This window comes from Coturnix japonica, chromosome 6 (genome assembly GCF_054131305.1).
Source record: "Coturnix japonica strain WE chromosome 6, WE-NBRP24, whole genome shotgun sequence".
NCBI lineage: Eukaryota > Metazoa > Chordata > Aves > Galliformes > Phasianidae > Coturnix > Coturnix japonica.
Genome location: NC_140668.1, coordinates 23,078,025 through 24,122,771, shown reverse-complemented (window position 1 = coordinate 24,122,771; position 1,044,747 = coordinate 23,078,025). Strand labels below are relative to the sequence as shown.

At 51.8% G+C, this 1,044,747-nt stretch overlaps 68 protein-coding genes, 8 long non-coding RNA genes, 10 other non-coding genes and 1 pseudogene across 256 annotated transcripts; 34 read left to right on the top strand and 53 right to left on the bottom strand.

Moving 5' to 3' along the window:
• The first annotated feature begins 2,252 nt into the window (after positions 1 to 2,252).
• Positions 2,253 to 23,974, top strand: PSKH1 (protein serine kinase H1). The gene is made up of 4 exons (XM_015873743.3): positions 2,253 to 2,299; positions 3,733 to 3,841; positions 4,816 to 5,847; positions 19,852 to 23,974. The coding sequence occupies exons 3-4, from the start codon at positions 4,903 to 4,905 to the stop codon at positions 20,167 to 20,169; spliced, it is 1,263 nt and encodes a 420-aa protein (XP_015729229.1). The 5' UTR covers positions 2,253 to 2,299; positions 3,733 to 3,841; positions 4,816 to 4,902; the 3' UTR covers positions 20,170 to 23,974.
• Positions 23,975 to 24,691: 717 nt separating this feature from the next.
• CTRL (chymotrypsin like) lies at positions 24,692 to 26,345 on the bottom strand. The gene is made up of 7 exons (XM_015873790.3): positions 26,294 to 26,345; positions 26,049 to 26,152; positions 25,883 to 25,962; positions 25,635 to 25,716; positions 25,375 to 25,555; positions 25,094 to 25,227; positions 24,692 to 24,933 (listed from the first exon to the last, which is right to left on the bottom strand). The coding sequence occupies exons 1-7, from the start codon at positions 26,343 to 26,345 to the stop codon at positions 24,772 to 24,774; spliced, it is 795 nt and encodes a 264-aa protein (XP_015729276.1). The 3' UTR covers positions 24,692 to 24,771.
• A 712-nt stretch (positions 26,346 to 27,057) lies between these two features.
• Positions 27,058 to 35,659, bottom strand: EXOC3L1 (exocyst complex component 3 like 1). The gene is made up of 13 exons (XM_015873665.3): positions 34,925 to 35,659; positions 33,972 to 34,132; positions 32,939 to 33,158; positions 32,015 to 32,675; positions 31,764 to 31,881; positions 31,454 to 31,579; positions 31,154 to 31,254; positions 30,702 to 30,812; positions 30,455 to 30,584; positions 29,333 to 29,455; positions 29,006 to 29,161; positions 28,687 to 28,811; positions 27,058 to 28,228 (listed from the first exon to the last, which is right to left on the bottom strand). Exons 1-13 carry the CDS (start codon positions 34,965 to 34,967, stop codon positions 28,042 to 28,044), a joined length of 2,262 nt encoding a protein of 753 aa, XP_015729151.2. The 5' UTR covers positions 34,968 to 35,659; the 3' UTR covers positions 27,058 to 28,041.
• Positions 35,660 to 35,724: 65 nt separating this feature from the next.
• E2F4 (E2F transcription factor 4) lies at positions 35,725 to 45,268 on the top strand. 2 transcript variants are annotated; one of them, XM_015873747.2, is made up of 10 exons: positions 35,726 to 35,935; positions 37,038 to 37,147; positions 37,568 to 37,729; positions 37,995 to 38,038; positions 39,874 to 39,935; positions 40,157 to 40,442; positions 40,636 to 40,827; positions 41,591 to 41,638; positions 42,976 to 43,020; positions 43,310 to 45,268. In XM_015873747.2, the coding sequence occupies exons 1-10, from the start codon at positions 35,780 to 35,782 to the stop codon at positions 43,423 to 43,425; spliced, it is 1,221 nt and encodes a 406-aa protein (XP_015729233.1). In that variant the 5' UTR covers positions 35,726 to 35,779; the 3' UTR covers positions 43,426 to 45,268. The 2 variants fall into 2 exon arrangements, with proteins under 2 accessions (XP_085407083.1, XP_015729233.1); XM_085550957.1 differs by lacking the exons at positions 39,874 to 39,935; positions 40,157 to 40,442; positions 40,636 to 40,827; ... (1 more) ...; positions 42,976 to 43,020; positions 43,310 to 45,268 and adding an exon at positions 39,404 to 39,769 and having other exon boundaries at positions 35,725 to 35,935.
• Positions 45,269 to 45,649: 381 nt separating this feature from the next.
• ELMO3 (engulfment and cell motility 3) lies at positions 45,650 to 53,074 on the top strand. The gene is made up of 20 exons (XM_015873672.3): positions 45,650 to 45,766; positions 45,852 to 45,892; positions 46,506 to 46,578; positions 46,653 to 46,703; positions 46,934 to 47,103; positions 47,646 to 47,745; positions 47,827 to 47,978; positions 48,224 to 48,302; positions 48,481 to 48,531; positions 48,712 to 48,834; positions 48,997 to 49,128; positions 49,245 to 49,349; positions 49,549 to 49,657; positions 49,795 to 49,931; positions 50,009 to 50,172; positions 50,265 to 50,377; positions 50,462 to 50,566; positions 50,839 to 50,921; positions 51,160 to 51,240; positions 51,723 to 53,074. The coding sequence occupies exons 1-20, from the start codon at positions 45,689 to 45,691 to the stop codon at positions 51,933 to 51,935; spliced, it is 2,160 nt and encodes a 719-aa protein (XP_015729158.1). The 5' UTR covers positions 45,650 to 45,688; the 3' UTR covers positions 51,936 to 53,074.
• Positions 53,075 to 53,466: 392 nt separating this feature from the next.
• Positions 53,467 to 56,426, top strand: TMEM208 (transmembrane protein 208). The gene is made up of 6 exons (XM_015873772.3): positions 53,467 to 53,501; positions 53,591 to 53,686; positions 53,771 to 53,830; positions 53,912 to 54,048; positions 54,798 to 54,882; positions 55,973 to 56,426. Exons 1-6 carry the CDS (start codon positions 53,496 to 53,498, stop codon positions 56,108 to 56,110), a joined length of 522 nt encoding a protein of 173 aa, XP_015729258.1. The 5' UTR covers positions 53,467 to 53,495; the 3' UTR covers positions 56,111 to 56,426.
• Positions 56,427 to 57,046: 620 nt separating this feature from the next.
• MATCAP1 (microtubule associated tyrosine carboxypeptidase 1) lies at positions 57,047 to 72,116 on the bottom strand. Of its 9 annotated transcripts, XR_014947453.1 has the most exons (7): positions 71,661 to 72,116; positions 67,192 to 67,335; positions 59,360 to 59,492; positions 59,094 to 59,195; positions 58,890 to 58,977; positions 58,182 to 58,279; positions 57,047 to 57,844 (listed from the first exon to the last, which is right to left on the bottom strand). XR_014947453.1 is itself a non-coding variant. In XM_015873742.3 (6 exons), exons 1-6 carry the CDS (start codon positions 72,090 to 72,092, stop codon positions 57,680 to 57,682), a joined length of 1,278 nt encoding a protein of 425 aa, XP_015729228.2. In that variant the 5' UTR covers positions 72,093 to 72,116; the 3' UTR covers positions 57,047 to 57,679. The 9 variants fall into 9 exon arrangements, 8 of the variants coding, with proteins under 8 accessions (XP_015729228.2, XP_085407077.1, XP_085407081.1 ...); XM_015873742.3 differs by having other exon boundaries at positions 58,890 to 59,195; XM_085550951.1 differs by lacking the exon at positions 71,661 to 72,116 and adding an exon at positions 70,615 to 70,806 and having other exon boundaries at positions 58,890 to 59,195.
• A 392-nt stretch (positions 72,117 to 72,508) lies between these two features.
• Positions 72,509 to 78,497, bottom strand: LCAT (lecithin-cholesterol acyltransferase). 2 transcript variants are annotated; one of them, XM_085550949.1, is made up of 6 exons: positions 78,323 to 78,497; positions 75,752 to 75,930; positions 75,370 to 75,485; positions 74,932 to 75,027; positions 74,448 to 74,672; positions 72,509 to 73,668 (listed from the first exon to the last, which is right to left on the bottom strand). In XM_085550949.1, the coding sequence occupies exons 2-6, from the start codon at positions 75,916 to 75,918 to the stop codon at positions 73,034 to 73,036; spliced, it is 1,239 nt and encodes a 412-aa protein (XP_085407075.1). In that variant the 5' UTR covers positions 75,919 to 75,930; positions 78,323 to 78,497; the 3' UTR covers positions 72,509 to 73,033. The 2 variants fall into 2 exon arrangements, with proteins under 2 accessions (XP_085407075.1, XP_015729220.1); XM_015873734.3 differs by having other exon boundaries at positions 75,752 to 75,908.
• Positions 78,498 to 79,039: 542 nt separating this feature from the next.
• On the top strand, positions 79,040 to 79,112 carry TRNAK-UUU (transfer RNA lysine (anticodon UUU)). The gene has a single exon. It is a non-coding gene; the product is annotated as a tRNA-Lys (tRNA).
• Positions 79,113 to 80,066: 954 nt separating this feature from the next.
• LOC107319146 (uncharacterized) lies at positions 80,067 to 82,419 on the bottom strand. The gene is made up of 6 exons (XM_085550961.1): positions 82,240 to 82,419; positions 81,885 to 81,936; positions 81,528 to 81,715; positions 80,697 to 80,855; positions 80,432 to 80,551; positions 80,067 to 80,298 (listed from the first exon to the last, which is right to left on the bottom strand). Exons 1-6 carry the CDS (start codon positions 82,384 to 82,386, stop codon positions 80,185 to 80,187), a joined length of 780 nt encoding a protein of 259 aa, XP_085407087.1. The 5' UTR covers positions 82,387 to 82,419; the 3' UTR covers positions 80,067 to 80,184.
• Positions 82,420 to 86,153: 3,734 nt separating this feature from the next.
• LOC146760527 (uncharacterized) lies at positions 86,154 to 88,530 on the bottom strand. The gene is made up of 6 exons (XM_085550963.1): positions 88,354 to 88,530; positions 87,999 to 88,050; positions 87,642 to 87,829; positions 86,811 to 86,969; positions 86,546 to 86,665; positions 86,154 to 86,366 (listed from the first exon to the last, which is right to left on the bottom strand). Exons 1-6 carry the CDS (start codon positions 88,498 to 88,500, stop codon positions 86,253 to 86,255), a joined length of 780 nt encoding a protein of 259 aa, XP_085407089.1. The 5' UTR covers positions 88,501 to 88,530; the 3' UTR covers positions 86,154 to 86,252.
• A 1,652-nt stretch (positions 88,531 to 90,182) lies between these two features.
• On the bottom strand, positions 90,183 to 92,562 carry LOC146760526 (uncharacterized). The gene is made up of 6 exons (XM_085550958.1): positions 92,383 to 92,562; positions 92,028 to 92,079; positions 91,671 to 91,858; positions 90,840 to 90,998; positions 90,575 to 90,694; positions 90,183 to 90,395 (listed from the first exon to the last, which is right to left on the bottom strand). The coding sequence occupies exons 1-6, from the start codon at positions 92,527 to 92,529 to the stop codon at positions 90,282 to 90,284; spliced, it is 780 nt and encodes a 259-aa protein (XP_085407084.1). The 5' UTR covers positions 92,530 to 92,562; the 3' UTR covers positions 90,183 to 90,281.
• A 1,950-nt stretch (positions 92,563 to 94,512) lies between these two features.
• LOC146760525 (uncharacterized) lies at positions 94,513 to 96,999 on the bottom strand. Its single transcript, XM_085550964.1, has 6 exons — positions 96,821 to 96,999; positions 96,475 to 96,526; positions 96,118 to 96,305; positions 95,309 to 95,467; positions 95,045 to 95,164; positions 94,513 to 94,725 (listed from the first exon to the last, which is right to left on the bottom strand). The coding sequence occupies exons 1-6, from the start codon at positions 96,965 to 96,967 to the stop codon at positions 94,612 to 94,614; spliced, it is 780 nt and encodes a 259-aa protein (XP_085407090.1). The 5' UTR covers positions 96,968 to 96,999; the 3' UTR covers positions 94,513 to 94,611.
• Positions 97,000 to 99,571: 2,572 nt separating this feature from the next.
• On the bottom strand, positions 99,572 to 101,925 carry LOC107319010 (uncharacterized). Of its 2 annotated transcripts, none has more exons than XM_085550960.1 (6): positions 101,746 to 101,925; positions 101,283 to 101,446; positions 100,926 to 101,113; positions 100,403 to 100,561; positions 100,104 to 100,223; positions 99,572 to 99,784 (listed from the first exon to the last, which is right to left on the bottom strand). In XM_085550960.1, exons 3-6 carry the CDS (start codon positions 100,974 to 100,976, stop codon positions 99,671 to 99,673), a joined length of 444 nt encoding a protein of 147 aa, XP_085407086.1. In that variant the 5' UTR covers positions 100,977 to 101,113; positions 101,283 to 101,446; positions 101,746 to 101,925; the 3' UTR covers positions 99,572 to 99,670. The 2 variants fall into 2 exon arrangements, with proteins under 2 accessions (XP_085407086.1, XP_085407085.1); XM_085550959.1 differs by having other exon boundaries at positions 101,283 to 101,334.
• Positions 101,926 to 104,640: 2,715 nt separating this feature from the next.
• LOC107319130 (uncharacterized) lies at positions 104,641 to 107,395 on the top strand. 2 transcript variants are annotated; one of them, XM_015873765.3, is made up of 6 exons: positions 104,641 to 104,823; positions 105,258 to 105,309; positions 105,879 to 106,066; positions 106,252 to 106,410; positions 106,508 to 106,618; positions 107,121 to 107,395. In XM_015873765.3, the coding sequence occupies exons 1-6, from the start codon at positions 104,677 to 104,679 to the stop codon at positions 107,232 to 107,234; spliced, it is 771 nt and encodes a 256-aa protein (XP_015729251.1). In that variant the 5' UTR covers positions 104,641 to 104,676; the 3' UTR covers positions 107,235 to 107,395. The 2 variants fall into 2 exon arrangements, with proteins under 2 accessions (XP_015729251.1, XP_032303071.1); XM_032447180.2 differs by lacking the exon at positions 106,508 to 106,618.
• Positions 107,396 to 108,098: 703 nt separating this feature from the next.
• Positions 108,099 to 130,164, top strand: RIPOR1 (RHO family interacting cell polarization regulator 1). 12 transcript variants are annotated; one of them, XM_085550914.1, is made up of 23 exons: positions 108,099 to 108,582; positions 118,662 to 118,788; positions 120,649 to 120,801; positions 120,891 to 120,969; positions 121,198 to 121,221; positions 121,463 to 121,516; positions 121,718 to 121,870; positions 121,953 to 122,016; positions 122,091 to 122,134; positions 122,479 to 122,604; positions 122,856 to 123,004; positions 123,222 to 123,351; positions 124,246 to 125,058; positions 125,801 to 125,940; positions 126,076 to 126,250; positions 126,569 to 126,704; positions 126,780 to 126,941; positions 127,031 to 127,189; positions 127,454 to 127,650; positions 127,732 to 127,815; positions 128,187 to 128,277; positions 128,488 to 128,551; positions 129,240 to 130,164. In XM_085550914.1, exons 2-22 carry the CDS (start codon positions 118,688 to 118,690, stop codon positions 128,508 to 128,510), a joined length of 3,057 nt encoding a protein of 1,018 aa, XP_085407040.1. In that variant the 5' UTR covers positions 108,099 to 108,582; positions 118,662 to 118,687; the 3' UTR covers positions 128,511 to 128,551; positions 129,240 to 130,164. The 12 variants fall into 12 exon arrangements, with proteins under 12 accessions (XP_085407040.1, XP_015729139.2, XP_085407038.1 ...); XM_085550910.1 differs by lacking the exon at positions 108,099 to 108,582 and adding an exon at positions 112,467 to 112,604; XM_015873650.3 differs by lacking the exon at positions 108,099 to 108,582 and adding an exon at positions 114,841 to 114,985.
• Positions 129,999 to 133,298, bottom strand: LOC107319149 (uncharacterized). Its single transcript, XM_085550947.1, has 3 exons — positions 132,550 to 133,298; positions 131,543 to 131,783; positions 129,999 to 130,402 (listed from the first exon to the last, which is right to left on the bottom strand). The coding sequence occupies exons 1-2, from the start codon at positions 132,938 to 132,940 to the stop codon at positions 131,746 to 131,748; spliced, it is 429 nt and encodes a 142-aa protein (XP_085407073.1). The 5' UTR covers positions 132,941 to 133,298; the 3' UTR covers positions 129,999 to 130,402; positions 131,543 to 131,745.
• On the top strand, positions 133,119 to 158,728 carry CTCF (CCCTC-binding factor). 6 transcript variants are annotated; one of them, XM_085550918.1, is made up of 12 exons: positions 139,233 to 140,107; positions 141,249 to 141,330; positions 144,874 to 145,663; positions 146,313 to 146,483; positions 147,307 to 147,440; positions 148,514 to 148,634; positions 150,214 to 150,363; positions 152,538 to 152,698; positions 153,112 to 153,294; positions 153,705 to 153,840; positions 155,580 to 155,747; positions 156,759 to 158,728. In XM_085550918.1, exons 3-12 carry the CDS (start codon positions 144,883 to 144,885, stop codon positions 156,938 to 156,940), a joined length of 2,187 nt encoding a protein of 728 aa, XP_085407044.1. In that variant the 5' UTR covers positions 139,233 to 140,107; positions 141,249 to 141,330; positions 144,874 to 144,882; the 3' UTR covers positions 156,941 to 158,728. The 6 variants fall into 6 exon arrangements, 5 of the variants coding, with proteins under 5 accessions (XP_085407042.1, XP_085407043.1, XP_085407045.1 ...); XM_085550916.1 differs by lacking the exons at positions 139,233 to 140,107; positions 141,249 to 141,330 and adding an exon at positions 133,119 to 133,251; XM_085550917.1 differs by lacking the exons at positions 139,233 to 140,107; positions 141,249 to 141,330 and adding an exon at positions 133,121 to 133,251 and having other exon boundaries at positions 144,871 to 145,663.
• A 1,396-nt stretch (positions 158,729 to 160,124) lies between these two features.
• On the top strand, positions 160,125 to 176,945 carry CARMIL2 (capping protein regulator and myosin 1 linker 2). Of its 3 annotated transcripts, none has more exons than XM_085550905.1 (40): positions 160,125 to 160,297; positions 161,199 to 161,290; positions 161,450 to 161,500; positions 161,636 to 161,695; positions 162,582 to 162,703; positions 162,839 to 162,936; positions 163,134 to 163,204; positions 163,688 to 163,761; positions 164,151 to 164,226; positions 164,295 to 164,383; positions 164,686 to 164,780; positions 165,112 to 165,198; positions 165,308 to 165,417; positions 165,545 to 165,622; positions 165,762 to 165,838; positions 165,913 to 166,017; positions 166,179 to 166,248; positions 166,377 to 166,458; positions 166,677 to 166,773; positions 166,987 to 167,044; positions 167,519 to 167,691; positions 168,156 to 168,224; positions 168,477 to 168,570; positions 168,639 to 168,734; positions 168,855 to 168,983; positions 169,486 to 169,599; positions 169,762 to 169,937; positions 170,149 to 170,236; positions 170,600 to 170,719; positions 171,487 to 171,553; positions 172,338 to 172,543; positions 173,774 to 173,877; positions 174,171 to 174,564; positions 174,804 to 174,923; positions 175,125 to 175,161; positions 175,263 to 175,331; positions 175,456 to 175,701; positions 175,789 to 175,890; positions 175,974 to 176,066; positions 176,143 to 176,945. In XM_085550905.1, the coding sequence occupies exons 1-40, from the start codon at positions 160,258 to 160,260 to the stop codon at positions 176,304 to 176,306; spliced, it is 4,293 nt and encodes a 1,430-aa protein (XP_085407031.1). In that variant the 5' UTR covers positions 160,125 to 160,257; the 3' UTR covers positions 176,307 to 176,945. The 3 variants fall into 3 exon arrangements, with proteins under 3 accessions (XP_085407031.1, XP_015729272.2, XP_085407032.1); XM_015873786.3 differs by having other exon boundaries at positions 160,126 to 160,297; positions 174,168 to 174,564; XM_085550906.1 differs by lacking the exons at positions 160,125 to 160,297; positions 161,199 to 161,290; positions 161,450 to 161,500; ... (15 more) ...; positions 166,677 to 166,773; positions 166,987 to 167,044 and having other exon boundaries at positions 167,552 to 167,691; positions 168,068 to 168,224; positions 174,168 to 174,564.
• Positions 161,197 to 162,593, bottom strand: LOC116653985 (uncharacterized). 2 transcript variants are annotated; one of them, XR_004308721.2, is made up of 3 exons: positions 162,476 to 162,580; positions 162,096 to 162,169; positions 161,197 to 161,320 (listed from the first exon to the last, which is right to left on the bottom strand). It is a non-coding gene; the product is annotated as an uncharacterized LOC116653985 (long non-coding RNA). The 2 variants fall into 2 exon arrangements; XR_004308720.2 differs by lacking the exon at positions 161,197 to 161,320 and having other exon boundaries at positions 161,902 to 162,169; positions 162,476 to 162,593.
• ACD (ACD shelterin complex subunit and telomerase recruitment factor) lies at positions 176,908 to 183,680 on the bottom strand. 2 transcript variants are annotated; one of them, XM_015873664.3, is made up of 14 exons: positions 183,615 to 183,680; positions 183,379 to 183,505; positions 182,680 to 182,804; positions 182,116 to 182,232; positions 181,452 to 181,531; positions 181,124 to 181,168; positions 180,859 to 180,893; positions 180,522 to 180,685; positions 180,262 to 180,349; positions 179,994 to 180,074; positions 179,226 to 179,324; positions 178,157 to 178,968; positions 177,636 to 177,712; positions 176,908 to 177,424 (listed from the first exon to the last, which is right to left on the bottom strand). In XM_015873664.3, exons 4-14 carry the CDS (start codon positions 182,230 to 182,232, stop codon positions 177,361 to 177,363), a joined length of 1,662 nt encoding a protein of 553 aa, XP_015729150.2. In that variant the 5' UTR covers positions 182,680 to 182,804; positions 183,379 to 183,505; positions 183,615 to 183,680; the 3' UTR covers positions 176,908 to 177,360. The 2 variants fall into 2 exon arrangements, with proteins under 2 accessions (XP_015729150.2, XP_015729148.2); XM_015873662.3 differs by having other exon boundaries at positions 182,116 to 182,206.
• Positions 183,681 to 184,673: 993 nt separating this feature from the next.
• LOC107319129 (uncharacterized) lies at positions 184,674 to 186,658 on the top strand. The gene is made up of 6 exons (XM_015873764.3): positions 184,674 to 184,858; positions 185,162 to 185,213; positions 185,383 to 185,570; positions 185,867 to 186,025; positions 186,147 to 186,266; positions 186,446 to 186,658. The coding sequence occupies exons 1-6, from the start codon at positions 184,712 to 184,714 to the stop codon at positions 186,557 to 186,559; spliced, it is 780 nt and encodes a 259-aa protein (XP_015729250.2). The 5' UTR covers positions 184,674 to 184,711; the 3' UTR covers positions 186,560 to 186,658.
• A 290-nt stretch (positions 186,659 to 186,948) lies between these two features.
• Positions 186,949 to 189,614, bottom strand: LOC107319148 (uncharacterized). The gene is made up of 6 exons (XM_032447181.2): positions 189,461 to 189,614; positions 189,098 to 189,149; positions 187,898 to 188,085; positions 187,621 to 187,779; positions 187,375 to 187,485; positions 186,949 to 187,182 (listed from the first exon to the last, which is right to left on the bottom strand). The coding sequence occupies exons 1-6, from the start codon at positions 189,602 to 189,604 to the stop codon at positions 187,069 to 187,071; spliced, it is 768 nt and encodes a 255-aa protein (XP_032303072.2). The 5' UTR covers positions 189,605 to 189,614; the 3' UTR covers positions 186,949 to 187,068.
• A 1,264-nt stretch (positions 189,615 to 190,878) lies between these two features.
• Positions 190,879 to 201,203, top strand: AARS1 (alanyl-tRNA synthetase 1). The gene is made up of 21 exons (XM_015873655.3): positions 190,879 to 190,919; positions 191,151 to 191,339; positions 192,295 to 192,483; positions 193,141 to 193,286; positions 194,043 to 194,234; positions 194,437 to 194,581; positions 194,869 to 195,014; positions 195,314 to 195,422; positions 195,499 to 195,649; positions 195,989 to 196,113; positions 196,350 to 196,494; positions 196,850 to 197,028; positions 197,477 to 197,590; positions 198,102 to 198,308; positions 198,710 to 198,894; positions 199,207 to 199,315; positions 199,566 to 199,679; positions 200,018 to 200,137; positions 200,270 to 200,356; positions 200,631 to 200,744; positions 200,940 to 201,203. The coding sequence occupies exons 2-21, from the start codon at positions 191,196 to 191,198 to the stop codon at positions 201,123 to 201,125; spliced, it is 2,907 nt and encodes a 968-aa protein (XP_015729141.1). The 5' UTR covers positions 190,879 to 190,919; positions 191,151 to 191,195; the 3' UTR covers positions 201,126 to 201,203.
• A 56-nt stretch (positions 201,204 to 201,259) lies between these two features.
• On the top strand, positions 201,260 to 202,590 carry EXOSC6 (exosome component 6). The gene has a single exon (XM_015873759.2). It carries the CDS (start codon positions 201,260 to 201,262, stop codon positions 202,220 to 202,222), a length of 963 nt encoding a protein of 320 aa, XP_015729245.2. The 3' UTR covers positions 202,223 to 202,590.
• Positions 202,591 to 202,697: 107 nt separating this feature from the next.
• On the bottom strand, positions 202,698 to 206,042 carry LOC107319135 (RNA-binding Raly-like protein). Of its 3 annotated transcripts, none has more exons than XM_015873774.3 (7): positions 205,980 to 206,042; positions 205,013 to 205,258; positions 204,212 to 204,262; positions 203,963 to 204,111; positions 203,767 to 203,880; positions 203,516 to 203,658; positions 202,698 to 203,431 (listed from the first exon to the last, which is right to left on the bottom strand). In XM_015873774.3, exons 2-7 carry the CDS (start codon positions 205,027 to 205,029, stop codon positions 203,393 to 203,395), a joined length of 513 nt encoding a protein of 170 aa, XP_015729260.1. In that variant the 5' UTR covers positions 205,030 to 205,258; positions 205,980 to 206,042; the 3' UTR covers positions 202,698 to 203,392. The 3 variants fall into 3 exon arrangements, with proteins under 3 accessions (XP_015729260.1, XP_015729259.1, XP_085407071.1); XM_015873773.3 differs by having other exon boundaries at positions 205,180 to 205,258; XM_085550945.1 differs by lacking the exon at positions 204,212 to 204,262 and having other exon boundaries at positions 205,180 to 205,258.
• A 262-nt stretch (positions 206,043 to 206,304) lies between these two features.
• Positions 206,305 to 210,648, bottom strand: LOC107319104 (C-type lectin domain family 18 member A-like). Of its 22 annotated transcripts, none has more exons than XM_015873708.3 (12): positions 210,513 to 210,642; positions 209,977 to 210,068; positions 208,706 to 208,930; positions 208,535 to 208,632; positions 208,326 to 208,447; positions 208,138 to 208,245; positions 207,549 to 207,641; positions 207,370 to 207,476; positions 207,132 to 207,261; positions 206,826 to 206,922; positions 206,655 to 206,746; positions 206,305 to 206,584 (listed from the first exon to the last, which is right to left on the bottom strand). In XM_015873708.3, the coding sequence occupies exons 1-12, from the start codon at positions 210,619 to 210,621 to the stop codon at positions 206,547 to 206,549; spliced, it is 1,311 nt and encodes a 436-aa protein (XP_015729194.2). In that variant the 5' UTR covers positions 210,622 to 210,642; the 3' UTR covers positions 206,305 to 206,546. The 22 variants fall into 22 exon arrangements, 21 of the variants coding, with proteins under 21 accessions (XP_015729194.2, XP_085407062.1, XP_085407057.1 ...); XM_085550936.1 differs by having other exon boundaries at positions 210,499 to 210,636; XR_014947449.1 differs by having other exon boundaries at positions 208,029 to 208,245; positions 208,706 to 210,068; positions 210,513 to 210,648.
• A 9-nt stretch (positions 210,649 to 210,657) lies between these two features.
• On the top strand, positions 210,658 to 215,302 carry LOC107319114 (fibulin-7-like). Of its 4 annotated transcripts, none has more exons than XM_085550943.1 (9): positions 210,658 to 210,768; positions 211,992 to 212,071; positions 212,372 to 212,528; positions 212,633 to 212,803; positions 212,927 to 213,052; positions 213,196 to 213,318; positions 213,398 to 213,535; positions 213,609 to 213,747; positions 214,619 to 215,302. In XM_085550943.1, the coding sequence occupies exons 2-9, from the start codon at positions 212,006 to 212,008 to the stop codon at positions 214,977 to 214,979; spliced, it is 1,281 nt and encodes a 426-aa protein (XP_085407069.1). In that variant the 5' UTR covers positions 210,658 to 210,768; positions 211,992 to 212,005; the 3' UTR covers positions 214,980 to 215,302. The 4 variants fall into 4 exon arrangements, with proteins under 4 accessions (XP_085407069.1, XP_085407068.1, XP_015729227.2 ...); XM_085550942.1 differs by lacking the exon at positions 210,658 to 210,768 and adding an exon at positions 211,557 to 211,804; XM_015873741.2 differs by lacking the exon at positions 210,658 to 210,768 and adding an exon at positions 211,606 to 211,812.
• Positions 215,303 to 215,663: 361 nt separating this feature from the next.
• Positions 215,664 to 229,532, top strand: ZDHHC1 (zDHHC palmitoyltransferase 1). 7 transcript variants are annotated; one of them, XM_015873690.3, is made up of 11 exons: positions 215,664 to 215,828; positions 216,490 to 216,702; positions 217,910 to 218,085; positions 218,692 to 218,793; positions 219,540 to 219,664; positions 219,980 to 220,138; positions 222,772 to 222,884; positions 226,141 to 226,226; positions 226,907 to 227,000; positions 227,619 to 227,727; positions 228,336 to 229,532. In XM_015873690.3, exons 2-11 carry the CDS (start codon positions 216,490 to 216,492, stop codon positions 228,842 to 228,844), a joined length of 1,686 nt encoding a protein of 561 aa, XP_015729176.2. In that variant the 5' UTR covers positions 215,664 to 215,828; the 3' UTR covers positions 228,845 to 229,532. The 7 variants fall into 7 exon arrangements, 4 of the variants coding, with proteins under 4 accessions (XP_015729176.2, XP_085407066.1, XP_015729178.2 ...); XM_085550940.1 differs by having other exon boundaries at positions 215,681 to 215,828; positions 227,812 to 229,532; XM_015873692.3 differs by having other exon boundaries at positions 215,701 to 215,981.
• A 1,649-nt stretch (positions 229,533 to 231,181) lies between these two features.
• TPPP3 (tubulin polymerization promoting protein family member 3) lies at positions 231,182 to 233,387 on the top strand. Of its 2 annotated transcripts, none has more exons than XM_015873777.3 (4): positions 231,182 to 231,245; positions 231,518 to 231,806; positions 232,452 to 232,605; positions 232,744 to 233,387. In XM_015873777.3, exons 2-4 carry the CDS (start codon positions 231,619 to 231,621, stop codon positions 232,930 to 232,932), a joined length of 531 nt encoding a protein of 176 aa, XP_015729263.1. In that variant the 5' UTR covers positions 231,182 to 231,245; positions 231,518 to 231,618; the 3' UTR covers positions 232,933 to 233,387. The 2 variants fall into 2 exon arrangements, with proteins under 2 accessions (XP_015729263.1, XP_015729264.1); XM_015873778.3 differs by having other exon boundaries at positions 231,227 to 231,435.
• Positions 233,388 to 235,046: 1,659 nt separating this feature from the next.
• On the bottom strand, positions 235,047 to 238,560 carry LOC146760524 (uncharacterized). The gene is made up of 3 exons (XR_014947738.1): positions 238,479 to 238,560; positions 235,543 to 235,610; positions 235,047 to 235,447 (listed from the first exon to the last, which is right to left on the bottom strand). It is a non-coding gene; the product is annotated as an uncharacterized LOC146760524 (long non-coding RNA).
• A 77-nt stretch (positions 238,561 to 238,637) lies between these two features.
• Positions 238,638 to 247,528, top strand: KCTD19 (potassium channel tetramerization domain containing 19). Its single transcript, XM_015873807.3, has 16 exons — positions 238,638 to 238,928; positions 239,459 to 239,603; positions 239,942 to 240,133; positions 240,748 to 240,870; positions 241,628 to 241,820; positions 242,491 to 242,651; positions 242,792 to 242,895; positions 243,181 to 243,323; positions 244,527 to 244,610; positions 244,736 to 244,832; positions 245,110 to 245,743; positions 245,885 to 245,947; positions 246,289 to 246,492; positions 246,736 to 246,890; positions 247,000 to 247,101; positions 247,395 to 247,528. Exons 2-16 carry the CDS (start codon positions 239,525 to 239,527, stop codon positions 247,491 to 247,493), a joined length of 2,433 nt encoding a protein of 810 aa, XP_015729293.2. The 5' UTR covers positions 238,638 to 238,928; positions 239,459 to 239,524; the 3' UTR covers positions 247,494 to 247,528.
• A 158-nt stretch (positions 247,529 to 247,686) lies between these two features.
• On the bottom strand, positions 247,687 to 316,047 carry PLEKHG4 (pleckstrin homology and RhoGEF domain containing G4). 10 transcript variants are annotated; one of them, XM_085551694.1, is made up of 24 exons: positions 315,152 to 316,047; positions 305,067 to 305,264; positions 298,671 to 300,813; positions 294,100 to 294,315; positions 290,815 to 290,938; positions 290,462 to 290,555; positions 285,929 to 286,015; positions 284,057 to 284,173; positions 281,892 to 281,990; positions 281,141 to 281,289; positions 270,946 to 271,084; positions 268,683 to 268,805; positions 268,041 to 268,232; positions 255,945 to 256,831; positions 254,275 to 254,524; positions 253,838 to 253,927; positions 253,326 to 253,550; positions 252,534 to 252,704; positions 252,142 to 252,355; positions 251,448 to 251,564; positions 251,101 to 251,364; positions 250,587 to 250,783; positions 249,982 to 250,065; positions 247,687 to 248,988 (listed from the first exon to the last, which is right to left on the bottom strand). In XM_085551694.1, the coding sequence occupies exons 1-23, from the start codon at positions 315,152 to 315,154 to the stop codon at positions 250,024 to 250,026; spliced, it is 6,141 nt and encodes a 2,046-aa protein (XP_085407820.1). In that variant the 5' UTR covers positions 315,155 to 316,047; the 3' UTR covers positions 247,687 to 248,988; positions 249,982 to 250,023. The 10 variants fall into 10 exon arrangements, with proteins under 10 accessions (XP_085407820.1, XP_085407821.1, XP_085407822.1 ...); XM_085551695.1 differs by having other exon boundaries at positions 252,178 to 252,355; positions 315,152 to 315,880; XM_085551696.1 differs by lacking the exon at positions 249,982 to 250,065 and having other exon boundaries at positions 315,152 to 315,880.
• An 8,377-nt stretch (positions 316,048 to 324,424) lies between these two features.
• Positions 324,425 to 334,797, bottom strand: SLC9A5 (solute carrier family 9 member A5). Of its 3 annotated transcripts, none has more exons than XR_014947737.1 (16): positions 334,586 to 334,797; positions 331,243 to 331,545; positions 330,621 to 330,784; positions 329,857 to 329,935; positions 329,488 to 329,665; positions 329,192 to 329,412; positions 328,861 to 329,063; positions 328,537 to 328,626; positions 328,382 to 328,452; positions 327,666 to 327,795; positions 327,501 to 327,589; positions 327,271 to 327,397; positions 327,007 to 327,140; positions 326,804 to 326,873; positions 326,489 to 326,620; positions 324,425 to 326,271 (listed from the first exon to the last, which is right to left on the bottom strand). XR_014947737.1 is itself a non-coding variant. In XM_015873891.3 (16 exons), the coding sequence occupies exons 1-16, from the start codon at positions 334,734 to 334,736 to the stop codon at positions 325,805 to 325,807; spliced, it is 2,646 nt and encodes an 881-aa protein (XP_015729377.2). In that variant the 5' UTR covers positions 334,737 to 334,797; the 3' UTR covers positions 324,425 to 325,804. The 3 variants fall into 3 exon arrangements, 2 of the variants coding, with proteins under 2 accessions (XP_015729377.2, XP_032302997.1); XM_015873891.3 differs by having other exon boundaries at positions 327,007 to 327,177; XM_032447106.2 differs by having other exon boundaries at positions 327,007 to 327,177; positions 329,861 to 329,935; positions 334,586 to 334,789.
• A 1,078-nt stretch (positions 334,798 to 335,875) lies between these two features.
• Positions 335,876 to 349,735, top strand: FHOD1 (formin homology 2 domain containing 1). 6 transcript variants are annotated; one of them, XM_085551683.1, is made up of 24 exons: positions 335,876 to 336,075; positions 340,686 to 340,792; positions 340,871 to 340,935; positions 341,637 to 341,704; positions 341,792 to 341,897; positions 341,982 to 342,076; positions 342,413 to 342,524; positions 342,755 to 342,849; positions 342,929 to 343,072; positions 343,149 to 343,366; positions 343,454 to 343,561; positions 343,812 to 343,835; positions 344,171 to 344,224; positions 344,803 to 344,966; positions 345,347 to 346,251; positions 346,476 to 346,628; positions 346,826 to 347,008; positions 347,215 to 347,334; positions 347,513 to 347,674; positions 347,752 to 347,942; positions 348,024 to 348,216; positions 348,539 to 348,695; positions 348,782 to 348,958; positions 349,395 to 349,735. In XM_085551683.1, exons 1-24 carry the CDS (start codon positions 335,905 to 335,907, stop codon positions 349,475 to 349,477), a joined length of 3,855 nt encoding a protein of 1,284 aa, XP_085407809.1. In that variant the 5' UTR covers positions 335,876 to 335,904; the 3' UTR covers positions 349,478 to 349,735. The 6 variants fall into 6 exon arrangements, 4 of the variants coding, with proteins under 4 accessions (XP_085407809.1, XP_085407811.1, XP_032302898.2 ...); XM_085551685.1 differs by lacking the exon at positions 344,171 to 344,224; XM_032447007.2 differs by lacking the exons at positions 343,812 to 343,835; positions 344,171 to 344,224.
• Positions 349,736 to 353,234: 3,499 nt separating this feature from the next.
• On the top strand, positions 353,235 to 362,244 carry HSD11B2 (hydroxysteroid 11-beta dehydrogenase 2). 2 transcript variants are annotated; one of them, XM_015873812.3, is made up of 5 exons: positions 353,235 to 353,579; positions 359,811 to 360,023; positions 360,624 to 360,809; positions 361,006 to 361,143; positions 361,439 to 362,244. In XM_015873812.3, the coding sequence occupies exons 1-5, from the start codon at positions 353,312 to 353,314 to the stop codon at positions 361,792 to 361,794; spliced, it is 1,161 nt and encodes a 386-aa protein (XP_015729298.1). In that variant the 5' UTR covers positions 353,235 to 353,311; the 3' UTR covers positions 361,795 to 362,244. The 2 variants fall into 2 exon arrangements, with proteins under 2 accessions (XP_015729298.1, XP_085407814.1); XM_085551688.1 differs by lacking the exon at positions 353,235 to 353,579 and adding an exon at positions 358,399 to 358,539.
• Positions 362,245 to 362,334: 90 nt separating this feature from the next.
• On the bottom strand, positions 362,335 to 385,429 carry ATP6V0D1 (ATPase H+ transporting V0 subunit d1). 4 transcript variants are annotated; one of them, XM_015873813.3, is made up of 8 exons: positions 385,256 to 385,429; positions 380,155 to 380,326; positions 370,104 to 370,282; positions 367,783 to 367,862; positions 364,938 to 365,015; positions 364,239 to 364,415; positions 363,861 to 363,938; positions 362,335 to 363,429 (listed from the first exon to the last, which is right to left on the bottom strand). In XM_015873813.3, exons 1-8 carry the CDS (start codon positions 385,386 to 385,388, stop codon positions 363,268 to 363,270), a joined length of 1,059 nt encoding a protein of 352 aa, XP_015729299.1. In that variant the 5' UTR covers positions 385,389 to 385,429; the 3' UTR covers positions 362,335 to 363,267. The 4 variants fall into 4 exon arrangements, 3 of the variants coding, with proteins under 3 accessions (XP_015729299.1, XP_085407815.1, XP_085407816.1); XR_014947735.1 differs by lacking the exon at positions 367,783 to 367,862; XM_085551689.1 differs by lacking the exons at positions 380,155 to 380,326; positions 385,256 to 385,429 and adding an exon at positions 376,715 to 376,824.
• A 1,191-nt stretch (positions 385,430 to 386,620) lies between these two features.
• Positions 386,621 to 389,518, bottom strand: AGRP (agouti related neuropeptide). The gene is made up of 4 exons (XM_015873898.3): positions 388,299 to 389,518; positions 387,901 to 388,082; positions 387,720 to 387,808; positions 386,621 to 386,893 (listed from the first exon to the last, which is right to left on the bottom strand). Exons 2-4 carry the CDS (start codon positions 388,076 to 388,078, stop codon positions 386,699 to 386,701), a joined length of 462 nt encoding a protein of 153 aa, XP_015729384.2. The 5' UTR covers positions 388,079 to 388,082; positions 388,299 to 389,518; the 3' UTR covers positions 386,621 to 386,698.
• Positions 389,512 to 393,120, top strand: LOC107319009 (SNF-related serine/threonine-protein kinase-like; annotated as a pseudogene). Its single transcript, XR_014947734.1, has 6 exons — positions 389,512 to 389,587; positions 390,082 to 390,680; positions 391,343 to 391,484; positions 391,585 to 391,797; positions 391,888 to 392,013; positions 392,085 to 393,120. The product of XR_014947734.1 is annotated as an SNF-related serine/threonine-protein kinase-like (transcript).
• A 137-nt stretch (positions 393,121 to 393,257) lies between these two features.
• SETD6 (SET domain containing 6, protein lysine methyltransferase) lies at positions 393,258 to 397,347 on the top strand. Of its 2 annotated transcripts, XM_015873590.3 has the most exons (8): positions 393,538 to 393,667; positions 393,742 to 393,886; positions 394,063 to 394,204; positions 394,290 to 394,484; positions 394,627 to 394,750; positions 394,878 to 395,058; positions 395,255 to 395,397; positions 395,568 to 396,414. In XM_015873590.3, exons 1-8 carry the CDS (start codon positions 393,569 to 393,571, stop codon positions 395,874 to 395,876), a joined length of 1,338 nt encoding a protein of 445 aa, XP_015729076.1. In that variant the 5' UTR covers positions 393,538 to 393,568; the 3' UTR covers positions 395,877 to 396,414. The 2 variants fall into 2 exon arrangements, with proteins under 2 accessions (XP_085407813.1, XP_015729076.1); XM_085551687.1 differs by having other exon boundaries at positions 393,258 to 393,886; positions 395,568 to 397,347.
• TRNAK-UUU (transfer RNA lysine (anticodon UUU)) lies at positions 393,357 to 393,429 on the bottom strand. Its single transcript has one exon. It is a non-coding gene; the product is annotated as a tRNA-Lys (tRNA).
• LOC146760523 (uncharacterized) lies at positions 396,480 to 397,481 on the bottom strand. The gene is made up of 3 exons (XR_014947736.1): positions 397,343 to 397,481; positions 396,786 to 396,893; positions 396,480 to 396,617 (listed from the first exon to the last, which is right to left on the bottom strand). It is a non-coding gene; the product is annotated as an uncharacterized LOC146760523 (long non-coding RNA).
• Positions 397,482 to 397,642: 161 nt separating this feature from the next.
• Positions 397,643 to 445,422, bottom strand: CNOT1 (CCR4-NOT transcription complex subunit 1). 14 transcript variants are annotated; one of them, XM_015873577.3, is made up of 49 exons: positions 445,342 to 445,422; positions 441,764 to 442,035; positions 438,351 to 438,458; positions 437,251 to 437,349; positions 436,679 to 436,747; positions 436,524 to 436,578; positions 435,899 to 436,102; positions 434,504 to 434,672; positions 433,225 to 433,351; positions 432,844 to 432,954; positions 432,222 to 432,392; positions 431,772 to 431,899; positions 430,760 to 431,000; positions 429,596 to 429,715; positions 428,764 to 428,886; positions 428,388 to 428,539; positions 424,604 to 424,754; positions 423,529 to 423,730; positions 422,997 to 423,143; positions 421,799 to 421,923; positions 421,326 to 421,612; positions 420,348 to 420,426; positions 419,450 to 419,680; positions 418,511 to 418,651; positions 417,904 to 418,083; positions 416,809 to 416,925; positions 416,411 to 416,521; positions 415,705 to 415,782; positions 415,221 to 415,398; positions 414,619 to 414,749; positions 413,785 to 414,081; positions 411,505 to 411,645; positions 411,306 to 411,410; positions 410,643 to 410,762; positions 409,921 to 410,115; positions 408,474 to 408,616; positions 407,853 to 407,961; positions 407,566 to 407,735; positions 406,704 to 406,956; positions 404,517 to 404,765; positions 404,113 to 404,276; positions 403,721 to 403,838; positions 403,159 to 403,260; positions 402,696 to 402,869; positions 401,850 to 401,999; positions 400,418 to 400,598; positions 399,971 to 400,103; positions 399,732 to 399,866; positions 397,643 to 398,770 (listed from the first exon to the last, which is right to left on the bottom strand). In XM_015873577.3, exons 2-49 carry the CDS (start codon positions 441,863 to 441,865, stop codon positions 398,692 to 398,694), a joined length of 7,155 nt encoding a protein of 2,384 aa, XP_015729063.1. In that variant the 5' UTR covers positions 441,866 to 442,035; positions 445,342 to 445,422; the 3' UTR covers positions 397,643 to 398,691. The 14 variants fall into 14 exon arrangements, 13 of the variants coding, with proteins under 13 accessions (XP_015729063.1, XP_015729068.1, XP_015729064.1 ...); XM_015873582.3 differs by having other exon boundaries at positions 406,725 to 406,956; XM_015873578.3 differs by having other exon boundaries at positions 409,921 to 410,112.
• Positions 403,197 to 403,776, top strand: LOC107319066 (uncharacterized). Its single transcript, XR_001557635.3, has 2 exons — positions 403,197 to 403,285; positions 403,595 to 403,776. It is a non-coding gene; the product is annotated as an uncharacterized LOC107319066 (long non-coding RNA).
• On the bottom strand, positions 417,315 to 417,450 carry LOC116653990 (small nucleolar RNA SNORA46). The gene has a single exon (XR_004308726.1). It is a non-coding gene; the product is annotated as a small nucleolar RNA SNORA46 (small nucleolar RNA).
• LOC116653991 (small nucleolar RNA SNORA50) lies at positions 424,252 to 424,387 on the bottom strand. The gene has a single exon (XR_004308727.1). It is a non-coding gene; the product is annotated as a small nucleolar RNA SNORA50 (small nucleolar RNA).
• Positions 445,423 to 446,237: 815 nt separating the features above from the next.
• SLC38A7 (solute carrier family 38 member 7) lies at positions 446,238 to 453,004 on the bottom strand. Of its 2 annotated transcripts, XM_015873588.3 has the most exons (12): positions 452,921 to 453,004; positions 452,528 to 452,640; positions 452,015 to 452,429; positions 451,596 to 451,794; positions 451,309 to 451,453; positions 451,026 to 451,124; positions 450,566 to 450,623; positions 450,357 to 450,471; positions 450,075 to 450,222; positions 449,789 to 449,988; positions 449,314 to 449,368; positions 446,238 to 449,225 (listed from the first exon to the last, which is right to left on the bottom strand). In XM_015873588.3, the coding sequence occupies exons 3-12, from the start codon at positions 452,279 to 452,281 to the stop codon at positions 449,123 to 449,125; spliced, it is 1,389 nt and encodes a 462-aa protein (XP_015729074.2). In that variant the 5' UTR covers positions 452,282 to 452,429; positions 452,528 to 452,640; positions 452,921 to 453,004; the 3' UTR covers positions 446,238 to 449,122. The 2 variants fall into 2 exon arrangements, 1 of the variants encoding a protein (XP_015729074.2); XR_014947447.1 differs by lacking the exons at positions 446,238 to 449,225; positions 449,314 to 449,368; positions 449,789 to 449,988; positions 450,075 to 450,222 and having other exon boundaries at positions 450,401 to 450,471; positions 450,902 to 451,124.
• Positions 453,005 to 453,374: 370 nt separating this feature from the next.
• On the bottom strand, positions 453,375 to 462,556 carry GOT2 (glutamic-oxaloacetic transaminase 2). Its single transcript, XM_015873587.2, has 10 exons — positions 462,447 to 462,556; positions 458,745 to 458,901; positions 457,630 to 457,758; positions 457,230 to 457,289; positions 456,953 to 457,114; positions 456,628 to 456,732; positions 456,153 to 456,303; positions 455,752 to 455,917; positions 454,673 to 454,823; positions 453,375 to 454,235 (listed from the first exon to the last, which is right to left on the bottom strand). The coding sequence occupies exons 1-10, from the start codon at positions 462,512 to 462,514 to the stop codon at positions 454,113 to 454,115; spliced, it is 1,272 nt and encodes a 423-aa protein (XP_015729073.1). The 5' UTR covers positions 462,515 to 462,556; the 3' UTR covers positions 453,375 to 454,112.
• Positions 462,557 to 463,932: 1,376 nt separating this feature from the next.
• On the bottom strand, positions 463,933 to 468,383 carry CALB2 (calbindin 2). Its single transcript, XM_015873592.3, has 11 exons — positions 468,280 to 468,383; positions 467,648 to 467,724; positions 466,889 to 466,978; positions 466,696 to 466,776; positions 466,171 to 466,227; positions 466,015 to 466,092; positions 465,831 to 465,886; positions 465,378 to 465,417; positions 465,242 to 465,295; positions 464,498 to 464,569; positions 463,933 to 464,412 (listed from the first exon to the last, which is right to left on the bottom strand). The coding sequence occupies exons 1-11, from the start codon at positions 468,365 to 468,367 to the stop codon at positions 464,296 to 464,298; spliced, it is 810 nt and encodes a 269-aa protein (XP_015729078.1). The 5' UTR covers positions 468,368 to 468,383; the 3' UTR covers positions 463,933 to 464,295.
• A 1,143-nt stretch (positions 468,384 to 469,526) lies between these two features.
• LOC107319189 (purine nucleoside phosphorylase) lies at positions 469,527 to 478,013 on the bottom strand. Its single transcript, XM_015873861.3, has 6 exons — positions 477,693 to 478,013; positions 475,073 to 475,242; positions 474,285 to 474,388; positions 473,093 to 473,268; positions 471,329 to 471,519; positions 469,527 to 470,793 (listed from the first exon to the last, which is right to left on the bottom strand). Exons 1-6 carry the CDS (start codon positions 477,947 to 477,949, stop codon positions 470,582 to 470,584), a joined length of 1,110 nt encoding a protein of 369 aa, XP_015729347.1. The 5' UTR covers positions 477,950 to 478,013; the 3' UTR covers positions 469,527 to 470,581.
• A 3,313-nt stretch (positions 478,014 to 481,326) lies between these two features.
• CMTR2 (cap methyltransferase 2) lies at positions 481,327 to 490,102 on the top strand. 2 transcript variants are annotated; one of them, XM_015873860.3, is made up of 2 exons: positions 481,327 to 481,457; positions 483,582 to 490,102. In XM_015873860.3, the coding sequence occupies exon 2, from the start codon at positions 483,601 to 483,603 to the stop codon at positions 485,890 to 485,892; it is 2,292 nt and encodes a 763-aa protein (XP_015729346.2). In that variant the 5' UTR covers positions 481,327 to 481,457; positions 483,582 to 483,600; the 3' UTR covers positions 485,893 to 490,102. The 2 variants fall into 2 exon arrangements, with proteins under 2 accessions (XP_015729346.2, XP_085407029.1); XM_085550903.1 differs by lacking the exon at positions 481,327 to 481,457 and adding an exon at positions 482,927 to 483,042.
• A 5,072-nt stretch (positions 490,103 to 495,174) lies between these two features.
• On the top strand, positions 495,175 to 603,391 carry HYDIN (HYDIN axonemal central pair apparatus protein). 8 transcript variants are annotated; one of them, XM_032447003.2, is made up of 85 exons: positions 495,175 to 495,283; positions 509,692 to 509,823; positions 510,786 to 510,911; positions 511,665 to 511,784; positions 514,226 to 514,360; positions 519,163 to 519,362; positions 524,209 to 524,333; positions 530,736 to 530,937; positions 534,072 to 534,255; positions 538,161 to 538,260; positions 540,938 to 541,056; positions 542,173 to 542,396; positions 544,851 to 544,918; positions 546,835 to 547,070; positions 548,392 to 548,492; positions 549,683 to 549,818; positions 550,681 to 550,845; positions 553,445 to 553,597; positions 557,243 to 557,481; positions 558,968 to 559,205; positions 560,630 to 560,773; positions 561,880 to 562,023; positions 562,491 to 562,804; positions 567,184 to 567,376; positions 569,147 to 569,263; positions 569,924 to 570,133; positions 570,515 to 570,640; positions 570,991 to 571,168; positions 571,574 to 571,704; positions 572,018 to 572,151; positions 572,779 to 572,915; positions 573,616 to 573,743; positions 573,828 to 574,019; positions 574,457 to 574,606; positions 575,049 to 575,288; positions 575,440 to 575,611; positions 575,900 to 576,061; positions 576,289 to 576,459; positions 576,877 to 577,050; positions 578,164 to 578,357; positions 578,496 to 578,648; positions 579,120 to 579,303; positions 579,956 to 580,094; positions 581,081 to 581,246; positions 581,341 to 581,934; positions 582,258 to 582,461; positions 582,811 to 583,010; positions 583,152 to 583,334; positions 583,575 to 583,694; positions 584,568 to 584,727; positions 584,814 to 584,986; positions 585,470 to 585,668; positions 585,975 to 586,074; positions 586,781 to 586,880; positions 587,140 to 587,308; positions 587,573 to 587,811; positions 588,071 to 588,179; positions 588,338 to 588,542; positions 588,737 to 588,972; positions 589,162 to 589,310; positions 589,713 to 589,905; positions 590,235 to 590,343; positions 590,745 to 591,005; positions 591,363 to 591,505; positions 591,747 to 591,965; positions 593,086 to 593,246; positions 593,442 to 593,551; positions 594,032 to 594,266; positions 594,731 to 594,943; positions 595,581 to 595,719; positions 596,010 to 596,175; positions 596,516 to 596,663; positions 597,021 to 597,228; positions 597,386 to 597,607; positions 597,718 to 597,887; positions 598,218 to 598,416; positions 598,544 to 598,702; positions 598,811 to 599,091; positions 599,378 to 599,597; positions 599,689 to 599,901; positions 600,352 to 600,515; positions 600,808 to 600,958; positions 601,132 to 601,362; positions 601,771 to 601,995; positions 602,801 to 603,391. In XM_032447003.2, the coding sequence occupies exons 2-85, from the start codon at positions 509,704 to 509,706 to the stop codon at positions 603,287 to 603,289; spliced, it is 15,213 nt and encodes a 5,070-aa protein (XP_032302894.2). In that variant the 5' UTR covers positions 495,175 to 495,283; positions 509,692 to 509,703; the 3' UTR covers positions 603,290 to 603,391. The 8 variants fall into 8 exon arrangements, with proteins under 8 accessions (XP_032302894.2, XP_085407008.1, XP_015729351.2 ...); XM_085550882.1 differs by lacking the exon at positions 495,175 to 495,283 and adding an exon at positions 505,878 to 505,931 and having other exon boundaries at positions 576,292 to 576,459; XM_015873865.3 differs by lacking the exon at positions 495,175 to 495,283 and adding an exon at positions 505,878 to 505,931.
• LOC107319193 (uncharacterized) lies at positions 579,027 to 580,363 on the bottom strand. The gene is made up of 2 exons (XR_001557659.3): positions 580,185 to 580,363; positions 579,027 to 579,285 (listed from the first exon to the last, which is right to left on the bottom strand). It is a non-coding gene; the product is annotated as an uncharacterized LOC107319193 (long non-coding RNA).
• A 318-nt stretch (positions 603,392 to 603,709) lies between the features above and the next one.
• Positions 603,710 to 653,369, top strand: VAC14 (VAC14 component of PIKFYVE complex). 3 transcript variants are annotated; one of them, XR_014947443.1, is made up of 19 exons: positions 603,710 to 603,861; positions 606,475 to 606,625; positions 608,729 to 608,896; positions 609,513 to 609,575; positions 610,660 to 610,767; positions 611,602 to 611,711; positions 612,818 to 612,924; positions 613,651 to 613,785; positions 613,983 to 614,135; positions 615,888 to 615,948; positions 622,284 to 622,428; positions 622,957 to 623,022; positions 631,061 to 631,211; positions 638,120 to 638,252; positions 648,312 to 648,486; positions 649,102 to 649,220; positions 650,454 to 650,562; positions 651,356 to 651,506; positions 652,740 to 653,369. XR_014947443.1 is itself a non-coding variant. In XM_015873853.2 (19 exons), exons 1-19 carry the CDS (start codon positions 603,758 to 603,760, stop codon positions 652,900 to 652,902), a joined length of 2,343 nt encoding a protein of 780 aa, XP_015729339.2. In that variant the 5' UTR covers positions 603,710 to 603,757; the 3' UTR covers positions 652,903 to 653,369. The 3 variants fall into 3 exon arrangements, 2 of the variants coding, with proteins under 2 accessions (XP_015729339.2, XP_032302916.2); XM_015873853.2 differs by having other exon boundaries at positions 650,454 to 650,533; XM_032447025.2 differs by lacking the exons at positions 603,710 to 603,861; positions 606,475 to 606,625; positions 608,729 to 608,896 and adding an exon at positions 609,033 to 609,109 and having other exon boundaries at positions 650,454 to 650,533.
• TRNAG-GCC (transfer RNA glycine (anticodon GCC)) lies at positions 606,056 to 606,126 on the bottom strand. Its single transcript has one exon. It is a non-coding gene; the product is annotated as a tRNA-Gly (tRNA).
• TRNAG-GCC (transfer RNA glycine (anticodon GCC)) lies at positions 614,860 to 614,930 on the top strand. The gene has a single exon. It is a non-coding gene; the product is annotated as a tRNA-Gly (tRNA).
• LOC146760522 (uncharacterized) lies at positions 647,581 to 653,807 on the bottom strand. Its single transcript, XR_014947445.1, has 2 exons — positions 653,710 to 653,807; positions 647,581 to 647,870 (listed from the first exon to the last, which is right to left on the bottom strand). It is a non-coding gene; the product is annotated as an uncharacterized LOC146760522 (long non-coding RNA).
• Positions 653,808 to 654,775: 968 nt separating this feature from the next.
• MTSS2 (MTSS I-BAR domain containing 2) lies at positions 654,776 to 666,361 on the top strand. 6 transcript variants are annotated; one of them, XM_015873885.3, is made up of 14 exons: positions 654,776 to 655,106; positions 657,645 to 657,706; positions 657,804 to 657,877; positions 658,792 to 658,876; positions 658,978 to 659,069; positions 660,093 to 660,167; positions 660,566 to 660,723; positions 660,806 to 660,913; positions 660,987 to 661,084; positions 661,559 to 661,685; positions 662,006 to 662,080; positions 662,298 to 662,474; positions 662,546 to 662,711; positions 664,027 to 666,361. In XM_015873885.3, exons 1-14 carry the CDS (start codon positions 655,038 to 655,040, stop codon positions 664,779 to 664,781), a joined length of 2,121 nt encoding a protein of 706 aa, XP_015729371.2. In that variant the 5' UTR covers positions 654,776 to 655,037; the 3' UTR covers positions 664,782 to 666,361. The 6 variants fall into 6 exon arrangements, with proteins under 6 accessions (XP_015729371.2, XP_032302914.2, XP_015729369.2 ...); XM_032447023.2 differs by having other exon boundaries at positions 661,478 to 661,685; XM_015873883.3 differs by having other exon boundaries at positions 661,475 to 661,685.
• Positions 666,362 to 666,470: 109 nt separating this feature from the next.
• LOC107319216 (uncharacterized) lies at positions 666,471 to 669,008 on the top strand. Its single transcript, XM_032447112.2, has 6 exons — positions 666,471 to 666,739; positions 667,143 to 667,194; positions 667,334 to 667,521; positions 667,594 to 667,752; positions 667,850 to 667,960; positions 668,840 to 669,008. The coding sequence occupies exons 1-6, from the start codon at positions 666,563 to 666,565 to the stop codon at positions 668,951 to 668,953; spliced, it is 801 nt and encodes a 266-aa protein (XP_032303003.1). The 5' UTR covers positions 666,471 to 666,562; the 3' UTR covers positions 668,954 to 669,008.
• Positions 669,009 to 669,665: 657 nt separating this feature from the next.
• Positions 669,666 to 673,724, bottom strand: IL34 (interleukin 34). Of its 2 annotated transcripts, none has more exons than XM_015873895.2 (7): positions 673,688 to 673,724; positions 672,481 to 672,671; positions 672,289 to 672,392; positions 671,640 to 671,717; positions 671,341 to 671,526; positions 670,206 to 670,338; positions 669,666 to 670,126 (listed from the first exon to the last, which is right to left on the bottom strand). In XM_015873895.2, the coding sequence occupies exons 2-7, from the start codon at positions 672,506 to 672,508 to the stop codon at positions 670,107 to 670,109; spliced, it is 549 nt and encodes a 182-aa protein (XP_015729381.1). In that variant the 5' UTR covers positions 672,509 to 672,671; positions 673,688 to 673,724; the 3' UTR covers positions 669,666 to 670,106. The 2 variants fall into 2 exon arrangements, with proteins under 2 accessions (XP_015729381.1, XP_015729382.1); XM_015873896.2 differs by having other exon boundaries at positions 671,353 to 671,526.
• On the bottom strand, positions 670,754 to 670,824 carry TRNAG-GCC (transfer RNA glycine (anticodon GCC)). Its single transcript has one exon. It is a non-coding gene; the product is annotated as a tRNA-Gly (tRNA).
• Positions 671,139 to 671,209, bottom strand: TRNAG-GCC (transfer RNA glycine (anticodon GCC)). The gene has a single exon. It is a non-coding gene; the product is annotated as a tRNA-Gly (tRNA).
• Positions 673,725 to 674,635: 911 nt separating the features above from the next.
• On the bottom strand, positions 674,636 to 702,044 carry SF3B3 (splicing factor 3b subunit 3). Of its 5 annotated transcripts, none has more exons than XM_085550887.1 (26): positions 701,906 to 702,044; positions 701,116 to 701,385; positions 700,469 to 700,795; positions 699,419 to 699,591; positions 698,424 to 698,565; positions 697,307 to 697,419; positions 696,463 to 696,600; positions 695,996 to 696,099; positions 694,674 to 694,839; positions 694,321 to 694,416; positions 693,714 to 693,786; positions 688,341 to 688,492; positions 687,782 to 687,937; positions 687,260 to 687,415; positions 686,555 to 686,698; positions 685,554 to 685,676; positions 683,994 to 684,148; positions 682,799 to 682,973; positions 682,010 to 682,215; positions 680,955 to 681,111; positions 679,469 to 679,594; positions 678,043 to 678,255; positions 677,038 to 677,136; positions 676,447 to 676,590; positions 676,078 to 676,182; positions 674,636 to 675,539 (listed from the first exon to the last, which is right to left on the bottom strand). In XM_085550887.1, the coding sequence occupies exons 2-26, from the start codon at positions 701,183 to 701,185 to the stop codon at positions 675,399 to 675,401; spliced, it is 3,654 nt and encodes a 1,217-aa protein (XP_085407013.1). In that variant the 5' UTR covers positions 701,186 to 701,385; positions 701,906 to 702,044; the 3' UTR covers positions 674,636 to 675,398. The 5 variants fall into 5 exon arrangements, with proteins under 5 accessions (XP_085407013.1, XP_085407012.1, XP_015729079.1 ...); XM_085550886.1 differs by having other exon boundaries at positions 701,961 to 702,044; XM_015873593.2 differs by having other exon boundaries at positions 701,116 to 701,382; positions 701,961 to 702,044.
• Positions 697,055 to 697,134, bottom strand: LOC116653988 (small nucleolar RNA SNORD111). Its single transcript, XR_004308724.1, has one exon. It is a non-coding gene; the product is annotated as a small nucleolar RNA SNORD111 (small nucleolar RNA).
• Positions 700,081 to 700,162, bottom strand: LOC116653987 (small nucleolar RNA SNORD111). Its single transcript, XR_004308723.2, has one exon. It is a non-coding gene; the product is annotated as a small nucleolar RNA SNORD111 (small nucleolar RNA).
• Positions 702,045 to 702,294: 250 nt separating the features above from the next.
• COG4 (component of oligomeric golgi complex 4) lies at positions 702,295 to 716,646 on the top strand. The gene is made up of 19 exons (XM_015873599.3): positions 702,295 to 702,437; positions 702,683 to 702,765; positions 703,366 to 703,480; positions 704,066 to 704,240; positions 704,845 to 705,038; positions 705,457 to 705,562; positions 706,824 to 706,981; positions 707,275 to 707,330; positions 708,927 to 709,060; positions 709,506 to 709,624; positions 710,372 to 710,538; positions 711,163 to 711,328; positions 711,975 to 712,037; positions 712,485 to 712,601; positions 714,189 to 714,281; positions 714,537 to 714,620; positions 714,938 to 715,039; positions 715,185 to 715,313; positions 715,881 to 716,646. Exons 1-19 carry the CDS (start codon positions 702,321 to 702,323, stop codon positions 716,013 to 716,015), a joined length of 2,313 nt encoding a protein of 770 aa, XP_015729085.1. The 5' UTR covers positions 702,295 to 702,320; the 3' UTR covers positions 716,016 to 716,646.
• Positions 716,647 to 716,932: 286 nt separating this feature from the next.
• Positions 716,933 to 724,592, bottom strand: FCSK (fucose kinase). 7 transcript variants are annotated; one of them, XM_015873597.3, is made up of 23 exons: positions 724,442 to 724,591; positions 724,177 to 724,331; positions 724,023 to 724,073; positions 723,826 to 723,951; positions 723,668 to 723,740; positions 723,206 to 723,303; positions 722,927 to 723,007; positions 722,701 to 722,820; positions 722,385 to 722,526; positions 721,881 to 722,008; positions 721,700 to 721,801; positions 721,321 to 721,491; positions 721,181 to 721,248; positions 720,645 to 721,012; positions 720,258 to 720,468; positions 719,996 to 720,162; positions 719,653 to 719,880; positions 719,332 to 719,475; positions 719,114 to 719,233; positions 718,855 to 719,042; positions 718,602 to 718,701; positions 717,863 to 718,086; positions 716,933 to 717,670 (listed from the first exon to the last, which is right to left on the bottom strand). In XM_015873597.3, exons 1-23 carry the CDS (start codon positions 724,515 to 724,517, stop codon positions 717,554 to 717,556), a joined length of 3,258 nt encoding a protein of 1,085 aa, XP_015729083.2. In that variant the 5' UTR covers positions 724,518 to 724,591; the 3' UTR covers positions 716,933 to 717,553. The 7 variants fall into 7 exon arrangements, with proteins under 7 accessions (XP_015729083.2, XP_085407017.1, XP_085407019.1 ...); XM_085550891.1 differs by lacking the exon at positions 724,442 to 724,591 and having other exon boundaries at positions 724,177 to 724,435; XM_085550893.1 differs by lacking the exons at positions 723,826 to 723,951; positions 724,023 to 724,073; positions 724,177 to 724,331; positions 724,442 to 724,591 and having other exon boundaries at positions 720,645 to 721,067.
• Positions 724,593 to 724,836: 244 nt separating this feature from the next.
• Positions 724,837 to 730,994, top strand: ST3GAL2 (ST3 beta-galactoside alpha-2,3-sialyltransferase 2). Of its 4 annotated transcripts, none has more exons than XM_085550900.1 (8): positions 724,837 to 724,912; positions 727,059 to 727,227; positions 727,485 to 727,731; positions 727,901 to 728,094; positions 728,376 to 728,555; positions 728,722 to 728,767; positions 728,890 to 729,009; positions 729,100 to 730,994. In XM_085550900.1, the coding sequence occupies exons 1-8, from the start codon at positions 724,852 to 724,854 to the stop codon at positions 729,271 to 729,273; spliced, it is 1,191 nt and encodes a 396-aa protein (XP_085407026.1). In that variant the 5' UTR covers positions 724,837 to 724,851; the 3' UTR covers positions 729,274 to 730,994. The 4 variants fall into 4 exon arrangements, with proteins under 4 accessions (XP_085407026.1, XP_085407028.1, XP_085407027.1 ...); XM_085550902.1 differs by having other exon boundaries at positions 724,853 to 724,912; positions 727,324 to 727,731; XM_085550901.1 differs by lacking the exon at positions 724,837 to 724,912 and adding an exon at positions 724,953 to 724,971.
• Positions 730,995 to 731,158: 164 nt separating this feature from the next.
• Positions 731,159 to 750,628, bottom strand: PDPR (pyruvate dehydrogenase phosphatase regulatory subunit). Its single transcript, XM_015873598.3, has 18 exons — positions 750,549 to 750,628; positions 749,940 to 750,209; positions 747,222 to 747,355; positions 746,262 to 746,343; positions 746,007 to 746,170; positions 745,325 to 745,446; positions 744,830 to 744,947; positions 743,404 to 743,553; positions 741,095 to 741,287; positions 739,511 to 739,635; positions 738,487 to 738,642; positions 738,251 to 738,384; positions 737,910 to 738,058; positions 736,509 to 736,621; positions 736,064 to 736,158; positions 735,368 to 735,457; positions 734,936 to 735,118; positions 731,159 to 734,606 (listed from the first exon to the last, which is right to left on the bottom strand). The coding sequence occupies exons 2-18, from the start codon at positions 750,161 to 750,163 to the stop codon at positions 734,202 to 734,204; spliced, it is 2,637 nt and encodes an 878-aa protein (XP_015729084.2). The 5' UTR covers positions 750,164 to 750,209; positions 750,549 to 750,628; the 3' UTR covers positions 731,159 to 734,201.
• Positions 750,629 to 750,785: 157 nt separating this feature from the next.
• On the bottom strand, positions 750,786 to 801,638 carry GLG1 (golgi glycoprotein 1). The gene is made up of 26 exons (XM_015873811.2): positions 801,234 to 801,638; positions 782,769 to 782,801; positions 780,600 to 780,686; positions 778,626 to 778,841; positions 774,254 to 774,457; positions 773,668 to 773,739; positions 771,827 to 772,010; positions 770,327 to 770,541; positions 768,834 to 768,955; positions 768,026 to 768,127; positions 765,970 to 766,123; positions 764,525 to 764,662; positions 763,685 to 763,771; positions 762,810 to 762,872; positions 762,062 to 762,175; positions 761,599 to 761,687; positions 760,704 to 760,821; positions 759,777 to 759,869; positions 759,085 to 759,222; positions 758,222 to 758,345; positions 757,740 to 757,882; positions 757,428 to 757,529; positions 756,886 to 756,993; positions 756,391 to 756,511; positions 755,135 to 755,241; positions 750,786 to 754,865 (listed from the first exon to the last, which is right to left on the bottom strand). Exons 1-26 carry the CDS (start codon positions 801,627 to 801,629, stop codon positions 754,698 to 754,700), a joined length of 3,498 nt encoding a protein of 1,165 aa, XP_015729297.1. The 5' UTR covers positions 801,630 to 801,638; the 3' UTR covers positions 750,786 to 754,697.
• A 2,319-nt stretch (positions 801,639 to 803,957) lies between these two features.
• Positions 803,958 to 825,782, bottom strand: RFWD3 (ring finger and WD repeat domain 3). 7 transcript variants are annotated; one of them, XR_014947724.1, is made up of 15 exons: positions 825,615 to 825,670; positions 824,998 to 825,256; positions 823,441 to 823,825; positions 821,854 to 822,086; positions 820,011 to 820,111; positions 819,726 to 819,926; positions 817,565 to 817,656; positions 815,591 to 815,705; positions 814,890 to 815,132; positions 811,092 to 811,320; positions 809,815 to 809,965; positions 808,099 to 808,275; positions 806,973 to 807,187; positions 806,485 to 806,702; positions 803,958 to 805,333 (listed from the first exon to the last, which is right to left on the bottom strand). XR_014947724.1 is itself a non-coding variant. In XM_085551673.1 (14 exons), the coding sequence occupies exons 1-14, from the start codon at positions 825,747 to 825,749 to the stop codon at positions 805,190 to 805,192; spliced, it is 2,499 nt and encodes an 832-aa protein (XP_085407799.1). In that variant the 5' UTR covers positions 825,750 to 825,782; the 3' UTR covers positions 803,958 to 805,189. The 7 variants fall into 7 exon arrangements, 4 of the variants coding, with proteins under 4 accessions (XP_085407799.1, XP_015729093.3, XP_015729095.2 ...); XM_085551673.1 differs by lacking the exon at positions 814,890 to 815,132 and having other exon boundaries at positions 823,441 to 823,712; positions 825,041 to 825,256; positions 825,615 to 825,782; XM_015873607.3 differs by lacking the exon at positions 814,890 to 815,132.
• A 67-nt stretch (positions 825,783 to 825,849) lies between these two features.
• Positions 825,850 to 831,028, top strand: LOC146760521 (uncharacterized). 2 transcript variants are annotated; one of them, XR_014947729.1, is made up of 2 exons: positions 825,850 to 825,958; positions 826,532 to 831,028. It is a non-coding gene; the product is annotated as an uncharacterized LOC146760521 (long non-coding RNA). The 2 variants fall into 2 exon arrangements; XR_014947728.1 differs by lacking the exon at positions 825,850 to 825,958 and adding an exon at positions 826,089 to 826,226 and having other exon boundaries at positions 826,532 to 828,597.
• On the bottom strand, positions 826,086 to 831,027 carry MLKL (mixed lineage kinase domain like pseudokinase). 4 transcript variants are annotated; one of them, XM_032447123.2, is made up of 10 exons: positions 829,332 to 829,788; positions 829,041 to 829,154; positions 828,703 to 828,877; positions 828,178 to 828,275; positions 827,696 to 827,831; positions 827,495 to 827,579; positions 827,166 to 827,317; positions 826,931 to 826,980; positions 826,463 to 826,603; positions 826,086 to 826,217 (listed from the first exon to the last, which is right to left on the bottom strand). In XM_032447123.2, the coding sequence occupies exons 1-10, from the start codon at positions 829,786 to 829,788 to the stop codon at positions 826,165 to 826,167; spliced, it is 1,461 nt and encodes a 486-aa protein (XP_032303014.2). In that variant the 3' UTR covers positions 826,086 to 826,164. The 4 variants fall into 4 exon arrangements, 3 of the variants coding, with proteins under 3 accessions (XP_032303014.2, XP_032303013.2, XP_085407800.1); XR_014947727.1 differs by lacking the exon at positions 826,931 to 826,980; XM_032447122.2 differs by having other exon boundaries at positions 826,213 to 826,603.
• On the bottom strand, positions 830,957 to 838,510 carry FA2H (fatty acid 2-hydroxylase). The gene is made up of 7 exons (XM_015873616.3): positions 838,203 to 838,510; positions 835,407 to 835,487; positions 834,475 to 834,617; positions 834,290 to 834,396; positions 833,035 to 833,207; positions 832,429 to 832,681; positions 830,957 to 831,861 (listed from the first exon to the last, which is right to left on the bottom strand). Exons 1-7 carry the CDS (start codon positions 838,455 to 838,457, stop codon positions 831,782 to 831,784), a joined length of 1,092 nt encoding a protein of 363 aa, XP_015729102.1. The 5' UTR covers positions 838,458 to 838,510; the 3' UTR covers positions 830,957 to 831,781.
• A 1,687-nt stretch (positions 838,511 to 840,197) lies between these two features.
• Positions 840,198 to 886,680, bottom strand: WDR59 (WD repeat domain 59). 11 transcript variants are annotated; one of them, XM_032447120.2, is made up of 28 exons: positions 886,614 to 886,680; positions 886,194 to 886,297; positions 882,810 to 882,859; positions 880,784 to 880,919; positions 877,702 to 877,787; positions 876,775 to 876,855; positions 874,818 to 874,855; positions 872,695 to 872,783; positions 871,678 to 871,794; positions 870,649 to 870,726; positions 869,529 to 869,685; positions 867,523 to 867,602; positions 865,325 to 865,457; positions 862,252 to 862,400; positions 861,248 to 861,412; positions 859,878 to 859,973; positions 858,547 to 858,703; positions 857,904 to 857,973; positions 857,495 to 857,648; positions 854,256 to 854,312; positions 849,149 to 849,282; positions 848,121 to 848,202; positions 846,232 to 846,344; positions 845,080 to 845,227; positions 844,918 to 844,990; positions 842,718 to 842,844; positions 842,320 to 842,462; positions 840,198 to 841,535 (listed from the first exon to the last, which is right to left on the bottom strand). In XM_032447120.2, exons 3-28 carry the CDS (start codon positions 882,848 to 882,850, stop codon positions 841,300 to 841,302), a joined length of 2,940 nt encoding a protein of 979 aa, XP_032303011.2. In that variant the 5' UTR covers positions 882,851 to 882,859; positions 886,194 to 886,297; positions 886,614 to 886,680; the 3' UTR covers positions 840,198 to 841,299. The 11 variants fall into 11 exon arrangements, 10 of the variants coding, with proteins under 10 accessions (XP_032303011.2, XP_085407791.1, XP_085407792.1 ...); XM_085551665.1 differs by having other exon boundaries at positions 862,252 to 862,376; XM_085551666.1 differs by lacking the exon at positions 854,256 to 854,312 and having other exon boundaries at positions 862,252 to 862,376.
• A 761-nt stretch (positions 886,681 to 887,441) lies between these two features.
• Positions 887,442 to 899,552, top strand: ZNRF1 (zinc and ring finger 1). The gene is made up of 5 exons (XM_015873618.3): positions 887,442 to 887,861; positions 897,477 to 897,572; positions 897,885 to 897,990; positions 898,071 to 898,161; positions 898,268 to 899,552. Exons 1-4 carry the CDS (start codon positions 887,444 to 887,446, stop codon positions 898,126 to 898,128), a joined length of 678 nt encoding a protein of 225 aa, XP_015729104.1. The 5' UTR covers positions 887,442 to 887,443; the 3' UTR covers positions 898,129 to 898,161; positions 898,268 to 899,552.
• LDHD (lactate dehydrogenase D) lies at positions 899,526 to 902,602 on the bottom strand. Of its 5 annotated transcripts, none has more exons than XM_015873613.3 (11): positions 902,466 to 902,602; positions 902,276 to 902,388; positions 902,061 to 902,202; positions 901,848 to 901,989; positions 901,073 to 901,232; positions 900,807 to 901,006; positions 900,545 to 900,676; positions 900,275 to 900,402; positions 900,101 to 900,191; positions 899,920 to 900,031; positions 899,526 to 899,839 (listed from the first exon to the last, which is right to left on the bottom strand). In XM_015873613.3, exons 1-11 carry the CDS (start codon positions 902,526 to 902,528, stop codon positions 899,674 to 899,676), a joined length of 1,449 nt encoding a protein of 482 aa, XP_015729099.1. In that variant the 5' UTR covers positions 902,529 to 902,602; the 3' UTR covers positions 899,526 to 899,673. The 5 variants fall into 5 exon arrangements, with proteins under 5 accessions (XP_015729099.1, XP_015729101.1, XP_085407801.1 ...); XM_015873615.3 differs by having other exon boundaries at positions 900,545 to 900,673; XM_085551675.1 differs by having other exon boundaries at positions 900,545 to 900,673; positions 900,807 to 901,232.
• Positions 902,603 to 902,884: 282 nt separating this feature from the next.
• LOC107319077 (chymotrypsinogen A-like) lies at positions 902,885 to 904,618 on the bottom strand. The gene is made up of 7 exons (XM_015873617.3): positions 904,477 to 904,618; positions 904,276 to 904,379; positions 904,098 to 904,177; positions 903,940 to 904,018; positions 903,396 to 903,576; positions 903,175 to 903,308; positions 902,885 to 903,074 (listed from the first exon to the last, which is right to left on the bottom strand). Exons 1-7 carry the CDS (start codon positions 904,538 to 904,540, stop codon positions 902,913 to 902,915), a joined length of 804 nt encoding a protein of 267 aa, XP_015729103.2. The 5' UTR covers positions 904,541 to 904,618; the 3' UTR covers positions 902,885 to 902,912.
• Positions 904,619 to 906,972: 2,354 nt separating this feature from the next.
• On the top strand, positions 906,973 to 908,687 carry LOC107319196 (chymotrypsinogen A-like). The gene is made up of 7 exons (XM_015873871.3): positions 906,973 to 907,092; positions 907,190 to 907,293; positions 907,392 to 907,471; positions 907,551 to 907,629; positions 907,996 to 908,176; positions 908,264 to 908,397; positions 908,498 to 908,687. The coding sequence occupies exons 1-7, from the start codon at positions 907,029 to 907,031 to the stop codon at positions 908,657 to 908,659; spliced, it is 804 nt and encodes a 267-aa protein (XP_015729357.1). The 5' UTR covers positions 906,973 to 907,028; the 3' UTR covers positions 908,660 to 908,687.
• A 1,201-nt stretch (positions 908,688 to 909,888) lies between these two features.
• BCAR1 (BCAR1 scaffold protein, Cas family member) lies at positions 909,889 to 915,355 on the bottom strand. 4 transcript variants are annotated; one of them, XM_015873870.2, is made up of 7 exons: positions 915,173 to 915,355; positions 913,769 to 914,449; positions 913,086 to 913,235; positions 912,832 to 912,939; positions 911,490 to 912,638; positions 911,215 to 911,304; positions 909,889 to 910,978 (listed from the first exon to the last, which is right to left on the bottom strand). In XM_015873870.2, exons 1-7 carry the CDS (start codon positions 915,182 to 915,184, stop codon positions 910,463 to 910,465), a joined length of 2,706 nt encoding a protein of 901 aa, XP_015729356.1. In that variant the 5' UTR covers positions 915,185 to 915,355; the 3' UTR covers positions 909,889 to 910,462. The 4 variants fall into 4 exon arrangements, with proteins under 4 accessions (XP_015729356.1, XP_085407782.1, XP_032302982.2 ...); XM_085551656.1 differs by having other exon boundaries at positions 912,832 to 912,936; XM_032447091.2 differs by lacking the exon at positions 915,173 to 915,355 and having other exon boundaries at positions 913,769 to 914,758.
• Positions 915,356 to 917,648: 2,293 nt separating this feature from the next.
• On the bottom strand, positions 917,649 to 967,339 carry CFDP1 (chromatin remodeling protein CFDP1). 4 transcript variants are annotated; one of them, XR_014947719.1, is made up of 8 exons: positions 967,233 to 967,339; positions 967,010 to 967,121; positions 966,585 to 966,798; positions 965,032 to 965,150; positions 964,453 to 964,678; positions 949,732 to 949,836; positions 920,849 to 921,007; positions 917,649 to 918,301 (listed from the first exon to the last, which is right to left on the bottom strand). XR_014947719.1 is itself a non-coding variant. In XM_015873826.3 (7 exons), the coding sequence occupies exons 1-7, from the start codon at positions 967,300 to 967,302 to the stop codon at positions 918,211 to 918,213; spliced, it is 870 nt and encodes a 289-aa protein (XP_015729312.1). In that variant the 5' UTR covers positions 967,303 to 967,339; the 3' UTR covers positions 917,649 to 918,210. The 4 variants fall into 4 exon arrangements, 1 of the variants encoding a protein (XP_015729312.1); XM_015873826.3 differs by lacking the exon at positions 964,453 to 964,678; XR_014947720.1 differs by lacking the exons at positions 917,649 to 918,301; positions 920,849 to 921,007 and having other exon boundaries at positions 949,764 to 949,836; positions 964,453 to 964,542.
• Positions 967,340 to 967,624: 285 nt separating this feature from the next.
• On the top strand, positions 967,625 to 971,646 carry TMEM170A (transmembrane protein 170A). The gene is made up of 3 exons (XM_015873824.2): positions 967,625 to 967,755; positions 967,853 to 968,023; positions 968,995 to 971,646. Exons 1-3 carry the CDS (start codon positions 967,635 to 967,637, stop codon positions 969,123 to 969,125), a joined length of 423 nt encoding a protein of 140 aa, XP_015729310.2. The 5' UTR covers positions 967,625 to 967,634; the 3' UTR covers positions 969,126 to 971,646.
• Positions 971,647 to 972,112: 466 nt separating this feature from the next.
• On the bottom strand, positions 972,113 to 978,861 carry SLC12A3 (solute carrier family 12 member 3). Of its 3 annotated transcripts, none has more exons than XM_085551657.1 (26): positions 978,500 to 978,861; positions 978,281 to 978,421; positions 977,703 to 977,778; positions 977,519 to 977,614; positions 977,297 to 977,436; positions 976,992 to 977,102; positions 976,810 to 976,921; positions 976,529 to 976,659; positions 976,305 to 976,389; positions 976,033 to 976,187; positions 975,724 to 975,831; positions 975,510 to 975,633; positions 975,332 to 975,433; positions 975,100 to 975,255; positions 974,922 to 975,021; positions 974,616 to 974,727; positions 974,177 to 974,317; positions 973,969 to 974,075; positions 973,749 to 973,831; positions 973,575 to 973,652; positions 973,297 to 973,380; positions 973,102 to 973,213; positions 972,931 to 973,017; positions 972,641 to 972,776; positions 972,482 to 972,549; positions 972,113 to 972,279 (listed from the first exon to the last, which is right to left on the bottom strand). In XM_085551657.1, the coding sequence occupies exons 1-26, from the start codon at positions 978,749 to 978,751 to the stop codon at positions 972,138 to 972,140; spliced, it is 3,039 nt and encodes a 1,012-aa protein (XP_085407783.1). In that variant the 5' UTR covers positions 978,752 to 978,861; the 3' UTR covers positions 972,113 to 972,137. The 3 variants fall into 3 exon arrangements, with proteins under 3 accessions (XP_085407783.1, XP_032302945.2, XP_085407785.1); XM_032447054.2 differs by having other exon boundaries at positions 973,297 to 973,383; positions 978,500 to 978,860; XM_085551659.1 differs by lacking the exon at positions 978,500 to 978,861 and having other exon boundaries at positions 973,297 to 973,383; positions 976,992 to 977,187.
• Positions 978,862 to 982,037: 3,176 nt separating this feature from the next.
• Positions 982,038 to 1,037,586, bottom strand: NUP93 (nucleoporin 93). 9 transcript variants are annotated; one of them, XM_085551660.1, is made up of 24 exons: positions 1,037,528 to 1,037,586; positions 1,036,242 to 1,036,385; positions 1,035,446 to 1,035,712; positions 1,033,567 to 1,033,780; positions 1,032,911 to 1,033,028; positions 1,006,295 to 1,006,357; positions 1,005,434 to 1,005,562; positions 1,000,107 to 1,000,181; positions 998,018 to 998,107; positions 996,593 to 996,732; positions 993,409 to 993,541; positions 992,665 to 992,822; positions 990,740 to 990,905; positions 989,889 to 989,982; positions 989,602 to 989,793; positions 989,254 to 989,380; positions 989,085 to 989,157; positions 988,824 to 988,868; positions 987,993 to 988,109; positions 986,880 to 986,998; positions 985,345 to 985,462; positions 984,897 to 984,980; positions 984,010 to 984,138; positions 982,038 to 982,267 (listed from the first exon to the last, which is right to left on the bottom strand). In XM_085551660.1, exons 4-24 carry the CDS (start codon positions 1,033,743 to 1,033,745, stop codon positions 982,157 to 982,159), a joined length of 2,460 nt encoding a protein of 819 aa, XP_085407786.1. In that variant the 5' UTR covers positions 1,033,746 to 1,033,780; positions 1,035,446 to 1,035,712; positions 1,036,242 to 1,036,385; positions 1,037,528 to 1,037,586; the 3' UTR covers positions 982,038 to 982,156. The 9 variants fall into 9 exon arrangements, with proteins under 9 accessions (XP_085407786.1, XP_015729322.1, XP_015729321.1 ...); XM_015873836.3 differs by having other exon boundaries at positions 1,036,338 to 1,036,385; XM_015873835.3 differs by having other exon boundaries at positions 1,035,485 to 1,035,712; positions 1,036,338 to 1,036,385.
• LOC146760520 (uncharacterized) lies at positions 1,002,002 to 1,003,626 on the top strand. The gene is made up of 2 exons (XR_014947722.1): positions 1,002,002 to 1,002,287; positions 1,003,362 to 1,003,626. It is a non-coding gene; the product is annotated as an uncharacterized LOC146760520 (long non-coding RNA).
• Positions 1,037,587 to 1,038,686: 1,100 nt separating the features above from the next.
• LOC146760519 (metallothionein) lies at positions 1,038,687 to 1,040,209 on the bottom strand. Its single transcript, XM_085551655.1, has 3 exons — positions 1,040,110 to 1,040,209; positions 1,039,967 to 1,040,032; positions 1,038,687 to 1,038,929 (listed from the first exon to the last, which is right to left on the bottom strand). Exons 1-3 carry the CDS (start codon positions 1,040,138 to 1,040,140, stop codon positions 1,038,835 to 1,038,837), a joined length of 192 nt encoding a protein of 63 aa, XP_085407781.1. The 5' UTR covers positions 1,040,141 to 1,040,209; the 3' UTR covers positions 1,038,687 to 1,038,834.
• A 1,815-nt stretch (positions 1,040,210 to 1,042,024) lies between these two features.
• Positions 1,042,025 to 1,043,061, bottom strand: LOC107319226 (metallothionein-1). The gene is made up of 3 exons (XM_032447116.2): positions 1,042,990 to 1,043,061; positions 1,042,766 to 1,042,831; positions 1,042,025 to 1,042,265 (listed from the first exon to the last, which is right to left on the bottom strand). The coding sequence occupies exons 1-3, from the start codon at positions 1,043,018 to 1,043,020 to the stop codon at positions 1,042,171 to 1,042,173; spliced, it is 192 nt and encodes a 63-aa protein (XP_032303007.1). The 5' UTR covers positions 1,043,021 to 1,043,061; the 3' UTR covers positions 1,042,025 to 1,042,170.
• Positions 1,043,062 to 1,044,747: the final 1,686 nt, after the last annotated feature.

Sequence of the window (1,044,747 nt, the reverse complement as noted above, 5' to 3'; positions counted from 1 at the left end):
TCTGACAATCCTGTGTTTAAGGCTGAATTAGTGCCGGGATGGCTAAGAGGATCAGCGCTGGGCAGGCGGCTGCCACCTCCAGGGGGCGGATGGAGGAGGCTGAGGGCTGGAGGAACACCGAGGTGATGCTGGTGATGCTTGTTCCCTTCTTTGGACACCCTCTAATAGCTTTATGTCCTTCTCGTGCTGTGATGCTCAACAACTACCTGTTGGTGAGGTTGTACACACATATTTGGCCAGCTCATAGGTTGATGTGTGGCACAGTGGGGCTATGGGGTGGCTTTAGGAACGGGGCTTTGCTGGCCACAGAGATTGCATTTAGGAGGGGCTCAGGGCTTGCTCCTTCAGCTGTGTCCAATGGCAGGAGGGGCACACAATCGTAGAATCATAGCGTGGCCTGGGTTGAAAAGGACCACAATGACCAGCTGGTTCCAACCCGCTGCTGTGTGCAGGGTCACCAACCAGCAGCCCAGGCTGCCCAGAGCCACAGATGCCTGCAGGGATGGGGCATCCACAGCCTCCTTGGGCAACCTGTTCCAGTGCGTCACCACCCTCCTTCCTGCCCCCTGCAATTCACAGCCACTCACTTCTTGTCCTTCAAGTGACTGCATGAAGCCAAGACCACACAGTTAGGCTTCATCCCAAGCTGTTTACCTTGGGAGAGCTCTGCTCAGGTGCAGGACAAATTTCCCCCATAAAGCAGAGAACACACAGCATGGTCAGCTCATCCCCAGCACCACGTCCCCATCCCCTCCATCCCATCCTTCCCTTTTGCCCTTAAGCCCCAAACACAACCCAAAGGTCCCCAGCAGGTGTGTTCCTGCAGCAGTGCCACCAGTGCTCTCCAGGCACCTCCGAGTGTGGTGAAAACCCATCGCTCCGGTTATGAAACTCCGCTGACCTACTTTGCACTCCCTGCTTTTGTTCTTAATTCCCAGATATGGCCGCTCTCCAGATTTTGCCCATCAAGGCAAATTAATTGGAGTCGATCCTAATTTGCTCTCTGCTATTCTTTGGGCAGAAGATTAAATGCTCGGCAGACATTATCTCCATCTCCCCTTTCTAAGATATGAACCTGAATGATTATAATATATGTATGTGTTTTTAAAGAAGGGGATAAGGGAAAGCAGAGCACAAACTCACTTCTTTTTGCAGTCACAGAGTGGGATGGAGAGGCTCCTGCATCCCTGGGCAGGCAGAACTGGATGGTGACAGTGTTCTGGGCAGCTGTGGGATGGCAACTTAAGGGTTAGTGTTCTGTCCAGGCTGCCTGCTGCCTCCACCACACCTTGGTCTGCTCCTCCTTTCCTTTGCCAAAGGAAATCCCTGCAGGCAGAGGCACAAGGGGACACTGTGCCACCCTTCTCCTTTGCGCTGATGCTTCTTTGCTTCTCTCCTCCATGCCCGTTGGACTCAGGGCTGATGGATGCTGGAGGACACGGTGCTGTATGGCTGCCCTCCAGCCAAAGGTCGACCTTTCCCTCGGGGCACAGAGCAGCGCCCTCAATCCCCATGGACAGAACAGCTGAGCTGGAGTCACCTCTGTGCTCAGCCCCCAGCCTGGCAGCCCCTCAGTGCTCAGCTTTGGGGCTTTTTTTGGGGGGGGGATTTCTTTCCCTAAGCAGATTTAATTGAACATCCTCCTGCTCCGACCTCTGCTCGGCCCCGCTGGGACAACCTTGAGCTTGTTGCCAAATGGATCCGGGCACAACCTGCCCCTTGGTTGGTGTCCTTTGAGGCTGAGCCCCTGCATGTGGCAATGAGGGACCACGGGGTGAGCTCTGCACCCTCATCCTTGTCCCCACATTGACTCAGGAGCGGATCGAGGTGAGTCCAGGGAAGGGAGCGGAGCTGTGATGGGTGTGAATGCGGCCCTATGGGGGCGGCTGAGGGAACGGGGTGGGTGGAGGAGCTGGTGGCTCTGCAGCCCCTGGTTGTGGGGAGGGGGTCAGCCTATGTTCCAACGGGGTGAGAGTGATGGCTTCACACTGAGCCTCAGGTTGGGTATTGGGTACAGTGTCACAGCTGCCCACACACCCTCTTGGGTCTCCATAGCACAAATAATCCGATAAATCCTCGTTCAATGGGGGTCGTCCGCATCCCGGCGCTGCGACCCGACGGCTCAATGCAATGCACGCCGGTTCCGGAGGCCGCCGACAGGGGGCGCCAGAGCGCGGGGCGGTGCCACAGTGCACGCGTTGCCCTTCCCACCGCAGACTCTCTACCAATCAGCCTCGCTTCCGGCGCACGGTGATGACGTCAGGAGGCGGTGCCGGGCTGCGGGTTGGAGCGGGTTGAGGTGAGTGCGGGGCTGGGCCGCAGTGCGGGACATGGCGGTGTCCCCTCAGCTCCTCCGGGGCCCGCAGCCTTTGGGCCGGTTGGAGGCCCCGAGCAGCCCGTTGTTCTGACCGCATCGCCCGGTGCCGCCCTGTGTGCGCTCAGAGGGCGCTCGGGGCGCGGTTTGGGCCGGAGCTGCTCGCGGTGCGGGGCTGTGTTGGCTCTGGTGGGCCTCGGTGCGGGTGTGGGGCGGGAGGGGGGTGGGAGATGGGCTGTGTGTCACGGAGTGTATCGGGGATGGGGGGGGCTTTAAACTGAATAGAGGGACGGTGTGTGTTAGATGGAAGAAAGCAATCTCTCCTTGTGAATACCTTATATCTGGAGGTGCTCAGGGCTGGGCTGGATGGGGCTGTGTGTGCATTGCCCCTGTATGGGGTGGTGGCTTTAAGGCTTTAATGCCCCTTCCAGCTCAAGCCCTTCTGCAGCCCCACGATGCTGCTCGTATTGGTGGTGAAGCTGTCAGGCCTCAGCTTTGCAGGTCAAGCAGCTGCCACCCACCCAGTTCCTGGCTGTATTACTAAGCCATAAGGCCTTGACTTTGCCCAGCGGGTGGCTGGGTGCCTGTCTGCCAGCTGGAGCTGTGGCACTGCCCTGATGGTCATCTGATGAATGGATCTCTTTGGTACCAAGGCTTTCAGCCAGCTCTTCCTCTCACCCATTACAGTTGTAACAAAAGCACACTGACACCTTTTGGGTGGTTTGGAGCCTTCTGAGTGTGTGGTTTCCTATTCAGAGAAGGGGCTCATTTCTATAACACATTCACCTCCCAATTTCTCAGTGTTTTCATGTATTTCCCCCCATACCCCTCATGCTGGCACCATTCTGGGTGTGCCCACAAGGCACTGGCTGATACCTGATCTTTGCTGTTAGGAGCAGGATTCATACATAGCCATTCCAAGCTTTGTGTTGGAGTCTTCCCATTGCTTTTGTTTATTGCTGGGTTGCCTTACACAAGTGCTTCTTGAGGTGTGGAGTGTGTGTAACAATCTTGTTTGTGGATATTCTCATTCTATTTCTCTATTAACTTAATATATTTTAAGGTGCAATGATGATTTATTTATTTTGTTTTTTGGCAGGGGTGAAGCTGCTCGTGTGAGTTATGATTCAGAAGTAGCTGTGATATTTCATACATTCCTTGTCACAGTGCTGTAATCTGAATGAGCGCCCAGCTGTAGGACAGCCCTCTGTCAATTCAAATCTCAATTAAGCCACCTGTGAAATTGCTTTTCATTTCAGCTGCAGACCTGTTGGTGTCTGACCTTGTGGTCCTACCAGGAGGTTTTATGTGAGAAGATACTATGCTGATGTCTCATTTTAATGTGGGATCTTAACTAAAGCCTTGCTTTCTTCCCAGAGAAAATGTAGAGCATAAACTTCTTCCTGTTGTCCTTTTAGATCACCTATTTTTCCCCACGTATTTCTGATGGAAGACCAGCTGGAGTTCCTGCAGCACTGAATAGTTGCTTGGAGAAGTGGTGAATGAATGAAGATACGGTCGGTGATGGTAAGGGGGATGATTACATCTCGAGGCTAACAGCTTTTCTGTAGACTTCTATGAATGCTGTAGCACTGTAACGATGGGCTCTGAGCCAAAGCAGAAACTTAAAACTGCTCGGCTAATTGCCTGAATGCATGCAGGCAGTTTCTTTACCTCCAGATTGTTTTAATCAGGACCTAAAGTAAAGACTTGCTGAAGCAAAGCTGATTTGGCTCTGTCAGAATAGAGCAAGAGCTCTGTTTGCTCCAATGGAGAACAACTGGCTGAAATTCTCCTTACTGCAGCAAAATGCAGCTCCCTTTGGGAAAACAGAAGCTCTGCTTGGTATCTGGAAACATAAAAGAAGGCAAAGCTGAGTTAAGCATTAGGAAACATCAAAGCCCACCTTGGTTTCTTAGGGCTTGGAGGACAAGGGAATTGTCAGCTAAAAGCTGCCCTTGTTAAATAAGGCCTGGCATTCTGCAGGACGTGCAGTGATTAAATTAATAACACACATGGTAAGAAATAGCCTGCTGCTGTCTGTGTATTCCTTGCCTTCTGTACAGCTGTGCTGGTCCTTGGGAGCAAAGTAATTACAGGTTTAAAGCAGCAGCACAAGTTAAATGCAAAGATGTTAGGATTTATACAGTGAATATGTTGCTGAGGTAGTCTGAGGAGTTTCTAATGGGAAAATAAGGTTCAGGATGGTGAGTGCCTTGTAAAGTTTAGGAGGTGAAACTAAACTAAGGGGGATGCTTAATGCTTCCCTTTTTACTAAGCTGCTGTTGCTGGACGGGATGAGCTGCAAAGATCCCTTCCAGCCTCAGCCATTCAGTGCTTCAGTGTTTAGCTGGGAGGCATAGGCAAACTGTGCTTAATAACAAGTGAGAGTCCTCAGCTCTCAGTTTGTGGTAGCGTGGCACCGTTGAGGCGTGAACCACCTGCATGCTTTTCCTGCCTTTGATTGCCATTTATCTGTTTCTCCTCTTTCTTTCTGGAAGGTTCAGACGTGGGAGCTGCTGCAGATGTGGTTGCTGCTGGCGCTGCCCTGGGAAGATGCCTTGATAGGGAATTAACACCTGTTAGTGATGGGCTGTGGGACAAGCAAAGTGCTTCCCGAGCCCCCCAAAGATGTGCAGCTGGATCTGGTTAAAAAAGTAGAACCTTACACAGGCCACAGTGACATCTACAAGCATTTCATCAAAGATGATGGTGGGACTGTCATCAAAGCTGGCTCTCCCTCACCCCCGCGTCACACAAACCCATTTCCTGTTAACCCCCTGCCTGCCCACGCAGCCCAGCCTGAGCCCCGCAAGAACAAAGTGGCCAAATACCGTGCCAAATTTGACCCCCGAGTGACAGCCAAATACGACATCAAAGCCCTGATTGGAAGGGGCAGCTTCAGCCGCGTTGTGAGGGTGGAGCACAAGGCCACCAAGCAGCCCTATGCCATCAAGATGATAGAGACCAAATACCGGGAGGGGAGGGAGGTGTGTGAGTCAGAGCTTAGCGTGCTCAGGAGGGTTCGCCACACCAATATCATCCAGCTCATAGAGGTGTTTGAGACCCAGGATCGCGTGTACATGGTGATGGAGCTGGCTACTGGGGGAGAACTGTTTGACAGAATCATCGCCAAAGGTTCCTTCACGGAGAGGGACGCCACGCGCGTGCTGCAGATGGTACTTGATGGTGTGAGGTACCTGCATACATTGGGTATCACACACAGGGACTTAAAACCAGAGAACCTGCTCTATTACCATCCTGGAACTGATTCCAAAATCATGATTACGGACTTTGGTTTGGCCAGTGCTCGGAAGAAAGGTGATGACTGCCTGATGAAAACCACCTGTGGGACACCGGAGTACATCGCTCCCGAGATCCTGGTCAGGAAACCCTACACCAACTCTGTGGACATGTGGGCTCTGGGTGTCATCTCCTACATTCTCCTGAGTGGGACGATGCCCTTTGAGGATGACAACCGTACCCGTTTGTACAGGCAGATCCTGAAGGGAAAGTACAGCTACTCAGGCGAGGTGAGTATGGTGGGGTTAGGATAAGGGGAAGCCCAGCAAGAAAGCTCTCTGTTAATGGAGCTGTGTGGTCTGGTTGTCTTATGTGGGGCAGTGTTAAAAGCTTGCGATTCTGGCCCTGAAAATCCTTTCTCTCTCCTTTGCCAAACTGCTTCTATTGCAGCACAATGAGCTTCATGAGGAAATGTGTCTATAGAAAGATCTTGCTTCCTCCAGAGCAGAACTGGAGGGACTGATGGAGCTGAGATACTTGTAGTCAAATAGCTGGGATGCTACTGAGACTCGTGCCAGGGTGTTTGAGATGTGGGAGGAAATCAAGCTAGGGATGTGCAGATACAAATCCTAGTCTGAAAGCTGAAACATGAAGCTGTGGCAGACAAAGGCCTAAAGAGCGTTTCTGAAATGGGTCTGTGCTGCCTCCTGAGCTGAGCACGTAATAAAACTGAGGCTAGAAGGATGGCTTTGTTTTGCTTCAAGTGTCTCCTTGGGTTCGAGCCACTGGATTCTTGTAGGCTGTAAGAACAGTGGTGGCACGTGTGCTGCAGCAAGAGCACTAGGCTGTGCATGCTTTGGTTGTGACAGCATGTTGAGCCTTCTGCTTGTTATCCCCCTAAATGGCAAATGTGAGGCTGTTACAGGTACTGTGCCTGGCATGAGTGGTTTTGGAGAGCTGTAGATGTTTTACTGCCTTTGGAGTAAGGTGCGCATCAGCCAATGGCACCTTATTGTTTGCTCAAGTGCTTTCTGTTCTTCCAGAGAGAGTCAGGGAAAATGAATGCATTCATTTGCTGGTGTAATTAATCCTGTGCCTGACTGGAGCTGTGCACTGACAAAGCTGCCAGCTTTCTTGTTCATAGTCTGGGCTTTTAAAAGCTTCCAAATGTCTGATAAGCACAGAAATCTGTGTTTTGGTGTGTGTGATGCTGGTAAGAAGTCTGGAAGACATCAGAAACGAACCCACTGATGTGTTTGTAAGGCTAATGAGGACAGCAGGAGCCACGAGTCCTGATTCATTTGGAACAAGGTTGGGCAGAACACCGTACCGTGTCGCAGAGCTGCATGTCTGGGGTAGGTGCAGGATCAGACGTTTCACAGGAGCAGCTTGTTTTCCTTTCTCTCTTTGAAGATGTGAAGTGGGCTCCTTCTGAGATGCAGGGGCTGCCATGCAGTGGTGTGCATTCCCGTTCCAAATCACTCAGGTTTGTGACCTGTTTCAAACAGAGCTTTGAAGGTTGTCTGTAGAATTAGTCTAGTCAACTTGAGGCCATCCTTAGGGAAATGAGCTGGAGAGCAACGTGCTTGTTGTAACTCATGGTAGTAGTAGATACATTGGTAAATGTGGTGATGAAGTTTGTGACTTTATTGAACGAAGCTGAGCATTGCAAATCTATGCATCCCCCTATATGGGAGTCAGCAGCCATGTAGAGAGGTGATTTGCTTGTTCAGCTTGTTTGGGTTTTACAGTTGGGGTTAATGAAGCTTCTTACCTATGGCTCTTGCAGCTGCAATGCAATCATGGCCTTGGTGTGGACATGATTTGCTGAAGAGGAGAAGCAGCTGGTTCCATGGTGAGGGCACAGGCCCTTATGGTGAGGAGGAGTTGTGTCCTTCCCAAAAGGGATGGGAGAAGTTGCTGTAGGCAGCGGTAGTGCTGGGTTGCTCTGGGTCCAGATGGGGGCTGGGGAAACTTCCTTTCTTCTGGGGGCCCCAAAAGTTCCCCTGAATTCAGAGAGCACCTGCATGGAATGGAAATCAATGGGGGGAATAACAGCTGTGGATAAGGAGGCACCACGAATGTGTAGGGCTTGGGAATTTGGGGTGGTGGCAGTTGTTAATGCTGACTGCTTCCTTCAGCTCCCCCTTTGTATCTACAGCCATCTGATTGATGCTGGAGGCACCAGACTGGACTAGTTCAAGTTTTGCTCTTACATCCTTAACTTCGGGGTTTGTTTGTGGTGCTGCTTTCCTCCTCTTGTCTCAGTGCTCAGGGCTTTGTCCTGCCCCAAGAGCTGCAGAGTGAAGGGCAGCCTGCAGGGCAGCTCAGTGTGATTGTGTGCTGGGTCAGCTGTGCCCACTGATGTACCAGGAGCATTTGTCCTGTCTGACGTCAGTGGAGCAGGTACTGATGTCTGACGTGATCCTGGCTCATGGCTTGGGGGCAGCACTGTGCCAGCTGAGCTTGAAATGAGTCCCAAGGCTTCCCAACTCCCACGGGCTGATTGAGCTCACAGCGTGATACTCCTTTGGTAAGGCTTAGAAACGTAGAAAGTAAGGGGGGTAAACTTTCCCTGTTCATGTTCTTAAACTCTTTAATTATGTGTTGCTGTGTACGTGGGTGAAGAAGCAGACTTACTCCCTTTCTACTGCAGAAGCATTTTTTTCCTCAGGAGGAAAGAGTCTGCCTTGATGATTTTATAGATAAAGGAAAATGTCTGGGTTGTATTCTGTGTGTGACTGCTCTTGGTTGTGGTTGTAGTGTTAGCGCAGAACCTATCCTGTTGTCCCATCTCACTTCCTTTTGCGATGGCTGTTTGACAGCTCCCTTTGCCCCTTGGTTTTGCTGTTCAGGATTTTCATTGCACCCCTGAGGGGCTGGGTCAGCTCTGAGACACCATCTTCTATCACTACCCCTGTCGTTTCCTTCTCTATCTGACACCATGTGCTGGTGTGAATGGAGGTATTGCCACTATTTGTGTTGGAGGAGGGTTTGGTGGTACATTCATAAAGTCATTCAGCCCATCAAGTCCCAGCTGTCAGCACATCACTGCATCTCTCAGTGCCACATCTCCATGGACAGTGGCACCTCCACCTCCTTGGGCAGCTGTGCCACTGCCTCTTAGATGAAATTTCTCCTAATACCCAGCCTGAAATGACAGTGGGGAGAAGGGGAGAGCAGGACAGCAGGATCATGAGTGGAGGATGATGCCCATATTGCTTCTTTTGGTAACCTGAAGAATTTGAGTTTATCTTGGTGGAGGTCCAGCTGACTCTTTTTGCCCTCAAATGTGTTGTTCTTATAGACACTGTTTGTGTTCATTTGTCTCTAACCTTTGCTTCCGAAGTCTCTAGAACCTTCTCTTTCAGCTGCAGAGATGGGTGTTTAGTGGATCACGTTCTCGAGGCCCTTCCTTCTCCAAAGGGAGCAATACAGTTGTCCACCATTGCATTGCTTCTGAGACTTCTTGTACTCTGCAGCTAAAAACAAGCAGAAGGAAACTCTACAATCCCTAAACTGTCATTACTGTCAGCTCCTGGCCTTTGTCAGGCACTCCTGATGAATGGGAGCTACAAGTTCCCAGCAATATTTCTCCTTCAAAAGGTCTGAAAGCAGCCTTCTGATGTCTTCCCTGTCCATCTGCTGCTGATGGCTCATGAGTCATAGTGCCAGCTATGTTTAGCTTCATCACCGTGCTTTGCAGGTGGTAAATTACAGCTTGCTTTTCTTGGTCTCTGGCTGCTGGAGGGCAGTCTTGGTGATCTGCTAGACCTGAAGGAGGTGTACTCAAAGTAACACAGGAGGAGGAAGCTCTTAAAGAAAACCACGATGCTGCCCTTTGTACTGTGTTACATTTGGGAAGGTTTATCAGATGTTGGCAGTGTGATTTGTGATTGTGGAGGTTTGAATTACAAACTACTGCATACTGATGCTGGCCTGAACAATGAAAACATATTCGATATTGACTTCAGTAATATCCAGGTAAGGCTTGCTGCCTACCAGCATTCCCTTAGGTGGATCCACCTCTCATCCCCATCAGCATGGCTCTCCTTTCCCCTGCAGTAACAGGAGCCAGCCCCCAGGACTGGGCTGCTGGTTGTGTTGTACCAGTGGGTGATGTATTCCAGTGTGGAGTCAGGGCTCGGATGTGCTTGGCAATGTCTTGCTGGATGGGAAGAGCAGCAGCTTGTGTCAGCTCAGTGTCATTGTTGAGCAGTGGTTTGCCCTGGGATCTCTGCTGTGTAAAGGATTCAGGTTTGACAAAGCAACAGCAACAGAACCTGGCCCGGAGTGAGCTGCGGTACCAGCTTAAGTGCAGACATTAAGTAAACTCTCCAGGTATGTCTATGGATAGATTCGGGCTTGAAGAATGCAACTGATAACATGGTATCCAGGTTACCTTAGTAATAGGTGTATAGGTATACCTTAGTGATAGGTGAATAACTCAGTTCTGTGCAATTAAGAATTCTTGGCACTGCCATAGTAATATGTGGTACTGCCATAGTAACATGTGGTACTGCCCTCTTGAGCCATGCCAGACCCATGGGAAGCTTTTGTAAGGCACAGTCGTGGTCTGTTTTTCTCTTGATATTCCTCCACATAAGGAAGAGCTGCTCTTTGTATAAATCTGAGTTGTTTTTTTGCCTAGAAGAAGGAAGAAAAAAGATCAGTTTCCAGAAGAATGTGCTATTGCATTTCATGTAGCTGTGAGACAGCAGCGTAGAGCGACGAGAGCGGTGGTGAGATGCAGTGTGGGGTGGATCTGATGAAAAGAACACCGTGCTCTGCTTTGAAGAGCTGAGGCACTCGAGCAGGATGAAAGTGAACCTCTCCCAGCAGGCACAATGCACAGTGCTTGGGCACGTGGATGTGCTCCTTGGAGCATTCCTGGCTCTGTACTGCTCCTGCTTGATGGGTGGGAGTAGGAGGTGGGGTTGTGTTGCTGCGTATGTTGTGTGGCTGAAGTGTTTGTCCAGCTCTCCTCAGCTGCACAGCAGGTATCTTAAGCTTTCTGCAATGCTCCCAGCTCACATAAAACCTGGGAAACCCCAGTGTATGCATTTAAAAACTGAGTCCTTTTCTGCTTTGGCTGCTTATTGAGGCTCTGAAGATTGTTTCCCCTGCTGTTGGTGTGTTGCAAAGACCTTATCAGGATGATTCCTGCCATCTTTATATGATGTGCCCCTCATCCCATAGCATAGCACCTGCAGGTTGGTGGTCATAGAAGGCTTTGGTGTTTAGATGGAAGGCTGTATGTGGGGCTATGGCACGGTGTGTAGCTGAGGATGGAGGAAGGCGGGAGCTGCATCTCAGGGAGAAGGACTTGTAATCATGCAGCACTTCTGTGAGCTGGCTTCATTTCTGCATCTCTGGGCCCCATAAAATGCTGTTGCTTGTGGCGAGTTAGGGGTGTAGGGATAAAGGAACATTGGTAAGGGAGAAAAAGGCTATTAAAGTCACACCAACAGCAGCACATCTGGAAGCTGGGGCAGATTTTGGTGCTCTGGAGCACGAGCTTCATGGCTGGCTCCTCTGCTTCTTGCTTCTTTGCTCTTGTCAGCTCCTGCTTTGCCCTCCTGCTGCCCAGAGACTGCTAAGACAGAAATCCCAGGCACGTTTTCTGTTTCATTTGTTACTGAAGTGGCTGCTTTTATGGATTTTTCCTGAGAAATGGGCTTTTGCTAATGCACCTGATTAGTGTTGCTTGGTGAGATGGGAACCACACAGGCAAGTCTCAGAGGAGACAACCTCTGTCAGTGCCGTATTCACTACTGAGCTGGTGTGTGGATGTGTGCTTGGCTGCATGCCTGTCAGCTGTGAGCTCCCATCAGCATCACAGCACCCAGAGTTTGGAGCCATCAGCCAATAAAGGTGATTTCCTACCCAGTTCAAGGTGGAATTCTGCTGAGGAGAAAGGTGTTCCTATCATAGGATCACTCTGGTTGGAAAAGACCACCAGGATCATCTAGTCCAACCATAGGCTTGCTTCCTGGGTCATCCCTTTCTATCCGGAGAACGATTATAAGGGATTCTTGCATTTGTGTAGAGCTCTGACACACTGCATTGACACACAGGTTTCTTGTTATAGCCGGGATGACTCAGAGTTGTTGATCCATATCATCACATCAGATGCTGATGGGAAGGTCCGGATTTAGTTTCTTATCTCTTTCTGCATTTTTCTCATTGTTTTTTCCCAATTTGTTTTAAGCTTCACAAGCTTGGGGAATTCTTAGTGCCACTCTTAAGCTGCCTTTTTGCTTGCAGGGCTGGTTTTGACAACCTAAAGCTCTTGGATGAGCACCTGAAAACTCTTTATGGAATATAGTCCAGGCTTGGATATGGACTATACCATATCCAATGGTATGTTGTTCCCATACCTCCAGTGGTTGTCCAAGGGACTCAGCAAGGATCAATCTGCCATTAGGGGGCTTTTCTTTTTCCCCCCAGCTGTTTCATAAAAGCATTTTGTAGCCTCTGTGGGAGGGCGGAGGAAATAAATCACGGTTTGGAAATGCACTGGAACACTTGCTTTTTAAAGCAAGACAACCAGTACCTTGCATTGCACAATGTGCTTGATGTATATTGATTATATGGATAGAACATGCGAGCAAGTGCAATGGGGTGGTGAATTGAGCATGTCTGGAGGTGAGGGAGAGGTAGGGCAGGAGGTATGGGGTCATCTCCTTGTCTGTCTTTGGGCATGTATCCTCTTCCCTGGCTAATCCCAGAGGTCCCGTGGGTGTTTAGGGCTTTATCAGCTAACTTGGACGAGGGAGAAGAGGATGTATTCATTATATCTACAGGTGCCATTGTATTGGAGGAGCCACACGGTGTATTTGGGTTCCTGATGGCCTTAATGGATTGGAGCAGCTCAGTAGCAGACACCAATTGTTAGAAATAGGGATAAGTTGATGTGCAGAAATGGGTGAGGAATGGAAGATTGGAGGTGTTGGCTTATTGGGAGAGGATGTGCAAACAGATCACAGGCTGCTATGAGAGACAGTGGTGTCACACTGTTAGGAAAAGACAAATGCACTGGGATGTATGACCAGAAAGGGGCATAAGCCCTTTGCATCATGGGGTGCGTCAGGCTGAAGATATGACACTTCTGGGCATTGCACAGCCCCAAAAGCCCAACACAGTGTACAAAAACCAACTCTTCAGATCAGTAATACCAAAAAAACAAAAAAAAAACAAAGTAAAAAAGAAGCCTTCAAGTCAAGTGGAGGGAGTTAACAGGAGGTCAACAAACACTACTGGGTATTGCAAAAGGAATCATTGGAAAACTGAAAAGTAATTGGCTGCTTAGTGTAAAGAAGATGTTGTTGGAGTTTGCAAATACACCAAGGGTGCTTCAGATTGGAGAAGGAATCATCTGTTTTCCAGGTTATAATCAAAAAGAGCCTTAAACTGCTTCTAGAAGGATTTAGGCTGGATGCTTTAAAACACTTCAGCAGCATCTCCCGCTCACAAGAGAATATATATATGCACAAAAAAAGCCCTGAAGCATTACAAGGGGGACTGCTGAGGCTGTCTTGTAGAACAAGTTAGGCTGTCAACTGTCAGGAGCGATGCATCAGCTGTGGGTCCTTTGGGGATGGTGGGAGGGAGTAGATGGTCCATGGGCATCCATTGCAGCACTGTTTTTGTGCAGCTGTGCTATCTGTCTTTCACTTTCCTCTAATTTCTTAAGTTTTAAGGTAGATTTCAGCCTGATCCCATGAAGTTTGCAGGATGGGCAGTGCTGTGTGAGGTGTGCCCATAGAAGAGTGCTGGTACAGGGAGGAGAAGCATGTATGGGGGCACAGAGAGTCACACAAACCTCAGTAATCATAGAATATCCCAAGTTGGAAGGGATCCATAAGGATATTGGAGTCCAGCTCCTGGCTGTACACAGGAACATGGGAGACCTCTGGATGTGTGTGATGCTATTCAGTCTGAGGTGGGTTGGCTGTGACTGTCTTCTTCCCTGCTTCCCTTCTCACCTTTCCAGGGCTGCACCACCTTCTTTTTCCCTGCTCTTTACTCATATTGGCTTTCCAAGGTACAGCTTCTTCCTGTGCCTCTTGTTACAACGATAACAGCCATGCAGCTATTTGCAAGTAGCTCTAACCTGCTGCTGGGGCAGCAGTGTAATAACATCCCTTGTATGCTGAGCATCCCTTTACCCTCCCCCAGCCTGCAATCCACATCAACCAGAGTGAGTGATTAGTTCATGGTGCTCATTATCACCCAAACCAATGGCTATCGGCCCACTCTTAGCATGCCAGATATTTCTGTAGGCAGTGTAACCACGTTGCAGTTGGAGGATCCATCCCTAGCTGTAGAAAAAAGCTTTGTGTGTGTTGCTTTTGTAGCTGCTGTAGTTCTGCTGCGTGATTGTAGCTTGCATGGGGGGGAAGCGGCTGGCTGCTTCCATTTGGAAAGCTGGGTTATAGAAGTTCACAGCACCAGATGGCCACGCATACTTATAATGCTGTGGATTATTAAAGGGTCGTCGTTTTTGCCTCTTTCATCCTTCCTTTATTCCTCTTCCCCATATCAACAAATTAATGTAGAATACTTGGGAATCTGTTGTGCATGCAGACGTTAGCACAGAGATGTGTTGTGCTAGCATCTTTTAATCAGAAGCTTGTTGTTCCAGTCCTTTAGAACCGCACGGTTTTGAGCACATCATTGCAACTGTTTGTAGGCTGGGCATTGCCTTGGGCTGGGCAATCTTTTCTGTGCTGGAGCCTCAATACTGACCATGGCACGGCTGCCCAGAGCCCCATCCATGGCCTTAAGCACCTCCAGGGATGTGGTACCCTCAGCTCTCTGGGCAGCTGTGCCAGGGCCTCACCACCTTCATTGAGAAGAATTCCTTCCCAGTATCTAAATTCTATTGGCACTCTCAGTTTAAAGCCATCATTCCTTGTCCTGTCACTATCAGACTCTGTGAGAAGTTGCTCTGCATCTCTTTTATAAAGCCCCCTTTAAGTACAATAAGGCTGCAGTGAGTTCTCCCTGGAGCATTCTCTTCTCCAAGCTGAACGTGCCCAAATCCCTCAGCCTTATTTCATAGGAGAGTTGCTCCAGCCCTCTGAGCATCCTTGTGGCCTTCTCTGGACCTGCTCCAATAGCTCCATGTCTCTTCTTTTCCTGGTTACCTCCCAAATGACACAAAACAGCTCCAAAACGTGACCTCTCCAAAACCCACCAGCCTCTGGGTAGTACTGCCATCCAAATCTGGATGGTGACACCTGAACTGATTCCTTGCCTAGTCCCCTGCTGTACCTGTTTTGCTGAGCTCGTACATGATTCAGCTGCCTGAACTTCACTTGTATGGAAGTCATCATCCAAAGAATACCTGGGCACCTTGGGCTCTTTGCAGAGCCGGATGAGAAGCAGCACCTATATGAGTGTTGCTAATAGAGGTCAGCATCCTGTTCTAGGTGCAGGTGCTGGGAGCTCTGCTAGTCATGCTCTGGTTTCCTGCTTGCTTTGTTTGGAAGAGGGAGAGGTGGGCTGACTGCTTGACCCCTGAGCTGTGCACTTTTGTTCCCTGTGTGCCAGTGCAGGACTGTGCTTCAATAGCTTTTGTGCTGACGTGAATAACAAGCGGCAGCATAGATGGATTCTAATCACAGAGGCCCAGCTCTGCGTGCATTCACCCAGCCTAAGTGACACTCCTGCTTTCCCTCCTCCTCCTCATACAGCCTCGGAGCCCGAGTTGAATAAAGTCGAGCACACTTGAGAGCTCTTTAAGGCATTGTATGTGAGGCTGCTTTTCCCCTGAGTTTATTATCCAGCGGTGTGGAAGCTGCGGATCAGAGCTGCATCCCATGTTTTATGCAGCTTAGAAGCTTAAAAGATGCTTTTGTCATAAATGTCGCTGCATCTTGAAAGCAGCAGCTGTCATCCCTGAGTGGCAAGAGCTGCAAATCTCCACGGCAGGAGTTTCTCCCCCTCTCTCATCAATGCTGTAAGCAAGGCTGGTGTCTTCACATGTGTCTGAAGTGCTGCTCCTTGTGCCACCTGCCTGCTTGGGCTGATGTTGGTGCCTCCATAGCTCACCTGTGAGTCACTGCAAGGAAAAGTGGCAGAAAACCCCAACAAAACAGTGGTGGATGCTCCCAGCTCTGGCTCATTTTGTTTGCACAAACATCCGTGCTGGCACAGCAGAGGGTGCAGTGTCAAAACAGGAGTGAGCTGTGGAAATACCTGGTGGTGAAGCACGCTGCCAGCTGCTTGGTTGGTCGACAGCCTCTACCTCCTCTATGGTATTAATTGTTCTGTTGGTCTGAGTGGGCTTTTTCTCCCTTCTCTGCTGTCCTGCTGAGGGTTTTCCCTTATCACGATGGTCTCGTTTTGCCCTTGTAGACACCTAAAATGAGGCTGGGGGGTGCTCTGAGCATTGATGGAGATGTAGCCGTCCCTATTCATTGCAGGGAGTGGGACCAGATGGCCTTTAAGATCCCTTCCAACCCAAACGATTCTATGATTCTATCTGTTGGGTCAGCCTCGTGCCTGATAAAATCTTCTGCATCTTGTAAAACTTTAAATAGCCATCTGTTTTCTTTAGGTGGAGCTGCAGGGCTCCTCTGTCTCCCTGGTTCTTTGAGGTTTCTCCAGCTCTTGATCAAACTCTTCCTATGAATCAGTGAGGCTGGCGGCGGCGCCTCTGACTGAACTAGAGCAACCTTTTGAAGCTGTGATAACGTGCTTTGTGCTTCAGCTTTTTGTAAGAACCAGCTGGCAAAGGAGATTCGAGGCTGTCACAGTTGTGTGTCCCTCACCTTCCATGAAACATCGTCTGGAGAGCTCACATCACTTCTGCTGACAACACCACGCGACTCGTTTTGGAATCAGGCAATTGAATGTGCATCTCTTCCTTCAGCATGTACTGCCAAGGTTGGAAGTGGGGCAGCTTGTTTTGTGTTTGCCCAGGTCTGAGCAGAAGATTGCTCTCCTGCTTGGGGAAAATGTCAAGGAGCTCTTTGTGTGTGTGTTGTGTTGAGCACTGTGCTGGCAGAGCTGGGGAGAGCTCTCAGCCTTCCAAAGAGGGACAGGCATCAGCTCGGATGGTCAGACAGGTCACTTGAGCTCTTGTTCTTTGATATATGGTGTCAATATTTGTGTTTGCAGCACATCTTTCTCCTTTCAGTATCTAAAGGGCTTGTTAAGAAAGAAGGGGGCAATGACTCTTTAACAGGGTCTGTTGCAATGGGATGAGGGGAAATGCCTTCAAACTAGGGGAGGTTTAAATTGGTTGTAATGTTTTTTACCACAAGGGTAGCGAAGCAGTGACACAGGTTGTCCAGAAAGGTGGTGGGTACCCTGTCCATGGGGACCTGTATGTGTCCCCATTGGTGATAGAGGAGTTGGATAGATGGCCTTCAGGAGACCCTTCCAGCTCAAACGATGCTATGATTCCTCCCCATCTTCCTGGGAGGCCTCTTTCCTCTTGGTCTTGGTTGTCAAAAAGGAAAATACAGTGCAGAAAATCAAAGTGGGCGATGGGTGGTTGCACAGCTCGTCTCAGAGACAGGGAGTTACTTCTTAATGGTTGCTTTTCTGCTTCAGATACACTCCAAGGGGAAAGCCAGCAGCCTTTCCCACCTTCTGGGGAATCTCCAGGTGCTTGCAGGTTTGTGCAAGTTAGTAGCCTTAATTTAAGGCTCCTTTACAGCTTATGGAGGCATCTGATCTCTTCTGATCCCAGAAGCCCAGCAGTCTGGGTCCTGCCTGGTGAGCAGAAGGCAGAGCACTGTAGAGCAGTGCAAGGTTTCTGGAAAGTGGGTGTGTTTTCCCCAGGGGATGGGCTTGAGAACTGCACAGTTCGTTCCGCTCAGAGCTTCAGTAGAATGAAACCTTCCCTATTTTTAAACAGAAAGCTTTGGTGAAATAAAAGCTAAGACGTGCATGGTGCAGCAAATGAAACCTCTGCTTGCATAAACAGATCGATAAACTGATTTGTGTTTGCTGACCAAAAGAAAAAGCTAATTGCAAGTACTCCGTATTCAACATCTGCAGCGAAACTGGAATAATTGGAGTAATGAGAAATCCAATTTGCTTTTGCTTGGAGCTCGTTCTTCCCTAGGCTTCATTTAGCTGGACTGGTGCGTGCATCGCCTGGTTGTTGCGGGCTGATGTGTTCTTTATGGAGTTCTTCAAGTTCTAAATCACCAAGTTTGCCATCTGGCTTTGGGTACCTGCAGGGATGGGGTGCCATATAGCCATAGCCATAATAATGCTTTCCTATGTGCTTTTCCTGAAAATATAGCTCTGAGAAAAGTCTTCTTGCGTGTCAGTCCTCAGGTGTTCATTGATCTGAATTCATCTTTTATGTCTCTTTGGATCAAAGTAGAAAAGAGAGGATGGAGATCCTGGGATGACTGCGATACAGGCAATATTCAGAAGGGTAAGAGTGAAGAAGTTGCCCAGGAAAAACAGCAGGGTTGGAGTCATGCAAATCCTACCTTTGTTTTTGCAATTGGAGCGGGACAGGAGCTGTTTCAAGCTGTCCAAGTCATCTCACTTGCTGCTACCCGTAGTGCAGATGGTAACGAAGGCTGAGGAAGATGCTTCCCTTTGCTATTCATTGAACAGAAGAAGCACCCAATGCTGAAGTATGGTAGGAAGTCAATGGGCTTGTTGTGTGATTGATATCTGCACATCAGAGTCAGGTTGAGCTCTTTGATCCTCTTGTTGCAAGTAGCATAAGGACTGTGTGCTTCAGGACATACATGGCTCTGTAAAACAACCAGTGTGTTCAGCTACAGCCTTCATTGTGCCTTTTTCCCCCACGTTCAAAAAGGCCTTTGAAAAGGGCTGAGATGATTTTCACTTTCTACACTCACTGCACTCAAGGATGCTGAGTTTTGTTCATTCTCCAGTATTTCCTTTCTGTCCCATATTTTGTGCCATTTTCTCTCTTGTGTAGTTAGCAGCAGCGCTCATGTGTCCCTTTGGAACACGAGAGCTAAGGTAAGTAAGTAGGCTGTTTCAGTCACCTCTTGTGAATGTGAATGCATGGACCTTCTGTACCCCAGTAGCTGAGCAGCACATCCTGAGTGTCGACCCGACATACAGGGCAGCATTGGCTGTAGGCAGGCAGAGCAGAGCAGCTCTGAGAGCATCCTGCCCTTTCAGTGTCAAGTTCTCCTGTGGATTAGCTCTCTTGCAGGTGGCTTTCAGCTTCTTGAAAGGGGAAGATTGCTTATGGTGAATGGCAAACCTCAAAAGAAATCAGGACGTGTCTCTTCTTTGGACCTTTTGTGAGAAGAAAAGGGCATTCTATCTGGCTTCCCCATTGGTAGGTGCTGAAAGATAGAATCTTGTTATAGACTTAGCCACGTTCTTTTCTTTCACACCAAAAGAATGAAAGACATGGAGCAGCAGCCTGCTTTTTTAATACACGTGCTGTTCTCACTTGGTTACACATGTGTGACCTCAAGTCTTGTGTCAGAACCTTTACTTAAGCTGTTCAGCTGTTGTTAAAGCCACTTGGAAGGGGCCTCCATGCACTGCGATATTGGTGTTTGTCAGTTTTTATGGCTGTATTTGGTGCATTAAGGGGTTATAGGAGCAATCAATTATTTTCCGGTCTGGCTTTGTTACTTTAAAACAAGAATTCCTTCCTGTTTTGTTGTGATGTGTTCATTAAAATTCCTTATCTAGAATCACCTGCTGCATCTCAAACATTCTGTGGGCTTCCTCCCATTGAGGCTGTTTTAGTATTGGCCATTGAGACCAATTGGAGAGGGGAGGATGACTTCCCATTAGGATGGGAAATGGCAGGGATGTGGCATTATGGGTGACCCCATCCCCATGGTCCCAGTGTGAAGCTGTGGGGCTGAATCCATGGCAGTGGTTTTCATGAGCACCTTTAGGACCACAGTGGATCTGCCCAAGATTGTGGGGGTCCAGGTGACTTGGGGGAAGAACTGATGTTAGAAAATAGAGGAATAAAAGGAACAAGAAAGGCTGGTTGCTTGTAATGGAGTGACAGGTTGTTGTGTTGGTGAATGCATGTGCCAGTCGCAGTGTGTGTCTGTGTGTTTGTGTCTGCCAGCTGGGAAAACAAATGTGGACATGAGGTGTGGAGCTGAGGCAGCCTTGTCTCTGATGAGCTGCTGGATTCCCTCTTTTCTCACAGGCTCTCAAAGTAATTGCGTCTTATTCTTCTTCTGCTGGAAGATTTGAGGATGGAAGAGGAAGAGGTGGAATGCCCTGTGACACCTTTAAGGGACAGGAGGAATGAATGAGTGAATCAGCATTTTGTTCTAATTCCCTCTTTTGTCTTTCAGCCCTGGCCCAGCGTGTCCAACCTGGCCAAGGATTTCATCGACCGCCTGCTCACGGTGGACCCCAGCGACAGGATGACGGCCCTGCAGGCCCTGAAGCACCCCTGGGTGGTCAGCATGGCGGCCTCCTCCTCCATGAAGAACCTGCACCGTTCCATCTCCCAGAACCTTCTCAAGAGAGCCTCCTCCCGCTGCCAGAGCACCAAGTCAGCACAGTCCACACGCTCCAGCCGCTCCACCAAATCCAACAAGTCCCGGAGGGTTCGGGAACGGGAGCTTCGAGAGCTCAACCTGCGTTACCAGCAGCAATACACTGGCTGAGCACCGGGCTGGGACCTGCCCGAAGTCTTTCCAGATGTCTTCTCTACAGTGTAGGTGTGCAGCACCCTTTGCTGCAGGTTCCTCCCTCCCTTCTTTCAGGTGTTCCCTCCCCCACAGTGCGGAGGAAAAAGGAACCTTGTGGTGGCACTATGGGCCAGTTGTGCTGCAGGGTCTCACGCAGGGAACGGAGCAGTTCGTTGGCTCAGAGCTCAGAGCCTCGAGGAACACACAAATTAAGGAGCCACAAACGGGGAGGAGCTCTTTCTGTAGCCCAGGAGCCTGGTTGTTCATAGTTATTTATTAATTCCACTCACATATGGAAACAAAATCACTTTGTATGTGCACACGTAGCACATACACACCTGTGGGTGTGTGTGTATTTGTAAAAAATTCATATATACACACATTCCAAGCTGGTTTTGTCACACTCTGAGGTGCCTTTGCAGTGAAGCTGGTATGAGTCACATGCAGTCAGAACCAAGATAGCACTGACTCACAGCGTGCTGCCCACCAGCTCCTCGTCCCAGTGCAATGCCACCCAAGATGCCAGACAGCAGTTGTGTGCGTGACGGCCGTGAAGCTGTAAGAATCCCCAAAGGGTTGCCTGCCATCATTGTACTGACATCAGTGGTTTGCTCACATCATGCAGATTGGCAGCTGGACCAAAACACTGCCACCTTGGAGCTGGAGTCCCTTCCCTTTCATCCTGTGACTGCGTGGTTGCTCCCCAGTGAGGGGCAGTGAGAGAAGAATCGTCCTGCAGGACCTTTGTGCTCCACAGAGATGAAGGCAGTTCTTAGAGGTTCCCCTCTTTGTAGTAGGAGCAGTGCCTACCATGCAGGGCTTGGTTTTGTTGCTGTGGTCTGGCTTACTGTTACCAACTGTTTCCAATGCTATGGTTGCTCTGGGGTGTTCCCTGACCCCTCCTGTTGCCATCAGTTCTCTGGGGGCAGGGAAGTGGTGGTGGGAGCTGGCAGGGTGGCCACAAGGGGCTCCACAGGGGTAGAGTAGGGGCTTGGCTAGTAGAAACCAGCAGTGAAAGATGTGCAGAAACCACCAAGCTGTTAGATACAGCTTAAAACCACCAGGAAAAAGTGGGCTTTCAGTCCTACTGAGCTGAAAAAAGGACATTTCTAGGGATGTGCTTTCAACCCCAGTGCTAAGAACCCAACCTCACCACACACCTTTTGTTCCCAAGCTCACGGTGAGAATGACAGAGGATACCTAAGGACGATGATTGCAGACCCTTTCCATGGGTTGCATTGGAAGCTCTGCATCCCTTGCAAGCTGCTCTGTCCCCAGTGTCCATCCTTCCATCAGCACTAACTGCTGTTGCAGAATTGCTGGCTGTTTTTACTTCAGCTCTGTGGGCTGCAGAGAGGAGAAAAAAGGAAGGTTTCTTCAGCTTCTTTTCCTTTTGGTTGTAGTCTTTCCTGGTTCATTACCAGGAGTGACAAACTAGACACAGTTTCTGAGAAAACAGGCAGCTTGCCACCTGCTTCATTAGCAGCTGGGTGCTCCTTGTATTCCTGCAAACAGCTCTTCAGAAGCAGCAAGTACTTCAAGGCGGGTATTAACTGGAAAAGTGCTCTTCCCCTTCTTTACGTGAAGAGCCAGTCGGATGCTTTCTCAGAGAGCTTCTGGTTATGAGCCATTACTTGAAGGAGTCTTCTGCTTGTTCGGAGCATCGCAGCCGGGCACTGTGATCTTTATATCCACTTTGGTGCTTTTATAGCCCTCCCCAGATTATCTTGCATGCTTACCCATAAAGCAGGTCTCCCATCAGTCAAACTGATGGACTGAGCCAAGACCCCTGGAATCTGAGACTCTTTCCTTTAACCACTGGCTCATCAATGTGCCCAGATTTGTTTGTATCTACCTTGTCCCTGTGTGCTTCATGTGGATGCAAGAGGAGGGCAGGAGGCTGAGTCTGACCAAGCTCGCGTCTCCTTCACACAGCAGAGCACCAATCTAATCTATGGCTTAAACAATTCCTTGGTGCTTCCAATCTTGCAGCTGTGGCATGTCTTCAGCGAGGGGACAGGCGATGTGCCATCAGTTGAGGTGCCTTCACAGCCTGTCCTTGAGGAGCTTTCACTGTGAATGATCTTGCTCACCTTCATCTGTGTTCTGCAGGGGCGTCTCAGCTCTCCATTCATCTGATATCTCAGGACTTTCCCCTTTCCAGAAGTGCCTTTGCCTTTGGGGATGTTAGAAGTTAAAATCTATGATGCTTTATTGGTTTGTTTTTCTTTTTTAACCCCTTATTTCCTTCTTTGGCTCTTAATGTTGATTCCATTGCTGTGTCCTCGGGGTGTGCAGACCTTAGCGGAGGAATGGTGTTGTTGTCTGTACTTGGTTAATAGGGTGAAAATGAAGCTGGAAGGACACCTAGTGGCAAACTGCACCGTGTCCTCATCCAGATGGAGCTGTAGGGGGTCAAGGAAACGTTGTACATTTGTCTTTTGGAACTTAGCACTACTGTGTAAAGCAACCCTATCGTTCTGCCTTGGATGTTTGCCTGCTCTGCTGGGGAGGTGGATGCGGCCTCAGAGGACGTTGCTGGCTGATTCCTTGGTATTGTGGGGGGGAACTGAATGTGAAAAAGGTCTTCCAGACTAAACGTTGATAGTCTACAGACTGTTCAGCTTTGTGTCCAGCTTTCTGAGCGTGTGATGTATTTTCCTGTGTGCTTTGCTAAAAATCAGTTGCTTGTCCAGCTGCGATTCACTTCTTACTCTTTCAAGGCTATTGCAGACTTAACGCAGCAGCCCAGGGGTAGCAGATTCCCTCATTCCTTTGGTCCAGCAGCAGTCGTGGAGCAATGTAGCAGCCAACATGTGGTGCTTTGTGGGTGGGAGAAGAGCACTCCCATTGAGATCCATGGTGTGTGGGGCCAACATTGGCTTTCACCTTGGGTTATGCCAGTTCTCTGTGGGCAGAGTAAAGCAGAGGCTGGCTATTTGGAGATGGCACCGGAGGATTCCCAAAGCGTTCCCTATCTGTAAAAGAATCCAGGTCAGCCCATGGCTTTGGGCAGCTGTTTTCCAGCCTTCTTCATCCCAGAAAACAACGTGCTGTGCCTGTTCCTCTCAGACACCGAACCCCAGGCTGCCCTTGTTGCTCTCAGGAGCATTTTGGTGCTTCTCCTGACCACTCAGTCTCCTCTTCCAGCCTGGATTCAAAATGCAGCCCTCAGGTGCCAGGTGAGCATCACCGAGCGGTGAATTAGCCAGAAAATGTGAAGCAGCAGAGATGCTTTGTGGTATCAGCATCACAGAGCGTGGCACCTTCCCCCCCTTGGTGTCCCCATGGCGCAGAGAGCTGGTGTCCCCCCCCCCCTTGGTGACACCGTGTCCTCCTCCTGCTGTCCCCCCATTGCTAACACTGTACATCCCGTGTGTGTGACCGCTGAGCCACTCACTGCTGTTGCCTGGATGTTGCTCTGCTGTTACTGAATGTGGAGCAAATCCTGGCCCAAACCAGAAACGAGAACCTATCAGCTGCTGGGGAGCTTTCCTTGATGCCTTTCACTGCGGAAAGACACCTCCTGGGGAAGCTGTGGGACCGGAGGCCTTCCAGCGCTGCCTGTTATTTTCGGTCACTGAATTTCCTGTGCACAGCACTCATGTCCTGTTTGCTCCTAATGAAATTCTGTGCCTTGCCCTTGGGCCTTGTCTTTACAGACTGTCTCATAGAATGAGGTCTGAAGCGTTGTAATTAGTCTGTCACGTTCCGGTTAGGGTGTACAGAGCTATTTATTTTGTGTACTCGGTCTGTTAAACACGGCAATGTATCCTGTGTATCCCATCGCTGCCGTGTGGTTCCTTCTGGCTTGTGGCTGCTGCTCTGGGGGTGTTGAGGGTGGCTGGGCAGGGTGCTGGGAGCCGCTCACCCCTCTGGAGGGACGGTGGGATGGGTGGGTTGGGCACCCAAATCACTTTGGGGCCACTTCTTTTATTGTTACCTGGCTATGAGGGTCAGAGAACTGCCCTGCTTTGCTCACAGCTCTCTGGTTTCTCGCTTTTTAGGACCAATAGGAAAACCCATATCAGAGTGAACCACGTCCTGCTGGAAAGGCGAGGGCAGCAGCAGGGGTGAAGGTGAGCTGAGCACTCAGCAGACGACCACAGAAAGTGGTTTCTCCTGCCCGCTCCCCACATCCCTAACTACCTTTAGAGCCACATGCAATCCAGCTAAAGCCAAGAAGGTGCATGCTTGTTCCGTGCTGTTCCTATGGGCCCTGCTGCCACGTGCCCTGGGGCTTTGGGACACCATGATCTTCCTCCTCTCCGCCATGTCCCTATACCCATCTCTATTTCCAGCTGCCAGGAGCCAGCCCTTCATTCCCAGAATGCAGCCCTTTGCTCCCACACCTCACAGGACTCAAACTGGGATGCCTCCTGTTGTTTGCATTCCCAGACTGTTGTACCGCCTGGGCTGAGACCTTTTTCAAACCCCATGCACCTCCTGCACCACACCATGAGAGGGAAGGAGCAGGGCTGGCTACAAGCACATGCTTTATTACTCTGCAACAGAGTGAGCCTCGCTTTGTGCTCAGCCCCATGCTGGCACTGCTGGAGCAAAGCGATCCCCACAGCTCTACCCCTGGGCCACAGTTTGGTCGATCCAGCTTCGGAAGTGGCTGACGCGGGTGTAGACAGCGGGTATGCGGATGTTGCAGTTTGTGCTTCCCCAGGAGACGATGCCAATCAGGGTCCAGACGTTCCCATTCTTGTACACGAGGGGACCCCCGGAGTCGCCCTGCGGGGACGAGAGCTGCAGTTTAGGGATGCCCCCATCCCTACCTTGCTCCAAGTGGGTCCCTGCTACCCTGGTCCCTCAGCTGCTTGAGCTCACGGTCCCCAAATGCAATGCCCCACGCATTGCAGGCATTTGGTCTGTGGGGAACTCAACTCCTTACCTGGCAAGAAGAGGCTCCAGCCCCCCCGGCGCACAGCATGGAGCTGGTGATGCGGTTGCCCCAGTACTGCTGGCACTGGCTCTGTGAGATCAGGGGCAGGGAGACCTGCTGCAGGCGCGTTGCCGGAGCGTTGGCTTTGGTGGGGGGTAAAAAAGCAGTGTTACTCAACCATACGCCTCCCCACGTGCATGTCAATGGCTGCAGCCATGCGCTGTCACCCCCCAGTGCAATGAGAGCCCTCCCAGAGCCATGGGGTACCTACAGGTGGTGCTGGTACCTACAGATAGTGCTGGTCCGTCCCCAGCCGGTGGTGACACACTCCGTGGAGGTGGACAGAGCCAGGTTGGCAGGAGCCAGGCAGACGGGGGACACGCGGGAGTTCAGCTGGGCGGGCGAGGAGAGCTTGAGCAGCGTGATGTCGTTGTTGAGGGTGTTGGAGTTCCAGTTGGGGTGTGTGATTACCTGCCGAGGGCACAAGAACTTCGTCCCGGCCATAGGGCAGAGCTCAGTGCCCTCCCGGCGCCGCAGCCACCCCACTCACCTTCGACACGGTCTTCACCTGGACGGACTCAGTCTGGGAGGCGAGGTTGTATTCCCCAAGGACAACGACGTGGGAATATGGGCTGCAAGAGAGAAGGGCTGGAGGTCCTGCGGCACCATCGGGAGGGAATGGGGGGCTGCTTGGTGCCCTTAGGGCTGTGCTTTGGGGCTGCACCCAGTGTGCCTTGACCCCATGCCCATCCAGTGTCCCCAGTGCAATGTGGGGTGCAGAGAGCATTGGCTCCTCACCTGAACTCACAGTGGGCAGCTGTGACCACCCAGTTCTCGTTGATCAGAGAACCTCCACAGAAATGGGATCCCGAGCGGCTCTGTGAGGAGAGGGAGAGGAGGTGCTGGGGGTGGGCAGGGGGAACCAACACCACAGCCCGTGCATGGGATGGGGATGGGGACATACCTGCAGGGACACCTGCCAGGGCCAGGAGCCGGACACTGCGTTCTGCCCATTGATGATCCTCTCGTTGTACTGCACCGAGGGGGTGATCATGGGCACCCCGCAGCCTGTGGGGGGCACAGGAGGGGCTCAGGGCTCGTGCCCTGCAGGCTGCTCACACTCCTGCTCTGTGCTGCCGGCCTCCTGCACCCCAGCACCGTGGGACATGGAGCAGAGGGACACGGGCACCTGCTGGGCATTGGGCTTACCTGAAACGGTGCTGGCCAGGGCCAGGCAGGTGACTGCCCACAGGAACGCCATCCTGAGAATACATGGCCGAGCCCCAGAGCTGCTGGCTTTATAGCAGCTGGGAGCTGTGTGGCTCGTGGCCAGGCAGAGCAAGGTCTTGTCCTGTCCCAGCTGTGGGCAGTGGTGCCATGCCAAGCCCAGCACCCATCCTGCCCTGAGTGGTGATAGCGGCTGCAGGACTGTGCTGCAGAAAGCACCTGCAGTGCTTGGGCTGCTGCTGAAAGGAGTTGTGTGGGTCCTCTGCCATGGCTTCCATAGCTGAGCTCAGGTGGGATGCAGGCAGGGCTGGGGTGGGTGTCAGTGCCTGGGCTGTGGGAGAGCCATTCTTCCCCCACGCAGTGGTGATACGGTGGCCTGACAAGGCATGTGTCCCACCTGGATGTTCCCAGAGCCCAGGGCCACCCTGATCACACCCCTGTGCAGGTGAGCACATCCCAGGGCCAGGTGGGACAGGCAGAACACTTCCCAGGCAGTCAGGAGCCATGGAGAGCAGGCAGTGAGCTCCAGTGGACCTCACCACCTCTGAGCCCCCTGCAGGTGCCCGATCCCTCTGCCCCCCAGGGCTGTGTGCTAGGGAGTAGCTTGGTTCCCCCCAATCCCCCATCACAATCCTGGGCTCACTTGAGTGCCAGGAGCCATAATGCTGAGCATAGCGATGTGTTCCCTGCTCTGTGCCTCCCCCATGCCCTGCTCCCCTGAGGCACATAGCCTGGACGCTGGTAAGTGATTGCACAGCTCAGGTCTTTATTTTTGGCATTGGTGCCATACAACGACAGCAGGATCAGGCCTATCATATGGCAGAAAGAGTGGCAGTGCATAGAATTCAGCCCTCTCACTACCCAAGGTGCCTGCAGGGCTGGCACATGTGTACAGGCCAAGCAGGAGGAGGTGGCAAAAGAGCACGGCTCCAAGGAAGCAGAGCACAGAGACATGCTCTGCTCCTCACCTTCCCCTGGCAAGTGGGGAGAAGAGGACCGAGAGATGGAGAGCTGCAGAGGATGATTGTGCCCTGGGAGGTGCTGCCCATCATGGAGGAAGCTGGGACTCCATTCACATTCTCCCAGGTACTGAAGTCTTGGACTTTGATGCTGTTGTGAATGTTGACAGGGCAGCTCGGGCCAGGAGGCAGATCACTACAACTCAGAGCTCTTCCTTCATGCCAGCAGGGAGAGGGTTGGTGACACTACTCAGGGTGGCAAGAGCTCCGTGTGCTCCTTCTCCCCTCTGGCCATTAGCCACAGTGAGCTGGCTGGGATCCATGCAGGACCCAATCTGGTTCTGTCAGACCATGTAAGCCTGAGTCTAGCAGTGCTCCAGTTTTGGAGCTGCGGTGAGTAAAGAACCGATGCATGGGCCACTCTGGCTGCATGGATGTACTGGGAATTGCTGCAGCCCCACAGAGACTTGGCCTCACCCCAGCTGTAGTCCCCCATCCTTTGCTCTGTTGCTCCTCTTTCTCCCCCAGGCAGTAAGCCACACCTAAGCAGCCTTGATTTTCTCCTGACCCAGGTCTGCTTGGAGGGGTAACAGCTCAGCATGGCAAGCTCAGAGCAGGATGGCATGTATCCAGGCTGTCCCAACACAGGGCAAGGTGTAGGGATGCTGTGCATCATCTCCATTCTCCCCATGCACAGCTTTGGAGCCGTCCCATTCGGTCCATACGTCGGTGGGGCAGTGGGAAGCAGGGCTGTTGCAGGCAGTGGGTGGCTCAGGCACACTTGGCCTTGCGCAGGCAGAAGGGCAGCTCAGGTGCAGGGACCAGGATGGTGCTGAAGATGGGCCGGTAGCCCTCGGGCAGGGGCTGGGGGTTCTGTGCCATCATTTCCAGCACCACGTGTCGCACGTCCTTGGAGACGTCACCCCGGAGCTCCAGCAAGGTGGAGATGTGCTCGTCACTGGGCACAGAGCAGGAGGTGAGATGGGAGCAGCTGGATCACAGCACCATCCACTGCAGCCCTGCTCGTGTCCCCCAAACCTGGAGCAGCTGAGCTGATGCTGGGGAGAGCTGGAACTCTAAACCAGCTGATTTCTTTAATTGGCTTGAAAGTAACCCCATAAAACAAGTTTTCATCTTGGCATTTCATGGGTTTGGGTCAATTCTGACATTTCCAACTTGGTGATTGGTGATTTCTCACCCTTTGGATGACTAAATATGGACGGGTGAGCAGCACAGAACTGCTTTTCCCTTTACATCTTTGTCATTGGGTTCCTGCGGGAATCCCTCTTATCTGGGCCATGGCAAAAGGGAGCCTCACAAAGAAGGGAGCCCAGGTTTCTGCATGCTCTCCAGCCCAAGCCCAGCTCCCCATAGCAGCTGTGCCCAGTCACAGGTGAGCAGAGCTGGGCTTCCTACCTGACATCGGGGTACTTGGTGATGAAGCCCAGCACCTCCAGGCTGAGCAGCGCTGGGTCTTTGAGGCCGATCAGCTCCCGCAGAGCAAACACGGCCTCCAGGCTCTGCTGCCTCCTGTCCAGGCCCTGAGAAGGGGAGTGTGACGTGGGTGAACTCACAGCCAGTTCCTCCCATCTTGGCCTCACAAGTGTAACAGCTGTTCATGGGCTGATGCAATTCTCTATCACAGCACCTTGCACTCATCTCGATATGGGGCTTGTGCAACACCCCTCTATCACAGCCCAGCCCCAGCTCCCCACCACATTCAGACATCCCTCACCAGGCTGCAGAAGAGCTCCCGGAGCTGCGTGGCATCCTGCAGCAGGCGCTCACAGAACTGGCCCCGTTCCTCCTTGCTCTTGCACACCATCTTCTTCTGCATCAGTGCCCGCAGGTACTGGCTCGCCACTAGGAGCTCGCTCTCCATCAGCAGGAGCTGAGCAGCAGGGCAGAAGAAAGCTGTTATCTATGGGGGGATATTGCCCCCCAGCAGAGCACTATTCCCCTCCCAACACCTTCTGGGCTGTGTCCTGAGCCCTTGCATCACAACCAACTGCACAACACCCTCATGCTGCAGACCAGGGGACATACGGTACAGTAACTGTACCGTGAAGGCAGGTTTCCTGACGTGGGAGAAGTCCTTTGTGTATCTGTCGATCACTTCACACATGCTGTTGACCAGCTGGGAGCCAGAGAGCCACTTGCGGGATGGCAGCTGCATGTAGAGGGGCTGAAACAAGCACAGGAGGAGCATAAGGTGCCCTGCGCTGCATTGCTCGTGTAGCAGCTCCCAGCTGAAGAGAGGCACAGCATCCCATAGCACTGGCCTATTGCCCACCCAAGACTATTGCTAACAGAAGGCCCTGCCTGGCAAAAGCCAACATAAAACAGTGATCTCCATCAGGAAATGGATGGAAAACACAGGGTCTGCCATGCTCGGGTCCTTCTGATGCCCACAGGTCAGTGTTTTGGGGCTTCACCTGGACCACAGAGCTTCAGTAGCACTGCTGGGCACTGCAGCACAGTGCAAACACAGCTCTTCACCTGCTTGCTTTGGGCCTGCCCTGATACAGTTTTAATCTATGCTCCTTTTCCTGCGTAGACATAACATGTTTTTGGCCGGGGGCTTTGACCTCTTCCTCCCCTGCTGTCCCTGTAGGCAGCACCTTCCTGCCTTAAGGCACAGTCTCTCTGCTGTGTGTCAGTCTCCAGCTGCCTGTGAGTGCTTCACCCTTCAGCAGCTCCTTTGTTTCCATGGCATTCACCTTCCAGCCCTAAATAGCAATGCTATTTGCTTTTCCACATTTGCTCCAGGCTCCAGGAAAAGCTAAATTTGACTCTGATGGCAGGAAACAGACTCGGGTAGTCACACATGGCCTTGTATCCTGTGCACAGATATGCTCCCTCCTTGGTTTTGTGCCATGAAAGAGCCACAAAGAAGGAGTGCAAGGGAGCCCGGTTGGGCTGTGGCTCCCCAGCCCTGTCAGTTGGTGGGTTTGGGGCCATATGCCATGGAGATACTGGGTGGTGCTGGCAGGCTGCTGGTCGATTATCGAGGTCTGGGAGATGTGTTTGAGGGATGATAGCTGGCTGAATGCTGCTCGCTAACAAGGAGCAAGTGGCCCATAAGCCAGGCAGGAATAGACAGGGTAGCAATAGTGCTGTTCTTGCTGGGGAAGGGTCTTTGTATCCCCAGCAGCCTTGGGGATAACCCTAATCCTAAACATACCTGTAGGTCAAGGAGCAGCTCCTCCAGCAGCAGCTGGCAGGCTTTCTTCTGCATCTTATCCAGAGCAGCCTGAAGAGACGCAGGGACTTCTCTGCAGGCAGCACTGGGATGCAGAGAGGGGATAGAGGAGCTAGAAGAGAGAGAATAGAGGGGACAGTTAGCCCAGGAAGTGCAGGAGGATGGAGGACTCGTGGCTGCCTTGTGGCCGTGGGGTCGCTCTGAGAGGCAGCCACTAAGAGTGTGTTACCTGAGAGCCAGGTTGTTGTTGAGCATGGCCAGCAGGTAGGGGACGTAGTGCTTGGGTACGGTCCGATCCTTCTGGTGCTCCTTCCCACACTGCACGAGGACTTCCCTCAGGCTGCAACACAGCCAGTGATCCGTGATAGGCAGGCAGAGCTCCTGCCATAAATACCCTGAGCTGGGATGCTGCTGTAGCACCTGGGGGCATGTGGACCTCCCATAGCCCTCCCAGCTCACTGCTGCCAAGCTGGCAGTGTCCTGTTCTTGGGCAGCATAGGGCAGTAGGACCCACTCTGGAGCCCTCAGGGGCTCAGCACCACCATAGAGGTGCTTGGGGCAACAAGCTCTGGGACCTGGTGGTCTTCTGGAGCTGGGACACAGCCCCATGGGTAGAAAGGCTGTGCTGTGGGGACCCAGGGTCTGCAAGGATTGGGCAGGGGTGGCAGGGGCTCCACTGACCGTCCCAGAAATGCCTCGAGCTCCTCCAGGGCCATGTTGTAGACCTTCTGCTGCAGAGAGTCTGTGATCAAGGAGGCTACCTGGATATTCTCACTCAGCATCTGTGCAAGGAGAGGAGAGCGGAGGTGAGTCAGAGGCCATGGCCCCTTTTGGGGTGCTCTCAGCACTGCAGGGAGCAATGCACGCAAGGGAAGAGGAGAACCCAACCACGTCTTGGAACCATAATGAGCACAGCATGGAGCTGGACAAGCTACCAAAGCAGCAGGGGCAAAAGAGCCCACAAGGCTGCAGGGCACCCACCTGCATGACAATGACGGGCAGGGCAGACTGGAAGAAGCCCTGATGGTCCATCTCAGGTTCCTCTTCTCTGAACCACTCCTTAAACTCCACCTCCAGGGTCCTCTGCATCCACTCAAGCACGCTCGCCTGCGGGATGGACACCCACCACAGCCAGCCCCAAAGTCAGCTACCAACACCCCCCAGACCCAACACACAGTCCAGCACTGAGCCCTGAGCCCCATGCCATGGGCTCCTGCCACTGTCAGAGCAGATGCCTGCATGGTAGCCATGGCTTGGACCCTACGCCCATCATGCTGTCCTGCTTGCTCACCTTGACTTTCTCCACGTATTTCCTCTCTGTCTGATCCACAAGCTCAGGGGAGATCAGGGGGCCCAGAGAAGAAACATCCACTTCTGGGATGAGGTCAGGGTGGCCCATCACCTCGGGGCTGGAGGGCAGAGGTGGGTCAGGGCTGTGTTTGCCTGCAATTCCTACATCTGCCCTCCCCACGGTCACCTTCAGCAAACAGAGGCTGCGTGTTGGTGACAGACTGGTTCCCTGCCCATGAGGCAGGTGCTGACCTGGGGTACATGCGAAGCACCCACTCGAGGAGGAGGAAGAGTGACTGTTTGTCCAGGTCCTCTCGGAGGATGTCCTGGAGGTGGCTACCGAGGGCCCGGTGGTACGTGGCAGTGCAGACACTGAGGATGTTGTAGTGTGCTGGGACACACTGGACCATCAGGTCCTTCACCACTCGCAGCTCAGACACGATGGCCTTCTGCAGTGCAGCGAGGTGCTTGGCCAGCCCCGGGCCTTCAGCATCCATCCGGACGGCATTAAAGTGAGCTGCTGTGATGGTCTCCTGAAGGACATGGTAAAACTTCTGCCTCCAGCCCTTTGGGCGGCCAGGGGGCAGGAAAGTGGCATCCAAGAGGAGGGTGTCATCTATTTTCTCCTCCCGTTCAATGATCCTGATGGCGGTGACAAATAGAACCGGGTCCTCCCGGACCAGCTTGAGGCTGCTGCCCACGATGCCCCACAGCTGCTTGGCCAGGCTCTCATTGAGCTCCTGCAGACCACTGAAGTAAGACAGCACCGTTGCCTGGGCACTGGAGAGCCCACGAAGGTGCAGCTGGGAAAGGATGTCATCTCGGAGGTGTTCCATCATCATGAGCTCTGCGTGGGCCTCCAGGAGCTGCTGCCCATGGAGCAGCTGCAGGGTATGGGAAAAGACCTCGTGGACTGTGAGAGAGGGAGGAGAGATGCTGGGATTGAGAACAGGGTGTAAAGGGGGTGTGGGCACAGGTTAGCAAGGAGATCACAAGGGGAAGGTGCCCCTGGGAGGACAGTGCTGTTAGGGAGGGGCATCTCCATCCACAGACTTCCCAAACCCAAATGGCAAAGCCTGCACAGCCTGCTCCGACTTTACCACCAGCCCCGTTGGACTGGAATAACTCCAAATGAACTTTCAGCCTAACTCCATATGGATCAGGCCAGTGCCCTACCTGAGAAGAGCTGGGGCAGCACCTGGACCACCGAGGCCAACTGCACGTGCTCTGCCATCAGTGCCCGCATCTGCTGGAGGTCCTGGAAGCGATCTGCGCAGTCCAGCAGGGCCCACCTGGCTGCCCCCATGTCCTGGCACACGCTCTGCACCTCCTGCACCGCCAACCGCAGCTGCTCCAGCCCAGTGCTCACTCCCTCCAGGTAAGACTGCACAGTTGACTGGGGAGCAGAAGAGGACAGAGGGGCAGCAGAGAAGCTCTTGAAGGTTTGCACTGTTTGCCCTGTCAGGGCACTCTTGCATGCCCTCTCCCAGCCCCAGAAGCTCAGACCTGCCTCTGTCACCACGCTGTCCCCACTCACCATGACCCCAAGTATACACGGCATCTAGAGGAATGGCCCATTTCAGCCCTTCTGAATGCACTGCATCACACTTTACCGTGACTGTTTGCAGGCTTTGGGGTGTCCAATGGCTACTATGTGTGAGGTGAGAGAAGGGCACCCCTTTGGGGTTACCAAGGCAGCAGGGTGAGCAGTAACCAGGCGTCTCCTTTCACTTTTAAAGCCATTTCCAAAATCAGAATAGTAAGACTGCTCAGGTGGATTGTTAGAAAGGGTTCACAGTGTCACCCTGACCAAGGAGCTGTGTGCATCCCCTATCTGTGTGTGCAGAAATATTGCTTCTCCTGTGTGGGTCCTGCAGGCAGGGATGGGGCTGCCTCCTCCCAGCCATAGGGGAGGGGATGGGGCCACAATGGGGAGCAGTGTCCCACACATAGGATGTATTGAATGCCCTTAGTGTGTTGTAGGACAGATAGAGGCAGGGGAGGCTCATTTTGAGTAGGGGTGGTCACCAAATCCTAAAGGACTAAACCTAAACAGCTGCATTTCTCCCACCAAGTGCCAGCCGAAGGACGAGATCTTTCCCAGAAGTGGAAAAAGTGACGATTGCACACAGAAGAACCTGCCTGGGATCCGTGCTGGGGAGGTGAGAAGCTGTGGGCACCCATTGGGTGGGAGATGACAAACACCCACCTTCAGCCGGGACTGGATGGAGCTGTTCCTCTGCGTCTCCCTGTTTCGGTAGTGCCCGAGCCCCTCCAGTTTCTCAGGTCGGTAGAACACCCCTGAAGCCCATTTCAGAGCAGCTCCTCTCGCTAACTTCTCAGCCTTTTCCACCTCTGGCCACTCCTCATCTAGGGAAGAAGCCAGGGGTTAATGAGCAAAACGAAGCCTCTCCTTAAGGGGCAGGAAAGGCCCCTGAGGCCAGAAACCATTGGGAGCGGATGTTCAAGCACACCCAGATGTGGGAAACTGGACAGCAGGGCAGCAAGGAGACATCCTGGGAGGGCTCCCTGACACCCCATTACCACGGATGGGGCCATGCAGTGAACAGGCTGCCCCGAGGAGCTGTTATCCAACCCACCAGCTCAGGGTGCCAACCTGAGGTGACCCAGCATGACAAGGACACGTTGCCCATGGGGGTCTCGTGCCACCTGGGAAGGCAGCGAGTCAGAAGGTGGCACAAAGAGCTGCTGGTCCGTGTGCCACTCCTGGAGGCTCTGCCTGAGGGAGCCACGCTGGTACAAGCACACCCAGGCTGCCGGCCTCGTTGGTGTCCCAATGGGCTGCATGGGGCTGTCTTCAGAGTCCAAATAGAAGTGTCCAAAGCCAAGCCAAGGGCTGACGGCTGAGACACAGCACATCTCCAGGGCTCATTGTTTCCCCCCTTCCGAGAACTGGGGCTCCCTGCACCCCCCCGGGAGATGCCACCTTGCCCCCACCTGAGCTCCCCCACAAGGACACCGCTCGGGCTCGGGGCTCCCAAAGAAGAGCAGCGCATCCCTGGAAGGCGGGGAGCTCAGAGGGAAGGGCTGCAGCGAGGGGAGACGGTGGCAAAGCAGGAGATGGGGGAGCGTGAGCAGCACGGAGCGGCAGCCCTCCTCCCCTGCCCGGCACCGCGGGGGCTGCAGCATCGTCCCCGTTACCTGTAGGGCTCGCGCAGCGCTCGTCCTTCGCCGACATGCCCATGGTCTCAACGCCGCTGTGCACATACGAGCGGGGCTGGGCCGAACGGAGGAAGCCGACGGTCGTTTCCTCCGGCACACGGCGATCCTCAGGGGCTCATTGTGTTCCCGAGGACGCGCTCAGGATGTCGGGGCCGGAGGGGGAGCAGGGGAAGGAGGAAGGACATAAAGAGCGGCCACACGGTGCGGGGCTCCCTATGGGGCAGGGTGACCATGGGTGCCCCCTATGGCTGTTGGGTGCCCCCCATGGTTGTTGGGTGCCCCCCATGGCCGCTGGGTGCCCCCCATGGCTGTTGGGTGCCCCCTATAGCCGCTGGGTGCCCCCCATGGCCGCTGGGTGCCCCGGGGCTCTGCTACGTGCAGGATCTGAGCTGCCCTGTCGCTTTGTCTGAGCTGTGGGCACCCCGTTGGATGCCCAGCGGGGGTTCGGTGCGTTCATTCATTACGGGAAGGGGGCGGTGATGGCTCGCAATGCTCGGGGACACGGGTTGGCCATGAATGCTTTGGTTAACGGGGAATGGGACATCCCGGGGCCACCGGGTAACCTCCATAGGGTTACGGTGAGGCAATAGGGCATTGCCCGTCCAGAGCAGCGGTGGGCTCAGGCTCGGGCTCAGGCTCAGGCTCAGGCTCGGGCTCAGGCTCAGCCCCGCAGCCCTGTGAGCAGCCCACCATGGGGCTGGGACCCCCGGCCCCGACCCCCGCCCGTCCTCGCCCCCCCACGTGGTTTCCACGCCCGCCCCACAACGGAAGCTCCCGTCATACCCCCCGAATCGGAAGCGGAAGCGCGGCGGGCCTGGAGCCGGCGGCGGGCAGATGGCGGAGAGCGGGCAGCAACCGGCCGGGGCTGCGGGAGGAGGGAGCGGGGGAGCCGGGGCGCCCAGCCGGCACGAGAAGAGCCTGGGGCTGCTCACCACCAAGTTCGTGTCGCTGCTGCAGGAGGCCAAGGACGGAGTGCTGGACCTGAAGCTGGTGCGGGGCCCGTGGGAGGATGGGGAGGCCCGGCCGGGGGCATCGATGTGTGAGGGGGGGGAGCGTGGGGACGGCGGGTCGAACGATATGGATGCTCTGCTGCTGCTGTACGGCCTGCACGCTGTGCCCCTCGGTGTCCCTCCGTGTCCCTCCGTGTCCCTCCGTGCCCCTCCGTGCCCCTCCGTGTCCCTCCGTGCCCCTCTGCTTGTGCGACCCTCCAGTTCTGTTCCCATCAGACAGAGCAGCATCCTGCTCCGTGCCCTGCAAGCAGAATGAAGGCAGCCCTGGGTTATGAAGCTGTGCTGGAAGTACAAGGCTGGGGTGGTCCCCTGGCTATGCTGTCCTCTCCTATGGCAAACTGCTGTCTACTTGGATTAGGGCAGAAGGACGATGTTCCCTAAGCTGTCAGTTCAATGGGGGTTATGTTTGTTAGTGTGGTTTGTGCGTGGTCACTGAATTCCTGCAGTGTGAGAGGGGAAAGTCATTTGTGCATTGCCCTCTGTGTGACACCACTGTGTGACTGGCAGCAGTTAAAGTCTTGTTACTTCTGCATTGCCATCTGGTTGGGAAGCAATATCGGTGCCTCCTGAATGTGAGGGGAGGGTCCTTCAAAGGGTCAGGATCACGGGGTCATTGGGGTTGGAGGGGGCTGCTGGAGTTTATGCAGCCCAGCCCCATTGCTGAAGCAAGTCCCTGGATTAGAATGCACAGGAAAGCATCCAGGTGGGTTCTGATACCTACAGAGAAGGAAACAGCACAGCCTGTTCCAGTACTCTGTCCTCCTTGTATCCATTTCCAGAGGACTCATGACCTCGTGTCCATTCTCTATCAGCTGGCATCAGGTTTTAGGCATAAAAAGCCTTTTGAGTGTCAGCTTTGCTGAACTGTTGTCGTTCAGGCAGCCCTCTACCTTCAGATTCTCATCTCTCTTTACACTCGAGAAGCACTGAATGTTTAGGCTGCCAGGCTTGTAGCCCTGCCCTGCTGCTGAGGAGCTGTATGGGATGGTGAGCAGATAGATTGGTCAGAAGTTAATCTGATAGGCAAGAAGGAGAGAAACATGACTGAGAGTTTGGAGTTAAGTGTCTGACTTCTATTGCAGGCTGCAGACACCTTGGCTGTGCGACAGAAACGACGGATCTATGATATCACGAATGTTCTGGAAGGGATTGGGCTGATTGAGAAGAAATCAAAGAACAGCATCCAATGGAAGTGAGTGATGGAGTTGAAGTCATTCATGGGTCCCTTCTAATCCAAGGTCCTGTCTTCTGGGTGCCTTTCTGCTGGTTTTTCAGTGGCCTGTGCTGAGCTGTGCTGATGGTAGTAATGAGGAATGTTAAAGTATGTATGGCACATTGCTTTTATAGCAGAGCTGGTATTTTGGTGCAAACTATTTCCATGTCTCGAGTTAGAAAAGACACCTTTCATGGTGCTGGAGGTGGGGGATGGAGGAGGATGCACTGCATGGTGCTGTGCTGGAGGATGGTGTGAGGCTGCAGGGCGGGTACAGGTGAGATTCTCTGGCCTTGATGTGTGATAGAGGGGGAAGGAAGGAAGGTGGCAGCTCTCAAAAGCCGGGTGTTTTGGTTGCTCTGTTAGCTGATGCATGTCACTGCTGTTTGCTCTGCGCAGAGGGGTGGGTCCTGGCTGCAACACGCGTGAGATTGCTCACAAACTCATCGAGCTGAAGGCAGACATAGAGGACCTGGAGCAGCAGGAACAGGAGCTGGAGAAGCAGAAGATGTGGGTTCAGCAGAGCATCAAAAACGTCACAGAAGACGTGCAGAACAACTGATATCCTTTTGTCAGCCGGCCGTTCCTCAGGGCTGAAAGGCAGGAGCTGGGGCTGGGCTGGCAGTGCTCTGCTGGGGGCACCTCATGTTGCTGCTCTGAGAGGATAAGGAGGTCATCCCCCCCTTGGAAGCAGATGAGCACTGCCCAGTATAGACAATAGCTTCCTTTGCAGCGTTTCTTGTGCTCAGAAAGGAAGGAAACTCCAGGTGCCCTTTGAGTTCCGTCTTCACAGGAAACTGCAGCTGTTGTCCTTAACCTTCCAAACGCTAGCTTATGTGACACACGAAGATATCTGCAAGTGCTTCACAGGTGAGGAAATGGTGCTGCATCATAGAGATATAATGCTGCAGTACTGTCAGCCTATGCCAGCTGCTTTCCTCTTTCCAGGAAAGAGGAGGCAGCACATCTTGGCTTAGGGCTGAGCATGGGCTGCCCTCAGCTGCATCATGCCTTGTACCAGGAGGAGAGCAAAGAGGAGGGAGTGAAGAGCAGGACAGAAGGGAATGTGCTTCTTGTTGTGACTTCACATCCCTGAGGGGCAGAAGTGGCAAAAAAGCTGCAGGAGTCTGTTTCCTCTCTGTTGGCAATTGCAGTGATAGCTGCAGGGCCAGAAATACCCCAGTGCAGTGTGGCAGCCTTCTCAGCTGTAGCAGTGTGGATTCAGAGCTGCTTTCTGCTTCAGTGAATGCCTGCCCTCTCCTGACCCTCTGCAACCTACATCTGCTTGCTTGCCTCAGAGAGTTCAATGGGGAAGCTGCTATTCCTGCCCACCCCAGCTGTGCATAATCTCACCCTCATCTGACTGCTCACCTCTTCCAAGCTGTCTTATCATCAGCTCTTCCGTTTCTCATTTTTCCTTTCTTGCACTGTCCTCCTTGTTCACCAGACTTTATCCTGCTCGAGTTCCTGCTTTACTGTTTCTTCTGGTTTAAGGTCAGGCTTCTTGGGGACGGGGGTTGTGTTTTCAGTTTGACAGTGCTTGGGGCCAGATAGTTTGTAACAGCCTGTAGGAGCTTCCTGGAGACCAGCAGACAGATTATTGCTTGGTTCATTGAGCAGTTTGCATTTTATTGCACCTGTTTTTCTTCCTAAAAGAGTTTGCTTCTGAACTCAGACCACACCAAAAACCTTAGTTGTTAGTGACCAAAAGGAAGTGGAAACACACTGTGCACCGACTGTCTTGTGAAAACATTTGGGACTCGGCTATCAAGAGAGATAGAAAGGCAGTGCCTGTGATGTTGAGGCTGTTGGGTCTCTAAGCTTGAGCTTTCTTTGGGCTTTATTATGCCTTTTTAACATAATTTAACAATATTTTCCTTAAGTGTAGATTTGTTAAAGGACTCCCATCTCCTCCACAAATCTTGTGGTGCTTCTAATCCCTGCACTTTTGCTGAGCTGACCTTTGGTTGCCTGTCTGTAATAGAAGGATGTGCTGTTCTGCTGTCTGCTCTGTGGATTGTAGGGAAGATGATCAGTCCTTCACGCAGGATGTTGGTGAAGCGTGGACACAAACCACACTAAAGTTTAAATATTCAAACTGAAAGCTGCTAACTGCTCGGTCTTTATATGCCTGCTTTTACAGCACTGGTATTTCCCCCATTCATGTTTCTCGTGTTAAATATAAACCTGGATGCAGATTGGGAGCAGCTCATCTGGGTTTGTTGTGTTCTGCAGGACTTGGAAAGGAGATGGTGCTGTCAGCCTGGCTCTCTGTGTCTCTGTGCAGGGGCCAACACAGCCAGCACCAGGCAGCTCTTGCTGATAGAGGCAAGGGAACATTGGCTTCAGGTGTTGGTCCACGTGAGGCTGCTATGCTGTCTCTGCTGGCAGGGCAGCTCTTCCAGCTGTGTGTCATCCTATTCACAATTCAGATTGGGGAAGATGAATGAGTTCTGTGGAGGAATCCGCTGGAAAAATGCTTGACTTTCTCGGTAGGGTTGCTTGGAAAGAAGTTTTGCAGGTTCTTTATGCCCTCAGGGTTGGTACGTTCAGAGCTCCACAATCTGCTTAACAGCTTGAGTGGGTGTAAATGGCAGTCCTCCAAAAGAGGGAAAGCTGTGTGGACTTTGAGAAGTGCCAGGGGCTCTTTGTCAGCATTGGAACAGCCTGTGCCCTGTGAGTGCCGACCTGCTCTGTTTTCACAGGAGACACCCTCCTTGCAATTCGAGCCCCTTCAGGCACACGCTTAGAGGTTCCCATCCCTGAGGTGAGTGATAAGTGCGTGGATAGAGAGCAGCTGTGTGCTATGGGGGAGTGCTGCTGCACTGAGCAGGCTGGGAGTTGGGAAGGAGTTGGTGGTTGTGGTTTTGATGGAGTTGGAGGAACTTGGAACTCAAGGAAGGCTCTGACTGTTAAATAGTTGCCAAGATGATCTGTTTGGAAAGAGCTCTTAATGTACATCTGTGTTTTGCTTCTGACTTTTCTCAGGGCCCGAGTAGGCAGAAGAAATATCAGATCCATCTGAAGAGCACCAGTGGGCCAATTGATGTTCTCTTAGTAAACAAGGATGCTTGGAGCTCTCCTCCAGTGGTGCTACCCGTCCCACCCCCTGAAGACCTCATCCAGTGCCAGGCAGTTGCACCCTCAAAACCACAGATCCCTCCGCTTGCCCACTTCCAGGAGGCATCTGTTCCCAGCAGCACCCAGCCCTCAACGCCAACACCTTCCAGCACTCAGGATCACAGCCCTCCTGAGCAGAAACACACGAACACAGGTGAGAGGGAGGTTGCAGAGAGCAGAAATGGGATGGTTGCCGACCAATAGGGCAGTACAAACCTGGTCATACAGCACTGTCAGCTCCTGGCAAAGGGAGCACCTCTGTGCTTGCTGCACCGAGCCTTTGCTTTCATCTTAGTGGGACTGGATGTGCTAATGGAAATACTGTGTGTGTCTGTGGCTCCTTCCAGAATGCAGCATCTCAGTGCTGGAGTCCAAGAGCAGCAGTGACCTCGATCCCCTCAGCAATGTGTCTGCACCCAGTAGCCATACAGCCAGGCTGGACACACAGCTGCTGCAGTCCTCTGCCTCACTGGACAGCAGCTCTGTCCTACCCAGCCCCTCTGCCTCCTTTGAGCCAATCAAACCTGATCCTGAAGGAAGTGAGTATGCACCCTTGGTTTGTTTGTCTCTCCAGATTGTGCCACTGGGAGCGAGGGAGGGGCTGCTGGCTCCAGGGGGACGAGCTGAACTCTGTCAGCCAGACCACATGAGCAGTGAACAGGCATTTCTTTGGGGGGAGAAACCACAGAGTGTGTGGGTGCTGGGGAACCTGGTGTGGAGATGGCAGTGTCACATCTAGTGCCGTGTCACTGCCTGTGATGCTAGGCTCAGAAAAGCCACAAGGGATGCTCACGTGATGCATCTGTGCTGTTCTAGGTAGGATTATTCTCTTTCAGCCCCTTTTGTAGTGCTAGGTCTGAGTTTTGAGACTGTGAAGCCTTCACTGACATCACTCTTGTAACTTGTTCGGTTATTAGGAGAGCTCTACTCTCTGTTTTTCTCCTTTACTCAGAAGTACTTCTTCTATCTGTAGCAATCTTGTGGTCTTATTGTCTTCCAGTATGTGTCTGGGAAGCTTCCTGCTGTGCTTGTTGAGGTGCAATGGGCTTTAAATGAGGAAGTGTTAGCTTCAGACTGGGAAATGGCAGGCTGGTCCACAGACAGAAGAGCATCCTCTGGATAAGACACTGTGCTTTAATGCTTCGAAGCTTACCTTCCATGCAGAAGTACTTAAAGTTAATGTGTTAGAAGGGGATGGTGCATAAGGACTGAGAGGATAGCAGGGCAGCGGCTGATGAAGCTGTATAGTATTTCAGATGCTGCATTTAACAAAGTCAATCATTTGGTTTGTTATATTCACAGTGCTGGAGCTTCCCAAAGAGCTGTCAGAGATGTTTGATCCAACGAGAGGTACGTTCACACCCTGATCACAGATGAGAGCTTTTCAGGCCCCGTGCCAGCACTAATCTGTGTTCTGCATTCCCACACTCCTCTTCCAACTTGCCTGCATCATCTAGAGCCACCAGCAAAACCCCTGTTAGTCTTGTTTCAACTGTAGTGTGCCACTGTGGTTTTCTCTCTGCAGTAATGCATGCTGTTTTATGGACTATTCCTCCTGCTTTGGAGGGGTGAAGTTCAGATCCAGGAGTGAAAGCTGTGAAGGATTTTGCTTGTTTTACCCTCATCTACTGAAGAAGGTCTAAAAATATAGGTTCTGTATTTTACTGCTATTTATTTTAGCTCATATTATTCCTCTCTGGTTACCTCTAGTTGAAATCCTCTCATCTCACAGCATGGAACTAGGCAGGGTACATTCCTGTTCTTTAGGAAATGGCCTGCAGTGCATCAGCATCTTGAAGACGGGCTCATCTGAGTTAGTTCTGTGGAAGATCACTTCACTTGTGGGTGATGAGGGCCTGGCCAGGCTGATTGAGATCATCACTGTTTAACTTGGTGAAGTGAGAGAGGGAATCAGAAGGTTGTTTCCAAACACTTCGCTTCTAAAAGGGGAAAGATCCACTTGCACACGCTTGGCCTGGCTGCTTGCCTGCCAACCTTCAAGTGCTTCGTGGTCCTGCTAGCCAAGATCAACATCACTGGAGGAAGGAACGTTTCAGAGATAATTTCTGCTTGTAGCCTTGTGTGGGCAGTGGAGCAGAGAGCAGTTAATGGCCCATTAGGGAAAGATATATAGAGCTCAGATGTTTGCTGGTGGGCAGCTGGCCAACCTCCCATGGCATATCACAGCTGTGGAGTGAAGGGATCCAATGAGGAGGGACGAAGAGGACAAATATGAATGAAACTGGAGACTGATTAGTTCTGCTGCTCCTGGAACAGCTTGTTTCTCTTTCTCCTCCCCGCTCTAAAGTGAGTGTGTGTAACTGAGGAGTGCATCTGGCTTTACCACCTCAGTTTCAGATGCATGTGGGGGAGTTTCCTTTGGGACTGCAGCTAACACAGCACTGCAGGGATAAGGCATCACCCTTCATGTGAGAGCACTGGGCTTGTGGCTGGGCTGAGCAGGAAGGAACCTCCTGCAGAATGGTTTGGTGCTGCCTGAATGGCCCAACACATGTGGCTCCCTCTGCCCAGGGCAGGAGGCTGAGCTTCCTGCTGCCACTGCCTGCACCCACCTTGCCTTAACCCAAAAAGGGGGGAACAAGAAAAACTGGGAAGGTTGGGAAACTACACACAAACACAGAGCAGAAGTCAGAGTGCATTGCTTACTGTGTTTGTCTCTTCCCTAGAATGTATGAACTCTGAGCTGCTGGAGGAGCTGATGTCATCTGAAGGTGAGTCTCAAGAGTTTTCCCCTCGTGGTGTGGCCTTTCTGGGGGAGAAGACTGGTCCTGTGTGGCAGCCTTGCATTTGCAGCCTTGCCCTCATTGTTCTGGGCTCAGGGCATAGTTCTCACTGTTGTGCCGGGCTGTGAGTGATGCACGAGGAGCAGATGAGCCTCTTCAGTGCTTCAAGGCTGATGAAAAGCAATCTCAAGGATCTCAGGCTACGAGGCCCCACGGCTCAGCTCCCGGCTGTGGGAGTGCTGAGCCTTGGAACCAACTGCTGGCTTTTCTCTTCTAGTGTTTGCTCCCTTGCTCCGCCTCTCCCCCCCTCCTGGAGATCACGACTACATCTACAACCTGGATGAGAGCGAAGGTGTCTGTGACCTCTTTGATGTGCCTGTCCTTAACCTCTGACTCCTCGGCGTGGCTGTGAGCCTCGCACACACAGACCCTTTTGTAACTCTTTGGAAAGTGTCTATTTTTGGATTCCTTTTGTGCTAGAGCTCGAATCAGAGAAACTCTCACATGAACTCAGAAGCAAGAGATGTGGACTCGGAGGCCGGGAGCCTCCCCGTCACTTCTTTCTCCTCCCGTCTTGCACGTGCAAGGACTGACCTCGCCTTGCTGCATCTCTCTCTTCACTGGATTCTGGGCATGGCTTCAGTGGGTCTGTGATTTGTTGAGTTTGCCCAGGTGCCTCTCCAGGCTTCCTCAAATCTGCATGCCTTGGTTTTCCTGCACTCCTAGAGGCACTTTGCACCTCCTAGGTACCAGCTGCTACACGGAGCCCTGACAGCATGGCCAGTTTCAATGTGGGTGCTTATATCCCAGAGTGACATCAACAAAAAGCAAAAACCAATGGCACCAGAGGGTCCATTTGTTCCAGTGACTCCAATCCAAGCCAGTACGTTTTACAAGACAAAGCACTTTTCTCTGTTGGCTGCCCCTCCCAATAGGACCCGGGAGCTGAGCAGGAATGCTGGTTGTCCCCTGGTGTTGGCCCACCTGACGCACAGCCCAACACTGCTGTTCCTACAGGGCTGAAGAAGGGTGCCAGTATTAATGTTTTCTTACTAATGAGTTGCTTGAAAAGGTTAAGACTGCTCCAGCTGATGCCTTGAAGGTATTCAAGTACATCAGACACCTTGTGTTAGCATCTAGCTGTTCTCCAGCGTTGCACTTGAGCCTTCAACTGTTGTAAAGGCCACCAAGCAGGAATGGTGCAGTAGTGCTTTGCCACGATGAGTTCCACAGGTGTTGTCAAAATAGTGTTTTGTTCCCCCCCTCTAACCCTCCCACTTCTGTTCCTCCTTAGCATGTGCTCAGGGTCGGCCTTCCTACAGAGATGGATGTTCATGCTGTGCTCCCTGATCCCATGGCAGGTTGCTGCACGATGCGATGCCTTTCTGCATCTTTCTTGTCCCAGCGTTGCTTTTTAGCAGGTGTGTTGAGGTGGCTTTGCAGTGTTTTTTTGTCTTTCTTTTGGATGAGCAGCCAATGGAGCCCATGCATTTCTTTTCTTTGCTCGTGTTGGAGAAAAAACCCTCCTGGATTTATTGTACTTTGCAAACCGTCCCCCCAACGTTGCTTTTGGGTCTGATTTGCCTATCAGTTTTGCACATCTTCCTGCCAACCCAGCCGTCCCATGGAGCCTTTCCTGCCTTGCAAACTGCCAGAGCTGCAACTCACAGCCAGCACCAGCCTCCTTCCTACACTTCAGAGAGATGTACCCAACTCTCAGCACCTGCAGAGGTGAGAAGGCCACATGCTTGAGTCCCTTCTTTCCAAAGCATCTCCCCGGTGCTTTTTTATCCTTTGTGGGACTCCTCCAGCAGACCTGCTCCTTTCTGCCTCCTGGGGACACAGCAGCACCCTGTAGGATAGGAAAAACACAATGAATTCAATAGGAATGGACAGCCTCCAGCCTCCAACCCTTTCTAGCTGAAGGCAGTGGGTGGGATGGAGACGTGTGAGTGCTCCAGCAGCCCTTCCTTCCTCTGCCACCCCTCACCTTCATCCCCCCCCCCCCCCCCCCAGCACATTAATGTTTGCCACAGCTCTGGAGAGATATAAAAAAACAAAGAAAAAGGAGGAAAAAAAAAAAAAAGCTGTAGAGAAGATGAACTGATGAACTTTGATTCCTATATAAAGATTATTTTTATACTTTGGGGTTGTTTTGTTTTTATTTGCAAAGGAAATGAAAATTGCCTGTAATATTTGTACAGTTGTTGAGTGAATAAAAGAACCCTTTCCAGAGGCTGTGCTGTTCATAGGGATGGGATGGGAATAGGTGGGATGAGATGGATGGGATGGGAATGCATGGGATGGGATGGGAAAGGGCAGGAATGGATGGAATAGGAATGGATGGGATGGGACAGGGGAGGGGGGATGGATGGAATAGGAATGGATGGGATGGGACAGGGTGGAGCAGGTACGATGGGACGCGATGGGACCGGGGGAACGGATGGGACTGGATGGACGGGGCGGGATGGGACGGGACGGGATGGAGCCGCCCCACCTGCGTCAGCTCAGGTGAGGAGGACGGCCGTGCCCGCCCCGCTCCGGCCCCACTCGGGGCTCCCTCCCCGACGGCCTCTCGGCCCGGCCCGGCCCTCCCAGGGGCGGGGAGGTGGCGGCTGAGACCCGGAACTGCGGCGCGGTGCGGCGGGGAGCCACCATGCCGCCTCCCAAGGACGTGGTGAAGATCGCCATCCAGATGGTGGGAGCCATCCCGCAGCTGATCGAGCTGCAGCAGGTACCGCCCGCCCCCCGCCTCCCCCCGCAGCCCCCCGCCCCGCTGCCGCCGTCCGCTCACGGCTCGCCCCTTCCCTCGCTCGCAGAGCAAACCGCTGGCCGCTGTGCTCAAGGACGTCTGCGATGCGTGAGTACCTGGGCACCGGGAGTGGGCTGCGGGGATGGAGTGGCCGGTCTGTGGTTGCACCATTGGGTTGTGACAGAGGGTGGCCATCCTTTGGTGGCCTATCGGGTCATGCAATGAGCAGTGGCCATCCTTTGATGTCCCATTGGGTCTCAATAAGCAGTGACCATCCTTTGATGTCCCATTGGGTCTCAATAAGCAGTGACCATCCTTTGATGTCCCATTGGGTCTCAATAAGCAGTGACCATCCTTTGATGTCCCATTGGGTCTCAATGAGCAGTGACCATCCTTTGATGTCCCATTGGGTCTCAGTGAGCAGTGACCAGCCTGTCATGACTCCTTGGATGGTGACAGGTGTTGGCCGACCTATGGTGGCCCATCATGTCGTGGCAGATGATGATAAGTCTATGGTGAGCCATCAGATTGTCACAGATGGTCACCAGCCTGTGGTGGCCCATTGAGAAGGATAAGTCTGTGGTGGCCCATCAGGTCACAACAGCCGGCGTGTGTCACAGGTTGGGTTGTCACAGGCCACAGCTATGGGGCACAGCTGGGACGCTGGGCTGTGGTGGCCCGGACCAGCCCTCCTCCATGACCTGCTGCATTGTCACTGCAGGTGGAGCCTGCCCAACGCCGAGCGCTATGCCCTGCAGTACGCCGACGGGCGCCAGACGTACATCACTGAGTTGGTGAGCCATCACCCACCTTCTTCCCGGCCCTGGTGGCTCCGTGTGCCCCTCACCCCTTCACTTTCTCTTCACAGAACCGTGGGGAGATTAAGAATGGGAGCATCTTGCGACTGACCACTTCTCCGGTACATCCCCTGTCTCCTTCTCCGAAGGCGGGTGCTGGGGTCAGCCTGCTGCTGCCTGCCATGGGGCGATGTGGCCCTCCTTCCTCAGTTCTGCTGGTTTCTGCTCTGATTGCTCTCTTTCAGACCCCTCCTCGCCTCCTTCCTACACTTCAGCTCCTCCAGCCTCTGCCTCCAGGTCTCTTGCTGCCTTTCCATGAGCCCCTGTGGCTTGATTCTTTCCTTCCTGGTAGGACCAAGAAGCAGAGAGGTTGTACAGCGGGATCCAGAGCAACAACGTGGATGTGAAGACTGAGTCACTGAAGAAGCTTGCGAGCCTCTCCCAGGACGTTACCTTTGCCCGGGAGTTTATCAACAGGAATGGCTTGAAGCAAATCTTCTATATTGTGGAGGAAGGGAACGAGTGAGTATCAGGAGGGGAATTCCTTTGCAGATCTCGCCTTCTCCCTTGCTAATGCTGTACGAGCTCTAAGCTGGGCTTCACTAGTGGCCTCTTTTGGCCTTGATAATCCCTCTGAAGGTTTTGGCTGTGAGAGATCTGCAGGCAGCTCGAGAAACCCCTGGGTGCCACAGCAGTGCTGCCCAATGCCTTCCTCTCAGTATGCAATGGGGAATCTCTGGGTGCTGAACCCCACAGTCACACAGCGCAGTGCATGTTTCTTGAAGCAGTGGGTGGGATCTGAGGTGGTTTTGGTTTCCCAATGGAAAAGAAGCTTGTACTTCCCCTCCCATGGCTTCTAGGATGACCAAGCCAAGGTCTGCTTTCTTACCCAGTAGCATTCTCTGTCATTCTTTGCATTCTCTTCCATTTGCTTTTCTGGTTGGTTCTGTTGTACCCCACAGTGGGCACAATGGATGGCTGCGCATCGATGGGTCCTGTCTTACTGTGCTCACTGCACATTGTCTGGATCCATCCTTGCTCAGTTTGCTCTCCCATTACTCCAGTACAGGGGAGATCCTCGCTCACACCCTGAAGGCCTTCATGGAGCTGATGGAGCACGATTTTGTCTCCTGGGAGACTCTTAGTGCAGCCTTCATCAAAAAAGTACACAACTCCTGTGCCATGGGCTGCCCTGCTGTCACCCAGGCTTGACCCGCCTTGTACTGATGGGTTCTGTTATTGCAGATCGTGAGTTACGTCAACATGAACGCCATGGATGCCTCTGTCCAGCAGCTCTCCATGTCAATCCTGGAGAACATGGTGCCCAGCAGCCGCGTCCTCTTTGAGCTCGTCAAAAAAGAAGTGACGGTGGATCGTCTCCTCACCCACCTGCAGGTGTAAGTGGGGAGCCAGTGGGAACATGGGCCTGCAGGGGATTTCTGGGGGGGGTCTTGCTGGCGATCCCTGGCACCGTGTTGTGTTGTCCCTTGTTGGTGAGCACTCAGCATCTGTTGCCCTATTGCTGAGGGTTAGAGTGTGTTGAACAGAGCTTGTATTGGGGTTTGACAGTGAAGAGGGGAGAGGACTGTGTCTTAGAGCTGTCTTTGCACCTGTGGTAATGCTTTCCTTCCTCCTTCCCCAGGACGAATGTCCAGCTGCAGCTGAAGGCCACGGCCCTGTTGATTGCACTGCTGCTGGCTGCCACCGATGCTGAACGGCGGGTATGGGGCAGTGGGCAGCACTGGGGAGCTGCAGGGTGGTGGGCACTGGGGGTCCCAACACAACGGTGTGCCCATTGCTGGGATCCTCTGCCAAGAGCCCAGAGTTAGGGACAGCGGTACTGTAAGGGAGCACTTGCACTTGGGTTGGGGGATGTCTGACAGCCTCTTTCCCCTCTAGGATATGATGGAGTACCTGAGAGAGAAGAACATCAGGCAGTTCATCCACAAGGTGGGGAGCAGGGTTCTTACAGAGCTCTGTGCTTCTTCCTGTCCTTCCCTCCTTCTGTGTGCTGCCCACAGAGACCAGCCCTGGGGTGCCGTCCTCTTCCCTTTGGGCTGTGGGGCTTTGGCTGTTGGTCCCTGGGTCTGGAGCACGCAGGGGTCCCTTCTCACTCGGAGTCTCTTGTAGAACATCATCCACAGCTCCGAGCCGCTGGGGGATGAGATGGCCCATTACCTGTACGTGCTGCAGTCACTCAGCCTCAACCTGCACGAGCACCGCATGAGGACCTCGATGGACCCCTACTCCCAGGTCTGGGAGCTCTCTCCTTGCTGTGCTTCCACCTTTGGAAGTGCAGGCGGGTGAAGGTTTGCCTTTGGGGTGTGTTCCTTACCCAGCACGGTGGCTTTCACCATTGGTTTTAGACCATGGTACACAGGGCTCACAGTGTCCTTCCCCCCTCTCTCCCTCCAGGAGCAGAGGGATCTCCTCCAGTCACTGCGCCAGGCTGCCTTTGAATCAGAGAATGATGCTCCTGCTGGCACCTTCAGCACCGAGCGCCGGCGGTCGCTGTGTGCCAAGGAGTTCCGCAAGCTGGGCTTCATGGTACAGCCCCAACCATCCATGTTCAGGCCTCAGTGGGACCTTGGCATCTCCCCTAGACCTGCTGTCCCGCTGCTGCTTGGAGAAGTGCTCAGTTGTGTTCTTTTGTGTCTTGCCAGAACAATAGCAACCCAGCAGAGGACCTGCGCCGTGCGCCGCCGGGGCTCCTTGCCCTCGACAACATGGTGTACTTCTCCAGGCACACCCCCAGTGCCTACAGCCGGGTGCGTGCTGCTGCTTGGGGAGTCTCCCAGCAGAAAGGACCTCCAGCTTCTCATCCCTTCTTTCTTGGGTCTGAGAGCTGGGTGCTGCTGTTTGGAACAGCTCAGCTCTTTGGGGGGCAGCTGAGCAGGATGGTCAAGTGGAGCATGGGGAGCACTGATCCCGACGTGTGTAACATGAGGTGATGTTCTTCTCCTCCAGTTCATCCTTGAGAACAGCAGCCGCGAGGACAAACACGAGTGCCCATTTGCTCGGAGCAGCATCCAGCTCACCCTGATCCTCTGTGAGATCCTGCACATCGGGGAGCAGTGTACGTGTGTGCCCAGCCCTGCACCATCCCAATGCTGAGGGTGCCACAGCTGACAGCTGGGGAAGGGCTGTGCTCCTGGATACTGCAGTTGTACGGCAAAACAGGAGTGTGGCATCATCTTGTCCTTCTCACCACAGGCTCGGAGACAGCTCAGGCCTTTTACCCAATGTTCTTCGGGCAGGATCATTTCTTTGAAGAGCTCTTCTGCATCTGCATCCAGCTGGTGAACAAGACGTGGAAGGAGATGAGAGCCACCCAGGAGGACTTTGATAAGGTGATAACGGGACCCCGGGGCTGTGCATGTACCTCTGGAGCATCACCGGACTGGGGATGCTGTCTGTGCCCCCCCAGGTGCTGCAGGTGGTGCGGGAGCAGATCACCAGGACCCTGACTCTCAAACCCACCTCCCTGGAGCTGTTTAAGACCAGAGTGAATGCGTTGAACTACAGCGAGATCCTGAAGCTGCGGCAGACGGAGCGGCTGCACCAGGAGGAGACGCTGGCCGTGCCCGTGCTGTGAGTGGGCTGTGGGCAGGGGGTGACCCCATAAGGGTCAGTGGATGAACGCTGAAGGGTCTGTGCTCCTTATCTCCTGGCTGGCATCCCAGGGAGCTGCGGGAGAGGCTGAAGCCGGAGCTCCTGGAGCTGATCCGCCAGCAGCGCCTGCTGCGCCTCTGCGAGGGAACCCTGTTCCGTAAGATCAGCAGCCGCCGGCGCCAGGGTGAGTGCACAGGGAGGGTGGAATGGACTGCAGCTCATTAGTAGAGGTGCTAACGGGGTCTCAGCTGGGGCCTTTCTGCTGCAGATAAGCTCTGGTACTGCCGCTTGTCACCCAATCACAAAGTGCTGCACTACGGGGATGTGGAGGAAGGGGTGCACTCACCCCCCATCGAGAGCCTGACGGAGAAAAGTAGGTGATGGGGACAAAGAAAGGGAGGGGGAAGGGAGCACTCTGCCCACCTCTGTTACTGCGTGCTCAGATGGGAACTGCCCTATTGTCAGGGTGCCATGTGTCTGGCCCTGGCAGTGCAGTGGGTTGGGGCAGATCTGGCACTGGGGTTCCTTTCTTCATGTGAAGCAGTGACCTAAATCCTGGCTGCTCACATTGCTGCCCAAATGGTGGGCCGTGGTTCTGGGGTGAGGACCAGGAAAGTGGGAACACACAGCTTTCCTGCTCCCCAGTTCCTGTGGCAGACATGAAGGCGCTGCTCGTTGGGAAGGAGTGTCCACACACGAAGGAGAAGAGCTCTGGGAAGCAGAACAAGGTCAGCACCTCCACCCCACCTTGCATCCTCCCCTCCCTCCTTGTGCTCTGTCACTGTGTGTCCCCAGCTGTGTCACAGGGCACAGCCAGCACAGGGTGTCCCCATCCCTGGAGGTGTCCCAGAGCCGTGGGGATGTGGCACTGAGGGCAGTGGGCATTGGAGGTGCTGGGGTTGGACTTGGGGATCTGAGATGTTCTTTCTAACCTTCATGGTTCTGTGATTCTATGATTCCCCATAGGACGTCCTGGAGCTCGCCTTCTCCATAGTGTATGATGTGGAGGAATACTGCCTGAACTTCGTTGCCCCCACGCGTTACGAGGTGAGCTGCAGGGACTGCAGGAGGGCACATCTTTGCCAAGGGAGGCTGAGCAAGGGAGGACCCCTCTCTGCTCTCCCAGATCTGGAATTGGACACTAAAGGGTGATTTGTGACACTGCTCCCACCCTCCCCTATGTAGCCTGGAGGAGCTGGGCTTCCCTGGCCTGCAGCCAGTGTGCTGGGCTAGCACTGAAAGGACAAACATGCCTTTGTGCATCCATGGCTGAGGGCCTGGAGGAATGTGAGCACTGCAGCTCTCTATTTGGCTGCGAGGTTTGGGGATGAACAAAGACCCAGTCTGGCTGGGAAGGTCAGACGTGGAGCTGGGGACTGAGCTGCCCTGTGCTGGGTGAAGGCGTGGGGTGAGCATGGCAGGAGGGAGGTGAATTGGATACAGCTGCTTTGCCCTGGAGTTGAGAGCCACAGGTGGGACAGGGGTTCTGTGGCTGCCCAGAGCTCCCCTGAGCTGCTTTGCTCCTCCAGTTTTGCCTGTGGACAGACGGGCTGAACGTGCTTCTGGGCAAGGAGATGACGAGCGAGCGAACGCAGACGGACCTCGACATCCTGCTGTCAATGGAACTCAAACTGCGGCTCCTGGACCTGGAGAACATCAGCATCCCCGACAACCCCCCTCCTGTCCCAAAGCCCCCCAGCAACCTCAACTTCTGCTATGACTTCAGCCATGCAGAGCAGTGAGTTCCTGCATCCCGCCCTGTGCCCAGTCCCTGTGCCCCCTCCTTCTTTCTGCAGGCTGCCCCATTCAGCTCTGAGATGTTTGGAGCTGGAAACATTCTGTTGCCTGCCAACAGCAAAACTCTTCCTCCAGGCTCTGTCCCCAAAGGGATGAGCCCAGGTGCTTGGATGGGGCTTGGGTGTGCGCTGCCTGTCCCCTTCCCATGCTGGTGGCTGTGAGCAGGGCATCCTGTCCCCTTTCCCACACCTCTATTTGCCCAGACAGAACTCACCAGCATCCCAGGGCAAACCACCTTCCCTTCACTGTCTGCATCAGGGCTGAGCCACTGAGCTTTGGGCTCCTGCTCTGTTAGAGTGAAGGGACCTCTCTGCTCTGCTACAGGCAGCAGAGACAAAATACTTCTCAACAGGTGAACCCCTCCATGCTGATGTCCCCTTTGCTGCAGTCACACTGTGGGCAGAGGGCAAGGACAGCAGGAGGAGGGATTGTACAGACACTGCTGTCACATTGGGGAGGGGGGGGTCAGCATTACAACGGTACAGCCACATACCCTGCCCAGCACAGCACAGCTGCTCAGCGTGGAGAATCCCCTCTGGGTGCAAAAGGAGTTAGGAAAGGCTGAAGTCCTCCCACTGCTTGGTTTGCTGAGCAGACAGCGCTTTGCAGCAGGGTCAGCGTTGCAGAGGGACAGACAGGCTCTTAATGCACTGATTTCTTTCCTGCTCTCCTCCCTCTCCCTGCTGGGAGTGCTCCCAGCCTGCAGGGCAGCAGGTTGTGCCCACAGGTTGTTCAGGGTACGTAATCCTCTTCCCTTACCCCAATATAAGACGGGCACAAACTCAATGCCCGGAGCCCAACCCCAGCGGAGCACTGAGCTGCTCACACGAACCTTGGTGCCTTCCCTGCCGTGGCGGATATTGCACACTCCAGTCACACTGCTGCACTACTGCATTACGACGAGCTACCTCCTCCGTGCCCCAAACACCCCCCCAAACCCCGGTGTTTTGCACCTCCTTTTGCCTATGGCTTCTCCATGGGGTGCTGTAGTAACTCAGCCTGTCTGAGCACTGGAGCTGCACGCTGCAGGGTGGGCAGAGCCCCCACCTCCTGCAGATATGGGCAATAAACACTTGTGAACTCAGCGCTGTGTCCTTTGTAAAGGTTTTTTTGGGGGGTGAGGGCTAAAGAGCATGAAAGGGGGCAATGCAGAGCTGGGTGTGCATTACCCTGCTGATGTGTGCCTGGGGTTGGAAGGGACCTGGAGGATCATGAAGCTGTGCTGTATGCAGGGCCACCAACCTGCGCATTGAATACCAGCACAGGCTGCCCCACCTGGCCTTGACCACCTCCAGGGATGGATGGAGCATCCACAGCCTGTCTGGCAGCTGCGCTACGGGAACCGGCACAACAGGAAGGGCATCATGGAAGGGCAAAGTGCTGAGAGCTGCGGGTGCCCAAGGGCCGTGCCGCTGTGCCCGCCCCCGGCAGCTCCTCCCCGCACTGACGGCCCCAATCCCCGAGTGAGGGCGGAGCAGGAAGGGGCAGCGCGGAACCGAGCGGCCATGGCGGTGAGCGGCGGGGCCGGGAGGGGATGGGACGGGAGGGCGGGGAGGAGCAGCGCGGTGCGGGTCGCTGACCGGCTGTGTCGGCCCCGCAGCCCAAAGGGAAGGCGGGCACCAAGGGCAAGAAGCAGATCTTCGAGGAGAACCGGGACACGCTGCGCTTTTACCTCCGCATCATCCTCGGGGCCTCCGTGAGTGCAGCGGGGCGGACGCGGGGCCCGGTTAACGGGGCCGGGTTAACGGGGCCGGGCTAACGGGGCCGTGGTGTCCCGCAGGCCGTGTACGCCGTGGTCAACCTGGTCGTGTTCTACCCCGCCGCCTCCGCATGGACGTGGGTGAGTGTCGGGGGCTGACGTGGCTCCCAGCCGGGCCTTGGGGCGGCCGCTCGGCTCCTCACGGCCCCGCTGTGGTGGCAGCTGGCGTTCGCCTTCAGCTCGGCGGTGTACGGCGCCAGTTACCGCTCCATGAGCTCCATGGCCCGGCCGGCATTCGCGGATGACGGCAGCCTGGCAGACGGCGGGATCGACCTGAACATGGAGCAGGGGATGGCAGAGTGAGTGTCCTCACCCACACGAGCCCAGGTGAGCGGGGCCTGCAGCCCCAGCCCGGAGCGTGCCCCACTTCTCCTTGTCCGAGCAGGGCTCCAGTGCTAAGCCGGTTGTTTGCAGGCTATAAACCTCTGCAGCTCTCTGCTTTGGCCCTTCCTGCAGTTGTGCACAGCGCCTGTTCGGCCTTCCTGGTCCTGCCATTGTGTACACTCATAAAGAGTTGAGTCCCCTCCTGTCTATAGGCGCCCTTTAGGTACTGGAAGGCTGCACTGAGGTCACCCCGCAGCCTTCTTCAATTTGAATTCATTTGTTATTGCCTGTTACTTTGATTTTTAACACTGGGCCCAGTAGCCAGTTGTGCCCCACCAGTGCTGAGCAGAGAGGAAGGATCACCTCCCTACACCTGCTGGCAACAATCCTAATGAGGATCAGGACCCCATTCACCTTTGCCCCAAGGATCTGTGACTGGCTTATCTTTAACTTGGCTCTTCTTGCTGGTCAGGTGTAGCAGACACCCACTATAGCGTCACCTGTACCTGTCTTCTCTTTAATCCTAACCCATAAACTCTTGTTTAGCTCTTCATCTATCACCAGGCACAGCTCTGTGTCCTCCAGCTGTGCTCCCATAAAGGACAGCTCTCCCTCCTCTTCTCACACAGTCCTTCATCCCTCCATTGCAACACTGGCCGAGGAGCTGGTGGCTTTGGTGTGGGGCTGGAATGGGGAGGTTCATGTATTGCTTTCTTTCCCTCAGGCACCTCAAAGATGTGATCCTGCTGACAGCAATGGTCCAGGTTCTGAGCTGCTTCTCGCTCTATGTCTGGTACTTCTGGCTCTTGGTAAGCCTTGCACTTGTTCTTGTTGCTCTGAGTTGTCTGTCTTTTCCCCATCTTCAGAACGGAGGCCAGTTCAGGCTGAAACTCTTTCTTGATTGTTATGATTATTTTATCTCATAAAACCTTCTAAAAATATAAGAAAAAGAAATCCTGATCCTTCTGGGTCAGTCTCATGGTAAACTGCAAAAACTAGCTTGGCCTTGACCTTTCCCTCCTGGTCCTATGAGACAGCAACGGGAACCACAGAGCAGATGAAAGCTGCCTTTGTGCATAAGAGCTGTTTTCTTTGCCTTTTTGTGGCTGTGACAAACAGGCTGTTTCTTCTTGTTTGGATTCCTCGGTCATTCACCAGGCTGGGAACTGCAGGACCCCATGGCACCGAGTAGAATAAACTTCAGGCTTTCATCCCCCTTAACACCAGGTGCTTTCTACTCCTGAAGTGTTTCTTATGCTTCTCCAGCTAGAGCTGCTTTTACATAGGGATGAAAAGCCCAAATCTCCAGGCAATTACAATAATACTACACCAGAGTTGCCTGGAGTGTATCCCATGAAGGCAGTCTTGGAACAGCAGAAAGGTATCATGCTTTAATCCTTACCCACGTTAGCTGGGTGGATGGTTGGACTGGGTGATCTTGTGGTTCTTTTCCAACCTTGGTGATTCTATGACTCTAAGTTAGTTCCTATCTGGTTCTGGCAGGGGGCAGCCTCTGCTCTGGCTTCCCTGCACGCCATATGGATGGTGGTTTTGTATTCCCTCAGAGCAATGTGTTTTTGTTTCTGAAGGAGGGACAGGCAGAGCAGCCAGGAAGTCAAGATCTTTCTGGGTAATTCAGAACCGATGCTGCCATTCCCGTGTATGAAGCCTTGAGTGCTGTGTTCCCAGAAATGTATGCAGGCTCCTGAATTCTATGAAATCAGGCCATTTATTTTGGGTGCCTGCCACTGCCTTTGATTTCAGTGGATCTCGTGATATCCCTGACCCAGCCTGTAGATGTTTTCCAGCTCCTTTGCTTTCCTCTGTGGGACCAGCCCATTCTAACCTGCTAAAATCACATCCAGAACGACTGACTTTGCTTCTATGTGTGTTTTGTAGGCTCCTGGCCGTGCTCTCTACCTCCTGTGGGTGAACATCCTGGGGCCCTGGTTTACAGCTGAATCTTCAGCCCCCAGTCAGGAGCCAAACGAGAGGAAGCAGCGCCGCCAGGAACGCCGCCAGATGAAGCGCTTCTAGCCCTGGCTTAAGAGATAGGTTAATGCTGTCTCTCATGTCCATGCTGTTATCTCATCAGGGATGCGACTGAAGCCAATCAGAAAGCATCGCAGTATCTATGTTGCCCTCTGTCATCGCTGCCATTCCACGATGAAGGCTGCAAGAGACTTGCCTTGGTTGGTTCTTAGTGCCAGTTGAGGCCTTGCTCCTCGTGATGACAAGCAGGGGGTTATGCTGGGATGTGTGTAAATACCTTTCTAAAGCAGTGCTGTATCGCATTCAAAGGTGGGGATTGCAATGCTGGAGGAGATATATTAAAGAGCAGAGTTTAATTGGCCATGCTGGCATTGTGTTCATAGAGGGGTTCTCTTGGAGGGTGGTGGTGAAAAACACCAGCATGTTTGTGGAAGCCTGGGTTAGATGGAAGCTAAAACCCCAGGCTGAGTTGTCTCATCCCCTTCCCTAGCTTGCTCTTTGATGCCTGCTGCAGCACCCAGCCTGCAGAGGCTTCAGCTGCTCTGTGAGCTCTACTGGGCCTGCAGCAGCTGGAGGAGCTACAGTCTGCGCGTGCAGCCCAACGTGGAGCAGTTGGGATTGAGCCTGGGCTCTCTGAGCACACAAATTGGTCTGTGCTACCTTCAGGGGAGCAAAAGGTAAAAACCTAATGAGTTTTGTAAAGCTCCCCATGGACAGCATAGCTGAGATGCTGTGCATGGGGCAGAGGTTCCACATTAGGAACCATACACAGCTGAGGGCAACACCTGCTGCTGTTGTCTGCTTTGATTTGTTCTTTCTGCTCCTGCTCATTAGGTAGTTTTGCACACTGCTGACCCCTTCCTGCTCCTGACGCACCAGCTCAGCAGCTTTGCCCATGTGAGTGAGCTGTGTGATTAGTGCCAGTGGTACCAGCCTGGCTTTTGCACTTGATGCTGTCCATAAGGTTTGGTCCACACTCAGTTTCCATTACATGGGTTTTATTACACCTTTTTTTTTTGTAACATCAAGCCAGATCCCTACCGCGAGTCCTTTGTGCCTTGATGCCAGGCAGAGCATGTATTTGGGGTACAGTCATGGTTACTTGTAGGTCTGCAATGACAGGGCAGGTATCTAGAAGCAGGGAGAGCAGAGGTGGTTATGTGGGAGGACTGGAGTCCTTCCTGCCCCTCAGGGAGGGCATGAGGAGAACACCACTTGGAACCTGGAGGGTCCTGCCCTGCTTTCCCCATTACAACCAGCCCAATGCAGCCTCTTGCACCAGTGCAAGACTGGTGCAGCTCCTAGGCTCTGCCCTTGCTCCCTCCAAACTCTCATTTCCCCAAAACCATGCGGAGTAGCACAGTGTTCCTCAAAATGCACGGACCTGGGCAGGGGGGACCAACAACAACCACACCGACCATCTCAGCTGCACTACCCTGCACAGCAGTACATGCACATCAGCCTCCCGGGCAAAAGCCCAAGCTGTGCCATCTCCTTGAGGCAAAAACTGGCCCGACAGCCCCAATAAATACTGAATAAATAGAGCCAGCATCAGCCGGGTGCTGGCAGGCTGCACTGAGGCACACGGGGTGGCCGTGGGGTGCACAGTGCTGCTCACTCAGGCAGCAGCTCCTCCAGCTCCTGCTCATCCAGCTGGTTGGTGGTGACAATGTGGTCGAGCTGCTTCATGTATCGCTCCAGGTCCTGCATGAAATGGGGGATGCGAGCCTTCTCCAGGACGCCGAATTTCTTCAGGCGGTTCACATCTTCATAGGAGACCTGGTGGGAAGCAAGAGGATGGATCAGTAAGTGCAAATGAAAGGGTTCTATGCCCCTGTGACCCTCTTTGGCTGCCTGGCTAGGTTTTCTACCTTCACATTGCCCAAATGAAACCATAGACTGCCAAGGGATGGAAGTGAAGGCTTGAGTTAAGTTTTAAAAGAAAGACATGGGAGATTAAAGCATCTGCAGAGGCAAAAATGCCTGCAGAGCAAGTACTTGGCTGAGCCAGGTCTCAGCACTGGGAAAACAGGAGAAGCTGGTGATCCCTGCACCTGAGCTGTGGGACAGGGCAGCATGGGTACACCAAAGGGAGCCAGAGAGCCCAGGCTGTTACCTTTCCAAGAGCAGCCAGCAATGGGAAGTCGATTGTCTGCCGATGTCGCAGGATGCGGAGAATCCCATCCAGGTACACCTGGTCCTTACTGAAGCAGCCTGGAAAAGAGAGAGAACCTGGGAAACACTGGGAGATGACTCCAGGAAAAACCTTTATCTTCCCAAATGTGTTGGGGCTGGCAGGATGGAAAAGACTCAATGGATGAGCAGAGGCAGCACTGGGGTCCCACACCAGGGAGAAGCCTGGGCAGCAGAGTGCAAGTGAGCCCAGACCTTAGGAAAAGGGGACAGGCACTGGAATCCATCACCCTTTTCACCATGCTTTGTGATTGCTTTTTTCATATGCTACAATCTAAATGCATCCTCAAAATGCTTATCTTTTCTCTCCTTCAGCTCCTTGACAGGTTGTGCAAGGAAGGGCTGAGATCCATCAGACTGGGATGACTTCACGGGGCTCCCCAGGATGCCTCATCCATCCCTGCCTGATGGACAGCAGCCAGAGAGGTGATGGGGCTGCTGGGTGTTGAAAAATATACCATAAATGGAAGTGTAAATCTAGATGAGAGCAGAGCTGGGAATGAGGAGGATGAGAAGGCAGCAGAGCCATTGCTTGGAAGGACTCTCTGGCTGGTGATGGCAAAGCCACCCAGCACCAGAATGCATCCATTGAAATACAAAACTCTCTGCCAAAACACTGAAGGCTTTGTACCTGGCTGTGAGGTGTCAGTCTGGCCCCGCTTGGCCCGCACGCAGTACTCCCACCGGATGCCAGCATCCTGGACGTACTGCTCCAGGTCCTGGAAGAGCGCGGAGAAGGAGAGGCGGCTGGCCCGCTCAATGGTGTAGTAGAGCAAGGCTGCACGCCACAGGAAGGGCTGCTTGCGGAAGAGGACGCTGTGCAGGCTGGCCAAACCTTCCTCTGTGGGGTTGGCAGGCTTCAGGCTGTACTGCTTGCGGCCCTCTGAGCTGTGCCAGGGCTGGCGGGTGTTGTTCACCCCGCGGATGTAGTGGGTACCTGAGGAGACAACAGCAAACATCGTCAGCTGAACACAACTTGGTGAGCCTCAAGAATCTCAACCCTACTGTATCCATCCTGCCTGCTATCCCCATGACAAAGGCCACTGAGGATGCTCAGCATCCCCCCTGCCCTGCCCATGGCCCCCCCATTGCCCTACTAACCTATCTCATGGCGCAGCATGCCCTCCAGCCAGTACTGCCGGGCTCCAGACAGGTTGATGGCCAATGTTGGCCGGCTGTCCTCCACCATCATCACGGCCTGTGACAGGAGATCATCAGTGAGCTGCACCACTACCTGCGGAGGAGAGAGAAGGAGGCAAGCAGCCACGTTAGTGATCTTCCACTGGCTTAGAACCAGCAGGTGATACTTGGGGCAACTCTTCATAACGTCTAAAGGAATCACACTACCACTGTTCTAATCCAGAAAGGAAATATAACAAAACTAGAGATACCAGGAGGCTTCCTGGAACTGATGAAATGGACAACCTGCTGTAGGTAGGTGCTTGAGTAGGGGGTTGGACCCAATGGCCTCCAAGATACCTCTGAACCTCAAGCATCCTATTTTTCAGAGATTCTGTGAAGTGCTTGCCCTAACACGTTTGGTAGTATTCCTGCATGCTGGGAAAGCCAAACCACATCCACTCCATGGGCTTGCAGAAAGTGAACACATGGTTACATGGCTGAGCAGGGTTGGGTGGGCACTGCCCCCTGAGATGTAGCAGGGTGGGCCTGGAGCCCAACATGAAGAAGCTCCTTTCTGCTAATTGCAATCACAAAACCTGAACAGGCTGTGAGGAAGCTGGCTGCCCTGCATAGCCCACCCCCAGCTTCTCCCCAGCTGCACTTTGCTCCAACAGAGCCTTCCCACCCGTTCCTTGAGCACCACGAGCACAATGCAAATGTTTCTCATAGGGCTTTAATTGTTTTGTTATGTGTTCTACTTACAGGGCACCTGCCAAAAATACCTTATGAGGGAACCTAGCTCCCTTTTCATATCTTTATCTCCCTTTTCTTGTTGCTTTTTACACTCCAAGAGCAACAAGAACAGATCTGTCCAAGACACTTGCAGCAAGAGCTGCCAGCCACACACATATAGCCACGCTTCCTACCTGGGCATCTGTCAGCTGTGATTAACAGCACAACTAGTGAACACCTTTACAAAGAAAGAAACAGCTCACATCAGCATGACTGATCCCTGGAGGTGGATCCTGCGCCTCTCCTGCGACACAAAGAACCAAACTACATACAGCCATGCACACAGGAGGCGTTTGCACGGGCACATACCTCAAAAATCCCTCTGCAACATATGTGTGAACAGTAAAAACCATCTGCTTCATAGCTGAAACTTTCCAGGTTGAAAAGCAGAAACCTGATAACATTCTATTCCTGAGCAAGAGATCGCCTTCCTTTAAGCTTCTGAGGTTCCACTGCAGAACTGCTAGCACAGCCCAAACTGAAGCACAGATTTACTGCTGCATTATAGCTTTTATCTCTTCTTTAAAAAAAAAAAAGAGAGGAGACTAAATCAATTTGTTTTAAACCCAGATTTATTATTGTGCAAAGCAGTTCATTAAAGCCAGAAGTGCAACATAACAGAGCAACACCGACTACTGAGCAAATGAACTGCATAAAAAGACTTACACAGCAATGTTTTAACTGGATCGTATATATGAAAGACACAGAGAAAAGACTTGCCACTTTACTTTTAATGTGCACATCCCTTCAACTTTACTTCTGTTCCAGAAAGCAATTCAAAACCCTCCCCACATCCAGCCAGCACTCAGAGCTCACTGCTCCAACCTCAGCCTAAGGCACAAGTCCTGACCTGGCACCCCGGTGAGCTGAGTCCTGCAGATTTTAGGGGAAGTGACTGAAAACTGGAGACAGTTTCACAGTGAGCAGAAAGGAGCCAAACTTTGGTATTCATTTAACTAATTCCTATCCATTATATCAACTCGGTGTGACACGAACACAAGCATTGCAATCCCAGATGAAAACAGCTGAGGCTGAAATCTTGGAACCTGGGAGGGGAAGGGAAGATAAAAGAGACAGAACTTAAAGGTAAGAATGCATTTCACGGTCACTCTTCATGCTCCTTCGAAGCCACTGCTGTGTTCTTCAGCACAGAACCAGTGCCTGAACTCCTATGACAGTCCTTTGCTTTTTGACCTAGAGCTCCTCCAGGGTTCACACCATTTGATGCTCTGTGTCAGCTGGTGGGGCTCAGCTGCAAGGACACCACCCGACACACAGTGCTTGGCTGGCTGGGACAACATCTTGCTGTCTTGTCACTCTTAGTTGCCCCTATAGGAAGAAAAGCAACAACAAACAAACCACAAAGAGGTTGGAATTCAAGATACCAGATTGAGAGTAGTTGCAGAAAAGATCACCTCTTCCCTAGGATAAACGTTCTCACTTATACCTGCTTTCCATCAGCCTGTTTAAAAAGTAAATAATGAGAAAAATACACTACCCAGTTGTCCATGCTATGGCAAATTCCTCAAGGACAATGACTTGTATTCAGTGGTTTTCTATGTCCCCTCTAATGTCTGTTCCAGTGGGAACCGCTTCATTGGGGTTATCCCAGCTGGCAGCTTTTGGGAGGGTGTTGCTCACTTGGCATCCCATGAACAGCTCAAGTTTCAGTATTTGAAAAGCTGACTGTGAAAACAACACTGTAAGAGCACCCACGCAAGTGAGAGAGATATTGCATAACCCCAAGAGTTCAACTACATGAATCAAATGACTGAGGTCAATGCACCATGTAGACCAACTCCGCTGCTCTGATGACTTCCAGCTCTCCCTTCCTGTCTGTACCTTCATCCCCGCCACCAAAGAAAACCAGCCAGGCTTATGATAACCTGATCTGTCCGTGGCTTTTTCCTCTGCAGTAAGGGGAATGTCTTGTTCAAGAACGCAAGTCTTCTTCCATCTGCAGCACAAGTTGCTCCTTACTTGATAGGAATGGATTTGCTGGAAGTTCAGACATTTTTCTCCCACTGCTGGCCACAGGAGTGACACAGAGCCTATGGATTCTCTCCTCTTGTTTTTCACCCAAAGGCAAAAAGCAGATCAGCTGTAAATTAGATTGCTTCTCCATCCAGCCCTGGTTTCTAAATTTACATTCATTCTGATGCACTCTAACAGTGGGAAGAAGGCATTTTGAACACTAGGGTTCTGCTCAGTGCTGAAGAAGCTGCATGCTAGCTAAGGAAGTGAGTACTCTATGCTCTAGCAGGACTTTGCTGGATGGGGGTGGTACTCACCCCTGCTGCCATGTGGATGTGCTGCCAGAGCCAAGCTTGGTCAAGGAGGTCCCTTTTTGCACAAGATCCTTCTTCAAGAGACCCACAGAGAGAGATGCCTCAGCTTTAATTTGCCATAAATAACACCTATGACAGAGTGCTCTGTGTTTAAAAGGTTGAGAGCTGAATTATTTTCTCTGGATTTATAATGCAGCACAAGTAAATTGTCACTGGGCTCAGCAACCCCATCAGACCACTGTACAAGGGGTCCTGGGGTAATCCTTCATGTGTAGGCAACAAGGTAACCACCAGGCACAGAAGGTACTTGCTTATTTTTTCCTCTCTTGTGGTAAAGAAAAGGAAAAGACAACACTGAACCCAACTACATGAAACAGAATCTATTTTTTTCCCTATAGAAGAGCTAGATGACATCAAGAGAAGTCACTAGAAAGCAGATTCAGGACAAGAAGCATCACTGAACTGTGCAACCTGTGGTGAGAGGTTCACAATGGCTCAAATCTGTTAGACAAATGAATGGAAAGGATTCTGCACACAGAAAAGACAGAGGCTCCAAGACCTGCTCCATGCAGTTGGTGCAATGTTCCATGCTCTGGGTGCAATTCTGTGTATCTCCAGGGAAGACTGCAGCTCGAATGCTTGCATTGCACTGCCCACAGCACGTTTCTGGATTCAGCAGCTGGCACTGAAACCTGATGCTTTCACTGGAAAGCACAGATCCTTGCAAGGTCAGCACAACTCCCAGCACCGTTTCTTCACAGCGTGCTGAGCTCAGCCTTCAATATCTTCACCACAGAACCCTGTACACTTTCCAAGACCCAGTTGCAAAGCAGAACAACATATTGTAGAACCCAAGAGAGAAGAAAAAGGGCTTGTTCTAAGGCTGGCCTTTTGCTGAGTACTCAAGTCAACTGCACAGCAACTGCAGCCTGACCTACAGTATCAGTTCCCAGGACTCTCCAGTTTTGCCCAGGTACAGATGCTGTGAGAGCAGAAGATTAAAACTGTAACCAAAGCCTTATTCCTAGAGCAGCAAGGCCAGCTCTCCAGATCAATGGTTTCTCTTGTGATCAGCCTTCACAGGTTGGGCTCAAATTTTAAGCACAAACTCCAGCACATCCAGTCTGCCCAGTTTATGGGTATAATGACAGAGCTCCCTAAGAACTGTGGGAAGAAGCAGAGGACGCTGATGGGACCAAAGCCTCTCCCCAGCACTGACAATAGTGTGTGCATCTGCTCTGTCCTGGCAGGGTGTGGTGGGATGGGGCAGGAGCAGCACAACTGCCAGGACCTGAGGACACGCTAGCCAGCATTATTTAAGAACATTTCACAATGCCTGGATTACTACATAGCACTTACCAGCGGTCAGGGGTTTCTTTAGTGCAAACTGTGAGCAGCTGGGAAATCCATGAAATGCCTGAATTGGTAAGCAGACGTCTGAATTCCAGCAACATCATCTCAGCCCTGAGCCAGAACAGAACCAGAACAGCCTCAGAACCTGCAGCTTGGACTACAACAAAGAAACTCTTGAATAGCCAAAGTTCACTGCAGTGCAAATACTTACCCATAAACATGCTCCCTGGGGTTCTGGAAACTGGCATCCTGCCTTCATCACAGCTCAGACCATCCCTCCACACCTCAAGTGCCAGGGATGGGGGCACAAAAGGAGCACTCTGCACTGACACCTCCTTGGCAGCCAGTGCCACCAGCCCTGCCCATTTGCAGGCAGCTCAGATCGCTGATGCACTGAAGTGACTTTCCTTTCCTACTACATTCCCAAATAACCATCTTCTTGGCAAGTTTTGGGAAGACTCATCTAGATGCTGCACAAGTATTTGTCCTGGGACTTCACTTGGGTTTTGCATTCCCTAAAGTGCTGTTTGCTTGCTGATTAGCTGGAAAAAAAGCAGCACAAGTTTTGATTTTGTGTTTCTGGTTGCTGCAGGGGTTGTAGCTGAAGGTCTGCAGTCACCTTGCAGCCCGGCCAGGCAGAGAAAGCAGCAGCCATGCTTGTACACCCACAGCCCCTCGCAAACATTTTGGCCACATCAGAGACAGGCTTTTGACTATGTTTTTCTCAGCTGCATCCCCAGCCCACAAATAAGCAACACCGTGAGGTTTCTGGGCTGCTCCCAGTGGCTAGAAGTCTTCAGCATAGGTCAAACAGGCCTGGGAGCTGTTTGGAGTTGCAGCAGTATGGCACAGCCCAGCTCTGTGCTCTTCTAGGTCTGATGGAGATATTACTGCAGGGCTGAGAACTGTGTCAGGAAAATCCATGCTCACCCCTCTGGATCATGGTGCGTCCAGCACCCTGTCAAAGCAACACTGCAGCAAAGGTGACGGGAGAACCAGAGGGTGCTTGCAGCGACGCAGTGCCTGGCAGCTCAGAAACCTGTGTGGGCCCCATGAGATAGAGTTTCTTCTTGTGAGAAACCCATCGTGATTAGTGCACAACAGAAAAGCAGCAACAGAAAAGCAAACAGCAGTGCAGAACAGACAGGATACAGCAGAGAGAAGACAGCAAACGGAGATACACAGGCAGCAGGGAGGGAAGGGGGGGGGAGGTTGCTCTGTGAAGCTGCTCTGTTCCTCTGCAGGGTGGAGAAATGGCAGCAAGCTTTTGTCCAGTACCAGAAGCAAAGTTTGACAGTGTTTGCTATGCAAAGCACAGGTGAAACAATTCCCTTTTTCCTTCCCCAGAGAAACTCAACACAGTCTGTAGTGGCTGCTAATTCATGAACTGATGCTTAAATGGTCTTAAAAGCACTTATCAAAAGTTTCAGGAAAAAAAACCACAAGCCATGTATCTTGCATTCCAGTGTACAAACAATTATTGAACCCTTAGATCCCTTGAACAAAGGAAAAAATACACAGGGCTGGCAGAAAGAAAATAAACCTTTCTGCCCAGGTAGAGCTCATTATGTTTTAGATTAACAAAGAAGAATACAACAGCTGAATTCAATCCATTAATAAAATTAAGAGAGAGAACACCATCGGTCCAGAATTACTTCTCACCACTTAGACCTGGGGCCATGGAAGTGTTTGACACATACACTGTGGACAGGAATAGGAGAAAGCCCCTTATACAAAGCCATGGGGCATCCCTCTTCCCTGTGAGCATCCAGCTGCCAGGAATCACTCTTGTAACACGGATAAATCCTCAAACTCCTCACCCTGCTTTACAGTCCCAGTGAGTTCTGTTGTGCAGAAGGAGAGCAGCTTTCCAACCAAGCAGCTGTGACAGTGGCATCAGCAGTACAGCGCAGCAGGCAGAGACCACAGATATGTTTTGTTTCCACCTTTTCCCCGTGACTTTGAGATGAGAGAGAAAGGCACAGTGCTCCTGACAGGCAGCAACCAAGAGGTAAACAACAAGAAAGGAAGGAATGCATTTTTATATTGCTTATTTAAGATTTTTGGCTCAGTTCCTTGCAATTCCACTGTTACAGAGCAGCTGGGAGTTCAGAGTTGTTTGGAAGGGAGGGATGTTTGGTTAAATTCAGGAAACCAGCTGACAATCCCTCCTGTTTCACCAGACCCAGACTTGCACCCAATGGAAGCACCTTCAGAAAGCAGCTCAGGTCGTGCAGCAACAAGTGGTAAGAGATGCTAAGAGCTTTCCACCCTCCATCCCACACAGCTGACTTACCACTAGTGACATTTTAACATTTTTCTAATCTTAAAACCTCAGGGTGGAGTTTGAAAGCACCAGAACCCAGCATGTGCCAAAGAAAAGACGGAAATCTCTCCCCCACCTCTGCCTTTGAACACACGAATGAACCCAGCTGCCACAGATTTCTGCCATACCACTGCTAGCAGAAATAGGTTATTCATCCCAGCGGTAATTGATACCTCATGGACACAGCAAAATAGCCCCGACCCTGTGTGCCTGTCTACGTGGACAAGCAGTAGCTCTTCTCCTTAAGCTTAGCTCCCTTAGCTTAAAAGGGAGATATTCCTGGAATGAGAAATCCAGGTAAATCAGTGGGGCACTTGGACCTGCTTCCTAAAGCAAGCCAGGAGCTGTGCCAGAGATAGAAGGAAGCCACAGTTCAGAGCAGAAAAGCAGAGCTTCTTACTGCAAAGCAAAAGAGAAGGGCAGACCTGCTTCACTTTGTTCTTTTCTGCTCCAAGCCCTGCTGTTCTGTGCAAGCCAGATTCAGGAGCATGCAGGGCAGCTGCTGGTGCAGCCCTCTCTGCTGCCTCTTTGCATGGGGCTCTGTGCAAAGAGGTGCTGCTCCTGCTCTCAGCTTTCCAAAAGCTGCACAAAACACCCTGGCCCTGAGCGTGCACCAGGCAATGGCCAGTTCAAAAAGAAACCCTGTAGTTGTACCAAGTTCGCCCAACCCATACCCAGGCTCTTACACTGTGCTGGCCTCTTCTGGGAGTCACAAATGGCCTGAAGAAGAGGCTCAGAATGAGCTCAGCGTCTGTAAGAGCAACACAGCAATGCAGAAGATTGCTGAATTCCTTTGCGAAATACTTTTGCAAACAAAACTGCCACCAAGTTTGTTTACAGAAGCCTCAACCGCAAACCCAGGTCTCAGACACTGCTTTAACTCCTGCCCTGAGACATGAGCTTCTTTCCCTCAGCAAGTATGTTTCTCCTTTGTATCCAAAACACTTCTTAATTGGACTCTGTTATCAGAACTGACACTTTGCTGAACAGGAGCAAAGCTGAATAATATTTATTTCAGGAAAGATTAAAAAAACACCAAGGACAGTGATTACCTCCCCTGCGCAGCCTTCCTTCTGCATGTACTTTCGGATAACAGACCAGATCTGGCACTTGCTCAGCAGTCTCCCACCAGTGGCAACTTCGAAGCTCTCATAGGTCCCGTACTTCTCCAGGACAGCATGAATGATCCTAATGGCCTGTTACACACAAAGAAACAAAGCATCAGTCATAATACCTTCTCCACTCTCAAGTGCCATCTTCCATAGCACCAAAACTATCAGGTGCTTCAGAACCCAGCTGAGGAAATCCCTCATAAGAGGTTCAAATAACTATTTTAGTGTCATGTGAGGTGAGATGTTCCTGTGCAAGAGAAATGGAATGCCTTGTTAGCAGGTGGGTACCAGGACAGATCAATACATAACACAGTGAGCACAGCCCGTGGCACACTCTGTCTCCATCTTATTGTCCTGTTAATCCTCACAAGGGTTTATTTGGCCAAACCAGAAGTGAAACAGCCTCACTGTACGTAGATGCTAGAGCCATGATTGTTTTCATCTTTTCTGCTTTCACTTCTTCTTTCCAACTTAAGCATTTGCAAATCTTATCAACTTGCTTATTAGTTTCTTATTGCAACACTGGATTGGTTTCAGGAACTCACAGCCCAGACAGCAGTTGATACAGCACAGCTCCCGGCACAGGACATCTTCTGGCCTGGCACGAAAGTAGCAAGTATGAAAATAAGAATGGGTTCACAACTGGTCATTCTGGAGCTACAGAAGAGATCCTTTGTTGTGCTCTGATAGCTCAGGACAACAGAATTAGTATGAATCAGCTGCAGAGAATTTTAAGAAGAGGTGAGGAAGTTGTTAAAACCACCATGAGGCTCAAGATGTTGTTTCTTCACTGGCCAAAACATCTGCTCTGGAGAATTTCTGGAGAAACAATGATTTCAACAGAGCTCTCAGGACGTGAAAGAGTCAGGAGTGCAAATGTGCTCCCTCCCAGCACACGAGTATGCCCTGCAGTAAAGCTCCCACAGAGAGTGTTTCCTCAGGCAGCAGTGCTGCTGCTTTCAGGGTCTCAACACAACTGTGGTACTACAATAACAGCATGTGAATAAAAGCAGCACATGCTATTTTATCAGAGTTAAAGTTACGGTACCATCTACATCAGCACTTATTAGCACGTTTCTTTCCCTAAAGTGAGTTTGCATCGAAGTCATTTGCAAGCAATTACCCTCTCTGGTCTGTTTGTTAACACACATCCCAAACTGGATGACTACAACCACTCCTTTGTAGTTGTTTTGGAGCCTTTCAGCAGTTTTAATGCACATGTAAGCCTGCCTGCAAGATACCTGCTCATCTGCTGCTGCAGGACAAAGCGCTACTGCTGAGCTGTGTGCACTTTACCTGCTCCTCCTGAGCTCTGTCATCCTCTTTCTCATCCAACTGATGCTGTTTCAGCAAGGTCAGTCCCTGAGGGAACCCCTGCATTATCTGAAGCCTCCTCCACCTGCACACCCGTCAGGCAGCACTGGAAGCTGCAACAAAGCCCTCTGAGCCCAGCAGTGGTTTTGCTCCTTCTCCTACCACAATAAAGCCTTGCTAACTGCCAAAGCTACCAGCTGGAGCCCTGCAGAGGTTACATTCCTTCTTCCTCCCTACTGAAGCTCACTTGCTTCTAACATCTGACACCTGTTCTCCCCTTGCTCTGCTTTTGCCTCTCACAGGAGCTAATGACCATGTTCACCTCAGCAAGTGCTCTTGCAGCAGCTCAGTCCCCTTCCCCAGCCACCAGATGGGCACCGAGCTGAACCTGAGAGAGCCACCAAGGCCCCTCCTGCTGGCTTGCAGAAGAAAAGGACCATTCCTTCTTATCACCTTTGTTTATCTACTGCGAAACTTTGTCCCCCATCCCCTAAGACAGCAAGCAAAGAGGAACTCGGTGCAGATGGTGCACAAAGCTGACAAAAGGGGAGTGTACTACAGCAACTTCTAGAGAAGTCACAGACAGCAACATTCCTAAGATAGCACATTTGCTCTCTGAGAAGCTGCTGAGCCCACATCAGCCCTTCCTGTCCGGTCAGTGGCCTGTCTGGGCTGGGAGCAGGAGTCTGTCACCAGCTCAGCCCATGTGTCAAAGGATAACAAACACTCAAGCTGTGCTCCAAGCCCTGTGTTGGTGGTGTTGGTGCTGTGTTGGTGCTGATCTTATGCCTCCAAGGAACTGGGCTGCCAACAGTCTTCTTGATCCCTTATAGCATAAGCCATAGAGGGGCCAGAAGGATCCTGATAGGAAAAAGGAAACAAAACAAACCAACAAACTCCTCTGCAAACAAAAGCAAAGAAAAACAAAACGCTCTCCCAAAAACATCAAAATCCCCCAAACAACCCAGCAAACAAAACCAGCCCCCAGCTAAAATAGCAAGAATCCAAACCCAAACCAAGATAACCCACAACCCCCACCAAAACAAAGCAACTAAAAACCACCAGAAAACAAACCCCCAAATACTCCACGGTGAAGAAGAGCTGATTCAGCAGAACTGAAGGGGTCATCGATCTCAAAACACAGAGAATAAGGACAGGGAACTGATTCTGGTTTGTCTGCTCTTGCATCAAGATGTTAAATCAGTACAAGGCGCTGAGCACAGGGTGCCAGCAATGGATCACTGCCACCATTGCTGATGGGTTCCTGCCCATCTCCCCTTCACCTGAGCACTCACCTCAATACAAAGTGCCTCTCCACAGCCCTCACCCCTGACTGCTACATGCTGTGCTTCACTGAGAAGGCAGAAGAACCCCTGTTCTCCCAGGATACATGACACAGATAGAGAACTTGTAAAGATAGGTAGAAATATTTAACACTAATATCTCTTGCGGTGGGTGTAGGAACAAGATGAGAGCACTCGCACTGTTTATGAACAGTTAATTGCATTGCAAGTAATGCACAGAGACAAATAACTTCAATTATTCCCATTTGAGAACACTGTAATCCAACTGTATCAGAAGAGGAGCGGGGAAGTATCTCTGAGCAATTCAATTTACTGCATTAGTCAGAGACTCAAACACACAGGAAGCAGTGAAAGAAAAGACACTGAGGTCATTACAGCAATCCAACCATCTCCTCTGAAACAGCATTGCTGGCACCAGTTTATCTGGGGCAGAGTATACCTTATATACTCAGAGTATACCAGGAACAGCACTGGAAATGCCTGACTGCTTGGAAAGCTGTTTACAGACAGAGGCCAAACAGTCTGGGTAACAGAGCTCTAGAGAAGTAGGAAGCAAGAGGTGACGTGGCTGCTGTGTACAGGCAGAGCATCGTGAAGCCCCACTCTTTTTGCCTTGCTTATAAGCAACTGAAGTGATGAGGCAAAGACACACACAAAAGGAACCTACAACCTATCTGCCATCCACTGTGTTTGCTGATAATTCTGGGTTAAGGGTGCTGCCACGCAGGACAACCTTTACACCTACCAGAAAACAAACCAGGCTCAGCCAGCAGGTTGTGTGCTGAGGGCTGCTTTGCATGAAGCACATGTTCCAGTTCTTGGTCTGTCAGTTTTAAAGCAACAGTGCAAGGGTTCCCTGCCAGCTCCCAGCCATGGCTGCATGTCTGTAGGCAGCTTGAGTGTGATCCAGCCCCAGGAGTCACTCTTTTATCAGCTATAGAAGGCGTATGTTGAATGTGTAATTAAAGGAGAGCTTAGACAAGCAAAACAAAACAAAGCAATAAATAGCCTGGAAGATGACAAGCAAAGCAAGGTCACACAGCAGCAGACATAACAAGGAGCAGGCCAGAGAGGTGTCTCTGTGTATGGCACACGCTGTGGCTCCAGCCTGGATGGCCAGCAACACCTTAGTTGGTGTTGCTGATCTCAGAGGCAAGATAATGGATCATAGATCAAACCTTATCATAGACAGTTGGGTGGGAAGAGACATGAAAGCCCACTCAGCCCCAACTCCTGCCACAGGGGTGACCATTCCCATCCATCAGGCTTCCTAGGGCCCCATCCAGCCTAGCCCTGACACCTCCATGGATGGAGCATCCATAGCATCTATAGGCAGAATGCACCAAGGCCCCGTTGCCTTCAGAGTAAAATTCTTCCTAACATTTAAATCTCTACTTTAGAACTGTATCCCCTTGTAGTATCACCACACTTCATGACAATGAGTCCTTCCCTTACCCTCCCATAGGCCCCACTACCCCATATTGGTCCCACAGACCTCATACAGGCCCCACAACCCCATATGGGCACCATAGACCCCATACAGGCTCCACAATCTCATATGGGCCTTAGAGACCCCAAACAGACCCCACAATCCCATAAGGTCCCTATAGACCCCATAAGGTCCCTATAGACCCCATAAGGTCCCTATAGACCCCATAAGGTCCCTATAGACCCCATACTGGCCCCATGCAAAGGCCTCTAATCAACTACCCCCATCCCTCACTGCACATTAACACCCCCGAGCATCCTCCCGGCCCCTCAGGTCCCTCATGCCCGTCGTCCCGCTCTCACCTGTGCCACGAAGCGATCCGACGCGTCTCGGTACTTGTCCAGCACAGCCTCGGGCACGGGCTCGGCGTATTCGAACTGCGGGTCGTACGCGAACCGCTCCCTGAAGAACCGCTCCCGTTCTGCCTCCACGTTCCGCGGCCGCAGCGCTACGAGCAGGCAGGGGCTGCGCCTCCCGGCCCCGCCGCCCTCCTCGCCCCTGGCCCTCGCGATGTGAGGCAACGAGGCGGCGGCCCGAATCCTCCCGCCGCTCCGCCGCATCCCGGCGCCCGTTTCCGACAAACGCCGGGTCCCCCGCGGGCAACGGGGCGAAGCGGACCCCGCCTGGCGAGGCGGCGGAGAGGGACACGAGCACAGCCGAGATCCATCGCGGTCCGGCAGCGCGCCCAGCCCGGCACGGCCCTGCCCGCCCGCCGCCCCCGGGTCCAGCACCATCGCCTCCAGCGCGGCCAACGCTCCGGCCCCGCTGCCCTCTCACGCCCGCCGCGCCCGCCGGCCGCCTCACGCAGCCAATCCGCGCCGCGCATTGCGGCCTCACAGCCAATGGGAGTGGAGCGTGGAAAGAGGCCCCGCCCACCGCCCCTCCAGGCCGAGCCCAGCCCTGTGTGAGGCGGCGGCAAGATGGCGGCTGTCCGTGGGTGGGAGCAGCCGTGGGTGGGGGCACAGCGCCGGGTCCCAGCCCTCAGCACGGCTCTGGTTGTACCAGGGCTCCTGGGGCGCCTCACCGCCCTCCCAGTGGAGCATCTTCCCCTGATACCTGCACTAAATCTCCCTTTAGCTTTCCATTGCACATTGCTTATCAGCCAGCCACGCTCGTGTAGGAAGACGCTGCACAAAGGAGGCTGGAGGTGTAGAAGCCAAGTACGTTTATTAGGCAGATCTGCTGGTTGTGAGGCAGTCTTGCAGCAGGGGCTCAGCTTGTTGCCTGTGTGACGGGGGCCCTTCTGCAAGCTGTGCCCATATCCTCCTGTCATTACCCACCTTGGCTGCCCCGGCACTACGAGCTCTATCTTGCTTACATGGAGGCTGGCCTGTATAAAAAGAGGCTATGGCACCACGGCCTGAAAGTGTCTAAAGATAGCTTGCTATTGCTTACATGCCATAATCCACGAGCGTGGTGTTAATGAGCTGGCAGTGTGGTTAATTATCCATCCGCTAGTGGGAAGTGACAAGCCTCTGAAGTGTAATTAATCACTGCTCCCAAAACAACAACAAAAAAACCCCAGACAATCAGAATGGCAGAGGGTGCCAGCCCATCCACCTGAGCTGTTGTTCTTGCTCCTTCTCATTGATACCCAGCTCCGAGTCCTTTACTCCCCCCTTCATGCCAGCTTCTGGTGGATACAAGCACGGAGGGAAGCTGGCCATCACCTCCTTCAGTTCTTTCTGGGCTCCTTAAAGACTTTGTGCCCTTTCCTCCCTACCTCCGGGCTGGATCTCAGAGCACCCGTCTGCTCAGGCTCTCCTTTCTCCTTGGTGCCAGCCCCAACCTTGGTGCTCCCCAGCAGTATTTCATTGATGGAGGTCAGCGTCAGGTTGCTGAAGACCATGTTGAGGTGGTCGATGCCTCGCAGCTCCTGGACATGCACTTTCTGCTTTTGCTGGTTGCGCCATCGCTTGCACAGCTCTGAACTGCGTTTGTTGACAGTGTCGTCCCCATCACCATAAATCATGTCCACGGGGTCCTCGTAAGGGAAATGCTCATCGTATATGTAAGTCTCCACTGTGGGATAGCCTGTGCCATAAAGGCAATATGTGTCCACGCCAGGAGGGGGTAATCCCTTCAGCAAGTCCTTCATGTCCTCCCACATGTACCAACCATCCTCCAAGTTGACATCGGTGAAGAACCGCTGGTAGTCCCGGTAGGTGTAATTATAGGAGGGTGTGGAGATGAAAACATGGTCCTCTGGCCAGGCCAAGCTCGTTGGGAACATCCAGGGGCTGGTGGTGGTCATACGCTGCTCTTCACGCAGCTTGATGTTGGACATAAGTGGGATGCCCTGATTATCACCTGCAGGACAGACCAAAATACACCCTTGGGCAGCTGAGATCGGACACTTATCCTTGCACTTATCCTGCAAGCCTGGGTGTTTTTAGTGTGTCTGGAGTCCTAAGACCATGCAACAATGAAGTTACCTTAAAAACAATGTCTCTGGCCCATGTGATAACAGAGAAAAACTGATGACTAAGCGTGATGCAAGGGGTCAGATGTTAAAATCTGCAAGCATGTGTTTTTAAATGAATCCCATGCATTTTGGAGGCTCAGCTTGTGACCTGTAGATACTTGGGCTGTCAGCATTAGGCTTTCTGGACTGAAAAGAGGCTAAAGAGAAACTAGGTGAAGGAAGTTAGAAGCCTGAACAATAAAAGCTTATGGGGGATGGGCTCTGAGATACAGGCAGATGCAAGCAAGTGATATAGAACAGTGTGTGTGCCCCTACAGGGACCTCCATGTCCTCAGCTGTGTAAGGGCTGTACTGCTTAGGGCAAAAGTCCATCTAGCTCACAGCTACTGGAGGTAGTGCAGCTGTCTGGGGAGGCAGTGAGAAGAGAGTGAGCACGGCCCAATCTGCCTTCCTAGCCCCATGATGTGTGGCTGGGGCATTACTTTTGCCCAGGATGGGCAGTTCTGATTTCAAGGAGCATCCCTAGCCCTCAGCTGTCCGTCCCCCAGCTCTTCTACCACAGTGTCTGGTCTCTGCTCACTGCCACTCTTCCATTTCTGCAGGAGAGACAGAAAATGAAGAAGCCTCTGCCCACAGGGAATCTCTCACCACTCTCATCACTCACCTGATGCCAGGACACGCAACGGCTTGACAGACCCTCCCCAAGGGGCACCCAGTGAGATGAAGCCCCCGATATACTGATCTTTCCAGGCTTGTTTCTGCTGGAGCAGGAAGTAGAGGACATTGAGGTTGCCCATGCTGTGCCCAATGAGGAAGACACGCTGCTGGTACTCATCGTGCATCTCCTCTATCAGTGCCTTCAGGTTCTGGAAGTATTCAGGCTGCTCCTCTGAGGACAAGAGAGACACCAGCTGTTGGTCAGCTTCACATAGCCCCAGGATGACACTAAGAGCCTCAACCAGAGAGATGTGTGGGCACAGATGCCAGAAGTGCCACTGCATACATTCACATGTGAGTGCTACTCACAGCCACAGACAGCCATCCCTGTCCAAGGGATGACAAACCACACTGAACCACCACACCTGCTCACTGGGAACCATCCTGCCTCCCTCCCTGCACATGTGATATGGCCACAACCCCAGACTTACGGGGACCAACCCTCCAGTCATAGGGGGCTGCCCGGACTGTTTGGTCCCTCACGTAACCATTGTTCACCAGGTTCTGAACCAGGGTGTGCAGGTAACCTGCAGAGAGAGAACAGATGGGATTTATGTCTTTGGTCTTCTGTTATCCTTTTTCTGTTCTTATCTTGATCACAGGCTGGAATTTCATCTGCTGAGCTCCGTATCTTGACTGCTCTGGTCAGAGATTGCAATTCTGTGCATCCTGGAGGCATAACACAGCACTTGGGGCTGGGAAGGAATTGTCCTGGGGCCAACATCCTTCGCACACAAGTGACCTGGGCTCCATCAGCTCTGCAGGACTGAGATGGGGTGAAGCCCACGGACACAGGGACTCCTTTCTGTTAAGCAATGAACGACAGCCCTGGATACCCCGTGCCTCTCCACAAAGCTGGCTCCTCTCACCTGCCAGTTTACTCTGATCCAGGTACTCCACAGAATAGGTTTTGCCAAAGCCAGGCACACGGATGTGCACCCCGGGGGCATTGGTCATTTTCCGAGCGGTTCGGTTGTACACAACCCTACGGAGGGAACAAGACAGAAGGCAGCAGCTGTGTCATATCCTGACCCCGCTACCCCAGGGAAGGCTGGCAGCATCGGCAGGAGGTGCTGAGGACAGGCAAAAGGGGAAGGTGTTCAGAAAGGGCTGATGAGAGCTGTGTTCACATCACAGAGTCCAGGAAGGACAGTAAGTGTGCAGGGTCAGGGCCACAGAGGGAGGACAGGGGAGGGAGATCCCTGCTAGGTCATTAACCTGGGGAGCTCCTGGGATGGGGGTGAGTGGTACCTGGTGTTATCGATCCAACAGTCAACTCCCACTGGCAGGAATGTGTTGAGGTTAAGCCAGATGGTGAAATAGTCCTCGGTTTTGCGGTAGCACATCCAGTTCACTACATCCGGCTTGTCCAGTTTGGCTTCCAGCTGGTTCCCAAGGCACCCGGGCACTGGGGGCATCACAGAAGGAAACTACAGCCAGGTAGACCTCGGTTTGTGGAGCTGCCTGGCCTCGTGCTTCCTTGACCCACAGACTTCCCTGGGGCTGCCTGGCTAGGGACACCCAGGAACCTTGCTGTTGGTTGCTGCTGGATGTCACTGGAACAGCACTCATGGAGAACAGCCTGCCAATGCCTTGGTTCTCACCAAGCACAGCACATCTTTGGGCACTTGGAGACGCAGGTTGGGCATAGAACCATTGGAATAGTGCTAAAAGTGCATCCTGTGGGACCACCAAGCTGCTGCCCTCACCCAGCGCTGGTCCAAGAGAATGGAGATAACCAGCATGGAGCATCCCAGTGTTTCTCCCTAAGCTTGGCTGGGTTTCTCTGCTCCTGTTATCAGCCACAGGGATGGGGTTGGTGCTCCCACCCCCACCGTATGCCATGCTCTACCCATCACACCCATGAGTTCATCCAGGGGTAGCAGAGGCACCCCTGTCCGGGGTGAAAATAGTCTGTGTGCTGCTGCCCAACACCCACACATTGTTTTCCTGAACTTTAAACCCTCTGAGTAGATTGAACAAAGTCTCTGAAATGATTCCGACCTGTTCCCTGTGGGAATTAGCTGCAAATATCATACAGTAAACACAACACCATTTTAACCAAGTTCATGGCCTGCCTTGTGACCGGGGCTCTGCTTCTGGGAGCTGCCCTGTGGTTCCCTGGCAAGGACAGTGGACACTCACTGCTGTCATTGCTCCCAGCCAGTGCAAAGGGTCCGAGGTGTGTCCCAAAGGGCTGGACAAGGATAAGAAGCAAAGAGACCTCAGTGCCTGCAAGGCTGATGGGGTGGGAGCACTGGGTATGAACTGAACCCAGCAGCCACCACTGTGCCAAGGGCAGCCCCAGCAGTGTCCCTGCAGCAGGATGCAAGGGTAGCCTGGTCTGGAGATGCTCTAGTGGATCCCGCCTGCCACAGCTACAGCTCCATGGTGTGGCAGAGCATTTGCAGGGGTGCAGAAGCATTGTAGCACATGAGAGCGGAATGGGGTATGTGGGGTATGCTGGCTGCCTTGCTCAGCCTGCTCCACAGCTCCCTCAGACCTGTGCATATGGGTAAGTTCTAATCCTTCTTTCAACACAGGGTGATGATCAGCACATCCTTACCCACCCATGAGAGGATGCTGGCACAGGAGAGCCCGGGCTTCAGTTGGGGAGCTGGAGCAAGCAGAGTAGGTGGCAGTTCCTGGGACAGCAGGTAACCCTGTGTGCCATGGGGCAGCCCCGTGGGAGGTTGCATCCCAAGGGTGCCAGGGGTGGCTGGGTGCCCTCCTCCTGCCTCACTATTCCCCCTGGTACAGCCAGCACCCCAGTGCTTAGTTCTGATCTCTGCCTCACCTCAGAGAGGACACTAGGTAATTATTAAGGGAGTTCCTGTGGGGGCAGAGGGGTTATCATTGGTCCTAAGGGCACTGGGGGTTTCTGGGATACCAGACCCAGGGGGATGGGCTTCACACAAATGCTGTCTCGACCACCCTGACACCCCACTCTGGGTGCTGGGCATGGGGCAGGGGTTGAGGCTGGTATGGGGGCACGAGGCAGAGGCAGGAATGGGGAGAAAAAGAGGTCCCGGGGGGTGCTTGGAATGAGGCTTCCTGAGGGTCTGAACAAGCTGCAGGCTCACAGAAGGGCAGTGGAGATGCTCCTGCTGTCACACGCCATCCTGAGAAGTGGCACAAAGTCACTTGTGCTGTGCCATCCCCTGCCTGGTATAGTGACAGCCTCCTGGCCACCAAGGCTGCAGCCACTGCCAATCCAACCGCACAGTGCCAGAGGATGCGGGCATGGCTGCCTCTGCCAAGCTGTATGCCAGGCTGCCCTGTGCATCGAGAACTGCATGGGGAAGGGAGTTCATAGGGTCATTCTTTGGATGTTCTGCTTTTTCTCTTCTCTTTTTAAAAGGGAAAGTCCTTCTGAGTCAGGAAAAGGGTGAAAAATAACCCCCCTGCTAAGGGCAGGTCTGGCAAAATCCTATGCCAGTGTTGGCACAGGGAGGCAGATTGCAGCCACACGCTGACAGCTTGCAAACAACCCCAGCCAGGCTGCAGAACTCCCCATCCCCACCTCCCCAGCTGATGCCCCAACCTCTCAGTGCACCACTGATGCAAGGAGAAGCTGCACACCAGCTCACTATAGCCCAGGCAAGGTTGTCTGCTGTGGGTCAGACACCCTGCAACAGCAAAGGATGAATTAACTGCAAAAAGCACAGGGCAAACTGCAGGGGAGCAAGAGTTGGTAGTCTCCATCCCACTGGAACAGAACCAGCAGCAGCACGGAGCTGCAATCCAAAGGCTGCTGCAGCCCCTACCCCTCCATCAGCAGAGCCCCCCGAGCAGGGCAAAGTGCCCCAGCTGTCACCTTACCGAGCACCACGGGCGGCGTGCTGTTGGTCGGGGGTGCTTCTGGGGTGGTGGTGGGTGGAAAGAGCACGTTGAAGAGCCAGAACTGGGACGTGGGCTGCAGGAGCAGCACTAGAAGCAGCGTCAGCAGCGTGAGCCCGGCTCCCGTCCTCCCCATGGCCAGCTCGGCTGGGCTCCCTCCAGCAAGGGGAGCAAACGGGCTTTTATATCTTAGGCAGGTCCAGGAGCTCGGGCTGCAGGGGAGGGGAGAGCTGCAAGGGGCTGGCCGGGATGGGGAGGAGGGACTGGGAGGGACGAAGGCCCGGCCTTGCAAATGTACCGTCCCCTGTTGAACACTGCGGTGGCCGGAGACACTTTGTACCCTCAGAGACCTGCCCACGGGTGGCTAAATCCATTGGTGTCCCTGAGCGGCGTGTGGGCAGTGCCCACAGCACGCCTGCAGCGGGTGACACCGGAGGGGGACACTTCAGGCTCTCTGCAAACCCGCTGCTGTGCTTTGGGTTGGAACTGAGGTTGATGCAGGGAAGTGACCCTGGAATGATCACTGCCGGCCCTCTCCTTGGGTTGTGTTCCCCTCGTGTTCCCCAGGACCTCGTGGCAGGGCTGGAGCTCTGAGTTCAGTCTGTGTGAGCACAGCAATGCCCATATTACCCTTCTGGTAGTGGTGATGTGGGGTCCCCAATGGGCCGTTTGGAGCATCACCCAAATGCCCAATCGTGAGCCTGGATAGCTCAGTTGGGAGAGCATCAGACTTTTAATCTGAGGGTCCAGGGTTCAAGCCCCTGTTCAGGCGAAGCTTTTATCCTTTAAGTGTGAACGAGGGGAGCTGGAGCAACGCTACAGTGCCCAGTGCAGCGTGCAGCCTGTCCCAGGCTCTGCCTCCTATTTTCCCTCTCGTGCACCCTCAAATAGGAAGAGCCGGTGGGCAGAGGCAGAGAAGCGTCCTGCTGCCCCCTATCTGCATCGCTGCGCCTGTTCACTAATGAGTTCGCTTAAAAGTTGTCCTCAAACAAGATTTCTCTCTGCTTGTTCGCTTCCCGTCCTCAGCCAGGATGGAGCTCAGCAGACCATAAACACCCCAACAGTCTGACTGGAAAAGGTTTGGCTCCCTGTACATGTGTCTGTGGGTTGGAAGCGGGGGGGATTCCCGCAGCACGGCTGGTTTAAGGATGGAGAACAACTCAGGGAGCTGATGGAGCTGAGGTCCTGAACCTACTGGGGCAGCCCAAGGTGACAGCAGGGAACTGGACATCTGGTGACTCGGTCTGTGTTGTTACCTGTGGAGGTCTCAGACTCGAGACCTTTAATTTCTCTTCTGAAAGCTGCTGTCCGCTGTGAGCTCTGCACAGCTGTCGGGAGAGGGCACTAAGACAAAGCAGACTCTGTGTTTCAATGGGCTGAAGGCTTGTATAGAATAAAAGGCACTTCCTCAAAGTGGAGACCCCCTGGTGCAGCGCAGAGCTCTCCGTGTGCCTTCTGTTGTTTAAATTCCTGCCTCTGCTCTAAGGATATGGCACTCGTATCCCTGATGGCATCCCTTCAGGACACATGGGAATATAGGGACTACTAGGGATTTTGTCCTCTGTGCGCAGGGACAAAGCTGTACCAGGATGACAGCCAGGCCCTTACTCAAAAGCTGGCCGTTCATCCAACATAGCTCAGTCATGTGCAAAATAACCCAGCCATTCCCTCAAAGCATTGGGGAAGACTGTGATAATTGTAGCTAAAACAAAAGCAAGAAGGCAGCTCACGCACTGCACGTATACTGCAATCATTGCTTACAGTCACAGCTTCTTTAAGACACAGGCACAACTCGATGCAGCAACAAAGAGATGACTATTAAAATCTGAGGCTTGGCAAGCATCTCACCAGGCCATAACTTTCCCTTCCCAGTCCAGGAAGGAGCCGCTGTCCTTGTCGGAGAGGTTGGAGAGCACCTTCAGCATCCCTCCTACGCTCTCATCCACTGTCACGCGGGTCTGCAGGGGCAGAAGGAGAAAGATGGCTATGTGTGTCCAAGGGCCCAGCCTGCCCAGGAGCCTTCAATACACAGGAAGCTCCACATTCCCACAGTAAGGGATTCTTCCAAACCTTGGCCAGAAACTCTCTTACCTTATCTTCAAAATCGCCTCCCATGTCTGTTTTGACCCATCCGGGATGGAAAGCGATGCAGAGGATGCCGTGTTCCCGGTAGCCCATGGACTGGCACCTGGTGAGCATGTTGAGAGCAGCCTGTGGGAGACAGCACAGGGATCAGGTGGGGATCAGGGCCATGTGCTGTTAGAGAGGTTCAGGGCCTCTCAGAGATGATACTGGAGAATTCATGAAGTCATGGGCAAATTGGAGAAGGTTGGCTTTGTCTCAACACAGCACATACCTTACTGCAGCGATAACAGACAGCATGTATGGCTTCCCATACATACATTTCTTTCATTGAACCTGCAATGCTGGAGATGTTGACGATGGCTGCCTTGTTGCAGCTCAACCCTGATCCTGGGCTCCCCTGGGCTGCCTTCTTCAGCAGGGGCAGGAACACCTGTGGGAGAGGTAGGAGAAGCATGCACAGAGGAGGCTCATTGGAAGGGCATGCTTCCGTCCATTGCAGGTCATAGCAGAAGGAGATATCAGAGAAGTAGAGAATCAGAGGACAGTTGTTGCTGGCAGAGGTCTCCGTAGATCATTTCTTGCAACCTCTCCTACCCAACCAGAGTCATGAAGAGCCCATTGCCCAAGACCATGTCCACATGTCTCTTGAGCATCTCCAAGGAGGGACACTGGACAATCTCAGTGATCAGCTTGGAGACGCAATTGGCCACCCACCAGTGCTCAGCACAAAGTCAGAGTGCAGATTATTGTTCCCCTCATTCATGTCATGATCCTCTGCACCCCGGTATGGGCTCGTACCTCTGCACTCTCATCTCATCTTATGGCCCCAGGCTTCAAAGTGCCAATTTCTTATGCCTGTCACCAGGTCCCAACCAGGAAAGGGCATTGTGTGCTCAGCCTTTCCAGGACTAATTTCAGCACCTACTTCTGACAGCAAGAGACCTGACTGGGACTTGAATTGTAAAGAACCCAACACCAGGGCAAGAAGACAGCAGGCAGAGAGTAGAGGAGGGCACTGTACCATGGGCCCCATTTTTCTCCCATTAAGGACCTCAGGAATGCAGCAAAGGGATGTTCAAGGAGCTGTGGGTGACAGCATTACCTGGCTCAGCAGGAGAGGCGCGATGGTGTTGGTCATGTACACTTCAGACATGTCCTTCAAGGTTTCATTGTCCATTTTGCTCGTCCTTGCGATTCCAGCGTTGTTGATGAGGAGGTTGAGCCCCGAGCCCTTGAGGCGCTCCCCGACGCTGGCTGCGGCCGCCTTGATGCTGGCGGGATCGGTGACTTCTGCAGAGGCGAGGTGGGGAGGTGAGTGCCCGCTGCCCTCGGTGTCTGCCAGCAGGCACAGTGCTGGGACAGAGCCCCTGCAGCAGGGCTGTGGGAGGATGCAGAGCCCATAGAGCGGGGAGCCCAGGTGAGGGACCTTCAGCCTTTGGGCTGCGGCTGTGGCACGTACCGAGCGGGACGATGACCAGGTTGGGGTGCTTGGAGGCCAATTGCTGCAGCTCCTGTCAAAGACAGCTGATGTGAGCCACATGTCACGCTCTTTTCAGCACGGCTGACACTTTGCCCCCTGCCCTGTGGTACACAGTGCCAGATAAAGGCAGAAGCAGTAGAAGCAGCTCCCTGCCCAACCCCAAGGAGCCCTGGGCACTGTGCACAGCTTGTCCTGTTGCCATCCCTCCCCAGCTCTCATGTGCCTGATGTCCGGGGCTGCAGCTCCTTCATCCATCTCATGATCCTTCACACCTCCCCTCTCCTGCACCAGCCCTGCTGTCCCCCACCTCAGCTCCAGCCCAGCCCAGCCTCACCTGTGCTCGCTGTCCCTTGGGGTCCCGGCAGCCTGCAAAGACCCACTCAGGTGGGTTTGGCAGTGCCAGCAGGTGCCGGACAAAGCCCAGGCCGATGCCCCTGTTGGCCCCAGTCACCAGAACGGAGCGGACACGCAGCTCTCCCATTTTGCTTCTCCTGCCTCTGCTCCAGCTCTCGTTGTTTGCTCCGTGCTCCAAGGCTTCTTATCACATGCTGAACTTCCACCACACCCACACAGGGCTTGCACAAAACCCAGATTCTGGGTACAATCTCACCTGCCCTAATCTTTCCAGCATTATGCTCCTGGCTGGTCGCCAGCCTTACTGTAGGGCAGAAGTCACATTGCCTTATATTTACTAACTTGCTGTTCAGTAATGCCTGAGCCCTAAATCGATTAACAGCAGCAGAAGTCCTGCAGAAGCTGTGCTGGGTGAGGAGATGGGAAGCAGAAGGTGGGAAGGAGACACGATGCCCCGTGGGTCTGCTGGACTTTCACTGTGCTGTTCCCCGTTTTGCTTCTCCTGCTTCTGCTCCAGCTCTCGTTGTTTGCTCAGTGCTCCAAAGCTTCTTATAGCATGCTGAACTTCCACCCCACCCACACCCACACAGGGCTTGCGCAAACCCTTGGCTGTGGGTGCAATTTCTCCTGCTCTTTGAACTGTCCAAAACGATGCTCCCAGCCAGTAGCCAGCCTTACTGAAGGGTAGAAGTCACAATGCCCCAAGAGACTGTGCCAATGGAGCTGGTGCAGTTGCTGGCCAGGGCAGTCACACACTTTCTGACCTACGTTGGAAACAGAGCGGCCAACAGGAGCAGGGAATTGACTGTCCCCTTGTACATGGCACTGCTGAGACTGCATCTCCAAGACTGGGCTCGGTTTTGGGCCCCTCACTGCCAGAAGGATCCTGGGTTGCTCAAGCGAGTGCAGAGCAGGGCAGTGAAGCTGATATTAAGGAGGTGTGATGATGTGGCTCTTGGGCACCAAGTTTAGTGATGGGATTGGGTGAATCAGGTCGGAGTTGTGAACTTGAGGGTATTCTCCAACTTCACCAATTCCTATATCCGCTATCGTGAATCAAACCTCCTCCTTATCTCTGATTCTTAGGCAGCGGAGGACAGAGGGACACAGGAGCTGTGCTGCAGAAGCCAGCATCATCAGTGTGACTGCCAAAGTGTTCTCCATTGGGTGGTGCCATGGAGTGCTGGGAGCCCCCATGTTCCCATACTGTGGCAGCGAGGTGAGGGGGTAGAGGAGGATTTGATGATGCTTGTCCATGGAGGGTGGTCCAAGGGACCTTCCACCTGCCCTAGGACACGTATCTTGTACATGGTACTTGAAGTGCAAGCACTCAGATGGCCTTCATAGGCATCCAGCAGCCCCGGCCCACTCATGGATACAGGCAGCATCTTCTTCCTGTACCCCACCCTATGCATGATGATGGAGAGCTCTTCACCCCATCTCTGTCTTACTCAAGTTCTCACCACCTGTTCCCCCATGTGGAGCCCTTCCTTGAAACATCCTGTACACCAACCTCACTCGTGCTTCCCCCAGCCCTGGGCAGCCCACCTCACTTGGGGGGACATTTGTCAGTAGTTCTGGTTGGGAGCAGTCTGTTCTGAAACAGATGAGGAGTGGAACCACCCTGGGAACGGGCTGCCCTCCATGGGCTCGCAGTGTGCATCAGAACCTGTTGTGTTCAGAGGCAGAGCCAAGAGCATTGCTGTTGTCAGAGCTGGTTTTATTGAGGGGGAAGCAGAGGGGAGGATGCAATTGCTGCAGCTCTTGTCAAAGACAGCTGATGTGAGCCACATGTCACGCTCTTTTCAGCACGGCTGACACTTTGCCCCCTGCCCTGTGGTACACAGTGCCAGATAAAGGCAGAAGCAGTATAAAAAGCTCCATACCCAACCCCAAGGAGCCCTGGGCACTGTGCACAGCTTGTCCTGTTGCCATCCCTCCCCAGCTCTCATCTGCCTGCTGTCCAGGGCTGCAGCTCCTTCATCCATCTCATGATCCTTCACACCTCCCCTCTCCTGCACCAGCCCTGCTGTCCCCCACCTCAGCTCCAGCCCAGCCCAGCCTCACCTGTGCTCGCTGTCCCTTGGGGTCCCGGCAGCCTGCAAAGACCCACTCAGGTGGGTTTGGCAGTGCCAGCAGGTGCCGGACAAAGCCCAGGCCGATGCCCCTGTTGGCCCCAGTCACCAGAACGGAGCGGACACGCAGCTCTCCCATTTTGCTTCTCCTGCCTCTGCTCCAGCTCTCGTTGTTTGCTCGGTGCCCCAGTGCTTCTTATAGCATGCTGAACTTCCACCACACCCACACAGGGCTTGCGCAAACCCTTGGCTATGGGTAAAATTTCTCCTGCTCTTTGAGCTGTCCAGGACGATGCTACCAGCCGGTACCCAGCCTTACTGTAGGGCAGAAGTCACATTGCCTTATATTTACTAACTTGCTTTCTTGTGAAACCTGAGCCCTAAATCGATTACTAGCTGCAGCCCTGTCCTGCAGAAGCTGTGCTGGGTGAGGAGACTGGATGCAGAATGTGGGAAGGAGACACGATGCCCTGTGGGTCTGCTGGACTTCCACTGAGCTGCTCCACCAGCATCACAATCCAGATGGGCTTTGCACACCGTACCCGTGCATAAAGTTCTCTGGGCTGATCTCGTCCCCATTTCCCTGTCTGTCTCAGTCAGATTGTGCCACAAGCTGCTGTTTTCTGCTCCCCTTTCTTGCTAGCAAATGCTGCATCACCAACATTTCCCTCGGCACACTCGTGCTTTGCAGCACTGAGTCCAAAGCCACGGGCACTGGCTGATGGGCAGAAGAGCAGCGCTGAAGTCACAGACAGTGCAGACGTGTTGGCTTCTCCTGGTGCATTGTCTTGGCAGTAGAGTCCAGCAGAGCATCTTTCCCCCATCCATGCTGCCAGTCCCTGTTGCTGTTCCCCATGTCTCGGTCTTGGGGCCAGTTTTGTTTGACATTTCAGCCTGTGATCTCAATGAGGGGATGGAGAGATCCCTCAGGAAGCGGGAAGACAGCACCAAGTTGGGCAGCAACATCAAAGTGCTTGAGGGTAGGAAGGCTCTGCAGAGGGATGTGGATGGCCTGGATCAACAGCCCAAGTCCAATTGCATGCCGTTCCATGAGGAGGAGCACCACATCCTGCACTTGGGTCGTAACAACCCCATGCAGTGTTACCTGCTTGGGGAAGAGGGGCCGGAAGGAGCATGGTGGAAAAGAAGCCAGATGTGTTGATTGACAGCTGTCTGAAGGTGAGGCTGATGAACCTGCAGCGCAGTTGGACCCCTCATCTCTCCCTGCCCACCCTTGGCTGTGTGTCATATTGGCCCTGGTCCCCTTCAGCAGACACACATGATGGTGCAGTGCAGTGTGCAGGACGTCCCTGTGGCTCTGGGCAGCCTCTTGTGGGAGATGCCTGCAAGAGACCTGGCATGTTCCTCCACTGGGAAGGCAACTGCTTGCCCGGCTGACACCAGCTCAGCCCCCACATCACCACTACACCCATGGATGTATGCAGAATTCCTCATGGCCAACCCCGGCATGCAGCACCCTGCTTCCCTACTGTGCCTGCACTGACTGCTCTCTGCTTTGTGTCCCTGACCTCCTGGGCCCAGATGAGGAGGCTGTGTTGGACAGGTCCTGCCCCTTCCAGCCCCAGGGATCACAGCTCCTTGGAGACAGGATCAGATCCCAATTCTATTCACTCCTGGAAGGGGCACTTCCAGAAGTGACATGTGTCTCCTATGGGGATACCTTGCAGTAGATGTGGTTGTGAGCAGAGGGTGCTGATGCACTCGGATGAGGAGCAGAACCGCACTGGGAAGGGGCTGCCCTCCATGGGCTCTCAGTGTGTATCAGAACCTGTTGTGGTCAGAGGCAGAGCCAAGAGCATTGCTGTTGTCAGAGCTGGGTTTATTGAGGGGGAAGCAGAGGGGAGGCAGCAGCAGAGGGGCCCCTGTCAGGATGCAGGCAGGAGGCCGGGCCAGCACGTCACCAGGCCACAACGTTCCCTTCCCAGTCCAGGAAGGAGCCGCTGTCCTTGTCGGAGAGGTTGGAGAGCACCTTCAGCATCCCTCCTATGCTGGCATCCACAGTCAGCGGGGGCTGCAGGGCAGAGGGAGAAACACAGGCGTGTGTGCCCAAGGTCCCAGGGCAGGGAGAGCTGCCATGGTGCTGATGGAGCAGGGCCCCTGGGGGGTATTGGTGCAGGGCTCCTGGAGACAGCAGCCTCCCATGGGAAACAGCACAGGCTGTGGATGGACCCAATATGGGGAGGCTCCTACCGTGTGTCCGGCTGCGCTCCCCATGTCTGTTTGTACCCATCCAGGATGGAAAGCGACGCAGAGGATGCCGTGTTCCTGGTAGCCCATGGACTGGCACCTGGTGAGCATGTTGAGAGCAGCCTGTGGGAGACAGCACATGGATCAGGTGGGGATCAGGGCCATGTGCTGTTAGAGAGGTTCAGGGCCTCTCAGAGATGATACTGGAGAATTCATGAAGTCATGGGCAAATTGGAGAAGGTTGGCTTTGTCTCAACACAGCACATACCTTACTGCAGCGATAACAGACAGCATGTATGGCTTCCCATACATACATTTCTTTCATTGAACCTGCAATGCTGGAGATGTTGACGATGGCTGCCTTGTTGCAGCTCAACCCTGAGCCTGGGCTCCCCTGGGCTGCCTTCTTCAGCAGGGGCAGGAACGCCTGTGGGAGAGGTAGGAGAAGCATGCACAGAGGAGGCTCATTGGAAGGGCATGCTTCCGTCCATTGCAGGTCATAGCAGAAGGAGATATCAGAGAAGTAGAGAATCAGAGGACAGTTGTTGCTGGCAGAGGTCTCCGTAGATCATTTCTTGCAACCTCTCCTACCCAACCAGAGTCATGAAGAGCCCATTGCCCAAGACCATGTCCACATGTCTCTTGAGCATCTCCAAGGAGGGACACTGGACAATCTCAGTGATCAGCTTGGAGACGCAATTGGCCACCCACCAGTGCTCAGCACAAAGTCAGAGTGCAGATTATTGTTCCCCTCATTCATGTCATGATCCTCTGCACCCCGGTATGGGCTCGTACCTCTGCACTCTCATCTCATCTTATGGCCCCAGGCTTCAAAGTGCCAATTTCTTATACCTGTCACCTGGTCCCAACCAGGAAAGGGCATTGTGTGCTCAGCCTTTCCAGGACTGATTTCAGCACCTACTTCTGACAGCAAGAGACCTGACTGGGACTTGAATTGTAAAGAACCCAACACCAGGGCAAGAAGACAGCAGGCAGAGAGTAGAGGAGGGCACTGTACCATGGGCCCCATTTTTCTCCCATTAAGGACCTCAGGGATGCAGCAAAGGGATGTTCAAGGAGCTGCAGGTAACAGCATTACCTGGCTCAGCAGGAGAGGCGCGATGGTGTTGGTCATGTACACTTCAGACATGTCCTTCAGGTTTTCACTGTCAATTGTGTTTACCCTTACGATTCCAGCGTTGTTGATGAGGAGGTTGAGCCCCGAGCCCTTGAGGCGCTCCCCGACGCTGGCTGCGGCCGCCTTGATGCTGGCGGGATCGGTGACTTCTGCAGAGGCGAGGTGGGGAGGTGAGTGCCCGCTGCCCTCGGTGTCTGCCAGCAGGCACAGTGCTGGGACAGAGCCCCTGCAGCAGGGCTGTGGGAGGATGCAGAGCCCAGAGAGCGGGGAGCCCAGGTGAGGGACCTTCAGCCTTTGGGCTGCGGCTGTGGCACGTACCGAGCGGGACGATGACCAGGTTGGGGTGCTTGGAGGCCAATTGCTGCAGCTCCTGTCAAAGACAGCTGATGTGAGCCACATGTCACGCTCTTTTCAGCACGGCTGACACTTTGCCCCCTGCCCTGTGGTACACAGTGCCAGATAAAGGCAGAAGCAGTAGAAGCAGCTCCCTGCCCAACCCCAAGGAGCCCTGGGCACTGTGCACAGCTTGTCCTGTTTCCATCCCTCCCCAACTCTCCTGTACCTGATGTCCAGAGCTGCAGCTCCTTCATCCATCTCATGATCCTTCACACCTCCCCTCTCCTGCACCAGCCCTGCTGTCCCCCACCTCAGCTCCAGCCCAGCCCAGCCTCACCTGTGCTCGCTGTCCCTTGGGGTCCCGACAAGTTGCAAAGACCCACTCAGGTGGGTTTGGCAGTGCCAGCAGGTGCCGGACAAAGCCCAGGCCGATGCCCCTGTTGGCCCCAGTCACCAGAATGGAGCGGACACGCAGCTCTCCCATTTTGCTTCTCCTGCCTCTGCTCCAGCTCTCGTTGTTTGCTCGGTGCCCCAGTGCTTCTTATAGCATGCTGAACTTCCACCACACCCACACAGGGCTTGCGCAAACCCTTGGCTATGGGTAAAATTTCTCCTGCTCTTTGAGCTGTCCAGGACGATGCTACCAGCTGGTAGCCAGCATTACTGTAGGACAAAAGTCACATTGCCTTATATTTACTAACTTGCTTTCTGGTGACACCTGAGCCCTAGATCGATTACTAGCTGCAGCCCTGTACTGCAGAAGCTGTGCTGGGTGAGGAGACTGGATGCAGCAAGTGGGAAGGAGACACAATGCCCTGTGGGTCTGCTGGACTTCCACTGAGCTTCTCCACCAGCATCACAATCCAGATGGGCTTTGCACATCATACCCGTGCATAAAGTTCTCTGGGCTGATCTCGTCCCCATTTCCCTGTCTGTCTCAGTCAGATTGTGCCATAAGCTGCTGTTTTCTGCTCCCCTTTCTTGCTAGCAAATGCTGCATCACCAACATTTCCCTCGGCACACTCGTGCTTTGCAGCACTGAGTCCAAAGCCACGGGCACTGGCTGATGGGCAGAAGAGCAGCGCTGAAGTCACAGACAGTGCAGACGTGTTGGCTTCTCCTGGTGCATTGTCTTGGCAGTAGAGTCCAGCAGAGCATCTTTCCCCCATCCATGCTGCCAGTCCCTGTTGCTGTTCCCCATGTCTCGGTCTTGGGGCCAGTTTTGTTTGACATTTCAGCCTGTGATCTCAATGAGGGGATGGAGAGATCCCTCAGGAAGCGGGAAGACAGCACCAAGTTGGGCAGCAGCATCAAAGTGCTTGAGGGTAGGAAGGCTCAGCAGAGGGATGTGGATGGCCTGGATCAACAGCCCAAGTCCAATTGCATGCCGTTCCATGAGGAGGAGCACCAGATCCTGCACTTGGGTCATAACAACCCCATGCAGTGTTACCTGCTTGGGGAAGAGGGGCCGGAAGGAGCATGGTGGAAAAGAAGCCAGATGTGTTGATTGACAGCTGTCTGAAGGTGAGGCTGATGAAGCTGCAGCCCAGTTGGACCCCTCATCTCTCCCTGCCCACCCTTGGCTGTGTGTCGTATTGGCCCTGGTCCCCTTCAGCAGACACCCATGATGGTGCAGTGCAGTGTGCAGGACGTCCCTGTGGCTTTGGGTAGCCTCTTGTGGGAGATGCCTGCAAGAGACCTGGCATGTTCCTCCACTGGGAAGGCAACTGCTTGCCCGGCTGACACCAGCTCAGCCCCCACATCACCACTACCCACCCATGGATGTATGCAGAATTCCTCATGGCCAACCCCGGCATGCAGCACCCTGCTTCCCTACTGTGCCTGCACTGACTGCTCTCTGCTTTGTGTCCCTGACCTCCTGGGCCCAGATGAGGAGGCTGTGTTGGACAGGTCCTGCCCCTTCCAGCCCCAGGGATCACAGCTCCTTGGAGACAGGATCAGATCCCAACTCTATTCACTCCTGGAAGGGGCACTTCCAGAAGTGACATGTGTCTCCTATGGGGATACCTTGCAGTAGATTTGGTTGTGAGCAGAGGGTGCTGATGCACTCGGATGAGGAGCAGAACCGCACTGGGAAGGGGCTGCCCTCCATGGGCTCTCAGTGTGTATCAGAACCTGTTGTGGTCAGAGGCAGAGCCAAGAGCATTGCTGTTGTCAGAGCTGGGTTTATTGAGGGGGAAGCAGAGGGGAGGCAGCAGCAGAGGGGCCACTGTCAGGATGCAGGCAGGAGGCCGGGCCAGCATGTCACCAGGCCACAACGTTCCCTTCCCAGTCCAGGAAGGAGCCGCTGTCCTTGTCGGAGAGGTTGGAGAGCACCTTCAGCATCCCTCCTATGCTGGCATCCACAGTCAGCGGGGGCTGCAGGGCAGAGGGAGAAACACAGGCGTGTGTGCCCAAGGTCCCAGGGCAGGGAGAGCTGCCATGGTGCTGATGGAGCAGGGCCCCTGGGGGGTATTGGTGCAGGGCTCCTGGAGACAGCAGCCTCCCATGGGAAACAGCACAGGCTGTGGATGGACCCAATATGGGGAGGCTCCTACCGTGTGTCCGGCTACGCTCCCCATGTCTGTTTGTACCCATCCAGGATGGAAAGCGACGCAGAGGATGCCGTGTTCCTGGTAGCCCATGGACTGGCACCTGGTGAGCATGTTGAGAGCAGCCTGTGGGAGACAGCACAGGGATCAGGTGGGGATCAGGGCCATGTGCTGTTAGAGAGGTTCAGGGCCTCTCAGAGATGATACTGGAGAATTCATGAAGTCATGGGCAAATTGGAGAAGGTTGGCTTTGTCTCAACACAGCACATACCTTACTGCAGCGATAACAGACAGCATGTATGGCTTCCCATACATACATTTCTTTCATTGAACCTGCAATGCTGGAGATGTTGACGATGGCTGCCTTGTTGCAGCTCAACCCTGATCCTGGGCTCCCCTGGGCTGCCTTCTTCAGCAGGGGCAGGAACACCTGTGGGAGAGGTAGGAGAAGCATGCACAGAGGAGGCTCATTGGAAGGGCATGCTTCCGTCCATTGCAGGTCATAGCAGAAGGAGATATCAGAGAAGTAGAGAATCAGAGGACAGTTGTTGCTGGCAGAGGTCTCCGTAGATCATTTCTTGCAACCTCTCCTACCCAACCAGAGTCATGAAGAGCCCATTGCCCAAGACCATGTCCACATGTCTCTTGAGCATCTCCAAGGAGGGACACTGGACAATCTCAGTGATCAGCTTGGAGACGCAATTGGCCACCCACCAGTGCTCAGCACAAAGTCAGAGTGCAGATTATTGTTCCCCTCATTCATGTCATGATCCTCTGCACCCCGGTATGGGCTCGTACCTCTGCACTCTCATCTCATCTTATGGCCCCAGGCTTCAAAGTGCCAATTTCTTATACCTGTCACCAGGTCCCAACCAGGAAAGGGCATTGTGTGCTCAGCCTTTCCAGGACTGATTTCAGCACCTACTTCTGACAGCAAGAGACCTGACTGGGACTTGAATTGTAAAGAACCCAACACCAGGGCAAGAAGACAGCAGGCAGAGAGTAGAGGAGGGCACTGTACCATGGGCCCCATTTTTCTCCCATTAAGGACCTCAGGGATGCAGCAAAGGGATGTTCAAGGAGCTGCAGGTAACAGCATTACCTGGCTCAGCAGGAGAGGCGCGATGGTGTTGGTCATGTACACTTCAGACATGTCCTTCAGGGTTTCACTGTCAATTGTGTTTACCCTTACGATTCCAGCGTTGTTGATGAGGAGGTTGAGCCCCGAGCCCTTGAGGCGCTCCCCGACGCTGGCTGCGGCCGCCTTGATGCTGGCGGGATCGGTGACTTCTGCAGAGGCGAGGTGGGGAGGTGAGTGCCCGCTGCCCTCGGTGTCTGCCAGCAGGCACAGTGCTGGGACAGAGCCCCTGCAGCAGGGCTGTGGGAGGATGCAGAGCCCATAGAGCGGGGAGCCCAGGTGAGGGACCTTCAGCCTTTGGGCTGCGGCTGTGGCACGTACCGAGCGGGACGATGACCAGGTTGGGGTGCTTGGAGGCCAATTGCTGCAGCTCCTGTCAAAGACAGCTGATGTGAGCCACATGTCACGCTCTTTTCAGCACGGCTGACACTTTGCCCCCTGCCCTGTGGTACACAGTGCCAGATAAAGGCAGAAGCAGTATAAAAAGCTCCATACCCAACCCCAAGGAGCCCTGGGCACTGTGCACAGCTTGTCCTGTTGCCATCCCTCCCCAGCTCTCATCTGCCTGCTGTCCAGGGCTGCAGCTCCTTCATCCATCTCATGATCCTTCACACCTCCCCTCTCCTGCACCAGCCCTGCTGTCCCCCACCTCAGCTCCAGCCCAGCCCAGCCTCACCTGTGCTCGCTGTCCCTTGGGGTCCCGGCAGCCTGCAAAGACCCACTCAGGTGGGTTTGGCAGTGCCAGCAGGTGCCGGACAAAGCCCAGGCCGATGCCCCTGTTGGCCCCAGTCACCAGAACGGAGCGGACACGCAGCTCTCCCATTTTGCTTCTCCTGCCTCTGCTCCAGCTCTCGTTGTTTGCTCGGTGCCCCAGTGCTTCTTATAGCATGCTGAACTTCCACCACACCCACACAGGGCTTGCGCAAACCCTTGGCTATGGGTAAAATTTCTCCTGCTCTTTGAGCTGTCCAGGACGATGCTCCCAGCCGGTAGCCAGCATTACTGTAGGACAAAAGTCACATTGCCTTATATTTACTAACTTGCTTTCTTGTGAAACCTGAGCCCTAAATCGATTACTAGCTGCAGCCCTGTCCTGCAGAAGCTGTGCTGGGTGAGGAGACTGGATGCAGCAAGTGGGAAGGAGACACGATGCCCTGTGGGTCTGCTGGACTTCCACTGAGCTGCTCCACCAGCATCACAATCCAGATGGGCTTTGCACATCATACCCGTGCATAAAGTTCTCTGGGCTGATCTCGTCCCCATTTCCCTGTCTGTCTCAGTCAGATTGTGCCATAAGCTGCTGTTTTCTGCTCCCCTTTCTTGCTAGCAAATGCTGCATCACCAACATTTCCCTCGGCACACTCGTGCTTTGCAGCACTGAGTCCAAAGCCACGGGCACTGGCTGATGGGCAGAAGAGCAGCGCTGAAGTCACAGACAGTGCAGACGTGTTGGCTTCTCCTGGTGCATTGTCTTGGCAGTAGAGTCCAGCAGAGCATCTTTCCCCCATCCATGCTGCCAGTCCCTGTTGCTGTTCCCCATGTCTCGGTCTTGGGGCCAGTTTTGTTTGACATTTCAGCCTGTGATCTCAATGAGGGGATGGAGAGATCCCTCAGGAAGCGGGAAGACAGCACCAAGTTGGGCAGCAACATCAAAGTGCTTGAGGGTAGGAAGGCTCAGCAGAGGGATGTGGATGGCCTGGATCAACAGCCCAAGTCCAATTGCATGCCGTTCCATGAGGAGGAGCACCACATCCTGCACTTGGGTCATAACAACCCCATGCAGTGTTACCTGCTTGGGGAAGAGGGGCCGGAAGGAGCATGGTGGAAAAGAAGCCAGATGTGTTGATTGACAGCTGGCTGAAGGAGAGGCTGATGTATTGGCATGAAGGCCAACAACATCCTGACCTACGCTGGAAACAGAGCAGCCAACAGGAGCAGGGAAGTGACTGTCCCCTTGTACATGGCACTGCTGAGACTGCATCTCCAAGACTGGGCTCAGTTTTGGGCCCCTCACTGCCAGAAGGATCTTGGGTTGCTCATGCGAGTGCAGGGCAGGGCAGTGAAGGAGATATTAAGGAGATGTGATGATGTGGCTCTTGGGCACCAAGTTTAGTGATGGGATTGGGTGAATATGGTGAGAACTGTGAACTTGAAGGTCCTGCCATACCCTGAGTCAAACCTGCAGCCCAGTTGGACCCCTCATCTCTCCCTGCCCACCCTTGGCTGTGTGTCATATTGGCCCTGGTCCCCTTCAGCAGACAGCCATGATGGTGCAGTGCAGTGTGCAGGACGTCCCTGTGGCTCTGGGCAGCCTCTTGTGGGAGATGCCTGCAAGAGACCTGGCATGTTCCTCCACTGGGAAGGCAACTGCTTGCCCGGCTGACACCAGCTCAGCCCCCACATCACCACTACCCACCCATGGATGTATGCAGAATTCCTCATGGCCAACCCCGGCATGCAGCACCCTGCTTCCCTACTGTGCCTGCACTGACTGCTCTCTGCTTTGTGTCCCTGACCTCCTGGGCCCAGATGAGGAGGCTGTGTTGGACAGGTCCTGCCCCTTCCAGCCCCAGGGATCACAGCTCCTTGGAGACAGGATCAGATCCCAATTTTATTCACTCCCGGAAGGGGCACTTCCAGAAGTGACATGTGTCTCCTATGGGGATACCTTGCAGTAGATGTGGTTGTGAGCAGAGGGTGCTGATGCACTCGGATGAGGAGCAGAACCGCACTGGGAAGGGGCTGCCCTCCATGGGCTCTCAGTGTGTATCAGAACCTGTTGTGGTCAAAGGCAGAGCCAAGAGCATTGCTGTTGTCAGAGCTGGGTTTATTGAGGGGGAAGCAGAGGGGAGGCAGCAGCAGAGGGGCCCCTGTCAGGATGCAGGCAGGAGGCCGGGCCAGCACATCACCAGGCCACAACGTTCCCTTCCCAGTCCAGGAAGGAGCCGCTGTCCTTGTCGGAGAGGTTGGAGAGCACCTTCAGCATCCCTCCTACGCTGGCGTCCACAGTCAGCGGGGGCTGCAGGGCAGAGGGAGAAACACAGGCGTGTGTGCCCAAGGGCTGCCCAGGCTGTGCCCTGGAGCCTGGCTGCAGGAAGGCAGCGGCTCCGCCGAGGGGGAAGCAGAGCCCTGGGAAGAGGTGAGAGCTGGGAAGCCGGGTGTGGGGGCTGCCAGGAGCCAGGGCTGACGCCGCACAGGGGTCCCAGGGCAGGGAGAGCTGCCATGGTGCTGATGGAGCAGGGCCCCTGGGGGGTGTTGGTGCAGGGCTCCGGGAGACAGCAGCCTCCCATGGGAAACAGCACAGGCTGTGGATGGACTCAACCTAGGGAGGCTCTTACCTTGCCACCTCCTTCATAGCCCAAGTCTGTTTGCACCCATCCAGGATGGAAAGCTACAGTGAAGATGCCGTGTTCCCGGTAGCCCATGGACTGGCACCTGGTGAGCATGTTGAGAGCAGCCTGTGGGAGACAGCACAGATGTCAGGTATTGGTTGGGATGTGAGCTGCAAAAGAGGTACACGGATTATCAGAGATGATACTGGAGGGCTCATGAAGTCCCTGGCAGATTGAAGAAGGTTGGCTCTGGCTCAACACAGCACATACCTTGCTGCAGCGATAACAGGCAGCTTGTATGCCTTCCCATAAATAGACTTCTTTGATCGAACCCCCATTGCTGGAGATGTTGACGATGGCTGCCTTGTTGCAGCTCAACCCTGAGCCTGGGCTCCCCTGGGCTGCCTTCTTCAGCAGGGGCAGGAACGCCTGTGGGAGAGGTAGGAGAAGCATGCACAGAGGAGGCTCATTGGAAGGGCACGTTTCCTTCCATAGCAGGTCACATCAGAGTAAGAGAATCAGAGAACAGTTTTTGGGAGAGACCTCTATAGATCATCTTGTGCAACCTCCCCTACCCAACCAGAGTCATGAAGAGCCCATTGCCCAAGACCATGTCCACGTGTCTCTTGAGCATCTCCAAGGAGGAACACTGGACAATCTGAAGCGATCAGCCACAGAAATCAGTCAGCCACCCACCATTACTAAGGACAAAGTCAGAGGGCAGATTATTGCTCTCATGGCTGAGGTCATGGTACTCTGATCTCTCGCATGTGCCTGTATGCCTGCACTCTCATCATGTCAGAGTGAAAGACCTCAGAGACCAAAGTGCCATATTCTTCAACCTAATGACATGTATCAACCATGAAAGGGCATCGTATGCTCAGCCTTTCCAGGACTGATTTCAGCACCTACTTCTGACAGCAAGAGACCTTGAAGTGTGAAGGACCCAACACCAGGGCAAGAAGACAGCAGGCAGAGAGTAGAGGAAGATGCTGTCCCACAGGCCCCATCATTCCTCCATTAAGGACCTCAGGGATGCAGCACAGGGACGTTCCTGGTGCTGTGGGTGACAGCATTACCTGGCCCAGCAGGAGAGGCGCGATGGTGTTGGTTGTGTACACATCAGACATGTCCTTCAGGGTTTCATTGTCCAGCTTGTTCGCCCTTACGATTCCAGCGTTGTTGATGAGGAGGTTGAGCCCCGAGCCCTTGAGGCGCTCCCCGACGCTGGCTGCGGCCGCCTTGATGCTGGCGGGATCGGTGACTTCTGCAGAGGCGAGGTGGGGAGGTGAGTGCCCGCTGCCCTCGGTGTCTGCCAGCAGGCACAGTGCTGGGACAGAGCCCCTGCAGCAGGGCTGTGGGAGGATGCAGAGCCCATAGAGCGGGGAGCCCAGGTGAGGGACCTTCAGCCTTTGGGCTGCGGCTGTGGCACGTACCGAGCGGGACGATGACCAGGTTGGGGTGCTTGGAGGCCAATTGCTGCAGCTCCTGTCAAACACAGCTGATGTGAGCCACATGTCACGCTCTGATCCGCACAGCCATCACCAGCCCTTTGCCTCCAGCCCTGGGGCACACGGGACCAGGACGAAGGAGCAGCTCCCTGCCTGACTCAAGGAGCCCTGGGCACCCTATGCAAAGCATGTTCCATGGCCATCCCTCCCCAGTTCTCCTGTACCTGATATGCTCCAGGACTGCAGCTCCCTGGTTGAGACCTTCACACCTCCCCTCTCCTGCACCAGCCCTGCTGTCCCCCACCTCAGCTCCAGCCCAGCCCAGCCTCACCTGTGCTCGCTGTCCCTTGGGGTCCCGGCAGCCTGCAAAGACCCACTCAGGTGGGTTTGGCAGTGCCAGCAGGTGCCGGACAAACCCCAGGCCGATGCCCCTGTTGGCCCCAGTCACCAGAGCAGAGCGGACACGCAGCTCTCCCATTTTGCTTCACCTGCCTCTGCTCCAGCTCACGTTTGTTCAGTGCCCAGATGCTTCTTATAGCATGCTGAATTTACACCACACCCACACAGGCATTGTGCAAAACCCTGATTCCGGGTACAATCTCACCTGCCCTAAACTTTCCCAGATTATGCTCCTGGCTGGAAGCCAGCCTTACTGTAGGGCAGAAGTCACATTGCCTTATATTTACTAACTTGATTTCTGGTGACACTTGAGCCCTAAATCGATTAACAGCAGCAGAAGTCCTGCAGAAGCTGTGCTGGGTGAGGAGATGGGAAGCAGAAGGTGGGAAAGAGACACGATGCCCTGTGGGTCTGCTGGACTTTCACTGTGCTGCTCCACCAGCATCACAATCCAGATGGGCTTTGCACATCGTACCTGTGCATAAAGTTCTCTGGGCTGATCTCATTCCCCTTTCCCTGTCTGTCTCAATCAGATTGTGCCATAAGCTGCTGTTTTCGGCTCTCCTTTCTAGCAAGCACATGCCCCATCACATTGTGGCCCTACACGACTTCCTGCGCCAGCACGCTATGATCTGTGCTACTCAACTAAGGCCATGCTTTTGTCTTCTTGGTGCAGCATTGCCTTGTGCTCATCACCACTCTGAGCCTCCCAGTCTTTCAGCTGTCCCTCCCATGAGTTCTGCCTGAGGCTGATCTCTCATTGAGCACTGTTCATTCTCTCTGCCCCATCCCACCTCCCAACTTGCAGACCTGCCTTTCTATCCTCTGATGGTTCTTTTCCATGGCCTTCTCTCTATCCTCACTATCTTTCTGTGCCCACAGACCAGCACTAGCAGATATACGCTGCTTGCAGAACAATGCACTGCCCTTTCACAGCCTTCCATGCTTTTCCTTTCCTGCATCACCACCCACAGTGTAATAGAAAAGTTCAGGGTGCCTCAGAACCAGATAAAACCAAAACCTGCTCTTTCATCTCCTCACTTTCTGCTGTGTCATGTTGGTTTTGAACCTTTCTGTTGTTTTAGAGCCGTAATGGTATATTGTTTACTTTGCACTGGGGCCTTATGCTAGATTATTGCCCATAAAATCCTAAGCAAGCATTCCCTTGGCAGGGGTCATAGTCCAGCCTGGCATGAACACATCCAAAGAGAAGAGTCAGCCTTGCTGGGGTGGCAGTGGAGTCTTGGCCCAAGTGCTGCTGTCCCCAGTGCCCGGCTGTGGAAGGCTGAGCCATTCTTGCACAGTCTGATCTTTCAGATGAACAAAAACAGTATTTGTCACGGTGCTGAAGGGCCCATGGCTGTATCCCATCCCATCCACCCTCTGACAACCACGTTTCTCCTATGGATGCTTTCTATCTTAGCGCCCTGCTGGCAGATGGGGCATGATTGAACCTTCCAAGCTCTCAGTGGCTGCAAGCTCAGTGTTAGCACTCATCCAGGTATTCGCACAAAGGGCAATTCCAAAGTCACTGCAGAAGTGTTGGGAAATAGCCTGCTGTTTGTTGGGCTGAAGAACAGGGGAACGGCACTATTATCTTTATTATGCTTGATCTACCGTGCAAGCAGTGGTAAAGGAGCTGCCTTCCAACAAGGCTACTGGCTTTACAATGCACATCAGTGTCCAGCTCCATCTCCCCTGAGCCTGGATCCCAGCTGGCAATGAGCCTGATGTGCTTCATGCCTTTTCTGCATCATCCATTATGAGAAAGCTGTGAGGGTACTGAGGGCCCTGCGCTGTCAGGTAGTGACAGGGAGTGAGATGCAGCCCCTGGGTTCCAATGGGATTCTGAAGTGACCTCCTACATGTTTTGACTACTTGTGAGTCTGCGTGGCCTAAGAGATTGTGCCAATGGAGCTGGTGGAATCACAAGTCATCATCGTGCTCTTGGAAGCAGGGAATGTAATGGAACAGACCATCCTGAGCGCCAATACGTGGCCCAGAGGGGACTCTCTGGTGATGAGAAAGCAGCCAGGCTGGCCATGCTGAAAGTATCCTAATGAACGGGGTTTGACCCAGCTGGCTGCCAGTCACCGCTGCTGTTTCCCATGGCTGAGTCTCGGGGCCTGTTTTGTTTGACATTTCAGCCTGTGATCTCAGTGAGGGGTGGAGAGATCTCTCAGGAAGCGGCAAGACAGCACCAAGTTGGGCAGCAACGTCAAAGTGCTTGAGGGTAGGAAGGCTCTGCAGAGGGATGTGCATAGTCTGGATCAGCAGGGTCAAACCTGCAGCTCAGTTGGACCCCTCAGAATTCCTCATGGCCAACCCCAGCATGCAGCACCCTGCTTCCCTACTGTGCCTGCACTGACTGCTCTCTGCTTTGTGTCCCTGACCTCCTGGGCCCAGATGAGGAGGCTGTGTTGGACAGGTCCTGCCCCTTCCAGCCCCAGGGATCACAGCTCCTTGGAGACAGGATCAGATCCCAATTCTATTCACTCCCGGAAGGGGCACTTCCAGAAGTGACATGTGTCTCCTATGGGGATACCTTGCAGTAGATGTGGTTGTGAGCAGAGGGTGCTGATGCACTCGGATGAGGAGCAGAACCGCACTGGGAAGGGGCTGCCCTCCATGGGCTCTCAGTGTGTAACAGAACCTGTTGTGGTCAAAGGCAGAGCCAAGAGCATTGCTGTTGTCAGAGCTGGGTTTATTGAGGGGGAAGCAGAGGGGAGGCAGCAGCAGAGGGGCCCCTGTCAGGATGCAGGCAGGAGGCCGGGCCAGCACATCACCAGGCCACAACGTTCCCTTCCCAGTCCAGGAAGGAGCCGCTGTCCTTGTCGGAGAGGTTGGAGAGCACCTTCAGCATCCCTCCTATGCTGGCATCCACAGTCAGCGGGGGCTGCAGGGCAGAGGGAGAAACACAGGCGTGTGTGCCCAAGGGCTGCCCAGGCTGTGCCCTGGAGCCTGGCTGCAGGAAGGCAGCGGCTCCGCCGAGGGGGAAGCAGAGCCCTGGGAAGAGGTGAGAGCTGGGAAGCCGGGTGTGGGGGCTGCCAGGAGCCAGGGCTGGCGCTGCACAGGGGTCCCAGGGCAGGGAGAGCTGCCATGGTGCTGATGGAGCAGGGCCCCTGGGGGGTGTTGGTGCAGGGCTCCTGGAGACAGCAGCCTCCCATGGGAAACAGCACAGGCTGTGGATGGACACAACCTATGGAGGCTCCTACCATGTCCCCAACTTTGTTTCCCATGTCTGTTTGTACCCATCCAGGATGGAAAGACACGCAGAGGATGCCGTGTTCCCGGTAGCCCATGGACTGGCACCTGGTGAGCATGTTGAGAGCAGCCTGTGGGAGACAGCACAGGGATCAGGTGGGGATCGGGGCCATGTGCTGTGAAAGAAGAAGTGTGTGGCAGGAGCTCAATTACAGTAGAGAGAGGTGCAGAGACAGTCAGAGATGACACCAGAGGGCTCCTGCAGTCATTTGCAGAATAAAGAATGTTTGGCTAATAGTACATCACAGACCTTGCTGCAGCGATAAGAGAGGCACTGTTCGGATTCCCATAGAAGGATTTCTTTGATTGAACCCGCAGTGCTGGAGATGTTGACGATGGCTGCCTTGCTGCATCTCATCCCCGAGCCTGGGCTCCCCTGGGCTGCCTTCTTCAGCAGGGGCAGGAACGCCTGTGGGGAGGGGAAGGAGAAGCATGCACAGAGGAGGCTCATTGGAAGGGCACCTTTCCTTCCATAGTAGGTCATATGAGAACCACAGAGCGACAGGACAGTTGTGGTTGGTAGATATCACTGGAAATCACCTGGTGCAACCTGCACTGCTCAGGCAGAGCTACCAAGCACCCGATGCCAGAACTGTGTGCAGGTGACTTTGGAGGATTTCCAAGGAGGGACACCAACAACTGCTGTGCTCAGTCCCTGCCAGCACTCAACCACCCATCAGGGTGCCCTGTCCCACCATCTCCTTCCCTCCTCCATAGAAGGCATCAGATTCACAGAACAGGGACGTTCCTGGTGCCGTGGGTGAGCACAATACCTGGCCCAGCAGCAGGGGTGCGATGGTGTTGGTGGTGTACACGTCAGACATGTCCTTCAGTGTCTCAGTGTCAAGTGAGTTGGTCTTCAGAACAGCAGCGTTGTTGATGAGGAGGTTGAGCCCCGAGCCCTTGAGGCGCTCCCCGACGCTGGCTGCGGCCGCCTTGATGCTGGCGGGATCGGTGACTTCTGCAGAGGCGAGGTGGGGAGGTGAGTGCCCGCTGCCCTCGGTGTCTGCCAGCAGGCACAGTGCTGGGACAGAGCCCCTGCAGCAGGGCTGTGGGAGGATGCAGAGCCCATAGAGCGGGGAGCCCAGGTGAGGGACCTTCAGCCTTTGGGCTGCGGCTGTGGCACGTACCGAGCGGGACGATGACCAGGTTGGGGTGCTTGGAGGCCAATTGCTGCAGCTCCTGTGGGAGAAGGGACTAAATGGGCACAGACCAGCAGGTCCAAGTGCACATTCTCTTGCCCTTCTCCTGGCATCCTCTCTTGCTGAGTGCCCTGCTTGGGCTGTCCCACTCCCTGCAAACATGTCTCTGTACATCCAGTATTCTTCACAACGGCACACATCACACTCTTCCCATCAAGGCAGGCACCATCCCTTTGCCTCCAGCCCCAGGACACGCAGTGCCAGGCAGAGGGAGCAGCTTCCGACACCAAGGAACCCTGGGCACCCCTTTGCTTGCTTATGGCCATCCCTCCCCAGTTCTCCTGTGCCTGTTGCCTGGGGCTGCAGCTCCCTGGTTGAGACCTTCACACCTCCCCTCTCCTGCACCAGCCCTGCTGTCCCCCACCTCAGCTCCAGCCCAGCCCAGCCTCACCTGTGCTCGCTGTCCCTTGGGGTCCCGACAGCCTGCAAAGACCCACTCAGGTGGGTTTGGCAGTGCCAGCAGGTGCCGGACAAAGCCCAGGCCGATGCCCCTGTTGGCCCCAGTCACCAGAACGGAGCGGACACGCAGCTCTCCCATTTTGCTTCTCCTGCCTCTGCTCCAGCTCTCGTTGTTTGCTCAGTGCCCCAGTGCTTCTTATCACATGCTGAGCAGACAGCCCACCCTCCAAGGGCTTGCACAAACCCTTGTCTCTGTTTGCGGTCTCTCCTGCTCTTTGAACTTTTTCGGACACGGCTCCTGCCTGAGAGCTAACATTGCAAAGGGCAAAAATCAATTCTATTTTTAAAGGCAAATTTGGCTTTAAGTTGTGTGGAAGTTGAGTGTGTGCTCCTACAGGGGTTTCTGGTCGAGGTACTTTTCCAGTGCCACATAATTATGAAGAAAGAGAGGCAGCCATGAAGAATGCGCAGGGACACAAACTGGACCTAAAAAGGAGGAGAGACGTGTTTGTGTGAACCCAACCAGGTCTTATACTCCTGAGTGAGGGTATGCATGAGTGAGATAGTTTGTTCCATCAAGGGTTCCTCAGAGGGCAGCTTGAAAATGGCAAGCTGAGGCCAAATGGAGGAGTCAGAACACAAATATGTCAAGAGACTGATTGGAGAAAGCAACCATGGAGACAACGACATGGAGACAGCTGGCTATAGAGTCTTGACACAAGCTCTGCCCTCCCAGGTCTCACACAGTCAGTCTTTGCCTTGTCATGCTGCAAGAAGTCAGGACATGACTTCACCTTCCACATTACCCACAGCTGAAAGCTCACTCCTGTTCACACCCATCCATCTGTTTGCACAAAGGGCAATTACAAATGCACTACACCAACCTTGGGAAATATAGTGTTGTTATCTTCACTGTGTTTAATCCACCATGTAAGCAGCAGTAAAAGCGCTGCCTTTGGTCGAGATTCATGGCTTTACAATGTGTTCAGGGCTAAACAGGCTCATGTCTTCACTTATCAATCAGTTACTAAAGAACAGAAAGGCAGCAGTGAATGAGCAGCTAAGCAAGGGGTGGCTTAGGGCTTGCTCCTGCCACTGCCTGAATGGTGAAGCTGGGCAAGTCATATCAGCTCCGTGTGACTCATTGCCTCTTCTGATTGAGGAGTACTACTGGCACCACACTGTGAAGGGTTTGAGCAGGGATCCAGAGTGACACTAAAAGGACATGGCTCCTTTTGAAGCTCATAGTGGATTTTCAGGTTCAGAAGTCTCTGTGCCAACGGTAAGCAAAGCATCTATGAAGGTCTCAAACTGTCTCACTGGACAAAGCAGACACAGAGGTCTTGATGGAGCCACATTGGATGGGAGCTGATGGGATCCAACCAGAAGGCCAAGCAAGGCTCAAAATGCACTGCCTTGCATTCAAAGGGGCACAACCACCTCCTGATGGAATGAAGCTTGAGTAGATGGCTGGGAGAAGTGCCTGGGTCCTGGAATGCAACATGGTGCAGATGCTGTAACTGCTACGCCATTCTCACTGCCATTTCAAATCAGTCTGTGGGCCCTAAAGCTCCTGATACAGCTCCCACGGCTTTATTTGCAACACTCCTCTCTTTGATTGCTTTACAAGCTTTCCCACACCTTGACCGTGCCAGGAGCTGTAATCATACCCACTATCACCACGTGCACACTCACAACACTGACCTCATAGAGGGGAAAAGTTACAGATAAAAACATGGCATTTGTAAACATACCCATATTACTACACTCAAGCACCCCAAAGTTTGGTAATAGAATAATCATGTTGCACCAGGCCTCAGAAAAATAACAAGGCTTTTCCTTCTTTTCTCTTCTTTTTATTTTTTTTCTCTTTATTTCTCTTTTTTTCCCCTCTTTATTTCTCTTCTCTCTTCTCTTCTCTTCTCTTCTCTTCTCTTCTCTTCTCTTCTCTTCTCTTCTCTTCTCTTCTCTTCTCTTCTCTTCTCTTCTCTTCTCTTCTCTTCTCTTCTCTTCTCTTCTCTTCTCTTCTCTTCTCTTCTCTTCTCTTCTCTTCTCCCCTCCCCTCCCCTCCCCTCCCCTCCCCTCCCCTCCCCTCCCCTCCCCTCCTGTCCCCCTTCCTCCCTTCCTCCCTCCCTCCCTCCCTCCCTCCCTCCCTCCCTCCCTCCCTCCCTCCCTCCCTCCCTCCCTCCCTCCCTCCCTCCCTCCCTCCCTCCCTCCCTCCCTCCCTCCCTCCCTCCCTCCCTCCCTCCCTCCCTCCCTCCCTCCCTCCCTTCCTTCCTTCCTTCCTTCCTTCCTTCCTTCCTTCCTTCCTTCCTTCCTTCCTTCCTTCCTTCCTTCCTTCCTTCCTTCCTTCCTTCCTTCCTTCCTTCCTTCCTTCCTTCCTTCCTTCCTTCCTTCCTTCCTTCCTTCCTTCCTTCCTTCCTTCCTTCCTTCCTTCCTTCCTTCCTTCCTTCCTTCCTTCCTTCCTTCCTTCCTTCCTTCCTTCCCTTTATCCTCTTTTCCCTTTCACCCCCTTTTTTGTACCCTTCCTTTATTCTTCCTCTCCTTCCTTTTCTCTTTCTCCCTCTCTGTTTCCTTTCTCCTTTCAGTCTCATGGAACACTCCCAACATTCAGCCAACAGAACTGCTCAGAATCACTCGTGTTTCAAAGCCCAGAATGGAGCAGAACAACACACACCCCGTAGGCCGTTCAACAAGAGCTGCTTGGGCTGACACTTTTCTCAGGGCTCTTTTTACTACTCAGGATTGATTTTCTGGTCTATTTACATGTGCCGGCAGCGTTTCATCTCAGTGTCTGTGCAAAAAAGGAATGTAAACCAGCCCCACAACAGCACCCTCTGCGCACACAGGGCTGAAGCATTGCGCTGGGCCCCAGGAGGGAGGTGCCAGGCTGGGCCCTCCCCAGGGCAGCGGGCAGGGGGGCATGGCGGCTCTGCGGGCACATTGCGTGCTGCTCACCGGCTCCAACCGCGGCATCGGGCTGGAGCTGGTCAGGCAGCTCCTTGGGGGGCCTCACCCACCCACACACATCTTTGCGACCTGCCGGGACCCCGAGGGGCCGCGGGGGAAGGTCAGCGTTGGGTGGGGGCTGAGGGGTGGTGGGGGTGAGGGCGGCAGGAAGGCCGCAGTGTGTTGGTGGTGAGGGCTGAGCTGTGCTGAGGGCAAGGCTGGCAGCCTGCTGGTGTCTGAGTGTGGCCATTGTACAGTGCTGGGTTGGCCAAGAGGTGGAGCAGACATGAACTGTGGAGAGGAACCACATTAATGCTGTCACTCCTCGTTGCCCTTCAGGTGTTGGGGTGAGAGGTGGCTGGGGGAGAGCTGGGCAGCAGGGGGGGAAATGCCCCCTGGTCATCACAGGGTGCTGACAAGTGTTTGCCAGCATTCCCCATGCCCAGCTATGGCCCCATGCCCAGCCCAGACTTCAGAAGGGATGACTATGGCCCTGGCGTTGCTCTTGGCATCACAGCCACCTCCTGCTGATGGTGTCTGTGTTTCTTTTCACAGGAGCTGAGAGATCTGGCATCCAAACACCCAAACCTGGTGCTGGTGAAGCTGGGTAGGTGTGCCCTCCCTGTTGGCTGATACCTTCGTGCCACCAACCACGCTGGTCCCATTTCTCCTCCCATCCCTGGCTGCTGCGTTTGGCTCCACATCCCAACACTTACCTACAAGTGCTGCTACCACCCAAAGCCCAATTCCTTCACCCCACCTCACCCCACACCTCCCATAGCCACAGCATCCCACTGCCCTGTGGCCACAGGATGGGGGTCTATAGGAGACCAACCATGGGCTGTCTCAATGGGGGCTGACTCCCCGACCCCCTCCCCACCGGGCTTGTCGCAGCAGCGCTTTGCCACCATAGGGCTGTCTGCAGGGCACCCCGAACATTGCACAGATTTTGGGTGCCAGGGCGCTCTGAGCTGGTTGCACAGCACCCTCTGGTGCCCATAATGGGATGAGACAAGCACACATCGGGACGCCCAGCTGCTCTCTGTGCTTTAACCCATACCTTCCCCCCAACACCCTCGGGTGGACCCCAGCCTCGGGGATTATAAGGATGTTCAGCGTTGAGGAACAAATGTAAGCAGGGAAATGGGGCCGAAGCTCATTCTCTGCCACTTGCAGATGTTGCAGATCCCTCAGCGATTGTCAGCGCAGCAAAGATTGTGGAGAGGAAACTGAACGGCGCGGGGCTGAACCTGCTGATAAACAACGCTGGCATCTTTACCCCGGTGTCACTGGAGACGGTGGACTCGGAGGAGATGATACGGGCATACAAGACCAATGCGGTGGGACCGCTGCTGATGGCCCAGGTAACTCTGCATTCTGCTCCTTGTGGCTTCAGCTGTGTCACTGTGAAGGTCCCATAAGGCTTTTGGAAGCTTTCTGAGGATGTGAGAAGGAGAGGATGGTGCTGGCTGGTGCTCACACACTCTCTTAGGCAGCAGCAGGTGGGCCAGCTTGGGACATGGGCACCCACCATGCTGCTTGTTCCCAGGCATTCCTGCCTCTCTTGAAGAAAGCTGCCCAGGACAGCAAGGAAAAAGGACTGAGTTGCAACAAGGCAGCCATCATCAACATCTCCACTGTCTTGGGGTCCATTGAGAGAACTCCCGAGTCCTACTTCAAGCCGGTCATCTCCTACCGCTGCAGCAAGGTAAGGAGATGGGTCTCAGGAGCTGGCTGGGAGTTAGAGCTGGACCTTGTCAGTCCTGGTCTTAGGGCAGCACTCTAATGCTTCCTCCCTCCCCCAGGCTGCCCTCAACATGCTCACCAGGTGCCAGGCTCTGACCTATGGCGAGGCTGGGATCCTGTGCGTGGCACTTCACCCCGGCTGGGTGAAAACTGACATGGGCACCCAGGAGGTGGGTGCAGGCTGAGCTTCTGCAGGACATGGGCCTCTCTGCACGGTGCGCCTTGGAACACTGGCACATGCCCTGTACCAGAACCTCCACCCCAGGCTGGAGGAGGCTGGTTAGAGGGGAAAAGGCTTTGGGTTGTCCCAAAGATGTGCTGCGATGAGACCTCCATCTCATAGGACTCATCCTGTAAGGGGTTATTCACACTGCAGGATCCCTCTCTTGGGGTGGGGGACGGAGTCCTTGTAACCATGAGGAGTTGATAAAACTGCACATAGCCTCCCACTTGCAGCAGGACCTTCTACATGGCTCAGCTCTGTGTGTCCGGTTCCTGGAGCTGCCCTTAAACCTGCATCTTAGCCCAGACCATGCAGATACCCAAATGTTCTCCCATCCCATCTCCTGTGGATCTCCCCATTCTGGGGGCAGGGAGCTTTGCTGGGATGGGAGTGAGCTGGGATGGGTGCTGGTGGGTCTCAGCCCTGCTCCTCACTGATGCCCTTTGCAGGCTGACCTGACAGTGGACACGAGTGTGCAAGGGCTGCTGTCAGTGCTGCCCATCCTCTCTGAGAAGCACAGCGGGATGCTGCTCAACTGGGAAGGCAAAGCAATTCCATGGTGAGCCCCTGTGAGGGACCACACAGTGCCAGAGGTACCCTGAGTCCCCAGGATGCTCATCACAGTGTGGCATGCAAGTAACCTACCCAGGACTCTGCCACTGGCTGTGCAGGGCAAACTGTGGTCCCTGCATCTGAATGGTTAATAAATACAATAGTCAATTAATGCTTTTCCCAGCTGCCATGAATCTCTTGGTGGGACTTTGTGCTGGGTGCAGTGTCTGTGTGAGCAGCACTGGGGCTGAGATGTCCAGCAGTGCCACAGCCCATTTGGTGACCCCAAGCCATTCCCAATTTTGAGCAGTAACCGGGCACAGTACCCTTGGGAATGGGAAATCCAGCCCCTGAAGCCCCCCATTTCCCAACCAGTCTCCCTTGACCAGGCTCCCTTCTGCAATCTGGCTGAGCACTGGGATAGATGGCCTTGCTGGGACCATGGCTTGGTCCTGCTGTGCTTTAGAGACCTCCAACCAGCCCTGACCCCAGCAGCCCACTGAGTCACATCAGTGAGTATTTTCAGCTCCGGGTGCTCTCAAGCCAGTGACATTTAGCAGCCCAGACTTTGGAGAGGGCAGGAAAAGGTACAGCAGGGAGCACCTGTGTCCCAGCCTGGGTCAGCTTCCCATGGCTGCGGGTCGGAGAGCTGCCAGGGCTTGTGAGCTTATCCATCCTTCTTGGGGTCCCCAGGCAGGCTGAGAAGACAAACAAGCTGCCCCTATAAAGCTGAGGGGTGCTGGGAGTATCCCTGGGTGTAAAGGGAGACCCTCAGTACTGCATGCTCAGGAAGGCTGGGTGAGGGGTGAGGTCTCCCCACTCCAATGCTTTTGCCAAGCGGTGCCGGCTCTTCCTTTGCACAAGTTCCGGGTGTTTGTGCTCACGCAGCTGATTATCTCCACGCTTCCTCCCCAGCCCGATGTTTCCTGCCTTGCTCACTCCCTTTCGCTGCCTTTGCCCTTTGTGTCAGCCTTATCTCCCAGCTCTGGGCAGTGTCAGAGCCCCCCCCACTCCCCCTGCTCGCTGTGACGGTGCAGGGTGGCACCCATTGCCTCTCTGCTCACACGGGAACAGCTGATTGCTGGGATGGGGACCTGAGGGAAGGTTCTGCATCAGGTGGGGCCAAAAGCCCCATGGATGACGATGCTGCTCCAGGAGAGGAGTGAAAGAAGGGAGTGGGGGTGGCATGGGGCTGCTCCACGGTGTGACCTGCCGGCCTCAGCGCTGGGAGGTGGAGCGGCAGCAGGAGGAGGGTCAGAAAGCAGCTGGTGAGGACACGGACAGCACGGCCGGTGTGGGAGCTCCAGAGCATCGCTGGAGCGATAAGCAAGAAGTGCTGGGACCTCAGACGGGACCTGAGTGAGTCCGCATCTCCCTCCTCTCCCATGGGACAGAGCAGCAGGGCGCTCACCGCGGGGACACCCGTGACACTGCGGTCCCAGTGGCTGCTCCCAGCCCTGCCACATGGGGATCTGCCATAGAGGAGGGTGCTGGCTGTGGGAGAAACACAGCTGGGCAGGAAGCACACACTGGCCCAGGCAGATAATGAGCCAAGGCTTCCTCCCATACACCGCAGCCATGGGGCTGGGGCTACTGGCTGCTATCTGGTCCCCCAGTCCCACCAGCATCCCCCTCCTTTGTGTTATTGTTAGCCCCACTGCTTCCTGCCCTGCTGCTCCCTGCCCTGTCAGCCTGTGCTGAGAGCTCAGTGCTGCCTTTGCCCTCCTGGGGACCAGCATCTTCCCCAGCCATGCTGTGCCCCAAGGGTTCCTTCCTGGCACGTCCCCATGGTGACAGAGGATGCTGGGCTTGTTGTGCTTTGGAGGTATCCATGGTTCCCTCCTTGCTGTCTCTGCTCACTGTAAGTTGGACTGATCCTGCCCGGAGCTGCCTCTCAAAGCACCCCACCATGCCTACAGACCACAGCCCTCAGTGCCACATCTCCATGGTCCTTGGACACCTCTGGGCATGGGGACTCCCCTGTTTCCCTGGGAAGGAGTCTCCCCAGTATGTTGGGCAGGGAGAAACTTAGGCAGGTCCCATTGGCTTTATGGGGGACACACTTAGGCTTGGGCACGTGGCAGGTTAGATCTTCCAACTGGAGGTGCCCCATCCATGTACTGGGGGTTGTGGGGATGGTGGAGGAGATCCAGCCACCCAGAGCTGGGGCGTGCTGTGTTCAGCCCTGCAGCAGGGCTGGAGGGGTCGTTCCCACTGAGCATCCCCTGCCGCATCCTTGGCCCCGCCAGAAGCAAACTTTGGCAGCTCAGATCAGCTTTCTCTTCACTGTCCCCCTCCTTGGAGCCAAGGAAGCGGTGCTGGGGAGGAGCTTGGCTCCTCCTGTTTGTTATTACAGGATAAAGTTACTCTTTAAAGCAAAGCCAGCACTGTCGGGGCCGCATGCCATGCAGGAACATCGCTTGTTCCCAACGGCTCCGACGTGCTGGTTGGTGTTGTGTCTCAGCCCCAGGCATGGAGAGGAGGGCTCAGATGGGGGGGACTCAAGGAGGTGCTTGGAGGCTTCTCCTCCTGACTGGGGTCATGGAGAATGAGGGGACAAAGGCTTCTTCCAAGCAGGAGGGGGATACATAGGGAAGCAAAAGCTGAGGGCAGCGGGAGGGCAGAGCATGACTACAAGCTCCAACCTCTGTCCCCATACTTTGGTGTGCCAAGGTGAGGTGGGCAGCTCTGCCCTGACTCCAGCAGAAGGAACTGGCATCCTCCCCACCATCACCCCACCTGATGCCTGTCCCCACTGCATGCTGGGGTCCCTAAGAGACCTCCTTGCTCCACGGTACCCTCTCATGCACATCAAAACAATAGGAAACAGCATTTGTATATGCCTTGCTGCGGGTGGAGCGCCAGTCCAGCAGGGACAGGAGATGGTTACAGCTGCTTCCTATTGCCCTGCAGCTTGCTCACCCTTTCTCATTTCCTTGACCCATGTCCCAGTGCTTTTGTTGTTATTCCATCTGGAGGGCAGTGATTATTTGCTGTAGGAGGGAGCTTTGACCCATCCCTGGGGGCCACCTCGGTCATGCCCGGGGTCTGCCCAGTGCCATGAGTTGAACCTATTGGTGCCAGCCCCGCTCTGAGCCACGTGCAGCTTGGCCATGAGCTCAGCCTTCCTGCCGCGTGGGACAGGCCCGCAGGGGCTGCAGGAATCCTGTGAATCACAAATACTTTTGGAGTGATTACTGCGGGGCGTGAGATGTTTCCTACGGTGTGGGGTTGACGACACAGACCCAGCATTGCATCCATCCCCTTCATCCAGGCTGGGGATGCTTCTTGCCATCCTCGTGGGGCAGAGAAATGGGAGAGGGGAGGGCAGCTCTGCTGCAGAGCCGTGCCATGGGTGCCAGCTTGCAGTCTGCCTGAGCTGGCCAGGTTTCCAGCAGAGCTCAGAGCTGTGAGTCAACCTCCGTCCTCCGTTAACTCCTTCCCAGGTCCTTCTCCTCTGCTTTGCAACCTGGGGTCCTGGGAAAGCTGCAGCAGTGTGTGGCATTGTGCTGTGGGACACTGAGGGTGAAGTCGTGGCTGTGAGGTTTGGGGGGCTGGAGGCTCCGTCCTGCATCGCTCCAGAAGGGAGCAGGAATGCCGACAATGCAGCGCTGCAGGGTGTACATGGAGGGAGGCATGGAGCCAAGCCTTGGCCTCGTGCCTTCTGCTGCAAGGGGAGAGGACGTGGCTTGAGACCTGACATCCAGGGCATCCAGAGAAGGGGAAGGAGCAGTGAGGGGTCTGAGCACAGTGCTGTGGGAGTAGCTGAGGGAATGGTGTGGGTCAGTGTGGAGAAGAGGAGCTGAGGGGAGAGCTCATGGCTCTGCGACCCCTGATAGGAGGTGATGGCTTTGAGTTGCTCCAGAGGATGCTCAGGTTGGGTATTGGAAATAATTTCTTCTCCAACGAGCAGTGAGGCACTGGCACAGCTGCCCAGGGAAGTGAAGCAGTCACCATCCCTAGAGGTGTCCAAGAACAGTGGAGATATGGCACCATGGGATGTGATCCATGGGCATAGTTGGAGCTGGGGATCTCCTGCACTGGGGTGAGCTGTGCTGTTTGTTATCCAGACTTGGGTCAGTTGCTGCTCCACAGCCTAGAGACATGGGGACAACTGGACACAGACCATCCACCCATCCTACTAACCGTCCATACACCCCACTGACCATCCATTCACCCCACTGACCATCCATACACCCCATTGACCATCCATACACCCCACTGACCATGCATACACCCCATTGACCATCCATACAACCCACTGACCATCCATTCACCCCACTGACCATCCATACACCCCACTGACCATCCATACACCCCACTGACCATCCATTCACCCCATTGACCATCCATACAACCCACTGACCATCGACATACCCCACTGACCATCCCTGGGCTGATTGATCCCCATGCTGCTCTCCAGTTCCCTCCATGCCTGCCCATAGGTTTGCCTTCTCCCTGCTACCCAAGGGACCTGCTGTCCTCTCCTCTATGTTCACCTCCAGGTAACAGGGCCGGGCATAGCACTGGGACACCCAGCTCCTCGCAGGGTGTCCTTGGCACAGCACTTTCCTTGTCACTGATATTGCCCTGCTCTGCTTAGATACAAGGTGTGCCAATCAGCTAATTAGGGTTATTACATCTCTGAAGCTCTGTGCCGTCTTGTCCTTGCAGTGCTGCTGTCTCTCCGGGGCCAGAAAGCCATCAGTCCCAATTAAAACTGGGTCAGTTCAGTGTGATCTAGGACAGGGGGGAGAGCAACAAGAAAGAGTTAAGGTTGGGGTTGGGGTTAGGGTTAGGGTTGGTTAGGGTTAGTGGTAGGGTTGGGACTTAGGGTTAGGGTTGATTAGGGTTAGTGGTAGGGTTGGCACTTAGGGTTAGGGTTAGGGCTGGTTGGGGTTTGGGTCTCCCACTTGTTATTCCTGGCACTGAACATGGGCAATGTCCTCCCTAACACCCCCAGAGCTCCACATATGGGACAGCATACAGGGCACGGGGTGTCACCCAGTGGGCGCTGGAGTCTTTGGGTCTGCACCACCGACCAAGCTCAGCCACGGCCCTTCGCCTCCCTTCTATTGCCCAGCACGGGGCCGGGCGGTGTGATGTGATGTCGGTGTGATGTCGGTGTGACTGTCGCTGTGTCGGTGTCGGTTCCCGAGGGATGTCCGGAGGGGAGGCGCTTGCCGGCTCCGCCATTGGCGCCGGCCGTGCCGTGGTTTCCTGCCTAAATCACATGGCTCTCTGGTTTCCATGGAGAGTGGCCGGGGTGGGCGCTGCCAAGCGGCTCTGAGCCGTCCCTGCCTGCTCCCCGTCCATGGGAGAGGAACAAAGGCGATGCTCCCAGCCAGGCCCGCTCCCGTCGCCCGCCGCTCCCGGGACATGTGAGTGCCGCCGGGCTCGGCCGCTGTCACCGCGGCGGGGGCTCCGCGCTGGGGTCACCCTTTGGGGTGCGGCCGGGGGCGACGTTGGGGCTCTTTATCCCTTTATCCGGACTGAGGGGGGGTGGGGGGGTGGGGGGGGACGCCTCGGGGACGCGGCGACCCCCGGTGACAGCGGAGCTCAAGCGAAGGGGGCCGAGATCCCGTCGTGCCCCGTGGGGACGGGAGGGGACGGCCATGTCTGGGGGCTGCCGCCTCGTCCTCCTCCTCGCTGCGGAGGGAGGAATGCTCGGAGGAATTAATGAGACAGATCTGGCTTTGTTGCCGGCCCCATCCTCCTGTCTCCCGGCCCTGCCAAGGAATCCTTTGGGAAGCGGAGTGCCGTTAACCCCTTCCCCACTGCGCCCTGGCCCTGATCCGGATCCATTTAGGGCACCCCCAAGCGGAGCGGGCGGCTTCACCCCATATCCCGGCCATAGTGACCGGATCGGGGCTCTGCCGTGTCCCCGCATGGGGCCGGCGGGGCCGAGCGGGGCCGGGGGTGACGCGTGGAGCTGGGCTGCTTTAGGGTGCCCCCAGGGACCCCCATGTAGGGCGGGGGCTGTGATGGCACTGGCTGTGGGTTGGGGGCTGCGGGGCCTCTGCTTTGCGGGGCTGTAGGGCCGCTCCCACCGGCCGGCCCCAGGCCCTGCTCTTAGGGCTATTTATAGGGCCGCCGCTTATATCTGTGCTATTTCTGCCCCGCGTGGGGACGGCGCAAGGAAGTGACGAGAGGGCTCCGGCCCAACCCGACGGGGACGACTTTGTCACCCGCACTGTCACCTCCAGCCCCCTCCCAGGTGCCCCCTGTGCCCGCCCCTTCGGGTGCCATGGGATCCTGCCCAGCCCCTTCCCTGGGGCTGCCCGGGGGGGCTGAAATAGCTCCTCCATCGCCTTTGTCTGATTGGTGCCGCTGTCACCAGGGGCAGGTGGACATGGAGATGGCGGCCTTGGAGGTGGCCTCTATGTAGTGGCACTGGGGACAGCAGTGCTGGGACATCTCCAGTGCTCAGCGCCTCTGGGATGTGGGATCTGTAGGGTGTTCATCCTGCATCCAGCTCCAACCAGTCCATCCCCACTGGGACGCACTGGGAGGCTCAGACCCAGCAGAGAAGCAGATGATGGGGACACCAGCCATATAAGATGGGACATCACCTGGATGGGATGCCATACCCGCATCCCTTTGGGCATCCTCCCATTGCACAATGCCCTCACTGCCCAGCAGCAGGCAGCCCTCGTTAAGCTTTAATGAGGACAAACGAGCTGGCATGGGCCAGGGCTGCCGGCGCATTGCCTGGGCGTGTGCCGGGCACCAGCTTGGGGCGGCAGCCAGCGGGATGTCAGCACTGCAGTGCCAGCAGTGGGAGCTCAGCAGTTCCATTGGGGATGAAGGAAAAGGGCTGTGTCAATGTGCTGGGCAGCTGGCTCTGCTCCCTGCTGGTGTCACCAGTGCACTGAGCAGCAGGACGCTGTGCCCAGGTTGGTGCTGGGGGTGCCCAGTGCCACCTCCTTATGGCACAGTGTGGTGCTGGCTGGGTGCACCGATGGCATCTCGGGGTTGTAACAGCTCTGCCCTGCTGCTCTTCATCCTGAACCTTGCCTGACCTCCCTGTAAAAGCAGCAGCAAACAGGAAGGGAGCCGGGAGGGAGGCGTCTCTTCCTGCGGCGCTGACGGCAGCCCTTCCCAGCCGGGATGGGGCCGTGCTGCTCCAGCCTCCTCCTTGGGAGCCATGGCTATGGTCAGACAAAGGGCAGGACCCAGAGCTCACATCTGTGCTGCAGATGGGCCGTGGGGTCCCGTGGCTCTGCAGGGACTGGGCCGTGGGTTCACGCTGCCCTTATGTTGCTTTGCAAAGGGTTTTTCCCTGTCCTTGTACCTCGTCCGGCCCCTCGGGATGTGGAAACACGTGGGTTACCCTCACGCCCCGCTGGTTTTAATGACAGATTCCCATGGGGCGTGAGGAACGCGGTGCTGTTCCAGGTGCCAGCACCGTGCCCTTGGGTTCCCATTGGGAATGGCACCCAGCACCCTGCACAGAACCACAGCACAGGCTGGGAAACTCAGCCCAGGCAGGGTTCAAAACTCAACTGAACTAAAAAGCCTCCTAGAAGAGAAACAGCAGAGACGTGAGCTCTGTGCTGTGCTTATCAAAGGGGCCCCTTCCCTGCACAGGGGGTGGACAGTTGGACAGACAGACAGACGGATGTCCTCCCTCCCCTGGCCCATGAGTGCCGTCAGCCCATGGGCAGGGGAAGTGTGGGAGGGGACAGCCAGCACCGAGCCCTCCCCAGCATGAGAGCCTGCTGGGCTGCTCCGCTCCCCGCCATGAACGAGAAGCAGAAAGGTACCGAGCCCAGCAGGGACCCCACAGCCATAAAGTCACTGTTGGGAGGCTCCCCGACACCAAACACAGCCACGGTTTGGGGTTTGGGTTGTGGGGTTGTGGGGTGCTCTGTTCCCCAGAGCAGAATCCCCTTGGTGAGCTCAGTGATGCCGTGCTGGATGCATGTGTTCTTAATGTGGGGAACCCCGGGTGGTGAGGTGGGGGATGAGGGAACCCTGAGGATGGTGGGGCACTGCGGTTGGTCTTTTTGGGGTGTTTTGGGGGTGAGGGATTTCACTCTCTTTGCCATAAGGGAGGAAAGCCAGGGGCACGGGGCAGGGGGTCTGACACCCAAGGGATGGCAGAGATGTGGGGCTGTGATGGGTATCTGGGGGTCAAGTGTTGGCTCTTCCTGTCTGCAGCTCTCCAGCAGGGTTTGGGGCTGAGCTGCCTGGGGATGAACATCCTGGGAGAGAAGATGGCATCTGGGACCTTTGTGAGGTTCTGCCACCCCCACTGGGCAATAGGCTCTGGGGAAGAGGGTGTCCCCCCCCACCCAAACAGGTGGGGATCCCAGTGGGTTCCCCCACTCTGGGGCCCTGTCCTCCTCCAGGGGACCCATCCCGCTGGGTGCGGCACCTCCACGGCCACATCCCAAGAGATGCCCTAGAAAACAGGTCGTGCTTGAACCACCCTTTAAGGCAGCCTCCTCCCTGGGTGCCACCTCGGGGCTGCCATCATCCCCCCTCTGAGATCCACCGGGTGCCCCGGGACGTGCTCCGTCCCCGTCCCCCTATGTGTCCAGCCCAGCCCTGCCCTTCCTCGGGGACGCTCCAAGGGGTAAATAAGCGCTTCCTCCAATTCTTCCCATTAGCAGCTCCTTCCCTTTCCTGCCGCCCTCCCACTTTGGTGCAAGGAGCCGACTCCAGGACAGGAGGGTGGGTACCGGCACCATGGGTGCCATGGCCCAGTGTGGGGTCCCGGCACCCAGCATGGGGTCCACATCTCCGTGACCCCAAACACGAATGGCTTTGGCTTCTCCCCAGCTGGAGAGCTGTGATGTTCACACTAACTGACTCATCCCACTCCCAACATCCACATCCCAATCCCCTGCTCGCGGTGGGTGGGGGGTGCAGGGGAAGGGGCCGTAATGCAGAGGAGGTCAGGGTGGAGGCGGCTCCCAGGCCCTGCACTGATCCCCGGATGCCCCCATCTCTGAAGCGGGGCAGGAAGGAGGATTGAACACGGCCAAGCGCTGTCCTGGGCCGGAAAGGGGCTGGCGGGGGGCCGGGGCGTGCAGCGGGGATGCAGCTGTGCAAACAAGGACACAGCGGCTCGGGCGGAGGGAATGGTGCCAAGCGCCTGTGTTTGTAGGATCCAAAGGTTCTCCCTCGTGGTTTGCCCTCCTAACAAGGGCGAGTTCTCCCAATGGGGGGATCCAGGTGCACCCCATTGTGCCAGGGGACACCCAGCGGGCGTTGCTTGCTGGACGTTGGGTGCGATGTGTCTGGCTGCATCTGGGGGCTCACAAGGAGCCGGTTTGTGTTCGGGTTCTTGGGGTGTCTCAGCCTCCCGCCGTGTTGATAAACCCGAAAGAGCGACCTGAGGCTGCTGTCTGAGTGTCAGGAACAGAAACCAGCCGGGACCAACCCAGCCGGTCGGACTGCCCCCTCCATGCGCCCAAGGAAGCTGCTAGCAGCATTCCTGGGATTGGAATCATCTGCGGAGCACCGGGCACGGGGACACGAGCGGCCGCCGGGTCTGAGAGCCCAGGGGAGGGACGGGGTGTCCCCACTGCACTGCCTGCAGCTGCTGGACCGAGCGGTGGGGATGGACGGACGGACGGACAGGCTGTAGGACTGGGAGAGCTGCGGGTGCTCCGCAATCGAAGGGCGGTGAGGTGCATAGCTTTGTCGGAAGGCGGCTTGGTTAGCACTGTAATTAGGGGCAGGGGCTGTGGTTCCATGGGGCTGTGGCTCTGTGGGGCTGTGGGACTGGACCTTCGGGCTGCTTGGAGACCTGTGAGACCTCCACCCACGAGGAGCAGGAGGGATGTGCCGTGGGCTCGGGGGGTGGCGGGGACACAGACATGTGGGTGACCCACCCAGTGCTGGCTGCCCCATGGTGAGGGGCTCCAGAGCCCCACGGGTGAGGAGCTGTGGCCATTATCCCTTCTAAGCGTGCCCCGGGCTTGGTGCTGTGGTGTACCAGGTACTCTTATCTCGGTAATGTCAGGAATGCACCATGCTGGGGCTTCTCTTCCGCCAGCAGAGCGTGCCAGGAACAGACCCTGCTGCCACTCAGTGCCCGTGTGTGCCAAGCTTGAGCACCCCAAGCAGCCCTGCAGGCTGTGAGCGGGATGGGGTTCACAGGGCATTCCCCTCCTCAGTGAGCTGCTGGCCCTGGGGACACGGCAACACGAGGCTGGAGCTGATAAGTGCACCGTCACGGTGCTTTGGGTTGGGATGAAGCCACAGTCCCCAGGATATCCATGAGATATGGAGCTGGCCGTGCCGTGCCATCGCTCCTGGCAGAGCTCGCCATGATGCTCAACGTCAGATGCATGTCCCAGTGTGAGGGACCCCCTGAGGGATTGGGGGATACACTGAGCATCACTCCATCCTGCCACTGCTCCACCTCAGCATCTTCCACCCGTGTGCTCCCTGCTGCTGAAGGAGAGCCTGGAATCCCCCCATGCCCTTGGGGTTGGGAAGGATGGGCTCCATGTGTGCCAAGCACTGCTGGGTGCTTTCTCTGTAGTTCAGCCCACCCGTGCCACAGGCCTCACTCGCTCAGTGGGGAGCAGATTAAACTGCCCTGCAGAGGGTAATCTGCCCAGGGCCTGCAGGGATTACAGCTCCTCCTAATGAGCTTAATTGGGGCAGGGTTGTCCTGGTGACTGAAGGGACCAAGGCAACACTGAGACCCACAGAGCTGCTTGGCTCGGACCGAGCACAGAGTGTGGGACGTGGACCTGCTGCATCCCAGCCCTGTTTGCACAGAGCCATTGGTGGTGGCAGCTGCTGGCTCCTGGTGGCTTTAGTGCAGTGTCTGCGGGCAATGAGGACACGGGGCATTGCACGGTGCTGAGGATGGCTTTGTGTTGGCTGGGCAGGTGCGTGCTGCGTGGGGACGGCTGGGGTGGGCTCAGGGCTCCGTCTCACCCTGGGGAGCCCACCCAGGAGGAGCCACAGACCCTCTGCTTCTGCATCCAGGGGTGGCTGGAGATGTGGCGATGCTCTCCAAGTGGCAGCTGGGGCTTTGGCACTCAGGGATTGGCTCTACCATGCACGGGACATGTGGATGCCGTTGCCATGAGGACATGTAGTGTTTTCAAGGCTCCTGCAGTGGCCACGGGGACTTCTTGAGGACTGGGAATAGCTCTTCCTTTCCCTTCCTGACAGCAGAGCTCCTGGCAAAGGCCGGGGACTTTCCAAAGTGCTTTGTTGTCTGCGGGTTTCTGTCCTGCTCACAGGGCTGGGCAGCAGGGTCCTGCCCCACACCATTCGTGTGCCTGCAGCGGGTGGCAGGGGGACAACGGGACACGTGTGGGGACAAACAGGGCTCCGGGGGCTTTAACATGGCCACGTCCTGGAGGAACCATGGTGGGCATCGGGCTTCAGCCTCTTCCCATGGGCCATGTGGTGATGTACCCATGCCTTGCTGGTGGTGACCCCGTTGTCGTGTGTCCCCGCAGGGAGGCCCTCCAGGTCACACTCAACAATGTCGCTGTCTGCGCGGCCGCAGCGCCGAGTCCTCGTCGCCAAGATCAATAGGAGCCAGTCGTTCGCCGGGGTGAACTCGACAGCAGAGCGGCCCTTCAGGTAGGAGATGGGTGCTGGGGATGGACACTGTGGTATTAGCCAGGGCGCCATCCCTTCTCCCCATGGGGGCATTGTTGGTACCCATAGATGTGGCACTGGGGATGCTGAGCCCATCCTATGTCACCCTGACACGTGGTTGTCCCCATCCCAGGGCAGGCTGGTCCTCAGGAAGTTCCTCAGGGCTGCCCTGTGACCACCCCAGTACATTTAGTGGCTGAACAAATGTGGTCTTGAAGCTTTGTGTCTCAGCCCCTCCATGTCCCATGGCTGCAAGTTTCTCCCTCAGTGCTGATGTGAGTCAGGGCTTCCTTTGGGCCGTCCTAAACCTGCTGCTGGGAGGTTTATTTGGCTGCCCATGAGCTCTGCTGTGAGGATCAGCAAACAGCCGGTCCTTGCTCATCCTCTCCACTGCTGGCGACTTGGTGGCACCCATCACATCCTCCCTCCTCCTGTGCCAAACTTACATCAAGGAGAACCACCCTGTGCCTTCCTCTGCTCCATTCCCAGCTCTTTGGGTGGTGCTTGAGACACAGACATGCTGTAGGTTTGGACTGTGCCATTTTAATGCTTTGGAGCCCTTTTTGGTTCTCCTTACCTTTAAGTCCCAGCAAGGAATAGTTGGGAAGTGGTGGTATGAATGAGCTCCAAGTGGGCGCCTCCATGGCATGGGCACATGCCCACATAGAGCCTCCCCATGCCTGGGAGCAGCTCCCCAGCCCCACTCAGCTCTTCCTGGTAGTGCCCAAAGCTTTGGCAGATGAGGAGGGGGAAGGGATGGATGTGCAAAACAAGCACTCGCCCATCATGTTGGCTTGGGTTGAGGCCAGGACATTCACTTTCCCGTACTGATGCTGCGGGGAAGTCTTCTGGCCGCTCTCCGAGGAGTCACGTAGGATGGGAGGTCCAGGCCAGGACGAGTGACGTGGCCACGTTAGAGGGCAGAAGGGAAGGGCTGTTCTGCCTGGGGCATTGCCTCTGGGGCCGGGCTGGGCTCACATTGCACAAGGCAGGAGGGGTAGTGATAGGATGCGCGGTGCTCCTGGGTGTTGGAGGCATCTGCATGCTGTGTGCTGCTGTGCTGATGGGGGTTCACAGGCACATGTCCCCATGCTGCTCCTGTGATGACACCTGAGGTGTCCCCCTCTGTCCTCAGGGATAAACGATTGCCAACCAAAGCACTGGGGGTGGAGCAGAGCGTGGTTACTCTCTAGAGAATGTTTTGGGCTGGAGATGCCCCCGTGGTCACTTCAGGAGAGCAGCTTGGCTCAGGAGGGTGCAGGTTTGCCTTTGCCCCTCCTAAAAGGAGCTGAGGATCCCATGGAGGCATCCCCAGAGCCAGCACCTCGGGGCCCTCTGAGATGGGGTTGACTCCCTGCTCTTCTCCACCAAGAGCTTAGTGGCTTATAGCCTTGCTATAGAATCAGGAATCATAGAATGTCTGGGGTTGGAGGGGACCTCAAAGCCCATCCAGTTCCAACCCCCTGCTGTGGGATGGGTGCTGCTCCCCAGCTCAGGCTGCCATCCATGGCCTTGGGCATCTCCAGGGACGGTACACTCACAACTTCTCAGGGCAGCCTTTCTTCCCTGTCCACTCTGGGGCAGCCACATTCACCTGGGGACACAGGCACGTGGGGCAGGCAGCATTTCCCAGCCCTGCAGTCGTACATGGCCTCGTCCCACCTGGCTCCGCTGGCCGGTTTGACTGGGTGCCGGGGAGCTGTGGGAGAGGCAGGCAGGTTGGGACGGAGCTCTTGGGACTTGGCCTCCTTTCTGGAGTTCCCTGTTGTGAGACAGGCACCCAGGAGGACCCCATTGCTCTGGGCTCACCATGGCCATGTCGGCTTCACTCCCTTCTCTCAGCAGGAACCTCTCGCCCTTCACGCCCACTGTGTCCCGCAAGACTGGCTCCAGGGTCAGTAGGATGTTCTCAATGTCCCACAAATCCCCACCACCCAAGGTGCCTCAGCCCAACCGCCTGGATGAGGTGTACGAAGCGCTCAAGAAGGGTCTGACGTAAGTGCTGGGTCTGTGAGGGGTTGGGATCGGGGTTGGGTGGTATGGGCTGAGGTTCCTGTCTGAGCCTGTGGTGCTGCTGTCCGCAGGGCCTACCTGGAGGTCCACCAGTTGGAACTGGAGAAGCTCAGCACCCAGATCCGTGAGTCCAAGAGGAATTCGCGCCTGGTGAGTGGTGCTGGGGAGCATCTGTAGGGAGAGGAGCTTTGTGCAGATGCTCGAGGTCCTGCTCATGGTTGGGGCAGCTCACGGTCCAGCTATGTCCTATGGAGATGTCAGGGGACAGCCCATGGTGCACGGGGTCCTGTCCTCCTGCCATGCTATGGGTGGTGGGTGCTCCCTGGGTGAGCAGAGCTGGCTTTGTGCTGCATCTTATCCCTCTCCTCTCTCCTCCAGGGCTTTCTCTACGATCTGGATAAGGTAAGCAGGAGCAGTGCCCCATCCCCTCACCTCCCCACATCCCCTCCACACCCACCTTCCCTTGTGCGGCTGGGGTTGGGACTCTGCACTCAGGGTGGCAGAGGACAAAGCAGATACCGGCAGTGGCTTGTCGCCTGCTTCTTGGGACACATCCTATCCCACAGCAGGAGTGTGGGGCAGGGCCATATCCTGGCCCACAGCCCATCTCAGGGAGCCTCTCACACCATCTCTGCTTTTCCAGCAAGTGAAGTCAATCGAGCGCTTCCTGCGTCGCCTGGAGTTTCATGCTAGCAAGGTAGGAGCTGGGGATTGGGTACTTCTGTGGGTTTCTGGCCTCTATTCAGCCTTGGGACCACAGCGCTCTTCCCCACCTGGATCCCAGGCTCTGGTGATGCCAAGCCAAACCCACAGTGCCCTGAAACCACTTTGAGAAGCCACTACCCCTGTTGCCATTTGTCCCCCCGCCCCTCACTGTGCCCCTGTCCTGTCCTTGCAGATCGATGAGCTGTATGAAGCCTACTGCATCCAACGGCGGCTCCGCGATGGGGCACACAACATGGTCAAAGCCTACAGCACGGGCTCACCGGGCAGCCGAGAGGCACGGGAGAGCCTGGCTGAAGCCAGCAAGGGCTACAAGGAGTACACGGAGGTGAGGCACATGGTGCTAGGAGGGCTGGGAGGTGTTGACCCTGTAGGCTGTGAGTGATGGGTGCTCTGTTCTGTGCCCCCAGAACATGTGCCTGCTGGAGAGCGAGCTGGAGAGCCAGCTGGGAGAGTTCCATGTCCGGATGAAAGGTAACATATCCCATCCCAGCCCTGGAGCAGCACTAGCCTGCTGTGTCCTATCATCCCTCTGCTTTCTCTTACAGGGCTGGCAGGTTTCGCCCGGCTCTGCGCTGGTGATCAGTATGAGGTTGGTGGAGCCTTGGGTGTATGGATGGGGATCTGTTCTCCTCCCTCCTGCAGTCTATGCTGAGCCTGAGGGATGCGGGTGGGCCTTGTCTGTGGGTGCTGGTGTCAAGCAGGAATGTATGTTGTGGATCTGTTGTGAGTGGCTCCGGGTTGCAGGGAAAACTCCCAGCCCTATGAATGATGGAATGGTTTGAGTTGGAAGGGACCCTTAAAGGCCATTTGGTCCCACTCCCTGCAAAAAAAAGGGACACCTACAGCTCCATCGATGCCCTGTGCAGCCTGACCTTGGCTGTCTGACCACCAGCTCTCTGGGCAGCCCTTTCCATGCCTCTGCTCTTCCCCCAGATCTTCATGAAGTACGGGCGGCAGCGGTGGAAGCTGCGGGGACGCATCGAGGTGAACAGCAAGCAGGTGTGGGACAGCGAGGAGATGGTTTTCTTGCCTCTCATCACCGAGTTCCTCTCCATCAAGGTAGGGAGCCCTGCAGTCAGAGCACGAGTGGGACAGGGATGCTGTGGGCCAGTGGGCTCCTTCCTGGCAGGAGCTGCATTAGGGCAACACCTGCAGTGGTTGTGCTGGGGACACACAAGGCAGTGAGGGAACTGGGCCTCACTCAAACCCCCTCTTTGCTGGGATAGAGGATACTATCCCATGGTGTTGGCATCCTTGCAGCAGCCTGACTGACGATGTCTTGGTCTCATCCTCTCCTCCTCCTTCCCCAGGTGACGGAGTTAAAGAGCCTGGCCAACCACGTGGTGGTGGGCAACGTGTCCTGTGAGACCAAGGATCTCTTTGCAGCTCTCCCCCAGGTGGTGGCGGTGGATATCAACGACTTGGGCACCCTCAAACTCAGCCTGGAGGTGACGTGGAAGTGAGTATCTCAACAGGATTTGCCAGTAGAGTCTGGCAGGAATGGGGACCAACAACTGACCTCTCCTGAGCTTTCACCCATCCCAAAATTGGCCTTCAGTTCTGGAAAGCCAGAGATGGATTGAAGAGCACCTTGAAGTGCTGTCCAACACCCTCCAGCTCTCTGCTATGGACTCTGGCTTAGGATACTTGCCTCACCTGTCCACTCTCCCCTGCAGCCCCTTCGACAAGGATGACCAGCCCTCAGCAGCCAGCACCGTCAACAAGGCCTCCACGGTGAACAAACGCTTCTCCACCTATAACCAGAGCCCACCTGACACGCCATCCCTGCGGGAGCAGGCATTCTATGTAAGTATGGAGCTGGGCAACCATGCTTGGGTTGAAGTGCCCACGGTGGGCTTTGCTTTATTGACTTGAGTGTGCCAGGGGAAGTCCCAATGGGTGGCAGAGCTCCATCCATCCGGCCACGGCTCCTGGTGCCGGCCCTCCTGCCCTCACAGCTCCTCTTCTCTCTGCCCAAGAGCCCAATGCGGGCAGCCGACAAGCACGGTTGGTCCTTGTTAGACATCTTTCGGGAGACACTCTTGGAGAAGCTGTCTCGGAGCTGCTCTTGCGGCGACGTCTCCTCGGTCGAGCTTGGGAGATGGCCGCAGCCGGGCCGTGTAAGTGTGATGGCTGGAGCCGGCCTGTAGTGTAGCCCAGCGGCCTGGCCATCCTGCTGTAGTGTAGCTGCTCCACTCCTGCTCAACAGCAAGTAGAAGGCCTGGCCTTGTCCTTGCACTGGTGGCCGTGCCGTGGCACTGGCGTGATGGCCAACACGGTGCTAATGTGGCGGGGTGCTGCGTGACTCTAGCTTGACATGTGCTGGTGTGGCATCGGGATGACAGCAGTGTGATGCTGGGGTGACACTGATGTCACACCAGTGTGGCATCGGCATGACGTTGGTGCAGTGGCGTGGCGTGGTGGTGTGGTGTGGTGCTAAGCCAGCATTGGTGATAGGGATACAATGGTGGTGTTGGTGTGGCACTGATGTGACACTGCTGCTGCCCTCTGCAGGCTGGTGGTGGGTCTGTTGCTCTCTTGCTGCTGTAGACCCCATCTCCTCATGCTGGCAGAGCCATTGGCACCATGGCTGGGTCCCCGCAGCTGGAAGGGGCAGCGGCACAGCAAGCAGAGCCCAATCCTGCCCCAGAGATCACAGCAGCTTCAGTGCTTCCTGACATGTCATTGTGCCTTCCCTAGAACATGCTGCGACGTCAGGAGGAGCTGGAGAATGGCACAGCTTGGTCCATCTCCTCGGAGTCGTCGGATGACTCCTCCAGCCCCCAGCTGTCCAGCAGCACCCGTCACGCCGCCCACAAGCCCATCGTGCAGCCCGAGGTGCAGGCCTCAGCCCCTGCCATCGAGATCTCCTTCTCACAGCAGCAGGAGGAGACTGGGGCTGGCTGTGGCATCCCCACTGGGACAGAGCTGCCTGAGCCCTCAGAGGAGCAGGATGGCCATAAGAAGGATGCGGTGGCCAATGGGCACGTGCCATACACCCGGACTCTGAGCCACATCAGTGAAGCCAGCGTGGATGGCAGCATGGAGGCCAAAGCTACGGAGAGCCCATGGGAGCCCTCTCCCAGCCTGGAGGAAGACGATGCGGGCAAGCTGGACAATGACTTCCTCCCTGGTGCCTCGAATTCGGTGCCAGAGACCTGTGCAGGGAAGGACAGTGGCCCTGAGGCCAAGCCACGTGCCATGGTGGCATGGGCTGAAACCTGTGAGGTGGAGGCTGAGCCAGCAGCAAGCCCAGCACCAGTGCAGGACAGCTGTGGAAGTGAAGCCCCCACGCCGGCCGTTGTGTTGGCACAGGCACCCACAGAGGAGGGGCCCGTCCCAGCCCCACACCTGGCCACCAGCCCCGCTGCGGTCCCACGGGTGAAGGCCGTGGACTCGGGGCTGGAGGAGGCCATCAGCCTCCTGGCCTCCGCCCTGGATGACTATAGGGGACAGTTCCCAGAGCTGCAGCCCCTGGAACGGGAGCTCAAACACCTGGAGGAGATCCTGCTGGTGAGGGGGGTCGGGGGGAGTCCACAGCAGAGAACAGTGACAAGAGCGATGGCACTGCCCAGGGCACAAGGGTGGGGGGGCCATCCCTGATGGCAGTGAGCAGCTGTGAGGGTGGTGGGGGCATCCCTGATGACAGAGACCAAGGTGGTGCAGCCATCCCAGATAGTAGTGATCAGAGATGAGGGTGCTGGGGCCATCCCTTATGGCAGTGCTCAAGGGACAAGGTTGCTGGGGCCATCCCTGATGGCAGTGAGCAGGGATGAGGGTGGTGGGCCCATCCACATTGGTACCATTCAGTGACAACAGCTGTATGGTAACTGTTGAACCATGGCCTGAAGCACTGATTGAGCACCTGGGGAAAGGACCTGGTCAGCAATGGGAGCACAGGGGAAGGCAGTTCAGATGTATGATCTGAAGGGGTGGAGCCTGGCTGCACCTCTCTTAGACCCCATTTAAAGGCTGACTGCCCCTGGGGAAGCTTTCCCCTGGGAACCTGGAATATTCTATTATGGGTAAGCTCTTCCCCTTCTTTTATAGCACCTTTCTATTGTGCTGATCCTTTGTTACACCTCTGGTGAAACACCTTTTTGATTGAATATTGAATTGTTACAGCAGTGTTGGGGACATCCCTCATGACAAGGATTGTAGCAGTGGGGCCATCCTTGATGGCAGTGCTCAGGGATGAGGGTAACGAGGCCCCTTAGAGTGGCTTGCTAAGATCTGACCATTCTATCCTATGCAGCACAAGCAGGGTGTGTTCCTCAGCCGTGCCTCCAGCATCAGCCTCACAGTGGAGCATGCTTTGGAGAGCTTCAGCTTCCTCAACACCTCTGACATGGAGGACTCGGAGGGCTCCGAGGAGGAGGCTCTGCAGGATGAGAGGTGTGTGGAATGTTATGGTGTCTCCTGGAGGAGGCACAGGGCAGCTGGGGTTGGGGTGCTGAGCTCTGGTGGGGAAGGAAGGGCTGGATCCAGGTGCCCTGTGCTGATCCAGCTGGGTCTCTTGCTTGTTTGCAGGAGGGCCAGTAGGGCGCGGCGTGGAAGCCGGGATCCCAGCACTGGGGAGGTGGGAGCAGATGATACTGGAACATGCAGTGGCTCCGAGGGCAGCACAGACCCCATGAGCACTGGCAATGAGTTCCTGGATAAAGCCCTGGTGCTTCACCTCCACAACTGCAACCACATGCTGCTGGTGAGGCTGGGGGCTGGGACGTGATGGTGGGACACGTCTTGGGCTTGGCCAAGGCTCCCTGCAGGGAGTGGGACACGATGGTGTGGTGCATGGTTGGCTATGGCTCCTCACAGGAAGGAGGATGTGATGGTGGGATGCATCCTGGGGTTGGCCATGGCTCCTTACAGGGAGTAGGACATGACGGTGGGACACATCATAGGGTTGGCTGTGACTCCTTGCAGTTTCTGGCCCCCCTAAGCCCCTCTGAGATGCTGTGGCTGTGCTGGGGTCTGGGTGCTGTGTTGTCCTTAAGGTCACTGGCCTACATGTGCCTTACAGAACCTGGGCACCTTTGGGCCTCTGAGGTGCCGGGAGATGTTTGCCCTGGACAGGCTGCTGCGAGAGGCACAAGTGCTGGAGATCGTGTGCCAACTGATGGAGGAGAGGTCGGAAGCAGCGGGTTCTGCTGCCGGAGGTAAGGGCAGCAAGGGGCTGCACAGGAGGGATGTGCCAGCTGGATGTGCACCTTGACACCCACCTGTTCCTGCAGTGGTGCAGTTCTCAACGCGGAAAGAAGGGGTGCTGCCCCTTTGGGACCACTGCGTGGAGCTGCCCAACATCTACACGTGCCCCGTGGAGCGGTTCCTGCAGGTGCTCAGTGCACAGTACGCAGCATCCATCAGTGAGCGGCACCCGGGACTGGCTGATGCAGGTGAGCCTGTGGGTGTGCAGGAAGGGGATCTCCGACCCTATGAGGAAGGGGATCTCTAACCCTACCCTGACCTCATTATTTTCCCCCAGTGTGTGTGAAACTGGTGGAAGATGTGCTGAACCGGCGGCTGCCGCGGCGACCCGGTGGCACCCAGGGTGAGCAGGTCACCATCTTCCAGTACTGGAGCCACTTTGAGTCCCTTGGTGCCCTGGTGCTCGACACCTACGTGATGGAGCTGGCTGAGGAAGGTGGGTGCCCTTCCTTCCTGCCCTGAGCTGGAGGCCAGAGAGGGTGTACATCACTGTACACCCACCCTGACCCCGCTGCTGGTGCTCAGCCCCTTCCTATACTCCCATCCTGGGCACCCTTTGGACCTCGCATTCTGCAGGTCCCCAGTTGAGGTGTCCCAGTAGCGGGGCAGTGCCCCCAGCATCCTAGTGGGGTCCCTTTGCCTGCTGTGAGTGGAGGCTGAGCTCCCCGCAGACCCTCAGCTCACCGGGCTGTCCTCGCAGTGCTGCTGGCACAGAACCTCAACTCAGATGACCAGGACGTGGTGCTGCGGGCACTGAAGCGTGTGCCCGAAGGCCGCCTGAAGAAGGAAGGGCTGAAGGCACTCAGCTTGCTGCTGGTGGAAGGGAACAGCAAAGTGGTGAGTGCTGTGTCGGCGCAGCTCCGCAGCCTGGCAGAAAACCCTCGCTTCCGCCAACGGGTACGTCATGGGCAGCAGGGGATGAGGTGGGCTCTGGGTTGCTGCTTGGAGGGGTGGCACTGAGCCCTCGCTCTACCCCAGGCCCTCGTGTGCTTCCTGGGACAGCTGGAGGATGAGGAGGTGCAGACACGCGTGGCCGGCTGCGTGGCGCTGGGCTGCCTCAAGGTGAGATGGGTGCATGATGAAGCCCATGGGGTATTTGATTCCTGGCTGAGCTGGCTGCGGGGTGGATGGAAAGGAGCCGATGCTGCCTGTTGCTGTCTCTATGCAGCCTCCAGCTCCTAGGGGTGTCCCAGATGGAAGGGAAAGCGGGCACTGCCAAGGGACTTTTGGGGTTGTAACTGGATGATCTTGAAGGTCCATCCCAAGCCATTCTGTGGCTCTATGACTTTTTCTGCCCAGGGCTGGTCTGGAGGTTGAGCTCCAAAGGGGGCTTGGGGGTCTGCCCTGCCTGCTACCTTGCACAGGGCTGCAGGAACCTTGCTGCCTTCCCCTGTGGGTCACATCCATGCTCAGCCCTCTCCCCTCTCCTGCAGGCCAAGGAGAGCATTGAGCAGCTGGTTTACCTGTGCCAAACCGACAAGGAGCCTGTGCGGGAGGCAGCAAAGCAGAGCCTGATGCTGTGTGGTGAGTGTCCTGCATCACCCCTGCTCACAGCTCCCGGAGGGGCATCACCCCACGATACACTGCCCAAGGGAGAAAGGGACCTGGGCCGATCCCTGCCTGCCCCATGCACCAGCTCATGGTGCCTGAACTCTATGGGGTGAGAGCGGTGGTGGGCAGCGAGGATTCCTGCAAGCACAGCCCTAAGCACGGGTGTTATTTATTATTTGCTAGATGGCACTGAGAGAACCATCTGAGTGGGTTTCTAGGCCTCCAGATCGCGGCAGCTGCTGCACAGGTTGGGACATGTGAGCTGTCCTCGTCCCTCAGCCCCACTCCTGCTGCTTTGCTCACAAATGTCTCTGTCTTAGAGCCTGTCAGCCACGTCACTTCTTGGAGTCTATGTGTCTTGGTTGTTTGTAGCCCCACGGCAATGCTGTGCACACACGTGTCCTGCGTCCCGTGTCACCAGCTCTGCTGGGGATGGCTGCTGTGTGCAGATCTGTGTGCAGGGCTGCTGGGCAGAGATCTCAGCATGGAGTGTGCAGCCCTGTGTGTACGTGGGGGTGTTGGGAAGCTCTCAGGGTCGCCATGTAGGTGCATGCAGAAGTGCACAGCTGGTTGGGGTGTCACAACATCATCCCCAAGCCTGGCCCACTTGCTTCATCTCCTGGACTGGGAGCTCTGTGGGCTCTTAGAGATGGGATCTGTCCAAGGGTGCACTAAGGAGAACACAAGAATCAGATCCCCATGTCCAGCCCCACCCTGCCCACTGACCTCCCTCCCAGTGCCACATCTCCATGGTTCTTGAACTCCTCCACAGCCAGGCGCTCCCCCACCTCCCCAGGCAGCTGTGCCAACACATTACCAACAGCTCTGTGGCTCAGCACTGTCAGGCATTAGCATCATTTTTGCTGTGAGGCCAGGGATGGGCAGGGAACAGAGCTTCTGCCCTTTGCTTCACTGACTATGGCAATTGCTTGCAGGGGAAGATGGCAAATCAGCACACCGGCGACTGGAGGAGACCCTGGACAGCCTCCCCCGGATCTTTGCACCAGCCAGCATGGCCAGCACAGCTTTCTGAGATGCCGCACGGAGCCACCCGCTATCCCTTGAGGACAAAGGCACTGCTGGGCTGCACATGGGCTCACAGACTGGGCCCAGCCACCGGCCCTGCTCACAGCAGCACCGCAGCATCACGCTCGCCGCGGCCGCACACTGCCTTATGGAGCACCGCTTCCCCTGCCCCAAGCACCAGCCACAAGGGGTGCCACACATACACCCCTGTGCGAGGAGGGGCTCGCTGCACACCCCAACCCTTCGACTGCTATTGAAAACACACAGGGAACCCACCCTTCGTGCTACAGCTGCTGGAATCGGAGCGGCAGGGAGACGCACTGGATTCCTCCGCCTCTTGCCTTCCAGTTGCTTGGGGACACGTGCCCTGTCCTGGAAGGACCAACACATTGGAAGCGATGCTGTTTCTTTCCAGAAGTCGCCTGAGCTGGGAAGGAACTGCTGCCCCTTTTGCCACACCTGGAAGTCCACAGGACTTAAATAAAATGAGATATGAGATAATATTAATATATTCTGCTGGCGTTTCTTCTTTCCAGCTCCGCATGCTCCTGTCCCTCCCCATGTTGGAGCACAGTGAGGCACAGCCCCAGCCCAGAGCCCTTCCCCTCTGCTGGGGAGGGCAGGGGCAGGAGGAGCGACAGAGGGACGGACAGATGGACACTGCCACCTTTTCCTTGTTGGTTTATTTTTTATTTACTGTTTTTTTTGTTTGCAGGAGGAAAGCAACAAATTCTTTTTCTATAATGTCTCTATAAATCTATATATATAATGTAATTACAGAGAATGACTAATTTTGATTTTAAAAGCAGAAATAAAAGCAAACCTTTAAAAGAGCGTTGGTGTTGCGTGGGTGCCGAGGGGCAGGGAGCTGGATTGACCAAGTTGGATGTTTCTCAGGTGAGGATCAACCTTCTGCTTTTACCAACAGTACAGCAGGCATCTCTCGTAGCAGTGAAAGGAGTTCTTGCTTCCCCTGAGCTCTCTGAGTTATCAAGACGCTGCAGAGCATAAGAAGGTGCCATGCTGCAATGGGCAGAGCAGGGTCACATACTCAGCACAGGGAAGTCCTGACCTGCCCCAGAGGAAGGAGGCAATGGCTGGAAGTGAGAGCAGTAGGACTGTGTATGTCTCATCACAGTGATACTGAGCCACAGCGGATCAAGGAATTATGGAGTTGAGCTGGGAAGGGACCTCTGAACACAGTGAACACAGCCTTCCATTCCCCCCTGCTCAATATGGTGTTAGCTTGAGCAGGCTGCTCAGGGCCACGTCGTGTTGGGTTTTGACTGTTTCTGAGGATGGAGATGACAGAACGCTGCTATACCACCTGTTTCAGTATTCAGCCACCCTCACAGGAAAAAAGCATTTCTTTAGTTTAAATGGAAATCCTGCATTTTATTATCACTATGGCTCTCATTCTGTCACTGGGTGCCACTAAGGAGAATCTGCCTGTCTTCTTTACCCACCACTAAGTGTTGAGAGACGTGGATAAGAACCACTCCAAGCCTTCATTCTTCCAGCCTGTTTTTTATATGGCAGATGCTCCAATCTCTTAATCACCTTAGCAGCCCTCACAGTTCTGAGTAGGATAAAGCAGCAAAATGCCCCATCAGCCAGCAGAAGCAAGGACCCCTGGGGCCAGCAGCATCTCAATGGGTTTCTTAGCAAAGCCCAACAGCTCGCAGCCTCCAGGACCTCTGTCCTTACTAAAGGTCCTTTGTCAGGCTGCCTCCGACTCCATGTTCTTATCCTGCTGGCTCTGCCTGCCTGCACTGCCCTCACAGGGGACCCAGATGTCCCAAAGAGCTCAGGCTCTTGGGTTGTTGTTTTGGTAGGGGGCTGCAAGTGGTGGTGCATTGTAAGAGCATGCAAAAGGGATGACAGCATACCATGGCACACAGGGTGCCCCAGATGGGACATCTGCTTCCTTGTAAGGAGATAGGAAGCACCATGTCAGCAACAAGGGTACCCAGGCATCTCTCATTACTGGGGTGTGCTTTAGTACCATAAGCCTGCGAGGCCAGGAGGCCACTCAGGGCAGCTCTTTTCAGCTCTCTGCCACCCAGGTCTGTGCTGGGTACCTGGGACCCAGAGTGAGGATAGGGGTCTTGGCTGGCACATGTTGGGTAACAGCTGTGGACAGGAATACCCTGCGGGTAATAAGTGGCCCAGACTTCTATGTTTGGCGTTCTTTCTTTTTCCCTTGACTAACCTCTGGAAATAAGAACAGCTCAGTGCTCCAGCAGTTTATGTGGGTGTTCTTGCTCTGCCAAAGCCTGGCCCCATCCCTGCAGCAGAATACCATCTTCCAGGATAAGCTGTACCTTGGCTGCAGAGACTGGAGCAGGGAAGCAGCCTTCTGTCAGGGCAGGCAGGGTGCTGCACGTCAGGACAAAATGACTCTGCTCCTGGAACTCATAGGAATAACCTCATTTGTGTGGCTTTAACATCATCTAGGGGAAAAAAAACAAACACATATACATATATGAGTCAATTTAGGAATGCAGTGCCCAGCCCCTTGTTCTGAATGAGCTTGCAATAGCATCACCAAGGATGCACTGGTGATGGGAAAGGGAGGACTGAACTTTTCCCTCCAGCCCTTATGCAGGAATATGCACTGTGCAGCAGCATTCTTGCTGTTTCAAAGGAGACGGTGCTCCAGCACCACGTCTGTCAGCCCAATCTGTGTCAGCACTTCAAACCCCTCTCACGGATGTGCTGCTCAGCAGCACCAATGACTGTTGCAGCCACTTGCTTTTTTGCAGGAGCTGCAGCCCGTGGGAAGGTGTCTGTGTCATGGTTACATTACTCACATGCTCTGAGAAGCTTTTTCCTTCACCCCATTTACTGCTGTTTCCCTTGTAAATAAAGGAGTGCACAGCCTTTTTGTACCAGCAAATAACAACCAGCCAACACATCCTCTCTTTGGGGAGCATTAGGGCTGGCAAAGCTCAGGACATCACATTCAGTGACCCCAAGAACACCAAGCAGAACAACCCCAAGGAGCCGCTGCCTCTTTGGGGCATCACAAGCTGTGATCTGAGTCTCAAGCCTGAGAAATGAGCCAGATTTTGATGCCTGAGCAACATCTGCCTCTGGGTGTGTAACGTGGAGGGTGATGTTCAGGATGCTGAATGCATTGCAAAGGCCTGGATCCCATGCGAATCAGCTCCAAAGCGCCTGTGATGGAGGGACCCGAGGCCCAGGGTTCAGCCGTACCCAGCACACAGCGGTGGATGCTTTCAGGCATCTCTGCCAAGCAAAGGCCAGGAGAACGTGTCTCTGCTTCCTCACACAAAGGACATGCAGCACTTGCCATAGGACAGCTCCCAGCAAGAGGCAGATGGAACATGAGCAGCCAGTTACTCCCGACGTGGTGTGTGTAAGTACTTAGAGCCCTTGCAGGGCAGGGCCGTGCTGGGTCCCAACCCATCTCGCTCTGTGGAGAACTCCGCACTCCCTCAGGGCGGGGCGGGGCGCGGCCTCCCCTCAGCGCGACGTGACCCCGCCCCCACGTGACGTACGCACGCACGCACGCGAGGTGACGCCGCGGCCGCAGCCCCGCGTTTGAAGTTGGCGCGCGCCCCGCCCCGCCCCTCCCTCCCATCATGCCCCGCGCGCTGCCGCTTCCCCGCGCGCGCCGTCCCCTCCCCCCCCCTTTCCTCTCCCTCCCCCCCCCGCTCCAGCCGGCGGTCCGCGGCAGCCGCGCTCGCGCATGCGCACTCCGCCCCGCCCGCCGCCATTTTGTGTCCGAAGCGACTGTGGAGCGATTAAACCTCGAGCTGGTGCTGGGCGCGAGCGGCCGGGCCGCGGCGGGGCGCGAGGGGAAAGGCGGCTCGGCGGGGCCCGGGCCGGGCTGCGGGGCGGCGTGCGGCGGGGCCTCGGCGCCGGGAGCGGAGCCCGGCGGGGGCGCGGGCGCAGGTAAGCGGTGAGCGGGGGGTTTGCAGTCGCTTTCTCCGGCCTCTAGGTGTCACGATGGGGCTCCGCGCCGGCTGGGGCCCCGCAGCGGCCGCCGCCGGGGAAGCAGGGGGCTTTGTCTCCCTCTATCGTCCCCAGCGCGGCCCGCGCCTGCCCGCTGCCACCGCCGCCGTTCCCCACAGCGCGGCGCTGGGCCGCGGCCCGCCCGGCCCCTGGCGGCCGCCTCCATTTTCCTCCCTTTGTCTCCCCGCCGCCCCACCGGGGCCCGCCGGCCGCCCCCCTCCCCGCCACGCGAACCGCCGCCCTCCCCCTCCCCCCCCTTCCCTCCTTTCTCCTTCCCTTTCCCTCCCTCCTCCCCTCCCTCCCCGCCCCGCCGTTCCGCGCCCGGCCCGCTCCCCCCGTTCGGCCGCTCTTCGCTTTCCCCCCCCATGCCCCCCCCCATTCCCTCCTCCCCATCTCCCACCTCCTCGGGGCTCTCTCTTTTCTCCCTCCTCCAGCTCCTCGTGGGGTTTCGGAGCCGGAGCGGAGCGTTGCGGCGGTTCTGTTGGCCCGGCCCGGCCCGCAGCCCCTTCCTGCCGCCACCTCGCTGCGCTGCCGCCGTGTGCGCTGCGGAGGGAGAGGCGCTGCGAGGCGCAGAGCGGGACTCGAGCTCCCTCTGCAAGGCAGGCTGAGCAGCGCCATGCAGCGCCGGCCCTGGCACGGCTGGGGGGCGCCCGCTCTCGCCTCGCTGCCCTCCCGCTTCCCCCCACCCCCCCCCTCCTTGCAGGCCTCGGCTCCGAGCTAGAAAACATACTGCAAAATGTGATCCTCCACCCCCCCCAACCCGTGGATATCGCTGCTTTGAATCGTACAAAAGGGGCGATAGCACACAATTCTGCGCCCTGCATCAACTTGATGTTTCCTGCCGTGCTTAGAGCTCCAGATGCCATCAGTCTGCCTTCATTTTGTTCCTTGTGGCCGTCCCCAGGACTCAGCCCTTAGCACTGCTGCTGAGAGCACACCCGCTTTCCTGTTGCTGACTTCCTATTTTTTACCCGGTCTTTTGCTCCCCCCCCCCATCCACTCCCTGTTTGCAGCCAGTTGCTAATGAACCCCAGAGGTGTTGTTAACAGTGCCTGAGCTCCTCCGTGTGTACAGCCTTGAGATTTGGTTCCGTGCAGGAAGTGTTTAAGTGCTTTCTCAGGTCCCACGCTTTGCTCGTGCTGAGCCTGTTGAACTGGTGGCTGTCTTTTGGGCATGAGGAGTGGCTCTGAGTTCTTCCTTCAGTCCCATTTTACCTTCTATGTTAGTGCAGGAGAAACCATGAGGACCAAAGAAGGTCTTGAGCATATGAACCAAGCAATGCTTTCTTTTTTTTTCCATAGGATGGTCGTTTTTCTTACTTTCATTTTGCTTTTCTCTTTGGACTGCATTTTGCAAGTCCTTTAAGGGCTGCACTCCTGTTTTGGAGAGCTCCTTGAATGCCTTTGGATGGGGGCTGTCACCCCAATGGCAGGTATGGCAGCACCTCCAAACTATCAGACACCATAATGTAAGAAGGACTCTGTCTCTATGTCCCCTTGCTGCCCTACGCAATTTCAGTTGGATACAGTTATTCTCTTATTAGCGGCACAGCTGTCCAGGGAGGTGGTGGAGCCCCCAACCTTAAGGTGGTCCAGAACCACGGGGATATGGCACTGAGGGACGTGATGCTGTCAGTGTGGATGGATTGAGGTTGGACGTGGTGATCTTAGTGGTCTTTTTGAACCTTAATGATTCTATGTTTCTAACTCAGTATTAATATCTTCTGTATTTATAAGGAAGACGCAGCGAATGATTTCCTTAACGCTCATGAAGCTCCTCGCGGGATATTTTTGAGGCACGACGTCAGAGTCAAAAGGTGCAGAATTGCACTTGCTCTACTCCCCGGTGGCCCTGCAGCTGAACTGACACGGCTCAGGGAGTTTGCTGAGCTGTCACTCCAGTGCTGAGCCTGCTGCAGCTCCTGCCCACGCCGTCAGCAAGGGAAAGAGCTAATCCAGGCACAGCTCCTGGTGCTGGCAGCCTGTGCCTTGGCTGTGAGCTGGGATGTGTGTTGCTACCAGGCTTTGTGGCTGCGGGTCAGTAGCTACCTGATACTTCAGTCTGTAAAGGCCAGAAGCTGACCTGTGTTGTTTGTATACTATTAATCACTTAAGAATTTCTTCCCTGTAGTGCTTAATATCCTGCTTTTCTCCTGATGGTTTTGGAAGGGAGGTGGGGAGTGTTGCTGGGCTGTTTGCTCTTTGAAGAGCCAGCGTGTTCCTTGCCCTTATGCTCTGTACCTGGGCAGATTGATCACTGCTTGTGGGATCGAGTTGTGCTCAGCTCTTCCTGCTCTGTCCTGCCAGGTTTTGGTTTGTTGGTTATTTCTGAGGGGAAAAGAAAAAAACCAAAAGCACACAGAGCCATAACCTGTAATTTAGGCAGGGAGAGAACAAGGCCAAAGTTACTGTTGCTGTGCAAATGAATGAGGGGCATCACAAGTACTGGAGAAACCAGCACTGAACCATTGTACAAAGGAAGAAAAAGCAAATTCCTTCCATGCTGCTGCTTTCTCCTCTGTGTGTCTGCAAGGGGGGTTGTTCCCTGGCCTTGGATCTGGGAGTGGTGTAGCTGAGAGCCCACCAACAAAACATGCATTGAGGTTCAGGGCTTCTCCTGCCCTTATTATAGTCCTAAAAGCTTTGCACACAAATTGATTCTACCTTTGGCTACTTTTGCTTCTCTTACGTAGTGTTTAGTAGAGATTGAATGCTCGAGAGAGCAGCAGAGCATTGGGATCATTGTGTGCTCTATAAATCCTTAACCATGAGGAGCAGCCACAACCACAGCAGCATGTGGTGTCTCAGCTGCTGGGCTTCTGCTTTTGCTGTGGAGCTGGAAGCAAGCACAGTAGTTGTGTTAATGTACCAACCTGTGCTCAGCTGCAGGCCCTGTTGGTTGCTCTGGAAGGTTTGGATGCCTTGCACAGCCTGTTGGACCAACCCTTGGTGCTTCAGTACAGCTTCTACCTAATGCTGCATGAGCTCTGCACATAGATATGTGAATATCCCTTTTTATATTGGTCAAAATTATATTTACTGCTCATGTAAATGGCTCAGATCACTGCTCTTGTGGCTCGTTTTTTGGGGCTGAAACTTAGAACCCTTCCTATATGGACTGTAACTCAAGATGTTGCTTTCTTTTTGTACTGAAGAATGCTCTGGTTTCAGTTAAAGCACTGCTGCTCCTCCTCCTCCTCTCCAATGATCTGTCACTCTTCAGCAGTTGTATGGCATGTGCTTATTCTAGGCATGCTTAATAAGTAAACCAAATAGCTGCTGGGCTCAGTGATCTCAGTATTTTTTTGGTTAACAGAAATAACCTTGGAAAGGAGAGTAGAGTACACACGAGGTGGGTGGGGAGTTGTATTTTTCAGCTCGTGTTAATGTTCAGGTACACTGAACAATCCAATCTCGATGTCTAATGCAAACAGAAGTCTTCTTTCACTATAAAGACTTGGGAGAGATCAAATCTTAATGTCTTTCCAATATGGTTGTTAGCGGGTGAAAGCACAGAAATAGCACAGAGGCTGTTCTCAAGAAATGTGCCATTAACATGCTTCACTCGGGAGACGTGTGATAGAAAAGGATCTTGAAGAGCTGTTCTTCAGCTGTCCCTATAGAGGACTGTGTATAACGCTGTCTCTTGGCTGTGTGGTGCTGCACTCTTTACATACAGGTCTGGTTTTAGGGACCCTCCCAGGTTTTACTCCTTTAGGATATGTTTGCTGCCCTGGGAGTGCAGGGACTGCAGTGCAGCTGGGTGCTGCCCTTGCTGCCCACATACATCCTGTTTTGTCACTGAGTTGTCCCAATCCCCTTCATTCCCTGCTGCAAAAACAAACCCCTAACATTTCTAAAGCCACTCAAGTGTAAAGGCCACATAAAGAGGCTGTGAACCAAGCTCAGTTGACACTTAAAGTCTTATTTTACCTCTTCTTTTCTTCCCAGAATATAGAAATTTATGTTGAGTACATCAGATTCTAACAAAATGGAAGCCAAAGCACAGCATGAAATATGCCTTTGTCTGTATTAATATGTATAAAGATTAGAAGCTTGTATGTCTCTGAAACATCGGCAGGTAAAGCAGCTCTGTGAGCCAGAGGAGAAGTAACATCTGTTATATAACTGGACCGAGTTACTTTACCTTAATTGGGAAGTCACAGCTATGCTTATTATCCCTAGAGGTATTTAGAAATAGGTTGCTGTTCTGAAAGCTTCTATCTTAAAAAGCGGAGGGATTTTAGATGTATGTTGGGATGGGGATGGCCAGCACATTCCTTCCCACTTGGATCACTGGAGCATCCCTGGTGGTAGCAATGAAGGGCTACTGGGTAGGTGAAGCACTTTGGAATAGCAGAGAAAGTGCAGGAAATTGGAGGAAATGCTGATGTGTTGGTATAAAAGGAGGCAAACTTAACCAAAGCTTGGTAAGTTTGCCGTTCAACTTTGGTAAACCTGTCTTGAGAACCTCACAGAATGAAAACCAGTGCATAAAATTAGTGACTGCTGTCCAGTTTGGGTTAGTTGAGGAATAGTCCTTGTCACTGCTTTCCATTACTGATTCTTGTTAGTACAGAATGTCCGGTTTGAAACCTATGTGTGATAAAATGGTGATTGATGGTGTGGCAGCCAGCGATAAGGCAGCGAGGCAGAGCTGAAACATTCCAAGTGTGTGTCAAAGCTGCAGCGTGTAAAACTGCACGTCTGGGAGCGTGGCAATGCGGTGAGTTTGAATTGAGACCAATGGCATCCTAGAACACTGTGTCGGAGCTGTGTTTTGGGAGTCAAGTGAATAAACAGCTTAAATGTGGATTTCCAAGGTGATGCTGCAGCAGAGAAGCTAATGTCGTTGTCAGGTGCTTTAATGGAGTGAGCAGAGCTGGCGTGCTTACCTGTGAGGTGAAGTCACTACCAAGACACTGAGCATAGCTCTGCTGTCAGCACTTAGAGCAAAAATAAGGGAACAAATACTGAACTGCAAGGGGAAATAGACTCCCAGGGAGCTGGGAAATGGTGCTGTGCAGTGGAATGGTGCTTCACTGTGCAAAACCCAGAGGTGGTTTGATCAGTCCTCTGATATCCCTGCTACTGTCCTGCCAAGGAGACCAGCCAGCTGCTTTACTCTTGTTGGCACGTTCAACAACAAGAATTTGTAGGCAGATGGATTCAATGCACGTGATGTAAGTTGTTTTCATAGAGGACACGATGAACCTTTGGGCTGTGTGATGGAGAAATGCACCACTGTTCTTCCTATTTCTTAACGTCTTTGCATTGAGATTGGCAACAACTGGAAATTAGTTCAGACACAACAACAGGTAATTTCAATTTATGATGATGCCCAGAGATGGGAGTATTTGACTCTCTGAGCTCTCCTGTGTCATGATCAGCCCATGACAGCAGGCTGAGCTGTGAAGATGGCTGTCATCTCAAAGTGCTTTCCCTGTCTTACATGCATTAAAAAGATGGGAATGGGGAAGAGTTAGCTTGAATCATTTCAGCTGCAGAGCAAACTTGAATATAACCCGTGTGGTCTTCTGGCTGGTAGCTTCAGTGCTTCTCAAGCTCGAGATTCTCCTGGCTGTTTGTATGAGGCCAAGCAGGGTAATTCAAGAAAACAAGTGCTTTGCAGTTTTGTGGTTTGTTGGTGGTTTTTTTTCCCTTCAGGATTCCAGGCTGTGTGCAGTGGTAGCTATTCTGCAGTGTGGTTTCTAGCACTGAGGCCAGGCCTGCTTTTTAGGTGGACACAGTGAGTCCTGTGGTGAGCCCGCGGTTGGTAGGAGAAGGAAACAGAGGAAATACATCCCAGCTGATAGAGATTTTGGAGACAGTGGGTCAGGATTCAAAATTGCCCCTGAATTGGGTTGTACCTGCTTGTCTTAGAAGTGATGTGTTTTAAACTGGTAGCTTTCTTTTATGTGCTAGGCTGTTTGCATTGGGGATGCCTGCTGAGTGTATAACTTAGTGCAATTTCTCATCTTTAAGGAGGAATCTATTGATTCTTGTGCTTATATTGAATGCACCAAAGGTGCACACTGGTTCCTTGATCCCTGCCTGACTTCCATGTTAATGTGCTCCTTCCTGCTCAGTGGTGACTGTTGTTAACTCTTACCTGCTCTGCTAACCCTTGTGGCTGTTGGAGTGTTGTGTGAGCCCACAGTAGTTGATACTTGGTTCCTGATGTGTGTATTGAAACTGTTCTGTCCTCCTGAAGCAGCTCCAAGCGAGGAGATGGCACTGGGTCTTTGTGCTGCTCTGTTCACAGTCTGCCTCCCACTGGTTCATCTCTCCATCAGTATAGTTGTAACTGCATACGTGGAAAAAGAACTCATTATATTTGAAGTTTAGATTTGTTCATCCTTAATCTTACGTGTCCTCCTGCTGGAAAATGACAGAACAGTTTAGGTTGGAAGGGATCTCTTGAGGTACAACCCCTGGCTCAAAGCAGGGCTAACTATCAAATTAAATGGGGCTCTTTAGGGATGTATCTAGCAAATATTTTCAGTATCCGGAAGATAAGTCTTCTGTATCTCTGAGCAGCCTGTTCCAGTGCTTGGCCTCCAAGCATGTGGTTCTGTCTCCCTGCCCTCTGTTAAGGCAGCAGTACGACCTCTCCTTTGCCTTCCCACAGCTGCATTGGTGTGCACACTCAGTGTCCTGCCCCCAGACTGTCCCAGTGCTCCTGCAGGGCTAAGGGAGCTCAAAAATGGGCCTGTGGAGCAGTGACGTTTCCAGCTTATCCTGTTTTCCTTCGAGCTTACCATGCCTTACCTACATGCCAGAGATCTGATTGGAAGGTAAGTCCACGCAAGGTGTTTTATGCCAGAAAACGTGCTGGTTCCTTTGCCAGTAAACAAGTGCAGAAGTGGCTTTTCTGCCCTCTGACATCACCATGGAGTGGATCTGAACAAGTATGCCTTCCTTTTTATAACATGTGCACTTGTGCAGCTGGAACACCTTGCTCCTTGGGCTGTGTGTTGGTAACGTCATGTTTCTTGAGTGGTGTCTGAAGGAGTTTCCTTAAGGAGAGTCTGTGCCTTTTGGAAGGAAAAGGGCGGTGATCTTGCTTTCATTTACCAACTATTGTTATTTCATAATTCAAATATCGCAGAAAGCAAAGCTGGAATAGAAGAATAGAGGTAGATAAAAAGGATGCTTCTGTTCTGTTCTGTGGGGAGATATCCCTCTTTCCCTGTGGTCCCTCCAAGCATCCCCTTTTCTGGTCAGTGTCTGAAGCTTAGGAGATTTTAATTGAGTGTTGACTGAAAGGATATCAGTGTTGAATACTTTGGAAGCTCACTGTCACCAAACATTGACAGCTCTCCCCAGCTTTATCAGCAGTGGGCTGAACAGGGTTACTGATAAAGAGAAATGTGCTGGCCTGTAGATGTTTTAGTTCTGTAAAAGTGAGTATTTTAAACTCTTAATTGATGAGGGTGCTGGAGCTTCACAGCTCCAACAAGCTGAGGCTGTTCTGCAGAGTAGTGAGGTTAGAAGTGTGTTAAAGCTGGCTCTGTTACTTTATTAATAGTGTTACTTGCTACATTGACTGTGTAACAGGTTATACTTGGTGTAATTTACACCCCAGTGACAATAACAATTATTTTTATGCTGTTATTTGGTATTCCACAGGGCAGGACAACGTGGACATGACCAGATAAAAGATGTCATACAGCATTCTTAGCTTGATGCTAGATCCACACAGTTCTTGCTTGTAAGGATTTTAAATGTTGAAGAGTTTGAGAAGAGGTGGAGAGAGGAGGGTGTAAGAGGTCCCTCTTCCTGGTAAAAACACAAAAGTTTTTTTGTTGTTAGTGGTAGGGAACTGCATGTTGCACGTTTAAAAAGCATTAAACGTTCAAATAGTGCTATTTTCTTCCTCTCCTCCCTTTCTCTTCTATGTAGTTGTACTGTTCCTACTCATTTATTCTGTTCCAGAGAGCATTCTGACATCAAGTTGCATGAAGAATAGCCAGCATGAAGAGATCAGCCCAGTCAGAAGTACAGAAGCATCAGGAAGGTGAATGTGAATTAAAGGGTTTCAATGTGTGTTCTGCATTCCATGCTGGGGCTCTGGCTTCCTGAGCACTCCAAGGTAGCACTGTAAGGAAGAATCCCTCTAGCTGTGGTTTGCCAGTGTTTGGTCACACCAGAGACCTGATGTGCATGGAAATAAGCATCTTTTTGGCTACATGAGCTCTGGCCTCATTTCCTGACCAGTCTTGGAAGTCCTTGCACTGGCACAAGGAATAGTTGAGGTGACGTGAGTGGGAATGAGTGGGCAGTTAAGGCAGGGATGGCTTTGGCAGCATTAACCTGAATGCTCAGAAAATGAGACTTTAGTTGCGATGGCATTTTTTTGTTCTGTTTTTGTTTTCCCCTCCAAAGTTGAGTGCCATTATGGAATTTTCATCTGCTTCAGAATCTGTTTGCAATGACGTTCCTAGGGTTTGGTCCTTAAGAATGTTTTGAGCTTGAGTCCAGATGGATTAAACAGCTTAGAACTTCATCGTGAGGGCCATTGCCTCGGGTTATTGTGGGTTTGGTTCTGTTTGTGTCTGTTCCAACACTTAGTAATGCAGAATAACTTTCCTGAGATCTGTGATTCAAGAGTAAGGATGACTTAATGTAGTCTTGTCCACCGCCCTCATGCCATAGGTGTTTCCAGAACTCCTGGAATTTCCTGTCTCTGCTGTAAGGATGGTAAACTGCACCTTTCCAGCTGACAGCCTAACATTAAACCAGCTGGCACTGACCTTGCTTTTCCTTAATGCATCAGGGTGTAATTTGTGAGGTGATTAACAGGTACAGCATGCAGAGCTGCGCATGGGGCAGGAACCACGGGACCATCCCAGGGATGAGCACTGCCTGCTGTGATTTGAAACCCAAATTCCCTCCTATGGGTAGGGCATCACAACTTAGTGTTTGTGCACAGATGAAAGCAAGCCAGAGCTGGTGCCCAAAAGCTTGTTCATGGGTGGTACTTCATCTAGATAAAGCCCTGGAGGAAAACAAAATCTAAACACTTGTGCCCGATTATAATGGCAGTCTGGAGCCTTCAAATTTGTTGCACTGGTCTCTTCCCGGTCTAGCAGTACCTGGAGTTGCTGTTCTGATGCCATGCAATGCAGCATCCCATGGCCTGCTGTGGTCAAATTGGTTTTTAAACACCTTTATTTGCTTTTTGCAGTTTATTAGTATCCTGAATGAAGGCCAGAATCGATTTGTGAAGGGCTAAATGACCACAAGTACGTGTTGAATAAAACCATTACCGCTTTCAAAATCTGCCTGCAGACTTAGGGCTTTCCCTTTTGTGACACTGGATGGTCGTGGGCAGTTTGGATTTGAAGGTAACACATTGAGAGCAATGGCAAAGTATTTCAGGTAATAAAGTTCACAGTTGGCAACTGGTTGTGTGAGGGAGAGTGTGGTTTTAGTCCCAGCTGAATGCTATTGATCTCAATGAGGAAGGTGCCCACAAACTGGCTGTGACGTGGGATTGCATGATGATTGAGAGGAAGCAGTTTCACTGTTAAGCTCACTCCATGGACAGCAGAATGGCACAAAGTGGAAGGCCACAGCTCAGTGCAGCCACCTGGCTTCAGAGACACAAGGCTCCTGCTGCTTGGAGTGGTGCCGGTGCTGTTCACCTACCTTTGTGTCTGCCCAAGCATTAGTGTGGGGGATCACATCAGGAACTGAGTGTGTTCTAATGTAATTAACCATTTCTTCCTCTATTGGTTTTCAGCTGGAGTGAGTTAGCATTATGCAGGTGGGTGAATTGTTCTGTCAATGCAAAGGAAGGGAATGGTGAAGGAAGAAAGAGGTGAGAGTAGGTTATTCAGCAGCAGTATGGTGTTCTCCTTCTTGAAGTGATTGTGAAATGATTGTGCAAGTTTAGACTCTTGTCTCCTGCTTGGTTAAGGGCAGTAAAGGTGGTTTCCTCTAGGTGGTAATTTGGCAGAGCCATCCACTTACATGCTTTGAGTCGTACCCTGGAATAATGTGCTCTTCTCCCTGCCCTGTTAGGGTGGCCAGCCTTCAGCACAGATAGCTTGGCTGGGTAACAGCTCATGGGATTGCAGGCACCATCAGAGCTGTCTGCTCACACCCCGTCCCTTTGTGGGTCAGTACTTAAGGAAACCATCCTTCCATAGCTTTACATTGATAGCCCTTTACTTCAGCTGTGGCTCCTAATGCATTTCATGGCTTTCTCAAAATTTCTTATACACAGAAAAGGGTTGAGCTCTGATTGAGCTCTCAGCTCTTCAAGCCACTTTCCTTGTTGTATGAGGATTTCTTGGGTTCTAGTGCCACACTGTGGAGAGCAGGAATTGGCACATAGAAATTGACAGCGTGAGGCTTTGGGAGGAGGTAGCATTACACCCAGTTTGTACTCTGGATTTGCTGCCTGTGTCTTTCTGCTTTCCCAGTTTTTCATCCAGCGAGTTGGGTTATGGCAGCACAGCTCTTTGGTTGGTGGTTCTGCATCTCAATTAGAGTCTGTTGCGAGGGACGTGTGTGTCAAGAGCTTTATGGTGTGAGGTCAGGGAGCAGAGCTCTGTTCCTGTGGCTGCTGCCTGGTGTTCAGCACTCACAGCATCAGCCGTGGGCTGGTATGGCTGAATGCTGATGGGTGGTGGTGATGATGGGTGGTGAAGGAGAGGCAGTATCCCTGCAGGGAGGCACACAGGGCCATAAGACAGCACTTGTGGGTGGCTGGTGCCCCCTGCAGACCACTGCTGCCCCTGGGAAGTGAGAAGAGCAGCAAGACCATGAGGTTATGGGTGTCACAGCACTGTTCTGGTACCTCTGCTCCAACCACCATCCTTCACACCGAGGTGAAGTTAGAGCTGGGCGTGCTGTGCTCATCCTGCCCAAGGGGGGCACTGTGCTCTCCGCCAAGGATGGGAGCAGGAAGGGAGCCCCGCATCGCTCACAGCAAACAGGCCTTGCTACCTGGATCCATTTTACTTCTTTAACAAGCATGATAAGACAAACTTAAGCATATAGGAAACAAGTAAGAATATAATTGGAGTAATTTCTAAGCATAAGAACTGAAGTCTTCATTCTTAGTCCTTTTTCTTCCTGAGAAAGCATTGCAGTTCTCCAGCTTTTAATGCTTCATGTCAGCTCTTTTTCTGTGACACTATGTTACTTTTGTGGCTTTAACATGTATAACCAAAGAGGGACTCTGATAGTACTAATCTAAATGAAGTGAAATTCAATAGCAGCTCAGTAGAGAGTGAAATTATGGTAGATTTTGCCTGTGGGATTTGCAGTTCTTAAGAATTGGGACTGTGCATCTTGCTTAATGCTTCTCTTTGCTTTCTGAGTAGCTGGTGGGGGTGTCTCACTGCAGGCAGCATCCTGTGGTTGCCTTGGTTTATGGTGGCTGGTAAGGAAAAATCCTTTCAGTTCTCAGTTGGTCTGCTGGATATAAGAGCCCTGCAGTGCCTTGATGTCATGGTCACTTGGTCAGGCCATATGCTTTTCAGGAGGTTTTGAGCAGCTGTGTAAAGAGATGATTCCCAATGCTTACAGTTTTCTTTTGTCCCAGCAGGAAGGTGAAATGGAAGGTGAAGCAGTTGAAGCCATTGTGGAGGAATCTGAAACTTTTATTAAGGGGAAGGAGCGAAAAACCTATCAGAGACGCCGCGAGGGAGGGCAGGAGGACGAGGCTTGTCATATAGCACCAAACCAGGCAGACGGAGGGGAAGTGGTGCAGGATGTCAACAGCGGTGTACAGATGGTGATGATGGAGCAGCTGGATCCAACTCTGCTTCAGATGAAGACTGAAGTAATGGAAGGTGCCGTGCCTCAGGAAACGGAGGCTACGGTGGATGACACACAGATCATAACACTTCAGGTTGTTAATATGGAAGAGCAGCCTATAAACCTTGGTGAGCTTCAGCTGGTCCAAGTACCCGTTCCAGTGACTGTACCCGTTGCCACCACATCTGTGGAAGAACTTCAGGGAGCTTATGAAAATGAGGTTTCCAAAGGAGGCCTGCAGGAGGGAGAGCCCATGATCTGTCACACCCTGCCTTTACCAGAAGGCTTCCAGGTCGTGAAGGTGGGCGCTAACGGTGAGGTGGAGACACTGGAACAAGGGGAACTTCAGCCACAAGAAGATCCCAATTGGCAAAAAGATCCAGACTATCAACCACCAGCCAAAAAAACAAAGAAAAACAAAAAGAGTAAGCTCCGCTACACCGAGGAGGGCAAAGACGTGGATGTCTCTGTGTATGACTTCGAGGAGGAGCAGCAGGAGGGTTTGTTGTCTGAGGTCAATGCAGAAAAGGTGGTGGGTAACATGAAGCCACCTAAACCAACGAAAATTAAAAAGAAAGGTAAGTATCCAGTGCATTTTGAGAATGCATTTGTTGGGGGGGGGGGGAACCTTGCAGTGTAGTTGACTGCATTGACTTGGTAGGCACAGGCAGGAGTAAAGCAGGCATGCCAGTGTCCCTTGCTGCTTCATTTAATAGCACTCAGCTCTGATGTTGGGCACAGTCTGTAAAGAAGTTGGTTTGCTTCGGTGTGATGCTGTGATATCAGTATTCCCATATAAGTGCAATTGAAAAGATTCTGCTTCCTGCTCTAATACATACTAAAGAGTTTCCATGTGCTTTTTACATTAGGAACCAACAGTGTAATTAGGTTTGTGATTTACTATATTTTTTTAAACAAATTGCTGGATAGGGTAAATGATGTAAAATACAGCAGTATGTACTTTCCTTTCGGGAAATGTAAACCTGTAAATTAAGGAACCCTTTTCAGTGTGGAGCAGGAACATTGAGTGCTGGCATACGAATGGAGAATTCAAGCCAAACTAGTCACTGCCTGTGTTCCTAAGGATGTACAATGGGATGTAATGGTACAAGATGGTTCCTCACATTAGCTAAACCTCCACAGTGTTTCCTTCTCCCTGCTGACCTATTATATGTTATGCAGTAGACCACAGTACTCTCGAGTAAAGATGGTTTCCTTCATGGCTAGGTGTAAAGAAGACATTCCAGTGTGAACTGTGCAGTTACACTTGTCCACGCCGTTCCAACTTGGACCGCCACATGAAAAGCCACACTGATGAAAGACCACACAAGTGCCATCTCTGTGGCAGGGCTTTTCGGACAGTCACGTTACTGAGGAACCATCTCAACACTCACACAGGTACCGCTTTTGCCTGCTTTGTTTGTTTAGGATTTGCTTTGCCTTCAGAACAAAAGCGAGGTGATCTTTCTGAATCCAGTTACGAAACAAGCTAAAGAAGAATCTGTGCAATACTACTGCCCTATTCTCATATGAATGCAGGTGTTCTCTGCCTGGCCAGGTCAGGTGCAAACCTCATCCATCCTATACATAGATTTAATAAAGCCAGCCCTGGGCTTGGCCTGAAATTAGCTTAAGCTTAAAAATAAAAGTCCAGCCAGTTGTGTTGGATGTTAGTCGTTCTCTTCTAAGCCTTGTGTGGCTACTGCTTGCAGACAAGTAAAATGAAGAAAGAAGCTGGAGCTAAGAATGAGGGAATTGAAAGCAGAAGGGAGGGAGAGAGATAGAAAAGGCTTACAAACTACATCGGTATAACTTACTGGTAGGATCTGTATAATACTTTATTGCTCTTGCTTAAATTCTCATGTACAAAGGTAATTAAACAGCGATGAAACTTAAATAATCCTCTTGTGTCACTTCTGCAGGAGAGTAGAAAAAGCAACAGTTCACATCCCTCGTTCTCTGCCTACCTGTGCCCACATCATGTCTAGCTGAGCAGTGTGAGGTTTGTGAGTTACTGAGTGATGTGGGAATAAGGGAGCTTCATTTCCTGTAGAAATGATGGTCAGTCCCTAAGAAGATCTTCAGCCCAGTATTTATACAAAAGTCAGATTTATGTTCCAATCAGCGCTCTAATCTTTCATAACAAGCAAAAGATGGTGCTGTATTTTCTTCTGTTACTCAACCTGAATGCCTCCTTCCTTTTTTTGCTGCCCATGCTCAGGTACTCGCCCTCACAAGTGCCCAGACTGCGACATGGCCTTTGTGACCAGCGGAGAGTTGGTTCGGCATCGCCGTTACAAACACACCCACGAGAAGCCGTTCAAATGCTCGATGTGTGACTATGCCAGCGTGGAGGTACGTGAGCTCAATGTTGCTGTGGTGGTGTTTCCCTAAATGAATCTGTCTTTAAGAAGATGAGAGGAATCGTAGTGTGCTCCGTGTGGAAGGAGACAGCCCTCTCCTGTGCAGGCCGTGCATTTAGACCACAGGTGCCCTGCAGTTCTAGGGCTGTGCTTTGCTTATATCAGATGATTCTGATTGACTCCAGAACACGCAGCTTTGCTTGTATGCTCTGTCTTGTGCAGGACTGTTACTAATGCTTCAGGACAGCTTTTATATTGTAGCAGAAATTACACAGCATGGTAGGGAAAAGAGATGTGAGCTAGATGAGAGATGAGATATAAAAAATGCAATGTCTGCAGTGTGGAAGGTCAGTGGGTAATGTTGAGTAGGGAGGTCAGTCTTTATCTCCGTGCTGTGGCTGCAGTGCTGTGGTTTGAATGTCAAACTTGCAGTGATGTTCATAGTATGAATTAGGACCAAATTTGTCTTAACACGAGCTCATGGTCCCTTGTGCAGACAACAGGTCTCTGTTTATGCAGCATGCTCCTACTCGAGCAGAAAATGACTTGGTTCGTGTCTTCTGAATAAAAGCAAAAGGAGATGAAGAAATGTTCACCTTGTTAATTGTAGATTTAGAATTGTTTTTACAAGTTGATTATCTCTCTCAAAGTAACTGGAGAGAAAGATCTCTCTGGGGCAAAATAAATGGTGTGGAGGACACTGCGCTGCCTATTGTCCCCTCCTCCAAAGTACTTTAGGTGCTTGCTCTCCCAGAACACTTACCTTGTGCCTCTCCAAGGTAACTTCAAATTTTAGCAAGTCCTCAAATTGATTTCAGTGAGGTGAGAATGAGGCTGTAGATGAGTCTGCATTGAATGTGGGAACAAGCATCAGGCAAGGCTAAGAGCATCACTGTGTAGTACAGTGGGAGGGAGAGGTTATGTGCAGCACAAGAATGGAATTGAAATGTGCTTGGCTCGTGCTTGCTTTATTGGCAAGGTAAAACAAAAATCATTGACCTTAACTTCTTGACTGACTTGTGCTTTCAGGAGTCAGATCAGCTCATCTGTATCTTGTTCTTTCAGGTTAGCAAATTGAAACGCCACATTCGTTCTCACACTGGAGAGCGTCCGTTCCAGTGCAGCTTGTGCAGCTACGCCAGCAGGGATACTTACAAACTGAAGAGGCACATGAGGACCCACTCTGGTATTGTTGACATGTGTTTTTGTTTTGGTGGCTTCCATGTTTTGATGTCAGAGTACTGAAACTGCGTAATATATGCTGGCACTCTTAAGTGGCAAAATACTTCTTTTATTTCACGTAAAACCTCTGTCACGGTTTGTAGCTGGAAAATATACACTTTCTGATCGCCGAAGTCACCTGATTTGGAGCCGTCCCAGACCGATCAGCAGCGGCTGACCGCGTGGTCAAGGGGGATCTCGGGCGGTTCCTTCAAGCAGGGAACCCCCGGGTAGAGGAGAAGCTCTCAGGGAGCAGCTGACGCAGCCGCAGCCGCTGACGCAGCGTGTGGGCGTTCCCTGCCTACGGAGGGAGATTTAAACGGGCACAAGGAGGGCAGCGACTAGTTGCTGCCCACCAGAAACGGTCAGGAGGAGGCGGGGCTCGTGCACCTCTTGACTTCCTGTTTCAGCTCTGGGAAGTATTCTGCCCCGACATGGGTGCTCCCCGGCGAAAGGCTGCTGCCAGAAATACTGAGGAGGCCAAGACAAGGGTCCCGATCTCACAGAAACGGGAGGCAGCAACCAAGAAGACTGCAGAGACCCAGACTGACGTCCTGCACATGCCTTATAGGAAGGCTGCTGCCAAAATGTCTGAGGAAACTCAGACTGAGCCCCCAACCCAAGATGCTGGTGTGCAGGTCTCTGGCTGTACTGAGTGCCAGAGCCTGGCCCTTGCAGTGCTGGGTGAGGGAGGCAGTGATTGTGTTCACTGCGACCAGGTGAACTACTTGCTCAGCCTCGTGGTTGACCTGAAGGAGGAAGTGGAGAGGCTGAGGACTATAAAAGAGTGTGAGAGGGAGATTGACTGGTGGTGTCAGTCCCTCTCAGCCTCAAGTTCTCAGCTTGAGGTTGGAACTACATGATCCCTTCCAACCCAGGTAATTCTGTGATTCTGTGATACACCATAATTTATAAGCACCAGTAAATACATAAGCCATCGGGAATTGCTACCCTGAGAAGTGAGCTTGGAGGATTCCAATTTCACTGTGAGGTAATAAAATACAGCCAATTGTAGTGAGCTGAGGAGAAATGTCTTCCCTTATTAGTGCTCCAGTTGAAGATGAGCCATTTTCAGTCTCGTGCTCAGCATAGCTGCAAAAGCATCTCATGCATGTAGGGCATAAAGACCCTCAATTTTTTCTTTGATGGAAATAGCAGCTGTGTTTAGCACAGAGTGTTTGCTGAAATGCTGGGTTGATTATATGGCTAAAATTGAACCGGGGGGAAAACCTCACCTGTAATTTGAGTGTTCAGAAGCCCCCCAGAAAATCTGCCTCTGCTTGCTGTCTTCTGGCAGCCTGCAGGTATGTCCTCCCTGCAGTTCCTCCCAGTAAGGATATTAATTTAACTGCTGTGCTTGAAGAGTAGACTTGAGTTTCTTTGTAGAAAGATGCACACAAGAACAAAAAGTTCTAGAGAAAGAGACACTGAGTTACTATTTCTACCTTCTGTCTGTTGCAAGTTACTGAGAGCTCGGGGCTTCTTGGTTAGATTTTCTTTCACTGAAAGTACTTGTGCTATTTCTTTTCCTTCTGTTTCTGTAGGAGAGAAGCCATATGAATGTTACATCTGCCATGCTCGCTTCACTCAAAGTGGTACCATGAAGATGCACATTCTGCAGAAGCACACAGAGAACGTGGCCAAATTTCACTGTCCTCACTGTGATACTGTTATAGCGAGAAAGAGCGACTTGGGTACGTAGCTCAGAAATGTGCTCATTTATTGGGAGTGCCATGGAAGCCTTTTCCCTGAATTAGAGTTCATTTGACCCAACTGCTGTCTGCTTTTTAACCTAACTGTTCTGGTAACTAGAAAATGAAGCACAGGCTTAGACGTGGGGCTTGTAATATGTGCTTAGCTTCCCATAATTGCTGCAGACTGAGATTGTTCTGTTTCTTTTAATTATTTGAAAGTGTAGGATGTGTTCCAAGCATACAAGGCAAGTTACTATTTTCAGGCCCATAGGTGGGAACTGAAAACACCTCTTAGACACAAGGCATTTACTCAGGCTAGCATGTGGATTAGGTCTGAGAAACTAAAGGTCAATTGACTTGACCTCCTGTGTATTGGAGGCTGTTATGTTTATCCACATGCATCTTCACCCAGCTAACGGGCTTGAATGTGAACAAATACTTTCATTTTCCAGGAAGTGGAGCTGTGTGCTACAGACAGAATAGGAGAGACAGAATTGCCACAAAAACCCTGAGTCCTTGCAGTAAGAAAGTGTTATCTAGTGAGCAGTACCCAGTGATTCCAGCAGGCAAGCTCTCTGATGTACAAGAAGGTGAAAAATAATGTCAGCCCAGAGCAGCTGAGAAGGAAGAAGCCACCATTTGGCAGAACTTTCAGTCTGTAAGCAAAATACCAACCACGTAATGGAAAGGCAGGCTGTCTTCCAATTAAAAATGAATGTGGAGTGCTACAATGAGGGGAGGCAGCCAACTGATGTCAGGTGTCTACCAGAGCAGTCGGAACCGATTTACAACAGAGGGGAAAAAACTTTGATGTTAGCTATGAAGAATTCTTCTTCTGATAACCTTTTAGTCTACAACAGGCTGCTTTGTGCTATGCTCTCAGTTTGAGCGTTTTGAAGAAACCACTAAAACCTCTGTTGGGGATTATCTGCTGGTATCCCGATTGCCTTCCAGCCCTGTCACTCCGACTTCTAATCCTGCAGAAAATCCTGTTTCTGAATGTTATTACCTGGCTTCTGGCTGAATTCGGGCAATTCACAGTAGAGGATTCTTAAGTGGCTTATGAACTGTTTTACTTCTATAATCTTTGTGTGTTGCATAAGCATTGCTAGCAAAAAATCACATTGTACTGTCCTCCAAGAGAGTCCTTGTGGATGTATGCTGACAGAAGCAGACCTGGTGTCACAGAGTCAGAATGACAGAATGACCCGGGTTGGAAGGGACCTCAAGGATCATGTAGTTCCAACCCCCCTGCCTAGCAGGGCCACCAAACATACGCCTTTACTAGATCAGGTTGCCCAGGGCCCCATCCAACCTGGTCTTGAACACCTCCAAGGACGGGGCATCCACAACCTCACTGGCCAGCCTGTTCCAGGACCTAACCACCCTTCTAGTAAAGAACTTTCCCCTAACATCCAACCTAAATCTTCCCTCCTTCAACTTAAAACCATTTCCCCTAGTCCTGCTATTATCAGCCCTTCCGAAGAGTTTACTCCCCTCCTGGGAGTAAGTTCCCTTCAGGTACTGAAAGGCTGCAATGAGGTCACCTCGCAACCTTCTCTTCTCCAGGCTGAACAAACCCAACTCCCTCAGCCTGTCCTCATAGGGGAGGTGCTCCAGCCCCCTGATCATCTTTGTGGCCCTCCTCTGGACCCTTTCCAAAATCTCCATATCTTTTTTGTACTGAGGGCTCCACACCTGGACACAGTACTCCAGATGGGGCCTCACAAGAGCAGAGTAGAGAGGGACGATCACCTCCCTATCCCTGCTGACCACCCCTATGTTGTGTCCCTGTTGTCTGCTCTGTTCTGAAGCTAGCATACACTGTTTGAAATATCCATTTAAGGAGCTGCCTTTTTGCATATTATTTGTTAAATGATGTGATACAACATCAAACCCTTTATCTCTTGGAAGCATGCTGTACCAACAGGTTGCTACCAACTACTAAGTCTAGAATCTTGTGACTAAACATGACCTTTCTGTCTATAAATTGTTCTGGCTGCTTTTATTTGTGAGTTTTAATTCTTTAGTACAATTCTGAATTAATGGTTCACTCTCCTGACTTGAACCCAAGAGTATGTGGAAGGGGGAGTAGTGCTAAGGGACTGCAGGCTAAACCTTTCTGTGCTTGGAAATCCATGGTGATGAAAGCTTCTGATTCTTTTTGCTCCTAGGTGTTCATTTGCGAAAGCAGCATTCCTACATTGAACAGGGCAAGAAGTGTCGCTACTGTGATGCTGTATTTCATGAGCGCTATGCCCTCATACAGCATCAAAAGTCTCACAAGAACGAGAAGCGCTTCAAGTGTGACCAGTGTGATTATGCATGCAGACAGGTAAGTTGTGCTGCTGGCACTCCTTGTGAGCTTCAGCTCACAAAACATGAGGGAGGAATCTTAGCTGCGAAGTTGGTCTGGCTGTCAACATCAAATTGGCTCTCCCTTTCTGAAGGGAGGGGGTGAAGGAAAGTTCAGTCTCTTGGTGTGGTGCTCACCTATAGGGAGCCCCTTCTAAAGGGGGTAAGGCACAACGCTGATGTATCTGTTGATAAAGAGCTGGTGGGAGTCCGTTTGGAATGGGAATAGCTAGGATTGAATGTGCTGTCAGTTAAGATTCCTGATTCCTGAAGAATCATCTTTTTCTGATAGCGCTCTTAACCCAAAGTTTTGGGCTCTTCTTGGCCAAAAATGAGCTCTTCTGTGTCTGCATGAGTTCTCAGGTTACTTTTTATGTCTTTCTTGTCCCTCAGGAGCGGCACATGGTCATGCATAAACGGACCCATACTGGAGAAAAGCCTTATGCCTGTAGCCATTGTGATAAAACCTTCCGTCAGAAACAGCTCCTTGATATGCACTTCAAACGATACCACGATCCCAACTTTGTCCCTGCTGCCTTTGTCTGTTCCAAGTGTGGTAAAACATTCACTCGCAGGGTAAGGGAATGCACTGTTCTGAATTAAGGTTGTTTTGTTTTGGAGTGGAATGAAAGCTGGTGGGGAGGGAGGGGGTGGAACATGAAGGATGACATGCTTCCCCACAGGGAAGGGTGCTTGAGGTACAGGGACTGTACTGACATTTTAAATAGAGCACTTGCTTCTTTCTGAGTGGACGCCTGATGTATTTCAGAACGAATACTGTCATTGTTTAGCACTGGGATCAAAATCAGTGTGAAAGTTCAACTTCATTCATAAAAGTTAAGAAAAAAAACCCACACACACACACAAAAAAACCCCACAACTACTAAGTTATTAAAAATATGTTTAAAAACATGGGGCTACAGTGCTTGATCTTGATTTCAATGCATGCTTTGTTTTCTTTTGCTTTCTCTTCTTCCATGGAGTAGAACACGATGGCCAGACATGCTGATAACTGTTCTGGCTTAGATGGTGGGGAAGGAGAGAATGGAGGAGAGACAAAGAAGGGCAAACGTGGCCGAAAGAGGAAGATGCGCTCTAAGAAAGAAGATTCCTCTGATAGTGGTAAGGAACAGAGCAGTACGTGCTGAGAGCTACAGATGTGGGATTCACTACTAGTTGTTGGTTTGCCATTTTGTTGGTTAATTCTGGTAACTGAAAGCTGTTTATATGGTTAGTAAGTAAAGAACAAAAGTAATAATATATGTTCAAGTGCAGAGATGACTCCCTGTAGGGGATAGCACAGATTCTGCCATCCTGTCCTCTTCTAAAGGCTGAGTAGCTGGGAAGGAACAGAAAAACCTACTTCTGTTGCCCCTTGCCTTGGCTGCACAGCCCCTGTTCTTCCTGCTTCTGTGTGTGTTTGCAGTGTCCCAAAAGAAGCGGCGTGTTTCTCTGCTGTGAAATGTCCTGTGCTCCTACTTCTCTGCTGCAGGAAAGCATGTGGCATGTCTGAACAACCAACCCCAGTGCTGAAAGGCTTGGCTGCTTCTGTTAGGAAAGGATGGGAACATCCAAGAGAATGATAGAGAGTGCTGGAAAATTCATAGGCTGTTGTGAAAGACCTGCTGAGCCAATTAAAGGGTCCAGGGGGCTGTTGGTGTCTTCCACCTGATGTGTTTTTGACATACACTGGTGCTGGAAAGATGGCTATTGAGGGGCACCTGACTTGATGAAGGAAAGGCTCATAGTCTTTCCTCTGCTGAAGGACAAAGCATCATATCTTCAGCAAGAAAATCCAGCTAGTGTGTAATGACCAAGCAGATCAAGGATGATTCTCCTAAAGCAGTATTGCAAAGTAGCCTTTCATCTGAAGTCCCTTACGTAATTAATGAGGGGATGTAGGTAGAGAATGTGTATCTGAAGATCTTAAGTGAGGGACAGGTTTGACAGGAAATTGGACAAGTGTGGTCAAACTGGTGGTTGTGTAAACCTTGCCAGTAGAAACTCTAATAACAAGTCATTTCTTAAACTCATGTTTGTGCAGGTATTTGGGAACAGCGTGTTATAGTCCACTGGATAAATTGTGGGTAACTAGTAGTTCATGTAAGACACTGCAGGATTTAGGGGACGAGGTGAAATAATAAGTGATTCTGGAATGCCTGCTTTTAACATCTGGTTTGTAGGCTTCCAGTGAACTTAGTTGATACAGTGGGTGTAGGTTTCAAACCAGCTTGTGGGGAAGCTGGTCACAAGTCATGCTTGTTAGCTGAGCTGATGGGTGTTGTGTGGTTGTGGCTCAGACTCCCTGGCTGACACAGCACCTTCAGCCTTAGATGCACTGCCAAGTTTGGGCTGACTTCCACAGGAGTCATCTGTTGGAGAAGCAATTCACCAGCATGAGCTGAACAGCAGTAAGAAAAAGGTTCTAACTGCATTTGGTTTTAGCATTCGGTGTTTTTATCTCTCGATCTGCAGCTTCATGAGTTTCTGTAACTTCCATGTTTTCTAGAAAATGGTGAGCAAAGCTGTGACAAAACAGGCCCTTGTGATGAATCACCTTGCTCATGCAGTGTAGCAGCCTGTGACATGGGCTCCCCATCCTGCCGTTGCCTCTGCGAGCTCCTTCAGAGGGGCTCTTATTGCATAGCCTAACATAGAAATAAACTTGTCTAAATGGCAATTCCTTGCCTCTAAGGTGAGGTGACAGACTGACACCCGCACCACCAGCTTCTTGGCAGAGAAAGCTTGTGTTTTGTTCTAACCAGACTCCTTACGGCTGAGGATTTGGTGGTTCTTCTCCGTAGGTGGGTATTTTCATGTTGCTTGAACTGAAGTCTGACTTGATCCAATGCTTCTTTTAGAGGAAAATGCTGAACCAGATTTGGACGATAATGAAGATGAGGAGGAGACAGCAGTAGAAATTGAGGCTGAACCAGAAGTTGAGCCAGAGGCTCCTGCACCACCTCCCAGTAAGAAGAGGAGAGGAAGACCACCAGGCAAAGCTGCCACCCAGACAAAACAATCCCAGCGTAAGTCACTTGTTATGCTGCTTGAACTGCTTTTGTTCTTTGATTGGGCCGTTCTTAGAAGAGAACTGCTGCTCTCAAGGGAGCTTATTTAAAACAAATACATAAATTGCTCTTGTCTGTGCTTTGCATTGGCTTGAAATGAATTGGGAGTGTTTTCTGGTCATGATGAGGAAGCATGGTTGCTCCAGACTATGCAAAAAAGGAGAGGATGTTTTTTCTTCAGTATTATTCCAACTCACAGATGTGCAAACTGCACATTTCTTTGTGTTATTGTACAGTTACTGCTTTCATAAACTTGTACAATCACTGTGGCTTTCTTAGCACAGACGAGCATGTTTCAGGGTTGCATTTCAGAGCGTGCAAACATAGCTTCAGCTCCATAAAGTTCTCTCCTTAAGAACAGAAATCAATGAGTGTGCAAAGCCTGCTTTGTTCCCAGTATTTTTAACTCAGAAAGGGCAAATCCTGTCCTGCAGAGGGTGATAGCTCCCCAGGGGCTGGGCTGTCTGCTCAGTGCCACAGGTGTGGCCTTCGTCCTTCCTGCATAACAGCCTGTAGAAGCTTCTTATGCTGACACTGGTGGAAGTGTGACTGGGCTTCCCTCAGCTTGAAGCTTTGCTTTTCACCATGAGTGAAGAGAGGTCATTCATTGGCTGCTATGCAAGATGCATTGCTTGAATATGGTCTTAAAGTTGCAGCATGCCTACGTTTGTACTGGTAGCACATCTTCATGCAGGGGTGAGGAAATTCTTTACTGTATGAGAGTGGTGAGATGCAGGCACAGCTGCCCAGAGGAGCTGTGGATGCCCCATCCATCCCTGGAGGTGTTCAAGGCCAGGTTGGATGGGACCCTGAGCAGCCTGGGCTGGTATTAAATGTGGAGGTTGGTGGTCCTGCCTGTGGCAGGGGGTGTTGGAGTATGTACTGAGAAGTCATCTGATGAGAGCAGCTCTGGAACTGGCTAAAAAGCTGTTGTTTTTCTCTCTCCCCCTTTGCTTTCTGCCCCTCCAGCTGCAGCAATCATTCAGGTTGAAGACCAGAACACTGGTGAAATCGAAAACATTATAGTCGAAGTCAAGAAAGAACCTGATGCAGAAACAGTAGAGGAAGAAGAGGAAGCTCAGCCTGCTGTAGTGGAAGCTCCAAATGGAGACCTCACTCCTGAGATGATCCTCAGCATGATGGACCGGTGATGGAGGACGACCATGCCGGATAACTGAACTGGCCTGGGCTGTGTTTAAACGGCTCAAATCTATTTTTCCTTTTACCTTTTATTTTTATTTTTTTTTTCTTGGCTTTGGGAAATGCATCATTTTAGACCATTTTACCAAACATACTGGGAAATAAAACTTCAAAAATGATGTTAGAATGTGATTTAACTAGAACTTGCTGTTTTATGTTAGCATTACAGGATCATGGAACATTAGGAAACACTTCGGAGTCCATGAGGGTTTCCCCGTGAGGTGCTGTATTGGCAGTAACTATACTGGTACTAACAAGAATGGCAATTACAAGGAAAATGGTGGAAATACAGAAGGTATAAGGAAAAGGGAACTCACCAGAGCTGAGGCGATCCTCCCTGGCAAGCGATCTCCAAGAGATGCTGCCTCAGTGAGGGTCAGCCCTTAAATGAGGTCTCAGAGGAGGTGGAGTCGAACTCCACCCCTCCAGGGAGCACAGCTACATTACTTTCACCTGTGCTCCCACAGCTGACCCCACACTTGCCTCAGCTGATTAATCAGAGGTTCACACTGTGATTACCAATCTCCCATACAGGTGCTTTGATCAGTTTTGTTCTGAACTGCATTGTAAACAGTGTCCTCAGATGGCCAGCAACGAGTTTGATGAGACAGAAGTGGAAGCCTTGACTAGAATATGTGGTAAACCACTCCGGACTTTACCCTTCTGGTTCCCAGAGTCCTTGAGCCTCCTTCTCTCAGTAGTGTTTTTAACTGTAAATGCAGACTTGGGAGGGTTCTAGACTTTTTAAATGTTTTTTGCTCTCCCCCTCCCCCACTGCCTAGCTCTGGTTCTCCAAGTCGGCTGCACACGGTAGTTTTTGGCATGCTCCAACTTGGTTTCTGTCCTTAATATGCTTTGCTTTCTGCAAAGCATTTCTGTAATGGTCAAGCTTTGTAAATAACTTTTTGTTTTTGGGGTTTTTTGTTGGTTTTTTTTTTTTTACATTTTAATCTTTTTCCATTAATTAAGAGGTATGCAAAGAGATACAGTTGAAATCAACCCCCGCTGTTTGATTTCCTAAGCGATAAAGAGGATCAATAGTTGTAAATGTTGGACAAGCTGTTGGTAACCGATCACGCATTGAAGTGCAACCCCCCCCCTCAGTGCTATCACTTGTGGAACAGCAGGAACCTGCAGGTGAAAGCTGGCTTTGAAGCACACAAAACCAGCGTTGGAAACGCGTAAGGAACCTCCTTTTTGAGTTATAACCTCACGGCAACGTTTTCTTTGCTCTTTGTAGTTGTATTTTGTGTTGATGAATCCTTTGTTAAGACAGAAGTGGTGATTATTTTTTGAAGCGGGGTCACTTGCAGCCCTCGAAAACCTGGGCCAGGAAATTCTAACAGGTCAGTAATTACACACGAGTTTGGGATCTCTAATAAAGACAAAAGGAATAATGTGAAATACAAACGATGCCTGTATATGAAACTGTCACATGGTTAAAAAGAAATATGTAAGCTTTTTATAGAGCCTCAGTCTTGCTGATTTCAAACCGATTTTTCTTCTATGTATCGCTTTTAAGAGAGCTCTCAGTTTAGCTATCAGACTCTAGGTTGATGCATTTTTGTACTTAGCTGTACTGTGTGATATTTTTCATTATTTTAGGAAGCCAACATGGGGAAAAACATAAAAAACAGGAAAAAAAATAAAAAAAATACTGTTATAAAATATGTAATGGGGTTTGAAAGCTGGGAAGGAGAAATATACTGCTGTACAGCTAATAAATAATAATGGATTAACGCGTGTGCTGGCTGCCTGCTTTCTTTGGGCTGCACAGCCCCTCGTGGCAGGATGCTGCAGGACAATGGGAGCAGCTGCTGCTGTGATGCTGGCTCCGCTCTGGTTGTGGCTGTTCCTCCCCCTCACCCAGCCCTGAGTGCAGGCTGGTGGGATGAAGTCATGATGTGCTGGCAGCTGTGGGTGGTAGCGTGCAGATAGCTGTGCTGGTTGTGTAGGCTGTGTGCTCCTTACCTTACAGCTCTGATGGGTGCCAGCAGTGAGGGCGGCCAAGGGGAGACTTGAAAGGTGCTGGACTGGCTGCTCACTGATTCGATGGCTCTGGGGTTGACCATACAGCAGGTGTAGTGTGGATGGGAGCAGTACCTGTGAGCAGCCTCCTTCACCCACCCATCACCTCATGCTTCACTGGCTGACCTGGTTTCTGTGTCTGTGTGTGTGTGCTCACTAACCGTGTCTTAGTTTTACATTCAGCTTGAGTTGGGTCTCATGCTTTGGGCACCTGATCTCAACTGCTGGGAGCTCCCAGGTTCAAAGGGGCTGATTTCCCCCCCATGTTACAGCTGAGGGTGTCAGACTGAGGTGTTGTAAGTAGTGTCAGCCATGGCTTTCTCTTGCTTCTGTGGGGGAAAATCAAATGATTTCTTCTACCCATCCTCATAAGACCTGGAACAGGAAGAGCTGCAGCTAAGGAGGCCAGACTGCTGCTTAACAGAGCAGGACATGGAAAGCATGGAACAGAGATCAAGGTATTCAGTGATGCTCTTACCATCTTGCTGCCCAAACCTAATGGCAGCCTGAAGGGCACATCTGAGGCTGCTGAGGAAACCATTGTGAGTCCATGGTCCATCAGCTTTGAAACCTGGTGACCTGAGGAGCTTTGTGACACCTGGAAGACCCTGCCTGCCTTCAGGAAGGATGAGAAGGGAGATGTGGGGATCTGCAGTCAGATCACACTCAGTTTAGTTCCTGAGAGCCAATAAGCCTGTCCTGGAATAGCTGTAGATCCAAACAGGAGCACCCTGGGCTGGGTATGGAAAGCACAGCGCCTGTTGCATTGCTCTGAAGACACAGTCCTGCTTTTTGGGGCACTGATCTACATCAACAGTCCCTCCAGGTGCCCAACACCAGCAGAAGGAGCTGGGTGACTTCTCCATGTTGGGAGCAGCTCTTCTTACTCTCGCCATCCACTAAAGCAGAAATATGTTCCCAAACCCAGTCTCTGTAGGACAAGAGGACACCAACGAGCCTCTGAGCTGGAAGATGCTGCTCATGGCCTCCTTGGAAAGCTCGAAGATGCTCTCAGGGTCTCGCGGGTGCTGCGTGGGCTGCAGGCTCCGTCACTCTCATCTCTCATCTCTTGCTGGCTGGGTAAATCTTGCCTGACGGGGCAGGAAGAGGCACCGAGTGCAGCGAGGGGGAGGAGGTGCTGCCGGTTGGTAACCTCAGTGCTTCCTCCCGGCACACAGCAGGGCTGTGCTGGAGGATGCTGTGCTGGAGGATGCTGCCCTGACCCCGCTGTGAGCCCACCATGGCCGTGTCCCCCGGGGGGATCCCCGCCGAGCTGCAAGGTAAGCAGAGCTGTGCTGTGTGGGTGCCTGGTGGTGCAGGGTCTCCTCGAGGCCGTGGCTACTCTGGGGCTGGCTGAGCTGCTCTGAGCTCCTCGTGGCCTTAGCACCTTAGGGAGCTCTGAGCAGGTTTGCTCACCAAGCCCACTTGTTGAGGATGCTGCTGAGGCCAAAAGTATCCCCTAAAAGCCAGGCTGGAGCCTCAAGGATGTTTCTGTGCAGCTCCTGCTGACCATTGGGGTTTGCTGGTGGTGGGCTATGCAGGCTGCAGAAGGGATGGTGCAATGGGGGCCTGTATGCTCTGCTCTCAACCTCCTTGGGTACCAACTGAAACTGCACACAAATAGAAACCCACCCCGACAGGCTGGGTGTGCAGAGATGGGGCTGAGTGAAACCATGCAGCGCAGGGATGCGGAAATCCAAGCGAGAGCTTTGACAGAGGAGCTCTGGGTGCAGGAGCTCTGCCAGCAGCAGGGCTCAGCATCACCACCGCAGCTCCGGCTGCTTTGCATGGGGCAGGTGGAGGAGCTTGCAGTGCTGCCATCCTCCTCTGAGCAATGGAGGTGAAGATTGCAAACACAACGGGGTCAGCACGTGTGGCGGCTCATGCACGTCGTGATCAAGGGGGTTTCCAAAGGAATGCATGGGCAGATCTCAATCCTGGGTGTCCCATAGGGAGGGCTGGGCAGGATCAGTGTAGGACAGTATGGTGCTGATCGGGGTGGTTTCTTGGGGTTATGGCCCCTCTGGAAGGATGCAGTGGGGTTGGTGCTGTGGGTTGGAGGAGCTGGATGCCAATGGTGTGTGCGCCCTCAGGGCTGCCTCCTGACATGGGAGGGGGAAAGGATTCCTATGGGCATGCAGGGCTCAGCCATATGAGTGACCCCAATACTGATCCTTACAGAGGGCATCACCGCCTCCCTGGGGGCAAAGCAGATCCTCCTGCTCAAGAGCGTGCAGCTGCCGGTGAAATCCAAGTACGACGACTTCATTTTGGTAGGTGTGCAATGTCCCTCTGCATTAAGCCTGGAACAGCAAAATCCACCTGGGGGGACCCCAGCATGGCACCCCACTCTGCCCTGGCCCTACTGCAGATTGCATTAATAGCATTCAGTGTCCACCCCACTCCCATCACACCGATCTCCCCCTTTCTAGGTGCTGACACCTTGGCGAGCCTATGTGCTGCTGGCTGTGCTGCCGGTCAGGGTGAGTTCTGGGCTCGGTTAGGAGAGCCCCCGGGCTGCAAAATGGGGTGGGATGGGGGTAATGGGGGGCTGGCGTGGGGCAGAGGATGGGTCCCATCCATCCAGGTTGTGCTGCTCCAATGCTCCCCTCCCACAGGTGCACAGCAGCTTCAGCTTCCTGGAGGTGAGGGACATCACGGTGCGAGAGCCCAGCGTGGTGAGTGGGACCCCCATGGCACACATAGGGCTGGGGACAAGCATGGCTGCAGCTCTGGCCATAGCAGCTGCTCCTGCTCGGTGGGGACAAGGTGATAAACTGCAGCTGGCTTAACCCAGGCGAGTCCAAATTTAGCCAGAGAGTGTGTTAAACCCCACTAATCCTCTTAGAGCAGGGCAGCAATGCAGCAGGGATGGAGCAGGAAGAAGAGTGGGATGCCCTCAATGGGACATCTCAGCCCAGTGCGGGGCTGTGGTCCCTAATGGCATCCAATCTTCATTTTGCTCATTAAAGCATTGTCAGAATGAAGCATTCCAGCTTTAAGTGGGGCTCCTGCCTGGGCCTTAGCAGCAGGTCTGAGCTCATGGGGAGGGGGGGCAGGGAGCTGAAACCCCATCACCTGTGCTTGGCTTTGGAGCAGCCCGCAGGCGGTCCCAGCAGATCTTTGTGTCTTCCTCCTGCGGCTCAGCCAGCCTGTAATTAAATCATGGAGAGCGTTGCTATGGGATCCAGGAGGAGCTGCAAGCTAAAAAAAGGCCTCGAAAACCCAATTAGAGAAATTCAGGGAGGAAACCTTCATTGGGGGCCGCTTGGTGCAGTGAGAGGGCAGGGGGTGTCCTTCCAGGTGGGCACTAAAGCAGCAGCATCCTGCAGGTTAAGCACTCTCCCCTCCGTTTTGGGCTGCTTTTACACTGCATGTGGGGGACTGATGCCTTATTCTGGTGCATCGCATAATCTTTAATGCAGCTCATCCCATCTACCCAGTGCTTTCAGCCCTACCTGGTGTGGATGATGAGCAGGTTGAGTGCCTGGTGCTGCTGTGCTTGTGGGCTCCGTGACACTGCCAGCGTTCCCAGGCATCTCCCATCCTTTGGATACACTGCAGGTTGTCATAGAAACAGATACGTCCTCGTACTCCTTCCGGCTCATGTCCTTCGATGACTTGGAGCAAGTTGTTGTCCATGTCACCATGTCACTTAAGAAGGTCTTTCCTGACTCCTCCCCTGGGTAAGGCTCCTCTGCTGTTGTCATGTAGGCACCTGGGGGGCTGTGTCTCCTGCTTGCTCAGGAAGACCTAAAATAATCGGCTGGTGGGGATGTCCTGCCAGCCCCCCATCATGCCCCCCTCTGGCTCTTGCCCAGGACGCTGCTCAAGAACTCGCCCCCCAACCTGTATGAGAGGATCCGGATGGTCACGGACTCGCTGGAGGAGATGCTGCAGAGCAACCAAGGGCCCTGTGGTAAGCACATAGCATGTCCCATGGGGTAGGGCACACAAGGATGGACAGCCAGGGTGCCACCCTCCCCATCAACACAGCTGTGGACCAGGCAGGATGCTCTGTCCCCATTGAAGAGGGGCAGGAGAGCCCTGCCTTCCTTCTCCTGCCTTCTGCCCTTCTCAGGGTCCATTGCTTGCAGTGCTGCCTTCTCTTTGCAGGTGGCTTTTCGGAGACCTACGCCGCCTTATGTGATTACAATGGCTTTGCCTTCCGAGAGGAGATCCAGTGGGTGAGCTGCTCCACAGCACAGAGCATCCCAATGTGCCACTGGGAGGGCAGGGGAGTGGGATGGGATGGGATGGGATGGGATGGGATGCTCCTGGGCCCCTTGCAGGGCTTGGTTACATCCCAGCATCCCCGTGGAGGGCAATCCATGGGACAGCTCTGCAGGGACCCATGCAGGTCAATAGGATGCCCATATACCCACAAGGTGGATGCCCCATCCTTGGAGATGGTTGAGGTCTGACCCATGGTCGGGCTGTTCTCTCATCCTGGAGCACAATGACGGCTCCAAGTCCCCATTTCCAGCACAATGGTCCCTATTTCCCTCTGGCTTCTGACTGATTTCCAGGACCGGGGAACCACCAAGCAGTGAAGGTTCCCATCCATTTGGGACACGTGCCTTGAGGCTCAGTGGGTATCTGTATCTCTGGGGCACTGAAGGTGCAGGAGGTGGCGCTGAGCCCTGTCTGTCCGTCTGTCCCCTGAGCAGGACGTGGACAACATCTACCATGGCCAAGACTGCCGGGAGTTCAACCTGCTGGACTTCAGCCACCTGGAGAGCCGGTGAGTCCCTGTGCAGCGCTGCCTGGTCCCCAACCTCACTGCCCACGGCAGGGCTCACTGGTGTCAGGTCACAGCTCAAAGCTCTGCGCTTCAAGGAGGATACATCTGCAACCTCTGCTTGCTTCCTCTGAGCCCATTCAGCCAGCAGCCCTGTCCCATGGGGCATGAAGCTGGGCAGCCTTCACTTCTGAGCCCTGACATGAGCCCTGTGCAGAGCTGAGAGCTCTCACCAGTCAGGCGTTCCCCCATGCAAAGCAGCCAGCTCTGCTCCCAGATGTGAAGCTGTGCATGAGCTCTGCCACCTGCCCCTGTTTCTGCTCTCACGTGGGTTGGAGCCACGTGCTTTTGGGGATGGACGTGGGGGGCTGCAACACTCTGTCACCCCACAGGGACGTGGCGCTGAGCGTGGCCGCCTTGTCCTTCAACCTGTGGTTCACGAAGCTCTCCTGCAAGGACTTCAGGCTGGTGAGTGTCTGCACGGGGAGCTGATCTGCCCTCAGGGCTGGGAGCTGAGCAGCTTCGTGCCCCTGCAGAACCAGGAGATCACCGAGCAGCTGCTCTACATGCTGAGCAAGTCAGTGATGCTGGAGGAGCTGGTGCTGGAGAACAGCGGGCTGAGGGGGTAAGGAGAGTCCTCACCTCTGCAGTGTAACCTGGGCACTTCAGGGCAAGGACATAAAGCTGTTAGCATCCAGAGGAGGGTTGTGAGCTGGGGAGGGGGTTTAGGGCACAGTGTTCAAGGAGAGCTGATGGCTTCAGGCCTGTTTGGCACAGAGCAGAGGTCTCATAGTGACCTACAGCCACATACAGCAATTGGATGCCCCATCCCCTGCAGCCTGCCCTCAGAAGGCTCTGTTACTGATTGGAGCTAGCAATGTGGTACATCCATGTAATTCTATGGGGTGGGTGTCCTCCTCCCCACAGTGACTTTGCTCAGAGGATGGCCCAGGCACTCAGCAGACATCCCGAGTCCATCCTGCACACCATCAACCTCGCTGGCAACCAGCTGGAAGACAGAGGTACTCCATGGGATGGATCCAAGCCCAGGAGAGCTGTGGTTTGATCCCACATCCCAGCCTGTCATAGAATCATAGAATGATTTGAGCTGGAAGTGACCCTTAAGGGTTATCTGGTCCCACTCCCTGCACTGAACAGGGACACCCACAGCTCCATCAGTGCTCAGAGCTCCTCCAGCCTGACCTTGGCTGTGTGCAGGGATGGGGCAGCACCAGCTCTCTGTGCATCCTTTGGTCCCTTTGCCCATGTTGGTGCCCACGCTGCCCAGCTCCTGCATGCTGTGGGTGCTTGCTTGTGCTGGCAGATATTGAGGGCTTGTTCTGCTCTCCCCAGGGATTACTGCTCTCAGCCGGCTCTTTGAGGAGCGACCCAGGGGCCTGCAGAGCCTCAACTTGGCCAGGACGATGCTCACTGCTAAAGGTACGGCCAAGCAGAGCTCCTGGAGGGGGTGTGAGGACCCTTGTGAGGATGTGATGCTGAGGGATGCCATGTCCTGCTGCCCAAACACAACCTCCCTCCACCCAAGCAGGGATGAGCTCACTGTGCCAGGCACTCGCAGCCAACGAAGCCATCAGCTCCTCTCTCCGGCACTTGGACCTCTCAGGGAACCCTGGCAGCCTGGCCATGGAGGACACCAGTGTGAGCATGGAATGGTGGGATGGGAGATGCCAGCAGGAGCAAGGATGCAACTGGGGCACCATCAGAGCTGGGGTTGTTGGGGTGGGAAGCGTGGTCCTGGGTGAGATGCTGACCCTCTCTCCTGCAGAGCCTACAGAGCCTCCTGGGCCGGTGCAGCTCACTCACACACCTCAGCCTGGCTGCCACTGACTGCTCCCTGGACACCGTGAGTCCAAATCCCATGCTGTGGCTTCATGGGGAAGCTTGGAGCTGGTTGTGTCCATGCGGGTTCATCCCCACTCCTCCCTTTCTGGTCCATTTTGGGGCTGTGCTCTGGCTGAGTTCTCCTTGGTGCCACTCCACAGCTCTTTGGGGCACTGGTCCATGGGTGCTGTGCCAGTCTGGTCCATCTGGATGTCTCCAAAAACATCTACTCACACCGGTGAGCCCCAGGCTGAGGGCAGAGCGGGCAGCCAGCTATGGCAAATGATGCCATTCTGTGCCCTTCCTTTCCAGAAGGGTGAAAACCATCTCTCCCAGCGTCAAGGAGTTCTTCAGTCAGGCCCGTGCACTCAGGCACATCTCCATGGCAGGGACCAAGCTGCCTCCAGATGCTGTCAGGTATGGGGTGGGATTGGAATTGGATCTGCTGGGGGGGCAGGGCTTGGGGTAGATATTGGTCCTGATGGTTTCACTTGGAGTTTTCCAGGGATGCTGGGTGGGCTGTGAGGGGCAGAGCTCATGTTGCTCATATCAATGGGTGGATCTGGTAACTTTTCCAGGGCTCTGCTGCAAGGGCTGGCGTACAACAGCCACATCAGCGACCTGCACCTGGATCTTAGTAGCTGCGAGGTGAGGGCGAGCACCCATGGGTGTCATAGGTCTGTGCCCTGCTCACAGTGGGGCCAAGTGACCGTCCCGACGGCAGCCTCTCATTCGCAGGGCTCCCCTTGTACTGACGTCTTGCTGTTTGTTCCAAGCTGAGGTCGGCAGGAGCTCAGGTCATCCAGGACCTCATCCCCGACGCTGGTGCCATCAGTGACCTGGATCTGTCTGACAATGGTGGGTTGCCCTTTCCTCAACCAGGGGAGGTTGTCCTGCCTTGAGCTGTTCCTCAGCTCATAGAAGACGGGTAGGGGTCCCAGCAGGCACCTCTCCCCCGTAGCTGCACTGATATTCCAAAGGCTCGTTGCCCTCCCAAACACTCCAGCTAACCTTTGCCTTAATGTCTTTATGGGCTCTATGAAGCCGTGTATCCCTCTGGCTCTCTGTGCCCACAGGCTTTGACTCTGATATGGTGACACTGGTGCTGTCCATTGGCAGAAGCAAGTCCATCCAGCACGTCTCTTTGGGAAAAAACTTTAACATCAAATCCAAGTGAGTCCCCAGGCTGAGATCCCCTCTGTCACCATGTGCCCATCTCAAGTCCCCATCTGAGCCCTGGGATGGTTGGGAATGTCAATCATCCCCTACCCACCTCTTGGAAACACAGCAGTGAGCCCAGTCCCTGTAGGATCACATCTTCACCCAGTGTGGGCTCTGCTGACTGACCCAGCACTCAGCATGGGTTACCTCCTGCCTCCCCCACAGGGATGGGCTGGTGGATGTCCTGCATCGCATCGTCCAGCTGACCCAGGAGGACGACTGTGTGAGTACAGCGTGTCCCAGCCACCTCCAAGCAACATCCATCCCGGGTGCTCCCAGCGTGGTGCCTGGGCTCCATCCGGCATGGGGTGGGAGCAACGATCCCTCTCCTCCGCCAACATCTGAGCACGCTGCTCTTCTCTTCCTCCATCCAAAGCTCAGATGGAGAAGCAAGAGCTTCTGTTTGGAAGGTGGGAGAGGGAAGCAGGAGAGCCTGTGCCTGTCTGAAGGCGCAGAGGAAGTGCATGGTGTGACCTGGCTGTCATCCAGCTTCCCACAGCCACCTCTTTTCTTTCCTCCTCCCTGCCAGGCATTTGAGCTCAATCCTCAGTGCTTCCTGAGCTCTCGTTGCCCTTGGGTGTTGGCGTGTGCTTTTTGGATGCTGGTGTAATGCACGTCCCCACCATATGGCAGGGATGATCACCCAGGTGTGCTGTGACCCTGACAGCCACATCTCCCTTCCTGTTCCCCCATTCAGCCCCTCCAGTCCCTGTCTGTGGCTGAGTCACGCCTCAAGCTGGGCACCAACGTCCTGCTGAGCGCCCTGGGCAGCAACACCAGCCTGACCATGCTGGACATCAGCGGCAACGCCATGGGGGACACCGGTGCCAAGATGTTGGCCAAGGCTCTGCAGATCAATACGAAGCTCAGGTAGCAGCAGGGCTGTGCATAGCTCCTCCTGTGGTCTGCTTTGCATGGTGATGGCTACGTGATGGCTGTGGTTGGGATGCCAAAGCCACCAGAGGATGTTCTTTGTGACCACAGACCTGGCCCTGCGCAATTCCTGGCTGGTGGTCAAGAGCTGTGGCCAGATCTTTGTTTTGTACCAGCAGTGCTGGTGACAAATATGGTGACACACGAAGGGCAGCTGAACAGCAGTCCCTATATGGTGACCCTGCACCATCATGTGCCAGTTTTGCTTCTGCACAGCCCAGCAGGCTACAGCTGGACTCACGCAGCTACTGCCCCACTCTACTCTGTCATTCAGTTCCTAAAATGCCACTTTTGGCCTAAATTCTGCGTGCAGAGGGACAGCAGCTGCAAGGGAGAGGTGATGTGCAAGTCTGGTGTCCTGCTTGGTAGGCAGACATGGCTCATTCCTGTCCTCTTCTCAGGACTGTGGTGTGGGACAGGAACAACACCACTGCTCTTGGACTCCTGGAGGTGGCTCAGGCTTTGGAGAGGTAAGGATGGAGCAGCATGGTCATCCCAGCCTGCTGCCATCATGCACCAGGATATCTCTATCCCCAGGGCCTCTTGTCCCCAAGAGCATCACATGCAGTTGTGGTGCAGAGTCCAAGGATGATGGTGTCCAGGGCTTGAGCTGGCTGGGACCCAGCTTTCCTAAGAGCTGCAGATGTGTCCCAGTGGGCTGCCCTGCTGGGGTCCGTGCCCTTGGGGCAGAGCCCTCTTCTCACCCCACCGCTGTCTGGCAGGAACTACACCCTCAAGTCCATGCCCTTACCAATGAGCGACGTGGCACAGGCGTATCGGAGCAACCCTGAGAGGACAGAGGAGGCGGTGCACAAGGTGGGACAGAGGCTGGGGTGGGGACCAGGGCTTGGATTTGGCTGCTCATGACCACCTTCATGCCACAGCTCCAATCCTACTTGGCGAGGAACCAGACACGGCGCGTGCTGCCCACACAGACCTTCCGGCTGCAGCAGGGCATCCTGACCTCCTCCTCCGAGCAGGTGAGCATCACCTCCATCATCCTCCATCACCCGTAACTCTCAATGTTTCCACATCCCCACCACATCCTCCCCTGGGAGGCAGTGGGGACCAGCTGTTGATGCAGCTCCTCTGTGCTCCAGATGGTGAATGAGATCTGCTTGAGCGTGCAGAAGCACGTTGACATCCTGAGCTCCTGCCCGGACAGGGAGATGGAGGCGGACATCCTCCGTGCTGAGGAAGCCATCAGGAATGCCAACCTGGCCGTCAGTGTGAGTCTGTGTGGGGACAGAGGGCTCACTGCAAGGAAAAGCTCGGCCTGTGGGGTTTACATTCATATCAAAATGGTTTATTGATTCATTAATGGCGTAATTAACTGGCAGCCAGTGCGTATTGCTGTCGTCAGCACAACAGCTGCGTGTGAGCGAGTGCTTGCAAAATGTCCAGGAATGGTTCTAAGATTTGGAAGTTCCCTCTGTAACAAGTCTCCAAACCCTGCATAGAATGATAGAATGGCTTAGGTTGGAAGGGACCTTGAAGATCATCCAGCTTCAACCCACTGCCATGGGAGGGGTTGCGAGCCACTAGATTGAGCTGCCAAGAGTTCCATCCAACACATCTCCTGACCTTGCTTTTGGGGCTGTAGGGAGATAAAGCACCAATGGAAACCCCCACAGGTCACTGGGAGTCCTTCTCAATGGGTGTATGCTTCCCAAGGCCAAGCAGAACAAAGGTGCCATGGGATGACTCATGGGTTCTCTCTCCTCACCACAGATCTTACCCATGTTGTATGAAGCAGGGAATGTCCCGCACCAGAGCTGCAAGCTGCAGCACAAGCTGGAGTGCCTGGTGGAGGAAGCATCGCAGACCTGCGGCCGGGAAATCCAGGTGGGAACCCATAGGGAGCTGCTGGGCTGGGATGCTCATCCACCCAGTGCAAAGGTCTAAAGACATCCCCCATTTACCACCTCCACTGCATCCACGGCATCTCCTGGGATAAACAGGACCCAGCTCCTGTTGAGATGCCCCAAACTCCCCTTTCCTCCCCAGGCCATCATGCAGGCAGTGCTGGACGCGGCGCACAACCTGTGCCCTCCCATGGTGCAGAAGAGTGGGGCGAGGGACCAGCTGGTCAGCGCCATGTCAGAGCGCATCCACCTCCAAGAGAACCTCAACCTCAGCACCGTCCTGGACCAGATGGTCACCGACGTCTTCAGCAAGCTGAAGTGGGTGTTATTGTGCCTTTGGTTTCACACTGGGGATGGGGATTGGATAAACTCCAACATGGTGCTCCCTTCTTGGGTTCAGTTTGGGTTTGGGGCTTGGCCACAGGGTGACCTTCCTGCTGGAGCATCGTGGTGGGAGGGCTGCACCCATTCTGCCTTGCTGCATGGTGGGGCCCTGTGGCATCCCTGACACAGCTCTTCCTGCTCCCAGTGAGATCAAGCTGTCCATCACCGCCGCCGTGGCTGACTGCATTGTGGATGCTGTACTGGGAGATCTGACTGCTGTCCAGTGCAAGCTGGTGAGTGTCCATGTGCCCCCATGGGGAGATGTGGCACAGGGGGCTCTGAGCAGGCACTGCCCAGCACAATGAGCATGGATTTGCTGTCCATAAAGCAAAATGATCCCCACCAGGCCACCAAAGGTCATCTTCTCCCAGCTTGGCTGCAGCAGGGTTAAGTTTATAAGGCTCCTTCACACCCCATGGAGCAGCGTGCTGGGTGCCAGGATGGACCCGGCACCTGGGCCAGGAGCACCCGAGCTCTGCAACCAGCTAATCAGCCCTAAATCCCCCGCAAATCCCAGCCACGGGCAGGGAGCAGAGCAGCACAGCACGGCGTGCTTCAGCCAGAGGGATAATTTAAGCGCTTCCTAATGGTTTTAGGCAGAGAGCCTCCCCACGCATGGGCTGGATCTCCTGGAGCCTGCTGAGGACGATGCCGCCGCGCTGGCACAGGGCAGGAACCCCTCGGAGCTCACCGAGAGAGGCTTCGACGCAGAGGAGGTAGGGCTCCGTCCCCCTCCCAGTGACCCCACTGCTGCATGACGGTGCCCACAGGCTTTTATCCGCTTTATGGGATGATGCCAGGCTTAGAGTCACTGCCTCTACAGGCTCGGGCAGCCTGTGGCACCTGGGGCATGTCCCGGCCGTGTCCCATGCTGCTCCTGGCACCCATAGCATGTAGGTGACGTGGGGTCTGCTGCCTTGGCCATGAGGACAGGTTATTTGGGTTCCGGGGATGAGCTGGGCCAACACGAAGGGCATGGCCCTGGGGGTGGAAGGGTGATTATGGGGCAGAGGTGGCAGAGTCATCCCAGCAGGGTGCTGGATGATCCGTGGTGATGGTGGCAGTGGATGACCCATGAATGATGGATGATCTGTGATGCTCAGAGGGATGGAGCTCTTCTCCTATGAAGAAGGGATGAGGAGTTGGGCTTGTTTAGCTTGGAGAAGGCTCTGGGGAGACCTCACACTGCGGCCTTCCTGTACTTGAAGGGAGCTTACAAGCAGGAAGGGATCCAATCTTCTATAGGACCTGATAGTGGTAGAACAAGGGGAAATGGCTTTAAACAAGCAGAGGGGGGATGTAGGTTAGATGTCAGATGTTAGATGCCTCAGATATTTAATGACTGGATTCTATGATGAACATCATGGTGATGGAACACAGCCATCTCCCCAAACCAGATGTCCCCCATGGCCTCCTTGGCTGTCCCCACACTGCTGATACATGCAAACCACTCCAGGCTCCCTCCTCCCTTCTCTCCTTGCAGTACAAGATGGCTCTACGGAGGAAAAACAGGCACTTCAGGAGCATTCGGCCCACGCTGACTGTGAGAAGTAAGGGCACAATGCAGAGGGCTCACACCATCAGTGTGGGGTGCCATGGCTCTGCAGTGTGGGAGGATGCCCTGAGCTCCCTTCCAGGGATGCTGACAGGGGTTGGAGGTTTGAGGGTATCTCAGGAGGTCATTTGGGTTTCATTTGGGTCACAGTAACTGCATCCAGAGGGCTCTGCATGGAGCTGGGGGGGGATATCACCCACGGGTGGGTGCTGCAGGGTGCTGAGCAGTGCTGGGTGTTTTGGCAGCTGGTTGAGCCCCACATAATCTGCCATACATGGGCTGGCTGGGGGCAGCTGGAGCAAAGCAGGACCTTGGCTGGGGGGTGATGGAGAGGGCAAGTGGCCTTTGAGCAGCAGTGGGGGGTTTGGTGCCTGCTGGAGCCCCGGTGCCTTGTGCACATGTGGACCCCACAGCATCCCTAACAACCCGTGTTGAGCATAACCAGAGAGCGCTGGGACAGCACATGGAAGGGAGGCAGTGCCAAAGCAAACCTGCTGGCTGCAACCCAGCCCTCTCCCCCAAACCCTAACCCGGCAATTAGGGGGAAACGTCGGGATCTGGCAGCCGCCGCTTCCACCTGCTCTGTGGGCATCGCTGCAAGGGTCCCCGAGCATCCCTCCCCCTGCATCCCTTGGGGACCGCGCAGCGCCGTCGGCGTGGCAGCAGGATCCATCCCCGGCTGCGCTGCACAGCTGACGCGCAATCTCTCCCCGCCGCCAGCAGCGCCGCGGCCGCGCGTTCCCCCCTCCCCACCCGGTGGGCTTCTCGCCCTTCGCCAGGTCTCTCGGAGCTGGAGCTGCCGGCCGCCGGGAAGGCTCGTCCCGCACCCACAAAGGATGCTGAGCCCTCCGCCGGCGCCCAGCCCGGCTCGCCGCCCGTCCAAGCCCTCATGGACCTGCCGACCGCCGGGGAGAGGCTGGAGCATTGCACCAAAGCCAGGCCCAGGCCCAATCGCCGGCACAAGCAGCCGCCCAGCAAGCCCCCCGTAAGCACCGCCGAGCCTTATTCCTGAGCGCTGGGTGGGGGGGGAGGGCGGATGAGTGCCGGGTTTTTCCTTATAGCGCTGATTATTTTCGTGCTGATGGAGGGAGGTGGGATGCATCTGCTTTATTATTCTGTGTGTTACATGCTGGAGCTTGGAGGGTGGGTTGGGGGCTCGGGTGCTCTCCCCTTGTTTATGAATCAGTGATGCAGAACTGCAGGAGCTGAGGGAGAGGCAGGGAAAAAGCCAAGGGCTGCGTCTCCCTCCATCCTTCTCCTCTGAGTGTTCTCTTGTGGCTCAGAAATGAGCAGCAAATTGCAGCCCTCTGCGGGGCTGGTGCTGGTGCTGGGCTCTGCCGACCCCATAAGGTTGGGATGTGCTGGGGAGGTGCTGCCTGCAGCAAGTCCCCTTCTCCTCCAGCTGAGCTTGAAGCAGAATGCAACTTTTGGGTGCTCTGGGTTGATGCTGTCAGCCATCCGGGTGCTGCCCCAGCAGCTCTGTCAGCCTCTGGTGGGTGTTTTGTCACCCAAGGGGGACAGGGAAGGGACTATTGGAGCACCCAAACCTCATGGGGAGCAAGATTGGACCCCAATGGCACCAGCTTGCACCCTTAGCACTAAGATGCAGCAGTATCTGGCCACCCACCAGAAACCACCCGGCCACAACCACTGGTGTCAGAGCTGGGGAGGCATGAATCCAGACGCAATGAAAAGCTGTTGGGGATAGAGAAGTGCCTTCTTCAGGTCAAGAAATGCCACCAGTGCTGTGCCATGTGTTGGGGCCAGACCTTCCTCCATGGACCAATCTGTTGCCCTGGCACAGAGCTAGTGACCCCATCTCCAGGGTCTCCCCAAGCACCAGCTCCATTGGCTGCTGGGGGCAGGGTTGTCCTTTTCTTGAGATGTGCACCCTTGCCAAAGGCTTCCTCTCCATGGGTCTGGAGTCAGAGACCCAGCCAGGCTTTGGGAGGGCTTGGAGCTGGGATGCAGCCTGGTCACAGCATGATGGGGCTTTCTGATGGTGGATACCAGCACCCAGTGAGCCTCCTTGGGAGCTGGTGGCTCCACAGGGGGTAGATGTGGCACTAAGGGATATGGCAGGGATGGGTTGGGGTTGGACTTGATGATCTTAGTGGTCTTTTCTAACCTTAATGATTCTTGGTGCATTGGGCTTTTTGGCTGATGTCAGGGCTCAAAGACACCACCTGTGGCTAAGGGCGGTGCTTACCTGCAGGTGCAGCCCGTGGCCCATGAGAACAGTGAGGACAGGAGCATCACCCGCGTGGATGAGGGCCTGGAGGACTTCTTCACCAAGAGGCTCATCACTGAGGAGCTGCCGTAAGCCATAGGGGTGGCTGCAGTCCCAGCACTCATCCAGCCCTGCACATGGTGCCCCTGTAGGTTGTGCTCTGGGCTGTCTTCACCTGCTGTGCAGGCTGAGTGCTGAAGAGGTGCCAGGCACCCAGCGGGGCTGAGCTCATGACCCCCCTAGTGGTGTTTCCATAGGCAGAGGGGTTGGGAAAGGGCTGCAGTGGTGGCATCTGGAGGTGATAATGGTACCTGGTGAGAAGGAGGGTGGTATTAGGGCAAACACAGCCCTGTGCTGACCTTCCCTATGCTTCTTTCAGCAGCCCCACAGTGCTGGAGAGCAGCCCAGGCTCAGCCCCTCTGGCGTCCTCCAGCTCCCGCACCCTCAAGAAGAAAATTGGGAATTTCTTTGCTTTCAAGAAGCCCAAATCCAGCCGGAGCTCACGGTGTGACAAGGAGCCCGAGGGCGGTTCGGCGGCCCCCAGGAGCAGGCGGTCGATGCTCAGTGACATTTTACGGGCTCCCAGTAAAGCGGGTGAGCCGGGCAAAGCTCTGAGCAAATCTGAGGAGGGGGCGCTGAGCGTCGAGCCTGAGCACAGCCAGACCCCCGAGGCTGCCCGCAGGATCAGGCCCAAGTACTCGAGGGAGGGAAAATCCCAGTCCCTCATCCTACTGCCTGGGGAGGATGAGGAGGCGCTGGGGGTCAGGCAGGACAAGGTAAGCATCGCTCCAGCCGGTCCCAAAATGCCCTCTTGGATGACTGTCACTGGGCTGTTCCCATCATGAGTGGTGGTGGGACATTGGATGGCCCCTTTGTTGCACCTGGTGCTGCTCCCACTAAGGGTGGTGGTGGGATAGGGTTGGGGTGTGAGGACCCTTGAGAAGTGCCTGGTGCCCCTGGCACCCCCAATAGAGCTGTGACCCTCTTGTCCTGCCACCATCTTGCTGCCCTGCAGAAGAGGCACCTGGAGAAGAGCGACGGGGAGCTGCCCAACTCCTTTGAGCAGCGTGTCCACATCATGCTGCACCGCATGGGGGTCACCAAGGGCCTGGTCAGCGAGAGCAAGAAGCAGCAGGTGAGGATGGAGCTTCTCATGGGCAAAGCCTGCACCCACACGGGTGGTGGAGGTGATGGCTCCATGGGCAGAGATGGCACAGAGCAGTGCTGTCCTGTCAATTGACCCTCTTCAATGGGGGCCATCCCTTGGGCTCCCATGCACTGTGTCGGTCTGTGCATCCCTCCCACACCCTCTGTCTATCACCGTCTTTCATTGCAGAGCAAAGACAGCGAGATCAAGAAGGCTGGTTCAGATGGTGAGGGGCCTTCTTCCATCCCTGGGGACCACCCTGAGAGCCCTCACCTGTGTGCCCTGGGTTGGCCGTGGGGTGATGACCCCCATGCCCTGTATTTGCAGGGGACATCGTGGACAGCTCTGCAGATTCCCCCCCATCCCTGAAGGCTCGCACGCACTCCGTGTCCACAGGTACGTGGGTCAGCGGTGGGAAAGGGCAAGGTGTGAGGATGCCCAACCCAAAGAGCCATCAATCACCCTGTGATGGACCCATCGTTGGGGTCACAGGGCTGCGCACCCACGCTCTGCCCCACAGATGCATCCCTGCGGGGTCCATTGGAGCCCAGCCCAGCCTGGAAGGCGCTGGGGCGGCAGCTGAACGCGGAGCTGGCAGGGCTGGGCCGTGAGCAGCTCCGACGATGCTCAGCTGGCCCCGAGCAGAGCATGCAGCCGTCGTGCCGCGGGGCCTGGAGCAGCAGCCTGCCGCGGCCAGGCAGGAACCACAGTGGGGAGCCAACCGCCGGCACCGCGCTGCCCACATCGCCCTGCTCTGCTGCTGAAGGTACCCACAGCACCAACAACCTTTGGTAGCCTCCATGGTGCTCACATCATCCTCTTCTTTGCCTTCTGATGCCGTCTCCCATTGCAGACAACAGGCTGACGCCGCGGCTGGCTGTGCTCGGAGCCCGCCGGGCCATCTCGGTCCACGAGGAGCAGCTCAGGGAGCCGGAGTGCCTGGCGGAGTTGGGAAGTGAGTGGGAAACACGGCCTTGGTGCCCAACAACTCCTGTTGTCCCCATGCCTTAACGTGCCACCTGCTTGTGTCCCCCCCAGCTGCCACGATCCCCCTCCGTCTGCGGCGGTCGCCTGTGCTGAAACGGAGACCAGAGGCGAGCGGTGAGCCCAGGCTGGCAGCAGAGGCAGGAGGTGAGGAACAAGGCAGGCAATGAGCCCCCTGTGCTGAGACAAGGCTGCGCTCAGCCCGGCCCTTGTGGTTTTGCAGGCACCGCGGTGCAGGAGCGGCTGCAGGCTGCGCTGGATGAGACACGGACAGCAGCCTGTGTGTTGCACGGGGAGCGGCCGCCAGCCGCAGCACAGACTGTTGTGTATGCACAAGACTCAGCCGTAGACCAAAGAAGCCTCGGGGAGCCGGCCCTGGGACAGTGAGCCCCTGCATGCCGCCGCACTGTTCCCAATCAAACCCTGCAAGCGAGCGCACGGTGATGGAGCGATTAGCAATGGGGATGTAGGGCTGCTCCGTGCCCTGCTCCCCACGTCCAGGCAGCCTCACCACCTCCTCCAGAAGGAAGCAGCCCAAAGGCGTCAGTGTAGAAGCAGTGGGGCTGTCGGGCTGGACTCCAGCGGGGCACAGAGCTGCAGCCCCAGAGCCCCCCGTGAAGGCCGGAGGAGCACCAAGCACCATCCCCATCCCTGGACCATGGGCACAGGCTGCTGTGCCGCAGTTGGTGGCAGGGAGCGCTGGCACGGTGAGGACACCTCCTGCCCCTCCAGCACCCCGAGGCCCCACAGATCTCACAGCATGACCTCCAACCATCACCTTTCCAACCGCCGCCACCAGCAGCACCCCAAACCCCACGTGGCTTTCTCCTGTGGCAACCGCGAGCATCATCTCCCCTCCATCCGGACCAAATGCATTCCCTGCTCCGATGTTTACGACACAAACAAGATGCTTGGTTGGTTTTCTGTTTGTTCCCCCCTTATACCCTGCCCCTTGCCTTTTCTTTTTTTTTAATACAAGAGCTGTGTATTTAAAAAATATATGACTTTTAATTTTAACAACACAAACCTTGCTGGATATTTTGTAAGAAAAAGCATTGGAACTCAACAAAACCAAGTCAACTAATGTCCAAACACTGCACTGGCTCCAGGAAGGGGGATCAGGTTCCAGGGCCTGGTGCCTGTGTCATTGCTGCTGCCCATGCTACAGTGGGATCAGGTCCCCTCTCCTTGCAGGCTGTTTGCTCCAGGCTGCAATGGATGGTGCAGCACAGCACTGAGGTGAAAACGAGCCCAGCTCATGCACTGCAGCATCTTCAAACAGGTGGCAACTCCCTCTTAAAACCGAGGGTGCTGGCTTCCACCAGGGCATGGCCCCAGCACTGTCATGGTCCCTGATGCCAGGCCAGCCACCGCTGAGGGATGTGCAGCTTTAAAGGAAGGTTGCTGAACAGGCTGAGCTCGAGCTCCATGTGGCCTCATCTCAAGACTCCGTATCCCTTTCTGTGACAATCCAGCTCGCCCACATCATCATCGCCTTGGAGAGCCTGCAAAACCAAATGAGAGCTGCGATGAGACAAGAACAACACTGGGAGGACACAAAGGTGCCCAGGTAGGCCTATGGTGGGGCTGCTGCTCCAGGAGGGACAAAGCAGAGCTCAGGTCCTGGCAGGGACAGAGAGGGACCCGCTGCAGCTGGTCCTAGAGGACTGAGGGCCAGGAGCAGGCAGAGCACATTGAGTCCATCGCTGCACTGACCTGATGGACTGTATTTGCTTGCAGAGCTCAGGGCTGGGGGGCTCGTATTTGTACTGTGGTGGATTCTCATTCACATACTGTGGAAGTGAAAGGGACAGTGAGTGAGGTGCTGGAACACAGCCGGCCAGCCACAAAACAAGACCACAATCCCATGATGTATCCCAAGACCTCGATACATCTGCAGCAGCTCTTACCTCCCTCGTTTCCTGCCCTCCCCATCTCATTTCACCTGGAGACCTGGAAAAGCGGCAAGGGTCGCTTCCCACCCAGCTCCCTGCTGAGCTCAGCTGCACCTTCACCCAGAGTCACAAGTCCTCCCTCTACCCTGCATACAGCAGCTCTGCTCTGCCTCTCTAGGAGCCAGGAAAGCCTGGCACTGCATGCACTGCATCACCCATCCCCAGCAGAGCCAGGTGCCTTGCAGACCTGCAGAAGGGTCTGTAGGAGGCACATAAAAGGTGTGGGGACACAGAAACCCTCAATGAGTCCTGCAGGATCCCAACCAACTGCTTCATTCTTACCGGCTGCAGATCTCTGTGCCGCTCCGGGTGGTAGCCAGGAATTCTCACTGAGGATGCCTGCTCTTCTTCCTCCTTCTCTTCTTCATCCAGTTCCTCCTCTTCATCCAGCTCCAGCTCCTCTTCATCCACTTCCAACTCCTCTTCGTCCAGCTCCTCCTCAATGGATTTTTCTTCACGCTGTGGCCTCATCTCCCTTCTGCTCTTCTTTGCTCTCTGCAGGCTCTTTAATTCAGCCTTCCTGCCCACTTCTCTCACTGTGCCCTCAGAGGGGGATTGGGGAGGTTTTCTGTGCCGCAATCCATGGGGGGACCGACACGGATGAGGCAGAGCCTGACCATCTCTCACCACCAGCTTCCTCTTGGCACCCACAGCCCTTCTGGTCTTCCCTGGGGATTCTCCTCCCCTGTCTCTGGCATCACCCATGTGATGCTTCTGCATATACACAGGGTAAGCTGTGCCGCTGGAGTCTGCCTGCTCTTGGTGGGGTGCCCTTTCAGCACAGGCAGGAAAAACTGGAGAGACTGATGACACGCTGGCCTGAGAGTCCTCCGGCCCCAGTGGGACTCGAGCAGTGCAAGGGGTAGAGCAGGCTCCCTCTGCAGTTGATGTTGCCTGGGTCATGTCAGCCTTCACAGGGCTGATATTGCAATATGAGGTGAGCAGCGAAGGAGATGAAGTCTGCACTGAGTCATCCTGCAGCAAGGCCTGGGGAGAGTCGTGGCTACAAGGTTCCAAGTCAGGGGTGTTGCTGTCGGCAGCCACCTCCTGCTGGGCCTCTTGAGCGCGTGGAGAGCTACACAGATGGGACTTCTCTGGTAAGAGGAAAAAAAGCAGAGTCACATTGAGCAAGGGGAACTCTGCTGGTAGTAACATGTGGGAGCAGGAGCTGTGCTGGTATGTGAGATAGGGCAGGTGAGCATCAGAGCAGGCACGAGGAGATGGCACCCTGGGGACCATCAGGGCTACTTGTTGACCAGGGCAAGTAAACCAGCATCAAGGAGGAGCTGCACATCCACACAGAGAGGAGTGGGGCTGTGTGCTCCCAGCAAAACGTGTGTTCTAGACTGACCTTCTGGAGAGGACAGGGTCAAGGACATGGGGGGCAGCCTGTTCCAAGGGTTGTCCAGCGATGCCTCGGAGTCCTCTGACAATGCTGTTGACTCTGCAGCTGCAACAACCATGAGTGGGAAATGATTGGGTTGAACTGCAGGACCAAGAATGCTGCTGTCTATTCCCAGCCCTGCAGCAGCTAAAAAGAGTGATGAACTGCACAGACAGCACTCAAGGGGGAGCTCTGAAACCCTTCTAGCAGACAAATCTGGAGCGATGGATCAGACAGATTCCTTCTAAGGCCTCATTCAGGCAGTGGGGAGCCAGAGAGCACCCAGAGAGCAGGCAGGCAAGAAGGAAGTCCTTCCTGTGCACCCTTTTCCCTTCTCTTGCAGGGCTAGCAGAGAGCCTGGCCTCTTGCTGCTGAAGCAGACACAGTCAGCCACGCTGGGGCACGTAAACAGCAGCTGCCATCTCCTGCACCCAACATGCTGAGAGGTGAGAAACTTCACTGAAGCTATTCACAGACTGTGACCTGATAACATGGTCCCCATGAGGGACTCGCAGCTGTATGCTGTCTCCTGGTGTCTAGAGCACAGCCTGCACTGCCCAGGGCAAGATGAAGGTGTCAAATTGCCCCCTGCTCATTCAGTGCCAGCAGTATTCACTCGCAGAGACCTGGCTCTGCTGGTACATCCTTCACTTAATGCAAAGAGAAAAAAGGTTGAGCAGAATTCAGATGAAGATCCTATGAGGTTGAATGGGATGTGTATGTCCCACTACTTACACTTGTCCTGGGGTATGACGCTCTGATCGCCTGGCACTGTCATTTCGTAGCCACTCTTCTCAGGAGATGCTCCACATGTAACTGAAACAAAAGTGGTACCGCAGGTCACAGCTCGGCACACTGCTCAGCCTTCAAAGGAAGCCTTTGCCACTTCCTAGAGAGATCCCAGGCAGCTGACAGGACTTGTGGCATCTCAGCAGCGTGGGGATTGAGACAGCAAGAGCAGCCATCCAGGCTTGTGACCTCCAAATGATGCTGCAGCACTGACCTGCCTGGGAAGCATTGCAGTCAACCACTCCTTCCTCAGCAGGGATCACCAGGATGGTGGCTGGGACTATGAAGGTGTCCTCACGTGGCTGAAATGAGAAACATTACATGGTTTTGTGCCACGTGGTCCCTCTCAAGCTGCAGGAGCTTTTCCCTTTCCTTCTCCACGTAGGGCCCCCACCAATGAGCTGATACAGCCCTGCCCCAGATGGTCACACAGGGATGGCTCTGCACCAGGCCCCACTCAATGCTTGGACTGACCCCTTTTTGGAGCTCTGCCTCCCACCGGGTCACAGGAAGCTGGTCTGCCTCTGCTGAGGGTGTCTCTTTGGGCACCTGCAAATCCAAGCACTTCTCAGCGTTTTCCTTCAAGACCTCGAGCTGGTCCTGTGCTATCACTTCTAACAGCTGAGAGAGGGACGGCTCTGGAGCAAGAACACACGTATGTTAGTGGAGAAGATACCTCAGTTCAGGCAAATGTTTTTATTTTCGGTTGCACGACAGAAACCAATGGAAAGATGCAAAGCTGCATTTCCTCTGCAACCAGAAACTATCTTTCCATTCTCTCCCCAGCCACACTGATCTTCACGACCCTTACCTGAGCTAGGAGTGGTCCCCACAGAGAGATTCCTCCTGCAATGACCAAGGAGAAAGCCAGTGTCAGAGCTGGGTGGGCTCCTGCATCAGCAGGATCACGTCCATGAAAGTGACCAGCTTTGCACTCTCTGCTCAGCTCTGTCACATCCCAGGGCAGAAAGTCCCACAAGGAACTGCCATCAAACACAAACCAGCCCCTGCCAGCTCACATTGAGTGCCTGCACCCTCAAACTGCAGTGTCTGGCAATCACCAGCCCAATACTTACAGCCAGAGCTCCTTTATCTTCTGTAGCACAGAGGGCTCCTGGTTCCTAGAACAACAGAGAAGCCAGTTACTGATGGGGGCATTCCCTCCCATGCACATCTCTCTCATTCCTTCTGAGTTTGTGACACAAATCTCTCTTTCAGCGAGTACAATGATCTCTAACACAACCAGGTCACAGCAGCACATCGCTTAACTCATTACTGGCAATGCATGCTGCTGTGCCGAGGGCTCCTGGCTTCAGAGCTACGTGGCAAACACTGTCTTCTCAGCTCCAGGGCAATGCTCAAGCCCCACAGACCAGCACCCCCAGCCCACACCCAGGCACATACACATTTGATGAATCCATCCTCTGTCTCTCCATGGGCAGCACAACGAAGCGCTGGGCGGTGAGATAAAACTCACAGTCCTCCTGTTGGGGCAAACAGAGTCTGTGTGATATGGGCAAGCAGCCACAGATCTGCTCCCACCCACTTCACGACTGGTGAGCACCCACCCCAGCCCTGCTAACAACTTCAACAAGGGGCAGCCTGACCTCCCCTGCAGCAGGTTTTGCACCTTCTGCATTGGCTTTTGCAGCAGCTTCTTCATGGGCCACGAGCCAGGCTGGGTCAGCCTGAGGCCAAGGGGAAATGCCTGGATCTGAGCAAGGGGAGGGCAGGGAGCTCTCTGCCATGGGCTGAGGTCCACACAGGCCTCCTACAGTCACAGAGCCTGCAGCTCCAGAACAGCAAGAGGAAGCAGTAGTGTGGCTGAGGCTGCTGCAGACCCTAGGGGAGACGCACCACATCTCCAGGGAAGGCTCAGGCCATTCCCTGTTCTGTCAAGTCTTCTTCACTGCCACACAACCTGCCAGGACCTGAGCACTGAAGGGCCGTGGAGAAGAAAGGCCAGCCTCCATCCACCCTCAGCTCCATCATGCAGCTTTGGGAGCAGCTAAAAGCACGCAGGGAGCAAGGCAAGATCAGGATTAATTCCATTCATTGGAGCACTTACCAGCTTGGCCTCCTCCCGGAAACACAGCGTGTACTTCTGCAAGGTGATCAGTCTACAGATAAGGCTGGAAAGCATGAGCTGCATGTGGGCACTAGGAAAAGAACAGAGCAGGACCATCTGGGAGAGATGAAGAATGAAGTCAGACCGCCCACACCCACCGTGGGGCTCCCGTTACAGCTACACAGCACAGGGGCACAATGGATCACTTCTCAGCGTGAGCATCGGGGACCGAGCTGCTGAGAGCTGCTTTCTATCCTCCCTCTGATACCAGCAATTGCTCCAGCTGGAAAACAGGGGGCTCATATCCAAATGGGGGAGAACCAAGACAGGCTGCTAGCACTGATAAGAGCCCAAGGAACCACAGTTAAGGCATCTGCAATCAACCCCTGCACATCCCAGCCTGCCACGACTGCAGCACCAAGCACCTTCATTCCAGCCTAGCAGCAGCACCTCCTTCCCATCCTATTATTGATTTAGCTTAACACAACCAGCAACAAGGCCAGGCGGGAGCCCCACTAGCAGCTTTGCAGAGCTGCAGTCCCAGCCACAGCTGATGGAACCCACTTTTCTTCCGCCTGCAGAGCTTCTGCTGTAACAACCACTCGGATGTAGTGGGAGCCGTCTGAGACTTGCAGGACAGCATCTTGCTGCACTTCGCCTTGGCCAGGAGGACTTGAGCCACTCAAAACCTACAGAGCAGGGAAGGAAAAAGGCAGAACGAACATCACTCAAGGAATGGCCAGTGGTCAAAGGCAGCACAGCACTACTGAGGAGCCCATCTGGATCCATCACTGCAGACTGAAGAGATCTCCCAGCAGGGAGTGGGCCAAAAAGTGGCCCAGAAAGCACCTTCTGACACCCTGTTCCTATAAGGAGGCATCTCTCCCTCATAACGTGGCTCTGGGCAGCCTGGTCTGCTGGTTGGTGACCCTGCACACAGCACAAGGTTTGAAACTAATGATCATTAGCAGCCTGACTCTGTGTGCCCACAGGGAACGGGCATCCATCACCCCTTCTGAGCAGCCCACACCAAAGCCTCGTTATTTAGGGTAAATCTCCCCTCCTTCAGCTTGAACCAATTTCTCCTCATCCTACCACAACAGCCCCTACTACAAAGCCCATCCTTTTCCTTCATCCAGCCCCTTTAGGCCGCTTTATGGTGTGCCTTGGATGCAGCCCACGGTACAGCTGTGGTGTCGCAGCCCTGCCGCCATCCTCCATCACCCCCCGGCCTCACAGCAGGGCTGTACCCCTGGTACCCACCCGCAGCACCTGCCCCGTCAGCCACTTCTTCCCCTCCGGCTGCTCGTGGTTGAGCAGCAGGCCGACGATCCAGGGCTGCAGGACGCAGAGGCCGGGAGATGAGAGATTCCTACCGCCGTACAGCAACCTAAGCGGGGGGACACGGAGGGCCGCGTTTTGAGGGCCAAAGGCCGGCAGGGCAGGGCAGGGCAGGGCAGGGCAATGTAGCCCGGCTCCCGTCGCCGCTTTGGCCTCACCCGCCCTCGGCCGCCCGCTCCGCCCCGCCGGCACTGCAGGCCGCAGCCATGGCCGCCCGCGGCCGGGAAGGGGAAGCGCAGCCGGGAGGCCGCATCCGGGGCGGGGCGGCCTGAAACGGGCATGGAGCCGCCTCGTGTGCTGTAGGGCTCGGAACCGGGACCGGACAGCGGTGGTGGAAGGCAGCCGAGTTTATTGGGAGTCCCCATTTGAAGCAGTACCCCGGGTGCTGCTCACACCTCCCCATCACTCCATTGAACCGAGCCGTTTCTTCATCCCCCTGCTCGGCTGGGTCGTGCTGCAGCTGTAGTAGCCGTGGTCCAGTGGCATTGCTCCCTGCTGGATGCTTGTTGTGCTGCTCATACACGAATGGGAGCATCACTGCTGGCCTTCCATCGTGCTTCCAGCTGCAGCTCATGGCTGATAGCAGGGCTGAGCTTTAGGACAAGGTCCCTTCTGGAGGGTTTCATAGAATCATAGAATTACCAAGAGGTTTCCAAGAGGTTCTGGGAGGTTCCCAGCTATTACAGCGGCAGAAGGGCTGCTACCTCTCCTGGCTGCTGTGCACATTGAGGCCAATATGCTACACACAGTCCACCTTTACCTATCCAGCCCCAAAGGGCATAGGCCCAAGTGGGATGGTGAGAAGAGGCAGCTCAGTGCAGATATAGAGGTAGTTCTGGTGCAAAACCACCAGGCTCACATTGCGGTAGAGCAGAGAAGAGGGAGGTATGAAGAGCAGCAAGCAAACTGCAGCCAAGTGCCTGCACGGGCGAGCTGGTGCTTGTACTGCATCAGCTTTGGGAGCAGAGGTGGCTGTTCAGGGGGCAAAGGATAGCGTGCATCAACACCAGGGGAGCATCAGCTCCTCCTACCCTGGTCATTCCCTGCCCTGGCAGGACACTGGGATCCCCTGCTGTCACTGAGCCACCAGGAAAAGGGGATCCAGGGCGTGGAGCAGAGCCAAGAGGCTGGTACTGTGCAGAGAGTTTGTGGAGCAAAGAGCAGATGCAAGACCTCACGGGAAGGCATGAGATAACTGAGTACTAAAAGGCACCTGCAGGCAGTGCGCTGTCAGCACGGAGGCAGACGGAGCAGTATGGCTGGAGTTTGTTTTCGCTCCGTTCTGGTGACTGGGGCCAACAGGGGCATCGGCCTGGGCTTTGTCCGGCACCTGCTGGCACTGCCAAACCCACCTGAGTGGGTCTTTGCAACGTGTCGGGACCCCAAGGGACAGCGAGCACAGGTGAGGCTGGGCTGGGCTGGAGCTGAGGTGGGGGACAGCAGGGCTGGTGCAGGAGAGGAGAGGTGTGAAGGATCATGAGATGGATGAAGGAGCTGCAGCCCTGGGCATCAGGCAGATGAGAGCTGGGGAGGGATGGCAACAGGACAAGCTGTGCACAGTGCCCAGGGCTCCTTGGGGTTGGGCAGGGAGCTGCTTCTACTGCTTCTGCCTTTATCTGGCACTGTGTACCACAGGGCAGGGGGCAAAGTGTCAGCCGTGCTGAAAAGAGCGTGACATGTGGCTCACATCAGCTGTCTTTGACAGGAGCTGCAGCAATTGGCCTCCAAGCACCCCAACCTGGTCATCGTCCCGCTCGGTACGTGCCACAGCCGCAGCCCAAAGGCTGAAGGTCCCTCACCTGGGCTCCCCGCTCTATGGGCTCTGCATCCTCCCACAGCCCTGCTGCAGGGGCTCTGTCCCAGCACTGTGCCTGCTGGCAGACACCGAGGGCAGCGGGCACTCACCTCCCCACCTCGCCTCTGCAGAAGTCACCGATCCCGCCAGCATCAAGGCGGCCGCAGCCAGCGTCGGGGAGCGCCTCAAGGGCTCGGGGCTCAACCTCCTCATCAACAACGCTGCTGTTCTGAAGACCAACTCGCTTGACACCGAGACACTGAAGGACATGTCTGACGTGTACACCACCAACACCATCGCACCCCTGCTGCTGGGCCAGGTACTGTGCTCACCCACGGCACCAGGAACGTCCCTGTCCTGTGGCCCTGAGATCCCCTATGGCAGAAGGAAGGGTCTGGTGGGATGGGGCTCTGCTTTGCCTGGTGCTCCTGACCTGCTCTGAGAAGTTGTGGGACAGGGGCTGGTGCTGAGGAGCTGGAACCTGGAGCAGGAGGAAGGGCTGCGGGGGATGAGGAAGGAAGATGGCTGCTGATGGTGCTGGTGCCAGCACTGCTGCTGTGGGAAGAGCTGGTCCTGTCCCCTGTGTGTGGAACCCTGATTCTCCCCTCCCCACAGGCGTTCCTGCCCCTGCTGAAGAAGGCAGCCCAGGAGAGCCCGGGCTCTGGGATGAGCTGCAGCAAGGCAGCCATCATCAACATCTCCAGCATTGGGGGATCCATTTCTTCTTTTGCTGGTTGGGATGTAATGGAAATTGTCTCATACCGCTGCAGTAAGGTATTGCCACACTCTGGGGAGTGAAAATATCCTTCTTTTCCCCTGCCTGGCCGTGGGATCTGCAGGTGTCCCCATGCTGCACCTTCTCATCCCCACCTGATCCCTGTGCTGTGTCCCACAGGCTGCTCTCAACATGCTCACCAGGTGCCAGTCCATGGGCTACCGGGAACACGGCATCCTCTGCGTCGCTTTCCATCCTGGATGGGTGCAAACAGACATGGGGAGCGCAGCCGGACACACGGTAGGAGCCTCCCCATATTGGGTCTATACACAGCCTGTGCTGTTTCCCATGGGAGGCTGCTGTCTCCCGGAGCCCTGCACCAACACCCCCCAGGGGCCCTGCTCCATCAGCACCATGGCAGCTCTCCCTGCCCTGGGACCTTGGGCACACACGCCTGTGTTTCTCCCTCTGTCCTGCAGCCCCCGCTGACGGTGGATGCCAGCATAGGAGGGATGCTGAAGGTGCTCTCCAACCTCTCCGACAAGGACAGCGGCTCCTTCCTGGACTGGGAAGGGAACGTTGTGGCCTGGTGACGTGCTGGCCCGGCCTCCTGCCTGCATCCTGACAGTGGCCCCTCTGCTGCTGCCTCCCCTCTGCTTCCCCCTCAATAAACCCAGCTCTGACAACAGCAATGCTCTTGGCTCCAACTGTGAGCACAGCAGGCTCTGTGAAACCTCATGGAGGGCAGCCCCTTCCCAGGGTGTCCCACCCCTCATGTGTGTGCATCAGCTCCCAACCACATCCACTGCCGGGTGTCCCTTCAAGTGACAGATGTCAGTGCTGGAAGCATCCCTTCCAGAAAGGCCAATACCTGCCTCTCAGGAGGTGGGCTGCCCAGGGCTGGGAGCAGCACAGGTGAGTGGGGAGCATAGGATCTGTCCAGCAAGGGTTCCCTATGAGGGCTCAGGTCGGGGTGGGATATAGAGTTATGCAAAGCTAGGATGCAGGGCACCAAGTGGCTGCACATGGGGTGGGGAATGGGGAGAAGCTTTTGCCCATGTCCGTGAGTGGGGAAGAGTGACATGGGTGGGCTGAGCTGGCATCACCAGGGCAGGCAGTTCCCTTCCCAGTCCAGGAAGGCCCCACAGGCCTCCTGTGAAAGGCTGCCCAGCACCTCCAGAATGCCCTGCATGCTGCGCTCCACTGTCATGGGTGCCTGTGGGAGAGGAAAAGGAACAGCATCACTGCCACAGCCTGTGATGGGCAGGGAGAGCTGCAGGGATTGACCATCCTGGAGGGTGCAGGGAAGTTGCTGTACCCCTTTGTCCCAACCTGAATAGGGCTGGCTGCCCATAGAGATACTATTCCTTCTTGCCAGCCCACTGCTCTCTGTGTGAGGGAGACATACCTGCTCTGTCCCCATGTCAGTCTTCACCCAGCCAGGATGGATCGCCGCACACAAGATCCCTTTGTCCCTGAGCTCTGCAGCCAGGCACCTGGTCACCATGTTCTGGGCAGCCTGGAAGAGTCAGATAGCATGAGCACGGCCCAGGTTGGTGCTCTGAGTGCTCATGCTTGTAGGACCAAGCAAATGATGCCCGGACCACGGGCTCCATGGGGGACCATCCCCAATTCCCCCCGCCTGCCCTCTCACCTTGCTGGCACGGTATGGGTACATGGGGGCCTCCAGCACACCAAGACAAAGCCCGATGGAGCCCACTTTGGAAGACATATTGATGATGGCTGCCCTGCTGCAGCTCAGCCCCTCCGTCCCTGCATCTTTTGCTGCCTTCTCCAAGAGCGGCAGGAACTCCTGGCAAACAGACACGCATTAGAGCTCTGTTAGTACAGAGCCTGGGTTTCAGCCCTGTTCTGGATGTCCTCACGCCATGACTACAGGCCACAGAGGAGCAGCTCTACCCCATACACACCTTGGCAACCTGCAGGGGCCCAACCACATTGACTGCAAACGTGGTGAGCATCTCCTGTGCATCCACAGACTGCAGCGTGGCCTGCGAGCCAACGCCAGCATTGTTGATGAGCAGGTTCAAGCCTTGGCCCTCCAGATGAGTCTCCACAGCCTGCACGGCTCCGCGGATGCTGGGCAAGTCCACCGTGTCTGCAGGGCAAAAAGAGGAACGTGACTGCATTTACTTTATGGACTTGAGAGGTTATTTGGTAAGTGCTGCCTGCAGGAACACTATAGCTACACTCATGGAGACTTTCTCCATAGGTCTTGCTGTTGTATTAAGGAAATATTCGTTATGTTCCTAATATTCTGATCTTTCCTGGTTGATACCCACTCTGACGGGTCATTCAGAGTGACCATTTTCCAGCATGCTAAAATACATCTTCCACCACTTTCCAGGATACAACATACAGCCTTTGCTTGCAGACTTTGATTCCCATCCTTCTCTTATCTACAGATACTTCAGCCCCAGCTGTGGGTCCAGCCCCCATATACAGCATAGGAATGGTATAGTATGGGACTTTTTTTTTGGATGATGAACAAGCAAAGCTCCAAGCTCCATTACTCCAGGTGTCATTCACTGGCTTGGGTGAATGATTAATTTCTGTGTTTGGAGTGGCTGAGTCATTGCTCCAAGGGAGAATGGGGCGAGGCATGTGGGACAAGCACGTCCCTATTGTGACACCAGTCTAATTAGCTGAAGGCAACTTCTTCTCTCCATAATGGCTGAAATGGTGCCTACAAAGCAAAATGCACTTCAGATGGAAGAAATCAGGGGATTAGAAAGGGAAAGAAAGGAATGGAGAATGAAAGGATGCAGTGGGCATTTTTGAGTTAATTTCTTTCATTTCTGAAACGCATGTTGGTTTGAAGTAAGCCATTCCCTTACATGGAGGAAGACAGCCTGGAGCAGAACTCCCCATCTCTGGCAATGCAAAGTGCCAATCTCTGCTGCTCTCCCTTTTATCCCCCATGCCCTTGTCCTCTCCTTATTCCACTTGTCACTGAACCTGGCAGACATCCCAGCTCACCAGGCTGCAGCCATGTGGCTGCCACCACCAAGGTCTGGCAAAACCATCCATAGCTGTGCCCCCAGGTGAGTGGAGGGCACAGGAGAGGGAGGAGGAGCAGTGCCTTATGCAGGAGAGGGGTTACACCATACCTAGCTGGATCAGCTTGATGTTGGGGTGCCGGGCAGCTAATTCTTGCAGGGCCTGGAGACAAAGGCATGGAACAGGGGGTTAGAAGCCACCGGCAGCACTGCTGGTCTTCCCACCCATCCCATCCTTGTCCCCAAGAAGCAGATCGTGGTGGCTTTGCTCTTGCTGTGGAAGCTGTCAGGTGAATGGGCAGCAGGGAGAAGGGGGCGGTTGGCTCAGTGTGAGCACCAAGGTCATGGGCACCACTTGGGCACAGCCCACCTTGCTCCCACCCTCAGAGCACCCAACCAAGCTCCCAGCAGACACCCAGGAGGGGCCACGATGCCCCTCGCTCCCATGGCTGGTAGACATCCCCATGCACTGACCTTCCCTCTTGGACCAGTGGCATCACGGCAGGTGGCAAAGATGTGCTGTGGGGGCTGGGGGCTGGCGGCGAGCTGCCTCACCAGCTCCAGCCCAATGCCCCGGTTGGACCCCGTCACTAGAACACTCTGAGCCAGCATGGCCATCTCCAAGGGGGTGAGACAGTCACAGCGGTGACTGGTGCTCCCAGTTGAAATGCTGCCTGCTTGGCATGAAGAGGAGAAAAGGCACAGCCCAGGGAGTGGCTTTGGGTACCTATGGGGACAGTGACGGTGCCAGCAGCAGCCCCGGCACCTTGGCTGCCCTGGGACTGGGGTGGGAGCATGTCATGGAGTGATAGCTCTACTTGCATTGCCAGCTCCTCAAGACTTGACTTCTGCAAAGCCCCAGATCCCAAATCCATGCAACCACAGGAGAAGGATCACATCCATTCAGAGCTTGGAACTGCGCTCGGAAACACTACCAAGAAATGGAAGGGACATGAGCAGGTCCTGTTTGTGGGACTGAGGTTGCAGCAAGTTCATTCCGTATGCCTGCTTTCCCCCAGGAGTCAGTAGAGAAGCCCCCCAGCTGCCCACAGCCCTCACCCTTCTCCCCATCCTCACATTAACACCCATCATCCAGGGGAGGACAGTGCTTGGATGCCCAGCAGAACAGCAGGTGCAACAAAGCAAAAGCACCTAAAGAGGCGTTATGGAGGGCGTCATCAGCCATGCAAAGCAATTGCTCTGCACGGACTTGCCTGCTCCAGAGCTGTCATCACTAACCAACAAGACTGGAGTTTCCTCTTTTCCTTCCAGGTTCTTTCCTTGGGAAGGGGATGGCTGAAGGAGCAGGAATGGCTGCAGGCCAGCAGAGCAGGGAGAGGCAAGCAGCAAGTGACCTATGGACATGGCTGATAGCAATACAGGTGTGTTCATGGCTCAGGAACAGAGCCTGGGGCCACACGATCCCATAAGAGAAGCTGTGGGGAAGAGATGAAGCTAATCTTGATGAGACCAAGGCTGAAAGGCACCCGGGGACCATTCATGGAATGGAACGTCCATAGCACTGTGTTGGTTTGGCCCATGACTTGTGTTCGTTCTATGATGACAGTGACTCAGGATGGGAGCCGTGCTGTGTTGAGTTCCTGTGTCAGGTCAGCTCAGTGCTGGTCTGAACGCCCTGCATCAACAGTGACAGCCGACAGCCACCAAACCCAGCCCCTCCATTGAGCCCAGCGCGGCCACTACAAAATGGCGGCGCCCTGCCCGGCTTCACGCAGCCCGCGTCACGTGACCCCTGCGTTCCGCCATTGCATCAGCCGTCGCTCGGCCCGCCCCTCGGCAGGGATAGGACGGGTGGGCGGGGCGTCTGCTGAGCGACGGCTCACGCAGCCAATCAGCGGCCGGATCCCTGCACTGCGGGCGCTGCGGCGGCCAGGCCGGGTGTGCGCAGCGTGGGGCGGTGGTGCCTGGCGAGGTAGGCCGACAGGGCGGGGGGCTGCGGGCCGGGGCTGGGCAGCGCTGAGGGGTCTGAGGGGAGCATGGAGCATGGAGCGGGGCTGGGCGGCCTGACAGCGCTGAGCACGGCTCATACAGCGCCAGGGGAAGCGGCACCTCAGGGATGCTGGGGTTGGGCCGGGTCCGCTGGGTCATTGTGGGGGGTGAAGGTGATGAGAGCCCTGATGAGCGCTTTGCTCTGTCCCCGCAGCCCTGCTGCAGTCACACCTGAGCGCTGTGAGCCCGCAGCTCCGAGATGGAATCCACGCTGACAGCCAGGCAGATCCGGCAGCGCTTCATTGACTTCTTCAAGGAGAACCAGCACACCTACGTGCACTCATCTTCCACCATCCCCCTGGATGACCCCACGCTGCTGTTTGCTAATGCTGGCATGAACCAGGTAGGATTCCAGCTCCGGTCATTGCAGCAGCAGCAGCTGAAGGAGTGAAGCTGTTTGCAAAGCCTTTGGAGCTGCCCATTCCTTCCTAATAAACAACAGAGCTCAACGGTTCGGCCCTGAGCAACGTGATGAGCTCTAGGTGTCCCCATTCATTGCAGTGGACTTGGACTAGATGGCCTTTAATGGTCTCCTTTAATGGTCTCCACCAACTCTGAAGATTATCAGAGTTTAAAACCTCCAGCAGGCATCATCCTGGCAGTGCATTTACCCATCTTTTCTTAGCTGACTCCTTTCCAGCTGTGGTTTGAGTTCACCTTGCAGTTGGTTCAGTTCTCCCTTCACCCATCAATCCCCGCTCCCTGAGCGGAGCTGGTTTCCCATTGCTCATTGAAATGAGGTTTGTATTTGGCTCCTTGCACCCTGAAGTGTCCTCAAACTTCAAAGCTACCAGCTCTTCTGATTGTGTGGACAATTAGCGTTGTGTTCCCCATTACTGGTCACAAAGAGGTGGATGCTGCATCTGCAGGCGTCCTACTGCAGAGCTGGCAGGGGAGGTTTCTGTGCTCCCAGGGCTGACAGTGCAGAGATGGGAGCGCTGCCAGTCTGCCCTCCTTGACCCTTTGGACCACAGCTAGCACTGCAAATAGTTGCAGAGGGAATCCTGGCACAAATGACCACCAGCATCTAATGAGCAGTTGGGGGTAGGCTGCTGGAAGGGTTTTTCTGGAGTTTTCCATGTCTTTTTGGCAATTGGGAATCTGGCTGTTTTACCTTTGGAAGTTCTGGGGTTTACATGCTCCAGGTGTGTGTGTTGGGTCCTGCTTCCTGACATGCTGTAGGCTGCCTCTGAGACATCAGGCCAGCAGTGCCATGATACAGAAGATGCTCAGTGCGTTGCTGTTGCTGTTAACATCTTAAAACCAGACCTTGATTCCTCTTTTTTCTTCCCTCTCAGTTCAAACCCATCTTCCTCAACACTATCGACCCCTCGCACCCACTTGCTAAACTGAGCAGAGCCACCAACACTCAGAAGTGCATCCGAGCTGGGGGGAAGCACAACGACCTGGACGATGTGGGAAAGGATGTCTACCACCACACTTTCTTTGAGATGTTGGGCTCCTGGTCCTTTGGGGATTATTTCAAGGTAAAATAGGCTCATCTCTTGCACAAAGTCATGTCTCTGTGAGCTCAGCAGTGTTTGCCAAGAGGAAGGAGACTGTTTTGGCACAGAGGGGCTCATAAGGTACCCTTGGCTCCCCCAGCTCTGCAGAATACTTTGTGATATATTACTTAAGGTTTACAAATCTGATTATATTGTGTTAATGCTGGCAGTTTGGAGTCTCCAAGTAGAAATGTTATGACTGCAGCTCCAGGACTGCCACTAAAGCAATATTCCCAAGCTTCTTGCTAGTGTGAGGTTCATATTACAAAGGGATTGTGGAGAATACAGCTGAGGATTATAGGCTTTAACTTGCTTCCACCTGCAAAGCTATACAAGATGTGTTGTGTGCCCTGTTTGCTGCATATACAGGTTTGTCTCTTATGCCAAAGGTCTGAAAGCTGTGGATTGTTTCTTAGACAGCTGTCCTAGTCCAGCTGCTGTCAGTTAGGGCTGGTAGTACAGGGGGACCTCAGGAGAGACTTTGTGTGGAAGGTTTCTGCATGTTTGAATGATGCTCTGAGTAGATCCTAGTCAGCCAGTGATCTCCTGTAGTAGCCATTACTCTAAATGAGCAGGTACCGCATGCCAAAGAGAAGCTCTGTTTGCACTCACATACTCAGCTCCTCTTTCCTTCTGCAGGAACTTGCTTGTAAACTGGCACTGGACCTTCTCACCAAGGAGTTTGGCATCCCTGCAGAAAGACTCTATGTCACTTACTTTGGTGGAAACGAGAATGCAGGACTGCAGCCAGACCTGGAATGCAAGCAGATCTGGCTGGATTTGGGGTGAGGGCCTTAAACTGAGAAAGCTTTGTGTTTTGATGAACAGCTGCCATCTGCCTTTCTTAGAGAAAGATGCCACGTGCTGAGGCAGAGCACGTACAGCAGGAGGCTTTAACAAAAGTCAGAGCATCACCAATGATGTTTGCAGGGTGGTAGAGCTGCAGAGCCACAAGGGAGCACTGACGCTACATAGAAGAGGCTGAGACTCAGATCAAGCCTTAGAGTTTTCTTTGCAAAATCTCCTTTATAAGCTTAAGAACATAAGAAGTGCCCTGCTGTGTCAGACCAATGATCTGTCTGTGTGACAGCAGTTATGATGCTGTTCAGAGAAAGCAGGCAAAGTTGGCTGTGAGTGCTGGGTGGAGAAGTGTACAGATCACAGCCATTGGATCAAGTATGTTAGCAGGTCATTCATCTTTTCCCCCTAGTTTCTGCTTGGGGATGTGCTCCTTCACCCTCAGTCTAATTGTGTTTTGAACCTATTGGGTTTCTCTGACCCATTCAGTCTTGTCCTCTCTGCTCCTACTCTTGCTTGTGTTGATGTCAAAGATGCACCACCTGTGATCTCAGTGGCAGCTTTGGTGGGGTGTTGTGTCCATCTCTGCCTTCCAGCTGGCACTCCTCAGCAGGCAACCAGGCTCCTGAGATAGACTGATACAGAGAATCAGTGGGCTGAGGTTTCTCTGTTGAGTCCCCCACAGTTGGGGGACCTCCTGCCTTGCTGTAAATCTCTTGGTCAATAGGGGTTTCTTGTTGCAGGCTGCCTGAGGGCAGGATTCTGCCTGGCAATATGAAGGATAACTTCTGGGAGATGGGTGACACAGGTCCCTGTGGGCCTTGCAGCGAGATCCACTACGACCGAATTGGGGACAGAGATGCTTCTCATCTGGTCAATCAGGATGACCCCAATGTCCTGGAGATCTGGAATTTGGTGTTCATACAGTTCAACAGGTGAGTGAGGGCTGCTCCCGAACCCAGCTGCTTGCCTGCATTCCCAGTGTTCTAACACAGGTGCCTCTTTGCTGTTTGCTGGGCCCTCCTTCCTATACTTGCAAGCCTCTTCAGCAATTTGGATGCTGTAGCAAACTGAGTTCTGGTGTTGCCCCACTGCCTCCATCCATGACAGCTTGTCTTTCTTTCTGTGTGTTGGCAGGGAAGCTGATGGGAGCCTGAAACCTCTTCCCAAGAAAAGTATTGACACTGGGATGGGTTTGGAGCGGCTGGTTTCTGTGCTGCAGAACAAGATGTCCAACTATGACACCGACCTTTTCCTTCCTTACTTTGAAGCCATCCAGAAGGTACAAACTGGGGAATCTGGGCCTGATCCCGCTGCATCCATTGCCTGGATCCCTGGCCGGATCTTTTGTCCTGGGCTCTTAATGCTGGATTAAGCTGGCTTTACCTCCCTCTGCTCCTGGATGTCCTTCAGCCCTGAGAACACAGGCACTGTGCAGAGCTCTCCATCTTCCTCCACTCACCTCCTTCCCAGAGCAGTGTGCCATCCCTGTAGGATGACTTTGGCTTCTGAGGTGCTTCCCTGTTGTTCTGCCCTGCTGCTGATCCCTGTGTTCTCCTCCCCACGCAGGGCACAGGTGCCAGGCCATACATGGGGCAGGTTGGTGCTGAGGACGCGGATGGCATAGACATGGCGTACCGCGTGCTGGCAGACCACGCAAGGACCATCACACTGGCCCTGTCTGATGGTGGCAGACCTGACAACACTGGCAGAGGGTAAGGAGGGAGCTGCTGGAGTGCTGCTGTATGTGTTCTGCTCAGCACAGGATCCGGTGCGTCTCTGGGAGGTCTGAATGCAATGGGTAACACAGCGTTAGTTCGATGTATTTGAATCCTATGGCAAGGTCCACCCCCAGATGTTGTGGATGCCACATTCCTGGAGAGTTTGAGGCCAGGATGGTTGGGGTCCTGGGCAGCCTGATGTAGTGAGCAACCCTGCTCATGGCAGAGGGTTTGAAACCAGATGATCTTTGAGGTCCACTCCAACCCAAACCATTCTGTGATGTATTCCCCAGGTACGTGCTGAGACGGATTCTCCGCCGGGCTGTGCGTTACTCCCATGAGAAGCTCAATGCCCCCAAGGGCTTCTTTGCTACACTGGTGGACGTTGTGGTGCAGTCACTGGTAAGTTCTTCCCCCACTCCTCTTTATCTGCTGATGTGTGCAGATCTCTCCATGCTGAATCCTCTTGGTTGTGCAGGGAGATGCCTTTCCCGAGCTGAAAAAAGACCCAGATATGGTGAAGGACATTATCAATGAAGAAGAGGATCAGTTCCTGAAAACACTCAGCAGAGGACGTCGTATCCTGGACAGGAAGATCCAGAGCATGGGCGACAGTAAAACCATTCCTGGTGAGGCTGGGGCTTCTGTGTGGAGGCACCAAAAGGCATTTATCATGGGATAAATGGGACTGAGGGCTGAGTTGGGCTGGGTGTTGGTGGAAAGTGTAGAGGGCAGAGCTGGAGGCAATAGACCATTTGCTCTCTTCTCTGGCCTGTTCACTTGCTCAGGTCTCTGAGCTGCACAGGCACAACATGGCAGTGTGATCTCTGTGCCCTGTCTGTTAGTGAGGAGACTCTTAGTTGCTTGTGTCCACCAGGCCTGTTCATTGTCCTGCTATTGCACAAAGCTCATTGAGGAGCAGCGTTTCATGGAGCAGAAGTGCTGAATTCTCTGCTTTTCCCATGAAGGTGATACTGCCTGGCTGCTGTATGACACCTATGGTTTCCCTGTGGATCTCACTGGGCTGATAGCGGAGGAGAAAGGCCTTGTTGTGGACATGGAGGGCTTTGAGGAAGAGCGGAAAAACGCACAGGTAGATCACAGCACCAAGATCTGAGTGCGGGCAGGGAGGGTTCCCTTTGTTTTAATCTGTGGCTGTGAGTTCCTGCTCCTTTCTTATAGCGTGCGCTTTACCCCTTGGGAGAGACCTGCAGCCTTTTGGGATGCTTTCCCAAGAGCCCTTTGGGAAACACCAAGGCACAAGACCAGAGCTGCCACCCACCAGTGGCGGTGTGGGTTTTCTTAAGCTTTGTTTTTTGTCATTGGCAGCTCAAATCTCAAGGCAAAGGTGCTGGAGGGGAGGACCTCCTCATGCTGGACATCTATGCCATCGAAGAACTCAGGGCCCGAGGGCTGGAGGTGACAGATGACTCGCCAAAATATGGTTATACCTCAGACCCCAGCGGTACCTACGGTATGAAAAAGCCCTCTCAGAGCCACCCTCTGCTGCCCAGTCCCTTCCTCCCACATCTCCTTGGGAGGAGCTGCTTTGTCTTCCTGGGGCATCTGACTTAACAAGGCCCCCTCTGGGTTCCTCTTTCCTGGAACATGCAGATGGGAGTGGAAATATGTATGAGCAAATAGCTGTGCAGGGTGGTTCCCGCCACAGAGAACACTGTATAAAATCACCTTATCCAGCTATTGCTGTAGTTCTTCCTACTTACCCCTTGGAACTGTAGCTTGTGCAGTGGCTGGGAGGTGTTGCTATGAAGTTCTGCTCCTGTATAGTGCCTCGTTTCACTGACACAGCCTGTTGTCTTTGGTGACAGATTTTGGGAGCCTTGTGGCCACGGTGAAAGCCATCCGCAGGGAGAAGAAGTTCGTGGAGGAGGTGTCCACTGGCCAGGAATGTGGGATAGTGCTTGACCGGACCTGTTTCTATGCCGAGCAGGGTGGGCAGATCTATGACCAGGGCTACATGGTCAAGGAGGACGACAGCAAGGAGGATGTGAGTCTGCCTGAGAGTCTTTGGCTCATCTCAGCCTCATCTGCAGCCTAGGCTGCTGGGTGCATAGGAGAAGGGGTTGAATAAGCTCCAGTGCTTTCCTGTCCTGGGTCAGGACCTGCATAGTTTTCCTTTTTGGGGGGTGCAGGGTGGCGCGGATGTGCTGGAGTTGGCTCTCCTTGCTTGGGAGGTTGCACTGAACTCTGCTGTAGCATCAGGCTGTTGCTGTGCCACGGGTGCCTATGGTGGTGGTGCAGGGGTGGCTGTGCTTTTAAGCTGAGGTGGGGACCTCTTTCAGCTCTGCTCTGCCTGGGGACACTTTGCTTTCCCATATCCTACACACCATTCTAGCTCTCACACCTTTCCAGCTGCAGATCAGGGCTCTGGCAGGGCAGTGCATTTCCCTTGCCCTGTCACTCTTCTTACTGGGTACATTTCCCTCTTTGTACAGAAAACTGAATTCACTGTGAAGAATGTGCAGGTCCGAGGAGGCTACGTGCTTCACATAGGAACTCTGTATGGAAGCTTGAAAGTGGGAGACCAGGTCCACCTATCAATCGATGAGGTGAGTTAAGGCATGGTGTAACAGACGGCTTCATCTCTTGGCCTGTCTCCTTCCTTTGGAGCAGCATGGCTGCTGCTCTGGAGGCATGGAGATTGGGTCCTGCTCCCCCTGCAGCACTTGCTTCAGGCCTCTCCTTCTGGGATGTGGCTTCCCCCTTCCATGAGGCAGATAACACACTGCTGGCTCAGCCACACTCTCTGGGCTGAGCACTGAATGGAGCCCAGCTTGCAAAATGGGTTTCCCTTCCCTTTAGAGGCACCTCTGGAGCAAAAGAGAAGGCATGTAGCAGGGACAGGCACACTGCTCTATCCTTGGTCTCTCTCCAGAAAGGCCCAGCAAGGGGATTGGCAGGGAAAAGCTGTGTAAAAGGGAATGCCCTGCTCTTACAGCTGAGGCTCCAAGGCAGCAGGTTGTTTCTGATGAAGCAGTGTGTTAGCCTCTATCTCCACAGCTGGAAGGGATCCTGGCTGTGCAGTGTAGGACCTCATCTAACAAGGCCTTTCTCCATCAGACCAGACGGAGACCAGTCATGAGCAACCACACAGCCACCCACATCCTCAACTTCGCCCTGCGCTCAGTGTTGGGAGAAGCAGACCAGAGAGGGTCACTGGTGGCACCAGACAGGCTGAGGTTTGACTTCACAGCCAAGGGAGCTTTGTCCACAAAGGAAATCAAGGAAGTTGAAAGCATCGCCAACCAGATGATCGAGGAGGCAAAGGTGGGTTGGTCAGGTTGAGGGGTTAGTCACTTTGCTGGCCCCATCCTCCAGGAAGAATCCTGCCCTTTTCCTGGTGGATCCACACCTTGGGTTGCTGCAGTGTTTGAACTGGTTTTGGTGGACAGCTGAGGCAGCAGCTTTTAGTAGGAGTCTGGTTTGAATCATATCAAACCCTCTTCAGCTTTGAATGGTTCCTTGCATGCTCTGGTGTCACACTGTCTATAAATACCAAGAAGTTTAGCAGAGCAGTTTAGAAGCATGGGATCAGTCAGTTAGCACGGGATCCCTGCAGCTCAGCCAGCCCTGGGTCAGGTGGAGCTTTTAGGATACCCTGGAAATGCAAGCAGTGTCACAGCTAACAGGACCAGCTCTCACCTGCATCCTTTTCCTTTGCTCTGCAGACTGTATATGCTAAGGACTGCCCTCTGGCAGCAGCTAAAGCTATCCAAGGGCTGCGGGCAGTTTTTGATGAGACCTACCCCGATCCTGTCCGCGTGGTCTCTATTGGAATCCCTGTGGAGGAGCTGCTGGCTGACCCCTCCGGCCCCGCGGGCTCCATCACCTCCATCGAGTTTTGCGGAGGGACGTGAGTATCTGGAGAGGCCAGGGAAGGCAGCAGGGTGAAGTCTGAGCTTGTGATGTGGTCGCATGCTGGGCAAGGAAACTGCCTGCATGCCATCCCTGCTCCCACACTGTGTCTGATAGTGCTGGTGCTTTGCCACCCTTCCCTCACTGTGAAGCTTTTAGTGGCTGGGTTGGGTTTTCTGTCTGTCCCTTGCTACTTCTTTCTCCCCAGCGGGGTGGTTTTCTAGTTTCCATGCTGAATCCTGCTGAGATGAGAAGTGAACCGGTCTGTTAACTCTCTTGTTGTGGGTCTCTTTCTGGGTTCTTTCTTAAGGCACTTGCAGAACTCTGGCCATGCTGGGCCCTTTGTGATTGTTTCAGAAGAAGCCATTGCTAAAGGCATCCGGAGGATAGTGGCAGTCACTGGGGCTGAAGCTCGGAAGGTAAGGGGAGGCAGGGGCTGCTCTCTTTTGGAAGGACCTTGGCAAGTCCTATTTGTAAGGGAGAGTCTGGCTGGAGTCTGGCTCTGGGCAGTCACTGCCTGCATTGGCTCTGCTGCTTCCCTGGGTGTTATTGAACCCCAAGCCCAGTGCTGCTGCCTTCCTGGCACTCCTCTTGGGGATGGCCTGGTACCTTACCAGGATGGCCTGGTAGCTCCCCCTGTGTGCTGTGACTCAAATTGTGTTCCTCCAGGCCCTCAGGAAGGTGGAGAGCCTCAAGAAATTGCTGTCAGCTCTGGATGCCAAGGTGAAGGTGCAGACAGCTCCCAACAAGGACGTGCAGAAGGAGATCACGGACCTCAGCGAGGTGAGGGTGGCAGCAGTGCTGGGACCTGGCGCTGGGTGTTATTAATGAAGCCCAAATTGATTCCTGCTTCTCTGTCTCCTCCTCTGGGGCCTCTTTGGTTACTCTCTTGGGGTTAATTGCTGGTGAATTGAAGTCTTGTGCCAACGCTCTGTAGGACACGAGCTCAGAGGTCTCGTCTCAGCCCTGTGTTCTTTTGGTGCTACAACTCACACCTGAGCTTATTGGATAGCAGGGCAGGGGAGCTCAAGCCACTTTGAGGCTCATGAATGCAATGCAGCATTCCCTGCATTCTGCCATGGCCACCTCCACCTTTAACCCTCCCTTGTCTTGTTATGCAGATGCTGGCTACTGCTGTTATCCCACAGTGGCAGAAAGATGAGCTGAGAGAAGCTGTTAAAGCACTGAAGAAGGTTATGGATGACCTGGACCGTGCAAGCAAAGCTGACATCCAGAAACGAGTGAGCCCTGGCTGTGTGTGTGTGTGTATGTGGGGGGGGGGGGTCTCTTTGTGCAGGGAGCTCTGGGCTGGGTGGTTCTTGTGTCCAAGTGCATTGTGCAGACACCTGAACAGCAGTGCTGTCTGTCCTCAGGTATTGGAAAAGACAAAGCAAGTCATTGAGAGTCACCCTAACCAGCCACTAGTCATCATGGAAATGGAAAACGGAGCCTCAGCGAAGGTATGGGGAAGGTCTGATCTCTCCTTGTACCTGAGGGGCAGTTGGGTGGGCTCTGTTTGCTGTTGGAGATGGTGCTGTGAGCCAAAGGAGTCACAGTGCTGAAGGGCAGGTTTCAGTGTTGGAACAACCAAGCTGATCTGGTGCCACTTCATACCCCTGCCCTCCCTCCAGGGCTGTCCCCGTTTATGTGAGGCTCACAGCTGGGCTGAAGTGCTGCCTGGGGGTAAAGCCCAGGGGCAGGTGAGCCAATTGATGTTCCTTGTTCTTCCTCCAGGCCCTGAATGAATCACTGAAGCTCTTCAAGACTCATTCCCCCCAGACTGCCACCATGCTCTTTGCTGTGGACAACGAAGCGGGCAGGATCACCTGCCTGTGCCAGGTGCCCCAGGTCAGTCTGTGCTGCAGTGGCAGGAAGATGAATCTCATGCGATGGGGGGCAGCAGTCACTGCGGTGATTGAGAGCCACAGCTCTGTGCTTTGTGTTGTTATGGGGGATGGAGCAGGAGGGAAAGGGGCTTATATCCTTCCTCACCGCCACCAGGCTGCAGGTCGAGCTCTGTTTGTCCCTTCTTTTCCCCTCCAGGAGACAGCACAGAAGGGCCTGAAGGCCAACCAGTGGGTGCAGGAGGTCTCTGCTCTGATGGACGGCAAAGGAGGAGGGAAGGACGTCTCAGCACAAGCCACAGGCAAGAACGTGGGCTGCCTGCACGAGGCCCTGCGCCTGGCCACGGACTTTGCCAGGCTGCACCTCGGGGAGCTGAAAAACTGATGGGAACCCCACATCCCCCCTAATTACCCTTTGGTTTGCTGTATGAGCCCCGCATCCAATAAACGATAGAATCAAGAAGGCGTTGTCCCTCAGGGCTGCTGACACCCCACATCAGGGCAGCTCCTCGCCGCTCTATGGTTCCCCACGTTCCCCTCTCGGCCGCTGTACGAGCTCGGGCGCTGCGGAGCTGCCCCGCGGGGCCGAGGGCGGAGCGGAGCAGCCGGGGCTCCTCCTCCATCCGTCCCGCTTCCCCCCTCGCCATGCCGCTCGATCACCGCCGCCTGCACGGCCCGGAGGACTCGCAGCCGCCGGAGCTTTGGGCAGCGCAGCTCCGGGATGGGGATGATGAGGCTGAGGCTGAGCAGAGCGGGGCGGCGCCGCGGGATCCCTGTGCGCTCCGGCCGCTGTTCGCCCGCGCGGGGCTGCTGAGCCAGGCGGAGGGTTCGGCGTACGTGGAGCTGAGCGGCGGCACGAAGGTGCTGTGCGCTGCCTGGGGACCGAGGGAGGCGGCAGAGCCGGGCGGGGCGGTGGCAGCGGGGCGGCTCGTGTGCGACTTCCGACGGGCTCCGTTCTGCGCCCGCGGGGCCCGGCCCAGGCCCGGGGGGGCGGCGGAGCGGGAGGCGGAGCGGGAGGCGGCGGCGGCGCTGCGGGAGGCGCTGGAGCCGGCGGTGCGGCTGTCCCGGTACCCGCGGGCTCGGCTGGCGGTCAGCGCGCTGCTGCTGCAGGACGGGGGGTCCGCGCTGGCCGCCGCCATCAGCGCCGCGTCGCTGGCGTTGGCCGACGCCGGGGTGGAGATGTACGACCTGGCCGTGGGCTGCGCGCTGTGCCGCCCCCCGCTCCCCCACGGCGACGGGTCCGCGGCGGGGCCGTGGCTGCTGCAGCCCGGGGAGGACGAGGAGCGCGGGGCCGCCGCCCGCCTGACGGTGGCGCTGCTGCCCGCCCTCAACCAGCTGTCGGCCGTGCTGGGCGGGGGGCGCGGCGGGGAGACCGAGGGCTGGGGGGCGGCGCTGCGCCTCGGCGTGGAGGGGTGTCAGCGCATCTACCCCGTGTTACGGCACTGCCTGCTGCGGGCTGCGCGCCGCCGGGACGGGGCGTGACGGCAACGGGGAGCCGCTGGAGCCGCCCTCGGTGCCACCGGAGACCCCCGGAGCTGCCCATGGTGGTGCTGGAGACCCCTCAGGCCTTACCTGGAGACACCCAGGACTGCTGCTGAGACCCAGACACCCCCAGTGCCATCCAGGACCTTCAGGGTTTGCCTGAGACCAACACAGACCCCCCTGGACTGCTTTGGATGCCACCACAGACCCCCCAGAGCTGCCCCCGGTGCTGCTGGAGACACCACAACACCCCACCACCACCCCATCCCTCAGTGACTGCCCCCGTGGTGCCCTGGGCTGGCAGAAGGGACTGTTGTGTGCTGTGTCGTTTTGAGTTTGTACAATAAAATGGGTTGTATTTTCTTTTTTCTGCTGAGTTCTGCCTGTTTGGAGCTGCTGAGACCCCCACAAAGCTCCAATATGGAGCTGACCCTCTGTGCCCCCATTCAAACACCCAAGAACCAGAGAAAAGAGATAGAAATGATGAATTGCTTGTTTTCCTTTCCAGCACAACAAACTCTTTTGCCGGAGCAAATCAGAACTACGGGTCAACTTCGGGCCAGCGAGGGGAGAACGGCCTTGAAATGGGGCACATAGACATGTAGGGAGAGGGATGGAGGCTCAACTTCCCCAGGCAGAGGTGAGCAGGGTCCCTGCTATGGTGGGGGACACCATTAAGACACCATTAGGACACCATTAAGAGAGACCCGCTGGTGCTGGGTGCCCTGTGCTGGTGGTATCATGTGTGGCCACCTGTGTCCTCACCACTGCCCAGCAGGGACAGCACTATGGCTTTGTCCTGCATGGGGAGCACATCTGGCCTGTGTTGTTATGGGATGGAGGGGTCAGTGGGATGCTTTACCCACAGGGGAGGTGAGTGGGGACACAGCGGATCTCAGCTCTGGGCTAATGATCCTTTGGGGTGTGGAGCTTCTGCCCTCCTCCCCTCCCCACGTATTGACATTGCAAAACAGGAGGGATAAACCAATGCGCACTCGAACACAAAGACTTCTCTCACCGTGGCTGGCCAACTTGGGGCACGGGGCTGCTGCCACTGGTGGTGGGGATGTGAGTGCAGGGAGTGGGCACTGGGCACCAGCCTGGCACCTGCCGGGAGCCTCCAAAGGGATGCGGAGCTGGGGCAGGAGCTGTGGGGCTCCAGCATCCCCACTACTGGCTGCGCTCAGGGTCCGAGGTGTGGGCCTTCATCTGCAAAGGGAAACACAGAGCGGGTTCCTGGGCTGCACCCACAGCCTGATGCGGGTGAAGCTGTGCAGCTTCTCCTCTCCTTACCGTCTCCTCCGTGTCTGTGCTCTCCTCGGTGCTGTCAATGTTGTGCCCGTCCCCTCTGCTCCCCTCAGTGCCTCGTGAGCCCTCTCCCAGTGGGGCCGGTGATGCTGAGCCCACCTCTGCCTTCTTCTCACTCTCCTTGCACCCTGTGGAGACAGTGGGGGCTCATGGTGCCCACGTGGAGCACCCACAGGGGATGAGGGAATGGGAAATGTCTCCATGGGGTCTGGACTGTGCATGGCAGCATCCCTCACCCGAGAGCCGCTCCCTGCGCTGCTCCATGCGCTCCAGGCTCTCCAGCAGGTTGTCCACCCGCTCCTTGATCTGGCTCAGCTCCCCCTTGATGGAATGCAGCTCCTCGGCTCTCACTGCGGGATTGGAGCCCTCAGCGTCCCATGGGATCAGCACCCAGCACCCTGCGGGTACCCAGGGCCACCACGTCCCACTCACGTTTTATCCGCGTCCCCGTGGAGCTGGTGCTGCTCCGTGCCCCGTGCTGGGGGCTGGGGCTGCTCGTGCCTCCCGCTCTGGAGTGTGTTCTCCTGGCCTTGACGGGGATGCGGTTAATGAGGGGTGGGATCTTCTGGTATTCATACACCCTGCGGGGGCACAAAACGGCACCAAAGATCCCTCTAAGGGTGCTCCCATAGGGCAGAAGATGAGGACACCAGGACCCCCATATCATGGCCCTGCACTCACCGGTATGGGAAGTCATCCCTATAGAGGTTGTAGTCCAGGTCGCAGGTGCTGCTGCAGGAGGGGATGGAGGACAAGAAGTCAGCAGCTGCAGCACTGCAGCGCTGCATCACCCTCCTGCTGCATCCCTGTGATGAGGGTTTGTGTCTGGAGCACGGTCAGTGCATCGCCACGTGCAGGTGCTGCTCGGCAGCGTGACCCAGAGCTGCTCCATAGCATCCCATGGGATGGGAGATGGCTGCTGCGCTCCAGTGGCCACTGGGACCATGGTCCCTGCCCTGCCAGCACCGCATCCCCACGCGGCCCCAGTGCCATGGCAACAGGCAGAGCAATTAATTCCATCCAGAAGCTCTCTAACGAGACAGAGCCGGTGCTGACTCTGGGGCATAGAAGCACACAGTCATGAAGGTTGGAGAAGACCACCAAAATCCACAGGGTAGACCCTGGCCCATCCCCACCCCACCCCTCCATGCCCACTGCCCACATCCCTCAGTGCCACAACCCCACAGCTCTGGGACACCTCCATGGATGGTGACTCCTCCCCATCCCTGGGCAGCTGTGCCAGTGTTCTTTCCAAGAAGGATCTGTTCCTAGTACCCAACCTGAGCCTCTCCCCTGGCACAACTTGAGGCCATCACCTCTTGGCAGCACCCAGCACGAATGGGGGACCCCCAAGAGCCAGGGGTGGGGAGCTGCCCCAGGGGTGGGACCTTCTCCAGGGATGGGGACCCGTCCTGCTGCCGGTGGTGGCCCCAGCCCTACGTGGGTAGGGGAGCTGTGCCCTCAGGCTGTCCGCTAAGGTACCTCATCGGAAAAACCATGGAGCTCTTCTTACGGGTAGAAGATTCATGGAATCAGAGAAGAAACCTCCAAACCCTTCAGTGAGGTGGGTTTGGGGCTCAGTCGGGACCCCCCAGGAGCTGCTCATGGGGACCCATAGATGCACAAGGAGCCCATGCACTGGCACTCACGGGTACAGGCTGCTGCTGTGCGGCCTCTTTTGGCCCAACCTGACCCGGCTCGGCTTGGCCTCCCTGGCCACATCCAGATCTGCAGGGAGAAAGAGCAGGGTGGTGAGTGATGGAAAAAACCAAACTCACCAGCAGGAACCCCAGCAGGTGGTTCCTGTTGGCCCAAAGCTGCTCCAGATGTGCTTTGCTGCTCCCAGATATGGGGTGTCTTAATACAAATTGCCCACTGCTTTCTTCCCATCACCACCCCTAGGACACCAGCCCTGTGCTGGGGCTCCTGCCCTGAACCAGGTATCCCAGTACAGGAGGGGATCCATCCATCCATGTCCTGGGAGTGATGGGGGCATCCTGGTACTGGGAGGATGTCCCTGTACTGGGTGATTATGGTGATGTCCCAGTAGCAGAGGACATCCCTGTTTTGGTACAGGGGATGATGATGCAGGATGATCCCAGAGCTGGAGGACATCCCTGTCCTGGGGTTGATGGTGTTGGGGACATGCCAGTGCTGGAGAGCATCACCGTCCAGGGCAGGGACAGGACGTGGGAGCAGGACATAGAAAGCATCTGATGATGGGATGAAGGGACATCCCTATGTCTGTCTGCTGGGGAGGAACATATAGCGGGGGAGCACCTTCATCGGGGAGGACATCTCTGGTTCGGGGGTTGGTGGGGACATGCCGGTACCCTGCCCCTTTGGAGGACAACACAGGAGCATCGTGGTACCGGCGCACAGCCCAGCTGCTGGATGCCCGCTCCCCACATCCCCATCCCGGTACCCACAGCCCCATCCCCGTACTCACACCTCCACCCGTCCCGACCGCTCAGAGCGCTCATGGCTCCGTCCTCAGCCCCGGCCCCGACCCGAGCGCACCTCCCCGGGCCGTACCACGAGGCCGCCGATCCGACAGGGGGAACGGCCCGAACCACCGCGCAGCCGGGGGGAGAGAACGGCCCCGGAGATGTGCGCGGTCAGGGAAAGCCCCGAGCCTCAGTTTCCCGAGCAGGACAAGGTCAGAGTGTCGGGATACGGGGAGGAAAAACCCTCTGAATTCATAAATCGGAGCTGGAGGTGTCGGGATCCAGGTGGAGAAGGACCCAGATGGGAGAAAAGAGGACGAGCTGCTCTTCCAAACGGAGAGAGGGCTTTATTATCCCGGAGAGAGGGCTTTATTATCCCGGCCATGAGGAACCTGCAGTGCGCAGCCCTTGGCACCTCACTGCATCGGAGATGCACCCGGACACCCCCAGGCTGGGCATCTCCCTGCCCCAAGGAAGGCGAGGAGCAGCTTTGGGATGCTGATACACAACACACACCCTTCTCTGCCGGTCCCGGTGCCACATCTGTCCCACAGCCTGGAGATACCTGCTCAGGGGTCCCGCTGCCATCGGGAGATGTGCTCCTGGGCTGCATGGGAAGTGGAATCAGGGTGCTGCTGTGCACACGGGGGACCCGAGGGCTGTGGCTACGTGCTCACCGAACTGGCAGATGTATCGGTTCCGGGTCTTGCAGCGTTGGTCGTTCCAGTTGAAAGCAGCTGCTGCCTGCATCTCCACGCAGTTCCCAAAGCTGTGAGGAAGAGGAGAGGGGCAGGGTGATGGCACAGAGGTCATTGAGCCTCCTATAGGAGCTGGAGATGGGCACCCACCCCTGGTTGTCCGGCTGCCCAAAAGCAAAGCTGGTGAAGGCAGAAGGCTCTCCCGTGTCCCAGCGGAACGAAGCCTTGGATGTCTTGTAGGTGAGACCTGGAGAGCCAGAGGGGTGAGATGTCCATTAGTGGGGTGGGATGTCCATTAGTGGGGTTGAATATTTGTCACGGGGGTGGGATGTCCAAGAGAAGAGTGGGATGTCCATTAGAGAGGTGGGATGTCCTCCAGGGCATTTCCATTCAAGGTATGGGATGTCCACCAGCACCCCAGCACCGCACCACCCCTCAGCAGCACACAGGACTCACCAATCCAGAAGTTACGGGTGTCAAAGTCGGTGTCCATCACCCTGTTGCTGCTCTCCAGGCGGCTGAGGTAGAAGGCCAGGATGTCCTGCACCTTCTGGCTCCTGATCTGGGCCAGCATCGCCCCTTTCTCCTGGTGGGAAGCCAGGGAAGCAGCTCAAGTCTGTGCTCTGCTCTCCAGTGTTGAAGCCCCTGGACTGAGCTCTGGGGTTTCAGGGTGCTCTGGGAGGGCCCAGCTCACCTGGCACTTGGCTTTGGCCCCATAGTACGTGTCAGCCTCGGGGGAAATAGTGAAGCAGTCGCCATCGATCCTCACATCACAGGCGTGGAATGGGAATGGGACCCTGGCTGTGGGCACAGGTGGGGCACAGGTGGGTGCTGGGGCAAAGGGACCCCCTGCTGGGCACAGCCCCCACTCACTGCCACACTCAGCACCGCCATAGCCGGCATCACAGAGGCAGGAGCACTCCTCCTGCCGGAACTTCCCATGGAGGCACCGCACGCTGCACCGCACTGCCAAAGAAACAAGGAATCACGTTGTGCAAGGCAGCCAGCTCTGTCCCAGAACACACAGTGAGCAGCCCAGCCATGCACATGCACCATGCGCAGAGCAGGCCATAGGTACTGCATGGACCAGGTGAATGCATGCACACACCGACCAATACTGCTCACAAATGCACAGCACCAACAATGCACAAGCATGCACTGCATTAACCATGCTCACACAGCACCAACTCTGCTCATGCACACGCAGCAGCAACCAAGCATGTGCATGCACTGCATTGACGTTGCACATGCACGGGCTGCACCAAGCATGCATGCATTGAGCTTGCACATGGATGCTTTGCACTGTGCATGGACAGACAGCACCGATCATGCACTCCCATGCACTGCACTCACCCACACACACCGTGATCTGCCATGTGTGGCTGCTCAGGCCCTGTGCTGCCTGCATCCAGCTCGCTGTGTGTCCTCCATGGGCACTGTGTGCACTGTGTGCACAGCTCACCTTGGCAGAAGCGCCCCGTGTACCCGGGTGCACAGACGCACTGGCAGCTGCTGACGTTGAGGTGTGCTCCGTTCCTGCAGCTCATGCGACACGGGTTCCTGGGGACCTCTGTGCAAACACACGGGGGGCAGGAGGCCATAAGGGGGCTGGTGGGGCTGGGCTGAGGGTTGGGGGCTGCAGGGACTCACCGCAGAGCCCACCACTGTGGTCCCAGGACTTGAAGCAGCCGGAGAGGCTGGCGGTGCACAACGAGCACCAGGGTCCGTGCTGGTAGGGGGCGATGGGGGCTCCATCCAGCTCCCAGTTCCCCCTGCACAGGGAGGGAGGTGGGATGCAGCCCCCAGCTCAGCGCCCATAGAGGGGTGGGCACCTCACTCGGCGTTAAGCCCCAGCTTACCCAGGTGAGTAGGCGCAGGCGAATGCCTGGCTCCGGCCCCTGCTCCCTGTGCACATCTGCCTGCCGCAGCCCAGCTGACCCGCTGTGGCCCACACCAGCTACGGGACAGGCTCACCGTCACCCTCTGACACCCCCTGCCCACCCCCCTGTCCCCCCATGTCCCCATCCCACCTGTGTGTAATGGCGGCAGGTAGCGCTACCTGCGCAACGTGCTGCCCCATAGTCATAGCGTCGGCCCTCGGCGAACCAGCGCTCCAGCAGCTCGACGAAGCCCCCGGCTCCCACCGGCAGCAAGGCCTCGCTCCAGCCCAGCTGTGGGGCTGATGGAGGACTGGGACCCTCCAGGCAGGTTGCCACCCGTGCTACCGCCAGCTGTGCCAGCTCCTCGCTCCACTCCTGCTGGGACACCGGGCTGGGGGCACTGGTGGGCAATGGGAGATGGTGGAGGCACCAAGGGGGTGGTTGGGGACTGCAGGAATTGAGTGGGGGGTCACCAGGGGGTGTTGGGTGAGCAGGAGGTGTTTGGGAATCACCAGGGAATACTTGGATGTAAAAGATGGGCAGGGAATGTTGGGTGACCACCAGAGGCATTAGTGGATGACTGGGGACCACTGGAATGTATCTGAAGACCAAAGTGTGACTGAGGATCACATGGAGGTGATTGAGAACCATCAGATGTTTGGGGACCTTCAGGACGTGGCTGACTACCAGGAGACCACAAGAAGGTGACAGGGGACAACTAAGAGTTGATTGAGGACCACTAGGACGTGACTGACCAGGAGAGGATGAGGGGGGACCACAAGAAGATGGGCAGGGACCACCAGGGAGGACATTGGGCAATCATCAGGAGATAACTGGGGACCAATAGGACATGTCTGACCATGAGGGGATAACTGGGGACAACTGAAGGTTGCCTGGGGACCAGTAGGACGTGACTAGGACATCCTGGTCTAGTGGTTGGTGGCCCTGCCTGTGGAAGGGGGTTGGAACCAGGTGATCTTTGAGGTCCTTTTTGGTCCTTTTTAACCCAGGCCATTCTATGGTTCTATTGGTTCTATGGTTGGCCAACAGGAGATGACTGGGTATCATCAGGGAGGATGTTGAGAAACCATCAGGAGATGAATGGAAACAACTGGGCCATGACTGGGGACCAACAAGGATTGGTTGGGGACCACGAGAAGATGGTTGGGGACTATTGGTAGATGGTTGGGGACCACCACAGGGTGCTGAGTGACCGTCAGGGGATGACTGTGGACCACCAGGGAATGTTGGGCAACCACAAGAAGATGAGGAACCACCAAAAGATGACTGAGGACAACCAGGAGACGACTGATGACCATCAGTGGGTATTGGGTAAGCACTGGGGTATCTGAGGGCCACCACAAGATGTTGGGGACCTCAGAGGATCAGTCCCTGGTGAATGCTGGGTCTGGGGCACTCACCAACTTCTGCATGTTGGCTGCGGGCGGCTGCACTTTGCTCCTCAGCTTGTTGTGCAGTGAGAGCACCAGGAATGTCTCCTTCTCGCTGAGAGCTGTGGAGGGCAAGGGGCAGCTGGGGATGGGGCCGAGCGGGTTGCAGGTCCCATGCGGCAGCCTGGGTTATGGGAAGGCACCCGGGTCTCCATGGAGACAGAGGGGAGTGAAGGAAGCAGTTTGGGACAGGAGCACAAAGGGGACAGGGGATGGGGGGTGGCAGAGACTGCCAGGAATGCACCCACTCCCCGGGGGAGGGGGGGGATCCAGCACAGCACTGCCTTCATCGTGCTGCACTTGTCACCAGCCCCCCAGCCCCACATCCCCATCCCCACATCTCCAACCCCACAACCCCATCACCACCCCATCGCCCCCTGCCTGCCTGGGGAGCACCGGTTTAGGTACAGGGCAGGAGAACATCCAGGGCTCCCCAGCTGCCCTTAGCCCCTCTTTAGTGAGCAGAAAGCCCCCCCACGCACACACACACACCTTATTCCCATTACCTCGGGGTCCCGGAGCCAGTGGGGACAGCTTCTCTGACTCACCCACCCTCCAGGCCAGGCAGGCCAGCAGAACCAGCAGCCGACCATCCAGACCCCGGCTGTCCTCCATGCTCACCAAAGGGAGGACTGGGGTGGGAAGGGAGAATTTGGGGAGGGACAAGCCAGTCCTGCGTGCCTGTGTGTCTGCTTCCAAGATTTGATCCTATTCAGGACTTCAGACAGGCGCTGCTGGTCAGCTTGAACAAAAGGTTGACGGGTGAGTAATAGCTCTGTCAAAACAGTCCCAGGCGGTGGAGGCAGCTCGGGGGGCCCCTCAGTCCCAGCCCCACTACTGCAATGGGGTCAGAATTGCAAGCACTGGGCATCATCCCCCAGCTCTGCTGCCTGTTTTCCTCCTGCTCCATGAATTAAACATGCTGGGGAGGTAATGCACACTGCTGGGGAGGGAGCTGTGGGCACAAGGCCAAATTCCTGCTCCAGCGAGCTGGGCAACGCAGATATGGGGTGGGTGACAGTGGGATGGATGCTTGGGGTTGGGCAGGAAGCCCCTCTGCTTCGAGTGCTCTGTCCCAGCTTGGGGGTCCCTTGGCACAGGGCAACACGTGAGTCTCCAAAGCAAAAGGTCAGTGTAGCCCATGGGTTTCCTGCAGAGCCTCTACCAGCTGTGCCATTTGGGATGGGGAGGGATCTGAGCCCCTCACAGCGCAGCCCAGAGAGCAGCCTGTGTCCCTTCTGTATGCCTTCCTGCAATGAGGGGCAACGCTGGAGCCTCCCTCACCCTAACCCTATCCCTAACCCTAATGTTATCCCTCATGCTAATGTTGATGCCGACTCTGACTCTAACCCAACGCAGCCCAGCTACCCCCACCCAGTGCAGACCTCAAAGCCACCTCTGGTCTCAGAGCCCTCCCTGTGCTTGGTAGATGCCTGGATCAGCCCTATACCAGCACTGTGCACCGGTGAGGCTGTGAGCACGGTGACAGCCACCGCCTGGCCCCAGCCATCCCATGTGAGCAGCAGCACGCCATGGCCACAGGGAAAGCCAGCATCTGCTGTCCGTGTGACATAAAAGGCCCCAAACCCTCTGATCTGTGGAGAGGGAAGGGAGAGGCCGGCGCGGGTGCCAAGGGGAAACTTTCCTATGGCTTGGGCAGGAGAAAAAACAACAAACACTCAGGCATGCAGGCACACACAGATTACATCCCGGTGAGTGGAGGAGCAGGCTGAGAGAGAGAGACCGAAGGAGGTTGAGCTGGGCTGGGGAACATCCCGGAGCCCCTGAAATCCAGCAGGTCTGTGGGTAAGGGTCTGTGGGGAGGTGCCACGTTGTGGTTATGGTGCCATGTCATTGTATGGAGGGTTGTGGGGGGTCTCTGGGTGATGTGGCTGCAAGAGCTTGGGGTGGGGAAGGGAAAAGCACCTTGGTTCCACCCTGATGGTGAGGGGCAGGATGGAATATTGATGTCTTTGTCTTTGCAGCCAACCCTGCCGCGATGCTCATCCCGCTGCCAGGCTGGGTGGCCCTGTGCATCCTGCAGCTGGCCCTTGTCAGCACCCAGGTAAGGACCCTGCACCCAAAGTGGGCACGGGTGGGTCACCCGTAGGGCTGACCATGGACAAAAGGTGGTCTGGGATTTTTTCCTTATCGGGGAGGGTGTTAGAGCAACCTGGGGGGGTTCAGGCACCTCAGGTGCTGATATAGGAGCAGGCAGAGGGGCTGAGGTTGGCACAGATGCAGAAGCAAAGGCAGACCCTGCAGTGGGATAGAGGGATGAGCCCAGAGCAGCCCAGCTGGCATGGGAGGGGACACAGCCCAGCCCAGCCCAGCGGATGATGGGGAGGGCCCTGTGTTCCCCCAGGAGTGCCTGAGCCCCCAGCAGGTGCTCAGCACCGTGCGTCAGATGCAGAAGCTGCTGTCGGCACAGGAGGCTGCCCACCTCCAGGGCACACGCAGCCTCAAGAAGCAGCTCTCAGTGCTGCACAGCCACATCCAGAGGCTCGCTGGCAAACGCAACGGTAACGCTCAGCATCCCCATCACACCAGCTCAGCCCTCCTGGGCTCCAACCCAGGGATAGGGGTGGGCTCCCATCCTCAGCCACGTCCATCTGTCCATCCACAGACAGCTGTCCGCAGCTGGCGGTGCCCCTGAACGGGAGGAAGCTGGGCCGGAGCTCACGGCTGGGCCATGATGTTCACTTCATCTGCAACGCTGGATATCAGCTGGTGGGCTCGGAGTCACGGACCTGCCGGAGAGATCGCAGCTGGAGCGGCACCCAGCCCTTCTGCAGAAGTGAAGTGCCATGGGCTCGGGGTTGTGGGACTGCACAGGGAGCATGGCTGGGCGGCAGGAAGAGGCAGGGATTGGCTTTCCCTGCCCCTGGTCTCGTGGTGTTTATGAGCTCTTTCTCTCCAGGTATCGATGAATGTTCCAGCAACCCGTGTGCCAATGGTGGGACCTGTGTAGATGGCAACCAGAGCTACACATGCCTGTGCCCACGGGGCTGGTCAGGAGCCAGCTGCCAGAGCCCCGTCTATGCCTGTAGGTGCCCTCAAACCCATCCCCAGCTCAGCAGAGGCTCAGATTTGGGCTCGGGTGCCTTATGCACCCAAGCATGGAGGGGGATGGAATGCTTGTAGGACCACACTGCGACCATCTCATCCTTCCCCATGTCCTTCTTGCAGACTGGGTGACGCTGAGCAACTCATCCTTCAGCCGCCAGCCCCGCTGCGCCGAAGGCCGCCCGGGCTCACGGCACTGCAGCTGTGATGCCGGCTTCCAGATGCGAGCAGGAGGTGTTTGCCAAGGTACAAGGTGTGAGGAGGGATGAGGCACAATGGGACGGGGGCACCTCAGACCCCATCCATCCCCTCTATGCCTCCCCAGATGTGGATGAATGCCAGCTTTTCCAGCCTAACCCCCAGACCCGGATCTGCCTCCACGACTGCCTCAACCTCCCTGGTTCCTACCGCTGCCTCTGCCCACCGGGGTACGTGCTCCATGCCGACCGCAACACCTGTGAGGGTAAGAGGAGGGATGCCAAGAACCCCACGGCTGGGAGGATGGCCAGACCCTCACCCCCTTTTTGCCACTGCAGATGTGGATGAGTGCGCTGGGAGCCAGCACAACTGCACCCACGGTGAGCTCTGCATCAACACCTTCGGGGGTCACCGCTGCGTGCGCCCCAAGTGCCCCCCACCACGCCACAACACCAGCTATGTCAAGACCTCCAGCTTGTGAGTATTGTGCCATCACCTTAGGGAGGAGATGGGCCCTATATGTGCTATATCACACAATCCAAGGGGAGCAAGGAGAGTGCTGGCAGTAAACTGTCGCACGCAGCATGCTTGGCACGCTGCAGGACGCCCCTTTCCAAAGGGTTTGGGATGCTGGTGGCTGCAGGAGCGGGTGAGAGCACCCAAATACAAGGGGGCTTTATGCAGGCAGTGCACAGTGCTCAGGGCTGCAGCCAGAGCAAAGCACCTCTATCCGGGAGGCATGCTCCAGGTTGGCTTTGCTAGAGCTTTAATCTAATGTCAACAGTGCTGGTGCCCAGGACCTGGAGGGGGGAACGACGCCATTTCCCCTCCTCTGTACATTTATGTGGTGCTTCTGGCTACAATTCAACATGCATCCCGCCCCCCAGTGCTGCTTGTGAGACTGAACTGCTTTGTGCACTGCTGGCTCGTTCCCCCTGTCCTGGCACAGCTCTTGCAGCAACCCAAGCAGAGCAGCATCCCAGCTCTGAGCTGCAGATCTGCACCCAGATCCCATGCCCAGCCCAGGGACACCTCTCCAAGGCTGGGCATGCTTGGATGTGGCTTCCTTGGGTTGCTCCATCACAGAACATGAGGCTGGAGGTGCTGAGTGTGCTTGGTGGTCTCCATAAGCTTGTTTGCAAGCAGTCTGTTCCCAAAGAGCCAAATGGCACAGTGGGTCCAGGAGAACCTCATGAGGTTCAAAAAAGCCACGTGCAAGGTGGGTTGTGGCAACCTCCACTATCAGTACAAGCTAGAGGTCAAGAGGATAGAGCATGGGGGTACTGGTGGGTGGCAGCTCTACAATTCTATGATCCTACAAGTGGTGGTTTCCCTTGTCTCCCGGCAGCCAGTGTGAGAGGAACCCCTGCCCCACGGACAGCCGAGCCTGCCGCCTGGCCGCCACCTCCATCTCCTTCCACTACCTGCCACTCCAGGCCAACCGCACCGTGCCCCGCGTCCTCTTCAAGATGTCCACCACCCGCTTCGTGGGTGACAGCCTGCGCTTCACCATCATAGGTGGAAGGGGTCAGGGTGTCTTTGCTGTGCGGCGATCAGACCGGCAGACAGGGGAGCTGGTGCTCAGCAGCCCGGTGGTGGGACCAGCCACACTAGAGGTGGAGCTGGAGATGAGCGAGTTCTCCCGCAAGGTGCTGCTGGGCAAGCACATCTTCAAGGTCACGGCCTTTGTGTCCCAGTATGAGTTTTGATATATGGCTCTGCTGGAGGCAGATGTGGCTCTTTCCCAGGGAGTGATGGAGTGGGATCAGACCTCAGCCATCGTCCTGTTAGAGCCATTTATGGGAGCTGGCCTCAGTGGGTCCTTCCAAGGTGGGAGGTGCTGATATCGTAGGATTCCTCATGCTTGCTCATGGCTGTTAGAGCATAGAAGACCCCTTGCCCATTGCTGATGCTGCCAGGAGGAATCAAGAAGCCATGCTGGGGGGGTTACAGCAGGAGGGGGCCTATCTGTGCCAGCCTGCTGTGCCTCCCCACACCTCATACCTATCCAATAAAAGGAAAGTGCCTGTGAGGAGGGTGTCCTTGCTCCGTGATCAACATCTTTGGTGAGGCCTGGCTCATGCTCAGCCCCATGAGGCACTGAGAGGGCAGTGGGGCTCCCAGCTGGGCCGGGCCCAATGGCTTTTAGCCCCTTCAACCACAGGGCAGGCTGCAGGGAGGGGAAAGGTCTTGAGCCCCACACGGGGCCTAGCAGCGAGGAGTGCCGCTGTGGGCAGGCTCCATGGGCGTATCCCTGCACAAAGAGCCGCTGTGCTCGGCCATAAAGCGCTCCTTGTGCTGCGGGCACCGCTCGCCAGCACCTGATTACCCAGCAATGGAGGGGGGGGAAGCGGAGCGTTGAGGCGAAACGCACCGGTTGCTTTTTATCCCTCGCGGAGCGCCGTAGCCCGCCCGTTGCCATGGCGGCGAGAAGCTGAGGGGTCGGGCCCGGCCCGGCCGCACCGGACCCACGGGGAGCCCGGCCCCGGCCCAGCGGGGCGCCCTGCACACCGGGACACCCGGCGAGTCACCCCCGGCGTCAGAGCAGCGCTGACTGAGTGAGCCCGGAGCCCTGTGCTAACCGGCTGCTGTGTGCGGCTGTGTGCGATGCCTTTTGCCTCTTTTTTTGTTCAATTTCTGTTCAGTTTCGGGTCTTTCCGCTTTGTTTCTGACAGAAGGGCTGCAAAGAAAGCGTGGCTTATCTCAGTCAGGTGGCTGCATTTGGGAGGGAGCCTATAAACAAGGGGGGGAATGGCAGCTTGTGAGGGTGGGCAGTGATAGGACTAGGGGGGATGGTGTTAAACTGAAATAAGGGAGGTTTAGGTTGGGTATTAGGAGGAGGTTTTACACCCAGAGGGTGGTGACGCACTGGAACAGGCTGCCCAAGGAGGCTGTGGATGCCCCATCCCTGCAGGCATTCAAGGCCAGGCTGGATGTGGCTCTGGGCAGCCTGGGCTGCTGGTTGGTGACCCTGCACACAGCAGGGGGTTGGAACTGGGTGAGCATTGTATCCTTTTCAACCCAGGCCATTCTATGATGCTGTGATTTGTTCTGCCATCACCTGGAACAGAATGTGCAGTTATTTTTCTCCTTTTGTTCCTATAGCTCCTCTTTGCAGAGAGAAGCCTTCCCTCAGATGCTTATCCTGCTCTCTAACGTTGGATCATATATCCAGGATTCAGAATTATTTATATCAACATTTTCTTTTTATCTCTCCAGATGAACATCTGCAACAAGCCTCCTAATAAGACAGCTCCGGAGAACTTGGGTGAAGCTGGTCCTGAGGTTCAACGTGCTCGAAGAAATGGCTGGAGCTGGCCCCTGCACCCCTTCCAGATCATCACCTGGCTGCTCTATCTCTTCTTTGCGCTGGTTGGATTTGGAATTCTTGTTCCTCTCCTGCCCATCCACTGGCTGCCCGCTGGCTATATTGTATCCTTTGGTCAAGAGCAGAACCTGAATTACCTGTGGAGCCTTTTAAAACAAGTGGTGGGCATAGCCATAATGTTGATTTTCTCATGTCTCTAAGAAACACTTATTTTGGAACCATCCCTGTGCACCTACCTAGCTAGATCACTAACTTGACTCTGTCTTTGCTTCTCAATCTCTTCTGTCTATATCTGCTTGTGTGTCTCCTTATGTTGTTCTATGAGCCTGCTGCAGGGTCTCAGGGAAGGCCTAGGAAAGCCATGGACCTGCTGTTTGCAGAGTGTGGGGTTGTGTGTCTCCAGGAGGATTACTGTCACTCTTACTGCAGTGCAAACCAAGGAGAAAATTTAACATTGTTTAATGCCAGTTCGTACTAATGCCTCTTTTTTTTTCCTTACCACGCTACTGTGTTTTCCATAGACTTTAATAGGATCAATGATGTGCATGTCTGGTTGTGTAACAAATAAGCAGAAAGATTAATTGTTGCATGCCTATTAATTTCAGTGTATTGGGAAGCAAGCTCTAGCCTGCAGTGCTTTATCAGACATATAACATTGCTGCTTTCTTTCCAAATACTGGCAGTCATTTGAGGTTTGATCAGAAGTTACTTCTAAAGCTTATGTGCTCTGCCTTGTGACTGTGTTCTGGGACCAAGAATTCAAACAGGTGATGTTTTAAGATATAAACAACATGTCCTATTAGTACAGGTAGGGCTGATCTTCTTCCTTGGGATTCTAAGGAAGAAGAAATCAAGGTGTTCAGTGCCAGTTCCTTGATGTGATCTTTTTTCTCTCTCTTTTTGGAAGTTTGGTCTATTGAAGGGGCATGTGCACGGCCTTAACTGCCTGTTACTTTCCAGTGGAAAGATTCTGTATGGATAAAGAAGTGTGAACCTACACCATCAGGCTGCACATAGGGTCAGATTCTGGTAAGTAAAGGTAAACTTTAAAAACTCCTGTGCAAGGGAGGGCATTTCCTCAGGGCAGAATAGTACTTAATGAGTAAATCCTGTAGATTTAGTTATGTTTTGCAGAGGATGTTAGTTACAGTGAGGCAGGTGAACTTCTTTGTTAATAAAGCTCAGATTAATGTGCTGTAATCAATTATGGTAATCTATAGTTCGTATATTCCTTGTCTCTGTGGGCTTTGTGTACTAGGAATAAAATATATACATTAAATCACTCCTACAATCCTTAACTGTGTGCTTCAGTGTCCAGGAGTGTGTTTTATCTACCATTTAGTTGTTCATCTTACTGCAGTCTCCATTGATCCTGCGGATGCAAAAGTGAGAGAAAAAAACTATCTAGGGCCTCTGGCCACCTTCAATCGTAATCAGCATGCACATGTCATTGAAAACCATCATTGCCATGTCTGTGATGTAAATGTGTAAGTATCTTCTCTTTTCCTTCTATTGGTCTTTCTTTTTCACCACTGCACTTTGCCATTGGACGCTTCTTTACTGTTAGGCTATGAGTTTGAAGCCAAGTTCCTGAAGCTCTGTGTGTGCCAGTGAATCTTCATTCCCAGCTCAGTGAGTTGGGTTGGCGTCCACTGTCAAATGTGAACGTGGTCCTGTGTGTTACTTAATTGCCCTCATGTCGTGTGGAGAGGACTCTGCTGTTGTTTGTTATCTGGATGTTGGCATTTGATCTGAAAACAGCGTGTAACTTGTATGTGTGTGCTTGTGTTTGGCTAGATGCTAATGTGATAAGAGAAGTGCCTGGAGGGAAGGTGTAAGGTCAAGGTTTGTAGAATTGCTTAAAGGCTTAAAACAAGAAAGCAATGATGTCTGAATTGGAAATCACGCAGTGCATTAGAAAGGAAAACTTTGCAGTGTCTTTTCCAGCAATAGTGAACACAGCCAATATGTTCGGGAATTTCATTATTCTCATTGTAGATCTGGTTGGTTACCAGGCTTTCTGCTGCTGTACCCCCCTGTACCTTTGTCTCTGGTGAAGGCATGCCATTCTAACACCACCTTTTCTTTGGCAGGAGTGCCAAATCAAAGCACTGTGGAACTTGCAACAAGTGTGTGCATGGCTTTGATCACCACTGCAAATGGCTCAACAACTGTGTGGGAAAGAGGAATTACTGGTAAGGGCTTGGCACTGTGGCAGGAACACATCGCTGCCTAGATAATATCCCCAGGATGCTCCTGCATCTCAGTCTGGTCTGCTGTCAGCCACACAAAACCACTTTTCTTTTAGATCCCAGCTGAATAAAATCAGTCATGAGGAAACTAGGTGGAAAATGCAAGCACTGCTATGACATCCACATAACCAGGGGTAAAACCCCTACACTTAGCAGTCAGATGTCTACAGGCAAAAGCAGAAAACCTGATCATCTTATTTGGTATTAGGAAAACATGGTGGTATGTTAAGTGGGTGGCTGCAATGCTTGTGATAACTGGAGTGAGAGTAGGTCCATGCTGTTGTTCCCATCTCTGAATCCAAACTGCCCGCTTTCCTGCCAACCAGCAGGAGTTACAGCAGCACACAAGCAAATCTAATCTGTGCCAGGCTTAAGGTAAAGAGTAAGGAGGCTCACACTGATTATTGCTTTTCTGCTCACTTTCCTGCACTATGTGAAGCAGAGTTGTTACTGCTGAGTGCCACAATACGGTGCATTGAGATTTTGTGCAGGGAGCTCTTTTTCTGTCACACATACACTTGACTGCTTTCTAACTACAGTTGTTTAAAGGATCACAGTTTCCGTCAGGGTATGAAACAAGTCTCTTGTCCAGCGCCTATGAAAGTGCCACAGTAATATGGGATAGCTATATGTATCTGTCTCTTGAATTGTGTCTGTGAAGCTGCTCAGAGTTCCCACTTCTTTGGCAGGTTCTTTTTGAACAGCGTGGTGTCTGCCATCCTGGGCCTTGGGCTTCTGCTGCTCGTTGCTTTCTACGTCTTTGTTGAGTTCTTCCTTAACCCCACGATGCTGCGTTCTGACCATCACTATGAAGGTAAGAGCAATACATCCTGGGAATCAGCCAGCACGTCTCAAGGACCATTGTGTGAGACTGGATTCTTCCACATTCTTCTCCCATTCCTTATTCCTTCAGTTCTACAAGTGTCTGCCCAGCTGATGGAATGTTTCCTTCTTGCACCCACTAAACTGCTCTTCCTAAAGGCCCTGCAGGCACAAAATTTCTTAAGCCTCATGTGCATAATGGGCCTGCAGCCCATTTTGAGTTACAAATATTTCCAGCCATAAAGCTGAGTTAGAGATACTTGCTGCATGGACTGTCTGCAGACCTCCTGCTGCTTTTGTTCTACAGGTCTGAAGAACCACACGGATGTCTGGTTTGTGTTTCTGCCTGCTGTTCCTGTTGAGACTCGGGCACCTGCCATTTTGTTCTCAGCTGGCACTTTTATTCTTCTGGGCCTGGTGACTGTGGGCCTGCTAGGCCACCTCTTGATCTTTCACATCTATCTTAGTAAGTATTATGTTCCTGTCCTCTGCATCCCCATTTCGTTTGAACTCAGAGTTCACTTGTTGAACTACATCAGTAGCCATTTCCAGAATGTCTTGGGGTGGTGGTTGGACAGCTGCAAGTAAATCTTGCAAGTAAAAAGGTTAAATGGTGGCAACTTAAATGGAAGAAATAAAGAACTGTAACTGAACTGTTCTTGGCTAATATGATAGTGAGAGACTTTATCTAAAAATGCACATCATTTTATATAGCCCATAAGAAGCTTATCTTATCTTAGCTGATGGAACATCCCTGCTTGTTCTGTGTAGTGCCAGTCTGGTGCTGTAGGGCATACCAGTGTGATCTGAGCAAGGTGCACTCACGTGTGCAGTACCATTCTCTAGAGCCAGTGCCCCTATGATACAAGAGATCCTGTTTCTCTGGACTCATTTTCTAGTGAGAGGCCCAACTCCCAAATATGATCCCATTATGGAAGTTGTTTGTGTTGACACGAAAGGACTTGTGGGCCTTGGAAGGAGAAGCTTTCAGAAGGGCTTCTGATTAGGTCTCCTGCTTGGTGCTGTATCAAGAGGGACAGTTTTTGTCTGCAAATGCAGATGTTCATCAAATACTGTTTTTTCCAGTCAATGTCTGGAGTGGAGCCCATGCTATTTGCATTCTGTAAGTCATGATGAGAGCAGATCTTGCACTTGCAGTAGTCAGTGGGGTCAAAACTAGGGAAAGAGGGATGGAAGAGGTGGAGGAGCTGCTTACAGGTAGATTGTTAGGTTGTCTGTAACAGTGACAGCACAAATGAGGTCAGCACAAAGCAGTGCAGTTCCAGATGTGGTCACAGTCCATGATTATGCTTTCTTGGTGCGATTACAAGTTGACTTTTATCTGGTTAATGGTGATGTCTGGAGATTTTAAAGGTTGATCTACTGCTACAGAAGGGCTAAAAAGCATCTCAGTGCTGGGACAAGTCCAGGAACGTTTCCTTTGGCTGAAAAAGACAGCGTTATTCTGTGCAGCGCTGAACGACACATTGTCTTGTCTACCCATACAGCTTCCACAAGAGGGTGCTCCCTCCTTGGGATAACGGTGCTCTTGTCAAACAGAGATATTCTGTGTGACCAAAACCCAGTTCTGTGTGTAGAACCCAGTTCTGCTCTGGGCTTTTTTTTATTGCTGTCTAAATGTGAATTATTTGTCCTCCTTCAGAACCAATCTGAAGGCAAATCAGCTTTTAGTTTTGACCCAATTTGAATGTGATCTTTTCAGAACGACTGTCCTGCCTTTAATTACTCGCTGCTGTCATGGTAGGTTATTCTCAAAGCAGCTGATCCATGTGATCACAGTTACATCTTGATTGAGATGCAGCTGTAGAGGCGCTCAGTGAAGCATGGTGCGTCAGAAGATAGGAGAAGAGGTTGGTTTTTAATGATGTGTTGCACATGATGTGCTGTGGTGCTGTCTGCCAAATGCTCTGCTTTTGCCTAAATAACCATTTAAAAAATAGTACAACAAATGTTGCTCTGCTAAGTATGCAGAAACCAATGAATTCTAACCCCAGAATGGTTTGTAACTGTGTTCTGTTGCTTAAATTATGCATACAGATATGGTTCTACTAGGATTTACCAGCACCCTGCACCTTCCTCATTAATTACATTCTCTGGTCGCTTGGCTTCAGACTTGCATTTGTTTTTATGGCCTGACTTCCTGATCAAATGCATCTTGGATTCTGTTTTCTTCATAAGGCCACTGTTTTCCTCTGCTCTCCCCCCACTTCCCTGCAGTGTATCTATGCAGGGCGTGGTTCTGAGCAGGAAGATACTACTGGAACAAATTAATTAAGGCACAGCAGAGTTTTTAGTCTACATGTCCCACATCCTGAGCTTTAACTACATGCTATTGTAAACAGGAATAATGTTTCTAGACAGCAGTCAGAAACTACAGCATCCATTTCTGGCTTCTGTGTTCTAAAAATACTATGGCATCATGAGGAGAGGAACGCCTTAGCTTTGAATCCCTGTAATGTTTGGAGTCTCTTGAGGAAACCAAGCTGCTCAGAAATGTCAGATGCTTTTGCTCATTCAGGGAAGCAGATGTGTTTGTGTCTGTAGGATGTTAATAGCACATAAACGCAGGCACATATAAACTTTGGTCACGTCTGTTTGGCACAAGCTGAATGGGCATCCAGTGCTCGTTGTTTTGGACGTAAATTGTCTCAGTCTTCTTTCTGGGCTGTGTCAACCTGCTGGTTTTCTTTCCTACACTAAGTGTCACGTATCTTGACTGCTCACCGTGCAACGCAGATCTTTCAAATATCACATATGAATAATGGATTTGCTCTGAAATGAGCTGAATGAATTTCTGCCACACAAAAGGCAACACTGTATGAGTATGCGAGACATTGAAAAGGCAGCACTGTGTATGTGGAATATTTAACTGAGCACTGTGACAAAGAGAAAGTGCTGCCATGATAATAAAGGATACAACAAGATAAGCAGTGCAAAGGTGCTGTTGGCTTGGAGTATCAGTGTTCTCATGTTTATAGTTACCACTGAACTTGAGTTGTTCAGGCTGTTTGTGAGCTGTCAGTGTAATTGGGAGCGGCCTTTCACACACTGACAGCTGCTCTCTTTCTTTCCTCGCAGTGTGGAACAAACTGACAACATATGAGTACATCCTGCAGCAGCGTGCCCAGCAAGAGGCCAAAGAAGCAGACAAGCAGCCGGATCCTTGTCCCTCCCAGGTGATACCCAGTCAGGTACCTGCTGCACTCTCAATCCATTTCCCATAGAACAGCCCCATTCATCAGCTGTTTAGAGCTTGCTTCTGTTTTGTAAGCTTCAATTTATAGAGGGAGCTGCTCCAGATTGGACTTGGGAGGCACTTTGAGGAGCTGAGATGTGAGTAGGATGAGAGAGAGTCTGTAACTTGATGAGCACTTCAGGCATTATAAAATACTGCTTTCAAACAAATCAGTCCCACCCACTCTCTTCTTCCACCACTTGTTCTGGGCCCTGGACTGTCTGTTCTCCTTTGCCAATGCAGCTGTTTGTTACAGTCGTGCAGTGAACAGGGTGGGGGAGCTCATCTGGGTAAGAAGAAACTTTATTGAATAAATAGTTGAGGTAGTGTTTAGCCGGGCCAGCTCCCTCCCATTTAGTTCACCAAGCAGTCACATAACTGCTTGTGTCAGCATGAAAGAGGATGACTGAAGAGTGGGAAGGACAGGACCATCTGTTGTGGTGGCAGTGTGCGTTTTGCTGGTCTGTGTGCTTGGTGTTGTAGGTCATGATTGAAAATGAGACCGGTTCCAAGACTGGATAAACTGAGGTTAATCAATATGGGCTGGTTTAACTGTCTGGAAAAAGAAAAGAGCACCAATCCATTTCAGAAAGGAGCCAGAGAGCTTTGTTTTCCTTTGAGATGAGTCCGCACAGCGAGCAACGTTTGTATTGGTTTGGATGGGGGAGTTGACTACAAACTTCCAGAAGATCTTCCTAGTCTGAATTATTCTGGGATTATGCAAGCCCATGTAACACTATTTGGCTTTATGATTTAAATGAGTTGCCTTCTATATAACTAGTTTTATGTTTCATAAGAAACCAATTAAATCCAAGCTTAGTCCATATCTTCTGTGAATTGATCCTGGGGTCTCTCTGGATTCATTAATGGCTGTTCCCTATCAAAGGAAGAGGGAAAGTGAGCTAATTCCCTTTCTGAACAATGTGGAGACCTCAGCCTTTCTTGTTCCCTGTTGGGAAATCTGAACTTAGAGTTTGAAGGGAGGTTTCCATAACAGCAAGGATGTTTGGCATTTCATCTTATACAGCTTTGCCTACCGCGACCATTAAAGCAGTAATGAAACATTAGCACTAATTATTTCCTGGTTACCAGATTTTCATCTCAACTGAAAATACACCTGAGAAAGGTGAGCTGTGTGTGCCTGCAGTTGGGATGTGGCCGTTCAGCTGTGTTCTCCTGTCTGCATGGGTGCTTGTCTAGAAGTTGTGAGTGTGGTTCATTTGAGGCTTGCAGAAGCGGGGTGAAAAGGAGCTGTTTCCTTGCTGCAGTCAGTACCTTGGGGAGCAGCAGGGACTGGAAGATGCCCAGTAACATTGTTAAGAACACTGTTAACCCCCCAGACTTTCCTTGTTCCTCACATAGCAACCAGAGATAAACACAAACAAACACATGGAGTAGGAGTACACCGAGTGACTCGCCTTTTGTAAGCTGCATTGACTGCAGCCTTCAGCTCCAACACAGAGGCCCTTTGTAACCGATCCAAGACCCTGCAAGCATCAAATAGAAATTGTGTTCTTCCCACCTTTGTCTTAACTGTTGATTAACTGTGGAGGGTAAGATGAGATGTGTTTCCCATGTTGCTGGAGCCTGTGTGGTGGTTCAGCCTTTGGCTATGTTCAGGCTAAAGGATTATAGGAGACCTGAGCATGACCAGCAGTCATGAGGTGGCAGTGAGCTCTGGGAGCTGGGATTTCAATGGGGTTAGCAGTCTGTTTGCAGCAGGAGTGAGAGCTGAGCCTGAGTGAGCTGATGGGGAGGAGCAGCTCCATCGAGCTGGCAGCTGCCAGTTGTGTGGGAGCTGAGGGATGCTGTGGCTCTGTGCTGTGCTTTCATCATGCAGAGAGAATGTTGCATTTTCAACTGATCGAGTCTTCTTCCATTTGTTCCTGCTTGTCAGCTCTAACGGGTTGCTTTCTCTGTGCAGCTGCTTTGGTTATGCATAATTTAAAAGGCCGAAATGTACAAAATGGATTTTTAAAAGGCTCTTCTCTTGCCCACTTGGGAAGCATTGCTTGTGGTATCCTCAAGATGCATTTTGTTAACCGCCTTGGAAATACCAAGCCTGCAGTCCTGCTTGCTGTGGTTATCAAATCCTGATCATTTGCCCTTGCTGTTCACAGTCTCACAAGGTGAGATCTCCTGCTCCAGCTGTTTCAGCACACTGTGCAGGGAGTATCTGCATCTCCCACTGCTTGCAGTGACACCAGGCTGTGGCTCATCTCCTTTGTTTGTGACTCAGGTGCACGAGGTTGGTGTGTCAGCGTTAGGAATCTGGTCTCCAAGGAGCCCTGAGGAACAATTCCTGTACACCTGGTGCTCAGGCAGTGACGACTGATGATCTGAGTTACAAATTCAGGGTGAAATATCTGCAGATCATTAATCCTGCACTGGGATGAACCCTGCTTTTCTTAGCGAACCCCCAACATTATAATTCTCAAACCCCAAAGTTCTAATGTTTAAGGCTTCCTCTTCTCTTCAATTTGATACCAGCACCTATAAAACAATTGCAAATTTCTTTCTACGTTTGCAAAACCAATTAAAGTAAGAGCACTTTACAAAATGCAACAAGCCTGAACTCTTTCCAGCTTGGCAGCTCTCTTATCTACAATTACATGAGTGCAGGGACTCCAGATCTCCTTGCCAAGGTTTGTGAGAGCAGCTAGTAATTTGGGAAGTCTCTGTTGGCACAGGAAGAAGAGTGGACAAAGATGAGCAGTGCAACGTGCTGGCTGTGTTGCTGGCAGTGTTGTCCCCAGTGCCCTCTGGCAGCATTGGCAACGTGTGTCTGGGGCTTTGTGCTCCCTTTGTATCATGTAGTTTCTTCTGGAATCCATGTAGCATGGAGGGTATCAGCCCATAGCTCAAGATGACAGGAGTCTTCTGCAGCTCTTTGCAATCGGCTTTCATTTATACTGCCTTACATCAGCATCATCACAGGCAGGTCCATCACTTGGTCTTCCAGCCACCCCATCTGCGTGCTTCTGGGGGAGATCCAGGAGCTTTTTATGTGATTTAGGAGGCTTCTGTGTTAAGCCTCTTTTATGCTTATGAGAGTTGAAAATTCAGAGTAGTGCCACATCCTTTCGGCTGTTGTAGCTCTAATGCAAAATGCATGTTGGATGGGAGGAAGAAAACACCTCTGTAGTAAAAATCCTCCCCTGTGTGTCTCTCTTGTTCTGAAAACGTGAACTGTTTCTGTTTGGTCATTTCAGGAAGCAGACTTACTCTCAGCTAACCCTGGTCATACAGACGCTGGTGTTCGGGTTGAGGACTTCTCAGCAGTCAGCTCAGAAAAATGGTGAGTCTCCCAGAGATGTGTGTGCTGAATGGGAAATCAGCCCTAAAGTCTAAGGAGCAGAAGGAGCATCAGTGTTTCAACCAAGACATGCTGAATTCATCAAGGTTCAGGAGGGCAGATACATGCAGGAGAGCTCTGGAGTACAAGTCACACTGAGTATCTGAGGTTGTCTTGAATTTGAATCTCTCTTCTCAGGTTTTTCTCTCAAAATCAAGGTTCAGCTCCATGTGGAATCCAAGTGATGGTGCTGAGTACTGATAGTATCCAGTGCTAAGAGCTGCTGTATCACAAGCAGAGGTTTCTTCTGTTGCCAGCTTAAACTTCTGGGTGATTTTGTCCCTCAATTCCTATTTTGAGCTCATTATCATTGAGATTTCAGGTTGTCAGGAGACGTGAATCACAATATGAATCAGTGCAGTTTATGATATGAGGAGAGCAGCCACTGGAAAATAGTGTCCTTGTCTCTTAATTAAGCCTTGTCTATTAACTCATGTCCTTGGGAAAGGGAGAGGAAACTTGGTGTTCTGTGCACAGTTGCACAGGAGCAGCTTCCCTGCAGTCACACAGGGCGTGCAGTGCAAAGCAAGGGCTGCCTCAGCCTGATTCTGAGCAAGAAAGGTGAGTGTCACAGTTAAGTGGTGTCTGAGGGGAGCATCTGATGTATCTGCTGTGTGCTTTAGCTTTTCAAAGCTCTATGTCCACCCCGACGACGCTGATCCTGAACGCAGCTCCTCTCCCGACCTCCCATCTCTTCACTTTAAGGCCCCTCTGCAGGTAAGCAGGAGTCCTGCTGTGTGCTCTGCTCTCTGATGCTGACCCATCAGGCTGCATGAGGACAAGCTTGCTCTGGTGCAACCTGTGCTTGGGGTGGCTGTGCCCTGTGGTCGCTGCATCCTGACCCTGCTCTCCTGCCTCAGCTCTCACACATGAGCAGATGCGTTCTGCTGTTGCTTCAGACTTGCAGCTGAGCTGTAACATGTGAAGCTTGTGCAGTATCTCTCCATTCCAGTGCACTTCAGTAACTGCATCTATGTAATGAGCTGTGCGTGGTTCTGTAGAGCAAAATCCAACAGTTCATGTGTTCCAATATGGAGGTTAAAGCATCTGCCCAGGGGAATATAGTGTGCGTGGGTGTGAAGCTTTAGTGCATGAAACAGCTGCCCAAAGGGAAGTTTTCTGCTGCTTCAAATTCATTTACCCTTGTCCAGATGCTTTCCCCATTTCCTCCTGTGGCTGATAGTGGTGCTCTCCTTTCCTTTAAGCTCATTAATCCATGTTGTCATCCGGATGATAAGAAGAAATCCCCTTTCTGCTATACTTGTATGTTGGACAAGAGCTCTCTCTTGTTGTGCCACGTGCTGTGTGTGACTTTCTGGCTTCTTGCTTTCACAGAGCCAGAAGAAAAGGAGCAAGAAGATGCTGAGGACTTCTTCCTCAGCGATGGAGAGCAGACCTAAAGCACACACTGGAACTTGGGCTTCTTTTCCAGCTCCCCAGTCAGGTGAGTGTGCAGCCTCATCTCCTGCACTTTGTAACTCTTCCAGTGCACTGCAACGTGAAGGAATTAATGCAAACTTGCTTTTAGAAAGTAGAGACGAGAGAAAAAGCAAAGAACAGAAACTCCCCGGTGAAGAGCAGATATGGACTTTGTTTGGAGGCAGCTGCGTTGTGAAGAGCTAACGGGGTTGTGATGCCAGCTTTACCTTGCTCTGTGCTAGGGATTAAAGCTTTAAACATGCCATTTCTTGGATCTGTTAGTTACAGGGTGGCTAAGAAGGGCTCTTGCTGCTAATGGTCCTGCTGGAGGTGTTACTACAGCAGCACAATTAAACAGCAGTGGAGCTCCTTTCAGTTCTGTTTTCCTGAAGGGTAAGGCACAGCAAAAACCATTGTGGTGGCAGCTGTACCATGGACTGCTTTCATTTTTAAAGGAGAAATTGGTCAGATGAGCAAGAAATGTAGATCTTCATAACCAATATCAGGCTGTGTCAGCAGCACTGAGGGCTGGGGTTCCCCAGCTGTTGGATCAGCCATGTCAGAGTTGACATTTACGGGGCTGACGGATCTTTCTCTCCTTGTCCTTCCTTGTCTCTTTCATTCTATCTCCAGAGTTTCCAGCCACAGCTGCTGCCTCCTCCTCCTCCCACAGCCCTCTCCTCCTGCTGCCCTCCATTCCCCTGCCCGCAGCAGTGCAGGCAGCAGCACCCCCAGCTGACTATCACTCCGAGTCTGCTGAGTCCATGGATGAGATTCCTGTGGCTCACACTCACCTGGGCAGCACAGCCCTTCACAGCCCTTGTAAGAACAGCTCAAGCAATGCTCGGCGCTGCCCCATGTCCACACCTGATCCCAAACATTACAAGGGGAAGAGTCTGTATTCGGGGCACAAGGCGAAAAGGAAAAGCTGCCAGCGAGGCAGGCGTGTGGAACGAGATCTGGAACTGTTTTCTAAGGCTCCTGCTGTGTTTGTAAGTAAGAGCAGTGGAGAACCTCATGGCTCACAGCCTGGTGGGAGCACGGCTGAGCCACAGCACAGGAAATGCACCAGTAAGCAGCATCTGAGCAGGCGTGATCCCTGCTTAAAGGACGTAAGGACAAACACCACAGTGCCCCAGTGACCATCCTTGCAAAGCCACAGGTGAAACAAGAGGCTCTGTATCATGTTCTTATGGCTGCTGCCTTCTGAGCTAGGACTGCCCTGAGCCCAGTGCCACCTTGTTAAGGGGAGCAGGTTTTCTAGATAGAGAAGTGCCCGGGGCTGCCTGGGGTGTGAGCTTTGACGTGTTGCCAGAGGGCACTAAAATAGAGCATTCTCCAAAGGAAAGGGCTGTGTGCTCCTGACGCTCTGCAGTCCAACACTGCAGTAAGTTTCATGCTGTAGGATAAAACGAGGCGCATCTCCGCTCTCTGTTGGTACCCTGAAAACTCAGTTTTCCACCTGCCTCCACCCAGGCATAAACAGGTCATTGTGGGGGGCCTTGGCTGCCAGGAAGCCCAGCTCTGCCCCGCAGCCAGCTCCATCACAGCCCCAGACAGCAGCGGAGCAGCTTCACCACCAGCACTGTGTGCCTGGCATCCACGGCCCCCACCCTGAGCTGTGGCTGCCACCTTGGCTGCTCGCACCGTGTCTGACAGCCGCTGTGTGGGTGTGATGGGGAGGGCTGTGTGCCCTGAGTGCCATCGCACATCCACCATCGGGTGCCCCTGAGCAGCTCTGTGCTCTTTGCCCATGCAGCACCAGTCCCAAATGCACATCCAGAGCTCTTAGCTCTGTCCACAATAAAGTTTTCTACGCCCTTTGCTAAACAGTTTCCTCTTTCTTCTGTTCATTTGGCCGCCCTGTCGGTGCTGCCCAGCTCTGCCATCCAGCACCGTGTCCCACCAGGCTTTGCCCTTTGGCTGTGTACATTCAGAGGGGCTCCTCCCTTTGGGAAGCCCACGGGGGTGTTGGGGGGGCCCAGCAGGCCGGGCTCCCAGTGCTGCCTATGGGCTGAGCTCTGCAGAGTTCAGGGTGCTGGGTGCTAATGGTGCGTGCTGTGCACCTGAGGGTGGGAATGGGGGATGCTGCAGAGCTGCTGTGGCCCAGGACAGCCTGCAGAAGTGCTGCTGTGTGTCTGAGCTGCCTGCGGCTCCACCAGGAGCCATTGTGGCTGCTTGGAAGGGCTGAGCGGCGCATCCTCAGGATGCTGACAGCTTCCTGGAGCCCTTCCCAGCTCCGGGCAATAAATCACAGCCCCGTCCACCCCTTTGCTTTCATCTCCCGGCATCGTGCGGCGTCTCCTCTTTGAAGCCAGGGTGACCTTTGATGTGAGGAGGAGGAGGGTGGAGCTGCAGCCCCTCTGCCCCTCACACCATGGGGCTGCTGGTGCCTGCACACCCCGTGTGCATCCCCACTGCCGTCAGACACAGCTAAGCCCCGCTAATGCCTGCTGGCCGCACCGTCACCAGGGTTACCATATACATATTGCACAACCTCCGAAACACTTCCCTCTGTTTGGTAGCAACTCTCTCTATAGGAGCGGCGTTCCCACGTCACCCCAATGCTCCCTGCCAGGCTGCGATGACGGGCAGTGCCCGTGGGAGGAGGATGGATGCTCAGGGTGCGTGTCCCTGCCTGGTGCGTGCTCTGAGCTCAGCGCCCTGTGGGTGACCCCAGTGTGGGATGCACTCCTGGCATTGAGCATCGGGCTCACAGTGCACCTGGGTGCTGGGAACACCCCGATCCTTCATGGAAGGCATCACAAGGGGAAGGTCCCCGGGGTCCGGGCACGGAGCCGCAGCCACGCTCAGCCCATGGCACCTCCTGCTTGGCTGCAGCCTGAGTCCCGGCCTCCTCCTGGCCTTCCTTTTCCGGGCTGCGTGAGGAGCCAACCCAGGAGCTGGTCATAGTGACAACAAATGCACAACAAACCCCAGCCCTTAGAAACCGAAACCTGACCTGCTCGACCCGGCCCGTGGGAGGGCGATGGGGCAGCGCGCCCAGCTCGGCTCCGGGCCCTTCTATTGGCAACACAGATGTGGCAGCATTTGGTCCCCACCATGTCCCAAGCTGTGCCACCCCACATGTGCCTCCTGTTGGTTACTGGATGTATCACCCCTTGGCCGCCCAGCTGTGCCACCCTTTGGCCACCCGCAGCTCCATCCCAGCAGATGTTCAGCATCTCTGGGGATGCCCCGTTTGCAGCCGTGCTCCAAGTCCCCCTGCCCCGTGCAGCTCTGCGGGCAGAGCGGTGATGCGGCGGCACAGCTGCACGGGGAAGCGGGCAGTCCCCATCCCTGGAGGTGTCCCAGGGCCGCGGGGATGCGGCACTGTGTGATGTGGGCGGTGGGCGCGGAGGGGTGGGCTGGGGTTGGGCATCTGAGCGGCCACCTCCGGCCGCGTGTCGGTCCGGGCAGGGCGGGACGGGGCGGCCCCGCGCTCCATCCCGCAGCCCCTCCCGCAGCCGTGGGACGGCGCCAGAGCGGGGCCTTAAACTGCGGCGGCGGCGGCGGCCGCGCCCAGAGAAGCGGCACCGGGAGGTGAGAGCGGGACCGGCACCGGCAGCCAGCGGGGGGCGGGGGGAGCGCGGAGCAACGCGGGGTCGGCACCGCTCCGAGGGTCCCGAACCCCCCTTAGGGGTCCTCATCCCCCGGGGCAGCGCCTCGCAGCCATAGCGACGGTCGCTGGGCAACGGGAGAGGGGGGGATGCTGCGCTGGCTACGGGCACAGGTCTGGGAAGCGGCTGAGGGATGCGGGTGGGTGGTGGCCGGGCTGGGGCTGGGCTGACGCTCTCGCATCTCTCGCTCTGAAGCCGCCGTCCCCAAAGGCGTCTCTCGGTTGTCGGCGTCGGAAGCTGAAGGCGGATCCAGGTGCTGAAGGGGCCGCTCTGCCCCGACCCCGACCCGCGGCGCCATGGCCGGCAGCGCTGAGATGGCATCGCTGGAGGAAAGCTTCCGCAAGTTCGCCATCTACGGCGACACCAAGGCCACGGGGCAGGAGATGAACGGGAAGAACTGGGCCAAGCTGTGCAAGGACTGCAAAGTCATCGACGGCAAAAGCATCACCGGCACCGACGTGGACATTGTGTTCTCCAAGGTGAAGTAAGTGAGCGGGTTGGGGTCTCCCGTGTGTCCCCGTGGTGCAGTGGGTGCTGACCATAAGTCGGTGTAAATGTGTGGGATGAAAAGCTCAGATTTAAAGCTCAGGTTTTGAAGCACAGATGAGATGGGAACCCAACTTCCCATCCAGCAGCAGGAGGATGCTCAGGGCTGCACAGCGGGTGTGGCTCAGCTCTGAGCTCGGGACCTGGGGATGCTTTTGTGGTCCCTGTGAATGTGGTGACAGCCACAGGGTGCAGAATGGATGGGGGACGCTGCTGCTGCCTGGGTTCTCCTGTTCCCAGTTGGAACCAAGTGACTTTGGGCACCAGGGTGTGATACCAATGGGGAGGAACAAAGCGCAGCAGCTCTGTGCCAAGCAGGACAATGAGGGGAGGTCAGGAGCAGCGGTGACAGATGCACACACCCTCCCATCACCAGCACCCAGTGAGGTTTGGGCACAGAGGGCTGCAACACCGCGGGGCTGCAAAGCTCCTACAGCCCATCCAGCCTGAGCTGTGCAGCCCCACTGAGTTTTGGAGGTGGCTGAGGAACCTCAGGTTGGGTTGGAAGAGCATTTTGGGGTGCTCACAATGCAGCCGGGACCAGCACAAGGTGATGCTGACAGCGTGTGGTTGGTGCTTGCAGAGGGAAGACAGCCCGTGTCATCAACTACGAGGAGTTCAAGAAGGCCCTGGAGGAGCTGGCCCCAAAACGCTTTAAGGACAAGAGCAAGGAGGAGGCGTACGAGGCCATCTGCCAGCTGGTGGCTGGGAAGGAGCCCATTAACGTGGGCGTCACGGTGAGAGCTGCGGGCACGGGGTGAGGATGGGGATCTGCTTTGTAGGATCCCTATATGGCCGTGGGTTTGGGGTCCCATTGGGTGTTGGGAACTGGCACGGGGTCCTGCTGCTGGCTGAGCCATTGTGTCCATGTGCAGAAAGCCAAGAACGTGGGCGCCGTGGAGAGGCTGACGGACACCTCCAAGTACACGGGGTCACACAAGGAGCGCTTCGATGAGACGGGCAAAGGAAAAGGGAAGAGCGGGAGGGAGAACATCGTGGACAACAGCGGCTACGTCAGCGCCTACAAGAACGCGGGCACCTACGATGCCAAAGTGAAGAAGTAGGGACTGCCCCCGAGCACCCGCCGCCTTCGGTCACGTTGGCCTCGGGACCGGCCGCAGGGCCCGGGAGGCTGCACCGGGGCCGGCCCCACGCTGTGGGATGTCGGATGCGACGGGCGAGCGGCCGGGCTCCGTGTCAGCGCCGCGTCCGTCCCGCGTGCATCACCCCCCGCCCTGCAGCGCTGCTCCGTGGGGTGCCCCGCCGGCACCTCGGCCGCCCCTACCTCAGGCCCTGCGGGACCGCAGCCCGCACTCCCCACCCCTGGCTCCGCAGTTCCCACCGCCCCCTCGGGATGCCGCCTGCCACGGGTCCCATTGCTCAGCACGGCTCCCGGGATGGGGTCCCGGAGCCCCCAGCTCTGCTCTCCACGTGGGCTCCCGTTGCCCCCAGGGAGCCCGAACCAAAGGATGCTGCAGCCCCGCGCTGTCACCCCGCAATAAAGCCCCCTCCGCACTGAGCCCCGCCTCCGGTTCCGTCCGTCTGTCCATCCCTCTGTCCGCCTTGGCCGCCCTCAGGTCTCGCTTCCTGGCTGGCCCCGAGTTGCCTGAGCAACCGCAGGCACAAACACAGCGCCTGGCTCCGGCCCCCGCTCTGTTTGCAACCAAACACACCGCGGGCTCCTGGTAACCATCCCTGGGAAGCGGCCGCGCTGGGGCCGGGGTGGTGCCTGGGGCTGGGCGCTGCCACCCAACACCCGCAGTGTCAGCGCTGCCCGAGCATCGCGCTTGTGCTCACTGCGCTGCTGGAGCCGCTCGTGGCTCGGCTCACGTCCCTCTGCGCCTCGCTCTGTAAAGGCAAGAGGCCGCTGGGCTGCCCCTGGGCAGGTGTTGGCATCGCTCCCCATCATAGTGATGGGATGGGGGTGCCAGCTCCTCTTTGAGTGGGTCATATGTAGGTTGTGGGGCTGTCTGTGCCCCTTGTCCAGAATCATTGGCCCTTTGCTGACACCATTGCCCGACTGCAAAAGGAGGCATGAAATGGGGCTGGGCTGACCCAGGACAGGAGCTGGTGGGATGCAATGGGGATGCCCACATCAGGGCAGCTCTGTGAGGGGCTGTGGGGCACAATGCAGGTATCCCTGGGGTACTGAAAAGCTCATTAAGGCATTGATCTAATCCCAACCTCTCCCCAAAGGGCAGAAGTGCTGTGATTGCCCCAAACCCTAAAAGCTCATTCATTGACCCAAGGATCTGATCTGATTCTGGGGAACCAGGACCCAACCACATGGCCTAGAAATGGTGAGGATGCAACGGGCTCGTGGCTGGACCTCACTGCTGGGTTGGGCAGCACCAGCATCCCATTCGTACCAGCCCCAGGGCAAGCAGTGCTGGCAAAGACACAGAGGGATGAACCTAAAGAGCAACTTTGTCAATGGGATGTTCAACATGGCAAGGGGAGACCGGCCAACATGGATACAAGGCTCCCACCTAAAGCCTAAAGGAAAGGTCCTGGTGTTCACAGGGATAGCTGATGTAAAGAGGCAAATGTCACATCCCACTTAAATAGGGTGAGGAGGAGGATCCTTTCAGTCCCCAAGAAGCTGGTGGGGCAGATGCTCCCAGGAGGTAATTCTGGGCACATTAAAGACATGCAGATGACAGGGAATAGCCACCAAAGAGCTACTGAGGGCAAGGCACAGCTGAGCAGCCCTATGGCCTTCTACAATGAAGAGGTGGGTAGTCAAGGGGAGAACGGGTCAGGGTCAATGGAACATGATGAACATGATACATGGAGACACAGACCCACAGAATACCCTGAGTTGGAAGAGACCCACCAGGACCATGGAGTCCTCCAATCCCTGCTCATTGCTATGAGTAGTTCTGTACCTACTGACACCAACAGTCTTGGTCTTCATTAATTTATCTTCTCTATGAAAGCTCATTCTTGGCACCTTCCCTTCCTGTGTTCAAGCAGATTCAAAGCTCTCCTGGGTAGATGGCAGGTCCCTGGGCTATGAGCTTCCATAGGGAAAAGGGCTGCAGTAGGGTGGGGGCAAGTGGCCTTCCCTGGTCATTGGATGCCAACTTCAACCACATCCAGGGAAGCAACAAAACCTCTTCCTTGTGGCCACGTCACTGAAACGGAGCAGAACTCATAAAGAAAGAGCACACGTTTTTGGCCTTGATGGCTGCATGGGAGCAACCCCCTTTACTGCAGCGGGTCCCTTTGCTAAGGATCCAATGGGTAACGTGGCTGATGATGAGAAGCTTGACTTTTTTTTAGCCCAATGAAGTCAGCCTGTGTTTGATCCGATGCCTTCCTGGGCTCTTTGCTCGGGTGTCATTAAGTTCACATAAATAAATCAGAAGCTGAAGCCAAGAGAAGCGATCAGAGCCTGGCAGCACCGACTGCGCTGCTCCCTCCCCGCACAGTTCCAGGCTCTTGGCATGGGTGAAACCCTATGGGAACATCAGCTCCATCCTGGAAAGTACGTGAGCTGCTCTGATGAGCTGCAGTGCAGACACAGTGGGGCTCTGCAGCATGAAAACAGCTCCGTGCATTTCAGTTTGAATGGAGCTGGTGAAGGGAGAAAAAGAGTTAAAGCTGAAGCCATGGCCCCACATTGATGGAAAGAGGGATGTTATCCAGGTGGGATGATACCAAAAGATGACCTTAAATTTCCGCTGTATGAGCCATTTCTCTGCCATAGGCTGCATCCCTTGGGAGCTTCCAGGCTGACCTGTAATCCAAAAGGAAGGGCTATAAGGACTAAAGGAAGGGTTTAGTGCTTTGACAGCAATTCGTGTGCTTGGGGTGATGGGCTGGGCTCCTTGGGGGGGTCATTATGATGTGGGGTGTGTGCTTTGGGCAGCCCAAAGACTCTGGTTTGAATACAGACCTTCCAAGCTGTGCTTCATCGCCTGGCACACACTGACATTGATCAATGCCATTGCAAAGCAAATTGAATTAACTTGGCCACTTTCTTCTTGGCACAGCCTGATCTCAGCTGAAATGTTATTAGATGGGAGCCATCCCCACATCTTGTTAACCCAATAAGTGTGGCAGGAGGAGGCGGGGGAAGGAAGAGAGGGGGAGGGGGATGCTGAGAAATGGACCAGTGTGAGGATCAGACTGGCCAGCAGGAGAATGCATGGGGTGTAAGAGCACACACAGCCCATATCTCATGTCTGTTCTGCCCTCCTTATGGAGGAGAACTGCTCAATTGCTGCTGTGTGACTGTTCCTAAAGGGATACACTGACTTCTGTCCATTCCAATTCACATGGAAAGGTGATATAAATATAAATACATAAAAGAAGTCCGTACTTAACCTCCGTATTACTAGAGAACTACAACCATGACTCACTTTAAGGTTACACACACTGCTGTCATACAATGATTAATAACTGCCCCCATTCAAGCTGTGTGCTAAAAAGGCTGGGAGCACACAGAGGACTCCCATTGCAAACGTCTCTCATTTTGACCCATAGTCCTTTCCCTAAAGGAGTAAATCCACTGTAGCCAGGACAGCCCTGGCTCTCCACCCACTGAACTGGCACATTTCTATCCTGGCTTTTAAGCTTGCAGCCTCAATGAAGGAATTCACCCCTCTTTACACTTGTGATGAGACAAAAACCAACCAACCAACATGGCTGGGGGGTGCAGGATCAGCTGGGTGCCTTTCCAATGCTGGGTGATCCATTGGAAGAGCAATGAATGACACTGAGAGCAGCACAGCACAAAGGTAAGCAAAGCTCTGCCCCACTGTAAAGCATTCATGCATACAGGGTGCAGAACCACCCTAAACAAACAACAACACACGAGGCACAAAGAGATATTCAGGCATCCTGGCAGGGAGCCGAGGTGACATCAGAAAACAACCCTAAACAGAGCTGTTACTATGGATATTCATTGTTATGGGCGGCGGTGGTTGGTGGGGTGGGGACTAATTGCGAACAAATCTGAGTTTAGGATTTAAACATGCAGCATCTGCATTGCTGCCCAACCTGCACTGTGTGCTTTAGACTCCGGGAGTGGAGCATGAGGCTGCAGGGGGAGCCTGCTGTGCTCCTGTCCCATGTTATTGCTGCACATTCAGCACATGGCTGTGTATGGAGGACGATCAAGCTGCTGCTTGAAGGTTTGATGTGGAGCAGACATACAGCATTTCAGGGCTGCACATGAGACCAAACCCAGCGGGAAGGCGGCTGCAGAGGCAGAATGAAGGGTGGGAAGCAGAAGCAGGCAGCGTGCAGCCAAACAGCTCCTCTCTGTGGCAGATACTGATAGATAAATAGTGCTGGGAATGGGTGAGAGATGTGGAAAGGATGGGGTGGGATGCTGCTGGCAAAGCAACAGACAACAGGATGAACGAGGAGGTGTTGGTTGCCCGCAGTGTCTTTGAAGGGAGGAAAATGAGAAGGCTTCTGAAATGCCCTGCTAATATTGAGGCTGAGCCCTTTGTTCTGTGGGTCATTTCTAGCAGAGCTGTGTGCTGCCATCACATGAGCACCCACCAGATGGAAAAGCAAGTTTGGGGCTGGACTCACACAGACACAAAAGGACCGTCACGATGATTCCCACACAGCACTGCCCATAGATGCTCTCAAAGCACTGAATCTCTTTGGCAGCAAGAATGGATCCAAACTACCCAAGCTGATGAGGGCAACAGTGGCCATGCAGCATCCAGCACAGCGTGGCCATGGTTGGAATATACCCAGCAACATGAGAAGTGGTTTAGTGGGAGCAGAGTCGGGTGTAGAATGAGAGCAGAAGCTGCACAGCACAGCTGGATGCTGCACTTCCACACAGCTCCATTGCCTGTCAATACAAAACCCCTCCTCTTCATTCAGAGAGGCATAACCCCATTGGTGCCATACAACACAGCCCCAGAGCACAGATGCTGCTCCCTACATCCAATTATACATCAGCATTAAAGATGTACCAGCTCCTAAGCTCGCTCAGCTGCCCCCATTCCAGCCGCATTCCCATCCCATCGCAGTGAGCTGTTTTCCCATCCCAGCTCAGCGGATCTGACCCCCCTGTAACGCCCCCCCCCCCATTATCCGCTCCCCCCCGTCCCCGCCCGTTGCTGCCGTTGCTCGGCCGGCCGCCATGGTAGCGCAGAGCCGCGCTGTGTGTCCCGGCCCGTTCCCCTCCCCTGCCGTGCTGGGCAGCCCCATTTCATGATGTTTCGGTGCCAAAGAGCCGCTGCTGTGCTGCGGGGCGATGCTGGGGCTGTGCCTGCAGCGAGGGCTGCGGGTGGTGCTGCCCTGCTCGGCTCGCACCTCCCTTACCTGCCATTCGCTCCCTGTCCTCTCCCCGGTTCCCTTCCCTTGTGCTCCCAAATTGCTTTAGTTTTGTAACAAGCTGCTTCGAAACCTATTACATCGATGCTACCTCAGAACAGAAAAGGAAATAGAACCAGGAAAGCCAGAAAGGCCACCAAGAGCATCAGCCCCACCACCAGCCCTCGCTATAGGCCACGTCCCTCAGTGTCACTTCCACTCTCCTCTTGACCACCCCATGCACGGTGACCCCCCCCACCCCCCTGGGCAGCTGTGCTGATGCCTCACTGCTCCTTAGTATGAATTGCTCCCAGTATCCCACCTGAAGCTGCCCTGGTGCAGCTGGTGGAACCTTTGGTTGGAAAGGCCAATGGGAAATGCAGAGTCCAATGGAACATTAGAATAAAACGTCGTGTTGCTTCAGCACTTAGAGGTTTGTTCTCCCTTATGATGCGTTTTCCTTTTCTTTTTGAAGGGACCAGAGAGCGCTGCTGAACCTCCAGAAGAAGAGTCCATTAATCTTAACGTTGGCGGGTGGTATTTCTCACTCCCCAGAAGCAAAGTTGCTCAGTTTCCTGACTCTCCATTGTGGAAAGAGGCTTCTGTCCAAGACTGGTCTGACAATCTGAGGTTATTTATTGACCAGGATGGTTTTGTATTCAGGCACCTTCATTATTACCTGCAGACTTCAAAGCTGCCTTCTCTCAGCTGCACTGAATTGAGCTTACTGTACGAGCAAGCATCAGCTCTGCAGCTGACGCCTTTAATACAGGTAAAGAGGGGTGCTCTGGGTGCCTCATGTAGATGTAATTACTGTTAAGAGATGGTCCGTATTCATTTCTTAGCACCATCTATATGAGGATGTGATATCAAGGAATGCGTGTGTGCCTTTCTCAGTGCTTGTGATGGTGCCATCAGAAATCAAGTGCTCAAAAAACAGTTGGCTTGTTCTGGAACACAGAAACAGCTCTCAGTGTAGTTCACATCCCCATAGACATTCTCCATTCATATCCCTGTAGATATTCTCCATCATATCCCTATAGATATTCTCCATTCACATTCCTATAGATATTCTCCATTCATATCCCTGTAGATATTCTCCATTCACATCCCCATAGATATTCTCCATTCATTCTGTTTCCCCAGCTAACTTTAAGTATCACAGTGTTAGGAATGGGATCTGTGTCTGTTCTTGTCTGAGCACAGCATTCCATGACATGCTGTAGTAGATGTGAACTGCATCATGGCATGGACTGGACTCCTTCCCACAGCTGCATAGAAAAGCTTTATGTATTTTAACAGCTTTTAGGTGATCTGAAGGAGGATAGTTCACGTGTCCAACATGCAGATACACCAATAGCTGGAAGAATGCCTCTGAATAACTGGAGAACACAGAAATGTGCCAACAAGCCATCAGAGATCCCCCCTAGGAGCCCAGTGTTTGCAGGTAGGTGTCCCAGACCCTTCCCAGGCTCACTAAGTGAGGTTCCTCTGCTGGGTAACCCAGAGTGAGCCCAGCTCACAGCTCTTGGTTATGGCAAAGCTGAAGGGATTGGAGTTGTTTGCTGTGGTTTTGCACATGTCACACCATGGGACCATAGAACAAGACGTGTAGCTCTTGGCAGGGTAATCTGGGCTTCAGCAGATGCTTTTCACTCTGTGTGTAGGAAACTCTATAGAAGGGACTTAAGAATTATTTTTCATTCCACGGGTTTTTGCTAGACTGCTGCAAGCCAGAAGTTCCATCTTTATCTAATTGTTTCTTCTCTGCTTTTCTTCACCCAGGGTTACATGACAGAACTCCCCTTGGGCTCGTGGATACGCCTTTACTCGATACAGAAGAGGAAGTGAATTACTGCTTTTTGCCATTAGATTTAGTGAGAAAATATCCAGTGCTGGTTAATGATGACAACTTGCTGTGGCTGCTTGAGAACGCGGCCCTGATCGAATGCGACTACAGCGAATTCCGCTTCATAGGTAACTCTTCTTATTACTGTGATGTCTTAATCATCTTTAATTAAACCATTTCTCCCTGTCTCCAGTCAAAGACTGGAATCTTTTCATGCCTATTGGTTTGGTTTTGCTGTCTGTCAGTTGCAAGAAGCAAAACATGCACCAAGTGCCTTCTGGAGTCTCATAACCCCAAATGACCCACTTATGGTCCTACTTATTTATCCCTCATTAATCGAACAGTTTGCTGAACTGAAATGCATTATGGCATCAGGAACTGGAACTACTGTTGCCATATGGGAAAATACACATTTAAGGGCACACCGGGATGGAGGAATGTCCAGGAAAACCAAGCCAAACCTCTATCATGAATTTCTTATTGCATGATGAATAAACAGAACTAACCTAATTCTGTGGTCACCCAGTTATTCGTGCTCTGTTTTGTCTCCTCCAGCACAAGCCTCATTCACAGGCTATCATTTTCAAAGGCATCATTTCACGGTGTGTTGCCTATTATCTGCCATGTATGTCTGTATATAGAAATGGGAATGCTGCAGGAAGTCATAAGAAGCTCTATTTCCAGAGCTGAGCACTGGGCACAGGATGATCACTTCACTTCCTGTTTTGTGTTTCTTTTCAAGTTAACTTTCTCCGCTCCAAGAAGATGTTGTTGCCTGATGATTTCTCCAACATCGATGCCTTGGAGGAGGAAGCTTTAGCTTTAGGAATCCCTGAACTTACAGAGGCTGTGAGGATCTGTAGAGGTAATACAGCGTACATAGGGGGAACTTGACAGTGTGAAACAGGAATGGTATAAATACAGTCAACTATGAACAGAAATCATATAATAGAATCATAGAATCACCAAGGTTGGAAAAGACCTACAAGATCATCCAGTCCAGCTTATCACTAACAGTTCTCACTAAACCACGTCCCTTAACACAGTGCCTAAACATTCCTTGAACACCTCCAGGGCTGGTGACTTCACTTTCTCCCTGGGCAGCCCATTCCAATGCCTGGCCACTCTTTTGGAGATGTAGTATTTCTTAATGTCCAGCCTGAGTCTTCCCTGGTGCAATTTGAGACCATTCTACTTAGTCCTAAAGATCAACTCATTTGCATAGACATTTGATCAGCTGGGAAGTCATGGAATGGTTTGAGTTGGAAGGGACCTTAAAGGCACTCTAACCCTGCACTGAGCAGGGACACCCACGGCTCTATCAGTGCTCAGAGCCCTGTTCCCTGACCTTGGCTGTCTGCAGGGACAGGGCAACACCAGCTCTCCAGGCAGCCTGTGTCTCACCACACTTAGTGTAAAAAACATCTTCCTTACATCCAATCTAAATCTCCCCTCTCCTAGTTAGAACCTGTTTCCCCTCGTCACAACAGCCCTTGCTATAGAGTCCATCCACTTCTTACTTTCCTAAACACTGAAAGGTCGCACTCGGGTCTCCCCGGAGCCTGACAGCAGCCGTTAAGCAGCATCACTCGGTAACGAACCCCTCGTCCCCTCGGTTGCAGGCGGCGTTGCGGGGCGTTGCGGGTCGGGCGGGCGGCGCAGCGGAGCGGGGCAGCGTGCGGCGAGATACAGCATGGCGCTGGGGCTGCTGCAGCACTACCCCGATTCAGCACTCGGACAGCTCCTGGTGGGCAGCGACCTGAGCCGGCACCGCCTCCACGTGTGCGGCAGCGGGGTCCTCTTCCAACACGCCAGGTAACGTGGGGACAAGGATCTGAGGCTGTCCCAGGGGATGGGAACCCGTCGGGAGGGTGCTGGGATTGGTGATCCCCCGCGGGGTGGCTTCCCGATGGCTTATAGTGCTCATCTGCCGCATCCGAACGGAACGCTGTGAACATAAAGTGACACCGTATGGGATAAACTTGGTATCACATAGGGGTTTTTCATGCTGAATGTATTCTCTCTGAAGTACCTTAAGTAACAGAATCGCGTATCCTAAGTTGAAAGGGATCCATGAGAGTCTTCGAGCCCAACTCCCACCTCTGCACAGGGCAATCTGAGTGTTAAACCATAGATTTCAGAGCACTGCCCAAAAGTTTCTTGAATGCTGGCAGCTGTGAGGCCATGAGCACCACCCTGTGGAGCCTCTGCCAAAGCCCAACCATTCACTATTGAAGAACTTCTTGCCAATAATCAACCTGAAATTCTCCTGATGGTTTAATCCACTCCCTCATGCCCTATCACCAGTCACCAGAGAGATGAGCACTTTCCTTTCCCTCCCCTCACACCTTTTGTCCAGCATCAATTGCAACACAAACGCACACTACCCCATCTCTAAAGGATTATGGAAAGGCAGCAGGATGGTGGAACACGTAATGACCTCCTCCCCCCGATTAAAAAAGATGTGGCTTCTCCTTCTGGACAGGAACTGGTTGGGAACTTGCCGACTTCCCCTCACTGAGGATATTTCTGAAATCCAAGAGCTCTGCGCCTACTTGGACAAAGGGGACCTCACCTACGAGCCAATGAAAGAAGCTTTAAAATGCTATCTGAAGCAACAGATGCCATCAGAGGGCGGAGATTGCAGTAAGTCAAAAATCCCTTCTATTTTAAAACATAATGAGCAGTTTTACCTGAATGCAGTTAATGAAGATCTTTTTCCCTTGGCTCAGTGCTTCAGGCTGTAGGATCCTAATCGTCCCCTTTCCATTTCTTGCTGTTTCCAGATGCAGAGTGGACAGCAGAGGTGTCAGTGTGTACACTGCATCAGATTGTGAAAGTTTACGTGGGAAGTAACTGGTATGAAACTTACTTACAGACCTTGCTGAAGGTACGGATAACTGATGGAGCTGCCTTAAGGCATTAATGTGACCCTTCCTAAGACAGAACCTATAATTCTATGGTGACTGAGCTACATTTCTAATAAGAGCAAATATTCGAGTTGTTTTGCTCTGAGTACTCTATTAAATATGTTCAGGGACCTGTGGCAAATAAATCTGACTTCTTAAGAAAGCACTTTCTGGGTTAATAAGTCACTGGGCTAATAAGATCAGCAGACTTGATGGAGCTGGTTCAATGCTCTTCCCACTACCTTGATGACTCTCTATTTCTGCAGTACCCGGAGCTGCTGTCAAATGACAAGAAAGTCTGTTGGATCACTTATGGTCAAAGTCTTCTAATCCACGGAGACGGGCAGATGTTTCGACACATTCTCAACTTTCTAAGACTTGGGAAACTGATTCTGCCTGCGGAATTTAAGTAAGAGTGAATTGACGGCTTTCTGTTGTATCAGATGGTTATAGGGCATATAAATACTACCCCAAAAAAGGCAGAATTCTATTGAATTCTGAAGCAAACTGTTCTGTCTAGATATAAGCCGTTGGTATTTGGAGGTAATTGCGAGATGAGTTTAGTTCATCTATTTTAATGAGAGGTGGAGCAGACCCTTGTGCTGTGGTGAAGGCCACAGATCTGTGCGCTGTGCACACTGCTAGCAAAAGGGAAAATGTTTTTTTATTTATGGAAACCATCGCATCGTTCTTCAGCTGTGGGGTTTTTTGGCTGGTTGGTTTATATTATATATACATATGCATATACTGATGCCAAAGTCTGATTTAGTTCATCTGAAATATATTTCATTTGCACCCTCTACTGGCATCTCTGCTTTAATGCTGAAAAATCTCTTCCAAACCCACAGTGGTATAGCTGATGCGGTCAATTTTAGCTCAGTTAGCTGTTGTATATTTTCTCATTCTTTTCCTCAAAGTCAACAGAAACATCACACTGGTGGCTGCTTTGGTGTGTTAATCCCTGTTTACTTTCATGGCTGACATCAAAGTCACACAGGAAGCTGAATGTCAGGCACCACTGTGCAAGCAAACTAAATATGTCTGGGAATGTTCCTGGTCCTCTGCAAGGAGTCCTGGTGGGCCAAACCATGCCTGGGAATTGTTAGAAGGGCAGCACATGGGATAGGACCAACTGCAACGCCAACGGGTTGGTAGTGAAGGAATCACATCCCAGGGCTGAGAGCACTTCTGAGAGTGGAGAATTTATTCCCATCTGCGAATGTTCATTATGGGATTCCCTATGGAAAATGCTAGGATGAGTTTTCAACAGGAGGAAAGCATTGTGCACATCACACAGCAGGCTTCTCAAAATCAGGTCTTTGTCTTTCACACCCATGGCTAATGAAAAAAGGAAAATAAGAACAGGTATTTTCACTTAACCAGCAGAGGGGTAATAGTGTAGAAGTCAGTGGTACTTAATGCTAAGATTCCCATTGCTTTCAATAGAATCAGACTTTTGATAGGCTTTTTGTCCACAACGTTATAAGGAAAATCACCCCTGTGAGCGCATCTTTTGTGCACTGCCTGCTTAAGCTTCCAGAATTTATATATAATTGGATAAGGTAATTGCTAAGATTATTCAGTGATTTCACTGTTCATTTACAACTTACAGAGAATGGCCTCTGTTCTGTCAAGAAGCAGAGGAGTACCGGATCCCTTCCCTTTTGGAGGCACTTTATCACTGCGATGCGTACAGGTAGGTGAAGTACTTCTTTTGCTTTTCTCCAGTATAACGTCCTTTCCTGACTTAGCTGTAGTTTGTAGTCTGATCTATCAGCAAGGCTCACATGAATCTGTTGGTCAAAGTTATCCGTTCTCTAGGTTATGGATCCAAAACAAGGAACTGAGGAATGAGGATTCTTTTCCATCTAGAGTGCCTAGGAACAAGGAGCGTGAGTTCAGCAAAGACCACAAAGAGGTATAACTTTCACGAGGCATTGCCATAGAAAGCTTTGGTGAGCATTCAGTGGTGTGAACAGAGGTGATTCCAGACAGCACAGCATCAGTGCTGGATTGCCAGAGCAGGGCTAAGGCACAGCAGCAGGCATAGGAGTGAGAAAGTATTTCCAAAGATGAAGAATTTGGTTCTCAAAGGCTTGTATTAGAATGAATCAAAGATACCTCTTGTTAGGAAAGGCAAGATCTGTATTTCTTTCCACGAGGAACAGGAATAACAGTGCTTTGCTCTGCTATAGGTGTATTCGTGTGCAGCTGTGGGTTCCAGTAATCATACTGATACACAGAATAACATAAAAGATCTGAAGGGGAAGAGAGACAGCAATGGGGGGAAGGCAAAGCCTCCCAAAATGGCACCACAGAGTGGGGGCACGAAGCGAAAGAATGCAGCTGAAGGATACGATGAGTCCTCACCCAGCACAGCGAAATCCAGCTTACGTTTGGAAAGCCCTCCAAGGAAGAGAGGAATGAGAAGCAGTTTAAGGAAACAAGCAGAAAATAAAGACTCATCCATCGACATCCTGAAATTACTTTCCCTGGTAAAGGAATGGGGCACACTGAACTCCAAGAGACGGGATTCTCAGCATGTGGAAGTAGCTGATGGTTGTGTCACAGGCACCGTGCCTCCACACGGCACTGCTGAGCAGGATGGAGCTGTCAAAGCTTCTATTGCTTGTTCTGCTGGGAAAATGAGCTTTGCAATTCAAGAAAATGAGCCCAAATGTGGGGCTGGAGAAAAGCAGCTGGGGCAAAATGTGTCCAAAGTGAGTTTGCCAGTTACTCCAAGCACTGGAATGCATCAGTTCAACACCATCAAAACGACTCTCCTAACAGGAAAAAGCATCTGGAATGTAAACAAGGAACCAGCAGAAGGTAAATGATCACTCTCTGACTGTTGTTTGCAAAAAACGAGGGGAGTATTTAACTGAATCATGAGACGTGAGATGGATGCTTAGATCCTGCTGCTGAACTGGACCAATGGTCTCATTGCTCTCCTTGTCCTCCTGCTCATAGGAAGTTTTCCTGGTGAAGGAAGAGACAGGAGCTTGCAGTTGGAGCCCATCTGTAAAGCAGGTGGTAAGTTTTAACTGCTGGCAAAGCAAGGTCATTCATCACGATCTGGTGCTGTAACCGTAGCAGTACAAGGAAGATTATTCCTTTTTTCCTATAGAAAAAGAATCCTCTTTCATAACCCCTGAAAGAATCCTGGCCTAAACGGTGCTCGGGTTTTGTTACGCTGTGTATAAGAGCTGCAATGTTGCGCTAAAGGCTGTAAATGATTTGATGTTCAGTTTGTTGTTTTCTGTCCGTTACTGTTTCGCTTTCCCTCACAAAGGCCACAATAGGGCAGAACTTCAATAAGATCCATTTTGCGGTCACACAAGAGAACAGATGTGTGATCTGCTACTTCTACATAGGCTTTGCTACAGAACCAAGGGATGGCCAACGTACCAGAGCCCTCCAGGAAGCTCACAGCAACGTGGGAGCGATCCTGAAAGTCCAACATCCTCCAGTTATAGGTAGTGACGGCTGTCACACGTGGCACGAAGAGAGCATCGTTTACAGCACTCTAATGGGTGGCATCCAGCTGGAGAAGTCAAACCCCCAGGGGCTTCCCCAAGGTAAGGAGATGCAAATGGCTGTGGGGTGCTGGTGTTACCTCTATAACTAACCAAAAGAACAGGAAGAAAGCCACAGATCAACAGCCTGACGTGTATTGACACCAAGCTCAGGTTTGAAAACTGACTGCAGGACTCCTTGGGCAGGACAGGTATTAAAGAAGCCAACAGCTGGGTGACTGAAATGTGAAATGCTGCAACCACATCCCTTTTTTCCTGATGGTTTTGTCCATGTGTTTCTTGCAGACACCATTTTCCTTCGCTTTGCTCTCTCCCACGAAGAGATGTTCTACGCCAGGAAGTGCCACTTCTTCCTGACCGATGTCATCCTGGACTCCATCAGGCAGAAGGACCCCAAGGAAATCACGGCCAAAGTCATGACCCTTGTGAACAGGCTGTGGGTAGGTCCGAGCAGAGCTGTGCCTCCACTGGGGTGACAGGGCTTAGAAACTCGAGACCGAACTCTTCCCACTTTGCCCATTGTTATGACCACGTTGTGTTCTGGTTCAGACCCAGCAGATCACACCCAAGGAGTTTGTTGGTGATCTGCTGAGCACAGAATACTTCAAAGGGGACAGAAACATTCGTGAGCAGCTTCTGAAGTGGGTGGAGGTAAGTTCCACTCGCCACAAGGTGATGCTGTAGGGCTTCTTAATACTACTGGCTTTCCCCTTGAACTGATTCCCCAGCTGTTTGCTAATGAATTAAGTAAGGCAGGGGCTTTACGACACAGATTGGCTCCTATCACAGCAAGCCTTCATCAGAGTTAAAAAGCGTGCTGCTAATTTATGAGACGTCCACAAAAGAAGCAGGTGGACTGTTCTGGGGTGGATAAGCAACACGGGGCAGAGGAGGTTGCGCAGCCAGCGAGGGACTTAACCCCACCTCCATCTGTGCTTTCCCAGTTCACGCTGCCCTTGGCACGGAAATACAGCTGCTGCCTCCAGTTGCTGATGCAGAGAGGGTTTGCTCGCTCGGTCTCCTCCTTTACCTTGGGAATGTAAGTTTACAGGACGTTAATAAAAATCCTTGAAGTGGGTACAGTTCTCATCTGGGCTCTTATCTCCCCCCGCATCCACCACCCTGGTAAGATAGCAGTGTTTCAGTCTCCCCCCAGCCCTTGCAGAGGGTACCTGGGTGCCCACGGCACAGCTGTTCCCTCGCAGACTGAAATCACCATGCCACACAGCAACAAGATTCACATAAAGAAAATAACCTTTATTAGACAAATCAAACCCTGAAAAAAAACCAACCAGCATCAGGTAAACATGGAGGTTTTTGTCTGTGGGTTGAGTTTTGGTTGTTTTTCCAGCAATACAGAAACATTTGGAACTGAAACATTCAGCAAGTTTGGGCTTTTGTTTTTTTTGCCTTAGTAAACTCTTCCCCTCTGGTGACATGAGCAGTTGCTGCCTTGAGAGCCCCCAAACCTTGCATTAACTTAGCAATGGTTTTAGAACAGTAACTTTTCAATGCATTCCAGTGCAACCATTCCCCATACAGTTTCATAAACAAAGGTGTCAGCTGTGCTCCAGCTGCCGCCTACAAAATAAGTTTTGTTTAAAAACCAAAACAAGACACATTCACCTCATTAAGTATAAACAAGATTTTTACGTACAGTACAGGTATTTCCAGAGTCGAGAGGAACAAGTTGAGAGTAACGCGTGGTCTGAGTTTGGCTGCTCACAACCCCTGCAGCTGGCCCAGCAGCAGCCTCAGGTTGCTGCTGCTCAATGAGAACTGGGCCAGCAGCTGCACAGAGGAGCTGGGGGGCGCAGCTCAGCCCCCAACACGCAGCCCCCCTCCTCCCTGCCCACACCTCACCTCGGGGAAGGCACTTCTGCTGGGCACGGCGAGCTGGTGGGTTAGCACAGGAGAGCAGGGAGTTAAGGCAGAGAAGCTCAGCACCGAGGCACTGGAAGAATGGTCTGAAGAAAACAATTCACCGTAACAATGAAACTTGCTTTTATTAAAACAGGAGTGTTAAGCCAAGAAAATAAATTACTGCTATGATAGACATATTTAGAACATAAGGAAGGACGTTAAGCTCGAGCTCCAGGTCAATATAACCCTGAAACGGAAAGTTACTCTACTTTTCTTAAATATCTTGGTTTCTCTTCTTGCCCTTCCAAAAACTTTATAAAATGTGCAGCTTGCAGAACAAATAGGAACAGGGTCAATGTAACAAAAATCTGTACAGCACATAGCTTTAAAAATAATACATTTTTTCTTTTTTTTTTTTTTTTTTCCAAACAGCTATGTTACTTATTACTTATAAATATAGGGCTAACTAGTATCAAATGCCCGAGGTCCCATCCAACACCAGAGTTATAAGCGTAGCTGACAGAAACCTTCCCGGGCTTCCCCCCATCGGAGGGCAGCTTTTGTGCTGTCTGACAGAGCCCGTTTAAGTGTAAAAACATCTTCAGAGATGAAGACTGTCTCCTCCTGCTGGTCAGAGGCCTGGGGTCTTCAGTGTGTTTGAAATGGCAATCAAACCTGGAACACAGCACCGTGCAATGGGTTAGACTGGCTGCACTCCTACGAGGTGGCAGGATCCACAGCCTGCAGCTCCCCAGCCTGGCCAGCTGTGAGTTTGCCAAATACTTTAAAGCCATGGTTTGACAGAGCTGCATTTTGGTGCAGAAAGAACATTTTGCTGGAGGTGCCTCAGTGGGAGGCTGTGTTCTCCAGGCTGAGAGCTGCCCTGTCCCTCAGGACTCACCCAAGGCCACGTACAGTGGGCCAGCAAACCCCACTGCAGCTGTGACTGCTTTAGAAGGTCCTGTCTGCTACCTGCCCCAAAAGGGGTTGGGATCCCCAGCCTTAACCTCGGTGGCTGGCACTGTTTAGGTCAGTACAACACCCCAACCTGCAGATCACAAGGCATGGGCTCCACCATCCGTCACCCTGTGCCTTGCACATTAAAGCCCTGATCCTGGGGACCAACATTTGGTGGTTTCCCCTCAGGACTTTCTGCCCACAGCCTAGCAGGCTCCTGTGATTGGTGCTGCCCACAGTTTCCTTGGGAGGTTCAAAGGAAACTGGGATAAATCCAGCTTAGGGAGAATGCCATGGACTCCCCCTCAAGAGAACTCAGTGGGACAAAAGGAAGAGCAGGATTCTGGCAAACAGCCACAAGAAACAGGTTAGTGGTTAGACAGCTGGGCAGCAATGAGAGCAGAGAAGCTCATTTGAGCGCTGACGCATGAATGAGGTGGTGCTCAACCTCTGCTACCTGAACATGGTTCTGCTGGTTTTGCTTCTGCTCCTTCAAACCAGAGAGGCATCAGACGTTATTTAAGGTGATGGCTCTGGCTGTGGGAGTTGGTCAACTCTAATCAGATCAATGAGAGCCTCAGAGGCTGGTCAGGAATGTGCGAGGAAAGCTTCTCAGGGGAAGCTGAGGGTGAGACTCTACTGTCTCAGAGCTCCTGACAAACGTGACCAGCACTTGGAGCAGCTGGAAAATCCTCTTTAGGGGCTACTTACAACAACTCCACTTCCTTAGGCCGTATACGTATGCAGAGGGGATCACACTATTGTCGAGGGACTTATGGTGGCCTGGCCTGCTTTCTGCAGAGGAGAGAAGCCAGCATTAGTACAGGGTTAGAGGGCAACAGCGTCAGGACACAAGCTAGTGGGAAGGGCGGTGGCTGAGAACCCTCGGGAACTGAGAAGCAGTTACATCACAGAGCAACAGGCTGCCATTCTTCCCCACCGCTCCATCTCACTGCTCCCCACAGAAGGCCCAAACATCCCAGGGAAGGAGCTGAGCAGCATCTGCGGCACAACTCCACTCATTCAACCCCAGGATGTGCAGCATCCCCTCCTGACGCAGCCTCCAGCACTGCAGATCCTTTCCAGTGCATCTCCTCAGGGATCTCGGTCACCGAAGGTGAGGCTTTCACAATACGGGGGCTCTCGCCTGCCCCAGAAGAGGCGAGTCTCTGCATGAGGAAGTGTCACTTCCCCACAGCGACTCCCAGCCCAAAAGCAGCATCTTCAGTCCCCACGTGAGAGGCAATGCCTTGAACTGGGGAGGTAGTGGTGGGAACGGGCAGAGTGAAGAGAGTGCTTTGGCTGCTTGCACTTACTGCAGAAATGTACTGGCTGTTCGTGAACCGGGGTTTGCCCTCCATTGCAGAGCTGTGTTGTGAGCCCAGGGGCACATAGGGAGGTGAACCCATGTCTTCACAGAAGCTTTCTTGTGGGATGCTGGAGACACAGCCACTGTCGGAGCCGCTGGAGCCGCTGCCTGACATGCAGTGTGATGACTCGGAGCTCTCTGTGGCTGGGAAAAAACAGGAAGGTCATTCTGAGGACCACAAATTTGGCCTATGCCACCAGTGCCACGTGCACCTAGTAACAAACCCTCCTGCAGAGACACAGTCACACAAGCCCACAGGTAAGTCTCACTGCTATCTGGGCCACTTTAAAGCCACAAACACCAAAACACTCTAAGGAATTGTAATAAACAACACTGCAGATTGAACAACAGACAGCTTAGCTTGGGGCCAGCAAGCAGAGCTGGCTCTGCTATGACCACACAGAACAGAGACACCAAGGGTATATCCCCAGTGTGCAGCAGCATAGGAAGCCCATACGTACTCAGTGATGGCTGGCTGCTTGTCTCGTGCTCCAGCTCATCTTCCTCAATGCAGGGGCTGACATCAAAGGGGCGCCGGGGGGCTAGGACACCAGGCAGCAGTGCTTGGTCCAGGTACATGTGCAGATTGAGGGGACCCAGCAGTGAGGAGGAAGATGGGCCATATGCAACAGGAGTGCCGCCAGCAGAGAGCTGCGCCTGGGTCCTCTTGTAGGGGTTGGAATGGTCAAAGAGAGACACTGCAATTGATGCTCTGGTCCTGGCAGCTGCCACAAAACACAACAGAAAAGCCATGAGTGCCAGCCTGCTGGGCTCACCTGGAGCAGGGACAGGCGAGGCTGGCACCTACCTCTGCCTTTCATGATGTAGTCGATAGCACGGTCATTGATAGCAGCCTCACTGGGTTTGATATCCAGGAATGGCTTGTTGCCCACACCCATGGAGACCATCTCCCGCATGCGGATTTCTGCAGGGGAAGAGCAAGGTGTTCAACAGCAACCCACAGCCGCCTGCCAGGCTGCCCCAGCCCTCTCTGCAGGCATCCTGCTGCCCCAGGGGCAGGCTGCTCCCAAGATACCCCCATTCCATCTGCTCTCCCACCATTCCCCAGCCCTCAGGAGTCTCCACAAACAGTCATGCTTTGCTCTGGCCCCAGGGTCCAGTGCCATGCCAGCTGTGAGTGTCCTGCCAAGCAGGAAGCTTGAGGTGGAGGGGAGGGACTCAGCCAGCCTGAGCCAGGCAGCTGCCACTCCAACAGCAAGGCTGTGGGGAGAATAGTGAGCTTTTCACAAGCGGTGCCACTCTCACGGGGGAGAAAACCCATACTGACATCTCCCATTTCTCTCATGACACACAGACACACAAAGTATGGACTGCCATCACGGTTTCCAGGGACAAGGGGCAGGGAAGGGACAGCACTCAGCCAACCCCAGCACATGCTCCTGAGGCTGCATGCAGGGACACGGCTGCTTGCTGCACAAAGCTGTCTGGTAATAGGCTCCAAACCTACTCAGAACAGCACGAGCTGAACGGGGCTCCCGCACCTTTTGCGGCACAGACGCCCTGGGAAGGAATCACACCTTTATTGCGGGCTGCCTGTTGCCACAGGATCTTGGCAATGTCACTGGTCCAGGCCTGCTTGGTCTCAGCTGAGCTGGCCTGGAGGATGTAAGTGTCGCTGGACTTCCGCCTTCGGAACCAGATCTCAAAACGCAGGCCACTGTCCCCAGAGTTTTCCGTCAGACCGATGTCTGCAGTCTGCCAGAAAGAAGGAAGAGCAAAGCATCAGCTGGGGCCACACCAGGAGCAGGAAAGGTGCACTCAGAGGCAGGCAGGGCAGGGGAGGAAGATGAACCGATGAAAAGGGACACAAAACCTTCAGGGAGAAGTCCAGAGTCACTTCCTGCACAAGAGCAACCTACACAACGGCCCTTACCTTGAAGGAGCGCTTGTAGATATACACATCAAAGCCACCCTCGATCCTCTTGGGCTTGCTGAACAGGATCAGGTCCTCAAAGAGGAAGACGTGGCGCTGGCACTTCCTGCGGCCCAGCCAGATGGCAAACTCGTCCTGCCGCACCAGCTGCCCCTGCTCCTTCAGGTTCACCTGGCCACAGGGAACAGCCTGGTAAGGACCCAGCAGCCCTCCCAGCAGCAGGGAGCCCAGGGCTGGGCAGACACAGAGCACAGGTCCCATATGCGGTCCATAGGGGAAGAAGTGGCCACTGCCTGTCTCCTTGAAGAAGCAAGGACTGTGTCCCCTTGGGCTGCATGGCATTGCTAGTGGCTACATCAGGCCATAACAACTAGCTCAAAGCTAAAGTGAGAGCCGCAGCTTTTTCCAAGTGGCACAAGCCACTGACAACTTGCTCCTGTCACCCCACACCTCTGGGCTGGCAGCTGAAGGCACCAGCTGAAGGCCTCCTGTTGGAGGATGAAGTGAACTGACAAGGAAAGGATGCCCACCCAGCTGCCACACAGGCACACCCAGGTCAGAAAGCAAGCACCTCAGTTCTGCTTGTGCTAAATCCATCTTCCTCCACCCTGAGCCCGCAGCAGATCAGGAGGCTGCCAAGCCCCATCCACTGCACCCTTGTCCTGTGCTCCAGAAGTCAGCACACTGACCACTACAGGGATGTGCCACACAACCCAAAGACCCTAAGCCCATGGTGGGGTGGGAAGAGAAATGCAGATAAGCCCCCAAGCAGGAGAGGACACTGAAACATACGTCGCAGTCACGGATGGCATCCATGGCCAGCAAGTCATTTCCATGCCGCAGCTGGAACTTCACCATCTCCTCTGCTGCTCGGAGGTAGCCCAGCTCCTGCTCCTGTGCCTCGCTGCACTCCTTGATCAGGTCCTTCAGGAGCAGGGCATATTTGCTCATGCGCTGGATGGGTTTCAGCAGGTAGGAAGCCAGGTCCATCTTATCCCCCAGCTGCACCTGCTTGAACTGAAAACACAGCAGTGTCAGCAGCAGCTCAGCAAGGCCAGCCCCAAGGCCCTGCACAGGCACAGACACATCCCAAGCTGACCAGGGCCTCATCTTCCCAATAGGGCTACTCTGCTTACTCTGCAGGGAAACAGGATGGATGCTGTCATGTACTGGGCACCTTCCCAAAGCACTCACTGCACGGCCCTAGCCCCACGTACGCTTGTGCAGGGCTGTGCCAGAAGCCATAGGGTGCTGGGCAAAACAGGGCAGTGACCCAAACACCATGAGAAACCAGTAGTGTTTACCTTGAAGAAGGTGTTCCCGTGGCTGGCCAGCAGTGAGTCTGACTTTGGCTTGTTCTTGCTGTATAAGGCGTACATCCCAAACTGGTCTTTCTGCAAAAGAGATTTGTGAGTGAGGCCTGGGCAGGCCTAGGACCTGCAACAGCCATGCCCTGGGTTGGTTACTGCAGCACTTCTGACTCTCCCAGGCTGCACCAGAGCCTCCTGTCCATCAGGACAGGCTTTAAGTCCAGCAAGAGCAGGGGAATGTTCTCACCTTCCTTCTCCCACAGTAGCTAGGACTTTTTCCATCCATTTTCCTGTTCATTTCCCCTTGCTCATTACGTACCCCAATAAACACGTGTTTACCATCCCAGTAAAAACCATAGCCCACCAAGGCACAGCTGAGCAGCTAGGCTAATAGGCACACAGAAAGCAAGTGTGGAGGCGTGATGCCTTACGTGCCGCAGGAAGCAGTGGCTGACGCGCAGCGGGTGGTTGCAGCAGCTCTCGAGCTCCCGCAGAAAGTACTGACTGTGGAAGTCATAGAGTTTCTCCAGGTTCCCAAAAATGACGCTGCGCTTCCCCCGCAGGTCCTGGGGCAGATCCAGGCGCTCCATCTCAGGGAAGTAGCTTTCAATGATGTAACACAGCGACCTGACGTACTCCCGCTCCGTGGTCACCATCTCATCGATGATGTGCCGCAGTTTGCTGCAGGAGAGAACAGCTGCCCTGAAGGGATGCTGCAGCAAAGGGCTGTCCCCTAAGACCCTCCCCTGGGACTCGCAGCTCCTTTAGTACTGCCTAAACCCAGACCCACAGCCTTCTGTGAGAACTCAAACTTGGCAGCTAACCCAAGGAACTCTACAGATTTTCTGATCAGGAAGGGAAGCCCTAAGCTGGCTGTGGTCCTAAACCAACCTCAGCAGGGTCCAGTCCTGCTCCTGGACACAACAGGCTGCTCCCATAAATCACTGTGCTTCCAAAAAAAGGAGAGCAGAAACACCAGTGGCTTTTGCACAGCACTTCCTAGCACAGGTCACTCCGTGCACCTCTGAAGTGATTGAATTGCTCCTCAGTACTGGAGGTCTCCACTGCGAGGCAGTGCAGCACCAGACACAACCACCTGCACCATGTGCCTGCCTTCCCTGCTCCTCAGCTTTCCCTGCAGCTCCTTTGGCTGTTCAGAAGTCCAGACTTGCACATGCTGTTGCTCCGTTGAGAAGCACAGGGTCAGCCATCTGTCTCTGGTGCTCATCCCCTGCTGCGAGCCTTACTGACACGTGCTGAGCTCCTTCCAGAGAAGGAAGCAGAGCTGCTGCTGAGCAGAAGCAGCAGAGGAGCTCTGTGGTCCCTGCATCCAGTTCAAGGTTCTCACCTCTCACACCAGCAGCAAACTGGGTCCTGCAGAGCTGCACCCACCTGCTGATCTCCCCATCCCACTTCTCTACTTGGGGAGGAAGAGGAAGGTAAGGAGGACAGGAGCCCAGCAGCTCCCATTGCTGGAGTGAGACCCTTCAAACCACTCCTGCCTGGATCCAGCACATTGATGGAGGCACACAGACCCTTCCTGACCACCCTACCAGGACATCTTTATCCATTCCGAACTCTTTTTTTCTTTCTTCTATGAGAGCAGCTCAAAGACCTGCCTGGTGATTCCCTTTCAAGAACATCTCAGATCCCAGGGCTCTCCATATGGAGACATACTGAAGTAATACAAAAAACAGAATCCTCAAAGACAGAGAAGGGAAAGAGCAGAACAAAAGCCAGCTGTGGGTCACTCCAACAGAGATTACAGCCCTAAAAGGCAACTACAAACACCACCATACCTCTGAAGTAGCTGCCACAGAGTGCTAGAAGTGCCTCCCTATCAGTCTAGGTACAGCCCCAGAGGAGTGTGAGGGCATGACACACTGCTTCTGCTCTGCTGCAGCACCTGTGGCATGGGCTTTGTATGACCTTGAGTGCCACACTCCTGCAGATGCTCATCACCTGTTATCAGCAGTGCTCCCTCATCTCAGAACTGCTCTTTTCCTGCTTTTAGAGGAACAATGCTACAGAAGCCATAAAGGAAGACTAACCTCCCACGTTTCCCTTTCCCCCTGCAGTACTGAGCACTGCGGTCACTCACCTGCCCCAGCTCCTGGCCTCTGCAGAGCCACAGCCCCGCTGTCCCTCCAGCTGCCGCATCGAAAATGTCCTGTCCACCAGCTCCGTGCTGCTCACTTCCAGCCCCTTGATGAACACACCAGTGTTGCCATACCTGGCTGGCTCACTCAGCGTCCTCTGGCAACCTGACCACAGGCTCTCACCACAGGGCAGGTCAAAGCTTTGGGCCTTACGGAGCATCCTCTTGGGAGGCAGCTTCCCAGAGGTGGGAGTAGAAGCACAGGATGGCTTCATCTCCAGTGTTTCTAAGATGCTCTCCAGGTTTGTCTTCTCCTCAGGCAGTTTTGGTGACTTGCAGGCCCCGCTTCCAAAAGTAACTCTGCCAACATGAGGCCCGGCCCCGAGAGCAGCTTGGCAGGCAAATTCTTCCCCAGCACCAAAATCACCAGGGCAACTCAGGGATGGCGAGGGAGTTTTCTCTTTAGTCCACCCTGTGGAGCGACTGGGCCGGCTGTGGGACATGCCAGGAGTTCTGTCCCACTGCGGGCTGGGGGCAGCCCCCTCAGAGTGTCTGCGGTGGGACACACTGCCAGCCTCGCTGCCCACCTGTGGCTGCTCTGACAGCAGTGCCCTCCTGGTTCTCAAGGCGGCTTCCAGCTTCTTTTCAAAAACCAGCTTGGTCTCCTGGCATTTGGACCACGCAAATTTCCACTGCTTGAGCCCCTTGTCACTCTTCAGCTCGCAAGCCAGCTCCTTCATCTCCTGGAAGCGGGCATCGCTGATGTCTGGGTGCTGCTCCTTGTAGTTCTCCAGGCACTTGATGACCCCGGCGCAGTGCTCGGTGGAGCTGCACTCCTCCATGCTGATGCAGGCGAGGTGTCGCATCCCTTCCAAGGCCCACTCGTACGCCTGCAGAACAAAAGGCAGCAACCAGTCAGAGGCACTCAGGGAAGAATAACCCCAACTCAGTGCCCAAAGTGCCAGACAAGAGAAAGGATCAGTGTGTGGCCAACGCAGTTCCTCAAGTGTGAGTGATGGGGGGGCTGCTATTGTCAATGGGGCTTAACAATTCAGCAGAACAAACAGCTCCTTATGCTGAAGGCTTCAGCTGTGCCGGCTGCTCGGCCACAGCCCCACTGCCACCGCAGTGCCCACACTGCTGGGCATGTTTGCCTTCCCTGGAGGGATCCCAAGGAAGCTGCTGGCAGGAATCTGCACACCGTGGTGTGGCCCTGCAGGTTATTTCTGTTGCTGCAGAAATACTGGGAGCAGTTTCACAAGGCTCAGCTTAAGTGGAGCAGACACAGGCTGTGCAGGTACAGCTCTGCCCCATCAGTTGAGTGGTAGAAGTAGGATGAAATGCCATCACACTACCAGCTTATTTATACATCTAAGGAAGAGTGCCTGGCTGCCATGGCCCCACATACCCTGAGCTCAGTCCCAGGAATGAAGGCTGCAGCCTCAGACCCCCTGACAGTCAGGACTGCTGCACACAAGGATTTGCCTTGCTCCGAGGGCAGGCACTTCTCTCCAAAGCTGCAGCTGCGTGCAGTGCGTGCAGCCAGCCCCATTACTCATACAGAGCAAGGAGCTGCTTCAGAAGCCAGCAGCTGCACAGTGAAAACGCCTCTCAAGCAGCCCCACACAGCAGCAGCCCTTCATCCCCCATCACCAGTACAGGCCCCAGACCTGCCACTCACTCAAGTCCAGGCATTGTGCTGCTGGGGTCAGAGGGCTTTGCAGTGGGCAGATGAGATGCCAGATCCCAGTGGGTCTGATTTATCCAAGATCTGGAGGCTTCTGTATTCCCCAGAGGACAGCCTGGCTTTTATTGCCACCAGGAGGGCAGACGTCCCACGCAGGGCTTCCCCTAGACTGGGGACCTCACTTCCATTCTCAAATGGGAGAGAGGAGCAGTTTAGAAGCTGCTTTTATTTCTCATCTACAGATCTGCCTGCAACCTCAGCGAGAAGGAACGAGGGCTGCATCCCACACCAAGATACAGCCCCACCAGACCTCATCTTCATATGCTATACTGTCTTACAGTCCTTGCCAGGAGCAGACAGAAAGAACTCAATCCCACAGCATTTCTACCCTCCCCAGTGCCTGTCACAGGCTAGTGAATAGCTCAGCTTTGTTCCCTGCACAATGGCAGCAGCCCTCCACACCCCACAGCTTGCCTGCTAACATGCTAAGTGGCCACCAAGGCTTTTTCCAGCCACGTCATCCGCTCCAACTGTCCCATTCAGCACATGGAACAGCAGCCCTGTCCATGGGCAGTGTGCCCCAGCATGCAGGGGGAAGACTCACCACACAGGTAAGAGCATTGCTGACATCACTGTCATTACAGGCCACATAGCGACCCAGCCACACCACAATGGGCACTGAAGACATGGATCACTGGGGGAGTAAGCAGGGCCATGGCTTTTCAACACAGCTCTAAGTGCAGTGGGGCTCAATGCTCCCACTGAGATGTGGAACCAGGCAGGAAGAAGCCTCTACCTCAGCTTTCAATCTATGTCCTATAGACAAGTAGTTACTGCAGCTCTCAATCAGAGGGAGAAGAGAAGTGTGCCTCCTGCCTGCAGAGGGCTGGCCATGCACCTGCAGCACAAGGAGCAGCAGCAGGCTGTCCTGCTGGGCTCCTGGGGAGTTACTGGGCCACAGAACAGCCAAAGGCACCGCTGACCACACTTGTCCCTGCTTCGTTCATCATGGCAAAGCTGGCACCACATCGATGGCAGAAGCTCCCCATGTCTGTCTCTGCTGGCACTGCACAAGTGCCATCTGTGCACAGAGGCCAGGGAAAGGTGCTTGGTCTGGCCTCCCAGCAGTCCCAGATCACACGTGAACCAATATTTGCTATCACTGCTTCCAGACTGAACCTAACACAAAGCCACCACATTCCTCCTGGTCTCTCAGCCCTAGACACCAATAGGTCCCTTTAGGCACAATGTCAGCAGGGACTCATGGCTGCAGACTGCCCTGTATGCCAGCAGCTCAGACCAACCCCAGTTAAAAAGCCATTTTACAGTGAAATATATCAAAAGCAAAGTTATCCAGAATGAAAACTTCCTGAAAGAGCTATCAGTCTGCAGACAGCAACAAGCCCACTGCTCTGTGAACCTAGAGAAGCTCCTCAGTTCCACTCACACTTTGCTCAGCCTCAATACTGACAGCGAAAGAGCAATGCTGCAGGACCTGCAGAGGGCAGGATGGTTAATTAAGAATATACTCCCTCCTACCTGCCCAGTGGGATGGAGCGGCTCCATGTCTCACCGTGCATCACCATCTTCTGCAGCCGACTGAGGCAGGGCCACTTCTGCAGCCCACGGCTGTGCTTGGCTATTCACAAGCAAATGCTGCTAGCCTAAATACCAGATCGAGGAGCCCTGGAAACCAGAGAGCAGGCGGGGGGGAAGGGACTGTGCTTCACACGAGAACTACTGAAGTGTGTGGAGGACAGCCTGCCTGGGCGCAGGCCAGGTCCCCTTTCTTTCACAGAGCAGAAACAAGAGAGAAAACAGCCCCACCAACCCCAAGTGCAAGCAAGATGCAAAGCAAGTTGCCACCCAACAAAGGAGAGCTGCGGAGTAAAGAGGGTATTCTCTTCTGGGTGTTGCAGCGCTTTTCCCATGTCTCAACGCTGAGCCTCTGCTCACTTCTAGCAGGATTTGGGGCTGTATAAGCAAGCAGCTGCCCCTGGAGGTACAAGAAAGCATGCAATTTCAGATCGCAGCCTTTCAGCAAAGCCACCAGTTACAAGCAGAGGTTTGCTGTTACCCTGTCCCCCACCCTGTCGCATTTGTCTATTCCGCACTGCACGCGAAGTCCTGTCTGGGATTCATTAGCAGCAGAAAGCAGACTAACCAAAACCACGTTCTGCAGGGCTGCAGCTCAGCTTTAAGCACCCTCCTGAAAGACAAAGCTAAATGAACCCTGAGTTGCTGTGTCCCTGATGTCTCCCCCCATCCCCAATAGGGCTGACCATTAACATCACTAGTTTGCTTACACTAGCAAGGAAGAGTTTCAGTCCAGTATTTGCATTGCTGCCTGTTACCAAGTTGCTGTACTAACACCACAGGGGGACAAAGGGTGACGGGCAGGCACAGACTAAATCCCCTGGGTGTAAGAATGAGAGAAGAGGCAGATACCCACAGCTGGGCAAGAAAGAAAAAGGCATGGGGAAGTGGCAGCAGTCAGCAGGGATTACAACAGACCACAAGGGCATCAGAGAGGGATGGATCCACAGGCAGCCTCAACTGCAGAACAAGAACAGGAGAAACTCATCAGAGAAACACACTTAGAAACTGCAGCAGCACTTCGGGTGAAGGTGAACAGAGCTCAAAGCTCTCCTCCTTTGCTCTTGGGCAGCTGCACCTTGACAAGACCAGGAGAGGCTAAATTACAGGAGAAGATAATTGGATGAAATGGGATTGTGCACAATTTCTCCTCTCTTGATGGCAACACGACGACCCAAAGGGCACTTGTGGCTGGTTGCTCTGCAGTTGGCAAGTGCTTGTGCTTCTTTTTACTGCTGCAACTGCCAAGCAACACCTAGCGTGGCTCCATTAGGAGCAGGCTGACTCAACTAATGAATCACAACAAGCCACAATAACCCTCGCTTCGCTGCGATTCAGAGCTTCCACAGAGCAATCTGTGCCAGACATGGTGTACGTGTATATTTATATTCACTATACTGGAAGCTGGGCAGTGAACACCTGAGGCCTGCCCTCTCTGCAGCTGCAGAGAACCTCCCAGCAGCACACAAGGTGCAGTTTCCCCCACTCTCTCCCCTTTCTGCTCCATGCCTTTAAGTAGATTCCTCACTGCTTATTTCTGTCTCATCAGCAGAGCTGTCTCAGCATTTAAATATCTCCTGAGCCCAAAGGACTGGGAATTAAGGTTGCTCCCAGCACAGTCAGAAACTTTAACCTTTGTGTTTGCTACAGACCAGCCTCTGTGTTTGAAGCACTGTCCATCTTCTCATGAGCTCTCACCACAAAGCTCTTCTGTCAGTACAACTCTGCTTACCATCCCTTCTTACTAAAGAACAGTGCTGCTTCACAGCCTTCGTATCATCCTCCCTCCTTCTTGATGTCTCACTAGTTACTCAGTGTGTACCAGCTCAGCCTCACCCTTGGAGACTGCCAACAGCACAGCTGCAGTAGGGGCATGCAGCAGAGAGCTCAGCAGCGCTGTGCTATAGGAGCAAAGACAGCTTGTGAATGTGTGTTTGTGAACGTGCAACCACTGCCTATAGGAGAAGGAGGAGGAAAAGGGCAGAGAGTTCATGCTTTTTTTAGCCAAGGGTAGAACTCCTTTTGGTGAGAGCTGCAGGCCAATTCAACACCAAACAACTGCAAGAGCGGTGACTCACTGGAGCTGGTGCCTTGCACAGCAGCAGCAAATCATTCTCCACTCTGAGACTGATGTCACCTCAAGAGGCTCCTACACTTCTCCCAACAGCCTCATCACCACACTGTGCAAATCCCCCTGTAATAGCCCCGCACTGGCTCCTGGTTAATGATATCCTCCATGCTCAGCTGAGGACAGTGAAACCTCCAGCACACCCTAAGGCTTGGATGGGGAGCATTGGTGCTTTCACTGTACTCTTCAATTCCCATCCTTTCCCCTGTGACTCACTGAGTCAAAGTGCTTCATTCTAAAGGATGTGCTGTGATTTGGTTGGCTGAAGGGAAGGGCAGGATGCCCAAACGGCCTTTTCCAGCCCTAAAAACAATCTGTGGGGACAAGAGGAGAGAGCAAACCAACCTGTGCATCACCATCCCACGGCACAGCTCCTTCCACTGCAGCTGAGCTAGGAGAAAGGCTCTGCCTCAGGAGATGTGGGGCTGAAACCAAACCCAGCACCAGCACATCTGTCGGGCCTCCCTCCTTCAGCCCCTGGTTTAAGGGACACACTGAGGCAAACTGAAAGGGCCTGAGCCCCCCTGGAGCAACCAAAGGAGCCTGGGCAGAGCCCTGTCCATATGGCAGGGCTTTGATATGCAGATCGAAGCCATTGTGAGCCACAGCTCCATCTGTAAGCCGAGGGCAGCTCCATGTCCAGATTGCCCGAACAGATCTATTTAACTCCCGTGACTAAAGGGAATTCCAGACTCCAGGAGGATCCAAGTATCCAGATGGATGCCAGCACACGAGCATTCAGAACGCCTGCCGTCCTGTACAGCTCCCGTCCCAAGATCCAAGCAAATAAAAAGCATCCAAACCCGACATCCTGCTCGCATGCCCAAGGCTGGGGGCCAGCTGAGGGAAGACCTCTGCAAGCATCACATCTTGCACCTCAAGTGCAATGCATTCCTCTCACAGGTCAGCTGGAACCCAAGCTAGGAAATCCCTATATCTGCTGACAGGAAACACTGCTTCCTCCTAGAGAGGAGCACTGGATGCTGGAGCTCCCACCATTCAGCCTTCTGCAGTCACAGGGCTCGCTGGGAGCTAAAAACAGTGCTGACACCAAGCTGGCAATGAAGGTGTTGGTGAACAAAGAGAAAATAAGCAAGATGACGTAGATCTAGAAAGGAAATTAGCGGAGAATTCATAAAACATTTTCCAAGCAACTAGTTTTGAAAGGCCAAAAAACTAACACAGGTTGGATTTACATTGTCAGGGCTCCTTGTAAACTTCAAGCTTCAGAAGCTTTCTGATAAAAGAATACCCTTTGATGGGACTTATTAACCTTGCAGGAAGGCTTCTCCAGCAAAATGCTGGCAGGAAGAAGCAGGGAGAGATTTCATACATTAACCTTGCATGAACTCGACAAGAGGATTGACTTTCCAATCTGTAGGCTCAATCCCCCAAGAGCTTGAGACCGCATATGAAAATGGACACCCCTGAAATGAGAGAGCAAAGCAGGAGAGATGCATGTCTAGGGCACCACTTTGACAATAGAACTGAGGAAGGAGAGAGAAGAGAGATGTCAGACACCGGGGGGCTTCCCCTAGAGCAGCTTCACAGCATCAGGAAGGCACAGCCACAATTTGCTGTTGTGCTACTCACACCTTCATCATCTTCAGCACTTCCACCAGTAAGCAAATGAAAGCTGTTAATTAGGGATTTCACGCAGCCTTTCCCCAGAAAAGTCAAGTCAATTGCTCTGTGCAGAGGCAGAAGGAGAACAGCACCTGTTATTAAAGAGACTGTGCTGTAAGCCATGGTGAAGGCCCTGCTCTCTCAGCAGTGCTGGAGGCAGAACCGTGCTCTGACCTGCACAGGTCTGATATTAACAAACACAGGGGCACAACGACCCGTGTGTCTGCCTGTAATAAGTGCTCTACAGTGATGACACATCAGGTGTCTCTTTTTACACTTACACTCCGCAGTTCCTCTCCAAGTCCATTCCCAGAGCTGGGAATCACAAAGCCCTTTAAGTACAGTTAACTCTCTTCTGGGTCCAACTACCCAGGCTCATCTCCAGCTTCCTGCAGACCAGTATTCACAACCTTGCTCCCCTCACTAAGGGCTGAGCAAAAAAGGTAATACAGCAATAACTTGCTGCCTGACGGGAACTGGCATTTCTTAATTCATGGTCTGGGATGCTACATCTGGCAGAATACGCCAGCAGAATTCAGGCAGAAAAGCAAAAGTCTCAGCAGGTAGCAGCTGTGACTTTTGGGGGGGGGTTCCAGGTGATGGGATCTACTGAAGGCAGTCAATTCTCACGCTCTGATGTGAGCTTTCAGAGTTCAGCTCTGTCCCTGGGAACACAGCAGCAGTGAGTCTCAACAGCCCAAAGCCTGCACCAACTCCATTGTGCTGCCCACAACCTGACAGCAGCCCAGGGGGCACCAAAACATCTGCCAGGTGGTGTGGGTCCCTACCAGCAACTCCTAGATGCAGTTAAACCCTACCTGCTATGAAGACCATGCAGCATCCTCTAAGAATCAGACGCTGCTGCATTACAGAGCACAGCCCTGGAGTTCAGAGGGACCATGCAAAGACGCAGGGGGCTCTGCACACACACAGAAGACACACACAGAGCACTCTGATGCATGCAGGACTCACACAAGCCTCCTTTACACTGTTTCCAAACAAATCTCAATGCAAGCAACACGTCAGCCAGTCCCGCTGGACACTTGGTACTTACAGGAGTGTTTGCTGTGTCTGTCTGTGGCTGCGGTCGGACGGAGTGAGTTTAGCTCAAAGGGAGAGTGCATGGAGAGCATGGAGATCCACAGAGAAGGGCTAGGCTGGGGGGAGGAAGGCCCCCAGCCCCTCTTTGGGCCCCAGAGGCAGCAGCACTTGTTCACAGGATGGAGCGCAAGAACGCTGGCATGCCTGCAGCAGCAAGGACAATGGGGAGGGATGAGGAGGCGCTGCCATAATCAAATGCAGGCCAGCTGGCCCTCCCCCAGGAAGGGTAGGCACCTCCTTCACTTGCCAAAGGCTTTGTTTTCTAAGCCACAAAGAACAAAGTGGCGCCGGGGTGAGTGAGAGGAAGAGAAGAGCCATCCACCGTGCAAGCAGAACCGCACGTGAGAGCAAGCAGTGTGTTCACAAATGCCAGTGCAGATGGAGAGAGGTTGGGCCACGCTTGGCACATGCTGAGCAGGGCTCAGAAGCAGGAGGTCCTGGCTGGAGATCCCTGCTCCCCCCTGGGCTCCTTTGATGGGATCCAAGGCCCAGAGAAATGCTGAAGAAAAGGCTGCAGAGCACAGTCCAAAGAAATCTCAACAAGGGAAACGCTATCATTTGTTAAGTAACCTCACCCCAACAGTCCCAAGCACTGAGCCTCTGAACAGCTTCCCTCGCAAAGCAGATGCAAGGCAAGGTTCCAAAGCTCCCACCAAAACAGACCTCTTGCACAACACCCTGACAAGCCAGAAAAGAGCCTCTGGGGCTGAGGCTGCCCCAGGCCCTCCTGTAATGATGTGGGTAGTTTGGATCCAGGGCTCTGGTACCAGCTGCGTCACAGCTGCAGGGTATGCAGGTGCTGAGCTAGTGGGATGCTGCTCTGCCCTGTCTGGCTGGATCAGTGCTTTCTTCCAGCAGGGACATTTTACCAATAGCACTGTATGTCTTCACTACTGACCTCCTGCAGGACTGCCTGACAGCCCAGTGCTGGCAAAGGCTGAGCTGTGGGCTCTGGCTCATCAGATGTGCCACATCAGTTAGCTGCAGACAGGGCACATGGCTCTCGGTGGGGAGGAGGGGGGGAATTCAAGCTGGGATTGCAAGCAGCAGGGCACTTTGCTCACTATAAAGTCACGAGCATACAGAGAGAGTAAATACGAGCTGGGAAATAACTTAGCCTAAAAAAAGCTCAAGAGAGGAAGAAGTCTATAGGCTAACAAGGTAAGCACAGAGAAGGAGGCTTGCTCTAGCTCCTGGTAATGACAGGGTGCTTGTTGCAGAGCCAGTGTGAAGCCAGGACAGGCAGCATGCGAGGGATGCTAAGGGTCTCCCCTCCAGGAACCTCAAGAAGAAGCCAACATTGGTGCTTTTGGTACAACACACACCCTTGCTTGCTCAGCTTCCCACTTCTCCTCCAAAGCACTGCCAGATCCCATCGCTGCTGTGGAACTGAGTAAACAAGGGACAGAGGCCAAACCAGGCTCAAAGCCACGGGAAGATGGCATGTCCCACAGTATGCCTGTGCTGAGTCTGTGGTACTCAAACAATGCTCTGCCCGCAGTCAGAGATGGACAGCAGCTTCCTGCACCACTCCTGCCTCAGCCCAGCCACCCACAGCCCTTTCCAGGCACCAAGAAAGGAAGCGGCGACTAATGGAAACATCCAGCCTGGCACAGGTTGTGGCTTTGGGAAGGGAATCCTGCCAGCCCGTGTATGAGCTCCATGTGGTCTGGCCCTACCCAGCTTGCTCAGCGCTCTGATGGGCCACTGGGGCTGCCAAACAGCAAAAAACACAGCACAGCAGCGTGAGGGGCCATACGAGGTGCTCCTGACCCCCTCCACAGCCTGCCTGGCAGCCACATTCTGCACCCTTTGCACGGTGTGCTCACCACGTGCAGGCAGGAGGCCAGCAGAATGCTCCTACCCCCCGCAGACAGTGCAGTATGAGGGTACAAACACCACGATCCCTGTGGTGGGCGCTCCACTCCCTTGGCACAGAATGAGACATTTGGAGACATCTGAGCTTGCCAGCTCATTACCATAGTGTACATTGCTTACGCATCTCCAGGCTTTTCCCTGAATCCTGGGGTCTGGCATGCCGCAGGCTCTTTACAAGAAGGAAATCAAGGACATTACTCTGTTTTGACTCCTGCTGTTGATCCCTTCAGATATTAGGGAAGAGAGAAGGGGGTTAGGCAGGCACTGACAAGATCACAGCAATAAGGTCAAAGCAGCTCAGCATTAGAGGAGAGTGAAATCAGTTTAGACAGGATCTTCGGCTTCTCCCCCACCTCCCAGACACCACCACTGGCTTTGCTTTTGGAAGGCAGAAATTTTGGGGTCAAGATTAAAGTAACTGGCACAAAGAGCTTCCACACTGTGCAGCAGTTTGCACACTCATCCCACAGCTGCAGGATGCATCCCCTCCACACCCCTGGTTTCAGTTGGCCACTGGTTCACAATACCCATATACTGTATTTACAACACTAACGCTGTTTATAGTTCTACTGAAACTGGTAAGACCAAAATCCTGCTCCCTCACTACAATGGAAACCTCCCCTCTGCACCAAAGCAGCAAGCAAACATGCCATGCCGCTGCCATTCAGCCTGCACTAAAAAGAAGTCAAATAAGCAGTGCTAAGAAAAGAAATGGGCCACCTCTGGGGGCTGTGGAACATTTGTGCCTTAGGAATGATCCAAATAAGGCTTAGCTCTGATGGGTGTTTGTCTGCAGCTTCAAAGACCCAGCTGACCATCCTGGCAGCCCAGGAGTTATCATGGGCTGTAGTACCCACACCTGAACAAGGAGAGAGCAGCCACCAGGTTCTGCAGCTCACAGAGATCCCCAACTTCAGCTGGGTTGGGTCACACAGGTCTGATGTCTGGCTTGGGCAGAGACTTGCCAAGCTTTTGCACAAGGTGTGGCACCTCTGTGTGCCTCAGTTTGTGAGTAGTACAGCAACAGCCTTCTTTACCAGGACTTCACTGCCCTGAGAAAGAAATGCCACAAAAAGAGGGTCTCCCACCTGCACTGCAAACTGCAGAGATGAGCCAGAGCAGACCTGCTGAGCATCAGCAAACAAGCAGCCCTCACATGGCACGACAGCAACGCTCTGAGCTGCCTTCTCCACTTTCCTCCCTCGCACAGGACGCTTCTCAATGTTTTTCATGTTTAGCTGAGTTTCCACCCCCTTCTCTGAGCACTTCTGGCTGCCAAGGCAGTTCACAGACAGCAACTAAGTGGCACCTACATCTGGTACAGCTTAACTTTCAGCGTCTATTCTTTCTGGAATTTGAGAACTTAAAACCCAATGTTTGTACAAGTGTGGAGTAAGTGAAGCACGGGCTCCCTGGTCCTCTGTGCGTGCCAGAGCTGTACTTTTAAGTGCACATACAAAATCCTACTGTTTATTCATATGCAACTTTAGAAATTAAATCACACCAAATGCAACTGCAGGTCTCCTGAACGGCGTGTTTGCATTCAGCCAAACAGGTGAGAAGGTCATGTGCCCATTGCAGCCACCACAAGCACCCTCTCCTCCTGGCTCTGCAGATACCAAGAGCCACTCAGTGTTTGTACCCCTTGGCCACACTCCCCAGCTCTCCACATCCTTCTGCATGTCTCCAAAAGAGAAGAACTGGACTAAATTTAGGATTGAATAATAGGGTGCTACTCAGGACATGCCATCAGGCTCAGTTTACCAGTGTGTAAAGATGCAGCACCAACAAAATGTGGGCAGCCTACCTTGGCGTGGTGGCCTAATCCAGCACTGCTACAAAAAAAGGCCTACAGCTTACAGCTCAGACAGGAGATCTCTGTTCTTAACAGACCTGGATGTTTTCTTAAACACACACCAATCCTTTCTTCCACATACAGACTTGGAAAGAAAAATCAATGCAAATCATGATTTGTCAGCTCCCTGTTGGCGTGCACACTAAATATCTCATAAACAACCACACTCCGGACTGAGTCTGAGCAGGTTTTTACACCCTCCTCTGTGCAGCAGTTGCCTTGTCTCACCTTGTCAAAGAATTCATACAGCCTGACTGTCTCACAGACTCGATGCCTGCTTTCATCCAGTTGAGTGCAGAATTCTTCCAGTTGATCCCTGTAGGTCTGCAGCTTCAATCTGTAAGAATCTACGTCCACAGAGGAAAAGTCTTCCCAACGATCCATCTTCTTAAGTGCTTCCTGTCCTCTCCTGCAATATTCCTGAAAGCAAAACGTGTTTGCATATGAGGACAGAGATCTGACACGGATAGTAGATCAAAGTCATTAAGCTGGGACTAATTAGAGCGGGGTTTAGGTTCAATTCAAATGAGCAGAGCTGTATTTGTTTACAGCAGAATTCTGTACAGTCCTGACATCTGCTGTGATTTACATTAGCCACATGGCAGCTTAGAAGGGTCTACCCATTAAGACCAAGAGGTCAACTAGAATCAAAGACGATGATGGTTCCTCTTTCCTGAGGGGCAGAGCTGGTGGCTCTGTCTGCAAGAGGAGAGCAGAGAAGCTAAGTAGTGTAAAGGAATGACACCAACACCTTGGTGATGAACCCTCTTCTACCAGTGCTGCCACAGCATCGTGGCTTTGGCTGAGCACGCACACACGCTGCCAACTCAGGCTCTGGAGAACACGTTTTTCCAATCAGACAACACTTACGCTGGCAACAAGATCAAACTCCCTGAATTGCTTCTGTGCTTGAAGCAGCATCTCCAAAGAATCGTCCAGGTTGATCATCTCCTTTAGCTTTTTTCTGCCAACATTCTCAATCCAACTGCTGACCTAGGAGAAAAGGGAAAAGCTCCACTATTAGTCACTCTGTGCTACTCACCAAGGCGGGCCTTTATGTGGAAAGAACAGGGAATTGCTCTCATAACACCGGTCATTTCATTACTGGAAAAAATCTGCACGTACACTTTTTCCCCATCCTGGCATTTCAGTGTGAACCTCCTGCATAGAGTTTTTCCACTTCATGTTACCAAGTAGTTGCAAAGTTCTGCTATTGCTCACATAACCTGAGACTTAAACAGGGCAAGGAACTGCTTTGTTTCTGTTTTGGGTGATCCACGGTCTAAAGCAAGCTCTGCATCCTGCAGGCTAGCCAGATATTGCTATTACTGTTACCCCCAGTGGGATTAAACCTCCCTGCTGCCAGGCTCCTTATACCACTTCCCTTTTCTGACTGGCAGCACATAAACGATGGCAGTGCAAACACACTGATGAATTCTCACCACCAGCAATCTTTCAGAAATCTCTGTGACTCTCAGATATGGGTTTTCTGAAGGCAGTTTGCAACGCTGGCTCTACTGCTGTGCAGTAACTATAGGTTACAGCCCTGTCACCACCCATTTTAAGCCCGTAACCTCAAACATAGGTGAACAACAAACAGCTGTATCCTAAAAGCAAAGCAGACACAGGAGACCAAGTGGGATAACACCATCACCATTAAACAAGCATTTTAAAAACAGGATGGCAAACTGGTCTGCAGTGCTTTGGAATCAGCTGCACCTGGAAGAACAGATTAGTTCTGTTTTCCTCATCCATCCAACTTAACCCACGTTCAAAGATGAACCCCTACTCTTCTGGATTGAGAAAGGGCCTATGCCCACGGGGCAAAGCCATCCACAGAAGTAAGAGATGGAGTAGCTTCCCAGGTCACGACATGCAGCACAGAGGGGCACACAGTGCTGCTGCCACCTGTTCAGAGGCACACTTAAAAGAAGAGACAGGCTGGGAACTCACTTTTGTCTCCTGCTTTTTGTTTGGATTAAGAACCCATGAATTTAAGGGAGACTTCACCAGGTTCTTACATCACACTTCTTGTCCTGAACACACAAGGCACAGTGCCCAAGCGCCTACCTCCAAATGGGAGTCTTTAAAGGATCCACTGTAGCCTATGAAAACGACAGGCAGGCTACAGATTCCTCTGCAAGTCCAGTTCTGTCCAGACAAGAGCCCAAAAGAACAACAGAGAAATGGAGAAACTGGCCCTAGCCTTGCTCTTCAAGGATACAAGTTCCTAAGGTGAGCTCCAAACAGTGCACCATCCTTCAAACACATGCATGTATGTGTGTATGAGTGTGTGTACACAGTTCTTCATACACACATGCACAAGCTCTAGGAAGAGATGTATAAAACATCTCCTTGTTGATGAGTTACAGCAAAGGAGACTCTGAGACTCCATAACCTACAGGCAAAGTTCAGACCTGCAACACCAAATGATCTGATAAGATCCTGAAGGACACTCAAAAAGCCTGACCTATTTTTAACAAGTTCTTTATCTACATGGATTGAGGTTTCAAAGGTCTTTCTGAAAAATCAGTCTGTTTGCTTCAGTTACCCTACAGCTAAAGAGCTTTAAGGAACACCACGAGAAGGAAAGCTGAAGCTCTCACAGACCTGCAGGGGCTTGCAGGGTTAAGCACAGCTCTTGGGCTAAGGATGGGTATATTCACATACCTGAGGACTGTGTATAGGGGCTGCACCCAGAAGCAAAAGGTGTGTGTCTGGGTCTTATCCAACAGCAGGGACCTGGGCAGTGCGCAGGAGTCAACACCAGAACAGCAGGGAATGGCAGCTTGCACAGGGTATGTGATGTGTGGCTCATTCAGCAGGAGGATGAAAGCAAACTCTGCACCATCTACAGCCCTGAGGGACACATGAGCTCACTGCCAGCTCACTGCCATTGCTCTGCTGCTTACCGAGGTGGAATATGAGAAATGGCTCCTCAGCACTCATGCTGGGAGGGTACTTTTGGTGAGCAGTGTGACAAGATACCCCACATCCAAGCCTGGTCTGCACGAGGGTCTGCAGACATTCTTCTCTATCTCCACAGGACAGATCAACACGCACCTGCTGTGGTACTCACAGTCAGAGGGTGGCAGCAGGCAGTCACAAGAATGGTTTAACAGGCATTACTTACCTCCTTAAAACATTCTTCCACTTTCTCAAACTCCATCACCAGCTCCAGTTCCTGGATGCGTTTATTTGACACCATCACCAGCCGGTGAACGCCCTCATCAACTCGATTATAAAGCACACCAGCAGCATCAAGCGCGTCCCTGGAAGGGGACACACAGCTGGTCAGGGGTTTTGCATGAGGTCTTTCCCCCAGCACTTCATGCAAACGCAGCTGCCAGCAGCAATACAGACATCTTCCCCGTGGGAAAAGAAATGGCCAGCTCCGTATGCAGAGCAGAAGGAAAACAGCACTGCTCCCTGCCTGTGATTCACCACTCTGAGATCCCACCGCGGATGACCTGGCAGGAAGGCTCAAGGCATCTCCTTGCAGGCAGGCTCCATCAAACACTTCACCATACCTGTCATGCTTTCAGAAAGGATACTCAGATCTTCATAAACACGGATTCTCCCAGCAATGGCTTTTACAATACACCAGCTCAGGCAGTTTCAGTTTTTAAAACTACCATTTCAACTTAACACACAAACACCTGACACCCTCATCCTCAAAACTTCCACCAGCCAAACAAAAATGCCAAGTATGCAGCACCCCAGCACTAAGAGGAGTTGAATTTTACAACCTTATTCAGGGAAGATTCAAGGACTGAGCTCCCCAGGCAGCTGTGCTGCCCAGAACACAGCAGCCAGGCCAGGCAGGACCCTCCCAGCAACAGCACTGTGTGCAGGCAGGGATGGGGGGACTCAGGGTCTGAACACAGACCTGCATCCTGGGGAGTTTATCCATGTCAGCACATTCCTTCCAAAGGTCTGGAGCATCTCCATAGCACAGGTATGGTTGAATTACAGCTGGGATGCACGAGACAGGTGGGTGTTTGAGGTAATCCCTTGCACGCCTGAACTCCTGTTTCTTCTGCTTCTACATCTCCCTTCTTTTTACAAGTACAAACTTAAGGTGCTACAAGCCTCTCCCAAGTGCCTCCTTCACTTCTCCCAAAGCAGCTTCTACATTAAAAGCATTTTACAGCCTCCCGGGTTATGACAGCATGGTTGCATTGGCTTCTTTTAAAATCATATTATTAACATTATTTGAAAGACTTGTGAAAGACAGGCAGCTAATAAAGGTACAGAGGCTTTGCTAATGGAAATGCTAATGGAAATTAATACGTGCAATTCAGCATTCACATTTACTCTGTCTCACGTTATAGGCCTTGAACCTATGAAATGCAACCAAATGCAAGCACTTTGTCACAAGCACCCCACAGCTTTTAGATGATAGCACTTGTCATGAGGTGGTGCGAGAGTCCGGACAACTCGCCCTGCATAGCAGAAACCCACAGGATTTTTCCATTCAGAATTCCACCCACCGTGCTACGGCCAACTTTGCAAACCTCAGGCTCTCAGACACTTCTTTTCCCTCCCCCCCCCACCTCCTCTTCAAAATGCCATTAGACTGAATGAATTTCTCCAAAGTGCAGCCAGAATAACAAATTGTTTCTGGACTAAGATCAGTGCTACTGCAGCGCAAAGGAGACAGGTTCTTTACAGAGCGTCTGCAAGCCTCCATGGAAAGATCCAAGCCATATGGCTGCTCCTGTGCTTCCCCAACCCACCCACCAGCAAACAACAGCCATACTGGCTTTCTGTTTTGCAACCTTTTCCTCAGAACAGACCCAGATCCAACCTAGGAGATGTGTGTTAACACTGTCCAAGCTGAGCTTTGCGAGGTTTGTTTACAGAGCAGGTTCTGAAGGCAGCAATCAGCAGCAGCGACACAGTGAGGAGATCTAATGAGAAACAGTTTGGGAGAGCGATGAAGTTGTATTTGGCAACTGATTTAATGCTAAGTCCTGGTTTCTGATTAAGGCTCCAGCAAAACACACTATCAACCGACAGGCAGACACCCTTCAGTTTTACTCCCGTGGGTCTGAAGTCCCTGCTGGCAGGAGGAAAGCACACTCACATCCCAAATGCTCGTCCTGCTGGCACAGACGAGTGGACATCTGTAACTTCAGGCACTACAGGCTGCTAACTGCAAGTGTCGTGACTGTTCTCTTGTGATGGGAAATGCTTTTCCAATCTGTCTCTGAGCTTACAGAGTTGATGTTGATGTTTCTCCTTCAATGAGGCTCATCAGCAAGCCAGACTGGTTTGCTGCGCTCTTCAGTAAGGGGGTGGAAAGGCTGGGGGAGTCCAAAGCCATCCAAACCCATGATAAAGTGGTGGCCATCTTACAATACAGCAGCTTGAAACAAGTTTTAGCTCCCACATCCTGGCAGTGTGAGCACATGGCTACACAGCTGCAGGTACTCAGCCAACTTCCCTTTATCTCAGCACATCCAACAGGACTGAAAAGGGCACTGTTACCACACAAGAAACTTCTGCTTTACTATGGGCTCCCCCACCATCCCAGCACCTCCAGCCCATCTTTCCAGGTTTGGCCTTGCTGTTTTCATGTGTTCTGCCTTGCTTGGCAAGAGCCCATTAAAACCTCAGCATCTAGTTGCGGGTCTTTCACTGCATCTCCCAGGTAACTCCATTCAGACATTATCAGTTCCTGACAGTTCAGAGCAATTCCAGCTCTCACAAAGAACCATATGGGCATTATGCACATCATCCTAAACCTCTGCACACCTCTTTCACCCACGTGCTCATTTCCACTCACCGATACACTTTCTAACCTACTTCCTAAATCATTTCTAGCATGAAGTAAACACAACAGAGACCTGCAATGAGGAGTTTCATAGGAAAATTACACCTCACACACAAACACCTATTGCTTTTTCACAGACAGAGTTTTTCCATCCCTGCCATTCCCTTCTTTCAAGGTGGCCTCAAGGGAACAAAACATACTGAAGATTTGGTTCTACCTCCACAAAGGGAAACAAAAAGACATTCGGCACCTTCTGGATCTTTTAATAGCAGCCCAAACGAATCCAAGGAAGAAAAGCAGCGTTGTTTGAAGTCAGTGGAAAGTCTTGTCTAAGCCTGGGTTTGTTTGGATGCACTGCGATTTCCCCATCCATGTGAGTGCGGTAATCAGAGCCTTTCACTGCATTCTTCCACGGTCAAATCATCCAAAGTAATTTTGCAACAGTGCAGAGTCAATGTAATTGATAGCAAAAAGGAGTAGCTTGATGTCAGTTTGTTTCTCCAAATCCTGTTTTCATTGGGCGTTTGGGTGGAAGAGGTTCCAAACATCTCCAGTTCTTTTGGAGAAGCGCCGAACGGTCGGATAATAGCAGGATAATTTTAAACCTGTCATTTATAGGAAGGCCATTTCTGCCTGAATCCTTCATAAAGCTGGGCCTGGCAGAGTCACGCTCCAGCTTTCTAAGCAATAAAATACCTGCTCTTACAGAAATACACGGCCATGGGGGCAGGCTTGCAGGTGCTGCAAGAGCTGTGCCTGCCCAGTGCCAGCAAGTGCCCTAGGAAGGAAGATCACCTCTGCCTCTGTCTGCTGCTGGGACAACTGCTCTGACTCTTGTGTAACTCAGAAGAAAGGCAGCATGATGTTTCAGTGTTAGCATCTCCTGCTCCTCCACTCCTGGTGTGCAACTCTCCGAGTTGAAGTCATGATGTGCTTTGGAAGAACAAGAATAGAATCTGGCAACTAAGGACGGCTTGGACATCACCCAGATCCTCTGTGTTGATACCTGGTTGACTTAACACTTCAAGAGAAACCCTTCCAGCTTTGCAGAGAAAGTACTGTATGCCCAAAGGCTGTTTTGCAGCAACTGAGATGCATTAGAGACTTTCCCGGCCATTACTGCATTTTGGTAGCAGCTACGGCCAGAGCTGTAATGATCCCATCAAAGGAGGTCAGCCTCAAAGGCACATGCTCATCAAGCTGCAAAGTTTGCATGCTGCCGAGGTTACAATTTGAACTTGTTAAGGTAAAGCTAATGCAGGTACCACTAAATAAACTATAATTATTCTCTGCAGCACCTACATGGCCCCAGTGGTTTTAGTTACCCAACAATGGCACCTGAGCAGCTGGCACAGCACTGAGAACCCCAAAGTGTCCTCAGAAAGGTGCAGTAGCCAAACACCAAGTGTGGGGCCGCCTGAGGGACACCCAACAGCGGGACCGGCTGAGACCACAGACCGAACTGAACCCCAGAGCACAGCAAATGTGCTGGGAAGAACTCAATTAGTGCTACACACCGCAGACCAGAACTGCCAGGAGAACCCTCTTCTGGAGCACAGTTCACACTGATGTGCCTTCAGCAGAAATATACTCCGCAGTGCCTTTAAAAGCCAGGCCACCAAGGCATACAGGTATCCAGGTGTGGTCACAAACTGCTACCTCAGATACTTTCCCCAGCCTCACCTGCACTCAGTTACAATACAAGTGTATTCATACTAGCTGATTTTAAACCCCACCAAGATCTATGAGAAGCCCCCAGCACATCAAATCACTTACTTACAGCATTCAGCCCATCCCACAGCACAGCCCCAGATAGGATATGGCACCTATTTAGGACCACCAGCTTGTGGTTTTCTACCAGCTTTCAAAACCTCCTATCTCCAAACATTACTCTATTGATGTTAATACACATTTCTGGGTTGGCTGCACTAGTGGAACAGCTGTGCCCCTGGAGTTAGGGCACAAGGCTTTCAAGACGTTCTGCTTGTATCCATATACCCACCACCACAGCAAACCAGAGTTTCCCCAATACATCCTGCTTTTACACCATCCCAGTCTTTACAATATGTGTAACAGCAGTGACCAACTCAGCAGTGGGATGCCGTGGGCTGATCCAGGAACTCCATGCAGCCCATCTAACATCCTATGTTGGAAATTAGTTGCCATTTTTTCCATGATATTTTGGAACAGATAAAAAACAACTCAGCATGACGCTCGTTACCCAATGCCCTGTTGGCATGACAAAGACTGCAAACAAGAACAAGCAAAACAGGAGCCTTCTGGGTAAAGTCCCACTGAATCCAGAGTAAGCAGCAGAAAACAAACAGAAGGAAACTGTATCCTGAAAATGCTCAAAGAGTGAGGAAGACTTACCAAAGAGCAGCTCTGTGAGCTCTTCCCTCCCTGCCAGTGCCACAAGCAGCTCCACACTGTGTTTCACTCACTGGGAACAACGACTCCTCACTTCTTTACGTGCAGAGAGACAGCAGCAGGGTTTGTTTAATGCGAGCCTAAGTGCTTTACACCAGGCTAAAACCACCACGCCAACACAGGGAACAGGTTGGACTGTCAAGAAAATGAATACCAAGCAGCACGGTGTGTTTGGATAGAAATGTCCTTGTGTGCTCCTCCCTCTACCTGACACAAACAAACAGGAGCATGGAAGAGCGCTGCCACCTGAGCACTGCTGGGGGCAAAGGGTTCTGTGTTTGTCCACAAACTCAACAGTGCTGAGGCGTCTCGTGGCTAAAGCTGCTCAACTTTGAGGCTGGTATTTCAGCACAGGTTTTCATCTCGCTTTCAAGGAATGCGGAGGGTTTATCTGAACCTAAAGATGAAGGTCTTAAAGATTAGGAACATGCAAAATAGCACACAGCTCTAAGCTACCACAGCTTCAACCACAAGAGATCCTGCATTTGCTGGCCACAGCTTCAAGCAGGCTTTGTGCTTCCTGCAATATGTGAAAGTAAAGGGAGAGAGGTGCCAGTGCTATACTCACCTTGGAGCCAGCACTGCCAATACAGCCATTAAACAGGCACCTGGGATAGGAAGACCAGTGCAGAGGAGGAGAATGATCTTATTTGCAGCAACAAATTGTGCTGCTCTGATACAGAACATGCAAAAACATCTAACTCTTAATTTCAGAGGACACAAACGAAGCAAAGATCTGATCACATCACTGGTGACCTGTCCCACCTGGTACTTATGTTCTGCCAAACCCTAAAGAAAAGTCTCCTCTGAATCCGCATAAGTTTCAAAGTTCCTTTTCACTGACCTCTGCAAAATCAGGTTGGGTGACAGGAATGACTGCACAGCTTCTCCACAGCCCAGACAATGCAGATCTGGCTCTATCACCACTTAACTGGAACTTCCCCTATTGTGACCAATGGATGAGTAAACTCAGCGTGTTGAGACAGACTGGTGCCTGGACCACAATGGGACAGCCAGGCACAAAGCAGCCCAGGATCCTTTGCAGCTGCTGGAATCGAGTTTGGTTTAGCATCAGGAACCTGGCAGCTGCTGCTCAGGAAGGCTGCTCCTTGCTGCCCATTCCCTCCGTTAGCATGTGTCCCCACCCAGGGCTCCCATCCAGATCTCCACGCCACACTAAAAATAGCCAGCTCACAAAACCAGCTCTTGGCTGCCACCACTCCCCCCTCAAAGCACAGAGGCTAACTACGCTGCCTCTGCAAACAAAAGGAGACTTCACTCCTCCGTCTATTTATAAGCTGTTTATTCACAGCTTGCAAGCACAAATTCTTTTCAGATGAGGAGTTTGGGGAAGGGATTATGATTTTTCTGGTTCCATGTAGCACAGAGCCCAGCACTCGACCTGGTCACGCTTTCACCATCTGAGCTTTTCCTCCCTTTCTTCCAGCTCTCTCATCTAATCTCATGGCTCCCATACCTGCCAGCACGTAGAACACGATGAGATTCCACTCCTGTTCCACTCTGAAATACAATTGCAGTGCTAGAACCACATGTGGGGTGTGTTCTGGTTTGACTAGCATAAGGCAGCTTTAATAAGAAATATCTGTGTTTTCTTTACTCCACTTCTGACTCACAGCATATCGAGAGGACAGAAGGTATCACTGGACACCTCCTGTTGGCAAGTGTTCCCAGCTCGTGGCTGTGCCAGAAGAGCAGCATTAATGAGAACAGTGGAAAAGGTCTGGTGGAAGACGAGGTTAAAAGTCTCTCTGCCTTGCTGCCCCGGTCTCCACACTCATGTCTTGATTTATAAGAGCTCCCACTGTTGCTGCCTGGCTTCTGGCAGCTTCCCAAGGCTCACGATGGAAGTGGGATCTTCAAAACCCACCACAAGGTAAGCAGTGTGTTAGCAAACCTCCTGCACCTGGCTGAGTGTGCTGCCTCCAAGGCACAGGCTGGTTGATTGATACAGGAGATATCCCAAAGCCAGACACACCTGCTAACCAACCCCACGTAACTGATGAACGAGTCTTTTTCATAAAGAAACTCCTGTCCAAAAGTGCAAAAAATCCTATTGTTAGCATTGAAGTGGTGGATGTCTGTGTGACACTTGTCCACACAACAGATGGCATTTCAGTGCCCAGAAAGGCTGGGACAGCAAAACCTGGAAAGTGTTCAACTGCTGTGCTAACAGCCCTGGGGAAGCACTGAGCTCTTCAGCGCTGGCGTGATGCAGATGTGCTGGGTTTAAACACTGTTGGCTCCACTAACAATAAATAAGCAGCAAAACTGACTTCAGCAGCTCACCTGCACCTCCAGGTCTTCCTTTCCCTCTTCAGACAAGCAGTTGGATAGGTACAGCTATCATTTACAGCAGTGCTTAGTGAGAAAGGGTATGCAGCCTCCAAGTCAGCTCATGCTGGGACCAGAGAGGGAAGAGTTACCACTGGGAGCCACAGTTGTGGTGCTACAGCATCCCTCAAGGCAGAACCACACTTAGGGGCTCCTCCCAGAGCACAGGTCAGATCTGAGCAGCACTGAGGTCCCCCTGCTCTGTGTCACTGAACACTGATGGGCATCTTGGCTCCCTGAGAGGACACAGCAGGGAAAGATGCCAAAACCAGCCCCAAGGGAAGTTTCATTACTACTGAATGACTAGAGCAGGGCTTGTTTGCTATGCATTTCCAAATGGCACTTGGCAGATAGCATCCAACTACATAGAGCACAAGCCTTCTTCCTTGCCTATTTTAGGTTACTATCTCTAAACTGCAATCAAGCTTTAGTTACATGATTTTCTTTTTGCTACAAGCCTTAAAAGCTAGCAGACTGCATCCCCTGCAAAAGTGGGCAGGTCTCTTGCTTCTGTAACCCCACAACAAAGGTTCCTGTTCATAGCTGGCCTCACAACTTCAGATGAGGAAGTCTGGGATGCCTTGAGCCTCTGCTTCATCAGCCTTCTGCACCACAAGAGAGAAAACTAAACCAGTGTGACAAGTGATTAACAAGAGCCAAGAGAAGACTTAGAAGGCTAAAACCATTTCATTTTTGGATGTACGTTATGATGGGGGAAACTGAAGACTTCAGCACTGATCTACATTTTCCAGTTCAAGGGATCAAAAAAGCAATACCACAGGTTCTGCTGGTCACACAGACACAATAGCACTGCTCCATTTTCACGTGTTCCAAAAGTTCAGCATTGGACTCACATACATCAGCAGACACTCCATGCTAGCTTTAGCAGGCCAACCACAGTATTTTAGTACAACTCTGCTTTGACCCTATCCGTTAAGGCAGCCCGTAAAAGCACGATGACAGGAGCCTTTGCAAGGTTAACGGGACACAGAACCTCTCCTATCTGAACACACCAGCTTGGACAAAAGGAGCTATGTGAGCAAGTGCAGAGCCATAGAAGATCTAAAAGCAGCAGTGCCCTACGCAGGGCTCTTTGGCTGTGTAATGGGAGGTTTCACCCTTGTCTGAAAGGATCCTGGAACAGTGAAGAGCCCTCTGCCCTGAGCACGAGTTGCATGACAAGCAGGCATTTCCTTATTTGAAAATACCACATGGATTTTAGTTTCTGCAACTGATCCACAAGCTAAAAAGAAAAACATAAATAAATAACTTCTTCCGTCTGCTTTCATTTATCCTCCCCAGGCTGGAGAGAGCCTCACAGCACACACACCCCATTCATACTGGCAGGCAGAGAATATGACCCAAATTAAGCAGAGAACACACTCCACAGCCTCGGCATGTGCTAACAAACACCACGCAATCAAAGCACTGCGTGTGTGTGTTCCACCCCTATCCTCACTAAGGTAATCAAAGCAGTAAATTATCCTTTGAGGCTCTGTCAGGTCAGGTTTCAAAGTTGATAATTTCCCTGCACACGAACACATGTTTAACTTAAAACCAAAACAAAACATAAAGCGCATACATGTTCCCCTCATTCTCTTAAGACTGTGAAGTTGCTGTGTGTTGCTTAAAAACAGAACAAAATAAAGCCACACAAAACACAACCGCCCGCATTATCTTCACCTCTCTCATGTCTGAATAAATATGCTCTGTTGTCCTTATTCTGCCCAAAGCTGCACCAGGAGCACTGTGTGGCAGATCAGCAAGAGAAGCGTGCCCCCGTGGCTTGCCAGAGCTGCTGCAGGAATCACAGTTAGCATGGAGAAGAAACGGTTACAGTGCTTGTCCCCAAAACATCCACCCCTGCCTTTCCAGTGCAACTCCCACAGTCACCCACTTGTCAGTGAGAAACATTCTTTCCCTTGCACTTAGGTGAGACACCCTGCAAGCTATTTTCTTATCTTCCCTCTGTTCCCTCTTCTAAAACCTCTCTGCCTGTGATGGCAACAGAAAGCTTAATTAGGGAAGGCTGCAGCTGTGCGGGGCTGTTCCTCACTCCCACCACCCGCTATGCCCCGGCCATACCCACGCACCAGCACTTATCTCACACCCAGGCTGGAAGCTCTGGGCTGCAAGGGAATGCCTCGCTGTTTGCACAGCACATAGCACAGAGGACTTCACACGCTGATAGGCTTCAGGTGTTTGATAGTACAAACAGGAGTTGTGCAATGCCCCGGGGATTTCAAACAGCTGGCCTCTCTCATTCCCCTGCTTCTCACAGGGATTCTGCAAGTGGGCAGCGGATATTTGCTGTGCAAACCACACCAATGTGAGAAGAGATCAGAGTTTGCAATAGCCAGAAAGCACTCCCCTCAGCTAAAGGTCCTTGGAAATCCCCTTCATAAGGAGTGCCCTGGCAAATCATGCAGCCTTGGACCCAAACATCCATTGCAGACACCATCAATTACAACTTTTGCTTTAGAGGCACAAAAAGTATCCTACCCTTCCCTCACTACAGAAGGTGTGGGATTTGGTTTGGAAAAGAAACCTAAGTAACCATCTAGACGAACCCACTCACCGAGTTTAGAGAAAAAGCAGCCAGCATAAGAGTACAACTCTTATGCTTTTCACCTTCATTTATCAACAGAAGCCCTTCCTACCCAAAAAACTGCTCACTAGATTGCACCAATGGGTCATCTCCAAGAATGCCACTGCCCACTTGGTGCTCACCTCCAGCTCCTCTTTTCCCCCCTCTCTGGGGGCTCACCTGTAGTCCTGGGTAAGGGTGACACAAGACTCCTCCTTCCTCAGCCTGGCCAGTAGTGCTCCACCCTCCAGCTGCAGCCTGACCAGCCGTGCATCCTCAAGAACATTCTTCATCAGCTGCCTGTAGTTCCTCAGCAGCACAGCAGCCTCCTGAGGGATTGCAAGAGTGAGAGGAGATGTTAACACAACATAAAGTGAAGAGGGAACCAGTAAAAAGCCAGAGGCCAACCCAAACCAAACCACATCTCACCTTGTCCCACCCTAGGAAAGAGGGAGTCTGGTTCCCAGGGCTGTTTCTCTCATGCCTGCCAAGGCCAAAACGATAAACAGCATTCCCTATTGCTCTCAATACTCCATCCCACCAAACTAAAACTGAAACCCACTCCCTGTTGTGTTCTACATGCTGGGCACAGAACCATTTTTTCATCCTTGTTTTCCTCTGACAGCTAACTCCTGCTGTTCTCACAGCCTGGGCCTGCTGAAAGATGCATACAAGAAGATCCAGAGAGGCTCCTGCAGTTATCTTCCACCACTGTGATGCTGGGATACAATGCAGAACAGGCAGCAATTTCCCACCACACCAGTGGTTCAGAAGCTTCTCAAGAGGAGGGGATAATGCTTACAAACAGCTCTCAGAATGACCTGCCTCTACACCTTTCACATTCAAAGTTAGGGCCTTTTTGCAGCTCTTCAGCTTCCTGCTCTCTGCTGCCCCCAGCTCACCTCTGGTGCAAGGTTAGGGACAAGATTACCTCAGCTCTTTCTGGTAATTTTCCAGATTCCACTTTATGAATGGCTCCCTGGAGAAAGGCAAGAGCCCCTTGGCATCCCTGTAGCAAGTGTTCCAGTTTCTGTAAGAGAGAAGGACAGAGGCAGAAATTAATGTCTCACAGCTGATGAGAAAGCTACCTTTTCAGCATGCAAAAGATTAAATGGAAGAAAAAAAAGCCAAGAGAGGATCAAACACATGAACCCAAAGGTTCAACTGCACCATTTGGCAAGGCTGGATGAGCAGAAAGAGGCCCACGAGCCAGCACAGCCTTCAGATGCATTACTCTGTATGGACCTTGCAGACTTCATGGCGTGCCTGGACCATGCTTTAGAGAAAAGAAAATCAGTGCAATTACGTCCCACCTTCTTCTACAATTAGCATTTCTTCTAACTTCCCACTAGGATGAATCACTGCACACTCATTTTTGGAAGAACAAAACTTAGAAGTAGTACTTGGAATCTCTATACTTTAAATTATCCCCTCTTCTTGCTAAAAGTAGTGTAAATTAAAGGGCAGGAAACTGGAAAGCTTCCACAATTAAAGCACCTTAAAGTACCAGCAAATCTGAAGGCACTTCTCTCTTCTGGGGAAAAAGAACAACCCAAAGAGCCATTTCACACATAGGTGAGAGAAGACAGGACTTTCCTACAAAGTCATTGTTAGAAGCCTAAAGACTCACAGATGCCACCTTCCAGCCACTGAAGAAAAGTTATTCAAAAAGAAAAGTAAAGAAAAGGGCAAATGGTAAAAGCTGCTGTTTGTGTTCAGTTGAATTCAGCCGCCTCTTTGGAGTGCTGAACAGCCCCAGAGGGGACAGATTAGCAGGCAGGATGCAGGTGAGCTCACCCAGGCAGGAAATAAACGCTGTTTGCCACACAGCTGCAGATCTACAAGGGTCATTAGCACATCCAGTGCATTACATAAACAGGCAAGCCATACAGACCAATTCCGACACCAAATCCCTTTGGTAACATTGTGCACGTTGTAAGACGTAGAAACAAGAGGTACTCTGATACCAAGCTCCTTTCTGCAAGAATTATCCTTCTGCACCTCAGCTTTTCTCAACTCCATCCAGAAAACTAATCCACATCCTCTTGCAAAGCCTGTCTGCTTCCTCACTGCCAAACCAACCTCAAGTTCTCAGATTCTATCCTAGGCACAGAGACTGGGCTTCACCATTTCTACTGCATCAGCATGGGGTCAGTGTACTTACAGATGAGAGTTTAAAAACAAAAATGGTCCAAAAGTAAATTGGGAAAGCTAACCTCTGGCAAGTGCTAAGCTTCACTGCCACCAGCAATATGACAATATCATCAATAATATCACAACCTGCTTCAAATCCCACACTGTGTGCCACACAGCACTCCAGGCAGTGAGATCAGAGCTGGAAGACCACCGAATCTTTTGGGAGCGCAGGAGGCAGGGTGAGCCAGTCAACTGCAATGTGGAGACAGCCAATTTGTGTGCAGCTTTACAGAGATCTAATCCTGTCTCATCTCAGTGTGCCAGATCATGTCTCAATCCAGCTTTCACATGCTCAACAAGCACATGATCCTGATCCACAGGACTTATGCTCCCTTCACGACCAGAGTGTACAAGGGGATGATTATTAGGGCCACAAATGCTATTTCTAGAGACTTCTGGCAGTCCTGCATGGCCAGCAAGACCTGCAATCTTGCCAGATATCACCAGCACATGCAGTGCTGATGGCTGCAGTGCTCTTTGCCGAGGCACCCTCCCATATGAACTGCATCTGGCCGCTGCAGTTGCAGCCCCTCCATCCCTGAGGCTTAACCTGGTTCAGCTCAAGCACTTGCAGAGTGCACATCACAACAAAGGATTCTGTTTCTTCTTTCCCTTCAAAATATGGTCAAATCTGAATTAATACAGTTCAAGCAGATGAGTTAAAAGCTGAAGTTCCTCCAGCTATGCTAACAGGCCACAGGATACCTCCATGTTACGAAGACAATGTTAGTACTCCTTTGACAACAGAAATGGTCATTTGCATCCACAGCTGTTACAGGAAACACTGCCCTTCTGTGCTTTGTAGGCTCAGCTGCTCACAGGCTCCACTCTCTTGCCCCAACTCCTTCAGCAGGCCATTCCCTTCTCCCACATAACAAAGCACACCAGACACCCACTTACCATGCGGAAACTTAACCAGTCCCGGTGGCAGTATGGGAAGGTCCCGTCCAGTTCCAGAGGCAGCTGTGAGCTGTCTATGTGCTTATGGAGGGATTTCATGGAGGTGAGAATTTCAAACTGCATTGAAACAGAATGGGAAAAACAAAGCACATTTGCGTTAAAGGCCACTGAGTACAGGCAAGGAGGAGGGGAAGTTAAATGAAGAAATGCTGTCTCTTGTTATCTTGCCTAAAAACAAGGCACGCTGTGTATCTGTATGAAGAGAAAAAAAAAATCAGTTCCCATCTTGGAGCAGTTTGCTGTGCAGCTTAGTGGGTGAACCCTGAGGGAATGCAGGCCAAAACACGTCGTTTCACCAAGCAGAACATCTGTGATGGAAGTCTGGCAGCAGCCAGCCTTCTCTAGCTATATCCAAAACCTCCAAGTACAAGCAGAGCAACTCAGCTCCCTCATATGCTCTCACACTGGGTTGCAATTTGCATTTGTTTGGAGAGCCTGAGAGTCTAAATCCAGCCCCCAGCTTCCCCAGCTCACTTCCTGGAAAATCTGAGCCTCTCTCTAAGCTGTCCCTACCCTCAGCTCTCCACTCACCACAGCAGCTATTTGCTCCAAGTGTTTCCTAGATCTCCACACTGATAATTTGCTTTCTCCGAGTCTGTAGTACCACAGCAGAGCACTCTGGAGGGACAGACAAGTGCTCCTGAAGGTAGGTGGAAACCAGCCCAGACACCAGGAGTGCAGGTGCAGAGAGTTAACCCAACACACGCACTGCAAAGTTTTCACTTCCATATGAAATAGTGAGGATGTTTCCAATTCCTCCAGCATGCCCAAGTCTTTATTAAGCTTTGTTCCGTTCCCTCCTACACGCTTTGGATCTGCTCAGTGCTTTTAAGTAATGCCTTCTGGAGCTCTCCCTGCACGCACACACCTGCAAACACGGAAATGGACTAACAGCATTTGCTGTTTGTTAGGCTTCCAGGGCAGCATGCCACACACACAGCAAACACAACGCTGTCCTCCAGGGTCAAAAAGAAGGACCGGGTCTACTTAGAAATCGAGAGGATTTCTGTGATGGGCACAGGATTTCAGTCTACTCCTGCAGCCTGGAAGAGTCTTGGTGCAGAGGGAGATGAGTAAGATGCAGCCTGATGCTGAGTTCAGTCACCACAGACAATTAAGAGAGGCTAAAAGCCTACATTTCATACACAGCTGTGGAATACCAAGGCACATTTACTACTTCCAGCAGGGGCATATGGTGATGCTGTGATGATCTTCCCTCCTCTGTTAGCACCTTCTGTTACCCTTCCCAGATATCTCAGCTGCAGGAGAACCTCACATGCTTACACGTCTCCTCTTTCCCCTCCTGCAGAAGTCTCTCAGCCGCTGACAGCAGCAGCTACAAGGGGAGGAAACATGAGATAAGCAACAGCCTGTAAAGCAACAAGTCCCTTCATGGGATGGAGTCCAGGACTGAGCAGAATGAGATCTCTTCCTGACCAAGGATTTCCTCCATTGTTAGGAGGACAGCAAGAAAAGCCTCTCTGTTATTGTTAATGAACAGGCTCCTCCATGCATCTCTCCACATCCCCAACAAACCCCCTGCATCTCAAGGGCCCCAGCAGACTGACATAATTAAGGCAGACACGTCAGTGCTGGACTTGACAATAAACACAGCAAGGCAGTGATTGGTTCAGCTCACAGGAAATTTTACAACCCCATAAATACCACACCCGCTAAGAGACTACAACCATAAAATATAAAGAACTAAAGAGATTTCATGTGAGAATGAGCATTAGTGGACTAAGAACTTGGAGAGTTAAACACAGGATAACAAGAGCTCCCCAGCAACCCCTGCACAAACGGTTTTATTACCTGTCCTGCTGTCGGCTTCTCCATCCGAAAAGTCAGATCTCTTTCAACCAGAAGCAGAACTCCGTGAATACAATGAGGATCCATGTCCTGCAAAAGAACAGAGGGGAAATCCCATCACCTGTCCACCCAGGATGCTATGGAGAATCTACTGCACCAGTTTTGTGCAAAAGACTGCAATTTCAAAGGGACTTGGTACTTCAAAGGTACCTGGAAGCCTGGCAGGCAGGCACTAGGAACAGGGAAGGCTGTTCTGCAGAGCACCAAGGCCTTAAGGTAGTTCACTCCACATCAACTAATCTTGCGGTATTTAAGGAAGCAATGAAAGAGGTCAGGTCTTGGCTCCCCTCACTAAAATGCTGCCTTATATGTATGGAAAAGAATCAGCAAAGGCAAAAATTCAAAAGAAGTAAATTCTTTGTGGACACATCAAGGGCATTTTTCCTAACTGAAAGGAAGTGGTTTTTGTTATTTGGACATACTGAGCCTGGCAGATGTAACTCAAGATCTGTGACCCAGGATCAGCCTTCCATTTGCAGAAGCACTCTACAGGAAAGCGAGAAACAGACAATGACAGCAAGGCCAGCAAAACACAGCAGAAATATTCGGATCACAGAGACAGGACCAACTAAATGATACTGGGATATGAATTGCAAGGAGAGGCTGTTATCCTTCATGGTTAGATAGAAGCCATTCCATTTAAGTATTGTGTAGATGCCCACTGCAGGGTCCTTTAGAACAGTCAGGAAAACAGCCCAGCTGAAACACCTCCCAGAGCAGTGAGAGGTTTCTGTCTTCTCAAATCCCTTTCTCCAAAGCAAATTAATCACACTTCCACTGCTCTCTGTACACTGATCAAAAGGCCAGAAAGAACTTACAGAAGAATTAGGCTGAACTGAGTAAATACTAAAGCTCATCTGAAGAGAGGAAGGGAGGACATTAACGCTGCTGCAGCAGCTCTGAGTTTGGTTGCTCAGAAATACAGAAGGATTCAGCTGTGTTTGTTTGCTAGGAGGTACTGAAGGATGAGAACACAGAGCCAAGATTGGTCACAGAGCTATGAATTAGATAAATGTATTATTTCACAATCCCTCCTATACTCCAGCAGTCATAAGACATACAGTCTAAGAGGATAAGGGTAGGGGTGGTGTAACATAGGCTTACAAGAGCCCAACACTCATTTGCTTGCGTGTCGATGTTGAAAACAGCAGCTGAAAAACCATTTGCAGGTTAAGCTGGCAGGGGAAAATTTCCAAGAGAAAGCAAAATTTCCAAAAGAAATTAAGTATGTTTTGCTATAGTTTTTTTTTCCCCCCCAAACAGCTCAAGAGAAGTCAGTCTCATCCAGCCCTGAGGGATCCATCTTCGTGGTCTTCAACAACTCACAGGAGTGCTATGGGAGGCAGGCAGAGCTGGAAGCAGTGGGGTGCTGCCTGCAGAAGCTTCCCTGCAAGTCTTCATACCATCTCCTACCTCCGCTAACAGGTCCAGCTGTGTGGAAGCAAAAACACAGCCCATACCTCCAAGGGACATCACATTTCCCATCATAGCTACAATATGGACATTAAAGGAACAGAGCAACATCAACAGTGGTTCAGAAAGCAACAGGACAAACATTGACCCTTTTACTTTTTTAAATGAAAGGATTTTCTTCAGGCAAATGCTTCAGATCACCTTCTGGCTTCCTCATTCAAGCCCACAGCCAACCTTCGTGCTGGCAGCATCAAGCGGCAGTTTGGGCAGCCTTGCTTATGGGACACCCCCCACATACCAAGCTCAGTCTTGAAGTGGGCACTGCTCATAGAGTTGTATGAGATTCCTGGTCTTTAACATCAGACCAAGGTCTTTCACACTACTGCACTAACAGGGCACGTAAACACAACCCTTGAACAGCAAAAGGATTACACAGAAATTTAAACTACTACTCTATCTCTGCCTTCATAAACAGGCTTCTCCTGCCCCAACCTAGTGCAGATCCAGCAGATTAAGGATTAAGCATTTGCACTGACATGCAGTACTCAGAAGCATCTCATTCTAAGAACTCAGGCAGAAGAAAATCCCACAGCTGTTTGTTCTCTGAAGTCCAGCACACACTGCTTTGTTCACTGAGGCACAGCAAAGCTCAAAGCAACAGGCTCCCACAGCTCAGAGCTGGTGCCAAGCCGTGACCAAGCATCAGAGCAGCAATCTCCTCTGCACAAATCCTGCTCCAAAGCTTTATTACACAGCTTCCCCTGGAGAACAAAGCATGATGCATTTTGCAGCACATAAATGCTGCACACTTCCCCTCTCCTACTCTGTACAGTTTCTCCTCCTCAAGTTCGCTTTGCCACAGCACTTGATATTGCATCTGCTCCCAGTGCTGTCTGGGACAGAAAGGCTTCCAGCAGTTTCCATGCACCCTCAATCTTAAAAAGATGGGGAATAAAGTCTTGCAGAACACAACTGAAGGCAAAGAGGGTGAGAAGGGCTCCCAGGGTGGCTCTGGACAGTCAGGGAAAGCTACCTGCAAGCTGTCTGTTAGTACTTAATAATTGTTCATATGTTCACTGTGGAAAGATGGAAAATGGAAGAGCTATTTCCTCAGCTTGACAAATCTTGACCCAGAAATATCTGGGATGAAATTCTTCTCTCCCCAGGGAGGCTCTATAGGGTTAATAGATTCGAGCGCAGCAGCAGGAAGGGACTTTGCATGAGGTCATCTTTGCTGTGCTCATCAGCTGTGAAGCGGTGCTCCTCACTGCTGAGTGAAGAGGAAAACGTCTCTTCCAAACTGAACAAGCGACATCGGCTCTCAGATCTTAACAGATCCCACCAGCATTTTCACAGCAGGCCTCAGAAAAGCCGTGTAAACAAAGCCCTGCTGAGCAGAGAGCAGAACAGCAGAGAGATGAGCTCTCTAGACACAGTGTGCCAGACAGAAGAGAAACTGGGCGGTGTAGCAGGGATTTCAGAAAGGACCCCAAGGAGATCATCTGTTACCTGACCTTACAAGCCCAATTTACTGATTGCTCCCACATCCGTTGTCCAGCAAACGCTGCCATGCTCTAGAACACTTGACTTGCCTATCTTTACTTTGGAGCAGATACGAACAGTGTTGTGGGATCACAGAAGTAAATGCTAGGCATCCCCAAGAGGCTTAGTAGAGCCAGGGGATCATTCTTGTGCCAAAACCAGACAGTGAGTTAGCTGAGCAGGTCTTGTTTACAGAGTCTGCACGGGAGGTAAGGACCAACAAACCACAGGCAGAGCAATCAGCCTGTCAGTCACTGTTACCTGGAGCACACATTCAGTCCAGCAGTCTCTCTTGCAGCATACCAATCCCTGCTAGCTAACTGTTGTTCTACCCTCTACTTAGAGCTAGACTGACATCACAGCAGGATATTGCACAGGTAGTTTAAATAAAATAATTTATATAGGCTTTTCCTCCCTCCCCATTTCAAAGGATACGAAGCATAGAGTGACGAGGGCTTTATACCTGCTGTGTCCGGTGACAGCAAAGACCTACCAGTGGCCCAAAAGCACAGCATCTCTCGACATGCTGCTGTTTTCCAAATTACCCCACTAAAATACAGCCATGCAACCTACATGGAAGCATTCAAAAGCTTTAGCAAGCTCACTGCCACGTGGACAGAACAAAAAGAGAAGGTACTTGCTTGTTACCTCTGCAGGACTGAGCAGGGCACCAGATTACTCCTTCAGCACGGAGAATGAGCACATTGATAGCGCTCACACCTCCACCCAGCCCAGGAAGCAGGAGGACTCTGACTCAGCCCCAACGCTCAGATGTGGCACTGAAGCACATAAACCACAGGGACACCAGCCTCATTAAAACATTGCCCCATTCCAGTCTGCAGAGCTTGAGCCCTGAGAGACCCACGCTCTGATTTAAAAGGAACACCTGCTTAAACAAGATTAGTCATAGCTACAACCCAGCACCTCCTCCGGCTTTCCAATAACAACAGACAGAAGCAATCTGGGACCAGGGGCAACACAACCCACTTGCTTTCCAAGTGATTGATACGAAAGCCTTTGACCCAAAGCAATATAGAGTTACAGCATGTCCGGCTCCCATCCTTCACCACCAGCCACACAAACAGCTGCATGTGCTCTTCCACCTGGTACTACACAGTGCCTTTCCCTCCTCCTGCAGGAGGCAGAGGTTTCTCCTCCTCCTCCCTTCTCTGTGATGAGCTACAACCCCTGCCTGTTTCACCTAGTCCCAGTGCAGCAGGCATCACCACATCACCACACACTACAATTTGTGACAGCATTTAGACTCAGATACGGGGCTGTTCTCAGTGCAGAGATAGAAATACATCAGAAGGGGTGGGGAGGGGTGTTCTCTAACTCAGGCTTGCTTAGTTTTTTTTTTGCTTTGTCTGCAGTCTGGCAAGTTCCTCAAACAGGGTTGGGTGCATAACTCCATCTCCCAAAGCCAGGAAGCAGATGGAGACATAAGCAGCAGATGGAGATATAACCTCCAACCAAGACAGCAAGCCAAGAAGCATTCCTTTGTCTGAGCTCAAGGATCACCTGCAAAATGCTGAATGCCTTGAAGAGAGCAGGAACTGGTGAACAGCGACGAGCATCCACGAGAACAGTCAGACCCAAAGCCTGACACTCAGGTCTGCAAGGACAAAGAGGTACCATTAGCCAACAGTGACAATCAGCAAGTCCATGAAAAACAAACCCTTTAAGGGTTTGAGGCAGAAACATTCTCAGGGCTTAAGCCTGCTCCATTCATCAATGGTTGAAAGCCTACCAAGTCACTGACAAAGTTAGCCTTACTTCTTATTAGTTTCATTATCAAAGTGAAAAAGCTTTGGTAGAACCCACATCTGAAGAGCACATTTTCTTTCCCCTGACAGCCCACGAGTATCACAAACCTTGGGATGCTGTGCAGGTACAGAAGGAGGCGAACCAGCTCAGTGGTGTTGCAGTGAGGGTTTAACCAGGCTGTGTTCCTTGTTGTTATTATTGCCACTGCACGTCCCGATTTATCTCTGGTACCTATAAAAGAGGGAGAAACAAAAAGTCACGCAAGGACATCAGACTAACAGAGCCTGTTTCCAGCTGTGTATGTTTCAGATTTCCCTGCTGTCACCTTCATCACCTCCCTAGAAATGCTCTGCAGAACCAGACAGAGTCTGTGTTACACAACAGTGTGGGCTACAAACACACCTTCAAAGTACGTAAATGATGTCCAAGAATAAAATAGCTGAGCACTGCTCCAGTAGCTGAACTGTGCTTGTCCTTCTCAGGGCAGCGTTCAGCTTGGACTGTTCTCTCCTACCCTAACACAAAATCCTCACCAAATTTGGCAGAAGTTGGCTAATGATAACACAACCTTTTGACAAGAGCAAGAATCTAAAGATAAATAACCTGACACCCACTTGTGTTAACAGTATCACATGCAGTCCCACACTGCTCATCACGACCACATACTCTGCCCACTGCCCATTTCTGCCCTACCCTCCATCCCTAGGAAGGAGCTATGAAACTTCTGCAGGGCTCCCAAGCTCCTCAGGAAGGAACAAATGAGGCCCAGCCACCATGATGGTGCTATCAATTCTGCCTAGGGAATTGTTAAGGCACTTCATGGGCCACATAAGCTGAGCTGTGATACGCTGAGGAAGGAGAAACCCCTCTGCTTCAACTAGCCACAACTGATGCCTTACTCTTGCCTTTCAGAAGTCCAAAGACAGCTTATCACCGGACACAACCTGCTCTAGGAGCTCCCAAAACTAAGTGACATTCCAGCTTTGAACTTCAGCCATTGAGTGCCTTGAGAACCATGAAGAAAAGGACTGGAATTACATCCAATCTCCTCTCCAGATGTAAAGAGAGGTAACAAGAGGAGAACACACTGCTATGGAAGCCCAGAGCTGTGTCATTCAAACCAGGAAAGGCCCGTGGAGGGAGCCTGGCTGAGCGACCACCGCTGTGAGCTCAGGAAGGTAAATGATCCACAGAACTGCAGGGACTGCACCTCTATTGTGTGAAAAGTAATTTACAAAAACAGAAGGCATTTCCTGCCATACAAATTGTGTGAGAGAAGGGAAAAATCCCAAGCGCAATACAAAAGCAGAGGTGTAGGGAAAGCTTTCCTTTACCACAAGAGATAACAGCCCTGGACCACCTCTCTCCCCATCCAAGGGAGGAGTGAGTGAGTTGGGAGGTAAACTAGATGCAGATGGACAGCCCCAAGCACAGAAATCTGCCCTGGTGTGATCTCAACCTGCCACAAGGACGCGACTTGAGTCAGAGCCATGCACGCAGATGGGCACCATTTAAAATCAGGGCTTTTTGCCTCCCAGGGTCAGAACTGTGGCTCAGACTTTCCCCTGCTGATAGCAGGGTCAGAGGCTTTGATTGCCTCCATGCTTCAGGAGGAAGACTGAAGTCTGGACACCGTATTATCACAGAGCGGGAGAGCTATATCATCAGAAAGGGGTTCATCAGAAGAATTAAAAAGGAAAGCTCTCAGTCACAGCATAATGGCACGATAACTAGTCTCGTTGAAAGCCTCCTTGCTGTGAAGCATCATCTCTTGTCCATTAGGGAAGCTAGGCACCACCAGAACTTATTAAACCTTTAATTAGCACATATGAGCCTAGGAAATTATCTGACTAGGTCAAAAAAGCAACAACAGGCACCAGGGCTATGACTGCTACAGTGTCATGACATACAGAGACACAGATGATTCAAGAACAGAACACGGGAATGGAACACTCCTGGAAAGTTTCTAATTCCATCACCTACGAGTCTATTAATTACTTTTTATTCTCTACTTGCCATAAAAGTCATCCTCTCTAATACAATTAGTGTTTCATTACCAATGTCTAACATCTGGCATTTAACTGACTGATGCACACATTTCCTCAGCCATCAGTGGGCAACCTTCACAGGAGAGAAGATATGTCAGTCAATCCTATATCACTCCTCTTTCAGCCCAAATCTCCCTTGGTAGCACTGAGCCCAAACCTCACTTCTTCAGCTCACTCTAACTGCACATCCTTTTTAATCTCAGTCACCTTAGGAGGTTAACATCACTGCCAGTCTCCCACCACAAGACATCCCTCCAGGTACCAGATAGGCTGCCAACCTCTTCCACCCCTCCTGCAGGTATCAGAACATCCCAAACCACTCCTCTCCGCTCTCGAGGCAATACCTAAAATGAAAGTAGCTCCTGAGCTCACTGAATGTAGCACCTTCCTGCCCCACAATGGACAACAGGGAAGCAGACCCTTGGGGTGAGCAGCTGCTGTTTCTCTCAGGAGCAGCACCGGAGAGGTAAACCTCACTTCCTCTGCTTAAGTAAATATCTGGTTGAACACAAAGACTTCTTGTTTGGGCCCTGCACTCCAAATGATCCTGGCTGCTCTGTCCAACAGCCTCAGCTTTGTTTACCACTCTGCCAAAACTTGTCCCATCCAGAAGTTTTTATCTGCAGCAATTCAATATTTGCTGCCGTATCAGATACAAACACTGAATAAGGTTTGACCTACAGCTGATCCCGGCAGAACAATTCTGGGAAGTCCTCCCATCACAGCTACTTTTGTCAGACGCTATTTAGCCACGCTATCGTTCATCCCACACGTTGCTCATCCACAACTGCATCGGGATGTTCCTTTCAACACTCTGTGTAATGAAATCAAACTTGTTAGAGGAATCTTTTCTACCCAGGGAGCTGCATTTAATCAACCAAACTTCTAATTACCAAGAAGAAAACTGGTTTTACCAGAGCACTGTCAAATAGCCTCTTCCACGCTCTCATCCTCTAATTATCTACCAAGTGAATCAAGTTCCTATTGTTTTGACCAGGTCCGATGTCAGGCCCAACATATCATTAGCTGGATACTCACTCTTCTTTCTGAACGAATGGTATGAGCCTACAGATTTGGCATTTCTGACTCATACGTGCTTTGTTAACGTTTTAAGACTCCAGGGAGCGAGCAAACATGACTTTCATGGGAGGGAAATTCTACTTCCTGCCCTTCCCATTCAGAAACTTTAAGAGAATTCAAAACTGTTACTTCAGGAGAGGTTTGGAATGAAAGGAACAAGACCGACACAGACAGCAGCACCGAAAACCTGGCTATCTCCTCTGCCCCCACAGCAGCCCCACTCCCCCCCCCCCCCCCCAGCCACATTCTGGCTCAGCTACTCACCAGGCAGGCAGGCAACTCCACTCCTGAGCACTTCAGGGTTCACATCCTTGACTATGGAAGGTGCAAAGCGGCCGCCCCAACCAGCCCCAGGAGCTGGGGATCTGGGGGGACTCACAGCTGCTGAGGTTTCCTCCAGGGCACAGGCTTGACCTGCTGGTTTCAATCCATCTGCGCCAGATGCTTCTTTTACCACCTCTGCCCTGTCCAATACCATGCCTGTAAGACAAGCAGCAGTCAGAACCTGGAGCCCAGCTCCACCCAGAAAGGTCCCAGGGTAATCCCACACTGGGGAGGGACAATGTGCCCCCAGCACCATGCAGCTCCCAGTCCTCATGCCAGCACTGTGCATGCTATAAACCAGTTGTAACACGAACGCTGCAGCATTTAATAAAACAACAACAGTTTATCATGAAGTTTTCCAACTCTAACAGCTCACTTCAGAGCAGGATTACTGTAGTCCGGGACATTGCTGAAGGTAATGCCTGGAGCACGACGTGTCTGCTGGCAGCCCCAAGTCCGGAGCAGCACAAATCCCTGGCAAAGCTCCAGCAGCATGAGCACTGCAAAGTGATAAAGCAGCTTCTGACAGGGAGAGCTGCTCCAACAGAGCACAATGACTCCCCCGACACCACTTGCAGATTGCTTCTTGAAGACGCAAAGCCGACTGGAGGCTGACAAATCAGTTGGGAATTGGCCAGCAAAGAGACCAGAGTTCTGCTCGTCCAGACTTTTGTAATTAACAGTTCGCCTGAATGGCAAAATTCTATTTTAAAACCCTGAAGAACAGAAGGATGAAACCAATCGGCATCATTTGGGAACTGGAGAGAACAACTTCACATCCCTGACACTTCAGCTCTAAAGAACAAGTGATCAGATTCATCTGATTCCAAAGTTAATTGGCTGTTACTGCACACAAATTAACACCAGTTTTCTCCCCACTTTGAGTTTCAGTTTTCATGTGAAGGCAGCTGGAGAGAAGAAGAATTCTCCCATTTCTCAGCACAGTAATGGCAGCAGTGTGCCCTTAGGATCCTAAGCACACAGCTATGCTATCGATATCACTGCTGGGCAGAGGCACATGCTACAGCAAAAAGGCCATGCTCTGCAAATCACAGAACTTCAGTATCTACCAATAGAAATCAACCACCTTGTAGAGAAAAGAGAGTGTTTATTTGCTTGCTATGAAGTCATATACTTTAATTGCTATTTAAAATTGACTTAAACCATCCTACCTTCCTGCTGCATCAACAATGCTGACACTTGACTCAGTTTATTTACCAACAGATTCCAATACTTCATTAAAGAGCAGGATGGGGAACAAAGCAGTCCTTGAAGTGGCTTTCAACACAAGTTTTTGCAGCAAAGGAGATTTGCAGGTTGAGGCTCAGCCCAAACTGCTTTCAGAACCGCTCAAGTGGGTAAGAGAAGTGCCCCAAGGAGCAGGGCTCAGCATGCAGAAATACACAACAGGGAGAGCCCTGAAGCAGTGACTGAGTGCAGCCCAGCACCCTGCTAACATCCCTCTCAGGGACCTGGGAGCTCACATAGCATTTGCTGGGATGATGGTTTGAGGCCTCTGCACCAACCTGGGATGCAGCAGGGCTCAGTCTGCTCCCAGTACTACAGCCTCTGTTTTCCACTTAAACAGGAGGTCACTACTTTGGGCAGTGCTACCTTATCTTCCCAAGGTGGGATTTAGAGGGGCACAGACCTATCCTGTGGATAGGGGACCACCAGGCCCAAGGAACCACAGCCCAAATGTTTTACATTAAGGGCTGGTAGATTCGTGGGAAAACACGTTCTCAGGAGGTTGTAAGGCCTGGCAACAAGCACACACATAATTTGTAGTAAAGGAATTTGCATCACATGTAGGAAACCTCTGAACAAGACCTAAAGGTAGCATTCAAAGAAGATGAGAAAGGGAGCATAGCTACACTGAAAGAACCACACCGAGCAAGAAAAGGACCCAAATACACATGGCAGCCCTGCACTGGAGCTCTCTTAGGAACAGAGGAGAGAGACCCCAGGAGAGAGAGGGTTTCATTCAGCCCACCAGGCACAGCTGTGCAGCCTCTGGAGCACACAGGCCCCAACCTAACCCACCCTTCCCTAATAGAGGCCAGTGGCGGTGTGCAGACCCCAGCACACAGTTTGCTATTTGCCATCTGGGGTGGAGGCACCCACTGGAGCGGAAATTGTGGAACGCGGAGGATTACATCAAAAAGCAAAATGAGAACTGGGACAGCTCCATCTGCCATGGTTGCAGGATCCACCTTTCCCTGAGGTCAAGGAAGCGGGAGAGGAGGATTTGCTTGTGTGCATTTCAAAGAGACATTAGCATTTCTCCTGCAAACTGCCCTGCCATTGGTATCCTCCATGCTAACACCCTGCAGGAACGCGGAGAGGCACCGGAACGCCCCAGCAGGTGCTGCTGAATGCACCCCTGTGTGGTTCCTCAACCAACTTCTTGACTATCAGGTTATTTTCCACTCCCAAAATACAGGAATTCTCCTCCAGGGAAAGCTGCAAAGTTTCAGAATTCACTTCAAATTAGCTGCAAGGAAAGGAAAAAGAAATAAAGTAGGTTTTCCAATGTAAATTTCAAGCCACCAACTCAAAAGAGGTCACATTTACCCAACATCTTTCCAAGCTAGGTCATATTTACACATAAAATAAGCTCAGTTTGTGAATGGAAATGGGAGGAAGGGGAGAGGATCGAAGGATGAAGTGGGCACTGCAGATCTGAAATGGGCATGGGAAGCTTGGGGCTGTGCTTATATATGGTTTATGCAACACAACTCCAGTGAGCAGCCCCAGCAGCAAAATGACCCCAACAAGAGCCAGGCACCAAGAGCTCAGCTCACCTACAGACTGTGCAGCTGGAGGAGGAAAGTGCTTCTGTATGACTGAGCATGGGACCTTGGCTTCACTGTGTAACTTCTCTTAATGATCTGAGTACATTTCTGAGGGTTAAAGGGGATGAATAACTCGTTTAGATCTCCAAGTAATCAAATGTAACAGACTCAACTTCTTATTACTACAGTACTTAAGAAACACCCCCCAGTTCTGAGCTGCCCTGTGCCTTAACCCTAAAGCCAACCCCTTTTCTGATGACTGAGGTATCACCTTTTGTGCTACAGCCTTTTCCCACTGCAGTGCCATGACATGACATCACCAGAATCAAGCCACAGACACATCACTTCTTTCAGCCAAATCCCCAGAAACATAGGAATTGCCTTTCATTCCAAACAAGCTCCACACATGCCCCAGAAGGGTCCATCACTGCTGAAACACACAGCAGCAGCCAAGACTTGTCCTGCTGAGCAGGGAGAACGTGGTGCTATCTCATCCACGAGCTGGGCTAATTGTAGGCAGAAGAGACAGGAATGCAGAACGATCAGCCAGCAGGAGCCATAAGGAAAGCAAGCACCCAGCACTCCCCACCACCACCTCTTCAGAAACTTCAGAGCTGAGCTCTTCACTTCTCAGAAAACAGATGCCCATCACTTGCTCCAGAGTATCAGAGATGCCCAGCAGCAGTGGGCCTGTCTAATCACTGCATTAGCTTATTTAGTGCAGGTGTAAACAGAAGTTTCCCATTCATGAATAAAGATCCTCCATTAAGGAGAGGTCACACTGAGGTCTCTGGTGAAACGTGACTTCTGGACACGACTGTACCTGCAGCCAAAGTGCTGCATCCAAGCAGATACCGGCCACGAATCTCTGCCAGCTCTGTTCCCCAGACATGCTCCAACAACGTGCACCTGCACCTCCAACCCTTTCAAGCATCCTCAAGTTTCAAGCCAGATAATTTTCCTAGCCAGGGGTCTCAGGGAATACAAGCTGCTGAACTGGAATGGCATGCCTCCTCCGCTATGCACACTTCTCAGAATGATGCACAGATCTAGCTCCAGCTTTCCAGACTCAGCAGAGCCAACATCATGTCTGTGGGACTACATGCTGTCTGTTACAAGAGGCAGAGACCTGGATTGCCAGCATCACTTCTTCTCAAGGGGAACAACAGTTCCAGCACAGCAGTGAGACCTTAAGAAGCCTGGGTAGCACTCCTGCTTAAACATGTTGTTTAAGAGAGAGAGGGAGGGAGGTGGAGAGGGATCCCTCAACTCTGCAGCTCTCCTCTTGCAGCAGCTGGCAGCACACACACACCTTCAGTGATCTTCAGGTCATGCTCCATAGCAAGTATCTGGCTTTGCCATCCACTGCTGCTTCACCTCATCACAGTCAGACTGCCACAGCTTGTACCCCGAAAAGCCAGCCTCTCTGCTCTCATGCACACACACATCATGCAACAGGTGGAGGTCACCAGCCATCAGCCCAACTTTGCTTCATAGTAACGTAAATTCACGAAGACTGTGGAACAAAATACTGCAATAAATCCACCTTTACTGCAATAAATCCACCTTTAAAGAGAAAGCCATGAAGAAACCTAATCACTTCCCTGTGGCTTGTGCTATTATCCCAAAGCCTCCTGGTACTTGTCAGCAGTAGCTCCCAAGCACTTCGCTTTCTGCCTATGTTATCAGTCAGATAAATACACAGACATCCTGTACCTTTAGGAGATGACGCTTCTGGATCTGCCTCTGGGTGGGAGTGCAGAGCAGTGGGCTCCATGTTCCCCTCAGCAGGTCCCGAGGACAGTGGTCCAACCTCCAGCTCCTCTTCTATGGATTCCAGTGTTGTTAAGGCTACAGCCTTTGACCTGTCCACATCAGAACAACTGTCTTGGTTCTCCCCCTCTCCCTGCAAGTCCTGTGCTAAAACACCCTCTGGGTTCAGCACAGAGTTCATTTCACTTCCATGGCCTTGGTTTCCTGTCCATCCTTGTGGATCACCACACCTCTCTTCAGACCTGTGGCTTCCGAATTCACTCAAGTCTTCTGCTTGAGCATCAAGACCCAGGGAAGATCCGCTGGTACCTGGCTGTTCTGCCACCTGCTCGCACTCTGCTGGCAGTGCAGTTTGGAGCAGTGCGGTATCTTCAGCTTCCTTACACTGACAAGCAGGGACCTCTTGCTCTTCACCATCTGGAAGCACTCCATCCACGGGAGCACTGGTAGAACAGCAACTACCGCTACTCTCATGCTCCTTCCCAGCCTGCACTTGTTCAATCTCTTCGATGTCCTCAGGGCTCTCTCTTCTTCCCACCACTATTTCACCTACTTCTCGGTTCAACTGCTCTGGAGGATTTACCGGAGAACTACAATTTGTTTCCTGATCAGCACAACAAGCTCGGACTGCTGCTGCATCTGTCATGTTCCCTGAAGGAGAGCCTCTCTCCACACCCACAGCTGAACTCTCAGGTGTGGCAGGCAATGCAGTGGCCTGGACTGGTGCAGCACATTCACTGGCACTCTGGCAAGAATCATTGGGACCTTCCTTCAGTGTGCAGTGTGGTCCCAAAGGCTCCAGGACAGACCCAAGAGAGGGATCCACCTGCGTCACCTCATGCTGATGCTCTGTCAGCAGTTCTCCATGCTCTTCCATAACCTCCTCCTCAGCAGCAGCACCCAGATTTGCTTCTGGGCTCCGCTCCAGTATTTCAACACCAGGATTTATGCTAGAACCATCGCTTTCTAATTCCATGTTTCCAGTAGAACCAGTCATTTGTGCTTTGCAGCTGACACCATCTCCAGCACACACGTCATCACTGCTGCACGGCGCATACTGCCAATCAACAGAGCCCTCGCTGCAGGCCTCCTGCTCTTCCACAATGCAGGAAGGAGCCGCAGCTGCAGGAGAACTGTTTCCCATGCTCCCAGGACCACCTGGCAGCAGCTGACCCTCTGGACACAGCTCTTCACATGCCGTCGTTTCGTTGCTTTCCAAAGGAATTACATTTTTGAGAGCTTCAGGAGAAGAGCTCAGAGCGTCCATCTGACAGTGCTCCTTTTGCATAAGTGCTGAGTGAACTGAGTTCTTGGAGTAGGTGCTGTCTTGAATGACAATAAATCTGTGCTTGCCTTTAGACGCATTCACTCTCGTTCTAGGCTGAGTCAGATAATTTAAAGCTACTGACTGGGTTAACGAGCCCGTCTGTGGTCCAAACCGAGGCAGCGAAACTTGAGCAAGCTCAACGTACTCCCCTTCAAGGTCACTTTGCAAATCCTCCTCAGGAACAGCACTGGAACACACACCATTGACAACAGCTTCACCTGACCGTGGAGCTGGGCTGCTAACAACCAGGTTGTTGCAAGTTGGACTTTGTTCCTGTAGGTACTGAGATTCTAGGTTTGGCAAGCTGCGCTCAGCATGGTCCATGGGGAGACACAAAAGTGAAGGTTTCCCTGCTGTCTCTGGAGTGATTATATTATTTTCAGTTATTTTGGGTTTATTTATAAATTCCGGATTAACCACGTTATCCCAGGGAACGCGAAATATTTTCTCATCAGTGGTTAGTAAACAATTTTCCAGTGCTATACCCATCCGCTCTCCATTGATAGTACTCAACCATTCCAGAGTAAAAATAGAGGTATAGGAAACTTCTGGAATCACAACTTCTTCTACATTATGCTTGTCTTTTGCTAAACACTTCAATACAATCCGTGGAGACTTCTTCAGATAGGGAACGACCTGCAGGTAGAAGTCACCAGGCTTCAAGATTCGCCAGTCAATGGAAGCCAGCTGGACTACGATCTTCTCGTGAATGCACAGGGGCCAGCCCTCGTGGCGAAACAGCAAGCCACAGTACTGAACCTAGAGAGAAAACAGAAAGCATGATCAGCAGCAGGAACACAGCTCAGCTCAAGCTTCTGGATGGGAGAGACCACGCATCTCTTTTACAGAACACTTCAGCAATAGCATAGCTGAATTTGGGGTCTTTGGCGGTTAGCGTAGGTGAGTTCTCTGTACTTATATTCTCTTTAAAAAGAAACAAACACACACAAAAAAGATAATTTGCCATCACAAATCATCAGCGCCTCAGGAGCTGAATACACACCAGCCATCTGCCACAAGCATCAGGCTTACTTAAACCTCAGTCAGCCCAGAACCCTGGGGTGCTGATGTCAGGAATTCCCACTTCCCAGTGCTCAAGCAGAAGACCTCTTCTTTACCTTAGTGCTGCAAACGCACAAAAACATCTGTCCTCAACCATTCACAGCCTAAGCAGAAGTACCAAGTATACTTGAAACTAACCAGGAAGAGGCTAAAGGTGCAGAAACATTACTGCACAGAATGCCTCCACTCAGCCCAGTGCTGCACGATGCTGTCTGTCAGGTAAAGGGTCTTAGGCTAGATGTGCTGTGGGGGAGGGAAAGCCAAATGAAGATACTAAGCTCTGAGGACTCACTTCTTCTCCTGAACATGTGCTGCTGACGTGCACAGTGTGTTCCATCTGATTTTGGTTGAGTCTAACAGAAGAGCACAAAGCCAGGTAAAAGGCAACACAGCTGGAGTGTTTGAGAGCCTATGCAAAACCAGGTGGAGACAAGTAGGATTCAGTAGCAAGAGATAATCGTAAACCCACCAGTGAATGCAAAGAGAGATTGGTGCAATAAAACAGGAGAAAGGAGGCAGCAGAGCAGGACCTGCACAACCAAGCTGTGCAGCCCAACCTGCAGAGTCCCAATGCTGTTTCTAGCCCTGAGACTCTCAGCTATTCCATGCGTTCTTCATGCAAGTCCATCCACAAATGTTTTGCACCCAGACAGATACTGGTCTGATTCCCACCAGAGTCAGCTTCAGATTTCCAGAATTAGCCCTTATTTTGGTTCAGGTTGGTAGCAAAACACACCGAAGCACTGAGAAGCAGCTCCTGGAGAGGCCCGCTAGGCACAGACCTGCCCAGTTTTCTAACTTACACTCATGTTTTGAATGTTTCATTTTAGCATTTCCTCCACGTTTGCATTTAGAAGTCCTGTTACAGACATAACAGGAATTCCCTACACCTGCAACACGGGCACAGTGTAAGAGCCTTCCAGCTCCCTTAGACATCCACCCTCACCCCCAAACACAGCAGCACCCAGGACTCCCCCCTCCCTACCCCCACTCCCCCTTGCTCCCCCCCCCACGTACCTTTTTCCTATATCTAAAAGGAAGGGGGGAAAAAAAAGCAGCAGTGACTCCAGGCATCAAACAAGACAAGCCTCAAGATAGCTCCCAATTAAGTAAAAGTTCACGGCTGAACCGTCTTGACTCGATTATTTACAGCTTTATCACAACATCAAAAAGTAAAAAAATCACTGCTTTGAACTCGATCCTGTTGGGGTAAAATGAGGTCTAAATCAAGCCACAAGTAATAACTCATTTTCTGTTTCATGATTGACTTCAACCTTCTCTGACAAGACAAGGTCTTAGAAGGGATTCCCCCATAATGGATGTAGTAGTTGAACTGGAAAGCTGTCACCTAGAATCCCAGCCGTGTTAGGATTAGCAGCACTGACTTCAGGCCTTTTATCTTGTTCCTCTGCATGGTCTTACTTGGCACTCTTACTTTTCATGCCAAGGTCACAGATGAGCAGCAATACACATCCCATGACTCCCGTTTCCAACCCAGTTTTCACTGCAGCGCACACACACACACACCCTCCCTTTCACCAGCTGCTTTTGCCCACCTTGTACTACTTGCATAAACCTCCATCCCCTTGACATAGTCATTAACTTTCCATCCAACCCAGGATAAATCCTGCAAGGAAGAGATTAAACCACCAAAGACAGAGTGTGGTTCTATGGGAAAGGCTGTTCTTACACTACCTGCCATGGAGCAAACCACGTGAAAAAACATGAACAAATGTTTGAAGTCTCATTTAATTCCTTCCACACTCAGTGGCTGCTGTTGCTGTATGCTCAGCTTACTCTCTGTGCTTTGTTGCTAGCCTTGACTTAACAGATTCAACACAAATCCCTGTTACCTGTGTTGTATGGTAACTTCTTCCACATTCCAGGAGATCAGCTGGTCCTTTCTGCTCCCATTTCAATCACAGCACATTTACTTCTATTCTCTGCACAACCAGCCATTCCCACATGCTGCATTACTACCAGAAGAAGCTCAGATAAGACTGTTTAGTTTGGAGGATCTTACTATCTTTATATCCTAACTCCGAACTCAGAAATCTGCCTCCCTTTCTTTTCTCTTTCCATTAAACCGACTTTAAAAACAAACCCTATATGACCTGACACACTGCTTGTATTTCAAACATGAGTGGATCAGAGCTTTGCAGCCCTCTACCTTCGTGCTTTCTGATCTCCAAGTCAAAAGTATCTTCTACAGTCCCCTTCCTGGATATATTTAGCAGATGAAGCCCTCCTCCTCCAACACACAGTTTGCAGAAGTTGCTTTATCCATTCACAGCTCCAACAAGCAGGAACACAAGTCCTTCCAGAGCCCAAATGTATCAGAGGCTTAAAACTAAAAAAATAAGCAGAGCACCATTGTGCTGCTCCAAAAAGCACCTTCAAAGAGAAGATGATGTGAAGAGGCTTATTTCAGTTGTTTTAACATTTCAATCTGAGGCTCAAGCATTTTTTTGCTCTTCTCGTGATCTGCCAGAGCCAAACCAGGCTGGGAGGGGAGTGCCAGGCTCTGTGCCCAGCAGCTGCAGCCAAGAACGCTGCCTTACAGGAAGGAGCTGGTGACCAACGACAAAGGTATCACAGAGGTCCCAAGGCCACTGAGAACAGCTGGGCTGGAACCAAGCAGCCCAGTTAGCTCAGGATCTGAAGGCTTGTAACGAAGCCTGGGTTCTAAGCAGAGACGCTCTGGCAAAGCCTTTCACACACACCTGGAGATCACAGACTTCTGGTTCCATCACACTCAGCTGTGGCCCACGAACTCACCTAACACTTCATTGTGGCCTTCCAGTACTTGAAGGGAGCATATAAACAACTGTTTATAAGGATGGATAGCGATAAGACAAGGAGAAATGGTTTTAAATTGAGGCAGGGGAGGTTTAGGTTGGCTATTAGGAGAAGGTTTTTCACCCAGAAGGTGGTGACACACTGGAACCAGGTTCTCCTTCAGCCCCACTACAGCCTGCAGCCTGGGGGGGAACGCTGCACCCCCAGCCCTCGCCAGGCCGCACTGCCCACAGCTCCCCGCCTCAGGGCCCAGCGCCCTCACCCTCCCACCTCACATTTCCCCATCGTCCCCCATTCCCCCTCCGCTGTCTCCCCGCCCTCCACCCACCCTGGCTCCTCACCTCCCGCCTCACGGCCCTTCGGAGCGCCACCAACGCCTCAGGGCGGCACTCCCGCCTCTCTCAGCTCCCCTCACGCCCATCAAGCCACGCTCGCGTTCCTACTGGCTCTCACAGCCTCAACAGCCCTCCTATTGGCTGTTGGGCAGCGCGAGGCCCGCCCCCCCACGCCCTACTCCGAGCGCGGCCATCGGTTGTGGCGAGCGAGGCTTCGCGGCTCCGTGCCCGCGGCGCCATATTGCCGCCCACCGACACCCACACGCAGCCCATAGCGACCTCCATCGCACTCCTTGTTTCTAACATTGAAGCCTCCCCAATAGTAAAGCCCATTCATCTCGGTCTCGCTCTGGCAGTAACGTGACTCCTTGAGGCTACGGAACCAACTCAGCCATCATGGGCTGGATGTGGCTCTGGGCAGCTTGGTCTAGTGCCTGACAACCCTGCACATAGCAAAGGGGTTGAAGTGAGATGATCATATAGCAAAGGGGTTGAAGTTATAGTGATCCTTTCCAACCCAGGCCGTTGTATGATTGTATATTCAGCTCACAAAGGCCTCCCTGCCAAGCCCCAAAGCCTTCCACTCAGTATTCCTGCTCTGGAAGGTGAGGGCACCGCTCCACATCTGATCTCAGCACGGTTTGCTCTCACTAATAATGGTTATTCCTCAGCTGTTTCCTAGCTGTCCGCCCTGCCCTCCCACCAAGGCTGCTGCAGACGAGCTCACGCCTTCTGCCAGGCACTTCACATCCTCCAGCAGAAAGAAGGTTGACCAGCAAAGCCCTAAAGAGGCCGCGGAGAGCGTGATGTACTTACACAGGCATCCTGCTGAATGCACTGCAGGATGTGCTTGGCTGGGATCAGGAAGTCTATGAGGTAGCGCAGTCCATCCCCACGGTACGTCTTCTCCACCACATCAAACACTTGGCACAGCACGGTGGCGGCCGTAGCCTCGAACGGAGGGTAAAGAGCTGATAAGGTGCTCTGAATGCAGCCGTCCAGCGACTCCGAGTCCTGCCAAGACACAAAGCGTTAGCGGTGCGGCAGCGCGGGACGCCCCGGCCGGCTCAGCCACCTCCCATTGCAGGAGGGGTGAGGATCAAAGCAGCAAACCGCCGTCCTTCCTCCTTCCTTTTGGCATCGGCAGCTTCAGGTGGATTCAAAAACTAACATAAAAAACCCCAAACAAAACAGCTCTCCCCAAAGCGCTCACACAGCGCTGCGCACAGCGGAGAGATTCCCCTGCTTTTGCTTACGCAGCAAGTCGGTCTTGCTGAGCTGGGTGGGGCTGCTATTAAACCATTACCGCAGCACGTGAGTGCGTGCGAGCGAGCGAGAGTGTCATGGGGTGGATGGAGCACGGCCCTGCAACCCGCCACCGCTGCTCGGATCCTCTGCAGGGCAAGGAGAGATGGAGGGGAACGCTGGTGCCGATGTGCTGCAAACCAAAGTGCTGCTGGAGCCGCTCATTGGTGTGATCCTGCATCGTTCTCACTGCAGGCTCTGAGATGCCTCGCACACAGGATCGCAGCCTGCACGGACAGGACCGCCCCTGGTGCTCCAGCATGCACCTCAGTGCCCGTTTCCTGCTCAGGGCCCAGGTGATGGCTTGCAACTTCCCCTTCTCGGAGCCAGCCGCAGCCTGCCCGCGTTGTCAGAACCCATTCCAGTGCTGGAGGCCAAATTGTGAGCTGCTGCATGGGTGCAAGTCATGAGAGCTTGCCAAGAAATAGAACAAAATACAACAATCTGCAGGCATCTTTACTGCCTTTTTGTTTTCCAGGGGACCCCTCTGGCTAACCCGAAGCCAGTGGGAGTGAGCTTTGCTCTGGAACCAGATGCAAGTTTACTCAGGTGTGTGGCCAGATCCTCCTGCGATATAAATCCACCTCCTTTCACTAGACACGGTGAAAGCATTTGAGCCTCTGGCCCAGAAGCCTCCAGCCTCCCGCAGAACAGGAACAGCTGCATGGACATGCCTGAAAACACACCTCAGTTCCACAGCACGATCCAGAGAGAAAGTTAAACAAAGCTCACGTTGCCAGCAGGGACCAGCAGGAGGAGGGAGCGGGAGGAAGGAAACGTTCGCTTCTTCCATCCAAGGGAAGGGCCCTTTGCTCCAGACATCAACACGAGGAAATGCCTCGGCCACAGAGCAAGCCTGAAGTGACCTGCAGCCATAATGCTCCTTACACAAACCCTGCCGTCCTTCTCAGCTGCCCAGCTCAACCATCCTTACATTCCTCATCTTTGAAAGCACAGGATTGCATGGGAGGGATGGGCTCATCCAGGCAGTGCCTGCACAATCCCTCCCTGCACCAGTGTGGGTGACAGCAAGCTGCGATCTGCCTGTGGCACTGCTTCAGCTTTCCTGATGCTGTTTCTCCTGATGTCAGCAACAAGCGAGGCTGAATGGCAGCAAGTAAGAGCCTAACGTGTTTGCAACCAGCTGCCACAGCCCTTGAGGTCAATGCAACCAGATGAAGAGAGGTTTAGGAACTAGTTTTCATATTCTTGACCCAAGGACTCAAAAAGCAGGAGCAATTTGTGCACGCTGACAAGTGCGGGATGCTAGGCTCAGTCTAAACCTAAATGAGAGGGGATAGTTGTTTTAAAGAAGCTTCTGTCCACCCAGAACACAGAAGTAGCATCAACCCCTCAGCTTTGCTGCTGTTAACTAAAATGAAAAGCCTCTCCCAGCTAGACCTGCCATAATATACAGAGCTGTGCTTGAGAAGTGACAGGGTCCAAATGCAGCCAGTTGAAAGCAAGCACAGCTCCAGTAAGGCTGTGCCACCAGCTGCAGGGCTGCCCCGTGCCCCCAGGGGAACAGGAGGCCTTCACCTGCTGCTCTTCCCCCTAACACCAGAGAGCCCAGCCATGGCCTCCCACTGGTATTACAGCTGGCAGCATCTGCAAACCATTTCCACCTGATCCTCTCCAGCCCCCAGATTCAAAACCTCAGCCCACGGCAGCTGTAGGGTTCAGTCCTGCCCTCTGCCCCCACTCCTCTTGCAGATATTAATCCCCCCCTCCCCAGTGAATTTGGCTTACTGTTGCAAATAAAACAAAGGAGTAAAAATATTTGCACATGAGCCGGTGCGTTGCTCTCAGGTTCTCACACCATTCCTGCTGCCTGAGCAAAGCCTGAGCAAGATAATTATTAACATTGGCACCGAATCCTAAAGCCTTTATATGGTTAAAATAAACCAAGCCTTATATTATTCTTCCTTCAGTAAAATACAGGATAACCATAGCCTGTAGCCATTGTAAAGTTCAGTGCTAACAGACGCTTCCCCTCTCTCTGGTTCACTGTACCATAAAGCCACGGTACCTGTTGAGGCTTGAAGGACTGAGAGCTGCTTTCAAGCCCCACCTTTGGATCATCTCACCAGGTTCTCTGCTAATTCCACTTGAAAAGCCCCAAACGTGGCTGCAAACGCATGCATCCCATTGGGATCCACCTGACAGCAGAGCCTCCTTGGAGCACAGAGCGTGCGACGTGGCAGAGCTTGGAGTAGGCTGGACTCTGAGCACTGACTTGGGAAATCAATTCACAGTCCTGGAGATGGGATGGAGCTGCTTATTTGTCCTGTTCACTTCTCAGGGTACAGAAGGAATTGCTTTGGCAAGGGCAGTGGCCCTGAAGGAGCAATGGTTTGGAGGCACAGGGAACTCAAACAGAACACCAAGAGAACGGGATGATGTCCTGCATTCCAGATGCCAATCATAAGCCTATCCTATCCACAAGCCACATCCCCTGCGACACACAGGGTATATAACCCTCACCAGGAAGCACAAGGAGAAACTTTTCCTAGCCAGGATAAGGGATTGTTATCCCAAGAGAAGGAGAGCAAGCCAAACCCAGCAAGGATACAAGGAAAGGATGCACTCCTGCCCACACCTGCTTGCACAGCAGCCCCACATAGGGCCCTCCTGGAGAAAGCAGCCCCCTCTGCACACTGCAGATGTCAGGCTGGTCTCCAGCAGCATTGCCACATCCTGCTAATGGGAAAGGCCTCAACACATGCTTCTTTCCACCAATGCAAATAGGGATTGCTTTCCAACCAAGCCAGAGAGCACCTCCCTGAGCAAAGAAAAAAAACAAAACACGAGTCTTGGGACTCAAATGTTTCTTTGTAAATAGCACAGGAGGCCCATGAAGTCCTGCACGCTGCCGCCGCACCTCCCAAAAGAGAACCAGGCTTTAAAAATAACTGCTCCATAAATCAAGGCTCTAAATAAAGCCCAGGTTAAGGTCACGTCCGGCCACGGCTGCTTTCACCACACCGCAGCTGGGAGCTGGTTGATGTTACAGCCCTGCTCCAGGGACCCATCTACCTCTCCTCATGCAAGCAGCTGCTGCAGCATGTGAGGAGCCTGCCAGGAGGCTTCTGGAGCAAGCAGGAGCTTCTCAGCCCTTTCTGGATGCCTTTGTGGTCAGGAAGAGAGCTCCAAGTGCTGGGAGCTCCTGCCATGCTGCAATTCAAGTTGGGCATCAGGAAAGATCTCTGGAAGGGCAGTGATGCATTGGCACAGCTGCACAGGGAGGTGGGGATCCCATCCCTGGAGGTGTCCCAGAGCCGTGGGGATGTGGGCAGTGGGGCACGGTGGGGGTGGGCTCAGGGATCTAAGAGGTCTTTTCCATCCATAATGACTCTGATTTCCTTCTGACTCAAGTTCTTCCTCTCTGGGACCTGCTGCTCACCAGTTAGGGCTGAATATGGAAGATCTCCTGCAGGCTTGGAAAGGAAGGCAGCCTGCCAGGGAGAAGAGAGGTGAATCCCAAGGGTTCACATCAGGAAAGTGCCTGGGACAGCAGCTCAGGTGACACAGGACAGCGCTGCATCCCTTCCCTGCACCTACCTGCACTGCTGGAACCACCCAGACCCACTGTTCCCTATAATTCACTTGACCACCTTGGATGGAAGCCAGCGTCATGCTCATCTAAAACAAGTCCTGAACAGGGACAACACGGAGGAGAGGCACAAATCTTCCCTGCTGACAGCCCAGATGTTGTCTGAAAGCTCCTAAAGTCTCTCAGCAAGTCCTTATGGCAGACGATACTCCTTTCTGGCAGGCTGGAGCGGCCCATGCCACATGCTGAGGCACACATCTGGCAGCAGGGTGAGCACCCAGCCTCATAACATTGCCTGCGTGTGGCCCCCAGCCAGGTTTGGGGGCTGGGGGCAGGGAGCCCCATGCGGGCTCAGCTGGGCCGGGTCGCTCTGCCAATACAGGCTGCTGTGCTGCACCGCTTGGCTGGGGCTGCTGGGCTCTCAGTTTGACGTGAAAAACCTCATTTCCAGTAAAAACAGACCTCTGGGCTTTCCACGAACCCTTTCCACTTCTTGACAGCAAGCTTAGAGCCAGGCTGCTTTTCCTTAGGGGGGATGGAAAGAAAGATATTTCTGTGTTCAAACCGGTCTCCAGCTAAAAAACAAGGCTTGTTTTTCAGACAAAATCTGAGATTTCCCACTCCTTTTCTGCAGGGAGGAGAACCCTCCCATCCCCGCTTCCTGAGCCGCTCTAATCGCAGCCATGAGTTCAAGAGAGGAAAATCTTCCCAGCACAAGTGCCAGCTCCCCCGGCTGTGAGGCTCGGGGGGAGGCCAGGAGCGGAGCAGTGGCTGCAGCGCCCCGCCTGCTTTGGGGTGGTTGGACCTAACGAGCTCTCTGTGCTGAGCACTGCAGCTACGAGGCTGGCACTCACAGCACTGTCCTGCGGGATACACATGGATGGCTCTACCTGCTCCGTGGGTTATTGGCTGAGGGCTTTTAAAGGCTCTCACAGGCCGGCTTCATGCACAGGCGGTGCCTCCACCGGCCCCTCTGGCTTTGCAGGGAGTGGTGCTCTGGGAATCATTTCCAGATGCCTCCCTGCTCCCCAGCCCTTCCCTGGGCCGACGCAGCAGCCAAAGCAGCTCCTACTGGGCAGCCGTGCAGGATTAGCATTCCAGGCACTGCAGGAAAACAAGCGCTTGGAAGCGATTAACTCATGATCTCTTGTTTAATTAAACAAAGGGGAAAAAATGATGTATTTGCTTTTCAGCTCCGAGGTTCCGCTCCTGCGCATGCGGGAGGGCTGGGCGTGAATGGCAGGGCAGCCCCACAGCCTGTGTTGGTTCGCACTCAATGGGGCCATCCTGGGCAGCTCTGGGAGCAGTGTGAGCCTCTCAGACACACAGCACTGTTCTCTGTCTTCCCCTTCAGGTTTTCCCAGCACTACACAACACAAAGCCCAGCACATCACAAGAGCTGCTGACAACTGCACAACAGATGAGGGCAGCCAAACAGGGGACGGAACACAGACCCCCAGCCCAAGTGAGACCTCTCATAGCCCAAATGGAGATGAGCTTCTCACAGCCTGCCCCCTGTTAGCTACAGCTCAGGGGGTCAGACAGGTGTTAGAAGAGCATCTGAGAAAGCAGATCCGAGCCCCGTCCTGTAGCAGACGTGCTCCAGCTGACACAGGGCCCTGCATGCGGGTGAGAAGAGCTGTGCAAGCACCACCACCGTTGTACAGCTGGGAAGCAGCTTACCTTGGGTTAGTTTAATCAAGGGATCAGGTCCTTAATCTGAAATAACTGTCTAAGCACCGATTATTTATTTATTTTTTAATATCATTGGCATAGCTCTAACCATGCAATTAATTACCAAAGCTGTAATCAGCACAATACAAAGCCCTGGGCACTTTGGTAACACCCTTCCCAGCAATGGACTGGTGTTGGCTGTGCCTGCATTTGTCTGTCACCTCCCTGAGGCCCCAGGACAGAGCTGCACAAGCTCCCCAGGCTTGTTGAGCAGCCAGCACTGCATACCAGGGCTCACAGCATTCAAAGTGCCACCCAAGCCAGGAACTTCCACTTCTTACACAGTCCAAACACTGGCACGTTACACTGTAAGAAAGTGCCCTTTCTCACCAGTCTCTTCCAGCAAATGACCTCAAGGAAAAATCACCTTGTCTTCCTTACCTCTGCCACATGCTGGGATGCTCTCAACAGAACCAGTGAGGTTGGAAAAGAGCTCTCAGACCCACAAACCCAGCCCACCCCTACTGTGCCCACTGCCCACATCCCCACAGCTCTGGGACCCCTCCAGGCACAGTGACCCCCAACCTGAAATGGTTCCTAATGCCCAACCTGAAGTGAAGGGTTTATTTACACCTGCCAGCTGCAAAGCACACTGAGGAAGTTCTCAGCCAAACATATCAGCTGCCTTCAGCCATCGGCATCAGACCCTAACCCACATATCATGCTCAGACACCCATCTGTGAGCACCTCCCAGCAGATGGGCAGCCTCCAAGAGAAAATGATAATCCTTCAGGAGCACAGCTGATAAGTGCCAGGAATGATCTTCACAGGGTCACCATTTAGGTTTATTGCTCCAGCATCGGGTGTGAAGCTGCAGCCAGATCCCATTATCCAGCTCCCATTATCCAGCTCCCACCCTTCCCCTGCAAGGTGCACGAGCTGCTGGGACAGGCTCCTAAGGGCAGATTTTCCAACCTCCATAAGTGAGGGTGGATGCCTCTAAGAAAAGAGCATCTATTAGTTAAATGAGCTCCCAGACCTAATGTAGGAGCCAGATAACACTCTGTGGTCTCAGCATCCCGGAACACATGAGCCACGGCTCCTTTTGGCCTCAAACACATTATGAAGTCTGAGAAGCAATTCCAGCAAGGCTGGCTGTTCATAGGAGAAAACCAAGTGTCCAAGAGGAGCAAATCCCTGCACGGCCTTGATGTGAGAAGCAGTGGCAGATCAGGTGCCAGCGTGCACCTTGCCTCCAAGGAGGGACAGAAGGCCAGGGCAGGCAGCCAGGGACACCACAAGCCCCACCTGGATAAATGTACCTGCTCCAGCAAACTACATTTGCTCCAATGCCCTCAGAGCTGGCTGGGAAATGGAGGCGATGCATCATACATTGAAGCTCTCCCAGCCCTGAGCAGCCAAGCCTGGGGCTTAGAGCCAGACAGAAACATTTCCCCGACGTTCAGATAAAGCCTTAAACAAGTGCCTCACATAGAGCTCAGTACATCCATGATAAATGCAATGCATTGCTTTTCCTAAAGGCCCGAGTCAGACAGGGGTAAACACAGCACTTTTAAAGCTATTCCCTTTATGGCTCTCTTTTTTTCTTAATAGGAAAGTCTCACGTGTCCCATTATTTCCATACATATCAAAGAAGGGTGGAGATTTAACTAGCAATTTCTAAAAGACATCTTTGTGCACAGAAGGGATGTATGCCAAAACGTGGGTGGTTATAAGCCCAAACACAAAGGGGAATACATCCACAGGCATTTTTCCCCTTGATCCATTAACGGGTCTGCATACCAGCCTGCCGAGCGGATGAGAAGGACCTTGTTCAAAAGGTAAATGTATTCTGAAAGATGACAACGGGCAGCAAATAACCCACATCCTTTCACTGTGGCTGAGGCTCAGGCTGCAAAGCTGGACTCAGAACTCCTCCAGCTTCTCCTCCCCATGCCAGGCAAGCCATGCCTGGCCACAGCATCTCATACTACTGGGGGTGACCACAAGGCCCCATGGAGGTCCCTTCCCATCACACCTCCCCACGTCCACAAGGAGCACATGTGTCTCTCCTGGCTGGTCCCATTCCTCTCCACCTGAGCCCTTTGGTTCCACCCCAGCCAATGGCTGTGGCCTGAACCAGGGCTTCACCCTGGGCATCCCAGACCGACACTGAGGTGTTCAATCTGAGCAGACAGGAAGATTCTCAGATTCACTCCGTGCTGCTCTGATCTTGATATTTCAGCTTGGCATCCAGCAATGCAAGAGAATGGAATGTGCATGAAGCCCAGCAGGAGCACTTAGCCCAGGAAATGCCCAATCATTTGTTCTTTTTGTGTGTTTTAATGAAAGACCAAAGCAGCCAACAGGGATGGGCACAGGGATAGGGGCACATTCATTCGTGACCCTGAGCTGCAAGGTGGTGCACATACACAGCCCCAAGTATCCCACCATACAAGCAGGGCATCCCTTTTTATGTTACCCTGTATTTTAAGTGCCAAGAGGAGGTCCATTTTAGCAAAGGTCACTGTAGCAGCCACAAAGGCTGTGCTATTCACTTGCATGTGGCTCTGAATGTGCCTCTCTCACTGCTTATCTGGAAAGCCAGCACCTCTAGCACACACAGCCTGCAACCACAAGGCAGCCCTGCCCTCCTGACACCTTACAGACTGACAGGGGCAGCTCAGGGAGCAGCCAGGAGAGCTTTCCCACCCCACTGCCCACATGGAGCCAGACCAACCTCCTCCCTGCAGCTGGAGCCTGTCCCCAACAGGGCTGTGGCCACAGAGGCCATCAAATGCAGGATGCCAATTCTCAGGTGCTGATGCTCAGGGTACATTCCTCTATGTAAACCTACAGCATCTCACCAGGAACACTTGATGCCCTGCATCCCTCACCTGTTAGTAGAGCAGATTATGTGATTGCTGGGCTGGCACCTGCAGACTTGTTCTTTTCATTGCTGCAAGGGACAGCACAGCCACCTTCCCAGCACAGACAGTAACCCAGAGAGCACGGCCTTCAGACCACTTCCATGTGCTCAGCACTACGCCTCTGGGCCCCGTCTGTGTTCCAAGAACTCTTGCTCATTGCTTTGGCACAGAAATAAAGCAAAGAAATCCCAAACAAAGTTCTCTGCAGTTCCCAGACTCGCTTCCTTCCCACCCCAGAAGATATAAAGGGAGGATGACACAAAGACCATCTTTCCTGCTGAACTCCTGTCAGCACAGAGGGGGCACCTGAACTCAACTGCAGGAAGATGCCAATAGTTGCTTAAGTTGGGATATACCCAGCAACCACTGGAAAGCAGCAATCATCATCCTATCAAGGGTAAAAGCACAGCCTCATTAGGCAGCCTGAGCAGCTTCCCAGGGCTGAAGCTCAGCCTGGAGAGCAGGGACATAAAGGCCAGTTCTGGGGGGAAGCAGGCACCTCTGACCTCAGGTATCATGCCCATTTGGTGTTCCAGGCACCCATCAGCTGCAGCAGCACTACATACCATGCATGGAGAGTGGAGCATCCTTCACACTGATAGCAAAGAGTCACCTGTCTCACACAGCAGAGCAGCCCCCAGCAGGAGCTGAGCCTCCAAGAGTCCCACAGGCCAACCCACGTCCACTGAAATCCAAATCTTTTGCCTACAGGGCTTGGTTGGTTCACCAGGACACCAGAAGCTCAAGTCCAATGGAACAGCTTGTGGCTGCAGGAGAGGACAGGAGAGCCATGGGGTCCTTGGCAGAGGAGATGCAGGAAGCAAAGATGCAGGCCAAGGGAAGAGATGCAGGCCTGTCAGCTCAGCTGGCTGCAGAAACCAGGAGTTGGGCAACTCATCTTTTGATGAAAGCCAATGTACTTCAAGGCCAGAAGCTGGACTGAAGTGGCCAAGCAGCAACTCAAGCAAACAAAGCACCAGAAGGTGGTCTGGTCCATGATCCCCAACCCCTTTGGGTGTATGGCATGGCCAGGCATAGGGCTGCCCCACAGCCACTCCCAGGGAGATGGGGTGCTCAGCTGCCTGCCTTGTTTCTCAGCACTTTCTCCAAGTGCCCAGTGCCAGCTTTGGGCAGGGAAAAAGGAGCTCTGCCCTTCCCCATGCTCTGCAAAGGGGCAGTGCCCATAGCAGGGCACCAGCTCCAGCCTCACACCCGAGCAGAGTGCCTGCTCTGCTCCATCCCAGCCCGTTGCTGCAGGGCCTCGAGCAGCACCCCATGGGGGATTGGTGCCAGCAAGAGCCCCGTGTCCCCGCAGCCACCCCGGGGCTGGCACCCAAATCACGGCAGTAACGGGAAGCACCGGAGCACCGCTTCCACCTCCGGCATCTCCCCATCACAGCCCCGTCCCGCACAGCCCCGCTCCGCAGTGATTTCCTTACCATGTTCCCGGCCTCCTTTTTTTCCCCCCTTCACTTCCAAAAGTGGCTTTTTTTCTCTTTTTCCTCCATGTGTACGACGACGGGGCGTCTCCTTTCCCCTCCGACGTGAACCACTGAAGCACTTTGAGTCCCGGACTGTAATCCAAGCCCTCGCCGCCCCCAGCACAGCTCCAACTAATCTAACTCATGACACTACGGGAGCAGGGGACCTCCAAGGTTTCTCTGACAGCCAACCCCGGTGCTCGGCAGTGGAGGGACATGGCGTGGGGTGCTGCCTCCCCCACCCCCAGACACAACACCGGCCAATCCTTACGGCATCGCTGCTCCCCGCTCGCCCTTTGCCTGCTCAGCAGGGATGCTCCGTGTCACAGAGCTGCTGTCGCCTGGGAAGATCCGAAGAGCTGCTGGAGGAAAGCAAAGTCCAAATGCAGACATCCCACGGGGGTGTCCAGCTTCTCAGGCAGCTTCCCAGCAGAAGTTTCTCCCCCCCATACACACACACACCTCTGGGCTTTGCTCTGAGTTCAGGGAGGATTCTCTGCTCTGCAAGATGCCGAGGGAAGCACCGAAGGTTGGGCAGAAACACCGAGAAATAAGCAAAAAGCACTAAGGAAAAAAAAAAAAAAGCTGTTTTTCTAACTTCTGGAAGGGAAACGAGAGAGGCAGTGACCGCTTCAGGCAGCGGCAACAAACTGCATTGGGATCGGGAGAGAAGCAGAGACCTCGCCCCCTCCCAGAGGAGGAAGTAATTTAACATGGCAAGTTTCTCCACCCCTCCATTAATTGTTTAAGATGGCCGGGGGCCAAAATACTGCCCCTGAGAGCGGGGAAGGTCACCGAGCAGGCAGGCAACAGCGTCCAGAAGCAACAACGGGAAAGGGCAGAGCCAGCAAAGCGGGGAGGGGGAGGCAGGTGCCGGCACCCCAGGTCTGCTGGCACACAGGGCACAGCGGGAAGGGACCCCCAGGAGAAGCTCTGGGGATGGGATTTGGGGTGACGTGAGCCTTGCAAGGGATTGGACCTTCAAGTCTGGAGGCCGGGGTGCTGGCACCCTGACACGAAGCAGTGCATGCCAAGGGGAAGGGGGACTAAGAGACCTACAGCAAAAGGGACCAATTTCCCTTTTGCTGGGACAGCAGGGACAGGCTCAGCAAGCTGGGCAGCAGCAAATGCTGCCAAAGGCCTCTGCTGCTGCAACCAAGAGCAGCAAGGGTGGATGACTGTCCCTGCAGGAGCTCAGCTTGCTTTCCTTAAGTAGAAAGAGAGACCCTCCTAGATGGGATGTAACAGCACGGCAGAGCAGCTGCATCACTGAGATCCTTGCTGGCAGAGCCTTTCCCACAGCCATAGGCAGCTACTTGCCTCCACCGCACAGCAGTTCCCCATAGACCTCCTGCCCACAGCAGGTGAGGTCAGGCTGGGTGAATTACAGCATCCCTGAGATGCAGAGGGGGTCACAGCCACCCAGTTACCATCTCCAGCATCAAAAAGGAAGCTGTAATCCTCCCCCTGTGCGCAGAGAGCCTTTCCTTCCTTGTCAGTGAAGTGTCCTGTCAGATTCACAGCAGAAGGATGAGGAACCTTCCCTAGCAAAACCTCTGAGTGCAGACTTCAGTGTCTGCACGAGGCTAAGCAGCTTTGCCCTTCATTTATTCCCCAAACAACACCTCCCAGCTCATGAACACAGCCCCAGCAGGTGCTGGAAGCATCCCCATGGGCTGTCCCCATGCTGAGAAAGGCAGCAGAGAACGATGTGCAGATCACATGGCATCCAGCTGGCTGTGACAAGTGCTAGCAGAGATGCTGAGCTGTTCTAACAGCTCCAGTAGAGCAGCTATCAGCTCTTCTCACCCCTGGGAGTTCAAAGTTGGCTCCTCCTGCAGCCCTAGCCAGCAGCAGGGTGAAGGTATTATCAGTTCACCTAACTGCACCTCTTTGAGAGTCAGGCAGAGAAGGGGGCCAGCTCTGGGCCACATGAGATTCAATGGTTGTATGTGAAGAAGCAGAGGGGCTGTCTAGCAGGAGAGCAGCTCAGCATCTCCTCCCATCCCAGGCTCTGCTCTTCCATCGCAGCCGACAGCAGTGATGTGATTTCCTGTGCCACAGGGAACATCATGGCCCTGTTTACTCTTGGCTGGATCCTAATATAGATAATTGAACTGCAAAGCAGCCTCTCCCTCGTCTGCTGCATTGGAGATCTGTTTCTTCCAGTAGCACATGGCAGCCAGCTGCAGCCAGCACTCCAGTGGGTGCTCAACAGCCCCTCAAACGAGGTGCACAACAATGCCGTGCTTGTTCCCCAACACAGGCTCGTTCTGTCTCCTTGCAGAGCAGCTCCTCACTCTTACACAAGCCCTGTGGTTTCCTCGGGTTGAATATTAATTGCTGATGCGAGTGCAGAAGTCTGTTAGCCAGGAAGGAGCAAGGAAGTGGCCCAAAGCATTGGCTGGGCCAACCACACAGATCCAGGTCCTTTGCAGAGACCCACAGGCAGTTTTATACCAGGGGAACCACTGCAGCACCCGGTGGTGGTGGGTTCTGCTTGATGCTTCCCCCATTCTGTACCTGCAGTGCTATCAAAGTGTCTGCTGAGGCCCCAGGCAGACAGGAAGAGAGCACTCTGTTTGAGCCCCTGCTATTAGAGGTCTACTTCTTAGTTGTGCAAAGCAGGCAGAGCTCAGCACTGTTCCCAACAGGACTCAGCTGTTTTGGAGGAGACACAAATGTTTTGGAAGCCAGATAAGGACATCTTCTGACCTAGGGGAAGTTGTGCAATGAAAGCTAGACAGTCTCCCTACAGCAGCCAGCAGCTTGTAGCAAAACACCTCATAGGCTCCACGTTAACCCAGCACGAACAGCAGTGTCATGCTCAGCACAGGGAGTTTCCCATGTCTACGGGCACCTCCAGGGGCAAGGAGAGCCCAGGAGCAGGTGGTGGCAGACCAGATGACTCCGAATCCACTTCCATGCATCTGCTGCACCAGGGCTCTCCGCCACCTCCCACATCCACACACATGGCTGTGCAGATGTCCTGGGGATTAAGCTGTGCTCTCAAAGTACAGCTTCATCATGTTATGATCCCAGCAAGCCACCCACTGTGAGCCCCATCAGCATGTAGGGACATGGGAAGCCACCAAGAAGCAGCATCAGATCCTGCTTAGCACAAGCAGGTGCTTTAAGACCAGTGATGGATGTTTACTTGCAATGGGTTTAGTCAAATGAAGCAAGTGCTGCAGGCAGCCCTCGGCACCAACAACACTGCAGGACTGAGCTAGTCTGCTCCCCATTAGGAACATAAGAGAGAGCAGAACGTAGCTTAATATTTAAGCCTTTATTTCAGATCACAAGCAAAGCGGGCCCTGGCTTCACAAGAGCACCTCTTGGTTTAACTAATTAATTTGATAATCCTCTATTTAGAATCCTCAAGAGACATTCAGCCTTGAAAGCAAGTAATTACCTCTAAGTGGCAACAACCTCTTTGTGAGGCCCAGCCTGATCAGGAAAAAAATGTCTTAAGCCCGAAATATAATCACGGTGTGATTTCCCAGAAGGTCTGGATAAGAGACAACACAACAACAGCTGGTCACACTCCCAGTCTCAAGACACAAGAGCCACTCAATTACCAGTTTACACTTCAAGAAGCCATTCAGTGCCACACACAGACCTGGCGTGTAGGCAACCACTGGGAAGCTTTACAGGAGTTGATTTCTGTTTCTTGGCTGCTTCAGAGCCCACCTCCATCTCTGGTTAGATAAGGGCAGGCTGGCTTTATCTGAAGAGCAGCCTGAAAGCAGAGCCTGAAAGCGACCCATCTCTCTCCAGATCTCACAAGCTTAGTAGCATGGAACAGTCATCTATTTACCTTCCCATGCTAACCAGCCCTGCTGGCAGCGGTGCTGTGTGATATTCAATCCCAGCAGTGCATGTTTACTGTACTCTCAGACTGCTCAGCTCGAAGCTAGACGTGCCCAAGGGCACCTCCGCCCTTCAGCCTGGCAGGGCTCCGTCCCCCAGGCATGGAGCACAGGGGATCTCAGATTCTTCAAACAGGGTCCTTGGTCACGGCTATAAGGGTCTGTGTGACAGAGCACAGGTTGGAAGGATGGATGCCCTCCACCCCATGCTTCTGAACCACCAGCTCTTGTGCCCTGTGCCCAGCTCGCATAGGTACCTTCAATACAAGAAGCAGATAGAGCCCTCACTAAGACAACCAGTAGGTGCTGAGCAACAAGAGAAACAGACAAGCACTGAGACACACGCTTCTGGACATCCTGAAAGTACCTCAAAATGCAGTTATATCCAGCCAGGAGGGAAGGGGTCCAGCTGTAACACCTTGCAACAGAGAAGGAGAGATCCACCAACAGCCACTGATTGTGCACCCACCACAGCTTGGGCACTGAGTGGGGTCAGCATCAGGGGCTGCCCAGCACCCCAATAGAGCACAGGATAACAACACTTCCACCAACCTGCTCCAGGAGCTCTGAGCACACAGATTACCACCCCTACCCCCCAGACCCCTCACTTACATCCAGCACTTGCAGAGCAGCCTGCACCCAGCAGATCCCAGCAGATCCTGCAAACCATTCTCCCATAGCAGAGCCTCTCTGGAGAGAAGGGAAGCTCTCACCTCCCTGCAGTCTGCTCCTCTAGAGCAGAGGGAGAAGCAGCTGGGTTAGATCTGCACTCACTGAGGCAAAGCAATAGCCTCAAGGTGCAGCTCCAGCTGTGGGCATGTAATCAGTGCTTTATGGAGCTGCATGGGCGTTCCCTGAGACCAGCTCTAAGTTTGCCTGTGTTCAGGCTGGGCTGAGCACTGCCTGCTCGGTTCCACTGCTGGTCCTCTAGGTGCTTCCTTCAGCACTTTTAATCCTGCTGGTATTCCTAGCAAGGAAACAGAGCTGACCTCCCCAGTGCAGGTGTGGGCTGTGCCATCCTCCAGCCTTACCAGCTCGCACTGAAGTCAGAGATGTAGTTCCTCCATCTCAGCCTCAACTGATAAGCTCCGTAAGGCTCCAGGCTGAAGGTGAAACAACTTAGAGTGGGGCATAAAGCAGCTGTTGAGGGGTCTTTTCCCCAAGGGAGTCTGTAAGCCCCTGTGCTGACAGGGTGAGCAGACCCTGCAAGATCCCTGCTGATGCCGAGGGTTCCGTGATGGTTCTGTGATGGGAGCAGAGCACAGGGCGAGGTCACGGTCCGGGGCGACACCTGCCGGCTGTGCCGGGGCTGAGGGCTGAGCCCCCACCCGGTCCCTCCATCCCATGCAATGGGGGGAACCAGCCTCTTTTCTCCCACCCTTCTGCCCTGCAGGGCCGCATTGATTCTAGCTGCCCACAGCTCCTGCTAGCGCTGTGTTCACCCACCCGCCCGCCTTAAAACAGAGGCACCCTGCAATTAGGCTGGTGGGTGTTAATTATAATCCCAGGTCAGCAGCCCAGACAGAGGCAGCCAGGCTGACCTAGGGCTGTGTGCAGGGCAGTCTCTTGTCAAGCAGCGCAGCAGGGAGGCTATCTATAATTAAACGAGGAATGGTAATTAGTTTATTAGCCGCTGACCTTGTGCGCAGCCCCTCCTGCTGGCACCTCATAGAATAGGATCAGAGAATCATTAAGGGTGGAAAAGAGCCTCAAGTCCAAACTCTCCCCCCCATGCCCACTGCCCATGTCCATCAGTGCCACATCCCCACGGCTCTGGGACACCTCCAGGGATGGGGACTCCCCACCTGAATGAGCAGTTGTGCCAGCATCCTCTCTGTCATAGAAGGAATTGTTCCCATTACCCATCCTGACCCTCCCCTGATGCAAATCAAAGCCATCGCTCTCATCACTATCACCTGGAAGCAGAGACTGAACCACCCTCACTCTACCCCAACCCTATAGTGATGCATGGGGGTGCTGGGAGAGAAGTGCAGGACCCCACACTTGGTCTGGTTGGAGCTCACCTCAGGGGGGCACATCTCTGCCCTTGTAAAGGTTTGGGGCGGTTTAGTTGCTTTATGGTAAGTGGAGGTGGATTAGAAGACAAACCCGAGCGCGGTGAGGTAGCTGCTTGACTTTCTTTGCTCTTTATTGCACACTGTAATTTCCTGTTTGCTTCCAAAGCTATTCTTGCAAAGGAGGAAAAAAAGAAATCAAACGTTCCTAACGACTCTGTCTGTTCCTTAGCAGGAGAAAACAAAGATCAGAACGAGCCTCTCGGAGGTCACCGGCTAATTCTGCTATTTAGCCAACGCTTTCCCCTGACAATGCAGCCCTCCTGCTGCAGGCTGCCTAATCTGCTTACTCAGCCGGTGCTTTCAGCCCAGCAAAACAAAAGCTCGTGTTCCTAAAGTGGTCAGCTCCCAGGAGTCAGCCCCCACATCTCAGCACGAAGAAACACAGCACGTCCTGGGCCTATTTGCTTTTTGGATTACCTCCCCAAAGCTTTTAGGTAAGGAAAGCTACAGAAAATAGCACTATGTGTGTGTGTGCATGTGTGGGAGATGAGATGGAATATCATCATGGGGGTCTCTGGAAAGGCAAAGCTCTAACGGGCTCTCCACCACCAACAGGGAGGGTATAGTGGGGCTGAGGGAGGAGGAGGTCCGTGCATGTGCATTGAGCACCTGAACACAGCAGAGCTCCAGTGGGACCCCATGGCAAGAGGAAGGGGCACCCTGCCCTATTTAAGCCCTTCTCTGTGGCCTATCTCCTTGGACATGCCCATGATCCCACTGCTGATCCCACCAGCTCCACGGGTACCCCCTCCCCGCAGTGTCCTCAGCTCCCACCCACTCCAGCTCACCTGACACAGGTCCCGTTTACCCGCAGATGGGATGCCAGAAGTTGAAGTGAGAGGAGCTTCAATGGCTTCTTCAGGGATCTTTGCCTTCCTTGTAGAGCAGCTCACGACTTTAGGATGTGGGACGCTTGTGAAATCAAAGCCTCCACATGTCAGCATCCATCCTGGCTGCTTATTCAAAGCCCCCAGCAGCAGCAGCCTGGCCACGCAGTCCTCCGGAGCAGGGAGTCCCTCTGCTGCATCTGCTCCTCCAGGCAAAAGCAGAGAAATCCAAACCACAGAGAGGGCTGTGGATCACCCCACCCGGCTCCTGCCAGCCTGCAGACCCCACTGACCTGTCTGTCCTCAGCCCATCTGCTCTGCAGCTCGCTGCCCTGCACGCTGGGATGCAAGGAGACGGAAGCTCACTGCGAGGACACACGGGTGAGCCGAGGAGCTGGACCGCCACGCGACAGAGGGGTGCAGCACAAAGCATAAAAGCAGCAGCTCTGCCGGCCTGGCTGCTCTGCCCTGGAACGCAGCATGGGAACCACTGCCCAGTGCAAATCTGTTCCTCATTATCCTCCCCGGCTGCTGACTGATGCCGGCTCAGTCACCGACGACTTTCCTTGCGGCCTAGGATGGCTCACATCCATCAGACAGGAGGCTTTTTGGGGCAGATTGGGGCTGGCATCCATCCCTCCAAGGTAATTCAGGAGTGACAGTGAGTCGTCACCTCCACTACAGGCTTTTGCTGAAGGCAGGGGATGGGGGTGGCTGCAGGAGAGAGGGGGTGCGGCGGTGGCACTGGGGCAGCAGGATGCTCTGAGCCTTATCCCAGATGGTGGCTGGTGGCTGCAGAGTGATGATGAGCTGCCACCGTGCCATCCTCTGTCAGATCATTGGCAGGTTTGGTCACCAAGAGCTTGGTAAAGATGCTCAGTGATAGATCTGGCACTGAAACATGCCTGGGGTGGGTGAGTCCCTGTATGAAGTGGGTGGATTGTGATGGGGTTCTCATGCAGCTTCTCCTTCACACCCTTTGACCCTCCTGAAATGGGGTTTGGTTGGGTCACAACAGACCTGCTGCTTGGCCTGAAAAGGGGTGATGTGAGGTTGTGGCTGTGCAACTCCATGGGCAGAAGGTGGATACAGGAGGGAACGTGCAGATAGCTTATACCAAACAGGCCAGAGGAGAAGCCAGCCCCTTCCCATCTGCATTCAAGGTACTGCCTGGGGATATCAACAATCCTACAGAGCAGTACAGGATCCTGTGCTGCAGATTGCATGTCCCACCGCTTAATAAAAACCCTCCCCATCCCCACCATCAGCATCCCATAACACCAACCAGAAGAGGCTCCCAGGCTTGTCTTGGTCCCATGCAATGAGTTACAGGAGGGTGGGAGCTGAGTGCCCACACCAGCAGAATGGAACAATGAATGGACTGAGGTCTCCAAAATGTGTCCACCCACACAAGCTCAGCCTGAACGCTTTGCCTGAATTCATGTTTGCCTTCCCCCTGTTCTCACGTGTATGGCCAAAGGCTCTGCTGTGATTTGTGCTTGCTGGAAAACTCGGGAAGAAGTGGGAGGTGAGAAGCTGGCTGCCCATTCAGCAGCTTCCCACCACTTACGGCCGTGTAGGTCATTGTGCAAACATCACATGAGGGAACCAGAAGCGCTCCAGAGATGGAGCAGAATGAAGAAGAGTGTGAGGTGTCCTGTGGGTCAACAACACCATTGCTACAGCAGAAAACAATAAACTGGCAGTTCAAGAAAAGGATTATTCCCCTCAGTTTGATGCCTAGCTGCACGCCAGCTCCAATTCAGGGCTCCTCAGAGTAAGATACAGATCTGGTCAGTCTATTTCTGAAGCTTACCTATGGGCCCAGTACTCATTGTGCAATGGGAAGGCTGTGATTTTGAGACACTGTGCAATGCTGATATGGGAGATGGGCAGCACCGACCCTCACCCACAGCCTGGCTCTTGCATCCTACCAATACCCCATTGCTGGCACTGCCTCCCACCCTCTGCTGATTTCACAAGTTCTGGGAAAAAGGGGGAAACTGGAGGAATGGGAGAAAGTAAATCGTGGTGGAAAAAATGTGCGGATCTAATAGCAGTGCTGGGAGAAGCCTGTGTGCAGAATGGGCTGCAGCAGTCAGACAGCTCCAGGATGGGGTTGCTTATAATAACAGTCAGAGGGTTGTATGTTCTGGGTTACAGCCTGACAAGCAGCTAATTTGTTGAGCCTCGCTCCGTCCTGGAGAAGCAGAGGTTTGGGCACATGTGCTCGTGGTTTGGCCCGGTTTTTGTGTTTTTCCACTGAGGCACTTTGGTATTTTTAGGCTGTAAGAGACGAAACTGTGCTGTACTGGAAGGAACAGCACCGTGCAGGCAGGAAAGGGAAAGACAGAGATTGGAGGAAGAGAATAAGCACTGACAAAACCCCACGGGTGCAGGAGGGGCCGCAAACCAACCTGGAGGAAGCAAAGCATGCAGAGGTCCAGACCGTGCCACCTGCTCCAGTTCTGATTTATTGAACGTTACAAAATACTCTGCAGATAGTTTCACATTAAAACAATATTTCTTGCAAATAAGGTACTAAGTCTGGAGTTGTTTGTGGCACCCGTGGCTACAGAAAACACTGACCCAGCTAGAGATTCAGTATGGCCCAATATCAGAAATCAAAACTGGGAGAAGGCATACAAGAAATGCAAAACTATATAAAAACCTTTTAAAAACCTCATGCTCCAGTTGACAGGGCAGGTACAGAGCAGAACGACCTTGCTAGGAGTACCAGGTGCCACCACCTTGCCTGACCCATTCACCCAGTGCACTGAAATATCCCATGACGCCTGCAGGCCCAGCACCCCAGGTAGCTGCAATGGGCAGCCATGTGCTTGCTGTTGGGTGTTAGCAGCCCAGACTGGAGCATCTCCACTCCAGGGGTCTCCTGTGCCCAGCTACACTGAGCTCTGAGCAGGTCCTGGGGAACAAGATCCTGGGGTCCCTTTTGGGTGGGCTCTGGGATGGCTGGGGGGGGCAGAGCTTTGCAGATGCACTCAGCTCTCACCCATCTGCTCTCACCCACCTCCCCTGCTCCTGCTTTACATTCAGCCCTGCTGCTCCCCTTGGTGCCCTCCCAGCTGACGAGCCCCAGGCAACTAGAGGGACTGGGATGCAGGCAGGATGAAGGGTGCCATGCAGGGCTGCCGTCTCCTAGCAAAGCCAGAAAACAGAATGCTGCAGCCATGGGGAGCACACCTGGATGAGCAGAGTGGGGCTGGCACAGCCAAACGAGTGCCAGATGAGTCCCTGTGCGTATGCAGCCTGGCTCCTGGTGGAGCCAAACCTCAGTCCTGAGAAGGTCATGGCTTTGCTTCTGCAGTGCCTCCAGAACCCAGGGGATGGAGCTGCAGTGGAAAGGGGCTGATCTCTGCTCTCCCAGCTGAGGTCCATGTGTGCTCTGAGCAACCTGGCTCCTGGAAGCCAAAGGCCGGGTAGGGATGGGCTGTTGTGCAGCAGCCTCCTGCAGAGGCTGGAGGGTCAGTTGGAGGAGCCCATCAGCCAGATCCCCAAACCTCACGCTGGTACAGCCACAGGCACTAAGACCACTACTGGGAGGAACATCTCTGGCCTCCCGGTGCTGTGAGACAGGAGACAAAGACCAGAGAACAAGAGAGCCAGGTATGGGGTCCGTGCCCCCTGGGTGGATGGGACCGGTGTCTGCTCTCACAGCATCACACCCATCTATCTACCAGCCTTGCATCAGCATGAGCAAAGCCCCCAGAGCTCTCTGGCTGCTCCTGGAGTTGGAGGAGACACGCAGAAGCTTCATGAAACACAACGATGGAGCAGCTGGTGGGTGGCAGCCTGCCCCGCACGCCGTGCATTTCAGATGTGGCTGGCTCTGCTGAACGCAAGCCGACGGTGCTCGGCGGGGGGCGGCCCCCTGCCCTGCTCCTCTGTGCCCATCAGGGGCTGCAGCTCCTGCTGTTCCACACCCTCAGGGCTGCTGTCGCTCTTTGACCTGCTGCTCTTGGATATATGGCTGGGGAACTGGAAACGTGAGACCTGCTCCGGCGTCGCCTGGCTTGCTGACTGTGACTGCCTCTCCAGCATGGGGCGGGCGAACCTCCTGTTGTGTGCTCCTGCCTCAGTGCCTGGCGGCGAGGCGATGCTCTCCAGGGAGGAGATGCTTTGGTTCCATGCTTTCTGCATATCCACTGGCACGATTTTGGTGGTCTCCGAGGAGATGTAAACAGCCAGGTCAGCCTGGTCTCCTTTCCATGGCAGCTCCTTCTCTGCCAAGGTGGGTGATGGTGGGATGATGCAGGGGCTGGGGCAGACGTCCAGGCTGCCTGGGAGTGCAGAAGGAAGAACAGAGGGGGATATTGCATGGCTCCTGCGCCTTCAAACCCTGGTACTGATGGGGACCCTTCTGATCTGGCCCATTTTGGAGGCTCTGTTGTGCCTCCATGGCCAGAGAGAACAGCAGCTCTCCCATTTGTGCTCCATTCTCTTGCCCAACCCAAACCAACCTTGCTCCATAGGCAGAGGAAGGACTGGCATGCCTACCTTGGGTTGTCTTTCCCTGCAGAACCTCATCGGTGGCACGAGCGATGAACACGATCCCTTCATCATCCTCTCTCTCTGTCTCTGAGCTATCGCTCTCCTCCTCATCAGAGCTGACCGTCACCAGCACAGGAGCTGCAACCACACAGGGGATGTATGGAGGATGGATACCCTAAGAGCTGCCCCCCTGCACTCATGGGAGAAGGACTTGGTGCCAGCACGACCCCAGTGCCACCAACCACGAACAGCATGCTACTGCCATCCCACCCCAATGGGTCCCCTTGCAGGTTCTGAGAACCAATCCTGCCACCTCCTTACCCGCTTCCTGCCAGGGGACATTTCTGTGTGTCTTCCCATTGGGTGCATCGCTGGGCACAGGGATGTTTTTCTGCAGAGGGAGACGGATCTGAATGGGACCCAACCCCGCCTCAGGCTCTGGAGATGCCAAAGCCCTGCATGGACCCCACAGGACCTCAATGCCCCATATGAAGTAAGGGTGCAGGGATTTGGGGATTGCTTGCCTTCTTCCTGCCCTTTTCCTTCAGCCTGGCTTTGCTCTTGGAAGAGCAGACATTGTGCTTGGTGGACTTGAAGGTCTCCAGGCGCCTCTTCATGTTCTGCCGGAAGATTTCTTTGTCTTGGCGCTCTTGTTTATCTGGAGAGATGAAGTGACGGCTGTAGCTGGCCTTGTACTGGCCGAGGGAGAGGCAAAGAGACACAGGGTGAGCAGCCAGCCCCGCGCAGCACCCTCCATCCCTGCTCCTGCTGCAGGCAGCAGCGCTCACCCGCCGCCGGGGTTTGTAGAGGCTCCCGCGCAGCACGTGGTGCATGGCTGCATCCTCCTTGTCCCGCCGGCTCCGCACCGTGTCGATCACCTGCAGGTCCAGGCAAGCACCGCTCCCGCTCTCCCTCCTGGGGAAGTGGAGCATCCCAATGGATCTGGCTCATCCCAATGGATCCGACCCACCCCAGGGATGATGCAGCTTAGAGGGCTTAGAGGGATGCTTGCACTCACAGCAGGTTTGTGACTGACGACTCTGACATGGACGTGCGGCTGGGCATGGAGGGCAGTGCCAGCTTGGCAGCTGACAGCACGTGGCCACCCTGCGGGACAGAGATGGGCTGGAGGGGTCCCCACCACCTCACCAAGTGAGACCCAGCTCTCACCACACACCCCTACCTGGTCCACAAAGCTGATGGCGTCACGGATGTTCAGCTTGTAGTAGACATCCCAGATCTCATCCCGCAGCTTGTAGGCAGATTTCCTCATCAGGAGCTGGCTCAGGTACTTCTTGTCAAACTGCTCCCACCTGCAGCAAGATGGACACGTGGGTGGTTAAAGTCCCACAGGGGATGGGGTGGATTGATACAGTGGTCACTGGATGTTTTCCCATACAAAGTACGCAAAGCATGAGGAGAGAAGGCTGTGCCTGGGAACACCCTGGCAGAGGATAATGGGAGGGGATAAGACTAAGGGGAAACTAGAGACCCAGTGACAGGCACAGGGCTGGAGCTGTTGCAGCTGCCCAGACAGAGCTTCCCTCCAGGAAGCAGGCTCTCTGCATGCTTTTCCTGTTGTGGTTCTGCAGACAAAAGTTTTAACAGTTCCTTCCTCAATATCCAGTGCGTCTCCATCTGGGGAAGCACAATGACATTATGGCCACCATGATCCTGCAGCAGCACCAGCATGGGCAATGCCACCTTGTGTCCTATGCCACCTCTGCCCAACCTCTCGTTAGGACACTTCTGGAGCAGTGGTTTGCACTGTACCATCCGGATGGATGGACATACCCCTTCCTGGTCCTGCTGCCTTGCCCACAGAGGACCGTCCCCCTTGGGATGTCCCCAGGGCTGCCATACTGCCCCATCCAGACAAATGCCAAACAAGACACTCACTTGTCCCGCCAGTAGTGGTAGCCATGGTGTCCCACGATGTCTTCCACTGCTGCCAGGATGTGGTCAAAGGCCTGGAGTGAAGAGAAAAGGGTGAGAGCAGTGGAGGGTGACCCAGGCTAAGCATGCCTCATCCTGATGCTGCAGGGAACACCTACATGCTCATGTAGCTCCTCATTCAGAGTGGGTTTGTGGTGGTCACTGCGCTTCACCTTCAGCCACGTCACCAGTGGTTTGATGGTGAGGCCCTAGAATGGCAGGAGAGGGCATGGGAAAGACTGGGAGGGCAAGAGGATGCACAGATAGGGTGTGAGAGCAAAAGGAGCATGAAGCAACCAGGAACATTGGTAGTGTCAGCCAGGTGCAGCGTTCCCATTGTGCTTTGGGTCTGTGTGATGGCACTATGAGGACATGACACTTGGTCTCCAAGGCTGGCATCTGCCCATGGTGCTGCTCCACAAGGGCAGAGTGCCCGTTCTCACCTGCACGATGACAGTGAAGAACACCACCACGATGGTGGTTGCCACAAAGTAGTCCTTGGCTTTCACCTTCGCCTCATCCAGCAGGATGACCAGGGCGAAGGCAACGGCTCCACGGAGGCCACCATATGACATGACCACCTGGTCAATCCTGTCCAGGGGGATGAGGCGGAAGCGGTTGAGGACGTAGGTCTGGAGGACAACACCTGGAGAAGAACAAGGACAAGAGATGCCACCAGAGCCCCATAGATGAGGCAAAGCCAGAGCCAGGAGCCACTCCTGGTAACTGCTGCTTTTTGGCAAGAAAATAGCTGGGCCAGCAGGACAGACTGACCAACAGCTCTGAAGAGCAGGATGAAGAACAGGGTGCCCAGCACCAGTGCAGTGTCCCACGTCCACTTGGAAGTGTCCACAGCTGACATGCCCAGAAACATGAAGATGATGGTCTCTGAGCTGCTGGCCAGCGTCTTCATGGTGTACTTGACCGTGGTGCGGGATTTCTGGGAGATGTTGGCTTCCACATACTTCTTGCAGCAAATCCCACAGAAGGTGACTCTGCAGAAGGGCAGAAGGAGCTGGAATGACTCTATGGTGAGCACCCCTGATTTCCTGGGGCTCCCCGGTACTCACGCCAGGATGGCAGACAGCGAGACCATCTCAGCAGCCAGGTAGGCAACATAGGCCAGGAGGAAGACGAAGAGTGGCTCGATGATGCGCACACGTTTGGTGAACCTTGTGATGAGGGCCAGAAGGAAAGCGAAGAGCAGCCCCACGGCCGTGCCCCCCAGACTCACCAGGAAGAAGGAGGCTGAGGGGAAGAGGTTGGGTTGTACCTTTGGTGAGACCCCTTGCCAAGCCCTCTGCTCCCACCTGACTCCCCACCAACGCATCCAGCAATGATGGCTGAGGTGGCCTTAGTGATTCCCCACAGCACGACAGCCCCCATGCTCCTCTCCCATTCTCTATGCTACAGGAAGTGCTAGTGGGGCACGTACTCACCTACCCCCTTCACGTAGTCTGTGGCATGGATGTGTGCTGGGCCTAGCTCCACAAAAGAGTTGAAGACCTTGTACAGCACCTGCAGGCAATGCAAGTCCTTTGGGAATGGCAGAGGAATTCCCTACTATGGGAGGGGCAGCACAGGTGGGCAGGATAGGCCCAAGTATTCCCCTGAAATCAGCACAGTGGAAGGACCCAGGCGTTGCCCCCAATCTGGGGATGTCACCTGCACCCTCTGCCCATTCTGGGGGATTCCAGTGCCTGGACCACATTGGGCTCCACTTACATAGGATCATAGACTGACTTGGGTTGGAAGGGACTTTTATGGGTCATCCAGCCCAATCCCATGGCATGGGCAAGTCACAGAATCCAAAGAATTATTAAGGTTGGAAAAGATTACTAAGATAACCAAGTCCAACTCCAGCTTACCCCCAGCATGCTCACTGCCCATGTCCCTCAGTGCCACATGTCTAGTTATTGACCACCTCCAGGGATGGGAACTCCCCCACCTCCCAGGGCAGCCTGTTCCAATGCCTCACCACCCTTTCTGGGAATAATTTTTTCCTAATATCCAATCTGAACCTCCCCTGGTACAAGTTAAGGCCATTGCCTTTTGTCCATCTTTCAGTACATAAAGTTGCCCAGAGCCACGTCAACCTGATGGAGAACACCTGCAAGGATGGGGCACCCACAGCTTCTCCAGACAACCTGCTCCAGTGCCTCACCACCCATTAGGACTGCGGGAACCCCTGGCTCCAACTCACCACAGTGACAGCATCATTGAGGAGGGACTCGCCAAAAACAATGATGAAGAGGGTCTCATTTACATGGACCTCTTCAAAAACTGCCAACACTGCCACAGGGTCCACAGCTGAGATGAGGCTGCCGAAGAGCAGGAAATCCATCAACCCAGCTTCCACACCTGGATCTGCTGGGACAGAAGGACAGAGGTGAGGCAGGTCATTCTCCCCAGGTGGGGGACTGTGTAGGTGAAACAAGCCTGTCCATCAGACCTCTGGGGTCTCCCTAAGGTGATGCGGGGTTTGGCACATGAGGGAAGAAGTGCTTGGACCAGGCACTAACAGGTTCCTCCAGGCACAGAGGAGCTCAAAAGAAGGCCCATGCCAAGCAGGGCCAGCAGCTCCAGCCGAGGACAGGGAACACGGCAGCGAGCCAGCAGAGCTAGCCAAGGTCGGCGACAAAAATAGCGAAGACATGAGTCAGCCCGGTGCTGAGAAGGTCCCCTTTGTCCTCCACACTTGCTGGTCCTGACAGAACATCATTCCCAGCTCCTGAAAGCTACGGGATCCACGCCAGGGCTCTAAACTTGGGCATGTTTTGCATCTTCCCACCCCTTTAGGTGACGTGGGCTCCCCCAGCACCCACCCATCAGCCCTGCTTGGTGCAGGCCCCAGAGTGCGGTGCCGGTGGTGAAGGAGTTCCAGAGCGTGCCCACAACCGCGTAGGTGAGGATGGCACCAATGTTGTCGAAGAACAAGCGGCTGGGCATGAAGTAGCCTGAGTCCAGGACGATGGGGGGCAGGAGGAAGAGGAAGAACATGTTGGGCTCCAGCTGGTATTTGGGTTTCTTAGCCACGGCCAACACAATGCCACCCAGCCCCAGCCCAAGCAGGATGAGGAGGCAGCTCTCCGGCACGACGGATGTCACCTTCCTGGACAGGTGGAACACTGGAAGGGAAGGAAGAATGTGAGCATCAGCCAGATGGGCACATGGACAGAGCACCCTGGGTGGGATGCTGGGCTCCTTCCCTCCCTGGAATCCCATAGCTCTACCCAGCCCAGGGTCTTTTCACCAATGTTGTAAACCTTGAGGGAAGCTCCAGAACTGGCTTCCATGTCTCTACTGCCCGTGCCTGTCTGCTCTGAGCCTGTCCCAGATCAGGATTTCAGGTCCTCCACCTCCCAAACCACTGCTATATAAGCCAAGCACTTGGGCATTTTGCTTGTTTGGCATCAGTGCTAAAAGGAGCAAGGCATCACTGAGCACGTTTACAGTGCTGCAAGCAGTGCTGGCTGCTGTTCAAGTGAGGCATCCTGGTCACAGGAACACAGTACCCCACACAGGGATGGGGACGCACAGCCCTGGTGACGGGGTGACCTTGTTTGCAGCTGTCTGAGCACGCAGGTGGAGCAGCATGCAAACACTGCAGCACGAGCGCGTCGGCCAGAGAGCTGGGTGACCTACCTGCATGCAAACACAAAGTATGCGAGAGCTGCGGATGAAGGGATGCTTGCAATAATCAGCTTATGCCAGCAAGCCATGAAAGGGGATGTATTTAATGGAGCAAGCTGATCACACCCTCATATTCATATATTAGCCCCGTGGCAGGGAGCCTGGTGGCACAAGGCCACATCATGCCAGCCAGCAGTGGGGACATGCTCCTTGTGGCAGCCTTGTCCCCATGTAAACCCAAATCATGGCACCCTCTTGGCAAAACCAGCAGGGCAGCCCACAGATTCTCCTGCCTCCCATCATTGAGGTCTTGCTGCTGTCACTAGTGACATCCCAGGGCTATGGCACAACCTGGCCATCAGATGAAGCAGTCATAGGATCATTTAAGGTTGGAAAAGAGCTCCCAGAGCCCCAAGCCCAACCACAGCCCACCCTCACTGTGCTCAATGCCCACAGTCCTCAGTGCCACCTCCCACAGCTCTGGGACACCTCCAGGGATGGGGGCTCCCCCACCCCCTTGGGCAGCTGTGCCACTGCATCACCGCTCTGTTAGAGAAGAAATTGTTCTTAAAATCCAACCTGAACCTCCCCCGGTGCAACCTAAAGCCATTACCAGGAACCAGGAGGCAACTTGTCCTCAAGTAAAGGGACATCGCAGCCTCCAGACCATCACTTGGCTGCCCTGCCACCACCCCGAATCTCAATCCTGAATGTTCTGGGTGAGAGGAGCCCATTGCTTGTGCCAATCACCCCACCAGGAGGAAGGATGCACTGATCAAAGAAGTTCTCAGCATTGATGGGAGAAGCCCTGCATGCACAGCCAGGGCATGGGAATGCTGCTGGCTTTGTTGCTCTGCACATTGCCGCCCTCACATCAAATCCCAGCACACGAGCTGCTCTGCAGCAGGGACGGGTGGCAAGAGCTCTAATTTTACACCCGCTAGGCAAGAATTTCAGCATTAACGTTCCCACAGCAACAGTAACTCAGCCACATGTGAATTAACTTCAGAGGCATCATCCCCGCTGCAGACATCCCCAGCACGGGATGTGCCATGGGGAGGACTTGAGGACAATCCCAGCTCACTCTCATGGAGCTCGGGGTCAATCATGGAATCATTAAGGTTGGAAAAGAAAGCTGAGATCGTCAAGTCCAACCACTGACCCATCAGCACCGCGCCCACTGCGTCCCAGTTGGATCAGAAACACCAAAACCAATCAGCAGTGGGAGCAATGGAGTCAGGTTTGGATGCAAAGGGAGAAGGCTGGGACCTATAGTCCCCTCCCTTTCTGCAGGTGAGAGGTGGCTGTGGGGCAATGCTCATCACTTCTCCTTCCCCTCTTCCCTATAGCAAACAGAGCAGTAAAGGCAGCAGAGCCCGGATGACGCCTCGCTGTGCAGGAAGCCAAGTCTCAGTGCGGTTTTCTCCGCCCCAGGCATTTGCCTGCTGCTTGCTCGGGGCACCCCAGCATTGTGATGGTTTCCTAGAACAAGAGCCTACAGTCTCACTTCCCCATCACACAGCGCTGGGGACGCTTCCGCCCCTGCAGTCACAGGGCTGAGAGCTGGCAGCAGCTCTTCTGCACCAGCCTGCGCCCAGCACACAGCGCTGCCACCCCTGTCCCCATCTCCTCTGGTGCCCCTGGGCACAGTGGGCACAGCAGTACCAGGGCTAGGAGCAGGGGGAGGATGCATCCCCAGGCCATGGGATGGCTGGTTGCTGTCACATTGCTGCCACCAAGCATGGTGCCCTGGGGCTGTGCCCACCGAGGTGGCACATGGTGGCTTCTCTCCCCCCACAGCCAAACGTGGAGCAGGGAAGCACCAAGGGAAACCCAAATAGATGAACTGCCTGAGAATGAGGCATGGAGCCAGAGCTCCTGTCTGTGTGCTGCACTCGGCAGCTGGAGGTGGCACAGCTGCAGGCAGAGGGCTCGATGCCTCAGCTCGTAATTTATTCCTTGCAGAGGTTTAGCTGCGAGAAGGCCGAGGGAGGATGGAGCGTGAGGTGCACAGCCGTGGGTTGGGTGATGCTGGAGCAGGAGGAGGGCGGCTGACAGTGACAGCAACACCCTGCCCTGGGTGTTAATGCATCCCCGCTCCCCCAGCAGCACTTCAAGAAGGACACCCGCTTCAAGGTCACTGTCACACCTCCTGGGTGCCCACTTAGTGCCACATGGCTCCGGTGTGACCCACCAGCGGGGACCCACCAGCTCCGCTCCCAACCCTGACAGCAGCACAAGCAGCTCTGCAGCTCATCCCATGGGCTGTCCCCTCTGTGCCCACGCCGGGGGCCACCGGCGTGTCCCCTGTGTGCCACCAGCCAGGCTCTGCTCTGTCACCGCCCATCACACCCCCATGGCAAAGAACGATGCGTGACCCTCCGTGGGCCACCGTACACCTTGCTTTCACCTCCCGGGGACCGTCCAGCTGCACGCACCGCCCCTCCCCCCGGTGTCAGCCCACCCCCCCGCTGTCACCGGTGCCCATCCCGGGGCCGTATCACCCGCGGAGCCCCCCGTCCCGGCGGCACTCACCGATCTTGGCCAGGCTGGCCACCAGGATCCAGGCGACCACCAGGCACGGCACCTGCACCTCCTGCCACTGCCACCGCAGCAGCTCGGCTCCCGCCGGAGGGACGGCGGCGGGGCCGGGGGAGGCCGTGGGGCCGCTGCCCGGAGGATGCATGGCCCCGCACCTCCGCCGCTCCGCAGCTCCGCCGGCCCCGCCGCGACGTCACCGGCAACGGCGGGGGCAGAGCCCGGCCCGCCCCGCAGCGCCCGCCCCGCCCCGGAGCTGCTCCACCCGCCCCGGTCCCCAGCGATGTCCAGGTGTCACCGTCACCTGCCTCGGTGCCGCCCCCGCAGCCGCCGCGGTCTCCAGCGCTGCCCGATGCCACCCACACCTGCCCCGATGCCATCCCCGCCCACCCCGGTCCCCAGTACTGCCCCGGTGCCACCTCCGCTTGCCCCAGTCCACCACACTGCCCCAGTGTCACCTCCATCTGCCCTAGAACCCAATGCTGCCATGCTGTCACTTCTGCAGTCCCACCTGTCCTGGTCCCCAGCATCACCCCGTTGTCACCTCCCGGTCCCCAGCACTGATCCTCTCACCCCAAGCAGCACCTCTATGCCACCTCACCCCAGTTCTGGTCCACTGGACATACCCCAAAACCTCCTGCCCCTCAGTGCTCTCCTGGCACCTGCCTTGGTCTCCCCTTCACCACTGATCACCTCCATCACCTGCCGTCCTCTCCATCCCTTGCTACCTTCTCCATCATCTGCTATACCCTCTATCCCCCTGCTGTTCCTCCATCACCTGCTATACCCTCTATCCCCCTGCTGTTCCTCCATCACCAAGTATCCCACCATCACCTGCTGCCCCTCCATCAAATACTTTCCCTTCATCACCTGCTACCTCTCCATCCCCCTGCTGTCCCTCCATCACCTACTGTCCCTTCTATCCTCCTGCTGTTCCTCCATCATCTAGTATCCCACCATCACCTGCTGTTCCTCCATCATCTACTTTTCCTTCATCACCTGCTGTCCCTCCATCCCTGCAGTCACCCCCGAGGGACCATCTCCTCACACCCCACGCATGCGGGGCACCCACAGCATCCCTGGTGCACCTGAAGCCCCTCTGTGCCCCCGGAGCATCCCTACGCCCCCTCGCCCCCCGCAGCCCCCCATCCCCTCCCCCGCCCCCCGTTATCCTTTGGATCCACCCGAGCAAAGCCCCTCTAACACCCGCGGAGGGCGCCCGAGCGCGGGGCGGTGCCGGCGCAGTGCCGGGGCGGTGCTGGAGGTTGTCCCCGTGCCGCCCCCTTTGGAGCGCCGGGCGCGGTGGCGGTGCCGCCATGGCGGAGGCTGCGGTCCCATGCCGGGTGCAGTACCTGGAAGACTCCGATCCTTTCGGCTGTGGCAGTTTCCCGGAGCCCCGACGTGCGCCTGTTTACGCCGTGGAGGAAGCGCTGGCCCTGGGAGCGCAGCTGCCCGCGATGCACCGGCTGCTGGGAGCGCCGCTGCCGGTAAATAGGGGGGACGGGAGGTGGGGAGGGGCGTGCTGAGCATCCCACGTGTGGCTGTGGGGCTGGGGTCTCAGGGGGCTTCGCGGTGCCCGGTTGCTGCTTGGGTCGGAAGGGGATATAGGGCAGCGGTGGGGGGCTCGGAAGGCCCCACATGGGAAGGACGTGGCCGTGTGGCTGTAGCCAAGCGCTGCCATGGGGACACTGCGACGAGCGGAGCGTGGGCAGTGCCACCGCGCGTCCCCGAGAGCCGCGGTGCCCACGGAAGCGGTGTCTGCCGTCGTTCCGCCTGGTGCCATCCCGCCCGGCGTCGCGGAGGAAGTGGCTCCGCTTTTTAGGGCCGGTTCCCATCCGACGGCAGCGGCTCGGGGCTCCGTGTCCGCATCCCACGGCACAGCGACACGGATCAAGGTGCGCCCCCAGCACGGCCCCGACCGTGGGATCCAGCAGCCCGGCCGTGCACGGGGCCGCAGGGCTGCCTGCCCCTTGTCCCACTCAGCGGTTTCATGGGCTGCAGGGAAAGCCCCGTAAAAGTCACGCACTGAGCAGCTTCCTCCGGGAAGTGGGGAGGAAGGAGGCGCAGCACCGGGGGTTCGGAGCAGTGCCGGTGTCCCAACCCAGGCTGCAGCCTCCTCTCCCCACCATCCCTCCTGCTTGGGAGACCCCTGTTGGTGTGACCCCTGTCGGTGTGTTGCCATCAGGGCGCCCTTTACAGTCCCTTCCTGTAGGGGGTGGGTGGGTTTTCTCCCCTTGGTGTGGGACAACATCTCCATGGCACCAATGCGCAAAGCTGGGAGCGGGGTGATGGGCAGAGGGCTGCTGTGAGACCTTCCCCTTTTGATCCAGCCACGCTCTGTTCATCCTTACTTTCACTGTTTCACGGAGCAGAGCAGCAGCCTCTGGTGGTGTCCCCGTCATGGGATTTTTGACTGGTGACTAAAGGCAGTTTGTTTGGGAACACGCAGCCCCAGACATGACGAATGGAGCTAACTCAAATTTCAGGCATGCGTCCTCCCTACCCCGGAGCTGTAACGGGATCGTTCCGGGGTGCCACCATAGGGACAGGGACGTTGTGGGGCTGGAGCCAACCCCCTCCTCCCCACGCATTGCCCACGCTGCCAGGTGCCGCTCACAGCCCCATTACTCACCGTGCTATAATTAGGAAATGAACAGTCATTATTAAATTTTTCCCCTATAAACCTCAGCCCTGGATGATGCTGGCCTCGTCCCGCTTTGCTCAGCAGCATCCTCCCACTCTGGGTGCCCCACAACCCCAGAATGGAACCGCACAGCATTTACCCTCCCTACCCAACACGTGCACAGCCGCACGGCCCCTCGTTTCCTCTCCTTGCAGCTGATGGCTTTTTCATGCTTTCCGGGAGGCGTTTGTGCCTGAACTGCCTTCCCGGCCGCATTGTTCTGCTCCGGGGCGATGCTATCTCTTCTGAGCTTCCAGCAAGTCATGCAGGGCCCCACTGAGTGATGCTCCCTGCGGGTGCAGGTTTGCTTTCAACCCTTGTGAGTGATTTCCACACCAGTGTGTGACTGCTGCAGAGGAAATCCCATTGCAAATGGGCTGCCCACCTGAATTGCAGAGGGTGATAGCAAGGCCATCTCCGTGCCACCGCTGTCCCTTTGCATGCCCTTGAGCTGCAACCCACACCAGCACTATCAATGTAGGGATTTTCCAAATGAAACCAAACTGTGGGAGCCCCCCCCTCTGGAAACCTGCGGAACAGCAAAACCTGCATTGGTGATGGATCTGGGGCTCCCACTTGCCCAGAGACCTTGATTTTAATGGGGTTGGGGTCACTGAGCCATAGGGCTGGATGGAGCCATAGGGCTGCAAGTGTGCAGCTCCAGGCTGTGTGTGCTGTGTGCCCTCCAGAGCCCTCCTGCCTTCATTTCCTTTTTATCCCCACAGTGGGCACTATCCCATCCATCTGCTGCCATCCATCAGCAGGAAAGGGTACGGGGCAGCACCCGGTAATAAACACCTCTACCAGCCCAGTGTCCCAAAGCGGTTCCCATTGCCCAGTCCTTGTGCCTCAGAGTGCGAGAAGAGGGTGCAGAGCAATGCTGAGTTATGGGTGCTATGAGCTACGAGCCCTACTTCACACTGCATCAAATTCATCCTGACCTTTGTGGCTTCCAGATGGAGCCTCAGCTGCAGAACATAACAGAGATAAATGAGTTTCAGTAAACCCTCCATCCTCTCCCCATAAGCCGTGCAGGGAGCCCCATGGCACTGCACTCTCTGGTTTGCAGTCGGGGCGTTGCTCTGGCTCTGCCCCAGGAGCAGCCTGCATTTGAGTTTTAAAGCTCTTTTGGGCTTCTCCAACAGTTTCTCTTTGTTGGGTTTCTTGGGTTTAGTTGCTGGGTCTGCATCACCTCCATCCTAGGGAGATGAAGACCATCCCCATGTCACACACTGTCACCAAAGCAAAGAGGCACCCAGAGAGTCCCACAGCTCAGCAGGGCTGGGAAAATGTGGTTGCCAAAACCAGAAAGTGTTGGAGATGGGGGAAGTGCTTCCGGCAGTGGCAGATAAGAAGGATACTGTGCAGGGCTGTGCTGAGATAAGGCACTCAGCTTGTTATTGCTTGGATGGTGGGGTTAGTTTGGATGTGTCTGTCTGTCTTGGCTGTGGAGACCTCCAGATGTGCTTGTGGGTGCGTCAGTGGTATCTCCATTGCTGTCCCATAGAGGCATATCCATCACAGCCCCCTCCATTAAGTGGTTTGGAGAGGGCAGTCCTGCTCTGGGTGCATCCAGGAGCCATCATTTGCTACACGTATCCTCTCTGAGCACTGAAGCTCATGATGCTGTGTCCTCCCATGGCTGAAGCCATGCTCCTGTGTGTGCTCTTTGTCCCCTCAGGATAGGTCCCAAAAAGTCTCCAAGCCAGTAGCCAGAGGGCACTGCATTGCTATGGGAGGTGTGAGCGTGGGATGGATGCTCTCCTCTCATTCCCCTCCCTGGGTTTGCTGTGACCCCACACCACTGTATAACACTTTCCCATGCTGGAGGCAAATGAATCAAAGCTGAGAGGAGGGATGCAACCACTGCCCTATGGCCCAACAGCGCTGTCCCCACCAGCACAACTCAATCATGCCCAGCATGGCAGTGTACCCCCTCTGCGTCCCTTATCCCTTTCCCCAGGAGATGACATTGTCTGGGGTAGGTAAATATATCCCATGCACTGGAGCATCCTTGTAGGGAGCATAGCCAGGCTCACATGGCAAGCACCAGCTGGGATATGTCACCATCCCTGACAGCAGCCAGCTGTTAACCCTCGCTCACAGCAGAGGCAATTTCTTCCCTCTGGAGCTGCACAGGAGCTGCGTTTTGGTGCATCCTGGAAGGACACATGGGCAGGAGTACAAACCTTCCCCCAGCCCTCAGCAGTGTTTGGTGCTTGTGGCCATAGCTGGGGGCAGCAAGAAGTGAGACGAGATGCTGACAGCACTGTGATGGAGTCCAGTCCTGCAGCAGTGCCCTGCCAAAGTGCTGTTTATCTACAGGCTGAGTCAGACGGCGAGGCGTCACTCCATGCATACGGCATGGTTTGGGCTCATTTCTTTTTGCCCTCTGGGTCTGGTGATGGTATCATGCTTGCAAAGTCTTGCTTGGGACACCGAGCACTGGGGGATCTGTGGTGGTGCTGCATGGGGCTGCCTTGGGGCTTTTCCAGACTTGTGTAATGGTGGGCACTTACATCCTGGCACCTGGAGTGATTTGGGGCTGAAAGTGGAGTTTTGGTGATGAGCCCCATGCCTCTTCCATGGATGCATCATGCACCGTGTTTGGATTTCTTGGAGTGGTTAATAAAAGGGGTTAATTCCTGCTGCAGGGAGAGATGTAAGAAGGCACACGTGGATGCTGTAGGATGGAAGTGGATGCTGTAGGATCTGGGGTGGATGCTGTAGCACCAGGGCTGCCTTTGGCCCTTCCCCTCCTGCCATGTGGCTGGGTGTGGAGCTGGGGCTGAGTCATGGGGCTGAGTCAGTGCAGCCCACACACTGGGACGCCCGCATAGGGCTCATCATGATCAAGGATCCTGCCCTGAGGGGGACAGCCACTGCCACCAGCCTGGGTACCACCAAGGGACAGTTGATGGCCTGGGGCCACCAAGGCATGGGGCCACCAAAGCATGTGGCAAACAAAGCACGGGAGCACCAAGGAATGGAGCTACCAAGGCATGGGACCACCAAGGCATAGGACCAACAAGACATGGTGCCACCAAAGCATGTGGCCACCAAAGCATGGGACTACCAAGAAATGGGACAACCAAGGCATAGGAACACCAAGGCATGGGGCCACCAAGGCTTGGGGTCACCAAGGCATGGGGCCGGCCTTGCTGTGTGTTTCCCCTGGTGTGGGGTTCCCCATTTCTCCAGCAGCTCAGTGCTGGTCCCTGTGCAGGGGTGGAGGCCCTAAAGGGGACGTGGTGGCAACTGTGATCCAGTGGGAGCAGTCTGGGGACATGGTTGCATGGTGGTGGGTCAGTGGAGCTGCCTCCTCCAGCAGACAGGAGGGTCACTGCTGCAGCCCACTGTAGGGGACCTGGGGTAGGCAGGTGGTCCCCATCTCACCCGGCTGTGTGTCCCCAGCTGGAGGACTGCACGCTGCAGGTGTCCCCATCCGGCCACTACCTGGACCTGGAGCTGTCCCTGCTGGAGCAGAAGGATGACCTGGAGGCCTTCTACGAGGAGGTCAGGTGAGGCACACGGGGGGCACTGGGCGTATGGGGTTGGTGCCCTCGTGCCAGCACTCAACCCATATCCCTTTGCCCTAGGAAGGGCCGTCGGCCAACGCTGATCCTGCGCACGCAGCTCTCTGTCCGTGTTCACGCCATCATTGGTGAGCTGGGGGGTCTCCTCGCCCCTGGGACTGGGAATCCATCGCACGCTGCGGGGATTTGGGGTCATCCAAGCGAGCTCTAAATATAGCCCTGGCAAATGCAAACAAATGGCTCACGTGGGGACGAGTGCTCGGACGCATTGAGGCTTTCCATCCGGAGTGGGGTGAAAAGCCAGCAGTGCTGGGAAGGAAAGGGCCGGCTATGGGGTCAGGGTCGCGCTCCCCACGCGCGGTTCCCAGGCTCTGGAATGCTCCATCCCGGCGGCTCCAGGAAGGTTTGGCAGAGCACTGGTTGGCCTGGCCGAAATACATAGGAAAACAGTAAAAAATAGACAAATGGGTTTGGCGAGCTGCGTGCCTCCTTTGAAGGCTGCCAGCCCTGGGATGGGGACCAAGGGGGTGGCGGAGCAGTGCCCGCAGGGTTGTGCAGATGGGGTTCCTGTGGGTAGCTCAGCCCCGGGGCTGTGCCTCCTGCCCAGGTTCCTGTTTCGGTTCAGCGCAGGAAACCAGAGGGGATATTTGTGTCATTGCCGGGCAGCAAAAATAGAAAGAAAAAGAAAATAGGAAAGTGTCTGCGCTGAAAGAAATGGTGGTGGTGGAGCTGCTGCTGCTCCCGCCGCGTGTGTCCCACATCCCATCGCTGCGCTGTGTCCCCATGTGCCACTGTGCCCAGCAGCCCATTCCCATGCCTTTGCTTGCAGAGAAGCTGTACAACTCACAGGGCCCGGAGCTGCGGCGCTCCCTCTTCTCCCTCAAACAGCTCTTCCAGGTAAGTGGCCCCGGGTCCGTGTTCCCACCCTGGAGATGCCCACATCCCCAGCACCTGCTTGGGGACATTGCTGGGCTTTGCTCACAGGAGGACAAGGACCTGGTGCCAGAGTTTGTGAACCTGGATGGGCTGACGTGCCTGATCAATGTGGGGGCAGAGGCGGACCAGAACTACCAGAACTACATCCTCCGTGGTGGGTACTTGGCGTGTCCTCCCCCTCGGTGGCACCGCTGATGGAGCGCGCCTGATGCCACCACCCCATACCCCTGCCTTGCAGCCCTGAGCCAGATCATGCTCTTCATGGATGGGATGCAGGGTGTCATCAACCACAACGAGACTGTCCAGTGGCTGTACACGCTGTCAGGAAGCCCGGTAAGCTGCCATCACCCCTGGCTGTGACTATCCCTTTGTGTTATCCCTTGGGGGTTCACCCCATGCCTTGCCTTCAGGATAGGCTCAGAGCCTTGGGCTCATTGGGTGCTGCTCTTCAGTATCACAAAGAATCCCCATGGCCCATTTATGTGACATGGGCACAGAGGTGGAATATAAGAGAGGGCTCCACACTGGGTGCCAGAACCCACTGGCCATCAGGATCCCAGCTGTAGGACCCTGAGCCCACAGTAGCCATCAGTGAAGCCAAGCCCTGGAGGGTGGGTGAAGCCCCCTGTACCAGCAGTGCCCTGCCACAGCTACTGTCCCTTGTCCCAGTTTCGCTTGGTGGTGAAGATGGCCCTGAAGCTGCTGCTGGTCTTTGTGGAGTACACAGAGCCCAATGCCCTGCTCCTCATCCGTGCTGTCAACGCTGTGGATCAGGCAAGAGGTGAGTGCAGCCCCAGCCCTTAACCATGGATCTCATCTTGGGGATGGTTGGATGCAGAAGATGTGGGTTGTCCATGCCCACAGCTTGGCATGTGCCAACTGTAGCCAATGGGAACCCACCATGAGAGCCCTCCAGCAGGGATGAGGAGGGGTTGAGATGCTCAGGATGAAGTGCTCCATATCCCAGACTCTCAGTGCCATGGTGCCACCTACATGCGTTGCTTGTCCCAGGTGCATGCCCATGGTCCAACCTGATGGCCATCCTTGAGCAGCGAAATGGGGCTGACACAGAGCTGCTGGTGTTCGCCATGACGTTGATCAACAAGGTGAGCACCAGGGCTGTGCCACAGGGCCACCATGTCCCCATGTGCCCGATGCCAGCCCTGTCCCTTTGCCACCACCCAGACGCTGGCCGCCCTCCCAGACCAAGACTCCTTCTACGACGTGACGGACTGTCTGGAGCAGCAGGGCATGGAGAGGGTCGTGCAGCAGTATTTAAGCAGCAAAGGCACCGACCTCGACCTTAAGCAGCAGTTTGTCCTCTATGAAGTGAGTGGGGTGCCCAGGGTGACAGCAGTGTGGCGTGTCCCCCTGGGGCTCACAGCACACTCCCATCTCACTGCAGAGCGCACTGCGGCTGGAGGATGGCGTGGAGGAGCCGCCAGCAGGCGGGCGCAAGGAGCGCAGGAAGACAGATGAGGGGCGGCGTGGGTGGAGGGCACAAGGGGGATGTGCTGAGCCTGAGCCTCTGCAGAGCCCAGGGAGCCCCGAGTCTCCAAATGAGACCCCCAGCACCCTGAAGGAGCCTCCTATTGAGCATCCTGATCTGAGCATCCCTGTGGAGTAAGTGTGGGAAGTGGGAATGCTGCAGTGCGACACTGGAAAGTCCCCCATGGCACTGTGCTCTGTCTGCATCTCCTCTTTCTCCAGACCCTGCCCCAAGAGCGTCTTCAGCAGCGCGTCCAGCCTGCGGCTCAGCCTGCCCAGCCCCCCAGCTGAGAAGGAGCCCCCCAGCGTGGGGGAGAGGAGTGTCTACAAGTAAGGGATGGTGCCCTGGGGGTCCCAACCACCGTGTCCCCTCTGTCCCTAGGACGCGCTGGGGCTGGCGAGATTCACAGTACAGGAGAGGGCAGTGTGAGATGATTCAAGTGCAGGGCCTTCACAGCATCCTTAGCCCAGCTGGGCTGCACACACCACTGCTCCAGCTCCATCTCTTCCCCCTCACTCCTCCTCTCTGCCCGCGCTGATTCTCTCCTCTGCCCACTCTTTCTATCTTTTCCTTTTGCAGGCTGCACCAACCTGCTGCTGTCTGGTAAGTGCCCGGGCTCTGCGTGACACCTGCTTGCTGTCCCCAGCCCTTCATCTCCTCTGCTTGCACCCTGTCTGGGTGGCCAGGACCCCCATACCACAGCTGTCCCACTTGGGGTGACAGCACTCTCCAACCCCTTATGGGGCTCACATGCCATCTCTAGTCTGCAGCATCCTGATGGCAGGTCGGGTGGTACTGGTGACAGAGACCGTGCTCCCAACGTCACCAGCACCATGCAAGAGCAGTTCTTGCTCTGGGCCCCCAAGCCATGTCATGGGACTGGGGGGTGGGGGCAAGAATTCTCCATTAGCGGGGGGCTAACCCCTGTTTTCCCTCAGGCGGGAGGATGCCCCCTCCTTGCATGGGGACAAACCTATTCTGAAGAGGTTTGAGTAAGTAGAGGCATGCGTGTGTCTCCAGGCATGCGCTTCCTCAGGCTGGATGCTCCCAGCCATGCAGGGCAGGAGGAGCAGGAGGGTCCCACGAGTGCCAGCTCCAACACTCGGTGCCCTCCTGGGAGCTTGGTCTTGCGGCTTGTTGTGGTGGATATCAGCTTGGGACCAAGTGGTGGAGGGAGGTGGTGGAGTCTCCATCCTTGGAGATACTCAGAAGCTGCCTGGACATGGTGCTGGGCACACCTCAGGGTGGCTTTTCTGGAACAGAGTGACAACAGGTGACCTCCAGAGGTCCATGCTGGCCTCAGCAGTTCTGTCCCCATGCTTTCCCTGCCTCCTGCTGGGCCATTGTAACCTCGTCTTGCTGTTCTCAAGCCATGGTGGCCTTACCCATCTCTCTGAAGTGCTTGGAGGTGGCTGGGGCCATGGGTGGATCCTGCTGCAGTGTGGCTCGTGCCAAAGATTTTGTTGCAAGATTGGCCCCAAGCAGGGCTTGTTGTGTGGTGCTGTATGGTGTGGTTTGTCCATCACCATCTTCACCGTGCTCCCAGCCAATATCTGTCCCTATCTCGCAGAGCTCGCTTCTTGGAGAACCTGGCTGCTGCCCAGAAGGAGAAGATGTCCGCCATGGCCAAGGGACGGATCGACATCCTCAGCGATGTTCCACCACTGGAGCATCCCATTGCTTGGGATGGGGACAGCAGCAACCCTGATTCCGGCACAGAACCACCTCACATGAGTACGTGCAGGGCTGGGTTAGGAACATGTCCCTACCAGGACCCCCATGTGGGCTTTAGGAGCCCCTCTGGCCCCAGCCCACCCCATGGAACTGAGTGCCGTAGTGGTACTGGTGCCATAGAATAACTTAGGTTGGAGGGGACCTTCAAAGATCATGCTGTTCCAACCCCTCCAGTGGGCTGGGTGTCCCCCACCAGGTCAGGCTGCCCAGGACCCCATCCAGCCTGTCCTTGAACGCTTCCAGGGATGGGGTGTCCACAACTTCTCTCGGCAACCTTCTCTGGCCATCCCTCACCCAAGCATCTTCCCACAAGGAATGGGCTCCAAGCCCTGCATGCAGCCCAGCAGCACCTTCTACAGGTGGGCTCTCTCTCTCCACAGGGTCCCACGCAGGCCGGCAGGATGTCTCCAACTCCTGCAGCACCATCTCTGATACCAGGTTCATGCTGGACATGCTCTATGCCAAGGGCTCCTCAGAGGCAGGGAGGCAGAACATCTTTTCTGAGGAGCCATCATTGTCATCACGCCAAGGAGAGGTGGAGACGGACGCAGGGTCCAGCCATGCCAAGGGACCTGGTAGTCAGGAACAAGAGAGTGCCCGGACCCACGGCAGGGCTCCAGACGGGCTGGTGGCAAGTGCCCATGCCAAGCTGGCACGCGCTGCATCCAGCATCGATGCCGAGAGCCACACGCAGAAGCTGGAGAGCACTGTCATGATGCCCGTCAAGAACGACACAGAGTTATCGTGGGAGCGCCTGGAGGCTGGTCCTGTGCAACTGAAAATCAAGGACCTGGACTTCACCGACCTGGGGGAGGAGGAGGACTTTGACGTTTTGGACTCAGGGCCCATCACCAATGGCTCCTTCCTTCCTGCCAGCATCGAGGCAGCGAGCGCTGGAGTTCTCATGGCTCCCCCTCCACTTCCTATGGCCGGTTGCCCACCGCCTCCACCTCCTCCTCCAATGGTCCCTGGTTGCCCACCTCCTCCACCTCCTCCCCCAGTTGTCCCTGGTTGCCCACCACCTCCACCTCCACCACCCATGGTCCCTGGCTGCCCACCTCCCCCAGGGTTCTCAGGCCCCTCAGCCACGGACGGCCCTTCCCAAGCCAAGAAGAAGAGGACAGTGAAGCTCTTCTGGAAGGAGCTGAAGCAGCTGGATGGCACTGTGGGGTCAGGCAGGTTTGGGCAGGCAACACTGTGGGCATCCCTGCAAAACGTTGAGGTCAACACTGCAAAGCTGGAGCATCTCTTCGAGTCCCGTGCAAAAGAGATGCCAGCTTCCAAGGTACCAGCAGGCCAGAGCTCTTGGGGGCTGTTGTGGTCTCAAGGCACTTTCACCCCATGCTGTGTTGATAATGGGTAGATAGAGCCTTGTAGACTCAGCGGGGAGGACGGGGTGGGCAGTGATGGTGATCAACACATAGGTGTGATTCACCCCCACATCCCATGGTGTTTCGCAAAGGTGAGCCCTCTGCCTGGCTGCCAGCCTGCTCCCTGTCCTCTTTGCAGAAAGTTACTGATGGGAAGAAAGTGGTGGTGGTGCTGGATCCCAAGAGGAGCAACGCCATCAATATTGGCCTGACGGTGCTGCCACCTGTGCACATCATCAAGACAGCTGTGCTCAACTTTGATGAGTTTGCAGTCAATAAGGAAGGGATTGAGGTGAGAACTGGAGAATCTGGGCCCACCAGGGTCCCTGTGTGGGTCATTTCCCCTGGTCACGAGGTCTCTGTGCTATGGTGCCCATGCTGCCAATGTGGCACACTGTAGGTGGCCCTAGGGTGACATGTCCTATCTCCCACCATCCTGGAGGAGAGGTGACATTGCTGGTATCTGATGTATCCTTCTGCCTGCCTTAGAAAATCTTGACTATGGTCCCAACTGAGGAGGAGAAGCAGAAGATCCAGGAGGCCCAGCTGGCTAACCCTGACGTGCCCCTGGGCTCTGCGGAGCAGTTCCTACTCTCATTGTCCTCCATCAGTGACCTGACGGCCAGGCTCCAGCTCTGGGCCTTCAAGCTGGACTACGAGAGCCTGGAACAGGTATGGGGCCATGTACCCCACCTTCCCCTCAGCGGAGTCCTTGGGATGATCCTGGTGGGAAGTGGCCACATCCAAATGTGGGGCTGCAGGGCCCCAAGGCAAGCAAGGGGTGCTTGTGCCCATGGTTGAGGACAAATGTTCCTGGCTGAGGATCCCCCAAGGGAAGTGACTTACAAGGGATCTCACCTGCCCCTGTCCCCATCCAGGAAATTGCAGAGCCGCTGTTTGATCTGAAAGTGGGCATGGAGCAGCTGGCCAGAAATCACACCTTCAAGTGCATCCTGGCCACACTGTTGGCCATGGGCAACTTCCTGAATGGCTCCCAGGTGAGGAACGGGGTGCTGGGGGATGCAGCTTGGGTGCTGCATGAACAAGAACAACCATGGCACCTGCATGCCCAAGACCATGAGAAGCTCAGGAGGTGGTGTGGGTGCTGGTGCTGGTGCTCTTGGTCAACGGGAGGGTGGCAAATTGGAGAGGCCCCACTGAGCATTGGGGTTTCAGAGCAGAGGCTTTGAGCTGGGCTATCTGGAGAAGGTGTCGGAGGTGAAGGACACGGTGCACCGGCAGTCCCTGCTCCACCACCTCTGCCAGATGGTGGTGGAGAAGTTCCCAGAAACCACGGACCTCTACTCAGAGATCGCATCCATCACACGATCTGCCAAGGTGAGACCAGGCCCTACACCTTCACCTTCACCTCGCCACCAGCACCAGCACCAATGGACAATATATCCCCACCCTAGGTTGACTTTGATGAGTTGGCCAACAGCCTGGTGCAGCTGGAGCGGCGCTGCCGGGCCTCCTGGGACAACCTGAAGGTGATTGCCAAGCACGAGGCCAAGCCAGTGCTGAAGAGCAAGCTGACCGACTTCCTCAAGGACAGTACCCAGCGCATCGTCGTCTTGAAGGTGGTGCACCGGCGTGTCCTTAACAGGTGGGTCCTAACCCCCGTGCATCACCAGCCCCAAAGCCATCCTGTGGTGGGATGGCCGTGCCCTGATGGGTGTCCTTGCAGGTTCCACTCCTTCCTGCTCTACCTGGGGTACCCGGCAAGTGCTGCACGGGACGTGAAGGTGATGCCCATCTGCAAGCTGCTGCGGGAGTTCGCCCTGGAGTACCGCACGTGCCGGGAGCGCGTCCTGCAGCAGCAGAAGAAGCGTGCAGCACACCGCGAGCGCAACAAGACGCGTGGACGGCTCATCACAGAGGTATGGGGCTGATCCCACCACTGTGCCCTGTGCTGGTAGAATGAGGGAATGGCCTCACATTGTGCCAGGGGGTGTTCAGGTAGGATATTAGGAACAATTCCTTCTCTAACAGAGCGGTGATGCAGTGGCACAGCTGCCCAGGGAGGTGGGGGAGTCACCATCCCTGGAGGTGTCCCAGAGCTGTGGGGATGTGGCACTGAGGGATGTGGGCAGTGGACATGGTGGGGGTGGGCTGGGGTTGGGCTTGGGGATCTGAGGGGTCTTTTCCAACCATAATGATTCTGAGCTCTATCCCCATTGCTTGCCTCTGGTCCTGCTGCAGACTGAGAAGTTCTCTGGGATCGCCGAGGCATCGCCACCCGCTGTGGTGTCAGCCAGCCCTGTGCAGCAGGAGCAGGCAGAGGAGGGCCATGAGAGCATGAAGAGCGTCCTGAGCTCGCCCACAGATGTCCCTGCCCGCCGCAGTCGGGGTGGCCGCGGTAGGAGCACATCAGGGATGGGGTGACAGAGTGGGTTGGCCCCACGAGCGCCCAGTTGATGCCAGCATCCTCATGTTCCCATGCAGGGATGGGGCTCGCCACCCCCAGCCAGGGCTCCCCAGCCCAGGAGGATGTCCCCAGCTCACCCGATGATGCCTCGGATGAGATCATGGACCGCCTGGTGAAGTCAGTGACGCACAGTGCCAACCCCCGTCCCTGCCCCAGCCGCGAGCGCAGGAGGTCCCGCGGCAATAGGAAGTCCTGTGAGTGTCCAGAGCCATCCTGTGCCCCTGTGTCCTGGACACTGTGCCCTCTCCCCATGTTCTGTCTTAGCTCATCCCTGTGCCCCTGTTCAGATGCTCTTACACCATCTCAGTGTCTCTGGTTCTATTCTGTGTTCTTGTTTCCACACCTGTTCCATCTCTTTATTCCCCTGTCCCATCTCTTTACTTTGTCTTATGTCCCATCATTGTCCCTATTCTCGGCCCCACTGCTATTTCCCATCTCCAGATCTCTGCTCAGGTACTCTTTCCCTTTTGTCTCCCAGTCCCATCTCTGTGTCCCTGTCCTGAAGCTGCCTCCTTTCCCTGACCCCTCCAGACCCCCAACTCTGGTACCCACCCATGCCACCATAATCGCACACCAGGGCCACATAACCCAGTACACAGTGACCCAGCAGACACTCTCCTGTCCCCACAGTGCGACGGACGCTGAAGAGCGGGCTGAGCGATGAGCTGGTGCAGGCGCTGGGCTTGGGAAAGGCACCAGGCATGGAGGTGTGAAGTGACCACCTGCATCCCATGGGGAAGGACACGGGGACGCTCCGCTCCTTTGGTCTCACCTCCAGCTCCAGAGCACAATGGGAGCAATGCCCCAGAGCTGCTCTGTGGGGTCAGGATGAAGGATGAAGGATGGAGGATGGAGGAGCACATGCTGTGGTGGAAGTCAGAGCAGTACTGGGAGGAGAGGGGCTGGACACAGACCCCCAGTGGGAGCTGGGTCTGGCTGCTGTGACAATAAAGTGATGTGATGTGTGCTGCTGGCAGTGTCCCTTGTCCCCATTCCTGGGGCATGGGGTGATGCTCCCCACAGCATCCCTGGGCAGCACAGTGTCCCCGTGGTGCAGGATACCAGGGTAGCACAGCACTCCCGCATCCCTCTGCCCCACCTCCATCCCTGTGTCTCATGGCTCAGGGACAGCCTGATGTCTCCATACCAGGATGCAATGCCACCCCCCAGGGGCTGTGTCCTCACTGAAGGCCTCCTCTGCCCTCTCTCTGTGTTTTCATTCCAGATGTTTTTTTGGCTCTGCAGCCTTGGGTATATTTCCATGCCTCCCCGGCATGTGCTGCCCTTGAGAGGCGCCTGAAGTGCTTGGCTTGGCTGTGGCATGCACAGATTGTGCCAAAAACACCACCCTGCTGGAGGGGGTGGTGGGGACGCAGGTACACCATGGGGGGTGCTCCGGGTCACATCCCCTTCTCCATAGGGTGCAGCCGGTGGCACCTCCAGCTTCTCTCCTTGTCCCCAAGCTCTGTGCCACCTGCTGTCCCCGTGTCGTGCTGCCACGAGGGGGCACGGCGGCCACGTGCATGGCACTATGCAGGGACTTGTCCCCATACATCCCGTGTCTCCTCACCTCTTGAGCAAAGCCGGGTGGTGGCACGCTCAGCACGGCGGGCGCACGGAGGTGGAGGACGGGAAATGGGTCACTGTGCTGTGACCCATTGTCCCAGTGCTGGGGCGGAGGAGGCAGTGTGTCACCGGGGCTGGGAGGAAGGCACGTGTGCTCCGTCACCCCTAATAGCAAGGTCCTGTGGATGCCATGGAGAAGGGAGGTGGGAGGTGACGATGGGTTGATGGGATGGAGAAAAGGGCTCAGCCTGGAGATGAGCCCAGATAGGGATGGGGATGTTAAGCAGGACATGCCAAGCAGCTTCTCCCCCTCTGTTGGACCTGGTACCCCTCCCTGAGCATCACCAATGCTTTGCAGCCACAGGAAGGGCCCCCCAGCTCTTGGGGTGCTGAGTCTTGCTGACTCAGAAAGTGAGGAAAGCCCAGCAGGAGAGGAGAGATGGGAACTTCAAATGGGAAACAGCTTTCCAGAAGGTGAAACCTCTCACAAAGCCATGAGTCCGGCTGGGAACAGAGATGTGTTCTGTAAAGGGCTGCACAGCCTGACCCCACAGGTCACAGCCTGGGATTTTCCAATGAGAAGGGGATCCCTGGCCGTGGATGTCCCCGGGCATCCTTCCCCTTGGGTGGGGATGGACACGGAGGTGTCCCCTGGGGAGGGACTGGCGAAAGGAGAGGACTGTCCTGGGGAGGATGAAGCAGCTGTGGGAGCATTGCTGGGTGAATCACATCCCTCCCAGCCCTCCCAGCCCCGAGCCCCTGCAAACAGCCTGAAAACAATGCAATGAATCTTCCAGAGATGAGATTAGGGAGGGGAACAATTATCTCCAAACCTGTTCGTCATGGGAGGCACCACTGAGGTGTAGGAACAGCCTAGGGCAAAAGGAAGACAGATCCCCCATAGGGACCGTGCTGAGCCGGGGTGTGACCCACCCAGCCCCACTTCCAACCCGCAGAGGTGAGCCTCAATTAGTGAAATGGGCATGGAGGGTGTCAAGTAGGTCAAAAGGTAATGAGGAGCTCAGCAGCATTTCCTAACAGCGCGGGGTTGAGCAACGGGGAGATGAACAAGGGCAGGCTTTGTCTGCAAAGGAACAGACAGCAAGGGCAGCCATGGTGAGAGGGATGGGGCTGGGAGCTAGGAGATGCTGGGAGGGTGGGTGGGCAGACAGATGGATGGCAAATGGATGAATGGACAGACGGACAGACAGGTGGGTGGATGGATGGATGGATGGATGGATGGATGGATGGATGGATGGATGGACAAAGGATGGATGTTTGGATGGACATACAGGTGGATGTTCAAATGGATGGATGGACAGACATGGATGGATGGGCAAATGGATGATGGATGGGTGAATGGGCAGATGGACAGTTAGTTGGATGGATGGACAGACAGCTGGGAGGATGGGCTGAGTCAGAGCAGGTAGACTTGGTGATGCTCAGCTGACAGTGATGAGCACAAGTGCTGCTTCGTGGGTAAACCATTGAATCGGAGGATGGCTGGGGTTGGTGGGGGCCCTACGGGTCTTTGGGTAACTCCTCCTACAGATTCAGATCTACACGCTCTTAGGACACCACGTAGCATCTAAGCAGGAGAGCCTCCAAGCAACCTTGAAAGCAGCTGAAGGCCTCAAGCAGTGCCATATTTCTCATAAAGAACCACCTGCTGATGTAGCCAAACAAGGAGGAACTGCTCAGAAGTTACTTCTCTGCTCTTTAGAAAACTAACTTTCTTCAGTGAGTTGTTTCCAAGCCTGGTTTGCTGCTGGGAAGGACCCTGTGGACCCCACAAACCACATCCCAAGAAAGGAGATGCGTTGGGCACATCCCTCCTCCTCTACCTGACCGGCATTCCCTGCATTCCCCTGCCGGGAAGAGCAGGGCTGCGAACCCAAGCGGGTCCCACCACCATCACACCACACCCCGGAAAAACCACCCCAGCCTGTTTGTTGGCCGCTGCCCTCCCGCCGAGCCTCCTGCAGCTGATGAAATCTGTTGTTTTCCGACGGGACCAAAGGGGGTTGCATCCATACCACGCGTGGTTCTATGGCGAAGGACGGTGTAAGGCATCCTCCATCCGATAGCAAAGCTTTTGGGAGCAGAGCCTGGAAGACACAGCAGCAAAGCTCCGTCGCAGGGTATCTGAGCACGGAGGGTTGGTGGAATATTAAAGCCTGGCAAAGCAATCACAGCAAGTCATAAAGGTGGGAAGGGGTGGACTTTGCACCAGCTCTTGCTGCTCGTGGCACACCTCCGGAGCAGTGCTGGGTGCATTCAGCATGGCAGGGAGCAAACGCAGCAGCAGGTTGGGGGATGGCTTGGTCCCAAACCCCATAGGGACCCATCTGGGACGTGGTTCACACCTTACCAACCTGCTTGGGGTTGGTGGCACCGCACATCTGTGTGTCTGCAGGAGGGGATGGAGACCCCCAGCCCAGCCATGGGGGCTGAGCACAGTGGCATCCCCCTTTGGGGGGGAGGGGGCCAGGGTGGGCACAGTGGCAACCTGTGCCGTGGGCACTGAGCTGGGCTGAGCCGTGCTGGGTTGAACCCAACCAAACTGAATGGTGCCATGCTGAACTGAACCGAGCCAACTTGAAACGAATGGAACCAAACGGAACTGAACTGACCAAACGGAGCAGAACCGAACCGAACCGTGCTGGAGCGAGCTGGAGTGCATTGAACCGAACTGATCCGTGCCGAGCTGAGCTCCGTGCGGTGCCGAACCGAGCCGAGCCGCTCCCATCCGCAATGAACCCAACTGAGCCAAACTGAGCAGAACCGAACCGAGCCGTGCCGAGCCCGCTCCTCCCTCGCCGCCCCTCCCTCCGCTGCCCCCATTGGCCACCCCCCGCCCCTCCTTCCCCTCTCCTCCCGCCTCCCCCCGCTATAAGCTCCCCGCGGTGGCACCACGCGGCCGGTGCGGCGGGGCCGGGCCGGCGCGGAACGTCCCATCCCATCCTTTCCCATCGCATCCCATGGAGCGAGCGGAGCGGTGGGCGTACGGAGCGCTGTGGGCGGCGCTGGGGGGCGGCTTAGCGCTGCGGGCGGCGCGGGGAGACGTGGTGCTGGGCCGGGCGCTGGCCGTGCCGCTGGCTTTGCTGGCCGCTGTGCAGAGCCTGTGCCGAGCCTGCCTGCCGCTGCCCCTCGGGCTCGCCCTGGCCGCGGCGTCCGCCTGCCTGCTGCTCCGCTGGGCGCCCGGCAGGAGGCTGCTGCCGGTGGAGGGCAGGGCGGTGCTGGTCACAGGTGAGCGCGGTGCGGTGCCGGGGTTCTCCGCGCGGTGCCGGGGATGCGCTGCTCGCCGGGGAGACGCGCGCGGCCGGCGCCGGGTTCGCTCCTCTCGGAGGGAGGGTGCGCTGCCGTGGGGCGTCCCGGGGTGTGCGGGTGTCCCACAGCCCGGGGTGGGCTCACGGAATCGTTTGGGTTGGAAGGGACCCGAACGGTCCTGCACTGAGCAGGGACACACACAGCAACATCAGTGCTCACAGCCCCGTTCCCTGACCTTGGCTGTGTGCAGGGATGGGGCAGCACCAGCTCTGTGTGCAGCCTGTGCCTCACCGCCCTGACTGTAAAGAACTTCTTAGTTAGCTCCGGTCTATATATGCCCTCTTTTGGTTTGAATCCGTTTCCCCTCGTCCTGTCACAGCAGACCCTGCTAAAGAGTCTGTCCCGTTCTCTCTCGCAGCCCTGCGGAGGTACCCAGGGTTGCTGAGCTCTGGAGAAGGGCAGCCCCAAGGAGGAGGGAATGGTTCAACCCTATGGTGGGGGCCGTGGGGCAGCCCGGTGCCATGCAGTGCTAATGTCGGCCATGCACAGGTGTGTACAGGTGCCTTCCTCCTGGCCATGGGGCTGCAGGGAGGGAGCTGTGGTGCTGCCCTGCGGTCCTGTTGGGCTCTGGAGAGCTGACCCAGGGAATCACAGACTCATTAAAGCTGGAGGAGACCTCTCAGATCCCCAAGTCCAAACCCACTCTCACCACATCCCTCAGTGCCATATCTCCACTGTTCTTGAACACCTCCAGGGACAGTGACTCCCCCACCTCCCTGTGCAGAAGCCTCACTGCTCCTTCAGAGTTTCTCCTATCATCCTACTGGCTCCAAAGAGGAGGGCAAGGCTGAGCCCAGCCATGGGCCAGGACGGTGCCATGGGGCAGGATGGTGCCACGAGGCTCAGCCAGCGTGGGGTTGGCATCAGCCACACGACGGTGACTCAGTGCTGGAACACGGTGTTCTCACCCCGTAGCACAGTGACACCTGCGGCCCCACCGTGTTTGCTCTCGGCAGTAAATGCTTTGTGGTTGGGCAGGTTCAATTTGCGGGTGCTGAGGTGAAGCACCTCCAGGGGAGAAATGCAGCGCTGGAGGTGCCGGGCTGCACGTTTTGGTGCTTCACATCAATTTAAGAGCAGAGCGGGATGTTGCTGGGCCTCGCAGTCCCTGTTTAGGGCCTGAAATGGGTCAGAGCTTAACACCATGCTCAAGGTTAGCAGAGGTTGTACAGCCCCATCTTGTAGCCTTGCCAGATGTTGGAGCAGCTGCTGGCTGCAGGAGGCAGTGATTCCATCCAGATGTTGGGGCCATGGAGGTGCAAATGCTTCCCTGTGAGCACAGCAGCATCGTTTCTGTCCTGGCCTCAGGGCTCTGGTGCTGTCCCACACCTGATTTCTCAGTTTTGAGAGGTTTAGAGTGAGGGTTTGGAGCCACTCAGTGATTTTGCTTATGAATAACAGCTGGAGCTGGGCACGATTGGGGTTGTGTTTGCTGGGTATCCAGGCTTGTGGGTTCTTCTTCCTCTGGAGCCACACCACAGAATGGTTTGGGTTGGAAAACCCCTAATAATGCCATCTTAAGGGCACTGCTGCTCTCTTCCCTGTCTCTGCTTCCAGGCTTGGTTGGGTGTCACTCCTCTTCCCACTCCAGCTGTGCCTGTCCTATGCAGGAGGATGTGCTTAGGAGTTGGACCCCATGACTATTATGGGTGCCCTCCAACTTGAGATATTCTGTGATATGATGCTGCCCTACCGTTGTCCTTCAGCCCAATTCAGTGGGGCTACGTTCAGCTGCTCTTGTGTATTTCAGGGGAAGGCACCCCTAGATAGCCCTGTGAGGCACACAGCCCTGCACAGATTCAGCTGCATGCAGTGTTGGCTTAGGGTGGCCATGAGGGGTGGCTCATAGCCCATAGGTTCCAACAGCCCATGCTGATCCAGAAGCTGGATTTCCAAAGACCTGAGCTGCCCATAAGCTGCAAGAGAAAATGGGGTCAGCCTGATGGCAGCATGAGGATGGGCAGGACATGTGATGGGCATTTGATGTCCCTCCCATGCCAATGGGACAAATGGGATGGTCCCTTATGCCCCATGTGGAATTTCAGCACCAAGGTACCCCAGTGGGAAGGACCTTACAGCCCACCCAGTCCCTCCATGATGGGGGCACTTCCATAGACCTCAGCCCCATCCAGCCTGGCCCTCAGCATCTCTAGGGATGGGGCACCCACACTTCTCCAGACAGCTCATAGTGAAGGATTCCTTCTGGTATCTAGCATCACTCTCTCCCTTTTAGTTCAGAGCTTTGGTTTGCCATGGCCATGGCTTCCCTGGGGCCGCGTGTCCTTCCAGCGACAGCTCCTGCTGATGGATCACCATCGTGTTCCCGGCTCGCCGTGTTCCCTCTGCCGCCCATTATTCACCCGCTTATCGCTGAGGCTCTTCACAACAACTTCCTCTTTTGGGGGGACATAAATCCCACATTAGCTCTGATAAAAGGTACAGGCTGTGCCATTGCACGATGTTTGTGCTCAGATCCTTGTCACTGCTTTGTCCCTGCCCCGAGCATCCCATCGCCGCCTCCAGCAGCAGCACGTGGGCACCGAGCGCAGAAGATGCTCAGATGTCCCTTTTGGGAGTGTGACACCCCATGCTGAAAGCTCAGCTCCAGCACTGAAGTGCTGCTTCTAGGAAATTCCCTGTATGCTCTTTCTGCGAAGTGCTGACTTCGTAGCAGCTCTGGTTCAGGGGAGCTGCTTCCTCCCCTGTGGTTGTTTCTGTGCCTCCCCGTGGCCCCAGTGGGACTCGCTCAGTGGTGTGTGTCCTGCTGCTCCCCTGCATGCCTGGGTGCCCCATTGGGTTGGGGTCATTGGTCTTGAAATGCCCTCAGCCCATCGTGTGGTTGATTGGGTTGGGCAAACTCTTGAAATGCCTTTGACCCACAGTGTGCCCCATTGGGTTGGGTCAACTCCTGGGGTATCCTCAGCCCATGGTGTGCCCCATTGGGTTGGGTCAACTCTTGGGATGCTCTACACCCTTCACTGCTGGCCCCATTGGAGCAAGGGTTGCTCCAATTGGATGCTTTCAGTAGGCTGCTGGTGACCTTGTCCTCAAGCATGGCATCAGCACTGCTTGGGCTCATGCGTGTCCTGGCTGCATGAAAGTAATTGCATTACCCCATAACTCCATTAGTGACCCCATTAGCAACCCACGGTGACTCAGCCATGCGTGTTGGGGTGCAGGAAGGCAGCTGGGTGGCCTCGGTGACAGTGACCAGCACACTGTGTCCCCACTGCTCTGGCAATGTTGGGGCCCCGATGCTGACGTACCGCAGCCAGCGCCTGCTCCTGCCAAATGGGCCTTAATTTGGGAGCCCTGTTCACATCCTCAGGGCTCTTCTCCATCTTTGCTGCTGCCTCTGGTTGTCAAGGCAGGAAATCAGATTTTCCCCCGCTTCTCTCGGGTTTGTTAAGTGAAACATATCCTCCCAGGCAGAGGTTATGGCACATAATGCTCCGTAAGCGCTCGGCTGATCCGTTGTAATTCATCCCATCTGGCTGCCACAGCCGGCCACCTCTTTCCCTGCCTCCTACTCGGGGATCGGGTCCCAAAGAGCCCCTGTAGGGTTTTGGTTCTTTCTCTTGTGGCTTTCTGGGCATGGGGCGGCGTGTAGATGGTGCATCCTATGGATGATGTGTCTCATGGTTGGAGTATCCTGTGCTGTGCGCTCCGTGGATAAAGCATCCCACAGCTGGTGTGATCCATTTGTGGTGTGTCCCATGGGTTATCTGTCCCATGGATGATGCACACTATGGTTGGTGCATCCCATGGATGCCATAACCCACTGCTGGTGTCTGCTGTACATGGTGCGCCCCATAGTATGCCATAATGCATATGTTGTTGCATTCCCATGGTTGATGTATCCCATGAATACTAAGAGCAGCCAACCAACATCCTTATCTTCTAAGAGCTGGGACCGGGTCAAATGTGAGCCAGGGCCCGATTTCACGTTAATCCTATTAAAAACCAGACATTTAACAAAAAGGAGCTGTGTGACCAAGCCTTAAAACCAACCAAGGGATGGGCTCCGTGGGCACAGGGCAGCTCCTGGGGCGTGGGGAAGGGGCCGGAGAGGCTGGGGCAGCTCAGCTGCTGTGGGCACAGGTGCCGTGCTGTCCCCTCCCTCGCCGCAGCCCTGCCAAGAATGTGTTCCCTCGGCGTGGGCTGACATCACCCGCAGAGCGCTGCTCTCTCCAAGCGCGCCCGGCATCCGGGAGGTGTTGGCTGCGGGGCTGTGCTGTGCTCCACACACACACACACACACACACACACACACACACACACACACACACACACACACACACAGCCTTTTGTTCTGTGCCTCCTCCTGCCCACCCCGTGCCTTTGGGGTGGTCCCCAGCAGGGCTGCACTTTGGTTCTGGCTGTGCCCCGTTTGGTGGCTCTTCTCCATCCTTTGGGGTCTGGTCTGTGCCTTAGCGTCCCCATATCCATCCAGGTGATGCATGCCGAACCCCTCCATCCCTACCAATATCCATGCTCTGCGTCCTTCCAGCATCCCCTCCTGCTGTGCTCCCCTTATCTATGAGGTTTTTGGGGTGGCGCTGCTTGTAGCTTCCTTCTGTCCCCATGAGTCCCTGCCTGGCCATGGCAGAAGGGCTCATCTCAGAGCCAACCTCCGCCTGTTTGCCTTGGCATCCCGGGCAGGATTTGCACGTGAGCCCCTGGAGACAACAAGCAGCTCAGCTCTAATCCTCTTGGCTGCAGCGTCCGGCTCCCCTCGGGCTGCTCACAGCCTTGGGGCTCGCACCATGCATGCTCTATGGCTGCTGCTCTGCACTCCCTGGGTTGTTTCCACCTTAGAGGAGCTCTGGGTGTTGCACGTCCTTGAGTGACTCCCAGAAACACGCTGGGAGAAAAGTAGGTGAGTGGTGATGGGTGTGCAAGAGGATGCGTGTGCCATGCAGCGAGCGGGCAAGGTGGGGAGTGCACAAGGTGATGACCGTGCAGTGTGTTGCATGCGCAAAGTGATTGTGCAGTGCAACAGGCATGCAAGGTGGTGAGAGTGCAATGCAGTATGGGGATGCAAAACGATCGATGACCATGCTGTGCAGTGAGCATGCAAGGAGAGGAGTGAGTGCTGCTGCTTTGCTCCCCGTGCCCCACTGAACTTCATGAGCCCTGCACAATGTGCGGGGCAGGAGGTCAGCCCCACTTTGCAGCCTGGTTTTGCAGCGCAGAGTTTGAGGCTCCTGTTGGGTTTTAGAGGTGCTGCTGTGGTTTGAGGCTGGCGCAGATTCTGTGCCCCAATGCCCGCTTACGCTTTGTTTGCCAGCATTATCTTTATTGTGGTTTTCTCCTGCCCTATTGGCTAATGGGGTGACGCACCCCAACTTTTTTATGGCTTTATGGCACCGCAGTTAAGGACATGGGGGCACGGCACTTATCGGGTTATGGGCCCCGGGCACAGTGTGTGGCCCTTTATGGGTCCGTGCTTTGGGTTTCTATGACTGAGAAGGGGGGCTGGGTGGGCTAACCCGACGTGGTTCACCCTGTGCACAGTCCCCGTGTCCTGCGTGGTGCGGCTGTCCCCAGGAGCACCCGTGGTGCCCAGGTAGGGTGCAGCTGGGGCCAACCCCGCAGCGTTCCCTGTTAATGGTTAATGGGGCCGTGCTATCGGCGCTGCCATCAGCTGGGAACGCGCTGTTCCACACCGCCTGTTTGCTCTCAGCCCCATCTCCCGCAGGGCTCTCCCTTGGGCACAGGGCTGGCTTTGGTGCTGCCATGTGGGACATCCCTTGGGGTGCCCTGGGACCTGGAAGTCAACAGGAGCACACACAATCCTCCTTTTTCCCCCCATTATTCCCAACCCCAAGGGCAGTTTTGGCCATCTTACATCTCCCTGGCCTTGCAGTGGTGGAGGTGGGGATGCTGTGGGTCTCTGCGTGTCACCGCAGGGCTCCAAGCCCATCCTGCCTTCGCCTCGTGGGTGCCCCCCTGCGCTCAGCCTTTTATCAGCTGTCAGCATCAGCAGGGCGATGGGTTTGCCGATAAGGACTGTTTTCTTCCTCCCGTGTGAGAGAGGAAAAACAGCAGTGCTGTGACCTGCGGGTGCCCTGGGACAAGGTCATGTCCCCATGGGGTCCCTGCGTGGCCATCCCCGGCCCCTCACAGTGCAACCATTGGCTCTTGCAGGCTGCGACTCAGGCTTTGGGCAGGCGACAGCGCGGCACTTGGACTCCTTGGGCTTCCGTGTCTTCGCCAGCGTGCTGGATCCACGCGGCCCCGGCGCCCAGGAGCTGCAGAGGAGCTGCTCATCTCGGCTCACGCTGCTGCGCATGGACCTCACCAAGCCCGAGGACATCCAGAGCGTCCTGCAGCACATCCAGGCACACACCAATGGCACAGGTGGGAGCTCACGGCATCCTACATACAGCCCCAACCTCCCCTATCCATGGATGCATCATGGAAAGCCCCTATAGCCCCCCCACCCAGGATCCTCACTCGTGTCCCCATCCATGGGTGCACAGTAGAAACACCATACAACCCCCCAGGACCCCCATTGGTGTCCCCGTTCTTGGATGCATTGTGGAAACCCCATAAACCCCCCAGAATTCCCACTCATGTCCCCATCCAAGGATACATCCCTACGGGCCACCAAGTTGGCTACAGCCATGCCAACGTTTGTCCCAACGCTCCCTGTAAAGGGCTGCCATTGGTGGGGGAGCAGCTGGGGCTGTCCCCCATCCATGGTTACACCCCGGGAACTCCATGCAACCCCCAGGACCTCCCATCCATGGATGCATCCTGGGAACCCCATACAACCAACACATGTAGGTCCTCCACTTGTGTCCCAGTTCATGGGTACCTTGCTATGGGTCACCACCTTGGCCACGCCAAAGGGTTTGTCTTAATGCTCCCTATATAGGGCTCCCATGGATGGGGGAACCATCTAAGCCCCCCCAGTGTGGTGCTATCCCATTTTTCAGAGCAGCCCCTCTCCCACAGGTCTCTGGGGCTTGGTGAATAACGCTGGCTTCAACGACATCATCGCCGACGCTGAGCTCTCGCCATTGGGCAACTTCCGCACCTGCATGGAGGTCAACTTCTTTGGCTCACTGGAGCTCACCAAGGGGCTGCTGCCCCTACTGCGCTCTGCTGGCGGCCGCATCGTCACCGTCAGCAGCCCAGCAGGTGAGCAGCCCCATGGGGCACAGGGATGTGGGGCTGGGAGCCCCACAGGGATGCGTGTCGGGTACAGGTGCACGGTGAGCATCGCTGCTTGGGTTTTTGGTACCCGTAGGCGTTGTGCAAAGAGAGTTGCAGCCATGAGGGTGTTTGCTGCGCATGGGGCTGTGTGAGAGCTGTGGGTCTGTGCTTCTCCCCACAGGTGACCTGCCCTTCCCCTGCCTGGCAGCCTATGGGGCGTCAAAGGCTGCGCTCAGCCTGCTCATGGACACGTTCCGCAGTGAGCTGCAGCCATGGGGTGTCAAAGTCAGCCTCATCCTGCCTGGGTACTTCAAAACAGGTGAGAGGGGTGGCCCCTCACTGCCCTGGGACTATGGCTGGAATCATAGCATTATGAAGGTTGGGAAAGACCTCCAAGATCGCAGAGTCCAACCATCGTCCCATCCCCACCACGTCTGGGCTCTCCCTTTTACAACAGCTGCTCTCGCTCCCACCTCACAGTCAACCTCCACTGGGGGTTTTAGAGGGACCACCCCCACTACGCGCTCCCTTCTCTCCCCATGGGCATCCCTATAAGCATGGGTGCTCATAGGGTTTCCAGACCACGCGTGTCTCATGGGGTCCCCCCTTTGCAGCCACCTGCGACCCAGACTTCTGGAAGCTGCAGAAGGAGCAGCTGGTGGCCCGGCTGCCCCAGGAGCTGCTGCAGGCTTACGGCGAGGACTACGTGGAGGAGATCAACCGGCAGTTCATCCAGTTCATGAAGGTGGCCGTGGAGGACCTCAGCGCGGTGGTGAACAGCATCACGGACGGGCTGCTGGCCGCCAACCCCGCTGTGCGTTACTACCCAGGGCAGGGCCTTGGGCTCATGTATTTCATCCACCGCTACCTGCCCTACTTTGTCCGAGACTTGTTCCTCAAAGGATTATTCATCAACCCCAAGCTGCCCCGAGCGCTGCGGCCGGAACACAAGGACGCCAAGAAGCCCTGACCTTGGGCCGCATGCGGGGCAGCCGTCAGCACTAGACCTCAAACCAAATTGCTTTTACCCAAAATCAGGCAGATGCAGATCTATTTTCTATCGTGCGAGAATCAACGTTTTCTAGAGACTCTGGGTGGTTTTTTTGTTTTGTATTATTATTATTATTGTATTATTATTATTTTTTCTAACCCCGCATTCCCTCCCCCCAAACCCCACACGCCTGACTCCGCGCGCTGGGCCGCACCTCGGGCATTTCCCAGCCTCATGGCAGCTTGTTGAGCACTGCCAGAGCCCTGCAGCCAGGCCAGGCCAGCCCCTGCCTCCCCACACCCCTCCCCATGCTCTTTGTGCCCCCAGCGCTGGCAGGGGGTTGAGGCTGGGCTGTGGGTGCCGCAGAGCTCCGCACGGGATGAAATACGTGATTGTCACTTTTTCAATAAATCTGTTCTTGATAAGCCACTGGGCTCCATGGGTCTCATTGTGGGGGGAGAGGAGGGGGATGTCCTGCCCTGGACCGAGGTACAGAAGCAGCCCCAGGGCAGCAGGCCGTGCAATAGGCAGATATTTATTGGTGCAGAGGTGGGAGGAGGGTCACAGAACAGACACTCAGAGGTGACCGCAGCACAAAGCCAGGATGGAGCTGCTGCTGCTGGGAGCACCAGGCATGTGTTCCCCACCAACACTCCCCCCGACCCAATGGGGTGAACAGGGCTCCAACTCTGCCCTGGGACCTGGCCCGTAGGGTGATGCAGTGCACAGCACCATCCCAACAGCTGGGGAGCACAGGGAGCTCCAAGCCACAAGGGGCTGCAGGGAGGAAGGAACTCAGCTGGCTTCCAGAGCCCTTCCAAGCTCCAGCAGCTGATAGAGGAGCTTTTGAGGACACCAGCACTGGTGTGAACGCTGCTGGAGCTGGATGAGCACTGCACACATGCTCTGGCTCTGCCCTGGTGTTCCCACAGGCTCCGTCCCAGCTCTGGCTGGGGCTGCTCGGTCTCTCCCACAACAGGGTTTGCTACAAGGGGACGCGAGGATTACACAGCAGCACTGGCTACGCTACAAGTCACATTCAAACTAAACCTCACAGGGACAACACGGAGGAGGAAGCGTGCTCAGAGCCCTGACAGCGAGGACTGCTGGCCATGGCAGAGCTGCTGTGCTCCTTGCACTGCTGGGAGGCAGCGAGCCCCTGGCTCTGCGAGGGGAAGTGCATACAGCAGATGAGTACAGTAACACGGGTACTATGGGTACACAACAGGAGGCGTCCCTCCCGCTGCACAGGGCCAAGCCTGTGCCACCGGCCCCTCACTGCACACACAACCTAACTTCAGCTTGAGAATAATTTAACTAGCAACTGTACAGTCCCTCCGCCTGAGCCAGTTCAACACCCCTGGAGTCTGGGCAAGGGGTAACTCAGGGAGCACATGGAAAAGAGGCAAGGGTCCCTCCCAGCTCCAGGGGTCGGACAGGAGCAGAGCAGGTTTAGAAGATGGGAATGTAGTTGTCAATCTTGGTCCTGTGCCTCTGGGCGATGCACTCCGCGATCCACACGATGTTGCGGCATTCCTGCTCCTTCAGCTTCACAAAGGCGTAGAAGACTCCAAAGTGGAATTGATTGAGGAATGCCAGCTTGTTCAGCTTCACCTGGGGAGGACATAACACCTGTCCACCTCTGTTGGACTGTCCTCTGCCAAGAGCCAGCCCAGGGAAGGATGAAGCAGCACTGAGCTCTGGTGACTTCCCCAGAAGGCTCAGGGCTCAGACAGAAGGGGTCTGACACTCAGAAGAGGAATTTACTCCCTCGTATGCTCCTTTCCCACATAATTACACTCTGCTTTCACTCCTGGTAGACCTAACAGCAGCCCCAAATCTAACTCCCACACTGCCCTAAGCTTCTGAGTGACAACAAGGACTAAGCCCCATTCCCTCCTTGGAGCACCCAAACTCTATTCCTGCACAGCACTGACATTCTGGAGCTCTACCAACAGGGCGGCAGCCAAGCCTGCTGCTTCCTGGAGCTTTTCAAAGGGCACAGATAGATACACTTGCTGAGAAGCATCTCAGGGCTCACTCACCTCATGCTCAAAGAACCTGTCTTCAAGGGTCTTGTCTCCAGGGTTGCTGCCAGCCCCTTCAAACAGCAGCTTGTACTCCTGAGGGAAGATGATACCAAAAGATATACACACACTCTGGTACCCCAACAAGCTCAGCAGCACTCCTGGGCCCTATGTACCAGAAACAGTAACTACACCTGTTCAGCAGAGAGCCTGTCCTGTGCACACACATGAGCACTGGCATGTGCTGCTTCAGCACAGGGACACTGAGCTCACTGACTCCAAGCAGCATAAGATGGGCAGTCCCCTCCCCATGCTGCCTATCCATGAGCTCCCCCAGCCCTGACACACAGAGGATCCTGGCACCAGTCCCTCATGCCCTCACCCCAGAGCACTCACAGGGTAGTAGTCAGCGACATTTTTAACTTGTTCATAGTCATCTGCTCTGGCCAACTGAGCCAGCCCCTCGGGGTAGAGCTTGCCACAGTGTGGGAACAGCTTTGCTCGGTCCTCCTTGGACAGCTCAGTGCCAAAGGAATTGATGGTGATGATGAAGGCCCTCCGGTCAGCTTCAAACTGTGGGAGAAAAATAGAGTTTCACCTCGGACTGCAGTGAGGTCAGCAGACACCGGTGTTGCTCTGAACAGAGCCACATCAGAGGGCAGCATGAGCAAGCCTGGCTCACTGCCTGGGATGCACAGCTCTACATGTGTGGACTCCTTGTCCAGCTGATGCCTGGGGACTGCTGGGTTGAGGAAATCCCTACCTCAGGAGCAAGCCAAAGCACAGAGTGGAGCTCCAGGAGTGATTTTCTCCCACCTATTGCACTCGGGCCCAGCACACCCACCAGCTGGCCTTGGGCACGCTGACCGGCCATGTGCAGAATGGTGCTGGTTGTTCTCCTGCTTGTTGGATGAAGGTTGCCATGATGGGTCAGCACATAGCCAAGATCAGGCAACCAAGCCTGCCTGAAGTCACATGCAGACAATGTTCTCCTAGGTCAGGCTGCACTGGGATGCTGACAAGGATTGTCCTTAGTGCTGGCAGACAGGCTAAGCACAGGGTGATAGGTGACCCCGTGAGGGCTTCCAGACCTACCTCCAGGATGGGGCACATGGCATCTGCTGTGGTACCTCCCAGCGCCTTGCAGAACTTGTAGAAGGACTCCAGGTATGCCTGGAAGAGAGAGAGGAATGAGCAGGTTTCCACACCGCTTCATGTACCACTCATAGGGCCATTCAGACAGCAAGGAGGGACGCTCCCAGACACTTTATAACACAGCACAGGCACTCTCACCCCAAGTGAACTTGGATGCCAAGCCCACACAAGGGACAGTGCTTCCCCAGGAGCCAGAGACACGAAGAGCTGCGGTTTGCTGGGTTCAAGTGACTGGATGAGCTTACAGCAGGCAGAACACCAGGCACCAACATTCGAGCCTATTTTGCTCCTTTGAGTGGTCTAACTCCAAAGCATCCGCTCAAGTCTCACATGGTTTCCTGACCCCGCTCTGGCCTCTACAAACATGCCAAGCCACACAACCAGAGCTGCAAGACCCAAGCTCAGAAAGGAGCGCTGTGTAAGCAGAGTTGAGAGATGAGACGGGACATCTGTGAAGGAAACCAGCCGTCCTCTGTAATTCTCTTCTCACACTGCAGCCGCCGGGTCTCCATCCCAACTGGAGCACTGCAGAAAGAATCAAGCTAGGCACAGCCATGCTGCCTCCAGGAAACGTAATCCTTTGTGGAGAGGTACCAGAGTCCAGCTGGAGGATGACTGCATCTCCCAAGGGGAGCCGTGGATGCAGCGCAAGGCTAAAAGTGCTGTTCAGCAAAAAACTTGCTCAGAGGAAACCATCATGTGATAAAGCACCTCCCCAGACACAGCGCTGCAGACAGAACAGCGTAAAGGGATGGAAAAATAACGATGCTGAGACACCACAAATCTCTGCCTTGTCACAAGATGGACCACATCCTCGGCCTCTGCTCTAAGAAAGCACCTGGATGACTGCATTCTGTAAATACAGTGCAAAAGGACACTGCTGGGCCAGCACTGTGCATCAAAGAGACACCGTTGCCAGCAGGCTGGAAATCCTCTTTGCCACTGCTGAAGCACAGAGAAGTGCAGAGCATTGGCCTGAAAGAAAGAAAGGCACAGATATCAAACTCTGCTTGAGGCTGAGTGAGAGGCTCGCTCACCAGTTCTGCCCTTCTCAGAGTTCATACACAAACCTCAGGCCCTGCAAATAGCAGAGGTGTGAGCTGAGATATCCAGCACTGAGTGAGGATCCAGCATCACGGACACCACGTGAGAGGAGACTGCAGGACAGCCCTGCTGGGTGCCCTCCCCAGGGCCCCTCACAGATGACAGCAATTTACAGGAAGCTCTCCAGAGTCCCGAACCCTGTATCCCTGAAATGGTGGTGTGCTCACATTTAATAGTCCTTAATGGACTTTCACTTCCATGACGCAATTCAATTACCCTCTGCCTTCTGCTAGTCTTGTTTGTGCTTTGCATCCAGGCTGATCTGTGGCCTGTCCATCCTTGTTGTCTCATTCAACATTACCATCACAATTCACTCCTCTTCCAGCTGAGGAACCCCAAGCCTTCTTGTAGTTTCACACATGGAAGTACCCAAACCTTTACAGTGTCCTTCTCAGCAGCTTCTCCTGTTCTGCTGTTCACATTCTGAGATGAGAGAGGAACTGGACCATGAAAAGGTGCAGTGTGCAGCACAAACACACTGCAGTCGTAGGCAGCAGCACAGCCGTGTTTATGCAGTTCTCACTGTTAAGAATCAACTGCTCAGGTCGATCACAACCCAAGATTAATGTAGCAGTAGCAGCAGGGAACAAGGAGACCCTCATAAGGTCACCTCCTCATACCTCCCATGCCATACCTCATACCTCCCCATTTATCCACAGCGATTTCTCTGCTGTATTTTAGTGTCCAGCCACAAAGTTCCTCCAGCGGGTTCCTATAGGCAGGCAGCCAGCAAAAGCCAGCAGCCAGCCAGCTGCGTTCCAGCACATCCACTTAAAGATGGGAAAACATGGAAGTAGTAGTGAAGATGATGATGCCAGCATGCCCCAGCTTCTGACCTCTCCCTGCTTTAAGAGCTGACCATTAAACTTTTAACTTCTGCTCTCTGTCTTTAGGACATTTCCATTCAAGAACCTCCCAGGGGGGTTGAATATCAGTGAGAGCCAGTCCCAGTGCACTGAGATGCAGACATTCAGTTTGGGGGCAGCAAAAACAGAATGCAAAGGAGCACCCAGCCTCAGCAAGGAAATGGGAAAGGTTATGGCAGCTGGCACCCAGGGTGAAGGCGCCCACCGAGCTGCCTGCTCACTCTGCTCCCTGCCTTCCCCCAGCTCCATACAGTGAGCTGCAAGGTGCAGGTATTTATGCGTGCCAGCATACCTCCCTCCATTACAACAAAAGATCAGTACATGCCAGAGGCCACACGCAGCTGGGCATGACTGCCGACGTGCAGCACCTTCTCCCCTCCCTTTGCCTTCTTCCCTTCATGCCTGACCTGCTCTCCACCTCTCCCAACGGGCCAAGGCTTCCTTGGGAAGCAGAGGTCACGCTGCCTGCTAGCTGGCTGTGACCAGTGCAAACAAGGCTGGCAGATACAATCTGCATCCCACCCTTAATCCAGAAAGCTGAGATGGAGCGATAGCCACAGCCTGCACATAAACACACGCTTTTATGCTGCCAGCTCAAACCAGACGGGGCCAGAAGAGGAGCCGACAGCTTCCCGTGCAGGCCTGGGACAAGGAGCAGATTTATTTTTGTATCTCCTCTAAGGGGGAAATACCTTCTTCCCTTTATTTGAAGAAAGGCAGCCTCTCAGTTGGAGCTCTTGGCCAGACAGAGCTGTAGGCACACTAGGAATGAACAGGGAAGGGAGCATCTCTTCCCCTTCCCAGAGTCTCGTTACCTTATACAGCGTGTTTCGAATGATTTCAATGTTCATTTCATCAAGGTCCTGTTCAGATATGCAGTCTTGGAAGAAAGCAGCTGAAAGAGAACCACAGACAGAATTGGTGCTGCCCTGACCAGACCCACACCCAGCAAATCTCAGAGCAGGGCGAGCCCTCGACAACAGCAAGCAGAAGCACAGGTTGTGCTGAGCTGCTCTTGTCTTCAGTGCCTCCAAACTGCCATAACTCAAACCTCAGGCTTCCCCATGGCTCCCCAGGCCACAGCCATTTTTTGGAGCACTCAACCCAACATCCTTCTTCACCCCTGGCAGGCTGTGTTGACCCCTCAAGTCTTGCCATGCTGTCAACAGCTTGTTCTCAGCAGAAGTTCTCATCTCCAGCCCCCACCATCAGTGCCAGAGCAGCCCACATTTAAAAAAAGAAATAACAGCAAACAAACCAACCCCAAACTGTTCCCAGATGCAGGCTCTCAGAATTGAGAAGGTAGCTTCCAAATTGCTTGCTACAGCACAGCAGCAGCAAGACAGCAGTCCTGGTGTGCTTCTCCTTCCTCCTCCTGCACCTTATGTGGGTTAAGGAGATGTGGGGATCGACAGCTCCTACATCCTGGAAGCTTGGAGGGGGTCAAGTCCTGATGATCCCCACAGAGGCCTCTTTGCTATGCTGCAGCAGCATCAGAGGGCAATGCCACGTAGCTAGAGGAACACTGCTCACCATGGCTGACAGAAATGAAACCAGAGTGTGCCAGGACTGGTTTTCACTGCAGGGCTCGCTGGCTAGGCCTGAGAGCAGTGGCTACTTCAGAGTAGCAGAGGAATGAGAACACAGCTATTTCAGTTCTTGGCCCTCCAATATCCCAAATTAGGCTAACAGCAAGACTTATTTTGCCCTGCTAACCTATGAAAGCCATTTGGGGTTAGGCATTCCTACCAAGCCACGTAGCTGCTCAGGCACTGTTAGGAGATAGAGCTGCTGTTTCTTCGCGTGTGGTCACTGGAAGGAGTGCAAGTTAAACAACTGGAGCCTGTGTGCTTGCTTGTTTAGGCAACACTGCTACTCCCCACGTCCTCCTGCTAAAGAAATGCCTCACTAGATGGTACACAGGCTCAAGGGCACAGCCAGGGCAAAGGTCTGAAGGACTTGGACCAGCCAGGAGGAGCAGGCAAAGCTCACAAGTGCATGAAGGCAAGAGGCAGAGACCTTCTGCAACCACCTCACCAGTGTAACAACGCAAAGCTTTTAGGTCTCTGGGAGCTAATAATACCTTCAAAACACTTGGTTCTATCTTATTCTTGAAGTGGGAAGGTTCATGCTTACACTTGAGGAGGATGCTCTTCCCACACACCACCCTTACAGCGGACTCGGCTCAGCTGCAGGCAGTCTCCTACCTGGCAGGCCAAGCGCACCACGCTCAGCTGTATTGGCCCTGGCCTCGCTACAGCAGCTCCATCCTTCTCCGGACACTCAGAGGTGGCCAGACCCCTTTAGACACGTTCTTCCTTCTTCGTTGGGCTCTACATGGCAAATCATTTTCCCATGACAACAACCTGATTCACCTCATTACTACAGCAAGCATTTAGTTCCAAAAATGACGACTACCATCAAAGACAAAACGATGATTTAAGTGTTTTGTTCTTTCTAGCAACTCCAAAGAGTGATTAATCACTGACTCAGGCACAGCTCATTACCTTTGCCCACAGATACTAACTTAGAAGGTCTCCTGTGACTACCTCTCCTACAATCGCAGAGGCTCCCGTGTTTTCTCCATAACCACTTCCTACACCTTTTATCTTTAAAGACCAGATCTGCCTCCCTGGCTGTTCGTAGAACTGTTTTTACAGTGTCACATGCCTCCCGGTCAAGGCTTGTAGCCCTGTGACAGTGCCTTGGTGCAGGATCCTGCTATCCAAACAGCTCACAAAGCCTTGGGATGGGTTTTTTTGTTGTTGCTGTCTGCCTTTGGGAAGTTAACATATAGATGGTTATAGTTACATAGTAGAGATAGTAGCTTAGGTAGTGCTAATAGTTAGTTAGATAGCATAGACAGAAGTAGTATAGATAGTAGTAGGGATAGATCAAAGCTTGATACAGAGCTAATTTTATCTGTCTCAGGATAAGATGGACCACACATCAATCTCTAGCAGTTATCTCCAAATATTGCCTTCAAGAAATTGCCCAATGGTCCAACTAATTGTGCTGGAAAAACTGGACAGGGCAGGCATAGACATGAGCTCAAGCCCAGCCACCACAGGCAACACAGCCACAGCTGGGCATTACCCACTGCATGGCCCTCCAGGGAAAAGGGACTTGTGCTCACCCAGGGGAGTGTCCACCAGGATGGCATTGTAGAGCTCTGCAGGTGTCTGCGCAATGTTCACGGCTTCCATCTGCTCAAAACTTCCCAGAGGGTGGCACTTGGGCACCAGTTCGGAGATGGAGCGCTGGTGCAGAGTCCCAGTGATCAGCAGGATGACGTTGTCAATCATGTAGCTGTACCTGCAGGGGTGAAAGAGGAAGCCTGTCACAAATAACACAACAGCAGCAAACAGCACCAGACCCTGTGAACACCTCCAGGAAGACGAACCCCTCCCACAAAGAACAAGTGAGACACTTCCTCAATGTATCTTACAGCCTCTCTGGGGTTCTGCTCCATTGTGTCCGACCACGCTCACTACAAGTAGTCATTGCTTTTTATGATGGTATAAAGCATCAGTGGACAAGAGAAGAGCCACTGATGTCATCTATCTGGACTTCAGTAAGGCCTTAGGCATGATCTCCCACACCCTCTTCTCCAGAGTGGAAAGATATGGTGGATGAGAAACTGGTTGTGAGATCACAACCAGAGAGCAGGCAATGTCCAGATGGAGATCAGTGCTGAGTGGTGTCCCTCAGGGGTCACATCTTCATCAATGACATCAACAGTGGAATCAAGTGCACCCTCAGCAAGTTTGTGGACGACCTCAAACTGTGTGTCCAGGAGAACTTCAGCAGATCCAACAGAGCCAAGTGCACAGCCTGCACCAGGGTCACAGCAACCTCTCCTATCAGTGCAAGCTGCGGGATGTAAGGATGGAGCACAGCCCTGTTGAACAGGACATGGTGGACTGTTGGGTGGCAGATGGACATCCAAAGCAGCACAGCCAGAAAGTCAGGGAGGGATCTGCCCCTCTGCTCTGCACTGTGAGAGCTCACCTGGAGCGCTGCATTCAGATGTGGGGTCCTCAGTACAGGAGAGACATGGACACTGAAGAGGGTAGAGCTGCTCCTAGAGGGAAAGCTGTTCCCATTGCTCTCCCAGTATCACCTGCTCTGCAGAGATCAGGTCACCAAAGTGGCAAAGGACAAGAGCAAAGAAAGAGGAACCTGCTGATAACCTGCCTTGAGCTCAGCTTTGGTGCCAACAGCACTGCTCTAACTACACCAAGAGCATGGCTCACGTTCCTGCAGTTCCACTCCCTTCTAAAAACAATGGTGCTAGCAGCTTTGGCACAACCTTTATTTATACCCTCCCGGAACCACACACAACTATTTCCAATCCTCAGGAGCAGAGCAGGGTCAAAGATGCTAAGGGAGCAGGTCATCTGGGGCTTCACGCTCCTGTGCTCTGACTCCTCAAACTCTAAAAGCTTAGAAGGCAGCAGGTGGGAAAAGTGCTGAAGAAGATTGCTCTGAAACAGAGAGGACTGGGCCTCAGCTCCAACGTCAGAAGGGAGAGAGTTTGAAGCAGATGGGTGCAAGGCTGGCAGGACAGCGAGACACTCAGACATCACAGGGATGCTGCTGCTGCTTGTTGCATCTCTTTGCTAACAGCCACACAGCTGCTTCCCTTGGAAGCCCAGGAAGGACAGGTGAGCAGAGCCATACAAAGGCAGATGGCCACAGTTTTACTAGACAAGCTTACGAGCCCTCAAATGCACGCTAGGGGAAGGCCCATGAACAAATCCACACCTTCCTTCCTCAAACAGGTGCTGCCCTTTTCTCCGGGTAGCAGGTAACACTCCTCCACCCATCAGCTCTGCAGAACACCCTTCTGAGTGCAGGGATATTCAGTCTGGAACTGCAGCAATCACACAGCTGGCAGGGTACCGGGAAACCTCCTGCTGCCCTTCAGTCTGCTGGGTCATTACCTGCCCTTCTGTTTGTGCAGCTCTCACCATGGTTGCAATCTCCTGGCAGCAAGAAGGGCTCATTGGTTCCCTGCAGCCCTCAGGCAAACACGAGCATCTTATTGCCTCATTGGATCCAGACTGGATTCAGAGAAGGAATCCCCTCTGCGGGAGACTCACCACGTGCAAAGCAGAGGGAAATTTCACTTTCCAGTTTCCACTGTGGTGGTGTTGCAAGAGCTGGAGCAGGACAAAGATCTCCCAGCAGCTGCAAGGGCAGGCAGACAGCAGCACACCCACATCACCCTTCCTGATAGAGATCTAAGGGTGAATCCCATTTCCTTCAGGAAAGCCCAGACCACACTTACTCAAATGTGGCCTCTGGTTCATCTCAGCCATTCTGGCTTAGTCAGTCACAGAGATGAGGCAAATCCTCCAGTGCCAGGGCAGCTGGAAAAGCCTCTCCCCATTTCTGGAAGGGGTAACACTTGCCAGTTTCCCAACAAAAACGCATCTGCTTTCAGTAGCACAGCTGTACTAAAACCAGAGGAGAGGTCCTGGCTACTCCAGCATTTCCGCCCAGGCCCAGAGGATTAGATTGATTATGGTGGCAGCAGTTTTCCTAGAACCTCCTCCAACTCCTTGTTTAATAGAGCAGCCTTTGTCATCATTCTCCCCATCAGGTCCTTACCAGCTTCATTACATTCCTGCCATGAGCTGTTATCTGCATCTACAAAGGCTGGACGATCAGCCAGAGCTCCACGTGAAGTCACATCCTGCCTCACTCTGCCCTTCTCTCACTACACCGAGGTGTGGTGTTACACCAGAAACTCACATTCACAGAAACACAGCGCTGGCCGATTCCTAGAAGCAGAGCTCACATCTCACGCTACAGCAGAGTTTCTTATTTGGGGACAGGAAGGAGTCATCAAGTTCAGAAGTATTGCTCTCAGCAGGAGATGTTGGCTTGCAGCTTGGATGAGCTGCTAGTAGAGCTGAGGAGGGCAGCACCCATATAGCTGCATATAGGGTATGCAACGATGCGTGTTCTCCTCCTTTTGGACTTCTGTCAGTACAATCACAGATTAGCAAGAGATACAGGAAAGACTGCGATGGCTTTCCACCAAAGGAGCACATAAAATATATGAAAGCTCCTCACGTGGGACACTAACAGCCTGAAGGCAGCAGGGCATGGCCCTGCAAGGCAGCAACCCCAAGGCACAGCTTTGCCCTCCCCCACTTCCTAATCTAATCATAAAGAGTCATTGTCCTACAGCAGATAGGTTGGTTTTTTATTGCTTTCTGCTCCAGGATACCAAAGAAGCCGTAAACAATACTGCAAGTGGTCACAAAGCATGACTAATGAACCCAACACTGCATGACCTGCGTTTCTCAGGGATCCTCCAAGAGCCCTGCCAAGCTGTGGTTTAACAGCTGCTCACCAAGGGGTCATGAGGACAGCCCTCCAGCACAGGAGGCAGCAGGCTGATAGTGGGGCAGGGCAGCTGGGGGGCTCTGCTCACACCAGTGTCCCCTGCCAGACCTCCTCCTCAAAGGAAGATCACAGAACCACAGAATGGCCTGGGTTGAAAAGGACCCCAATGCTCATCTGCTTTCAACCCCCCTGCTATGCTCAGGGTCACCAACCAGCAGCCCAGGCTGCCCAGAGCCACATCCAGCCTGGCCTTGAATGCCTGCAGGGATGGGGCATCCACAGCCTCCTTGGGCAACATGTTCCAGTGCGTCACCACCCTTTGGGTGAAAAACTTCCTTGTAATACCCAACCTAAACCTCCCCTGGCTCAGTTTAAAACCATTCCTCTTTGTCTTATCGCTCTCCACCCTCATTAACAGACATACCCCCTCCTGTTTATACACTCCCTTCAAGTATCTGGAGGTTACAATGAGGTCTCCCTGGAGCCTTCCCTTCTGGGAGAGATGCTGGGGATGGTGACCACAGACCTCATGTGCTCTCCCATATTCAGTAATCTGTGGCTGCAGATGCTGAGTGTTTGTTTTGAGATAAGAGTGGAAACTCCAGCAGGATCAGAGGTGTGCTCTGAGCCCCGTGCAAATTCCAGAGACAGCCTTAAATGACAAATGAAGTGGCATTGGCTGTGGTCACTCTCATGCTTAGAGCGGCTCACCCGGTTCATGCACTTAAGGCTGAAGATGCGAGCGAGGTGCTGGCATGTAGAGCATGGGGTTACCACTCTCTGAGCTCTGAAGGTGAAGAAAGGAATGCCCAGAGGAGCAGTAGCTGACATAGAGCAGTTGACAGCTGAGAGGCTGGCACATGGAGCACATCACTGCCATCTAACTGCCCTGCTGTGGAAAGGAAAAGGGACCCCACAAAGACCTCAGTGCCTCGCTGTGGCTCTACTGGACTAATAGACAGCAGATGAACAGAATTATATCCTCAGGTCCCATTTTCAGCTCAAAGACAAATCAGCCTGCAGGGCGGGAAGCGTTACCTGCTGTGGGCAGTGCAGGGAGCAGGCAGTGTGGACATGGGCACTGCCCGAAGAATGCTGACCTCTCCCTGTCTTCCCTACATCACACCAACAAAACCACACATAAGTGGTTGCTTCACAGACCTGCCAAAGAAAAAGCTGAGAACGTCATGGATGCCACCACAAAGGAGCTCAGCCAGACATTGGGATCTCTGATAACCTTAGATCAACGGGACCGTTTCACAGCAAAGAGGTATAACTTCACAGTGCCACAGAGCCTTTCACATCCAAGCATCCAGGAATGCTCTCAGCATTAGTCTATATTTAGCTCCATGTGATCATTACCATCTCTTGGGACACTGAGTTCAGTTTCCTAGCGGTATCATCCAGCAACCTGTAAGCAGTCATACAGCATAAGCTGCATTAAAGCCTAATGAGCAAAAAAAACCACCCCTTCAGAAGCACTCTAGTGTTGAGGTTTTACAAACGCACGTCGCACTCTAGATGAGTGCCACCCCCTTGAGACATCATGGATGTTTTGAATGCCAAGCAATGCAAGCGGCTCTGGTTTCCTAAGCCTGATGCCTTAAGCTTGACCTCAGAACTTGAGAAACACTAGGCTGGTCTGCTGGGCTGAGCCCTGGCACCGCGCTGTGCTGAGGAGACTTTAGCACTAATTACAGTTTAAGTGTTGACCAGGGACATCTAATCATGCTGCTCGCACATAAACTTTGCTAAAGCCAAATGGAAAACAAAGGCTGCTCACAGTGGAAGACCTTGAGACTGGTTTCAGTGAAGGAGCAAAGCACATCACATGGATTCAGGAGCACCCAGTGAACACTCATCCAATTAAAAGCACTGCACACATGCAAACTGCCTTCTGGAATAGCCACAGCCATGCATAAATCCATTGGGGGTGCATGGATAAGTGTAACATACTCCTTCCCTTTTCTGTTTTAATGCCCCTAGCAGACACGCTGTGCAGCTGCAGAGGGAGGGGTGGTGAGATGGAACACAAGGCAAGCACAAGAACAACCAGAGGGATTCAGCTGTAAGCCAAGCCAATGAAGACAGGGCTAAGTCCATCCCTGGATGAAACAAACCAGCATGGATGCAGTCACCCAGGGACAGCATGTTCCCCCCAATCAGCTCCAATCTGCCAGTGAGGGCCATCCTCAGGGCCACAGAGCTTCAATAGGAAGAAACGTCCTTAATTACAACTGGAACTTATCACTGCGTTTTGCTGCCTCTGATGAGAACGCCTTGCTAGCATGTCGGATCAGAGGCGTGACTCAGCGTGCTTGCCTGGCATCATGCAGACACTTCCCAAGCCAAGAAGAGCACTGGTCAGTCAAAGCAGGGTTCCAGCTTTAAGGAACTGGTGAAAGGAAGCAGGGAATAAAGCACAGCGCGATGTGCAGCGAAATCTGCCTTCCAGGGAGCACACTGCCCTTCCCAAAGGGGATACCCGCAGTCACGCTGTTTTGAAAGATGACTCCTGCAGCCACCACCGAGGCACAGAACCCAGTTATCTTTGCAGACATTGGTTCTGGGAAACAGGCACGAGCTCCGTATCCTTTGAGTAAGCATGGGAACAGATGCAGTTCCAATGCCACCATCCAGAGGCCGCGAGCCTGTGATCATTTCCAGACCATTAGCTCCATGCCCTCTCGTTTTGAATGTTACACAACCCCTCCAAGAACTTGGCTTATCAGTTCAACTTTGCACTCTCTGCAAACAGGGAAGCTGTTTGTCAGGAACCCGAGCTTCTCTGCCAAAACCATCTCTGCCAGAAGAGGCTCATAAACCTTTTATTGAAGGATCTCCAGCTGCTACGGTAATTTTTGCTTCCCGATCTCACCATCACGAAGGTCTCAACAAATAAAATAGCATCGTGCAGTTCTAACCACAGGAGAGCTGGGAAGAGAAGCTTCAGATTGCTGCATGCACCCCAATGGGCTGTCAGCACCTAATGTAAAGCTCCTGGAGTTCTTTCTTCTGTAAGAAAGGGCTTTGAAAGGACGTAGTCATGTTTTGTAACCTCACACAACTATGCCAAGATGAACGTTGTAGTGCATTTAGAGAAAAGACAAGCAGCTTCCTACTCCAGAGGAGAGTAGGAAGACTTGAGTCTTCAGCTCAAGTAGCAATTGAAACAGTCTGGCTCTAGAAAAGCACTGCCGTTAAGATTAAGTTTCAACTTAAAGTCATGCAGCAGAAACTAGATCTATCCAGTGCAGGGAGAGGCAGAGCAGGAAAGGGTCACAGAGAAGGTACTAGAGGGAAGTGTCAGCTACAAAAAGGCATGTGCAAGTGGAAAAGGTACACGAAGCCTCGTCAAAAACAGGTCCTGTGACCGCAAAAACATACCGACAGCCAAGTTCCCAGGGACATCCTCAGGGCAACCATGTTCCCAAGGTCTAGCAGACTGGGGAGGTAAAGACAAATGATGTCTGAGTCCATCCTCTGCAGACAGGTGTGATCATAGACCCGGAAGACGTGTTCAGACCCAGCTCCACCCTGGGCCTCGCTCCTACGTGGGCTCAAAGCTGGCCACGAGGCAGAGCCCATCCCTGCCCAGCAGCTGCCAGAGCCCTCAGGTGAGGCTGCTGTGAAATCAGGCTTTCCCAAGCAGGGAAAAGGCTGCAGTAGTAAGGGGGGAAAAATGAAAACACTCCACCCAACTCCACCTGGAAAACCCTACAGCTGACAATCCAATCAGGGTACAGCTGGCTAGAGCTCAGAGTAATAACACAAAGGACAGATAGGAGTCCTATCTAAACTACATTGAGAAGCACTGGGAAGAAAGAGAGCCAGGACATGGCACACGGCAGGCTGGCACAAAGAACAAAGCCTTTACAGAAAGGCAGGGCAGCACATCACTGAGAAGAACCTAAAACCCACTTCCATCCCACAAGTCAATATGTGCTTGTTGAAATCAGGAAGTGGGTTTTGCTGTTTCAAGTACACTTAATACCTGTTTGTTGCTGCCCTACAGCATGTCGCTCCGTTCCCTTGGCCAAACAGACAATTATTTGTGCTGGAGCAAAGAAACCAGCAGCCAGCTTGTGCCCATCAGTCAGACCTACTGCGGTCAGCTGAACAGCACAGGGAAGCAGCAGTCGTGCCGTGAGGAGCTGCACAGCAAGGCGTAGAGCTAGCAGGTGTTTCACAGGGACTGGGGCAGGCTCTGATTTCCCTCACCGTGATACACAGCGGCATGGGACGCTACCACTTGAACTAACAAAAGGGAAATCAGCCAAGTGACAATGTACCACTTGCCACAGAAGAGATCCTGGAGAGAACTGGAGCCAGGAAAGAGTCACAGTGGTGCCAGGAGGGGAGCACACCAAGACAGAAACCAGCAACGGCAAGCAGCCCTGCGAATGACGACCTTGCACTGTGGTTGCTGCGTAGCTGCGTTCTTGGCTCAGTGTGCTTTTAAACACTCTCATTTCCCCTATGCTTTACAGGGAGGTCAACTCTGCTCACCCTGAGAGGCACCCCTTCTCAGCCCTGGCACTGCAGCAGGGGGCACAGGCAGCACAGGGCTGGAGTGCCACCTCCCGGTGAGCTGAAGGCAGCGTTTTCTATCCCAGTTCAGCCCGAGGTTTTCGCATGCAGTCACACAGACTCCTTGCCCTGACCACCTCATATCTTGCTGGCTCTGAGCTGTCTAGCAGGAGCAGTCTCTGTCCAACACTTATTACCTACCCCGGAAAAATGGAGTGGGAAATAATCCTGTTTAAAAGGCAAAAGATAAATCACCTTATCGTGTACACCTGTGTGGTCAGCCAAAGCAGATGGAGTGACATTGGCTTGTTCTGGGGTCACCCAGGTCAGGTGGTGACACAGCACCCCTGCCACATGCACAATGTTCCCAGCACTGCCAACATCTGGCTCCACATTTTTATGATGTTACCCCCACAAACAAAGTCAGAAAACAGTGCCATAAGGAGGCACTGCCTGCCTTTGAACTGAGTTCTGTGCTAACACTGCTACAGCTCTGAAATTCCTTCCCCATGCCTCAAATCAACACTGTTTTACTCACTGAATATATCAGGATTATCAACAGAAGCTTGAAGACCTGCTGGGCAAAAACAGTAGTACAGAGTTTCCCTGTCCTTGTTCATCTCTGGTTAGCTGTCTGCAGCATCGCTAGAAGTCACTGCAGTTCTAAGTATCTAATGGAGCTGTAGGAAGGGAGGGGACAAACGCTTTAGCACAGGATGTTCTGACAAGATAAAGGGAAATGGATTCAAACTGAAAGGGAGATTTAAATTGGAGCTAAGTTAGAGGTTCTTTACAGTCAGGGCGGTGAGGCAGTGGCACAGGCTGCACACAGAGCTGGTGGTGCCCCATCCCTGCACACAGCCAAGGTCAGGGAATGGGGCTGTGAGCACTGATGGAGCTGTGGGTGTCCCTGCTCAGTGCAGGGAGGGCGAGCAGACGGCCTTTAGGATCCCTTCCAACTCAAACCTTTCTATGATTCTACACTTACTAGAGGTTCTAAGAGACAGACAGAGCAGCTGAAGCTGTCAGCACTACAGACCCACAGGAGCTCTCTCCATCACAGCGCACCAGAAATGTAACTGAGTGTTCAGGCTCCAAGCACAGAATGCACCCCAAGAGGGTGGAGACGCTTCCTGTAGGGAAAGGGCTGCATTCTGCTTCCTCCAGGCAGGGCTGAAGACAATGCCATTAAAATAAAAATAAAAAAAATAAATAAATCCATGAGTAAAAATGAGATGAGAGCAAAGACAATTTGAGGAAAAAACATTCTGTACCAAATGGGAGCAACGCATTTAAGAGGAGATCACGCAGTAGGTGAGATACGTAGATATCATATGCACGGAGCTGTGTTTTGCTTTAGACAGCTCATCAAAACTGGGGAGACAGAAGCAGAACAAGATCAAACGTAAATCAAGTTGAGTGTGAACACCAGTTTGAAAGCTAAGTCATTCAAATGCTGCTAAGAACCAGCCCGTCACATTACATGTGGTGACCTACATAGTGCTTCCAGCACTGCCAATGATACTGCAAGGCGGGGCCTTCGCCATGTCTTGCTGATGTGCTGCTCTGTATCTGGAGCCAGTTTTAGAGCCAGGTGTGTAAGAAAAAGCTACATCTTAGAAACCACAAGAGGCTTAAAAAGATGGGCAGCTTCAGCACAGTGACCCAGAAAATTACAGCTGTGAGACACTGGGTTAGGCAAACGAGATAGTGGTACTGTCCAGACATGGCAAGGATACAAGAGGAAGGATTTACAAGGATGCTTTGCTGTTTTAGCCTTTCCATCAGCTGACACAGCTGTGGGACTGCAAACACAAGAGCCCACTGTCTTTTCATGTACCTACAAATGCTGCTGCAGCTCTGCTGCATGACCCAGGCCCTCCCTTTCCTTAGTGACTGGATCCCACTGAGCTAGCTGAGGAAACAGATCAGTAAAAGATTAACCCTAAATGAGAAAAACTGTTCCACTTTGGTCAGCTCAGCTCCTTGAACCAGTTTATGATGGCATCAGGCACAGGATTGTGGCCAGCAGGGTGGGATGGCAGGATCCCTGCACCCTGATGAAGAGTCAGAACTAGCACACAGCTGCTGTCATGCATAGGCTGATGTTTTTGAAGAGAGTCACATTAAAAACTCAGGAAAAAAATCAGCACTGGGGACAAGAATAAATGTCTGGGCTAGCAGAGCCACAGCCAGCTCAGCAGCAAAGGCACGTAAATGTGCAGAAAGTAAGACTGAGAGCTCCCAGGCCTGGAAGGACAAGGTTTTAAGCACTGCTCATGAACAGCTGTACTCACGTGATGAAGTCCAGAAAGCTTGCCAGGGGCTCATATGCGTGGTTCCTCATGTGACGGAACTCCACCACCATCTTCTCCTTCAGCTTGTCATCAATGACAGAGACGGTGAGAGGGGAGGCTTCGTTGGCCAGGAAGTTCCCATAGTCTGTGCTCTGAAGGTGCAGCTTCAGGTCTGGAAAAGAAAGCACAGTTCCACTCCAGAGGGTTTGTACTGGGGGGCTCGTGGGCTTTGACGAGTGTACCTAAGGAAGCTGACATTCAGTGCTTCTGTAGCCAAGAAACCACCTGCACCAAACAAGCAGGGCTCCTCTGTTACAGCTGAATGGGAGGCAGGAGGCACCTGGAGTGCTTTCAGAGCCAAAAAGAAGCAGGCAAAAACCTTGAGATCATAAAGCAGCCAGGTCACTGCATCATCAAGTGGATCTTACTAATTGTGTGGGTGAAGATAAGTCAGGCATTAAGAGGTAGAGAGGGGCTGAAGATGAATCCCATTTAAACACATGCCATACAGCAGGCATTCCCTGCCATGGATGGAGGGACAAGGCTAGAAACCTTCCCCTCCCTTTACAAGCAGAAGAAAGCTTTGATCCCCCTGGTGCCCTCACTATAGGTCAGGTGCCCAACCATGCTGTGGTGCTGGACAAGCAACTACAACTTGCTGGGCTCTGTAAAGTCAAAAAGCCATGTTTAGTTGCACTTGGCTCAAATATCTCTGTGGAAAAACTGAATCCAGAGCTGAGGAACGTCTCACAATCCCATCTCTCACAGCATTACTAGCTGTGCTGGTACATGATGTTCATCTCCCTTCAGCTTCACCCCCAAGGGCCAACTAGGCAAAGCATCCTCCCCGGGTCTTGAGGCCTTTATGGGGAAAAGAGAAGAGCTGGAAGAGTTTAGCCAAATCAGATGTGAACGCACCGTCCAGAGAAAACAAACAGCAATCAACAAGAAAAATAAATTAATAAACCAAGGCACTTATCCCTGCTTTCTCTGGTGCGAGTCCTCGGCACTGCATGGTGAGCAGGACACACCTTACATATATGGCACATGCTAAAAGATACGCACACATGAGATGAGTCAAGCCTAGCTGGAGGACTGTGCTCTTTTGACACCACATCCAGCTACAGGCAGAAGTTGGACAGCATTCTGGGTGCTGAGCTCCAGGCTGAGCTGTACTGCACAGCGTGACACCGGCTTCATCCAGAGGGGCAGCAGGGTCAGACAGCCTGCAGGCAGCATTCCAATTCTTCGGGGTATTTCCAATGGGATCTAGCAAGACATTTCTGACCCGGTGCTTTTCAGCTAGGAGGACGTTATCACTGCTGAGTCTCACAGGAAACAGACTGTGGTTTATAGAGGGGGGGAAAGAAAGGCCAGGCACTTAATAGCACTCCGTTCTGTTGTGTTTCTCAGCCGTTTCCAGGAGAGTTTTGTACTCCATTTACTTTTAATAAGGAATCCTGGATGCAGCAGAGAGCTCCTTGCCCAACAACACGCACCACAGTTGAAGCAAAGCAGAAACTTCACCCAAATCTCTGCTCTCCAGACACAGTTAACAGCTGCGCTTTATTCTACCAGACCCTATGAATTTCTGAGATGGGGAAAAACATGGTCTGCATAACTGCAACAGTGGAGTTTTCAGTATGATCCCCACTGCAGAGTCAAACACCCTAAAACTGGATTACACCCAAACTCAGAACACCCTTCAGCTCAGTGGAGTTGTTATTTATGACAATCAGTAGCACTTAAGCTCTGTCATTGCTCAGAGCCCCCATGAAAGCAGAGTCTGTGCAAATATCACATGACTTTGTGTTGCATCTATTGGGGCACTTGGAGAGAAGGCAGCTACTGCACATCCCATCAGTTCTTAATTCAGTGGGGATTCTTCCAAAGCGCTCAGCTCTGACACGCAGCTCCAGTGCCACCAACCACTGCAGCTCAGTTCTTACCTTCCACACTGCAAGAATCCACCTTGCTGTCTGCTTACCTGATGCCAGAGAGCCACCACCAGGGAGTAATGGACTGAAAATGGCAGCTTGATGCACACCAGGCTCTGCTCGGACAGTGCCACCACCCGCAGCTCAGAGCAGGCCCCCACCAACTGCTTTCTGTCTGCTCAGCAAGGGGCTGCCCCCACGCCACAGCACAAGAGCCAGCACGAAGCAATGTAACTGGAACAGGGGCCATGTTTATATAACACTTGGAAACAGCTTCTACAGAGCAGGCCAGCCACAAGCTACAGGAACTGACCTCCTCTGCATCTCTCAGCATCCAAGCGGACAGAACTCGTTTTCCAAAAACTGGGACTGCATTTACAGACCCTGCCTCAAAGCATCCCCCAGCACAAGGCTCAGGCTCTCCCAGAGCTCAGCCCCCAGCACAGCTCAGACCTGGCAGCAGCAGCAGCAATTGCCTGAGATCCCCTTTGCTGTGTGTCGGCAGCCCAGGGCTTGCTGCAGTGAGGTCTGCATGCCTGTTCCAGCATTTCTCCCAGTGGTTCATGCACTTTGAGAACAGACTGAACCAGCATTTGGCAAGGGAGCTCCTGAATTACCACGCTGCTTTTGTTCTCTCCCCCATCGAGCCGGGTAAACTATGGCCAGGTCACAGCTCCCAGAAAGCTGCTTCATGCAGCAGCACAATGGAACCTCATCCTCTTCTTGCTGAGTATTCGTCACAAATGCCCATTCTGTGTAACTCCAGCAACCACCGCTCAGCTCAGGCACTCCCAAATTGATGCAGCATATATAGGAATTAAAACTTGCTTTGCCACCTCCCAAGACTGAGGTAGCAAAGTAACAGAGGGAGGGATTGTGCAGCAGCCTGCAGTGCAGCTCATCACCCACATCTCCTTCAGAAGGCCGCAGCTCTTGCTGTTCCCTTTGTTGCTCCCGTTTATAACCACCTCAGATGCTGCTGAAATGGATTCTCTGAAATCCGACTCAAGGAATGCCCAAAGACCATTCATTTTCTGCAGAATTTAAGACCTTTACTGTGGTTGCACCACACTAATAGCAGTGAGGTGCCAACTCTCCTCAGCTACCAGCCAGCAAATTATACCACACCAAAACTGGATGCAGGGCAGAGACTTCTGCAGCTCTTTCCCCACCAGTGCTCTAGCTCAGTCTCTTCAGCTTCTGATGGAAAGGCCACCAGCACCAATGGACAGCTGGCACAGGCTGCACAGAGCTGGTGGTGCCCCATCCCTGCAGACAGCCAAGGTCAGGCTGGACGGGGCTCTGAGCACTGACAGAGCTGTGTGCATCCCTGCTCAGTGCAGGGGGGTGGGGCTAGATGACCTTTAAGGATCCCTCCTGACTCAAACGATTCTATGATTCCTACAGAGGCATGGCTGTCAAATGCTATCAACAGTTTAATATTCTGCAAAGCACATACCAGACCTCTAAGAGGTTATGGCAGCTTCCAGCAGCTGGATTCAGCACAGTACCCTTCTGACTGCAGGAATCTAGGTGAGTCATAAGCTTGGTTAGCCAAGGCAAATTCTGCACAGCGGATCTGTGCTTGCAAAAGGGAGGCAAACAGCTCTAAGTCCTTCACTGACACCTTGTGTCAGAAGCAGGAATTGGCTGCAGCAAGCTCCAAGCATACCCAGCAGAGGTACCCAGTGCACAGGGACCTGCATGAGGAACTGCCAAAGCATCAGGGCTTCCGATGCTGAAAGAAAGGATTAAACGTATTCTTGATTTCCAGAGACAGCTTAAGTCAAAACAGCTGCTATGCCCTCCCCTCTGATTCCAGTCATGTCTCCCAGCTCAGGAGCCAGCCTGATCACACTGAGCTATATGGCTCCCTCAGGCAGCAGCAAGCAAGAGTTTTAATCAGCTTACTTTGCTATCGGACAGGGAGAGCTACAAAGGATCAAGCAGAAAAGCATGATCTCCTCTGCCCAGCAGCATGGAGATGTCAGCTCGAGTCCTAACACAGAGGAGTTGATCCTTCCCTAAGCAAGCACCAAGACAGCCTCAGCTCTTTAGGATTTCCCCACAGCAGAGCTGACCATTTGCTCCAGGACTGGGAGGACAGTCTGCAGAGCTGGTGTCACACCAAGAAGAGGCAGCAAAGGCAGAACAGGAAAGCAGACGAGAGTATTTTGTGCCTAACTATGCATTTTGGCTACCAATAACCTGTCACTACGTAGATTCAGCACAGAGAGAATTCACATTAAAACCTTCAGAACACAGAAAACTGGCAGTAAGACAGCAAAATGAGAAGCATAGGGACAGAGGAAAGAAACGGTCTGACCACAGACCTACACGAGTGATCACGAGCAACATTCCTTGAAGGAAAAGCCTTCAGCAGGAGCAGATCAGGCGGGAACACAGAAAGCAGAGCAAAGCAGAGCAGGAAGAGCAGAGAACTCAGAACAGCCCTTATGGTCTGTGCACAGCAGCAGCCATTACAGAGCTGTCTGGAGGAGACAGTAACGAAACCAGAGCAATGATATGGGAAGTCCAAAATGACTCATTTCAAACACAGAAAACACCACTCCAAGGGAGAGCTTTACACAACTTTGCTCATGATGCAAAAAAAGGGGGAAGGGGGATAAAATAAAGAAGCTGTAAGCGCAGAAAGAAGACTCCAAAGAGGAAGAAGCCTGCAATGATAAAATACAGGGTTTGCTAAGACTGTGGATGAGCAGAGCAGCAGGAACACCCCCCAGAACCCTCTTTAAGGGTATGGGCAACCTCATCTGGTAGGGCAGCCATTCCATGACTCTGATTATGCTTCCATTGATAAAAAACCCCACATGTTCCAACCTATCACCACAACAAGGCAGTTTTGTCCCTCATGATTTAGAAGCAGGCTGCTGACCCGGGCTCCTGACACCTACGAGTGACTAACATTAAATGGGGCAGTGGCACAGAGGAGCTGCTTAGCACAGGATGAGCTGATCAAGGCTGACAAGCAACACAAAAGCAGCCCAGCTTTGTACCCACTGATCAATACAGACAGTGGGCACACACAGCGATGGCCGACACAACCCACAGCCCCTCGGCCCCCTCCCCTCACAGCAGGCCCAGCCTCAGCCCTTGGCCGTGAAGGGGTGGGGGCTCAGCCCGGCCCATCGCCCCCCGCTCACCCTCGAGGCTCTCGCACTGCACCAGGTTGACGTAGTCTCCCTGCCGCAACACGCCGGCCTTGAAGCCTCGCACCAATCCCTCCAGGTAACCGTTATCCACATTGAAGTACAGCTCCGGGAAGCACGACATCATGGCGGCGGCTGCAGGACCGGCGGCGGCGCCTCACGTGACCCGGCGCTCACGTGACGCAGCTGTCAGTGTCCCACTTCCGCTTCCGGCGGGCTCTGCGAGGGCGGGAATACGACGGCGGGAAGGCGAGGGCGGGAAGGTGTGAGGCGATGTGAGGGGGAGCGCCGCCATCTTACCTCAGCGAGGGGATGGCGCTGTGACCGCCCCTCTCTGAGCCTCTCTGAGTGACTTCAAGGCTTTTCAGCCCCTCTCTGAGTGACTTCAAGGCTTTTCAGCCCCTCTCGGAGTTACTTCAAGGCTTTTCAGCCCCTCTCTGAGCGACTTCAAGGCTTTTCAGCCCCTCTCTGAGCGACTTTAAGGCTTTTCAGCCCCTCTCTGATTGACTTTAAGGCTTTTCAGCCCCTCTCTGATTGACTTTAAGGCTTTTCAGCCCCTCTCTGATTGACTTTAAGGCTTTTCAGCTCCTCTCTGAACGACTTTAAGGCTTTTCAGCTCCTCTCTGAGCGACTTTAAGGCTTTTCAGCTCCTCTCTGAGCGACTTTAAGGCTTTTCAGCCCCTCTCTGATTGACTTTAAGGCTTTTCAGCCCCTCTCTGAGTGACTTTAAGGCTTTTCACACCGTCGTGGCCCCTCTCCCCAGCTGTGTTCACTGCCATCTCAGAGTGTATGAGCCGTTTGGGTGGGGTAACACCCTGTGGTGATGGGGGAAGGCCCAGAGGGTGGGAGCTGTGGGGAAAGACTGAGGGAGCTGGGCTTGTTTGGCCTGTGGAAGAGAAGGCTGTGGGTGCACCTTGTACTCTGGTACTTGAGGGAGCTTAGAAGCAGGAGGGGGCTGACTTTTAACACAGTTTGATAGTAATAGGACAAGGGAAGATGGCTTTAAACTAACGGAGGAGAACTATGAGGTGTCAGGAGGAAATCCTTCCCTCAGAGGGCGGTGAGGTGCTGGCACTGCTGCCCACAGCTGTGGGTGCCCCATCCCTGGAGGTGCCCCATGCCACGGATGGGCCCCGAGCAGCCTGAGCTGTGGGGCAGGCAGCCCATGGCAGGGCTTGGGGCTGGGTGGGCTTTGAGGTCGCTTCCAACCCAGCCATGCTGTGATTCTACGACAGCTCTAGGTGGCCCTATGGGAGCCTGGTGGCACTCGGTGACCCCCCATAGACCAAACCACACCATGATGTGTTCCCGAGAGCCCAGCGCCCAGCACAGCCCATATCCCACACTCAGCAACAGCAGTGCTATCTATCTGCTGCTTTATTGGAGCCGCAGAGGGAGACACAGTGGGGACGAGCGGGCAGCCCTGTGGCACGGGCACTAGTTCTTGCCACATGGGAAGGTGGTGCTGATCTTCCTGCAGTAGCAGAAGGCGTTGAAGAACCGGCAGTAGCAGGTGGCACAGGGGTCACAGCAGGGGATCTGGTGGCCCAGGCAGGACTCCAGGAGGCGGACACAGCGGCGTGGGGAGCTCCGCTCCTCCCTGCCTGCAGCTTGCAGGGCTGTAGACAGTGCCTGTAAGGGAGAGGAGGAGAGGAGGCTTGTGGTCCACCCTGCTGCAGAGGAACTGTGTTAGAGAGCCCAGAGCCTGAGGCACCTCCATCTCAGTTATCATCTGAGATATCCACAATTCAGCTCGCTCCTACTTGGGGCTTGGAGCTGGACCCCGGTGATGCCAGTTCCTCTTCATGCTTTACTCACTGACCCCTGAGCACAATGGACCTATGGCATCACCCGTGAAAGACCTGCTTGGGATTCTCAACCCTGACCTCTCATCGTGGGATATCCCCCATGCCCTGCAGCACTTCGGTGGCTCATCCATCCAACCCCTCTGGTCTCCATCTGCCCCTGGAGGTGGAAGCCTGGTCCTTTGCAGGGACAGCAGGAGCAGGTTGCCTACGCACTGCAAGAGGAAGGGAGGTAGGTGTTTCCTCCCAGAGGACCCTGCAACTTTTGATTCACTGTTCCTATTCCCTTTGGCTGCAAGTGTCCTCAAGGTCTCCTCTGATTTCCAACCAAACAATTGATCTGGCTGGAGCAATCTCCAAAGAGGATGTTTCACACCCACTTGTCATTACTGGAAACGTGTGGTGGGAAGGTTGGGTTCCCATAGGAAATGAAGCAGGGAAACCTTGCCTGCCTCCAACCAGCTCAGCTCCAACCAGCTCAGCTCCCAGCCCCTGCAGCAGTATCCCTGGAGGCCAGCCCCAAACAGAGGGGCGCGATGGGATGCTCCATTCCTGCACAGCATCCCATGAAGTGTTGGTTCCAAACCACCCCGTGGCACAGAGCAGCCCTGTTTGGGGTGTCCTTAGGAATACACCAGCTCTTGGCGTGTTACCTGTGGTTCCAGCACACCGCTATTCTGCAGGTCACCATCACCTTGCACCTCCAGGGCCATCTGATCCAAATCCAGCCTGGGAAGAGCTCCTGTGAAACAGAGGTGGGCACTGTGGGCTGAGCAGGGGCTGCCTGCTTAGTGCTGGGGAGCTGGCTGTCCCAGCGGGGGCTGTGGGACTCACCATCAAGCTCTGCTGACAGCTCCTTGGCGTTGCGCAGCAGGCTGGGGTAGCGGGCTGCTCTGTCTGCCTCCTCCAGCCCAGTGCTCATCTTCTGCAGGGGGCTGTGGCTGAGGTCCGAGGTGAGGATGGCCTGGATGCCCTGCAGCAGCCCGTAGCACAGCAGCAGCGCGTTCAGCATGGTCCTGGGGCAACGTGCACAGAGGGTAAGTGGTCATTGTCAGCCCGGCTGTCTTCTGCTTGGTGCTCCCTAGAGCTGTTTGCAGCCTCCTTTCCCTGCTCACAGGGGAGCCCGGAGCTTCTTAACCCCACACTGCCACCCATGGACACCCAATGGGGCACCCCAAATGCTCCCCACCCCCATCCCCGCCCCACAGCCCCTTCCCTTCAGACCCACTGACCTGTGTTTGTTGTGGGGCTGCAGGTGCTGCTCTGCAGGGCTTGCTCGGAGTCGCTCTGCCTCGATGTCCTCCCTCCCCACATCTCGCCGGGAACTTATATCGGCTCCTGGTTAATTAAGTGCTTCAGCCACATGACCCCGCTGAGCGGCAGGTAGGTGGGCTCTGCTCTGGTGCAGACGGGGCTTTGTCTGGATGGCAAAGCACCAGCGGGGCGTGGGTGGGATGGAGTGCTGCCGTGTGGGGCTGCAGCCAGGAGCCAGTGCCCACTCAGCCCCAAATCCAAGCGAGCCCACGCAGCGATGCTGTCCCTGTGTTGGTGATGGACACGCAGCTTCCTCCTGTTTCCCACACCAGCAATGTATCATCACCTGCTTCTGGCCCAACATCAGCCCCATCCCCTTCCTCATATGGCACCAGCCACAGCCCAGAGCCCATCACAGCTCCCACCACCCAGCCCCACATCCTCCAGGTGCTGACTGTGTCTTCACTCCTTTCCAGCTCCTGCAGCCTCAGAGCGCTCAGCATCCCGGCCTCAGCTGCACCCAGCAGGGAGGATGAGCTGCACACAGCTGTGCTTCCTTCGGCTACTTGGTGCTCCAGCAGCACACCTAAACCCAAAGGGAGCCGCAGTCAGCCCCACAGCCACGGGACCAGGTAGGGCTGGAGGAGGCACCTCTGCATCCGCCCTGCTCACATGGCTCCTCCTGCAGCCCCACACCCAGCTGGGATCCCCGTGTCCTGCCCCCAGCTGGGATGCCCACATCACACACCCACTTGGGGTGCCCTATAGCTCACACCCACTTGGGGTGCCCACCCCTTACACCCAGCTGTGTCCCCATGCACGACACCCAGTCTGGACGCAGACCCCATTCCCGTGCCCCCAGCCCGGAGCGGGGCTCATTACGGGCTGCGGGGCTTCTGGGAAGGCATTAACATCGCCGAGCGCTGAGAGCTTTTTAATCTGCGGGAGCATCTCGTGCTTAACGAGCGGCCCCGGGCAGGTAACGAGCTAAATGAGCAGCCCGCATCGCTTCCAGGAACACAGCGGCCGCATCGAGCCCATCCCGCACGTGTCCGCAGCCCCGCGCCCTCCCTCGGCCTCACGTGGGAGCTGGGTGCGATGAGCTGCGCCCGGCCTCGGCCCGGCTGCGGGGCGGGGGTGCGGGAGGAGACGGGGCCCTTTAAGGCTGCGGCCCGGAGCACACTGACGTCAGCGGGGCGGGCGCACCGGGACGCCGCAGCCCCGCGGCCCCCAGCTCCGCCGTGCGGTGAGTGCGGGACCCTCGGGGGTACGTGGAGGGGCTGAGGGCTGGGGCGGGGGGGGTGGGGGTTTGGGAGAGGTTGGGGGTATTTGGGGGTCGGGGGGGGGGAGGTGGTTGTGTTGGGGTGCTGGGAGTTGGGGGGGTTGGGGTGCTGTAGGTTGGGATAGCTGTGGTTGTTTTGGGGTGCTGGAGGTGGGGATATAGGGGTGGGGGATATAGGGGTGCCGGGGGTCAGGAGGTTGGGGTGCTGGAGTGCTGTCGGGGAGCTCAGGGTTGGTTGGTGCTGAGGACCACAGCACTGTGCTGCCTGGGCTCATGGGGGGCTGAGGTGCCCGTGATGCTGAGGCGCCATTGGGGTGGATATTGGGGTGCCTGGGGTTATGGGGTGCCTGGGGGTGGGCGCGTTGGGCTGCCCACGGTGCCGAGGTCCTGGAGCGCTGGGCTGCTGGGGCACCAAGGGATGAAGGTGTTGTGGTGCTCAGCAGGCAGGGTACCCTCGCTCAGCACCCTCCATCCCGCAGCACCCGATGCCCGTCCCCAGCCATCACCATGGCCGAGGGCAAGATCGCGGGGCTGTACGACCTGGAGCGCACGCTGGGCAAGGGGCACTTTGCCGTGGTGAAGCTGGCGAGACACGTCTTCACCGGGCAGCGCGTGGCCGTCAAGGTGATCGATAAGAGCAAACTGGCCGGCGAGGCGGCGGGGCAGCTGCTGCAGGAGGTGCGCTGCATGAAGCTGGTGCAGCACCCCAACGTGGTGCGTCTCTACGAGGTGATCGACACCCACGCCAAGCTCTACCTCATCCTGGAGCTGGGTGACGGCGGGGACATGTTCGACCACATCATGAGGCACGAGGGCGGCCTGGCCGAGCCCCGCGCCAAGCATTACTTCGCTCAGATCGTCCACGCCATCTCCTACTGCCACAAGCTGCACGTGGTGCACAGGGACCTCAAGCCCGAGAACGTGGTGTTCTTCCAGGAGCAGGGGCTGGTCAAGCTGACGGACTTTGGCTTCAGCAACCGCTTCCAGCCCGGCAAGATGCTGACCACCAGCTGCGGCTCCTTGGCGTATTCAGCACCAGAGATCCTGCTTGGGGACGAGTACGATGCTCCGGCTGTGGGTAAGGGCCTCCCATACGCTCTCAGTGTTAACATGGGTTTCTCTTTGTGGTGTTCCTCATCCTCAGAGCCCTGTGGGACTGACCCCACGCTGGGGATGCTCAGCTCAGCTCAGCCCTGGCAGCAGTGGGAGGTGGAAGGAAACCTGCTCAGGGTGCAGCCGCCTCCAGCTCTGAGTTTCCTCTGGGCGCTTCCTGCCGCTGCTTTGAGCCACGGCAGGAAAAGGGCTGGGAGCCCAGCCAGCACTATGGGGAGCTGGGCAGAGCACAGGGCTGCACTGACACGGCCTGGTTTTAACAGAGTGAGGGGAAGGGTTTTAAGCTGAGCTGCCGGGGCTCGGAGGGGTGATGGGAACACGGATACGTGGCTCTGCAAGAGCAACTGGAGCAAGGAAACCGGCACGGATGGGAGATGTTAAAATGCGCAGGCACTTAAAGGAGCTGAAGGTGTTGAGGGAGAGTCTGTGCTCAGCATCCGAAATGTGAGCGCTGCTGCAATAGGAACAGGATCGGTCTGTGGGCTGCCAGGAGGGAGCTGCACGCGGGGCTGTGTGTGGTCACAAGGAGGCACGTGGAGATGAGGCATCCTTCCTATGGGGTGGCAGCTGTGACTGCGGCGCTTTGGGCTCCTCAGGGCTTTACTGAACGGTGTTTTCCTCCCGCAGACATCTGGAGCCTGGGGGTCATCCTCTACATGCTGGTGTGCGGGCAGCCCCCCTTCCAGGAGGCCAACGACAGCGAGACGCTCACCATGATCATGGACTGCCGCTACACGGTGCCGCCACACGTCTCCGCGCAGTGCTCAGAGTCAGTAGGCAGCTCTCCGTGCCGTCCTATCCCCATGGGAGCCCCGTGGGAGCCCTGCGGGGCTGGGGCTCATCGCGCTGTCCCTCCCTTCCCTGTTCAGCCTCATCTCCAGGATGCTGCAGCGGGACCCCCGGCAGCGAGCGTCCCTGGAGCAGATCGAGGCCCACGCGTGGCTGCAGGGGGTGGATCCGTCCCCCGCCAGCCGCTGTTTGCTGCCCCTCACCTCGCACAAACGGGTGTCCCAGGAGGAGCACGAGATCATCATCCAGGCCATGAGCTGCGGGCACATCGCAGACCGGGACACCATCCAGGAGTGAGCAGCGGGGCCGGGCTCTGGGGGAGGAGGGGCTGGCGGTGCCGATGCGATCGCGGCCGTCGGGTGCTGATGGTTCCCGTCCCGCAGGGCGCTGGAGGCCGATCGCTACAACCACATCACGGCCACCTACTTCCTGCTGGCCGAGAGGATGCTGCGGGAGAAGCAGGAGGCGCAGAGCCGCCTCCAGGAGCTGGCCCGGCAGACACACGGCAGGTCAGCGCCATCCCGCCCCCCAGCCCCACGCAGCCCCGTTACCGGCTGCTCACGGCGCTGCCCTTCCCCAGGACCGGCCCGTCGGACGCGCTCAGCGCTGGGGTCCGTCAGCCCGCAGCTCTGGGCCCTGGCAGCTCCCAGCCCAGCACTGGGGATGGCGGCCGTGCCCGTGTGACCCCGCGTGTGCTGCTGAAGGCCCCCACCATCGACACGGCCATGACCAAGAGCAGCCCGGCCCTGCAGCAGATCTGCGAGGAGGAGGAGGAGGAGGAAGAGGAGGAGTGCAGGCCCGGAGCCATGGAGAGGAAGAGCAGCTCCCTGAACCAGGAGCAGATGAGGGATTTCCTCCGAGCCGGGGCCCGGCGGGGGCCGCACCGGGGGGAGCCGGGGGGGTGGGCGGGGGGACGGGGGGGCGGCGGAGCACGAGGAGCCGCGGGGCTGCGGGGGGACGGGACGGGGAGAGCGGGGGAAGCGGGGGGAAGCGGGGGGAAGCGGGGGAACGGGGCACACGGCGAACAGAGAACAGGGGAAGGAAAGGGCGGGGGAGCAGAGCGGGGGAGCGGGGGAAAGCGACGGGGAGAACGTGATAAAGGCGGACCCGGGTAAAGGCAAGAGCGGCCTGAGGGAGCGGCTGCTGCAGATCCCGCTGTGCGAGAAAGCGTTGGCCTTCAAGATCCGCCCCGGGCCCAAGGACGGTCTGCTGCCCATCGGCCAGTTCAGCTGCTGCCACGTCATTTAACGCACGGACGGTGTTTGTAACTGCCAGGAACTGACTTTTATAAATAGTCTGTTTTAATGGACCGACACGGACGGGCCGCAGCCCCCGGGGCCACCACGCGCGTCCCAGCTGCACCGTGACCCCTGCCCTGCCCACACCCCACGCGCTGCCCATCTATTACCTGTTATTTCCTATCTATTACCTGTTATTTCCTATCTATTACCTGTTATTTCCTATCTATTACCTATTTCCTATTTATTACCTATTTCCCATTTATTACCTCTTTGTTTTCTTGCTGGCAAGAAATGAAGCTCGAGGCGGGGCCGCCCCACGGAGCGGCCGGGAACGGGAGTGAGTTGGTGGGTGCAATAAAACGCGCTTTGGTTCCACGGCTGCGTCTGATCCGGGGCTGCGGGACGGGGATAAGGGATAAATACAGGATAAATAAGGGATAAATAAGGGATAAATACAGGATAAATAAAGGATAAATACAGGATAAATAAAGGATAAATACGGGATAAATACAGGATAAATACAGGATAAATAAAGGATAAATACAGGATAAATAAAGGATAAATACGGGATAAATACAGGATAAATACAGGATAAATAAAGGATAAGGCGGCGCCTGAACAGGGGCTCGAACCCTGGACCCTCAGATTAAAAGTCTGATGCTCTCCCAGCTGAGCTATCCAGGCTCACGGGCCGGGGCAGGACCCCGCGCCGCCACCGGACGCGCGTCCGTCCCCGCCGAATCTTTTTGTCCCCCCGCGGCCACCGTCCGCAGAGGGGCGGGGCTTAGCGCCACCCGGAAGTGCTGTTGGCCCACGTGCGGCCATGGCGGCCCCGGCCAAGCGGCGCCGGGCGGCGGGGCCGGATCCCATCGCGGCCTTCGTGGCGTGGTGCGAAGCGGCGGGAGTGGAGCTGAGCCACAAGGTGAGCGGCACCGCGGGGCGGCCCCACGGCCTCATAGCGGGCACACGGCGGTGCTGAGCGGGTCCGTCCCGCAGGTGTCCATCAGCCGGCGGGGCACCGTGTCGGGATACGGGCTGCTGGCCGCCGCCGACCTGGAGCCGGGGGAGCTGCTGTTCAACGTGCCGCGCAGCGCGATGCTGTCACAGCACAACTGCGGGATCGGGGACCTGCTGAGCCACGGTGAGAGCGGCGGGGAACGGAACGGCGGGGAACGGAACGGCGGGGAACGTGGGCTGACAGCAGCGGGGAACGGCGCCGGGTGCGCTGCGCTGTGTACGAGCGGGGCTGCGGCAGAGGACAGCGCGTGTCCCGGTGTGTGTCGGTGTTTGATGTGCTCTGTCCCTCCGGTCGCGCAGCCCACGAGTCCCTGCAGAGCCAGTCCGGGTGGGTGCCGCTACTGCTGGCCCTAATGCACGAGTTCACCACCAGCAGCTCCCGATGGCGGCCGTACTTCGATCTGTGGCAGGACTTCGGCAGCCTGGAGCATCCCATGTTCTGGTGAGGGGAAAGCCCTTAGAAGGAGTTCAGCCCCTCCTTCCTGGGGCAGATGGAGAGATCAGAGCTGCTGGTTGTGTTTAAACAGGCCAGAAGAAGAGCGAACCAGGCTCCTGCAGGGCACCGGCATCCCCGAGGCGGTGGCCAAGGACCTGGCCAACATCCAGCTGGAGTACAGCTCCATCATCCTGCCCTTCATGAAGTCCCACCCTGATGTCTTTGACCCTAAGCTGCACACGCTGGAGCTGTACAAGCAGCTGGTGGCGTTTGTCATGGCTTACAGGTGAGCAGTGAGGGGATGCTCCGATGGAGGGAAGATGAGCAAAGGGAGAAGAGAGCAGTGAGCAATTACAGGCTGTGTGATTAAAGAGTGCTCGCCCTGTATTGCAAGGTATAAAACACAATTGTCTTCACGTCCCTTGTAGCTTTCAGGAGCCTTTGGAGGAGGAAGATGAAGATGAGAAGGGCCCCAACCCTCCCATGATGGTGCCTGTAGCTGATATTTTGAATCACGTGGCCAACCATAATGCCAGCCTGGAATACGCTCCTGTGAGTGCCAATGCCCTGTGCCCCTTCCCTGCAGCGCTGCCAACCAAGCGGGCCTGGATCTTATTCACAGGGAGCTGTTCCGTGTGCCATACACAGCTCTCGGAGCCTCTCCTCTCTCTGCTTACAGAAGTGTTTGCGGATGGTCACAACGCAACCCATCAGCAAAGGGCAGGAGATCTTCAACACGTACGGGCAGATGGCCAACTGGCAGCTCCTGCACATGTACGGCTTTGCAGAGCCATATCCAGGCAACACCAACGACACGGCCGACATCCAGATGGTGACGGTGCGGAAGGCAGCAATGCAGCGTGAGTGGGAAAGGATGGGGCAGGGGTCGCTCCTGTTAAGCAGTGATGTATTGAAATGGGGCTCAGGGTGAGGGGAATTGAGGCTGCTCCGTGGCACTGTAAGTGCTGGGGTTACGCTATGGCTTTCTGCTTCTTGTTTCCCCTTGTGCCATCTGCAAACTGAGTTGGGTTTGCAGCTCTGCTGTCTTCAAAACAGGTGCCAAAAGCAAAGCGCAGCAGCAGCTGGTGGCAGAGCAGTGGGACTTCTTGTGCCAGCTGGAGATGGTGGGGGAGGAAGGCGCCTTCGTGCTGGGATGGGATGAAGTGCTCACAGAGGAGGAGCTGTCTGTGACCCTAAAGGTGAGCAGTGAAAGTGGTGACCTGCTGCTTAAAGAGCTGCACAAGAAAGGGCACAGACTGTACTGCAGCTTAACTCACCTGCCCCATGCAGCCCACACTGTGCTGCTGTAGGGAAGAAAGCCTGAGGTGCTCACGCTGCCCCTGAGCTGTCTGTGGTTGGGTCACTGCAGGTGCTGTGCATGTCAGAAGAGGAGTTCAAGGAGTACAAGGAACAAGACGGCTGGGAGGACGACAGTGAGGAAGAGGAAAACTCAACCCTTTCCAATGCAGCTCTGTCCAAACTGAAAGCCCCTTGTAAGATGCTGCTTTACGACAGCGTGCTGCTGACCTTGGAGTCGTACAGGTCAGACCTGAGAGCGGAGGAGGACTTGCTCAATAAAGAGGTTTATGAGAAGCTGAGTCGAAGGGAGCAGCAAGCTTTGCACGTGCGCTACGGACAGAAAAGGATCTTGCATCAGCTGCTACAGTTGGTGCAATAAAAGCCTCACTGCCCCTGGAGATCAGCTGCACAGAACTGTGCTCAGGCAGGAGCTCAGCCTTCAGCAAGGAAGGAAGACCAGCACACACCATCATCATATAAAAGAAGCGGGTTCCCTCACTCAGCATCAGAGATCTGAGGCAGTCGCTGTGCCTCGTCCAGGTGAATAAGGCAGAAATGCAGCTGGTAGCTCTTACCTCATAGAAATGCAGAGCAGAAGCACTAAGAACTGAACAGCTCACCTATACTTCAATGCTGAGCATTCTGCAAGCGGGAGCCCATCTGTTTCAGGCTTTCACACAGGCTCAGTACAGCACAATGATTCCTCTCACCTCTGCAGAAGGTATTCTGTAAGATGGGAGCAGTCACAGGCCTGCAGGTGCTGCATGTTGGGCTTTAGATACACACCCTAACTCAGGCACTACTATTGTCCATCACATACAGCCTTATTTGTCCCTTGGCAGCTTTGTAAGATAACATGCTGGATGTTTGCAGGCCAAGCTGTGTTAAATAAAGATGGAGTTTCTTACCCAGCCAAACGCCATCTCCTTCAGCAGGATGCAAACCCCCCTCCAGAAGATCTCTGCAATAATTGAAGCTGCAGCAACAGCAAACATAAAGGTCAGCTGCAGCCCTTGGTGCACTGCTGGGGTCGGAGTGGTTTAACATCACCTCAGGTAATGGAGTGATGCAGTGGCTGTTCTGAGTCCAGTCTGCCATCCTGGCTTGGCTCTACAGCAGGCTACATTTTGAACCAGGCACACAGCAGTGAATGGAAAGGTTATTCCTTCAACCAGAGGACACTGCACCCAGGGCCCCTGCTGGCAAGGAATCCCCACAGAGGTGGCACCAGCACTGGTCTGACAGTGCCAGCTGTGGGTTCTTTCCCTCATTAGGAAGAAATGGTTACCTGTACCCTCCTACCAGCCCATTAACTCCATGTAACACAGGTTGGGATTCTGGCAGAGTCCCCTCTGCCTCTCACCCTCTCTTACAGCAGCATGACAGCTCCTAAGGCCTAAAGGGAACCAGATGTGTACAGCAGTATTAGTACAGAACCACAGAGACCTTTGAGCTTTAGCAGAGACAGCACTGGGAGCCAGTAGGTCAAGCCCACAGGCTCACATGCAGAGCTTGACCTGAAGTTAAATGGCAGAAAAACCCTGCCAAATCTGGACTGGATAAATCTAGCAGCTGTTTGTTAGTTCTTTGTATCCACTACAGGAGGGAAGAGCAAGCTGAAGTTTCAGCTCCATAGCCAAAATGTTCCAACTTGCAGTGAATCCCCATTTCCTATCACTTCTATGTTGTAAGGCTTGAGGAGCTTGCAGTATTCATCCCTATGAGTTAACCTAGGTAAACCAGCAAGCTCGTACAGACACTTGATGAAGAATGTTATACTGAGGGTATCATTAGAAGAGAGTGTTATATCAGGGGGTATCATGGGAAATAAACCTGGTCTGCTACCTGTGCTCTGTGTCCCTCCACTGCAGCCTCCTTTCTGGCACTGCTTGCCAACTTCCAGTACTTCCATCTCCACGTAACTATTCTGTTGTTCCTCCTCCTCCTGGCACTAAGAATCGAGGCTCCATCTATTCGTGACAAGTCTTCCCTCTCAGCTCAGTGCTGGAAGCAAACAATCCTCACTAGGCAGCGGCCAAAATACACTGGAGAACTGCCAGTTCTGGGTGGCTGAAAAGAGATACTGAAAGACAGCGACTGGCCAGGTAGGATGGAAGTGGAGAGAAGAAGCACAGTGGCACGCGCTGCATGTCATGACTTTAATGTGTAACTACAGTATGCATACATACAAGAAGTGGGAGAACTAAAGCCCAAGGAACTAGAAAGGCTACAAAATACAACACGCGGACCAATACTTTTACAAAACATTCAAAATCCTTTTACAAAATGGGCTGTATTGGTCCTTTTTTTTTTTTTTTAATATAGATTTTTGTTATCTTTTTTCTTGGTTTTTTGTGGTTTTTTTTTTTGTTTTTTTTTACAAACTTATACTGTCACGGGGTAGGGAAAGGTCTGCATTCAGTCCCCCTCCCCCCCCCGCCCTTCTCCAAAATTTACAGGTGTCAGGAGATAACAAAAAGGAAAGCTGTAGGTCTGGTCTCTGGTTTCTTTACTAAAAACAGCTGACCCTCTCCCAAAGGGCCTGAGGTGTGTCTTCTCCTCCCAACAGAAAGGAGGCGTTCTGACAGCCACACGGCTCTGTCAGCACTGGGAGGAAAGGGGAAAACAACGCTGAATCTTAAAGCCCTCCCTCATCTCCCCCACCCCCTCCATAGTATTCCCATATTCCAAACGTATCCACCTTCTTTTTCTGTAAAACAACTGAGTGATTTAGAGGTCCCCCATCCACATAAAGAAAAAAAAAATAAGTTACATAATAATATAACTGGCTTTTTCAATATTCTTTGGGAGTCTGGCAATGTCAGGACAAGGAGGTCTGCCCCAGACAAGCACTTGGCATCAGCAGCTGCCCCTTTATTACAAGCCGGACAGGCACCAGTTCCCCATTTGCCTTTTACACACTTTGCACAAACCCAGAAAGTCCAGACAAACGTTTCTGTTCCTTGTATTTACATTAGTTCAAAATGATATTCACAGCATCTTCTGAATTTTGGCCAAAAGTCACAAATTCGTTTCAAACTTTGGAACGTGCCCATAGACTTTCACCCCAGGTCGGTTGTATGTACCCAATCGAGGGAGCTGGGAAGGTCAGGAGGAGCCTTACAGATTCTTCTGTCGGTCGATGGGACAGGGGCCTCCAGGCTGGCACATTTAGAGCACAAGATGCAGCTCATCTAACTGGCACCAGTCCCCTCCATTACTTGCTGGGCTTGTTTCTGCCCCATGCAGCACTGTGCAACTGACTGGAACAACCTGAACACAGAAGCAGAGCAGTATTAGTTGTTAACTGTGCTCCCCACCTAGAACCCAATACAATGCATGACACCACAGGTGCAATATTCCCAACTGCATGTGCATTAGCAAACGTGTGGGCAAAGGAGCCAGGCTCTGATTGTCTGCAGTGCTACTGCATCACAGAAATGCAGTATGCTTGGCTCAGTCCCCATAAGAACACAGAAGAGCAGTGTTTGAACAGCACATGCACAGTGCAGCAGGCTGCTCTGAGCCCTCTGTACTGCACTCTACTCTCCTATGAAGAAAGGGTGAGGGAACTGGGCTTCCTTAACTTGGAGAAGGCTCCAGGGAGACCACATTGTGGCCTTCCAGTACTTGAAGGGAGCATTTAAACAGGAGGGGGAACGGCTGTTTGCGAGAGTGAACAGTGTTAAGACAAGGGGGGTGGCTTCAAACTGAGACAAGGGAGGTCTGGGTTGGATCTTAGGATGTTTTTCACCCAGAGGGTGGTGACGCACTGGAACATGTTGCCCAAGGAGGCTGTGGATGCCCCATCCCTGCAGGCATTTGAGGCCAGGCTGGATGTGGCTCTGGGCAGCCTGGGCTGCTGGTTGGTGACCCTGCACACAACAGGGGGTTGGAACTGAATGAGCACTGTGGGCCTTCTCAACTCAAGCCATTCTGTGATTCTATGATACTGATGGCAGCTCTGTTCCCAGCTCCACTACCTTTATAGAAGATCTCCAGGATCTCCTCTGCAATGTTATGTGTGAAAAGGGCAGGGAAAAAAAATAATAATCAGCATCTCTCATAGCAGCCTGTTGTGACTTCCAGTAACCACTTTGCATTCCGCTTTTAGGTTCTGTTTCCTCCTCTTATGGCAAGAAATGCTGCTTCTACTGTGAAACACCAACATCTCAAGGTATAACTCAGCACCAGCTTAAAATACACTGCTTTAGTGATATTAAGTTATACTCACTTCTCAATTTCTGGAGCGCAGTGAACAAATTCGTGGTTCCAGAACTTAAATGCTGGGTTTTTTATCAGCTCGATGAAAGTAATGAGGAGACCCCAGGGATGAGGCCTATTTACAATCAGTCGTTCCAAGAGAACCCTGCAGTCCAAGAACAAAACAGTTAGAACAGAAAGGTCTGAAAAAAAACCAAGGAAGGAAAGGAAGAAGCTGAATGCAGGCAAGTTAAATGTGTTCCCTCTCACCTCGTGATCTGCTCCTGGATAGCCTCAGTGTTGGCCTCTGCAAACAGGTAAAGCATGGTGCAGCTGAAGTAGTGGGTATGACTGTTGGGGTATCGGAGCTGATTGGCAATTGCATTCAAGAAGAGGTACCGACCTGCAGAGGAAGAGTTGTGAGCACATATGGCGACCACTGCTCCGAATGCAAGAGGGAAAAGAAACAAACAGTACTGCCAAAGTTAAGGTTTTTAAGTGCACCCCCATCCAGGTACAGGAAAAAAAACTGAAATTCCAACTCCAGCTGGTGGGGCAGTAGTAATTCTTCATTCAACCAATCTCCTATTCCCTTGAGCGTTTGGTTTCAATACTGCTCCTGTATTTAATGTAGCACTACTTGCAGTGAATTCACTAGCAGATCTGCACTTCTTGTAGCTCAATCTGCTTTAAGTTAGGTACGACAAACCAGCTCACCTTCGGTGTCCAGGTCCACTGCCAAATTCTGGAAGATGTCCATGTGTGCTGAGTGGGTAATGGTGCTCATGGAGGGTGTGCTGCCTTTGTTGTGGATGTGCGCAATAGCCTGAGTACCTACGTAGAGCACCAGGGCATTAATCAGCTGGATGTTGTAGCGGTTGCCAGGTTCATTTGATACCTAATGGGAAAGATATAAAAAGCATTAACGTTCTATGTTCCTTCAGTAATTTCAGGGACAGCATGTACAACAACAGCATCCAGATCTCCTTGTTTATACAGAAGGCAACATACTTAATGTCCACAAATGCTATTTGGCATTTACCCATTCATAATGCAACGGTTGCCCCATCCCTGGCGGTACTCAGGTCCAGGCTGGATGGGGCTATGGGCACGTGCTATGGTGGGAGATGTCCCTGTCATGGCAGGAGTTGGAACCAGATGGTCCTTAAGGTCCCTTCCAATTCAAAGCATTCTGTATGCTACACAGCACCAGTAAAGTGCTGACAGACAAGTACAACTATTGTGCTCCCTTGCTTGGAAGAAGAAAAGAGCAGGTAAAGGCAATCTGAATGCACCAGCTGAGCCATGGGCTGCCTGAAGCAGCCAGCACTCGTGAAGGTTTATGTTGGAGCAATTCCCAGAGGAAGGCCACCTTCAGTCCTGAATCCTGCCGTAAGCTCTACCATGTGATGTGCTCAATGAGTAGAGCTGGCTAACAGCTCAGAACTGGGCTTTAGGCTAATCATCCTCCCTTCCCTGTGCACTCTTCCCCCAAGAGCATTAACATGCAGATCCACAGACTTCAAGAACTGCCGACTATGAATTCACTTGCAGTCAAAGTTTAGATTCTAAAAAACAAAAAAAAAAACCAACACCTGCAATCAAGTTCAGTCAACTTGAACTGATACTCAAAATGCTGAATATCAGACAACGGCCTGGGCAAACAGTGCTGGAACCATGTGATGGAAACCACAGAACTCTTTTATCTGGTAGGGGACAACATTGAGCTTGACACAGTCAGCTCTGATAACATTCTTTCTCTATGGTCTGCAACAATGCACTAGAGACACACAAGCAGAAAAGGCCAAGGTTTAGATACCCTTATTTCTCACTTAAAGAATGTGTTAGCTCAGGTAGATAAAATCAGCTGCTTTTAGATTAGATCAGCTCATGGTTGCTAAAAAAACCCAGAAACCAACCAACCAACATTCCTGTTTCCATCTCAGTTCCTTCTTGATGGAAGTACTTGTTTCTTCTCCCTAACCTGGGAGTTAAGTATTTGGAGAAGTGCATTTTCAGGGGCTTTTCTACTGCCAGGAAAGCACGGTTGCTACATAGAGAATTCCTCCTAGGAAGGAAGGTGACTCAGCCAACAAGATCATTTGTCTCATAACACTTCTTAAATCCAACACCCTCAGAAACCACTCACTTGTAAGTTGCTGCGCAAGTCAGACAAAAAAGTGACTGGAGAACGGGTTTTGAGATAGGAATCCAAGTCTTTCTTGAACTGAGGTGGCATCACTCCAGTGAAGTTGGTGAGGATTCGTGGAGCAATATTAATTTCACTCAACATGTCCACCTATTAAGAGAAAGCCCAGTCAGCTACACACCATAAGCAATTGGTCAAGGAACAAATCACAAAAGCAGATCAGTGTCAAGGCAGTGTGAGAAAGTTTGTGCAGCCACAATCTTTCCATCGTTAGGAAACCAGTGTATGCCCAAGTATCTATTTAGATCACTAATTAGATCAACTCTTCTCAACATCTGTCCACATTATGCAAGAGGCTGGCTTCAGAATGCTAATTTATCTCATTATGTTAGGACAGTGTCCGTTTCTCATTAAGAACGATAACTATAATTTAGGGCTCAGATATACCAGTTCTCTGACAATTACATAACTGAACTCAAGGCTTCATGCATCCTGCAGAGCATGAAATGTTTGTACAGCTCAACAGGTGCTGAACAAAATTCTAACGCTTCTTAGCTGAGCTTTCAAATAATGAGCTGTTACTGCAATGACAAAGATGCCCTTGCTCCTATACCACAGATCAGTCCTGGGACACCACAACACCAGTTTCCCTTCAGAAAAGCCCTCTGGCTTTTTATGCTAAAGGCAGGCTTTCATTGATGCAGTTCTCAAGTAATAAAAGTCTCAACAGCTTGTCCTTACAGGTTGAATCTGCATCTGTTTTGCAGGCAAGGTAAAGATTTGTTGCTAGCAAAACCAATCCTGCACAGAGGCAAGTTTTATGCTTCCAACTGCAACAAGTCCTACCTTTAGATTGGGGGTGAAAGGGTCTGGAAGCCTCATGTTCCGTGGGAAGGCACTCAGGATCAAATTCCTTAGCTGAATACAGTTAGGTGGGATGACATCACAGAACCCATAATGGTAGTCACAAAGAAATTCTGGGAAATCATGCAACAAGACCAGCAACACACGCAGAGTGCCCTGCAAAACAAAACACGGCAGCTTTAGTATCAATATAAGAGGTCCCAAATAGCTGAATCTGCCCAAGAGCTTGGGGCAAAACCATCCTTCTACATTACTGTGGTTATTATTCATTAACAGAAAGAAATCAATCTAGGAAGGTAGGCCCACCTGGTACATGTCTAACTAAAAAACAAACCCTGACAGAGAAACAGTATTTACTGTTCTATCAGAATATGTTTTTCCACTCCAATTTTACTTTCAGAAGATTTTGGTTGGAAGCACCTATTGTGTATTTACACATATTTACCTTGTAAAGAATTTGCATAGGTTTGGTGAGTTCCACATTTCTGAGAAAAGGAGCCAAGTACTTGAAGAGATCGATCAGCAGCTGGGCATACATAGGCCAACCCTGCAAAGGAGAGAAACAGCAAGAGGTAAGTGTACAGTGAAGAGAGGCAAGCTTTAGTTCAAAGCTATAATTAGGTAGAGTGTTCATATAAACCTGGATCCCAACTTAAGTCCTCCTACTAGCTCTAGCAGTGACAGCAGCACAGCTCATTACAAGGAGCTTAGCTGTGCATTGCAAATTATGGGCTTTTCCCTCAACACTCAATGCACCATACTGAGATGACAGCACTCAGTCTAAGCTACAGCTCTTCCAGACTTTGGCAAAGATGAGTTTGTTAAATTCCAACCACCCTATACTCAACAGCTTATTGACATCAAGCTTTTCCTCCATGCAGTTGTTACTGTGAATACAAAAACAGGACAGCCATGCTACTAGAGCACTTCAGGAGATGTGACAGCATCACACCAGGCATCCTTCTGGGTGAGCTTTTTATTTCAGAGAAGATGAACTGCAGCCACACCTTCTGCTGTGGTGTATGTGCCAGCATTCTTGCAATAAATATCCGATGGGAGATCAGTTCCAGCCAGGCATAAACAAAACCTGGAGCTTTTGTAGGCCTCAGGATGTGAAATGTGTTACTGAAAGAAAAGTTAGAGCAGGTTAGAAGTGCGCAGCAATAAGATTGTTTTACATAACATTGAGCAAAAACATACACAGCCCTAAAAAGCAAGGTATTTCAGCTTCATTTTAACATGGACCTTCCTTACAACAAGCAAGTGGACAGTCTAAGGAGAACCAGTTATTCTGAGTGTGATTAAGCCACCACACAGAACAGTCAGATAAGCCTTTAGACGAAAAAAATAAGATCTTGATCCTACCAGGAAAGGATAAATACTGAGATCAAATACATACCAGAAAGCTGTGAGTGTCTGGAAGTTGATGGTCTCCAACACGTGCTCAGGAGCATTTAATTCCAACAGCAACATGATGAAAATGCGATGGTAAGGAAGCTGCTGAAACTCGCCCTGCCGAACCTCATGGTCTTGCAGGAGAACTCCCACCACAATACCAAGAACCTGAAGAGAGCAACGCAATTCAGTGATGACAGCAAGAATAACTGTGCAGGTCAGATAGAAATCTTTGAGTGAAAGCCACTTGGCAACCTCATACTCCACTCAGTTTCTTGGTTCAGTGACCAACACCTTCAAGTCCCCATCTGATAGCTTAGCAGTAACCCACATTAAGCGTATCTATGCCAGCCAAAGCACACACCATTATTCACGTTAGGTGCAAGGGCTACAAAGTCAGTTCCCAACCTTGTTCAGCAGGTTGATCTTCGTAACGGTGTTGGTTGCTTCTCCAGAGTGCTTCACCAGCAGTGCAATAAGCCGCACGAAGGCATCCAGATTGTGGTAGCACTTGGCTCGGATCATGGTGGGGTTGGCAGCAGGGTTGTGCTGTTGCTCAGCCTGAGCACGATAGCTGATTTCAACACACATTTCAGTGCAAAGCCGGAAAAAGCGGGTAATCAGGTCATCTGTTTTCAGGATCCCTTGCTGGTGCATCTGTCAGGGAAAGGAAAAACCCTCAGAGCTCTAAACACAAGAAACTTATCCAACAACTTATTTCAAATACTTTTAACAAGCATATTCTTCCCCGAGGTGAGCGCTTTCAATGCAACTTGATGGTGGTACCAGATTTTATCAAGGTCATTTGCTCCCAAATAGTCTTTGATCTTAAAAACGTTTCAAATATCAGCAGAGCTGAGAAGCCCGTTTAGTATCAGTTCTGCTACCAGCACTAAACTTTACATCAAGGGCAGTAAAGGCAGCAGCAGTTTGGTCTGTTGGGCCTTCAAGAGCCCACATAGGGCAGCACAGGCTGTGGGAAGGGCAGAATTCAGCCACCAGCTCAGGAACCATCACTACTTTGTGGCAATGCCCCGTACAAACAAACTGCATGGGCATAATAAGCTTTCTTTACGGGACACGGCATGCAGAGATAGGTTGGGTGTGAGTTTTTCCCTCCTTTTGGGGAAATTATTATATAATAACACACATATCATGGGACTTCTTTGTTACCCACAGTATTATAAAAATCTAATTTAAACGAATGTTTAAGGGAATTTCTATGTTTACTTTAAAGCATCTTCTGAACTCCTGCTGCACTAAAAAAAGGCTATAAGAGCAGCACAATCACAAACAGAACTGTTAATACTTCTGGAGAAGTCGTGGGGTTTTTTAAATAGAAAGGAATTCATATCAGCCTTCACAGATGTACACTTCTTGCCTAATGCAAAGGAAGCCTCATCTCTCTAAGTAACCAGATTAAGGTAACTTTGTTTAATACATTTATTACAAAATGCTTCTTTTAAAACCACAGCCGATGTCTGAAAGGAAAAAAAAATTAGATATGAATACTCCAGTTCCATGTATGTATTTGCTGTTTCATATCTGATGAAATATTGAAGAGGTAAGCAAAGAGTGGTCAAACAGTGAGGAATGGCAAAAGTGCACTGAGTATTAGGAGTATGCTTATACACTATACTGTACTACAGTGTACTGTTATGGCATAAAATGGGGTCACATGAGATGGGACTAAGAGGTAAAATCTCTTTAAAGAAGCCAGTTTAACACAAAACATTCAGAGAAGGTGTTCTGCAGTAAGAAACCAGAGTAACAAAGGCAGCTACAAGCCACGTAAGGCAACTAAGAAAAAGAAACGCTGCAGCAATAAAGGTCTTTAAGCATTTTTCCAAGCTTGAAGTGCTAAAACTGGCAGCAAAAACTCATTTCTTTAATATTAGCACTGAATTTTAAAAATAAAACAATAGCAACAGAACAAATCAGGGGCTTCCTTGTAGCTGCACTCATGCAGTGACTAGGAACACAGTTTTAGGACAATGACTGCAGGTACACAGGGAGCTGCAGCCCCACATTTTGGTTTACTGTGTATCTCCTCTCAGTCACAGCTGAATGGCAGATGCACAGCTCATCCCACCCATCAGGATGCCCCAGAGTGAACTGCTGGAGGGGCTGGATGTTTAGATTTAGATTCCACCTTAACTAATGAAGTTTCAAGTTTCTCCTCCCTAAGAATTCCAGTTAGAAAAGATGCCCAGGTTCACATGATCTGAAACAATTCAGCTGCATCTCTACTGGTAATTTACTCTGTAGACTGCCCAGAGCTTTTACTCACAAGGAGCAACATTAGTCAAGCTTCATTAGATAGCATGCGACAACTGCCAACAGGTACCTCACTAGAATTTCTTATCCCACTGGACTTGTATCAAAACCCTGGGCCTGAGTGGACAGCTTAGCACCAGAATATCTGAAGAACACCACCAGCCAAAGGACAGAGATTTCTACTAAACTTCAAAGGAAGGCAGAACTTTGATGGCCAACTGTCATACACCTGCAAGTTTCAAAGAAGATGTCTAACATTGGTTACAACTGCTTTAAAATGCAGGGAATCACACCCTACTTATGTTGAATAAAAAGCACCTTTCTTTCCAATAGCTCTACCTGTCCAACAAACGCAGAGAACGCTTTGGTACTGTCGCGGCCCGCTGCAGCCGAATGGTAGAGGTTCACCCACTCCCTCAGCAGGTATTCTGCCTTCTCCCTCAGACCTGGTGGATCATCATACTCAGAAGCTTGGGAAATTCCAGAATGCATCATGAAATTGGGACCTCCGTGAGCACGGTCGATCATTGCTTCGTAGTTTGATCGGACCACTTCCATCAGCTGAGGTAACCTAACACGACAGATCAGAGCAAGAGCAGGGTTAGAATTCTTCCCCCCCATCCCAAGAAGGTATGCAAACTGGAAGCTCCACCAAATATAGTTAAAGCAAATTCCACAGGCTTATAACCTTTTTGTCTTCTTCACTAGCAGCAATAAGTCCTGAAAGCAGATGCATTTGAGGAAAGGCAAAAAGCAACTACAACACTGACATCATTCAACCCATGAAATGATGTAGGGAAGCATCGCATGCATCGCATGCAGTACAAACAGCTTCACTTTTGGGGACTTGGAAAGCCCTAAAGGCTCAGATTCTGATATGCCAATGCTAAAGGGCCAGGCTGGAGCACTGGAGTTAGTATAATTTGATTAATATCTCGTGGTTAATACATAAGAGTTAAAAATTCAAGGGTGACAACACTGCCTAGATCTGAGAAAGTTGGAATTTCAGGGGTATCTCACAGTACCATGGTAATTATTAAGAAAACATTTTAAACCAACATGGGATCACAGCCACAGAAGAAGTTTAAAGCTCTATGATTTCCTGATGCCAACTATGTGATATTTCAAATCATAAATTAGCACAACAGAAATAATGTATTGCATGGTATTTCAGGCTCACCCTTCTGGGGCATTCCCTCTGGAGTGAGCATTAATCCTCATGAGTGTCTCGATGGTGTGGAACAGATCTGCCTCTGTTACATGGGCGACACTTCTCTCATCCACAAGAAGGATCTTCACCAACTGCATGGCAAATGCCACAGCCATATAGTTCAAGCCGTTCTCCATTGACTGCCAAAATTAAAAAGGCATTAGGATCATGAAGTTCAACCATTCACCTTATGGCTGACCACCACTCTTAAGACTGACTTGTAAGGTTTCCCCTCCAAAAAAGCAGGCTCTCTTTACCTGTGCCAGGTGAAGATCGTACTGCTGCATGTTAACCAGGTGATTGCGGATTAACAGCTCCACAGCTTCCACGTTGTACTTGTACTCATCTCTACATTCAATCAGGCACCTAAAAGAATTCAATTTCTTTTCACAAATGTACTTAAAACTACACAATTTAAACGAAGCAGATCTAGTCTAACAAATATTTGAGAGTCTCTGCAACCCACTGCAACTCATTACTTGCCCCAGAGATCTCTTCTGGAGCATTCTGTGCTTTGGGTCAAACATTTGTTCCCTACAGTACTGGCCAAAGCCCCTCTTGTGGGTACAAAGTGGCATAGCTGTTCAGCTGAAGCACAAGCGCTTCTGCTGCAGGCATATGCTATGTCACATTATTTGTGACAGCATGTGGAGAGTCTCCACGAGATGGGAAAAAGCAGAGCATCTCCAATGCTTCAATCCATGACAGATTTCTATCACGTTCTAGGATGAATCTGTATTAACAGAAGCTCTAGTTACTTTTAACATTAAGAAGACTACTTTGTGTGCCCAAATTAACAAGCAAGCAATTCAGAATAACACAGTACCTGCCAAAAGATAGGAAAGGCAACATCATAGCTCTGCTGTGTCACAACTGACCTAGTAATCTGCTTGTTACACCATGGAGATCCATACGCACGGCCGTCCTGCAGAGCCTTCAGCACCAGCAGGTGACACTCACGGTAGCGAAGCAGGAGGTCAGCATCTGCCCCACTGGTGGCATCCAGTAAGCCCTCTACAGCCTAGAATAGATGCAACCTGTTAGCAGAGGAAAAAAGAAGCCCTCTTCCAAACCTTACATAAACCACATCAGCTGCAGTTACCGTTCAGTAGATTCAGCAGTCATGCAAATAACTACTTTAGTCATTGTCAGTTTCTGCTACAGCTTCTGCACAAGTCAAAGCCTCCTACGAAGCAATTCAGTGTATGGCTTATGGGAAACTATGTGAAGGAACATGTACAGAGCCTGACAGAGAACACCTTCCAGATTCTTTAGACAATGAGCTGCTGCACTCTGAGTCAGCAGTCATCTGTATGAAATAGAAGTTACTACAGAGGCACTGATGCCAGTTCACGTCACAGAGCTCACAACACCCCCCACCTGGTACAGCTCCCTAGGTCTGGCTGCAGTGGGGTTAATCCTCTTCATAGCAGCCCATGTGGTGCTAAGTTTAAGATTTGCTGCTGAAACAGTGTTGACAACAATATCTGGGCTGCTGAACAGTCCATCCAATGTGTTATGGTTTTCTCCATCCCATTCTGCCTCCCCCACAGTGAGAAGGCTGGTAGTACACAACAGACTGGGAGGGCGCAGGGCCAGCACAGCTGGCACAAAGTGATCACAGGAATATTCCATGCTGTGTGACATCATGCTCTGTGCTAAAAGCTTAGGGAAAGGATGATTAGGGGAAGGCAGTCACTGTAATGCTTGTCTTTGCGAGCAACTGTTACGCTCGCTGAGGCTGAATTCCAGGAAGAAGCTCACTATCTGCCTGCTGATGGGATGCACTTCTCTTTAGTTTTAGTGTTTTTCATTTCTGCTTTGTTTGTGCACACAGCTTTTCTTTTCCCTGTTGTCATCATCGCTCTGAACAAGTCATTTTTGCCTTCTATCTTCCCCCTGTCCAGCAGGAGAGGGGAGTGAATGGGCAGATGAGGACATACTTATCAGTTACCACTAAAAATGAAGCAAATCTGTGCTGCTGTAAATTCAGCACAAAGCCCAGTGCTACCCACATACAAGGGCAGTTCAAACATCTTACGAGCCTCCAAACCATCTTCAAATCAACAACTACTCCCAGCTGCAACAGCTCTCTACTTCTCTATCCGCTTCTTCCTGCAGCAGCCCAGCTACAGCACACACCATACCAAGTGAATGGAGCCCTTTTCCACCATTATCTACTAAATCTCTAAAGACAGCATTCATTCAGTATCATTCACCAAGCAAGCTCCACAGGACTCATGAAGATACGAAGTCACCACAAGACAACTGACAAGCCTAACAAGCAATGGACTCGAGGCCAGTTGGGGGCAGAATTGTTAACACCTTCTGCAGCAGTCCAAGCGCAGCGATGGCATCACGGGAGTTCCGAGCGACCACCACAGCCTCCAGGAGGCTGCGTAATGCTTGAGCTTGAGGATTCATGGCCAGAGTATGGGGAATGGACTGCAGGTGCTGCTCCAGTTCCGTCATGCATTTGTCATAGATTTGTGCTACATCATCTGTGGCCCAAGCCTGCTGCTTAAGAGAAAGTGGGAATTAGTCATTTTTCACAAGGACCACATCTGTGACATTCATATCGACTGGTTCTTCTGCTTCAGAACTCAGCACCCAGAACACTGTCTTCTACAGCCCTTTCATTAGTTTTAACTGCATTTCAAACACACAAATATGACCACATTAAGCTGCAGAAATAACTAGCAAACAATTTTAGCAGTCCTTAAGGTCAAGAATGCATTCAATAACCTGCTTATTATCTCAAAATAAGTGTTTGCTATATACGACCTTACCCCAAAATAACCTTTTCACTGCTACTAAAACTACAAGTAATAATCCTAACTTGGACATCTGGTTCCAATCCATGCTACAAAAAACCCCAAACTGCTTTTAAGAATAGCTCCATGTTGCCATCAATTTAAGATGAACAAACCTTTCAATCAGTATTCCCAAGCAATACAAACATCTAATTCTTACTAGCCTTCCATCAAAGGACACAAGCACTGCAACACTCATCAAAAGGGCTACTTAAGACAATTAGAACCCTCTACCTTCATAGGTTGAGCCAAGAATCCTGTAGGCTGAGTTAAGTCATTGGTAGGCAAGAAGCCGGGGACGTTACGTGCAAACTCTTCATAAACAGCCAGCTGTTTTAGGTCCACACCTCCAACCTTTGCAATAAAGAAGAAAACACATTAACATCTTCGCTAAACACCATGGCAGTAAGGAATGAGGGCAGTCTGTGCAACAGGTAGCTGCTCACTCACTTTCGTACACAGAGTGACCTAAGTAAGACTCTGCTGCTCTGTGCTGAGGCCGTATCCTTCCTGTCAGACCTCCTAACACAAGGATTTTGCTGGATCGCGGCAACTTGCTCCCAGAAACACAAAGAATTGAATACTGGCCCTGTGCTTCTCAAGAGGCACAAGAGAATGCCTTTGAAAGGGATGAATGGGAAACAACACAACCGACTTTTCTTTTAGTGAAAGGAAGAGTAGAGGAGAACAAAAGAAAGAACGCAGATTTCTCAAGCAACTGAGGAAAATGGTATGAATACATTCTGAAGCAATCTATTAATGTGATGCCGTTGCCAATCAAGCTAATAGCTGCTTCAGTGTTAGACATGACTAACAACATGCAGAACTGCTTATTTGAAGCAGTGTGGTTCTGAAGGGAAGCACAGCATGAGAAAATAGCTCACTTAATATCCTCACCTTTAACCTGATCTGTTCTGGCATGCGTTCAGCTTGGTAAGTTAACACAACAGGATCACAGTATCGACGACCCTCTTGTCTAGCATGTTTTCTGAGCTCAAATTCCTGTGAAGAGGGCCAAATACATTGCACTTTAGATGTCGAGTCTGGATGTATACAAGAACACAAACCTTTGAAAAGGCAGCAGACCCATACTTACAGTTGCCAGCCTCTTGTCCATTTCAGGGCCTGCTTTTTCCACAGCTGTCTTCTGGATAAAACAGCATGCCAGCTCACAGTTATCCTGTGCCAGCTGGGCAGCTGCTTGCTCCATCATGTCCCTCTGCTGTGGGGAGGCTGCCTATTGAAAACCAGGACAATCCGTGAAGGCATTTTCCATGAATACAGCCACTCTTAACATCTGCACTGCTGTACTCAACACCAGCAATAATAAAGGAACCTTCTTAGGAATATGCTGTCTTTGCACGGAATACACCATAATACATTTACTTTTTGCATAGCTTTGAATAAAACATAAGCAAGAAGACAGTAAAGACTTTCAACAAGGAACAGAACAGCAGGAGGTTCCCCTCCTTCCCCCCCAGCTTATCTCTAGAGCACAACTGAACTCACAACAGATGCTAATGAAGGAAAAGAAACCAGTCTGTCATGGCTGGAGGGTTTTTCCACCACCTAGGCTGCAATCAGAAATGAATGCCTCACTCAATGCAAAGCTGAGATGCTAAGCATTTCTGCACTGGGTTCCCTTTCTCATACAGTTCTTTTCCTTCCCTTGAGAGTTTTAAGAGCAAACCAAACAAAGGGACCTATGTGCCAGGGTGTAAAGCAGCCTATTCCCACTGGAATACACATATAAATGCAAACAGTCTGATCTCCTTGGGCTTCTTTGCCCATTAAGTTCTACCCTTACTGCTGCTTCTTTCAGACAAAAAAACCTCTCACCTTCTCAATCCACCTAATTAAGTAAGCTGGATTTTTGAAACATCTTATGCAGCACCTTCTCCTGCAGCACAACATCATGTGCAATTATGCCATTAAAAAGCTTCCCTGGATTACAATTGAATCTCCATCAATACATTCGTGACATTTTGCCAATACAGAATACATTAGCACTAAGTCTCCCATAAAGCATGACCTACATTCTCCTACGCATGCAGCAACCTCGCAGATACTCACAGCTGTAACACAACCAGCTTCCATTCACCCTGCCTCACCTCTGCCATCTCATGCCACCCAAGAGATAAGAAGCATTCCTTCAGTTGCTGCCCTGTCTGAACTGCAGTCACATCCAATGAATCACAGCAGAACTATGTCTCTTTCTTGACAGAGATTTAATGGGTATTTTTGTTTCTTTGCTTTTTTTTATGGTTACTACCTCGACACCTAAGTTCTGAGGAATAATAAGCAAAAGGTGCTAACAACAATCACAGACTAAGTTCCCATGTTAACAAAGCAGTACTGTTTACTCCTGTCCTTAACTTGTATCCTTAACTAAGATTGATGGCACAGGACTCAAGTTTCTGCTACACCATCTGTAAGCCCAGACTTGCTACTGCAGAGAAAGCAGCCAGCTTCTGATCTTGGCAATCAGGTTACTTGAAGCTCTGAATAGAGAGTCAACATGGCTTGAGGCGTATAGGTTACATCACAAATCATTGAGCCCATACCTGGGCATGGGAGCCTTACTAAGGCTTTGTAGTCCATTCAGACCTTTACAATCTGCCCCTTAAGCAGAGAGCAACTGCATTGCAAAAGGGCCTTCACAGTGCCACTCCCTACCAGATGGGCAATAGCAACACACCCTCCCTTAAGGGGTAGGTAGACTTTCAACTTTGCTAACCTTCTAGGTAATAAAATGTCTCAATCTTTCCAAGATCTGTTCCTGTTGCGACACCAATGGCAAGCACAGCAAGTCTTCTGGGTAGCAGCTGCTGTCCTGGCTAGCCGTTCATGAACCGTATTGCATTTAGCCAAGAGGGAAAAAGTAGGACTTCAGAGCAAACTTAGCTTGTTAGAAAAAACATACTTTAAAATATCTTCTAAAGAAGCCAGTGAGTGGAAAAGCTGTTCAGAAGTCTTAACTACTTATCTGCTAACAGCAGGACTGAATTCAATCCGCCCAAAGCTTACATGCATACCATGATAATCTATCACCAGAAAATCCCAGAACCAATTCAATCCCATCCACCCTTGCTTATCTACCTGAAAAGCCACAGAAAGATAAGCACTCCAAAGCTTCCATGATGTGATCAAACTCGATAGCACACAGGGACAAACAGCTCAGGAAGCTCCAGTGCAATGTAGCCATGTCTACCTTATGGGTTTAAAACTATACAGTGTGAGCTGTTATTTCAGCACAGTTCATATCCACCCAGGATAAGCTGTATAACCTTAATAAAGTCTACCATGTAGAGAACAGAGTTGCTAATGCTGGGTATCTCTGAAGCTGGAAAGAAGTTTCTGGTGATGCAACACTTACCCTCAGTGCAGTGGCAAAACTGTTCTTCAAGTTGGTAGCTATGCTCATGAGCAAAGGTTCCCTGCAGGTGATCATGGCCATCCCAGCAGTCAGGTTCCGCATCATGTGGTGTGCAGCCACACGCATTCGTGACTCCTCCGAATCCAGTGCAAAGTCCTTCCTGACTATCTGCTCACAAGTAGTCATGGCAATCTTAATGGACCGATCGACCACGGGATGGACGAGCTCCTGCACCGCTCGCTCTATAGCCTGCCGCACGCACTGCTTCAGCTGGGGGTGGGCCTGAAACAGGGGGATCTGGAGGAGCATTAGGAAAGTTGTGTTAGTATTCTGGCTTACTACTGGGTCATTCTATCCCAGGCATTCATATTTTACAAACGTTTTTTTTTTTTAAAGTACACCCTCACAGCTTGCATACAGTGTTTCTCATGCAGGTACTGCAGCATCGATCACTCTGAAACAGATGTATGTGACAGGTTTTCTTCCAAAGTTGCAGCTGATCACAGAGCAAAGACTGAACTAAGAGCTAAAGTCACTGGTCAGAAGGAACAAGAAAGCCCTGGTAACTGTCCTAGCTGACACCCACTGCCTGAATTAATGTAGTTACTAATACATACGCTACAATGCGAGCTCATTTGAGAGCCTGTTAGCTACTGTAATCATTAGTAACTCCCAAATTCTCCCTCTGGATATTTATTAGCACTCACCCTCCCTATTAGAAGGAGAAGCAAAACTCCAAGAAATAGCTTTGAATTCTAAAATGCCAAACCCACTAGCTAAGATCTGTGGCAATGTCAGCAGTAGGAGCACTTAGTAAACCAAATCAGCACTTACCGTTGGATTTAAGGTAATATGTGGAGCCAAACCTCCTAACGAATACACATTGATGTCATGATAACTGTACTGGGGCTGTGGAGGAACTGTGGCTGTACAAGTGGTGCTGGTAGCTGGAGTTGTAGAAGCAGCTGTAAGAATATAAAAATGCTTATTTTAACCATTAGGGAAAAGTGAGTGATTAAAATGGAAGCACGCACATCATTTAAGTGATGAGTTCTGACCATAATGCTTCCTTACAGGTACCCAGCTTTTTTCCCCCCACCTCCACAGTGTCTAGCACCAGGTTAACTTCAGGGCATTTTGGCAGCTGTTTGTTACAGCAGGGTTTGAACCCTGCTACAATCTCAATCTGTCTCCCAGCTTCACTCTCTTCTAAAGAGCAGTTACACACAGCACATGCAGAATTAGTCCGTGGGATGGCTTCCATTCCTCTCCCATCTCCTAATCCTGTTAGCATCCTTCTATTACACCACTACTTTAGTGATTCTAAGCTTTCAGTAATGTTACAGCAGTGCAGATAGCTTCAAATTCTTCTCTACAAGCCTGTCTTTCTAAACTTCATACAGCACTGTTCTGAGTTTGATTTGAGGCATACTTACTGGTGGTTGTGATGGGTGGCAGCTCTTCTGGCTGCTTCACATCTTTCTTAGGAGCAGACAGCTGCTCATCCAGATTTTTCAGACGATCCTTATCTTTCAGGAGGCTCCCAGGTTTCAGCTCATTGATGTCCAGTGCAAGATTCTTGCAGAGCACTTCGATCTCAAACTTCAGATTCAACTGCACAACAATTTTAGTTTAGGTTATGTCACAAGGAAAAAAACCCAAACTGGCTGTTCTAAACCCAAGCTTCATGTTCTAACTCATGTTGTCTTTTCTTTTGCATAAGCAAGTGATGGTTAGACAAACAACCTGCACATTAACCTCACAGAAATCAAGACTCACCCACGCTCTTACTAAGTTAGCAATGCCCAGTTCCTCACACAATGAAGTGAGAAGTGAAATTTGGTCCCTCACAACATGTTTCTGACTGGTATTGTCAAGAAAACCTCAAGCTCAATAGGTACAGCAAAACAGAAAATTTACTTTTAGATCATGTTCTTGATGCAGCTCAGCTAAAACATTCATAATAGCCATTGTCCATGGGTTTGGAGGCCTGAAAACCTGCAAGAGAAAATGCAAAGCAGCATTACACAGTGGTCTGGAATGGTTTAGTTCCCTTAAGACTAATACATTTTGAAACTGAACCATTACATGCACATACAGACAGGGGAAACTGAAGTTTACACAGCTGCAGGCAAAGCTGCTTTTAGTATTGAGAGAAAGCAGATGAACAAGCAAGCTGAACGCCAAACTGGAAGCACAATTACTAGACCCTTCTGAGAGATCAGTTGCTTAGCCAAGCAGAGTTAAAGAGAGCTCATCAGAGACAAAACACGCATGTTGAGGGTGGAAGGAAATAAATCCACCCAAATAAGAAATAGATCCTAGAACCCCTCCAGTGGCATCCTTTTGTTTCTCAACAGAGGTCTGTGTCTGGGGATACTACAGTACAGTTCAGCCAACATCATCTGTTTAGGATGGACCCCCCCCCCCCCCAAAAAAAAAAACAGAACAAAAAACCCAACCAGACAAGTACTTTATCTCAAAATGGAACTAACTTGAAGCCGTGATATCCCTTTACACCCCCCACTACACATGAAGTTCATTGGGTTTAATGAGAAGCACTACTTAATTTCTGCAATGCTTGTGTTGCCACTTGAGCAGTAACAGCCCCAATGTAGTCACTTACCACACTCCTGACACTGGATTCTAAGACTTTGGCAACAAATGGTACTACATAAAGCAATTCCTGCTGTCCCTTAACGTACGCTTCCAGTAGTAGTGACTTCACATCCAAATCCTGAAAAACACCATCAACAATTAAAAAGGGTAGGAAAGCAGAAAGAAAAAAACAAGACCACTGCAGAAATTCCATTGACATGTTATTTTCTTATAGGATATAATGGCAAAACAGAGTTTTACGGAATGCTAAAGAGTGATCTTGCATTTGAACAAAGATTCACAGATGGATATTTTGACGTAATATTACCCCCTTCATTTTGGTGATAGCATTTCCAAAACAGCCTATGCTGCTGAATAATACCACAGTAGTTTGCGTCAAGCAAGTCTGTGAAGACAGAAGCTTACTGTGTGCAAGATGGGCTTATTTTTAGCCAGTGTAATCATTCCCAGCCAGTGACCAAGGTTCTTCAACAAGGAACGGTCAGAGAAGTTGGCTGCAGCCTTATCTGATGTCAGTAGCACCTAATGGAAAAAAACAACTCAAGCAACAACTGGAAGATAAATCAGACACAACACCAAATCAAACAGCTGCTCTGACCTGAAGCAGAACACCAAGTTCTGAGCTCCAGTCCCATTACAGAGATAGTCAAGAGCAGCCTTTACCCTCAAGGTAGCATCCCACCAATCTGCCTTGTAATGACTTCAAAATTCCTTTACTTGGAGGGGATCAGAAAGGATTACGCCTTCCCAGAGCTTTCCAGTTACTGATAAGGCAGCTAGGCTACCCAGCAAAATGTAACTTGGGAAGACAATGCTTCTTAACACTTCATTGCAGACCAGAAGGCATTTCCTGGGAAACGATTTAATTCTTACTTCAAGACCTAAAACATGCTCTAGCATTCTACTATTAGCTTTGTCCCTTGGCTTCAGAGCAGCATCAGCCAAACAGAAGGCCAACCACACTCTAAAGAGCCAGGAGATTCTTTTGCACTACAGCGTAACCCACGGTGGCCAAGAAAATCCACCAACAGGTTTAAAAATAGTGCTTCCTTGACAGATTTGATTCACTCACTCACCTCATCAGGGCTATTTCTTCTTGACCTCTTCAGCATGCACGTTAATTTAGTCCTCTAATGATTTTTAGTTGTTACACTTCTGTTTACTCTAGCTCCCTATCCTCTATTTTTCAGCTAAAACAACAGAGTGTGGTTCTCATCCTGATACTCTCCCACACAAACTAGACCACAAAGAAATTTTCCCTGCCGCAATTTGCAGGCCTCATACAAATATGGACTTAAATGCAGATATACCCTCTTAATCCTTTCTGACTGAAAACAAAACAATCCCAGTATTCATACAGTAAGATGTTAGCTTAAGCTGAAGTAGACTTTCCCAAGATACTCCATTTCTGAAGATAAGCAGCACAGGAAGAAAATGGCCTGAGAACAGCATACCTCTAAATGCTAAAACTTACCCAAGTATTAGAACTTGTGCACTCACCTTGATATTTCTGTAAGTCTCATTCAGAACCATTTTATTAAATTCTGGATTCTTAAGAGTGTCGAGGAAGTTTGAATATAAGCTGTGAAAATTTGGCTCAATACTGACTCTCTTCATCACGAGATACTGTGATACCCAAGGCATGAACTCTTCTTTCACTGTTTCCTTCAGTTCTTCAACCTGTCTCCATAGCAGAGAAAAAAGCACACCACAAAAAAGAACATGAGATGACAACCACAAACACAACTGCTTTCAGCACTATGGTTGGTGGTTTTGCTTTTAAGTGGCTCTGAAATGAGCAGATTTCTTTATCTAAAGATCTGGTCAGCAAGGATTTAAACTGGCAAATGAGCAAGGCACAGTATTTTCTCTCTCCTCCACTTCTCAGCTTTCTAATGTGTACCACCAAAATACCCAGGACTGTCAGCACCTTGCAGTAAAGCAGTCCATCCATAAGACAAATCTGCTATTTCCTTGGGGTATGTTTTTCTCTCCCTGTTTTTCATTTTACAAGTTAGCACTGTTTGTAGATACACCATCACTTACCAACTTAGAAAGCAGTTTTAGATAATTAAAAATGACTTTACTGGTGTTCTTTCATACTTGCCTTCTGTGTCATGTTTGACTGTGACAGATTATTGAAGATGAAAGCAATTTTTTCCTGGACGTTCTCTGGAGGTTCCACAATTCTCTCAGTTTGATCTGTTGCTACTAACAGTGTATCGATGTTGGTAGTATTAATGGAAGGCTGTAGGGAGACCAAGAAGTTAAGAATAGATAATATACTTAAGGGCAATAACCAAACAAAGCCCTTTAAGCCCAATAACCAAAAACTGTCAAGCCAAAAAAGAACTGAGCTTTATGAGATCACAAGCACTACTTCTAATGCACTTCTACCAGTGCTCAAGGGAAGAGATTTTACACTATAAACAATGGTCAATACCGAAAAAAGAATCCCACAGTACAGAAACCAACCCCTCACATTTGCATTCATACATCCATTAACTAACAGCTAGTATACAGCATTAGCCTGGAGAAAGTAACAGTGAGCAGTCCTTGGTACAACAGCAGGTCTCCAAAAGCACCTCAACACTAAACTGGGAGAGAATTCCACAGCTTCATCTGAAACAAAGCATGCCAACAGAACAAGCCAATGAAACATGACCTGTGCCCCTACAGCTGAAGGTCTAAATTTAAGGGCTTTAGCATCTGGTATGCGGCAAGAGAGAGTTTGCTACAGTAATCATAACTCAAGTTTAGAATCAGACAACATAAACACCTAATTCTGTAATCGTCTTGACACTTAAAACCTAAAAGAAAGGTCTTCCTATAACACCACAGTCAGTGCACAGCTTCTTAACAAAAAATGCATCTCTATGAAAACTTCAATCCTATGGATTAGATAAAAACACAAAGCCATAGGTTTATAGCTAAAAAATGGCAGTACAGAAATTTAACAGGTCTCTATCCTCATGTTCTCAATCCATATCCACAGTTTAACTCCTTCGCATCTCCAGCAAGTACACTGGGGTCACAGGATACTTACCGGCACATCCTTCTTGAAGCTGACTCCAGTTGGCCGAGTGATAGTGATGGTTTTTGCAACAGTGGTGGTGGTCGAGGTGGTAACTATAGTGCTGACTTGGCCAGCAAGAGGAGCTTTTGCTGGAACCTGGGCCTGGGCCTGAGCCTGGGCAAGTGCAATACTTCCAGGGGTGGTGATTGAACCCTGCATTTTCACAGGAGGATCTCTAGACTGCTGGCCGTATTCTATGTACTAAAACAGAGCGAACAAGCACATACAGAAATTCACAGAAAGCAATGTAACCAGGGAATGACTTTCTGCACAAGCAGTACGAACAGATGCTGAGAATCTTTAATTTTTAACAATAAAGCCCTTAAGGGAAACTGCAAAGTAACGCAAAATACAAAAAGTGAAATGCATCAGTGAATTAAGGCTGTAATTGGACTTCACAGCTCTGGGCAGATGAATTCTCAGTGCTAGAGTTGAATATTTTTTCTTATTCAGTTTATGCTTTCAAGCTCTGCCACAGGGATCAACTTCTCTCCCCTAGACACTTTATGATCAGCACTGCTTAAATACAGGGTATTTCCACCTTCAGGAAATACGTTTTTCTCACCTTTTTCTGGACTATGTTACTAAGTCTGAATATGCTACTCTATATGCACAGCTGAACATCCTGCTTCCCAGTGAATGCCTAAATCCTTAAAAGACTGAAGTGTGATTCCTTCGAAGCACTTAAAAACCCACATGCATGGCTGTGTGCCCTGGTTGACCATGCAGGCAGCTACTTCACTGTGAGCAACCCAAATAGGTGTACAGGAACAGATTACCAACCACCTACATCCATGGGTTTTGTAAAGCATCTAAGAAAGTACACATCTAGGAAACCAATGCCATGAAAGCAAATGAACACACTCACCTCCTGCAAGTGATGAGGGAACTGTATAAAGTGACTAATAGAAGCCAAGTGCTGACAATACTGGGGATAGTCCTTCAGTCTGTCAGGAAAAAAAGCCAAAAACACGTTAGTCAGAAGCATAAGCCCAGATCAAAAACAGTATTACAGAGCAATACAAATATAACACCGCTACGTCATCCACATACTACATCAGAATTACTTCTGTCTTGCTCACAGCAGCTGTGCTGTCAACAAAACATTTTCTACAAAGCAGTTGTTGTAGTGAAAGCCATTCTAAATGAATTCATTCACGAGCAAAACACAAGGTTAATTCACAGCAGCCCAGCTTATCGTAAACCTCTATACTTCTGACTGAACACACAGTCTCATTTCTATTTGGCGTTAACAATAAGATTATTGGAGAAGTGATTTGCAGAAGGGCACACCACCTTAAACAGCAAATCACAGTGTCCCTATCATTGAAATCACTACGGTAATATTCCTCATAACCATGCACAATGCTAAAGCAGAATATTCTGAGCAACAGGTTCAGATGCCATACTGGAGATTCAAATTCAAACCAAACTCATAGAGCTTAGGTACCTGGCCAGGCTTTTATTACTGAGTAATGCACCTGGCACTCCAATAGAGTGCACCTGTTAAGGATAATTACATTCAGCGTAAGAGGTTGACAGCTTCAACCAACTCACCACTTCCCTGAATTATTTTTGACACACAAAGGCCACCAAGTATTTTCAGCAACTCAGTTTGTTTGTTCCACATTTACAAAGGTACTGCACTTCACACGTTGATTTCCAAAGTCACCCTTTTGCTAGGGCATTAACACATCCTGTTTCAGGATTACTTTAAAACATGCTGAACTAACACTGACATATGTAAATTTCTCACACATAAGTCATCATTTAGCTGTGGAATTGTAATTGCTTGAAGGCTAACAAGACATTACATGCGCTGTTTATTACCAAAAAAACCACTCACCTATTTTTAAACCTATCTAGTGCAGCAATACCAAAATAGTACATTTTGGATGCAAAAGGCTTTCGTAAGGCTTCAAGAACGTAGCGAAGGGCCAGGCCCAGGGCCATGTAAGTAACCAGTCCTTTCTCTATTATCCCACCAAAGAGGCAGGCTGTGATGTGCAGCTCTTTGTCTGGGTACTGGGGAAAGAAACGGTACTCTTCAAACAAGTTCCTCAGCATACAGTTAAACACTTCTCGTTCCCGTTTAATGTTGGAGTCCTTAAACCTCTGCAGCATTTCCAAGACCTGCAAGCAATAAAATCAGAAACCTTTACCAACAGATGTTTTATTTCAGCTCTTCTGCATCTATGAGTTTCAAGTACGTTTATAACTAAGGTAGATGCCAGACTGCAGTATTTCACATTCACGCTTCTGCTCCAGCTGCTGTCTCTATCTCTAGGCAGGTAACAACTGTTACAGTAGGGAACTCACCTCATCTACAGACATGGTTGGATGTGGTGGATGGTTATAGATACGCTGGAAGTAGCTGTTTGCCTCATCATCTATTTCTTTGCTAAAGTTCTGATTAGCCTCTGGCCACACCTGAGATAAATCAGCTGTTAAGAAAAAGCAACAGGTTACAAGCAACGTCAGTCAGTATCTCTTCACCTCCTCGAAAATCTTTAAACAATCTGCTAGTTTATCTCAAAATAAATAAGGTTACTGAGTCTTCCTAGTAGCAATTTAAACATCTGTTTTCAATACATTTATACAAGAGAACTGAATTCTAGGTAGGAATTAGTCTCTTAGTGTTGTATTCCTAGAACCCACTGCAACCCAAGCTAGCCTCAGGTGGCACCTCAACCAAATGTATGCAAACCAACTAGGATAAAGCATGCTACACAACACTAACATGCAGACAGACTTTCACACAGACTTTCAGGCCAGCCAGTGAGCTCCAAGCAGGTTTTTACTGAATGTTCAAGCCCCAAAAGAAAAAAAAAACAAAACCAATGATCACTAAAGCTGCCTCTGCTGCCTGTCTATAGACACCTATAACTTTGATTTTTTACAGATAGGTAACAACAGTTACATGGAAGACTTAGCATATAGGCAGGCTTCCTAACAGCAGTATTTGTTTGCTTAAACATGTGAGCATACTTAGAGTTACAAGGGAACTAACAATAATGGCTCCTTTTTGAGGAGCAGATCATTATTTTGAGGGGAAAAAGAGCCCAGCACCTTCCCATCAACTCACATTAGTTTGATTTCTTTTCCAGCACTGCAGGCTGCTTCACTGCTGTGCTGCAGCAGGACTTACCCAAGCTAGCTACGATTAGTCACCTTACAAACAAAACTACATCCCACCCTTTTACAACACAAACAACTCAGTGAAGAGCAGGATAAGACTTCTGTTTAAAACACAGCACAATTAGAAATAAAGGACAGAGGATGCTGCTCATGCAATTCCTTAATAGGTTGTATTTACTATTTTTTTTTTTTTTTTTCCAATCCCACCCCCAGTTACTCAGCAAGCTGCTAGCACGGAAGTTGAGAAGCACCTTCTTCAGACTAACAGTACAAGAGCCGCATTTCTATTACTTATCACCTCCAGAACAAAGCCACCCCTGAAGGAAATGCAGATTAACCACAGTCACACTTCACAGTCACAGACAACACTACCACTTACAAGGTTTCATCTTACTCTGCTGGAACGTAGGCTGGCTCAGTCCAGATGTGCTCAGCTTCCTTTGCACGAATGGGTCATTGTTCACTGCAGGAAGGCCCAGGGCTCCAGTTCCTATGCCAGTCAGGCTACCCGTAGTAAGACCACCTACTGGAAAGTGAACAAGGTATGTCATCTCAGCTGCACCTTTAATACTATGCATGCATCACTTGGACCACCTTACTGTTTCCAATAAATAATCAGAGCTACAGAGCTTCATAACTTATCTCAGCAGTTCCTTATCCCTGTCCCAGCCTAAAATGATGCTGGTTAAGTCTGTCAAAAACACTCCGCCTCTGGACTCTCACGTCTTATCTACTGCAGTCGCTATATCTGAAAGTACTGTTATCAGCAGTGACCAAAGAACAAGGATGTATAATTCCCTCCCACAACAGACAGCTATCTGCACAGTGCTTCCGATCATGGTAAATAATGACAGTGTCTTAACTCTGATGCAACAAAAAAACCCAAAATTCTCCTGGCTAGATAGCAGTACCTGGAAGCTGTGAAGAGAGTCCTCCAATGCCACTGAAACCCGTTGTCTGGTTTTGGGTGGAAAGAGGGGGAAATGCTTTTGCTGGTGACTGAGGAGTACTGAATGCAGAGCCCAAGTTTGGAGGGAAGCCTTGCATGCTCTGGGTGTGAGGAGCAGCTGAGCCACCTAAACTCAGAGATGCCATTCCTGCAAGTGAGTCGATCTGAATGAGAAATAGAAGAAGATTATACACAGACAGCCACAGGTTGAAACCAAGCTCACTCTTGGCGTGTTTTCTATGAAGACAGCTTCATACCAAGAACATTCCTGAAAAGAGTCTGTCTGCATGGTCACTTTAAAGCCCGAAATCAGACTACCCCAAGAGAACCATTTGCCTATAGAATGCTAGGTAGGTTATCTACCCAAAAGATAACAGGACTAAGGCTAATGTCAGCTGATCCACTTCTTCACATCACTTATTAGCAGCAGGTTGCCATAGTATTTGGTACAATGGGTGAACAACTTCAATAAAGTAACAGTTTATAAGGAAACTGCTCTCTGTGTTGAGTTTACATAGCTTGCTGATGCTTCAGACATTCTTCAGTGTTAAACTGCCACTATTTCATGTGAAAAGGTTTTTACCATTTTAAAATCCACTGCTGAATGTAGTTGCTAGAAGCAATTCATATCTGCAATGCATTGCTTCCAGAGGAGGAAGGGATGATGAGCAGCAGGGAGTAACTCAGATGTACCTTGTTTTTAAAAGAGCAGTTCAGTTGAGAGCTGAAGAGCCCCAGTTATAACAAGTCCTTATGCTCTAGCACTGCTGCTTGGCCTGTGAAGCTACAAACAAGACACCCCAGGTTCAAAGGCAGTGCTTAGTTCTCAAGTGCTAAAATTTACAAAGACATCTAAAAAACCCTCCATTATTTTAAAACAGACCAAACCTCTATCACTGTTTGGTATTCCCATCATGCTACACTTTGGTTTCTTACAGACATCCATGAAGCAAGACAGTTCTGACCAACTCTCAACAAGCACACCAAAATTAATGCCAGCCAGCTGCTTCTGAAGATGCAGCATGACATTTACCTACCTGCACAGGAGAGATGGCATCCAAGCTGCTTGCACTAGGTGGGCGGCCTTTGGGCATGACTCCAGGTGGTGGCTGCCTGGCCTTGTTCATGACATTACTGCAGTTGGCTACCATGGTGAGGATGGTCTCCGACAGCTCCTGAGAAACACTCCTAGAGCAGAAGAGCGTGGCAATGAGGCATGTAACAATCAGGAAATCCAGGCCTGTAACTGATCATTTTTCCTTCAAAAGATGGGGCTATATTTCACACATATAAGTGGCAAAACAAACTCAAGAGAAACTATATATGTATATTTTTGAAGCATCACCCCCCACCCCAACCCGCCTGAGAGAAACAGCTGTATTTTAGATGAAGAATTTCAACTAAAAACACCTCCAACACATTCGTCCATTTTTAAGAACTCAAATCCTGTGCTACGCAGTTTATCCCTGCAAGTAATGGCTTATGGAAAGACAGGATGTGTATCTGTCTGCATGGCTCCAACAGCCCTAAAAGTAGGCAAAGAAAGCTGCAGATAAGGACTATGTACAGCATAGCTTCATGAACTCAGACAACAGCTTATGCTGTAATCCCTTGGTCAAATCAGCTCCTAAGGGTTCCTCCATCCCCAAGCTTTGTCACTCAATCATTTCCAGTTGAAATTTCTTAACAAATGTGAACTCTCCAACAGTTACAACATGCCTAAAAAGGTTGGACTACAAACAAGCATACAGAAGGATGGAGTTAAATACCCCCACACAATTCCCCTCTAATGTTTCAGTATGTGAACTAACAGACAAGGCTTCATTTTACCATTCATAAACGTTGAACACTGACAAGAACTCTCCAACTATTCAAAGATCTTGTATCAAAACCCAACAGAGGACTCAAGCTTAGGCCTGAAGACATTATACAACCGAGGGCAGTCAGCAGCTCCTTCTTCAAAGTATTCCAGGGTCTGGCTGCCAGGTTTCCAAAGACACACCTAACCACAGGCATGTTCACACAACTCCAACATCTCAATCCAGAACACACAACCAACTATTTATGGCTTTTCTGACCTTTACTTCGACCTTTATATAGCATGTACAACTAAAGCAGCACATTCCTTCTTGCAGTGATGCAACTATGTCAAATGCCTCCAGAGATTCCTTATTTTCAACAGATTTTCATGCAATTTCTACAGCACAGATGTTGGGATGTGGTTGTAAAGAATGAGGAACAACTGTGATAATAAGGCAGGAAAACAAAGTTTTAATCTAATTAAGGCAGGCCAGCTTTCAGCTTTGTCAGCTGGCCCATTACAGCCTAAGCAGGTTGTTCTCCAAAGCCAGTGCCCTACCGCAATGTGGGGAAAATGCCATCCTGGCACAGATGGGATTTCTGTTCCTTTGTTTCATTCGAGCGCAACCAGACCAGAAGGCAGAGCTCTGAGCACAGCATGGGCAGCCTCAGCACACACAGTATGAATTTGCCTACACCCCCAATTCCATAATACTACAAGTCTCTAAATTTCCAGGCACTTACAACCAATTGCAGGTATGGAAGTAGAGTTTTCTTCATGCAGGGGATGTTTGTAGCCCTGTATGATCCTATTTAACCAGGGAACAGTAGCAGGGCTGATGAGCTCAAGTCACACAGTTACCGCTCTCCATCCTTTGCCCTGCTCTTTTTTATCACTTTTTGGCAGCAGCACACCTGCTATGTTTCCACTTAAATATCACAGCATGCTTTAGTAAAACAGATTCCAATCTGCTGGAGGCCACTGACCATATGGCAGCCCACAGTGCAGTTTAAGACAGGCTTACAATCCCAAGCTTGATTCCTATGGTGACCAGTTAAAGCCATTTGAGCCTTGGAACAAGTCACTAACTTCTAGTCCTGCAATCTACACAGACTGAAAATTAACACTTTTGTGTCAGATTCCACTGCATATCAAGATAGATACCATAATATCAATAGCTTTTCACAAAGCTGCATTTGAAGCAAGTAATGTGATGCAGTAAATAGGGAGACAACACTCCTCTATCAGAACAGATCCTAAAGTTCATGTTTTCAACCCTGCCCAAACCACTTGAGCTTCAACTGAAGAATGGTAAGTAATTAGCAAAAAAAGCTATTTCCCTTTTGAAGCATCACTGCTACATGCCACAACAGCAGAGCTCAGAGAGACACAAGCTGCATAAGAGAAAGGGTCTCAGATTAGTGGCTAAGAGAAGTATCTCCCCCCAGATACAAAACCACAGAAGAGTTAACTACAGTTTAATTAATGACACTGCTCCTAAATCAGTTACCCACAGCGGCAGACTTCAGGTGGTGAAGGGCATTACCCTTCTGGACACATTTCATTTTACTGTGATCTTAATACCCCAGTCTTTATGATGCCTGCTTCCATTGGTGATTGGAGCAATCAAAGAGATCCCTTCCTGAAAGCAATCTTGGTGTTTTTTCTCTTTCACACTCAAAATAGCTGAAGGAAAAATGACTGCAAGTAGGTCACATTCTTGCATAGAAGGGAATGCAGGTTGCTATAAAAAGAAACCAAAAGCTGAGAGAATTGTGCCAGTAGAGAATGGGTAGCTTCTGGATTAACTGAATAAATAAAACTTGGTAACACATTAAGATTCAGGACACAGTGACATTAGATGCAAGTTAAGTCTACAGTTAACTATTACATCCCTAGATCTGGACAGGGTAATAAGGCAAACGTTGGGCTAGAATGGAATTTTACAGTCCTAAAAGATGATGCACTGAGTTGAGAAGTAACAGACACTATTTCTGTCTAAAAGATGGACGAGAGATTAACGTTTCAGAAACAGTATTTCAGTAGATTTTGAAGTTCAATTGCATAGGTCCCAACAGAAGACAGGAACACCCTTTCTCCTAACATTTCACCATAATCTCAGAAATCTCCTTGCACTTTAAGCACTGATTGTGACAGTTCTGTGCTGGTATTTATTCCCTACTGTTTAGTTGAGAGCTGGGAACGCTCTCTGACATCCATACAGATGTTTTCTGTATCTGTCAAGATAACAACAGATGACAATACAACCTCTACATCAAGTAACACACATCTGGTCATGCCAGTATCTTCAGATGTCGACATTTAACACCAAAGGCAGCAGCACCCCCAGCTTCCAGTCTCTCTGACTCATAGGCCACACAGGGCTACTCCTGATTACCAGTTAAATACTGTTGCAGTCAAATACTACCCTGACCTGACAGTATTAAGTGAGCCCACCAACATTTTTGCATCATTTTGTTATTTTTACCTAAAATTAACACAGTATTTAAAAGTTGTGCTGTCCTGTCCTTTGCGTCTCTCAGCTCCAGGAGGGGTGTGTTACAGCTCTTTAGGACCCAGTTTCCTTCTAAATTTTAGCTAAACTAACTCATGTGTAGAACTACTCAGCTGTTTCCCATCCTTTGACTACTTCAAGGCGGTATTCTTAAGGAGACAACGGAAGTTACACGTCAGGTTTCAGTATTGTAACATTAAAACCTCCACCCTTAATACTGCCATAGTTTTAAATGATGTTGCCACACTCAGTTATGATCCATGTTCTTCTGTCCAAATTGCAGCATCTAGTCACTAACCCAGTACCTCACTAAACAGCCACACCACAATTACCAAGATCACCCCACTGTCTGACTATGAAGACAAGATCAATTTCAACTTCCTGTTGTGTAACCTACAAGAGAAGCTTCAGTGTCAGTGACAAACACACTATTGAGACTGGCCATACAACATTATACAGAGTTTCAAGAGGATGATGCATTCCACATAAGCTGTACAACCCTTACCCAGCGCAAGCCTGCAGGCATGCCAACATAGTTGCCAAGGTTTCTGGAGGAAGCTGAGCACTTTTGGGTTGATCTTTTTCTGGAGCAAGGCCACCTAGGATAGATGGACATCTTCTCTTTAAGAAGGTCATGCAGGCTTGGATGAAGGGCTCCTGTGGAAAATAAAGTCATCTCAAACTCCCATCCACATCCAAGGCACTATTTCAAACTTGGCAATTGTATCATGGAAAGAATTACACAAATTTATAAATTACAGCTCAATGAAAGCATGAAACTATCAGACCACGGACACTTTCCCAAAGCTTTAAATCTATTTATAAAGTGAAAGTGACTTAAGTTAGTCACTGATAGAATACAGAAATAAGTTCTGCTTTACCCCATGCTCCCGAATTTTGTCTGTGAGCCATTTGTCAAGTTTGAGGTATTCTCGTCGAGAGGCAAGTGCAGCAAGGTCAATAACAAAGGCAAATGGAGTACCATTTAGCAGCATTGACAAGGCCTAGAAAAAAAAAAAATAAGACTAACAGTGAAGTCACAAGGACATGCTTTCTCCTTTCTTTTCTTTCTAATCTCCACATTCTTTGTAACAAAGAAATCTCCTTATCACAGGCTGCTGTGCTTTATTAGTCAACCATCTGTATCATATACATGTTTTTGTGCTTGTGGCACAAATAAGCAAGAGCTTTTGGGAGTATTACCACCTTCCTGAAGTGACTTACTGGTTTTTGAGTTAAATTCTTCTATATGAACCTCTACCAGTGGTCATCCCTGAATGCAAAAAGCAATAAAACAAAACTGACTTGAAGCTCTTGCACTTTGTGACACCCAATTATTTTGCACCTAACTTTAGGAAGTGATAAAGGCCTCAAAGATATCAGGCAGCCTCCAGTCTTTCATGAACACGTAAACAGTAGCATAGTATTCTTAAAAAACCTCCATCCCATCAGTCTCAGAGATGTCACCCTCAAACAAATGCCTGAAGGATATTTTCCACAGTTCCCATTTCAGTGGTGTTCAAGGTTAAAACAGTTGAAGCTCTTCCTGGATTTACAGTACGTGCACAAAACAAGCAGCTCTATCATACTGCTTCTTAGCAATCCTTATACTAAATGAGTCACATCTAAGTTAAGCTTAACCTTTGTTGCAAGATGAGCAAGTCTGCATAAGACACCAGACAGAAAATAGTGACGGTGCTCTGCAAAACTCACCTTCAAGTCTTGTGCCACATCAAGAATACGTGACAATTTTGCCTGGTCATACTGCTCCCCTCTCATGTACCATTCTGCCATTGCATGCATGATAAGTTGGCGAATCGAAGGAGACTGACCCTAAGAAGAATTAAATTAGGATTGTACTTCATGTCTGTAGGAAAAGGATCAACTATTTGAACATTTAGTAAGATACCTTCCCCATAAAGCCAAAAGCACATTTACTACTCAGCTACAGAACTTCTTTTCATAGTTGGACTCTTATTATGAGGTAACAAAATTATCCAGGAGCTCAACTAAAAGATGTAGAATGGCTATGAATGATGAGAATGCACATCCTTTGCAGGTTTCCTATGATTGAAGAGGTTTAATTCCCCCCCAGTTACACACATGCAGCTTTTGGAATAGATACACTGTTTATGAAAATGTTATGCCCAACATTTCCCAAAGTGAAAAGTGCAGTATCACACCCTGACAAGGAAAACCAGTTTCTAGCTCTTTGCTCACACAGCAGCAATCCTAAACTGCAACTCAACTGGGCTTTTGCTGACAGAAAGGGTTTTGCTTATAAAGCCCCCTCATCTGTGGAAGACAAGTATCCAAAAGCTGTGGAACAGCACCCTGTCACAGGGCAGCTATCATTCAGTCCTTTATCCTGAAGTCTATCCTGTTGAAAATTGCATCTTCCTCCTATTTAAGGACCATATACAAAAAGCATCACCTGTATCCTACCTCCTATTCTTCAATTCAAGGATATATAAAAGAAAAAAATCCACAAAGTATTCATACTGCTTCAGCTAGGGAACAGTCCTGACTTTGCAGTGAACAGGGACTAAGACCACTGAGGTCAAGCTTCTTATCACTGACTACTATACTCTAAAGAATCAAACATTCCTTAACGCAGATTCTGCTCTCATCCCAGAAGGTTCCTCTGTCTTAAGTTCCTTCCTTTGATTTGCATTTACTAAGCTACCAGTAGGTACAATGAGAAAATTCAAGATGAAAGGGAAATCCATAGAAATAAACCTACTGTTCATTCATTAACTTCGTCCCCTTACTGCTTAAAATTTCTACGTATTAAATGTGTGAGCTTCTCTCTCTCAAAAATAAATAAATCAAACTTGAGTTAAAATGTAAAGATTTAGCAGCAGTGAAAGCACTTACCTGCCCATGCCATGCATAGTGCAAAATGATGGCAGAGTTGGGATGGTTGCCAAGGAAGATCGGCATGAGCGTGGAGATGAGTTCATGGCGCAAGGTATGCCAAGAAGTGTTGATCTGCAATAAGGCCAATACCAACATATCTGGGCAATGCTTGATGGGAAAACTGAAGAGCTGCTTAACCTGCTCATACTGTCCCACTTCTGCCAACCGTAACAGAGATTCAATCAAATCCAGGCTCTTCCTAACAAAAAGAACAAAAAGACAGACAAGCCCCCCACATAAGGTTACAAAGCAGTTTGCTTATAGTACCTGGCATTTAAGCTGTCTGTACAATAAACAGGAGGAAGAATGGCTTTTACAGGGGTGGGCAGTGATAGGACAAGGGGGAATGGTTTGAAACTGAGACATGGGAGGTTTAGGTTGGATATTAGGAAGAAGTTTTTCACCCAGAGGGTGGTGACGCACTGGAACAGGCTGCCCAAGGAGGCTGTGGATGCCCCATCCCTGCAGGCATTCAAGGCCCGGCTGGATGTGGCTCTGGGCAACCTGGTTGGCAACCCTGCACACAGCAGGGGGTTGAAACCAGATGATCGTTGTGGTCCTTTTCAACCCCATTCTATGATGCTATGAATAGCTCTCCAAATTAACTATTTAAATCCCAAGACCTATTTCATGTATGTAGAGCAAGTTTCTCCAATGTTATCTTATGAAAGGCAGATTTAAGATCCTAACTCTTTTATCACACCAGCTCCAGTCCTAACATTCACCAAAATACATCTGTAGGAATTCTCAGAACAATAAAAGCAACAACTATAATACATTCTCAGAGGTTATGGAAATATACAGGAAGTTCAATACAAGAACTTTCACTGATCAAACACAGGAAAATAGTAACAAGCTCATTTACTGGAATTTACACACAGCTATAGAGATATCATGCTGCATTAAGATCATAAAGTCACATGTGAACAAGTCGTCTTACTCTAAATCTAGGTAAGAAAAGCAGGCTTACCATGTAGCAATTTCTCTGTTGTCATCTTCTGGTGGTGCTTTCAGGATGTCTGTAGTAACAGTATGACAAGGGTAGTCAGCAAAACAAAAGATGTCCGGGTTTATAAGGGAATGTTGAATGAAGGAGAGCTGGAAAGAGAAACCAGAAGCAGTTTAGGTTGCTGGAGTTGCATGCACCTTCACAGCTGCATTTTGCAAAGCTCCAGCCTGTGCAACTTGTGCAACCAAGTAAACTAGGTGCTTGGTGCAGCTGCATTATGAGTCAGAACCCTGCTAAAAACAAATGACATGACATGTGGAGCCAGTGACCATCTCCTTCCCAGCAACGCAGACACAAGTTCTCAAACTTGGCTTGTCTGAACATTCATATTTACAAACCCACATCTGCCACTTGAGAAATTCAGAAGCTTCTTAAGTGACGTACAGACAAACAAAATGCTGGTAACCTTACCTGGCCCTCTGCATGCTTCCAAGGTCTGTATATGGCGTTAACTGGAAAGACTTCCATGCCTAGCCCCCTCTGGATGCCAAACACCACAATATGCAGGCCTTTGCTGTCACGAATCTGAAATCCTGGGTGGTCCAATTCATAGGTTACTACTTTGAAATCCAGGCTAGGATTCTGTATGCAAAAAACAGGAAAGCAGTCAGTCTTAAACATCACAGTCCTCACTGCCTGCTTCTAAGAACCCCACTCCAGCTTAACATCCACCCAACTTTTAGTTGAAAACAGTTTGTGCTCTTTTTAAAACAAAGTTCAGATAGTTCTACAAACACGATGCAAGCCATTGCTTGAAGCCAGTCCTTGACAGCTTGAAGCTGTCCATCCTTCCAAAGATGAAATTAAAACCGAAACAACTAAAACAGCTCATTTCTTAGCACTTCAGCTCATTCCTTTTATAGACTTTCATACACTCTCCAGAAGGAGGCAGAAGGATCTGACCAGCTGCCAAGAGACTGAGATTCAAAGCCATTCAGGCTGCTAGGAGCTTGAAAAGCTTTATGTTCACACTGGGACATGCCCTTCTTTGAACTGCTCAGCAATGAAGATCAAGGCACTCAGGAAAACTTACCAGCTCTTTAAGAACATCAATTAAGACCTCCACATTCCAGGTATGGGCTTGTGCTCCATCACTTTTATCTTTGCCATCACTCCAAATCCCACTGCCAGGAGCCGAAATAGACTGCAAGTTAAACATACCCAATCAAGTACTGGCTAGAAATAGAGAACTCTCTAAGCCTGCCAGCCACAGAACTTTTCACTACAAAGGAAAGCAGAGTTTCAGAACAGTAATGACACCACTTGCATGCTTAACTCAAGAAGGTATTACAGAAATTTATGACAGAACCTTTGGAAGTATAATTATTGACTAATAAAAGCTTACATTCTTAAGCTTTCATTTCCCAATTCCTGCTTATTAAAATACAAATAACCCATACTGTACAGCACTCACTTGTAATGGAATACCATCCGTCAACCCCGAATGGGTTCGAGCCATCATCCCCAGCACCCTGGCAACCTGGGCAGCCGTCACCTCCCGAACTCCAAACTGCATGATTATGTTGCGACATTCTTCAACACTGAAGTGGGATAAAACAGACCTCAGTAATGCCCATATTCCTTTAAATAACACAGGCTTAGCCCTCAATATGAGCCTAAGCCAGAAGCAGCCACATGTTTGTAGGCTCCTGTTACCATGGTTAGGTTTTACAAGCACTCCCCTTGAGCCCTAATAGCTGTACTATAATACTCTATTTATGGAAAGGTAACAGGTATATAGCATGAAATAAACTTACAACATATTCAAAATAGTTCCTCAGTAGAGGCATTCTACCTATCACCTAGTTTTTCCTCCTATATTTCTGGTAATTATGACAATTCAACACACATATATAAACCATCAATGGAGCACAGTATCAGTGCTAGGTGCAAAGATGTATAGTCATGCTCACATCACTCCCAGCAAGCCTACACAGCTCTGTAAATGGCAGCCTGTTTCACACAGCACTAGCAACTCTAGCTAACAGAGATGCATATTTCACATTTTAGAAAAGGGGAAGATAGCCAAGAGAATCTGGAACGCTCTGAATGAGAATGTGGGTTAAGTATGTACAGAAATAAACTTGCCCTGGCTTTGTGAGTATAAGACAGCTGTATTTCTACCAAAATAAGCCTAAGCAGGCACAGGCTCTGAAGCAGCTGTCAAGACACTCTGTTTTATCACCAGCAATTCACTATCATAATTATACTCCACAGCTTCAAGTAATCTTAATTACAAAGTTTATGCTTTGATAAGCGCGGTACAAACAAGAAGCTGCTATTGGGCAACTCCCTTAAGAGACACAATAACCTTCAGCTCTTCTCTAATTCACTTCATGTGGTCAGTGAGCTACCAGGAGTGCGCCATAAGAGCAGAATAGGATTTAGGTGGAACTCATGTTTACTAAACCATCTTGTTTTTAGGAATGTGACCATCCTCCTTGTCTGTAAAACCTTCCCAAGGAAGGCAAATATCTTTAGCTAACAGTTTTTACCATGATAACATCATGAACAACTTCAACAGAAAAGCTACACACAACAGAAGAAAGCAAAACAAAATAAGAATTAAACTGTTACGAGTCTGTCTGTTTTAAGTTGTTCTTTTTCTTCACCTTGTGCATCTTGAGAAATGAAGAAAGCCATCAGCACCCAAAGTGCTTGATTCCATATAGAAAAAGTCTTTTCCTACAAACCTTGTACAAAAGCCATAGCCAACTTCTTGCATGAAGTCTGCCAGAGAACTCTCCATCATTGTTTTGGCTATCCCTCCAGAATCAGGCAGGATCCTGTCCATTAGAATGTCCCGTTTTTCAGGGTATAGAAGTGGTGCAAGCACCACAGGGCAACGCTCCTGGGGAAAATCTAAAGGCAAACATAATGAAACAAAGTCATGTCAAAGAGCCAGAACAAGCTGTTGTATGCAAGTGGCTACTCAGAAACAGAATGCTGTATTAGAATTTCCTTGCTGCTGCAGAAATTCAGATGCTGCTCCAAGTATTCTTCCACCCCACCTAGCAGTTCCCTGTTAGCTCTCAGATATTCTGAGCAAACAAGAATGTACAAGAGGCTACATCAACATTTTCACTGCAGCTGCCCAAGACAACCAGCAGCTGCAATGGGAGCTTTACAGCTACAGACTGCCATTAACAGCAGCCACCCAGAAAGAGCACAGAGCAAGAAACAAGTGGTAAAGAAGGCTCTCCCCCATATTGGCAAGTATAAGGAAACAAAGGAGTTGCTATCAAGTCCTGCAGCCTAAGAAGTCCATCAATCAAACTGAGGCACTTGAGGATGGAAGAAAAATACTCGCTCTTCCTCTCAGGAAAATTTAGTTTAAAGAAGACACAGCACTGAGAAGATGAGAAGTACTGGTGGCAGTTTTGTTTACGGCAAAACAGCACAGTAAAGACAACTTATGGGCAGGCTTCCCTTACAAAGCACTGTCTTAAAGACAACACAAAATACCTCCAATACCCTCTGGGGCAACTCAGAGAAGAGTTCTAAGTTTCCCAGATTAAAGTAAGGAAAATACCAGAAGCTAACACACTAATCTTCATTAAAGCAAGCACAACCTAAGAAGTCACACCTAAACAAATGGTAGAAACCCGCTCTCCTGTGCAAAGGATACGATGCTCTGGTTCCGCACAGATCCAGTGTTGAGTTAAACACAGTTTTTGAGACCAATTTCTCATCCTTCTCAAGTGTTAACATCACCCACTTTGGTTTTGGAAAGGGAAGGACACTACTTCAGATCTCACTGACATCATCCCCTGCCACCACAAAAGGTGAATGGGAGATTGCAGGCATTTAATTAGTTTCACTTGAAACCACATCCACACAGTCTGCTGGTATTTCATAGATCTGCACCTAATATAAAACACCCAGTGCTTACTTTTTCAAGTTAATGATCTTAAAGCTTTTCTTAAAAAAAAAAAAAAGCATGTTAAAGATCATTCCTCACCCTATAGAGGAGCTCAGGTTTTTCCAACTGCAGTGCATTGTGCTGTGTTAGTTAGAACCACAAGCGCCAGCCCACACAAGCAAACAAGCAAACAAAAGTATCACCTTATTTACCAGAATACACTTACCTCTACGTAATGTTTTGAGGAAAGCGTCAATCTGTTCCTGTCCCACCCCAAAGGCTCCCTTCTGCCCAAAGAGGAGATGGGAGAGGAGAAGGTGCAGGACCTCTATTGCAATATCTTGGAAGCCACCTTCTTGATTTCCACTGACGTCCGCGTCAATGTAAGAGCGTAAAAGATCTGGGAGTTTCTGTTTGATAAACTGGGCAGCTGTTGAACGCAAAAGAGAACAGAGTCAAAAGCTGAAATCTGTTTTCAATATAATGATTTATTTTGTTTAAGTACCAATCTCCCACTCTGAGTTTGTTGGTCACAAACTACGACAGTTCAGATTTAAAGACAGACTTCATAACACACTCCTCTGAGCTTAACTCTTAGTGGACAACTAAAACAGTAAGACAGTACCTCAAGTTTGACTCATTACCTAGCAAGTCACTTATGGAAGGGACCTCTGACTTCACAGAAGACCCGACAGTCTTGTTACCTCTTGCCCTCCCCAAAAGAAGCTTTAAGACTTCAGCACCTTCACTGACTGCAAATATCATGCATGCAAATATCTACTTACTTAGAAAGCCCCCTGCTTAAATGGAAAACAGTATCTTTGCTGCAGCGTTTTGAAACGTTCACTTACCAAAACCTCGTAGATCTGAGCTGAAAGAATTCAGTAAAGCGAGACCAAATATCACCTACAAACAAATCCAAACACAGCAGTAAGGAGACATCGCCCTTTTCAACAAGCTCAGTCATATAACACTAAAAAAGACTGAAAATAGAAGGTTCACCTACCTCTTGAACTTTACTTAATTTGATGACTTTACTCAATTGGGCAAATAAATGGGGTGAAGGCTTTAGACTCTGAAATTAGTGGGGAAAAAAAAAAAAGGTAAATGGAGCTTATTTTGTGATTAGTCTCACTTGTAACAGCAGGCAATCTAGATGCTTGTTTGCATGTCTTGAATATTAGTAGCTGTTCTACCACAGGTTAACACAGCTTACAGTGGAAAACTAAGAATCTCTAGAACTACTTTTAGATGTGTCTAGACCAAAAGTTTACTCCCCGTTTCCCTGTATTAATCTAACTTCACAATTAGATCCCCATCATGGCTTTTATACTGACAGAAACAGAAGCACTGATGATTTACTATGGTACCATCTGTCACACACAAGCCATAAGGTAACAGACGTTAGATTAAGCTTTCATTTATTTCTTAAGAGTTATTCTCTGAGTAACTAGCTCAACAAAACACAACAGGCAAGCTCAACTTTACCACAACCAATTTGAGCCATTAAAAAAAACCCCACAAAGCAGGAAAAGCACAGAAGAACCCCAATAGGATCCTTTGCACAAACATACACACCTTCTGATAGTGCAATGGATTGTCAATGGCGTAGGACAGCGTCGAGATAAAGTTTGGTTTCGTAATCAACGACGCACACTCTTGGATCAGAAATTGAGTCTGAGAAGAGCAAAACAACTTGATCATTTATATTGTTTTGACACAGGACGATAAAACAAAAGTTCCTACTTTCCACTACATGCAGTAGAACTAAACATAAAGCACAGTGCCTAAACTGTCACTTGCAGTCATTGAATTCGTTCCTTTTTAGTCAAGTTTACTTCATGCTCTGTTTGGTTTTCCCTTTAGGAAAAGAGAAAGTGACCAAACACTTGCCATTCAATGGTAAAGAAAACTAATTCGCAAATGTGAGATGCTTCCTTTTCTGTAAGCACCCTCACACACTGCAATAGACAATCTAAGAATAGTTATTTCTTATTTGTGAGTTAACAAGTCTGCACTAATACTGCTTAAGGATGAAAAACATGAGCTAATACCAGAAGCATAAGTGAACTAGGACAAAGCTTTTTGGGACAAAGGCTTTCAAGGAAAGCATTGTGTGTAGTGAAAAAAGCAATTGTACATAAGCTGTCTTCCTAGATCAAGGTATTTTTAGAGTCAGTTATCAGTAGTTTACAGTCTTCAGATTACAGAACTGGCTGTCATGGAATGGCCCAAGTTCTAAGGGACCTCAAAGATCATGAAGCTCCAACCCCCTGCTGAATGCAGGGCCACCAACCTCCACATTGAATACCAGCCCAGGCTGCCCAGAGCCCCATCCAACCTGGCCTTGAACACCTCCAGGGATGGACGGGGCACCCACAGCCTGTCTGGGCAGCTGTTCCAGCACCTCACCACTCTCATAGTAAAGAACTTCCCCTTGACATCCAACCTAAATCTTCCCACCTTCAACATAAAACCACTTCCCTTTTCCTGCTATTATCTGCTTTTTCAGAGAGTTAAGAGTTGTCAAGAGACGTTTGCAATAGAAAAGCCACGTGCCATAACAGAGGTTCACTTGCAGCCACCATCTTCAGCCCCTGCATGCTCAGAATGGATCACACCGTTACAGCTTTTGCACACATAAACCCAACAAACAACTGCCCGAGCGCAGACTTTACCTGATGGAAATCTTTGCCACTGCTTTTACCATCGCCACTGAAATCCACGTGCGAGAATAGACAGCGTAGTAAATGCCTGTCTGCCTCGGGACCGTGCCTGTTCACAATCTGAAAGAAAACATCCAAAATAGCATTGGAAGAAAACAGTTATAAAGCATGATCTGGGACTAATACCATGGATACAGCAGTGCTTCTAGTGGTTCATTCACCTACAGCTTTAACACAAATGATAACACTGCCCCTTTTAATCAGTAACCTAAGAGTCATTAAAGCTATTTGCAGATTACAAATATAAAAGGTGACAGAAGAATCCAGACCCTTTTAAAACATGAAGGGAACGCAGTGCTTCCTGCCTTCCAACTAAAATAACAAATAAACACAAACCATCTCTAACTTGGTCGCTGGCAAACTTTAAAAGCAAACAGCACATGCTGAACACCTGTGGCTGACTTCTCCCCTGTCATTAGAGCTCATTCAGCCCAATTCTATAGCTCAGCAATAAGTAGGTGATCCACATCTTTTCAGTGTTTACTCAACGGCATCACTTGTTTTTAATAGAATACATACTGGCAGAGGATTCCAGTTACTTAATCACCAGTAGTTTGCTTTATTTGTCCAAATAAAAGCAACCAACATCAAATCCAACTATCATCTATCAGCGAGATGTTGCCATTGTTTCCACAAGACATGCAAGCATGCCCCAGCACCTCTGCCTGCACTCCAGCTCCTTCCATCAAGTTCAGTGCTTTGCCCTGCCACAAACCTCCCTGCTTGCTGGTGGTTTCCTTGTGCAAAAAGACAAATGGCACTGCTTCAGGCTGCATCCACGTCAGCTCTGCTGACTGATGGCTTTCAGCTCAATTCTTCTATCGTTATCTGACCCTATGCTTCCCTTCCCTTTGCTTATCCCAGTGGCTGCCAAGCTTTGATCTGCTGGAAAGAAACATCCAAGTCAGAACCAGCCCTGACTGGTGGTAAGAACATATGTGCCTGTGATACATCAGCCCAGAGCAGCCCCACATTGGGGCTGATTAGCTTCAACCATGCTAACAGTATTGCCTCCCAGGGCAGCCACCCCCCATGACTTGTAGGAAGCTGCTCAGTCAACAAACACTGATCTAGTTCAGGCTTCAGAAAGGAGTCACAATCAAATATGTAGGTTTAGACACGGTAACAAGGCTGGCATGAAGCTGGATCCATCTTCTACTGAGCTAGAACCGTGATCAATTCATCAAAGCAGATGGATGCTAAAGAGAACTGTATACACTGAAGCTATCAGTACATCTCTGCATCAAAATTAGATTCCTTCCTTGTTTAGAAGTAACTTCAGAAGGTTATGCATTTGAAAATTAAACATGTGGTCGGGGGAAATAAAGGCTGGAAGTGCAGCACAGGCATTTCTCAGCTCTACTACTGACACTACTGCTACCTTTCCTGTATGAAACATGCCTGCTTCTAGCAACCACTAAACCAAGCTTCACTATAAGCTACAGGTAGTAGAACCCCATGTATTTGCATTTATCACACAGACAAACTGGATTTTGCTCAGGCAAACACAGACTCAGCTCAGATATAACTGCCACCCAGCTCTGTCCATCAGAATGCAGACAGCTCTGCTCTGTAGATGAGTCTGCCCTCAAAGCCCTTCTCTCCTCACCACTAATCCAGGAAAAAGGAAACCACTAAACCCATTTTGAAGGAAGTCACTCCTGAATTCACCTTTCAGACAAAAAATGCATAGAAATTTTTTTTCTTAAATACATGTTCGATTATTTTAAAGCAGTCTTAAAGCATCACCATCATTAGATGGTCACTGAAAGCACACTAAACAAATCAGCTCTGCCACCTTTACGTTCCCTAGTGATGCATTTAAAGTCTCTGGCATCTTGTTCAGAAGCACAAAGTGGAAGCAAGCCAGCAGCTTAAGATCAGAGGCTATTTTCACTAATCATGTGTGAAAAGAACAGTTGCAAGTATGCTTTTCCACATACTCTGTGTGCTTAGGCATGAGCCTGGTAAAACTGAGTTATGCCAAACATTCACACCAAGCAGTGCAAGCAAGGTGGAGACAGCTCAAGCATGCACATATCCCCTGTAACCACCTAAGGATAAACTGCATGAGATGACACAGAAGTAAAGTAATACCAGCAAGTTAAAAGCAAAAGGGGAGCATGGATATTTGAAGAACTGAGTACTGCATTCTGTGTTACAGCCACGTATATTCAAACCAGCCATTTCCACTCACTCAACACAAAAAAGGGGCCCCTGGTGAAGGATAAGGAAGAACCCGTCCCCATTTTAGAGATCTGTATTCCTGCTGTAAAAGAAAACTGATCACATATTCTCCCAAACCTTGACATTTATTAAGCTGGTGTAATTTTTCATGTTAAATCTGCAAGTCACACCTCAGTCACGCCTTGCTTCTGGAGCCACTCATCTGTTGAAACAGGCTGACTTGAGGACAGCAGCGTTTCACACCCTTGCAAGTACTGAACTTGCAAAAACATGCAAACTTCACAGAAGTTCCAAAAGGAATGTTCCATTTCTCCAGTTTACGAGATGATTCTAAGCACCCAACATGGCAGGAGTTGCCCTCTGTCACCTCTGGTGAAGAAACGACTGCACTTTCAAAGAAGGCCACCTTTACCACGAATGGATTGTGGTTAAACCCTCTGCCCTCATCATCAATGTGAGCACAAATGTTCAAATGGCCCAGCTATGTGCTGGATACCCATTGAAAGTAGTTTCTGAAACTCACTCAGTAGCATTCAAATACTCCTTAACTCTCCTCTGCTGACAGCTGTTTCCAGCCCATCCTGCAATCAGCACTATATTTAAAAGGGTCAGTCAAACCAGAATTGTTGCCCAGCCCTAAGGTTTTTTTTGTTGTTTCAAGCTACAGCTACTCTGCCTATAAATCCAAGGCCACAGAAGCTCACTTGACTTACCAGCATGAAATAAAACAAGGAGCAAAACCCTTCCACCTGAGGTAGGTGAAGGTATTCAGATTAACCACATCTTCTCATTTTCAGTGGAACAACTCTGACAAGGAAATACATCTCCCTTCCTCTCCCACCTAATGCTCTTACAGAGCACCCAGAAGCTGAAGAAATGAAACTGAAAGAGTTTAGGCAAGCTCTGCATGCCATATTCCACCAACAGCAGCTGATCCTGATGCACAGCCACAGAGTCTCACTGCTTTCAGCTCTGACGAGCAACTGGTTGCTGTACTCCACCACCCAACAGATGAATCCAGCAGGAGCACATGGGAGGCTGCAGCTCCCCGTCCTGCAGCACAGAGCCGTGCACAGGAGAGCAGCGTGGAGCGAAATTCAATCAAGGAGAGAAACTCCACCTGACACTCCCATTCTTTCTCTCCAAGACTTCCCCTGTCGCATCGCTGCTTTACTTACGTGCTGTATTTCCTGCTGGCTGGCTCGGTAGTTTTTCTTGGTTAAATTGTCCACCAGGTAGCTGATTTGAGACAAGGCCAGCGAGAGCGAGTCAAGATTCATTGCTGGTTGGGGCGGAAGCAGGCGGCCGAGCCCGGCGCAAAATCACCATTATTCCCCTTTAGTCACCTCAGAGACAGGTTAATTGTTTTTCCCCCAATTAGCCTGTATCTGGTTGTGTTACTTTCTTCAGCTCTTTCTCAGTTGCCTTCGTCTGTACTGAAACATGGCACCTGCAAGACAAAATTGCAGCAGGTTTGAGTTCAGCAGCAACTTCACAGCTGTGTTCCAGGCACTGTGTTACTGTAACTGGTAACATTTATAACAAGTATTTCCCTGTTTATTTTGATATGAACAACTTTAAGGTTTTTCCTAATATCAAAAGGTGGTTCCTCTGCACTTCACACCCAACAGCCTCAGAACTGCTTCCTTTTTCTTGCTTATAAGCTAAACTGCAAACCAAAGTCAAGTGAAGCTTAACAATACTGATAATACACTTTTGAAGGCTTAACTTATGTAAAGCATTTGATATTATGACACCCGCCAGGAGAGCAAAGCATTACAAAGTTTTTGCAACACAAGCTTAGTTGTTTTCACAGCACCCAACCACTTCTTCCTTTCTGCACTTTGGCAGCTTGAAGGAGCCAGCAAACAGCTTGGCTGGAAGAATGACCTCCCTTTCAGCACTGTGAGAAAGAAGAAAACGAGATGCATAGTAAATGAGGCAGCACACAGCAACAATCAGAGGTCACAGTCACTCCAAGCATCAATCAGGAGATGACACACTCTTTGGCCAGCCCTGTAACGTTTTGCCTCGCTGCTATCAAATAGCATCGCACTCCAGGCACGCAGCAAAACAAGTGGTTGTGAATGAGCAACGCACACAAAGAGCTGCAATAAACTAACCCTAACATTTGGCTCCTAGAGAAACAGCTTTCCAGTGAGCGACAACAGCAGAGCGTGCCAGCTTAATAGATTCCTATGACAACACGAATCTTGGCACTTGACATCTCATCTGTTAAATCACACATTGCCAACACGATACGGTTGCATCCCAAAGCAAGTTCTGCACAACCAGCAGTCGCAGGAATCCTAAGGGAAGCGGCTCTGGGATGCAGCCCTGTTGTTTCCTTTCCCAGGGGTGGAAGCACTGAAGCTGTAAGGAAAGGGGGGGGGGGGCACAGAGGTTATAGGGCTGCTCAGCAGTTCCCCAACCTGATCATTCTTCAGCCAATAAGTCAAGCTTCAGAGTTTCCCTCTCTGGCTGCTAGGAAGAGAAATGGCATTTCTTTGGCCATACAAGCACATACAAGCACAACAACACTCACCCCACCCCACATCAGCCTCTGTATCCCAGGACTTCAGAGTTGGGCTGAGCCACAGGAGAGCACGTGCCTACAGCCTGACCCTCCGTGCTGCTGCACTAAGCCCCGCAGAGCACAGACACAGCCCAGCTACAGCATCACTGGAAAGCAGAGACCACCAACTCTGTGTGCACAACACTACAGTCAAAGCAGGGCTTTCCTTTCCAAGGAAGCAGAAGCAAAGCCTGATTCAAGGGCAGAACACAATAGCTGAAGGAAGCAGCTTCCTATCTACATTCTAAATATATGGCTGGCGTGGTATGTATCGCAGTACACAGCTACTTGCAGCTTCCCACCAGCAGGAGACTGACAGCACTTCAAAGCTTCCAATAGCCCAAACTTATCGCAGTACCCAAAACCCAGCACAGCAGAAGGGCACAGGTACCCCCCTGGCCATTGTATGCAAGACCGAACTTAAATTTCTATGGGACTGATTAAGGAAGCTATGAATGCTATGCAAGGCAGGCTTTATTTCTAGATGCGCATATTCTTAGTTGGAACCAATCCCCCCACCCTGGCCTCAAGAATTCAAGCAGCTTTGAGACCTTGGGGCAAATCTCCATCCTGGACAGGTTAGGAACAATCAGGCCTGGACCCTCCTACCCAAACTGCTACTTGCAGTTATAGGGACTACGATAGAGTAACTGAATGAGACCTCAGACACAGGACTGGGCAGCTCATGGAACACTTCAATGCTGCCAAGTTCTGCTGGGTTACAGTATAAGTGGGATACAATTGTAGGCTAGAATCCAAAGGCACAGGATAGAGAGGGCTAATATGTAACCAGTAGTCAGGTGTGGCCAAAACACTTCAACAGGTTCAAACACTCCCTACTAACCTGAAGCAGATGAGGAGGAGAAACAAACCTCACTGCTGAGGAGAACAAAAACAAATCCCAAGTACACATTTAGCAGCTACGTAAGGAGAAAAACAACTCCAAAATGACTTTAAACCAAACTCTGGGTTGTGCTACACTACATGGATAATCACGATGAGGTATTTCTCCAAAGAGGAGAGTGATAAAGTGATTTTGTTGTGAGCCTGTCTTCAAGAAAGCAGGCCATTAGGATGAATGGCTAATGCCAGAAAACAACACACACAGGGAAGAACGCTCTAGAAAGAGTGTCACACTCCACTATGTACTCACTACCAGCTCAGTGTGCTTCCTGGTTGTGACAGTCACCTCACCCAGGCTTGACCCAACTATGAATTCAGTCAGTGCCAACGTGGTTACCTTAGAAACAGGAAACACTCAAATTACATGCGCTAGGAGCGACTTATCAGGGTCACACCTGTGTTGCTGCCTGCTTTAAAAGAGGAAAAGAAAGTTTCATTGAGAGCAGGTGGCACACTTCCTTCTGAAAGGTCAGAGCCAGGTGTGAGTTGGAAATGTGTGTAAAAACTAATCACAGAACCGCAGGGGCTGGGATGGACCTCTGGGAATCCTCCAATCCAACCCCGTGCTAAAGCAGCTTACACAGGAAAGCGGCCAGGGGGGCCTTGAGTAACTCCAGAGAAGGAGACTCCACAGGCTCCCTGGGCAACCGTCTCCAGAGCTCCAACGCCTTCAAGTACCAGCCGTGTGTTGTTTTTTTTTAACGCTACCTCATTTCTGTTGTAAACACAGGCACAAATCAGCCCAAACCAACCACTCGTGATCTGCTGATAGTCAGAAACCGGGCTGTTCACAGAGGTCCGCTCAAAGACTCAGAACTAATCCAACCAGGGCAGCACAGCCAACTGTTGCGGCCCCTCCCGGCAGCACGGCTCCCTGCCCCGCGGCGCTGTGATGCTGCGGGCTCAGCCGGGCCCACCGAGCCGGGCAGGAGCGATTCCACAGCCAACCCCGAGACAGGGGACGGCCCAGGGGCCTCAACACAGGACCCTCATCCGCCTCTGGAGGAAAGCGGAGGGGGAACGGGGGGTGAAGGGGGAACAGGGGGGGGGGCAGCCCGAGTTGGGCCGGGCCGCTCCGCTCTGTCAGCACAGAGCAGTGTTAGGGAGGCTGCAGGGCGCGCTAGGCCGCAGGCCCCCACACAACGAACGCCTCAGGCCTCACAGGCCGCGCTCCTCTCGCCCGGCCCCGCACCTCCGCCATACTCTTCCCCTCCCCCTCCAACTGCTTCCCCCCCCTCGGACGGCCCCGGTACCCGCGGCCCAGCCCGCAGCTTTCACCTCAGTGGCGGCGGGGCCGGAGCAAGGCGCCGGGCTGCGGCCGCTCGCGCTTTTCTCCTCTGGTCTCCGCCGTTGCGCTACAAAATGGCGGACAGGGTCGCGCGCTCACGTCGCGGCCTTTCCCCTCCCCCGCCCCCTCGCGGCACCACAGCGGGGGGGGAGGGGGAGGAACGCGCCGAAGGTCCCGCCCCTCCGCACGGCTTTCCACCAATCGGAGCGCACGGCTACGGGAAGGCTGACCAATCGGCGCGCCTCACCCTCACAGAGCGTTCCGCCGTCCCTGAGCGCCGATTGAGGAGCGAACGCTGATTGGTCGAAGCCATCCGGAATCCGTCCTAGCGCTCGGGCCAATGGGAGCCGGCGGGTGCCTGGGTTGGAGCATGCGCCTCGGCCATCAACAAGCGTTGGCCGCTCGGGGCGGCCAATCAGCACGAGGCAGGAAGAGGAAGTAGCGGGCAGCGCCAAAGGGAACGACGGGCGGGGGGAGCAGCCCCCAACTGCCTCCCCCTCCCCCTCCCCGCAGTGGTGTGGTCCTGCCAACCGCCCCCCCCCCCACTACATAGCGGTGGTACGGCCCGCTCAACACGCCCCCCAGCGCCGGACTAAAGTACTGCACTGCCCCCCCCATCGCTGGGCAGTGGTGCGGTCCGTGCCGTGCGCCCCCCCGCAGCGGCGCAGTGGTATGGTCCAGAGGGGCCGCCATTTTGTGCTGGCCCTGAGGGGACGGGCCGGGCTGGTTTGGGGCGGAGCTCTCCTAACCTTAATCATACCGTAATACTGGGACATTAACCGCCCCGTCACCCTGGGCTGTGCCCCCACAGCCGGTCCTGCTGGAGTTTTGAGGTCTCTCCCACCACGAAGCAACGCAGCGATGCAGAAAGCACATTGGGCCTGCCTGAGGTACGCACCACAAGTTCACTTTTATTGAGTCAAGGTCATCCAGGCTTTTCGTTTTTGTTTTGTTTTTTTTTTTTTTTGGTTGGTTTTGTTTTGCACTTAAAATGAAAGAAAATACATTAAAAAGTCTGTAAACAGCCACAGGAGTGATAAGGCAAACAGAGAAACAGCCCCATCGCCATGTAACCCCAGAGGCAGGGCACGATGCAGCCCCATCTCCACACACAGGGCTGGGAGGGAGCCCAGCAGCCCCACAGTGCAGGGCTCTGGTCCAGGCATTACACTGAGCAGCATCTCTGGGTGCCTGCACTCCTGGGAGCACACAACGCACATCGTGCAGCCCCGGCTCCAGTGCAGTCTAAGCTGAGCCTGGTTTGTACTCAAAAGACACCACAAGTATCCCAGCCGTGCGTGGCTGGGCTCTTCTTACTGCTCAGAACCATGCTAGAGGTGCTGTGAACCCAGTGGTGATATCCAAGGTGCTTATCCATGGATCTCTGCTTGTTTTGGAAGGGGATGGGGAGAAAGGAAAGGAAAAAAGGAAAGAAAAGGGACAAAGCAAGTGAGCAGGATAGGGGAAAAGGGAGAGAGAAATGGAAAATCATGAAAGCAAGAAAGAAAGAAGCGGGGGAGGAAGGGAAGGAGTGAAGGAAGGAGTGAAGGAAGGAAGGAGTGAAGGAAGGAAGGAGTGAAGGAGTGAAGGAGTGAAGGAGTGAAGGAAGGAAGGAAGGAAGGAAGGAAGGAAGGAAGGAAGGAAGGAAGGAAGGAAGGAAGGAAGGAAGGAAGGAAGGAAGGAAGGAAGGAAGGAAGGAAGGAAGGAAGGAAGGAAGGAAGGAAGGAAGGAGTGAAGGAAGGAAGGGAAAGGGAAAGGAGGAATGGGGGGGAAAGGGCAAAGAAAGAAAAAAGAAAATGTGATGTCTATGCTCCCACATGCAACGTGGGTGGACTGCGTTGAGACATAACCCGTTAACCCCAAGCTCTGGCTCCTTCCATCTCTTGTTGTTGTGGGAAAGCACGCTGTATGCAGGCATACACTGCATGCCCTGAAACACGGCCTGGTTTCTGGAGAGCCCAACACACTGACTGCAACTGACGCAAACAGGTTTGTTGGAGCCTTTGCATGTGAAAAGCAGAAGGCGCAGAGGCTGGAGCTACCCTGGAGGAGACTGGAGGGACACAATACTTCACACAGTCCCCCAAAACTATTTATTTGGGATTTCCTGCTCATTCTCTGTCTGGATTTCCCCAGCTCACCTCAGAGAGATGGGGGGAAGGTGGGGAGTATTGAAATGACAGAGCAGAGGTGAAAAGCCTTTTCCAGAGCTGTGCCAGCACTACCTGGGAGCTGTGGTATGTGAGAGCCAGGCTGAAGCCACCTTTTGTCAGAGCACACCCATATACAGCAGTGCAGGGAGAGGATGAATGCCACCAGCAAGCTGTACCTGCAGGCTGCTCTCCCACCCACCGCTGGTTGGTCACAGAAGGAAAGGAACATGGCAAGTACTGCATCAACGTGTCACTGTTCATCTTCCCACCGTCACAGGCTGGGACACGTCCCATGTCTGCCAAGCACTGCTCTGAGACCAGACAGATCTCTCTCCCTGCAGAGGGATTTAGAAGCCAAAGATCATGGGACCTTCAAGTCTCAACAAGAGCAGTGGGCTGCTGGGATTTAACTGCTCCAAGCCTCACCTGCAGCTGTGGGAACCCCTATACCCAAAGAAACAACCAAGAAACAGAAAAGAAACTATTGGGAAAGGCTAAGGAGGAACATCCAAGAGCAGCACCAGCCACAGCACCAATAAGCATGGGCACAGTATGAATGGGATTAATACTGACTGCTTTATCCTCAGAGCGTCCCTTAAAACCTAAAGCTGTCCCACTCCTCGACCATGCAGCCCAGGAGAACAGGATATGAAATTAAGAGCTTGGTTCTAGCGTAGTGTTTCCAGTAGGCAGATGCAGTTCACAGCACCTTCTCCAGTGAGTCCACCAGCCCCAGGGCTGGGGCTGGCAATGTAAACTTTGCTCCTGCGGTCCTCCCAATCCCCCTCCCTGACAAATGGCACATTAAAATCAGGCTCAGTGTTAAAATGAGGCTCAATGCGACATTCCCACTTCCTAGCAGCAAGTGCAGCCTGGTCAGAGGAAAATGGGAGAGGAAACACCTGCTAGCACTGGGATAGAACAGCAGGCTGGCAGGATGAGCCACGGGAAAGCAAACTTAAAACCAAACACCGACAAAGAATAGGACCGTGGGGATGTCACTCTGTCTAAGTTAATGGGTTTAAGGTGGTGGAGGAATTGCTGTGCTCATGCACAGTAAAACTCACTCACTTTGAGGCGATGGGAATCACCTGGGACCCATCGCCCCAGCGCTGCTCAGTGAGGCAGAGCTCCCTTTGCTTTCTCCCTTTCCATTTCCATTTGTTTTATGCCCTGATCGCAGCACACTATAAAGTAAAGCATAGTCCCTAGTTCCCTTTAAACAAGACACACTGACTCCCTCCAACACTGCGACTTTAAGCTGTGAAAGTGCTGGAAAGAAGTTCCCCTGTCACTAAGGGAAGCAGTGAGCTTTCCTGTGCAAACCCATATGGGATCCCTTAGTGAAGCCTACCCCAGAGGGGCAGAAAGGATTTGACCTGGATGTCAGCACGGAGTGAGTGGGGTTCTCCTCCGTCACCAGGGAGTCATGACTGAGAAGGCAAGCCTGGCTGCCTGGTGTGTTAAGACAACACGACACAAGTCCTTGCAGGGCTCTTCCAGCGAAGCCCTGCGTTTCAACACTCCTCTTGGACATTCCCAATATACTAAAATGTTTTCTCCCCACCCCCCCTCAGTCTGATGGGAAATCTACTTCTGGGTCCTGCCTGGAGGAGGCTCAGGCTGCCAGATCCACGAAGATGGCGTTGGCAGTGGTCTGTCCGAAGATGAAGGCTCCAAGGGTGACCATGAATACCCCGTAGCCGACCTGGGCCCACCAGCTGCGGATACACAAGGATGGGGTGCACTTAGAGGGGACCTTTATGCCCAAATCCCATAGGGAAAGCAAGGAGAGGGGAAGCACGTTACCTGACTGTTCTGGTTTCTTGGATCTCAGAGAGTTTAGCTTGAATCAGGCAGAGCCCTGAGAAGGACAGGAGGCACATTAAACCCAGACAAGGACTGAACAGGCGCCCTGCAGACCAGGCAGCTGAACTGAGCCCCACTGAAGCAAGGGCAGGGTGGATGCATCCTCTCCTGTTTTTCTTTGCCTTCATTCAGCCCACAGAAAATGGGCTACAGCCCAACCCCGACCACCTCCCAGCCTGCTCTGGAAAGGGGCAGAGCATGCTGCTGGCTGATGAGACAGTCTTCCCCCAGCCCATTCTCACCCAGCCCGCTGCTCCTCCCACACTCCCAGTTCTGGAGTAGCGACAGCAGTCAAAACTAGTTGGTCTTCCTTCTCTAAAGGTCTCCTAGCTCCTATGTCTCCATCCCACCCCCTCCCTCTTTGCAACACAAGGCCAAGAGACCTCCACCGACCACAGAGCATCCCAGGATGTACCTGGGAAGACAAAGATGAAGCAGGCGGCCAAGCCTCCAATGACAGAGATGACTTTGCCAATGTCAGGGATGAAGAGAGCCAGGAGGAGAGTCAGGAGGAACCAACTAATGGTCTGCAGCAGGCGTCTCCTCCGCTCCCGAACCACGTCCTCCTCCACTGTCACTCCGGTGTAGCGGAGCCAGAGACCTTCCAGAACAGCCCTGTGGGCACAGAGCCGTGGGAAGGAAGGAGGGTTCCCAGCAATACCCCCCTGCCTGCGCCAGCCCCGCTGCCTCTCCTCACTCACCGGCCACAGAAGTGCAGGATGGGGTAGGACGTCAGCACGCACAGGATGATGAAAGCCCGAGCGAGGGCAACAGGGATGTCATTGGAGGGGTAGGAAAGCAACACATCCTGGTCCACATTGGCTCCAAAGGTCAGGAAGCCACAGACACCTGCCACGGAAGGGTGCACTCAGATGGGGCAGGGAAAGACCCTCCTGGACGTGTGTTCAAGTTACCTCTGCTGACCAGTGCCTGTCCCCAGGAGCTCACAGCTCCTCCAAGGACCATGGGGTCCCCTCACTTACCAGTGCCAGTATAGACAAAGAGAGCGATCACCATGGCTGCTGTCACCACTGCTCCCCACGTCTTCACCTCTGGCTGCTTCATGCTGTTAAAGACGGGCACGCTGCTAACATGGCACTGCCAGAGACACAAAGAGAGTGAGGGGACACGATATGGGACGAGTCAGAGCAGCGGGGAGATGCACAAGATCCCGTGTGCTGCACGAAGCTACCTGGAATCCAAAGCAGATGGTGGGCATGGCGTTGAACACGGCCATCCAGGTGGAGGGGCTGGGGAGAGAAACGGCCACTGGTCAGAGCGGGGGCACATCCAAACTGTGTGGTCCTCTGCTGATCTGCCCCCAGCTCAGCCACCAGTTCCTCCCACCCGGGACAGAGCTTTTGCATGGATAAAGGTTTTCCTTTGGGCAGTGCCAAAAACTGATCTTAACTCTGCTCTGCCCTAAAATTCCCTGACCACAGTGAGTCCAGAAAGTCCCACACGGGGAAGGAAAAGAAGCCACACCAGCAAAGGAAAGAACCAAAAATCACCCAAAGGAGACCCCGACCTCTCCTTGCTGGGGTTTGATGCAGCTGTAGCAGAGCTAGAAGTGAATTGTTCTCCTCAAATCCCGTGCTGGAGCACTGGAGATCCAGATGAGACCATCAGCATTACGTCTCTTGCACACACACCTGGTAGGGATCTCCACGGGCACGAGCTCCTTGTCAGGCCAGATGTACTTGATGATGATGACTGCGGTGACATACCACGTGCCAATCACACTCAGAGAGCTGCAGGAGGGGACAGCAAGCTGTCAGCATCCAGCTCTGAGGATGTCTGAGGGTATCTCCACCTGCCATCCCAACCCCTCCAACCAGGATGATCCCTGCTCTTCTCCTCCCCCAAGGAAGACACCAGGTACCGTTACCCCTCTCCTCAGCCCACCCCCCCAGGCTGCAGGGCCCTCCTACCCACCTGGCGTATTTCTGGAAGCCAATCTCTTTGGGGATGGAGAGGGGGAGGATGAGGAGGAAGGCGGTGATGCTGATGGTGAACTTGCGGTCCGTGTACCAGCGGCTGCTCCCTGCTTCCTCAGGCTCCGTCACCAGAGCAGCAATGACTGTGGGCAGAGATAGCTCAGAGAATCACAGAATCATTTAGGTTGGAAAAGACCACTAAGGTCCAACCCCAATCCATTCCAGCCCCAACCATGTTGGTCAGCGCCGCATCTACCCGAAGGGTCACACCCTTGGGGCACTCACTCTTGTCCTCTTGGTCTCCGATGATGATGAGGAAAGCAATGCAGGTGCCAAAGGTATAAACGGCGATGGCCACCTCGCACAGCACACCTGGCACCTTCCCACACACAGCCCACACCACCTCTTGGTAGGTGCGTTCATTGCTGGCCTGCGAGCAGTACGCCAGGATGACCAGCCCTCCGATGATGAAGATCAGCATGCACTGCGGGGAGGGAGAGATGGGAAGGGGACAAAGTGAGGCAGCAGCAAGTCAACGTCCCCAAAGCCACAAAAAATGCAGACAGCATCACTACTGCCCCCATGGGTCCTAACCTCTGCTTCACCCGGGGGGCTTCCACCCAACATCTCCTCCTCCCCACAGCCCTACAACCCCCCCAGTCTCTCCAGGCTTGGGACAAGGTCCGTCCCAGCCCATCTCTCACCATCTGCAGGGCAATGCCCGCAGCTACACCACCAGCCATGTTGAAGGCAGCCGGGAAGTTGAGCAGCCCGGCCCCGAGAGCAGCATTCACCACGATGAACACCGCGCCCAGCGCCGACGTGGCCCCGGCGCCGTTCCCTGGGCTCTCCTCGCTCTTCGGCACCGCTTCCACGCTGGGGCTCTGCAGGAGCCGGGCCCGTTCCCCGGCATCGTCGCTCCACTCCCAGTCCCTGTAGTCGGTGTTGATGCTCCCAGCGGCCTGAGCCATCCTCCCGCCGGCAGCGCCCGCTCCTCCCGCCGTGCGTCCCGCTAGCGCTGCTGCACCGGGCTCAGCCGAGTGCCGCGGGGCAGCGTTGGCTCCATTGGGTTTGGCGACAGCAAACAGCCAGGCGCTGCTGTGCGACTCCTACAAAGGGCTGCAGGAGAACGCGAGGATCCTCCGGTACCGCTACGGCCCCCGATAGAGAGAGCCGGTGGGGAGCGGCACACGGGTACTGCGGGAAGCGGAGCTCACCTCGGCCTGGCCGGCCGCACGGGGACGCGCATCGCTGCGGGCACGAGCCCCGCCGGGCTTCCTCAATCCCGGCCCCAATTCCTGCAAGCTCTGCACAAGCTGCCGCGCACGGGCTGCGGGGGAAAGGTCAGGGCCGGGCTCAGCGAGACCCGCAGCGCACGGCCGGGCACACAGCGCTGCGGGAACGTGCGCCCGGCAGCCGCCCCGACCCACGCACCGCCACGCAGCACGGACGGAGCCACCCGCACGGCCCAGGGGAAGCTCCGGGCCTCCCGCCCGGGCCGCGCTCTGCCTTCGGGCTGTTTAACCCGGCGGCACGGCACGCAGCCCCCACGCACAGGTTACACCCCGAGGGTACCCCCAGCCCTCCCGGCCCTGGGACCCCCCGCTCACCCGAGCGGGGCACTGTCTCTGCGGTCCGGAGCCGGCTCCCACCGCCGTGCCCACGCGTGTCCCTCCCCCCGCCGGGGTCGCACCGCCCCGCCCCGCTCACCGCAACCGCGCCGGCGCCGCCCGCCCCCCGCCACGCCTCCCTGAGCGGCTCCGGTTGGATCGGAGCTCGGAGCGGAGCCATGAGGGCAGCGAGCTCCGCAGCCCGCGCGTGGGTCTGGGCAGCCCGAGCTGCGGGCAGCCAGCACGAGGAGAGAGGATGGTTTTTGCACGGCCAGCGCTCAGACCGCCCTTGGGAGCCTTCCCTCCTGCATTTACCATCAGCAGCCCTTGGGATGGATGAGGCGGATGTCACAGCATCCCCGGGTCAGGCTGGACACAGCCCAGCTCATCTGGGCTCACAGGGCTGATGTGACGGGGCTGCAGGGGGTGGGGAGACACACAGAGCCACAGAGAGCAGGTTTCAGAGGAAGTTCGTATTGAAGGACAAGAAATTGACCTCGGAGCATGGGAGCAGAGGTTGGGAGCAGTGACAGGAGCCTGCCACACACACACACACACACCAATGCCACTGTGAATGACACCTGACAGAGTCCCAGATGGAAACCAAGCCCACAGCGGAGCACACTGTAGTAGTGACAAGTCCTCAGAGCCTTTACGCTCCCTGTTGGATGGCAGCTGCAGCACTGCCCAGCGCTGGGCTAAGCCCGAGTCCAGCAGCAGAGGGCGGAGGAGGACAGAGCCTGCAGGCAGCAGGGACGGGCTGAGCCCGGCTCACCAGGTGAACCCAAACGTGCCCCCCCAGCCCACCCTGCTCCCTGCCTGCTGCTGTCAGTGAGCAGCCTGGTACAGCCCTCTTGTGGAGAGACAAGCACAGGGATGCCTTTGGTGTGTCCGCCGGTAGGATGCAGAGCAGTAACCTCTAACTCCCTCCAGTGCAGATGGGTGTTGGGGCTGATGGACAAAGGACAAGCAGCAGGAGAGAATGGCTATGGCGACAGGGAGCCAGCAATTATGTCCTTGCTCCACAACGCGGTGCAATTTGAACTAGAGGCTTCTATGACAACTCATCTACAAGATACATTCAGCAGCGGCATTAAGTGCTGTGGTTGGAAGCGTTTTCCTTCCTTCCTTCCTTCCTTCCCCTTCTTTGAGCCGTGGGGAAGGCTAGCAGCTCCAGAGCACGCCTCTGTCTTTACTTTGTGACTTGATGGATGGCGTGAGCCAGGTAGCCTACATTGCTCGATGCAACTCCTGCCACGGAGATTCGGCCATCCTTTGTCATATAGATGGAGAACTCCTTCGTCAGCCGCTCCACCTGGGATGAAAGAGCAGAGACCAAATTGAAGCCCTCTATTCTATTGCTGGAGTGCAGATTTACACAGCCTGCTAGAACCAAACACAAGCTGGGTGCCAGCAGACACGTCATCCAACCACCTGCAGAGCTCTGGGAAAGCAAGAGCTGCTGCTCAGCTCTTGGGCAACATGCAAACCCTGCAGATATTCAGCCAGTCGTCACCTCAGAGTGGCACTAAGTGACTGCCAGATAAGCAGGAGACATTCGCTTTCAACCTCCAGAAGATGCTCAGGAAGCAGAGCAAGACATGGGTTGCCATGATAATCCAGTTCTGCAGGCTGGGAAGATGTTCCTCCTTGAGAAGACCTGCCCCCATGGGCTCATTCTGGCACAAGCGCTCTGTATCTTTCTGACAAGTACCACAAACAACACCTGAAGGCCAGAGGAACTGTGTTTACCTGCTCAGGCTTCAGCCCCGTGAAGCAAAACATGCCAATCTGGTCAGTGATGTGCTGCCAGTTGTGGGAAGATCCCTCTTTCTTCAGGTTGGACACCAGCTGATTCCTCATGCTGATGATCCGGTCGGCCATGCCCTTCACCTCCACCAGCCTGACAAGTCAACCCGGTTACAGCTCAGCACAGCTGGGATGCACCAACACAACTCCCTTCCCAGCCACCCAGAAAGCAAACCGCCTCCAATGGCGGAAGCCTTGCACCCCAAAAGCACCGAGTGTGCCATCAATCATAGCCCACAGCCACATACCCCCATGGAATGGTCACACAGCCATACCCACAGCTGAGAGAAGCCCACGGACTGTGAAGCTCTTGCTTTGGCTGGACAACCAGGTACCTGAAGGTGACTGCTGCTGCTTATTTATTCCACTGCTGTTGGGCACTATTACCAGAGTCTCGGTCTGAAAGAGCTGGAGGCTCATGGCAGTGCTGCCCAAGCCCACATAAAATAGTACCTGGGGAGCACTAAGGCCCCCCCAGTGCAGGCGGACGGCCTCTGCTCCAAGGCAGTGCAGCCAGGAGACATCTCTGCTGGATCATGCAAAGCGTCAGCCTGCCAAGGCAGCGTGGCCACAAGACACAGCCAGCCTTTGTTCTGCACAGCCAGCTGCTGGAGCAGCACAGCTTGGCACCAGGAAGCAGGCTTAGGGCACCAGGGTGACATTCCTGTGTTTTAATTCCCAAGGGGCTTAAGCTTCTACTTCCCCCTGTGTGAAACACAGCGGCGATGCCTCAGTTGGTTTTTTTGCACTCCCTAGATTAGCAGCTCCAGCAGCCTTCAATCCTAGGGAAGATTTACCTCCCCAGCCCCTCGAGTGTTATCTGCCTCAATAGTGCCAGGCCAGACTGATGCTAGCTGATGCCAATCAGATCTGGGTGGGGATTTCCCTAGAGGAAAGCAGTAGTGTGCGGCTCTGGCAGTACCCTGAACTAAGAGCTGCCCATGATGCAGCAAGCACAACACAAGGCTACCACAGAGAGCCTCTGTGCCTTGCTGCTGTGAGCATTAGGATTCCCCTCTTACCACTCCTTCCGTAGGTCAGGGGTGTTGAGGATGAGGGAGGCGATGCGGGCTCCGTTCATGGGTGGGTTGGAGTACATGGGACGGATGAGGATCTTCAGCTGTGACTCGACCCTCTTGGCCTCCTCTGCATCACGGCAGATCACCGTGAAGGCACCCGCGCGCTCTCCTGAAATAGAGACAGTCAGGTCCCAGCCTCTGTCCAAGGATACCCGGGGCTGGGGCAGGATTCCTCCATGGAAAGATCTCCACCAGCTCCCAAGGGCTTCCTCCTGTGCTCCATTCAATGCTACAGGCTGGGCACAGGCAGCAGTTGGAACTGGGAGGACACGCAGCATCTCCACCAGGACACCCACCGCTAATCCAGCATGGATGAGATCTTCCACCTTTCCCACCCAACTTACCATACAGCCCCATGTTCTTGGCATAGGACTGCGACAGCACGACGTCGATGCCCTGCTCGATGAAGTGCCGCAAAGCCCAGGCATCCCGGTTGATGTCCCCGCTGGCAAAGCCCTGGTAGGCCATGTCAAAGTACGCGAGGAGGTTCCGTTTCTGCCAGCAAAGAAGCAACAGTGTGACAGAGAGCCCGATGAACCTTCCAGGGGACACCAGGCATGTGAAAGGGATGCTTCCCTTGAACTCCAGCTTCTTATTCTCTCACAGCTCCCTTCCCCAGCTTCCCAAAAGGTGCCAGCAGAAAGCCATGTGCTCAGACAGAAGCTTTATGGGTGCCTTTGTCTGGCTCCTGCCCAGCACTTAAGCTCTGGGGCAGGGAGCAGCCTATACCTTGCTGATGAGCAGATGTGACCCATGAAAGTACAGAGATGTGGTTTTCCTATGAAACGTACATGATCCCTGGGACACCCTTGTACTCACCTTCACTACAGATGCCAACTCCTTCCATTGTTCTTGTCGGGGATCCACACCAGTGGGGTTGTGAGCACACGCATGCAACAGGATGATGCTCTTCTCTGGAATTTTCTAAGGAAGATGTTATAATGAGTGATTGATTAACAACATCTGAGCACTCTCCTCAGCTGCTGAGGTGAGACCATTGCCCCAGTATGGTTTAGACGAGCCCTGCAGAACTTCTGGCCACAATTCAGTGTCATCAGGTTTCTCACCACATTTAGGTGAACACAAGAAGCTCACCCTTCTCCCCACATCACCTCCCTGCTTCCAGGCACGGAAAGCAACTCACAGAGATGTCCTCCATGGCACCGGTGAAGTCAAGGCTGCACGTTTTGGGGTCATAGTAGCGGTAAGCCTGGAGCTGCAGGCCGGCATCGCGGAAGATGGGTGTGTGGTTGCCCCAGGATGGTTTGGGTAGATACACATCACGGCTGAACTTGAAGAACCGTTGCTGGTGAAGAAAAAGACAGAGTTCAAACAGGCTGGGCAGATTCAAGCAGAAAGAGAAATCCAAAGATTAAGCTCTTGTCAAAGGATGTTCCTTCCTTCTCCATCCAGCCACTCACCAAAAAATTGGCTCCAATTCGCAGAGATCCAGTCCCAGAAATACCCTGCACAGTAACATACTGCAAGGGAAAAAGAATACAAGGCTCTGAGCAGATGCAGTCAGGATCCAGGGAACAGCCCAACCGTCACAGCAGCATTAGCAGCCGCACACCCAAACAGGGATACAGGGCTGGAGGGGACAGACATCAACAACTCCTGTTGCAAGGCACTGAGTTGGGACTCCTGGCAAGGTTCTGACCCCTCCTTGGGAATGGCTGCTTGCTGAGGAGGCAGTTATCCTGGGGTGAGCTGCCAGCAGCTCTGCTGGGACCCACACCAGCCCCTCTGCTCCTGCTGGTTGCCCCCAGTGCCCACACATCTCAGTGCTGCCCACCCACTGCTCCCCTGCCTGCTCCTCACCCGGCCGCTCTTGAAGGCCTCACTGTTTTCACCCAGTGCGAGTTCTGCTGATGCCCGGGTGAAATCTGCCAGCCCTCCAATGGGCAAGTACTCCTTGTCCATCTTCTTAGATGCTATCATGGCCTCTGCCTGGAAAGGAGGACACACATTCAGCACAAGAAGCATTATCATGGTGAGGATGGTGGCCAGCTCTGTGTTGCTTCTCATAACGTTTGCTCACTCAAAAGGGACAAAGCTTGGCTGACAGGAGCCAAGAAATCATAGCCCAGCAAAACCAGGGGCAGCAGCACACATCTGGTGAGATTCAGCTTTCACCACAGGCACCAGATCCACAGAGGGTGTAAGAATCAGACTGGCAGAGCCAGGGAACTGGGTGCCACTTCTGGCCCACTGTGAGTTAATGCTGCTGCACGGGGACACGTGTTTCTTTGCCCAAGCTGGAATCATCCTGCTGGACTGGGAGGCTCAAATATTATGGAGGAGCAGGAAAAAAATAGTGGTGTCAGTGTCTTCATAGGGAACCCTGCCTGCACCCCTAGGGCAGCAGGACAGACACAGCACCAGGAAGCTCCTCCTGTGACACCACCCAGGCTGCCTGGTTGTGACACAGCTGCAGCATGTGCTGACCCAGGAAATGAAGGGCAAAGAATGGCTTTGAATCTCAAGCCAATGGGAACTAAGGACAACACATCCTCCCTATGCCAAGACCAGCCAGTCGATGCGCACTTCAGCTGGCAGCTATTTCTAACAGCCTCTTTTTACACATAGAGCCCTGAAAGGCTCCGTAATCCCCTCAAGGGCAGTGTCCACATCCAGCTCCTTGGGCTGGAGTTCTAGACTGGCTTAAAGAAAAGCTGGCAACAAAGGCTCAGCAGAATCTTTAAGACTAATCCAGTAAGGGGACAACGTCAGCTCTTCCATCCCATGTGAGCCAGCCCAGGGAATACCAGTTTATTCAAGAAACACCTTGAGAATCAGAGGACAGCTGGTTTCAAGGACTGTTGTCAGTAAGCAACAAGTTAGATATGGTGTTTATCCCCTACTGCTTCACAGCTGGCTGTATTGTGTCTCTAAAGCACTGCTAACAGATACCTCTGCTCCGGGGCCAGGCTCACCTTGCGAACACAGTTCAGGACGTACGGCTTCCCATTGTCATCCCTGTATGCTCCCACACCCAGGTTCATCTTCTTGGAGTTGGTATCGCGCTTGAAAGCTTCGGTCACCCCCAGGATAGGGTCGGGGGGACCCATCTCCACGTGGGCCCACCATGAGCTGGAGGAAAAGAAGTTCACAGTCAGGATGGAGAGGTGGGGATGGTGCTACACCCCGTGGCTCTCGGGTTTCTGGATCATTTGTGAAGGTGGGCATCACTATAGGGACACAAGCAGAAGTGCTGCGGCTCTGGCCAGGCAGAGGGGACACAAGACCCAGTGTGTCACATCCCAGATGGACATGAAGAGCAACACCTTCATGTGCACCACAGCAGGACACACAAATAGAGAGAAAAGCTCAAGGGGAATCTCACCTTTAAGCCATGATAAAAGGCACAGGCAGTGCCTGTGAAGGATCATCCATGTGAGCTGGCACTGCATTTTACTTGGCAGAACAGGCAGAGTCTCAGTACACTGAGCCTGAAGACACCTGGCTGCCTCCAACCCACTGATAAGTAGGAGTGACCCTGCTTTCTCCATGTGCTGACAGCAGCATTTCAGCCCTAAACTGCTGCCAGCTTTTCACCACCCACAGGTCAGTCCCACCCAGGGCACCTCAGCCAGATGCAGGTAATCACAGAATGGCCTGGGTTGAAAAGGACCATAATGATCACCCAGTTCCAATCCCTGCTGTGTGCAGGGTCACCAACCAGCAGCCCAGGCTGCCCAGAGCCACATCCAGCCTGGCCTTGAATGCCTGCAGGGATGGGGCATCCACAGCCTCCTTGGGCAACCTGTTCCAGTGCATCACTAATGGATGGAGCCAAATGCTGTTGTCCTGCAAGTGGCACGGGATGCCTTCTTCCCCACACAAGGTCTAACAAGCTCCAATGCGAAGCCGTGCTTCCCTGCAGCCAAACACAAGCCCTGCTCACATCAGCAGCAGTCCCATGAGCCCCCTGCCCTGCTGGCACGGCATCTTGAAGGCACAGAGCTTCTCTGAACATCAACAACAGCAAACCAGGCCGTGCTATAAAAAGAAACCTGTTACTTATGGGCCGCAGTGTCTTCCCAGCCCCACCTTCAGGCCTGTGCAGTGCACGAGGTGGTGGTTTTGCAGCAGTGAATGGGACTGCTAAATGCGGAATGCTTTGGGTTGGAAGGGAAAGGATGACTCCCCCTCCATGCAGCTCCGGCCATCCTGATTCACAGCATCATGCAGACTGTCTGCTTGATGTGGCACACAGCACAGCTTGGCTTTTAGCTCTGTTAAAAGGCAGGATTCAGCCTTGAGAGCTAAAGGAGAAACACAGCAAGCCAGCTCCCATAGCTAAGAATGCCCCGTGACAACTTCACAGAGCTTTCCAGCCTGGAAAGGATAACGTTACATGGGAATGCTGCCCAGGTAGAAGCAGGCAGTTTGGGTGCCAGCATGGCCAGAAGAACTCCCAAAGTCATTTCTTCCCCCGCTCAGTCCATTTTAGGTCTCCTTCTTCCCAGCATCACAGCGCTTCCAAGCACAACGCCTCTGCTTCTATTCCTGCCCAGCACTGTGGAAAAAAAGGCAGCCAGCACATCCAAGGCAGAGACACCTTGGGAAGTTTAAAAATGGAAGAAGCTAAGACCGCTAAGCAAAGAGGTAATTAAGACTGGTTAAGTACAGGAGGATGAGTCAGTGGTGCCACTGAGATGCTGGCCCTGCAGTGTGTGGTTGGGTATCAGGGCTGCCCTTCGGCCATGCAGCTCACCGTGTTTGAGCTCCCAATCCTGCAAACACTTAAGCACGTCACTGGCTCCAACGTGGACTGCTGCAATTACTGCTGATCCTGCTGGCATTTCCCTAAGCTCCAGCACCCCAGAGTTAAGCGCTTTCATCCTGAGCCTTTCTAGCAGCTTAAGGAAGGTTTAGGGCTGATTTTCCCCTTCTTGGCTTGAGGATTTTGGGGTGAAGGCAGCAGAATGGCTCCTCTGCTGCTTTTAGGGAGCTGAGATGGCAGGGAAAAGGGGAAACAATAGGAACAGCCCACACTGGGTTCTTCAAACACATCAGAACACTTAGGAGAGCAGAGCCAAAGCCTTCCCAAACCCCAACACATCGCTACCCCCATGTCCCTGTAACGTGCTGTCACTGCACCACCTTGTACTCCATTTCTAGCAATTAAATGAGCCTGCTCTCAAATAAAGGTCAAAGTTATAAACTGCACAACCTTCGCTGCCCACACAACAGGACTGGAGGCACCTCAGTGCCGAAAGCCAAAGGAAAACAAGCTGAAGCTGCAGCTTCACTACTTAAGGGACATCCAGTGTGAGCAAAGAGCGTGTCTCCATCCACCTCTGGACGCAGGGGATGCAGTGCTGGGATGTGAAGCAGAGCTCTCGTTCCATAAGACATCTGCTTTGGTCAGGAACCTCATCAACCAGCAGCACCCACGAGGCGTGTGTGTGGAATGTGCGGCTCATGGGCTCAGGCAGGCACACAAAGCAGCTTTCCTCCTTGCAAGCAAGCACTCACAGGTTTCCTTCATTGGGGGCCCATCCCCACAGCAGATGGATCCCAAAGCCTCAGCCAAATCCCTGCAGCAGCTCTGCAAGCCCAAGCAGGATGGAGAGGCCAAAGGCCAGAGCAAATATTTGCAAGGGAACAACACCTACAGGCTGCAAACCCAAAGGGCTTCTGGCCTAGAGGCCCATCAAATAAAGGCATTTACAGCAGCCATCTGCTGGTCCAGAAGGGCTGAGCATTACCCATCCCTGATGCACTTCCGTGTACCAAAGGAGTGCTTTAACTGCTTTGGATCTCACCTCCTCTGTCCTGATTTCAGGGTGCCTGCAGCTGAGCACATTAAAGTGGAGTTAATGAAGATAAGCAAACAGAAAAGTGCTGATTATCCCCGTGCACGACACACGTGGAACAGCTGGAGCTGCACAAAGGCTCCTAACCCACAGCAGAGCAGGCACGGCCGGCATCGCTTCCAGGTGACCTAGATCCAATTTGCAGCCGTGTATTGAACCTCAGCACAGGAAAGCTATGGGCAGGAGGCTGCTGGGCAGGGTGGGCACAGGACCAAGGGGTCCAAGGGCACAACCCATAGATGTAATTGGAGGCTACTACAGAGCAAGCATGGGACCAAGGGGTCTAAGGGCACAACCCACAGACGCAATAGCTGCTGATAAGAGCCACCGTGAGCGCTGCAGTGCACAGCGATGCGTGCAGCTCCTCGGAGGGCTCCAGCTGTGCCCTGCATCCTCAGGTCCACCCTTATCATGGTGCCCACCCCATATCCCTGTGCTCACCCCCACCCTCTGTCCCTGTCCCTCACACCCATATCATTCCATCCGTCCATTCCTATCCCGACCCGCCCCCATTTCCCGCGCCCTCCATGGCGGCTCCTCAAGGGCAGCGGGAGGGAAGCGGGGGGGGGGGGGGGGCGCGGTGCCGCAGCCAATCAGAACGCGCGCCCCCCGACTCGCTTCGCCCGCCCGCCAATCAGCGCGCCGTTTCCATAGCAACCGTTTTCCCGCCCCCGAGCCCCTCAGAACCGGGACGGCTCCCCCCGGCCGCAGGGACTGGCTCCATCCCCGGGCAGGGCCCTGTCTAACCCCCCTCCATCCATCCAGGCGGTTCGGAACGCGCTCCCAGGGCCTTGACCCGCCGTCAGCCCTCACCTGGCGCGGGCGGTGGTGGCTGCGAGGCGCGGGGCGCTGAGGAGGAGGCGGCTCTGCAGCAGCGCCATGGCGGCAGCGTGCGGTCAGCTCTGAGTGCGGCGCCGGCCTTGCGTTCGGCTCCGCCCCGCGCATGCGCCTGGCGGCTCGGTGCGCCTATGAGCGCCCCCTGGCGGCCGGGAGGACTCATTGCATCGCGCCTCCCCGTGGGCGGGGTCTGGGGGGTGTGATGGGCTGTGCCCTTCCTTTGGGATTGCATCGCATCGTGCCGGGCTGCACCAGGTTGTACTGCGTCATACTGGGCCGTGCTGGGATGTACTGCGCAATACTGGGCTGTACAGGGACATGCAGGGCTGTATATGGATGCACTGCAGCATACTGGGTTGTACTGGGCTGTACAGGGACATGCAGGGCTGTATATGAACGCACTGCAGCATACTGGGTTGTACTGGGCTGTATTGGTGTTATACTGGGCGCATGGGTTTGTGTTGCTCCACACGGAGTTATAATGGGCTCTACAGGGCTGTACTGCACCATGGAGAACAGTGGTCCAGTCGTGAAGGGCTGTACTACACCTTGCTGAGCTGTACTGGTGCATACAGGGCCATACTGGGCTGTACAGGGTTGTACTGGAACATACTGGTCTGTATTTGTCTCTACTGCACTATATGAGACTCTGCTGTGCTGTGCAGGACTGTGCTTCACTGTACATACATGGGTTGTACCAGGCATGTATATATGGGGGTATAAGGGGCAGAACTTGAGCACACTGGCCGTATGGGACTGCACTTAGGTTATACCGGGCCGTATGAGTTTGTACTACACCATAGGGGGACCTACTGGGCCATACTGGTCTCTATAGTGCCACGTACTGGGCCCCGCAGAGCACTGCTCCATGCAGGACCGCGCTGCTCCGAGTTGGGCTGTAGAGGGCTGTAGTGCTCCATACAGAGCTGTACTGGAGTACCCAGAGCTGTGGGTGCCCCATCCCTGGAGATGCCCCAGGCCACTGATGGGCACTGGGCAGCTGTGGGGCACCAAGTCTATGGCAGGGCTTGGGGCTGGGAGGGCTTTAAGGTCCATTCCAACCCAGCCACGCTGTGATTCCATGCTGCACTGCTCCATGTCGAGCTGCAGAGGGCTGTACCATACCATACAGGGCTGTACTGTGTCATACAGGGCCGTACTGTACCATACAGGGCTGTACTGTGCCATTCAGGGCCGTACTATACCATACAGGGCTATACCATACCGTACAGGGCTGTACTGTACCATACAGGGCTGTACTGTGCCATACAGGGCTATACCGTACCATACAGGGCTGTACCGTACAGGGCCGTACTGTGCCCTGTATAGGGCTATACTGTGCCATACAGGACCATACTAACCCATACTGGGCTCCCCATAGGGTTGACATCCCGCCCTGCTCCAGCAGGCGCAGAAACCCCCAACTTTCCCCCCCAAAAAAACATCACAGAAGAACAAAAAATAGAGACAAAAACGCCTCCAATGGTGCATCACCATATTTTTTCTCTTATTTCCAACTTATTTTCCTTTTCTTTTTGCTCTAAATCTATTGGTTTTGCCCCATCGAGGCGGCCTGGCGGCTTTATTTGCAATTAACTCTTCTTTGGTAAACGGATTAAAACCAAATAAATAGATAGAAGTCAATAACTCATGAGCAAGAAAACCCACAAAGCGCTCCCAGCTCCAAATAACACCCGGATACCAGAAACAGAACCAACCAAAAACCAACTGGGCGGAGGGGATCAGAAAGAACAAACAAACATCACACCCAAAGCGGGGATTTTAATGGGAAAACCGCGCCATGGGGCCGGGTGAGGGGGGATGCCTACAGGGGGGGTTCGCTGCACAGCACCACCTCCAGCTCCTTGCGGTACAGCTTGCCGCCGTCCGACAGGTTCATGATGCTCCGGCGGTAGTTGGTGAGCTGCTGGATGCTCATCTCCTGTGGGGAGGGTTAGGGTGGTGGATGGGTTGCAAGGTGACCCGGACCCCATAGGTTTGGTGCTGCCCCGCACTTCCCTGCTTACTTTCTTGTTCTTCTCGTAGAGGTCTTTCAGCAAGGCGTCCAGCTCGTGCTCGTCAATGAAGCCGCTGCCGTCCTACCAGGGTGAGCGGGAATGGGATGTGAGAATGGAACCCACCCAATGGCTCCCAAACCCATAGGGGGAACAGGAGGCGTCCCCAAGTAATGACAACGTTCACCCTGACCTTCCCCCAGGGAGATCCCAACCTTCGCCTGATCCTTCCCAAGGGAGATCCCAAATCTTTCACCAGAACTTTCCCCAAACCTTCTCAACCCCATGGAGTGAGCACGGATCTCCACAAGGAGATCCCATCCCAAATCCTCTCGGCCCCATAGAGGAAACAAGAGATCTCCCCAAGGAGACCCCAACCTTCACCAGAACCTCCCCAGAGCCCTCTCATTCCCATGGAGGGAGCAGAGATGTCCCCTATGAGATTCCGAAGTCTTCACCAGAACCTTCCCCAAACCCATTTGGTCCCACGGAGGGAGCAGACATCTCTCCAAAGAGACCCCAACCCTTCCCAAACCCTCCCAGCCCCAAGGAGGGAAGAGATCTCCCTATGGAGACTCCACCCAAACCCCCTCAACCCCATGCAGGGAGCAGAGATGTGCCCAGTGTGAACCCAGCCTTCACCCAGACCTCCCCCAGCCTCAGCCCAGTGACACAGGGCTGTCCCAAGCCGCCCTGCCCTCAGGTCCCTACTCATATTGGGGTTCCCCATGTCCTCCTCTCCCACCAGCCCCCTACCTTGTCATAGAAAGCAAAAATGGCGTTGAACTCCTCCGAGGACAGCTTCATCCCCTGGGCAGCGAGAGATGGGGATGTGAAGAGGCACGTTGCAAGCAGGGGGTAGGAATGATAATATAATAATTACTTTTTTTACCTGAAACTTAAGAAGGAAATTTTCTTGCACAGGCAGCAGTCTGAAAAACAAGGGATGGATGGGGAGCAGTGAGCCGGGCTTCCCAAAGAACATCACATTGGCCAATGTGTGACCAATGCTGCCAGCCCACCCACGTCTCTGCAGTAAGGAGGGACCCTGATTTGGTCAAAATCACTCTTTCCCCCCCCTGCCCCCCACATTCTTTTTCAGGGTCAGTTTGAACCTCAGGGCAGAGGGTGGGAGCCTCCAGGAATGGGAACCCAGTGGGGTCTGGGCAGAATGGATGGGAACCTGGAAGCAGCCTTTTTAGAATACAGATTTTTGGCCTTTTTTCCTTCAAAAAAAATAAATACAGGTTAGTGAGGCCAACCAGGCAGCAACCTGACTCTAAACACCTCCTGTGGGTATCTGTCTTTGGGGTTTCCTCTTCCTCCCCACTGCTCGTAGCCTTACCGGGACATCTCGGAGAGGCCCAGTTTCCCGTCCCCATTCATGTCAAACATCCGCAGCTGTTGGGATAAAAGTGGGACCAGGTCACCCCTCACCCCATCCCTCCCTCCTGCTGCCACTGTGGGACCATGGGAGTCCAGAAGGCCATGTGGGGCCAAGCCCAACGTCCCCACTGGCTGCCACATACGATGGTCTGCGTGTACTCCTGCAGCTTGGCCTCATCATACGGCCGGTTCGCCTTCTTCAGCAGGTCCGACAAGAAACCCTATGAGGACAGAGCCACACTGTCCCTCTGGCTGTCACCTGAAGGGACAACGGGGATGACCCCGTGCAGGCAGCCCACCTTCAGCTCGTTGGCTTCGATGTAGCCACTGCGATCCGTGTCGTACCTCCTCCATGCCTGCCAAGGGGGATGTCACCATGAGTGGTGCCACATGGATCCCAATCCTGGTGACGACTCCACAGCATCCCAGTGGAAGGGGGACATCTCCCACCCAAGTCATTATGGGGACACCCCACCCATGTCATCAGCCACTGCCTCATGCCAGCCGCTGTCCGTGGTCCTACCGTGGTGGGACACCCATGGGCTGGATGCTTCCCAACCCATGTTGAGGTGCCACTGTCCTCACTACAACAGACCCTAAGTATTTAATTACCCTCCTCAACTAAACCCTGCTTCCAGATGTTGTCTCCAGCTTGGAGCCTGGGGTCAGCGCACAAGCAGAGCATGATGGCCAAGCATCATCACTTCATGTCCCCAAATCCCAGCTGGCTTTTGGTACCGCTACAGCAGCCCCAGCTCATCCCAGCACTCAGCATGGAGGCAGGATGCTCAGTGGCCCCCAAACCCACTGCCCGCCCTCCTCACCTCCATGAACTCTGAGCTGGATCCCACATGCTGGCGGAAACACAGTAGGAAGTTCTCCTCTGTGGGCAGGATCTGGGCCAGCTGCAGGGACAGCCGGTTTCAGTGGGGCACTGCACATGTCTCAGCTCTACCAGTCGTCATCCCACAGGACAGCGACGGCCCCACAGCCCCGTCCTCTTCCCACATCCCTCACCTCTGCCATCTCGATTTTGCCATCTGCGTTTTTGTCGTACTTGTGCATGAACTCCTTCATCTTGTCGCCCAGGCTGTCCCTCTTGGAGTCCTGCCAGCAGCAAGAGGGGTCGGGAACAATTTCCCTATCCCAACCCAGTCTCTATTCCCATTCCTGTCCTCATCCCATCCCATCTCCATCATCATTCCCATCCAATCCCCACACCCACGCCCATCCCCATCTCCATCCCATCCCCATTCCTGACCCCATCTCATCACCATCCCTGACCACATCCTCATCCACAGTCCCATCCTCATCACCATCCTACTCCCACATCCCCATCCCATCTTCATCCCATCTCCATCCTATCCCATCCCATCCCAGTCCCTGTCCCATCCCCCTCTTCATCCTCATCCCATCTCTATCTTATCCCACCCCCACCTCACCCCTGTCCCATCCCATCTCCATCCCCATTCATGTCCCTATCCCATCCTATAACATCCCATCCCCATGTTCCAGGACAGGGGATGCAGGATGTCTGGCTGAAATGACACCAAATAGCCCAGGTGCCACGGCCACCAGCACCCCAGCATGACATCGGGAGCTGATGGATGACCCGTCCCTCAGTTCCTACCCCCAGCCCCTCTTCCAGAAGCCCCGCGGCTCCTCCATTGCCTTTAATTAGGGCTTCCTCATTAAGGCTGGACGCCACCGGTGCAGCAGCACACACATCCCAGCCCAGTGGTTCTCCCCACCCGTGGGGCCGTGTGTTGACCTTACCACCCCGGCGCCCTTCCTGGCACTTTCCAGCTCCTGGAAGAAGTTTTCCAGCTCCTTGCCTTCAATGTAGCCATTCCCTGGGGAAATGAGGGGGGAGAAAGGAAATGAACCCCCCGGGGTGTTACAGGGCAGGGCTGGGGGGGGACGGGGGTCCGACGGCACCGGAGCGGCACCGCTGGGACCTCAGCACAGCCCGTGCTCATCCCCAGCCAGACCCCAGGGTCTCCTCAGAGCCCTACAGCCCCGGGGGGGGCACAGAGCCCCGGGGGGGCTGCAGGGTGCCGGGCAGGGCTGCGTTTCGCTCTGTGCATCTGTCGCTTTTTAGTTTTGCCTCATAATGTTGCTTTGCTTTCCCTTTTTATTTCTTCTTTTCCTTCTTTCCCTTCTCCCCCTCTTTCACTTTGCCTTTCTTTTGCCTTCACTCCCTTTTTCCCCTTTTCTCCTTCTTTTCCCCCTTCCCATCCCTCACGGATCACCCCGTCCTGGCTGTGCGCTCCGGATCACCGCAGTGCCACCTCCACGCCATCCACACGGCGACACTTTCGGGACCCTCATCGAGCCCCTCGACGCCCCCCGTCTCTCTCCATCCCCGCATCGCTTTAAGCTCCCCCTCACCCCGTCCCTGCACTGACCGTCGGCGTCGAAGTGCCTCCACACGTCGAGGAATTGCGATGCGCTCAGCTCCGCCAGGTGCAGGTGCGGGGCGCGCTGCCCCGCCATCTCCCCGCCGCTGCCCGCCGCCCGCCGCCGCCCCCCGCTTATATACCCGGCCCGACCCGCAGCCGCCAGGGGGAGCGCGGCACCGCACGGCACCGCTCCGCTCCGCACCGCCGGCCGGAGGGATGCGCCGCGTCATTGCCCGGCTCCAGCGCCGCCTGCCCCGGTGCAGCATCACCCACCCCAGCCCCGCGCCCACCGTCACCTTCCCCGCCCTGTGTTGAGGACTCGTACCCAGCGCCACCTGCCCAAGTCACCTTCCCCTGCCCCATGTCACCTGCTCAGTGCCCTGTCCTGATTCCTAACCCTACCCCATCACCGTCCCCTTCTCAGTGACATCTGCCCTTGTCATCTACCCCCATCCCCATGTCTACTTCAGTCCCCTCCTACCCCCATCCTATGCCACCTGCTCCTATTCAGTGTCCTCTATCCCACCCCACTCCCCCCTGCCCTCTGTCACCCCTCTCTTTGACCCCTGCCATATACCCCTGTCCTCCCATCACTTTGTCCCTTCCTTGTATCACTGCATCCCTCCAGGCATTGTCACCCCCTGCCCATATCACCTGCCCTGGTCCCACCTTCCCACCCCCCACCCCTCATCCCCCCATAGGAGGAGAATTACCGCTCCCCCCCCAGCCTGCACAGGGCCCATCCCCACAGCCCAGCACACAGCAGCCCGGGGCTTCGGGCACCGCTGTCCGGTGGGAAGTGTTTCCATGGCTACAGGGGTAGAAAAGGATAATTCACATCCTGAGCTCTCAGCTGATAGATGTGATTAATTAATGATGGGATGAACACAGGGATGCTCAGCACGGGGCAGGGATGCAGCCCTGGTGCCCATAGGATGCAAAGGAGAATGAGGGGATGAGGCTTTGGGGAGTGAGTTTGGGGGCTCAGAGGTTTGGCCCCCTTGCTGTGGGGATGTGGCACTGTGGGACCTGGAGTGGTCATAAGTACAGGTCAATGGGCAGAGATACAGCCACCATTGGAGCCCATCACCTGCCCCTCAGGGAGGGCTGGTGGTGCAGGAGGAGCCCAGGCCCCCATCTCTCCGAGATGTGCTGTTTGGAGGCACACTGTAGCCCAGCCCGATGCTGCTTAATTAACGAGGCCACCTGAAATCCCAGCCTTAGCTACGGCCAACCACACAGCTGCCTTCTGCGTGCACTCAAGAGGTTTTGTATTTACCAAGTATTAATTAGATGAATGTGAAGCACCGTTTTCCAGGCAGGGGGATATTAAACGACCTCCCTCTGCCCTGTAGCAAAACAAGCACGGACCGGGATGGGGCTGAGAAGAGAGAGGGGAAAGTTGGCTGCTCTGAGAGCTGGTGGTGCCCCATCCCTGCAGGCAGCCAAGGTCAGTGAACAGAGCCCTGAGCACTGATGGAGCTGTGGGTGTCCCTGCTCAGTGCAAACAAACAGCCTTTAACCCAACTCGAACCACCCGATGATTCTGCTGCTGTCAACATCTGCATCACTCCCACCACAGCATCAGCCCTTGGCACCAACACAGAGGGGCTCCAAATACCCACCCAGACAAACCCATTGAACCACAGCAGCCTTCCATAGCCCAAGCCAAAGGGATGTCACAATGGGCTGAAGCCTGCATGGAGTGCTGGCACGCAATTGATCCACTCAATTTAGGAAGGCAGGTTGGAAGCTTTCTGTGATGAGCTGGGTTCCTGGGTTCAACATGCGTCACTGGAGAGCACTCAGCTGTGACAGCGGTGGGCTCAATGCAGAGCTCCAAGATAAATGGATGTAAAAAGTCACCTCGTAATTACAGCTCCTGCTTCACACTCAGCTGCAGCCCGACCTTTGGGGAATAATGAATAATGCATTGATACAGGGAACGGTTGCCCTCCCCTCGTAGCCCATCTGCATGATGGTAAAGAGAGCATGGTGGCTCCTGATGTGTCTTAGGCTCCATTTCTTCATGGAAAGCTCAGTCTTTCCACAGGCCAACCAAGGAGCTGGCTACCAAAAAGGGGATCATTGTGGCAAGATTCAAAGCAAACCTCAGCATCCACCTAGCTAAAGCACAGAGACAAAGCTCAACCATCTCCAACATCAGAGTGGGACCATTTCCAACCAGAAAGAGACACCAACAATCTGTTCCAAACTGGAACACCAGAATGGGATCTTCTCACCAAGGGCTCTCCCTTGACGCATCTTAGCATCCACATGCTGTGATTTGGATGCTAAATGGTTGAGGTCAGGGGGAGTTTGGGCCAAGCTTGCCGATGAGGTGCACAACCAACTTCTGCAGGGCTTTGGCCTGGCACGCTGAGACGCGCAGTACATCCTCGTGGCTGGCCTTCTCCTGGCTGCCATAGCTCATCACTGCTGTGTTGGTGATGAGGGACAGCCCGAGGACACACAGGCCACAGTGACGGGCCACAATCACCTCTGGTACAGTGCTCATACCTGGGGGGAGAGAGGAGCAGGATGAGTGGAGTTGGTCTGGATTCACAGCAAAAAGGCTCTATGAAAAGAGGTTGTTCCAGGTGAGGTTTGGGTTGGATATTAGGAAGGACTGCTCACAAAGAGCCCCAGAGAGAAGGAGTCCCCATCCCTGGAGGTGTCCCAGAGCTGTGGGGATGTGGCACTGAAGGACATGGGCTGTGTTGGACTTTGGGATCTGAGAGGTACTGCAGTTGCCATCCCTAAACAGCCAGAACTCTTGTGGAGGTGAGCTTTGTAGGGAAGGGCACAGCAAAAAGAGCTCCAGAATGTTAAAGATCATGGAAATGCACAATACTTTAGATTGGGTCCCACTGAAGTGGAACCACCCAGGCATGGGATCTGCTTGGCTCCTCATTCTTAGACAGCCATAAGCACACAGACCTATTCTGCAGATCCATCCTAGAAGCCCAGCAAGGTCAGCCTCGTGCAGGACGAGTTGTTTAACCCATTGCTAAGCACCCAGTTGAACCCCACAAGCCCGGCCCCTGCATCTCACCTACAGCATCTGCTCCCAGGGCCTGCAGCAGGCGGCACTCTGCGATGGTCTCGTAGCAGGGACCCCCCATCATGCAGTACACCCCATCTCGGGTGAAGCCCAAGAAGCCCAGCTCCTGCGCACTCTCCATGGCCAGGCTGAGCAGATCTTGGTCATAGGCATCAGACATACAGGGGAACCTCACGCCGAACCTGCAAGGCACAGAGAGGCACAGCTATGCTGATATTGCAGCAGCTGCTTCCATCAGAGCCCTGCAGTGCTCAGCCTGTGGAGAAAGGGGGAATGGTGGGGACGCCAGGCTCTTCAGGACAAGCTTCTGTCCTCATGGCACTTCTGCTAGACCGAATCCCTCAAAACCCTCTGCACACAGAGACGATGTCTGTCTGAAGGTTTAACTCCTGTATTTGGTGTTATGGATGTGTTGTGTTTCAAGGCTGGGTCTCTTGCTTGTTTTGGGTCTTAAGACTCCAACCCAGTCCTGCTCCTAACTGAGCAAATCCTTCTACTGGCTCAAGGACAGCAGAAGGAGACTCCTCAGCTCAGCTCAGCACGCTGGGCCAGGTCCCTCATTCAGGCTCTTAAAGCTCCCGAGTGGCTTTCACGTTCCTCCTATTGAATGTTCAGAGCAGTAGCAGCTTATTTTATGTTCATAAGCACTAAAACGTTACAAACAGCTTCTCAGTCTTGTCTGAGGGAATAAGTATTCATCAGCACGAAAAATCACTTCTTTCCTGAAGGATGCCCAGCAACGCGTTCAGGCCAATCTCTAATTTATTAAATCATATCTGCAGATTCTTGCCTATATTCCTTTTCCACATCATTTCATTGCCTCCAGATTTTCCCAGCTATGCTTAGACAAATCCTTCCCGGTGGCTGAGCGGGACTGGCTTTTAGAAAGAGTTTGCTCAGCTGAAACTCATATGAATCAGCGTGCAAAGTCTTGTCAGACCTTCTGCCCATTTTCCTAAGTGATTCTGCAGGTCCAAAGAGCTTCAAGCACTCCACTGTGTGGCTTCTTTGCTTTTGGGCCTCTTTTTCCAGCCACACCAGTATCTATGAAGGTTTGAAAGGCACCACTGACTGGAAACCAGTGCCTCACTGCTCCTTCAGAGAAGAAATCATTCCCAATACCCAACCTGAAATCAAGCTGAAATCCAACCCCCTACACTCTTTTCAACACTACTTGGAAGCTAAGGAGGAGATCTGGCACATTCCCTCTGGTGCTATGACCCTGCCAGTGCTGGTTGCCTTCCACCATACAATGCCATGGGAGGGATTTAGGATATAGATGGTTGGGATAAGATAATAAAGGCTTTATGTTGTGCCAAAGCAGACTGCCAGTTTAATGAGCTGGTTGCTTCCCTTGGGGCAACTGGGTACAGCCTTGACCTCTCAGTACTTGTGGTTGAGGAGCCATCTAGGGACTAGGAAAGATGTAATCAGCTATAGAACACCTTTGACATCAGTGTGAAGGAGATGAACGAGAACAAGAGCAGTGCTGGAGCCTGCAAACAGCCCATCATGGAGAGGGTGGTGAGGTGCTGACACTGACAAGTGTAGGTGCTCAAGCCCAGACTGGACAGAGCTCTGGGCAGCCTTTAAGTGGTTGGTAACCCTGCCCATGGCAGGGGATTGGATCTGGATCCAATGCAAGCCATTCTACAGAGCTGTTTTAAGGCAGTAATAGTAAATCTCCATCAAACAACCATTATTTTAATGATTAATTTTTGCATTGCCCGTGGTAGGAAGGAGAAGCTGCCTTACCTTTCGTCATTGGGTCCACGCAGCGGGTTCTGCCCTCCCATGCCAAACATGCTGATGTGATCTCTAATGAGCATGATGTCCCCCACCTGGAAGTGGGGGTTCAGCCCCCCAGCAGCATTGGTGACAATCAAGATCTCCACCCCCAGGAGAAAGAAGACCCTGATGGGAAAGGTGACCTGCAGCAACCAAAGAGATACAACCAATGAGTGCCACAATCTCAGCTTGGGTGTTGGGTGTTCCAGGCAAGAGATCGTGGGCAGCTCGTGCTATGCACAGAAAGGCCTTTGGGAGCCTGCAAGCAGACAACCCAACCTTTATTCCCCCTAATGTTAAATTCCTCCCTCATTTAAATAATTCTAATGTTTTTAAGCATATTAAAAACAAACTAAATTTGAAGAGTTTCATTAAAATTCAAGCCCACATTTATTCTGGTTGCACTAAGGTTAAGTAAATGCAGCACTAACAGAATATACAGATAATTTTTTCCTCTCTGCCAAGGCCTTGCAGGGATGAAAGCACTGTGATGATTGGAGGGACTGCTTATACACACAGACCCGGAGTTTAATTGAACCACGAGCTTCTTACAGCAACGATGCGTCCTGCAGAAGCATAGAGATTGCTTTCTTCATTTCAGTTCATTCACATTAGTTTGCTTCAGCAACCTTGTCTGAAGTGAAGGAATTGGTGGGAATGGGGGAAATAAAATGGAGAAAGCTCAACTTGTAGGAGTCAGGAAGGAAGTAGGATGGTAAATGGGACTCCTACAACATCAAACAGTGTAAATACTTGCATTTTCACATATGTGAGCTTGGAAAGTACATCAACTTATTCCAGCCATTGGAATAAAACACCCCCTAAACTATACAAATGCAAAAGAAGATTAAAATAGATTATTTCTATTACTCATAGTTTTGTAGTTGCAGATTCAAACCGTGATTAAAACGACTCAGCTAAACCATGAAAATAATCTGCCTTATACAATGGATGACTCTGCCCCAGGAGCGTGGCAGAGTGATCCACAAACTGGCTGCCTTTCCCTTTGCATTCCTAATTCTAATTCACTCTGGGGCAGGGAGGGGGGTGGGGAGAAACCTATTTGTATGCTCAGTGCCACAGCTCAGTATGGAAGCACACATTGCTTTCATCTCTTGGTAAAGACCTCTTTGGTGTGTGAGTGATCTTCAGAACTCACCGTGCTGATGGAGTATCCCTCGTAGAAGTGGAAGCGTCCCTGCATGCAGACACACGGCCGCCCGCTCAGCTCCCCAAACACCAGCCTGCCCACGTGCCCTGACACTGTAAGGGAACAGCAGCATCATCTGGGGCTTATTCATTTTAGAGGGATTTCCCAGCTGGTTATACATCACACCTGAAACATGCATTTCTGCCCACTGTCAGGTGGACCAAGAACACAGAGTTCCTCATTAGACCCTGAAGGGTCATGAGATGTGAAGAACAAGCAGACACAGGTGAATTCACACTGACAGCCTGCAGGGGAACATCAGTTCAGGATGTTATGATTTCTTGAGTTTCTTTCTGTCTAATAAGGCTTCTCTTTTGTTTATAGAATCATCTAGGTTGGAAAGGGCCATCAAGCCCAACCATCCATCAACCCAATCTGCAAGGCCCATCACTTAGCTGCATCCCTCAGTGCTACAACCGCACCTCAGGGATGGGGAATCTACCATTACCCTCAGCAATCTGCTCCCCACAAACAAGTTCTCCCTGATGTCCCAAACCTCATCTGGCTCAGGGAATTCATGATGAATTCAACCTTATTGAGACATCAAGGCTTTCAGAGAAGAGAATGGTGTGCTACCCACACAGGTGGTGTGGATCTAAGCCCCATGGATGTCACTGAGATGCAGCCTTGTGAATGCACATTTTGCCACTGAAAGACCCTGTGCCCAAAGCCAGGTCAATCTTGGTTGGTGTTACGCACATCTCTATCGCTGCTGATGGATGGGCTGCTGTGCTAACCTGTGCTCCGTGGGAAGTGGGGGATATCCTCATAGGGAAAGACCGTCTTGTGCTCCAGCATATCTGCCAGGTCTCCCAGCCCGGATCCACAGATGATGGCAATCTTTGGGCACTGAGCAGTGCGGGCACGCAACCAGTCTGCTGTTTCCTTGTACACCTCATAGCTGTTTCTGCAGGAGGAGAAGAGGTGAGTGAACCTGTAACCCCATCCAAAGAACAAACATCAAAAGATAACAGACCTGAAAAGGCGCAGAGGGAAAAAGATTTATTAAGACTAAAACGGTAGGAACTTCACTGCTATTACAGAAGATGTTTCTCTATAGCAATCACTTCTAATCTCATTTTACCCCTGGCCACAGGCAAGTTATTTGAATCCTCTCTGCCAGACTTATTTTATAGTGGAAACTGGCTAATGATACCTATATCACCCAGATGTCACAAGGCATAACAGTTCATGCTTCTGATGTGCATGAGATGCGAAGGAATGGAAAAGCACAGTCAGTCTGAAAAGCTGAAACCTGTGTGTGTGAGGATATCCAACCTGGGTTGGGGAAGAACAAGGGAGCAAGCAGCATCAGCAGAGATGGGGAACCCAGCCTCATCAGCAGAGATGGGGAACCCAGCCTCATCAGCTCCCAGGGCTTCCTTCCAGAACCAGGAGCACCCCGCAGACATCCACACCTTGTGGTTTTAGTAAGGATGCTAAATGTGGATGCCTTATTCTTCCTCTCCTCCCACATGTGGTGGGTAAGTGGGTTACACTCACAGTCTAGTCCTGGCCAAGAGGTTTAATAACACGTCTATATGAAAATAGAAATTAAACCCATGACTTTATTTCCTTTTCTCTTTTAAACAGGTACGTTCTATTACTCTGCCAAAAATAGATCTTATCCAATGCTGGTATTACTTTGTCTGCTTTGAACTTGTCTTTTCAGAAGAGAGACGACTTCAATATTCAGGTCTGACAGTCCGGTATTCTTCAAACACGTTAATCACAGTTTTGAAACTCGATCAATAGAAGAAGAATCCCATAATCCTTCTTCCAATAGGACAACTAAGATGCTTTCTGAACGTCAATAGCAAGGTTGATTGGAGAGTCCCTTCAAGTGCAAGGTTGCCGCTAGCATTTCCTGATGGCTATTTGGTCACTGCCATCAATGAGCGGGCAGTGCTGGCCACATTGGAGGACTTGGAGATAGAGTGAACCAACACAGCTATGGGCAGCAGTCTGTGCACATGAAAAGCTGCTCTGTCTAGCAAGGAGCAGAAACACCCCAATGTGTTACAGGTTTATGACCCTATGGGAAGAAATCCACAGTCCTGAATTCATTTAGCTGAGAAGCTTCTCAAAGGAGAAGTCTGCAAAACAAGAAAGACTTCATTTACCATAACATGTTGAATTTTCCAAGCGCACCGTAAACTGTTGAAATAAGCAGAAGGTTTGAAAATGAGGTTACTGAAACCTACGCTTGACTGACGGTATTATTATCCCTTGCCCAACAACAGCTGTCCCAGGCAAAAATTAAGAGTACTTTGCACATAAAATCCCCAAATATTCCTCTGTTGGTAACTGCAACACTTAGCAAAACTGCTGAATAATTGAAAGCCTTATTTAGAGGGAACAAAGAGAACTTAAACATGACACCCAAATGGATGATGTACCTGTGGCAGGCATAAGAAAAATAATGAGGTCACCAGCATCTGCTCTTTCACTCCACAGCCAGCTCAAATCTTTGAGAAATAACATTAAAATTCAGGCATTACCCCCTTAGGCTCCAGAAATTTGGGGATGGAATGAACCCAATTCATTGACAGCTGAAAACAGTGGGATTGACTGAACCATATAGAGTTTCAGAGGGACCTTTCCAAGCACTGTTAGAACATTCCCTATCCAAAGTGTTCTGAAGATGCAGAGCACCACGATGCTCAAATTCGTTTGCTGTGCCCACTACAAGCTTCTACAGGGTCCCTATCAATGTGACCCAGCAAATGCAGCCTGCACCCTGGATGTGCATGAGGTCTGTGCAAGCTCCTTGACAGCCTGAACTAGCACAAGCCCCCTATTCCTCCTCACACAATGCTAGCTATTCCTCCTCACACAATGCCTGCCTAATAATAGTGCTGGGTAGCATCGCTTTGGATTAAATCACAGGATCAGCTGAAAGCACAATCCCCTTCATTGTGAGGGCTGTCATCCGCTGGAGGAACGCATCTGCTGCAGAGTGCAGGACTGACATTGATGACATCTTCTGTGGCATGAAAAGAGGTCCTCGTTCTACTTCTGGCTTGGTTGAAAGCAAATCCACATAAAGCACGGACTTCTCACAACAAATAGATGGATTATATTGCAGAGAGGGTCACACGTGTGTACAGCTTACATCCATCTCCTGGCCCACAGCCTCCCCAAGGTCAGCTGCTTACTGCTGTATTTCCAAATAGCAGCACCTGATGTGGGCAGATGGCCAGGCCCCTCTTCACTAATAAGACATTTACTCCCGAGCAGCCTCTGCCTGACATTTATTGAGTACCCAGCAAAGGAGAAGAAGAAAACACTGCAATGCATTTCCCCATTCCCTTCCATCTCTGACGTTGGTTGTATTCCCTATTGCAAGCACCTTACCTGTCCTCTTCTGCATAGGCCATCCTTCTCCTGCTCAGCCCAGGAAGGGGACAGCAGCTGGAAGTGGAGCCACAATTCTTTTGGCCAGCCCAGGAGCAGAACCCAAGAGCAGGTAGGTGCCCACAGAGCTGCCTCCAGCCCCAGCCTGGCTCTGCCGTCCCTAATCCCTGCAGAGCAGGGGCACATGGGGACAGCAGCTTTTCTGTTCTCACTCCAGGACAAGCCAGCTCCAGAGCTCTGCGGAAAGCCCCACACATGCTTTTATCATGCAGATGGAGCCTATGGAAAGTTCACGTGTGACATTTCCGCAACCTCACAGAGCAGCTGACTGCAAAGCTGCATCAACCTGCAGAGTCTGCAGGCCAACCCGTGCCACCCAGCCCTGCAACGAGATGCTTCCACGTCTCACATTATCTTCCCATTCATTCATGCTTGTCCTGCTAGCTCCCTGCAGTTCTCCATTCATTTAATTGCTACACTATACTGTGCCCAAAGAGGCCCTGAACCACTCACCATGCAGAATGGTGAGCCTGTATGCCCCGGTCACTGCCACCTGCCTGAAGTCTGCAGCCTCCTCTTGTGCCCTCTGGAGCCCGTGCTCCTCTCACTGGCACTCAGCACATCCCTGAAAGCAGTTATCTCTTCCTGCTAAACAAGTAGAGCAAAGCTGGGCCCTCAGCATTTATTTTCCATACAGTTTTTCAGTATCAGAGTTGCGATGCCCCCCAGACACGTTCCCTTGTTTAGCCTTAATCTGATTACATTCATTAATCTGATCTTTTAGCAAAGCAGACAAGAGATCAGGCGGCCCGAAAGCTCTTCCCAATTTGTTCTTGTCTAGGACAATCTCCTCCCTAGTTCAGATTTACATGGAAAACAGGATTACCAGCCGGGACCATTTTATCTATCTTTCTGCAGCACCTGTTATTTAATACAAATTACTGAGGTTCACATTGCAATGGTGCATTGACTGGACAACTACAAGATAAAGGCTCACCCTACTAGAAAGAATTCATCTCAGCACTGAGTGCATTCATTCCAGTAACACCCCAGAGAGGAATAAAACTAATTAAACTTCTGCTCCTATACAAATACTCCAAAGAAGATCCATCTGAAGTTAGTGAATAGCTTGCATAATTCTTAAGGAAGAGTATTTAAAGTCTTTCTTTCTGAATCTCAGCCCTCCATCGCTCTATGTGTGTGTCTATAGAATACTGTATCTACAATCCAGATCTGATTGACTTGGGTGCTATTCAAGCCTCATCTCTCTGCAGGCAGAGCTTCCACAGCTCCAGGATGCAGATCCAATCACCTGCAATAACTTCCTAACAACGCTCTGCTTTCCTGCAGCAAATTTCTATCTGGAGAAGAGTTGTGAAGTGTTTCATCACAACATTTAATTAATGCTTTAGGGTACGTCTCCCACTTCCCTGTGTTACCGCAGCATCGCATTATCACGCAGTCCTCTCACATGAGCTGCACATCGTGCTCTTGGGAAGAGCTGAGCTGCACAGGCTGCAAACTCAGCTCAAGAATCACTAAGTGCCCTCCAAGAACTAACCAGGATTTTCACAGTAATTTGTCAACTCATTGCTTAGGAAACACAGCTGTTTGTATGCTTGGCTATCCCAGATGGCCAGAAGGAAGGTAAACACAAGCAAATTAGTTATCAGGAAAGTTATTCCCTTTGAGATGGCTTTAATCTCTTGGAAGAGCCAAAGCAGTGCATGTGCTCCTATCATATACCTATAGGTAGGGGATGATGGCAACTGATTACAGGAAAAGAGTGGCCAGGGAAACAGGATACCAAGGAGCTCACAGAGCTCGTCACAGTTAGCTGAGCAAAACACAAACTGAGCAATGCCCTGATGGCAGCCTGAAGATGTTGTCATGGAGGCAGGGGAGAGAAACCAGACAGGCACCAGAACACAGGGGAGACATGTGTGCAATTGAGCTGAGCACTAGGAGAAAATAAAGCTCCTAGGTACCCAAAGCATGTGGCTCAAAGCAACTCCACTGCAAGGGCAGAGGGGGTAGAGAGACTCATAAAGGTTAGAAAGGACCAGTAAAATCATCTAGTCTAACTGTCAGCGCATCCCATTGTGCACATTAAGCCATGCCCCTCAGGAAGGTTTGTGTAAAGGCTTGTACAAGGTGCACAAACATGGGGTCTGACCTGGTAGCTCTGCAAATTCAGGGCTGGTTCAGAATGAAAGTCCTGCATTCCCACATGGAGTTTTTGACAAAAGAAGACTTCAAGTAGTAAAAGAGAAGTGCTTACTTGAATTTCTACCTTCACTTGAAGGAATATAACAGGGCACACACAAAAAAAACAAACACTTAAGATTGAGTTCACATTGAAGCTGAGTTTACAGTGAGTTGTATTACTCACAACAGAGCTAACAGTTTAGTTACAGGGTCCTAAAAGCATCACTTATGTTATTCACCTGCACTACCTTTAGCTAGATCTCAGTAACACTGCATGCTTGGTCCTTTCCTGTAGAAAAAGCAAAAGTAAAACATAGCCTATCTTCAGCTCTTAACCATAAACACAAAAAGAAATATACCAAAGCACTTGAAACTACACCAGGCCCTAAAGACCCAGCAACACACCCTTCCTCCCACATCACTGTTCTGCCTTAACCTGCTTCTGCTTTCCCCTTTTTAAGTACCTAGACATGCTGGAGAGTGATTTTCAGCCAGTCACAGGCAGCAGAGGCACTGCACCTGTGCACATAAACCTTCCATCCACAGCTGATGCTCTTTGTCACCTAAAGACCCCTCTCAAAAAGGTAGAAAACAGCACATTTCTATTACATAGTATTTACCACATTGGTTTTATCCTTATGTAATAATTCTATCTCAAGAATGATTTCCTTTGTTTCTAAGGACATAAGAGGATGAAAAATTAATATGTGTTAATAAGTTGTACGTATATTTTTAATGCATACGCTCACTGCTCTATTTCTCAGTAGCATCACTTTGCTTTAGAAAGCAGCTAGCTCTAAAGGGAGGTGGGGGGTTATATGTTTCATTGTGACTTGAACTTGTAATTTCTCTGATTACAATGCTTATAGTATGTATTACTTATCACAGAGCAAGAGAAAGGATTAACCTGTATTTCACAGCTATATTCTTAACAACAACAACAACAAAGTGCTATTTATTTGAGGGTCTGTTGTTTTGCCTATACTTTGCATTGTATGAGCTTTAGAATCCCTTGTGCCTGTAGCACTGACTTTTTTGTGCTAAAGTGTGTTCTGGATTAGGGGTGGATCCCACTTTATCAATGAGAAACACATGAGAGTGGAGCAAACTTAACAGCAAAGTTTAAGAATTTTTGCTAACTCACGTTGTGCCATTGATCTCAAACCAACTAATAAGTGCTGCACTCCTAACCTGCGTATAGCAAAGCTCCTTGCTATTTAAAACGCTGGGAGCAGCTCAGCACCTGAACTTTATATAGCTTTGATAAATGCTTATCACTTCCTCCTCTAACGAGATAGCCTTTGGAGCTGTGTTACAGCTGGGAGGTGGCTCTTCCCCTGAAGAAACAAGCCAGACGTGAGTGTGGCTTTCATCCCGAAACTCTGCAGCTGCTCTCCATACTCCCTACGCCCGGTTCTCCCTTCTAACCCCCGCTGAAGATAAGGCGGAGAGGAGCCGCTCGGCTCAACTGTGGGGCCGGGCGCTGGAGCGAGAGGGGCGGTGCGGTGCTCGCAGCCCGCCCAGCCGCCGGGCCTGCCTTCCTGCTGCGCCGCCGGGGTAAGGAGCGGGGCCTGCGGTAGGCTGCGCTGAAGCCGCGGCCTTGCGTGGAGGCCTGCCCGGGCGGGAGGCGACCTTGATGGGGGCGCCTCTACGCGAGGCCGAGGATGGGCGGGATGCGGCTAGGCCGCGCTGTGCGGGGGGAGGCGGTCCGTGAGCGGGCGGGGAGAGCTGATGTTCAGTGTTGGGATGTGGCTGCTTGGGAATGGGAGGCTGCCCGAACGAGGAGCACCAGGATGCTGTCGCTGGGATGGGTGGCTTAGTGATTTTCCTAGCCCTGAACTCTGCTGCAGGCTGGAAACAAGGCCAGGCTATCTCATGTAATAGCAGCTGGTTTCCTGGAGCCTTGCCAAGCTTGAGTTGGAATTTGATGGTTTCAGCCTTAATTAAAAGGTTATGACAACGTTTGTGGTAAAAAATGGAGTGCAACTTGTTTGCAGTGCAGCTAGTGTGCAGTGCTTGCCCATACTGAGGTCTGTAAAGCCTTCAAACTAGAAGGGATGAGATTTTAACTGGTTATAAGGAAAAAGCTTTTTACAATAAAGATGGTGAAGCACAGGCACAGCCTGCCCTGGGAGGTGGTGGTGTCCAGCACCTGCAGATCCCTAAGGTTGGGCTGGATGACATTCTCAGCACCTGGTGGTGCCCCTGTTCATTGCAGGGAGCGGGACTGGATGGCCTTTAAGGGCGGTTTCTAACTCAATTCCATGATTCATTCGACCTTTTCTCCCCAGCATGCACTGAGGTGCTGCTGAAGATAAAACAAAGCTTCATGAGCAAAAGTGAAACTAGGTGTGTTTTATGCTGATTGAAAAGCAACCAAGGTGGGGAAATGAGTGGAAACATTGTCTCAGTGCTTCACCATGTGCTGCCTATAGCAAGCTGGTCATTACGATGTACAGCTGGGTTGGCCTGAGGTGGTTATTTGGGTGGGAGGGGTTTTAGCTATTCTTCTTTCTGTTTGCCCTGTAAATTTGTCAGCACTTTACATTTTTATCTAGTATTTTTTCTTATTAAACTGTTTAATGACTCTCTACCACAGTATTGTGTTATATTTTGCTTCTGAGGTAATGAAGTGTATTTAAGGATGATTAAAATCATATGGTGTGGGATTTCCTGTGTCCTGTATTAATACTGATTAATTGATGCTGCTTAAATGAGAAATCTTAGTTTTTGAGTAGACTGACTGGCTGATTTCTGGCTTATGAGCCCAAATTCTTCTTGCTTGCTTTGTGCTGTGTACTGGAGCAGATGGCAGAAGACTTGCTAACTCTGTGCAAGTGTGCTCACGGAGCCTTGATCCATTTAGAGCACAACTTCGCACTTCTTTCTTCTTCAACATCAAGCACAAGATAGCACTGACCACAGATGCAGGGGAATATTTTCTCCCTTCAGATTGATCACCCTCTTTGCAGTAGGGAAAGCATGCTGTAAGAACTTTAGGAGCCTGGTCAACATGATACAGGGTTGTAACACAGAAAGTGCATTTCTCTTAGACCCTATTTGAGGGTTGACTGCTGCTGGGGAAGGGTCTCCTCCTGGAGATCCTTCCCTGGTAGAGCAAACCTGGAATCTTCTGATATGGGTAAGCAATCTTTTTCCCTTCCTTTTGTAACACCTTTCTAATGTTCTAGTCCCTTGTCATAACACCTCTGGTGAAACACCTTTTCCCATTATATTGATCTGTCCAATTGCTACAGTGGGTCCATCTGGTTAATTTGTGTAGCTCTTGTCATGTTCTGTTTTGAGCTGAGAGGTCTAAACTCTTAAACATAAATACCTGTGTAGTGAGTAGAGTATTCAGAGTTCAGTGAGGAGCTGAAGTAGCAGCCAGCCCTTCTTTACTTACTGTGTGAAGAGTAATGGAACTGATGAGCCTTTTCATTTACAGATGGCCTTATTCAGTATAGCCCATAGAATCATAGAATGACCTGGGTTGGAAGGGACCTCAAGGATCATGACTGATACGTGCTTCTGTGAAGTATTTTCCTTTCCATTCCAGAATGCTAAAGTCAAGCAAGAGTATCCTTTTTTCCTAAAACAAACAAAAAACACTAAAAAAAAACACCCTTTGTCTATTTATGTGTTTATGATTGGAATTGCTTTTTTCTCTCTGTCTTTCAGGTTGTCAATCAGTCCAAGAATGAGCACATGCAAGAAGTCTTATGCTGACCAGGCTGCAAATCTTGAGAAGTTCGACCCTGAAATCCTTTCTGAAATTGAGAAGCTCTTTGCAAAGAAGTTTTCTTACACTAAGCCGCTTAATAATGAGTGGCAGCTCCCGGATCCCAGCGATGCCTTCACGTGTGACCACAAGGAATTCAACTCGCTTCTTGATCTGAAGAACTCGATGAACGAAGTGAAGAACCAGCTTAGTGATAAGAATCTTACCGAATGGCACCAGCACACTTCGTTTACCAATAAAGCGGGGAAAATAATTCCTCATGTGAAGAAATCTGTGAATGCTGAGCTGTGCACCCAGGCCTGGTGCAAGTTCCATGAGATGCTGTGCAGTTTTCCTCTCCTCCCTGCAGAAGCTCTTCAGGAGGGACAGCTGAATTCTGTTCACCTCTGTGAAGCACCGGGAGCTTTTATAGCCAGCCTCAATCACTACTTGAAATCCCACCACATCCACTGTGACTGGAATTGGGTGGCTAATACTCTAAACCCATATCATGAAGCAAATGATACCCTTATGATGATTATGGATGACCGTCTTATAGCAAATACGCTGCCTTGGTGGCACTTTGGCCCAGACAATACCGGCGATGTGATGTCATTGAAACATCTGACAGGACTTAAGAACTTTGTAAGTAATATGGCCACAGTTCACTTAGTAACTGCTGACGGCAGTTTTGATTGCCAAGGAAATCCAGGTGAACAGGAAGCTCTCGTCTCACCCCTCCATTACTGTGAAGCAGTCACTGCTTTAATGATCCTGGGTGTAGGAGGATCCTTTGTTTTGAAGATGTTTACCCTGTTTGAGCACTGTTCCACCAACCTTCTCTTTCTGCTTAACTGCTGTTTTGAGGAGGTCCATGTCTTCAAGCCAGCCACTAGCAAAGCTGGAAACTCGGAGGCCTATGTAATTTGTCTTCGTTACATGGGCAGAGAGAGCATTCATCTGCTGCTCTCTAAGATGATGCAGAACTTTGGGACAGATATGGTCAACAAAGCTCTTTTCCCCCAACATGTGATCCCAGAATCTTTTCTTAAAATACATGAGGAGTGTTGCATGTTCTTCCACAGGTGCCAGGTAGAGACTATCTGTGAGAACATCTACCTCTTTGAGCACATGGAGGAAGCGGAGCAGGCAAAACTGAACAAGTTAAGAGACTGTGCAGTGGAGTTCTTCATGCAAAGGTTTTGTATGAAACCCATTGCTAGAAACAGCTGGCTTGTCAAGAAGTCTCAGGCTGGTTGCAGCATGAATGCAAAATGGTTCGGGCAAAGGAACAAATATTTTAGTACGTACAATGAAAGAAAGATGCTGGAAACCCTTACGTGGAATGATAAAGTGGCAAAGGGCTATTTAGATCATGTGGCTGAAGAACACAGTTTAAATAATGCTGGTAAAACGTGTATTTTGGAAGGATTGTCTTCTAACCTAAAGTGTAACTTGTGGTACATTTTGGAAGGAAAGAAGCTACCAGCAGTGAAATGTTCTCCATTTTGTGATGGCCAAGTCTTGGAAAACCTTAATGAAGCTATGAATGAGCTGGTGGGGAGGCAAAAAAGCAAACAGCTGCTGCAGCTTTGTCACTCCTGTGAGGTACTTCGTGGGGAGCAGATAATGGCAGAAGTGTCTGATCTTTCCCAGTCTTATCGGGAGGTCCTGAATGGAAAATGTGGGGACAAATTCAAGTGCCTTGTGGTGGACTTCCCACCCCTTTATGATGCTGAAAGCCAGCCCAGTATGGAAATAAAGTGCCTCAACTTGGCCACGCTGCTGACTTTTAGCTTCTCTTTGCTTTATGATGGAGAACCAAAATACCAACAGCAGCTTTTGGGGTGTGTTCTGCATTCCCTGGATCAGCTTACAATGGGAGATGCATTGATTCTGCCTATTCTTTCTTGTTTTACACGTTTCACAGCTGGCCTGGTGTTTGTACTGCATTGCTGTTTCAGATGCATCACGTTTGCTTGTCCGACTTCCCGTGAGCCTTTGAAGGCGTGCACTGTTTTGCTGTGTGTTGGTTACCAGGGTGTCCCAAATCCTGTTATTGAGTACCTGCAACATCTGCATAAACTAATGAGTTCTTTGCTAGACTCGGATTCTCCCAAGCAAGTTTTGCAGTTTGTGCCTATGGAGAGTCTCCTCCAGGGCAAACTGTTGGAGTTCTTGTGGGATTTGAACACAGCCATTGCAAAGAGACAGCTCCACTTGCTCGTGCAAGCTAAGCAGCAACAAATGACTGGCAATACTTCACTCTAAAATAACCCTTGAATCGAGCAAGTTGCTGCTCTACCTTGTATCTCAGGCAGGTAGAAGTTAAAAACGTTGTTGTGAATATCAATGCCGAGTTTTACGGTCACGGCAGGAGGATGCTTTGAGCTGTCAACCCTACTCATGGTGGACTGGCCTGTAGAAACCCCTGGCTTAATCTCAGGTGTGGGAGGTTGAGGCAGTGTTTGGAGTGGATAAACTGTTTCTTCTATGACAGTTATCTCTTCAAATTTCCTTGTGTACCACTTGGATCAGTGGTGTTGCCTTCATGTTGATAGGTGGTGTGGTGCCTTACCTGTTTCTTCCAGCCAGACTGTGGTGGGCTTTGTTTTGTGACATTATCCTTCTTCTGCTGAGCTAAATGGGGGAGTTCTGACACCGCTGCCTTTTCTTATGGGGTTTGTGGGAGCCAAAAGTTGATGTTGGGGCCTGGCAATATGAAAGCCTGGGATGCAACTGGAGGGATGAGTGTCTTGAATGGGCAACTGGCTTGCAGGGGCTGGGTTGAAAACAACTGCCTCTAAGCAATAGCAGAGGTGTCCAGGGAATGATTCTCTTTAACTCAAAATGTGAACGCAAGGATCATGCTATATGGCCTAGGACAGGTGATTGCATGGCTTTGTCTCCCTGTCCCATCAATGGATGGAGTATTTTAACTTTGTGTTTTTTTTATGGGCACCTTTTCCTTAACCTGATCTGGGACTCCTTGATTGAAGTGCTATTAAGGAGGAACTGCAAATGTTCTTAGGCTAAAAGCGTGGTCACGTAGGGCACTGAAATGCTTAGGAGGAGTGCTAAGCTGAAGGAATGTGATACTTTCTTTGGGTTAAGATTTCATTTGGTTCTCCTCAGAGATAAAAGCTGATGAAATTGCTGACTGACTGCTCCTTTAAGGGAGTTGAATTTTATTTTTCCATATTGCTCCTTTGAGAGCTGAATTTTGGAAGCCTGGCTCGTATATTAACATTTAGTTTTAAGTTTGTAGTTTACACGGGGAAAACTTGCTTGGAGGGAGAAATGGTGTTTGGAAGGAGAAATGATTTACTGCTGATATGTGCAGGATCTCGTAGAAGAAAGTCGGAAACGTGGAGCCAGAAGGAAAATAGTCTCCTGATTAATTACCAGTCACCTTCTGGAAGCACTTCTAATTATGTAATATAGGAGCTTGAAGGATAATTGATTACTGGTAAGGATTAAAAGTGCTGCTGAAAAACTGTTTTGTCTGGAGGTGCTGCACATTTAATAAGCTTTTTTTTTAACGTGTTGATTGGGGCAGAATTTCATGCATTTAACAGTTCATTTTTATTTAAGGGTTTGACAGGTGAATGAGTTGGTGGTTCAGCTCTGACTAACTGATAGCATTTGCTAAAAGCCATGGGGTTTTTTTTACAGCTGCATGTAGGTAGAAGCAGAGAAGCCATGCAAACAGAAGCTTCAGGGGTTGGTCATTGTCCCCTTTCATTTATTTAAATGAGCTCGCTCTGTCATGAGCTGAATCATGCTTCCTCCCTCAGACCAGGATTTGGGATTGCACTGAGAATGAGAGAGAAAAAAGCAGGTAAGAAACACTGTAGAAGAATGACTGACAAGACGGGTTCAAAGACCGCCTGTTACAGTCTCCCTTACCTGAGTCAAAGCAGAATGAAGGTATTGTCCACCGAAGACACCTTTGTGTCTCCGCTGCTGTTTCAGAGGTGATTTATGCATCTGAAACTTGCACTGAGCTGAAGCATATAAAAAGGCTTCTCTTAAAGCAGGGGCAAATGAGGCTTCGAGTGCACGGGTGTTCTTGCATTGTGGTATTCTGCTGTGGAGGCCCAAGTAGAAAAAGCATCCCAACCAGAAGGTGAATCATGTGAGTTTTTCTCCTAACGTCAATCTGATGTTTTTTGAATTCTTATTGTAAAGTAAAATCTGAGCTCTGCTTATGATGTGTTTTTCAGGCTTGAAAATCCTTTCCTCATGGCATTCTGCTTCTCGTCCTTCCTTAGTTTTTAAGACAAAGCATTTTGAATAGCCACAGAATGAGAAGCCAGATCCCTAAAACATAGGAAATCCAATGTCATGCATATCCCGGTGCCCTGTTTGCTCTGGACCTGTTCTGTTGGCAGCTGTCAGGATGTGACAGGAGAAATCCTCTGGCAGCAGCTGCTCCGTCTGTTAAGGAAAAGATCTGATTTGGAAACTCTTCTTTTGTTGTTGTTGTCTCAGTGGCAGCAGTTTCAAAGTTAGGAATGATGCTTGTCTTAATTACGAGAGTCCCCCATTGTCCTGGCTGTCTCAAGACCAAAAATGTCTTTGAGAAGTGACACTTAATTTCACTTGTGACTTTTGGAACGTGTAAGAATGCATGGGAAGAATGCATTAACCTTTGAAGAGAGGGGCTGATGGCTCCCGCATTGGTCAGTGCTGTCAGTCCCTTTGGCTGATTGGGTTTTGGGTGATGGCTGATGAAGCATCTTAATGTCATGGCTGCTGTTACTCTGGCCTCTTTCTTTTTTCCTTTGACCTGTTTGAGGATGAACTGGTTATCAGCTCTCTTCTGTAGGAGCCTCAGTCTTCACACAGGGAAAAGATGGTGGAGGAAGGAAACATAGATTGGTAGATAAGTAGAACGTAGATTCAATCAGTGTGCACGAAAACGTGAAGCAAATTTAGTTTTGCAGCTCTGCTGCTTGTTTCCAATGAAGGACCAGTATCCATTGATCAGCTGCAAGCTCCATTGTTTTGTTCTGAATGTCTGGATCTTCTGTTTTAAGCGAGCATTGCATGGAGGTTAAACAGATTGGATTCCTCACCAACCAAATGTGTTGGTTTTCCTTTTCAATTGAGTTGCATTGAGGCTTGCCAGATATTCTCACTGATCTTATGTGGATTTATTTGGATGTGCACAGATTGTGTGTGTTTTTGCCACTGGCTTTCCAATTTAATTTCTGCAGAACGTAATGAGACTTATAGTATGAAATCCGATAGCTTATTAAAACGGTACTAATTGGTGTCTATTCGTCTTAATTGAAGCTGATCTATCAGATTCCTGCTGGTAAAAGTAGAATATTTAGCAGAATTACAGTTTATTAAAAGCACAACTTGGGATTTAACAAGGAGGGCTTTGTGTTCCTTATGTAGAAAGTGGGAGAAGTTAAGAAGAAACCCCACACCTTGATTTCGGACCGCTGTAACTGGGTGCTTTAGGATGCAATGAAGGAAGGTTGACCAGCAAGCTGAAGCCTCAGAGCTTTACCACTCCTGTTACTGTTCCTAAAACCCATCTTTCAGCATCTGTTTAATTTACAGATGATTTTCAGTTTGTTAATTCTTAATGGTGAAGCAGAGGAAATCCTACGTTAATCCATCTTACCATTTTGGGTGGTGTGAAATGCTTTTGTTTATTAGTTTTAAGCAAGAGCTTCCATTTCAGCCGCAGCCTTTGAATATCTATCTCTTATATTTCTTTTAGGGCTTTGAAAACAGGGAGATTAAAATTTCCTTCCAGAAGCCTGGTAATGGTTTCTCCATCTCATTCGTGAAGCCCTTTTCATGAATGCCATATGGATATCCTCAGCTCCAGTTGTTTGCATTGCGTTCACCTGACAGAGATCAAGCGGGGCTGTTTATGCCAGCGATGCATTCAGCCTGTGGCTGCTCATTTCTTACTCTTTGGGGAATGATTTGGATTGCTGTTGAGCCCTCCTGTGCCGCTTGTGGGGGTCCAGAGCCAAATGCAAGTCTGAACAATGGAGTTTGCTGAAAGTATTAGCTGGTGGATATAGGGACTTAAATAAAAAGAACCTGTATGAGACATTTAAATGCAGGGCATTTTCTCACCTGCAAGGAGAGGCCTTTCCTTGCTCTGAATTCTCTTTTAAAGAAGCTCTGAGGTGTAAGTATGTGTGCAAATAGGTTGCCAGTTGTGTGCTGCCTTTCTTATGCACACGCAGTACATTTGTGCTTGCATGTGTGGAAGCCCCCATGATGATGATACAGCGAGGAAGATGTTTCTTTTGTAACTCATCAATGTGTGCTTTTGTTTTGAAGGGTGTGAATGTAAATGTAAATATTTTCTTTATGTACATTATGGCATATATTGGTTTACGTGGCTGTTGTGTATTTGTTTGGCCCACGAATCTGTTAAAAGAGCTTATCTAAATGGAAGAAAAGCAAAATGTATGCAGAAAAAAATAAACTATATTCTGTTTTAGTTCTTTTGCTGGTCGTTGCTCTACCTGAATGTGGAAGGTGATGACAAAGTGCTGGAGGGAGAACCTGCCTTGCGGACCCATCATCGGTGAATGGAAGAGATGGAGGCCTGCTGAGCATAATGTGTCTGCTGCTCGCTTTCTCAACTCATTTCCTTTGCAGTTTGCTGTTTCAAAGAGACACCGGTGACAGAAGTGGTTTGTAGGAGCTCCGTGGCCTTGTTGCCCATCTTGGCAGACAGATGCTGTGCGTGGAGCCTGTTTGCACAGCAAGGGCTGTCCAAAGGATCTTCAGTTCCTCCTGGCTGTGACAGCCTCTGCGGTAGGAAACCACACTGCAGTTTAGTCTGCAAAGTCTTTTATTAATCCTTATCCAAATGCTTTCATTCAAAGCGCTTGCCTTCAGTGACTGGTGTTATTAAAGAAAAGCTGCGTGCCTTATTTCTCTGCTGTACTGACAAGGGTTCCAACTGGTTGTTGTCTTCAGCCTGGTTATCAGGTTTGTCATGAGACTTTGTGCTAGCTGGTTCTTATTGCAGCTATGGATGCTGACATTTCTCACTGCCACCCTGCTTTGGAAGTAAAGGAGAACCCCAGGTTAGGGGGCTGGCCAATACTGCACCATATCCTCGAGGTAGGAGATGTTATGAGATGTACTTCTCTGGTACCTTGATTTTCATACAGTTGGTAGCTACTGGGAGGGTCATCTTTAAAGTAGAAATGGCTGCTGAAATGCAGGCCAGCGTTGTCTCATTTGATTTGAACTCCAGACTGAAGCGTTGGCAGCGAACATCAAAATGTGCTTCAGGAGACGTGGGTTTGGAAGTGAATGGCCATTAAAATGGGGGCTGCGTTGGAGGAGCCTGTCTGAAGGACTATGTCAGATTTGTTGGAGGCATGATTTAATGTGGCTGTACTGAATGGCAGGGAAATGTAAATGCCTGTAATTGTATTTAAACAGGTCTTCGAAATATTTACTTTTCACAATATTGCAGTATAAAAACATTGCATGAAAACACATGAGGTGGCACATTAGAAACAGGGAAAGCGTGGCTGTCCCTGTTTTCCTGTTAGAAACCTTAAGAACTGCATGTGTGATTTCTTCAGTCTTTAAAGTCACTTTATATGCTACATTATGTTGATTATAAATCTTATTTCAGTTTTGATGGATCTTATGCAAGCTTGCCTGCCAGCTCTGGAGTTTTAGGTGCTGTCAGAGCTAAGCTGAATCACTGAATGCAGAGCAGAGGAATGTTCTCTTTTAGGCTGAGCAGAGAGATTGAGATAATTCTTCCACTGTGTTCTATCAGGTTCTTGGTATCTTCTGGCAAGGGGTGTGTGTGTGAAATTTTACCTATAATACAGTCCTATTTGAAGGCAACTACTGCACCACGCTTGGTGGTCCCTTTTAAAGGATGTTATTCTTCTGTAGGAAACCTGAACGCGTTTATCAAAGTCGTCTTCAGTGTTTTATTAAATGAAGATGACTGCTGCTTGTTAGCAAATTGATTTATCTAAATTGAGGGGGAGCAGGGAAAAGTGCCTGTCATTTGTTGGCAAATTGATTTATCTAAATTGGTGGGTACTGGGGGAGAAGTGAATCAATATTCAAAACTTATTTGTTGCTGAAGTCAGAGATCATTATCTGTACAGCTGAGAGATGGGGATGGATGAAGGCTGCCTGATACAAATGCAAGCTCACACTGCTGTACCCTGAGGTCTTAAGCTGTCAGGTACCTGTAACTCAAAACAGTGATCTGGTGGCCAGGCAGTAATGAAACCTCAATTAGACAGAGGAACAAAGGGGCCATGGTGGTGAAGTGTCTTAATTTAAGTCTCTAGAGGGTTAAGGTGATTAAATGCTTTCTTTATAATCAGTTGACTGCTCTGGGTTGATGGCAGTGTACTCTATAGCTGTTGAGTTGAAACGTAATGAAGTCTGTCTTGGGGTCACAATTAAACTTGGCTCTGAGGTGGCCTCCAATAATGATGCTCTTTAGTAGGTGTGTTTGGTGGAGGAAACTGTTGCTGCTGGGGATGTCTGAATCACAGGAGCAATGTGGAAAGCTGGGTTCCCTGCCTTCCTTCCATACCATAGATGGAAGGTCCCAACTACAGGAGCCTGAGAAATGCACACTGCAAGGTGAGCCCTATGTTGAATAGGTCATGCAGGGTGTTGGGAACCGGTCCTCCTGGGTTGGGATTCTTGCAAGATTCCTCCCAGGTAGCAAGGCTGCTGCTCAGCACTGGTTGCTTGCTGTCACACAGCTCTTAGAGCTGGCTCTGAATGTGTTAGCACAAGCTGGAAGGGATCTGGGTTGGCTGATGCACAGAATGTGAGAGAGCAGCTTGATCCCAGCCAGCTGCAAAGTTTGCCTAACCCTCAGTGACTGCAGGCTCACACTTTCTGTGGAAGCACTGGAGTAGCTGGGTGCTTAATAGCTGTCAGTGCTGTAACCTTAACTATAAATCACCGAGTAATTGATTTCAGGATGTTAATGAAATGTAGATTTACAGAGAAGTACAATTGTGCCTAAGATGCACAGTTAATAGCACTGGTGCTGAACAAGCCCTAAATTGGCTCTGTGCTTCCATTATGAAACAGGGTAGCATAAGCCCATAAACTTCTGTAGATTGCTTTGCTTTTTAATTACAAGACCAGCTTTACCAAAGTGAATGAGCCCGCATACTGAAATGCAGGTTTTCAATCTGGAAACCTGCTCAGAGCTCTGGCTGTTGTCCAGCTGTTGTTCCCTCACCTCCTGCAGGGAGTGAATGAGACCCCAGGCTGAAGATGAGATATTTCATCTGATCCAGCTTCTATGGGGAACTCTGCACAGGATGAGGTCCAAGCGTGAAGTTTGGTCTGGCCGGTTTATCATTGGGTTATAGAGGGGACAGACAAGAAATGGTTCTTTAGGCTGCATGCTGGAGCTCAACCAGCATTCCATAGGCCTGTTCTTGGTCACCTTGTCACAGAGTCATTAAGGTTGGAAGGACCTCTAGGATCATCTGGTCCAACCATCAACCAACCCATCATCACCAGTGCCATCCTGATAGGGATTAGTGTGTGCAACCTGCACGTGGGGCTGGACCTGCACACATGCAGTGGTTGGAAACACCTCCCTGCTTCTCACTACTTGAATCATCCCATCACTCTTAGTTTGGAAGTGACCTGAACCTCTTCCCAGAGGAAACAGTGACAGCAGCAGTCTTGGGAGTGGAAGTAATGAAGCTGTAATTAGCAATTAATGAAATGTGGTGGAACTTACAGTTTTAATAACTGCGCTGGCCTAGAGGTTTGATGCTGAAATGGAGCAGTCTCTTGGAAATACACAACTCTGAAGCTTAATTATGATAATTTCCTTCAGACACCATCTGCTCTTAGAGCCAACTTGTGTGTTTATTCCTTCCCCTGAAGGCAGCTGAGGTTTTAAGGACTCTTCACAGCAGAGAAGATTAGGAGAGGACGGGTGGGTCTGGGCTGAGATGCTCTTTGTGGCTTATCAGACAGAATCTGGGAAGGAAGGTTCTGTTACAGTAGGTGAAAAGGTGTTTGGATATGGAAGGAACTGGGGAAAATCATGGTCAAAACCTGCTCTGTAGTTTGCAGAGAGTTCAGTCTTGTTTTCATTGGGGGTGCAGGTGGGCTGTGCTGCTTGTATTCTCTTCTGAACCCACTGAGCAATGTCTGGAAGACTGTAATTCCTTACAAATGCTGTGATAGAATGAAAGGCAGTGATTGCAAGTTGCCCTTTACCTGAAATTAGTATTGCTAACACCATGCAAACCCCAGGGCTGGGGCCAGTAAAACCCCATTCTGAGGAGGAGGAACGTGGTCCCACAGCAGTAGTGATGCATGTAGCAAAGCTGCTTGTGCCTCAAGTCAGTTGTCTTGTTTTGCTTTACCAGTCATATGCTGTTTTATGCCTTGCTGAGCGCTGTAAGGACAGCTGAGGTTAAAGCAGGATGGTTAAAGTCTCTCTTAAGGGTGATGCTGGAAATTGGGCAGATCATGTAAAACAAGTAGCCAAACAGCCCCTGCCTTCCCCTGACTCCTCATGTAATCACCGATGGCAGGAGTGAAGGGTTGGTCAATGAGAGGCAGTGGATTGGGCTGAATCCTTTCTTCCTTGTCTGCTGCAGAAATGCCTGATGGACTTCAACAGAGCAAAACACTTTTCAAGCAGCAAAGGTGAGAGGATGGTACATGGGGAATTCTGAAAGATGCAAGTGCTGTTGTAGACGTCATCCCTTCCCACCGAAGGGCTGTGTTAAGGATTCAATTTTGTCTTGTGTAAATCAGTTTTAATTAATAGAGCAGATGTACCAACAATGCATCTGGAAATGAAATGGAGGGGAAATAAAAGAGGCAGCTGGTGCTGGTAGGTGTAAATATTTGCTTTCTTTGGAAGTGAAGTTCCTGCTTCTGAAACTTCAGAGACTCCATTTCAGTTTTAGGAGAATGCTTCTTTGCTTGTGGGATATATGGAGCAGAAAAAATCGGCTGAGCCATAATGCTTTGTTTGAGTCTAGGGTGTGTGATGTAAGAAGCGTAAGGCTTTAGAACAGGGCTGGCACGTGGAGTCTGGGTTCCTATTAAAATATTAAGGCTCAGCCCCATGTTGGTATAAGATGCAGTGATTTCAGAGGAGCTGACTGAAACAAGAAGCTTTCCCCTGGTCTCTGTGTCACCATCTGATGGTATAAAGCATGGACAAATGGAGATGCTGGCTTTAGGGCCCTCTGCATTTCTGCTTGAGGTACTGAAGGCTATGGCTGTTCAGGATGATTGCAAGGGTTTGTTACTGCCAGTGACTAAAAATGTGCAGGCACAAGCCTGAAAGCAGAGAGTCTTGAAGCAAATAATGAATGGGAGCAGACAGAACCCCAAACAACTACAAAAACCCACGAAAAAGGGAGAGGAAACTCAGTTTCACTCGTACCTGGAAAGCTGGAGGAGGCAGACAAGAAGGAAGGTTGATCTACAGCAAATATTTCTAGACCTGAAGTCACTTGCCCTTTCTGTATTGTGTTTGCAATGTGAAACACCTCACTGTCTGTCACTTCTGTTTCAGAGCTCTGCTGCCAGTTGCTTGATACCACACTCTGGTTGCTGTTGTCCTGTTGTGGAAAAACTGAATTGCTAACAGTCAATGTTCAGAAGATCACATCCTCAGCAGGTAATGGGATGTGCCTGAAACAGTAGCTTGATTGTATTGGGGACATTTTGCAGAGCTGCATCTTGAGGTTTAGAAGTCAGAACGTTTCAACAGCAGTGAGGTAGGAAAGCACAAAGAGGTTGCAGCTGCAGCCCTGTACATGCTGAGTGTGCACGTACTCCAATGCAGTGCTGTACTGCCCCAAACTGCAGGAGTGACTGTGAAGTAAAGCAGTGAAAGGCTGTGTCATTCTCTGAGGATTTCTGGAAACTAAATGAAAGCAGTGTTGTTCCTGACTTCTTATTCTCTCAGGTCCCAATGTAGCCAGGCTCATTTTGTATCCTTAGGGTGTTCCTTTCTGTTTCTGCTGTGCAAAGTTGTTCTGCTTGATGTTTGTGCTCCTTAATAAGATTATGGCAAAAACTAGGTGTCTGCATCCAAGATCACAAGGCTGTGCCTGAAGAAAGGAGCTTGTGGCTTTCTTTTTAATGCAGTCTGGAGCCTTTCTATTTAGCTTCAATGCACAAATGCCTAACCTAGCCAGATAACCACACCTTGCTAGTTGTGTTATTCCTCTTGAACACAATGGCATGGTGTGGCAGGTGAGTTCTGTGGTTGCAAGTTGCTCTTTGTCTTACCTGGGCTGGTATGTATAAAATGCTGGGCAGCTTATCTTCAAACCTAACAAAGAACAAGTTGTTTATGAAGGGCTTGAGCACTCAGCAGTGATGCTGAGCCCTTTGGAGAGGGGCCTAGTGTGCCTTCAAGTTTCATTCTTTTCAATTGTCTAGGGTTTGCTCTGTACTTTAGCTGACCAGAAAGCAGCAGGCAAACCTGTTGTGTGATGCTTAAGTGCCTGGGCAGCCTGCCCTGCTTTATAGGGGAACTAGGAACCTTTGGAGGCAGTTGGGTAACAACTGCAGTGCTGTAAAGCAGTGAGAGGAAGCAGTTGGTTGAATTCTGCCATCAGACCCTGCAGGCCTTTGATAAAGGGGCTTGTAAGGATGCAGGGCAAGAGAAGAAGCTGTCCTAGGTGGACTGTTGAGAAGAGTGATGTTTTGTCAAGGACTCCACCAGCCAGCTTCCTGCTGAGCTCTAAGATGCAGATCTCAAAGCTGGCTCAATTGAGATGGAGCTCTGCATCAGAGCTGCACTTCAAAACCTGATGGAGAATGTCCCTGCAGGGGGGGGGACACTGTAATTGCCACATCTTGTGACCATAATGATATGGGGGACAGAATAGGGGCAGCTGTAGGGAATAAAGTGAGGTGGTGTGTCTGATGACTCCCAGATCTGCCTTGGAAAGCAGGAGGTGGGAACCTGGTTCTCCTCAGCTGTGCACACCATCATTTCAGCCTGGCCCAGCATTTGTTAGAAAGCAGGATGGAGAAGGGAGACCTTGGCCAAGCTCTTAGCTAGCAGGGTATCATTTCTGCTCTGGTTTTGTAGAGGTAGAAGGTTGGGCTGCTTGAGCTTTGGGTTTAATTTCCTCTGTGGCTCTCCGGGCTGCTCTCCCCAGCTGCCCATCACCATTGCTCATGTTTTCATGTTAGCTCCAACAGTTGGGTTAAAGAAGCCCTTGGTTATTTTCTTTCCCTCTTGGAGAAGTGCCTCATTTGCTTTTTGCAGCTGTCCTGACTCCCTCCCACTATCATTACAGTGAAGCAATGTGGCAATTACAGGGCTGGCCACCCCCAGGGGGAGGGTGTGCTCCATTGGCAGCTCTGCACTTTGTGCTCATCTCTAAAGCTTTTCTCTTCTCCTGAAATGGGTTTTAATGCTCTGCCATTCCAAGTGTGTGTGCAGACAGGAAATGTCCAGATAGTGGGTTGGCTTCAGGAAGCTCCAATTCTTTCAGTCTCCTTTGGATGGTACATTACCCCACATGCTCTCCCTTTTCTCTTCTTTCCCCTCAAAGGATGCTTTCTGAACTGAGCATACAGAGGTGGGTAGTATTCTGTTTGGGGTCTTGTGTAAGGCGAGTCAAAGCAATCCCATGCATCTGGAAGCCAGAAGGAAATGTGTTCGGGGGCTTTGAAGATCTCTGCTGCAGTGACAGCCGTCTTGCTGCCATAGCAGTGGGTTCCACGTCTGTACTTTGTTTCAGAACACTGTAACAAAAACATTCCTGCTATTTTCTTTCCTGTGAGGTGAGAGAATTCCTGGAAATTATCAGGGTCTGGTGGAACCCAGGAGCATTTCATCAGCCTTTTTCCCTGAACTGAATTGAGTGCAGCTTGCAGAACACTTGGCCCTGGGGGCACTGACACGGTGAGTCTGGGAGGTATCTTGGTATTGCACTGGGCTGCAATACATGTACTGAAGGGAGATGCTGTTTGTTGGGGTGGGCTGACCCCCTCCCTTTTTATTCCCCAATGGTTCTGTGCTCTGCATACCAACTAACGGGCTGTTTTCTGTTGGCACAGCTGAGGACCCATCCAGCTGTGTTCTCAGATGAACCCATAGGAGCCCCTTGCTGTGGGCTGCACTGAGCTCCGCTGTATTTTGACAGCGGTTGACATTTCCCAGACAATTATTAAATCTGCCCATTGGCGATGTTTAACACTCTCCTTCCAGCAGTGCTGCCTATAAACCTTGCTTTGCCCTTCAGAGAACTGTTAAGCTGAAGCTTCTGCATTTTGTCACTTGCCAAATGCCACCAGTGAAGCACTGCTCTTGTTGCTTTGGGCTTTTAATTAGGACACATGTGCTTTCCTGATTGGCAGCCAGGAGTCCAAAGTCCAGGAGAAAAGTAGATGCTGTTATTTGTTATCATTGAAGGAATGGGGTTTTTTAGCCCAACTACCTTTGGTACACAGACTTTGGGAGGGGAGGAAACAAGGCCTCAGAACCCAGCTTCCTTCACAGGTTTTTAATGCATGATCTCGTAAAGGTTAAAATACCTCTGGCGATATGGATCAATACGTGGGGATTTAAGAGTGCTCTAAATTAAGCAGACAAATGAGTTAAACTGCATTTATCTAATTCCCCAGCTGTGAATAACCCAGCCTCAGCTGGACGCATTTGAGGCTGTCTGGTATTTATAGCTGAGATCTCAGACTTCCTTGGACGTGGTTGGTTGGTGAGTGATGTCTTTACTGACCAGAAGGTAGGAGGCACTTTTAAGTGGCCTCTTTTAATGCAGATCTGAGACTTTTGCTTTTGTCCTAGACTTCAGACAGTGGCTTTCACAGGGGTCCCATCTCAGGTCTGTTTTTTCTCCTTAGGGCACAGCTTTGTTTTGTTAGAGGCTCTGTGAATTAGGACAGCCTCTAATGTAGATCTGTGGATGTCTCCCTCTAGGAAGCTGTATTCTATGAGGATACAGGGCAGCCTTAAAAATAGTTCAACCTCCCATTAATTACTCGGTAGGAAAGCAGCTGTGTGAATAGCTGAGCAGCAGCTCTGGGTGTTGGCCTTGCAATGGATGCCTGTTGTTTAATCTGAGGGGCTGCTGTAGGGGAACCTCCCTGCCAGCAAGAATCTTCTGAGTGACTGAGAAGTTGTAGTTGATGGGAGCTTACAAGCAGAAGGGAGACTGACTTTTTACACACTCTAATAGTGACAGGACAAGGGGGAATGACTTTAAACTAACAGAGAGGAGATTTAGGTTGGATGTCAGGAAGAAATCTTTTACTCTGAAAGCAGTGAGGCCCTGGAACAACTGTCCAAAGAACTGGAGGTGCCCAAGGTCATGGATGGGCCCATGGGCAGCTTGAGCTGGGGGGCATCCAGCCCATGGAAGGGGTTTGGAACTGGATTATCTTTAAGGTCCCCTCCAACCTAAGCCATTCTATGTTTTCTTCCCTTGTTTGGCTGAGGTGCTTCAGGAAGCCCTTATCTTTTTTCAGCCCTGTAAATACCTTTTGCTCCATCTCTGGGATGCTGCTCCATCCATGTCTGGGATACTGGCACCTATTGTTTCTTGGCGGAACCCCTCTGGTTTGTATTAGTAGCTGCCCTTTTGGATGCCCATCTCTGACTTGTTCTGTTTGTTTCCTTATCTGTCAGCTGAACACAATTGTCGGGGGGGGGTCAGAGCTACAGACAATCCCCTCCTATTGCAAGGAGCAATGGGTGGTTTTGTGATGGTTGCTCTCCCATCCCAGCACCCAGCTTCTTTAACAGGTACATAATTGATCCTTCTCTGCCCATCATCCAGCCGTGCTCTCTGAGGACAGACCTTAGTGCTACTGGATTGCAAGGCTGTGAAGAAGAGGTACATATCCTATTCCATTGCAGGGCTGATGTAGCTTGCTCAGCAGTGGGGGAGCAATGAGAAAAATCCATTTGGGCCATCCAGCCTTGGTCTGACTCACACCAGAGCTGCTCTGCATACTGTGGGCTCAGATATTCACCTCCTGGCTGCAGGGAAGGCTGTAGGCTCTCAAGCAGCTCCAGACTACAGAAGGGCAGGGACAAAGTTGGTGCAATACCCAGGGCTGGTGCTGCTGCCCCAGGTTTCAGCTGGTATCTGTGCTGTATCTGGAGTGAGACTCAGCCTCTGTGCCTGCCCCAGCTTCCAAAAAGGCTCCTTTCTTCTTTCCATGGGACTATTGGTTCATTGCTCATGCACATGATGTGGATACTCTCAATGCCTTTCAGCTATACATGGGCTTCCCTCTTTGGTATGAAGCAGCTGGCAATGCTGATAGTTCAACAGATGGCTGCTTAAAAACAGAAAGCAATCAAAGCAGGAGACTCTTCTCCTCAAGGCTGTGCTGAGGTCAACTACCACAACAATGCAGGATGTTTCAGCTATGGCACAGGGTCCCAAAGGACAAATGCATGTACCTGGGAATTTTAGAGGGTTATGTGACCTGAAAGTTAGGGGATTTCCATCCTGGAAGGTCTTTAAGGTTGTATGCAATCATGTCTAACTTTGAAATTGACCCTCTTTCTTGTAGGGGATGGGTTGATTGTTGGACTTAAGAGGTCTTTTCCAACCATAATGTTTCTCTTGAAGAGCAGCTGTTTCAGGCTCACCTGGATTATTGCTGTAACAAAGGGGGGTTTCTTTAGGGAAAACATCCCCAGGAGAGATTGCATTTGCTATCTGACCCTTGTTTGTGTTCTGTGCCAGCTGTTTGTGCCAGAAGCCTTGAAATCATGCTGTGGGCTCAAAGGGACGGTTAAAACAAGGAGGGATGAGCACGGGATTAGTTCCCAGGGCGACAGGATGTGTGCAAGGATGTGTTATGTTCTCTCAGCTTTATTTCAGAAAACAAACGAGCTTTGTTGTGAGCCAAGAATAGCAGAGTGAGCGATGGATGCTTCTGGAAGGTGAGAGCCTTCAGAGCTCTCTGCAGATGCTGCCAGTTTTTCTCCTGCCCTGCAAACAAACGCTGCTCGTTTGGAAGGAGCAATAGTGCTGTCCTGGAGGAATGCTCAGCACTGAGAGCCTTTCAGCTGGCTGTGCTGGTGAGATAAAGGGGCAGCCCCAAGTGCAGGGTCTGTGGCTTGTAGGGAAGGGAAGCATGGTGTGGAAGGGCTGCTCTCTTCTGAGTTCAGGGCAGGGGTGGACAGTGTGTCCAGTGAGGCAGAAAAGCTTCCTGTGCAGCGGAGAGGAGCAAAGCTCAGCCCAGGGACCACAGCTGCCATCCTAGATTGTGATGTCCTGTCTGCAAGGAGGCTTGTTATCTAATCCCTCTGTCTGGGAGGGAGGGCTTGCTTGCAAGCTTGTGGAGGGAGCTAAGCTCTATGCACAGCTGGAGCCTTCCAAAGTCAGCCTGCAGAGCTGTCTGTGCTTCTGCTGTGGAGAAGTGTTGCTTGCAGGCTGGCTCCTTGACCAGCCTCATCACTGTCCACATCTTAAGGAGATTCATCAGCTATCCTTGTGAAGGCTTCCTGTAACTAACTTGGTTAATTTTAGATGCCTCTTTAATGAGGTATTGTTAGTTACAGGAGTTCGGATGAGACCAGCCAGGAAAAGAAAACATTATATGATTTCCAAACAGATTTAGAAGCTGCTTTCCATAGGAGAATCAAGCTTAAACCATCTTTCTGTGAACAGCCCAGCAATGTGAACCTGGCTGGGAGAAACTGACATCCAGATCCTAATTAAAGGGGCAACAGCAGCTGGGGATGGTTAGAAGAAGGCAGCTGTAGCACTCACACATAGTGAACGCGAGTTGTTCACTATCCCTTGTGACTTTGCCTTTTCTCTGATAACTCTTGCTGGGCTTCTGAAGGAAATTGAGTCCCTGTGAGATCAGTCAGGTTGCCTGGTCCCTGGCACAGCCATAATTAGATCAGAACAAGTTTCTGACATTTGCTGTCATCCTTGGTCCATCACACGGTGCACTGCCTTTGGCATGGGAGAGATTTTTACTTGTAAGGAAGAGGGAGGATGGAAATGGGTGTTTTTCCTGCTGTAGGAGTTAGGAGTGAAGACCTGAGATAGGTCTGGTGGAGTCCCCCCCCCCAGGTGAGAAGCTGCCATTGGGTTTGTTTTGGCTTTGTGCAATGTGGGAGTGACTGTGATTAAAGTTGTTACACCTTCTATAGGGATGTTTAATGCTGATGTGGTAGAACCTGCTAACAGGTTCCCTCTCAGCTTTATCTTAGGTGAGTGGTGTTCTTAAGTGTAACTCAGGGTGCCCAGAAAGGCCAGATCTCCAAGTGGCGTGGCCAGGAATGAAGCAGAAGCCTGGTGAAGGAGGGTGGTAGATACCTGCCTTGTCTTGTGCTCTTGAATATGGGATAGGAAGCTGAGTCTGTGGAGACTTACTGCTGCTCTCCAGTACCCAAGTGCAGGCTGTGTGCTTGGACTGCAGGCTTCCTAAAGGCCCTGCTGGAGTTCCCTGCTTGCACAGTGGGACTCTGCTCCTGGGTTTGCTGATAGCTTGAAGGCAGAGGAGTGCTGGGAGGGCTTCAGGCATCGCAGCTGTTTGAGCTGACCCTCTATTTCTTGTTTGCAGGGGCAGAAACAATCTTGAATGTGCATCTTTCCTGATTGGAGATGAATTTCTTCCTGACAAGGGGAGCTCTTATATGCCACGGCTTCCTCTGCTCATTGCCCACCTGAAATCCTCCTTGTCTCCTGTTGTCCTTTGAGAGCAGGCAGTCACACTCCCACAGCAGGAAGAGGGGTAGGGTCAGTGGCTAATAGCTGACTGCTCCTTTGTATGTTCCCATCTGTTCCCTCTTTTCCCTTCTAATGAGATCAGGTGCTGGAGTGCACTGGGAAGACTTTTCAGTGTGAGAGGAAGTCTCCAACAAGGTACTTAAGTCCTTGCTTTCATCTCTGCTGGTGAGAGGCTGCTCAAATCAAACCTGCATCCTCTTAAGCTGCTCCTAGAACAGCAAAACTGTGTAGTGAGGCTGGCAGCCCTGGATCAGGTAAGTTTGTACTGCAGTGCTGAGCCACGCAGAGGTGCAAATCTGGCTGTTCTGAGACTTTCCCCTCTGCTTTTGAGGACACGTGTTTGTGATGCTGCTGTTTTTCTATGGATGGGAATGTTTGTATCAAGGAGAAACTGGAGCAGCTGTTTGGGGCTGTCTTCATTTTTGGCTGCTTGATTCCATGGCTGTTTTGGGGGTAATGTTAAGGATGAGAAGAGATTCAGAGGAGAACTTGCTTGGTCAGCCTTTGGAGAGTGAAAGTTGCCCCTATGGCTCCCACTGCCAAAATGTACCCTCACAGCATTGGGTAAGGGCTCTTTGTAGGGATGCAATAGTTGCACTGCTCAAGAATTACTAAGTGCTGGTTCAGATCCAGCCAAGAACAGCCTCTCTGTAGCTGTAGCTCCCAGTTCATGTGGCATTAGGCTGGCAGCTCTTGTGGTCGACGTGGTGCTTGCAGGCTGCCCCAGCATCTCTCAGCACTGAGCTGTGCTGCAGGGAGCTGCACCAGCTGGCCTGACAGCAGCGACGAAACCAGCTCTTCCCTTCAGTGCTTCACAAGTGATAAGTAAAACAAGCTACTCCCTTCACGGCATTGCTTCTGGTGCTTTGTAGCTGCTCTAATTGCTGTAATGGTGCCAGGTGCTCTTAAGGGCTCAGGATGGCTTTGTCCTTTCCATGCGTCCCACTTACAACTGTTTGGTTTTCTTTCTCCTTGCTTCAAATAACAAAACCAGATGTTGGTGCTTGAAAATGCTTTGCAGTAGTGAGAGGAGGTACCAGGCCTGGTGGTGAGAGATGGCTGGATTAAGTGGTGCCTCAGTATAAAAGCAAACCTTAGAGGACGTTGTGCTTGCAGGGGCCGAGGTCTTTGCTTTGTTTTGAAGGGCTGTGGAGAGAAAACAATTTACTCTCTTCAAATTTGATGGCTGCGCAGGCAATGTCAGGGTCTCCAAAGCGTATGTGTTTGAAATACTGCCTTGACTTCATCAGCAGACAGGGAGAAAAGAGCGCAGGGTTTGGAAATGAGATGGAAAAATAAGCAAAAAGGGGAGGAAAGGGTTGTTGATTGCTGTGATGGGAATCGGAGGGGAGAAAAGAAAAGCAAACTGTGCGCTGAGGTATTTACTACCAATAAAATCAGTGCTTTCTCCTGCAACGTGGGATTGCATTGCTCAGAGGAAAGCAGGGGGAAATGTGGTTGAAAGGAGCCAAGTTAATTTCCCTTCTTTCTCTGAGGGGTGGGAGGGCAATATGAAGCCTGCTTGAACTGAAGAGGATTATTTGTGTCTTGATGAAGTTGCAGTTGGGTGAGTGATCACAGTGCAGTTATGATTCAGTAGATGTTCTGGTGGCATAGGATGCTGCTGGTGCTGTGGTTAGTGCAGGAATGATGCCAGGGAAGGCAGGTTGGTTCAGAGATGCCTGGTGCAAACCTACCTGGAGACCCTGCTTTGTTGGTGTTTGCAGTACCAGTGTCAGGCCTTGTTAATTAGACCAACTAATCAAGCAGTGGGGAGAAAGGAAGGTAGACCTTAGTGGAAAATCATGCTGCTTCAAGTCAGAAACACGGGAAGCCAAATGGGAGGTGAATATGGACCAGGAGTGATTCTCTGAATTGATCTTAATGGTAACAGTTGGGTACTGTGGCAGAAAACAGTTGAACTCATGGAGCAGAGAGGGGTTTAATGAAGGCAGGGAGGCTTGGTGGGCTCTTGAGAGCAGCAAGATGGGATGGTGGTGGAAGGTGGAGCAAGGAGAAGGTGTGCATAGCCAGCATTTCTCCCTTGCCCCTGGCCTGCATTTACCACTGTGATACTTGTCCCTGTTGCAGGTGGGTCCCACCCAGATCATTGCAGCCTCAGTGCACCCTCTGAGCCCTCCCATGAACCAGCTTTGAATGAAGGGGGAAGATTCATATCTCATGTGTTGAGGTCTTGGACCTGAAACTGGTTTGAGAAGCTGTTTCACTGCCTTAGGCAGCTTAGGAGCCTGGGGGTTGGGCTCAGCTCCTCCTTGCTTGCTGTGTGCTCCCAAACAGCTCTTTGTCTGCTTTCACATCTATCTGGGCAGCACAGTCTGAAGGGATGCTCTTAATTAAGACTTTACAGCTCCAAGCGTGGTGAAGCCTGGGGCTCAGGTCACAGAGGAGTGTCTGCAGTCCTTTGCATCCTACAGAGCGCCTTAAACCTGTGTGTGTTTGTGCAAAGTGTGGCTTTAATTTCAGGTTCACTGCAGGGTTGCCTGCTGTCTGCAGAACCACAGCTGTGGTGAAGGAGCTACAGGAGGAGCTGGCTGTGGCCTTCCTTTGCTCTGCTGTGAAGGGCAGTCTGGCTGCTGGTGTGCACATATAGCTGCACTTCCCTGCTGTCCATTGGGCTGTCTGTTGGGGATGCAGTGTATTCATTTTCTTCCAAGTCCCTGCTAGCAAGGAAAAGTAATAATCTGCAGTGTTTACCTTCCCTGTCCTCAGAAATTAAGCAGCTTTGGCAGAACACATGTGTTTTGCAAAACACTGGAGCCCCCCGAGGGGTTTTGTGTGCAAAAGCTGGGAGAGTTGAATAAAGCAGTGCTTTGCACAGGGAGCACACGCTCCTTCTGCTCCATCACCACGCTCCCTGCAGCAGTCCCGCTCCATCAGCTGTCCCCTGCTTCCTGCTAAGGTTTGGGGTGCTCCTCCTGTGCTGTGAACTGGGCTGTGATGCAGGAGCAGGATATGCACAGGCTCCCAGGTGAAATGCATCAATGGCTGCAGCTCCAGCTATTTAAACAGAAGCGTTTTCATCTGAGAGTGTTTGGGGAAGATGAAGCCATGACATGCTATTTTAGGTAATTATTTCACACTTTTCCACACTCTGGCATTTGCCCAAGGCTCAGTCTGAGGTGTGGGGGGCTGATTCTTAATGAAATAAGCTCCTGCTCTCTACAAAGGACAAATTAATATCTGGATGTCTGATGTGGAGATGCTCTTATTTGTCACCTTGTGTGAGTTTGGTTTGCCACTGTGGTCTTGTCTTCCCTGCCTGCTTGCTGTGCTTTCTTTGAGCCTTTGCTATTACTTTGAGAGGGGCTGCTGCTCAGCATCTGTCTCTAAAGGCACAGAGAGTATTTTGTTATGAATAAAATAGGAATAAAGGGGGAAGGGCAGCTGGGTTGTTGAGCAGTGGGATGGTGAGCCCTGAGCATCCCATACCCAGCCACATCCCATGGCCACCTCCTCCCTGGCAGCGTCCCCAGGGCAGTGACGTGGGCCCAGCTGGGCGGTCCCGTTGCTTTGGGAACAAGAATGGCAACAGTCCGGCAGTGCTGAGTTTAGGACTGGAGTGTGAGTGTATCCATGGGGTGAGGAAAGTGGTCCTGGGGGGGCTGTGAGCACACTGCAGTGACCTCCATCCCCATAGAGGGGGGTGCTGGGTGAAATAGAGGATGGCTTTTGGTGCTTTGGGTTAAGGGGACACAGATGTCTGTGGGGAGGGAGGTTAACCCTGTGTGGTTCCAAAAAGGAGGCTGTGTCTTCCAGGGGTGTTGGATGTTTCCCTTCTTCCTGCTTGGGCATGCACGGAAGAGTACGCTGGGAAGGGCAAACAATGCTGTGAGTGCTGGAGCTGCAGTTGTAGATTGTAATATATGGAGCTGAAGAGCATCCGAAGACCTTGGAGAGGAGTTTGGGCCAGCTGAGAGCTGAAGTTTAGTCAATGGGAGGCAGAGTACCAGCCTGCTATTAATTATCTCGGCTGTGGTGAAGCTTTTGTGATACACTGAAGGGTGGCAGCACCTAAGTGATAAAATATGGAGGGAGTGGAATGTGAAGGTGGCAGGTGAGGCTTCCTGGGTAGTGTGACTTGATTTAGAAAGCACTCAGCCACTTAGCAATGGGCTGGAGGAGCAGGAGATTAGTCCTGGAAGCTCTGTTCTCCTTTCTTGGCTTTCCTGAGGTGCTGTTTATATGGTAATTATGGCTAAGCAGGCGATTTCTAGGCAAGAAATGTGATCTTGCTACTTAAGCCTGAATGGGGCAAGATGATTTAGGCGAGCAAAATAGTTCAATAGCATCGGTTTTAACAGATCTCCTGTCTTGCTCTTCCAGCAAAGCATAATAGAAAGGCCAATTATCCAATTACTCCAGAGAGATGCTTTGTCTTTGCAGAAGGAAGGAGAAAGAAGATTTACAGTGTGTATTCCGAAGGAGAATTCAGCCACAGATGGGTCTGTGCTACAAGAAGAGCTGGGTTCCATATACCGCAGTGCAGAGTGTGCTGATGAGCAGGGAAGGGCAATTGGCCTGCAGTCACAGCATGAACTTGAGAGTGAAGGACCCCATGCAAGGCAGGGCTGTGTAGCAGCTGCTGGTGCTAAATCAAGCTCTTACCTGGCAGCACTATGGAATTCAGCATCCTGGTGCAGCAGGAAGGTTTGGGCTGGAAAAGGAGAAAAAAGTGGGCGAGTTCAATAGCAGGAGCAAAACGAAGCGTGGGGCTGGGTCACTGAGGTCAATGACAGCTGGTGGAGCATGAAGGCTGGCTCCAGGTGTGCCATCTGCCTGCAAGAGGCAGGAATCACATCTGTGCTGGGCAGGGGAGGCTCTAATGTTTCTCTGGGAGCTGCTGGGAAGGAGCACGAGGTGCTTGAAAGTGCATCTCCGGCCAGGTGTGAGAGGTTTGATGGCTTCCACCGTGACATCTCTGACATCTCTTTAAGCTCTGCCTCCTGAGATGAAACCATAAGCATGGGTGGTGCTCCCCCTGGCCTTACAGCACATCTGTTGGTGCCTTGAGCACACAAAGCTGTCACGTCTGGGGCTCCTTTACCCTGGCTCTTGGGTTCCTGCTTGGGTTTGTGGCTGGGCATGAAGCTCCCTGGAGCTGAGGTTCTCCTATAAGGTGGCTGCTCTTGGCTGGTGCATCTGTAGGTGCCATTAATTGGAACAAGCTCATCAGAGAGAGATGCATTCAGCAGCTGCAGCAGGAGAGGACAAAGCTTTGCCTTCCCTCTTAAAGAAATGATCCCCTTGTCTGTGGCATCTGAATTCATTTATCTGCTGTTCCGGCAGTGTTAAAAATGCTACTTGAAGGCGTGCTTTCTGACACTGCCACAGTCATTCACTGCAGAGTGAGATGTCTAAGAGATAGATGGGCTGTGGTGATTTGCAAGGGCTGTAATTCTCATTTGGGTGACACTGCAAACCACGCAGCCCAAGTCACCCCATTGGGGACTCTGAGAAAGTCCAAGATGAAAGGCAATCTCTGCTCCAACCTGGAGCTGAAGCAATCCCAAAGCCATAGATGCTTAAGCACACATTTGTTTGTGGGATGGGACTGGTGAAGGCAAAACCACAACTTGATGTCTGGGTCAGTGTGTCCTTCCTGGCATATTACTCCTATGGTTCTGAGTGTGGTTTTGTTGCTATATGTCCTCATCCTTCGTGGTGTTTTCTGCTCTGTGGAGCTCCCAGGAGGAGTGCTGGGCTATAACAGAGGGCTGTGGGGAGGCAGCACCCAGGCAGCCCAACGTCTAAGCCTTGTCAGTTGCCCTCTGGGTTCCGTTGGGCTCCCTGTTATCCCAACGGCTCCCTGCCCTGCTCCTGTCCTCCTGGCTCATCCAGAGCCTCCGGGGCTGTTTGTGCGGCAGTAGTGGGTGCTGCACAAAGTGAATCCTGCCAGAGGAGCTCTAATTACCTGTCCTAAGGTAAGGTCTGACTATAGGGTGGGGGTTCTGTTGGCTGGAGGACCGACAGCTGTGTGATGCTCAGTAGGAATGAACTGAGCTAGGAGCATGTCTGGGGGAGATGAAAGGGTGTCAGGGAGTTCTGAAGCTGCTGTGCAGCTTGCAGTGGTGGCAGAGATTTCTGGCTTGGCTGTGGGTTAAAGGAAGCCAAAGGGCAAAGTGAAGGCTGTGTGTCCTTGGTGACCTTCAGTTTATCTTTTTCTGCTCTGGTATATGGGGTTTTGGGGGGACGTGTTAGGAGCTTCCACCCAATACCTGCTCAGAGTTCTGGACTGACGCCCGTCTCAGGGGGCAGCTGCATTCAACCCAAAAACCGAGGTGCTGGGAGCCAGAGGCGTCACCCATTAATAGCTCTTTGGTCCAGCAGGCCTGCAGAAGGGAAGGATTGCAATCCTCATGTTTCTGGCTGCTTGCAGCCCCCACCAAAGCTCAGTGGGCCCATGGCTTCTTTCATTCTGCTTGTCCTCTCCTAATGCTGGAGCTCAGCAAGACCCCAGGCTGCAGCTGTGCACTGCTGGAGGTGGGGGTAATGGGATGGGGGATGGAAATAGACATCGTGGGCATGATGAACAGGATTAATTTTGGGCAAAGTTAAATTACAGCTAGAAAATTGTAACAAATAATCCAGTTATTCTCAAGACCCGGTAATAAAGCGCAGAAATCCAGATTAATGTTGTATCATCCCCATTACATTTCTCTTGGAAAAAAATAGTTATTTCCAGCTCAGAATCCCATCTCTTGCTATAGCGTGTCCTTGTGCCTGCATGACTGGGCTGTGCTCCCTTGCTTCTCCCATAAGAACAGAGGGAAACAGCCACCATGTAAACCTGTCTGTGTCTTTTGGGTTGAGGGCTGCCCTTTATATCTGTGCTTGTCCTTCCCTAGTGCTGCATGAAGAGTCAGATACTACAGATGCGTGAAGGAATGAAGTGATGAGCTTCCTGAGGATGCTTATGGGGGACTTGTCAGTGGCTCTGCTTTCACATGTTGTGTTTGCTTGTGTTCTTTAAAGGGTTCCATGCTCTCACTGCTGTTACAGCCTCTATCATGCCCACAGGGGGCTTTGAGTTTGGGTGTTAATAAAGGGAAATTAGGGCCCTTCTTCTCCACGGAGAGATGCTCTTGAGCACCAGGATAATTTCATGCCTGGAAGGCATCGTATTTGCTGGGTAATTTTTGTGACTTAAACCAACCAAATTAGCCTTGAGAAATGATAACTCCTCATCAGAGTGTTGAACTCAGTGCTCTGTTCATTAGAAGGCTCCCAGCACAAAGGGCAGAAATGTGGCTGGCAAGGCACTGAGACCTTACAGTCTGATTTCTCTTCTGGATATTATAAGTCCCATTGCTGCTTCTTGCAGGTCAGCTGAAACATGGCTACCAACAACCTCCACCAGTCCGTGGGATCCTCCAAAAACTCCGATGGGTTCCAGAATGAAGTGGTGGCACCTTACAACTCAAAGCTGGTCTCTGAGATGGAGGAGCCTGTAACAGTAAGTACCAACTGTGGCCAGGTAGGAGCCTTTCCTGGGTCCTTCCCTCTGTTTCCCCTCCTTGCTGCCATGCTTCTCTGTTGGAGGTGGCTGTCGTGGTGCCTTGGGGACAGGCTGTGTGTTGTGTTAGGGGATGTCCATGCTCTTGCCTGTGTGCACTGGAGCTGAGCCTGTGAGATACCGCACAAGGACAGCTGGAGCTTCAACACGTGCTCTTTGCAGTTGTCCCCGTGGTGTAAGGCAAGGACACCTCTAGCCACAGGCTGTGATGGTACCTGTGACTGCTGAACTGCAAACACTCTGCCTGAGGGCTTGGCAGGACATGGCCAAGAAAGGCTCCTAAACAGTTCTCATCCTAGTTTTGAGTACACTACAATGGAGTGAGGCCAGTCTTTTCTTCCTCATCCCTAAATGTCCCCTCTGCTGACCTGGTGCTGAGCCTCTATTGAAGAGACATCTATGCAGACCTTTGCATAAGGTCTGCAAGGCCAACCTGGAGAAAACAAGCAGTTAGAATAAGGTAAATAAGGCTCAGACACCAAACCTGGTCCTGGCACGGTGCTGCTCTCCTGTGACTTGCCCAGCAGTGACATCTCCATATGCAGACACATCATGTGGAGCTGGGGACCTGGGATGGGCTCCTTCCTGCTCTTCTCAAAGGTCACCGGCTCCATGCAGCAAAACTAAGGAGGAAACAAATGCCCAAAGAGCAGAAATCCCCAAACATGTCACTTCGAATCACGGAGGAGAGGCTAATGGGACAGAGCTGCTCTGTTGGAGCATGTGTATTCCGCTCTATATCATTAATTTACTGGCCATGAATATTTCAGCAGGTAACTTACGGGACTTCCAGGACTGTCCTAGTGGCTGCAGTCATAAAAGATTCATTGGTGGGGCTCAAACAAGAAAAGCCTTTCAGGAGGAAGGCCTTTCTCCAACCCTGGCTGGGTTTTGCTTTGCAGCTGACTCCTTCTGCCTTCCTGAGGGAGATGTCCCTCACCACGGAGCAGAGGTTGGCCACCATCCACAGCACTCGACGGCCCCACGTTGTTCAGCTACTGGATATAAGTGACACCTCCCATCAAAAGGTACCATTTTCCTGCCCTTTTCCTTGCTGTTTAATGTGACATTTCAGGTGCATGTGCGTCAGTCTTGCCCCCAGCTTCTTTCAGTTGCAGGGGGAGAAGGTCCTGCTGCCCTCTGCAAGTGCTGATGGTGCTGGAGGAAGGGCAAAATGTTTTTGCATTGCTGGGATGTTTTTAATGCTGAAGCCAATAGAAATAAACTGCTGAAATCAGAGCTGGAGTTTAGCTACCTTTGCTAAAGCACAGCATGGGGGAAAGATGGAACAGGGAAACAAGCTGCCCTCTTCCATCCCTGCCCCCTAGTAGGGATTAGGGCCACAGCTCCATTGCCCAGCCTTTGAAAGCTGTGTGCCCTACAGCACCATGGCTTCATGCCTCCACATGAAGCTCATGGGAGATGGAAGATGCCAGGTCCAGTCTTGCTCAAGTTGTACAGTAATGCTTGACAAGAGGTGAACTTTACCACCATGCAGCGTTCACCCCAATTGCCTTTGTTCGACTGCATTGCTTTCTTTTTGGCCTTCCCTCCTTTGGCACCGCTCTGTGCTTGCTGGTTTCTATGCTCCACATCCAAATGAGATATATGGGGACCTGTAGGAATCAATCTCTGTCTCAGAGCTCATCCCAAGAGCTGGTCTTGGAACCCTACACAAACTTGAGCTTCAGCTCCTCCCTGCGTGCTTGTAGCTCTTTTGATGGGTCCTCTGGGGCTGTGTGACCACATTGGCCCCTTTCACTGCTGTCTTATATCTCCAGTTCTCCTCAGTTGACCTGGATCAGCCCTTGTTCCAGCCTTTCCCACCTGAAGTGGTGTTTCAGAGCTACGTCCCCTGCGAGGTCTACGAGGTTCCCCTGGTTCTGAGGAACAACGACAGGGTAAGTGCTGGGCTGTGTGGCTTTAACATAGTGCTGGGAGAGGAGAGTTGGCGTAGTGCATGTGAAATGCAGCATGTCAAATCCAGAACAAAGTGTCTCACATTGTTCCTGTTACAAAGACGTGGAGATGTTCCTGTGATATTAGGGTTTTTATCACTAGTTTTGACCATGCATGGCTGGTTTCTAACCAAAAGGAGCTTTTTGGGACAACATCCTCTTGGACATTTGGAATTGTTGAGGGCTGCACAGTTCTTATCTTCTTCCTTGATTGTGCTTCACCTCCAGAGCTGAATTTTTTAGGCTTAATTTAGCTTAATTTGGTTCTGCTCAGGCTTTTCTAAGATAATGTGGCTTTCTGCTTTCCCTTTGGAGAACTGCAGCACACCCGGAGTAATGGGCTTTTGAAGGTCTCTGCCTTTAACTTGGAATAATCTTGTGAGTGTTTTGAGATTTCACAAGCAAGTCGAGAAGGGAAAAGTTGAAAAATGTCAGCAATTTTACTTCCACTTTAAAGAGGGAAAATTGAGACCTTTTCAGATTCAGCAGGGGAAACGTTTGCTCAAATGAGGTATGTGCCAAAGTGTGAGCTGCTGGGAGCAGACAGGAGGGGGGAAGGAAAAGACATGATCAGAGATACGGCTGTGGCACAGAGGCATACAGAATCATGGAAGGATTAAGGTTAGAAAAGACCTCTCAGATCCTCAATACAACCCTTCAGTGCTCCATAGCAATGGTTCTTGACCACCTCCAGGAATCCCCCACCTCTCTAGGCAGTCTGTGCCAACCTTCCATGGCACATCTTGGGGCCATTTCCTCTCATCATATACAAGCAGTGGGATGTGTGTATAGGGGCATTAAAGGGTGTGTGTGGAGCCCTCTCCAGTTCTACCTCCTGGGTGAACAAAAAGCTCTTGGAATGTGTGGTAGGTGGAGGAGCAGCAAGATGGAGCCAAGTATGTCCTGAGACAACAGGTTGGTAATGGAAGACCCTGTGGCAAGATGGATGTTGTGTAGAGTGTCAGTTATTCCTAGGGAGCTCTGCTGTTTTCCTAGTCTAGCATTTAGCTTGGGAATATTGGAAAGAAGCAGCAGGAGCACCCAAGAAATGACATTTGTGCAGCCTGCATGGACCCCTTTACCATAAGAATTTTCTGTTTTAAGAGCTGCCTCAGTTTCTCTTCTGCTACAGCTTCGTTTCCATCAAGTCTTTTGGCTTCAGCTGCTCTGTTATCCACATGGCACTCCATCATGTTTGTCTTTGCCAGGTGCCAGCCAACAGGCAAGCAGTTCATTTGCTCTATTCATGCTTCCTCAAGTGGAAAAGAACATCTGCATCAACATCTCTGCTGTTCCCAGTAAAAAATAATAAACTTGTACAGCTGCACCCTGGGATTTGTATGCACAACAAGGGGGAGGCAATGTGTGAATTGTTAGGGTTTTTTCCCCCTCCCCAAAATGAATTAGTTTTTGAAGCTAGTAAGACCTCAGCTATTGGACAGCACTGATGTAAAAGATCCACTCTGAGGAAAATCCTTGGCATATTTTAGTGTATGGAGATTACAATCCCAAGAGGGGTTGTTATATTCTAATTTAGTTGGCTTCTGGTTGTGTGCTCTCATAAAGTTTTCTCCCAGATCCCTCTGAATCACACTGACTTATATTGCACAGTAGCTTGAGGTTGTCTGCTCCATAAAATCCCATGAAGTATATTGCAGATAGAATCTGTGATGATTCAGACACAGAAGGGCTTTGATATACGTACTGCTCATGTCTCTTGTGAAGTTGCTTTTCTGCCTTCAGGCTGCTTCTCTCTCCCCTCTGAGGTGTTGTGGGTGGCTTTTGCTGAAGGTGCTTGTCTTCAAGGGGACTCAGCAACCAAAGCAGCCGTGTGCACTTGGGTTTGTTGGCTGCTGGAATGGCCTGTTGGAGGCTTTCAGATGAGACTTGGAGCTCTGGGGTTGGTATCCGGGCACCTGGAAATACCAGCTTGCTTGTCTGGGGCTGAGACTGGCTTTTAATGACCAACCCACACAGCATTCAGTGCTGGTCACCTATCCTAAGGCAGAAAATGCCTTTGAAGCCAGTAATTGGTATGCACAGCCTACAGCCTAGGGGGTAGAGGGCAATGGTAGTGCAGCTCTCCATCATTTTGGCAAGCTGGCTGCTCTCATCTTCTAGACCAGCTTTCCCCCATGCTCCCTTGCTTTTTCACAACCTTTTTAAACAGCTCTCAGCCACATCCCTTTTCTCCTGTGGTTTTCTCTGTCTTCCTACATTCCTCCCTTTGCTTGTACTCCCCATGTATTGTATGTGTGTACCTCTGGGGCTAAAAATGCTTTGCAAAGGCAGTTGAGGGAGGATGTAACCTGCACAGGGGTCATATCTTTGCAACCTAGGAAGAAATAGAGGAAAAATCCAATACCTTCACGTCTTTCCTGCAGGTTCCTCGGCTGGTGAAGGTTGTCTTGGAGAGCTCACCTTACTTCAAGCTGATCAGCCCTGGTGATGTGTCCCGTAAGGTAGCACCTGGCATGCTTTCCACTTTCCGCATCCTTTTCACCCCTGAGGAGAACAAGGTGAGTCTGGAGGTGGCAGGAGGTTGGTCTTTAGTCTCAAATTCCCTCCATCCTCCGAGGGTGAGGTGTGGCTTTTGGGGGAACAGCACTGATTTCAGTAGGATTGCCGAACTCTTTAACCACGGCAAGGATTATCCCCTCATAGGCTGAAAGCTCTTGCTTCAGACATGGATCCTTAACATACTTCCTAGAATCATCTGTTGTAGAGGCACATAGAATCATTAAGGTTGGAAAAGACATCTAAAATCCTCAAGTCTGACTCCAGCCCACCCCCACCATTCCCACTGACCACTCCAATGTCACATCTCTATGGATTCTTGAATACCACTGGGAATGGTGACACCACACCTATCTGGGCAGCCTGTGCCAGTGCTTCACCACTCCTTTGGAGAATAAATTGTTCTTGATATCCAACCTGGATGTTTAATGTTATGTCTGGTTGGGTTCAGAACTCCACTTTTTACAGTGGGGAGGCCATGTAGAGATGTCCCAAACTTGATGACCCATTCCATACCACCATGTGCACCAGGGCAGAGGTATGGTATCTCTTTAGAGGTAGTTGCCTTCTTTTATTCACTTGATTCTGATTTACTGTCACACTCGGTCCCTTTCTCTAACAGCAGGTAGAGAAAAGTAAAGAGGAAATGCCCTGTGGTCCTCCATGCTGGAGAAATAATCTGTTCCTTTGGAGTGTCTGAGAAATCATTTGACATCATTAATATTTAGGGTAAAAATTAGCTTGGCTTAGGGCAGTTTTCCAGGCTACCCAAGAGCTTAATCTCAGTGATGTAGGCTTTGCAAAGTGACTTTAAAATGTGATTTATCTGTGCTAATTACTGAGCATCCATTTCTTGGGGTATGGTTGAAGAGGAAAACTGGTGCCCTCAGAGGGCAGAGCACTGTTCTTCAAGCTTAGGGAGACAGTAGGGCAATATGGGGCCATCACTAGAAGCAGAGGGAAAATTAAGAGAGCACTAAGGACTAACGCTTTGGGAATGCATTAGTAACGTGATGAGGAGGTCTTCCCTCTGGACGTGGCCCTACTGGAGAAGGGTGGCACTTGGTGACCCTAGGGGTGCCTATCAACCACAGGCACTCCAACTGTGCATGTCTGCTGCCTCTTGAATGCTCCATGACCCCATGGATGGTGCAGAGGATTGGGATGTGGACACCAGCACCTTTGGCTGTAGGATTGATTGAGGGTTTTCTTGCTTTGGCTCTCATTGGGAGTGAAGCACAGAGCAGGGCTGTGCTGAGCCCTAAATAAGAGGAGCATGCAAGTGGTTTGTGGCCAGAATGCCACGTGCCTCGTAAGCCCTCTCTGGAAATGAGCAGCTTCTCGCTGCCTCGCAGCCATCTGGTAGCGTGCCACATGGCTGGGCTGTCACAGCCAGCATGCAGCCGACACATCTTGTGTATTGGCACCCATGTTATAAATACAAATGGATAATTCTTCTGTTGGGCAACATTTCCAATTAGTTACTCTCGCCGCCTCTGATTTCTGTGTCTCTGCATTCTGGCTCCACAATTTGTCCTGCCAGTCTGGGCTGCAGAGCAAACAAGCAGGGATACGCATCGTGTCCTTCAGCTTTGTTATAGATGATCTGAAAAGAAGGAGGTGAGAAGCCCAGAAACATTGCACAGCTTAATCTGTTTTTATTTTCCCTTGCTCTTTTTTGCTGTAGCAATACAGCGTTTGCAGGCAACGTGAGTTGAGTCTCAGGTTTGCAAGATTCATTCCTGATGCTCAGTGGAGACTGCGTTAATGCTCGCTGATAATATGAAATATGACAGGATGTTGAGTTATTGTGTTACTGGAATTAATTCTCTGTACATTCAGGCCGGTTCTGCTAGAGGTGTTTTGGTGTTCTGCTATTCCAAGTGCACTCCTGCAAAGGTTTGTAGGGTGGAGAACAGGGGCAGAAGATTGAGGCAGTGAACCTGGGACAGAAGGACCCCATGGGGGAGCATCCATGAGCTGGTGGCTGAGGGAAGGGGAAGCCATCCTCATGTGGTGCTGTCATCACCCAGGCTCTCATTTAATGGCCCTTTATATGGTATCATGGTTCCAGCAGGGAGCTTCTCCTTTAGACTTCCCATATGATCCCACCCTGCAGGACTTTTTGGCTCTCCAGTTGCCTGCTGCAAGGAATTCAGCAATGTATTTACCAGTTATACAGCTCATCTGACACCTGAGTTTGCTGGTTTATCGGGCAGTTGATTACTGTTGTGCTGACATCAACTTGAACATGAGCGTGAGTTTGCAGAGAGCCTGGAATGACAAGTCTGATATGAGCAGTTGCTTTAATTTCAGCAGGCACTAATGCAAATGCCAGCAGTCATGTTTTGAAGGCTGGAGCTTGCAACTTATTGCTTGTCCAAGGTGAATAAGGGAAGAGGCAGCATTGTGCAGTGATTTCTATTTTCTCTGGGACAGAGGAGTCATATAAAGGATGAGGTCATATTTTTGTGAAAATCTATAGCCTAAAGCTAGCTCTAAACAACCTTTAAAGCATGTAAGTGATGCAACCCCTTCCTCTCCCAAGCATATTTGTTTAGGAGACTGCTTCTAAAACTGTCTACTGGGGGTTTGCAGTTGCAAAGGTTGGTTTTGGTGATACCCCTTGGACTGTAACTGAGCGCGTAGCTGAGCTGCTGTCCTGGCAACACGGCAGAGGATTGTAGCTGTCATTTCCCTGTCTTTGCAACAGACCCTGCGCTGTGTGAGCAGCCCCAGTGCTCGTGCACGGTGCCCTGTGCTTGCTTTGGGATTTCAGCTGGGGCAGGTATTAATTTCTTGGCTGCTGATCCGCTCCCTCCTTCACGGTAACAACTTGAAAATGAGTTCCCGTTATTTCCCTCCAGTAGCTCCGGTTGTTGAAGTTTCTTTCCTCCTTATCCTGCAGCTGATCTGAACTCACTGTGTCCTCCTCTGTCTACCTGGCATCTGCAGGGTGGAGATAAGGAAAGATGTTGTGCCAAGGCTTAAAGAGGCATGAGGCTTTCAGCCGGACTCACAATGCCCGCGTTACAGTAGGGTGGCCAAAACAACAACAAGTAGAAGAAGCAAATTGCTTTTTATTTCTCATTTCTGACTGTGGTTTCTGAAGATCTGAATGGTCAGAACATGAAATACCCAGATAACAGGTGCTTTGAATTCACAGAAGCTGCCCTTCTCTTTTATTTTAGAGGACTTAGGCTGTGAGATTGAGACCCAAATTGCTAATTCAGAAAGACTCACTGAAGATGAAACTCTCTTGAAAGGCGATATTCAGTTCCATAGGCATTGCTGCAGTTTCCTTCCTGGCCTTTTACTTTCTAAAGATGAGAAACCAAAACCCTCCTGTGGTTTCCAATGTGAATTTGAGACGCATCTAGAAAACAAGACCTTTCTTTATTCTTTTATGTCTTGGATGCGATGGCATCTGTTACTGCAACCCTAACCACAGTGGAGCAGATGGTGAGCGTGCTGGGACAGTGGGTGCTGCTGGGGCCTGGTCCCAGCCCAGTCCTGGACCTGTGTGCCCTGTTAGGCTCAGGGCAGGCAAAGGAGCTTGGGCATAATGGGGTTTGGATGGGTTCTGGCTAAGGAAGCTTGATGCTAAGCTCAGCTCCTACAGCAGTTTTGTATTATTGTGTCCTTGGAGTAGCCAGGAAATGATTTCAAGGGAGTTCAAATAGAAAAGGACTGCAGCAGCAAAAGAGGGATGCGAGGCAAAGCTTTTATCGACCTGGCTGTAACCCATGGCTAGTTGCAGTGGGGCAAGGCAGTGCCTCCATCTGGTGCTGTCATTGGTGCTGCTCTGCTATGCATGTGGAGACCCATCTGCTCAGCCCTGTGATGATGTGGTTGGATTCTCCTTCCCACTGCTGAATGGAAGGAGCTGGGAGGGGGATTCAGGCTTTCAACTGAGCTGAAGGCTTGAGGTGCTGGCTTTAGTAGAGATGGATGTTCACACTGCCACAGGTAGGCATGCCAAGAGGCACTTATTCCAGAGGAGCTACACGAGGGATGTAGTTAGGGCATCAGCCACACCAGAATATGCAGCAGAGAGGAAGCAGAGCTGTCTTTGCATCCTCTGAGTCTGGGATGAGATGCGAAGTGAAACAGAGATCAGACACAAAGAGAACTTCGTGAGGCTGGAATATGATGCAACCAGCGGGTTGCTGTGTGGGAATTGTTGGTACTAAAAGTGCTGTCGTTGTTCTCAGGGACAGTTTGGGTATAGGGCTGAGCCATGGGAAGATGGGTGAGGTGGGCTTTTAAGGGGGTGTACTCAGCTTTGTCATTGGTAGCACTGTTTGGGTGGTGATGGGGAGCAAACACCCCGCTCACCAACCTGCCACTGACATAGGTGTTGTGTCCTTCATTCCAATCTGGCTTTTAATTGTGTGTGTGCCCAGGTCCTTTAGAAAATGCACCTGAGCAGCCCTTGCCAAGCAGCAAGGAGCCACGTCACTGCATGGCTGGGCTTAGCAGTGTGTAATTGGGTTACCTGCTGTGCTTTGGTGCTCTAATCCCTCCTGTGAAACCCTTGCATTGGTCATTCAGAACCCAGCTATCAGGTAATTTTGTCCTCCTGTGGCATGAAGCTGGCTGTCAGCTCACTGGGAAAGCAGTTGAAGGAATGGAGCTGTTTCCTCTTGGCAAGCTAACAAGCCTCTACCAGTCATTCTACTGGAATTAAAAGTCATTAAATAAAAAGTACTGCTGCATTATTGAATGAATGCATAGCAAGCAGCTGCTTTCCTTCTGCAATGGCACTAAATGCAATCCTGACGATCCCACTTCCTTCCCACAGGACTACTTCCACCAACTCACCTGCATCACAGAGAGGGAGAAGTTTGTGGTGCCCATCCGAGCCATAGGAGCCCGAGCTATCCTGGACTTCCCTGACCAGATCAACTTCTCAGTCTGCCCAGTCAAGCACAGCACACAGAGAACTCTGCTGGTTTGCAACGTTGGCAACCGTGAGGCTCGTTACAGCATCAGCACCCACAGGTAAAGGCTGCCAGGGATTAGTCTGACCCCCATGACCTAATGTTAGGTAGAATGAGCTTTGAAGTGGAGTTGAGCAGACCCTGACTTTCAGAGCTCCTCTGTGGCTCCAACTAATGGTGATGGATGCCAGTGGGGGCAGGAGGTGCCTCAGTTAGCTCATGCACAGGATGGAGCCCAAGAGGAGCCCCTATGAAGCCTGGGGAGACCAGGGGAGCAGAGGTCTGGAATTTTCTTCTCCTCTGCTGCCTTCCTAAGGATGGACCAGAAAGTAGAATGGGAAAGAGTGTAACATCCCACAAGGGGGGAATGGGATATTTCCTACTAAAAATCCCCTTTGCTGAAGCTTTGCATCGGGGGGAAAAGGACAGAAATACATGGATAGAGAAGCCAGTAAATAACTGAGTTCAAAGGTTGTGCTGTGCATTGAAGGAAGGAAGCCTTTACGTTGTGGAAAATGTGTAGGTAGGAACTTCTAAGTCACTGCAGTTTTCCTCTGGGATTTCTAGGTCAAGCTGTCAGAATCTAAATAGAGACTGACGGGGTGTTTAGCATTTTTCAATACACTTATCAGTTGATAGAATAGTTGCTACAGCATATATTGAGTTCTGCTTGCTATGGATATTAAAAGTTGAAGTTTGGCAATCAAACCCTTCAGTCTCGATTTGCCATAAAGGAATGGGAAATGTTAGAAAAGCTTCATCTCAAACTGTACAAAAAAGCAGAGCTCTGGATAACTGGATTGTTGTGCATTCAATGATCAAAAGCTGATATGATTTCTCTTGCCCATTGAGGGTATCTGTCATCTCTTCCATTTCATTATGAACTTCTGAAAACCAGCTTGAAATTTCAAGCAGATGATTTAAATCTTTGAATCTAAGAAGCATTTTATTCTAATTAAGAGTGGCACTTGCTTTCCTTTGGATTCCTTCTTAACTATTCAGAAGTTTCTGTGTTCCGCTCTTCTTTTTTTGTTGCTTTTGTTCAGTGAAATGTCATTAAGAATACTTCAGTGGGATCCCCTAAAAAGGCTGAGTTCCTCTAATGCCTGTCTGTCTGCCTCGTGTTCTTGCATATATGCAGAGATGAATAGGAAAACTGAGAAGTTTGGGGAGTATGTGAAATGGAAATGGGATGGCTTCGAATTGTCATGTAGAATGACAAGAATTCAAGCTGGAAGGGACCTCTTAGAGATCATCAAATAAACTGCTTGCTTGGAAGAAAACCAGCTCCAGAGGTTGATCAGGTTTGCAACTAAAGGCCTTTTTCTTGTAGAGCTTTGAATGCTTTCAATACTGAAGGTTCCATTAGCTTCTGTAGCTTCTTGTGCCCATGTGCTGAGCATGGTTAGCAGGAAAACAACGGCCTCTGGGCTGACACACCAAGGAGACGTGAGAGTCAGCTGCTCTGCAGGGTAATAGATTGTTAGCTGACAATTGTCTTTGAACAAATATATTTACACAGCCTTTCACGGAAAGAGGCCATTCTCCTGCTAATGTTGGAGGATTAATTTCCCTGTTAGGGAGGGTAGAACAAAGGCTGCATCGTTATTAGAGAAGATTTAGTTGAATGTGTCGCTTGTTCTCCTGAATAACTTCCATAACAACTTGATGATTAATTATCATCGCAGAGCGTTTAGGATTGTGCCAGGAGCTTTGGAAATGAATGACTTATGTTCCCTGTCCTGGAGAGCTCAGTATAAATGTAAGATGCAGTAATCAAGAGTTATGGTGTAGGTGCTCTGGGAGAGGAGCGCCAACCTTACCAGCTAAAATGTGAGGCAATTTCAGTCTGTTCTTATTTGGAGGACAATTTAAGCTGCTTAAGTTGAATGTGTTTAATTCTTACTGAATAAAGGAAGTGAATCTGTGGAGCTAATTCAGCATCCTTCAGCTGCTCCCTGCTCAGAGGTCTCTCTCTTTCTATGGCATCTATCAGACAACACAGTCACATTTGGACCACTGGCAAACAAAGCCCTCCCTTTGTGCTGCCTGGCGTTGTCTTGCCTATGTTCCCTTTTCTTGCAAAGCTTGATAATAAATAATAAGTGTAAGCGTAGGAAGTCACCCTCTCCTCATCATTAAGGTGCAATAATGAGTTTCTTCTCTGATACTCAGGAATATAAATGTCATTTCACTACATTTGAGTTGAAAATGGTGCTTGGAAGCAGATTGTAGGCCATCATATATACATACGTGTATAGACATATAGGATAGGCTATGAAGACCACAAAAGGATGTGAACGTGGAGGACAGAAGCAGTGAAAGAGCAGAAAGATGGAGCTGTGAGCTGCTGATCCTGCACAAGACTTCTCAGCACTGAGAAACTGTCTTCCTCTCGAGCCTTGGATGCTTCCAAGATCCACAACTGACAACATCTTTTCTCTAACATCAGTCCCTTTCCAAAGGGCAGTAATAGATGAGAGTTGAGTGGATACCAGTGAGAAGCCTCTTCCAAGTTGGTGTGGCTGAATAACGTGAGCTGGGGGATCTGGCTGTGCTTGCAAGGCACCATTGGGATATTAAAGAGCAGGACCTGCAGAAGTTTTGATGTACGCCAAAGCAAACATCCAAACGGGCATCGTTTTAAAAACCGAGTCAGAAGGAAACGAGCTATTATAAAAAGAAACCACAGAGCTTATCTTCTGAAAGATTTCCCGTCTTTTGGGAGCGGTGGTGATTCATTACGAGGGCAGATCTAGCGGGGCCAGAATTATCTTTAAAGAACAGCTCACAATTAAATGACAATTAATGGATAAAAGGCCAAGGTTTAGGCTGCCAGCTTCCGTTCTTGGCAGTAGTTTTCACTTGGCTATTACAATGCAGCAGGGATGTCTCTTACCATTTCTTATCTGGGGGCTGCAGAGAGTGGCTTAGCTGCTTTGACAGAAGTTTGGGGGGAACTGAGTTTAGCTGTAGGGCTTTTGCATCTTTGTGTCCTGACAAAGTGAGGGATGGTGGGAGGATTTGAGGTAGGATGTGGGAGGTGCGGGGTTGCTCCATCCCAGCCAATGGTGAAGAGGAGCTGGGAGATAGAGCAGGAACTGGCACTGAAACGTGGGGGATCCCCTTCATTAGCAGCCCCTTCTGAGTTCCTTTTGCTACTCTGGAGGTCACACCCAAGCACCAGTTCTGCCCCAGGCAGCACAGAGGTGGTTTTGGACCTGTGGAGATGTGGCACTGAGGGATGTGGGCGTGGGCTGGGGTTGGACATGGGGATCTGAAAGGTCCTTTCCAGCTTTAATGATCCTATAATTGTTTGACTTCTCAGCAATGCTGGTCACTGAATCCCTTCCCTAGCAGGCAGCTGCCATTAACAGGGCTTGATGATGTTCTCTGATCCATGTTCTCTGATGGAAGGAACAAACTGTGTCCTTGAGGAGCCCTTTGGTGTGGCTGGGAACACATTACTGGACATACATGAGAACCTCCTGCTCAGCTGCAGCGGAGCGAGCTCTGCCTTGGGAAGAGGCTGAGGTCTCCTTTAGTCAGTATGCAAATGCTATGGGCTCACTGCTGCTCCTTCTAGAGGCAGCAGCAATGCTACAAGCATAATGTGAACGGGTCAGACCACTAATTGCTGCTATATCTCATTAACAAGCAAAAACTCCAGCAATTTTATCAGCTGTCACTACTCAGATGAACAAAGTTCGTTTTGTGCGTGTCTCCAGTTCTCATTATTTTTGTGTGCATGCCTTTTTCTAATCATCAATGGTTAAAGCTCCACAGAGCAAGTTTTGGAGGTGATAATTTGACGACCAGCAAAGTGCTGAACACAAAACTTCTGTCTTTTGAGCAAGAACCGTGAAGCCAAGTTGCAATGCTTCATCTGGCTTCTCCCTTAGTGTGAAGGTAGAGTTCTACAGCTGGCAGCCAAGGGAGGTGGGGAAGCCACCACCCCTGGAGGTGGCCAAGGACCACAGCAGTGTGGCACTGAGGGATGTGGTCAGTGGGCATGGGGAGGGTGGGTTGGTTCAGACTTGGTGATCCAAGAACTCTTTTCCAACCTTAATGATTCTATGGATCTATGAATTTGTCTGGTAGACCAAGCAAATGGTTATCAAGCTTGGATTGCAACCCAGAGTTGCAGACTCTAACGTGGCTTTGTGAATACATCAAGCTGTTAACCTCCCTTTGATATGCTCCTGTTAGTGGTGCTTGATGGGATCCTTCAGGCTGAAAATGGGACGATCCTTTTGCTGCTGTCTTGTTTCTGTGGCTTCGCTCTAATCTACGTTTGTGCGTGTACTTTCCTGGTTGTTCCTTTTCTTAGAGCAGCTTTCGTTGAGTGGCTGATATAATGTGCCCTTCCTTAGGTTAAAACAGGTTACTTTCAAAGTAAAAAATGCTGAATTCTGCAAATTAATGCATAATTGTTCTCTGGTCTTCTAGGAAGACTTATTCCTTTGTCTGATTCTAGGCTGTAATCTCCTTGGCACAGGCCTTGCTTTGACATTTGCCTCTCTTGAGGTGAGGTTTGAAGGTGGTAAGATAGACTTGAGGAAATTGGGGTCAGCTTTGCATGCAAATAGCAATTTTGGCCTGTGCTGTTCAAAAACAGTTCTCTGATTGAGTTGCTGGTGGTCTGACTCCTGAGACGCTGCATGGAGGAAGAGCTGGATGTGGAATATGGGGGAGAAGGGGTTACTTTGCATCACGTGCTCTTCTGAGGGCTGAATCTCTTCAGAAGTGGGAGAAAGTAGCTGTGTGTCTGATCCTATGTCTTCTGTTCTTACTCTACTGATGTGTTTTATCTGCTGTGAGGTGAAGTGGAATAGCCTTAGGCCCTGAAAGGGGTTATTATTTCCAAATCTCCTGTGATGTCTCTGATGCCTGTCTTTGCATTGCAGCCCTTTCTCTGTCGATCCCTCCGTTGGGACCCTTAATATTGGTGATACCGTGCAAGTAACAGTGGAGTTCTACCCACTGAAGACTGGAGACCACTGCGGGTCCCTGGTGGTTCACTACGACACAGGTGAGTGCTGAGCAACATGCAGTCCACACCTCCTGCTGCCTTCCAGACAGAACGATGTGAAGTTTCCCTACAAGCAACTTCAGAACCTTTTTCTCTGAAACATCTGGATTCAGGGAAATCTGGATGTTTCAGCTTTTGGAGATGTTCAGGGTCAGGCTGGACTGGGCTCTTGAGTGCCTGGTGGAGCTGCTGGTGTTTCTGTTCATTGCAGAGCAGTTTGACTAGATGACCTTTATGAGTCCTTTCCAACTCAAAACGATTTCATTCTATGAAGCAATGACATGGGCTGAGTCTGTCCTTCTGTGTGTCCTGGTGCATTCCTGGTGCCAGCACGTTCCCTACACACCACAGTGATGCCATCATTCCTTTCCATCCTTGCAGCTCACTTTCCTCTCCAGATGGAGAGAAAGACAAAGATTTTCTTGGTCTGCTCTGAAAACCTGAGTTTTGTTCTTACATCGGCCCTGAAGTGGTTGGGTTGACCTGTCCCAAAGTGGTTGACCTGTGTGCAGCTGCTTGGTGTGGGGTGGGTGACGTCCCAGGGCCACATGCCACCTACCTGGGGATGAGCCCACGATCTCCCTTCTGCCTCTCAGCACAACGCTATGATTATTTTTAAGTAACCTACAGATAGGGGAGGCAAGCAGAGGAATAATAAAGAGATTATCTGCCTAGCTTGGCAGCATACAAACAAGTAAAATGCTGCAGAGTTGAATTGTTGAAGTGAAACTGAAACGTTTAATCAGTCATTCTCCAAAGCTGCTTATTGCAGGGGTGGTGCAGAGCTCCAGCCCTCACGGTGGGGCTGGGTTGATTTGGTCAGCAGCAGGACCTGCATACAGAAAGCAGCCGTGCTGCTCCTGCAGAGCTGCCACCAGACTTGGTTATGAAACAAGCACTAAGAGCAAAATAGCAGCTTAGGCTGCTGGGAGGCACTTTTTTGGCGTGGCTGTGTCTGTATTGACTTGCTGGCTTGTGACTGGCTGTGGTTCTCCGTGGGTCAGTTGGTTGATTTGTAGCACTGGGTGCCTGCTGTGTGGGTTTTGCAGAGGTTGGGTAATGATTTTATTGTAGGCTTTTCAGATGAGTGCAAAGGGAATGTATAGGAAGTGAAAACCTGGCCTTGATGTTCTGCATGTCTCTACTGCTCCACGTCCCCTGTGTATCTGTGTGCAGAAAGTTCCAGCCTGCTCTGAAATGGAGGGGGCTTAAGGTGTTCTGGGCTGCAGCATGTCCCTGTTTGTCACCTTGACAGCAGGTGGTGGTGTGAGTCTGTAGAGCTTACGAACCCAGCCTGGTAAGCCTTTCTACTGGGAAGGGTTCTGCATGTGGCAAAAAACATCTGATTGGTGTCTTGGGTGCTCCTGGGTGACTCCCAGCCCACACCATGTGGATATGGGAAAATAAAATAGGTGGATTTGAAACCAGACACAACCGAGCTCATATCTATAAAGCTGAGCTATTCTTTTAGCTCTCAAGCAGTTCTCAGCTGAGATGGCCAGGTTGCATGTGAACAGTGTAGGGTGGGATCAGTGAGAGGATGCTCAGGCTCTGGAGATGCACGATGGGTTCCCAGAGCTGTGATAGAGGTGGAAAACTGATTCACTAGTCCCATGGCACCAAGGAATGATGTCTATGTCAGATGCTTTAATGCAGTGAGCAGAGATGGGCTGGCTGTGGAAAGGAGGTGATGGAGAAGCACTGGGAAGTGTGGAAGGATAAGCCCTTCTCTGCTCCCTACAATCCTGCCTCCCCTTGGACTCCAAGAAGCACTGCATTATGATACAAGGGGTGATCTCTGAGCTGTGGGACCCCATACAGGGCTTCTACATGGCTGCTTGTAGCACCTGTGGGCCTTTAGAGGACTTGTACAGCTCTCAAATGACTCTGTATAACTTTGTTTTAATTTTCCCATTGGCCACCATGTCCCCTGGGATCCTTTTGTCAGCGCAGGAAGCTTCAGTAATTAGCAAAGCCCCACTGAGCTTGTGCAGAGCTGACAGACACTACATACTGAGATGCTTTTATTGCTGCCAGTGATAAAAGTAATTTGCAGATCGTTTTTCCTTCCTCTGTGACTGTGATGCAGATGCAGAAGCCTGGGGGCAGAATGTTGGAGGGGAGAGATCAGAGGTGGTGAATTTTAGGAGATGTATCCTAGCAGAGCCAGCCCTCAAGCAAGAACGTCTGCTCTGTTATTGTCCTTCCTGCTCGTGGTGCAGAGCTCCAGCAAGCAGCTCCCTGGGATGAGGTGCAGGCTGGCAGTCCCTGAACAAGATCCCCATCCTACAGCGAATCTCAGCTTGTTTGCTGCAGGCCAGACCTGGGCTCATGGTGCTCCTTGGGTTCTGTGTGCTCAGAGTAAGGAAGGGAGAGCTCAGCTCCTTGAGTAATTGCAACGAGGGCAGGTGGAAGGTGCCAGCAGCATCTGCCTGCAGCTCTGCAGTTGTCAACCAGATTGGGTGAGTTTTTACTGTGTTGGGTCGTTGTAGCGTGTGGGTTTTCCCCATTGCAAGTGGATGAATTGGCACGTGGATGAATTGGCCTGTGGATGGGGCCTCTGGAGCCCCACGTCCTAACTGCCAGCTTGTGGAAAAATGGGCATTTCATCTCAAATGGGAAAAATGGGGCATGAGATCAGAGGGAAACAAAAGGCACGCATCTAACCATTACTAATTAAGGAGCTGATGTGGAGCTCTTCAGTCACTCATAGCAGTGAGCTGGGCATGGTGTGATGGAGACACTGGAGGATGATGGGTGACTACAAGAGCAGTGACAGTGAGGAAGGAAGCAAAGTGTGCATCAGTGGTGTTGTGGAGGCCATGTCATTCATTGATGGACAAAGAGGAGCAGTCAGCTGCAGCTGTAGTTGTTCTGCTCCTGCACAGGTGGGGTTTATGAGCCATCACTTTAGGATGCTGAATCCCTTTGTCCAGCACCAGTTTTACCTGTGCTGGTAAATGTACAGTGAGGCCATCCATGCAAGGGCTGGGTGGTGTGTTGGTGATGGCTGTACCCATGCAGGAAACACATTGAATCCCAGCATGCTTTCTTTTAATTGCTGCTTGAGGCTCAACAAAGGAATGGGTCTGCCAGCACCACCTGAATCACAGCTGCCAACAAGGATAAAGCATCTGACAACAGCACTGCCCTGCTGTGATCTCCACCTGTGCTCATGTAGGCTTCGGAGGGATCAGCTGCCTCTATACAGCTCTGTTTTCTTTCTTTAAGAACACTGTTTCCACCAAGGGTCTTGTCATCCACCTTGGAGTCGCAATCAGTGGCTTCCAGGAACTTGTTGGAGAATGAAATGAAAATGTTATTGATTCAGTCTGTAGAGCAAACCTTTCCCTTTCTCTTTTCATCCTCTGATGGATGTGAATGGGCAATGGGGTTTAGCTGGGGCTCAGCCCTTGTTGTGCTTCATGTTCCTGACATCACTCAAGGCAGAATGCTCTCATTTGTCCTAACTGCAGCCAGGCTGGAGCAGGATTGCTTCTTCCCTGCTCAAACTCATTGCCTCTTGCAAGAGTTTATTTGTGGTCCCTTTAAAGGTTCCTTTGCCCTCAGAAGGGGGTTGGGATCCATCCAGCATTGATGTGAGCCATACAGGCTCATGCAGGCCATGAGTTGTGATCATGTTGTGATGGGACCCTTAGCTGCTGGGTGGGAAATGGTGGTGCATGGTGTGCTTTCCTTCGTCTGCCACTGAGAATTCCCAGCACCTTGCCTGGTTTCTGCCTGATTTATAGCCTTGCCTGCCTCATGGCAGCTGGGAGGTAGGTGAGCGAAGGGAGGCCAATTTTTGCAAGCAAATGAGGTGTGAAGTTAACGCAGCTCTGTGTTGATAGTGGTAGCGCTGCACCAAACCGAAGGCTGGTAACTAATACCCCACACAGCTGCACAGTTATAGGCTTTTATAGCCCAGATCAATGAGAGTGAGGGGATCTAATTGCTCCCCAGAGCTCTTATTTATGTTGAAAGAGCTAGCAAGCAGTTCCTGTCATTGTTCCCCTTTTCTAGAACTGCTCTCAGTAATGACTTTTAAACTGATTCAGATAAGGGCATCCTACCTCTTGCAAACCTTTGCCCTTCTTGAGGGCCTTGTGAGTGGGGGCAGATGGTCCCTCGCTTGGCAGGAGAAGGGCTGCTAACATTTAAGCTGCATTTGTACTCAAACACCCACTAACAAATCCCTGCCAGTGCAACCACAGCGTTGTTCAAGGCAAGCACAGGTTCCTGGGCTTGGTGCTTGGAGATGGTTTAGGATATGGCCTCAAGTTGCTCCAGAGGAGGTTCAGTTTGGATATCAGGAACAATTTCTACTCCCAAAGAGCAGTGAGGCAGTGGCACAGCTGCCCAGGGATGGGGAGGAGTCCCTGGAGGTGTCCCAGAGCTGTGGGGATGGCACTGAGGCATATGGGGGTGGGGGGTGGTCTGGGGTTGGGTTTGATGGTCTTAGAGGTCTTTTATAACTTTGATGCAAGAAGAGCCTGTTTTGCTTAATGGAGAGGTCCCAACCTGCCATGTTGACCATTGCCAAGCAGTCATTGCTTTCTGTCTGCCCCCTTTTCTGTCTCAGGGCTGCTTGCATTTGGGGCAGGACCCTCTTGTTGCCATAGGCTGGCTGGAAGGAGCAGCAATATGCTGTCCATGAGACAGCAGCAGGAGAATTATCCCAGATCAATCCTGAGCTACCATAACACCTATTGAGCAAAGAGCTCGGCTTTATTTTTCTTGTGTTTCTAGAGATATATTGGCAGGATCTGTCTCCTTGGCTGTGTTTATAGCAGAGATGAGAGCAAGACAACCTTCTGACAAGCTGAGTGAATGAAAATAAACTTGCTTTCTGTGCTACCCAGATATTCCAGGGTTGGCTGCGGGCTCTCCTAGAAGAGGTGAGGAGATGCAGCAGAATATTTGTCTTGTTTCCAGCTTCCTTAATAGAGTAGCGATCAATGAAGGGGAAAGTGCCAGCTGTTGATCGGTAGGAAAGCATTCTTCATAAGACCCTCAATTTGTTTTGAAGTCTTGTTTAAGAATTCCCTCGTCCATTCATTGAGATGTACTTCCAGGCTAAACAAAACTTGTCCTTTTATTTCAGAGCAATTTGTGCTTCTCTGGATGCTGTTCCCTCTTGTGCTATGAAGCAGTGTTTCTGCTGTTTCAGAGCGCACATTTCAGCAGCACATGACCCAAAGCATCTGTAAGGGCGTATAAACTCTGCTCTCTATTTCCATTTCAGTCATTGCTTTGTTGAGGTTGCTGGATGAGAGCTGTCTTGTTCTTTCTGTTGGGTGTATCAAAGCACGCAAGGAGGAGGGAGCTGACAGCCTGGAATAAGGCAGTGTTCTGTGAATAATGGTAGGGCCAGGAAGTCTGAGTCCAGGGAATGTTACAGTAGAGCACAAGTGGCTTGTCCCCAAGAGCAGCAGCAGGGGATGCTGAGCAGAGCATGCAAGTGTCCATATGCTGTGTTTGTGTTCCCCCATGGGCCCTGAGGCTGGCAGTTCTCAGGCCTGGAGGCTTTGGTCTCATCTTTGTTTAATAGCTGCTGATGGTTTTTGTCTCCTGAGGACGTGTCCAGGTGCTCTCTGGATGTGGAACTGTGAGCCTCTGTCCTATGGCAACGTGTTCCAAGTGAATGAGCATTCCTTGAAGAGAGCACTGCTGTTTGTTCAGTGTAACTCATGGGAACGTTATGAAAAATGGTACCATTCTATGATTCCTTGGCTCTGGGTTCCTCTGGTTGACTCTGTGCCATGTACTCATTGAAGAGGAAGGGCAGTGATCTCTGTCTCTACCAGACTTGGTTTTTATGTGATAAACCATCCGTTATAGAATCCCTTATACAAAAAGGATTGTTGCCTCCTTGGGAAGATTGCTGGTTCTCTTGCAATGTAAACTTGACTTGAATGCCCACCACTGCGACTCTCTTAAAGGACATGAAGGCTGAATTTCTTGTGTGTGGGGAGGAATGGATGGATGACTGCAGAGGTTTGCTGTTCTAAGGATGAAACTGGCTTCATTCCCCAGAAAGAAGGGGCAACCAACACCATTCTACTGCACTGTGGCTGGATGTGTGGTGGGCAATTGCTGTTGTGTTATGTTAGGATTTACTGAGTCCATTCAGCACGTGCCCAGCTCTGTCCTTGTGTTGCTGCATGGCAGACTTTAAGACATCCTCACCAAACACAATGAGTGTGGGCTCTAGGCTGTCACTTCACTTGTTCCTCTGACCATCCCTTTGGCCCCCATGCATCTTTCTATTTAGCAAGAAGGGACCAAGAACTCAATACAGCTAAAACCTGTCATTAATTGTTGTTAGTTGTGCTTTGCTCTGTTCTTTGTGCTTCCACCAGCAAACGAGCTGAGTGAAGGCTCTGTTTTGCTTTACTCCAGGTGAAGATGTTCTCACAAGCCTGTATGGAGCAGCGGTGGATGTCAACATCAGGCTGGACAGGAACTCTTTGATGATTGCAAAGACTTACCTGACACTGGCAAACCAGAGATCTGTGGTCATCCACAACCGGAGCAACATCATAGCCCACTTCCAGTGGAAGGCTTTTGTTAATCAGGAAGAGGAGGATCAGCAGAAGCTGAGGTTGGTGTGATAGATTCATTTCAGGGTGATGCTCTGCCAGGGGTACAGCTCGTGTGTGGCTTCAAGTGGCTCTAGTGGTTTTGAACATCCTAGGATGAGTTAAACCATCAAATGCATCCAGATGTGTGAGCTTCAGGGTAATGCAGCTCTGTTCTTCCTGTTCCATTTTTGCCTTTGTTCCATCTGGAGATGAAATATTGATTGCAGTGACTGCATTGACTCACACTGCAAATCCATGCTCTATGGGAGCACAAACCTATGGGATCTCAGGATCCTGGGGATACAGAGGGTCCACAAGGCTGAGGACTGCACTGGGAAGCAGCACTTAGCTGTGCTATATGCAGCAATGCTGTTGTAAACCCACTGCAGTGCCTTCACTACAGCTTTGTTAGGAAGGTGTCGGAGAGCTCTTTGTTGGCCCAGAAGGTTCCTGCTGTGCAGCATCATGTAGCTTTGCCCTTCCCTGCACAACAAGATTCTTCTGCTGTCTTTAGAGGCTGGAGGGAGCTCAGGGAAGGAGGGAAGGTGGGGCTTGGAAGTGCCTTTGGATTCCAGCTCTGTGTGTCTTTGTGGCAGTGAGAGGCAGGGCAGGTAGTGACAATGGTGCTGGAGAGGCCAAGGGTTGGACAGGTCCTTCAAGGAGAGTCTTTGGCGAAGCTGTGAGGTTTCAGTTTCTGGCAGCAAAGGAACACAGCCTGGGGGGGTGGTGCATTGGAAATTACACTTAAAAGCTTGTGTGATTTAGGGAATTATCTGACTTTTCAGACTTGGATGGCTGTGGGTATATCAGAGTTATTTTGAACCCATAGCTGCCGATCAGGAAACTACCTTAAACTGGAGCACTTTTTAAGGGCTTCTGAGCAAATAAAGTTCAACATAATTAGGTCAGAAATGCCTTAAAGGCCAAAGCTAGTTTTCCACTGTTCTCTATTTTTAATTACATAGCGTGTGACTTCCGTGCAAGCTCAATGTGTTAAAAGAAACCTCGTGACCTTCTCTTGGTGCTTCCCCAAACCATTCCTTCAGCATCTCTTCCCACCTGCCTGTCTCACATTGAACCCCAAGTCATCCAAAGCAACCAGGTTTCCTCACAGTTAACTTCCACCTCATTTTTTTCCCCCCCAGTTACATTTGTTGTCATACCAGTTTGTGTTCTGGGCTTTGGCCAGAGTGTTCTGGTCTTCCTTGCTGCAGGCCTTAGGAAGCATTCAAGCTCCAGTGCTAGTGCCCTGCTGTCACCTTCCTGATGCACACAGTGCCATTATCTTCCTGCTTGCTGGGGCTGCCCATCTTGGGAGGTGAATCTGAACTCTCCATGATGCCCAGAGCTCTGTACTTCTGTGCAGGAATCGGTCACCTTCATCCACAAGGAGCATGCTTTGGTTCCTTGGGGCAGCAGCATCTAGGCACAACTGTTGAGCTTTGCACAGGAAGCTGCAGAATTGAACCTGTGCAAATTCAGAGCACAACAGTGCTGGAGTTAGGGCTAGTGTGACCTTCTGTTTGAATGAGCTTGAAATGATGGGAAGCCAGTAACTCTGCTGCATCTTTGTGCCCTGTGTGCCCACATCTGCTGCTTTGCCTTGCAGCTCGATGGGCACTCATAGGGTGGGTATCCTACAAAAGGTGCCTTCATGGTCTCTGGGTAAATAGACAGATAAAGGACCCCCCATAATAAACATGAGTGCACTCGGGTTGTGCATGCATCCTTGGATGCCCCAATATGTTCAATGTGGAGCCCACACTGGGTAAGTCTGCATTTTGCACTGTTCCCCTGCAGTCAAGGAAGAGACAACCCAATGGAAGAGAAGCCTTTGATGTCTCAGAACAGTTCTTCATGGCGAAAAGCAGTGCAGGATCCCCTGCTTGAATGTGATCCTAAATGGTGTGGATCATTAGGAACGTCAGGGTTCTGCTCTGTCCCCCTCCTAGAGAACTTCCTGGGATCTCATGGTCGAATCACTGCCCGTGGATGGAGCCTGGGTTCAGTCTTGCTCACCTCAGTGACCTCTCCTAACCCACAGCTCTGTAGGTCAGCCATGGAGAAAGATTTCCTATTACACTATGGGGAGCTGGCCAAAGCAAGTATTTTTGGCACTGGTGACAGCATTTGCCTGAGGCTCTGTCTGTGTGCAGCTAGTAACGGCTTGTGACTGTATTTCCTTTCTAATTGCATTTGAATTTAGCAGGGTGATGACTGCTATCCTTTTTTTTCTACGTCACCTCGGTTTTGCTGCATATGGAGCCTTCCACCCACTCCTCTGGAGCTGTCACTTGCTGGGTCTTTGGCTGAGGACTGGAGTATGAAGGGGGGGACAGCAATACACCGAGCCACAGTGCTCTTTTCTCATCTCTCGGTTGTGATCTTTGAGCAGTGGAATGATTTCTGCTGTGTCTACCAGTGTGGGGAGACAGAACTGAGTCGGGCTCTGCTGAAAGAGCCCAGGAGAAGGGAGAAAATGAGGTTGTTAAGTAGACTCGAGGGTCTGAATTCAGAGGTACTGGTTCTGGCTTGTTTATTGGGGATGCTCAGTGAAGTCTCTCACACTCTGTTTTTGTGGGTATAAAGCCTCCAGTTTCACCGAGGTGATGTGATGTCTGAGTTTGAGTTTGCTTTTAAAGTGGAGAGGGACCTATCACGGAAGGACCTACAGGGAGCAGAAACAGATACTTTCCCCAATAGGGAAAGAAAGAGGCTGGTGCTGGGGAAACGCAGCTGAGATCCAACCTCTTCCCACTCCCCAGCCCTTTCCAGAGGAAAGCACTGCAGTGGTTGCCCCTTGGTGTTTCTGTTCCCTGCCTCCCCTTGAGCAGCTCTGTGGGAAGGAGAAGCCATCTGAGGTGATGGGTGGATGCTCCATCAGTTGGCAGCTTTGGGCCGGGAGCTCTTTGAGGGGTGCTAGCTTTCAAAAACACATTCTTAGCTTGTAAGCAGGGAGCAAAGCACCCTGCCATGCTGGTGAATAGTGATGACATGATCCGTGTGGGACCCCAGGCTCAGGGCGAGCCCCTTGCTGTGCTGCAGCTGCTGCTCCTCGCTGTGCACGTTGCTGGCCCTCCTTTTACAAGGCAGCCTCTGCAAATGTGTTGCTTATCCAATTATCCGCTTGGTTTGTCTCTCTCCGTGGCTCCAGGCTGTGTCACAGGCTGCGGAGGCAGGAGGAGGATGAGATGGATCGCTTTATTGATGAGTGCATGCTGGACCCCTCTCTGCAGGAGCACCTCACCGTTCTCTGTCGTGTCTTCCAGAACAACCGTGCAAAAGTGCAAGGAGACTCCATGCTCTTCTCCGATGACATCTTCACCATTGAGCCAGTGGTAAGCAACAGCTGGGACCTCCCTCCACATCCTTCTCCTCCAATTCAGGCTGCATTGCCCCATGAGCACCACTTGGCTTTCCCTACTGGGAAACAGGGATGGGAGTGACCTCCACTCGGCTCTCTGATATTGTGTGGACCACGTGTGATCAGCTGCTGTTTGCTGAGTGTGAGATCCTCTCCTCTGTGCACCTGTCTGAAACATGCGTGGAGCTTGCTCAGAGGTATCAGTTTGGGCACACCTTAATGTGAGGGTTAAGGAAGGATGTTGGAGTGCTGTCAGTTCACATGTTAATCCTGCCTCCAAAGAAACAAAAGGAGGCCAAATTCAGGTTTAATCACAGATAACCCAATCCCTTCCTACAGCAGCATGTCTGTGTCTCCTATGTGAAATCACCTGTCACAAGACTGGCAGGTTGAAATAGGCTTTTTATTGCACATAGGTATGGGAATATTTTTACTTTGATAGATGCCCTTTGTGCTCTGTCATGTAAACTCCACCCAAAGATGGGACCTTGGTGCCTTGGCTGACCTTCTGGCCAACGATAGTGGCTGCTCCCCTTCCTCCATCACCTGCATAGTGGAAATGCTCAGACATTTGTTACAAGGGACTGGTTTGGATTAGTGTTCATCACCCTCAGACTGTTTGCAGAGGTCAGGAAGCTGTTGGTCCCACAGCAGCTTTATGACCTTTCTGGGCAGGATGGCTTTGCAGACCTTGCTGCCTTCATTTGTCAGTATTTTCAGGTGCTGCTGCAGATCACTTCGGTCCACACAGGGTTAACTCACTGATGAAAAATAATAAGAGAAAAGAAGAGGAAAGTGGTGATTTTGGAGCTGCCACGTGACCGTAAACATTTTGAGCAGCCGTCCAAGCCTGTGGGAAACAAGCTGTTATGCAACTCTCTGACTTTCTAAGCGCATCTCCAAGTCAGTTTAATTTATTTTTGCAAATGCACAGGGTCTGTCAGCAGAAGCAGCTGTGCTGGAAGCCCAGGTGGCTACCACAGGACACAGCCCTTGCTTTTTGCTGCATTCTCTCCATCACAGCCGAGCTGTAAACACGTGGGAGCTGACTCTTTGGAAATGGAAACCGATGGACGGGGAGGATGCAGATTTGTTACTGTCCCAGTGCCCTTGACAAGTCATCACTGTCCTGTCCTCGGGAGTGATCCCACAGTGTTGCATGTGAGCTCTGAGATGTGTGAGATCCCCAGGTCACAGAGCTGTGGGTGTGGGGATCCTCCTGCAGCTGGGAAGCATCCACGGCTCATTGCACAGTGCTCCAAGTTATGGCATCAACCCAGCACCGGTCCATCCTGCAGCTCAGCATGGGTTTGGTTATTTATGGCCAGAGGCAGATGTGAGTGATGGGCACTGCTGTTCTTAACAGTGTCCTGAATGAGCAGGGTGCACCATGGGCATCGTTTCACTAGCAGTCCAGCAAGAGGTGACGGCCTCAAGTTGCACTGAGGGAGGATGGTCAGGTTGGATAATGGGAAAAATTCTTCTCCAGAAGAGAGGTGGGGCACCAGCACAGCTGCCCAGAGGATGAGGGGACAGTCACTGTCCTTCAGATTGATCTAGAACCATATGGAGGTGGCACTGAGGGACATGGAGGTCTAGAGCTCTCACAGGCATGGGTGGATGGTTGGACCGGGTGGTCTTGGTGGTCATCCCAACCTCAACAGTTCTATGATCCAGTGCAGCTGTTTCCATGGTATTTGGTTCAATGTCTACTGCATCTTTGTACTGTACCACCCCCCTTCCTTGCAGCCTGTCCAGGGCTGATGTAATGCCAGCAGCACTGCAGTATCACGTTCCTAGCGCCCTGTGTTGGGTTTCTATCCTGGAGAGCATCCATGGAAGTTCTCCCTGCCCTGTCTCAGTCACTGCTTGGGGGCTCGAGTCTCACACACCAACCTCAAAGGGCGGGTAATGAAGCATATCCTTTTAACCAGCAGCCATTCTTCTCCTCTGGGGTAGCAGGAACGTGGTGAGGAACCTCTTCCTCAGCCTACTTTAATTTCCCAGGAGAAATAACTCATAATATTTTCTAGCTTTATAGTCTGACATACAGCAGTAATGAAGGGAGAAATGACCAGAATTTCCCAGAATAGTTGTGCCTATCTTAAAGGGATTTGTTTTAGTCATGGAACAGCAGAATGAAATGTAACTGATAATTTCTTGCCCTCCAACCTTTGAATCCAGCTGCCCAGCTGAGGCTGCTTTGTGCTGCTGAGTTTCCTTCTCTAGCATGGATCCTACCTCAAAGTGTGGGAAGGGCTTAGTCCTTATTGCCTGCCTTTGTCACAGAAGTTAGTGTTGGTGGAGAGCATTGGATGGTAGCCTGAAGCTTCCTATAGGTTATTCTATGTCTTGTTTGGTGGGCATGGTGGATGGGCATGCCTCCACTTTGGCATGCTGCAAAGCAGGGAGCTGGGATCTGCTGAAATACTCCATTACGAAGCTCTCCAAGCTCCCAGCACTGAGCTTTCCCCAACTCCCGTTCCTACTCGCTGGCCCTGCACTCAGGTCCTCCTGCACTGTCGTGCTCTCCCTGCTGCTGCCTCTATGCGGTGTTGCTGGGGCTGTGCTCCAGCCTGGTGCCAGCTCTATTTCTATCACAGATGTACTCACAGTAGAGTTCCTCAAATCCCAAAGTCAGCTAAACTTGCTCAGCTAGAAAACTGCACCGTTGGTAGCAGATACATATTCATCAGGCCAATGGCTTTTTAATTTTCTTCCTTTCCTGCTTAGGTTCATTTTTTTTTGCTTATGAATTGTATTGTGCTTGCTTCCATTAACGGGAGATGTATTGCCTCTGTCAACCCTTGAGTAATAATCCAACTGCCCCCAGGTGTCCACAGGGCCAATAAGTCTGGCTGTGGTCCACAGAGCAGACTAGTTAGTACCATCAAGAACCCATCTGCTGCATTATACTGGGAGAACCTTGTCAGGTCTGGGTGGAAGGAGAGATGACCCAGGCAGGGCTGGGCTCAGTGAGAGCTTGTTCTGCCCAGCTGTAAGTAATACAAGTAAATGATGACATGGTATCAAATCTTACTTGGCTTTTCCAAACATGTTTAATGCTGGGGAAGGCACTGTAGTAGAGTGGCTTGTCTGTCATCTTCATAGAATAACTGGGGTTGAAAAGGACCAGCCCCACAGCCATGGGGATGTGGTCTAGAGTGGTCACAGGCAGGGGCTGATGGTTGGACTGGATGGTAGTAGTGGTCTTTCCAACCTTAATGATTCTAAGACGTGGCACCTGTATTTGTTCTCCTTCTTCAAGAAGACTCTACATCCTTCTCATCTTCCACTCTTTTCCATGGTGATGGGGAGGACTTCTTGGTGTTGGAAGCGATCCCCTCTGCCCTGCTGTCCCTGGGCAGGCAGTGTGCAGAGGAGCCGCTTGCAGCTGCAGCCCAATAACTCACCATGTCTCCTTAATTTCCGTGGGATCTGTCCTCTGAGCTGTGAGCACCGAGTGGATGGGAAGTGTTACAGTTATTTAATATTTATGCCTCAGGAGCGCTGGAGGCTCCCATCAGTTTCAGGCTCGTCTGGACAAAGCACTGAGGATGCCCAGCAGCCAGCAGAATCACAGCCCCGCTTTGTTGATAGAAAATAACTCTGCTCCCCGTCTCCTTCTATAAAGCTGCATTTGTCATTCCTCGCAGGGTATCACTACAGCTGACAAAATGCCTCTGTCGGGTGCCACTAAAGCTATGGGGTTGGGGACAGTTGTTTTCTTTACAGCTGATCCCAGACTCTCATCCATTTGGTTGCTGAGTGTTCACTTGCTCCCTGCTCTTTGCTGGTGTCCAGGTATGGTTCACAGTGGTTGAAACCAAGTAACGTGGTGTTTGGAGGTAACCAGCTCACTGTCTGCTTCTGTTTTAGGAGGGAGACGTCTGGCCAAATTCTTCAGCTGAAATTAATGTGATGTTTAAACCCCGAGAAGCCAGGCTCTATCAGCTGACTGTCTACTGTGACATCTCAGGTGGGGCTCCCTACCTCCAGTATTGGGGAGGGGGATACCAGCACTCTGTGCCAACCTGCTTCTGGTGCTCTGGGAAGGTGATAAAGAGGGGATGAGATATCAAGCCATGGGTTTCCCCTGATGCTGTCCCTACAAGGACAGAGAACTCCGTACCAGGACAGCTTCAGGAGACAGGCACTGTGAACATCAAGGTGCTGGGAGCAGGTGTGACCAGCCCAGGTCACCCTCCTTGCCCTTGCAGAGGTGGCAGCTTTGCTGTGCTAGCATAGGCAGGGAGTGCTTGCAGCAAGCTGCATGGTTCAGGTTACCTTGCCCATCCTCCAGGGCTCCGTATGGTGGTGGTCAAGATGTTTTCCAAGAGGGAAAAGGGAACGTTGGGTTTTTCCCCATCGAAAAGGAAGAGATGAGATGGGAGGTAGTAGTCCTCCAGTTCTAGAGGATGCAGCGACCAGCGCAGCTGCTTTGTGCCTTTCCTCTCCTTGGCCCTCTGAGCTGGCAGATACAAATGTCATGAAACAGATTTTATTTATACAGTAATTGCACAGGGTTTGCTTGGCAAATGCCACCTCCAGTAATTGCACAGGGCTTGTGTTAACAAACCATCTTCCTGCCTGCCAGCTGTGGTTGTTAGAGATGTGGAAGGGAAGGATTTACTTATAACATTGCTCCCCAGGGATGCTTCTGGCTCTGGGATCGGTGCTCTGGCGTCCATTGCTTTGCTGCAGCATCCTCAGAGGTTCCCCCCAGGGGGGCTGATCTGTGGCTGAGGGGTGGGCAAGGTGCTCCTGGATCAAGCCAGGTGTTATGGGAACAGAGCTGGGCAGAGGGTTCTGCTCTTGAAACAAGGGTCTGGCTCCTTGGAGCCCCTGGAGGGCCCATGGGAGAGCTCAGCTCTTCCACTGCCTCCCTGAAGGAGGACCTGAGGGTCATTTAAATTATGTGCCTACACACCTTCCTCGTAAAACAGAGCACTGTCAAGTCAAACTGGCAGAGTCAAGGTCTCTTGGTGCAGAGGGAATCTGAAGAAGCAACAGCTATGCCCAATGGGGGAGTCAATTAATTTTGCTTCTTGTTTCCTCTAAGAAGCGTGACTGTTGTGTATGCATTGCATGCCATCATAAGTCCCCTCAGAGCGTGGTGTGCATGTGGTTGACTCGTCCTTTGCTGGGAATGTTTGGGAGCTTGGCCCCATTGCAGCCCCATGCATGGCACAGCCCAGTCTCATGTGCCTCTGTGGGTCATGGAGCAAGCACCCAGTGGGTCAGGAGATTTGCAGAACCGATCAGCACCACACAGCCTGCAAATCTGGCAGCAAAAGAGTGGTTTGAAATTTGCTCTGGGCAAATATTTAAGCTGAGAATGAACTTTTAGTTGTTCATGCAAATAAAACTGTGGTTCTTGAGCTGCTGGAAGGAAGCACACAGAAGGGGAGGTGGTGCTCAGACACACAGATTTTGGATTGATTTACACTCAGAAGCATATTGTGTTGCAACTGATTTATGCCAAAAACGCCAAGAGTTTCACAGACGTGGGCCGTGATAGTTGGAGGAGCCAAGTCCACAATGGTGGATGCTCCCTTGCCCTGTGGTGGAGCTGTCCCACTAAGATCTGGGCTCCCATCGCATGATATTGGGTGTGGGTTTGGGACTGAGGTCAGAAAGGAGGTGCAGCTTCTCCACGCCCTTGGTACCACCTGTCCTGTGTGCTCCAGGACTTGGTTGTTGTGGTGGGAGGACCTCAGGGTGTATGTGGGCTGGGTGGAGGTAGAAAGAAGGGTTTCCTTCAGGAGAGGATGAGGGCAGTCTGCAGAAGAAGGATCACCACTGCTTGCAGTGCCCGTGGGGTACATCTCTCAGGTGCATGAATAGAAGCTTCATAGCTTCATGGATAAAAGCTCATCACTTGAACATATTTGCTGTTTCCAAAGAGCTTTGGTGGGCTCAGATGTAGAGGTTTTAATGAAGGTGAAGCCACACATGATGCCAGACGGATAAATCTCTTGGCAGCAAACACCCAATGCTGTGTCTTTCACAGTGCCTGTGAAATAGGAATCCACAGCCCTCCAATTAACATCTGAGCTGCAAAACGTAGCTCTCATCTCTACCATCAGCTGGCCTTTGGCTGTAGCCATTTGAAAGACATTGAATTCAACAAAGCTCCATAGCTCTTGCTTTTATCCAGCACACTCATCTCATGTCTGTGAGATCAAAAAGTCAGTTGTCATTCAAAAGGCTGTTCCAGGAGAGTTTTCAGGTTGTGGTGTAGTCATTGTCACATCTGGGCTCGTCTTTCCCACTGGGAATCATCTAGCATGTCGTGAATAGCTATATAGGGTGATGAGGTGCTGGCACTGCTGCCCAGAGCTGTGTGTGCCCCAGGACATGGGTAGCCCTGAACTGGTGGGGGCAGCCAGCCCAGGGCAGGGGTTGGGGCTGGGTGGGCTTTAAGGTTCCTTCCAACCTAACCATGCTGTGACCCTATGACTGTATGGTCACACAAGGAACTTGAAGGAATCCTTTAGTATGGACTTTCTCCTCCTCTTTGTGCACCTCACCTTCCATGCAGAGCAGAACGGGATGGCAGGGAGCCCCAAGCCAGCACAGGGATGGGGGCTGGAATTGATGTATCGCAGCAATAAAGGGAATCATTGCACTGAGATGGAAATTCCTCCCCCCAGGCCGTGAGACCAGGCTGCCCCTGCGCATCAAAGGGGAAGGTGAAGGGCCACGGCTGCGCTTCAGCTTTGACCAGCTGGACATCGGGAAGGTGTTTGTGGGCTCAGCCCACAACTATGAGGTGAGTGGGGGAAACCCACCTAAGATCCGCTCCCTGCAGAGAAGCTGGGAATGCTTAGTGCTGCCCACTGTGCTTCGCTTGGTGCTCTGCTGTTTCTGCAAATGAGGCCGAGGAACTTTTCCATGTATTTGGCATCCAAGCTCTTGCAAAAAAGAAATAAAGCGGAGCAACCAAAGGGAGGTAGTAAATGAGGCAATGCATCATGCCAGACGTTTTGAAAAGCGTCACTGTGGCAGGGAAGGACACACTGAGGTGTTTTCTTACCAAAATATTTTGCTCTCTATGCATTTTTAATGCTGATACCTTATTGCTTCTTGAGATATTAATTTATAATTTCCATTACTTGAGAGGAGATGAATAAGTCAATGATGTTGTTAGTCAGCGCTGTCCTAAGCAGCTGGACTGAAGATAAAGCTCAGCTCAGGGTAGGTGTGCTAAGAGTTCAGTTTAGCATTGTGCAATCTGAATACCTGAATATTTCCAGCAGCAGCTGCAAAATTAAATAGCAAAGGACATTTCTGTCTCAGTTCTCCTGGCATATTTTGTAAGGGCAGGAGGTAGGGAAAATAAATGCAAAAGGCATAGATAAGGCCCTGGAAATGGAGGGTTTCTCCCAGCAGCAATTGATAGCTTAATTTGCTGCAGGTGGGTTTGGTGGTGGAGCAGTGCAGCCCACAGGCACACGTGGGCATTTTGTGACCGGCCGTAACAGAGCTGGGGCTCAACAGGCTTTTAATTATTGTTTTTTACCTTAATGGTAAGCAATTAGATGATGGCTGTGGCTGTTCATAAAGAGGAATTCTAGAGAACGGGTGAAGTTGTTTGGCACCTCACTCCCATCCCCTCCTGACATTGATGGCTGGGCCAAGCCTGAGGGACTGACAGGCTGAAAAAAGGATAAAGAGAGCGGTTCTATGCTTCTCTATGGAACCATCACTACTTTGCATGAAGAAACCCAAAGGTGCAATTTGCTGTGGTGTGTTTCCATAGGCTTCCACTGGGCAGCAGCACGCAGCATCTTCTGCCTCTTAGCGATGCTAATTGTTGAATTAGGAAACAAGTCATCCTTTTGTATGAAGATTCCTCATGCATTTCTTTTTTTCCTCTCTGCTGCAGGTCATCTTGTTTAATAAAGGACCCATCGATGCTCTCTTCCACATGGTGCCTTCAAGCACAGCGCTGGGCTCCTGCTTTGCCTTTGTTCCCCGCGAGGGCCTGGTCCCACCGGGCGGCCTGCAGCACATCCGCATCTCCTTCTGCTCCACCATCCTGGGGCAGTTCACGGAGCAGTTAGGGGTCAACGTGCACGGCTGCCCCCAGCCCGTCACCTTGACTGTCAGGTGAGGTGGGGACTTGATGCCTTGGGGTGATCCCAGCGTCCCTGGAGGTGTTAAGGAACCTTGGTGTCGTGGTAGGTGGATGGTTGGGCTGGATGATCCAAGAGGTCTTTTCCAACCTTAAGTATTCTATGATTCTCAAAACCAGAGTGCTATATGAGCTTGTCTCAGGTGGTCCCTCCCATCGGCTGGTGGGATGTGGTGTTGCAGGCTGGAATGTTGATGCTTGGTATTGAAGAGCCTTCGGTTGGCTGTATCTCCTCAACAGCTCTTGAGAGGTACCATGCCAACCACTAGGCCAGGTAGTGAAGGGATGAAAGGAATCTGCAGCTGATTTATCAATAAGGTAGGGGAATATTGATTAAAAAGGAAAATAAAGAAGACCAAGGTTATTGCTTTGTGAGAGTGGTGAGTGGGTCTGTTGACCTCTGGTAGGGAAACAATTATGTTGGCTTTGTGTTTGGAGGGAAAGTGCTGCTTTTTTTGGAAATCAAGAGGGAACATTTTACAATCAAATAATTTATTCTCCTCTGTCCCTCCCCCCAGAATTGGTCATGAGATGTTGTTGCATAAGCAGCTTTCTCCTTGAGCAAGGGCAGGCTTTGCTTGGAAAGATGTGCTTATCACAGGTAGAATACAAGTTTATTGTCTCATACCCACTGCCCTGCTATGGCCACGTTCCTCAAGAACGTGTCAAGGCTGTCCATGGGTTTCATTTCCTACAACAGAAAGGCATTTCATTTCCCCCAAACAAATGAAATGGTTCTGGATTCTCCACTGGCATCCAGAACTTTACTCCCAGTGCCAAGTCTTTGTGGTCCCTCCCTCAGCTCGGTGCAGGTCTTGTTTCTCAGTCAAACATGGTCGCTCTTCCTTTTTTTTGATCCTTCCCCATCCTTGAACTCTTGATTCCTGGATGATGGCTCTTTTGCAGCCCATCTGACCTTACATTCCTATCTGCTGTATAATTCCCAGTGCAGTCTGTTCCTTGGAGATGGCATCTGCCTCCTAGATTCCCTTCATTTCAAAGTTCCCTCTTCAGTTCTTATCTTTCATGCTGCAGCCTCCTTTGAGGTGCCAGCTCAAGGTGCGCTTCTGCTTCAGGGGGATCTGTGACCTGGATTTAGTCCTCCATGGAGAGAATTCTCAGTTCTTGGAGGAGATCTGCCTGGTGGGACACAGGGCTGCTAAGGAAGGAACAGGGATGAGAGCTCTTGCTCTGCAGTGACCCTGCTCTTCCTATGCACGTGCATTAAATAATGCTACTGTAAAACAAAATGTGGCCAAAACCACTGCCTCCCTCTATTTCCTGCAAGCTGTACTGTTATCAGCTGTTGCCCAAGTTGCTTGGGGTTGGCTGCTTGCCTGAGCCTTCTGGGCAGCTGCTCAGGTTTAGCTTGAGCACGGGCACAGCTCACTCAGCAGGAATGGAAGCCTGGTAAGGCTTGTCCCTGGCAGCTCCCAGCATCGTCCCCAGCTGTGCCTGGCTTGGAGGTAGTTTTCCATCATCTCCTGGCATGGGCTGCGATGAGAAGCTTGTCTGTTCCAAGTGAGCTGGGCTGGCTTGAGAGGTTAGCGCTGATTATGTGAGGTACTTGGGGAGGGTTCTTCAGAAGCAGCAGGGATTTGGACCTGGAGTATTCACAGGATCTAACTCAGGTCCAAGGAATCAAGAGTTGGGTTGAAGTGCCTGAAAGTCCATTCTTTTTGATTACCTGATCAGAAGGTGCCAAAGCCATGGGGATTCTTATTTAGATGCCAACCTGAGCACTTGTTTCTTTGGTATTTAGAAAGGGTTGGGGAGAATGGGAGGCTGGGTATGGAGGAAGGTCCCTCCTGTTGAGCTCATGTGCAACAGGGGCACAATGGCAGTCCTGTGGATAAAACTAGAAAGCACCTTTCACTACAATTTAATTAAAAGACAGCAAGAATTGATTGGCTCCAGCCATGACATAAATGAATGGATGCAGTGCAGCTCCAGATGCTGATTTTGAGGAAAGGATGTTCATCTATCTAGTCCATGGAAGCACCAGTGAGAAGTAGGAAGAAGGTGGGACGTGAGGTTACAATAGTGATTCCACGTCATTAGTGTGGACACCTCTGAGCTCTTGTGGTATAGATGGGGCAAACAGAGGCACAGAGCCATCACTTGTTCAGGGTTGTTACCAGGTCAGATGATGGTTCTTCTTTGGCTGCCTCCTGTCCACCCAGGTCATGGAATCATAGAATGATTTGGGTTGGAACGGACTCTTAAAGGCCATCTGGGCCCACTCCCTGCAACAAACAGGGACACCCACAGCTCCTCCAGCTGCTCAGAGCCCCATCCAGCCTCACCTTAGGTGTCTGCAGGGAGCTCCCACCACGGATGCCATACCAAACACAGGGGTGATGAGAACCAGACCCCTTGCCCTTCTCTTTAACCAACCAATGCTCTCTGCCTGTTCTTTGTCCCCACAGAGGCTGCGTCATTGGACCAACCTTCCACTTTGATGTACCTTCCCTCCACTTTGGTGACGTCTCCTTTGGTGAGTGCACCCTGGGTTTCATTTGCCAGCCTGTGTGTTGCAAGCTAACACAAGCGTTGTGCTGTTAATGTTACACACGTGGTCATTCGGAAAAGCTTCTGAGAGGAAGCATGGGTGCACTGTTGTGTTTTAACTCAAAGCTCCCAGTCTTGAGCAGCAGAATGGACACAAAGGTCTGAGTGCTGGGATTGCCCAGGAGGTGGGAGCTGGGACCTCGTGCCATCTCTTCCCTATCACTTTCATGGGAGAAATCAGTGCACTGTGAGGGCACCCTGCTGTCCTTGTGGTCCCACATCACCCAGTGTTCCCAGAGATGGAGCTCCTGCCTCTCTGCTGGCACAGCTCCTGCCTGAGCATCCGCAGCTCCCATTGAAATGCAGATTCTGACTCTGCGGCTCAACCTCACAGAAGGCTTTTTACGGAGAGAATCTAAAGTTTAAATGTGAAATCAATTGTGCATTGATTGAAGGGCCATTATCATTCTGTGCCCAGGATGCCACTGTTTGGTTTTTTTGGGTGTTTTTTTTTTCCTCATGGACTCTTTAAGGAAACTCATTATGTTTTCTGAGCTGCTTCCTCCTCTCCTCGCATCACCATCTCTCACTTTATTTCCTTTGGAGCAAATAAAACAAGAAACGCACCCGGCAGAAATATGGTTATGTAATACAGGGTTCATCCTATGTAATCAGAGTTTATTAATGCGGTGTTTCCAGCTGAAGAAGGCAGCATTTCTGTTTCTTGCTGCTTCTAACCGCACTGCGTCTAGTGGCTCTGGGTCCTGGGCAGTCTGTGTTTGTCCCTTTTGCACCCCTCCTTGCTTCTGGAGGTGGGCAGTGCTAATAGACACGCACTCTGCTCTCCCTCCTTTTGGTCTTCCTTCCCTGCCTGGACTCTGCTCCATCATGGACAGGCAGCGCTAAGCTGCTGATGTAAACCTTCACAGGTTGCAATCAAAGCCTGCGTGGATGCCGTGTCCTCATTTGTTAGCTGAGGCAAAACAAACTGCCTGCTCAGTTTTTAAGCATCAAACTTGAAAGCAGGCTGAGGGTTGTCATGTGTTCATTCTGCTTGCCCCAGAATAGGAGGTGCTTTCATGGGAGCTCCTGCTCCAGATGCATGCAGGTGTCCTGGAAGACCTGCGCTGCCTTTTCCAGCCCTATATGAATGCAGCTCAGTCCAAAGTTGCTGCTGTCAGGTGCTGAACCTGCTCTCTGGGGGCTGATCTTAGTCCATATAGATAATCCAGTTGTGATGGGATCAGCAGTAGAAATGAAAGGTCTGATGATGCAGCTGAGCTAGCACGCCTAGCTGCTATGCCAACTGCCACTAACCTCAGCTGCTAACAGAAAGGGAACACTGCAGGAGTGTTGGTGTTTGCAGTGTTTAGCTACAGGAACCTTGCTTCTGTCCTTGAGACTGCAGAGCGCAGCCTATGCACTGAGCGCATTATAAATGCAGGAGCTGCAATAGGTGGCAGTGTGACAGCACGGGCACAACCACGTGGAGGAAGGCATAGTTTGCAGTGAGAAGCTGGAATGCTGCTTTGCAGAGTGCTGTGGGCCCTAGTTTAATCCTTTCTTTTCCTTTACACATTTTCTTTATTTTTACTGAGGGTGTTCCTCAATGTCAGCGTTGCTGCTTTGATGGGTTGGAGGTGGTGGGGTGTTTGCATGGGTTGAAGATAACATTCAGCCTGAGATGTGGAATCTCATTGCTTGACTTTGCAAGAATAAATAACTCAGTCTGTGTGGATGCACGCACATAAATGAGAAGCAATGGACGCTGTTTAAGGATAGGGGTAGGGCTCCTTGCAGTTAGAGAAGGAGAAGCCTGTGGTGATGGGCAGCCTGATTTCAAGCCCAGGCTTTTCTAGCAGGAATCGAGATGTAACTGAGCATAAATTCATACTTTCATAGGCTTTCCTCACACCTTGTCGTGCCGCCTCAGTAACACCTCCTTGGTGCCCATGACATTCAGCCTCCGCATTCCTGGGGACGGCTCTGGGCCCCCCAGCGTGAGCAGCTCTACCCAGGTGTTGGACAACACTCTTCTGTCCTGGAAGATGGGGCTTCCAGCTCACCCCAAGCCCACCGAATTCACCGTGATGCCCTCCAGAGGGACCATCCGTGCCCAGGGGACGCAGGATGTGCAGGTGTGGAGCATGCTACCACGAGAGGGTTTAGCACAGCTGTTGTTAGAATCATGGGGTGGCCGTGGTTGGAAGGGACCTCAAAGCCCACCCAGTTCTCTGGGCTGGGTGCCCCCACCAGCTCAGGCCTTGGGATACCTCCAGAGATGTAACTCTCCGAGCTACATGGAAGGCAGCAGTGAGGTCTTCCTCAAAGCCTTCTCTTCTCCAAACTCAACAAGCACAACTCCCTCAGCCTGTCTTCATTGGAGAAGCCCTCCAGCCTCTGAGCATTTCCCCAGCCCTCCAAAGGACCCGCTCCAGCAGCTCCTTCTTGAGAGCTCCTTAGGGCCATTTCTTTGATTTACACTGGGCTGTTTACGATGGCTGTTAGAGAGATGTCATTGCATAAAAGTTTGCTGTTCTTCTTAGTGTTGTTTCTAATCCCCTGCCAAGCAGGAGCTGCACTGACTGCAGTGATCTCTTATGGGGACAGGAAAAGCTGGGGCAGCTACAGGCTGTGCAGCACCTGCTGGGTCATACTTTGCCCTTGTAAAGCTGCACTCCATCTGTTCAAGCCAGCAGATTTCCCCTGGATTTTTTTCTATGGTAGACAAGGTTTAAAATTAAGGGTCTGATTTTTGTACAGTGTTGTACTGTAGTTAGTCTGTGCTTTAACTTGGTTTGCACAAGCCTTGGTAGCTTTGAGGTGCATTTAACAACTTAGCCATCATCATCAGATTTGTGTTAGTCTTTTGTACGTAGGTCATCATAAAATTATGCCCAAATTCTCCCTTACAATGGGATGGAGGACCCTGTGCCCAATGGCATGTCTCACTCCCTGAGCCTGTCTGGGATTAGTTGTCCTGTGTGTTATCCCTGACTGTCTGTCCTGACCTGTGGGTTGCTAAAACATGGATCACCATAAAGAGAGCTCCTTGGGACTGGACCTTTGTTGTCCTCAGATTCTGGTCCCTTGCCCATTTGGTCCCCAATGGGACATACCTGGATTGGGAGCATCCACAGCTCCTTATGAGTTTTGACATCTGAGGCTGGCGGAGCATCCATCAGCAAGGTTCTGTCCCACCCATCGATCCCTGGTGATACAGCTTGTATCACACACAGACAAGGGTCTTTGGGAGTGATGAAGTGTTGGATGTTGTGAATGCTTTGTCCCTGGAGGTGTTCAAGAGCAGGTTGGATGGGGCCCTGGGCAGTCTGGATTAGTACCTGATCTGGAGGTGGGTGGCCCTGCCTCTGTAGCAAGGGGGCTGGAACTTGTTGGTCCCTGGGGTCCTTTCCAACCCAAGCTGTGATATGATTCTGTGTTAATCCCTTCTGCCAGGTCACCCTGTGCTCCAACACAGTGAAACAGTATGAGATGGCGCTGGTGGTGGATGTGGACGGCGTTGGCACTGAGGTGCTGGCACTTCTCCTTACAGCCAGGTATCAGGACTTCCCTTGCAGCTCATCTTCTGTCCTGGGGTTTCCACCACCAACGTGCTGTTGGGTCGAGCTCCAAACAAGAAGCAAAAGTTAATGAGCTTGTTCTGCCCAGCTGGAGCTAAATCAGCTGTGAGAACAGCAGGCTTTCAAAGCATTTTGTATGGAAAAGCACCTGTGCTCAACAGACAGTGCCCTGAGTGTTTCTCTAAGGGAAACAGTAATTATAGTTATCATTGGCTTGGTCTGTGGCTCATTGAGGAGCATTTCCAAAGAGTCATTTTCCTGCAAGGGGAGGGTGGGCTTGTGCTGAGTGGTGTCCTATAGGCATCACTTGGGACCTGCTGCTGGCTGGTGTCTGCTCTGGGTCATGAAGGCATAATAAAATGGGGAAGGGCTCATGGCAGAATTGGTGAGCAGAAGATAAGGGCAAGATGGGAGGGGGAAGAGGAAAGTAGTTTCTGATGTGAAGGGGAGAGCTCAGATTTCTCTGTTCTCCTGTTCTGACCAGGCTCTGAGCACCGATGGAGCTGTGGGTGCCCCTGTCCATTGCAGGGGAGTTGGGCCAGGTGGCCTTTAAGGGTCCCCTTCCAACTCAAACCATTCTGTGTTTAGAGCCAAAAGTTATCCTTGCCCCAGCCAAATTCAGTCATGGTGTACTGTGCTAGATGTTGGCTGAATTACAACAGGAATGTAGCTAATCCTGGATATCTCATTAATTGAATGTACTCAGCAGCCATAATGATGTTATCTTGATAAACCATTGGCATTTTAGGATGATGCCCATGCAAATGGCCAGGTAGGTTTGTGGTATTTTTGAGGCTGTGGGTCAGAAATGCTCCCTCCATGCTTTGATCTCTCATCAACCTCTCCCCCCTCCTGTAAAATGTGTGCAAATGGGAATAGAATGGGTAGTTACAAGCCCATGAAGCGAAGGGGCAAGGCAACTGCAGAAGCTGGGGAAGGGCACAAAGTGGGATTGCTCCTGTCTTTGGTGGCCTCGACATGCAGACAAACTTGGGGTCAAGGGAGACCATGGTATAGAAGGAGAGGGAGTTGTTTTTCACCCAAGTGCATGTTATGGGTGTTATGTGCCACATGTCATCGTTAGTGTCCTGAGCAGGAGGTGCCCCCAAGGACTCAGTGAATAAACCAGTGTGTCCCTAACTCTTCTCTGTCCATCTCTTTCCTAGATGTGTGGTTCCCCACCTGCGGTTGCTCAGGTCTGTGTTGCCCTTTGGGTTCTGCTTCCTACAGCACCCCTACCAGCGGCCACTGACCCTGGTGAACGACAGTGACGTTCCTGGCTGCTACGGACTCCTGCCCCAGGTCTGTTTCTGCTCCTTCTCTTCCCAAACCCTCCTTAGGGTGCTCCAATCCCCGCTTTGTCCCTTTCTGCTTTCTCCTTTGGGTGTTCTTTAAGCTCCTTGGCTCAATGACCCAAGCATGTCAGGGTGGAAGCTAGTCACAAGTGGTGTCCCTCAGGGGACAGCCTTGGTCCCACTGGTCTTGGGACCGGTGCATTTCAGCATCTTCATCAATGACAGATGATGGCATCGAGTGCACCCTCAGCAAGTTTGCAGATGACACCAAGCTGAGCAGTGCAGTCAATACACTGGAGGGAAGGGAAGCCATCCAGGGGGACCTGGGGGCCTGTGAAAACCTAATGAGGTTCAACAAGGCCAAGTGCAGGGTGCTAAGATGATCAGAGGGCTGGAGTATCTCTCCTATTAGGAAAGGCAGAGGGAACTGGGCTTGTTTAGCCTAGAGAAGAGAAGGCTCTGGAGAGACCTCATGGCGGCTCTCCAATATTTGAAGGGAGTGTTTAAATCCCCTTGGGGGGAATGGCTGTTTACGAGGGTGGGTAGTGATAGGACAAAAGGAAATAGATTTAAACTGAGACAGGGGAGGTTTAGGTCGGGTATTATGAGGAAGTTTTTTACCCAGAGGGTGGTGTCGCACTGGAACAGGCTGCCCAAGGAGGCTGTGGATGCCCCATCCCTGCAGGCATTCAAGGCCAGGCTGGATGTGGCTCTGGGCAGCCTGGGCTGCTGGTTGGTGACCCTGCACATAGCAGGGGGGCTGGAACTGGATGAGCACTGTGGGCCTTTTCAACCCAGGCCATTCTGTGGTTCTGTGACTCTATGAAATATCCCACCAAAATGGTTAGAAGCCATTTGTCCCACCTTAGGAGCCCCAGGAGGGTGCTGCTGTGCTGTACTACAGCCCAGCACCATGCGGGATCATCCAGCCCCACAGCTCGGTGGAGGTGCCAGTGACACTGCGGGCCCAGGTGACAGGCAAGCAACTGACGGCGGCTTTGGTTGCAGTGTTTGGGAGAGAGGAATTCCCACTGGTGAGTCCCAGAAGTTCCCTTTGCGTGGCTCAGTTTGGTGGGGTGGGCGGAGGATCTCCATGAGTGAACGAGTGATGATGACTGGGGTGGCAGGGAACCCAAATCTTGCTTTGCTGGGCACTCATTGGCTGCGGGTGGTGTTGAAATCAGCACAGCAGCCTGGGATGGGGTGAGCGTGGGCATGGGCCAGATGCTGCCATATGTCTGGAAGTGTTTGTTTGTCCTGGGAGCGTAGGAGGTGACAGGAGCTCCGCAGTGCACCAGGCTGTGTCCCCAGAGATGGTGCATTTATAGGAAGCAATGCAGGAAAAGTGAGATGGATGTGCTTGTATGCCTTCTGCTGTAGCTCAGGCCCAAAGGAGCACAGGAATGGTGCAGCTACTTTCCCAAGCAAAGCACTGATGCGGTCCCAAGTGTTTCTGATAACCCTCCTCCACCTTTCCACTGTGAAAGTCATTGCTCCAGACTCAAATGTGGGCAGGTTTTGCCACATAGAACTGATGGTGAGCACGGAATGAAGGGTTTATGGTATTGCTCATGGCATCAGTACTCCTCACATCTGGAGCACGGAGGGGCATTTTCCTACCAAGTTTGGGAATGGATGCGGCAAACTATTCCTGCACTAAAACATCCTAAAATCTGTTGCTTGTAGTCACGCATATGCAAGAGCAATAATGAAATACAGGCAAAAAAAGTCTTGCATAGTGTCCTGGCTTCATCTAGCTGAGATCTAGAACAAATTTAGCTAATTAAACTTTAATTTAAAACGATATTAACTTTGAAGCAGCTCCACTAAAATGTCTTGTCATCCCTCTGAGCATGAAGTAGGATGTCAGAGGGTTGCTGGGAACCTTAAGCTTTCTGTAACGTGAAGGAAGGTTGACATTTTGAAAGCTGTTCGAGGGATTTAAGCTCTCATTAAAATGAATGGAAGTGATGCTGCTAAATCCCCTGTATGCCGCTGAACGTCTCAACCCGGGCATTTGTGGCTCTGAGTGTAAACCAGTCAACAGGAAGGCCAGGCAGTGCGGGAAGGCAGATTTTGCAGCAAAACCTGACATTTGGCAGAACGTTTTCTTGTAAATATAAGGCACGTTCCCCTAAAAGATGAGAGTTTCTCCCTGTTAGAACAGCCCAGTGGTTCTGCTGTTAGCTTTTAACTGCAGTGTTCTTGCAGAGCTTTTACCCTCGGGTTAATAGTTTGTTTCAACCCTTACCTTCACTGTTAAATTCTTTGTTTGGAGATAGATTTGTTGTTCTTTTGCCCAAACTGTGAGAATTTCAGCTGGAGAGCCCCTCGCTGACCCTAAAGCAATGATTGGCACAACTCTGAACTCATGTGCCCATTAAGTTAGTCAGTATTGTGCAGCATTTACGCTCCACTTGTTGAATAAGAAGTGAGTTTCTTGCATTCAGTCTGTGTTCTCTCATTTTCTGTTCAACTGCCCTACAGTGTGAGTGTTGATTCAACGTTCCGTACTGTGACTTGGGCTGGAAGGGATCTTGAAGATCACCAGGTTCCATTTCTCTGCATACATGGTGGCCCATCCCAGCCCAGTGGACCGTATGATACAAATCCAACCTCAGTAGAGCAACTGCAGCGTGCTCCCACAAAACCAAATAGGAACTTGCTGTTGTCATCTTGGTTCCAACAGCAGAAGGCATGACTCAAGTCTTTATAGCCTTAGGAGGAACCTCGGACAGCTCCCTCTGCCTGTGTCATGGGTGCTTCCAACTCTACTGAACTGGGATGTCTTTTCCAAGACATCTATGGATGAAGGGTGTTTATTAATATGAGCCCCCTGTTGGTGAGGAAGTATCATGACTGCACACACTCTAATTGGAGCTAAACAGGTTTCCAGCTCCTCCTTCCTCAAGCAGCCCCTGGTTTTGAGGTGCAGCCTCCGTGCATGATTTCTGGTTCTTATTGCACACAGTCACGTCCTATCAAGAGGAGAGCACTGGCTGAGGTGGAGGAGTGGTTCTGACAGCTGTCAATGCCATTTCCCTCTGTCAGACATTATTAAAGGTTTTACGTTATGGGGTTTTTTATTTGTGGCTGAATTCCTCTCTGTGCCTTCTGGTGAATCACACAGCATCTTGTCAGAGTGGGAGCTTTGTGCATTTGAGTCTTGTTGGGGTCTTTGGGACGGGTAAAAGTCAGCAAGACTGGGTAAATTCTCATTGTTTTAATGATGTGAGAAGGCAGACTGGTAAAGGGATCTGCAGCCTGTACCAGTTCTGCAAGAGCAAAACTGTCAGGTGACAGACTGGCAAAGGAGAGAAATACTGAATGATGTAACTGATAATTAACGACTGCTATTCCCACAGCACCAGGAGTAAACATAAATACAATTCAAAGGCCAGTGTGAACAAGTAGAGAGAAGCTGGGGTTCTTCTCCTTAGTAAAGGTCTCTTCTGTCTTTCAGTTGGGACCACCCCAAATCCTACACTTGCTCCAGGTCTTTTGTGTTGTTACAACGTGAAAAGCTTCAAGCAGCCATAACACTCCCTCAGCCTAGTAGCACTCTAAGTACTGTCTCATCTTTTTAACCTTTCTTTCTCTGCTGGGGTCTTTTCTACATGCTTCCTGGAGCAGCAAGTCTATTTAGAGAACACTGGAGAAGGCCCAGTTGTCTACGCACAACCAAGTAAGCTAAATTTCGGCCGGATCCCAGTTCTTCAAGATGCTTCCCAAACTTTGCACCTCTCCAACCAGGCTTTCATCCCTGCATCATTCTGGACAGAGATGGTAAGTGTTTGCGGGGCTGTATTCCAGCTATTGTGACTGATCTATAGCAGCCTGGGACTTGATCTTACATATACAGTATTTCCACATCATCATCTCAAAGAGAAAGCGAAGCATTCTGTGACCTCAGATGGCTGGTGCTGGTTTATAAATATCTTTTTTTTTGGAGGGTTTTGCAAGCTGTTTTGTTATAGCTTGCACCTGTGGCTGCGATCCCATTGCAATTCCTTCCTTCCTTGTGCAGCTGTACTCTGTGGGGTTTGCAGGGGGTATCTGCCACTCAGTGCCTTAATTTATGGGGCTGGGTGATAAATCCACCAGCCCCGTGTTCTCCAGGATGCCAAGGCTGCTGTTTCAATCTCCTGCTGGCACACTGCACAGGGCAGCTCCTTTCCCTGCCTTCCATCTGATGGCTCATCTTGAAGCTGTGGCTGCTGGAAGTGAAGCTTATAGATCACAGACCCCACTCAAAGGGGTGAGCTACTGATTGAAAGCTTCACATCAGTGTTACAGGACTGGCAGCTTAACAAACAATGAGATTAAATCAAGGAGAAGTGACAAGGAAGGCATAAGGCAAGTGTCTTGTTCAGAATAGGAGAAGGAAGTGCTGTAACGGAGATGGCTGTGTTGCCCACTTGGTGGTACCCATTGTGTGCAAATCACTGTTCTTGTTGAGTCATGCTTTCTTCTTGATTTATGGGTGAAAAGAGCAAGCTGAGATGTAGATGAACTACATCCCTGCTTTGGGGTCTGCTTTGGAGTCAGCCAGGAGAGAGGCAAGACAGGCTGGAACTGAAAGAAAGATCTCCAAATCTTTGCATCGAGGTGGAGAACTCTGTTGACTTTCTATCTTAATTTCAGCAGGAATGGAATTGTTTTCTTCAGAGTGTTTGGTATGATGTCATGTTTTGGGTCTAGGGGAAGAACAGTGTTGATAATACAATGTTGAATGTTTCTGGTTGCTGCTAAGCAGTGCTGTACAGAGCCAAGGCCATTCACAGTGAAGGGCCCAAGGAGCTCTGAGGGAGTTGGGACAGTTGACTTAAAACTGGCCAAGGGGATATTGCATACCATATGGCGTTGTGCAGAATGAGCTTTGAAGAGGGTGGGAGTCTTTCTTTCGCTGCACAGGAGGCTTAGCTGGGCACTGGGGCTTGGATTTTGGTCTTAGCAAAGCTGGGGGGACCATTTCCATGTAGCAGACCATGCCTCAAAATGTGGCGTCAGCCACAAATATGAGCTATGGCCAGGAACTTGCAGCCTTGTGCTGGCAGTGGGTTGCACCATGGTCTCCTGAGGATGGCAGAAAAGCTGTGTCCTCCTCAGGGTGTGGGTTGCAGAGAAGGGGCAGGAAGGGTTTGGAGGAGACTTTGGGAAAGGCATCTGAAGCCTGGCCATAGGGAAGAGTGTTTACTGCATCAGTATCTTACATGAATTCATGCCCTCTCAAAATTGCTGTGTTTCAGTAAACAAAGAAACTGCCGTTCTATTCATCTAGGGCAACTTAACTCACAGTTTTCTGCTGCTCTCATTGGCCAACCAAATTAAAGAAGTGGAGAAGTCTTCAAGGCAATTACGCTCCTACAAGCAAGAGTGACTCAGCTGCGTGCTTTTCCCAGAGGACAGTGAAAGGGGTTGGTTATTAAATGTTCTGCTTGGCAGCCAGCAGCCAGGCTGCGGCTGTGTCCTGCGTGGTGAGCCCCAAGGCTGAGTGCTGGTGGGGCGAGCTGGGACAGGGGAGGCAGATGGAGGCAGGCAGCTGAACCAACCGTGACAAATTAGGCTCTGTAGTCAGTGGCAGCAAGTCCCACAAATCAGTTTTGATTACTCTTTTAAATTTATTGTAGAATATCCCCTTGGTGGTGCATTGGGTCTGAAGCTGGACCCAAGTAGTCCCACCTGCCATCTCTTTGCTGCCCTTTGTGGAGTTGGTGCAATGCTGGAGGACTTGTGGTTGCTGAGGGTTTTTCCTGGTGTTTCTGCTGGGAAGATGGGGTTGCTGTGGTGCCAGGAGCCTGGCTGCCCATGGGAATTGGCTGCCCCATCAGTTCCTGGGCATCAGACATCTCCAAGCAGTTAGAACCCACATAGAATAGAAGGCCAATTCCAGCCCACTCCCACCATGCCTACTAACCGTGACCCTCAGTGCCACATCTCTGTGGTTCTTGGGCACCTCCAGGGATGGGCACTCCACCACTTCCCTGTTCCAGTGTCTGACCAGATCTTCGCAGTCAACAGTGACTATTCTGCAGCATCACAGCTCTGCCTGGCAGAGATCCCGGGTAAAAAGCATCAGCCTGTCCCTGCTCAGTTGACTTGCCTTAGAGAAATGCTGCTTGGGGAGGAGGACAGCTGCATTCTGACTATTGAGTTCTGCTTCCCCTTGGACTTGTGCATGGCCAGAAGGACCAGAACCCTTAATTAACTGGCTGTGATTAGTGTGGTGGCTCCCCTGTCGTTCCTTGAGAGCTGTCATCCATCTCCCATACTTGCTGGTGCTCATTACAGACAGATTTTGGCAGCTCTTACTCTCAATGGAAGTCTGTCCTGTGAGGAGCTAATGATCTCAGTGCTAAGCTTCTTGATTATAAATGATTGATCCCAACCCTTGCTTAGCATTCAGGAACTCTGATGTCCAATAATGCAAGCTCCTACAGGGACAAAAATAGCCACTGTCTTTGTCTATTCAGTGCATTACAGCAATTGCATTGTTTCCCAGAGCACTTAGGGAAAAGCAAGAAGCAGGGATGTTCTCAGTGAGAAGTCAGACCTTAGACTGGGGAGTTCGTATAGATGGGACCACTCACTTCCAGCTCTGAGAGATTTGGAGTTCCAAGGGATTTCTGCTCCATGGGGGAAATTTGGATGGTGCAGGCAGGAGCTGTCCTACAAACCCACATGGAGGTGTCCCAGCACAACCTGTTGGTCCTGGTGGGTCTCCTGCTGGGTGCTGCCCTTCACATCCAAGCCCTAATGCAGGAACAAAGGCATCCTGCATATCCTCCTCCCCCTGAGGAGCACAGTGGGTTTGCACTGGGAATTCAGAGCCTGTCTCCATCCAGACAGCCTATCACTATTTCTCAGCAAGAGTTTCTTGGACGCAAATTGCTGCCAGGCTTTGATGAATGAGCTTTGTCATGTAGCAAACTTGCAGATTCACCTCTGGAGCAGAGCTATCAGGTCTCCTTTTCAAGTGAGGTACCCTATGTCAGCACAAATCAGAGGAAAAGCTGTACTTTAATGTCAATGAAGATCTCACACCCGCTGGTTGGTTTGGACGTGTTCTCTGGCTGGTGGAAGCACAGTAGCAAGGGGGGTGGGGGCAGGAAGGGGGTTCGTGGTGTCACCCACATGAGGCTGAAACAGGTTGCACAGAGAAGCTATGGGTGCCCCATCCCTGGAGACATTCAAGGCCAGATTGTTTGGCGTCCCTTGGACTGTTCAAAATTGGGTCAGTGAAGGGGATCCTCTTACCAGAGAGGTAAAATCCAAGTTGCACAAACCTCTGCATAATTGGTGTTTCTAGACAGCACAGCTTAGATTTTGTGAAATTTACTGTGTCTTTTACTCCTGTACCTTCAGCCTTCCCTTTCCCTGCACACAAATCTCTGTTGCTCCCACCCTGAGTTGATCCTGCTCCTCTTGCAGGATAGAGAAGATTCATGCTGGAGGGTTGAACCCAAGCAAGGCATCATCCCCCCCGAGTCTGAAGTGTCACTGGCTGTCATAGCCAACCTGGACGACACCCAGAAATTCCAGGACAATCTGAACATCTTCATAGAGAACAGCAGCTCCTACGTGATCCCCATCCAGGCTGTTGGCATCGGCACCACCATCGTCACTGATAAACCCTTTGCACCAGAGCTTGACCTGGGGCCACACTTCAGGTAGGGGCTCAGGGATGCGTTCCGGTCCTTCAGGTCAATCCTTTCTCTTGAGGTCCCAGCAATGTTTCACTGATAGGAATTCCTTTAGAAATGCCTTAAAGCCATTTGAAAGGCATTAAGCACTCGCCCTCAGAAGCAACCACAGTGCAAAACAGTTGCTAACTTGTTGCTGAATTGCCCTTAGTTATAATGCATTTATTTCCTCACTTTGTCAAATAGAGATCTGGAGCAAAACAGCAGGTCCCGGAAGCCTCTGGCTGAAAAACGCTACATTACCAATATAAACATATTTCCCTTTGCAATAACGTTGCTTGCTTTTTCACTCAGTATGGAGTATTGGTTCACGACAGAGTAAAACCTGGTGGTAGCTTGTTAGCAACTCCTTGATGAAATTAATGATGCTGTTTTATTTCTCCTCTGCCTGGCGGTACTGGAGGAGCAGTAGAATTTCTTTGCCCTTGATCAGCTCACTTGTCTTTCCCTACTGAGCTTCTCGTTATTAGGTGTAGTTTTCCCTTGTTTCTCCTGCCTGTATTTTTGTATTTGTTGCTATTTTTCCTGCCATCTTTTCCATCACAGCTGTGGAATCCCAGGGTGTGGGATGGTGGCTGGGGACAGGTATGTCCCATGGGCATGGGGGCCATGTTCTATAAACAACCCTGAAAGTGAGAGGAAAAGCCTGCTGATATTGGGCAGGATAAATTGTTAATTGAGAGGGCTCATCTCGAAGCTTGGGGGGTTCCATGTCTTACAAGCAGGAGAGGAAGGCAGGTCCTTACAAAGAGCCCATGCACCAGCTGAGCTTCTCAGGGCTGTGGTCCTGCTGCTCTGAGTTCTCTATGAGACACAGCATCTCGTGCTGAGTTCTTACACAGCAAACACTTCCGCAGTCTGTTTCAAAGACTTGTTGCCTTCTGTGTTAGTATTTAGCTCCTTACAGTGGACACGTGCTTTGTGCTGGTTTTAAACTCTTCTGGAATCGTTCATTCCCTGGGCAAACTGAGATTTATAATGGGTAAAATAAAGGGTAAAAGAGTTACTCCAGCCTTGCCCAAAGTTATTATTTCTTTACGTGAAAGAATCAATTTCCATTGAATGCTTTTAGGTTTATGTCTCGCTCTAGTTAGTTACCCCCTGCTGGTCCCCTCTGCAAACAGACTGGCTCTTGCTACTGTGCTTGTACCAGGAGAACTTTCATTGACCCCATGTACCACGTCCCATTTATCATCCCAAAGTTCAGCACCAGGGCACAGGATGGTGATCTGCTGGGGGCGGTGAGGGTTTCTGGGGGAAGCACCTTGGAAAAATACAGTGAGTGTGGTGCCCCAAAATTAGTGGACGTGGTGGTGATGGGTCAGCAGTTGAACTGGATGAGCTTTGGTCACACAGACTGATAAACATGGGACAGCCAGTAGAGTACTGAAGCTGGGTGACTACTGGGAAATCCCAGCTTCCCGGGCACTTTCTGTCTCTGTTTCTCTTCCAGCATGAGTTCCTGCTCTTATCACTTCAAGATAACAAACAAGGGAAGGCGCACCCACCAGCTCTACTGGACCACAGAAGGCTTTGCCCCATTCCGCCAGCACGATCGCCTTCCATCTGTGGGTGGCACCAAGGACAGCTCCCCCAAGGGCCCCGTGTTCAGACTTTGGCCACTGAGGATGGAGCTGATACCGGGCAGGACGATGGAGATGACACTGGAAGGCTTCTCCAGCACCCCAAGGGTGAGGTTGAGTTTGGGACTGAACCCTTCCCATCAGGTTACATCCCATGATCTCAGCGCCCCTTGGCTCTTAGTGGAGAAAATGATCATTTGTCTTCAAGAAGTGTTTAAATGCCACAAGTTACCATGGCAGCATCAGTTGCTTTCCTTGCTGGCCACCATCAGTTGCTAAGGCTTTTCTTGTTTCTATAGCTACCATAAAGCAATCTTGCTGATATCAAAATATGGGCTACTTTAGGGGGCAAATGGCAGGTGATAAGGTGATAAGGCATCCCATGCTGAGGCAGAAGCAAAGGGCAGAAAAAAGAAGTAAGCTCGGAGAGATTAGTAAGTAAGTAAATAATAATGAAACACAAAAAAGGCAAGGTGATACATCGGGGAGAAGCATCCATAACACCTGCAGAGGGGGCAGTGTCTGGGAGCAGCAGCATTTTTCCTCCATGCACTAACACAGGCAGAGGGCTTGTCTGGCACCAAGATGCAGAGGAGAAAAATGAACACGGTGTGTGTCAGCCCTGTGATCACAGGAGGACATTCTCCATGTGGGGATCTGCTCCCAGGGATCGTTACCATTGACAGCTGGGGCTTGTGTCAATATTTCCACACCAGCCCTGCTGTCCCTTAGGCAGTTGGTCTGCCAGCAGGGCTGTGCACCCATGAGCTACAGTTTGGGGTGTTAATGGGATCACTGCATGGGCCTCTTTTACCAGGGGAAGCCCAGTTCAGAGGGCTGCAGAATGGCTTGGGTTGGAAGGGAGTTGTTTAGGGAAGAAGCAGCCAGTGAGCAGTGGTGAATGTGCACCGTGCCCACAGTGACACCAGTTTTGAAAGGTGTTTGAGTGTAGTAGTGGAGGAAGATGTAATAACTCATGTGGTGGGACTCTCCAGGCATATCACTTTGCAGTTCTGAGCTCTAGGGGACTGTTTGAGAGAGAGAAAAGGAACCAGGGAGGAAATACAAAGACCAGGGCACTGGAGAAAGAGGGTGTTGAAACTAGATGATTGTTATGGTCGTTCTCAACCCAGACCATTCTGTGATTCTTTGAAAGATGAATGGGGATCTGTGAGCTTGGCTGGGGGTCCTATGTCCAAGGTCAAGCCCCTGGGAAGGTTCTCACCTTGCTTGTGTGGAGCTAACTTGTGGGGCTACACTGGGAGTGAGAGGGGGATGTGGAGAAGTGATACCACAGGAGGAACCAGAAGTTGAAGTGTAAGAGCACTTAGCTTGGGCAGAGGGCTGCCACCTGAAATGCCTTGTTACATGGGTTTCTCCTTCGTATCCTTTCCTCTAAGCTTCCAAGGGAAGGCCTATTGGCTTTGGGCCCTCTTTTCCCTTAGTGCGGTTATTTTTTGTAGTGATGTCCTACTGCTTTCTGTAAGGGTTATGCTCAGCAATGGGGCTCATGGGGGACTGTGGCATTGCAGGTGGTGACAGAGCGGCTGCTGTGCCATGCCATCATAGGCAGCAAGATAGTGAAGACTCAGATCATGCAGGTGGATGTCACATGCGAGTTCATTGCCCCTGTCCTGCAGCTCTCCTCTAGGGAAATCACTTTCCGGGTGGAGAAGGTAAGTGTCTGGGTTGTGTCCTTGTGCTCAGTGGTAGAGCTGCTGACCTAAAGCATTCAGGGTGTGTGCCTGTGTTAACAAAGTTAAGTCTTCTCCGAGACCATGGAGCTTTGGTTATTGATTTGAACAAGAACCATCCCTTGCTTCCTCACCCACGTAATGCTGGGATTACAGCTCCCCAGCAGTGTCGTATTGGGGCTGCTTGTTGAGAGGCATTGTTGTTTCTGTACTCAGTTTAAAGGAGGGTTCTGAAGAATCCCCTGTGGCACACCAAAGTCTGAACACAGGTCCTGTAGGGAGGCTGAGAAAACTGAGAGTGCTGTCAGCAGCTCAGATTGACAAGGAAAAGCTGTCATGGTCTCTTGTCCCCCTGCCACTCTCTCTGCAGTTGGTAGAGATGTTGGCTCTCTTTGCATTTCTCTTATTTTCCTTCAGAGAAGCCGCAGACATCCCTCAGTTGCACTGACGATAACAGCAACGCAAAGCAGGTGCCCTTTGGTCTCTCAACTCCTGCCTCCTGCATCATCCTTCCCTCTCCCACAGGGTGTCTGAAAAAGAGAAAACAGTTAATTATTTACTGTTGGTGTTTCCAGGTCTCTCTTCCAGCTCCCTGGCTCTCGGTGTAGCTCACGATCCTGCGGGCAGCTCAGATTTAATGAGAAGCTTTTCACTCTTCCCTGGTGCCCACACTCTGTTCAATGTGTGCTTTCCATTTACCGAGCACAATGGCATGGCAGATGGCAAAGAGCAATGCGTGTAGAGCTCATTTCCCAAACACTGACTTACACAAGTAGAAATGAGCCTTGCACCTCTCAGCCCAAAGCTGGAGTTGTATGATGTGGATTGGCTTTGTAGAAGCAGCCGCCTCCTCTTGGGTCCCATTGCTTTCCTCTGTAAGAGACTGATGTCTCCAGTCCCCTGCAGGATGCTGTGGCTTCTGAAAAAGAACGATGTTTGATAAACTTTGAGAAAATCTTTCTAAAAGAGTGAAAAGCAATTAGAGCGGTCAATAGAGAGACCTGCAATTCAGAGGTTGAAAAATGTGCAATGCGGCAGAAAGGGAAGGGGGCCCATGGCCACTCCTCCTCCATTTGTTGTCTCTGTAGCAACCCAGTGATGTCCTAACTGCTCAGCACGAACCTCTGTGCTTGAAGAACATCTCCTCCCTGCCGCTCAGTGTGGTGCTGCGCGTGGAGCAGCCCTTCTCACTCTGCAACGCAGCACAGCAGCCTCTCTCCGTGGACACCAAGGTGAGCAGCCCAGGCTTCGTGGTGCAGCTTAAGGAGTTGGAGATGTTTGGTCTTTGGGTCAGCAGCAGCCTGGCCTGAGCGAAACCACGTTTGAATTGAGCTGTTGTAAGAAATGTGCTGCCTTTCTTATGAGTAAATTTGGATTTTCCCTCTCTGCTGCAAGCCTGAGGCTGCAGTGCTATTGCATGTGTTCTGAGTATAAGGATGAAGGAGCACTTCAGGAGCTAGGACTTACCATAGTGCCCATGTGGTTTTGGCATGTAGCTTGCTCAGGTCTAGGGCTCAGCAGACCAGTACTTCATCACACTGATTTACACAGAATTATGGAATGGCTTGGGTTGGAAGGGACCACAAAGACCACTTGGTTCCAACGCCTGCCATGGGCATGGTTGCCAACAGGATTAAGCGCTAGGTCAGGTTGGCCAAGGCCCCATCGAGCCTGGCCTTAATATCTCATCTCCTTGCAGCCACTAAAGCTGAACACTGGGGAGGAACATCACCTCACCATCAGATTTAACCCTGACTATGAAGAGGGTTTAAACATCCGGGTAGCAGAGCGGACTCTGAATATACGATTTCTTGAGCACCCTCTTGAGGAGCACGTTGCCATTCGGGGGGAAGTCTACTTCCCAAACCTTCACATGGAGACCATGACCGTGGACTTTGGCTGCATCTTGAATGACACCGAGGACGTGCGTTACGTTGAGGTGACCAACTGCAGCCCGCTGCTCGTGCGGTACCGCTGGTCGTTCCTGGCAGGCAGTCATGTGAGCCAGATGAGGTACGTGCCTTGCCCTTTTCTCCTTCCTCGTGTCCTGTCTGTAATTTGCAGAGCCCAAGTCTGTCTGCTTGCCATCTGATAAATTGCTTTCAGCTCTCCTGTCTGGAAATGTCACCTACTGGCTGCGGTCAGGGTGAGTGCTCAGGGAGGAGGTGACCTGCACCAGTCTGAGGCTGGGAGGGGCACGACCTGTCCTACAGCTGCAACTGGGGACTGTAGGAACCTACAACACTTCAACCTTAATCCATATCCCAGAACCTCACTTTCTTACCTCGTAAAGTCATTAAGGTTGGAAAAAGACCATCATCAAGTTCAACTGTTCTTCCAGGCTGGATGTGGCTCTGGGCAGCCTGGTATGGTGGTTGGCGACCCTGCACATAGCAGGGGGGTAGGAACCAGTTGATCATTATGGTCTTTTTCATCCCAGGCCATTTCATGATTCTATGACCTACCACCTATATTGCCCACTAAACTGGTGTCCCCAGGGAGCAGGGGGACTTTGATTCCCAGCCCAAGAGCTGTTTTGCAGTCAGGCTGGAGCACATCTATAAGCACATTTCCAGCCGTTCTTCCTGCTGTGGCCTCTCTGCGTAGTACAAAAGTCTAGTCTGGATGGTTTTAATTACAGCAGCAAATGGTTTTTCCATAATGCCCTAGGAAAGTTAACCACTGTGCATTGAAGTGCCGCTCTTCTAAATAATACAGATCATCAATAAGCAGCTTTGTTTGGAGAACTGGATCTGGTTCACAGCAGGAGACCTGCTGGGGACTGGAAATTAGCTGTGGCTGTGTGGAGGGCTCAGGGGAGGAGGATTTGGGCTCTGAGCAGCCTGTTCTCAGCTGGGTCTGACCAAGTAACAGCAGACCTTGATGCATGGCACCTTTAGGAGTGGACCCTAAAGGTTTCCAGTAATGCAGAATGAGGTAGGCAGGCAGGAGGGGAGCAGGACTGTAATCGTTGCTTGGAGGCCGCTGTCATCTCCTGGCAAATTAGATTAAGGTTTAATTACAAGCTAAAGGGAGAATCTAATTTTGATGATAGAACAATGCTTATATTTTATAATAACAGAGAAACAAGCACATTACACCAAAGCCTGTGTGGAATTAATTTCCTCTGGGGCCACTTGTTGGCCGGTTGCCTGTTTATCTTTACTCTTATTATTTAGAACCCCTTTGAGTTTTTGGAAATGTGAGAGCTGAGTTGTTTTTTTTTTCTGGTTTTTAATCACCCTGTCCCCACCTAAATTGGCTTTGCTGGACCTGAGCCTGCGGGCAGTGGCTCTTGCAGAGGATGCTGAGTCACCCAGCTCCATTGGCCGAGCAGCACCAAGGAGTTCCAGCACTGGGCAGCATGGCAGCCCATGCTTCGTTGGTCTTGGGCATTAGATCCTTTGCTGTCTTGTTAGTGAGGAGGATGTTACGACAGCTCCCATTTCTGCTCTGCATCTTAATTAAGCATTAATATACTCTCCCTGGGTCCCTCAGCAGACACCATGTGACTCTCCGTGGCAGAGCTGGAAATGAAGACAGTCTCCAAGCTATTAACACCTCAAATTGCTCATTAAGAGCCCAGCAGAAGGGCAGCATGTCAGATATTATTTCTAGTCCATATTAAGCACCGTTGGTATTCTAAATTATCAGATCAAACTAACTCAGCCTGGCATGGGGAGAATCAAACATCAGGTCCCATGAAGGTGAGACTGATGGAATTTAACCATCCATACATCATACCTTGCTGGAGCCCATCATCAGAGGCTCCCAGCATCAATCAGAAACACATATTTATCTTCACCAGGAGATAAACATGTTGTTTCTCTGTGTGCACAAGACTATGCCTGGATTATTATTATTTTTCTTCTAGCTGTTGAAAGCATTATTGTGGTTGGGTGTGCCCAGGTCATGCCAACTGTGCCTCTTTTCCAACACTGCTGAGCCACAAATCTCTCATGATTCCTCTTCCCCTATAGTACAGAGCAGGGACAGGCTGAGGTCAGTTTCTCCCCTTCTCTTGCACCTTTGATAACTCCAAGTTGCGTTAAGCACTGCACTGCTATGTTTTCTGCTGCGTTGGGATCCATTTCCACCCTGCAAGGGGCATAGCCAAATTCAGGCAGAGCATTTCTTATCTTTAAGGTTTCTTATCTTTAAGGTTTCTTCCACAGGGACTGACTTGTGCCCCTTTCCAAGGGAAGTACATAGCTCCTTGGTCGAAAAGGAAAGCATTGCATCCACAGGTTGTACAAGACATCTGCAGAATAACCAGAGACATCTGTGACAAATGCATGCTTCCTGCTACTGCCAAAGGCTCAACACTATGCTCAGCTGTTGTCCAAAGTTTTCTTCTTTATGGGAGCAAGCAACAACGCATGGCTCCTTCTAAGCTCTTCTATTCCTGCATGACCCCTTTGTCCCTGCCCCTGTTTGAGACCCAGGGACACAAACCTTACCAAGCAGCTCCATGTAGTCCGTGCTCCAGCACAAACCATCCGCACAGCTGTGGCACCTATCAGACCTGCTGTCTGCCTTGATCTGATGCCTCTGCAGTGGGAACATCATGTCTATGAACCCAGAGCAATGCATTGCCAGCAAATCCTTTGGGTTTGTTGAGTTAGGAAGCGTCTCCCTCTTTTCTACCCAGGATTTTGTCTGCCAATTTACTTTGAACAAACAAGGAGCCTTTCTCCTCCCAAGTGGGTCTTCTGTGGCATTAATAACTTCTTGTTTCCCTGCCCTCCCTCCTGCCGTGTCCCCCCAGCAGGCTGCACTGCAGGGACCCTGCCAGCCAGGTTCCTGACTCGTTACTGACAAAAACAATCCCTTGTGCTTGATGGGGCCTTTGTTTGGTGGTAGTTTTATAACAAGGAAGAAATGGAAAACAGAGACAGTGAAAAACAGTGCAAGGCAAAAATCTGACAGCGGTGCTCTGTCAGCTGCCAGAGGAGAGAGGAAGCAAAAAGTTATGTCTGAAATGCACATGTTTGCCAGGTCCTGGGGAGGCTCACATGAGGGACAGGAGCTTGTACCCCTTCCTCCCTAGTGTTGTCATGGGCCTGCTGTGTCTCAGCTTACAAGCCCCCCGGCGCAGCAGATCTGGGGCTTTGGTAGCTCCACAGGGATGAGAGGTAGAGGTGATTTTTCTGATGGAAAGTGATGGGTCAGTCGAGGTTTCAAGTGATTTCACCTGCAGGAGGTGAATGTGGGAGCATCATCCTGCAGTCTCTGGGGCCGGGGTCTCCTCTCTTGCTGCTCCATTGCTCTGTGAGGAGGAGGAATGCTCATTCTCAAAGCAGAGACTGCTTGCATCCAGCCAGCTGCAGTGGCAAGATGAAGTTTGGGTGACTGTCCTGGTGCTGATGGCTCTTGCTCAGCCCACATCATCACATCAGGTTGGCAGCAGCAGTGTGATTTCTAGCTCCTCTATTTTGGGAGGAGGGTGTGGAAAGCGGTGTGAAGCTGTGTCCCCAGCAGGCTCACAGGCAGGCGTATTTCTGGCATCTCAGAGGCAGGGCCTCCTTCCTCCCTCCCAATGGCCATCCAACCCTGCTCCCATCCCCACTCTTCACTCTGGGGAGGTTTGAACTGCACTGTTGGAGTGCAACAGGGCTGGGTGAGATGGACCCCAGATCACCTCCCTCTTCCTTCTGCTTTCCTAAGACCTCACCTTGGGGAGATTTCATGTCCCTGCAAGCAGAAGCCCAGCAGCTCTCGTTGACCCATTGGCTTGTTGGGATCCCTTCCCTTTTGTCTTGCTCTTACTGCTCCCATTTCCAGACTTTCCCCCTTGAAGTGGTCCCTGGCTGCTTTGCAGCTGTACTCAATGATCACATCACCTTCTGGAGTCCCAGAGAGCTTCTACTTCAGCATGAGAAATATTGCTGTTGTCGAGGCGCTGCGGTGCCGCGAAGTTGCCTCAAACCATTCTGTAGAACCAGGGGTAATTTAATAAATGGTTATGGATTTTCCATCTCAGGGCTTTACCTCTCCTCAGGAGTTATTAACCTCATAGTATTTATCTCAAGCAGTTCCAAGCTGTGGTTATTCTCCCTCGCTAAGGTGGATGTTGGCTGGAGAGCTTGGTGAGCCATGAGTACCCACTGCAGAGTGTATTGTTAAGGGAAGGTACCAAATTCCCAGCTAGGAGTGAAGCACCCAAGGCTGCTTCAAAGGCCTATGTTTGGCCCTTGGTTAAAAACAGCCAATGCCTCCTTCCCCTAAAGTACTTAGCATGGCTGTTTGGCTCTGTCCTCGTTCCAGGCACAGAGCTGAGCCTATCCGCAGTGGCTTCCATCAGCCTCATCCTACTGAGGGGCCACACAACTCATCCATCCCATGCAGGATTCCCACTGCAGGTCCCTGTTCAGATGTATTCTCTGTTCTAGATTCAGTCCTCCGGTACCTAAGTATTTCATCAACCCCCAACCAAAGAAAGAAGAGGGAGCCTCGATGGAGTCCTTGGCATCAGCAGACAGCAGCGGCCATGATATGGACATGAAGGAGGCAGCCCAAGTGGTGGGAGCAGCAGTAGAACCTGCCTCAGAGCCAGCAGATGCATATGGGTCCCCGGAGACTCAGGTAGAATCTCCTGTAGACCTCCTGCTTGGATGCTGCATTGACAGCCACGGAGCAGATGGGTGCTTTCCCATAACAAGGGGTGGCAGACAATCTGCAGTCATCCAGCTTTAGGAATGGCTTTGCTGACAGTTGATGTGCTTTGGAGGCTGATCCTGGTGGTGGTGGGGTCAGGAAACGCCAAAATGAGCATGAAGTTCAAGGAGAAGTGCTGTGCCTGCTTGCATCCTAATATCAGCTGTGTTAACATTGCGAGTCCACATGTATTTTCTTAGCCAGAAGTAATGATACCCTGTGGCTGCACAGAACAGCGTGGCTAAATGCTGAGTTAGAAGCATGCAGTCTTTTTGATTTCCAGCTTTGCTGTCACGTATTCACAAGTAAACCAGGGAAATCCAAGTGGATGTGCCTAAGCAGGATCCAAAACTGCCTCAGATCTGTACTGCAGTTTGATCTTCTGCTTGTCTTGCTGTATTTAGGCAATATCTGTATAGCCTTTCTGGGGAGAAGGGAGGTTGTAAGCTTAGAAGAGCATGACTAACATCTTTTGGAATGCGTGGTGGTGTATGTGTTGTGCAGAAGGACTTTGAGGATGGTGGGTTTGGAGAGGTTCTTGGGGGGGCTGGAGGGAAGTAATCCCCTTGGAGCTCCTTTTGTAGGTTAGGAAGGAGAACGGGGAGCTGTGCTCAGAGTCCTACATTGCCGAAGTGAGCAGCAGTGGTCGATAGCTGAAAGATTTGTAACTGCTTGTTGACAAAGGATAAACTCTATGAGGGCAAAAAGCCTTTTTGCAGAGTACTGAAAATGGCCAAGTTTTGCCATCTCTTCCTGAGAAGAAAAGGGGATGTGAGAATACTCAGCCCTCCTCTGTGTTTTATCTGCTGGGGGAGATGGAGCCTCTAATTGGATCTAAGGATGTCCCCTAAATACTCTTGCAGCTTCTACTGAAGTCAAGACTGCAGCACAAAACACTTCTTCTAATTAAGAAGCACATATTCCTCAACTTCAAGACCAATTACAAAGCCTTCCTCTATAAACAGGGATCAGAACCCCAAGGACGTGTTCTCTTCTTTTGAGGGCATTTTTGAGGTTCAGTACCACTGAAGCAGCATCTCAGCTGCCTTGGCCAGGAGGGGGCCATTCAAAAAGATCACCCCAGTGGAGATCTCTGTGTTCTCTGGCACTGGGGAGCAGATGAGATGAAACCTAAGCAGCACCTGAAGGTCTGTCAATGACTTCCCAAGGTCCTTGTTTTTCAGTTTTTGATATTCTTTTCTTGCAGCTGGGTCCCTTTTTTAGTCACAGAGAATCTCACCTGTCCAGGTTTGGGGCATCAGTTGTGGATGGGCTCAGACCCACACTGAGCTGACAGCAGGGATGGCCCATGTTTGATTGGTGCCTGGATTCTGTCTCAGCTGTTTCCAGCTTGATGAGGTTCTTCCTTATCCATTGAGATAATCATAGGAGGATGTCACTGTTGGTTCACAGAATATCCCAGGTTGGAAGAGACCCAGAAGTATCATTGAGTCCAACTCCTGGCTCTGTGATCTTTGTGGATCTCTTCCAACTCAGGATATTTTATGATTCTCCAAACCAACAGAGAAGAGCCCACATAGGTTGGATGGGAATGTGGATGTGGCAGTACACAGAATCATGGAGTAATAGAATATCCCAAATTGGAAGAAACCCACAAGAACCATCGAGTCCAACTCCTGAGAGTGGTCTCTCCCTGAGCAGCTGCTTCTGCTGCAGCTCCTGGTGCTCTTTTTCCAGCTGCTACCACCTGCTGTCAAGGACCTGCAGAGTGCTGCAGAGGCTCCGAGCCTGGTGGAGACCAAGGAACCAATGCAGTTTGTGGAGAACGAGCCCCTTGCTTTGGGTGTGGAGGAGGTAAGAGCTGTCTCCTTGGTCTGGCTTCCACATTGCAGTGTGGCAAGCAGGTCTTACATCCCTCCGAGCACAGCATGGTGCAGTGCTGATGGAGCAACCAGCCCTGGGAGAGGCCATGCAGGATGTGTTGTAGGGCTGAACAAGGACCACACCTGTGGGCATTATTCACCCTGTTGGCATTAATCGAGTGGGTATTGTTCATCCTCTTGGCATTAATCAAGTAGACTGTAGGAAGTTTCTGCGGCAGTGTGTTAGTGCCTAGGAGTGAAAAGGACAATGAGCCATGTGGGCTGAGCTGGAGCCCTCCCCCAGCTGCAGGACTCTCATCTCCCAGTCTCATGGTTCTCCAAAGGCAGTTAAAGATTCTAAAGGCATGATCTGCTGCGGAGAGAATGCATAGCTGCCAAGAGACCTCCCAAATTATGCTAATGTAATGTATTAATGAAAGCATTAATTAGTGAGTATGGGAGGAGATTTCCCTGTGGTCCCTCTGCTGAAAAGCAGGATGGCTGCAGAAGAGGTTAGGATGATTTTGTGTGTCTGAGTGCACCTGCAGTCATGTTCCTTCACTCCAAGCCAGAGCTCCAGCCTCACCCTGGGGCTGGGTGGCTCTTCTTCATTAACCTTGATGCTTCCTACCCCAACCTTCCCTTCCTCCAGGTTTTTGACATCCTGCCACTCTATGGTGAGCTGCAGCCAGGAGAGAGCCAGCAGGTCACCTTCACCTTCTTTGGCCATGCCAACATGGTGGTCCACATCACAGCTCTGTGTGAGGTGGAGGGAGGTCCGACCTACCAGGTGATGCTCAGTGGGGAGGCCTCAGTCATCAACTACCTCTTCGATGTCACAGAGATCAACTGCGGGCTGCAGGTACCACAGCGTCTCTTGGGGCTGGTCCTCATCTTACAACAAGGTCTAAGGACTCTTTCCAGCAGTTGTGTTGGGTGGACAGCTTTCCCCACCCCTCTTCCAACATCTGTGTAGCACATCTTGCATCACAACTGTTGTTCTTATGGCCGTTCCAGTCTCCTGAGCTGGGAGTTCCTCCTCAAGGTTTCTAGCACTGGGCAGAAAGGGGATGGTCTGCCAAGGAACACGTCCTTAGGACATCCAGCTCCTACAAGCAGAGACCCAAGGAGATACTTGCAAGCCACCCCAGATACATGTTCCTATGCCCTGCAGCTGTGGCTTCCCCACATTCACATTATCCCACCTTAGAAGACTCAGTGCCCATCTTCTGTCCCTCCACAGCTGTTTAATGAATTTGCTGAAGCAGAGCTCACCCTACAGAACAGTGGCAAGGTGGGATTCCAGTACCGGGTGCTGAGCCCCAGCGACAGCTCTCTGCCCAGCGTGCTCCTGGTGCTGCCCAGCACGGTGAGTACAGGGCAGCATGGGCAACGACCCCTGGCCCTGTGGGGCAGAGAAGGGCTGCTCTTGCTTCCTAGATAGGGCATGAAGCTCCTTCGCTAGAGATGGGCAGCCCTGGTGCAGGTCCCTTGCTCCTGCAGAGCTTTGTGGGGCAGTGAGTGGGGCAAGGAGGAAAGGAGTGCCGGGCATCCTACAAGGATGACACGCTGATGCCCTCTTGCTGTGAGCTTTCGAAGTCGCAGCTGAGACTTACAACAGCATCAGCCCTGGCACTTCTGCTTTCCCCTCTCTGCTCCTGTATGTCACTCACTATCTGTCTTTGGTGCCCTACCTGTTCCTTCTCGCACTCTCTGCAGGGTTATGTTGGACCTGGCCAGGAGCAGGTGATGAAAGTCTCCTACTTACCAGGCGTGCCTGGAGCCTTCTGCAGGACTTTCCAGATCCAAGTGAGGCACCTGGAACCAGAAACCATCACTCTGAAAGGGGAAGGGAGCTTTCCCAGGATCTGCATGGATCTGCCCAGGAATATCAGAGGTGAGCTCTGTCTCTCTGTCCCCAGGAAGGTCCCCTGGTTTTCTCCTGTGCTATACACCCATAGGGCGGCTGTCACCCCCAAACACCCAGCCCTCCAGCAGCTTTTTGAGTCCCCAGTAAGGGAACCCATGTGGGCTTTGCCCCTGGAGAGGTTTCCCAGTGTGTCTGCCTGATGGTCTACATGACCAGCAGGGCACTTAGCAAGGGCAGATTTGCATCACGCTGCAGGAAATGAAGTGTTCCTCTGTATGGTGAAAGTGAGCATCCAGATTCAGAGGAAAAGTAGCACCCATTGCCATAGACTGCCTGCAGAGTTTTGGTGGGAGAGGAAAAGAGGGACTTCCCAGCTAACTTGAGACTGGTGCTGCACTCCCACTTCTATGTTTGGATATTTTCTTCCTCCAGGAAATGAAAAGTACGAAAAGATCCTCCAGGAGGCAAGAGAGAAGGTGGAGAAAGAGAGCCAGACAGATGAAGCTGTTGTTCCTGGGGAGGACCCGGCCACTGAGACACCCGTGGATGACCAGGATACAATGGTGAGAACATGGTTCTGCCCTGTTTGGCATGTGCCACCCTACTGTAGTGGGGCTGGGTGTGCCCTGCTGTCACTTGAGACCTCCTGCCTGTGATCATCCGTCCTCTCTGCATCATCTTTGAGTCTGTGGTACTTTGTGATGGAGATGCAGGGCATCGCTGGGGTGCTTGCTCACTAATTCTGCCACATTTATGGGACTTAATAGCTGAATGTGGGTGCCCCATCCCTTGAAGTGTCCAAGGCTGGGTTGAATAGAGCCCTGGGCAACCTGATCTGATAGGTGGCAACCAGCCCAATGACTTTGCTCTCCACAGTTGGACATTCGGCTGCAGATGCAAATGGAAGAGATGCTGGTAGAGGAACGTGCTTTGGAGCAGCAGAAGCTCCTGGTCTCCTGTCCCCCAGAGGACTATTACTTTGACAAGCAAGCTCGTCAGAGGCTTCTCAGGTTGGTGGGGACTCCCTGCTTCCAGGTGCCCCAAGGATAACAGCCAGCACCACTGCTCCTGAGAGCTCGTGCAGAGCTGGGCCTGGTCAGGGACTTGGGAAGGACCTGATCCAGAGGGACGTACCACGCTGTCTGTGAGCAGTGGGATGCCCTCTCTTCTGCAGGGTCACCCACAAGCTTTGGGGGGTGCCCAGCTCTGCAGCTGCTCCATTCCAATGCAGACCATGACATCCAGCCATCACCATGGTCCCTTCTAATTAGCTCTGAAAGAGGCAACTCACAGCTGGCCTCTTTTGTTCCAACAAATGACTGAGGAAGAAGAAAACACTCTCCAAAAAGGGTGGTTTGTGTTTTGCTGAGTGGGATTCCTCTGGAAAAAGACCTTCCATGAATCTCATGGGTGTTGGTTACTGCCTTTACCAGTGCTCTTTTGGGGTTGGATCAAGACCATTGGAGATCCAGTGCACTACAATGGCTTTTCATAGCAGGGGAGCTTGGATCCATGGACTCTACTATTCATGGAGCAGTATCCATGCACTTACACCATTTAAAACTAACCTGCTTTTTGTTAAGGTCTCACTGCTGGCTGAGAAATGGTTTAACAACTCTCCTTATTCCTACTCTCAGGGTGCAGCTGCCTGAGTACATCCTGAACTTTGGCCATGTCATTCTTGGTAACATCCACACACACATTGTGAAGATCACCAACACTGGGCAGCTGCCCGTATCCTTCTGTGCAGTTGGACGTGTCCTGCGTGACACAGGTAAGTGGGATGGAGGTGCTTCTCACCATTTCTGATGGTGTATGGCCCTGGACACATGGAGGGGTTTCAGGGCTTTTTTGTACAGTTTGCTCCTCCTCAGGACCCCCTACTCAGTGCTGTAGGGCCCAAGTTCTCCTGGACAGAGTCCTGGCCCACTGGTGGCTGCCCAAATGCTTGGCTGCAGGGCTGAGCTGGTCCAGTCACCTGGGAGACCCCTCAGCATCTCCTGCTCTTGGCTACCAAGAGGTTTTGTGCACTCTGTGGGCTTGCATTGCAAACAGAGGGGACCATGTGTGGTTGAGGAGTGCTTTGGTTCATAGTGTCATAACAGTCCTGTTTGTCCTTCATGAGGAAAGAGCTTGTGAGGTCTTCCTTTGCATCAAGATAGGCTTCCAAAACAGGCTCTGAAATAAGGCTTGTCATCCACCATGCCATGGGTTGCCATGTTGAGTCACCATGAGAGGGATGGATGCTTCCTCCAAGTTCTTGTTCCTCCATTGAATAGGGGAACTTTAGCTGGATATCCCTTTTGGGGAGGTCCCCAACCATCCTTGGGGTGCCTGGAGAAGGATTCCTTCTAACACAGGACAGCAGGTCTTCTCTTGGAGGTGAAAGGGACTCCTTCATGGAGCAGCCACAGCTGTATGACTTTTTGGTCTGTTGGTCACTTATCTCAGCTGCTCTGTTGTCATCCTTGAAGGTTTCACTGTGGAGCTGGACCGTGTGACAGACCTGCCATACTGCGAGACCCAGACCTTCGAGGTGCGCTTTGACCCGCAGAGTGCCAACGTGCCACTGGGAGAAGCAGATGTGCTGCTGCCCATCAAGGTACCACCTTTTGTCACCCATGTCAGGCAGGACAAAGAAGCTGGACCCACTTGTGCTCTAACTGGGCACTCTGCTCTTCACTAGGTCACAGGAGGCCCCACATTTCACCTCCGCCTTCATGCCTGCGTGACTATGCCATCCCTCTGCATCTCCAGGGATAGCCTGGAGTTCTCCACTGTCCAGTGTGGGCAGTGTCAGGAGGAAACCATCCAGCTCTACAATCGGTTCCAGGTGCCCTGTAAATGGTTTGTTACCTTGAAGGAGCCTGTTAAGAAGGTAATGTTTAGTGGGCATGGAGGGATGGGTTGATGGTTGGACTAGATGTTTGTGGAGGTCTTTTCCAAACTTGGTGATTCTATGGGTTAGTGGGCATGGTGGTGATGGGTTGATGGACTGGATGATCATAGAGGTCTTAATGATCCTATGAGTCAATGATTCTATAAAGCAAGGAGCTATATAGTAGCTTATCAGTTGGATTTCCTTGGCCTCTTTTTTGCCCCTATAATTGCCTGAGCACTTAGACCACTAGTCATGAAGCCTTTAGAGGGTACAGGGCAAGGCTGGTTCATCTGGACCTGTTTCCTATCTGGTGCTCCTCTTGTCTTCCATCTGCACCTGTGCCTCTCTTTCCTCAGCACTGTCTGAGATCTGCAGGAACGGAAGGTCTATCATTGCAGGCCAAATAAGTCTCACGGGTTGGTTTCTGTGCCCAGGTGGATAAATATTTGCCAGCAAACGTGCGACGGAAGCTGCTGCAGGAGCTGAAGGCCAAGCCCTGCGCCTTCGAGGTGCTGCCCTTGGCTGGAGACATCGCCCCAGGGCAGCGATGCAACATGAGGGTCAGATTTACACCCACTGAAGAGGTGAGATGGGTAGAGCTCTAACAAGAGCACAGGGAGAAGGAGTGCACTGCAGGCTGAGCATTGGAAGGGATGCTCTGGGCTGATCCTGCCAGTCCAGCAGACTGAGCAGTGATCTGATGCATTCCTGGGCATGGCAGCACAGACATTCACACCACTGTAATGCCAGTGATCCCTGCCACGTGGCCCAGGAAACCTCCCCTAAACTTAAGTTACATCTCACTTGGAGACTGTCAGCATGTGTCATTATGGGCATGGGTGATTATGGGCCTGGAGTGCTCCCAGCGATGTCTGAATTGCTAGCTGAGATGTAACCATCTTGTCTGTGGCCTTGACCAGAGCAGAGACGTTTGTAGCCAGTGAGATCTTGTCTGCCTCTACCTGACTCTGCTGCTTGATACAGCAGTGCCAGGGCTGCGTCTGAGCAACATAACCCTCTTTTCAGAGATCCTACAGATGCGAGCTGAAGATTAACATTTGCCAGAGCAGCCAGCCCCTCCAGCTGCAAGTCACAGGGCATGGGCTGGAGCCACAACTGGAGTTTGACCCCCCAGTGCTCGAGCTGGCACCTGTGCTGCCATACAGCGATGGGTCAGCAGGAACAGTGGTGGTGAAGAACCCATGCGAGTTCCCCATTGAGTTTTACTCGCTGGAGTTTGACCAGCAGTACCTTGCTGAGGAGCAGGTGAGGGGGTCTGGTCCCCATGCTGTGGCTTCATGGTACTTCAGCTCCCTGAGGAAACGTAGGAAGTCCCCTAAGCAAGGTCTGGTGGCCTTTTGTGGTCAAGTCTTCTCTTCTTCACGTGTTGCTTGATTTCTCTTCCTTCTGCATGCAGATCCTGCAGATGCTGAAGGACTACGATTGCCGCAATACCCTATTGCTGCCCCCACGTGCCCCAGGTGAGAACCTGCCCCCGGAGGTGCTGGAGTACTACCAGGACCACCAGAAGAGGCTGCAGGATGAGCAGACCAAGTCCAGGACTGGGGATCCAGAAGGCCAGGACAATGGTGAGGCTGTTCTGAACGTGTCTCACCCATAAAGATTGAGTGAGCCCTTCAGTTAGTAGAACCAGGTTCATCATCACCAGTATTTTAAATTTTCTCCTTCCAAACAACAAAAACACAAACTCAAACTTCCCTCAAGGCAGAGACAGGTTTCTGAGTGCCTTGGGTATCTTGCTTTATGGGGAGTTCAACATCTTTTTTCATGTGGCCACATAAAGTGGCAAATGGCAAAGAGCAGAATGCCTAGCCTTGTTCATCATCATCAGCCCTCCCCTTGTCCTTCCTCCTCAGCCAATGGCGAAGATGTCCAGTCTCTCTTGGATCAAGAAGAAAAGCTCTCTGCTGGGATCAGTCAGTCCCTCTCATCAGTCATTCCCCTCTCCACTTCTGATGAAAGCCAGTCTAATAAGTTGGATGCTAAATCTGAAAAGGGAGAAGAGGAGCAGAATCTTGGTAAGAGACATGGAGCAGGTCAGAACGCTATGATTATTGCCTCTTCTCTGTCCACTGTGGCAGAAGGGACTTAAGGCATCACTGGGTGCCTGTGCTTTCCCCTTTCTGCCACTCCATTTGCTGAGTGGGACACAGGGTCTCCTCTTCCAGCATCTGAGGGGATGGGGAAGAAGCTGAGTATCACTGGTGTGCAGGAGGCTGATTTTTTTGTACCGTGTTCTGACCAGCAGAGCATCAGCAGAGCACCAGTGGCAGCAAGGAGGCTGAAGGAGAACTGGACGACAGCCCTGTCTTCAGAGCCATCGCTCGTCACCTGGGCATTGATATCTCTCCTGAAGGCCGTGCGGCCCAAAACCGCCGAGGGATCGCCATCATCATCCATGGGGCACCCCTGACGGGTGTGTGTGCCACACAGGGGGCAGAGGAGCAGGGTCCTGGTGGGTCACCACCTGAAGTCGGGTGTCCATGGATCTGTGAGGGTGCACCAGGCCTTCCCCTAACTGGTGGAAGTTGCTCATCTTGTGTCTGTACAGCTGGGCTTGTAACCCACCAAACTGGGTGGACTTAGCCATGTTGCCTCATTGGAGCATGGGGGCCTGACCCCCACAAACAGTGCTGCATGAAGGGCCCTCTGAGACAGTAATGGTGGTGGTACAGGGCTCAAGCATTGAGGCAACCACATGGGACAAAGCCCTTGGGTGGCAGTGAGCTGGAGATGGTCTTCTCTCTAGAACGACATTTCTAGCCACATTCAGGTTGCCTCCCTCTTGGTTTCCTGTGCCAGCATCACCATGTAGGCCTTCCTCTCCCTCAAGGAAAGACATCGGCCGCAGTCACCCTCTCCAGACATTACGGCGCGGCCTGCTTGTCCATCGACTCGCTGGTGATGGAGGCCATCTCTGACAGGAGCAGCTCAGCTGGGATCCATGCACGGGAACTGTGCCTCAGGGCTGCCATAGAGCAGAGCCAGAAGGAGGCTGAGGATGCAGGTATGTCCAGACTCATGGCCAGAGCTATCCCAAGCACCCATGTCTACTTCATTTCTCCATGTGTGCCCAGTGCCATGGATGGGGCTCTGGGCAGCCTGATGTACTGACTGGCAGCCCTACCCCCTTTGGGTGGTTGGAACTAGGTGATCTCTCCAACCTCTAAGCCATTCTGCAGTTCTATGGCTCTTAGTTGGCAGTGAATAGACGTGCAAAGCCAGCTCACCAGCCCTCACCAGTTGTTTGAAATCTCTTCATTTCTGAGGGCTCGCACAGGGATTGCTACCTGCTGCCTGCAGGCTGCTCAGCACATGTTCCTATTCCTGAGAGTGGTGAGGCACACCTGCATATTTCTCAGGGTTTTTATTATTTCCTCAAAGCTAAATGCAGCCAGCTCTCCGTGGCCATCAGGCACAACTGCTGCCCGTTTTAATGAGGAAGAAGCCCTGTGAAGTGGCTCATTAAGCAGTAGGTGCCTGGCTTGGAGAGTGATTTCACAAACATGAGAGAAAGGGAAGAGCAGCCTCCCTGAGGAGCTTCAGATGAGAGACTTGACTCTTTTCTCCAGAGAATTTTCCTATATATGCCATCAGGTCGCACAGCTCGTGGATGTTATTCTGTTCCCCACATGAGACCAGCAACTTTTAAGGTGTTTTGTTGGACAGCTGGTGCTCCTAGCAATGCAGACATCACCTTTAAAGAGAAACTTTGCATTGCCAAGCCTTGAGTTGGGCTGGGTTGGGAGAAGATGGGATGGGTTGGGATATCCAGCGTGGAAAACGTAGCTCTAGTGGAGACTGATGATGACAGCTGGGACAAGGCTGAGCATTAGAGCATCTGTAGGAGAATACAGGGTGTGGAAACAATGGTCCCAAAGAGTGAACCCTTGGCTTGATCTCTAGGGCATGTACCATGCAGCTTTTTTAAGTGATAGAATTGCTGGTGGGTGGATGGTTGGACTAGATGGTCTTAAAGGTCATTTCTGACCTTAATCTTATGATTTTATGACTAACTGCTGCTGCCCATGTTTTAGGAAGGGCACGGTGTTGTATGTTAAATGGCTCGAAAACCCAACGCTCATCACTAGGCTCTGCTGAGCTTCTGCCCCCTCTGCAGGTCAAAGCACAGACCCCCTCAGCACTGAGCACAGTCACAGCCTGGAAACAAACCAGTCCAACTCTGGGGACAAGACCAGCGTCCACTCCACCAGCTCCCGCAGCCGGGTGAGTGCAGGGATGGGCAGGAGGAAATCGGATAACCATGCACCTCATTCCCAGAAACAGCATCACACAGACCCGACAGGCTCACAGGTGAGCACTGATTGCACTGGTGATTCATGTGACCTTTCAAGTGTCTTTGTTCTGCCTCAGACCTTATCTCCAAGCACTTGGAGTTGCCTGGAGTTCTTCCAAGGTGTGTAATTTGTCTCGTGGTGTCCAACTCTGCAGGGCTCCTCCAGCTCTCAACACCTTTCGATGCTTCCCTGTGTCCCTGCACCTCAGTGGCTGAACATTGAGGGCAGCGCAGCAGGAGAGACGGGCTTGTTGAGCTGTGTGCTGCCTGATGATGTGCTGGGAGCCATCCTCTCTGAGAGGCTGCAGGTATGGCACATCCTCTGCTATGGGGGTCAGGAGGGTGGGAGGCACTGGGAGGTGTGAGGGGACAGCTGGAGGGAGTCCTGAGCTGCCAGCATCTTGGTGAAGATGCAGGTGCCATCAGTTGGCAGAGTGCAGGAGTTCATCTGGGCTGATGCATCTCTGAAAGAGTAGAGAGGTGCTGGCATAGCTGTCCAGGGAGATGGGAGAATCACCATCCCTGGAGGTGTTCAAGAAAAGAGTGGATGTGGTACAGAGGGACTTGGTCTAGAGCAGTTACAGGCATGGGAGGATGGCTGGACTTAGGTGATCTTAGTAGTCTTTCCAACCTTTATGATCTATGATATGGATTACCAGCTTCAAGCTAATGGGCAACAAGATGGCTTGTGTCCTTGGGCATCTGCATTTATTGCCAAGCTCAGAGCCTAGTGCATGCTGTTACTGACTCTCTCTCTTCCTTTTATTCCTTATTCCCAGCTGAGTGACTGCTACAAGGGAGTAGTGTTCGATGGCCTGGAGACCCTCTTTGCACGCAGCATGGCGTCTGCTCTCCTCTGCCTGCTCAAAGCTGTCAACAACCGACCTTACATCTATTTTGTGAACCTGTTCCAGGACTATGCCTCTTGGAGAGCCAAAGAGATGGCTGCAAAAGAGAAGGAAGGTGAGAATCATCTCTGTACCTCTCAAATGTCCTCTCAAGCTCTCAGCCTTACCATTGTGTCCATCTGGACGTAACCAGCAGAACTTGGAAGAAATGGGTTTTTTTAATCCTTCCACCTTAGTATCATAGAACCATAGAATCAGTGATGTTGGGAAAGACCTCTAAGATCATCTAGTCCCAACCACCCACCTACCACCAACATTGCCCACTGCCCACATCCCTCAGTGCCACATCCCCATGGCCCTTAAAACACCCCTAGGGATGGTGACTACCCCACCTCCCTGGGCAGTTGTGCCAGTGCCCAAATACTCTTTCAGAGAAGTTTTTCCTAATATCCAACCTTCTGCCTCAGCGTAGCCAGCACTCACCTCATGGCTGCTTAAAGTAAAGCTCCATGGTATGCAGAACACCTACCTTACAGTCTGTCTTTGAAGCTTAGTGACAAGTGCAGGCTCTCATGGCATGGTACCTATCCTCCATGGTGGGACATGGTTCTTGCAAAGCAGCACTTAGGGGCATTATCAAACCACAGCAGGGGTTGGGGCTCCCCACTATCAGCATATCCTGGAGGATCTGGGCAGGTTTGTGTGCTCACCCCCAGCAGCAAGTTCTGCATGTATCTGCTAATGATTTCTCATGTGTGCATGGGAAGAACGGGAGCAGGAAGAAGCTGCCAGGAGGGAGAGAGCACACCTTCTGGAGATGGATGAGGAGGAATATGATGCCCTCACCGAGGAGCAGAGAGCTCAGTTTGATGACAAAATACTACAAATCCAGCGTGAGAGGAGGAGGTCTGTAAGCTTTGCATGGGCAGCTCTCCAGTATGATGTCCCTGAAGGGTTCCCCTGTTCCCATCTCACACAGGGCTCCTAAGCACCCACCTGCTGCCCTCTTCCCTTCCCCATGCTGGGTGCATGCAGGCTGCTGGAGATTTGGTTGAGTGACACCAGAGCAAGTCTCAGCACTTTGTTCTGTCAAGGCTGAAGCTTGTTTCCCCAGAGGGAGATGACTAGGGCTGCTTCAAATGGCTCTGATTTCCAGGACAGACAGCACAACTTTCCTAGGGCAATAGCAAGGTAAAGTGCAGTTGCTCAGAGCCTGTTTTGCAGGAGGAGAATTACTGCAGCTTTTGCTTTCTGATCTAATGGTTGTCCTGTTGCTAGGCACCACTGAAAAGAGCCCAGCCCCATCCAGCCAGGGCTCTCAGCTTTTCTTCATCCAGGCAATGCTCCAGAGCCCAACCACGTCTGCAGCCCTCTGCTGGGCTCTCTCCAGCATTTCCCTGTCTGCCTTGAACTGGGCAGCCCAGAACTGGGCCCAGTGGCCCTATGGCCCTCTCAGGGAGAGAGCACAGGGAAAGAGAACCTGTAGAGCTCCTTTCCGGGTGAGCCACCTTATCAGAGGAGGTGCACAAAATAGAATCACAGAGTCATTAAAGTTGGAAAGGAACTCTCAGATCCCCAAGTCCAACCCCAGCCCACCCTCACCGTACCCACTGACCAGATCCATCAGTGCCACATCCCCATGGTTCTGGAATGTCTCCAGGGGTGGTGACAGCCTGTGCCAGAGCCTCACCAATCATTTGGAGAATGAATTCTTCCTAATACCCAACGTGAACCTCCCCTGGTGCAGTTTGAGGCCACCACCTCTCATCTTGTCGCTATTACCTGGGAGATGAGACCAACCCCCAGCAGGTTCTGAATTTGGCCATGGGCAAGAAAGGTCCATGTTATTCTGTGACAACTCTCAAGAATGTTTTCTGTTTGACTTGCTGAAGGAGGATGGAGCAGCTGGCTCGAGAGCTTGAGGAAAAGCAGAGGCAGGAACTAGAGCGCTTGAGGGAGGAAGAAGAGCTAAAGAAGAAGTCTAAGCGGGGAAGGAAAGAGCTTGGGAAAGAAAAAGACAGTGCCCAGGGGAAGAAAAGCCAGCATGGAGTCAAACAAGTGGGTGGTTGTGCTATTGCAGTGATCATCACCATCCAACAAGAACCAATTTGGTGCATTGAAACACTCATTTCTTTTCCCCACTCTTGCCCAGAATGCCACCGCATCCAGCAGCCACCGCCCAGACACCAGCGATGGGGTGGACAGAAAGGGGTCTACAAAGGAGCACTCAGACTCTGCTGTAGGTGACAAGGATGAGAGGAAGTCAAGCAAGGTTCACCCAACAAATGCCAGCCCAGCAGTGTCCGAGCACCCCATCTCCACAGAGCAGGAGGAAGACACAGAGCAGACGTTGAGTGAGAGCGAGAAGATGATGGCCATGAGGTTTAAGATCTATGAGGCATCACAGAAAGATATCACCTATATTTTATCATACTGGGACAGGGTTCAGGGCGCTCTGGCGTCCTCTTTGGGCCTGGAGGATGTGTGGCAGAAGGCAGAAGAGCAAAGTGCTCATGTATCCAGCCGCAAGAGCAAGAGGGACAGGGAGAAGGAGCGCCTGGAGAAGGAGCGTCAGGAGAGGGAGAGGCAGGAAAAACTGAAGGCTCTCGAGGAAGCCCAAGCACAGGCAGGGGAAGGTGCAGAAGGGCCACCATTCGGGGTGCCTTGTTTGGATATCCAGGTACTGGATGCAGAGGACGCTATTGGGAAGATCCTGGAGAGTGGCAAGCTGCCCCCAGCAGAGCAGGTAAAACCCTGTGGGGCTCAAATGCTGAGGTCCAAGACCTGGTGCTTTGTGTTCTGACAAGTGACAGTGGCACAGAGCCTTGTCCCATGCTGTGCTGTTGTTCCACTGAAGCTCCATGGCAGCTATGGGGTTGGGAAGGTTCTCAGTTCTTCTCATATGTTGGAAAGAGGGGGTGCCATTTTGGCACTGCTCTGGAGCCCATCCACCCCACTGAGCATAAAAAAGCACAGTACTCCATGTAAAAACATTGCCAAAGTCAATGACTGAAAGAGTGTGAGGGCAAATGTGACTAAGAACTAATGGAGCTTTCTCTGATCTTTTAGATCCTGGATAGCCTGGGTCTGGGGCCCTCAGGGCCTCCCATTCCTCCTACTGCATTTTACTCTGTGATCCACTACCCAGAGAAGCGAGTGGCCCCAACAGGAGAAGCCCTCAAGCACTTTGTCTTCATAATGCCAGACAGTGCAATGGCAGAAGAAAAGGAATCCAAAAGTCTTGAGGATGCCCCCATCACGCCTACCTCGAAGGTGCCAGAGCAAAGGGATGGGGTGGGGGAGATGGAAAAGAACTGCTGCAGAGGAGCAGTGATGGACCCCATTTCTGCAGGAGCCCACAGCCACATCTCTGGCCTGATTCAGCTGAACGGAAAACCCTGTTTGGGGGAAGGATGGAGGATTTGGTGCAATCAGATAAGAGGTTTCATGGGCAGAACAAAGCCCAACAAAGGAGAGCAAGGCAGTGGGCAGACATGAAACCAGTAGAACCTGGACATTTATTTGTTCTCTTGTGTGTTTGTCTACAAACCTGCATCCCAGCAGGGATGAATTAGAGCATGTCTCACCTTACTCTGCCTCTTCTTCTTTACCTGGTGCTCAGGTGTCAGAGGAGCAGCTCACCCCCACCAAAGGAAAAGCAAGGAAGGAAAAAACTGAGGGCAACAAGGAGGTCAAGAAAGAGAAGCGGAGCTCAGCCCGAAGCAAGAAAAGTCATGGGACAGGCACGGGAACATCAGTGCGTCCTGCTGATGTGGAGCAAAGCAGTGTGGACTTGGCCACCTCTCCAGGGAAGGCCATCAGGTGAGAGAGGAAGGAGAGCCATCTCAGCAAATGGATGGCCATTCCCTTCCCTTGGGCTGCTGGGTGGTGAGTCCCCAGCTCTCCTCCTCCTCATCTCATTGGCATGTTCCCAACATCTGAAGTGTCCTCTGTAAATGCCAGGCTGAGCAGCTACCGGTGGATTGTGCCTGCCTGTGGCCAGGTTGAACTGAAGGTACACTTCACCTCCTCAGTGTTGGGCCAGTTTGACCAGACAATGAATTTTGAGGTGCTGGGGACGAAGCGACTGTACCAGCTGCACTGCAGGGGCATTTGTGTGTATCCCACCATCAGCCAGGACCCACGGTAAGGCTGCTCCATCACTGCCTGCTGCTCTGCTTCCCTCTGTACTTGGAGGAGGGGCTGCCCATTGTACCCCAATGACTAATTCCCACCACCTTACCTCACCTCTGAAATGAACCTACCTGAGCACTCCAGTGTCTCACCCATGCTTGGAGCTGGGAACCTCTGCTGCTGAGGGTGATGGCTTCCTATCCAGGTTGGCGCATCTCATAGCTCCTCATCTTCCCATTTTCTCCCTCTTAGGGTGGTGTTTCCTCACCGAAGGAAGAGCAAAGCAGATGATGATATCATCTTCAAGCAGTATGTCATGAGCACGGGTGTGTTCCACTTTGGGCCACTGCTCTGTGGGAAGTCCAGGGACTGGTATGTATTGGTGAGCTGGAAGCTGGTGCCATGGCTGCTCCTGGGTAGACAACCCAATGGCCCAAGGTGACTTTGGGCAACTCATGTCCTCTGTCCACATAATTAATGTAATGGTGTTTTTTAAAGTCCTTTGAGTTGTATGGGCAGACTGACCAAGCAATTATTCTGCCCGTGGCATTATAAAATGTTTTAATCTGTTCTATTAGGCAGACTTTATGATTTGGCCTGCCAGCATGTATGTGTGACCCATAGAGGAATAGCAGTGGGATTCATGAACCTGACCACTGGATGATGTCTGCCTTAGAAGCTGTCATTGTCACTGCTGGCATGGTTCTGTTTTTCACTTTGCTCTTTTTTTTCCTTAATATAAGAAAGGAAGCCCTTCATGGGAGCCCTGGAGATCCAGTGATATTTTACAACCCTGGGAAATGAAATAAAAAACCTTTAAAAACAAAAGGGCATTTTCAGACAGCCTGATGAATGGACTCAGGTCTTGGTTTCCTTTGTAACCTTCTCTTTGCAAAAGCCTTTCTTTACACCCTGCAGGGAAAGGACCAGAGATGCAGGAAGGACCTGTGTGCCAGATCACTTTTATTCTTGCAAGGACCCTTGATTTATTTTTTTTTGTATTGCAAAATATTCCTTCTTTAAATGCTTGTGCCTTGTCACGCTGATGGGATGGGGCACCAGGTGAAGGCACAGATGTAGAGGTAAAGGGAGGCTGAATACATCGTGCATTGTGCTCCTTTTTCCTGGCCTGCTTGTTAGACTGTGGTGAGAGCAGCCTCTTGCTGCCAGCATGCAGAGCTTGCCTTGATGGGTGCGAAACGCAGCAGTCCCAGCATTGCTGAAGCCTTTTCCCTTTGTGAATAGGTACAAGGCTCTGCCCTACCCCAGCAACTATGAGAAGATAACCATCCTTAACATCACCCCCTTGGAAGTAGAGGTGCATTTCTTCTTTGAGCATGATCTCAAAGCAGATACATTCATTTCCGACCCTCCCAGCATGACGTTGAAACCCAATGAGAAGCAGGTAGGAGGCGAGAGTGCAGCAGTGCAACACCCAGGAGCTGCTCTTCCTGTTCACCAAACCTCTTCTCTGTCTCTTTCTGGGGCTAGGAACTGAGCATTTGGGCGTACCCCACCTCGGCTGGCCTTGTGGAAGACAAGCTTGTGTGCTGCATTAAGGACAACCCGGAGCCAGTGGTCTTCCAACTGTGCTGCCAAGGGGTGCGGGTGGAGCTGGGGGTCAGCACCAAGCAAGTGCAGTTTGGGAAGCTGCTGCTGCACAGGTCAGTCCCCAGCTGCTCTGCTGGCAGCAAGAGCCATCAGCCAGGTTCCCTTCAGCTTCTTTGGGTTATAGGGACACAGGTTCGTTACAGTTGGAAGGACCTCTAAAATCATCACACCCAACCATCAACCCATCACCACCAGCGTTCACTCAGAGTCATGCAGTCATAGAATCACTGAGATTGGAACACAATTCTCAGATCCCCAGGTCCAACCCCAGCCTGCCCCTCCTGTGCCCACTGCCCACGTCCCTCAGTGCCACATCCCCATGGCTCTGGGACACCTCCAGGGACGGGGACTCTTCAACCTCCTTTGACCCAACTTAAGGCCATTTCCTCTCATCCTTTCATTCTTTATGCATATAAGTTGTTCTCTAGAGTGAAGGAGACCAATCTTTCAAAGGGGCCATTGGCCAGATGGTATGGATAGGGCTGCTCCAACGTGCAAAGCTCATGCCAGTGCTGAGCGTCTCGATGTGCCTGCAGGAGGGAGAGCAAGCAGCTGGTGCTGCGCAACCCCACCTTGCTGCCTGTAGCCTGGAGGTTCAGTGGGCTGGAGAACCTCGGTGAGGATTTCTCCGTGTCGCAAAGTGAAGGCACAGTGGAACCCCGTGCAGAACTGGAGGTCTATCTGTATTTCAAAGCCACGAAGGTTCTCAGCATTAAGAAGACCGTCCGACTGGAGGTGAGGGGATGTTGTCCTGGGTGGAGCAGGACAAGGCAACCAAGGGTCTCAGGGATGGAGGTTGTGTTGGAAGGGTTACCTGCAAGGAGGGCAGAGGGCTGAGTGTTTGTAAACTTCCTTTCTTCTAATGGACTCTTAGCAACAAGTAAGGATGGCTTTGTGGCTTCTGGGATTTAGTTCTCTGTGATTTAAATCACTGGTAGCCCACCAAGTAAGGGATGCCGTGGTGGAACCAGCCAGCTATCTTCATCTACCAATAGATTTTAGCAGAATTAACCCTGCAGTATTTATTTCTTGCTGCCTCAGATTTCAGATGCAGAAAACATCCTGGGAATTGCTCAGACAGAAAATATCCAGATCCAAGCAGAAGCCTATGATGTCGCTCTGAGCATCAGCATTTCCAAAGGTCAGTGGGTGCTCCAAGACAAAGCAATCCAGATGCACTGCAATGCGTGCAACCAAAACACCTGGGAGGGGTTGGGGAGGAATCATAGAATCATTAAGGTTTGAAAAGACCTTTTTAAAGTCCAACCATCCACCTACCACCAATATTGCCTAGCAGCCATGTCCCTCATTGCCATCTCTCCATGGTTCTTGACCACCTCCAGGATGATGACTCCACCACCTTCTCAGGAACCTTGTTCTCATGCCCTACCACACTTTCAGAGAACATTTTCCTAGCCCAGGCATGTAAGCATGGCCATAAAGCACACATCCTTCAAGCTGTATGGCATGAAGCACTGTCAGGGCAGAGAGAGCCTTGAGCCTCTTGTGTTCCAGCTTTGAAGTGTGTCACTTCCCATGCAGATTGATTTGGGTTTGCTGAAATGACAGCAACGTGAAAAAAGCAGTTGGCAGCTCCTGAAGGCACAGCAGAGCACATGGAGTAGTTGGAACTGTGCTTGGAAGCGAGGAGATGGAAACTCGGCTCCTCATCTGCTAAATCCTGCAGATATTCTCTAAGCAAGAGAAAGGGCAGCAGAGCAGTTAAACATCCAGGCTGGGGAGGGTTTTGTGCCACTTGAGAGCCTCAGATAGGCATCTTATCACTTGGAGTGGTCCACAGCAGCTCAGATATTGACCATCTCTTACCTCTTGTGGGATTACTGCAGGTATGGATGGCAATGTGGACTTTGGAGTCCTCAAGGTACAGGATGATGCAAAGCAAGTGTTAACCCTGAAGAACAAAGGGAAGTATGAGATTGCATACAGGTGAGTGACTGCTTCAGCCGCCTCATCTGTCCTTACTTTTAGGGTGTGTTCATTTCACTTTGTGAAACTCTTTAAATGAGGGAATGAGAAGATTGGTGTTGAAGTGAGGCTGCAGCACTTTTGTCTTCAGTCTGTGCCAAAATGTGGGGATTCCCAAGCAGAGATGGGCTCTTTCCCTCTTTATTTAAGGTCCTGGCTGTGTTGCTGCTACCCAGTACCTGCAACCACAGAGGTCTTTGTCTCTTCTCTTTGTCCCCAGCTTCACTGTGGAAAACGCAGATACCAACATTCCAGACTTAGAATCCCACTTTGCCATCCAGCCACAGTCAGGGCTGCTGCCTGCCTCCGAGCGCCCTGTGCACGTCCATCTGACCTTCCACCCCACAGCAGAAATAGATATCCAGGAGAAACCTATCCTGAAGTGCCAGGTGAGTTGCCCCAGGCAGGTGGGTATCACCCTGGGTGTTAGCAGGATGTGTGTCTTCTGGAAGGAGAGCTTTAGCTGGGAAATCCTCTCTTAGATACATACAACAAATCCTTTAGGAGGTGTTGGTGATGCTTTCCAAGCAAAACTGGAAGTCTGGCTCTGGAGGGTGCATTGAGACAGGGCTAATAGGCTGAAGGTGATGTGAGGTGACAGTAGGGGGACATGGGGCTCCTTGCTGTATTTCTAAACCCTCCTCTGGCTGCAGGTGATTGAGCCCAGCATCTGCGAAGGAGGGGAGGCCATTGCCATCATCCCGGTCAACGTGTCTGCCAAGGCCTTGTTCAGCAAGTACAGCATCACCCCAGCCTCACTCATTGACTTTGGGACTGTGGTGAATGGCACCAAGAAAACCTGCAACTTAATCCTGGAGAACAAGGGCAGCCTTGACTTCAAATATGTGATCTGCAAAGCAGAGCAGGAGGCATTTGGGCCAAGAAGGAAAAGGTGGGTGAAGCTCTGCAGTGCCTGTCCTAGCCATGAGAGTGTGGCTGGTGACCCAAGGGGACCCAAAAGTACCTCAGCTGCCCCGGGAGTAGGACAAAGTTGGTGATAGAGCTGATCTATCCATGACTGTCACCAAGCAACCTTTGTGTCCATCAGGAACGTGAGCGTAGGAAGGATTCCCTCCATGGGGAGAAGGGTTCTGGCCTTGGAGGGTGGCAAGGAGTTCAGCACGATGGATAATTCTGCTTTCTCCTCTCAGTGTCAATCACGAGATGTCCGACCACTCTCATGAAAGTGAAAGCACTGACAAAGTGCCCAATTCTGGGAAGCAAAACAAGCAGCCTCAGCAGAAGGACCCCTCAATGCAGGTGGGTGGCCATAGGATGGGATATGGTCACGTAGTAGGGCTGCCTCTGGGCCATGGGTCACCCCTCACTGACTGGAGGCCAGGGGGTGGCATTCTCTTTGGTGGAGACAGCCAAGGTAAGGCTGTGAGTCATCAGCCTCTGTGGGGCTCTGTCTGCAGGCACGCTTCACACTTGGCATGTTCACGGTGTACCCTGGCTTTGGCTCCATCCATCCTGGGGAGCAGCAGACCATCACGGTGGATTGCCAGGCAGAGCCAGAGGGGACCTGTGAGGAGCACTTATCAATTGATATCAGTGACAGAGACCCCGAGGACAATCCCTGTGGCATCCCCTATACCCTGCTGGCTGAGTCCTGCCTTCCAGGTATACACTACCTACAGGTTGCTATAGCCAAGTCCAACAGTAGGAAGAAGGCAGGAGGGAATACGTGGAAGGATAAGTAGAAAGTAATGTCCTTTAACACTGATGGTGCCTGGGCTCCCAGGCTGAGTCTTACAGGCTTCTGGGTCCACGTAACTTCAGCAGGAAGGTTTCTCAGCCCTATTTTCTTCTCGCAGCGTTTGTGGTTGATGACGTAGGTTCCATCTTTGAGGAGCATCGTATCTGCAGCAATGCCAACCTCTGCCAGATCCTGCAGACCGTGCAGGACAAAGGTGTGTTCATCACAGATGAGAACAAGTTCATCTTCACCAATGTTCTGGTTGGGCACCGGGCCACAGCCCGCTTCAAGATCCGCAATGTGGGCAAAGTCCCCTGTGATGTGATCCTCTCCATCAAGCCCATCTCTGCTAAGGTAAGAAAAGGGTGAGGTGGTTGCTGCTCTTTTAAGGCAGGAATCTGCCTTTAAGGACAGCAATACTTTGGTGTCTTCCCATGAGATGGAGGTGTCCTGTCCCCTGCTCCCTGATGCACGTGTGAATTGGGCTGCGCTGCATGGAAGGTTTAATGTCCTAACACCAATCCATGTGCTTCCCTCCAACAGAACAGCCGCATCAGTGACATCTTTGAGGTGGATCCCACTCAGATGTGTGTGCCCAGCCACTCTCATGCCTTTGCTACAGTGACCTTCACTCCGCAAACAATGCAGAGCTACCAGTGCACTTTTGAGGCTTGCCTTGAAACCCAGGCAAGGTAACACACCCTGTGAGATGTTAGGGGGATGTCTGTGATAGCTGCCTCTCCTTTGGGAGGATGCAGACCTGTTGTAGAACCACAGGACGATTCAGGTTGGGAAGGACCTCTTAGATCACCAAGTCCAACCCCAGCCCATCCCCACCATGCCCATTAATCAGGTCCCTAATGCAGAGATGTGCAGGAGGCAAAGAGGTGGATAAAGTGGTTTCTGTGTCATGTAATTTCCTCCTGGATGCTGTGCTAAGGATGTGGGAGGAGAGGGACAAGGGGGCCATATGTTGGGGTGAGGAGTGTGCAACCCTGTCAGCCTGAGGAATGGTGGGTAGCACCAATTCAGTGCTTAGCAAGTGGGAAATGAGTAAATACCAGTCAATGATTTCTCCTCTTCCCCTCCTGCAGCCCAGCAGCAATTAAATCACAAAGCCTGACATTTGATATCAGTGGGGAGGGGAACCTGCCTCGGGTGACGGTCCTGCGCCCAGTGCTTTGCAACAAGAAGGGGAACCCTCTGCTCCTCTTCAAGAAACTGTTGCTTGGTGATTCGGAAAAACTCCCTCTGGTCCTTCAGAATGGTGGCATCATACCTGTCCAGGTGAGGGGCTGCTGGGGGAATGCATCAGCTACTCTGGGAGCAAGTTCTTGTCCCGTGGAGGAGAAAGCACGGCACAGACTTGCTGCTACACTGTGCACCCCCTCTCCATTCTCCTCCTATCTTATATGTGGAAATGTATGACATCCTACTTATATTCTATTTGATCACATCTTACTGCAGTTGAACTGAACTTGACTGTAGTTTAATTCCATTCTGCTCATTATTTACCCTTTCCCAGAGGGGGACCCAGCAGCAGCAACTCAGTGTTGGTCCTTGGGCTGCCCTGCGCCCTCACTGGTGTGGCAGTGCTCTGTGCTCCCTTTTCTCAGGTGCTGATAGATCTGTTGGATGAAGCAGGAGCTTTCTTCTTGAAAGCCAGGCCCACCACACACTGCATCTACCAGACTGCAGATACAAAGGAGAATTCTACTGGAGAAGGTAAATGCACTGGCCATGAAGTGTGGGCATCCACACAGGTTGGATATGAGGGCAGTGGGCACCGTGGGGGTGGGGTTGGGGATCTGAGAGGTCTTTTCCACCCAACTGTAATGATTCTGTTGTTATAAGTGTGTGCCCTGCTCAAGGTTTGCCAAGCAGCAGCTGAATATTAGGCAATGACTGGAGGAGGTTTGGGAGCCAAGTGTTAACCAGAAGTTTAGACACTTAAAGCTGTGTTTGCTGTCATCGTAGCCTTGTGAGCATAAAAGGAACATGCAGAGCCATAAGTGGGAGCATCTGTGCTTAGAGAAAGCTGGGTTTCAACCACTTCTTCCTATTACATCCCAAGGAAGAATTTCATCTGAACAGATCTATCACTGTCTCTAATTTCATTGGTGCAGGGAGAAAGCCCCACACTGCTTCCTTGGTCCTACATCATGGGGAATCAGCAGAGTTCGACGTGCTTTTCAAACCCAAACTGCCCCAGCGTGCAGAAGGGCAGATTCACCTGTCTGTGGTGGACAACCCATATGAGGAAACCTACGTCCAGCTGGTGGGTGAGGGCTATGAGGATGATTTCACACTAGATAACATCCATGGACTTGTGGCTGAGAGCTTTGAGGAGAACACTGAAGGCAATCTGGAGGAGGATGTCATTGAAGGTAAGAGAATTCAAGTGGAATTCTCTGGCAGGGCCACAGGAGGTCTGTCTGCATGTGATATGCTATGGAGGTGAAGGCCATGTGCAAGCGTATGTCCTCTATATAAGCAATCCTGTGCCATCACCACCAGGCCTGATGGTCTGTGAGCATACCTGCCATGTATGTGCTGTAATACTTGTCCACCTGTACCCAGACTGCCACAGTTAGGGACTTGTCAGGGTGCATCTCTGAAGGACAGTGGGAGAATGGGGAATTGCATCTCCCAGAGACAGGAAGGCTTGGAGCAGGCAAGGAGTCAGAAGGGGTGGATGGACCTCACTGAACACTGGCATCTCTTGCTCTCCTCCTCCTTAACAGCTGTCAGAGTGGATCACATCCAGTTTGGGGACTGTCACATTGGGAAGCCCTACCAGGTGACCTTCACAGTCACCAACCGCAGCCAGGCGGAGGCGATGAGGTTCGAGTGGCTGGCGGACACCCCATTCCACTTCTCACCCCAGGTGAGTGCTGGCAGCTCTGCCTTTCCCACTGCCCTAGTAGTTTTCTGGGAGCTACCAGTGACTTTCTACCTACTGGTGCTGCTTTTCAGTGCTAGGAGGTGCAAGCCAGCACTGCTGAACACAAAGCTTAGTTGGGGCTCCTTGTAGGAGATGATGTTTTCTCTTTGCATCACAACCCCTTTGCTGCTGGCCATGTCCTTGTGAGTGATTCCATTTGGGTCTTGGCTCCCATCCTCCCTAGGTGGGACACCTCCACGCTGGCTGTGCTAAGGACATCACAGTGACCTTGAAGTCGGATGTTGCATTTGCCTGCCAAGCGCAGCCTGTGAAGTGTAAGGTGGCCAGGATCTCCTTCCAGCTGCCAGCAGAGCAGGTCACCGACTGGGACGACCGCCTGCACACTGTCAAATGGGTGGATACCACCATGGGGGAGACGGCTACGTGGCCAGTCAAGAAGAAGGTAAGAAGCAAAGCTGCAAAAGCCAACCCATATAAACAGATGCCTACAGCAGCAGACCACCAGCTTTGTTGGCTCAGCAGTTCCTGAGCATCAGTAGTTCAGTGTATGGTGGTCATACAGGAGTCCAGAGAATTACCATCTCCAGAAGCTCTTGGTCAAGCACCAAGTAATATCAGAGCTTTCCAGTTTGCTAAATTTATGGTAACTATCTTTACTGAAGGAAAATCAAGTCTGAGAAGGATGACGCACAGTCAGTAATTCCATGCCTTTGAGAATGGAAGAATGTAGCTAAATTGTGCATTCCAGCCCTAGGAGGGGCTCCGCACAGAACCAAGTTTGTCATCTCTTCTTCATGGTTTCCATTGGGGTGTTGCCATTTGGGGTGTCTGGGGAGCACCTGCCCCAAGCTGAGCTCCTGCTATCAATTAGCTTTCAAACCTGATCATGGCATGATATGCTGCTGAGCACGGCTTGGCAACCTTGCTTACAGCAAGGAATTGGAAGTAGATGATCTTTAAGGCCCCTTCCAACCCAAGCTGTTCTATGATTCTGTACCCTCTTACCTTTTGTGGTGGTTCTTCCATGGTTCCTGAACCATTATAAGACTAAATGACTAACTCATTTAGTCATTTATGAGACTAAATGACTCAAAGACTAACTAAATAGCTATAAAAGAAAAGCTATTTCTTTTTCTCCATCAGAGCATCAGCAGCCAGAGATTTCCCTAATGATCTCATTCCCTTCCCTAGATGTCTGTGTGGCTGTTGTCCCACACGTGAAAGGCACTTCCAAGTAGAAGTGGTACCTAGGTTTGTTTGTTCACTCCTTGGGTTCTCTGTCCACAGAGCTCCAACAGAGAAGCTCGATCCTAACATAGAGACCTGTCAGATTTATTGGGGGCCAGGACAAATGGCAGACATGGGGGCTGATACCTGGTCATAGTCCACGTGGGCATATTCACAGCCATGGTGGTGGCCTCTCAGAGCAGCATTATTTAGCATTTATCTACCTAAATGGGAGTGGTCCTTCCTAGCTCCTGTATGTAGCTAGTTTTGGAGTCTTGGAAGCTCTCTTCTCAGTCTGGGCTCTGCTCAGTGATTCTTCCCTGTTCTCTTTGGAGGTGATTGAGACAGACCCAGAACCAGCTCACACCGTCCTGGAGAAGAGCAGCCGTGAAGTGGAGCTTCACCTGAGCGCTGTCGTTGATTATGCTGACTTCAAGCTGGAGGTGGACACAATTCAGTTCAAGGAGACCTTGCTGTTCCAGACGAGGACATTCCCGTGAGTGGTGGAAGTGGAGCAGGGGCTGCTCAAAAGGCAGCTGCCCATTTGAGATGCAAGCCTAGAATAACCCCCTTGGATTAAATCTCTCAGGCACCACATCTGCACTTTCCTCTTGAACTTCCAGTCTTGTAAACATTTCATCCCTGGCAGCCTTCATTGGTTGTTACATCTTTTTCCCTCCTTGCTTTTCAGTTTCCGGCTGTCCAATACAGGGAACGTGGCCCTGGAGTACACCTGGATGGCAGATGTGGATGAAAGAGCAGCGAGCCCAGCTGGGGAGCTGCTCCCAGCCGGGCTGGAAGGTATGGCACAGGCTTTGTTGGCAGCTTGGGGTGCCTGGCATCCATTGAATACACTCCCCTCCCTCCCTGCGTGTCCAGATGTTGGTTCCTTCCCAGCACGCTTGTGCTGAAGCTGATTCATTGGGCTGTGCCATCAGTTGGCTTGGGCACTGGTTATGGAAGTCAGAGAATCATACTATCATTGCGGTTGGAAAAGACCACTGGGATCATTTAGACTAACCCTTGATGCTGTCTCTGAGGGATGAGGCTGTCCTACATGACACAGTGCTCAGAAATGTTCCCAGCTGATCTCTACCATAAGTTGACACAGGTTTGTCCTGATCACTCAGTAGTTCCTGGATATGTATAGGGGTGAACGCTGTCCAGAAACCATTCCACGGGAGAAGTTTGCCTTTAGCAACTCAATTTTGGAGATGAGAAGAGTTTGATGGGATTTCCTGCCCAAAAGCAGATGTCCTGCTAAGCTCTTCCTTCCCACAGGACGTTGCCTCTCCTCCATGTCTCGTGCCCCTGTGAAGCTCCCATTAGGCTGGATGGGCCATGCTCTGGAGCACACCTCATCCTCCCTGAGCTCACCCAGAAGCCCTGGCCATGCCACCTCAGTGTTCTCTGTCGAGCCCACCAGCGGCACCATCCCTGCTGGCCAGGAGCAGCTCTTCCAGATGAAGTTCTCTCCAGTGCGCATGGGGAATTTTAAGAACCGCATGGTCTGCAGGTAGGGAACATCCAGGGCTGGTAACTCTTTAACTCGTGCTGCTTTGCCTCTAGTGAGGGGTGGGAATGCAGACCTAGGAACAGCCAGTCCCAGGTGGGCAGAAGGAATAACCAGCACTTTGCAGGAGTGAGCAAAGGTGATTGTCTGGCCTTGGTGGAAGCAGGTATGGAGACAGTGGGAAGAGACATGTTATAAAGTATGGAGCTCCTCTTGTGTTGTAGCATCTGGAATGGGAGATCCAGAAAGGCTGCCTAGGGGCCAGCTGTAGCTATATAGCCTTCTTTATCAGACAAGCACAACCTTCCTACACAGAAACTTGTGTTCTTCTCTAGACACACAGCTGTTCCCATTTCTACCATCTCAGCTCTGCATTTCTGTTGGGATTTCTTGCACTGGGAAAGAATGCAACACAAGCAGCCGACTGTCTGGAAACAATCTTCTAATATCATTGCCTTTCTTTCTAGCATTCCTAACCTGAAGCCAGATCAGAAGGCCCCAGTAGTGGCTGTGAAGGGGAAAAGCCAGAGGCCACGTTGCCACTTTGAACTGGAGGATTCTGACTACATCACTGCAAACAGGCGCAAACCGGAGCTGCCGGAGCCCAGAGGGGCAGTGCTTGATCAGAACACCAGAGTAATTGAGTTTACAGTAGCTGGGGTGGGCGGCAGGAACAGCAGGTAGGTGTGGGTATGGCTTCTGTTAATGGTCTCTTGTCACTGTCCTTAAGCCAAGACATCTCCAGCCTTGTAGCACATCTGTACCATGTCTGTGTTCTGCTGACACGTGGCTACCAGTCTGCCCTGGGGCTGGAACAAGCTGATATGAAACAAGTGGCCAGTTTTTCCTTCTCTTTGCCCTTTACTTCAGTGAGCACAGCTGGTAGTGTGTGCTCAGCTCCTCAGCTGACATGGCATCTAGTGTGTGCTATGGGGCAGTACAACACTGGTCCCTTCCAAGAGCACCTTTGGGACATTCTTGCTCCTTTGACAAACCAGCCAGACAGGATCATTGAAGGCTGCGACCACAACAGACAGTATCATCTTCCAAAGGAGTCTTGTTGGACCTGATTTCACCCCTTTTAAGAGTCTGGCTATATCCTTGCTGTAATTTCTTTCTTGGTAGCTGGCGTTATTTCCACCTAGGAGACCAACATTGCTTGTAGAAAGCAGGTGAAATGTTCATGCTCCCAGCATTGTCCACCTACATCCAACATCTGGATGATGTCCAGACTGGCAGTGCTTGATGTCTGCTGCAGGATGGGATTATCAACGTCCTGCTGCCACCTTAGCAGTCTTTCTCACTTGGTGTTCCCAGGACCTTCAAGGTGATGAACCCAACCAGTTCCACATACTCCTTTGAGTGGACGTGCCAGGACCCTGAAGCCCCACCAGGACAGAAAGCTTTCTTCTGCCTCACAGAAAGAGGGCAGATCCAGCCTGGGAAGAAAGCAGAGGTGGGTACAGAAAAGGAAGAAGGTTGGCCCAGTACATATGTATGCCAGTTTGACACCAGCTGTGTCTACACTCTTTGGGGTGTGATCTCCCTGTGAGCTTACATTAGGCAAAGTCATGGGAAAACCATTGACTAATGTTGGCAGAAAACCTGCTCTTACACTGCCAGCTTCAGGCTGTGAGTGTCACAGTGGCCTGCCTCTGAGCTGGGAGCTTTATGGGATTTCTCTATGGTACAGCCTGCACCTCCCTCCCCTACCCCCTGCCAATTCATTTGCCTCTTTCTCCCCAGATGAAGTTTGAATTCATTCCCCGGCATCTGGACGTCACCGAGTCCTTCTGGGTCTTTACAATACCTGAGAAGAGAATTTCAGTCCTGTTCCTGCTGGTGGGACACAGCGCTGAACCACTAGTGACCCTGGACAGGTCCTACTTGAACCTCCAATTGCAGTTAGTTGGTGAGCACATGGTTATGCCTGTTGTTCAAGCCAAGCTCCCAAAATGAAGCTGGGAATGGGAGCTGGCACTTGTGAGCAGGTCAGCCAGCTTCAGGACCTGACTGTAGGAGGAAGAGGGAGGGGGAGGGAGGAAGACATCAGTGTTGGGGGTATGGTGTGTGGCTGAGGCTTCCAGGACAGGGTTTGGGGGCGATGCCAGGAAGACCATGGGGTCAGAAGCTGATTTCCATGCTCTCATCCTGATGCTCTCATTCTGCATGGGCAGGAGCACACTGTGCTGTGGAGGCCCTGCTGCCAGAGGAATTAGAGGTTTTCAGGGACTAATCGGTTCCTTTTCCAGGGCACAAAGTACAACAGACCATCTATATGATCAACAGTGAGAAGGAGGCTTTCACCTTTGCCTTCAGAGAAAGCTCACTCTTCCCAGAGGGATACAGCACCTCAGTGAAAGTAGAGCCCATGAAAGGCTCCATCGCTCCCCTTTCAAGGTAATGAGGCAGTGTGGTGGGCTTACCAGGCTGGATTCCCTCTCCCACCAGCCAAATGCTGCATGGCCACTTTGCTTTAGAGGTGTTCTCCCCTCTGCAGTCACCAGGTGACACTCAGCAGTGGCACGTATCCAACCTTGGTTCATTTCTTCCCCATGAGAACACCAGGAACCTGCAGGTTTTCCTGTCCAGTGGCTGTTTGTGTTACCCTGGTCTTATGGGCCCCCTTCCCAGAGAATTTCAGACTTGGATATTCCAATTTTGATGACAAAATTGTGTTTTGAGGCTTTAACAATGTGATGGCCAAGAAAGCCATCAGTGAGTGAACGGAGCCAAAAATGAGTTTTCTCTCCCCAGATTTCCCATTACAGTTGCCTTCACGCCAACACTAGAAGGTGAGGTGGTCTTCAACCTCAAGTGCGATGTCAAGAGGAAGACAGAGCCCCTCTCCCTGAATATCAAGGCCACTAGCTATACCATGAGCGTGTCTGTCAGGTGTGAGGACAGTGATGGTGGTGTAACTGAGCTCAGTGCACAGGAGGTCAACATCATTGACTTCAAGGAGGTGAGCAGCTCCTCTTGCTCCACACACTCCTGCAAGATGGAACCTCAACCAAGACCTTTGTAGATAGGTTTGAACAAGAGGGAAAGCGCTTCATAGAGTCACTGAGGTTGGAAAAGACCACTAAGATCATTGAGTCCTTGCCACTTTCTCCCCACAGGTGCAGCTGAATGAGAGCACCCAGCGCACCTTCAGCATCCACAACAATGGCAAGTTCAGCTTTGCCTTCTCGTGGGAGCTGAGTGGCCCCATATCCCGGGTGCAGCTCCTGTCCCTCAGCCCCATGACGGGCAGCGTGCAGGCTGAGGGCAAGGTGGACATCCAGCTGGTTTTTCACCCGCGGAAAATGTGCTCACTAAAGAATGTAGAGCTGACACTGAAGGTGAGGCAGCTGTGTGTAATAGGGGAGTTTTGCCTTTCCTACATGCTAGCTGGGCAGCAGGAGCCCAGAGCTGTGGGTGAGCTCCACATGCTGTCTTTTCTCCCCACTAGATCAGCAAGGGTCCTATGTTTATCTGTGCGTTCCTGGCCACCGTGGTAGTGCCCACTGTCTACTTCTCAACCACCAGACTCAACTTCGGAGCCTGCTTCATCTACCACGCCGGGATGCCACCTGCCCAGCAGACCTTTACCATCACAAACAAAGCAGACAGGGATGTCAGGTAAGACTTCACACGCTCCTTCACTCCTCACCTATACTGTGCTAGATCCAGCAGTCTCCTTTGTGCCCCAGTTGTTCTGGCCATGGGGTTTCACAAAGCATTTCCCATGGCTGATGGGAGTCTTTGCCTGTATGCAATTCTCCTTGGGGTGTCAGTCACACAAGAAACCACTTCAGACCATTTCCCTCTACTAAGCAAACTATGGTCTGCTGCTAAGATAAGCACACCCCATGACGTAGCCATTGTGCCCTAATAACACAGCAGCCCTGATGTTGTCTCCTGATCACCACATGCAACACCTCTGCTTCTCTTTGCTTTGCTTTTTGCCAGTCTGAACTGCTTGTTCATCAACACCGTGCACCTGGAGGTGGATTTCCCGGGGTACATCCTTTGCCCAGGAGCGACGGTGGAGGTGCCCATCACTTTCTATCCCAGAGAAGTTACATCTTACCACGAGCTCATAACTTTCGACATCAATGGTCTTTGTCAACGGACTGTTGAGGTCCTAGGAAAGGGTGCAGAAATGAAGGTGAGAGGAAATCCAAACCCTACAACTCCAGCCAGCCACCATGGATTTCCTCATCTCTCTTCTCCAACCTGCCATGATTTGTTTTTCCTCCTTTCCTTTTGTTTCACACTGATCCCTCCTGTCTCAGGTGGACGTTGTGGAACCCCCAGGGAAGGTGGTGAAGCTGGGAGCCCTCTCTGTGGGACAGACAGTGAAGAAGGTTGTTACCATAGCAAACAATAGTGTTGCCCCTCTCACTTTTAATCTCTGTTTCATGCCCACCACTCCAGAACTGCAAGAAGATGGGGTAAGGCCACCTCCTTTCCTATAGTACTCTTAGGGGGGGACTTAGCTGCTTGGGATGGGAGCTAGCATTAATTACAAATGTACTTTGTCCTCTCGTTTCTTTGCACAGGTTCTCTGCTTTCACCCCAGCAGTGAACTAAGTTTGAAACCCAAAGGAGATACCATTAAAGTGAAGGTGATCTTCTCCCCAAAGCAACGCATTCAGCCATTCACTGAAGAAGTGATGCTGGAGAGCAGCGGGCTGCTGCGCTCCCTGTTCATGGTGCAGGGCTCCTGCCAGGGGATTTGCGTCAGCTTGGACCAGGAGCACCTCAGCTTTGGAGCAGTGATGCAGCAGAGCTGCGCATCCCAGCGTATCATCATGCAGAACACTGGCGACGTCGGAGTCAAGTAAAGTAAAACCATGACTTATCTGAGCCCTGAAAGCTGAGGTAGGGCTTGGATGGTGCCCTGGTAGTTTCTGCTTTTCCATCCTGCTGGAGAGCCCTGCAGTCAGGCTCTGCAGTTATCAGGATACACCTGCAGGCACCAGGGTGTGAGCTGAGTCCTGCCCAGCTTAAAGCCTCACCACATGTGAGATTCTGTGGAGAAGAGTACAGCAGGTGTGGAAACAGCATGTTGAATTCACAGCCTCACTGCTGCTAATCCTTTCTGTCCTTGTGCTCTCCTTTCCAAGGTTTCAGTGGGATATCAAGAGCTTCAAGCCAGATTTCTCCATCAGCCCCACAAAGGGTTACATCTCCCCAGGGATGGATGTCCCCTTCATGGTGAGATTCCACCCATCGAAGATGAGCCTTGCTATCCGGTATGAGGGGCTGCAGTGCTTCATCCAGGGCAGTGAGCCGCTCTGCCTTACGCTGACAGGGTGCTGCATGGACACCCCCATCGTCAAAGAGGTAAAAGCAGCAGTGCAGGTGCCAACCCACCTCTATCCAACCAAAGAAATCCTCTGTCCAGCCAAGCATGATCTGTGCTCCTCCATTGCAGACATTGATTTTTTCATGCAATGTGCGTGAGATGGACAGCCAGACCATCCTCCTGTCCAACCCAAGCAATGAGCCCTGGACTGTGAAGCCTGTCATCGAGGGTGATCACTGGAAAGGGCCTGAATGTATCCATCTAGAGGGGAATCAACAAGAGAAGCCATACACAATTACCTATGAGCCCCTAACCATGAGCTCTGAGGAAAGGAAGCATCAGGTATGTGAGCTGAGCCAGTATACTGACCCTCTTGGCACAGCCCTCATAGCTCACCCTGTTTGGGGCAGGATGTTAGACAAGATGATCTCCTCTAAATGTGAATTATCCTAAGTCCTGTGTTGGGCACCTGCTCATTGCCCTGCTCCATATGACCTTGCAGCAAGCCAGAACTGAAGCCCAGAGCAAGAACAGAGGCCAGAGATCTCCTGGGTCTGTTTCTGGGGCACTGAGCACATCTGTACCCTGTTGGGGTTGTGTGTGATTGGTATCTACTTGATGTATGATATTCATATTTAAAGCCTTACATTAAGAGCCCTGCAGTTTTCAGTTCTTCTGGAGGCAGAGATGCCACAGAGGGCGCTTGGTGTTGGCACCTGAGCTGAGTACTGTGCACAAAAGAGCTGTGGGCTGAAAGCAGGAGAGCTCACCAGCCCCATTCCTTGTCTCTAGGGCTCCATCTTCTTCCCGTTGCCAGATGGGACAGGCTTATACTACCTCCTGCATGGGACTGCTGAGGACCCAGATTGTTCAGGGACCATTGTGCGGGAGGTGCCATGCAGGACTCCCTATACTGTGATCCTTCCTGTCTCCAACTGGCTGAACAAACCACAGAGGTGAGTTGGGCCCAGAAAGTCTCTTCCTATCAGCAAATCCTACAGCAGTGCAAGGAAGGGCTTCCTGTTGAATGGGACTCCTTCCAGCAAGGTTTGCACTGTTCTTGGTCTCTTTCTGGCCATGGATGCCCATGTTCAGACCCACCCTGAAGCACTTTTCTTAGGCCAAATGGGTACTGGCTCCCTCTGCCCAAGGCAGGGAGGAGGACCGGGGCTGTGGTGTACCTCCAGGTGATGGGTATCCAATGGGGTTCCTTCCTTCCAGCCCTCACTGCCTTTTCCTCACCTACAGGTTCCTTGTGGTAATAGATATACTCAAACCAGAGGACGTGGAGAGTAGTTCTGTGCTGCATGGGCTGGATTTCATTGATGTGCCTGGCTCTGGGAAGAAGGACTACAAGCTCACGTTCCTCTCCTACAAGGAAGAAGTCTTTAGTGCAATGGTAAGAGTAGACACTGGGCTGCAGGGTCCTTCCAGGAGCTCCATGTGCCTAGTCTGTAGATCCCAGGCAGATCCCTTGGGGGCTGCAAAACGCAAGCTGATTAGAACATAGGTGATGTGGAATCATTTTGAAGAATACAAATGGGAATATCTCTTTTTTTTCCTCTGATTCAGGTGACCTTCATCAATGAGGTGACCGAGGAATACTTGTTTTACACGGTCACTTTCAAGGCCATTGCTTCAGGACCCATCGGCACTGTTGAAGTGAGTGCTGCTGTCCGGCAGAGCGTGTCTTCCAGCATCAAGGTGGATAACCCTCTTGATGACCCTGTGGTGTTTGACATCGATTGCAAAGTGCCTGAGATCACTGTTCCCCCCCATTTCACTGTTCCTGCTCAGTCAGAGGTAGGTGCAGAGCTCACCCAGCTGCATAGTTCTCTCCTCAGCCTTTCTGGGAGCAGGTGTAATTTTAAGGTGATGCCCTATGTTGGCCAATATGGGGCTGCTCTCCAAGGGTAACAGCTCCCACCTGCTAATAATAAGGGGAAGGAGGGAATGAGAATATCTCCAGTGGAAGGGAGGTACATGCCAGCCAGTCCTTTCTAACTCAAATTTGATAACATGTGAGCAGAGTGAGGGCAGAGCTGCTAGAGCTTGTTAAAGCAAGGATGATGGGTGAAGGGCTGGTATTTGGGCTCCTTTGGGATCTGTCTAGAGCAGGTTGGCTCCTGCCAAGCACTGTGGGAGCACATGTGGGACTGATTTCCTCCATCCTCTTCCTAACCTTGTGGCTTTTGCCTCCATCCTTCCCAGGCCGATCTTGTCTTTGAGTACCAGCCTTTGAAGGTAGGTGAGAGCACTGAGCGCCTGATGCTCCACAGCACTGATTTGGGCTCATGCTACTATGAGCTGATCCTGAAAGCCACGACTAGCAAGCCAGAGAAACCACTGTACTTCTGCACTACACTGGGCTCTAACCAGACCATCACCACCAAAATCATGAATTACAACCGCCAGAAGACAGAGTACATCCTCCAGGTGAGTGTGCTGTGCTCGTGCAGGAGGGAAGGAGCCCAGCTATGCAGTAAGGCTGGGAGGCAGCACCTCTGGATGGTGCCAGCCCTCTCTGTGGATGGGTCCTGATCCTACAGCTTTGCTTGGCATAGCTGGGGTGGCCATGGGAGCCTGGTGGGTCCAACCAATATCCTGGGCTACAGGGAGGGGATGTGTCCCTCTGCTCTGCGCTGTGAGACCTCACCTGGAGCACTGCATCCAGATATGGAATCCTTAGTACAAGAGAGACGTAGACCTGTTGGGATGTGTTCAGAAGAGGGCCACAGAAATGGCCTAAGGGATGGAACACCTCCCTGTGGACACAGGCTGAGAGCTGGGGCTGTGCAACATGGAGAACTGCTCCAGGGAGAGCTGAGGGCAGCCTTCAGTATCTAAAAGGGCTGCAAGAAGGAAGGGGGCAGGCTTTAAAGCAGGGTCTGTTGTGAGATGGCAAGGGGGAATGGTTTCAAACTCAGGGGGAGATTTAGATTGGATATAAAGAACTGGCACAGGCTGAGCAGTGAGGTAGTGGCTGCCCTGTCCCTGCAGACAGCCAAGGTCAGGCTGGACAGTGCTGTGAGCACTGATGGAGCTGTGGGTGTCCCTGTTAGTTGCAGGGGAGTTGGACTAGATGACCTTCAAGGGTCTCTTCCTACTAAAACAATGCTATGCTGCAGGGGGAGCCTTGCTTTCTTCCCTTCTACTCCCATTCTTCCCTTCTACTCCCATTCTTCCCCTCCGAGATCTGCTTTTGTGACACCCCTCTGCTTGTCCCTCCTGTCCCATACAGACCGACTGTGCTGATTTCCAGACAGAGAAGACCATCACCATGCCACCTGCCAGCCTGGGGGGCTCGGAGGTGAGCGTAGAGGTGACCTACGAGCCCTGCCAGCTGGGCGAATCCCGGGCCACACTGCAGCTCCTGGGCCCTCCAGGAGGGGACTACAGCATCCCACTCTTTGGCCTTGCCCTGGCTCCCAAGCCACAGGGCCCCTTCCTCATCAAGGCCGGTGGCAGCACCAACATCCCCTTCAAGAACATCTTCCCCCAGCCCACGACCTTCAGGTACAGCGTGGAGAACCCGGCCTTCTCCGTGCGGGCCACTGAGACCCTGCGCCCCAAGAAGAACATCTTCATGGCCGTGTCCTTTGAGGGCAACCCGGATGGCACCAAGACCCCCATCAGCAGCCGGCTGGTGGTCTCCTGTGCCCGAGCAGATGGGCTGGGAGCCGGCATCTCCTGGGTGTTCTACCTGCGGGGGCTGCCCCTTGAGAAGTGATGGGGGTGGAGGTGGCCACCATGGGCACAGACGTGGCCGAGGGGGCTCGTGGTGCTATTGTGGGGTCTGTGTCATGGTGTGGAATAAAGCACAGGCAGTGCAGAGTGCTGTGTTTGGAGTAAAGCACAGAGTGTTGTGAGGGGATGTGGTTATTGGAGAAGGACTTTTGGGGGGTCCTGCTGGGTGAGAGGCTGGATGTGAGCCATCAACGTGCACTTGTAACCTGGAAGGCCAACTGTGCGCTGGGCTGTGTTAAAAAGGGGTGTCCAGCAGGGGCAGGGAGGTGATTATCCCCCTCTGCTCTACCTGCAGCGCTGCCCCCAGCCCCGGGACCCCCAGTACAGCAATGACTCCTCCCCGCCGCCTGGGGGCGCCCTGCGGTGGGTCGTGCTCATGTGAGGCGGGAGGGGACGCTCACGTGACGCGGTCGGTCCGGCGGGGCCGGGCGGTGATGGTGGCGGCGGGGCCATGAACGCCGAGCGGGACCTGGCGCCTTTAGCGCCCAGCGTGGTGCGAGCGTTGAACGACAAGCTGTACGAGAAGAGGAAAGTGGCCGCCCTCGAGATCGAGAAGTGAGAGAGCGACGGGGGGGAAGCCGGGGTGGGGGAACACGGGTGGTGGGGGTGAGGGCTGTGAGGGGGCTGTGGGGAGGGAGCAGGCCTGAAAGTGGTTCGTCCCCCAGCGCCGCGGGTGAGGGGCTGTGGGCTTTGCGTGGGCTGCCGTGTCCCGTCAGTTCAGTGCACCTTCCCCATGTGTCTGAGCTCCCGTGCTGGCACTGCGGGCACTGTGTGCTGCTCTGCTCTGTGGGGCTGTATGGGAAGGACCTGCCCCCTTCCAGCACTGCCACAGAGCTCAGCAAAGCATCCCCGTCAAGAACTGAGTGTCCTGGTGGGCAGCAGGCTGACCGTGAGCCAGCAGTGTGCCTTTATGGCCAGGAAGGCCAGTGGTGCCCCAGGGTGCGATGCACTGACCGTGGCTGGTAGGTGATGAGCTGCTCCTCCTTTCTCTGCACTGGGAAGGGCACATCTGGAGCTCTGGGGCCAGTTCTGGGCTCCTCCGTTCAAGGCAGATAGGGAGCTGCTGCAGGGAGTCCAGTGAGTGTCTATGACTGGGGCCTGGAGCATCTCCTGTGTGGGGAAAGGCTGTTCAGCCTGGAGTGGAGATCTTATCAGTGCTTCTGAGTCTCTGAAGAGTGAGAGTCAAGTGCCAGGCTCTTCCCAGTGGTGGCCAGCAGCAGAACAAGGAGCGACAACAGGCACAAACTAAGAGCACAGTTCATAGGAACATGAAGAAGAGAAGAACATCTTTGCTGTGAAGGTGAGGAGCACTGGAAAAGACTGCCCAGAGAGGTGATGGAATCTTCTTCTCTGGAGATACTCAAGGCCTGTCTGGATGCTTTCCTATGTAACTCACTGTAAGGAACCTGCTTTATCAGTGGGCTGGACTGGGGGATTTCCAGAGTTCCTTTCCGATCCCTATGGTTCTGTGATTCTGTGGATCTGACCTGTTTTGCCCCAGTACTGTGGCTTCGTGGTTGGTTTGTACCGACCAAAATCAGATTTGGGATCTGCTGATGGAGCTGGACACCCAAATTGGGAAGGCTACCATGAGGATGAGGACAAAGCCCAACCCTTTCTACTATTTAGCTCAATCTAAACTAGTCACAGAACAGCACTACACATGTCATTGTTATGCCTACAGCATCCTGTGAGGAGGAACTTGCTCCCTCAGTGCAGGTACCTCCCATCTCTCTCCCCCATAATGTGCAGCAGCTCCTGCTGTGTGCAGACTCCCTCATGCTGTGTATGTTGCTGTTCAGTGCCTCTTCCTCCCTTAGTTCACCCCTTAAACTCACAGGGGTCATAAAGTCATAGAATGGCTGTGGGCACAGTTGCCAGCCACTAGATCAGACTGCCCACAGCCCCTTCCAGCCTGGCCTTGAACGCCTCCAGTTATGGGGCACTCCCGGCTCTCTGGGCAGCCTGTTCCAGTGCATCTGAGTGGAAAAACTTCCTCCTAATATCTGTATCTAATACTGAACCTCCCCTATCTCAGTTTAAAACCACTCCCCCTTGTCCTATCACTATCCATCTGCATAGAAAGTTGGTCCCCCCTTCTGACTCCTGGGATATCAGGGTTTTTTTCACTTCAATCCACAGCCCCATTCTGTTCATTAAATCCAAGCTGTAAAGAGATTCCCTCTGTGCTCGCAGGGCTCATTGCGTGCTCCTGATGGTGCCGGGGTGGGACTGGGAGGCAGAGATGTGGCCTGGGATCAGCATTTTGTGAGAGTGGCTGTTACCAAATTCAGCTTTGGGATGAAGAAGAGTACGGGGGGCTTTGTGATGCCTCCAAGGAGAAAGAAGGCAGCAGCTCTGTTCACAGCAGGGTGAGAGGAGGCTGACAATCATCATGTAGATGCGAGAAGGCCATAAATATCTCCTGTAATGGTTCAGCTACACAGTATGTGACGGGAGAGTGATGGCCAGTGTGAGGTTTTCAAGCCCCTCGGTGCCTGCCTGGCTTCATGCAGCTGGGGCAGGGTTAGTGCAGAGGCTTGAAAGGGTGGCTGAGAGTAAGATACTGAGCATTGGGGTTGGCCAGGTTTGGTACAGCAGCAATAAAAAAGCAGATAGTGTTTGGTGTTGGAAATTTTTAAGCCTTCATCACGGGTTGAAGTAAATGATAATTATTTAGGCTGAGATACTGAGGCTGCTGTTCTCATCCTGGATACAGAAACCAAGAGGGAAAAGAAAAATATTCTGTTGCATTGGCCGGGAATCGAACCCGGGCCTCCCGCGTGGCAGGCGAGAATTCTACCACTGAACCACCAATGCTCCAGCTGTGTGCAGCTGCCTGCACAGCTGCCTTGGCCCAGCGCTGCTGGGGAGGGAGGCTGGGGGTGCTGGGCTGGGGGTGCTGAGCTGGTGGGCATCGCCCTCGAGGGGAGAGTGGGTAAGCAAACAGAAGAGAAGGTGGGACAAAACCTGCTTTGGTATGAGTTGTACAGCTCGGTGCAGAGGGTGTTTGCGTTATTGGCTTCTTTTGCCTCTTAGTCCCTTGGGAATGGAAGGAATCCTCCTTTGTAGAAGCTGCTTTCTGGCAGCCACAGTGAGCCAAGCCCCCAGGCACTTGCATGAGGCAAAATCTGTGGCTTCCCATGTGCTTTCCTCCTCTCTCCCCAGGCTGGTGCGAGAGTTTGTGGCTCAGAACAACACATCTCAAATCAAGCATGTGATCCTGATCCTGTCGCAGGAGTTTGCACTCTCCCAACACCCCCACAGCCGGAAAGGGGGACTCATCGGCTTGGCTGCTTGCTCCATTGCCCTGGGCAAGGTAAGTGTGAGTGTTTTTTGGCTCCCTGTTGTGAGAGAGGAACTGTGCTCCACAGTGTACCAGGGAAAGACTGGGGCTGGCTGCTCCCCAGCTACATGGCTTCCCATGTTGCAGTGTGACACCAGGTTGTGAATGAGATTCCCCGGTGGACCCAGCCGTGTGCTGTGAGCTCTGGAGTGCTTTCTGGCCTGGGTCAAACCTTGGCAGCTCCCCAGCCTTGGTGTCAGTGCATCTATATTTCCAGCTGATGTGTTTTGAGTGAGTGTTGCTGCTGAACTGAAAATAGGGCTGGGCTCAGCAGGTTGCAGCTGAAATCTGGTCCTGTTTAAGAGTCAGCCGAAGCCAGAATTTTCTGAAGTGTAGAAGCAGAATATACTGACTGCTGACGGCTGGTGACATTGTCTCCATTTCTGTATGTGCAGCTGGTTACCCAGATGGCAGAAATTACGTATGAGTTGGTATTAATGGAATACAATAAGCATAACCTTTCCTTCGGAAGTTCACCACGCTCCAGCAGCACAGGCAGGGGAGTGTGGTTAAATTTCAGACAAAATCATGCCTGATTTGTGGTCAAAGCAAGCAGGCAGTGTGAGCTGTAAAGCTGTATTAGCCTAAGTTATAACTTCTTATCGATTTGGTAGAAGTTTTCCTTGCTGAAAGCATTAATCATTCAGTCCAGCTCTGGAGGTGTTACATGGATGCCCTTTGTGCTCCTTCTGCCTAAGGCTGACTGATTTCCATCCCAATTAAGGGCTTCCTCTCTTGCTTACCTCTCATTAAAAGGAATAAGCTCAGTAAGTTACCTCTGGGGCTAGGCCAGAGCACACAGATCTCTGCTGAGGAGAGCAGGCACTCTGTGGACTCAGAGCTCCATTGGGCTTTTCAGTAAAACCACACGGGGTTCGTTTTGGAAAGTGCCTACAAGGGAGGGAGTCATTTGGGTTTGTAGTAGGGTGTATGTAAAGAAAGCACAGGGTTTAGGAAGAGCAGACTGTCTCTGTTAGAAGCACTGCAAGGTGTATTTTAATTTGGTTAATCTGCTTTTAATGAAAGTCACAACCAGTCGAAACAGATGCTCTGAAGCATGACGTCTTTCAGGTTAACAGCCTTTAAGCTGATGGCCACATGCTTCTGAGCAATGCTCCTTTTGTCATCCTATTGTTAAAGTGCAGAGTCTCTTTGCACATCACCCCTCTCTTGGGTCAGCAGCACTCTGTTCTGCTGCCAGCCTATAAAGAGTCCAAGAGGTGTAGCTGGGAAACTTAACCCTGCTTTGCCTTCTGGACATTGCTGGGGCAGTGCAGTTTGTGCTCTGGGGGATGGAGGAGTTGTGTTTGGTGGCCCTGAAGGACTCTGATAAAACTTAAAGCTAAACTCCTTAGTCTGCTGCTCTTCCCATTGTTGATTTTCTTGCCATCTCCTTTGCTAGATGCTTGAGAAATGGCAGTTTGTTTGCCTTGTGTTCTGCCTTGCATGGCTCTTTCAGGAGGACAGACTTCAGCATGAGAAAGCAGCAAGAATGCTTTCTGTAAGAGTGGAGCTGCACTGTCTGCTCTTGCCTGGAAATCAGAGCTGCAGCTGTGTCCAGCTGAGCTCCAAGAGCTGTAGCACCTGTCTTTAAGCAGCTGCACGCACTAATGCTGCCTGTTTTCTGGTAGCCCAGGCCTTGGTGCAGTTGGTCTTTCTGGAGGTGATTTGGTGAGTGCTGGTTTTCTTTGTAAAGCCTCTGTTACCACATCCTTCCTGCTGCCCAGCTCCAGATGGTACAAGGAATAACCCAGCAGATGTGGCTCTACTGAGTTGCTTCTCCTTCTGGGAGCTGTGTTGCTTTGCTCAGTTGTCAGGTTGTGGGTAGGGTTGGTGTGTTGCTCTCTGGTGTTTGGGGTGTCCTGGAAACCTCAATGGATTTGCGCAGAAACCAGCACCTACAGCAGAGAGACCGTAGTAACAAATAAAGATGATAGCGATACTGGGCCAAGCATAGGCCACAATGGGCCTGAATTCTTGCGCCATGCCCTTGTGCTTTATTCCAGGACCAATGGCAGGGCCACCTCTGTCCTCTCCCCATGGTTCTCAACTCACTAGTCTCCTTCTGTCCATCAGGACTCTGGGCTCTACCTGAAGGAGCTGATTGAACCAGTGCTGACGTGTTTCAATGATGCTGATAGTCGACTGCGGTACTATGCTTGTGAGGCCCTGTATAACATTGTGAAGGTGGCCAGAGGCTCCGTCCTCCCGCACTTCAATGTGCTCTTTGATGGCCTCAGCAAGGTAAGAAGCTTCCTCTAAGACCCTGGGGGTTTTTCCTTTCCCTCACTGGAATGGTACATCTTGTTCCCTGGCACTCTTCTTTCTAGGATCAAACAAACCAAGTTGTTTGATACCATCTTTTTAAGGAAACTGGTCTGCTTTGACTAGGCATGTCTGAAGGACTGCATAAAATATTTCTGCGTTGGTGTTGGGGATGCCAGAGTTCACTATAAGGTACCTTGTTCTTGGTTTCCACCTCCAAGATGTGTATTTCTGCTCCTTATTCAGTGGGGTAAGACAATGCAAAGTGGCTCTGCAGCACCACAGCTTTTTAAAGTCATGTGGGGTCAAAACCATGTCTACATACGCTCGCCTTTGCAGCTTATCAGTGCATACTCATTTTTGTCTGCCATGATGTGGGTGCTGACACATAGAAACCTTCTTGGCGTGGGAAGGTGATAGGTGCTTGATATTCCCCTAAGGAAGTCTCTCTGAAGAACTTGTTGGAGCCTAATGATGAGTCAGGGATTAAGAGTTCTCTGCGTGCATCCTATGAACATACTAGGAGCTCCACTGCAGAGATGGGAAAAGGCTTGGGACCTGCTGTTATAATGGCTTTTGTTTCTGTTCTTTACAGCTGGCTGCTGATCCTGACCCAAATGTCAAAAGTGGCTCTGAGCTCCTAGATCGACTTCTCAAGGTGTGTTTCCCCTTCTAGCTGAGAATCCTTGGTGCAGGAGGCAAGAGTGGTAGGCAGCTTTAACGTGCTTTTGTGCTGCCTGACTTGTCATGGCAGAGTTCTCATGGGGACATGCTGGTCTAGCAGGCTGCACCTGCTAAAACCATCCCATTGTGATCCTGAGGCTTCTGCCAAAGTGGTTATTTCTGGCACTGGTTGTAGCTTGATAAATTGAGAGACTGGTGGCTGGTTTGAGGAGCTTGTAGATACTGCAATGCAAAATGAATGTTTAGCTCTTGGGAGCCATTTTTCTGGGGAAGCAAGGATTTAATCTGAGGGAAGTTGCACCTCTGTCTTGGACAGCAGGAGGGTTGATCGTCTAATTTTCTTCTTTTCTCCTGTGCCTAAATGAGGAACAAAGAGAGATGAAGATCAGAGCTGCTGCTCCCAGGGAAGGGGCACTTGGTTCCTCTTCCTGTTCTGTCTGCTGGGGAGCTTTTACTTCTGCAGACTACACAGTTCCACTTGGAGTGAAGTAGCTCCCTGCCAGGTCATGCCCCCTCTCCTCATTAACACACCAGTCAGTGCAGTCTCTGTATTCCTTGTTTTAGTCCTTCCTGCTGGGAGCCTGCAGTGCAGAGGGGATCTGCTCCACTGCTCTGGTCTGAGGAACTTTGTTGTGCAGCAAAATCTGTCAAGCATATAGGAAGAGCTCTAAGAGAAAGGCCGGGGACTCTCCAGTCACTGACACGTATGATTACATCAAAGTTGCTCGCTCATGTGTGCGATACACCAATGAGGCATGAACTGGAGAAGGTCCCACCCTCCTCCTGTTCAGCCAGGCAGTAGGAGCCTTCCTCGGTGCATCCAACACACAGTTATTTACTGCCTGAGGGGGAATTCCTGCCTCATCACCCAAATAAACCATATGATTCTTTCTCCCAGAGTCTCCCAGCAGGCAGGAGAACTCACTGCTCTCTGACAGAGCTGCTTGTCAGCATCTTGTGATCCTTATCCTGTCATGTGCCTTAAAAAGGGCTGGGTGGGGGCAGCATGTGCTGGGTGCTGGGCTTACCTTCTGACACACTCTGCTTGGGTTGTGCAGGACATCGTGACAGAGAGTAACCAGTTTGACTTGGTAGGCTTCATCCCACTGCTGCGCGAGAGGATTTACTCCAACAACCAATATGCCCGTCAGTTCATCATATCCTGGGTAGGTACACACTGAGCCACGTGTGTCTCTCCTCCAAGCACTGTTGCTCGTCGGCATCCTGTGCCTGGGCAGACAGCAGATGTCCACAGTGATGTGTAAACCCAGGGACCTGAGTTTGCTCAGGCCTTATTTTAAGTCAGCAACTTCTGCTTCTTTAAAATGCCAGCTCCCAGTGACATCACTGTTGCAGTCACACATACATGGTGGTGCACTTCTGCCACTGTGGTTCACAGCTTTGCAAAGCAAGTTAGTAAATACAGACCAAGCATTGCTTGTATGAATAAATGTATCATGACCTAGAGGTTACAGTCTCCCTAGGGACAACAGCTTACTGTTTGCTTTCCAAATGCAAGTTTAAGGGACCCCTGCAAACCCAGCAGTGGTGAAGAGATGTTGCTGTCCAGGAAGCAAGTGATCTCCATTCACTGTCTGATTTCTGTGCAAGGCAGAAGCTGTTAATATATGACCAGGGCCTTGAGGGAGGGATGGGCAGATGTGCCTTGGGGCTCTCTATTTCAGCCATGCTGTTTGTCATTGCACATCTGCTTGCTGGCATTTTGGTAGTTGTTTGTGATCCCTGCTGTTAGGGAGCTGTGATTGGAAATGCAGCAGTGCTGCAGTCTGATCCCTTGCCTCCTTCGCTAGCCCAGCTTTCTGAGGTGGGCAGCTCCATGCTATCCTCTTGTCCTTCCCTCCCTGTCTCACACAGGCAGCAATTCTCCCCTCCTTCCTGTAGCTCAGCATCCCTCAGTACTGCACCAGATTTGTGCTGGTGATGTTAGTTAGCTTCTCCATAACTCACCCATCTTCTTTCTTGTACCTTCCCCGAGCTAGATCCTGGTCTTAGAGTCTGTGCCCGACATCAACCTTTTGGATTACCTGCCAGAAATCCTGGATGGGCTCTTCCAGATCCTGGGAGACAACAGTAAAGAGATACGGAAAATGTGAGTGTGGAGGCTGCCTGGGGGCCAGGTCTGTGCTTTGCTCTGGAACCAGCACGTTTCCCTGCAACAGGCTCATGCATTGTGTTAGTCACACACTTCATTTGTTTGCAGTTCTACATAACTGTAGCTAAACTACACATTCACAGTGGGAGACAAACAGCCTAGCTGGCTTGTTTGGTGGATCAGTCCTTGGCCAAGGCCTCCCTTCCCCAGGTTGTTGTGGCTACAGTGGCTGCGGGGGACATTGTGATGTCTTTGTGCTGTGGTACAAACTGTTCTTGCTCAGTGCATCCATTGCCTCCTCAGCCCCTGTGCTTGGCATCTTAAAAGGGATGCTCATGTGTGCTTCTGCGATAGGAGATTTGCAAGCAGCCTCTCAGCGAGGTGCAGCGCCAACCCCAAGTCTCCTGGGTGCAGAGAGTAAGCAAGCATTGAGAGCTGGCCTTTCAGATCCATTGCTAAGACTCAGGTTGGAGGAGCATTTTGAAACAGGGGAGTGGCTGGATGTTCTCAGTGAGTTCAGAGGATCTTAGCTCTTGCAATTAAAGCAAGTGACTGGACCTGTTTGATAGGGCATAATAAGTGCTGAGACAAGCCTGGCTCTTTCCCAGTGCCAGGCCCTATCATACTTTGTTTCCCAGGGCATTCATATTGAGGAACAAGTGCTGAAAGCTTTGGGGATCTGCCCTTCCATCTCACCCTTACCCTTGTTCCCCTTTGTGCTCCCCATCCCAAACATGTGCTTGTTCTCAGAAGGGAAGATATGTGGGACTTCCATTGCCTCCATCTTTCTTGGTTTGTGTGTATATGTGGTAGGGTAAATTTGGACCCAAAATGGAGCAGATGCACAGGGGTCTGTGGCCCATATCTTGCTTTTACTCCATAGTCTGTCCTCGGAGCAGATAAGAGCTTGTCTGTTACCTTGGGATGGGTTTGTATTTGTTGTGGGTGCCAACGTGCCCTATGGGAGTCTGCAGCTTTTGATGTGGGGCTGAGTAGATGTATATAAGTGCCATGCCATGCATGTTCTCACTGTGGGAGTGTGGGAGGCTGTTCACTGACTTCTTTGGTGGCAGAGGAGTGTTTACTTGTCTGTCTGTCTTCAGGTGTGAGGTGGCTCTTGGGGAGTTCCTCAAGGAGATCAAGAAGAATCCCTCTAGTGTCAAGTTTGCAGAAATGGCCAATATCCTGGTGATCCACTGCCAGGCTGCAGGTGAGTGTTCAGTGCTAAGCTGGCAGGAGCTGGAACTTAGCTTTGGGTCTGCAGTGTCAACCCATTGATTGAGGCTCAGGGTTTTCCTGTTTACCAGCCATGTTATACCACCTCACACCCTTACCCTTTCTTTCCTGTTGTGCATGAAAAGCCTGCTAAAAAAAGGGTGGGCAGGCAGCTCTCAGGAGATCTGTCTTTGTGTGATGCTCTGGAGCAGTTCTCCCCTGGCTGGCACTGCTACTTTTTCCACCTCAAATATAGAACAGGTGTTATCACAAGTATACAGTAGTGGTGGTGCCTGAAAGTTAAATAACTGGCTGTGGGTAGCACCTGTGGTTATCCAGCACATCTGGAAAGATTTTCGTGGGGACTTGTTTGGGGAAAGATTTTGAGGTGGTACTTATTACATTGACGGGACAGTTGAGCTTGATGTGCCTGATACTTTGTGTTAGTGCTGCACTATAGGGTCTGCTGTGTATGCAGTGATACAACTGCATACATCTGCAGTTGGTTGACCTTTCTGAGAAGGATATCTAGCTTGCCCAGCAGCTTGGCAAGCTCCTGTGTGATCCCATACTAGACTCTGTCCAGACTAGAGACTGGTTGAAAAAGAGGCCCTTCCCTTTGGGCTCTGTTAAGTCCAATCAGCTCTGTGGTTGCAAGCAGTTCTTATCCTGTAGAGTTTACTGTCACTGCCCTCACTTCTGCTTATCCTGTGTCCTCCAGACGATCTGATCCAGCTGACTGCCATGTGCTGGATGAGGGAGTTCATCCAGCTGGCTGGCCGAGTGATGCTGCCTTACTCCTCTGGGATCCTGACTGCTGTCCTGCCGTGTCTCTCCTACGATGATCGCAAGAAGAGTATCCTTGTAACTGAGCTGCTCCCGGAGAAGGCCAGGGGGAGTCCTGTCCCCTGAGTGCTATAAGCCACCCCAGCCATTTGGATGTGAAGGGAGCTGAGGCAGCTGTGGTTGGGCTGTGATGGCTCCTCTGTGGCTGGCCAGGTATGGCACCTAGCATGCATGAGACTGCGTGTTCCTTACACTGCCTCCACTCAGACATCAAAGAGGTGGCAAACGTGTGCAACCAGAGTCTGATGAAGCTTGTCATCCCAGAGGACGATGAGATGGATGAGGCCAAGCAGTCAATAACCCTGTCAGCAGAGCCCAACCCAGAGGAGCCCGTCACCAAGCCAGAGGCAGCATCCAGTGGTGAGTCCCTACTGGCCTGGGTCATTGGAGAGGTGGTGAAGGTTGGGGAAAGGTCTTGAGAAGGTCTTAAGTTGGTTTGGTTGCCTGTGCTAGGGAACTCCTGCACTTTCCATGACCCCTAAAGTCCTGTTTCACAGCTGATCCTCTGCTGAGACACACACACACTTGGTGCTGCCTGCAGAGTGGGACCCTGATCCAACCTGCAGCCCAGGCAGTACTGCATGGTCTGGTGAACATCCCAGCACATTTCACATCACCATGGCCATTAACTTGTGATGGGAAGCTTGGAAGAGTAGTCAAGTGGGAAGAAACAAAACAGATAAGGTTTTGGGGGTAATGATACCCAAAATACTGATACAGACAGCAGTGCCTTTAACCTTCTAGCATCCCCTCAACAGATGCCATTGTCCCAGGATGACTAAAGCTACCTCTGACACAACTGTGTTGGCCACATAAAATACATGTAACATGGGCTTATTCTTCTGGAGTCCCATGTTCAGCCCAGTGCTTCCCTGTAGCATTGCCCACAAACACCACTTGAAAAATCCTGCTGGAAGAGGGAACGGAGAGGGTGAAAATGGAAGGCAGAAGGGTTTTCTTGTGCAGCAGCAGCCAGGTGTGAGGTGAGGAGGCGTGCAGCAGCCCGGGGCAGCAGGGCTGCACTGTCAGCACACACAGCTGGGATGAGCAGCACAGCCTGTGGGCACAGGGAGCAACCAGCGCAGCATTGGTGGTTCAGTGGTAGAATTCTCGCCTGCCACGCGGGAGGCCCGGGTTCGATTCCCGGCCAATGCAGCAGCTTTTTGGAAGGGATGGAGGGGAAAAATGTAATGCCTTGTTGGAGCAGCAAAACTTTTTTTCCTTCCTGTATTGTCATAAGAAATTCTTTGGTTAAAATGTCAATTAAAAATGTGATTGCTTTAATACTTACCCCTTTGCGTAGATGATAGTGCACCTACAAGCAGGCTGGATCAGGGTGATGCTTTCACAGCTGAAAATCTCTTCTTTGCTCCCTTTGTGCTGATGTGGCAGTTCTGCTGTGTGCAAGTAGAGGCAGCTGGCAATAGGGGGCATAAGGAGCCAACTTCATCTTTTTATGCTTTGCCACTGTGCTTGTGAGACCCAGGTTCAAACTGTGTCCAGCACGGACTCCTTGACTTGCACAGCTTGAGCTCTCTAAAAATCTCAGCAGCCCTTTGCTGTAAGATTGCTTCAGTGGGGCTCAGCCAAGCTGTGCATTTGATTTAAAGCGGCTCTGCAGGGACCTGTCTGGTATGGAGCAGAGGCTGGAAAGCTGCTTGAGTTTATTGCTTTCCATATGGAGCCACAGCATGGGACAGCTGGCCAAGGTGAGGATGGCCCAGTGCTCAGCCCTTCCTATGCTGATGTGCTGTCCTGTGGCCATTGAAATCTGGACTTTGGGAGGCAGCCCTCGCTTGTTACAACTACATGTGTGTCTTGTAATTTGAGCAGCATAGCACAGAGTTCCTGGCTGTCTGAGCTCATGTTGGGGTCCTCCCCCAGTTATGAAGAGAGAAGCCCAGAGGCACAGGTCTGAAGATATGCAGCCTGCGTTTTAGCTGGTGGTGGTTGTACTGTACTAGCATCGTGCACAAGCTTGATGCTGAGTGTGAAATGGATCCTTGGGTCCCTGAAACAATGACGGGAGGTGCCTGCAGAAGGCCATGCCGCTCCTGCTGTCTGCCTTCCCTGTCATCCCACTAACCATGTCTCCTTTCTGTCTGCCTGCAGGCTCTCTGGAAGCGTCTGGTGAGTCCAATGTGAGCAACGCCAGTGTCTGCACAGTAACCAGGTAGGGGCTGGTTGTTGCAAACTGTGAGTGATGGATGCTGGCAAAGCTGTGGGAAGCATGATGTGGGTTGGAAACCAAATGGGGTCTCAGATTGCAGTGGGATGCATGACAGAGGGAGCGTTTGCACCTCAGTGCCTTGTCTCAGTGATAAATTCATGGGATTGTTTGATTTGGAAGGGACCTTCAAAGGCCATCTGGTCCGACTCCTCTGCAATGAGCAGAGGCACCTACAGCACAGGCAGCCAGTGTCTGTGCACTCAGGGTTCTGCACCTCTTCTGTATTCAAGCCACTCCGGCTGGAGATCCCCACTAAAAGAAGGGTTAAGGCAGAGAGAATGTGGGTGTTGGTTTTGGTAGTGGCTTTTCTAGCTTAACCGCAGTAGCAGACACTCAGTTCCCTTCTGCCTTTGCAAGGAGTTAATCTCATGCAAAGGCATCAATCTCATGTGAAGAAAGAGGACACAAACCATCTGGAGCCAGTGGAAGAGCTTAAAATTCAGCTTCGTGCTTCTGCAGCACTGCAGTCCTGGCAGCCCACCACAGTACGGTGCTGTAGGGCAGGCATTGAGGCATGGCTCAGGGCTTGCAGCCCAGCTCCAGCTGCCTGAGGGATGAGGTGTCCTTGCAGCCCCTGCCACCAGCCTGTCCCCCTGCCAGCCTTGTGTGGCATCCATCAGGCCCACGTCTGCAGATTGCTGCTTCATACCCAGCATGATCGGTCCCAAAATCTCATCTAAATCATCTCCCTTGCAAATACCTTTCTTTCCATCCAGCTGCCAAGGGATTTAATAGCAAACCCATCTGCTTTTAGAACCATCTTTCCTTTCTTCCTGCTGCCTGCAGTAAGAGATCATTCCTGCTGCCTTCCGAAGAGATCATTATTTGCCATGCTTCTATTGTGCTTACACATATATTTATTCCTCGTTGTGATCCTCAAAATAGCTCGCATTACCCTGGCTGCATCCTGCCAGCAGCCTGACATGTGATACCCATCGTAACATCCCTGAGCACTGCAAGCGTCAGCTTTTTCAGGTTTGATTTTCTGTGTCTCTCCATTCCTTTTTTGCACCCCCTCAAAGCCCATCTACTCCCTCTCCTTTATGACGCCCTTGATTGTTTTCCTCCTACAAAAGCATAGATTGTTTCCATTTGTCTCTAGATTTCATTCTATGGCTCTTCAATGATTTCCCCCCACTTCCCTGTGCTCGCTGCATCCTGGCCCTGCTCTTTGCCAGCCTCCCACACTCATGGCTGCAGACTCAGCCCGTAAAGTTTAGCAGGTGCTGGAGTGGGTGTACGTCAGGCTGAAGCTGGAAAGGGAGGAGAGAAAATGAGGCACTAAGTCAAAGGGATACGTGATAACTGCATCTCTGTCCTGGAGAGCTTGCATCTTGGTGAGGGAGGGGAAGAGAGTAAAGGCAGTGAGACTGAGCTCAGTGGGATGCATGGGGGATGCTGTTGTCTCTACACCCCACACTTGGTGTTGGATGTCCATTGGTTCTGCCAGCTGCCCCATGCAACAAGGAAAGCTCATTTTGGAGCACCGTAGACAAGAGAGTATGGAGGCCTGGGTTTGCAGAGAGGTTTCTTGAGGTTTCCCCGGCCCTTTGGAATGGGAGATGCCAGGTTTTGGCATGGAGTTTACCTGCCACGGATAACACGTTTCCCCATGCCGTGTTATCACCACGCTGGCTGCCATCAGGACCTGAAGTGTTTTCCCCATGGCTCTCATTATGGGGTGCTGGCATAGAGCTGGGTGGGCTGTATGTGACTGTGCCCATCATTCTGCATATCTACTTGGGTGGCTGGAGTCCAGGGGTTCTGTTCTGTCAGTAGATTGTCTCTTAAGAACATAAACAGCTGAATTGCACCTCTAATGCTGGCAGAGCACAGTAGCTGGCATAGCAGCAGCACAGACCTCTGTACCATGAGATGCCACGCTGGGAGGGCAGCAGGAGGCAGCTGCAGCCATAACTCCCACTGGGGAGCAGGCAGCTGCCTGCACACCGAGTGCCCACTGGGTGTCAAGGCAGGACCGCAGGAAACCATTCTGTTGCCATTTAAAGCTGGGAAGCCTGCGGACAGAGGAAGTTGCAGCTGCCTTTTAAGATGAAATCACTCTGTGCTTGTGTTTTTGTTCATTCCCTCTGCTTCCCCTGGTCTCCCCCTGAGAGCAAGGGATGAAGTGAGGCCCTGTGCCAGCACCCGGCTCTCACGCCCCTTCCCCTGCCCTCCCCATGCAGACGCCTGCAGAAGGATAACACTGCAGCAGCAGTGAGAGGAGGAGGACCTCTTTCAGCAGGGGCAGAGAAGAGGGGAACTCTGAAGGCATTGCGTGAAGATGCAGTCCAAGCAGATGGTGAGGTCTGAATGCTCCATAGATGGATTCTGGGCACGTTGCTGGGGCCACAAAGTGACCACCCCCACTCCTAAAATGTGCTGAAGGCAGTCCAAAATGCTTCCATGGCAATCACCGGCTTCACATGGAACTTGGAGAGAGCTTCCTGGTAGCATTTACTTGGAAGTAACGACCGTGTCTGTTCTGAGACAGGGACTGCAGGGGCCTTGGGGCTTCCCAGGAAAACAGAACTCCTGCATTCAGCTTCTACAGAAGAGATGACACAAGGTTTCAGAGATGCTGAAGCCTTTCCATGGCCCAGCTGACGCTGCTGCCCCTGCCATTGTGAATTTGAGCCCAGATCACGATAGAGAAGTGGAACTGTGGCTGCTGGAGCAGAGCCCTTATTTCCCTCCTGGAGTGTGTGCTGCTGAAAGAGAAGCAGACATCTGTCCTGCATCTCTGGACCAGCGTGGCTGGAAGGCATTTTCTAGGCTCTTGGAGCTGCCTAACTGTATCAACAAGACTTGAAGGCTTGAGAACACCTCCCAGCCATCCTGCTGGGCTGATGGTTAAGTCTCAGCAGGATTAGGTACACAGGTATTAAACTGGTGCCAGGACACCAAACTATTGGTCAGGAAAGGCTGCCTCCTTCTCAGTCTTCCAGGCCTGATGACCTCGGGATGCTGCTCCAGATTGCCTCTGGCAGCCCATAGCTTTGCTTTGACATCCCTTATGGGCAGGGCTGGCAGTCCTGAGCCATGAGGACAAGCATTGTGGCCCCAGGGATGGGAGCACTGTCTTCTCCAGTCCAACCAGATGTCATTCATCCTCTGCAGAGAGGGCACACTGCTGCCACGTGGCTCAGCTGTGTTTATATCAGGCAACTGGAAGAATGGTTGTTAGGGCTTAGTAGGAAGCTGAAATTGCAGCATTTGGCTCCAGCGTGCCTTGTTGGGGAGGTTCCTCCTAAGCTTCCTCTGCGGTTTGGAGCAGGAGATGGTGCAGGAGGGCTGCCCTGCTCCTGCATGCCGTGGAGAGATGAGGTGGGCTATGCTGTGCCCTTTGCTGACCAGGGGACCTCAAGCATGCCACCCCATTCTCTACTCTGGTGCCTGCAGCTCACTGCACTGGGTTGCTCTGCTAAATTCAGTCCTTGTAGCTGGGAGAGCAGTTTGTGCTCCTCCAGCACTCAGAGATCACAGCAAGCAGGAGGAAGCCAAGAGCATCAGAATAGGAGTGATAGAGGATGAACAAGCGACAGCTTGTGGGACAGAGAGCAGAAAGGAGCTATTTACCTCCTGGCCACTAGCTTAGTCCAGTTCATCAGCACAGCTGCCAGCCCATATGGGATATGCCCTTGTGACTTGGACCACAATGAAAGAACCTGGATATTTCCACCCTTGGCAATGCAGCTTGCTGAGCCCGCTTAAAGGCTAGAGCCTGGCCTGGACCTTAACCTTGTCTGAAAATGGGGTCAGGAAAGCAGCTGGGCTGGGCAAGAGGCCAGGAGGGAGATGACAGCTCAGAGATTGGCAGTGAAAAGGAACCACTGAGGAGAAAGATGGCAGAAGCCCACGAAGAAGAGGAAGAACCGAGAAAATGAGTTGATAAGGGAAATGGGGTGAAAAGCATTGAATGCACTTGGAAAGTGGGAAGCGTTCCCATGCTGGAGGATGCCTTGTGAAATGGCAAGATCACGTGCTGGGGGGGAGGTTCAGCTTTCTCGGCCACTGTTTAGCTTCAGCAAAAGGTCCCAATATCCAGAGGCAAGAGCCTGGTGCAGCTCCCACCATTGCTCAATCCTCCAGAAAAACTGCTTGCTGCAGCACATGGACCGTGGAGGAGGTGCCAGGGCTGCACAGTGGAGTAGAATCTAGGGTAGTGGGTTAGATGGAAGCAATCACATCTGACATCTGCCCTGGCACAGCTGTCGACACTGGGAGCCTGCATATCAGCCCGAGAGGATCGCATTAAAGCAATGCCATTACCCTCGCTCCCAAGCTCCTGCTCTGTGCTGCCTGGGGATTAGGGAGAGCTGGGATGCACAGCGAGCTGTAAGCATGCTTCAGAGCAGCAGCAATGCTCACTGTATGTAAGCAGTGCCCTCCTCCCTTGAAACGCATAAAAATCTGCTGCTGCTCCAGCCTAGAGGAGCGTGGTCCATGGGACCACCGCACCCCCCATCCTCTATCACTGAGTAATGAGTTTTGATGAGCTCTTTTTGCATGAGCAGGTCTGAAATGGCTTTGTTGCTGTGCTGGCCCCTTCCTCCATAGCACAGCATCCCCCATGTCTGCTTCAGAGCAGCGTCAGGGCCACTTCCAGCCCAGCCCCTCTGTCAGCCTCTGCAAATACTAGGCACGTTTTTCACATTACCTGGAGCTTTTTCCATCCTGTGCAGGCACACGGTGTATTTTGGCATGGTGATTTAATCAGGTCAAGGATTCGTGCTGCTCTGCAATCAGGAGCCTTGTGGTGGCAGGTGGAGCACGGGCTATGTACCAGAGCTGGCTCCTTGGGAAAAGCAGGAAGGGGATGGGAGAGCAGCTTCATCCGAGCTGTTAAAGTGCCTCTTAGAAGTGGGGAGCAGGAATAGGGGTTCAGGGCAGGGGGAGAAAGGTGCAGCTTCACTCATCAGCAGCTCTCCAGGTTCAGAGGGGCTTAAATCCAGTGGGATGCTGTTCCCCTTGGGCATATTGAGGCCTCTAAGAAGAAGCCACCCAGTGGCCTGAACCCATCTCTCTGCTCTGAACATTTGATTGTTTGGCCCTCGGCTGTTGTTTGCGACATCAAAGCACAACTTAGTCCAACTCGAAATGTAATTTGCAGGCCCAGTCATCTGTTCAGTGACGCAGATGAAGCAGTCGGATATTTGCAGGGCTGTGAGGGGGCTGCAGCCTCCTCGCCTTGCCCTTCCAACATGTGTCCTGGGGAAGATCAAATCCTATTAAGCCCGCCGTTCTACTTGCAAATTATACCGTGAGATATCTGCCCCTTAGGATTTCTTATCAAACACGATGCAGAGGAGCTCTGAGCACGCCAGAAAAACCTGCAGGAGCTCAGCCCAGCCTTGAATAATTCAGTAGCTCAAGCAGGGAAGGAGTGACTTAGCTCTTAAGGCAGCTCTGTAGCAGAGAGCTGCATCCCAAAAACCACTGCACCATCTACAGTCAGTGGTGCAAACCTGCTGGGTTAGTGGGGGCTGAGTCCCCTCACCTGGTAGAGTGGCCCCAGTGGGTGTAGATTGAGGACATTTGGTTCGATGTTTTCTGGAGGTGTCTGAACCAACCAAGCTTGACTTGGCTCCCGAGTGCACGTTATGTATCTTTAGCCTCTGTACCCCAAACCTGATGACTGCCCTATGGACCAGATCCTGAATGTAGCTATGCTGCAGGATTCTTCTAGCGTGGTGTTTTGATATGTGTAGCTACCAGCTGTTTTGGGAAAGTGGTAAAGCTCGAAGCCTGGAAAATTTCTGTTCTTTCCAAGGCAAGTTTTTGGTGTGCCACTGTGTTCCCATTCACTGCGCTTCCCATTCTTGTCATGCCAATCAGAAGCTAACCTACATCATATGGGCAAATGTCTGCTCTTTGGACCCATCATGTTTGCTGCTCCCTTTCGGAGCAGATGTGGAGGCTTGAGGAAAGCAGCAGTGGTGGTGGCAAGCCAGCATGGGTGAGGCTGTGTGGTTAGAGCAGCTGGAAGCCTGCAGGCAGCCAAGCCAGTGCTATTTGGGTGTTGCTGATCTTCCCTTCTCAGGCTGCATTTATTCTCTACATGCATGCAGCATATGCCTGGCCTGCATTGCTATGACCTCTTGCAAGCGCTGAACTTGCTTCCTGGCTTTTCCAGCAGACCATAGGGATGATTTAGATTCTTAGGGCTTGAGCTGAGGTGTTGGATGCAGACTCTGGTGCATTATAGACTTCTCCACCACGGGTGGGATTGCATTGGGCATCTCAGTGCTGAACCAGCTCTTCTCCTTTCTGTGCAGCTCTGAGAGAATCCAGGTGACGCTCAACCTAGATGGAATAGTTCAGGTGCTGGATTGCCACCTTCATGATACATCCATTGGGATGATGACCAGAATTGCAGTCCTGAAATGGCTCTATCACCTGTACATCAAGACTCCTCGTAAGGTAGGTCTGGGACTCAGCACATGAACCTATTGCTTCCTCCGTGGGACTGAGTTTGTTGGAAAGGGGCACCCAAGCTTTAGCCTTTGTTCCTTAATTTGCTGGGACCTGGATCAGCAGGAGATGCTACAGAAAGCCTGAGTACAACACTGACTTGCCACAGGGCTGATACTGCTGTGATTCCAAGAGGCTTAGGAGTAAAACTGTGGGATCAACAAGCCCCTAGGCTGAAGTTGGTCAGTGGGAATGGTTGTGTGATTTGGTTGTGGGCTTCATAGCATAGCCTGTAGTGGCTGTGCTGTGCTGCCCCAGAAGTAGGTCTGCCTGCAGACTGCTTTGTAACCAAGTGTCTGCCTGCATTTTTCATGAGGGGGTTGGCTGCTGCTGCCCTGGTTGCTTAAGGGAGATGCTTCCAGGTGGGATGGAAAATGCTGGTGAAGCTTTTGGCAGCTTCACAGAGAGTGCTTGAGGTCCTTTGGTGGGTATTGATCTGTCCTGTGGGACTGATGCCATTCACCTCCCTGGTTCTAGATGTTCCGACACACTGACAGCCTCTTCCCCATCTTGCTGCGAACCCTCTCAGACGAGTCAGATGAGGTAAGTGCTGCAGCCCCTGCAGAAGTCTTTCTGGAAGCCCACCATCCCCACATCCAACCAAGATTTGGAGAAGCTCTGTCTGGTATGCTTGGGTCGGACAAAGGGATTTCAAGGGCTTGGCCAGCTTTGGCACTAGGGTGTTCATTCAGCCCTGTTGGCTAGGCCAAACAAGGACCAGTGCAGTGAGCCCACAGAGCTGCACTCTTGCACAGCTGAAATCCCTCCTGTCTCAGTTAGACTGGTTTCTTTTGCAACCTCAGAGAGCCAGTCCATCAAAACCTACTCATGTGTATCTTCTTTGCTTGCCTGAGATTCAAGTCCCACCCTGGGAGTCAAGACCCCAGTGCCATGCCTAGGAGTGGGTCTTGACCAGGTCCTCAGTGAGTGGGAATTCAGACACTGTGTGGTAGCTGTGAACACAGGAAGGGAATTGTTTCCTGCAGATGCTGGAAAGTTTTAGAGGCAAGGCCTTACAAAATGGTTAAGCAGCAGCCACCACTAGCATCATCTTTGCCTGGTGGATCTACGCTCAGTGCCCCAAAGCCTCTTCTGGTGGTTTTTCCCAGAGCCACCCCAGCACATATACATTCCCCCCACCGACATGCCGCCCCAGACTGCGGGGAAGGCTTCTTTCTTTCTCCACTTCCCATGTCCTTTGAATCAGAAGTCAGACGCTACCTCATAGTCTGTGTCAACATGCCTTTGAGACATCCTCTGAGCAACCACACTGGGCCCGGCCGGTGAGCAGCAGTGCTGGGGAGAATCAGGGAATCATTTGAGTTGGAAGGGGACAGCTAAAGGCCATCTATTCCAACTCCCCTGCGATGAACAGGGACACCTACAGCTCCATCAGGTTGCTTAGAGGGCTCAGCCAGCAGGCTTGTTGCCTTGGCCTGACGTGCTGGGCTTAGGGACAGAGCTGAAGACTAAGCTTATCTGCCCCAAGCTGTGCTTTTGGAGTTAGCTTTCTGGCAGCAGCTTGCCACCTTGTTGTTAGATCTGCAACAGCATTGGGCTGGCTCACAGTGAGCAAAACGAATCCAGCAGCCATGAGGGAGCCAGCTTGCTCTGGGCTCACTCTCTGTGCCTTCCTGCCTGCTCTTTGGCTCCTCAATACAAAACTCTCCAACTCCAAGCTTGCTCCTTCACTTTTTTTCCCAGTCTGGTCTCCTCAGTATTGGCACCCTTCTCTTTTTCTTGCCCCTGTGTTGCACTCTGGAGTTCTTGTGGTGTTGGGGTGGGATGCTGGCAGCTTTGGTTTGCTTGGCTCAGGCCCTGGTAACACCTCTGCCTTCAGCTGCCCTGGGTTTGGATACATCCTGCACAGAGCTGCCAGAGATCCTCAGCATTTCCCACGCCAGACCTTCCTCGTGGAATAGAAATCACGCGCTCTCTGCACCAGATTACATGCTCAGGGCACCCAACCCCACAATAAATCCCTTGTGCGAGGGGGCTGCGAAGAGAGGAGGGAAGGGAATGAGCAAGCAAGGGAATGACTTGCGCTTGCAAAGGCAAGCGGCTGCCTGGCCATTTTCCATACCCTGCTGCTTACAACGCAGACCTCTCCAAAAGAGTCCCCAAGTACACATCTGCCTTTGCAATGCTCCAGAAAGCCTGCATCTCGCAGATAGGCTCTCCAGCTTGGCAGGAGACTGCTGTGAGTCATGTTGCAATTACACTGCTTATTAATATTTGAAAAAAGCAGTGAAGAAAGGACCCTGGTGATGCATTTCCTCCATGTGACATAACTGGGAATGGCTCAAAAGTAATTTTAAGCTGATTTATTTAATCCTGTCTTCTATTTATTTAAATGTTGGGGAGGGGGGAGGGTGTTGAGGAAATCCACCGACATGTCAATCCATTAAACATCAGTGCTCAGCTGGCTGCCAACCAGCTTTGCTGAGAAGATAGAAATGGCCAAAGTAGTAGGGGGGCGAGGGGGTAACAAACTAGGCACCTTTGAGAAGGGTGAGGACAAATTGGGATGGCTGACCTGGAATGTCATTGCCCAGATTTTGCTAAGAGACCGGGTTAGGATCCACAGATGCAAGGAAGAGAAGCAGGAGCAAAGCTGAAGCCAGCAGTTCCCTTTGATATGTAGACGAGTCAGGATGTGAGGATCCTGGTTGTCAGGTTGTGCGTGGCTGCATTGCGTCACCGTGCTCTGATTCGAACGCTTGCCCATCCACGTGTGTTTGTGAGCTGGTTTTAAAGGCAACCTTTAAAAGCTGTAGTTAAAATTTGATGTGGTTAAAAACTTCCTTACAGCTCTGAGATAGCAGGATGCTGGCGGGAGTGTTTTTCTCTGCACAAGCTGATGCTTTCATCTTTTTCAGCTCTGCTACCTGCTGGTGTGAGGCTGAGAGCTGATGTCAGAGGTGGTGAAGAGCAGAAGCCCCAGTCCAATGCCCTTTGGTGCTGGGCTGTGCCATGTTCAAGTTAAATGCAGCACTGCTGCGGAGGGCAGGACCTACTCTTTGGGTTGTCAACCTTTGCATGCTGTTGCAGAGGCAGCCCGTAGCTGCACAGCTCATCCCAGCCTGGAGTCCAGGTGTTGTAATTTAAGTGAATGCAGCAGAGGAAAATGTGAAGTTATGACCCCATTTATTTTCTTTTTTGGCTTTGTTTTCCTTTCCCCGGCTCCAACATGGAGTTCCGTACATGCTCCTTCATGCTGATCTGCTGCTGTTGGTCTTGTGGGCTGGGACTTCTGCCTGACTCAGCGGGGCTGGTGAATGAATCAGAGAATCACAGAACCATTAAGTTTGGAAAAGACCTCTCAGATCCCCAAGTCCACCCCCACCGTGCCCACTGCCCACGTCCCTCAGTGCCACATCCCCACAGCTCTGGGACACCTCCAGGGATAAAGACTCCCCCACCTCCCTGGGCAGCTGTGCCAATGCATCACTCTTTTGGAGCAGATATTGTTCCTAATGTCCAACCCGAGCCTCCCCTGGTGCAACTTGAGGCCATCCCTTCTTGTCCTATCACTGCTACCTGGGAGCAGTGGCCAAGGTGGGATTGGTGTCTGATCTGAAGCAGGATAGAGCCCAGCTCCCTATACTCTGCTAGAGGAAAACCCACCTGCCTTAATGCAGGCTTAGGAATCAGCAAGAAAATCCCAGTGATCTCTTAGCTGACATCCTTTGGAAGTCTTGCTTCTGCACCTGACAAGCGCTGGGGAGCTGGGGCCCTGTCCTGAGCCCAGGACATTGTCATTCACGAGTATATTTGACTCCCTGGTGACAAAACCATGGTGGCTCTGAGCTTTGGGCTGCTTTCTGGCAGCTCTCTGAGCTGTGCCGGCCTATTAAATCCCAGCAAATTTTTCCCGTTGCGCGCGATCCCCAGCACAATGAAGCGTAACAAAAGCTTGTGCCAGAGCGAATCGCCGTCTTCGTCAGGGTTTGGTTTTCAGTTGTGCTCTGTTGATTTTTAGGTCCATTGTGCTCCAGCTCCCCAGCCTTTTAATTCACCGCCGCTAAAACATTGCGATCCCGTGCAAAGCAGAGAGCATGGAGAGTGCGCAGGGAGGAGAGCACTGAGCCTGCCTGCCTTTTGTTTTCATCATTTTTATAAATATTTGGATATTTATGGGGTAAACATTTTCCAGGGAGAGACTCCAGGCACTTGGATACCAAAGCAGGGAGGTTACCCATTCTCAAGAGGGGGAAGTTGCGCTTGAGGGTGTACTTTAGGGCTTTAATGGTGGGGTGTAGGGAAAGGTATATAATTTAAGTTGGATCATGGAAAATGCGGTCAGCCCAACCTTCTGTCCATGCAAGCAGCCCGCAAGCAGCAATCACACTGCCTGGTGCAGCGGGGTGGAATGATGCTCTCTGTGTGCCATAAGGACTCAAGGGAAAGCAAGGGCACTGGGTTGAAGGCTGCTCTGTGCTCCACGTCGTGCAGGGCTGGGAGGTTTCTCGGGGGGAGGCTGGTCCATGGGGAGCAGCTTGGCTCAGCAACAGCGTAGAGCTGTAATTACGTGGTTAGGGACTGAAGGGTAAGGGCTGCAGTACGTGTGTGTAGTTTGTTGTAGGACTGTCTGAGTTGGATGGACCTTGCAGGCCGTCTGCTTGCCCTCCCTGCACTGAGCAGGGACACTCACAGCTCCATCAGTGCTCAGAGCCCCATTCTCTGACCTTGGCTGTGTGCAGGGATGGGGTACCACCAGCTCTGTGTGCAGCCTGTGCCACAGCCTCACCACCCTGACTGTAAAGAACCTCTAACTTAGCTCCGGTCTGAAGCTCCCCTCTTGTAGTTTGAATCCATTTCCCCTTGTCCTATCACAGCAGACTCAGCTAAAGAGTCTGTCCCCTTCTTTCTTACAGCCCCTTTAGATACTGAAAGGCCGCTATTGGGTCTGGCCTTGCTGCTTTGGATGCAACCCAGGGTACAGTTGGCTTACTGGGCTGCGAAGGCACACTGCTGAGCTGCCAGCCACCAGTACCCCAGGTCCTTTTCAGCAGGGCTGTGCTCCATCCTTTCATCCCTCAGCTTGGCAGTGAGAGTTGCTATGAACCAGGTGCAGCCCTTGCACTTAGCTTTGGTGAACCACCTCCCCCCCTTCCTGCTGTATTTGCTGATGCCATGAAGGTGTGCTTGCGTGCCCTGGGAGGATTTTCCTGTGACACACAGAGGAAGGAAGCCTTCATTCTGCTCTGCCAGCTGAAGCAAATGCCACAGAGATGTGAGGAGTGCTGCTCTGTCCCCTCCCAGCAGCGGGCTGAAACCCAGCGGCTGTGAAAGAAGAGAAAGAAAAGGGCTTGGCAGGATCAGAGGAGAGAAGTCACTGTGCTGGGGGCCTGAAAAGTGCCCTGGTTACATTGCTGTGGGAAGATTAATGGTGGGCTTCTCTTTCTTTTCTTCTTTTTAAAGCCAGAAGGGGGGGGATTTGAGTTTGCTTTTCGCACCTTGCGTGCCTGAGACCCAGCAAATGCAGCTGGTTGCCCTCCTGGCTCTGGGATGGCTCATTCCTCCTTTCCTGGTTACATCTGAAAGCTTTAGAGCAAGAAAAAAAAAAACACCAAAGCAGCATAAATGCTGCTCTGGGTGCCCTGGAGGAGCCTTGGTGCAGCGAGGGGCTGCCAGGAGTGGCAGAGCAGAGCAAGGACCAGTGTGGCAGTGCTGCTCCTGCATCTCAGTCCCTTTGGAAGAAGTGCTTTTACAGCCCTTCCTCTTCTCTACCCCGGGGTCATCACACTCCATCTGGGTTTCCATCGTCTGCTCTGCTTGGCAGTTCATGGTGTCACGCGTCCCTGTCATTGCCCAGGGACACAGAGGGCAGTGCTTAGTGTAGGCATGCTTTAATCTTCTCTTTTTTAGGCTTTTCCTTAAATAGCAGCACCTGCAGGAGCTCAGTCCATGCCCTTATCACGTGCAGCTGATGCAGCACGCTGGCTCTGCCCATCCATGGGTGCACCAGGAGCATCCAGGTGATGCTACATGTGGGAAGGCACCCAAGGAAGCACGAGGGCATCCATCCACCTGCCCCTACGTGATCTAGCACACATGAGGGCAGTGCTGCTACAGGCTCGACTCAACCAGAACAAGAGACAAATGAACCTGACCTACATCTAAGTGACCCACGGCTCTCTGCTCTGTGTGCCCTCAAAATCCATGCTCTGGAGGCAATGTGAAGAGCAGTTTCGCTGCTGCTTATTTAGAACAGCCATCCTGTAACCCATTCCTGGCTGTGAGGTTTGCTCTGACCCACAGCCTGACCCCCCTGTTTGCAGCACTGTGTGTCCTGCAGTGTCACCTGCAGGGCTAGTTCCTGCTCTTTGGCCTCAAGGAGAAATGTGTTGCCCTGAATCTCATCTCTCCTGCAGCCCCCAGGGAAATCACACTTAGAGACTCTGGGCAGTCCTCACTGCCAGACCTCCACCACAGCGCTCTTTGGCATCCCATGTGTCCTTACCAGGGTATGGAAGAAGGTCTTTGGGATCTATGCAAGGTCTGGGGCCTCCCACCCTCTTTACATCCTCACTGTAGGGCTACCACACCCCTAAAAATCCCTCAGGGTGCACCTGCAGTGCCCAGCGCTCAGCTCCCATTTGCTCTCTCACTGCCTGACCCATCCCTTGCTCAGGAGCTGGGAATGGTTCCGTCCCTTTTGCAGAGGGATGGGACCAGCTCTGCTGGCGCAGCCGGCCCGTTGCCATGGCAGTGGCAGCCCCGTGCTCCTGCAGGATATTGCTTTCTTCCAGCTTCCATCGCAGGGATGTGCAGCGCATACCAAGCGCTCTGGCTCTGCTCTGTCCCACCAGGGCTGGGAACTGCTTTGCAGCACACAGGGAGTAGGTTGGGCTCCCTGCCTCGTTCCCACGGCTGGAGAACCCCAGCTCTTCGTATCCACTGCTCCTCAGCCTCTGTGTCTTTATGCGCCATCCCTCCTGGTTCTTATTTCCTCCATGTTTTTGCAATTAGGAAATCCAGGCAGTGCAGACAAAGGGGTAAATTGTGGGATTTAAGGCTTTTGGAGGCAACAGGGGTGATTTCAATTGTGGCCCTATTGTTGAAGCTACTGGTGTCATCCACACTGGGATATCCAGGCTGATAGCTGAAGGTGGGCATTGCATCTATGGTGTCATAGAACCACAGAATCATTAAGCTTGGAAAAAATACACCACTAAGATCACAGAGTCCAGCCCCCAACTCAACCCCTTTGCCCACTGGCCATGTCCTGCTGTGTCACATCCTGCTCCATCCCTGCTCCTGACTTACCATCAGCCTCCTTTATCTCAGCAACAGAGGCTTGAAATCCCTGCAAAACCAGGAGGGAGAGAGGAATGTATCTCTCTATGGGGAACCATAGGCTCTCTTCCCTGTAGGAGGATGAGAGCTGATGACGTTGGTGACATCCCACGATGGCAACAAGGTCCCATCCGTGACAGCATTGCAGAGCAGCCATAGGTTGGGCTACATTCTTCTGTCCTTAGGGATGATTCCTCATTGCCAAAGCTGCTGTTGTCATCTTTTCCCCTCCCCTCAGTTACCCCACGCTGGGATTTCATTGTGTTTATGCCCATGAGGTCCTCCCAGGCATGGTTACCACTTGCTGTGCTTCTGCACCTTCCCATGGCCAGCTCTGAGAACCACCTGCTCTGGCTAATGGGGCCTAAAAATCAGCTGTAATTACACTAAATAGCTTTAGCTATCCGTGCCATGTGTTATCAGGGGTTCCATTTTCAACTTGTGCACATAGATGTCATTGGTTTTTGTTTGTTTGGGGGTGAGGATTTTCTTGGTAGCTTGAATTCCCATCTCATACATCTCATGCCCATGGCCTTGGGGAATGCATGAGGAGTCCTCAGCATTGCACTTGGATGCCCTGTGCTGGGTGCAGCCGTGCAATGAGGCCTTTCTGGCAGCCCTGGTACACTCAGAGCATCAGGGAAGAGTGATGAGATGTCTGGGCCCAAGGACATCGGGTCAGAGAGAGACCCAAAATAGCTCGAGACATGAGGAGAGTTGAGGGGGGGGGGAAGAAAAAAAGCACCAACCTGTAATAACTTCTCCAGAAGCGCTATATATAGTAACATAGGCTGAGCAGATTGCTGGAAAGAGGGAGCAGCTCCTGGGCGCCGAGCAGGAGCAAACCCAGACCTCCCTGAACTGGGAGGAGCAAGCTGAGCTCCCAGCTGCACAGTGTGGCTTAGTTTCCCCTGCGACCTTGGGACCTGCAGGATAGAAGCTGTTTGGATTTTCCCCTTGGGCAGGAAAGTGAAAAGATCACTAAGATGGACAAACCCAACCCCAGCCCAACCCCACCATGCCCACTGCCCGTGTCCCTCCATGCCACATCCCCACAGCTCTGGGACACCTCCAGGGATGGGGCCTCCACCACTGCCTTTCCTGCCCCAGCTCCTGGGCAATCATTTGAAATCTTCACTTTGAACTTGATAGGTAGCCCTGTCATCTGTACATTCTTTGTGTGTTGTAGTGATTTGATGCTCTGACAGTGATTTTGGAAGGCAAAACTCAACTTAACTGCTCTGTGCCTGCTCACCGATGCTCTCCCATCTCCTCATAGGTTATCCTCAAGGACCTGGAAGTGCTAGCTGAGATTGCCTCTTCTCCAGCAGGGCAGACAGAGGGATACGGCCCCTCTGAGGCTGCAGAGCCACGACCCAGCCAGGTGGAGCTCCACGTCCCCATCCGGAACAGCCAGCTGAGCTCCTCAGGTACGTGCCCTGTGCTTCACTCTGAGGCTGAGTGGTAGGCCAGGGCTGTTTTTGTTACTTTGCTCTTTCTCCTGGCTTGTCTTCTGGGATAAGAACCCAATTAGCAGCCAGGTCACTGAATCATTACGATTGAAAATGCCTCTCAGATCCCCAAGCCCAACCCACCCCAGCTTGTCCACTGTCCACATCCCTCAGTGCCACATCCCTACAGCTCTGGGATACCCCCAGGGACAGTGACTTCTTGAGTAGATGCTGCAGACCCTGGTGCAGAAGGACATCTTTATTGCCATTCTTTACAGGACTCCAGGTGCCAGCCTGTCTTCTTGTAAGAGCCCTCCAAGCCCCTAGAAGCAGCTCAGACCAGGTGCTCGCTGTAAGTCCAGGTGCCCAGCATACACAGCTCCACTATGCCTATGATACAGCACGTTGCTGGCTCGTGGCTGCGTGTGCTGAATGCGAACTGTGGCGTTGCTGTGAGCGCTGTGGAGACCTCGGAGGAGATGCAGAAGGACAGTCCTGTTGTTTGGACAGTGGGGGAGAAAGCCCTTCATTAATCATCCCAGCACATTGGGCAGCTTTTTCCACCTCCCCCCCTCCAGCCTGTGGCTCATCCTCCACTATTCCTTGGCTGCCCCTTCTCCTCAGCTGCTGCTGCTGCTGCTGCTATTTCGGAGCCTCCCCATTGTGCTCCCCACGCCAGGTCTGCCTGGCCAAAGGCACATTTCATGTCAGCTGTGGATTGTAAACTCAGAGCAGAGCCAAGGCAGCCTCTCCCTGCACGTCAGAACCAGCGCCGCAGCTGTGTGTTCTGCTCCCTGCATTTGTTTCCTTTGAAGAACACCGATTATTTCCCCCCCTTCCTTGGACTGCAGCAGACAGCAGACAGGTTTCGGCAATCCCTGGGCTGCCTAGGGTGGGTTTTCCTGCAGCTCTGCCTGCCTGATGCACACAGGATAGAGGGAGGGGAGACACCTGGTGAGCTGCCACTGATGTGCCATTGTGAGCACAGCACGGGTGGAGCAGCCCCACGGTGCTGCCAAAGGGCTGCAGTTCAGCTCACACCGATGGCTGTCTGAGGTTTCCTTCCTTGTGGATTATCTAAAAATAGCAGGCTGCATGGCGTGCGGCCGAACGGCTGCCGTGGCCCCTCAGCTCTCTCTGGAAGAGCAACTTGGCTTCAGTTATGTGAGTGGAACGCTGAAAAGGAGTCTGGTGCTGCTCTCCGTGTTCAGCAGAACTGCTGCAGCTGGAGCTCCAGCTCTGAGAAGACACACAGGTTGCAGCGTGTTCTGCTTTGGTCACCTGGTTTGCTTTGTTTTTCTTTATAAAGGTACCCAGGGTTGAGCTTTGCACACATGTTGGCTTTTACTCAAAGGTGGATGCTCCCCAGTTGTGCAGATGGGATGTGGGCAGTGCTGGGAACCTCCTGCGTCACGGTGGGAAAGTGGGAGCTCTTTGAAACAGCTCTTTTTGCTCTTTTGGTTGTTTTGATGGGGGTGTTTTGGGGGTTGGAACAAAACCAGTACAAATCCCTACACCCTCAAGTAGCACTGGTGCAATGGTTTGCGATTAGGGGAAGCAAAGGCAAAGAGGCACCGAGGAGCTGGGTGTGACTATGTGACTGCACCAGCTGGCTGGGTGCTGTTTTGTACTGGAGTGAACAGGAGCTGACCTCCCTGGGCAGTTCTGTGTCATGCTTTGGCATGGAGCTCTTTCTGGAAGCAAGATGCCATCGCACTACTGACACTGGTTGGGAGGCTGTAGAGTTCTGGTGCTTCCCCCTGCAGTCACCTCATTGCCTTCATGCCCTTACTGGGAGGAGGACTGAGTAACCCAGGGTCTGCTTCTGTCCTGCATCCCAGCACACAGCTCTGCAGGTAGGTGATTGTGGCCATCCGCATCCCTTGGCTGGGCAGCAGCTCTCTGTGCCACCCTCCCCACGCAGGCAGCAGGGAAGGCAGAAGGGGCCCATGCCACAGTGCTGCGGGCTTCCCCCACTTCCTCTCTCACCCTTTCTTCCCTCGGGATGTGTTTATGCAGTTGTTTCCCTGCCATTCACTCGGGTTTCCTTCAGATGCTGGGTGATTAGTCAGGAAAACGGTGTCCCACTTCCGCAGCCCGTTCCCAGCTCGGGGTTTTATTTAGCTGCTTTGTTCTCCCGTTACATAAGGTCAGCTGCCCACCAACAGCTTCTCCTGGCACAATGAGGTGAGAAGGGGTGTGTGGGAGCTCTGACAGGCCTCCTCCTGCCTGCGTGGGGCAGCTGAGCCTTCTGCAGTCCCTCTGTTACTTTCTGCCTTCCCCTGTGCCTGCTTTTGCCAGGGCTCCGTTGAGGTGTAGCTGGAGAAAACCAGAGGGGAAGCCATGCATTTTCTCATTGCCACATCTTGCATTTTCCATCTCAAGTGCTGCTGTAGAAACCCTGATGTGGAGGCAGATGGTGAGCCGTGCATCAGGTGCCCTGTTTTGGTGGCAGATCCCAATGACAGGAGCTGCAGGAGCAAGCCTGGAGCTGGCATTTCTTTAGGGTGACAGTCCAAGCACCCATCTCTCTTCCAGCAGCTTTACTTCAGAGGTGTTCTACCAACCACATCTAAGTCAGGTACAAGCAGCAGATGGTCCATGAGTGGTTGCCACCATGGTGCAAGCCCTCCAGCCTACTTCTCCAGCTCAGCTCTGCACAGTAGAAGGGCAGCTCCTCCAAAAGGCTGTCAGCCCCAGCAGCTCCATGCAGCACATCCCTTCCTGTCTGCACAGAGCAGCACCAAGACCTTTGTTCTTCAGGAGGCACCTTCCTCTCCCTGCAGTCCCTCCTGCCTGGCTTCCTGCCGGAGGTGGTGGGGCCACCGACGTGCCCTCGAGGCACATCACACCAGAGGATGTTTACAGGGAGGCTGACTTCATACGTGGGTGTGCTGACACGCTTGAGGTCATTAGTTTCAACCGGTGGCGCTCAGGATTCTGTGGATTACTCCTGAGCAGCCTGCTAACAATCCCTGAGAAACATGGTCTGCTTTGTTCATGCACTGATGGGAAGCGCTGTGCCACCACCTGGGCTTCTCTCTGCCCCCCTTGCTCATTGCAAAGCAAAACCTTTCCGTGTTTATCCTCTACTAAAGGCGAGGATGCAGCAGATGCCACCAAATGAAGCACTTGCTCTCAAAGGAGTGGATTTGCAGGCAGGTTTCAAGGGATCAGGAGTGTGAAAACAGGGAGTAAATGAGGGATCTGAGCACTCCCAGCTCAGCGCCCTGAAAAAGATGAGGGTCCCCTAATGACAGCCTGGAAGACAGCAGGAAAAGCCTCACTGGGCATCCAGATGTGCCTCCTCCCCTGCCCATCAGCCATGGGGTGATGCCAGCTGTCTGCCATACCTGCAACAGGGCAAGGACAGGGCACTGCTGTCCCATACCGGGGACCTCTTAGTGCTGAGCCATGTGCTGGGGTCTCCCAAACGGCAAAGAGGGCAATGGTGGCCGCATGGGGAGCAGTGCAGGAGCAGGCAGAGCTCAGCCATGGCCACGTACCATCAGTATTTTTGGGGTGTTCCTTTCCTCAGCAGCATCCTGTGCTTTGGAGAAGGCTGAGCTGATGTTTCTCAGAGCCCAGCTGAGCTGCCGACACGCTCGCATCTGTTTCCAGCTACGCCCCATGCTGGGTTTTGCAGGGGGAGCCTGCCTTTATTTCATTTATTTTTTTACAGCTCTATTTTTATCCTGCTCTGCAAGGCTTTGCTCCGATTGAAAACATCCTAGGGAAGGGAAGGAAGGGAAGAAGGCTGCTGGGGGAGGAACAGAACAGATTCCCACGTTTCTGCATGGGGCTGCGCTGAGCTCCATGGGGCTGGGGCCAGGCTGGGGCCAGCTGCATGTAGGGGTAGCCAAGGGAGGTCAGTGCTGGAAGCGTGAGCTCCGAGGGAACAGGAGGGATGCTGGACTCCTGCAGCCCCATCCACACACAGAGCAAGGCAGTGGGATACCAGAGCTGCTCTGTCTGAATGCTGGAAATCTTGCTGCAGGCAGCGCTTCCTCCCAGACCCTTGATGGTACAAAGCAGTTTGTGAGCGAGGAAGCAGCTTCCAATTACCCTTTCTATAGGAATGAAGACACAGCACCCACTGTGCAGTGCTCCTTGCCAGCTCCCAGCCACTCCCCCCCATCTCCCAGTCTGGGTCTGCACTGAAATTGCCTCAACTACAACGTGAAGTCAATCACTGCAGCTAAACCAGTACCAGCGTCCTGGTGGGTGCTCATTAAACAGCTTATGCTGCTTCAGAAAGGAATCAGTTCTGGTCAGATCACACTTAAATTTGGTTTCAGTGGAGTTGAGCAAGTCCACACTGGTTTTAATTAAGCCCAGTTTGAAACCAATTATGGGAAATAAGCGGAACTTGTGACGGTGAAGTTTGGTGCTTTAGATGTAGGCAAATCCGGTGCCTGAGAATTTGAAGATGCTTTGGCACTGCAGGTTTGGAGCCTGCTCCGTCCGCCAGGCAGCCAGGTGGCTTGAAGGAGCCAGGCTGCATGACAATATATATTTATAAGGCCCTTAATATGGATTCCTAATTGCCTGTCTCTTTTGATTTATAACACAGCTGCGGGAGCACACCGGCAGTGTGATGAGCACAGGGATGCTGGCCTGGGTGGTGCAGGAGCCCATTGCCAGGCTGGGAGCTTCCCTTGGGTGAGATTTACTGCTTTCCAGCCCAGGGAGGTGCTGGGGGGGCTTTCCCTCTGCCCGAGGTTCTTTGTGTTGTAGCATCAGTGGATACTTTGAGGGAAAGGAAAATTGTTCTGGGTGTCACTCTGAGCATCAGAACTCAGCTGAGAGGAGTTGGGAGCAGTCAGTGCATCGTAGAATCATTGAGGTTGGGAAAGACCTCGGATCCCCAGGTCCAACCCCAGCCCACCCCACCCCACTGCCCACGTCCCTCAGTGCCACATCCCCAGGCTCTGGGACACCTCCAGGGATGGGAACTCCCTCCTGGGCAGCTGTGCCACCACATCACAGCTCTTTTGGAGCAGAAATCATTGCTAATATCCCACCTGCAGATCCAGCCAGTGCTCATGTTCAGTTCTGTTGCAGACAAAAAAAAAAAAAAACAAAAAAAAAAAACCTTTTTTTCCAATTACAGCTGATCCCAGATTGAGTTCTGCCATTCACCTGAGCAGGGATCTTCCTCCTGCTCCTCCTCGTACCAACCTAACCTCTGGCAGCCCCGTTCATGGTGTGTTTGCAGCCGATCTGTCAGGTTACAAATCTGCAAAGTCTGGCTCTAGGGGAAGGAGGAGAGGTGCAAACTTCAGTGAACCGAGCCACAGTTTGCATCACACCTCTCTGCTCGTCTCTCGTGCTGCATGGAAACACTGAAAGCTGCTCACACAAATCTCCCACGCTGGATCTCGGTGCGCTGAGCCATAACCCATGGGGCCACACGCTGAGATTAAAGAGCTGTGGGGATGTGGCACTGAGGGACGTGCTCAGCGGGCATGGTGGGGGTGGGCTGGGGTTGGACTTGGGGGTCTGAGAGATCTTTTCCTACCCGAATGGCTGTGTGATTCTAAGATGTGTTGTGTTATTGGCTTCCAGCTGGAAGTCATGAAACAAAGCAGTGAGACTGAAAGATGCAGAGGGGATGATGGCAGATCCAGGGTGAGCGCTGTGCTGCTGCCCATGCACCGTGGGGTGGCAGAGACGTAATAGGGGAGTGGATGGGTCCCAGCCTCAGTGCATTGGGTTGGGTGCAGGACTGCCCCATGTGCGGCTGTTCCCATTTGCAAGCGCTGGTGAGAAGTGCTAACAGCTGTAGCAGTGACACGCCGGGCACGGCTGTGGTTTCACTCTGGGTGATCCATGCCTGAGAACAACCACACCTTTGTTTCAGAGCACATTGTCTCAGCAGTGTAATATTTTTGCCCGGATCAGCTTACCTGCAGCTGAGGGGAAACACGATGCTGTGGCTCACACTTGTGCTCGGGGAGGTGCCTGCTTCAAAGCACGGCTCAGGGCTTCAGCTGTACTGGGGAAGGGGATCCCATGGGAAGGAGGCACCCGTTCCTCTGCAGCAGGTTTTGCTCCATGCTTTTGGATGCCTGCATCCCAGCCTCCCCATATCACCGCCATCAGTGCAATAGGAATCAGCCCAGCGACTTTTCCATCAGCCCAGGCTTCAGCTGCCTGATTGCCTTTTTAATTGGCTGCTCCTTGCTCTGCTGAATCCCGACAGAAGCAGACACCACTCATAAATCAAACTGTGCACGTCTCCACCGGTGCCTGATGGGAGCCCTGACTATGCCAGGCTGTGCACAACCTCACTGTGCTCCTCACCTGTGGCCATTGTAGGGGACGTTAAGGGAGAGCCATGCAAACAGTCACAGTAGTGCTGCTCACCCAGCACACTGCAATCCCTTGTGATCCCATTGCCACGCTAATCCTCCAGCTCTGAGCCAGATGTGTAAGGAGGAAGCACGACGGAGCCTTCCAATCCATAAGCTTGGCTCCCTGCTGCATTGTGACTGGGTTTCTGTGCCCTTCCAGCCAGCCCTGGGACACAGGGAGGGGACACACCAAATGGGTCTGTGTTACCTGCAGCAACACGGTGATCCAGGGCTGAACGTGTGGCATCTCTGGCACATGGGGTCTGCCTGCTTTGTGGTATGTCTTTACAGGTGTTACCTGCTAGAACTGGTGGGATCTGTGCCCATCTCCCACAAAGCCCATTTCAGCCCTGTGTGTGTGCTCAGAGCTGGAAATATGTCAGGATACTTCCCCTGGGATGGAGAATGCTGGCTCTGCTCAGACTGAGCCTTGGAATTCCTGTTTCCATGAGTGCCCTGACATGTTTTAGGTGTCTGCGCATTGATCGAGACTGCTTTTCCAACATGTCCCATCTCTCATTTCCTCCCCAGGACCGAAAGGCTTGGAGTGCTCTCCTTCCACCCCCACCATGAACTCCTACTTCTACAAGTTCATGATCAACCTGCTCAGGAGGTTCAGCAGCGAGAGGAAACTCCTGGAGACGAGAGGAGCCTTCATCATCAGGTCAGAGCTCTACAGCCCCCAGCACTGCATGGGCAGGGTGGGCTGGGGGAGGGGTCCAAGCTCTGCACCCTCTCACATCACCAGCAGCCAGAATTGGTTTCCACAAGCCTTCCTTACTTGCTGGTAGTCAGTGCTGACGTTTCTAGAGCAAACAGACTTGTCTTTCGCATGTTGAGGCACCACCATATTTCTTGCTCCCAGCCCCCGAGGCAAAGTATCTCCCTATTAAATAGTGTTGTCAGATCCCGTTTGTGCTGAGAAGTGAGCAGAGCAGCAGGAGCAAGAGGGCAGGCTGTGGCCCAGGGTGCCAAATGGACCGAATTCTTCCACCTGGCTCGTCTCAGAGCACTGCAGATCAGTGTGGTTTCATTGTGCTTGCCTGGTGGAAGCTTCATTCCCAGCATGGGTGGGTTTTGCTTCCACTATTCAGGAGCTGCAGTTAGGCACTGAGGCTGGAAAACCGAGTGTTATGACAGCTGGCAGAGCGTCATCTTGAATGCAATGAAATCTGGGGCAAGGGAGACAAATTCCTCTGCTCGCTTCAAAATAATGGACTTAGCAGTCAAGGCAAGGCAAGGTCGAGGCAAAATCAGGTAGGATGTTGGTGGGAGGGGGCAGGACTGGGGTTCCCTCCTCCCTTGGTTTTGGTGTGGTGGCATCAGGGTATTCCCAGGCACACCCTAGTGGGAGAAGAGAGCTGCTTCTCCAGACTGTGTGAGCTTCACCACTGTGAGCTGTGATCAGAAAACAAAGCATGTAGAGCTCCCGGTCTGCTAAGCCAGGCTGGGTCATGAGATGTAACTGCTGGCCATGAGCACTGCATCCTGTATCAGGCTTTGTATCCAAGCCTTTGGGCAGCATGAATGAGTGTGGAAAGTTGCTACACATCCCCTGGCTGGGTGGTGGCACATGTAAAACCTCTCTCATACGATGGCCACTTCCAGTCCCCCCTGCTTGCCATGATGGAGGTGCACTGGGTGCCCCACTCAAGCTGATGCTACTTTTAGTAACTCACACCCCAGGGTTTGGTTGTGCAAAAAAATCTGCATCAGTGCAAAAAAGTCACATTGTGGCTCACGTGTGCCCTGGTCTGGAGCCAAGGCAGCACTTCTGGGAAGGGTGAGCCCCCAGGCATTGCTGAGTAACTCTGAATCCTCCTGACGACAGCGCAAGTGCTGGCTTAACTGCATCAGGGTGAGGAAGATGGGAACAGAGCAGGAGAAGTTTTCCAGGACTCTCTGGAAAAGATTGATCTGCTGCCAGAGGGACCCACCAAAGGCAGAGCCTCACACTGCTATTTTTAGCTGCTTCCCAAATGAAAGCCATATGCATCCTCCCGCGTTGCTTCCCTCAGCTGTTGGGCACAGCGGGTGAGAAGCTGACCCCATGCTTCCACTTGGGAGACGTGGGGAGATCTCATCCCCTGCTCACCCCCTGCCACCGTGATGGAGCTGGGGCTGGGGCAGCCGGGAAGGGGATAAACCTGTTAGCTGAGGTAATGATTGCCAACCCGAGGATTAGTGCTTGATGGAAAGGGAAACGTTGCACAGGGTTTACAGCCCACGCAGCATTTTTCCCCGTCACGTTGGCAGTGCTGGGCAAGCTGAGGTCTGTGAGGTCAAGCGGAGGGGCTGTGGTAAGGCAGTTTGTTTTCCAACCCAGCTCAGGCTTGGGCATGCCTGGCTGCTGACTCCAGGAGGACTTTGGTCCCTGTCCTGATGAGCATTGGAGGCAGAGGTCGTGGGACACTGTGTGCCCAAGGAGCTGGCATGTGGGATCCTTGCTCTTCAGGGACATGGCGTCTGTGGGTAAACAGAAAAGCACCTGTGCCCTGCTCACCCTGCCACCTGCCCTGATGGCATCCAGCACTACATGTATGGCATGGTGCACCTTGGCATGTAGAGTGAGCATGCGGCTGCAGCAGAACCTGAGACAGGAGGAAAGGAAAAGGGAAGCACCCAGGAAGGAGCCCTCTGGGGCTGCTTGGTGCACACCTGATTGCTGTGCCCCCTGACCACTTAGAAGACCTGGCTTTAAAGGAGATGCACCAAGGGAACCACGCTGCTGCCAATGAGTCCTGCAGAGCAAGTCGAGGTGCTCATCTCCAGAGCTGAAAACCATCTTACCTTCAGAACTGGCTGCCCTGCCTCTTTTCTACCAAAAGTATCTCCAGAGTCATTGTTGGAGGCAGATTCTGCTATTTCCTTCAGTGTTACCTCTCTGCTCAATGCACAGAGCTGAGCCCTTCCCGCTAGCATAGGGCTATCTGCCCCAGCTGACATACGGCACTGAAAGAGTCCTGGCCTTAAGCAAGAGGAAAACATCCCCATTCAGCTACTGGCCTCCTGATGCTGGTCTGGAACAGCAGAAAAATGCAGAGGAGCTTCCAAAGCATCACATGCCTTTTGGAGCCACATGGCCAGCCTCAAAGCAGAGGAACAGCCGCTGTGCTTGGGCTTGTCTGGGCAGCCAGCACAGAGGTTTCCAGGCTGCACTTAATGTTTGGTGGGATGCAGGGATGAAGCAAAAGGCTGAACCCTGTCCCACAGCACTGGGTTTGCTGCTGGGATCACAGGGCTGGTGACCCAGCAGCATGCTGCCAATGGCTAGATAAGAGAATCCATGTTCTATGCAGTGGACTGGAGATGCCCATATGCAGGGTGTGCGGTGGGGCAGGGCTTGGCCTTGGTTCCCTTTTTGGGAGCACCAGAGGCTGCCTGAGTCAGCAGTGTGCTCTGACCGAGGCACAGGCACTGCCCAAGCTTGTCTTACAGAGCTGGGGAGTGAAATCCACGTGGTGCAGCAGCCTCCTCCTATGGGGTGCACACAATGGGGTGGCCATTGGACTGAGATCCATCTCCTTGGGTTTCCCTGATTTTACCCTGGGGGACATTGGAACCCCACAGGGTCACAAACTGATCCACTGTGCTGGAACAGATGAGGTTATTTGGCCAGTGTAGGGTGTTAATCTGTGAGCTGGAAAGTCCCAGGATTCCCACTGGGCAGCAAATTTGGGTTGGGAAGGGTTCACCAGCAGAAATCCACACCCTGCATTGTCCTTGGGATCTCAAAGTCCCACTGTGATGGAGATCGGGTGCAGCCCTGCTTTGCTGAGCCGTGGGGATGCAGAGGAAGAGACAGCCGTGGGTGCTCAGAGTTTGGGGACAGCCTCCACTTTTGGACCAGGGAGGAACTTCTGCCTCCACCCACCAACGCAGAGAGGATGGAAATGTTGGGAACCCCATATGGACTGCACAGTGGTAAGAGAATGTTGAAACCACTGGGGATCTGGCTTAGGGTTAGGGTCCTGCTGTGCTGCCACCATTCACTGGTGATGCGCTACTCCATCCTTACCATGAGCCCACTGATGCTGGATGTTCCCATGCCCAGAAAATCCCTCTGTCCCCCCCTCCAGCATCAATGGCACGCACAGAACAAAACCCTTGTTTGTTTCCTTCTGACCCATTCAGCTTGTCCTCAGCAAAGCGCAGGAAAAAATAGAAAGAGAGAAAAAAAAATGCAGCCCCTTTGATAAACTGTGATATGAACTCGGGTAAAATCCAAACAGCTGTGATCACTACAAGGGGAGCTTCTGTGTCGGGAGGCAGCGAGGCTGCGAAAACGCATCGCACTGCCTGCCAGGATGCTCTCTGGCCGCCTGCCCTTTTGCTTTAATGAACTTTCCCCCTCCCTCCCCATTGCCTCACAGAAAAGAATAACTGGAGAAAGCTGTTTAGGTTGTTTTTTTTCCCCTCCAGTTTGCACAACAGAGAGCAGCGATCCCCAGCTCCAGGCTTCGAGAGCAGCACCGGGATGGGGCAGAGGGCCCAAGATGTGGGTTGTCCCCACTGCAGCAGGAAGGTCCCCAGGTGCCAGCCACCAGCCCCTGTATGTGGGTCAGCCCCCACCCTGCCACCAGCTTTACATAAGAGCCATTAGCATGCTGGCGGCTCGCACACTTCCCAGCCCGTGGGGGCTGTTGGGAGCAATCCACACTGCACCCCTTGGCTCTGCTTTCATTGCCCTGCAAGAGGAACCCGTTTCTCACGCACTAATTGGGGCAGGCCGGAGCTTTGCCATCAATGCGCTGTCCCTGCTTCATCCCTGCAGGCAAACGGGTTTGATTGATCCTGATTTTCCTCCCTTGGGCTCATTGTCTTGCATATCCCTGCCCATTCCCCAAAACCTCCTCCCAGCAGCTTGGCATCCAACAGCAGCCGTGGGAAGCCCTACTGGCAGCAATGGGAATCCCAAGCAGCAGTGATGGAATGCCCTACCAGCAGTGATGGAATGCCCTACCAGCAGTGATGGAATGCCCTACCAGCAGTGATAGGAAGCCCTACTGGTAGCACTTGGAAGCCCTACTGGCACCTCACATACAGAGCATTGCTGGAAGCCATGCCAGCAGTGATGGGAATCTCAACCAGCAGTGATGGAATGGCCTACTGGCAGTAATGCAAATCCCAAATAGCAGTGATGGGAAGCCCTACTAGCAGCAATGGGAAGCCCTACTGACACCAGTGGGAAGCCCTACCAGTGGCTCAGGCTTTGAGGTGGAGGAGATGGAGGGTGGATTGAAAGGAGGTGGGACATCCCTGTCCTGGAGTTGGGCTTCTGTGGCAGAGCATCCCGGTGGCTCAGGAAATGGGCTTTAAGCATCCTCCACTCCAAAGCTGCTTTGGGACCTGAGGAGCTGGTGTGTTTTCCTGTAGAAAAATGGAAAACACATGTGAGCAGCAGTGCCGAGTGGGCTGGGACTCATCAGGGTCAGCGAGAGTGTGGAGGGGAGGAAGGGGAAGTGTGCATAGGGGAGGAAAATCCTTACAAAACAGCCAAGTTCCTTCCAGGGGCAGCTCCTGGGGGTTTCAGGTTCTCTCTGTCTCAGTGCTTTCCCTGCAATCCCAGGTTGGTGCAGGGAGCATGGCACACAGTGTGACTCCTCAGCCAGCACTGGGTGCACTTAGGTGGCACCACAGGGACATGGGAGAGAGCATCCCAAAGCTGGTGGAGCACCTGGGGCTCCTAAACCAGCACGTAGCTGTGGATGTGGTGCTTTCAGCTGATGTTCCATAATGTGGAGCACCCTCCGAATTGCCTCGTTGGGATGGTGAGGGATCCTCCGGAGCTGCCAGCTCCTCGAGTTAAGTCAGTGCGTGGGAAGGAAGCACTTCCCTTCCTCCGAATGTAGGAGTGCTGGTGGTGATTGAATGAACAATACAACAGCCAGGGAAATTCCCATTTTGTTGGAGAGGGGACTGGAAGGAGCTGCAGGCAGCTCCCAGCCTGCCTGGGTCCTCATTGCATTGCCTCTAGGGCAGCAATCCGCTCCTTGGTCACAGTTCCATGGGAAGGAATCAGAGTGCTTTTATTTCTCCTTCTGTGAGAAAAGCAATGCAGGAGGTGAGCACAGCCCCAGCTCCCACCCCAGCAATGTGTGCACACCCCAAAGTGGAGCATCCCCCATCCCCAGCTCCCGGCGCAGCGTTGCGCCCGCTCCTTTAACCTATTTTATTGGCGGCGGCAAGAAATTATAGGGGTAGAAATAAGGCTCTTGTCAGTTTTCATGAAAATTAGGCCACAGCTGTCAGCCTGAAAGGGAAGCACACATCTCAAAGGGAAGATCTTTGGAGATGCGTTACGCATCTCCCACCCCCTGCCCTTCCTCCCTCCAAACCCTTCCATGGGAGAAGAAGGAGGTGAAAACCTCCTTCTCATCATCGCTGTGTGTGTGCATGCCCTGGGGGTCAGCAGCTGCTGGGGCTGAGTCACTGCTCTCCCCAGCACTCTGCAGCACACACTGCAGCCAGGGTTTCTGCCCTGGCGGGCACGTTGTAGCCAGAGCCAAGGTTTCAGCCCTGCCAGGCATGTGCTGTAGGAGCCCTACAAACACACGGTTGGGATCGTGCTGCCAGGCCCTGCTGGTTTTACTGTCAGAGGGTTCAAGGGATGCTGCAGGCTTGGTGGGGTGTTGTGCTTTCCTGCGGGCTCCAAGGGGGGAGAGCCTCCTAGAGGTGCTCAGCTCAGCACTCAGCTCTGCAGCCTGGCTAACGTCATCTGTAGGTCACTGTGGGGTTCCTTGGGTGTGTGCTGGTGGGCATGTGCCCAGCAGCCTTCACCTGTGGCTGTCACGTGCATGTAAAAGCTCCGTGATGCCTTGGGCTGAGCAGCCCATTAACTTCCCAAATTCAGTTATTTTTAGCTGCCAGCCCATCCTGGGGCACATCAACAGTCGATCACCTTCCATGTGAACTCTTCTTTCTCCACGGTGCAGCACTGTTCCTCCCTTCCAGATGGAGCTGTCATTATCACAGGTCAAATGAGCAGCTGGAGGGTTGGAGATCTGCTTTGCAAACCACAGGTGACCTCTTCCAAGGGCACCGTTGTGTTGGAGCACATCAAGGCATTGCACTGCCTGTGTTGGAGCATGGACTGCTCCTTGCCAAATCCTTCCACAAGGACTGCAGGCTGGTGCTTGCCTTTACCTCGCTCAGTGCCTGCTGTTCCTTGGCTCTTCCAGTCCCTGGGGCTTCCCAAGTGGTGTGGCATCAAAGAGGAACATCACAGGGAGCAAAGGGTTGAGGCTCCGTGCTTTGCTTTCCAGACCCAGCAAATGCAAGTGGAGGGGCTGACAGAAGAGGAACTACAGAGATGCTCTGCTCCCATTCCCATTGTAACCTCAGTCCTGAGCTTGGGAGCGTCGAGCAGCTCCATGTGCACGGAGCAGGCTGGATTTCACCTGCTGTTCCCAGGCAATGGGGATTGTGCAGTCACACAATGTGGTGTTACTCAGAGCAGAGCTGGCACAGCGACGTGCAGCAGTTGTTGCCCTATCGGCAGCAGGAGCACCGTGGGAGGGTTTTCTTGTTTGCATTGAAACACTGAGTGCCTCTTCCTGGCTGATCCTGCAGCTGAGTGTGCCGAGTGCTCCTTGTGCCATGTTGGTGCCATGGGAGGAGAAAGGTACCCAGAGAAATGGGGCATCAGAGATGTAGCAATCCAGGAACATCTCGTGGTGATGGGGCACCAGCTGGGAAAAAAACACTGGGCTTTCCAGGTCTCTCCAAAATGCACTCGCAGCCTTTGATCTCATGCTCTTACTCCTGGTTGACCTGACATCCTGCAAAGCAAGCCTTGATGCCCAGGGGCCTCCACCATGAGACATCAAGGGAGAGTCCAAAAGCCACATGAAAACTGAGGCAGCTGGCACCAGCCCTGCTTGCTGCTCTCACTACCTTCCTGGCTCCAGCAGGCTCTGTGGCCATCCTGAGCATGCTGGGGTGGCTCCCAGCTCTGCACTTATCCCAGCTGTGCTTTAGGATGTCCAGCAGATGCTTCCAAAGCACCCATTCTACGTGAAGCACGATGAATTTTTTAAAGCGTGAGCCCATCGTTGCAGTTGCCATGGTTTCCATTGCCCTGCGGCTGGATTCGGCAAAGGGGGAGTGGGGAAAAGGGAGGGGGGGGGGAATGGAGAGCTGAGATTTCCATCTGGATAAATGGAGAGCCACGATTTCCATCTGGATAAATGGAGAGCAGTGATTTCCATCCAGAAAAAAAGAAACGGAGGGCAGCGGTTTCCTTCTGGATGACTGGAGAGCCGTGATTTCCACCCAGAAAAATGGTGATTTCCATCTGCACCATCACAGCAAAGGAAGGGGGATCTGGGAAACCACATCTTCACAACTTCCCTGTGTTCTCCTCCCTCTCCTCTCCCCATCCCATTTCAATCTGCCTTGAAGGCTGCTCCCCCTGGGACCCTGAGGGATCCTAAAGGATCCCAGCTGTGGAGCTGCCTGGGATGAAGCTTTTCCTGGCAGTGATAGGATGAGGATGGGAGGAAGGGTGGCAAGGAGCCTTTGGAGGGGGAAGGGAGCACAGGAAGAGGAGGGTGTGGAGGAAGCACGGAGGGGTACTGCCTTGCTCTGGCATGGGCAGAGCTGACAGGTGGCCCCAGAGGGCTCCCCATCACCTTGGATGAGCTGGATTTCCAGGTGTTGTGCTGGCCCTACATAGTGGCTCTGATCCCAGAAGAGCTAGATTCCAAGGCTGCCCCACACCTTGCTTTTCTTCCCCAGGGGACAAGGTGGTGGCATTCATGGGGGTGACATTTCAGGGCAATGAGCCACATCCTTCCATCATCACAGCAATGCACAGGCAGCATCCCATTTAGCAGCAGGGGGATGGAGGATGCAGGTAGCGTGGTCACCACCCGAGTTTTTAAGCTGCAGAGATGCTAAAGAAAAGCAAATCACACCTGGCTGTGTCTGCAGGACACGTCTGCCTGGGAAGTCAGAGGGAATCAGAGCCAAAGGTGATGGGGTGACCCATAAGAAGTGAAGCTGAGGAGGGAGCAGAGCTGCGGGTGCTGCTTGGTGTTCCCACAGCTGGGAGAGCAGGGCTTTGTGTCATCCTCTGGGGCATATATACGTGGCTATATATATCTGGGCTATATTTATCCAGGCTGTGTATATTTGGGAATGGCTTGCAAGGGCTGGGAATGGCACTGGGGCTCCCAGCTCTGCCTGCAGCCCCATCCCACCCTCAGCAACCCCCGGCATCTCAGCCAGCTGTCCCAGCCCTGCCCTCCTCCAGGCACCGCGTTCCCCTCGCGCCGCTGGGATCCTCCTGGGGCCGTTCCTGTGCCACTCACCAGCACTCGGCCTCAGCTGTCACAGCAGCTGTGGGGCCGGGCAGTTGTCCTCTCCAAGCCCCATGGCTGGGGAGCAGTTTGGGGCAGGGATGTGGGGCCATGGGGACAGCACAGCCCTGGCAACAGTGGGATTTGCTACAAAACCAGCTTGGGGTATGGACACTGTGGATCAGCTTCTCCCTTCCTTGCTAATCAAAACCAGAAACCTCCCACTTCTATTTGTGGAAGGTGATCCCTCAGCTGCCCTACAATGCCAGGACTGGGGGTGGCAATTTGGGGTCGGTTGGCACAGGGAGAAAACAGGAGCAGCTCACAGCAATGTGGTTGTTGCATTGCATGGAGCCACAGGGTGTCCTTGGGATGGGTTAACACAGCCTGGGTGACCCATTGTATTTTGGGGCACTGCTTTGGCATGCATGGTCCAAGGGCATCAGTGAAGCAGCAGGCATCCCATAGCTAAAGCAGCTCCAGTTTGGCTGCAGGCACTGCAGGGCTGCTCCCCCTTTCCCTACCATGCTCCAGGAGCTCCCGTTGGCTGCAGGGAGGATGCTGAGCACATCTCTGGGGCTGCTCACCCATCCCCATCCCTCCCTCAGTGCCTCTCTCCCTCCTCACACAGTCCCGTGCCCAGGCGGTGAGAACGCTTCATCCCATGAATGCAGCTCGGTTACGTAAGAATAATTGGGATAAATGAGCTTATTTATCACTGCCCGCTCCATTCTAACTCAGGCCAGGGTGAAGGCTGCATTTGGTTATGTAAACCCCGCACAGAGCATCCCATTGTGAGGGCTGGGTGAGGAGCTCAACAGGACCCAGAGCTGGGAGCACCCCTCTTTGGGGACAAACAAACCCCATTTCTCTATTCCCAGTTTGGTTTGGGTGTCCTCGTGGTTGTTGGTTTGGGTGTCCTCATGAAACCGCCCAGGAACGCGGGAGCTCAGAGCCACGCCAGAGAAAAACAGGAAATCCTAAAATCCAAACAAAGGAGGAAGAAAAGAAATAATAACAGTAATAATGTGGGGTTTCAAGTTTTGGCTCTCCAGCCTTTAAAACCTCGAGAATTCTGTTTATGGAGCAGAACATCCTTGCTGTGGGGGCACAGCCACACTCCGGGCACTGCACTGGGCTCTGCTCCAACCTCAGTTTCCCCAGTGTCCTGGGAGCCAAAGCGTGGAGCTCAGAGAGCAGTGGGGCAGCTTATGGGGTGGTAGAGCTTTGTCCATGGACTTTGGGGTTGGTGGCCAACTGCAAGGTCCTGTTGGTTGTGCCCTCTCCCTACACATCCCCCACTGTCTGATGCAGCCCCAAAAGCTGGGCCAGCTCCGGGTGTCCCCACATGTCACCCCTGCAGGAAGGATGTGATGTGATCCTTCCCTTCCTCTTCTTTCTCCCCCCACTGTGACACACAGGCAACTCTGTCTGCTTCTGAACGCGGAGAACATCTTCCACTCCATGGCGGACATCCTGCTGCGGGAGGAGGACCTCAAGTTTGCCTCCACCATGGTGCACACACTGAACACCATCCTGCTCACCTCCTCCGAGCTCTTCCAGCTGAGGAACCAACTGAAGGACCTGAGGACACCGGTACGGGCACCGGGTGTCCCACTGCGGGGTGACAAGGATGACAGGGAGCTGACAGCTCAGAGCCCAGGGCTGGAGCTGCGGGGTCCAAATGGCTCTATAATACAGATGGGGAAACTGAGGCAGAGCACAGCTTGTAGGTCCCGGTCCTCATGGGGCGTAGTGACTGGATGGAGGATGTGCCCACCTTCTGCTGTCTCCCTCCCCACCGCAGGCTCTGTCCCCAGCCTGTAAGCTGATCACAGCCCCTGAGCCCCCAGCAGCTGCCAGCTCCCTGCCTGCATGCTCTCATGGGTGACAGCGAGTGGGTGTCCCACCACTGCAGCTGTTCCAACATGCAAAACACCGCAGTGCCCAGAGCAGCTGCAGCCCACCAGTAGTGGCAGTGTCCAAGGGAGGACTCCAGAGTTCCATCTTCCACCCCAAAGCCATCTCCTATGGGCGCTGAGCAGCACTGGTGCTGGACACTGGGGAAATGGCCCTTTGTGTTGTGGTGGAGCTGGGACCAGTGCTTATAGGGCTGGGTGTACAGTGGGCGCTGGGGACACAGGGTGCTCCATGCCATGTCCCCATTGTACTTCATCACCCCCATTCCAGCATGGTTTCCTCTTCCCCCAGGAGAGCCGCAACCTCTTCTGCTGCCTGTACCGCTCCTGGTGCCACAACCCAGTGACCACTGTGTCCCTCTGCTTCCTCACCCAGAACTACAAGCACGCCTACGACCTCATCCAGAAGTTGTATCCTTTGGGCTTTTATTGACTGCAATGTTTGGGGGGCTCAGGGCAGCAGCTGGGGACCCTCACCTCACCGGGGCCTGTATCCCTATGCCAGACACGTGGCAACGTGGTGACAGGACAGGGCAGTTTGCAGGGAGCCTGCCACCTCCCTTTCCTTTTTTTTTGTTGTGGAGTGAGGAAAGGAAGGCAGTGGTGGCTGAGTGCTGACCCTGATCTGCTATAGAGCAGGGGAGGCTCCCACATCTCCTTCCTCCCAGGAAGACGGGGCTGTGGCCTCCAGGACTGATGTCCAGCAACACCAGCGGTGCAGATGGTTTCTTTCCTTCTCCTTTTCCAGCTGCAGAACCCATGGAAAGCCAAGCCCAGAGCATCCCAGAGTGCAGCAGTGCTGCCAGCTCACCTCCATTTGCTACACACTGATGTCTCTGCCCATGTGTCCCTCCTAGGGGTAGCAGCCCCTTGGAGCAGCCACTTGGCTCACTGCAAACGTGCTGCAGGAAGGAGAGGTGCGGTCCAAGCCACCTCCCTTCCCCAAAATCCTGGCTCCTGCCCCACTGGCAGGGCTGCAGCTCTGTCAATGCTGCACGGGGCACTGCGGGCCCTTCCCTGAGCTCACAACCCTGTCCTTGTTCTGCAGACATTCTGGTGGAACCACAGAATCATTAAGGCTTGGAAAGACCCAAGTCCGAAGACCCCAAATCCAACCCCAGCCCACCCCCACCGTGCCCACTGACCATGCCCCTCATGGACACCCCCAGGGATGCTGACTCCCCCTCTCCCTGGGCAGCTGTGCCACTGCATCACTGCTCTTTTGGAGCAGATGTTCCTCATATCCACCCTGAACCTGCTGTGGCACAACTCAAGGATGTTACCTCTTGTAAACGTGGCATCAGGGTCTGTTGTGATGGGACGAGGGGAAATGGTTTTAAACTAAAGTGAGATTTAGGCTGGAGTTAAGTTAGAGGTTCTTTACAGTCAGGGCGGTGAGGCTGTGGCACAGGCTGCACACAGAGCTGGTGCTGCCCCATCCCTGCACACAGCCAAGGTCAGGGAACGGGGCTCTGAGCACTGATGGAGCTGTGGGTGTCCCTGCTCAGGGCAGGGAGTGTGAGCAGACCCTGCAAGGTCCCATCCAACTCAACCTGTTCTTTGATTTGGGATCCTTCTGCCCCACACATCTCTCTGCTGCTGGGCCACCTCCTGCCGTGCAGCATCCTTAACAGCCACGCTCAGTGGGGACCTGGAGGTCACAGTGGATTTCCTCACCGAGGTGGACAAGCTGGTGCAGCTCATCGAGTGCCCCATATTCACATGTAAGGCACAGCCCCTTCCTTCCTCTCGGGTTAGTGTTGTGTGTGGGGCACTCGCTCTGCCATCCCTTCCATCCCCTCCCTGTGCTTCCCAGCAGCAGTGAATGAGGAAATAGAGCAGAAGTTATCGGACTTCTCACTGCTCAGCCCTCAGCTAGAGCTGCCTGATGTGGGTTATCAGAGCAAGTGGCCCTACAGAAGGATGGGGAGGGATTGGGGGGGTCTGAGCCCATGGCACGGACCTGTCACTGCCCAGGGATGCTGGTCCGCAAGATCACACCTCATTTCTCCCCCATGTGAGACATCCATGTCTGTGGGTGGGTATGCACAGCCCTGAGTTGTTCCTTGAGGGTTCCCCACCTGCTCATTTTAACCTCTAAGTTGTGGGTTTGGGGGCAGATGGGCATGGGGAGAAACCAGAGTGGTGGTGGCAGATGGGAGGTGACATGAGGGTCAGGCTCATGATGTTGGTTGGGGTCATCTACGTCAGGAGCTGGACAAGACGGTCCTGATGGGTCCCTATCAACTTGGAGTATTGTTTGATCTCATGGCACGATCCCAAAGGATGCAGGGGGTGACAAGTCCCCATGTTGCCAGGTGGGGACAGAGCACAGGGAGCAGAACATTGGGCTGGGAGGTGCCATGGGGAGGGATGCTGGGACCCCAGGAGATGCTCTTGGGGACACATGGAGGAGTTCTTGCAATGGGACTGCTGGTGCAACACCCCCCAAAATCACAGCCATCCCAGCAGGTTGGGAGGAACCTTGGACAGTGGTGGGGGCTGGGAGCAGAGTGCTTCACCATCCCCTTCCTTTCCTCTTGCAGACCTACGCCTGCAGCTGCTGGACGTGAAGAACAACCCCTACCTGATCAAGGCACTGTATGGGCTGCTGATGCTGCTGCCCCAGAGCAGTGCCTTCCAGCTGCTGTCCCACCGCTTGCAGTGCGTCCCCAACCCTGAGCTCATGCAGAGCGCGTAAGTATGGCAGGGATGCGCCCGGCGGCTCTCGCTTGGGGTTTTTTTGTCTATATTTGGTAACCCTGGGAGGGCTGCGCCTCATCCGCAGGCATTTGGCATCAGGGATGGAAAATTTCACTTTGTGGGGTCGCTATGGAAACAGGCAGAGCCACAGAGGACGGAGCGAGGAGGCAGCTCCCAATGCATCCCCCCGTGTCTGGGCACCCAAAGGCACAGTGATGCCGTGCCAGCAGGGATGGCTGTGCAGCCCAGGGGCACCTCTGAGGTGATGGTGATGGGGCAGCCCCCCGTGCCCCCCTGTGCTGCAGGATCGGGGCTGCCACCCCCCTAAGCTGCTCCTTTTGGCACACTGTGGCTCCACTGCTGGGCTCTGGCCATCCAGCCCTGGTGACCAGCAGGGCCGTGAGCTCACTGCAATGAAAGCTCCGGAAAAAAGGAGCCTTCCCGAGCTGCACGGCTCTATGAATCCCACCCCCACCAGCTCCACGGCTCTGTTCTCCGCTCATCCCCCAGGCTGGCTTTTATCCCTACCGCTGCGGGGCTGGAGCTGGTGCCCACCGCCCAGCTCCTAATTGGTGGGGCAGGGAGGGGGGGGCCGTGTGTTGCTCCCCCCCCTCCACCCCCGTTACCCCCCCTCCGTCTCCTCCCTCAGCAGCCGGGTTTTCAGAGCGATCCGAGCTGTCAGCCAGCTCGAGCATCTGATTAACGCTGACCTACATTCCTCCAAACACCGGAGGCTGCTTTCATAACGGCGAGCCCGGGGCAGCTGAGTGTGGTGGGGATGCCCCTTATCCCACCTCCCCACCAAAACAGCAGAGAATTCGGGTTACACTCTCCCAAAACCAAAGAGAGGAATGGAGGCAAGACGGGGCTCTCCCATCCTGGGAGATGTGTGTGTCATTTATCCCATCCTTCCCCTGCTAATCACTAAGGTTGGACGAGACCCCTCAGACAGCCAAGTCTGATCCCAGCCCACCCCCTCTGTGCCCACTGACCACATCCCCACGGCTCTGGGACACCCCCAGGGACAGTGACTCCCCCCCCATCCCTGTGCTGCCTCACTGCTCTTGGGGAGGAAAAACCTCATCCCAACACCCAGCCCTCTGGAGCTGCATCTCCTGCCTTTACAGGAGGGAACCACTTCTTTTAGAGGCTGCCCCCATTGACTCAGCACCGTGTGTTGGATGCAGCACCGTGTGTTGGATGCCCACATCCCTTCTCTCCCCGCAGGGACAGCAGCAGGGCGAGCTCGAGCTCCCGCAGACCGGCATCGTCCACCATCGACTACACGGAGCTGCTGCAGCACTTTGACAAGGTGCAGAGCAAGCACCTGGAAGTGCGGCACCAACGAGCGGGGCGAGCAGAGCAACCAGAGCGACGAGTCGTGCTCTGAGCACGGGGACCAGGGGACACGGACCAGGGCACGGGGACAGCGGAGACGCCGGTGCTTTTAGGGCAGAGGGGTGAGGGGTTTTTCCCTCTGTGTCTGTACGGGGGACCCCAGGCTGTGCCCGGCGTCGTGCTTGAAAGCTGCGGGAGGAAGAGGGAGCAGGGAAGGCACGGTGAGCAGTATAGGGTGAGCAGACTTTGCTTCGCTAATGCCTTCCCCGTGACCGTCAGCTGAGAGCCCGGCCTCCTGCCAGAGGGACCGGAGGGGAAGAAAGGCACGGGGAAGGGAAGGAGGGAGCAAAGTGGGTCCTCCCCACTGGGAGGGGAGCAGGGCAGCATCCCGAGCCCCCCTTTCTTAGCCAGAGGCTCAGCCTCATCCCAGTTCCGGGTGGAGGAGAGCCCTTGCTCTACACATCCCTTTGTTCCTATCCTAAGCTCCCTGCCATCAAATAAAAAGAACGATGCAGAGCAGCCCCAGTGTTGTGCTTAACCCCACGCTGCTCCATCCTTGTAGGGTTGGGGCTCCCAACCAGACCCACTCAGGCCCAGAATCCAGAATCCTCCCTAGGGGTCCCTGCTGCGGCCCTGCCACGCTGGCCCTTAGGCTGGACCCCTCCCAATGTTTCTCCACCCCAAGTGGGAAAAAGCAGCAGGAATTCTTCCCGGCCGCAGTGACAGGCATTTTCCTGGCCCCAAAACAGCCGGGGTGAAGCCAGCACCCATGGACCGTGCAGCAGGTGGCTGCGTTTTGGGGTCTTATCTGCATTCCCATCCCTCCCCCCGCCAAACCCAAAGTGTTTTGGGCCCTCACCTGATCTCAGGGAGGGGGGCTGGAGGAATGCAGAGGGCTTTTATGGCCCCCAGCCTGTTTATGGCTCTGGCAGCAGGTTCTCCAGGCAGCCCAGCTCTGAGCTGCTTTGGATGGGATCACAACATTCCTGGCATTCCCGGGACAGGGCTTTCCAAACCCGGTCATGGCGGGTTAACTTAAAAAGCCTTCCCTCCAGGATGGGGCAGCGGGATTCCTCCAGCTCTCTGCCTCTGCTTGGGGTGTGGAAGGGACATTGGGATGCTGCCGTGTGTCCCCTGCCACCACCACCCCCAAAGGGACAGCTCTACGGGGAGAAATTCCAGCCCTAATGGATGGCTCTTGCCCATTGCTCGGCAATGCAGAGGAGCAGTGCGGAGACACTGGGACATTGGGGTGGTGGCTTCGTGGTAATAGGATCAGTGGCTGCATGTTGTGACTGGGTTGCATCTCAGGAGACCCCAAGATAGGGTTGAGGGCTGCCCTACAGAGCCCCAGCTGTCCCCCTAGCATCCCCAAAGCACCCCTTGGGTTCCTGTGCCCAGTTTTGGTCCCAGTGCTGCACCCAAAGCAACCCCACAGCTGCTCCCGGGGTCTCCATGCAGTGCAGCCCTGCCCTTGGAGCATCCCAGAGCAGCCCCTTGTACCCCCACCCTTGGCATCCCCCAAGCATCCCTGTGAGACCCAGCCCCCCCCGGCAGCGCAGGGTGCCACCCCCCGAGCACCCCCTGCACCCCCCATCCTTCATACCCCCAAGCATCGCCGTCCCCGTCTCCCCCCATCCTTGGCCCCAGATGCTGCATCCCCGCAGCTGCTTTACCGGGCTGCTCCACACCCCGATGCTCTGCCCTTGGGGCACCCCCGTGTCTCCCCCAAACCTGCACCCCCGAGCATCCCTCGGGTGTGTATTCCCTAAGCAACCAACCCCACTCTCTGCCCAAGACACCCCGCATCCCTCGGGTGCACCCTCCCCTCCTCTCCCCCCTCCTTCCCCAAACCCTCAGCATCCCCAAACCCACCCCACCCCCCTTTCCCCTTCCCCCAGACCCCGGGCAGCGCATGTGCCGCCGCAGATCCCGCCCCTCTCCGCCCCGCTCCGCCGCCGCCCCGGGCTCCGAGCTCAGCTCAGCTCTCCGCTCTCCCGTCCGTTCCTCTCCGTTCCTCCGCCGTCGGGGCCCGCTGAGCCCGGCGGGTGCCCCCGGAGGCGATGCCCTTCCCGGCCCCTCCACGCCGCCGCCGCCGCCCCGACCCCCCCGCCGCCCCCCGCCGCTGAGCCTGGCCCCGACGAGGCCTCCCCCGGCGGCGCCGCCCGCCCCGGGGCTGCCGCAGCGATGGAGACGGCGGAGAAGGAGTGCGGAGCCCTCGGTGGGCTCTTCCAGGCAATCATTAACGACATGAAGGTAGGGCCCCCACACCCCACATTCCGCACCCGACGGTCCCCGGGCAGCGCTTCCCGTCCTTACCGGGGGGCGGCGGGCACGGGGAGAGCACCGGGAGTCGCGATCCGGCACCGGGCGGCAGCCTGAGCCCAGACATCAGCACCGGATCGGTACCGGAACCCCAGACCGGATTAGCGGAGCTCTAAACCGAGAACCGAAGCTCCGATATCAGCCCCGGATCGGTTACCGGAGCTCCATACCGGGCACCAGGAGCCCCAAACTGGGCATCCAAAGCTCCGAACCGGGCACCGGAGCCCTAGATCGGTACCGGAGTCCCAAACCGAGCACTCGGAGCCCCGACATCAGCCCTGGATCGGTACCGGAGCTCCATAGCGGCACCCGGAGCCCCAGACCGGGCTAACGAAGCTCTAAGTCGGCACCTGGAGCTCCGAACCGGGAACGCGGATCCCGATATCAGCCCCGGATCTGTGACCGGAGCTCCATCCGGGGCACCGGGACTCCGACATCAGCCCCGGTTCGGTTACCGGAGCCCCGCAGCCCCCCACGGCATTCACCGCACCGAGGGGAGCACAAAGGTTCACCCCCCCCCCGTCTGGTTCCCCCATCCCGTTTTACTGCTGGGCGTTGGGGGGGAGAGGGGGATGAGGGGTAAAAAAAGGGTTATTTTTCTATATTTTTTATCTTTTCCAAACGTTTTTGGCCACAGGCTCCATTGGGAGGGGGGAGGGGGGGGTGTCGGTCGGGCTTCAGAGGGCTGAGCTTAGTGGGTCCGGAGGTGCCCCCCACGTTGGGCTGCAGCTCCCGGAGGCAGAGCCGCTGCGTCCTCCTCCTCCTCTTCCTCCTGCTCAGCTCCTGGCTGCAGCCCGGCCAGACAATGCTGTCATTGCCAGAGCAGGGGAGGGGGGGGGGATAAAAAGAAATAAATAAATAAAAGCTTCACTGAGAAAGGGATTAACCCTTCGGGGGCCGGTTGTGGTTGGGGAGGGGGGAGGTGGGAGAGGTAGCTCCCGAGGGAGGAAATCCCATTATTATTATTATTAAAGGGTGATGGGGTGATCGTTATGGGGCAGAGAGGTGTTTGGAGTCCTTGGTTCAGCCTGAGCTCTGAGCATGGAGGTAGGAGTGCCCCGTGCCTCAGTTTCCCCATTCTATTAATGGGCTTAACCAGCCTGCAGCCACCATCCCTGTGCTGGTGACAGTAGGGACCCCAACCCCATGAGGATGAAGCCAGGAGCCCCTCACCACGACAGTGAGCTGGATTCATCCCTAGGATGGGTGATTGATTTTCCTTTGGGTGGAAAAGGATGAAAAAAAGGGAAGGAAAAAGAAAGACAACGTGGTACAACATCAGCTCTGCTCACACCAGGCACCATAGGGCCCTATGGGTGCTGCAACCCCGTCCCCAGTGTTGTCACCACGTGGGGTCCCGGTGGCCATGGGATGGGGATGGATAATTGCAGCTGATATTTGAACACAGCAATGCTCCCACGTGGGGCCAAGGCAAAGGGATCTCGTCTTGGTGGCTCTGGGGACATCAGTGGCTTTTTGGCACCCGTTGGTGGCTTCAAGGAGGAGCCACGTGATGGTCTCTGGGTTTCTGCCCCGCTGTGCAGCGTCCCCAGGTGACCTTGGCATGTCCTTGTCCCCAATGTTGACCTTGTCTCCATCATCCTCACCCCTGTCCTGGTGTCACAGGGATGGCGGTGTGCCTGGTGGATGAGGCACAGAGGTGGCCCTGGGATGTGGGCATGGGGCTGTGGTCCCCAGCCATGATGGCTGTTCCCATGGGCCTACCAGAAGCAGCCGGAGAGATGTCACACACCAAGATGTCTTCATTATGGACATGGGACTTCTGTAGCCTCCAAAACACTGCTGGATCAGCTCTGCTCCCCACCCGCAATGACTGTCCCCAATGGAGACAGAGGTGCCACCAAGGCTCACCTCCAGGCTCTTTGCAAGCCCCAACGCTGCCATCAGGTGGTGGCAGTGGGACCGGCCTCACCAGGACAGCGGGATGGCTTTGCCTGGATGGCGGCACTGGGACCGGCCTCACTGAGATGGTGGCACCAGGATGGCACCGCTGGGGTGGTGACACTGGGCTGGAACCAGGACCTGCTGCATGGCGCTGGATGGTCTCACCGAGGTGGAACCAGGATTGACCTCACCAGGAGGACACTGGGACTGGCTTCTGTGGATGGTGGCACTGGGATGGCCTTACTGGGACCAGTATGGGACCCCACCGGGACTGCTCCTCCTCGTGACAGTGGCACTGGGATGGCCTCACCGAGTGGATGCTGGGACTGGTTTTGCTGGGATGGTTCCCCAGCACCAGCAACCTGTCCCTGTTCCTTCTGCTTCCTCCACTCCTGAGATGAAGACTTCACTGAGACTGGAACGGGGCAAACCAGGAGGGATGAGGGTGGTGGAGGGAAGGGGCCGTGCTCAGCCTTTATGAACCATCAGAGATGCCACCCCATGGGGGCAGCTTGTGGCTCTGCCCGAAGCTCGGGGTCTCACCACTGCCTTCCCCTCTTGCAGAGCTCTTACCCCATCTGGGAGGACTTCAACTCGAAGGCCACCAAGCTGCACTCCCAGCTCAGGTGAGCAGCCGGGGTGATGCCACCGGCACCCTGCTGGCACTGTCCCCATAGCCACGGGGTGACAGCAGTGCTGAGGTCGGCGTCCCTCTCCCTGCAGGACCACGGTGCTGGCTGCGGTCGCCTTCCTTGATGCCTTCCAGAAAGTGGCTGACATGGCCACCAACACTCGAGGTAGGGTGGCCGGTGTCCCCTGCATAGGATGCCCCTGCATAGGATGTCCCCACGTAGGATGTCCCCACGTAGGATGTCCCCATGTGGTGGAACATCCCCCAGTGTGACAAAGTGCTCGTCCCCCCTCCCTGTGAGATGTGGGGTTGTGGTGTCCCCCCGAGCAGTGTGTCCCCGCGCAGGCGCCGCGTGTCACCGCTTGGCTGTGCCAAGCAGATGGTCCGGGGCTGTTTTGCAGACTGGCGGCATCCAGGGCCATCTGGAGCCGTGAGGGAAGAGGAGGAGGAGGAGGAGAAGGAGGAAGGCAGCAGCTTGAGCCACAAGCAGATTTGTCTCCAAACCCAGTGGCCCACTGCACTGGGGGGATTAGGGCACTGGGGGGTGGCAGGAGACGGGGTTTGGGTCAATCCCGCTGCGGTGGGATGAAGGCTGTAATGCCCCACTGCTGGCTGAGGACGTGGGGATGGAGGTTGTCCCTTCCCGTGGGGGTGTGGAATCGGATTAGAGACAGGAGGAGCGCCGGGAGGAGGATTAAGGGATGCCCTGCGTGTGGGGGCTGAGGGCTGTGCCGGGGGCTCTGCGGAACCCCTGGCTGCCCTGGGGGACTCCGCTTGGGGCTTTGGGGGCAGAGACTCCCCGGCCTGCGGGATGGGATCGCTGCTGGCCACCGGGTCCCGGGGTTTGCAGCAGTGCCACCGCGTGGCCGTCCTTAGGCTTCAGAGTGAACGCGTCCCACCCATCATTCGGGGGACAAATTAGGGGCGAGTTTGCAGCGACGCGCGTTGCTGAGTTAATTATCGAGGGGCCGTCCATCCATTCATTTAGCGGGTTTAGCCTGGGAAAACGCCGCCCACCCCCATCCTGTCCCCTCCCCGGCGCCCAAACGGGGCCGTCCCCATCCCTGCGCTTTCCCCCAGGGGCCACGAGGGACATCGGCTCCGCGCTGACCCGCATGTGCATGCGGCACCGCAGCATCGAGGCCAAGCTCCGGCAGTTCACCAAGTAGGTGCCGGCATTGGGGACACCAGGAGGCCGGGCTCAGCCTTCGCCCTGCTCCTCTCCCACTCCATCTCCTGTTCTTTCTTTTTTCCCCCCTGTCCCAGTGCCCTGATGGAGAGCCTGATCAACCCTTTGCAGGACAGGATCGAGGACTGGAAGAAAACTGCCAACCAGTTGGACAAGGACCATGCGAAAGGTTGGGATGGGATGGGATGGGATGGGATGGGATGGGATGGGATGGGATGGGATGGGATGGGATGGGATGGGATGGGATGGGATGGGATGGGATGGGATGGGACAAGAGGGGTGGATGAGTTCAGATGGGACAGAATGGAACAGGATTGGATGGGATGGAATAGAATGGAATGGAACAGAATGGGATGAAATGGGACATGGTGGGATGGGAAGAAAATGGAATGGAATGGAATGGAATGGAATGGAATGGAATGGAATGGAATGGAATGGTGGGACACGATGGGAGGGAATGGTATAGGATGGAGTGGAATGGGAAGTGATGGAATGGGATGGGTCATGATATGATAGGATGGAATGGAATGGGATGTGATGGAAGGGGACAGTATAGGATGGAATGGAATGAGAAGTAATGGCATAGGATTGGATGGAATGGAATGGAATGAAATGGACATGATGGGATGGGATAGGATGGAAGAGAATGAGACATGGTGGGTTGGGATGGAATGAGATGGGAAGGAATGGAATGGAGTGGAATGGAATGGAATGGAATGGAGTGGGACACGATGGGAGGGAATGGTCTAGGATGGAGTGGAATGGGAAGTGATGGAATGGGATGGGACATGATAGGATGGAATGGAATGGAATGGAATGGAATGGAATGGAATGGAATGGAATGGGATGGGATGTGATAGGAGGGGACAGTATAGGATGGAATGGAATGAGAAGTAATGGCATGGGATTGGATGGAATGGAATGGAATGAAATGGATTGAGACATGATGGGATGGGATGGAATGAGATGGGAAGGAATGGAATGGGACATAATGAGATGAGATGGGATAGGATTAAATGGAATGAAATGGGGTGGGAGAGGATGGAATGGAATAGAATGGACATAATGGGATGGAATGAAAAGAGACATGAAGGGATGGGATGGAATGGGATTGGATGGGACTGGATAGGACAGATCTGTGCCAGGAGGGGTGCTCGGGTCCCAACCCATCACAAGTGCCCTGTACCCACAGAGTACAAGCGAGCCCGCCACGAGATCAAGAAGAAATCCTCTGACACACTCAAGCTGCAGAAGAAGGCTCGTAAGGGTCAGCTGGGTGAGGGTTTGGGATGGGGGTGTGGGGGAACCTTGGCTGTCGTTTCACACGTTCTCTCTCTGTCTCCTTCTCTTTTCTTCCCCTCCACATCCTTCCCGCAGAGCTGCTGGGTAAGTGAAGTGCTGCCCCCACCCCAGCCCCTCTCTGCTTCCTTATCTGTGTCTCCCCTTGGGACTGGGTGAAGCCAAACCCTACCCCATCCCCAGGTTTCCCCCTTTGCTGAGGGCTGTCCGTCTGTCTGTCCGTCCATCCAGCCCTGCTTTTAGCCTAGCTCAGCTCACGGCCCCTTGGTGACATCCCTATCCATGGGGACAGCACCCCATCCATCCGCAGCTCAATAGGGGCTTATCCATGGAGATATGGGGCTGATGTCACCACATCCCCTGCAGGGAAAGGGGACCTGCAGCCCCAGCTGGACAACGCGCTGCAGGACGTCAATGACATGTACCTGTTGCTGGAGGAGACGGAGAAGCAGGCGGTGCGCAAGGCGCTCATTGAGGAGCGGGGCCGCTTCTGCACCTTCATCACCTTCCTGCAGCCCGTGGTGGTGAGTCCGGGGGTCCCGCAGGGGTTCTGGGGTCCCCATGTCACCTGGGGGAGCTGACGCTGTCTCACTTGTCTGGCTGCAGAATGGGGAGCTCACCATGCTGGGGGAGATCACCCACCTGCAGGGCATCATCGACGACCTGGTGGTGCTCACTGCCGAGCCCCACAAGCTGCCTCCTGCCAGCGAGCAGGTCAGTGTGTGAGGGCCTTGGGGTTATGGGGGGCAAATGCAACCTGGGGGGCTCCAACCCCTCCTTGCCGCAGGTAATCAAGGACCTGAAGGGCTCTGACTACAGTTGGTCCTACCAGACCCCTCCATCGTCACCCAGCAGCTCCAGCTCCCGCAAATCGAGCATGTGCAGGTGCGTCCTTCACCCTGGAGACAAATGGTGGCCCTTGGGTCCCCCAGTAGCACAGAGGATCTGGGCTTGGGGCAGGGAGAAGAATGGGGATGGGGCAGTAACAGTGGGTGATACGGGGATGGGTTGGGTGGCCAAGTGCATGCCCCCTCCCTGGGTTTTGGGGAAGATGTAGGGTGCATGGGGCTCACCAGCATGTCCCCTGTCCCCATCCCTGGGGTGACACCCTCATTCCTCATTTCCCCAGCCATGCTCTGTCCCTGACTGGGATGATGGGGATGCGTTGCCTGCTCTGTTCCCATGGACACACGTGCCAAACCTGTGTCTCAAACTGTCCTTTCCTTCCTTTGTCCTCCTGCTGCCCCTCACCCCGCGCCCCGCGTGCCCCCCCAGCAGCGTCAGCAGTGCCAAGGGTGGCCTCCCATGGCCCGGGGGGGCTCAGACCTGCTCACCCAGCTCCACCTATCGCTACCGCAGCCTGGCCCAGCCGGCCAGCACCGGCACGCGCCTCTCCAGCGTCTCCTCACACGACTCCGGCTTCATCTCCCAGGATGCTGCCTACTCCAAACCACCCTCCCCGATGCCCTCAGATATCACCAGCCAGGTACAGTGGGCACACAGGGGGATGATGATCCTGGGTTCCTCAGTTTTCCCATTGGTAGAATGGGCACGATCCACCAGTTCTCAGCCCCATGTTCAGAAAACAGACTGTTTCCAAATTGCCCCAACCTTCTAATGAGCCGATTGGTAGCATCCCCAGAAAAGTACTTTCCCCTCACTCTGCAACCTCCCTGCTACCAAGCATGCTCCAGGGCCCCCGGGTGGTGCTGATGTTGCCAGAGGTGCAGCTGTATGGCATCAGCTCACTAGCTCTGTTCTCTCCTCCTGCACTCTCTGCTGTTCCTGGACTGTGGGACATGACAGAAGTCCTCCAGCTCAGCATCCTCAGAGGCCTCAGAGACGTGCCAGTCGGTCAGTGAGTGCAGCTCCCCCACCTCGGTGAGTCCTCAATTTCCCAGAGCAAAATGGTGGAGACTTCATTATTCCCCTTTTCCTCTCCTCCCCAAGAGGAGTTCCCCCATGGGGCAGAGCATCCCAGGCTGGTGCCACCCCCAACTTGAAGGATGAAGTGCCAAAAGGTTCCCCAACTTAGGCCTCCCTATTCCCCACACCCCATTTTTCCCCCAAATCACTACTGTTGCCTTGTTGCTTGTAGGATTGGTCCAAGGCCAGCCCCTATGACCAGCCCGTGGTCAGCACCCTACAGCGGCGAAAGGACCGTGTGGAGCACCTGCGGGAAGCCGAGATGGGCTCAGCCAGCAGCGTGTACCCAGTCATGGGCAGCGAGGATGCTCCCAGGCCCCGAATGTCACCAGCCACTATTGCAGCCAAGGTAGCAGTCGTGGGGATGGGTGGTGGGGTCCAAGGGATCCCTTAGGGTGCTGACAACCCTCATCCCCACAGCATGGTGAGGAGGTGTCCCCTGCCGCCAGCGACCTGGCCATGGTGCTGACACGGGGGCTGAGCCTGGAGCACCAGAAGAGCAGCCGGGACTCACTGCAGTACTCCAGTGGCTACAGCACGCAGACCACCACCCCATCCTGCTCCGAGGACACCATCCCTTCCCAAGGTACTCAATGGGGCATCCCACAGAGGGTGGGAGGGGGCAGGGATGGCTTTCTATGGCGCCGTTGACACCCTTGGGCACTGAGCTGATGCTTTCTCCACTTTTTATATGCCCACAGCAGTAGCCTTGCTCCCACCCAGTCATTCCACTCCCATTGCAAAGCATTTCACATTTCCCAAGTGAGCGTGTATCAGTCCCACTGACCCTGCATGGGACGGGGTGTTTTGGTTGTGTTTTAGGGGTGGGGTGCATTGCATTGTCATTGGGATTACAGCCTGGAGTGGGACACTGTGGACTGGTGGCCACAATGGAGAACAGCTGGTGTAGGATCAAGCTGTGGCTGTGGGTTTAGTGCTGGTGCTGGGCAAACTGGAATGTGCATGTTGGGATCTTGGTGTGCGCAGTGTCATGGCACGCGGTAAAGGAAGCAGCACGTTGCACTGATCATAGTGTGGGGGTGATGGTGTGGTGTAATGGTGGTGATGATGGCCAGTGGTTGGGATGGCATGAAGTGGTGTGGAGGGAGGCCAAGGAACCACTGAGACAGTTGGGGTTTGATTGACTGTGAATGTGTTGTGATGACAGAGTGGTTGGGGTGGCATTGCAATGGGGATACTTGGGTTTAGCTTTGATCGTGGGATGGTTGAGCCCAATTGTGATGGTCACAACTGAGTTTGTAATCACATTTTTGTGGAGGTGGTTTGGCCTGGTTGCGATGGTTGAGTTATGGGATGGCAATGGCTAGGGCTGGTTGGGGATTTCAGAGGGTGGTGAGGCATTGGCACAGGCTGTCCAGATAAGCTGTGGGTGCCCCAATCCTAGGGGTGCTCAGGACCAGATTGGATGGGGCTTTGGATATCTGATCCGTGGGAGATGTCCCTGCTCATGGCATGGGGATGGAATTGGGTGGTCTTTATGGTCTCTTCCAACCCAAACCATTCTGTAATGCTGTGACACCTCTCACTGTGGTCACCTTGCAGTGGGGTTGGTTTTGCTTTTACTCATTGGTGGCATCAGCACATAGGGCAGGCTGTGGTCATGTCATGATGATGATCATTGGTGTTGGTTGTGATGGTGTTAGGCTGGTGGTGACTGCTCTGCAGTAGTCATGGCTGGCTTTGAATGCTGTTATGTTGTGACGGTATTGATTGGGGCTGGTTGTGCTGGCCCTGCAGTGGTGCCAGTCAGGTTTGGCAGTGACCACGCTGTGACAGCAGTGCTTGGGACTGGCCACAGTGGTGTTTCAAGGCTGCAATTGGGCCTGACAGCTTCATCAGGCCTCCTATCACCTTCTTGGCTAACCCTGCCTCATCCCCAGGTTCTGACTACGACTGCTACTCAGTGAACGGCGACGTGGAGTGCGACCCTCAGAGCGACTTCGACAAATCCTCAACCATCCCTCGCAACAGCAACATTGCCCAGAACTACCGCCGTATGATCCAGACCAAGCGGCCCGCCTCCACTGCCGGGCTGCCCAGCGGCACCAACCTACCAGCTGGCAGCACCCCGGGGGTGGCCACCATCCGCCGCACGCCTTCCACCAAACCCTCAGTCCGCCGTACCCTCTCCAATGCCGGCCCCATCCCCATCCGCCCACCCATTGTCCCCGTCAAGACCCCAACGGTGCCCGATTCACCCATCTACGCCGGTCCGGCGCGGGTGGGCAGCGAGGAGTGCGTGTTTTACGCCGAGGATGCCTCACCCAACCCAATGGATTTTGCCAAAGCGTCACCCAAACGCTTGAGCCTCCCCAATGCTGCCTGGGGTGGCGGCGTGGCCGAGATCTCCGTCTACGCTGGCGCGGCACATCCAATGGCCGCCGATGAAGAGGAGGACCAGCAGTTGGCTGCCAACCGGCACAGCTTGGTAGAGAAGATTGGCGAGCTGGTGGCCGGTGCCCACGCTCTGGGAGAAGGCCAATTCCCCTTCCCCACCGCACTGGAGGAGACCCCCGTACCGCCCCCCACCCCCGCCATGGACCCCCCGGCCGAAGACATGCTGGTGGCCATCCGGCGTGGCGTGCGCCTGCGCAGGACCGTCACCAATGACAGGTCGGCCCCGCGGATATCGTGATGACGCCCACGGGGACGTGGGGATGACGGACGACGGGGCGGGCGATGCCAGGACCCCAGGGTGCAGCGGATATGGCCCCCTTGTGTCCTCACACTCGTGATCGCTTTCTGTTCTTTCTTCTCCTCTTCTGCTTCCCTTCCTCCCTTTTTGATTTCTTCCATTCGTTCAGTTGTGCGCTCTTTTCTCGCGCTCCTTACCTGTGCTCTCTCCATTCCCTTCTGGCTCTCTTCTCTCCATCCTTCCCTCTCCACTGTCTCAAAGCTCTCTGCTCTATACATCCTCGGGCTCTCTCTCACCCCCTCTGTCAACTCCCTCATTTTATTTTACTCTTTCCTTCTTGCTCTCTTTCTTTCCCTCCTCTTCTCTTCCTCTTTAAATTTCTCTTCTCCTTCCAGTTGGACTGGATGGTCTTTTAGGTCTTTTCCAACCTTGGTGGTTCTATGATTCTATGATTACTTTCTTCCCTTCTCCATCATTCTCATTTTCACTTTTTCTCCATTTCTTTCTTTTTCTCCTTTTTTTCTCCATTTCTTTTTCTCATTTATTCCCCCCTTTTCTCTTTCTCCTGCTTTTCTTCTCTTTCTTCCTTTCCTTCCTTCCTTACTTCCTTCCTTTTTCTCATTTTCACTTTTCTCCCCCTCTTTCTTTCTCTTTTTTTCTCCTTTCTTCCTCCCCTTTTCCTCGTTTTCCCCCCATTTCTTCCCCCATTTCCCTCTCCTCTTCCCTTTCTTCTTTCTCGTCTTCTCCCTTCCTTCTCCCCCCACCCCTTTCCCCATCTCTCCAATCTCCCATTTCCACCATTCCCTTCCCCCCACCTTTACCCCCAGCACAGGACCCCATCCATCCCCATTGTGGCTGGGACCAGGGCAGGAGCAGCGCCAGGAGCAGGGTCCCCCCGCCATCCCCATGTCCCCATCCCGCACACCTCATTTTGGGGCCGGGGCAGCGGGGGGAGCACAGCCCGTCCTGTCCCCCCCACTGTACATAGCTCACCTGTGTGTCGCATCACCCGCCCCCGCCATAGGAATAACGTAGTCCTCCCCGGCCCCTTATTGTGACCAGAGATACTGATGATGACAAGTGACAAATGGTTGGGGTTGGGGGTTGGGGGTGGAAGGTGTTGGGTGGGGGGAGGGGGAGGGGGGGCCTCTCTTTCACATTTTGTACAGAGAACAAGAAATCCCTCGGGGGGGAAAAACAAAAACAAAGAGAGAAAAAAATAATTGTCTTTTGACCGAAGTCACTTTTCTGGTGCTGTTGTTCATTCGTTCCTTTCTTTATGCTTTTTTATTTATTTCCCCCCCCCTCCCAGCCTCCTCCCCCTTCCCCCACCGTGCTCCCACCTCTGCCGCTGCTTCCCCCGGCCCTCAACCACCTTTCTTTCTTTTATCCCCCTCCCAAATCCCCCCTTTTTTTGTTAATTTTTAATTATTTTTTTGGTGGTAATTCCCCCCTCCTTTCCTCCCCTCCCCCCCACCCAAACTCATTTCCCACCCAGCCCTTGATTTCAATAGTCACCGCTACAAGTAACGAATGCACTGTGAAGATTCCAGTATTAATAAAGGTTGTACTGTAATTAATAGCCTTGCCCGTGGTGGTCTATGATGAGTGGAGTGCCATGGTCTCCCTATGGTTGAACCCAACGGTGTTGTTGGGCGGTTCCACCAAGAGGAACCATGGGTGGTGGGATCCCATTGCAACGTGACGCATCTCTGCTCCCTCCCCGGGGGGTGTTCACAGCGTCACCTGCACCACCCCAATAATTACAGGGTGATTTCCCAATGGTGTGGGGGTGGCCGCCCTACCCAACCCATTGCAGCATGGAGGGGCTGAGTGCCCGCAGTGTGCTGGTGACGGGCTGCGATGGGGGTATGGGGCTGGGGCTGCTCAAACGCTTCCTGGAGCTGCCCACCCCCCCTCAGTGCCTCTTCGCAGCCTGCACTGACCCTGATGGAAAGGTGAGGACAAGGGGGGGTCCTTGGGTTGGGGACAAAGTGCTGCTGCCCTGTGACACGGGCTTGGGTGGAGTTGGGAAGGGGAATATGCTTTGTGTATGTACGGTGGAAGGGGTGGATATATGGGTTTGGGGGTTTTCTTGCACCTTTTGGTATAGAGAATCTTAAGTTTGGTGTCCTGGGTGGGTTCTGGTTACCCCTGTGATGGTGGCATCACCCATGGTAGCTCTGAGGACGGTGGTTCTGGAGGTGGTGGTCTTTGGGGTTGGTGGTGGCTTTGTAAGTGGGACCTGCTGGGCACGGAGCAGCAGGGACTGACCCCCTGGGTTCATTGGGTTGTGTCACCCACCTGCTGTACAGGTATGGGGCTGCCCCCACTCCATGACCCTCCTTGTTCTCCCTTCAGGCTCTCAACGAGATGGCTTTGGGCAGCCCCAACGTCGTGGTCCTGCCTCTAGGTAGGTGCACCCGAGGGTGGTCACATGCAGAAAGCATGACTCAGTCAAGAGCAGCCCTTCCTTTGGGACCAGATGGATGACCACCCCAAAGCATCCTGCATCAGGCACAGCCCCCCGCATGTCCCCATGTCCCACACAGATGTGACGGACCCCAGCAGCATCCAGGCTGCAGTGGGCAGGGTGCAAGAGGAGCTGCGTGGTGCTGGGCTCAACCTCCTGATCAACAGCGCCGGGGCCAGGCGCCACAGCACACTGGCCAATGAGTCTGCTGAGAACATGGCCCTCCTTTACGCCACCAACACCATTGGGCCCCTGCAGACCAGCCAGGTAGGGCTATGTGCAACACCCACCCCAAAGGATGGGAACAGGGGATGGGGTGGTGATGTCCGTACCCCGCAGGCATTCATGCCCCTGCTGAAGAAGGCTGCAGAGGAAAATGGAGGGCAGGGGCTGAGCTGTGGCAGAGCAGCCATAGTCAACATCTCCAGTGTCCTGGGCTCCATCGAGGTGGCAGATGCCTGGGATGAGAGGCAGGACGTGTCCTATCGCTGCAGCAAGGTATGTCCGGGGTGAGGTTTGGGGGTCACCTGCTTTGGAGTCCCACCTTTGGCCACAGTGGTGCCATCCCGTGATGGTGATGGTGGTGTCCCCTCAGGCTGCTCTCAACATGCTCACCAAGTGCCTGGCCCTGGAGTACGGTGACAGTGGGATCCTCTGCGTGTCTGTGGATCCTGGCTGCGTGGTACCGCCACCAGGAGGTGGGATGGTGAGTGATGGGGCAGATGTGGAGGCCACCAACATCTTGATTTGATAATGTCTCCTTGGGCATCCCATCCCCACTGACATTCTACCCATTGATTTCCATGGACATCCCTCCCCCGTGGGCATCTGCACCCTTGGGCATTCTACTCGCAGAAATGGATATTCTACCTGTTGGTGTCTCTTCCCACAGACATCCAACCCATAGATACTCCTCCTCGCAGACATCCTAGCCTTTTGTATCTCTCTCCATGGACAACATACCCATAGATATCCCTCTTCATATACATCCCTCCCTGTGGATTTACCTCCTTAGGGACAACCTTACCCATAGAAATCCCTCCCATGGATCTTTCTCCCCATGGACATCCCTTCCCCACGGACATCCCACCCATGGACATCCCTCTCCATGGAAATCCTACCCATTAATACTCCTCTCATGGGCAAACTTTCCCCTTGAACACCACTTCTCTATGGACATAGCTCCCTACAGATCTACCCTTCCCCACCGATGTTCCTCCTGTGGGCACCTCTTCCCTATGGCCACCCATCGCCAGAGACATCCCACATGACCCTCCTGGTTCACATGGGTGCTGTGCCACAGTTCTCAGCTCTGCCACCAAATCCTCCAATTTCTGGCATTATTTTCCCATTTCTATCAGAGCTTTCATGTCAGCAGAGGGCACCCCGGCCCCATGCTCAGCACTGCATCACAAACACAAGGGAAAGCAGCACCGTATGGCTTCCCCACCTCATGGCTGTGCCCAGCACTGATGAGGACTGAGACCCAATGTGTGTGGGGGACTGATGAATTATTAATTATGCACCATTAATTGAGTCCTTTCTCATGTCCCTGAGGGTTCACTCCATATCCTTGACCCCACAGGGACCGGTGACATTGGAAGAGAGCACCCAAGGCGTCCTGCAAGTCCTCGCCAACCTCTCCACCACCAGCAATGGCACCTTCTGGGACTGGAAGGGACAGAGGCTGCCATGGTGACCACAGCATCCATGTCCCCAGCTGCCGAGCTCAATAAAGGCTCCTAATGACCACAGATGGGCTTGTTTGATGGAGTTAGGAAGCCCTATATGATGGGGTCACCAAGCTAGCAAAGGGTTGGACCTGGAAAAGGATGTCCATGGGGATGGATGTCCACAGGGAGGGATGTATAAGGTGAGCGGTGTCCACAGGGTAGGATGTCCATGAGTAGGATGTACAGGGATGTCCATGGGGAAGTGTATATGGGGAGGGATATTAATGGGGGTGGTTGTCCAGGGTAAGGCATGTCTATGGAGATGGATATATATGGCGAGAAGGATGGATGTGCGGATGGGTGTCCATGGAGAGCAGTGTCCAGGGGGAGGGTTGTAAGCTAGGATGGATAAACATGGCAAGGGATGTCCATGGGGATGAGTGTCCATAGGAAAGGATTGTATATGGAGAGGGATGGCTGTAAGTAGGATGGTCACAGGCAGTGAAATCCATGGAGAGGGATGCTACAGCTTATTCTATAGGGCAAATACAGACACGAGGGCTGGATGCAGCCACCCTCTGCTCTGAGCAGGAGCCCTGAAACCACAGCCCTTGGGCATCCCACAGCCCTCACCCACCGAGCCCAGCTGCCCTGAAATCAGGCATCCCGCCTGCCCGGCGCTGATGATGGTTTGTTTTCTGCAGCTCCCAAGCATCAAACATTCTTCCCACTCCAGCATCTGTGAGGTTGCTTTATTTTCAGCAGTCCCAGCTTGGGGGCACGTGAGCATCCTCCCATAGCAAGTCAGGAGACACAGAGGCATCTCAAGAGGGTTTTCGGAGAATCGTGAGGCCAACTATTTGCCATTGGGATGCTCTGGGAAAGCTGGGGTCATGGCGAGACACAGAGATAGCCAACATCTGGTCCATGTGGAGTTATATATCCATGTTTCCTTCGGGAAGCCAAAAGGAGGGGAATCGCTCCCCAGATGACGCAGCAGGCATGACGGCTCTGCTTCTCTTTATTGCAGTTAAGATGCGAGCGCTACGACGTTACTTGGTGCTTAATGGAAGCCGAGGGAGTGGGAATGAAAAAGTGGTACGAAAGAAAAGGGAGCAGGCACCGCCATCACCCCCCAAGTGTGCCCTCCTCCTCCTCCTCCTCCTCAATGGATTGGCCTTAAGCAGAGTCCCACCGACCTGGGCAGAAGAGATGGGGGTCAGAAGGGGAAAGGGACCACAATGACCCCCATCCCTGCTGTCCCTCCCCAGCACTCACAGTGTGTCCCGAAGAGCATCCTCAGGACCTTGAGGCAGTTGTCCAGCAGTGCTTTGGGGCGCACGGCCTTCTGCCGGCTATCACCGCTGTGCAGCTGCTTCACCAGGTCAGCCACCACCGTGTCCACGTCGCTCTGCGGGCACAGAGAACACATCACTGCCATGTCATCTATAGGGGGGCAAAGAGTTTGGGGTGTTGCATTGGTTGGGAGTTGAACAGTCATGGCGGAGGAGGATTCTACTACTGAACAAGCAGTGACAGATGTGGGGCTCCCACCCAGCAGGCCCGTAGGATCACCAGGATGGAAAAGAGCTCCAAGATCATCCAACCATCCACCAAACCATGTGCCAGCACTCAGCCAGGAGAACTGCAGCACACACAGCTCCCCTTTGATGCTCCCAATACATCACAGCATCCATTGCCCTCCACCTGAGACACCAACTTGGTTAAGAGATGTTGTCATTAGGCTTCAGAGTTAACGAGGTCTGTAGAACTCACCGTCCCTGTGTGGGGTAGGGCTTAAGGGAGCAAAAATAACTCATTTCCTCTGCATTGGCCGGGAATCGAACCCGGGCCTCCCGCGTGGCAGGCGAGAATTCTACCACTGAACCACCAATGCCAGATGTTGGGTGCCCTGCAGTGCTCACCCACGGGTGTTATTGCACTGCAGCCCCCGCTGTGGGGCCAGGATGGGGCAGCAGTGGGGCAGGCACTGCTGGGAGCCCATAGGAGGGAACCCCACGGCTCCACCATGCAACAGTACCCCCTGCCTCTGTGGCTAAGCAGGTGCTGTCATTAGCCTACAGAGTTAACACAAAAAGCTGGGGCATCTCCATCGTGGGGCAGGGGCAAAAAGGGTGGTTCCTATGACCCAGTGCCATAGAGCGAGGGGGATGTGGGCCAAGAAAGAAGAGAGCAAAAGGTTTACAGCACTGCATTGGCCGGGAATCGAACCCGGGCCTCCCGCGTGGCAGGCGAGAATTCTACCACTGAACCACCAATGCCAGATGTGGAGCTGCTCCCCAGCACTGCCTCACAGCTCCACATCTGGATCCAGCCCCACTGCAGGGCTGTGTGGGGCAAGGCCGACCCACAGCCCTCTGTGTCTCCTGACCTGCTATGGGAGGATGCCCACCTGCAGCCCTACCTGCTGGTACCCGCTGTACTCCATGCCCAGGTCATCCAAAAGCTGGCTCAGCCCCTGTGTGTACTCGTGGGATGGGTGCTTCTCCGGCAGCACCTCCAGGATGTGCAGCACGGCCTGGGAGCAGACGTGGAACCACAGGTAGCGCAGCGACACCTCAGACACCTTTCCATCACGCTGTGGGAGAAGGGGTGGTGGGGGTGGGGGTGGGTGAGACCCCGGTGCCCAGAGACCCCCAGTTCCCCTCCCTGCCCCCCACTGTCACTGAGTGACCCCCAGTGTGAGCTCACCAGGCGGGTGATGTTGGCTGTCCGCAGCACCTCCTCGTGCTGCACCCGGAGAGTGTAGTCAATGGGGAAGTTGTGCTTCTGGAGAGGTGGAGAAGAGGGTGAGGGCTACCAGCATCCCCAAAGCTGTGCCATCAGGGTCCCACCAGCTGTGCCACCCGGTTCCCACCAACTTTGTCACCAGGGTCCCCACATCTTTTCCACCGGTGTCCCCAGATCTGTGCTACCAGTGTCCCACCAGCAGTGCCACTAGCATCCCTGTATCTGTGCCACCAGGGGCTCCTTATCTGTGCCAATAGAATCCCTGTATCTGCACCACCAGGGTCCCCATACCTGTGCTAACAGAGTCCCCATGTCTGTGCCACCAAAGCCCCACTAACTGTGCCAACACGCTTCCACCAGCTGGGCCACCAGTGTCCCACCAGCTGTGCTACCAAGGTCCCCACATCTATGCCACCAGGGTCCTCATATCTGTGCCATCAGTGTCCCACCAACTGTGCCATCAGGGTCCCCACAGCTGTGCCCACTGTCCCCACGGGGGGCACCCTGCTTTGGGGGCTGCTCCGTGGGGCCACAAGAGAGTAGCTTTGATTGCACACCCAACTCTGGGCACGGGGAGCCCAGGGTGGCAGGGCAGGACACAGATCCATACCATGTACTTCAGGCGCATCTCATACTGCAGCTTGTCCTGCAGCAGTCGGGCGAGCTCGCATTCCCCCAGCGCAGCCACCTCCAGCCCCAGCACGGCCAGGACACCTGCAGAGCAGCATCACCCCATGGGGGCATCCATTGCCCACCCCCTCCAGGGGTGTCCCTCCCCCACCTCCCAGTGGTGTGTACTCACAGATGACAGCTGCGCAGCCCTGGTGCATGGTGACCAGCAGTGCAGCCTACATGGTGGATGGGTGCTGGTGGCTTCCTGGGTGCTCGGGGGGTGGGCTGACAAGGGGTGGTGCTCTGCGGTGGCCCCCGACGGCTGTCCCCTGCCATAGGGGGGGGTCAGGCCCCCTCCCCGGCCGCCAAAGCTGGGTTGTCCTGTGGGGAGGTGGCACGTCCTTGGGATATCACAGGGAGTGGGACAGTCCCCTATAAAGTCCCTTGGGTGTAGGGTGTGAGCTGGGGGGGGGGAAGAGCCCCGGCTGCAGCCCCCGGGACCCCAGGCAGGGGGCACAAGGTGGTAGCACTGCACGGGGTCCCTCACAAATGGAGGGGTGGTGTCCCCATGGTCAGACAAAGGGGGACCCACCACGTCCCCATCCAAAGGGGGCACACAGCATCCCCATCCAAAGGGGGGGCACATCCCCACAACGCATCCCACCCAGATGGGGCCAGGCTGTGTCCCAAGCAGTGCCCTCTGCCAGGTCCCCATGTGTCACATCTCTGGGCCATGTCCCCAAGCAGAAATCACACCATGTTCCTATACAGTGTCCCTATACAGTGTCCCTATACAGTGTCCCTATGCAGTATCCCGTGCCATGTCCCCGTGTCCTGTGTCAGGTTCCCATGCCCATGCCTTGCCCCCACGCAGTGTCCCCATTCACACTGTCCCCATGTCGGGGCTGTGCCATGTCCCCATGCCGTCTCCCTGTGACCCCAGCGTCACACCACGCAGTGTTTGGTGCCACCCCCCCCCCAAGGGCACAGCCCCAGCATCCCCCCACGCAGTTCACTCCACCAAGTGGGGTCCATTCCACGTCCCCCCGCAGCGTGCCGTGCCTTTATGTCACGCGGGGGGCTGTGCATGTCCCCACGCGTTGTCACATTCCCAGGTGAGGGCCGTGCCGTGTCCCCGTGCCGTGTCCCCATGCAGGAGCTGTGCCATGTCCCCGCGTGGGGGCTACACACCGTATTATCCCTAGACAACGTGCCCATGCAACGCCCCGTCCCCACGCAGCGTCCCCACGCGGTGGCCGTTCCGTCTCCATGCGGAATGTCCCATCCCCACGTGGGGGCCGTGCCGTGTCCCCGCGCCGCGACCCCACGCGGGACCTCGCTCCCCCCGCCCTCCCCCCGTGTCCCGCCGTCCCACTCGCGGCGCCCCCCGGACCCACCTGGCGCTCCGCTCGGGGCCGTCTCCCCGCGGGCGGTGGCGGTGGCGGCGGGGCCGGGAGGCGGGCGGGGGGCGGGCGGGGCGGCGGCGGGGCCGGGCCGGGAGCGGGGAGCGGCGGCGGGGGCGTGTTGGGTTGGGCGGGGGGTGGGGGCGCGGACGGAGCCGCCGGGTGCCCCGTGCCCGCGGGGTGCGCGCAGGAACACACGGTGCCGCCCCACACACGCTCCCGTCCCGGGGATGCTCGGGCACAGCCCGGCTGGGGGCAGCGCTGGGCTCGGATGGACGGCGCTGCCCCACGTAGGATGCCCGGGATGGCTCCGTTCCGAGAGCCCGAAGGGGCGGCCCCTCCGCCGGGTGACTTGGTGCCGATCCGATCCCACCCCCCACCCCGATGGTAAAGGACAGTTTGCGCAGGGCCGACCCGGGGGGGGGGGGAAGGAAGGAGGGACCGGGCTCAGGTCAGCGCTCCCAGGGAAAGGCGTGGGAAGGAATGCGGCCGCCTGCGAGCAGCGCTGGGATTCCCCTGGCACCGCGACAGGGACACGGCGGAGCCGCTGCCAAACAGCACCGGGCACAGCCCAGCGCCCCAGCCCGGCACCACGAGCCGGGACGGAGGAGAGGAAGGAGACAGAACGGGATCCACGGGGATCCCAGCAGCAGCGGGGTCTGAATCCGCTGCGGGGCGGTTGGTTGAAAGCCGCCCCCCCGCAGCGCTGCCCAGCACCGACAGCATCACTGGGAGCAGAACACGAGCAAAGCACCTTCCATTCAGAACCCCTGGATGCCTCCAAGCCCCGGGCGGGGTAAGCAGAGGCTCTGCGGGGTGCTGGGGGTGAAGGGTGCAGCCCACGGCCTCCATCCTTTGAGCAGGATGGATAAGGGCACAAAGGATGGGGCAATAAAGCCCCGGGTCAGCACAGCTGTGTGGAGCTGAGCCCCAGAGCCAGACTAGTTAAAAAACAGGCTTTTATTCTTCATGTGCTACTCGGTCACAGCTTGGAGACACTGCTCTTGCCAAAGTTCTTATGAAACAAATCAAGTCCCAGACTTCAGGCCTCGCTCTTCCCCACCCCCAAGAGACAACATTGTACAAAACTTCTTATTTACAGAGAAAACAGTCAAAAAATGGCAAATCCAAAACTCCCTTGCTGTTCAGAGGGCAATGCTGGGGCCATGCAAGGCAGTGCATCCCCCCCCCTCAGCCTGACCTCCCCCCAGGCTGCTCCCAGGGCTGGTGGAACCCTGCACCTCCCCCCCCAGTACTGAAAGGAACCCAGCAGATCTCCATCAGTCATTGCTGATGGTTAGAACCCATCTGATCCTACAGCAGCTCAGCCCAACCCACCACTTGTGCTTCCTGCACGGCCAGGACTTCACCCTTGGCCTCCCTCAGCCTTAAGGGTGAAGGACACAGCGGAGCTGATCCAGGGCTGGGGCTGAGGGTCAGACCACATCCTTCCTTGGGCAATTCCCAACAGATTCTCTCTGGCTGGATCCCATGATAGCACGAGCCTTCACGTAAGCGGTGGGACATGTTGGGAGACCTACTGATACTGGTACGGAGCAGAGGAACCGCGTTACTTCGACACATAAACCAAGAGGAGCAAATGGGTATTTAGAAAAAGGGAAATAAAACACACATTCCTCCTTCCAACTGTGCTTGGAAGAGCGTCCATAGGAGCCCAGCAAGCTCCACTGCTGCCAGCTGCTGCTCAGAAAGCATAGCGGGTGCGAATGTCTTCCAGCTTCTTGGACACCTCGGGTGGGGTCCGGTCCAGCTCTTCAGCCACGTTCTTCTGTTTGTTGGGCTCCATGGAGTTGAACTGCTCACACAGGTCCCCATCGATCACATTCTGAAGGAGCAAGGAGGAGAGCACTGAAGTGACACAGCACAGAGGCAATGAACCCTGCTTTAACGGGGGAAAAATGGCACCAAACAGTTTGTTCCCAGGAGATTCTTAATCCCGTCCTGGAAACAAGAGCGTGCTCAGTGACCTCATCTGCTGAATAGCAGCATTTAGCATCAAACTAATTACTGGCCAGCCTGATTAATGAAGGAGAAACCCAGAAAGCTTTGGCTCAGCTGAAGAATCACACAAGGGAAGATAGATGCGATGGGGCAGTGAGCCTCAGCTTGCAGAGGGTGCAGGCACAGCACAGAGGAGGCTGGAGGCTGCACAAGGTGAGCAAGAAGCAAGCACCTTCTTCAGTGCAACACCAAAGATCTCAGAGCCCCTGGACAGAGAGCAGCAGTAGCTTCTATTACTGCCAGGCACTATTAGCAGGCTGAGCACTGAGCAGCAACCACAACTTGCTTGTGCAAGGCCTCTGAGGCTCCGCATCCTGCAGCACAGCTCGTGTGACCAGCTGGTCCCAACCACACGGACCTACCTTCACTGGGAAGTAGTAGGAGCGGAAACTGAGATGGTCTCGCCCACAGAGAGGAGGATGCTCAGATCTTAAGTGCATTTCCACGTGCTGGAAGAAGTCGTGATCCTAAGGAAATAAGGAGAGGTAGGAGAACAGCTCGTTACCAGGCAAATCAGCCAGCAGCCAGGCATTGCTGCCCCTAACAACAGAGTTAAAAGCTCCTTCTTCTCTCTTCTCCTTTGCATCTGAGCCTGCCACAGGCTTTCCTGCAGCACTGGTTTTCAGACTGCAGAGCCCTACAGTTCCCCCCCCAAGGGATGCAGCAAATTAACACACTGGTTGGGGACAGAAAAGCAGCAGTTCTGCAGCGTTAAGATGGGGCTCGCTTACCTCATGGGAAGTAAAAGGAACTAAGATTCCTATTCCCCCCGATAAGGTGGTATAGACGAGAGATTCAGAGCCTCCTGGGATCAGCGTGGTCTTCTGTAATGAAAGCACTGTCTCTCCCACGTGGTAATTCATAATCACTTCAGCCTGAAAGTCAAAGCACAGAAGCGAGTGTTTTCTTCAGCTCATATAAAAGCATCGGGAGGCTCGAAGGAGGAGCAGCAGAATGAATTCCACCACCTGCTACTTCTGAGACTGCTTTCTAAAGAGGAAGAGCCTTCCACCTGTGACCAGATGGCAGAGCTCAGCATGCCGCTGAATAACCCTCTTGAGCTGGACAAACAGATGCACATAACGAGAGAAAGTAGGAAAAGCAAATGAGCGTGCTGCTTCAATCAAACCTCACTCAATGGGCATCACTCATGCTTTCAGAAACAGGACTTGGCTCCAAGTGACAGCCCAGCACCCATTGCACACTTAGATGTGCAGGAGCACAACTGCTGTATTATCTCAGGGACAGCACTGCAAAGGATTTCACATGAAGGCAGCATGACATTTTCCTGCAATAACCAAGTGCACCCCATGGAAGGTTACCTTCTGCGATGCTCCATTAAGAAGCCCTCTGTCCCAGAGAGCTTTGTTGCCAGTGGGATCCTCATCCACCTCGTCATTGGTGTTGGGAGGCAACCTCACCTGTGTTGAAAGAGCACGAAGAAGTCAAAAAGCTGCAGAGCAGCTGTATGTTATCACCTCTGAAGAGTCTTTTCGGTCTCTCTGGGCTCAAGACGAATCATTTCATGCTTATTAAACCACTCATTTACCTCCCCAGTGAGGGCTTTGGTGTTAAATAACTACGTTGTCAAGTCTGAAGGCTCGAAAATGCAGACAGAAGCTCATGTTCAGTCCCTGCCTTGGGTCTGAGGGTCAGACTGGCAGGAGGTACAGTCACACAGCACTGTTCTGAAGGTGCATGCCACTAATGGAACGGTGCAAGGGTATGAATTGAGAAAACCAAGGAGGACTGATTTGTATGTGTTGGCCAAATCCTGCAGGCGTAACGTCTGCCAATGGCTGAACTCTGCACTCGAAAGCACCCGAGCACGCTTCAGAAAGAGATGAAAGTTCTGGCACAATGACCATCTATTCTTTCCTCCCCTTCTGAAAGCCAGCCAAGAGGGAAGTGTCAGCAATGACAAAGCCAGCTTTCACAAGGAAGTGTCAGAGCAAGCTGAATGCCAGTGCTGAGGGTGAGCCAGGGAAAGTAAGAGCGATAACCTGGTGAGAGCTCTCACGGGCCCCCTCTCACAGTCAGGAGTTTTGTTTCAAGGCCTACTCACAGCAAGTCAAGGGACAACTCTAATGCAAGTTATGGAATGCTTCAGAAATGCAATGTTTTTTGACTTGTTTACTTCAGCTGAATTGATAAACTGCAGCCATCCACGATGACCACAGCTAGTCACCAAGCAAAAAACAAGTGAATGGTACAGGGCGTTGTCTTGAGCTACGCACTGATTCTCATTCTTTTTAGACAAATCATGGGTGTTTTAAGGAAAAATACATCATGTCCAAAAAGTCCCAGCTCCTTCAAGGCACACTCACCACGCAGATGTTGCCAAACTTGTCTGCTCCGGCCACGGTGTCATAATCCAGGAGAGTTGCTGTAGTGACCCAGCGGGGATAAGTGTCATCAGCAAAGATGATGAGCTGGTTCTCGTTCCTTTTGTAGCGCACCCAGATAAAACTCTCCTGAACATCTGAGACAATCACTCTGTGCCCAATGGTCTGAATCCCACAGATGTAGTTGGCAATGTGCTTTTGAGAAAGAGAAAGGGCAAAACTTGAGTGCTCCCAATAGGGAAGTGTAACCCAATGAAGTGCCACTACCCACCCTAACTCCACCCTTCACCTGAAACAATATTTACTTCTGGGAACTACCTGGCTCCGTTTCCCATCATTCCCTCCAACATCACCCATCATTTATGGTATACCACAGCCCCAGGTTAAACAGATGGACAATAAAGGGCCCTGGCAACATAACATCCACTGCACAGCGTTCACAGCCTGTTAACACCAACATCCACAACACAAATGCTTCTGGCAAACCAGATGTCAGCAGCACTGACTGCTCCAGTCTCTCCTCGCCACTTTTATCACAAAGGACCCGAGAATCACAGCATCACAGGATGGCTCAGGTTAGAAGGGACCTTAATGATCACCCTGCTCCAACACCCTGCTATGGGCAGGGTTGCCCAACATCAGGCAAGCTTTAATTTCTCATGCAAGCACGTTTCTCATTTTAAGCAAAAAAAGCAACAAAAACAAAGAAACAACTGAAAACGCCATTCTACTACAAGTTCCCAGTCTGCCCATGAGCTCACTGGAGCTCTGCTCTGCAGTAATGAGTAAATGGCACGGGCTCTGCAACCTGCATGAGAAGGAGGAGCAGGCAATTAGGGGTCAGAAAACCACCCTCTAATACTTCTTCAAGTATCACAGTTGCTGATCAAGAAAGAATGTAGTTTTGGGGTCTTCAAGATAGTCCAATAAAGACTTTAAGAGAAAAATCCCATTTTCAGGACGCCAGCCATCTTAAGAGGGGCTCATTTACGTCATCCAGCTTCTGCCCCCAGCCTACTGACCACTTCGCTTAAGAAAACATTCCCAGCAGTTGTTATTGTGTATCTGGATGAGACCTCCCACATCTGCAGCAGATGGTCACTGCATGGCCAGTTTCAGGCTTTTCTAACTCCTACACACGTCCACTTAGGGCCTGCACTGAGCTGGTGCAGAAAGGAAAATGCAAGATAACAATTTGAAGGGTGAGAGGAAAAGAGAAGTCCAGCTAGAGCTGCTAATACTGCTGTGTGTGGACACTGGTGGCAAACTCCAGCAAGGCATAGGTACAGCACTAAAGCCCAAGTACACCCATCTGGGTTGGAGCAGCAGCTAAACCCTTGCTTCACTCATGCTGCATGGCAGCACTTACTCCAAGTTAGCTGCAATGGTAAGGAACAGAAGCCAGTACCTTGTTCTCACACTTCCGAAGCAGCTTCTTCTTGCCCAGGTCATACACACGCAGGAGCTTTCCAACTCCAATTAGGACTCTACCTTGGAAAGGGGCGATGGCTGCAGGAACCTCCTCCACGGGGGTCTAGAGAGAATTGGAAGAGGAAGACTGTGAGACGCCATCAACAGAGCTACTCTCACACCAAGCTTCACAAAAGTCTCAAGCTAATGGCTCGCCTGAAGCTGGCTGGCCTGTGCCAAGGCTTTCCATGGCTAATCACGATCCTTTTCTACAGGTGGGGTAAAAGGTCATTCCTCTGTAGGCCTTTCAACACCAGCACAAACCACACGTGGTGCTAACAGAGCTCTGAGAAGTACAGACAGTGTTCTTCTGGCAGCGCACCTCAATGGAAGTGTGAGACAGCTGCATGAGCCCTGCCTGGGGCAGGCAGCAAAGGAAAACAGAGACCTTGCTGCCTCTGATCTTTGTTTCACTTTATCCCCAAAAGGAAGATTTTATACTTCACCTAAATCCATTCAGATGCCTTTCAAAACAGAGCCATGACTCTTGTTCATCATCTGCCACAGAAGCTCTGAAGCTGTCAGTGAATCAACTTCAGTGCACCCCAATTCCAGTAACTCAAGGCTGAAAAGTCTCCCACCAGTACTACATAATCAGTCCAAAAGGATCAGCCTCAGCAGAGAAAGCGAATGGGCAGAGCTTGGAGTGATCCCAGGTTGGCTGTGCTGGTTAAGAGAAGTTACTTCATTCAGTCAGCTCTGTCACCTCCAATGTGGGAGTTGACTGGCAGCAGAAAGGGCCCTGGGCCAGGACAGAACCCACTCACTGCACCAGCACTGTAGGAAGTGAAGGAAACCACAACATTCCTTTCCATGTGCTCATCTGTTCATACCTCGACCATGCTGGAAGCATATGGGAAGAAGAACAGAAATTTGTTTAAACACAGTTCTGCTGAAACCTTTGATAAAGCTCCAGGGACCTCCAGACCAAGTTGGTCACAGGCCACCAATGCTTCCTACACGAAACAGCATCAGTGGAAAGACTTCAGCTTCATGTGGCCAACACAGGACTGAGCCTCAACACCAGGGCTCAAGCGATCCAAACTACTTTGCAAACTACTGCTCAGAGCAGCTCTCCTAACTTGTATTCCAAAGTGGAAACAGAGCTGTTTCGTTCCCCTCCTTAATGAAGTTGTGAAAAACATTGCTCCTTTCCCATTTATCAGTTAGACAGACAAGATACAGCTACTACAAAGAACCGTGACTCTGTTGTGAAATCTGTTCAATTCTCAGCTGAAGATGGCCCGGGTTATTCTAGGAAAGGCAGCTTCTTTTCTTCCACGCTGCTTCCTGTGTTTAACACGTGCATGATCATCCTGCTGAGGACTGAGTACTGCAATGTTACCATAGCATGCAAGATGAACTAACAGTTACTCCAACTCAGCCATCCCAAAAGGCCTTTCCCCACCCCCACCTCCCCTCACCTTGTGCAGAAACTCCAGCTTCTCACCACCATTCACCAGCTTGTAGGTGTAGACAAAGCCCCCAGCAACAGAGCGCGGGTTCAGAATCAAGTCTTTGGCAACTCCCACCAGCACATACCACTCCTCACCGGTGTTGGAGAAGCGGCACACGGCCACGCTGGGGATGAGAAGACACAGCAGGAGATCAGTGTGACCACGACAGAAAGCAGTTCAGCACACAGACCATTCCCTGGCAGCACAGCTTGCGCCTACACAGGCACAGATTTAGAAGCCCAGCCTTCCAGCACTGAAATGACTTTCAGAAATCATTTTTCCTCCCTGCAGTAATGTTTAAAGCAGGTACCTTCATTCTTCCATACTCCACAAGTAAGATGTGCTCCAGCTGTCACATATGTCTAAAACATTACTTCTCTGTTCTGCTAAGCAGAGTCCAACCAGTCCTTGTGCAAAGCTCCACTCAAAGCTGTTTTTCAAAGAGTGTTCCTATTCAGACTGTCCATATAAACTTTCCCCATCTCCCACTGTTATTTCCTGACTGGTGTCTAGCTCTGCCACGTCAGGAATCCTGGACAAAACAGGAAAGAGTCAACAGTTTGGGTTACGGTGGCCTATCTCCACCCCACTTATTCCTCAGTTATTGTGCTGGCCTTCCCCCACAGCTCCTCTAACACTTCCTTTCAACTAAGCCTATGCTCAGTTTATCCAGAAGGGAAAGTGAGAGAGAGCAAAACATTGTCATGTTCCCAGATCTCTTATCTCTCACTCATATCCCAGCGTTGCCTTCTAAGCACAAACATTTGGAGAGATGCACCAAATCTTAAGAGTCACATGCAAACAGATCAGGACAGGATGGGAAGGAAAGGCAAGACAAAAGCTTGAAGCCACATGGCATTTAGTTTTGGGATTTAACCTGGCCTCCTAATAATGTGATGCATCTGGATTTCAACCCTCAGTAACAGCCAAAGAAAAGGAGAAGATTAAAGAAAAACCACCACCACACAGCTCAGACTCATCAACAGTAGAGTTTTCTTGCTGTGTCTGGCACTACTTCTTACCTGAAAGCAGCTTCATTCTGCTCTAGCTGGACCAGATCTAACGTATTTCCCTGGATGGGGTTCATCACCCTGATAACGGAGGCCCACTGCCCATTCCCTGCCTTTGGAGCACCGAAGATGGATTCAGGGAGATTCTCATTCAGAAAGGCTGCAGCCATCTCCGCAGCCAGCTCCCTCTCATCTTCACCTGCAGCCTCCACCATTTCCTATGGCACATTAAAAGACTGGGGTGAAAAAACAGCTCAGAACATTTCCTTTCCATCCGTGCCAACACTCTGTTCTAAGTACAGGTATTCCAGAGCATGGCTGGGGAAGACATAAAAACCAGAAAGCTTCCATCTGCCCCAAGCTTATTCCCCCAGTAAATCACTGTAGCTCAAAGCACTGCACTGTCAGCTCTTCTCTGCCCAAGAGGCAGTTGTCAGGAGAGCTATTTCTCCAAAGCAAGAACTGTGGAAACAGCATTGAGCAAACTGAAGATAATAACCCACTGAAATCCAAACATCCTCAAACAGGCAGAGAAAACCCAGAGGATGGTGTTACGCAAGCACGACCAATCCCTGATAGGCAAGATTTTGAAGCCTGCTGTAACAACACCCAAAGAAAAGAACATCAGAAGTATTGCATTCTTCTGAAATTCATGTGTAGAGGCAGATTTTCATCCATTTCAGATCCTGCATTCAGAGCACTAAAGCTGTTAGGCAATGGCAGTGAGTAAGTGAGGATTTCCAGCAATTTAAGTCACCCCTGGAGAACAGATCTGTGGTACCTATCCCCCATCCCAATTACCTCAGCCATCTGTTGCTTCCTCTGCGCTTTGGTGGCCTCAGTGTAAGCATTGTGGTCGGTCTCGATGATAATCAGATTGTTGCTCTCAGGGTGAATGACGAATTTTCGAGGTGTGTACTGCAATGGGAAGGCAACCTGGTTGAAGACTGCCCCCAGCTTCTCCAGTGCCAAAATCCTGGGGGACAAAGTCGGGACAAACATTCAGCATAGTCCAGAAGTAACCACCCAGACGAAAAAGGACAGAGTTGAACTTTAGTTCTGTGAAAGTGGCTAGCACTGAAATCAGCAGTGCTGCCTTTCTCAGGCCAGGCAGCCACTAACAAATTGCTCCAAGGAGAAGGGCAAGACTCAGGGCTTCAGTGAGTCTGTGTAGGTGTGCTCTGCAGCAGGGGGTTCTTGACTCCAGGGCCCTCACTGTCCCATGGTGCACTCTGAATACCCGTCCCTTTTGGACACACTTCTTGTGATGCTGAAGCAAGTATAACCCAAACATTCAGGTGAACACATCACCTGAACCTAAATGTGACAGAAACTTTGTCTGATATGTTATCAAGCACTCCTCAGAGACACTTCAGTTACAACAGCATGAAAAACGCCAGTGCCTGACTGGCCAGTATTCTGTGCCTGCCAGCTGAAATGCCAGCTCTTCTGGCATTTTCTGACTAAAACCCACAAGTTTCTTTAGGAAGAATGACTCTTTTAAAAGCAATGAATGCTGAAATACTTCAGTGAAGACAGATATGAAAAAGCGCCTGTTCAAATGCATAAAGCAAAGCTCCTGCATTTGTGTTCCCTCATTATTTTCATTTATCCTTTTCTGTATCTATTTAAGCTGTAATTTAAAAAAAACAACAAATAAATCCCTGTCAAGCCTTTAATTTCTTAGATCACGTGCCCTATTTTCTGCAAAGTAGCCATTCACATCACAGACTTTCCTAATACACAACATGATTACAGCGTTTAACAACTTCCCTCCCTAAGGATAACTTAAGGGTTACTTGGAGTACTCTTGTTATTTTAACAGGTTACAAAACGCAAATCAGAGAAGTGCACCACACCATTTCTTCCTGACAGCCACAATGCAATAACAAAAACCCACCTCTCTCAATTCTTAGATAAGTCACTTTACCTCTTTCTTACTGAATGTCTCACCCTCTCCCCCTGTCTGGTGCTGGTGCTCCCCATCACTCCTTACCTCAGTGTGTTCGTGGAGATGGCAACAATGCCCTCTGGGCACTGCTCAGATGCAAAACCAGACGCAAACTCCAGAGTCTCATAAGACAGGGGAGTCAGGTGGAAACGTGACTGATAGGAGTAACTGAGCCAGGAACGGCTTGACATGGCCAGCACCTGGGAAAGATACAGCACAGCAAGGTTAGCATGTCTGGGGGCGGGGGCAGTTCACTCCACAATATGAATGGATGCACATGAACAAACAGCGCAGCAACTGGATTCCTTTCCTGCTACAAAAAGGAAATTCTTGACGCTGGACTCCATCCAGCTCTGAGCACACCTTCAAGAAATACTGCTTGCTTTCAAGGGAAAAGTCCATTTGGAAATTGTGCACAAAGAGGAACTTTAAAGCACTACCAAGACAATGGACACAAACCGAGGTACAGTAAGAACTATTTTATCAGGAAAAGCCCAGATAGCAACCTATAAAGGGAGCAGGTATTATAAAACAAAGATTTACTGCTTCATCGCAATCTAAGGGCCATAGCACTCTGCTGTAGAGCTTAAGAAAAATTTATATCAAACGTTATCAATAGCTTATTTTCAACCAATTAAGGGAAACAAAGCAGACTGACTTCCAATGCTTCAGGTTCATACATTTGTCTAAGTTAACTTCAATGCAACTTTACTTTCTGCTGGCAAAAGCTGGAGTGATACTGAAACTCTCCCAAGGTTCCTCTAAGCCAAACATCGACTGGCCACAAGCAATGTTTTTTTCTCCCCACGCTGTCAGACAAGGAATTAAGGCCGATCTCAATGCAGAAAAGCACTCAGCTGTTCTACAGGCATATATTCTCCTAGTGCTGCAAAGCATCTCATCCCCAGCTTAGAGCTGCCAGGCTGGCAGCAACAAATCAGAGATTCATTCAGTTTACCAAACATTAAAGCAGAGCTCAGACTGCCAGCTCCAGCCCCCTGTGCTGTCAACATTTCTCAACCCTGAAGGTGTTATCCAAAGATGAGTCAAGCAGGGGGTGGCTGATCTCCCCAGTGTCACATCAGAACAGCTAATAAATGGCACTTCCGATGAAACATGTTCTCCCCTCTATGCCAAATCCTACAAATATTTTCCTTGAACCATGCACGATAACTCTGTTGACCCTGGCTAGAAAGGAGATGGCCATGAACTGCATCAAATGGTCAAGAAGCACGGGGCTCCTTCAGTCTGCTAACTGCAGCAGCCAAGGTGAGTTTCTTCACCGTCTCTGTGCAAAAGAATCTGTGCAGAGCTTTCCCAGATAAACTGAACATACAGTCACCAGGTCAGATGACTCCAGGTCAGGAGGCAGGGCAGCACTGCACATTACTTCCTCAGAAGTATGGGACTACCAACAAGAGCGGGGCTGTTTATGAAAGAGCAGGCTGCGAGGCAGGCGGCTCCATAATTAAGTCATTCTCTTTCCCACCCTTACCCAGAGCTGCACTGTGAGGACACTTCCCCACCCTGCCTGCCAATAGAGAAAAGCAGGATGCTGCACCTGGGGGCTGGATCGATACCCCTCCAACAGCTCGACTCACTCACCGCTTCTTGGCCTTGCATTCGGACTCGGAAGAGCTTCACAGGCCGTGAGCCCAGGTACCTGGTCCTGGTGTCGGAAAGATCACCCGTAACTGGATCCAGGACAGTTCGCAGCAGCACACCATTCTTGACATCAATAAATCAGAAAGTTGGATCACAATTACGGATAAGGAATAACTAAATACAGCTTTCATGCTACTCAAAACAAAAAATTTCTGAAGAATGAGGCTTTTGTTTGCCTGGCTTCTGATACAATTCCCTCCTACAATTATTCTCTATCTAACTAGGCTCTTAATATTACAAACCATAGCTCCTGTGCACTCCCCAAGGGGTAGCGAGGAATTAGTTTTAAAAATATAAGATAAAATAAAGGGAGACCGGTAAGTTGGGCACATCACAAAAGCCACAGAAATAACTCCAGGACTGACTCCATTTCCTAATCCCTCTCATTACAAACCATCTATCCAAAGAAAAAAAACAACCCAACCATGCTGCTTGAGTGTGCATTCTGACATGAAACTTGAGACTGCTCCCATTATTTTTACCACATGTTGAATTGTCAAAACAACATTTTTGGTTAAGGATCACAGAGTCTGCACTGTACGCAATAGAAACCATGCAGCAACAGATTTATTAGAGCAGAGCCTGCGGTTGAGGGCAATCACTCCTTTGATTCTCTGCCCTACAGGCAGTTCATTTCACCCAAAAATGTTTAGAATTTGTCTTCCTTTTGGAAGAGGAAAAAACTACCTTGTCCTACATGACGTCTGAGAGAATATGCTGCCTTTTGACCAGTGTTCAGCCCAGGAACATAAGGGGAAACTTGCAGTTCTGCTAAGTCATAAGGTGAATTCCCCACTTACAGTCGTTAAGCATGTTGTAACAAGGAGGGAACACTCAGGCTTTGTGCTGCACTGTATGATGACATGGCTACCCGAGCAATCTGCCTTTCCAACAAAAGCTCACCAATGCACACCTGCCAGAGGTAAGCAGACACCTCTCACCTGCAGTCCAATGTTCAGGTAGAGAAAGCCAATGGAGCCTCTCTCCCCCAGCTCGTCCTGTTTCTCAGTGCCACCCATCTCCACGATACACAGTGACTCAGGCTGTGCAGGAAGGGCCTGCATACTCAGTGGCTGCAAGCAGTCCTGTGAGAGACAGAAAGAAGGGTAAAAAGGAGTCACAATAGATGCTGGCTGCATGGATTTTGGCAAGGAAGGGATGGTAACAACCCTGTAATCTGTGGAAGACAAGTTGGATCCTTTCAAACTGTCCTGGAATCGTTTGTTCAGGTTTCTCCATGCTAAATAACTGCAAAGTCTGCATTACTTCAGTCATCCACTGAACGCTGATATGATGCAGGCAGAGAAATGATAAGGCTGTTTTGCTGCTAACTTGCTTGGGTTCACTTTTACTAAAGGTAGAAACAGTGAGATAAGGGGAAAAAACCAAAAAGAAGAAAATGCTTTTATATCTTATCATCTAAACTCCCAGACATGAGTAAGACTAGATAAAACTAGAGAATCTGTTTCTGGATAGGATCAAGGGCCACAGTTCCTCCCAGCTCTGCAGAGGAGAAAAGTCATACAAGCTATTCCTTCCCGGTCACCTGCTTGAACACAGAAAGACAGCACGCAAAGCCCAGCTCTGGAGCACTCTTCTGAACATTCGAAGCCAGGGGAAGAGGCAAAACCAGAATGGCTACTCACTGAAGGGTCAAGGGAAATAATCCTGACAGTGTTGTCCACCAGCCCGACAGCAAGGAACCTGGAGCGCTGCTCCCCAGGTGGAACATTGGCCAAACTCATGCAAACTACATCGGCTGACATCTCCTTTCTTTCAGTGTACTCATTCAGCTGTCCTGACTGAGACAGAAAAACACAAGAGACTCATTAATTAGGTAACAGAGCAGACCAGCACCAAAATGTCTCTCCGAACATCTTTGGTATATTAATTTTTAAGATAGCATTTTGGATTTTATTTCTAGCTACAGTTCAAATAACAATAGTAGCAGGGAAGTTTATGACTTCCAGCCTCACTTATGAACTTCAGAGGCTGTAATTAGCCATTAAGTCATCTAACGCAGACACAGTCCAGACTTGATTGACTCATTCCAGAAGGACTCTTCACTACAAAATCCTTTCCTGCAGGTTTGATGGAGGATCAGTATCTGCCAGGCCCCATAATCTGCACTGTTCTTCTAAACTCTTTCACAACACTAATGCACGTACCGGGTCCATCTCAAAATAAACCAGCTCTCCTCCAGTCAGTGCTATCACTACTTGTCTCTGGTTCACAGCACATTTCACAATGGTTTTCTTCCCTGGTGTCTTCCATTCGTTTACTCTCTTATCTGCTCGGATGTGCCGGATGCCATCAGGGTATACCTGAAAGAAAAAAGGTCACATTCATTCCTGTATTTACCATCCCTTCCCAACTTCCACTTCAATTCTGATTCTGACACAAAAGCCAAAAGAGAGCATCACTTCTGGCAGCACTGACTTATTAGCAATGCAATAGAATGAACTAGGACAAAGCCACTTGCCAGCTGGAAGCATTTTGTCTTTGAACTACAGTGAAGAACTACTGAGCGCATTCTGAGGGAGCTCAGAGCATTTTCAGCTGGTCCAGTTTAACTACCAGGATAGAAAAGGGTGAGACCAAGTATCATTCTCTTCCAATCCACACCTTTTGACACGACATATGATGTACTACTGTAAAAACCACAGCTGTGCAGCAAGCAGCCACCGGCAAATGTATGTGGACATGCCGGAAGCAGCTTTCCATTACCTGTACCAAGGCATCATCCCCCAGAAGAGAGCAGGACAAGGTGGGTGTAGTACCCAGGAATCCAGAGTCAGTCACTTCTTCTACAGTCTCTCCGATAGACAGCACCAGTGTGGCGTTTACGAAGGACACAATGATATAGGCGTCAAACTCATCTGGTCAAGGGAGACAAAGGGAAAAAATAAATAATAAAAAAGTCTGCTGATTAAAGAAATGCAAGTCCTCCCGCTGAAATTAACAGCCTGATGAATGTCTAGCAGCTGCTCTTCAGCAGAATTCCTGTGATAATTACATCTGCTGGTAATATTGTGCAAGTTCGTCCTAGGACACCCTGTGCAAAAGTCATCCAGTGCTCGACTCCAAACAACGCAAGACTGAGCTGGGGGAATCGAATGATGATACAGTCAATTCATGATCTGGAATCTGGCAAGCTACCTCCTGCCTACTCTCCCTTTCTCGCAATGATAGCACGGGGTCTAAAAGCCTTTAAGACACTTGCCCCATCTCACACGAGGAAATGAATCCAGATTTAACAGCCAGCGAAGTCGAATGAAACACTCGACTCCAGTAAACCAAAACAGATGGGATCTATTTGCAGAAACTGCACCACGGATTCTATGAACAGGACTTTGCAAGACCACATCTCTTGTTTGTATCCACATAAGAAAAGGCCGAAAGCAGCTGGAGCAGAGCAGCTCAGGGCTAGCCTGCTCTACCCTCACCCAGAAGTTCAACTAGCTTTCATTCACACAGTATCCATATGGATTCCCAGGATGAGAAGCAATTATATTTAAGATAAAGGAAGTGATGACCTTTACTTCTCACTGGAATAAACGACAGCGTTGTAGCTACTATCTCCAGTGATGGCTTCTCTCAAAGGAGACAGCTTGGGAGAGTCCAGTGGATGTGGAAGAGCTCTGCTAATAAAAATAGATGTAATTGCTCACATGGAAGTAAGGAAAATGTGGAAAACGACAGTAGGACACGGTAAAGGGTAAAGGAAATGCTGTGGTCCACTACTGTAACTTGCATTCTGCCAAAAGTGAGAGGCATTGAAGAGACTAGAGCCTCATTAGAACAGAATGAAAGTAACAGGAACAATGAAGTCTGCTGGGAAATGCAGCCAGGAGTCTCAAGTGAGAAATAAAATTGTCTCAAAGCAGCTACTTCACTTCTGATGCTGTTGCCATGCAAGTGCTATTTCTTCAAAAGGAGAAATTACCCACTTCAACCCAAATCAATAAACCCAGAGCTCAAACTTATGCACCACAACACTAGAGAATAAGCAAAGGTGAGGCTATGAGAGAGTTGCCCAGGTCTGGCCCTTCAGCAGCATCACCATGATTAGCCCACAGGAAGGAGAGACAAAGAGAAGTGGTAAATGAACCTCCAGGTACATAAAGCAAACGGGGAGCTCTCACTGGGATGAATATAGAATGCCAGCAACTAACACATATCACCTTATAACAATCAGTTCAGTTAGGTTAACTGAAACAAGCGCTCCAGGAATAGATTGTTTTCTTATCCACCCTGCTTAGAGGAAGGTGTTGCCAAATCTGCTGAGTCATATTTATAACAGAGTTCTTACATACAGATGAAAATATGCAAGCAAAAAAATCATCATTTGTCTCTCCAACATCTGGCTTACAGGCCACAGCTCTGATCAAACTGAGGAGCTTTGTGTAGCTAAAGCAATTCCAGTACTGCCCTGTGGCATGAACTCCATCACTACCCTATTAAGCAATCACAACCCAAAAAATACAACAAGCTCCCTAAGTGCATCAACAGGAGCAGGTCTGTGTCAGGAAATCGGGAAGGGAGACATGAACCTGTACACGGAAACTGGTTAGTAAGACCAACTATTTAAACACTTGGCTTAACAGAAGAATTCCTCTAACATTAACAGCAGGTGGTAAGAGTTCAGTAAGATGCATGCTGCTACACAGCTTTTTTCTCCACACTAAGACCTTCTCTCAAATCTAGCATGCATTTTTCAACACCAGAAGCCTACGAGAACTCCTTGACTGCTTTAACTAGATTCCAGCAGTTCACTGACCTTTAATTCATAAATATCTTGTAGACAGGATGTGCTAAAAATTCCATTTCAAAGTCCATCATCGCTTTCTAAACTCCTTGAGAGCTGCTCCTTGTTTCCCTGGAGGCTGTCATTCCCATGATAAACCACCATGCCCCAGTTGGAGGCTCAACCATGTGATTTGGAGCAGGACAAAGAACTCCCAGTTGAAAGCAAAACAGATTCCCTTAGTCCTACTCCAAACGAAACTCATTCTTACCTCTTAAGACTTCTAGCTCTTTCTTTTCACTGGTTTGGTTACATTAGAGCATGTCTTTAATTCTGTGTCAGTAATAGTGACAAGTGCATTTTTGCTCAAAGTCCAGTAGTGTTGCTTAATGCCTCTCTGCTGGACTTTTTGAAATAAAGGGTTTGATTTACCAGAATGAAGTCACTGAATAAGACGCATTCATCCAGATACAAACAATGCAATTTTGCTTTAGAAAAACTGCCGAGTTGAAATTAAGAAGACTAAATCCCCAGGGCACACTTGGTATTCTCAGTCAGAAAAAGAACCATTTTAATATGAAAAGATATCTACTTAGCTCTCTGCAATCCCAAGCATAACATCAGGCTGCCCAGAGTTCAGAACAGATAACACATTATTTTGTGTGCAGACACAGACTTCAAGGATGTTCATTACTGTTCTAATTGCTCCAGTTAGCTCCCTTTCAGCAAGCAACAGAGTCATTCTAATGACTCTGAAGAACCACAGCTGGACTCATTCTCCTGTGCCTTCATTACAAGTTTTCTGCAGCTTCGCGCACACGTCAGGATCAGTTATATAAACATCACATTGCAGCCCACAAACGTTATACTACCATCCTTTTTGCTACTTGTCATGAATTCAATTTGAGTCGGTCCAAGAAAATTCCACTGTGAGAAGCCAGTCCACACCCAAGAAACAGGTTTCTCATGCTCTGCAGCACATGAATTTGCACTGATGCAAATACAGCCTTCACTAGTTAAGACAGGTTCAGGGGACAAATAGATGAGCAGTGACAAAGTTCAGGATTATTCTCACTCCAAAGATATTGATGGCATGACAGCGCATCTCCCTAGGCTTCTGTTTACTACTGCATGGAGACTCTGCAGCTGTGACTCACTGCACATCACTTCTTGTGCGAGAAGTGACTACAGACCGTTGGGACTCAGCTGACATCCATCTCTGCTGCAAAGCACACAGCCCTCTAGCATGCAGTCCTCCATATCCAACTGCAAAAGAAGGACCTGGCCCAAATTCCACATGCTCCTCTGTTTGTTGGGCAGCCATACACCAGCAATACCTATGGGTACTTCAGGCACACTTGTGAGGCAACAAAAACCATTTACGTGGCTGGGAGCCAATCCTCAGTCTAGAAGGGGAGTTGAAAGTACCCTTGAAATGTGCACCCCTGACTTCAGTGAGAACTGAGCATTCTGCAGAGATACAGCGCCAGTTATTTTGCTCCTTGGAGATCCTGAAATGGAATGGAAGTTGCTTTGTACTCCTCAGCTCCTAAAGTACAAACACAACTACTTCCAACTAGAGGACAGCTTCCAGAATACATTTACTGAAAAGCTTAGCATAGAATTAGCCCCGTGATTTTGGGATTCTCTGTGGTTAACCTGTGGGAGAGCTCAGTAACCCCTAGCAGTATGTACACACCTGTGGTGATCAGCACCTCCACCACCAGCCACCTGTGGAAGAAAAAAAGAGGCTTGGTATTGGTAGTGTGTATCACTACGTACCAGCCAGGGTTAGTATTTGCTCTGAAGGCTGCAAGCTTGTGTGTGTCTTACAGAGGCCTCACAGCATGAGCACACTGTGGCACTGAGAGAGAGCCAGGCAACTCGATGCTGAGAACTGAACACTCCAAAGAATAGCACTTGTGCAGTTTCAGGGTTAGATAGCCATCTGAAGGCATCCTGCAGTCTTTCTAATTACAAAACACTGGCTGTGTATTCAAAGAGCTGTAACCTGGTGATTGGGAAGTTTATATACACAAAGTACCAGGGGTCACAACAGCAACAAACTCCAGTCCTTCTGAAATCACTGAGATCCTTGTGCTGAAACTCTAAGGATTTGGTGGAGGAAAAAAAGAGGAGGTTAGCAATGGTCCTCCATCTCCTGAGTCAGTCATCCTCTGGAACCCCAACAGAAGAGGTTTTAGAATTCGAAAATATTGTTAGAAGGCTCAATTCTTTAAAGGAAAAGAAAGTTACCTACTTCTTTACCAGGACTGGAGCATGGATTTGCCTCTAACAAAGTGGAATGCCTCTTCTAAAGAAAAACACATGGTTTGGATAGGAACTGTGGAAATATTTTCCTTCTGTTCCTTTTTAGTTCTGGGGAACATGCGGGAACTTCCCGCTCAGAGTTCTTTCCACACTGCTCAAGCAGTACTTGAATCTCAGAGCATCAATACAGAAATCAAAGACAGGTCTCAAATGACAAGGTAAATCCTACAGCACTGTTTGAAATCTCCACAGGGCTATAGGATCCCTGGAAGACACGCTACTCTAAGACTGCTTAAAAATAAGAAACCATACCAACACAGAAGGCTGAGCTCTCCACTCCAAAAATCTAGCATTTCTATACCCGGTGCATAAAACTACAGCAAGCCTTTGCAAGATCGGCACTGCCTCAGAAGTAATTATGGAGATTTATCAATACTTAGTTTCATTTCAGGCTTTTTAGATATTTCTGAGGACTTGTTCTCACCTCCAGCGGAAAGGCAGGACAAGGGAGTACATTTCCTCTCATCTTTCACAAAGCAAACTCATTATCTGAGATCAGGAAAAAAAAAACAAAAAACCCCATAGCCCCTTTTGCCAATTTCAATGACTGAACATCCTGGAAGGAGCAGCACCCAAACCCTGCTGTTTTTTTTAACAGGCAGTGTGTCCCACTCCAAACAGAATGTTTTCTTTAAAGATATGCATGGAGGGAAGCAATAAAACAGATACTGCTGATTTATCTGGGGTTTTTTTCCATAATTTCTGTCCCACTCGCTCACAAAGAGTTGATTATTGCAGTTGTCAACACATATGAGGAATAGCGAGTATGCTCCAATAAAAAGCATAATCACTGCTATGAATGTCAGAGCAAAACCTTACGGGAACTGGGAAATGAGAAGTTCAGCAGCTTCGGTCTGTAAATGCACAGCTGATGCAGCACACTGTGAGATGGATGCAGCTGTGAGCAGTTTCTTTGTCAAACGGAAGCATGACAATTCTAGGGGACCAGAGGGTGGCTTCAAAGTACAAACAGGTGGCTGCAGAACACCCACTTCCTTGAGCTTAAGGAAAATACTGCATACCTTCAACGTGTCTCCTCACAGTCCATACAGCATTGGGGTTACCGGGCAGCTCTGAGACGGCCATTTCAGATACCTAAGAGAAAACAGGAACCAGGTTCTTTTGACAACAGATGTTCAAGCTTGCTTCAGTCCTAGTGTAATAAACAATCAGCAGTTTTTAAGCTTTTCCACAACAGGACAGGAAAGCTAGCAAATTCCCTATTCTGATGCTCTCCCCCCAGTGCCAGATGTGCAAGGGGACAGAACATATTCAGCAGTGATATTGCAACATCAGAGCTCCAGAGGAGCAGCTTTAAAGCAAAGTCATCCACCCCCAGCAAACAGATAGCAGCAGCAGCTGGCAAAGACACTGGAAGAGTTCCAATTCAATACATTCAAGCATTAGCAACAAAATGCAGGTGGTTTAGAGCCAATAAAACAAAAAGCCTTTGAGCTTGTAAAGTAAACAACACAGTCTTTCTGTTTCCAAGGCACAAACCTAGAAAGTTACTCTCCCTCCAAACTATAGCAAAAGAAGAATCCCTTCATTAGAGCACCCTTATTGCTTGGACTGTTTTCCACATTCCTTGCCCCTCAAGTTGTTTTTCTAATGTGCTGGAAGGTTTACCTCAAGTCCATGTCTTAGAACCCTCAGAGATGACCGTGGCCCCCGACCGCAGGCCACATACAATTGTGGTGTGTCCTCATTGGCCAGATCTGCTATCTGTGTGGAAGGAGATAAAATAAAACTGAGCCACAGGAAGAGAACAGATCAGTAACAGTCTTAAGCAGGTAACTGAGAATTCAGCAGACCCGCTTTTCTATGAGCATTCAGTACAGTGCAGTATTTCTGGAAACATAGGATAACACATCTTTGCTGACTCTGCAGGTAAGCACGGAAAAACAGTCATGCATCTATAATCATTTCCTCTAAGTGAGAGGGCCCTACAAACAGAAGGGAGCTTGCTGACAGCAACCTACCTGACAGCACAGAATAGGAGACAAACTGTCCAATTCATCCACCAGCACCAGGTTTTTGAGAGGTCGTGGCTGAAAGAAGAATGTATCTCCTTCCTCAAGAGGCATGGCAGAAGAGAACTCTGGTTCCTCATCATCATCACCCAAGTGGGCTATCTGATACAGATAACTTGAGACAGAAAGTGGAAAAATCAGCATGTTCAGTGTGGAGTGCATGCAGTCTTCTCTAATACAGCTTAGCCAAATATTCAGCAGGATGGAGTGAAATCCTTCCCTGTATCATACAGTTATTAAAATTCAGCCCTAGGGGTTATTTTCATCATGAAAAGAAAGTGTTATAAGGGAATCAGATGCTCAATAAATAAATAACAAAAATCAAGGTCTCATTTGTAGTTGTCATTGGCAAAGTATTGCAGAGTTTCAGTGCCTTCTATTTACCCCCGAGCCTTTGAGACGTTTTAGTGTTAAAGCCAAAGCACTGACAGCTGAGGCCACAAGCAAGGCCAAGGACTAAAGCCACAACTCCAGTTACGTATTTTATTGGCATATTCTCACCTTGTTATTCTTAACCCCACTCCCCATTTCATTTTACTACCCTAAATAGCACAAAAATCAAGTTGAACTTCAGATGAAAAACAGAAATCCAGAAAGAATCCACACAAACCAATTCATTTCTTGTTTTTAGTAACACTGAAATTAATACGTCTTTCTCAACAGGCTGCTTTATACAGTGCAATTCAGATTCACACTGGTAAACTGGTTGGAACTCCCCCATGTGGCTGACTCTGCAGATGCAGGCAGAAGAGTAATCTCCATTCCTGTAAATGCGCAGCTGTAAAGCCATGTTCAAAGGCACATGAAGACTTTTCAGAGTCTTTGGAGTATTCTACACCCCTGAGTAGGAAAAAAGAAGGTCCTCAACAATGCTTCTACTAAGAAAAGGACCATGTAGCTACTGATAAAAAACTGTACCAGCTCCTGAGTCTGCAGTTACACTGTGAGAGCTGGTGTAGTACACTCACACGTCCAATGAAAATCAATCAAATTAACCATAAGGAGGTGACTGATGTACATAAAATGGAATGCCCAGTTCTTCCAACTGCAAAAACACATTATCTTTTGTTTTCTGCACTACAACATTATATCTGGGATCAGCAAGAAGAAAATTCCCCTCTTCAGTCACGCCACGTGAACAATGAATTAATCCACCTATTAAAACAGAAATGTTGTCTTTTCACATTCACTAAGTCAAGGGTCAGACTGCAGTCACCAACAGAATTAGTCCGTTTCAGGGGAAAACCACTGATGTGAAATTGTTTACTTACTGGTTTCCAAATTCAGATGCCACAAAGAGAAATCCTGTCTTCAGCACACACATGGCAGCAGCTACGGGAACGGTGTCAAAGTACTTCAGTCGAATCTCAGTTACCTGAAAGCAGAAATCTTTTTGTTGCCTAATACTAACACTAGGGTATTAGTAGCAGCAAGCTACTCCAGTTGAAGTTCAGTATTTCAATTCACAGACCAGCTGGCTCTGCCAAGCTAGTTTCCTCAACTTGCAACAAGATCCATTACAGCACACAAACAAGAACTCTGTGCACCCTGCACTGTCACTATGAAGAACAGCAGTTAATAGTTGTGAGCATAACACTATTACCAAAAAATGTAGAATATGTGCCATCACACAGCTAAACCCAAAATATGATGTATTTATCACTTTGGAGAAACAAACAAAACTATGAACTAAGAGTTCCTCTAAATGACTGTTTCTTGTTCTTCAAATATGGCTTACCATGTCTTCGTCAGTCTCCAGGGTGATTTTGAAGATGTCTCCCTGCTCTGTCTGGGCCAGGAAGAAGAACATGGACTTGGTCTTGTGTGTAGCAGAGCAGACAAATATCATACCTCTCTCTGGGTCATCCAAGTCATTCTATCAAGAAAGAAAGCAGAAATGATTGGTGGAAAGGACCAGTACAGATGTGGTTTCACTGACTGAAGTATTTCCATTTCACAGGTGTCTGAGAACTGACAGCACACGAAAAAGTTTTCAGTATAAAGCACATCTGCTCCGTTATAGCTGGCACATCTCTCCCCCAAAAGGAAATACATTTCTAAGATGCTGTGCCTAAGCTTTCCCCCCTCTCCCAGACAACCACAAAACGTCAAAACCAAATACAACAGTAACACAACCATATATTTTTCAGCACCTAAGCTTCTATAGACGTTTAAAGCTCTGCCAGAGAACACAATGATCTGCAGTAGCAAAGGAAGAGAACGAAGCCTTACATGCAACAGAGCAGCCATTGAATTCACCTGTATGCACAAGGGCGACCATGACCCAACACTTCAAGTCATCCTACCTTACACTGACAGCACTGCCACAAGCGCCTGATCAGAGTCTTTGGAATATCTTCAGCGTCAATTTCAGAGAAGAGACATGAAACAAACTCATCACATCAGGCCACAACAACTGTCATCTTCCCTCACAGATGAGGAGTGCAGCCATCAAGGCAGATGACAGGCTAACAAGACTCTTAATCCTGTTTCCATCACTTTAAATCCTCCCTGATACTGGTAAACTCATTCAGCAATAACAAAGAACATCTTATATAAAGGAGGAATCCCAGAATTCTCACCCGTCTCCTGGGAATCGGGCATCTGATGTCCGGCTGGTCACCAAAGTTTTTATAAGTGATATAGTTTTCTGAACAGATCAGTACCCCACTAGGTCCATCAGAACCACCCGGAACTGAAACAGAACAAGGAAACATCACTACAAGAAGAATTCTTACCACAGATCTGAACTACTGCTTATAAAGGATTGATTTTGTTGGTGGTTTTTTTTTGGAACAGCATAGCTCTGCATCGCCCTGAATATATGAATTTTTCTAGGGAGAAAGATCAACACTGAATACAGCTTTTTATGTGGGCATAAAAACAGGGCAGAATGAACTGACAGACCAGGAAAAACAAAGGATACATCTCCAAGTAAATTGCTTGTTTCATCTTTTATGTCTCATTCTCATTTAGAAAGCCATGCTGAGCCCAAAATACTACATCAGCAACTTGTTGGTGACTGGCATGTTTGCTTGCTGTCACAGTATCAGATGCTTTTCTGACAGATCTTTCATCTAAGAATGTTATTAAAATGGTTCTGCTGGGAGCCCAGCATAATGGAACACACTACTGAAGGGCAGCAGCAAGCAGATCCAGCCCAGTATTTGCTTACGACTGCAACAACAGGGTAAACAAACCTAACTCTCAGCTTCTTTCCATGTGGAGATACCTGCAGTTCAGCTCTTCCTCAAGTTGAAAGCATTTGCTTTGCATCAAACCCTGGTAGAAGGGTCTTTAGTGCATGGTTATTTACTGGCTTTTTGCACTCACATTAGCTGCTTGAATCCCACTCAAAAGAGTAGAACAGCAGTGCTGCTGCATTATGTATGCATTACCTCAAATTACATTCTTTTGCATCTATCACTGGCTAGTTTTGTTTAATAACTAGCTTCTGAACAATAAGAATCCAATGCAGACGTAAGAGAACTATAGTACAGTCTTCAAACCTCACCTGTATCTGCACATTTCCACATGCGAGCCATTACTCGTGACCTGTCTCATCAATGACTTAATACTAATGGCTCAGACTACCAGCCAAACAACTCTTAGAACCTGAAGCATAGCGACACTGCTCCCTTCAGAAAAGGAACCAAACAGATTCACAGTAAAGCGACTTAGCAGCCAGGTGGGCAGTACCTGTTATAAGGAAGTTGCCGTGCTCTTCCAAGGGCTCACTGTATTTCCTAACAACGTGGTTCAAACCCAAGTCCAGTTCATAAAATGTCAAGGTCTGTTGTGTGTTGGCTGCTGCTTCTCCTGTTGGATCGTTGTCTGCTTCCTAAAACGCAAAACATGAACACTTCATTCAAGCCACAAATGGTATCTGTGTGAAAATATTCTAAGAACTGAAATGGCATGAGTGAAAAGCAGCCATTTATACACATTCAGAGATCATTCTTTCACTGAAGTCTACAGCAATGGGAGCTTCACATCCCCAGGAATGTCTACACACATCAGCTCAAGCCTGTTACCACACAGTAACCATGTCTGCCATCAGAGCATGAGCAGACTTGCTGCAATACATAACAGTAAAAGCTCCTGTGGTTTTCCTTAGAAACCTCTAGACAATAATCACACCTCCACCCTCTCTGACACACAAAAGACTTCAGGGTGCGTGTAAATTACAATACTAAGACTTGCCCTCAAGTACAGCTTTAACCACTAGAACAACAGAGCAGTCACTTTTCTTTAGGTGCTTATTCAGACAGCTGATAGGTACACTGTCCAAAGGAAACAACTTGGTCAGAATTCAGGCAATATTTTAACAGCAAAAGGTTTACTCTTGATGTGCTACCTGCTGACAGCACCAGAACAAGATGTCTTTCAAGAAAGGAGGAGCAAAACTAATGTACCACAAAAGAGTTTTAAACAACATTAGAATAAAGCCCAAAAGACTTGGCAGAAGATGCTCAAAAATGGTTCAGAGGAAGGAAACATGCATGGGTGCAGTTCAACAGCAATGAGTTAAGAATCACCAAAACAGAAGAGACCTTCCAACTGTGACCAGAGTTAAGGCAGGTAAGCTTGAGACAAAGAGAAGTTATCTCAGACAGTAAAGGCAGACAACATTCCCTGACTCCACAGGCAGGTGAAGCAGAATAGAAGTAACAAAGTCACCCAAGTCTTCTCACCTCATAATCCATTTCCAGACAAGCAAACATTGGGTTTTCAAATCCCACATCGACTCCCACCACGTGGTAGACCAAGGTATTGGCCTTGTGAGCTTCCAGTGGGGAGGAAATGGTGAGCCGAGCTGCAGCATCTCTGTTTAAGATATATACCAGCTTCTGCTTCTCAATAGCACCTGCAAGAAAAGGGCAGAAATGCTTGTTGATTACACCTGTCTTACCCCCATCCCAATAGAAAACTTCACAACAAAACGTTGGCATGATTTTGCTGCTGAAATCTGCTATTGGTACTCATCTCTGTGCCAGCAATTATCTTCAAATAGCTCATTTTTAACATCTCAGACTACAACAAATCCAGCTCTAAAGCTTAACTCTGAATCTTTGGGTTAGGTATGACTAGCCCAGTACTCAGCTCCTAACAGCTACAAGCAGGTCTACTCACATTCCAAGACACAAAACATGACAGACTGCATGGAAATAAGTTAAAAAAAGCCTGCTCTGGCAAACTAAGGAGGTTCATGCACTAGTAGTGTTTACTCTTGCTTTACAAGCTTGTCATCCCATTGGCTGTAAAAGCACAACTGTTAGCAATGCTGGTCGGCCAACCAAGTAACTAAGATGCCTCATGGTAATGCTTAGCTACCAAAGTGCCCTTTTTAGCTATGAAGCCTGATCAGAAATTCTTCTAGTTGTCTCCACAATAAATCTCAGAGAAGAGACATGAATTAAGATCATCACTTCAGGCTGGAGGAGCTGACCACAGCACAGCAGGGCTGGCTGCAGCCCTAACTTTTCTCCCAAATGTCAGGGTTCTGCCCGCTCACCAAACCTGGTCGGCTTCTTTCTAGATTGCTTTGGCCCAGCGTTAGAATTTAAGTTGTGCAATTCCATCAGCATCATGGAACTATTTTGAGTGTCTGCGTTCCCCCTGACACGTCTCACAGCCTACCAAACAGCCTGAGAAGAAATACTTAAATCACACCTGGCAGAAACTTGCTCTGAAGCCATTAACTCCAAGACAGGAATAGAGCAAAAAACTCTAGATTGACTTACTGATCATGACAGCGCGGCCCTTTGGGTCTACGGCCAAGTACTGGCCTGGAACAATCCTACGACATCCGCTCTTGCCAAAGGTTTCCTGATGAATCTTCTCAAACACGTTTTTGGAGGGCTGGTACTCCAGGATAACAATGCGCCCCGAGTCGCTGCCCACAACTATGTAATCTTTGGTCCCTCCTGTCAGCCTGAAGGCCATGAGGGAGCGGATGACCCCAAACACTTCCACAGTCAGCAAGGTGTGAACCTTCCCCGTGTTGGGGTCCGGGCGGAGCAGCTCCAAGATCTTGCCCCGGGAAACAACAATTTCCTGTTGTTTGGTTCCTAAGGAATGAGCAACAATGCAGCAGAACTCAATGCAACTTAGTCACCAAGCAAAGTGCCCTGTAGTTTGAGCATCTTTTAATAGATTGTGAATATAAAACACCAAATTAAGTCTGCACTTAAGCCAAACTTCCTCTCTTTCCACATGATCCAATAGCTCAAGTAGCATCATTTAGATCAAATGATAAACACCTCCAGAAAGAAGACCCAATTACGCTGATACAGATTAACTTCAGCAACCAAACAGTGCAGAAACTCCTTTTTTCCCCCTACTGTCTGAAACAGCCTAAGCCAATGGACATTACAGGAGAGAAAGTTACCTGAGAAGTTGCCATGGATGGCATAGCTGATGCCCGTGGCACGCTGTAATGTGAGGTTGTACAGGAACATGCTGACAATGGGTTCACTTCACTTCCTCGTAGCTCCAGTCAATGTGCAAAAGGTATCTGTGCAGCCAGAACCATTCACGGGATACAACAGCAGAACCGACGTTCTCTCATTTGCCTGCAGATGGAACTTCAATCTTTCTCGGCAAATTTAGAGCTCACAACTGCTGCTGACGGGCTCAGTGACAGGATGGCGGGGGACTACTTTCAATTAAAAGAGAGAAATGGAGATTAGGTGTTGGGTAACAACTTTCAATGAGAGTCCCCGGCACAGCTGCCCATAGCACCTGTGGACACCCCATTCCTGGAGGTGCTCAAGGCCAGGCTGGATGAACAGCCTGATCTAGTGCCTGATTGAGTGGTCGGCATCCCTGAATGTGGCAGTGCAGACCTGATGAGCTCTGAGACCCTTTCCAACCTAAATCCCTCTATAATTCTATGGCACACCGCCCCTGGGAGCTGCTCCCTGACCCCCTAACACGGAGCGAACACTCGAGTTGATTCCCTCCCTCGGGAACAACGCAGGACGAGCCCAAACCACACCGGACCCTCCGTCCCTCAGGCCCCGGAGCGATGGAACCTGCCCTCGGCTCCCGAGCCGCTTCCCCCACGCCCGGCCCCGGGATCTGCCTGAGGCTCAGGCCCAGCCCAGCCGCCCCTCATCGCTCGGGCCCCGCGGGACCTACGGCCGCTCCCACCCCACCAATGGCCGCTCACAACGCACTGCCTCAGCCGAGAGGCCGCCGCCGGACCGGCACAGCACGGCGGGGCGTCCCTACCGTGCGGATGGCGGCGGATGCAGCTCCGGCTATGCGGGCGCCCCACCGACCCGCTCCGCCATGAGCCCCGCGCCTGCGTGTTGCGCTCCCGCGCTTCCTTGCCGGGTCCTTCCTCGAGGCCCGACGCGCGCGCTGTGAGAGGATGTGGCTGCCCGCGGCAGTGCCTGAGTAACCACGGACCAACATCAGCGCTCCATCACTCTGAGACCCTCCACAAAATTCCCCCAACACGTCAAAGCTCAGAGAATCGAGACAGAGTCATCATCCCGTTCTTCCAGGCGGAACGGAGCGGCTGGAAGCTTTCAGGCACAGCGCAGGCAGCCCCACTAGAGCTGAGGGCGGCTTCAGGCAGGCACCAAGATGGCGGCGGTGGGCGATGGCGGCGCGGGTGGCTGCGGGCTGTCCATGGAGCGGGTCCGCTCCCTCACTGAGCTGCCCGAGCTGGAGGCCGCGTACAGCCGGCTGTGCGAGGAGGAGGTGCGGGCCGGGCCTGTAACGCGTTGAGGCGGCACCTCAGCCCTGCCGGCTGACAGCGACCTGGAGCTGGTTGTGGATCAGGGCCTGTGTGTGGGGAAGGCTGAGCCGCACAACGGGAGTCGGGTGATCTCAGCTTAAGGCTCCCCGGCCTGTTAATGGGAAGCGCCACTGAGCCACGTTAGCACGAGTGGGGCCGGTGTCAGTGTTAGCCAGCCCTGAGCTGTGCCTGTGCCGTTGTGTTTCAGAGCGCTGTGCAGCGGGAGCTGGACGCCCTCCTGGAGCAGCAGGGCACCATCGAGAGCAAAATGGTGGCATTGCAGCGTATGGGGTGAGTGGCACACGCTGCTGTGCTGGAGGGACGTGACAACCAAACCCCTGTGGCTGGAATGGTGTCCCAATGCTTCCTGAGCTCTGGTAGCTTGTGGCTGTGCCCAGTGGGAGAGCTGTGCCATGCCCACCATCCTCTGGGCAGAACCTTTCCCTTACCCACACCTGACCCTCTCCTGACACAGCTCCACGCTGTCCCCTTGCACCTCGTTGCTGTCACAGAGAGCAGAGCTCAGCATTACTTCTCCCTCTGAGGAGCTATAAGCCACCATAGACTATAAGGGACTGTAGACCATAAGGGGCTGCAGCTGCCTTGAGGCCTCTCCTTTGCTCTGGGCCAAACCCAGACCCCTCAGCAACCCCTCACACACCATGCCCTCCAGACTCTTCTTCATCTCATAGTCCTCCTTTGGATGTTCCTTAAATAGCTTTACATCCTCCATACATCATGGTGCCCAAACCACACAGAGTGTTTGAGGTGTGGCAGCACCAACACAGAGTGTCAGTCAGTACACTGTGGGAAATAATTGTGGGACAGTTCCTTCTATAATCACATACCTGTTTTTCTCGTGTTCACTCTGTGTGTATTTTCTTTGTCCAGCCCCAACCTGCAGCTCATCGAGGGGGATGCCCAGCAGCTGGCAGGGATGATCACCTTCACATGTAACCTGGCTGAGAATGTCAGCAGCAAAGTCCGGCAGCTGGATCTGGCCAAGGTACCTGCACCACTCTTCTTTATTGTAGCGTGGCCTGGTTTTGTTAAGTTATAGGATCTTGCTAAGTTCCTGAGTATTGCAGGTTATAAGAGCAAGGTTAGGATTTCACATATAGCAGCTGCTTCTTCAACATATTCTTGCAGATTATGGTGAATAAGATGAGTTTAGTCTCTGTTAGCACTATGTTGTTAGCTCTTGCGGTGCTGAGGACAGTGGAGGTGGTTGTTGTCACCTGAGATTGGGCAGGAATCCAGGCCATCTTACTCTTTCTGTACAGATAAGTTCAGAGGCTTCAGATCCCTGCACCCTGCACAATCGTGACTGTGCCTCTTGTCTTTGCCTGTTGAAGTGGAGCATGCTCTGTGAGCTCAGCCTGAGTTTGGGTGGGCAAATGCTTCTCTTTCAAATTCACTGGACCTACAACCCTTTTGGGGTTTCTGCTTATGTGGCTGCTCACTGTGTAGAGGAGCATCACTTTAGTCTGTTTCTTCAGTCTTTTTCCTCCAGGTGCTGTCTTCTGTCATTTCCTAGTTTTCTTTCCCTTGTCCAGACTGTAGCAAGCCTTACCAGTTGACTTCCTTGCAGAATCGACTCTATCAGGCCATTCAGAGAGCTGACGACATACTAGACCTAAAGTTCTGCATGGATGGAGTTCAAACAGCCCTGCGAAATGAAGATTATGAACAAGCAGCAGCTCATATCCATCGCTATCTGTCTCTGGACAAGTCAGTGATTGAGCTCAGTCGGCAAGGCAAGGAAGGTAAGGACTGTTCATGAGGAGAACCTGATAAGGCATCTCTCAGTTAAATGACTAGAGGCGACGTGATTCTTTATGACAGATAGCCCCAGCCCAGTGGACAAAGCAGAACACTGAACATTTACCAGAAATCTTAGTGTGTGATACAGAAATGGACATCAAAGTCTTTCAAGTGTAATCGTGTTCGAATTATCATTAATTGAAGAAGCATTCCTGGCACAAGGTTTTCATAGCTGGATGGGTAAAGGACAAAACGTACAGGGCAGAAGTGGTGAGGGAGAAGACTGTTGGGGAACACTTGCAGTATTGCAGTGTGATACTAAGTGAAACAAGTGAACACAAAGGAATGAATTGCCCAATCCCTAAAGTGAATTTCCAGTTCATTTGTCTACATCCTCCATGTGAGACAGTGACCATCCCTGTTAGTTGGGTGTACTTCAGATTTATCTTCCTTTGCTGTGGCCCACAGAGAGATGCTGCTGTACCTTCTACCTTCTCACCTTTGAGCTGCACAGCTTTGGTCTCTCTGTCAGGGGAATAAATAGTCCTTTGTGAGGTGCAAATAGTGTGATATTAATTCTCCCTTTCTTCTCTTGCCTTTGAACAGGGGGCATAATTGATGCCAACCTGAAGCTCCTGCAGGAATCAGAGCAGCGCCTGAAGACAATTGTCACAGAGAAATTTGACGCAGCTATGAAGCAGGGAGACCTGCCCCAGGTGGAACGATTCTTCAAGATCTTTCCCCTGCTTGGCTTACACGAAGAGGGGCTGAGCAAGTTCTCAGAGTACCTCTGCAAGCAGGTAACACATTCTGTGAAGCACACAGTGCTGGGCGAGAGCAAAATCCAGTCTGTAGGGTCTTGTCTCTGGCATGCTAGTTTTTGAAATTAGTATTGGCTCTCAGTTCAGCTCTTTTGCTGCTTTTTGCACCTTGGTACAGGCTTTCTGGTGTTTGATTACACAGCCCACTAGCTGTCTTGTTTCTCCTGTCATGTCTTGTTCTTTGTATTTGCTGAATGCTCATACATCAGAACCTGGAAAGAGAAGATCAAGTTTCTGCCTCTCCTTGATCCTTGAGTTTTCCACCAGAGAGGAAAGCAATTGGGGGGAACAGCAGCAACAGGAACTCTTGCACTGCACCCGATAGTGCAGGGAACAAGGGTACAGGCTATGGGATGAGCAATATCTTTGAGTGCTGACTGGACCCGGTGTCATGCAGGTGGCCAAGAAAGCAGAGGAGAACCTGCAGTTGGTGATGGGGACAGACATGAGCGACCGTCGAGCTGCTGTCATCTTTGCCGATACCTTGACACTGCTCTTTGAAGGTAGTCTTCTCCCTTTTCTCTTTGCCAATGGATTAAAAATAGTTTATTATGAGATTGTTTGTCAATTTAAATGTTCTTTAATTCTAGATCCAGGCCATAAAATGCCCTTTGAGCTATGGGAGCATCATGCTAGAGGGATGCAGACACAGAGAGTGGACTTTTTTTCCAGCCAGGAGAGAGCATTAGAATAAGCAAGCTTTCCCCTTTACAGCTTGTGCAGGCATTGTGGAATTGCAAAGGATTTTTTTGCTTCCTCCAGGAATCAGACTCTTTTTCTGTTCTCTGCATCCTCAGAACAAATAGGTGTTCTCTAAAGGATTTTTCAGGCACACAGCTCTCCAAACAAACAAATCAGATCCCTTAAAGTTGAGCATCTCTCAGTGTCTCCAGGCCTGGCTCTTCAAGGAGGACCATGACAGCTTGAAGGGAGAGAGAAGAGTATTAATTTTCTGTGGGATGTCGCCAAAGACAGTAATTGAGATCCCATGGTGATTAACCCGCCTTCTCTATTATATCTGCTCAAATTCCAGGCTGCAACACTGCCAAATCACTCTCAGCCTGGCACCCGTGCTGCTATTGAAGGCCTTTAGACCTACTGGGCTTTCTTGGCAGCTGTGATAGAAGAGGAGGAGTGTTGCTATTTCTTGAAGCAGAGAGCTTGTGAGAAGGAAGCAGTCTTAGAGAGATACCTTCTTGGTGATGAGCTTTTTCTCCAAAGAGCTCCTGCCTTCACTGACGTTTGCCCTCTTGCTCCACTTGATAAAAAAAGAGCACAGCTTTCTGTAGGCTCATTTTCTTAGCATTGTTCTTCTCCTATAACCTGGTGCTGAAAACTGAGATTGTGTATGGATGATCACTCCAGGATTAGCCTGCATGGCTTCCTTCTGGAAAGCTTCATTCTTTTGTTTCTTGCATCTTTGCATCTTGTTGAGTTGGAGAGCAACTGACCCATTGCAGGAGCTCTTCATGAGAGATGGCTTCCACCCCCAGGAAACTTAGACCATAGACTTGCAATTAACAGGAGAGAAACCAGACAGTGTTGCAGGCAGAGAGAAGGTTCAAGGGATGGTGATGACAGGCCTCCAGTAAGCCACTAGAGAGTGGCTGAACAGTCTGGCCTGTTTATCTGTAGAGTGAATGATCCCCTGTCTGAGGACCTGAATAGCTCTGCTTTGGATCTAGGCTGGATGGGAGTTCCTTGTGGTTCTCTCTTGCTCCTGAGAGAGCAAAATCCATCTTGTTGCTTCCTCTCTGCCTGCAGGGATTGCTCGTGTTGTGGAGACCCACCAGCCCATCGTGGAAACATACTATGGGCCAGGAAGGCTGTATACCCTCATCAAGCACCTGCAAGGAGAGTGTGATCAGCAGGTGGAGAAAGTGGTGGAGAAGTTTGTCAAAGAGAGGGACTATCACAGACAGGTAAGTGTGATACCTGACACAGCCAGACACAGCTTCCATCCAGCTCTGCAGGGGTAATAGTGCCACGGAAGTGGCAAATTTGACCTTGTGTGTTGAAAGAAACACTGCTTTTACTCCATACTCACACTGATGGCTGAAGTGGCTGAGCTCTGTCTCAGAGGTGAATTGATGCATTTTCCAGAGTGCTTCCTGCAGAGCAGTTGTGTTGCTCTCCTTGGGCAAGCAGCTCCTTAGGCCATAGCATGAGAAAGAAGCAGAAATGTTGGATGACTCTCCCATTTTTGTGATTGCAGTTCCAGCAAGTTCAGAACAGCATGATGAGAAGTTCTTCAGAGAAGATTGAACCAAGGTACAAACAAAACCTCTTTTTACCCTCTGATCTTCCAGTCTTGATGTGTCAATAACACTACTTAGCGTTTAGATAGCAGTTCCAGAGGCTTTGCACTTACTAAAGCTTAGCATCCAATTGTTAGGTGCCCTTCACTGCCCTTCTTAAGAGACAGCTTCTATGGTGGTACTTTGCTTTCTCTTTATAATAAATCTTGGCCTTGCATGTTGCCGGAGGGCTGGCAGTGCCACTGCTCACGAAGGACAGAGGCTTTATTTGGCTCTTCTCATTGCTTTTTTACAGTGAGAGCGTAGTCCTTGGAGCCCATGAAATGGAGCAGTTCCCTGGGCAGATAATTTGTGTCAGATTCCTGAATAAATCTTTGGATCCTATTAATTCTGTACTGCTGCTGCAGTGTCTGCAATGCTAGTGTCTTGTTAATAGACTGAAGTGTTCTCAATCTCTGCCCTTTTCTGTCTTGAGTAGTCCTTAAACCATGCCTTGAAAGACAAGCAGTGTTTGTTGAACAAGGTATGTCTGTGAGCCTATAAGACAACTCATTTCAGTGATTATTTAGTGGTCTGCTCACTGAGTAGATGTGGATGCATCCCCTTCCTGAGCTTTTGTTTTTCATCCATAAAATAAGCATGATGGTTTCTTGTCCCACTCATTTGTTGGGAGGCTTTGAGCTGTATGTGCAAAGCACTTTAATGCCCACTAGTGAAAAAAAGCTGCTGATGTGACAGTATTTTTTCATAGCTCTCAGACCTGAACACTACATTCTGAATTGTCATGTGCTTTTTTGATTTCATGTTTGCTGGGCTATTCAGCCTGAACAGATCTTTCAGCATTTTCAGAACAGCACGTGAATCTGGAGATGACAGGGACCGGGCTTTTCTAACAGTTCTCACAGCACCTCTCACAGAATCATAGCAAAACTGAAGCAGAAAGGGATTGATGAAAGTCTCAGGTCTGACCTCCCACTCAAAACAGGGCTGATTTTGAAGTTGTAGCAGGTTACTCAGAGCCTTATAGTGATTTTGATCTGCTTGCTTTCGCATCCATGAGAAAAACAAAGGTTGTTCTCTAATGATTTTCTCAGGACATTTTGATTGTCACGAGATGGCAGCACGCAGTCTGCTTTAAAGTGGTCAGCAGATGCAAACGTAATGCCTACATGAGGCAGGGCACAGAGCAGGGAAATGCTGATTCTGCTAGGGCAGACTCAGCCTGGGAACCTGCTGTAAGGACAGCTGCTGTTGGTCTGCTTTGCTGCAGGGTGACTGACAAGATGAGCTGCTGAGCCATTCCATCTTGGCAGCGCTTGTCTGCTTCCCAGCATAACCTGTCTCCATTTAATTCAGCTGAGGTTGTCAGGGCAAGAAGCACCCCTCCACGCAAATAAGCTCCCCAAATGTATTTTAAAGCAGGGTTGGTATTATTTGCATGTAGCAAATATTCTGCTCAGCTCTGCCACTCGATAGCACAAATGGAAATTGGCAGTATTGATTTTGTATTAAAACAGCAGAGAACTCGCTGCTTAACTGAGCTAAACAAGTGTTCCTCCTTTTGTAGACCTGCTGCTTTGACTCTTGACTCTTGGTATGTCCCTCACAGGGAACTTGACCCAATTCTAACAGAGGTCACCTTGATGAATGCCCGCAGCGAGCTCTACTTGAGGTTCATCAAGAGACGAATAGTAGCTGATTTTGAAGTGGGAGATTCCATGGCCTCTGAGGAAGTAAAGCAAGGTAATATCTTGAATACCAATGTTTGCAGGTACTCTGTTCCTCACAGCTGTCCAGAGTGGAGATGTATCCAAATTAATGTCAGAGTGCTGACATCAGCTCTGCAAAGGCAATTTGAGGGCTCCCTGTAGAAGATAAACAAGCATTAGGAATGTCTGCAGAGCATAATAAATGAAGTTTCCAAAGAAAGGGAGAGCCCGTTGGTCACTGAAGGCACAAAACCTAAGGTGGAGTCCACAGGGAGAACAAACCTAGGGTTTTGGTACGCAGAAAATCACATAAATCACCTGCAAAAGTCAGCTCAGCTCTTTTGGCTTCACATTTGAGGCCTGTGGCTTATTCCAGGTTGAGCTTTGCAGATATATGCCTACAAGACAGGCGGCAGCAAGGGGATTAGATGGAACTGCTTTCTGTCTCTTGGCTGATGGTTCTCTTCTATGTTCTGTAGAGCACCAAAAATACCTGGACAAACTCCTCAACAACTGTCTGCTGAGCTGCACCATGCAAGAACTCATTGGCTACTACATCACCATGGAGCAATATTTCATGAGGGAGACTGTCAACAAGGTAGAGCTCAGACTGCTGCTTGCCATAGCCATGCCACTGGCTGAGACTTAGGTGCATGCTCCAGTCTTCTGCTGAGTGCTCCTAGAGAGGGAGATTGGTACACAGCAGGACTGCAGTGTTTGAAAAGGTCTCTTGTTTCCTGTGGCCTTGAAAAGCTCCAGACATACCCCTGTGCATGGGAAGTGTCTGGATCTGTGCTTTGGCAGGGCTGGCAGCCATTCCCACCTTCTGGGTGCTTTCTTCTTGGCCAGATGTAGCTGCTGAGTCTGGTCACATCCATCAGCCTCACACTGCTCTCCTTGCTCCCTCTGCTTACAGAGCAGTAGTGGCTGCAGAGGCAAAGCTGTATCAGGAAGATATGAAGCAACTGCTCTAAACATAGGTTGTGAGATAGGTTTGTGTTGAAGGTCATGCTGGCAATGCAAAGTGTGTTGTTTCTGTCTGCCACTTCTTTGAGCCTGCAGACCCATATTTCCCATAGCTGATGCTTAATTATTGGCTTTGAAAAGCAAATTCTGTTCCACAAGGTAACTTTTCAGACAAGGTGTGGAGGTGAGGGGCTCAGGAAATTAGATCTTCCAAGTCTATGGGCTAGTGAAAACTAGGATGAGTGATGCCAGCCCACACATTGTTCAGTTCAGCTCAAGGTGAAAGGGAAAGGCTGGCAGTGTTCCACAGTTTGGTCTCACAGCACTGATCTGAGAGGACACAACTTTGCTCAGGGCACTGAGACAGCTTTCTTTGCAGGCTGTTGCCATGGACAGCTACGAGAAGGGCCAGCTTACCTCCAGCATGGTGGATGATGTGTTTTATATAGTGAAGAAGTGCATTGGGCGTGCTTTATCCAGTTCCAACATAGACTGCCTCTGCGCCATGATCAACCACTCCACCACTGAACTGGAGTCTGACTTCAGGTAATGAAAATACACCAGATTCATCATACCTTACTTTCCCCTTGTGTTCTGCAAACAGTGTTTGCTGGCAGATGGTCTTCCTTGTGTTTAAACCTTTGATCCTTTGCTTTATCATCTCTGTGAAGATGTAGTAGGAGGCAGCATCAGTCACACTTTTCTCACAGTAGTAGCTGCAGGATAATAATAAAAGAGAAACAGGAGTCTCATGGCCCAAAATCCCTGTGAAATTGCATGGTAGTGCTGGAGTGCACAGCTGTTCTCTGGGTTGCCCACAAGCCTCCCTAGTTCTGTTGTGACTTGAACAACTGCCCTGTGGACTTCAGCATGATCCTGCAGAAATTGATCTACTGCTGCTTCTCTTCCCAGTGTGGGAGTGGAGAACTGGCTGAAGACAGCAGACAACTGCAGGCAGGATTCTGGAGAAGGCTCAGAAGCATTTGTTTGTTTTGTAGATTTCAGCCTCACATCTCATATTCTGGCAGGAGATACCTGCTGCCCTGTGTTGTCCCTATGAAATTTTACTTCTTCAGGCTGCAGCTCAGCCGGAGTGCTGCCCCTTGACACAGCGCACAGCTCTGTTGTTTTCTTGCAGTATTTGCTGAGTATGTTCTGCTTGCCCTGTAGGGAGGTTCTGTGCAACAAGCTGAAGCAGGGCTTTCCAGCAACGACCTTCCAGGACTTCCAAAGAGGTGTGACCAGTGCCGTGAACATCATGCACAGCAGCCTGCAGCAGGGCAAGTTTGATACAAAGGGCATCGAAAGCACTGATGAGGCCAAGCAGTCCTTTCTGGTGAGTTTGGTGGCTGTCCTGCTATTGGAGATGGGGTAAGGGTGAAGGGGTAAGTGGGGAGCTCTCAGGAACGGGACTGGTGCAATGATCTGTAGATAGCTCTACCTGGATCTGCTTTCTCCTTTCAGCCAGCCCTCCAAAGACAGCAGGAGAGACTGAATGCTTTCATTTCATTAAACTCTTGGTTACAGGTTTCTTGATGCAAAGTGCTTCAAATGTCAGTTCTCCCACCAGAGCTCCTCCTTCACCTGTCAGCTTGCTTCATTTCCCTGTCTGCACAAACCGATAGTTCTGACAGTTAGCTTGGCTTCAGCAGGTAGAGAACAGCCTGTTCAGTGAAGAGCAGACATTCATCTGGCAGGAGGGGTGCTGATTTCTCCTGTCTACATACAGACTCCTTTCCTGTTTGCCTGAATGTGCTGTGTATAAACCGTCACCTTCAGCTGCTCATGGATGGTGGTTCTTTGTGACAGTCACAGAAAGGAGTAAAGGAACTGTGGGTACATGTATTCTTCCATCACATTTGAGGTTTTGCTGCAACATCACCGACAGAACAAGGAGAAAGAGAAGTGGACTAAAGTGATTTGAACTTTCTACCAGCAGTGAGAAATTCCAATGAATTCCAGTTGCATTTTTTTTCCCCCAGGTAACCTTAAACAACGTGGAAGTCTGCAGCGAAAACATCATGACCCTGAAGAAGACTTTAGAGGTATGCTCTACATTATTTACTGGGTTTTTCTTCCCACAATCAAACATGTAATATCCTCCCCGTGGGGTCAAAGAAGTCCTCTGGACTTTGCTTTGCCCAAATTCCTGACGTCTGCCCTCCAGCCTTAAGAGAATGATTTAGAGCTCTCAGAGCTCAGTAGTATCTGTGGTGTACCTTGGTCTAACTGGAAATACCAGTTCCTTCAGGTTAACCAGTAAAATAAAACCATTTGATTGTGGTTCTCTGGTGCTGGATAATATTGCCTCTGGCTTCCATTCTTGCTGTTCTCACCCCTGCTGGAGTCAGCAGCTTCAGTATGGGCAAGAGTTTGGTGGCTGTCCTTACCTGCAAGCATGCTGGTGGGCAGCCTGAGCTTGACAGCGCACAGGGATTGGAGGTAGCCTGGGTTATTAACTTGCAATGTGCTTCTGGATCTCTTCCCTGCAGAGCGACTGTGCCAAACTGCTTAGCCAAGGTTTTGGGGGTGAACAAGCACAAGCCAAGATTGATAGCTGCCTCTCTGATATGGCTGATGTCTCAAACAAGTTCCGTGACCTCCTGCAGGTGAGCATCATGCTGTGTTACTGCTGGCTCCCAGCACTGGGGGAATCATTTCAGCCTAAGGCCTGGGCCTTGTCAGGCTCTGGGGGTGCTGGATAAGGCGTATGGAAGGAACTAAACAATCAGTTTTGAAGCATGCAAACAGATCCAGCCCATTCACACAGCTGTGCCAGCTGGGAGCTGTATAAAAAATTACTGGAAGCAGCTGCAGAGCCAGAAGGAATGTCACTCCTTTTGTCTTCACTCAGCATGAGGTAGTTGGTCCAGAATTTTCAGGAGAAGGAATATTAATAGCATTTTGCTCTCCTCCATTCTCTTTTGTGGCCCAGCTTGTCATCCTGTTAGCCAGAGCCCCACTAAGTAGTGCTGAAGAAGGAGTTTTGGTTGAGAGGTAGCTGCACTTCTCCCAGGTTTCTCCTCCTCTCCATCCACAGCATGGGCAGAAGGCTCTCTGGCTAAGCCACTGTCTCCTGGGTCATGCTGGGGCCTACTGTCTCAGAGTTCCACAGTGGCCTCTGACAGGCCTCTTTGGGAGCAGAAAAGCCCAATGCCTCCACAATGAAGAGACCAAGAAAAATAGACTATTTTTAACCAGGTTTGCCACTGACTTTGTACTTCACAGCAGGGCCAGACCATTTCTTATTTGGCTCTGTAGTTCACTGTAGGCCTTCAAATCAGTATTGTGAGTGAATTTTCATGAGGCTTGTGGTCTTGTGTGCTGAAAGCAAGCAGCTCACAAATAAGGAGTAAAACTCTCCATTTTAGTGGTAGTGCAGCACTAAAACTGGCTGCAGAACCAAGAGATTGAGCAGCAAGCTCCTGCACTGAGTCACACGCATTGAATTTGCCTTGGAAAAGGGCACTTGCCAGCAGGGCCTGCTCATAAATGGCAATTTTAGTTAAAAACCTTAATCAAATGCCAGGTAGGATTGGTACCCAAGTAGTTTCATGCTGGGTGAGCTTTCTTGACATCTTGCTGAGCCCAATGGGGGTGTCTGGCAGGAGGGGGCCTTCAGAGAACCGTAGCATCAGAGCGGACAGAGCAGCCTTTGCTGACAGCCTGCTGCTCAGGGGAGATGGCATATGCTGGGGCTATGATTAATTCAGGGAACTAGCTGTGGTTACAGCTTTTATCCTCCTTTTAGCTCCTCTTACTGAGCTAAGCTGCGCTGTAGGTGGGAGGCAGCAATTGAGTCCGAGTGCAGTGTCCTCTAAGCTGGAGCTGCATGGAAAGCTGGTGTTTACCTCCTCCCCTGCCCTGGTGGGATGGGAACCAAACACCTCTCCCCTGCCAGGACACTTCTATAGCAGTGTGGGCAGGGCTGAGGCAGCACAAGCCGTTCAGACCAGGCTGCATGTCAGTATAGTGCCAGCTTCTGGGCCAGTATCTTTCCCCTTCTTGTCATTGTGGTGTCCTTGTAGATTTGGCACCAAAAGGGCCTGGGTCCAGCTTTAGGACTTCTTGGTTTAGTTACACTGTGGAAGGCTGGAGGATGAAAGCAGCAACAAGGCAGATGTGCTGTAGAGGTTATGTGTTGTTGGACTTAACCGTGCTCAACTGCCTTCCTGTCCTCTTCTTGTCCCCCACAGGAAGGTGTCAATGACCTGAACAACACAGCCATCAAACCCCAGGTGAAGCCATGGATCAACCTATTCCTCTCCATCTCCCACAGCATAGAGGAGGTAAGGCTCGTTATTGTCTGCTTCTAGTTGCACTTCTACACTCTCATTCCTCTCAGTTCTCTGCTGTTTTCTCAGCACAGAGAAACACTGAAATAGCCAAAAGATGATCAGCATCCCAGCCTGGAAAGCAGTATATGGCTTGAGAGGAGGTTGAGAAAATGAAAGGGGTGTAGTGCTGCTCTGGAAGGGACCTCCCTCCCTCTGCATCTTTACAGCAGGCCACGTAAACTACCTTTTTTCCTGTTTCATTGTCAGGAAGAATTCAGTGACTATGAAGCTAACGATCCCTGGGTCCAGCAGTTCATTGTCCACCTGGAACAGCAGATGACAGAGTTCAAGGTGAGAGAAATGATATGGCAGCCTGCCAGGCTTCAGCCAGACCTCAGTGAGGCACCGTCTAACCCTTGCCCTGCTCAGTGGAACAGAGGGCAGACATTATCTTCACGTTGCTTCCAAAGCAGTTAGAGACTCCCATCTTCTGTGGCATTCAGAGGCTGTTTGTAGGCCCTGCATCCCTGGGTCGCTTTTGCTGGTGCCATCCACTTCCTGAGAGTGTAAATAACAATGATTTTTATGTGAAAGTTGTCCTATGCTGGGGTGACACAGACTGCTGCTGAATTGTTCCTGATGAGAGTGACACAGCTTTCTGCTTCCAGGCTGGACTGTCACCAGCAATTTACGATAACCTTACTGGCCTCATGACCAGCCTCATAGCCACGGAACTGGAGAAGGTGCTTCTCAAATCCAGCTTTAACAGGGTGAGTGAAACACTGCTCCAGAGGCAGACGTTACCTTCAAGAAAGCTCTGCCACTGCCAATGGCCAGCTCAAGGAGACCTTGCATTGGTGCACACAGAGAGGAAAGCATACTAAGAATGTAACAGTGCTTCCTTGCTCCCCACAGCTTGGTGGTCTGCAGTTTGACAAGGAGCTGAGGTCCCTCATAGCCTACCTCACCACAGTCACCACCTGGACCATCCGTGACAAGTTTGCACGTCTTTCCCAAATAGCCACCATTCTCAATCTGGAAAGGGTAAGTCACACAGGCCTTTAGAGTTACACTGAGCTCATCTAAACATTGTCACAGATGTGGAGAGAAACTGGAAAACCTGCCTGTAATGCTATGATGGAAAACACAGCAGTAATAATGGGGTAGTAGAGTCCCAGGCTGCAGCAAGTGAGGACAAGCCCAAGTGCAACAGTGCAGTGGATGCAGAAACAAAGGAAAATAGCTACTTACATTTAGAAGGCCTCAGGTTGGCAGGGATCTCCAGCAAGATACCTCTGCTTCTGCTGCCAATGCCTTAAATGAGGTCTGGGAGGGGGTTAGGTTCTGGCTCCACCCCTTCCTGTCACACAGGTGTCTTGCTTGCACCTGAGCTCCTCTGGGTTGCCCTGCCTTCCTCCAGGTGCTCCATCACTGCTTCAGCCTGTGACTCAACATTTCTGCTACACTGCCCCATACCTGCTGGGTGTTTCCCTGCAGGTGTTGGTAGCAGGAAATCCTGCCTGTCCTTGGCACATCTGTGACCACAGCCAGAGTTTGAGCTCACACTGAGGGTGGCTGGTGCCGTTTCCTGTAGCTTTCCTCTTTCTGCAGGTGACAGAGATCCTGGATTACTGGGGCCCCAACTCAGGCCCACTCACCTGGCGCCTCACTCCAGCAGAGGTCCGGCGGGTCTTGGCTCTCCGAAAGGATTTCCGTGATGAGGACATCAAGCGGCTGCGCCTGTAGTTCTCTGCTTGCTTCAGCACACGAGCACCCTGAAGGAGGTAACAGCAGGAGCATTGCAGCCCTGGTGCTGTCTTAAATCCCCACTGGAGCTATAGCTGGCTGTTGGATCGTGTGGGTTTGTGGTGGTGGTTGCCCTTCTCCTCAGGGCAAAAGGCCTTCCAGGGCAGGGGAAGAAGAGCCTCTGTCCTTTGGAGGGGCCAGAAATAAGGCAGCAGAGGACTCTCACATTGAGAGCTCTAGGTGAACAGACAGGGTTGTGTTAGCACATGACTCCTTTCATTCTGTTTCCCTGTGCGAAGCCACAGAAGATCCAGGAAACTGGGAGCTGTTGTGGGGTGTTTTCATTATGGATCCACACAGATGGCTCTGCGTGTGCCCCTGTGTTGGTGCTTGCCCTGCTTACTGCAGGGAGGCTGCAGCCACGATCCTTCTGTGCTGCTCGTTTGTGGGTCAGCTCTCCCTTGTGGTGGTGGGGACTGTGCAGCAGCAGAGGCAGCCTGCTGCGAGGCAGGGATGCTGGTGGGGGCGGGGTGCTTGGAAAATCACCAGCAGGCCTCTCTAGGAAGAAGGGTCATGGCCCTGCTGGCTCTGTACAGACACGCTATAAATAAACCGCGCCTGGCTGAGCAGCAACCTTGGGCTGTGTGTGCGTGCCTGGAGGGAGCCAGAGCGATGGGAGATGAGCTGCTCACCATGTCAACATCTCTTCTGTACTGTGCCACGGCAGCAAGATGCTCTTCTTGCTGGCAGCAGCGCGGCACAAACACCCATGTGCCAGTACCTGGTGCCAAACTCGACACTCGGCTGCATCTAGCAGTAGCACTGTGACACTGGGAAACCACAGAGCAATGTGCACTGTGCCCTGCCTCCCCTGGGAGGCTCACAAGGAAGGAGAAGCAGGCCAGAAAACAAAGGCATGCTGGGAACAAGCTCTTTTATTCAATGAGCCCGCAGGGACTGGTAACTCACTGCAGAAATAACCTCTCAGCACAGGAGGGGGAGGCGATTCCACATCCAGGGATGGAACATTGCACGCTGAAGGGCAGCACGGGCCACTGCTATTGCAAGAGCAGCGAGGCTTAGCAGCATCACAAATGCTATTTTTTTCCCTTCAGAGAACCATGAGAACAGGGTCAAATCGCACAGCCCTGCCTGCAGGCCAGCTGCTCCCCTAGCAGCCTGTCCTTACAGTGCATTCATGGGCCTGCCCAACTCAGCACAGCTCCTCCAGCCTGTGTGGGTTTTGGGCCCAGCATCAGCACAAAAAGGCCACATCAAAACATAAGGCACCTGCTGAGGCCAGCTGCCAGGGTCCACGAGTGGTATATCCCCAGCTCTGCTGGGATGCTGCTGGGACCTGGCTGTGTTCTGCAGCACTGGACCAAGCATGTCATTGGGGCTGAGGCACCCAGCAAGAAGAATCCATGACCAGCCCTGGCTGCAGCAGCCGGGAGCTGAAACACGGGGATCATCCTGGTTTGGGTGGCAGCCATCTCTGTCCCAGATGTCCCCCAGCAGTGGCTGAGGGCTTAATGCCTTCACGTGGCCACATCCTCTCCAGGGCGAGCGCTGCTGTTAGGATCACATCCCACCACCTCCATGGAGAAACCTCCGGTGTCCACCTCAATGCTGTGAATGCTGAAGTTGCCCAGGCCCTGTGAAAAAGAGTTAATGGGGCAGCAGTCAGCAAGGGACTCACACTAAACACGCTTGTCCTACTTTTGGCTGGGGGGCAGGGATGCTTCTAGTGCTTGCACTGCATGAAGCAGGCTTCTGCAAACCACCTGCAATGCTGGGTTTTACAAGCAGCTTTAGACCATTGTACCAGCTGAAGGCACATATCTCACCTCTGTTTTTGCTAGGATTTGGTGCAAAGTCTCTTTTTGCTGAGGGTCTTTGGTTAAGACGTAAAGGAAGCCGCCACCACCAGCCCCAGCCAAGCACTGCCCGTAGACATAAGGCTGCAGAGCATCCATCATGCGCCTGACAGCCAGCGGCTCACAGCCTGGGGCCATACATTTCTTCTGCTGCCAGTAGACGTCCAGGCACTTGCCAATGAGCTGCAGGTTTCCTGCAGGACAGAGGAGAAAAGATTTGTCTCCAGTTCTCTCCTAAAGGGCAGAAACCTGGTCCTGCCTTGTGCTCAGCCTGAGCTCACTCCTGCTTTCTCATCTACCCCAAAATCCTCTGCCCGCTGAGCAAGACGTCTCCCCGCTGTTGCTTTTCTGTTCATTTTTAATCCTCTACATGGTGAGACTTTGCTTGCTTTCATGCTCCAGCTTCCACTCCTCTGCATCCCATCCCAAATGAATCCACTTATAGACTAACTGTGGCCCCCACCACCCCCACAAGAAAATCAGACAGACTCAGTGTGCCTCACAGGAGCCTCTTCTACCTCCCCCATCTCGAGATCTTAGTTCAAGCCTCAATTCTGGGGCGCTGCCTATAAAATGCAGGTAAGCCTAAGGTTGCTCCAGCTGTTAGACCCTGCATTGCCCTAGTGTTTGTTCCCATAGACTCTCTGGGGGATTTTGTGCTGCTTCAATTGTTAGAAAGGACAGCCTGGTGCAGGAGGGGAGCTCACACCTTGCCTCAAGGCCCGGGCGCACTCCTCGGCGTTATTCACCAGAGCATCAGCATTTTGTACGATGGAAGGCAGCCTGGCATACCAGTTCCTCACCACGTCCTGCAAGAAACCGGGCTGATGGGGACAGGCACCTTGGCCACACATGTCCCCATCACCCTGCTGGCTTCAATGCCAGCTCCCATTGAGGTGGCACAGCTTTGCCCTAAGGGGACACGCACTGAGGGGGAGTGGAGGCCAGAGCCCATGTGTTACCTGGAGCAGGTTGCGAGCCAGGCGAGTCTTCCCCGTGTAAACCAGCAGCAAGTGGTCACTGAGGATCTGTGCAAAGCCTTCAGGCACCAGGATCTCCTCCACCTCCACCCTGAGTGGCAGCCGGGCCTCCGACCTCCCGATCTTGATGCCAGACACCAGCCCACCCACCTGGTCCTGCCAACCTCCACCTGCAGCACGCAGGATGCTCAGCCAGTGCCTGGACCCCTGCCCCATCACAGCTTCTTTCTCCAGCTGTTACCTGTCGTGAGCCTCTGCTCCAGATGCAGCACAGCATGGATGAGGGACTCGGTGCCAGCAACCTTCCCAGCTGCCCGGTACAGTGCTGCCATCACTGCTCCAGCGAGGATGCTGCTGGTGCCTGCAGGAAGCACAGGGGCAGGGCAGCAACAAGGATGCTGCATCCCAGCATTTGGAGAAGGACAGACATCCCACCCACTCCCTTCTTTGGAGACAGACCGAGGCCAGACCCGTGCGGCAGCCTGGACCAGGTGTGCACCTCAAAGCCACCTCCAAAGTTCTCCATCAGCTGATCCCGCAAGGGCTTTTGTGAAGGGAACTGTACGATCTCTGTGCATATGAAGGCAGCCTTGAGCAAGGCTCCTGGAAACAGAAAGAAAAAGCAAAGCCGTGCCTGCTGCACTACCTGCTCCCTCACCCAGCAACGAGGATGCACAGGATCAGAGCGGATCACTCTTGGAATGGCACAGACCCAGTGCCCACCACGAGCTCAGGACACCAAGGGCACAAAGCCAGGCTGTGCAGCCACTGACCCCTCACCTGGTGCGTGTGGCTGGCAGTAATTCCCCAAGTCCCCCAGCTCGTGGCACACCAGCTCCACCGCCGCCTCTCCCCATGGCGTCCCACCGAGGCTGGCCAGGCGCAGCTCTGGCTCACTGATGCGCCGCACCCGGGCACCAATGGGTCGGCACCCATCCACCAGCACCGCCACGTCCACCACGGCCCCGCCATGCTCATATGTGATGGGAGGAGTGTCGCTCCAGCCCCCTGCCAAGGCACGACATCAGCCCTCCAGCTCATTTCTCCTTAGTGCCCCAGCAATCATCATCCATCCCCCTCCATCCCACCAGCTCTGAGCCCACCTTGGCATGGCAAAGCTCACCGGAGAGGTCCAGGCGGGCTGGACATGCCACCTGCACCCAGTGCCCCAGGGGTGGCAGCTCCACTGGACACACGGTGACAAACTGGCACGAGGACATCACAGCCTGCCGGATGAGGATCTGCTCGGCCCCTTCGTAGTGCCGAGCTGCTCTCACCAGCAGGGCTGGACTGTGAAAAGAGGGATGCTGATCCTGCTGCCGTGGCCCCCCAGGTGTTCCAATGGCCAGAACAGGACAGCAGCAGTTTGCTGCTCCATGCCTCACCTGCTCATCCACTTCTGCCGCTCGGCTGCCAGCTCTCGCACCCCGCCAGCAATGTCACCACTCTCCAGGCGGCCGAAAGCTGAAGCCCACTCCCTGTTGGCAGCAGGTCCGCTCCTCAAGCCCCCTTCCCCGTGTGCCATGCAGCCCAGGACATCAGCAATGCAGGCGAGTGCCCGGGCTGCGATGCCTGCGTCGTCAGCTGTAGAGGCAACTAGAAAATTAAAGGAAGGCTGTGAGTGGCCCAAAGCAGCCTACCTCTGCTAGAAGTGGAGAAAGGCATGCACAACCTGCATCTGCCCTGGGTGGTCTTGAGTTCTTGCCAGGCTCAGTGGTACTGAAGACAGAAAGCAAAAAAATGTCCAGAGATGTAAGACTTGTCCAGCTTACCCTCATCCAGCGTGCCCAGCAAGGCCTCCTGGTAACCCTCATGGACGGCGCTGCGGATGAGTGGCAGGAGGCTGCTGTCCTGGTGGCCCAGCAGCACACGCTGCACCTTGTGCTGGCCCTGTAGGAAGAAGAGGTCCCGGCGGGTGCCCAGCTCAGCTGCCTTGTCCAGGCAGGGCAGCAGCTCCTGCCATGACATGCGCCAGGCTGCTCGCCAGCGTGCCAGCCTCTCGCCCGATGCTGCTGGGGCCAGCATCCACAGCACGTCCTCCAGCCCCAGCGCCTCAGAAGCGTGCAGCACTGGGAAGAGACGGGCAGTCAGCAGGCAGCGATCTTTCTGTGGCATCTCAGCTTCCCAGAGGTCCCCTTTGCTGGTGGGGGAAGAGCCCATCAGCAGCACCCCAGGGACTGAGGGGAGGTGGGATGCTGGAAGGGAAGGGTGGTCACCATGGCTCTCACTGTAGACTGAAGTCTGGGCTACTGTGGGTGCCCCCAGTGGAGCCAGGTCCCCTGTTCCATCCAGGCACATTGGTACTTACCGTATGCCCGTCCGATGAAAAAACTCTGCCCAGGGGATGTTCAAGTAAGTGGCCTCTTCAGCAGGACTCTGGGGGGGACACATGGGGGGCAGTTACACCCCAGCTTTGCAGAGTCCCGTGCCACCTTGCTGTCCCCGCACCTGCCAGTTGTCGAGGCGGCCACTGAGCGTGAAGACGCGGCAGGGCAGGTCACGCAGACGGACATGGTGGCCCTGCAGGACCACATCACGCAGGGGGCAGCCCTGCAGCACTGGTGAGGAGCCTACGGTGAGGCCTGTGAGGAGGCAGCCGGGACCGATCTCCAGGGGGCCCTGCAGAGGAAGCAGTGGGATCCTGTGGGACACAGCTGGCCCCACATCAGAGCCAGGCCAGGAGACATGCTGCGGCCAGCAAAACCCCAGTCCCCAGGAAGCGATGCTCCAGCACTGACAGCAGGGAAGATGCCAACAGCATCCCCAGCAGCAGCCAAAGGGCAGCATTGAGTCCCTCCATAAGCATCAGGCTCCAGGTCCCACATACCTGGAGGTGACAGTGCTGGATGACGCTGCCGGCCGCCAGCCGCACGGCTCCTTCCAGCAGGCAGTTGGTGACAGAGGAGCCATCCTCCAGGAGCAAGGGCTGCTGCTTAGGGGATGGGCACGTGGAGTAAGCTCCCAAAAAACATGTGCATTTGAGCAAATCTGGGGCTGGAGAGACCTACATCCACATGGGAATGGGCAGTTTTGCAGAAGCGAAGGTGGCTGGTGGAGCTGGGCAAGAGTGTCAGGCTTCGGATGTGGTCGCTCGCAGCTGTGGTCAAGTAGTCATAGGATGCATCAGGAATGCAGGCTGTGGGGAGGCAGGAAAGAAACACTGACCACAATCTCAGGGTAAGGAGGTGCTCCCAGCCTCCCCAGCACTCCCCTCCTCACTCTCCTGAGAGGCAGCTGTGGACTATGGCTCCCACATTTCATAGTTTCATAGTTTCGTGCGGGTTGGAAGGGACCTTAGAGATCATCGAGTCCAGCCCCCGGGATTCGAGCCTCTGTGTAGCAGAGCGGCACTTCTACCACTTGCGCCACAGGGGGGATTCGAACTCTGGGCCCCAGTGTTGCAAGGCGGCGTCTTTAACCACTGCGCCACCGGGGCACACAATTTCTACCCACAGAGGGAGCTGAAAATCAAGGACAGGTCCCATACAGGTGCCCACCACAGCATTACTCACCCATGCTCAGAGGGAAGGCACGGAGAGCTGTCCAGAGCACAGAGCGGGCACTCCTCACGCTGGCATCACCACCACCCCTCACAAATTCCTCCTCTGTCACCCCCCCAGCCATGCTCAGCACGATGTCAAAGAAAAGGGAGAGCTGGGGACAGAAGGGACACCCTGGGTGCTGCCGGGCCACCAGGCACAGCCACCCCAACTCCCTCCCCACTGCTGGGTGCTGCCCTCCTGCATCTAAATTTAACAGCACAGGGACAAAGAGGCTCACACAGCACCCACAGGATGAGGGACCCCATCACCCTAGAGGGGGTGTCACCTGGATGGGTGGTGCCCCCGAGTCCAGCCCCATGTAGGTGCAGGCGTCCAGGGGAGGGATGACATGGGTGGCCAGAAGCTGCTCAGCGGCGCTCGAGGAGAAGAAAACCACCCCACAGACCTGCGAGGGCACAGCGGGGCTGAGGCTGTGCTGTCCCATCCCTCGGTGGGGTGAGCAGTCCCAGCCATGGTGACAAGAAGGGATGGAGCTGCGGGTAGTGACATACCAGCGGGACGGTGCCGTCGGGCCCTGCACACTGCTGGATCTGAGCCTCTGTGCCTTTGTAGATGATGTCACGTACCAGGCCCTGGGAGCAAGAAGATTCCAATGAGCTCTTTGAACTGCCCCAAGCAGCCACAGCAGAGACAGGACCCACAGGACTGTATGGGCAGGGACCAAGGGACAGCAGAACAGACTGCAAACCCAACAGACTGCAGATCCCCTGCTCATCCAAGGGGGGAATCCAGGCTGGTGTCACTGCTTGGATGTGGGAGCTGTTACTGACCTGCTCATCAGCAAGGTACACGCCGTGGTTCCTCGCATACGCCTGGCTGCCGGGCACCGCAATCACTCGGACCCCTTGGAAGCCATCCCAGTCAATGTCTGGAGACAGGGACAGAGATCAGTGTGCTGAGCTCCACACTTTGCAGCAGCACTCAGCATGGGCCACTGGAACAGGCTGCCCAAGGAGGCTGTGGATGCCCCATCCCTGCAGGCATTCAAGGCCAGGCTGGATGTGGCTCTGGGCATCCTGGGCTGCTGGTTGGAGACCCTGCACATAGCAGGGGGTTGGAACTGGGTGAGCATTATAGTCCTTTTCAGCCCAGGCCATTCTGTGGTTCCATTATTCATTGAAACCACACACACTGAGCATCCACGTGCCCTCCCAGCTCCCACAGCCACATGTGGATGTGGCCAAGGCTGAATTGGCTGCGCTGCTGGCAGCCGTGCAGGACACAGCCCTCACCTGGCTCGGAGGGCACGTTGAGCAGCATGTCGGTGCTGCAGACCCACACGCCCGGCGGGGAGCCCACGCAGAGCTGGGGACAGAAGGGACGGGAGTCAGCGGGGAGGGACTCGGTGCCGGGGGGTCTCGGTGCCGCTGGGGTCCGTCCCGTCGCCCACCCGCCGTGTGACGGTGCCCAGCAGACTGTCCAGGTTGCACACCAGCGCCTCGGCCGCGGCGCGGGGCTGCAGTGCGGGCAGGCAGGTGAAGGCCCGGCCGCAGTCGTCGAAGGAAAACTCGCGGCCCTGCGGGGACAGGGGGGGTGAGACGGCGCCGGGAGCGGAGCCGGGGGGGGACACGGCGCTACGGGCCGCACCGTGTGCAGGATGAGGATGCGGGACTCCTTCAGCACGTCGGCGCTCACCACCTGCGGGACACGCGGATCAGCGGGACGGGAAAGGCGGCAGGGGGGGGGGCAGTGCGCAGTGTGTGCGGAACGACCGGCCCCGTCCGGCCCCGTCCGTCCGCACCGTGCGTCCCGCGCGGGCGCTGAGGTGCTCGGCCGCCACCAGCACCGCGTTCAACGTGGCCCCGCCGCTCCCCACGCCGGACCACGGATCCTCCAGCGCCAGCACCAGGACGGGCCGCCGGCCCAGAGCGCCCCGCAGACACCGCAGCTCCAGCTCTGCCAACGAGAGGGGCGGATGATGATGATGATGAAGGCCGGATGATGAAGGCCGGTTGGGGGCCGGTCCCGCTGGGCCCCGCCGTCCCGCAGCCATCCCCGCCTCCTGCCTCTCTGCACAGCCGCCCCGCCGCCGCCCCGCCGGCAGGTCAGCACGATCGCCGTCCACTCCACACACGCCGCCATGATGGCGGCTCCGCGGGGGCTGACGGGAGTCGTAGTGCGCCGCCGCGCTGCCCGCCGGCTCCAAGCGAGGGGCGACGGACTACACATCCCAGCGTGCACCGCGACACGGAGCCTTAAAGGCGCAGCGCCCCGTAAATGTGCGCTGCATCGAGAGGGGCGCCGGGGGGGGTGGGAAGGTGGGGAGGGGGCTGGGGTTCTTCTGGCTCCCGGACACCCCGCGGTGCGGCTGTGGATGGGCCCCAGGGGCTGCACTGTGCTGCAGGACGGGGGGGCAGCGGGATGGGCGGGGGGCTGAGTGTGAGGATGGGCACGAAGCAGCGGGGTGGGCGTGGGGATGGGCACAGGGCATCGCTACGGGCGGCGGGGCGGACACGGAGCTGAGCGCCGGGATGGAGGTGGGACTGGGTACAGAGCGGGCATGGGGCTGCGCATCGGGATGGGCACGAGGAGATGGGTACGGGAATGGGCACGGAGACAGGCGGCAGGAGAGACACCGGGATGGTACCGGCCACGGGTACCGCGGGCACCGGGACGGGCACGGGATGGGCACGGGCTGGGTACAGGGACGGGCACGGGGCCGCGCAGCGGTAAAGGAGCGGGGATGGGCACCTGGCCCCGCAGCTCCCGGCCCCGCCGTGCTGCCCCCGCGGCGGCCCCGCTCTCCTCCTACAAGTCCCACAACCCCGCACGGACTACATCTCCCAGCCTCCCGAGCCCACCCCCCCGCACGGCGCGGCACGGCCCGGCCCCGCACGGCGCGGAGCGGAGCGGAGGGCGCGGCGCGGTGCGGGGGGCGGCGGCGGCGGCGGAGGGGCCCGGAGGCTCCCGGCGGCGGGGCCGGGCCGGAGCGGAACGAGGTGCGGGGGAAACGGCGGGTCCGGCTCCAAAGGGGGGGAGGGAGCGTCGGCTGCAGGGTGGGGTGTGCGGGGTATCGGGGGGACGCGGGGCGCCGGGAGGATGCGGTGATAGCGGGGGTGGGCGCGTGGGTGCGCAGCGAGCACCGGGGGTGCGGGATGGGGGAGCCCGGGGGGAGCCCCGGGGGTGCGTGGGTTTGGGGCGGCGGGGGGACGCGCGGGTGGCGGTGCGTTGTGTCCGCGATGGGGCGGTGGGATGGGGGGGTGCGGGCAGGGAGCGGTGACACGGGGACGGCGGTGACACCCGGCGGTGTCACCCTCTGGGTCTGTGAGCAACGGGGCAAGCGGGGGCCGTGCAGTGCGGGGCCGGGCCTTGCTGGGTGACCCCAGCCAGGGGACGGCGGGGTAGAGAGACGGGAAACTCCGCTTTCCGCGCTGGGTTGGCTGACGTGGGAGCGGGGTTTCACGGCGAGCCCCAAACCCGCCCCGAGAGCAGCACGCGCTGCCAGGACAGCATTGCTCCGGGTGGCCCCAGCGAGGAGCTGAGCTCACGGCTCTAATCCAGCTCATGAACAACACACAAACCCTCCCGGGGCGGCCGAGCAGCCCAAAATGGGGCCGGCGGTGGCAGCTTTGGACGGGGCCGCTCCGCACGTCCCGCGCCGGGCGGGCAGCAGGGCGGTGCGACGGGCTGCGGGGAGCGGAATGTTGGGGCGCGGGCCAGGAGATCCGACAGCACGAATTCCTGCCTGTCTGGAGGAGGATCCCGCACGGCGAGGCCAACGGGGCGGCCGGAAACCCCATGGAAAATAGGGCCCGGACCCGTTTCCGCGCCCTGGAGCAAAGTTTCTGCTCCCCAGCCGTGCCAGCTTCGCTCCCCGTGTTCCACCCCCGCCCTGCTCCCCCAGGCTGGGTGCTGACGTGCCCATCCCTGTGCTCCTGCACATAGTTTCCCAGTGAGGCATCCAGCAAGGATGGAACAGGAGCGGACTTGCCATCATGGAGCTGGGCACGGGGATGGCAGCCTGGGAGGGTGAGATGGAAGGGCGGCCAGGAGGAGGTGGAGGGGAGGAGGAGATGGAGGTGCTGAGCCCCAGCTCTGAGCGGCTGCTGATGTTCCAGGCTTGGCTGCAGGGATGTGCTTTGGTTGGCCCCAACCTGGTGGCTTGGTGAGACCAAAACTGGTGGGACCCAACCTGGTGGGACCTGACCCTCTCCTGAGGGAGCTGGTGAGCACCTGGAGGTGCTGAGGATCCGTGCTGGATGGGGCTGTGTGTCTATGGCTGTCCCCTCCATGCAGGGTTCAGGGATGGCTGGTCTCTTCTGACCCCAAACCATTGCAGACTCCTCTGTGAGGACACGTGTCCTTGCCATGCAGCCATCCTGACCCCCCCCAGCTCCAAGATGGGAACTGCCGGCTGGCCAAGCAGGGCGGGCAGGATGTGCCCCGTGTTCTGGCTTCCTTCCTCTTGCCACGCAGATGAATATGTGTCGGTGCGTGACTAACTGGGGCAGGATAACGCCAGAACACTACCAGTTTCCATAAGGATTCGAGCTGTGGGGTGGTTGTTGCCCTTGAAGGTTTTTGGGGGGAGCAGCCCAGGGGGTGATGGGGTTTTGGGGCAGGATCCTGGTACCTCTTTGCTCTCGCTGTCCCTTAACCGCCATCCCCTCCTTTCCTCTCCAGTCTGTTGCCACGACGTGTCTCTGGTGCAGGATGATGGGTGCCACGGCAGCCTGGGACCAGCTGGGAGCAGCTCCCCGAGCCCACGGGGCCACCGCAACGCGGAGCTACGGCTGAGCCCGGCGTGCCGAGCCGTGCCGAGCCAGGCGGATGGAAAGCTGCAGCCCGGCAGGTAGGGATGCTCCAACCCACCAAACCTCCCAGCCAACACAGCATCAAGTGGGGCTGCACACCCAGCTGTGCTGACCGGAGGCTCCGTGCCCCACAGGGAGCCCCGCGCCCACCCCGCGCCCCAGCCCTATGCCCGGGGAGCGGCACCGAGCCTGCCGGCCTGCCCACCATGAAGTGCTCGCTGCGCGTCTGCTTCCTCTCCACCGCCTTCCTCCTCATCTTCGTCATGTCGGTGCTCTTCACCTACTCCCACCACAGTATCGCCTACCTGGACCCCGGCGGGTTGGGCGGCATCCACCGGGTGAAGCTGGTGCCTGGTTACGCTGGCGTGCGGCGGCTGAGCCACGGTGTGCCATACCCCAGGGGCTGCGTGTGCCGCCGCTGCCCCGAGGATGCCGCCGCTGCCGCCACCGCATGGTTTGACAGCCGCTACGATGGCGCTGTGTCCCCGGTGTGGACCAAGGAGAACATGGAACTGCCGCCAGACGTGCAGCGGTGGTGGATGGTGAGCAATGGGGGATGCTGTGGTATCGCCATCATGCCGTGGCCCTGCTGAGCCCATGGTGCTGCTGGGGGAGCCGCGGTTCACCATCCTGACCCTGGGATGTTCTGGGGTGGTTGTTGGTGCCATACACTCAACAAGGTCCCGCACCACCCTCCTTCTTGCCCTGCAGATGCTGCAGCCGCAGTTCAAGTCCCACAACACGCAGGAGGTGCTGAGCAAGCTCTTCCAGATCGTGCCAGGGGAGAACCCTTACCGCTGGCGTGACCCGCGCCGCTGCCGGCGCTGCGCTGTGGTTGGAAACTCGGGCAACCTGCGTGGCTCTGGTTATGGGCACGAGATTGATGGGCACGACTTCATCATGAGGTGAGAGCAAGGAACCCTGTCAGAAGTGGTGTGTTGGCACCCGGCCAGGGGGGCTGCGTGTCCCCTCTGTGTGCTCAGCTCTGCCAGAGGGTGGTGACGCACTGGAACAGGCTGCCCAAGGAGGCTGTGGATGCCCCATCCCTGCAGGCATTCAAGGCCAGGCTGGATGTGGCTCTGGGCAGCCTGGGCTGCTGGTTGGTGACCCTGCACACAGCAGGGTAGATTGTTGTGGTCCTTTTCAACCCAAACCATTCTGTGGTTCTGTGACTCTCTGTCCCCAGGATGAACCAGGCACCCACAGTGGGCTTTGAGGGGGATGTGGGCAGCCGTACCACACACCACTTCATGTACCCCGAGAGCGCCAAGAACCTGCCTGCCAACGTCAGCTTCGTGCTGGTGCCCTTCAAGACCTTGGACCTGCTCTGGATTGCCAGCGCCCTCTCCACTGGCCAGATCAGGTTGTAAGTACCCAGTGGCCATGCATAGAGATGCCATCACCCTGGGGACTGTTCTGGGAGAGGTGAAGTCACAGCCATAGCTTGGTGGCTTTCTCCCCATCTCCACTATCTCTGGGTTAATGTACCCCAGTCATAGTTGCCCACCCCCCCCTCTGCTTTCTCCCTCCAGCACCTATGCGCCCGTGAAGCCTTTTCTGCGGGTGGACAAGGAGAAGGTGAGAGCAGCGCTGTGCTCCTCAGCACACACTTAACCCCACACCTCTCCCAGCACTGTTGGGCATGCAGCCCAGGGGAGGTGCAGCTCTCAGCATCCCTCTGTCCACCCCCCCGGCTCCAGGTGCAGATCTACAACCCTGCCTTCTTCAAGTACATCCACGACCGCTGGACGGAGCACCACGGGCGCTACCCCTCCACTGGCATGCTGGTGCTCTTCTTCGCCCTCCACGTCTGTGACGAGGTAGGTGGCACCATGGGGACGTAACACCCGGCCCCATATCACACTTATCAGGGGCTGGTGTTGATCTCTGTGCCCACCCTCACCCCACAGGTGAACGTCTTTGGGTTCGGTGCCGACAGCCGTGGCAATTGGCACCACTATTGGGAGAACAACCGCTATGCTGGCGAGTTCCGCAAGACCGGGGTGCATGACGCCGACTTTGAGGCACACATCATCGACATGCTGGCCAAAACCAGCAGGATTGAGGTCTACCGGGGCAATTAACCCAGGGCCGGGCGGCCGCGTGTCCTCCAGCTCCTAACCCCGGCACTGCCAGAGCTGCCCCGGCTGCTGTTGGGTGCTGGCAGCCGATGGGGTTCTGAGCTCTTGGCAGACTTGGTGTGGTTTGGGGAGTTTTGACTTGATGTTGGTAGTATTAAGGAACCCGCTTCAGCCAAGCAAGGATTTGAAGACACCACCAGCGCCGGGGGAGCGCCCGACTCGCATCTCTTACAGTCAAACCAAATGCTGCTCTTTTTAAAACAAGGACAAAACAACAACAGAATCCTATATGAAAGCCCCCAAACTTGGTGACTTTGGGGAGCACTCGAGCCCGGGATGAGGGCAGGGTGACAATCAGCAGCAGGCCGGGCCAGCTCCCCAACAGCAGGACACAAAACGGCCGCTGCTCTGGCCTTCCATTGTAGGTTTTCTCCCCCTTTGCTTCTCCTGTGGCTCTTGGGAAGGGGTCTGGACTCTCGTGGTCCCCTTGGTCAGATTCTCCCCATGTTGTGTTGTGGGATAGGAGGGGTTTGTGGGGGTGGGGAGGTTGCAAAAGGCAGCTGAGAAACCCGAGCGCCTGGTGGAGGTGACAGCACGGTGGGGCACAGACTGTGTGTCCATCCCTCACTGTCTGGGCTCCCCTTCGCCTTGGGCACAGGAGCAGGTTAGGAAAGCTTTAGCAGGTGAGTGAAACACAGCCGGGGGGGTCGTTTCTTATTTCCCTTTTGCTGCACACAGACAGCTGTGGCCAGAAGCTGCAATCCCAAAGCTCGTGGTGTTGGACAGTGGCTCGGTGTGGGGGGGTGGAAGGTGCTGGAAGCTGCAGCGGTGACCGATGGACGATCACACAGGGCTTGGGGGCAAACTTCCCTTTTTCTATTCGGCTTCTCTCTACGTTTCTCTGCTTTGGGGGTGTTTTCCTTTCTGAGGTTTCTCTCTGCGGTCGCGAGGTGCCAGGGCTGTGCTGTGCCTGCTGCTGGGACGGCAGCCCCCGAGGCAGCGGTGTGACCGCCAGCCCCAGCCCACACCTTCCCAGCACCTCGTGTCGGCGTTGCCTTCTTCTGGGGGAAGAAAACCACACAAATCACACGACCACGAGCAACAACGAGTGCCTTGACTAACCACCCTCGGCTGCGCTGCCCTGCGAGCACAGGGCTCGGGATGCACAGCAGCGCTCCCAGTCCCCCTCCATCCTGGGGGCATCAGCATCAATCGGGCACCCCTGGCACTGGGCTGTGCCTGCACACTCCCACTCTGGGTCAGACAATCCCGAGCCCACCGGCAGCACCATAATGATTTTTTGGCTGATTTCCTTCCGCCCCAGCCCTCCCCCCCAACTCTTTTTATTATTATTGTTATTATTATTATTATTGTTATTATTTAAACTGTCCCAACACAAGGACTCACGACCACTCCTGTTTCTCCGCAGAGCGGCCGGCGAGTGCATGCACGAGCATGCTGCACGGCCTGCGGGCACCTCCGAGCACCACTGTACTGTACATAGAGGAGATGTGGGCAGAGGCTGTGGGCACTGGGGGGGGGGGGGGGAAGAGGGTTTGTTTTGGGGAGAAACCGAGGTTTTGGGTAATCCCCATCACAGGGCAAAGCGGCCCCACAGCCTCTGCGGATGTGGGCTCTCCTGCACACAACTGTCTTAAAACAATTTGGTTTGTTGGGTGTTTTGGTTGTTTATTTTTTAAGTCAATAAAAACCGTGCATCTGGATGGCTCTGTGTTCTGCCATCACCACCCAAGGCACCAGCAGTCCTATCCCATCCCCACCAGCGCCATGGTACTTCACAAGAGCAGCCTCATGGGAAGCCAAGCTGTCATGGAGGAGGGGGGATCCTCCTGGAGGCTCTGGCACAACAATCTGCCCATTTCGGGAGTAGTTAAAACACCTCTTTATTAATATACAAACCTAGCAACATTCAAGCCAACCAAAATGTGAAATGACGTAAAGCGCGGCGTAAATACAGCGTACAGAACAGCCCCAGCGGAAAGCAGCCAGCTCAGCCCTGTTTGTGTGCTTGGGTGCAATCTGTGCCCTCCATGGCCAGGCAGGAGCAGTGCTGCATCTCCTCAGCCCCTCTGAGCTTCAAGGAGCTGCCTGTGTCCTCCCGCAGAGACCCTGCATGGGCACAGTGAGATGCTCTGCCCACCTCCACCCCTTGTAAGGCACTAAGGAACGTTTTCACAGCCTCAAGCTGCACTTGTTCCCAACGTTTCTGCCATAGAACCCTCTTGGAAATCGTTGCAGCTCTTGAAAAGAGCTTGAGAGACTGCAAGATGTGAGAGGGGCTTTGGGCAAGCAGGCTGAAGGTGCATGCAAAGAGTGCGCACCAATGGACACTGCCTGCAGAACGCAGTCACCCTGCCCAGGAGGAGCTGAGCGTTGCCTGCAGGCTTTTTCCTGCCCCAAAACACACAGTGCTGCTCCCGCTGAGGGCTCTGAGCAGCTCCAGCCATCGTGGTTAAAGTGCAAAGAGAAGCGCTGCCTGCTCTGCCTGCATGTCTGGTGGCTCCCTGCTCCCCCGCATCCTGTTTCCTGTTGGAGCAGGGAGGTAAAATAAGCCAGCACCAGCCCTGGCAGTCACTTAAGGAGGTTTAAAGCAGGACATGCCTTAAACTTGCTGACACGGGCAAGAATCGAGCTGCCCAAACGTCCCAGTGAAACCAGCGGGGAAGGCAAACCCAAAGGCGATGATGGTTTTGCTGGGCTTTACCAGCAGCCACGTGTTCTGTTCTGAGAACCCTGCCCTTGTAACCAATGGGCTTCCTTTGAAACATGGAGAACAGTTGTTTGTCGTAGATTCTTTTTTCCCCCTCAAATGTAAGAGTTTTGGTCTCTGCACTTCCCCCCGTCAGCCACCGCCTGAGGCCCCATGGAGGCACAGGACTCCAGCCCGATGAAGCCCCGTGCCAGGGGATGGGAGCAGGCACAGCAACAGGAGGAGGAATCCAGGCTTACAACAGGAGCAGAGATGCAGGGGAGGTATTGCACGGCCCCTCCTCACCACGGAACAGTACGAGGAATCGCAGCAGCAGGGAACAGCAAATCCGGACAGAGACACGAGGGAGAAATGAAGTCTGGCAAAGACAGATGCGAAAATCACTGCAACACACTGTCCTGAAATAGAAACCACCACTTCCAAACAGCTTCCTCTTATCCACAGGTCATTCAGCGTCAACAAGAAAGTCCTTTCTCCAGTATGGGTTGCTTCAAAGGCTAGCAAGGCATGAGAGGTCAGGCAGGGCCATGGTGATAGGCAGAATACAGCTCCAGATCCAAAAGAAGGATCAGGACTCGCAGGAGGGAAGGCAGGAGCAGGTGCCAAACCAGCCAGCCCTCAGTCTCAACCCTGGCACAGCGCTCCTCCATCCACCCGCGTGACGTAGGGCTGTTCTCACTCTATTTCTGGTACTGAAGAGTCAACACAAAGTTCCACTTCTAAGTTTCACAGCTTCCAGACCTCCCTGAATGGGGAACTTGCTCTGACAATCTGTTTTTTAAGGCAAAAAGGGTTTTCCCTTTCGCCCTCGTTGCCTCAGGTCCATCCAACTCCTTCTGTACGCCGAGAACATCTCAATCACAAACTGGCCGACCAAAGGCACAACTGAAGTAGCAGGAAACAAAGCAGGAGCTTTCCAAGGCTTCGAGCTCCTATTTACGCTTGTGATGTTCACCGCTTCACTGGAAAATGCCCCCAAAAGGCTCCACAGTGTTTGTCGTGGCTGCATCAGTGCAACGCTGTGTTTAAAGTCCATGTTGAACAGGAGGGTGCCGGGGCAGGGGGAACCCAACCACCTCCTTCCAGGGAACAAAGAGAAGCTTTGCTCCTGCTTGTTCTCATAATGAGGAGAAAGATGCCAACCCGTGTGACACAACTGGGCACCACCTGCCTTCCTTATGCTCCCCAAACACTAGTTTGTAAGAAACTTGTGTTCACTGCATGACCCTTGCCAGACAGGCAGATAAATGAGGGTAAGTGAAAGAATGCTCACAAAGGGACTGAAAACCTGGGGCTGAAACAGTAGTGGTGTTTCAACAGTGCTGTCAGCATGAGACACCAACATCCGCCCTTGTCTTCTGTTAGCAGAAATACTGATGTCCAACAATCAACCCCATTCCTTTACAGGATTAAAACACATGCTGGTCTTCAATTATAAAGACAGTATGTACCATCTACCTACACAGAGTTCCTATAAATACAACCGAAGACCAACATCTGTGTTGGCCTTTTGACTTCAGAGCCCACACAAAGAAATCCAATCCAAACGACGACGACAGCAGACTTACCAGCATCATCTCCATGATGTGATGGTTAAACCTACTGGGCTCCCTGCTAGGGAACATGGCGGCCCATTGCTGGGCAGGATGGGACACACCAACACCTGCCTGGTGGCAGCTGCTCACCCAACGCTCTGTGCTGTGCTGGTGAGGTAGCTGGTCGCTCTATTGCTGCGTGCATTGATGCACCGACCCCTCTGCAAAGTAGTCTGTCACCTGCCGAGGTGACAGCAGAGCAGAGCAAATACCTGCTGTCCTGTGCCTTATATTGGAGGAGAGAGAAAGGCTGTAGTCCTCAGGAGCTCCCCCGAGCCCTTCCCATCACCTCAGGGTATGGAGATGTTTCCTCCTATATAGGCTTCCCACTAAGACACTCCCATGGGTACACATTCAGCACTGTGCTTTGAGACACGGGGGAGCCCGGCAAGCAAAGGGCTGAGGGAGGGAGGACAGAGAGGGTTCAGAAAGCTGGAGAATAAAAGTTCTAAGACATAGAAAATGGAACACACTGGAAAAAAAAAAGGTTTAAAAGTTGCAAGACAGGAAAGGAAAAAGAAAAAAATGTGTGGGGCACAGAGGGAGCACAGGAAGATGGCAGCTGATGACTCCGGCTTGGGAAAGGAGTGGGGCTCCAGCCAGCACTACTCCCCCTGGTAACCACTCAGTTCCACCTCATCCTTGCGGCGACGCTGAGCAAAGAGGGAGCTGAAGGGGTAGAGTTTGGCTTTGGCCTGGAAGCGCTGCCCGGCGATGTCGATCTCGTACTCGCCCTGGTTGATGAAGTCAGTCGTCACCACCAGCTCCTCCCCTGTCTTCTCATCGAAGTGATGCACAAAGCCAAGGCAGACATGGCGCTCCAGAGTGTAGCTGTAGGCACTGCTGGTGGTTCTGCCCACGTAGCGGCCGTTGCGGAAGATGGGTTCGCCCCACCAGGGCCAGAGGTCCATATCTGTGTCATGGTCCTCCAGAATGAACATGGTGAAGCGTTTGTATACCCCATTCTGCTTCTGCTCCAGCAGAGCTTCCTGGCCGACAAACTCCATCCCCTGGGAGGAAAAAAAGGAAAGCCTTGGTTGATGGAAGGAATTGGAAATGTGGCACTGCTCAGTTTTAACAGATTAGCAATGTGAGCTCAGCTTGGGCCTGGAAGGTACACAGCTCCCTCCACTACAATAATCTACACAGGATGCTACCCAGATCACCAAGAAGGCTGCCCAGGAAAGAGGAAGATGGGATACATTTTCTCTTGTTAGCACCTTTACAAAGCAGAAGAACATGGGGTATTGTCAGCCCTTACAGCTCCATCAAAAGATGACCCTCTTGGGTGGCATCACGTAATGCCAGGCTCTGCCACAGTGCCAGCTTTCCACCGTACCTTTTCCAGCTTGACCTGGAACTCACGGCCACACTCCATAGGAGTGGTAAAAGCATCCAGATCCTGGCCCCAGAAGGCAAAAAACTTCTCGATCCTCAGGCTGCGGAGTGCGTAATAACCGGCATTCCGGATCCCATATTTCTGCCCCATGTTCATCACCTCATTGTACACGTGGAGGGCGTACTACAAAGGAAGGGGGAAACACAGAGCTGCAAACACACACCAGGAAAGAGGGACGGCATCTGACACATCACCACCAGTGTTATGTGCCCTGCCTGGCTGCTGGGATGCTACACAAAGCAGGGGAACTCCCCTTGTGCCCTGCAGGCACCTTTCTGACTCCTCATTACCCTGAGTACACATGGAAAATCCATTACTAATTATGCATGCGAGCAACTGTTTTAATTAGCTGAGGCCACAGCACACTCTTACCTCGATGGGAATATAAAGCATGAATCCAGGTTCTCCTGTGTGAGTGATACTCATCACACGGATGCCATTAGCGTAGCCCACGCTCATCTCCTGCAGAATCAGAGGGGGGTAAAAACATTCAAAGTGGAACATAGCATAGAGATCCAGAAGGAACACTATAATGCACAACGCACACCACATGGGACAAACCCTCTGCCACCAGCACATGCTTCTGAAGGACTGAATCTAAAAATCCAGACAGCAGCCACCCAAATATTACCCAGATTTTTGAATCCCTTCATGGAAGCCTTGGAACTGGATCAGGACAAAGCACTGTGCTTTATGCTCTGGAGGAGTTAACAGCAGTGACCTGCTCAGCCCTTTAACGTGACAATGACTCCAGAGCCACCAACCCCAGCTGCCCCCGGCTGATGGTTTTGGAGCAGGTTATGTGATACGAACCATGACACCATGTGGCACCAAGCCGACAGTGAGTGGGATACCGGGAGAAAAAATCATATTCATCTACAGATTCAGCAATCCAAATAAAGCAAGTTAGCAAAGTGAGCCTAATGAGGACGTGACCTGCGTAGCACAGCTACTGCAAGAACTGTAGGTGAATCCAAATTCCCCTCTAACTACTGAAAGCACAGTCCTTCCCTTCTAGCTCACTAGGAAACCTAGTGGGGTGAGGAGGAAGGAAGCACAGTCACTCACCTTGCAGAAGAAAGAAGGAAAGTGTTCTGGGGTCATTGGGGCATAGGACAACTCTGACAAGACATCCACAGCACGGGGGCCTATCAGGTTGAGAGCTAAAGAGAGGAAGATAAATCATTAGAATAAGACTGAAGAGGTCTTACTTAACGCTGCAGACATGCAGGCACCGATCCTCATTTCCCTTTGGGAAGCTGTGCAGTTCACACTGTGGAGGGTTGTGAAGTTTACTTAAGAATATGGACATCATCAGCCCCTCCTGACAGCACACAGGAGAGGAATTCTGTCTCCCAGCTCCCAGCCTGCCAGAAGGAAGAACCTGATCGTTGGTTTCACCCATTCACTTGGAAAAGAGACCAGCCACAGCTCCACAGACACCATAACACACACATGACACCATTTGTGACTTCAGGCCGTGCAATAACGTCTGCTCTCAGTGATGCATTACCCGTGTACTTCCAGGTCACATCTTCTAAGGTCAAGTTGCTATCTTCAGGCAAACGGTTCTTCAGCCAGGTCCAACAATGGACTTGTTGGTCAGTAGGGGAAATCATAAAGAAGCTGGAAAAGAAAAAGTACAATCAAGAAACAATGAATCTTGACAGCCACGAGATGACTCGGTACATTCTGTGTCCAACAACCACTGGAGACACTCGGCAGCTTCCAAGATAACACAAGATCCAATATGCTGGTTTAGGAAAACCACAACTAATGGATCAACACCATCACATCTGTTACGACAGGAAAGCTCTGCCTGCAAGTAGCAGCAGCACCCTGGTGACAAGAAGGCAGCAGAAGCTCTAGAAATGGAATACACGCAGTTCTACAGCAAGTCTGCATGGCAGCTCCAAAGGCATTTTGCAGACAGTATCTGCAGCTCTGGAAGAGCAGTGACTCCCTGTACTCTGACAGCAGAAGAGTGCTCCATTCTCAAAGCAACTCCCTGTTTCAGCAAGTCTCCCCTGACACAATGGTGGTATTATTAACAGTGTCTGTACACAGAACTCTATTCGATATGTGGAAACAAGCTGGTCTCTTTCATACAGACTGTGAGCTGGAGTACTTTATTGACAGAGATAATATCTGCAAACGTGGCTAACAAGGAGGAAAGCTACCAGTTTCACACAGAGGCAGACAATGCTTCTAACAATACATGAATGCAAATAGAGGAAGAGGGAAAAAAGCAGCTTCTAATTAGAAGAGCAGCAGAGAAGACTGCTTTCACAGACACAATGAGAGCACACACAGAAAATGGTGCAGGGAACCGATGCTCAGCTGAGACATACCCATTAAAAAGTTTTTAACCATAAGAAGGGTGGGTTTATTTATTTAAACGCCAAAGAGAGCTGAAGTTGCTGTGTTTAAGGATGAGATCCTGGGATTGTGTCAGTTTGCAGCAGAGAGCAAAAGAAAAAAGCTACATGAGAGCTCACTGTGCTGAGAATGAGAGCAACCACACAACAACACAAGCGGAAATCATCACCGAGGAGCCGCCTCAGCAGGGAGTCCCAGGGAGAAGACTGCCCAGGAGTCAATGAGCAAACACTGCTAGTCTGAATGCTTAAGCAGTAAGCTAATGACTGGAACCAACGTGCTGAAAACAAAGCTGTCTTTCAATGGAGAAAGCGAACACCTGAAGCCCAACACTGGATGGAAATCTGTCCTTATCCGCAGTCACCAAAAGGGCCTATTTCCCCCACTAAAGTCATGCTCTCTTTTGGGGTACAGCATTAGGGAGGTGTGCAGCACAGAGACTTCCTGTTTCTTTATGAGGAGTGGGAGTGGAGTTTACAGTCTTTGCTCCTATAGGCACTCCCACCACATGCAGGAAGTGTAGATGTGAACCTACCTGCGTTTGCTCAAGCGTGCTATGCTGCAGTCATTCTCATAGCCCCCGTTCTCATTCAGCATGCCAGTATGCACAACGTGCCCCACCGGCACATCCAGGTCGTTGGAGAAGAGATACTGCAGGCTCTGCAGCGCCTGATCTCCTGTGGACTACAGGAAATGAGAGTCAGTTAAGCCAGGCGAGCTGTGCAAGCAACACAAATTCACTGGGACAGCTGAAGAGCGCATCAGTGTTCTGGCCCAAATTCTTTCAATTGTGAATTTAGCCATCCTCCCTCCTGCTATCCTCAGGAGCCAGCAGGCTGCCCCCCCAGGCTGTGCCATCACTCCGTGGCTACTTACACTTATCTCAAACTTGGTAAAAGATGACATGTCGATCACACAGACTGCTTCCTTGCAGCACTTGACTTCAGAACCCACAATATCAAACCAGTCCGGTTTGTAGAAGGTTTTGCTCTGATCCAAATCCAGCAGATCTGACGTCAAGAAGAATCAAAGCCACAGTTCATAAATGGAACAAATTAAGATCAAATGCAGACTAACACAGACGCAGCAAGCAGAGGAAAACACCATCTCACCTTTCCCAGGTGGAACAAAGTATTTGACCCTCTCAAAGCCGTGCTTCTCCATCCACCTGGCCCCCTGGGCATCCAGGCGGTCATATAGAGGGGAGGTGCGCAGCTGCCTGCCCGTCTGGAAGTCCCAGCGGGGAACTTTCAGGTCACACATGAGAGCTGCAAAGGTGACAGAGAGCCAGCATTAGGTCAAACGGTGACTTGTAGCTAGGATTCTCTTTCAGATGAATGATGGGCACACTTTACATCAAGGAAATTCTCCCAAAACAGTTCTGACTTTCCACTCTGACAGCACACTCTATCACACACTCCTCGTTCTGATAACACTAACAGTGGGGCAATCATCCAGTTCACCTTTCTCAAATATCAGCAGCTCAGCCTTTTCTAATCACTGAAGCTTTTCCAAACGTCTCCCACACTTTCTCAGCCAGTATCTAACATCCTTCTTAAGAGCAAGCATCCTTGTGGATAACCCCTCCCTGGAAGCACTCAAGGCCAGGCTGGATGGGGCTGTGAGCAACTTGCTCTAGAGGGAGGCGTCTCGTGGGTTGGAATGAGATGATCTCAAAGGCCTCTTCCAACCCAAACCATTCTATGATCCTCCCTCATTACCAGCAGGGAATATAAGTGAAGGACATCTGAATATTTCCTTATTAATGTTAAGTTTCTCCTTAGGTCACAAAGTACTTCAAATTGAAGCTGAAGTACTACTATTTCCAACACAGACCTTGGTGCTGTTCTACTAGGCTGGAATCCTACACAGATAAGCACAAACTTCCCCACAGCAGAGGCAAAGCACAGAACAAGCACTCTACCAACAGCATCTCTTCCAGAAAGTCTAATGAGAACATCTCTAACACAGAGCAACCACCATTCCCCTTCCTCTGGGAAATGCATTTGTCCCAGGGGAGGCCAGCAGGAAGGAAAATGATTCTTGGAGCAGTGGCAGCTGAGAGAGGGCAGGCAGTGTACACGGAGCAAATGGTTGCATGTCCTGGCAAGCTGTGAAAGCAGAGACCTCACTTACGCATTACTTCCATCACACGGTGACGGAGGAAGGTGCGGCTGCTCTGAAGAGTGCCAAAACGCTTCAAATCCAAAGGCCAGACGTTTTCTGATGGATAGCCATTCACCATCCACTCTGCTAGGTACCTGATGGAGGCAGGAAAGAAAAACCAAGAGATTAATCAGTGGAAAAAGAACCCAGCTTGGAAGTTAGAAGCAAAGCAATTCAGACATGAGGATATCTGGCAGAGAACAGAACTAAAACGGTACCCTGAACCTGGAAGACTTCCCCTTTATAATATAAAAGCCATCCATCAGCTCTCCACATTATTAATTTCCCACTAGGATGAATAATACAGAGCAGCAGGAAGTTAAGGACACGTGCTAAACAAAGCCAGACTGGACAGGCAGCTGTGCTGACGGTGTCAAGCCCTCATGCTGCACTACACAAAGGAGTGCTGGGTACACTCAGGCTGCAGTCTGCAGGCTGACTGCTCTGTCATTTTTCAGCACCTTGTGTAGGCTCAGCCACAAAGCATCAGTGACAGCACTCAGTGCAGCACCAGGTACCAGCCAAGTTATGTTTTGCTGTGCTCCTTGCAGTGAGGGAGGACGGCGTGCTCCAGAGCTAAGGGACAAAGGCAGCTCAGATAAAAGCAGAGCTGGAGGACCTGTGTGCAGCCAGTAAACAGGAAAACAAACAGTTTGAGGCTGATAACTCAAAGTTACACCAGCTAATCTGCTTCACTTCAGGCTGTAGCAGCAAATGGAAAACTGGTTTTTAGCTTCAGAAGTGATTTTGACTTTTGGAGAACCTCACTACGCTACTCACTACATTACACTATGGCAACAAAACATGATGATTTCCTTCCCTTGGTGAGTTAAATTAATAGACAATGGAGAGAAACCAGAGGAAAAAATGCAGATATTAGCACTAGCCAAGCAGCTTGTCAAGAAAGCTGTACAGCAGAAGGGATGCTGCCAAACCCAAATGGCAACCAGAGGAAGTGTTGATCATTTTGCAAGCAACTTTGCTGCTGGGTTCACACTTATATGCCTGACAAACTATTTGCATTAACATAGGAACTGGAGTGTACTGGGAAATGATTGCATCTCTAGCTTGCTGGCAGAGAGGAGTCTCTAGTTGTATTGGCCACACCTGGCATCACATCTGGATGCTCTGTCTGCTTTAGATTCACTGTTTTGAGAGAAATTAACCACAGTGTCAACCTGAAAATGCAAATGGTTTCAGCCAAATAATACGTTAAAGGGTACATGGAGTACAGAAGATGAAGGAATAAGCTCTGCTGAGCTTTTATCTCTTCCTGGGAGACAGAAGTTGGGACTGGTTAGCTCAGGAAGCTCGCCTGATGCCCAGCAGGCTGCTGAGCACTGGAATGCGGTGCTTGGAGAGATGTGCAGGATAGGAGAGGCCAGCACAGACCGGGAACATTGCTGGAATGCAGCTCTGCTCTTCTCTATCCCTCAAACTGGAAACAAAAGCGTCCTCTTTTGGCAGCAGAAGGAATGTGACAGACACTGACATTCGAGCAGACTTTTTTTCTCAGTTCAAACCTTACTTACATAATAGTGAGAAACCACTTACTTGCCTGCTCCCCCACCATATGAGATCCCAGCTGAGTTCATTCCAGCCAGAACGAAGTATCCCCGCACAGTGGGCGACTCGCCCATGATGCACCGCATGTCTGGAGTGAAGGACTCGGGGCAATTCACCAACTGCATGATCTGCAGAGCCTCCACGTTGGGCATCCTGCGCAGGAGGGAGCTCAGAAGCGGTTCTAGGAGCCAACACAAACAAGAAGACAAGAAGTCACATCACAGAGCCCTTCAGCTGCTTCACTATCAGACTGGCCAGCAGGCTGCTACCTGAACGCAGCTCTCATTTCTGCATACAAGCAGCCATCCTAATTCAGACCAAGAGGTCAGTGCTGTTTTCCACAGTGGAAATCTGTTTAGTTTTGTTAGTGGAAGTAATAGATACTTCGAGAGCAACAAGAAGAGACAACACTATGTGATATCTGCCTCACATGTCCTGCCAGCCTACACTTACCTGCAGATAAGAGCATTTCCTAAAAGCCTGCTAAGTTTTCCCTCCACCCTAAATGGCATTTACTAAATCCAAAGACAATATTTACTGAATGCTAAGCACTATTTACTAAACTAAACTAATATTGACTGTCAGGTAAGTGATATTTACTAAATAGTAACCTTTAATTGAACTCCTCTTTTTTGACCGTTTCCCCACAACTTCTGAAAACACCCGGCATGTGCAGCCATACAATACACGCATAGTATGAGGAATCACCTCCTCTTGTTTCAAAACTCACACTCAATTACCTTTTATGATGGCCTCCAGCTGCCACTGCAGAAGAGAGAGTGTACAGGAGATCCCCACTTAGCCTCTCCATCCCATCCAGGCTTCCCTGGACCTCTATTCATCTCCCTTTGGTCCTCTCTCTTTTCCTTACCCGTTCAGTCACTCCCCTGGGAGCTGCTCCAACCCATGGCTCCCCTCCCACCAATTCCTCTCCAGTAACACGATGCTCTCTGGAGACAGGGAGCCCAGAACAACACCTCTTATCTGGCAAGCCAAGGATTTAGAGCTGCATAATAACTTTGCTCCATGCCTAACAATTCCTATCTTTTGCTTTGACTGCTGATGCCTGCACAGAACCAATGCAATGATGAGTTCAAAGCCCATCAGCTTTGTATGGTGAAATGAAGTCCTCAGAATTCAGCGCCAGTGACACCCCTCAGCTTTTCAGACACCAAGACACTCAGATTTCACATTACCTAAGAAATCACAGACAAGAAACGGTCTTTGTGACCTGCTCCTTTTCTTCCCTCTCTCACGCACTGCAGTTCCAGAGGGAGAGCCTGTCATTACAGACCCTTTTATTCTTATGGATAAAAAGAGGGATCCGTTTTAGATTTGTACTTACAGCCAACATTTAAGCAGCTGTACAGAGCATTTGAAAAATCAAAAGGTGTTCCAAGCAAAGAGATCAAAGCAGGAAAGCAAGAGCTCAAGCCACAGGAACTGCTGCCCTAAGGAAAGGATCAAATATTGGCTGAGTAAGCTCTGACTCTATTCAAGTGCTCGGTAGTTTGAACTGATGAAAGGGTCACGCTGAAACGTGGCACGCAGTTGCTTCCAAAACTCAGACAATTTGTGGGTGCCAGCAAGCAATGCTTTCTCATTTTAGCAGTATCTAGAAAGCCAAAGAGGAAGTGGGTGCAGAGCTTGGGCAGCTCATTAGTGAAGCTAACACTTCAAGCAAGTCTGCAGCCACCTGCAGGTCTCTAAACTGCAGACAACCCTGGCTCTAAAGCACCACCCTGGAATTTGGATGGCTTGTGGTATCATCACTGCCTCAGACACAGAACTAGAAGGAATCAGTGTAACGTGGGGAGTAGCTGGAAGAACACACCAGCACTGCAGGGAGACACCAGTGAAAGTCTAGCTGTGTTTAGAGTCACAGGTAGAAGCATCTACAGGGTAGCAAAGAGCTCTGACAAAGGGCAGAATTGGTTCCCCAAGACAAAAGGGAAACCGGAGGTGGCACACACAAAGTTATGAGGCATAAAAGCTGGGAAATAAAGGGGCTCCTAGACCACACTGTATTTCTTCCCACACAAAGAACCCTCTGAGTCAGAAGTACATCAAAACAAAAATGCAAAGCAATATGAGAGGAGAATGACAGCATATGTGGAAAGCAATAAACCACAACGCTGTCAGGGTGGAACGAAGTCTGGAAAGCAGCAATACCAGGTTCTATCCACAAAGCAAACTTCCTGCACTGGAAAATACACTTGGCAGTCAGCGCTGCCAAGTTTGCCTTCTGCCAAAGCCATGTGCTGTGCTGCTGCAGGACTCTGTCCCCCACCACGTACCAAAGTGATCCCAGTCCTCCTGAAGGTTATGGATCTCCAGCTGGTTCCGTCCCTCCGTGAAAAGAGGTTTGGGGTTTTTCTCAAAGCCCCCTGAGAGGATTCCGCCCTGCCAGTTGCGGATGTAGATCCTGCCATCGGGGTCCACAACAGCTGCAGAGGAAAGAAAAGAGGTGTGAAGGGGAGTGAGAGGAGGGAAAGCTACCTCTATTGATCCAGGGCAAACACCACCAACAGGGACTGGCGATGGGCTGGGCCAAGCTAGCAGTCCACAGCCAGGAGAACAAACAGTTGTAGTCTCTCTCCATTTCTACACCACTTCTGGTTCTCACATGACCACTCATTATCACTCATTCCCACCATGACACTCAGGTTAACTTCTGGGCAGGACAACAAACTGAATCTAAAGAGCACCAAAGCCAGTAGAAAGACAGCGTCACACATCCCTTGTGCTAAGAGGTTACAAACTCTTACACTGGCCCAGCTCCACTGAAAATGCACCCAGGACCAGACACACCACTAGGAAAAGTCCTGCCCTCCCCCTCGTTTTTCTGGTGTATTAGTAACAGTTATTTTTAATGCATACAAGTCACTGATCCACTTGGCTGCAGGCCGCTGGCATAAAGAAGGCAGGCAGCGAGGGGGTGAGAGCAGGCAGTCAGGTGGGGATGGCTTCCTTTAGCGGCAGCATCCACTTGAAGCACTTAGGAAACTCTACCTGACATGTCCCATAGCAACTTTTTTTTCCCTCACTCCCAAAGAAGCTGTGAATATATAACTGTAATTACTCTAGAGAGTCTGGTCAGAGAGTTGAATTCATTGGGGAAAATAGATATTACTCACTAGAAGCAGAAATGACTAAAGACTGAGAGGAAATAAGCAATGCTTTCTACTCCCCAACCACTTTTCAAACACAAGGGCTTTTATTTAAGAAATCCAAAAGCCAGAATGTGGGGGAGGAGCAATTACCTCAAGCGCTTGGGTTGCCCCTACAGCTCATAGACATGTAAATGCCATTGCAAAGCCTTAGCTTCAGTTGGAGGAAAGGAATAGATGGGCCATTTGGGCACAGCAGCCTGCAAGGAAAACATAGCGCCAAGGCTAGCACCCTCTCCAGCCCACAAATGCAGCAATCCACCTCTCTTTAGACACACCAGCCAGGCAAGCCAGACCTGAGGTCATTTGTCTGCTCAGCTGACAAACTCCACAAATCAGTTTCTGCTGCAAAAGCTTTCCAACAGCCTTTTCCACCTTCCAACCCAGGTGACTCCATGATATACATTACCACTGAAATAGGATATTCAGAGCAATATGGCGAGGAAGTACATTCCTGGGTTGAGAACTGACAGTCCATAGTTGGCCCTTTTGTCATAATTACACCACCTGGGGAAGGCAGATGTGATTCTCTGATACAGGGAAGAACCCTTACTCGGGACATTGCTTGCCAGAGGTTCCTTCAAAGGATGTGTCAGGAGGTAGAAGTGCTCGCAGGCATGGAGCGGGATGTTGACTGGCTCCTTCCCAGAGTGGCCCAGCTCATAGGCCCACTGAAATTGAGATGAAAAGGAAGTCCATGTTAGAATGCAGAAGAAAACAACCTCTAATAAAAAAGGCACATGCGAACAGATGACCTCTGTGAGCTGCTTGCATAAAAGGCCAAATAAGATGCAGTTCTCAGTGCCTAAACCTTAAACAAGTACATTTTTTCCTGTTTTCTTAGGATCTAAACCATCCAGGCCAAAGGCTGTATTTGTGTTTCTGACGTAACATTCAGAAAAGCCAGACCTTGACGAGGATAGGTCAACTTAAAAAACTGAAGCAAAATAAGATCTGTACAGTCCAGCCAACTCTGGGCTCTGCTTCTAGAAGCAAACACCATTTGTGTGCTGGTAGTGAGAGGGCAACAGCAATTTAATAACCCAACCTGGCCAGCACAGTTGACGAAGAACTGGCATTTAATGTGTCCTCTGTCGGTCTCGACTCCGGTCACACGACCCTTCTGCACTGACACATGGCTCACACTCGTCCGCTCGTGGATCTGGACACCTGCAGAGGACATGAGAAGGTCAGTCCACTGCCAGCCCTCGTGCCCCAGTGTCAGGCTGCCAGCACTAAGCTCTTTTCTTCTTTAAGACAAAACACTTGTGTTCGGCCCAAGTGAAATCCTGCTATTTGTAGAACAGCAAGCATATAATTTCATCATTGAGTTGATTGCTTCTTTGCCATGTGACAACCTGACCTTCGTATCAGCAGCATGAAAGAAGAGCCCAACTACAGATTGCTTTCAATAACTGATACGGTTCCGTATGCAACAAAGCCCGATGCTCTGGATGCAAGACTGCTTCTTTTATGGAAAGTCAGTTCTGTTATGGAAAATCAGTATGCAGAACAGAGAGAGGCTAAAAGAAACTAAGAGAGGTGCCTTCCTAAATCACTTCTCCCACCCTGAGGGACTTGAGCCCTCAGTGAGCCTCAGCTCTGTCACCCAGCCTAACCTCTGCCCCACCTTCACACTGCTCCAAGTCTCTTTTGGTTTTCAGTGCTTATGGGAACGGCCGGATGTAGAATATAATTTTCTTTTCTGAATGGAAGGAACTGAGACGCACCGTTCCGCGAGGCAGCCGTTGCCAGAGCCAGGCTGACGTTGGCAGACAGCACGAGCGCATCCTCGGGCACATACATGGCCCCCACGAGGTCGTGGATGTTGATGAGCGGGTGGAGCTCTGCCACTTGCTTCGGGCTGATGATTTCGCAGGGGATCCCCGATACGCTGCCACAGAACACAGGGAAAACGCTGCCGTCAGGCTCAGGGCAGAACAGATACACGCGTGAAAGCAGATGCATTTCCTGCTTATACATACTTGAGAGATGAAGCAATGCGTTTCAGAGAGATCAGCCGATCCTGAGTCTGAGCCAGAGAAACAGAGCCTGTCTTCACATACCCTACGACAATCACCAAAGTCGAGTCAGATTTGGGCAGGATCTCTAATTCCTTTTCATTTCAGACCTGCTGCTTCCACTGCTTGAGAGCCAGGAGGCCCCACGCCCTACGTATCCTGAAGCACTCCTCTGCTAGCAACCACAGATAGCAATAAAGAAAAACAAGAAGTGCTTTAGTTCTGAGCTGTGTTCTAACTCCTTCGTTCTACATACACTCATGCTTACAAAAGGGTAAAGCTCCACACACATGGAACCTATTAAAAGAGAGGTTACTGCCAAGAATGCAAGTCATCTGATCGCTACGCAGAGCAACAAAACCTCACCAAGCAGAAGCAGATGTTTTGGGATTCCACCACCTGCAGCAGCTTAATACCAACCAAAATCACAGACGTGGCTATGGACACGTGTCTAGTATGACATGTATCACAGGTCCCTGTCAGCAGAGTGCTTTCAGTTCTTCACACCAGACATGTGCCCCAGCATTTTGGAAGGAGAGGGAGAATTTCAACATGTTTTTAGGGTGAGACTGGACTAAACCATCTTGCTTTGCCTGCACTTTGGGGCCTGTTAACCTTTTTGCCTCTCTGAGAAGTGAACTGCTGCAGAATACAGCTCGTTTGCCCTGATCTCTTTTTAGTGTCCTTGGGAGAATTCAGCTGTGTTTGTCCAGGTTAGAGATGAGAGGAAGAACACCTGCACTCTGCAGGCAGCCTTCCTTCAGCCAGCCCATCTGACACCTTCCTCCCATTCTTCTGATCTTATTTTTGCACCCATCTCAGCCTCTGAACAGCAACCACCACCAATTAAGACATGGGATCATTACGTCACTGATCCAACCTCCCAAAGCTTACTCAGTCACTCAATGCTTACACTTTTGGTACCTGTTTGCACTCCAGTCTCTTGCTCCAGCTGCTGGTACAGCTTGTTGGAGTAGTCTGCCATCTTCAGCTCGATGGACACAGGCCGGGCTGTGCTGACGATGCCTGCACAGAAGCGCGTGGTACCTGCAGCCAATCTGCAAGAGAAGCCACAAGGACAGCGTCATCCAGGTAATGGGCCAGCAGAGAGGACAGTGTGTGTCCCAGAAAGGCTCCCCAAGCACACCAGACCAAGAGCATCCCCTCCTTGCTGACCTTGCATCACAAACAGGAGCCAGCACCTGTTTTGCCTCTCAGGACAACTGAAAAGCTGTAAGGTGGTGTTTTACTTTACCTCACTTTTGAAAATGCTTTTCTGTTCCAAATTAATTTCTCTTTAACTCATCCTGAATGCTGACACTTCTCAAAGAAATCACTTGAAATATACCCTCTTTCACTCAATCAACCTGCCTGTTGGGGTTACCTCCAAAGCAGGACTTCCCTTGGAGGAAAGTTAACTAAGATTTCTCAGTGTCTTTCAGCTTACAGGAAGAATTACACCCCGTCAGCGTGCAGCAGCTGCCAGAGACAGAAGCACGTGGCTCTTTGCCCTTCTTAAGCCTGTCCTTAAACCACTGCCCATCTAGATACTTTGTCAAGTGCTTGCATAGAAGGAAGATCTGTTAATGCTCTCTGCAGCACAGACAGGCAAAGATGGGACAGACACATTTATTATCTCATTTACTTCCCTGTTTTCAGGTCACCTTTCCTGCTATCAATGCAGCCCTGCTTTGGACAAGACTGCTTTCGGCTTAGCATACCCATCTTCTTACAGCAGTTCAACACAAGATCAGCTGTGGAAGGCATTCTTTTTGCTACATCCTTTTTCAGACACAAAGAGCCAGCACACAGATGCCAGCTGTGCTTACCATAACATTAACTGTAAGGTATTCTTACTAATGCAGCAGTTCTTTTGTTCTATCTCAAGCTCGCTCACGGCCTGAGCTCCTAAACCCCTGAATTTCTTCTCTCTGGAAAAGCAGCTGACACTGACAGCAGCCCAGGCACGCAAAGCCAGGGAGTCACAGCCACACTCGAAGGCAGCATCAAGTGGGCAGCTCTGAGCTAAAGGGAAAACACTTCTTCAAGTCCCAAACATTATCGCATGCACAGGACCCTCAGATTGCCTCATGGAAACACCAGGAGTCAACAGTAAACTTCCAACAGGATTTATTGTGCCCTGCCATGGGCCGCAGACTGAACTCACAAAGTGCTTCTCTAACTGCAACACACACCTCACTGTTCTACAGACAGGCACTAAACCCTGTGACAGAATGAAGCAGACAACCTCAAGCCCTTCACCAGCTTATAGGGCAACAGCTTGGCCGTGTCTACCTACAACCTCCACATCCCCTGCGACCTCTTTTGAGCTGTGGTGGTGGAGCAATACTTTATGGTATGCACCACTTCCTGCTCCTTCTGGAGGTGGTCAATAGGGGTGAGATGACCTAAATGGATTTTTAGACAAGTTAAAACAGTCTGTCTTTCCAAGCCATGCTGTGTTTCACTGCATTACCTGCAAGTAAACCACAGACAGACCTGGTGTGATCGACTGGTTTAGTTTAGTTGCCATTCTTGGGCCACCTCTAACAGCAGCGTGCTCCTTACAGAGCAACAGTGTCAGTTCTTCTGACTTCTGCAGCTTGGATCTGCACAGATAGGCAGGAGGTAAACCTAAATCTCCTCTGAATACACATGTGTATGGACAAAAAATGCAAGCAACTTTGCTGAGCCCATCATCTCCCATGCCTACATGCACCTTTAATACTCACTGCTGGGAGTCTGCAGACAAAGAAAATACAACCTACATCTCTAGGGGTCAGCTGATAAATTAGCACCATCAAAACACCACTGAACAAATGTGAGTGGTGAATTCTGTGAGTGAGAATGTGTGTATTTCAGGCCTGCAGTTTGTGACCTCTGCTTTTGGACAGAGATTTCATCTCTGCAGGAATTGCAGGTAGCCAAGATTTGAGGGCAGAAGGCTGCAGGGATAGACCCTGGGAGAGAAACCCAGAGTTGCCCTATGGAGAGCACCTTCAGCCAGCTCTCAGACACACTGCAAGGCATGGCTGAGCCTGACAGCAACATCAGTGATGTCTCTGTGAGAATATATTTATGGGTGAGAATCACCAGAGGGATTGAAGGACTGCAGCCCCTGGGAAGTGTCCACATTGCAGCAGGATACAAGTTTAAGAGGGAAGGCGTGGCAGAGAGGAACCATCAGGCACTCACTGCTCAGCCCCTGATCCTGGAGAGAGGGCAGGAGCCGAGATGAAGGCAGGAAAGGGAGAAGGGGAAGAGAAAGGAAACGGGAAGGGATTCTTGTACTCGTGAATCGCAGAATGACCTGGGTTGGAAGGGACCTCAAGGATCATGAAGTTCTAACCCCCCTGCCTGGCAGGGCCACCAAACTCCCACAATTACTAGATCAGGTTGCCCATGGCCCCGTCCAACCAGGCCTTGAACACCTCCAAGGACGGGGCATCCACAACCTCCCTGGGCAGCCTGTTCCAGGACCTCACCACTCTCCTGGTAAAGAACTTGAAGCAGCAGTGAAGTGTTGTTATTAAACATCAGCCTGCTCCGTGGCTCCAGCACTGAGGCAGAAATGACACATCTCAGTACGTGCTGCAGTACACAACGTTCTGCCTTTTCAGCCCCGTGACCAAAACTCCTTACCTGCCCTGCTCAAGCAAGACGACATCCTTCCAGCCCAGCTTGGCGAGGTGATACGCCACCGAGGTGCCGGTGATGCCAGCCCCGCAGATGACCACCTGTGCCTGTGCCGGCAGCGGCACCTGCTGCGGTTCGGCCGTTCCGGACACGCTCCGGCAGGACGCCACGCTCCTCCACTTGTGGTCAGCCCCGCGCCACCGCACATCGGCCAGCAGCCGCAGGAACATCCCGGCCGCTCCGCGCCAGCCCCGCTGCCAGCGGACAACGCTCCTTCTGCGTGGGGAGGGACGAGAAGCGCGTTACCGCTGATCCCACCGTGTGTGTGTGTGTGTGGGCGCCGGTCACAGCGAGAGGTGACGGCAGGGAACGGCCGAGCAGCGGGCGGCCCTTCAAACCGAGGGGCGCCCTGAGGTGGGAAGGCCGGGCCCCGAGGGTGAACCGGGCGGCACAGGCCGCTGCCCGCAGCTCGAGCCGCGCTTATCCGCTGTGGGGCGGCACGGAGCGGGCCGGGAGGAGCAGGGGGCGCTGAGACGAACGGCTGCGGCCGCGCCGGGGCGGGGGGACAGCGGGGACGGGCCCGAACCGGGGGAAGCGGGCCGGGCAGCGCCTCACCTGGCGGCGGGAGCACACACTGACCTTCCGCGCTTTACGGCAGGCGGGCGGCAGCGCGACAGGCCGCTGTGCGCGCCGCATTGCAGCCAATCACAGAGCAGCACAGAGCGAAGGGGCGTGGTTAGCGGTAGCCACGCCCACGTGGGATTCCCTTAAAGGGGACGCAGCGCGTTGTAGTGTCAATAGGGGAACGAGAACATCCAGGTGAGAATCAAAAATAAATGTGAACACAACAAGTAAAAACCTGCAGACTCTTTTTATTAAATTCTCCCATTTCATCTGTACAGACAAAAAAAAAAAAAACAAAAAAAAACAAAAAAAATGCACATTATGTTCAGAATCTCGGTAACATCTCAAAATTACACAGCATGAAACATGTAAAAAATCAACCCAAACAACGAGGGACGGGCAGCGTTTGTACACAGAAAGGAAAAAACAATTTACAGAGAGAAAGGAAAAAACAAACCCGAGGCCTCGTTAATGTCACATTGGAAACAAATAGAAGCGTTAAGTTCAACCAGCCCTCGGGGCACTGGGAGGAGCCGGGTCTGTCTCAGCTGCTGGGGCTGGGGGGACACCCCCCATCACTGCCAATGGAACGCTGAGTTGTGTTAATAGAAGCCACTGTCCCTCCTGCAGCACGTTCCCTCCTCTATAACATCATCAGACACAAGGCAGCTCTGCCTTCCTGCCCTTCTCCTCCCCATTGATACCCTGCTGTGCTCAGGGCTGCCCCATCCCACCTCCCCTCCATCGCTGCCCCCCTGTGGGTTCTTTTGCCCCGGCTCTCTCCGGTGATACAGCCAGGCATCACTGCAAGCACCAGAAACACCGGCCATAGCCACGTCAGTCATGCAACAGCCTGAAGGGCAGGAGGAAGCTACGCTGGAACTCAGCAAAAGGACTTGGTTAGACTCACCAGGCGAGCAATAAATAGGGTTATTTCTTAAGGTCAGCAAGAACGAATGCTAAGAGGTCAGCTGGAGCTGCACACGTCCTCCCAACACACCATGACACAACCTGCTGAGTACAAAGAGCTGCACGCCTTGCTCACTACCAGCCCCCTCTCCTGCCTGTAGCCTTCCCAGCAGCAGGAGCATCCCCACACCAAGAGCAGGCTCTACACGTGGCTTTGCAATGAGGACAAAGACACACACACAGCATTCTGCAGAACGCAGCCTTCCCCTGTGACACTGTTTGGGCTGATGACAGTTCCAGCACTCCCCACCACGTCACAACAGGCTTCCTTGATCTCAAGGCAGGTTCTTACCAACATTTATCCTGCATTGGAAAACCTGTGGGCAAGGTGTTGGTAACAGGGCAAAGCAGGTTATTTTGGCAGAGTGCTTTCAGGGCTTTCTGTGCTTTTGAGAACTCTTTCAGGTATAGACAAGGAGGAGGAGAGCATCTCAAGGTTGGGGTTGGGTACACATCTAGTAAAGGAAAAAATGAGCAAAACTGGTCATCAGCAACATCAGGAAGTGTGACTTTAAAACACGAGTGTGATGCTCACTGATACAAAGGCCTGAACTCTCTGCCCAGCATCACACCTTTACAAACGTACAGCGACAAAGAACGTTGGAAGGCAACATGCAGAGCTGCAGTCAGTACCTGCCTCTGCCCCCAGCACTGTGGGCTCTCATGATTCTCAGTGTCACATCGGAGTCTATCAGTGCTCCACCTCCAAAACCAGCGAGGATGCAGGAAGTTCGGCTCATCCCCTGCATCAGCCCCCTCCACATCACAAAGCAACAACAAAACCCAACCCAGAACGTACATTAGTTACCTTCACAGTGGAACATGGTTTACATTCAGAGCTATAGCTACAAACCTACAACTTTCACTGCAACACCGTTTGTTAGGAACTCAGTGGAAGATGCTACTTCTAGACAACAAACCACCTTCATTTGGCTTTTCAATCTAACCAGGTTACAAAATGCCTTTTCAGAAGTCACAAGAGGTTAAAGAAGCCCCAGCAGCATTTCCTTATGCCCGAGGGATGTTTGAGAATCAAGGCTTGTGCCATGCAGGCAAGACTGCACAGGATGCCCCTCCTTTCCCACCTCTGCCGCAGTAATAGTAGCTCCCAAACTCACACCAAACAATCTATAATAGCCAAATTAACATCTAGGTGTCATATGGCTGTGCTGCCCCAAGAGATGCAACAAAGCATTCATTCTCTGTTCCAGTTCACGTTTACAGAGAACTAATTTAGCTCCATCAGCACTGGGGAAAAAGGGGGAAGAAAGGCAGGTTTGGTTTCTGTTCTGCCTAACAGCCTTGCCACTACCAGCACGCACCAGTTCTCTACTGAATCCTCATTGCTCACACACTTCCTTTACCACCCAGCCTTGCGTTCAGAATACTCGGAGACAGAAGAGCTTGCTAGCAAGAGCAAGGATCACCTGCATTGCCAACCATTTGCTGTCCATCCTCAGAGCGGGATGAAGGAATGTTTGCAAGAAGCTTCATGTGGTACAGCTTTCTAGCACTTCACAGAGGCAGCAAAAGCCATTGCAGTGTTTTGCACCTGACTTTCTGTACACGCAGCATCGCGGGAGTCTGCTGCTCCGCGTTCCAGGATGTCTCAAAGCTGTCTCCCTCATTATCACAAAGAATAATGAAGAGAACTGGGAACATCAGATGTTACCTAGGAGCGTGCTAAGAGAGGAAATGACATCATGGTTTAAGCATCAACCTAAGCTAGACAGGGTCAGGCACATGATTTTTACTGCAGCACACACAGTAGAGCACATCAAGAAGGCTGATAAAGCACACCCAACTGCACGCACTGTGCTGGCTCTCGTGCAGTCACTTCCAGGTGAAGAGTGCTGGGGAAACCTATCAGCTCAGGTTCTGACTGCAGCACGTGGCTTCCCACTTCTCCTTCCAGCACTCAAGGAACAAAGAGGATGGCTGCAGCTCTTCCAGAACACCTTCCAGAGCACTGATGCACACACAATGACATTGTGCCTTCCATGCAATACCATTCCTCTTCCCCTCCCCTCCTACCAGGCTTTCAAGACCAGCACCCTCACCCTGCATCCCAGGGAACACCAGCTGTTATCCTCATCGACTGCAGCCGTGACAAAGCTAAAAACAGTGCTACAATTCCAAAGATGGAGGCCATCTTTGTGCTAGCCCACATGCAGCTGACAGAGCAGCCAGATCAAGTGTTCGGTAGCATCCTGCATCGCTGACAAAGCACCGCACTGCCAGGGTGTCATATACCACCTGTAGGAAGTTGACTGGGAAGGGTGACAGCTTAGCAGCAGTAACGCGAAAGAAAAGGAGTGTTAAAATGTCACTGCATCATCGCTAATAAAAACGCTGACCAAGTCATCGATCCGGGCACCTCCTGCCCGCTGACAGCAGCACTGCACACTATGGACAGGCTCTACAGCCTCGTGTCCACACCAGGTCTTCGATCTACTGGAGTTGTACAGCTCACGTGAGTACTTAATCCTGGTGGGTTCTTGATTCTATCTTGAGCGGCAGAGGAAGAAAGGGAGGGCATCTCTTCAGCCAAAACTATCCACAGTACCAAAAGCAGGATATTCACTAGCAGAGGACACCGGTGCTGGCATCCATAGGTTGTCCCAGACCACGCTCTGAAGATGCTTTACACAAGATGAGCAAGATGTCCAAAACAAGGCCAACTGCGGTGTGAGATGCAATTTACCCTTTACCTTCCTGCCTCCATTTCAGCCAGCCACAGAGGAGGACTAAATTTCAGTACGAACCGTTACCTAAATCATAGAGTTGGTATGCAGATATATGTCTTCCTTTAAAAATTTACTTAAAAACTGCTTGAGCTGCAGGTCGTATCAGTCTGATTTGGAGAGTGAAGGCAGTTCCAACAGTACAACAGAGACTTGTCTACAGGCAGGTAAACGAGAGTCTGCTAACAAAGGGATAACAAAAGCTGCCGGCTGGGCTGCCAATGTTGCACATAAACTTTCATAGGATGAAGATGCTGTGGATGAGATCCAGGATGGGAAAACTGAGCCAACACCTGCTGCTGTTCTAACTCTTTTTTTTTTTCTTTTTATTCTCCTCTCTCACAAGAGGGGTTGGGTAGACTATACAGAGGAGGGCTGTACAAAACTGGGCACTGGGCAGGCATTTCTCCAGCAGGCAATCCAGGCTCTACCTGTCCTTGAGCTCTCTTGTCACCCGCTTGGTGATGCGTCCACACATCAGGCCGATCAGGAAGAGTACACAGATGCCAACCGTGATCACAGACAGTATGTAATTCTTGGACGGAGAGGTCATCACTTGCATGGCAAGGTCAGAGAAGCCTTCCGCTGGGGCAACCTAGGGGTGAAAGGGAATCAATCAGTCAAGCCATGCTTTCCATGCCATTTAGCCTGCTTATTCTGTAGGGGCTGGCATTGGTTGCAAGCACTACAGGTTAAATAGAAAATCCCATTTCAATTTCTTCCTTATCTAAAACCTCAAAATGCTGAACATCATTGCAAGACAAGAACGTTCCTACAGCTCAGGCTTTCAGTACAACACCTTGCAACAGAAAGATCCAATGCAAAAACAAACGAGGGAGGTCCTTAAATCTGTAACATATTCACCTTTGCAGCATAGCTCCACATTTCAATACGATCATTAAGGCGTTTCTTGCACTCAGGCTGCAGCCTCACACGCTTGTCTTCCAAGGCTTCCATTAAGCACGACATTTCTGTGACAGACAGAAGATAGTGTTACAACATAAAAACAGTGCCTTCAACAATGCGCTGTGGAAAGGCTGCTGGAAAGGGATATTTCAGTTCCATGTGAGGCTGATGGTTGCTCAGCTTTCTAAAAAGACCAGCTAGGCTGCTGAACTGCAGACAAAGCCCTGTCCTCCCTTTGAAGGGAATTAATTTTACCTGTCAAACAGACCGAAGCAAAAAGCCAACCATGGGCAAATACTGACAGGAACAAAGAAGGATCAGAGGGATTGGCTGAGAGTAAATCTCATGAAACTAAAGTGATTTGCTTCTGTAAGAGAAGCAGCTTAGTTCCAGGGAAGCTTTTGGTACAGCCTACTATAGCACGGCCATAAGCTGGAGAGCCGCACAAAGCTGATAGACAGTGAAGATACATATCACTGCAAAATTGAGTCCACTTGCTCATTCTGAACAGGATTTACCTGAGCAGGGATTTCACAGAAGGGTTACGAGCCAGGCTTCATGCTTTGTTTGTAATCACATGAATCAGGCTCCAGGGAGGCCTCATTGTGGCCTTCTAATATTTAAGGGAGCATATAAACAGGAAGGGGAATGGCTGTTTGTGAGGGTGGGCAGTGAAAGGACAAGGGGAATGGTTTTAAACTGAGATGAGGAGGTTTAGGTTGGGTATTAGGAGGAAGTTTTTTACCCATAGGGTGGTGATGCACTGGAACAGGCTGCCCAAGGAGGCTGTGGATGCCCCATCCCTGCAGGCATTCAAGGCCAGGCTGGATGTGGCTCTGGGCAGCCTGGGCTGCTGGTTGGTGACCCTGCACACAGCAGGGGGTTGGAACTGGGTGAGCACTGTGGGCCTTTTCAACCCAGGCTGTTCTGTGATTAATAACAGAACGTAATGTACTTTGTTTAAAAATGGCAGATAGGCTGCAAGGATGCGACATCAGGATTGAAGAACTGATCCTGCCTTGGGCAGAATGGAGGACTGAACACTCCTCGATAGACCCCTTATCCAGCAGCACCGACAACCTCTGCAGCAGTTCCAGCCCATTACCCACAGTAAAAGAGCAGAAATAACTAGTACTTAAGATAATGCTAGTTTGAAAACACAGCTTAAGGCCATCAGGACTCAGAAGTTGCACGAAGAGAGCACAAGCACTTACGGCGTCCTCTCCCTGGAGGAATAGCAGCACAGTGGTGTTTAATGTCAAGGGCACAGGCTGTGTGCAGCACTGGGTCCACAAAGATATCTGCTTTGCTCTCCTTCAGCATGTTGAGCACTTCCTGGGGTGGGAAGAAATTGCAAGCACACCTTAAACAACAACAGAAATAGGAGAGAAGAAAACAGCACAGATCCTGCTGCTCCATACTTCTGAAAGGTGCACCACCTTCAACAACCCAGCATCACGCCAAACAACACTGTCACTGAACAAAGGTACAAATGCTGTTTTAGGCTGGATTGAACATTCTGCTTTAAGAGGGTAAGCACAGTTACCTCCACTGAAATAACATCACTGGTCTAAAATGCAAGGTCAGTGCATACTTGCTCTATGCTGGCTGTAACAGGGCTACAGTTGGGATCTACAACAGTACTTAAGAACCCCAACCAGTGCAGGGATGAGATGCCTTCCAGAGCTCTTCCAACACATCTCCTTTACCTTCTTGCACATTTCGGTCTTTATTTTCAGCAGGTTCACTTTCAGGCATTCTTCCACCTGCCCAGTCTGCTCCTGAGCTGCTGCTTCTTCAGCACACAAGCTGGAAATCTATTGCAAAGAAGGTATTTTAAGGAATCAGCAGTTAATGACAATCACTGTGCCTCTGATATCTTGATACATTAGTTCATGAGAAGGTACAGCCAGAGAACACGAGTTACTCTCCCACCCAGAAATCTGAGCCAAATGTGACGCACTCGATAATGCGTAACCTTCAGAAGCCAACAGCAAGAGGTCCATGTTGCTATGTTGAGAGGAAGGCAGGGAGGAAAATAGCACAGAAACACAAGCAACACTTGAGGCGTGGCTTGTTTAGGCTGTTAAAGCTCAAACCTAGTTGTATTCCAGTTAAGCTTGACAAGACCAGAAGGAAAAAAAGCAAGCAGTATTTCTCTCACAGTCGTAAGCACTGATTGAGAAGGGAAATCATGAGACATGAATGGGGTTTCATCCTGAATATGCAACTGCAGAGCTGCTTCTCCTACCTCTTCAGAGCAGTGCATCTGAAGCTGGGGATCCAGTCGATAATCAAGAGCTGATTCTTGGATTATCACTCGAATTTGGTCCTCGCAGTCTGGAGAGAGACGCTATTGAGCAGAGAAAGTCATTAACCCAGTTTTCAATCACCTTCACTCTCATAAATCAATCACCTTGCATTTTAACCCGTGTATTCCCTACCTGCTGTGCAGGAGCATAAAACCCCATTTTGTGTATCTATTACATGTACTGAAGACACTGAGTGCAAATTAATTTGTTGTTCAGTGAGAGTTGCTCAGCACAGCCTGAGCTCTGCTCACCTGGTCTGCATACTTGAGCTTCAGGCAGGAGATGACTTGTCCCTCCAATTCTGTATCATCCTTGGCTCTATTCAGAATATTCTGGCAGAATTTTGGTATGTCTGCTTTGCAGGCCTTCCTCAGCACCGGATTTAGGCGGTAATCTAACCAGGGGAGATCACAGCATGCCATTAGAACACACATCTCACATTGCAGGCCGTAACACTCTATGAGATCTGAGAGAAGTTTCCCAAATTACACTGTTTTTCCCCACACATTTAATTACGGGGATAAGAGCTTTCCACCAACCAACTACAACTAGCGAGGTAAGTGGTGCTCTGGGAGTAAAGCAGCCCCGCATGCTGGCCCTCAGGATCTTGACAGAAGGGAGTTAAGTGTGTGCACTGACAGCTGTGTAAGACACCAGGTCAGTATTGTCCCAGCCACACAGATCATTCACCGGCTCAAGCAGACAGTTAAGGTCTTTATTCAGGAAGGAATACCTGTGTTCTGCGTGATCTGACGCTTGGTTATCATTTGCTTGCACTTCGGATCCATCACTTCACTGTTCTTGTTCTGTTTCAAACACTGCAACATGTTTTTTGAGTCTGCTTCTGGACAAAAACGCTGTGAAAACAAACAAGTGCACGTTTTTTCACTAGACACATGAAAACATGGATACTTGTGAAGGAAAATAACCACACACCCAGCCCAGAGGTATAGAGAACTCTCAGCACCTCCTATTAAGAACACTGCCAGCCTCCCAGCTGCCCATGGGCATGAATACCTGTGCTTATGGGGTGAGCACCAAGCTGTATACTCTTGACTTGTTTCCAGCCTGCAGCTCGCGCTGGTAGCACTAAGAGACTTCTGCTTTTATTTTCTTCCACAAGTGACAGCATCTATGTGCAAGACTTTAAGGCAGCATTTCTGGTTTTAAGCAAGCAGGTTTCTGCTCAATTTTTGCCTGTTTATCAGGCTGATCAAAGTCTATGTGCACCAGCAGTGAGCTGAAGATGCTCCTTCTCTCTGTGACCACAGCTTCTCCACCTTGCTTAAAAGACGATGAAATACGCAGCAAGGGGAGTGACTGTATGAGCCCTATGGGAAGCCTCAGCACAGACTTCCTCCTCTGTTCTTCTGGCACTTGAAGACAAATCTACCAGTGTGCAGGCTTTGACTTGATATTCAGAGCAAGTTAAAAGGGAAGAACCCTGAAGAAACCTGATTCCCAGCTGAGAATCTGATCACTTGCATAAAACACTTTGAAACAACACAGACATTTTCTAAGAAGCCTATGGGAAGTTCAAAACTGGTTCAAAGCACTTCCATATCCCAGCCTCACCCCCTGGAATCAGCCCATCACCTTGATCATCTGCTTGCAGACTCTCATCAGCGTGTAGTCCAGCTCTGGATCCATCATCTCAGTCTCCTGCAGCTTGAACACCTTTTGGTGGCACCGGGTACTCAACTGCTTCTTGATTTCTTTTAGGCATTCTATGATCTACAACACAATTACAATCAGGACAGACGTGCTGTTGGCATGATTCCACCCTATACTGCTCCAGCCCACCTACATGCCCCCCCTGTTGGCCCACTATCTTCACCCATCAGTGCAATCATGTTTATGCTGCCTAGATTTTAATGAGACAAATGGTACCAACACTGATTTCCATCACTTGCTTCAAGTTCATCTTTTCCCACAAACAAATGTAACGCAACAAAGGTGACCTGGACCTGCTCCAAAACCCCAAACCTCATCCTGCAGATCGCATCTACAAAACCTCCAGCAGCATCTGCAGTCACCAGCAGCCAACAGCTTTAAATTAACGTGATCGTGCTAATTTTGCATGCTCACAGCAATGCATTCACACAGCATTAAACACTTGGGACCAGGCAGAAAACAATATAATGCTCCAAAATAGTACTGAAATCTTCTGTTGCTATCAAAATGAAAACCTAAACCTGCAGGGAGAGCCAAAAATAATCTAAAAACAAAGCAGTTTCTGAAGCTAAAGTGCAAAAATGAAATAGTAAATGATTCAGGTGACCGATTACCTGAGCATTGCCATAGGGAACGTTTTGGCAGTAATTCTTGATGTCACTTTTACAAGCCTCGTAGAGCTCTGGTTCAAGTCTGATATCCTCAGTCTGCAGGAGAGATTACAGTACAAACTTTTAACTGGGACTAAACAGTTTAAACAGAGCCACCTGCTTACAAAGGGAGGTCAGCAGCTTTGATTTAAAGAGGTCCTGAGGGTAAGAAATGTCAATAGGAACTCAACTTTGCAAATCCATACAAGGTATCAGTTTTGTACGGAGGCTGTGGGGTTTTTTTGTTTAAAATACAACGCTAGAGGTAAGAAGTTGTTTCCCATGTTCCTCCTATAGAAGGGCATTGACACAAAGGGCTGAGCTAACAGCTCAGGTGAAAGCTGAGGACCACTCTGCATCCATACATCTGCTGGGTGACCTAAAGGATGCAAATGGAGCTTCCTGCTTTTAGCAATGCCTGATCAAAGAGCTTGTTGCTGTCAGTACTGCAGCAGAAAGTTCAGAGGTGGCTTTGCATGCTACCCCTCATTATACACACAGCAGCTGGATTCAAGACAGCTCATCTGTTCTCCTCCCCTCAGTCTGTAAAATGAAGCTCATACTCGCTTCAAGAGGACTTGTAAGGATGCAGGCACATGCAGCATGCTGCTGTTGAACATTCAACATCATCACTTCACACTGTAATTCCAGTGACCACTTAGTTTTCCCAGCCTTCACCAGCCTACAAGAGAAGGCACTGAGGCGGACAGTCGTTACTTTTCACTGCCAAGGCCAATTGAGCTCGGTGTTGTAGGAACAGAGGAAACAATAAATGAGATACACCGTACAAATGAGCTTCATTTTTAACTCCTCCAGGGTGGACAAACCAGGAAGCTGGGACTGAAAGACCTTCCTAGAAAAGCAAGCAGAGCATGAGTTTCACGTGTTTACCATTTCTAGCTCCTCCACACGCAGCTGCTTGCGGCACTTCAGAGATACCCTGTGCTCCTTGGCGTCCTGCAGAGTGTCATTGCGCACCGTTGTGCTCAGACAGATCACAACATCCACCCTGCAGAAAAGAAGAAAGGTTTTTAACCCACGTATACTTCACTTTGCTCAGCCACAACTGAGAAATGAACCCCAAGGATCTACATATCTACGTGTCTATTGGGACACCTCTGTGTGGAGTAATAGGATCACAATTAAAGCCCCTAAATCTGATGATATCTAATGGCAGACTAAACCAACAGATACAGTAATATACTGAACATCCCAACAAAGCTCCTGGCCAGCAAGACCTGTGCTCTTCAAGCCACTGAGCATCTCAGAAAAGCCAAACTACAACCATTAACCTCAGAAATACACAAAGGTAGATATATCTACCTATATGATGATCAGAGGGCTGGAGCACCTCTATTATGAGGAAAGGTTGAGGGAACTGGGCTTGTTTACCTTGGAGAAGAGAAGGCTGCAGGGAGACCTCATTGTGGGCATCCACTACTTGAAGGGAGTGCAAAACAGGAGGGAGAACGGCTGTTCATGAGGGTGGACAGTGATAGAACAAGGGGGAATGGACTTAAACTGAGCCAGGGGAGGTTTAGGTTGGGTATTAGGAGGAAGTTTTTCACCCAGAGGGTGGTGACGCACTGGAACAGGCTGCCCAAGGAGGCTGTGGATGCCTCATCCCTGCAGGCATTCAAGGCCAGGCTGGATGTGGCTCTGGGCAGCCTGGGCTGCTGGTTGATGACCCTGCACACAGCTTTCTGTCCTGCCCTGTAAAACCTTTGCACGCAACTTTCTGCCACATCCACACAGTTAAGCTGCTGCCTGCTGCGGCACAACATACTTTTTTTTGATGTTGGGGCAAAGTTTCAGCACATCCTCCTTGCAGGCCATTTTGAACTTGTAGGAGAACCTGAAGTCTTTCATTTGAACCTGCAAGAAACGAAAAGAACTGAGAGATGTTGGTCACCTGGAGAACAGTCGTGAAAGAACACTCAAGTGAAGCAATTAGCAAACTCTTCTGGCCAAAACTTATTCTCATGGATGTCACAGGGATGCTGCCCCACTGAAGAAACAAGGACCTCGCCCCCACACCACATGCCAGGGGGAGGAGGTTTGGAGAAGAAACCATTCCAGAAGTGACCACCAATGCCCAGGCACACAAGCACAACCATCTGAATTCACAAAGGCAAACCTCAGTATTGTTGGAAAGCAATATTAAAAAAGGAAAGGGTTTCCTAATTAGCTCATTCCTGCCAACACCCTCAAATGCAACCAGTTTCCACCGATAGAAAAGCGCTGCTTACCAGCTGGAAGTGAGTAACTCCGATTGCACATTTTTCATTCATTTCCTTCTGGTGTTTGTTCTGTATCAAACACTCCATCAGGTCCCCGGAATCAATCTGGTTATCTGCAACCTCCTGCAGGACAGACAAAAGGCTTAGAAATGAGCTACCCTTACAAGATGGGGTTTTCATGCTCTTTTAGCCCAGTGCACCCAGAAGTAACTGAGAACAAGGGAGTTTACACATCTCTTTTGTGAGCACATACTCCCCATACACTGACCATGTGAGTGTTAAGAGAGACAGCTCAGAGAAGAATCATCCCAGATGTATACACACTCTAAATTCAGAGCATAATGCAGAGCTGCAACGCTCACTTGAGTTACTAAGTCAGGTACTCTCACTGCTTGTTAATTACTCAGTCCTAGAGCAATGTAGGAAGCTATTTCAGCATGGTGAGCAGAGGAATGGCTCAGCTCACTGCTTGAGGCAGGAGGGAAGAAGAAAGTTTAATTTCCGATCAATTGTGAAAAGTAACTCCCAATTACACGCCAATATTAATCCTCAAACTCCAGCTTCAGTGCTACACCAAAAGCACTACACGGAGCTACAAAGCCTTGTTGGAGGGTTGATGTTTTTTTTCCCCACTGAGCACTTTTGCTACTGCTTATTTCTGCTTTTTCCTTTGAAACGCAGAAAGCACAGCAAGAATATTAAGATCTAACCTTTCCCACAGAGCTCCTTCCCAAGGATGCTGGTACTGAGTACTCACGTGGCAGAAGGTCTGGATAATGGGCTCACACGCTCTCATCAGCAAAGCTTCGATTTGAATGTCCTGCAGAAAACACACCACGTTTCACTTTCACATCATTTGTTCAGACACAATCCAGACAGCCTCACCCTTTGGTTATGGGAATGCCTATGGTCCCAACCATGCAGTAAATGCAAGACAAGCCTTCCAGCTTAAGAGAACATCCTGGTTTCCACAGGTAACAACTCACTGCTTGGATAATCCAGCCAGTTTCCTCCAAATTGGAAACTCCAGCATTAGAAAGCATCCTACACTTAGGCAGGAATTAAAGACTAATGATAGTTGTGAGCAAACCATTTTGTAACCATTGGAAGGAAGCATACCCTAGGGCTTAACTTTGACTAAGAGGTACAGGAAAAAGTTTGGGACAAGATATTCAAACATGCAGCTTCATGAAATAAGCAGAGCTGCTGGCATCAACAGAAAACTGGATGTCCTCTGTGGCAGTTATTGCTTGCAAACTATGTGGGGCCCAGAGGGAAGCTGCAATGTGGTACTCAAAATTACTTGCAAGAAGAACAAAAAAACAAAGTCTCTGAATATATTTTGACTTGTACTAAAGGTGAGCTACCTATACAAAGCTTCTTTACCATAAGCCCTTTTGGGCTGCTAATGGTATTTCTCCTGCTTGCAACCCTTACCTCTTGCTCAGTTCTGTTCCTCAAGGGCTCCCCGTGGAAGGCAACAACATACGGGGTTAAAAGGAGAGCAGTGTTTTTCTATGCTTAACCCCAGACGTGTGTTTCTGCAGCCACCCTTTTATTTTTCAAGTACTGTCAAAATGGCACATTTAACCCCATTGCTCTTCCCTTCATCCCAGGCTGGGAACTGCTCACCTCAGACTCCAGCTCTGTCAGGTTCCCCACTATGTCTCTGCAATCAGACACCAAGTCATCAAGATGGTCCTGAAGACATTCCAGTTCCTATCAAAATTGATATTTCAACATAAGGTCTCAGTACCCAAGATCACAATCCAGGCCTGAGATAGTGCGACACACAGGAAGCTGCCCTTCTTTGGGTAGCCACGAAGCTCCTCTAATGCCTTTTGAGTTGGTTTTGCTTGTTCTCAAAAGCTGTGTGCTGCACTTTCACTTCTGGAATATCACATTTCAAGTGCACTTCAGATAACCTCCATGAGGGGTTAATTACCCATCTGTGGCAGAAAGACAAAGGCCTATGCTCTAGGGCATCTGCTGCTGAATGGCTCCTTCTCTCCAGCCATGCTTGGGCAGAACAATTCAACATGAAAGTATTTGTTGAAACTTTGTTAAAGAGCAGCAGATGTCAGCTGGGCTCAGTATAAACACAGGAAGTATGTCAGTATTTGCCAGATGGGAATAGGATAAAGTCTATGTGGGAAATGTCAAGCTTGTAACAGAATATTACAAATAAGAGTCAGGGTGGGGTTGCTTCTATAAAGTTCTTGTTAACTATCCCCTTTCCTCATCTTGCTCTACTCATGTTTAAACCTACTGAAGTCATACTGCGGGTGCAAAGCTTCTTCATAGGACTCAGCCCCAGTCTAGGGTAGATTCCATTTCAAACTGCATGTATATTTAATATACTCTTGGCTCTAAAGACATTACCAGCCACACAAAGTCCCTGCATTTCCCCCTTGTTCCCTTCCCACCCTTCCAGCTTTGCAAACAGAGCAGCGGTTGCTCTGTGCACAGTACCTGCCCCGTCTCTGTTTTCTCACTGCACCACTTCCCCAGGTCGATCATGCACTTGTCCTGCAGGGCTGGGTCCAGCTTCACATCCATGGCACGCTGGTGGAGGATTCGCTGCACCTCTGCTCTGCACTCCCGTGATAGCTGCAAAGAGGGTAAAGATCACTTAGCACACATGTTGGCCCTCTGGACTATGTGTTGCATCACTCCCTTCATTCCAAGCCTGCCGAGAAGAAAGAATGGCTCAAACCCAAAACCAGAAGCCCAGAATGAGGCAACACAACCCAACTACAAATTCTTTCCAGCAGCACCCACTGCAGCTCAGCAGAGCTGGCATTTATGAGACTGAGGAAGAGACCAAGTGTAGGAAACCAAGGGGGATTAGTAACAGTGCGTGGCACAACAGTGCACTGTTTGAAGCTTCAAACTTCATGCACTTCACTCCCAGTGTGTCCCTACCCAGCACTACAAAAACAGAGATGAAACTTCTGCTAAGTCTGCATTTAAACATTAACTTCCAAAATGACAGCTGCTCCCCTGGCCCATCTTCTAATGAATAAATAAACAGTTAAAAGCCTTCTCTCTCTTTGATATTAGTGGCAGAGCGGCTATTGATTTTTTTTGGGCCAGCTCTAATATAAAAATGGGATTAGAAAGTCTCCACTCAGCACAGTAAGCAATGGCATTAAAAAAGATATTCCTAAGAGATAGATGACACCAGTAGCTGACCTCCGCCATAACAGATCTTGTACATCCACTGCATCCTACAGCCAACCCGCTGTGTGATCCCACCAGCTCGGGGGTGGCTGCACAGCAAAGTGGCAGAAGAATGGGATGTGAGTACCCAGATGACATGGAAGGAACACCTCGACAGAGGCACAAGAGGGCAGCAAAATTGAAGAGAGGGACTCTGAACCCAGCAGATGTGATTGTGGCGGATCTTCAGACTGCAGGGCAGCAAGTCAGATCCCTACTGCCTTCTCTAAAGGCAACATAAGCACGTTGACCAGCAGAGCATGCTCCAAAGAACTGAAAGCATGTTTTGCACCAATAGAAAGAATTTAAGAGACCATAATCTGAAGCTGTGTTCAATTCAAAATCCAATTAGAAACAGCCTAAGACAGCGAGGCTCAGAAAGCCCTTCAGCATGAAAGCAATTCTGTAGTTATGCTAAGGAATCACATTACACTTTGGAAAGAGCAGAAGGAGGACTTTGCCCTGCATCTGTATGGATGCACACAAGGAGCTGTCAGCACAGTGGGCAATCATCACACCTTGATACAGTCATTCTGTCTTCTCAGAACAGCAATGCAGCCCTACAGGGCATGCTCAAGGAGCTGGACATCTCACCTAGCACAACACCTAAAGTAAATCCTCCCAGCAAGGATCTCTTGCAGCACGCTCCGACCAGCACAGAACAGAAGAGCAGTAAGCTGCACACCAGCACTCACCCTCCGTCCTTGCTCCTCTGTGCGGTAGGCATGGCGGTACAGGCAGGAGAACACAGCCCCCGGGGGCATCAGCTCGCTGGTCTCATTCCAGCCATGGGTATGGCACAGGCGGGAGGCATCTCCCTGGCACTTCCTGTACAGGACCACATCCAACCTGCAGACAGAGAAAGCAACTCTCACATTGCTATTTCCTCCATGCTCAGACCTGTGGTGCTGCATTCTGAAATGCTTTTCAGGGGGAAAAAAAAACATTACAAGTTTCAAACACTGGCACTTTGCTGTCTGAATGGCAGAAAGCCTGTCACTGCGCTTCGAATCAATCCCCTAATCCAGCAGAAAGACCTTTAATTACAGATCAAATCCTCAGTGCTTCTTGAAGCGCCTCCCATTCCCTCCTACAGCACGCCAGCCAAAGACACAGCTGTCTTGTTGTGTCCTCAATGTGCTAAGGCAGCACACAAGCAGGTACAGACTCTGTCTTACACACGTTTTATACTGAATCACGGCATGGCTGGGTTGGAAGGGACCCCAAGGACCACCAAGTTCCAACCTGCTGCCACAGGCACAGCCACCAAACCAGGTCCCAAACCAGGCTGCTCAGGGCCCCATCCAAGCCAACCCCATTTTGAAGCTAGTTTCATAAACACCTGAGTTCAGTTTATTGTCTGCTGTGGACCTGAGTGAACCAAAGACTCAGCATCCCTTACTTTTGCACATGAGAAGACAGTGTGAGCAGATTTCTGAAGACAGTGTCTGATGGCATTAAGGTTAAGGAAGAGCCCAGCTTTCCAAAAGGAGAGCTCCAGATTTCTCCAGCTCTTCAGAAGGCAAACATCAAGTTACATCACTGGACCAAATGGCACAAAGCAATAAAGCAGAATAAAAACATCATGGTCTTCTTACTGTACATCTATGCAAGGCATTGAATAAAACAGTTTATCTGAGCCAGCTTCAGGGAACAGTGGGTGAATGAGAAAGTGGAGCCAATGATGCTCTGCCTACATGAGGAATTGGAATTATCTTTACTCCCAGCAAAATGCAAATACTCCCTTTTCCTTCTTTCAGTCACCAGGTTTGGCTTCTTAATTACCTGCTGGAAACATGGCAGAAGCAGAAGAACCAGCAATGATGGGATAATCAGGGAAAAAATTAGGTATTCTTATCTATCTATGCAGGCAGCCATCGAGCCATAAATTCTGTAGTCCACAAAGCCTTGTGCATTTTGGATGGAGAAAGTTTACAGTGCATATCAGCTCTTAACTGCTGGCAATGCCTCGAACAGGTACAGCTGGGAGTCAGATGTTCTTAATGTCTCATCTCAATACCCTTTGCAGCAATGGAGGCCATTTCTTGCAGCAGCTCCGCCTGGCATATTTCGACTTCTTTACTGCTCAATCAAGGAAAGCCAAGCATTTATTCTTTCCTCATTTCTTGTGTTTAACAAACACATACCTCACCACCTTAACTTTAATGTACCCCTCACTCCCAGTCACCTCAACCCTTACAAGCACAACAGGCCCTGCAGACCTTTCAAACAAAGCACTGCCATGTTTTCATGAAGAAACTGGTAAAGCTGTGCTCCAGAGGGAATTACATCACTCCACAGGCAACCATCACACCTATAGGACCCAAAGCAAGGCAGTAAGAAGAGCAGGGAACCTCCCACCACAGCAGCTGTTTGTTGATCCTAACACTTGGTTCTCCTAACTCCCTTTTTGTATTACTCACAGCAGATAAAACTGGCTGCCACCTACACAGAAAGTGACCTTCAGCTACACTGTGGCCAAAGTAAGTTCTTTAAATACATGTTGAATTTCAGAGCTCAAACCTGCAGAAACCTCTTAGGGTTGCATCATTTCTTTTATACCTAATTTAAGTCAAAGAAACAATAAACTGCTGTTCTAACCAGCTGCTGCTTCTCCTGTCCTAGATGCGTTTAGCAGTTCTCTCTCCTCTGCGCAAGGCTATGCAACGCTGTTTTGCAAGGAGTTACCAATGCATACAGACACTAAATACAAGCATCAGGTGAGGCTAAACCTTGTTTTACAGTACTCACTTCCAGTCACGAGATATGAAATACTGGAGCTCCAGGAGCCGATGTTCACAGTCCTCCACCATCTTTTCTGTATACAGGTGCTCCATCAAGCAGGACAGAATCCTGAAACCAGGAGGAGAAAAGGTAAGCAGAAAGCTATAATGGGATGATAACAGCAGAGTGGTGAAGTCTTTGGTTACAGCAGTGTGAGAATGAGCCCAAATGCAGCAGCCATGGATGCAGAAAGGAAGAAAAAGAGCTGCTTACCTTTGGAAAGCCTCAGGGAGGCAGGGATCTCCAGCAAGAGATACCCTCACCTCCACTGCCAACCCTTAAATGAGGGCTGGGTCAGGGTGGATCCTGGCTCTACCCTTTCTGGTCACTCAGGTGCACTGCTTGCACCTCAGCTCCCCTGGGTTGGCCCTGCCTTCACACCAGGTGCTCCATCACTGCTTCAAGCCATGACTTAACATTTCCATTAGAGTAAGGAAGAGACTGAGCCTCCTTGTAATAGTCAGTGCTGCCAAATCATGCTTCCCAACAAATCATATGTAAGCCATTGTAACACAGCAAAGATGATCTTTCTCCTCTTTCACAAAGAGGACAACATCAACACACCATGTTTATATCCTCCAATTCCACCCTTTCAGTTATCTCAGCCAAACTGAGACGTGACAAAATCAGAAGGAATATTTGATGCAAATCCTGGCTCAGGAAACAATACCATCACACCTGAAGACATAGGAGATGTAGGTCTGTGCAGCACGTGCTTGGTTAAGCAGCCCTTTCAAGGCTTGCTGTAACAGAACAGTAAGTGAGAGGCACCTACATGGGATCCCCGGACCGTATGTGCTTGCAGGCAGTCTGTATGACGGATTCGCAGGCCTCATTCAGGGCTCGGTCGATGCGATAATCTGCACCGGGGTCTGTTTCTTGGATCAGTGTTTGGAGCTGGAAGAAAGAAATCATAAAGAGAAAAACTAAATATACATATACACGTATGGAGAAGATCCAGGAGCCCCACTGAAACATGAGATAAAGCATTGTCATCTGCTGCAGCCCTTCCACAGGCCTTCAAACATGGATTTGGGAGGCATTTGCTGGAGGGAGAATGAAAACTCGAATGCACTCCATCCGCTGGTAGCGGGGAATAGGCAGCTTTCCACTCTCTACGTCATACTCAGCCCCACGTGTTTCACACCAGAGACTGAACAGCCCCAGAGCAGCCTTACATTGCTGTTCTACAGGAAAACATTTGTAGATGACAAACTGGGAGCAAAAAAAGGGAGCTTGCTTAGAATGCAACTGCACACCAACATCAAACAGGCTGTGCTGCTACCACCTTGACACTTACTTAATGACTTCTTGTCACCAGCCCTCAGCCCTGCTGAATCAAAAGTGCACTCACAGTTTTACCCTCCATCCTTCACAGCTCACGCCTAAACACCAGCCTGCAAACTTTTAGGGGCACAGCCCTTGCTTCACAAAGCACAGAGGGAGAAAAAGCATCAGAGAACCAGAGAAAATGAAAACTAGGGCTATTCATCCAGTAGGAAGCTTGTAATCAAGAAGACAGTGCCTGGGAGGAACACAGTATTCCCTGGGCTGAAGCTAATTATGCACAAGGGCTGCTGCAAAGGGCAGGCTGAGGAGCCCCCACCCCTAGAGGTGTCCAAGACCCATGGTGTGCAGCACTGAAGGGCATGGTCAATGGGCACAGTGGGTTGAGTAGGGGTTGGCCTTGGGAACTGGTCTCTTCCAAGACGAATGGTTCTATGAAAGAATCAAATTGCATCATCAGTGTTCCTAATGACACTACTGAAAGCACTGGGACATGGTTTTCACTCTGCCAGTGCCTAGAGACAGGCCCAGGACTGCTTTCTCTTCCTTACAAGATTAACCAGAAAAAAAAAGTAAAAGCAGGAAGCTCATTTCAACGCAATAAATCAAAACCAAATCCTATTTTATAAAGTCAGCATTCAATTTGCTCACATTGTCATTGGCAGAGACCAGAACACATCACTGAACATCATGGGGAGTCACTACCAAGCCCTGCTGCTGCATTAGCTTATTGGACAGAAATAAGAGCCATGGTCTAACTTTAGGAGAACTGGGGGAAAAGAATATATATCTTTAAGAGATTTTCATAAACATTCTTTTTCCCCCAAAGCCCATATCATTCTGTGATAACACACACAGACTGGCAACATCCTGACCTCAGGCTTTAAGCTACATTTACATTGAAAACAGACTATAGTGGCTCCATGTCCTGCAGGAGGTCAGTTTACAGCTCAGGATTGCAGAGACAGAAGAGCATCTCACCGCCTGCTGGCAGTTCAGCCCCACGTTGCCCTTCTCTCCACGCACAACTTTCATCAGGCAGTGCAGCGTGCGGCCTTTGCGGTGCAGCCCAGAGCAGTGATGTTCAATCTCCCCACGGCAGCTCAGGATGATTTCTGGGCTCAGGGAGAAGTCTTCCATGAGCATGCGTCGGTAGTCCAGCATCTCCCCTTGGCACTCGCTGCTCACCTGCCGACCTAGGACAAGAGGAGACTATGGTTCAGTGCTAATGTTTCTTGGCCAAGATTCCTGATTTGAGTTTGAAAGAATAGGGACCAGCTGCAGCATAGAAATCTATCTTCTAAGATGCTTACATCTGCTACGAGCTCTTCTGTAATCCCACGTGGATGGATTGTCGGGGAGTCAAAAGGAACACAATGGATTTTGTTCTGTGGCCCCCAAACCTATCCATCCACCTGCAATGGAGGTCCTACACTGCAACACTGGCTCACAGGCAATATCACACAAGTACATGGAGGTGTGTGCAATAGTGAGTTGTCCCTCCTAAGCCATGCTGCAGAACCTGTCTGCTGTGAAAGCAGAAGTCAATAACCCAAAAGCAGTAATTCAGGAAAGCACCCGCCCTATTGCAGGGTAAGGAGGAAAACTCTTCCCAAAGCAGCACACATTTCCACATCCATCAGAACTGACGAGTTATTCCAACTCACAAGCACACAGATTGCTTTGCAGCCTTACAGCAGTCCTTCCCTCTGTGCCAGAGGCACTGCAGCATGCAGACCTGCTGCTGAATCATAAGCCACCAGCTGCACGCCAAGGGGAAAAGCAGTTCCCCACAGCAGATCTAGAGCATACAGCATGCCCCACTTGATGCATCAGGGCAGTTTCACAGGGAACCTTTAATGTGGTCCTGCTGCAAAGGGCTCTCTTACACCTGTGGTGGAATCCGTGGTGTTAAGACCTCTCCAGCTCATGCTGACAGTGCTTAAAAAGAATGTTCTCACACCTGCCTTCACTCTAGACAGCTCCTGCACCTATTACTTAGCTTTACTAAGGCATTTACCCCAGTTACTGGAGCAGAGAGGAAGAACGTAACTTACAAGAGGCTTAGGACTGAGAGAACAACTCCATCTTTCCCTGAGAAAATAAACAAGCTGCCTGTTCTGTGTTTTAAACTAGCAGCATAGTTAGTGCTTACTACTAAGGAGGAAAAAAAGCTGTTTGGATAACAGTGAATAGCAGGATGTGTAATTACACATCATCGGTCCAAGTGGGATTTGCTATTTTGCATTCTGAACTCCTTGCCCGAACAACAGTCAGTGTTAGAGTTGTCTCAGTTGTTCTAACCTTCAAAACACCACCGACAGACAGCAGCATCACAAAGAAGAAACCTGCCTTTGAAATGAAGTCACACAGAATGCAGTCTGGAAAAGGTGATCAGAAATACGCTCTGCCTCAAACATCCAACAGAAACTACAAGTCAACAGCCCAGCAAGCTGTACCCCCTGAGTCAAGCCCACGTACCTCTGTGCACAGCAGACTCTAGGCACATCAGCAGGTAGGAGAGCCTGGCTTCCCGGGAGCGGGGCAGGTTCTCCACGTTGCAGCGGTATTTCTTCAGGTCACTCTTACAGGACTTGGCCAGTGAGTAGCTGACTTTGTAGTCCTGGGCAATCAGTTTCTGGCGCGTCGTCAGCGCGTCACGGCACTGCAGGAGACACCAGGATGGCAATTACTTTCCATGTGCTCGTGGCAGAGAGATGGATCTGTTGTAAGATGTGTTTTAAAAGAAGCCCGAGGCTCTAAAATTCATGCTCTCAAGTTGGACAGTGGTTAAATTCAAGTCTTCCTACAGAAGTGACACAGCTAATAATCCACACTGAGGTCAACACATCAAAGGTTTCAAAGGCAGATCACTGAGAACTGCGCATTCATCAGCTTCTGTGGAGGGTGATGGCTGAGCATGACTCATTTTTAGGGCCACAGATGAGTTGCTGACATTTATCCCAGAGCTGGGCCATGCTCACCCCATGCCCTCAAGAAGCAATTCCTCCCTGTTACATCTGCAGACAGCGTGTGCTGTGGGTTTGCTCTGCAGCACAGCAACCAGCTGGCAGCGCAGGTACACATCCTGATCCCTGGGCGTGCTTCCAAATGGGGCTCTTTTGTTGCATCACTATTTATTTGCCTTTTTTCCCCCCCTTCCCTCCCATACCTATTTCAGAACCTAGAAGTCCCACTGTGAGATTACCCCATCCTCTCCTCCATGCCAAGCCCGGGGTCTCGGGACCAGAAAGACTTGAAGCTGTGGATGCACAGAGGTGTGAATCCCTCATCCCCAAAGCACTGGAGGGCTGCTGCTCTGCAAACTGCACCTTCAGCACATCCCTACACAAGCTGTGGCTTTGTCTGGCCTCTCAACACCTTGTATTTGTACCTGACCAGGATCATGCAGCTTAACAGACCCTGCAAGAACAGCGCTGTCTCTGTACAGCCAAAATCAGGCTAAGCAAAGATAGCAGTCCATGTCAGCAGCGTGTATGTACAAAATGAAACTTTGTTTTGAGCCCTCAGGGACAACTGCCTCAGTTCTGAATTCACTAATTGGAGCTAAGCTTTCATACAGCTAATGCACTGTAAGGAAAGGAAATGAGTCTGATTGCTCCAAGGCCTCAACACCAGGCTCCTCCAGCACAGCTTCTGGAGATGGCATCACAGACATCCATCTCTGATCCCTTTCAGACAGCTGATATCAGGCATAAGGGCATGTAGGGAGAGGACAAAGGGAAATGGTTTTAAACTGGAAGAGGGTAGATGTAGACTATACACTAGTAAGAAATTATTTGTGAGGGTGGTGAGACACTGGAACAGGCTGCCCAGTGATGTCGTGGACACCCCCTCTCTGGAAGCATTCAAAGCCAGACTGGATGGGGTTGTGAGTAACTTGGTCTAGAGGGAGGTGTCCCTGCCTATAGCAGGGGGTTTGGGAGAGATGATCTTAAAGGTCCCTTCCAACCCAAACCATTCTATGAAGTAACCAAGCTGACATCCAGCATGAGGCCACTTCTACTTGCACCACAGTCACAATGCTACCACCTCAGCTCCAAGCCTGACTTCCCAAATTACCCACCCAAAACCTTTGATAAATAAAAACCTTCAATTTTAAAGGCTGTTTCTTGAATGCAATTAATTCAAGCTACCAGCACATAGCTGGAAACACAAGCAAATCTGTTATAGCAGTCAGCTATCTGACCACGTAGATGACAGATTTTCCTCAGTGCTGGAAAAGAATGAGGCAGTTTGAACTGATGAACAACCCAGTGACTTCTGCATTAAGGATTCCTCTCAGCGAGGCCGATACCCACCTTCTCACTCATTGATTCTTCAAACTTGTGATTAAAGAGGCACTTGTAAACTCGGCCTTCTCCAGCCTGAGTCTGTGAAGCAGAACAGCAACATTTGCCATTACAGATAAGATGCCTAATGCTTAGCAAGCAGGTTAAACTACCCCAGAAGGGATTTCATTTTTAAACTAGAAATATATTAAAGCGAATATTTCAAACAACAGTGATTGCTTCTGTAGCACAGTTTTTATTTTCTAAATCTGGTCACATTCAGCAAGTGGCCCATCAGCAGATAAGAGCCCATACAAACTGAACACGCTTACCTTTGCAGCTTCCTCCCCATTGGAGTGGCTCTGCTCCCTTTCACACCAGCTGACACCCACTCAACCACATAAGCCAATTCAGTCCATTAACCCACTAGAAATGATACTTTTTTTGTTGGGTGACCAAATTCAATCCCATATTTATTGGGAAGCGACAGCAACAAGGTGCCCATTCTCAGTATTACAGTTTTGGGCTCCACTTTACCACCTCATTCCCATCCCCAGTGTGGTTTTGTATGTTTTAAATGGATTACCATAGAAAGAAAGGCAAGAGGACAACTCACATTCTCACAGAATCGCTCTCTGTCATCTCGGCATGCAAAGTAGAGATGGCGGTCCAAGTGGAAATCATCCGAAGAGAGCTCAGCCACGCGAAGGATCGCCTTCTTACACTGATCAGAAACCTGAACACGAGGATCGTTCTCCTCTGCCTCTTTAACCAGGCCTTTTTCCAGGCATGCCACCACCTCTCCCTGCGAGTGGGCGTCCTGCATGAAAAGAGCAATTCGTGTCACAGCACTTACAGGAGGAAGCAGTTCATACCACGTACAGACAGACTCCAGACATTCAGTATTACCCACACTGAATGAGGCATCAGTTAGTTAACACCTGTGCTGTCACACGCCTTACACGTTACCACCCTGATGGTCACATTGCTGCTAACCCCGTCCAGTGCTCCGGGTTTGTTTTAATGTGCCCAAATGAGATTATCACTACTTAAGTCACGCTGCTCAGAGCAGTTTACCCAAACAGCCAAATGATTTTTCATCCAACATAGCTCTCTTCACACCATGGCAACGGCAAGCAGCGGCATCACGCTAAGAACATACTTGAAGCAGAGAAAGACCCAAGTTTCTCCATGCTGAGACAAGCCTTCACTTTGGGTGGTGGTCATTAGCCATGCTAAACAGGCCACAAAGGAACTCTCACCAAATGTAGGCTTCTCTAAGCTAATCCCTCTGCAAAGGGAATTAAAATCGTGAACGTGCTCAGCAGCAGATGAAGGCTGAGACAAAGCAGCCCCAGCCCAGCACTGCAACCCCCCCCCCACAAGCCCAATGGGGCCTGGGGCTGCAGCTGGTGACTGCAAATAGAGGGCTGTGCTTTGTGTGAGGGCTCAGGAGAGGCAGGACAGAGCTGACTAAAGCTCCATCCCCCTTTTGCTATATTCTCTGTGTGTTTAAGAAAGAGAATCCCACTCTAACACTTTCACAGCAGGTCCAGTTCCTCTAGAAACAAGAATGATTCTGGAGCTGATCTCTCCAGGCCTCCTATCAACCAAGCTCCTTAACATAAGCTGGTCTTCATAAGCACAACCAGGACTACCCAAAGCCAGACTGCTTTCTGCATTGACATTCCTGGTTTAGTTCTGCCACATGATCTAACCATTAAAAGCCATAAACAAAACCCAAATGTAGCATCAGTTTATGAGGGTTAATAGTAGCTTTCTCCTTAAAAAGCAGAAAACCTCCAAACCACACTGCATACACCCTGGTGTTTGTTTGCTTTCTCCTCTGAGTGGGAAGTGGCCAAGCTCCATCCCGGCCAGGTGATGGCACCTCTCAAGGAATCTATTTCTTTCTCAGCAGCCACTGTAGGTCTGACCTAACAGGGACCACAGGAATACTAGTGATAGGGTACATCTGCCACCTTCCTTACAATTACCATTTAGCCGTAACCACGCTGAACGCCAATCCTATTCCCCAAACCTCTGCGGTCAGACAGGGACAGTAATTACAAACAGGCATGGGGAAATGATGGCAAACAGCCATTGGAAGCTGCTCTGGTTGTGCTGCACTCAGCTGGAAGGTGCAGCAGGCCACTGTGCCCCCTGTTCACCTGCAGCATCCCACAGCAGGAGGGCACAAGGCAAACTGCTGCTGCTGGGAAGGGCAGAGGCCTTCCAGCTTTCTTCCAGTGTGTAAGGTTAATGCTAAATCTCAGCCTAACTGGACATAGTCAAGCACAGAGCCTGCTGGCAGTCCTTCCCCATACCACACCTCTGCCGTGAATCTTTAGGGAATAAGAAAAACCCAAGTAGGATCTATGTTTGTCACCTCACTGAAATGTGCTACAGCTTCTCTAGTTTAACAAGGCTTTAATTATTGGCCAATACAGACTATAATTGACACCGCATCACGTGCCAAACACACAGCAATCATCTCACCTGGGGTGTCTCATATCACCTTATGAAGGGACGTATTTAGATTAACAGAGGATGCAAGCAACTTCCCAACACTGCACCAAAGCCAACTTCAGCACCGTGCTTTGAGACACTTTAACTCTTCAGACCAAGATTCAACCTGTGTACACATCTTTGTGCCAAGGCAGAACCTAAAACCCCTCATATCTTACCAGTCACTTTCTGATTTCCCCACCCCCCAATCTAGCCCAGGCACTGCCATTCCTGTTTGCTTTACTGTCATTTCCAGAAGCTTCTCCAGACAGACTTCACTCCACCTGGGATGGGCCACACAGCTTACACTGAAGTCACCCTCATTATAGCTAATTATCAGTTCCATCTGGGACATCTTGGCTAAACCCAAAGCAGCTCCAGAGCAGCAATCCACCACCCATCCATCTGCCACAAGTGTACCTATTACTGGGAGCAGGAAAGCAGGGAGCCCATTCTGACAGGCAGGTCAGGAAGAAAAGCTCAGTTACAATTACTGATTTCACTTTCAAATTAGATCCCTATTGCACGAAGATAATGCAAGCTTTGAACACCAGGAGACCACAGACACTATAGAGCACAACAGCCAACTGGAAAGGTGGCTGAAACTGCTACGAAACGTTTCTCCTCCTCTAACTGGAGGGAAGGAAACACAAAAGAGCCATACTACAAAACTTAATGCTTCCAAATGGCACATCCACCACCTTCCTGCTCTATGTAGACTGAAACTTCCAAGCTGCCCTTTCTTGCTCTTGCAGCAGAGAAAGCCAACGAGAAATGCGGAAGAGAAAGACCAGAAAGCACTGCATCACAACAACAAAGCCAGCAGGAACACAATTCAATGAGGAAGTAAAAAGAGAATGAAAACAAAGAAAGAAGGCATGGGAAAGGCAAACTCTTAGCTGGCAGGAGGCAATGCAATTCCCCAATGCCTACAAGTGCCTTTTACAGGTCAAGAAGGCAGTTTATCCCCTGTTACCACGATGAAGCTAAGAGACAGCACTGCAACCTGCCAGCAGCCTGCTGTGGGTGCAGTAGTGGTCAGCAGCGCTCCTATCCATAAAGGAGATGCATCTGTGCCCCATCTCCTCCTCAGGCGTCCAGCCCCTATTTATCGCACTCACAGCTCTGCTCAGCCACACAAAAGGCCAATGATTATTTCTCTACAGGCAGCTCTCGGAAACTGCAGCGTGGAAGCAAAACCTGAACCGGCATCTGATGGCAGCATATGAGATGAGATTTCTTCAAAGCAGAAATGGGATGGAACGGAACATCAACAAAAGAAACACTTGCATAGCCATTTATAGCTGTTCCCAGAGCAGCGCAAAAGACTTCAATTGCTCTGAGTGCCAAAGATGACAGCATAACAAAAGAAATTATATGACAGACTGCCACGCTTTCACAAACCGAGGCATAAATTCTGGGTTGGGTACCAAGGCAGTGAGGAACATGCATAGAAGTGTCCTCTCGCCAGCTGCCTTTGCTCACGGCCACCCAGGAGCTGGCTCTGCTCTGGGCAGAGAAAACAGTGCAACCTGTAGGTGCCCTGAGAGCTGGGATCAGAGAAGGGACAGCAGTCCCCATGGGGCTGCCAAGTTACACACACAGAGCCTAGCAGCACTGCCTGTAATTTTAAAGCGCAATCTGGCACGCTCAGGAAACCCATCAAGGTTCTCTTCCTCAGTCGGATCCCTCCAACCATGGCTATTTTAATTGGAACTGATTTTAATCTGGTCATGCCATGGCTAACAGGCAGACCTGGCAGCCAGGGCTCCTGTATGAAGTTCCTCATTCCACACAGCCTGCTAAAAGCAACAGCTCATTTCACAAAGCCATCAAGCCCAGGATGAGAAGGCAGCCCTTATTTCATGGACAGAACCAGTTTCTCAGCTGCTACCAGGCTGACCCCACAGTGCCTGCAAGTTCCCCCCACTTCTAAGGCTGCCTTCTTCTTGAAAACAAGCACTGAATTTTGTGCCTTCTACTGCTGGAATACAGAAGGACTTCAGTTAATACTCTATGAGCGCAAAGCAAACATCTCAACCAAGAAAGACTTAGTACAACTAAGCATCTGATTGTCTTCTTATTCTTGGTGTTCATTCTTTTCTTTTAAAGAGAGAAGTGTATTATTGTGACACGTTTTTAAATCCTCACGAATAGCTCACAGGATAATTTTATCCCTAAAGGTAGAAGCTTACCATAAAACAAGGCACTCCCTCATGCAGCACTACTAATTTTCTGCCTGCAGTGCTAATGTAGGGAGGGAGAGACAGCACAGAGGTGATAAACTCACACCTAGTGACCACAAACTGCTCCCAAGCTCTGCTCCAGTTCTATATGGCAAAAGCCAGCACAGTGTTACAGTCAGTACAAGTACCCAGGGTCACACTGTAGCAAGGACCATTCTCTTTTGGGATGGACAGAGGAAAGAGAGAGTGAGCCAAGAGTAAGACCTGATTCCTTCTTTCAGTATCTCTGGGTACCTTTTCCCCAGGTCGAATGCTGCCGCATTTCAGGAGGTTGATGTCAGCCTTGCAGTCGTCCATGAAGCCACAGATCAGGCGGTAATCGCTGAAGATAATGGCTGTCATCTTTGTGATGTACTGGTGGCACTGGTACTCCGTGATGTTGCCTCTGTGATCCACCAAACATGACACCAGGAAGCCTTTGCCAACTGGTTCATCTGCACACTCCTTGATCTGATAAAACAAAAACACGTCATTGAAATACAGTGGAGAAAGCAAAGGCAGTGACCTTGAGAACTGGAAGCCCTCTTGCTCAAGAACCATCTTCCATAATAACCCCGCTGAATCCTTGCAATCAAGAGCATTTGTATGAAAAATTACAGCTTGACAACCTTTATTTAGAAAACAGAGCATATTATAGCACCACTAAATCAGCCTTGGACCCACGTGAACCACTCGACCCCTTGTACAACACACCATTCCGGCTGGAAGCAAGACAGATCCAAAAGCCAACACAATATTTATGGAAGCATTTATAACTTGCTGGAAGCTGCACATATCACTGCAGAGGAAAACTCTCACCAAACTGGCTTTTAATCAGGCTCACCAGCATCCTTTATGTTGAGCTTTAGTGCAGGCAGGGAGCAAGCAAGAGCTGCATCTTTGGTTTGGGAGCTACAAGCCAAACCAATGCACAGCCCTGGCTCGTATTACTGTTTAATAAAGCAATATGAGGAATCACAGCTCAGCCACACAACAAGAATGCACCTACCTGTCAGTGAGAGCAAAATGGGCTAACACTATGCTAGCAGTCTATGCCAACTGTATGCATTGGGCTTCTGTAGAAACACCATTAAAACTAGTGGAATTGCTTAATGCACCTGCCCCAGTATCGGATAGCAAGAGACCATGCAAGATTATTGCTATTCACCCAGCTTGTTTCTGTCTTTAAATGAAAACCACTCCCCAAAAGGTGAAATAGCAGCAATTGGTGCTGCTTACCACAACTTCAGCACAAGGCTGACGGGGACGCATTTAGTACAACTTAAGTTCTGTGCTTTCCCTGCTGCTTTTAGACATCACGTCCCAGATTTAGAGGGCATCATTTGCAACAACGCCAGATTGTCACTGTACAGAAGCGGTAATTACACAGACTGTTAAAAGAGCATTTACAAGAACGCCTTGGTAAGAATCCTGCAGCAGCCACGTGATATAAAATGGGGTGGGAGGGGAAATATCCTTCCATGACTGCAAGAAGTGGAATTCAATAGCTTTGGCAGTGTTTGCTTTTGGGAGCTACCAAACTCCAAACAATGTAAACCTTCAAGACAAGCTGCTTTCCTTCCGCTCCCCACCTCCCAGCCTTCTTTTACTAGCCACGTTCCTTCATCCCTCCCTACACTGAGTAATGCTTTCCCACTGGTGTTATTCTTACCCAGCTCAGCTCATACTAAGAGAGAGAAGGAGCGGAAGCTTAACAGCCTGCAAAGGGACAGCAATGGAGCATCCTTCACACAAACCACTAACCCCCCAAGTTCTGAGGCCAGGCTCCTGCTGACAGCCTCCATTCCTCAGATCCTTGTGTGCTTCCCTTTAACTAACTTTGTAAAGAAAGGGGAAAGATGCAGATGAGTACAGGAGACACTGGGAGCCATTGCTTAGCTGCTCAGCACTGAGACCTTCCTGCACAAGGAACAGACCCACATCACCCAAAGTCCATCCTACAGAACAGAAACATACAAACCAGGGTTGCAGACAATCTGCTGTTCGTGCAGCCGGCTTCAGGGAAACCTATGTTAAAGGCCACAAAGGAGCCACTGTCTAGAGCAAACAGAATGTTTAAGAGTGCATTTGGCAGAGGGCGGGCTGTTACTCTCACTGCAGAGGAGCCTGCAGCTGCAGGGCTTACCCAGAGCATTGCTGGCACATGGTTCTCCATCGTAAGGACATGAGAGATCCTCAGTGCCATGACAGCAGTGTGTAGCACCTTACCTCTGCAATGGTGGACTTGCAGACTTCTCTGGCCACGGACTCAAACTTGGGATCTGTAGTCAGGTTCAGCTTGTAGTTCCACAGGAGCTAGAGAGAGCATTTGTAGAAAGAGGGTTTAAGAGCTTCCCATGGAGGAACTGCTGCTTTGCTTCGGGAAATAATCAGACATCAACATTCCAGATCGGTATCATCATCCTTCTACAGCACAACAATCAATGCAAAGTCTCCTTGACAACAACTTTGTCTCCTCTTTTCTGCAGCACATTTCTTATCATGAACAAATTCAGCCTGCCAGAAATCTCTCTGTAAGGTCATGGGCTGACTCACTGGAAGGAAATACAGCTAATGAAGACATCCACGCAACCAAAAGGGAAAAACAATGGGAGCTGTAAGATGCTACCTGCATGTAAGATATAAGATGCTACCTGCTGCCTATTTAGCTGTGTTTTCAGTCCCCCACATCTCTGCACCGTGGCTCATCTGCTTGACACAAGACATTTAACAAAGTCCCCAGCACAAGCAGATTTGATGCTGAACACCTAACTAAAGCCTTGCAAAAGAGGGAAAGAGATTGCATCCAGGCCCTGACTCACTGCCCTCTGTGAAGGGCTGAGCCCAGACAATTCTGTGGATGCAAATGCCCTTCAGACCTACAGGTTCTCTTTTACTAAGCAGATTCATCCATCAGAATCAGGGCTGAAAAACACCACAGTCAGGGTGGCAGAAGCCAGAGATGAGCTCATGCAGGAGCCCGGATGCATTGGGTCACCCTGCAAGGATCAACCTGGGGCATGTTATGCTCTGCAGACAGATCCACTCCTCTGCTTTCCTCCTGAGGCATCACAAAGTGAAAACAAAGGGGAAGAAAGCAAAACCTCAGCAAATTAATAGGCAGAGATGCTGCCTGAGAGCAGCACTATCAGCTCATCTGTTTTCCTCCAGAAATTTATGTTGTGTTTAAACAGAGATTAAGCAGCTTTAAGAACTCATTTCTAATGCTCTGCCTTCACGGTGGAAGCCAAATGAATATCAAAACGCTCGAGTTCTGTCAAACTTCTATTCTGAAGCCTCAGTTGTACGCCAGGCGTTGAGAAAGCAGGGAAATGTGTTCAGACAGAAGGAGAGCAGCTCTGCACCATCTCCGAGATGGCGGAAGCGCACGCGGAACTAAAACTGTTCCACTTTCACACCTCCCAGCACAGCTCTGTAGTGGTGAGAAGCTAAATAAAGAGATCCCCGTGTATTTTAGAGGGCATCCGTTGTAAACATCCAAGTTGAGTAAGCAAAGAGAACGAGCAGGGAGATTGTCCCTGCAAAAACCATCACCCAGCCAGGATCACAAGGACAAGAATGAGATGGAAGAGCATCAAAATGCACTTGCAAACCTCAGAGGGCCTTGGCATGAGATCCCTGCGAGGAAACCGTCTCAGAGATGTTACGTTTGTGGCTTAAAACACACAGATTTTGAACCTCATTTTCCCAGGAGAGGATCGGCAGCTACCAAAGCTACAAACTCTGCTGGAAACACCCAGCTAGACAGCATGGCCATATATTGGCATACATCACTAATAAACCAAATGACTGCTTCTCAAAAAGCCTTTGCCTTTTTATTTTACCCCCCTGCATAGAAGTCAGCTTGACAGCCTGAAACCTGACTAACAGTTTGCTCAGTTAAACACAGCACTGTGAGTAAATCTGTTCCCAAAGTAGCCAAGTAGTTCAAGCTGCCTCGAAATCTCACACCCCGATGGCATTCTGCAAGCAAGTCGAAGAATTTAGCAGCTGTGAAAGCAACACAGAAGGCTTCAACAGCCAAAATGAAGAGTTTAAATTCAGTACTGCTCACATCTCTCCAGAAGGAGCAAAAAGCATATTGCTCTCAATAAGGCACAGGAACAGGAGCCACCCCCCATGTGCAAACCAGGACATATATCTGCTGTGTTCCTCTGATATAGAAGTTTACAGTGCTCCCTTCTGAAGCTCCCTGTAAGCTCATACTGGCTGCTCTTGGTCAGAGGAGTCACACTGTGCTCTTCCTCCGTTGGGCAGCAACTCAAGTGCATCCTAATTAACGCTTCCTGCAAACCCCATGCAAAGCACTTCAGGCTGACAGGGATGGGAGCTGCAAAGGGCCCCGTGGGAGGCAGAAGGAAACAAAGCAATACTTACGTGGTTGCAGTCTGAAGAGATTTCGTTGTCTGGCTGAAAGGAGATGAGAAAAAAAGAAGCGTCAGTTCATGAATGTATTTAACACAGAGAATACAGCCATAAAAGTGAACATGCTTGTTTGTTTCACAACAAATACAAGATAACATGATAGAAGTGTTAAAAGCTGCACAGTAAGGTGATGGCATCCAAGCACTGACCAACAAGCAACCCTGACTCAGCCCAGCCACCCTGAGCCGGGGTGCCTGCACCGTCAGCACCAACAGGTCTATGGGAAAACAAGGAGCAAGGGAAAGGCTTCCAAGTCTGTAATTACAGCTGTTACCAACCAACGCACTGCTGTTCTGAATAGCAGGAAGAGGCAGAAATTACCTTCTGAACAAAGAGCCTACCTGGAGGCTCACAGCCATTCCTTACTGGGAACAGCAGCTCTCACTTTCTGCACCCACCTTAACCACACAGCAACAGGGAAGCTTCAAACCTCATAAGCAGACCAACTCTCCCAGTGAATGGTGCTGCTTCAGCCTATCCATTTCTTTGCAACAGCATATGAATGAGCACTATGATTACCCCATAGGGGAGGGACGTACCCAATAAACAACCAGCAGGAGAACGCAGAAGGGCTGGGGAGCACTCCCCAAAGCACCCCACTTACTCGGGCATCTCACAACCTCATTAGCTTTGCTTCACCTCCATCAAAGATTAACACTCAGCATGGCTTTTATGGAGAGATGAGCCCGAGCAGATAACAGACTGGTTTGCACCGGCTTGGGAAGTTCAGACAAGCTTTTCTGGAAAGACAGGACGTTCGAATGCTGCACATTAAAATACAAGGCTGAGAAATCAAGCCTTGTTCCTTCTGAGGAAGGCCATGAAGTTACATGGGAAATAAGGCAGCTTTGGCACTGCATACATTCACAGCTCAGCAGCTGAGCTTGTAGAAGTGAGGGATGCAGCCAGCAATGCTTGATACAGAACAAGATGACCCCTGTCAGCTCAGCTGCTCCTCACCTCCCACCACCATGAGTGCACGAGGGGCAGCACCAACTGCTTCTCCGCACCAAAAAGGAGCAAAAGGGAGACGAGAAGTATTTTTACCTTTTGCATCCCATTCACTGAAGGGCTGAGCTTCTGAAGAAGGGGAAATCTCCGTGACAGCAGTGCCCTTCTGAGGAGGCTGCACCCACCACTTCTCCTACAGCCATCCCCAAGGATCAAGGATCCAAACCCAATTCACACCACTGGATTTTGGTGAGCAAGGCAAGAATCCCAGTAGGCTACCAAGGATGAAGGCTCTCATCCCCCAGCCTGTCTGTACAGCCAGGGCTGCCCCTTCCCCTGTGCAGAATCCAGCACTGCTCTTGTTAAATCCATGTGGTTGGTGATTACCCAGCTCTCTGGTTTGCATGGATCTCTCTGCAAAGCCTCTCCATGCTCAGCAGAGTCGAGCAGCTCCTTCCAATTGAGCATCACCAGTGATGGACAGCTATCAGCTGCGGGCAGCCTTCAGGCACCAGGGACAACTTGGGACCAGCCCAAGTGAGAGCCAACAAGAACCAGTATGCAGTGAAGCAATAAAACAGAAAGGTGATTTGCTTGCAATGGGTGTTCTCTGCTTAAGCTCTTGTGCAAAGATCAGGAGGTCCCTTAGGAAAGGATGCCAGTTAGAGCAGCCACGTCCCCACGACAGCAGGCAGCTCAGGCCAGGCTGGGGGCCCAGCTCAGCGTGCTGCCATGTGTACACCTACAGCAAAGCACGGGGTGTGTGTCTGCAGCACAAGGCAGGGTTCAGTTTCTTCACTTTGACCTCAAACAAACAAACATTTATCACCATCACCCGCAGAGGTAAGGCAGATAACCCAGGAGCTGCTAAACAAGGAGGCTATCAGGCTGCTGAAGGGAAAACCACTTGGGAGCAGTGTCCTTCCTGCAGGTAACAGCGGTGCCTTTGTCCCAGCAGTGCAAGGCTACAAGGAGGCAATTCAGAGCTCAGGTGTCAGGCAGCCAGCCTTGCACTGCCACTGCAAGGCAGGGAGCAAGAACCAGGGAGCATGAACCAGCTCAGTGAGGTTCTTACAGCTTTGCACACACTCCATCTGACCGCAGATCACAGTGCAGCTGTAGGGCAGACACCAATTTTGACAGCCCAACATCCCTGCATGTTCTTTACAGCCAGCTGGATGCAAGAAGTCCCATCCTGCAGCCCCTCCTGTTTCTGTCCCTGCGCTGGGCCCCCTGAGCCCAGCAGCTCCTTTTGCAGCGACCTTTCTCATTTCAACACCTGCCCCATGCATCACAGGCTGTTCTAACGCCCAGCACCATCAAAGCAAACTCATCCCAGATGTCTGCTTTTGCTCTTGCCCGGCTGCTCCTCTCCATCCTCCTGTTTTCCAGCACATCCTGATGTGCTGCAGAGCAAGATGAGCCCCAAAGTTATTTATTCACCACAGCAGTTGGGGCAGCACTTCCCAAAGCACCTTTCTGAGCGAGTGCTGCTTGCTCATGCCCTGCTCCCACAGCTAACAGAATGCTGTGCTGCACAGCACAGCAAAGCAAAACAATGCAGCTCCAGCTGCATCCAGCTCCATCACCCAGCTGTAGTGCTCTGCCAGGGTGCCCTGCACAGAGCTATGCTCAGCACCACCAGAGAACAATGCTCCCAGCATCCAAGCAGCCAACATTCATGTATTTGCTTTGTTATTCAAAGTGTGGGCTCATTACTCCTATTTTCCATGCTCAGAGCCATACACTCTTACCCCATCAGTGCTCTCCCCCCTTCTTCCAGTGGGGCACAGCTGTCCCATCCATCAGGGACCCTGTCCCCAAGGAGCACACCCATTGCCCAGGGCAGGAGCAGCACCGCTCTCACCCCTATAACTTAAATCCACACATTCCACCCCGAACCAAAATAAGCCGGCACCCAAGCAGGTGGGAGGCAGACTCAGCTAATTTTAACTCCTGCCAGCTCTTCTCAGAGCCGATGGAAACCAAATAGCTCAAAGCAGCTCAACCACAAACCACAGGAAGAGCAGCGTTACTTGGAAGCCTTCCTTCCTTCCCCCAGGACAGAGCCCTGCTCTCACCCAGCACCTTTAAGGTTGGACACAAAGAACCACGAAGGGTGCTCAGTCCCCCCAGCCCACCCCCACTGACCACCCCCCTCCCTCTCATGCTTTAATTCAATCTCTGCTTGCACCCAGAAGGAGCCTGATGAATGGCAAAGTAATTTGGCAGATAAATGTCTAGCTGTTCTTAAGCGTTATTAAAAAGATAGAAACATTAAGATGCAAGCATTTAAATCATTACCGAGCAGATCTATTTAGTCAAGAAAAACACCGAGCTTAGCAATAAAGGCTAAAATTAGCTGCAAAATAATACAGCCAGACTAGAAAACTCCAGAAAACTTATTGCTGTGCTCAAGCAAGACAGAGATTCCTCCAATCCAGGCTTTGAGCTTACTCATATTTGCCTGGGATACTGATGTCCCCAGCACCTGGCCCTCCTATCATTAAGGCTACCAAGACATTAATGGAGAGAGCAGAAAACCAAGGTGAGGCCAGCTGACCCCACTGTCCTTAGGCACCCTGTACAGCATAGAGACTAATGGTGCTGGGATAAATGGTGGCTTGGTTTTAAGCCCAACAGGAGGAAGGAGGTGAGAACAGCAAAGGCAGCCACCTCCATGTTGCATCCTCTGCTATGCACCAACCATGCTCAGCACTTGGGCCTCAGGAGCGCTTGTGCACTGGATGGAAGCTTCTCATGAGGAACCGCATTTCATATGGTAGGAGTTATCTAGCAAAGGTTTATTGGAGCCATCTGCACCAATAAGGAAGTGAGTCAGCAGCCGCCAGCAGCCCTGATTCATCACCCAGCGCTCGTGCTATTTAGGAATCTGCGTACAGCACGCAGGGCACAGGCGAGCAATAAGCCGTTCTATGGGATGTAAAACACAACCCAATTTACATGCGTTTGTTTTTGCTTTGCTCGGGCACCGTTTCTCCAGCAGCACAGGCGCTGCGCAGCAGAACTCCAGCCTGGATGAATCATAATGTTGTCTTTATATTGCTGGAAGAAAAGCAAATTCTGTTTATTTTAACCCCAGATAAAATCACTTGGAGTTTCTCCAGCAAAACTCGATGTGAGTAAGTCCTCAGAGACACCAAGGAGGCAAGGTTTCCATGGGACTGGTAACAAGCCAGCAAATGAGAACCCCATTTGCCTTCAGACCTTGCAAACAAAAGCTCTGTTACAGCACCAAACCGAGTGCCTTCCCTCAGTTTCTCCCTTCCAGAAGCCTTCCCACAATGTTATGGCAGCTCTGCACCTCCCCATGAGGGCTGTGTGCTGCCACGAAGCTGGTTGCCAGCAGGTCAGCATCTCAGAGGGTGGTGACGCACTGAACAGGTTGCCCAAGGAGGCTGTGGATGCCCCATCCCTGCAGGCATTCAAGGCCAGGCTGGATGTGGCTCTGGGCAGCCTGGGCTGCTGGTTGGAGACCCTGCACACAGCAGGGGGTTGGAACTGGGTGAGCACTGTGGGCCTTTGCAACCCAGGTAGTGCTGTGATTCTATGATCTCCTCCACCAGCACGGTGCATTCTGCGCCTCCAAGAGCTCCTCTCCAAAGAGCAGAGGGGTTTTCAGCCTGAGCTCTTCCCCTCAATCCCTACACGGGGCCATTGAGCCACACACTCAGCTTGGAAATCCTGGATGCGGTGGTAATTCAGAGGATTTACAGCGATGCCGCGGTAAGCAGCCAGATCAGCTTCCCTCAGGCCAAAGGAAGAAATTATAGCTGGGCAGCTTTACACAGATGAGCAAGTTTGAAAGAAAAAATAAAGACCTATTTGATGCTGGATGTTAAAAGAGAGCTCAAGGAGCTTTCTGGAAAGCAGCGTTAGTAGAGAGATGTCTTACCGGTATGTGGCCAGCCAGACACCTGCACACAAATCCTTCCAATTACTGTTTCCATAACTCCTACTTAAAAAGCTATGAATAAAGACAAGCTGCAATTAAAGAGACTGAGCACACCTCCGGTTTCTCTGCTAATAGCTGTGGAGTGAAAATCACGGGGGAGGAAGGGGCAGGGGAGGAAAAGGAAAACCCAGCTGCTGCCCAGCCACAGCAGCACCACTGTGCCACTGCCACCATTGGAACACCAGGGTTCAACCAGCAGCACCAGTGCTTTGAGGTGACCTGTTCCTCCCACTTGTGCCATGATGCTGATGGCAATACCCAGGCAGTCCTCACTGCGGAACCTGGTGGCATTTTGTGCCACCACTAAGCAGAATAAAGATGCTTTCCTTAGAAAACAGTGCTTGAAACAGTACTAAAGGGTTTGTTAAAGCCCTGAAGTAGACCAAAGCTCCTACACCAACCACCTCACTCCCTGCTTTCCCCTCACCACACTGACTCCCATCCGCTCTCATTGGTAGATACCCTCATGCAGACACACAGTTTTGCCCGCTGTGAACATTCAAGCCCTTTGCATGCAGATTATCTGGAGGATAAGAAATAAAAAACGCTGGTGTAGCCCAACTTTTATAACAACAAGGTGAGATCTGAAAGCATCAGGCACAGCTTAACCCTGCTGGAAAACAAACCGTGACTTTGTTCTCCTGTGATCTCCATGCCTGGCTTTGGAGAGGTTGCAGGGTGTCCCAGCGCAGAGCATGGCAATGCCTTCCATCCCCACTGCCTTGGGAACAAGAAGCAAGGACAGAAAAGCCTTAAAGCAAGCTAAGGACTGCCAGCTTCAGACACTTTTCACTTTATCACACACGGACCAAGCGTTCCAAAAGCAGCATTTTCAGGCTCCCTGAAGCCTGCAGAATTGAATTTAGTAAATTCAGGTTTACATTTGTAGCTGTAGCAGAGCACTTAATGTGCTAACCTGAGGCAACCAGATTAATATGGATATTTTTATAATGGATAATCTAGGAAATTACCAAACAAGCCTTGACGTCGAAGTCAAGAACAGACAAGGTTGTGGAGTAACTCTGAACTACTCCTACACAAGGAAATAGCTTTTTAGCTCATTCTTTTCCCAAAACAAGCCCTAAAACAACCAGCTCCAGCACCAACCCCATGGAGGATCCATATAAGAGAATCCCCCCAAACCCACATCACCACCCTCCCTGCTTCTCCTCAATAATTGTCACTGAGAGCTTCTGCTTATTTGCTGCTTTCTGCCGATCTGCAGCACTCAACAGCTGCCAATGGATGGCTCAGGGCAACTGGAGAGTGGTGAAGCTGAGCCGTTGCAGACCCACACCCTCCAAGTCAAACCCCAGCACTCAGGGATAGGCCAGAAGCCAGCAGAAAAATCTGTGCTCTTTTCTCTGCAGGACGAGCGAGATCATGCAGCCAAACGGCCACGTCCCGGGAGCCTCAGAGACCAAAGAAGGGCATAAACCTGCGGGGAAGCCACACTCACATGCTGACTCTCCTGAGCACACAAACAGGATGAGAAGAGGCAGCGAGTTGCAGATAGGTATCTGTAACCCTACCATGCACCTCCCCGTGCTAGATGCGCTGTGCTTCTCAAAACAAGAAAAGCTGATCTGTTCCTTATCAGTGATACTGTTATTACGCTAAGAGCCCGAAGCTTGCAAACACAGCACTCTGCAGGCAAGCACCGCATTGCTAGAGATGCGCAGCAGCCCCAGGAGAACCGTGACACCAAAGCCACCCAGATGCACTGTTGCTCTGACCCAGCTCCCAGCCCTGTTATCACAAGCTTTAGTGCTGCTGCTTCCCATGGGTTCACGTGTTTGCAAGTAATAATTCCAGACAAAGAAGGCTCCTGCCATCTGAACTTGCAAAGCTGCTCCTCATTGTGCACATGCTGCTGTGTCAGCCCTGCGTCCTCAAGTGGGCACCTTCAGACAAGTGACAGCCCTCAGAAACCTGAGTGCTTCCACTCGTCCTCACAATGCAGACCTGCAAAGCAAGCACGTTATCCAACAATATAGTCTGCCCTCATGCATTTTGGTGAACAAGCCTTGACTAATTTCCATTGCTAGAGTCAGACGAGGAATCCATTGCCTTGCTGTATGCAGCATCCCCAGAGCTCTATGGTACATAAATAAAGCTTGCTTCTGCAAACCCAGACTGGCTGCAGTTTGCTCTTATGGAACAGGGCAGTGGGCATGAGGTGCTTTCCCTGCCCACAGGCATCCATTGGGACCCACCCCAGAACCAGGGGGAGCAACTCTCCAACACAGCACAGGTCAGTGGAACAGCACATTACTCTACATACCGCTTGAAAAGCAGAGCAGACAATGGTACAGATTTGATTCCTGATAAGCACCAAGCTCGCTGACCTCCTGCACCCTGGAGCTCATCCTCGTCATTGTTTGGCACACCAGGGTGCATGTTTCTGGCTGGCTGCCTCCCAGAGCAGCTCCATCATAAAGGAAACCTTGCTGGAACAGGCGAGGTCCTACTGGCACAGGTGGGGCTCACAGCCAGCTCACTGCCCTTCCAGATAAGGAAAAGGGAGTTAATACATCAATTATTTGAACTGAAGGCTTGATCCTTCTTCCCCATCTTCTATTTAAAGTTGCAGTGGGAGTAGGATTAGCAGAGTGAGGCTTTATGCTACCAAGGCAGGAGAGGCGTGCAGCATCCAGGCTTCACGCAGCAGAATCACAGCACACCCCAGACAAACAGAGGCATCAGAATTGATGGCATCTTGTTGACAGTCTGACGTTACATCGTTTTTCACCTGGGAAGCTGAAGCTGAGTTTCAGAGGTGGGGGCAGAACAGGGTTTTGAGCACTTCCCTGCCTCTGCTCGTTTTGCATTATGGACCTTCCTTAATTGCCAGCACTGGGAACAAGCTGCGAGCCGAAAGTCAAGAGGGTTTTAATGTACCTTGAACAGCAAGACAGCACCAAATCAGCTGTTACAGACCTGGGCAGCAAGAGATGCTCGAAATGAGCAGGTTCTTGAGGGCAGAGGCACAGCCCCACTCTGTGATCACTGCAACGCCTCCTGAGGAGCACCAGGCAGCCCATCCTGTCCACTTTCCTGGCAGGCATCTGCAGCGAGCCAGCATCCAACTGACACAGCTACAACCCACTCTGTTGGAAGGGAGGCAGAGGAGCCATTTGGCAGCAGGGGGATTGCTGTGCCTTGGTGGGGGCTGCAGCAAAGTGAAGGCGGAGCCGGAGCTGAACAGATGCTGGGGATTTCCCTGCCTAATGCACATTAGCACTTAGTATTTGCAATCTCAGTCCCCAGCACCAAGCAGTTAATTTGCATGTTAATTAGAAGCAGGTCACCAGAAAATCACACCGGGCAGCCTTTCTGTGCTGACTGGAAGGGGCAGGGAAGCTTTCTTCCCCTGAATGCCCACATCTCTGCAGGCACATCTCCTGTGACCAGCAAACTGCCCTGAGCCCTCATCCCAACCCCAAGCACAATCAACACCCCCACCCCACACACACACACCAAAAACTGCTCTGAGACCAGACACCTGAGGCTTGCAGAGCAAATAAGCACATCTGAGGAACAGGAGAGATAACAGGAAACAATTCTAACCAGAAAGCCTCCTGCTTTCACACAGTGACAGCACCTGAAAGAGAAGCGTGAGTTGTGCAGGAGTAGCATGCAGCTGGTCCCACTCCTGCAGCTATGCCTTGCACACTCACCCCATCCTGCTTGCTGCTCATACCCCAAACAGGGTTAAGAAGGGACAGCAGAGAGAAAAGGACGAGCAATGGGCACAGCCATCCCTCTGCTCGTGCCAGCTGAGTGCCACAGTTATCCCTGCTGTTTGGGGAGCTGAAATGCTGAGCCAGGCTGAGCCTCCCAAAGTTAATGGCTGGTCAAAAGTGGACTCAGTCAGTGGCTCAGCTCACAGCCTGGTCCTGCAGGTGTAACTGAGCACACAGCACCACGGAGTGGCACACAGGACTCCTCTGAACCCAGCAAAGAAAGCATTTCATGTCCATGTATCACAATGGAACGAATGAAACCACCTGTGGTTTGGCCAAAGATATCCTGGCAGGAGAATGTAAAGCTGCTGCAAACCAAGGAAAGTACTGTGTCAGCTCAGCCAGCTGCAAAGTTCTCTTTGATTTTAACCAGCAGCAGCGTTTGAACTGCTTGCACCCAGCCTGCAAGGGAGCCTGCACAGCAACACATTGGATTTTAACACCTAATTAAGCAGGTTTCTGAGCGTGGCATGCAGAGCTGGGGACTAAGAACGCTTACTGCAAGGAACACAGCGCTGTGGCTGACCTGCCAAATAACAACCTGCTTTTGTTTCAACTACCTAAGAGGAAAGCTGAAAATTCAATTAAGTTATTAGCGAGGGAATTACACAAAATTAAGTGGTAAATGATGAAAATCCTGTAATATCAACTGCATGAACTCATCGTGTGAAGTCTGAAGGGTTGTGGGCCTTTGCTCTATGCTGCTGCTGGAAATCCAAGCGGAGCACACAGGTTCTGTGCTGGGAGCTCATGGCAATAGGGCAGAGTGGGTTTACCTGTTCTCAGAACACTTGTCTAGCACTGCTGAAGTCTCCATCATCTCCACTGCCAAACAGGTGCTTCTTCCTGCAGCAGAGGCCCTAAATAAAAGGGTCTGAAGAAGAAAACACGAAGCATCAGCGCTGCAATAGAACTGCTCCCAATGGATTGAATCATAGGATCACCTGAGTTGGAAGAGAGCTTCAAAGGCCGTCTGCTCGCCCTCCCTGCACTGAGCAGGGATGCCCACAGCTCCATCAGTGCTCATAGCCCCATTCCCTGACCTTGGTTGTGTGCAGGGATGAGGCACCACCACCCCTCCAGGCATCTCAGCACTCCTTTACTGCAACAGTGGAGCAGCCGTGCAACCAGAGCACATGGCAGGGCAGCCACACCTCCTGCAAGCACCAAAGCACTGAAGGATGGTAAGTGCAGAATAGTTATTTGTTAGGCTTTTATTTGAAGGAAATAACCCCACTGAGGCTGGCTCCTGCCCCTTCAGATCCACGTCCCAGTCCAACTGACATCCCCTGGCCGCTCCTATCTGTTCTATTACTGCCTGAGCTCACATTCAGCCCAGGAAAACAAGCCATCACATCAAGCCACTCCTCGGAGCACACAGCGCTGTGACCTGCCAGTTAATTTTATCTCCAGTCATGCTTGAACAACCCCTCGATAACAGAACAGGGACTTTTTTCCTTTCAACAAGAGCTGTATCAACAAGGAAACAAAGCAGACGAGTTAAGCACAAAAGCACCACCGCCAATGGAAGATAAGAGAACACAGAATGCGTGCTCCACAATTACACCAAGGCATGAAATCCCAGCTTTCTGGGGGAGCAGAGAACAAAGTCTGTACGTTGCTGTTCTGTCTTTTCATCTAGAAGCCTCAAGGAGGATGTTCTCCTCCCAGTGCTGCTGTCGGACTGCACCAAAGGCCCCCCTGTGGTCCCACATCACCTCCTACCCATCCACCAACCCCACTAAGGCCTGAGCTGCCCTGGGTTGAGCACACACAGACAGGAGCCACCTGTGTGACAAACCTGCTGTTTCTCAGGGAGTGATGCAAAGAATTCATACAGCAAAACTCCGAGCAAAGCAAGCTGACTGCTGACTTACCGCTCCCCAAGCGCACTGATACATCCCTTCTTCCTTGGTGCACACCCATGGTGATGTATTACTATGAGCGCGTCATACGTGGGCTGGCTAATTAGCTGGATGAGAAGAGACTTCACGTTCCCCAGTTTCCTTAATATAAGCAATTTAAACACAGTACTTTACCCCTTAAGGGTAAGGCCGCCTGCCTGACATTAATTAACAGTGAGTCCACTGCAATTTGCACACAAGGAAATGTATCAGACACAGTTTGCTCCCTTCAGAGACAGCTCTGTGCAGGTCACACCACGGCTGTACATAGACAAATATTTACAGGAATTCCTCTTGTAGGGAACCATACCCACACATCTGCCTTGTCAGCCTACACCAAGCACACGGCACAGCTTCCAACCTAAAGCACAAGGCAGATCTCATTAGGGAGCTCCAACTAATAGGCCCACACGCTTTAATACAACAAAGTATTAAGAAGAAAAACTCGTGTTCTTTCCTACCATCAGCCCTCAGACCGTTTCTTTACTCACATTTCCCACTAAAAACTCAATGCTTGAGGAAGAGCTCAGCCTGCAGCATTCAGTGCCCCAAAGACACAGCCCTGGTGAGCCAGCACTACAGCCCAAGTGCCTCCAATTGCTTTGATTAGATGCAAAAGGCTTAAAATACAGAGAGAGGGCAGCTTTAAAAAATAAATACAACTATCTGCAAGTAGTTTGAAGTCTCCAGTGCATTGATCAGGAACTTAATGGAGTAATTAGCCAGGGTTCATTAAAACATGCTTTCCATTACGTATCTAATCTGAATTCATTTACACAGCCACATACCGCAGGTGCAGAATTTTAACCCCTTTGAGCCCAGCAAACACCCACCAGACAGTAACCAGCAGCTCCAAGAACAGACGAGCTCTCCGGGGCAGCAATACAGCAATATCCTTCTTGGTACCACACCTCTCTCTGAGCGCAGCCCCAGGCATGGGCTTAGTCCTGGACTGAGGCCAGCTGTGGATTTGCTACAGGAGGATGAAGAAACACTTGGATCCCACTGAGAGGCTGCAGACAAAAGGAACTCCACCACCCTCTTCACAAAGCGCTTTCTATGGATTAGAGCTTGCAACAGACAGTAGGAAAGAACGCAAACATCAAGCAGCTCCATCGCACGTCTCCTGACACAGCACACCTTGCCAGTAAGTACACTGGCACTTTTTGGTATGGAAACCAATCTCCCTCAGTCCAGAGACTGGCTCAGCACAAGATGCCATCCATCCCCAGCACCACACAGGCAAACCTCAGCTGCTATGGAACCTGCAACGCTGACAAGGAGAAACAAAAACAAACCTCACCTCCGCTGGCAGCACCACACAGACTGGCTGCTATGCCCACGCTCACCACCTGCATCCCGCTCTGCTGTTGCTGAGGATACCAAAGCAGAGTTGTTATAACCAGGAACTCGAGTTCCTTGAGCTATGCAGGACCACAAGACAGGTTTTCATCCACATCCGGCCCAAAGAAAGTGCCGTCAGCCTCCAGTACCTGGCACACGTGCTGTAGTTTGGTGGCTGCCAACAACCACTGCTGCCTGAACACTATGACGAGCCTCCCCAGCCTACCGCTCAACTAACAGAACTAATTAGAGGTTCAACTAACTGTGCATCCTACCATTATATCATCCCAAGACAAACAGGGAAATTGAAGGTAGATACATCCACAGCCAAAATCCCAGCAATGCACCGTGTGATCCAAGAAGCAAGACGTTCTAATAGAGCTGCTCTTCTAGGAAACCACCCCAGCTGCTGCATTCAGTGAAACTGCTTTGGGAAGAGCAGATAGACAAAGAGTTATTTAAATTCCATCCGCCCTCTCTCAAACACAACAAGTTTAGACAATGGTTTTCTACAGCAGGACACCACAAGAGCTCACAAACGCCTGCAGGAGGGGTGGGAAGCAAAGCCCTGCAGTTTGTGGCTTGCTGTTTCTTTCCATGTAGGTCTCACCTTGCAGAACCAAAGCCAACGTAGCCTTGGAGGATGTGAAATGGGTACGATGCAAAGAGTCTGAAGCCTTGTTGTTAAGTCCTACCTGAGCTGCAACAAGCTGTTTTTATCAGGAACATCTCCCTGCCCACTGCTGCTATCACTGCAGGCAGAGATGGGAGCATCTTCAGTGATGATCTGCTGCATGTTGGACAGGAGAGATTCATAAGGAACGCAACACTCTGCACGTATCACTGTGCTCCACAAGGTGGATGTAAAATCCCATCCCTCCTACGATCAGTCTTCCACATCTATACTTCCAATTAAGGCTATTAACCATTAGGATGAGCACACACCTCCAGAGCCGTGGTTGAGTTGAGGGAAAAGCTGTTTCCTGCTGATGCTGGTTGATGCCACACGTTATTGCTGGGATGCCCAGAGCCAGGCCAAGCACTCACTGTTTGAGCCCCAACCCAGCACTCACACTGAAGTCAGCATTTCATCCTTTTTTTTGCTTTCAAAAGCAATGACTTCATACAACTAAATGGAAACAACACAAGTGAAGATGGCTGCTGGCTGCTGCTTTCTGCTGAGCAGCAAACCCCGTTGCTATACTCATCCTCAGTCTCCTGCTGCAGACGGTGACACCAACAGTTCTGCTTCCCAACCACAACTGCTGCCAGGTATATTCCAACCTGTACGTCTGGTAAGCAGTGACCTGAAATCCTGCTGGATCCCTGTCTGAAAAGCTGGCAGCTGCAGAAAATTCATGTTTGAAGCAGAGAAAATGGATTATTGAGGTTGCCACGAGAAATCTCCCATTCAAACAGCACTTCACAGCGCAGTGCGCTCCTCCAGTTCCACGGTGCCTAAGAAGATTTCTCTGTGTGTTGCTCTACGCTGCTCATTAAGAATGCAGTTCTGGTTGCCAGCCACGAAATGCAGCTCAGACTTCTCCACGCTCTGTTAACAATGCCAGCCATAGTGCTCTGAGGGCTGCACAGCACACCTAGCCCTTAGCCAGGCATCTCCAGCAAGGCTCCTCTCAGCTCCAGCACGACAAGGCAGCTGCCATTGTGTGTTATGGGGACAGATCCGGCCACTCACCCATCACTGCCTCAAACACCAGAACACAGCAAGAGCAACTCAGAACCAGCAGACACCAAAAGCAAGAGGGTCACCACTGTGACCATGTGAACAGCCACATCAAACACCCCTTGCACACAACAGCCCTCCACTTGCACTTCTTCAGGCCATTGTACCAATAGGGGAGCAGGCTGCAGCCAGCCTGAGTACTACAATAAGAGGATTACATGAACACTGACTTGTTTAGATCCTCGTGAATGCAGCTCGTGGCCTTGTGTACAACTCACACTGCACGCTGTGACACTGCATTGCTGCACTGCCGTCAGGTGCAGGCAGTTTGCTGCACTGACTTTATGACACATGTACAAAGAGGAGGCACAGAGATAGAAATCAATTTGGTATTGAGGAGTCACTGTGAGCTTCTTCCAGACCTTACTTCAGCTCAGTGGAAGCTGGAAGTTGACTGGGCTCAAACCAAGCCTGGATGGCTGCGAGAAGCCTACAAGCCAAGCAGAATTAAAGGAATTAAACAACAACTAGCTAAACTTCTCTGTAAGGCAACTGGTGCATCATTTAGAAGGCACACTCAGCTGGGTGCACTCTGCAGATTGCTTGGAGGAAAGCACTGAACAGGCTGGAAGAAAACATCTCCAGGACTGAACTCCTGAGCATGGGGAAGGCAGGGATGTCCTCACCAGGATGCAATGGGTCGGGGCTGATAGCTGATCTTAGGAGCACCTGAAATCAAGTGCTATAACCCTGCAGCCACAAGGAAAGAAGAGCCCTGTTGGCCAAGGGAAGCTCTGCAGCTCTGACCCAGCACAGCACAGTGCCTGTTCAGTGCCTGCACCAACACAGACAGAACCTGGGGAAGGAGGACCCCCCCCTCCCAGCCCAGCCCAAACCACCATCCCTGAAACAAAAGCATCCCGTGCTGGCACAGAGCAATCTGCTGGCAGAACTGAGTTCTTGGGTTGTTTGAATGCCATGGCAACCAACTTCACACAGCTCGAAACAAAACGAGATGGAAGATGATAAAAAAGAAAACAACCCCACTATTTCAAGGCAGGATTTCAACCAAAAAGCCAATTCCCTAGAGCTGCCATCCATCCGGCTGGGGGACGCCTTTTGGTTTTTATTCATTAGCAGGAATAACTGTAGGGGGCAGAAGGGGGGATAGGGGGTAAAAGAGGGGGTAGGGGACGGGGGTTAGGGGGGCAAGATAGGGGAGTAGGAAGGGGGGTGGGGGGTAAAGGCTATTCCAAAAATCATTGTGCATTTACACAGGAGCAGAACAACCTGAGCCCACCAAGAGAACACTGCTCACCTGCAGGCAACAGAGCACCGAGCCAGCAGCTCTGTAGCAGTAAATAGCGGCAGCACAGCATCTGTCTCCATCACCTCCTTCAAAGCAGCCAAGTTTGGGCTCACCAAGCTGCCTGTTGGTCCTCCTCTCCTCCCTGCATCCCTGGAGGAGGCAGACTTGGCAGATAATCCCCTTTTTATTAAACCAAACATCCCAAACCAGTGTTTGCACCAGCTAATGGGAGTGCCGGCGTGCCAAGAAAAGCACAGAGCTGGCTCTGGGGGTTGCACCTCACTTTGTACATATCTCAGAGGAGGAGGCACTGTTCTGAGTGTCCCATGTAGCCTCCACCTGCCATGAGCCACCAGAAACCCTTCACCATGTTCAGCTTGAGGCAGGGTGCGAGCTGGGGATTCCCAATAGACACACACTGAGCCCAGCACCCAGCTACAGCCTGATGCTTAATTCATTCCCTTAAAGCCAGAACCCTTTAAGTCAGCTCAGCTTCAGCTGCTGGAGCCGTCCTTTTCTTCCCTGAGGATGTAAGAGCTCCCATAGCGAGTGCAGGCAGCTTTGAGTCATCACCAGGTCAACAGCCCTTAGAAGAAGGGACAGCGTAAGCACAGCCCTTGGCAAGGCTTAAGGTACGTCTCCCAGGTTTCTGATCACTGCCTTAAAATAAAAAGAATCCCTTTGTGTGTCGCTGTCTGAACCCAACAGTAGTGCTGCAGGCACACAGAGCCTGCCCTGCATGCCAACCACCAGCAGCAGGAAGCAGAGCAGCCTGCTGCCCTGCCATGTGCTCACCTGAAGGCACTGGGAGGTCCTGCGGTGCCATAAGCAAACTGCTGCTCTTCTCTGCCTGCCTGCCCTCCAAACCCAGACGCATGCAGCGTGTCCTCCACTCCTTGCAGCTCCAGGCAGGAATTCCACCCCGGTGCTTTCAATGCTGTAAGAGCCCCAAGTGACGCTGCTATGTGCTCACACATGAGCTCATGCAGCTGACTCAAAACATCCTCCGTTCAACTCAGCGCATCACTGAGGTTAAACAAACAAATGAAGCTCATCATGCAGCACGACCAGGCAGGCCTATGAGCCCCAGCTCCTGGCCAGGAGAGCGGAACAAGAGATGCAGAGCACTTACTTACAGCCACAGCACCACCCAGAGAGGTGAAGGGTCCAAGTGAGCACCTCTGCTTGGCCTCCCCATCTCAAAGTGCAGGTGATCCAGCTGAGAGCATCCAGCTCTGTCCACGTGTGGGCTCACACGGAGAGGAAGGTTTGCAGAGTGCACGCTGCCACGTCCCCAACTGATGTGCTTCTCCTGTGCTTAAACCAACCCTCAGCATGCAGACAGAGGGGCTGCCCCTGCAGAACAGACCCCCACGCCAAGAGTGTGCAGCCAAAGCCTCCATCTCCAACCCCAACACAACAGCTGCTGTCTGAGCTCTTGGAAAGCTCCTGGAGTATCACACCAATACCCACCTATAGGTGCTGCGAACTATCGCTATCACCAGCCCACAAAACGGCTTTAAACAAATCCCAGCATTAATTAGGTCTGCTTAATCAGTGCATTAAGATAGGTTTTAACTGCAGAAATACATCTACCAACAAACCAGCACAGCTCCCGTTCCTGGTTAAGGTATTTTCATACCTACCTCAAAAACTACCTAGCACATATGTTATTGTTTCCTGCCATTATTTGTATTATAGCCATGGAGTTCAGTGGGCAGCCCACAGCAGGGCTCTGCAAAGCAGAGGGCTGAGCAGAAGGGCTTCACAAAACCCTCTTCAAACATCAGTGAGGAACATGAGAGCTCTGCCCTCCTCCTGCCCTTCCCTTCAGAAAACTCAGATGGAAAACCCCAACCCAACCCTGATAACAAACCTTGATGTGCCCCAGAAAGGAACACGGCCAGGGCACAAATAACTTCCACTAGATGAAAATGAATGCATTTGGAACACTGTGAGCACGGCACATTCACGCTGCTTACGCCATCCTTCACCTACACCTCATGATCATAAAGCTTCAAGGAACTCCTTCCTGATTATTCTGATTTAAGAGCATCTCAGCATCGCACCACGAAGGATAAATAGAATCAACAGAGCTCTTAATATCAGCCCCAGCCTCCAACTGAAAGCTGCTCTGCTTTTGAGGAACTCCTCTTTCGAGGAGAATAAGATCATCATGAGCATAGGGCGGAAACAGCCAAACCACAACCCAAACCTTCACCTGCTACCTGCAGCAAAGCAGCACCCCAATGCTGCTCTCCCCCAGCACCATCCCAACAGCACTCTGTACACTTGGTTCTCCCCTATATTAAAATGGGGCTGCTACTTTTTGGGTACCCTATAAGCAAGGTGAGAGATGTGCTGGGGTAGAAAGCGACAGTTGAACTGCCACCCATGTCCTCCAGCACTGCCTGCAGGCAACGGGGATTCTGAGGCACAGACCTGTCCCACACAACCCGATGTTCACAACTCACTGCTCCTCTTCAGAACCCAAATTGCAGCACTTAGATGGCATAAGTTACCTGGGTTCAGCTGCCCTGCAGCCCCCCAGCATGGAGCCCTCAGGCTGGGATGCAGCCCCTTGGACTCCATGGTGTCCCAGTGCTACCCAGGAGAGAATCCATCTTCAGCACTGGGTATTACAAGCAGACAGGAGTACAGCCAGCAAAGCCCAGCCATACAGTTGGGCTTTGAGATGGAAGCCACAAGCAGACATCGTGTTCTGCAAAGTGGGGCATTCATTAGGTGTGCGCAGCCAACACATGGGGTGGAATCGGCTGCAAACAACACGATGCTGAGCATCCCCTGCCTCTCTCCATACATCCCATTCAACTCCATAAACAAGAAGCAGCACAGAGCAAAGGAACCGCTCCAACCGAAGGTCCAGCGTGCTAAAATGGCTGAAAACCAATAAACATTGCAAGTGGGGGGGAAGCAGGGAGGAGCCACACAACTGTGAAGAGAGGCATAACAGAGCTGCCTGGAGGGCAGCTGTGAGCCCCCACAGGGTCCAAAGGGCCGGCGGTGGGAGCAGCACAAAGAGTGAGACACGTACAGAAAACACTATGGTGCTTTGTAGCCGGGGTAGGCGCCGCACGAGGGTTTGCTCCCGAAATCACAGCGAGAACTTGGACAAAAAGAGCGAGTGTCTGTGGGGCGGCAGGCCGGGATGGAGCCCCGGCTGCGGGCTGCACTGAGGAGCCAGCACCCCCGGCTCGGGGCCAGCGGGGAGCAAAGCGAGCTCCTCCGAGCTACGGACGCAGCGCTGCCAGACGCGGCCCGGCCCCGCACAGCCCCGCAGCAGCTCAGGGCCCGGCAGGCCGCACGGCCGGCAGTTCTCGCCTCCCTGCAGAGCAGCGCCCCGAGGAGGCCCCGCAGAGCACGGAGCGCCGCTCCGCTCCGCACCGCTCCACAGCGCAACCCGCCCCGCGGTGAGGCCGCCGCTCCCGGCGCTGAGGGCGGCCCCGGCCCCGCTCTTTGTTCCCGTCGGGCCTCGCCCTCACCTCGCGCACGTCCTGCAGGCACTCGAGCACGGCCAGGTTGTTGTTCCAGCTGTGCTTGGAGCACAGCCGCACCACGTCCTCGCGGCACACCGCCTCCTCGGACAGCTTCCACCCGCCGCCGGAGCCGCCTCCGCCGCCTCGGGCTCCCCGCGGGCCCGCGCCACCGGGCGCCGCTCCCTGCGCGGGCTGCCCCGCCGCGTTCAAGCCGGGCCCGGCCTGCAGGGCGCCGTTGGGAGGCCCGGACAGCGCCGGCCGCGCCGCCAGCGCCAGCAGCAGGAGGAGCGCGGGGCCCGGGCAGCGGCTCCGGACACGTCCGCACGGCGCCATCTTGGATCCCCCACCTCCGGCGCGCCCGCCCCGCCGCACGCGCGCCGTGTGCAAAGCAGCGCGCCGCATGACGTCACCGCGGACAGACACGCCCCCCGGCACCGGGAGGTGGGCGGGGCCAAAAGAAGCCACGCCCCCTCCGCTACCCGGCCCCTGAGACCACCCGGGGGGCCCGGCTGCCATTTTGGGCTGCCATCGAGGGGCCCTTCCTAAAGCGTCCAACGTTGCAGCCATCAGCACAGCCCCGGGCACCTCCACAGCACCACCCCCATCACAGCGCCCAAAGCAGAGCAGCCTGCATGGAGCTGCCTCCATGGGACACCCAAAATTCATCCCAGTCTTTGCTATAACCCCTTTGTGCATCAGTTCCCAGCTGGGGAATGGAGCTGACACCCCCCTCTTTAGAGCAGAGCCCAGGCTGCAGTGGCAGAGGCTGCTGGCTGTGCAACTGGAGAACATAAGGAAGCCTAAGGGAAAGGGAATGACTTGGTGCTGGCAGCAGCACGTGAGTCATGTGCAGCATGGGAAACTTAAGGCCAGAGACTGAAGAACGAAGAAATAAACCTTATCCATCCAAGGACTGAGCACTGAGTGTCACACATCCAACCAGGATGCTCAGTGCATGAGGGCTAATGGCACCTTGCATTAGGGTGAAGTGAGCCCAGCACTCTGCCTTGCACTGTGCACCCTTGGTTTCATGGCTGTGCTGCTGGGACTCCATCCAGGCTTTCTTCATGGGGATGGATTGAAACAGGCGCTGTTTCCACCCACCTACAGCAGGCGGGATGTGCCAAGCTCTGTAAACCCTTCTGGGTGTGATACCAGAGTGAGAGATGTGCTCTGCAGCCCAGCAGCGAGAGACAAACAAAGTGAGCACCCCCAGCACAACTGCAGGTTTCTGCCTCACAGCCAATGCCACTGCAGTAGATGGCAAAGCCATGGGGTCACCCTGCAGAAGGTGTCCTGGGGAGCGCAAGCAGACCTTCAGCAGCCCCAGCTGGCTGTGCATCCAGGCAGGGGGCATTGCATGGAGATGGGTGAGCTGGCAAAGTCCCCGCGCTCCTTGTGTTTGCTGCCGGGAAAGCAGTGCTTGGGAGGGATGCTTCATGCTGGCACCCAGCAGCTGCACAGCTGGAAACACTTAGAGACAAAAGCCAGCAAAATCCACCCAGTGCTTGGCAGCAGATCTGGCTTATGGGAAGCAATTGGAAAAGCTCGACCAGCATGAGAGCTGGCTCTGCTCCTCCTGCAGCAGGACCAGGAGGAGAGGAGCAGCACAGGCAGGGCACAGCTTCCAGCTCCTTCCCCAACCTCAGCTGCCCTCCAGCCACTCTTCCAGGAGCAGCAGCCAACTTCTGCAACTCCTGGCAACCCCCTGCTCCAACCTGGGGCTGTGCAGTCCCAAACACACATTGCAAAGAACAGCCCCACGCTCCGTGTCCAGATTCAACAAGGAAGAGAGATTTCTTTGTGCACAGCGACATCTCTGCCTGGGCAGTAACCCCAGCAGCTCAGCACAACGCAGCATCACCCTGTGGCTCATCACATGATGGGGAAGAAAGCTTGTCCCGTGCACTGCAGCTGCTCCAGGTTTAACCGGACACAGACTGCTCGCTCCCACGTGGCCAGGGGGCATGGAGCTGAATTTCGGCTCAGCCATCAAGCAGTGCTGAGGCCCCATACCTTGCACAACCTTCAGTTGGTGCCAATCTCCATGATGAAGGCTGGTGCTTCACTTCCACTTTGTCTCCATTTATCTCCTGGGTCACAGCCTTGCATCGTCGCTTATCTGTGCATGGAAATAAGCAGAGCATGGCAGCACTCAGATTCCAAGGAGGCTGGGGACAGAGGAGGCAACATCCCTTGGGTCAGGGTGGGCCTCGTGCCTCCCAGACTCACAGAAAAGGAAAAAGCAAAAGGCAATTTCCCCCTGATGAGCCACAGTTCTTCCCCTGCTTTCTGCTGCCTCTCCCTGAGCTGCGCCCGGCTGGATGCCATCTCAAACATGGTGGGCAGAAGCAAATCCAACCCCTGGGGACCCTCCAATTAATTACGCTTCAGTAGGTGGGATAATCACCGAGATGAAGCTGAAGCACTTCCCCTCCTGCCCAGCACAGCCCAGGCACTGCCTGTTACCTGCTGGGTTCATCCCGAGGTCACTGTGAGCATTAGATAAGCATGTCAGGGCACAGATCCCCACCTCCTCTATTTTCCATTACTCAGAGGCACTGTTTACCAAGAGGATGAAGGGTTCTTCATCCACTGAACGCCAATGCTTCAGTCTGAACCCTAGTGCAAAATGTGAGGAAGCTTACAAGCAAACAGAGCCACTCACTCACAAAAGACAGGTGGCGTATCCTGCTGAGCTGCTCCTATGGTACAGCAGCACCGACTCCATTTGATAACTATCAACACTTTATTTTTACAACATAGAAAAATAAAATAATAGACATCAATGTACAAAGTTAAGCAGAGATCTCAGCAGACTCAAACAGGTCCTACCTTGCACGTCCCAGGAAACAAAACTGTTCTGGTAGCGAGCTCCATGTGCCCAGGACAGATACCGTGACATGGTGCCAACACAGGGACTGGCTTTGGGGCTTCTCTAACATCCTCACAGCTTTGCTTTTGATAAATGAAAGGAAACTGAAGTCCTGTTCTGTGATCTGATTTGGAAACAGGCATTCTCACCCTGCAGCATATTCACAGGATAGATGCCAAGTATCAACTGTACCAGCCAGGGCTGATCCCCGTGGGCAGCCCCACTGAAGCACTACAGCATTCTCCTCCATTGTACGGGCTGTTGCAGTGCATCAGTGCTTCAAGGAAGGACACACAGACTGCAGCAGCCAGCAGTACAAGTATCTGCTCCTCCCCTCCATTTTCCACAACCACGCTGCCCAAGTTTGCTTGGATGTTGGTGGCAGGTGAAGGAGGAAGAGAGAGGGAGGTGGGGACAGGGTTAGGCAGCTACAGTGCAAAAAATAGATGTGCTCACAGGGAGAGAAAACAAAGAACTCTGCAGATATTCCAAGCCTGCTCTCTTCATGGCCACAACATGGGATCTCTCCTCCCCAGGAACTGCTAACTGCTTTTGCCCTCTGCCTTCAAGAAAAGAACATGGGGATATGTGACCTGAAGTAGTGACCCTGCTTTTAACACCAAGCATCAGCGATGCTGGTGAGATGCCAGCATTGTCAGCTTCTCATCAGCCAGTAATCACAGCAAGAATCCATGTGAGAGTACAGTGGGAGTCGCGGGTCTTCAAGTTCCTTTGATTCTGTTGATTCGTAGAAGAGATCTGCAAATCCCTCTAATATATTCACACTGGAAAAAGTGCAGCAACACACGCTGGAGACGGGCCAAGAATTCTTGCTGTGCTGAGGCAGCTTGCTGAGCTTGACTGTAGAAAATTGACCAATGGAGAAATAATGACAGACCTGAAAAAGGAGGATGGAGGATGACAGGAAGCACCCCAGGCACCTCTGCGTCCCAGTTCCTGACTGCTGCAGCTCCTGCCTCCTGCAAGCAGCACATGCAGGACACCAAGTGTGGGACTGTGCTGTCGCTGTAGGGTCCATCAGCAGCACACATGGGAAGCCTCCAGGGCGGGCACTGCAGGGACTTGCTCACTGCCACTTGTAGAGCTTCACTGCCTTCTCTGTTAGAGTAGCCAGCAGGTGGGTTTGGTTCACCTCCATGGGGCAGATGTCCAGTACGGGCAGGTCAGCCTGCAATTTCTGCAGCAAGGAGCCACTGCCAGCATCCCAGAGCTGTGGGACAGAAAACATGACTGCAGGGTTCTCCTCCCCCATCCAAAACGGAGCTTCTCTCCAAAGAAAGTAACTGTCCTCCCATAGCACTCAGTCCACAGCAGCAAACACTGCCTCAGCCTCCCTGGGAGACCTGTAAGCAAAGCGCTGCTTCACCCACACCTGGCTCTGGCAGCACAGAACCAGTACAGGTCAATTTTGCCCAACCAACCTGCTATCAGGAAACGTCCACATCTGTAGACAAAGGGCACACAGCAGCTGTAACCTACCTTGATTGCAGTGAGGGTTTTGACACAGTCTAACATTCCTGTATCCAAGCTGGGATGTTATGGCCTAGACAGCTGGATCCTTGCGCTCTAAAGCTTAGTGTTTTGCATCCCACCTGGAGGCACTTTTAGCACTGAGGTTCAGCTGCAAGCTCCTCCTTTATTCAAATCATTCTCCTGATCTGTCTATATTATTTCTTGTTTGCTGAGCAGACCTGGGGAAGCATCATCTTATGTGACACCTCTGTTCAGCTGTTGCTCCTGATGCACTCCAGAAACATTCTGGGTTGCCTGCAACTCACTGTTGTGCCCTTCCACTGTTAGTGAAGTTTACACCTCTCTAAAACCAGGGTCTGGGGACTTTCCTCAATCTGCTTCAAGAAGCCCTTTGCTTTCACAGCCTGCTTGGGTAACAGATTCCCACAATGTCTCCCTTATGCCCCTCCTTTGATCCTGGCTCATCAGCTCTCACATTACTGTCCATCCTCTGCACCTCTGCTGCCGCTCCACAAGAAGGACAAAGCTTCACTCACCTTCCCTCCTCCCTAATGAGCCCATGTCCACCCCTCACAGCACTTAGCACATTAGCTACCCCACCAGGGCTCAGTTACAACAATCACATTACACTGCTCAGTTGCAACAAGCCCAGTCACATTCCTCTGGCAGACAACAGGGCTCAGTGCCTACATTCCCTTCCATGGATGCGGAGCACAGGCTGATATTGGCCAATATCCCACATTATCAGTACCATCTGCTACAGGAAAGCACAGAGTAGTGCTTGTGACAAGGTAATTCCCACCAGAACACATCAATGCTGTGACCCATAAAGCTTCTCTCCCAAAGAATATCAATAAAATTCCCCACACTGAAAAGAACAGGAGATACCATGGCAGAATTAGATGCCTCATCACCAGCACACACAAAGATGCTGCCATCCTCCTCTGGGCTCTGGAAAATGGCATTCTTGGTCAGCAGCTTGCAGGTGGGTCCAGCACTGAAAGTCTGAACAGGGTTAGAAGAGCACACCACATCTTCAGAGGCCTCTGTCAGCGGGCTGCAGGTCAGCTCCATTAGGACACAACGCACACATGGGTTACTTTTACCTGTGGGGCAAAAGTAAAAAGGTAGCCCTTGAAAAATTTAACTGTGGGCAAGTATAACTATAGGAAGACAAGCAAAGCCACCTTGCAGCTACCTCCTCCTCTCGCCCTCACCTGTTTCTTACCTAATGTGCAAACACCCATTACCGTGGTCAAGGCAGATACCATGCCTTCGGGTAGGTGTTCAGCTCCAAAGTTGCTGATGAACCAACAAATACAGCTGGACCGAGCATCAGCAAAAAACACACACTGCAGAGACACACTGTTACTTACTGGGCCTGTATGTGGCGAGGCAGTGCCGCGTGGTTGTCTCTGTTTGAATATCGATGCATCCACCCGGCTCCAGCAGCAGGTGATGAGGCCGGTAGGAGTTTCCAGCTTTCCGTTCCCAGAAACAGGCCCCTTCCAAGGTCCCAGCCAGTATGCCACCATAGGGCAAAGAGGCTGAGGCCATTTGAGGCAGATAAGACAGTGATACCATGGGACACCTGAAAATGTGATTGGCAAGAGTCAGCGTTGTCGGCTACAGTCATTTATTATTATATTATATTATATATTATAATTAATATAATTAATATAATAATAATTAATATAATAATATATTATAAATATATAAATATAATTAATATAATATTATATTATTTATATTATATATTATATTTTTATATTTATTATTATTATTACATATTATTATTATATTTAAATATACATCACACAGCATACACCAGATGTGGTGCAACCCATAGCTTTAACACTCCAAACAGGGACAACAGGCTTCAGCAGTCATCAGTAGAGAACTTAGTTGTGAGTCCCTTCCTTCACTGAAGGGACAGGCCAAGTGACAAAAGCAACATGTTCAGATTGTTTAAAACAGCAGCTTGACATAGCTGGGCCCCATCTCAGCCTGCCTTGCATTAAATCTCGGTTAAAGCATTAAAGCTTGTGATTGACTTGGGCAGTGCGAAGATCAAACCAACCTGGCTGGCCAGGTCCACATAGCTTACCTGAGGATATCCTCTGAGATATCCTCTTAAATCAACATTTGATTCTGAGTAGAAGAGCTGGAAGTATCAGTGTCCTGTACCTCTTTGTAATTTCTCCTTTTCAAAGGAAACACCAAGCCCAGCTCCAAAACCCAGCTGGTTCTGCTGCTCAGATGTACAACTGCTGGGTCCTTCTGATGGCTGTATGCCTTAACAAGATGCACTGGCCAAGTACCCCATACTAACTACACATGTACCCTGAAACATTAGAAAACACCCCCTCATGCTTTGTGAATTTTGAGTTTTTGAACAACAGATTCATGTAAAAACAATCCAGATGATCACAATTCTGTATGGTTTATGGAGGGAGCTATGCTCGGCTTAACATACACCAGTTATACATACACAAACCATACCTGGACTTCTGAGGGACTAGTTCCTGGACATGGCAGTTGGTGTCTCTCAGATCATATATCATGATGGAGCCGTTGACCAACCCAGCATAAACATAATTTGTATCATCGAGACACCAGCAGCAGCTCCAGACAGGGCGGCCTGTGTTGTATGTCTGTACCACAGTGTTTGTTGCCAAGCTGCAGGAAAAAAAAAACCAACAAACTGTTGGTCCCTTGCACAACACCCATTGGCAAGAAAGTAGTGCAACCACAGGAAGCAAATCAGGCTTCTTCCTACTTCCAGACTTAAAAACTAATCTCCTTAGATTGAATACTAAATTACTAATCCTATACTCTTTGCACGACTCTGGATCATCTAGATAGAATAATCTCTTTCATGCTGTTTGTGAAGGGGGTCATAATTCTTTCAGGGTGATGCTTCCTTTTCTAGATTGTTATAGAACCTACCCTATGCCAAGGGTGGCATTACCAATATAGGCTTGGTACACTCTAGTGAGACAGAAGAAAACACAACAAAATAACCCCTTTACAACTCATGGGGTTCACTAGGAGGAAGGCAATTAAGTGCAGAAGTCCACAGAAGTAATTGCTCCCAGGGAACAACCACAAAGACCTGGCTAGAGAGAATTGTCAGGGCGTTTTGTATCAGAACAGAGACCAGTTAAAAGCAAGGACAAAGAAAACAAAGCCTTTGTGCTATTTTAAACACTTGTAAACATGAATGGGGGGGACTTAACATCTTGGATAATTCCTTTTCTAGGATGACTAGGAGATCAGTAACTGGGAAGGTGACCAAGGGGGAGACTCTTCTTTCTACAAAGATGCTGCTGAAGCAACCACTGCACCCCAGCACCCTGGAATCAAACACAAATGCAGAAGCTCTGATGACATTCACAAGTTCCACTGCAATCCATCAGGCAGAGAGAGGCAGATGTGGAAATCAAGCTTAAGCAGCTCCTGCAACAAGAGGCTGCTCTGCAGGAAAGCCACGACACCAACCTCAGCGGTTATAAGCCTGGCACACTGATTTAAACAGAACTGTCCACCTCTGATACCAATTTTGAAACACTTGTTTGACTATTTAAACACAGTACCACCAGTGGAAAAGCAAGAACTCTTCACATGTTTGTTACGGAATTACGTTCTCTTCATTGTCTCCCATGTGGGAGAGAATGGGGACTACTTAATCATGACATATTCTGCATAAGACCATACTGACAGACACATTGCTGCAACTCAATAAGACAAAGTGGCCGATAAAGTTCTGAATTAGCTTAAGCTTGAAGGGCAGCACAGAATAGCAAGAAAACGCAAACTCATATGCTGAAAATTCCACCAGGGATGGAGAAACACATCTCACCCTCTGCATAACTGTCTTCAACCTGCTGTTTTCAGTCACTGCTAGCTCCAGATAATCTGTGCTTTTCCAGCACACGCTCAACAATGCTGTGCACACACTTCATATCCCAGATGAACTTCACAATCCACAAGATTTAAGTCAGAGAGGCCAACAACAGCACAGAGAACAAAGTGCTCAACCTAAACACAGCTTCTGCTTCATGCTATACAAGCTCCCCTGCTCCACATTTCACTGCAGGAGCAGAAAATCAAGCACAGAAGAGCAAGAGCTACAAGACAAATACAAAATCCAGTCCAGTCTCTTGCACAGAATTAATGCTCAAGCTGGGAAATGCTGCCTCCCCCAGCAAGGCTCACCTGGTGAGTTTGAGAGTGTTGTCCAGAGCAGCAGACAGCAGCAAACCATCTGCACGACTGCCAAAAGCCAGCCCCCGGATCTGTTTGCTGTGGATGGGGATGTACTGACTGCTCTTCAGGTTGGCCACGCTCATCATCTTCACACCACACCCTAACGAGAAGGATAAGGCAGGTTATTGCAAAGCAGCCTGTGTGTGAGGCAGGATGCCTACCAGCAACTGCTGAGGAACCTGGAACTAGCAATTCTATGTCCCATCTACCATCTCCAAATTAAAAGCTGTGGTGGGGTGAACACATCCAATTTATTTGCTGTTCTCAGTGAGAACTGACACAAATCATTATTAAATTCAATCAGCAACAGTGTAAAATCTCAAAGTATTCAAGCCAGCAAGAGCAATCCCAGTGTTAGTTACAGTTCTCATTACACGAGCTGCTGCTTTTTAGACAGTTCCTCCTAAATATGCACACTAGGATTACTTGGCAATTTAAAAGAACAAGTGTCACAGCGTAAAATGCCTACAGGTGAACTGCACCTGCATGCCACAAAGCCTCCATTGAGAGATTCACTCCAAGGCTCCAGAGAATAAGGCAAATTGAATACAGTGAATGGAATTTCCTTATGTTGAGATAAGGCACATTATTTGGTTAATGGTTTGGAGATTAAAACAAGCTTCACCATTCAGAAAGCACAAAAGTGCTTTGCAAATAAAGGCTCTCAGACTCATAACACTCCATCTATCTCACCAGGACAGGAAGCTGGAACAAAGCCAGGTGTCAGTTCACTTGCCCCAGCCATAACAAGCAGACAGAAACAGCACTGCCCAGGCTTCTTGGCCTATTGTTCCCACACTGGGAGACAGTGCTCCTACCTTTCATACTAAAAGTCTGTTTTCTTTTTAAAAAGGAGTTAGTTGACAGCATGCGGCCCAATCCACCTATGACAGAAGGAACATTTCTTGCTCATGGAACAGGAGCGACTCTGCCTGTCCTTGTGTGCTGACCTCTTATTCTTTGGACCTTCCTGAGGATGTGGTACTTGAGACAGGGATCCCCTGTTAGGATCCCACTGCAGAAGCAGGGGGGGAGATAAGTCATCCCTCTGGGCAGAGGTCACCAAAGCAGGAGCACAGACCAGAGGTAGACTTGTGAGTGCTCCCCATTTATATGGCACATACAAAGGTAAAGCCAGATAGAGAGGGCACAGGGAGCAAGTAAAACATTTAACTTCTGTAAACCAGTATCGCCTACAAACCCCCAGATCTCAACTGCTCATTTACCAGGAATAAAAGTGGACTGTGGAGAAGGCTGCGATACCACGAGACAGCTCAGCGAGTCACAGTAGGCCATCACTCTGCAGTTCCCAGCCTGAGACACCACAAAAACCTTCTCCAAGTGGTACTTGCGCTGGCTCTGGCTGGAGGGGAGGCCACCTGGGAAGCAGGTGCGGGAGCTGCCGGGTTGTTTAGAAGCACTGCCATTGTGCTGAGCCATCAGAGCCTTCAGCTCCTGCAAAGGAAAGAGAGCTCAGAGAGTTTTAATGCTCTGCTGGAGATGCGGCACCCTGTGCTACCTGATCCATGTACTTCAGGTGTTCCCATTCTCAGAGAAGGAGAAAGAATACGGACTGCTCTGTCCCCATACTCTGAAACACTGCATTTCCCTGTTCACTGACTGCAAGAGCAACAGAAGCATTGAAAGGTTCTGCAGGCTCTGGTTGAATCTACTCAGTCTGTTATTATACGTATCAGAAGAGAGGGCTCTGGGACAACACAGAAAAGCCAATGACAATTATTACCAGATCAATGCTGTTTAGAGGAGAATTAACTGCCAAGTACTACATGCAGCTCAGCCACAAGAGACAGTCAATTAGAACCATTTTCCAGAATTTCCAGAATATCCCATAAAGGAAAAAAAAAAAAAAACCAACAAAAAACAACAACAACAACAAAGAAAACCCCAAAAAAACCTTCAGGTTCAACATTGACTGACTTGTTTCCTGCAACACCCTCTATTTAATGAAGACAGCCCTGTTCCTGTAAATCCCAGGCAGCAAATTCCAGGAATGACAACTCTCAAGAGCTCCTGCCTTGTTTTCTGCTTCATCCCCGCCTCCTTTCACCTCAACTGATGCTCAAGGATGCAAAGCCCTCACCAAGGACACCTTCCATCACAGCACCAGCCACAAACAAGATATTCCCCAACTCCTCTTCCCACAGAGAGCATCGGGGGGGGGGACGGGGGGACTTGGGGAGGGGGGGATGTGAGGAGTGGCACTGCTACATTTGCATCACTTGTAAATGATCACAACACATTCTGGGAACAACTCACTGTGATCCAAGGGCAAAACCAGGCAAAGCAGCACTCCATTGATATTAGAGAGAGGATAGACATGTTAAGAAAGTTGCTTTCTGTTGTCTGAGCAACTTGGGTTATGCTTCAAATACTGCATCATTTTTAAGCAATTAAGGGCCACAAGAGATATTACGAATATATTAGTAAATTGCAAGCTAGCCTCGATACCGAGCCAGCCAATATCACCTAACTTATGTACGAGCATAGGCAAGAGTTCTCAAAGAGGCAAGACCAAATATCAAGCTCTACATTAACAGCTGTCACCAAGCCCTATAGCTTTTGGGGACTGCTCCAGAGGAGAGCAGCTCTGGTGTCTTCCAGAGGTCTGATTGGTTCTGCATCAAACCAATTCTGCATTCCAAATTCCCTGTGACATTAAAAAATGGAGCCTGAAGACTCAAGATGAGCAAAGACAAAGATCTGGAGAGGACGGGGGATGTAAGGGGTGCCAGGATGCTGACAATCAGAAACTATAGCTCCAGGCTTAGAGTAAGCAGTCAGTATGTACACAGGTAACATAGAAGAGAGCAGTTTTTCATCAAAAATTTAATAAGCCCTATTTCTGAAAGGCAGAAAGATGCCACCCCCACTGAGAAGGAGATTAAAAATATTTGTTGCTCTGGGGAATTTATAAAACTCTTCTTTCCACCTGCACTCAACGTTTCAATTTTATGCAAGATCTTCATTAAAAAGAAAGGCAGGCAATTAAAAACACAAAGACCATCAGAACGATGTCTGCATTTACAGCCAAAGGATGAACCCAGCAGAAGCAGGAACTGGGGACATTACCAAGGCAACTACAAACACTGCACCAAAGAACAAACCCCACTAACTGTGCCCAAGAAGGACACTTTCAGTAGGAAAAGCTGATGGCTGTGCAGTCTACCTGGCTCCTGCTATGACAAAGTAACAGTTAGAGAAAGAATCATAGAATGGTTTGGGTTGGAAGGGACCTTTAAGATCATCTCGTTCCAACCCCCCTGCTATAGGCAGGGACATCTTCCTCTGGACCAGGTTGCTCACAGCCCCATCCAGCCTGGCCTCCAGTGCTTCCAGGGAGGGGCATCCACAACCTCACTGAGCAACCTGTTCCAGAAGAGGATATCCAGCAAAAATCTTCTAGAGGAATATGCATGAAAAGCTGAAATAGGAGAGAACAACGAATAAGAAAGGAAAACCAGCTACAACAGATTCAAGCCAGTTTTCTTCCAAGTATTAGATTAAGGGTTGTAATAGCTGATACAAAGCTTTAAAGACAAAAGCAGTTATCAGATGACAGCCACTCTTTGGCTGTGCTCCCACAGACCTCTTAGAGAAGTCATGCCCACTATCTTGCTCTACGTGGCCTAAGATTTGCACTTAACAGAGATAAATGCATGACCCTATAACCGCAGTGCAGCACTAGAGGCATCAAACCTGAGCCAAGGAGCCTGGAAACACAGCATTTTTAATACACACTACCATAAGAAAGCTGAAGCAAGCTCATCTTTGTGTAAGAAAAGCATACAAACACGAAAAAGGGTCATAAGCAATATGACACAGTGTGTAGTTCTCATGCACACTAACAACAAAGAAGGGTACATACAAGGGCTACGGGGGGAACTGATGGCATATGCTTTTATGCTTTCTCTAAGACTTAAGTCTGCGTAATTAGTGGGCACAACTCTTCCAATGAAGTCATGTGCAACTGGACTTTTCCACTTTGAAAGTCCCTCTGAATGTCTGGGTATTTCACAGATTTGTAATCCCAAAGCAGTGCTTTCTGTGGTGGCTTCCACCTTTGTACATCAATTAAACACATTTTCTTGTACACTCAACCATACTACTCGCTGAAAGGACAAGGGCAGCAAATGTCAGAAGCAACAAGGTCAGTTCTCAGTGAGAACAGTTTATGAGTGCATTGTCCAGAGAGGTTTCGTAGTCTGCTTCCATCAGCTGATACACTGATGGCCCAAGAAACCCAATCCAACACTGAACTTACCCAGCTACGGTTGGGGCTGGAAGCCTCTGTGGGTCCCTTCCTATTTAAGTGAATCTAAGTAGTTGCTTTACTAGCTGACCTCCCATAGCATAAGGAATTAGTTATGCATATAACCCAACAGTTTAGCAGCTTATTCTATGCTTCCTGCTGATATATGGCTCCCCAGCAAATTGTTTTTTACTTCCAGTTCATTCACAGTACAAACAAGTACCTTCAAATTGCTTCTAGCATTCACATCAAGTGAGGCAGGACAGTGATGAATGCAGTATAAATACTGAAATGGAGCTTAAGGACACAGGGTACTTAATCTTTATAACGCGCGACTTCAACTCAGTTAGACTGGATACTCTATCATCTAACACCTAAAGAATTGCAGGAAGATGTATGTTATGGACCTGCACTTTTATCTTATTTCTGTTGTTCTTAAGACAAAGTTTATAGCAGACCAGACCAGTTCTCTCACACACCCCGACGAGCATACAGCCTCACAAAGGAATTTAGGAAGCAATCTATAAAGCCCTGTGTTACATCACTTGGAAAAACTTTGGCAAAAAAGGATGTTGCTTAATGTACAGACATAAATAGCCAAGGCTCTGAAAGACCCGGAAGTAGAGAAAAGCTTAAAGCTGAGCAAGATACTAGACAGTGAGAGATTAGGCAAGTTATGACCTACTTCATGCAACAAAAACACAGCAAACCGGCTGCAAAACCCAGTGCTGATGCAACACATCAGGTAACTCACAGCAGAAACTTCCAGCAAGGCAAACAGCTTCAGCTTCACAGAAATCCGGTGGAAGCAGCTGTAGCAGGTTACAAAATGCTACATGTTGCACAAGCCAGGAAGAAAGTTGCTGTTTAGCAACCAGTCGTTTCTTTTCAGCGTATTCTGAAGGGACAGGGGTGCTTCTCAGCAGCTGTAGAATCCCAGCTGACTCCAATGACAGGCTCACGGTGCAGGAAGTGCTTAGCTCAAATCTTCATTGACCTTTGAAATGCATTTAAGGTTTGGTTGCTTTGCTTTGTTTTTATGTTTGTGAATGGCCACAAGCATGCTTTCCTCACCAACTATTTACCAAAAACCTTCCATTATATCACAGATGTTCAATGCTTATTTTGGTGCAGTTAGAGAAAAACGAGGGGGGCAAATTCAGCACTGTGTTACCAGACCTTGCCAGCAGCCACCACAAGCTCTGAGGAGCAACCTGCAACACCAGCAGCCAAGAACACCTCCTGTTACACTGCACTTGTGACTTTAAGTCTTCAAAACAAAAATGAAGTCAGCACTAAGTAGTGTGCATAACTACACTAGCCTTGGATATTGAGAATGATTGACCAGTTGAGTTCCCTAAATCCTACTAGATCTGGAGGCCTTGTAAGGAAAGCAAGCAAGAGACAGGCTGGGGAAAAAGGGAGTCCTCTGTGCATCAGGAGAGTCAGACTCACCTGGACTTGCTTACGCAGTTTGCTGCATTCATCTGTCAGAACCTGCAGCTGCAGCCGGCTCTGTGCAGATTCCAGCTCCGCCTGCCTCCGCAACTTCTGCTCCTTTTCTAAAGAGCTGGATGAGAGAGAGAGACAGAAAAAAAAGCAAACATTAGGGCTGGGTATTTCTGGGATGCTCCTCTGCTGACTGCTGTCCCTGGACTTTGTTCCAACACAGGTCCCACTTGGGTAAATTCAGAAAGAACAGGGTACCTGGTGCTATAGTCAGCCAGTATGTTCACCTTAGTGGTACAGCATGACTCAATTATTGTTACACAGAAATAAGTGCCTTTTTCCTCTCCCTCTGGAGTCCAAACACAATCCTTTGGATAACGAGTGGCCCTAATAGGCCCGTATAAAAATTCAACTTACCACCTCATCTTGAGCCTAAAAGTGCATATAAACAATTTAGCAGCAGCTGTTTTGAAAACATGCTTAAATTTTGCTTTCATAAGTACTTTACATATGAAGGAATAGTTGAAAGCGGGAAAGAAACACCATCACTCCTTAAAAATATCTGCATGTTGGGTCTATGTTGACGCTGCATCCTGTGTTCCAAAAGCTGCAGTTCTCTGGTTATTTCAGCAGTTCCCAAGCAGGAGATCTAGCTGGCCTAAGCACCTTTAAAATACACAGACCTAGCCTTGCACATTTATCAAGCACAGAGTTCTGTCATTTCTGTGTAGTTTCACCGTGCTATTCCTTGGTTGCATAAGAAACAGATGAAGCTCTGCACTGAACCATTGCAGACAAGCATCCAGAATCAGCAGGGTAGCTCTTCTGAATGCAAGGGTCAAAAACATAAGCTCACACCCAACTCAAGGCTATGTGCAAACAATATGAATGTATCAGTGTCCACATTTGTACTTTGCTGGTGGCTACGTACCACAAGTATCCACTGCCAGTGAGTGAGTGAGACTGACAGGCAGTCATTGCTGTCTGCCTCCCAACCAACAGCAGCCAGGGGACAGATGGGATAGCAAGTGGGAAGAGCTGCTGTAGGAACCTGAGACACATGCAGCAGTTAGTCACCTCTACCTAAGGAACAACAAGATTTAAGCACTCAAAAGCCTTCTGAGGATGTGAAAACAAGTTTTACTGTGCTTTGTTTTGCTGTATCTGTGCAGTCTAAAGGCACAGTTCAAACAACATTAAGCAGCAGTGATTATCTTCCCCTTGTGATAGTTATTCCTCAAACATCTCTAATTAATAATTACTAGGATGGGGAGGTTTCTGTTAAAAAAGTGTTGAAGACCAGCTTTATGCTCAGCAACATGCCACAGCAGACCCAATTAAATTCTATTTACTACAAGATTCAGGGGAACTCAGAAGTCTGCAGCATTGCAATTTCAAAATAGTATCTGTGACAGCAAAAAAAAAATTCATGCCCATTTCCTACTATTCCTTTTCTCAGAGGACAAAAGTCTACACTGAAGTTGGAAGAGGGGGTAGAATCACAGCAATGCTTGCTGACCTTTGAAAGTAAAGCTACATGAAGAGTTTGACAAAGCAAGATGGAAAGTGATTCATAGGAGAGATTACTCTGCTTAATGCATGCAGAAAAGATGACAGAAAAGGTCAGTTACTCACCCTCCTTGCATTCCTAATTATGCCTTGCTTTTCTCATCTAATGATGAATTAGCAACATACAGCTTTTGGCAACAAGCCTACATGTTCTCCTGCCACAACATTTCATGATCCAGCACAAGATACCTTTTGCAACCCGAGTGCCACAAAGTGCAAACTCAGTGTTCCCGTTCCAAAAGAAACTTCTCCTTACAAGGAAGGCACAGATAACACAGCAAGATCTACAACAGCCACACTCACGATAACCCCCAAGGGAATGCACAAAATGGCTTAGGTAATACAGGAAATTAAAGAATAAAGTAAAAGCCAGGCTGCTGCTTTCCCTGACATGTCAGGAACACTCCGTACCTCTTCATGCGTTCCTGCTCACTGGTATCCAGTGCCTTCAGAGTCCGAGCATACAGGACCACGATGTCAGAACGTTTTGCTTTCTTATTGCACTGAAAGAAAAAGACACCATCAGTTTGTTACAAGAACACCACTAATTGGGCTATGCATCCCTACAAATTGCTAGGTTACTATTCTGAATATTCCTTAAGAGTTCTGAAGGGAAGCACTGTCTGTTTAATGTCACAGTGTGTTTGTAAGACACCCCATCCTACAGGCACTGCTGGGGGTCTGCAGTGGCAGATCAGACCTTGCATTACTGAAGGTGCAATAGATTCTATCTGCCTGTTTTCCTCTACATTTATTCTGCTGAAGCACCAGAACAGCAGCACGGTCAGAAAACCCACAGAAAGGAGGAGAAACGACCTAAAGCAGAATAACAGCCAAACCTTGGAAAGCATCAAGATTGGCTGCTTCAAGAGCAGAACCTGGGCACTCAAACTTCCTCCCAACATTGATTTACATTTCCTACTCCTTTGATCAAACCCTGCAGGCCCAAATCCACGCGAGCATTCCTGTAACAGTGTCAAACACTGGCATTCTGCTGATTTCAGTGATACAAGCAGAGTCAGATGCTTCAATCACTTTGTGCACCTTGCCATGACCAGTTCATACTTGAGAAAAAAGGAACAGCACCTCCCTGCGTTGGGACCTGTAAGAAATTACAGCATCTGAAATCCTCCTGTGCTGCAAACATACCTGGCTGATAGGAAAAGAGGCAGAGAGCACTGAAATAAGTAAACTCAACGGAGAGCTAAATTGTTATGTGTGCTTAAACTGCAGACTTCTCTATTATTTAGCAGCATGAAGAAACCAAGGGTGACAGTTTCAGACCAGACAACTCCCCCCACACCTCAGAAAACTGCTTTGCAGAGCAGCGAGTGGCAAAGGCAGCTTTTCTGGCAGCCAACAGCTGTCACCAACAGGATCTGGAATGCTGCAATTTCACAGTAACTGCACTCAAGCCACTTAGTATACAGAGCAGCACACACAGCAACTTGGTGCTATTCATTTAGAGAACACTCAGCCGCAAAGGACAGCGAATGAAAATGAAGGCAGATGATGTAGCTACAAGGTTGTCTCCAGAACAGGGACTTCTCACAGGAAATTTTCAGTAATGATATGAAAAACAAACAAAAAAAAACCACATTAAATCAGGAAGAAGTACCCTTAGCCCTGTTAAGGTTCATGAAGAAAGCAAAGTGCCAAAGAGCAAAAGAGGTCTCAGAGTTTTGCCTGGGCACAGAGCAGACAAAAAGCTTACACACACTTGTAATAGATGAGACACGTTAGGTCTGGGCCTTTACTGTGCTAACAGTGGGTCTTTAGGCTTAACCTGAGTGCACAGCAACAGGAAGCTTCTTGTGCTAGGAGGGAATCCTATACAGAGTCAAGCAAGACCATTAAAACTCACAAAATGAGAAAGCCAAAGAAATACTGATCTTCCAGATACTGCCTTGGAAAGCAGGACAGCTGAACTCCCATCTACGTGGTACTCACTGACATATTTTTTTGTCATCATAGACCTACTCAAAAGGAGACCAGTATGGAAACAAAAAACACATGGAAAGAACAGCAGAAAGAAGCACCTTTAGAAGCAGATCTACCAATTGCAACTGCAAGTAAAGGACGTGGCTTGTTTCTCAGCTCACTTTCTGAAACCTACCTGAACAGCCTGATCTTTAGGCTGCAAAAGCAAATGCAGTTCAAAAATGGCAGTTAAACCTACTGAAAATGGTTCTCAGACAGATTTCTAGTCCAATGGTGCATTCTTTACGCTTAATTGCTTCTAGGAATCTGTCTGCCATTCCCACACTCCAGGAACAGTGCGGTGCTCTGAAACCAATTACAGGTTGAGTTCAAACTAGCAGGCTTCTGAGCCAGCTAGTCACAAACACTCTACTTCAGGGAAGAAAATCCACGACAGAATCTTTCCCTTCAAGCACTGCTAGCTGTGCCTGCACCAGATGCATCAAAATAATTGTGATTTTTGTTATTTCTGACAGCAGGCATAGGTGGCATCTTTGTAGAGCAAATAAATGTAACAGTTATGGTGACCATGCCTGCAGCACAAGTCACCCAAGAGCAAGTCCTTCCCAGTGCACAGAAATGCCCACTTTACCTGGGGGCACTTCCCTGCCTGCCCCTTGAGCCACCTGTCAATGCAAGTGTAACCAAAGAGGTGCCCACACCGCAGGGCTGACAGACGGTGATCCCCAGCATTGGTCCATGGCTCAAAACAGATGGCACAGGTGTCCCCCTCCTCCTCCTCCTCCAGTGCTGCAGCAGGAATTGGTGGCTCCTGTTTCTTCAGTGGAGTTCTCTAAGGTTTAAAAAACACCCTCTGTAAGCAAATGCATTTTTTACCACATGTAATCTGCCTCCAAAAGCATTTAGGTCACCTCACCTGCTTTTGCTGGGCTTCAAGTTCTTCATCTTCACGATTTCCATGTTCTGCGGGAGCTTGAGGCAGCATTTGAGGCAGCTCTGCTTGATCCTGACTGGAAACTAAAGAAAGCATTGTTTAAATAAACTGATACCTATGGGAGAAGAGGGGTTCTCCTTGATTTGATCCATAATGATCACAGTATTGATATAAGCAGTATAACAATGGCACAGGTTACACACTGAACCACAGATCAACATCCTTGGGTTGGGCAGTTGACATGTAAGCCCTTCTGTTCAACAACTGTAGTACTGAAGAACTTTCTCCTATCTTTTATAGAAATATCCAGAATTCCAGCACATTCTGTGACAAAGGAGAGCTTTAGAAGACAGATATTGTTATGAGGGCTTGCTAGGAATAAATACAGCTACATACAGATCAACAGTTAGGCTAAAGTAAGGTTACAGACCTGCACCATTGTGCTCAGAGAAAGACAGATATCAACATGGAGAAGCTACTTTGCCAAGGGATCTAAGTATAAATATTCCACGTGCCAAGGAGGCATTTACCATATGCTATCTGTCCAACTCACCCTGACTTAAGCAGTTTTCCAGCTCATGGTTATCTGAACTATTGGTTCTGCTGCACCATATGTCTTTGTGGTGTGCCTGTTAGCCCTTCTGTTGAAGCATGGGCACACAGCAGAGCTCAGTTTGGATTACCACCCCTAGCATACTAAAAAGAAGCAGAAAGCACTATCTCCCTCAGCCTCCTGACAAACAAAAGAGTTATTAGCCACAATTAGTACCCGAAGCAGATATTCTCAATGCAGTGAAGAAGTATCACCTAACACTGCCTTGTGCTAATAATAATTTCAGTCCCTAAAGCTCTGGGATGAGCAGGAATCAGCAGCTTACATAAGGAAGAAAAGACAAGGGGATTCCAGAAAACCCAACAGAGAGCATATGTTCACACAATATTAGGCAGCACTTAACAGCTTGAGCGCCTGTCACGTGTAAGACGAGCTAAAAGCAAGTGGAATTAATCTGATCAAAGTGGCCTCTTAGATGTACCCCAAAAAAACATCAAGATAGGCTGGCTAATGAAAAACAAAACAAAAACAGACTGAAGCATAAGGATGTTCTTTAGAGACTGGAGTCTCTAAGAAACTGAGAAATGAGAAATATGTTTCTTATATTCGTTAGTTATCAAAAACCTCTGAACACTGAATTCACTGTTTGTCACTCTTTATAAAATATGTATGTTCACCACAAGCCAAGTCACTGAAGTGCAGACAGCCTGTGAATCCAAGTTTGAATCGAGGAAGAAAAAGCTGAGGGAAAAATAAAAAGACCAAGCTGTTGTACCTCTGTCTCCTAAGTTAAGCGTCTCAGAAAGTTACAGGAATTAAAATTGCTGTTTTCTTTCTACTTTGGCTTAAAGTAAAATGTCCTGAATCTGACCCTCCTCTGAAAAGTGAAAGCATTGCTGGCCTCCAAACGGAGATGCGAGCTGATGTCTTCAATCCCTCCTCAGCAGCAGGTAACAGAGGAAATGTTCTAAGTAATAACCTCAGATTTTCAAGTTGTTTTGAACACTTCCAGGATTATTTATAAGCAGCAGCCTGCAAATAGCAAAAAGATTGGATTTAAGATGACAGTGACAATCACTCACTGCTGTTACTGTTCTTAGGAACCGCTTGCCAGAAAGCCTTGTGGTAGCAACCTGCTCCCATCAGCTGTGGACATAATGATCTCTTAGCACCAGCTGTTGTGAAGCTCCAGAGTATTTCCCTGCTGAGTTTTGAAGCAGCACAATAAGTTTCTGAAATCTAATATCCACACAGCACAAACGAAGCACAAACCTGGGCTAGATGCTGCAGGTGTCTGCTGTGCTGCTGGAGGCAGCGGTGCTGCAGCCTCCACCTCTTCCTCCTCCTCAGAAGTGCTGCTGTCGGAGCCACTTGATTGCAGTTCTGTGATTTGTGATCTGTGTTCTTGGCTGCTCCTCACAGTATGCAAGGGCTCCAGATGTGAACCTGGTATTGTAGCTGGCTCCTGTGTCCTGCTGATCTGAAAGTAACTGTCCAACGCTGCCCTGCATCCAGAGAAGGAAGAAATAAAGGTCACAGTTATTTCAGGTAAACTGAAGGCTTGGTATGCTGCCCATGCTTGCTTGAAGAAAATCTCACAGGCCCTAGTGGTAAACAGGAAAGTATCAAATTTTACCAGAGCAGGTCTGTATTAATAAGAGGCAATACTATGCAATCGCCCGCTTTATGGACACAGTCAGCAATATCACACAGCAACATCTTCACGCAGCTTCATCTTGCCTGCTCAAGAAAATGCCATCACTACACATGACTTTATTTTGGCAAAGGGTATTGGTGGGGCTGGAGAGAAAATAAGCAAAGACTTAAGTACTACAGACTGGCAGCCCATGGAACTCCTACACTGTAATTACAATCACAACACAGACCTGGTTCCCATCCCACCAGAAAATATTAGATATCTAATTTAGATACATCAGGCTTGTATCAGAGCCTCAATCCACTGACTGCACAGTGTCTAGTTAGTCCACCTTCTCCCTTTCCTGTCCACAAGACATTTATCCCTGGAAAGCAACACCCTCCCTCTTCCCACATCAACCCAGCTATCATCTCAATTATCCTTCACATTCCAAGCAGTTTTTGCTAGGCTGCTTCTAGCCTGGAGAACTACAGTGACCTTCACAAGCAATCTACAGGCAAGCAGTACAGCAACGTGCAATCATCGAGGAGGAGAAGAGATCTCGGTCTCACTGAATTTCAAGCCAGCACTCCAGTTAATTATAACTTCACCCCTGGCATTTGCAAAAGATGAGACAGAAACCAAACAAACCAGAAATAGGATTCTTTTTCTAGTTGGGGAGCGTGCCCACTTATCACCTTTTAAACTCATCCCTAACAGCCCTAAACACAGAATTTTCACTTTGCTTGGAGATTACAAAAATCTACAGAGGAAAAAAGATGATAAATGTCAGTTTGCATTTCTTTACAAAAGTTTCTGCAGCAACTGTCACCTAATTAGGCAGTCCTCAAATCAAAGGTGAAACGCAGAAGAGAGTGCAAGCTCCACTGAGCTAAATGCTGGCTGGGACTGCTGAGAGCCAGATCTGCTGCAGGAAGCACCAACAGGAATCTGGCAGAGCAAGGTAACGTGCTCCAGTCAACAACAACGCTGCCAACAGAAGAACTGAGAAGGGCGGGTTCATTTAACAAAAAGCAAAGACATCATCAGATGAAATCAAAGAGTCATTAGTGAGCTTAAGAGGTTTTTGAGGTGCTCGGAATTTGACCACAGTCACACACCTGGACCAAGCCAGGTTCTACAAGCCAGGCATCGAGGCAGTCTTAAACCAGTATGAGAACTGGTAAGGGCACAGCTCAAACACAGCTTCACTTCTGCTTTACCTGGCACTGACTGTCCTCTGGGAACCACCGACTCTTGGCTGCCTGCGAGCCCTTCGTACTCGCGGACGCAGCACAACCTGAGGCCCAGGCAGCAGCTGGTGCTGGTCAGACGCCCCCTGCAGCCTCAGCAGTCCGATGAGAGCTGAGGGAGGATTCGCCTGCTGGTCAGGATCAGCAGCTGCTTCCCTTGCGGCATCAGCAGTCGATACGACAACAACTTCATCGTCAGAAAGAACGATAGGGCTGCCTCCTCCGCTGCTGAGCGCTGCAACCTGAGAGGACAGTGCCGTGTGAGCAGCGGGCTCTGCAGGAAGCGTCCCCTGGTTCTCTAGGGAGTAGTTCACCACTGGTTGGAGATCAACTTCCATCTCTTCCTGAGCCATTTCTGTCAAAAACAAAAGAAAGCTATGAGAATTCACAAGCCTGCGCCCCACTAGTGGCCTGATGGCAGCAGAAACTGGCTGCAGCACTCAAAAGCCTTCAACATTCAGACTAGAGACAAGTTGCCATTTTGCCTTTGACATACAGCACAGAGAGACTGTCTCAAGTAGATACATGTATGTGAGCTGGCACCTTCCTGAGTTCTTTGTCTGAAGCCTTTAGCTCAGCAGTAGCTGGCACCAAAGACACACTGCAAATCCTGTTAGGTAAACCTTTGGATGAGCATGGAAAGCTCAGTAATTCTTGTTCTATTACTTTCCAGTAAATGCCTTTGGATCTTGGAGGAAAGTTTGAAGATATCTTAGAAATTCTCCATGGCAAAACCACTGCAGAAACAGTGACAAATACAAACAGAAATGAGCTCTGTAGAGCATCCAATCCTTTGCAGGCAGGCAGTCTTGCAACACAGAAAAGCTTAGATTATTTCATGAACTAAACAAATCAAAGCAAACAATTTGGGGGAGGAGAGAGCAGATTAAGTTCTGCAATCTGCTGCTGATCATTTGCCTCCCACGTGTTTTGGCAATCACAAATCTGAAAGGCTTTGGCTTTGGGGACAGCAGACCTTCAACATTATTTGAGAACTCCAAGGTGCGCACCAAAACTTCTCAAGGTAGGCGCTGTGTGAACAAACAAGGGTGTTTTGCTACAAAGAATAACCAGAGAACGTACACAAGATCCACAAGAGGTGGTTATACTAACAACTTTTGATATATCTTTTAACAAACTCTCACTAATCACTTTATAACACTACTTTAATTACCATTAGAATCACTAAAGTTAGAACAGACTTCTCAGACATCCAAGTCCCACTGCACCCCCCCCATGTCGATGTCCCTTAGTGCCACAACCCCACTGCTCCAGGGATGGCGATTCCCCCCTTCTCTTGGCAGCTGTGCCACTGCCTCAGTGCTCCTTGGGAAAAGAGGATTTCCTCATAACCAATATTTCAGCTTAAACTAGGCCAGAAAGGACACCAAGCCCCATCACCCATCTGACCAGTCACAGATAGAGTTAAGGCAGTCCTGCTGCAGTGAACTCAGGTTTGTGTTAAGGCTGCCACATGCAAACCCTTATTTTCCTCACACTGGAAGCCCTAAAGCACGGATAGCAAACCCCAAGTATTTCTTAGGGAAGATGTTAACGCTGACATTTTCACCGTGACACTTTGGTGCCTTCCTGGAAGGGCAAAAGTCAGCGGCTCCCCCGAGAGCCGCGTGCACGGCACCGCCCGTCCGTGCGTGTGGGGGGCGGGCAGAAGGTCTCGAGGTCCGAGGGATCGGGGCAGCAGCAGCGCTGGAGCAGCAGCTTCCCCTGGCGGACGGACAGGACTCCGAGAGCAGCACAGCTCCGCACCTCCATCCGGCTGCTGCACCTGTATGGGGGGAGCAACAGAACCCAAAGAAACCATCGGTACGTGGCCAGACTCGGAGCAAGCGGAGCCGTGCTGGGGGGTTAAGGAGGTTCCTCCCACAGGGATCCAACATGGGCCGCTACCCACACAGCGCAGCGCTGTGCCCAGCCGGGCCTTCCATGGCAGCCCCAGGCCGAGCCCCGGGGGAGCCGCTCCGCGCTGCACCCGCCGCCCCCCGGCCTCCCCCCGCACCGTCCCGGCAGCTCCCGCAGGGCTCGGTACGGGCGGCAGCTCCGCCGCGGTCAACGGAACCACGAGAAGGGAAGAGAGAGACGAGAACCGAACCGAACCGGACCGGACCGGACCGGACCGGACCCACCTCACCGCGGCCCACAGCTGCCGCCCGCCAGCGCCGCTCGAGCAGCGCGCCGCCCCGCCCCCTCAGCCCTATTGGCCCGACGCTCCCACTGCTGACGCTTCTATTGGGTGAGCCGAAAGCTATGGGGATTTTCATTGGCCGAGCGCTCAGTCAGTCTGCCCCAGAGAACGGACTGGGGAGGAGGAGACTGAACGGACTTGAGAGTGAAGTGAGGCGTGCTCTGATTGGTCAGTCGAGATAGAGCTGCCCGTCTGATTGGACGGTGAGATCCTCGAGGGACGGAAAGGGCGGGGACCAAGAGACAGGAAGTGCGTTTTGATTGGGGGAGGCGCCGCCGGGACGAAGTAAGCGGGAGCGGGAGGGGATTCAAATCGGGGTTGCTGTGGCAACGGGGCCTAGAGGCCTTTAGGCCTCACCCGCGGGCCTCGAAGGACGCGAAGCAGCCGCTACTCAGAGATCTTCCAGTCTTAGTTAAACAAATAAACATATATTTAAACATATATTTAAGGCAGGGAGGCCAGTCTGGGCGGCCTGCTGAGGCTCTCTGCAGCTAGATGCCCTGATACCTCCTCTTCTCCAGGTCAGCCAGCAGGTCCACGATCTCTGTGGAAGGTAAGGTCAGTGTTAGCCTGAACAGAGCAGAGCAGGCTGTGTGGTGAGGATAAACGCTGTTGTGTGAATGGTCTCTATGAGGAGACAGAAGGAAACCAGCTCTTAGGAGGCCTGGTGGTGTCAGCAGGACAAGGGGGGATCCAAAGAGACAAAACTGGGCAAAATCCGATGGCAAACAAGGCACAGATTCACCACGGAGGTGTCTGACATGTGGGGAATGCCTTCAGGACACTCACGCTCAGCAGACGGGCGCTGGAACGGATCGAAGGCCCGACACTGGTTGATGATTTTCTCCATCTCTTCAGGACAATCTTCCCCGACTGGGTCCTGGAACTGCCGGTCACAGATTTTGTCCCTGATCTCCTGGAGAGAGCAGCCTAAATGGAACACGGACATTAGAAGATATGGAACCCACCAAAGCTATCCCGCAGCCTCCTCCATGGAGGAGCCAGCAGAGGGGCCACGCAAGCTATGTCTGTAATAAACTGCCCCGTCTTTGCTGTGACACCACTAGGCCTCATCGAAACAGGATGCCTTAATGCTTCACTGCATGGGAACAACAAATAGAGACAACCTTTCTTGCATTCTTGTGGTTTAACCATGTGCAGAAGCCGTGAAGATGTCATGCAGACCCAGGTGCTGGGACCCACATGCTATGGGATGCTGAGTTTTTTACACAGGGCCATAGACAACTTCTGTCTCACCTTCAAATGGGATTTTGGAGGTTGCAATCTCCCACAGCACAATCCCAAAGCTGGAAAAAGACAAGCAAGAATTTCTCACTGTTCATCCCGCCACATCGTACACATCTCTAATGGAGAGGGCTGGGGTCTACACCTGATAATAATGTCTGATTAAACCTGGCCTCCATCCACAGCTTGACAGCTTGACATCTGCCCACTGGCATCGCACCCAGGAGGGTCTGTGGGGCAGACATACCTGTATATCTCACAGGACCTCTTGTAGGGGTAATAGACGTCCATCAGGTTCTCAGGGGCAATGTAAGCCAACATATAGACTTGGTTCAAGCTCTTCTTATTGACTTTTCTCTTGATGGAAGACTCTGTTTCACACAGCTCAAATCCTGACAGCTGTTTGAGAAAATTAGATTGAGAAAGGGAGAGGTATTAGAAATGTGAAGCTGGTCACCAGTTCTCAGCTCAACTTCTGTGGCCACATCTCTCCCTTTTCTAACACAGTTAGCAGCTAAATGCAACCTCACCAACCCCTGCTCCTACCTCTAGAGCTTCTCCAGGCACGGTCCTTACCTTCACACAGTAATCCCCAGCCACCAGGAACTTGCTGCTGCAGATGCAGCCGTGCAGTCGGGACTTCTCCTCTGTCTGGTGTAATCTGCAGCCAGCCAGAAACAAGAGCAATGTGTGCTGTGTTGGACCCACCTCCACCTTGGGGTACAGCAATGCGTGCAGATGGCCCCCCAGGTGGCCTGCCACCAACTTGGAACCCACCTGTAAAGGCCCCTTGCAGCTCCCAGGGCCATCCGAATGCGGACTTCCCAGGAGAGATGCCGTTGCTTGGTCAGCACCTCCCGCAGCGTCCCATGCTTGCAGTACTCCATGACGATGGAGAAGCAGGGGATCCCATCTGATGCAGGAATATACACATGCTGAGGGTGCAGCTGGCCCAGGACAGCCACAGCCCAGCTCATGTCAGGAAAGCTCCTGAGCACATCAACCACGGTAAGTCAATGCTGGCTCTGCTGGGTAGAACTGAACTGGACTAGACTGAGTGTCATTGACTTTTTGGGACCTGATGTAATGCTGTAGTACTTTACAGCACAGACCTGCCTCATCTCTGCAGGACCCTCAGCAGAGATGGGGGAAGCAGCCCCTCAAGCATGTCCCCTTGTGTCACCTGAAGCCGCCTGCCACCAGCTAGCACTAGGGACAGGCAGCAAGTAAGAGGAAGCCCAAAATGCCGCACCCCGTACCTTTCTCCTCAATGCAGATCCCATACATGCGCAGGATATTTGGAGACTCAAACTTCTTCAGGGTCTGAATCTCCTTCTCGAAGATGTCTCTCACCTTCCTGCAGAAAGGGACAGCACAGTGAGGAAATGGAGACATAGAAACATCTGAGTTGGAAGGGGCCCTAAAGGCCATCTGCCCCCACTCCCTGCACTGAGCATTGGCACCCACAGCTCCATCAGTGCTCACAGCCCCATTCTCTGACCTTGGCTGTGTGCAGGGATGGGGCACCACCAGCTCTGTGTGCAGCCTGTGCCACTGCCTCACCGCCCTGACTGTAAAGAACTTCTAACTTAGCTCCGGTCTGAAGCTCCCCTCTGTTACTTTGACACCATTTCCCCTTGTCTTGCCAAAACAGACCCCACTAAAGAGTCTGACCCCTTCTTTCTTCCCGCCCCTTTAGATACTGAAAGGTCCCAAGGGCAAGATATGTTGTGCCATTCTCCCAACCCCACTGCCCTGTGCTGCTCCAGCTCAGGACAACTCACACTGTGTCAGTGGTCAGTGGCCTCTTGAAGGTTTTGATGGCAACCGGGTACTTGAGATATTCTCCCTCATAGAGGTCATAGCGCTCGGTGTCCTGCAGGTGTCTGCGGAAGGTGAGCTGGCTCCGCTCGATCTCTGTGATGGCTTCCCTTTTACCAACATTGACCTTCTTCAAGCCTGTTCACATCACGCCAGGAGGAATGAGGCACAGATTAGGTAGGGCTGGGGGAAAGCCAGTGACTCTCTGGCTTAGCAAAGCGCTTTGCAAGAGTGTTTATCCTTCCTAAAAGGGGAAGGGACACAGAGCGCAGGGGCAGAACTTTTTGTGGCACCAACTTACTGTCCATCACACGCACGATTTTGTTCAGCTCTCCTTGCATCCAGTCTACCTTGCTCTCCATGCACTGACTGCCCATCTGGATCTCCCAGTTCTTATCTTCAGGCTCTTTGGTACCTGGGGTAAGACAGACAGGCATGGAGATGGGCTGAGTGAATGTGCAGCACTGGCACTGTCAGTTTTTCTGGTACCTTTGGCTTTCCACAACCATTGCCATTATGTCAAAGCTGGGGTGGGCTGCCAGCTCCCAGCCAACCTCCGGTCTTGGGGAAGGGATGCTAAATGCGCACTTACTTGCGATCACCTGGTCCAGGAAAGCCTTGTCATCCCTGAGATCCTCAGCATCTTGCCTGCGACAGTTCTTTGTCTGGAAGGCCTCCAGCAACGCCTGCTTCTGCTCTGCTTGTAGCAGCAGCGATAGCCCTTGGGCGATGTCCTCCAGGCTCCTGTTCACCCAAACAAACTCCTCTCCGCTGCTGCGGGCACTCAGGAACTTCTGGATCCAGCTGGTCTGGCTGTATTTCGTCACCAGCTTCTGGGCCTCCCCCAGCGCCTGGAGCAGCTTGGTCAGCATTTGCTCTTCATGCTGGGAGATCCGCCACGATGGCTGAGCCTGCAGGACCCGCACAGGCTCCAGCAGGATGTGGATGCGCTCCACGAGACGCTGGCACTGGTGCTTGCAGCACTTGACGTGCTCGAACTGGCTGTGGATGGCATGGGCGATGGAAAAGACCTTCTCTATGATGTCCATGCTTTCAGCAAAGGGTTTGGCTGATGGGGACGTGGGACAGAGGCGTCTGCTGGAGGTGGTCGTTGGGCAGTGCTCACAGATACAGTATGGATCCTCTGCACCTTAGCTGTTAAGGAATGGCTTTAACATGGCACACAACACCCCACAGCCCTCACCTCTCCCATGGCTGCTCTGCTTCCTGGCATTTGTGTAGACCAGAGTGGACACGTGTGAACAAAGACACTGGTAGCAGTGGTACCATCACAGGAACAATCACAGAATATCCCAAGATGGGAGGATTGATGGGTCCAACTCCTGGGAGATTTGGGCTTGTTTTACATGGATTAAAGCAGAAGCAGCTCGAGCAGGATGGGTGATCTCCCAGTAGCATCCCCCAGCTGCGCTCCCCAGCATTACCACCCAGCTAATAACAGCTTCCCTGCATTCAGGCAGCCCCAACCTCTTCATGCCATCTCTCCACACAGAGAACCTTTGCTAACTGAAATCAAACAGCACAACTTACCTGGCCCCGTGCTGCTTGCCTCCTCCTCCAGCTGCCTCTGCAGACTGGAGAGGAACTGGGGACACATGGGTTTATAGGGTGCTTTCCTGACAGCGGAAGAAGCGTTGTGCAATGTGGAATCGCCGTCACAGGAAGGACACTCCAGCTGATGGAGGATGGTGCAGAGACACGCAGTGTCCCCCTCTATCCCCTCCATGCAGGATCAGGGTGCTGGAAGGAGGAACTACCCATGGGAAGCTGCCATTCCAACCCCTTTTGCCACGCAGCTTTACAAGGGCGCTGCTTGGTGCCAGCTCCAGAGCATCACAACCCTGCAGGGGGGCTGTGGGCAGGGAGCAGCCCCCAGCCTCAATTCCTGCCTGACCACCGAGCCCTCCTCTCTCTCGGCCGATTCACCGTCAGAGGAAGTGCGTCGCAGGTGAGGAAGGCAATGCCTGGCCCCTACCCGGAGGGCAGGAAACTTTGCAGGTCAATTTTGGGAAGCAGGGGAACACACGTGACACTGACACCCATTGCCCAACTTCGGGGAAGTGGCCTCAGGGCCTTTCCAGCCACAGAGGGCTGGCTGTCACACAGCTGATGGGCAGCTGGAGCTCTGCTTTTCTTAGTGCCACAACCCCAATCCACGCAGGGAGGTGGGAAAGGTGACAGCAAGTGACAGTGACCTCAGGAGCCCCCCCAGAGCCAGGCCCTTGGGGAAAGGTTTTATTTCTCAAAATATACAGTTTATTTACAATTGTCACGTCTACAGTTGTATATAATAGCTTCATTCCATACCTTTTAAATATCTGCGGTAAACATTAGAAATAAAAATAATAATCACAAGATCAGCCAAAAAAAAAACACCACCAAAACAAACAAACAAAAAAAGGCATTTTTTGTTTAGCAATTCCATTCATTGGAGTTGAAGTTTCATGTAGCCAAGGACTACAAACAACTGCGAAGTCAACAAACGTGGCAGGGGGACAGGGAACACTGGTTAGAGACAGGCCAAGCCCAGCCCTGCCAGATGCCTACCTGGCACTGCAGAGCAAGGAAACCCCATTGCATGAGCAGGCAGTGCTGCTTTGGTTTCATTTCCCTTGTTTATTTCGTCTCCCCCCTCGCCCCCTTCCCCAGGTAACCCAAGAGATAGGAGCCCCCGGGCGGGAGTTGGGTGCAGTGCATCGGGCAGCTCAGGGAGGTACACTGAGAGGGCAGGGGTATGGGGTGCAGGAGGGGGGGCTCGAGGCACCTGGCACTTCATCCTTCAGGCACAGAGGTGCCCATTCATCAGTGCCCGCAGTGGGAAGAGCTGGAGCCCCATCTGCCTCCTCTGGTCCCTTCCCCACATCCCTACGCTCCTGGCCCCACTGGTGGCACCTTGAGGATGGAGCAGCTCCATGGGCAGCGGAGAGGGAGAGGAGGGATGGTGCAGACCCTCAGCAGCACAATATTCCCTCTGACAGCCCTGGCAGCGCTGAGCACAGACAGCTGAGTGCTGTGGGGCCATCAGTCCTCTTTCTCAAAGGTCTCTTCAGGGATGAGTGTCCGGAAGGGGTGATCCCAGAAGCGGGTGGTGATGCCAAAGCCTACGAGGGAGGTGAGAGAGCGCTCAGCACATGGCACTGCTGGAAGGCTGGGGACAATGCTAACTGGACTTGTGCAGGAGCCCACCATGTGGCTGGGAAGGACAGAAGCATCACCCAGCTCGGTGATGACACCAAAGCGGGGTGGCCCTCCCACAAGACTGATGGTGTTTCAGGGAGGATGGCTCATCACCCAGCCCCAGAGCAACAAGCAAGGGCGAGGAGGAAGAGCAGAGGGAACGAGAGGAGCCGGTTGGGATGATAGCTTATCTGGACGGGGCACTTTCTCCTAGGAAACCGGGCAAAGGGCAGGTTGAGCAAGGGGAAGGCGTGGGGCAGAGCAAGAGAAGCCCGGGGCCTCACCCTGTGCCCGCCAATGGTGCCGCAAGGAGGGGCTGGGCATGGCGTCCAATTGTCTGATGACAAGATGGGCACGTAGCAGGGCTCCCACAGAGGGGCACTTTGTCTGTCACTGACACCCCCTGCACCACACTAAACCAAATGGAGCGTGCCCAACCTCCATGCCCATTCCCAAGCCAGAAAGGCACACGCACAGGCACATTGCGCTACCTGATTTTTGGTGCTCGAAGTGGTGCTTGACGTGGTATGCCTTCAGCCCGTACAGGTAGGTGCCTTCCTTTGGCGAGCCGTAGTGCAGGTAGTAGTGCATCATGTCGTACACCACGTAGCCACACAGCCCCCCAACGAAGATAGAGAGCCCCAGCACCTCGGGCAGCAGCAGCCGCAGCAAACCATAGAAGAAGGCGATCACCAGCGAGGCCGGCACCGGGGGGAAGACCAGGCGGGAGCTGTCAAAGGGGGACTGGAAGCAGAGAGAGATGGTGGGATGGTGAGCTCCTCACTTACCCCAAAGCCACCCTGAGAGCTGGGAGCATCCATCCCACAGGGCAACGCCATCCCCGTGCCCATGCATGGCAAAGCACACCCCCAGGGTCCCTCCCACCCTGAGATGCGTTGTGAGCAAGGTGGTGGCTCTGGCTTGCAAGCACCATCTCAAAGGGGACAGACGTATCCTCCAGCGAAGCTAGAGGGAGCCCACTGCTTTCCAAGTCCCGCACTCAGGGCTCATGGTTTAACTCCAGCTGCTCCAAGCTCATCCTCCAGGATTAGCAAAGGGCAAGGATACCCGAATGGAGCAGAAGCATTGCAGCTCACCTTGTGGTGCTGCCCGTGCAGCAAGAAATGCAGGGTGATGAGATAGTAGTTACTAGCGGGTGGCTTCATGTGGAAGACAAAGCGATGGATGAGGTACTCTAGCAGGGACCACAGGAACATCCCCAGGAGGAAGATGAAGGGGAAGTAGTATTTGTGCACGGGGATGGAGTACTCTACACAATGAGACATGCAGCAGTCAGCGAGGCTGGTGGGATGCACGTGCTTCTATCCATCGCCATCCTGATGTCAGCCACTGGGTGAAGCTCACCTCTCCCCACACTTCTGTTTGGTTCCCCTTAATTTGTGCTATTTGGTGGAGTAGCTGATGCCAGCTGGGGCTGTAACTATGTCCCTACAGAGCAGCTTTTCCCACCCAAACACGCAGTGCGACCCAACAGACACAGGCAGCGCTTGTGGCAGCAGAACAGAGTCGCTGCTGTGTTGTTGTTTGGCAGAGCACGCAGCTGTCGGGTGCTTTCCCCCCCGCAGCGCATTTTTCCACCACCTCCTCCTTTTGGTGCCAGCAAACCCTGCATCCTCCCGCACAAAATTCCCCCAAACCAAAGCACTGAGACAATGGGGAGGAAAACACCCTCAGGGCAGTGAGGTGCCCAGTGTGCCACACATCACTCTGCATGGGGAGCCAGGAAGCATGTTTGGGAATGCCAAAGAGATGGAAAAAGAATGCGGAGGAACAAAAGGATGGATTTATTCTAGCTGGACGGGAGGCAGGGAACCCAGAACATCAAAACCTGCTCTGATTTTGGGCCGAGCAGCGCAGCTGGCACAGGGTGGCACCCGCAGCAGGGCCAACAACAAAGCTGTCACCCGGCCGCCCGCTGCCCGCTGTGGGGCTGCACACAGTGGTGGATTCAGGGGGGGGGTTCTGGGTGAACAAGCCGTGCTCTGTGCGAGGCCGGTGGTGTGAGAGCCGTGTTTGTTCAGCCATCCCCAGTGTCAGGGCAGTGGGTGGCAGCGTGGAGGGACGCAGCCATTGGTGAGCAGCAGGGCTTCGTTTTGGGTATGGAGGAAGGGAGGCAGCTCGGGGCTGTGTCCTGTTCTGTGCCCTCCACCCTCTGGGGCAGCAGCTCTCCCTATGAACAAACCCACCATCCTTCCCTATGGACAGGCAGGGGAGCAAGGCAAGCTCAGCCAGCACGGGTGGCTTCGTGCAGGGGACATGCTGGGGGCTGCAAGGGTTGGGGGCTGCCCATGCTCATGCAGGTGTGCGCTGAGGGCTGGGGATGGGTGGTACCTGTGGTGAAGGAGGAGAAGAGCCTGGTGTTGCCCTGCGCCAGGGCTGTGTAGCTGACCCAGCTGAGGTAGAGCACCACGGGGGTCCACACCAGGAACACCACGTACCTACAGAGAGAGGGGATCCGTCAGGGGGGCAGACCCACACATCTACAAGTCCACCCCCCCACACCCCAGGATGCTCACCACGCCGTCTTGGAGAGAGCCTCAACAAAATCCGAGTGGAAGAGGCGGATGGGCCGATCCACAGGCTGGTGCACCCACTCGTCGTACTTCTCCCCCAGGTAGCCCACCTGCCACAGCAAGGGCTTCCGCCAGTCCACCAGGTCCTGGGGGCACAGGGCTGTTCGTTAGGTCCCTCAGGGTTCCCATCCCACAGTACCCACAATCTGGGGGGATGCATGGGATCATTAAGGCTGGGAAAGGCCTCAGGTCCCCAAGTCCAACCCACCCCACTATGCCCACTGCCTGCATCCCTCAGTGCCGCATCCCCACGGCTCTGGGACGCCTCCAGGGACGGAGACTTCCCCCCCTTTCTGTGCCACTGCTTGTGGGGTCTGGGTAGGGATGGATGTGGTTACCCAGCGGGGTAACAACCCCAGCATGCATGGGAATGAATACAGATGCCCCACACCAACAGGATGTGAGAGCAAAACGCCATTTTGGGATGCACCCAAAGGAAAGATCCTTTCTTAAAGGCAATCGGTGGCAAAACATTCATAGGGAATGAAGGGTTTCCTGCTGGTCAAATAAAGTCCCTTGGCAAGACAAAGGCTGGTGCTCCCCAAAGAGCACTTGGCACAGCAGCCATGTGGTTCAGTGAGAGGCACCCAAAGGCACCGTGGGACAGGGAGAAACTGTGGGACATGGAGCTCAGCCTGCCCGGCAGGACATCCCTTACAGCTCAGCCAAAAGGGAAAAACAAATCATAAACGAATAGAAATAAAGAAATCAAGGGTGTGAGGTGCAGCTCAGCAGCATGTCCTGCTTTAAGGGCAAAGCTGCTGTCAAAGGAAGGCATCAGCGCCCACATAGGAGCCGCCCAGAGCAGCCGCGCCTGGGCCATAAAGGCACTGCTGCGCCATCTGCGTGGGGCGAAGGGCAGAGCGCGGCCTCACCGTGCCCACGTCCACTGGCTTGCAGCGCGGATCCAGCCGTGGGGCTGCAGCGTCCAAAGGCTTCTCCACCTTGGGGCAGCTCTGCAACAAGAAGGAAGGAAGGTTTGGGGCTGCTGAGGAACCACAAGGTGATCACAGTTTGATAAAGACCGTCAAGATGGTCTTGTCCAGCTGCTCAACTACCACCAACAGCGCCTGCTAATCACGTCCCTATGAACCACATCCACGTGTTTATTGAATGCAGAGGACCCCCAGGGACATGTGCCACGGCTGGAGGGCACCGTGGTGTTTGGGACAGCGAGGTACGGACAGACCACGGGCACAAGGATGTAGAAAAAGGAGGAACCTCCTCCATGTGGCTTCACCCACCAGCACAGACGTGGCGGCGCCTCCATCTCTGTGCACCTCCAGGTGCCAACGCGCCTTTCCCCTGCCTCGTCACCTCAGTTACCCATTAACCAGCCCCAGGTTTTCCCCAGGCGGTTGTGACTCGTGGGGCAGCCCCCACACAGCTCCACGGGGACCCAGCGTCACCTCGGCGGGCAGCCAGGGCTTTATGGGGCACTCGTGATGCTGACGCGGGGACGTCGGTGGGACAAGGTGACACACGGGCCGGGCAACAGAACCGACAGCAAACGGGACGACTCAAGAAACCTAAAGCTGACGGTTGACGCGGCCTCCGAACGGGGGACAGAGGGATCAACCCCCCCCACGTCAGCCGGACGGGAGGCGGCTGCAGGGCTGCGGCCGTGGGCGATGCGGCCGCTGCCTCCGACGCGTCGCAGGAGAACAGGTCCCGCCGGAGCCGTGATGTAAGGCGGGGAAAGTCGCGCCCACGTTGCGCCGCCGCCCTACGCCTCGCCCCGGCCGCGGGCAGCCGCGCTGGGAGGCGAAGGAGCCTGCGGAGCGTCTCCACCGCGCGGATACAGCGACGCTCCCTCGCCCCACGACCCCTGTCGGCCTATGGGGCGCGGGCACGCCGAGCTCAGCCCCACGGTGCCCGCGTCACCATCCCGCCTTCAGCCCGTGAATCACGGGGCGATGAGAAGTAGGTGCGACGCTCCATAAAACGGGGGTAAAATAATCATAAAAATGGGCGCTTTTTATTACAACACCTCCCAGCAGGTGAGCGCCTACGTCCCGGTGAGCTCACACGGCGCCGGGAGATGCGCGGTGACTCACGGCAGCGTCGCGCAGCCCCGCGGAGCTCTGATGAAAGCCCCATTGCTCAAATGGCCGGCAATTACACGAGCCGGTTCCCCCCCAGAGAAGCTGTTAAACCCCGCCGTCTCGCTGAGCTAATTGTCGCTCCTCGCCTTCGACTTCTTTGCGCTCCGTGCGCTGTTCGGCCATGGAAATGGAAATGAAAATGGGGGTGTGGTGATTCAGCCCCGATAGCCGCCCTCCTGCTGGGGCTGCCCCCGGACCCACACGCTCCGTAATTAAGCTGGGCTCGCGTTTAATTAAACTCGCATTCCTATGGGGCAGCGCCTCCTCCAAACCCCCACCGGGGCCGCGTCCGCCCCAACCAGCCCCGAGCATCACCAAGGGCGCAGCCGGTCCCGGCGGGGCCGCTCTCAGCCCGGTGCCACCGCGAGCCGGGACGCGTTATCCCGTGCCAGGCAGCGTGCGATCCCCTCGCTCCGCTGTTATCGCACCGGTATTTGCCTTCGTGCTGCGGCACGGAGCCCGTTTGGCCGGTGCCAGCGCTCGGCCGAACCCGTCGGGCTTGTTGTGGCGGCCGCGTCCCAATAAAGGCGCTGCCATCGCCGGGCTTTGGGGGCTGGAAGAGCCGAGCGCCGATCGGCTCCGTCCGTGCGGGGACAGCGAGCAAACAGCGCCGGGACGCACCGACGGTCAACGACCCCGCGGCACCGGGCGCTCGGTCACCGCACACCGGTACCGCTGCTGCAGCACACAGCCCCGGTCCGAACAGCCCAACACCCGGCCGTGGATCCGGCACCAACCCCCGGATCGCGGCCCGTGGGTCCCAGCCCCGCCACCACCCGCGGACCCCCCCGGAGCCTGGGTGTGCCCCGGACCTTTGCCCCACGCGCGCTGGGTGCTCCGCGCGCACCCTGCCCCGCGTCCCAACCCCTCCAGGCCCCGCACGGCCACGGCCCTGAGCGGCCCACGAAGCTCAGCCCCATCGACAGGAACACGGGGCGCCCCACAGACACCGCGCAGCCCTCGGGGCGCCCTGCAGACACCGCAGGCACCGCGCAGCTCCACCCCATGCTGCCATGGGACCCCACAGTGCTCACTCCAGCTCCGGGGCACCCATCGGCCCCACGCACATCTATCACTCCCCCAGCACACCCTACGGATCCCACACCTCTTCCCCGACTCTGGAGGCACCTACGGACCCCATACCTGCTACACCACCCCCATGACACCCTACAACCCCTATACTGCCAAACCCCGCTCTGGGACACCTTACAGACCCCATACACCCCACCCCACTGCTAGAATGCACTATAGACCCCACACCCACCCCAGCACGCCCCACTGACCCCAGACTTCCCGTGCATTCCCAGCTTTGCCCTATTAAATCCCATACTTCCTACCCAACTTCCATGCTACCCTACAGTCCCTGCAGTGCGCAGCCCAACTCCGGGGCACCCTACAGACCCCACCGCACTGCCCCATCCCCGGGGCATCCCGCACATCCCGCACACCCCACAACCTCCAACGCGCCGTCCTAAATCCCGCTCCCGTCCATCCCCAACTCTTGGGCTCCCATCGGCTCCCACACCGCTCCCCACTCCGTAGCTCCGTCCGATCCCGCACCGCTACCTGCTCGTCCCGCAGCTCTCCCACGTAGTACTGCTCGAGCCAGCGCCGTGCGTTGGCCGAGTGTCGGTGCGGCGGCCCGTCCAGCGCCGCGCTCACGTCGGTGCCGGCGCGGCTCCGCAGCAGCCGCTCCCCGCCGGGATGGAGCCGCACGAAGGCGCTCAGGTCGTACAGGCGGCGGCGGCACCGCACCAGACACTCGCCCCGCGCGCATCGATCCCGCACCTCCGCGGCGCTGAAGGAGCGCGGCGCCGCCATGGCCCCCCCGGCCCCGCCGCGCTCTGCCGCCACCTGCGGCCCCGCGCCGCTCATTATGCGGGGAGGACACCCCCACCCCGCCAGCACATTGGATGGGGAGGAAAGGGGGAGGGGATACAGGAGGGTGGCCCCGCCCACCCGGCAGGTGCGGGAATATGGGGATGGGGGATGCGGGATGATGCGGGGATGGGGGCGATGCGGCAGCCCCAAATGAATGGCAGAAATGCGGGACCCCGCGAGCAACGGAGGTGTTGGAATATCATCATCATCATAGTCTCACAGCCTCGTGCGGGTTGGAAGGGACCTTAGAGATCATCGAGTCCAACCCCCGGGATTCGAGCCTCTGTGCTGCATGGTGGCACTTCTACCACTTGCGCCACAGGGGGATTCGAACCTGGGCCTCCAAGAGATGATGCTGATGCTGGGGGACCCCATGGCGACGGGCATCCCTGGGAGCAATGGGGGCTGCAGGTCCTGTTCCGACCCCACAGCAAAACCCCGCGGCTCTTTGCGGGTTTATCTGTCACCGATGTGTCGGCACTGAGCGCACCGAGCCCCCCCAGGAGCGCGGCCAAAGGGGGATAAACAAATCACTGCTCACAGCCGCTCCTTCCCATTATCCCCAACCTCTCCCTACGCACTGCGGCTTCTGTCCCCGTGGGTGTGTGTCTGCCCCATGGGGACACCCCCACCCCGCCCCACAGCCCGGCCGTGGTGCTCCCTGCCCAGGAACGCAGCCCCCATCGCCCTGCAGCACCCCGGGCCCGGCTGCCGAGCGAAGCCTTTAATCAGGGCAGGTTCCAACGCAGCCGTGCCCCCGTGTGACACCTCCCGCCCGGCAGCAGCTCAAGGCCGTCCTCACTTTGGGGTCCCCAAGTCCCGGGGCAGGGCAGGGAGTTCCCACTTGGGGATGGGGGTGGAAGCGGAACCGGACGACCCCCAGCCCTGGGGTGCGGCACCCAGCATCCGTCGTGTCCCCACGGAGACACAGTGGCAGGCAGCACCCCGCAATGCAGGCAGTGCAGACGGACTCCAGCCCCCAGCGTGGCCACGGGCACTTCCGATGCTGGCAGCTCTCAAACTGGTTTTCCTGCCCCTGGATGCAGGAATGTGCCCACGCTGTTTGTGCAGGACGAGGCCCTGCAGCTCTGACGCGATGTTAATGGGGATGTGGCTGCACAGGGAGCAGCCCATGCAGATGTGGCACCATGAGGACGGGGGTCCCTTGGCATCTTTCTGCTCCGGCCGGTGGGAATCAGCCCTTCCTGCCTCCTCCCATCACTGCATTGAGCAAGAGCATTCCCAAGGCAGCACCGCGCTGCTGCGGGGTGTGAGAGCGTGCCGGAAGGAATTCCTCCTCCCTCTGCAGGTTGCACAAACACCGAGAGCTTTTCCACCACACTCCGAAGCATAAGCCGCCCTCCACCTGCGAGGCATTCAGATACTATGGAGATAGCCCGTAATGATGGTAATAACGTGCAAATACCACAGTCTGTCAGCCTGTCATTTTTAAATCACAAGTCTCCCTTCCCTCCCAGCCCAGACGTGCGCTCTCGAGCATGGAAATGAAGGCACGGCAGGGATGGAGGGCTGGCACGTAGGGAGCTGTGGGGTGACCACGGCACTCCCAGGGTGACAGGGAGGGGAAATGGGTGTGGGGAGCGGGACCCCCATCCCAGGGCTGCCTGGAGGATGTACAAGAGCAGCGTAATGACACAGGGAGGGAGAGCTCCATCAGAACACGCTTCAAAAAATAACTTTAATGTTTAAGAGACATCATCTGCTTGTTCCACAGCCTGAGTTATACAGGCACAGCCCCAGAGAGGGGGATCCAACCAGGACATTCTCAAACGGAAGGCACAAACCTGTTGCCTCTGTTACCCCCACCACTTTTCCCCTTGACATCACCCCAAGTTACTCATCAGTTTCCCCACGCACGGAACAAATGCTCTCTGTGTCTTCCCAAGGAAGCCGAGGCTTTCCACATTGCCCCCCGCAGACAAGGGGAGACCTGCAGTCCTCCAAAGCTGCCATGGATCCCAAACAGAAACGTGGCTGCCTCTCCCAGCCCTGGGGATGTGCTGCCAGCAAGGCAGGGACAGGCAAGTTAAAGTGCACTGAATCACCGGGAGCAGAGCGCAGAGACACTCAGTGAACAGCAATAAACTCCTGGAAGAAAGAAACTAATCCTAGTGGCTGCGGTTGCGTGGCTGGGATTTTCACATCAGGTGCTGATACGGAGCAGAGGGAGGAAGCTATTTAGGAAGTAATGCTGAAAAACGTCATTGCACCCCTTGCTTTATGGGATAACCTCAGCAATGTAAACAGCAGTTCACTAATAAGGACCTTGTTGGTTCAGAAAGTGACTTGGAGCACAGCCACTCGTTGAGCTCAGATGACAGTGAGCCTGCAGAGCTCTCTGCTGCCTGCAGATTATTTCTACTTTAAGTGTGTGAGGAAGAATCTGCCCGGCTCACCCCAGGGAGGCACCTGGAAAGACACTACACACACAACTGGGGCAAGCCTGGCTCTGCCACTCGAGCGCTTTCCAAAGGAACCCCGAAGCCTGGCAGACACCAGCCAATATTTACACTCCTCCTGCAGGACAAGCACGAGCTCTGTGGCGTGGCATCCATCGCCAGCAATGGACACAGTGGAGTTTGGTCCAAGTGGTCTGAAAGCAGCCTGGGAAGCACAGGGACACTGGAAGCACTCAAATGTCAGCACACCACCAGAAGTCCCGCACCGGCTCCCTGCACAGCAACTCCAGATGCTGCAGAGTTGAGTCAACGTGGAATTCCATCCCAAGTCCCATTCCTGGCGTGCTCTGGCCTCACGCTGTTCAGAAGGTGCTCTCCAGCAGGCAGTGGCACCCGCAGCCCGTGGGACACACCTCCTGCGTGCGGAACCACTCCATCATGTGGCTGGTGTGGCCACCGTGCCCACACGTCAGGCAGAAGTTGGAGGAGCCCCTCACGGCCACGTGGCAGATGGCGCATTGGAAGGTGAAGCCCTTGCAGATGGTGCACTGGGTGCCCCGCGCCTCGCTGCGGCAGTGGCTGCAGTACACACCAAACTCTGGGGGGAGGGAAGAAATGGAGAGAGATGGTCAGTGCTGCTGGGAACCACAGAATCACGGAGGTTGGGAAAGACCTCTCAGATCCCCAGGTCACACCCCAGCCCCCTCCCACCGTGCCCACTGACCACAACCTCAGTGCCACATCCCCATAGTGCTGTAACACCTCCAGGGATGGGGATTCCCCCCTTCCTTACATGATTACTACATGATCCTTGTGGTCCCTTCCAACCCGGGTCATTCTGTGATTCTGTGATTCCTTGGGCAGTTGTGCCACTGCCTCACTGCTCTTTGGGAGAAGAAATTGTTCCTAACATCCCACCCAAACCTCCCTTGGTGCAACTTGAGACCATCAGCTGCTGCTCACATCAGAGCAGGAGGGATCCTCCTTCACAGTGGGACAACAATCTGTGCTTCACAGACCTCAGTTTGTCTCCAAAAGGGGCCAAGACTTGTCAGCACCGACAGACAGTCAGTGCTGGGACACAGGCTGGCCCACTGATGGCTAAACAGCTGTTGGATGGAACACGTGTCATTTCTAGACTGAGACACTGCAGAGTGGAAGGCTTCCTGCTGCTCTCATCTGCCTCACATCTCTCTAAGTGTAGCCAGGAACAGACAGGAACAGCCTTGTTTTCCCATCATAGCGAGCACAATGGATATGAGCGATATCAATGCCTTGACCGCTCGCTGTGAAGGAGATACCACAATGAAATCACCAACTTTCACTGCACAGGAGTCGTGACCCTGCCTGGACAACCAGAGAGGACCAAGGCAGGCACTCACCAATTCCTTTGTGGGGATCAGGAGGACTGGAGACAAACTTGAGGACCTCAGCTCTCTTCTCTCGCAGACCCCAGCGATAGAGGATTTCACCGTAGCACTTCTTGAAGTCATCAAACTGCTGAGTGTTGGCCGGATCCAGGAGCCTTGAGGAGGAAACAAATGGAGCTGTATCCACCTGATGTGCTCTCAGTGTGGCTGCGGTCCTATTCCTAGTGATGGGAACCAGCTCACATCACTGGAACAACAGATTGCTTCCCATGTGATGCTGAAATGCTACTGAGCATCCACCAGGCTGCCATGTTCTGTCTAACAGGAGGGCCCCAAGCACCAGCAGAGATGTGGCTTCAGAGCTCAGGCTGCCGTACCTGGAACACATCAAGTCATGCTCTACAACCCACCTTTTGTTCTTCTCATGCTGGTCCTTCTCGCGTTCCCGATGGTCGGGATACATCAGGTTGCTGTAGCGGAACTCATCCGGAGAAGACTCACACCATGGAGTGGAGGTCTGCTCCGTGTCCTTGTTTGCTGCAGGCATCAGAAAAGCATTGTGAGCACAGCTCAGAAAGCACAGCCCTCACCAGCACAAGATGCATATAACACACATCACTGCCTTCGGAGCTCCCCCAGATGTTGCTCTGGTGCAGAAAACCAATGGCAACCTCTGTGCTCCTGGTGACGGCATGGGGAGGCAGGGATGTGAAATGCAGGAAACCCTTTTGCCTTTCACTTTCTATTAACAAACATTCAGGCAATTCCTTGGGAGCATTAACCCTGGAAGGCCTGGGTTCCTCTTTCCTGGACAGGGAGGATTCCCAACACCAGAGCTGCAGTTACACCAGGGGGCCTCTGTACGCAGTGCCCTGCAGGCAGTGCTGCTAATTGTTACAAGACAACATCAGCTCCTTTAACAGCCATTTCCCCACCATTTCCCATGTCAAAGATAAGATACTGACAGGCTACAGCTTCACTGCCAGCAGGGCTGATGCTGCCCCAAGCCACGCTTCAGCTCTGGAGCCCTTAAGAGTGACTTGTTTTTGACACCTTCAGATTAGCAGGAAATGTCATCAGAGTCACAGCCACTGGGGCCACCAAGAACCCAGCCCTCCCAGCTGCTGCTCTTCCAGGGACAGGAGAAAGCACAGTGTTGCTTTTTTCCCCCTCCAATCCTGTGCAATTATCTGGCTGATGACATTGCAAAGCCAGGCCTGATAACTGCTGAATGACTGCGGCAAGTGGTTGAGGTGCCTGAAGTCTGGAGGAAGGCAAATATCACTCAGAATATCTTCAAAAACAAAGAACAGCAAGAATGGCCTGTGGACCCACACAGCAGTCTGCCTTCTTAGGGACTGCAGTGAGGTTATGGAGCACTTAATCCTGGGAACCATTTCTAGGCATACTAAGGAAAAAATCAACAGCAGTCATCAGCATGGATGGATCAGCCATGTGGAAGTCATGTTTGACCAACCTGATAACCTTCCACAACTAAACAGCTGGCTTTCTAGAGAGCAATGGCCATTGCCTGCTTCCCTTTCACTTCAGTAAGGCTTCTGACCCTGTCTCCCATGTCACCCACATAGAGAAGCTGATGGAACACAAGGTTAATGAGCAGGCAGCGGGGAATTAAAGAACTGGACAAGCAGCTGGGCCCACAAGGTGGTGATCAGTGGAAGGAAGTTTACTTTGAGGCCAGTAAATAGCTTTGTGCCCCAGGGGTCAACACCGGGTCCAGGTCTGTCTAACGTCTTCAATTAATGGTCTGCACAATGTGGCAGAGAGTTCACTAATGACACGAAACTGTGAGGAGTAGATGATACGCCAGAGGGTTGTGCTGCCATTCAGAGGCATCAGCAGGTTGTGGAATTGGGCCAACAGGAACCTCATGAAGTTCTACAGGGAGAAATGCCAAGTCCTGCACCTGGGGAGGAACCACCCCAGGCACTGGAGAGGCTCTGGAGTTCGTTGGAGATGCTCAAAAGCTGCCTGGACACGGTCTTAGGCTGCTCTGTCTGTAGCAACCTCCTCTAATACCCTGTATGAGCAGGAAGGTAGATTGCATGAACCCCAGAGGACCCTCCCAACCCCAAACATCCTCTGAAACGAAAGACACGAGGGCCCTTTCAGTAGCACTGTCTATTGAAGACTCCAGCCTCACTGCACAGAGATAACAGCCTCAAACAGTACAAAGTACCAGCATCACGGAATGCTTTCATCACCAGACAGCAACGAGGCAGCTGCCATGAGCGACTAAAGCCTGGTTGGAAGCAAAATGACACAACCTGGCCTCTCTTCACTTGCTCCAGCAGTGGAAGCACTCAGCCCCAGATCAACCTGTGATCCTTGGCATGTCTAGAGGGTTTGTAGCAGTTTCTGCAAAGCCCAGGAGGCAGCAGGAGCAGGACTGTGGGACCATTGGCATGGTTACCATAAGCCATGCTGACAAAGAGCTGCTTGCCCCCATGGGCCAAGGCACAGAAAGCTTCTCTGGCAGAATACACCGGCAGTCAGTCAGTGCTCCCTGCCCTTCCCATCACATGAGACACTTAAGACCTAGGCCAGAAGGGAGGTGGAATTCTCTATCTACTCCCCAGCTCTCAGTACCTATGCTCCAGCCCCCAGTGCCAAGTCCAGGATCTGACATGCTGGAACAGGAACCAGAGGAAGTAAAGCTGGGCTGTTGAAGGGAAAAGAAGAAATCACGTCATCTACAGGAGATACGTTCAAAGGCAGCTGAGGCAAGAAGGAAAGAAATGGCTGTCATACGTATCGGCTGTGGGAGGCCAGGTTGGAGGCACGCTGAGGAAAAGGACAATAGGAGTTTGGGCATCCCTGTAACCTGGACTGGGCTTCAAACACGCTGCACAGCATGGCCAGGGTCTGCACGTCATGGAGCTGCGAGTAATGAGCCAGCCTAGGAAATGAAAAACACCAAGTATGAGATTGGACATTGTTCAATGGCAAAAGCATTGAGATTCCAAGGCAAATAAATTCAAGACTGCTGTATAAATCAATTCAGGACACATTACTGCCCACAGGAAGCATTCTGCTGTCTTTTCTATTGAGCCTTTCAGGAACCAGGCCCTCTTCCTGGAAACACTGTTGGTCTAACAGGTAGGAGAAGGATGGGGAGGAACCCTGAGAACCCAGCAATGCTCATGGCCTCACTATCCCAGCTCCGTGCAGCTTCAGGATCAAGGCCCACAGAACTCGTGGATATAAAGCTGGAGCCACTAAACTCATCCCCCACTCACACTGCTTGTTTCTTTTTCTTTTAATGAGTCCTTCTGCATGCAATCATCCCGCATCAAGATCACAAGGCAAATCTCCACTGCAGGTCTCCTGGATTGTTATGAAGTTTCTGAAGACCGGGAGCAACAAAAACCTCCCCCTGCTCCCCTTGTGCTGCTGCTGCACAGCAGGAAAGAGCTACGTCAAGCAATTGCATACAATGAGCAACACACAGACTACACAGTTTCAGATGGACAGATTAACAGATAATGTTAATTACTGATCATTCTCCCTTCCGAACAGGTTCACTGGCAGGAGGACTTTTGTGGCTAACACTTGGTTTCGAGACCAGTAAATTAATTCCCACTAATGCTGCGTGGCAACAGTGGGTTTGTAAGTGAATCAAGGAGCTGCACCCACACAAACATCTGGGAGGCGGGGAGCAGAAAATCAGAATCTTCACTCCTAAGTCAGGCGTTGTGGGCACATGGGAAAGCAGAGCCCCAACTGCACCTGAGCTAAAGCTTCATGTCAGCACTGGGACTCCCGGCTGCCTGATGGGAGGCCAAATGCTGCCCCCTACATGCCATAAACACACTTGCATAGAGATGCCATACGATAAAGTCAGGAAAGGCTCTCCCCGCTTCAGCAACCATTCCTGCCCCTCCCCTGCATTCAGAGACTTACAAGGACTCCAGTAATTGCCGTCCAAATGGATGCTGTGCCCATGGTATCTCCAAATCTGGATCAGACTTTGGTCCAAGACAAAGATCAGTGGCTACCATGGCCAGTGACCAGACCTGGCAGACAGGAAGGAAAAGCATCAGAGTTACAATTAGGCACAGGCAGAGTGGCAGGGGACAGGTGTGCACAGATTCACTCGCAGATATATAATAATGGATTGCAATCAAACACAACAGAAATACCAAGAAGGAGCAGTTCCAGCCTCAGTGTGATGAAGTGTATGCAGAGCAAAAAGTGGACGTTGTGTTGTTACATGTGCTTTGGGGTCAGGTTAAATCACAGCTTATTCTTCATAGTTCAACAGGAGAGTTTAAACAGATCTGTCAGCTCATCTAAATTAACAAACCTCAGATGGGCTTCAAATTGATACCAATTTCTTGTGTTCAGAGACATCTGGTGGCAGAAAGTTTAACAGTGAAGCTTTATTCGCATGGAACACATTCTCTGTTGAGCTGCCATTCCTACTCAATGGGTTCCCTCTTTCACGTGCCACCTTTCACCTTCATTTATCTCCCTTTCCTCCAAACACGGCTCCATCCTTTCAGGCTTCATCCCACTGATGGGGCACAACTGAATCAACCCCAGGACTGTTTTTTTCTGCTGCAATTAGAACCTGATATTGCAGGGAATATTTAGCGCACACACACACATAAAAGAGCAGAAAGGGAAAGCGAGCACCAAGCTGGAAAGACACCAGAAAGCAGAGAGGGGATGACAGTAGCTGCAAACACAGAAAAGCTGGGGAGAAAACACAAGTGCTGCAAGTCCCCAGAGGAACAGCCAGGAATGGGAACCCCAGAGCTGCTCATCAGAAACAGCAAAGAGACTGAAATGAGGGCAGGCCTGAGTGTGACAGATCCCAGCAAGGCATCTGGGAAAACGTCCCTTCCTGTAGTGCTGCAGAGCACGTCTCATACGTAACATCTTTAAGGAACAAGGCAAGCTACAATAGTTAGACGGGCAGGGAATAATGAGCAACAAATAGAGATATCAGAAGGATCCTGCTAAACTTATCCTATCCAATCTCTTGTACTCCAGGTAAACCAGTCTGTACAATGAGGCACAGATGGAAATGAGACCTACCTTCTTCCTGTGGGTGTGGCAGAACCTACCATGAAGCCAACAGCCTGATACAACAGCTTGAGGTGGCTGCTGTGATTCAGTGAGCCCATGGCTGCTCCCTGCACAGTGCTAGGGGGAGCCAAATGCTCAGCAGAGGGGCACAGGCTCCTGCAGCAGTGCCAACCTACTCCTGAGTCCTGGCAGATGTTCTGCCTGTTGCTATGGACTAATTGCACGGCAAGGCACAAGCCAAAGGAGTCATCATCCTTCCCCTGCTACCAGCTGAACACAGGTGGATAACCCCATCCCAGGGCTGGATCTCCAGATGCAGACTTTTCTTGGGGAGATCTGGATGTAGTCAGCACACAGCAGCAGAGCAGATTAATGTTGAGCTAATTGCAACAGGAAGCATTGCACAAGACTAACCCATCAATCAACTGCTAACAGTGCTTGGCAACTTTGTGCACAGTTACTTCCTCCGAATGCAGATTGCATTCCTAGCTCTGCCTGCAAGAATTGTCTGAAAAATGTGCTTCACTTTGGCAACACATACAACCCCTGCTTACAGCCCTGTGAGGGGACCTTTCACTGCCAAAACCAAGGGGGTACAGAGCACCTCTGTAGCTGTCTCATACCCTTCAGTTCATCAGCCACTTCAGACACATTGGAACAACTGCTGAGGTCAGCTGGCTGTCTGGGTATCAAGGCAACAGCACAAGGCATTTAAGGGTAGTGCAGCGTGCTGAGAAAGGTCTGATTCCATGTAATACCTGTACAAGATCCCTCCGTCCGACAGCCATGGCTGAGGCAGCATTCTTCTGGCAAGTCTCCTGGATATTATTCACATTCAATCTGAAAAGAAGAAAGACAGATCAGCTCTTGGGCTGGCATGTTACTGAGAAGGCAGGGAGGAATGGTGAGAACGTGGTACTGGTAATAGTAAGTAGCCCAGAACTTGCTGATCACTATGAGCCTACAAGCACAACCAGGATCTCATCGAGCCCCTTGTGTTAGTCAGGAATCACTACCATCCTTCTGGCAACTCTGCTATTCATCTTCCTTAACACACTGCTTATTGCTCCAAACTGGCTTAGTCCTAAGATGCACCACTTCCATGGGGACACTGAATCCAACTTGTGCCAGAACACCACCAAGCCAAGAATTGTTCCTGTCCCTAGGATCCATCAGTGATGTGGTTCTGTTCCCATCCAGCCTCTTGATCTCTTTTACCTGACTGGAATAAATCAGCCTTACCCACAGACAAGCAAGTTCCTGAGCTCTGTAACACACCCCTTGCAGAGTCTCTGAGTGCCCAACAAGGGGCAGGGGGAGCCTGAGGAAACCCAAGTGGGGTTTCCTATTCATCATCAGGTTCTTCAGATGCTTGATGTTTTTTACAAGTGAGATACCCAGAGAAGAAAGATCCATTAAATCTTATCAATAACACAGAGAAGAGAGAAGGAAGACTTTCTCTTCCTCACTATTCCTTAAGAAGGGCAGCCTGCTCCTTCCCTGAATCTGTACCACCAACTTCTCCCTCCTGCTGACAAAAGCCTGAGCCCATGAGGCTCACAGTGATGATATTGGAGCGCCAGTTCACCCTGTATACAGCTACACCATCACAAATCTCTTCCATTGCTTTTCAGATTTCTGGAAGACAAACCTCCTCTCACAGGCAGAATGACACCAGAAAAAGGAAGGCAAGAGAAAAGGAAGAAGGTGCAGCAATATTCAAATATTTGAAGGGTGAAAGCACAGCAGTGCCAACGACAGCTGCTGGGTGCCAGCCTGTACTCACATGTAGAGCTCTCCCAGCAGCTTGTGCACAGGCAGCAAGCAGGAAATATCTTGTATAATAACTTTCCCAGCAGCTTTGATGGGTCGGTTGTTGGCATCCGTCCCCTCCCGTTTGCTTTTCCACCTCCTTGATTTCTGCAGAACAAATGGCAGCGTGTTACTTGGGGGCAGGACACCAGCCTTCGTGGGCCAGGGAACAAAGCACTAAGGGTCAAGGATAATGCAAGCAGCACCCAAACCCGCCTTTCAGAAGGCTCTGTGTCCCCCTGGAAAACATCCATGACATGCCCAGGAGAACAAGCATCTCCATCTGTAGGAAGTGAAAAGCAGGTCAAGGCAACGAGCTCAAGGTTAAACTCACTCAAAAAGTATTTTGTGAGTTCCCCTGTGAAAGCCAATAAGAGAACAAATCAGCATTGGGATGGGATGCCAATCGGACCCAGAAAGGTTTAGCAGGATATGGCTCAAAATTAGTGCTCTCATTAGAGGTCTGGTGTGGGAAGCCTTGCACACAGAGCACCACTGGCTTCAGCTCAGCACAGAGACAAGCAGGAGCCAGCTTCTGTTTGCCCTTGACTTCAGAGAGGGCCAGCAGCTCCAGACTCTCCTCTGGTCTCCTCTGAGAACACCTCTCCTGCTTTATCAAGAGCTTCGAACAAATGGCAGATGATAAAGCAGGGCCCACGTTTTCCTAGCAAGGATCCTCAGCTACCATGCTCACAGCTGGCTCAGGGCAAACAGCTGGGGGAAATAGGAAGGAGAGGAATCAACACAAGGGAAAAAACCAGGGAGCCAAAACCCCAAATACTCCCCATAACAGCTGCATCTTTGTGCCAAGCTGCGTAACGCTGCCTCGGATACACGACAGCCTGTGGAGTATTGGGCAGCTCCTTGCTGCAGGAGGGCTGAGGACGTGCAGCACAGGGAAGTAAAGGTTGTACAGGACCTCTAGGAGGGAAGCGCTGGCTGCTATGAGCAGCAGCGGATGCTTTGCAGTGCTGTGAGCTCCCTCACTGACATGCTCCAATCAGTGTTCCAATGTCACACTGAGCTGCAGAGGCTCTGAGTGCACCCAGAGCTAACAGTCCCTCTGTCCTGCTGTACAGGCAGAGCTCACCCAGGCACATCAGTGCTCCTTAAGAATAGACTGGGCTACGGGAAGGGCAGGACCAGGACCTTCTTCACTGCCTGTGCTCCCATAGGGCAGGTGGCTGAGGCCCAGAGGCTCGAGCACAGGCTTGGCAGTGAGTGAAGGAGGTAATTCAGACTTGAAGGAAGTGAAGGTGGACATTCCTGACCTTGTGACAGATCCTCACCAGCTCTCCTGGCCTTCCACTGCTCCCCAGAGTAAAGAGGAGCAAGCACATTCTGCCCAACATACAGAGGTACCAAATGGAAACAGGGCTATCAGCATTCGGTGCTTTGGGAATTGGACAGCCAGGGCTAATTCTGCTCCCAGCTACAGCCCTGCAAGCTCTAATCCAACCAATCTGCTTTCAGTTTTTACCTCATCTATTGCTCAAATTGAGAGCTACGCAGCAGAAGGTGGCTACAGGATGGGAGACCATCCTCTCCTCAATACATCAGTCAAGGTCCTGCCTGGACCAGCTCTGACTCCCACCATTGGGCACAGTTCTACTCCTGATAACACCTAAAAACATCGCTACCCTTTCTGTGCTGAAAGACATGGACTGTAAAATAACAGTGTTCTCAAATCACTGTGGTGCCTGTCCCTGCTTCCTCATCTGCAGGACGAGGTGCAGCAAGTTGCTGCTGATGCTGCCAAAACCAACAGTGGAGCAAAACTTGGGAGCCCCAGAGCAAAGATGTGCCACTAGGGCAGGACTGCAGGCAGTACTTATCAAAAGAGTCCCCTGTGCCAAACCTGAATGCAGACTTACAGGCACAGAGCCACACTCTGCAGGTCCAGAGCTCGGCAGGAATGTCAGGGAGCAGCTTCCCACCTCCTGAGCATCTGCAAGGCAGCTGAACCCAGCACTCACAGCTGATGGAGCGTTCCCCCTCTGCTGTCACTGAGAACAGCCCAACCTGCTCCTGCCCCCTGCACGAGCCAGCTGAAGAAGCCTCCCACCAGGTACTGCAAAGCCCAGAAACATGGACGACACACACCACTTCCCACAGGCAACCCAGTCACTGTTTTGTTTTTGAGCATGACAACAAATGAGGATGAGTATGGAAAAGAGATGCCACAAATGGCTTCCACTGCTTGCTGTTAGCGTAGCACCAGACAAATGAAGACACTAAATGCATCAGAGCCCCACGAAAGCCTGAACTCACAAAGTCCTCCTGCTTTTTCCCTCCTAGCTCTGCCAGGTTTCTGGCCGAGAGGGCAGCCCTAATCCTCTCCTGGTGCAGCTCCAGCATTGGCCTGTGAGCGCACACCCTGCCTGCACCGCTGCTTCCTGCCCTTTGAACTGTGATAAAAGAAAACCATAAATTTAAGGGTACAGCCAGTTTTACGTGTCATGCTTTTTCAAAATTCAGGTAAGCCTCTGCAGCAAGGGGTTCAAAGGTGAGGAGAGCTCTGGCTCAGGGATCTGTCTGGCCAAGGTCCACCACAGGGTTCCTCTCTTCCTTCTATTCCAAGCCTGCTCCAGTGAGGATCTTCCATTGTGGTGTTAGTCAAGGCTCACAGGCATCAGGGTGGAACAGGAGACATGTCTCTTCCCGGGGGCTGGAGCACAGATGACAGAGGGGAACAGGGAACACAACGGTTGGAGCAGAAGCAAATCAGCATGCACACACCAAGCTAACTAGGGGCAAAGACACAGGCCTTCTGCACTTCCCCAGCACTATCTGCAACCTAGAGTCCAGGCCAGGGTGAACTGCATCTACCTACCTGCTCCTGAGAGCTTAAGAAAAGGAAGGAAAGAAAGAAAATAGCTGTGGCAATAGCAAATTAAGGCTCATCAGCTCCTCGGAGCACCGGAAGGAAAGAAACCAGAGCATTTACAACAATCATGGGATTGGAGGTGACAGCAGGGAACAGCACTGAATGATGACTAAAAAAGCCAGCCTGCACCTGCACTACCATACCCAAGGCTGTAATTTGCTGCAGTCTGAGGTGATAACGATGGCAGTAAATGGGTTACATGTAGAAACAGACAGCCCAAGAATAAGCCACCAACTGCTTCGTAGCAACCACCATCACTGCATACTCAGCAGAAGTAGGTACAAAGTGCTGCGTGCCTGCTTGGAAAGGATGCTGGGCTGTGGGGTGTGTGCGCCTTCGGGTCCTGCTGAGGCAGGCAGCGCTGGAAGTTAACTCTGTGAAATACAGAGTGCCTGGATCACATCAGCGTAGGCAAAAGCTCAGTTTGTAGTATATGCTGGTGTTAGCAGGGCAAAGGGAAAGGCTGCGGACCAAAGGGAAGAGGCTCAGCGCCACAGACTGAGCATTTACAAAACAAAGAGTTAAACAAGTTCAAAGCCAGGCTCGAGCTGCTTCTAAGAACGGATTGTTTTAAATAAAACGTTAACATTGCTGCTCCCCCGCAGGTTCCTTCGTTCTGAACAACTGCCTGCAGATCAACTCCCTGGGCAGGTCGTGCAGCGCTGCCTGGATTCTGTCTCCAAAGAATCCACGTTTACAACTCACAGCATCTCCTGCAGCACCAGGCACATCCCCAAAGAGGCCAAAACTCAATGTCCCACAGCAGGAGCGTTTCTTTTTCTTCCATCTTTATCTTGGGCACCACTGCCCACCCAGGGGAGCACGATGAAGCTTTTCCAACAGTTATCCACTAATGCAATCACTACCATCAAGGCTTTACGTATCCCATATACCTTAAAAATAAGCACAAAAAGATAACTCCATCACGTCAGCACTTGTTCTTCCTTCCAAGCCAGTGGTAAGCAAATTCAGCTGAGGTCATCCATGGACCATGACTTCTTGCATTAAAATCTGGCAAACTCTTGCCTGGTTTTCTCCAGTTTAGTCTATTCCAAACCCAATGCAGAGCCTCATTTCTTGCCTCCACCGCTCACTTTTCATTAGCTCTTCACAAAAAGCCTCCGAGTCAAGTACATTTCTTCTGGTTTCTCTTACCTATTATTTTCCAGTATAGACTCAGCGTTGTTGTAATTAGGAAGCCTTGATCCTATTATACCGAGTTAAATTAGGTGTTACGGGATTCTATTTTATTCCCTGCTGTCTTGAAGAGATAGCATGAAGGCAAACAGCTGTGAAAAACAGTTGTTCACACAGACCTAAAGAAATCATCTTTAAATTGAACTGGAGTCTTCTAGGCTTTGACCACGTTGGCAGATAATTGATGAAATAGTCATTGCCCAAATTCACAGTGCAGCTTGAGCAATGCTGATTTTATCGAGACGCTCACATAAATGATACTAAAGCCTTAGGGAAAAGTGGACTGAAGGAAAATGACTCGTCAACGCACTCTGGGAAGGGCAGGTGCCAGGAGAAGGAGGGAGCACCAGCCAGTGTTGAATGCAAAGTGGTGCAATTCTAAGTGCTGGAGAATGTCACAAATTAAGGACAAATCTTACTCACTGTTCCAGGAAATAAGGCATTTCTGGTGCAATGCACACGCTCGTTTTAATGAGATGACAGATCATTATCAGCAGCTCAACTGGTTTGCTTCTTCCACGGCTCTTAAGCAATGCCATGCCAGCAGCTTGCTGCTCTTTAATATTATTTTCCAGCAACTCCTCCCTCTCCAGAAGGGCTTCATCTTCTCCAGAGATGAGGTGTTCCCATGTCAGCCTCATCAGTTGGCCGATGACGCATAATAATAATCACTCAACTCCTCTGCAGTGCACTCTTAGCACGCGCTTCTTAGAGGTTGATCCTTTCTTAAACTTTAAATTACCCCTTGGCATCCTTTCCTGACTGCAAGGCCAGGTGACACAGGCATGTTATATATAAGGCAGTGTTTGTACCTTTGGAGTTCATGTCTGCTCCTGCCCACTTACAGATGCAGTTACTGCTCCTAGGCCCCGTGTGGAGCACAGGCCCCCCACCTCTGTGCAGGTTACTCAAAGGCAGGCAGGTGGCATTTTATTCTTGGGCCCTTGGGCAGAAGACAGGGTTGTACCAAGGACAGTATTAGCACAGCACACAGTACCGGGAAGTCGTTAATTGCTTGTATGGACCAACGTCGCCAGGCAGAGCGAGGAGACATCTGCATGTGAAAAAGTTATACCCAGGAAAAGGGAAGAAAGACACCAAGAAAATTAAAGACAAAGGTAAATAAACCAAAATGAAAAGTGCTCTGAACCAGCAGAGTAAAAGACACTGTTCCCCACAGTTCTGTTACACAATGGCAGTTGCAAAACAAGATCTCCACTTTCATCCACGCACGGTCGTGCTGTACGGTACCTACAGACCTGGCAAAGCGTGGGCTGCTCTATGGAAGAACTGCAGCGACTTCAAATCTGAGCAGTCTTCCAATGGAACTGTACTGCTGCAACAAGCAACGTGGCCTCGTTCATACCATGCATTGACAGCAGGGGACAGAACAACCCCATGGTGCCCCACATGACAGGCTCCTTCTCTAACCAGTTTTCCTCCCTCTTAGATACAGAAGAAGACAGCTACATGCTGCCTCAGCTACATTTAACATTTGTAACGCAGCTGTCTGGCATAGAAATCTGCAGCAAGCTCAATAACAACTCCTGTTTACTCAGACATCCCTTTAACATCCAGCATCCTCCAGGACTTCTTCCACTGGAACCTACTGCAACCATTCACTTTCATTTTGAAAGCAATAAAAGGCAAATGTCAGGATATTAAAGGGATGTAGAGACCCTGCTGCCCAGCATGACAACGTGAAAATTGCTATTATGGGCCAAGGAATTCATTCAGGTTGAGCGAGCAGTCAGGTTCACTGATTGACTATGCAGAACAGCTCCAAAGCAGGCTTTCATTATGAACCTGCCGGCATTTCATTAAGTACCCCGCACAGTACTGTAACAATAAACTGAATCTCTCCAAGCATATTATTCTGCACTCACTTGGAAAAAAATATTTCTGTCATATCTCTGTGAGAGTCAGCACAATAATAAAGGGAAGAAGAGGGCTGCTTGTGTTGTGTGCGAGGTACTTTGCATTTATTTGCAGCTGCTAATAGGCAGTCAGCACCACCAGGCATGTCCAGGCCTCTGCCTTCCCTTGTAGCTCACCACTGGGAGAAGCTTGTAGCCAAAGCACTGCTGATGGACTGCTGCTTTATCATTATTTTTTGGAGGAGTGTGCATGTGTGAATTAAAAAGTGCTTGTGTATAGACACATCTTTAAAGGAGCACAGGGAGGCTCAGTGCCTGGTGTATCTGTGCTATGTTTTACTAAGGAGATCTCTGCTGTGCTCAGCATCTCCTCTGCCCTTATGGGAACACGACACATTCCCCACTTAGCGATGCACAAATTCCATTTAGTTGTTAATGGCAGCAATGCTCGTGCATGGCTACATGGGATTTAAGTTTAAATACTTGGTCATTGCTGAGAAATTCATTTCTGGGGATGAAGTTACAGAACTTCTGATTTGGTTTACCACCAAATTCCAATTTTTTATTGAATGGAGATAAAAAATTCAAGCTTCAGAGCAAGGAGCTAATGAGATTTAAACCCTGGGGTTTTTATGCCTTAAAATCCTCACAGTTAAACATCAAAACTATTCAGCAGTGACCTACAATGGCTGGGACATCAGCTCCTGAAGAGCCAGAGAAGCTTTGCTGAAAGGAGACGGAGGCTTTTTAGAACTATCTCACTTGCAGAACACTTTTGCTAACTCCCTTATTACACTTCTTCCAAGCCAGGATGCAAGGACAGAGCTTAGCATGGGCTTGAAGAGCAGGCACTTATTTCCCTGGCTTTTGGGGGACATGCCTACACACACACTTTGTTCTCTACATTTTCTCCCCACCCTCACAAAAATCTTGTCACCGTTGCCACACAGACTGGGGAGATGGGTCACATGAAATTGCACCAAGCTGCTTCCATGTTATTTTTAGCCTTGTCTGTCATCTTAGAGAGCCATGTGTCAGAGACAAGCACACTGCAGAGGACAGAGGTAGCTCTTGAAATAAACTCTCTTGCACAGATCAGGATAAGCTCCTGTATCAGGCAGTGCCATTTTCTCTTCTCGTCAAAAGAAGTTTGTGCGGGGAAAAAAAATAATGTGGATGCCAAGAGTATCCTGGGGTCTGTATGGAAGCAAAACCTGCAGTGGGGACAAGAGCTCTCCCCATGGCTGGCAGGTGTAACCACTAACTGGCTTCACATACAGCAGGACACAAATCCAGAAGGTTTGGCTGTCATGTTTAGGACTACTGGAAAAATGAGGACTGATTGCAGCACCAAAAAAAGATGAGAGGTCAAAGCTCTGATCCTCCCTCCGCTCCTGGGACAGAAGCTCCTGAGTTCCAGCACAGCAGAGTGCTGTGAGCACTTGGCTTTCTCGGGGTACCTGGAAGTTCTCCTTCACCACAGCAGACACGTGCCCACAAAGCAGACAGTGACAAACTGCTTGCATGCCCTGAATTCTCAGGCTCTCTGTGAAAGCTTACCATATTTTTGTCAGCCATTCCTCTCCACACTGAAAGATGGGGAGCTCGTTTCAGAGCACGCTGCATAGCCAATTACTTCTACAACTTCTGCCCTTCTGCCCGACGTGCTCATAGCACTTCAGGCAATCTACTGCTTCAGAACTACCCTACCGTTTCCAACTGCTCTCCTGTACCCCATGTACCCTGGTAGGAAACAATCCCACTCTTCCCCAAAGCCTTCCTTGTGAACAGCAGTAATAACAAGACCTATGTCTAAAACATAATAATACATGTATTAGAAGATCTTTGGAGAATGATGAAGGGACTTTTTTTGTTGTTTATAATATTCCAAAGGGGCACATATCCCTGAAAGAAACACCTGTAACAGAAATAACTCAAATACACCCCACAGTCCAGGAGAGACTGTCAGTAAGCTTTGCAAATCCCCAGCTCTATGCAGCTATACACACTGGGGGTGCAGAGAAAAGTGGAGTGGCCTACGATATACTTAGATGGAGACTAAAGCTTCTCAAGTGTGAGATTTTAACCCCATATAAGGGGTTGCAAAAGGAGGCAAGTGTACTGAAGGAAGGTGCAATGGTCAGTCTTGAGAGATATCAAAATAAGCAAGTCAAATGCTAGAGAGGATCAGCAAAGAAGTTACTAACAGTAGATAAATCCATGTGACATTTTTACAGAGCTGCTTGTAAAAGATGCCTTCCTATGAGGAATATGAAGCTTCTGTTACCAGCAATAAGTAAGAAAAGAATACAAGTCAAAAGCTGAAGTACTGGGAAAGGCGTTTTGGCACAGTACTTACCCTCTCTTTGTAGTAGAAGGAGCTAATGGAGACCTGCTCCTTCTCACTGCGTGTAGGACTCCCGCTGTACAAACGCAGATTGCCTGGAGTCTCTGTACGGATCTTCATGGGAGTAATGAGGCCACTATGGTATGCTGATAAAGCTGACAGGGACCTAGGAACAAGAGAACACACTTTTAGGACCTTACATCCATCAAAACTTCTTGAAGGTTCAAACAAACAACTCCCCTAACCCAAGTTATGAGAAGGGTACTAGGTGTGTTGAGGGAAGGGATCTGGGACCTCTGGGACCAGGCTGTGTGACAAAGGCACAGCTAACAGTACTTTCTGAGGGCCAGTGGCTCCAGAACAGGATCTGCCTCTGCCCACGTGGCAGTATAACACCTTAAAAGTGATGCAGGGAACTCACCGGGGTGTGGGCTCCGTTGGGGACACTGCACGGTGCATAGTCATGGGTCTCGTGAAATACACCAGGTACCCTGCAGAGACAGGACACAGAATAAAGATCCTCCTACAAGGGACAGGCTGCCCAGGGTGGAATTAAGGGGTTAGAGGCCTATCCATTACCCTGAATGCTTCTAGACCAAGTTTTCTCTACCCAAATCCACCTCTTTCAAATGCTTTAAAGAACAGGTTTTGTTGAGTGACTGCCTTAACCCACAATTACAGGGATTTTGTGAAGACCCAAGAGCTAGAGCACATCCAGCAATGTGATGTGGGAACTATGGAAGGGTAAAAGCTACTCCCGGTCTTCCAGAAAAAGAAGAGATGCATCAGTGCTTTGGCATGCCTTGTGCCAATGGCCATCTCTTTAATTAGTCCTGGATTTCCAGATCTGTATCCTAAAATCCCATATGCAACACCAGCTGCAAGCAGTTGCTAACAAGGCCCATTATCTGTAAATCTATCACATCATAGCTGCATTAGAAGCATTTAATAGTCCTTGTATGGCAGCAACCAAAGCCTTGTCTTGTTCAGATGCAATTGTTCCCCCAAGACGTTACAAGTACCCTTTTCCTGATGGCTGTCATTGTATCAGCTACGAGGCTGACCTGCACCACAGAACCGGGCTCCAGAGGTCCGTGGAAATGGGATGTTAGAGTCCTGGTAGGAGCCATAGGCATTGGAGACCCGGGCAAAGGTGGGTAGGGGGGTCGTCACGGAGTTGGACAGAGCATAGGGGTTGCTGGACGTGCTGTCCTCTTGGTTCTGAAACAGAAGTTAGCCAAGGTCAAGCTCCTGCTGCCACAGAAAGGAAACCCAGCTGGAGCACTGGGAATCCTCGTGCCAAGCAGATGAGTCAAAGCGGATCAAGAACGGAGCACGGCTACCACTCTGGCTCCGAAAGCATTTGCAAGCATGTGTACCTTTGAGCCATGTGCTCCTCTGCACTGCTGTTTGTCTGGAGAGCTCTCCCCCACCACAGCTGTGTTGAAATACAGAGCTCAACTAGCATGGAAACAGTGGTCTCAAGGGAAAATGATATAGAAAACCTGACCTTCAGATGTGACTCCCAGCAACAAAACACAAAGCTGAGAAAAACCCGGTAGCTCGATAATGCCAGTAAAACAAAGCCTCCTTAAAGATGACTATCTTGACACCCCGTGCAAATGTGGGGTTGTCAAATGCAAGTTGGGCATCTTGGAGTGAGGAAGGCAGGTTGTGTGAAAAAAAGATCCCTTATTCATAATGAACAAATAAAACCCCATGAAAAAGAATCCTGAGGAGACTCTCATCTTTGTCTGAATGCTAAAAACACACATTCCATTACACTGCACCCACTCACAGACCTATTACCTGACACCAGGATGCTGAGTAGGTATCACAGATCTCTCAGCTAAGGGTAGAGTGGGACTCGCATTTATTTGTGGTATCAACCCTACATAATCTTTGCACAAGGCTTTAGAAAAAACAGACTTTCACAGCTTTGTTCAAAGGAAGAAAACAAAGGCCCTCTGGTTGGCAGGATCTTTGAATAGAACTGGGAAGGAAGGTAAAGACATCTGCCACTGCCTTTCAGACAAGAATGAATTCATCACCTCTCTGAAATCTTTTATTTGCTATAGCTGATACCCATGCCCTGCTGGTCAGTGAGATCAGCTCAGAGCTGGAAAGCTACCACGCACCACTGTGATGCAGCAACCAACAGTAACCCCTGCTAACCTAATTATTAGTGAGCACCCCTAAAACAGCAAACCTTCAGGGCCTGATCATCCAACTCAGTTTTCTTCAACATTAACCACAAGCACTTACACAAATCTATCAGCCAGTCACAGGGGTCTGTTTACGTGTCTAATGAGGCCAGACTCGGTGCAGAGTCAGAACTGTGGGATGTGGGAGAAGACAACAAAGTAGGGCAGAAAGCCCTTGGAATTCTCCATACCACGACAGACTCCAGCCAGGAGACGAGCTGACGCAGGCAGGGCTCCAGGCAGCTCTGGTTCCGCTTCACTTTCTGCAGAGAAGTGTCTTTCAGTATCTGGAATACATGCAAGATGCAGCTTGAGTCATGGTTACATCCGCACCTTCCCACATCCTTTTTTGTCTGCAGAGCAGCAAAGTTGCCAGGCTGATGAGACTGCAGGGCCAGAGACACCCCAGAACACCCACTGGAGCCACATCTGCCCACTAATGTGCTGTCTGCTTCAAGGGAAGAACGACTGAGCTTTGACCGGTGCACTGAGGGTTCACCTAGGTTCAGCACACTCTGACCCAGGATTTGGGCTGCTGTACTACTGTATCCTATAACATTCTACACCAGTTTATGGCAAACTTGCTTCAGCTTTTCCAAGAAGGAACCCAAACAGACCCATTAGCCTGACGGACAAACTTAGGCCTAAGCCTGAGGATACTTTGCTCCAAGGCAACCATTTCAGCCCTAACACATAACACCTTTAGACTCAGGAGGACCAAAGCATTGAAGACTAAGGAATTCATACACTTTGAAATCCCTGGTTCTTGTCTCCCTCCCTTAAAGAGCAACTTCTCAGCATTCCCTTCCATTCAAACATAAATCATTCCCAATGGTCTGTAAATTAAATAATAATTTAAAAAAATAAAATAAAAAATCTCTCCAAGGAAGACACAAATTATCTGTGATCCTCCACTCTGCTCTGAGCAGAACACAAGATGATGCACGGAAAATGAGTCTAAAGCTAGCAATGCTTTATGTCACTACCTCCATCTGCTTTACACTAGGAAATGAGCTAGCACTTAATCCTTCCTTTGTGGTCCAAAGGTAAAATAAGCCTGCTTTCCTAGTGCTCTTATAGGAGGGGCAAGGGAGAGCAGCCCTTGCTGCTGGAGAAGGGATTTCAATAGCAATAGGACTTCCTGCATCAATTCATCAAACACTCGATCTAGAATTAGTGGGCTCTGTGCAAAAAAGTTAAAACAGTTTGTTAAGGCAAGCAGGAAGCAACATGCCAGCTCAGAAATACTGCCTTTCTGCAAATGGATGCTTTGCTGGTCATTCTGTCCATTATGAAGCTTGGGGCAGATGTTGTAGAAGGATGTTAGGGTTCCTCAGGCAATACACATGACACTCACACCAAGCTGCAGGGATAAACGAGTTCAGAAAGCATCAGTGGGGAAAAGGAAGTACTGGGCTGCAAGGCCAACAAAGACCTCATCCAAAGGGCCCCAAAATACATCAGTCCAAACAGCAGTCTGTGGTGTATCTTCAACAAGGTCTGACTGACAGAAGCCTAGACACCAGGTGGTGAGCACGTGTCTAGTCGTAGGACCACATACCTTCAGCAGCTTGGCCTTCATGGAGGCAGTGATGGAGGTAGGGTTGATGAACTGGAAGGATGGCGCAGCATTATTGGGATACTGGACAGGGAACATCACCAGCATCCTGACTCGGTGGTTGCCGCAGTGCACTGACACTGTGCAGCTACGATTCACAGCATCCATCTGTGTGAGGAAAAGCAATTGCATTCAGATCTCCAAGGACCTTTAAACTTGCAGTGGCTTCAATTCATGCTGAGGGGCTGATTCCCCTGCACACCCATAAGACGAAGTCGTGCTGTTGTCAAGGGCAATGAATACAGCGACAGCAAAAAAAACACAGGGAACAGCTTTCAGCAGCAGACTGCCAAGTCCAGCAGCATCTGGAAACTCCAGCCAGCACAGGCTGCAGCAGGAATCGGGCAGCTCCCAACAGCTGCTGCACCCCACCCCCCTGCCCTTGGCCACAGAGCATTTAAGGCGTGTTGCAGCAGTAAAAGGCACCATCTAAGATCATACAGGACTCTCAGGAAGGTATCTGAGACTGTGAAACCACAGTGGCAGGGAGAGATGACAGGCAGCAGCCCCAAGCCTGCCATTCCAGCACTGCACTGGGCCTCCAGTCAGCTTCCATGCACAGAAGAGACTCTGCTGTGTGAGAGATGCCAAAACTGAGGGCTGGAGTGCGGGACAGTGAGGGCTGATCTAACTGAGTTCAGAAATGGTTGAAATGAGATCAGCTGCACGCACTGGAACTAGGCACTTCACAGTTTTGGCAGAAGAAAAACACAGTCCAGCCTCCTTGGGGCCAGTGCCAGCATAGTTACTATGCTGAAATATCTCCCTCACTCCCAGCATTTGCGATTATCCTCTTTTCTACTACCCGTGGCCAAAAGGATCTCTACAGCTCAGAATAAACCTCGCTTATGGGCAGCAGTCACTGCAGCAGGAGATGTCCCTTCAGAAGGCCCTGATGAGCCAGATTGCCCAAATCCCCTTCTAGCCAAGTAGAGAAAGGAAACTACCTCCACGTTGACATTTCGGATCTGCACGTTGATCAGTGAGAACTCCTGCTGCAGTGTTTGAGGCAGCCCCAGTTGGTCTGTTTTCTTTCCCACCAGGAGGTCATTCAGGAAGTCTTCTTTTAAGGCTGACAGAAAAGATGCAGTACAGGCTAAGGCAAGTTAGAGTAGAGCTTAGGCATGCGATGCCACAAGGCAGTCAGGAGAACAGGCTGCTTTTTGATATATGAAAGCACAAGTTCTACCTGGCCAAGCCCTGTAAGCTGGAGGCTGTTGTTTAGAGGAAGATTTCAGAGCCTTGTTCACAAAACAATCTGTCTGCACAACAGTTTCCCAAGAAGGTTACAGAAGCCACCTGTACTCTATACAGCCCTAAAATGGTCTGGTCTCTACTCAATCGAGACCACCTTCTCCTCCCTACGCAGCACTGCCAGACATGAACAGATGAACTGGAGTCTCTTGGTCCAGCAGGAAAGAACTACTGCCAAAACAGGCTCCAGGAGGAGCTCTGGTCTTTGGGATTCACACTCCACTGCTCTTGGCTTTCAGGGAATGCATCCAAAGCAATCTGATGAATAAGGCTTTGGGAGGGAGGAGAGGGTATTTCTGGCCTTAGGAGAGGCATAATTAATTTGAAGCAGCAGAGTCCATTTAATGTTGAAAAGCATTCTAGTGAACAGTCCTTAAAGACCCATTTAAGAGCTGGATCTAGCTGTCCTCTTCCACTATCAATGTTTTTCAGTAGGACAATAGCCCCCAAACACAGAATGTATTTAAAGAGTCAGGAAAGTGCTGCTGAGTACAAGGAATTATGGTTAAGATAGCCAATTTGACTGAGTTTCAAAAGTATCAGTCACTGCCTGCTGTGCCTGGCTGGCTCTTGCCTTGACCTTTGCTACATGCCTCTATTAGGACAGGTGAAGCTCCTGTTCAAAGGGGTTTTGCTGTGGCAACCCTTCCTAAGAATGCCAAATGTGTCCTTGGAAACATCATCAAAAGACACAAGAATGTCCCATTTACTCAGCTGTCATTCTCACCTTGAGCCCACACAGACTATTCTTAGTGAGAAAACAAAGAAAAAGAAATGCAAAAAGCTATCCTTGTTCAGGGGTTTGCCTGAAAGTCACTGTCTTTGCTGCTGGGACAAATATATCTGGCTTCACTGCTGCCCAGCTGGTTGCTGAATTTGGATAGGTAGGATGCTTAACTACTCATTCCTACTTGAGATTTTACTATTGTGCTTACATCCACTTTGCAACAGGGAGCTGAAAAAAGGATTAAAGGAAGATCTGCGGCTTTCAGGGAAGATAATTATTTCTAGCTCAAAGACACCACCATAGCTTAACTAAAAAGCCACCTCTAATGTTCCTAAAACGGGCACTGCCTTCCCTTCGTCTTCTCCCCCTCTTCCCTTCCAATTAACTTCTAATCTCCAAAAGCCCATGTATCTCTCCAGATTCCTAACGATCTTTTATAGGCAACAGCCAGTGAGAAGAGCTGTACACTGAAGACACAGCTGGTGTGCTTTCCAGTTTATCTGTAGAGCATCGTTCTCTTCAAAGATCCCCCGAAGTGCTTTACTAATCTAACACGGACTTTGCAATGGAAATTAAGCCACTTCCAGGGTGGCTCACATCAACAGTCCACAATTGCTTGTGGACTAGAAAGAACTGAAATTCCTACTTAGAGACTTGCTTGTGCATCGATCGTGAAGTCATGCTATCTGCAGCAACATCTACCCTGCTACAGAAAAGTCATTTTAATTCCCTTTGAAACAAAGGAAGCCTTACCAGGCCTGAACCAAAACCAGACCCACACAAAAACCACACCATGGATGTGACCTCGACAGGGACAGTGAAAGACCCTCTCCCTTGGAGAGATTAAGTAGTCAGAATGACAACCCTTCTCTTAAGGCTCCCAGCTAGAGCAAGAGAGGCTATGCTTCTTCATACGGGATTGCTCACAGTGAACACAAATAGCAAGAACTCTTGGAATCATATTATAAAATCCTCATGCAGACAGGGGTACTGGCAACCTCCAGAAACTTGTTCTGTGTCCATCCAGGGAAGTTACAAAGGAACTTCACAGGGCAGGAATCTTCCAGTGCCAGGAAGACCTTCCCTAAGGGACCTCAGAGTTGTCTCTATGATTCAGAGGACAATCATTAGACCATTTTCCTCACCTTCTCTTCAGCTTGCTGGCAACCCAAAAAGAGAATCAAATTGCTTTCCTATAAGCCTGCCACATGGGGATCCATTGCAGCAGCCTGCTTCAGTACGGAAGGGAACTGTGAATTTAAACCCAAGCTGACACAGAGGGGCACCAAAATATTCTTCCTCTTCTTCCTTTAGAAACAGAAACCTTTAGATGGCTTTTTCATGTGCACATCACTACCTTGAGTCTCAGTTGCTGCAGCCTCTTCTGTTTTACTCTAATCTCTTCAAACACTATTACCCAGAATGTTTAATCTGGCCAGAGCCTTAACCACACAAACCCTGCTCCACATTCCTGCCTTTGTTTGCCTTCTCTTCCATAAAGCCAAATCAGTGCTCACTGAGAAGCTCTGTATAACTGTCCAGTACTCACAGGGTAGAGTTAACAGCCCTCTCCTGCTGCTAGAACCTGTTCTCAGCACGTGGGAAAAAGACAGCAGCTCTCTCCAAGATGGGAGAAGTCACTGCAAATATGTCAATGTCCTTCTCAGATCGGTTCACATAGTGACTCTAGCAGAAGGATTTAGATACTAGGCAAGCAGTTTGTGTCACAGCACTTTATCCATGTGCCCCCCTTTTTCATGGATCTCATTCATCTCTCAGCTTAAACTGAAACGCATTCTTAAGAATCAGAACTGATTTTCTCATTACCTTATTTCTGGCAGGAAGCCACAAAGATGACCTAAAGGCAGTGCTATTAAGTGCTATTAGTGACAAGGAAGGGATTTGTTTTACAACTAAAATGACATCACTGTGCTAGAGGAGAAAAAAAAAATGGTGTGATTTTCTTAGGTTGTGATGCATCTTTTTCCCAACACAAAGATATCTGGGGCTTGAGTTCCCCAACTCATCACTTGCCTCACCTTCCTCATCCCCATGTCCAGAGCTATGCTGGGGCTCAGAGTCCTGGGGTTGAAGGGTCTTGTCTGGCTCAGGCAGAAGAGAAATCCCATCGATGAGGTCATCAACTCCATCCAGGATATCATTAGCACACAGCTGAAAAGAACAAGCACACCAATTAGGCTGCACAACAGAAAACAAAGAAAAGCCACCACTAAAGAACTAATTTCTGGCTTTGCAAGGTGAGTCTGCACACCCTACAGTCACAAACCTTGGCACTGTCTCTTTGACAAGACAGGCTGTTTTTCCTCTTTCCAACATTGTCCCCTTTGTCACTTCTAAGTGCCTTGCTTGCCTACAAAGTCATTTAATTGATATAACCAGTCTCAGTAAAGGAGGTTTCACTTTAAACTAAAACCCATATACCCTTAACACTTTTAATTAATGTGCTCACGTGTCATAAGTCACTTATTTTTTAGATCAGATGTGACAGCAGCATGCTTTCTGCTTTTGATATTCACACTTCAGAATTTAGAGGCCCAGGCTAATATTACAAGCCGTAGTGTTTTAAGTCCTGTACCAAAAAAGAGACCATGAAAACATAAAACACAAATTTAGCACACAAATGCAGGAGATAAAGAGAAGAACCACAGGGAGAAGAAAAGGATAAGTTTATGAAGTAGCAAATTGCATACTGGTCACCAGCAACACGCCATTGGGTGTAGCCTGATAAAGACCAAGAACAAGAGAGGAGCAAGAGCCAGCAGAGGATGAGTGAAGTCTCTGATACAGACGAACAATTGGTTTAAAGGCAGGACAGAAATAAACTATTCACAGCTATATCAGGTAGGCATAGAGGGTCACTTTTCACAGAGAAGGTTTGTTACAGACCTGCAGGACTCCTGCAGGATCTGTGCTGGGACACACGCTGCTCAACATATTCATAACAAACCTAGAATAGGAGGTGAATAGTGACATGACCTCATTTGCTGATGTCACCAGGTTATTCGGGGTAGTAACGTAGCAGCCGACTACCAACAGTCACAGAAGGATCTTGCAGGAAAGATGAACTTCAGTTCAAATAAATATAAAGCATATAGGCAAAAAATGACAAGTTCAAGCTGACTGAAGGAGCAAGACAGAGAGAACAGACTAAGCTGATGTTTTCATGGAATTATGCCCAACATTTTAAAAGCAAATGAAATACTGGGAAATCTTTGCTAAGAACAACATTCTGATCCCCATCCCAAAAAGTAGTAGAGCTGAAAAAGGGCCATGAATTACAAAAGGATGACCAAAATTCTCATACGAAGGATGAAGAAAATCAGGATGCTTTGACTAGACAAAGGAGGCAGCTGAGATCAACAGCCAATAGGTCTATATGACAGAAATTTGCAGACAACATGGTGTAACGTTGGTTGCTCATTTCATCTTCAGGGTTAAGAACAAGTTAAGAGCAAGTACAACTAGCAGGTAGCAAAATTAACAAGCGAAGGAGCTGTTTTCCCATACAGCATGCAGAAAAACCATGAAACTCCTTGCTCACAGCATGTTTAGGATGACAAATGTAGGCAAGTTCGGGTCAAAACAAATCTATAAAAGTGAAGCCTACAGAGCTATATCAAATACAAAGATGCCAGGCTTGGTAGGCCTCTAAGCTGTAAACTACAGGAGGATGGAAGCGCATATGAGAGAGATGTCACCCCATACTTGCTTCATTCTTACTCTCTTCCAAGACATCCACAGCTGAAGATGAGCCAAGCAGGGCAATGTGGGTAAACCTGCCCATACTGCCCTCTGCCCTGGCCCAGCAGAGCTGCCCTAGCTTGCTTTAGCACTTTGTAACTGCTGTCAGACAGCAGAACACTGGAATTCCTCCTGCCTGTACCAGGCCAAAAGTCAAAGAATAGCGTGGTAACTGCAGAGGTAGCATCATCAGAGGCAATTGGGCAGTAACTGATCTCCACCTTCCCCAAAGCCTTGCATGCTTACTGCTACATGACAAAGTGGCTTTGCACAGACAGAGAGAGGCCCCAGGACAGGCCTCCCTGGAGATGTTTCTCATCACATCTGGGCTGGAGCTGAAGGGGGAACTGAAATCGCAGTTTGTTGCTCTGTATCTGCAGCTCTAAGATACCAGAAGAGTGACTGGGAGCAGAAGGGAAGGGAGGTGAATCCAGCATGTAAGAAAACTGCCTACAGTTAAGAAGTACTTACATACCCTCTGCAGCTGAGAGTCAATCCGCCACATCCGCAGAGTCTGATCACGGGACCACGTAACCAGCTGGTAGTCTTTAGAACCTAAAAAGGACAGAAACTTATAGACCCAGCTGAAAACTGAGACTGCATCTCAGTGCTGCTTTTAAGTGCAAACAGAAGCAAGCAAGCTGGCAGGGAGGTTGTGTGGATAAGGCACTATGCTGAAAGGCAGAACTCATGAATCCTATGATTCCTACCTGCTTTGAACTGACCTGGGCCTTTACCCCTCCCCCTGCACAACAGTTACCATGCCTCTAAACAGGGTATGATTTACAGATGAAAGACACAAAATAAATATAATGAATGCGATACAGGTTTCCAAACAAGGAGTGAACAAAATTGCCTATGAATTTATTTAAGCAGAAGTGATGCAGTTGAGAAATAGATTCATTTTTACATTACTGTGAAGTTGAAGCAGGTGATGAACTGAAAGACATTTTAAAATGCAAACTTTCCTATGCTACAGTAGCTGGCTCTGGGCATCCTTTTCCTTCTGAAAGAGCTGCTGATGCCAAGACAAGTTCAGGTTGCAACTGAATACATCTAGACACACACTATCAAGCAGCAGATAAAGGTACCAGGCTATTTATGTCCACTTGTAGGCCTTGTGATACAGTTTAAATTTCCCCTGTTAAACAGCTGTTGCTGTTTAGGAATTTGCTGCTGCACAACTGCTTTTTACACCCCTCTGCTGAGGCACAGTGGCTGTCTAAATTTAGCACTGCAGATTTTGTGCAAGGAGATTTGTGCTATCTTGAGGTATCTTGGCTGTCTTTGCATTGAAGTGGACTGGGAATGCTTGTATGATTAATGTTGCTTGAGAAAAGCATGACTTCCAGCCTTGGTATGTACACACGAATTCAACTGAGAGTGCAATTGTGGTTCAAGTCAGCTTATGTGTGAACATTCAAGCATTCTCAAACTGCACCTCCAGATGCTAACACAGTTCTCTATATTGCTCACCTTTTTTTCAAAGAAATTCAAGAAACAGAGGGAAGAAAAAAAAAAAAAGGTGATTTAATTGAATTGCAGCAGTGACTGGTGGCAGAATTGGATCAGAATTCAGGTCTCCTAAATCCCAGTCCAGTGCTCCATCAGCTTCACCACCAGTAACTGGTGGATGCTCAGGCTCCAAGGTCAGAGATTACAGAACTGAACAACCCTGGGAACAAGAGCAGGAGTCCCACAACAGCCCTGAGAACCAGCACAGGGCTCCCATTCACTCATGGACAGCTATGCAGTGCAGAGATGAAACTAACTCTCAGCTCAACTGTGTGCCAGTAACACCTCCAATCTGGAGTCTCCCCATCAGCTCTGTGTGCTTTCACACTGCAAAGCAGTACCGTCAAAGCCAGGCACGTTCATTCTGTCGATGGTAGCTGAGGTTCTGGAATTTCCTATATTTAGCTGCCTACGCTGGAAAATGCAGTCAGGACTGAACTCTGTCAGCAGCCTCCCCATCCCACGCTCTCCCTCTCCTGCCTTTGCCAGCATACAGATAAGGAGACAACGTTGGTTCTGCAGTCATGCTGGAAGCTGCAATCCAGGCAGCATTGCGAGGGGTTAACTGGTTAGCCTGCAGCTCTGAGCAGAGGGAGGGCGCCTGCACTCATACACCCATCTAATAGTTTGTACAATTTATTCTGAAAGATACATTTAAAAATAGACTCACAGGGGAGAGGAAGCAATTAGAGTCACCGCTGACCCACTCAGCATTCACTGGATTTGCTTTGTTAGCATGGAAACAACAGGGCAACGCTTCTGAGGCCACTGCTATATAAAATGAGTGGAAAACAGCTGTAGGTTGGGGGGGGAACAGCAGCAGACAGAGGCAGGAAAGCAAGCTGGAGCTGCTCCAAGGAAAGTTAAGAGTCAGAGGGTGACAGCATGAGCATTGCAGCCAGGAGTCACGGAAAGCTGATGGCAGCAGGATAGGAGAGAGAACACTGAGCCCAGCCCTGATCTCACCTTCTTTCTGTTTCCTCCACTGAAACTCCAGCACCACGTCATCATGTCCCACAAAAGTATGAACAGGTGTGTTCAAGTCAAAGACATTCCAGAGAAGTAGGCTGTTCTCTCGTCGGAGCTGCGGAACCATCACTGTCACCAGCCCATTGCTGAAAGGCTTGAGAAAAAAACATCTTTTGGTTAAGGTACTGTTAGCATGCTCTGTAATTCTCACCTACTACCATCCATAAGAACATGCTGATTTTAAATGAGCTCAGTACTAAGCAGAACCAGGCCTAAAGCAGGAGAAGTGAAAGGCAACTGCTGCTTAAAACTGGCATCTTAAGAGGGAAGAGAGATTCAGAGCAGCTCACTTCAGGTCAGCCACTTCTTTCTGCTTCTCCCTCACTTATCAGCCATGAGGTTGAAGCAGCTGCAGCATCAACTTTTCACATGGGATCCTTACTGGAGTTTGCCATGCGCTCTAAGAACTGCTTCCTAGGGACTGAGCCCTGGCAGCTACTCACAGTCGTGACTCTCAGAGGAACACTATAAACCATTCTTACAGTCCCACAAGGGGATGTGGAAAGGGGACCAAAGCCCCAAGAGAAGTACTCACTTCAGGACATATTCAGATGTCCAGAGAAGAGAACAGGTATGACTAATGTTAAAAGCCTTAGCTTCACATAGCTATGCACTTGCTCTATCAAAAAGCACTACTTCTTGGATATGACACGCTATGCTATAAGAGCCCCACATGCCACAACTGGAGATTTGGGGAACAGAGGAAGCCCCCAGACAGGGCAAACATCTGTGCTACGTGTAACAGTGCTGGACATGAGTGAAAAAATAGGACAGCAAGAGCAGCAGCTGCTTTCCAAGCCTCCTGCTCCCAGAGCCAATCACTCACACCTGAGTTTCATCCCCAACAGGATGACACCAAAGACTGTGATCTCACACTGCCAGTGATTTCTTCTCCTGAATGCCCCAACTGTAGGCATGACTTTCCCATAAGGGACTTTAAAATCAATTTAACACCAAGTGGAAGTGTCAAGAAGCACTGCAGCAGTTCTTTATTTAACACGCCTTCATGAATTTGCTCTCACAGTACAAGTGGGGCTGGTGGGTGTTTCTCACTCACCGTGTATCTTGCCTTCCAGACAGGAACCTGGCAGGGAAGGATATTGAGGTATTTCCGAGGCTGACGGTAATCCCAGAACTTCAAAAGGAAAACAACAAAAAAAAGCCCAAACCAGACAACAAAACCATAAAACAAAGGCACAAGTTAGCTGGCCATACTTTTAAGCTGCAGCTTTCTATGCTGGTGTAGATATAACATATAATGGGGTGAGAAATATGCCAGGGTGCACAAGCATTATTAGTAACCCCATTCATAAACAACAGAGATGGCCCCAAAGGATGAATACCAAGTGATCAGCACCTGGCAGCAGCTCTTAGAAAACAAGTGACTTGGGGTCATGTCCACAGCGATCACAGCTTGAGTAATTAGAGCATGGAGACAGGGAGGCTGCTCAGGCATTCAGAGCTATGAGGTACCCTGCAGGTCTGGACTAACCCATGTGCCAGTCCAGACTGGAGGAGGCCCACCTTGCTGCTACTGCCAATTCTGTAATGAATAATCTAGCCTTTTGCTTTGATAGAATACACATCAATTGCATTCACCTCAGACCTTGGCTAAAGGTGAATAAATCTCATTTGGCTGACATACCAAGCACACTATTCCCCCCCCAAGTAAGGCTCTGCATAGCAACGCTTGCAGACATATTGAAAACCCAATTTGACATGAGTTTGAGAACCTCGGGGGCTGGAGGATGTCTCCCACCAAGTTGCCATAATCAGCTTGAGGCTGGCAACTCCACATTTTGGGAAGGAGGCACTGCTGGCAAGCAACAGGCAGAGGCAGCTGTTTTCAGTTTCAAATCACTGCAGCTATGTTAACTATGGCAAGCACACGTGCACCCATCCTGCAACCACTTCTTTGCGTCTCCTCTGTACACACAGCCTTGCTTCAATACAAACAGGCTGCCAGAAAACAGACATAAGGATCCAGATCTTGCCAATGGCAAGCACTGCCCAGCACATCAGCAGAAGGAAATCTGCTCTGCCAACCTGATGCCTCCCAGGCAAAAGTCCCAGAAGCAATACTTACCCTGACAGAGTTGTCCTGGCTGGAAGTGGCCAGCGTGTACTCATTGTCAGGATGCCAGTCCAGACCATGGATTTTAGAGAGATGAGCTGCTAAGTATTCTACTGCAGTGCTGGGTTTCTGGAAGGAGAAACATTTTCCTTCTCAGCAAAGGGCTTCTGAAATTTGGTCTAACTCTTTGGCATAAAAAGCGTCACTTTAACAAGGGCAGGTGGTAGAACACCCTCCTGCCAGGGGAAGGCACTAGCTCAGTAAAACAGCTGAAGGAAAGGGGCTGTGAAAGGTGAGGTGAATTCCACAGTCACCAAGTGCAGCCCAGCACCACACTTTTATGTTCAGTAACATAGTTAAGTACTCTGAGATCAGCAGCAAAACATAAATGGGCATAATTAATGATCAGAGGGAAGGAGCACCCCTCCTGCTAAAGAAAGGTTGAGGAAACTGAGCTTGCTCAGCCTGGAAAAGAGAAGGTTGCAGAGAGACTTCATGGCAACCTTCCAGTTCTTAAAAGGAACTTTAAGCAGGAGGGGAAATAACTTTTTACATGGGCAGGTAGTGATAGAACTAGAGGGAATGTTTTTAAACTAAAAGAGAGGAGATTTAGGTCAGATGTTATGCGATAATGCTTTACCCAGCAGCTAGTGAGACCCAGACACAAGCTGCCCAGAGAAGCAGTGGATGCTCCATCCCTGAAGGCATTTGAAGCTAAGTTGGACAGGATCCTGGGCCTTGATCTAGTGGGTGGCAATCTGCTCATAGCAGGAGGCTGGACTTGGATGAGCTTTTAAGTCCCTTCAGTCCAAACCACTCTATGATTCTATGATAATTTCTGGGGAGGGATGTTATCAACACGTTCTCTTCTGTCTCCTGGGTTCTAGACTCCCTTATTTAAAATCACCCCATAGAAGAGACTGCGGATAAAGCAGTAACTTTTTCCCCAATATTTATCTGTGACCAGAGGGAAGTCTGCATATGGGAAGCAGAAATCTGCACATTCACTTCAAGAGACCATCAACTCACTCTTTTGTCCCATATTCTGACATCCCCATCATGGCTTGTTGCTAAACAGTTGGCATTCTTCTTGTTCCATTTGACCTGGGAAGCTCCAGCTGCAGTACAAACAAAGCAGGTCAAAATGATCGATTAAGAAGTGACACAGCACGCTCCTTACCCATTCTTAGAGCTGCTCCTAGCACAAGGCAGTTCAGAGGAAAACTATCCCAGAAGCCAGCATGAAGAGTAGCATGAAAATGAATAACCTCTGATTTCTGACCTTTGTGTTTGTGCACTGAAGACACTGAAGCAAGTGTGTTCCAACTGCACGCTTACTGCACCATGGGCTGCACTGGATTAAGACACTTGTGCCCATTAGGTCATATGGAGCAACCTCCAGATGAGAACTGCACATTCATTACTCCTCTCCTGAGACCCTCCCATTTTCATTTAAGCTATCTCCCAATTCTCAGAGCTGGGATTCATCTGACTTGCCAACACCCTCTTTACAACCAGATGCCACACAGGGCACCAGTAATACTTGTCTATTATTAGAGATGTGGGAGAAGACTGCAGTGCACCCACACTGGGTGCACCAGAAGGCCAACCTAAGAAACTGTAAAAAACACACCACAAATCAAAGACAACACAGTAAAGAAACTGTGAGATGGTCCAGGAATTATGAGGGACTCAGTCAAAGACCTAAAATCAGAAGCTGGTTGGAAGTTTCCTATACCAAACTTTGGTCAATGTGGATTGCTCAGACGTTGTAAGAAAAATACACATTCTGTTCATTCTTATTCTGCCAACATTTTCCAAATACTTTAAGCCATAAGAAAGGTGAGGTTCAATGAGAAATCTGAATGGATCTCCTAGCCTGCTTCTATGCCTTCATGACCTATCTCCTGCTGCACATTAGCAGATTCATCCTGTCAGTCTGACTAAAAGCCAGTCCAAGGGTAAAGAGCTGCCAAGAAGCTGCCACTTGATTGAGCTGATCCACTCACTGAAGGGTACACAAATGTCTGGACTAGCACTAAACAAATTCAGGCATGGGAGGAAGGAGGCTAGGTACTGAGCTGGCTCAGCTGACCTATGAAATCTCACCCCAGGCACCAGAACAGAGTGCTGCCTGTCTCTTATTCACTATGATTTTAGCTGCTTTTCTCCAATCCAGAAAGGTTTCTGCACTGCTGTGGTTGTGAGGTTTACCAGCTGGGAGGGATGGGGGAGTCACTGCAGGTGTGCAGCCAAAGGAAATCTAAGCAGTAGAACACAAGATACATGTTATGAGGACTACTGCAGCACCGAGAACACTAACTCATGAAAAGGACAAGTTCTGCTTGTCATCCATACCTTGCTCCACTCCAACAGGCTGCTGGTCAGAATGGACACAGCACTTGCCAGCAGGCAGCATCGCAGGTGGCTAAACTGGACACTGCCAACAGCCACAACAACTGCCTTTCCAGAGCAACTACAGCTCACAGAAAGCATCTTCACGTCATTGCTGCAGCTACCAGCACAACACGCTCCAGCAAAGCACCTAGCCAGGGGGTAGGCTGGGCAGATGGCAGCATTCAGTACCGCTGCCTGGAGCATGGTTTAGATTCTCAATTCAATCAAACATAAAAGGAAGGGAGAAATTGCAGGCAATACAGAGAAGACAAGCAGTGTGGTTAAGCAGGGTAGAAGTTGATCGTATTTAGAAGGTACACGTGCAGTTTGACTGCCCTGCTGAAGGTTCCAGGTACTTAATTTCATCAGTCTTTCACTGATGAAAGTCTTTCCAGCTTTTAAACAACACCAATGAGTTCATTTTTCCTTCTGTTTCCATGCCACAAACCCCACAACTCCAACTGGCAGGCAGCAAAGAAATGCAGAACCATCTTCCATCCACTCCTAAAAAGCAACAGCACAAGGAAATTTCTGCACTTCACCCTTATTTCACATCCCTTCTGCATTCTGCTCCTCTAGCAGGAGCTGTGAACTGAAGCCTCTCAAGCTGCTCCTACACAGGACAATCACACATGGTGGCACTTCCACTATGTCAGGCCACAGAGCATGGAAAAAGGGAGAAATAATAGTAGAGGCACACAACGCTGAATTTAGATATTAAGCATGTCTGTATCACACATACACGGCATACTTACCCACTGCAGAGAGTGAGACTGTAGGCTTCCTGGTGTCTCTGAAATACAACATGGATAAAGTGAGTACCATGGCACAGACAAGCAAGTCCAACCTCCCAGTGAGCTCCTCACTGTTCCAGGACTAATTTTATTGTTGCCTCTTGGGGGTTAAAGCTCCTTCTGCTTATTTAAGTGATAAGTCTAGAGCTGAAATATGTCACATTAAATGGAATAAACAAAGAGCTGAAGGACAACAGTCATTATTGCCACAAAGCACAGCAGCACAGTCAGGCCTTAAGAAGGAGATGTAGGGGACATGAAGGAAGATGAACACATGTACAAGGTGGCATGGTGCTACTGGGCAGGCAAAGGGAACACTGGGTTCACTGAAGTGTTGCCACACGAGGCAACAAAACAGCTTTTCCCAGAAAGACTAAAAGGAACAAACAGCAGCTGAAAAACTCAGCAAAAGCCACTGCTGTGTTTGTCAGGTCCCCGTACATCTTAAATCAAGGCAGATGGAGAAGAGACTTCAGAGTAGAGGCTTCATGTCTGTGATACAATAACAAAATTAATAGGAAATAAAGCCAGCTGCACAGACAGATCAATTTCTGCGGCGGTATAAACCAGTGTGGCACCACAACAACATGCAGCAGCTGGGACATGAATCTAGGCAATAATTCAACTCTTGACACGCTTATCAGGAAGTTATCTGCCCCTTCATGAAAAATACCACTGGAAACAAGGAATATTGCCTTTGACTTGCTAGGCTGCTGAACAGCAGAATGTTTTCTGAAATGAACTGCACCTCTTCCACTAAGAATTTCTGCCTAACCCGAAAGTTTTTTTGCACAAAGTGGGGAACTTCAGCTACCCTTCCTGCAGGGTTATCTCCCTGGGGCTTCATCAGAGACAGCTGCTTCACCAGGATGTTCCTTTTGCTGGAGGCCAGCAGCCCTTAGATCTCATGGCCCCCAGGAAGCTGAGCCATTATTAGCACACGTGGGATGTAGAGGTTAGTCAGAAATCATCTGAGCAGGCATTTTTGGACAAGTGATACAAGTAAAGACAAACTGCTGGAAGGGCACAATAGAGTTAAATCAGGGCTTCCAATAACAGCCTTAAGAGACTTCTTTTTTTTTGCTTGATACTAAGATAGCATGGCAGGAAAAACACAACTACCAGTTATTGTCTCGCTCTGTCTTTTAATTACACATTAATAATATATTGTCATTCTCAAGCACCATTTAACCAAGGATGTAAGTGCTTCATAGGAGCTAAGCAAGCCTCAGGGTACCCTGGTGCAGTGGGGTTATGTAATTATCCTTCTATTATAACTGAGCAAGGAAGGCAGAGAGGAACAAAGTGACTTGCCAGGGGTCATAAAGCGCTGCTGTATGGCCAGCAAGGCAATCCAGGAGCATCAGTACCAGCTCCTTATTTCTCAGGTTTAGAATGTGAGGTTTTAACATTGGTGGGTTTGGACAGATCTGTTACTGTAAAATTACTCAGGATAGATAGCACCATGAATCCAGGGAAGTCACAAACAAGAAAAGGTTCCCAACTGCTGCTCCCACTGCTGAGGGAGTATCAGCCACAGTCACTGCATTTAGATGAAAACAACTTTAGAATATTGAAATGATGTTTATTCATCGAGCTCAAGGGGGAAAAAAAAACGTTGAGGAAAATGCCTGAGTTCCAAGAAAAGCTTCCAAGGAAAGATCTGTAGTAGTTAAGGAGATAAGCCAGTTGGTATTGCTGCCAATCAGAGCACCTATCAGAATACCAATCAGAATACCTATCTGCTTCCCTTCATTGACTCTGAGCTGGCCTTAAAGCAGCTGCTGTTTGAGGCTATGGAAGTACATGTAGACCCTGAAAGCATGGCCAAAAGCAGCATCCTCAGCACGGGCAAGCTGCAAATTATGGAAACAAGCCCAGTGATCTCCCTGCAGTGCAGAAGTATCCTGATTCTTACTTGATGTCCCAGATGTAGATGTATGTGTCAACAGAACTGGTGACCAGCAGGTCTGGTTCAAACACTGACCAGTCCAAGTCACTGCAAATACAAAGAAATAGTAGGTCAACAGAGAAAAGCATCATTAGCAGCTATGTCTTGCAGGCTCCAGTACATTTATTTGACAAATTCACAGCTACTCCATGACTTCCACTCAAACTTTTCAAGTAAAAAGCAAGATCTTAATCATTTCTCTAGGTAAATTCCAAGAAGCACTGAAAAGCTTCTAAGTAAATTCCAGAGAAACATCATCCTAGCCCTGAACTTTATAGCTATCCTGAGTGTTCTCTTTCCTCCACAGGAAAAGGCACACCATCTCAGTGAGTTCCCAGTTATCACATATTGGTGGCACCAACCCTTCATTCTGGAATGCAAATGAGTTGGGCTCACCTGGGACACAAACAGCCTCCAGGCAGCCCAAACAACTGCCATTTCAATCTACTGCCTGAAGTCAGGACCTGGAGTAAGACAATGCTACTAAAGCGTACCCTTAGAACTACAGGCAGAGATCTCTCAAGCACCTCTAACTCAGTGAGAACTTCATCTTTGGGGTTATTTGCTTTAATTCAGCTGCTACCACACAGAAATATGGCTGGGATTCAATTTAATAAGCATGGTGCTGTTTCCCCAATGATGGCTGCTGTTCATTACAAGGACAGTTGCCTAAGGCGATGACACAGGAGCTATCGAAGGCTAAACTAATATGCTGGGGAGAGCCAATTCACATCTGCCAGCTTCTCCAAATGGGAAAGTAAGATGGGGCAGGAGGGACAGTGAATAAAATGAAGCTCAGAGTAGAGCCTGAGTAGTGCCAGGACTGAACTATTCATCTGCTATGAAACAACCCAGTTTTCCACCCAGCAGCTCACAGCACCACTTGTTCCTCACCTGATTACACGCGTGTGTCCCTGCAATGACGTGCAAACTTCCCCATTACCTTCCTTCCACTTATACAGGTCAACTCGCTGGTTGCTCTGAAATACAAAGGAAAAAGTCACTGCACCAGGCAAACAAGGCAGGACAGGAATCCTCATGTCATGACCAGGATCCCTTCCCTTTGAATATCCTGCTAGCAATCGGTCCCGCTGTGAACAACAAAGCCCTTGCTTGACCAAAAGCAGAACAAAGATGAACACACAGGCTGCAAGGCCCCTCAAGAGCCTACACTCCAATCATAACCACTCAAAATTGGAGATAAGAACAGGAAAAAACCACATTACAAAACAATTCCATAAACTGATGTTCTCAGAACTTTTATTTCTTAACAACAAGCTGTAACTGCGGGCAACAGGCAGGCATATTTTCTCTGCAGGAATAGCCTGGCAGCATGTTCACGTTCACAACCAGTTTTCAGCAAAGGGAATGATGGATCACCGCTGGTCCTCCTCAGCTCTCCCTCGATTCCCTTCTGCAATAATCAGGGCCGCTGCCAAATGAGAACAGCACAGTCTAATGGTTTCAGGGTCACCTCCTCAAGGGTACTTCCATTTTGCCAGTTCAGGAAAAACTAGAAGATGTAAGCATTTATCACTAGCTGCAAACCACAGGAGCAAACCGAATGAATCAATGACAACATTATTCAGGGTTTCTTCACTCATTCCAGGAATAAACTCCCCAACCCCCAAACACAGCCACACCATTACTTGAAACTAACCATTGTATTTTCAGTCCATGTTCTGTCCTACTGAAAATTCACTTCAGCTCATGTCAACTCTCACCTTTATGAGACAGAAATTGCCTTTTTGAGTGCCTACATAGTACCGAGCCCAGCAGGTCTTGAGCTGTGACTGTAAATTCACAAACAAAAGCCAAAATAGACTCACAGAATATCCCCAATTGGAAATGACCCATAAGGACCATTGAGTCCAACTCCTGACTCCACACAGAACCAAATAAGTGAGTCCCTCACTTCCAAGTGCACAGGCAGACAGAGGTAAAGATAACAGAGAACAGCCAAATCTTACATTTTGTGGCTTTTTTTTTTCTACCCCAAAGCAAATTCTTAAGAGCCTGAGCTAGCAGATAAAACACCCCAGCCTTCCCTGAAATGGGAGGTCTCCTCCCAGCTCATCAATAATATAACTGCATTTCTCTAATAGCTCACAGAAGGGCTGCAGAAGAGCTTGGGGCAAGGAAAACTGCTTGCATGTTTCTCATTGAAAGAAGGACTGAAAGGGATAGACTGAAATTACCCAATGGAATTTGCCCAGGACCCCAGAGCTGATGCTACACGATAAGAATGTCCAGAAGTTTCATAGGCTCTTAGTGGGAAGTACTGCCTGTAGCAGGAGTGGTGGGATGACAGCTCTTTCCACCAGCAGCACTTCTAGAAAAGGGCTTTCAAAAAAGTGCTTCTCCTGATAAGTATCAGCATATTCCTCCAACCATTTAATCATCCTCCTGTTCAAGCATTTTTGACCACACAAAAGGAGTAACAAGGATCTAGAATGGAAAACAACAGCATTTCTGAAACTGGCTCCGTATCTCCGTATGACAGCCTCAGCAGAGGACACACAGAGGACTGAAGGCCAGAAGCAGCACACTGCACCTCCACAGAACTGAATCCAAGCTAAGTTGCCTTCCTAATATAACTTTACTCCCATAGGTACAGCTTTACATAAACACATCAACACTGCCTCCAGACTTGACCTGGGACACAGACCTGATACCTTCCACTTATAAACAAGGCAGGCTAAATTCCAGTCCTGAGATAGGGCCACATCAGGACCAAAAAGCCAGCTAGATGGTTAAGGAAGTGATCCTGATCCAAAATAGAAAGCTGTCTGATGTTATCTTGGGGATTTGCTATCTGATGTGCATCTGTTCCCACTTGCAGGAAGGTCCTGCTCAGACTGGGCATAACCAATCACTGAATATTGCATTCACAGGGTGTTTGAAAAGATTTCCTGCTCTACTCACAACCTGCACAGAGCATTCCTTATTTGCTTTTGCTTTTCATATGCCATATTCAGAAGTGGCACCAAAGGACACCATCTGGCAAGGTTTGTTAGCCCTCCACTTAGAAGATGACAGCTGCAGAAGGCACCTGAAAGATGTCAGTCTGATACCAGAGCTAGGAGGAGAAAACACTGATCCACTGATTCACTTTAAAGACCACCTTTAACTTCAATAATAGTTCCAGAAAGAAAATGAACAAAAATCATCTTCAACTGAGCTTTCACAAAATAACTGAAGAAACTTTCACAACTTACTTTTTTCAGGACTCATCTATAAAAACAGAAGTAACTCAGCAAACACCTTGACAATAGGCTGCACCCAGCTAGTGCCAGCAGCTATCAGCCCCAGTGCTGCAGCTGAGCATGCTGCGTGAACAAGCTACATAGTGCCACAGACAGAGACCAGAGCTAAGAACTGCACTCAAGTCTCAGATGGCCATTAGATCAGCACTGTTTAAACATGGCTTGCACTGGTGCTTCTTCACACCAGCTCATTTACTTCTCCACACATTCTACAAAAAGCCCTTGCTGACCCAGTCCCTGTCTTACAAGCCCAGCTTGTTACAGTGGTGAACCAGTATTGACTTGTGCTATTTACAGACTGCCTGGTGCACCACAGCCTGCCAGAAAGGCAGGGAGGCAAAAACAAAACAACACAGAGCAAGAAATTGAATAAGTGCACAAATCTCATAACAGAATGGAGGTTAGAAACAGAACAACCCCTCCCCCTTCCTTCCTTCCAGAAGAGGTCTATATGGATGCCTGATTTATCTGGCAAGGTGCTTTATAAAACGCAAGGAAGCAAAACTAGGTTCAGCACTTGCTGACCAATCACTGAGAACTAGCAAGCCAAGTACCTCACCTCACCAGCAGTAAATCAGAATTAGGCCTTCATCTTGCTACGAGACCTGCAGAGGCATCCAACGCCAGCTCCACACAGCCTTCCAAGTGTGCACAATTCTACCCATAAAAATCAGGGGAGCTCTACTGCTTTTAAGAATGAGTGAACTCACCGAAGCTGCAAAATAATACGCGTAGCTGTCGTGGGGGTTCCACTGCACCGCCCCAATGTCCCACTTGCTCTGTCGGGAGATCTTGCGATGGCCCTCGTTTGGTGCATCCAGATTGACTATGTAGAGGAAGCGGCGGCTGCAAGGCACAGACACAAAGAGGTTGCACTGCACACGGCTGATCTCAAAAGCCCAGGCTCACATAGAGCTTACAACCAAGCTGAGGAGTTCCAAGGGAAGAGTTTCACACCACACATGAGAGCTCCTTCCTGAGAATGCTACTTTTGGCAACAATTCCAAACAGACAACATTTAGAAACAAATAATGAAACAAAAACACTGGAAATCTGTAAATGCAACAGGCAGCTCAGACTACAGAAAACTTCAGATAAGCAGAACACAAAAGCAAGCACTGGGAAACGGTGCAAAGACATACAGGCACACTTTGCTGGACTAGTGCAATAGCAGAGAGGAGGCGGCCGAGACTGGGAGCACAGAATTACTGGCAGCACAGGAGCCAGCTTCCCCCTGCAGAGGCTGATCTGAGCAATTCAACAGGCCCCAACAAACACAGCTAAGGGTTTTCACAATGTGATGTCTGGGGACTTCTGCAGGCAGTACAAGCAGAACCACACAGAGCTAGTTCACCTGTATGAATGTGGGTGGACACAGCACTGCACTGACTTGGTTATATTGTTGACCTGAGCCAACTCCATATACAGAAGAGAGGTGTCTGCGTGCTGCTGAACATGGGCTCTGTTCCCTGCTGGACATGGCCAACTCCCCATAAGCTGGGTGAGATATTCCCTCCATGGTGTGATTTCATTTCTCAAACAAGATAAAGCTCCCAGAAATAACTGTGAGCTCACTGAACTCTAATGGAAGGCCAGTACCAAAACATATGGAACATATAATTAACCACATCAGCATCACGTGTGTCAGCTGTGCAGCAAGCATACAGCTGCTCTGAGCATCGAATTCTCCCAAGAGAAAGAACACAGAGGACACTTATGTTTCCTTTCCAGAACTAAGTCCCCAGGACAGGACTCCCTGCTCTGAACAGTGAAGATGCTGAGGCCTCTGAGGTTCCTATGCAGCTTTAAAAGAAAGGTGGCAAATCCTGAACAACTACTAGAGAATTCTGAAAAGCAGCTGGTCCTAACAACAGACTGCCCTCAGCACACTGCTGGCCCAAATAAACTTGAAACTGGGTGGGTGTGAGGAAGACATATGCAGTTAGATCCAAACTAGCTGCTCAGCTGCTGCTCCTGTGCATGCATAACTGCTGGATGAAGGGCCAAGGCTCAGTATGGTGTGAAGTTTTTGTCAGCAGAACCACACATGCCCTCAGCAGCAAGCCACAACCAATGCAAAGCAAGCACGGTCCCTTGGTGTCTCCCTTTGATCTCACTGCAAGTCCTACAGCTGATTTATCAAAGACAGAGAGACATAAGGCAAAGAGACTAGCATGCACAGGAATGCATTACTGTCAGATCAGCTCTGCTAAGTCCTCACGAATGGAGGGGACAACCGTGAATTATGTAAAGGGAAATGGGAAAGCAGAAGTTAGAAAATAAGCCTGAGAAAACCAAGGCAGGGAGTGTTTGGTGCCTCATGAGCATCACCCTGTACTGAATCTATAAAGTAATAGGTCAGTGACAGAGAGGAGCTTGGCTCCTCTCACCAAGCACACCATGGGGGTCTTTGGGCAAACTTCATCTTAAGCAAATGACAATCTTTTTCAAGCAGAACCCAAACAGTGCTTTCTGATGCTTCACCTCCCACAGCAGATTTGGGGAAGCATACATCAATAAAGTCATAGCAGCATTTTATTTTGTTGTTATTGGCTTTAAACTCTGCATCCCACTGGAAATGTTCCCCAGAATCCTCTTTGTGAAGCCTTGAACAGAATTCAGCTGCACCTTTCCAAAACAATTCATCGGCCCTTCAGCTGAGGTCAGCCTGAAGGTTGCTGATTTGGCTTGTGGAAGTGACTGTCATACATTTCTAATGGGGATTGTCACACTCACCTTGATAGTACTGCATGCTGTCCCAGGCAGTCCACTGACATAGCAGTTGCCTGTTAAAGACAGAGAACAAGACTAAATTATACCTGTCAGGTCAGCTTCTTAGTCAAACACAGCTTTGGGGAGGAGCTCAGGAAAACCTGCAAGCTTATCTTCAAGGCATAAACTGCTCTAAGAGTCAAAACTGATATCTCTCAGGGGTGGCAAGAGTAACATCCCTTAAAGTTTCACGGATGGGTGACAGCACACAGCAGTCAATTTTAGAATGCAGGACAGCACAGAGAAAATACTCTTTTTTAGAACAGATGTTAGACAAGATGTGGCAAACACCATTTCAGGCACTCGCTTTGCTCTCTCTGCTCTGGCAATCACTGCTGCTGCCTTTCAATCAGCAATCTCACATAATCCCTATTAATCAACCTCTGCTCCTGCTCAGGGGCTTTTTCAGCCTCTCTCCTGTTGCAGGGCCAGATTTAATTACATATGAACAGGGAGATAAAAGTGCAGCCATTTGCGTGTGGCTGGTCTCCAAACAAGGGATGGCTGAGACGCATCTGAATTTACTCCTTGTGTAGGAGGCTAAGAGAGAACTTAAGCACCACTAGGAAAAAAAAAAAAAACCCAAAAACTCAACCACCAAACAAAAAATGGTTTGAATGCTGTCACCCTCTCTCTGTTCAGGATGGAATTGGATGATGGATGACGATCTCATTTACTTGCCAACAGGATAAAGGAAAATCTGACTTGAGAAGCTGAGCAGTTCGTCCCATAAACATAGATATGTCTTCAAAGCAGTTCTAAGCATTCACAGTGCAAAAACAGAACATGCCCCACATTCTTCAAACTCACTGCTGTAATCTTCAAAGCTAACTCTGAAGGCTGAGCATGTCTCTGCTGCTGTTGGCGGCTCTGCCAAGTACACTGAGCACAGATTCAACAAGACTTTGGGATGTCCCACAGCTGCTACTTACAAGCAGCACTTCAATCAGACAATACGACAATCCTGTTCCATTTCAATCACAGCTGCCAGATTAACCATCATAAAACCTGGTTTCTCCAACCATTCCGCAAGCTGCCTGCCCAGCACAGGAGGAAGGCTGCATCATTTGCTCGCAAGTGCCTCAGCTGAGGGAGAGACAGCTGCATCAGGGGTTGTTCTTCACCAAAGAGAAGAGATGTATCTACACCCCACCAGGCAAAGCTTCACTGCCTCTGCTACCTTCCTAGGTAGCAGATCTAGTTCTCCAGCAACTCTAAATGAGCAGCTGGTTTCTAAATCTCTAAATGGTAACAAGAGAATTCCAGCTTCCTAGATTTCCCTCGCAAAACAACAATGTGGGTTATTAAATTTATTAAGAAATCACTCAGGACAAGGAATTTCGCCCCGATTATGCATATTTCTCTTGTGATGACTTAGAATGAGGATTACTGAAACCATTACTGGAACCAGAGCTTTCTTATATGATGAAGTGCTCGTCAGCTGCCATATTTCACACAGATTTGGCCATCTTTCCCCAAAATGGAATAACACCAGTCAATTTAAAGTGATTGACCACTTTGTATACAAGTTTATTTCTCTAGCATTGGCACCAGAATCTCATAAATCCTTACCAGTAGTTTTTAATAATGAACATTGGTAAACTGTTTTTTCAGGCTCCAAATGTCATAAAATGTAATGAGTAATTAGAATGAAGTAAAAACCTTCACATGTCAGGTTGCTACTATCTGGGCGACAAATAAAGTCATTTTATGGTGAGATCTTCCCTACAATATTACAGTCTCTTATCCAGGCAACAGGAAAAAAAACCCAAGCAGCTGTCAGAAGCATGCGATGTGCTTTGCATAATATGTCAGACTTCACAGCACAACTTTCCAGACAGGGGAAGCTGAAATGGAACAAAACAACCTGAAACTGCTGCTTTATCCTCAAACAAGAATTGAATTAGCTAGAATTACAGTTTATGAGTACCAGTTCCCTGAATAAGCACATGTGAAAAACACCTCTGAGCCTACAGGGCAAGCAGCATCTCAGCATCTCACCTTTTCATACCTGATCTTACATACATTTTGAATGCCTCGTTATCCCTCTTCACCTGAAATACAACAGACCAGCCTGATTTGCCAAGGCTTTCAAGAGTGACAAACTCTCAGCAAGACAAACCTGTGTAGCTGACTTCACTTCTCACTGAATTGCTACGCGTGGTTTGCAGCTGGATGTGGTAAGCTATACGCTCCTGCTAATAGCACAGACAGCCTGAGGAGAGCCTGCATGTCACACATCAGAAAAACATCAACTACTGCCTCTGTAAGTTTGTAAAGAAAGATGTCACCTGTGGCCAACACTGGCCCCAAGCTACTCTACCACTTTCAGCCAGAAGTGTTGCTGGTTGGGTGCTGTAGTTTTCACAAAACACTCTGGCATGGAAAAATAAAGGTCACTTCTTGCATATATATCACACCTTTGACTCTCTGGAGTTGTGTCTGTTGTGTGGTAGGGATGTTGGAGACAGCATGGCCACCAGGCAGAGCTCTAGGTCTGTACAGGAGGCAATAGCTGGGCTGTTTCTATTTCTCAGGCTCAGGTTTCCTATCTGCAAACTTCTGGGAAAAAAAAACCAACAAACACTGAAATCCAAATGTGTAAATAAGTTCATCCTGAAACCAGCAGCCGAGCAGCCCTGGATACTGCAACTCTCTGGTTTCACATGAGAGCACAGGTGGGTCAGCCTGTTCCAGTGCGTCACCACCCCCTGGGTGAAAAACTTCCTCCCCTAACCTAACCAAAACCTCCCCTGTCTCAGTTTAAAACCATTCCCCCTTGTCCTATCACTAAGGTAGGCACCAGCACCACAGCAACTGCTGCAGAGGGTTCAAACACCTGTTCCTCCCCACTCTGCTCCCACATGCAACTCATAATGAATAAGCAATCAAACCATGAGGCACATATCTCCTGAGCCAAATGTAATTTGAATCTCCTGTCTGGGAGTAAGTACATTCATATCTCAGCTTCCTGTGAGTAAATCCTCACCAAGAGGCAGGACAGCTTTACACATTTCATCCAGGAGGAAAGCAAAACCAATGTCAAGCTGGTACTTACAGCCTACAACTGTAGGCTGGGTACAGGATGCAGGGGCCTGGCTGGGAATGGTGAGCACAGAGCTAACACTGATCTAGGATGCAAGGATGAACTGCAGACCTATTTATTGCTTTCTGGGTTTCCTGGGCTCTGCCACCAGACTCAGATCTGTGAGAGAAACGGCAATGCCACAACAAAATACCTTACTAAGAGAGTACATAATACAGTTTCTAACAGAGCACAGAAGGGAGCTCTGCTACAAGCAGCAATCTCAAAGCAAGAGCTGAACCCTCTGCTATCTCAACCCTAACCTGCTATTCCTGCTGACTGCGCTGTACCCAGCAAATAAGCTGCGACGGTCTCAGAGGAGAAATGAAGAGAGGGGTGAGGGACACGCGAATGTCTCCTAAGGGGCCTGCCAACAGAGATGGGTGAAACAAACAAGTTTAGAATCAACGCTGGAAATAAATCGCCTCGTGAATTAACGCGTTTCCCCGTGAACCGACGGCACCGCGAATCCCACGAGGACGTTCACTATCTCAGCACCCAGCTCACAGCCCTCACTGCGTTCTCGGAGCGGGGCACAGCCAGCAGGCCCAGACCGGGCCCTCCTCAGCACCCCCGCTCCCGCAGCCCTTCAGCCCGGCTCCAGCCCCACAGCCGCCATATGCGGACCACGAGGTCCGGCCCTGCGGCCCGGCTGGAGCTCGCCGCGCTCCTCAGGGCCCGACCTGGGCGTCGCGGAACTCCACCACCACATTCTCGCTGCTCCAGCGCGCCGCCATCTTAAGCCGCCCCAGCAACGCCCCGACGCCGGGCCCTGCGGGGCGGGGCCGCGTGGCGCGGGTGCCGCTGGGATTTGTAGTCACGGAGCGCCCCGCTCCGCGCCTCAGCCCGGCCCGGCCCCGCGGGATGCGGCGTCGCTCCGCGTGTAGGCCGCGCTGTGCGGCACGGCCAGTACAGGGCTGCGGGCAGCGCCGCGCGAGGCGGCTGGGCCTTGTTACCGTGTGAACGGAGATGACGGCCGTGCGGGACCCTACGGCCCCGTGCGGGAGCGGCCCGAGGTCCCGGTGCCGCTCCGCGATGTTGGGCGGCAGCAGCGCAGGGGTTAATGGCGGGGGGGGCCGTGCTGGGGGCGGGAGCATGCGTGCAGCCGGCAGCCATTGTCTCCGCGCGGCTCCAGCACCAGGCGGCGGCCGGCAGCGAGGCCGGGCCCGGCGCAGCCCCGCAGCCGCTGAGCCCCGCGGGACCGGCTCCGCCCGCCGCCCCCATGGGCCGCAGCTGATCGCCCGGCACGAGGGAGCCCCCCGCCCTTCGTCTCGGCCCCCCCCGGCTTCGGCGGTCTCGACGGGCCCGGCGGGGGGGAAGGATGCCCGGGGCGGGGATGGGTTTTCGCCCGTAGCTCCCCTCGCCCTCCCCCCCCCCGCCCCCGTCCCCTTTCCCCTCCCCGTCCCTTCCCCCGCTTCCTTCCGCCTCCTCTCGCCGCCCGGCGCGGGCCCCGTTCCCCTTGGCGGGGGGGGGGGGGCGCTGCGGCTCGGCTCCCTCCGGCCCCGCGCTGCCCATGGGGGGCAAGCAGAGCACGGCCGCCCGCTCGCGGGGCCCTTTCCCGGGGGTGTCGACGGATGACAGCGCCGTGCCGCCGCCGGGGGGGCCGCCCCCCTTCGGCCATTACCGGGCGGGCGGCGGCGGCGCCATGGGGCTGCGCAGCCGCTCCGTCAGCTCGGTGGCCGGCATGGGCATGGACCCCGCGGCCGCCGGAGCCGTCCCCTTCGGGCTGTACGGCCGAGCGGCGGGGGAGGCCGAGCGGGCCCCGGGCGGCGGAGGGCCGGGGACAGACTCCACGTACGCCCATGGCAACGGTTACCAGGAGACGGGAGGCGGTCACCATAGAGACGGGATGCTCTACCTGGGCGCCCGGGCCTCGCTGGCCGATGCGCTGCCCCTGCACATCGCGCCGCGCTGGTTCAGCTCGCACAGCGGTGAGTGCCGGAGCCGCGGCCCCTTCCCCCGCCAGCCCTCGATTCTTCCCGGCTCCCCCTTTCCCTCGTATCGCTCTGCCCCTTATGCAGGTTCCCACCTGCCCCGGATCCCCCCGGCTCTGTCTTGCCCCGTTTCCCATTAGCCCCAATTTTCCCGCAGCCCTCGTCTCCTCCTTTCCCCGGTTCCCTACAGCTCTGGCTTCCTCTTGTTCTCCACTTCCTCTCTCTCCCTCCAGCTGCTGCTTCCCTTTATCCCCAGCTTCCCCCATTTTCCCCTAGCCCTCTCCCCTGTCTTCTCCCTATTCCCTCCCAAACCTATTCTCCCCAGTTCCCCCCAGCCTTGGCGTCCCCCATTTCCTGCTAACCCCAGTTCCCTCCTTCCCTTGCTCCACCTAGCTCTGGTTTCCCCCATTTTTTCCTCACATCTTCCCCTGATGCCCCCAATTTTCTCAGTTTCTCCTTCTTCTTCTCCCCATCTTCTGGTTCCCCAAAGCCTCAGCTTTCTCCATTTCCTCTTGGCCCATTCCCCTGGCTCCCACCAGTCTCCCCTTCCCCCCATTTTCCCCTGTCCCCTTCCCCTCGTTCCCCCCAACCCCAGCCTTCTCCCACTTTCCCTTGGCCCCTTTTTCTCACTTCTCTTAGCTCCTGGTTGTCCCCAGCTTCCCCACTTGTGACCCAGCTGCCCAGTAAAGAATATGGGAAGGGGTGCTGCCCTGCTTTGCTCAACCCTAAATGATTCCCCCTCTGCTCCTGGGATTGGGGTTGGTACTGTGCAGTTGTGTCAAGGTCAAGGCAGGAATGAGTGGTGGGAGGAGGAGGTTTACTGCAGGGGAGATGTTCTGGCCCTAGGGATATGCCATCTGCCCAGGGCTTGAAGGGGTAAACAGCCTTGAGGTTGGTGTGAGGATGCTGGGGCTCGAGCCCTGGCTCTTGAAGACTGGCTGCAGCTCCTCATGCTGCTTTTGGAACTGTGTGTAGGGATGTCAGGGAGGGACAGCAGTTCTTGTGCCTCAGGTACTGGGACAAGGCACTCCAAAATAAGATGTAGGAATGTTTGTCCTTTGTTTCACATGGTAAAGGGCCAGGGAGAGGCTGGAGCGGGTTTCCTTGTTCCAGCCAGTTGGCACTGTTGTGATACAGATGAGGAAGCAGAGGAGGAACAACCTGCCTCATGGGGCTGGGGAGAAGCTGGGTGCTCCCACAGGAAACGTGTGGGGCTGAGGGAGGGCTGGGATTGCCCCCACTAACCCCCGGGGCTTGGACTGTGGTGCCTGGGAAGAGCTGTGTGTGAGCAGCAGGGCTGTGTCACTGACCCACTTCTGGCTGGGCACAGTGAGCAGGGTGGGAGGTCCTCCCCTCCCTCCTGGCTGGAGGGAAGTCATTTCAGGGATGTCTCCTCGCGTTTCCTGGAACAGTGTGGGATTTCTCTCCCTTTACTGCCTTTTCAAGTGTTCTCGACACATGACGTGGTCTGGGAATTTCATAATATGTCTTGGGACAGTGCCTCATTTTCAGGAAGGCCTGAAGCTGAACTGGTGAACGAGCCAAGTGCCAAGCAAGGATCGTGGGGCCTGTTTTCCTACGTCCATCTTGGGCTTTTTCCCCTTGCCCAGGCTCTGGGGGCTGCCTTTCTCAGAGCTGTGTGGAGCACGATGCCCCAGGCCCTGTTGATCCAGAGGAGCTGACAGCATGCAGCAGGGCCTGAGCGCTGAGCAGACTTCCCACTACTGTGACCTTGTGCTGCTGTGCAGCATCCTTTGGGTATTGTGAATGAGGAGAGGGGCTCTGTTCCCTCTAGCCAAGCTTTTGGTGAGCCTTGTGCTGCTATATGGAGGCTGCACTGCAGGAACGCCTCATAACAGAGCTGTGTGTAGAGGTGGTTGCTCACAGGCGATGACATTTCGGTGGTACTTCTCAAACTGCAATGCCAAGAGGCAAAAAGCTGATTGTGAGAATAAGCTGACTGCAAAATGGAGTGAGCTGTTTGCATCCGCTGATGTGAATTGGTGCGATGCTGCTCAGTGGAGCCCACTGCCCTTGGAGAATCACAGTGCAGGCGGTAGGAGCTGCTGTGAGAGCCGTGGTGCCTCTTTTGGGGCCCTCTGAGAGTGTTTGAGCTGCACTGAAGCGTGCACAGGTGGCAGTGAGAGCAGTTTGGTCCGTGCCAAAGCCTCTCCTGGTGGTGTTTCTTCCCTTTTGCTAATTAATAGCAAAAGGATGCTAACAACTTCTTGTTGGAAAACTTGGGGTTTATGAAGCTTCTGTGCTCTTGTGCTTAGTGTAAGAGGTTAATGGATCATCTGGAGATGGTATGGAGAGGGGAAGGAGGCCAGCTTAGGATGGCAGGAATGTTAACAAACCTTCCATGCTTGCAGCAGGGCAGGCTGGCGGCATGCGCTCCTTTCTTCATCGACCTGCTCCATTCCATCAGCCCCAGAAAGTGCTTAAGCAGCAGCGTGCCGGTAAATGGAGAGGAGCTTTGATGTTGCTGCGCGTGACTCTCCCTGCTCAATCCAAAGGATGTCTTGAGGGCAGGGATGAAGAGCCCCATGGGTATGGCAAGCTGAAGCAGGAGGACATGTGCCTGGGGAGTGTCTGCACAGCCCATTCCATGGTACGGGTCTGGAGAGCAGCTCCTGGTCCTGCTGCCTTTTGCCTCTGCACAGGGAGGGGGTAACAGGGCTGCAGACCTGGGTGCTGCCTGTGTCAGCACATGGGGAAGGCTCCCTCTTGGGCTTGTTCTTCCAGCGCTTTGGGGGAAGTGCATCCTTTGTATCTCAGCAGAACAACAAGAAGCTACTGGGGGTAAGGCGCTGTTGCTGCAGCACAGTGCTTGCAATAGTGGATGAATGGGTGGACTTGGCACCTCCTTGCTCTCCTTAGCTGTGCTGCTGGGTCTGTGTCCCTCTGTCCCCCTCTCTGTAGTGACTGCACCTCCCTGGGTGAGCGGATCCCATTTCCTGATGAGGATTTCCCTAGGTGTGTCTACCATTCAAGTGAGCTGCTCCATTTCCACCTGAAACTGCTCTGGGCTTTCTGTGTCTGTGTGGGCTTTTGTACCTTACGCTGTTGGGAGATGGCAAAGCAGCTTGTGCAGCTTTGGAGCTCTCTCTTGGTTCCTGACCACCCTGCCCCTGCAGCTTTGTGATGGGGAGACCTTGGCAGAGCCCACACTGGGAGGAAGAATGCAGAAAAAAGAGACATGCGGCTCAACACTACGTGTCTCCTGGGTTATGTTGTTCTCTTAGTACTGCTCTTGTTACTCAGCTTCATCAGAGGATCTCAGGGAGTTTGCAAAGGCTGTAAGTAGCTTAAAGTTTGTATGGAAGTCCTTCTCATTGCCCAAAGTTCTTGAGTGTTTGAAGCTCCAGCAAATCCATATCTCACTGTCAGCCAGTGAACCCTAAGAAGGGCCTGGCTCACGTTTCTGTGCAGTGCCATCAGGGGTGGCACACCAACAAACTATGTCCTGGATGTTGGGAGCAGCAAGGAGGTGAGGTCTCCTCTGCTCGGTGGGATGTTGCCTTCCAGCTGCTTTGCATCCTTTGCTGGGCAGGCCTGCAGCTATGAAAAGAAGTGTTAAGCAGTGCTGGATTCAGCCCTGGGGAAAGGACTCCCCTGCTGGAGGAAGAGCTGAAGGTGGATGGATGGATGTCCTGGCATGGGGCACACCTGTGGTTGTCTCACCAGTGCTCAGTGACCCTAGCTCAGGGGCTTTCTACATCAACAAAGGAAAGCTTTGTTGTAGCTCGCTCATCAGTGAGCTGCTGGAGGGAGGCTGTGCTCAGCTATGGCTTTCCTGCCACCATCTCCTCAAGAAGTGAGCATCATGTGTGCTGCCCCTCACATCTGCAGAAACCTGCTGTGGCAAACATGGTTTTGCCAGTGGAAATTTCCAGAGGAGGTGCTCCTCAGACTGTCTGCCTGTTGGTGCTGGTGTCTGTGGGAGAAGCAGTACAGGAGCAGTCCTGACAGCCCCCCAGGCCAGCAGTATTCAGCAGAGGAGCACTGGGGACGGGACAGCTCTGCTGGAAGAAAGAAGCCCGGAAAGCAGAAGGCAGGAAATTCAGGCATGTCTTTAATGCACACTAGCAGCCTGGAGATGAAGATAAGTGTGTCACTGTTGGCATGGTGCGTGAGCAGCCGGCAGTGGTTGTTATCCCCCAGCTCCACAATGAGCGCCCTGTGGAGTCCCTTGGCTGCTGTGCCCAGGCGCTGCTTACCATACTGCTAGCAGGCTTGGCTGGGTTCGTTCCCCTCTAACCCTGCATGTAAACCAGAGCAGGAGAGCTGCATGCCCTCCCTGCTCTGTGTATGTGCTCCAGAGTGATGCTCTCGTGCTCCTGGGTTGACCCACTTCCAGCCAGGATCGTCTTCCTGGCCTGTGGCATAACTTTGTTCCGTGCTGGTTGTTTTGCTGGTATGTTTGTTCCAGCAAACAACCGTACAGGCTTCTTAGTCATTAATACACTATTAGGGTGCCGATAAATTAACGTAGACATCTCTAGGAGAGGAGTGGGCCTGGGGTTGGCCAGCAGAGCTCTGAGAATCACAGGAGGGTGCTGTTAAATGTTGGAGAAAAACCATTTGGGGAGGAGCAAAAAACAAGTATTCTCCTTTCTGATATGATCTGCTGGACGCCAAATCAGACAGCACAACTCATCATCTGAATGAGCTCCCTGCGCCGAGGCACCCAGTGCTGCTGTGTGTCTGCAGAGTGCACCTCGCCCTGCTGCTGTGCTGGAAGGATCGTGCCTGCTGCAGGCAGCACCCGAGGAGGCCCTGTGCGCTGCGGAAGCCCCGTGGAGCTGCAGCTGCAGGAAGCTGTGTGCATGGGGCCTCTCCACGTGCTGCTGCGCGGCGTTTCCGTGGGCAGAGACCGGCCACCCGCGTTTCCTGCCTGCGGGGAGGGGAGCGTTTCTCTCGCTGCATTTCAGCCCTGGGCTGGGAGAAAATCTGAGAGGTGGTGTCGCCTGCTGAGGCTTCTACAGGGGCTGGTGCTCGGGGCTGGATCGCTGCCCCTTCCCTTCCTGCCCCTGGTGCTGTTGGGGTGGCTGTGGGGCAGGAGCAGAGGGGGAGTTCCAGCCTGCGCATGCCGCTGTGGGCCTCTTGCTCACAGCAGAGGAGTGAGACCACGTGCTCTGAGCCGCAGCCTTGCAGGGGAGCAGTGGAAAGATTGACCCTTCTGCCGATTTTAGCAGGAATTTCCAAGGGCTGAGCTTCCCGTCCAGCCTGCTGACGCCGTGCTGGTAACAGAGGGACTATCCCCCTACCAGGCAGAGCAGTAGAACTGGGCTGGGCCCTGCCAAGGCTCCGCAGCACAAGGAATTGAACCGAAGCGGCTCAGCACCATTTCTATCCCTGGCAGGAAGGCCGACTTGACAACAGTGGTATTTTTAGAGTCCCAGCTGCCTGCAAGGCACGAGGAGGAACGCGGCAGCAGGGGATTTGTAAGGGCTTCTGCCTGTGCCTCCAGCCTGCCCCTCTCCCTGGGGTCTGGTACCTCCCCCCATGCAACCCCGAGCACTCAGCTGGTAGCAGCCATTTGCCCGGGGTTGGTTTGGATGAGTTTTGGTCCCCACAGGTTGGTGGGGAGCAGGGAGCAGCTCTCTGGGGGCTCAGGTTTGATGCGTGGGGGCTGGGAGGCAGTGAGGAAGTCCCACGGCTGTGTGTTTCTGGCAGTTCTGTGGGCTTAAAGCCTAGAGAATTACATTAGAGCCTGGTATGGGAGGGCTTTGGGGGTGGGTTTTTGGGGAAGGCTATTGAGGGAAAGCCTGTGTTTCTTGTGATGGAGCAGTTCATTTGGGAGCCTGGCTCTGCTGGTGATGGAGTTGCTTTTTATCCGAAGTGCTGCAGAGGAATGAGATCCACCATTCAGACCATCCATCGCAGGCCTCTGTACAGCTGTAACTGGGAGGATGAGGGAAGGCTGTCCCTATCCATGTGGCTTAAATTCGCATCTGGGGGGAGGTGGAGCTGCTCTTGTGCCTCAGGTGCTGTGGGGGAGCGTTCCATGGGACACAGAAGTGGTGTCCTGGGTGCTGCATGGCAGCTTGAGCCCATGGCTGCCTCCCAAGGTGGTGCCTTGCTGGTGGTGCTCACAGGCAGCCCATCTCCTTCGCGTGTGAAATATTCTGGAGGCAAAAGGCAGTCTCACGAACTGGCCCTTTGGATGCAGGACTCCTCTGCTTCGCGTTGCCATTCTGGGGAATGCTAAAATTAGCTGTGTGCTATTCCTTAGGCAGCCCATTCCCTGCACTGGGGGTGTTCCTGTGCTAGCACAGGGCTGCCAGGGGGACCTGCGGGCTGCAGTTCCCAGCACATGCTGGAGGGAGCAGGAGGGAGATACCACCTGTGACATCAGGACCTGTGTTTGGCAAGTGTGATTGCGGCCACAGAAGGGCTTCTGTGTGCGCTGCCTCCGCCCCCCAGGAAGGTGGGATGCTTCCTTCCCACCCTGGCCCTGCCCTTGTGGCTTTCTGCACCTCCCTGCAGCTATGAATCAGGAGGAAGGATGCCTATGTGGCCTTAGGAACAAGGCCGGAGTGCTCGGCTCCTTCCTGCCTACGTGTCTCTCCTTGCGTGCACCCCGTGCTGCCATCCACACCTCCATGGCAGTGTGGGCACATGGCACCCCGTGTCCTGCAGGGCTGTGCTGGGTGCACACTGAATCAGGAGCTTCTTTGGCCTCCTATCAAAGTGGTTTTGTCATTCACTTGTTAGGCAGGAGCTGAACCAAGGGTGCTTTTCAGCTCTTTGGCTGTTCCCATGTCACTTGGGAAGCTGTGGCCACCGGGTGTTACACACCAGCCTGAAGGCCAGAGGCTGGGAGGTGTCACATCTCCAGTGGGATCCAATAGTTCCAATAGTTCTCTCATTTCTCCTACCTGGCCACATCCTCACCTGGTGCGGGGCAGCTCACTTTGATGTAGTGGTGCTTTTGACCCCATCAGTGTTAACCATGGGGCTTTTTCAGTGCTTTTAGGACCTGCTGGAGGCTTCAGAGGTTCCCAGCTCTGCTCTGCTTGGGTCTCTAAAATTAACCATGTAACCTTCCTAAAAATACTCTGAGGGCAGCAGCCCCTGGAGGGCCACGAGTGCTGCTTGCTCATGGTTTCTAGAGCGAGCCATCAGAGAGATGAGGTCACCCAGCAACGCATGCTTCACAGCCCTGGAAAGCCCTTGTCTTCCTCAATGCCTCCTGCCAGGATGCCTTGTCCTCAGAGCCCGTGCTGATGGGGTGCATGGGGTCCCGTGCCGTCCAGGCCAGGGTTGTCACTGAGAGCCCATCCTGCATCACAGGGGCCTTCCCTGAGCATCATGGTGGGAGGAATAGCTGAGCCCTTCCCCTCCTTCTCTTTTTTGAGGTGTGTGGGAGGAGGACGGGAAGGGCTATAGGAGGAGGGAGGGAAGGAGCTGAATTTTCCATGAGCAGCTGTCTGAACGTTATCTCCTGTGTTGCTTGGGCTGGCGGCTTCAGCAGGATTAATTAAGGGAGGTTTTGGGGAAGGCAGTAAAAAGCAGGGCCCTGCACGGGGGCCAGCTCCGAGCCCCAGCATCCATCTCAGTGCCTGGAATGCAGGTGGATGCTGCAGCGCAGTGACCCACACAGAAATGGCTGCATCCACCTGCTCCCCAAAATCTCACCTAGCAGTGGGGTGAAGCCCTTCCCCTATGGGTCGCTGTGTCTGCAGCCCAGCCCCTCGCGGTGCCCCTCACCCACGTTTGGGGCCAGCTGTCCACCTCAGGGACCCCCAGCAGCATCGCCTCTGCCAGCTGCTCTCACCATGCCAAGCATTTGTGCAGACAGCTGGGGTGCAGCGCAGCCCCCACCCTGCAGCCTAATTGTGCTCCTTGCTCTGCTCCAGACGGGGGGGATTCATGCCTTTTCATGATGCTTTTTATGTTGTTTTCCCCCCCATCTCATAAAATGTAGAGCTAGGAAAGTCCTTGGCCCAGCTCTGCACCACTCGGGGGCCTCTCCCTAGGGTGATGCCCTACATTTGTGCGGCACCCCGTGTCCTTGCAGTGGGGTCACAGTGGGAGGGCTGTGTGCCTCTCTTTGCCCTCCTCGCGTGTCTCAGAGGGTGCTGCTGGATCTGGAGCAGCCGTTGAAAATAGCACATCAGCATGGAACAAAAGGGGGGACCGCAGTTTTACCAGCACTAGTGCTGGAGGAAACGAGGTCTGATGGAGACGTGGCCCTTCCTGGCAGCTCACTCCAGTTCAGGAGCTGCTGAGCGGAGCTGCCCAGAACATGGGACGTCACGGCTGACGATGGGGCTGGTGCAGGAGGGACGGGGCTGGCAGTGCCCAGTTCAGCCAGGGACAGGAGTGCGTCCCACACAGGGAGCAGGCTGGGAGGCTATCTGAGCCCTTGCTATAAATATACCAGCAGGGTAAACACTCAGGAGAGGAAAAAATGCTATTTAAGCCAACGGGTGCTGCTGCCACGAGATTTGAATTGGTCAGGGGTAAATTTAGGCTGGTGATGAGACGGCAGATTGTGATGGGCCCATCCAGCTCCAGCCTGGGATCCTTTGGGGAGTGGGGTGCAGCCCTGGTTACCACTAGTGAGTGCTCAAATGCGGGGCAGTTCTCTGCCCTTCTCAGCTCCCTCCATTCCAAGGACCCCAAAACCCCCCAGCCCCATCTGCTCGGTGGCAAACAAGAACTCAATTCATCCTCATTTGTGTACATTCTCTTTCTTTCCCGAACAGGCTTTGCATATATATGAAAAAAGCTCTTAAGCGGCACTGCAGTCAAACCTGATCTGCTTTTAGAAGCTGGGTCCTTATGTTACCCTCTCCATCTCTGCAGGCAGGGATTGCTCGGCATTCTGGTGAAAACCCACGGCAACGGCTGCATGCCCTGGGCTACATCTGCTCAAGCTCAGGGCTGAGCATGGAGTGCAGGAGCCCTGGGAACCTGCGGCTATGTTGGGGTTCTGCTCCCGGTCATGCCCATGTTGCTCACAGCAGCATGTGTGTGCTGCAAGGCAGAGTGCCCACAGGGTGCTGAGCTGGAGCCCCGTGTTAGGAAGTGACTCTGAGGAGCTGGAAGGGTGCAAAACCATCAGGTTAATGTGCTTCACAAATGGCTTGTAGCTGCTTTTAGTGAGCAGAGAAAGGGGACAGGGCTGGAGTGGGCTTAGAGAGTGATGGGGGAGAGGGGTGAGCCACACTGGTTGAAACTAGAGCCCAGAGGACCTGGTAGAGCTCGGGGTGGTGCTGGGGGCCTTTGGGATGTGGAACGGCTTCAGGCACCTCCTGGGTGGACAGAGCTGGCTGTCATGGTGGGGGGGGACACATCCCTGGGTGCTGTGTGCTCCTCGCCCTTTAACGCCTGGGAGCAGCTGGGGCCACGTGTGCTGCACCCTGGCTGGCTCCCCTGCCCTCTGCACAGGGCTGGGGGACGAGTGTCACGCCGGCTGGGTGGCTGTCCCTGTGCCTGCTCTGCGGAGCACCCGGCGCAGGATGAGCGTGCAGCCGGCAGGTGCAGCGTGGGGGCAGTGGCACCATGCAGGTGGGGGACCCTCTGTGCTCCCTGCGACATGGTTGGGCTCTCCTTCCTCCCCCCCCGGCTCAGGAGCTCTTCTCTCCGCTCTCCTTCCAGGTTTCAAGTGCCCCATTTGCTCCAAATCCGTGGCTTCTGATGAGATGGAAATGCACTTTATCATGTGTCTGAGCAAACCTCGCCTCTCCTATAACGGTAAGGGCTGGGGGGGGGCACGGCGTCCTGCCGGCACCGGGACACTGTGAGCAGGCAGGAGGTGCAGGTTGCAGTGTGCCAAGAGGGCTGCGCTCCAGCTGCTCGCTGTCCCGCTTGCTTTTCCTTGGGACCCTTCGTAGCACAGACCTACATTGCTCACCAAGGTGTGCTGTGCCCAGCAGGGCCGTATCCTGCCCTGCAGGGGTGAGGGCAGGTGGAGCAAAGCCCAGCTCAGTGGGGAACATGGGGATGAGCCTCTCCCTGGGCAAGGACACAACGCCCATGTCTCACCGGTGCCCTCCTCCCCTCTAGATGACGTGCTGACCAAGGACGCTGGCGAGTGCGTGATCTGCCTGGAGGAGCTGCTGCAGGGGGACACGATAGCCAGGCTGCCCTGCCTCTGCATCTATCACAAGAGGTAGGCAGGCACAGGAAGCTGTGGTGGCTGGGTGGCAGGGCTTGGCATGGCGTGGCGCTGACCCACTGTCCTCCCTGCAGCTGTATAGATTCCTGGTTTGAAGTGAACAGATCTTGCCCAGAGCATCCTTCTGACTGACCTGTTGGGCGTGCTTGCTGACTTCTCTCTAAGGTGAGTCCATGGCGGGGTGGGGAGTGGGAGGCGAGGAGGACTCCAGGTGTGTGAGCCGGACACGCTGCTGTGCACGCAGTGCTGATGTGGCCTCGTCTCTCGGCAGGGCACCTTGCTACCTGCTGTACCTCCTCTCCCCGTCCCTCCCACCCGCCTGGACTTTTGGGCTGATGTTCAATTCCTCACAGACAGCGAAAACTCAAGAAAAGATCCAACCAACCAGAAACTTGAACCCACTTGGGACAAGGGCGAATCTTGTATTTTATTTCAGTATTTTTATTTTCCGTCTGGTTTTTGGGGGGTGTTTTTTTTTGTTGTTGTTGTTTTTTGGGTGTTTTTTTTTTAATTCAAAGATTAGGAAAAACAAAACAAAACCCCACAAAACAACCGACCGACCACAACACCAAACTGTGGGACAGCCAGGAGAGACGGAGTGAGAAGAGCAGAGCCACCAGCTCTCCCTGCAGCCACAAGGAGGGATCCAGTGCCGAGGGATCCGCCGTCCTCGGCCCAACGCTGCCATGATGTTTGGCTTTTCTCGGCCCAACGCTGCCATGATGTTTGGCTTTTCTCCCCGCGTGGAGCGGCGCTGTTGGGGACAGCGGCCAAACGGAGCACGTGGCAACTTGTCACCGGGCTTGCCTGGCGCCCGCAGGCTGCGCTCGGTTTTTGCACTGACTACACAGGAATTTCCTCCTCTCTCTCATCTCCCTTTTGGAGATCTCCAGCCCGGCCCCAGCAGCGCGTGATGGGGACTCTGCCCCACGCCGGGAGCGGGGCCGCTGCTCTGCCCCTTAGCGGGGTTTGTCTTTCAAGTGTTTACAATGAGAAAAAAAAAGGAAAAAAAGAAAAAAAAAGAAACAAAAAGAAAAAATAACCAAGGAAAAAAAAAAACAAAACAACCGAGATATTAAATGAAGCTTCGTGTTGACTGGCGTGTATTTCAATTTGAGCTTCCCTGCCCCGGTGATGTTTACAGACTGGTCACTCTTTAACTCAGCTATAACCACTCAGAGACTGGACAGCCGCAGCATCCCTCCTCCTCCCCCCGCCGTTGCCAAAACCTCCCCTTGTTCCCATCAAACCTTTTGGGGAGGGGACCTGCGGGTCCTCCTTGGGCCTCGCCAGCGGCCGGCAGGTGAGGGCTCCCTGTTTTATGGCCGCACCCCCGTTCCAGTCCCCTCGTGGCGCAGCGGGCACGTTGTCGTTGGTGAGACCTCCCCTGGCGGTGGCCGTGCCCCCGCACGAAACGTTTCTGTATTTATATATATAAAAAAAGGGGGGGATTGGGGGGGAAACGAGTTCAGAGCTTGGGGGAGCTTCCTTCATTAGTCAAGGTGTTTTGATATGGTATTAAAACAATGTTCAATAAAATATTCACTGTTATTTTATTTCACTGGCGTTCTTGGTGAAGCGGGGGGCCGCTGAGGGGGTACCAGAGCCCCCCCCAGGTCTCCAAAAAGAAGTGGGAGGGTGGGTGGGTGCTCCATGCCTTGCTGTAGGTCGGGGTGCTCACAGCACCTTGCCGGGGTTCATCAGATGGAGGGGGTCCAGCGCATCCTTGATGCGGCGCATGGCCGCCAGCCCCGCAGCACCCCGCTCCTCGCGCAGCAGCGCCCGCTTGCCCAGCCCCACACCGTGCTCCCCGGTGCAGGTGCCACCTGCAGCCAGCGCCCGCCTGAGGACAGGGACAATTTAAGGCTGTCATTGTTGGGGCCATCCCGGGAGCCCCACGCCCACCCAGCACTGCAGCCCCACCTCCCCAGGCGCTCAGTGAAGTCGTGCACGCGCTGCGCTTCATCCGGGTCGTCGGCGTGGAAGACGAGGATGCAGTGGAAGTTACCATCACCCACGTGTCCCACCATGGGGCCTGCGGGGATGGGGGTGAGCGGGGCTGAGGGCACAGTGCCCAGCACAGGGTGGTGGTGGTGTCGCTCACCGGTGAGGCCGGAGTCCCGCAGGTCCCGCTGGGTGTCCAGCACAACATCGGGCAGGCGGGAGATGGGCACGCAGACGTCAGTGGAGTAGCCCTGGGTGGGCAGAGCAGGGCATGGTGCTGGGAACGGGCACAGGGATGGGGACAAGGAGGGGATGCAGTGCTGCCAGACCTCACCTGGCAGCCAGGCCGCAGGGCCAGGGCAGCAAACCAGGCACTGTGCCGTGCAGCCCAGAGCTGCTCACGTTCCTCCGGTGCCTGCGCCCAGGACAGGACAGAGCCACCGTGCAGCTGCACCAGCTCCTCTGTGATGGTGGGAGATGGTGCCAGAGTGGCAGGGACCACGGCAGCTGCCAGCCACCATCCTGCACCAGGACCCCATTGTGCCCCCACCACGGGCAGTCCTCCCCAGCCCGGATCCCCCCCGTTCCCCCTCCCTGTCCCTACCTGCCTGCTGCTGCTGCTCTGCCAGGCTGCGCTGGGAGCCGTGCAGCTCCAGGAACAGCATGGCCACCTCCGGCAGCTCCAGCTGGCTGTAGCGGCTGCAGGCGCCTGCCATCACCTCATCCAGGAGCTCTGCTGGGACGAGACAGCTGGGAACACTGCTGAGGTGTTCCTCAATCCCTGTCTTCATCCCCATCCCTTCTCCACACTCCTTCCCATCCATTTACCATCCCCATCCTACCCCCCCCTTCCCAGCAGCACCCACCAATGCGTGCCACAGGTACGGCCGCCTGCAGCACCTGCACGGTGCAGCCCACAGCATCCCGCACGCTGGGGAAGGTGCAGGCAGCACAGACCACAGCCTCAGGCAGGGGGTGCAGGCGCAGCGTCGCCTGCGTCAGGAAGCCCAGGGTGCCCTCAGATCCCACGAACAGGGAGGTCAGGTCGTAGCCAGCCGCGCTCTTCCTGTGCAGAGAGAGCTGAGCGGGTGCCGTGCAGCTCGGCCCATGGCCCCATTCCATCACCCCATACCTGGCGCTGCGGCCGGGCCCGGCGGTGTGCAGCAGGCTGCCGTCCGGCAGCACCACACGCAGGTTGAGCACATTGGGCCGCATGGTTCCATAGCGCACAGCGTTGGTGCCTGATGCACCCGTGGCCGCCATGCCACACAGCGACGCGTCCGCCCCAGGGTCTGCAGTGGGGACCCGGTGTGCCCAGGGGTCAGCAGCACCACCAGCACGTGGCACCCCTGGGACCCCACCACCCCCAGCCCTTGGGAACCCCACCCCACGCCTGTCTATACTGCACCAAGCATTCCCCACATCACCCAGCTCTGGGAGCACCCCTACCCAGCCCAGAACTGCCCAGCCCTGCCAGAACGCCTTGTCTCCTGGTACCCGCGGCCCCATGGAACCTCCATCCACCCCAGTGCTCCCAGCATCCCTGGCCCTATGGAATATCCCAATGCTCCCAGTATTCCAAGTTCTCCCTGGACACCCCAGTGCCCCCAGCACCCTCGGCCACAGAGGCAGCCCCGGTGCTCCCAGTACTCCAAGTTCTCTGCAGCCATCCCCAGCCCTCCCAGTGCTCCCAGTACCACAGTCCCCATGGCATCCCAGTACACCCAGTGCTCCCCACACCCTTGGCCACATGGACAACTGCAGCACTCCCAGTTCTCCCCACCATCCCATTGCACCCAGCATTCCCAGTGCTCCCAGTGCCCCAAATCCCTCAGCCTGGCCCTGAGTATCACCCCACCAGTGTCACCCCATGAGTGTCACCCCACGCTGCCCAGCACCCCCAGTACCGACGGGGAACCAGAGCCCACTGCCACGAAGATGTGCATTGAGGGCCTTGCGGGTGACGCCAGGCTCCACCGCCACCGAGAAGTCCTCAACGCTCAGCTCCGAGATGGCAGCCATGTGGCTCAGGTTGAAGCAGACGCCGCCCTGGCACAGCACAGCATGTTACGGGCAGCAGCGGGTGGTGGGGGATGTTATGGGGGCTGGGGGCCGCATACCTGCACGGCGTTGACGCCGCCCTCCAGGCCGGTGCCGGTGCCAAAGGGCACCATGGGCACGCGGTGCTGGTGGCACAGGGCCACCATCTCCTGCAGCTGCTCCACGTTTTGGGGCCACACCACGGCGTCGGGCGGCGCACACCTGGTGCAGAGCACAGCGCTCATCGCAGGCCCCATGGCACAGCGCAGCCCCACGGAGCAGCCCCCAGCCCCACCTGTGCATGGACTCATCGTGCCCGTGCTGCTGCCGCACCGCCTCCACCACCGAAACGTTGGGCTCCCCCGCCACAGAGCGCAGGGCCTGCAGCAGGACGGGGGGCAGCGGGGGCTGCGGGAGGGGGGCTGGTCAGAGCATGGTCGGGTCAGCATGTGAGGAGACCCCTCACAGCCCCCGTCCCAACGCACCTGGCTGCAGCACCCGCGCCGCCCCACGGCTCCCACCAGCTGCAGCGCGTGCCGCAGGGCCATGTTGGGCTGGAGCTGTGCCTGGGGCTGCACGTGGTCCCGTGCTCCCAGTTCCCTCCCGCCCGCTGTTAAGGTGGCTCCAGGCACAGCACAGCGCCATGCACAGCGTTATCTGACTGCAGACACACAGCCCTGCACAGCGCGTGGGGTCAGAGTGCAGCACTGCTCGCCTGGCGGCCACAAGGCATTGCAACCAGAAGTCCGCACTTCATCACCAAGTCTGCTTACAAACAGTTGTTCCCTGCACAACCCAGTGTCCCCTGCCCAGCTGGATGCACCCCACTGCTACCAGGTGTCTCCATGTCAAACCACAGCCAGCCATGCCCAGCCCAGGGCTGCAGCAAGAACACAAGAACATGTTGTGGGAGTGAATCTTTATTTGGGGCCTCAGTTGGCTGCCACCACGGAGTCGATCCATTCGCGGAGCTCAGTGACACGAGCATAGACACCAGGTGTGGAGGTGGAGCAGGTGCTGCTGCCCCACGAGACGATGCCCACCAGCGTCCAGGCGCCGTCCTTCTGGCACACCAGCGGGCCACCGGAGTCACCCTGCGGGCAGAGGGGAGAGGATGTGGGTATGGAGCCGGGGGGCTGTGGGCATGGGGAGCAGAGGGCTTGGGGGCCGCGCTTCAGGGCGCAGGGCACCCACCATGCAGGAAGAGCTGCCATCGGCCCCAGCGCACACCATCACGTTGTAGATGCGGAAGCCCCAGTACTCCTTGCACTGCGCGTTGGTGAGCAGGGGAAGGGCCGCTTGCTGCAGGATGGCCGGCGTGTTCTCATCTGTCAGTGATGGGAGGCAGCCATCAGTGCCGGCTCAGCACGGGGCCGGGGGTAAGGAAGGACGGGGATGGGGCCACGCTGTGCTACCTTTGGAGTTGAGGAGCCCCCAGCCCGTGGTGACGCAGGTCATGCCGCCGGGGAAGTCGTCGGTGGCCTGGGGCAGGCAGACGGGCGCCACGCGGGCGTTCAGCTGTGCTGGGGTGGCCAGCTTGATCAGCGTGATGTCGTTGCGGATGGTCAGCGCGCTGTACTTGGGGTTCTTGAAGACCTGTGGCAGCGGCAGCACTGACAGCGCCCGCACCCCAGGGTGGGGTGGGGGGACCACAAAGCCAGCACCGGTGGGAACCCCAGGACCCAGGCAGGGATCCCACCAGCATGGGGACTGGTGGCACCCAGTGGGCAGAGCTCCATCCCTGGGGCACCGGGGACCACACCGGCACACAAACACAAGCACTACCGAGGGATCAAAGGGACCCAGCACCACAAAGGACTCTGTGGGGATGAGAGCCCTGATACAAAGGGACCAAGGAACATGAAGGGACCCGACCCCGCGGATGTGGGGCACCCATCCCCGCGGTGCTGACGGCACTCAGCACGGCACCCACAGACACACACCCCGCGCCGGCCGTACCTTGGCGATGCTCAACCTCTGCACGTCACCAGAGTCCGTCTCCTGGTCGTACTCGCCCAGCACCACGGTGTCAGAGGTCCTGGCCAGGGCAGGCGCTGAGCCCCAGGCACACAGACAGACCCGCTACCGCATCCGCCCCACGGCTGCCCCGCACTTACTTGACCCCACAGTGGGCAGCAGTGACCACCCATTGCTCGCTGATCAGCGACCCGCCGCAGAAGTGGAAGTTGCCGTAGCGCTGCCAGTGAGAGTGGATGTCAGCACCACAGCCATGTTACCCTGTCCCCATCCCCATCCCCATCCCATCCCACTCCCATCCCCACGGTGGTTGCTCACCTGCAGAGAAACCTGCCATGGCCAGGACCCGGGCACGGCCGGCTCCCCGTTGACGATGCGGTTGTAGCCACGGATGACGGGTGTGATGGCGGGCACACCGCAGCCTGCGGGATGGGGACAACCATGGGACCTCAGCCACCTCAGCCCCGTGCCCCAAACCCAGCCCCGTGCCCCCCCAGCTCCCTGCCCTGCCCCACGCACTCGGCAGAGCAGCACGGGCAGAGCCCGCCAGCGCCAGGCAGCCCAGCAGCCACAGCAGAGCCATTGCCACTCGCAGGGAACAGGCTGGGCACGGGGCACAGCGCTTCTTATGGCCGCGGCCACACGCTGACCTTGTGCCGTGACCTCCAGAGATAGCGGCATCGTGTGTGCTTGATCACATAAAGAACAAGCACGTGATCCTAGACAGCCAGCATGGCTTCACCAGGGGAAGGTCATGCTTAACTAATCTTGTGGCCTTCTATGATGGAGTGACGGCGTTGGTGGACGAAGGGAAGGCGTCCGATGTCATTTACCTGGTCCTGAGCAAGGCCTTTGACATGGTCCCCCATCACATCCTCATCTCCAAATTGGAGGGAAGTGGATTTGATGGGTGGACAACTAGATGTATAAGCAATTGTTTGAAAGGCCGCAGACAGAGGGTGGTGGTCAATGGCTCTATGTCCAGGTGGAGGCCGGTAACGAGCGGTGTCCCTCAAGGGTCTGTCTTGGGACCGGTGCTCTTTAACATTTTTATTAATGACATCGATGAGGGAATGGAGTGCACCCTCAGCAAGTTTGCTGATGACACCAAGCTGAGTGGTGCAGTTGATACGGTGGAGGGAACGGATGCCATTCAGAGGGACCTTGACAGGCTGGAAAGCTGGGCTCGGGTGAACCTAATGAGGTTCAACACGGCAAAGTGCAAGGTTTTGCACTTGGGCCGGAAGAACCCCAGGCACCTGTACAGGCTGGGAGGAGTTGTCCTTGAGAGCAGCTCGGCAGAAAAAGACCTAGGGGTCCTGATGGATGAGAAACTTAACATGAGCCAGCAGTGCGCTCTGGCAGCCCAGAAAGCAAATGGGATCCTGGGCTCCATCAGGAGAGGGGTGGTCAGCAGGGATAGGGAGGTGATTGTCCCTCTCTACTCTGCCCTTGTGAGGCCCCATCTGGAGTACTGTGTCCAGGTGTGGAGCCCTCAGTACAAAAAAGATATGGAGATTTTGGAAAGGGTCCAGAGGAGGGCCACGAAGATGATCAGGGGGCTGGAGCACCTCCCCTATGAGGACAGGCTGAGGGAGTTGGGTTTGTTCAGCCTGGAGAAGAGAAGGTTGCGGGGTGACCTCATTGCAGCCTTTCAATACTTGAAGGGAACTTACTCCCATGAGGGAAGTAAACTCTTTGAAAGGGCTGACAATAGCAGGACTAGGGGAAATGGTTTTAAGTTAAAAGAGGGAAAATTTAGGTTGGATGTTAGGGGGAAGTTCTTTACTAGGAGAGTGGTTAGGCCCTGGAACAGGCTGCCCAGGGGGGTTGTGGATGCCCCGTCCTTGGAGGTGTTCAAGACCAGGTTGGACAGGGCTCTGGGCAACCTGATCTAGTAAAGGTGTATGTTTGGTGGCCCTGCTGGGCAGGGGGGTTGGAACTACATGATCCTTGAGGTCCCTTCCAACCCGGGTCATTCTGTGATTCTGTGATTCTGTGTGATTCTGTGTGGGGCCGGCACCTGGCACCACGGCCATCAGCCGCCCCTGGGAACTGCAGCCTGGGGACCAGCCGCTGCCAAACGGCCTTCCTGGGAACGTCCCCATGGTGCTGTGCCTGTGTGCACCCACTGCATGCGGGGTGAGCCTGGCTGCCTGCTGCGCCAGCTGGAGGAGGTCCTGCCTCCATGCAGAGGTTCCCATAGCTGATGGACTCTAAGTTACTGGTCACCAGCTGAGTGTGAGTTGGCTGCATTATTTGGCAGCACAGTGGGAATGGTGTCACTGGTGTTAATGCAGAATGAACCAGGACCTGAGCATCATTCCAAGGAATAAACTGCTGTCTAGGACACTGAGCACTGGGCTCCCTCTGCAAGTTGGGAAGCACTTCTGCATGGTGTGAATGGGAGTGAAGGTGCAGGTAGCCAGCACAGTGTGGGAGCAGAGACCGTGGTGACGCGAGGGCTGATGTTCCCCTGCAGCAGTTGCTGGCCTCCACCTTGGGAAGGTGCTCAGGGCTCTGCTGAATTGCCCTATACCTGGGCATGGGGTAGCAGAGACAGCTTTGGGATTCCATTCCATCCTTGGGGTGCTGGGGACTCCACAGAGACCCAAAACCAAGGATGAAGAGAACCAAGAACTCTGTGACAATGTGATCCCCATTGCATGAGGGAACAGTGACATGACAGGGGCCTGAATATGGGAACCAAACACACCGGTCTGAGGTCCTCAGTCGGCCAAAGCACCATGCAGGCACCCAGTCCTACAACAACAGCACCTCAGCTATGGCCAACCTCTGCAATCACCTCCAGCTGGGGCAGCAGGCTGCCAGGCTCACCCCGCATGCAGTGGGTGCACACAGGCACAGCACCATGGGGACGTTCCCAGGAAGGCCGTTTGGCAGCGGCTGGTCCCCAGGCCGCAGTTCCCAGGGGCGGCTGATGGCCGTGGTGCCAGGTGCCGGCCCCACACGGTGCCGCTATCTCTGGAGGTCACGGCACAAGGTCAGCGTGTGGCCGCGGCCATAAGAAGCGCTGTGCCCCGTGCCCAGCCTGTTCCCTGCGAGTGGCAATGGCTCTGCTGTGGCTGCTGGGCTGCCTGGCGCTGGCGGGCTCTGCCCGTGCTGCTCTGCCGAGTGCGTGGGGCAGGGCAGGGAGCTGGGGGGGCACGGGGCTGGGTTTGGGGCACGGGGCTGAGGTGGCTGAGGTCCCATGGTTGTCCCCATCCCGCAGGCTGCGGTGTGCCCGCCATCACACCCGTCATCCGTGGCTACAACCGCATCGTCAACGGGGAGCCGGCCGTGCCCGGGTCCTGGCCATGGCAGGTTTCTCTGCAGGTGAGCAACCACCGTGGGGATGGGAGTGGGATGGGATGGGGATGGGGATGGGGACAGGGTAACATGGCTGAGGTGCTGACATCCACTCTCACTGGCAGCGCTACGGCAACTTCCACTTCTGCGGCGGGTCGCTGATCAGCGAGCAATGGGTGGTCACTGCTGCCCACTGTGGGGTCAAGTAAGTGCGGGGCAGCCGTGGGGCGGATGCGGTAGCGGGTCTGTCCGTGTGCCTGGGGCTCAGCGCCTGCCCTGGCCAGGACCTCTGACACCGTGGTGCTGGGCGAGTACGACCAGGAGACGGACTCTGGTGACGTGCAGAGGTTGAGCATCGCCAAGGTACGGCCGGCGCGGGGTGTGTGTCTGTGGGTGCCGTGCTGAGTGCCGTCAGCACCGCGGGGATGGGTGCCCCACATCCGCGGGGTCGGGTCCCTTCATGTTCCTTGGTCCCTTTGTATCAGGGCTCTCATCCCCACAGAGTCCTTCTTTGTGGTGCCGGGTCCCTTTGATCCCTCGGTAGTGCTTGTGTTTGTGTGCCGGTGTGGTCCCCGGTGCCCCAGGGATGGAGCTCTGCCCACTGGGTGCCACCAGTCCCCATGCTGGTGGGATCCCTGCCTGGGTCCTGGGGTTCCCACCGGTGCTGGCTTTGTGGTCCCCCCACCCCACCCTGGGGTGCGGGCGCTGTCAGCGCTGCCGCTGCCACAGGTCTTCAAGAACCCCAAGTACAGCGCGCTGACCATCCGCAACGACATCACGCTGATCAAGCTGGCCACCCCAGCACAGCTGAACGCCCGCGTGGCGCCCGTCTGCCTGCCCCAGGCCACCGACGACTTCCCCGGCGGCATGACCTGCGTCACCACGGGCTGGGGGCTCCTCAACTCCAAAGGTAGCACAGCGTGGCCCCATCCCTGTCCTTCCTTACCCCCGGCCCCGTGCTGAGCCGGCACTGATGGCTGCCTCCCATCACTGACAGATGAGAACACGCCGGCCATCCTGCAGCAAGCGGCCCTTCCCCTGCTCACCAACGCGCAGTGCAAGGAGTACTGGGGCTTCCGCATCTACAACGTGATGGTGTGCGCTGGGGCCGATGGCAGCTCTTCCTGCATGGTGGGTGCCCTGCGCCCTGAAGCGCGGCCCCCAAGCCCTCTGCTCCCCATGCCCACAGCCCCCCCGCTCCATACCCACATCCTCTCCCCTCTGCCCGCAGGGTGACTCCGGTGGCCCGCTGGTGTGCCAGAAGGACGGCGCCTGGACGCTGGTGGGCATCGTCTCGTGGGGCAGCAGCACCTGCTCCACCTCCGTGCCCACTGTCTACGCTCGTGTCACCGAGCTCCGCGAATGGATCGACTCCGTGGTGGCAGCCAACTGAGGCGTCATATAAAGCTTCATTTCCCTGACATGTCTCTCTTTTTGTTCTGCCAGGAATTAGAGGTGTGCTTAGCCCTATTGGCAGGGCAGGACTACTGAGCTCACGGTGGTGCTGGTGGCACAGGGACACAAGCATGGCAGGCAGAGCAGCACAGTGCTGTACATGGAGCCACCTTAACGCCTGGCGGGAGGGGACAGTGGGGATACAGAGCCAGGCCCACAGCAGCTCCTGGCCCCACCACTGCGTGCGCTGGGGCTGCCTGGGAATGTCGGGCTGCAGCCAGAAAGGGTGGGACTCGGGGGGGCTCAAAGGTCCTATGAAGGACCCATGAGGGGTCGGTGAGGGGTCCCAGGGGTTCCCAGCCCCAGGGCTGCCATGTGCTGGCAGTGCTGCTGACTCCGGGGCATATCAGGTTCCCTCACCCCATTGTCGACCCCAGGTGGATGCCCCACTGCAGCATGGCAGCCATGGGAACCTCTGGAATAATACAGGGCTAAATGGGATGCATGGAATAGGAATGAGTTCGGGATGGGGATGGTTACACAGAGAGGGCCTGGGTGGAAATGGGACAGGGATGGGAGGGCTGGTGGGACAGGTTTGGGCAAAAGATGAGCAAGGATTGGGTAGGGACAGGGATGTATGGGATGTGGGATCGGGCCTCATAGGTGCTGTGGTCCCTATGGTGCAGGACACAGTGGTGTCTCGGCTGAGGGTGGTGATCAGCACTTTGGCACACAGGAACAGGGCTGGGGAATCACCGTGGGAGCCGAGGCGTGGCACATAGGAATTGGGCAGGAGGTGGGTGCACAGGGTTGGGGCTGTCCCGAGCACCAGATACATGCTGGGGCACTGCATCAAGCCCTGTGAGCCCACAGCTGGGCTCTGGGTGCCCACGGCCCAGGGCTACCACGGCACCTGCTGTGCTGGCACTGCCTCCATCTGCACAGCAGTTACACTGCAACCCAGGTGTAGGTGTGAGGAGCACAGCAAAGTGTGGGTGGCTGTGGGCTGTGCAGCACTGCATCTTCACCGCTGCTTGTGCCCACAGCCAGTGCCACATCCTGTTCCACATCAAGATGCTATGAACAAACCCATGTTATTGCTTTGCCATAAAGCACGTGGCACCCCAGCCATGCTCCAGCACCGCTGCTTTTGGGGGAAAGGACACCCCAGTTGCACACACAGGGCGCCCGATCCCAGCACCGCACACACACAGCCAGGTGCCAGGGGAATTTCTAGGCAAATCTTTATGCTGCTGTGGGACCAGGGGGTTGAGTTTTGGGGGCGGCTGCAACTCCATGGCTCCGGGAACTGTGAGGAAGGAGGAAGCTTCCCCAGTGTTCAGAAGGCACCAATGTCGGTTTGCATTTCAATTACAGTTGGTACAGCAAAACCAAGACTTGAAATGCAAAGGTTCAAGCCCCTCCTCCCACCCCGGCTGCCCCTCACCCCTTCCCTTGTCACTCAGGACAGCACTCTTCATCTCCCTGCTGCTGCTGCTGCTTGCCTGGCTCTGTGCCACAGCACTACAACAGATGGCCGATGTGCCGATGGAGCCCACAGCATCACCCCAGGACACTGGAGCAGCCCCACTGCCAGCCCCACTTCAACTGGAGCAGGGGAACGAGCACAGAAGGGAGAGATTGCAACCCTGGGCACTGCGGGCATGGCTCTGAAACCAATGTCGAGAGGATGAGAGGGGAGGGGGATGACAGCTGCGGCCCCTCACCCCTGTGTGAGTCTCTATGTACAGGTCTGTTACGCTGGGCAGAGGGCAATGGGAGGGGGAACAGCACAGGGCCATCACATGGCAGCCAGCTGGCCCAGCACCCTCCTGAACTGCTGCGTGCTGTTGGCAAGGTCCTTGACGCGCTCCACCATGTCCTTGGAGGCGGCAGGTGACGGGTAGTGCAGCGCAGCCGCTTTGGTGCTCACCACGATCTCCTTGAGCATCTCGCACAGGAGGTTGCTGTAGTGTGTCACCTTGTGCCGCACGTCCTGCGCCTTGGCCTGGCGGGACAGTGTGTCGCCGATGAAGACGAGCTTGTGGGCGCTGAGGATGATGAACTTGCTGTGGGCCACGAAGATTTTTGGGGGCTGGTTGGTGCTGACAGCGGTGAAGAAGGCGTCAATAGCATTGGTGAGCGTGGTGAGGTTGGCCTCGCACTGCTCCAGGTAGAAGAGGAGCAGCTGGTGGTCGGCGGCACACAGGGCACCACCGCCCCGCACAGGGCCGTAGTGCTGGGGAGGGCTCCAGTTGGACAGGTCGTTGTCAATGGGGCGCGTCACCTCCTGCTCCAGCCGCTCAAACTGCTTCAGCTATGGGGAGAGATGGGTGTGAGGACAGGCAGGGTGGCCACCGAGCCCCACAGCGATGGCTGCACCCCAGGGGATGCCACGTGGGACAGCGCCCCGATCCTATCTGGCATCAGAGAAGAGCCGGACAGAGCCATGGGGAGCTCACGGCTGTGGGAATGGGGAACAGGAGCCCAACCCTACTGCCCTCCCCACCCCAGGGTCCCCACTGAGCCATGCTTATCCCCCAGCCCCATTACCTGCTGGTGCTCCAACTGGTCCTTGCTCTGCCGGATAATGTTGCCTTTCTCCAGCAGCTCCTTCTGCGTCTTCTCAAACTCCTCCTTGCCCTGAAAGAAAGGAAGGAGGGTGAGAAGGGGGAAAACCACAAGCCCTATCAGGATGGAGCCCCCCAGCCCTGCACCAGGATGCCCTCAGTTCCTACAGCCATAACAGGAGGGGAAAAGCAAGACCCAGATGAGGAGACAGAAATCCCACCCACGTCACCCACAGGGTGCCCCCAGCCCGCACCCACCTGGAGGTGCACGTAGTCATAATCCTCCATCCAGCCGCTCTCGTGGTTCTCGTAGGGACCCTCGGGGGACTCCTGTGCCAGCAGCTTGGGTGGGGAGGGCAGGGGCCGTGACTGGATGCTGCTGGCCTTGTCAGAGGGGTGCGTGGGCCCGTGGCCATTGCCCTCTGGCGCTGGCTTTGTCCGTTTGAAGAGCAGAGAAGCATTGCCATGCAGGAAGGAGGCGAGCTGCTTGGTGTCATCGGGCACACCACGCGAGTACATGACGAACAGCTCCAAGTCGTCCGTGCCCGGTTTGCCAGCCACCAAGGCACTGGGAGCCCAGTGACATGCATCCAGCGCCTGGCTGTGCCGCCCCAGGGCCTGGTAGACCTCCTCCATCTTCTGCAGCTGCTTGCTGAGCTTGGCGTACAGTGAGCGGTCCGAGGCCTGGGCAGCGTTGCCCACTGCCCCCCGGGCAAACTCCAGCAGCTCCCTGAGGGCTGTTTGAACACCCTCGGCTGCCAGGCGGATGCCGGCAGCATTGGCTTCCATGTGCTCGGGGCTGCGCCAGTTGGTGCTGATGAAGGACATGAGGCTGGAGACGGCACCGCTGACGCCGAGCTGGAGCTTGGCCAGCATCTCCATGGCAGCATCCAAGTCCAGGGAGAACTCCCTGCCGGCTCCTTTGGCCGGCTCCTTTACGGGCACAGTGTCCAGTGAGGAGGTGGAGATGTTGCTGCGGGTGCTGCCCGTGCTGGAGGCCGAGAGACGCTTGGTGTCAGCTGCCTTGGCCTCGCGGTCCACCTGTGGTGGGACATCGTAGATGTACTCACCCTCCATGTCCATCGAGCCCTTGCTGGGGGCGTGCAGGTCCCGCGGCACATCGTACACCTCCTGCAAGGGGAAGGCCGACCCCCCCAGCTTCTTGAGGCTGGGAGGCACGTCATAGATCTCGTGGGACAACGAGGGCTCGGGGGCGGCTTTCCCAGCCGCTGGTGGCACGTCGTAGACATCCTCTGGCAGGTAGGAATCCTGCTGGGAGAGCACCGGGGGGTGGCGGGGGGGCTCGAAGGCTTTCTGCTTGGAGAAGGCGGGGGGCACGTCGTACGTCTCCTCCCGCACAGGGCCGTCTGGCACGTCCTTGCTGACGGAGGGTGGCACGTCATATACCTGCAAGGGCACCACCACGTAGTGTCAGTGCAGCTGGAGACACACATGCACACCAGCCCCGCTCCCCTGTGCCCATAAGAACAGCTCTGGGCGTGCAGTGGGCTCGTGGAAGGAGAGGTGCACAGCGCAATCCTGCAGCACCACCACCCTCACGTGTCTCTTTTGGTGCATGAGCTTCCCCTGCGGCACTTACGGTTTGGTGCAGGTTCTTCTCCACGCTGGGGGGCACGTCGTAGATCTCCTGCCCTGGGTCCTGCCCATTGGGACCCTTGACCGCCATGGGGGGAGTGTCATAGACCTGCTGGGAAGAGATGGGATGGTGTGAGGGGCAGGAGAGTGGCCCCAGCACACACACAGTGGAGACCACGGCTCAGCCCAGCACTGGGTGCCGCATCCCTGCAGCCCATCACCCCACAGCCCCACATGCAGCCCCACATCCCTGCTGACCTGGCTGGGTAATGCACCGCGTGCAGGTGGCACATCGTAGATCTCCTGTGAGCCCGAGGAGAGCAGGTGGCGGGGAAAGTCGTATTCATCCTTCTCAGCCTTGGGGGAGTCATAGACGTACGCCTGCCCCACGCGGGTGGGCAGCAGCACCTACGAGAGAGGGCAGGGCTGAGCCTGGCGCACCCCCCGCTGCTGCCCCCCGAGCCCATCTGGGAGCACCGTGCGGTGGGTGCCCACGCGAGGGCGCTCCCCGTCCGGCCTGGAGCTGTCACCGCTCCGTGCAGTGACGCTGGAGGGACGGAGATGAGATCACCGGTTATTTATAGCAGCCAGCCTCGGCTACAGACAAAGCCCGGCCGCACGGCCGCCCTGTGCGATGAGAATGGAGACCTGAAGGTTAATTGTGGCACCGAGGGACCCAGCGATGGAGGACGAGCCCAGACCCCCACCCGCATCTCGGTGCAATGTGGTGCGGCAGCCATAGGAGGTTGTGGGATGCTCGCAATCAATGGGGTGCCCTGCCCACGAGGCACGGTGCTCAGTGTCCCCTTTTTCCCACTGGATCTTCCAGGGAAACGCAGCTCATCTCAGCCAAAAGCGCTTCACTCCCCCCCTCCATAACCCCACAACAGACTGGAGCCCCACAGCATCAACCCACCGCCGTACCTGGACCCCCATCCTACCTTTCCAGAGGGCTTGGGCCCTTCCCAGCTCCTCGCATCCAAAGATGGGGGCACTTGGTAGATGTCTTGAGCCTGAGCCGAGGGAGGGACCTGGTAAATGTCCTGGGGGGGGCTGGCAGAGCCCGCAGGGAAAGCGTCCACCGCCTGGCTCAGGGACGGTGGCACCTGGTAGATGTCCTGCCCGGCGCTGGGGAAGCCGTGGGGCGGCGTTTGCTTGGGGTAGGATGGGGGCTGCTTGGCCGGAGCCGGGGGAAACTGTCCAGCGGGTGCCGAGCCCGAGTACAGGCCCTGCTGCCCCTTGCCAGGAACCGGCATCAAGTAGACGTTGTCCCCTTGTGGCGCGTAGGAGGGGTGCATGGCGGTGTACTGCGAGGCGGGCGACAGCGGCGTGTACCCCCCTTGGTGGTGGTACGGCAACGTGGGCTGTGGTGCTGGCGGTGCCTGGCCCTGCCCCGGCCCGGCCGCCTGCTGCTGCTGCTGCTGCTTCTTGTCGTACATCCCCACCAGGATCTTGAGGCGGTTCCCCGGCACGATGCCCTGCCGGCCGTGCAGCGAGCAGAGCCACCAGCCGTCCAGGCCCTGCGTGTTGCGCTCCAGCACCGTCATGATGTCGCCTTTGCGGAAGGAGAGCTCGTCCGGGGACTCGGCCACATTGTCGTACAGCGCTTTGGCCAGCACGTTCTGCAAGAGAGCCCCGCAACGGGCCGGGTCGGGACTCATCGCGGATGGACTCGGCGGCACCAAGGGCGCCCGGCACCCGACGCGGCCCCGGCGCTGCTCCTCCTCGTCCCGGTTCAACCCACCCGTCCCGGAGCCGGCGCCGGGACGGGGCCGGACCCCCCGCGCCTCCCGGTGTCGGGGACCTCCTCTGCCTTTCCCTCCCCTTCCCGCCGGGGAGGAAGTGCCATGGAGGTGACTCAGCCCGCACCGAGAATTCCCCCCCGGCCGCCGGGCGGGCACAGGGACACGCGTGTGTGTGTCCGTGTCCGTGTGTCCGTCCCGCTGCCGGCCCGTCCCGCCGGTGATGCCGCGTTGCCCCGCTCGGTGCCCCCTCCCTCCCCCGCTGTCCTTCCTCCTGCCGCCGCGCTCGGGTGGATCCCGCGGTGCCGGCAGCGCTGCGCAGCCCCGCAATGGCAGCGCCCCCCGCCCCCCGCGGGACGAGCCGTGCCCGGACCGGGCGGGCAGCGCCGACCCCGTGGCCGGAGGGGGCTGGGTCGGGTCGGGTCGGTGACGGCCGCGCTCGGTCCCGGAAGCCCCGTCCGGCCCTTCCCCACCCGACGGGCCCCGCTCCCGGCGCTCGGTCCCCGGCTGATCACGGATCCGCTCCGACCGCCGCTCCCGGCCCGGCCCCATCCGCCCGCCCCCCCCGCCCCCCGCTCCGTCCCGCAAGGTGACCCCGCTCACCAGGTAGTTCATCTTCGCCCGGCGGGCGCGGCCCCGCGGCGCTCAACGAGCGGCGCTACTGCGTGTCCGAGAGGCGCGGCCCGCGGCGGGCGGCCGGGACCGGGATGGCGGTGGCGGCGGCGGCGGCCGCGCCGGAGGGATCATTCCAGCGCCGTGCCAGCACGGGCCCGACCGCCCCGCCCCGCCCATGGGCCGCGACGCACCGACGGGAGGCGGCGCTGCGGCGGGAGGAGCGGGAGGGAGCGGGGCCGCGCTGGGGGCCGGCAGGGGAGGGGAGCGGGGGGGGGGGGCGGGGGGCTCGGGGCCGGGGCCGCGGTCCTATCGCCGCCCGTCGGGGCTCCCCGGCCCTTGTAGGGCTCTTCCTGCCCGTGGGAGGCACGAGGCCGGTCGGGCGCTGCCCGTCGAGCCCGCGATGCCGCCCCGCAGCCGTTCGTCCGCTCCCTCGGGGCCGGCGGAGCTGCGGTATCGTCCGCAGACCGCAGGCGGAACTCGGCGGCTTCCGCTCGGCGGTGATTGCGGGGCCAGCCCCGGGCACGGGCACCTCAACGGGCGGCAACACAGCCGGGACCTGCCCGGGGGAGCGCCCCGTGCTGCAGCAGCCCCGGGAGGTCGGTGCCCAAACGGAAACTAAAGGCTGCGGGACCCCGGAGCTGTGTGCCATGTGTATGGGGACGGGCTGCTCACTGACGGCACAAGAAATGGCTTCAAACTAACAGAGGGAGCTTCAGACCGGAGCTAAGTTACAGGTTCTTTACAGTCAGGGCGGTGAGGCAGTGGCACAGGCTGCACACAGAGCTGGTGCTGCCCCATCCCTGCACACAGCCAAGGTCAGAGAATGGGGCTGTGAGCACTGATGGAGCTGTGGGTGGCCCTGCTCAGTGCAGGACGCCTTTAGGATCCTTCCCACTCGAACCATTCTGCGATTCAATGATCCCATGACATGTCAGTGAGCCCAGCACACAGTGGGGCACAGCTCTGTGGGACCATCACATGTGGGAGGGGTGGCACTGTGCCCTGCGTGGGGCTGAAGCTGCCCGGTGGAGCAGAGGCCCCGCATGGACCCACACGGACCCACACGGACCCACATGGACCCACACAGCTTTTGGCTTCTGGCTTTTGGCTGCTTCCTCGCGGCTCCATCCTTGGGAAAGCTGCCTCCCGCCCCCCGCAGCAGCAATAGGATTACACGGCACTGAGTCTCCTAGCAATGAACGGATAAATAAATCCTGTAAGGCAGCCGGGGATTTATTAGACTTCAATATTGGGGAAATAATGAGGACATTCCCGTTGGCTTGTAATATCACGGGACCCAACAGGATCACAACGGGGCTTTATCCCCTCGCCTTTCCAGGGGCAGAGATGTTTTGTCAGGCTGCAGATACAGCCCAAAGGGCTGCCCATGTCCTGCCACGACCCACAGCTCGTCCGGGGAGAAAACAGCCACGTTCCCGTTCTCTGCAGCCGCACAATGGGGAGGATGGGATGGATCCCACACGGGACCCCACAGCGGAGCCGTGGGGCAGGCACACACAATGGCAGCCTTGTTTGGGGCCGAGCACAAGGGGCCGTTCAGCAGTGCCCAAACTGCTCCCAGCCCACGGGGACACGGCGGCCATTCAAGGGGATGCAGTTGGGGGCTGTGGGCCAGGCCCTCTGCGGGCAGGTGGTGCCAATAGCCAACAGAGGGCTTCTCTCCAACGCTTTATCCCTTTTTTTCCTCCCCCAGTTTTTTCTCCCCCAGTTCCTAGGCAGCCAAGCTGTGTTTTCTGGAGCCCTGTAAATCACTCTTCATCTTCAGGAAAGGGAGGCAAGAAACACATGATCCAAGCGAGGAAACACGCAGGACGCTGGGAGAGCTGGCAGAGGACAGCGGAGCTGAGTCCTGCGCTGGAACTGGAGCTGCCACCACCCGCTGTCCTCCACCCTGCCCGGAGTGCAGCGGGACAGCATGGGGGTGGCCTGGGATGGGGGTCAGAAGTGCAGCCATTCCCTGCTGTACGAAGCCACTGGCCTGGAAGTGTCGGGAGGTGCAGATGTCCATCCCAGCAGCCCCACTTTAGTGCCATCCCATTTCAGTTGAAGCAGGTTGATAAGGGCTCACCCTGTGTGTAACACGGACAAGGGCTGCGGCTCCCTGAGCACGTGGTGTTTTGTTCGTGTCCATTCTCAGCGCATCCCCAGCACAAGGGCTGACTCAGCAGCCGACATGTGAGCCCGGAGCTCAGCCCAGGCTCAGGGCTGAGGCACAGGGCCAACGCCAGCAGCAAGGACGGGGCCGGTGCTGGTGTGGAACAGTGCAGGGGATGGCTGTGTGTGCCCCTGCCCTGCAGCATCCCATGGGGACAGATGGGAGGACGATGGGCACGCAGGAACCACGCAGTGATTTCCACAATCATGGTCATGCGTTTATAACAGCAACCCTCAGTTTCTCTGCCCCTCTGCTTCCCAGAGCAGCCAGGCTGTGAGCACACAGAGCACCAGGATGGAATACTTTATTCACGTGAACAGACCCCGGGCTGGCCTGCCTGCTGCAGCTGCTCTCAGCTTCTCGATGGAGCAAACAAGGGAGGATTTCTTCATCGGCTTGCTTCAAAACCCCCAGCACCGTCAGACCCCGCAGACAAGTGCAGACAGTTCAGCTTTGTCTGGGCAAGAGCGAGGAGGGGCAGGGGAGGCTGCAGGGCTGGCAGAGCGGGGAGCAGGGCTCCAGCCCCGCAGCCTGTGCACGTGCAGCAGCCACAAAGCCTTCCTGCAGCCCCTCACCACCACACATGTCAGCAGAGCTGGATTCTGGTCAGCGTGCAAGCACGGCAGCACCCAGCGGTGGCAAAGGATCGGCACCATGGGGCTGCTCCCGTGAGCTGCCAGGTGATGGGACCCTTGCAGCACACCCTGCCCACTGACAAGCACCCTCTCCAAACATTACAGTAAAAGGAAAAACCTGCTGGGATGTGCAGGCTTGGGTAGAGAATATGTTCTGTGCCCGGTGGCCAGGCAGGGGCACAGGGCCAGTGGGACCCCACGGCCATCCCCGGCCCTCAGGGCTTCATCCTGCTCAGTCTGATGTCACGCTCAATCTCAAACTGCCTGTGGTCCACGCGCTCCAGGAACGCCTTCCTCTCGATGTACCTGTGGGGAGCAGAGGCAGAGATGGTGTTAGCAGCACCTATGGCTGGAACACGGGGACCCAAAGGGACGGGCAGAGGGAAGGGGTGGCTGCCTCTGCCCTCCCGCTCCATGCACCAGGCATCTACTAAGCACTGCAAGGAAGGAAGCGAGCACAAAAAGCACCTTGCTGCTTGTTTATGCCGTGCAGCTGAATTTTAATGCACTTTGCTGCAAACCCTTGCCACGGACAGCCCGGGGCTGTGCTACTAATTAACCTACAGAGGGAGCGAAATTGCAATTCAAAACAGGAGCGGTAATTGAATCATCACAATTGTTTCGTATTTGTTCTGCAGTGGCAAACACTGGGCTGTCACCACAAGGTCATTGTGCTCAGGCCCAGCTCAACACAAGGCACGCGAGCCGCTGTGTCTGGCTCATTCCTGCCTGCGAGCACGACCCTGAGGAAGGATCAGCATTGCCATGCCCTGCCATTACTTCATCCCAATTTGTGTCAGCAGCTGAGCTCCCTGCGTTGGTCCCCGGCAGCAACCCTGCTCACATCTCAGCCCTCCCTGTGCTGACAGAAGTGGGTCAGCTCCTTGCTGCCATGCCCAGCTCAGCGGCACCACTCGGTGCCACCAGGACCATGCGCTGCCCTTGGAGGAGGCTCTGGCCACCTGAACCAGGCAAGACGAGTGGAACGTGTGCTGAGACCCCTGCAGCACAGCGGCTCAGGAAAGGCGTTGGGGGAGTGCTGCTTCCTGTTGTCCCCACGAGTGACCTGTGCCTGGGGGCAGGACAGGAGAGGCCAGGGGAAGGAAGCTGGGGGGGGTGTGTGTTCCATTGCATATCACAGTATCACAGCGCCTGGGCACATTGGTTTTTCCTTCCCCCTCCTTGGCTCAGCACAGACTGCAGGCACGGTCCATGGGGCAGCCGAGAGCAGAGCCCTCTCAGCAGGAGACAGTCCCTGGATAGAGGCTCACTCCAGGGCACTGATGCTGATCACAGGCCAGTAACAGCCAGAGCAGGAACCTCAGTGTCACCCCATGGCCAGAGAACAGCACTGTGGGGGGAGCAGCAGAGTAAATCATCAGGCACAGAAAGGGGCAGCTGTGATGAAGTGCAGGCAGAGGGGGTGCACCCTGTGGGAGAAGAGGCTGCCCCTGCTAACAAGGGCACTGTGAGGCTTCCCCAGGTGCCTGCTGTCCCCTGCCACTCTCCATCCATCACCAGGGTGAGCCCTCAGGCGCTGCCTGCTGGGCCTGCCCTACAAAGCTGGCCCCATTTGGAGGCTGCTGTACATTTCCATTTATTAAAGACATCAGAGTGACAGAGTGAGCCCACTGCATCCCTCCCCAGCTCCAGTCCCTCCCTGCAGAACCAGGACAGGTCCCTGAGGTCTGACACAGCCTGGGTCCTGCTGCAGAGGAAAATGGGTTTGGGACTAAAGATACGAGGGGTGGGAAAGCAGAGACGAGGGCAGGTGGGTGCAGGTGGGGGCAAGGAGTGTCCCCCCACACCTCGGGCACCATCAGCAGAAAGAAGGGGTGGTGGTGATGCCATGCAGTGGGGATGTGGTGTTTCAGCAGGGACACAGTGCAGATGTGCCTGTCTGCAGGGCAAGGCGGGGAGCAGGGGTCCATAACGCCCGCAGTGCTGCAGTGAGGTGGTGCCCTGCTGGGCTGAAGGGTCAGAACCGCTCCCTGCGGTATCCTCAGATGTGTCAATGATTGCTCAACTGATCATGGAAGGGGCAGAGGCTCTCAGCCTGCCTAAGAAAGCAGCCGTTATAAAACACCCATCTGAAACCCTAAACCAAAGCTGTCAGAATGCAGAAGCTCTGAGTTTTTCCTGCAGACAGAATAAATGCGTGGCTAGATAAGAATACACTTTGCAAGATGTCCACTAAAGCGGTTACATATTCCCAAGCTTAGCAAAGCACTTGCAGTGGAAACGCCACTTCTGATCTTACTGTCCTTCCCCGCAGTGCATGTTATTAGCTTTCTGCTTTATTTACAGCATCGTCACTTGCTTTTATGACGCCTCCATTAACTTCACTGGCGTGAGCATTGCTTGGTGCACACATCCGATGCCCAGAGCTGCCATCATCTGTAACGCACCTTGCCAGCTGCTCTGGGTTTGCATACATTTAAATGCAGGAAGATGCAGCTGGAGCATGCCATTGGAGGAGCAGGATGAAGCCATTCCACCCCATTGGAGACTTGTTTCTTTTTAAACAAAACTGGGCAAAGGCAATCGTGTTTCCTTGTGGAGAGCTGCGTTAGACCGGTTTGGGCCAACAGCAGGTGAGATAAGGAGCAGGCAAGCTGTGCGTCAGCTGGGCTCAGGGTCACGAGGCTGTTAGCAGAGCGAGAGGAGTCTGCCTGTACCTGCCGCAGGCCTCACCTGTCCTCCTGTAATGCCTAAAGCAGCTTTACGTACCCCTAGAATAAATTCTTAAGAAATCCCACATGTTTCCTGGACTCTCAGTGGCACGCGATGGGTTCCTATGCATGTGGGAGTGGTGGGAAATGTGGCTTTGTGGTCAGATCCAGCCCCTCTTACCCGTCTTTCCCTCGGTTGTGGATTGCCAGCTCCTCCACGATGCCCTCCTCCTCCTTGAAGTTCTCCCAGTCCAGCTTGGACTTCTCCAGTGTGCTCATCTTCTGCTTTTTGGAGCCGATCTTCCCCAGGAGGCCGCTGATACCGCTCGGCCTCTTCACCCTGCAGGAGACAAGGAGCAAACCGTGCTTCAATACAGGGGGCCAGCAATGAGCAGCAGGGCTGAGACACGCCATGTGTGCACACGGTGGCCTGGCTGGTGGTGAGCAGATGGGCAGCAGCCCCAGCAGCTCCAGGCAGGGTCTGTCTGCCCGCAGAGCCCGCTTGGCCGCTGCCCTGGAAGTGTCGAGTTCATTACACGCACATCTTGAGTGCTGGCTTTTTTGTGAAAGGGCTTTTTCATTTATCTTCTTAAGAGAACAGAGAGCTTTCAGGCCAAGAGAGATCATTAAATCATCCGGCTTGACCCCTTGTATACACCAGGCCAAGCCATTCCACTGATCACCTCCGTGCTAAGCCCAGCTCTTTGTCTTCGGGTTAAAGTGTTGTTTTCTGGAAGGGATCCAGCCTCAGTGCGTCACTAGTGCTGACAGCACATCCAGGAATTAACCATTTCGGCATTAGGTTCCAGCTCACCCTCAAATAGCTTTAGATTCTGGCTGCTGCCATTTGCTCTGAGCCCAGACACCCTTTGGATCCCAGGCTGCTCTCATTAGTTGTGCACTCAACACACCTATGTATTAATTTTGTTGTGTTTTTGACAGCTGGAGCTCTTTGTACCCCCACTGAGACACACTCTATCCCAGCCCCTACACCACTTCCAAGCTTCTGTCCCCCTGCTTAACGTTCCAACCTCCTGTAAAACAGGAGGAACCAGAACCCACCACCAGGAACAGTCCTCTGCATGCAAACCTGCTCCTGGCCCATCTCACAGGATCACAGAATGGCTGGGTTGGAAGGGACCTCCAAGACCCTCCATTTCCAATGCCCTGCTGCAGGCTGGCTGTCCCCACCAGCTCAGGCAGCTCCATGGAAGGGCTCTTTGGGCAGCAGTGCCAGCACCTCGCTGCCCTCTCATTGAGAAATGTTCCCATACAGCCTACATCCATCCCACGGGCAGCCCCATCCCATGACACACCACTCGCCGTGCGCTGGGATCCCACACTGCTCCCAGCTCCCAGGACCACCTTTGTCCTTCCTCCCCTTGTTCACAGAGAGCTGAAATCCCACCCCGCGTGCCTGGGCCCCAAAGCTCGGCTTTCTGCTGGGAAAGGCACACAGAGGATTGGGGTCAGCAGGTCGCTGCCAGGGGAAGACAATTCTCAAAGCTTGGAAGCAGCAAAGCAAACTTGCATTAACCCCTTCTTAAACCAGCCTGGGAGAGGAGGGGGGGAACAACATCCGTCAACTCCTTGTTTACACACATTCCAGAGATAGCTCCACGTCTGCAAGGCCTGTGCCTCTGCAAAAAGCTGAAGAGGAAATGATTCTCGTTCCAGAGAGATGGAGGAATGTGGGGAGGGGGCCCCAGGTGAGCGGCAGGCGGCTCCCCAGGCAGCAGCAGGCACATCCTGCCCCCGCATCCAGAGCTGTCCTTATCGCATCATTAGTGTGGTTTATGCTTCCATCATTTGCAGCCCTCCAAAGCAAAATAATTCCGCAGTTTACATGGAATTAAATCAAAGAAAATGACATCCTTGTGAGCTTCAGCCAGAAGATTCACAGTGCAGGAATGGCTGGCTGCGGTCACTTGGGGCTGCAGCTTCCTGATGTAGGTATATATGGGGGATAAGACCCTGAGTTAAGGGAATCTCAGTAAGCTCTGGGTCTGTGGGAAGAGGAGCAGGAGTATCCCAGGGCCTGGCCCTCTGACTTATTCTGGTCTGCACACTGCAGGGGAGTGTGCCCACAGCCTACAGGGACATGGGGCACACGGGGGGCTCTGCTGTTCAACTTTCTCACATGAACGCCCCATTGAAATGTCCACACCATCATCAAGCAGTAACAGAATCGTGGGATCATAGGATGGTTTAGGCTGGAAGGGACCTCAAAGCCTACCCAGTTCTGTGGGCTGGTGCCTCCCACCTCAGGCTGCACAGGGCACCATCCATGGCCTTGGGCAACTCCAGGGATGGGGCACCCACAACATCTTTGGGCAGCCCCTATCTGGGGCAACACAGCTTCATCCTCACTCAGCCCCTATCTTCCCTTACTCTGTAGAGCACGACAGCTCCAAGGATCCTTATCTACAGGTCACTGGGGGAAGAAAAATGGTGCAAGAGGCCCCGGTGCTGTGAACAGGATAAAAATGGAGAGATCTGGACCCTGCAGCTGGGACTGCACGCGAGCCTTGCACAACTACCAGCCCTACTATCAGATGAGCACTCAGGTTGTGAGCAGAGGAGGTATGACAAACAAGCAAGACCAAACAAACATTGGGCAAGTGTGCCCTGAGGTGCTACCTGCCGCTGGCCAGGCAGTGTTTATGTGCAGCAGCTCACTGTGCCCTGGGCCAGGAGCTGGCAGATGGAGGTTATTTGAAGAGAATCCAGGGGATGGAAGACAAATGCCTGCCACACTTTGATATCTCAGATTGTTTCCAATATGTTGCAGAGGCACTGATTTGTGCAGATAATTAGCGCTGTGTGCAAGGCAGCCACAGAGCGATGCAGGAACTGCCATGGGGCTGTGGGCTTCAGCAAGTGGCTTAAGGATGCACTGAGACAGACCCAGGGAAGCACTACAACCAATCCAACCTGCACCCCGGGCTGGCAGGCAGAAGCTCTGTAACATGAGGTATTCCATATGTTTCTCAGGGCAGAGCTAACTTCTCACCTTGATGCCCTCGCTGTGGGAGAATTGAGGATGCAGAAATAGGGGCTATGCCCTCGGCCATCTCTGAAATGGGTGAGAGCCTCTGCAAAGCACAGCATGCACTGGGACAGCATCTGGATCCCTCTGGGGTGTTGAGGTGCAGGATGCAAGGCTACCGCCTGCTCCTGAAACGCTGCAAGCTGCCGTCAGCACTGGGATGGGCTGCTTTTTCCCTGCAGCATGGCTGGGCCAGCATGGCCTGAAGCACGTCTGCTGCAGATTCCTCGCTCATCACCCCGAATAAACTCAGCAGCAAACCTGGGGGTGGGAATTCCTACACCCGTGCCAACATGAAGTAAATGAGAGACATTAAAGTCCAATTAAAAACTTGCTTGGCCTTAAATGCCTCATCTGTTTAAAAATCAAGTAACGGGGCCTGATTAATTGCATTCATTGCCAGCACGAGGAATTATTAGCCTTTTTGCACTCATTAAGGGTATCTGCTGTGGCATCTTTAATCACCAAGGCATTTAAAAGAGAGAAAGTAATTTGCTAAGACATACTGGATCCAGGGATGGGAACCAGGACAATTGCCTATTGAGGACACAGAGCCACGCTCTCGATTTCCACAATTAAAAAGTCCCCGAGCAATAGGAGAATGGGAGAATGCTGGTCCCTGCAAAGTGACTGACTGACTGACAAAGAGAGGGCTGCTCTCCTCTCTGGATGCAATGAGGCCAATCCCACCCATGCTGCAGGTTTGGGGTCTCCATTGGCCTCCCACTCGTGCGAGTTTTCTTGTTATCATTTTGCAGTAGCTACCCAGAACAGCTCACTCCCTCACTTTCTGCAGCAGTCTTTTATGTCTTTGAAAGGGTTTCACGCCTGCCTTGCTCAGCCTGCTCTTTCCTAGACTAAACAACGCCTGTTCTTCCAAGCTTTCCTCATTCCTCACCACTTCCAGCCCTCTGACCGCACTCGCTGCAGCGAGAAACGCAGCGTCCAAACCAGGGATGGGCTCCAGCTGCAGGGCTGCTGGCAGCAGCACCAGGAGGAACGCCTCGCATGCCTTGCACTGCATGCAGCTCCTCGCCCAGCCCACTCTGTGAACAGCTCTGTGACACCATTGACTCACGTCAAGGCAGTGATTCAGGGAGATTTGTGCATGCACTGTTGCCACCAAGGTTGTTACTTCCTTCCTTGATGCATGGGGAGGATGCCTGCTGCCCAAAGGCAGAGCTTTGCACCGCTCCTGTGCTGCTCCTCCCACGTGCCTGCATGTTTCATGGGACCACATGAGCTGGAAAAGGCCTTCCAGATATTGAAGGTTAGTCCAATATCAACGTGACCTACTGCACCCCATCACAAAACCATGTCCCTTAATACTATGTCCACATGTCTCTTAAACACCTCCAGGGCTTCCAATGCCTGACTCGTATCCTTCGACAGCCTATCTCAGACATCTCTGCATGCTGGCCTCTGCTGCTCACAATGCCCATCCCACAGCTACTGAGGAGTAACACCTGGAAAAGGATGTCCTGTCTTTGTGAAAGATGTGTCTTTAGGGGAGTGTTCCAAGCCAGGCTGGATGGGTAACCAGGCTGGATGGGGAGCTGGGCAGCCTGATCTAGTGCTTGATGTAGGGGTCAGCAGCACTGCCCAGGGCAGGGATTGGAACTAGATGATCTTTGAGGTCCCTTCCAACCCAAGCCATTCCACCAGCCTATGAAGTACTTCTGGAGAACAGACAGCAGCTGAACAAGCACCAGTCAGCCAAGCAAGAGTGAGCCAGTGACAAAAGAAAGCAGGCAGTGACCAGTGACACTGCACATTGTCCCATCAACAGGGAATGAAGGGTGCTCTACTAAAGGCGCCAGGAGCATTCCCTGCTCCCCTTTTTGAAATCACAAGCCCTCTACTCTTTGTTTCTGATGGTTCCCTGGGAGTATGCAGACTGCAAAGCCTGCTGCTGCTGCTGCTTGGATCATTCTATGGACAGCAGCTTCTCTAGCAGAAAAGTCTTAATACATAAGAAGCAAACACTGAACACAAAATAGGTTGGTAGTGATGTTTAGCCAACAGCCTTCTTCTTAAGGAACATTTATGGGAGATAGTGCAAGCAAACACATCTAAGAGCACAGTTACTGACGCACACAAGCCATAAGAGCAATGCTGAGCAAGTTCTCCAGGTTGTCATCACCAGCTGTGAGCTGTGTCTGTGGCTGGAGGTCACCCCAAAAGCTCTGATGGGGGGACGTAGGTGAGAGACTCACCCAGCAGAGAGAAGAGCACAGAGGTTTGAAGATATCTGTTCTGCCATGAATGGCTGTGAAGCCAAACAGTATCCCTTAACAGCAGGAAATGGTTTTCATACAAACTAACCACAGCTGGGCAACTAATGCAGCCAAGAAATACCTTCATTTTAAGAAGTGGAAGATTCCTACCCACTGCAGCACGGACTGCCTGTCCCACTGTCCTCCCTTCAAACCAAACCGTGCATCCTGTGAGCAGAGTGCTCACTGAGGACTGCCAGCAAGGACGCACCGACAGCTCTGCAAATCAAAGCACAGCTGAGAAGACGTGGTTACCACTGGCATGCAGAAGCCACAGTGATGCGACAGGCTAAGTGCATGCTGGATGCTGTCCTGGTGAGGTGGCTGCAGGCCACTTGATGCTGGTGGTATCTGCAGCCAAAGATAAATCAGTGGGGAACGGATGGTGTCACGTGGCAGTCCCACCTCCCAGCAGCAGAGAGCTGCAGGCCTGTCCAAGGGCAATGCTCTGGTATGCTGACAATGGGTTTATTGCTGGATTTATTATTAATCCAGCGTGGTGAATTTATGTGAAACTTCACAAGCGGCACAAAGTTGCTTTGTTAAAGCAGACTGAACCTTGCTTTCATGATGGAAATGTGTTTCAACATCAACTTGCGACCAGCAGAACCAAATAGGTCTCCATGCACACCAAGATCAGAGGACTGATGGATGCCGTGCCCCTCCATGGGCACCCAAATCAGCACAGCACCTCTCTAGCAGATGCTGGGGCTGGAGGCTCCTTCCATGGTCTGTGGAGTTCATGTTCACCCCCATGACGGCACCCAGGAGCTCGCTGGCTCAGCCAGCCCCTGCCCTGCAGGTCCCCTTATCAGCAGGAAGACCTCATTAGGGAAGGGACTGAAGCTTCCTGCTGGGGCCCACAGCCTTTGTGATGCTTGTGGCGCTGAGGCCACAGAGCTGGAGGAAGCACGGCGTTTTCCTTGGGCCTTTCAGACAGAGTTGCTATGAGGTTGTTGTCAATGAAACAGGGCTGTGCTGATGGGGCTGGGCAGCACGGGCTGCGTACAGGCTGTCACCGCGGGACAGGGCACAGCAGCACAAGGCCCCTCTGTACCAGTGTCCCTGCAGCTGCCCCAAGCTGTATGGGCAGAGCAGAACCAAAACCCAGTGCCCTCCTCATCAGGGTGATGCTGGGGAGCCTGCAGCTGGCTCCTGCCCAGCACACAGCACAGATGAAGGCTGTTCCAGCAGCACGCTCCTCCAAGGCACTGCAGCAGGGCCAGCCAACGACGTTACAGTATCAGCGGATGGAGCTCAACAGGAGCCTAATTGAAAGAGCTGCAGCGTTCAGCTGACTCCTGATGCTATGAAGACGTTAACGGCTCCAAGCCAGTGCTAAGCAGCCCTGTCTGCCTGTCTGACAGCTCCAGCACTCAGCTGACGGATGGGAACCCTCCCCTCAGGACTTGGTGGGCAGCCAGAGCCACGGCCCCGTCAGCACCATCACCAAGGCCAAGTGCTGGACAAGCTGTCCCTTCCCAGCTGGAGGCTGCAGCTTCCACCAGGGAGGTTCAGCAGCTTGAAGAGTGATACAGAGCAGAGCTGCTCCTGCCATTGGAGACAGGGACCTGGTTTGTCTGCACCGTGATGGAATGTGAGCACTGACCTGGCCACATACTGAGCATGCAGAGACTCTGCAAATCCACCAGCATACACCTACCTGTGCCTTGCCCTATGGGGACGCACCGTCTGCACGCTGACCGGTCCCTGAGTGCATTCTCCATGTGCTTCCAAGATTCACATTTACTGCACTGTGCAAAACCACGGTGAAGCTGAGCTGATCAGCTTATGGCAGCCAAGTGGGGGAAGAAAAAGCTAAAAACACTCGTTAAAATCTTTTCAGCTAAAACATCAGAACTCCCCAAACTGTTCTCACGTGGATCCATTGGATCCTGCTGAGCACACCGGTGCCCATATTGAGGCACAGCAATAAGAGTGAATGAACAACTCCCAGCACCCGCAGCTCCTGCGACTGCGCTGAGCTCAGCCTGGAGGTTTCAAATAAAACAACCATGGCCACAGTGCTGGGCTGGGATTGAGCACATACGGCTTTTTATCTTAGAAGGCATTTGTTTGAGAACATTCAGAGCTGCTGGAACCGCTGGCCCTGACATGATTTCACCGTGAGACCTTAAAAACGTCGACATCTTCAAACGCAAAAGGACCCGCAGTCACAAAACCAGCTCTTAAAAAAGAACAGCCAGAAAATAACTGCTGGTGACGGGAGGAGGAATTCTGCCTCCCTTTGGAGGCCGGCTCCTTCCCCTTTGTCTAACAGCAAACCTTTTGTTCGGGCTCTCTCGGTACGCAGGGAATGTCTCACTGCGTGGACCTGGATTTGATCGGCACAGGGGCTGCTGCAGACCGTGTGGAGCAGTGCTGCTAATGGAATTGTTCCAGCACTAACGAGATTGCACTGAATGCGTGGGGATGGCGGAGCAGCCGGGGCTGCTGGCAGATTGCTCCTTATGGTGCCAGGCACTCCAATAGCCTGAGAAAACTGCCCCTCCAACAACACCGGACCCCAGGGTTCTGCACTCAGCCCCGTCAGCTTCCCACAGCAGCAGGCTTTGATCAGAACTGGGTGAGAAAGCCAGACAGGAGCAAGGAGGGTCTCCCCCTCCCCCAGCAATTAATCCAACAGCTTTAAGCAAAGTCCCGATGAAAACAAATAGACCGCCTTCCACACGCAAATGTTTGCAAAGCTGGGCAGCCTGGGACAGGGGAAAGTTCCCAGGAAATTAAAGGAGGGTGAGCAAGCATCCGGGCATTCTGGCACAAATGTATCGCTGTAATGAGTAACCAGCCTGCGCCACCCAGGGCAGCGGCTGCTTTGCAGTGTCATGCAAGGAAATAAATAGCACGACTATCATATATTAACTTCCAGTGGGAAGGCTGTCCTGGCAGCACATGGGCCTACAGGGAGCCATAAACATTTGGGCACTGCTACGAGCAGCCATAAAACAAGAAATTGGACTCGATCGCATTTAATTGCTTCAGAGAAGGGCAGCATCAATGGTGTGTCCATCAGTTACCTTCCCCTCCATGGTGCTGCCCCGACACAGACCAAGAGCTGGCCAAAGGAGCCCACCAGGGCGGGCACTGCAGGGGCAAAGTCTGGAGGGAAGTGCCCTCAAAGGTTTTTGCTGTACAGAAGCTGAAGTCCAGCCTGCTGAAAGCAATGGGAAGTTAACCAATGGAAGGATGCACTTTGCTTTTTTAATACAGCTGATGGCCACAGCAACAGCTCAGTAACAAACCAAGAGACAAAAGCAGAGAGCCCAAAGTGTAGAGAATATGAGAAAATAAGATTGTCTTGTTGGTTCTTTCTCCAGGGTTTGGCTGAAGAGCTTTGACTGCCACTTCTGAGCCTTTAAGCTTTGGCAGCCGCACTTGGAAGCACTGCCTTGCTCTTCCCAGGGATCCACCTGGCTGGAAACAGACTGCCAGACCCCAAAGGGACCCAGGTGTCACCTCGCTCTGCTGTGCCCTTCTGGCTGGAGGGCAAAGAGGATGGCTGGGCACCTCCTGCACAGAGCAGCAGGTCTCATGGTCACCATTCACCCACCAAAAGCTGCTTAGGAAGTGGAATGGGGACACCAAGAGCCCAGCCAGGCTCTTGGTGACACAGTGTCTCTGGCATTCAGTGGTGAGAATCCCACAGCCTCTGCACGGGAGGATTTCCCAAATCCTGAGTGACCCATCAGCCACTGAGGGCAAAGCAGATGTGCATGTACCATCCACCCAGGACCAGCAGCGTGCTGCTGAATGAAGACCAAACAGACTCCCATCCATGTTCACAGCCATAGCGAGCAGCTCTGGGTCCCCAGCTTTAGGATAGGTCACCCAGCCCTTCTGTAGCAAGGCTTCTGTCCCAGGGCCACAGTGCAGCTCAGCAGCACCGAGTAAGGCAGGCAGGCTGCCAGCAGAGGCTTCGATCTCCTTCAGGGAGCTGAAATAGTTACATGGTAAATGCATTAACCATGGGAACAGCTTCCCAAAGGATGTGGTGGATCCCAAATTGTAAGTCTTTCCATTGTGAGTGGATGCCTCCTTGGAAAATGCAGGCTGCAGCTTGACCGTAAGTGTGCAGGGAAATGCTGTGACCCCAGCATGGGCACCCAGCAGGGACAGCGTGCATCCCAGCTGGGACACAGCCACCCCAGGGCTCCCAGGGCACACCATACCTCCTCCTCTTACCTCATGGCTTTCAATGCCTAGCTCTCTTCAGGGTCTGCTGCTAGAGATTTGAGGAGTCAATTAATACCAAATCAAACCTCATCCATTCCTTCTAGGAAGTCCCTGCCACAGCAAATCATTAAGGTTGGAAATTACCCCTAATACCATCTAGTCCAACTGCCCTTCTCTTCCCAACCCAAACCCCTTCTGTGAGCACAAAACACAAGCAGGGTAAAGACCTTGCCAAGGGAAGAAACTCTCACATCATTCTCATCTGAGAAAGGAGCACAAAGGAAAGGCGCCAGTAAAGATGGTCACATCTCTGGGTCAGGAGGAGCTGGGAAAGGAGCACAGAGTGCCAGTGCTGCTTTTTTATTCTTTTAACTTAGCCAGCAGTTGCAGAATTTGGGCTTTGTTTAAAGCCTTTTGCCCTCGCAAAGGAAACCTCCTCCCCTCCTCCTTTCCCCTCCCAAAGAAAAGGCCACCAAAGTCTGTGGGCAGACATCCTGTAATGTCACCTTACCAAGAGGTGGCAACCTGACTCAGCTCAGCCAGCAGCTCCGCTTCCACGTGGGGCTGCAACAGCAGCATGTGGCCCCAGGCTGATCCCTGGCTCAGGTCACAGCACCAGCAGCACAGCCCACGGGCTCCCAGCAGCATGGTGGGGGGAGCAGGGAAAAGAGGAGCTGGATGCTGGGGTCAGGCAGATCTCATTACTCCCATTTACTTCCCATGCACATTGCTGCATGCAGAAACCTCCCTGCAGATGCACACTGCACCCAGACCACTTTTCAGCGCTCTCCCTGTGACATGATTTAGTACAAGGCACTGCATTATCTGTCTGGTCAGAACAACCAGAGGCAGACAGCACTGAGCATGAGGCACCATGCACTAAATGCTGCTTTCTGATGGCTTTTCTACACCCACCTCAATTTATAGATTAATCTGCTGCACCAGTAATTGAGGCCATTGGACGGGTAGCATGTAAGAGTACCATTATAGGGAAGGCTGGAAACCTGCTTGTGATTTACCAAATCACTGCTAGGTCTCTACAGGCTTGGGCACTTTGTGAGGGGCAGGTGCTGTGCATCAGCTGCATTCTCTCTTTGCCCTCATCCAGGTTTAATATCAGCAATAAAACACCCCCTGCATTAGCTCTAATGTAGCAGAGCACACACCATTCTCCTTCTCATTTCTCCCCTGCTGTGTGGTATCATGGCTTTGGGCTGCTGTGCATCAGCCAGTTGAGATGGGGGACAGGCACCTAAGCATTGTGAGCCCTCTCCATGCCCCACAACAAGCAGGCTGCTGGGGCTGAGCCGTGCATAGCACAGCAGGATTTGCATAGGGAAGGAAGGTGCCTGCCTATGCTCAGAGAGCCCCTCCTTCCACACCGCCCTTTCTGACCCCAAATCAAAGCACCAGCAGCAGCCTTCCCACCACCCCATCACAGAGCGTGGCAGCTCCCAGACCCCCCCCGTAAGTACAGCTTGGTGAGCAAGAAGCATTTCTTCAGCTGGCTCTCAGCTTAGTCTGCTTCACAACAAAAGGAAGCTGCAATCCCTCAAGGCTCAGATTTTTCCAAATGGAGTAAACATACACAAACATAATATTTGTATGCACAGTAATTGGGCCAAAGGATGCACAGGCAAGTGGGTGGCTCACCGGTGGTCCTGACGTGCGATAACATGCGTGCAGCCCTGGAAACCTCCAGCTAAGAGCCATAGCTCCAACCTGACTGCACTGCCTTTGAGATTAAAAAGCAGCCTTTGTTGTCTGCAAGATTAGCATTTCAGAAAAAAAGCACATTCCCAGCCCAAGGGGCTGCTCCTTAACCCAAAACCTTGGCTCCCTAACGTCTGAATGATGCTCTGAGCCCCACATTCATTAGGCAGATTGTATTTGAGCGCCCTACGTGCAGCTGATCAGAGCATTATTCCTTAAAGGCTTCATAAGGCAAGAGTGCCTCGCAGAGAGCAATCTCGTTTAACAGCCAATTAGCAGAGATGTGCTCTTCTGAGCTAAAAAAGAAAAAAAAAGAGGCTGTTCCCTCAGCTTTCTTCTGCTTTGACTGTTAAACTGAGGCAGCAGATCACTCCTGCAGCCCATTGCTTCTGGGACATGTGTACGACTTAGCCTACAGCTTCATTCCAACCTTGTGTAAGACCACCATGTAAGGACAGTGATATTGATGATAAGTACATCTCTTTAGGCTAGAAAGGGACCGGATAGACTCAGGAGACAAAAGGAAAAAAACCATAGCTGTTTCCATACAAAGCACTGCCTCTGGATGTGAAATCAGAACACTGGAAACTACAATCCCCCAATAAATTTCCCTGGAGGATTCGGATACCCAGACCCCATCTGTGAGCATCTGAATCTCACCCTGGGGGCCCTGATGGAATCTCCTGCCGCACAGTGAGGAGAATAGAGCTGCCCAAAGCCCAGTGGGCAGCATGGTGACATCATGCAGGTAAGAATCGGAGCTTCTATCTCTGTTATTGCTACACTAACTCCAGACAGAAGCAGCATCAGCAAAATAATAAATTCCGCTGCAAGAAAAACTGACAGCTCTCACCAGTTAAATACATGCCCACAGGCACAGCTTAGATGCAGGATTCTTACATTAAGAACAAAAATCCCCTTCACTTTTTTTCTCCTTTGTAGTGGAATCCTCCAGGAGCACCTCCAAGGTGGGGTGTGTACCTGAGCAGAGCTCAGAAGAGCAAAGCCTGCATCTGTAATGTCCCAGGGAGCCACTTCACAGGACAACTGTTGGTTTAACCTGGCTCTCCTGCTTTACCGGGCTGAGGCAGACCTTCCCCTGCTGGCTTCCTGACCTTGCACATCTGGGTGAGCTGTGTGATGCACCGGGCACTTCTTTCAGAGCTCAGGGGAGGAAAGGATGGCCCGAGCACAAACACATGAGCAGAGGGACCAAAGGTGAAGGCGGTACCAGGAAAGGTGACCTAAAGGCGTTAGCTCTCAGGGTTCAACCACTGCAATGAGCTCTTTTCCATCTCAGGAGTCACTCGAGAGAGCAAGGACACAGCTCTGGGATACAAAGAGAGGAAGCAGCAGGATGGGAGGCACCTGGTGCACCTGGCTCCCAGCTACACCTCCCCAGCAGGATGATGTCCTCCTCACCTTGCGCCTCTTGCCATCAGGCTGGCCCTAAGGCTGTAACAACTGGATAAGCCTAAAAAGTAAAGGAATGAAAGCACAGCAGAGAAAATCCCTGGCCTGGATTAGGTGTGCAGCTGAGCTACTGGTACTTCCACAGCACCCCAAGGCTTTCTCAGCCAGGCACAAATACAGGCAGGGTTCAGTGCAGTGAAACATCAGACAAGGAATGCTTCTGCAGAAGAACACAGGTGGCTCAGTTTGGTGGCATGGAGCACATGGGGACTGCTGTACCCTGCTCCACCTCACCCCAAGGCTGCCTCTCAAACAGCCATCCACATCCCATCCTTCAGCTCACAGCAAAGCAAGCATCCCAAGGCACCAGTGCAGGCTGTTATGCCATACACAACAGCTCACCACCAAACTGAACTCCCTTGAAGTAGCTCCATTGCTTGCTGTGACCTGTTGGCGTGGGGCTGGCGGGGTGCTGGCTGCTGCTTTGGACTGTGTGGGAGCTGCTCACACCCTTCTCCTGAACAGGGGCAGAAGCTTTAACTCACACTGGTTTCTACGATCACCATGACTGTATGTTTTCTTATTTCTAAGACTGCACAGCTACTCCAAGGAGAGCAGCTCTGTTCCTGCAATACACTGCTGCCTTTGAGGGGACACGAGAGCTGCTGGCTTTGTTTTACACCAGGTCCCAGCAGCACGAGGCTAACAATGTCCTTTCCCAAAAGGGTTTGTCAGCCAGTGGAGACAGCAAGAACAAACGACTACGGGGATTTTTCAAAGCTTCTCGCATTACAGGCACTGAGAAGAGATGATCCTTCCCTTTGTTGCTCATATTTAAAGCGTGCAAAGCCCCACGTATTTAATTCCCACGTACATCGCTCAGTCTCTTGCATTGCAAGCCAGGCTATGTCATGAGAACTCCAACACGACACATCCTTACCCATCAATTTTGGGAAGTGGGGCAGGGCTGTGGTAAGCAGGAGCCCAAGAGGGTCATGGTTTTACTCCCTGTGGGATCTCCCTACCCCCAGCCCACACAGAGGAGGCAGCAGGGAAGAGAGGAACATGCTGCTGGATGCTTCAGCCCCTCCTCTTTTTCCTAGCTGCAAAGACAAGGTTCTTATTAAAAGATAAAGAAAAACCCTTTCATCCTCTACGCCCAGACCTAAATCTTTAAATACCTAGTGAAATATAAGTAATTGAGATGTGCTGTTAGCAGCTGTGGGTTCACTCATCCCTTTCATGTTTGCAGACAGAAGCTGAGTAGGACTAAGGGTTACTTAACTTAAAAATGACAAAGTTTGATCGTTGTGCCTGGCAGTGAATATTAAAAGCAATGACAAGATTGACATTATCTAGCTGCATTGTAGCTCCTATTTTTTCCCCATTTAAATGCTCCACTCCTCACTTCTTACTGCAAAGACTCACGGCAGGCACACACAGCTCAGGCTGACCTGCATTGAAGCCCAGTGTTCTGGGTACTAAAGACAATTAAAAGGGCTCAGCTAGCAAAGCTGCACAACAACCTGAGAACAAACATGAACAAAAGCCTTCCTTGTGTGTCATGTGCTACACATATATCCCAGGCTTCACAGAGGACCTGCCTGACTTGGGAGATGTGAGGCGGTGCTGCTAAGCCACCTCCTCCACCTTTTGCAGCCTGTCCTCTCCTCTTGGAAGCAACAGTATGGCTGCAGAATGGAACTGGAGCTCTCTGCATGCTCCATGAACAGCATTCACTGCAGGTTCTGCCCAGAAGGACGACAGATGTTTCCCTGAATGCACAGAATCCATTTTTTTCCTACAGCTAAGCTACTACAGCAGCTAAGCAGCCCGAACTGAATGAGTGGTGGTTAAACAAAACAAGGGCATGCAACTGAAGAAGCGAGCTGCCAAGATGCTTTCACCCTTTAAGCAGAAGGAGAAAGCACTGCTGCCTGCACAGACTTGCTCCAGTGCCCAAATTACTCTCCCAACAAAACCCACACGTTATTTCCAGCTTGAGTGCTTTCAATCACTGCTCACAGCTGCTCTGCTGTGGGCTGGGCTGTGCACCTCCCTCCTCCGAGAACGACATTCTCCCGCAGAACACTGCAGGCTAAGGTCAAGTCCTATCTTACACCATGCTCTCTAATCCAAAAGCAGTACTCCAACTCCCACGTTCATTAGAGCAATGGCACGGCCACGTGACCTTACGACAACTGGTGCTGGAGTAACAGGGCAAAAGCCTTGGGCTACTCAAGGCCGAGAGGATCCTCCAGCACAGAATGAGCTCAGGCACTCGTGCAGCTGCTGCCCTGAGCTCTGCAGGGAACGTGGAGCCTCTCAGGGGGTTCCCTGTAGGCTAAACCTGGGCTAGCTGCAGAGCAAACCTACACAGAGCTCATACAGGCTGGCAGCCCCACCTGCAAGGACACAGCTGCACTGCTCACCCCTCTAAAGTAGGGGTACTCTTGCAGTGCCCCAGGCTCTGCTGCTCCATCCTGCAGGGATGCAGGAGAACCATGGGCTGGTGCCACCAGACCCCAGTGTGTCTCTGAACTCACCTCTGCATAGTGCCTCAGGGAAGGGATGCGATCATTGCAACTCTGGCCACCTCTTGCTACTTTTTTCCCCCCTTGTCTTTTGAAGAAAAGGGACATTTGCTATCAGTCAACCAAGAGGAAAGGGTTTTCATCAGCAGATGCTCTCCTTGGGCGTCGCCATCAAGCACAAACTGAGGTGCTTGCTCAAAGCAGACAGTCAGGCATTCAGAGCAAAACAGAGCTGGGCCTGGCTGCTCTGCATGAGGATATTGTTTTATTGTACGTGAAAAAAGGTAATAAAGTCCAGCACTGGGCATAAACAAGCTGACTGTACATAATGGATATTGTTAGGTGTCTGAATAGGTCACTGACTCAAAAGAAAGTTCAGCTCCACAATGCAGGTCTTGGGCTCTGCCCCTCTGAATACCCAGCAGAAAGCATCCCCGCACACACACCCCATGCATTCAGCACAGCTGGATCTTTTTGTATTTCTCACTGTCCATTTCCTCCTGAATTTCGCTAGTTTCCTTCCATTTGTATTATGAGCCTTTGTTCTTTCTCTGCCCTCTTCCTCCTACTATTTAGAAACATACAGATGCAGACTAAGGGCAAGGAAGCAAGCAGAGTCACAGCACGTTAGAAAAACAACTTTCATAGCTTGCACCTACCCATTCAAAAAACACGTTACAGCAGCATTAGTTCTGCATGGAAGCAGCGATCCCCCTGTGTGTGCACGAAGTAGGACCCTGGCAAACTTCAATGACAGCCACAAAGGTTTGTCTATCACACACAAGTTAAAACAGGTCCCTTCATGGAATTAATTTCATCTCAGTATTTGCTAGTTAGAATTGTATCATAGAATGGCTTGGGCTGGAAGGGACCTCAAACATCTTCTAGTTCCCATTGTCAAAACCTTTTCCACGAGGCTCTTCTCCAAGGCCCCACTATGGTGGAACATTCCACCTTCTATCAACAGATCTCAAAGCACAGCTGCAGCCTGTGTGGTACTTATCCCAGCCTGTAACACAGTGTAACTGGGACATGTCCCAAGCAACCAGTCTCAGCATCCTCACAGCCTTCCAGCAGAGGAGACAAGTATTCATGCCTTGGGTTTAGGTCTGATGCTGACCACTTTCTCTGTGGTCTATAAGGACTGCCAGCACCCGGACAAGTGCAGCTGCTGCCCTGGACAGACACACTTCATGTTGTACCAGTTTCCTACTTTGCTTTCCAAGTATTCAGAGGCAACCTGTGTGCACTGTAACTAGCATAAGGACTTTGACAGCACTTGAGACTACCAGAGCTGTCAGCTCCTTCAGCACTAATAATCACCTGTCAAAAACGCACAGCAGACTGGGGAAGAAATAAAAGAGGAAATGATTAAGCACCTCAAGCTGTAGCCAAGGCAATCAAGAAACTGAATTCAGCTGCTTTAATAAGTACCTTTTAATGCAACATGTCCCTCCTCCTGTGCAGGAGCCCTACGGTGACTCCACAATAGCTGTGCCTGTGGCTTTAAATTTGCTAACAAACAGCCTAAGCACTCATGCACAAGATGGATGCCGGGGAGGGAGAAAAGAGAAAGACTTCAGATTACAACCAGAACAGCATTTGTCACTTGCTGTAGATGGTGTGAGAGGCAGTTTCCAGGCTCTTGGACTCGTGAAGAATATTTTCTGTTCCATTCCTGATGCGCTTGGCTGCTTTCTGCCAAAACCTGTTTTAAATCCATTCACGAAACCAGGCCGAGCCAGCATAACTTTAAATTCTCCTGGTGGAAAAATGGCACTGAGTGTATTTCTGGGAATGACAGACAGCTGCCGTTCCCAGAGCTGCCACGTGAAACACTGCTCCCTCGCCACCGCCCTCCTCAAAAGCCACTTTCTCCTTGGCACATCACCTACATCATCACTTCTTGCTCTACAAAGAACACAGAAACTTGATGAGATTCCTTTTCCTCTTCGCATTAGCAGCACTTGGCCAACCCAGCCAGTCCTTCATTGCTGCCGTGCCTGCAGCTGGTTTCATGGGGATTGGCAAGATCTGGTTTAGGCACAACAATGAGCCCTGGATAACCCAGGCTCCAGCATTGCTCTGAGCAGCAGGGACAGTGGGAAGGGAAAGGAAGACTCACCCAGCACCATTTACATCCCCTGTTCTCAGCAGATGAAGCACAGCAAGGCAGTGATGCATTCATGTAGCATGGAAGAACAAGGGAGATGCTCCCACCAGGAGCTGGGTGCAATGGCTCCAGATCTGGTCCTGTGTCTCAGAGCTGGGACGGTCTGAGCAGAAAGTGGGAGGGATCTGGGGAAGTCCCATGTAAGGCACAAGGACCCCATCCAGAAAGACCATGCAGGGACCCAAACCTGCAACCAGCCACACGCTGCCACTCGGGCCCATCAATCACCCCACAGCAGATCCCAAGACTCCAGTTCACATGAGTTTAATCCTATAAGGGCAGGGGCCACTGTGCTACACAAGCCATGTGAAGGACGCAGCCTTTCTCCAGAGATCTGGGGAGGAAATCCCAAACACTTCTCATGGAAAAAGCAGAATTATTCCAGCATGTGACAGGAAAACCCTCTTTTCCAGTGTTTAAGTTAAGGCTGTAGTGGGCTGCGATTTTTTATGAAGCTTAAGTTAAAGGACGCAGTGACTGCTAATGAAATGGGCACCAATTCTGTTACAGCAGCAACATTTTTTGGCAGAAGCATTTTAAACCTACCCTCCTGTTCCATGAACAGCAGCAGCAGAAATGGAAGGACTGCTGAGTCAGCTCCTGCTTTGGGCCTCACAATGTACTCTGTGTTTTCCAGCAGGCTATAATCTACCAGGGAAAACTACAGTGGCAGGGAGGGTGAACACAGAAGCTTTAAAGAAATCTGGAAAGAAATGTGTGAAACTGAAGCTTCCATTTAATTTAAGAAAAAATGAAGAAGATATCACAAAGTGGGTGAGCTATGACTGCAAGGACTACCAGCACTTGCAGCTGCATGTAGAGATGCACTCTGATGACACAAAGGCTCAGCTCTAAACCACAAATGATGCTGTCCCCAGAGTCTCCACGATGGATCTCTGTGTGAAGCAGCTCTGGGAGCAGCAGACACTGCAAGTCACCCAGTGCCCAAAGTGCCCAGCTAACCCAGACCCTTGGCTCCAGCACCACCCAAGAGCATGCTTGTAGGGGGAACCTCTAGATATGGCTTATTGAGACAGCACTGAGACACAGAAAACACCCTACAACCAGCTCTCCATCTTCAAGGAGGGCTTCAAAATGTGGAAGCAGTGCTGGAAGCTGTGTGCCATGGCAGGTGCGGCTCAGCAAATCCCGTTGCAGACGCAGCACAGCAAGGCTTGGAACCAGCAAGGATTTGGAAACGGCACACACTCAGTCTGCACAAAGCCATGCCTCTGCTCATAAGCCCTCTGAAAAGCAGCAGGAATGCACAAGCCACATCATGGCTCCTATGTTGGAGAAGGGGCAACAAACCCCAAGATTAACTGCCTGTGGCTCCGAGTCCTAAAATAATTTAGAGATGAGAATAATGCTGAAAGCTGCTTTGAAATTCCCAGCCCTTATCGTGCCTTCTGGATGTCTGTTGGACTTGATCAGCTGACAAAGCAAACTAAGCAGCCATCTCCAAAGAGAGCTGCTGGCCATTACAACAACCTATCGCATCCAGCTCACTAGATGTCCGAGCATTTCCAAGGAATGGGGTCTTCACCTTTTCCTCTGCAACAATCAATCCATAGGCACCTGGATTTTTGGGCAGCTGCTTTCTTTTCAGTTACATCACAAATCAAAGTAAATAAAATGCTCTCTGCCAGGGCCTCTCCCCAGACTCATTCCTTTCTGTATTTTCCCATTCCCATCCTCAGCTCTGTAAGTCCACAGCCTGCACACCCAAGCGGACCTCATCCATTATTCCTGCATCTGAAGCACGTTAGCACTTCACAAAGGCCCTTCTTTTACTTCACACAGCGCTGGGATCCCCATGGCATTCAGCACAACCTCTGAGCTAATGCTTTGAGGCTTCCCTCACTCACAACCCCAGCTCTGCTATACTGGTATCGATATTTAACATCAACAGGCCCCTTTCCTTCCAACACTTCCAAACTGTGTTTTCAGCTTTATCAGCAACAGTAAAAAAACCATATGTATGTAATCCAGGCTCAAGGTGCACATATAATAATGGAAAGGCTGATGCACCAGCCAGGTGGCAGACACCCAGCCTGACATTTATCTGTTCTCATGCTTGAGGAAGAGAGATCGCTCACTCACAGCTAAGTGGCTCTGGAGTTTGCCCTTGGTCAAGCTGGGAAGCATCACAAATCAGCCACCATGAATCCACAGAGACAGGCAGAGCTGGAGAGCACTGGAGAGCAAGAGGGACAGCAGCACGCCGCTGATTAAACAGCTCCAAACACAGCCACGTCCTGATGATGCCCATGAGAGCAGAGCACAAGCCATTTGCTGGCTTCTGGAAAGTCCTGGTGTGTTTTCACCTGGTTCAAACAACTTTCTCAATAATCAGTTAGTTCATCTCCAAGAAAGAGAAGGGTTCTTTATCTCTTGAGGTTTCCTGCTCAAAGCCCTCTCCCAAAGCTTCTCACTGGTTTGGCACAGAGGTGACCAGGCAGAAACGTGCCATTGAACTCAGGATCATCTCCAGCCTTCACCCCTAGAAGAAGTCTTAGCTTAAAGCAGTTGGGTAAAGGAGCTCTGCAGTCTGCCATGTTGAGTTTGGACAAATGGGAAGCTCCAGATCCAGATCCAAGCTTTCACCTGTTTGAGTAACCATCAGAATACATCAACAACGCACTACTTTGGCTCAAACTGCCTAAGAGAATGATGCACTGATCACATGGACACTCTCAAACCTTCACATCCACCTGGGTTTGTTGGATGGCTGTGCCCCATGGCAGTCACAGCTGGCACAGCCTAGGGTTTATCAATCAGCCATCAGCACTGCAACACATCACAGGCAGCACAGAACTGGGAGGAAAAGCACAGCAACTCAGTACAACCACATATTTTGCTCTGAGAAGCCTACCCAGAGCATCACTTGGGACATCCCAGGACCATCCTGGTACTCTTTTGTTGGAAGTCTGTTACAGAAAAGAGGCTCCCTAGTTGTGTGGCTGCTGTCCAGCTGCTCCCCTGCAGCTTAGCACACAGCAGACAAAGCAACAGCTCTGGCATTGAGATGCACATGTGAAGGTAACATGCCAACTTTTGCCTGGGGTTTCCAGCCCCAGGATGCCTCACTCCAGGTTTATCACAGCCCAGGGCAGAGCTGATATGGATTCACATTCTGAGTCCTGCCAATATGATCTCACCACCTCTTTAAGGAACAGCATGGCCAGAAATCCCACGGCCAAGGACAACACTCATGCATGTTTACAAGTGTCAGACCTGACCCTCACTGAAGGTGACTTTAGCAGCCAAGGACAAGGCAGCATGGACACCTGCAAGCCCAGCACAATGCCAGCACTGCAGCCCATGGAGCAGGGAGGTATCAAAGCTCTCCAAAGGCCGCACTGCCCTGGGACACCACGCAAGGCCAGGAAAATGCTCCTTGTGACTGTAGTGCTATCTGCTTCCCACCCAGCTCTCCTGCTGCTACAGGAAGGAGACAGGAAACACTTTTTTTTTCCCCCCCAAGAGGAATTTGTAATAAAGAAAATGGAGGAGAGTCAGTATCCCTCAACAGCTATGACAAACAACCTCTTATCTACCATCACTTTTCCTCCTGAAGGCTTTGGAGAAAAGCTAAGTGGAAAACCCCTACTCATTTGGTGGCCCTGCAACCAAAGCACTGACCAGTGGAAAGGTGCCGGGTATCCTGTTTGTGCCACATACTTCAAAGGTTTAGGTGTTTAAAAAAAGAACCCTTGTTAAATACATTGGACATGAAACCATAAAGCAAGATGGCAGCGATCTCATAGAAGCTCCAGAGTCAGCCCAAAGCACACGACCTGTTTTGTACTGATCTGTTTGCAGAGGCCATGTAATCCCCTACAAGTGGTTTTGTTTCCAAAACAAATGCTACACACTCTTCTTTGAGAAAGAAGGAAGAAAACTCCCTCCAAAGCAAAGAGCCCAGCGCTGCCAGCAAGGCACTCCAGTGCACACGTGTGAGCAGGAAAGGAAACAGAGAGCCCTTCCAGCTTTCCAAAGGGTTACTGCTAACAGTGGGGAAGAAGGGATTTTACACATTAGGAAAAATGCCACAATGGAGCCACGCTTAAAGCAAATGCTGCACCAGAGGCTCTGGGCTGCACTGTCTGTCTCACACTTCTCTAGTGCAAAGTGTGGTTACAGGGCAGGATGAAGGCTCTGGCAGCAGGGTCAGCATTGCAGGAGCCTTGGCAGCAAGGAGCAGTGTGCCAGGTGCTGCACAAACAAGTTTCCTCCTCTGGGAATTGGCATGCTCCAGTCGCATGGCAGCACGCTGGCTGTACCTCCAACATCTCACTTCAAATAGCACAGGTCCAGGGGGTAGTTCCACACCAAAGTGCCTGAACCTTCCTGAGATCTAAGTAAAGAACAGGATGAAGAGTCTAAATACCTCTTTGGGCTCTGGCCTAAGCAACTTGCTGTGCATCATGCAGGGGGCACAGCAAAGCAAAGGACATCCTCATATATCCATCTCTAGAGGGGTGGAGATACTGCGTACACCAGCTGCACTACCAGGCTTCCTGCAAGGAGAAATCTACAGGTCCCAGATGAGGAGAGAGGCATGCTACATACCAGCCATCCTGGAAGGAAACAACAAGAGCATGCCAGAAAATTACTCTTTCAGTGCTCTCCCAAGAAAGTCTAATAATCTCATCTTTCATGCGCTTACGCCTCTGCTTTCTGCAAGGCCTTGCTGTGCGCTGGCAGGCAGCTCCCCAGGAGCCAGGAAGGTCAGCGTGCCTCCAGCAGGGGAAGTGGCAGGGGGAGAGGAGCACTGGGCTGGGTTCCCACCAGCTTTGCATTATGAAAGCCAGGAGCTGGAGTCAGCCAGCCTGTGCGGGTTTGCTTTAACCCCCTCGGTGCTGCTGAATGAGCATTTGCACCTACCTCCTAGTGCCACACAGCCATATGTACACTTGCAGGTCATGAGTGTAACAGGCAAGCACCTCAAGGACAGACTTTGCTCCCTTTTCTGTGCTTTGCAGCTGTCAGAAAGGTACAAATTCCCTCTTGGTTTGCACTCATGGGTGCTCCAAGCCGGCCTGCTGCTTCCTGCTGCTTAGTGAAAAAAACACAGTGCTGCAGTCCAACACTGCACATGCCCAGGACTTGTTACTTCAAGAAATACCATCATTGTTCTCAACACCGTCAGCTCAGCAATGAACAGACGTCTGCATTGTCCCTTGGCTGCCTGGAGGCTGACAGCAACGGCACTGAAGCGCAGGTCCCAGAAGGATATCAGAGCTGCTGCACAAGAGCAGGTCAGATGGTCCTTTATCTACCTTTGTTGATAACCAGCAGTAGATGCAATGACAACAATGAGAAAAGAGGGCACAAAGGTGCCTTTCTCTGGGATTCCTAGAAAATAGAGCAGTCGCCAACAGAAATGTTAAATAATCCAGCTCCCTGACACAGAGGGTACCAGAGCATCATGCACGCTTCCACACGTACTGCAGAGCAATGCCTGCAGTGCCACTGTCAGCAGCGCTGTTATCTGCCCATGCAGAGGGTCCTTCAGAACAGAGCAGTCCCAGAGCTGTGCTTGCTCTGAAGAGTGTGATGTTGAGGGCAGTGGGCCAATAAATCAGGAAGGCTTTGAACCTGAGCATGGGGAAATGAAGCACTCCATGGCTTGGCAGAGTGGATTAACACACTCTGGAGAGCTCGAGACAGTCTGGAGCTCGTTCAAGGTGCCCTTTCTGCTCAATCTGTAGGGGTAGATCCTCGAGGCTCTGGGTTTTGGATGGGAAAAAGAAGCAGAAGGGAAGGAACTGGGGGTTCCTCACCCCCACACCAGGGCAGCATGAGGTGAGGTGGAACCCAACCTCACTGAGCACCCTCTACCGGGTAGAAAACAGCCCCAGGGCTGGGGCACACACTTGCTCGGGGCCTTCTCTGCAAATAAAAGAGCAGTTGCAGACCGATGCCAATGGGGGAGGTTATCATTGCCCTCAAGAGCTCAGTTTCATGCCAGCAACTCCTTTAAGAAAAGAAAGCCAGCATTTTAGTCAGTAACTTTCCCATTTAACCCTAATTGCTTGATTTCAACTTCTAAATATCCAGCCTGGGCTTGCCTGAATTCTAAGCCCAGTCCTCCTGTGCAAGGCTGACAGCCTAGCAAGCAGATCAAAGATCTGGCAAACAAGCATGCTGGAAAATATTGCTGTGCTGATTTTCCAAGAATGAAGCCACCAGTATGTGAGGAGCCTGGGGCAATAGCAATGAAAGCAGGGAGCATCACTGAGGGTGTCACTACGGCCTCGCTGTGCTGGTTCGTATTTAGGAAGAATGATCCAGCTGAACTTTTTTCTTGACGTGAGAAAAAATGAGGAAGGCGAGTGTGGGAAAGCAAGGCGATGTAACACAAGCATCTGGTATGGGGAGATGCTCAAGGGACACGGTGCAGCTCAGTTAATATGCAGGGAGGCACTGTAAAAACAAAATAAGGCAGGAGTGGAAACAATCTTCTCAAACAGACACCCTCAAGCCATGGCACAGATGGGAACTGGAGCTCTTTGGAGCTCTTTGCAGTTCCAGGCTGTAACCTTAAAACAAGGCTTCCCTTCTCACCTCTCCTTCCAGCTAACACGGGAAGATGCAGGGGCTTCCCTCTGCCACCTTGCTAGGGGTCTGGAATACAAATACAGCTGGCTTCGGTTCCCATTAGAAGTTAATTTCCTCAATAATTTTCAGAGAGAGAGAAGGAGAAATGCTCGTGATCTAAGAGATGAAAGCAAATGAAAAAAAGCCTCATAAAACCTGCAGTGCCCTAAGGGAAAACTGCCCTGCAACTTTCATTGGGGAATTATCAAAGGCCCTGGGCTGGTGGGGGGTTGTTTGTATTTTATAAGACAGATGCTTTAGAGAATATAAGTTCTCAAATAGCTGAGATTCCATTCTGCTGAACCTCCAGCAAGACTAGAAAAAGAAACAGCTGATCCCAGTTAGTCCAGCCCAGGATTCAGCTTAGCCACATCAAGACAGGGTGAAGCGGCACAGAGCCATGCAGGCACCGCTGGACATTTCCAACACGATGCCCTTGCCCCAGGCAAAGGCAGCTGCACACATACTAGCAGAGCTGCAGGACAGCACGAGTGGAGCTAGAGATCTCATTCATTGCTACTGTAAAACAGGCTGGGGTGAAGGCACTGAGTCATTATGCCTGAGAACAAGAACGCATGGCTCCTGGGAAACTATTTCAAAAGATGGACATGCAGTGCACACATTGCTTCCAGGCTGGGACACGAGGCACAGCACTTCCCAAATGAGATCCCAGAGGGTAAGGGGGTTTGGCATGTGTTACATACAAATGAGCAGCAATCAGCATCTTCTTGAGATGGCTGAAGACCTTTCTCTCCTGTACTGACCCAGCCGTCCCACTTTAAGTGACAAATCTTCCTTTCCCTGCCAACCCCAGTAGGATAATTCACCTCAGCCCACTTCACAAACTAAGGTGTTGCCAAAAAAGGCACCCAGCCTTGTTACCACATTGACTCAAAGGGTGGGTAAGCACAAAGCAGCCAACAGACACTAATGAGGAACAATTAAAACAAAAATAAAAACAACAGCAAATTGAAGACCTGAAGAGGAATTACTCAGTGGTGTAGCTACTGTCACATTTCAGCTCTCACAACCAAAGTGTATGAATAGGAAATAAGTAAAACTAGCTGTAGGGCCCATGAATATTGTCCAGGGCTGGTTCCTCTTCCTGTGCACACAGCAACATGCCCTGCACACTCACATCCAGCCCTTTGGCCCTGGTGCAAGTGGCTGGGACTTCTCCATCCAGGGGAACAGCACTCTCTGGAGCACAGTCAGGGAAGTACAGGAGAAAGCTGACAGCTCTTGAAATACCCAGCTAGTACACAGCTATTCAATTGCCTACCTGCAATCCCACCTCCAGATATGCAGAAGGTCTTCATTATTTGCTTAATTTTCATCTTCATTCTGCCAGTACCTGCTAAACTCACATGTTTTAGCTGAATAACCGCATGCAGTCGGTACTGAGTTGGAAATGGAATGTAAATTCCTGCTGTCTGAGAAAAGGCCTGAGGGGCTGCTGTGAAATGAAGCTGCTCCCTGGAGGCATGTGAGTGCTGCTGCAGGGCTCAGGATCACCCCAGGCTCCGAGGTGTCTGTCTCACCATCACCCACTCACAATGGCATGGAATGCATATTAGTCATAATAGCAAAGGGATCCAATCAGCTGCAGCCAGGTCATAAAGAAAGAGCATCTTTTGCAAGAAAAGCTTTGTATACAAAGCAGGCTCCGGGAAATTCAGCTTTCAAATGGCATTAGCAAGTCAGGATGCTGCAAACACACTCAAGGTCCTCCAAGGATAGAGTAAGGAGCTCACCCTCCATATCCTCCCACCTCAACTGCCACCATTTCTCCTCTGCACACTGAAGGTAGGAGAGAAACCACACACAGACGTCTTCTCGCTGCAACCCCTCTGCTCCACCAGTAGCACACTGCAGAGCAACAACTTACATCACTTTGTGGTCAGTCTATGTGAATTGCTCTATTGCAGACCAGTGGAGAGAAGCACGTGGGGTGAGCAGGCTGGAGGTTATCATGCTCTCTGTGCTCACAACAGGCATTTGTCTCTGAAGCTGAGCTCTCCTACAGCTCTTCCTTCTGTCAGGTTCCACAATAAGGTCCAAACCCTCATGGACCGACCTCAGCCTGGGATCAGTGTGTACCATGCCTACCAACCCTGCTCACTTCAAAGGTGGATTTCACCCTGCATTTCTGCCAGCCTACAAGGCAAGGAAAGGCCCAGGAGGTCACGCAGCCATTGCTGTAATTTCAGGCAGGATCAAACAGAAAAGCAACAGCTGGGCTGAGTGAGCACGTCCACATTTAATTACAAATGGTTTTGGTTAATAAGCAAATGCAAGAACAAAGCAAGTGTGAAACCTCCCTTTTTTGCCACGGCTCCTGCTCAGGCTGTGCAGAAACAGCTGCCTTGAGGGGCATCTCAAAATCCACCAACTATGTTTTTTCTTTCATCTTGCACATTTTCATAACTGCTGCAGATACACCACTCTGTGCAACACCACCATGCACAGAGGGACATAAGCCTCTGTATCACAGAACAGAACCATCTGCATTGGAAGCAACCCTTAATGGCCATCTAGTCTGACTCCCCTGTGACGAACAGGGATGCCCACAGCTCCATCAGGTGCTCAGAATCCTGTCCAGCCAGACTTTGGGTGTCTCCAAGGGTAAGACATACAGAGGACAATCCTCATCACTTCTAGCAGACATCTCTGACAGCACCATTAGCAATATGCAACCTAACAGTACTACAGAAACACCACTGGAACAAAGCAGTAGCCCCAGGACAGCCTACCAAAGCAACACCAGCCGCTGATGTACCATTGCCAGCTGTGCATACGATGTCCCAGGAGCTGGGTATCACGGGAGGACATGATGGGAATCAAGAATCATTGAGAGGCTGAGAAACCACCACAGCCCTGGGAACTGAGGGCTGCTGAACTTCCTAGCACAGACTGCTGAGAGAACCGGGTGGGCTGTTTTGTACTCCTGGCTTTAATTACAGCCAAGTGTTTAACTTACTCCCCTTCAACCACCCCCGTGTCCTTTACGAGCATAACTCCAGCTTTTTATAGCACATCCGGTATGGACATTAAACGCATTCAGGAAATGCTCTTTCAGCCCCAAACATCCCTTCCCCTGGACCAGTAAGCTGCAGGGTTTGCAGTGCAGAGATGCAGGACCGGATGTTTGGTTTTGTGACTGCTGCTTTCCTGGATTACTTCTGTCTGTTTAGAGAAAGGAAATTAAATAAATACAGGGTAGGCTGGCTGCATCCAGAAATAATTCAGGCTGCTTGCAAGGTAAAGAAAGAAAAGCCAAATGGAAAGGCCACTCCGAGCTGCTCATACACTCTGCACACAGACTTATTTACTTCTGTTATTTAATCATAGCAGGTATAAAGTTCCTGGAGGCTGACAATGGCTCACTGAACAATGGGTGTCCAGAGGCACATCTAGGATCCCAAATTACATGCACTTCAGTGCCTTCTAGCAATACTGACCACAACTAGATGCCTAATTCAATGTGCAAGTGAGGAATGAACTCAAAACTTAGCCAAAGTAGCCAAAGGGCACCAGCAAAGAGCCATCAGGCCACACCAGGCTCCATCTTTCCCCCAGCAATGCCCTAGCATGTCACCAGAGATCCTGTGGCTCTGTTCTCCAGAGGAGTGAACTCGAGGTTTGGATAGTAACAAGAGTGCTGGTCAATTCCTCACACCGAGCAAAACACAAAGCTGTGGCTCTGCATAACATGCAGGGAACTCTGCAGCAGGCTGTGAAAGGGAAGTGCAGTTGCTGCCTTGAGGGAAGGCAAGATGCACAAGCCCTGGATAAGCCATGACTCCTCACATTTGGGGCAAGTAACTGTCACTGCAACATCACATGCTGGCAAGCTGAATGATGACCTAATTAAGTCTCATAATGATGCTCCTAGTGAGCTACAGAGCCAGCCTGCACTCAGAGCAGTAGGGATTTTGCTGGGGGTGAAAGATGGGTTGGGAGAGACAGGAGGGCCAACAGTCTGCAGGACCATTAGCTACCACCTGAACCCTCTCTGTGGTCAGCCAAGACGAAGCAAGAGTGCCAACCCAACCCAAAGGTTTTGCAGCACAAAACTCCCTACAAAACACTGACGGTAAAACTGGTGAGCCCTGCAGGAACAAACTGTTGTGTGGCATGAACAACAGTAACTATGCTCATTTACTTGTTCATTCATCTCAGGGAACAGCAGCTGTTAAATCACACGTGCTGCATACTGTGCTCTCACTACCCTGATCCAACCACGAGCTATGCAGCACTTAGCTGGAAACACATGTGACAACCCAGCTGCAGCCACTGAATCCCATTCTATCTCAGGAAAAGGCAGCCTTAACTCATGCCAGAGAATTGCTCCACAGCAGATGGGAAGGAGAATGTATTTATTTGAAAGGTCGTGTTTCTGTGTGACCAAATTGTACCCAGCTAATGCCTTCCAAATGTAAATGCAAATGACCAACAATAAAAATCAGTGTTGGGAGAGAAGCATCTCCTGTGTTCACCAGAAATGAGTGATCTCCCAGGCTCATTGAGAACTGCACAGTTATGTCAGATGCCCAGGGGACCTGACCCCATCATTGCTTTGACAGCATTATGATAATCTCTGCATTACATGCTAGAGCATGAAAAAGAAGCGTCAAATCCTCACTGAAATGGTATTAGAGAACATCAGAGAGGCTGAAACATGCCTCATAAAATTGCTCCCCTGAAGTTTACAAGTCATAGTCCAACCCATCATGAGTTCTTATGGTTGAGGAAAGCACCTTCCAAAGGAACTGCGGGCAGTTTCAGGCATGTTTCTGAGTTACCTCCAGTTTCATCATGTCATTCAGGATGATCAAAACAGTATTTCCTTACCAGGACGAATGATTTACAAGGATTGAGAAATTCAAGTGTTCTCCTATGCAGTGAGTCACCAGGAACTACAGCTCGCTCCCCCTGCTTCCCTCCCCACAGAACATCATGCCTTCCCAGCCTGGTTTTGTTCCCACTAAAACCTTGCAGAAAACACACATCCAGCAGCTTATATACCACAGGGCAAAGCCTGCTACATCAACATGAGCACCATCTCTCTCTTGGCTGTGCAGGGCAGAGAAACCACAGACTCACCCAGAGACAGTTGGGATGGAACCAGGAGCTGATGTCTGCCACTTCTCCTGCTGCTTCAGAAAAGATTTTGCTTCTTTTGAGGTTGAGTCCACTTCTTTAGTCACTCTGTTGGAGAGAAAATAGACAAACCAGAGGGTAAGAATACAAAAAAAAACAAACAAAGATCCAGCAATGAAACACAGAAAGCAGGTACAAGAGCTAGTCTGCTGGGCTCACCACTGCACAAAGACCACCTCTATCAGCTGTGCACCAAAGAACTTGCATCTTTGATTTCACTGCAATTACTCTGTTCACAGAAGAAAAAAGGAGTAGCTAATCAGAGCTGGGGGAGCAGGGGGATTGTTTCCAAATGAACAGGAAAGCTTATTCGTTCAAACAGGCCACTCAGAGCCACCCAGCTCTACTCAGGTCACTAAGTTGGCACTCCAGCTGCAGTGCCAACAACCGCACAGGCCTGGCCTTGTCCGCAGCCCAGGCTGAGCAGGGAGCTGGTGTGGGGCACAAAGCTCCAATAAGGCAGGGTGGCTGAGATGCACTCTCATTTTCCAGTTAATTTTTGTTTGGACCCCGAGGGCATAATATATCGAACGTCAAAAAGGTTATAAATCAATACAGCATCTAACTGTCGTGAATGAATTACAAACATGAGAAAGAATCTCTGGAAAACCACTCAATAATTAATTGCTAGAAACCCCATCCACTTTATCCCCTCATTTGCAATGACCTGCCTCCAGCAACATGTTTTTCACGCTTTCAGCAGCTCTTAATGAGGTTGCCAAGCTAACAATTTTGCTCCCTTCAAAAGGAAATCCGTAAGCTCTTCCCAAGCCCTGGGGCTCTATCTGCAGAGAGCACAGACCCGGAGGCAGCCTGACTCGCAGTTCAGCCAGCCCAGTATCACATCCTTTGCTGACAGTCTCCTCAGTTGGAGGATCTGTCCTGTTAAAACTCAGGCTGAATGCTGCTTGCCTCCTACCCTGGCAAGCCAACAGCTCCTGCAGAGCAAGCCAGGCATCAGAGCTTGCAGCTGGGGCAGCAACACGTGAGCAGCCTTCAGTGCCTCCCTCGTAGTGCTGGCTGCAGGATTCTTGCTGGACCTGGAGAAACCCACGCACGTGCAGAGCCAGCTGGACTGCTGCTCCAAAGGCTGGCAGCGAGGGAAGCACAGCACAGTTATTTGTTAAGCCCAGAGGCACCAGTGCCCTGAAATCCCCCTCATACAGAACCACTGCTGACAATGAATTAGTGTCCAGCATGGAAGGGAAACTGTCCTAGCAAATACAGTGGAAAATGCAAGTTCAGAAATAATCAATTCTTGTGCTAAACACCTCCTGCTCAGCCCTGTGCTGCCAGTGCAGAACACATTAACCCCATTTCATCCCCTTTAAAACGGGTGGTAGCCACATGAATGGAGGCAAATCCCAAGTTGTGAGTACTCGGAAGCCTTTGCTGGATCAGGCTGGAAAGGAGTGGGTGGAAAAAACAGTCCAGGAGGAAAGGAAAGCCTTGCTACAGCATCATCGCAACTTCAGACATCCCAAACACAACCCACTCATAGCCCTCTAATAGTAGTTGCACCACACAGTGATCATACTCCAAAGCTTACTCTGCGTAATGTGAATTTCCTTCAGCAGAATCAATTGTGTCTCCAGGCAGCAATTAGCTGGAATTCCCAGAGCCCCCCTCCAAGGCCACGATGACTACAATCCGCCTGTTTGTATGTGAGAATCACCATGGGCCAGCCTGTCTGCTCCTCAACACACCATGAAGAACATCGGGGTCATGGGTCCTTCAATTATCATGGGTCACAGAATCATTAAGGTTGGAAAAGATCACCTAGACCAACCCCAGCCCAACCCCACCGTGCCCACTGCCCACATCCCTCAGTGCCACATCCCAGAGCTCTGGGTGTCCCCCAGGGACGGTGACTCCCCTACTCCCCGGGCAGCTGTGCCACTGCATCACTGCTCTTTGGGAGAAGAAATTGTTCCTAATATCCAACCTTTGAGCTTGTGGGCCTTGAATATAGCTGGCCGAGAAAAGCAGATGACATTAACAAAATACACAATATCCCACTTTGCACTAGAAGGTGACAGCCCAGCTCCTTAGAGGGCTGCATGCTCAACTTCCACAAACCCAAGAGAAATCTGCAATTAAACAGCAATTAAATTGAGGTGCATGATGGAAAGCAGCTCCGTAAACCCTGTAGCACTGGAGGATTCTGAGCATAGGGCCCCTGGTCTTAACATCACAATCCCTCCTGCTTCTCCAACCCAAAGCTGACCAACCTCCCTCCTAATGGCTGAGGCAGAGCACAAAGCTAAGAAGAGTACGAGAAACATCTCCAGGAGTTTGCCAGCCTGCAGCCTGGCACAGTGTCTGCTGGACCAGCAGAAGTGTCATAGCTTCCAAAGCTAAAAAGTAGCCAATGAATAAAAACACAACAAGGCTGGAGAGGAGAAGCTTGTACACCTGTACCTGCTGAACCCCCTCAGCATCATGCACAGGAGAGCTCTGGCACAGTGACAACGGTAGCAAAGAAATCACTCTGCTACCTGGGGCAGAAGGGTAGAACACAGAACACAGCCTGTGTTTGATGGCTGCCTGCTCCAGCACCTCAGGGCACCAGCAGCAATGGCTGGGCACAGAATAAAACATTTTGTTCTTATTTTCCCCCCAACTCTGGCCTGTCGGCAGCTGCAGAGTGTGTATCTGAAACTGCTCATCACAGCAATGGAGCCGCAAAGCTGTGGGCAACCTGTTCCAGCAGGACTGCCCAGCTGGGGACAGAGGAATGTGTCAGGAATGTAATTAAAACTGACCTTTGTAGGCGATGCCATCACAAGACCCCCTGATTGCCTCATAAAACAAAACAGCAGCTCCAAGGCAGGCTGTCGCTGGGCTAGTGCCAGCAGCACTCCTGTACCACTCCATAGGAGTGACAAAGGCAGGAATATTAAAGGGCTTTACAGTGTATTAACTCAGGTTTTGCACATTTCATCCTTCCTCAGATCTCAGGCCAGGGAGGGGAAAGTATTCCTCTGATCTACATTATTACGGGAGACAATAACTCCCCATGTAGAAATCAAAACATTTCTTGCTCTTCATGGGTAGAAGCAGGAGCCATTAATGCAGCTGGAAGAAATCACAGTCATTACTAAAGAAAATTACAAGACCTTTCACTTGTAAATACTTGATAAATAATTATTTGCCTGAATGTTTACTGGGATACTATTCACACACTGCAAACCAGGGATAAACATGACAACAAGTGTACTGTCAGCAGCAGAACAAGCATCATGGCCACTGGCAGACCCTGGAATTCATACACAAAACCACTCACTCTCATCACATCTCTGTAAAGATTTCATTACTCTGCTATGCTGTGAAACTGCATAATAAAACTCCCAAAACATAGAGAGTTATTAATTTTTTTGGACTCTGCTGGTGTCCAGTAGCACAGAGACTTCTACTGGACAAGGTACTGTGCAACTAGAACAGAAAGGTCTTCTTTCAAATCGTTTTAAGCAAATCAAGCTAGAAACCAGATGGCAGAGCACCTCTAATGTTAACAGGTGTCATCTTTAGGACCTGTTGGTGATAGTCTGCTGGGTGACCACAGCCTTGTGCAACACAAGGGCCAAAATCCCCCCAGCTTAACCCCAAGTGTCTTAATTGCATTCTTCTAACCAAAACACCTGGAGAGCATCAGGTGAGAAAGCACCTGCTGCTATTTGGGTGTGTGGGGGCTGGGAGCTGAGAGGACTGCTAAGATCCCCCAGTAGCAGCAGCATAAATGTGCCATCTCCCTGACCTCCTTAAAGAGCAGGTCTGGAAAATGCCAGCTCTTCATCACTTGCACTCAGGACACTCAGTCCTCACTTGGGAATCCTATTCTAGTTTAGACCTGACACAATTACAGAACGTTTCACATTATCTTAACAGTGCTAGCTCTGAGGAATCACAGAGAGAGAAAGGGGGGAAAAATGAGGCTAATTATCCTTTTTTCAATATTCCCCATCCATGTCTAACCTCATTAAGTTGCCTTCTGGAATGATCACTTGAAGAACAAGCAATACTTTATCTACAAGGTATTGTAAAACAAACAAAAGTGCACCCTCAGTAAGTTTGCAGGCGACACCAAGTTGGGAGGGAGTGTTGATCTGCCTGAGGGTAGAAGGTCACTACAGAGGGACCTGGATAGACTGGATTGATGGGCCAAGGCAAACTGTATGCTTTTCAATAGGACCAAGTGTGGGGTCCTGCATTTTGATCACAGCAACCCTACAGGCTTGGTAAGGAGCGGCTGGAAAGCTGCCTGTTGGAAAGGGACCGTGGTGTGCTGATGGACAGTGGGCTGAATACGAGCCAGCAGTGTGCCCAGGTGGCCAAGAAGGCCAATGGCATCCTGCCTTGTATCAGGAATGGTGTGGTGAGCAGGACTAGGGAAGTCATCCTGCCCCTGTACTCAGCATTGGTGAGGCCTCACCTCGAGTGCTGCATTCAGTTTGGGGCACCTCAGTACAGAAGGGACAAGGAGGTGCTGGAGCAGGTCCAGAGAAGGGCAACAAGGCTGGGGAAGGGCTTGGAGAATATGGCCTATGAGGAGAGACTGAAGGAACTGGGGCTGTTTAGTCTGGGGAACAGGAGGCTGAGGGGAGACATCATTGCTCTCTTCCAATATGTGAAAGGTGCTTACAGTGAGAGCAGGGTTGGTCTCTTCTCACTGGTGACAAAATGAGGGGAAATGGCCTCAAGTTGCACCAGGGTAAGTTTAGGTTGGATATCAGGATAAACTTCTTTACAGAAAGGGTTGTTAAGCACTGGAATGGGCTGGCCCAGGATGTGTTTAAAAATTGTTTGGATACGGTGCTCATGGACATGATTTAGTGCAGGGTTGTTAGTTAGGGTAGGATGATTGGGCTGTGGTTGGACTTGATGATCTTTAGGGTCTTTTCCAGCTTGAGCGATTCTCTGTTTGATTCTATTCCCTGGGAGATGGAGCCTGTTCCCTGAGGCAATAAAGACAAGACCAGGCTGGAACAACTGATAATTTTGCAGGCTGCCTATCTGCAGGGAAGCTGCTGGCTGGCTTTTAACAAGACACAAATCAGATGGGAGCTCTCCCCAGTCAGGCAATGGCCAAGCTGCCTGCTTAGTGCTGTTCCTGGCAGGAGGTTGCATTGCTACTGCAGCAATGAGCCCAGGCTGCACCTCAAACCAATTCAACTGAAACTAAGCAGAGGTGAATGGTGCTTTAGCAGAAATAATGCTGAAGTGCTTCTTGAAATCCGTGAAGAAAATGACGATTTTCCATCAGCTCCTGTGTAACAAGGACCTGATGACAGATGAAATATGGTTTAGTGGTATTCTGTAGGTATGGTAAAGGGAGGACGGTTGGACTAGATGATCTTGTAGGTCCTTTCCAACCTTGTGATTCTATGATGATTCTATGATGATGTCAGATGTGAAGGAAACACAAGGGCAGCACTGCTGCTGCAGATGCTGTCCAAGCTTTTGGGCTTTGTTTAAGCCTCCACTTGCTACCTCTCCAAATCCAAAGGGAAGCAGTACTCCAGCTACTGAGCTCCCACTGAGACCTGCAAAAGGTACAGCACAGTGAACAGGGCTCTTTGAGGTCTGTGTCTCCCAGAATTTTATTTGCAGCTCCCAAAAGGGTTACCTGCAAATTACAGAGCACATCTCTTAAGCTGAGCAATCCAGGGGAACGGATGGATGCTGCTGCTCTGCGTGCAGTGTGACAGTCCTCTGAGCTTGGCACTATGAGGCGCAGGTATGCTGAAAGTGAAGCAGATTTCTGTAACCCCTGAACTCCTGCAAAGCAGCACAACTTCCCTGTTGCAGGTCTTCTTTCTTGCCCAAGGGAGGAATACAGTACGTTCCATAAGTCAGGGTTCAAAATTCACTTACAGCTGCAAACACTGGACACAAACGCTACAGGATCACAGGAGAAGCCAACATACACCACAAAGCCAGAGCATCCCCATGGGGCAAAGGCTAAGCTTGACTCCGTTTGTAATGTGTTAATGAGATGGTGAGGCAGAGAACAGCTTTGCCTTCCCTTCAGGCTAACAGAAAAACCTTTCTGGTTCAGAATCTCTGTGTTGCAAAAGAAAAACAACCATCTGGCGAGCTATGCTTTCCATTAGGGGAAACCCCCAAGCCTGTGTGCTGCAGAGCCAGCTCTGCCAGCATCTCAGCAGACATCAAAGCCCCTACTGAGCCTGGAGCTGTCAGGAACGAGACAGCAGTGTGGAAGCAAGGGAAACACAGCAAGCAGCAAGGAGCTGGGACTGGATCTAAGGCCCTGTGCAAAGGCACCAACAGAGGGACCACAGAGCCCCTGTCTGCCCAACAGCAGAAGGACAGCTGTGCAACCTGAACAGGTAACTGAGATCTTTAAAAGCCAGGAAACTGCTTCAAAGCCAGAAATAACGTCTCCTCCATTACACACAGGAGAGGGGAGGGATTCGTTTCTTAAGCTTCTCACCCACTAAGTATTTCCACACTAACTCCACACACCACAGGAAGAAAATCCTTGAAGGAACCCACAGATAGTGTGCCCAAATAAACCCAAGTTTACCTGGAGGTCAAGCCATCTTTTTAAGAGATACTTTGAGATACTTTCTACCTTCGGAGACCTCAGCTGAGCCTTCTTTTCCATCACACTGATTTCCAGAGAAAAATAACAAACAAACATACACAGATAAAACCAGCTTAAAAGAATCAAACCTTTCTAGAAGCACAAGTCAAATTTCAGCTGGATGTCTGCTCAGACACTGGGATTTTCAAAAGCAAAGTAACAAAGAAGAAAGCCAGAAGTCAGCGTGTTCCCCAGCACCAAATAACACAACAGACATCGCTCTCTGATACTTTCCACACAGAACTCTGTCCTCCCACTTCCCCAGCTACGCAGAAGCCCCATCAGCACATCCATTAATGAAAATCCTGGATTGGAGCTGCTCGTTAGGCCTTCCCCCTTCTCAAAGCATATTAAGCAGACTGTGATTTACTTCAGAAGCCACTCTTCAAGCTTGGGATGGCTTTGTCACTATGATTTCTGTGGCAAATGCCTATGTGTGAGTGAGCCAGCACTGCACCTTACTCCTGCTCACACTTAATGACCCCACCTCCAGCCCACCCTTGTGTCAATCAGCATTACACAACATAAGCATTTCCCCAGTTGTGATCCCTGGGGATTGATGCACACAGAGGGAAGGTTATCAAAACGTGCTCCAGAAACATTCTCATGCTAAAGCCTTTTTTTGTAAAGTAGCCTATTTTCATTTAATGGCTTCCAAAAAAAATCAATAGCTGTTTTTGAAATTGGAAAAAGCCAATATAAACCGTGGATAGCCAAAGCAAGCTCTGACCTGTAGGAAAAACAACCCCGTAAGGACAGGAGAAAGGAGGCTGCTTCCTTCACTCCTTTATGCCAAGATCAGCACTTTGGTGCTTTGCAGAGAAAAGCTGCCAGTCCCATTTTAGGCTGCTGCCTCTGAGCAGCACTCACACTGAAATGCCATGTAATTCTGGGCCATTTGACTTTGCCTTCAGGTCCCACAGCAACATCCCCAGCCTCCTCCTATCCTGGGAAAGTGTAAAGGCAGGTTTTCACATTGTATGAGCCTCATGGAGGAAGTGGTAAGGGACTGGAAGTGGCCAAAGACAAACTTCTATAAACACGTATTATCATCATCACTACAAACCAGAAGATCTATTAATCCTCAAATAGATGACGAGACTTTGGAATGGCTTTTTAAAGGGCTACTGACATTATTTACCATCCTTAATTTTCCTAATGTTTCCTTGCTACTGCCATCAAAGCCATCCTGAAAAAGACACTAAAAGACATGGAGGGGTTTCTTCCTCTGCCCCAATTAACTCAGTTCACTTTGCTCTGTATTTAAAAAGAAAAAGAGCTCAGATTCTGGTAATGCCCAGGTGCCTGCTCACTCACACATATAAGCAATACATAAGCACATATGGAACACATCACACACACATCAGCCTTCAGCTGTCAAGCAGCCCACTACCTACATCAGTAAATGGAAGGTGTACACCCCAACTACCAATCCTTCTGATTTTAAAAGCAACCTTCTTCCACTGAGCACAAAACAAACGACCAAGATTCACAGCCAGCAAGAAGTGTGAGCGTGCTGCCAACTCCATGCGCATCACCTGATCTTCCTGAAAAGCAGCACAAGGTAAAGCGAGAGTTAATGGCATTACATGTTCTCTCGGAGTTAATTAGCCTAACACATCTGGCTGAGCCATGCTGAGGCCACAGAGCAAGAACACAGATGGACAATTACACAATCTTAAAACTGCTCTCCATGCCAGCTCTAAATCCTGAGTCTTGCAGGAGCAAATTCCCCAGGCTCTTTGTCCCTTTGAAATGAATTAATTTCATCCCTCTCAGCAGTCTCCCCACTCTGGCTATTGCTCAGATTGCTACCTTACTCATTTTCCAAGCAGAGCAACAAAACAGGAGATCACCTCCGAGGCTGCTTGGCTTCCATTCCCTTTATTTCCCATTTGGCCTCGGTTGTCACCTGAGGACAGAGGGGACCTCACAGCTACTGAGAAGGAAATTAGAAGCCGAGCTTTTGGAAAGCTCAGGCTGTTCTCACAAATCTGATTACTTTTCCTGCAGCTGTTCCCACCTTCTCTCTCCTGAAAAGGACCAGGGATTGTGGGTGTGAAGCTCTGGAAGGGGACAACAGATCTGACCAGAAACAGGAGAGCAGTCCTCTGTTTCTGCCCTGACAGGCAGTGTTCCTCTATTCAACAAGCACACAGGCTAAGACTGAAAAAAAAAGAAAAACAGCATAAAGAAATCTCTGAAAAAAACCAGCACCCTGTGACTGCAGAGAACTGAATTCAAGTTTCAACCCTGTTGTGCACAGGTCAACACTTCTCCTGAGCAGCATACCACATTCAGGGCCCAGAGCAAGTTCCATATCTCAGAGAGCCATTAAGGTTGGAAAAGACCACCAACACCATCCAAAGTCCAACCACCAACCCACCACTACCATACCCACTAAGCCATGGCCCTCAGTGCCATGGTCTGGGCTCAAGCCTCCCCACCCAGCTCCACCAGACCTGTCCCTGGATATGATGACCCCTAGGATTCCACAGGGCAGCCAAAAAAGAAACCGTGGACACTGCTTGCACACTTCCCACCATCAACAGCATTCCTGTGCAAAGGGGAGATGTGTTATCAGATGATAAAAGGCTCGATCAGCACAGGCAAGCCTCCAAAAGGCTCCAACCTGCCCTCCACCACAGCACCTCACTTCTACTGGTCAAAAAGTTATGAATTCCACCACCAAAATCTACTGAACCAACTTAGGGGCCAACATCAGGTCCTTAACGTCCATTGGAATAACGTGCTGTTTTTTCCTGAATCCTCAAAGTAAGCTGAAAGCCCACAAAGCAGCACAAACTGAGGAACGAGTTTGTTCGCAGGAATACCTTAGAAGATACATGCAAGAAGTATCAGATATTAAAATCAACCTCTACACTATGGCAGGTAAGATATCAACTTAGGACAGTATAAGTCCCAGAAATCACAACAATGACTGAAGTTTATAACCACTTGGTTACTTACCAGATGCTACATGTACATCTTTACGTCTGTCATTTGCTTCAATGTGCAACAGCCCCACAGCTGGATGCCAAGCCCTTCCTGGCCCTTCCCAGATGTTTTGGTACAAGTAGTGCTTGAGGGAACTCAGGTCCCCTGTATCTCAGCACAGGAGCACCAGTGATCTGGGCATCACCAACTCCGGCATGCCCCAGCTTTCATATTCCTAAATGGGCGACAGCACCCCATGAAAGCACTTTGTGAGGTGTGTGGATAGAAAGCTCTGTAGGAAAGCAAAGGATTTTCTCCTTCTACATCTTAAAGCTTTCAAGTACTTCAAACACACATTGGAGCCTTCCGTTCCTTTGTATATATCACTGCACTGAATACCTTCTTAAAACCCACTTAAAAGCAATCTATAAAAGCAAGTAATATGCATGGAATTGGGTCATCAACCACCCCTTAGGGTAGGAAAAACCCACTGTAAATGAGGTGGTTCTCCTGGCTGTGAGTTCAGCCTTAAAGGTGTCCCAATGAGCACTGTACCCCACGAAATGGTAAGCTTTAATCAGGCGAACACTGAGGAATAATTCAGAAGCAGCCTGAATAAATCAGGAAAGGGGCACTTAAGAAGCAGATAAAGATTACCAAGATGAACCTGAAAAGATGAGCTTCATTCAAACCCAGCAAATCTCAACCATCTGCTCAGCTTTCAAATATGGAAGTACCTGAAGACAGACATTTACCCATTATGCAAGGTCCACTGAACAACCCCCCAGTTCTCTGGCTATAATGCTTCTGGTTCAGGTCCCCATGGGCTACAGTTCGGACACAGCAGTAAGAACAGCACCTTCAGCATCCAGCAGCAGGACAGGGAGCAAGCAGGAAAGAACTGCTTGGATGCCTGCACCCTCTTATCTCAGTGTCTAGACAGCAGCAGAGTTCACGCTCTCACAAGGAGATAATAAGATCTTGAAACCTCTTCCTGAATGGTTTCTACACAGATTCAGACCCAGCACACTGCCAGCAGCCTCATGCGTAGCTTGCAACTCTGCCCCAGAGGTGGCAAGAAGCCAGGAATTACTCACAGCACAGGAACACCTGCCAGACACCTGAGAGTGCTAAAAGAAATGGTTCTGAGCATGCAAGCACAGCCAAGATGCTCGAGAAAAGGCTCAAGGGTTAATACAAATTCTGGTTTGCAAGTCCTTCAGCAGTCAGCAGCAACTGTCTCTGAGATGCTGGCTGGTTATAAGGAGCAGGTTACCCACCAGCAGTGAGGTGTGGGGAGGAAAGAACCAGAGAGCAGAGGTCTGGAAGCTTCCTCTGTGAGGGGTTCTTTTGGGCAATGATTGCTGGGCAAAGCTGGGTTTTGAACACAGGCCTCCCTCTCCTCAGTCAGCACCTCAGCCACACACCCTTACTCCTCTCAGTTGAGCTCTGCACCCGTGCAAGTCAAACAAAGGCAAGCAGAAGATGTTTCAAACTAAAACCTCCTGCTGCTGACGTTCAGCAGCCTGACTTCATTCTTTCTTTTTAAGTTACTGGCTGGTTGATACCAAGGGGCTGGGCCAGCTTCATTCACATGAGCTGCTTTTTGTTGCCATCCTGGACAGACACAAAGCTAACTCACAAAGGAGTGCAGAACTCTTTTGATATCCTGAGCACAGCAGCAATTTTTAAAGTAAGCTATGGGCCAAAGTATTTAAGATCGTCAGCCTCATCATACAGCAATTACATTTTTTCAACAGATAAAACTTGGCACCAGAGATACAATTCCTTATTAACGCAATCACAAGTCCTTCAGCACAAGGAAAGTTCGTAAACCAGAGGTTCAAAGGGACTTAAAACTCCCCTGGCAGCAAGAAATTATTTGGAATTTCTATTTGGATGGTGAAATACCTTTGCAAATTGCTCCCACTGCCCCATTACAGCCATACGGGTGACAGTCACCCTCTGCTCCTTATCTATGTAACACAAGGTGAAATGGTTTTAAACTGAGACAGGGGAGGCTTAGGTAGGATATTAGGAGGAAGTTTTTCAACCAGAGGGTGGTGACGCACTGGAGGCTGTGGATGCCCCATCCCTGCAGGCATTCAAGGCCAGGCTGGATGTGGTTCTGGGCAGCCTGGGCTGCTGGTTGGTGACCCTGCACACAGCAGGGGGTTGGAACTGGATGAGCACTGTGGGCCTTTTCAACCCAGGTCATTCTGTGATTCTATTAAAAGATAAATGGGTTACAAAGATGAATCCTGGAAACCAGGATAAAACAGCTTTGGCTTCACAAGGCATTACTGAACCACACATTTTGTAAAATTAGAAGCCAAGGAATTCATTTATTTGTTTGGTCATCCGTAATTTGCAATACTCTGAAACTAAAGTTCAGCATTAGTCCATGTTTTTAGCAGTTGCTTATTAAAACAGGCACCATCAAGTGCAACAATAACATATAGAGGAGCTGACAGTTTAAAAAAGAGAAGGACTTGAGCTATACTAGTGCAACCCTGTAGCTGGAGATTTCTTTCAAGATACTTCTACTACTCCAATCATGCAAGAGAGATCTTTTACATCTTCTTAGAGGGGAAACTAAACTGTTCTGCAAAGTAAGATCAGGGCTAAATGATCTTCTGTTAAAGGCTTCAATGAGCAGACTGTTGAAATTTGTGCCCTGAATCTCTCAGTGCCTAAATTCTGATCTAAATTCTTCTCAAGCTTTCAGAAAAGCAACACTCTAAAGCAGCCTCAAGTCATTTAGAAAGGAAAGCAACAGAGACAGCTCTCATGGCAGCTCTTTCAGTCCAAAAACAAACACAACTACCGTGTGCTGTCTTTTGTAAGCACCAACTAGCCAGCTGCTTCCCCAGGCAAGGAAGTCAGCATTTGGCATTCAGAGCATTTGAAGCCATTAGGGTCAAAGACAACCTCCTGCTATTCAAAAGAAAAAGCCCTCTGGCCCTCACCTACTGCAACTAAAAAGCAGCAGCAGCTGGGCACAGGGATGGCTCTGTATATCCTACACACAGCAACCCACATCAGACACTCTGAGGTGCGAGGTGTAGCAAACGCCACAGAAGCTTCAGCTTTGAATGCTGCTTGTCAGCCATAAAAAAAAATCAAAAGGATGAAAAACACGGAAGGATTTTTCTGCAATCAAGAAGCTAAAGAAAGCAGTGTGCTAGAACTCTAGCAGCAACAGAGACCAGTCAGTCCTCCAGATCTCACTGCAGCTTTCTGGTGCTGGCTCTTTAGGCTATTGATACAAAGGCTGCTGTAAATAAGTGCTTTAGCAGTGACTTGCAGGTTTACAGTCTCAGTGTAGCCCAAGTTCCAGCTTTCACCTAACTGATCAACATTTAATAGGAACTTGCATCCTATCTGCATCCTTTGCAGATCCTCAGGAGAAATAATCAGTACTGAGTAGAAGACACCAGAAAAGCCAACTGTGCAGCAAAGCACTTCTCTCTAACTTGGAAAGTCTTTACTACAGCTATTAAAAAATGAGAGGGAAAACAGTGAGGCCAAAAACACAAACTTAGCATCTTAGGAGTCCTGACCAAGTTCTGTACACATGAATACACTGCTTCTGGAAGGACAGAAAGCTTCCCTGAGCCCACAACTAAAACAAAGCAAAAGCAGCAGTGGTGCTGTTAATCTGTAATCTACAACCACCACACAAAATTCAGACTCAGACCAATATCTGAGTGATTCTGGCACTCCCTATAGAAACAACAATTATCCGAGACTTCTTTTGACAGACACAGGTAAACCAGAAGCTGCAAGGCAGACATTGTACAAGCTTTAAGTAGTTCAACTTCAAAGCTCTGGTGCAGGCAAAATTCCTTTCTGCAAGTGCTCTGAAGTCAGCCTACATGGCAGTTTTTCCTGTAAATCACTGCCTTCCCTTCTATACTCACATTAGGACACCACACAGATGGACGTGCCCAGGCTTCAAACAAGACTGCACTCTTGATTTCATGCAACACCAGAGCACTAGGAGCACAGTTCTGCCATGTGCCATTTGATGATGCAGCACAACCCAATGAGGCTTTTGTGTGAGCCTGCAGCTCTAGAGGCTTCCCCTGTTCTCACCTGGTGGGACAACGAATTTGACTTTTTTACTCTTTTACTGCGCACCTCAGAAGAAGTGGGGATAAACAACAAGCTGGATGCTGAGGACTGTGCACCAGAACATACAATTTTTGTTTGTAATTCTACCACAAGTTGTTATATGTCCATGATAAAGAAAAGCTTCGTCTCTCACTTGCAAAAAGGGGATGGCAGATTCTCTCTGAAGAGAAGCGGTGGTACAGTTCTTTGCCATCTTATCATGATCTGTGTGGTATTCATACAGTCCAGATTGTGTAGGGAAAGCCTCTACTACGACTCATTGCTCTATCCACACTTTTCAGGCATCAGCACTGACATGAAAAGCAAGAGCAATGCAAGCCCCAGCTCCTGGCTTCCTCCTGCAGATACGGGCAGTTCAGGTGTTATTGCTGGGAACTGCTGCCCTCTGGTGTCAGAGGAAACACAAAGCTTACCAGATTCCAAATGGGCTCACCCAGGCCCTCCCCAGTTCTGGTCTGTCATGGTTTAATAATGTTGTAATTTTGCTATCAGTATTCCACATCATAACATCATATAAAGCATGAATAATTTTACTGAATCTGCAACTTGAAGAAGAAGACTACATCTCCCAGAGAGCAACACGGTCAGAGATGGGTCACGGGACCTGGACACTATATTATCTCTGTCGCAGGCTAGACTGACGTCTTTCGAGTTCTGGCGTTCAGGGGAGTGTGTGGGAGCCTTCAGCCGTTCGCCTAGATTCACAGTAGGCCTCTCGGTTTCGGGACTCATTCTCTCTCCTATTTTGCTTGATTCGTTAGCTTAATTTCAATTATATTATATTGAATTGTGTTATCCTGTACTTCGATATAGTATTTAGTAAATAAGTGTGCCTCCTTAGATTGTTGCCACTGTTTTCTTTTCCTAATTAACTTTTCCTTTCGGCCTAGGGCCCCTGCAGGGCCCACACCCCCCCCCCCTGTCATGAATGCAGGTAGATTTTCATTTAAACCGTGACATGGTCTTACAACTTTAGAACATACCTGTTCCTTTCTGCAGCTCATCCCAAGGGGACTTTTGCAAGCCAAACAGCCTGCAGGGAGATTCAACTTAGCCCATCACTTCCACTGCAGCTGTTAGAGTAGGAGGTGATTGACCATTAGTCCAGTGAAATACCTCTTACAATATGCACATCTCCGTACAGGATTGTAAATGTCAGTTGGGAAAGTGCCAGCAGATATCAGATACCAGCACACAACTTGGACCACACTGAAAGAATAAAATGCATGACTGTAATTGCTGAGTGGTGATATTCAGCTCTCTCCTTACCTCAGCCCTGGCAGGGCCATCATTTCACACATTATCAAGCTGGGGAAGCCTAAGTAAATTTACAGGAATATTCTGATGATCAAAGGCTGGGCTCCGCATGTAAGGATACTCTGAAGCCCTCAGCAAAAAATCTGGACCTCATTTTCCTTGAGGTCTGTCTGTGCTCATGATTAAAAGCGTAAAGGAACAAACAAGAACATACACCCTGCTTTACATGCATCAGCCTGTCAGCAGCAGGACAGCATGTGCTCTGCACAGGGCCTGCAGCAGAAGCCTCTGAACTGTCAACTCACCTGACTTCCTCACCAGCAAAGTCGAACACTTTGGTGATTGTGACTTTTCCTGAATCTTTTGGCTTCTCAGACTCCTTTGGTTTCTCCTGAAGCTTTTTCACACTCTTCTCTTCTCCAGCCTGTGGAACATATGAAGGAAAAAGCAAAACAGTGCATTTCTATACTCAAGCCAAATTCCAATTTTGAATGGCCAAGGACCCATCACAAACTTCAGGTATTTTAGTCTGTAATTTAGTCTGTAATTTAATCCGGCTGGTCAAAGCACAGAACCCCCCCATCTCATTCTCAACTTCTCATTTTAAGTCACAGTTCAGAACCAAAACAAGAAGAGAAGCCGTAATTAAATGTAGGACCTAGCAAGGATATCGTGCTGTGGTTCAGAGATCAAGCAAAAACCTGAAGTCTCAGTTTTCTCAAATCAAGCACAGCCAAAGCAATAAAACTGTCAGGGAGGATTAAACAGAAATACATCTATTTTTGCCCAGGAATATATAAAAACACAATCCACCAGTAGAAAAATATGGCTGATCTTCAGACAGAACTGGCAAGACACTAAGTTCTTTGTCAACAATGGGTCTTAACTTGAGAGGGAAATCGTTTTCTTAAGCTATTTGTTAGCAGCATCTATTTACCAGGAACAACTACACTGTAGTTACTATGGTTTTTAACAGCATACACAAATCTCAGACCCCCTTCCACAACCAAAGCAAAAACTTGCTCCAAATCAACCCCACACTACAGAGATCTTCAAAAAACACCCCAAACTTTAAAAGTTCCCAAGAAGAGCTGAGGAACTCAACCCTATAAGTTGCTCCAGTTTACAGAAGAACTTTTAAAGACAACCACATTCTAGCAACCTGTGATGCCCAGAAACAACTTTCCTTCTCTCCTTCTTTCTGATCTACTTACAACCACTCAGCCATTCTTCCAGTCAGATGGGGAGAAGCACAAGGCTGCCCCTTCTGAAAGCTGCAAGCAAAGACTGCACAGCTGTATTCATCCTCCAGCTTTCCAGTTGTAGACAGAAGCAAGGAGAACTGCAGTTGTATGTCACCAGTTCAAGAGTCAAGAGTTCTGTTACTTCAAGATTATGTTGGTTGATTTGTTGGGAAACAAAAATTAATTACAGTAAGAAAGAAACAGCAGTGGCACCTCTCTGCTGTTTCCACACTTATACACACAGACTCCATATTACTGGGGCAGCAACACAGGCCCAAGAAGCCTTATGGAAAAGCTGTATCCATAAATATAACTCAGCCCAAGCCTCGCTTCTAGTACACATTTCACTAGGTGAATCCAAGACCAAGAAGAGACACTGCCAGTTGTAGATGGGACAACACAGGACGCTGACAAACAGCTCTAGCAATCAGCCCTGTTGGACTGCAGACCTCCCCATTGGGAAGGCAGTCGGCTGCCTGGCCCGCAGAAGGACTCCAGGCTTACAGAATGGATGGGGTATGAGTGAACGTGGCCTCTCCATAGCTATGCTGCATCTGCCACCCACACATTCCAGCTTCAGCCACCCCACGTCACCTTAGTGAAGGCCCTGGTACCTTGTCAGCAGGTGTTGCCTGAGTGGCTGCTGCTCTGGGCTTCTGTCCCACGTCACTGAGGAAACTGGCCCAAAGCGCATCCTCTTTCTTCTTTTCTTCTTCTTCCCGGTCTCTTTCTGACTGCTTTAAGTCATCCTCCTCTTCTTCATGTTCCTGAGCTTCTCCTTCCTCTCCCTCATTGCCCTCAAGCACGAGGCCTCTCCTCTTCTTCTTCCTGCAAGTAGCAAGAAAACACGCAGAGCTGTGTAAGGCACAGGGCTGACAGGTGAACGCGGTGGATCAGCCCGGCGCTTCCTCCCCTGACTCCCCGCTACTGAAGGCTCCAGGCACAGCACAGCCCAGCACAGCCCAGCTCGGGCTGTCGGCCTGTTAAACCCCAATTAAGAGGGCAATGAAAGGGCCGCTCGCTCAGCCGTGCGTCCTACCTGCGTGCGGCGCTGCGGGGGCTGCTCCTGCTGCGGGCGGGCCTGGGGCCGGCCGCCTCCTCCTCGTCCTCCCTCAGGAGCTCGCTCTCATCCTCCTCGCTGTACTCCGCACCTGCAGGCACAGCCGCTCAGCCCCGCGCTCCAACCAGCCCCGTTCCCGGCCCCGTTCCCGGCCCCGTTCCCGGCCCCGTTCCCGGCCCCGTTCCCGTTCCGCCCCGCTCACCCGAGGGCACATAGTCCTCGTCCTCGGCCGAGCTGTACCCGTCCCCCGCCTCCTCCTCACAGCCCGACATTCCACCGCCCCTCGCACGCGCGGCCTCCACCGCCACCAGAGCGCCGCCTCCGCCGGAGCAGAGCGCCGCCTCCGCCGGAGCAGAGCGCCCCCTAGCGGGGAGGACCGATACCCGCGCTATTAGCCGAGGTGGGAGCAGACAAGAAGGCGGTGTCGCGGCTAGAGCGCCCCACTGCTGCCCGCACACATCCTCGTCGCTCCCGGCGCGCTTTGCGGCCTGCAGCCGTTCCCATGGCATCCCGCCGCTGGTTGGCGGACGGAACTGCCTGTCAGCGAGCGGCGCTTGCTATTGGTCGAAGCTTTGTGGGGGCGGGCCGGCAGGCAGCCGAGGGGATGGAGGGCGGCGATGCGGGCGGTGGCGGTGGGCTGCTGCAGCAGATCCTCAGCCTCCGCCTGGTGCCTCGAGTCGGTAACGGCACCACCACGTACTCCAGCCCGCTGTCCACATTCCCAGGTACGGCCCCTCCGCCCCCGGCCCCGCCCGCCCTTCCCGGGGCCCTCTCGAAGGGCCGTGGGCCCGGGCCGGCCCTGAGCGCCTGTTCTCCCCGCAGAGATGTGGTACGGCGTGTTCCTGTGGGCCCTCGTCTCCTCGCTGTCCTTCCACGTCCCCGCCGCCCTGCTCGCTCTCTTCACCCTTCGGCACCACAAGTACGGCCGGTTCATGTCCGTCAGCCTCCTGCTGATGGGCATCGTGGGACCCATCACCGCCGGCATCCTGACAAGTAGGGGGCGACCCGGGGGGTCCGCTGCGAGGCCCAGCAGAGCTTACCCAGCAGCTGGGCCGTGGGATGGGTGGGCTGAGGCCAATTGTACGAGATTCAGCAGGACTCAGGGCTGCGTTCTGTGCTTCGGACACAGTGTAACCCCATGCATTGCTGCAGGAAAGGCTGGAAAGCTGCACAGAGGGAAAAGGTCTGGGGTGGGAGATGACAGCTGCTGGACTGAGCCAGCTGTGTGCCCAGGTGGGCATGGAGCACAGCGGCATCCTGGTTTGTGGCAGCAGCAGTGCAGGCAGCAGGAGCAGGAGGGGGTTGTCACTCTATATGGCACTGCTGAGGGTGCATCTCAGTGCTGTGCTCGGCGCTGGGCCCCTCGGTGCAAGAAAGACATGGAGGCCCTGGAGTGTGTCCACGAAGGGAGCAGAGCAGTGAGGGGTCTGAGCACAGCGCTCAGAAGGAATGGAATGAGTCAGTGTGGAGAAGAACTGAGGGGAGAGCTCATAGTTCTGCAACCCCTGACAGGATGCTGTGGGGAGGGAGGGGGTCAGCCTCTGCTCCCAGGTAAACAGCCGTAGGGTGAGAGGTGGTGGCCTCAAGCTGTGCCAGAGGAAGTTCAGGTTGTATATCAGAAACAGTTACTTCTCCAAAGGAGAAATGAGCTGCCCAGGGAGATGGTTCCTGGAGGTATTCAAGAACCTTGGAGTTATGGCACTGAGAGACATAGTCAGTGAGCATGGTGAGACTGGACTAGGTGATCTCAGTGTTCTTTTCCAACCTTAATAATTCTATGATCTGTGTTGACATCTGCATGTGTTGCTTTCTGGCTGAGGTTTTTTGTGGGTCTGCCTCTGCCCACTTGTCTGCAGAGCCCTCAGAGCCCTGCAGTTAAATCACTCCCTTTATTCCTGCAGCACAGCAGCACAGTTCTCATTGCCATCCCATAGTAATATTTCTGTTTTCCCTCTTCTCCACAGGTGCAGCTATTGCTGGAGTTTACAGAGCCGCTGGGAAAAAAATGATTCCCTTTGAAGCCCTCATTTTTGGAGTGGGTCAGACATTCTGTGTGGTGGTGGTTTCATTCCTACGGATTTTGGCCACTCTCTAGCTTTCCTTCAGATGCTGGTGATTGAAAATGGAAGGGAAGCAAAGCATCTGGTGTCTGAAGCCAGTAACGAGGGAGCACAACTTGGACGGTGCCTTGATGTGTGTTTCCTCCCCAGTACAAAGCTGCACAAAGGCTGCTCCGGCCTCAGGCCAGTGGCAGGTCTCCGTGACTGTGGTAGGCAGGATTCTCCTTGCAGAGCCTGGCTTGAAGGGCTGTATGCCACAGACATGGTGGAGAACATCCTTTCTGTAACTTATCTTGCTTATGTATTAACCATAACATCCAGGTTTGTTCTCCTCCAGCACTGCTGAAGCTGTGTCACCAGCCCTGAGCGAGCACTAGCAGCCAGGCTCTGCTTGCTGGCCATGGCGTGCCACTAAATGGGGCTGCAGTCTGCTTCAGAAACTGAGATGATAATCATTAATTTCGTTACATTTTTGTAACGCTAAGTGCCAAGTGAAACTGTGTTTTCCTGGAGGATAGGAAGGATAGGAGGATAGGCTCTGGCAGAGACTTGCCGACGTCTTGCAGGTGACAAATTGTAGCAGCAGAGTAACAGAACTGCTGGGGGGTGAGAACATGGCTGTAGGCCCTGTGATGCGTTCAGAGCTCACTGAAGTCTTTGACCTCTTCCTGCTTTGCAGTGAATCCAAAGCTCTTTTAATGTAATTCATTTTTTTCTATTTTTTTCTTCTTTTTTTCTTTTAATGAGAGAATTCTTTTATTGTTTTCTTTTCTGGCCCTGTCTCCCTCATGGCAGGTCATGGTCATAGTGAGACCGGGGAGCAGCAAAAGGAAGAACCATTTTAAATGGATGAAAGTGCAAAATTGTGGCTGAGAGCTGTGATTCTGAACACTGAGGTGTGGGACATCATCAGCATAAAAATGATTGTGGTCTTTATGAATTTCATTGCAGTGAAACTCTTCCAAAGCTGTACTTCCTGCTCAGGAGCCGCACCCCGCTGCTCTCAGCAGAACTCTTGGGGTGCATGAGTGTGTGCATTTGCTTTGAAAGAGTTCAACGTGGTGTTGAGCTCCTTGCTCTACTTTTACTTGTTGAACGTAGGTGTGCAACGGAGCACCTTTGCAGGTACATGGACAGCACAGTTAGCATATGTAGAACTCAGTGCTCTGCCTCGGTGACCATGTGGTCACCATGTGAACCTGGTGACTTTTTCAGGCACTGGGGCAATGTGTTGTGTTTTAAACACCCAGCCCATGGCATCTGAGAGATTCCCAGCTCTGTCAGCACTGAGCTGTGCAAAAATAACCCCAGACCTTCTGGCCACCCTGCAGTATCTCCTAATGCATTGGTTTGGTTTAAATGATGTTTAACTAATTCTGAGCTCTGCCCTCCCTCCCAGAGATGTGCTGTGCAGTCAGGGCTCTCAGGTCTGCTTTCTGGGCTGGGTCTTGGGGCCCACAGGGAGGCTGGTGCTGAATGCAGAGGATTTTGCTGGTGGCACAGCACGTCTATTAGCGGCTGACAGTCCTCTGGAGGAAGGCACCATCTGTGTCCAACCTCCAGGCCATGCTTCCCACCTGTGAGGTGACAGAAATCCTTTGCTTTCCAGACCAGCTCACCTTTTGTATCAGATTTTTGTAAGGCCACAGACACGGTGGCCCCTGTGCTGCAACAACCCCAATCAAGGTCCTGTGCTGATCATGAAAGCAAATCTCTCGTTGCGCTATGATGTCTCTTGAGCGGTCCTTCGCCAACAGATAGAGTTGTTTTTAAGGAGTTTTTAATGCAATTGCTGTAAAATGCAGCCCATTTCAATCCAGGGAATAAAACTGTGAGTTTTAGTTTAATGTGAATCTTTCTCCTTAGGTGGGCAAGGTTCAAACTGTTAGTAGACACCACTTTAAGGCTGCCTGATGGATGCTGAGCACGAGGCTTTCTGTGTGCACTATGGTGTGCTGCTTGTAGAGGACCAGTGTGGGAGAAGGTTGGGCCTTTCCCTCTGCACCTTTCCCCCTCCCCAAACCAAAATCAGGAGTAATGATCTGTTTAGATACAGGATGTTTCCTTTATCTCCATCTGGAGTGAGGCAAGCAAAGGAATCCCTGGAGTTCTCAGCAGGTGTCTGCTGGCTTTGCTTGGGCAGAAGGATTTAGGAAGGCTGGAATTCAGAAACACTGAGAGCTGTTGCAACAGACTGGAAATAAACCCTGGGACTGCCTGGGAGAAGAGCAGTTCCTGCTGTACTGCAGCGTAATCTTGTCAAAAGCTGTGAGCAACTTCCAAACATGGAAATGCTGAGGTGTCCTGGGTGGGCAGAGCTGTGAGCCCCATCCAGACATCCCTTCTGGCCTGATAAACGTTGCTGCTTGAGCAGGGCTCACCTCCCAGCTTCCCATGTGCTGCTCTGCTTGGGTACAGCCCTGACTTTGTGTCTTGTTTGCAAGTGCAGCTGTCATGAACAAATCTTTGTATGATAGAAAGCTGTGTAAATTTTATTTTTCTACTGACACTTCTAATCCTGGTGGCGATGATCAGTAAATGCTGTGGTGATCGAGATGAACGGAGTTGCGTGTTTCTCCTGGGGGGGGGGGGGGGGGAATGTGGGGCAACAGGGATACCAGTGTGGGGCTTTTGGAAACCATGCTCTTTTTTGCTGTGTGCAGGGCAGGTTTTGCCTTTTTGATGCCCTCTGCCCCCCAGAATGCCCCTGTTGTGCCAGGGTATGTGGTCTCTAGGCCCTGCAGCCCCATTGCTGGGCTGGTTCTTGGCTGCTGAATGTGGCATTGCCCAAGGCTGTCCCCTGGGCACCCTGAGGATGGGGCACAGCTCAGCCTGATAAGCTGACTCGCCGTAGAGGCACCACTGGTGTTGTTTTGTATCTGTAATAACCTCCCAGGACCATTATAGCCAAACAAGCTCTTCTAACAGCACAGCAGCTGCATGTTGTGGGTATTGCCATGAACCCCACACATTTGGTACTGACACAAACCCCTTTGAATCACTCAGATACAGCCTGAAAAAATCACGTGGCAGGGGTGCGGGAGGCTTTATTGGCAGTAAAAGGTCAGAACGTTCTCCTGGTTTCCTCTGATCAGGATGACTGGGGGTCTCAGGTCCTGTGAGAGCGTCTCGAGCCAGGCCATGTAGAGGGAGCTGGGGCAGCGCCCCTTCCTGCCAATGGGCAGCGTGCTGCAGCCAAGACAGGTCTGTCAGGAAGCATCAGAAGCTCACAAAGAACCACTGCATCCTCCCCCTGGAACCGGACCCCTTCCGTGGTGCCTTCCCCCTGGGTGCAGCAGTGCTGCCCCATCCCACCAGCTGTGGGGTGTCCAGAACCCGAATGGACCATTCCTACCCTACAAGGAACAGGGCTGGGGGTGCTGACACCTACATGGCGATGAGCGCCGCATCCCGTGAGTAATCCAGCAGAATCTCATTGAGCCTCACTTGTCGGAGCGACTGCGGGATGGGTGGAGAAGGTTTAGGAGACCAAAACCACATGTTCCTGACTTAAAAGCAGGAGGTTCCCTGCATGCTGCCCCAGCGCTACCTTGGCTCTGTGCCTGTGCACCTCCTCATCAGAGATCTTCCAGGGACAGCCATGCCGCAGCTCGTTCACCGCCGCCTCGTCCTTGAAGCCATCGTTCAGCCGGAAGGGCGCAATCAGCTCATCAAATCTCCTGATGCTGCAAAGGGAAAGGACACTGCGCTGGGACGGGACACGGCGTGCTCCACATCCTGCTGCAAGGGACTGGGAGCTGCTGGGCCAGCAGCGGGGATCTGTGCTGAGCACGTTGCTGTGGCTCAGGCAGGACTGTGGGGGCACAGGGCCGTGTTTACTGCTCTGGCCGGGGCTGCTGGTTGATGTCAGGCAGGATGTGGACCTCGTGGAAACCCAGGCGGAATTTGCTCAGCAGGGACACGATCCTGCCACAGAGAGAGGTACAGTTCAGTGCTAAGTGACCAGCTGCTGAGCCAGGACGCCCCTGCACGTTTTGCACTGGCACATACGCCTTCCTCTCCTCGTCCATCCTGTTGATCTGCCCACCAACAAACACCCGGATCCTGCATTTTCCCCAGCGCTTCTTGCGCCCAAGGAGGTACGGGATGAGCAGTGTGAGCCCTGTAGGATGCAGCCACAGGGCATTGTTAGTGTTCTCCCACCCTCCTGCGCTGTGTGGTGCTGCGGCACAAGGCAGGGCCCACCTCCGTCATCAAAGAGCCAGTAAATGTCGATGGTTTTCTTGCCCTGCTGGCTCTGGAAGATGGTGCTCGCCTGCTGCTCAGGGTCTGCTGTGAAGGGAAATGCAGACATCAGCACAGCTCCATCCCCCAGCACCACTGTTACAGTGGCAAATGGAACCATCTCATTCCCAAGCTGAACTCCCAGCCCCTGCATCTGTGGTGCCCCGTGCACAAACCCAGCTCCACAGAGTGGATGCCGAGGCTGCAGGAGGCTCTGGGCATCCCTGATGAGCACTGACCGATGCCTGTGCTGGGCATTGCTCTGCCACCAGTGCTGTTCCCATCAGGATGCTCTGCTGCCCCAAACGCCGGGTTAACTGCAGAGGGAGAGGAGCATGGTTTCAAGGTACCAGTCCCCATCATGAGGATGGTCCCGAGGACGGTCCCCACCACTGCATGTCTGCAGCACTTACTGTGGGCTTGTGGAACTCGGGAAACATTCAGCCCTTCCCGCAGCCGCAGCAGGCACACACCGTGCTTGAAATCAAAGGCATCGCTGGAAGGAGGGAGGAGGCAGCTGATGGCAGTGGTCCATCCCCCCCTCAGATCCCCTGAGGTGGGAACACAGCAGCATGACACCACGGCCTGGCTCAGAGAGGCACAGGAGACACCAGGTGCCAGCACAGCGCGTACTGCAGGATGCCCACGTAATCCTCCAGGCTCTGTGGTGCGGCTGCCTGCCAGTCCCTCTTGTAGCCCAGTGCCACAATGTTGGGTCTCATCTTCCCTAGGCCGGCAGCCTTCAGAAAAGTAATGGGAGCAATGGATTCCTGCATGAGGCACTCGCCTGGCTGGCACCGTGTGCCCCACACAGAGACTGCAACGGTCAGCTTAGCCCCACCTGCAGCAGCATCTGGACACCGCTCCTCAGGTCTTCAGCAAGCACGTTGGTGTAGAAGGCCTTGATCTTCCTCTTGAGGAGCCACCTGGTGTGGCCATCCAACGCCTGCTGGGCCTCAGGCACCTTCTGCTTGCGGGGGCCCTGGGGGAGCAGGGAGGAGACACGGCCCATTGGCTGGGTGGCCGCTGTCCCCATCCCAGTGCTCTGGGCACAGAGAACTCCAGCTCCCCTTGCCCAGCTATTGGCAGAACCTGGATTTAAGCATGGCACGCATGGGGAGCTTCTGTGGCACCAACAAATTGCAGATTTTGGTTTATCAGCCCCAACTCCACTGGTTTCCCAGTGACAGTGGTGCTCTACCATCTGCAGACCACCGGTTACCCAAGATAGGGAACTGCAGGAGCAGAGTCCAGCTGCAGGGCGCCCCACGGTGACTCACAATCAGCACGTTGCCGCAGATCATCAGGCTGAGGTTCTTGGTGAAGGTGCCCACGAAGTCCACCAGCGCTGGGCGGAAGTTGGGCGGCCCAGTCAGGACCAGGCACTGTGGCCTGATAAGAAGGAGAGGACAGAGCCTGAGGGGTGGCTTTGCCATGCAGCAGAGAGGAGGTGAGGTTTGGGTGCAGCTCGTCCCCTCTGTGATTGATCAGCGCTGAGGCCGTGGCCACGGGCACAATCCCATCTTGGTTTTGTGGGGGACCAGCTCTGCTCCCCTCCCTCTCAGCTCCAACCTGAGCCTCCTTGCCTGTAGTTCTTGATGTGCTCATCCACCTCGCTGAGCCCTACCGAGTAGCTCAGAGCCAGGTTGTAGGAGCTGGCTTGCATGGAGGAGCCCCAGTTGACGTCTGTGTGGATGGGATGGATTGGCAATGGGCACAAACAACTCAGGGGGACATGGGGCCCTCTCCAGAGCCACCACCCACCTGGTTTCTTGTAGAGAACGTAGCCCAGGAGGAAGACGACGATGCCGAGCGCGATGAGGGCTGCCCACCAGGTCAGCAGGAACATGATGACCACTGAGATTGCGGCACCAAAGAGTGCAGCCCACTTGCTGTAATACCGAAAGGAGGGTCGCCAGCCTGCACACAAACACAGACAGTGGCTGCTGCAGGCTCCTCACACTGCAGCCGGGATGGGGCTGGGGCTGGCACCCACCTGGGGAGTTGGTGATGGAAGCGTGGAAGCAGCTGAAGTTGATGAGCGCATAGGAGCAGAGGAAGAAGTTGGAGATGATGGGGGCAATGGCATTGAGCTCGGCTGCAGGAGGAGGACAGGGCAGAGCGTCAGCGGTGCGCCGGGACCGAGCCATCCAGGCATGGCTGGAGGCACCCACCAATGAGGATGAAGCCAATGGCTATCACATAGGTGAGCATGTAGCCACGGATAGGCTCACTGTTCTTCCCATAGCCCTTCCCAAAGAAGCCTATGAGAGGGTAGAGCTGGTCCTTGCAGAGGCACTGTAGGAGTAAAGGGATGAGAAGTGCAAGGATGTCCCGTCGTGTCACCTGGGGACAGAGACAGGGAGAGGGACAGGGACCAGCGCTCACCTGGAAGACCTTGGGGGCCGAGACAAGGCAGGCCAGCGCTGAGGAGAGGGTGGCACCAAAGATCCCAGCCGTGATGAGGGGGCCGAATCCTGACACCATGCTCATGCTCTGCCCGGAAACCCAGAAGTCAGGATGCTTTGTGCTGCCAGCACATCACCTTACCCTAATGGATTTTCAACCCCCATCCCCCTGCCCTCGGTGCTTCCATTTACGTTATCCAGGTGGTGACATTCAGCCACATCTGGAAACCCGAGCAGAAGGAGCTCTCCTGCCACATCCCCATTGCAGAGTCTGAATCCCCAGGCACACCTGGTAGTAGTTGCTGAGCCCATAGCGGCAGCTCTGCTGCTGGGCGCAGTCGGTGAAGTTCCAGCCATAGCTGCAGCCCAGTCCCTCGCAGCCCGGTGAGCCCAGTGCCACGCTGTCATTCAGGCTGCCCGAGGCGTCCCGAAGTACACAGGCACCTGTGGGGCACAGCTATGTGCACACTTTGCTCCCACACCAGCCACAAGGACACAGGGGTGCTGCTCCTGCTGCCCACCACCCAACTTCATAGGGGGGGCTCAGCCTGCTTTGCTCACCTATTGTAGCCGACAGCACCAGGTAGGACACTGTGGTCCAGAAGATGGCCATCAAGGTGCCCTTGGGGATGGCCACGGCAGGGTCCTGTCCGAGGGGGTTGCAGGGAGATGCACAGCTGCTTTCCAGGGGCCCCCGGTGATGGTTTTGTGCCATCTGAATTTCGTGGGCCCCCACCTCCCCATCCTGAGAAGCAACAGCTCAGGGAGCGCTGGTGAAAACCTACCTTCAGGTCACCAGAGATGTTGGCTCCGGCCAAGATGCCAGTTGCCGATGGAAAGAAAATGGAGAACAAACCAAAGAAGGAACCCTCAGGTCCACGCCAGTCGGGAACAAAGTTCTGGGCAAAAATGTCAGCTGGGAAGGAAGCAGAGAAACATCCCATCCACCCGCTGCTCACAACACTCTGACACTGCAGCGCTGGATGGAGGCAAACTGCTGCCAGAACACAATCCCAGCTCTCATCATCTTCACTCTTAGTTGTGGCCCATCCCATGGCGAACCCACCTCTGTAGCTGAAGAAGCCCTTTGCTTGTTTCTCAGCGCTGGCTGGGATCACTGTCCCCACCAGGTAGTTTATGAAGGACACCAGGATGACCAAGAAGAACAGGATCTGGGCCTGGGGGGGCAGAGAGGGGGAAGTGTCCTGGACAGGCTGCAGGCTGGGTCGCTGTGGGAGGGTGCGGTACCTTGGCCTCCCACTCCATGCCGGCCAGCGAGATGCCCAGCAGCACGGTGACGGTGAGCACCCCGATGATGCGGATGTCGTTGGTGGGGTCCACGATCAGGGAGTTGTGCTCCTGGGGAAGGGGCACCATCACCCACCGGGAAACTGAATTCCCTCAGCCAACTGCCGCCACGTCCGCGAGTTGGAGGAGCTGGCGGCTGATGATCGGCAGTGCAGCATTAACGCAGGTATCGATAGTGAACTCTGCCTGGGCAGGAGGGGCTGCAGATGGGTTTGGGGACGGGAGGTGCAGGGCCACGTCCTCACCTGCAGCAGATCCCGCACGGTTTCAGCAAAGCCCACCGTGTGCATGGCCACAGCCACTGCGTTGGCAAAGGCGAAGATGAGGCCAATGGAGCCGCCCAGCTCTGGCCCCAGGCTCCTCGAGATGAGGAAGTAGGTGCCCCCTGTGGCACAGAAACCCCATGGAGAAGGTCTGGGGGCTGACAGCCCAGGAGTGCTGTGAGGGATCTGGCTGGGAAGCACTACCTGACTTCACTTTGCCATTGGTAGAAATGGCAGAGATGGACAGGCCGGTGATAGTGGTCACGGTCACGGACATCAGGATGATGAGCCATGTCAAGGCTGTGGGAGAGGATGGATTGAACCCACTGTGCTGGGCACTGCTGGCAGCCCCCACAGCCTCCTCCCCATGTCCCACATGGGCACCCACCAATTCCAGCCTGGGCTGTGATCCAGGGCAGGCGCAGGTAGAGGATCACACCCCAGATGTTCAGCATGCAGCGGATCTGCAGAGCAATGGGAACATGGCCGTGAGCGCAGGTGGGTGCCTCAGGACAGGCAAGGCCATGCTGGCCTCCAGCTAATAACAGGGCACCAGGAAGGGACAGAGAACAGCTCCATATTGGCAGAGATGTTGAAAACAGAGTCACAGGTGCTGGAAAGCACCTCTGTGGTCATCCAGTCCAACTGTCAACCCATAAATGCTAAACCAAAGAATCACAGAGCCATTAAGGCTGGGAAAGACTTCCCCAACCCCCAAATCCAACCCCACCCCCACCATGCCCGCATCCCTCAGTGCCACATCCCTGCAGCATCGGGGCACCTCCAGGGAAGGGGCTCCCCCACCTCCCCAGGCAGCTGTGAGAGCCTCAATGGGAGAAGAAATTGTTCCCATTATCCCACCTGAACCTCCCCTGGCACAACATGAGGCCATCACCTCTCATCTCATAGATACGCTGAGCTAAACGTAATGATATTAGGATTAGCTCTTGGACATGGAGCACTCACCATCACACCCTTCACCCACCCGAAGCGGACAGGCTCTGGTGCAGGGGCACTGCTTGGCTCTCCAGCACCATCCTCAGTGTCAGGGAGGCCGTTGCTGCGCTGGGGGTCGGGCAGTGGCACACGGAGATGGGCAGGTTCAGGCTGCAGAAGGGAGGGATGGGGCTGAGCAGAGCCATCCCAGCACAAAATCGGCCAGCAGCCCCCGCAGCAAAGCCTTACCTTGAGGATGGAGTGGAGGTCTGCCAGCGATGGCCTTCCCTGTCTGGCCTCACCCACCCCCCTGCTGTTGGCGTAGTGCTCATAGGCGGGCACCACATCCACCGTGTTGTAACCAAAGGTCCTGGTGCACAGCGAGCTGCCCGAGAGCTGCGTGCCCTCACAGCCCAGCACCTCCTCGGGGCCCAGCAATGTGCTGATGGTGAAGCGTCCGCTGCAGCGTGGCAGGGGCTCAGCACACGGCAGCTCAGCCATGGTGGCTGCACGGGTCCCACCTGTAGTGCTGGGGTCAGGGATTTATACCCAGCAGAGCCAAGCACGGCCCCATGGCACCTGGGGGGATCCGAGTGGCTGGAACCACCCCAAGCTGGTCAGGGGGAAAAAATAGCTGGAGGGGGCATCAAAACTGCTGTTATCAGCATCAGCGGCTGCCTGTGCCCGATCCCGGCACTGATAACAGATTTGAGATTAAGTCCCAAGGACAGAACGGCAGAGAAACGCGGCAGTTTTCCATAACAAATCTGGGTGGGAACTGAATGTTCCCAGGTGGGGGCTGGAGGTGAGCTCAGCTCTGCTCTTCTGCCCCTTCCCTGCAGCACTGCCCTGGCTGATCCCACAAACCACAGCTGCACTGTGTGTGACCGGAGGAGCTGAACCCACAGAAGAGGGGAACTGGGAGCCCGGGGGTGGAGGAGACCCCCACCCCAAACAGAGGGATGGGTGGCTTTCACACAGCACTCAAATGTCACACATAGTTAAATGAACAACAGGTAACAGCATGGAAGACAGCTAACAGGGCAGGTAATACAATTTGAGGGCAACGCTGCAGCCCACTGCAAATTCAGCACGCTCACTTTGTGAGTTAATGGAAAATTTGGGCTGTCCACCCACTGCACCTGCACAAACAGCTCAGCCTGCTCTGCAAGGACTCGCTCTGCTCCCCATGCACTGTGTGCACACACTGTCCTCAGTCCCACCTCACCCATTCCTTTGACATGGGCATCAGCTTCCACCAACACCAACAGCACCGCATCAATGCCTCGAAGCAACAGCTTTATTTCAGAACCTCATTATCCCATCAGAAAACACCGACTTGCCCCAGATGGCACAACTCAGAGCCTCCCAGAGGGCAGGTGCAGAACTAAGATGCTCCAGGAGAGGCACGGAGGCTCCAGGAGGCGAGTGAAGGAAGTGGTATGATGCAACCCTGGTGTAGTGAAATAGCCGGATAGTAGGAAGCGCTTGCCGTCGGCCTGATTCACAACACCAGCTGCAGCAACAATACCTGGCCATCCCACGGCATCACGGGGCTGCAGGAGGATGAGGAACACTTCACACCTGTTGTGGCCATTAAGCTTGTCAAACCAACCTTAATCCAGAAGGTGGAGAACAGCTCAGTACTCTACAGAGAGATTCTGTTAAAGTCTGTGGAAGCAGAGATCCCTGCAGGCCTTTAGGGAAGCTTTAACAGCCCTATTTCCCCCCTCAGAGGGAGTCCAGCACCCCAGCACGGTGCTGCCCAGAGCGGGAATGGAATGAGCACTGCAGAGCAGGACTGAGCCCTCACCTGCAAAAAGAAGAGAGATTGGTTACCACCGCTCCCACCTTGCTGCAGCCCGTCCCCCCCATCTGACCTCCATCCCACAAAGGACAGGCACCAGCACACAGACAGAGCTGCAGGGTTTGCAGGCGAAGCACTGTGGTTGCTGGGGACGGACAGCATTGTGCTTGCTGCTGGCACGTGTTCAGGTTCTGCAGAAGGAAATCAGCAAATGATCCTAAATTCACTTTATGCAAAAGCGGCAAAGTCAAATATCCTCATCACAGTGGGCTGGGAATCAGCAGCCACCAGCACTGCCCACTGTGAGGTGGCCGAGCAGCTGCTCACACCAAGGAACCCAAGGAGCTGGAACCCACCAGGATGAAGAGAGACCCCAGGAGCAGAGCAGCCTGTGCTCCCAGACATCGCCTGACCCCACTGGGACATGGATGAGAGCAGCCTGGGAGAGGGCATGAGGAAATGCTGCTCACAGTAACTGCATGTAGGAAACCAAGGTTGCTCTCAGTGGCCTGGCATTACAAAGGGAGCTCTCCTCCTGTCAGAATGGTCACTGACAATGACACTTCCAACAGGCTGCTCCAAACAATGCATCAGTTCATAACATCCCCCAAAATCCTCCAGGCAGGTGACACAGAAAGCCAAGGTGGAGGCTGCCCACTAACAAAGTCAGGGCAGGAAGGCACTGAGGTTACCAACCCTGCAGCAGAACGCCTGGTGGTCGGGCACAGGAGGAGGCAGGAGCAGGCTGTTCTGTCCTGAAGAACAAGTCTGTAAGCACAAAGCTGGAAGGCGGGGGCTGGGGAGAAACAGTGGCATATGGAAAACCACAAGGTGCCATCTGCAGCAAAGCAGTGTGTGTGCATCAGCAGAGAGTCCAGTGTGCAGAGGAGAGCCAGGGGGCTGCAGCCAGGCTGCGATGCGGAGCCAGAGCATCGGAGGACGGTGTGCTGCAAGTCACCACCTGCACAGACATGAGAAGAAAGCACAGGGCAATCAGTAGCTCAATACCCCAGTTACCCACAGGACCTCTGCTCATCATCCCTCAGCACCTTGAGTCCTGCACAGAGCAGTGCTGGGCTTTAACTTACTGCATGGGTCCCAAGGCTTTGGGTTCCCCTGGCTGGCCTCCTGGGGCAGCACAGCACACAGGGGTCTTCCTGGCCTACAGAACAAAGCACGGAACACTTCAGCAGCTGCTCAGCCTGGAAGGGCCAGCAGGACTGGCATCAGACTTCCTCAGAGGTCGTTAGGTGTAAGGCTGGAAATGAGCACATCAGCGAGCAGCACAGCAGAGCATGGGACAACAACAGCCCTTCCAGAATGGGGCCAAGCAGTGCTGCCCCTCTGCTCAGGTCAGAGGCTGCCTGAGGACACACAGCCCTGCCAGGAGAAAGGACGCACTGCACAACGTGCTCCTGAACCTGTCTGGCTTCAGGGCTGCCCAGGTCACCATCCTCCAGCTGCTCCAACCTCCACTATGCTGCAGGAGAGCCCGGTGCCACATGCAGACCCCAGTGGAGCTGCCAGGACCCCCAGCACCCCCCAGCTGCTCAAACACGCCCCTGGGGGGATGGCAAATTGCTCTTTGCTTCCTGTCCAGAAGTTCATCTAAATTCACACCACAATAGTTTTGGTAGCAAGATAATTAGGAGGTCAGTCAAACATACATACAAACTTACAGCCATACTGAAAGAAAAGAAACAAAGACATGAATCAGCCCCACAGAAATGCAAAGGTTGGAAGCTGCTCCCCTGCTTTGTCACCTGCCCTGTGAGCAGAAGTGCAGGTGCTCTCATATCCCAGCAACACAAACCAAGTGAGGGCAGGACAGCAGTGCAGGGAGCTGCAGAACTGGCTTTTATCTATGTTCACTCTCTGAGAACCATTTTCTAAATATAAACTGATTAAAAAAGAAAAAAGAAAAAATAAGAAACAAACACATCAAAACACAAAAGAAAATGAAAATATCAAAAAAACAAATAGAAATCAAAGGGATTTATTTCCATCAACAAAAATACAGAATACAAATTGGAACTGGTCCCAGCCCCATTGCGCTACTGGCAGGCCCAGCTGCTGAGCCCCAAGCCAGAGCTTCTCTGCTAATTCATAAGGACCTCCATCTGCACCAGTCTTGCGTTCGTGTCTCCAGATGTTCTGTAAGGGATCATCCCAGCAAACGTTATCAGGGCACGAGCTTGAGATCGCAGCTGCTGCAAGACACAAAAATGAAGAAGTTCAGTATCTAAAAGTGCCACAGCCCAATGGAGGGGAAGTCGGAATCCTCTCTCTTTGACTTTCATTCGTCCGGTCAAGGGAGGACAAATACCTGCAGCTGCAAACTGAGGCTGACCCAATGGCTGAAGGTGTCCAGCACAGGTTACAGAACCCAGTTACCAACCCAGTTAATGCAAACAGACTGCCCAGTTCACAAGGCTGCTTAGAAATCGCTCTTATAGTCTCAACACTTCTCTGCTGTCATTTCTAAGTCTGCTCACAGAGGTTGTTTCACCCACTTCTAACCTGCTGCTTTCCAGAGGACATCAAAATAAGTCGTAGATGAAGACAGCACAGCAAGTTGTCTGGTTCCTGATTAAATACGAAGAGGCCAAAACCGTGGCTGACAGGGCTTAGGAGCAGCGTGAGTTACAGCTCTCTTTGCCTTTTTGGTAGCAATGATATTGGAGCCAATCTGCTTTTAAAAACCAAAGCACCGTGATGAGTTGCAAGCAGCAGCACTTGGGGAAGAAAGAACGGAGGTTTGCAGAGGTTAAGAGCGGCCTGGAGGTCTGGGTGTTCTATTGGCTGTAATCAGTTAATGAATGTGAAAGTCACTTGTGATTTAAAATCACTACAAATAAACGAATTCCATTCCTTTCATGACCTAATTTTGCCACCCAGACAATGCCCTTGGGCTGCCCAGGAGGAGCTGCTCACCCAATGGGGTTGGGGTGCAGAGCACTCAGGTGCTGCTGTCATGCCCTGCATAGCAGCACTGCAGCCTGGGCTTCCTGTACCTGAGATCTGACAACACACATCAGGCCAAGAGGGACGGGACTTTGCTTTCTCATTCCTAAAGCCAATTAGTGCATGTGTGTAAATAAATACATAATCAAAAGACTCGAAACAGCCTATGTAATTTCTCTGCAAAACATAGAAAATGCATACAACCTCAGCTCTGACTCCAAACCCAACAGTTTCTAAGTACAGCACATTTCATCTCTGAGATGGAATAGGAAATGTTTTCACAGAGGGGCTCTGGACACACCATTCCTCTCCACATTTAAATGTCTTCATTTCTTCCCACCTGATAGTGCCCACAAACCTGTCTGCATCCCATAAGTGACGTTATAAGAGATCCCCTTTTGTGCCTCCCATCAGCTGGTGGGGGAAATGCACGAGCACCAAGTGTAGCAGTTAAGTCAAACCCACCCTGGTCAGCCATTTAAACCAGGCAGCCAGACCAAGCAGCACAGTGCCCAAAAGCTGTCCGGCTCTGTCTGCCCATGTCACTACAGAAGCCAGCCAAGCAGAGGAATTAAATGCCTTTCCCAAGAAATAACTTCTGCACAAAGAAGAGGGAACAAATGAAAGAGGCAGAAATCAGGTTTTTGACACTAGCCCAGATGTTAGGGCAAAAACAGCCATCCTAGAGACACAGTGCTGCTCACAGCTGCTAACAACTGAAGAGCCCACTAGGAAGGTGACTGCTTATTTCTTCTTGCTAGGAGGTAGAAGTATATTGTAATATAATTTCAAGACATTTAGAACAAAACCCCTTCCTTCTACATAGGTAAAGTTACAAGAGACTTGTCCCAGGGTGAGTAACTGAAAAGGCCCCCCATTTGAGAGCAAAGACTGACAGAGACATCCAGTCAAAGCCCAATCCTTTGAAAGACAGAGGACAAGGAACTGCGAAAGCCTGCTGGACAGCGAGGGTTACATGTTATCTTACCGAATCTCTGTCTTCTATTACCCGCTGGGGTCTGGCAGGAGTGGCAGGGCTTGTGCCTTTCATCCGCTTGTACTGGGTAAATAAGATATTCATGGTTGCAAGCAGCACCTCAGATAGATTGTGCCTGATCTGTGCAAAGGAGGGAAAAAGAGAAGATGTGTTGCAAAAAGAAATAGCAGGTTGACAGAATCATTAGCTTTGCTCACTGACATCAGGAAACCAAGAGCTATGACTGATACCCAGCCCAATAATGGCAATATATGAATGGCTACCCCTGCCATGGCAGCATGATCTTGGGACACAGACAAAACAGCTGCATCTTCATGTTTAAAGCAGCAGCCCAGATGGAACACTGTGCAACTGAAGAACTGCAAACAGTCCCTGGTGACTCATCAGTCACCAGTACTGCACTCATTGCTACACACAGGCAAAGCAGAAGAACTGACAGCAGGTCTTTACTTTGCATAGTTGCTCTGTCTTAGGCTGCTGCTGATTGGCCTGACACTCTCCAGTCCATTTCCCAGATAAGAGTAGCTTGCAGAAGAGCTTCTCTCAATTTAGCATGGTGCACAATAAGTCAGATTGGGAGAGCAGGGGCAGTCATCAGCATCAGAACCCAGGTGCTGCACTACAGAGGTGAATCTAACTCTGCAAGTTCAGAACAAGTCAGATCTGCACGCTCCTTCTGCAAAGTGGAGATAAGATTTCTGAGCACAGACTGCAGTGCTCCAAAGAGGAAAGAGCTGTAAGCCAAGAGCCTACTTGTATGAATGCAAAACAATTCCATTGTATTTCCCTTTAAAGAATTATGAGATTATGAGGTTTTAAGATACTTTCAACAAGGGAAAAGTGTTCTGGGAGCTAAAAAACTAGGAGGCACCACTTACTTCATCACTGAAATTCCTGAAGGCAGCAACTCTCTCCTCCACGCAGTCCTGGCTGAGAGGTACAAGCTTCAGGCGCTCAATGATCTTCAAAAGGAGAAGCACAAATCAGGGCAGGTAATCAATGTTCTATACACTGTAGAAGTAGTCTTTTGAAGTGTCAGCGCAACACTTCCAACTCCATTCAAGACTAATCATTTCATTGTTACTTATTGGTTTCTCACTCCACCTGGCTCAGTGGGAGAAATCATTTATTCAAGGACTACAAAATACCTCCAGAAAGATGTCCCTGGTCGTTAAACAACAAGAAATACATGTTGAAATTCCTACAGCATTGCAGCACCTTCTAACTCATTAAATGTAAGGTTTATTTTAAGTGACGTTAGGAGACATCCTGGGCTTTCAAGGGAATTAGTAAGGCTGCACTTCAAACAGAACCCTTTAAACTTACATCAAAGGCCCTGTCAATGTGACCGGCGTGATACTCATCAAAAAACGTGATTAAGTCTAGCAGAAGGTAGAACGTGGAGTCAATGGATTTCTTTGCACTTATCCCTTGAGCTTTGTACCTGAAAGAAACCATTTCACAGTTTTATTGAGCAAAATGGCAACCATGTGGAAGGATGCACTGGTAACTCTTGGAAGCAGAGACATCAAGCACAAGGACAGAAGGCATCTAACAAAGGACAGCTTCAGCTTTCCTGAACCAAGAGGCAGAACTTTCACAGGTTCTGGCTTTTCTTAGAAATCATTTCATCCACTCTCAAATTCCCATCAAATCCCGAATTTGTTTCCTTATGAACGCATGCACTTTTCATACTCATGCAGAAAACTGAGACACTGACTGGAGGCAAATGCAGTACAGTGCAGTCTAACACAGTGTTTTACAGCAAACATTTCCCCAGCACAACTGCCTGCTCCAGGCAAGAAGTTAAGGAATGGATTGAATGCCGTGTGCTCTCCCCAGTTTACACTTGCCAGGAGGCAACTTAAAGCTCAAACTCAGACCACAGGTTTGATTTTCCCTCACGTCTGCTGGGAGTGAGGCTCTCACTAAGGCAAAGTGGCAGCAATCTCTCTGCTTCCACCTCCCTCAATGAAGGGCTGGCTGAAGGAGGGACTGGCAAATGTCACCTGTCAGAAGAAGAAAGGCACGGGCCTCTGACTGAAATCAATTCCTTCTCTCTCGTATCCACCTGCCCAGCCTGGGAGCTGCAAGCTTGCCTGGTTTATTTTAATTCATCAGAACATTTCAGGAAACGCAGCCAGACATTTCTCCCAGGTACCCAGGCTTTGCCCTAGTAAAATATGAGAATTGTCCACCGCAATCACTGTGACAAAAGGCATCAAAAAGATGATGATTAAACAAGTCCCAAAGCTATTTTGCAATTTCTACTTCTCACAGCAGCTTATTATTCCTACCTTCTGGCTGCTAATGAATCTTGAGCACTGCCATCTCTCAGGTGTGTGCCCCAATTAACACACTGACACTGCAGCCGATATTCCTTTTGGTTTTCTGCACCTCTTTCTTTTTTAAGCACCTCGCTTCCCAACCTACGTAACAGCATGTGGAAACATAACCCATTTTATTCAGTGCTCCTTAATAGACTGCCTCCCGGCTGGTAATCCTGCAAATCTCTTTTCCTGATCCACCTACAGGAAAAAGCTTCTTGCCTGCCACTTAAGACAGATAACCTTTCTGGCTTCAGCACTTCAAGCACTGACCTTTTTTCTGTCTTCCAAGTTCAGGCTGGATGGCTTCCTGAGCAGCCTGACCTGGTGGGAGGCACATAGCCCATGGCACAGGGTTGGAACTGAGTGATCTTCAAGGTCCCTTGCAGCCTCAGCCATCCTATGATTCTACAACTCCTGAATAGACTACTGTAGATGCAATGGTTCAGCAGCAGAAACAAAAACAGATGCTAACACTTGCTGAGCTGATGGAGCTGTCAGCTGACCCAGGCCAGGTCCTGCCCTACATCTTACCTCTCAGCAATGGAATGGGCCATGTTCTTCAGCCGCTCCTTGTTGGACTGGGGAGCGCTGATCTGGGGCACAACAGGACTGAGAAGTTTGTTCATCAGCTCTAAGACTTTGTCAGGGTTCTGTTGATATTAAGGTTATACACAAAGAAAAGCAGCATGACAAGACTTCAAAGTCACAGTAAAAGCAGAAAGGTTTTACCCAGTGACACCCAATGCAACCTCAGAGATGCCTCCCTCCCCCAAACAGTCAGCACCACCTCAGCTGTAAGCAACATAATGCTGATAGCTCATGTGAAAGAGTGCTGAAGAAAAGGATCAGGCAGCATTCCATTCTTCTCTAAGACACTGGCCACTGCTGTAATCCCCTTGTCTCAAATATATTTCAAAAGGAAACGAGTACTCATTGTAAAGCTCAACTGTGCAGTGACCTCACTGCAGCCTTCCAGTACCTATAGGGAGCCTACAAACAGGAGGGGAATCAGCTCTTTGAAAGGGTAGATAATAGCAGGACAAGGGGAAATGGTTTGAAGTTGAAGAAGGGCAGATTCAGGTGGGATGTCAGGGGGAAGTTCTTTACTATGAGATTGGTGATGTGCTGGAACAGCTGCCCAGAAAGGCTGTCGATGCCTTGTCCATCCCTGGAGGTGTTCAAGGCCAGGTAGGATGGGGCCCTGGGCAGCCTGGGCTGGTATTAAATGTGGAGGTTGGCGGCCTGTGGCAGGGGTTGGAGATTCATGATTTCTGAGGTCCCTTTCAACCTAAGCTATTCTATGATTCTATTGCAGAGTTCAGTTCAGTATTAGTTACACTGGGAAAGCACACGCCAGGTAAGTAACATCACTGGCCAGGATAACATCACGCATGGGGCAATAGCCTCAGAAGTTGACAATGATCAAGAACCTGGGATGTCTCAGTTCAGAACTAAATGGATAGCAATCTATCCAGGTTAACTCACCTACCCTCTACAAGCAGACAGCTTCTGCTGTAGTAAACAGCAGAAATTATCTACTGGAATAAAGAAAATCACTAAGATTCAACATAATCACAAGGAACACGCTTAAAAAAACATGGGGAACCAGGTACTTATTTAAGGCAACACGCTGGAAATATTTACCTTTGCAAGGTCATATAGTTTTGCTGCTTCTTCAAACAATCCTTTATTTTCTGCTGCAGAAGCCACTTTGTTAATAATAGGCTTTGTGTCACTATTAAACTTGTCTATCACTCCAGGCTACAGAGATGAGACCGAAATAAAACAAAAGCAGAGAAATCAGAACACTTAGTGTTCCTTAACGCTCAGTCAAGGCAATGAATATTTTATATGCTGGATTATGATGAGCATGGCCTACACATTTCCATGGGAACACACAAGAGCCATGTTAAGAGTACAAAGAGCTCTTGAGAGAGAGCCTTCCTCTAGAATGGAATCAGCACTGATATGTCTGCAGCTCCTAATTCATCCTTGCTTATGTAATTTTCTGCTTTAAAACTAAGACTGCTAAGGTCTGGTTTTACACAAAAAAAAACCAACACAAGAACACAGCTATACCTAAAAAAAAAAAAAAAAAAAGGTTACATTCAGGCTAACATCATTAATCTAAAAACTACCTATCTTGCAAAGAACATGAAAAAGAACTGATGGAGATTACTGAGTTACCCTGCTCCCCTGTGTGCAGTGCCACTGCTTTGAGACTGACAGGAATGTGCACTTCACTGGGGTTACCCAATGAGATTTGTGTCTACAGTTACAGCCTCAGCCCACAGGGATGCAGCTCGTGCTCCCTGACATGCATCCTGCAGCATCCGATACTTGAAAAAACAGCATTATTCCAACACAGCAATAATGTGGGCTGATGAAAAACAAAGAAAAGAGAGGTAATCTCTGTGCTGCTTTGGAACTCAATGCAATCTGTAGCTGTTAGTTTGAAAGCAATTATCAACTCACCTTCCGACTGCCGTCGTTTTCCAGCTTCCCGAGAATCATATCAAACTACATCCGGGTAGATGTCAAGTAGGAAAAAAGGAAATGAAAACAGCCAAATTGAACGTATTTCACAACACATTTTACTAAGTACAAAGGTGCAGTCATGGGAGAACAAAAAACAACGATTGATGTCAAAATTAACATTTGTATCTAAGCAATGCAGAAAAAGACCCCATTAAATACCTCCAATGTACTACCATGGGGAGGAAAGCACAAACTTACCTCTCTGCTTTCGATTACTAGTTCACTAACACAGCGAAAGAACATATTCTCTCCTTGGCTGTCCTTCTCATTCCTAGAAAAGAGGGAGGAGGAGGAGGGCTCTGCTCACAAGGACTTCCCAGGTAACAGCAATGCAGTAAAACATTCAGAGAGACACACGGGCTCCTACCTAAGAAAGTAAAAATACTCCAGAGCTTCTCTTGGATCCGTGGATTCAAATTTACGGGTGTAGAGCATCAAAAGCCGCACGAAGTTCAGACGCCTCACGCCAGGGGGGTCACCAACCTCATGGCTCACTGCAACGTCAGAAGTAATGCTATTGGAGTAATTAATGCTGGGAGATGTTGCACTGATTTTCTTCTTAAATCAGTCAGAATCACAGTCCAGAGCTGTAACACAACTAACACAATGTAGGATGCTGTGCTGGTAAATGTTGCTTGTTTGACCACTTACATAGACCTGCATGGTACTACCAGGACTCAGAAACATTCCCTCAATATAAATGTGCAGGACTTACACAGCTGTGCACTTTGCCCAGAAGATTTCAGGAGCAACTTCAACTCAAACAGGACCAGAGCAACATGAACAGCATGACAACGCAGGCGCTCTGTCCGAAACAGGAAAGCAATTGCAGCTTCAAACTGCGCCGTCAAGAACAACACTTGGAAGTAGAGGAAAGGCTGCTGGTTCACTGCAAAATGGGATTCACCTAGGAAAACAAACACACACACACACACACTCAGAGCTGGTGAAAACAGCTTTGCTCCCAGAACCCCAGCAGCACCTCTCTTAGTGGCTTCTTACCATAGTCCTCCAGCAGCTGCTTCTGGAACTGTGATAGTGTCAATCGGTCTTGTGAGGAGCTGGCACCATCATCATCAAAACACACTTGGCTCAGCTAAAAACACGTTAAGAAAAAAAACAATGCAGATATTTTGACTTGCCTTTGCACAAGGGATGTGCTCAGAAGATATTCATTCCATCTGAAGCAGTGTTAAGATCTGACCAACTAACAAACTGCAGCTCACAACAGCAGGCTCACCTCCAATGCACTGGCAGCAGAAATGCACATAGGACTCAATGGTCCATCTACATATACCATCAAATTTGAATACTGGGACTCAGAACACCCGCTGGGTGATAAACATGATTAAGACTTGAATTTTTTGACCAGTCTTAAATATACCATTTTATTCCTTCTGTTTGACAAGTACTGACCAGTACCTATCAAGCATCTGAAGCTGTAAAAACTGTCTGCTGGAGACAGTGACTTCTTCCTGTCAGCTGACACCAACATTTGAGCCTCCATCCAGAAAGAAAGAAAAATGCACAAAGGATTCTTGCTGTAACAAGCTAAAACTTCTAGTAAGAACAGCCAACAAAGATCGGTGTGAAGCAAAGAACGTGACCCTACCACAAAAGCCATGTTCCCAAACGCACACCTAATAGGACAGAGGGTAAGAGGAACCCAGGAACCCATTTCCCAGCCCTTCACAAACTTGGCAAGGCCAAGTCATGTGTATCACTGCAAAGCACGGCTGCACTGCTGCAGAACACTGGCCCTGGTGGTGGGGAGCTTAGCAGAGCCGAGATACCATTCACATTCGGTCTTAAAGCAAACAAACCCAAACAAGCCCAACAACCCCAACACTCACTTTCAGCCAAAGATAATCCTCTGTCTTATCAGCAACTTCACTCTGGTTATCTGTAATATCGCAACGGCCAATAATGCAATAAACAGCCCTCTTGTATGGATCAGTGTTGTTCCTCAGAGCCCGTCTGTAATGGAGACGAAGCTTATTTTCTGTGGCAGTGGATAACCTAAGGGAAAAAAAAAAAAACAAAGGAAAAACATCAGGGATTCAGGAACAGATACGAACCCATCATCATATGAGGAAACAGAAATCAACATACAGTGCTGCATATCCACAGCAAAGGCATACCTGAAGATGTTCCTTGCATTATTATAATTACATGTTAATTTAAAAGTATAATTAAAACTATGAGGATCATCTTCAAATGCCCACTGCTGCAGAAAAGTCAGAGGATAACCTCTTCTGGAGGCCATTAATATCACGGTAGGTGAGATACTGCAGGACACTCTGTGATGTAGTTGTTTCAGAGAGCACAGTGCCTTTGGAACTCTTTGGGTTAATACAGACCACTCAAACAAGCAGCCTGTTGTGCCAGAAGCCATTTATGAGAGAGACTTCAGCATTAAGGACTGTCATGCTGTTCTCTGCCATGCTATTTTCTATATCCTCTCATAGTGGATCTTACAGAACTGAATCAACAAAGTGCTTTCTAGACTACAATGTCTGTCAAATCTGTGGGCAGATTATGTTTTCATAGCCGTAACAAGAACAAAATAAATCAATTATGGTGCATCTCATGAAAGCGTCTGCAATGAAAACAACGACACTGCCTTCACTGAGGTTGCTCAGACATATGGTGAGCACTCCCCGATGCTCACTAGGAACCACATTAATTTATGTACTGACATCTACACCACTCAGTGAATGCCTTTCGTTTTCCCTTCAGTTATGCTTTGAGATGCACAAACTGGAATGCTCGTGTCCACATTCCCATACCTGAAAACCCCAACGCATTCAAAATACCACAGGATTAGGAACTTTACACCCAAGGGCACATGTCAGAAGCTGAAGATGGATCACAGCTCCAGTCCTGGCTCCCCACTGGGCAGCCTAATTTCCCCACTTCAGTCAATGCCTCAGAGCGCTGCCATCCCCTGAATGCTGTGCAGCCACTGCCTTCTGGTGCATGTGGGCTGCAAGTGCCACAGGGCATCACTGCTCAGCAACAGACCACACTCATTGCAGGGCAGTAGGACTCAATGACCGTTAAAAGTCCCTCGCAACTCAAATGGTTCTACGATTCTATGCATTTAATTGAAATGCTTTGCAACTGGAAAGGTAAATGAGATATAACTTGAAATGCCACAGCAGAGTTTGGAGCACATCTTAAGATGCATTAACTCAACAGCTTGCAACCAAACAAGTATTTTGGCCAGTGGACTCTGCCAAGTACAGGAAAAGCTGCAAGAGGAGAACACGTAGAAGAAGGATCTGAGTGTGAGTGCTGGTAAAACACCCGAAACAAATGCTACTCGCTTTTGTTGTGTGGCATTCTTATGACAACAGGTACAAGAGGAAGTGCTCCCCAAAGGAAATTCAGCTAAGAAAAGCAGTAGAGGACATGGGATTCACGGCAGCAGACCAATCCTGACCTACAGAACACAGTACCCTATCGCTGTACAAGGCCAATCCAATGTTAAATAAAACAAACCAAAAATACCCCTCAAAACCCCAAAGGTACAGCACACTATTATTTCTGAAACATACACTTTGCATTATTTTCAAATAATTCTTTCTCTGCAGGGACTTCCAGACTTCAAAAACAAAAAATATAAACTTCTTACATGTAATTTAGCTGACTAATGTTTATATTTTCTCCCTATTACCAGCAGAAGAAATGTCTGTATTTCTACCAAGCCACAGTCAATTTCACCACTCCTACAGCAGTTTCTACCCTTCACAGCTCCTGCCTGGTTCCCAATTACCTTCTGTCTTTGCTGTTCATGTATTCCTGAAACCAGGTTTTAAACTCTCCCAGCTGATGCTGTGCCCGTTTCACCACGTGCATGGCTGCAGTCAGATCTCCACAGCGCATGCAGTAGTAAATCAGTGCCCAGACAGGGTGTCCTTCGACCTCACCATCCTGAAAACACAAGAAATTATTTACATATCATAACAAAAGCAGCACATTTGAATTATTTTTCTTTATGACGTGCCCTGACATCCAAACACCGATTTTAGTATAAATTCTGTTTGAGGGTATGGGAATCTTTTAACCCGGCCTGCTTGGTGTGCCCCCTTCACTTTGTACTTGAGTACTTTCTGCTCTGTTAAGATGAATGCCATTTTATTCAGATACCTAAACAGAAAGTTCAGGTCACAATTCAGGCTATTTCATTCTGTGTTTTCTCATCAGCAACTGCTAATAAATAAATAAATAAATAAAAGTTTAACACCTGCTCATTCCTCTTTAAAAAGATGAGCCAGAAGCGACCACAATTCCTAGAACCCAGAACTCTCACATTACTGAGCATCTCCACACTTTGGGACTAGCTCTGATCACAGTGAAACTGATTTTATGCATCTTCCATTTTCCCAATGGAAATTCTAGCAGAGGAGTGTGCTGCCTTAAAAGCCATTCAAACAGAAGACCACCAGAGGCAGCACCTGGCTGTGCTGGAGCACAGGGACTTGTGATTGTAGCTCAGGCAGTTACGGTGAGGACATACCTGGAGACCAGGGACAGGTGCAGGCAGCTTGATGTTCAAGTAACTGCGGACCAGTTGGTAGGTGCCTGGAACTCCCCCCAGCTGAGCCTGGTGCAGGTTTCCAAAGACTGTCACAAAGGTGTAATTTTTGTAACTGAAAAACAAATCAAAGATGTGAACCGACTGAAATGCACTTGTTACAAAAGCATCCAGCGACTTTCAGACCCACCAGAATTAGCAATTTAAAGCAAACTACCTTGATGTTCAAGCATTACAAGAGGCAAAAACCCATCAATTAAGGAAGACACTAATATTCAGCTGTCTCAAGAGAAACCATATTTGGAGTCCGTGGCAGACTGCTCCAAGTTCAGCTCCTTATTATGAGGTTCCTCTCATTTGATTCTCACAGCAATACGTTAAACTCAATTGTTTTGCTGGCAATGGCCTTTCCAAACTACTGCTTTAACTCCCAGTGCTGTCACTAAAGAACACAAACACCGCAGACGTGCTTCTCCCCCTCCCTGCTCTGTGGACAGATGCAAACCTTTGGGCCATGGATTTCTCAGAAGGAAATCACAGAGAAGGAGAATTTAAGAGAGAAACACCTGGTAAATGCAGCTTTGAAAAGACCTTCTAGAAGAAGTCAAAGTTTTTAATCAATGCAGATCAGTTTAACAAATATGCGTGTTTGGAAGCAGGAGCCTCAAACGTCTGTATGCTGATGAATCACAGAATCACAGAATTGTAGGGGTTGGAAGGGACCTCTAGAGATCATCGAGTCCAACCCCCCTGCCAAAGCAGGCTCCCTACACCACGTCACACAGGAAGGCGTCCAGGAGGGTCTTAAATATCTCCAGAGAAGGAGACTCCACCACCTCCCTGGGCAGCCTGTTCCAGTGCTCCGTCACCCTCACTGTAAAGAAGTTCTTCCGCACATTTGTGCGGACTTCCTATGCTGTACTTTCATCCCATTACCCCTAGTCCTGTCCCCACGCACTACTGAAAAGAGACCAGACTCACCACTATGGCTCCCACACCTCAGGTATTTATAAGCCTGAATCAAGTCCCCTCTCAGCCTTCTTTTCTAGGCTAAACAGACCCAGTTTCATAGTTTCATAGTTTCGTGCGGGTTGGAAGGGACGTTAGAGATCATCGAGTCCAGCCCCCGGGATTCGAGCCTCTGTGTAGCAGAGCGGCACTTCTACCACTTGCGCCACAGGGGGGATTCGAACTCCGGGCCCCAGTGTTGCAAGGCGGCGTCTTTAACCACTGCGCCACCGGGGCACATAAGTTCCCTAAGTCTCTCCTCATAGGGGAGATGCTCCAGGCCCTTCACCATCTCTGTGGCCCTCCGCTGGACTCTTTCCAAGAGGTCCCTGTCTTTTTTGTACTGGGGAGCCCAGAACTGGACACAATATTCCAGATGAGGCCTCACCAGGGCAGAGTAGAGGGGGAGGATCACCTCCTTCGACCTGCTGGACACGCTCTTTTTAATACACCCCAGTATGCCATTGGCTTTTTTGGCTACAAGGGCACACTGCTGGCTCATGGTCAATCTGTCGTCCACCAGGACGCCCAGGTCCCTCTCTGCAGAGCTCCTCTCCAGCAGCTCTTCCCCCAGCCTGTACTGGTGCATGCAATTATTTCTACCCAGGTGCAAGACTCTACACTTGCTTTTGTTAAACCTCATCCGATTTCTTACTGCCCAGCTCTCCAGCCTGTCCAGGTCTCGCTGAATGGCAGCACAGCCTTCAGGCGTGTCAGCCAATCCTCCCAACTTCGTGTCATCACAAACTTGCTGAGGGTGGTCACTATCCCTTCATCAAGGTTGTTGATGAAGATGTTGAACAAGACCGGACCCAGCACAGACCCCTGGGGGACGCCGCATGAAATACACACGTAAGTTGCAGCAATCCAGTTGAAGCTGATTTCTTTTTCCTCTGCTGCATGCTCTTACTCTGGCTCCTTGCTGAAGACCACCACAAGATTGTTTGGCTAAAAAAAGCTATGCTGAACATGAGCAAGCATCAGCATACCTTGACAACTCATACTAAGGCTGAGCTCCTCAGGGTTTAACATCACACCTGCTTCAAAGCAACTGATGCAAGAACAGCTGTGAGAAGTTACGTATCTTCCCTTGGCATTCATGGAACTGCAGAGGCTTCCAAATACCCCGGTATTAGGGGTCTGCTTTGTAAGTCCTCCAGCTCCCACTAGGAAATACAAAGCTACGAGGCACATCTGAAAAAAGATCAGTTTTGAAGGGCCCGATTTCTACTCCAGGTTGGGCTCAGGGAGGGGGCCAACAGCTGGGGCTAAGGGGCTGTGCTGGGGGGTGGAAACATCTCTCCCTGTTGTGCTGTATCAGTGCTCAGATGGCAGAACTATCTGTAACAAATGCCCACGCACTACATTGCAGCTATTGTTTGCTTCTGAACCATCCTGCTAACATCATGTTGGCAGCTCTTTGATGAGAGACTGTGCTGTCCAGGACTGTGGGCACACACACAAAGAACAACTGTTATTGACAGCTGGGGATTCAGCCTTGGGCTCTCTCTCTACAGCCTTTCTGCCTGCTCCACAGCCTGCAACTCTGCAAACAGTTTCCTGGTCAAGGAGCTTAGGTCCCAGCAACATTTGCTGACAGAGCCAATATGCCACTTCCCAGCGTCTGAAAATCATTGTTAAGTGTCACAACTTCAGCCTCCTGGGATTGTACAGAAAAAACCTTCAGTGTAGAAATGGCACAATCAGAACCTGACTCACAGCACTGGATTTAATCCCAGCGCTGTCCTCATTTCCAGGCAGCACACCAACAGGTAATCAGCATTCATAAAGGGAGTATGGAAAGCAGATTTTTTTTTTGTAGAGGGGAAAATAGGTCTCTTTCCACAAGTGAAAAATCTTCACGTATCACCATAGCAGATATAAAATATTTAAAGGCACAGAAGAAGAAAAGATCTTTTTTGTCTTCTAAACAACCTCCCAATGGATCCAAGGCCTTTTTTGTTGAAACGGTTTTTGACTAAAACAGTTTTATACTCAAGTGGCCACTCTAAGCCCCTTAGAAGGGAAAAAGACAGACGCCTCTTGTGAACAGTACGAAGCAAGTGACTTGTTAAAACATCCACGTGTACTACAAAGTCACTGTGGCTGGATAATGGGGAAATTTGTCAGACTGTGTTATCCAAAGCATTCACCTTACCTTTGTTCGAGGTAGCGCAGCGCCTGCCTCACAAACTCCATACGCACCTCCAGGTTGGTCCGGACGTTCAGGATGTCGCTAGCAGAAACCAGGCGAACGCTGGTCATTTGTTTCACCATGGCCCACATCTCAGAGATGTTCTGTCAACAAGTCCACACGACAGCAATTAGCAGAGAGGTGAAGAAGCACCCCTGTCATGTGGTGTTTTGATGCTTAAGCAAAGAAAAAAGGGGTGGGTGTAACTTCAGTCTGTTTAGATTTGTGATGGAGACACTGGATGCCCCTCCATCCTGCAGAACACAGACTTCTCTGCATAATGCTTGCATCGGGAGGTGACTCTAAACGCTTTACCTGACATAGTGCTCAGACTCCTCCCCATTTCTGGCTTATATATCCCACTTTTAAAAATGCCACAGCATCAGCTTTCCACAAAAATAACTGTTCTGGTTGCCATTGGAAAGTTGTGCAATCAGCTGCAATGAGAAATTTCTAAAGGACTCACACAGAGACTCAGTTACAAAAAAGAGGCTGAAAACCATCCAGGTTTGCTCATTCATAAGGACAAGATCGTATCTATCGGACTAAAATATCCCCGCTGACACAGCAAAACGCTGCAGAGTAACGGCACTGTTAGCTTCAGCAAGGGCAGGTGTTGGATCTCAGCACCTCAAAGCTGCAAGAATACTGAAACTCCGCCTGGTGTCCCCAGCAAAGTGACAGAGCTGCTCAGAGCAAGGATGCACATCCGTAATTCTGATCTGATACAAGCATTTACCACTCAGCTTACGCACAGCTTTCTGCACTCCCTGTCTGCAAAGTGCTTTGATGACTCAGCCATCCTGCAGTACTGCCCTCCAAGCGTTTCTCAAAAATAGCCAAGTTTGAACATTTGTTTTATGGGGTGGATCAAGGCAGCACAATTAAAGGATCGGGGAAAGAAAAGGAAAAGCAGACAGACCATTCCTTTAAAGTCAAGCTTACAGACTTTGGTTGGCTTTATGCTTTGCTGTGGGAGCCTGCCTCGGCTCTAGCAGCTGCTGATTGAACACCCTTTGCTTATGGTTGTTTGCACTCAAAGGACAGCAGGAGACCACACTTTGAAAACAGAACTCCACAGAACCCACTTTAAATGGGAAGCTTTTTTTTATTCCCCCAACAGTTCATTAATCACGACAGCACACTCCACAATGAAATCAGGTTCTTTCCTTCCTCATTTTGTTGAGATATTCACCATGACCAATCTTGTCACAGGTGGGCACTGCTGTGCTAGAGAAGATTGCAGTCCTGGCTCTGTTTGCTGTGCAGAGCCATGCTACATTTTTTGGGGGAGCAGTATCGGTACTTTTCCACCAATTTCAGCAGGCTGGTTTCTCACAGCTGAAAACAGATAAAACACGTTTCCTTACATTAACTTATCAGCAGTACCTTATCATCCAGTTCTGCCACAGCAGCACAAAGGTCCACCAGGTTAGGCTGCAGATGTCTATTCACTATCTTCTCATTATAAATATAAATCTGAAACATATTGAAAAGAAGCAAGTTTAACAAAACCTTTTTTACTCTCCTTCCCCCTCCCCAGACACAGCAGCAGAATCCAAACCAGGCTGCAGGAAGTGTCCCCAGCAGGTTCCTTCTGCCCCCTCCCTCCTTCACCACTCATCATTTGGTGCAGAAGAGGAAGGGCCAACCGCACAGACTTCCACACAGCTCTGAAGCCCCAGACCTGCCTGAAGGCCAGCAGCAACCCACCTGTGTGGGGCTTCTGTGCAGCAAAGCACTGCTCTGAATGCCACGTTAGAGTAATTGCAGCTAATTGCTGGAGGACAAAGATTCAGAAGAAATCTGACAAGGAATGGCAGTGATAATCCCCTCTACCACAGCCTCCTACCAGCTGCTATAGGAGAAGCAGAACTTTACTGTTTTATGGCAAAAGTGTTCAGGCAACTGTAATATGGGGAAACCAGAATGGAAAGTTTGTCCCTAAACATACACTCCCATCCTTCTAATGTAAATCTTTGTCTCATTTTGTCTGCTTCAGCTACTGCTTATTCTACCATCAGACCTTCCAGCTCCCTTTGGAAGTAATCATTCCCACTTTGAAGTATACTTTAAGTATGACCCACTACTGTCATACTTGAAGTATACTTCATTTCTTCCAGCATGCAAACAAGATGCTGAGCTCAGGACTGAGCAGAACCTGGCATCAGTAATAATCACACACACGGTTTTCATTGAGTTCCTGTGATACAGTTTGAGCTGTTCGTGAAGGATAAATTTCAGCACAATTAAAACATGCCTCCTGGCTGCTGATGAGCTGTCTGACAGAATGAAACCCTATGTCTCTCAGCTCTCTGCTGGAACCTACAGCAGCCCCATCCGGGAGCAGCTCTGAAGCCCAGATGTTCTTACACTGAAGCAGGGAGCCAAGAGGAGCTCAGTTGGGGCTGCTTCTCCAGAATTGCACTGTTGGCAGAAGCCTGATGTTGTGCTTCCACAGCACTTCCAGCACCCTGCACACAGCTGGTAGCGCTACAACACACCTACAGGGGGGAGACTGTAACCCCACGGCCACCCCTGCACTGGCACTACTGAAAGGCTGAGCATCCTACATTTGTAAAGCATCTGGGAGCAATGCTGACAGCCTGAAAGCATGGATGTAATTATACCACACGAAGACCCTTTATGCAGGATTACGGTAGAGGTGGAACAAATTAATGCACTAATAATAACCACCAAATCAAATATACACTTTATCAGCACTACCGTGCACCTTATTTTGTGATTCATTTCCTCAAACAGTTGCCATGACCAAAGGCAGACAGAGAAGCAGATGCACAAGCTGCTATCTGGCTCAGCACAGCCTGAGCCAAAGCGCACAATGACAGTAATTGTGCGCAAATCAAGCAGCTCTCTGTGCACTTTGGCACACTCCAATTTGAAAAATCAAGCCCTTCTCTTTCATTTCTCTCAGTGCTGGTGGACAGATTGTCTCAACTAACAAAAGTTACGGCTCAGTTATGTAAAGGTTTATCAGCTTTCCCTGTAAGTTTCAGTAGGAGCCTAATGCCACCAGCTATCAGCTCACTGCTGAGGCTCTGCAGGCCCTCATTGGTGATCCTGTTCAAAGGGGATGCAACATGATGACTGTCAGAATTAAGACTTCAGCACACTTTCCCCCTCACGCAGGCATCAGGAAGCTGATCCTCCACATGTGACAAGGAAGAGAAGGTGAACTCTTCATTTACATAACATTGCACTTTGTCACAAACCCTAAGAAACACTTTTTGAAAGGTTAAAATCTTCCATGTCCTATACAAACTGAAATGGCTTCTGCAGTCACTTACGTCATTCCTGATCTCCTCTGGACACAAATACTGTTGAGGACAGATGAGTACACCCTCAACAACGTCAGACCACCCTTCTATATGCTCTGACTGCACTTGAATCCAGGGCAGACATCCCCATGTTGTACCTTTCATACCATTTCCCCCCACCCCAACCCCAGCACACCCACCTGACGTGCATACGCCATCTCCACGCTGTCCAAAGAGCTGCGGCCTGGAGGGCCCGACTCACGGAAGTAGCTGGGCTGAGGAACAGCAAGAAGAAAGGTGGTCACACATCTGCACCTGCACCCCCCACGTTAGCTTTCTGAGTACTTTATATGCAGAAGGGACAGGGCTACCGCAACAAGAACATCAGTGTATCTCGTTAGCATTTTATAATTGCAATTCTTCATTTTTGCTTCCTGGAAGGTTGCTCACTGTCATAGAGTTTACTCTGGGATTGAAACGCTTCAGTTATAGAGCTGGAGGACAGGTAAGAGTCAGAGCAGGGAAAATCTGCCTTCTTCCCTAAAACTCAGAAGATGATACTGCCATAATATTCCAATGCCACACCAAGCTACCACTGTAAACATTGCCACCAGTCACATGTGTGTCTTCAGTACAACACCTCCACGTGTAATTATTCTGGTATTTCAAGTCTAGGTTTTGAAAAATAAAATGCAATCATTTTGAAGACAGATCCCTTTGAGGTGAACACTCCTTTAATATCAGCTGCTGTTCGGGTAGCGCTAGAACCATGACGGTCTGAAGATAAAAGCAAGCCAGATACAGAAGTATCATATTCATTATGAAGCCAGCTGAAATAGCTGGGGCAAGGGAAGAGGAATAGACAAGCTTTTAGGAAAACAAGCCAGCGTTCAGGGCTGAGAGCAAAGCTGGCTGCGGCTCACTGCTGCCATAGTGCACCCTACCAGCACTGCAGCTTTGCTTTCCTTATGCCAGCAATCTGGGACTTCAATACCTGAGCACACAGACATGATCACTGCCAGGTACTGCCTGAGGACATGTCCCAGTGCTTCCTGGAAGAGCTCTGCTCAATAAAACTGACTCACCTCCCATACAAAGAAAAAGCATAAGGATAAATGCAGCAGCAGAACTGCTGTTTGCAGCCCTATGGCATCATGCTGCAGCAGGGGGACCAACACTCACCAGTGACCCAATTGACATGGATTTCAGGAGAAGGACCAGTGCTTCCTCGTGACCTACCTGGCCCAGACTTCAGGAGAAGATCTGTGAAAGGGAAACCTGCCTCGAGGCATTAACAATTTCTTGTTTCAAACAGGAAGAGATGCAGGTACAGCCTTCAAAAGAAGACACCTTGCTGGTCTGTATCCCAGCTTTGAAAAGAAACAACACAGACCTAGGAACTTGCTCTGTGCAGTGATGCTCCTGGGAAGCTTCCCTGTAGTAACTGGTGTTTTCTATTGGGTCCCACTGCCTTTACACTGCTGAGTTTGCTCCTGCAAACTGCCTTAACCCAGAGTCCTGAAGTGGCAAATTTTATCAATGTAACAGCTAATGACAAACGAAGTCCCATGACTGTGAAAGCTGATCCGAGCTAGCTGGGCATTTATATGTGAAGGTAAGAGTAATGACCTTTGTTCATAAATAAACACGTAAGAAATGTGTGTCATTTGTGCTTTTGCACTGTTGGCTAAAAAAAATTCTTTTTATTCTCTGAAAAGAGATAAGTGAAGGCATCAGAGATGAACACAGGGCAGCCTTCAAATTACCAGACTTCATTTAGTGCTGCATTTATCTCTCAGTAGCAGCACAATGCAAACAATGTCCATCAGACAATGAAACCAGATGCATTCAGACATTAGGCAGCACAACCAAAATGCCTTACAAGAAAATAAATCCCACTTTCCTTTTGAGGCTAAACTTCTACTAAAAATATTCCTCAGAGTCATTCCTAACAGGCCCCATATGAAGAACTTGCACCTCAGTGCCAACTCATCTGACACAAATTCCTTTAAACCCACCTAAAAAACAACTCATTCTTTGTTCTACGGAACAAAGAGGCTGGGCTTTTAAAGCAGGTTTCCTGGGAAACAGACGTGATGGCAGAAATACTTCCAAGCCTTTCCTACCCTGTGTGAGACAAATTGCAGTTATTTAAAGTAACACTAAATTATGGATGCCGTCATTAAATACTGATGAGGTTTCATCTCCTTCACCAAGGGAAGAAGGGTCCGTTTTGACTCGGTGTCACCTTTCAACCAGTGTTCTGACATCAGTGGCTGGGGTTTATTTGGTGTCTCAGAATCCTTTCCCTCCTGCTGCACCATATCTGCACGGCTGCCCTTCCAATGAGAGCTGTGTGACTGACACACTACAACCCACAGGTGAGGATCCGAATTCAGAAGTGCATGTCTGCAGCTAAATAACAAATGCTCTGGGGTTTCCTGCTTTTGCTGGTTTCCCTCCCTTCCTTCCCCTCCGGTCATAGCTTTACCCTTGCTGCTATGCTTTGAGCATCACCTACTAACAATCTGCCCCACCTGAGAACTGACACACTGTAAGTGAACTCTTTTGATTTCCCACTCCCAGCTCGGCCCTTCAGCAGGAAAAAAAAAAATCAGGAATAGCAGAACTTGCCTTGTTTTCTTTATGCTTCTCTTTCCTGTAGCTACAGGCTAGTTAATTTCATCAGGTTTTTCCATCTCGTATTTTAGCTCTTTCTGCAGTTGGCAATCCCTGTCTGAAGAGGCAAACCCCACAGCTTAGGAGATCTGGGGAAGGGGGAAAACATCCTTTGGCAGCAAGTCAAAGCTTACTGAGTTCTCAAGCAAGGAAAAGATTATGAAAACTGTGTCGAGAACAGCAGCCAGGAGCACACTTGAAGAATCGTGTTTTAGGTCAGCTTCTTGAGTAGAACTGGAGCAGCAAATACAAACAAAGCAAAGTGGGTAGCGCACAGAGGGCTGCAGAAGCGCTCACATCTCTGCGTATCCACACTCTGATGTTTCTTCCACGGCTTGTGCTGCTCCTGTCAATCCCATTTGCTTGCCTTGAATTTAGGTCTGTCCAAAAGATTCTTCAGAGCTGTGGCCTTTATTCTATTCTATATTACCCATTCGCAAAAACTGCAATCAGACTACACTGCCACCACCTTCTTATCTTAAATTCATTTAGCCTAACCACACCGCTTTTCAAAGGAGCCCTCCTTTATCTGCACTCAGCTTCACTTGTGCAAGCACAGAAAGCTGCATTATTCATCACCCTCATCTGCATATGCACATTCCTCAGCAGAAGGCTGAGCAGACATTTTGTCAGCACTCCAAACGCCTTGGCCACTAGATGCAGCGCAGAGCCATGCGGGAGCCTGAGCTTGAGGAACAGCACTTAGCTGCTGAACGCTTAGCCAGGAGCTCCCCCCTCCTCCCCAAAATCACCTCATTATTGTTTCCCCCATACAGGAACAGGGCCAGGCTGGAGGACAAGGAAGAGCACACAGTCCTAATGGCAAGTCCTGCGCTAGCTTCTTCGAAACAGGAGCTTTGCCTGTTAATTGGTCTGATTTCCATGAATAATGTGTTGGTATTTCACTCTGCCCAAATGAGCCTGCCCATAGCTTGAGAATTGGCTTGCAGGCAGGCCGGACCCCCGCTGCGCTTGGATCTGTGCCTTTTCAGTTGATTCTCCATCTCCAGAGGACATCAATTAAACCTCTACTATATTCCACAGGCTGTGTCTGTTTGTGTCACACACACAAAAAACTTATTTGACTGGAACAAGGCTTTAGAAGAACAACCTGCTGTGGGGAGGCTACGTAACAGGCTTTTAACACAGTAGATGCACTTCAAACCTCTCAGACCTTTGACTTCTTGAGGCTAAGACTGGAATACATCAAGGATTTTAAATGCTCTTGAAATGACACACCAATGCCACGAGTGCTTTGAAAGGGAGAATGGAGCATTACTGAGTGACAGCGTACACCGAGCCTTTAAACTCATTCATGGAAACTACGAGGGTTTTCTTCCTCCCACCAGCTTGGCACTTTGGCATCTCATGTGTTAGAACCCATTTCAATGCTGAAACATCAGAAAAGGGGTCTGGGGCTTTGCAGAGCAGGTTGCTATACTGCTTCTCCTAGCAGCCAATATCCATTCTTACAAAAGGAGAACCCCACGCCAATAACTGACACTAAACCAAAAGCTGTTAGAAGCTGTTAGAATAGCTGCCAAGGCTTCGGACTCGCATCCTAAAATAATAGGATGGCTGTTCCTAGTTTGAGATTAATTCAGCCTGAATTATTCAACATTTCTAATATTGGAATGGTAGACAGCCTTCTGAGAAGTCACAGTGAAGTGTCAGTAAAATACATTCTGGAGAAGATAGATAGCTTCTATAAAGAGATATATAATAACTGGGATTAACCTATATTTAAAAGAACAGTAATCAGAAAGGGACACTTCATTAATAACTTTAATTATTTCCAAATCCCTATACAGGTCACAGCCCATTAACACCAAGGGCTTTCATTTCATATTAATGCAGTTTGCAGCTCTGTAAGTCACCCCAATGAAGAAGAACTTATTGAAAAAAAGTGGAAGGGAGGGGGGGAAGATGGCTATAAAAAACCTGGGCCTGTCTCCTGGCCTGAAGGCACAGCAACATGCTTCCCCTCATTATTCCTCTCCTCTCAAGGTGACAGATTTCACAGAGCACCGTACTGGGGCTGTGATCCAACTCTGTGCTCCAGGGATCCCAGCTGATGCCTGACGGCCCTGGTTCCGAGTGGTGGGATTCCCACAGCTCTGCACAGAGCCAGGCCTTCTGCTCGCACCACTTTCTTCAAGAAAGATCAAGTTTGCAATTGTAACACAGCATAGGGAATGTTTTAAGCTGCTAGTCTATACTTCTTCATATCAAATAAGGTCTGTCTCGTTCAAAGGATCTGGCCACTACTGGATTAAACCTTGAACAGCTGGATGCCAGCAGTCTTAGTGGAACAAAGCATCCAGCTGCACTCAGTGAGAGATCAAGGTAAAAGGAAAGCGTGCTCCCTCTGATTTTGAATATCTTGAAACCCAAGAGAGTTCCACACACTTCTGCAAAAGGCATAAGGCATAAGTGGCTAGGAAACAGCAATAATAGAAAGACCTGTGTGTGAGCACAGTCACACCTGAGAAACTGTCTGGTTTCATTAGTGCTGCAAAGCCTTCCTGAAGGAGAAGTTCACCCCAACATGTTTCCTGTCTCTGGGTGTATTGATCTGATATGCATTAGTGTGAGTAAACTTCTACCTCACACATAAAACATTGCTTCAGCAATAGCTGCTCTGTCGCCTGTGCCAAGCAGTCAATAAGAACAAAGGTTTGATACTTCAGCAGACAGTGCAGTCTACAAGTCACAATCATTTTGAAATTAAAGAGTTTTGATGTTGCTCACTGACAACAGAAATGAACCACAGAATAACCCAGAGGTGGTTTCAGCAATGTTGGAGTGACAGTTGCATGCAGTGCACAGTGTTTAGAAAGACAGTCACCTCATTTTCCTGGGTGAAATCAAGAGCATCTTCTCCAGATGCAAGCAGAGTATGAAGAATCCTCTGTTTCACCTGCTCCCATTCAACCAGCATTGATTCTCGGTGATACTCCTCTGCCATAGCAAAAGTCTGTTGAATAAGATATTGCATTAGGATACAGAAGATGCTTCTCTGGCATTCCTGTCATCACTGGTGTGATTCTAGCTAGCAGCCTCAGGTATACATCTAAGATAAAACCATTTTCTGCTTTCATAATGGAACATAGGTCTTCTCTACCCCTATAATCACTTCAACAGGGTTTTAAATATGCTTCAGTAATTACAGAGTAATTATATGTAAATAAAATAATTTAATAATGCGGGAGTACTATTCCTTATAATTAAGAAAACAAAAATATAAACAAGAGACTCAGTTCTAAAACCAATGCCCCAAGAGTATGAGTAGGGAAACAACGTAACCTCAGCGCTGGGGATGCAATGACACTTCTAAGCAGCAGCCTTGAGACAAACAACAGGAAGCATTTTTCCACACTGCATAATTCAGAAGGGAAAAAATCACTGCCCTGAACACGACATACCAAAAGCCTGAAGAGATTCAGGAACTCTGTTGGATGAATTTTGCATCCGACAGCTTCTATCTCAGAACATCCTCAGAACAATGAGATGCTCAGAGCAGAGGACAAAGCAGGGAAAGCCCACCCTGTATCATTTTTCCATCTAGATGGCTTAAGCATCGGTCCCTTTGGGGGGCAGAAATTTGGGCTCTACAGAACTCTTCTCTAAGGCTAAGAAACAAAATCCCTCAAAATCTACTTCTTTTGCTAAAGAAAAAATAAAAGTAAGGCACTTGCTTCTCACTTACCCTCTTCCTTGACTCTTCGATGGCTGACAGCAACGCATTGTCCTTCTCGTTCTTCAGGAATCCCTGCAAAAAAAGAGAAGCAGAGCATCAGCCACAAGGTACTGAAGGTATTCCTGTGCTAACATCAGATCTGCACTGTGCCACACAGCAGCTCTCCCAGTCCACTCCTGAGAAGTTTACAGGTCACTTTACTTCACTGCAGATACAGCAAGATGGCCATACAGAGCAACGGGAAAATGAAAACGCATTAATCCTGTTTTAATATGCATTAAATCCTAGTGAAATGTCCTGCTTCCATTCCCTTTTATCTCTGTGTTCCAGCAAGCGCCTCCCCTTGCTCTCCATTTGAGGGAGCTGGGATGAAAGCTAGGTAGGAGTGATATGCGAAGATAAGGCTGCTGGACTTGAGTAGGGTAAAAAGGAAGAAGAAAGGCTTTGACTCGGCAGCTTCAGGCAGGAGTGGAGCTCTGGGAGGTCCAACAGGAACTGTGAAAAAGCTTTGAAAGTAATCAGTTGAAAAATGATGGAAATAACTAAGCAGCTGGAGAGCACAGAGGAGAAGTCTATAGCATCACCTCTTTCCTTACATACAGCCAGAGGGGTTAAAAATTATTTACACTTTCAATCTACCACCGCATCTCAAAGCAGGTCAGATGGACGCTAATAGATTGGCTCCAATGAGCTGTATTGCCTTTGTGACCCATAGCAGAAAGCTCAAGATACCCTGAGTTTAGAGCACATAGCTGTGGGGTAAACTGCAGGAATACATCGGCAACAGATGGGAAACATCACAACCTGACTTGAAGAGCTTTATTGTACACTTCCACCAATTAAACTAAGCTAGGTGGCTTGCACTCCCAGATCTCACTTTAATCATTATTTGAAACAGGAAAAAGAGAAAAGAAAAAAAGCTTTTGCCTCCCCCTGAAGTAACCAGCTGTGAGTAACATCACCTCCACCAAGCGCTAATATCTTAACAGCCCGTATTCCTGCTCCAGAGATCTAACAGAGACTACTGACTACAGAAGGGAGCAGGAATCCAATGCACTGTGCTTTTACACCAGGGATTCACAGCGCAGCCTGCCAAGGAACAGCATTCAGGGTTTGCAGATTCATGGAGAGCACTGGGTTGTATTTGCAGAGCATGCCTGCCCTACGAGCTCTCTCTGCAGCCCCAAGGGCAGTGGTGACCTTACCACCAACTCACAGGCTGCAGCAAGGAGGGAGAGGCACACAGTACAGGGGTCCAAAGCAGTGCACAGCCCACAATGCAGGAGCTGCCCCCGTCCAGGGAGGTGCTGGTGACTGCGCAAGGAGCACTGGGGCTGCTCTGTATCCAGTACCCAAAGACAGAAGTAGAACAGATACCATTAGGATACAAAAGCCATTTCACAGACAGCAAGGGCAGGGATAGCCAACACAAGATCCACTCAAACCTCCTGGGTGAAATCCACCTTGCAGCTCTCGCACACAGGTTCTGTCACAGAGATGAAAATGAAACCATATCTTAATTCCCTGAGGCAGGTTTCCACAGAAAGCTCATGAAGCCCTAACACCAACACCCCCCCCTCCTGCTCCAAGCAGTGAGTGGCTGCCTGGTATTGAATTTTCCCGTGTTCCTGCAGTACACCCACATGCTCTCCCTGCACCTCGCTGGGAAAGGAAGCAGCACATCTTTCTTTCATCGCAGGCTCTGCAACGCCTGCTGCTGTATCCTAAGCTCAATTTGTACAGTATCTGCTAGGAAGATGTTTGCAAAACAGCAACACGAATGTGGAAATACACCCACTCTCCCACCTCCAGCTTCCCACTTGCCAGCTAGTCTCATTCTCAATCCCCATTTACTCCTGCAGATCTACCAGCACTCAGCATCCTTCCCCAGCACATTACAGCTCCTCTTGGATCTCTCCTTTCCCGTGGATTTCACCTTTATCTTCCCACCACCTCCCTCCCTCCCAGAGCCCAGACTTGGGCTCCCCACTCCTTCCTCCCACCTCCTGCACCCAATCTCCACAAGAAGACTTCCTGCTGATGAGCTCCAAGAGCTGTGTCTGTAGAGGCAACACAGGTGCATGCAGAGGACTCCCTGTGCAGCTCCCCATGGTCCTTGGCCAGCCCAGTGCAATTGCATGGAGAACATGACAGTGGGGGAGGCCTCCAAAGAGCATCAGTAAGTGCTTTGTGCAGCAGAAAGTGCTACGGCAGTGGCTGCGTATGACACACATTTTCAGATTTTCATCTACAAGGCTTTCTTACCTTTGGCTTCATTTGAAAACTAGCTTGGGTGAGGAGGATGTGGTGAGGGTAAAGCACCGCAACTGCACTGCCTGGGGAAACATCAGTGCCTGAAAGCAGCACTCTCCAACACACAAAGCAGTTGCTCACCCAGGAGGATGAGCTGAGGGGTGCCAAGGAACCAGCACTTGCCTCACACCAGCCCAAATTCCACAGGAAAACGTTTCAGGAACTAACTCATTATCGGTACAAAAGGGCACCAACACACCGACAGGCTCTTTTTGACAGGAGATTGAATGCATCTCCCATTTACTGCAGTAAATGAGGTTAGTAAACTCTCTTCTGGCTGATAGAAGTCTCTTAATTACTTCCATCAGCGAGGCCATACTTTCAATACTTGATCTTTGTATTCAAGCTGTCAAGAGAAGGCAAATGTTGCCAAATAGCATGCTGAAGCAAGGATGTTGATAGCGATGCTTACTTTCCACTGGCAGGGGAAGAAAGGAGAAAATGAAATTAACAGTCTGGGACCATTTCAAGTCAATTGCTCTTTGAAGAAAACATTTTCAAGGGCTGGATTTCCAGCAGATCCAGTGAATCCTTCAAAGGATCCACAGGGATGATGACTACACCACTAACTAACATCATTCTTGAGCAGTGGGAACAGCAGCTCCAGCTGAAGGCTCTGATGCAATTATCTCTGCCAGGACGTTGTTGTTTTGGGTTTTGTTGGTGATGCCTCTTTTGTTATTGTTTCCTTTTTAAAGGAAGGGCTGAGTAGGTCACAGCTGCATACAGATCAATGCCTTCACTCTAGTCTGTGTAACAAATTGACACCTTGAAGAGATGGGATGGAGCCTGAGGAAGGAATCCCCATTTCACAGGACATTCTCATCCCAGCAATATGGGGAAACGTGCCTTTCCCCATCTCATGTAGAAGTGTAAATGGTAAGGCTCACGTCTGAGCTCTCTACAAGCACTCAGTTGCAGGGAGTCAATGCATGCACCATTGCAAAGGATGCAACACAATCACAGGCAAAGCACCTTGCAGGAGATGAGCACCACCAGCAGCCTGGTAAGCTTCCTTAGTGCCTCTCTGTGCAAGTGGAACATGCACAGCATTAATCTGACATGGGGACAAACCCCCACCATTGGTGTGACAGCAATGTGACACTGAGAACTGAATGGTTCCTTTAATCTGCACTGTGTGGTGAGCCTTAGGCAAATACGCATAAGCAAAGTGCTTGCTGCTCTAGGCTAATACCAGCAATACAAGAACCTCATACGTTTTTGTGTTATTTTAGCAGTTTAGACTGCTTGATTTGCAAAACTCAAGCAGTTTTCACAGTAATCTTCAGACCGTAGCCGTGAACGCTGGATTTTGTTGCACTGGATAAATATCATCATTCCTTCTGGCCAAGATGGCAAAGCTCCAGCAAAAGGCAGCATGCTCCAGCAGGAGCAGAGCACAGGCCATGCTCTCTCCAACCATCTCCAGCTGGGAAGGTGCTCAGTAGAGGCAGAACCACACACAGCACTCAGCTCCTGCTGCAGCCAGGAGGGGCCAAACACAGCCAACAGCATATATATATATATATATATGTATGTATGCATATGCTGGGTATAAGTTTATCAGCCACCATACCTATTATGGCTGTATCTGCTTATTACAATATTTGTAAATGTTTATTCCATGCATTCTGTCTATCCCCTCCATCACACCCAGCTGCTGCCACAGCACTCTTTCCATCCCAGGCTCTGGAGGCCTCTGCTATATCACACTGAGATGCACAGGGGAATGCTGGTAGAACTGGTTTTAATGGGGACTTTCCAAAGTCATCAATGCTTTAATAGCAAAACATTTACATAACACTTTTTTTTCCCAACATAGAATTTTAAAATAAAGGAGCTCAAAGTGAGGTTCTACTCTACATACAATTATCATCCTTCACAGCATGGATCAGCTGAGGCAGTAACTGCCAACATAGCATGAGAACAGCAGGAGGAACTGCACTGCCTTTCCAGTGCCCCTCTCCTCCTCCCCATGCACTGTGCTCCTGCCTCCCTGTGATGCCCTGGGGAGTTCTGGGCCCACCAGCATCATGCCTGGCACTGGTGCTCTGCCATTAGGCCCAGGAGCACGGGGCTGCATCAGCACAGGAGCTGAGCTTCTCCAGCAGGCTCCCAAATGCTCAGTGAGTCACTCTGGGATGCAGAGCAATGGCCTCAGCCTGCCATGTGCAGCTGCAGTTTGCCCTTGCACTACAAGCACGAACCCTGATTAAAAAGCACAGACAGCAATGCTTTTCTGCCACCTTCCCCAAACCAGCACCATGAAGCCATGTTCTGTTTGGACCGCATTGTCTGAACTGTCTGAAATAGGTAATGGATCTCCAGCCCTTTGGGCCTGACTCACAATATAACCTCCCATTAAAATATTTACAGTACGCCAACAAGGAATTTCTGACCATCTGCTGGAGCACGTTATTGCACCTGCCCCACTAGCAGCAGGCTTCTAAAGGAACGCTGAGAAAATACATACACCTTGGTCATTGCACAGTCAAGCCCTTTGGTGAGAACCTCCCTGCATCAAGCAGAGCAGTACCTTGCACCAAGCCATCAAAATTAACTTCACTGACGACGCCATCTTCTCATTTCCTTCGGTGCCATTTTAGCACAGTGGTCGCTCTGTGCTCTCGGGCAGTGGTGACAGCTGGGTGCCCCCCAGTGCAGAGTGCAGCCCTACATCCCAGCACCCAGTAGTGAACCCTGACTGGGGGCAGAGGGAGCAGTCTGGGAGGCTGGGGGATAGACACAGAGCACGACATGTCTTGGGGAGCACCGACCAGAAGGGCAAGCTGTGGAACAGCTGTTTGCTGGTACCAGCCAGCGTCCCCAAGCCCAGCAATCCAGGTTTTAGAGCAAACCTTCACCCTGCCCCATTCCTATCAGCGTGTTCTCCTTTTGCTCACCTGATCTGGGGCACAGAACCTTGCCGTGCTGAGAAACAGGAGACATCAAGCTTTTTGGGGAGAGAAACAAAGCACGTTATTATTATTTGTGCATCTCTTCTTTCACAATCTCAGACACATAACAGAAATTAAACACCTTCAAGGTGGCACAGAACCCTGAAGACACAAGGGGTGCCTCCCAGTGCTGCAGGACAGAACCAAGCAAAAGCACCAGCCTGTCCGATGAGCCTGCAGCAGGCTGCGACCTCCTGGAAAAAAACAAGCAAGGAAGGAAAGCTTTCTGAAGTTAAAAAGAAACAAACATAGCCCAAGTCAGCCCCTCCTGCTGAAGGATTCTGCATCATTAAAATGATATTAGAAAAAGCTATGTCTGGAATATGCCAGTTACAACCACCCCATTTCTACCTCCTGGACACCCCAGCGCTCAGGCAGCAGAGCATTCACGACAACCCTCTGCTGCAACACCCAACCCCTGATGCCGAGCAACCTTTCCTTTTCTCAGCATCTCCCCATTGTGCTACAAACCTGCACTTCCGACTTCCCACTGCTGAGGGGGCACTGCCGACAAAAGGTTCCAACAGAAACACACACACACACCCCATGCCCACCCACAGCACTCATGGGGAATGAGGCACCGGCCCCAGGTGCTGCCCACAGCGAGCAGGAATCCCACTATCACGGAGCCACAGCCGGGTATTCATTGCTAGGACTCATGCTCCATATGCTCGTTTACGGAGCTCAGATGAACTCTGCCTCCCACTCACTTCAGACAAAGAGAAATAATTTGCACCAGCTCAATGACAGCGTATGGAGCTGCCTCCCACACAGGGACAGTTCCCTCCAGCTCCCCACACAATGCAGCCTCTTGCTCAAGAAACTGATGTATTGCTGAGCTGCTGCCAGGGCAGGACCCTTACAGCACAAGCAGCCTCCTTTACAACAAGCAACTTGCAGGCGTGCTGTGCAGCAATCTCATTTAGAACGGCTCGGGCACAGCTAACAATAGGAGAGCATAGGTGGCACACGGGCACCTGGCACTGTGCTGCAGGGCCTGTGGTGTCCCCAGCGGGAGGAAAAAGCAACCCATGCGATGGCCCTGTCCCCAGGGAATTGCTGGGGAGGCAGAGCCCAGGAGGCAAGCAGAGCTGGGGGGAAGGCAGACCTGCTGTGTGCGTGCTGCAGACCCCCACCCTGCCACAGCCACTCATCCCTGCTGCTCCCTCCACCAGGATGGCTCCTGGATTTCCCTTCACATCCTATTAACTTGAAGGAGAGGTGAGGTCTGGGCTGCAGACTCAGGTTGACTTAAAATAACACCCTGTCTCATCCAAGAAACTAGCAAAGAAAAGGGGGGGAAAAAAAAACAGCAATCCGTGGTACTTTTGTTGCTCTGATGAGTGGAAACATTTTCCAGCAAGGACGGTTCTCATCTCTCATTTTCATCCCACATTTGATATCCTCACTTCCAAATAAAATTCAGGAAAGTTCAGGGTGCCTCCTATATAAGCCCTAGGTGCATCTGCAGGAGCAAACGGTGACCAACATCTCTGCGCCACAATGAAAGCCAAGACAATTGCATCTCAAAGCAGTGTCCTTATTTCTATCCAAAACGCTCCTGTGGATGTTCCACAGCCTCAGGAAGAGACCAGGGGGATGGGGATGCTCAAAGTTACAGGGCTGTATTTGCCCTTATCAAAGAGCAGTGATGTCGGAGGGTCCCTGCAGCACAGCCCTGTGCCGGCTGCCCCACCCAGCAGCTGCTCTCAGCTCAGGGTCTGCTCCGAGCCACCCACCTGTTCTCCTCCATCACCCACCTCCCCCTTCAAACAGCCCACAGCAGCAGCACAAAGGAAAAGCAGAATGAAAGACACCTGAAGGAAAAGGCTCGCTCCTACCCAAGCAAGCTTTTCACCTTTGTCATATACATTCTGAAACGCACCCGTTCCTACCTGCAGATCTCAGTGCCCAGCAGCTACCAACCTGTCAGTGCCGGCTGCCCGCGCTCACACTGCTGTCTCTCTGCATTAACGCTCAAGTTTTTTGCATCTTTGAAATAAAAGAAGATCTGCCAGTCCTGCCAGGTTGGGACCAGGCGTCCTGCACTGCCATAGGAGCGCGGCTGCTCCCCACGGCTCAGCACTGCAGCTCATCTCCGCTTCCTCCAGTGGTGCTCGACTCAAACGCTGGGGAGCACCAGCCTGAAACCAGTAACTGCTGGGAGTACCAGTCATAGGTTACAGAAGGATATTTTATTGTTAGCGGGCTGTACCATGTAGCAGTCGGGAGGGGGTGAGGCAGACACAAGGCGGTTTTTTTTCCCCCAAGCCACCGCAATTACTCTGATGTGAATTTTTGATGACTTCCGACATATTGCACGGTTAATCATCGCTTTGGCTGTCACATTGGGTTAACGTGCAGGATGCATTTGCTGCATTGTGATGCAGCAGCGCAGCCACGGCTCGTGGCACTGGGTGTGAAGCTATTTCCTTTGCTGAGCTGCATGAATTTGCACATAGCGTGAGGGGTTGAAATACACGGCAGTTTGATTTTGTAGATCCTAAGAAACCTCCTGCCATTTTAGACCTGCAGCAGTCAAGCAACTGAGCATATTAATTGGTGCTGGTGCTGTTTGCAGAGAGCTGCGACTCCCTTTGTTCTGCTGCCTTCAGCTACTCAGTGGTTAAAAGCTGTAGGTGCTATTTACCTTAAGCATTGATCTCTTTGGTAGCTTTGCCCACAGCACTGAATTGTGAGCACACACCTCGGGCACTGCCATGCAGCCCTGACTGATACGTGCTCAGCCCAACTGCAACCGCCTCCAACGTGATATAGAAAGCACACTCATGGTTAATCAACGCACACCAAGAGTAAAAACACCCTGCTTAAAAACTACAGAGGGTTTATTTGCCAAGCACCACTTCTTCCCATGTGCTTTAAGCATCAAACCAAAAGCATAAGGTTATGCAAAACGCTAACGTGTGCTTTCCATTGTAGCAAATGGATAACCAATAGCAAAACAATACTGCAAGCAACCATGCAATTACAAGCGGGGATGTAAAACAGCAGAGATGAAGCCATGCTAAGAGCCAGTCACCCAATGATTAAAGTCAGGCCAGTGTATTCCAGCAGTCAGGTGATGGTGCCATCATTACAGTGCAGAAAGCCAGAGAAAAATCGAGAAACGGACCACCCCATCTTAAAGGAAAAAAAATTACAAGCACCAAAGACATTGGGAATGCATCTGCTAATGCAGAACACACTGCCATGAAGGAGGAGTGCACAGAACAGGGGCTGCGTGCCCTCAAAGCGTTACCCCCGTGGTGCCAGCCCTGAGAACACACACACACACAGCCCAATGTCCTGCTTGGGGATGGCTGCCTTGGTGCCTACTGGAGCACGGTGAGCATCCTGCTGCACACACTGTACATCACCACAGTACCCAGCCAATTCATAACTTCCATTTCTGTTTTAATTCTAACAGCACCGCAGGGGTGCAGGCTGCACACAAAGCACCAGTAAAAATGGCGCAGAATATTTCATATAGAGAAAAACCAGGCTCTGAATTCACATCGTGCTTTCTGATTTGGGAGCAATTCCATTTCTCAGCAGCAGGCTTTTAGGAGGTGCCCTGAGAACAGGGTTTACCCACCCCAAGGCACCACCGGGCACCTTACAAAGCACTAACACAGCACACTGGGGCTTTGGAAGCAGCAGACCTGATCCTCAGGGCTCCTGCAAGGAGTGAGCTCTCCCTGCTTCGACCCAATAAGCAGTGGACAGAATGCCTGAATCTTTGTACCTGGAGTCTCCAGAATGGAAAAAAAAAAGGTCCAAACCCACCAATGTTCTTAAAGGAAAACCACTGATTACTACAGTAAGCACACTGAGATGCAGAACTGCCCCTATTTCAGGGCCACCAATGCAGCAGAGTGCTAAGCCTGCACACGTGCCCATCACATCTACACTCAGATCTTACTTTGGGAGGAAAAGAGAGAAAACTACTGCTCAGGGTAAGTGGGTCACAGCTGAAGGAAGCCATAAAGGCTTCTGATTCGGAAGGAAAGACCATGCATCAGCCATGTGAACTGTGTTAATGCTTTTAGTTGTGACACATATTGGAATTGTCTGGACAACCCACATCACTAACTGCATGGTTTTAAGCAGGAGCACTTCACAGCATCAGAAGACCAACCATAAAAGGTATGTTGGATTTCGCAGTTTTTGTTGTTCTCAAAACCAAAACTCAAAGGCAAGAGGTTCCCTGAGAGGCGAGCAGAGCCCTCAGTCCCTGTCAGCATACAGGTGTCCTGTGCCCATAACACTGCCCCTGTGGATGCCCAGCTAAGAAGCTCCTCCCCTCCTCACTGCCACTGCCCCTCTGGGGTGAAGGAGAGTCCTCCACCATTGCTGCAGAACTGAAGTCCTGCAGCTGGGATGCCCACTGACACTGCCCAGTGCTAGCCAGCAAACACCAACAGAGATATTGCTGCAGAGAGTTAAGCAGCAGCAGGCAGCAACTTCCAATAAGTCTTTTTCTCTGCTGCTTCATCCCATGCTGCAGTAGCAGCAAATAGTGCACTGTCATAGCAGGGCCAGTGGGTGCCTTGCAGCACCTCTCCCTCTCTGCAGGAGGCTGTCAGGGCTGCCCAGCACTGAGGGTCCCTGGGCAGGAGGCAGCAGCACCAGAGTCCCCAGGCAAGGGGAAGGCACAGCAGAGAGGACTGCCACATAACCCTGCATTGCCGTTCCACCATCCATGCCCCACGTCCCAATGAGCAGTGTCAGTTGAATAGGGAACTGCTCTCCATTGGGCTGTCTGACAGCGTCACCGAGCTAACTACGGCCAGATTGATCTGAGAGGCAAGAGCAGGAACCAGCTTTAATTAGAGCCTTTCTAACAAAGAACTGAGAGTATTACCCATGCTCTCCCCATCGAGTGCTAATTGAGAAGGAAACGTTTAAACAAAGCGCAACAAGTGTCAATTTACCCTCAACTACAGCTAAATATCTACTTTTTATAATGTGCCATAAATATTCAAACCGTTTTCCTTCTTCAGTATTAAAAAGAATAATCACCTTAAAAAAACAACAAGAAGCAACTGGAAGCCAAACCAATGCCTCCACGTTACCACGGGGAGAGCTGACTGAAGAGCACCCTTTGACACAGGCCTGCAATGAATTATTAACTCCAGCAGAAGCTGCAGAACATCAGCTCAGAGCAATCACACGCATTCTCCCATGATTAAACCAGAACACAGTTATCAGTGCTCCTGCTCCCCACAAAATGCCTCTCAATTCCCCATCACACAAAGCCCGGATGGCACCACGCACACATCCACGCTCAGACGTGGGAACAGCAACAATTCAGTGCTTTTACATTTGTTTCTTCAGAGCTGTGTTATCAATTGTGAATGGCCTAAGAGAGCTCTGCCACTCCCCGCACTGCAGCAATTATACGTTCCAGTATCACAGCAAAAGGTGCCAGGAGGAAAAGACGGCACAGAGGGTTTAGCAGGTGCTCGAACACAGTGTGCATGTGGATGTTTGCTTGGGTTGGGATGCCACACAGTCCCACACATAGCACAGGGGCAGGGTGAAAACGGCACTTTAGATTTTCAGTAGGAAAGGAGCTAAATTTGTATTCCTTTAATTACAGCTGCCAGCTCTGCAGAAAGAATCACTGGAACTATTGCCCTGCAAGGGCAGTGAAACACCCACATGCACAAGGGCTGAAACCAACCACAGCAGCACACACCTGCTCTGTCTCACTAGCTGTGCTTTTCTCATAGCGCAAGCACAACTGCTATCAGTATTGGCATCTCAGTGGGCTTAATTAGAAGTCAGGCCGACTCTATTCAGGCCTTTCTGCTGCACTCATTGCATTAACATCCAAGTGTCTTCCAGTCCTGCAGTACTCAACTAACACCTGTCACATGTTGTTTGTTCCCTTCTCCCTTTCCTGGGGGAGTAGAAATGGCACCCACGGGGGGTGGTGGAACAGCTCACAACTGGGAAGGGAAATCCCCAGCCCTGGCACTGCCTCTTCATAATGAGCCTGTGCTGGCCAGGCCTGCTTGGTTCACGTTTCAAGATGATCACCATTACCATAGTGATTAAGCTGTACACATTAAGAGGTAGCTTAGCACCAGCTCTTCTCCAAAGTAACACTTCCATGCACGACTGACAGAACCTGAAAACAAATGAAAACCTGGCCCCTTGGCTGTGCAAATCAAGTTGTCTGGAAGGTTTTATCACTTGCAGGACACACTCATTCCTTCACCCAGCAATCCTCATCTTATCAGCTCAGTGTACAGAACATTGAGGATATATTTTCCTGCAGAGAACTAAGGGTCCACGTCTAGAGTTTAACAGAAGTGGAAGATGAAGGGATGAACGGCTTAACTTACCCTTATATCTCCTCCTAAACACGCCACACATCTTACAGCTCCAGAGGTTCAATTTGGCATTTTACAACTAGAAGACAGCAGCTAGTGATAATATTCCTTCTGCACTCACATGCCTTTCACGTTGCCCCATGATCCCCCCTTTGTACATCTCTTCCCTTTTTATGCTGGAAATGGGCAACAGCAGGGAAGAGCCACTCCCTGCTATACCCCACCATCACTTTTCTCTCCATTGTCCACCCAAACCCTGCAGGGCTGAATGTAATAGAAACCCACTGAAAACTGAGTCACAAACTCTCCGACTGGAAGAGAAGGCAAGGACTGAGGATGAAAGAGGGGAATACACAGTGCTTTCATGCAGCACCATGGCAGGGCCATACAAAACAGGGATTAGTCTTTCACAAAAAAAAGAACAAGGTTCTTAGAGTGCAGATCAGGAGGCTATCGGGAAGGACAGATGCTGACTCAGAAAACCATTAAAAGGACAAAGTGACTTTCAGATGGAGGTCACCAGATTAAATGTGAACTAGGTCAGCACAGCCACAACTGAAGCATTTAAAGACTGACAACTGGTTTAAGCAGAAGTCTCGTTAAGCTTCCCTCGGCTCCTGCGTGGCAGAAAGGAGCACAGAGCTCCCCTTCTGTGTGAGCCCTCCAGAACAGCCAGAGCTGCAGCAGGTGCCCAGGCAGCAAGAACTGCCCACTGCAAGAGCAGAGGCCTGAGATCTGCACTGTCCTGCCTGCTGGAAATGGATAAAGAGTTTATTTCATTTGAGCCTTGCTACCTTAGTGTGCTCATCCATTTGCTGCTGAACACACACAGTCTATCCGGGATATCCGCCCGGCATCTATAAACAAGCATAAAGACCACAATGCAGGTTTTAGGTGGATTATTTCCTTAATGCATTTTCATGTAAAACTTCACACAACTTACTCAGGAAAAACAGACCCACTAAATATCATGTATCCCTTCACTCAGCAGCTCAGAAAAGGCTCTGACCATCACTAGAAATGTTACACAGGCTCCTTATGAGAACCCTTACTGCAGGAGAGATGGAAGGACATGCTAGGAGGCAGAGAACAAGAATACCCGAATTCATTTCTAAAGGAGCATTTACTAATGTTTGCTCCAAACGAGACCTTCCAGCTGCTGAAGCTTAATGCTACCCAAAACACCAGCTCCCTGGAGTCCTCCATTATCAGCAAGGGCCTTTCTTCTGTGTCCACATGTTCTTTCTACATGTTCTCTTAGCTGTCCAATTTGAGCTCCTTAGGTGTTAAGTATTCGAGGAATGCCATCCAACCCTGCCCCTTGCAGGCCCACTGGGACACATATTAATTCACCCTCCTGGAGAGAAAGAGTTTATCATCTCCTGCAATTGCCAGTACCTAAAAAAGTAGAACGGGGCAATTTAAATTGGCATTGCAATTATTAAAGGTCTATAAATAGTCACTGCCACAGTGTGAATTAAATCACTATATACTAACGTCCTCTCTTTTCTACCTTTTGATACTAAACACTGATTAAATCAGGTAAGCAGGGACCATGCCATGCAAGTCAATGCGATGGGAACACAAGTGCTTTGGAATTGGGTTGTATGTCACACAAAGTCAAGCCGAGAATCCAAAGTAGTTTATCACATTCTCTCCTTCGCATTCGGTACAAAAAACAGCAGTGAGACTTGCTTCCACAGTACTCAGTTTATCCCCACATACAAGTTATTGAACAGCCATCATAAAATCCTGCAGATGAACCTCAGCAATGGGTGAGAAACACACAAGAAAATCCCAAAGCCATTCTTCCAGCATCTGCAGAATCTAACAAGTGATAACCCTGCTCCAGAGGATCTTGTTATTTAATGGAAAGCCAAAGTGACAGGAAGGCGACTGCAGTGAGTCTTGACTACAAGTCTGAGAAGAATTAAATAACATTCAGGCCAGCAGCCAGAGGGCAAACTCTTGGCTCCTCACCCTTTGGGAAGCATCCCCTGCACATTTGGTTGAGCAGAAAGCTGTGTCAGCCTCCCTTAATTTCCAGTGCCTATTTCAAAGCTGCTTTGTGCAAAGACTGCTCCTGTACAACAGCAACAGGCCTTCCATACCTATAGTCCCAAACACTGAAGCCCTTACTGCAAGAGCTAGAGTACTGCCCCATCAGTAGTGCAGCCCTGAGACAAGCCAAAGGGACCAAGCGGATGCAACACATCCCAGCAACCAGCATGGGTGAGCACAGACCATCCATAAATGTCAAAGGCACAAACCTCAAAACATCAGGACTCCTGCCTCCATCCCTGGCTTCTCAGGGCCTCCATTACCAGAGATCCATTGTAGCGTGTAAAGGTTAACAAGTACAAAAAACAAACAGGAAACCCGACTTGTCTTTAAATTTTTTTAAAATTCAAACCACATTAGTACTTTTAGATAGCCAAATCATATTATAAAATGCAGGATTTCAACATTCTGGCACCAAGTCAACGTTTTAATGGATCTTCAAACACTAACTAAGGAAATGGTTGTGCATTAAGCCACCAATAAGTCAACAATCAATATGCCAGTATTACAGTAAAAATACAATGCACTCATTATAACTGCTTCTGGCCTCATCCTTCTTTGTCAAGCTCAGCTCCTAATACAAAATAAGGAGTCCTGAAGAAGAAACACACTTCACCGCTACCAAATATTTCTCTTGAAGCCCAGACCTAATTGATCCTGTGGATTGTGCAGATTTTCTGTTCATTTGTTGACTTGAGAAGGCAGAAAAGCCAGGAGTAAAAGTACAGAACTTCAGAAACAAAATTAATCAAGCAAATCAATAGGTATAAGCAGCAAAATAAAGAAGCTGCAAACAGCAAAGCCCCGAGCAGCTGCTTCCAACTTTATCTCCAAAGAGCATCCAAATCAGAACAAAACAAAAAAAGAATTGCATTAAAGCATACTAAGATTTGGGGCTTAATCCAATTCATAGATTTTAATTGCCTGCACAGCATCAATGCTTTATGTCCTCGCTCAACATATTTTATCAGCTTGATCATATGAAGCCAAAGGCAAGCTCTGCAGAGTGCAAGATTTGGACCTCCTCTGGAAAGCATGAGCATCAGGCAGAATTGCTCTGCAATGGAACAAATGTTCTAAATTGACTTAGCTCTGGCTTCCCATTCTGAGCCACAGCCATAATGCTGAACCACTGCTCCATTTCTGAACTGCAAAAGGAACAGTGGTTTCTGGAGAGCTGAAGAATCTGCCTACGCCCAAAGAAAGGTTTGGGGTGAGTCTGTTTCTCAGGGAGAAATGGCAGCAGCCATTGATCCTATACTGTAAAATCCATGAAAACAGGAGAACAAAAATTAAATTGATTATTTTTATCTTCACGGCCTAGTGAGCTCAGTACTGAAATGGAACTTCATCATGGGATGGTTAAGCCAGCATAATAGCTTAGGTAAACAAGGCAGCTGAATTCTCCATTTTCTTCCCAGAGCCTGCAAACACACAGAGAGAAACAGAGAATCATTGCTTCAGAAGTCCTCCCACAGATCCTCTACATCTATTTGCTCTAACTATCTTATGTCCCTGGGGTTCCCTCCAGAAACAAGCACACAACAAGGCTGCGGATCAGGAAGGACTTTCTGCTGATGCTTGGAAGCCTGCACCTGAAGGTTACGTTCTGCACCTTGAGGTTAAGCTCTGCACAAGGACCCAACGCAGCCAGCCCAGCTACCAAAGACCAGGGACACACAGAGGGATCCAAGAGTGAACAATCCCAGCTCAGCATCAGGTTTTGCTGCTCCATCTCACTTTGCAAACACATGCATCCTAAATAATCCATCTGAAGTGAGAGGATTATATAAAATACCACTGCATCAAGTGATCGTTATTGGGTAGCAGGCAATCACTGTACTGACTCGAGTCGCCTAGACTATGACGCTCATCAACTGCCAGTTTAACTGAAGGGTTTTGCACTGCCACAGTTTCAGCTAAGAGAATGAATAGCAGCCTTAGCACAGCTTCAGCCTGGAGAAGCAGATGTCCAGTTCAGACTGGTGATAACCCTGATAATGTTGCTGAAATAAAAGGAGGGGTTCAGCACAGCTGTTGTAACATGGCTTCAGTTCCTTGCTTCAGCTGCGGAAAGGAGCTCTGCTGACAGTTACTGGAGCACAGGGGCAACAAGGGCTCTGCTGCTTCCCTTCTTAACAGTGCTGAGCCAGAAAACTGCTGCTGAACACCCTCACCCACCCCATGGTCTGGTGTTGGAGGGAGGGAAAACAACACCCAGTCAAATGCTGAGCAGGAGCACAATCAACATAGAGGTCTGAGGAAATAATAAGAAGGAAAGCATCTATATAAGCTTTTGTTACAGACTCTTCCAACCTCATGAGGGCCAATGGCAAATGCAGCCTCTTTACTTCCCGGGTGAGGAAGCTGATGCATAAGAAAGCATTTTTTTTAACTCAATGTCAAGCATGAAAATAGCAACAAAAAAAATAAAAAATAAAAAAAATGGATCTAGCTTTCCTGAGTCCCTGTGCTAAAACCAGCTGCTGCAGAAGGCTCTTTTAAAGTAAATATACCTGCTGTGGGGTGCCAGTCAGGCAAGAATCCAGGAATTCAAGGGTCAGATGGCATTCAATACTCGAATCAGTGCACTAAGACAACCACATAGAAATTTAACATGACACTCCTGCTCCAAAATGCTCTTGGAACGTATTTCTTGCTTTCAAAATTGATAACTCTCATTCCCTTCATTTTTCTGTCCTGAGGAATGTCTGAAAAAAACACATTTCCTGCTTGTCCAGAGCACCTGGAATCACAGAATCACCTGACAGCAGTTTACGTTTGTTCTGAACATGCTGCCTTCAGTGAAAGTTCAGTGAAAGAATAAATGGATAAGCATGAAGTGCTGAAACGCCACATCCTTGGCTCCCCACAACAGCCTTGTTCTAAATTCCCTGAACTAAAGCATACCTCCAGATCACACTTTATTTTAATAGTTATCTTAGAACCTCCAGCTTCAGAAGTCAAACATTTGGGCTCCAATTAATGTCCAATATAAAATAATGTACAATACCTTTCGTCATTAGATGATTCCAAAGCATGGAGAACACGGCAGTTGCTTAGGCGTGAATACAAATGAAGGTCAAAGCGTCATGACAAAAGCGTTCTGATTTGCCATATGCAACTGAATCTCTTAATTATCTCAGCTTGATATTGGAAATACAGGGATAGCCATTAATATAAGTTATGGTTTGAGACTTTAAGGCAACATTATTTCTTTAAGTAGTCACAATGTGTACTTCCCTGCCCACCACCCTACTTTCCGAATATAACATTCAATAAGAGATAAGTTGCTGTCAACGGAGGTAGAAGCAATGCAGACATGCATAGTTAATGCCCTGCCTGTCCACTGCTGCAATTCAACCCACTGAACTGCAGCTCTGCTGGGTATTCCAGTCCTGTACCTCCCAAAGGTACATTCAAATCTGATTTACAGAATCTGCTCCTATTTCAGCCTTCATTTCTCCATGCATCTATAATCCCGGGCCTGCCAGTGCAATTGTGCTCCAAACCAGATGTATACCAAAAAGCACTGCTTTTGTACAGATGTTTTGAAGAGAAGAGCTGATGGTGATATGGTACAAATCTGAATTACTCTAGAAGCTGTAAACTAAGTTTAAGTTAACTATTCGATACTTTGCAGCAAGGCCAAAGATCTGGTGCTATAAATGCTGGCTGTTCTGAGACAGAAAAATAGGAGTGGAGTAGATAAATAAGCTTGGGAGTTGATAGTAAACTCAGGAGCTTACCTCACCTGCTCAAGAATGGCTCCATGAATTCACACACTCAGCTTCTCAAGGAAGTGCAGTAACTACATATGCAGCTCATAAAAACAAACTGCAACACTTGCTGAAAAATAAATTGTGAAAGAAACAAAAAGCCCTTTTCTCTGGTCACACGTGACAGCAATTCAATTTCACCGTCTACTGCATGCATTTTCTACAAGGCAGATAGGTACACGATCCTCACCATGATGGTTTTCAATTTATCACTTTGGGAACTTCAGTCAGAATAAAAGATGGAATCAAGCAATCAATTACCTTTGACACCAGTGACAGGGCCTCAGCGAGGTGAAAGCAAAGCCTGCATAGCCATCAACGCTCTTCAGCAGCACATACAAGCAGATTACAATCCTCCTGCCACGTACAGTAATCTGCATGTTCAGCAGGTTAAAGTCAGTTAATCAGAATACAAATACATCATCACCGTTTGCATTTCCCAGCAGAGGTACACAGCTCCCTGGGATGCTAAAGGCAAGAGGAGGCCTGCATAAGATCTGTGGTTTAGAAACACCACCAGGCTGCAAGATGAACCTCCTCTGGATTCATTTAGGTATTTCCAACACACATCATGCTCCCAGTGACCCTCTGAATTCTGCTTCCCACCTTCCCTTCAGAATGTGGTTTCAAGCAGCTCTCACTGCCAGGATGCATTGCCAATACATAATATACTGACTGGAAGTTAGGACTTCATCTCAGAAAGAAACTGTTCGAGGCATTTCTCAAGGGGCAAGGAATGCAGAAGGGTTTGAGAAAGAAAGGTTGTGAGCAACAATCTAACAACATAACCAGGAGAAGATGGATCTATAGAGACAAACAGCTAAACCCTGCCCTTTAAGGCAGACTGCAGTTTCAATCCCCTGATGCCGGTTTTACTGCTGGAAAGAGATCAGTTACAGCACTCTGCTGCAAAAGGCCATTATTTCTACACAAAATGAAGCTGTTGATATCAATGGTAAGGATCACTTCTGACTCTTTTTCTTCCCAATGATGCTCTGCAAAAGGCCACTTCTGCCAGCTGTGGGACTTAGCCAGAGATTGTAGGCAATAACTGAGGACAACCCCTTCCCAGTTCCCCCAGCTCCAGCAGCATTAAGCCACAGGCTGCATTCTTTTTGAGGACTTATTTTCATAATTCACTAAATCATAAGTTCATTAAAAACAAAATCTCACAAAGACATGAAGCCTTTCCTCAGAACAAAAAACCCAGAGGATATTACAAAAGGTAGGAAACAAAGCATCTTCTAAGGGTACAAAACAAACCACAAACAGCATCAGGATGGGGATGCTCCCTTTCAGTCAGGATGGTGGCAGGCCTTGCGACTTGCATAAGTACTAATTTCAGGTTCATTACAGCCTTTATGTATTTGTATCTGCTTAACTGACAGTAAGCTAATTTAAACACGCCATTTTCTGTTACCAGCCTCAGGGCAGTGGAGGATAGAAAGAATCAATGTTTCATCATAGATACTATATGGTAACCATAGCAGGCAAAATCAATTACTGCTGAAAGGATCTGCAGATACACACGCAGGCTCCCACTCATGTGTCTGAAATGCCTTTTCCTTATTCCCTCCCCCACTTCTCAAGTTCCTTCTCTCACACATCAGAATTTGACATGAAGAATCCTGCTGACTTGCAGACACAGAGGGTTTATCACCATACCATGCACTGTCCTCACCTGCACGCTCCCACTTACCTGCAATCAGAAGCAAACCCCTCACACAGTGCAGCTTCAGCCACTGCCTCCAAGCTCTGCTCAGTTCGATGACTGGGAAGCCAAACAACACAACAGCTTTAGCAAGAGCAGGGCAAGCTGGACAGCCAGTGTCTAAAGGAATGGCAGAACAGACCCGAGGAACTGGCCCGTGCACCCTGCCATATGATGGGATGGGTGACATTAGAAAGGGACCACATAAGAAAAGTTGCACCATAAACCTGAAGTAGAAGCTGTAGAAAAGGTAGATCTAGAACTCCAGCTCACACAGCTCCAAACAACGAGGAAAGGATGTCTGCTGAAAGTCAAGCTGTGCCAAGCTCAAAACAAGTAAGAGGAAATAAATTTTAACACAATCTGTAATTAAATTGTGGAACTAAGTGCCACAGGAAGACAGCAAGGCCAAAAACATAATGGGATTAAAAAACTGACTCAGTATATATATGGATATTGACGATATTTAGGACTGTGCTTAATAATACAATTGTGGAAAGAATTATACTTCAGTGGTTCTGGGATCCAACCAAGGTCTAACCCTTAGTGAACAGCAAAGCTAATAAAGCAACTGGAAAACCCCATGAACATCAGGCAGTGCTTCTCCTCCAGCCTACCCTGTGCTGCTCATAAGGACATGGAAGCAATTTGACACTAAGTATAAATTGGTGCTTTAACAGGATGACCCAGAGACCTGCACTGCTGTCAAAAAGAATCAGGCAACGTGCTAATTTAATGAATATTAATGAATAATTTAATTTGATGAACAGGCTTGCTGGATAAAGTGCCTATGGTCTGCTGCTGTTTGTGACCTCAGGAGTTCAATGAGTTGCTGTGGCCTGCTCACACTACCAACTTTTCTGTGCTTCCTTCAGCTCTCAGCACTACAAGGAACAGTTAAGAAGAGTATTTAAGGTAATGGTAAAGAAACAAAGATAGCAGCAAACAAACCATGCAGTTCAAGAGAAAAGAAAAGCACCTTTTTGTACAGGCCAGCTCCAAACCACCCCCCCAGATCAGAGAAGTTTGCTGAAGATGAGAATTCTTTTTTGACTGCACTTAAAGAAAGTTCCCCTTCCAGAAGGAAAGAGCCACACCTGGCTTAAAGCTAAATCTCCATTTTTCAAACTCAGACCTCTTCAATTACAGCTGAAGTCCATTGACTCACTGCAACACCAGGACTGGAAGCTGCGAGAAGTCCCAGTGCTGAGACAAAGCTGTGCCAACTTATTGTTCCTTTTCACTTCTTTTCTTAAAGGTAACAAAGCTGAATCAGGCGTATTTCTGCTTATAGCCAGATGCCCTATGAGCAGACCTGCAGGGCTGTGCTGGAATTCATTTCAGAGCCATAACTACAGGAGAGGATTCCCAGCACCTTAAAGTCTACGTGTGGACTTCAAAATTGATGGGAATATCAATACTTTACAAAAGAAAATGGAGTGGTGCTTTGCAAAAGCTACAACTCTTTAGCCTCAGTCACTGCTCTACTGAGTGATACATGGAGATAGATGGACAGGCTGATGGAATTCATCTCCCAGCACTGTGTCTTCACTACTGTTTGTATCACTACAGAGACTACTCTATGAAATATTTCCAGTAGCACAAGGGCATTAATTCCTGTAGTTAGTCTGCACATGCTGAGTACATACTGTCTAGGTGAGCAGTCAAAACAATATCTCAGTATTCACAAAGTGACCTGAAGAGCTACTGTGCAGCCAGAAGTTCCATCCTCATGGTACGGTGCAACACTGAACCTGAACATTATTACTGATCACACAGTACAACCTGTAATAGTAACACTGCTCCACCTTGGTGCCTTGGGAAATTCCCACTCAGATGATCAGGCTTCACCTGCAAGGATCCAGCAGGACTGAGACAAACAGCGTGAGCTGGGAGCTGCAATCTCCAAAGCAAGAGGTATATTTGCCCTTCCACAGGAGTACAGCTTTGCATTCAATTAGGGATTGGAACAATTTTGCTGCATAGCTCTGCTCTTTGATGAATATCAGTGTCAGAAGGGAAAAAAAAAAAAAGGGGGTGGGGGGTTGGGGGGTGGAAGAAGCCAAGTGTTATGACTCAAAATCTGGTCTCCATTTTAAGATGTTTATGACTGATACTTCAAAGGTGTTTATTAAAAGTCAACAGTCGTACTTATTTGAGATGCAAAGAACATATCTGGATTAAACAGACAGGAAATATAAAATGTGCCAGAACAGAGCAGAATTTAAATAGATAAATAGACATAGCTACTAGAACAAGAGTCCTCAATTCCTCCAGCTCATGACCTTGCATTAGTAGAACATTTGGAAATGCCCCTCTCATATTCTCTCACCCTCTTCTTATCCATACAGGAAGAGGAAGGGAGGCAGGTCACGTCTCTCCCCCATTCCTAACCCTTGGAATTCACAATCAGAATAACACTGAACTGGAAGATCCTTACATAAAGGCTCCAGTTGGCACACAACCAAGCGAACACCAAAACACAAATAGTTCAACAGCACTGTCTACTGAGTGAGGATGATCTGGGTAACTCATCAAATACTGGAGAGAAATGCCAGAAAGTATTATACCCCTTGACTGTGCTGTGGTGCTCCTCACCCGTGCTTTAAGGTTAATAAAGCCAGGGTAATTTAAAACTGCAACGCTGATTTGTGCTATTAAACCAGTGATGAGAAGCAGAAGAAATCGCTGTTTAGGTGTAAACTGAGCACACGAAGGGAAAAATGATACGCAAAAAGCTCTCAGAAAAACATAAACGAATACCAATGTCTGGGGCTTTTCCTCCCCCCTCTTTTTATACAGTATTATTTACTCACCTTTCAGTGGTAGAGGAGCTGCCTACCATGTGTTCTTTTACCAGCCAGCTACAAACCAGAGAACCCTGCACCTGCACTCTTTGATGCTATGGACTGGACACAACTCAGCATCTCGCAGGTCACTCTCCCATCAGCTCGGAGCATCAGGGCCAACCTGCTCACCTGGAGCAGCCCTGGGGTCAAGGAGGTGGCAGATGAGCCACCCAACCCCTGGTAGCCCCACCAAGACTGCCTGCTGCAAAAGGCTCTGCTCACCTCAGCACTCCACCGACCCACAGGCAGGCTGTCCTCCTGCAGAGCTTTACATACAACCATTACGTGTTGCAGAAGATTCCTCATCTCACTCTGATGGGTTCAACACTTCTCCCTTCTTTGCAGTGATTTATATTGCTTAGATCCAGGTCTCTTAGCACAGTGCTCCATTCGCTGCACGTCAAAACACTCATTCCACACCACTGCTTTCTTCAATTGTGTTTAAACTGTCTCTGGACACATTTAATTACCAGGATATTTATATTCACGATTCACATCCCTAAATGCATACATTAAGGTCTAATTCCAGATGAGATCAACAAGAAATACCCAAAGGTTAGTGGGCCTTGATCCTAGCACACACCTCTAATGGGAAGGAAAAAAAAGTGACTTGGAAGTGTGTGGATGGAGAACTTCTTTGGGAGCATAAAGCACTTCTACAGCTTTTGAGGAATCCACAACTACGACCACAGATGAAGTTCTGCATTAGAAATGCAGCAACGCACAAAAAACCATCAGCAGCCAGCAACTGACCCTCAAACAATCAAACAGGGTAGAAGATGATCCACTTGTGCTCAGTGCCCTGGCTCTGCAATGGTTAAAAGGCCCCCATGATGCACTGGCATCATTGATTAGTTTGAACAAGGAGGCGACAGAAAAATAAAGCCACCTTAATTTCAAGCTCCATTAGAACTGAAGGACTTGGGGGGTAGAAATCAATGTTTGGCAAATGGGAAAGGACAAAATCTGCAAAAGGAAAAATGCATTTTCAGGCTAAGCTGATGCAAACAATGGAGGGTGAACTTGAGGTTTCCCCTCTAAGGTTGTGTCAGCATTTCCATTTATAATCTCTGATTTTAGTTACACTCTAATAAATTACCGCAGGCTTAGGTATGATCTAGTGGATACCACAAAACATACCACAAATGACAATATAAAATAGCAGTGCAGGCTGGGTGGCCGAGTAACGCATCCTTCCAGCACCTGATGTCAGAGTTCAGTATTCTCAAAGGGAGAACAGCACGCACACATGCAGGCAGAACACACACAGCTGAAGTGTGCATCTCAGGACCTCATCACACCTCGGAAATAACATCAGAACAAAAAGCCAGAGCTGCTTCTGGTACAAAACCTGCAACTAAATCACCGATTATTTCAGTCTGCATCAGGAGCTGCCTGGAAGGACTTGAGTTTAACCTCCTGCCCTCACTTAGAAGAAAGCTCTTATTTCTGTACCTGGACCTCTAAAGAGCTACTCAGACAATAAACATCCATGCCCAGAAAACAAGAAGAAACCTTGGTATGCAGCCTTTAATTTCAGTTGTTCCTGGCTCAGAAGCTCCAGGTGAAATTGTTATACAGGGGGAAGCAGCCTCACTGAAGGCCAGCATCATTTCCCTTGGGCTTTCTAAGCAGGTAAAACAGCATAAGCAAGGAGAGCTGTGTCTATTTCTAGGATCCATTTCAAGGAGCTGCCAGACCAAGCCTTAATAGAGCAATGCCATTTCTTAAAATCGCCACCATGACTTTGGACTTAAGGCATTCAAAATCTTACACAAGAGGACAAATCTATCCCCAAACCACCACATACAGAGTGCACAGAACAGCATGACACAGAATGGAATCTGCCAAAACACCTTCGGAGAATGCATCAGGTCCTGGCTCTGCAGCTAACCCTACCATGTACCCTAAACAGTACTCACACTCCAAGATCCACAGATCAAAAAAAAGCACAAGCCATGTCCTGTGCTTTACAACTGTGCAGCTTCTCCATGCGCTGATAATGATTCCTCCTCTTGCTGCCATTCCCAGCGTTAGAGAGGTCTGCTACAACTGCTGTCAGTACAAGACATCATACTTCACCTCTACGGAATGGAGAAGATCAGTATCATGTTTACATACATACATATACCCATACACCTCATCTTCATAAACATCAGCTCACATCATCCACTCTTACACAAATAGAAACAAAAGAAGGAGAAACGTCCACATATCTGTTAAGCACTGTTCTATTAAGTACTGCATCAGGACCATCAATAATCACTTGAACAGTATTTTCAGCTTGGAGAAGATTTTGTCAAACAAGAACTTACAGACAAAAAAACTGGGTCTTCATGAACTTGAGGCGATGCAATGGCTTTGCTATGAGAAGTGTTTGTTGTGCTGCATACGGTTTAAAAACAGCCTTTGAGAGAGGAAAAATACAAATCCCTCTAATTCAGTGGCACATATAGAATCTCTTTCATAATCTTCCTGGCCTACTGCTCTAGTGGGAGACATTTCCTGGACTCACAACCCTTTTATGTACAGGCAATTTACATTTTACAACTGATAAATAATTCAGATAATTAATTGAGCTGCAATTTGGTGCACTTCCTTTTAGTCAGCACTATGGAGTATGGTTTAAAAGAGGTTCTGTACAGAAAGTCCCTCTTTTCTGTTAAAACTGAGGCATCTATTAAGGTGCAGTCCTCGATAATCTTAATGCTTTCTGGATGCCTCACATCATCAGTGTCGAGGAACATCATGCCCTAGTATGCTCCTCTCTGACTTTCATGCTGTATCTTACTCTCTCAAGAAGCAGCAAGGTATTTCCTGGAATTCTCCTTCTGCAGTGCTGATATTCCAGCAAATCTCTCAATGCTGCCCACATACGGGCTGCTAGAATAGACGGCAATATGAGAAGGAACAGAGTCAGTAAGTAAATACTTTCAGCAAGAACGATGGAGAAGCTCAAGCAGACTGTCAGGGAAATCAGCAAGTTCTTCTTTCTCTGCTATTACCATGGATGCAATTACCATGACGTGGGAGAGCGTGGCAGGAAGTCCAAAGAGCATTTTCATGCTCCAGGAGCTTTGATAGAATTTCAGTCAGTAGCAACGTAAAATTCATACAATACATATTTAATACTTGTAACCGTTGCTCAAGTGCAGTTACCAGCAAAGCCTACACACAAATACCAGCACAGTCACACTGTAGCTTTACAGGAAGGAAGAGTGCATTTGCAGCTTCAGGTTTTACCTGAAAAAAGAAGTTTCAGCCTCAGAACGAAATGATGCTGTGAAGTACCTATGAAGGGATAACAATAATTGCACAAATTTGAGCTTGAGGGACATACACATCCACCAGCAGCTTAAGCACTGATGGGTCTAGAGGTGATATAAGCAAGCTTCTGACAGGATTTAAAGCTGAAGAGACTTGCTGCAAACCATACCAGCCTGCAAGTATAAACGTTGAGCATCGAGAAAACATAAAATACAACAAAGATAAAGCAGTTCAATCTATGATATAAACTGTGAGCGAAGCTTATTTTTGTTGATTAAAAAACTAGAAGTGGTAGAGTTAGTGCCAGCTGCAGACACTAACCTCTCAACCCCCAGAACTAAAACCTGACAGTATGTCTGTGTAAATACTGAGTAACAGCAGAGGAACAGTCAAACCCTGGAGCAGACCCCCTCCTTGTATCACCCTGCACACTGCTCTCCATTGGAAGAAACTACAGAAAAAGTGTTCCACGCAGCACAGAGACAGTTGTATCTGACCCCAAATAAACACAGTGAATCCAAAGGAGCCTGAGGAAAGCAATTAGTTAAGGAGAATGAAAACTTATCCCAGAATAACCACAAGAAAAAGTGACATAGGAAGCTTTTGTACTATCAAAAGCATCAAATAACTTTAAGACCTACCTGGCTGACAGAACTAAACGAAGGGTAACGTACAGCACAAAGGCCCTTGTACGTCACTGACAGGAAGTTACCAAAAACCACTCAGGAAGGACAAATCCTGCTGTCGACAACCGTGTATCAGAACTTATAGACAAGTACAGAGACTTGTCCAAATTCTAAGCAAGTATTTCCAGACAACAAACCATTGTCAACATCAGCCAGACAGCTCGAGATGTGACTGCAAACATCCCCAGGCAAAGGAAAGGATGATGGAAAGCAGCAGAAAGGAAATCTCACAGCTGTTAGCTGCCAAAATAAGCAGGGACAAAACGTTTCACACTCATGTGTGTTACGTGAGCCCATACAATCACCTGAAGCAGAGAACCTCACCATGCTCTCCTCAGCAAATCACTTGTAGCTTACTTAAGCCTCTGCAAAGGCTGTAAGTGCCTTGTTTCTACTGACTTCAATGAAAGTCTGGAATTCAAAATGGTTCTGCAGAGTTGCTGCTCAGTGGTGCTTCTAACAGCTAACTTTTTTCTTCACTGAAAGAAGCGTTCCTCCTCTGTACTACCTGTATCCAGTGGACTGAACTCAAGGCAAGACTATTTCCACAGTACCCTCAGAGCAAAACTAATTCCACAGGAGCCTCAGAAGTGCTTTGAATCACAGCAAAGGAATAGCAGTTACAAGGGGAGTCTGATTTCCTCATCAGAATTGCACCTACCTGGATGTCAGTGTCCTTCACAGGTTCAAGAGGCTCAAATGTAGTGGCTGCACTTAGACTCTCTAACCGCTGAGAGGTATGAGATATATCAAGCCCTCTGGACCCAAGAAGAACAGACCTGTAAGGAAGAAATTGTACGTATATGAGATCAGCACAGAACAGAAAGGGCTACTAGTAAGAACTGTAACCCCAGCGTGCTGCTGATATTTAGATCAGCAGCTAGTCACGTACAAAATTTCCAGTTACTATGAAAGATGTGCAAAACCAAACCCTGAACTATATGTGTGTATCTAACAACCTCAGCCTCATCAAACACTTCCTGCTGTTCCACTGCAGTACTGCACATCTGCCAAATCCTGCCTGATAGAAAAATTCTATAGCATGTTGCTAATTGTCTTCAGCAGCAGCCAGAACAAAGTACTGCACTTTTTGGCTTTGGTAGCCGGGAATGGTAGCTTCTCAGTTAAAACCTTCTGTTACTATTCTTTTTTTTTCCTTTTGTAAGCAAGAAGGAGTGGGCAAGAAAACAGCTTTGCAGAAATTCTGTTTCTCCTGGGTACATTCTCCTGGCAAGGCTCCCCACACATTAGAAACCAAACCTACAGACAGCCTGTACCCTCTGCATTCCATCTCCAGCGCCGGTGCTCAGTACTTACGCCTTAACATCTGCAGTCTCCTGGGACGTGCGGGTCAGGGTGCAGGAACGCAGGCGCTCCCCAACCTGCTGGATCTCCGGCAGGCTGCGTTCCACATGAGGGAGCTCAGAGATGCCCTCAGTCTCAGCTGCAAGCTGTTCTGCCTGCTGGAGAAGCTCTTCAAAGCCTTCAGTGTCCATTTCTGCTGCAGTCTTTATCCACGATGCTCAGAAGCCTTCAGAGAAAAATAAAAAAAATTGAGAAAATTCTTCAGCTATAAACAGCTTCTACACCTACAAGCACTCAGAGAGACCAGCAAGAGCTGCTCCTCTAGAATAGAACACTGTTCCATCAGTCCTCCCCAGGCAGCATCAACTATAACAAAGCATTTAAACAGTATAGTTTTGTATTCCTGATATTCCACCATTCCTAAGTCCCCTTGGGGAGGATGGGTAGAAACACCTAAACATCAAGGAGATACTTTCAGGTGCTCTCAGAGCACTTTGCCTAGCAGGATGACATTCTGAATGCAGATCTATGGTCTGTCAAAAAAGCAATGCAGGTACCATGTGACTATGTGACAGTTCAAAAGGGGAAGAACAGGAAGTGAAGAAATCCATGTGAAAGTTTTTGTGTTAATTCAGCTATAAAGCATTTGCATATACATCTATTTTTATATATACGTACATATAAGGAGCTAGGAGATATGGTTTAGTGGTGTTATGTAGATATGCTAAAGGGAGGACGGTTGGACTAGATGATCTTATATGTCCTTTCCAATTTTGTGATTCTATAATTCTATGATATACTTTTATATAAAATAAAAGAAGATTTGTGGTACATATACACATATGGGGATACACATGCCCCAACTAGGTCCCAAGCACCAACTCTGGCTCTTTAACTTAAAAATAAAATCAAGAGGAACCGGTTCAAGTGAGCCCTTGAATCTAAAAGAAAACGGTGCATGTTTACAAACCAGAACTCACCTGTAAATTCAAAAGTATCTCTTGGTTTCCCCTTTGAACTACACTAAAGCAATTTTAACAGTACTATTTCATATTCCTGGTATTCCACCGTCCCTAAGTACAACTTCAAGAGGCAAGAGCACTGTTCTGTGCCTGGACAAGAAGTGACTTCTAAGCACTACGTGGTGATTCACTCGGACACATGCAATCAGGGACAGGACCTGACCCCTGCCCATCACACATGGAGATCGCTGGGTGTCAGGATGAGCTCCACAGCCTCCATCCAGGCACAGAGAATTCCACATCCATCCCTCATCCACCTCTGGAAAACCAGGAGCTGCTGGGGGACGTAGCAACCCCATGTGCACTGACCTATTGTTCAGGAGAGACAGCAGGGTCTGGATTTGTTTGAACAGACTAGCATGCCACTGAGATGGCTGGGAGGAGAGAGGGGCGTGGTGGAAAGCAGCAGTTCCATGCTCTGCAATGCAGTACAGAGCATCTTTCCAGTGTTTACTTGTGATACCTCAGTGTGCCCCAGCAGAAGCTGCCTGCACTGGCAGAGGCTGACCACAACAGCCACGCTCCTGTACCGTTAGAAAGCAGGAAGCAGTGAGTGCAGGAGCAGCACAGACTTCAGCTTGATTTGATTCAAATCAGTCTGCTTCCTCTTCTCATTAAGAACAAGATGAAAAGCCAAGAGTGTGAGAAGGCACTGACTTCTCAGAGCTCTAAAACCAAAAGCACAGAGAGTCAGGGGACTACAAATAGCTCCACAGACTGCAATTGTCAAGCACGGATCCCAAGTCAATTCCATATACAGGCTGTCCCACAAATCTGCCAAGGTAGGACAACCGTAATGACTCTGGAAAACAGAGACTGAATTCAGCAAATATAGAATAAACTTGTTAATTTGAAGCAACTCCAACTACCTTTGATTATAACCAAACACTGGGAATGAGAGCTCAAACCTTTCTCTAGAGCTCAAACAGCAGCGTGTTCCAAGGGACAGACTTCAAACATCCAGACCGGGTAACAGCATGAACTACTTAGTCTCCATGCTGTCAGAATTTACTGCATTCAGGAGGCTGCAGTCTGACTCCAAATGCCGCTGTGCAAGATGGAAAACTGCTGCCACAGGGACGAGCAAATGACAGCAGACTGTTGTGTCTGGCTGCAGAATGTGCAACAACTTACACCTAAGGGAGAGAAAATACACCAGAAATTAAACTAACTTCGGTGAAACTGGATCGACCCAGGGCTAGAAGCCAGGGCTGAAAAAGCCCTTCTGTAAAATGACTTTGATGACTTATCAATAGAAGCTGCTGCATTAGTCTGCTATTGCTTGTCCAATAAAAGCCCCATTTAATGTTTTCCCAACATTTAAAACCGCATGTAGATGTTACAAACTCTACAAGCTGGCTGGATTTCAGCCAAAATGAAATCAGAAATGATGACAGGTTTCTAATTCTGTTCAGACTGACCAAAAATGCCGGCTGGTCGTGGAAAGCCAGGCCCTGCAGTGCTAGCAGATGAAGAGTGCTGTCCTACTCCAAATACGGCCATGCTGAACATTTCACCATATGAGCTTCATAAAGACTTCAAGCTGAAGAGCTCCCATGTGTAAGCAAGTGTCTGCTGTACTTCATACACTGACAGTCTTTGTGCCACCTAATTATAATTAATTTATTTAAAGAGACTGACTAAAAATTCAGAGGGAAGCCTCACCCACTGCAATCAGAAGAGCTGATAAAGAGTACAATCCAACCAGGGGCAAAAAGATTCTTCCCAAGACAAAACAAAGAGGAAGAAATCCAGCGTTACCCTCTCAGAGTGCTCCAGAGACCCATGTGACAAGTCAGCATCCGCTCCCTTTGGAAGGAAGAGAGTAAGTGACTGAGTATGAAAGCAAAGAGCAGGCGGCAAAATACATACATGTATATCTTGAATGAATGAAAAATGCCACTTCCGTGATATTAGACACTGATATTAAGCTCCTTTCTAAGAATGCAGGAACTGTCAATGAGCTTGTTAAACAGAGCACACGTAGGGCAGGAATGGTACAGACAACTGAGCCCCACCAGCAGCACACACAGGTCACCTGCTCCCGCTCCCAAGGTCTGTCCCTGACTCATTTTCAACTTCTATAAGGGAAAAGGACCGATTGCAAACCACACATCTATTACATGTTGTCCACAAATTGCCCTCTGCTACACGACTTTTAATCAAACCTAGCAAAGGGAGCCACACCACCTCCTGGTTTAAGCTAAAAGCACAAGCCACACTAAAACCAAACACGTAAGGGCTCCAAGCTGCATGTGGTGCTCCAGCTGGTACAGTGCCCTGGATGTAGGAAAGTCCTGAACAGAGCACACAGCAACGAACTCCTCAACTCAGTGTTCATTCCACCACCCACAAATTAAATCAGCTGCCATCCCTATATTTCCCAGTCCTGTATGCTTTGTTCTTCAGCTGCAGGCAGGTGTGCAAGTTACCAACCCTTTGATCGCGGCTCCCAAGCTCTGGTCTCATAGAGCTTTTACAGCACAAACTGAATAAAACCAGCTGTTTCTGAGGTCTTACTGCACTGCCGTGCCGCCTGCCCTGCTCACTCCCCTCACGCTCCTTATGTTGTAGCTCGGATCCTCTCCCCACAATCTTTCCTTTGCTATCAGCACCGCAGGAACAAGCAGGAACCACACGAGCTGATGGAGCCATTCCCAGTCAGTCCATCCTTTCGGTCCCCTCATGTCGGCCCCACCCGCCATCACCCCGTGCATCTCCCCCCGCCTCCAGCCCTCACAAAGCCCGGCCCGGACCCCCGGCAGCGGCCCGCACAGCTGGCAGACATTGCCTCGGCCCGAGGGCACCCGCTCACAGGAGGCCCCGCGCCTCAGCGCCCGCCCAGGGCAGGGAGCGCCGAGCTCAGGAGCCGGGGAGCAGAACGATGTGAGGACGGAGGACGGAGGCCGCCCGCACCGCGATCCCCGCCGCGCCCACCGCCCCTCACTCACCTGCCCGCCGCTCCGGCCGCCGCGCCTGCACGCCCGCGCCGCGCGCCACCATTGGCCACGCTCTCCCCCTTCCCCGCCAGCCCATTGGTCGAGCCGGCGCGCTTCCTGACGCTACGCATTTCCATTGGTTGTCGAGCTGAGTCCCGCCCCTCCAGCTCGTCTCGCGACAAGAAGTGATTGAGGCGCTGGGAGGCGGCGCGGGCTGCGCGTGGTTATGGGGGCGGTGAGCCGGGAGACGCGGGTTCGAGGCTGCCCGCCGCCTCTTCCCAATGAGGAACGGCCCGACGGCCGCGCGGGGCCGGGGGTCAGAGATGAAAACACTATAAACGAAAAGCGGAACGCCTGCAGACTGCCATCAGTACGGCTGTTCGCTGCCCTGAACCCCCACAGCCATCTGTTCCCCATTCCCCACTTGTGTCCATTGTGCCATGTAGGATGTGAGGCTCACTCACTCACATAAAGAAAAACTTGATTTCAATTAAAAAACCCACCCTGCAGGGACCCCGGGCCGCACACCCCCCTCAGCCCAGCTCCCCTCAGCAGACATTGCCCTCACACCTTCCCACAGCGCTCATGTTTGAAGGCACGGCCCCCAGAGCTCGTCCTGGGGGCTGCTCCAACCCGGGGCACGGCTGGGAAGGAGCCCAGGCCCTGATTTACAAGGCAAATACACACTGAGCGGGGCAGCCCCTTTCCCATCTCCAGCACCACCCCAGCGAGGGGCCCGGGGACTCAGGGCCACCCACCCCACACGGCTCCCAGCCCCATTGGAGGGCACGAGCTGTCCCCACCCGCAGAGCATGGGACGAGGCAGCATGGCCAGGAGCAGAGCACACAGCACACAGACATGTGTGGGCAGGCTGTGCCCTGCAGCACAGGTAGGGCCAACTTTCGCTTGGCAGGTGTATTCGGAAGGAAAAGAGCAGCCAGGCGCCTTCCCACGCCCCCACCCCCCACCTTGTCTGCCCCCCCAGGGCAGGAGCCGGCCGGGCTGTGCTCACACCTGCCCCATGTGGCACCCTGAGCCCCCCACTCACCAGGGGCTGTGAAACAGAGCACCCCAACTGCACGACACCACTCTGTCCCCTCAAACCACAGCCCACAGGGGGTTGGCGCAGCCCCCAGCACCAGTGCTCCCACACACGTGTCACAAGCAGCATCAGGGCTCAGCCAAACTCATTTATTTCCTCCATCAGCACAGAAGGTACAAAACATGTAAAAATAAGCTTTGTTTTGTGTTTGTGGCCCCCATCACCCCCCACCCTGTCCCCGAAGCATGGCAGCTATTTACAGGCGAGGCGGGCTGCTCAGTGGCAGCAGCTGCACTTGCTGCTGGCTGGTTCCTTGCAGACACAGCCCTTGGCACAGTTGTTGCAGCCAGCGGGGCAGCAGGAGCAGCAGCCTGAGGGGGAGAAAGGAGAGTTAGGGGTGGGAAGGATGGGGTTGGAGATGTAGTAGTATATGGGGAAGGATCAGGGGACATCGTGGAAATGGGGATCCCCACGGAGCAGGGATGTGGTTCCAATGGGGTGGGGAGGGTTCATAGGGATCCTGCGTGTTGGAGATTCTCCCCTTCTTTCTCCATAGGGGAGAAGTGGGGGGGCTTCCAGGAAGAAGGTAGGAATCATCCTGGGGGCTCTATGGTGTACAGGGAGGAGTTCCACAGGATAGACACCTCCAGGGAGAGTGGGGGGGGGTTGTGTCCATTGGGGGTCCTACAAGAGCAAGTGGACAGGGGAGATGGGGGCATTCCATAACAGAACCTACAGAGCAAGTCAGGGCCAGGAAAGCATACATAGGAGTCCTACAGGAGCGAGTCGGGGGGGGGGGGGGCTATCCATAGGAGGTCTGAAAGGAGCAAGTTGTGGGCAGTTGTACATGGGGGGTCAGACCACATTAAGTCAGAGGCAGGGAGGGAGTGTCTACTGGGAGCAAGTGGGGTGCAGGGAGAGGGTGTCCATAGGGAGCAAGTGGAGGCTGGGGAGCTGTCCATAGGAGGACCTACAGGAGCAAGTTGGGAGGTGGGGATAGGGCGGTGGGATAATGTCCATAGGGGGTGCAACTGGAGTAAGATGGGGACAGGGGGGTGTCCATAGGGGTGTCCTACCAGAGTAAGTCAGGGGCCAGGAGGGGGTATGCACTGGGGTTCCTAAAGGAGCAAGTGGAGAGCAAGGAGGGGGTTCTACAGGAACAAGTGGATGTGGGGGGCTGTCCATAGGGGGTCCTATAGGAGCACATCAGAAGTGGTGAGCAGGTGTCCAGAGGGGTTCCTACAGGAGCAAGTGGAGGGGGTGCAACAGGAGCCAGGGGAAGGGTGTTTCCCACGAGAAGGAGGGAGGAAAGTCTCCATGAGAGGCCAATAGGGGAAGGATGGAGGACCACGGGACAGGGACCCCCAAAGCACCCCTGGGTCAGGGACCCGCACAGCCCCCAACTCACTCTTGCGGCAGCTCCGGCAGCGGCAGTTCTTGCACTTGCACGACCCAGCACAGGAGCAGGAGTCACCTGGGACAGGAAAGAAGCCGTCAGCGACACGAGCCGGGCTGAACCGAGCCAGACCGAGTCCTGTTGAGTCCACTTACCAGCAGCACAAGTGCAGTCCTGAGGGTCCATGGTTCGGTTCGGTTCGGTTCGGCTCAGCTCAGCTCACAGGCTCGTCTCGGGTGGGCTCGCAGCAGTCCCGATCCCCGCTGCCCGCCCTATATTTATAGTGCCGTGGTGGTGCGGGGCGCAGCGCTGTGCGGGGCGGTGCCGATCCGTGCCGTGCTGAGCGCCGTGCCGTGCTGAGCCGTGCTGGGGGCCGTGCCGAGCCGTGCCGTGCTCAGCGGGGCGGAGCAGCGCCGTGCCGTGCTCACAGAGGTCACGGCCGTGCCCCCCCCCCCCCCCCCCAGCCTGGGGGAGCCCCCGCTCACCGCGGGGCAGCCCTGGCTGTTGGGGTCACCCCAAAGCAGGGGGTACAGCTGTGGGGTGGCCATGGGTGCCCACGGACTTAGGGACTTTTGCCCTCACTCCCCCCTTTCCTTCCTTCCCCCCCCCCCAGAACACGGCACTTTGCCAAAGCACAGCACGGCCCCACGTGCCGCCTGCCCTCCCCACATCCCCCTCCCTCTTTTGCAGCCGAAAGGGCGAATCTGGGGCCGGGGGGGGGGGGGATTTCCCGGCCACGCGCTGTGCGCTCGGTTGCGGGAATGTGACCCGGGGGGTCATTGCGACACCGCTGCCGCCCCCAGCCCCCGCCCCGGGCCGCGCTGCCGGGCGGTGCGCACCGCGTGGGGCCGTGCTGACAGCAGGGAGACGCGTGGCTGCGTGACTGTATAGTATCCCACTGTAGTGGTATAGGATGTTACTATACTATGTTAATATACCACTGTAGTGGTATAGTATGACATTGTGAGCATCCCGCGGGTTATTATGGGCACCACATCCTGTTCTGGGCATCGCACCCCACTGCGGGCTGCAGCACCTCCCCTACTACGACAAGCTGAGGGAGCTGGGCTTGTTCAGCCTGGGGAAGAGAAGGGTGCGGGGTGACCTCATTGCAGCCTGCCAGGACCCTACAGACAGGAGGGGAATCAACTCTTCAAAAGGGTAGACAACAGCAGGACAAGGGAAAATGGTTTGAAGTTGAGAAAGGGAGGATTCAGGTGGGATGTCAGGGGGAAGTTCTTTACTATGAGAGTGGTGAGGTGCTGGAACAGCTGCCCAGAGAGGCTGTGGGTGCCCTGTCCATCCCTGGAGGTGTTCAAGGCCAGGTTGGATGGGGCTCTGGGCAGCCTGGGCTGGTATTAAATGTGGAGGTTGGTGGCCCTGCCTGTGGGGGGGGGGGGAGTTGGAGCTTCATGATCCCTGAGGTCCCTTCCAACCCAGCCCATTCTGTGATCCCTTTATAGACACTGCACCCCCACTGCAGGTTTCCCAACCTATTACAGGCATTACATCCCATTCTGGGCATGACGCCTGCCATCAGCTATGATGTCTGTGTCAAGGTGCAATGACCATGACAGGCTGCGATTCCTATGATGAGATGAAGTGCCCTCAGCAGGATGTCATGCCCAGGATGGACCATTGCACCCCAATGCAGCCGCAGCCACCCCATCCCCTGCAGGCTGGCGGCTCTGCCAGTCCCACCCCGCTGCCAGGAGGAAAACAAACTGGTTCTCTGGTGCCCCACCTGCTGCCTGAACGTTACCGCTGGAAATGGGCACGGCCTTTATTACCATGCTGTTGACAAACGCTCATAATAACGAGCTGCTCATTAGCCCTGAGGATTTCTGGTGGAGAGAGCCTGGGATTTGCCCTTGGGTATCAATTGGGCAGGGAAAAAAGTCCTCGAGAATTACCTTGTGAAGGGAAAGTGTTAAAGCAGGAGAGCTGGGGGGGCTGGAAGGAAGGAGCACAGCCAGCCCTGTGATGGGTGCCAGCACTGGGTGTTCCCCCAGCACTGTGCCACGGCCCCCCAAACTCAGTGACCCCCAACTCCAGAGACCAGAGGCGCAATTATATACACAGAGCTTTATTGAGGCACACCACATGGCAAACACTGACAATATCTGAACACACATATTAAAAATACACATACAATAAGGTTAGTTTTCCTCACTGCCCCCAGTCACCGCAGTGGAGGGGGAGGGAGGTGGGGGCTGCTACTTGCAGCAGCTGCACTTGGCAGACGGGGGCCCTTTGCAGACACAGCCCTGTGCACACTTGGCGCATCCTGCAGGGCAGCAGGAGCAGCAGCCTGGGGGGAAAAGAGACATTTTGGAGGTGAGGGGATGCTCTGTGGTGCGAGGTTCCCATCACCCCCCTCCCTGCATTGACAGTGATGGCTGGGCATCACCCCCAGCTTCGTTTGGCAGTGTCTCCTCCCTCCTTGGGTATACCTCTCCCAGGCACCATTACCCACGCAGACCCCCCAGCACCCTCTTGCCAACCCTTGGTGTGTCTGGAACAGACAGAGGGCAAGCAGAGTGCGTCCCAATTCTGGTTTCTCCCTGCATGGCATCACCGAGTGCTGAGCCTTGGGAGTATGTGGATTTGAGGTTATGCTTATCACATATGGGAAGAGTCACCCTCCCATCCTCTGAGAACCAAGAAAGAAGAAAAAGAAGAGGATGAGCAAAGTGATATCGGAGAAATGGACTCCTGAGCCTGATTTGATGTGATGTGAGTGGAGACGTGGAGCGGAAAGAAAAACACACCGAGTGTTTCTGAGCTCGGAGGGGGATGGGGCTGCCTTACCTTTTTTGCACGATGTGCACTTGCAGTTTTTACACTTGCAGTTGTCCCCGCACGTGCAGGTGCCGCCTGGAAGACAGAGAACGTGAAGATAAACAGGGGAAAAGGGCCGAGCTCCCCCACCCTGAGCATCCCCATCCCAGGTGTCCCCGCCGCAGCAGCAGCCCGCAGCCCGCCCCGTCACGCCGGCAGCCCCGCAGGGATGCTGCAGCCCCGGCAGTGCTTACCGGTGGCACAAGGGCAGTCCTGGGAGTCCATGCTGCGGCCGCGGGACGTCACTGCTGGGGATGGAGTTTCACTCCGCCCGTGCCGCCGCAGCCGCTATTTATCCAGGGCGGCAGAGAGGAGTGCAAAACCTCCGCCCCCCGCTCGCATCCTGCGCACGGCTCTGCCCGCTGCCGCCCCGGGCGCTGCTGATTCACCGCTCCCCTCCCCGCTGCGTGACGGCGCGTTGGGTCACCGCCGCCCCGGGACGGATGGACGGATGGACGGATGGACGTATCGGCTGCTTGCAGAGAACGGGCAGCTCATCGCACCGCCGTCCCGCCCCCGTCCTGAATCTCCTGTGCTACAACCGCGGGGCGTCGGGGCAGGACGTGAGCCCGGCACGGCGCCCCAAGTCCCCACCGCCCTCACTGCCAGCGGCCGCACCGACGGACCCAACCGGCCCGGCCGGAGCCCGCAGCCCTCCGGCAGCCCGCCGTCATGCCCCCTCCCTCCCTGCTCCGATTAATTTCCGCACACAATTAGCAGGGAGGAGGAGGGACGAGGGCGGCGGGGAGCCGCGGCTCTGCCGTCGGTTTGGCCAACTTTGCCGGCAGCTCCGCTCGCCCACTCGAAAGAGCCGCGGGGACGCGGGGCGGGACGTGCCGAGGGATGATGTCTGTGCGCTGTTTTCTTTGTGAAACAAAAGCAATTCGGCGTGCAGGGAGGTACTGCCTCGTGGCCAGAAGGCTGTGCCAGCCACGCAGCATCCTCCCACACACACCACGGATTCCCTGTGCTGCCTGCAGCCTCTTTTTGCCCCCATTCCCTGAAGCCCCTAGAGCTGCTCCAGGCCCTGGTGCTTCCCCTCCAAGCATCCCATTTCCTAGAACACTCCTAATGCACGTCCCTGAGACCAGCACACACAGCACCAGCACCCAGCATCGCCCACACTTTGAGCTCACACGTGTGATCCACAGGGCTGAGGATGAGCTCGTCCCACAGCCCTCAGTGGCCATGCTGGGAACCTGCTGTGCTTTGGGGTTTTAACTAGGCTCAGCTCTTGGCTGCGGAACCTTGCTGCTGCATTGGAGGCCATGTTAATCCAGCCAAACTACAAGGCCAGGAGTGTTTTACCACCCATCTGTCTGGGCACGTTGGGAGCTGGTTGGGTGACCCAGCAGGGAAAGGTGCCAGTAGCTGAGCCAGGCACTGGTGGGAAACGTGCATAAAGCTCATGGGAGGCAGAGCCCATGGGTTTGCTCTTCATCCCAGCTGTGCACCAAGGCTGGGCGGATGCTCATCCCCATGTCTCATGTGATGAGACAGTGAGGTGCCCACCCACAGCACAAAGTTGGGACTCACGTACCAAGGCTGCCTGTGTGGGATGCTTGGGTGCAGCCCCAGCTCTGCCCTGAGCAGCTCTTGGGGGAGCAGTGCTGGAGTAGCCCCAGGCAATGCTCTGCAGCTGTCACACGAGTGTCACACTGCTGAGTGTCACTGCAGTCAGGCCTTGTGTCCTGCAGGGTGATCACAATCACTTGGGAGATCACAGCCATGCCCAGGGACACGTGCATGGCTGGCACTCATCACCTGCGTCACCCCAAGTGCCAGGGCTGTCAGCACCCACCTGCTGTGCAGGGATGTCACTGGGAGGCTCAGTGAGCTGGTGGCATCTCCTTGAGGAGTGCGGAGGTGGGAGCCAGCGTGTGACTCAGTTTCCTCCTGTCTGATCCCAGCTTGGCCATGAGCCCCATCTCTGTTTTGCATGAGGGAGGGGA

Bases quoted from the DNA above. Each gene is read 5' to 3' on its own strand.
- PSKH1 (XM_015873743.3), top strand. From the start codon at position 4,903: ATGGGCTGTGGGACAAGCAAAGTGCTTCCCGAGCCCCCCAAAGATGTG. The intron at 5,848-19,851 runs GTGAGTATGGTG...TTTGTCTTTCAG, and splicing joins AGTACAGCTACTCAGGCGAG to CCCTGGCCCAGCGTGTCCAA.
- CTRL (XM_015873790.3), bottom strand. From the start codon at position 26,345: ATGGCGTTCCTGTGGGCAGTCACCTGCCTGGCCCTGGCCAGCACCGTT. The intron at 26,153-26,293 runs GTAAGCCCAATG...TGCCCCCCACAG, and splicing joins CCTGGCCAGCACCGTTTCAG to GCTGCGGGGTGCCCATGATC. The intron at 25,963-26,048 runs GTATGTCCCCAT...CTCTCCTCACAG, and splicing joins CCTGGCAGGTGTCCCTGCAG to AGCCGCTCGGGATCCCATTT.
- EXOC3L1 (XM_015873665.3), bottom strand. From the start codon at position 34,967: ATGGGCATGTCGGCGAAGGACGAGCGCTGCGCGAGCCCTACAG. The intron at 31,255-31,453 runs GTGGGTGCCCTG...CTCCTTGCACAG, and splicing joins TGCCCGTCATTGTCATGCAG to ATGCTGAGTGAGAATATCCA. The intron at 29,162-29,332 runs GTACAGTTACTG...CCTGCTGCTCAG, and splicing joins TCAGGAAACCTGCCTTCACG to CTCCTGCTGATGGAGAGCGA.
- E2F4 (XM_015873747.2), top strand. From the start codon at position 35,780: ATGGCGGAGAGCGGGCAGCAACCGGCCGGGGCTGCGGGAGGAGGGAGC. The intron at 35,936-37,037 runs GTGCGGGGCCCG...CTTCTATTGCAG, and splicing joins GAGTGCTGGACCTGAAGCTG to GCTGCAGACACCTTGGCTGT. The intron at 40,443-40,635 runs GTGAGAGGGAGG...GGCTCCTTCCAG, and splicing joins GCAGAAACACACGAACACAG to AATGCAGCATCTCAGTGCTG.
- ELMO3 (XM_015873672.3), top strand. From the start codon at position 45,689: ATGCCGCCTCCCAAGGACGTGGTGAAGATCGCCATCCAGATGGTGGGA. The intron at 49,350-49,548 runs GTGCGTGCTGCT...CTTCTCCTCCAG, and splicing joins CCCCCAGTGCCTACAGCCGG to TTCATCCTTGAGAACAGCAG. The intron at 50,378-50,461 runs GTGAGTGCACAG...TTTCTGCTGCAG, and splicing joins CAGCAGCCGCCGGCGCCAGG to ATAAGCTCTGGTACTGCCGC.
- TMEM208 (XM_015873772.3), top strand. The intron at 53,831-53,911 runs GTGAGTGTCGGG...CTGTGGTGGCAG, and splicing joins CCGCCTCCGCATGGACGTGG to CTGGCGTTCGCCTTCAGCTC. The intron at 54,049-54,797 runs GTGAGTGTCCTC...TCTTTCCCTCAG, and splicing joins ATGGAGCAGGGGATGGCAGA to GCACCTCAAAGATGTGATCC.
- MATCAP1 (XM_015873742.3), bottom strand. From the start codon at position 72,092: ATGGTGCTGGACCCGGGGGCGGCGGGCGGGCAGGGCCGTGCCGGGCTG. The intron at 67,336-71,660 runs GTGAGAGCGGGA...TGTGTGTAACAG, and splicing joins CGGATCGCTTCGTGGCACAG to GCCATTAGGATCATTCATGC. The intron at 58,280-58,889 runs GTACAAAGCCTT...TCTCTTTTCCAG, and splicing joins GACTGACACCTCACAGCCAG to GCTGCTTCAGTAAGGACCAG.
- LCAT (XM_015873734.3), bottom strand. From the start codon at position 78,476: ATGGGGAGGACGGGAGCCGGGCTCACGCTGCTGACGCTGCTTCTAGTG. The intron at 75,486-75,751 runs GTACCACTCACC...TTCCCTCCGTAG, and splicing joins TGTTGGATCGATAACACCAG to GGTTGTGTACAACCGAACCG. The intron at 73,669-74,447 runs GTGAGTGATGAG...TCTGTCCTGCAG, and splicing joins GTTGCGTGTCCTGGCATCAG to GTGATAATCAGGGCATCCCA.
- LOC107319146 (XM_085550961.1), bottom strand. From the start codon at position 82,386: ATGGGAGAGCTGCGTGTCCGCTCCGTTCTGGTGACTGGGGCCAACAGG. The intron at 81,716-81,884 runs GTACGTGCCACA...TCGCCTCTGCAG, and splicing joins CCTGGTCATCGTCCCGCTCG to AAGTCACCGATCCCGCCAGC. The intron at 80,856-81,527 runs GTAATGCTGTCA...CCTCTCCCACAG, and splicing joins CGCCTCTCCTGCTGAGCCAG to GTGTTCCTGCCCCTGCTGAA.
- LOC146760527 (XM_085550963.1), bottom strand. From the start codon at position 88,500: ATGGGAGAGCTGCGTGTCCGCTCCATTCTGGTGACTGGGGCCAACAGG. The intron at 86,970-87,641 runs GTAATGCTGTTA...CCTCTCCCACAG, and splicing joins CGCCTCTCCTGCTGAGCCAG to GCGTTCCTGCCCCTGCTGAA. The intron at 86,367-86,545 runs GTAGGAGCCTCC...TCTGCCCTGCAG, and splicing joins GGAGCGCAGCCGGACACACG to CCCCCGCTGACTGTGGATGC.
- LOC146760526 (XM_085550958.1), bottom strand. From the start codon at position 92,529: ATGGGAGAGCTGCGTGTCCGCTCCGTTCTGGTGACTGGGGCCAACAGG. The intron at 92,080-92,382 runs GTGAGGCTGGGC...TGTCTTTGACAG, and splicing joins CCAAGGGACAGCGAGCACAG to GAGCTGCAGCAATTGGCCTC. The intron at 90,695-90,839 runs GTATGTGCTGTG...TGTCTCCCACAG, and splicing joins TCTGTTATCGCTGCAGTAAG to GCTGCTCTCAACATGCTCAC.
- LOC146760525 (XM_085550964.1), bottom strand. From the start codon at position 96,967: ATGGGAGAGCTGCGTGTCCGCTCTGCTCTGGTGACTGGGGCCAACAGG. The intron at 95,468-96,117 runs GTAATGCTGTCA...CCTCTCCCACAG, and splicing joins CGCCTCTCCTGCTGGGCCAG to GCGTTCCTGCCCCTGCTGAA. The intron at 95,165-95,308 runs GTATGTGCTGTG...TGTCTCCCACAG, and splicing joins CCTGTTATCGCTGCAGCAAG to GCTGCTCTCAACATGCTCAC.
- LOC107319010 (XM_085550959.1), bottom strand. From the start codon at position 101,892: ATGGGAGAGCTGCGTGTCCGCTCCGTTCTGGTGACTGGGGCCAACAGG. The intron at 100,562-100,925 runs GTATTGTGCTCA...CCCTCCCCACAG, and splicing joins CACCCCTGCTGCTGGGCCAG to GCGTTCCTGCCCCTGCTGAA. The intron at 100,224-100,402 runs GTCTGTGATGTA...TGTCTCCCACAG, and splicing joins TCTCTTATCGCTGCAGCAAG to GCTGCTCTCAACATGCTCAC.
- LOC107319130 (XM_015873765.3), top strand. From the start codon at position 104,677: ATGGCGGCTCTGCGGGCACATTGCGTGCTGCTCACCGGCTCCAACCGC. The intron at 104,824-105,257 runs GTCAGCGTTGGG...TTCTTTTCACAG, and splicing joins CCGAGGGGCCGCGGGGGAAG to GAGCTGAGAGATCTGGCATC. The intron at 106,411-106,507 runs GTAAGGAGATGG...TCCCTCCCCCAG, and splicing joins TCTCCTACCGCTGCAGCAAG to GCTGCCCTCAACATGCTCAC.
- RIPOR1 (XM_015873648.3), top strand. From the start codon at position 114,883: ATGGGCAGGGGAAGTGTGGGAGGGGACAGCCAGCACCGAGCCCTCCCC. The intron at 120,970-121,197 runs GTGAGTGGTGCT...TCTCTCCTCCAG, and splicing joins CCAAGAGGAATTCGCGCCTG to GGCTTTCTCTACGATCTGGA. The intron at 126,942-127,030 runs GTGAGCCTGTGG...ATTTTCCCCCAG, and splicing joins CCCGGGACTGGCTGATGCAG to TGTGTGTGAAACTGGTGGAA.
- LOC107319149 (XM_085550947.1), bottom strand. From the start codon at position 132,940: ATGATGGGAGGGAGGGGCGGGGCGGGGCGCGCGCCAACTTCAAACGCG. The intron at 131,784-132,549 runs GTACGGCTGAAC...TTTTTCCCCTAG, and splicing joins CATCCACCGCTGTGTGCTGG to ATGATGTTAAAGCCACACAA.
- CTCF (XM_085550916.1), top strand. From the start codon at position 144,883: ATGGAAGGTGAAGCAGTTGAAGCCATTGTGGAGGAATCTGAAACTTTT. The intron at 150,364-152,537 runs GTACGTAGCTCA...TTTTGCTCCTAG, and splicing joins AGCGAGAAAGAGCGACTTGG to GTGTTCATTTGCGAAAGCAG. The intron at 153,295-153,704 runs GTAAGGGAATGC...TCCATGGAGTAG, and splicing joins GTAAAACATTCACTCGCAGG to AACACGATGGCCAGACATGC.
- CARMIL2 (XM_015873786.3), top strand. From the start codon at position 160,258: ATGGCCGTGTCCCCCGGGGGGATCCCCGCCGAGCTGCAAG. The intron at 165,418-165,544 runs GTGAGCATGGAA...TCTCTCCTGCAG, and splicing joins TGGCCATGGAGGACACCAGT to AGCCTACAGAGCCTCCTGGG. The intron at 168,225-168,476 runs GTAAGGATGGAG...GCTGTCTGGCAG, and splicing joins GTGGCTCAGGCTTTGGAGAG to GAACTACACCCTCAAGTCCA.
- ACD (XM_015873662.3), bottom strand. From the start codon at position 183,664: ATGGCTGCGGCCTGCAGTGCCGGCGGGGCGGAGCGGGCGGCCGAGGGC. The intron at 180,686-180,858 runs GTAAGGGTCGTG...TTCTTGCTCCAG, and splicing joins GGGGACCACTCCTAGCTCAG to AGCCGTCCCTCTCTCAGCTG. The intron at 177,425-177,635 runs GTCAGTGCAGCG...TTGGTTTTGCAG, and splicing joins AAGCAAATACAGTCCATCAG to GCTCTCCAAGGCGATGATGA.
- LOC107319129 (XM_015873764.3), top strand. From the start codon at position 184,712: ATGGCTGGAGTTTGTTTTCGCTCCGTTCTGGTGACTGGGGCCAACAGG. The intron at 185,214-185,382 runs GTACGTGCCACA...TCGCCTCTGCAG, and splicing joins CCTGGTCATCGTCCCGCTCG to AAGTCACCGATCCCGCCAGC. The intron at 186,267-186,445 runs GTAGGAGCCTCC...TCTGTCCTGCAG, and splicing joins GGAGCGCAGCCGGACACACG to CCCCCGCTGACGGTGGATGC.
- LOC107319148 (XM_032447181.2), bottom strand. From the start codon at position 189,604: ATGGCCATGCTGGCTCAGAGTGTTCTAGTGACGGGGTCCAACCGGGGC. The intron at 187,780-187,897 runs GTGTGTATGGGG...TCTGTTTGCCAG, and splicing joins GGCCCCTGCAGGTTGCCAAG to GAGTTCCTGCCGCTCTTGGA. The intron at 187,183-187,374 runs GTATGTCTCCCT...CCTCTCCCACAG, and splicing joins CTGACATGGGGACAGAGCAG to GCACCCATGACAGTGGAGCG.
- AARS1 (XM_015873655.3), top strand. From the start codon at position 191,196: ATGGAATCCACGCTGACAGCCAGGCAGATCCGGCAGCGCTTCATTGAC. The intron at 193,287-194,042 runs GTGAGGGCCTTA...TTCTTGTTGCAG, and splicing joins CAGATCTGGCTGGATTTGGG to GCTGCCTGAGGGCAGGATTC. The intron at 198,895-199,206 runs GTGAGTATCTGG...TTCTTTCTTAAG, and splicing joins ATCGAGTTTTGCGGAGGGAC to GCACTTGCAGAACTCTGGCC.
- EXOSC6 (XM_015873759.2), top strand. From the start codon at position 201,260: ATGGTTCCCCACGTTCCCCTCTCGGCCGCTGTACGAGCTCGGGCGCTG.
- LOC107319135 (XM_015873773.3), bottom strand. From the start codon at position 206,013: ATGAGCGCTCTGAGCGGTCGGGACGGGTGGAGGT. The intron at 204,263-205,179 runs GTGAGTGCCAGT...CCCCTCCTGCAG, and splicing joins CACAGCAGCAGCCTGTACCC to CAGCACCTGCGACCTGGACT. The intron at 203,881-203,962 runs GTGAGTGGGACG...CCAATCCCGCAG, and splicing joins CACGGGGACGCGGATAAAAC to TGAGAGCCGAGGAGCTGCAT.
- LOC107319104 (XM_085550920.1), bottom strand. From the start codon at position 209,206: ATGGTTCTCAATCACCTCCATGTGATCCTCAGTCACACTTTGGTCTTC. The intron at 208,448-208,534 runs GTAAGCTGGGGC...CTCCCTGTGCAG, and splicing joins GCCTGCGCCTACTCACCTGG to GGGGAACTGGGAGCTGGATG. The intron at 208,246-208,325 runs GTGAGTCCCTGC...GTGTTTGCACAG, and splicing joins CCACAGTGGTGGGCTCTGCG to AGGTCCCCAGGAACCCGTGT.
- LOC107319114 (XM_085550943.1), top strand. From the start codon at position 212,006: ATGCTCATCCCGCTGCCAGGCTGGGTGGCCCTGTGCATCCTGCAGCTG. The intron at 212,072-212,371 runs GTAAGGACCCTG...GTGTTCCCCCAG, and splicing joins TGGCCCTTGTCAGCACCCAG to GAGTGCCTGAGCCCCCAGCA. The intron at 212,804-212,926 runs GTGAAGTGCCAT...CTTTCTCTCCAG, and splicing joins CACCCAGCCCTTCTGCAGAA to GTATCGATGAATGTTCCAGC.
- ZDHHC1 (XM_015873690.3), top strand. From the start codon at position 216,490: ATGAACATCTGCAACAAGCCTCCTAATAAGACAGCTCCGGAGAACTTG. The intron at 218,086-218,691 runs GTAAGTATCTTC...TTTCTTTGGCAG, and splicing joins CATGTCTGTGATGTAAATGT to GAGTGCCAAATCAAAGCACT. The intron at 227,001-227,618 runs GTAAGCAGGAGT...TTGCTTTCACAG, and splicing joins ACTTTAAGGCCCCTCTGCAG to AGCCAGAAGAAAAGGAGCAA.
- TPPP3 (XM_015873777.3), top strand. From the start codon at position 231,619: ATGGCCGGCAGCGCTGAGATGGCATCGCTGGAGGAAAGCTTCCGCAAG. The intron at 231,807-232,451 runs GTAAGTGAGCGG...TGGTGCTTGCAG, and splicing joins ATTGTGTTCTCCAAGGTGAA to AGGGAAGACAGCCCGTGTCA. The intron at 232,606-232,743 runs GTGAGAGCTGCG...GTCCATGTGCAG, and splicing joins CCATTAACGTGGGCGTCACG to AAAGCCAAGAACGTGGGCGC.
- KCTD19 (XM_015873807.3), top strand. From the start codon at position 239,525: ATGCCTCTGAATAACTGGAGAACACAGAAATGTGCCAACAAGCCATCA. The intron at 246,493-246,735 runs GTAAGGAGATGC...TGTTTCTTGCAG, and splicing joins CCCCCAGGGGCTTCCCCAAG to ACACCATTTTCCTTCGCTTT. The intron at 246,891-246,999 runs GTAGGTCCGAGC...GTTCTGGTTCAG, and splicing joins CCCTTGTGAACAGGCTGTGG to ACCCAGCAGATCACACCCAA.
- PLEKHG4 (XM_015873802.3), bottom strand. The intron at 253,551-253,837 runs GTAAACACTACT...CTGTGTTTTCAG, and splicing joins ACGGGAACACCTTCTTCAAG to TTCAAGCAGGTGCAGCTGGG. The intron at 250,784-251,100 runs GTACGTATGGGC...GTTTTTTCCCAG, and splicing joins AAGCAGCCAGCCATCACTGA to CCACAGAGAGCTCCGAGTCA.
- SLC9A5 (XM_015873891.3), bottom strand. From the start codon at position 334,736: ATGCATCCTCCGGGCAGCGGCCCCACGGCCTCCCCCGGCCCCGCCGCC. The intron at 329,413-329,487 runs GTGAGTACCGGG...GCCCTTCTGCAG, and splicing joins TCGCTGTCTGCCATCCTGGC to AGTCACCTTCTGTGGGATTT. The intron at 327,398-327,500 runs GTGAGTGCAAGC...CCACTTCCCCAG, and splicing joins TCGTCAGTCACAAACCTGCT to GAGGGAGAGCGGGAGCGGTG.
- FHOD1 (XM_085551683.1), top strand. From the start codon at position 335,905: ATGGCGGAGGCTGCGGTCCCATGCCGGGTGCAGTACCTGGAAGACTCC. The intron at 341,898-341,981 runs GTGGGTACTTGG...CCTGCCTTGCAG, and splicing joins CCAGAACTACATCCTCCGTG to CCCTGAGCCAGATCATGCTC. The intron at 347,675-347,751 runs GTGAGACCAGGC...TCCCCACCCTAG, and splicing joins CCATCACACGATCTGCCAAG to GTTGACTTTGATGAGTTGGC.
- HSD11B2 (XM_015873812.3), top strand. From the start codon at position 353,312: ATGGAGCGAGCGGAGCGGTGGGCGTACGGAGCGCTGTGGGCGGCGCTG. The intron at 360,024-360,623 runs GTGGGAGCTCAC...CCTCTCCCACAG, and splicing joins GGCACACACCAATGGCACAG to GTCTCTGGGGCTTGGTGAAT. The intron at 361,144-361,438 runs GTGAGAGGGGTG...CCCCCTTTGCAG, and splicing joins GCCTGGGTACTTCAAAACAG to CCACCTGCGACCCAGACTTC.
- ATP6V0D1 (XM_015873813.3), bottom strand. From the start codon at position 385,388: ATGATGTCGTGCTTCCCGGAGCTGTACTTCAATGTGGATAACGGTTAC. The intron at 380,327-385,255 runs GTGAGCGGGGGG...TTTCTTTTCCAG, and splicing joins GCAGTGCGAGAGCCTCGAGG to ACCTGAAGCTGCACCTTCAG. The intron at 363,939-364,238 runs GTGAGTGCTCTG...ATCTTCCCTCAG, and splicing joins ATGTCGCTGACTACTACCCT to GAGTACAAGCTGCTGTTTGA.
- AGRP (XM_015873898.3), bottom strand. From the start codon at position 388,078: ATGCTGAACGCGCTGCTGCTGTGCTACGGGCTGCTGCAGGGCATCCAG. The intron at 387,809-387,900 runs GTGAGTCCCACA...TCTGTTTCACAG, and splicing joins GCTGTCAGCAGAGCTTGATG to GAGCTCTTCCCAGGCTGGAT. The intron at 386,894-387,719 runs GTAACACGCCAA...TCTCCCTTACAG, and splicing joins GCGGTGTGCTGGAACCACAG to GCACTGTCTACAGCCCTGCA.
- SETD6 (XM_085551687.1), top strand. From the start codon at position 393,403: ATGCTCTCCCAGCTGAGCTATCCAGGCTCACGGGCCGGGGCAGGACCC. The intron at 395,059-395,254 runs GTGAGTGGGAAA...TCTTCAAAACAG, and splicing joins GCGGAAGGCAGCAATGCAGC to GTGCCAAAAGCAAAGCGCAG. The intron at 395,398-395,567 runs GTGAGCAGTGAA...GGGTCACTGCAG, and splicing joins AGCTGTCTGTGACCCTAAAG to GTGCTGTGCATGTCAGAAGA.
- CNOT1 (XM_015873577.3), bottom strand. From the start codon at position 441,865: ATGAATCTTGACTCGCTCTCGCTGGCCTTGTCTCAAATCAGCTACCTG. The intron at 436,103-436,523 runs GTAAGTGAACGT...TGCGTTCAACAG, and splicing joins CTCAGATCTACGAGGTTTTG to CTGCCCAGTTTATCAAACAG. The intron at 416,522-416,808 runs GTAAGCTTCTGT...GGTGTTTTTCAG, and splicing joins ATAAGCCCATCTTGCACACA to GATTTGGATGTGAAGTCACT.
- SLC38A7 (XM_015873588.3), bottom strand. From the start codon at position 452,281: ATGGCTCAGGCCGCTGGGAGCATCAACACCGACTACAGGGACTGGGAG. The intron at 451,125-451,308 runs GTGGGTAGGAGG...CCCCTCCTGCAG, and splicing joins GGCTTCCAGAAATACGCCAG to CTCTCTGAGTGTGATTGGCA. The intron at 450,472-450,565 runs GTAGCTTCGTGC...TGTCTCTGGCAG, and splicing joins CCATCTGCTTTGGATTCCAG to TGCCATGTTAGCAGCGTGCC.
- GOT2 (XM_015873587.2), bottom strand. From the start codon at position 462,514: ATGGCGCTGCTGCAGAGCCGCCTCCTCCTCAGCGCCCCGCGCCTCGCA. The intron at 457,115-457,229 runs GTGAGTGGCTGG...TTTCTTCACCAG, and splicing joins GAATTGGAGCCAATTTTTTG to CAACGGTTCTTCAAGTTCAG. The intron at 454,824-455,751 runs GTAAGAGGGGAA...TTGACTTGTCAG, and splicing joins CCTGACCTACGGAAGGAGTG to GCTGGTGGAGGTGAAGGGCA.
- CALB2 (XM_015873592.3), bottom strand. From the start codon at position 468,367: ATGGCGGGGCAGCGCGCCCCGCACCTGCACCTGGCGGAGCTGAGCGCA. The intron at 466,777-466,888 runs GTGAGGGATGTG...CTGTCCCTGCAG, and splicing joins GCAAAATCGAGATGGCAGAG to CTGGCCCAGATCCTGCCCAC. The intron at 465,418-465,830 runs GTAAGGCTACGA...CTTGTTTTTCAG, and splicing joins GGCCTCTCCGAGATGTCCCG to ACTGCTGCCTGTGCAAGAAA.
- LOC107319189 (XM_015873861.3), bottom strand. From the start codon at position 477,949: ATGTGTGGGGCTTTCCGCAGAGCTCTGGAGCTGGCTTGTCCTGGAGTG. The intron at 473,269-474,284 runs GTGAGTTCTGAA...TGGTTGCTGCAG, and splicing joins AGGGATACTCCATCAGCACG to GTCACCTTTCCCATCAGGGT. The intron at 471,520-473,092 runs GTAAGGCAGCTT...TGTGCCTTGCAG, and splicing joins CGTGGACCCAATGACGAAAG to GTTCGGCGTGAGGTTCCCCT.
- CMTR2 (XM_015873860.3), top strand. From the start codon at position 483,601: ATGAGCACATGCAAGAAGTCTTATGCTGACCAGGCTGCAAATCTTGAG.
- HYDIN (XM_032447003.2), top strand. From the start codon at position 509,704: ATGGCTACCAACAACCTCCACCAGTCCGTGGGATCCTCCAAAAACTCC. The intron at 578,649-579,119 runs GTATGGCACATC...CCTTATTCCCAG, and splicing joins TCCTCTCTGAGAGGCTGCAG to CTGAGTGACTGCTACAAGGG. The intron at 580,095-581,080 runs GTCTGTAAGCTT...GACTTGCTGAAG, and splicing joins ATCCAGCGTGAGAGGAGGAG to GAGGATGGAGCAGCTGGCTC.
- VAC14 (XM_015873853.2), top strand. From the start codon at position 603,758: ATGAACGCCGAGCGGGACCTGGCGCCTTTAGCGCCCAGCGTGGTGCGA. The intron at 631,212-638,119 runs GTACGTGCCCTG...TTTCCTCCCCAG, and splicing joins CAGCCAGCTGAGCTCCTCAG to GACCGAAAGGCTTGGAGTGC. The intron at 651,507-652,739 runs GTAAGTATGGCA...CTCTCCCCGCAG, and splicing joins CCTGAGCTCATGCAGAGCGC to GGACAGCAGCAGGGCGAGCT.
- MTSS2 (XM_015873881.3), top strand. From the start codon at position 655,038: ATGGAGACGGCGGAGAAGGAGTGCGGAGCCCTCGGTGGGCTCTTCCAG. The intron at 655,107-657,644 runs GTAGGGCCCCCA...CCCCTCTTGCAG, and splicing joins CAATCATTAACGACATGAAG to AGCTCTTACCCCATCTGGGA. The intron at 662,712-664,026 runs GTACTCAATGGG...CCTCATCCCCAG, and splicing joins GGACACCATCCCTTCCCAAG to GTTCTGACTACGACTGCTAC.
- LOC107319216 (XM_032447112.2), top strand. From the start codon at position 666,563: ATGGTGTGGGGGTGGCCGCCCTACCCAACCCATTGCAGCATGGAGGGG. The intron at 666,740-667,142 runs GTGAGGACAAGG...TTCTCCCTTCAG, and splicing joins GCACTGACCCTGATGGAAAG to GCTCTCAACGAGATGGCTTT. The intron at 667,195-667,333 runs GTAGGTGCACCC...TGTCCCACACAG, and splicing joins CGTCGTGGTCCTGCCTCTAG to ATGTGACGGACCCCAGCAGC.
- IL34 (XM_015873895.2), bottom strand. From the start codon at position 672,508: ATGCACCAGGGCTGCGCAGCTGTCATCT. The intron at 672,393-672,480 runs GTGAGTACACAC...GCTGCTCTGCAG, and splicing joins GGGCTGCGCAGCTGTCATCT to GTGTCCTGGCCGTGCTGGGG. The intron at 670,339-671,340 runs GTGGGCATCCTC...CTGTGCCCGCAG, and splicing joins ACCAGCAGGTAGGGCTGCAG to AGCGACGTGGACACGGTGGT.
- SF3B3 (XM_085550887.1), bottom strand. From the start codon at position 701,185: ATGTTCCTGTACAACCTCACATTACAGCGTGCCACGGGCATCAGCTAT. The intron at 688,493-693,713 runs GTATGCAGTATT...TCCCTTGACCAG, and splicing joins TGTGAGGAGACACGTTGAAG to ATGAGTTTGACGCCTATATC. The intron at 685,677-686,554 runs GTGAGAGGTGTC...ATTGATGTCAAG, and splicing joins ACCTGAACATTGGACTGCAG to AATGGTGTGCTGCTGCGAAC.
- COG4 (XM_015873599.3), top strand. From the start codon at position 702,321: ATGGCGGCGGTGGGCGATGGCGGCGCGGGTGGCTGCGGGCTGTCCATG. The intron at 702,766-703,365 runs GTGAGTGGCACA...TTCTTTGTCCAG, and splicing joins GTGGCATTGCAGCGTATGGG to CCCCAACCTGCAGCTCATCG. The intron at 715,040-715,184 runs GTGAGTGAAACA...TGCTCCCCACAG, and splicing joins TCAAATCCAGCTTTAACAGG to CTTGGTGGTCTGCAGTTTGA.
- FCSK (XM_085550891.1), bottom strand. From the start codon at position 724,428: ATGGCTGCGGGACGGCGGGGCCCAGCGGGACCGGCCCCCAACCGGCCT. The intron at 721,249-721,320 runs GTGCGGGGACAG...TGTCCCCCCCAG, and splicing joins GCCGCCTCGACAACTGGCAG to AGTCCTGCTGAAGAGGCCAC. The intron at 719,234-719,331 runs GTCTGTCTCCAA...TGCTTCCTGCAG, and splicing joins GCCGCACGGGTCTGGCCTCG to GCACCAGCAGCATCCTCGCT.
- ST3GAL2 (XM_085550900.1), top strand. From the start codon at position 724,852: ATGGGCACAGGGCATCGCTACGGGCGGCGGGGCGGACACGGAGCTGAG. The intron at 728,556-728,721 runs GTAAGTACCCAG...TTCTCCCTCCAG, and splicing joins TCCACTGGCCAGATCAGGTT to CACCTATGCGCCCGTGAAGC. The intron at 728,768-728,889 runs GTGAGAGCAGCG...CCCCGGCTCCAG, and splicing joins TGCGGGTGGACAAGGAGAAG to GTGCAGATCTACAACCCTGC.
- PDPR (XM_015873598.3), bottom strand. From the start codon at position 750,163: ATGTTCCTGCGGCTGCTGGCCGATGTGCGGTGGCGCGGGGCTGACCAC. The intron at 736,622-737,909 runs GTAGGTTCACAT...TTTCTTTTCCAG, and splicing joins GCACGCTTGAGCAAACGCAG to CTTCTTTATGATTTCCCCTA. The intron at 735,458-736,063 runs GTGAGTGACTGT...CTGATTCTGCAG, and splicing joins TTCCTTCTTTCTTCTGCAAG to GAGATGAGCGTGGGCTACGC.
- GLG1 (XM_015873811.2), bottom strand. From the start codon at position 801,629: ATGCGGCGCGCTGCTTTGCACACGGCGCGCGTGCGGCGGGGCGGGCGC. The intron at 761,688-762,061 runs GTAAGCAGCGCT...CGTTTCTTGCAG, and splicing joins GAGTTACTCACTTCCAGCTG to GTTCAAATGAAAGACTTCAG. The intron at 759,870-760,703 runs GTAAACACGTGA...TCTCTCCTGCAG, and splicing joins GTGTGGAGGAGCTAGAAATG to ACTGAGGATATCAGACTTGA.
- RFWD3 (XM_085551673.1), bottom strand. From the start codon at position 825,749: ATGAAAATCCCCATAGCTTTCGGCTCACCCAATAGAAGCGTCAGCAGT. The intron at 823,713-825,040 runs GTGAAAATGTCA...CTGTCCTCTCAG, and splicing joins GAAGGCACCAAAGTGTCACG to GTTGCAGCGCTCAGCAGCGG. The intron at 808,276-809,814 runs GTGAGCCTTGCT...TTTTTCCTGCAG, and splicing joins AACACTCTCAAACTCACCAG to CTTGGCAACAAACACTGTGG.
- MLKL (XM_032447122.2), bottom strand. From the start codon at position 829,788: ATGGACATCATAGAGAAGGTCTTTTCCATCGCCCATGCCATCCACAGC. The intron at 828,878-829,040 runs GTAAGTTGGTGC...TGATGTGAACAG, and splicing joins AATCGTGCGTGTGATGGACA to GCTTGAAGAAGGTCAATGTT. The intron at 827,318-827,494 runs GTAAGGACCGTG...TTTCTCAAACAG, and splicing joins CTGGGGATTACTGTGTGAAG to CTGTCAGGATTTGAGCTGTG.
- FA2H (XM_015873616.3), bottom strand. From the start codon at position 838,457: ATGGCGGCGCCGCGCTCCTTCAGCGCCGCGGAGGTGCGGGATCGATGC. The intron at 834,397-834,474 runs GTGAGCATCCTG...CTCTCTCTGTAG, and splicing joins GCTCTCTCCAAGACGGCGTG to GTACGTGGTGTTCCTGGTGT. The intron at 832,682-833,034 runs GTGAGCTGCAAT...CTCTGCTTCCAG, and splicing joins TGCACGGGCAGCACCACAAG to TCCCCCTTTGACAGCTCCCG.
- WDR59 (XM_015873603.3), bottom strand. From the start codon at position 886,667: ATGGCGGCGCGCTGGAGCAGCGAGAATGTGGTGGTGGAGTTCCGCGAC. The intron at 858,704-859,877 runs GTATGGAGAATT...CTTCTGTTTCAG, and splicing joins CCTGGCTGGAGTCTGTCGTG to AACCAAGAGGACAGCACGTC. The intron at 844,991-845,079 runs GTATGACAGCCA...TCCCTTCAACAG, and splicing joins TGGCCTCCCACAGCCGATAC to CCCAGCTTTACTTCCTCTGG.
- ZNRF1 (XM_015873618.3), top strand. From the start codon at position 887,444: ATGGGGGGCAAGCAGAGCACGGCCGCCCGCTCGCGGGGCCCTTTCCCG. The intron at 897,573-897,884 runs GTAAGGGCTGGG...CCTCCCCTCTAG, and splicing joins ACCTCGCCTCTCCTATAACG to ATGACGTGCTGACCAAGGAC. The intron at 897,991-898,070 runs GTAGGCAGGCAC...TCCTCCCTGCAG, and splicing joins CTCTGCATCTATCACAAGAG to CTGTATAGATTCCTGGTTTG.
- LDHD (XM_085551675.1), bottom strand. From the start codon at position 902,528: ATGGCCCTGCGGCACGCGCTGCAGCTGGTGGGAGCCGTGGGGCGGCGC. The intron at 901,233-901,847 runs GTACTGGGGGTG...TCCCCACTGCAG, and splicing joins TGGGCTCTGGTTCCCCGTCG to ACCCTGGGGCGGACGCGTCG. The intron at 900,192-900,274 runs GTGAGGTCTGGC...CTGCCCACCCAG, and splicing joins CCCTGCGGCCTGGCTGCCAG to GGCTACTCCACTGACGTCTG.
- LOC107319077 (XM_015873617.3), bottom strand. From the start codon at position 904,540: ATGGCTCTGCTGTGGCTGCTGGGCTGCCTGGCGCTGGCGGGCTCTGCC. The intron at 904,019-904,097 runs GTAAGTGCGGGG...TGCCCTGGCCAG, and splicing joins GCTGCCCACTGTGGGGTCAA to GACCTCTGACACCGTGGTGC. The intron at 903,577-903,939 runs GTACGGCCGGCG...CCGCTGCCACAG, and splicing joins AGAGGTTGAGCATCGCCAAG to GTCTTCAAGAACCCCAAGTA.
- LOC107319196 (XM_015873871.3), top strand. From the start codon at position 907,029: ATGGCTCTGCTGTGGCTGCTGGGCTGCCTGGCGCTGGCGGGCTCTGCC. The intron at 907,294-907,391 runs GTGAGCAACCAC...TCTCACTGGCAG, and splicing joins CATGGCAGGTTTCTCTGCAG to CGCTACGGCAACTTCCACTT. The intron at 908,398-908,497 runs GTGGGTGCCCTG...CTCTGCCCGCAG, and splicing joins ATGGCAGCTCTTCCTGCATG to GGTGACTCCGGTGGCCCGCT.
- BCAR1 (XM_032447091.2), bottom strand. From the start codon at position 914,488: ATGAGTCCCGACCCGGCCCGTTGCGGGGCTCTCTTGCAGAACGTGCTG. The intron at 913,236-913,768 runs GTAGGATGGGGG...CCTCTCTCGTAG, and splicing joins GGCCCAAGCCCTCTGGAAAG to GTGCTGCTGCCCACCCGCGT. The intron at 910,979-911,214 runs GTAATGGGGCTG...CTCTCCCCATAG, and splicing joins ACCAGTTGGAGCACCAGCAG to CTGAAGCAGTTTGAGCGGCT.
- CFDP1 (XM_015873826.3), bottom strand. From the start codon at position 967,302: ATGTCGGGCTGTGAGGAGGAGGCGGGGGACGGGTACAGCTCGGCCGAG. The intron at 965,151-966,584 runs GTACCAGGGCCT...TATGTTCCACAG, and splicing joins AGGCAACACCTGCTGACAAG to GCTGGAGAAGAGAAGAGTGT. The intron at 949,837-965,031 runs GTGAGTTGACAG...TCTCTCCAACAG, and splicing joins TTTGCTGGTGAGGAAGTCAG to AGTGACTAAAGAAGTGGACT.
- TMEM170A (XM_015873824.2), top strand. From the start codon at position 967,635: ATGGAGGGCGGCGATGCGGGCGGTGGCGGTGGGCTGCTGCAGCAGATC. The intron at 967,756-967,852 runs GTACGGCCCCTC...TTCTCCCCGCAG, and splicing joins CCCGCTGTCCACATTCCCAG to AGATGTGGTACGGCGTGTTC. The intron at 968,024-968,994 runs GTAGGGGGCGAC...TCTTCTCCACAG, and splicing joins CACCGCCGGCATCCTGACAA to GTGCAGCTATTGCTGGAGTT.
- SLC12A3 (XM_032447054.2), bottom strand. From the start codon at position 978,751: ATGGCTGAGCTGCCGTGTGCTGAGCCCCTGCCACGCTGCAGCGGACGC. The intron at 972,777-972,930 runs GTAAACACGGCC...TTCCCTTTGCAG, and splicing joins CAGCAGCCCCGGCCAGAGCA to CATCAGGAGATTTGATGAGC. The intron at 972,280-972,481 runs GTAGGTGTCAGC...TCTTGGCTGCAG, and splicing joins GATGCGGCGCTCATCGCCAT to CACGCTGCCCATTGGCAGGA.
- NUP93 (XM_085551660.1), bottom strand. From the start codon at position 1,033,745: ATGGACACTGAAGGCTTTGAAGAGCTTCTCCAGCAGGCAGAACAGCTT. The intron at 1,005,563-1,006,294 runs GTAAGTGAGAAG...CTTATTCAACAG, and splicing joins TCGAAGAGTCAAGGAAGAGG to ACTTTTGCTATGGCAGAGGA. The intron at 988,110-988,823 runs GTGAGTTGATAA...TCATCTCTGTAG, and splicing joins AAAACGACGGCAGTCGGAAG to CCTGGAGTGATAGACAAGTT.
- LOC146760519 (XM_085551655.1), bottom strand. From the start codon at position 1,040,140: ATGGACCCTCAGGACTGCACTTGTGCTGCTG. The intron at 1,040,033-1,040,109 runs GTAAGTGGACTC...TTCCTGTCCCAG, and splicing joins GGACTGCACTTGTGCTGCTG to GTGACTCCTGCTCCTGTGCT. The intron at 1,038,930-1,039,966 runs GTGAGTTGGGGG...TCTCCCCCTCAG, and splicing joins CTGCCGGAGCTGCCGCAAGA to GCTGCTGCTCCTGCTGCCCC.
- LOC107319226 (XM_032447116.2), bottom strand. From the start codon at position 1,043,020: ATGGACTCCCAGGACTGCCCTTGTGCCACCG. The intron at 1,042,832-1,042,989 runs GTAAGCACTGCC...TCTGTCTTCCAG, and splicing joins GGACTGCCCTTGTGCCACCG to GCGGCACCTGCACGTGCGGG. The intron at 1,042,266-1,042,765 runs GTAAGGCAGCCC...TTTTCCCCCCAG, and splicing joins GTGCACATCGTGCAAAAAAG to GCTGCTGCTCCTGCTGCCCT.